This window comes from Aedes aegypti, chromosome 2 (assembly GCF_002204515.2).
Source record: "Aedes aegypti strain LVP_AGWG chromosome 2, AaegL5.0 Primary Assembly, whole genome shotgun sequence".
NCBI classification, from domain to species: Eukaryota; Metazoa; Arthropoda; class Insecta; order Diptera; family Culicidae; genus Aedes; species Aedes aegypti.
Genome location: NC_035108.1, coordinates 238,527,467 through 239,680,899, shown reverse-complemented (window position 1 = coordinate 239,680,899; position 1,153,433 = coordinate 238,527,467). Strand labels below are relative to the sequence as shown.

Genomic DNA, 1,153,433 nt, shown 5'->3' with positions numbered 1-1,153,433 from the left:
ACTCACTCACTCACTAATTACATTTCACCGAAACTTGAATTCTCGAAAACTTATTCTAACAGACTCAAGTCAAAAAAGTATACAAACTTACTTTATCGATTCTACGTGTTTCGCAGACGAAATTCTACACGTTGCGCTCTGAACCAACTCGATTTTTCACTTTTAAAACGTTTAATTTCCGGATTTACAAAACGACGAAAGTAAGATTCTCAACTTTCGCAACCTAACCACTACTTTCGCCGCCCCGCTGTATGGAGAGACAAAGTGACTTAACCACGAATCAAAACAAAACACTACTTGAGCCGATTTTACACTGGTAGAAAAACGTCGAAAGTAACTAAATAAATCGGCTTATCATTTTGTAATATTTTTTTTTGTGGGAAATAACAGGAACTCCCTAGTTTTTGAACGCGAGCTTAATGTATGCAAAATTTAAGCGATGTACACGGCGAAAAAAATTTAAAAAGTTGATTAATTTTAAAACAGTTTTAAAAGACAGGTTGTGATTCTTCTGAATTAATTTTCTCAAAACCATATGAAAGTTACTTACGTCGATTTGAAAAAGTAATCGAGAATTGTTACTCTCTGGGATCAAATTTGATCAATTTTGTGAGCAGTACTCAAGCTTAACCATCTGCTTTTCTATCTTAGGAGGATAGATCATGGTTGTAGTCTAGGAGGGAGGCACCGATACTACACATGAAATATATAACAACGTTTGTTTGACCTGCAAGATAACAGCTTGCCAACAACAATCAAGGCAGGCTTGGGGAAAATCGCTAGTTTTCCTTTGTTGTGTACTTTCGATCTTTCCTGACAATCATGGAAAAAGGGCCACAGTTTTCTATGCAATAAATATTAATTTTCATTGGAAAAAGTAAAACGATGCGTTTTTCAATGCTTTAAATTCAATCAGTTGAAAGGTGCTCACGTGGCATTACTTGCATTATGTGCATGAATTGATTTTCATTCAATTTTTGTCACTTATGATGAAATGCGAAAATGTGTTTTAATCTGTTACGCGCTTTTTCCATGTTAGTCTAATGTTTGAGATCTGGGCTCACAGTGACAGTTCGTGACAGCGGAATCTCGGCTCACTATGACGCACAGAAATTTTGTATTGGTTTCTCCCTCCCAGGTTGTAGTAGTTCGTGGCTTCGTAGTTCGGAAAATGTTATTTTCGGGGAAATGAGTCTGATCAACACTGCTGCTGGTAAGGATGGTATCGGAGCTGAACTCATAAAGATGGGCCCGGAGAGACTGGCCATTTGTCTGCACCGGCTGATAGGCACAATCTGGGAAACAGAGCAGCTACCGGAGGAGTGGAAGGAAGGGGTAAAATGCCCCATCTACAAGAAAGGCGACAAGTTAGATTGTGAGAACCTTCGAGCAATCACCATTCTAAATGCGGCCTACAATGTATAATCCCAGATCATCTTCCGTCGTCTGTCACCTGTAGTAAACGAGTTCGTGGAATGTTATCAAGCCGGCTTCGTTGACGACCTATCGACAACGGACCAGATCTTTAATGTACGGCAAATCGTCCAAAAATGTCCCGAATACCTTTTCATCGACTTCAAGGCGGCATACGATAGTATCTACTGCGTAGAGCTATGGGAAATTATGAACGAAGCTCACGAGATTGATAAGAGCGACGATAGAAGGTGTGCAAAATTGTGTGAAAGTTCCAGGCGAACACTAGTTCCACAGACAAACAGACGTAACACTGACGAAATTTCCATCGACCAGTCATTTAACGATCAGTTCAAATTCGCTATGTTACAAATCTCACAACCAGAGGCACGCGCATCGTTTTTGTTCGCGTTTGACGTTTCACACTACCGCCATCTGCCGGTCTTGTTGCACGAAACACCTTTTCGTGCAACATACTCACCAGATGATGATGGTGTGACTGGGCGATGGATTTTGAAGAAATTTGTTCTAAGTGTTACGTCTGTTTGTCTGTGCTAGTTCGTTTAGATCCCACCGGGGACTACGACAAAGTGATGGACTTTCTTGCCTGTTGTTCAATATTGCGCTAGAAAGTTATGCGGACAGCCGGGCTTAACAGCCAGGGTACGATTGTTATGAAATCCACTCAATTTGTATGCATCGCGGATGATATTGACATTGTCGGGGAAATAATATTATACAAAATTTGTAGCATTTTGCTCTGGTGGTCTTCTTGTTCCATACGAGTGGCACTCTTGCCCCGTGCCTCGTTTAAAAACCTCATAAAAAGGGACATTTTCAAAAATCTCAAATCATCATGTGTTTCTTATATTTTTTAAAATCTATCGATAACATCATTTAGAACAAGAGGTGAGCTTGCCCCTACACCAGGCTTGAGAACTGTGATCACAATTTGCCGCAGTTCATCGATTCTGCCAGTCAACCAAAACACAAAGCAGCAGCAGCATCAATACCATCAGGCGTTGCGCTGCCAACGGTTCACACTTTGCTTGACTGTTTTTGTCTCTCCACTATGACCGTTTTCGGGCAGCCATCTCGAGGTGAATGATTGAAAAAAATGTTAAATCATTCAATCGCTAATATTTCGGTTGTGTTTTCAACTAATTGAAATCTATTAGCACTAACAGCAAGAGCACAATTATTCCGTTGCGATACATATAAACAAGTTCAATTTCATGCTGCCTTTATCGAGCAAAAATGCAAAACCCCGAAAACCGGAAAAATCGTGTCACCACTGTGCTCGAGTCATTTCGCATTCGGGTTTGAAAAAACGTTGCGAAGAAGAAGATTACAGTTTTGAAGAGCCGTGACATTTTTTTGTTTTGACCGGTCATGGTTTGCTTTGGATTTTGATGGTCGCGTAGAAAAATGTGAATGTCGGGGTGGTAAATGTTTGCTACAGTACATTTCCCATCACTGCCCTACACTGGAATAATCTTCAAAAATTTTACTAATCAATCATGATTTGAACCTATATATCTTAAGATGTCCTTCTTGCCCCCAGCCTTCTACACCACATTCTTCTGTTGTCCTGGTGGAATGGTTTCCTTCAGCTTAGTAAAATCCTTGTTTTTCAGCTTGCTTCGCCAAAGTAATACCATTTCCCATGAGGATTTTTTGTAGTTTTTCACTCAAGCATGGTACAAATGGTACAGAAACATATTGAGTTTCCTCCGGTTTGTCAATGCTCTGCAACCCGTTGTAATTCTTGTGTACCCTTTGCTTCAGGACGTTTTGGGTGAACCAATTAGGGTAGTTGTTGCATTGCAACATACTCTTCGCTGCGTAGATTGCTTTCGGTCGGTGTTCCACATCTGTCAACCAGACCAATTATGCGAGTACGGACTTTCTGAGTTAAAATCCAGATATCGACCTTTCTCCTGTTTTGGTAACCACATTTTCTCCAAACTTCCGTTTTTTTCGTTTAACCATCATGTCTAGAAACTTGATCTGTTCACCTTCTTCCTTTTCAACCGTAGGCAGCAATCTTTCATGAAATTAATTGAATATTTGGATAATACGGTCCACGTGTTCCTTGTGTGCAACGCAAAAACAATCGTCCACGTATCTCCTATACAGCACCATCCCGATCTTTGCGAATTTGCGGGCAATTAGTCATATAATATTTAGATTCCTTCAAAACAAATTACCAAACATCCCCCCATCCTTATTAGGTCTTGTCTACGCTTTTAAAAAGTGACAACGATGTGTATTTCAAAATCTTCTTCTTTCTGACATTACGTCTCCCTGGGACAGATCTTGCTGTTCAGCTTTAATGTACTAATGAGCACTTCCACAGTTATTTACTGAGAGCTTTCTTTGTCAATTGTCATATGTTGCATGTTTATATTGTAGGACAGATACAAAGATACGCTATGTCCTGGGAAGTCGAGAAAATTTCATTTATGAAAAGATTCTCAACTGGTTGGATTCGAACCCACGACTGTCAACATAGCCTTGCTGAAAAGCTGCGCGTTTACCGCTACGGCTATCTGGGCCCCATAACAGTAGCCTTGCTAGCCTTACATTTTCGAACGACTTATTTAGAAATACTGATGTAATATTCTAAATTATATTTATTTCAGGGCATCACACTGCTGGAGGATTTGTGCAGAAAGAATCCGGAAGGCAAGCGAGATTACATCTACTATTTGGCCCTGGCCTACACCCGCCTAAAGGAATTCTCGACGGCCATGAAATACGTTCAGGCCTTTCTGGAGATCGAACCCAACAACCAGCAGGTCATCAGTCTGGAAGAGTACATCAAGAAGAAGATGGAAATCGAAGGCTTGAAGGGTGTGGCCATGGCCGGTGGGGCCGCTCTCGTACTCGGGGGTATCCTTGGAATAGGATTTGCGCTGGCGAAAAAATGAAAATCACCGAACAAGTAAACATATCTCTGCTCCTTCATTTTCTAACGTATCCTGTGGGGAATTTTTCGTTTTGGGACTGTTCAAATTTATGTGATTGTATTTCATTTCAATTCAAGGCTGTCGGAAAATCACCAATGACCTCTCTGTTCGTAATGTTTTATCAAATATTCATAGTTTCGTTAATGTTAAATCTGACTTGTTTAACGAAATGTAATGCGCGGGAGCTGTGTTTACTAAACAATATGATGAACCATTACAATGAATGCTTGAGAAGAACTGAAGATTGTAAATATGTGAAGAGAGAAGCAAATAGGCATAAGTTATACAAATACATATATTGAATGCACATTAGCACCAAACAGAAAGAATAAAACTATTTATGGTAGAACAAGCTGTTTCGAATGATTATTGTATCACACCCTATTTAGAGCTTGGGTTTCAAGCCTTGCAATCTACTCCTCTATTAAGCTATGATTTGTCTAAGATACCTAGTGATCGCTCGATAGTTTTCATAATCCAGTTTGCCTGCCTGTGAAATCCCAATACTCACATTGGAAGCCTAGGATTCACACCGATATAACACTATTCACACCAGAATTATAGGATCAATATTGAAACCCTAGGATAGATACAGACTGAAACACCGGGAGCCACATTGCAATCTCATGATACACACTGGATTCCCAGAATTCAAACTGGAATCCCAGGATCCGCACTGAAATACAGGAATCCACACTGATATCCCACGATTCACACTGGTATCCTAATATCCACACTAGAAACCCAAAATCCACAATAAAATACCGAAATCCACAAACGAATCCCAGGAAACACATAGACATCCCAGGATCCACACTCGAACTCCAGGATGCATAATAAATTCTTAAGTTCCACACTGCACCCACCCACCCCCTGGACCCACATCAAAAACCCAGGATCCACACTGGTATCTCAGGATCCACGCTGGTACCCCATGATCTACACTACAAGCATAAATTTCACACTGGAACTCCAGGATCCACACTGATTACCCAAAATCCACTAGAATCCCTGAATCCACATTGGCTTCCTAGGATCTAGACTAAAATTCTACGATCCACATTGGAATCCCAGGATCCACACTGAAATATAAAAATCCACACTGGAATCCTAGGTTCTACACTGGGATTCCAGCATCCACAGTTGAATTCAACAATCCTCACTGGAATACCAGGATCCATACTGGAATTCTACGATCAATACTACATGTAGCTACAATCATAGGATCCATTTTTGAATACCAGGAACCATACTGTTACACCAAGATCTACACTAGAACCCCAAATTCAGAACTGACTTTCCTGCATACACACTGATGAATATCCACACTGGAGTCTCAAATTCCACAAAGGATTTCCAGGATCCACACTCGAATATTAGCATCCACACTGGAATCCCAGGATTTATTTTATTTTATTTGAGGAGTAGGGAAAAGCCCGTTTGAATTGAGCTTAAAAATGAACTCTCTCTCTCTCTCTTTCTCTCTCAAATAGGCTTAAAACCTTCTCATCTTTTCGAATCAACAGATTTACAAAACCAAATGATACAATTGATTTGAAACCTAAAAGAACAAAAAATTTGTTATATAACACTCAACTCTAACGAACAACACAATAATTGCTTAATTCTTTCTTCTATAGTAGATCTAGACAAATAAAAATCAAACACATCATAACACTTGTTGAATACACGACACATACTAGCTGAAGGAAAATTGTAACAGTAGGTAATTACGGTTATCTCTCCCTTATATTGAAGGGACCATCGAGTTAGGGAAGTATCGAGTTACAGAACACAAAAGCAGTGCAACTGCGTTCCAAGGGACCATCGAGTTAGCCATGGGCACCCGTAACTCGATATCGAGATACGGTATATCGAGTAAGGGAAAGTTAACTGTAGTTCACGATCAGTTTTGTGCATATTGTTGTGGCGAACGGTTGTGTCGTAGCTTTCGAGTTGAATCATTCGGCTGATGGTGGAATCCGATTGATCACGGATACTACACTCGGTACGCGAAAGAATCCCAATATACACACTGGAATCCAAGGATCCACACTGTCACCCTACAATCCACATCACAGTCCCAATATATATTCTGAAATCCTTCGATCTACACTACAATCCAAGGATTCACACTTGAATATATGGATCCACCAGAATCCACATTGTAGCTCTGGGATCCACACTGGTATCCTAAGATCCGCATTGAAATCCTGTGATCCACATTGCAATTCTAGTATCCATACTGGAATCGAAGCATCCACACTGAAATACCAGGAACCACACTGGAATTCCAGAATACCCACTAGAATCCTATGATTGACACTGAAATTCTGCGATCCACAATACAATCCCTGGGTCCACACTAAAATCCTACAATCTCAGGACCCAAAGTGAAGAATCCACACTAAAAACCCAGAAGCCACACTGGAATCTCTTGTTCCATCCTGAAATCCCAGGATCCATTCTGAAATTCACACTGGAATCCCAGAATCCTCACTGGCTTCTAGGATACATTCTACTTCATGATTTGGAAACCACGCTTATTGTAACATAATACAAGCGTGGCGATGCCGACAAGAGCTGCTGACAGAACAACTAAAACAAATGAAATATTGTAGGCTCAGAGCGCAGCCTAGTGGAAGAAATCTGAATTAAAAATCCTACCATAAGATTGCCTTTGATCTCTTTTACAATTTTTCCGAACATTCTATCCATCCTTATTGTATAAAAAATTAACTGTATGCATAAAAGTAACTGATCTCAAAATAGATCACTGAGCGTTAATGGGTTAAGAGAAAATGCAGTTTTACTTGCAGACCACTTGGACCACATCATCCTGCAGGGCTTTAAACATTCACATATGGTACTTACTGCTTTTGCTTCTGCAAACCTTGAGCGTCTGTACTCCATGTTAGGAGCGGCTCACAACAGCGTCTGTTCCCCATGTCAGGGGCGGCTGATCATCTTCCGAGTGCCTGAGAAGGACTCTAAGCTAAACTGTGCACTATAGTCCTCCGAACATTTAGGGGGAATGGTCCTCCGGAAATCGACTCTGACCACTATCTGATGATGGTCAAACTGCGCCCAAAACTCTCCGTCGTTAACAACGTACGGTACCGACGGCCGCTCCGGTATGACCTAGAGCGGCTCAAGCAACCAGACGTCGCAGCGGCATACGCGTAGCAACTCGAGGTTGCATTACCGGAAGAGGGTGAGCTGGACGAAGCCCCTCTTGAAGACTGCACTTTTTACAATTTTTAGCAACACTTGTTCGTCACTTCTTCAACAATACTTAAATGGCTCAGAACGGCAGTGAACATATGTTTGCTTTGAAAAGCTTTGAATTCAACCAACTCGTAATATAAAAGCTCTTTAATATAATTGTAAATTGCAGAAGTGTGGTAGTAACCATTTTTACCGATTAAGATTAAAATTATCATTCACAAGTATTGTTCAACTTCCCAAGAAACAATTACTCCTTTTAGAAAAGTTTCTGAGAGCTGTTTTATTCAGCTATTGGTTGTTTAATGATTGTCGTGGTAAAAAAAAACAATTATTCAAGCTTTATTCGCCCAGAAAAGAAGAATCTATTCAATAATAAATAATTTGATTACGGTAATATAGTACATGTCAATGACTTTACCCTAGGGGGGTCTGTAGCCTTGAGGTTACGCTTTCGCTTCATAAGCGGAAGGTCATGGGTTCGATTCCCAGCCCCTCCACAAAAAACCCGTCCAGCCACCAGAAGACGCCTCACGGAGGACCGTGCTTTGGGGAGCACATCCATCCTCCGTCAGTATCAGATGGTGACTGAGACAAACTGACCCTCTTCGCAGGCAGCTAGCCTCACTAACAACAGAGCTCTCTCCTACCTGCTCGGTGTGAGAGTAAAAGAGTAGGAGAGAGTGAAAGTTGATGTAAATATAGATAAATTAAAAATAGATCTGTATCGATAAAGAAGCCACAGATCACCTGGTTCCGGCACAGTAGTGGCCACGAGCACTTTACTCTGACTTTTAAACACTAATTGCATAAATAATTAAATAGACTCAACAATGTGGATGCAACAAGTAAACCACCAGTTATCCATCGAACATTCAGAAATGCTTGTTAAGCGTTTCTCTAACTGGGATTTACAATGAGTGAAAACTTTTTTAAATTGTTGATGAAAAGTTGAAGAATTTCTAATTACTTATGATCATCGTCATTCCAAAAATAGCCTTTGTACAGTGTTAATTCAACAACATGTTTTTATAAGGTGATTATTCAGCTGTTATTAAACTGCAATAAAGCTGATAGCTTGATAAGTCTTGCGTTTGAGACCTTTTCACAAGCAATATTCAACAATGATGTTTACATACACCGCATGAAAGCAAAATACTTAGACAATGTTTAAACAACGTATGTACGATAATTTGTTCAATTATCTTATTATATCTTTAAATACTGCTCTTTATCTGCTGATCTGTATAACCTTGGTTAGAGCAGTGGATAAGCATGCGCCTGTAAATCGGAAGGTCCTGAGTTCGAGCCTCGACATCGCAACAATGTTTGATTAATTGAAATTCAATAATAAAGCGTTAAATTCCTAGGCATCCATATATGAGTATCTGATGAAGTGCGCAAATAACTACCAATATTTTAGCTGTTTCCATTATAAAATAAATGTTGAAGAAACATCGAACAAACCTCTTTTGTACGTTTATACAGTTAATTCTATAAATATATATGATGTCTAGTTCAGTTGAACCAAACACTTAAACAGACTGTGTTCAGCACAATTCACGTGATCGTAACCCACTAGCTGTTGTTGTCCCATGATGCAATAGTTTTAAACTGATCCGTCCATTTGTTCGCTCTGAATGTTAGTCACAGAAGAAGAGGCTCCTTATTGTACCCCCAGGTTTATGTTGTGTTAATTTGTGGCTTTTTGTCAACTACTTTTAACTAAATCTCACTCGATGTAATAACTATGTGTCCCTAGACTAGTTACAACATTTTTGTCGTTTTTCTCAGCCTGGCCCTTCAGGCTTGTTCTGTTTTGTTTTTAACCTGACTGGGGATGAACCTGCGTACGGCAGAAAATCCCTTCAATAAAAAGTAATTCAATTCAATTCAATTCAATTTCAATTAAAGTTGAAAAAATAAATTGTCATGTCTACCTATCTCATGTGATATTCCTTATGACTCTGGTACCTTTTACTTGTTCGTACCTACGGAATTTCTGAGCTATAAATACTGGCTGCCGTAAGAGCAGAGAGGGAGACTTCCCGGAATGTGGACTGATTAACATATCATTTTACTATTTATTTGCAGGATATAAAAGTGGCGACGAGGATCATGGAATCGTGTGTTGGCGATTATCGTTTTTGTTTGAGGTGGCGAGTTTGCCAATTTTATTTATTTGAGTATGGTGAAATTGCCAATTTGAGTTGAACTAAATTGTTCTTTAGAGCTGACGAAATTGTCGTATATTGTGAACATAGTTGTTCTTTTGAGAAGCGAGAGTATGGTAAAATTGCCAATTTGAGTTGAACGAAATTGTTCTTTAGTGTTGACGAATTTGTCAAATGTAATGTTGAGCAATATGAATCCAATGATATGAATGTTTTATTGTAGTCATGAAAAAAGTAGGTACTATGAACACACAATTGTGGAATTATTTAGGTGTATTTTTGACAGTTCGTTGAATGAGTTGTTATGACGTGAATGTGGCTTTTTAAAGAGTTATTAGAAAGTTTCTAAAGGGGAAAGGACTGTCATGTCTACCTATCTCATGTGATATTCCTTATGACTCTGGTACCTTTTACTTGTTCGTACCTACGGAATTTCTGAGCTATAAATACTGGCTGCCGTAAGAGCAGAGAGGGAGACTTCCCGGAATGTGGACTGATTAACATATCATTTTACTATTTATTTGCAGGATATAAAATAAATCAGTTACACATTTATGACTGGTAGTAGATCTCATTTTTAAAGTTTAGTCTCTATTTTAATGCAAGTCTTTATTTTTAACGGTAGGGCTTGAAAGTCTCTTTTTTTTTTGGCAAAATTGTCTTTAATGTCACTTTTTTATTTATTCTGTTTGCAGTGACTCTCGCTTCATGAGGGTCTAGAGGTACTTTCAGAGAATATCACGAGATTTTTGGTTCTTCAGGAATTTCTTTTCGGTTTTCTCGAGGAAAAACTCTAGTGATTTATGCAAAGATCTCTTCAGGTATACTTCTGAGATTGATTCAGAAATGTCACTATTGATCCCACCACCAAGTCTCCTAAAAATCACCCGGCGTTGTTTCAAGAGATGGTTAGAGGAAATTTATTGTAATTTGTTCCAGGAAACCCATGAGCACTACAACGCTTTTCTTGTCTATTTTGATTTCCCCAGTTGTAACTAAAGAAGATCTTCCAATCTTGCCTAAAGGGAAAAAAAACATTCTACGGTTCCCAAAGAAATTCATTTGGGGATTTTTACAGGAAGATCTACAAGAATCCCTATGCCAGTTCTTCTAGTTATCTTTTCAGTAATTATATGGATTTCTTAAAACATTCATCCACATTTTCCCTAGGAATTGCTTCTTAAATTCCTCATGGGATAATCTGAGGATTCATAATTAACACTCTTCCAGGAATCCCTCTCCTAATTTTACTTTGGATTCCTCTGAAGCACCTTCAGAAATTTCTCTAAAGATTTTTCCAATATTTCATGGGAAATTACCCCTGCAGTTCATCCAAACAATTCCTCGTTTAGTTTTTCAAGTAAAATCTACGTGGCTTCTTCAAAAGTTCATCTGAGGTTCTACACTACAGAAAATACTATAGTAAATATTCTAGTAATTCCAATCATCGTAGCAATTCACTTTCGAAATCCTTCGAGACATCCTAAAGAGCCCAAGAGTTGTTTCAGAGAACTTTGTAGGAGTTTATCAAAGGTTATTTTCAAACTTTCAAACTAAACCGAATTTTCATCAGTTGTTACTTTGAGATTTCCTTCTGAAATATCTCCCGGATTTTTGAAAAATTTCGCCGATAATTTCAGAAAAAAAAACCTTGATCTTCTTCTGGAGATATTTCTGACAAATAACATTCTTTGAAGACATCTTTGGGAAGTTTCTCTACAATTTCTAAAATAATCCTTGATGGAATCTTAGCAACAATCACTGGAGTAACTCCTGAAGGAATTCTCTGGTTGAAATCTGCACGATAATTTTGAAGGAAATTCTAGAAAATCCCTGGAGAAAATAATACTTGAAATCTCGAAAATGTTGTAAACGACCCAAGGAACAATTGGTAGCTTTTAAGCTACTTACATGTTTAATGCAAGCTGCATAGTAGCAACCATTGCTGAACAATTTTTTAGTTGAATCATTAATTGAATAAAATTAATTTCCGCTTATAAAAAAAGCTGTTATTCCACTTGAAGTTTGTGTTTTGAATAAGAGCTGAACAAACCTCCGAAAATGCAAATATAGTAGCTTTTGTTCTACAACACATAAGAAGTTAATTGACTGATTAAAAGCTTCTATAGGTTGTAGCCATCATTTTAGTAAAATATTGAACATTTGATTAACAACAAATCGTAAAAAAGTTTCAGTGTATTATACTTAAAATGTTGACCAGCATGATTAGTAAAATTTAAAAACAATGCGAATAACAGTATATGAGTATGCTTTTATTCAGGCAAAACATATCATGTCTCTTTATGTTATTTTCAAATGTTTCAAATGTTTTTCAAATCAGATCTAAGACATGTAGGTGACTATGGATCAACGAGGGTAATGTTCGAATTGGATTAAAAACATGATAATTTAAATTTTCCAAATGTAGTGATCATCATCTGCGACGTTATTGATATCGGAAAAAGTTACTAACCATAACATTTTTAATGATAATCAAAGTATACATAATAATTTAACAACAATTACATGAAAGTTGTTACCAAACTTACAGTCCAGGGTAACAAATAAACAAACATATTCAATTACACAGTTTGACAAAAAAAGTCGATCTGAATGCACAGAGACCGGACACTCCGGGCTTGAAAGTATAAAAATAAACAACAATAATGGCGTTTTCAGAATTTTCGTGCCTGCCCCAGGTCATTTTTAAAATATACTTCAACATTTTGCATTTTTTATATAAAAACCTAATCTAATCAATAACCCGACACAGTGTTTTATTTTCAGGACAGCAGAATTCATATGCCATATTATGTTTTAAACTTGAAATTCAATATGAAGAGTTGTGTTAAGATTTGCATGGACTCCTCCAAACCCACCTTTCTGTACCCTCCCAATTTTTAAAGTATTGCAGATAATGAAAGATTTGATAGAAATGGTTGAAATAAGCGATTTTATTGATTTTACCATCCACCAGCTATCTCTCCAGAAATATCGTGGTTTTTGAACAACCCCTTTACTATACTATGAAACCGTCCATAAATTGCATGTTTATTTTAGGGGGGGGGGGGTATGTTAATAGGTTACGGTTCATGTAAATAAAAATAAAAATTTGAAGAGTTGACCACAAGGGGAAGGGGATGAAAACTACTAAAAATATAACCACGTGGTTCATGGAGGACCCCTTGCAGATTATTTTGTGTCTTGTTTACTATAATGACTGATAATACTTCATTTGGTCACGAAAAATGCATTTTTATTGTTATTGGACTTTTAAGCATTTTCACAAAACGAATTTATTTTTTGTTCACGAAGATTTACAATTCCTTGAGATAACAGTAGAGTTTATTTGAAGCTACATTATCTTCTGCATTATTTTTTGTACATCACGTTTTTATACTTTTGCTACAATGTAAATTAGAATTTCGGATTGAGAAGAATAAAATGGAATATATGTTTCACGATACCTTTTATTAACCTTTTTTCTACATGTATTGAACAACGAAATATTTTGTTTTGATTGGTGATTGTCTAGAATCTCTTGGATAATTTTGTCGAATTAATCCTCAACAATATGTTTCCATTGCATTGACGTTATTTTTCCTTTAAACCGTTGTTCGATGTCCTTGAAATCTAAATGTGCTTGCTCACCCTACTCATCTGAAAAACTTCCAAGGTTTGCAGCAAATCTTGCATGATGGCAAATCAAAGAATGCATTTTCAATGTAATGTCTAATTTTTTATAGCTACCCGAGGAGGAACAAATAACTCCCCAATAACTTATGCATACCATTTTTTGGTATCATACCAAAATTAGGTATTGTTCAGTTGTTAATACCTCAATTTGGTATTATAATGGTATTGAAAAAAATTTTTAAAACAATTAAGAATACCTCATTGAGGTATTAAACAGCTATTGAGGTCTGCTGGAGGTATTGAACTATAATTGAAAAATTTCATTTTTATATGAAAATCCATCAAGTATTATTGAGGTATTACAATACCTGATCTAGTTATCAGTTTGGTGTTCGTAGAATATGCTTGAGATATTATTTGAGGTATTTTACCTCTTATGCAGGGCTAATTCATACCTCATTCAGGTATGCAGTATTGGAAATTGTCTGGTATGGAATACCTCAATTTGGTATTCAGTAGTTATTTTCTTCTGCTCGGGTAGCCATCATGTTTTTTTTTAAGGCACTTTGTGCTCTACTTTCACTCTCTCCTACTCTTTCACTCTAACACCGAGCAGGTAGGACAGAGCTCTGCTGTTAGTGAGGCTAGCTGCCTGCGAAGAGGGTCAGTTTGTCTTAGTCACCATCTGATACTGACGGAGGATGGATGTGCTCCCCAAAGCACGGTCCTCCGTGAGACGTCTTCTGGTGGCTGGACGGGTTTTTTTGTGGAGGGGCTGGGAATCGAACCCATGACCTTCCGCTTATGAAGCGAAAGCGTAATCATGTTACTTACAAGTTCTTTATAGTTGTAAGCTCTATGATTCCCAAGAAAACCAGCACAAACAAGTTTGAAATTTTGGTAAGCAGATTTTTCATCAATTGTTAATACGTTATCATAATCAGTGCTTTTGAATTTTAGGCTTATCTCAACTTTCATGTGACTTTGTTTTGGGTAAAGATCCTTCAGATGCTCCTTCACTTTAGAAATTTGGCATTCAGGGTGATGGGGTAGAATCGCAAACACAATTATCAATTTTAGACAAATCTTTGATTTGTGGATCGCTTCTGAAGTACTGCTTGTACTTGTCAATAACCAGTGGAGTGAAGTTTATTTGCTTGTGTCTTGGCATGTTATAACCACAAATGTTACACAAAAGACTTTTAACCAAATTACATTTTGAGTTATCCATTTTCACTTTGCATTGATATTTTACTTTGTTTTGTGCGGTGATGTTTGAAAAGATGATTTTTAGCTACCCACTCGAAAAAAGCAAGTTTGGCAACAGCAAAAATTCAACCGTTTTTGATCAGACAACTGCTAAGTAGCCATGTTTTTGTAGTGAGCATCAAACTGTTTGTGAGCCATAGAAAAACGATTCAATTCAGTATTAAATGTTTCAATACAGCACCAGAATAACGGCCTAAAATTAGTGTTATTCACCTAACAGTTTATTTGATAAATTACAATCATTTAATGCACATCTGTTTCTCAAAAATAACGTTTTATACGAAATAGATGAGAAAAATATTGAGGCGCATTTCATTTTCTCTTTCCATATGAACTCTGATGTCAATTTCGCCCATCTTCTCCCCGGGCGCATTTGAAACTGAGAGTGCAGAAGGGCGATAGTGATGATGGTTCGTGTGAAGGACCGTAGCAAAACGGCGAAATGATAAACCAGAAAGACGAGGTCTAAAGGCGCAATCGCTGCTGTCAAACTGAAGAAGACGAAAAACCGAGGGCGCAACCATTCTAAGTTTTGATGAATGGCGCATGATGCATTTTTATTTATTTTAACATGTTATTCATATTATGAAAATAAATTAAATAGTTTACTATAAAGGTAATATTGTAATGAATCATACAAAAATGCATCATGCGGTTAAATCGATCAGATACATAATATAGAATTGAAATTATATCCCCTTAACTTCAAACCAATTTTACTGAGAATGTATAAGTTTTCACATTCGCCCTAATTCTGACTCTGTATTGAATTTCAAGCGTTTGCAACTGTGTGTCTGCTTAAATTAGCGTACATCTTTTTTCGCCATTCTAGATTGTTTTTCCCGAAACGACTATTTGTTTACTATGTTTAATATGGTGGCTCGTTTTTTCCCATGGAGTAGTATTGTGGTGCCAGAAGCATGTTTTTATAAATTGATCTTACCTGTAAATCATTGGCCAGGTTGTTTTACTATTAATCAATGTGAAATGTACCGATTTCCAATAGCTTCAATTTCAGCATTGTTTATCCTTAAATGTTCAACACCCAGACTTAAAGCAGTTTACGGTACCATATCGATAGGATATTCATAAGAATAGTATAGTTATCATATAAGCAAAGGATTAATTAAAAATTAGTTCATAGTCCGTTGATCTGTCAGGGAACATTCATAAACCACATAGACTTTTTTTGAAAATCAAGATCCCTCTCCCCCGTCGTGGCCTATTGTCCATACACAAATTTAAAAAAGCCACGTGGTTTATGGAGAGCCCCTTGATCTAAAATTCGATATTGTAAACAAGAAACAAAATAACCTGCAAGGGGTCCTCCATAAACCACGCCGTTATATTGTTGGTAGTTTTCATCCCCCTTCCCCTTGTAGTCAACTTATTTTTATTTTTATTTACATGAACCGTTACCTTTAAACAGACCCCCCCATTAAAATGAACACGCAATTTATGGACGGTTTCTTAGTATAGTAAACGGGTTGTTCATAAACCACGATATTTCTGGAGAGATAGCTGGTGAATGGTAAAATCACTAAAATCGCTTATTTCAACCATTTATATCAAATATTTCATCATTTGCAATACTTTAAAAATGGGTAGGGTACAAAAAGGGGGGAGTGGGGGAGTCCATACAAATCTTAACACAACTCTTCATATTGAATTTCAAGTTTAAAACATAATATGGCATATGAATTCTGCTGTCCTGAAAATAAAACACTGTGTCGGGTTATTGATTATATTAGATTTTTAAATAAAAAATGCAAGATTTTCAAGTATATTTTAAAAATGACCTGGGGCAGACACGAAAATTCTGCAAACGCCATTAATTTTGTTTATTTTTATACTTTCAAGCCCGGGGTGTCCGGTCTCTGTGCATTCAGATCGACTTTTTTTGTCGAACAGTGATTATAATGTTGAATATCAGATTTTAATGATTTATGCAAATTAAAATGATTCCCATTGCAAATAAATAAAGGTAACCCGACTTGACCCAGTGACCCACCGGAATAACTCCGGCCACAGGAATATTTCCGAGCTCCTCTGGCCACTTCTAGAAACTAGATATGTGGGCCAGTAAACTTACAAAAAATAATTTGAATCTGTTAAGAATTCGTTGAGCGGTGATGATTTTAGTATTTTTGCTTTCACTCAGGCCTATACGGGTTAAATTACCGGTCTTTTTCGGAAATTGTCATTACCGAACTCTGAAAGTTTATTTGAGTGTTAAGGATTTTTTCTTGTAGTTTTCATAATTTTCGAACAAACCTTGTTTGCTGAAATGTGTCATGCATACGAAACACACACATACACATTCAAGTGTACACTAGTTTGCACATTCATACACATACAAAGCGGTAGTAGTAACAGTCTCCTCCTTCATTTTTGTTATTGTAAGTTCGGTCAATCGTTAAAAAATGTCGTTCGCCGAAAATTGATTTTTGTCGGTATCCATGCAAGATACCCTACTTCGGAAGTAGGGCGCATAAGAGCGCATCCGGATGCGAATCGAATGTACTACTTCCAAAGTTAGGTATCTCGCATGAATTCTGAGAAAAATCCAAGTTCGGCGAGAAACCGATTCTAACTTTTTGCCGCGCCTACAATAGTATCAAATGGTTTCGGGGTACATACTTATAATATTTCCACCAATATGGTAATGTATTGTTTTGCTCTAGAGAATACCTTTGAGGGGTCAGCAGGATATCCATGGTGTTTCCATATTTTTCTCACAGGCATGACTCTTGAAGGTTTCTCACATAATTCCTACAGTTTTCTCACATGGTTCTCAAAGAACATCTGCTAAGTTACCAAAGAATTATCACATGATTCTAATGGGATCTTACTTGATTTTTAAAGTGATTCTACAGCTATAGCTCCCAGCTATTCTAATTGTTAGTCACGTTACTTTCACAGGATTTTTTCCGAACTCACAAAGGATCCTCCCATAATTTTCACAGGATATTCACAAAAATTCTAAGTTTCCAATAAGTTTACAAATGAACGTATTTTCCAACGATTTGTTCACTATCTCCGCAGTATTTCCTCAATATTTGCACAGTATCTTAACATAAGGGATTATTCAAATATGACGTCCATCGTTTTTCGGGATTCATAGACTCCCCTGTCACGTTTTTCCGGGATTTAAACAGAAATCCCAGAAATTAGCTTGAAAACCAAGAATCCATGTTCCAATCCCAGGATCCATACTGTTATCGCAAAATACTTACTGGAATTCTAAGATCCAAAATAAAGTTTTGAAAATGATTGTAATGAATTACATGGAATATCAATCGTTGGAACATTGGATAAATGTCGAATAAAATTATTAATTTTTTTTGTTGCAATCTTCTATTGGCACGATAAATGCTCTATATATTTAGATTAAGTTAGGTTATGTTTTTTGAAAGGCGTTTTTTTTTATTTTATGCGCACCTGAATTCAATGCACCTTTCAAAATTCTATCCTGCTACGGCAAATGTAATGTCTTGTCAACAAAATGTTATTAAAAGCTTAATTTAGTCCTATCACATTAGAATTGTAGTGCCAAATACAGAACATCTAAATATAAAAAATGGATATAATATTCAAAATGATTTTACACACAAAATGAGTTGATTGGTTCAATGTTAATATTTATTCTGACTGTATGTATGATATTCATTCAAATAGTTAGAATTGTACGTGTATAATGAGTTGTCCGTTTTAGCAGCAACCTTCAATTGCTTTGGGTTAACACTTTCCGTACGAATCCTGGCTGGCGTGAGGGGATTAGTTCCGAATAAGGAGCGATATTTTTCCGTCTTAACGATGCCGAAAATTTGATAGAGCGCTACAACACATGCCCATAAATAGAACAAAAGAACTGAAAAGAATTAGTCCACATGATTTTTATACAGATATTGCTGCTGAGCATTGCAGTTCTTACGTAACCCGAAGCCTCCGGCAATGGTGATTGCAATCAAATCTCCCAAATTCAGTTGTTTCTTAATGACCATCATTCCGATTACATGGATCAGAGAGAGAATACATAACCGAATCAACTCCAGGATAATGAAGGGTAGAAGCAGCCATTTTTGCACCTAGAGATAATATAGAGCATGTAATTGAACTTCAAAAATTATCTGAGTGCAAAAGATTTACTTTCAAAGCTCCCAAGATCATCAGAATACAGCTCAACAAATGTAGTCCACAAAACGACACTGTGCCAATAAATAATATTTCGGGGTCATCCTCTGTGAAGCGTAGAAAACTAATGAACACTTCTTCTTGGGCAAAGTCATTCAGGTGTGCGTTGATATTCGAGGCTCCGGTTTTCAAATAATTTTCGCCTCCATTGGCAACCAGGATTAGTGTAGGGATTAGAAGTTGCAGCTGAAATTTGATTGGTCTCGATTAGTTGAAGAATTTGAGGCATTAGTTAATCATACTATGGATAGAATTCCAACAATGATGCTGCCTAATCGAGTGGACAGAAAGAAACAGCACATTTTCATGCACGGCATGTTATTAATGTTATCTGTAGGAAGTGGAGGAATGACTAACACTGCAGTGCCTTGTTTCAATTCGGGAGACCAACATTTTTCTGTAGTTCTGGCACGCAACTAAAATAATGTGCATATAATTAAGGTTTGGAGATAAAATCTACATCGCTTTGTGTGTCCTGAGATTAAGGTGAAACATGTCGGAATCCAAACATGGCTGTGACAATGGCCGGCTTGTGCCTCTGCTCACGTTCTCAGAGGCACTGATCTGCAGAAATAATGAATGTACGAAGTCTAAAATATAAATTGCACTGTCGTTTGATACTTCTTCCGTGAAGTTTGTGCCTTCAGAGATTTGGTACATTTTTGAATTTGGATTCCAATCCGTTTTATCTTAATGGATTTTATCCATCGAAATCGAGTAGAGTAGTAATTTACGGAACAAGTTGAAGAATAATGATTTTTACAGCACGAGTCATATTTTTTTTTGCAATTTCTCATCGTAATCGGCTGTTTTTTTTATCACGTCAACCTGTCATGGAATGGCTTATTTTTCCGCATTGTCGTATAAGTCTGTTACCCACCTGAAATGCGTTTGGTAATGACTCATTACGCAACGCATTTTAGTTGCGTAATGGTTCATTGTGCAACGCGCTTCAGTAACATAATGAAACACATGCGATTTATATAACTATCATTCTTAGAAAAACGGAGAGGTCTATGAATTTTTGTTCTTAGGATTTGTGTAATTAGGTATTATAAGAAAAAAATGGATAGTTACCCGAGCGGAGAAAAAGTGCTACTGAATACCAAACTAGCGTATTCCATACCAGATCATTTCTAATACTTACAACCTGAATGAATGAGCCCTGCATAAGAGGTAAAATACCTCAAATAATATCTCATGCATATTCTACAAACACAAAACTGATAATGAAATCAAGTATTGTAATACCTAATAATACATGATGGATTTTCAAATAAAAATGAAATTTTTCAATAGTAGTTCAATACCTCCAGCAGCCCCCAATAGCTATCGAATACCAAAATGAAGTGTTTTTTAATTGTTTTAAACATTTTTTTACTATACCATTATAATACCAAAATGTGGTCTTGACAACTGAACAATACCTAATTATGGTATGATACCAAAATATGGTATGGATAGGTTAATGCGAGCTATTTGTTCCTCTTCGGATAAATAGAGTTCAATAGGTTGTTCTACTTTTTGAATTAACAAATCATTGTTGAGAATTTGTCTACCTTTTTATTTTGGTAAATAATAGTAACACAACTAGTCAAATTATTGATCAGAACTGGGTTTGGAACAAAGTTGTTAAGGATCAAATCTTGAACTCTGAAACTGTACTAGGGAGCTAAGGACTATTTTTCGCTCATACTGTGGCTCTGGAATATTCAGTTGGAAATTCATGAAATATCCCGTCGTTGTTTGCCCTGGACTCGGAAAAGATTTCTACGGTAGGAGACCATTCAGGGCCACTTCCGATGCCGACTCAATATCAATCGGAATCGAAATCTGGCATTGTTTCGAATAATGATGCTATGCGGACGATGGATTGAAAAATTGTGACAATTGCTCAGTACAACCTACTATGATCAAAATTCTTCAAACATGACTACGGACGGCCATGTGCAGATTGATGAAAAATTGTTTTAAAATTATTCTTCGAGTAACCTTTCATGAAATTGAAAAAAATGTTTTACGCAACTCGGTACAGAATTTTATTTTTACAGTACTTGTCGTAATTATCCAATTAGCAAAGTCTCGTCGGATAAACGTACGACTCGTTCTGTAAAAATCTTCATTCTGCGCCTTGTTGTGTAAACTACTATTTTGCAATTTCTCATCGTAATAGGCTGTTTATCATTACGCTAATCTGTCATGAAACGACTTACTTTCCTGCACTGAAGTATGCAGTGCGGGAATAGTCATTACGCAACTGAAACCAGTGCTGTAATGATACCTTACGCGATTTTTACAGCACTCGTCGTAATTATCCTACGAGGCTTGCCGACTCGTGCGGTAAAAATCATCATTCTACAACTTATTCCGTAAACTACTATTTGAGCACGGAAAGTATTATAAACTTTGTTGATATGTATGGACCGATGCACGAGTTCACTACATTGTATATTGACTTATTAAGTAGTTTTTTTTTGTTGAGATCGCTGAGACAATAAAATCCTATTAAATTAGTATTGGTACAGCCATTCTAATGACAGGACTTCCCAAAGTGTGGGAGGAACGACATGAAATTGTTCTTGTATTTATTTTAAGCATCAAAACAAGATATTCAACAACATTCCAGTATCTTTATCTCAAGCGCTATAAATATATTGTTGTAGTAAAAAAATATTAAGAAGCAACACTATTAACCAATAATTCATTAGTTATTTCTTAGTTGTAAGTAGTTGAAATGTAAGGTTAATCACATTAAGTGACATATTCTTTTTCATGTGTTCATTTGGTATGAACATCTTTGGCACTTAGAAAAGTTTTAATTAGCTTTTGAGATCTACATACCAAAAAAAAGGCTTATGAGCATGTGAAGCAACTCTGAGCGGGGTTTCTTCAATAATAATCCTGATATAGAGCTTTCAATGTACAGATTTCATGGTACTTATCAATAAAATATTGTACACTTTTGTTAATCTTGGATCCGGAAAGAGAGATAATTGCAAAGTGGGTTTTATGCACATATAATAATTCATATAACAGAGCATTTGCAATATGATCTACGTATCCTAATCAGAATTTTTGAAGTGATATCAATAAAGACATCAATCTCGATGGAGTTTTAACAGTAAAAAATAATTGATTTGGCAATTTCTGATAGTATTTGCCATCGGAAATTGAGTAATATGATTTATGACCGCTTCGTAGAAAAAATGAAACCACTGTGCACCGCTCAAACATCATGAAATTTTATTTCCAGCCCTGTTGTCGTAAAATTTTAACTTCTAAGTCGTCCCTTTTTTAAGGGGGTTGTTGCTATAGCCTAAAGGGCGCTCATACTCCCAGGTGCTAATGAGGCCGTGTCATAACAAAAATGTCACAAATACATACTATATACTCCTATACTTACAATAAATTTGAATATGCATTTGCATGAGTTCAGTTTATGTTCCAAATCAAGTAACCTTCCTTGTGCATCGGGTCATTTTTGACCAGTTGGCACTATGGTTACCAGACGTACTCTTTTTAAGGTTCATGTACTCTTTTTTGGCTTAAAAATGTGTGTACTATTCTTTTTTGCTTAATGAGTTCAAATGTACTCTTGCCTATTTATTACTGACGTTTGCTGAACACATCAAATAACCTATTGAAGAGAGCAGATCTTTCATATGAAAACTAGAAATCCTGGACCGTATCCAGCATGGCTGTGCTTTGTAGACGCGGACTCTAACCACTCGCCTAAGGGATATGTCTTATTTTATTGTTTTCACGAATTATTGTGACCTTGAATCCTCAGAAACAAATATGTGGAAAAGTCTGGATGCCAATTTTGAAATTTTTTGCTCCGTACTTCTCGCTTAATTTATGATCTCGTCTATAAAACCATTGATAACCAAGTGTGTAACTTGTTGTTACTGAGCAAATGAATGGGTTGACACGTTATTTAACAATGCAACGATAAAGAAAAGATCATGCTCTGTCTTCCAGTGGTGATAATTTATTACTATTGATTCTAAATCATACTGAGGATATCATTCACTATCATTAAAAGCAACATTACAACAATAGTTACATGGGTTTCTTTGATCTATTCTTGTTGCCTGGCCGAAAAAATAGAATGGTCGATAACAATTTATCCTGACTTCCTGTCCTATGTAATCTTCGGCAAGTTGGAAAAATCCTTCTGTCTAATGTGCATGGTATGCATGTCGTTTGAACACCATGGTTGATTGAGTGTTTATAAAATATTACTTGATTGATAGATATACTGATTTTCATAATTCTTATAAGCAACTAACTGGAACAGAATCAGGAAGAACTACTCATGAAAATACCTTGGTATAGTTTGCCAGATTGAATCAATTGTATACATTTTCCATCTCTTTTAGTAAATAATCAATAATGTTCATATGAAAACACATAAATTTAATGAGTTCAACGTCCAAAACAACTATCATCCAGTCTAGAGATTGTACTTCGACCACAATCTCAGATTTGAAAGTCGCACAACATTTCAACTTCCATGAACAAAGCTCCGGGGTGCTTCCATGTAGTGATCGCTCATCACATTGCGATCACCACCGACAGTTTCAGTCGGTATTGGATCTTCTTCGTCTTCTTCTTGTTCTTGGCGTTACGTCCTCACTGGAACAGGGCCTGCTTCTCAGCTTTGTGTTCTAATAAGAACTTCCACAGTTATTAGCTGAGAACTTTCTTTGCCTAAGTTGCCATTTTGCCATTCGTATATCAAATGACAGGCACAATTATACTCTGTGCCCAGGGTTTTCAAGGGAATTTCCATTGCGAAAAGATCCTGGACCAATAGAGAACCGAACCCAGACACTTCCAAGTATGGCTTTGCCTTGCAGCCGTGGACTTTACCACAAGACTATGGAAGGCCCCTAGTTTCGAATCATGTTAATCAAATAACAGGTACCAGTCGGCCAAGTGATAGATTGAACTCGCTGCGACCGTCGAAGGTTTCCGATGCCGAGGCTTTGGAAGTGTTGAGCAGTAGTTCCGCAAAGTTTCAACCGTTAGAAGCACACTCATACAAATCCCACGCGCACGGTACTACTTTAAGCGTTATTATCAAAAAATAATAATAATAACACATTATTCGCCAGTTGGTTTATTAAATTATTCTAAAGGCCGGTTTGCTACTGACAAGAAAAGGAATCGCCTATCTCGATGCGTGGAAAATGTCTTCCAAGAAATGGTCAAGAAAATCACATTTTTCTGATCGCAGTACGCAGTTGAGAAGAAATGTCACTTCAAAGGGGGCTCTCTGTAGGAGATTTCTTCACTCTTTCAGTCAAGGAATTTCTTTACTTTGCTTAAGCGAAACAGCATACTTAGCTTAAAACATCGGTCAACGAAATTTTAAGTTACGGTCTTTTGAAGGCGTAATCGTCAAAACCGTTGATTTCGAATACATAAACGGAGAATTTGAATTACTAAAAATCGTCTCTGAACGTGTTTATTTTACTTTTTTTTGTTTAGAGAGACTTTACCCAGAAGAACGTGTTTAATCACATTAAACAGTTTGAAGTTTTATTAACATTTTGTTTACAACATATTACATTTCATTTGCCGTAGCCAGTTCATAAATTGTACAGGTGAGTTAACTTTACCTGTCAATCAGAAAAAAAAAACGCTTTCAATGGATCATTGAAGGTAATTTTTGTCAGTGCTCACCGCACTATCCATGATTTCCATAGCGGCCGTTTTGGTTATTTTAATAATCCATTAACCTAACCTAAATACACAACGCATTAATAATTGCAATAGAAGATTTCAACGATTTTTGTCTTAAATTATACAATTAAACAATGTTTCGACATTGCATATTCTATATAACTTTCCTACGTTTCGGTGTATATTTCACCTTCTTCTGGGATTTAAATCCCAGAAGAAGGTGAAATATACACCGAAACGTAGGAAAGTAGATGAAAAAGGCGTTTGAGCTGCTAATCTAGACTGAAAGAGCCGAAAACCGTTAAATACTAGTGAATTACAGTCGAAAGCAAATCACAAAAAGAAAAAAAATATTCTATGTAACTCATTGGTACTATACCAAAAAGGAAGCTACATAATCATTTTTGAATTTTTTTTGGGTTTTCTGCAGAACTTTCTGCTTGGTTTTAAAACAGCTAGTCCATATTGAACAGCATACCTCACCTTACCAGTAAGGCTAAGTCCTGGGTGGCCTCTGCCATACTTACGTACCACTAATATCTATGTAATAAGTACTAGGACTATTGATTCCAACAATTTTGGCTTTCATCTGTAGTAATTTGACATTGTTTTCATCAAATTGTCTTTGCGTGCCAGAATTAAACCAATAACTACACTTCATTACATTCTCACATTACCCTCTATTTCTATTATTTTTTTAAAATTAAATTCAATGTTGTATTACACTTTTTGTAAAATATACAATATTAGTTCATTTCAGTACTAATCAAAATTAGTTCCAGATTTCTTCAAATATTATACGCAGTCAGTTCAAGTCCTTCAATTTGATAGTTCATTCAAATCAGATTCCTGGAAAATTCAGAATGATGCATCTGAAAATTTTCCACCAAAATCATCGTAGTGACCCTTGATTTTGAATTTTCGGAATTTTCAATTTACTGCCACATTGGGCTTTGAGCAGTTCCTGTCACATGTTCCGAAATTAATGATTCAATACCTCTGATAAGAGCTGTGGAAAACGAACTGCTCAATACAATCCAAATTTATGATTTTAATAAACCGGATCAGTAAATCAATGGCTGAATCGACAGCGACTTAACAACTTATTTAAACAAATTATAATATGCTTGTCTTCCATTCTCTTTCCTAGAAAGGCACTATTCAGAACATTTTTTCGACGATTAACAAATTGATTAGTGGGAGTCAGTATCCTCATAATAAAGGGAAATTCAGGATCAGGTTTCGATGGCCCTGAAATTAAAATTGAGATGACAATCAGAATTTCACCAACAAAAATCTGCCATTTTTCACGCATCATTATGTTTACTTGCTGAGATAAAAAACTGCACTGCTTACTTTGGTTCATTTACACTGTGCGGAGATTGGTCGCTGCGCGTTATTTCCGCTAAGTAATCCAAATTTTTAAATTTTTCCGCAATATCACATCTTAGGAATATTCGCATAACTCAAATATTCAGTGTTGGTTAATCAGGTATTAGGCTTAGATTGAAATTTCGTATAAACATCAGCATCGTTTCGAAGGATCTGTTATGGCTTATGTTCGGTTCAAAAGTGCAAATTTTTACATCGAAGCTTTTTTTGGCAGTACATTTTTATAATGTTGAATAGCAATGATCTAAGGTACTAAGGTAAAATTTTCATATTCCTTGCCCAAATTTCCAAAAATCAGAGCATCTCGAACTTTTTGAAATGATTTTGCATTAATAGTAATTTGTTCCCATTATATTTTTAGATGGTATTGTAGCGGGGAGTAGTGATCGCTTCGACACCTTCAACAGTATTTCGTTTACGATGAACATTCGGCTGGGTTACTCAAATCGTGATCTAGTGTTGTTTCGAAATTATAAATTATTTCTTTTCTGTATTTGGTGATCATGATAATTTTGAAATAAGTCGTTTTGTTGCTGTCTAACAAAACTATTCCACACTTAATTTCAGAAACTCTCACTTACAACCACATACTTTCCGGGTGCTCAATTTTTTTCTTTGGGTGCAGGAACGCCAATTCCTTTTCGGATGGTTTTCACTAAAGAAAGTTCAGCGTTATGAGGTTGTTCATAGAGGTAATCATCATCGATGCCGTTTAGTGTGGATTTTATTGATCTTTGCCGTCGGACAATGCTTATCTAAATTCGCCACCAAAGATGCAGTGAGACTTCAAATTATGAGCCTTGCTTTTTTAACTGTTTCTTCCCTTTTTTAACAACCTCATTTGCTTATTTTTTTAAGCTGTATACTGTTGTTTCATCATGCAAAACAATATTGTAGGGCATAGGATTAAGAAATTGATGAATATTTTGTTTTTTTTTTTCAAACGAAAGTCGACCACATTTTTGTTTTATACTAAGAAATGGGCTCTGTGTTCATCAGTATTGCTGTAAAATTGTACCCATTTCCGTCAGAATTTATTTACCAGGGCTCTGTCTTTGTCCATCAGAGACCACTTGTTCACAAATTTCTGTCTTTTTCCATCGGAAATTATTCGTTCGTAATCTCCACCCATGTCCGACGGAGACTACTATATTATTATTTCATAAGATTTATATCTTACAGAAACCTTACCAGGTTCCATGATAATTTTTAATTATCGCTTTTCTAATGGCTGCGCCATTGTAGTAATTTGACATTGTTTTCGTCAAAGCATCTTTGCGAGCAAAGATTAAACCAATAACTGACAAAATGCACAGATAACAATATTCAAATGTCAATGTAGTGTAAACTGAAGAGTACTGTAGAAATAAATCAATTTCATTTGTTGTTACAGCATCATGTAAACCTATAAGAATATACATTCAATTTTCAACTAAGAATGCTTGAATGTTACATGATCGTGTAAATTTAATGAAAATTCATTTGAAAAATAATAGATTGGTCGTTAAAATTTAAGTTTATTTTGATGCTCCAAATATGTGCATGAAAATATACTTAAATTTACAATATATTTTTAGTTGTGTGTTGTTACTTGGGTTTTAAACCGTTTAAAGCCGTTTTTAGAAGTTTAAAGCCGTTTTAATCTGTTTTAAGCCTTTTTAAGACGTTTTAAGCCGAATTAAGCTGTTTTAAGCCTTTTTAAGCCGTTTTTAGCCATTTGAGCCTTTTTAAGCCTTTTTAAGCCGCTTCCATTCTGCTATTTTCCTAACCCTGCTTATTATTCTATGCCTAATAGATAATTCAACTACGCTTCATTACATTGTTTTTTATACCAGACAAAGTCATCAATTTCAAACTTTTCCCCAACAGTTTCTGTCCTACCGATATTTTTGAACGCTTCCATGAGAAAATATTTATTTCTCTTTACGACGCGTTTTGTAGACAAACGCGTCGTAAAGAGAAATAAGTATTTTCTCATGGAAGCGTTCAAAAATATCGGTAGTCAGTAGAAATGCTAATTTTATCATTAAATATTACTTTCTTTTGCTAAACAATCTTTGATTTCGTGTCAAATTCAGTTTTCTAATTAAAAATCATATCATTGGGACTACAACATATGACTTGACTGTCACTTTTGCGATTACTCACGAGAAAAATTCTAATCAACTCGTTTAAGTTTATTTGCATGTAGTTTTGATGATTCAGCTTTCTAAGTGATGTCTTCGCAGGGTTCAGACTGCTCGTTCAGCTTGTCCATTTGATTCTGGACTATAATTAGGACTTTTGATCAACGTTATTCCTAACCATTTTGCCCAACTCTTCGACATTCCGCTACCAAAAGGTGGTTCATTATCTGAGACGATTGTATCACAATACCCAAAAATCGAAAAAAAAAACATCCATGACATTAATCACCGACTGAGCATCTGTGTTCTTCATGACCTTAACATCCATCCACTTCGAATACGAGTCTACTATTACCAACAATGTCTTTCCTGTTATATAACAGATATCTACATGTATCCTTTAAAAAGGTCTGTTCACTGAAGACCATCGCGTTAATTCTTTGGTAACGGCTCTACTAATAATCACACTACACGCTCTACAACCGTTTACGAATTTTTCGATGTCTTCCCGAGCAAAGCTTGAGATCATATTGAAAACTAATTTTGATGTTGTGACTTTGCGAATTTTGATAGCTCAGTTTACTGTCATTTTGGTCGTTTTAACGGGTAAAATATCAAAACTGAGAGCAGAAAAATGTTCCCATGAAATCAAATTGAAAATTATTTTTGCTATCAGTTACAGCTAATTGAAAACTGTTTCTGCTATCATAAAGGGCAAATTGAGAACTCATTGAGATGTACATATTTTCGAATGATTGAAACGAGTCTGCGACAAAATAAATGCTTCATTTTTATATTCTCTTAGTACTTATACAAAAAACAGTACCAAAAATTTAAAATGATAGCAGAACAAAATATGATATCGAATAATTCAATGACAAATTCATATCAAATTATGATATCAACTTGATGCTGAAAATAAAATATGTTTTTCGACTTGCTTTCTTTTTTATGTTGGACTTTGCTCGGGTTGTCCATACCTGGACAGTAAACGTACCTGCGTGTCATTTGCTTCATCCAGACTATGCTCAAATTACAGCCACAAAACAGCTCGAGAATACGCTCTCGACAAGAAAAGGAAACCATTACTCTCTCGTAGTAGTATTTCAAATCGTCCGTTACCACGTGGTCTTCAGAACAGTGACTTACACATTTGTACAACTTTCGAAAGAACTGATCCTTCTGTGTTATTTCCCAATCAAGTCCAAATTTATTGGGATTTCTTCTCTCACGTTATTCACTAGGACATCCGAATATATCCCCGTTTCTCCTTCAATCGGTAATCTTGACAAAGCATCAGCCTCAGGCATTTTCTTTCCCTTTCTATATACAATATCGAAGTCGAAAATCGAGATCGCATACGCATACTTCTGAAGTCTGGCTGCATCCAGCGGTGGTACACCGTTCTTTTGATTGAAAATCGTCACCAACGGCTTATTGTCCGTTACCACCGTAATTTTCTTCTCAAAGATGTACTTCGCAAACACTATAGCTAAAGCTTCTCTGTGCAAATTGGAATAGTTCTTCTCAGCGTTAGACAAAGCACTCGAAACGTAAAACACTGATCTGTCTTCCTCGCCGATCTTGTGACATAGCGGAATTTGGGGCAAGTGTGCCACCTTAAGCAAATTATTCTCTAACTTTGCCCAAAGCTTATGAAATCCACCAATTTAGCCTCATGATGATAGTTTCACATCTTTTCATAACCACGGTGCCATTTGAAATGAAAATAATTTTAAAAAAAATATTAGTTTTGGAGCTTCTCAAATATCATCCAAAATAACCTATTTTTCGACACTATGGGGCAAGTGTGCCACCTATATGGGGCAAGACGGCCACCGAATGAACATCGCATGTAATTCTACTTGTAATGAAATTTTCTTTATTTCCTATTAATATTACTTAAAAAACAGACGCTAATCGATAATTTAAATAATAATTTTAAGTTTACCGTAATATGGTGGTGCTTTATAAGAAGGTTCAAAACATGCGTAACTCTCTATTACTCATTCGAATAACTAAAATGATTATTTTTGTCTCCATTCAATACAATATAAGTAGTACCCTTATATTACGGCAAATATGTATAATATTACACTAGATTAGCACTAAATAACGGTAAAATATTGATGTAGATATGTAAAACGGTACTTAATAAGCCGAAAAACATGTTATTATTGAATATTTTGAAATAAAATCACTGTGTGGGGCAAACATGTTAGTTATTCCCCTACTATACTTCAGAAACTACTACCGGTGCCTCATTTTAGTTTATTATTATGATTTTGTTGATGATGTTAACATTTTTATAAATTTCACTTTAACAATTTTTGTTTACCAAATAGGTGGCTCACTTGCCCCAATAACTATACATTTCAACCAAACTGGATTTTGTAGGAAAAACTAAATACTTTTTCGTTCAAATGCCACAATAACTTACACATTTGAATAGTTTCACGATATACAGTACGTTAGAAAAATCTGGTAATAATTTAACTTTTACCATGCTATTTAGAAACAACGAAATCTTATAAAAATCCACTCAAATTTAGTTGTCTTTGCAAAAATCGATGTAAATACGTGTTAAATAGAGCAATGTTCATCATATTTTGATTATTATATTGTGAACTTTAAAGGAACATATTGTTAAGCTCAAAGAAGAAATATATATTGTAGTTTTTATAAAAAGCAGGGGTGGCACACTTGCCCCAAAGTCCGCTAGTACCGCTCCTGCACCGACGACACTTGAATCACATATCACCATGATCGGAAGCTTAGGATCGTATAGCTGTGACCATATGTTATCTTGCAACATTTTCTCGGCCTCCTGGAAAACTTTGTCGCACTGTTCCGACCACCGAAATTTAACATTTTTCTTTATCAGCTCATAGAGAGCTGCTAGTCGTATCGACAGGTTAGACACGAATAATAATTCACCATTCCCAGGTATGATTTGAGCTGAGCGGTGTCTTTTGGTGTAGGCACTTTAACTATCGCTTTTTCCTCACAAGGGATAAATCCGTTCTCTGAGATTTCATGTCCTAAATAAGCTACTTTCTGCCCCAACAACTCACATTTTTTCGGATTAACCTTCGCTTCATACCTTTTGTAACTACTCATGAACGTCCATACGTCCTGGGGTGTCGGCATCCATACGCCTCGGTCAGCTGTCCTTTGAAGTCACCTCAGCGTCGGCTTTAGACCCGGGAGGACTGAGAAACTCTACACTTACCTGCCAACATTCAGACGAACAAGGGGAAGGCCAAATTAGTTAGTGGGATAATCTCTCGCAATCATATTTGATCTAATAAATCTATTGTTGGGTGTTTAAGGGTTATTTACAATTTCTGGCGTCGCCATCACTCGTCGGCGGAGAGTTTACTGCGTTTCACACCGACGGCCGAATTTGATGTTTTGTCGTTCATCTTCGCGCTACCCTGCGAAGATACCCCCTTGTTTGAGGCGGTCATTTAGGGGATGTGTATCGTACACACGAGGATACACTGGGACAAACTATCACGATCAGAAGCGTGTTTGCAGCCCTTCTTCCGCAAGCCGTTAACGTATGACCACTAAAGGGGGGTTCCTGGTGATATATGGAAGCACCGTTTCTTTGGAGTCCGTTGGCTCAGCAATTACACACGAAATAGTCTTCCACACCACGAAATCAACTATCGGTCTTAGCACCTTACTTGTATTATTCCAGAGGAACCTTCGCTTAACTTCTTGTCTGCTTCCGATCCCGGACTTAAGTGAACGAGTTCCCGTCGATCGATCTCCACTCTCTTTTACAAGTCCCCATCCTCCTCACATTCCTCCCGTTGCTCCACTCCATTCCTCTTTACAATCCTACAGGATTTAGTGTTGTTGTGTTTTTGAAACATTTCAAACCGAGGGGAGTACAATGATTTATTTAACTAGGTTTTGAATTCAATTTTATCCTATAGCATCCTCTTTCCATTCCCCAGTCATTACTACCAATTGTACCTCAGATTTTCTTAGCGAATGTTGGGCAAAATGTTTCCTACAATCTCTATCTGACATAATCGTATAATTTGCCCTTACCATATAGTCAAAGATCGTAATAAAGCGATTCCCATGCCACGTGGTTGATGACGCGTGGCCTGCTACCGTCCGAACATGTGCTGGAACCGTCGTCGTCCGTAGCACTCGTCACAACATTCACTCTTTCCGTTGGGAATGGGCAAAACCTTGCTATATGAGCCTTTGTATGTGCCATAAATTCTTTTGTTCGTTTGACTTTTACTGTGCGCCGTGTGTTGGTGCTGTCTCGCTCTCTCTCACGGGTAACTTGAATACAGAGCGCCCAGTAGAAGTCAATCGTTTAATAGCATGCATAGGCTCATGTCCCATCTTGGAACAGTTGAAACACCTCACATCAGATCTCTTCTTCCGTGGTCCCACGTCCGACCACGAATTTTGGCGACCGTAACTGGTTGAACTCCGACGGCCTCTGGAACCCTTCCGCTCACGACTTCTTACGCGGTCTCTTGTACCATAGTTTCCAGCATTGGTATTCACCCGATTCAGTGCACCATTCTTCACTTTCATTTTCGTCATGTCTTCTTCAATCTGTTAAAATCATGAAACGAGCTCACTAAATTGATCATCTATCCTTGATTGAGCAGCGTTAATTAGCAGACCATAACCTAATTTCAACTTCTTCAACAACTTGGGTCATCGAGAAGCACTCTTTTCAACAATTCCAATTTGAATAAAACGGTATTGTTTGTGTATATCATTTGCAGAGCTCATGTTAGGCATCTTTTAAGAAATTGGTCCAGTAATGTAGTTTGTTCATTTTCGACACTTTACACTTTGTTATGTGCATTCGTGTCGCATTCAGAAATGTAGGTATAAGTCAACTGGCGTAAAAACTTTCGATGGCTATTTTATTTGATAATAACGGTAAATGGAGCACCGTGACGTCGCGAGTCTCCGCGATCAATCTAACGAAGAAGACACACCAACCAACACGAAGCACGCGATCACCGACCACGATCCCTTATGAGCATGTGTGAATGGAAAGCAACAACAGAAAAAAATGATAGAAAAACAAACATTTGCTATCACATTCAGCCAAGTAAGCGCGAATTAAGCTGCGCAATCGCAGTGTCTACTGTGTTGTGTGTTCTGTTTTAGTATTCAGCGCTAAAGACTTCTTATCGCCGTTTTGTAGATTCTTGCGAACACTGGCTCGGATTGAACTCTGCCGATAGTTGCAACTAGTTCGCGTTTGATGTTTTGTTTGGTCGGATCGCGTGGGTTGTCGTCCGTTTTTACTGGAACCGGAATCGGAGAAAGGTTCTGCGGTGATCGTTTGTACCATAAGAGAGATTTTTGACTTTTTGTGGGACGGAAAAGGGTCGAGGAGGAAAACCGTAATCGGAACAAGTTTGATATGTGCTAGTGTAACGTGAAAAGGTGATATCCAGAATATATAACAGCAACCTAGAAACAGCGAAAGTGTGAAATAACGCTTTGCAACCATGGAGAAAGAATACATTCTGAACAATAATGTGTAAGTTGAACGATCGAAGCATGTCATGAGTACAACGAAAAAGAAATCTGCTTTTGACATGGATTTTCAAGTACGCCCCTTGCTACTGTGCTTTGGTAGGTATGGCTCTACGCGTGAGAGGTAAAGCTGATCTAAGGCAGCTGCGACGTGATTTCTAAGCATACAATCTAAGTCTAAGCTAAAAGGGTGTATGTGCACTTTGCGTGATTAACAGACCTGCGGAGAGACCTTATTCGGTGACCCTTCACTAAAATTGTCATCGACGCCGCTCCGATGATGGTGCTTATTCTATCAATTATATTGCCCAAGGTCGTCCGGTTGATTATTGGGCTTAGATCGCTTGGTGCGACACGTGTGTGGTTTCGGAAAATGATTGATGTTCTAGGCACAGATGTTCTCAAATATATAGACAGCCAAAGGTTCTTGTGAAAATGGTAATGAGATTCGTGGAAGTATCGATACAGATGACGAATTTTTCGAAATGGATTCTAAAAGGATTTCTAGTTAACGCTTCAATACCTAAACTCTTCTGAATTAAATGTTATTTTTGTTTGTAGATATTATTAAAGCTATAGCATATTGGAATGCAGTTTATTTGTACAGTAACATTAGCACAAATTCGTATGAGGCACAATCCTAGACTGCTATATGAGTTCCCTACTTCCTGTCCGTTGCCATAAGCAAATATTTGGGACAAATTTCTTTCTTTTTGACGAAAGTGATGCATCATTTGGTTTCAAATGACGAAAAAAAATGATGTTAGGGAAAGTGTACCAGTTATGGCCATAGTGGTTCCCTATTTGGCCATATGTGCCTTCTCGAATACTTTCACATTTTAAATATTTTGATTGCTTCAGCAACAAGATATATTTGATGTCAAACTGCCGAAACACACAGAATGATCAAAAATTTGAACATAATCAAATAATCACGTATGGCGAAATAGAGAACCATTATGTCCATAATTTGTAAACCTACCCTATATACGCCTATGAATGATGACTGCAATTCTCCCACATGCGCCATCCAGTCGATGATTACGATAAACAAAACAGTTTGGAGCTCTGTTGAATTTCAAATAGGTTTCAGTAATAACTGCTATATGTATGTTATTAGCTGTTGAAAAATTAAACAGCTCGTCCTTTTTACCATTCAAAAAACGAGCATTCCAATTCAAGATATTAGAGAAACGTAATCCAATAGCAATTTTATTAGTAAATTTTACACCAACTTGGACTGCTTCAGCCATAGTTGAATCAATCATTTGATTCATTGGTTCAGTAAGAAAATTAAAATTGAAGGCAGTCACATATTACTAGAAGTAGGCACATTTTCCGATGATTTTCCGTTAGGATTTTCTATATATGAAGAGCGGGAATAGAAGTTACCTGCAGCTGCAGGAGTATTTCCATTTGATTTAAACTAATTAGAATGGTTACTCGTAGGATGAAAAGGGCAGGAGTTTAAATTATCTGCTACAATATTGGCGTAAATACATTCGAAATTAAAAGATTCGAACGACTACCCGACGAAACAATATTAGTTTTTGAATGAGCATGATTATAATTTACCTAACGGGTATGATTATTAAGCATACGATTTTTAACAGAAAAATGAGAATTGTTGGAGATTCTCCCTGGGGAATTTTGGCAACGAAAAACGTTGCGGTTGAACTGCCTGGTGCACTGTGGTGGTAGGGTAGAAGCACCGGTTTTGGCCATACGCCAGTTGTAGCCATAGTGGATTATCCACCGTTTTACATAGCCAATCAGCATGAAACCTTTTGTGTTCAGTAAATCACATTCACAAGATAGAGCTACATTCATTTACTCGTCCAAATTGATTCAAAAGATTAGAAAAACAATTCATTTCTCTTATAGTTTTAACTCCCATACACCTAATTTAGCCAGGGCACTCCTAATTTGGCCACTCTCATGAGAAATCAATGCGATTGGCCAATTTAGGAACCGAAGTTAAATCTCTGTCCGAAACTGGTTCCGTTGGCCTATATTGACCAACGGTATTTTCAAAGCGAAAAAATGGTTTTAGCTCAGTTTAAATATTTTACACACATAATATGGATTGAAAGCTTGCGTTTGACATATTTGTGGTATGAAAACGGCTTCCCATTTAATTTGTATTGACATCTTCTTTATGCTGGCCAAAACCGGTGCTTTTACCCTATTTATTACTTTCTAACTGTTACAGTTTGTCTGAAAATATTCATTATACCACTGAAGTCGAACTTTTGAAACACCTTAATCTACATAGGCGCATTGTATTTGATGCATTATTTCAAGTGACTTGTATCTCCCCACCTTAGAAACAAGTAAAACTGTTTGGGATCCTCTGATCTGTACAGTGTATTCAAACACTTGAAATGGGCTTTTGACTCGCAGCAATGCAGCGATACAAGCGGCAAATAACAACGGAAAACTGAACATCTATCGCCTATGATTGTCGGAAACGTTTGCAATTTGAGCTGAAGGTCTGCAGCTTTTCGCGCTCAATGCACTTTGTAGAACGTTAGGTTCACCGGATGACGTCAAATCTTGATAGCCCCTTTTCCAACCAAAGCAAGTGCCGCAGCGAGCTTAGCGGTCGATGTCTAACTAAGTGCAATGTACCAGTTTGTTCGAATGAATGATTCGACCGGTTGTTCCGCACTGTCGTACAATTTCCCCGTCGAATAATGCCACGTTGTGATGATTACTGAATCGCAATTATAAAACGATCGATGTGTGTTATCATGATCATATTATACTCTTGGCTGAAGATAAGAACATTTTTGACTTAAAAATGTTATCAGCAAATAATCAATATCGAACCAAGCTCTTACGGATCCTTAAGGTATAATTGGTAGAAAAGCTTTAAAATTGTGCTTAGTAGATTTCCAAATTCTTCGTTATTTTCGTCCATGCCATCATTTAAATTTAACATAACATATCAAACAGAAATTGTGGTCGAAGCTCAAGTTTCATTACTTTAAAACTAAGTGGATAAATATTTAGAAAAGCAACACTATATACGGTGTACAGAGAGTATGCTGATAAATTTTCATCTAGCATGAGGTGTGGAGAACACTTTTACGTAATACATGGTGCCCCGACAGACCGTTATCATGCAAAAAATGTGTCCATCAAATCTGAGCACAGGGTTCGATTCCTTAAGTCATTCTGCACCTCTGGGCCAATTTTTAAAAAATCCTCAGGAGGAATCTCGAGAAATCTTGATTTGAAGTTTTTGACCTAAAATTAAATATTGAAATTACGTAAAAGCACTGAAAACCTACAAAAACGCTCGAACAGTTGGTCAAACTGTTCTCAAGTGGTATATAACTGTTATCGTTGTCAAAATTAGAAATATTTACAACTGACTTAACTTGCCAAAGTGGGTCAAGTAAGATTTTACATGAATTAAACCAGTAAGCTTAGTTAACGTGAATTTTAACACATTTGGCTAGTTCTACACTCACATCTGGTACTACTCTAGATGTTTAGATCTAGTTTTCCGCCGAGTATTGCCATCAGCACTTTACGTAAAAAATATCCTATTCAATATTCTCAGCCACAACAGGATTTTTAAAACACGGGAAAAATGTCATATGTCACAAGTGTTCGAAGATTAACAAAGTCTTTAACAACTTCAAACAAAACTTGACTCAAGATTACACTGTTCGACAAAATAATTTTTTTGGATGGATCAGAGACGCGTCTATATGAGGTTTGAAGTGCTAGAGAAGTGTTGAAAGAGGTCGTTTTCAAATGATTTGCAGCACCCTTGGATTATTTTTTGACATAGTTTGAAAATTATGCATTTTTAATCACAAAAAGTATAATAAGCAACATATCAATATCTTTTTAAATTCAATTATTCAACCATTGAATTTGTCAAATCAATATTTTTAGCACAGGATGACTTCAGGGAAACGTGCAACATTTCAGATGAATATTGGCATCAATTGCATAGGGGGAGATCCCCCAGTACCGGACAGCACCCAATACCGGACGAAGTCGAAACATTGAGGAATCATGGTCCAATCAAGATGGTGTATTAGTAGTAAAGGAAGCCATTATGGAGACTATTGTTTGCGTAGAATAACACATCCTTGAAATATGCATGCCTTTTTAAAAAAGTACAAAAGATTGAAAATTTCAAAAAAAATGACGTATTGCCTTAATTTTGAGCCTATTTAGTAATTATTTTGAATATGAAAAAATACTTTCGATCACGCAAGCATATTCGAACATAATCCTAATTTGATAGTATGAATGAATTTTGTACCATAATTGGACTAAATATGGACAAATTACAATTTGGTTTAAGCACCTCCTGTCCCCCAGTTTCGGACAGCCTGATTTGTTATATGATATCTTTGTAATTATTGCACGAGTGTCTCAAAATACATTCATTTTTCATGGATTCCGTCGATCATGGTATCAAACATGCAATAAAATTAAGAAGAATGAACATTCAGAACAACATCGTAAAATGTGCTATTTTTCATCATATAAGAAAGAGGTTTTTGATGGACATCTTGCAAACTATGAAATACTCAAATTGTTCTTGTAAATATTGCAAATGCATTGAATTGCCAATTATATACTATTCCTAAAGTAAACACATTCAATGATGTTCAAATTTACAGAATTCGAGGCATTTCCAGATTGTGTCCGGTATTGGGTGCCACCTTTCAAGATCGATCAATTTGGTACTAAAATACATCATCAAAATACAATGTCTAAATTCATACTTATATTTTCAGATTTATTTTTGTACACCATAAAAATGATAATATTTATCATTAATGGGTAACACGAGCACATGAAACCAATATTTTTCGAATTATGAATTTAGAGGCTTAAGTGTCCGGTACTGGGGGATCTCCCCCTATATGAATTTGGAATGTCAACGATAATTAAATACTACTTTTTTTTTCTATTCCACACATCTGGTTCATTATATAATAATTAAAATAGGTCTAAGTAGACGCTTGATTTGGATTTGATTCTTTGTCCCAATGAACCCGTGCACGAGTTCACTAATTTGACATTTGAGCGGTGCTGAATTCACTCGTTGCCATGGTCCCGTAAATAACACGGCACCGCTCAAACGTCAGATAGTGAAATCGTGCACTGGTCCATAGATAAAGCAATTAGCAATACAATCCAGTAATATTTTGCAATGACAAGGATATGACTACGGAAAATTGATATGTCTGTTATTTTCATATGGGCTGGTTGGTTAAAAAAAATCTCAGCAGTAATACAAAATTTATATAGGTTAAACACTGACGTGTAAGTGGTCTTACATGAGCTAGCTGATTTGTCGGGAGACGATGGCGAAGTCTGTTAAAAATGTAATAATATTGTTATTTGAGATCTCCAAATATTTTGATAGGTATTCATTAAGAATAGATTACCGTAATCCAGGGGCAAATTGATCACTGGGGTGAATTTGATCAGGTCGGTACTGAATAGCATTTCCTTTCAAGGATGCTTAATGCTTCGTTGCTATCACAGACATTTAATGTTTTCTAGTTTATAGATGTCTAATGATCAGTGGCGCAACCAAGGGGGGGTTTGGGGGTTAAAACCCCCCCTAGAACCGAAAAAAATAAAGGCGAAGTTTAGTTTTTGAACAATTTCTACCAGGTATATTTTTGAAATTCATCACATATTCTACAACTATGGAACAGAAATCAAGTTCCTTCTATAATACAGCACTGGGCAGAATAATCTACGCATTGAACGTTTTCCCTACGAAATGGAAAAATTTGGAGACGTAAATGTTGGCTTCTGGTGCACCGATTGACCTAAAATTTACATTGTTTCAAAGGAAGATCTGTGAATTTGCTCAGCAAGAAATTCACAGATATTGGAATTAAAAATTTTAACTAATAGTGAATCTCAAATTTTGACAGAAATTGCTAGATTTTGATTTAGCAACTATTTTAAAGAGGACATTTTGACAGCAAAACACTTGCTGCAAAATCATAAAGTTGGTGAGTCAAACAAGTTTTAGGAGAAATGTTTTTTTGTTGAAAATGATTGTTTTGAAATTAAATAAAAATTGAAGAAAAATGCCCTTTTTTTCGAAATAAAAAGTTTGCGATATTTAGAAAGATAGTGTTTGAAATATCAAGATTTGTTGTTGAGTGAAGTTCAGGTTAGTTCTCAACTGTAGTGAAAATTTCAAATAAATCAGTTAGATTCAAGCCTCCAAACAACAAACAGAGTTGTTGGAAAAACCAAACTCGGATAGGCCCCTGTTGAAAAATGAGCACATGAGCCACAGCCGCACTACAGAAAGTTATTCAAAAAAAAAATTTAATGATCGTTTGGAAAATTTTTAGGTGTGAACACATATTTGGTCATGAAATCTTTACAATGCAAGTAAAACACATTTTAACCTTGAATCGATTTTCTGGATTGTCAATTCTGTAACATGTGGCAATTATGCAATGATTTCTATTAGAAATAGCTGTGCTTAGAAAAGTTTGAAAATTTAAAACATATTTAACGAACAATTCAGTTCGTAATCTTGTTTAATCTATTGTTGCTATGCGTGTTAAAACAATATTTCATTTCTTCAACTTGATTTTTTTTTATTAACAAGGTCATTTCAAAAATTTATTTCCATCCAACTTTTTAAAACCCCTCCCAGAACCAAATCCTAGTTGTGCTACTGCTTATGATGATTTTAAGCTATTTCATTTTTATTAAGGTCAGTTTTGCATAGAAATATTCACAGTTTTTGAAGGTATTAGCAATACTGTTGGAAATGTCGGTACTAAACAATCCGTTAGTGCTAAGCCACCATGTAAACTTTGAGTGTTAAAAATGTTGTGTAAGCTTCAGTGTGAACTGCTGAACTCATTTTTGAAATCGTACAGCATTACAAAAATAGTTGTTTGCTGATAAAACCGTTTTTTGTTGACTAACGTGCTTATTTCAACGGAAATTACATACATTTAGGCATTTTATGCAGAATTTCAAAGTTTAATTTTGCAATAAAATGATAATATACACGAGTTGTAAGAATTTTGACATCATTTTCAGATTCAGGAGACCCAAATTTAGTAGATAGGAAAATTTTACATTCTAAAATATGCTTCATTATACAGTGATCAATTTCGCCCCAATGTGTCATTTACAATTTTTGATATTAAAATTAATTTTATGAAATGTTAAATTGTATTTAATAAAAAAAATGATTAAATAAACTGATAAAGATCAATGAAGTACTGATTTTACCGAAATAAATTTGACAATTTTTGAATTCCAAAGGAAAACATGACAAAAAGTTGTGAAATAGTGATCAATTTGCCCCAGGATTACGGTACGAATAGTGAGATTCATTTTCTATCAGTATATCCCTAGAAAAATAGCATAGCATAGCATAGCATAGACTGACTGTACATGTCAATGGTTGCTACTCCGTGATTGGAATAAGGGATGGGAGTTTCCGCTTACTCTCGAAGTGCAATTTTAGCAGATATAGTATTATTGATCAATAACGGCGCCGGCCAAGTCCTTACAGTCAGTTGGGATGGGGAAGGAATGTTAGGGTGTAATGATTGTTGCTTCTAGAGACCGAGAGTACCTCTGCATCTCCATAATCACCACGGGAAAGGTGTTTATTAGTGAGGGAGGAAAAAATCTGGGAGTCACCTCTGATCGGTTATGCGATCCATGAACAAGGGGGAAATATATGACTTATATTTAAAGCTAGTTTTGTATTTTTGTCTCGAGAAGTTTTTTGTAGAAGCTTTAAAAAATACGTCAACATCCATAATGTCGAACAATTCAAAAGACGTTTTTATTAATGACGAAAACTGAAAATTACATGTATATATTTTAAATTATATGAAACAGGAATAATGCCGACACTTGTAGTGACGAACCATACATAGTTTGTTTGAAAATTACATATGAGTATTTCTGTGCATTTTGTCTCGATATGGTTGAAGTTTTCAAAAATACGTCAACATTCATAATGTCGAACAATTCAAAAGATAATTTTTATTAATGTCAGAAAGAGAACAATATATGTACAGTCATCTCTTCCTTACTCGATATTGAAGGGACCATCGAGTTAGGGAGGTATCGAGTTACAGAACACAAAATCAGTGCAACAGCGTTCCAAAGGACCATCGAGTTAGCCATGAAAACCAACTTTTACTATGGTTCTCTAACTCGATAACGAGATACGGAATATCGAGTAAGGGAGAGTTAACTGTATATTGAAATTGTATAAGAAAAAAGCATAATGCCGACACTTATAGTGACGAACCATACAAAGTTTGTTTTGATATTACATAAAAGTTACGCTTTCAAGAAAAAATGTGTTATCATAAGCATGAAACGAACTCACCAGTTGGTATCCATTCTCGACTGAACACAAAACTGACACTGACAGCAAAACTTCTTGGCGTCACTAAAACAAACCGTCTTGCTTGGGCCTTCCCAAATACCTACCCAGCAAGACGCTCCAAAACAGGAAAAAGAAAAAAAAAAATCTCCGGCAACGAAAACACGCGCGAAACCGTGAGCAAAATCTATCGTACGACGCAAAACCGAACTGTCCTCAGTATATCCCTAGAACAATAACAGACTAAAGTAAAACAGCAACATATAGCTCAGTAGAGTAAAGTGGGGCAAGAGTTTCTTTTGAGGATTTCTAGCTCAATTCAAAACAAAACTTATAAATGTCATGGTGGCTCAAATTCTATTCAAGTAAGAGACTTTCACTCCAAATATCATAAAAATTGATTGAGATTTGGAAAAGTTATGGCTATTTGTTGTTTTTCGACGTGAAAATTGTAATTTTCGGCCAAACTTTCGTTGCATGGAATGAAATGAAAATAAAATCTTTTTCAATATTTTTTGTAAGGGCGTTTCCAGGCCTATCATAAGGATGCTTTGAGGTGTATAAGTTTCTGCATAAATGCTTGGAATCTTTTTTTAGCTCATAGTGGGGCAAAAGTTCGAATCAGCGGGGCAAAAGTTCGACACATGTATAAACTCAAGGAAAATCCACATATTATCTTCAAATTTAGCAAAAATTGCCTGATCGTGCGAAAAATGTCACCAAAATTTCACATTTCCACTTAGTTTTGAGAAAAACTGCTATTTTTGAGTATATTATAATTAACCCTGTTTTTTTGGCTGGTATGAAGTATGCCTGTCATAAAAGTATCGATATCTTGTGTTTTAGCCAGCGAACTTTTGCCCACACTAGATTCGAACTCTTGCCCCACCGGTGGGGCAAAAGTTTAAGACTTTCAATTTTGAAACTGTTATAACTAAAAATGAGTCAATATTTTGACACAAGTTTGTTCAGCAAAATTATAGCCAATATGTTTAAGGTTTACTGTATGGTCTTTGTTTTATTTTGACTGCTATTGTTTTCCTGGAAACTTTGATTATACCACTAAGGTCGAACTTTTGCCCCACCTTACTCTAAGTAAAATTTTTTGCGAACCCATTTGACAGCCGCTCATGCAGGCATGAGCTTTTTTTGATTCATGCCTGCCTGGACACGTTTGGCCACATATAGGAAACGAGTTTAAAATTAACCTTAATGATTGACTTCTTGACGGATTTGAGAATCTTCTTTGGAAGAGGTATGAACTGATCATAAGCTATCCAAACTCGAAAGCGTGTTAGAAATGCAAAAGAGATTCACTACACCTATATAAAAAGAGCCTTCTTGGACAATACTTCATAGGATTTGTAAGACAACATGACCAACAAATACACATAACGGACTATAGACAATAAATACACAATTTTCCCCGTGGTCTTATACTCTTGATACTGGGCACAGAATACTTTTCCAAATATCTACACATGTAAACAATGTATAAAAAACAAGCATAACTAAATATGTTATAAAAGTTTACAAAATGTGGAAATGATTTCCACTGTTCACTATTAACTATTAATTATTAACATTTATTGAACATTTTTGGGGACCTTTCCACTGTAAGCCCTTTTTTATTGTTGTTAAACAGGAATGCTATATGTATTACAACGTAAATTTTCAGTTTAGTTGGTTTAGATGGGTTTATGCTGATGAATAATCAAATGAAACAAAGAATACATGGTTATTCAATGATCGTTAACATGAATTTGGAATGTTATAAAATTGATGCCAATACTCTTCTGAAATGGTGCACGTTTCCTTGAAGTCATGCAGTGCTAAAAATATTGATTTGGCAAATTCAATGGTTGAATAATTGAATTTAAAAAGATATTGATATTTTGCTTAATATACTTTTTGTGATTCAAAATGCATAATTTTCAAACTTTGTCAAAAAATAATCCAAGGTGCTGCAAATAATTGGAAACGACTTCTTTTTACACTGCTCTTGCACTTCAAAACCCATATAGACGCGTCTCTGATCTATCCAAAAAGTTTATTTTGTCGAACAGTGTTATATTAAGTGTGAGAATTGTGGACGAGGGGCCTTTTTTGTAAAATTACATGGAATGAAAAGAGGATGAGTTTTCTAATTTACTGTTCAATATTGCATTTTGCCAACATTTTGAGCGTTTTTGTAGGTTTTTTCAGAGCTATTGAGAAGCTATTGTTGTAATGGGAAGTTAACCTTTTACTTAATGAGAAAACTGATTTCATCGCAGTAACCATTGACATGGCAGTAAAAAATAATACCTCCACTATTAGTACACTGTTCTTTAGTTGAGGTAAATTTTTAATTTGTGTTCCTATAATTGCGATGTTGTTTTCTCATAGGATCCTCCACTATAAGAACACTTCACCGCAACTATTGGCACAAGTGAAAATTTTTTATGCAGTTTTAGTGGCATTTTATCAATTTTGAAACAATTGGAACGATGTTTTCGGCTATTTCGTGTATTAATAATCCAATGCGACGATTGTTGGTGTCGGATAGGCAGCTAATTCTATAAAATCAGTGTAAATGGCACAAACGCAACTACAAGAACACCCACAACTAATGGATCAGTTTCCCTACATCTGAAATGTTTTATTATAATTTACAATTTCATTTTGTTTTTGGATGCTATCAAAAGGTATTCTTAAGGGGGGTCTGTAGCCTTGAGGTTACGCTTTCGCTTCATAAGCGGAAGGTCATGGGTTAGATTCCCAGCTCCTCCACAAAAAATCCGTCCAGCCACCAGAAGACGCCTCACGGAGGACCGTGCTTTGGGGAGCACATCCATCCTCCGTCAGTATCAGATGGTGACTGAGACAAACTGACCCTCTTCGCAGGCAGCTAGCCTCACTAATAGCAGAGCTCTCTCCTACCTGCTCGGTGTGAGAGTAAAAGAGTAGGAGAGAGTGAAACTAGGAAACTAGATGTATTGTAAATATAGATAAGTTGAAAATAGATCTGTATCGATAAAGAAGCTACAGATCAACTGAGTCCGGCACAGTAGTAGCCACGAGCACGGAGTGCCTATATATAAAAAAAAGGTATTCTTTATGTTTGCCCTAATCAAAGATATTCACAATCACAGTAGGCATGTTTTTGCAGGAAAAATAGCGATAACTCCTGATGGGCACTTAAACAGAAAAGTAAACGCCCTTCATTCTGCATACATTTTCACTCTCCATATCTCGATGTAATTTTCATTCCCGATTTTCTGTCTGTATGCCGATATGCCCATTATCAAAGTTTGTTTTTAATTTTCCTGGTAGGTAATGGAGTGATTGTCAAGTATTCATTTAAAATGTGTTCTACATATTTCTCAATCTCTCTCTTTCTCGATGGTCCCTTTGATATTGTCCCAAAATTTCACTTTGCCTGATAACTTGGGGGCTCAACCTCCAAATGGTAGCTAAGGATGATACAATCAACCTTTTGTATGGGGGATAACTCTGAGAAATTACGTTTAGAGGTTGCCCCATCGGGATTTTTGAAAAAAAAGTCCGATTTTCGTGAGTAATGTCAAACAAATATTTTTAGTTCAGTAAAATTTCGTCTAATCCATAGTTTTTATATTTTTTGTAGGGTAAGTGTTCCCTTAGTTGTGGGTGTTCCTATAGTTGCGGTAGTGTCGTTTTCACTGATTTTATTACATTAGCTACAGAACCGACACTGCCAATCGACGTATTGGCTTGTGGATACACGGAATAGTTGAAAAAAGCGTCTAAATTGCTTGAAAACTGATGAAAAATCACTAAATCTACTAAAACTGTTCTTGCTTGTACCAATAGTTGCGGTAAAGTGTTCCTATAGTGGAGGATCCCATAAGAAAACAACGGATACCGCAACTATAGGAACACAAATTAAAAATATACCGCAACTAAAGGAACTGTGTACCAATAGTGGAGGTATTATTTTTCACTGACATGCCGTGGATTACTACGATGAAATCATTTTTCTCATTAAGTCAATGATCGTTACTTCCCGTTACAACATCAACATGTACATTAATTGCGCTTCTTGAATTAAGGCGGTTAAATGACGTTCAATCGCGCTTAGTACCTCCACTATTGGTACATCTACCCTAAATCCATTGCGGTTCAAAATATCGCAGAAAAATTATTACCTAGTATGTTTAGCTCGAAAATTTCGTAAACTAATTTTTTTAATGTTTGAAAATCATGATTTTTTTGGTACATTTTTATTTTATGTCGTCAAAAGTGAGTATCAAACCTGACGCTTGTGTTATTTTTTATTTACGGAAGTTATTCAAGATTCACTGAGGACATAAATGTGACTTTCTAGGTGTTTGCAGAATACTTACTTATTTGATACTTGATGGGCTACAATTCGCTACGATGAATCTGCACCGAATGGATGAGTCTTCTCCACTGGGCTCGGTCCTAGGCCAATCGCTTCTAGTCGCCCTGAACGTTAAGTGCCCTTTAGTTCTCCTCAACTGCAAAAAAGCCATCGTGTGCGCGGTCTACCACCAAGTCGGCGACATCTTCCTGGTTCTCTGTTGAATATTATCTTTACTTGTCGTTCTTCCGGCATCCGGGAACGTGACCAGCCCAACGCAGCCTGCCATATTTTATGCGCTTGACAATATCCACCCCTTTATACACTTGGTACAACTTGTGATTCGTGCCACGTCGCCAGATGCCATTTTCTAATTTACCACCGAATATTGTTCGCAGCACTCAACGTTCAAATACCTCGGAAGCTCTCCGGTCGACTTCCTTCAATGTCCATGATTCATGGCCATATAGGACAACCGGAAGGATCAGTGTCTTGTATAATGCGATTTTTGTTTTCGTTTGCAGGCAACGGGAATTTAGCTGGTTACGGAGCCCGTAGAAAGACTGACTCGCAGCTGCAATACGTCTTTTCACCTCGCGGGTAACATCTTTATCGAACGTCACTAGTTTTCCAAGATACACAAATTCTTCCACCACTTCAAACTTTTCACCACCTAGCACCATTTCGCTACCACTAGCTACTACTACCACTATTCACTTCCGTATTTGTGAAGTTCGGCCGGGAGCTCGTTCTTCCCAGCAGCGTTGTTGTTCTTCAGCCCATTTATTGCTTTATTTACCTCATCTAGCGTTGGATTGACTTCCGTAATCTCCGTTCAACAATAACTCTAAGTACTCTTTCTCCCTGGCGGTCACCATTGTTTTATCCGTCAGCAAGTTTCCTTCGTGGTCGTGGCACATGGAGGGAGAAGGCGTTGTTTTTCTCCGCATACCATTGACGGATTCGTAGAACCGTCGCATGTCATTCTGTTCCATAACTTCTTGCGCCTGAGCAATTACTACCTCTTCATGCTCCTTTTTCTTTCTGCGATGTGTCCGTTTTTCGGCTGCCCTTGCTTCCTTGTACCGCTCTCTGCTCTGACGGGTACCAGACACCAGTATCCGGCTTCTAGTCTAGTTCTTCTCGTTCGTCATTCTCTGGCACTCCTCATCGAACCAACTAACCATCGAACGGTTTAGGGACAAAATGTCGAAAGACAAAATGTCGAAAGCCAAAACGTCGAATGCCAAAACGTCGAATCCCAAAACGTCGAAAACGGCGAATGTTCAACATTGTTTGCTGGACTTCTTTTTTCACATCGAGGTTGGTTAATTATGCTATGCATAACGTTTGGCACATGATGAATTATTTATTCTTCCGGAAGAGAATCATTCTTTCAAGAAATTTCGTTTCGTTCAATTTTTTACTTTTCGACGTTTTGTCCTTTCGACGTTTTGTCCCTTCGACGTTTTGTTCTTACGACGTTTTGGCATTCGACGTTTCGGGATTCGACGTTTCGAACCGTTTCTTGGTCTTCGTTGAGCAGTACCTACCACATCTCGCGCTACTGTGTTCATCGCTCCGTGGACTGACTCCCACAGATCGCTGAGGTTGATGCTTTCGTTGATTTCGCTAATCTGCTTGTCGAGCTTTTGATGGTAGTCCGCGCACCATCAGGCGTTGGATATTGAAATTGTCGACTTCTAGAACTCGAAACGGTTGATAATAGCGCTCGAATTTTGCTTACAACGAAATAGTGGTCTGAGTCGTTATTAGGGCCCCTGGAATTTCTAACATCGATGACATCGGAAAAATGTCGGTCGTCTACCAGAACAAGGTCGATTCGTCATTTGGGTGTTGCCAGGTGTGCTTGCGGATATCCTAGCGTGCAAAGTAGGTGCTACTGGAGGTAGCAAAACTCACTAAGAGTAGGCCGTTGTCGGTAACAGAGTGAAGGTTCTCCGTACCAATGATAGGGCGGAAGAAGTCTTCTCTTCCGACCTGCACATTAGCGTCGCCGATGACAATTTTAAGGTCGTGTTTTGGGCATTCTCCATAAGTTTTGTCGAGACATTCGTAAAACCCGTCCTTCACGTCATCGGGTTTGTCGTTAGTCGGTGCATAGACGTTTATCAGGCTATAGTTGAAGAACTTTCCCCGAATCCGCAATACGCAAATCCGCTTGTTGATCGGCTGCCACCTAATAACGCGCTTCATCTGCTTCCCGATACTATGAAGCCGACTCCGTGTTCAGCTTTATCGCCACCGCTGTGGTAGATGTTATATTTGAATGCAGTGTCTTAGCCAACGAATAGCAACCAGCCACACGAAAACTTTTCGCAATTCACGAGCCAAAAGGCTCACTCGTCCAGGTTCATTTAAGGTCCTGACGTTACAGGTACCGAGGTACCAATCATAGTCCTTATTTTGTTGCCAGGTCGGTTGCCGAAAATAACGTTCGTTTCTTCTTCTTTCTCCATTTGTCGAGGTGGATAATGCCATCTTAGACGTAGCTGACGTGGTACAGAATTTCATACTCAGCCGCTGGAAGCCAGAACAGACGCTGTTTGAGCCGTACCTCCTGGTGTACAGACGCTCGGAACGTACTTCCTCACTCTAGCTTATGTCAGAAGGACAACAGTGCCCAGGCTGCACTACCAGCAAAGTACACAACCCTTAGCTGGAGGTCTTTGTCATCATTTGACCCGTGGAAGCGCGAGGTAGGGGGTGGTCCATTAATTTCGTAAGGGTTTATGGGGGGAGGGGGGGTTGAAGATTTCTTACGCGCCATACAAATCATTTTTGGTTTTCATACAAAAAATCTTACCGTGGGGGGGGGGGGTTGAAAAACCGCTAAAATTGTCCTACGTATTTAATGTTCAGCCCCTAGGAAATTGTGAGGTCCAGAAAACCGCACACATAAGATCAAATTTCCAACATATGTCCCCATAAACTGAAGAGGATAGAATGACGCATCGTATTTCACAAATGAATTTTGTCAAATAAGGCTTGGTTTATAATATGGTGGACTGGTTTTAGCTATTTATTGTCGTTCAAAAATTAACTTATTTAACTCCTTACGCGTGGTAAAGAAACAGTTGTTGTGGAAGCGATGGTAGGTATGATAGGCAAACAGTTTCAACACTAAACCAATCGCACTCGCTCTTCGCGCGTGTGTGGTAACATGTGATGGACGGATATAGGTTATGAAAGGGGTCTGCGTGGTCTGTGGGGATTTGAATTCTAAATTTGTAACCAACTAAGTTATTGGGTCACCAAGTGGCTCGGTAGCTTAGTCCTGGGTTCAAATTCCAGCCGAGCACCTGGATTTTTTTTTCATAATTTCACCCATAATTTGTCCATCTTTACCACGCGTAATGATTTAATTAATTTAATAACTGCATTGGATTACCGAACAGCTAAATATAAGGGTCAATTTATAAGAATTAACTGTTGAAATAATATAAGAGTCATTTATTTTACTTCAATAAAAATGTACTGAAAAAAGAATGATTTTTCAACATTGTTCAAAATTTTCAAGCAAAACATACAGTGAATGATTTTTCCCAGAGAGCTTGAATCCCAAAGGACCTGCAAAAAAAAATATAAAAACTATGGGTTTTACGGATTTTCGCTGATCTAGAAACATTTATGTTAGGTTGAAATTGGGAACCTTCATATTGCCATATTGATGTGACGAATGATTTGGTGGACCGTTTGGTTGAAGTTAACTCACAAATATCGTACATGGTTTATCAGATAACCGAAATGAGCAAAATTATCTAAAACTACATGAACTTTAACACTTCACTTTTTGCAAAAAAATAAAATACTAAAATCACTAAGGTGAGCAAATACCTTTAAACTCTAATATGTGTTGCTTATCTTGAAAGATAGGCCTATTTCGTCTGCGACTTACAGACTTCTTCAGTGTCGAGTGCTCGACTTGAAGAGAACATCGCATGGATCTATTATTTATACTAGAAAAAGTGTGTGGGTATGTTAGAACTAGATTCTACCTGTATCGTATCGTAAAATTATCTGGGATTTACAGTGCAAAAATGTAGAGCTTCAAATCAAATTGAATGAGCCAAAATTACAATCTTACTGTGAACGTATGGAACGCATAGACAATAGGAGTACGGAAAACATCCTTTCAATGGTTCAATACACCAGCAGTGAGAGCAGTAGTGATCAACTTCGTGAAAAAAATCCAGCAATCGAAATTAATTATTCTCAAACCTGTTCATTTAATGAAAAAAGAAAGTAAGCTTAAAAATTATTCAAAAAGATGTTTGCTAGATATAATGTTTGATTAAAAAGGTACAAATGATTATGCTTGAACTAAATTGTATAAACGTATGCGGATTAAACGAGAGTGGTTGAAACCAATATTTTGGGCAGCGTAGAGTGATGCATAAAAAGCCGATTATTTACGGTTGTCTCAGGTTTGTTCCTAGGAAGTGTAAAAAGAATAGTTTTAAAATGCGATATCGGAAAGGTGAGAGTTTAAATTCGTGTAGCGATATCAATAAAAATGAATCACCACCAATCAGGATGGCCGAATGTTCGGTTGAAATTGGGAACCTCTGTAATCAGACTGAACTTTGTATGCTTTCCACAGTATTTGCATTGCATTCGATTGGGTAATTCTAAGATACGAGTACAGCAGGACGGTTCGGTTGCCGTGAAATAAATATTGAACTCGATACTCGCGTATGTACAATGTAAATTCCGAAATATTCGTGGTGACTTCTTTGGGTTTAGTTCCTGTTCAACATTTATTTGACATTTTCGACCTTTTGCCCTTCCACAAAAGATCAAAAATGATTGTTTTGTGGGAAATGTACCCTGTTTTGTAGTAAGATTTTCTAAATTTTGTCCCTTCTTTTTTGTTTTTCGATTTTTTGTCTTTCGACATGCTGTTCTTTCGACATTTTGTCATAGATTTGTTGTGGAGTTCACGGGAATCAAAAGGTTGGAACACAAAACGTCGAAAGACAAAATATCGAAACCAAAGGTTGAATAGGCAAAAGGTCGAAGTGCAAAAAGGAAAATTTACTGAAGTCGAATTTCATTTTCAAAGAGGGAAACATTTATCACCAAGAAAATCAGCATTGTTTTTTTCATAAGGGCTTATCTACATTCATCGATTTCTCTTCATCGTTGCTCTCTTTGCGTTATTGCAGACAAGTGATTTTCTTTTCGTAACATATTTTCGTGCTATATGATGAAGAATCACTAGATATGTAATAATTCTTATTATTGATTTATCTAATTTCGCGAAGTTATTAGCGGAAGAAAGGATCGATGAAGAGAAATCGCTCATGTCAGTTAGGCCCTTATGAAGTAACAGTGTAGAAATAATGTTTGTCCTCTAGACCTTTTGTCTTTCGATGTTCTGTCATTTCGCCGTTTTGTCTTCCAACGTTCCGTCCCTAAACCAGCTCGAGGCAGGTATGATCAAGAATATATTACTATTCTGTAGGTTAAATATGAAGTTATGAACTACGCAAACAAATTCACGTGATTTGAGTTAACGTAAGAATTTTTTTTTAATGTAGATGCCTGTTCCTGTTCAATATACGCTATGCTGATGAACGGTGCCGACGTCGTAGAAAATGATGGCGTAACGCCGCTGAAAAAAATCTATTACGGCGCCGTTGATCTATTATATTTTGGCGCCGAGGTCTATCACCAATATGTGGATTCACAAATTTGAATTCCTATCGATTCCGTTATCTCCAATTGTAACTGATGGGAATTCATCGGAGCTATTCAAACGCCTTCTAGGCATGCTTTGCCGGCTGCGTAGGAGTTATTTCGGTGTAATTCCCGCTATCGCTACTGTACCCTGCGTTAGACGATTATATCGACATCACACGGTAATCGCGATTTGACGTTCTGATAAGGCCCGTCATTAGTGTACACTGCTAGGCAGCTTTGCCTATTTGATGCCTCACCGAACAACACGAACGCGAACGGATCTGATTGTTCATCGCAAAAGTTTCCAATGACGAAGGGCGGCTGTAATTATCGCGATTGGTGCGCGGCTAATCGAAATTGCCTCAGTTGGAAGTATTTTCTCATTACGTATAGGAAACTTCAATGTCATTCCGATGGGGCGTGTTGGGTAGTTCGTTGACGCGCTTTCGTAGACAGACTCGGGATGTTTCACAACGCTCCTTCCTATCATTTCTTCCTTTCACAAAAATGATCGGAACTGCGACAGACCGCTATTCGCCAGATTTGATGTCCGCTCCAGGGCTGGTAGCGAAAACCGATCAGATTTAAGAAAAAGTGAGCAATGCTGCTTACGGCTCTTAAACATAATGACTTGAAAAACAAAACGAATTTAGTTAACTTGAGAACAATTACGCTGTTGAGAACTATTGAAACCCATTTTGGAGATGTATTGTACTCTCAAAATTTCGGGAAATTTGTTATGGGCTCATTCATTTATTTCATAACGCTAAAATTGACTGTTTTGGATACCCACCCACCCCCTTGTAACGCTTTTTGTATGGATATTATTCAGTTTTTGTATGGGCCGTAACATCGTTTGGACACCCACCCACCCCCTCCAGCGTTATGAAATTTGTGAATGAGCCCTGTAGCACAAAATTTGAATTTAACATTTCTAAGAACGGTAAAGATTTTGGCAACCACCAAATTACTGAAGACACATTATTTTGATGTTTGAAACACGCAAATAACTTATTATTTCAAATCCGTTGTTATGAGCCTACTAGCAATTTGCTCTCCGAATTTTCGGTCAAAATATCTAAAAACAATCAATATTGTCAAAAAAGTGACTTCAGAAGAATTTCCTTGGAAAAAAGGCTTCGAAAAAGTGACCAAGTCACTAAAAAGTGACTCCCTACCAGCCCTACACTTCCACCATTACCCTTTGAATATGCAGCTGTAAGTACGGCTATTTGATCATGGCTTGCCTTTTATTGATTGATCAAACCGTTTGTGCAATCATCGCACATGAACTAGGCGGCCTTCAAAATCAACTTTTTTCTAACTCGTTTCGAGTCATGAATGACTTGACTATGCCTATAGACTGGTGCGCGTCTTGGCCCTCATCTGACCGCAACCTGCCTGGATTCTATTCACCAGCCGAGGCAAGTTTTTCCACAACATGGCAAATGAATCGGTTGTCGGTCGCGAATTTGCAACATAAACCGAAGCCATTAACCGCGACCGTAAACCACGAAGACCGGAGACCGAAGACGGCGACCGCGAGATGTATTTACGTTTATTAGAAGCTTGATCGTTGCACTTTGATGCACATTTTTCACTGGCAACCACAGATGGAAATGAACATACAGGGACAGCGGTTTCTTTGGAGAGCATGCAGAACCAGTTTTTTGGTTCTACTTGGTTGACTCTTGAATAGTGGGCACATTTCACACCTATTCATACTGCGATTAGCACATGATGAGAAGTATTTATCGCGGTTTCATCAGTTCTGATCATACAAACTTTTATAATTATTACGGCGGGTATTCTTTTATATAGATAAACGTAAATTTGAATGAATCCAAATCGGTTCCATTTGGGGTCTAAAAAAAACTGTGCAAATTTTGAACGAGTCGGTTTTGTCATCTACAACCCGTATTTTATAAAGTTAGGCTGAAGTTAGGTTGAATCATCCTCATAACAAATTCATGCCAGTATTACAACTTATAATGGTTTCTAACAAAACTATTGTTAGTATGGTGTAAGTTCATTGTTGAAAATTAAACGTTTGAATCTTTAATATCCTAATTGAACATCTCGTAGATGCTTACTTTACTTTTGATGGCGCTACGTCCTTTAAGACATGACCTGCGCCGCAATGTTACGCCAACAAACTCTGCCCATGGTTGGAGTTTCTTGATCATTCCAAACTTCTAAGATCGTGCTCCATTCGGTCAAACCGCTTAGCTCTTAGACGACAGCATTTTTACGGAATTTTTGTCAGGCCACAACGTGCTTCGCTCATCGTACCCTTCTAGCTTTGACAATTTCGGATACTGGCTTCAAAGTATAGTTGTTTCTAGCTCGTAATTCGTTTTTTTCCTCCAATATATTTCCAATATTGACATTTTAAACTTCAACACAACCTCTGCGAGGTATACTGCTCAGCAAACACCTAGAGCGTTCTTCCGACAATATCCAACGTGGCGAAACAAATGAACTGGCTGGATCTATTGAAGATCGTGCCCGCATTTTCATAACCCATATATTGCACAATGTTGAACAGGAGCAACGTCTTGTCTAAGCGGCATATTGTGGAGCTCCATCTTCATCGGTCTTGGGCAATATGTACTTCTCTTGTTGCCCCGAACATTTAGGATCGCCAGCCTCCAGGATAACTGCTGGATATGACTTTCGCAACTCTTCCTTCCGACATTCGCATTAAGTGACCAGCCCACTGAATTCTGCCGTATTTGACAAGCTTAACAGTATTCACATTTTTATAAACTTGGTATAACTCGTGATCCATGCGTCTACGCCACGCTCCATTTTCTTGTTTCCCATTAAGTATTTTCCACAGCACTTAACGCTCGAAAACACCGGAGGCTATCTAGTCTGCCTCTTTCAACGTCAACGCTTCGGACCCGTTGAAAGTCACCGGAAGAATCAATGTTTTCTACAGGGCGAATTTTGTTTCCATTTGCATGTTGCCGGACTTAAACTGGTTACGTATTCTGTAAATGGTCCTATTCGACATCGATAACGCACCTCTTCCTTAGCCGAGTGGTCAGATCCCTCGGCTACAAAGCAAAGCCATGCTAAAGATGTCTGGGTTCGATTTCCATTCGGTCCTGGATCTTTTCGTAGGGGAAGGGGTCGTAAAATGAACACCTTAAGGAAATCATCTTGTTTTTGATAGAAAAACAAGGAGTTTGTATAGTTTTATTCCACAACATCAAAAACAGGGATGTTATCTATAGCAGCGACACGAATTCAGACTAAAATTGTTGAATTTTCACATATTTTTGTCGCTTGCAAAAAACGATGTAAATGTTCATTTTACCTGCACTATGTGCAGCTATTGGTGGTAAAATGAACATCATGCAAAAAACGTGAGCGAAATAAATATTTCTGAAAATTTTTATTGCCCTACCGAAAATATATCCATTAATGATTGTAACCCATTCATAAAGAATTCTAAAGGTACCAGATTTGACCTCACATCATAACGATTTTCACCGCACCCAATATCTTCACACAGCACTGTACACTATCCATCATTGCCTGGATCCTGGACCGCATTTATTTACGGGGGAAGGGGAGTTGTTGAGAAGGCAATGCCCCCGGGCCTCCACATTTTAGAGGCTTCCACAAATCTTAATCCGGAATAATGGGCGAAATTTTTTTGAAAATAAACTCTAATAGGTAAAATTACCAGAAGAAAATATACAAATTTTCAGAATGAGATTTTGTTGACTTTACGAGAAACAAGAAGATCAAGGAAGATTTGGATGAACTAGTGAAGTGCAGTGCGCATCGTACCTTCGTGCTGTGCGTACACGAATTCTCTCTGCTCTTGGAAGTTTTCTTAAAAACTACCTAAAGCAATAAAACAGTACTTTTCAGTGCTACACAAACAGTACTTTTCAGTGCTAAAATTAAAAACGGTACTTTTCAGTGCTACTTAAACAGTACTTTTCAGTACTATTTTTTCTACTATTGATCCCTTTACGATCCTTGTTTGGACCCGTGCCTTCGATTTTTCGTTGGACCCGTTGGCGAAAGCTAGCGGTGGTAATCCTTCTTGGACACCGTCTAGGGAAAAAACCTCTCGAAGGTCACGTCTTTCTCGTTTATTAACTAAACATGGTATCAACAACTAACAAAAGGAAGGGTGAATCTCTGAATTCACTACTTCCTTCCAAAAAAGTGGGTTTTAAAACTGTCACTACACGTGGCAAGAATGGAAGAAAGGACGCTTCCCCGGAATGCGAAGTTTCTTCCAAGGGTGAAATGAATAATTGTATTGAAATGAGCAATCAGTTCGATGCTCTAGACAAATTTTCCGAACACCAAATCGAAGCAGCCTCTAGCCCAGGCTCTTTGATTCAAGTGAGGAAGCAAAGAGTGCCGCCTATCGTGGTCAGTTGTTCCGAATTTGGGGGATTTAGGCAGGAGATCTTGAACTCCATTAGGGGAATCAAGGTTTCCTTCCAAATCGCAAAGAAAGGAGACTGTCGCGTTTTGCCGGAAACTCTTAAAGATCGCGAACTTCTTCTCAGATATCTTGAAGAGAAGAAGCACAAATTTTTTACTTATGACGACAAAACTGAACGTTTGTTCAAAGTCGTCTTGAAAGGTCTCTCAAGTGACTATAAGTCACCTGAAGAGATCAAAAATGGAATAAATGATTTACTTGGATTTTCCCCAGTCCAAGTAATCATTATGAAAAAGAGAACCCAATCTGGCATTGTTCGGAAAGGGCTTTCTCAAGAATATTATTTAGTTCACTTTAACAAAAAAGAACTAAATAATATTAAAGCTTTAGAAAAAGCTAAACTTATGTTCGATGTCCGTGTGACGTGGGAACATTTCCAGAAACCTGGAGGAAATTACCAGAACCCCACTCAGTGCCGTCGGTGCCAAAAGTGGGGTCATGGTACAAAAAATTGTCGCATGGATGCTAAATGCATGATTTGCGGAGGTTCTTCTCACGCTAAGGACGACTGTCCTGTGAAAGAAGATACCAGAAAATTTCAATGCGCCAATTGCAAGGGCCCTCACAAAGCTAACTTTTGGGAATGCATTTCACGCAAAAGAGTCGTTGAGGCTCGTGCCAAGCAGATGAAGGATAATATCCGTTACGATAACGGTCGTTTCCGGAATTTGCCTGGTAGAGTATCGAACAATGCTCATTTTTCAGTTAACGATCGCTTGATTAGGAATCATACCCACCAGGAAGATCATAATCATGCTCATTCACAAACAAATTTTAATCCGTCGGGTAGCCGTTCGAATCTTTCAATTTCGAATGTATCTACCCACGGTAAATCCTTTGCCGATATCGTAGCAGGTAATTTGAACTCTTCCCCTGTTCGTTCCATGAGTACCCATTCTACTTGTTTCAAATCAAATGGAAAAAACCCTACCGCCACAGGTAACTCCTACCCCGCTTCTTCGTCTACCGAAAATTCCAATGGGAAATCATCAGATGATATGTCTGCCTCTGATTTTAATTTTCTAACTGAACAATTGAATCTAATGATTGATGCAATGTTCAAAGCCACCACTATGACTGAAGCAGTCCAAGTAGGTGTAAAATTTACAAATAAAATTGTTATTGGATTACGTTTTTCTAATGGATCCAAATAATAATTTAAATATTTTAAATTGGAATGCTCGTTCTCTGAATGGTAAAGAGGACGAGCTGTTTAATTTTCTTACGGTTAATAACGTGCATATAGCAGTTATTACCGAAACTTATTTAAAACCTGGATCCAAACTAAAAAAAGATCCTAATTTTTTTGTTTATCGTAATGATCGACTTGATGGGGCATGTGGGGGTGTTGCAATCATCATTCATAGGCGTATAAAACATCAACTGTTTTCGTCATTTGAAACTAAAGTTTTTGAAACTTTAGGTGTTTCTGTTGAAACACAGTTTGGTAAATATACTTTCATAGCTGCCTATTTGCCTTTTCAATGCTCTGGACAGCAAGTTAATTGGCTTCAAACTGACTTGCGAAAATTAACTCGCAATAAGTCAAAATTTTTTGTCATTGGTGACTTTAATGCCAAACATCGGTCATGGAATAATTCTCAAAGTAATTCCAACGGCAGAATTTTATTTGATGAGTGCTCTTCAGGATATTTCTCAATTCAATACCCTGATAGCCCTACATGTTTTTCCTCTTCTAGAAATCCATCTACGATTGACTTGGTCTTAACCGACTCTAGTCATCTTTGTAGCCAATTAGTTACTCATGCTGATTTTGATTCTGATCATGTCCCTGTTACATTTCAAATATCGCATGAAGCGATTCTCAATCCTATCAGCTCCACTTTCAATTATTTACGAGCCGACTGGAATATATATGAAACGTATGTTGACTCTAATCTTGATGTTAACATTTCTTTAGAAACTAAAATTGATATTGACAATGCTCTTGAAACTTTAACAAATTCCATTGTTGAAGCCAGGAACATTGCAATTCCAAAATGTGAAGTAAAATTTGAATCCGTGATTATAGACGATGATCTTAAACTCTTGATCCGTCTTAAAAACGTGAGGAGAAGGCAATTTCAACGCACTCGTGATCCTGCTATGAAAATTATATGGCAGGATTTGCAGAAAGAAATCAAGAAACGTTTTTCAGATTTAAGAAACAAAAATTTTGAAAATAAAATTTCTCAATTGGACCCCGGCTCTAAGCCCTTTTGGAAATTATCTAAAATCTTGAAAAAACCTCAGAAGCCTATACCGGCATTGAAAGAGGAAAACAAATTATTACTAACTAATTGTGAAAAAGCTCAAAAACTTGCTATGCAGTTTGAAAGTGCGCACAATTTTAATTTAGGACTTACTAGTCCAATTGAAAATGAAGTTACTCAGGAGTTCGAAAATATTCTCAATCAAGAGAACGTTTTCGAAAATGCCTGGGAGACTGATTTGGAAGAAGTGAGAACTATTATTAAACAATTCAAAAATATGAAAGCTCCTGGCGATGATGGAATTTTCTACATCCTCATCAAGAAACTTCCAGAAAGTAGCTTATCATTTTTAGTTGATATATTTAACAAATGTTTTCAATTATCATATTTTCCTGACAAATGGAAAAATGCTAAGGTTGTTCCAATTTTAAAACCAGACAAAAATCCTGCAGAAGCTTCTAGCTATCGTCCAATCAGTTTGCTTTCCTCCATCAGTAAACTTTTTGAAAAGGTTATTTTGAACAGAATGATGGCCCACATCAACGAGAATTCAATTTTTGCCAATGAACAGTTCGGATTCCGCCATGGACATTCGACCACTCATCAACTTTTACGTGTAACAAATTTGATCCGTTCCAACAAATCTGAAGGCTACTCTACTGGTCTTGCTCTTCTAGACATAGAAAAAGCATTCGACAGTGTTTGGCATGAAGGTTTGATTGTAAAATTGAAAAATTTTAATTTTCCAACATACATTGTTAGAATAATTCAAAGTTATCTGTCAAATCGTACACTTCAGGTTAATTATCAGAACTCCAGATCTGAAAGACTTCCTGTAAGAGCTGGTGTTCCCCAAGGCAGCATTTTGGGACCAATATTATACAATATTTTCACATCTGACTTACCTGAGTTACCTCAGGGATGTCAAAAATCTTTGTTTGCGGATGACACAGGCCTCTCCGCCAAAGGACGAAGCCTGCGTGTCATCTGTAGTCGATTGCAAAAAAGTTTGGATATTTTTTCTTCATACTTGCAAAAATGGAAGATTTCTCCTAATGCTTCCAAAACTCAACTAATAATATTCCCACATAAACCAAAAGCTCTTTATTTGAAACCTTCAAGTAGACATGTTGTCACGATGAGAGGGGTTCCAATAAATTGGTCAGATGAAGTTAAGTATCTAGGACTCATGCTAGATAAGAATTTAACTTTCAAAAATCACATTGAGGGCATTCAAGCCAAATGTAACAAATATGTAAAATGTCTCTATCCCCTTATTAATAGAAAATCAAAACTTTGTCTTAAGAACAAGCTTTTGATATTCAAACAAATTTTCAGGCCAGCCATGTTGTATGCTGTACCAATATGGACTAGCTGTTGTAATACCAGGAAGAAAGCTGTGCAGAGAATTCAAAATAAAATTTTGAAAATGATTCTGAGGCTTCCTCCCTGGTATAGTACCAATGAGTTACATAGGATATCCAATGTTGAAACATTGGAACAAATGTCAAATAAAATAATCAATAATTTCAGGCAAAAATCGTTACAATCTTCTATTGCCACGATTAATGCGTTATATGTTTAGGTTAAGTTAGGTTAAGTATATTAAAAACTTTTTTTTTTCTCTTATAAGCAGGTGAAATCAACTCACCTGTAAAAAATCTGAACTGCTACGGCAAATGAAATGTAATATGTTGTTAACAAAATGTTAATAAAATCTTAGATTTGTTTTACCAAATTAGGATGATAGTGTTGTCTAATAACACAGAACACCTAGATATAAGAAATAATGAATGTAATGTTTGGAATGATACTAATAAAGAAATTAAAAAAAAAAAAAAAAAAAAAAAAAACTAGTGAAGTGCCATCCTTTTGCTTAAATGCTTAACGATTTTCTTACATTACTTTTACAACTACAACGAAAGCTTTCTCAGCGAAGTTTGAGACTAGGTTCAAATGCAATTTATATATCTGCAGATCAAGTAATAGGACTTCCTTTAATTGTTTATTTTGAACTTTAGAGAATTTTTGCTTGAAAAAATGGACCAAAAAGAGACCGAAAATGGATCAAACAGAAAAACAAAATGTAACCTAAAATGAACTAGAAGAAAAGAGAATCAGATCAGATATCTTATTATATTCTTAAAATGTAAGTTTGACACATTTCCGAATTCAAATATTTGTAAAACCAAGCCAAATGTGTTGAGGTGTCTTAAAGAGAGCTGTTTTTAGAGCTTTATGACGGAAGAGAAATGTCCGTAGAACTCACTGGATTTGAAGCGTATAATTTTCAGTTTCCAGTCTAACTTGAAGCCACTAAACTGTAGGTTACTTCAAATAATTATAGGACATTTGGATTCATCTCTTTTAGATTTTAGGGATAACACATCTCCAGTATGGCTAGCGGCCCTTAGGAAAATCGTTTCCGAAAAATTTAAATTTGCCTTTCTCAATAACAAGCAATCAATTCGAAATTATTTAAAGTTGTATTTTGTGTTAGCATATAGATGTATTATAAAAAGTACATGGACACTGATTTTTCATCGTTTTCAATGTGAGATCATCTTTCGCATATTTTGCTGTTCGGATAATTTGCGGACACCCTGTAGTATAGTCTTTGGAAAAAATCTCGGGGTAATCCCTGAGGAAATAACTGAAGGTGAATCGTTGAAGTGCTTTCTTGGAGAAAGTCCTAAGCATACTTTGCAATATTTATAATATTTGTATATGAATCTCTAGAAAAAAAATCAAGAGGTATCCCCGTATGAGTCCCTGAAAGTATTTCAGATGAATGCTCTGGAAAAATCATTAGAAGATTTCTTGAAGTTTTTCCATGAGACATGTGAGAGGAGATTCTTAAAGAATGTTAAATTCTCACAGGGTTTAACCCGAGACGCTCGCTGGGGACGGGACCTTGGTTTCCAAACTCTTCTTTCAGGGTCGGCTCTTAGCACTGATCAAAAGTTCAACAACTTCTATTTTTTCAATATAATTTTATTACTTACGGTTTGTCTAGTGTGGGTGTGTATATGGGGGCCGGCTGGCACTGGAGAGACGATGGGGCGGATTTGGAGGGCAAACTTTGATGGGATTGGTCGTGGTCACCATCATGCGATCCCGGGGGTGAGGTACACTGATGGTATGATGTTCCCACGTGGTTTAGCAAGCCGATGAGGGAACGACGGGCTTCGCTGGTCCTACTAGCGTATCCACACCCGAGGAGGAAAGAATAACTCCCCAATAACTTATGCATACCATATTTTGGTATCATACCAAAATTAGGTATTGTTCAGTTGTCAATACCTCAATTTGATATTATAATGGTATTGAGAAAAATCTTTAAAACAATTACAAATACATCATTGAAGTATTAGACAGCTATTGAAGTCGGCTGGAGGTATTGAACTTCTATTGAAAAATTTCACTTTTATATGAAAATCCATCAAGTATTATTGAGGTATTACAATACCTGATTTAGTTATCAGTTTGGTGTTCGTTGAATATGCTTGAGATATTATTTGAGGTATTTTACCTCTTATGCAGGGCTCATTCATACCTCATTCAGGTTGTAAGTATTGGAAATCATCTGGTATGGAATACCTTAATTTGGTATTCAGAAGTTATTTTCTTCTGCTCGGGCGTGCTTGCTAGTGTATAGCCACGAAATGTGACCTCCGGAGCGAATTGTGGGTTTGGAAACCACTCAAACTCCTAACCGAAACTTAAATAGGTCCTGACTCGGTGGTACACAGTGTCGTCTCACCTTTTCCACTTCATTTCAAACCCTTTTCTGGTCTATATTATCACTCACTAACTTATGAACTAAGAGTGAAAGTGAGAGTGAAACATTAATTTTCTTTCTTCTCGGAATTTAAATAGGAATATTTTCTCACAATGTTGTATACACTAAATGAGTGACTATCTTATAACTAGAAGAACAGTAATAGCCTAATTTTCTCTCAACCTCATCTTCGCTCGGAGTTGGGTTCTAGGGTAAAGTACCCAAAACGGTAACAAGAACCTGCTGAAAAGCTGCATTAAAGTCTTTGATTTCTCTATCTGAAGCCCGTAGAATTTGCATCAGGATTAACTGAAATCCTAATGAGGGAAAAAGATACTCTAGAGAGCATTTTGATTAAAATAAAGATCTTCCATAAAAAAGACACTATTCAGAGACATTCAGTAAAATAGAGACCTACCCAACAAACATTAGTAGCTGAATAGCAGCTTATTCAGCTGAAATATGTTTGAGAGTGGTTGGTTCAGCTCTTATTCTGTGGTATAGTTGCTCCCAACAAACATTGTCTCTAGAAAAATACCTGCTACCAGCCCTATAGCAATTTTTTCAACTCGAAACTGTTAAATTAATCTTAAACATAATTTGAATTCTGGTACCTACAGTATGGCCCATAAAAAAATGCGAAAATCGTCATATCATGTTTTATGGTAATTTTTACATAGAAAATGTGATTGAAACATAAATATTATTCATTACTTGTATTGTTTAATCTATTTAGACTCAGTTTTTCGCTTTGGATATGATTTTTATCTGTTGCTTTCACCTTACCAGAGAGGAATTGGAAGCATACCTTCAAATTTTATCATGCGGACGTCGAGTTCAATATATGTGTGATAAAAGCTTCTAAAACATCAACGATGGCGTGAGATTCTTCACAAGCCTTGTCTCCAGCATACGCCCAAATCAAATGATAGAATTGGTTCATACCTGGGTAATTGGAGACTTAAACATATTTTCGAAAAAACGGCTCATTTTGGAGAGCTTTGATTGAACCTTCATATAAGTGTGATGAGCGACTCCGTTTTGCTCAAAACCTATTCGTCATTATTTTTTATTCAACTTTAACAAAAAATAAACGCATATCAGACCTATAAGGCGCAAATGCCCTCACAACTATGATCCTGGCAAAATATTTTATTGTGATCATGAAAAACACGTTCTCTAAGATCTCCTTCATCCTCTGATACTAAACAAAATTAAATTTTCAACAATAAAGTGTGATTTTGGAAGGTGGAAAGTTTATCACCAGAGTATACGACAATCAGACACTATTTCTAGCTTTGGGCGAACAAAACCTTTGAACTTATTTGCTTTATTACATTATTTAGGACAGTAAGAAAAATATGACAAAAATTGTCCTGGATAGCGAAGTTGTGTCAGAATATATTACAATAATTAGAAATTACATTCACTTTAAAAAACAATGAAAATAACGCCTGTGAATGCTATACTCACGTTCAAAAAATTTTCGCATTTTTTTATGGGCCATACTGTATAGGAAGAGAATGGTTAAATGAATTTTGTTGTTGACATTGACATTGATTGAAATTGACAAAACACATTAAACATACGAAATCTACTATGATTAAATCTTCTATTGCCACGATTCTGGGGACGGACCTGGTGTAGTGGTTAGAACACACGCCTCTCACGCCGAAGACCTGGGATCGAACCCCATCCCCGAGATAGTCACTAAAATTACAGTGACGACTTCCTTCGGAAGGGAAGTAAAGCCGTTGGCCCCGAGATGAACTAGCCTATAGGGTTAAAAATCTCGTTAATTAAGATAAAAAAATGATCAAATTATATTCCAAACGACTATCAAAGTTATCCCATTTTACGGTAATTAAAAACCCGACTGATCAGGTCCTCGCCTTGGGAGGCGTGTGTTCTAACCACTATACCAGGTCCGTCATCTATAATCTGATTATTTCTGCTACCTAAACATTTTTATTTTGAACTAGGGGAGGTGTACCAGTTTTGGCCACCATAAGGAAAAATATTGTTTATACATAAATCAAAAGACCTTTGATTACTGTTAAAACGTTAAACGAAAGCTTTTTAATGAGCAAACGAATGGATTTACACGTTATTAAACAATGCTGCGATGAAGAGAAGATCCTCATCTATCTCCCAGTGGTGATGATTTTCATCCTGGTCCATTCATTTGCTTAGAAACAAGGAGCTACACACTCGGATACCAATGGCTTTTAGGGCGAGATCGAAAGTTATGCGAGAGTTGGTCACTTATCTTTGACAGCCTAGGTAGCCTTTGATAGTCTGGGACCATTTTTGTAATCTAAGTAAGAAATTTCCATATCACGTTAAACACCTAGCCTAGAGGTATGCAATGCCCTATAAATGTTATGTAATTCATTCAATTTTGTTCGGTTTATACTCCATTATCAAAGTAACCCTATAACAGAAAACCGACTGTCGATTATATGAAAAAACATGTATCCATTCAAAATAAATCTTTTGGCAATCTATCAACTGCAATCGATAGCTGCAATCGCACATGTTTTAAAAATATAAATTACAATTCTTTGAAACAGCATACATAAATATTCAAGTTTTCTTCGAAAAAACTATCAAAGTTACCCCGTTTTACGGTACCAATAGAAATCCATGACAGAAAATAGTCAATTCAATCCAAAACAGCACCAGCTTTTCCCATTCAATTGTCCTTTCGTCGCCCGATGATGACCGGCTTCAATTGAGCCCCTCATCGCGTCATATCGAACCATTATTATTTCAAGTCAACAAGTGGAGCACACAAAGAACTGAAACGTCTACGCTTGCCCAGTACAAGGTTCAGCCTCCGACGTGACGTCAGCACACGTTATCGCTCGCATGGCATGTATGTAGAGAGATTCATCGAGTCCGAGAACAACGAAAGCGTTAAGTTGAAGTTAGTCACCTTCATGCGTGAAAATCAACATAAAGAGATGTTCCATCGATCATGAAGAATTGTACTTAAAACAGCGCATTCAATCTCGAAACAAAACGGTATCTTACTGTCTCTATGTGACCTTGAATAGATAGGTACTTAATAGGTCCAAACCCACAAATCAATGCCTACAAAAATATTTACTCGAGTCGAGCCATTGATTTTTATCTGTCCTCTCTTTGGCAAAGTTCTTATCACTTGAGAAGGTATGGGAAAATTACGTCGCTAAGAAGCTAAATGATTAGTGTACAATAAGAGGTTATCATGGATAAGCGCACTTTGGATTCGACTGTATTTTTCGGTAGAGGCTGTGTTAAGCATACGTAGTTTATGGTGACTCCTAGTTATACGAGAATCTGCAGTTAATATGTATGTTTTTTTTTTAATTATTTTCTTTCTTTCTTTGGTATTGGAATTGTCAGCACTATGCTGGTTCATTGTGTCATAATTGATGACAGTTTGTAATAATTTTTGGACATGTACACTAGACTGGCCCAGCTCAGTATGGGAGAAAAATAAAGTTGTTTGATTCCACGGGGCACCCACCAGGATTATTTCTTGGGGTAAGAGGAAGCCTTTCTGAAAAATTCAGCTCATTTGGTCGTTCCATGAGCTGGCGCATTTGAATTGAAGTTAACATGGGATTTTCAGCTCAAACATAAGAGCAACAGCACATCATCTACTGTTTGGTTCAGGAAAAATGATGATCGCGTTCAATTGGACCCAGAATGTCAAAAACACTACTTGATGTAATACCGAAGAATATTGTAGAAGATTGTACCATGATCAAAGTTAATAAAGTTGGTGTTTTAATCATCTGAAGTATATCATGCAATCCTGCTTGTATTTCTTCAACATCGCTTGGAGGTAGCCACTAAGCGCATCATAGCCACCTATGACGCTGGGCGAGCTCAGGCACATGTCGCATGCATATAAGTGACTGTACGGGAGTGCTGATCTAAGCCTAACTTTCAACAACTGAAAGAGTAATGAAAATGAGATTAAATCCAGATACAACCTTCTGCAATTATGTTCATTAGGGTATCAACTAGTGTATTTGTCATTCTAGGCTTATTTGAACGCGAACAATTAGTATACGGAACGAAACAGTGACATAGGATCAATTTTCAATATATCCCATACAAACTTCAAATCGAATGCGCCAGCTGGTGGAGCAACCAATTGAGTTGAAATTTTGAGAGAACGTTTTTCTTACCCTAAGGCTCATATCTAGGGGGTGCCCCGTTGAGTTTTCCAACTTTTTTGTTTTAGGGCCTGATCAGTACGCTGATCTGGTGTAAATATTTGTAAATAGTTTAAATTGTAAATAGTCCTAGAATTAAGTAATGTGAATTTGAATCAACACTGAATTTGACCAGCAACAGTAACTACAATTGTATGACACACTGTACGATCAAATTGTCCACACACCATACACTCCTCACCATTCAATCACATGTAGAAGAAGCAAGAACTGTATTACGTAACACACCCAATACCCAGTATCAAACAAACAGTACCAAATAGACACCCAAAACGATCGGTAGCGTTTGTTCTTTCCTCGTCCGTTCCGCGCAATAAATCAAGTGCCGTGCAAGTGCGAATCAAATCTCTATCTCGAATCCGAAACTATATCTTCGGCTGTGGCCAACGGTGGCAATTAATCAACCCTTAGTAGAGAAGAGATCGCGCGTGAACATTATCCTGTGGTAACCAGGTTTCGTGCACCTGGTGTGAAATTTTAGTGCAAATTGTGGCTACTGTTTTCGGTTGAAACCGTAATTGTGAAGTGCTGTGGTGGTGAATTTCACGTTCCCACGATTTGGTGCGCCGCTATTGCACATAGCGGGTAGTAAAACCTCCGGTGGCCGGCAATTAGAGCTCCACGCTCGAACATTGGTCCTTCGAACCGGATCGGAGGAAGCATCCAAGCCCAAATCGACGCGCGAATTGGTGGTATTCGCCATTGTGGTAAGTGGTCAGAGGACGTTGACCACAGAAGGTAGGCCATTCAAGCTATCTCTATTGATCAGCAAATTGCTGCACACACGATCGGCGCCAACCTTTGCCCCCAGTACAGAAGCCCATAGTACGTACTGTGTGAGGAATAACGTGTAACGTTGCATGCTTGTATTGCTAGGCGAAGAACGATCGAATCGTTTGTTTGTAGAATAAGCGCACGTAGAAGTTTGGCAATATCATATGCGGTGGCATATAGGCTCACCCAATTAGCCTGTTAGATAATTGCCTTAGGTGCGCTATACAGTGTCGCACACATTTGTGGGTTCGGTGGCAACCCAAATAAATCATTTAATTTTTAATTGATTTTCAATTTCCTACGATTGCGCGGTGGCGTTTTTAGCGGATCCGCGAATCGTTTAAGGAGACACGTAACCGCGTCGGGAAGGATTATTCGTTTCGATTTTGCGTGTTCTCTATCGGTCGTTCGTTCCGTGTTCGCGTAGAAGCATCACGTGACGCGACGGGAAGGAGATACACGTTCGATTATCCGTGGTGTTTCCGTCGTTCGCGTACGAGCAGCACAACGCGACGGGAAGGAGTTATTCGTGCGATTTTGTGTTATTCACGTTTCGGTTCGCGCAGTCAAGTGATTCGTGGTGGTAGTAAGTGATGACGGGCAAGAAGGACAAGAAGTTGGCGGAGGATAAGCTGATTCTCAAACGGGTATTGGCAACGCGAGATGTGGTGGAAAGGTTCATTAGGGAATATGACCACGAAAGGGATTCTGGTGAAGTCGTCGTGCGGCTGGAAACGCTGAACAGAACCAACAAGGAGTTTCTGCATATCCAGTCCGAAATCGAGAAGCTAGATGATGAGGAAAACTTCGAACACCACATGGCGATGCGGAATGAGTTTGAGAACCGGTTCTGCAAGATGAAGGGCTTTCTTCTCGCCAAGCGACCCACGGAGCGGAATCATCCGCTTCTTAATTCAACGATGACGTCATCAACACTAGCGCCGCTTCATAACGTGACTGGATTCCATCATCGTTTGCCGAAAATCGACCTGCCAAAGTTCTCTGGAGACGAATCGCGCTGGATTTCGTTCCGGGATAATTTTCTATCCATGATCCATGGCAACGATGACATTCCTATGGTGAACAAGTTGCAATATCTGCTGCAGTCTTTAGAAGGAGATGCCAGGAAGCCGTTTGAGAGTGTCGATATCCAAGCGGACAACTACGCACCAACCTGGGATGCGCTCATGAAGAGATACGACAACAAGCGGTTTTTGCGGAAGGAGTTGTTTCGGCGATTATTTGAACTGCCATCGATGAAGCGTGAGTCGGCGCAGGAGCTGAACACTCTGGTGGACGACTTCCAACGACACGTGAAGGCTTTAGCGAAACTTGGTGAACCAATTCAGCATTGGGACACCCCGCTCACGTTCATTCTCTGCAACAAGCTCGATTCCTACACGTTGCGTGCCTGGGAGCAGGAAACTCGACAGAAAGACGAAGTCAAGTATGATGAACTGATCGAGTTCCTCACGCAACAAGTCCGGATGCTGAAGTCCGTCTCTAGTGATCTGCAGTATCGTTCCCAAGGGTCCAGCATCAAGGTGGCCGGCCCAGCTCCGAAGAAATCCTCCACAGTCAAGTCCATCGTCAACAGTGCTACCAACGAACCCAAATCCAACGTTCCACAATGCCATGCTTGCCCACAGAAGCACCAGCTGTTCCAATGTCCGACGTTTGCCAATATGCCAGTCTTGCAACGTCGAGAGTTGGTTTCACAGCGAAGTTTATGTTGGAACTGTTTCCGCCCAAACCATCAAGCGAAGGTGTGTAAGTCGAAGTTTTCGTGCAGAACGTGCCACGCCAAGCACCATACGTTATTGCACGACCAAGTTGCACCAGCAAGATCCACGCCGAACCCTGCCGGCTCGTCGAATACGTCTATGCAGCAACCAATTCCATCCACGTCAGCGAACGTTGGGACCGCTGGATCGTCAAATCCACCCGAAGTGAATCTATCCGTTCAATCAAGTAGAAGCACGGTCCTATTGGAAACGGTTGTTCTCTCCATCGTCGACAAGCACGGCAAAGAAATCACCGCCCGAGCACTTCTTGATTCCGCTGCGATGTCAAACTTCATCACCAAGAAGCTGGCAAATGCTCTTGCCACCCGTCAAGCCGTCGTAGATATTGCAGTTGCTGGAATCGGAGAATCAATGAAGCAGATCAAGCGGCAGATCTCCGCAACGATCAAATCCCAATCTAAACCCTTTTCCACCACACTCGAATTCCTAATCATGAAGAAGCCTACTGCCAATCTACCCACTATCGCTATTAATACTGCATCATGGAACATACCAAAGCTTCCACTAGCAGATCCGAACTTTAATGTTCCGGGCATGATCGACATTATCATCGGCGGTGAATGTTACCATGAAATCCACACAGGTAACCGTCTGTCACTCGGTGACGGTCTACCTTTCTTGGTTGACACCCTTTTTGGATGGACAGTCTCTGGAAAAACTGCCATCAACTCCTCCATCGCACCACCGGTGTGCTACCTGTCAACAGTCGATCGATCTCTAGAAACAGCGCATCAGAAATTCTGGGAACTCGAAGCCGTCGATCATGGCCCTACGTATTCCACTGAGGAAAAACGATGCGAAGAAATCTATGCCAATACTACCACCCGAACTCACTCCGGAAGGTACGTCGTACGCCTTCCTCGGTCCGAAGATCCGCAAGTCACCCTCGGCGACTCTCGAACAATTGCCACTCGCCGCTTCTACAGCCTCGAGAGACGCCTTGTGAAAGATTCCGCCTTAAAGCAAACCTACCACGAGTTCATCGACGAATACCTTCACCTCGGTCACATGCGCAAACTCGATGTTGTTGACGACGATGTGCCCCACTGTTACCTGCCCCACCATCCAGTGTTTAAGGAGAGCAGCACCACCACCAAGGTGCGCGTAGTGTTCGACGCGTCCTGCAAGACATCTTCCGCTGTGTCTCTGAACGATACACTCCTCGTCGGTCCAGTTGTGCAACAGCCTTTAGTCAATATCATCATTCGCTTCCGTTTCCACGTAGTCGCATTTGTGGCAGATGTGGAGAAAATGTATCGACAAGTCCGCCATCATTCCGTCGATCAGCATTTTCTGCGTATCCTGTTTCGTCGAAATCCATCCGAGCCGCTCGCTACCTACGAACTTCTCACCGTCACATACGGTACCGCAGCTGCTCCATACCTGGCCACTCGAACCCTGCTGCAGTTGGCCCAGGATGAAGGAGATAAGTATCCAGATGCCGTTCAAGCCGTCGTTGAAGACTTCTACGTCGATGATTTGCTCTCCGGAGCAGACAATGTGGAAGCTGCCATCAAGAAACGTTGCCAAATCACCAATATGCTTGCATCCGCTGGATTCCCGTTGAGAAAGTGGGCCTCCAACGAACCAGATGCACTGGCCGAAGTACCAACCGAGGATCTGGCAATTAAACCACTCCATGATCTGCAAGACGATCAATCCGTCTCAACATTGGGACTTGTTTGGGACACAAGGACGGACATGCTACGTTTCAACGTCGAAATGCCACTTCCAGCACCGATCCTAACCAAACGCAAGATTATTTCGTACATCGCCAGAATATTCGATCCGTTGGGCCTCGTCGGCCCTGTGATAGCTACCGCCAAGATGTTTATGCAGCGGCTTTGGAAGCTGAAGACCGAGGGCAATCATCCCTACGAGTGGGACAGACCACTTCCACCCAAATTGCAGGAAGAATGGAAGAAATACCACGCCACGTTGGATATTCTCTCCGAACTTCGGATTCCTCGATTCGTTTCCTTTGCCGGTGCACCCTATATTCAGCTACACTTCTTTTCCGATGCGTCAGAGTTGGCCTACGGTGCCTGTTGCTACGTTCGCTCCGAAGACGATGATCGTATAACAGTGAGACTGCTCACGTCCAAGTCGAAAGTCGCACCTCTCGCCACCAAGCATTCCATCGCTCGCCTAGAACTCAGCGCAGCCGTCCTGTCTACCAGACTGTTCCAGAAGGTTGAACAATCATTACGCACAGCAGCTGATGTCTTCTTCTGGACAGATTCAACCACCGTTCTGCAATGGCTCAATTCCGCCCCGAATCGTTGGAAAACTTTCGTGGCAAATCGAGTATCAACGATCCAATCAAACACAGAAGGACATTCCTGGAAACATGTTCCCGGAATAGACAATCCTGCCGATGAACTATCCCGAGGCCTGATGCCAACCGAACTGCCAAACCAATCTCGATGGTGGAACGGTCCGGCATGGCTCTCACAATCTCCCAGTCATTGGCCCGATGCAAGCATCCCACAAGAAGAGTCTTCGTTAGTCGCTGAAGAAGCACGCAAGGTTACGCTGGTATCGTTGGAGAGTGAAGGAGTCCAGTTTACCGATCATCTGTTTTCACGCTTCTCCACGTACACCAAACTTCGTCGTGTGGTTGCGTACTGCATCAAGTACATCCGTTCCCTCCAAGCTGTAGTACAGCAGTCTACCGAAGACAGATCGCTTATTCTAACCACGGTAGATCTGATGAAGTCCGACCAAGCCCTAGCTCGTTTAGCACAACAACAAACCTTTTCGGAAGAACTATCCGAGCTACATGCCACCGGCGTCGTGAAAGGCGCACCGCTGAAATGGTTGAAGCCGCGTCTAAGCGATGACGGCATTCTTCGTGTTGGAGGCCGGCTGGAGAATGCTGATGCATCAGAAGCAAGCAAACATCCAATAATCCTGTCAGCCAAACATCCATTTTCCCGCTTGCTTGCCGACCACTACCATAAAACTCTCCTCCATGCGGGTCCGCAACTCATGTTATCCACGTTGCGCCAAAGGTATTGGATCCTTGGAGGGAGAGATCTGACTCGTTCAACCTACCATCGTTGCGTCAAGTGCTTCCGCATAAAGTCGAACCTCATCCAGCAAAGCACTGCAGATTTGCCGATATCACGTGTCACACCGGCGCGCCCTTTTTCAATTTCTGGAGTGGATTACTGTGGCCCAGTGTACCTCAAGTCTCCCATTCGAAATCGATCGCCGACCAAGGCTTACATAGCCATTTTTGTGTGCTTCTCCACGAGAGCAGTGCATATTGAACTGGTTTCCGACCTGTCCACGCCAGCATTTTTATCCGCTCTACGTCGCTTCATCGCTCGCCGCGGCCGTATCCAGGAGCTCCACTCCGATAACGGAACCGCATTCAAGGGTGCAGCAAATTCGTTGCACCGTCTTTATGAAATGCTGAAGATCAGCAACAGCGATCGTAAGGCAATCATCCGTTGGTGTGCAGACCAGGAAATCCAGTGGAAGTTTATTCCGCCACGTGCCCCACATTTCGGAGGTTTGTGGGAGGCGGCAGTGAAATCGTGCAAGCATCATCTTCTTCGAGAAGTCGGTCAGACATCCCTCAGCTGGGAAGACATGACAACCCTGCTAGCACAAATCGAAATGTGTCTGAATTCCCGTCCACTAACTCCGATCCCAACCGAATCCACCGACCTCGAAGCGCTCACACCTGGGCACTTTCTCGTTGGCTCGAACCTACAAGCAGTTCCGGAAGCTGATGTTGCCAATATTCCTGACAACCGTCTGGATCACTGGCAGCGTACAACCAAACAGCTTCAGCGTATCTGGACCAGGTGGTATCCGGAATACCTCGCCCAACTTCAAGCACGAGCCAATAAAGGATGCAAGTCACCGGTGAACCTTAAGTTGGGACGGATTGTGGTCATCAAGGAGGAAAATCTCCCACCGGCGCAGTGGCCTTTAGGCCGCATTACAAAGCTTCACCCAGGCAAGGATGGAATCGTCCGTGTAGTCAGTCTGAAGACAGCTACCGCGGAGAACGTCGTACGCCCAGTCGCCAAAGTGGCCCTCCTACCAATTCAAACCGAAGAAGATCAGCAACCCACCGAATCGTAAGCAGACCCTACAAAGATCGGTAGAGCAGTCCGAAACTGTCTCAACGCATGTTTGGATAGCTAACAGGTGATTAGCGTTCCAACCCTTTTACCAGTCCCTGTTCGTTCTACCGGGTCTCTCTTTTCACAGACATCATTCTGCTCTCATCCCCATACTCACCGCTCTCGTTCGTATCCTGTACGCCGTCTGCTGAATGAACCCATTCGCATTGGATCCAATTGATGAATGAGATCCGACAACGCGACGAAGATCATCGTGTTCATCACCCGAAGTCAGCCGAGGTTGGAGAGAGTCGTGAGAGAAGATCAACAGTGAGAGTTGAAACAGTGTGGCCGTTTCAAGGTGGCCGGAATGATCAGTACGCTGATCTGGTGTAAATATTTGTAAATAGTTTAAATTGTAAATAGTCCTAGAATTAAGTAATGTGAATTTGAATCAACACTGAATTTGACCAGCAACAGTAACTACAATTGTATGACACACTGTACGATCAAATTGTCCACACACCATACACTCCTCACCATTCAATCACATGTAGAAGAAGCAAGAACTGTATTACGTAACACACCCAATACCCAGTATCAAACAAACAGTACCAAATAGACACCCAAAACGATCGGTAGCGTTTGTTCTTTCCTCGTCCGTTCCGCGCAATAAATCAAGTGCCGTGCAAGTGCGAATCAAATCTCTATCTCGAATCCGAAACTATATCTTCGGCTGTGGCCAACGGTGGCAATTAATCAACCCTTAGTAGAGAAGAGATCGCGCGTGAACATTATCCTGTGGTAACCAGGTTTCGTGCACCTGGTGTGAAATTTTAGTGCAAATTGTGGCTACTGTTTTCGGTTGAAACCGTAATTGTGAAGTGCTGTGGTGGTGAATTTCACGTTCCCACGATTTGGTGCGCCGCTATTGCACATAGCGGGTAGTAAAACCTCCGGTGGCCGGCAATTAGAGCTCCACGCTCGAACAGGGCCAGTCTAATGTACACAGATAAAAACATGAACTGTACATCGAGCGACAATATAAGAACGTGAAAATTTATGTGGCATTTTTATTCATTTATAAAAGAAGATTTCTTTTTGCATAGAATATTATACACAAGCTCCATACTGAAACCAACCTGTAATTTTGAAAACGAATGAGAAAATGTGCAACTCGATGTAACTCTTGATCTCTTAATTTTTGAAATTGTAACTACAGACAAACAGACATAACACTTGGATATATTTCATCATACAGGAGAATAGCGCCCTATACTAGCTCGCTGCGCCTCACACCTTCTTGTTTGGACCGGATTCGTGACGAAAACCATCTTTACAGGGCTGTTGTCCGGTATTCTTGCAACATGCCCTGCCAAGCCTATCATTCCAGCTTTAGCCACCTTCTGGATACTGTGATCGCCGTAGAGTAGGGCGAGCTCGTGGTTCATTTTTCGTCGCCACATCCCGAGCAGAAGAAAATAACTTCTTAATACCAAACTAAGGTATTCCATACCAGATAATTTCCAATACTTACAACCTGAATGAGGTATGAATGAGCCCTGCATAAGAGGTAAAATACCTCAAATAATATCTTAAGCATATTCTACGAACACCAAACTGATAATTAGATCAGGTATTGTAATACCTCAATAATACTTGATGGATTTTCATATAAAAGTTAAATTTTTCAATAGTAGTTCAATACCCTCAGCAGACCTCAATTGCTGTTCAATACCTCAATGAAGTATTTTTAATTGTTTTAAAGATTTTTTTCAATACCATTATAAAACCAAATTCAGGTATTGACAACTGAACAATACCTAATTTTGGTATGATACCAAAATATGGTATGCATAAGTTATTGGGGAGTTATTTGTTCCTCCTCGGGATACCCTTCTCCTGCACGCCGCCGAAAATCGTCTTTAACACTCGGCGTTCGAAACCCCCGAGAGCTTGCAATTCCTCCTCGAGCTTAGTCCACGTCTCATGCCCGTAGACGACTACCGGTTTTATGAGCGTCTTGTACATCGTGCATTTGGTGCGGGGGTGAATCTTACTTGACCGCAGTTTCTTCTGGAGCCCATAGGAGGCACGACTTCCACTGATGATGTGCCTTCGTATTTCCCGACTAACATTGTAGTCAGCCGTCAGCAAGGATCTAAGATAGACGAACTCGTCCACCATCTTGAATGTATCCCCGTTTATCGTAACACTGCTTCGTAGGCGGGCCCTTGTTGCTCCGCGTTTCAGGTGGGTGAACAAATCTGTCACTGTTTCAAATTTTCTCCCAATAATATCCATGTCGTTCGCGAAGCAAACAAATTGTCCGGATCTCGTGAAAATTGTGCCTCGACTGTTAAGTCCAGCTCTCCGCATGACACTTTCAAGCACAATATTGAACACTATCACGTTGTCGTAGTCCCCTCCGAGACTCGAACGAACTGGAGTGTTCGCCCAAGATCTTCACAGAGTTTTGCACACCGTCCATCGTTGCTCTAGTCAATCTTGTGAGCTTCCGGGAAAAGCTGATCTCGTCCATGATCTTCCATAGCTCTACACGGTCAATACTGTCGTATGCCACCTTGAAATCGATGAATAGAGGGTGCGTAGGGATCTGATACTCACGGCATTTGGCAGCGTCTACAAATTACGTAAGGCTCAAGGGGGAGGGTGGGGAGTAGGCTCAAGCGTTACGGCTCATACAAAAAATCGAAAATTGAAAAATTAAAAATATTTATACAAAACGCGTTACGGATGGGGGAGGGGATCGGAAATTGTCAATTTTAGCGTTACTTAATAAATGGAGCCGTCGATGAAACCTGCTTGATTACGAACACGTTTGCTATAGTTGATAGACAACGGAAGAGATAGCATTTTTTGTAAGCGGCGTTTATTATAGTGATTGCACGATAATTTTCACACTCCAGTTTGTCGCCCTTCTTGAAGATAGGGCATATAACGCCACGTTATCGTAGTGCTGCTTCCACCTTTCAATCACCTCACGTCCGTCCGGCAAGATGCTCCCAACCTTATTCCGGCACTTTTCAGCTCGCGGCACGTAGCCTTTGCGGGATGTGTTGAGCTTCTGATTGAACTTCCGCGTTTCTTGAGAAAGGTACAGCCGCTCCATCTCTTGGCATTCTACTTCTTCCAGGCGGCGCTTTTTGTCCCGGATTAGACGGGTTTGCTGTTTCCGCTTCAGTCTGTATCGTTCCACGTTTTGCCGCGTATCATGCTGCAGCATTGCAGCCCGCGCTGCATTCTTCTCCTCCAAAATCTCCTGGCACTCCTCGTCGAACCAATCGTTTCTTGATCACCGTTCACATATCCGACAATGCTTTCGACAGCGTCGTTAAAGGCTGCTTTGACTGTCCTGCAGCAGTCCTCAACAAGGGCCCTATAAGCTCGCCCTCATCCGGTGACACCCACTTTAAGGCCGCACGGGACGTCATTATAATCACCCTGTCCGTTTCAAGAAGCAAATCTCAAGTACTACTCCAAATATCGATGCGAAAAAATTTATCGCTATATTCTATATATGCTATGTACAACCCAATACATTTTCAGCTTCATCGGTTCATTAAAGTTAGAAATTTGCTTCTGCAAAGTTTTGATGATAATTGTTAGAGGGAGACAAAAGATAGGGAAAACAACACGGTTTCCCGAGTCACCTCAATATTTGCTTTCTAAATCGGTTATGACGGTTTGTAGATAATGATTGCACGTGTTTTGTTGTTGAAAATATATTATATGAATCAAAATTCAAGTGTTTATTCTAAGACCAAAAATTGTCCAAACGGCTAATGACAAACTAATCTGGAAAAATTTTACTTAATAAAATTGTTTCGTTCATATGTTTGCTCCAACTTTGCCGAAGTAGTACGCACCTATCTTTGAATTTTGGTTTTACAAAACCAACTATGAAGCCTGTGATATATTGACCCATCGGCCCTGAAAGGGTTAAAAAAAAACAAAAAAAAATCACTGGCGGCCGTATGCTTACCAAAACTAATTCAATCAGGAAAATCCTTAAATCACTAAATGGAAATCTTAGAAAAATTCGAAATGTTGTCCAGACTTTGTTCAGAATCCTGTTCCATCCTCTGGTTGCTGTCTGCCCGTGTTCAAGTTATGTTAAATACTTAAATGTGTGCCTTAATTGTGTTCCAAATCTCGATATAATAAATCTCAACTGCAACAGAGCCAACTGTAATATAAACCACATTGTGTTACCTATCAAACCAAACCTTTGGTTTATTTGCAATCCAGTCATGCTCAAGGTACTTTTGGCGATGACAGAACGTGACTTATAATTAGGAAATAAGAATCCAATCAAATTATCACCTTCTAGAGTTTGGTGTATAATGTCAAAACTGTGATATAGTGAAATGTAGTGCAATACTTTTTCTTCTTCCTGTCAGAAAAAGTTGTTCTTCCTTGCTACAAAAGAGTCTGATTCTGGTAAAATGTGTCATTGGCGACATACTTTGATAAGAGATTTATCATGCAACAACTACCGAAAAAAAACTAAACATTAGATTTATTTTGCAATTGGATTAAATGGACAAATTGATGTGAAACTTTTTCGCAAATTTCACATCAAATTGTCCATTTAACCCAATTGCTAAACATATGTAATGTTTAGTTTTCGGTAGTAGTTAAACTTCCACTTGGCTGGTTAACAGTAAATCACGATTCATATTTAAGGCGAAGTAGGCCGTCATTGAAATTTGTACGCGTCGTCGATGATTGTTGCTAATTCATCTCACGATTTCTAATCAAAGAAAACCAGTTGGTTTTGCACTGACACAGTTTTATCACTTTGAAATGCAAGATGAAAAGTCATCATTGTTGCCAAAACGAATAACGGGCTACTTAGCCTTAATTAAACAAGTATATAATGATCAGACTATCAAATGATACCTACGTAAAATAAATCGAACACAAAACGGATCAACGCTAACTTCATTTTTATTTCCACCTCTCTGTGCATATAGTCAATCGTCTATCAATCAAAATGGACTATGATAGCTTTTTATTGTATTCTTCCAATTCCTCGAACGGATAATTGCAGTCGTCGTGTGACTTATCGCTGTTACGTTGAGTACAGGTATGAAAAAAAAACCTTTCAGCTGTACGGTGCGCTTCGTGCATTCATTACATGCATGTAACTGGAGTGTATGGGCTGTGCAAATAGCATGTAAACTTACATTACAACGGTGACGATGCCCTTTGGTGACATATTCAACTGTAGACACATTGCACATGCAAGGTTTGTCATTGTATGCCTACAGCACTTGGAAATGGTACCAAGGCAATTGAAATGTGACGATATTAGGAAGCTTTTCTTACGTAGAATTTGCATTCATTGGCTTTGTATGGGAGTTTTGTATGTATGTGCTCAATATCATTAGGTTGACTTAAATTTGCGTGAACTTAAATCCCCATTATTTTAGGATAAACTTATTACTGATAACCATTCTGACGTCTGAAACTGTTCATGACGATGAAGACCATGCTTTCCTCCCATTGTGACTAGCGTGAATAAGCATTAGGAAATAAGCTCACTTTCTGCTCACGAATCGCAGCTTAGAAGTGAACATTATATCTCACTCGACTCAAACGCACACCTTGCTGCGCGCAACAGTAGAGGTTGTAATCACTGAGCACACAAACAACGGCTGCTCGGCTTAGTGTGGTAGCGAACGGTGGACAGACTGAGCCATAAGATATACACATTGACCCCACGGCACCCCCCAACACATTGCCACCGAGCGTACTTCATCGCATAGATCAGCGTCGTAGCCGTGGCACATCTCCTTCCTTGATTTTTTGGTCGTTCGATAGTTATTATCTTCAATTATACACCGATGTTTTTGACCTTTAAACTGGATAGTTGAACTATATATTATTGGTTAATAATAGTTCTGGAAAATATACTGATTTTTAAGAATACGATATTGTGTATTATTACTTCCTACACACCAAATTGTTATTGCTGGAAACCAGCAAAATTTTGCTGATTTTTTTTTGTGCTGGTTAATCAGCAATTCTTCCAGCAAGACAAAATTTACTGAAACATCCAGCAAAGCAAATTGACATGAGATGAAAGTTGTTTTGCTGGATAACCAGTATGATAAATTTGAATTTGCTGGTTATTCAGTAATTGGATTGTAAACCGATTTGACAGCTCTTTTGCTGAACAACCAGTAAAACCTGTTTATATTTGCTGGTTAATCAGCAAATTGATAATAACAAAGATTGCTGGTTTTTTCAGCACTTTGAGTGTGTTTGCTGAAATTACAGTAATTGAAGGTATTTTTCTTCCATTGAATAAAAAGTTTATTATTACTTTTACATATTTTCTTTTATTTTATAAATCGATGCGTGTTTTGGTTACTCATTTTAACCCTTGTAATACTCAAATGGTCACGGCTTTGTTGCCTTGAAAACAATGGACGTAAAAAATGCATAAAAATTGGCCAAGGATGGATCAAATTTGATGTTGAAATAGTAGTGCTCCAAATCCAAATCAAGAGCCTCTTTGTTTTTCAGCTCTTCCAGAATATTTTGGAGATCGGATTCCATTTTTAATACCTTTTATTCCGTTCAAACTTTTTCCACCACGAGCAAAACACGGTCGACTTGAAGCGGCACTGAGAGACTTTGATTTGACATTTCTGCTTGACAGGCAGAGTGGTTTGCTGTTGTTCAGCAAAAAATGAATTGCTGATAAGTGTTCAGCAATTTACTTTGCTGGTTCACGGCAAAATAGCATGTTGATTGCTGATTGTCAAATCAAATGCTGGTTAGCAACAAACAAATAATTACTGGATTCAATCCAGCAAATCATTATGCTATATGCCAGTTAAACAGCGAAGGTAATGCTGTATATCAGCAAAACAGCGCATTGCTGATATGCTTCCAGTAAATCGAATTGCTGAAACATGAAGCGAAAATTTGGTGTGTAATGTAAGATATATAGGGCGGCTGGGGGCAAGAAGGACACCTTAAGATATATAGGTTCAAATCATGGTTGATTAGCGCAATTTTGGAAGATTATTCCAGTGTAGGGGCAAGCTCACCTCTTGTTAAGAATGATGTTATCGATAGATTTCAAAAATATAAGAGACACATGATGATTTGAGATTTTAGAAAATGTCCCTTCTTATGAGGTTTTTAAACGAGGCACTGGGCAAGAGTGCCACTCGTATGGGACAAGAAGACCACCAGAGCAAAATGCCACAAATTTTATTTATATTTATTTCCCCGCCCAAACGATAAATTCTAGTTAATAAAGATAAAAACTGAAGGATAAAAATTAACTCATAGTCAAAAAGTAATTTTACGAAATTATTTTAGTTTTCATCTTATTTGACTGTAACAAAAATAGTAAAAAATTTCAGAAACCATTTTGAATGTCCAAGATAGTTAATTTTGATTATATTTAGTGGGAAACATTGATTTAATGCAATATTAAACAAGAAAAATAAAAGTTCATTTGATTTTATATGAGTAAAACTTAATATATGTAAGTTTTTATACATGTAAAACTGTTTTATATATGTAAAACTTAATGTCAAAAGGACTTTTTCGAAAAAAAATCCTCACAGCTTTATTAAACAATTAAAAATCATCAATATTGTGCGGAAAAATGTTTTGTATTTATTGGGAGGCAAACCTTATATTCCAGACTTGCATTCTTATAATACTTTGCATTTTTCTCGTTGGTGAATTAAAGACATTTTTCTATTTTTTTGTACTAAACATTTTTAACTCTAATATTTACACAACCCTCAATTAGTACTCAATTTATTCTTATCCTGAGTTAAACATCAAAAAATTGATTAGAACTACGTGAAATTAGAGGTGGCACTTTTGCCTCGGGTGTCACTCTTGCCCCATGTCCCCGTATTCTATTGGTCGCATTCAGAGCTTTACTTTTAAATTCATGAAGGTTGTTTTTCGACATATGATTGATATCATGGAGATTTCAAAGGGGGAATCCCTACAGATATTCTACCCGGATTTCTCTTCAAATTCGTTATAGGATTCCTTATGATGTTCTCCCAGGAATTTTCTATGGAAATTTGTATATTAATTTTGCCAGCATTTCTTCAATGTATCACTCCAGCTGACTTTTCCTAACATTTCCCAAGTAAATTATTCATGATTTTTATAAAGAGATGTAACATCTTGAAATGCTACCTCAGTTATTCTATAAATTTCTCCGCTTTTCTTGTAAAAAAATCAATAGAGTTTCCATTGGAGGGTTTAAAGCAGGCCTGCCCAACCTTTTGGCTCTTTTTCGACATAAATTGATGGTACGTTCGCAAGAATAGACCGATATGAACAAAATTAGTTTCAAATGAAAGCTTGGTTGTAGACAGATACTAATCCATGCTAAAAATTGTAAATTTATATCAATCACTTGACTAGCGATGCAAGCAAAGGTAAAAATCAGTCTGGCCCGCGGGCCGGATCATTTTTTTGGACTTAATTGCGTTGGTAGCAAAGAGGTTGATACAAATTTAAAATTTTCAGCATGGATTAGACAGATATACTACCAAGCTTTCATTTGAGACTAATTTGGTTCATATCGGTCTATTCTTGCGAACGCACCATCAATTTATGTAGAAAAAGATCCAAAAAGGTTGGGCAGGCCTGGTTTAAAGGGATTCCTCGAGAAAATGCAGAATATCGTTTGATGTTTTCCCCAAATATTCCAACTATTGATCTAGATGTTTTCAGGTAAATAGTTTTAAAGTAAAAGAAATGTATGATCGTGAAGAAAATCACATTTTTGCGTGTCTCATGGATCAACTTATGTGTCTCTAGTAGATTTGGGGTTGCTGTATCTGAGCCCATTCTTAGAAGTGTTCTAGCGAGTCACAATTTTTAGCTACAGGTCGCCAAAGTTGTATTAAACACTGTTCTCATTAAAGTTTACGTGAAACTTAAAGTAAGATTTATCAATCTTTTTTGTGATCTAATCCACCAAGCGTGCAAAATATGACTTCATTGCAATTGCGCGATTAAGTTTAGATTCAATCGATTTTTTCAACATGCTGGCAGTCTCCATACACAATTTTTTGTTTCTCTTATATGGCAAATACAATACTTTTTGAAACCATAAAAAATAACTGTTGAGCATCGAAAGTAATATGAGCTATGTTGAAAATAAGTGTTGTACACATGAATCGAAGTTTGAATTTTGTGGCAAATTAAGAGGAAAATAACCATCATCGTTCTGCAAATTTTCAAAACCAGTTTTTTTTCTCAAAGTTTAAGAAATGTTCAAGATAATTTTTCATTACACTATGCTTACTATCTGTGATGGGATGATAGATTTTCATGAGGATTAAATTGAATTTGAGCGAAAAAACTGGTTTTTCATTCTTGATGATTGCTAATGATTGAATGTTGGATTCTTGAGCCTTAAGCGAATAAATTACCATACAAGCTGGAAAACTTGCATGCAAGTTGGCTAAAATAGCCAAATTTTGCATTTTCCTCAGTCAATATTTCAAAAACTAGACGTACTATGATATTTTTAAAAACGGGATTGGATTCAGCAACCCTTCATTCAGTAAATAGCGGTATTTTGATAATCGAGACGTCATAACAAACATTATTTCAAAAAATTGAGTGAATCATAGTTTAAAAAATAGCCTTAAAAGTAACCTAAAAATATTAAATATTTAAAGGTTTTTTCCAATTATTATCGTCTATTCCTCTATTATTTTTAACTAGTGGTCCTGGCAAACTTCGTCTTGCCATGAAGTTGGCGGTTGAAAAATGGCATGAAATATCTCATACAAAACGACAGATAAGCTTTCTCCCGTTTTTTCGACTTTTCCGGAGATTTTTTTCCCATATCGAATCCAACAGTGATAAAATCTGGTAAATCCGTTGAAGCCATTTCGTAACATACAAACACCACTGCATTTTTATTTTTATTGGATTATAAAATGTTTTGCTTGATAAGTAAAATCTAAAGTAAACGGAAACTTTTGAAATTAAAAAAAAATAGAATTTGAATTTTTATTTATGGGAATTATTCAAAAATACATTGGTTTCAAGGGACGATTGTCTAGAGAAGTTTGGGATACAGTACTCTAGTTAATCGTCTAAAAATTCTACAAGGGCCCATGAGTTCTTTCAGAGATTTCTGCCGTTGTTCATCAGATATCTTTCAAGGAATTCTATCAGAGATAATTATTGAAATTTCTTTAGAAGACTAAGATTTTGTAGGATACTGGAGATATCTTTAAAGAAAATCCTCTTTAATTTTTTGAAGAAATACCAAACTATTATTTTAGAAGAAATTCCAAGGAATTAATTCATGGAGAAATAGAATGAACGTGCCACATTTTTTGGAAGAATCTCCGGAGAAACGGCCTTCACTAATGTCTGGAATAACATTTGAAAGTATCCTTAGGGGAATTTCTGGTTGCGTCTAGGAATAAATCTAGTACAAAAATGTTAAATGACTTAGGATAACAATAGATAATGTTCAATTCTTTGAGGCGTCCTGAGCAAAAGTTTTGAATTGCAAATTACGTGAATTAATTCCTTGATGTCAGAGGACTACCATGAAAAAATCTGTATAAATATTTAGAGGAATCTCTGTAGTAATTTTTCGAGGATGATATCCTTAGATTTTTTTTTATCGAAGTGTTGAAGAAATTCCGTGAAAGTAACACTGAAGTAATTAATAATTGTATATTACAACTCTTGATATACTCATAACATTTGTACTTATCTTAAAATAGTTTGAAAAAGTGAAACCCAATAACCCCTCTACCAGCAGCATCATGTTTTCATTACAAAAATTGCGATAACTTTTTTGATTTTCTATGTTTTTACGAGTTCTCAAAAGCTCTCTTATTTTTGGAATCTGTGTAGATATTCAGCTTTTTTCGAGCGCTAATGGCCGCCATAAAAATTCTCGCTTTCTGATTGGGATCCATCCTTCTGACGTTTGACAGTAAATCTATAAGTTCGATCATCAAACTTATCGATCAGCTCTTAAACAACCCAATCCATACGTCAAATCGTTTTATCCCTACCAGAAAATAAGCTCATGCATGGCAGCCATTAGCGCACGTAGAAAGCTGGATTGTTCATTGGTCACATGGTTTGAAAGTTATTCTAATATTCTTCGCGGACCGAACTTTCCTATGTAAAACATGAACACCACTTTGCTCTAGATAATTTATCAGATACATTAAATATTAATCAGGACTAAGCAATGGTTTCCCAGTTGTCCGTGGACCCCTAGGGGCATTGGCGTAGCTATAATTTATTTCTGGATGGGGCATAAGGGGGCCTAGCAAATTCTTGTATTACAGAAGTAATATCGGTCGCAATAATCACGATTTTTACAAATTTAGTAGTTTGCGTAGATTTGACTGATGGCCACAAAGTCCTTGTGATTCTTCAACAAACTTTTCAGATATTCAACCATGTTCTTTAAAGAGATTCTTCTGAGAATTCCTCCGGGGATTTCTTCTGTGATTTTCACAAGCATTTCTTTACCAGTTTTCAGTTCAGTCCTCCACGGAAAACCATTCCTAAGATTAGTAGTGATTATTCAACATTTTTTCCCGAAGTTTCTTTAGGCTTTCTAATCTTACTAGGAAATTTATCAAATAAAGTGATTATTGACATCTATTTAATGCGTTTATTCCAAGTTACTGAAAAAAATCTAAAGCCAAAGAATGAGGAAAAATGTCATTGTTTTTCATTAAAAAAATTAGTATTTTTCATCAAATTCTGCGTACATTTCGGGAATCCCGGGATGTCAGAAATAAAATTCCGGGAAACGGGAAATCCCGGGATGTCGCGGGATGAACATTCTAGTGTATATGCTAATGTTTTAATTTATCGTTTACCAAAACGAATCCTTTCCCATATCCAAACTCCCAGTGTTTTCTTGTGGAAGTGTAGAGGACTTCTCGGCTACCATAAAGCAAGTAAAACGTCAACGCTTCCCTCCCATCTCTAAATTGACCTACATTCGGACGCAGCCGGCGCCGGTATTGTTTGTCATAATAATGTGTGCACCAGTATTTACACATCGAAGATGTAATTGATCCTGAGTAGCGTCTGTCATCTTTGCCGTAACTTGGGATAGGGGAAGGAAATGTTGATGTAGCAGAATAAAATCTTTGGATGGTTTCCATAAGCTTTCATTTCGATCATATCAATTTCAATGGGCCCGCTTGATGATTATAGAACTTCAAAAGATGGAAACCGTTGAACCTAACAGTTGCATGTATTATAGAGCTTCTCTTGAAAGACTCATACAAATCGGTTGAATTATCTAAAAAAAAATACAAATATTGTTTAGGGGCCCCTTGTGGTCATTTGTCCATACAAAAATATTAAAATTTGTATAGAACGTGATCATTGGCCTGACCCCCCTCCCCCCATAAATGTCCACGTGGTATATGGACGACCCCTTACTGAAGTTTTTAAGAACTTCATACGGCTACTACATGGTACAAGAAACTTAAAAGCTTATTACACAAAAAACGGATGCACCATTTTTTTTTCGCTACAGACTTATTAAAGTATTGTTTTGGAAAACCCGTAACGCGGATAGATCACTTTTTCGAGGTGCGGTACGAAGTAAGATCTACCATATTGTAATCTTGTTGTAGCTGTTCTTGTTAATACTTATAAGTTACGGTCGGAAGAGTATAAGAGAGTAACAAGCCACTAAGATCCACCTATTTGTCCTAGATGATGAGGAGGTCGAAGTGGAAAAATGACTCAATTAGCAATAAGCTTTTTGTTAAAAGGAATCTAAATGTCTAATGCAATGAAACCTGTTCAAAGTTACAAAAAAAAACGATTTTGAAACTTATAAGTAGAAGCAATAATTTGATACGCTAGAGTACCGATGCATGGTCAAAATCAGTATGATTCAACCAGCTTAGTGGCCGAACCTGATTGAGGGGCGCGCTTTTGTGAGTTTAATGATGACAAACTGTTTTCTCCAAAAGGTATAAATAGCGGTATCTTTTTCTAAAGAGGTTCTATGCAAAATGGTAAAGAATGATATTTGTATAAAAAACGACTACTTCATTATTTCTCAATAGTAGTGGAGTAGAACGACATACACTAAACGAAGGGCACGGGTATATCACAAAAGATCAAATAAAACTGGTCGCAGTTATTCATCCCGAACAGAAATAAAAAAAAAGTTTTGGAAAGTGAATACAATCACCCCACAGTTATGGATCAACTAAGAGTCATTTTTCAGAACAACATATGAATAAAAATCATGGTGACGCTGCACAAAACCAAATTACCTCTCTGGGACTGCAGAATATAGTTGTTTATGAGAATACACATCGAAATTCCCGATTATTTACGAAAAAGTGAAAATTTTGATAGAAATTTCAAACGATGTCCACCCCACAGATGTGGATCAGTGGGAGAGGAGGATCTCTATTATGGATCAAATCGACTCATACCATGCCCACACAGTTACGGATCACCCACAGACAGTGACGGATCACTTTGGCGTTCAACATCGGATAACTCGCTCAAAACATAAACGTTGACGTAAAACATATTTTTCCCATGTTATATTATTTGTCTTCTACCTTTTGCAATGTTAAGCAAAACATTCAACCGCTAAATAACGATGTATTTGACAAATATTTAGTTGGTACCACACAGCTATCATTAAATGGTCGTTTTCTGTAAGAAGTGCCGTCAGCATTCATAAGCTCCCACAGGTGGTAAAATTCAAATGTTATAGCATAAAACATGCTCGTTCGCTTTGATTTAGTATGAATTCATCTTTGGAAAACATTTTTTCTTGATTGTTGATTCTAAATACCGAATATTGGCACTTCTAACTAGTGATCCATAATATGGACCAGGAAATGATTGTTTACCACGGTTATGGATCACTTCCAAAGAATGAAGATTTCTGCTATTTTAAGCATTGGAATTGACTTTTTCAAACTATAGCACTAAGGATATAACTAATAAAACATCAAGGTTTGTAAATTGTATTTTTAGCAGACAAATATGGGTGGAAAACTTGGTGTGGAGCGAAAACAGTACATTTCTCAGTTAGTACAATGCAGTATCACAAAAAAATTGCATTTTACCATTATTTGTAGCTTGTTAACTTTCGCCAAATCATGCAATACAGATACATTGAGTTGAAAATCTCTTGATTTTGCGCACTGATCCGTAATATGTCACAATTTGATCCATAATATGAAAATTGATCCATAATATGGTTTTCAGAAACCGATACAATTTTTAATTTTTATGCAATCCTATGTAAATATTACACTCAAAACTGTTTAATAACCGAAGTTCCAATTTAAAACGATTCAATTCGTGCTTTTAAATTAAAATTTTACGTTTTCCATGTCGTTTTATTGAATTTAATAGGTTGGACTCCACACTATTTGATCCATAACTGTGGAGTCATGGTATTATGGATCAGAACACTATAAAAGCAATTTATCTGCGAGGTAAAGAATAGTGTGTTAGTGAAAGCATACGTTTTGGCGTTTGTTTCGGGATCGTCTTATATGTGATTCCTAATTGTGGTATGGTGTTCAATGCCCCACAGTTATGAATCAACACTTCTGAGAACACGGTTGACATTTTATTTCCTACGGTCGGAAAAAATATGCTTAAGCATACTGCAATTTATTGCGATGCTGAACAGATTTATGGTTCACATAGGTAAAATGTGTTCTCCATAATTGCAACTATATTTGATGAGATTTTACTGTTTCAATCCAACTCTGATCCATATCTGTGTGCTATTCATAACTGTGGGGTAGGGTGCGGCTTATTTTTCAAAAGTTCTCAAAACCAAAAATTCGTGTGCTCTACTGAATTTAAATCACATTGAAAGAGAAACCTCAAAATCTGAGCCAAAAATATTTATATTTAGAGGTGAAAACTATGACTAGTTTTGGTTTTAGACAAATTTGATGTTCTACAAAGTTTTTGTAAATTTAATTTTGAAGGTATTGATGCTAAAAGTTTTAAAATCGCTTGAAAAATAACAAAGTTATGTTTACTTCACTGAAGGTTATTTTTTATAACTTGAAAATTCACCTTCAAGGCGCTTGCGCCACCCCTAAATGTTAATATTTTTGGCTCAGATTTTGAGGATTCTCTTTCCATGTGATTTGAATTCAGTAGAGCACACGAATTTTTGGTTTTGAGAACTTTTGAAAAATAAGCCGCACCCTACTGTGGGGTGACTGTAAGCAAACATAAACATGGGTTATTTCTACGCGCGGCCTCCCAGTTGACTTTTTCAAGTCGACCAGCGCACTAGCGACGCCACTGGCAGGCGTTCAAATGCGCGACCGGCAAACGGACGGACACTCCACAGCAGAACTCTGTGCGCATATGTTTCCATATATTTTTAGCTCGTCGTCTCCGTCCTCACCTTTGTCGTAGTCATCGTCGTTCCGTCCGTACGTTCAGTTGAGGCCAAAACATTATATCGTACTATACGCACTCAGTCGTTCTTCGGACAGCAGTGTCTACAGGCTGTTCTAGCTCCGCGTTCCGCGATATATTCGAATAAGTACAACAAAAGCACATAACAGAACCGGATAAGAAGGTCGTGACTGATGTGCACTTAGTAGTAGACTTGGATGAGTCAAGTGACTTTTTAATCTGAGGGGTAAATTCCGTTCTTAGGATTACTGAGACTCGTCGTCATTCTAAGGCTAGGGGTGTTCAAACTGCGCCTGACTTGGGTTTTGAAAAGTGCGCTCAAATGCTGATTGCGAATAATAGCGATACTTGCCTCTGGTGTTTTTGCATGGTGTCGTCGTCGTCGTCGTCGTTGTCTTCGCTAGTAGTAAACGAATGAATGTGTAAACAGAGCAGTGTGTTACGTAGAGCCATACAGATAATTACCTTATATTGAATGAAGTGATCCAAAGCACAGAACGAAGCAAGTGAAAGAAAGAAAAATAACCATGTCGGAAGCGAACGAAAGCAGTAGTTGCAGTGTCACTAATATTTTACTCGACGACAACAGGAAAAATGGCGCCGTCCGAGTGCAGATTGTTCCGTCCCAGCCGAAAACCCTGTCCCACCTGCCGACGAGGCCAGCCGTGGATCTGGCCTTCCACAATCTCACCTACCGGGTCAAGGAAGGGAGGAGAAACAGTGAGTATCCGATTTGGTTTTATGAATTTTTCAAATCCTTTGCGCTTGAAATAAGAAACTGCCTTTCCGCGCCAACAAACATTTGGCGTGAACCCTTTCTTTTCCAGTAGGTTTAAATTTTCTGTTGTGATTACACTTCAAACCCAAAAGAAAAGATTATCGTTTTACAGAAAGAGGGACCACCGATCAATTTTAGAAGTAAGGAAAGTTTCAAGTTTTGCCCTATATTCATGCCCTAGTTATCATCATTTTCTCAAAATAATAAAAACTGTTCATAAAATTCGTGTTCTTATGTTTTGAATACAGAAACTTACTTGCAATATTCCCTTTTGCGATTGTACTATTATAGTTTTATAACAATCTGTGGCTCAACATGGAAATGAATGGGTTAATTAGTGCCGTTTGTTCGTACGATGCACACATGTAATCGTATGGCCACATGGATGAGCCTTAAGGTGTAATTTATGCATGGACGGTCGAGCTAAAATTTAGACACTCAGATGGAAGCCATTGTTTGCCAAATATAAGAAGGAAAAATTAAAGCAGAATGCGCTCATAAAAACAGAAATTATTTGTTAATAATGATTATTTTGATTTAAATTTTATTGCTCATCATTTAATTTTATACGGTAAGCGATATATTCTTTTCCATCTGATTTGTGTATGCGGGGCCTTCCTTAGCCGAGTGGATAAAGTCCACGGCTACAAAGCAAAACCATGCTGAAGTTGTCTGGGTTTGATTCCCGGTTGATCCAGCATCTTTTCGTAACGGAAATTTCCTTGACTCCCCTGAGCATCGAGTATAATCGTACCTGCCTCACGATACATGAATGCAAAAATGGCAACTTTGGCGAAGAAAGTTCTCAGTTAATAACTGTGGAAGTAGGACGATTCGAAATTTTAAAATGTCTGAAAATGCAATCTTCCATATCTTCCTTACCAACCTTATCATATAAATAGTGTTCTGTGAAATTTTCAGTTTTTTTCCGGTGGTGAATCAAAGTGGCCCAAAGACGATGTAGGTTCATGAAGGATGGTGATGAAGAAACAAATTATTTTTTAACTAATTTTGTTTTGAATTTTTGTAGATGTTTGTAGGGCTATAATCCCATATGAAGTTATATAATAGCAAACATACTCATTAATATTTTTCTCCTATCCGTCGGATTAAATTGCTCTCTTCAGCAAATTTCTTCATTATGGTTTGAAGAATGAATTTTCTCTATGGGATGATTAGTGCGTACATACAATAGAAATATTAATAGTAGAACGCTAGTGGCGTTGTTGTAACAAAACTGATTTTAATTATTATTACCTTAAATTGTGGTTTTTCATAGTTTGTTCAATACTAAGTCGTTATTTTGGTTTTGAAAATTAATCTGACACTTTGATGCCCGGTACTCACGCTGTCAATTCGTGGCAAACTAGATGTTGGTAACACGAACAGCAGCGACATTAGCATTCTTAGGTTAATGCTTCTACTGTACATACATTCCGGCACAAACGGCACTAAAATGCTTAAATTCTTATAATGTTAGTAGGTCCAATTCCTTAATGCAATTTGTAGCATATAAACATGTTCAGCAAAGTTGCTTGTGTGGGAATGGAGCATATTTTTGTGGAAGACAGTTATGCTATAATCTTCTTCTTTCTGGCATTACGTCACCACTGAGACAGAGCCTGCTTCTCAGCTTAATGTTCTTATGAGCACTTCCACAGTTTTTAACTGAGAGCTTACTGTGCCAATGACCATTTTTGTATGCGTATATCGTGTGGCAGGTACGAAGATACTCTATGCCCTGGGAAGTCGAGAAAATTTCCAACCCGAAAAGATCCTCGACCGGTGGGATTCCGACCCACGACCCTCAGCTTGGTCTTGCTGAATAGCTGCGCGTTTACCGCTACGGCTATCTGGGCCCCAGTTATGCTATAATATTGCCGGTAATAGAACGTTTCGCCCAAAGATTGTATTGAGGAATTCTATAGCCGTATTAAGAAAAATCAAGCTAAAAGTTGAAAAAGGCATGACTCCAAATTTCGAAGCAATCTCTCTAAGCCCAAATAAAGTTTAGCTAGTATGGATGTGTACTGCCAATAGTTACATTAATAGTTACATCATTAGAAATTCCATACAAAATTTCTTGAGAAAAAATAGAATAAACGCTCTTTTGGTGGAGGTAGCTCCAAATGTACTGACTGTGATATTTTTTATGAAGTACGATGATGATGGAAAATGATACCAGCAATTGAATAATATTCATGAATGTCAATCGGAAAGATATTTACACAATTATTTTTATTAAAACATTTGCTTATTTGCACTTATAGTGGTACATACTACTAACAAAAAAGTTGTAAATCTTAACGGGGCATCCCCTAGATATGTGCCTTAGGGTACCGGATGCTCCACCAGCTGGCACATTCAATTCGAATTTTATATGGGATATTCGTTTCAAATAAATTGAAGATCGTATATCACTGTTTCGTTCCGTGTACTATTTGATCGCGTTCAATTGACTCCAGAATGCCAAATTCACTAATCGATACCCTAATGAACATAATTGCAGAAGGTTGTATCTGGATTTAATCATTTTCATTAACATTTCAGTTGTTGAAAATTAGGCTTTTATCAGTACCACCGTACAATCACATATATGCATGCGCCTTGTGCAGCAACTCGCTCAGCGATGCTATGTTGCAAAGTGACTTCTTCTTCTTCTCCTTGGCATTAACGTCCTCACTGAGACAGAGCCTGCTTCTCAGCTTAGTGTTCTTATGAGCACTTCCACAGTTATAAATTGAGAGCTTTCTTCGCCAAAGTTGCCATTTCGCATTCGTATATAGTGTGGCAGGTATAATTATACTCTATGCCCAGGGAAGTCAAGGAAATTTCCATTACGAAAAGGATGGAACTGGACCAACTGGGATTCGAACCCAGACACCTTCAGCATGGCTTTGCTTCGTAGCCGCGGACTCTAACCACTTGGCTAAAGATGGCCCTAGTGGCTATGTTGCAGAAATAAAAAGCAGTAGGTACTGCATGAGCTTAACAAATCTACTCCAGATAGTTAAAACACCAACTTTATCAATTTTGATCATGATACAACCTTCTACAACATTGTTCGCTGTGGTATTAACTAGTGTTTTTGACATTCTGAGTTCAATTGCATACAACCAACAATTTTCCTGAACCAAACAGTAGAAGTCGTGCTGTTTCCCATATGGTTATGCTGGAAATCCCATATTTTTTCATTTCAAATGCGCCAGCTCATGCAACGATCAAATGTGCTGAAACTTTCAGGAAATCTTCCTCTAACCCTAAGGAATAATCCCGGGGGGTGCCTCGTGGAATTATACAACTTTATTTTTCTTCCATACTGAACTGGGCCAGTCTAATCAGTACACATAATAGAGGGTCCTATAAGAAACCAATAGAATGAGGGTTGCCATTAAAGAAACCATGCTAAAAACATATCGCTAGTAAAGGAACAGTGTTCCTATTATTGGTGCATGGATTTTTCAGGGAAATCTTATATGAATCTTGATTTTCATACATTAGAATGATAGAAGGATTTGGATTCCATAGACAACGTATCAGTCACATATTCAGCATATTTTAGCTGTTTCCATTAGGTGCACCACTAATAGTACTTTTGTGCTAATTCTTTCGAACATTTCACCAGTATTTTCTTTGGATCTCAAAGACGCTTCTTGACGTTATATCATAATTACAGCAGCTTAAAACAAAAACCTATTCTAAACAATAACTCGGATTGGACATGAATATTTTTTTCGGGACTGTGTCAATTTGTTTCCTTACCATTATTATGGGAACTTGAATATTTATTACTGATTGGTTCTCTTCATTCTTCATTTGGGGAGTTTTGTACGTCAAATCGTCTAAAAAATGGCAGTACAAAAAAAGCCTAATACATTTTAGAAAACTCCTCATGATGGTGAGAACAAAGCTGCCAGAAATACGAAAGTTACCCTACTTACATCTGATTTTATATCATAAAACTATGAATAGGGTTGAGTAGTTACAGTAGTTACCAAAGACAAATACACTTAAATAGGAAGGTAGAAGGTTTTCTGAAAGCAATGGGGCTTAAATAAATTCGCATAATAGTGCAATATAAGGCTGGATTTGAAACAGTTCAACTAACACAAACCCCAATCCGTAGCAATTTACAGGACCCAAGAATGTCTTTACATATAGCGTGAAGAACTAATTGGATGGGGCCTTCCTTCGTCGAGTGGTAATAGTCCGCGGTTACAAAGCAAAGCCATGCTGAAGGTGTCTGGGTTCCATTCCCGGTCTGGGTTCCATTTCCTTGACTTCCCTGGGCATGAAGTATCATCGTACCTGCCACACGATATGAATGCGATAAAGGTAACTTTGGAAAATAAAGCTCTCAGTTAATAACTGTGAAAGTGCTCATTGAACACTGAAGCTGAGAAGTGAAGCCGCAAAGCCAAGAAGAAGAGGAACAAATTGAACAGCTCGAAGATTTTTCGGCCAAAATGAAACTCGGAATTAAGATGCAATTATATTTATTTATTTCATGTTGTCAATCAGAAGTAGACCATTTTGTTACAATTTGAAACTCAATTTAAATGTTATTTTCTTAATCTAGTTCGAATTTTGATTTGACATAAATTTTTGTTTTAGTTCCGATTTCGTCATAGCAAAGTTAATGTTTTGCAATGTTTATTGTATATAGAAAAAAATTTTAAACGGTTTTCATATTTGCAAAAAAAATAGCTAAGATGCTTAGAAATAAAAAGTACAGAGAATAGGATCCGCTTCTCTTATGGGCACCATATTTCATACGATTGATAAGCAATGTTCATTTCAGAGAATATTCCGGAAGTAATCACTGAAGAAGAAAAATTCCTAAGTGAACTCCTAAAGGCTCTGGGAAAACTCTAATACAAATTGAATAGGATTATATGGTGTTTTCAGTTAAAACCACTTTAAAAAGCTTTGTAGCCGGCCAAGCTTGATGATAATGAAATGTATTTTTAAGGAGTTGTATACTGCCGTGAATCGCAAGTCAGTCCCATCTGTAAAAAATAGGCATTGTGAAGAGGAGCTGATAAGTTTGACAAGCTGACAAACTCGTTTTCCTTACGAATATTAAAAAAATCCAGAAGAATGAAATATGTTTGAATCTGAATGAAAATTCCACCAATTGCTTTTCACTCCAATACTTAACTCTGCGAGAAAAATATAAAGATGACGAAAATACGGTTCATGTTAGAGCTACACAGTACGGAAATCTGTAGTTGGACTAATATGCGTTTACTTTTAAGATGAGGCAATCCGGCTAAATATTTCGGGAATTTCAATAGTTTGATAGTTTTGAAAATTTCGACCACTTTTCCTGATGCGGTATAATACTCCTGTCCCGGAAGCTGCTTGAAATCCGTCTTCACATAAGTTTCATGCGAGAACGTCGGATTCTCTTGCTGCGCAAGCAATATTTTGACAGGCTGCTTTTCTTACTTGGACATCATTTTGAAAACTGGAGAGTAAAAAGTGAAAACTCACCAAAGCAACCATTGTATATAAACTCAACTTTCAAATGTAGTATTTATTGACAGTGTTAAGAACAAGCTTTTGACCTTAAAACAATTTTTCAGGCTGGCCATGTTGTATGCTGCACTAATATGGACTAGCTGTTGTAACAACAGAAAGAAAGCTCTGTAGAGGATTCAAAATAAAATTTTGAAGATGATTTATAATCAGCCTACCTGTTGGTATAGTATTGAACTAAAATATCTAATGTTGAATCATTTGAGCAAATGTCAAACAAAATTATCAATAATTTTAGTCAAAAATCGTTGCAATCTTTTTTTCCACGGTAAGTGCCTTATAGATTGTACTTTGTATCGTTGGTACGTAAACTAACCATCTCTAAAAAAAACACATCCCCAATAATTAACCACAAACCAGAGGTTCGAGAGCCCCAAGAATCCTTCACCATCCGGCCCTCTCATTCCTGAGTGAGTGAGCTGCCATTATTCATCATATTTTTTGCCACAAACAACTCCGATATCTAGGTATGGATTCCAATTTCTTTGTGTGCCCTCTTAACGTCCGCCCGCGATCCTCTTTGTGAGCGAACGTCTGCTTCAATTGGTGCTTGTCGTCGTCTTCGTCCATCGCTTCTCAGCAGTTCAGTGGACGGACGGTACCGGAATCCCCATTCGACTTCCCTATGTGTTGCTGCTGTAGGTAGCTCTTGGAATTGAAAATGTGCATTGTGTTACCAAGTGTCAGAGTTCTCACCGCACAATCAATCCAAGTCGAGCCACTTGCCTGGGTGTCGATTTCTTGTTTGTGTTGGATGAAGATAACGATTCGATTCTACCATGAAAGTCGCGGCTGAATATTTAATCACTGATAATAAGATCGTCAGTCCTGGCATCGACTTGTGAAGCCTTTGTTTCAGATTTTTTCCAACTGTTTCATACCAGTTCAGAATGGAATTGATAGATAACCAACACAAATTGGAACCAATCTAGTGTTTCAGTGGGATACTCCTCCGGGGATCAAAAGTCAAGTCCTTCGGAATCGTTTTCAATGAATTTTCATAAGCTTCATACATATCGAATTCCGCTTGAGTACATATCTCCAACACGTGAGCCTTATCGCTGTGAAATAATACTCGTGGATTATTTTCCCTGCGAAAGATAAAATTGAAACAATGGAATATACGTTTGACGTATTTCGGAGCAAAGTTCACCCAATTTGTGATAAACAACGTCGAACGAGTTGCACAGGGCTGGTTGCAGGTTTCGTTTTGGACTATTCTCGCTAAAAGTCATTAGTAACCAAGTGTGTATCTAATTGTTACTGAGCAAACTAATGCATGTTTAAAAATCCAATCTCTCATATGCTCTTTACCATCCTTACCATAAAAATAGTGTTCTGTGAAATTTTTAGCTTTCTAGGTGGTGGTGGCCCAAGAACATTGTAGGTTTATATGGATTTTACTATGGAGCAATTTTGAGAAATGTTCCAAAGAAGAATATGGCATTGTTGTTGTTGTTTGAGAGGGACTTTAACCCGAAGGTCATTCGTCCCTAGAAGAATATGGCCATTCGTAGCACCTACTTCCAGCACAGCCTTCCATACCGATACACCTGGAGATCACCACAGCAGACAGAATAGCAAGTCGACCACGTTTTGATTGATGGACGGCACTTCTCCGACATTATAGACGTCAGGACCTGTCGTGGCGCTAACATCGACTCTGACCATTATCTGGTTTTTGACGGATTTCACGTCAACTCGACAAAGGGATTGGTAGTACCTTTTCAGAATTCAATGAAACTTTCTGGGTGTGAAAACTACGTGAAACTAAGATACATTACATACTTTGTTTTTTCAAAATCAATCTAGACTAACATTTGGAAAGGGTCAAAGTTTTTTTTTACTTTTTTTATAAACCCGTAGAACTTGAAAACGATAAGACCTACAAAAAAGAGTTGTATGGGACTGTCGTGAAATTTCCTGACGTTTTAGAGAAAAAAATTGAAAAAATAAAAACATATTTTTTACACTGAAAAAAAAATTATTCAAAAGTTTGAAGTCGATTAAAAAAAACGGCCATTTCAAATTTTGATCATCCTTAAGCAAAAAGTTTCGTAATTAAATTTACTGAAAGATGATATTTTGTAATTCGGCTCTTGGCTGTTTTCAAAACCTTTTAGAGCCAAAACATAAAGTCAAATTTATTTAAACTGCTTGCCATGGCTGAACGACTCTTATTTGTTACGGCTATGATGAAAGACTGATATAATACAGCTTGTTGTCATAAAAGCTGCTTTTGAGCTGCATGACTTCCACTTGGTTTCTGATGGCCTACCTTATTTAATACTTTCCAAATCAGTTTTGGGGCTCATAAGATGCGAAAACACTATTAGCATTGCAAATTGAATACTTGCCACACCAATATAATGTCACTAATATTGCGTTATTACTAAGGAACACTTATTCCCAATGGGAAAATGCAAAACTGATATCCATTTTCATTTTTTTCGTGTATTTTCTTCAAAACATCACGCCCGAACTGTCAAACTTTGTTAAATGCTGCTTAGTTACCATAAAAAGCGAAAAAAAGCTGAATCATCTTCAATCAGTATTTATTAAGGCAATTTTACATCCACAAATGCCGAATCATAACAGTGTGCCCTTATTCATGTATTAATGATAACAAAACAGCATTTGTCGATGACAATCTATCAATTATGGTTCCGGCATATTAATTTCACTCCGGTTGCCACAATTTCACTATTTTCAAATCAATTTTTTTCCATGAATTCGCTCATGAAATGCTATGGTATGATGATTAAACTGACCAAATGTAATTTGAAGCTCAATTACTGCCCATACAAACCAAGAAATGTTGAATATGGTTTATTCTTCTCGTGGCGGTTTCTTTTAGCAAACGCTAAATAACTTGAAATATATCACTTTCAGAGGGGGGGACACGCAATTTAACTTCTTTTTCATCACACTTCACAGTAAATCTCACTCGGCGCTAAAGATTTGAGCACTATATCAAAATAAATTTCTTCAAATATTTATCAAGCACTACGAGACAAATTATTATTTGATGTTTTCGATCTTATTTTGGTTTGTTTACGTTGGAATAAATCCGGCAAGATCAACGTTATGATAAAATCATTTTCAAGATGAAGCAACATTCATCTAGAACAGGTGGCCTCAAAATAGCTACCATAAATGCTATTTTGCTTTGTTCGTGTGACATAATTATACACTTCATAGCCTCTTTAAGAGTGGGCCAACTAGTCACGTTCTAATCTACAAGAGGTTTTAGGGGATGCGATGAAAGCAACAGTGCCTTGACCGTGGTTTTATGGGCGTTTATTTATAGCACCCTGGAAGTAATTCATAAAACTAAAATTGTTACTTGGGCTGGTAGATGGTATGGTTACCTCTAATCATTCGCATCATTGATCCCTTCCAACACACTTCCTGCAACGCTACGATGCCGAATCCACGGTCCTTCAGCACGTCGGCGAGTATGCGTGTGCTCCCGATGAAGTTGAGAGATTTACAGTTCCACGTACCGAGCTTCCAATCGCTAGTCCATTTACGTCGCTGTGGTATTCGCCGATTGTCTCGATTCGTATTCTCTCGTTGATTATTTGTTGCTTGTTTTTTTTTACGGCTGGCTTGCAGGGGCTAACACCAACCCCCAAGATTTCCGGAGGACTATTCCTCCTAAATGTTCGGAGGACCATAGTGCACAGTTTAGCTTAGAGTCCTTCTCTGGCACTCGGACGATGATCAGCCGCCCCTGACATGGGGAACAGACGCTGTTGTGAGCCGCTCCTAACATGGAGTACAGACGCTCCAGGTTTGCTGAAGCAAAAGCTAAAGCAAACCTCCCCTTCCCTGTCAGCATACGACCAAAGTTCTCACTCGGGTTGTTTACCAGATCTTCCCTAAGGTTACTCGTACCCTGGCCAGTACCACGAGGAGGTAGGGATAGAAGTTGCTGGGCAAGAGGCTAAGGACCACACAAAGGGGTCTATTTTATTCCTGCAGGTACGCGAGGTACCAATGATACGCTATGCCCAGCCATTTACCGTGCCACATCATGTTCTATCAGACATTTTAAAGTAATTTTTCAAGTTAACTTTCCTTGATAAATTGGCAAGATAATTACACTAGCCAGTTTCAATAATATCTGCGATCATTCTTTCAAAATATTCATCAGGGGTTAAGGCTTATGTTTTTCAAGAAATTCTTCAGTGATAAGGTCTCTAAAGTTTCTATAGTTAAGTTGAAAATGCATCGAAGCCAAACCTAAAAATTTCAAGAGCACGAATCTAGGAAACTAAACAGCCGTTCAAGCTGAAAACTTAATCGATTGGTCATTATCAGCGTATGAGCAATCGATTAAGTTTACAGTTTAAACCGCTGAAGGCTCTCTAGATTTGTGCTCTTGAAATTTTGATGTTTGGCTTTGATGTATCTTCATCTTATTTAAGACATTTAGTCGCTACCAGCCCTGGTTACAATAAGTGGCGCATATTTTCGTTCTTAAACCAAAACTGGAATCCAAATTTGAAATTCAGAAAGTGAACCAGTTGCATTCGAATTCCAGAATATGTGAAGAAGATACAACCTGTTGGAAAATTTTATCCACTCATTATAGACATGCGTCGATTCGCTCTGAAACCGGTTCTCTGTCATGTTCACAGGGATAGTAAAAATGAGACGTGATTGTTTTTTTTCTCGGAAGCTTTCAAATTATCTTGGCACGATTGACGATACAGAAACGTTGAGCCGGCAGAACTGCAATTTGCGTGATGTCTATTTCAATGTCAATTAGGTGATGATTTGTTAATTTCGAGTACTATTCTACGTTACTATATTCAAACTGTGCGTTCTCATTCTCACTAGCAGAAATTAGTTTCAGTTAAGTACATGATTGAAGATTATTTGAAATGGCATACAGGTTGTGCAAATGAGTGGTAAATTTTGTGTTATTTTATTTTAAATCAAGGGACGCGCATTTTTTTTTAATTTCTTTATTAGTATTATTCCAAACATTACATTCATTTCTTATATCTAGGTGTTCTGTGTTGTTAGACAACACTATCATCCTAATTTGGTAAAACAAATCTAAGATTTAATTAACATTTTGTTAACAACATATTACATTTCATTTGCCGTAGCAGTTCAGATTTTTTACACGTGAGTTGATTTCACCTGCTTATAAGAGAAAAAAACGCTTTGAATATACTTAACCTAACTTAACCTAAATATATAACGCATTAATCGTGGCAATAGAAGATTGTAACCTTTTTTGCCTGAAATTATTGATTATTTTATTTGACATTTGTTCCAATGTTTCCACATTGGACATTCTATGTAACTCATTGGTACTATACCAGGGAGGAAGCTTCAGAATCATTTTCAAAATTTTATTTTGAATTCTCTGCAGAGCTTTCTTCCTGGTATTACAACAGCTAGTCCATATTGGTACAGCATACAACATGGCTGGCCTGAAAATTTGTTTGAATATCAAAAGCTTGTTCTTAAGACAAAGTTTTGATTTTCTATTAATAAGGGGATAAAGACATTTGGCTTGAATGCCCTCAATGTGATTTTTGAAAGTTTAATTCTTATCAAGCATGAGCCCTAGATACTTAACTTCATCTGATCAATTTATTGGAATCCCTCTCATCGTGACAACATGTCTACTTGAAGGTTTCAAATAAAGAGCTTTTGGTTTATGTGGGAATATTATTAGTTGAGTTTTGGAAGCATTAGGAGAAATCTTCCATTTTTGCAAGTATGAAGAAAAAATATCCAAACTTTTTTGCAATCGACTACAGATGACACGCAGGCTTCGTCCTTTGGCGGAGAGGCCTGTGTCATCCGCAAACAAAGATTTTTGACATCCCTGAGGTAACTCAGGTAAGTCAGATGTGAAAATATTGTTTAATATTGGTCCCAAAATGCTGCCTTGGGGAACACCAGCTCTTACAGGAAGTCTTTCAGATCTGGAGTTCTGATAATTAACCTGAAGTGTACGATTTGACAGATAACTTTGAATTATTCTAACAATGTGTGTTGGAAAATTAAAGCTTTTTAATTTTACGATCAAACCTTCATGCCAAACACTGTCGAATGCTTTTTCTATGTTTAGAAGAGCAAAACCAGTAGAATAGCCTTCAGATTTGTTGGAACGGATCAAATTCGTTACACGTAAATAAAAAATGAACAAATAAACAAAAAATTTGCTAATTGAAAACATTTGTTAAACATATCAACTAAAAATGATAAGCTACTTTCTGGAAGTTTCTTGATGAGGATGTAGAAAATTCCATCATTGCCAGAAGCTTTCATATTTATGAATTATTTAATAATAGTTCTCAATTCTTCCAAATCAGTCTCCCAGGCATTTTCGAAAACGTTCTCTTGATTGAGAATATTTTCGAACTCCTGAGTAACTTCATTTTCATTTGGACTAGTAAGTCCTAAATTAAAATTGTGCGCACTTTCAAACTGTAAAGCAAGTTTTTGAGCTTTTTCGCAATTAGTTAGTAATAATTTGTTTTCCTCTTTCAATGCCGGTATTGGCTTCTGAGGTTTTTTCAAGATTTTAGATAATTTCCAAAAGGGCTTAGAGCCAGGGTCCAATTGAGAAATTTTATTTTCAAAATTTTTGTTTCTTAATTGAGCAAAACGTTTCTTGATTTATTTCTGCAAATCCTGCCATATAATTTTCATAGCAGGATCGCGAGTGCGTTGAAATTGCCTTCTCCTCACGTTTTCAAGACGGATCAAGAGTTTAAGATCATCGTCTATAATCACGGATTCAAATTTTACTTCACTTTTTGGAATTGCAATGCTCCGGGCTTCAACAATGGAATTTGTTAAAGTTTCAAGAGCATTGTCAATATCAAGTATAGTTTCTAAAGAAATGTTAACATCAAGATCAGAGTCAACATACGTTTTATATATATTCCAGTCGGCTCGTAAATAATTGAAAGTGGAGCTGATAGGATTTAGAATCGCTTCATGGGATATTTGAAATGTAACAGGGACATGATCAGAATCAAAATCAGCATGAGTAATCAGTTGGCTACAAAGATGACTAGAGTCGGTTGAGACCAAGTCAATCGTAGATGGATTTCTAGAAGAGGAAAACATGTAGGGCTATCAGGGTATTGAATTGAGAAATATCCTGAAGAGCACTCATCAAATAAAATTCTGCCGTTGGAATTACTTTGAGAATTATTCCATGACCGATGTTTGGCATTAAAGTCACCAATGACAAAAATTTTTGACTTATTGCGAGTCAATTTTAGCAAGTCAGTTTGGAGCAAATTAACTTGCTGTCCAGAACATTGAAAAGGCAAATAGGCAGCTATGAAAGTGTATTTACCAGACTGTGTTTCAACAGAATCACCTAAAGTTTCAAAAACTTTAGTTTCAAATGATGAAAACAGTTGATGTTTTATACGCCTATGAATGATGATTGCAACTCCCCCACATGTCCCATCAAGTCGATCATTACGATCAACAAAAAAGTTAGGATCTCTTTTGAGTTTAGATCCAGGTTTTAAATACGTTTCGGTAATAACTGCTATATGCACGTTATTAACCGTAGAAAATTAAACAGCTCGTCCTCTTTACCATTCAGAGAACGAGCATTCCAATTTAAAATATTTAAATTATTATTTGGATCCATTGGAAAAACGTAATCCAATAACAATTTGATTTGTAAATTTTACACCTACTTGGACTGTTTCAGTCATAGTGGTGGCTTTGAACATTGCATCAATCATTAGATTCAATTGTTCAGTTAGAAAATTAGAAAATCTATCTGTCAAGATAAGCAACACATATTAGAGTTTAAAGGTATTTGCTCACCTTAGTGATTTTAGTATTTTTTTTTTGCAAAAGTGAAGTGTTAAAGTTCATTTGTAGTTTTAAACATACCGTAATTCGGGGTGTAGTTGATCAGTGGGGAGAAGTTGATCATTCATGTACCCACATGTATAAACTGTCAATAGAGCTATGATTTGATTTCAATTAGCACAATTTCTGAGACGTCGTATTACCTGATGGCTGCTGTTGATGTTCCTTAGTTCGGTTTGACATTCAAGATAATTATACCATGGAAAAACAGATTTTTTATGAAATGTTTGATGAACTGTTGAAGGGTTCTTCTCCAAACAATCGACTATTGACAAGGCTATATAAAGACACCATTTAAATAAACTATTTCTTACATTGCAGATATGTTCTGTTAATACAGTTTTAAATTTGCATTGTGGATAAACAATCATTTTTTGAGTGAAAATGTATTTTTTTGTGCGCGAGTTGGTAATTTCAAGGAAAATTGCATACCTTTAGGCGTTTAATTTGGTGTGTTCTGAAATTTCCAACATTAAAATTCAAAATTAACCGATATATCATTAAGTTGTAAGATTTTCGGGACTTGTTCCAGATTCAGTGACCCCAACTTTAGTGAATAGCATATCTCTTTATTTCAGGAAACTTATCGCAATAATTGATCAACTTCACCCCGGAATCAAAAACTTCACTTTTTGATTTAAAATAAATGTTTTTGTAATTAAGTGAATATTTCGTCAAAATTTCGTTTGTATAATTCGATAGATATCCAACCAGTACATGTTTTAAAAATATTTGGATAAAAATACATGAATTCTACTAGGAGTTATAGGACAGAATCGCTCGAAAGTGATCAACTTCACCCCATTTTACGGTACTCTAATAATCCCTCCCAAAGTTTAATATAAAAAAGTGTAGTTCAAATTTCCTGCTACGATATCGGCAAAGGATTTACCGTGGGTAGATACATTCGAAATTGAAAGATTCGAACGGCTACCCGACGGATTAAAATTTGTTCGTGAATAAGCATGATTATGATCTTCCTGGAGGGTATGATTCCTAATCAAGCGATCGTTAACTGAAAAATGAGCATTGTTCGATACTCTACCAGGCAAAATCCGGAAACGACCGTTATCGTAACGGATATTATCTTTCATCTGCCTGGCACGAGCCTCATTGACCCTTTTGCGTGAAGAGCATTCCCAAAAGTTAGCTTTGTGAGCGCCCTTGCAATTGGCGCATTCAAACATTCTGGTATCTTCTTTCACAGGACAGTCGTCCTTAGCGTGAGAAGAACCTCCGCAAATCATGCATTTAGCATCCATGCGCCAATTTGTTGTACCATGACCCCACTTTTGGCACCGACGGCACTGAGTGGGGTTCTGGTAATTTCCTCCAGGTTTCTGGAAATGTTCCCATGTCACACGGACATCAAACAAAAGTTTTGCTTTTTCTAAAGCATTAATATTATTTAGTTCTTTTTTGTTAAAGTGAACTAAATAAAATTCTTGAGAAAGCCCTTTCCGAACAATGCCAGATTGGGTTATCTTTTTCATAATGATTACTTGGACTGGAGAAAATCCAAGTATATCATTTATTCCATTTTTGATCTCTTCAGGTGACTTATAGTCACTTGAGAGACCTTTCAAGAATCGAAGGCACGGGTCCAAACAAGGATCGTAAAGGGATCAATAGTAGAAAAAATAGTACTGAAAAGTACTGTTTTAGTAGCACTGAAAAGTACCGTTTTTAATTTTAGCACTGAAAAGTACTGTTTTTGTAGCACTGAAAAGTAGTGTTTTATTGCTTTAGGTAGTTTTTAAGAAAACTTCCAAGAGCAGAGAGAATTCGTGTACGCACAGCACGAAGGTACGATGCGCACTGTATGGACGCGCATTCATTAAGCCAATTGTTCCACATAGCTGTACGGTCTTGAAATTTTATGAAAAAAAATACACTCCGACCTCTCCGACGAATAATTGCTAAATGGAAAAAGTAATTGTGACTTAGTTATTGATTGAAAAAAAATATATGAACCCAAGTAACCACTAGCCCGCTAATTCGCCTTTTTGTCCTTGTAGGGCTATTATAGGCTAATATATGGCATAACAGCACTAAATTAGCACACAGGGCGCAGTATTTTGCTATTTGGTCACTTGATAATTTATTGGAAAGTTCAGCGAGAAATATATCATATCAGGAATTACAAGCACACTGAAGATGGTGCATGTTGCGGTGATCAAGAAAGGTGTTACAGAACTCTTCTACTGACAGCATCATTTTTTGTCACAAAAAATGTTTAAAGTTCGATAACTTTTTTATTTTTCATAAGTTTTCGAAACATTGTTCTATTTTTAGAATTTGTGTAAGTTTTGATCATATAAAATAAAACTTATATCATCATTACTATGTAAGTTCTAATATCTATGATGTTTTTCGAAACCTTAATCGCATAAGTGGCCTATATGCATCAAGCTTGGTCCCGAATTTGGTTTGTGAAAACAAATGTGTAAATGACGGTTGTAAAAAAAAATCGTTGCAAAAATAACGTTCGATAACAGTGTTTTAGATATTGTTATGTACTCTGTCACATTCTACGGTACAATTGCATTCAAACAGATGCCATACTCTAATCATTCTCGATCGAAAGCCTGCTTAATAAATAAAGCAGATGCTTCAAAGAAAACTTACTACGCCTTCACCAATGTTTGGTCGTTATATTGTATAGTTATTTGCATTTTAGAACCAGGCAAGCAAAAATGAGCCGCGAGTATTACGCGTTGCAATAAAACTTATCTCCCTTAATTAAAATGCTTCTATTTTTCGCTCCAAAAATATATTAAAGTTCGATTACTTCCCTCATTACCTCCCAAAGGTGGTAAACAAGTGAACAATCTCTACTCTGACTGGTAGCCGTGGTAAACCGGCATCGAATCGAAGCTGAATTGTTTCGCAAACCTACATGGACCGGCATGCTGGTATGGTAGCTGGTGGCTGCTGCAGCAAGCTTGAATATAAATTTGCCATGATCATGGCCAACAAGTAACCTTGGCAAAGAAGGAAGAAACGTAACGTGTGCAAGCACGCGTTCAGATCGCGAGAAAATTCGCTTCATCTGTGGGAGCGTAAGCAATCAACTCAGTTCGTGGCTTTACTTAGCTTGGCCGGTAGTATCTATTTCGTGATTTAGAAGTGGGTTATAAGATCGTCTGGAAAAATAATGATTACGATGAGAATCTTGAATGAAATCATTGTTTTATATTGTAATTGTATATTTTGTACGCAAACTTCCACGTACTGCTGATTACGATTTTAAGATACTGGAAGGAAAGTTTTATTTATTTATTTGAATAATATGGTTGACGCTTGCAATGCCATGCATTTCAATTATAGAAAAATCTTATACGAGCCAGTCCAAGTAAACATTTAACAGCAATTAAGCTTTTATATAGATTTGTATCAATATTTTATTTTGGTTACGAGAATATTATAATAGCTACAAAATACATGTAACGTTGCTAAAAAACTATATTTTGTTATTCCGTTATTAGCTGTCAAACGGTGAAGTCAATACTTTGTAGTTTTAATACGAATTTTATTGCAGCATTCAGTTTCTCCTTTAAACTATTTGTAGACTGAGCAATACTTATTTATTAATCTCATGATAAAAGCTCCATAAAATACATCTTGTTGCCGTAATAGCTATTTTAAATCTATTTGACTTTCACATCTTTATAACTCTTATTTTATTTGCATTAAATTCATGTTCATTTGCTATTTTTGTTTTTAACTTAGTAATTAATTTAACATTTTATGTGGGTGACCTAGCGATCCTTCAGCTTTGAGCTTAAATTGTTTGTTGAAAAAGTTTTGATTATTGTGGTTTTACCCTAGTTATATAATTGGTAGTTTTAAGAAAAAGAAAAAAATGATAACCTAACTACTATTTACAAGACTACTAATAAAAATTTGGTAACCTAAGGATAACCTGCTGGCCAGATTGTTGGCAATGAGCCCTGAATCTATCGATCGAGTCACCAAAGCGCTCCTCGAACGTTTTTATCTCGGCCAGACGGTGGACCACAGTTGTTCTCACTTTGGAGGACTATTGATGATCATCCGGAGGAATTTGCTCTGAGTCCTTTGAAGCCTCAGATGGTGGGTTGTGGCGCAGCTCTCCCAGATTGGTACGCCATATTCAATGACGCAAGAATGACCTGCTTGTAAACAGCAAGCTTGTTCTTCTAAGAAAAGGTTGATTTTCGGTTGATCAGAGGGTATAGTGCTTTACGCAAGATGTTGCATTTGGTGACCGTTTTGTCAACCTGCTGTCTGAAGAGAAGCTTGCTGTCTAACGTTAAACCAAGGTAGTCGGCTACATCAGACCAATCCACCGTTGATCCACCGAGGATGATTTTACAATCCTCAGCCGGAACAAGTATGGGGGATTCGGAATGGGGGAAAAGGATGACCCGCGTTGGTACAAATCTTCCAGTTGTTCAAATAATCTGACAAGACATTCATGCCTCTCTGGAGTCGAGATGTTAACAACGCTCTCGTGTATCTACCGCTGTAGACGACTGAGGTGTCGTCAGCGGATAGTGATAGAGAGCCGCCTACAGGTAGCTGATGCATGTCCGAGGTGAACAGGTTGTATAGTAGGGGACCTAAAATACTATTCGGTGGAACACCTGCGGGGATGTTGAGTGGGTCTGAGTTGACTCCATTGAGGGAAACCCCGAAGGTCCTGTCAAACAGATTGTTTTTGATGATTTTCACCAAATAGGTGGGAAGATTGTGGCGGTGCAACTTGTACACCAGGCCGCCATGCCAGACGTTGTCGAATGCTTTTTCAACATTAAGCAACGCCTTGGCGGAGGATTTTGCGAGGGACTTGTTCCGCCTGAGAATGTTGGTTACTTGAATCAGTTGGTGCACGGTTGAACGACCGCTTCGAAAGCCAAACTGTGCCTCGAGTAAGATGTTGTTTTGATCGGCTGCCGAAAGCAGCCGTCTGTAGATCGCTTTTTGAAATAGCTTTGATAACCCTGAGAGAAGGCTGATGGGGCGATAGCTTTTGGAGGAAGAAGGATCCTTTCCAGGTTTCCTGATGGGGATGACTTTTGCTGACTTTCACAACGAGGGGAAGTAGCTAAGTCGGAGGCACTGATTGAAAAGTGCCAGATGTTGATAGAACTGGAGACTCAATTGCTTGAGCTCCAAGTTCAGGATGTTGTCGAAACATGGGGCCTACATGTTTTTGGATGTTTTCACATAGGCCAGCAATTCGTCAGCTGTGATCTCCAACTCCTCCGAGAAGTCATTGGTAGATCGGTGTAGGTTTGCTGCGTGTTCGGAGACAGCAGCTTCGTGTGGGCTAAGATTGTTTAGCCCTAGATTATGTAAGCTGACGAAATGCCGACCTATCTCAGCAGCCTTCTCCGCAGGGGTTATCAGGCGATCCTTAGAGCCGGTCTTGTCTAGTGGGATCAACGGTGGAATTAGTCTGGGTTTGGTTTTAAGAATTTTGGTCACCTTCCAGAATGGCCTAGCACGATCTGGAAGAGAGCGGATCTTTTTGGAACAATCTTCGTTCCTAAGGTCCACCATTCAGGCCTTGAAAATGTTGAATATGCGATTAACTTCGCTTTTGACGTAGGCAGACCAGTGCGTTGGTACTGCCTACGTTTGGTGTTGCGTAATCGAATGAGATCTTTGGTAACACGATCGATAGAAAGGGTGTTGCTCACCTGACCTGACATGCTGCTCTCGGGCCACGGAGATGGCCTCTTCGACGCTCTACAGCTGCCGGTCGATATCTTCAACGGACGCCAGAGGAGCCTCGTATCGGATGTTGCCGCCGACACACCGCTGGAATCGACCCCAGTTGACACGGTGGTAGTTGCGCCGGGTGACCCGATGCCGGTTGACCAGAAAATCAATTTCTGCCACCATCGGGTAGTGGTCCGAGCTGAGGTCCTGATGAACGACCGGTTGGGAAATGTTGCCGTCCATGTTGGTAAGCAAGACATCGATGGTTGAGTGGGCCCCGGACCGGCTCAGGTGGCAGGCGGCAGCATGCAGTTTATATTGCTCCGCAGAGCAATCGCAACGCCTCCTCCTTCAGTGCGCGCCGGTCATGCCTTACAAGCCGGAAGTCAGGGAGGGCTTGAGGTGCGTCTCCGTGATCACGGCTATATCGATGCCTTCTTGGACTAGGAAGGCGGGCAGTTCCCGGGTTTTGCAAGCGTTTCAATTTGCGATCCTGATGATGGCCTTACGGGCCATATTTTGCAAGGAAAGCAAATACCACCGAGTTGGTGGCGTTGATCTATTCCGACTTGGAACGGCAGGCGCGCAGCCGTTGGAACAAGTCCCTGGTATACTCCAACATTTGCTCCGGTGTGTACAGGAAGCCGTCGTCGGAGGGAGGAGTGCCAGGGGCACTGGGTCCAGGATTCCCCCATCCAGGAGAGGGCGCATTCTGCACCGGTGGAGCAGCAGCGGCGGCCGCGAGGCGATGCTGAACGGAGGGGGCCGGCTGGAAGATTGGGCACCTAGTAGATGGGGCGTTCGAAAGTGCTCCTCAGTCAGCGGTGGGGGTGGTTGACGCTGGCGTTGCCGTCCCTGCTTCTTGGTGGATGCTTGCTGGCGGATCGCCAGGAGCTCCGCTTATTTGGGGCAATTACGGCTGCTGCCTTCGTGGTTGGAACCACTGTTGGCGCACTTCGGTTCGATACCCTCCATCGGCTGGCATGTCGTCGTTGCACGCGCCGGCACATTTGCCACAGCGGGGCTTCATGTGGCAGTTCCTCGTCCCGTGACCGAACGCGAGGCAGTCGCCGCACTGCGTCACGTCTCTCTTTTTCTGGCGGTAGTGCTCCCATTCAACGACGATGTTGACGAGCGCTCTCACCTTTGTCAGGCCTGCCATGGTGATGGAACACTTCTCCAGGTGGGCCAGGTAGAGCTGGTCCCGCTGCCTTCCTCCTTGTATTCGCCGGATTCGTCGACTTCAGTCCAGTCGCCATCATCTCGTCGACGATTGCCTCCGGGGTGTACTCCGGCAGCCCTCGGATGAGAACCTTCAACGGCTTGCTACCGGGCATCGTGTGGTGTAGAATTCCACCCCCTTTGCCTTCAGTAGCTTGCCGGCCTTGTCGTAGTCGACGCCAGAAGCACACATGATTTTTGGGCCGGTGTGGCACAGCTTGAACAGCGGCTTAATTTGGTGAGCCGCTAGCTCAGCCCGCAGTGCCTCAATGTCTTTTGCCGCCGCCCTCTGGGGGACTTGGTCCACAGGCAGGGAGGCAAACTGGTTGTTTGCCAGAAATCTGCTGTACGCCGCCGGGTTGGCATCCTCGTTCCTTGCGCATTTCGGCGCACTTGTCTGTCCGTTGTCGGCCAGCGGGGCTGGGATCGAGGCGGAATCTGCCTTCTGTTAACGGTGGCAGATGCTATGGGCCGCGGTTGGTCTGCTGCTGCTTGCTCCTGGGAGGCTTTCTCGCTAGCCACACCAAGCAGGTATGCTAGCGCCGGGGAGCAGTCGCGGGAACGGGAAATCGCGAAAAGATGCACTTCGCACACAAGAGAAAATAATTGAACTTGGAAAAAACGAACGAATCGAAAAAACCCGCTCAGAACGATAGTCCGATGCCATCAAGGCTCTTGTTAATATGGCTTATTTATACCTCCTCAAACAGTTCATGTCTTCCCAAGATACGAGATCAATATCCACATCGCGATTTTTTTGCTCAAAAAGCTTATTCCGTATGAAACTACGGCTTTACTTCCCTTCCGAAGGAAGTTGTCGACATAACTTTTTTTTTTTCAAGTCTTAAGTGACAATCTCGGGGATGTCTGACCCCAGGGCCTCGACGTGAGAGGAGTATATTCTAACTACTACTACAGGTCCGTCCCCTTAACGTAAAACAAAAACATATTACTTGGACGAATATATGAAACGGAACATCCGAACAAATTCCTACATTGTTTTCCATGAATTGTTGGCATTTACCAAAAAACAAATTGCAATTTGGCAAATATAATTCTCAGTTAGTAACTTTGAAAGTTCTCATAAAACCCTAAGCTAAGAAGCGGGCTCTGTCGCAGTTGGGACGTGATATCAAGTCGAGAGAAAAGATGTAATTATTTATGCTTTTCAAGTACATAGTTGAATAAAGTGTAACAATACCCAATTACCAGCGTTTTCTCATTGCAATTTTTAGTGCAATAATATGTAATTGATGATCGCTGTTTAACAGATCAGCTGAAAACTTATCATTACCTACCTCATTAAGTAGGAATAAACTTGCTAAACGAATCAGTTAAATGTCAATTTGCATGGATACGTGTTGATTGTTTGAGTCATGACCCACAGCGATTTGTGCTGTGATTAAAATTTCTCTTCCGTTTCCTTTGCAACTCACCGGCTCATTTATTCATTCCTGTGTCCTTACAATGATGAAATATAATTCATTTTTATTTTTTCATAATTAATTACAGATGTGAAAACCATTCTGAAGGAAGTCAGTGGAAAGCTTCGCTCCGGCGAACTGACGGCCATCATGGGACCTTCGGGTGCTGGCAAGAGTACGCTGCTCAACATTCTCACCGGCTACAAGTACGAATCGTTCACACGAGAAAAAAAAAACAAGCGAAAATAAAAAGAGAAATGCTTTTATTAATCGATTGACCTTTCTGACTGCCGTAGGACCACAAACATCGAGGGTTCGATCACGATGAATGGAAAGGAACGTAACCTCAGCCAGTTCCGTAAGCTGTCGGCCTACATCATGCAGGACAACCAGTTGCACGCCAATTTGACGGTTCAGGAAGCGATGCATGTGGCTGCAAGTCTCAAACTGAGCCAAAAAGTGGAGAAAAGCGAAAAGTTGCATGTGGTAAGTGAAGGGGTTATTTAAGGGCAGTTATGATTCGAAACGCGTGCTGCACAACTGGCGGGTATGACTGCAAGGTTGATGTGGCTTGACAAGTAATTATTTTAAGGACTTAGTACTTCGGGACCATCTTTGAGTTAAAAATGCCTATATTTAATCTGGTTGTCCTTACAATGTAGAAGAGAATTTCGAAATATGAATATTTTATTTATTAAAAAAAAAGGTATGCGAAGAACAAAATTGTACCATCTATGCATCCATAGAATGCATGCTATACCTACAAGAAACTGTTTTGAAAATTTTGTTTTCTGTTAGCTGTATTGTTTTATTGGAACTCTCTTTTAACCATATAGGGTCAATAGGGGCAGTATGGTCCACCTAAGCAAAAGTTCTTGAAAAGCATAGAAAAACAATACAATTTAATCGATCCATAAGCTTAATTTGTAGTTTGAAGCATCTCCTTTCATACCACAGTTGTATTCTGGTAAAAAGATTACTTAGAATTTTTTTGGGAACATTTTTGAAAAACACTATTTTGTGTGTGACTCTACACTATACGGGGCGAAATGGTCCCCCCTACGGGGCAATATGAGCCATCATACTAAATCTTATTATTTTAATTGGAAAACCATTTGCAAGGCATAATTTAGAAGAAGACAATAATGTATGATAGAGTTTAGTACAAAAACTGGGTTGAAGTCTGATTTGTATCATGAAATGGTATGTTTTGCTGACAGTTCAATAAATCATGGTTCTAAGAGCTTCAGTTTTCAAACATAGTCGTTCAAATAAGTTTAACCAGGTAAAAATTCTAGTTTTAATTGAAATCACGTGCGATAACAATATTGCAATTAAACTGCTAAAATGACATGCCATTTTTGGTTATCTATTTTTGTGATAAGATAGCTTTGACCGGCTATGACCATATTGCCCCGTTCCTAGATGTTTCATATAAATTATATTTTATTGAAAATTTATTTTAGAATCTATACAATTTTGTGCACATAATGCCTATGAATAATGAAAGAACGAACTGCTGTGAAAAAAATTGAAGTCAATAAACAAAACTTTATGCAAAGCTTATTTTTACATCCAAAATCTTATAAGATTTTCGTAGTAGCATCAACATTTCAGATTTTTATCGATATATGAAGTTCCAAATCAGTTTTTTGCCTAGTTTTCACGGTGGTGACTAATTGAAGCATACTTTATAAGGTCCTAAGGTTATTGAGATCAAAATCTGTGTTTTAAGCTCAAATAAAAGGTGGCCCATTTTACCCCGTATGACCATACTGCCCCGCCTTCCCCTACGGTACCTTTACTGTCATTTATATGAATGTAATCTAAAACAACTATGCAGTACCGTAAAATGGGGTGAAGTTTTGGTCACTTTTGAGCGGTTTTGTTCAATAAGATCTGGTGACAAGGTTATATGATACATTCAGATTCTCACTCCAGTCCACTTTTTGGAATGCATTTAGGTCACATAACATGATCGGTGAAACTAAATTTACGCGCCAGGCGTTCAAAGTTTGTATGGGATTTACTATGGGAAAACCTACTTTTGCATAGAAAAATAGCCAGAGGTCGCCCATTGTCCTCTATAAAAAATCTGAACACTGATCTTGATAAGCATTTCTACGATGAACAACATTGTCGAAGACCGCAAAGCAATCCGATGCTTGTGAAAAAAGTTATTAAGCACATACTATTCGGAAATTTTGCCCAATTTTGTTATTATTGTTATTCCTTTACGTGTAAATCAACATCGCCTTGCTAAAAGGTTTCCATTGAATAACTTTTTCACAAGTGATGGATTGTTTCGCGGTCTTCAGCAATACTCTTCATCGCAAAAATACCTATCGAGGTCTGGGTTTAGAATTTTTATAGAGGTAAATGGGCGACCTCTGGCGATTTTTCTTTGCAAAACAAAGTTTTCTCATAGTAAATCTCATACAAACTTTGAATGGCTGGCGCGTAAATATAGTTTCACCAATCGAGCTGAAATGTTGCACAGTGATTATGGGTTCTAAATGCAATCCAAGAAGTGGACTGGAGCGAGAATCTAAATTTTGTCCCACACTAATGCACATATATAATCAAGATATGTTTTAAACCAGTGCTGGTCGGATGTTTTTGATTCCGGGTGAAGTAAGTTAATCAATAATTGTGAAAGGTTTCCAAAAATAAAACGATATGCTAACCAACAAGTGAATCCGAATTGAGTCTCAAAAATCTTACAACTTGTTGAATAATCAGTAAATTTTGAAGTTTGTGAATTACAGAATAAACCATATTAAACGCCTAAATGTATGCATGTTTTTGAAATTGTCAACCTGTTCACAAAAAGAACATTTTTTCATTTATTTTAATGGGGTATTTATATAACCTCATTGATATCGCTGCAGTTGAAATAGGACATGTCCAAGGTGTTGTATAGTGTGTTGCTTCTTTCAAAGGACAAATCGTCCACTGGAAGCATTCTCGTGTCGGTGTCTAAAAAAATGCACGGAGAGATTAATCTAGGTGTGGAACTATTGTGACAGACCAAGCTGTATGGTTGCGTTCAGCATGTTGCGTCTGATGAGGGCTGAAGTGAAGTAAGCCGAAACGCGTAACACAAAATATGCTGTTTTTGTCTGTTGTCACCGAGTAAAGCCAATATATAATATCAAATAGCAGTGCTCCCATTCCACACTCCTTCAATGCGGTGTCCTCACTAATCGACGCCAAACCCAAGCATCTTTCGAAAGTCCTGATGCTTCTGTGGGTCGAGTGGCTTCGTGAAAATGTCTGCCAACATACAATCGATGGGGCAGTACTCCAAAAACACTTCTCCTTTGAGACACAACTCCTGCACGAAATACTCCCGAGTGTTGATATGCTACGAACGTCTGTTGCTCCTCTCTGTTTTCATAAAGACGAGACAACCTTGGTTGTCTTCCTTAACCACAGACCCGGTTGTTGCTGTTGTTCCGGGAACTCATTCAGTAGTTGCACGAAGCCATATCGTTTCTTGGCAGGCCTAGCTGAGAGCATAGTACTTGGCCTTTATAGATGACAAGGTGACGCTCGATTGACGACGGCTGGCTCAGTAAACTACGCCGCCACCGTATGCAAACACAAATCCTGTAGTTGACTTTCTGGTGGCCAGGTCGCCGGCCCAGACGGCATCAGAATAGCCAATCAACTCATGATCAGGATCTCTCTCTAGGTATCTGAGGTATCATTCCTTGGTCCCCATCAAGAACCGCAAGACTCGCTTGGCTGCGGTCCAGTCGTTCTCCATAGACTCCGCTAGTTTATGACCAAGGCCACCGCAACACCGCTAGGTACAGCAGTCTACCGACGAGACTACGGTACACGTTAGGATCCTTCAGTCATCATCCTTCCACACATCCAATGTCCATTGGTGTTCTAGCTTCCTTTGCTTCAGACATTCCGTTTCGCTCAATTAACTTGTCGTTGTAGTTCATTAGGTGCACATGGTAAACTCCTTCCTTCACGACAATCTCCATCCCCAGAAAGTGTCGCGATTGTCCTAGGGATGTCAGCTCGAGCACTGTGTTAAGGTGTTCGTGGCATTTCTTCAGTCCCCTTCAGAAGACGACGCCAGGACAATATCGTCGACATAAACATGATTACTTCCAGTTTGATAAACTCGATCTCTTAAATCCGGAGTTCAGCAACACGTCTTTAGCACCAGCATCAAGTGGATTGCCGGAGCTCATAAATGCTCCGCTTCATACGGTACATTAAATCTTCATGTCCTCGCTTCAAGAACCCCGGCGGTCGTCGCATGAAAACCTCTTCATCGAGTCCATGTGACAAACGATCAACTTCCGCTTCGACGCAATCGAGAAAAAGGTTCACAATGTTGCGCGTCGGACCACGGGCGCGAAGACCTCCTCAAAGTCCTCTCCGTAGGAGCGAAGACTCCTCAAAGTCCTCTCCGTACCGTTGGATATGTCCTTGTGCGAAAAATCGGGCCTCGTTATTGACGACCTCGTTCTGTACGTTACGCTTTATTTTGTAAACCCATCTAGAGCCGACGGTTTTCCTTCCTTGGGGTAGCGGAACGAGCTCCCACGTTCCATTCCGCCGATGGGTCTCCATCTCTTCATTCATCGCCGAACGCCATTCCCGTATCTTCACAGCTTCCTTGAAATCCACTAGCTCGTCAATAGCGCACACCGCAACTCTTGCAGTACCCAGATCGAATTTTTGCAAGTAGCGTGGAACTACGCCTTGATTTACTCTGCCGGATCGTCGCACATCCAACGCTGGTCCTTCTCCAAATTCCGAGAATCGTAGAACTCATCCGGAACCGATTCTCCTCCAATATTCCCTTTGGAACCGTTATCCTTGAATGAAATCAGCTTGATTTATTCTAAGATTTATTCTGCACAGCGGCTATGTGCATTTGTGTCCGTATCCACCAAATGGAACTCCACGGAGGAGGAGCCATTGCTTAATTCGATAAAACGGGCATCACGACTCAGGACGATGTTGTCGGCTCCGGGAATTAGAAATCGGAATCCTTTTTGGTCCATACAATACCCAAAGAACTTGCGCTTACGGGCTTCGCTGTCCAGTTTTTTCCTCTTGACAGCAGGCAAGTGCATGAAAGCCTCGCTCCCGATAACACGGCTGTGACTCAAGTCGGACTTTCTTCCCCCACCATAGCTCAAATGATGTGTTCTGTAGCGAATGCGATAACAATCTGCTTTGAAAGTATGTTGCCTTGAGGATTGTCTCTCCCCAAAACCTTTTCTCCAAGCCGGCATCGATTGCTGCATGCTGCACATCGCTAACTCCGAAAGAGCCCGGTTCTTTCACTCCGCGATGACGTTTTGTTGGGTCGAGTGCGGCCGTATTCCTTCCTGTTTGTAAAATCGGCGGAGTTCATTATTATCGAACTCGCCGCCCCCATCAGAGCGTATCACCTTGGGCTTGCGGTTGAACTGAGTCTCGATCCACTTCACGTACTCCCTGGTACAGTCAGCGGCTTCCTTTTTGCTATTCAGCAGGTAGGTCACAGTGAATCTGCTAAACTCATCTATAATTATCAACACATACTTGTTACCATTCGGCGTCTAGTTCTTCATCGGCCCACAGAGGTCGATGTGGACGATGTCGAGGATCTGCGCTGCCTTCCGCTCCGTAACAGGCGGAAACGGCAATCTGGCCGACTTGCCCTCCAAGCAGCATTCACACACGATCTTCAAGCCGCAGTCTACGACTTTCACACCGTTTGCCAGGTGCTCCTTATTGATTGGCTCCACCGCTGCCCAATCTCGGTGGCCAAGGCGTCTGTGCCATTGGTGCTGGCAGTTCAGAAGATGTTGACCCGATACTGTCAACTCTGAGGTCTTTGTGTAGTACACACCGCTGAAGCGACACCTCGTTGCTACAACTGTACCACTGTAACGCACAACACGGCAGCCATCACTATCAAACACCACATTCATGTTCTTCTGTGCCAATTTCGTCACTGGAATCAGGCTCGAATCTAGTCCCGGCACGTATTTAACCTCACTCATCGAAATCGTCACTTCATTTTCTTCGTCATCGATCCCATAAATGACACCACTGCCTTCACCCAATATTTGTGTCTTCTTTCCGTCTGCCAGTGTGATCCACCCACCAACAAACGAACGCAGCGACGTGAAAAAGTAACGATCGGATGTTATAACCTTCGCGCTTGTGCATCGAAAAGCTGATAAATTAGTTGTAGGTATACTGCTTCGCGACTAAAAATGGGTGAACCAACGTGCGAAGTTTGATTTTTGACCAACTTCGCCGCGTCGCAACTCGATTCTCAATAGTGCGCATAATGCACACGGCGGAGGGCATAGATTATAGCGATTATAGACTATAGCGAAGTGACTCTCGACGCGGCGAAGTTTGTCAAAAATCGAACTTTGCAGGTTGGTTCACCCATTTTTAGTCGCGAAGCAGTATGGACAGTGTTGTTCAGACTCATTTCCCCGAAAATAACATTTTCCGAACTACGAAGCCATGAACTACTACAACCATGCTCTATCTTCCTAAGATAGAAAAGCAGATGGTTAAGCTTGAGTACTGCACACAAAATCGATCTATTATGATCCCAGAGAGCCACAATTTCGGTGAAATGAAATGAGTGAGTGAGTGAGTGCGAATCATTTCACCGAAACTTGAATTGCGGCCCACCGAGATCGAAATTGTCGGATACCATGTGCAACACTCAAGCCCAACCACCTCCCCCTCCATCTCAGGAATACAACGCACAGTTATAACAGTTCATGGCTTCACAATTCGAATTTCGGGGAAATGAGTCTGGTCAACACTGAGTATGGACCAGTGCACGAGTTCACGAATTTGACGTTTGAGCGGTGCCGAATTCACTCGTTCCCAAAGTCACATAAATAACACGGCACCGCTCAAACGTCAAATAGTTCATTGCGACAAAAATGTTCATTGCTTGTCAGTTTGGGACCATTGAATTTCGTGCTTACGGTTTTAGAAACCTTTTGTATTCGTTTGCTCCACCCTTTTTTAGTGATTCCAGATTATGAAGAAACCACATGTGAACTTGATTTATTTCGATAATGGCGAACGAATGTACAACTTTTCTGAAAACATCAATCTTCAAGATTAAGTTAAGAATCTTGAGGCATTCTCGAGTTACTATAGTCTCAGTTCTATCCTTCGCTCTTTTCGTTTGGGGTGGATGGTTTCCATCAGGCACACTGCTTACTAAAGAGACTCATTGCGAATTCCCGGCGTTGCTTGAGTGTTTCCAAGTTGATGAGCATGCAGCGTGCTTCATACGACGGAAGTGGCAGTACAGTCCAATTCAATTTCCGAAGGGCGTATAAAAGGAATTGCTTCTGTACTGATTCTATGCGTTCTTCATGTACGACTGGATACGGGTTCCATACTAGGTGACAGTATACTAGAATTGGTCTTACATACAGTATCGGACATATAAAATGCACCAAAGCCGTTTTTCCATACAAAATGGTCAATTTCAGGGAGCTACATCTCCGCCGTTTCTCAACCGATTTTTCTCATTAGTTCTGTGACGAACTACAAATTACCTCAATTTCTGATAACTATTGGAAAAGTTGTGTGAAAACTAATGATTCAAAAGTTACAGATAGGTTGAATTTTGACATAAAAAATGCACCAAGACGAAAAATAATGTATCTGACAAACTATGCGTCGTATCCTTTTGGTGTCTTCTGCGCATTTGGTCCTTATCACGCAATCACAAAACAACAAATGCGCTGAAGACACCAAGATGCTACGACGTGTAGTTTTTCTGCTACATCACTTTGAGTCTTGGTGCATTTTTTATGTCAAAATTCAACCTATCTGTAACATTTGAATCAATAGTTTTCACACAACTTTTACAATAGTTTTCAAAAATTGAGGAAATTTGTAGTTCGTCACAGAAAAATGAAAAGAATCGGTTGAGAAACGGCGAAGATATAGCTATCTGAAGTTGACCATTTTGTATGAGAAAACGGCTTTGGTGCATTTTATATGTCCGATACTGTATGTAGTATACAATAGTATATGGGTCTTGAAAATTGTTTTTTTTTTATTATATATCTTTATTAACGAGATTTTTAGCCCTGGGCTAGTTCATCTCGGGACCAACGTCTTGACTTCCCTTCCGAAGGAAATCGTCACTGAATTTTTAGTGACTATCTCGGGGATGGGATTCGATCCCAGGTCCTCGGCGTGAGAGGCGTGTGTTTTAACCACTACACCAGGTCCGTCCCCTTGAAAATTGTTGCTTAACCTCTTAATGAAGCCAAGCATGCTGTTTGCTTTGTTTATTATGGAATTACAGTCGCCTCTCCACATCTCGATATCAAAGGGACCATCGAGATAGGGAGAGATCGAGACAAAGAACAAATTTTTGATGAATACTACATTGAAAAACACTCCGTTGCCTAGAAAATAATACACAAACAGATGCCAGTTTGCGCTCCTAATTTGTTTTGAATCCTAAAACTTTGGTCTAGTAACCTTCGATATTGGTCATATCGACATACGGAGAGAAAACTGGGAACAAACAATCAACAGAAACACATCGAGATATGGAGATATCGAGTTAAGGAAGATATCGAGATATGGAGAGAGAAAATGTATGAAGACTGAAGGGACTTATGAAATCATCGACATAGGGAGAGATATCGAGATGTAGAACATCGAGATGTGGAGAGTCGACTGTATAATGTTCGACAAAAGTGAGTTTAGAGTCTAGGATTACGCCCAAATGCCTTACAATTTTACACTTCTGAACTACTTGATTTCCTAAAAATACTTCAATTAAAGGTGTTACATATTTTCGACTAAATGCTATTGAATTACATTTTTTGATATTTAGCTGGAGTAGACTTTTTTTGCACCAAGTGAAGAATAAGTTAATGTCATTCTGGAATTCTTCTGCTTCGCTAGAATTACTTACTTCCATGAAGAGCTTCATGTCGTCTGCATATATAAGAAATTTTATTTTTCTAAGTAAAAAGGAAATGTCGTTTAGCTACATACAAAATAAAAAGAAGTGGGCCTAAATGAGAACCTTGGGGTACTCCAGAGGTTACAGAAATGGGTGCTGATAATTTATTTTGAAAGCGCACTATTTGTTTCCGATGTGATAGATATGACTGGATCTAACTCAAGAGTCCTGGTTCCATTCCTATTTTTTGCAATTTGAAGATTAATAATGGTATGTCGATTCGGTCAAATGCCTTACTGAAGTCAGTGTAAAGGGCTTCTACGTGCTTGCCATTGTCCATTGCGTTGAGAATGAAGGATACAAATTCTAGCAGATTGGAAGATGTTGAACGGCCTTTAAAAAAGCCATGCTGCATACAAGTAATTTCGTTTTTTACTTGCTGGAAAATTTTATCGTTTACGAGAGATTCGAAGAGTTTGGGAATACAGGAGATAGTGGCAATTCCGCGATAGTTCCGTATGTCAGATTTTGTACCTGATTTGAAAACAGGCACCAAATATGAGGATTTCCAAGCTTCTGGGAATTTTCCATTATTTAGAGACATGTTGAAAAGGCGTTCTAAGGGAAGGGTAAGTTCTTCTGAGAGATTTTGGAAGAACACGGGTGCAATGCCATCCGGTCCTGCTCCCTTAGTTGCGTCCAGGTTTTTTAGTGCCAATAAGATTTCTTGTTGTGATAGTTTTTCAATAGATATACTATTAGACATTTCTGGGAAAAAGGAAAAGAAATTGCGGTCGCGGTCTTCTTCAGAATAGGTGGTATACACTTCTTGGAAGAAATCTGCAAAGAGGTTGCAGATATCGGAAGAGTTTTCACCTTCGTTTCCGTCAAAATGCATTCGCGAAGGGAAATTGCTACTTTTTAATTTTGTGTTTACATAATTAAAAAAGTTTTTAGGACATGATTTGACTTCGGATTCGACCTTATTATATCCTTCATGTGCGGAGTTAATGGCTGAGTTGAGTTGGTTACATATGTCATGATAATTTCTAACTCTAACTCGGACATCTGTTTCAAGAATTCGTTGCTGGATTTGGTATCTGGTAACAGCGGACAGAGTGGACAAGCTGATTTGTACTATACATATCATAGCTTTCACACAAGAGCAATAGAATCATCTCCCGCAACCATCACACTGCACTTGTGTTGTCTCTTTACACGCGTTGCGGACTCCTCTAGTACCGCTTTGCTTAAAGCTTTCGATTTTTTTGCATCTGTTTATCTGTGATTATATGTTCCTGTTCGTTCTAAGCACTTCTAGCAGGATTGGTACCTAAATATGGATAGTGTCACACCTGCCAGAAGCTTACGATTATTTTATTTATTTAGTTGGTGTTACATCAATTAATTTGATAAAACCTTGTTAACGATGTTACGCCAATTTACTTGGTCCATGGCTGTGTCCCTTCAACTTCGATTTTGGCCCACGCTCTCCAGATCTTGTTGCAGCTGATCAAGCCACCTCGCTCGCTGGGCTCCCCGCCTTCTTGTGCCAACCGGAACGCGAACACCATCTTTGCAGGATTGTTGTCTGGTCGTCTTGCAACATGCCCTGCCCAGCGCACCCGGTTCGCCGTAGAGCCTAGTGAGCTCGTGGTTCATTCGCCGCCACACACCGTTCCAAGTGCTTGCAGGTCCTCTTCCAGCATGGTCCATGCATCATGTCCATAGAGGACCACCGCTATTATTAGCTTACGCATACTGGCAATTTAACCAGAACTGTTAGACATAATTCATATTCAAAGTGGCAAGTAATTATCCCGACATGCTTAATAGATCATTTGAAATCGATGGTATATGCATACATTGTAGCTTGACCCCCATGATTTCTTTCGTTGCTACCGTTTAATCAATACAAAAATTGTCCAGAAAAATGATAACAATTATTACTTTCTTCTATTTTCCAGATCAAGGAAATCCTTGACACTCTCGGCCTGGATGAGCACCGTGCCACCCTGACGAGGAATCTCTCCGGTGGACAGCAGAAGCGTCTCTCGATTGCCCTCGAGTTGGTAAACAACCCACCGATTATGTTCTTCGACGAACCGACTTCCGGTTTGGACAGCTCGACCTGTTTCCAGTGCGTCAGCCTGTTGAAGTTCCTGGCGCGAGGTGGCCGAACAATCATTTGCACCATCCATCAACCGTCTGCTCGATTGTTCGAAATGTTCGATCAGCTGTACACTCTTGCCGATGGTCAGTGCGTGTATCAGGGTAACACCAAACAGTTGGTGCCATTCCTCGGTACGCTCGATCTGGAGTGCCCGTCGTATCACAATCCAGCCAGCTACATCATTGAAGTAGCTTGCGGTGAACATGGAGATCACACGCGCAAACTCGTGAACGCCATTGACAACGGAAAGCGTGACATTCGGGGTGAGTTGGACTTCCCAGCTCTGAAAAACAAAAAGAACGAAAATGGAAATGCGAACGCCAACCTCAAGTCGAACTATGACAAACTGAATGGAAATAGCAATAAGTATGCCGATAACTTAAACCTCGGCGGCAATGGTCTGCTGCCGTCGTCCATGGTTAATGATATTGCTAAGGAAACCACCACCGAAACGATCAAAATCAACGTTGAACCGGAGAAGGAACCCGAAGTGAATACCGCTCTCTTGCCAATCGACGGACAGCTGGATGCAGGACTGTCACCCGAGCGTTATCCAACCTCCGAGTTCCACCAGTTCTGGGTTGTGCTGAAGCGAACGTTACTGTTCAGTAGACGAGATTGGGTAAACACGATTTAAGCCTAGGTTCCTTGTATTGTAATGTGACCATATCCTTTTCAGACTCTTATGTATCTTCGTTTGTTCGCGCACATCCTCGTTGGTTTCCTGATCGGTGCTCTGTACTACGATATCGGTAATGATGGCGCTAAGGTTTTGAGTAACCTGGGATTCCTGTTCTTCAACATGCTGTTCCTGATGTACACGTCCATGACGATTACGATTTTGTCATGTAAGTGACTTAAGTTCATTGTAATATAATGGTGCTCAATTCATTTGTATTTATTTGCAGTCCCTCTAGAGATGCCGGTCTTGCTGAAGGAAAACTTTAATCGATGGTATTCTCTACGATCGTACTACCTTGCGATAACCGTGTCGGACATTCCATTCCAGGTGAATATCTCTAAATGAGATCGAAGATAACTTTTAATATTGATCATCATTACGTTTCAGGCCATTTTCTGTGTATTCTACGTGTCTATAGTTTACTATTTCACGTCGCAACCGCTCGAATGGTTCCGTTTCGCAATGTTCCTGGGTTCCTGTTTGCTGATTTCGTTTGTAGCTCAGAGTGTCGGTCTGGTGGTTGGAGCTGCTATGAACGTTCAAAACGGCGTGTTCCTGGCTCCGGTGATGTCCGTCCCATTCCTGCTGTTCTCCGGATTCTTCGTATCGTTCGACGCCATTCCAATCTATCTGCGATGGATCACCTACCTGTCTTACATCCGGTATGGGTTCGAGGGAACTGCCTTGGCCACCTACTCGTACGGTCGCGAAAAGCTCAAGTGCCACCAGGTGTACTGTCACTTCAAATCGCCCACGACTACTCTCGAGGAGCTGGACATGCTCGATGCCAACTTCACCCTGGATATTGTAGCCCTAGTCGTCATCTTCGTGGTGCTGAGAGTTGCCGCATTCCTATTCCTGCGATGGAAGCTCAAAACTACTAGATAAATGATTATCTAGCTGGAAAACTTTGCAGAAATGATGTTTTTCTATGAATTTTTAACATTATACAAAGTTATTACTCGAGAATAGTTTTAGTGAAGGGGTATAGAAATAACTTACACCAAATCAATGTGATGACGGGAGCAATAATTTGACCAATTTTTCATTTGAAATTGGTAAAATGACCTAAGATAGCTATTTTCTACCAATAAACAAACAACAAAAAACACAAATAGAAGAGAATTGGAATACGAATAAGTACACCATATGAGGCTGTGCTTCAACTAGAACCGTAAAATTCAAAATCCAACCATATTGGGCATGATGAACAAACACAAAACGTATTTTCATATACTAACATTAACGATGGATTGAGGACTTTAAATAGAAGTAGTGTTTTATTTGTCTAGACGGAGCTACATCCGTTGGAACATTTTGTAAAGATTATACAACAAACCTTTTGAAAGTACCATTTGTGATAACATTTTGAAAAAAAAAGAAAAATAAAGGTGATACAGATACAAGCTTGGTTTTGTTTTAATATGCTGGAATTCCTTCTACTCATATTAAGTACACAACATCGTTACGGGGTAAGATCTACCAATTTGAACCCTAGTCTCATCTTGTTTGTCGGGCTAGGGTAATATGTTCCGGTAATTCAAAAATTCGCGGTACAAAGTCCTTGTTACTGGCAACAGTTTCTGAAATTTGATCTATTTTACCTAGCAGACAGTTAAAGCCTCGGAGTTGGTCAGTCCCGAGACTACATTTGAAGCCAGGATAAAAATCATGAGTATTAACTCTACAAGGACTGTTAAGTACTGGTAATTCAAGGACTCACGTGAATGCTGATTACTAAACACATTTTCTTGCTTGACACGGTTTCGCTCTAGCACAAAACACCTTTTTCTAGTATTTTCTGGGACTAAACTAAAAGCGAAACAAGGATGGAACTAGAGTGCTTCTAGAGTTCGTGGTTAAATATCAGTGGTACCGATTTGGTTCCTCAGAAATTAAATCGATTATGTTTGCTAAGGGTAAATAGCGTGACCTTCTCATCACATTCGATTTTTATCAGTCTCTAAGGAATCAAAATAAGAACTGTACAGAAATCGATGCTTCATTACCTATCAATGGAAATGGAGTAATGCAACATGCACTATACACAAAAATACGGGTAATGCCACAATAGATCTAATTAATGGTCGCAGTGGCGCACCCGAACATAGAAAAAAAAAGTACTCAACAACTGGAGAATCGACTCTGGTCGATTGTATTAACAGTTGAAAATCACTTTAACAAATTCTTCTTGAAATACATATCCACACTATCCAACATATGCACAGGTCTTGATCATTCAGTAATAATCCATGGAAAAATATCGTTAATTTTTTTCATTATATTTTTAGTTCTCGTCATTTTTAGCCGGCAAATTACATTCTCACAGATAAATTCGTTACAAAGAACTTCAAAAATTCGCTTCACCAACGCTTATCGCTTTGATAAAAATATGAATACTTCAACTGAAATTAGCATCTAGTGTTAAGCGTTGCGATATTTATTAGCTCCATCATTTTCTTTGACCATGCTCTCGTTTTTCAGACGCAGATCGTTTTTCGCGTTATAAAGTCTACTACATCAACCACCCCTATACTCGCGTTGTTATGAATAACTTACAGCATGTTTTTTTTTTTCATTATGTACATGAGCAATGTCGGCGGTTTTAAGGGTTACTACTAGTTTCTTCTTTTTCTTCATCTACGAATGATGTCAACTGTGATTGCTCACAGAATGCTTCTGATGTAGCTTCTGTAAAGTGACTTCCTCCATAAGTAACAAACGCGCCTGGCAGCCTGCCGATATCGAACATCAGAACCTACCCACGCCGCCTCGATCCTCGCCTCAGAGCGAGCATGCACGCTAACTCCCCTCCGACCGATCCTTCCCCCGAGGGAAACAATGAGGTCCTCTACAGTTCTGCCGAGCATCTTTACGGAGTTCCGTGGCCGGATGCTCCAATGCAAGAATCGATCGGACCAAGTCAACGTCCTCGGCTATATGCTTTGCAAATATGGGGTCAATTGAGCCCCGCATCCGTATATCCAACTGGAACGCTCGCTCTATAAGGGCGAAAAGATCGATGTGGGAGTAATCTCCGAGACCCGGCTCAATCTATCGATCAACTTCGCAACTTCCGGCACACACCATGGTCCGGATCGGTCGGCCCACCTCAAGCGGTGGAGGCGTCCTGATTAAGCAGTCCAAACCAACGTCATCGAGGCAATCGGGGTGAAAATTCATGTACGTAATGGTGACATCTCACTGTATGCTGTCTACGCTCCTCGCCAGTGTACGGACAACAACGGCACATCCTTTAAATTCTCGCCGGACCTCGAGAAGCTCACCAGCGGAACCGGCTTTGTAGTAGCCGGAGACCTCTACGCGCGTCGTAGCCTGTAGCGAAACCACACCTGCAACAAATACGGCAATCTCCTTGCCGACCACCTCAGCTCGGGCTCGTGCATCATACACTTTCCAGATGAGCCAACGTTTTTCTCTCTTGCCGGAAAAAACAACAACCCTGGACGTTTTCCTCAGACTCCTCCTCGGACCTGGACATCTCAAAGCCCACAAAATCCACCACGAGCTGAGTTCCGACCATGGGTTGCGGTATCCGGTGGTATGCTCTACTGCAGCCCAACACCAGCCACGCCGGCGATGAGACGGGATTACCATCGAGTTAACTGGGTGGCTTTCAGTCGCCTAGTGGACGCCCGTCTTCCCGAAGATCCGCAACTCCGAACTTCAGAAGCGATCGAGAACTAGCTCGGCATGTTTGAGGATGCCGTGCACGCCGCAGAAAATGCCTGTATCCGCTGGTTATCGGTGAGGTGACAATTCACCACGATTAACGCCTACACCCGACAGTTAATCCAGCAACGCAACACTGTGAGGCGGCTATTCCAGCACTCCAGATTAGCGTTGGGCGAATTTGACCAGAACATCGATGTTACTGAATCGATTCAAATTCGATACGTCGAATCGATTCACCGATTTAATCGAATCATTCGAATCGATGTTTCTGAATCGATTCGATTTTCAAGCTCATATGAAAAATTAACAAAATATGCTCTACAAATAAGACCAAATAAATTTGCATACGATTTTAAAAATTCCTTAAAATGAATAACATTTGAAGTTGAACATTATGTATCAAACACTTCAAGGCGGATGCAAAACTAGGCTTATGCGTCATCAATTCGTTAAAAAATCTTATCAATTTCTACCATACGAATTGAAACAAAAATCGAATGAAGAAAATCGATTCACTCGATTTTGAGTGCTCCAAACATCGATTCAAAAAATCGATTAATCGGAACGAGAAAATCGATTTTTGGAACATCGATTCAAAATCGCCCATCGCTACTCCAGATGCCCCCTCAAGAAGCACGAGCTCTGGCTCCTTAACTATCGTATTGGGGACCGCTTGACAACCATCCGTAACCAGTAATTTGCCAACAGCATTCGGCAGATGTACGACCACACTCGAGGCCTTTCTGGAAGGTGGCGAAAATGTTGAAGAAACAGCCATCTGCAGTATCACCACTGAAGGGTGACGTGGTATTTTTGTTTCTCCGCCAGAAAAGTCAGACGCTATCGCTGGCAAACTCGTGCAAGCGCACATTCTCGGTTTAAACATGGTGAGCCCGCACGACGAAGTACGGTCAGCGGTGAAACGAGGGAAGAACATGAAGGCGTTTTGTTTCCTAGGTAGTCCTAGTCACGAGGTGCTTCCATCTGAACCATTTCCTGGCTAGGTGGAAGATAGGGAAGGTTTTCCCTATTCTGAGACCCGGTAAGGACCCAACTGCCCCCACGAGCTACCGGCCCATAACGTTGCTGTCGGTAGTCAGCAAACTCTTCGAGCGGCTCATTCTTCAGCGATCGATGACGCACATCGATGAGCATCAAGTCATCAAGTGGTTTCCGGAAAGAACACTCCACCTTCCACCAGCTGGTCCGAGTGTAGAACATCATCTATCGGAACAAGGCGCTTTACAACAACACGGTCATGGTCCTCCTGGATGTTTGAAAGGCCTTCGTTAACGTCTGGCACGACGGTCTCATTCATAAACTGGTGCAGGCAAACGTCCCAGACCACCTGACGAGGATGGTAAAAAGCTACCTCAGTAATAGATCATTTAAAGCAGTAATCATCAGACCAGTTTTTTTCAACCATTTTTATTTCTAACAATGGATAGTTCTCGTAATAATTTAGTTTCATGTTCTTGATAACTTTGGCAGTAGAATAGATTCCCGGATAAAAACTTCTCGGAACTTATCGCCTGGCTGGTTTTAAAAAATGTGTATTTGAATAAGAGTACTTTGGCGTACAAAGTTAAACTTCTGGCACCAAAACGATTTAAGAAATTTATGATTTTTAATTTTTTTTTTTTTTTTGCGCCAATAGTGTAACTTCTGGCACCAAAACGGACTCATTTACGATTTTTATAATTTTTTTGGCGCCAATAGTGTATTTTCTGTGCAGAGTGATCAAAACTGAACATAAACGATTTATTGATTAGGAGTTTGGGGGGGCACTTGCCCCCTCGTGCCTTCCTTTGTATACGCCAATGCTTATCAGATTTGAGTGTAATAGACCTCACGTGCGGCCCGCGGGCCGGACTTTGGTGACCACAGATTTGAAGTCAATCTTGCAAGTGCCTCGTCAATTCTTCGAGCGGTGGCTGCGGGCGTGGCTCAAAGCAGTCTGCTAGGGCCCAACCTGTACAATCTATACTTCTCTGACCACCCACAGCTGCCTGTAGGGTGCAGCTTGGCGCTGTATGCGGACATCGTGAACGGTAGAACCCCCACTCACTACCAGTCCCGGCATCAGCAAGGTGAGACGGCGTCCTCTTCCGACACCATCCCTCGACAAAACTGCTTCCGCCGCCTGACTGCTTCATCCGGGTGAACGGTTGCCCCGTCGAATGGTCCGGTGAGGTTGACTATCTCGGCCTAACGATGAACAACAAGAAACTGTACCGTGCATCAATGAGCGCGTCGAAGATGCTATGGGGTTTATTCATATATTTCATAACGCTGAAATTGGTCATTTTGGACACCCACCCACCCCCATACTTTTATTCCGTATTTGCCTGGTTTTGATCGCACGTACACTATGAATGGAACGTGGCATGTAACTTATCAAATTGAATATTTTGCTAGAAAAAAGATAAAGTGGTGATTTCTATAAGGATTTCGTAAGGAAAAATAAGGTGGATAAAAGAAAACTATAAAAAAGCATTTAACCAAACATTCTTTACAAATTTCGGAATATCTCTTATGAAACATAATTCTATTTCAAATTTTGTTGGTACTCCTGTCAACATCAAAAGTTTATTTTCATAATTTTTAAATAAAAACAAAACCAAAACAAAACTGTCAATGTCAATAGTACCCATCACTATTCGCTATTAATTTTTCATAGAGTTCAAATGGGTTCAAAAGATCTGAGGTAGGTCTTCTGAATTCCTGGAATAATTCCTAATGGAATTACGGACAATCTCCGAAGGAATTCCTGAATGAATCTGAATGAGTTCCTGATCGATTTTCTTGAGAATCCCTGGAAGAATTTCTTGAGGAATCCGTGGAGAAATATCTAAAGGAATTCCTGAGGAATCCCTGGGGATTTTTTTACATTATCTTGATGAATTCCTGGAGGAATCTCTGGAGGGATATCTGAAAAAAAATCTTTGATTTAATTTTTGGAGAAAGGGTCACTTATAATGATAGGAATCAATGTTTCGAAAAGTTATCGCAGAAAAAAAAAATTAGCTCATGAATATTAGAGAGAGAAGCACCATTCATGATTTGAAAAGGTTCAATCAATAAATGTTGATACGAACTTTTTACGAGATTAGTCGTTCCGATCAATGTTCCCCGGATTACGGAACCACATTGCTTCAAAAAAACTTGGTAAAACAAATTTGGTTTTTCGAAATTGACGACAAACTTTAAATCTAAAACTTTGATTAGTCCGCCCGACTGTACGGTACCTACCTAACAACACCATGATCGTTGAGAGTTTATTTTATAGCTGTTCGTATCGTTGATTCCGTGAATTGCATATTTGAAGGCGCAAGCAACCGGTTGTTCTTACACGGGAAAAATCGCCTACACATAATTGAGTAAGATCCGACTCAGTTCGTGTTATAAAACTTCCATGTGACAGTTTCGAAATTTAATTCGCTACGGAACGGTCAAAAATTAACTGTCTCAAGCGTTACACTCATCCACAAGACAACGCATTGCACAAAAATTAAAACTGTACTGCCAATAACTGCATATTTGTCACATTCGACATTTTCGACAATTTCAAGTTAATGCCTGGGAGAGTCTATAAATGATGAATACTTTCGCTCAACTTACTGAAATCTGTGAGATTGTTCTAAAAAATTAAAAAAAATACCAAGCTGTTTTGTCACATTGCTAAATATAACCGCAACAGCCACAGTCACATTGAGATTATACATGAGTCTTGTAATGTACATAGTAGCAATGAAATTTGTATCAGAATCATTTCCTGACCATTCAGTCAATATGTAATATTAGCACTTTTGAGTTCTTGGTAATTTTTAGAAATTATAAGTTCTTTCCATACTGCCATGAAATGCACACAGTCACCCTACAGTTATGGATCAACTAATGGTATTTTTTTAGAACAAAATGTGGTTAAAAACATGGTGACGCTGTATAAAACAAAAAACCTCCCTGGTACTGCAAAATATAGTTGTTTTTGATGATATATCTTGAAATTCGCGGTTATTTACGAAAAGATGTCGATTTCAATAGAAATTCCAAACGATTTCCACCCCACAGATGTGGATCAGAGGGCGAGGAGGATCCGTGTTATGGATCAAATCGACTCATCAAAACACTATAGCAGCAATTTATCTGCGAGTTAATCGAATTGTGTGCTAGTGAAAGCATACGTTTTGGCGTTTGTTTCGGAATCGTCTTATCTTTGATTCATAACTGTGGTATGGTTTTCAATGCCCACAGTTATGAATCGACGCTTCTGGGAATACGGTTGACATTTTATTTCTTACAGATGGAAAAAATATGCCTACGCATACTATAATTGATTGCGATGCTGTACAGATTTATGGTTCACGTAGGTGAAATGTGTTCTGCGTGATTCGACGAGATATTCCTGTTCTAATCCAACTCTGATCCATATCTGTGTGCTATCCATAACTGTGGGGTTTGCAAGTGCAAGTTCTACCACCGTTTCTCAACCTTTGTAACGGACAAAAATCGCTGTGAGTTGTTCGTTTTAGCGTGCTTTTAACATGGTCGGGAGTCCACAGAACCCCTGTTGAGAAACGTATTCTAAGCTATTCAAACTTAACGGAAATATTGCTGTTTGCGTGTGACGTACAAAGCTTCTTGAACTTGGCTCCAAATGCGGTAACCAAAGGATACTTAGCAACCATGATAGGTACATATCACCGCCAACCTATCAAAGAAAATCAAACTTTGAGTTCGCCTTCCTTGTGAAAAATCATAGCGCGTTTGGTGTTTCCGCATTTGGTATTATCGTTTCAAACGCAACCAGCAATATGTATCTAACATTCTAGGAAAGTACAGTCATCCCACAGTAATGGATCAACTAAGGGTAATTTTTCAGAACAAAATAAGCTAAATCACGTTGACTTTACACAAAACAAAATTACCTCCCTACACGCCTCTCACGCCGAGGACCTGGGATCGAATCCCATCTCCGAAATAGTCACTAAAAAAATCAGTGACGACTTCCTTCGGAAGGGAAGTAAAGCCGTTGGTCCCGAGATGAACTAGCTCAGGGACAAAAATCTCGTTAATGAAGATAGAAAAAAAAAGTAAGAGGTTGTTTCCGAGATACGACCGCCAAATTCACGTTGGATAACGTTAGTTTCTTCTATTTCCTTGCTTGAGACCGTCACGAACCTATGAAAGATTTCTACTGCTAAAAATCCAATCAATTTTCAAACTTTTTGATGTACCGTAATCCGGGGTAACATTGATCATTTTTCTGAATGTTTCTTTAATATTTCGTTTGAAAATGCAAATGTTGCAAATTTTATATTTTTAAAACAAGTACTGCCACCCATAGCTCAAGACAATATACTGTATTTTGTTAATTGAAAGATTTAAGCGTGTTAAAAAAAATGTTTTAGGCGATTTTTTGAATTATCTGATCTGGGGTAACATTGATCACATATTTAAACAAAGTTCGGTAATACTGAAAATGTCGTTACTTACTTAAACCATGGCCCCTGAAGCCGAATATGAAGGCCAAACGCTTACAAGTCATTTACTTTTTGAGTTATTTTAAAATTAAAAACACCTCGAACCACGGAATACGCCTAAAAATATGCAATTTCCTAAGGGAATTCTACATTCTTAACAGTAATTCGGTAATGTTGCCTAATTGAGCATACTTATGAAAGTTTTGACAACGGAATCGTTTTCGGCGATGCCATTTTTAGTAAGAATCACATTTTACTTGCTTATATCTTTTGCAGAACTTGTGTGAGACATGAATCTTCGGTAGTGTCATCCTTAACAATTAAAATCATTATTTCAAAAAGTTTATAAATTTACGTATAAGGTGAACTCAATTTTCTCAAAAAAAATTAACTTTTATTAGCTCATGAATATAAGAAAGAGAAGCACCATTCATAATTTGGAAATGTTTCAGCAATAAATGATAATACGTATTTTTGATGAGATGAGTCTTGCCGATCAATGTTACCCCGCTGATCAATGATACCCCGGATTACGGTACCTACGTATTTTTGATGAGATGAGTCTTGCCGATCAATGTTACCCCGCTGATCAATGATACCCCGGATTACGGTATGTCAATTCTGACCTATTATGGACATTTTGTTTTATTTGTTTGGTTCGGTTAACACTTCAACAATAGAACCGGTCGATGGAAGAAGAAGCATGAGCGATTACTTTTGCTCTTGAAACAAATATTCTGGTTGAACGTTAGATCCACGCACATTTTTGGTTTCCGCTTCCCACTACACGGAGCCAAAAATTACGTACGAATTTCATAAGAGAACGCTTGTGAATTGCTTTCTTGACTGGGTTTCCCTCTTTCATGAGATTCTTCTAAAACAAGTCCGATATTCACAAGAAGTTCTTGTCGTTGTTATTAGAGATCGTTTGAATACCTATCTTTTCTTAAATTCAATGAGCGATTCTTTAAATACCTAATGGTCCTAAAGAATTCCATAATTGAAATCTATGATCCTTCATAAGAGTATCTTATGATATTACGCTCATTTGTATTATGAAAGCAATGATCTATGGAAGTTCACAAGTTTTTCGTATGAAATTCCTACGTGTTTTTATAAGAAGTTGACTCTTTTTCGCAAGTGTTACTAATCATTGTCATACGCACACTTATGAATCTCTATCGATAATAATATTGACATCGCTCTTCGTAATTCACAAGATTTTCGTATGATTTATTTTTTTACGAGATTCGTCCTCCATAAAAGCGTCTTATAAAAGCCAACGATCAATCCGTATGATTACCAAATAGAGTTTCTTATAAAATTATATCTGTTTATGATATGAGTATTATTTCATAAGTTTTTATGGAATATTATAAGATTCTCGAATGAAAAACAAAATACTTCTTATGTCGTTATTCCATAAGAAAATCTTATGTACCTCATACGTTCGATTTTCTCAGTAAATAACATGATATTATCGATAGAGATTCATAAGTTTGCGTATGACAATAATTAGTAACACTTGTGAAAAAGAGTCAACTTCCTATCAAAAACACGTAGGAATTTCATAAGAATTTCTAAGGGAATAAAGACATAAGAAGCAGCTAATGAGACACATATCATAAATGTGTTTGAACGTGATTGGTTAGATAAGAAAGGGGTCAACATTTTACGATTTTTCAATAGTTTGTTGCTAATAATCAATAGTGTTCTCCGTTTGAATCAATTTGAATAAATTTCCGATCGATTGATGGATAAATATTGAAAATCTATAAATAAATGGCTGAGTTAATAGCGGTCAAAACCTAACCATTTTTCGTGAAATAATAAATTTCACCTGAAATTACGGTGCATGTAAACTTCAAACTTCAAAACCTTATAACAGCAAGAAAAATGCGCTTTTCTATGGAAAATAAGACATGCCTCGATATTTACCTATTTATCAATAGTTTAGTCATGAAAATCAATAGTTTTCATTATTGGAATCGACTCGTAGAAAGATTTACAATCGGTTGGTGCAAGAATCTCAAAAATCTATCCGGGCGTTAGTAAGTTATTAACAGTCAAAATCTAACCACTTTTCGTGACGTGAGCGATTTTCGTTTTTCGAAACTGTACCCCAGTATGTTGCCGTAAGACGTTATCCAACGTCAAAATCACAAAATACGAAGATCAAAGAGGTATCATTCAAAATCGATCTTTGGTGAGAAGTTTCTGATTTTTATTACGCCGACATTATCACGTTAAACTTACTGATTAACCCGTATAGGCCTGAGCGAAAGCAAAAACTTTAAAACCCGAATTCTTAACGGATTCAAATGATTTTTTGTCAGTATACTGGTACACATTTCTAGTTTCTTGAAGTGGACAGAAGAACGCGGAAATATTCCTGTGGTCGGAGTTATTCCGGTGGATCACTGGGTCAGGTCGGGTGAAAAGGGTACTGTGCGTTTGTGCCCCTGGAGGTAGGCAAATTTCAGTATTTCAGTAATTCACAGATTTTTTTCCGGAATCGGTTATAATGTGGCCACTACATGACGGAATTTTAAGAAAATTGCATCAGTGTAAACTTATTGAGAAACGATTGAATTGGATAACTATGAGTATTGCATTTAATTTATCCTACAAATGACCATTTTCGGGTCCCGGGATGCCTCAAACTTAAGATAAAGTGGCCAATTTGTTTCTGAACATCTGTGCCAAGCTTATGGGAATGCATTTTAGTGCACAATTATGTTTTATTTCTACTTTTCGAGAATTGAAACGAATTGGCATCCAACAAATCTATAGCCGGTTCTTCCAGGCATTACGTCCGAATAGCCACATCCGGTATATATTAAACGGTGCAAAACTCTTCATTTATAAGGTTGAATGTCAGATCATAATGATTTATGCAAATTAAAATGATTGTCATTGCAAATTAATAAAGATAACTTGGCATGTCTCAAAAAATAGCCCATTTTTACCCGACTTGACCCAGTGACCCACCGAAATAAATCCGGCTACAGGAATATTTCCGAGTTCCTCTGGCCACTTCTAGAAACTAGATATGTGAGCCAGTGAACTGAGAAAAAATCATCTGAATCCGTTAAGAATTCTCTGAGGGTGAGGGTTTCAGTATTTATGCTTTCACTCAGGCCTATACGGGTTGAACTATTGAACTTATAGTAATTTTATATTTTTCGATTATTGGTAATTTTCGATGATGATATACACACACATACTAGATAACGATTTTACATGATGTTTCGGCATACTGACATTCGACCATCATCAGATCTGTAATATTTATCTAAATTAATTACACAATTTTCAAATTAACTTACAATTTTCCCAACATCCACTTTCATGCAAATCGATCACCACCAGTGAGGTTGCAATACCATGGTCTATTTTCCCTTATATCTATATTTACTGCCCACAAACTCATGTCAGTCCCATGTTTGCTGGATTTCCTATTCACATGGGACAGTTATGCGTTTATGGGCAGTTTAGTGGTCTAGTGTTCGTCAATTTTACGTCATTGGGCTCAAGTTGATGGTATGCTTCGAAACCTTGCACACTAGATCGTTGTATGCCGAATCGATTCCTCCATATTCACGCTGTAAGTTAACTGTTCGTTCGTCGCCTAATAGCTTGATGTGGAAGGCCTCCGCCATGGTTCTGCTCTCTCCTAGTTTTCTATTTTCTACAGGATCTCCGTTTTTTCAAAATTAAAGTTGTGTCCTTCGTCTAAATGATGTGTTGGTCCGGTTCTTGATTCCTTTTTCCTTATGTTCGTTTATCCTCGTTTTTGACATTCTGCCTGTTTGTCCCATGTAGACTTTACCGTCGTATGTTCCACATAGAATGGTATATACGGAATGCATTTTGTTCTTGGGATTGAGTCTTTAAGTTTAATAAAGACTGTGTTTTTAATCTTGTCTCGCGTCTAATACGCTAGACTTATGCCATGTTTAGCGAGTATTTTGGATAGTTTCTCACTTAAGCTTGGTATGTACGGTGTGGATACGTATTTGGTTTCCTTCCTATCCCTTTCCTCTCTTTGCATGCTGTTATAATTTTCTATATTTTTACATTTTTGAGATTCTTCGTTCTTCGTTCTATATTTTTACATTTTTGAGATAAACCATTTGGGATAATGAATTTTTCTGGAGGATTTGTTTGACTGTGTTAATTGTGTTGTGTCTCTCTGCTGCATCCGTTAATTTGATCGCTCGATCAATTAGTGTTACAGTAATCTTGTTTACAAAGCAATAGAAGGAAAATAAATAGAAGTAACAAACTATAGAAGAAGAATGTCGCTGGCGTCGCAGTAGGAACATCTTTTGCTGGCGGAGATAGGCGGGGCTATAAATGTCAACGCGAAAATGTATGCTGTTTGACACTTATGTACCCAACATGTTTCTGAGCGAGAACAAAGGGAACACCAGCGACATTATTCTTTTATGGTTTATTATTTCTATTGGAAAATACGATTTCTACTTCTTATTGATAAGTATAACTGTTTACGCAACGATATGATGCAAATCTGAATCTTCGCCAACAATGAACTTTTTCTGTATTCAATGCGTTTACAAAGTTAAATAGAGTAGTGTTTGATCCTTATATTTTGGAGATTTCTTAAGCGTCTTACAAATTATTTTTAATTTTCCTACTAACAATCTTACCATGAGGGGAGTCTGGAAATCGCCAGAATTGTCTTACGTAACGGACAGCCCCAGAGTACATACCTCACCTCTGAATAAACATAGCCTTTCGTCAATAGTTAGCAACAACAATCGATAGCGGATTTTAACTTATTCGACAGTTTTCAACAAAAATGTCAAAAATGAATCATACGAGTTCGAGGCTATCGTTGTTGAATTCTTTCAAATCGTGTTTCCTTGTCGTCAAAGACATAAACAAATAAATATATCTTTGAAGCGATTTTTTGCCATTGCAAAGTTGTAAAAATGGATTTTCCAAACTGGTAGTGATGTCCACATATTTTCAATGTTTAAATGGTGTTGCTTATGGCGACCCGCAGCTATCAAAACGCTAATGAAGTTCCACATTTCAGTTTTTGTCACCGGTTTCCAGCCAACGATTTTGGCATTTGCATAACGTTCTGCATTCAAATCGGTGCATCTTACTTCTTCGTCTAATATTTCATTAGATAAAAATGTCTGAAATGCGGATCTTTCGCGGATCTTAAATTATAGCAAGGCAGTGATTATCTGGTTCCACGCCAGATTCGTCAAACTTACTGTTTGGTTTTCGACTGACAGGTGGCTCAATCGACCAGATCATTACGTTCTTCCCAACGTAATAGCCCATCGATTCACTAAACATAGAAATATACAGTGGTCACACTATTATGGGTCACCTAGTCACGATTATTAGTCACTCTGGTTCACATGCAAAGCAAATGGAAATGACCCATAGTAGTGGGTGACCCATAATAGTGTAGCCACTGTACCTCCCTTGTAGTTTATCTTGATAGCTACAGCGTAGCGTCACGCCAATGCCGGGCGTATTGTAGAGCTCCATTTTCGTCGTTCTTGGGCTTCTCCAGTTGCCCCAAACGTGTAGGGTCGCCTGCCTGTACCTGGTTCCTTGATGAATATAATTTTTGCAATTCTTTATTCAAACATTTGCACTAAATGACCATCCCACTGAAGTCTGCCGTATTTAAAATGCCTAATAATATTCGCTTCTTTATAGTTACAAATTCAAAACATGTTGATAAGCTATTCGACCTCATCTTTGAGGTGCTAGGACGAAAATAAGAATTATGTTTGAGATGCATTTAACCACAAAAGTCATAAAATCTAGGAGCCGGTTCAATGAATGATTTTGACATGAATATTCTATATTGAAAGTCATCAGACTCATCATTTAGGACCCTAAAATGTCGAGAAACATTTCCCATCATGTACTTGTCTAGATTATTCTACAAATATCCTTATTGCATGAGTTCAAAAAGGTGCATAAACCCGTAGTTTCTATCTTCGAATCCCAAATTAATTTGACTACCCTGCACAAAGGTCTCGTTCTGGTAATTTTTTTGACTTTCCTGACAGTGAAGTACCAGCGTACAAGATCACTTCCATTAAATATTCAATCGCAAGACTGTAAAGCGTTAAAATATATACCGTAATCCGGGGTAACATTGATCATTTTTCTGAATGTTTCTTTAATATTTCGTTTGAAAATGCAAATGTTGCAAATTTTATATTTTTAAAACAAGTACTGCCACCCATAGCTCGAGACAATATACTGTATTTTGTTAATTGAAAGATTTAAGCGTGTTAAAAAAAATGTTTTAGGCGATTTGTTGAATTATCTGATCTGGGGTAACATTGATCACATATTTAAACAAAGTTCGGTAATACTGAAAATGTCGTTACTTACTTAAACCATGGCCCCTGAAGCCGAATATGAAGGCCAAACGCTTACAAGTCATTTACTTTTTGAGTTATTTTAAAATTAAAAACACCTCGAACCACGGAATACGCCTAAAAATATGCAATTTCCTAAGGGAATTCTACATTCTTAACAGTAATTCGGTAATGTTGCCTAATTGAGCATACTTATAAAAGTTTTGACAACGGAATCGTTTTCGGCGATGCCATTTTTAGTAAGAATCACATTTTACTTGCTTATATCTTTTGCAGAACTTGTGTGAGACATGAATCTTCGGTAGTGTCATCCTTAACAATTAAAATCATTATTTCAAAAAGTTTATAAATTTACGTATAAGGTGAACTCAATTTTCTAAAAAAAATTAACTTTTATTAGCTCATGAATATAAGAAAGAGAAGCACCATTCATAATTTGGAAATGTTTCATCAATAAATGATAATACGTATTTTTGATGAGATAAGTCTTGCCGATCAATGTTACCCCGCTGATCAATGATACCCCGGATTACGGTACTGTAAAACGGGGTATCTTTGATAATGCGGGTAACTTTGATAGTGCGTAACCCATCACATACTATACGAAATATCATTATTTATGTTGATCGGTTAAGCAAAACGAATGCAAAACTGAAGAATATTAGTATGACCCTTTATGTAAGAGCTATTTTCATTTGAATCGAAAACATTTTAGGCTTTTTATACGGATTTTAAAAATTGACACAATTTTAGCATTTTCGAAACGCTTACAAACAATCTGTTCTACGATCACTATTTGATGTAGTTTTGAATAGTTAGCCCCTTATCTTTGACAGCCTAGTTATCATAGAACTTGAATATGGTCTCAAATCTCTTAGCGAAAAGCATTTTCACAAACTGGGACCATTTTTGTAATCTAAGTCAGAAATTTCCATATAACGGTAAACGCATAGAAATATGCAATGCCCTACAAATGTTCGTAATTCATTCAATTTTGTTCGATTCATACCGTAATGATCAGCGGGGTAACATTGATCGGAATGACTCATCTCGTGAAAAGTTCGTATCATCATTTATTGATGGAACATTTCCAAATCACGAATGGTGCTTCCCTTTTTTATATTGATAAGCTAATGTAAGTGAGGATTTTTGCGAAAATTGCGTTTTCAATATGCGTAAATTTGTCATATTTTCAAAACCATGATTTAAATGGATAAGGATGACACTACCGAAGATTCATGTCTCACAAAAGTTCTGCAAACGATATGACCAAGGAAAATGCGGTTCTTACTAAAAATGGGATCGCCGAAAACGATTCCGTTGTCAAAACTTCCATAAGTATGCTCAATTTGGCAACATTAACGAATTACTGTAAATAATATTGAGTTCCCTTAGGAATTGCCTACCTTTAGGCGTATTCCGTGGTTCGAGGTGTTTTTAAGGTGCAATTAAAAATGAAGCAAATGTCAAAAATGAAAAAGCAGTTTTCGCCCTTGAAATCAACAAATCGGAAAAAATAAAAATACACAGCCTTTTTATTTTGGAAATAAAACAGCTGTGTGTTTTCATTTTTTTCGATTTGTCGATTTTAACGACGAAAACTGCTTTTTCAATTTTGACATTTGTTCCATTTTTACTTGGGCCTTAATTTTAAAATAACTCAAAAAGTAAATGACTTGTAAGCGTTTGGCCTTCATATTCGGCTTCAGGGGCCATGATTTAAGTAAGTTACGATATTTTCAATATTACCGAACGTTGTTTCCATAGATGATCAATGTTACCCCATATCAGCCATATCAAAAAATCACTTAAAATATTTTTTTAAACATGCTTAAATATTTCCAAAAACAAAATGCAGTATATAGTCACGAGCTATGGGTGACAGTACTTGTTTTAAAAATAAAAAATTTGCAACATTTGCATTTTCAAACGAAATATTTAAGAAATATTCAAAAAAATGATCAATGTTACCCCGGATTACGGTACTCCATTATCAAAGTTATCCCAAAACCAGGCATTACAATATCATCTGATCACTTAGATCATCTTTGGATGGCGGAGAGATTTTATCCTCAATCCAAGAGCGCTTTGATGTGATACCATCTTTCGATCTGATGCTTCAAAAGATGTCCTTGACAGTTGTTTGGTGTACAAATGCAGAATCGATGAATGAAGAGTCGCACAAACATTTAATCCAGATTGAATTTTTCGAACTGTCAAACTGTCTACCTACCTATCGAAAAGATCAGAAATCAGCAAACAAAAAGAGTCTATTCTCAAACAATAGGATTTCTCGGGATTTTTTTTTTGTGAAATTTTGTGGCCTTCGGCAATTGTTTAAAGATCCTTGTGTGTGGATTCCTTGCGAGATAGGCTAATATTTTCAAGATGTTTTGTAGAAGTCGAGCCAAATACTTTTGCAATTTTTTTGTAAGACGATGCCTGGCAACGACAAGACCTGGGAAACAATACCTGTAGGCGAATTCCGGCGCGTATTTTTTTCGAAGAAAAAAAAATTCTTGCTGGTGGATTATGTAAGAAAATTTTCTTCTCTTCGAAGAAAATGTGCGCCGGAATTCAACTACTGGTCCATTATATATGACAACATTTTTGATTGATAATGTGTCGATTTCTAGGATGATTTACAGCGCATTTTTTTAGTGATTCTTATCGATTTCTTGTGAGAAGATTTATTAGTGCGATCACTGATAGATTTTTTTTGTTTTATGGGGCTCTGCACTGTTTAAAAATATGATGTATGAGGCTTTGACGTTTACTGGCCTTGTTGTTTACTTATTTAATGAAGGAGTGAAAGAGTGAGACTGATTCCTGTGCAGAGCCCCATAAAAAATTGTGCGGCTGATTTCTAGTAAAACTTTGGATTTGTAGGTGGTTCATCTGAATGTCTATTCAAATAAATAGCGAAATTACGTCGAAAAAAATTAATTTCAAAAATTTTGTTGTTAGTTTTTTGTATATTATTGGTGGAACTTTTGGTCAGATCGAAGAGTGCCGCGCTTGTGAACGAAAGTGAAAATTGTTGTTCCTGTCAGATTTTCGTCTTTTCTTTTGTTATTTCAAAGATCAGTAAAATCAAATAATAGAAGGAATCGAAAAGATTGCAAAAACGTTTTGCAGACGTTGGTGCATGTAAAAACAGTGCATAATGTTTTTTTTTTTTCTTATTTAAACTGCGTGAGTGTTAAGTAAACGGCGCCAATGACAATTTTCTCCAGTTCATATAATAATCAAGAATTAAGAATAGAGTGGGGTTGATGCCGTAATTGTGACTTCAGTTGACGATGGATTACCAACTTTTGGTGAGTTCGTTTCATGCTTGTGAAACCTCAAATTTATATCGCAATGTTTCATTCATTTAATCGTTAGAGAAACTATGGATGGTTCGTCACTGTAAGTGTCGGCATGTGCCCTTATTCTTGTTAAAAAAACACAAAGATGTGTATGTACTCTTTTATTAATTTGTCGCAATTATTGAAAATAATCTTTAATTTCTTTATTTCTATAATTTTACGGTAAGATACTTTAATAACACTATGTATGATATATTACTATATATTGGGTATTGGGGAGGGGTAGCCTAAGGGAGTTAATTGAACTGTTGACTGGATGAAAGTGCGTGGGGTCGCCAGCCTTTTGTCATGAGAAAACAGCCTAAGTGTTGTCTTCCAAAGGTCTTCAAAGATATTAACTAGCCCTGCTACAACAAACCATCAGGTAGATCATACCATCCCGGTATGATTCTGCAGCCATAGGTAATCCTTGCGCTGATGGTGGCTAAATAATCATCATCATCATCATCATCATTATTGGTGGAACTTTTGGTTAAAGCATAAAACATATAATTTATTTTAAAGATCTTTTCGTACGCCCAACGGTAGTTTCACGCTCAGATTTGTATCGTCCAGATCTTGATAGAATTCGGTTAATGGTAAATTTATTCATTTTCAGGGGGTTCCGAGACCAAAGGACATCTCTCGGTAGTTTGATAATCTATAATTAAAAACCAAATAATGAATAGCATCAAATGTGTATCATTCACTTACCGCTATAGATTCCCCTAAAATTTGCTGTTTTGGGTTTTAAAGGTATTCGCTGGTTGCACAGTGAACTCGCCACCAAAAAATGTCACTAATTTTCAAATTGAATACTTGCGCGTGGACTGCTTTTGAATAATTTATCTAGTATCATATGAACCAGAGATATCGATGAAAGATCGATCTAAGGGCGCTAAGGTTATATCTTGTTATTCGATCCGTATCTCTCTCAGATGATCATCTGATAAGATAAAATGCAATGCCTGCCCAAAACAGAAAACCGACTTTCGATTATATGAAAAATTATATATCCATTCAGAATAAATCTTTTGGCAATCTATCAACTGCAATCGATAGCTAGGATGCCAGTACTTGTTTTAAAAATATAAATTGTAATTCTTTGAAACAGCATGCATGAATATTCAAGTTTTCTTCGAAAAAACTATCAAAGTTACCCCGTTTTACGGTACCTTATGCATGCCGCATTAGGGCTGCCGTATTGTTGTTGTAGTATTTTATCGTAGATTATTTTTTAAAGCACGTTGTATTGTTTTCAACAGCAGTTGAAGTGCTCCCGAATTCGAATAGATGTTATAGGGTTTATTCTGCTGTGAAACATTTCAATGGCTTACTGACAGGCAAACAACCCTGGGAATTTATAAATAAATTTATAAATTTTATAAATGATTTCATAGGTTATAGGTTCATGACAATAGAGTTTAACACAACAGTAAAAATCTTGGTTGAAAAGTAACACGGCGTTATGAAGAATTGATGACAATACTGTTAATTGCTTTCACATTACAATTGTGTCGCGGCCCGTTGTTTAGTGTGTTATTAGGTTACAGCTCTATCCATTGTCCCCAGCTGGAGAACATGCGTATTTTTGATGTCAATCGTGTCCGAGATACGAAGCTATGCTCGCACTTATTTCGGACTGTGCTGTCCAGCTTTCGTCTACCGCTGCAAAGAGGTTAACTCCATCGACAAGCATACATATATCATAAAGCACGCCTTAAAAATAAATTGAATGAAACAATTAACATAAATACCGTTCGCCAATGACGGGACAACGGCGACGTGAGCTGGGTTGGTGAAAAGCAAAGCAGAAAGTCGACAACAAACCGGAGAAATTAAAAGTATGAATGATGATTCATGTGGAGGTTCACTTTTCATCTTGTCTACATGCTCGAATCGATCAACGATTGGGAGGACTATCATTTAGTACGATACGGTCGATTAATAATTTGCAAGCATGGGTAAACGTTGCGGAACGTTAAGAGACGGATGGAATCAGCAAGTGTCAGTTCAATGTTCAGTGTATGCAAAACGATAGAGCATTTGTTTGAGGATAGTTTTCCACAAACGGCTTAATAAAGCACTCTCATGAAATAATTACATCACCAAAATATTTACGTAGAAGATTATATTCCACTATCACAGTTATTAACTGAGAGCTTTCTTTGCCATGTGACCATTGACTTGTTGTCGAAAACAGCTCCCGAGCCCTCGGGAGATTTCAGAGATTTGTTCATACTTACTCATCACCGCTGTGATTGACTTATCGTAAAACGGGGTAACTTTGATAGTTTTTTCGATGAAAACTTGAATATTTATGTATGTTGTTTCAAAGAATTTTAATTCATATTTTTGAAACAAGTACTGGTATCCTAATTATCGATTCCAGTTGATAGATTTCCAAAAGATTTATTCTTAATGGATATATAATTTTTCATATAATCGAAAGTCGGTTTTCTGTTTTGGGGTAACTTTGATAATGGAGCATCACTCGAACAAAATTGAATGAATTACAGAACATTTGTAGGGCGTTGCATATCTTTAGGCGTTAAACGCTATATGGGAATTTCCGACTTAGATTACAAAAATGGTCCCAGTTTGTAAAAATAGTATTCGCTAAGAGTTTCGAGACCGAATTCGAGTTCTACTATAACTAGGCTATCAAGTATAAGTGACGAATTCATTATGACTTCATCAAATAGTGATCGTAGAACAGATTGTTTGAGAGCATTTCAAAATTGCTAAAATCTTATAAATTTTCCATATTTGCCACGGTGTCTCTGGTAGAACAACATTAATATAAAAAAATCAGTATCGCTAAAACATCCACCATATGGAAGCTTAGGCTTTCCCCTTTCATTTGAGACTTGTTTGGAAATGTTCTATCGGGGGGTCCTGAACATTTTTTTCAAAAGAGTACAATGCCATTTTTTCAGAACTGATTTCTTAATTATGGTTCACACAGTCATTTTCTTTCATGCTTATCTAGGTAACCATGAGAAATTTTACTACGAATAGTTAACCAATTAATAAAAAGGATTTAGATTTAGCATTTTACCATTCTATTTAAACCAATTATATACACGACATATCGATAAAGTAAATACGGATAATACGGCTTACAAATGCTCACTATTGTACATTACTACAGCTCAAAGAAGCTGTCGATCATATGCTTCGGAGTTCTCCGGAACCTTAACATGATTCCAAGCAACTTTAAAATCGGAATGCACGGTTTCACTGGCTTGTTTCCCGTATTTGCTCAAACCACTTCCTGTGATTTCATAAAACTCCGGAATATGATAGCGGAAATATGGAACTTCGCGCTATTGGGAAAGCAATCCACGTTTTTGAAAAGTTCTCAACTTTTCTGCAAAATCATCATCCAGACTCATTTGAAAACAACTTTTATGTACCTGATCAGAATGATCAAGCGCCTGAAATACATTTTTTTCATTTAAAAGAGATAATTTACAGAACAGTACGATAAAATACAATTGCTAGCAAACTTTAATCCCATTACACTTCCAAAACATGCCGATTTTTCAAAAGCTTCTGACAGTTTCATCTGGTGAATCCACATTTGTTGTGGCGTTGGCAACTGATGATCCTCACCTGTGATAAAAGAATTATTTTAAGGTCATCTTTATGAATCACACAATCAAACTGCTGATGCTTACCCATTCCTTGACATAATTTGGATCAATGTATTATACTTTTTTGCCAATTGGATTTACAACACCTAGTGTCATATGCTAGGAAGGTGGTGGGTAATTTGTTCGTCGGGTGATCCATCGAGCAGTGGATAGTAAATACAATTGAAGAACTGCTTCGCCAGTTTATGGTCCGAGCCGAGACTTTTCCATTTCGCGGACGCGTATGTGACAAAGTATTCGTGGATGACCAGCTAAATTGGATAAATCTTTTTTGTGTGGTACAGTATGGGCAATGAAATGTTGAACTACCTCCCATTATTACGAAAAACAGATTGACGATTTTCAAAACTCCAGCAATGCTCGATAATCGACAGGGTAAATGATTAAAGGACCCTTCTCCATCGCTTGCAGATCGAACTGCCCAGGCCAACCCCCCTTTTTGGACGTCACATAATCAACTAACCCCTTAACGTTCTTCTTCTTGGCATTAACGTCCTTACTGGGACAGAGCCTGTTTCTCAGCTTATGAGCACTTCCACAGTCAATAACTGAGAGCTTTCTTTGCCAATGTTGCCATTTTCGCATTCGTATCTCGTGTGGCAGGTACGATGATACTCTATGCCCAGGGAAGTCGAGGAACTTTCCTTTACGAAAAAATCCTGGACCGACCGGGAATCGAACCCAGACACCTTCAGCATGACTTTGCTTTGTAGCCGTGGACTCTAACCACTCGGCTAAGGAAGGCCCTTGAACGCATTTATATGCATTTACAGTTATTACAGTTTCTGCATTATCGTTCAAATCAAAGTGCAAATGTGTTACCTCTAAAAACCCCTGAACTGATTGGTTAGGTCTGCTGATTTTGAAAGCGATGTTTGGGGCGATTGCAACATCCAAACCTCTTAGACAGCTGCTCAACTGCAACGCTCATCTGGTGCTCAAATCAATTTTTTTTTAATCAAAAACAAGTCATCAGCGAACAAATGTTTTTTTTTTAGGTTGCACAGATGTTGAATAAGATTCTCAGTTGGGTGGTAAACCGTGTAGATTCGACAACCAACCAATTCAATTGGCACTTACTTTTTGCATTACTGTGTCTACCACGTTTTCCCTTCAGTTTTGGTGAGATTGTTGTTCTCACATCATTACATGCTTCGAGTGGTAGGTTTTAAATTGTATTTATATTTATACGGTGCTATATTCAAAAGTTTGAACTGGTTACTGAACGAATAAACGTGCAAGCTCGACATATTTTTGTAGGACAATACCATACTGTAATCCTGATGTCGTGAAGAATGTGCTGTTCAATAATATCAACCACTATTGCTGATAACGGTTGCAGACACAAATTCTTTAAACACAATACGCAAATCTTCGAACGATTGTCTTCATGGCTTTTCGGTTTCATGTTTCAGGTCTCCTGACAGAGTGTAGTGTAAATATATATATTTATTATTAGGTGTGAAATTGGGATATATTTATTGTAATTATTAACAGGCATGTCTCTAATCAGCAAACCAAAATGTTGACCCAAAACAATGAATTAGTTTTGTATAAATGAATAAATTTTGATTAAAGATATACAATTTTACTATTTACTGAATTTATAATCAACTGAACAGCAACACTGCCAAAACAAAAACAAGCTTGTTTTATGGAAATCTGAACAAACAAATGTCTTTGTAAGACGCTGTTGAGCCCAATTCAACTCGATCACGCTTACCAATACTACTATCAGGAAGAGCTAACACTAATCTTTCTGATAGTGGTGTTAGTTTGCATGGGCGAACTAAAAAGGGCTCAACAGCAACGTTTCTGAAAAAAGGCTCAAGACCTCTCCAGCCCTTTTCAAATGTTTGTCCAGAAATATTTGTCATGGCCTTCTACGGTTCTATTGAGTTGTCATCATATGGTACAAGCGATTCATTGTATCATACTATTGGTGGAAGAAGATCACCTATGGTACGTATCTCTTACTAAAATAAAACAAAAAATGTTCAGGACCCCCCGATAGAACATTTTCAAACCGGTCTCAAATGAAAGGGGAAAGCCTAAGCTTTCATTTGGTGGATGTTTCATCCATACTGATTTTTTTATATTAATGTTTTCTACCAGAGACACCGTGTTGCATATAAATCCTCAAATGTACTTGATTCCAGCGGAAATAGCTTTAACATGAAGTGTCATACTAGTACTCTTTACTTTTGCATTCGTTTTGCTTAACAGATTAACAGGAACTTTGTTATTTCGTTTAGTATGTTGAGAGTCTCACATTATCAAAGTTACCCCGTTTTACGGTACCTCTTTCAGATAATTTTCCCTTTTTTGCGGGATCTGCAAAAATCGTCAGTTTTGAGCTGAAGGATATTGTCTATGGGCCTACTGTAAGAAAATAATAACTGTGCTTACAGCTGTTTCATCTTTTATATCATAGCTACTTCGAGAGGGATTTGCTGCATGATATTGGTCAAAAGATCGATTTTTTTGTGATGGATGCGTGTTCAGCAGAATATTTTGGCCATTCTGTCCCGCCATACGCTTTTCTTTGTTAAACGGATGCGGCAAGTTGTTCCTTTTCTGCAAATTAAAATGCCAGTTCTTTGATGTCACGTATATTGAGTCCATAGTAACTGCATTGAAAACCGGATGTTTTGAACCGAGCTGAAAATGACGTACCTAGCATTTAACGGCTGCTTGAGCACGTCAGGAGTTAATCATCAATATTAACCTCCTTTTCCCGAGCAGCCTAGATAGCCGCGTAGTGTCGGTAGCGGTTGTTTCAACTGGCTAAGAATTAACACTACGGACTACCTGTCCCGGTGGTAAAAGTCCACCTCACAGGTGACCCCTAATTTATGGTGTGATGCGTACCGTGCCTAGGAATGAATGGTTAGGGGGGTCTAAATAAAAACCTAACCGCAAACGGAGCCTGTGGGGTAACAGGGCGCCCTCCACAGTATTGAGTCCTTCCTGTGCTACCCGGAGCAATGGTCCAGGTGACCTTGTGTTTCTCCGAGATAATCGGCTGCCCTTCTTCAGTCTCTATCCTGAGGCTTAATAAGGGTGGGATTATGAATATGTTGACATTTAATTTAAATTATCAGCTACATGGATTCGCATTATGCGTTTTACACAGTGTATTCTGTGCCCTTTCGCCTTTGGCGACTTTAAATAGATACCGATCTGGTTTTTTTTGTCGCTGGTCTTAGGTTAGGTTAGCTCAGATCAATCTTTAGCATAAAAGAACAGCAACGATCAATCTTTGCAGACTAATGCAAAATGGTGCAGCCCAAGTGGCGCTAGTCCAAGAACCCTACTTTCGTAGAGGGAACTTCTATCTAGGTAACCTTGTGGACCCAGTTTTTGCTACTTTCAACAAACTTAAAATGGCAAACTCGCGCTCCATGCCCCGCGCATGCGTGCTCGTTAATAAAGCAATCGTTGCTACACTCATTTCTGAGTTAACTATCAGAGATGTATGTGCTGTCACAATCGATGTTTCTGTTGGTGACCTCAACAGGAAATACGTCTATTGTTCGGTATAATTACCACAAGATGAACCATCCCCAGCGGATGACTTCAAACGAGTTGTCGTACGCTGCGTAACAAAAGGCCTTTCGCTGATTGTGATCAGTGATGCCAATGCTCATCACATCATCTGGGGCAGCTCAGATATCAATTTGAGAGGCTCCAGTCTGATGGAATACTTAAGTAGTACAGATTTTGGATTACATAACATAGGCAATCGCCCAACCTTCATGATTTCTAATAGAGAATAAGTGTTAGACATAACGCTATGCTCGAATACAATCAGTCACGAGTTGACGAATTGGCATGTATCAGATGAGGAATCATTATCTGATCATCCCTTCTTTTTTTTTGAAAATCCAAGTGATCTGGATGATGCCGTTGATACTACAACATCCTACATTATGGAAGCTTTTGAAGAAGCATGTTCTCTGCGGTCTGTGAAGACTACAAGAGGGACCCCATGGTGGAATTCCGATCTGACTAGACTCAGGAAACAATGCAGAAGGAGTTGGAACAGACGCCGTTCAGCTGGATCAGAGTCGTTCAAGTCGGCTCGCAAGGCTTACAAGAAGGCTCTTCGTTCTGCTGAACGATCCGGCTGGAAAAACCTTTGTACAAATGTTTCCAGTTTGAGTGAAGTCAGTCGGCTGAACAAAATCCTTGCAAAATCTAAGGATTTCCAAGTGAACGAAATTCGCTTACCTAATGGTGACTTTACTTCTTCCGATGAAGAAGTTTTAGAATGTTTATTCAATACACACTTCCCCGGATGTGTGGACATAGCATCTACGGATGAACCAAATGTCTTTTCATGTAGTTACGAGTCTCTGGCCTCGGCTCGCAGTATCGTAACTACTGAATCGATTCAATGGGCACTTAATAGTTTTGTTCCTTTCAAATCTCCAGGAGCGGATGGGATTTATCCTGTTCTGCTCCAAAAGGGATTTGAGTCTATCAAACATGTTTTGAAAAAGCTACTTGTAAGCAGTTTTGCTACCGGGTACATTCCCAAATCCTGGCGTGATATTACTGTAAAGTTTATCCCAAAAGGAGGACGTGCGTCGTATGAGGAAGCGAAGAGTTTCAGACCAATCAGTCTGACCTCTTTTCTTCTGAAATGTCTGGAACGCATTATCGATCATCACATCCGTGATGTTTATTTGGCAAACATGTCTCTTCATGTGAATCAACATGCTTACCAATCTGGAAAGTCCACTGAGACTCTTTTACACAAAGTTGTATACGATATCGAGAAAGCATTCGCTCAGAAGCAATCCTGCTTGGGTGTTTTCTTGGATATTGAGGGTGTCTTTGATAAAGTGTCTTTTGATGCCATATTGGAAGCCGCACGAAACCATGGGCTACCTACAATGATTACCAATTGGATTCATCAAATGCTCAAAAACCGACATCTCTTCTCGACATTGCGTCAAGCAGCGATTCGAAAATTGAGTGTTTGCGGATGCCCCCAAGGGGGAGTCTTGTCACCTCTTTTGTGGAATCTCGTAGCAGATACGCTATTGAGGCAACTCAATAATTGCGGTTTTCCAACTTATGGATTTGCCGACGACTATCTAGCTTTGATAGTTGGTATGTGCATAAGCACCCTATTCGACCTGATGCAAAGTGCTCTTCAGGTAGTCGAGAGTTGGTGTCGCCAATATGGCCTTTCGGTTAACCCGAATAAAACATCTATTGTTCTTTTTACGGAAAGACGAAACCGCGATGGAATTCGACCTTTACGTCTTTTTGGCTCTGAGATTAATGTGACTGATCAAGTAAAGTATGTCGGAGTCATTCTAGATTCCAATTTTATGGACACCTCACATTGATTTCAGAGTCAAAAAAGCTTGCATGGCCTTCGGTCAATGCCAGCGAACCTTTGGTAAAACTTGGGGCCTCAAACCCAAATATATCAAATGAATTTATACAACAGTTGTTCGACCAATATTGGCATATGGATGTCTTGTGTGGTGGCAAAAGGGCGAAGTGAGAACAATCCAATCAAAATTGGGCCATCTCCAAAGGATGTGCTTGATGGGGATGTCTGGTGCGTTCTCTACAACTCCCACAGCAGCGATTGAGGCCATTTTCGACGTTGCATCACTACACATATATCTTAAACAAGAAGCACTTTCTTGCTCTTACCGTTTATGGGTACTGGATCTCCTGGAGAAAAATCCAGTTAATCGTAGATCTACACACACTTCGTTGTTTCAACTTTTGGTGAATTGGGACAAAATTGTCCTTGCTCCAAGTGATCTCACAATTGCTTGTCACTTTCCTTACAGGACATTTACTACACAATTCCCTTTACGGGAAAGTGCGTGAGTGCGCGCGTGTCGGAGTTGGATTCCGGTGCGTATTTGAGTGTATGATATGAGTGAATGGTTTGTATTTTTGTGATTTTGTGTTTTTCTTAGAGATCTTTTGGTAGTCGGATATTTTCTGGCGTAGAAAGATTCTCTCAAGGAAGAATTTGAGTTTCGATGTTACAGTGAGCACATTTTGCGGATGAGAGACTCCGTAGCTGCGAACTGTAAATAGAAACGGACCCCTTTAGTGAGGAAGTTGGTGTCTCACAATGCTCGCTACGCGCTGCGGCGCTGGGTGAGAGGCAACCAGACCTACTTGCTAGTTTTCGTTCATGTGAATGTTTTTCGTAAACGTTATTTGTTGATCGGCAATGTCCTGGTGTAAAATAATGTTTCAGTAATTTATGTGAGCTTGCTCAGAGTTGTGCACGATTCTGGAGTTGAAGCCGTTTTTATGTCGAATTTTGAGATTTATGTGTATGAATGAGGTCATCTACGTTATGTTCTGTCAAACAAAGTAGCTTCCGTAGTGTCTCAATGTTGTTACCTAGACTTTCGAGCGAATTTTCGGCCTACCCCTATTTCTTTTTCTATCAGTAAGCGTATTTGAAAGATAATTACTAGATTTTCGGGGTCATATAAGTTCATCGTTAACCGAAGTCAACTCCTTCTCAATTTACAGATCAAGTTCCATTATAGAGCTTGACTGCTACTGACCATCAGCGACGTTAGTCTCCGGTCTCCAGCGAAAATCAACTTGAACATTTATAACTAAACAATTAATTTCAATTTACATTTACTACTAAATCTCGATTTTTGAAGAAGAGTTGTTGTTGTTGATGACCCTCAAACACGCAAAATTGAAAAAAAAAATCATTCAACACGAAAACTTGACAACATTTAAAAGGCATCTACTCAATGTGGTTGACATCATTGAGTGAGCTCATGCGGTAAACTGACACAGAACGATACGCTATCTTCTACACCAGGACACAATGCCGATTAACGAAGACAACGTACACGAAAATTTCCACCAAAGTGGACGCAGACCGATGAGTCAGAATTACCATCTCTAGCCCAACACGAAGCGAGCGCGCGAGATGCAAATCTTTCTCATCAAAAATAACTGTTCCTTCTCACAATTCGCAGCCACGGATAATGATCCGCGATTAAGGTGATTATAAAATGAAGCCAAACTTTGAATGTTTAAGTGCACAAGACTGGTAAATCTGACAACAGTTCACGTTGCAAATCAATCAAACTGCTGGCTTGCAGGTGGCGAACCAAGGGATAAATTTTCAACGCGGGACGCTGTTTGGTGCTTAAGACTTGTGCCCTTGAAAATTTGAGGTGTGGCTTTGTTCTATAATCACCTTAAAGCTTATTGTGACATAGAAACGCAAATTATGCTCTTAAAAGAATTTTTACTGACTAATGAAACATGAAATCCCGAAACGCGCAGGCTGGCGTGTTACATTTGGCACTAAGTAAGGTAGCTTATGCGCCACTCCTTTCGGAGACCACCTACAAGTTTGGGGCTTGCCCGGCCGTAGAGACCCGCAGGGAATGGGTCTAATTACTCCCGATCGAAGATAGCTACGAGTCGGCTGACGTCCAACTTTGGGAAGAACAATTAAAGGGAAGGAAAGGATTTGGGATTTCGTGAAACATACGAACGAAACGACAACGCAAAACTAACTCGCTAGGTTCTCATCACTGGCCGACCTGACCAATCATCGAACTAGCACGAAGAAAAATAGGGAGCATCAATGGTTGTTTCGGGGAACCGCCCCAGTAAAGTAAAATAAATTAAATAAAAAAAAACTACGACCGAATTAACATGCAAAATCTTTGCGTAGACATTCATTGGGGACTCTTCACTATTCGACTCTCAACAACATAAACTTTACTATAAATTTCGCCTGCATTTATTCTCCCCTCTTTACTCAACAACATATATACAACATAACATTAATGTTCATCTTCTCAATTTATTCTCTTCGCTCTTCATTACACTAGCCTAGGCCTACTCTCTGCTTTCCCTTCTATCTTTCTACTTTTCTGTCGTCGTCATTTGGATGGTGTGTTCATTCAGGGGTGTGCGTGTGTGCGTGCTCAGAGTGGCTACCGGCGCAAGCGCGGGAACTAAGGCTAGCCACGTGAATCGTTCTTATAGCCACGCTACCGACTCATAGGCTACGGTAGCGGGTCAAAATAGAGCCATGCGCATGGACTTACTTCTAATCATGCATGATTTTCGTCTACTCACGGTTTGATCAAACGGATGGTCTTACGGGTACCGCAGACGGCCGTTCGTTCGACAGTGAACGCACCGCTGGGCGAAACTAGCGTCGATGGGTGCTGGTGGTGACGCTCTCCGACTCTCTCTCTCTCTCTGGTTGTGGGCTATGGGACGGGGACGGCCGACGCGACGCCGGCGGTGTACTCCTCTTCACGTTGGCGCAATTCGTTGGTGAATGCTGGGTGCCTGCTACCTTTCGTCTAGGGTGCGAATGACGAATGCAATCCCTCTTCCGGTTTCCGTATCCCCGGGAAAAACCTCGTAGCTGACGGTGGGGTCAGAAGCGATCTTGAAAAGGTGTGATGTGTCCGGTTCCGCAGAAAGCCTCAAACCTATTTAGGAGCACGTGGTGTCGTTCAACGACACGATTACACACAACATAATTCGCACATAAATTAAGCACACGGTTACCTGATCTCGAAGACACTCGCACGTTATTTCAGCTACACTAAATGCACTCAAATTCAACGGACCAATTTTAGCTACTCGACTGATCTACATTGGAAAGACTTAATAAATTTGGCATAAAGACACCACATGCTAATTAACCACCTCAACAAACACATCACAGCGCGTAACATTAACTGTAATCACTCCTGCCTCTTCCACTAGCCAGAACGAAGTGATCGATCAAGGTCGGGTTATCCTCAGATATGTTGCGAGATGCATATCCTCTTCGCTATCAAATCTGAAATATTTCCCTAAAGAAATACCCGAGATTTATTCGTTCCCATGTTCGCGAAACATTCAAGGTCAGGGGGAGGGGGTTGTTGTCACCGCAAGGCTTTCGTCAAAACGGCTCGTCTCTATCTCCGACCTAAAGAGAGGCGAACCATTCGGGAAAGTTCAATATCCCTTGAATGCATTTCTTGGGGGTCAATGCTCCGAAGCACGCGCGGCGAATTTGGCTAAAGCGCTATCGCTGTTGCTTTTTGGGCGGCACATTATTATTTATTTAGTTGGTGTTACATCAATTGATTTGATAAAACCTCGACCTCGTAAACGATGTTACGCCAATTTACTCGGTCCAAGGCTGTGTCTCTCCAACCTCGATTTTGGCCCACGTTCTCCAGATCTTGTTGCACCTGATCAAGCCACCTCGCTCGCTGTGCTCCACGCCTTCTTGTGCCAACCGGATTCGACGCGAACACCATCTTTGCAGGATTGTTGTCCGGTAGTCTTGCAACATGCCCTGCCCAGCGCACCCTTCCGGCTTTAGCAACCTTCTGGATACTTGGTTCGCCGTAGAGCCTAGCGAGCTCGTGGTTCATTCTCCGCCGCCACACACCGTTCTCCTGCACTCCGCCAAAGATCGTCCTAAGCACCCTTCGCTGGAACACTCCAAGTGCTTGCAGGTCCTCTTCCAGCATGGTCCATGCTTCATGTCCATAGAGGACCACCGGTCTTATAAGCGTTTTGTACATGGTACATTTGGTGCGGGGGTGAATCTTTCTCGACCGCAGCTTCTTCTGGAGCCCATAGTAGGCGCGACTTCCACTGATGATGCGTCTCCGTATTTCACGACTAACGTTGTTATCAGCCGTTAACAAGGATCCGAGGTAGACGAACTCATCAACCACCTCAAAAGTATCCCCGTCTATCGTAACACTGCTTCCCAGGCGGGCTCTGTCGCGCTCGGTTCCGCCTATCAGCATGTACTTTGTTTTTGACGCATTCACCACCAGGCCGACTTTTGTTGCTTCACGTTTCAGGCGGGTGTAGAGGTCTGTCACCGTTCCAAATGTTCTGCCGACAACATCCATATCATCCGCGAAGCAAACAAATTGGCTGGATCTTGTGAAAATCGTACCTCGGTTATTGAACCCGGCTCTCCGCATGACACCTTCTAGCGCGATGTTGAACAGCAGGCACGAAAGTCCATCACCCTGTCGAAGTCCCCGGCGGGATTCGAACGAACTGGAATGTTCGCCCGAAATCTTCACGCTATTCTGCACACCGTCCATCGTTGCTCTTATTAGTCTTGTGAGCTTCCCGGGAAAGCTGTACTCGTCCATGATTTTCCATAGCTCTTCGCGGTCGATGCTGTCATAAGCCGCTTTGAAATCGATGAACAGGTGATGCGTTGGGACTTGGTATTCACTGCATTTCTGGGGGATTTGCCGTACAGTGAAGATTTGGTCCGTTGTCGAGCGGCCGTTGATGAAACCAGCTTGATAACTTCCTACAAACTCATTTGTTATTGGTGATAGACGACGGAAGATAATCTGGGATAGCACTTTGTAGGCGGCATTCAGGATAGTGATCGCACGATAGTTTTCACACTCCAGTTTGTCGCCCTTCTTGTAGATGGGGCATATGACCCCTTGCTTCCACTCCTCCGGCAGCTGTTCGGTTTCCCAGATTTTGACTATCAGCCGGTGCAGACAGGCGGCCAACCTCTCCGGGCCCATTTTGATGAGTTCAGCTCCAATACCATCTTTACCAGCGGCCTTATTATTCTTGAGCTGGCTGATGGCATCCTTAACTTCCCTCAATGTGGGGGCAGGTTGGTTTCCTTCATCCGCCGTGCTGACGTAGTCACTTCCTCCGCTGTCGAGACCCTCGTCGCCTGTGTTCTCCGTGCCATTCAGGTGTTCATCGTAGTGCTGCTTCCACTGCTTCAATCACCTCACGTTCGTCCGTCAAGATGCTTCCGTTCTTATCCCTACACATTTCGGCTCGCGGCACGAAGCCTTATCGGGATGCGTTGAGCTTCTCGTAGAACTTTCGCGTTTCTTGAGAACGATGCAGCTGTTCCATTTCTTCACATTCCGCTTCTTCCAGGCGGCGCTTTTTGTCCCGGAATAGTCGGGTTTGCTGCTTCCGTTTTCTTTTATATCGCTCCACGTTTTGTCGCGTTCCTTGCTGCAGCATTGCAGCCCGCGCTGCATCCTTCTCCTCCAAAACCTGCCTGCATTCTTCGTCGAACCAATCGTTACATGTCCTCCTTTCCACGTACCCGACGATGCTCGGCCAGTCCTCAAGAGGGGCTTCGTCAAGCTCACGCTCTTCCGGCAACGCTACCTCGAGATGCTGCGCGTATGCGGCAGCGACGTTCGGTTGGGCCAGTCGCGCTAGGTTATACCGAGGCGGGCGTCGATACCGTACATTGTTGATGACGGATAGTTTTTGGCGCAGTTTCACCATCACTAGATAGTGATCAGAGTCGATGTTAGCGCCACGATAGGTTCTGACGTCGGTAATATCGGAGAAGTGCCGTCCATCGATCAAAACGTGGTCGATTTGTGATTCCGTCTGCAGTGGTGATCTCCAGGTGTATCGATACGGGAGGCTGTGCTGGAAGTAGGTGCTGCGAATGGCCATGTTCTTGGAGGCGGCAAAATCTATCAGTCGTAGGCCGTTCTCGTTCGTCAGCCGGTGGGCGCTGAACCTTCCAATCGTCGGTCTGAACTCCTCCTCCTGGCCAACCTGAGCGTTCAAATCACCTATGATGATCTTGACGTCGTGGCTTGGGCAGCAGTCGTACTCGCGTTCGAGCTGCGCGTAAAATGCGTCCTTGTCATCATCAGTGCTTCCGGAGTGAGGGCTATGCACGTTTATGATGCTGAAGTTGAAGAACCGGCCTTTGAGCCTCAACTTGCACATTCTTTCGTTGATCGGCCACCACCCGATCACACGCCTTTGCATATCACCCATCACTATAAAAGCTGTTCCCAGCTCACGTGTGTTGCCGCAGCTCTGGTAGATGGTATGATTACCTCTAAACGTTCGCACCATCGAACCTGTCCAGCACACCTCCTGCAGCGCTACGATGTCGAAACCGCGGATCTTCAGTACATCGGAGAGTATGCGTGTGCTTCCGATGAAGTTGAGAGATTTGCAGTTCCACGTACCGAGTTTCCAATCGCTAGTCCATTTCCGTCGCTGTGGTCTTTGCCGATTGTTCCGGTCCGTATTCTCTCGTTGACGTTCCTGTGCTGATGTGTTTTTACGGCTGGCTTGCAGGGCCTGACACCAACCCCCTAGATTTCCGGAGGACCATTCCCCCTAAATGTTCGGAGGGCCATAGTGCGCAGTTTAGCTTAGAGTCCTTCTCTGGCACTCGGACGATGATCAGCCGCCCCTGACATGGGGAACAGACGCTGTTGTGAGCCGCTCCTAACATGGGCGGCACATAACATGTGCGGATTGGCTTCAGACAGAACTCATTTACCATGTGGTTTGGAGGATACTCGTGAACTCGATTGAATGTTCATGCAGAGAGCGAATTTGTTTACCTTAGACTGGTTCAATATGTTTAACTAACTAGATGGACAAATGTTTTGAAGCATACGAAAAACATTGAACTAAACATAAATTAACTCTATGGTCGTTACAAGTGGACGTCTGGCTATTTGGAAAGAAGTATATCAAACAATATAGTATGTTACACTGACGGCTCCCTTCTTGAAGGTAGAGCTGGTGCAGGAGTATATTCTCGTGAGCTAAGGCTGAATCAGTTTTACTCACTTGGTAGAAACTGCACCGTTTTTCAGGCGCAAATATTTTCTCTTATGTGTAATAAGATATACGAATAAGCGCGTAATTCGTAAAGTCATATACTTCTGTTCAGATAGTCGGGCTAAGCTCTCGCTTCGGCCAACTCAAGGTCGAAGCTTGTTATCGCATGTCGAACTCAAATTGAGGAACTGAATTCAGTCAACTCTGTAAACCTTGTATGGGTACCTGGCCATTCTTCCATCGTTGGAAATGAATTGGCTGATGAGCTAGCTCGCGATGGAGCATCGTATGACTTCATTGGCCCTGAGCCGGCTATTCCAATTTCAAAGTGCTGAGTGAAGCTTCAGATAAACTCTTGGGCGGCAACTCAGCACAAGCAATATTGGAATAGTTTGGAGTCATGTCGTCAAACAAAATTGTACATTACTGAGCCATCTCCAAGGGTGGCACAGTATTTAACAAATCTGTCAAAGCAGAATTGCAGTCTCTTGGTCAGAGCGTTGACAGGCCACTGCCGACTCAACTATCACATGGCAAATATTCAGCGTGCTGACTCATTTGTGTGTGATAGTTGTGACTCCGATAATGGAACTTCGTATCACCTGATATGTAACTGTCCAGTTTTTGCGCAAATGCGATTCCAATTACTTGGTAAACACTTATTAAGTGAAACTGAATTCAGAAGCCTGAATCTTCAAGACATTCTGTTATTCTTAACCCGCTGTGGTAATGAGCTATAGGCTCTCTGTACGCTCATGCGTTTTGCAGTGCCCTTTTTAGGGCGCTGTTCGAACCCATTGTGGTATGGAGCTACATGCTCTCATTTCGCTTATGCGATTTTCCCTCTTCAAGGGACCCCACTCCTATTTCCTCCCATCTTTCCCTTCCCTTTCCTCTCCCATCGGGTAGATGATGAAATAGGCTCAAATATGGCGATGGCACAAATCTCCCAACTGGTGGCGACCGTGCCTTTGGAGCCGGCCTTCTGATACCTGATACCATAGTAACTGCATTGAAAACCAGATGTTTTGAACCGAGCTGCAATGTTGGAGTTTATTTTGACGTCTTAATTAGTGGCGAAGCGTTGTTCTAGGAATCCCGAAAGTATGTAGACACACAAAGAGGGCAGACTGGGACAAGCCACTGGTACAAACAAATCTTAAAAACACTGGTTTATATTCACCAAAGGTACCGTCCAAAAATGACGTAGCATTCAAGGGGGGAGGGGGGAGTCTACGATTTAGTGACGAGCCATGTATTAGGTATGGGGAAACAGGCTACAATGGGGGAGGGGTGGGGGCTTTGTCAAAAATTAGCTAAAAAATGCTACGTCATTTATGGACGCTGCCAAACCTTATTTATTATACGTATGAAATTAGAGTCAACAAATCAAAGCCATGATGAAAATGTCTGGGTTCGATTCCCGATGGGTCCAGGGTCCAGGATCTTTTCGTAATGGAAATTTCCTTGACTTCCCTGGGCATAATGTATAATCGTACCTGCCATATGACATACGAATGCGAAAATGGGTTCTTTGGCAAAGAAAAATCTCTGTTAATAACTGTGGAAGTGCTTAAAAGAACACTAAGCTGAGGCTTTGTCCCAGTGAGGATGTAATTGACATTTATTAACGTAACGACATTTATTTACGTAATTTGACATTTGCTGCGTTCTGAAGTCGCATGATGTTTAAAAACAATGAAAATTTGGTAATAATGTTTTCTATGTTCATAAATATCAAGAAATGGTACCCCTCAGTTATGAATCAACTAAGGGTCATTCTTCAGAATAAAATATGATCAAAAACTTGGTGACGGTGTACAAAACTAAATTCCCTCTCGGGCACTGCATAAATACACATCAAAGCTCACGAAAATTTCTCCAAGTGTCGATTACTTTTGAAATTTCAAACATTGTCCATCCCACAGATTTGGATCAGCGGGAGAGAAGGTTTCTTTTTTTCGGGTTAAAGTCCCTCTCAAACAACAACAACAACAGAGGAGGTTCCGTATTATTGATCAAAACGACTCATATTGTAGATCAGAACACTATAACAGCAATGTATCTGCGAGGTAAAAGAAAGGTGTGTTATTGAAAGCATACGTTTTGGCGTTTATATCGGAATCGTCTTATCTTTGATTCATAACTGTGGTACCGTAAAACGGGGTAACTTTGATAGTTTTTTCGAAGAAAACTTGAATATTTATGCATGTTGTTTCAAAAAAAATTAATTCATATTTTTAAAACAAGTACTGGTATCCTAGCTATCGATTCCAGTTGATAGATTTCCAAAAGATTTATTCTTAATGGATATATAATTTTTCATATAATCGAAAGTCGGTTTTCTGTTTTGGGGTAACTTTGATAATGGAGCATCACTCGAACAAAATTGAATGAATTATAGAACATTTGTAGGGCGTTGCATATCTTTAGGCGTTCAACGCTATATGGAAATTTCTGACTTAGATTACAAAATTGGCCCCAGTTTGTAAAAATAGTATTCGCTAAGAGTTTCGAGTCCGAATTCGAGTTCTACTATAACTAGGCTGTCAAGTATAAGTGACGAATTCAATATGAGTTCATCAAATAGTGATCGTAGAACAGATTGTTTGAGAGCATTTCAAAATTGCTAAAATCTTATAAATTTTCCATATTTGCATTTAAATCCTCAAATGTATTTGATTCCAACGGAAATAGCTTTAACATGAAGTGTCATACTAATACTCTTTACTTTTGCATTCGTTTTGCTTAACAGATTAATAGGAACTTTGTTATTTCGTTTAGTATGTTGAGAGTTTCGCATTATCAAAGTTACCCGCATTATCAAAGTTACCCTGTTTTACGGTACCGTAAAATCGGTTGTAATTGATCAGAAGGGTGAAATTGATCATCGTATCATACGATTTTATTTATTCGTAATGGAGCACAAATATCAATGTAAGCTACAGTAAATGTACGTTGCTTGTCGTAACTATTGTAAAATTGTGTGTTCTGAAGTTTTTTGCGTTAAAGAATGTGTATTACTATGAAAATAACGTAAAATTTTCAAAATCATGCATGGTGCAGTATTGACAAACAGCTATGAACTTCTATTCATAAGCAAGGATTTGAACATGGTATAAACCTGAAAGTTTGTGAGGATGCTTGAGATATATCCCCAAACCAGATTTTATCACCAAAACTCGTACCAATTAGCTCATATGGTTGAAATATTTGAATTTCTGTTAGATATCATTGAATTCCTTAGGAAAATGCATACATTTAGGCGTTTTCCGCGTAATTCTTGAAATTTGACTATTTGTTATTAATATAAATATTGCATTGTTAAGAATTTTACAAGCATATTTGGATTCAGGGAGCTCAAAATTAATCATATAGATTTGTTTTGGAAACTAACAATAATGGCATTGAGAAGTGATCAATTTCACCCCGAAATGAGATCCTCTGATTTTATATTTTAGAGGTATTTGTTAACACTAAAATGACATTTGTTAGAAAATTTCGGTACATGAGTCGATGAGGTTCACCTTCGTACTTGTTTTCCTGCATTTAGTTGTTTGGCATTGTTAACATTATAGAAAACAGACTAGAAAAACCGTGAAAAATGATCAATTTAACCCGAAATTACGGTACCGTAAAACTGGGTAACTTTGATAGTTTTTTTCGGAGAAAACTTGAATATTTATGTATGCTGTTTCAAAGAATTATAATTTATATTTTTAAAACAAGTACTGGCATCCTAGCTATCGATTGCAATCGATAGATTGTCAAAAGATTTATTTTAAATGGATATATAAATTTTCATATAATCGAAAGCTGGTTTTCTGTTTTGGGGTAACTTTGATAATGGAGTATGAATCGAACAAAATTGAATGAATAACGAACATTTGTAGGGCATTGCATACCTCTAGGCGTTTAACGTTATATGGAAATTTCTGGCTTAGATTACAAAAATGGTCCCAGTTTGTGAAAATGCATTTCGCTAAGAGATTTGAGACCGTATTCAAGTTCTATGATAACTAGACTGTCAAAGATAAGTGACCAGCTATTCAAAACTACATCGAATAGTGATCGTAGAACAGATTGTTTGTAAGCGTTTCGAAACTGCTAATATTGTGTCAATTTTAAATTTTCGTATAAAAAGCCTCAAATGTTCTTGATTCAAATGAAAACCACTCTAACATGAAGTGTCATACTAATATTCTTTTGAATTCGTTTTGCTTAACTGAATAACAGGAATTATGATATTTAGTTGAGTTTGTGGTGGGTTACACACTATCAAAGTTACCCGCATTATCAAAGATACCCCGTTTTACGGTACCGTAATTCGGGGTGTAGTTGATCAGCGGGGAGAAGTTGATCATTCCCGTACCCACATGTATAGGCTGTTATAAGAGTTATGCCACGATTTCAATTATCAAATTGTTTTTGTTATTACGATAACAATTCGTCAAAATTTCGTTTGTATAATTCGTTAAACATTCAACCAGTAGGGGAATGTGGGGCAAGATGAGCACCCGGGGCAAGATGGGCACCCCTAGTTTGTGTCGTTTCTACCGATTTTTTTCAAAAAATTATTTGGGGTTCTGATGAATATCATTAAATTGATATGATGGCCATAAATTTCAGCTAAAAAATCAACAACGCAACGTAAACATTGTCAAAAATACATAGAAGTCCAAAAATTTACCTTTTCATATAAGATTTGTTCATTTAAAAGTGATATTTTTGTTGCGTAAACAAATTAATTCATACGTTTTTGGCCGTATAGTTATAGAATAATCCTCTGTCGATAATCAGGAGCAAAACTTTTAACAAATTTAAAAAGTATTTCATTTGTTTTGATTATATTAATAAATTTACACCCTTGGGGCAAGATGAGCACCATGTTCAAAATTAAGTAAAAGTGTGAAATTATAGAACCACATTTAGCTGTGGGCTTGACTTACGGTATCTTCTTTGCACAAAACAATTTTTTCTAAAAAAATATACAAAAAACAACAAATTTAATCGTTTTTTAAGTAAAATCTTAGCAATTTATGAAAAGTTATTTATTTTCTGATAAAAGTTTTAAAAACTAAGCTAGTTGAAGATAAATATTATCAGATATTAAAGATAATATCTTGAGATATTGCAAGCATTGAAAAATAATAGTTTTCTCTAGTAAATTGCATCTTTTTATGGGGGTGCCCATCTTGCCCCGCAGTTTTTTTTGACCGATGATAAAAAAGCTATTTTTTAACGTGTTATTTGGAAAACTATTTATCACTTTTTAAAACTTTCAATGGTTGTAGGTCAAAGTAATAATGTAAAAGCTAAGGATGGTTACCAATTTTACCAAAATAAGAACGTTTAAGTAGGCTTAAATCGCGCTTGTCCTTAGGGTGCTCATCTTGCCCCTGCCTGACCCTACAGGTTTTAAAAATATTTGGATGATAATACATGCATCTCATGCATTGGGGCCCAGATAGCCGTAGCGGTAAACGCGCAGCTATTCAGCAAGACCAAGCTGAGGGTCGTGGGTTCGAATCCCACCGGTCGAGGATCTTTTCGGGTTGGAAATTTTCTCGACTTCCCAGGGCATAGAGTATTTTCGTACCTGCCACACGATATACGCATGCAAAAATGGTCATTGGCACAGTTAGCTCTCAGTTAATAACTGTGGAAGTGCTCATAAGAACACTAAGCTGAGAAGCAGGCTCTGTCCCAGTGGGGACGTAATGCCAGAAAGAAGAAGAACATGCATCCCACTAGGAATTATAGCACAGAATCGCTCAAAAGTGATCAACTTCTCCCCAGTTTACGGTACCGTAATTTCGGGTGAAATTGATCACCATGTCACACAATTTTATTTCTTTCTAATAAAGCACCAAAATCAATGTAACCTGTAATACTTGAACATTGTTTGTCTGAACTAACACTGATCTATATCTGTAGGCGACAGTAAACTTATGCTTCTTACCCCTTCTTCCTCTACGACCTTGTTTCTTTCAGTTTGTCTCAAGTAATGCTGGGAAAGCTTAAATAAATCACAATTTATTGCTTTAAAGCGAATGACTGAAGATGATGAGGTATTAGTTTGTTGGAGATGAGAGATTGAAGATCATAAATACAGTTAGCCCACAGTTATGGATCTACTGAGGGTAATTTTACAGAACCAACCATGATAATAAACAGCCCTGTCGTCGTAAAATTTGAGCTTCTTAGTCATCCCCTTTTGAGGAGGGCGTTGCTATAGCCCAGAGGGCGGTTGTACTCCCAGGCATTAATGAGGGAGTCTCACAAGAAAATTGATCAAATTAAAATATATTCCAAACTCATGAGAACTTATCAAATGCTTATTAAGTTTGTGTGTTAAGTTTGTGTTCAATGCTCATTCTAATTAAAATGTGAAACGGAGAAATCCCGTAAAATCGGGTGTAATTGATCAGAAGGGTGAAATTGATCATCGTATCACACGATTTTATTTATGCATAATGGAGCACACATATCAATGTAAGCTGCAGTAAATGAACGTTACTTGTCGCAACTATTGTCAAATTGTATGTTGTGAAGTTTTTTGTGTTACAGAATGTTTATTACTATGAAAATAATGTAAAATTTCAAAATCATGCACGTTGCAGTATTGACAAACACCTATGAACTTCTATTTCTAAGCAAGGATTTGAACATGGTATAAACCTGAAAGTTTGTGAGAATGCTTGAGATATATCCACAAACCAGATTTCATCACCAAAACTCGTACCAATTAGCTCATATGGTTGAAATAATTGAATTTCTGTTAGATATCATTGAATTCCTTAGCAAATTGCATACATTTGGGCGTTTTTCGCGTAATTCTTGAAATTTGACTATTCGTTATTTATATAAATATTGCATTGTTAAGAATTTGACAAGCATATTCGGATTCAGGGAGCTCAAATTTATCATGTAGAGTTGTTTTGAAAACTAACAATAATGGCATTGACAAGTGATCAATTTCACCCCGAATAAGATCCCCTGATTTTTTATTTTAGAGATATTTGTTAACACTAAAATGACATTTGTTAGAAAATTTCGGTACATGAGTCGATGAGGTTCACCTTCGTACTTGTTTTCCTGCATTTAGTTGTTTGGCATTGTTAACATTATAGAAAACAGACTAGAAAAACCGTGAAAAATGATCAATTTCACCCGAAACTACGGTACCTATAAATTAAAAAAAAAAAAAAAAAAAAAATATATATATATATATATATATATATATATATATATATATATATATATATATATATATATATATATATATATATATATATATATATATATATATATATATATATATATATATATATATATATATATATATATATATATATATATATATATATATATATATGGATAATGTTGAGCCCTCTAGATACATCGATTTTTTCTTTTTGTTTCTTTATTAAGGTGAATTTTAGCACATTGACGTATGGCTAGTTCTTCACCTGAGATACATCGAAATATCTTCAAAAATCCAATTGTTTGAAAATACATACCAATTGTTTGAAAAACGATCAAAATTCACACAGATTATCAAAATATTTGCTTTAACTCAATGTTTATTTCATTTCAAAATGATAAGTATCATCATACTCATACTTTTGCTTAAAATCAAGATAGCGTTATAATACAATATGGCCACCAGATTTTTTACCCAAAATTTAATCCCATTTTACAGTTTACTCGAGGAAAGAATCTGCGAGTAAATACTTATTACTTTGTTGTAAGAAATTGTTTTCACAAATTTAGAAAATCGTTCATTTCAAACGGCTAATACCATTGCTCACCTAGTTTTTGCAGCTGTTCTAATTCAGTTTTTTCTTAGGGAAGCTTCAAATATAACGTTCATCATTTTTCGGGATTTCTAGACCTCCCACTCCCCTTCAGTCATGCTTTTTCCAATACCTAATACATGCACTGTCAGACTTTCGTAGACCACCCCCCTCCCTCAAATGATGGACGTCATTTTTGCGTGACCCCTTAGTTAGCTTTTTAATGGTGACCGCAAAATGAAAAATGAATGGTGCACTAATGGTGGATTTTTCTGATAAAATTCAAGATGATCAAATTTAAAATGACCAAATTTATTGCATATGAAAACTACATACTTTCTCAGTTTGATTTGTGTTTTAGGATATATGAAAAGAAAGATACGTGAAAAAATACCTGAAATGTATAAAAAAAATGAGCGTCTCTTCAAACTGCTAGCTAGCGTAAGAGGGGTCCACTAATATGCCTGCTTCCCCCTGAAGAGCTTTTCGAACGAACAATTTCGCCAGAGATGTCATTGATTGAAATAAATACGCCTCAAAATGCGGCTTATGTGGAATTTCCGAACAGATTTGCCTGCAGTTCTTATGGGAAAGGCTGCCGAAGAAAACGAGGATGCCGACAATAGTCACAATAACATGAGATATTTGAAGTATTGTAAAACGTTTCTAAGAAGTTTTCAACAAGCCTGCCGGTGAGCTCCAAGACAGCGCATAAATGTAACAAACATTTAGTTTGTCTGCGTATGTCCGAGAAAATTACAAATGAATCGTGGCATCGGCTTAAACTCGTGAATATACGTAAATTCCCTTATATTATTTTATGTAAAAGATAGAATCGAATTTAAGTTCACGAACAAATGCTCAAGGTTTCTTAAAGCAGGGCATCTAGAAAGTTTGAACCTTATTTTTGGATTAAACAAGTAGTTCGAACTTCAGCCAAATATATCGCTTAAATTTAAAATAAAATGTCACTCTTGAAGTGATATCAAAGTGCAAAAAATTTGACAATTGCCCTGGATTTCAAAATATTATTGGATTTTAGGATATTGGAATTGTTAATTATTCATTAATATGCAGCTGACCTACGTATGATAAGGTCACGTTACTACAGGTGTTTGATACGGCTAGAAATTTTCAAATGATATAGAGTGTTAATTCGCAAATGATCTACATAAGACAATGTCAGATCACTCAAAAACGCATTAGCGTTTTAGAAGCTTGTATTTTACAATTGATATCCTTCAGGTCGTTAAGATGCACCTAATCTTCGTGAAATAAGGTCAAAATTATCCAGGGCGTCGATACAGCATGGAATTTTCAATTGGTTTATGGCGTTAAGGCGCACTTTATATACATAGGATAAGCTCAATTTTTTCGTAGGTACCGCTTAGAATTTGCAATTGACCTTAATCAGGGCGTTGAGATGCAACTGATCCACATAACACAAGGTCAAATAATTTCAGTGTGTGAAGCAGCATGGAAATTTCGATTGATTTTCGAAAGGGGTTTTAAGATCCTCCAGATCTTGCAAATATATAGGTGAAATAGAGTCAAATTACTCCAGGGCGTTGATATAGCTTACCAATTTTGATTGATGTAGGATCAATTTTAATTTGATACAGGACCTTCAAATACACCTGATCTATTTGGAATACTGTCAAATTTCTCCTGGGTGTAATTTACAATTGACGTTCTACAGGGCGTTAAGATGAACCTAATCTACAAATGATAAGAACAAATTACTCCAGGGTGTTGATACAGCAATGAACTTATTAAATAATGCCCTACAGGGCGTTAAGATACAGCTCATCTATTTGAGGCAAAATCAAATTACTCCAGAGCGTTGTTACAGCTTGACAATCTCGATTGAAGTTATACAGGGCTATGATGTGCGCATGATCTACATAGGATAAAGTCATATAACCGTAGGGGTTTAATAAAGCAAGAAAAATTCGATTGATTTGCTATAAGGCGGAAAGATGCTTCAGATCTCGCCAAGGGCGGTCATATGCACTTGATCTACATGTTAAAAGGTCAAATTATTCCACAGCGTCGATCCAGCTTAGAGTTTACAATAAATGTCCTACAGGGCGTTAAGTTGTATCTGATATACATGGAATAAGCTCCAATTACAGAAAGGTGTATCAACGCCCTGGAGCACGTAGGTTTCGATTGATTTCCTACAGAGTATTCAGATGCTCTAGAGCTCGCAAAGATCTGTGTGGAATAAAACCATTTTTCCAGGGCGTTGATAAAGCTATGAATTTTTAATTGATGTCCTATAGAGCGTCAAGATGCACCTGATCTACATGGAATAAGGTCAAATTATTCCAGGACGTTAATACAGCATGAACGTTTCGATTGATTTTCTTCAGGGCGTTGAGATGTTCCAGATCTCGCAAACATCTATGTGGAATAAAGTCAAGCTACTCCAGGACGTGGACACAGATGGATCGATTTATATCATACAGGGAGTATAGATGCATCTGATCTACGTGAAGCAATATTAAATTACTGCACAGCGCTGATAAAACTAGGAATTTTCAATTGATGTCCTACAGAGCGTTGAGATGAACCTGATCTACATAGGGCAAAGTCAAAACACTCCAGGGCGTTTATACATCTCGGAAATTCGCAATCTCGCAAAGATATGTGTGGAATATAGTAAAATTAGTCTAGGGCGTTGAAACAATTTGAAAATTTTGATTGATGTCCTACAGAGCGTAAAAATGCGCCTGATATACAAAATAAGGCCAAATAACTACAGGACGTTGATACAGATAAGAAATTTCGATTTATTTTCTACAGGGCATAAAGATGCTTCCGATCTTGCAAAGATCTGTGTGGAATAACGTCAAACTATTCCAGGGCGTTGATACAGCTTGATCGATTGATGTCATACAGTGCGTAGAGTTGCACCTAATCTACATAGATCAGAAGTAAAGTAAAAATACTCCAGGGCGTTGATACAACTAGGAATTGATGTCTTCAGACCACTAAGATGTACTCGATCTATTTAGAATAAAGTCAAACTACTCCAGGGCGTTAATATAGCTTGTAATATTTAAATGATATCCTACAGGGCGTTAAATGCAACTGATCTAATTAAGACAAGGTCAAATCACTCCAGGGCGTTGATATAGCTTGACAATTTCGATTGATGTTACACAGGGCGTTTAGTTGCACCTGATCTACATGCAACGAAGTAAAATTAATTCAGGTCGATGATACAGCTTGAATTTTCAACTGATTTCCCAAAGGGCGTTAAGAAAAAAAAAATCTGAGAAAAGCTTCTTAGTCGTCGACTAAGCGCGACTAAGCAGGACGACAGGGCTGATAATAAAATCATGGCAACGCTTTACAAAACAAAATTATCTCCCTTACATTGCAGAATGTAGTTATTTTCATATTAGTTAACTTATGTTATGGATTCAAAACAGCAATTTCAATGCGATGTAAACGAATGGTGTGTCGTGTGTTAGTGAAAGCATATGTTTTGGCGTTTATCCCGGAATCGTGCATTGAAAACCCACAGTTATGAATCAATACCTGCAGGAATATGATTGACATTTTATTTCCTATGGACCGAAAAAATATGCTCAAGGGTATATTCACAAATTTCAAAATGTTAAAGCCTATATAAAATTCGAAAAATATTCATACAATATGAGTTGGGAGGGGGTGGGTGGTGTTAAAAATGACCATTTTTGGCGTTATGAATTTTGAGAATAAGCCAAGCGTATTATAATTGATTGAAAAGCTTATGGTCCAGGTTGGTAAATGGCTGGGCAAGGCGTACCATTGGTACCTCGCATACTTGAAGGAATAAAATAGTCCCCTTTGTGCGGTCCTTAGCCTCCTGCCCAGCAACTCCTATTCCTGCCTCCTCGCGGTACTGGCCGGGGTACAAGTAACCTTAGGGAAGATCGAACAGTGAGAACTTTGGTCGTATGCTGACAGGGAAGGAGGGGTTTGATTTTGCTTCTGCAAACCTGGAGCGTCTGTACTCCATGTTAGGATCGACTCACAACAGCGGCTGTTCCCATGTCAGGGGCGGCTGATCATCGTCCGAGTGACAGGGAAGGACTCTAAGCTAAACTGTTCACTATGGCCTTCCGAACATCTAGAGGGAAATGGTCCTTCGGAAATCTAGGGGGTTGGTGTCAGGCCCTGCAAGCGAGCCGTAAACAAACTCAAGCAATGAATAATCGACGAGAGAATACGAACCGGGACAATCGGTGAAGACAACAGCGACGAAAAGGGACTAGCGATTGGAAGCTCGGAACGTGGAACTGAAAATATCACAACTTCATCGGGTACACACGCATACTTGCTGACGTGCTGAAGGACCACAGATTCGGCATTATAGCGTTGCAGGAAGTGTGTTGGAAGGGATCAATGGTGCGAACGTTGGTTGGCCAGCAGGAGAAATTCAGACCGACTATTGGAAAGAGCGCCCACCGGCTGACGAATGAAAACGGCTTACGACTAGTTGATTTCGCCGCCTCAAAAAATATGGCCATTCGTAGCACCTACTTCCAGCACAGCCTTCCATACCGATACACCTGGAGATGACCGCAGACGACAGAATCACAAATCGACCACGTTCTGATTGAAAGACGGCACTTCTCAGACATTATCGACGTCAGGACCTACCGTAGCGCTAACATCGACTTTGACCACTATCTGGTGATGGTGAAACTGCGCCCAAAACTCTCAACGTACGGTATTACCTACAACGGCTTAAGCAACCGGATGTCGCAGCTGCACCCCCTCGAGGCTGTATTACCGGAAGAGGGTGAGCTGGATAAAGCCCCTTTTGAGGACTGCTGGAGAACAGTGAAAGCAGCCATCAATAATGCAGCTGAGAGCAACGTCGGGTACGTGGGACGGTTCGACGAGAAATGTAGGCAGATTGTGGAGGAGAAGAATGCAGCGCGGGCGGTCATGCTGCAGCAAGGGACCCGACAGAATGTGAAACGTTGTAGATGGAAACGGCAACAGCAGACCCACCTCTTTCGGGAGAAGAAACGCCGCCTGGAGGAGATGGAACAGCTGTGCCGGTCTCAAGAAACACATATGTTCTATCAGAAGATCAAAGCATCCCGCGCCGAGATGTGCAGATTAAGGATGGGAGCATTTTTGCGAACGAGCGTGAGTTTATCGAAAAGTGGAAGCAGCACTTCGACGAACATCTGAATGGCGCTGAGAGCACAGGCAATGAATGACGGGACAACGGAGGAAATGCCGTCGTCAGTATTGCGGGCGATGGAAACCAACCAGCCCCCACTTTGATGGAAGTTAAGGATGCCATTCACCAGCTCAAGAACAATAAAGCTGCTGGTAAGGATGGTATCGGACTCATACAGGTGAATCCGGAGAGGCTGGCAATTTGTCTGCACCGGCTAATAACACTGTTCGACAAAATAAGTCGATATGAATGCACAGAAACCGGACACCCCGGGCTTGAAAGTATAAAAATAAACAAAAATAATGGCGTTTTCAGAATGTTCGTGTATGCCCCAGGTCATTTTTAAAATATACTTGAACTTTTTGCATTTTTTATTTAAAAATCTAATCTAATCAATAAACCGACACAGTGTTTTATATTCAGGACAGGGGAATTCATGTGCCGTATAATGTTTTCAACTTTAAATACAATATGAAGAGTTGTAATAAGATTTGCAGGGAGCCCTCCCCCCTTTTTTGTACCCTCCCCATTTTTAAAGTATCGCAAATGATGGAATATTTGATATACAGGGGGTTGTCAAAATAACTGGGACAGGCAAAAATTGGGCCAACTTTGGAATGCTGTAACTTTGACAAAAATTGACCGATTTCAATTCTTTAAGAAGTAATGGACGGGTCAACTAATCTAGTTTTGAGGTGCATCCACGGAGATGAACTATGACCACCGGATACCGGTGATAATCCGGATTTCCGGAAGCATGTCTTATGCAGTAAAATTATGACGTGTTTTTAGCAAAGGTCTCGGCTAAAAAATCAAAATTTTACTACACATGAAGATAGAAAATCTAATTTTGAAGCGATTGGTGTGCCAAGTATCAATATTGGTCCAGAAACAACCAATATATGGCCATTTCCCCGGAATCGGTGCCGGTAGTGGATCCGAATTGGGATCAAACAATTTATTCACTCAAAATATGTCGCGCAATATTGTTTTCTCCCTAGCTTATCATAAAATACCCTATTATAAGTTGAAAATGAGTCTTGTACAGATTTGGCCACTCATGGCGCCGCCAAGTGCCCCGGGGGAACCTTGCATAGGGGACATTTCGATTTTGACACCAAAGCATATCATGCGACGGCTCATTCTTCATGTCTTGTCGTAAATAGGGCAACTGTAGACTCAAAATGGATGGTTGACTACAGTGACTACTTCCGGGACCACCGGATGTTCCAGAGGGAACCTGTAATTAGGGACAATTGATATTGAACTCCAATACATATCGTGCGACAGTTCATTTTTCATGTCTCGTGCTAAATAGGGCTATTGTAGACCTTAAGTGGATATTTGACTACATTCTAGTTCGTTTGGATCCCTCCGAGGACACTACGACAAGGTGATGGACTTTCGTGCCTATTGTTCAATATTGCGCTAGAAGTTATTGTGCGGAGAGTCGGGCTCAACAGTCGGGGTACGATTTTTAGGAGAGCAGGTCAATTTGTTTGATTCGCGGATGATATAGACATTTTTGGCCGAATATTTGAAAAAGTGGCAGACTTGTACACCCACCTGAAACGCGAGGCAGCAAAAGATGGACTGGTGGAGAATGCGACTAGCTGGTGGTGCCCAATCGATTAAGTTTTCAGCTTAAACGGATGTTTGGTTCTCCAGATTTGTGCTCTTGAAAATTTGAGGTTTGGCTTCGATTCATCTTCACCTTAAGCATATTATAATTGATTGCGATGCTGTACAAGTGTACAGATTAATGGTTCACTTAGGTAAAATGTGTTTTGTGTAATCGCAACTCTATTTGATGAGATATTCTTCGTTTAAACCAACACTGAACGGTTGTACAAGTGTTGAAGGCGATTGGTTTTAGAAAACCCCCTTGACAAAGAGAACGGCAGTCATTTTTTTATTCTTGATGTCGTGTCACTGGGGCAATTCTTCAAAGATGTAAGATTGACAATACATATCACACTTGACATATTTTCCATGTGAGGCTGAGGCACTCTAATGAGTATCAGTTATTTTCCCGAACAGCACCATACGGAACTAATATCTAGGACCCATAACTCCAGGCCCCTCAACACGCGACAATAGCACGCACCTCTCGATAAAAACGCTCGAAGACGGTTTCGACGGCAGCTTTTCATCAAAAGAAAGGAGTGCCCACGAACGTGTCGAGAGTTTTGTTTTCCAAAACTAACGAGGGCACACAATTTTCTTTCACTTGAATTGCTTACCGGCTCGCTTGCATACACGAATCGGCCGGGTGAGTTAGTTTTAATCGATAGAAAGCTTTGTATGAACATAACTATGATACAGTCGAGCCCAACTGAATTTTGATGACATAGTGCCAGACGGGAAACGATGCAAAATATTTATGGAAATTATGTGCATGCAGCAAAGGAGTTTATTAAGGTGCAGTGCACGATTCTGGGTAAATTTTGACGCGATATGTTTAGCACTTCCGCAACTATTACTTTCCACGCATGATTGGCTGTTTTAGGAGACATTTTGCTGGACTACGGTGCTGTCCATAAACTTTGGGTCTTACTTCAAAAAGCTAAGGTGGACTTCCTCTCCTTCCTATAACATTTTCTTCACGGAAGCCTGATGATGATGATCTCTTGATTGAGAATGTCTTTAAAGCAACTTCATTTTTAATGGGACTATTTAGACCTACATAAAAATGTTGTTCTTCTTCTTGGAGGATGAAATCTCACTGGGATACAGCCTGCTTCTCAGCTTAGTGGTTAATGAGCACTTCCACAGTTATGAACTGAGAGCTTTCGTTGCCAAAGTTGCCATTTTCGCTTACATATATCGTGTGACCGGTACGATTATACTCTATGCCCAGGGAAGTCAAGGAAATTTCCATTACAAAAAGATCCTGGACCGACCGGGAATCGAACCCAGACACCTTCAGCATGGCTTTGCTTTGTAGTCGCGGATTTTAACCAATAGGCTATGGCTTGATGGCTTTATGAAGGCCTAATTTATGTTTGTAAGGCTAAAACTGCATGTGCATCATTACTTCAGTCTAAATATGTAGCACTGATCAAATAAAATTCAATATCAATGCACCTTGTAACGCAAGTTTGGCCAGTCATGCTGATACAATGAATCATAAATTGTGAAAAGTATAGCTCCGATTCATTCCACAATCGCTTTCTAGACAAAAATCTTATCGCTTGAGCATAATCGTCATACCTGAAATGCAGTTTTTGTTTTCGCTAAATTGCCTTTGTCTGTCCCGTTGCAACACGCGTAAAAGTAATTGCCTTCGATGTGCAATTCGCCAGAAACAAGTGAAATCCCGTGCCAATAAACGTTACCTACCGACATATACATATCTCGCACGATACGATCATCGTTCGTTTTAGCCAATGTAGCACCGTGGTTTCATTTGTTCTACGAAGCGGTCATAAAATATTTAATATAATATCTGATTTGATGGCAGTTTTCTCATCAGTAATTGCCAAATTAAGGCTAAGTAGCCCGTCATTCGTTTTGGCAACAATGATGACTTTTCAGCTTGCATTTCAAAGTGATAAAACTCAGTCTTGATAGTTTATATCGACTTGAAAACTAATATGCATAAAGTATGCTGATACTTTTTCAGCTATGTCGGTGCAAAACCATCTGATTTTCTTTGATTCAAAATCGTGAGATGAATTAGCAACAATCATCAACGACGCGTACAAATTTAAATGACGGCCTACTTCGCCTTAATTATGCTTTGATCATTTAAAAGACTCGAGGTTGTTGTCGTCATTGATATAACTGAAAATACTTATTAATCAATGCTATTTTGGTGCCTATGTGATAATTACAGTCAAACTTCCATGAGTCGATATTGAAGGGACCATCGACTCATGGAAATATCGAGTCATGGAACAAATAATCTATGAAAAGCAGTTTAAGGGGACCATTGCAGTAACCATGTATTTTTGGATTTTAGTATAGTTCCATGAGTTGATATCGAGTAAAGAGACATCGACTCATGAAGGGTTCACTGTATCATGAATATTCTGTTCTTAGTTAGTTTTCATGGCTAACTCGATGATCTATTGGATCGCAGTAGTATTGGTTTTGTGTTCTGTGACTCGATACTTCTCTAATTAGACCTTTTTGAACCGCGGGCCAAATCTTGGAAGTAATATATGTTAGTGGACCATTTTTTTGTAATGCCTAAACAAAATTTCGTCAATTTGAACAAAAGTCAGTCAATTAAAAAAGCTTCTCTAGATAAAATTGATAAAACTTACTTACAGCCGAGCATTACACCAAGAATATTGTGAGAACTGTGTACAGGATTGCGTCATCTAGTCCAGCATTTTTGTAATAATCTGGCCCTGAACTCTAACGAGAAAGTTGTCCATTCTTTTAGAAGTTTATTGAGAAACTTACTCAGAATTTAGTTAGAATTCCACATAGGACTATATCTCCGATAGTGCTTCAAGGGCTCTTACCGAATAATGTCTTTAATACTGTAAGAATGCTGTCCAAGATTTTTCGAAAATCTTCTCTAGGATCAATCATGTGCAAGATTCTTTAAGAATTTTACATAGGATCCTGTAAAAATCTTGCCTTAAATTTATTGTATGATCCTACTCTGGAATTTACGAAATTGCTGTCCAAGATTATCTATGAATATTGCTTAGAATTTTGATATAATCCTACTTACAATCATGTGAATGCCCTTCCATAAATTATGACCCAAAGCTTGTCAGGGATTCTGCAAAGGATTTTGTGGGAAACCTGCCTAAGATTTTCATATAACTTCTTCTTTTCTGGCGTTACGTCCCCACTGGGACAGAGCCTGCTTCTCAGCTTAGAGTTCTTATGGGCACTTCCATAGTTATTCACTGAGAGCTTACTATGCCAAAGACCATTTTTGCATGTTTATATCGTGTGGCAGGTACGAAGATACTCTATGCCCTGGGAAGTCGAGAAAATTTCCAACCCAAAAAGATCCTCGACCGGTGGGATTCGAACCCACGACCCTCGGCTTGGTCTTGCTGAAAAGCTGCGCGTTTACCGCTACGGCTATCTGGGCCCCAAGATTTTCATATAAATGATTCTGTTAATAATTCAGTAAGAATCCTGCCCATAACTTTGTACAGTTTGCCCAAGATTTGTACAATTACAATTACAACCTTCCGAGAATTGTCCCCAGTCAAGTATATAATTAATTTTGGGGACGGACCTGGTGTAGTGGTTAGAACACACGCCTCTCACGCCGAGGACCTGGGATCGAATCCCATCCCCGACATTAGTCACTGATAACGCAATCAGTTATAGTGACGACTTCCTTCGGGAGGGAAGTAAAGCTGTTGGTCCCGAGATAAACTAGTCCAGGGCTAAAAATCTCGTTAATAAAGATAGAAAAAAAGTATATAATTAAATGGTTGACCAATTTGACATAGGAGTTGTAAAAAAAACATAAAGATGCAAATATATCTTGTATCCCAAATAAAGTTGAGCTACATTATCGAGACCATGATTGATCCATAAAAATTTTAAGAAGTGAAAAAACCAAAACAACTCATTTTTTCTATTTTTGGCCTATGGGCGGTACCACTGTGCGTCGGTTGGGTTTAGTTCCAGCCGAGGCTTTATCCATCCAGCGACGGAGGCGAACACTTGAGGAGAGCTTATTAGCGTGCCGTCGTCATCGAGTCTTTAACGCCAGTCAGGAGACAGACATCGATCACCATCACGTTGCCGTCGCCTTTAATGGAGTGAAAGATACTCAGAAATCTACGGTCCACCGAATGGTCCATCGTCCGTACGAATACTTAGTTACAGGCTATTTGACTTTCGCGCCACTGAGTCTAAGTATCGAACCGACGAATTTTTCAACGCCATACGGCCATAAGAAACGCGCGTGTCTCCATCTCAACCAGTGGCGCGGGAAGTGGGTAGGACAGGTAGGACATGTACTACCCACAAAAACTCCTGGGTAGGACAGTCAAAGGGTTGTCCTACCCACGATTCCACAAAAAAAAAAATAACAAGATCAGTAGAATGCTATTTATCATATGTAGAATATACATGAAAACTCGATCAACGTCGTACTTATTTTTATGGAGGATGGTAGACACGAAAAGGTTTTTCATGGTTTTCTCACGCCTAGAAAAGCTAGACATGGTTTGTGCAAGACCCCCAAAAGTTATGGCTCGTGAGAAAAACTATTAGGAATATCTATAGTGAAAATTTAAAAAAACTAAACTGAACTATAAAACTAACTTTAAAAAATGCATTTCTGAATGAATAAATGGATGGTTTCTTTAAAATATCTACGGCCAACCTGGGACAAAATACCGTGAGTATTCCTGGAAGTAACTCTTGAGAATTTTATGGAACATTCATAGAGAATTGTCAGAAGATTATTGAAGAATCTTTGGATGATGTTAAATTATTATTTTTTTAATTATTGAGGAGATTTTCAGCCCTATGGCTGGTTCATCTCCGTAGTAATGGATAAAGCTAATACCAGTGGTATTGTGTTATACACTTTTATTATAATCTTGATAAAATCTATCTAAGAACCTTCCTTAGCCGAGTGGTTAGAGTCTGCGGCTACTAAGCAAATGCTGAAGGTATCTGGGTTCGATTCCCGGTTGGTCAAGGATCTTTTCGTTATGGAAATTTCCTTGACTTCCCTGGGCATAGAGTATCATCGTACTGTAATCTTGGGGCAAATTGATCACTGGGGTGAATTTGATCACGTCGGTACCAAATTGCATTTCCTTTCAAGGATGCTTAATAGTTCGTTGCTATCACGGGCATTCCATGTTTTCTAGTTTATAGATGTCCAATGATGATTTTAAACGATTTCATTTTTATTCCAGTCAGTTTTGCAAAGAAATATTCACAGTTTTTGAAGGTGTTAGCAATACTGTTGGAAATGTCGGTACTAAACAATCCGCTGGTACTTAGCCTACATGTAAACTTTGAGTGTTCAAAATGTTGTGTAAGCTTCAGTGTGAATTGCTAAACTCATTTTTGAAATCTGTACTGTTTTTTGCCGATAAAACCGTTTATTGTTGAATAACGTGCTTATTTCAAGGGAAATTGCACACATTAAATTTTAGGCGTATTGTGCAGATTTACAAAGTTTAATTTTGCAATTGATGATGTATACGAGTTGTAAGAATTTTGACATCATTTTCAGATTCAGGAGACCCAAACTTAGTAGATATGGAAATTTCACACTCTTAAATATGCTTTATTATATAGTGATCAATTTCGCCCCAATGTGTCATTTTCAATTTTTAATATTAAAACTAATTTTATGAAATGTTAAATTTCATTTCATTAAAAGACTATTACATAAACTTATAGAGATCAATGAAGTACTGATTTTACTGAAATAAATTTGACAATTCTCTAATTCCAAAGGAGAACATGTCAAAAAGTTGTGAAAAAGCAATCAATTTGCCCCCGGATTACGGTACCTGCCACACACGCTAAGAAAATAGAATACTAGTTGGCTTAATTACCATTCTAAATCCATATTCGATCTATTCACTCATTGTGATGCATTTCGGGGCAATAATCCTTGCTTGTATAAACGGGTTTTATATTGGCCAATGTATTTTAGGTTGTTAAGCAATCAATGTATAAAGGTTGGTAATCCTACAAACTGCATATAAGTGGCCATTTTAGTCTAGTCGATGTAAACAAAAAGATTCGGAAGCTGATTTCGTATTAATTATCATCATATTCATTTATTTCATAAAGATCTACTACGGATATATGGATCTACTCTAAATTGCTGTTCTTCGCTGCAGCTTTATTAAATCATTTCTTGGTGCCCGACATTGATTAAACCGCTTCAATCACGCAAAATCCATAATGAACAATGAGTTGATTCTTGCAGATGTTCCAGAATAACCGAGCTGCATTTTTCCGGCTCCCTCATGATCACCGTGTTGAACTTCTTTCACAGAACCAACTGAAAAGATTTTACATCATATTTACTAAATGGTTTAAATATTATAGTATACAAACTAACCTTGAATTGATGAATGTTTTTAGGCTGTTTCGGGAGAAATGCGCAACAGAAGATTACGTTCTCTGAAGCTCTGTTTTGCACTTTAGGTTTTGTCTCCGGGAGTTTTCACTTACTGTTAAGCAGGAAGAGAATGCATTGTGTTTTCAACAATGTAACACTAACAGACTATGGACACTTGAAGAATCTTAGTAAATCCTCGAGAAAATTATGAACTTTTTCAATTGAACGCGTCGTGACTTGCTCGAACAGCATGCATTAGGTTACCGAACAGAACACGATTAATTTCGCATAAGTCCAAAGAGTGGCATAGGTCATTCCATATGCAAGGTAAAATATATAAAAGAAAAATGCATGACAAAGTATAAAATGAAATCATTCGACGTTATTTTCTAAGTTTGATAATGATTAAACGAGATAAATGTTTGAAAAATAATAAAACTCATGCTAACTAGTATATTCGATTTTCTCCGTGCACGATATACGAATGCAAAAATGGCAACTTAGGCAAAGCAAGCTCTCAGTTAATAACTGTGGAAGTGCTCATAAGAACACTAAGCTGAGTAGCAGGCTCTGTCCCAGCGAGGACGTAATGCCATGAAGAAGAATAATCTATCAAAGCATTGCTAAATCTCTTGACGATTTTCAGAGTAATTCTTATAGAACTCCCACAGCTCATTCTCTAGAAGTTCTTGGCTGATTCAGAATTGCCGAATAATTTCTGGAAGTAGTTTCCTGAAAAATGATTTGAACAAATTCCAACTGATGTTTTGTGACAGGCAAGCAGTTTGGTCTATTTTTGTCAATTTGTTTAATAAAATTTATTTAAAAAACATATTTATATTTTTTTAATATGAGTAATAACAAAAGTTGATCAAATGAATAATCCCAAAGACAATATCAATAAGAAGTTTCTTTTTAGAGACGTGGTTTCTTTTTTAATGCAAGTCTTCAAAAAGTCTATTTTTAATGGAAGGTTTCTAAAGTGTCTGTCTTAAACATAAATGGTCTTTAAAGTATCTTTTTTTCTTATTCTGTTTGCAATGAATCCTGATGCTAAATTGCACGGACTCCAAAGAAACCTTCAGAGGCCATAACAGGATCACCAAGCTTTTCAAGAATTGCGTCTCAAATTCCTCCAGGAAAAGCTTCAGTAATTAGCATAGTAACTTTATTAAGAACATCTTCAGAGTCCTCTACAGGGATTTATCCAGAAATTCTTCTAGAGATTTCTCTACAAATTCCCCTAAAAAGTTTTCCAGCGATTTTCAAATGATGTCTAGAAGAATTTGCTCCAGAAAAAACTTGAGAATTCCAAAGCTATTATATTCTGTGATTTCCTCAGGTATTACTGCTTTTCATTCAAAACTATCCTAGAATTTGTTCCAGATATTTTTTCACTGATCCTTCAATTGAATTCTCCAGTTGCTGCTCGAAGAGATCTTCCAAATACTTCTACAGAATTTCATTCTACGAAAGAAATTCCAAAGTTTTTGCGGAATACTATCCTGAAATTCGATTATCCTAGCAAATTATCTAGAAAATCTTTTTAAACTTCGAGAAAAAAAGCTTAGATTTTAGAGAAATGTTCCCTCTGTTTCTATAAAAAAAAAACAAACTCTCGGCCTCTTTTTGGTACCTGTTTAAGTCTCTTTTTTCAGGTAAGAGATCTCTAATTTCCTATTATTAAAGCACTTAATTGCTACTAGCCCTGGAAAGACGAAAATCTTTCTTAATCTTGTGATACGACTGGCATGGAAATGAGGAGGTTGGAGGCATCAGTGACAAAAATATTGCTTTAGAAAATCTACGTTGAAGTTTTTGCAGCAATTTTTCTTTCCACACAAATTGGGTGGGAGTCAAAAAACAATTCAGTCTTTTAGGAATTATGTTATTTTTCCTGTTGAGCAGAAAAATCGTCTGAAATATCAACTCAACTTCACTCAAAACCAACAAAAATGTCACTTAAGTCCCTCTACGTTTGAGTCCCTCAAGTATAGTAACTTTCAATTTCCAGCCTATGATTCCACAGGGTTTAGATTTTTCAGAGTTTTACTGTGCACAAAATATTTAGCAACGTTTGTCCTACCCATGGTTTTGAACATGGACGCGCCTCTGATCTCAACGAACCGTCACTTTTGAATTGTTGTTTTTACTTCTGAAGATGATCTTTTCGCGCGTCTCAAGATGGCCATATTAAATCCGAAGTGTCGTCCGGGGGAGGAGAGATTGTTTTCCAGTGCTCGCTCGCTCGGGTAAATGACTATAAAAGTGATCTTTATGGAAATTTGAAGACGTTTCTCCTCGAAGGGGACGATTGAATAGTGTCAATCAAGCGCCGTTCTCCAGGTGTTGCGAGAAGGTATACCCGTCACTGGCACGGTGTGTAGGAGAATGCGAACGATCTCCGATGGACGAACAACAAAGCGCAATTCCGATCGCAAAAGGATATTGTGGATCTTCAGTACAGTTTTAGCCAAAGATCGTTTCCAGGTCATGGCTTCCTGCCATAAATTTGGATATGGTCTGGCATCTAACTTAAAATTTAGACCACAGATCCAAACTCCAAAAATAACTTTTGGATTCATTGTTTTCGATCCCAAGTAGCTTGTGACAAAAAATCAGCATAAAACTTATATGTGAAATGGGCCAAATATTTGCAGAAATGGCCACATCACGTACAATCGGCTTTTTAGTATTTGGGTAAACTATTCGTTTACGTATTAGGGGAACATACGTATTGATGAGTTTAATTGAGTAATTCTCACTGAAACAAAGCCGCCATCGACACAGATCGTTAGATTTCAATTTTTATCAATGTTCGTTAAAACTAGAAGAGAAGCTCAAATTGTTGGGCCTCTCGTTAACCAGCAAGCTAACTTGTTTGCCAAATGCCCAATTTTTGATAAATACTAGGCATCCCCTTACATGATATGTTTCCTGTTTCCCTAAAAACTCATGAAAAACTAAGGGCTCATTCACAAATTTCATAACGCTAGATGGGGTGGGTGGGTGACCTAAGGATGTTACGGCCCATACAAAAATTGAATAATGTTCATACAAAAAGCGTTACGAGGGGGTGGGTGGGTGTCCAAAATAATCAATTTTAGCGTTATGAAATAAATGAATGAGCCCTTAGTGGTATCCTAAAGATTTGCTAAATTCCTAAAGCTATTCTTAGCAGATTCTTTGCAGCGGCATTTTATAATATGATCTTAACCCGTAGGCTACGGGGCTGACATACAAAATTCAAATTGCTCGTATTTGAGCATAACTCAATAGTTTTCAAAGAAATTTTGAGGATTGTTAGTTGTAATTACACGGTTGTTGGAAAACTAGACATTCGGAGTATTGTTGACAAAGTTATTCCAGAACATCTCTGGGTCAGGTAGGGTAAAAATGACATAAACTTCCTTTTAAAACTCATCTATCATTTGGAAACTAAATGTTTTTCATACAAAAAGGGAACATACTAGTTATTTCTAATCCCCCAGTACCAGACACTTGAGCCACTAAATTCATAATTCGAAAAATATTGATTTTATGGGCTCGTGTTACCCATTTATGATAAATATTATCATTTTTGTAGTGTACAAAAATAAATTTCAAAATAGAAATATGAATTTTGACATTGCGTTTTGATGATGTATTTTAGTGTCAAATTGATCGATCTTGAAAGGTGGCACCCAATACCGGACACGATCTGGAAATGCCTCGAATTCTATAAATTTGAACATCATTGAATGTGTACACTATAGGAATAGTTTATAATTACCAATTCAATGCATTTGCAAGATTTACAAGAATTATGTGAGTTTTTATTAGTTTGCAAGATGCCTATCAAAAACCTCTTTCATATATGATGAAAAATTGCACATTTTACGATGTTGTTCTGAATGTTCATTCTTCTTAATTTTATTGCATGTTTACCATTTACCATGATCGACGGAACCCATGAAAAATGAAAGTATTTTGAGACACTGATGCAATAATTACAAAGATTTCATATAACAAATCAAGCTGTCCGAAACTGAGGAACAGGAAGTACTTAACCAAAATTGTAATTTGTCCATATTTACTTCAATTATGCCACAAAATACATTCATACTATCAAATTAGGATTATGTTCGATCATGCTTGCGGGATCCAAAGTATTTTTTCATATTCAAAATAATTACTAAATAGGCTCAAAATTAAGAAAATACGTCAATTTTTTTAGGATTTTCAAACTTTTCTACTTTTTTAAAAAGGCATGCATATTTCGAGGATGTGTTATTCTACGCAAACATTAGTCTACATAAGAGCTTTCTTTTCTACTAATACACCATCTTGATTGGACCATGATTTCTCATTGTTTCGACTTTGTCCGGTATTGGGTGCTGTCCGGCACTGGGGGATCTCCCCCTAAGTTACGATGCACCAGGGAATTAAGAAAAGTATAATTAACCTAGAATAATGCTAAGGCCTCTAGAACATTATGAAGTTTTGGCCATTATCTACACAGGTTCATAAATAATTTTATGCGAGGAATGTCTAAGTTTAGTGCTTTAAAGAACTCATTAAGCTTTAAGAGGCGTGTCCACAAACTATGAAAAAATATTGGGTATTGGAAGTCAGCCAAATCGTCCTGGAGTTCAGGCCTTATCATCTATAAAATTTACTACAGTCTATACTCATCCAATTCTTGTGAAACATTCTCATTCCTACCCAAAACAAACAAACAAACAAGATATTTTTAATATATCCATAATTGAACATAAAATTCCGTTGTAGGCCAAAAATTTGGTTATGAGCTTATTGGTTGTAGTATGTTTTTTAAATAACTCTGATGACAAGATTTACAATATTTACAATGTAGACTGAAAAGATACAAACTTGAAATAGCATATGAGTTTCTATCATGTCTGCAGCTGGAAATGTCGATGAAGCAATTAATCAACATTACTAAATCTTATAAACTCTCTAGCTTACTCATCTACACTTTCTTTCTGTATGATTTAACATTTTCTCACTATCTCACATACAGAAAATTTTGCTTTCCATCCCAAAGTATAAAATCATAATTCCCTCCCATCTACACTTGTGGCTCCGATTGGCCTGATACAGCAGTTGCTGAGCTGCGTCACAATGGTTCAGGTTCAGCTGCGTTACCTGAACTGTGACTTTTCGTTTATGGCTCTTTTGGTCGGGCACCTTGAGCCTCCCGTTGGATCTTTGTTGTTCACGGACTTCCCGGAACAAATCAAGCACTTGGGAGGGTTCTTGCAGCCTAGTGCCTTATGACCTTCCTCACCACATCGCCTACACAACTTGGTCCTATCAGGGCCTTTACAGCCCCGGGACTTGTGTCCTGGTTACCTACACCTAAAGCAGATCACCGGTTGCTCGTGTGTGGTCAATGAGCATACTGACCAACCCACCTTGATCTTACCTACCTTAGCAAACTTATTTGCGTCCGCCACAGGTAGCTGTACTAAGGCCACCTGAGTTCCTGCCGGACCTTTCCGTAGCCGAACGGCAGCGGTGGGCACCTGTGTCTCGCACTGTTGCCGCAGTGCCGTGACGAGCTCTTCTGCGTCGGTGATCTCGTCAAGGTTCATCACCTTCAGAGTCATTGCCTGCGTTAGAGCCCTCACCTCGACACCCTCGCCAAGGACCTCTTCCGCCAAAGTTTTGTAGACGGCGCCCTTGCCCTCCTTGTCGCGCTTAAGCTCGAGGTTCATTTCACCTGTACGAGTGCGTCTGACACTGTGTACGTCGGCTCCTAGATCTGCGAGCTTCGCGTCGCTGAGCATTGCCTTCAAGACTTCCGAGTACTTGGACTCTTCCATCTTAATGATGATCGCATCACCCTTTTCACGCTTGGCACTTACCCTTCTACCTTTCTTTGGCCTGGTATCCCTGCGCTCCTGCACTTCCTGCTTCTTTTTCTTCTTCTTTCGCTCTACAGTTGTCCAGGGGGCGTCCCCCCCTGATCCGCCCTAACCTGTGGTGATTGAGGACCTCTCAATGGTCGCAACCCCCTGTTCCCATCAATCCATGAGGGGCCAGCCTTTTCGGGCCCACCCTTCTCGGCTTTCCGGGACGCCTGGCTGGGGTCCGATTTTCCGTCACTTCTGCCGACTTTCGGGGTTAATATTCGCCTGACCTTGCGAGCGCCGCCGGGTAGCTCCTCCCCTGACGGCTGCCTCGCACGCTTCTGAGTTTGCTTGTTGTAAGCATTCGCTTCCGCACTTTTGGGGCTACCCGCGAAAACGAAGGGCTCCGTCTGACGACTTCGGCACCTTCAATTCCACGGGTTCTGCCACTGCCATAGTCGCCATGGGTTCAGCATGGTTCTGCTTGGCCGCCAACATCGACTTACGAAGTCTGAACAGGGCCTGCTTGAGGTCCTTGCTGATGTTAGACTTCGAGGACACAAAGTCAATGATGGAGTCAAGCTGCTGTGCAGCCACTTCCATCGCAAAGAGCCCATCTTTACTTTTATTGATGGCCCTCATCAACCACGTTCCATCCATAAACTCACCCGATACGTTAACTGGGGATGAAATATGGTGTCCAGCACTGGCACTATGTGCACTGCTGCCTCCTCCTGCTTCCGCTCTCCTCAACGGAGACCTAGCTAACCCACTTCTTGCGAAGGGGTTCGCTTCCCTACTACTGCTACCTGCGCTACTACTGCTATTTTGATTAGAAGTTGTACTTATTATGGATCCCATGAGTTGCACGGGAAAAGAAGTCCACCACGCCAGAGCCCTGCATTAACGCGGTAAGGGACAAATTACTGTGAGGGGTGCTCAGGTGCCCCACAGGCTTCGTTAATGGCCGAGCATCTTTTTCAGCCCCTCGTCCATTCATTCCTCAGCCCGGTTTTTCTCTTCACCCCTTGAATTGGGGTTACTCTGTTTGGTGGACTCTTACCACCGGAACAAGTCATCCGTAGTTCTATTCTAAGCCGGAAACTACACAGCAAGGACAGCCTCCACTTTGAGGGAGGTTAAGGATGCCATTCACCAGCTGAACTCATAAAGATGGGCCCGGAGAGGCTGACTATCTGTCTGCACCGGCTGATAGGCACAATCTTGGAAAAAGAAGAGCTACCGGAGGAGTGGAAGGAAAGAGTAATATACCAAGAAAGGCGACAAGTTTGATTGTGAGAACTATCGAGCGATCACCATTCTAAATGCGGCCTACAAAGTATTATCCCAGATCATCTTCTGTCGTCTATCACCTATAGTAAGCGAGTTCGTGGGAAGCTATCAAGCCGGCTTCGTTGACGGCCGATCGACAACGGACCAGATCTTTACTGTGCGGCAAATCCTCCAAAAATGTCGTGAATACCAGGTCCCAACGCATTACCTTTTCATCGATTTCAAGGCGGCATACGATAGAACCGACCGCGTAGAGCTATGGAAAATCATGGACGAGAACAGCTTTCCCGGGAAGCTCACGAGACTGATAAAAGCGACGATGGAGGATGTGGAACAACAAGGTGATGAACTTTCGTGCCTGTTGTTCAATATTGCGCTAGAATGTGTTATGCGGAGAGCCGGGCTTAACAGCCAGGGTACGATTTTTACGAGATCCGGACAATTTGTTTGCTTCGCGGATGATATGGACATCGTCGGCCGAACATTTGAAAAGGTGGCAGACCTGTACACCCGCCTGAAACGCGAGGCAGCGAAAGTTGGACTGGTGGTGAATGCGTCCAAGACAAAATACATGCTAGCTGGTGGGGCCGAGCGCGACAGGGCTCGCCTAGATAGCAGTGTTACGATAGACGGGGATACGTTCGAGGTGTTCGACGAGTTCGTCTACCTTAGATCCTTGCTGACGGCTGGCAATAACGTTAGCCGTGAAATACGGAGGCGCATTATTCGTGAAAGTCGGGCCTACTATGGCCTCCACAAGAAGCTGCGGTCAAAAAAGATTCACACCCGCACCAAATGTACCATGTACAAAACGCCTCTACGGGCATGAAACATGGACGATGCTTGAGGACGACTTGCATGCACTTGGAGTCTTCGAACGTCGGGTGCTTAGGACGATCTTTGGCGGTGTGCAGGAAAACGGTGTGTGACGGCGAAGGATGAACCACGAGCTCGCCCAACTCTACGGCGAACCCAGTATCCAGAAAGTGGCCAAAGCTGGAAGGATACGATGGGCAGGTCATGTTGCAAGAATGCCGGACAGCAAACCTGCAAAGATGGTGTTCGCGTCGGATCCGGTTGGTATAAGAAGGCGTGGAGCGCAACGAGCTAGGTGGGCGGATCAAGTGCGTATCGATTTAGCGAGCGTGGGGCAGAACTAAGGATGGAGAGATGCGGCCACAAACCGAGTTTTGTGGCTTGAAATTGTTGATTCAGTGTTATCTGTTTAGATCAGTGATTCCCAAAGTGGGCGAATTCGCCCCCCTGGGGGCGATTTTCAGGCTCAAGGGGGCGAAAATTTGTAAAATGGAATTTGGGGGGCGAAAAATTCAGAGAGGGTGCGAAAAGGCTTACACTGGAGCATTTGTAAATGATTACTTATATATTTTTTAGAACACACATCTGAAGGTTAATCAATTCCAATCTTAACAAATTCCAGGATTATTTTACCTTGGATCGATATATCTCCGATCAGGATTATTTTAAAATTGAAATGTTGTTGTTGTCCGTTGCCTAATGTTTGTGATTGTTCAGTCTGTGTAGCCTTTGGATGAAGACGGTGTAAAAAGATTGTCCTTTTATAAAATTATTAAAGACTACACTTGATAACTGTCAAACGCATGCTTTCAGTTTTTTTTAATATCATGTGGGTTTTCAGAATGATCGGTATTTGAGATTTTTCAAGGTCAGATGAATAGTCACAGAAAGCATTTAAAACACAACATATTTTGGATGTACAAAACATGTATCTGAGAAGTTTTAGAACTTTTTGCAAATGCCTTATATTTTATACAAGTTTTTTTTATGTGGGATTTTTGAGTTTAAAAAGCTAATATTTCTTTCATTGGCATCCAGCTTTTTCATAGAAAAAAGAAGATTCGGTTGCACTCTTTCTTATAATTTCTCATGGTACAAATCATTTTAGAGACAAATTTTTCTTGGTGTAAGAATAAATACCCTTTTTATATATTGCATTGAAATATGAATTGAAAAACATACTGGATATTCATATATTTGGTCAGTGTTTTTGGATTGAATAAAAAAAGCGTTCCCAGAAATGTCCAACATTTATTATATACATCTTCTGAAAATTATTGCAGTAATTTTATGAATAAAAGATAAATCAGTATGTAATCCTCCAAATACGTCACAAGCCTATGAATATATTACATTCAAATAGTTTAAACTGCTATTATAAATTGGAATTTAGTAAATCATTCCTCATAGTTTTGGGATATCGATATTTAAGAAACGTACAGCACTTAATTACATAAAATATTGAAATCACATATCAGGGGGGCGATTCCAGATAAATGTTGGCCTCAAGGGGGCGAAAGTTAAAAAAGTTTGGGAAGCACTGGTTTAGATGTTAACTAAATAAATGAATGAATGAAATCAGTTACAAAAAATTTGTGGTTGGTACAATGTGGTTGATAGAATCTGGTAGAAAACTTAGCTTATTATACATATGTATTTCTTACAATTTTCATTTTTTTGTCGTCTAATATCACTTTGCAATGTTTTCATCTCAGAATCAAACTCTCAATTCACTTTTTAAAAACATAGAGCTTTATATCATTATTTAGGTGCTGAAAAAATATATAGGTATTTATTTATTGTTATTCAATTATTCATACAGCGAAATACATCAAAAAGCCATCTCAAACCATGTGAAATAACTTTTTTCTCCCACGACGGATATTTTTGACCCCATACAAGATTTTTTTAGTCTCATTTAGATCTTTCAAATGATATATGACACATCTGTAAACATTCCGGGCCCATATTTGCCTTCTCCTTTATCTTACGAGGAGTGCTGCAAAAATCGAGTTCTGCAACGAGTTACGTAGATTTTTTTTAAATTTCTTAGAAGACCACTTGAGGGTATTAGAAAAATATCGGAATGCATTCACCATCATTTTACAATCTCTGATTGTTTATGGTGATTGTGATGGTTGTGTACCCAGGCAACCAATAGTTCGGATTTTACTTAAGCAGTGAACTCAAAAGTTCACTTCTAGTAGATTTTGAGTTCCAATTTAACTATATCGCTGATTAAGAGAACACGACAGATACTAACAGAACTTGATTCTCCAGAAAGTAACTCATACACTTATAAACAACTATAAAGTTCAGAACAAGATCGAATCAAACTTTTTCTCTACTTTATGATAAATATCATTCCATTTAAGCATTTAATTGAACTTTGTGTGAACTGGAGTTCGGTTAATTACTTAATAAGCGAGCTGCTAAGGCCAAAACATACCTTTATATCGGAACTTTTGGTTGCTTGGGTAATGATTCATTACGCAACTCAAAACAGTCAAAAATTTTCGATTAAATTATTATCACCAAATGATAAGAAAAATGGTCGTGAATATGTTATCCAAATTCACATCTATGTACAATTCTTGCATTTTTTTCATTTTCAATGTCAAATCGGATAAAACGCGTGATTATTCCTTCAAAAATTTTCAAATATTTAGGGATACTCTATTTTATGTAAAGGACAGCACATAGATTCACCAAATTGTTGATACTTCTAATGTTGAAGCATATTGGAATCCAATGCTGGTCGTCACAATGGCCGACTTGTTCCCCTACTCACGTTTTCAAAGGCACTAAACTGAAGAAATAGTTGGCAAACGTTTCTAATCTTCTTATTATAAGCATTTTATCTTGTTCAAAATGCCAAAATAAGAAGTGCACTGTTGTTGGATGCTTTCTTCGGGAGATTAATGCCGTTGAAGTTTTAGTGCAATCTTACAAGTTTGATTCCAAAATGTTTCACCTTAATATGTTTTCAACTTATTTCCGATACAGTCCCAATCGCGGTCCTTTTTGTATTTACTACCATCTTCTGAGAGTTATTAATTATTGCACATGCTCTTATCTTACTTATGCGATTTTCCCTCCCTCAGCCAAGGTTGTTCAAGCCGATTACTACATATGACATTTCATCTAAAAAACCTAAAATTCTGAAGCTCGAGTTTCAATCATCCAGTGTTTCAATACAAAACGGTACGATTTCTAGCAGAGGTGTGGTCTTCCTAATCAATCATAGCAGCGTTACCTGATAAACACCTGTTCTCTGAACCTGCCGTTTAATACTTCTGTGCAAGTTTATTTCCACCATCAGTTGCGTGTCCCAGCTGAGGGACAATCTCTCTGTTTACTATATCGGTCTTATATTCACCACTCTCCCACGAATGCTCTCTCTCTCTCTTGCTTCCAACTGCACATGCTGGAATTGAACACTTACATACACGGATGGACACATCGCTACAGCTGAGCATACTTGCGGCTCTCCGATCAATGTGAGTTGGATAACGATTTCGTAGATTTCCAAAGCATTCCTCCACCATGCACCTACACACTTGTGCCCAGTGGTGTCGGTTCTTTCGCGATTGCGTTGTCTACCGTTGGCCGCCACAGCTGAAAATTAACCCGAAGAGAGGATTTGCGCAATACTCCCGCGCGAGAATGATTCGGTGAGGTGGCGAGGCGACTGCAGCGATGCAGTTGTTGAAAGAGATGATAGGTCGGCGTTTGAGAGCGGCTGCTGTTGTAGGGTTTGTCGAGGCATGCCTCGCTGGCTCGTGACTTTTCTGCGTTAGTTGTGAAACGTCGGTGATCTCGTAAACACTCGTTTCAGTCGGGAAGGTGTTTTTTGTTGTTTTGCGCGTTTTTTATGTGAAGATACTAAGCGGAAAGAAGCTCTGCTGAACATTTGCTGTGGAATTTGTATAAATAAACAATATTCATTTCGAGAATACGAAACAATCGACCAATACGAACGAAAAACTCGAGTACTACTTGTTGAGAATACGGGAGTTCGAGTGAAGTGAGTTAGTTTTTTTTTTTTTGGGACTCGTGGTGGGTGATGATCAGGTGAATTGAGGAATTTTGGATGGATTCACACCCGGTTCGAAAATGATTCAACCTGCGTGGCGCTGGAAGAAGAGAATCTGGTGACTTTTTTGTATACTGAATCGGTATCACAGCCGACGGACGACGGTGAATTTCGGCAGTAAGGGAAACGTCAGAAAAATTAACATATTCACACGCAAGCAGTTTTGATCGAGCGCACGGTGCGCAACAGGTTTAGCAGGCCTGATTGGTTGGTTAACGCGAGGGTGCTTGTGTTTTTTTGGTTCATACGATACTGCGGGTTTTGCTAGTAGTGTGGCTGCGTACGTGTGTGATGGCAATGCGCTGACGATTTAGCGAGCCAGTGTCGTTAGGGAAACCGGAGTGAATGAGTGAAGAAATAAATCCATGGGATCGGTGTGGAAGGAACGTGAATAACGCGATAATATCGCCGACGTTCATTTACGCTTGTGAGACGCGAGCGATTTCTAATGAATTAATGATGTGGCTCTAAAGCTGTCCCATGGTGGATCAAGTTTGGTACGATTTGGACAGCTGTAATATTCATTAGAAAGCCGTCAAGTGGCATGTCTGGTTACCCTGGTCAATAACTCCTGGAACCTATTGTAGTGTGCGGCAGTGTGAATTGAGGCAAGCAGAAATATAAGCAAATAATAAATATTTGTATGGTTTGGAAGGTTTGGAAGTGGTTGAGGGTTTGCGCGAGCGCCACTTGGTGGTGAAGAGAAGGCAGGAACGTAGAGAAGGCGAAAAGGCGATCCAACCTAGCCGAGGTGCTGCAACAAGTGAATGGATGGAGTTAACTAGCCCAAGCGAAGGTTTTATGTGGCCAAGTTTTAATCACCACGCTAGGCAAATGTAATTGTATGCTGATTGAATGGAAGTGAGCTTGAAGAGGAAGTGATACAAATTGTTATTCGTACAGGTGTTTGAAGGTGTTACGTTAATTAGATTTCACATTTATCGATCGATTTCGAGGCAAACCAGTGGAAAACAAAACAGAAAGGAGCCAGTTTTTGATGACCGGGAAGAAACAGACCCAGGGAAGGAAACACGAAGCTTTGGATTAATTTTCCCTGTTTCTCGGTTTCGTTATGTTATTTTGTTTTCGACAACAGCTAAAATGCTTCGAAAGCCTCAATGTGTGCGTTGCGAGTGGTTGGTGAGCTCTCGAGCATAAACACAGTGATTGAAAAAATGTGTTCCCATTGAATTTGACCGTCAATATTTGGAGACGACGAAAAATTTTCAATTTCGTTCAATTTCGGTTAAGTGAGGTTTAATTTTACTCTCGATCGGTTTGAGTTATTTTTTGCTGGTTTTTTGTTTTGGTGCTGTGAAGAAGCATCCTCCAACCGACGACGGCAACAAAAGAAGAGATTCCAGCGGAATCGAAGCAAAAGGAAATATTTTTGATTTTTTCGCTGAGTGGTGATCATCGATCGGTCGCTTTTTATTTCATCTGGCTCAGCCCCTGGAATTGTGTGTAAAGTGGAGAAAATTCGAAACGATGGGTAGCCGCAACTTGGAGTGTCGTAAATTTTCACCAAACATCTTTAACAAGAGCAAATGTACACACTGTTTTCGCCAGCGCGAGGAGCACAGTGCGGCTGCCTTGGAATGCAATCGGGTAAGTTTTTGCGCGCTTTTCAATTCACTCTCCTGGTCCCCCTTTTGAGTGGTTAGGGTGCGGTTGTCGGGGGGTTCTTTGCGGTTTAGGTAAATGAACCCACGCCACACACTCCTCGACACGAACCCCGACACTCTCGCACACAGACTCGAGGCGAAACAGCACGGGCATTGGGTGACACTTTGAATTATTAGTCATAACGAAGTGCGCTGCTGCGGTGTGCATTCCGTGCATGTTTTACTGAGGTTTCCTCCTCTGGTTGGGCGGCCAACAGAACATCGCTAGCTCCCTGGGGACTCTTGTCTGGGGTGTCATAAAAGTTTATGAACATATGTTCAGCTCAGTCTCATTTTCATGGCTATTTCATTGGTGGGTTTAGAGGAACACGCTACAATGATTATGAAATTTTGTTTATCCTATTAATAAAACTCCAGAGCAAATATTAGTCGTTGCGAGACAAACTAATAAATTTTAGCTCTGTATCTTCTCTTGAATATAAAAAGCTAAGGTCGAAGTTAAAGTTACTCGAAACATTTGATTCGTTGTGAAATAAATAAAAATATTTGTTCGATATGGTATCTAAAATGCATATAACTACTATCTACAGCAGTTCGAATTATTTATTTATTTTTTAGATATTTGCTCCAATGTTTCAACAGTGACATGAAATATATTAGTTCTATCAAATGGAGGCATTAACCTGATAATCATGATGATAATTAGCCTGAAGCGTACGATTTGGCAGATAAAATTGGATAATTCAAACTAATTATGTTCCAAAATTTAAGTTTTCTCATCTTCCAACAAATCCTTAATGTCAAACACTGTCGAATACTGTTTCTGTGACTAGAAGAGCAGGAAAAGTCTTCAGATGTGTTGGAACGGATCAAATTCGTTGTATGTGAATGATGATGAGTGGTCGAATACTAATGTCGACACGTTTTTGTATTATACTTAATAGTTATTTAAGCAACAAGTTGCAAAATGATGATTTTTTCAGCACGAGTCGTACCTTTATCCGACGAGGCTTGCCGAGTTGGATAAATACGACGAGTGCTGAAAAAATCGAGTTTTGCAACGCGTTGCATACAACATTTTTTGCAATCACGAAAAATGCCATTTGAGTGAGATCATTTTGAGGAACACAATCAAATTTCAAGAGAATCCACATGGAATCCAAACGACTCGATATTTTCTATATCTATTTTCTATAGATCTATACTTATCAAGAGATCAAGATCGTCATCTAAAATAAAACATTTGAATTCATATTTTGGCTTCGCAATGAATATGCTTTAACAATGGAATTTATCATAGATTCTAGAGCATTGTTAACATCAAATATAGTTTGCAAAGAAATGTTTACGTCAAAATAGCTATCGTGGCATGTTTGATATGCACCTCAATAAGTTCTTTGATAATTGAAAGTGGAACAGATATGATTGAGAATAGTTTTTTTTAGAAATTTGAAAAGCAACAAGGACGTGATCCAAACCAAAGACAACGTGAGTAATCCGTTGGCTACAAAACTGATTTGGTCGGTTAAGACCAAATCAATCGTAGAAGTAGAAACTAAGTGGTCTTGGGATTATGAAAGGCAGTGTAATTTTGTATTTATTTTTGTTTACGAACAACCCTTTCTGATTATTACACGGAGACGGAATTCAACTCAATTTTGGGTTGTTTTAACGCAACTCCGTAGTTGAGCCCAATTACAGTGTCTTACCGATTTTGGAAACAAGGCGTGAATTTATTGCTGCCAAAACCGGGTGTTGCCAAATTCGGGAATTTTTAAAGGCACATGTTTTTATCACGGTAAACACTAAAAGTTGCGAAAATGCAAGGTTACTACTCAGAAAAACGTGAAAAATGTCTAGGAGCCTGCTTCAGTTCAACTTCAAGTTTTACTTTAATACGAGCACGATATTACTTGCAGTGGTAGTTTGGGGATGTGCTTGAATGCAATATGTAACATTAAAGCAGGACCTTACTGGAAAGTAGATGGTTGAGAATATAGGTGTCGTTGAGGATCGTTCCTGGTGGGAAATTATTTCGACGTTTTTAAACATCCATAGAGTGCATTTTTGTTATAACACGATACCCTTATGCACCAATAATGAAGAAAGTTCGCAATTGTAAATAATGCAAGTTTCCATAATTTGTTATGTTTTAATACTAGCTGGAAAGTAATGTCAAAAATAAAAAGAAATGTATCAGATGATTGATATCCATCAAAGCTTCACTGCAAAACCCGTTTGAAAACTACAAGCTTATTATTTTGCCGGATTATGTACTTTTTCAATGCTTGTTCTTGAAACAGACACCACCGAGCACCCAGATATATATTTTATTACGAGCATTATATTCATTTGCTGAGATTAGAGAAATATTTTGCTAAGGATAGTTTTCAAGCGTCATTTTTTGTCGAGAATTATTTTGAAATATTGACGAGCTCACAGCGTTGTCAACCATTTTTGAGCTCCACTATGCATGTGGGTTTGACCTTTGAGTAATCATAAAGCCATTGGATTTTTTGGACACGTGATCAAACTGCTTGATGTATTCCCTGATAACTTTATAGACAAGATACTGGAAGTTCCAGGCAGATTTCATGCGAATATTTTTTGCAATTTTTCTGTTTGAATTTCAAACAATGTCCTCAAAAAATATATTGTTGATTTTTTACCTGGTTTATTGATATAAGAATTAAATTAGAAAACAAAGTAAATTTTTAGCGAAATGATTTTTTTTTATGTTTTGTTAATGAAAAACTATATGATGAACATCTTGTGGAACGTTGTGCATAGTTTCTCAAAGAGATGTTGTACATATTCAATTGGAAACTCGATGAAATAATAATGAAAACATTGGAAAGATTTGCTACTTTTAAAAGTTATTATTAGAGTGTCTATCAGGGTTTGAATCCTGAGAAAATTTAGAGAATCTCTCACGTATCGCTCTCTGTAACTATCATAATATGCAGCACATTATGAGAGACTGTTTATCGTATACTGCTACAACTTTGATCTGATCGGGGGGAAAGCAGTGCATGATAAACCCCCTCTAAACAAGATTCAAACCTGGGGGACACTTATGCCACAGACAAACAGACGTAACACTTAGAACAAATTTCTTCAAAAGCCATCGCCCAGTTTACACCATCATCATCTGGTGAGCATGTTGCACGAAAAAGTGTTTCGTTCAACAAGACCGGCAGATGGCGGTAGTGTGAAACGTCAAACGCGAAGAAAAACGATGCGCGCGCCTCTGGTTGTGAAATTTGGAACATAGCGAATTTGAAATGATCGTTAAATGAGTAGTCGATGGAAATTTCGTCAGTGTTACGTCTGTTTGTCTGTGCTTATGCTATCGGATGTTCGGGGATTGTTTATCGTGCCAGTAAGATAAAACACTTTCCCCCAAAACAAGTGAGGAAAATTGATTTTATCATCGCTCTCTCTTTGGGGCTCTCGTTCGCTGCTCCTGTTTATCAGACTTGTTACAACTTGCGATATAGGTACTGTCGATCGTGGACCGCAACAGATGGGATGTTTTTCTTCGCTTGCTTTGATCGTGCTTCAAAATCAAATGAGAGCGAATTCAGCAATGCTTGTTGTCTATTTTCCGTTGGATTATTTACGACTGCTTAAAAAAGCATGTAATGATAAGGCATATTTGTCTGTAATATTTTACTGTAATTGTTGAGTTGATATCGAAGAGTGAATCGATATTCCTCTAGAATTCAACCAGTTGCTGCCTCTGTAAAAATAGCAGCGGCACAAAACTGGAAAACATTTCTGATTGTTTATTTGTGGGACTTTCTGTTACATCTTTAAAAATTAAGACGAATCCCTGAATACAAAATCAGAATTTAGAACTTTGAACATGGGCTCTTCCATTAATCGCTCTTATAATTCCTCTATACAGTTCCTGCAATGACAACGCCAAAATTATTCCTAGCTTCTGTTGAAACTGACATTTAGAGTTAGGTATAAAGTTTCTCTAACTCTTACTGAAATGCCTCCATAAATTCCTAAAAGAAATCACTCCATCTAATCCAATTGCAAATTATATGTAATGTTTAGTTTTTCGGTAGTTGTTAAAACTTCAACTCGGCTGGTTAGCCGTAAACCACGATTCATAATTAAAAACATGCACTCATCAATAGTTTCCTAGAATGTTTTACGGACTTGTTAATAAAAGTTCACAAGATAATTTGAAAATGTTTTCAGGCACTTTAGAACGTAAAATTTCTTTAATCACATAATGCGATTCTTATGTTAAAAAAACTATTAAACGCACAACTACATAAAATACTTGCTTTTACTGTCCATAGTTATCACATTCTACTAAATTATGAAGCCTATAAAACTATTTACACAGAAAAAATCCGTTCTCGTATCCGTGAACAGCAAACGTGAACTCGTCAACAATCTAAAATACACCGTGAACTAGATCATGTTTATGTGAACGATGATGGTAGTTCATGGTGTATTTTTGACAGTTCACGTTTTCCAGAACTCTTTTTTGAGCCTTTAGCGATAATCTATATATGTTGATTGCTTATTAAGACTTCTCATATACGTTAATTAACAACAAATATATGAGAGTTCTACTCATCAGTACGTCTCACTTTCCGTTTCTTTGCTCCCAATGTTCACCGCCATTTTAATTTTAATGCGTTTTCATTTTGTTTTATTTCAAATTGTTGGGATTCAGTACTTTAAAATCAATTGAAAACTATTTTCAATGTGTTGCCAAAATCGGGAAGAAATTGTTGCCAAAAACGGGTGTTGCTAAAATCTGGGGTAGACAAGAAAGGAATTGTACTCAATTTTGGCTAAAATCCCAAGGTCCCCACTAGGTAACTTGTCTTTAACTTAATTTGGAAAATATACTCAATTTTGGGTTGATTTTACGCGAAATTGAGTTATTTCAACCCCAACATGAAAAGCGTTTTGGCTTATTGGGCTAAAGGACCCCTATTGGGTGGATGCAGCTCTCTCTATTTTTGACTACATTCGTGTGAAAGATAGAGAATACCGAGAGATTTTGGGCTGAAAGTATAATCGATATTCTTAATTTTGGGTAAAATAAACTCAAAATTTAAGTAACAATTTGTCTCCGTGTAGTGTTTGCGTTGCATTGCGTAGTAACAGAGTACTTCGTAGATTGCACACTGAAAACTGTCATATTATTACTTTACCAGTCTTATTCCAATTACTTATAGAAAACAATTTTAAACCAAAAGTTGATGATGATAATATGACACCTATTTGCAGAAAGGCCAGCGACTCACTGACGTCTTTATAGAAGCCAAGAAGTTGGATAAAAGGTAATATAGTGTTTTTGTAATTGGGTGTGTTGTGTAAATGAAATGTTTCTATCAACGTTGGGAGTGGCACAGTTAAGAAAGTTAGTGTGCATCCAGGGATAGAGTACAGGTATTTTCAGCTTGTGTCTTGGCTTATAAGCTTTGGTTCAAGCGCCATCGCTCGGTCTCTGAAATGAGAAGAAAGAAATTGAATTCAACACTTAACTTATCACTTACTTGACTTATTGACACTTGAAATTCCAATAACCTTTTAGGAAATGGAATATAAATTCTATGAAGGGTTTCGTAGCTTGATATGTACATAAATCTTGCCGTCGTTGATACATTTCACGTAATGGAAGGTTAAAAACCAAACAGTATTTGCTTATTCATTATTCAACCACATTTTAACAACGTGTGGCCTTCCTTAGCCAAGTGGTTAGAGTTCACGGCTACAATGCAAAGCCATGCTGAAAGTGTCTGGGTTCGATTCCCGGTCGGTTCGGGATCCGTTCGTAATGGACATTTCCTTGACTTCCCTGGGCATAGAGTATCATCGTACCTGCCACACGATATACGAATGCGAAAATAGCAACTTTGGCAAAGAAAGCTCTCAGCTAATAACTGTGGAAGTGCTCATATTCAAGAGCACTATGCTGATAAGTAAGCTTCATCCCAGTGAGGACGAATGCCAAGAAGAAGATTATGAAGAAAGCACTTAAGGGCACCATCAGATGTCACGGTTCCTACTGAGATGAATTTTCGTTTTTAATGGATCATTAAATAGATTGGGCCATCGTAGCCCTGTGTGTTTGACAGAACAGCAATGCTGTCAGAATGATAAATCCCATATACAGTGGCGCCTTTGTTTTTATGCGGTGAGCACTGACAAAAACTACCTTCAATGATCCATTAGAAAAATCACACTTTTCACAAACGAAAAAAAAATCTTCGTGTACTACGCCCATCAGCGGAACCACGTAAACATCTATCACGAATACCACGACAAGTAGTTCAAAAGACAACCACTCACGGCATCTTTAAATTTATTTTTTTTTTTCATAAAAGGCACACATCACTTTGCAAAAGACTTTTTCATAAAACATTCGATAGCAACATAGCACCATCAGCCGATACTGTATATTCCCCGACTAAATTGGAAATAATGCGGAAACGAACAGAACGTGACAGAGAATTCAAAACGTTCAAATTTTAGCTTGATCAGATCATTAAGGACTAGCACCCCAAATAGAGGCATTTTGTATAGGAAAGCTGCAATTAATTAATAATATTTGTTATAAATGATGCTGTGAATGCTCTGGAACCTTAGAAGCTAATGTGAAAGTTTGAGTGAAATCCATCAAGTCCATGTCTCAATCAACTTAAATGTTAAATGCACACTTAAATAAATCAAACGCATGAAAAATGCTGTGCCAAGCGAGAAATCACACAGAAAAGTAATTTTCTAACTTCTGGTATGTTGCATTGTTGTCCATTGATTGTTCTAAATATACAAGGCACTAACGAAAGAAATTCAACTACAGTCAGTGGCAAACTACAGTTAGTAACGAAATGCTGTTTTACCATATAAAATACCCAAGTTCTGTATCTTACTTTTATGTGACCCTAATTGGCTGAAATTTGAATGACGAACTACAAACAACCTAAAATTTTTTTAAACAAAAGTAAATGACCACGAGACTTTTTAATTTAATTCAAAACCGGTACACAAATTTGAAGAACACACCAATCGCTTACAACTAACCATTTTTGAATTAAATTGAATATTCTTTTGGTCAATCACATTTGTCTTTGAACAATCCTCTCAAACTTTCTAAAAAGTGACTGGGATGTAATAAACTCACTACAGACAAAACTTCAGGTTATTTGTGATTCATCATTCAAATTGCAGCCCTTTCGGACCACTAGAAATAGAGATACACATCCTCAAACATGGGTGTTTTGTAGGGAAAACCAGCTATATTTTGTCACTGAATGTTATTGGAACAATAGCTATGACGGGGTTGGTGGTTTGATAGCTACCGCTTCTGCTTCATAAGCAGAAGGTCATGGGTTCAATCACAGGCCCGTCCCTTTCCTCGTACTTTGTAGTTGTATATCTCTCACTTGCTTCTATCTTCCATTCTAAATATATCACACTCAAACTATTCGTTCATAGCAAACGCTAGAACCAGAGACGGACAACAAACCGTTTCCCTAACGCTTCCATTCTTCCACGCGCATGCCTTTCCTTACGCCTGATTCATAGGCAGTCTGCTAACCACAAATGCAAACCTATCTGCCATACCTTTCCCCCAATCCAATCACTCCCGCATGAACTGGCGTGGATGCAGTGGTATATACGGTCTACGTGGGAGCCAAAAATCTAAAAATAGAAGATCACCAGCACTTATACACTGAGGATGCCTGTTAGTCCCAAGCAGTCATTCGCAGCTGATCTGGCGATACTGGAGTAGCATCCACGGGCGGCCAATCAAGCTCAAGCTCAAGAATGTTATTGAAACAATATCTAACGTACATTTGAACGCTTTTCAAGCTTTAGTTCAAGCTAGAATGAATCATGTTAGTTAAGTCTCTTCTACCGTTCAAACCGTCACAATAGTTTATCTTCTTTTTCTTCATGGCATTACGTCCTCAATTGATACAGAGCCTGCTTCTCAGCTTACTGTTCAATGAGCACTTCCACAGTTATTAGCTGAGAGCTTTCTTTGCCAAGGTTACAATTTTTGCATTCGTCTATCGTGTGGCAGGTACGATGATACTCTATGCTCAGGGAAGTCGAGGAAATTTCCATTACGACGAGATCCTGGAGGGGCCTAGATAGCCGTAGCGGTAAACGCGCAGCTATTCAGCATGACCATGGTGAGGGTCGTGGGTTCGAATACCGCTGGTCGAGGATCTTTTCGTAAAGGACATTTTCTCGATTCCCAAATGAAATTAAGACATTTGGACTTACGATCAATAGTTTTTCAGATTTTATTGATTTTCCAGATTTCCGAACCATTTGAAACTAAATCAATAGAACTTTTTATATTAAAGTTGCATTGAAGTCATCGATAGTTAATTCCACTCACTAGTTAATCTGGAATCACGAAGATGATCAAATATCTATGAAATCGTTTACTTAAAACTTTGGCATGTAGGAAGACAAACGCGCGTGTTGCCTAATTCAGGAAGTCGGTAATTACAATCCAAAATATAGACAACACAACAACGCCATTGACAGCTTCATTTCCCCGAAACTGTCGATAAACTTTTCGACACCGACCAACAAGTGAGAACGAACATGTTGATCCACCGAATTGGGCTATATTGTAACAACACGCGATAAATAAAAGCAGAGCATGTTGGGCACTGTGACTATATCTCTTCCTACAATAGCGGTGCCTCTGCCCAGACTGTCTCGAACAAACCGTCGTCATTGTATTCTACATTTCCTCGACACGTTTCGCTGCGATAATTACTGGCTGATAACTGTCATTAGACGCTTCCGTGACCTTTCGTTCGCGTTCAGCCCGAGCCACACGACAACTACGAATCACCATCACGTGAGTGGATCACATGTCGGCAGTTGAAAGCTCCTCTCCAGCTTAGTGGCAGCATTTCCGTTCCACACCGGTTGATAGGTATCAACGGAACGCACTCACTTTTCAGCGGGAACAAATGATGGGAAACGCAAAAAGAGAGTGAAACAGCGCACAGCTGAGCAAATTTAATCGAAAATCAGGTTAGTCATTTGATTGGCCAAGCCACAACGACATGACCTTCTTGCGGAGCTGAAGTCTGGGACCATCGTTCGCATCTGCCGCTGTCTACAGCTTCTTTGTTTGAAGATGGGTGTTCTATCGTACACTATGTAGACGACTGAAATCTTCATGACAGGGGTTCTTAAACTGCCCTAGTTGTTTTATAGGACGTTTTTCCGACGAAATTTGTTCTGATTTTTCCACAATGTTCAATTCTGTTAGCAGAGAATTTCCCGTTGAAAGTTTCATAAGAAAAATCAGCCATCAAAACTTTGAAACGTCTGTTTCGATTACATATTTTTTTCTATACCTCTGAAACGATTATAAAAGTTGTTAGACAAAATTTTGAGTTTCGTCCTTCAAAAGCTATCGTTGAATTTAGTACATCAATGGTGAATTTCTATACCGAAAATAATATCTGAATGTTTTCATTAACATATTAGAATTTAGTCTCGTTAAAGCTTGTTATAATTAATTGCAGATTCGAGCGTAATGGCTTTTTATTGGGCCTACCTTAGCCGAGTGGTTAGAGTTCGCGGCTACAAAGAAAAGCCAAACTGAAGGTGGCTGGGTTCGATTCCTGGTCGGTCCAGGATCTTTTCGTAATGAAAATTTCCTTGACTTCCATGGGTATAGAGGGTCATCGTACCTGCCACACGGTATACGAATGCGAAAATGGCAACTTTGGCAAAGAAAGCCCTCAGTTAATAATTGTGGAAGTGCTCATTGAACACTAAGCTGAGCAGCAGGCTCTATCCCAGTGTGGACGTAATGCCAAGAAGAAGAAGAAGGAAAATAAAAAGAAATGTCATACTTGAGACTGAAAATTAACAATTTATTATGGTTTAAATTCACTAATTAATTTAGGTCTTTGAAAACTTTCAGCATTGACACATAATGTTTTTGCATTGAAAATCAACGATGAGCATTCAGTTTTCAGAAAAACTTATCTCAAAATTTCATTCAACGATTTTTTTAATCGATCCAGAGGTGAAGAATAAAAACTCGTGTTTGAAGTTTTGGTGTTATTTTGTGATAACAACACTAAATGAAGCACAGATCATTATGATAAGAAATCGTAATAAAAAGCACACATTCAAAACGTTTAACAATTTGGGAACCTTCAAAGCACCAGGCAGTTCTGCTGATCGTCGTATGATATACATGTAGGCTTGAACTGTTCCATCACTCTGGAGTCATCCGGCGGCCGTTGAAAGAGAAACTCCAAACAGGGAGTGTCAGTCCACATCGCGCCGCCACCGTTGTCTTCTTCGGCAGAGGAGTCGGATCGTAAATTAAAGTCTAAATTTAGCAACTAACCTATTCCTGCACTCGATCATTAGTGTTTCTTCTCGTTGTTGCTGGTAGTGCTCGTATAGGGTGAACCAATCAGCAAACACGGCCTCGAACATCGCACACACATACGGATACATCGACGGTCACCGGCAGCCTCTTGGTCCAGTCACTGCCTGTAAGCACGATGACTCTTCCGAATCTCCATCCATCCATCCCATCGAGCAACATTTTGGGAGGAAGAGAATCGCCCGAAACTACCAACTCATACTCGGCACTGCAGGGCTGGTAGCGACTTTAGCAAAGAACTTTAGACACCTCTTGCCTCAAAACAGTCCACAACTAAACGAAACAAAAACAAAAAAAGGGTTCCTAAACAATACCAAATAGTAATCAAGACCACAAAAAGGAATCTAACAGGAACTAGGAGATAAGAGTTTGAATAAAGAATCAGCCCAGGCATTATCTAAGAATATTTTTAAGTATTACTAGTCGTATTAATGTATATATTTCTCATGATTTTCACTTAGAATATCATCAGTTATCAATTCGAGTAAGGTAGGTGATACCTCGGATCTTTCCAAGGATAACCACAGAAGTTATCTCAGTGATTCCGCTAGGTATTCCTCAGAGAATTCTATTAGAAACTTCCCAAGTTCAAGTTCTCAACTTCTGAGTCGTTAAGGATTTTATTCAGTGACTCTGCCATTGATTTGCCTACGGCATCCTCCAAGATTCCAGTTTAGGACATCTTCAAAAGATCAAACAGTAGCAAAGATCAAACAGTCTGAGTAGATGCGTCCAGGGATTTCTTTGGATATCCTACAAAATTGACTTTCAGGATTGCTTAAGGGTTTCAACGAGGAGTTTATCTGAGGAAATCTTGAGGAATTAAGGTAAAAAGATATAATACGCTCTTGTTAAGGAAACCTGCTCTATCGCAATAGCAAATACATTACTTTTATAGTTATTTTTTAATGTCAATGTGTTGCTTATTTAGTTGGTAAAGCTTGTCCGGTTGCTTTATAAAAGGGTTTAAAAATGGGTTTTGTAAATGGTCCAAATCTTAACGTTTCAAAAGAACTCGGGCAATTCCTCCCATAGAAAAAAAGTTTCACAGCGTTGTAGAAATGGAACCGAATAGGGTCCATTAGCAATCGTGTCCCGGTAAAAGTTTTTGTATAGAGTGCCCCAGAAAGTATTGGCACGACTTCAACATACTGCCATTTAACGACTAGTGCAAACAAAAATCCGATTTTCACACATTTTATTCTTGCATTTATCGTTAGCAGATACTAAACTCTGAACGGTTTTTTTTTCGCAACCTGTTTGTTGATGATGTTATTTTTCTAGAAAAATTCAAAAAAATTTGAAGCATTTTTTATACTGAAAACACCGAAAAGTTATGATTTCATAACTTTATCTTTTGTGAAGAGAAGCTAGTGATTTTTCAGAAATTTTACCATTTCTTTCAAATGTTGCTTGAGCGTGGCTGAATAGAATTTTAAAAAGAAACAAAAAAAGAAAAGGAACACAACATATGTTTAAATAAACATTTTTATTTGCACACTAAATAGCTAACAGCTAACTTTGCGAAGGAATCAAAATTTTCACGAATATCATATAATTTTTGCCTATCAGATACATATGAAGTCACTGTTGGCCTTAAGTGTTCGGAATATGAATCAAAACGGTACTATTGACTTAATACCAAACACTTGTACAGCTGAAAAAGCACAGAAAATGGTGGCTTATATAACATCTTAAATATACCTCATAATAAATTCTTAGAACTCAAATTTAATTCAATTAATTGAATTAAATTTTAGTTTTAATTTTAGAATAGAGCTGCTGTTATCTGGATAATTTTCTCTGGCTTCTTGGTTCCTTTAGAAGCTTTTCTTTTCAATTTAGCTCTGTATTTCGCTGTTTCCAAAGATGGTTAGGTTCTAACCATCTTTGCTCATTTCGATAGCCAGTGGATCAGGCCACTATGGCTTATCAGGTGACCAATAATCAAAAAGTGATGTGCCCCAAATTTCAATTCATGCTCGCCATTTCATTGTAAACATGTCTGCTAAGAAATCCCCAAAATATTACGGCATGATTTGCATTGCACACTCAGATATGAGGTGCCAATGGTTTACTCAAATGAATATAACTTTTTTCTATAATACTTACGTAAAATGTTTTTACACCATTTGAAAGCTTACAAAAAAGGCTTCCTAGAAACTTCCTAGAAAAAAAAAAAAAACTTCAAAATAGTGGCTTATATGACAAAACTAAACTAAAGGATCGTGAAGAATTTAGCTGCACAAATTTGCACTTTTTATTATATCCAATATTTTCAACCATTTTCTATTGAAAACAGTTAAAAACTAATTCAGAAAATAACTGAATTTCGCTAAATCATTCATGTCATCATTTCTATGTAAGTTTTAATATTTATAACGGGTTGCGCAACGTTACTCGCATAAATGGCTTATATGCATTATAAGTAACCAAGTTCAATATTTCGCTATAGGCCCTATTCAAAAGTTAGTCTCGAAAACTTGTTTTTGAAAATAAAACATCAAATTTGTAATATAAATGGCCAAATATTTTTGGCCGCCAGTCTGTATGGAAACCGCCCATAGTGCTTTCTCGACAAGGTAGCTGTGAAAGTTCAGAATATGTTCCAGTCGAACTTGTTCCAGCTCTATGTCCAAAAGTATTGTATTTCACCAGCTTAAATTAGTTTTATGTGGAATGAAGTTTCAATAATTACCTAAAAAGTAAGCTGCTTAAGCCAAAACATGCGCTCTTATCTGAACTTTTGGTTGCTTGGATAAATCACTTTAAATTCACTATAGGGCTCTGCACAAAAATAATCCTCTCTCTTTCACTCTGCCAAGAAACTAATAAACATTAAGGCCAGTAAACGTAAAAATCCTATACAAAATCAAAACAGTGCAGAGCCCCATAGCGATAAATGGTACAAAAAGTGTATGAGTTCGTAAAAATGCCGATACTTTGGAGAGTATTTCCTCAAATTAAGTGAAATAAAAAAAAGGAAAGGTATTTTACGAGTGACTTTCATGGTGGCATTATATTTAAGTAGGGGGATTAGGGGCATAATGAACATACGGGGCGAAATGGACACCCTCTCAATATCTGATAATACGCATATTTCATCAAAAGTTCATTCACTGCATGAAATCTGTAATGCATTTGAAATGTTTGACGGTATAAAAGTTTATTTTTTGCTTCAATTGTTCTTCAAAATTTGACTTAAAATTTTTCTCAGTTTCAAATTGGCATATAAACAAGACAGTGGAAGAATCTAATTTTTGAGCAAAGTAACGAACCCAGAAAGGTTCTTTTTAGCTATTATGATTGAGGGAGAGCCCTTTTGCATATCGGAATGATTGACAGTCATTGAATATATTGGAATAACTAAATTTCATGCAGGTGTTCATTTCGCCCCGATACCTTTTCACCAGCCTTGTTTTCGACCCAATTTTCTATCTCACTTTTCTGACATATGATATGATTTTTATCACTATGAATGAATGTGGCACTTCGTACTAACATCAAACTTGAAAACTAGCCGGGGGTAAATTAAAAATATTGCCATTTAATGGTCTTAAAACGATCATTTGCTTAACGTGTCCATTATGCCCCTAATTCCCCTACTAGTGGTCCCGGCAAACTTCGTCTTGCTATCAAGTAGGCTGTTTAAAAACGCCAAGCTAGTCCCGTGTAGAAAATGACAGATTAGTTTTCTCCCGTTTTTCCCACTATCCTGAAGACTTTCCTGAACTTTTTATTCTCTCAAACACGTCGGAGATCCGGGCGAATTCAACTGTGAAGGAATCATGTAATTCCAATCACCCGTTCTCAAGCCATTTCGTGACATACAAACACCATTCCATTTTTATTATTATAGATTGTGCTAAATTACTAGGATTCTTCCATCATAGGAAAAGTAATGTGAGTTCAATAATGCTGTTATGTATCATCTTTAAAATGTTCTCAACATCTCTAATTCTTTTCGAAAATTTAATTGCTTTCATCAACGCATTGGATTAAATTGACTTAATATCAATTTAACACAGCATTTCTGGAAATTGTTAAAAAACAATCACTTCATTTCTTATTGGCGTGACATTATCAAACGCTCTGGATGGAATTTGAGTGTATCTCGTGCTAATAATCAATAATCCATAATCAATAAACTTTTATGGTGAAATCCGGAAACACTCTTGCCATAATTTGTACAAGACAATTTTTAAGCCAATTTATCGCTAAACTTTAGATTTTATCTTTTTTGCAAAGCTTCAAGCAAGTATTTAGCATTAACAGGTCATGTTTATGTTCCGTCATGCGTACGAATTCCGTTAAAATTTACTCTTTTGTTCCTTACCCGAAATAAGGATACAGGTGTTTTTGGTTTTTTTTTTATTAGAGTTACCATTTCCGAAATAGGGTGACCAGAGAAATAGCGACTTTGCAAAATTTTTATTATTTGCTTAAATCATAACTTATGAACCGCTTGACCGATTTTTAATTTTCTTGGACAAAATGAAAGCTAAAGAGTTTGACTTTGCAAAAAATATAAAATTTCACAAAAGTGTTTATTTACATGAAAGAAGAAATCAAAAATTTCCGTTTTTTGTGTTTTGAAGACCTTGGGACAAAAGGGGCTATTGCTGTTCTCATTTTTTCTTGGAAGTTCAGAAAATTTTACATTCACTGTCAAATTTTTTGCGATGTATGTTTTTTTAGTATTTGAGATATATATTTTTGAAAGTTCACTGTAGGTCTCTGCACATTAGATTTTTTTTATTTTTAAAAAATCATAAATTTTGATCAGCTCAACCGATTTCAATTCTTTTTTTATGGAATGAAAGCTAAAGATTTCAACTTTTCAGAAAAAATATAAAACAAAAAAAATTACATGAGAATATATAAAAAATTCTAGTCTTTTTTTTTCATGTGATTTTTTTTCAGAGTTGAAATACAAGTTGAAATGAGAACAGCAATAGCTCCTTTTGTCCATAGGCATTCAAAACACGAAACAACAGAAATTGTTTATTTATTTTTATGTAAAAGTTATAATTAAAAAAAAAAAAAATTTGCAGAGTCGCGATTTTTCTAATCGCCCAATTTCGGAAATGGTCACCCTACTAAAAAATCCAAAAACACGTGTATCCTTATTTCGGTTAAGGAACAAATTAGCAAATTTTCTCGGAATTCGGTGACCCACTAGATCGGTTTTTCGTGGAATGGCTGAACATGGGGAAAATGTCTTTAGAAAGCATTTTGGTCAAAATAGTGACTTAAAAGACTTTTCATTAAAAACCAGTGAATCAATTGTCATTGTCAATTGTCAACACGCAGCAACAAACACATTGTCCTTTCCTATTATTGTTGCAACAATTCTATTCCACAATAACAGTTTATAATCACTTAAACAGAATATGACAATGATCGATCACCGCGTGCACAGCGATTTTCTGGGCTATACATTGCAATTTTCGAGAACTTTCTCCATTTTGGTAAACATTGACACATTGTCGAACAGCATCCATTAAATAAATTTCGTTATTTGAAAACTGATTAATCACGAGTTGAAAAAGTTGCAAAATTTTTCCCTCTTGTGATTGTCATGACAATTTTTATTTTGATTGTATCGCAACCGCAAAACTTGGGACACACGGTTGTGAGCGCGCTTGTCTTGTTGTTTGTTTTTCGTCTGTTTTGATGACAATTTGATTCCTTGTTAGAAACATACTTGCACTAAAATAGAAACCAAGTCTCAAAATAAAGGCCTGCTACCAGCCCTGGCACTGAAAATAACAACTTGCAAATGTCGAAATTGATGTTCTCGACGTCGTCGTTCAAGTGGGTTTTAACTCTCGTCCGGATAGGGGCCTGCGCTCCGAATGAAGTAGAAGTGGAATTTCTAGCACCTCGTATAATGCGCATAAGTGGTCCGCCGTCGGTCGGGTAATGGTCCTTGTGGCGTTCTTCGGATTTTGCGTTCCGTGGTGACCTAATGGGGCCAGGTTGCTGTGAAAAGTCACTTGTTTTGTTGGCTTGTGGTTTCCCAAGCGTCTTCTCCGCTCTCTCAGCATAAATCATTAGATAACTGTTCTCCGAGGGTTTGTGGTTTTCGGACCTGTCTTGATGGAGATCTCGCCAAGTGGCGTCTCTGCAGTCGAAGTCTACGTCGAGTGACCAAATAGTGTGGGATCGCAGTAAAAACTAATAAATGCTCCACATTTCGCGATCACGAAACCGTTTGCAATATGTCCTCCAACCGCAATCTTTACTCAACCTAATGGTTCATGTACACCAGAATCACCGGTGCGCACAGCCTCAAAAGTGCATTAAAATGTTTGCCATTCACCTTCGTCCGTGGCACGGAGCTTGTAGAGCTGTTGAATAGACTCTCGAGGGGGCACGGACGTTGTTCGCTAGTGGCCACACGATGCAACCTTCGAAGGGTAGCTACGTCCACCCAGAGACAAGTGAATCGAGGAACACCTACTTGCCACGCGTCGACCATTCAGTCACTTTCTACTTGGGGAGCCTTATTAAAAACTAATCGGAAGCATCGTGCTGTTTAGAAACCTCTTGATGAAACAAAAAACAAGCTTTCATTATTGTTGCAATCTGCTAAAATGCGCGGAAATACTGTAATTTAGTATTCAGTTTTTTGCCGTGCTTGAGATTTAACCTTCTTGGACGCGATGATCGCTTGGTCTGGGCAAGAGTTTGTTGCATGTTTAGATGATTTTGCTTCTCAACGCTTGAATGATGCAAGTTATGGTAAAATCATCCTAAAATTTTTGAATAATCTAGAAGTAAGTTAGCTGGGCAATTTGTATGAAATGGTTGATATGTGATCATCAACAATGACCAATAATGATTATTTTGGTACGCAAAAGTTAGATGCAAAACGGAATAAGGAATTCCTCCAGATTCACAGGCATCCCACCAGACATTTTTTCATGCATTTTAGGCAAATATTTATTCGAATCATATCATCGAAATTTATTTAAAAAAAATCGCCAAAACTGATAACGTGTTAGAAATTTCCCAAATATTGTATTAGAAGTTCCTTGTGGTCCTAAGACGAGCGTAATATGTTCCAAGAACAGAACAGTAACCCTTTTTCTTTCTTGATTTAAACTAAAAAATTTACGAGGGTATAAGTTTTTTTTTGCTTTTCCTCAGATTGATACGGGTTCACACAAATTAACGAATGAAATGCTGAAAATTAATTGCATGATTATCCAAACTCGATGTGAATTTCGAATATTCAATAAGATACATATAAACTGTTCATAACGTCAACAAATAGACCTTGATTAATTAGGCTGACCATTGGTTATCTTCCTTAGCACGAGCAAGTCGCCGTTGATCAATTATCAGCTGGTTGTTTTAATTGCAAAATGACGACCAGCACGCGGTGCAATAGCGAAAAATTAAAACAACATTCGGTTAGCTTTTTAATTGAATTTAATTCCTCAACAATTATCTGTGGCATGCTTTGGCACCCAGGTCGGTCCATCAACGACGACGACTTCAGCGCAGCTCTCGGAGAGTTCAAGGATTGTGCAACTTCGTTTGCAATTGCGGACGGACAATCCCGACAGCACTTGAGCCGTTTTCAGGTCAGATGATAGCGATGGCGAAGACGAAAAGCAAAAATACAACCAGGCTGGAATGCCTTTGTCCGAATTCGATGCCAAAATTGATGCCGAAAGCAACGGGATGGCAAACAAAAAGGCGGTATACCTGAGCAGTGTACTCAAAACAAGTAAAACTCATTGAAAGGTTGCAAGAAAGGAGAAGGATGGAGATAAACATCGCAATTGGGAGGATTAATGGCAAACAATTCACTTCGAATGGATTGAGGGTGAAGTTTTGATCTGCCAATAAGTATGACGTTTATCAAAGCGAAAAGATGATAGTTTTATTGGGTTCGGTATCTCAATCGAAGACAGTTGACAGCGAAGCACCGAATTGACAAGGTTCTTTGTCACGCTACAGTACAAAGTTCAACGATGGTAGCTCACGTTTGGAGCAACTGCTGTTGCCGTAATTTCCTCTTACTGTGGCCCTGATGGCGATTGTTTTCAAAGGGCATCACGTTCGCGCGGGAAAGCTGGCTGCCTGGCGTTGCGTGCATTTGGAAGATTTGTTGCCCATTTCTGGCACATTCGTCTCGAGAACGTCGTCCGTTTCCCTGGTTTATGTGACCAGACCAGACCAAGGGATCATTACAAGAAGCCCCAATCGAATGGCATATCCCATGGGTCGCTAAAATATGGGAACAGATTACCGACTAAAGCACCCACATATTGCATCACTCTCCAGAGCCAGAGCCACAGCACCTCGTCTCGCGGAAGGAATCGATGTTCATCACGAGCAGCTCGCATTCTCATGGGCGTAGCCAGAGGGAGGCATTACCACGCTGACATTTTGGTTCAAATATTGTCAGCTTATACCACAAAAAAACCCGAGTGGTAATTCAAAAAAAGTTTCTATTTTAACTTTAAACGCGTCTTAAAAATAGTTGCAGGGCACCCCAATTTCATAATATGTAAAAAAACTAGATACCCCTGAACAACCTAATTCTCAGAGTATGAGAATGTGCATGAACACTGATAATTGAGTGATTCCAAGCAACAGCACCAAAATTTGGTAAATTTTTTAATTCATTTTTTTCTATTGAGCTGAAACTTTGCACAGTTTTCCAGTTCCAACTAAATCGTCATTTTCCGATATCAAATCTTCAAGTTGAGTCACGACTAACTTTTCAAAAGGGTGTATGTGAAAATGGTTCAAAAATATTCAAAAAGCTTCACAGCAAAAACGGTTCGTTCGATTGTTAGACAACTAAAGAAACAAAGTTAGACAACTAAATAAAGATTCCAAAAACAAATACACACAGTAAAAAAAAAATTTTTTTTTGCTTTAAAAAACATAATTTTTGACACAAAAACTCAAATATCTCAAAACCCTATCGGAATGCCAACGTAATTTTTTGAGGGAAAACGGTCCATTATATTAGCTATCTACCATAAAAATTTGGTGATGGTAAACCAATAAACAAAAAAGTTATGACATTTCAAACATGTCACAATTTTCACATTTAGTAGAAAAAAAATTTTTTTTTCGGTGTAAATTATTATGGGAACCGCAGTTTGTTGCTGATTTTATTGTTAAGAGCCTTGCGTGAATTAAACAAGTCGTTTTCATGTATTCATTAGTATTATGTATATTATATGTATAAATATTATGTATATGTATAAATATTATGTATATGTATAAATATTATATGTATATGTATATATGTATATATTAAAATGAATTAACAGATTAAACGAAAATAATTTTTTTTTTTACCAGGATATTTTTTTTAGAGTATGATCGATGAGTTTCTAAATGTTATATATAAACTTTAAAAGTTTTGGATTTGGGTATGCGTTATGAGATCATGAAAACATTTTATTAATACTTATTTATTTATTTATTGTTATTCAATTTTTTTACAATATCGAACCCTTTTGCATCATTATCAGTACAGTTCGAGTATAGTTTTGCTTTAATTTTATTTTCTGACAATGGAATGAAACAGTGAAATTTTTGGGTTCCTTGGATCGTTTTCGCGTTATTATATTGCTCGCTGAGCTCTGATGCCGTTAATTCGTACTCTTCAGTAGTAGTAAAACAAAATGATAATTTTGTTAAATCTTCTTCTTTTCTGCGATTCGCCCAATCAAATAGTTCTTTTGCAGTTTTAATTGGATGCTCACGTTCTTTGGCTAAACTTGCTCTTGTGGCCATGCGCTTTATGGTTCCTCCAATAGCATCACAAGGACCTTTGCCATGTGACGTAGCAAAGAAATGTCATTCTGCATCAATTCCGTACTTTGATTTTAATTGACATAGGCTCGAAAAATTCTTACGGTTTTTGTACTGCGATGCTGCTCCATCAGACATGAAATATATCTTTCTGATTTTTTTATCCTTATCAACGCGTAAAAAGTTAATCATTTTGGCAATGAACAAATTTACAGATACTGAGTCGTGTCTTAAATCTTCGGAAATTACAATAAAACTAAAATGTTCAATTTGCGTACTTCCATTGAAATAAATAACGAATGGATGAATTGTAGCTTGTTGTACGTTCCAGTGATGGGACTGCACTTCATCTTGCAATACAAAGCTATAGTTTTCAGAAAAATCACAAATGACTAAAAATTCACCATCTTGTAATGCATTTTTCGTATTTTTTAAAAAGCGGGATTGCTCTGTTTTAATAAAGTCGTGAGGAATTAAACTTTCTAATTTCAAGCAAAAAAATGACAAAAACTCATCTACAGGTTTTACAATAGTTTCTAGGTCACACCTATCCGTGGTCACCCATTGCTCAAATGATAACTGATCAATATAATTTTCTTCAAACTCAGCGAATAAAGTATTTTCCAATGATGAAGAATCTGGACAATCCGAACAAGATCGTAGATAGCAATTTGATGTTGTATTTTCACACAAAAAACTACCAGTTAACATTTTAATATCCTTTGATAAATTGATTCTTTTCAAACTATGTAAGATTAGGTTAATATTTTCGTGTGTTGTGCACACACAAACATTATGTGTTCCTGAATTGGATAGAAGCTTGCATTGCCTTGGACGAAGGCTTGCAAATGAGGAAAAACCTACCTTAATATTTTCGTTAATTTCCTTGAAGCGTGTATACGCTTCTTTCAAAGTAGTCATCATTAATCGTTTTTGGATTGCTTGACGCTTTCCATCTTTTTTTACAGATACATAATCTTTTTGGCCAGGCATAGCTCTACTTACTTCATCGTCTTCAAAATATTGAATTATTTTTTCTTTTGTCTCATCTGTTAATGAAGTACTCGACCTAGCATTTTTGGTTGCAAGACAGTTATTTTTGAATTGTTTTGCCTCTTTTGCTGTATTTCTATTGGTTTTGAACTCATCAATGGCAGCATCGACAAAATCAATAATTTTTCTTTCCTTGTCGTGGCTAGATTCGAGAACCTTTCCTTCATATTCATAATTACCTCATCGTAGTCTGTATTTTCCACATCCTCAGGTCCTAATTTGAAGAGGTTTCTTCGTACAGCTTCGTTGATTTCACGGTATTTTTTCTCGGGATAATTGACGTAACCCATCTTCGTCCATTTAATCGGAGTCACTTTTATTCCAGCTATCCCTTCGTTGAAGCGTTCGATGTTGACCTTCTGGATGCACTCATCTTCTGATTGATTTGTTGAAACAGATGTCGCTGATGGTACCGTGGCAAGACTATCTGCACTTGGTACTCCTGGTAACTCCTCAGTTGTTGTCGGTGCATCTAGTAATTCCTCAGTTGTTGTTGTTTTCGAACTTCCTGCAACCTGATCCACCGATGATGTACAGATTGCCCGTTTGTCAACGTTTAAACGGCAGGACGTACAAATGCGTAAATTTGTATTCAATGTAGACATTGGAGCATAACCAGCCACTTTCAGTTTATCTATGGTGCTTTCGGTGAGATTTCGTAGCTCTTTCGAACACTTTTTTCTGCAAACGGCCTGCAACAGTTGTGAAAACGACTTATCATGTTGCTTGTTAGATTTTAATAAACAAAATCACTTTTAAGTTTTTACTGACTAGTTTGGTGTCGTTTGCTTGACTGAAGAAAAATTTTACAATTAAATCTTTTATAACCATAGTGGTAGTATATTTTTAGCTTTTTCGTGAGTATGTTCATGGTATGTACCTATCATGTTTTTGATGTTGTTGAAGTTACTCGCTTTCTCCCAAATATGATTAACAAAGTCTATTCTCTACCAAGGCGGGTCTATACCCAGGTGTAATCAGATTTTAACTTTGTGGAGAAAACCAGCGCCGAGAAAACCGACCTGCTTTACGTATACTAGATCACCTGGGTATAGACCCGCCTTGTTCTCTACGAGGTAAACTTTTTGCAGGTAAACTAGTCGTATACCTGTATAGAAAACTTTTTTTGTAGCTTTTGTCTTCAATATTAGATTTCTTATATTAGATTTCTGCTCTATTGTTTCAACACTATTGAGAGAATTTTTCTTCAGTTACATACAATAAAAAATATGACACTATCAAGACTTTAGATCACAACACTGGATCGCGTCTAACTTTCTAATAGATGCTATAATAGTTATGAATAATTAAATAAAATATCATGAAAACAACTTGTTAACCTCATGTGGTACCCTTAACAAAAAATTCAGCAACAAACTGCGGTCCTAAAAAAAAATTAACAATGAAAAAAAAAAAAATTTCACTAAGTGTCAAATTTGTGAAATATTTGAAATGTCATAACTTTTTTGTTTATTGGCTTACCATCACCAAATTTTTATGGTAGATAGCTAATATAATGGACCGTTTTCCCTCAAAAAATTACGTTGGTATTCCGATAGGATTTTGAGATATTTGAGTTTTTGTGTCAAAAATGATGTTTTTTAATGCAAAAAAAAATTTTTTTTACTGTGTGTATTTTTTTGGACTCTTTATTTAGTTGTCTAACTTTGTTTCTTTAGTTGTCTAACAATCGAACGAACGGTTTTTGCTGTGCAGCTTTTTGAATATTTTTGAACCATTTTCACATACACCCTTTTGAAAAGTTAGTCGTGACTCAACTTGAAGATTTGATATCGGAAAATGACGATTTAGATGGAACTGAAAAACTGTGCAAAGTTTCAGATATTTTTGAAATGGTCGATCAGAATCGACTTGCATGCCTCCGTGGAATCCCTCAATTGTTAAACACGGGCCATCGGAGAAGGGAAGGAATGTTAGCGTGACATCCATTATTACTAAAGACTTCCTCTGCATTTTCAAGGTTGTCAAGAGAAGGATTCATATGTTACAAAATCTGGATGCACCTTGGTAAGTGATACCTTCCCCAGCAGCTGGTGCAATTCATGGCTTATTCGCCTTTCCAACGACCGTATTCTGTTTGTATCCTGTTCGAAAACACTAAGGGTATCAGAAGGCCCTACGCTGCATCTCTGGAATCTTGATTTTTCTGCTGGAGTCATTGTCGGTGGCTACCAGTGAGCCCAAGTACACGAATGCTTCGACCACCTTGATTTCATCACCGTCAACATGAACTCGAGGTGGGAGGCGTGTGACGTCCTCTCTTGAGCTCCTCACCCGATGCACTCGAGTCCAGAGGAGCGGTTGAAGGAAGCTTGTCGTCTCTTGCATTCGCAGGCGATCTAATGTAACGACAGGCTTTACGTCATGTCTGCATCCGTATGAGTACGTCGAGAGAATGAAAGAGATGACTAGTTTCTTTCAACCGCACCTCTGGGCAGGCTGTATGAACGTATCTATGAGTTGTTCCTCGAAATATGCACGGAAACGAATTTGAAATGTAGCGCAAAGCTACGAGCTCCGACACGGCGTGTCTGGTAGAACAATTTTGTTACAAAAAATAGGCATCGCTAAATCTTTCACCATTCGAAAATATAGGTTTTTAGCTTTCATTTGACGTGTTCCCCAAAAAAATCTACAGAGGGATCTCGAACATTTTTTTTTTATTTCAAATTTTTGTTCCTTAATGTTCCTTAATTATTTCTAAATGTAATGATGGTAAAAGTCATTTTTTTTTTTCAAAGCTCGATGGTAGCCTAAATTTCAAATGAAGGTTTGTAAAACAAAGATAAGTAAGTTTACTTGTTGTAATGGACAAATCTGTTCTATGTGATCTTATGGATTGAATAAGCCATAGGAAACTTATTCGTAAAGTTGTATAAGTACACATTCAGTTGAGTTCAACTAATTTTCATTCTTTGACCGAGATCCGCACAGCCGAGCGGTCAGCAAATGATTTTTAACTGACTTGTCAGCAAAAAATCAAGTTTATGTAAAGCAGCACCTTTGGGTCCCGCTGACACCAAACGTCACTTTTACTGAGATGTCTGCAAACGACCATTAAGCGAGATTAGTACAGCTGAGATCGGCATTCTGATTTAAGTGTGTATATGATTATAGCGTATAATTGTATATTTTCTTAGTTAGAATTCATTAACTTTCGATATCTTCTTTCTGCAATTACACCCCTCTTGGGAGAAAGCCAGCTTCTCAGCTTAGAGTTCTTCGGATGCTCATTAACTGAGAATTTGCTTCGCCAATGTGTTTGTATATTGTATATAAGAAAAATATTCTCGACCGGTTAGATCAAACCAACCATCCTGGAAAAAAACTACCTGATTCATAACAATTAAATATTTCAGATTTAAATTCATTACATATTCAAACTGGAAACGATTGATACGAAATACTTTTAACCTATTTTTACGCATCAATAAAACTTGCTGCTGTGTTGATGTGTTTATCTTTTTCACAATTAATATGATACACAAAGATGCTTGATTTACCAATTTGGTAGTGACAAATCCTTCAGTCTGTTGAAAACTGTGTTTTTTAGATGATAGTCCGGGGAAAGTTAAATATATAAGTAACGAATTCAGTAAATTTTCCAATAAAAATTTCAAGTCCATTTTTTAATATATATTGGAGCAGTCACCTAGTAATTGCATATTTGCTGATGTGCGCATGAATGGGAAGGTATCTTTTCGTGATATTGGAACCCTTAAAGTAAGCCTTAAAAATCTACTATAAGTCGCAGTTACTCTACTCTGCGGGGCAAGAAAACATATATTATTTGAATATGGTATCAATCTAAATGGAGTATAAAATTGTAAAATTGTCATGTTTTTAAGCTGCTTACGTGTGCAGTGATTGTGAAAATTGTGTTCAAGAATTCAATGTTAACAACATCAAAATAATTTCAATACTATTAAAAAAGTCTTTGGATTGTCACTTACTCCGGGGTGCCTCAACAGTGTTCAACAACTTCCGGGGGACCAAGAAATTGCAATTCGAGACCATACTGAGGCAATGATAATATACAAGTTCGAAAACAAAAATCCAGCTCTCTAGCTCTATTCACAGGGTAAGTTAACTTTTACGGATGTTCCGGATCTTGAGGAGGACCATAAAGTGACCTTGACCGTAATCGGTTACCACAAAATATCACAATCTTACCCGAGGATACATAATTTCCGTTTTCTGATAAATTTGAGGTGTTTAAACACCATTTAGTATGATTAAACTGTTCAGAAAGGAAAGTCGATAGATTTTTTAACCGACCTGAGTCAGGAGGACACCGGTATAACTCCGGCCATCGGAAATAAATTGGTCCAGTTGTACAAGCATATGAAACTAGAAGCCTTTAGATTGCTTGTAATGGAAACCGCATCTAAATAAGTTGAATCGAACATTCACAGTAACAATTTAAAAAATCGTAGCCCGGTCGGATACTGGTCAATGAAGATTTTTGAAGCCTTTTGCTAAGGCTTGATGTATAGGGTGTTTAAGCATATTTCGTTTCCTTTTGCAGGCTGTTATAATGTTGATCGATTTTACTTTTTATGAACTTTATAATAAATCAATACGGACAGTAATTTATGGAATTACTATTGATTGGCTAAAAACTCTCAATTAATAACTAAGTGCTCAACGAACTCTAAGCTGGGAAGCAGGCTATGTCCCAACAGAGGTGTAATGCCAGACGGAAGAAGAATAATTTAAATGTAGTCTAACCATGAAACCTAACAACGCTCGGATCGATATACTACCACAGTACGAATAAGTGTTCAAAATTCGAACTTCCATCATATCTTATCGAATAAGTGTCCAATGGCTCATTGAATCCTCCTGGCTGAAATTTGGATGACGAACTACAAATAACTTGCCTTACTTTTGCCTGTAAGGGAATTATTACATTGCAGTCATTTTACACAGAGTTTCAGAGGGTTGTTTAAAGACAAAAGTAAGTAACCGCGAGACTTTTCAATTTAATTCGAAAACGGTAAGTCGTGGAAAGTTGGTGTGTTCTGCAAATTTGTGTGACTTCTGAAATTGAACAACTTTGTGGAACATACCAACTTTCCACGACTAACTGTTTTCGAATTAAATTAAAAAGTCTCTCGGTTACTTACTTTTGTCTTTGAACAACCCTCTGAAACTCTGTGTAAAATGACTGCAATGTAATAATTCCCTTACAGGCAAAATTTCAAGTTATTTGTAGTTCCTCATCCAAATTTCAGCCAATTCGAACTTCAGCATGTGCCTTCTTGGTTTATTCAAGTTTGATACCTTTGTAATGTTTCAATGAATTGGCGTTAGTACATTATTTAGTGGTACAAAGGTTTGCCACTTTGTACAACAATTAACATTTATTGTAACAAAAAATAATCGTTACATAATACTTGAACGAAAGTTTAGGTGAACTTATGTCAGATTTATCAATAGAACAGTTTGAAAAGCTATCTGAATGATGCTTGGAAAAATTATGGAGTAATGTGTGGAACAAAAGCTAAAGGAATTAATATTACAGAATTCGTGGATAAAATGTATGAAATGATATTCATATATTATACAACAGTCGTGTATTCTAAGGAACTCAGATTGATGGTGAAAATTGACCGATTTAATATTGATTCCATACTACAATCGTTGTTTCTTCTGGTCAGATACAATACTTTTCTAAATCTTATAAAAACTTAGATTTTCATATTCTTTAGCACCTAAGAACGTATATTTGTTGAAGAATCAGCACACAAATTGGTAAACTTCCATGCAAGTTGAGTTGACAGAAATCGATTAATGATGCAATATATCACAAACCAGACTTGCTTCTCACCATAATAACGAAAACGATCAGCGCGCTGAGGAATTCAAGAAAATACAAAACATTTCAAGTAATTTGTCAGTTTTTCGGCATTGAATGATTCTTCTTCTCATCCTTCATGAATATTATATAATTCGATGCATCGATTATTTTGATATCTGGTCATTTACCAGTTTTGGATAGGTGGTCAGAATTTGCAACAATTTTTTTGCAGAGTCAAAAAGCAATGAATCGATTGATTATTACATATCTTCAAGTCCATTCCAGAGTCCGAAAAGTTTTTGGTAGTTATATGGTGTCTGTGTGATATGAAACCTGTTTGACGTTGACCATGCAAGCAATAAATGATTGATATTTTCAAAGAAATTTTTTAGTCAAAGTGTTAGACTGAAAATTAAATGTCACTTGTTCCTCTCACGACCAATTTGGTCATAAATCCCTGTCTTAATTTCAATACCAAACGTTTAAGCACAGACAAACAGACAAACATCCATCAATCACACATTGACCGATCATTTCAAATTTGCCATGTTACAAACATCACAACCAGAGGCGCGTGCATAGTTTTTCTTCGCATTTGACGTTTCCCACTATCGCCATCTACCAACAATACCGATTGTTGCACGAAACATCTTTCCGTGCAAGATGCTCACCAGATGATGATGGTGTAAACTGGGCGATGGATTTTAAAGAAATTTGTACTATGTGTTACGTCTGTGGTTTAAGTTTAGGCTAGAAACACATATTCACTCAATTTTCAGACGGTGTACTTTTGGTATAAATCCGAAAACAATCGTTCCCGTTTTTTTATTTTGTTTTTTTTTGTTTAAAATTATTTTGGGTATATTTTGTTTTCCGTGTCCATTCCGAAATGTCAGATAAGAACAACCCCAGTATTAAAAAGTTGAACACCTGTGGCGTTTTTGTCGACTAAGTGAACGTCAAACATAACCAAAGTGTCAAGGTTCAAATTTGGACTCAATTTATAAAATAAAGTTTAAACATTATACAGCCGTTACTTGAGCCGGAAAATTTTCCAAAGTACAGTCAACTTTCGTTCGTTGCACTATACCTATAGCCCACTTAGTGAAAGACTTTCGAGTTTCGAACTGTCAAATAACATAGAACAAAAGAAAAACAGACTACCAACATTGATAAGTTGCGTCTTATGTCAGAAAATGACTTTTGCCTTTGTTTTAGGTGGGCTATAGCCCAAATAACGGGAGCCCTTTGGGGACGGACCTGGTGTAGTGGTTAGAACACACGTCTCTCACGCCGAGGACCTGGGATCGAATCCCATCCCCGAGATAGTCACTAAAAATATTTCGGTGACGACTTCCTTCGGAAGGGAAGTAAAGCCGTTGGTCCCGAGATGAACTAGCCCAGGGCTAAAAATCTCGTTAATAAAGATAGAAAAAAAACGGGAGCCCAATTAAAACGTAGCCCACTTAAAGATAGTGCAACGAACGAAATTCGACTGTAGTAGTAAGAACACGCTCTATCTGGTTATTCCATTTAAACAAGGTTTTATCGAGTTTTAGGACCCTATTGAACTAAATCTAGTTTTGGACTCCCCTTTTCCAAATGTGGCTATTCCTCATACTAAAAGGGTGCGGAGCTTGAAGACCGGAAGGACATAAATTTGAGCGCCCCATTGCTGAAAATTCTAACTTCGCCCATGCACACCCCTATGGCATACTTATGCGGTGGACAGAAACCGATTCGAACACGATCATCGTGTCGGCAAACGCTTCCTGGGAATGTGCTGCTCTCTCTACCTGGACCGAGCGACTGGGAACTGGGAAGAGGACACACAACACCTGGCGGGGGATGACCGACGACGAACGAACAGAGAGCGCAAAAACGAGTGTACATTCCTGGAGCATTATTATGTTGTGTTTCTATACGTTATAGAGATGTGTAAGACACTGCAACGTACAAATATCTGTTTTTCGCTTCTTTTCCGCATGTGTCGCCTTCGCCTCGGTTATCGCACACCTACGAGACCAAGATGACGACGATGATGACCTGCTGATGCTGCTGCTGCCAGCCAGGGTCGAAAGGGGGAAACGAAGCAAGAGGTTCAACTGCGGAGAAAAATGTGCTAATCCAGCGCTCTTGAAAAGTGGCCTCCGTTGTACGATCGGTGAGCCTGAAAAGGGCTTAGTCTAGCGGGGAAGAGGTTCCCAAACTGTTGTGAGGGATACATGTGGCTTGTAGGGATTTGATCAAATTTCTGAATCTACGGAAATTACTCCTGTTCTATAAAATGTATCAGAATCTACACTTTTCAATGAGGAAACTTCCTCTAAAGTGTACTAGAATGGAGTCGTTGAAGGAGATTCACGTTATGTGCAATCCCACCAACTTTTCCTTTTCTTGTTTCTGTTAGAACATAACGCTAACTTGGACAGATCCTGCTACTCAACGCTATGAATACTTCCACAGCTTTTATCTTAGAGCCTTATTTGTAATAAGAACATTTTTGCATATGTACATCGTTTGGCAAGCACGAAGATCTTCTGTGCTTTAGGAAGTCGAGACAATTGCTAAAGATCCTCGACTGACGGGATTCGAACCAACCACCCTAAGCCTGGTCTTACTGAATAGCTACGCGATCACCAATTCGACTATTTGGCTCCGATCAATTAGGAATCGCTCGAAGCTTTGCTAGCTAAAGATAAGCCTTAGAACGCGGGATGCCTCTATCTCATGAACAGAAACCAGCCTCAGAGGCTTACTGAGTCCTTTTTGCGACATCGATGTTTTATCATCTAAGGCAAAGAGGCTAGAGATCCATGACGCCCGCCTAGAAGAACTGGAGTGCCAAGAGATGGGTTTGTTTCCAGGAAACTGCGAACCAAAATATGCAGGGATAAAGAGCATCTTGACGAACGGACACCAGGTGATCGAAATGGGGAGTCCGAATTTCAATGATCACCTGAAAGGTGTTTTCTGTGCAGGTACAGAGTATCAGGGCAACGCAGGTGGGAAGGTCAGGGTCACTAGCTAGGACGATATCGGAGCCGAACTAATCAAGATGGGAGGTTGACCGTTAGCATTTAGTCCCTTGGTACTGCAAAAGGTACCCAAGTTTGGCAGATCGCAGTACACTTTAAACGGCATTCTAGATTTTGCTCTATTACCAAAGACCAAATAAAGACCTTAATGTCCCTTGCAGTTGCTAAAAAATTATGGCACATAAGGTAATAGAGCAAAATCTAGAATGCCGTGAAAAGTGTACTGCGTCATACTTGGGTACCTTTTGCAGTACCAAGGGACCAAATGAAGTACTTGGTACTGTTGAACGTTCAGTAGCGCGTTGGTCAGTAGGGTTGGATTGAGATTCTTGCTTTTCTTTAATAAGCGGACTCGGATCTGTAATCTGGTATTGTTGTGATCGGTCTTCTAAATCCTCTACTGTTGTTTTGCAGAGTTTCGCATGTGGATCGGATGAGGGATGTAAACTAGACCTACATAACTTGCTGGCCGTGTTACTCCCAGCCTACATGAGCCCCCGTCTCCAAGCCTCAGGGTTGGCGCTACGTTCGTGACACTCCACGAGTGAAAACACTTATAGTTGCTTCAAGCAACCCTCTATTCTTGGTCTCTGTGCACAGATTTATTCTCACTTCCTTGACGTCCTACTTCCTGTTCCTCTCTCTCTTCTGATCTTTCCCTTGCGTCCGTCCTCAACACCGGACGACGCCTCCCACTTTCTCATGGCTACTCCTACCTTACTCTTGTTTCTATTCTTCGGTGCCCTGCGCACTGCAGCACCTTCTACGCTGCTCCTTCACCGACCGCTCGTTATTCTTCTTCTCTCCTGGCCAGGGGTCGGACGAATGCTTCTTCACTTCTCTCCTACGTCGGCTGCAGCCTCTCGTGGACCGCCAGCATGTCCCGTGGGCCCCTCGAGTATGGTGACAGACTTGAGGCTTCAGTGATCCGTGGATTCACTGGAAAGCGCACCCGGTTGTCGTTTTGGGTACAGGGATTTCTCGGCCACACTACTCATTAGCCAGTAGGGTCGACGTAGATGAGGTCATTGGCATCGGCGTTTAACGGGTGTCAAACAAACTCACGTTGACGGCTTTACGTCCTGGTCCACGCAGACGTGTCGAGTAGTCAGGCTTCGGTTCCCGTGACGGTGAGTCGTGTCGGACGGTAAAACGAACGTCTTCGCCTGTGCAATACACGGTATGACTACCGCACAGACGAGTCGGATTATTGGTGGCTGCGACATGGATTTTCTCTCCTCGGCGAAACATGTCCCGGTATGGGTACGCAGTCAAAGCTACACGTTGTGGTTTGGAACCCACGGGCAGGCTTGATAGAAACTCCCCTGCGATGCAAAGATGAGGCGATTTTGCCGTTTTTCTGAGGAGTAAAAACTGAACTCAAAAATTTCAACACAGATCCTCAAGCGATTCGAGTGAGAGTGCAAAAAATACTGCGAGGATTTTTTCAGGTACAGTCACCCCACAGTTATGGATAGCACACAGATATTGATCAGAGTTGGATTAAAACGGGAATATGTTTTCAAATACTGTTGGAATTACGCAGAACACATTTCACCTACGTGAACCATAAATGTGTACAACATCGCATTCAATTATAATATGTTTAAGCATATTATTTTCGTCCGTAGGAAATAAAATGTCAACCGTATTCCCAGAAGCGTTGATTCATAACTGTGGGGCATTGAAAACCATACCACAGTTATGAACCAAAGATAAGACGATTCCGAAACAAACGCCTAAACGTATGTTTTCACTAGCACACCATTCGTTTACCTCGCAGATAAATTGCTTTTGTAGTGTTTTGATCCATAATATGAGTCGATTTGATCCATAATAAGGATCCTTCTCTCCTACTGATCCACAACTGTGGGGTGGACATCGTTTAGAATTTCTATCGAAATCGACACTTTTTCGTAAATAATCGGGTATTTTGAAAAGTATTTAAAAAAAACTATATTCTACAGTGCTGCCGTTATACGCATAATTGTCCCATGTTACTTTTTGTGCATTTTGACTTTTTGTCATCAAACAGTTTATTTTTACGCATAGTTTTAGAAAACACTTATCAAAAATTAACTTTGTTCGGAAAATCAATGAAAAGCAAGCCAAGTCAATTTGTCCCATTGTTGAATTTCCACGCATAACTGTCCCACTACTGTATTTCTACGCATAACTGTCACACTATACAATTCGCTGCGCTGATCTTGAACAAAATATTCAGTTGTGAGTTTTGAATTAGCTGGTGTTTGTGAAAATCGTTTTGAACATCTTCTTACGTTGACTTTACATCCCATGTGGAACACAACCCGCTTTAAGTGTTTGTATTATCGGGATGCATTCGTCATTCATGCAAGTCTGGCGTCAAATTTGATTGAAATTTTCAATTCGATAATATTATTTCCCATCGGTTTTTCAAAGAATTTCAGTTGAGTTTGCAGGGTCAATCACAATTTTTTTGAACCGCCGTCATCGATTAGAAATTCACCGTAATTTTGGATTCATCACGAGGAATACTGAAATAATCCCACTTGAAGAATCAGTAATTACTTTAATTTCAAGTCCATGGCTTGCGACAAATCAACTTCATAATTTAGCATACCAAGTCCAAATAAAAATAGTTCGACCATTTTTGGATGACTTGGCCATATGCTGGGTTGGTCCAAATACCGGTTCACTGGTGGAAGTGGCTAAGCTGTCGGGTCTGAAACCTAGCTGGCAACATTAAACTACATAAATTCACAAATCAAGGCTAAAGAAGGGTAATTCAAGGGTTCCTGGATGACTTGATAACATGCCAGGTTGTTTTGGATACCCCGTTCCCCAGAAGAAGTAGCCATTACATTGGCGGTCTTGAGACCTATCTTGCGACATATCAAACTTGATGAAGTCAAGACGAAGTCAAAGTCAAGTCAAAAGAAGAATAGGATGACCTGGCCACATACTGGGTTATTCCGCATAGTTGGCTCTTCGGTGCAAGTTGCACCGTGGTTCTAAAACTTAATTTGCGATGTATCAAAAATATCATGATATGTATTGCAAAGAAATGTCAAATCGTGTGAAGATTTGTGTCGTAAATTTTGAGTTAAATATTTACTCGGCAGAATAACCTTGAATTCGCAGATGCGTTTCTGTCAAGCCTGCAGCTGGAAGAGTCGATTTGGGAATTTATTACATCTTATAAACTCTCTTACTTACTCACCCACTCATTCTTTCACTAACTCATACATTTTCTCACTATCACACATAGAGAAAACTTTGCTTTCCATCCCGAATTTGGAAACTATAAAATCGTTTTTTTTTTTCACTTCTCCACGCGTGGCTCCGTATGGCACATGTCACTTGAGCCTTCATTAGGTGCCTTAACATAGTCTTGAGGATATACGTCCTCAATATTCGGTACAATCTATACGTAAGAACGGTCATCTACAGCAGTATGTTTAGCATAAAATTAGTCACTACTCTCAGTGGGACTGTTATGCGTAGAAATTCACCAAAAACCCCGTATTTCTAGGCATAACAGTCCCACTTTGAATTTCGTAGCTAAATTTACTTTATTCCCATAATACAAACTCTTGACTCTAATAAACACGCTATTCTTTATACTATTGTGAAGATTTCAATTCAATTTACCACACACCTGGTCAATACGAGGCCCAAATGTGTTAAAATCTTTAAACGCGTTTTTCTCGATTGCATATTTTGGAACATGGGACAGTTATGCGTATAACGGCAGCAGTGCCAGTGCGGTAATTTTGTTTTGTACAGCGTCACCATGATTTGTAATAATATTTTGTTCTGAAAAATGACCCTTAGTTGATCCATAACTGTGGGGTGACTGTACTCTCTCTCTTCCTTGTTGCGATGCTCACCTTTACTCACACTTCAAAAGAACTCTTGAGTGTACCGCTCAAACAAGACAGTCCTCGAAGAGTTGTGATGGCATTCTTTTTTATGGAATTTTACTCTGCTGTGTTTTGTGTTGCATCTGCTTATTTTTCGTTGTCTCTCTGCTTAGCAATTTTTCGGTCCCTCGCAAAAAGGCAAAGGCAGCATGCTGCTTTAGAGTATGTCACCGAGCTCTGATGATGTTTGGGCTTACAACTAGGCAAACGTCTTGGTACGGGCACCAAGAATATGTGTGGGCGGCGATGATTAGCGAAATCCTCCTTGGAATACACGCTCTGGTCCGAGTCATCACACAAGCTTGTCGGAATAGCTCTTGACTAGCAACGGATGTGTCGATTCCTTTCCTACGGTTGGCGACGCTGGATCCGGCTCGAAGGTCCACCAACTCCCAGGGTGAAGCGGCCGCGTATTTGTGGTCAGCGTGTTCGTGTTCAAGAAGTTTCGAAGATTTAGTCAAGAATTTACATCTGAGCGTATTTCCACCAACTACAGTTGCGGATTTTAAATGTACTTGGAGGTCGCCATGATTTCATGAGATGGAGCAATCGAACCTTCGGTTCACTCGCCATTTTGGAGAGGTTTCACCCGATCGTACTCGGAAATTGGAATAACCCAGGCTGACAGTTTTACAGCTTTGGGTAGTCTTGTCGATATCTATTGTCCTGTTCCATAGTCCGTACCGTCAGCATTTCAACTGTTGGTCTGAGGCATTTTACAACGACACCAGGTCGCGTGCTTAGAGCTATTTCCAGATGTATATTTTTCGTAGAGATTCAACAGAGCCCATTCCTAGAAAAGCTTCCTTCAAGTAAGTGCCGGTTAGCTCAATATCTGTGAGGAGCTGATAGTTCTGCAAAACCTTTTCATATAATTTTCGCTATAAAAGGTCTTTTATCATCTCCAATTACCAGCATTGAGTATAGGAACCCCTGCCTCCTAGAAGATTAAAGCGGCTACAATGATCATTCTCGCTCATATATTAGGTATGTGTGCACCCAGTCAGCTCAGGACCCGGATAGGCCAACAAAACACAGAGCCTAACGGTATCCAATATGAAAAATTAGTAATTACAAATGTACGGGAAAGTTATGTATAATAATAATAATAACGATAATAAACATTATCGACCGCATAAAGGAACGGACGATCAGCCGCCACCACGCCGAGATGCAGGCTGCAGCCCACGATGAACGGCAATGTTCCGAAACGGTTACAGAAGCAGCCCTCGCTATCACCGTTGTTGTCGTCGTCGCCTTCGCCATGGACGTAGCCAGGATTTCCATCAGGGGGTTGCAAGTTGCATCAACAGTTCATACACGAATCTGAACCCTGTTTTGCATGCAACTTTGAGCTATGAAGGTCATCCACAAGCTTCTTCGACCTCTCCCATTCACCCCTCCTGGCTACGCCTATTCGTCTCGCCCTTCATCTCACGGGAGAGAGTGCAAAAAGTAATAGCATCCAACCCTGCGACACCCTGCCACTGCCCTTCTGCCCTGGTGGAGGAAGATCAAGAAGCTGTTTTAGCGAGATGCATTCGTTGGCAATGGTCAGGACCTGAGTTGGGTTGGACGGTCCGAGAACAAGCAAATGCTGGGGCTTTCTTCAATCATTTCGCCGCGGTTGGACCACGGTTGAAATGGACGTGCGGTCAATCAGAATTTCTTTCACCGCAGTTCGTCATCTTTCGGTTTGGTAGCGCATTTGTCGATCGTGCAGGGAAGGGTGATGATGATTATGATCGAGTGTGCAGCTTAAGTGCAATAGAAGGTGCAAAAAGTCGACGGCAACGACCAATCACGATGATGATGAGGAAGTGCCGATACAGAAGAAAGTTACTGTTATTCTGCAGAATAAGCCCTCAGTAGGGTCAAATGGTGATAAATTAACAATTTGATTGGGAATGGTAATTAGCGATGCTAAGAAAGTTCAATCTATAGAAGTCAAATTTCAATTCCTTGATTTCAGGGGGGTCCGTAGCCTTGAGGTTACGCTTTCGCTTCATAAGCGGAAGGTCATGGATTCAATTCCCAGCCCCTCCACAAGAAAAAACCGTCCAGCCACCAGAAGACACCGCACGGAGGAGCGTGCTTTGGGGAGCACATTCATCCTCCGTCAGTATCAGATGGTGGCTGAGACAAACTGACCCTCTTCGCAGGCAGCTAGCCTCACTAACAGCAGAGCTCTCTTCTACCTGCTCGGTGTGAGAGTGAAAGAGTAGGAGAGAGTGAAAATTGATGTAAATATAAATAGGTTAAAAATAGATCTGTATCGATAAAGAAGCTACCGATCAACTGATTCCGGCACAGTAGTGGCCACGAGCACGGAGTGCCTTAATAAAAAAAAAAAAAAAAAAAAATTCTTTGATTTCAAACATTAAATCCATTTCCTTGTCTAGGTGTTTAGCGTTAAGTAACATAATGGTCACTTGAATCAATGATCCTGGACTAGTGACTACTTCGATTTGCTATATGGAGCATTTGTTTAAAGCATCGAAATAATTGTCCATTTTGACGCAATTATCAGTATTATACACAGTTCGAACGAAACGTGTAAATTTCTGAGACATATAATGCACATAAGTGGAGCGTGGAATATCATGAACATTTACATGATATGTCATGTAAACTTCAATTATATGTCATGTAATCCAGCAGGATCCTGTGATTACATGTCATATAACACATTTTTACATTATTTCAGGCTTAGATTTACATGACGTCATGTTTACATTGCATAACTGAAGTTTACATGACGTGTAATCTTCATTATTTTTAACTGTGTACATTTCATCTTTGAAATGAAGCGAGCATTCTAAAAAACGCCTTTTCTTATTTATTGGCTACTTAATGTGCAATCTAGTGAAGGCAGGAATAAAACAAAGCTTCCTATTTATCAAAGTTCTGAAGATATTGGTACGCTACCGTAAAATTCAAATAGGGTGCAGAGCTCCTTGGGCACTTCTATGATTCACTTTGGCATGGGGGGTTTTTCTCGGCCGAATTGTCTGAAACTTTGCAATAAGAAGCGCTTTAGGTCGACGCATATTGTGGCCAAATATGAGCTCTGTAGCTTTCAAAAAACCTCACTTCCGAAGTGAATCAAAAGTGCCAAGAATAGGATCCGGCTCCTATTGAGTCCAATTTCGAATAAAATCATAAAATTTTGATTTCCTCACTAATCGATAAAAGTGTGCACCTCAGCCAAATGCACCGCTTATGTGTGTTTGAATGGAAGTTGCATTCTCCACCAAGTCGCATCGTACCGAGCGCAGTTCATTGGACGCGAGGTGCCCACGGTTGCAGTGTGACCTGTCAACCTTGATCTCCGCGCATGACGACGCGGCACCCAATCTGATCTGGCCGCTCGAGAAGACTTTGCCGTGATTGAGCGCCTGAAAAACTGGCAGCTCCCAGATGGTTTTCATTAAACCGGATGGAATGTGGTTTTGTTTGGAAATGACTTCGGGACTTGGTTGAGTTGGGAGAGTGAGAGAAGATGAGGAAGGCGGCAAACGTTCACGCTGCACAGTGGTACCACCAATTGGCCAAACATTGAAAAATAAGTTGTTTATCATTCCCTTATCTTTTTATGGTTCAATTATGATCCCAAGAATGTAGAAACATTTATTTTTTGTAGTTTTATACAATTGATAAAAAAATGAAGTTTCATAAACTTTTTAGTGTATAGATGTATATATATCACTTCTGGTAACATAATTCGTGGTAACATTTATAAGTTTTTGGAATACAGTGTACTCTCCATAACTCGATATTGAAGGGACCATCGAGTTAGAGAGAAATCGAGTTAAAGAACACAATTCCTGTGTAACTGTGATCCAAGGACCATCGAGTTAGCCATGAAAACCAACTTTTACTATGGTTATCTAACTCCATACCGAGATACGAAATATCAAGTAAGTGAAAGTTAACTGTATTTCCAAAAAAGTTATTAAAAAATGCAAATGTTGGAGGTTTTATATGTTTAGTACTGGCACTAATAGCTCGCGACTGTTTTCAGCATGTTTAAAATTATATTAGGAGGCTCTCATTTAAACTAGCTGATATGCGGTAGCATTGATCACTTATATAAACAATGGCCTCTAAAGCCAAATTTGATAGCCAAAACTATACAAGCACACTACTTTTTTACATACTGTAATATTAATAAGGAAGTTCTGCATATCTTATAGTGATTCATTTATATGATTCGTTCTTATAGTAGTTCTTAGATTTTGCTAAATTGCAAAACGCCGGAATCGTTCTTGGCAATGCCTTTCTCAGTAGAAACCGCATTTCCCTTGCTTATATCATTTGCATAACTCATATGAGGCATGAATCTTTGGTAGTGTCATCCATAATAATGGAAATCATTATTTCCAAAAGGTTAACGCGAAAACAAAACTCTATTTTCTTTATAAATCTTACATTCCATAAGCTTATGTGTAAAGAAAAGAGAAGTATCATTCAAGTGTTGAAAAAGTTTCATCGAAAAATGTTGATTCAAACTTTTTACGACAAGGGCCATTTCAATAAATGTTACTCCGTTTCACGATACAGTGGGATTCCGTTTTTGGCAACAAAGTCAAAATTTTCAGTTGGCACGGTTCGGAACCCATTTTTAAAATTTTATTTTTCAACTTTTGATTTCTAAAAGATTATTAGAATATTATTACATCATCCTAATTGAATCATGTGGCATCGAGACTTCGAAATGATTCATTTCGAAGCAGATTCCGCAGGGTTGGAATATGCTATGAATCTATATCCCCGTAATAATAATTGTGTCAAACGTTCTACATACTTTTAAATACTTAAATGTCTTTAATGATTTTTTATAAGCATTGTTTACACTATTTGTACGTGTGGATCATGTAAAATCAATAATCGCATAAGTGACCTGTATTCAAGAGCTGGACATTTCCTGTGAAAGAAAACAAAAACAGAATAATGTATTACTGTATTCTTACAAACATATACTTACAAATCAAAAGCGCTGGGTGTTATAAAACTGCATGAGTTCTTTAATTTCATGTAAAAATAAATTTGACGAAATTCGGTTAGTTTAGAAGTTCTCCTTTAATTTATGCTTCTGATAAAGCAAAGCATTCCATAACGAATGATTGACTGCAGTCAAAAAGGCAAATATAAACAACTACATCTCATCATACATAAATGCGGCTCGTAATTTTGTAGAATAAGGGGCCCAGATAGCCGAAGAGGTAAACGCGCAGCTATTCAGCAAGACCAAGCTGAGGGTCGTGGGTTCGAATCCCACCGGTCGAGGATCTTTTCGGGTTGGAAATTTCCTTGACTTCCCAGGCAATAGAGTATCATCGTACCTGCCACACGATATACGCATGCAAAAATGGTCATTGGCATAGTAAGCTCTCGGTTAATAACTGTGGAAGTGCTCATAAGAACACTAAGCTGAGAAGCAGGCTCTGTCCCAGTGGGGACGTGACGCCAGAAAGAAGAAGAAGAATTTTGTAGAATACACTAACAAACTTCTTATAATTTTTCTTCAAAATGAGTTTTATTTGAGCTTGATATATGTTACACACTTAGATTGAATTACTGGGATCGGTAAAATTTTACTGGGTTTTGGAACTACCGAAAAAGTCAGTAAAATGAAAACTGTCGCCACACGTAATTGAAAAGCAAATTTCACCATGTTTTATTTTTTATCGATATTTGATATAAAAAGAAAGCTCTCTGCAAAATTTCAGTGAAAAATCTCTGTTTTTCGATTTCTGGCATTTTTTTTAGTTTACTGACATTTTCGGTAGTTCAAAAACCCAGTTATTTTTACCGAACAGATTGAGTGTGTATGAACCTACCTTATGTAATTTACAGAAACTCTCAGTGTCCACTTCTTCAGACATTTTCAAGAATCCGTTGAAATTTCTGAGAAGTCCCCTTATCTTAATGATTGCTTTATGAGACCCGTTTCCTCGATTGAAAACTTTATTAGAATGTTGGATCGTCTCTCAACAATTCTAACGTCTTACAGAATCTCTAACAAAGAGGGAAAGTAGTTCTAAATATACATTATGGGATTTATGGACGTGCGGTTAAGTGTCAACAGGCAGTTGAGCGTATCGTGTCATGCGGTGTGGGTTCGATTCCCGCTTCAGCCGGTGGAACTTTTCGCCAGGAATATTTCTCGCTGTGCCACTGGAGCTTGCTTGTCCGTTGTCTAGTGTTAAGTTACAGTCTGTGCAGCTAAATGGCTGAAGACGGTGTCCGTGTCTTTTAAATAGTTGACGCAGAAAGATCAATATACACACTAATACTTCAGACAAAAAGTTTAAATACTTTCAATCGTATCTATCGCGTGCTTCAATTATTTTATTGAGAATAAAGTGTAGTTTGGACTGTGTTCGATTTTTTTTCATGGTGGTAGTACTGGAATTCTTACAAAAAAAAACAATACAATTTAGTATAATATGCACATTTTTTATGGATTATATGTTGACACTTCTGCAATTCACTAGAATAATGCATTTTTTTTATAAAACCTCTTAACATTTATGATACACGACATTTTGTTTTATTTGTTTCTATTACTGCGGTGCTTTTACAAAAAAAAAATGTGAAGAAAAATGGTTTTATTCAGTGTATCCACCCACCGACAGTTTTTTCTCTAGTTGAGATACTGGGGGAGTTTAATGGCCTCAAGAAACGTTGCGAATGCATGACCAATGACCATCCCGAAGTAAATAGGCGCGTATGCGAGAGCCTTTAGTGTGATTTGGGAGAATTTCAACGAAAATGGATCTCTGGAATGTAGTCCTTGTGGAGTTGACCTGCTCTTCAAATGATCAATGCAACAGATGCAGTAATATTTACAAAAAATTACAAATTTTGATGGTATTCAAAAATGTTGTCAAAAACGGGGGGTGCCAAAAATGTAGCATGCTAACAACGGAGCATGGCAAAAACGGAATCCCACTGTACATATCAATGTGTTATGAGACATTTACTAGCTTATATTGAAAGGAGTATTCTGCATAGAAAAATGCTCACTTTATAACTACATCGCTTAACTGATAACTGACGGTAACTGTAGCATGCTTTTAAATATGTTCTTAACCAGCCACTAGAGTGTCCATCCCGGGACATCCGGGGACAAAAAATCCCGGGGTTCGACCAATTTCGGGATATCCCGTTTCCCGGGATATTTGTTCGGATTCCCGGGATTCCCGAAATGTAGGTAGAATTTGATGGAAACCACTAAACTTTAAAGAAAAATAATTACATTTTTTCACTATAAAGCCTTATTTGATAAAATAGAAAAGTATAATGAAAAAGAGAATAAACGAGTAATTATTTTAATGAAAATTTTAATGCTTTTCTCTTCAACATTAGCCGTTTTTTTAAGCCTAGGCTGAGAAAGCATATTTGAAAGTACACCGAATCTTCAGTCAATAATTTTCAGTGATCAACTTTAAGCATAATATTCTATGATACCTTTAAAAAAATCTGTAGAAACCCCGTAAATATTAAATCCAATTATTGATTTCTGTCAAGTAACTTCTTCAGAATAAAAGTCAGAAAGTCATATATGAAATGTGATTTGTTATAATAACATAATATCTATGATTTGTTAAATGTTTGTTATATCTTGGAAGTTTTATTTTATTTTATTGAAAAAAACATTGTATTGTTGAATTTGTACTTATGTTGCAACCAAAAAACTAGTTTTATTAAAAATTTGAGAAATCCCGGGATTTCCCGGGACAAGCGTAGATTTTTGTCCCGAATCCCGGGACGAACAAAGTGGCCGGGAAATGGACAGCCACCAAATGGAATTGCTTAAGTTGCTACTGCGCTCACTGACTCACATGGAGTATCATACTAATATTTTTTACGTTTGTACCGTAAAACGGGGTAACTTTGATAGTTTTTTTGGAAGACAATCATATATATATATATATATATATATATATATATATATATATATATATATATATATATATATATATATATATATATATATATATATATATATATATATATATATATATATATATATATATATATATATATATACATATATATATATATATATATATATATATATATACATATATATATATATATATATATATATATATATATATATATATATATATATATATATATATATATATATATATATATATATATATATATATATATATATATATATATATATATATATATATATATATATAATATATATATATATATATAAAATCGCAGAGTTGTCTGTCAGTAACGCTTTAAAATGTTCCATCGAAAAACTTCGATGAGTTCTACAGTGGTCAATTTTAATATTAGAACATTACATAGATGCATATTAAACACAATACAAAATTTTATGTTTTCAAATAATGATCTTTCAAAACAGATTTCCAAAACATCCCTGTTCCTTGACTAGATATTTCCATGAGTCGATGGTCTTTCATCACAAGTGTGATTTTGAAAATTGACAATGAATCATACTACACTGCAATAGCTATTCAGGAACATATTCTAGATTTTTTGGTAAAATCCTACTTCCTAATTGATAGAATCTTGTGGAACTTTTTAAAATAATCAACAACACGTTCGAACAAAGCACAAGAATTGTCTCGCCACAAATCATACATTTTGTCTCGACTTTTCAGCTTACGGTTCTTATTATTATGTAATTACATGCAATGCGTATTTAAAGTAAACCACAGTAGCATAAATAAATTAAGCAAAAAGTCGTGTTGTTGCAATAAATTACGTTATTCCAGTAAATTTCAGAAGTGTCCATAGTTTAGACAAACTGATGACCAACCGGTTATATATATATATATATATATATATATATATATATATATATATATATATATATATATATATATATATATATATATATATATAAAATCGCAGAGTTGTCTGTCAGTAACGCTTTAAAATGTTCCATCGAAAAAACTTCGATGAGTTCTACAGTGGTCAATTTTAATATTAGAACATTACATAGATGCATATTAAACACAATACAAAATTTTATGTTTTCAATAATGATCTTTCAAAACAGATTTCCAAAACATCCCTGTTCCTTGACTAGATATTTCCATGAGTCGATGGTCTTTCATCACAAGTGTGATTTTGAAAATTGACAATGAATCATACTACACTGCAATAGCTATTCAGGAACATATTCTAGATTTTTTGGTAAAATCCTACTTCCTAATTGATAGAATCTTGTGGAACTTTTTAAAATAATCAACAACACGTTCGAACAAAGCACAAGAATTGTCTCGCCACAAATCATACATTTTGTCTCGACTTTTCAGCTTACGGTTCTTATTATTATGTAATTACATGCAATGCGTATTTAAAGTAAACCACAGTAGCATAAATAAATTAAGCAAAAAGTCGTGTTGTTGCAATAAATTACGTTATTCCAGTAAATTTCAGAAGTGTCCATAGTTTAGACAAACTGATGACCAACCGGTTTCGTTTTTGGGTCTACATGTTATGTCGCTTAAAAACATGAGCAAAATGAATCAATATTGTGAAATTAGCGAAATAATTATTATAGTACTATGGGGCAAATAGAAGCCAGTAAAAAAAATGTATCCGTTACCTTACTTAGTTTTACTATTTGCCTGTATTATGAGTGTATATATTGATCTATCTGCGTTGAGTAGAGAGCAACGTTCCCTTTTTGTTAGAGATTCTCTAGAAGAATTTCAATCAAGGATAGGAGCATAACAAAAAAAAAATCAAAATGTTTCTTACGAAATCCTCGAGATTTCTAGCTGGGTCTAGGAGTTTCTTAACTACATCCTGAAGAATTCTTTTGGGATCCTAGGTTTCTCTAGTGGGCTTCTGGGACTTTTCAGTGGATTCTTAAAAGTTGAATCTAGTGAACTTTATGGGTTTCTAGCGGGATTCTTGGAATGTATAATTTGTTACTGGGGATGCTGCGTGAAACCTAGTAATTCCAAGTAAGCTCCTGAGGTTTATAGAACGTCCTGTGAATTCTTAGCAGAATATTGTGGATTTCTAGTTATGTCTGGAGTATATCTGGCAGAATCCTAAGGATTCTGAATAGGTTTCCAGCAGAATTTGGGGATTACAAGCCTGGTAATATTGGACTTCTGAGAATTTTCATTTGAGACTTGACAATTTTCAACAATATCGTAGCGGAATGTTAAGAAGCTAAATGATAGCCTCAGAATTCCATGTCAATTCCTATCGGACTCCCTAACGAGTTTATATGGTAGGTTTATGACATTTACAGTATCGGACATATAAAATGCACCAAAGCTGTTTTCCCATACAAAATGGTCAACTTCAGAGAGCCATATCTCCGCCTTTTCTCAACCTAATTTCTTTGGCGAACTACATATTACCTCAATTTTGGATAACTTTTGAAAGAACTTGTGTGAAAACGATTGGTTTAAAAGTTACAGATAAGCTGAACTTTGACATAAAAATGCACCAAGATGAAAAGTGATGTATTGGACAAACTATGCATCGTATCCTTTCGGTGTCTTCAGCGCATTTGGTCTTTATCACTGAACAAATGCGATGAAAACACCAAAATGCTACGACGCGTTGTTTTTCAACTACATCATGTTGTGTCTTGGTGCATTTTTTATGTCAAAATTCAACCTTTCTGTAACTTTTGAATCAAAAGTTTTCACACAACTTTTAAAAGTTTTCGGAAATTGAGGAAATTTGTTGTTCGTCAAAGAAAAATAAAGAAAAATCGGTCGAGAAACGGCGGAGATATAGCTCTCTGAAGTTGACCATTTTGTATGGGAAAACGGCTTTGGTACATTTTATATGTCCGACACTGTACGTATGTAGCTCTTCTTTTAAAACACATTCAAAAGAAGAAGCTAATTCGGGTATTCTAAGCAATTACGTGTCGCATTTATGAATCATGAGGACTTTATGCAGGTTTGGCATCACTGTTCTATACCATTTTGAAATCATCTCCCTATGATTTTCACATCCATATTGAAAAATCCTATAAAATGATTAGGCTCTTCTTTGAAGAATACCATAATTTTTGTGTACAGCAAATGCAACACATAGTTCAAAGGAGTCATTCTCAACTTAATTTGGTCGAATTTGACACTAAGTTAAAGGATAAACTGGTTTTCAACTGGTTTCAGAAGAATGTTTTTGTGAATACATATTTCTTTGTAAGAATACAGAAATATTGTTCATTGTATTTCTGTATTTTTACAGAGCTTTGAGGGAATGTCCAATTCTTGAGTACAGGTCATTCATGCGATTTTTGCTCCTAGTTTGCCTATACATACAAATTGTATATATCAATTTTATAAAAAAATCATTGAAGATATTTAAGCGCAGACATTTTTAAGTATGCAGCACGTCTGTCACAATTAACATTATGGGTCTAAAGATTCATAGCATAGTTATACTCTTCGGAAATATGCTTCTAAGTGGACCGTTTCGGAGTCTGACTATCATGTTTATGATAATGATATTCTGATATTCTAAAAAATAAAACAATTATTGAAAAATAAAATAGAAAAAATGGGTTCCGGTTTTGATAAGGTTCCGGCAAACTGACAACTGAAAATGTCGACGTTGTTGCCAAAAATGGAATCCCACTGTATAGTACACAAACGAAAAAAAGGTGCAAAAAATTATTCGTTTAGAATGCAATAGTGAATCGCCATCAGAAGTTATTTTCTTCTGCTCGGGCAGCTATTCTGCCCATAACTGCATATTTATAACATTCGACAAAAGTAGGCATTGAGTAAATTGAATACCAAGTGTGCATTTCATGGCAGTATGGGAGGAAACTATAATGTCAAAAAATTACCGGGAACTCAAAAGTGCTTATTTGAGGCTGATATTCTGTACAACTCATATCGCATACTAGGTGAATAGTCAGAAAATAATTCTGATTGAAATTTCATTGCTATTACATTACGAGGCTCATTCATAATCTCAATGTGACTGTTATGCGGTTATAATTACCAATGTGACAAAACAACTTGGTATTTTTTTTTTTGAATTTTCTAGAACAATCCCACAGATTTCAGTAAGTTGATCGAAAGTATTTATCATTTGATGACTCTCCATGGTATTAACTCCATTTTGTCAAAAATGTCGAACGTGACTGTTATGCAGTTATGGGCAGTATTGTATAAGAAGATTTTTGACCGCTCCGTAGAACAAATGAAACCACTGTGCGGTACGGAATACCGATGGCTCGCATGGGGAGTCCACTCCACACGGCTGATCGCCAGCCACGACGCGCGTTTGCTTTGGGGTCTTTGTTAGGTGCTGCTGCGGGTCCCAACCACCACCAATCTCTCCGGCCGCGATGATGGCGCAAAACAACCGAATGGACAAACGTTTGGCCATAGAGCCATAGAGAGAAAGTTTAGGCATACCCGCCGCCAAGTCCCGGGTTTTCGACGGAGACTCGCGGCTCTGCTGTGTTGTGCGGCATGTAAGAATTTTAACGATTTTTTTTCCTTCCATTCACATGTATGTGCACACGCTTACACAAGCCACAAAGCGCTCGCCTTTGTTGTTGGTGGTGGCGATCAGCGGAGGAAATGCCCTGCGTTGCGCATTTCGAAGCCTGGCCGGAAGCGTTTGACGGAGAAAGTGATTGCGATCGCGGCGGCGGCGGAAAGCATGGCGAATAGATGTGTTTTTTTTCTATATGGCTTTCGGGATGACGAAGTGCGACATGACGACTTGGGGGCAAGAAGAAGGATCGACGACGGATGGATGTGTGAGGTCGTTGACATCGGACCGATTGAGTATAAGGAATTTAGTTACGTTCCACGGCTTTTGTGATGTAAGACAGTTGCCTAAATCAATCAGCGGGAATGACGAGGTACAATCGATTTGCGATTAGGACTTGATTAAGTTTCCTGGGAATTATTTCGGTGATCGGTTATGGCATTTAAATTTGAATCGAATGTGAACTGCTGTTAACATGACATAACACAATCGTTAAAAGGATTACGGACTCTGATGCTGCTGAAATGCTTTAAATCTATTCAAGCAATTGCTAGTCATAACCACTATGGCGATTCTTCCTGCGAAAAATTTTGAGTGTTTTTTTTAATCTTCGAGTATTCGGAATTCACGTTCGGAAATTGAGACAAAACGATATTATTTAGTTCTCACAACGGACGCCAATGTGATTTTATGTCCTGAAAAGTTTAAAGAAAGTCAAGCTTTAAAGTACATCACCTAACAATCTGTTCAATGGTGAATTCAGTTTATCACTTCAACGCACGTGATGTTTTGCTTTCGTCGCCGCAAATCATCACACAAGGTAACGGCGTCTGCTATCTGAAAAAGGTGCTAAGAATAAAACTGTATCAACAATCTACACATCACGGTGATAACGTATCTTCTGCTTGATTGTGGATCTTTAAGCTGTCTGTCAACGGTGATAAGCAGAACGGCAAGGTTTGATTTATTTCCACAACAATCGTCCATCTCGCTCTTGCCAAACAGGTTGTTTTCATCCATCATCATATTTCAGTCTGTGTAGAATAAGCGCCGTCAATTGCTACCTATGATTGAAGGTTCATAAGTTCAGTCGAAGTAGCTCGATAACCTAAGTAGATTTGTCGGAAATACTAATTGTCTTTATGTTATTTTAGTTGAGCAGAAATTTCACACGGTATATTTCAATGCTTCTTTAAACTTCAACAATCAATACTATTCCAGTGATGACGACTTGCTATACCAACCAAGTCAGGTTGCAGCGAGGTGTTTGTCCCAACGCTCAATAGCAAGGCGTCACCTAAAACGTAAAAGCCAAAGATTTGATCCTAATTGAAACTTGTTTCTCGGCGGAAATCTTGTTCCCCAGCTGCCCACAAAATAATAAATGGCTAGTAGTGGAGCGATGAAAGACCAAGATAGGGCTTCTGAGCTGGAACAGAAACTTGATTGTGAGGTGAACAGTTCGGGACTGGGCTCAGGGGCGTACACATTAAGCCTTTCTTCTGCTTCATCTCTATGCTGGCGTTATGTCCCCAAATTTGACAATGCACAAGGGATTTTTTTTTTCAAATGGCTCAAAGGCGCAGAATTTCCGCTGGACCTGTACTCAGTTTGATGGACAATTTTTTTCTCATAATAACGGTTTGGCGAGGCACCGTGCATAAATATATATATTTGCTTCTATAAAATGCAAAGCCAATTCTTTGTATCTCTCAGATTTTAATTTTTATCCGCCCTGTAGACTTGGATTAACTATGCAATATCGTAATCGATTCTATCTCATCGTACACTTAGTAGTTAACCATTAATACTTCATAAACAATCTAAACCTTTCAAATGATTTTAAATTGGTGCCCAACCCTCGCTACGATACTGCCTTCGAAGTGAGAGGGGACCCTTGATGGCCAAATAGATGTCCAACTCGAGAGCGACTCCAGCAGCGGGCGTTGGCTGATCGTTCGATTGTAAATTAAATTCGTTGGAGCAGAGAAAGACCGCTGCCGCCTCCGACGCCATCCATCCATCCATCGACGTCATCATATCCGTTGTGTGCTGGAGTCATGGACGCTCGGGGTCCCGAGTGGTGCTGACCCAACAAGCGGTCATCAACAAAAGTACAATAAATAATGTTATTCTTCAAATAGTGTGGAGACCAATAAAATAATCAGTCAGGCCACTTTCCGGAGCGAGAGAAAGACCTTATCGAGCCGGGATGTGAAATGGATGGATGGTATCAAATGGGAAGAGAGCGTGTGTGTGTGGTGAAATGAAAGGAGAAAGAACAAAAGGCGACTTCGGGCCTCTCCACGACGGGACATGCCCACAATTGCAACTGGACGCGTTGAAGGGCTCACGTTCAATAAAGGCGAAGGGACCGCCTCGGCAAGAAATGTGGGAACAAGCTAATGTAGGTTCCCCCGGTCGGTTGGTCCAAGATTGGGAACTTTGCCGCGAGGATTGGAGTGAAAAAAAAAGCCGAACGGGCAAATGTGTAGAGGCGATTAATCTTCAACAAATTTCTGCAGCTGGCGCCTTTCTTTGCGGGACGCGAGAATGGATCTTGTATGACCATTTGTGGCCAGGCTTCGGCGGTGAAATGAGTCGGCATACCGGAGTGTTGTCCACGGGTACGATTGGGTTTGGCTGATTATTATTGCATTTGCGCTGCAAGCTCATGGTCTGAGAGGTCCAGCCAGTCTCCGAGGTTCATATGGGCTAGGTTGAAACGTACATATCATAATCTCGATTTCACGGTCCATGTAAGACGATTGCTCTGTCCATGCTGGGGAAGGTGTAAATTACTTACATTGGATGAGATATTGGCGATAAAATGTGACATTCCCAGCACTTCGAGAAACGCTGGCAAGATACCTACCACTAATGATGTTATCAATGGTTGCCTATGTCCGATTTGCACTTAGCCACGAATGCTCATCGTGTTCTAGCAATTACAAATGAATCGGTGTTAGTTACTTTTGCTGTATTTTGTCAAACTTTTTATAGATAAGAAGTACGTAGAAGTTATAGCTTCAACACGAAACGGTGTGAAGTAAAATGTTATTTATACCGTCATGACTCGAAATCCAGACACTTGAGTACCGGATCAATTTCAACATCATTTATTTAATTATTGATATATGTTTCATAGTGTACTGAGATGTTTCACGGCGGTAAATGTATATTATTTAGGATGATGTAATAAAAATAACGATTATTTATGCAAAAAATGTCCAAATATGCAAAGCTAAGAGATGTGTCTTGCTTCAAAATCCGGACACTCATATTAAGTTGATTCGAAATCCGGACACTTTTGCTCCGAATGCCGGACACTTCTTTTTGACGAAATATTTACATATTTTGGATAAAATTCAACTCACCATCTTTACATTTCAGGATTTTGAACAGTTTACTATATAAAATCACAGAAGTATCAAGTCGTGACAAACTCTGAAGCTACCAGAAAAGTAAAGGAAGTTTGGGCAAAATTGATTGTCTCACTTCATGGCAACTATGAGATGCAGTCCACCACGCAATGAAATATGTAGAGTATCGGTACGCATTTTCCTCTTTTATTTTTGTTAATAATATTTTGATGCCTATAGCGATACCTTAACATCTATAACATATAACTAAAGTTGAAGAATAGTTTTGTGCATAAGTATTACAGTAAAATTCTAATTTACTGTATGAAAAACGGAAAAAATAATCATAGTGTCCGGCTTTCGAAGCGTTCGGCAATTCGAAGCAAAACAGTATAATAAATACTATCATTCCACGTTTGCACTTACATTACAGTACTAACGTGTTTGGAACATTTTTTTTAATTTCTCAATAGCATTTGCCATATAAAACCACATTGGCTTTGGGTCACCTTTAAATCAACACCGAAAAAGCTGAAAATTTCACAGAACTCTACTTTTATGGTAAGTATGCTAAAAAAAAGAGGGATTGGATTTTTGAAAAAAAAAAAAAAATTTGGATCGCCATAATACTGAGTTTACCGTTTTGAGAAGGGGGAGTTCAAGCAAGCTCATAATTTATTTCTCAGATTTTACACGAAAATAATCAATTACATTTTTCGCACTTCTGCTGGAATATATTAGGATACTTAATGTTTAATGAGCATAGATAATCGCACTATCCGCAGTTGTTACTCCGTGATTAACCAGAACAATCGAATTTGCACAAAGATTTAATAAATGGGGCTTGGTATCGGGGAAGGGAAGGAATGTTATTAATTAGACAATCATTGTTAGAGACTTAGTATACCTCTGCATCTCCAAAGTACTCATGGAAAGGATATTGAGTTTGTTGGGTTACCGGACCCTTCCCAACATTGCATAGGGAGTGATTTATTGTGCTCTCATAAGTGGAGTTGAATTGCCGGTTTGAGGTCAGTCCATTGCTTTCTGGGACCCAACAGTTTGGTTTTTGTCTACAATAATATATACGTATAGTACAAAATTTAACACTTGCATTATCAACACTCTAAAATATTTACTATTAACTTCAACCCACATATAAAAAAGTAAAAAAGTAGTAAAAAAGTAGTTTTCAACACAAAATAAATCAATCAAAATCCGATTTGGCTCTTCTCCTTCCATTCTGCCTTAAGGGTTACAGCCCACTGAGGCTTGAGAATACTAAATTTGGTGACGATCATACCAATGATGTCGTACTTCCTACTTCTATGAGATCCCAAACAGAGTTAGTGGTATAAGGTACGGATCTGGGAGTCACCTTTAATTGGTGATGCGATCCATGGTATATTCACGGTCACGCCTAACCTAATTCACGATATAATTCGACAAGAGTAAGCGTCGCGACCAAAGGATCAAACACTACTAACTGTTGAAAGAATTCTCTTGATCAATCTCCGCTACAGAAATTCCTAAGGCGTATTTCGGGCATTGAATACTTTTTCATTCATTCCTCCAGACAATGTTTTTTTTCTGAATTTTTTGTCACGTTCGCATTGGTTCCGCGATATTTTCAATTCGGCTGATGGTGTTATGGCTCTTGTAAATGCTCTAAAAAAGTGTTTTTATTTTACAACGATTAAGACGAAGTGCTGTGAGAGGCTAAGTTTACATTCCCATCACGTTTTTTCGCGTTTCAAATGATAGAATTTTACTTTGTTCCGCTGGTGGTCCGGCGGATACTACGTCACCCATAGTATTCTTTTTTAGTTGTGAGATTTCGAGATCTGCCGTCAAGTTCTTTTATATAATAAATGTTGGAAAAAGCGAGTAAAAAAAGGTGAACATCGCATTCTTTTTTTTTACACGAAGTTGAATGAAATGAACTGTCTGGTTTTTCACATTACATTGCGTGAGCTGCTTCAACGAAGGAAAGTTTATGAACGGTTGTTGAGTTCTTTTAGGATACGAATACATAGAATTTCGATTTCATTTTCCAACAAAAGGATTAAAATTCCTTGTGGAAACTGCTGCTTGATTCGACGATAAGTCTAAATGTCTCAGTTGGTGAGTTTGTTCCGAATATTTCACTTATTTTAATGGTATCTGGGGTATTTTTGCATCGCAGTGTTGGATATTTTCTCTTCTCGTTTCAGAGAGTAAGCAATGGCACTTAAACCAAAGCTCATTAGCTAGGACCCAAGGTGAAAATATCTGCCCATCCCTGGAAGACAAACACGCATGGAGTGACATTAACTTTCTTGGCAACTTAACTCCCAAGAGATCAACGAGTTAGTCATGAAATCCAACTATTACTATGGTTCTCTAACTCGATATCGTGGGGGTTTTTCTAGGAACAATTTTATTTTCAAGAATCACATCAATAAATCAGAACATTTTTCCAAAATTTATCCTCATTTCTCCTGAGATGCCTCCAGTTATTCTTCAAGATATTTCTTTACATATGCTTCCAGGTTGATCTTTAAGGATCCAATCATAAAGTGTTGGTAGAACTTATTGTTCTTAGAAAAATCCCAAAAATTTTGACTTTAGCTGTCGTGATGTAATTTTTGATGTAAAACTTTTGCTTGATAAAAATCAATTGATATCGCTGCAAACTCGGTGGTTGATTCTTACGAGTCTCTTGTTGGTAACAAAAACCCCACCAGGAAACCTCAGCTATCGTTGAAATCCCGCTCAGTTTCATAACAGGAATTCCAATTAATCCGCTAGGAATCCTCAGGATCACACTTATATTTTTGAGAATCCGTTGAGACATCGCTAGAAAATCTTTTCTCGTTCCAGAAGTTGGATGGGTTTCTTCCTAAAATTTCCAAGATTCCGCTGAAAATTCTTATGACTTGGTATGTACTTCTCTGGTAATCGTTAGAAAGTTTCAAGATTCTGCTAACAATATTCAGCATCGCCCTTGAAAGAATCAGAAATATGTTATAACTCTTCAGGATCACGCGGAAAGCCTTGAAATTAATCTGACATGCCACTGAAAATACTCAATATTTCACTGTTAATTATCAGGAACCCACTAGGAACTCCCATAATGCTGCCAAGAATTTTCATACTCCGCTGGCATTCCACTGAGAAGTCTTAAGTCTTCGTGGCCAAGACCTTTTCATTGCGGCGATATCGATAGGAAATTTGTGTATGTCAAGGTGAGCCAAAATTTCGCTGTTACGAGAAGTCTTCTTCTTCTTTTCTGGCGTTACGTCCCCACTGGGACAGAGCCTGCTTCTCAGCTTAGTGTTCTTATGAGCACTTCCACAGTTATTAACTGAGAGCTTACTATGCCAATGACCATTTTTGCATGCGTATATCGTGTGGCAGGTACGAATATACTCTATGCCCTGGGAAGTCGAGAAAATTTCCAACCCGAAAAGATCCTCTACCGGTGGGATTCGAACCCACGACCCTCAGCTTGGTCTTGCTGAATAGCTGCGCGTTTACCGCTACGGCTATCTGGGCCCCTGTTACGAGAAGTCAGTGGCCTTTTAAAACAATGGACTAACGTGGTGAAAGCGCGTAATTGATTGAAACATATTTTATAAGATTTAGTTTTTAAACATTCAACAGAAATGCACAATAGCATTTTTGATTTCAATTAAAAAACAATAGTGAAACGCGCATCTTTTTAATCTTTTTCGATTATAACTGTAATTACAAATATACAAATACAAATATGGACAAATATGGGCCTTTTTCAAAGCTTGTCCGGAAAGATCAAAGGTACACTTCAAAACAAAACTAGTGATTTTCACCATTTCTTTTCATTTGATTGATGTTGGCGAGCTGGAATTATCTTGAATTTTGTTTCATATTTCGTGTGTAGTATCAGTGTCTCCCTTCCAGGTTACTTATATTGCTGTGTGCGTTTGAAATGAAAATATGAAATGCGGAAACATCAAACGCGGTAAAATTTTTCACAAGAAATGGGAAGTGAAAGATTGATTATCCTTATTAAGATCGCGGTGATATGGTTCACGGCTGCTAAGTGTCCTTTGATTACATTGTGTTACCGCTTTCGAAGGCTAGATTTTCACGTCAAATGCAAACAACTAAAATAATGACAAAATTTGATTAGGTTCTGTTCGATTCATCACCCGTATTCTTGTTCACGTTCGAATACTCTTTCGATCGAAAACCGTTTTGCATTCCCGTTTACGCCAGCAAAATTAAGTGGGCCATGGATTCGAACGAATAGGATTCGATCGAAAGTTGGATCCGCCGTAAACAAGAATGAGGCTGTACACTTAGAAACACGGGTAGTCACAGAATTATTAAATTTCAGTTATTTTCTGACAGTTTTCTATCTGCCTCTTTTTCATTCTGCAGGGAATTTTATACATATTTGTCAATTCTATCGCATTGCTACAGTGACTCAATGTCATTTTCGTACGGGGCACTGTTTTCATATCAAGTTGGTATAAATCTATTAAATGGTGCATGGACTTCGATATACTTTATCAATAATGAAGGTTATAGGTGTCATCTATAGTTTGGCAATGACAAACTTAAATCTTTGGAATAATGGAAAAGTATTGAGATTGTGTCTATAATTGACCCAATTCCATATTCGTGCACCTAACAAAAAAGAAATATACAGCATTCAAAACTAATTTTTAATGGACTAGATGATTACTTAAGCTCTTCGTTGTGTTGTTCAGATGCAGTAGAATACATTTGGAAAATTTAAAAGCGGACATATTTGAAACTTAAGTAAATTTAAGAAAAATATCAGTTTTCCCATGTTTTTTGCTAAAATATTCGGTAAGTCGAACAATAAATTGCATTTTTTTCAACATCACTTCCTTAAGAATGATGCTGCGAATATTGCACAAGTTTCAAAAAATTACAGTCAGTTTTAGAGTAGCTAGGAGTGGATATCGACAACTTATACTTTTGAATCTTAGGTAGTATAACATTTATAACAAATCCAAAACCAAAAATTTTAGTCAATTTCTTTATGTTTGGCTCCTAAATGTATATACATAATCCATGGTTAATGTTCCTATCAAAACATTGCGTAATTATCATTTTTAATTTACATTTTACTACCAAACATGATTATAGAGATTTAAAGAATAAATATTATTGCCATAACCGCAACACAAACGTTTTTTAAAATGATGAAAACAACAGGATATATTCTATTAAATAGTATATCAATGCTCTCTGCTGATTCAAGTTATTTTGTATTTTTCTTATAAAATCAATAAATTGCAAAATAGGGTGCTATTTTGAATATAATTTGAATATTATTTCAAAGATAATTGAATATTACGATGACATCAATTATGTGGAGGTATGTACAGCGTAGTTTAGGGTACTTTATTGTAAAACGAAGTTCGTAGTTCAAACTATTTTTACAGACAAATTCAAAATTAACATTTACCTGTTGTTTAGAATGAAAATTTGGTTTACTTTGATTAAAAATATCATTTTAGAAGAGTTTTGAACTTATGGCACAACAATTTTCTGAACTCACAAGGGATAAAAACTGTTTATGATTTCTGTAAACTATATATATATATTTCAACTAAATTTCTATCCGAGCTTACGAGTATAATCTATAGATTGGATCCAATGACAAAAATAAATGTTATTATTCGAATTATAGGATTTAATAGCAAAAATCATTGGAAAACTGGCGTTTCTCATAACTTTACCTAAATTTCATATATGTCCACTAAATTGTCCAAATGTATTTCACTACATCTGAACATCATAATAAAGCATTTCAGTAATCAAATAGAGCTTCTAAATTTAGTTTTGAACGTTGTGCGTATGAATTTTGGTAGGTGTACGAATATGGAATTGGGTGAATTTTAGACATCAATTCAATACTTTTCTATTAATCTAAAGATGAATGTAAATGGAAACATTTTGTGATTGGCAAACAATAGATGACACCTGTTACCTTCAATGTGGATAAAGTATTTGTAGCTCAATACTTCATTTAATAGTTTTTTACTAACTTAATGTTTTAGTATTTAAGACTTATTTTTGTAATGTTGTTTGAAAAGATAAAGAGGTTTTGTGCTTTTTTGAGAAAGATTTCTAGATGAAATCACTCAAAGGGGTTTTTCCCTCTTTCAAAATTCAAGTTAAAATAAAAGATAATAATACTAACTTAATGTGGAAACAGTATCCTGTACGAATATGAAATTGGGCCACTGTAAGCTTCAACCCAAGCGAAATGACATTTAGTGTAGAAATTTACAGCAAAATGAAAGAGAGGCAGATAGAAAATAGTCATATAGCATAAACTTGAGTAATTCTGTGACAATTTTTATTACTGAGTGTTATCTGAACAATTGTTTAATGTCATCTCGTACCTGTTACGGATCGCTTCCAGTGATTGAATCCTAAGAAAGTTGAGAGAATCTCTCGCTTATCGCTCTCTGTAACAATCATGATATGTAGCACATTATGAAAGCCTGTTTATCGTATACTGCTACAGCTCTTATCAGATCGGAAGATAGCAGTGCATGATAAACCCCATCTAAACAAGCTCCATACCTGGGGGAAGCTATTGCTATCGGAAACACCTACCCCAAACAAGCGATTGAAATGGATTTTATCATTGCTCTCTTTTTGGGGCTCTCGTTTGATGCTTTTACTTATCAAGCGTGTTCTTCTTCTTCTTTCTGGCGTTACGTCCCAACTAGGACAAAGCCTGCTTCTCAGATTAGTGTTCTTATGAGCACTTCCACAGTTATTAACTGAGAGCTTTCTTTGTCGAATGACCATTTTTGCATGTGTATATCGTGTGGCAAGTACGAAGATACTCTATGCCCTGGGAATGGAGAAAATTTCCTTTACGAAAAGATCCTCGACCAGCGGGATTCGAACCCACGACCCTCAGCATGGTCATGCTGAATAGCTGCGCGTTTACCGCTACGGCTATCTGGACCCCTCAAGCGTGTTACAACTTGCAATACATTGCTGATCTTGAACCGCTACAGATGGGATGTTTTTCTTCGCTTGCTTTAATCGTGCTTCAAAATCGAATGAGAACAAATTCTTCAATGGTTGCTTCCAGTTGTCACTTGTGCCCAATATTCAGCATATCATCGGAAATGATTTGGTTTGATGTTAGTTTTGTCAGATGTAATGTATTCAAACTGATTCCAGATTGTTCGTAGATCAAACATTTGCATATTATTCTTCATGTTTTGATATTTGTTCATTTTTAAATTACCAGATCATTTCTGCAGATACGGATGCACATGAAATCGATTTCGAATTCCATTTTAGTGATCGTGGCTCAAAAAAGTATCCCATTTTGTTATTGTAAATGAAGATATTGTTGTCCTATATTACACGATTTGTTGTTTAGCATGAAAGAGTTTTTTTTTTAAAGACACGGACACCGTCTTCAGCCGTTTAGCTGCACAGACTGTAATTTAACACTAGACAACGGACAAGCATGCTCCAGTGGCACAGCCGTGAAACATTTCTGACGAAAAGTTCCGATGGCTGAAGTGGGAATCGAACCCACACCGCATGACACGATGCGCCCACTGCCTGACGACATTAACCGCTCGGCCACGAATCCCACGCAGTTTTGATTAGAGTTTTGCCCTAAAACACTAAAATGGTCATAATTTACTAATCGAGCTAAACCATTTTCGAAAGAAATATTTTTTTTTAATGAACTTGCATTAGGTTATATTGCATGAATCTCGAGTTATATGTGCCATGCTACTGTTCCGTACCGCATTGTATTTGCGTCACACTATTCCGTTCTGCGGAGATCTCGCGTAATATTTATTCAAGTTATCAGACTCCAGCAGCTCATCTCGTTTATCGTAGCCAACCCGCAAGAATTGCGTGTTTGCTTGTTAATTTAAAATAATAGCTTCCCAATATGCCAGCTGCGGTTCTGTGGCTTATCTGTGACACTACCGCCCTAATGAACAACAACTCCCTCAATTTCCCGCCAGAGTTATGCGTCGTTTATTATCCTAAGGGGATTGAACCGCGATTACCTCCGATCCAATCCAATCGTTTAGCCAGGCAAAATACGCTCTCGACGGACTTCCAGGGGGAACACGGGGTAAAAGCGCGTATAAAATTTTTAATAACACTTCTCTATCCCGGCCACCGACACACACAGAGCGGACACTTTCGAAAGAGCCAAACCAGTTTTCGTGGGGGAAAAGCATCTGAAGGACCCCCATGGGATCGAACAACATATGTTTGTGGCTGCAGTTAGTGGGTTGCAAAGAGCGCAGACGACAACGACGACGACGACGACGCTTTCGAACGATACAGAAAATCTAATAATAACAATAAATTGTCAGAGTTGGAACGACGACGCATGAAAGTTACGCGAGCGCACACACATTGCATTGATTGGGATAGGTCATAAGAGTGAGTCACTCGCCGAAGCGACACACAGCTCGATCCCAGTTGACTACGGAAAGTAAGGACAGTACTCGAAAATAATGTAACAGACAAATCTTCTTCTTCTTGGCATTAACGTCCTCATTGGGATAGAGCCTGCTTCTCAGCTTAGTGCTCAATGAGCACTTCCACAGTTATTAACTGAGAGCTTCCTTTGCCAAAGTTGCCATTTTCGCATTCGCATATCGTGTGGCAGGTACGGTAATACTCTATGTCCCTGGAAGTCAAGGAAATTTTCTTTACGAAATGATCCTGGACCGACATTCAAGTGCTTTTCAGTTGTTTTTTTAACCAACAAACATCGAACCATCGAGTCATTCCATGTAGCGGACCCCCATGCAATGAGCGAATACCCACTGTATTCCATATGTAACCATTACACTCATAATTTATTTTTTCCCAAAATTTAATCGAATTTCACTTATGAAATAAGAAGTGTTTCATTTCTTTCGAGTACAGTCTTTAGGTGCCCGACGAATAGCAAACATCACTGGTCCATACGTGTACGCTAACGGAGCGAGCGCTGGCGCTGGTTAGCGGCTGGAGCGACTCGATTCGAAGGGACGAGGTTTACTTTGGTAACTAACCACAGCAAGCGGTGGACGATCAGAGGGAGAGGGTATGGCGAATGCGAGTGTAAGTTCGTTGCCTTCTCAATCGCTTGATACAATGAAAATTGAAACAAATTGATTCCACTATCAGACTGGATGGGATGGCACTCTGCGGGCGACAACGGCCAACCAATGGGATGCTACCTCGTTAAGACTCGACAATCCAACCATATCTCATGCGTGAGATGAACACATACGATTGAGAAATAAAACAAATAGTGGTGGACGCTAGTTCGTTGTCGTCCGAGCTGGACGTTGCCGAACAAGTCATTCATGGTCACAGAGTTGAGCGATTTGGATCAATTATCTGGAAATATATCAATAAATTCGTGCGTCCGACAATTGACTTGGTTTGAAGGTTGAGTTTAATAACAGTGTGGACGAGTCAAACGTTTTGCATGTTTTTGGTGATGAAACTTCATATGAAGTGGGGGTATAGGACAGGTCCATAGTCCATTGTCAATGCAAATTAAAGCTTTTTCTGTTTTAGTATTACGTCCCAACTAGGACTGAACCTACATGACAGCTTAGTGGAAATACTTAGTTGTTAACTGAGAGCTTTTTCTTGAAAAGGTTGGCATTTGGAATTCGTATACCCTATACGTCCATGTCAGGGCGACTGACGATGATTTGAGTGCCAGAAAACGAATCCAAGCTAAACTGTGCACCATAGTTCTCCGAAAATTGAGGAAAATAGTCCTTCGGAAATATATAGGGTTTGATGTCAGCCCTACCAGCCAATCGAAAAAATATAGCAATAGGAGAGATATTAGCCGATTCTCCAAATGCTAACATAATCAACGTGTATAGCCCTCACGCTGGAAACGCTGATGATGACAAAGACGCATTTCACGCGCAGCATTAACGCGAGTACGATCGCTACCCAAGCCGACGACGTCAAGATCATTATAGAAGTTTTAAACGCTCAGCTTGGCCAGGAGGAGGAGCTCAGACCGTTGATTGGAATGTTCAGTGCCCACCGACTGACAAACGAGAACAGCCGACGACTGGAGCAGTAGCAGCAACAATAATCGACGCCTGGAAGCAGTGGAATTCCAAAAGATGAAGTTGCTGTGCCGTTCTCAAGAAACACGGAAGTTCTAACAGAAGCTCAACACGTCCTGCGAAGGCTTCGTGCCGTGAGCTGAAATGTGCAGGTATAAGGATGAGAGCATCCGGACGAATGGAGGTGAGATGATCGAAAGGCGGAAGTATCACTACGCTGAACACCAGAAAGGCTCATTGAAGATGATAGCTACGTCTGCACAAGGGACAGCGGAAAACGACCAGCTTCCACAATGGGGGAAGCTAAGAATGCCATTCAACAGCTCAAAAACTATGTGGATGGGTCCGGAGAGGTTGGCCGCGTCTGCTTCGGCTGATAGCTAGAATGTGTGAGACCGAACAGCTATTGGAGGTGTTGAAGCAAGGTGTTATACGTCCTGCCTACAAAAAGGCGATAAATTGTATTGTGAAAACTATGGTTCCATCACTATTACTAACACATCATTAAACACCGCTTACAAAGTGCTATCCCAGAATATCTTCCGTCGTTTATTACCTATGGCAATCGAGTTCCTATGAAATTTTCAAGTGGGTTTCATCGACGGCTGCTCGACAACTGTTTGATCTTTTTCAAGCGGCAAATCCTCTAGAAATGGCGTGACGACTGAATTCTTACACGGTGGCTTACGATAGTACTAACGAATCCCTTAAGAAGCGCATTGAGCATTTTCTGGAAGATCTTCAGGAGTATTACCTAAAAAGTATATTGAACTATGAGGAGTTATTTATGAACTAATGCATTATGATCCATGTTGAACAAATTTACATGCAGTATCATAGGCGATATTTTGCTTATGCACATGAAAGGTGAAGAAATTTGTGAATTAGCTATTTGAATCCTGGATACAATTCTGTTCAAGTTCTAAGAGAAATTTCGCACATAGAAATTTCCAAAGCCACCATACAATGATTAATAGTGTTTTTTTAATCCTTAATAAATTTCTTGAAAGAATTTTTGCCGAAATAACAAAAGAAAGTTTAGAAAGTACAGCATGGAAAATCGTGGAGAATTAACTAGAGCATCACAGAACAACCTTTAAAGGATTTTCATTGAAAAAAAAAATGGATGAACAATTGACGGATAAAGTTGAAGAAGTATCTTTGGTGGTATTCCGAGAGAAGCCGATGGAGAAGATATCTAAAGAAACTCTAGGAGATTCGATTGAATTGTTCTCAATAAATTTCAAGAGTAATCCTTAACGGATTACCTACTCATAAATTCGTTGAAGAAATATAGGTATGCTTTATCCATGTGATCCTTTGAAAAAAAAAATCCAGAATTCTTGCTAGAATCCTTGCAATAATTTCTCGATGAAACCCTGTAACAACGTTCAGAGTAATTACTAAAGGAATTTTTTAAGTCATTCTTAAATAAATGATTGAAGCAATTAGTGAAGACACATGTGAAACAATCCTGGAAGGTCTTTTTAGGTTTATAGGAAAATTCCGCCGGATTATTTTTTTTTGAAGAAATCCCCGAATCATCTTTTATAACACAATTGTTTTCAAAAGAGGCTGTTTGCGCTCACACTACGGTCGGCATCATCGTTTGCAGTTTCGCACCAACCGAGCGGCGTGCATACGAAAGTTGATTCATTCAACTTTCGTATTGTTCGTTTCCCGCCTATCCATCTGCGTTATCATCAGCCCAGCGTGATGCTTCTCTGCTTTGGCGGCAACATCCAAGCGCGCCAAACTACACAAAGCAGAACGCGCGAAAGTGATATTGTTTTCCGTACTGTGCACCTATAAAAGGTGCACCCGATTTGTATATAGTATATAGTTTCTTTCCTTCCCCACCGAGTAGGCACGCTGCCTCTCGGTGGCAATAAAATTTCAATCAGTTTGAAAAGTACTTCGTTGTTTCTTCGTCGCCTGGACTCCATCCCTTCCACAACACAACGTAGGGCTCCACCTTGGACGAAACATTGGTGCCGTGACCAGGATTGGCCGCCACGGAGCGACCACGGATAGACCGAACCAAGGACTGATCGCACTGCCAGCGATCATGAACCAACAGTACCACGGGATCCAAGACGACGGCAGAGACAAACGGACCTACAACTTCCTCCTTCCGGACCAGCGTGTCCACCTACGGATTAAACGAAAAGATCTCTGGACCAGCGTTTCAAGCCATGGACTGGAGAAGCCTCCTCCGGACCGGCGTGTCCATCCTATAGCAAGAACTGATATCCTTTCGAGCTGGCGTGCTCTCCATCCAAAGTGGTACGTCCAAATATCACACCGGTAACCATCCAATCCTTCGAACCGGCGCGTTCTTCATCAGTGTCCAAATTCCAAACCGGCATGTTCATCTCCAAACCGCTACATCCATCCTCCGGACCGGCGCGTCCACTTTCGGGCTATGATGGCATCTAGTCCGACGACAAATCCATCTCCCAAATGGTCGAATCAATTGGCTGCTCCTTCCACCGGCGTTGTGGAAATTCCGAAGGTGTTCCTTCTCATCCGATTCGACCAACGGCCGCATCCGCTGGCACTCGGAAATTCTGGCCTTCAACTCGGCGAAGTCAGGCCAAGTTGTTGCTCGAGACAACAAGAATCTTCCATCGACCAGCCCCAGTGATATCATCCCAATCCACCAAACTACCCGGACTATCAATCAAATCCAATCAATCCAATTCGAACGGACCGCAACGTAAACGAATATCATCCATGCTACCTACAGCAGTCATCCAACGATCATCGTTTCAACGGCAGGCATCGATCGAGCAAGGCAAAATAAAAAAAACGAATTTTCAATTTCGTTTTGAGGCGCCGGGATGTTCGATCTCACACCGACAACGGCATCATCATAGCAGCACCCAAGCCAAGCGCAAATTGAACCATTCAATTTTTGCCCATTGTTTGGTTCTTTTGCTTCATCGCATCGTCAGCCCAACGCAACGATAGGCAGCATCCAGTGCACTGCTGTGCGCACGGTTTAAATTGTTCGTCTCCGTACTGTGTCACCTATAAAAGGCGACAGTATTTTTGTATGCTCTGTATATAGTTTCTCTCGTTCCCCACCGAGTAGGCACGCTGCCTCTCGGTGGCAATAAAGTTTCAATTAGTTTGAAATCGAGTTTGTTCTTCATCGTCGTCGTTCCCGCTACCGTTCCACCACACAACGTAGGGCTCCATCTCCAATCAAACAGAGGCTGTAGGGTGAATCTCTAAAGTGATTTATGAGAAAATATTTTGAAGAATTACTACAGATTCCCGGAACACAATTAAAATATTCGAGAAGGAATAAACAAAAATCTTAAATCAATTCCTTTAGAAACGCTAAAGGAATCTTAGAAATATCTGTGAAATTATTTATTATATTTTATTCCATTCTAAGTGTCTGTACAGCCAATATTGAAAAGCATCCTGAAAATACTAAAAAAAATCTTCCGGTATTTTCTTGTCAGCATTAATATTTTCAGGATATCAATGATAATTTTAAATTCAAAAATTTACGGCAATCGCATTGTTCACGAATAAATAACATGATAGACGGAAAGTTTTGAAATAATTTGTTGGAAGAAACGGTTACCACCGTACCATCCGTTTCATTTAGAGGGTAGGCAAAACCGTTGGGAGTAACAATGTAGGAAAATTAAAGCGCACTCCATTGTTGTTTGTAATCCTTTCCTGGAGTGTGACACAGCTATTTCTCCTGTATGTCCTGGCTCTACCCAACTAACAATTTTAGCGCTATAAGCCAAGATTATTTGCTTTGTGCTGTATAACAGTTGAATTAAAGCAGCGAACGCTGCCAAAATTGAAAGCCGTTAAAAATAGAACTATTAGCGTTAATACAGCTGTATCGCAAACGATTTGCAGCTATATGTATTAGCTGAATAAACTTCGTCAGTTATCGCTTTTGCTGCTTTCACTAAGCTGTAACTCAACACCGTAAATAGTAGCAACAGGTAGCAACCCAATGATGTGAAATAAAAGTCCCCATTATTATTCCGGCTGCTTCTATTCAATATGATTTGTTATGCTGCTCAATATATAATTAAGAAGCGCTTTATCGTTAGTTATACAGCGAATATACAGCGGTGAGCTGTAAAACAACAACTTGTGATGCATCTATTGCAATTCTATTAACATCATATTTAATTTTCGAAGTAATTCAGGAGCAGTGACCATCATTTAACAGAGAAACGAAATTTCCTAGATTTTCACATTTTATTTTTCGTTAATTATGTAATTTACTCCCCGAACAAAATTAGCAGCTTTCCACTGTATGCCCGTCTGCTTATCTATGCCTAATTGCTATCTTCCACCAGCCGGAATCACCCTCCGGATCCTGCCAAAATTATTATCCGCGGATCGCGCTTCTATAATAAACTGTGGATAGGTTCCGCTTCTCACTGTCCTGCTTCCAGGGTGCCTTCGTTTAATGGTATTTGTAGTTCCTGTGGTGCTTCCGTTTGCCGCAGTTGATGGCAACATCATTCCGCCGACGATGACCTGGAAGAACGGGGCAATTCCCAGCCGCTTGGGTTTTCAGTATTTCTGTTTCCATCTCCAAAAGGCAGCCTTGGCTTCTTGTCACGGTGGCCAAACCTAGCACCCAATTCGATCAACTTCACCAGGCGTATCCGGCTTGCCGTAGTAACGGACAGGATCGTAAGGTCCGTGGATCTTCGGGTTATATTCCGCCGGATAATCACAGAAAATCATCGCGCACTCTTTTAAGCAGCAGTTTCACTCGATCGCAAATCTACACAAACTGTAGGATGTAAACATTGCGTTTGACATTTCACACCCTTTTACAGCCTGATGAAGCCGTGTAAGCGTGGCTATAACATCTTTTACCGTCATTATAGAATATTATATGAACCGTTTTCAATGTAGAACAAAACGGTGTGTTTTCTTTGCCTTCGATATATACTGAGGTGGCAATAAGGACAACGTCAAGACTTGTGGATGCAGAGATCGTGAGTTCGATTCCAGGCGGTGGCAGATACTTTAATTGTGTAACGTTGGTAACATTTAATTCAAATACTTATGATATTAAATTCTGGAAGCTGTGAAACAGCTTGGAATAATATTTAATCGATAATACAGCGAAGCTGTATAAACATTATTCAATAGTTGCGAAATAATTGAGAAAGCGCCTTCCGAAGATCTTACACAGCTACATGTCGTATAACTGTCGAGTTAAAGCAATGATCGGTATGAATAAGAGCTGCCAACACAGCTTGAAAATAGCTGAGTAGATTCGCCAGATTTGTTGGTAAAAGGATCGCATAGAAGCTTTCCTTCGTCTATACAGCGCCTTTACTCAGCATGAAGCCGTATAAAGATGGCTTAGAGAATGTTTACATTTGCACTAAATGTTAGTTGGGTAGAGCCTAGGCTTAAGCGCCCTTACTCACTCTCTGAAACGATAGTAAAAGTAATTCTAATCTCCCTCATATTCTACATCAATCTATGATTCTCAACGTTCTCACCAATTTCATTCAGCTATAGTCTCAAATGACCTCTTCAACCATAAGACTATCCGTTTCTGTAATTATCTATAACTCGCATCTATGTTACGTGTCCAATTTAATTTAGTTAAATATTACACATATATAGCAGTATTTTTCTTCTATCCATGCGTCATGGTTATTCGGAACCGGAATTTTATTGTTTTGGAATTTCGAAATTAAACTCACAACAGATTATAGAAGATTTTTTAAATTACCTCTTTCATACATATATCAGCGGCGGCGGTGTGGCGTGGCGACGCATAGGTCTAAAACAGCTTTTCCATGAACTTCACAAGATTTATAAGAACAACGCTCACTAGCCTGCAAAACAGCATACAGATTTCCGGTGAGAATTCCATGAACTACGGGAGGGTGATGGAATTTCATTCATACTATTCAATATTGTACTTGAAGGTGGCCTCTGCTGTACGCAGGAGATATCTCCATTCAACTCGGTCTACGGCCACCCGTTGCCAGCCACGTACGCTGTGTATGGTCCACTGATCGTCCTCAATTTGATCGACGCTTCTTGCTCGCTGCGCACCACGTCGTGTTGTGCTGGTCGAATTGTTTTTGAGAACAATTTTCACCGGGTTGTTATCCGACATTCTGGTGACATACCCGGCCCATCGCAAACTCCCAATTTTTGCGTGGTGGATGGTGTTTTGTACTCTCAACAGCTGGTGCAATCCATGGTGCATCCAAGTTCCGTCTTCTATCTGCACTCCGCCGTAGATAGTCGCAATACCGTTCAAAAGCAGCAAGGGCGCGTTGATCCTCTGCACGCAGGGTTCAAGTTTCGTGACCGTAGAGAAGTACTGGTCTAATCAGCTTCTTGTAGATAATTAAATTCGTGTAATGGCGAATTTTCGATCTTTTGAACTTTCGATTCGACTTTCGATCGAAAAGTTCTGGGGAGTTCAAAGTAGGCAAGGTTTCCAGCAACGATGCGTTTCAGGATTTCTCTGCAGGTATTGTTTGTCGGCGGTCGGTCGAATTCTTCGACCATATCGATTTCATCACCGTCAATATGAACTCGAGGTGAGAGGCGTGCCGTGTCGCCTCTGGAACCCTCGCTTCGACCCATTGATGTTAAGTCTGATTCGCCTAGCTACAGCCCTTAGTCGGATGTACGTATCCACCATCGTCCCAAAATTTCGTGCACAATAACAGTGTCGGGGGTTTCTGAAGATCGTGTCACTCGTGTCTATTCCCGCTCTTCTTATAAAATCCTCTATCGCAATGTTGAACAGTAAACACTTTGTTAAGGCAGAAGGATTCGAAGTGACTGGAAGGGTCCCTTATACTCGGTCACTCGCTCCATCGTTGCCTTGATCAATCTTATTAGTTTGTCCAATATTCGTGCATAGCTGTTCTCGATCGTTTATCATAGGCCGATTCAAAATCGATGAACAAATGATGTTTGACTACATTGTATCGGCGGCATTTCTGTAACACCTGGCGGATTGCGAATATCTGGTACATTGCAGCTTGTTCGCCCATAAATTCTCAGAAAAAAAAATCTGGACCACCCGGAAGTGAAATCCAGATACCACCAGCATGGATTTGCTTTATAGCCGTGGACGTTACCACTAGGCTAAGAAAGAAAGCACAGACCTATCAGGACCCGAATAGTTATTGCAATAAACGCGCAGATATTGAGCAAGACCATGGTGAACTGGCTGGGCCAGTCAATGGTCTTTTCGGTATGTCTGTTTCAATACTGACTGTGTGTTTCTGAATAATCGGCATGTGTTGTTGATTTGTTGCTACACAATAATAGTATTCTCTATTCAATTATAATTGAATATTATGGAATAAATTGTTTGATCTCAATTTGGATCCACTACCGGCACCAATTCCGGGGAAATGGCCATATATTGGTGGTTTCTGGACCGATATTAATACTTGGCGCACCAATCGCTTCAGAATTCGATCTTCTATCATCATGTGTAGTAAAATTTTGATTTTTAGCCGAGACCTTTGCTAAAACACATCATAGTTTTACTGCATAAGACGTGCTTCCGGAAATCCGGATTATCACCGGTATCCGGTGGTCATAGTTCATCTCTGTGGACCTCTATGCACCTCAAAACTAGATTAGTTGACCCGTCCATTACTTCTTAAAGAATTGAAATCGGTCAATTTTTGTCAAAGTTACAGCATTCCAAATTTGGTCCAATTTTTCCTGTTCCAGTTATTTTGACAACCCCCTGTATATCAAATATTCCATCATTTGTGATACTTTAAAAATGGGGATGGTACAAAATAAGGGGGGAGAGCTCCCTGCAAATCTTATTACAACTCTTCATATTGTATTTGAAGTTGAAAACATTATATGGCACATGAATTCCATTGTCCTGAATATAAAACACTGTGTCGGTTTATTGATTAGATTAGATTTTTAAATAAAAAATGCTAAAAGTTCAAGTATATTTTAAAAATGTCCTGGGGCAGACACGAACATTCTTATACATTCTTATACATTTTTATACAGGGGATAGGCAAAATGATTGAGATAGGTAAAATTTTGCCCAAATTCAAATGCTTATAACTTTATGAAAAATGGATGAAATTGGATGCATCTGGAAGCAGTCGACGGCAAATTTGGTCCAGTTTTAGGAACTTCCTTGGCCATGCATATTGGCTGCTGGACACCGGAGATGTTCCGGATTTTCTGAGGTCATGTCCAAATGTCATTTTTTCTGTCGCTTGTATTTTTGTGTGGTGTAAAGTTAGATAGATGTTTGCAATTTTCCTAGAAACTAGAACTAATAGGAAGTTGAATGCCACCGGACGCATTAAGATTGGTTGGAAATCTTCAGAAATATAACCATTTCCGTAAAACTGGTTCCGGAAAGCATGGTCGGTCATGTTTGTATTTCCAATCATGTAAATATTATCCGGAGCAATATCCAAGTGGACATCAACCTTAAAAATGATGTTTCCTGCAGCGTATTCAGAACCATTAGATGCACAGACCACTCTATAGAAGGTTCCAGGTGCCCTGGGGGAAGTGGTCAATTAGGAACATATCTGGAACCATATCAATATGGGCATCAAACTTCATGATTTTCAAAGGTTATGCTTTCCGAAGCATTTCCAGCACCACCGGCTGCCATGACCACTTTATAGTAGATTCCAGGTGCCCCGGGGATGTGGCCAATTCAAACCATGTCCGAAAACACATCAATATGGGTAAAAACATCAACATTTTTGAAGGTGATGCTAATAGAAGTATTTACAGCGCAACTTATTTATATGACCACTGTATAGTAGGTTCCATGGGCTCTGGAGGATGAGGTCATGTTTCGAGTTGGCCACATCTCTAGGAGCCCCTGGAATATACTATAGAGTGATTATTATATCTTGTGGTTCTGAAAATGCTCGCCATTATCCAAGTCACATGGATCTTACTGTTTATGGTAGAATGTGATTCTAAACAGATGAACGGACATGTTCCGAACTGGCCACATCCCCCGGGGCACCTGGAACCTACTATAAAGTGGTTATGACAGCCGGTGATGCTGGAAATGCTTCGGAAAGCATAACCTTTGAAAATAATGAAGTTTGATGCCCATATTGATATGGTTCCGGATATGTTCCTAATTGACCACTTCCCCCAGGGCACCTGGAACGTTCTATAGAGTGGTCTGTGCATCTAATGGTTCTGAATACGCTGCAGGAAACATCATTTTTAAGGTTGGTGTCCGCTTGGATATAGCTCCGGATAATATTTACATGATTGGAAATACAAACATGACTGACCATGCTTTCCGGAACCAGTTTTACGGAAATGGTCATATTTCTGAAGATTTCCAACCAATCTTAATGCGTCCGGTGGCATTCAACTTCCTATTAGTTCTAGTTTCTAGGAAAATTGCAAACATCTATCTAACTTTACACCACACAAAAATACAAGCGACAGAAAAAATGACATTTGGACATGACCTCAGAAAATCCGGAGCATCTCCGGTGTCCAGTGGCCAATATGCATGGCCAAGGAAGTTCCTAAAACTGGACCAAATTTGCCGTCGACTGCTTCCAGATGCATCCAATTTCATCCATTTTCCATAAAGTTATAAGCATTTGAATTTGGGAAAAATTTTGCCTATCTCAATCATTTTGCCTATCCCCTGTACTTTCAAGCCTGGGGTGTCCGGTCTCTGTGCATTCAGATCGACTTTTTTTTTGTCGATCAGTGTTAGTAGCACGCACTCCAAGGGAAATGATTATAATGAAAAGGCGCCATCCTGAACGAACGACAACATTTAAACTTTTTTTCCCTTAATTTCTACAAAATTTACCCAAAAGACAGTTATTCATTACGAACTATTTCATACTATTTTTCTTTTTTTTTTTTTCATTGCAGGTATGTGAGCTTATGGTTTGGTCAAACTGTTGTTTCGGAATACCTTTGTAAGTACAGTTTCTACGAAAACTCTCACTAACTCGATGTCGTACATTCTGGTGTTGATCCCTTCAACCACAGTTGTACTGATTTGCTGCTCTTTAACTTGATATACTTCTAACTTATGAAGAGAGATTAGAAAGGAGAGAGTTATTAAAAATTGTAATGATTACCAATCACCAAAAATTACCATTTGCGTATTGGAAATGCAAAGTAGCATTAAATATATTCAAAACTCATATCGTACCCTGGAACTGCAAGTGGCTCCGGAGCCTCCTTTAGGCAATGTCGGCAAACAGCCAGCGGTAGTAAAAACGAGTTACACAACAGTAGTCGATCACTTATGTAGTCACACTCCTGCTGTTCGGCCGCAGTGCAACTGCAAATGAATGCACGAACAGTGCCGCTGATTGATTGCTGAGGGGTTGCGGACTTGCATACGGGACACGACAATGGGCGATGACGGCCATGGTCGAATGGAAGTGCGCACACAATGGTAATGCGTGGAGAATTTACGGTCGTCGCTGGGGAGCGGTTTCGGTGACCAAGGCGAGGATTGAGGCAACGGGACGAGACATCGCTGGGTCTGGTGTCTAGTGGTGCGAAAAATGGGATCGGGAAATTATGGTTGATAGCAACTGGACAACAATCTTTCTGGTAATTCGATGTTCCTATTTGATTTGTTTAGAAAATTCTGCATTCGCTCCAACCCGATCGCTGTAGCCTGAGCAGATGATAAAAATCGAACAGATGACTAATTCCAATTTAGAAATCAAAAGAACTTGAAAGCTAAATAAATGAGTGACATTTTCTCAAAACTTGATTATGGAGTTCACTTTACCACTGGACCCGGTGTTACGATCTTTCCACAGTTGCAGTCCTACCCTCAGTCATCACCTGAGACGAGACTCGTGAAGGCGGTCTTCTTTTTCTGTGATTGCTGAGTTTTTTCTTATTCTACTTTGTGTTTATACCAATTATGCGCATGCTGTTCAAATCCTCACATGAACCTCTCAGCAAAAAATGATTGAGTTTGCATCACATCGAATCATAAATAGCCGTTTGAGTGAAATTTCATGCCAGCAAACGAAGCAGACATTAGAAATAATTAATCTTCTGCTTAGATTTATCAGCAACTTTGGAAAAAACTGCTCCGCCGACTAAGATTTTTAATAATAGTTTACTTTGAACACAATACTATTCACTTTTTCAGCCACAAAAACGGTGGGCTGCATTTGACGTTTCGTGAGAGCACGGTAAAAAATAAGCACCATGCTATCAATAGTTCTGCACTTGGATTTGCACTACTGTTGAATCTTGACAAAATCAAGGTAACAGCACTTGAATACAACGTTGCATGTTTTGATTTGAAATAAAAAAAAAGTTGAAACAAACATTTCCGCCTGACCCAGATTTGAACCATCAACCTTCGGAGTGTAAGTCTAGTGTCTTACCTCGACACCAACTCACATCTGTTGAAAGGGATTGAATTGACCTCAATCACTTTCTACAACGAGCTGTCAATGATTGCTCTCATACAAAAGACATGATGTTCAAAATCAACGACTTTTCACTTCAGAGTCAAGTTCTAGAGACAGTAGAGCAAATCCAAAGTTGAAACTCTTCAAATCATGGTGATTGGTGTTTTGAATTGAGTCAAGTGATCAATCTATTCAATCGAACGTGCTGATTTTTTACCGTGAGGGGAATCTGGGCTGCATATGACGTTGATATTTTTCCTCTTCGCGAGTCTCTCTCAGGTCATCACCAGTTCTATGGGGCTCTGCATTGTTTTGATTTTGTATAGGATTTTGACGTTCACTGGCCTTGTTGTTTACTAATTCCATGGCAGAGTGAAAGAGAGAGGATGAATTTTGTGCACAAAAATCATTCGCTCTTTTTCACTCCTCCTTGAAATTAGTAAACAACAAGGCCAGTAAACGTCAAAATCCCATACAAAATCAAAACAATGCAGAGGCCCATACACATGCATACGTTGTACGCACAGCTTGCTAATTAGGGCTTCGTCTACTTAGTACACGATGCGACCAATCAATCAAAGATTACGTCTGCTATCAAACTCGGCACCAGCCCCTTTAAATATTTGTTCATCTCTCACAAAAATCGATACCTGCGGGATCGAAATCCTTACACCTAAGATATGAATCTAAATCCGTCCACTTCATACAAAACGCCTACTATTTATATAAAGTATACGGATTTTGAGCCTGTACGGATTTCGGCCCCCACTGTATGGAATTCGCCTACGAAGAACTGCAGAATGGTACAACCCATATTCATGAGTTGTTAATGTAACTCATTAGCTATGGAAAATGGAATGCGGAAAAAAAAGTATATGTGAGTCCAGCGGTAAATGAGCCGTTTCAAAAAAAAAAAAATATATATTTTCGCGACAAGTTGCAAAATGATGATTTTTTCAGCACGAGTTGTACAGTTATTCAACGAGACTTCCAAACCAAAATGTCACTTACACCCCCTTTGCGTTTGGGACCCTCGATTGTTTTGAACAAAGTTGAGAATTTCCTAATAATTAAAAGTTGTGGTACCTATTAAAATATAAAAGAAAATAGTTTCCGTTGAAATAATGTTGGGCTTTAAATACAACAAAATATATGCTTTTCACGGCAGCATTGATCAGAACAAAACATATTACTCTAATTAAGATGAGTTACGATTACGTCCAATTTCTCGTATGTTATTTTCTATTCGTATTTTCAAGATCAAGTTTTTCATAGCCCATATAATAAAACTGGTTCTTAAACTTTGTAGAAGCTTATAAAAAATCGCTGAATCCAACGCGCGCACCACTAACTAAATTCTTTTGTTGAAGAAACACACCCCTCAAAACATCCCGTCGACGGGCGGCTCATTCTAGTTTTTCTAATTTCCATTCATCGTCCGCGTCTTGTTCCTCTTCTTCTTCATACGTCATCGCGCGTTCGATGGCAAGAAGATTAGAACCACTCCCCGAAAATCTTTCCCGGGCTTGGAACGAGTGGCCAGCCGGCGAATCGATCTGAGAATCTTCTTTTTCAAGGGCTCCTCGTAGCACGGGGAATGCACCAGCAAGCCAGCGTCGAAACGATCGATTAGCCGCACTCACACGGCATGATCCAGAAAAAGAAGACGGGTTCTGTGGATCGTGGGGTGCTACAAGGGCTAATGAGAAGCCGACACCCGAATGGACTGAAGCATGGGCGTAGCCAGGGTTTCCATCAAGGGGAGGGCGAACATCTCATAAGTTCATTCACGAATATCACAAAAAATGAACAATATACCAGTCTCGATAGCCCGTTTACATGAAATTTCAAAATAAGAAAGATTAACACCCTGAGTTTTTTTCTTCTCGGTGATCAAAGTGAGTTCAAAATGCGCCTGGATTCAATGTGCTAACTGGGCAACAGGACTATTTAACGGCTTCGATAATTCCAAATTGGAAAAATTCTGCAGATTCTATTGATTGTGGCCACAAGAATTTAGATTCCATCAGCATTCATCCAGGAATAACTTCAATATTTTTCCATCTGAAGCGTTTCGAAGTGTTCATTCAGGAAATCCGATAGATACATTTGTAAGAATATGTCTCGAGTTTCCTATCGAGATTTCTCCAGAACTTTTGGGAGTTTTCTATTTATCGCCAATATGTTCATACAACATAAATTGTATGTTTTGAATGGATCATTGAATGTAGTTTTTGTAAGTGCTCACCGAATCAAAACAAAGGCGCCACTGTATATGGGATTTAACATTGTGACAGCATTGCTGTTCTGTCAAACACACAAGGCTACGGTGGCGCTATCTATGCCTTCCATAGCGGCCGTTTTGGTTATTTTAATGATCCATTATAGTTTGCTTGATTATTCTTCTAGGTCGTTAAGAAAATATGTTTTTATGCAAGTTTTGCTCATTGTTATATAAATCATACCACTATGTTTGATATAATAAGACAACATTCTATTTAATAGCCCATTTTTAGCATAGTTAGTTCTGAAATGGATGCTACTCCGTGATTGAATGGAACAGGTAAGAATTGCAATTCCATCTAAATGAATAAGTGACTCTACATGCATATTTTAGCAAATATCATATTGTTGATCAATGACGGTGCCGACGAAGTCTTTAAAGTCAGTTGGAGTGGGGAAGGAATGTTAGTGTGTGAAGATTGTTGCTTCTAGAGACATATAATACCTCCACAAGCACCACGGGAGGTATGTCGATTAATGAGGGAGAAGAAATATCTGGGAGTCACCTGTGGTCGGTGATGCGATCCATGGATAAGGTAAATACGACTCTTACTTAAAACTAGTTTTGCATTTTTATATCACAATGACAAAAGATATTGGTAGAGACTTAAAAATGTACGTCGACATAATTTTATCCCCACTAACATTCAATCATTTAACAAACACCACTATGGCAGTTTCATTCAGCATCATGTTGAATAACATTTTAAAAATTTTCATGGCCAATCTTTGTTCAGGCGTTGTTCACACAAATTTGGAGAAACTTTAAAGCATGTTGTTGAATAACAACTTTATTCTTCAGCTTTAAAAACGGTTTATAAGCATTTAGTTCAGCTTTTATAAAGCTTGTGGAAACATAATTAAAAACAATTAAAGAACAAAATACATTTTTCTAGGCACTTTAAACGTTATGAACGTCGAGACCTTCCAATCGTCAGCGGTAGTCCTTGCCATATGCGCCATCCTAGAATTGATGAATATACCGTCCAGCGCAAAATATTAAACTGTCATAGCAGAATATTGATCTTGTTTGAGCTTCTATTCGATAATGTCTTATTAACACATGGTACGCTAATCAACAACCGCAGCGTATTATTTAGCTGCTGTTTTATGCTGGTCCAAGCTGAGTTTTGTCGGCTATTATTAGCGCATAGTTAGAAAATTTATGTCAATGATGGTCAAAAATAAAGTTTATTTATACAATGTAAAATCGGTCTGAAATTATGAATCTAATTTTATGATAAGTTCTAGTTTGTTCAAAACTTAAATTTAAATGATTCATTAATTTCAATTGAAATTCATTTATTTTATAAATTAGATTTTTATTAGATAATTATTTTATTGATTTGATTTTTCATAAACCTATTATACATTACAGAATGTATGAATATACTCCAATCATTCAAGGGTTCTGAGGACTAGGCACCTGAAAAAAAGTATTCGAGTATCTTGATGCGAATGCCCAAGTAAATCATTTTATTAGATCGCAGTATTCAGTTGAGAAGAAATGTCATTTCAAATGTAGCTTACTATATAAATTTACTTAATCAATTCTGTCAAAAAATTTCCAATTTTCTTGCACGGAACAACATCCTGAACAAGTGAAAAAAGCTAAGCAATAGTGAATTATAATGTGGTTAGTTAAAAGTGGTATTCATTTGATAGATATAAGGGATAAAAGATTTGGAAATGATATCTGAAATTAACTGCTAGAACAACATTGGCTTATCATTTTTAGATTCTCTAAGATTTGGCCAAGAGCTGCGAGCTATTCATTAGATCAGCGAACTCAAATTTTGCTAGAGTAAAGTGGAGCAAAAGTTCGAGTGGGGTAAGAGTTTCTTTTTAAGATTTCTAGCTCAATTCAAAACAAATCTTATAAATGTCATGGTGGTTCAATTGCTATTCAAGTAAGAGACTTTCACTCCAAATATCATAAAAATCGATTGAGATTTGGAAAAGTTATGGCTATTTGTTGTTTTTCGACGTGAATATTGTAATTTTTGGTCAAACTTTTGTTGCATGGAACCAATTGAAGATAAAATCTTTTTCAATATTTTATGTAAGGACGTTTCTAGGCCTATCATAAGGTTGCTTTGAGGTGTATTAGTTTTTGCATAAATGCTTGAAAACAGTTTTTGGCCCACAGTGGGGCAAAAGTTCGAATCAGCGGGGCAAAAGTTCGACCCATGTATAAAATCACGGAAAAATTTGCAAATTGCCTAAAATCCACATATTATCTTCAAATTTAGTTAAATTTGTCTGATACATTTCCACTTAGTTTTGCGAAAAACTGCTATTTTTGAGTATTTTATAATTAACTCGGTTTTGGGCAATTTTTTGACGAAAATTTGGTGTGTATTTTTCGTCAAACTTAAGTTTACGGCTGGTGTAAGGTATGCCTGTCATAAAAGGATCGATATTTTGTGTTTTAGCCAGTGAACTTTTGCCCCACACTTGATTCGAACTCTTGCCCCACCGGTGGGGCAATAGTTCGAATAAGACAATCAATTTTGAAACTGTTATAACTAAAAATGAGTAAATATTTTGACACAAGTTTGTTCAGCAAAATTATAGCCAATATGTTGAAGGTTCACTGTATGGTATTTGTTTTGTTTCAAGTGCTATTGTTTTCCTGGAAACTTTGATTATACCACTAAGGTCGAACTTTTGCCCCACCTTACTCTATGGTTCAGAAGTTCCAGGAACAAAATTTTAATATTGTCTTCAGATCTTATATCTCTTATGTCAATCAAGACAATATTAGGTTTTGTGTGTCAGAACTTCGCTCCTACTCGGAAAACTAAGCTTAAATGTTTATTATTGTTTTTCTAAATAATCCTATATTTTTGGAGGCTGATCATGTTTATTTTCTAAACAGCTATTTAAAAAGTTTTGAGAAAGCATCAGTAACGGTTGATGAACCTTTTCCTTATTATTAATTTGAACTTTGAAATGCATTCGGAACTCAACACGGATATTTTGTTCATTTTTCGAAAATTTAGCTTTAGTGTGACCTCATTTGCAAGGCTTATTCAATGCGGAACAATGTGTTTGTTAATCGTTATTTTGGCCATTTTTAGATCAACTGTTTATATTATATACCGAAGCTTTATTAGGATTTTATAAAATACTTATCCAGCTCTTAATCGTATTTATATTAAACATATGGAAATAGCTGAAGTGCGTTCTGAATATTGTGGTCTGCAAGAAAAATCCATGGAATCACGGAATGGAATGGAATTCTATAATAAAAATCACCAAACGTTTCAGATTTTGAAAATTTGTAAAATTCGCGTCCTTGGCGAACGAAAAAATCCTAGTCTACTTGAATTATGACGTTGCGTTTGAATTGCGCGCATATTATCTGCGCGTTACCTCCACCGCTGGATGTGGATTTGAAATGAGCGTCGTAATTTTCCTTTATAAATTTACATTGTGGAATATTGGCATGTCTTGCTCAGCTCATTAGTAAAGCAACCTTGACTAGTCGAATGAGAATCTTTGGAAACGTTTAATAACTGGTTATTCAACTTTTGTTCACGCTGAACATTGTTCTAAGTTTGTGTTTGAAGACGGCCTTACAGTTGAGGTCGAAATACGCGTATCTGTGAAAAGGATACAAACTTAAGAGGAAATAAATGGTATAGTACTAAATTCGGGTTTTCATTTACTTATAGGTATTCCACTAAACAGCTCGAAGTTTTTTTATCTTCTCAGTTCAGCTTATAAGGAATTTTTTTTTATTTATTTATTTATTTATTTATTTATTTATTTATTTATTTATTTATTTATTTATTTATTTATTTATTTATTTATTTATTTATTTGTTTATTTATTTTCATACCTCAACTGATCGATGTCTTAATGAGGCTGTCATTATCATTATGAAACAATAATTAAACATGCATGCATATTTTATGCTTTGAATTGTTAGTTGGGATGTCGTACTATTCTTATGAAACAGAAATTATGGTTTATGGCCACACAGGTAGTGACATGAAAAGTTAGTTTGAAATTTACGTAAACGTAACGAGGCAAAGACAAAAATGTGTTATCACAAGCATTAAACGAGCTCACCAGTTGGTAATTCATCCTTGACTGAACACGAATATCTTTTCGCACTCGCATAACGCGAATCGGACACGATTGATCTTGATTCTGTTTAATATAATAATAATTTTGTTAGCTCTTTTTGGAATTCCTGCACGCTCAATTTAGTAAATATTTCCAAAAACTCATCCAGAGATTTCTACATTAATTATCCCATCAAATTATTGAAAATTCATTCTAAGGTTTCTTAACATGTCCTCTAGAAGTATATCAGTTATTTTTCAAGAATTTTTTAAAATTCGAGAAATTTTAATTTTAGATTTATTTTTGCAATCCTTCACAAAATTTTTTGAGTGTTCTTAAGGATTTTCATGGATAGATGACAGTAAAGCCTAAAGGAAGCATTGATGGTTGTGTCACAAAACTTCGAATGCCAAAATGTCGAAAGGATAACATGTCAACGGGACCAAATTTGGAAAAGATAAAGTATTCCCTCCGTTTGGAATTGGATGGGAACTAATGTTTCTTGGAGAAGCAATTCTTTTCCAAAAGCATAGATAATTCGACTTTTTGTCTTTTGACGTTTTGTCCTTTCGACGTTTTGTTCCTTCGATATTTTGGAATTCGATGTTTTGACTTTCGACATTTAGTTGTCCAACCTTATTTACGGATGAAACCAATAAAGTTCAATAAATCAATAAAATTTTCGAGGAACTTTCGAAAAGTTTCAATGATAATTCTCGGAGTAATATCAGAAGCGTTGCTTGGAGAATTTGTTTTAGTAATTGCTGTAGGATTTTCAATATACCCTTCCGTGCAAAAGTTTGTGTTCGCCCCTTGAAAACATACAAAAGTTTTTTTTACACAGAAGTGTTTTGTCCATAACTCTGTGATCACATGTCTAACTGAAGCTCTCTATAGCGCATTCAAAAGGCAATGTGTTACTTAGTTTCGTAGGTATTTTGACAAAAACATTTTTATAGTTTTGTTTACTAAATTTTTACCTAAATTAGTGGCATTTTCCTAAAAATACACTGTAAAACATGGCTATTTTTCTCAGCATTGGATTGACCAAAATTGACAATTGATGCGTCATTAGAACCGTAATCTTATATGCTTTTAAGAGCACTCGCAAAATTTTGGCGGGAAAATTGAAAAACTGTTCAAAATTAATGAAACAGTAGTTCAAGTCATCATCCAAAAGTTAGGGTTCATCCCTTAGTATGATGTATGTACCGTGTAAAAGTTTAGGATAGAAGCTCATAGACCTTAGAAAAACTAACCCTCCCAACTATTTGATTATGGAAGAACTTTAAGGTGAAGATGAATCGAAGTCAAACTTAATATGTTCAACAGCACAAATCTGGAGAACCGAAGCTGAAAACTTTATCGGTTGGTCACCACCAGCTAGTGACTAATCGAATAAGTTTCCAGTTTAAACGGATGTTTGGTTCTCCAGATTTATGCTCTTGAAAATTTGAAGTTTGCCTTCGATTCATTTTCACTTTAAACTTAATTATTTCCCTGTTAAAACAAACAACTAGATTTGTCCTTCTTTCAATAGTCAAGATAATAACTTCATCTTTTGTTGTGCTGTTCTCAATAATTTCATGTTTTTTTTAATTTCTGTAATGTTAAATTTTGAAGTAAATTAGTTATTTTGTTGAACAACATCAGTTATTATTTTTGCCCTTTTGGCACTTATTTCAAACAAGTCAATGTCTTATTTTGCCATTCAGTTATTTTGTTCGAACAGTAAAATTAATATTGTTTTATGATTCTCTTCATCCGGGATCTGCCAGCAAATTATAAAAATTCAATGTATATCCGATTTTTTCACTCTCGAGATTAGTATGTGGTTCATGTTTTTAAAATCAGAATAGACTTTTCTCTCATGGAAAACTAACTATAAGAGTCATGTTAGACGAATACTTGAACGAGTCCCTCAAAACTATCCACTATATTATTACGGAGGCTTTAAATTCATCTCTGACTTCCCAGTATGTTCTTTGCAAGAACTTCCGAAACTATTCATGATGCAATCTCATGAATTTCTGAAAGAAAAAAAAACAATTACACAACTGGATTCTGTAGATTAATTGTTGGAGTAGTCTTGAGAAAAATAGTCAGAAAATCAGGAAGTAAACAACAGTACACTCCATCCTGCCCTCTTCTGGCTACGCCCAATGGACCGATGTAATCTCATCAGGCAATATAATTGGAAAATAAAGCGAAAGGAAGACGTTCGATTCGGTGTGAGAATTTCAGAGCATACACACGTGACGATGTTTTTTGTGATTCTTGTTCAGTTTCGGTGGTTCTTATTCTCGATACATTCGACGGGAAGAAGACGGAAAGCCAAAACGAGCGAAGCCATTCTATAATTAATAGTCAATCAAAAGACTAGTTTCGGAGCGAGTTCACGTTGTGTTTTTTTCAGCGCCTTGATTCACCGTGGAACAACTATGATTAGAGGGAACTGGTTCTTATTTTTTTCTTGTGTTTCTCAATTTGGGAAGCTTTTAGAACAAAAAGCCTAAAGCACGCCCGGACAAGGACTCTCGATCGCTTGGGTCGCAGAACTGAACCAAGTGAGCGCACACAAATTATGACCCTCCGAAGTGTATAATCTTCGACGACGGCTAGTTTGGGGTCTCGTTAAGATAAAATCCTTGTTCGATGATTTCCTAATGCCTAGGCCCACAATTCACGCGGTGATTTTACGATTGTTTGGTTGATTTTTTTCGGTGGACTGAGTCTCTGAAAATTGTGATTACGGTTACGGTCGGTTGGACCCGCTGGACAATTCAGTCGGTTAATTTGGAACATTTGAAGGATATGGTGAGCGCAGTTCGGCTAGTTGTCGCCATAAAATTTGTTCACGCCGGAATGGCGATTGAGCGCCAGCATTTTATTGGTTTCGCTTTTATTTGACTGTTTGCGGTTACGAAACCTCAGCTCAGCGTGCAGAAACATTTGATCTTGAGCATGACCCAAAATCGGTTTTGATTGCGTGTTGATCGCAATTCGGGTTTTGCTGTTTCCTCTCCACAATGTCAGCATATGGTAGATACATTTTAGCTCGCAATTTCTGCGATAGATGTTGAGATCATCCGCCCGTCCCGACGTCGAAAATATTTACCCAAATGAAAACCATAATTGACTGCTGTTGGTCACATTTCTTGAATATTCAGACGATCACGTCAATTTGGTTAGGGGCGATCCATTAATTACGTAAGACAATTTTTGGAGTTTTGGAACCCCCCTCCCCCCATGGTAAGATTTTTTGTACGAAAATTAAAAATAAATTGTCAGGCGTGTAAGAAATCTCAAAACCCCCCTCCCCCCATAAACCCTTACATAATTAATGGACAGCCCCTTATCACTTACATAGGATCTCACACTCAACGATCCTCTCGACTGCAACCGATCTCCGCTCTCACAATTCTACTTTTCGATCAACTGGATTGGAGGATTCTGTTATTGCACACTACTGACGGATTAGCTTAGGCGTCATTCAAAAACTACGTCCTTTTTTTTAGGGGATTCTACGGAAGTGTGACAGTGCGTGAATTAGGTATGAGAATAGCGTAACAACAGGGTCTAGAAATCAAAAAAAAAAAAAAACTAAGGACATCATATTTGAATCTTCCCTTATAAGAAACAGAGGAAATATATTATCGTTGCTTCCGTTCAACTCAACCTCGTCATCTGCTGTCGATGATCGGATATCGGTAGTCGAGTCGATTGTGATCATCGTCGAACGAGACGCTAAATTGTTTCCAATGAACTCCTTGCTCGGGGAATCTAAACGATTAGCAGATCAAGAAATTCAGCCAGCTAAGATGCTGCTATAACGCTCTCTAGATATTCCTCTTCTCTCTTTCGTTGTATTCCAACTTAGACAGAGCCTGCTTCTCAGCTTATTGTTCTTATGAGCATTTCCATATCTATTAACTGAGAACTTTGTCGCCATTTATTAGTTTAAATTTTTATTTCGTGTGGCAAGCACGAAGATATTCCATGTTGGAAGACGAACCAGCCACCGGCTGAAAGTCTCGATAATAAAGATAATAGTAGTACTTACTTACTTACCAGTCAGGCTAAGGCTTGAGTGGCCTCTGCTGTACGTAGGAGACGTCTCCATTCAACTCGGTCCATGGCTGCCCGACGCCAGCCATGCATTGTGCCAAGGGTCCGCAGTACGTCCTCAACTTGAAACCAACGGCGAAACCAAGTAAATGAACGGACTTTCTGAAGACCGTGCCACTCGTATCTATCCCCGTTCTTCTTATCACTCCCTCTAACGCAAAGCTGAACAGTAAACAAGAAAGGCCATCACCTTGCCATAACCCTCTGTAAGATTCGAAGGGACTCGAGAGTGTCGCTGATACTCGGACTACGCACATCACTCGCTCCATCGTTGCCTTGATCAATCTTATCAGTTTGTCCGGGAAACCGTATTCGTGCATAATCTGCCATAGCTGTTCTCGATCGATTGTATCATAGGCCGATTTAAAATCGATAAATAAATGTTGTGTGGCAGAGGCGCATCCACATTTGAAATCATGGGTAGGACAAACGTTGGCAAATTTTGTGTACACAGTGAAGTTAAAAAAAATAACACAGGGCAGGAAATTGAACATTACTGAGGGGAAAAATTCTCCAAGTATTTTGTTTGGGATACCTCAAGAATTCAACCTGAATTTTACTTTACTTTTACAATCGCAGAAATGATTTTTTTTTATTATTTCAGAAATCATCGGAATTCTTCCAAAAATTCTTTGAGAATTTTTTCAAGAAAGTCCTAACTCCTCCAAGATTTTATACAGTGATTCATCCATCGATTTTCCTGGGACATCATCCAAGATTCCCAGTCAAAACGTCTTTTATAATTAAACCAATAACTTCTCCAAAAAATTCTAGGGGTTTTCCTTTAAAATTGTCTTTTAGGATTTAAATAAGATTTCAACTAGAGATTTCTCTAAAGAAACGTTTAGCTATTGCTTCAGAGATTCCTTCTATGATTTCTACATTGATTCTTTGAGGTTTTCTTAAGTAAGATTTTTAATTTTTTTTCAAGGTTTTTCCAGGAATGTCTCCAGGGAAATTGAATTTTCTGAAAAATAAAATCGTGAGAAATTTTCAAATAACATTCTAAGATAATCATAGGATTTTATGAATAAATTTCTGGGAAAACATTGGAAGAAATTGGTGTAGGATTGTGATAGGAGAAATTAGAGGACAAATTGCTGTAGTATAAACTAATGTAAAAACCTTAAATAATAAAAAGAGTGCATGGGGATTTTTCGGGAAACTTATTTTAGAAATGCTTGGTAAAACTGCAGGAGTAATATTTGGATGAAATGCTGGACAAGTTCTTAGAAAAAGTAGATATGTTTCCATAGGCTATTTTTTCAATCACTCTGAAAAAAGGCTTTGTGGATTTCCTCGGAAGAAATTCTGTAGAAATCTTTGGAAGATCTCCTAGAGTAATAGCGGAAAGTTCGGTTGGAGAAAAATCTGGAAAATATCTGGAGGAAATTCTAGGATAGTTTTGGAAACAAAAAATCAAAGTAATACCTAAGGAAATTACTGCAAGTAGTAGCTTTGTAGTTCTCTAGGATTCCCTGGACGCAAATTCTGGAGAAGTTCTTCTAAGTATCCTTTGAACAAATGCCGGAATATTTTCTGGGAGAATTGGTTGAGAAATCTCTACAAGAATTTCTGGAGAAATCCCTGTAGGAGACCCTGAAAGTATTCTAAAAAATCACTATGATAATTCCTGAAGCTTTTCTACGAAAAATCTAAGACTTGAAATTTCATCAGAACTCTTTGCAAGCAGAATATGTAAAGAAGAGAAGTTTGAGACCATTATGGCTAAAACAGATAGTTTAGAGACTTTCCATTAAAAATAGAGCTTTTTCAGAGACTTGCATCAAATCAGAGACCAAGTATTTAAAAAGAAGACTACAACCAGTTCTGTCTTTAGTGTAATTCAATGGATCAACTTCTGTTAATTTTCACATTAGAAAAAATGAATATTCTTAATAAATATATTTTATTAAACAAATTTAACACAAATATACCAATACTGCACTTTTTTTTTTGAATCATGGGTAGGACAAACCTTTGAATATCCTACCCAGGTGTTTTTGTGCGTAGTACATGTCCTACCTGTCCTACCTGTCCTACCCACTTCCTGCGCCACTGATGTGTGGGTTCATTGTATTCGCGGCATTTCTGCAACAACTGGTGGATGGCGAATATCTGGTCCATTGTTGCTCGTTCGCCCATAAATCCTGCTCGATATTGCCCAACGAATTCTCTAGCAATTGATGATAGATGGCGGCAAAGAATTTGGGAGAGTACCTTGTTGGCGGCGCTCAAAATTGTGATCACACGATAATTGGCGCACTCCAACATGTCGCGCTTTTTGTAGATAGGCTACACGACATCTCACATCCACTCCTCCGGCAATACTTCCTCCTCCCAAATCTTGGAAATAACCCAGTGCAGAGCTCTTGCCAGTGCATCACCACCGTATTTTAGCAGCTCGCTCGGTACTTGGTCCTCTCCATCGGCTACCTCTAGGAGATATGGAGGTGGAAGTCTTCCGTCGTCCGCGCGTGCTCCCAAAGTTATTTCCGTGCCACCTTTGCTACTGGCCACATCACCATTAAGGTGCTCGTCGTAGTGTCAGCTTGTGGCATAAAGCCTTTGCGCGAACGGTAAAGCTTCTCGTAAAACTTCCGAATTGTAGGAATAATATGTGTAATGTAATGTAATAATATGTGTAATGAGTAAATAATAACAAAGCATTTATGTAAATTAGACTTGAACATAGACAGAACATATTCTATTTAATATCTCTATAAAGGTTAACCGATTCCTATCGAACGATTTGGACCAGTGTACTATTAAATGAAGAGAAGCACAACCAGAACTGACAGATTCTAATAATATGCGAAAGCGAGAGAAGACCGTTTGAGAGACTGAGAGAGAGCTTTCAATAGCCAGCTTCGTAGGACTGACCCAACTTGAAGTTGAATGGACAGTGAGTAGTATGTGGAAGCGAGATAGAAAGAGCGAAGGTAAAAAAGCGAGCTTCCGATAGGGATGAAAGGGACCGTGGTTGAATGAGCGGTCAGTTTGAAGAATGATGTTGTTGGAGAGTGATGTGCTAAAAGAAGAGTGAAATAAAAAATAGAATTGAAAATGAAAAAAAAATGATCTTAGTTATTAAAAGAAAGATTCCGACATTAAGGTAATTTACGCTGAAGTTATACCACAATTTAAAATCAAATGCTAATAATTGCTGTTCAAAAATCAGAAAATTATCCTCTTAAATTGCCATCGTCCGTAATCGAACCAAACCATTAGCCGTGCAGGAAACTTACAAACGTAAGTAAGAAGACCTTATAACCTAAAATGTATAAAACTAAACAAAACATGAATTACAGGAAAATTTTAATCGCGGCGCTTGCCGCTGAGCCAATAAACACGATTGAAATTACGGAAAAATCTGTTTCCTTCGTTGCATGCGCAACATTTTAAAATTTTCGTTTCCCTGATCAACGAAAGATGCCACGGAAGCCCCGCAAGAGGAACAGGGTGCCGGAAGAAAGCATTCAGCAGACATGCCTGCTCTGCAACCTTCCGGACAGCAGTGAAATGGTGAGCTGTGACATATGCAGACAATGGTTTCACTTCGACTGCGTCGGAGTCAACGGAGACGTGGCCAATCGATCGTGGAGTTGCCCGGGTTGCTTAACAGCCAGAGACCCGACCCCACTACCAACATCACCACTCTCATCGACACCACCCGCAGGTAATACAAGCGAGCCACATGCCCAACTGTCCCTGCAGCCACCGAATGATCCGAATTTGCCCTCGTCAAATACCTCTCAAGTACTGCCATTTCGTGTGCCAACCCCACGTCCTCGAACTTCAGGTTTACAAACATCTGTCCCGCCAATACCTCCTCCGCGTACCCCACTGCAGCAGCATCAGTTAGCCCCTGTCGATGAGAATCAAGAACTGGAAATAATCGATCTAAATTGCCCCGACGAAGCGGACTTGGTGAACAGACTACCAGCAGATATGCGTATTCAGTTTTTGGAGAAACAGCAAGCCATCGAGCAGCGATATTTGCTGCGTAGGTTCCAGCTGTTGTTGGAGTCGCCAGTCAACGTGAACCGTGCGTGCTTTTTTGCATGATGGACATTTCTGAAGCCTGGTAAGCTCCATCCAAAGAAGCATATTGAAATTAGCTATTGTCAGGAGTTGAAAAATTCATCGTGTAATCGCATTCTTGGCGTACATTTGTTAAAATACTTTCTGATTTTCTTTGCTTGATGGACATTTCTGGAGCCTGGTAAGCTCCATCCGTAGAAGCCTATTGAAATCAGCTATTGTCAGGAGTTGAGATATAGAACGTGTAATCGCACTCTTAGCGGACATTTGTTGAAATACTTTCTCATTTTTTTTTTTTTGCTTGATGGACATTTCTGGAGCCTGGTAAGCTCCATCCAAAGAAGCATATTGAAATCAGCTATTGTCAGAAGTTGAGATATAGAACGTGTAATCGCACTCTTAGCGGACATTTGTTGAAATACTTTCTGATTTTTTTTTTTTTTGCATGATGGACATTTCTGAAGCCTGGTAAGCTCCATCCAAAGAAGCATATTGAAATCAGCTATTGTCAGGAGTTGAAAAATTCATCGTGTAATCGCATTCTTGGCGTACATTGTTAAAATACTTTCTGATTTTCTTTGCTCAATTGACATTTCTGGAGCCTGGTAAGCTCCATCCGAAGAAGCATATTGAAATCAGCTATTGTCAGGAGTTGAGAAATAGAACGTGTAATCGCATTCTTGGCGTACATTTGTTAAAATACTTTCTGATTTTCTTTGCTCAATGGACATTTCAGGAGCCTGGTAAGCTCCATCCGAAGAAGCATATTGAAATCAGCTATTGCCAGGAGTTGAGAAATAGAACGTGTAATCGCATTTATGGCGTACAATCGTTAAAATACTTTCTGATTTTCTTTGCTTGATGGACATTTCTGGAGCCTTGTAAGCTCCATCCGTAGAAGCCTATTGAAATCAGCTTTTGTCAGGAGTTGAGATATAGAACGTGTAATCGCACTCTTAGCGGACATTTGTTGAAATACTTTCTGATTTTTTTTTTTTTTTTGCATGATGGACATTTCTGAAGCCTGGTAAGCTCCATCCAAAGAAGCATATTGAAATCAGCTATTGTCAGGAGTTGAAAAATTCATCGTGTAATCGCATTCTTGGCGTACATTGTTAAAATACTTTCTGATTTTCTTTGATCAATTGACATTTCTGGAGCCTGGTAAGCTCCATCCGAAGAAGCATATTGAAATCAGCTATTGCCAGGAGTTGAAAAATAGAACGTGTAATCGCACTCTTAGCGGACATTTGTTGAAATACTTTCTGATTTTTTTTGCTTGATGGACATTTCTGGAGCCTGGTAAGCTCCATCCGAAGAAGCATATTGAAATCAGCTATTGTCAGGAGTTGAGATATAGAGCGAGTAATCGCATTTTTAGCGGACATTTGTTGAAATACTTTCTGATTTTTTTTTGCTTGATGGACATTTCTGGAGCCTGATAAGCTCCATCCGAAGAAGCATATTGAAATTAGCTATTGTCAGGAGTTGAAAAATTCATCGTGTAATCGCATTCTTGGCGTACATTCGTTAAAATACTTTCTGATTTTCTTTGCTTGATGGACATTTCTGGAGCCTGGTAAGCTTCATACGAAAAAGAAAGGTTAAATCATCAATTGATTTTTGTTGAGTAATAGAATATCTAGAATTTCATTGCATTTAATGATATTATAATAATATTTTTTATATGGTTGCTCGGTTGACACTTCTGCATTCAGATATATCCGTACGAAACAAAAGTATAAGGTCAGCTTTTGAATTTTGTTGGGTGATAGATCATGTTGAATTACAGAGATGTAGTATTATTTGAAACATTTTCTGATATGCTTACTCGATTGGCACTTCTGAAGTCCGATAAGTTCCATCCTAAAAATGCAGAATTGAATCAGACATTGAATTTTGTTGTCTGATAGAATATAAAGACATGGTGTAGAGGTATTTGAAACAATTTATAATTTAATTGCTCAATTGATCTTAAAACGCAGTAATAAATGAGCTATTAATTTTTGCTATAATATGTATTGATTTGATATAATATGTAGAATTATAATGTATTTTGAACAGTATATGATTGTTTTTGTTGAATGATGGAATAAGTGGAATTAAAGTACTGTGTTAGGATTTAAAAGATTTTCGGATTTAATAAATCGATTGGTACTTCTGGAGCTTAAAAAAAACAATTCAATATGTGAATAATAAAAAAACATCTTGAACATTTTCTGTGATGGTAACTTGATTGATAATTTTAGAACCTGATATGCTCCATCCAGGAGAGCAGAGATAGTTTAGCTATTCACTTTTCTTGAATAATTGGATGACTCTGTATGTACAATGAAATGATAAAAAGTAAATAGATTTATACTGTTGGAGATTGAAAGATGTCATCTAAAAAAGCATAGATAAATCAACTATTGGCTACTGTTGATTAAGGAAACATTCGAAATCTAGATTGTGTGCTTCGTGTTTGAAATATTGCTAACAAATGTATGTGTATTATTGGTTATTTATGGTTATGAAATGATGTTCTATGGTAGGTACAAAGACAAAATCGTCTTTAGTTGATATACCGTTTATTTGGAATCCATTAACCATTTGTTTTATATTTCAGGTGTTCATTACATCACAAATCAACGATTTCATAAGAAAAGCACATTGAAGAAGGAGATAGTAAATAAAAAAAAAAAGTTTATAATTAGAAAGAGTAGGGGAGGAGGTGGATGTAGGAATAATATGTGTAATGTAATGTAATAATATGTGTAATGAGTAAATAATAACAAAGCATTTATGTAAATTAGACTTGAACATAGACAGAACATATTCTATTTAATATCTCTATAAAGGTTAACCGATTCCTATCGAACGATTTGGACCAGTGTACTATTAAATGAAGAGAAGCACAACCAGAACTGACAGATTCTAATAATATGCGAAAGCGAGAGAAGACCGTTTGAGAGACTGAGAGAGAGCTTTCAATAGCCAGCTTCGTAGGACTGACCCAACTTGAAGTTGAATGGACAGTGAGTAGTATGTGGAAGCGAGATAGAAAGAGCGAAGGTAAAAAAGCGAGCTTCCGATAGGGATGAAAGGGACCGTGGTTGAATGAGCGGTCAGTTTGAAGAATGATGTTGTTGGAGAGTGATGTGCTAAAAGAAGAGTGAAATAAAAAATAGAATTGAAAATGAAAAAAAAATGATCTTAGTTATTAAAAGAAAGATTCCGACACGAATGTCTTTAGCGCTTCGCGATCTCGTTCTTCTTGATGGCGCTTCTTTCTCCGGAAGTTCGAGTTTTGTCTGTTCCGTACCTGGTTATACCGTGTCTTGTTACTCTCGTGCGGTGTTGCAGCAATTTCGCCCATGCTGCATTGTTCTCATTCTTCAACTGCTCGCATTTGCCGTCCTACCAATCGTTTCTCTGATTCGAGGTCGCTGGCCCTAGTACTGCTGTTGCGGTGCTACCTATGGCGGATTTATGTGCTTCCAGCCATCTTCAAGAGTGGCGGCACCAAGCTGCTCTTCCGTTGGTAGGGCCACTTCCAACTTTTGCGCGTATTTTTGGGCTACTTCTGAGTCCCATAGCCGCTCGATGTTGAGCCGCGGCGTTCGGTTTCGACGCGAGTTGGGCACCGTCGAAAGTTCTGAGCTCATACATACAGCAACTAGGTAGTGGTTCGAATCTTTATTCGCGATGTGGTATGTGCGAACATTGGTGACGTCAGAGAAGAATTTTCCGTCGATTAGAACGTGGTCGATTTGGTTCTCGGTTTGATTATCGGGCGATCTTATGGATGGTGGCCTTATGGATATCTTTGCGGGGGAAGAAGGTACTTCGGGCTACCATAATATGAAAGGCTGCAAAGTTGGCGCATCGTTGGCCGTTGTCGTTAGATACGGCATGTAGGCTGTTCCGCCCAATCATCGGTCTGAAAATCTTCTCTCGTCCTACCTGTGCGTTCATGTCGCCAACAATGATTTTCACGTCACGCGGCGAGCATCCGTCATATATCTGCTCCAGCTACACGTAAAACGTCTTCTTCTCGTCGTCGAGTCTCCCTTCGTGTGGGCAGTGTACGTTGATGATGCTGTAGTTGAAGAAACGGCCTTTTATCCTCATCTTGCACATCATTGCGTTGATCGGCTGCCATCCGATAACGCGTTGCCGCATCTTGCCCAACGTTCCTAGCTCATTTGTGATGCCACAGCTTTGGTAGAAGGTAGCCGCTCGATGACCGCTTTTCCACACCTTCTGTCCAGTTCAACAAACTTCCTGCAGTTACGGGGATGTAGTTCGTCATAGATTATCCTGTCGCAACCTGCGAAACCAAGTGACTTGCAGTCCATGTTTCAAGTTTCCAATCGTAATCCTTATTTCGTCGTGTGGTTCTTTGCCGATTGTTGCGGGTCATATATTATTCACAAAAAGGTTTTTTTTACAGGTGGCTCCTGTACACTCCTGTCACACCGAAGTGCCGTCGTGCCAGCTCTGTTTAACTAACACTAGGACGATCGCGCTAATGGGACTACCACCTTGGATTTACCTGTGCGCAATTGAGCATTTCTTGCTCAGCCGCTGGATACCAGAACAGACGCTATTTGAGCCGCACCTCCTGGTGAATCGAGCGTCAATCTAGCTGATGTCAGAAGGACAACAGTGCCCAGGCTGCACTACCAGCTAAGTACACAACCCTTAGCTGGCGGTCTTTGTCATCGTTTGACCCGTGGAAGCGTGAAGTAAGAACTTATGAAGACCAGAGCTGTGTTAAACGCTCCTTCCTAGTGATCGACTCACCGTTTTGCAGTCCATAATAGTAATACAACATGCAAAGGTATCGACAGTGATAATAATATTCAATTTGTTCACCGGCGTATCGGTCATTTTTGCTCGAAGTAAGTGGGAGTAGGGAAAAGAAAACAATGAATACTATTTTAGCTGGATAGGTACCGTAAGGGAACGGTGAAAGAAATTTGATTAGATGTCAAAGAGGGCATATCATATGAAACAGTATCACTTGAAACGTCCTTCTTTTTGGCTAAAGTCCCTCATAGAAACGGCTTAGTTTGTTTTTCGAATAACAAGGCTGTCTTGGTAGTGTTATTCGAACAACACGCCCAGCACTCTGAAAGATTGTGGGTAAATTCGTAAAATACTTTCTGGGGTATAATCTAGTGTAATTCGTGAAAAAAGCCATACACGTATAGTTCTCTATTGCAATGTTAATAATAACCTATTACGGATACCTTCCAAATGAATGCTTGAAGTGACGTTAGTAGTTTCGCTAGTCAAGTGTTTGTGTATTTATTTATTCTAGATTAAATCTTCACATAAATTATTTAAATGAGAAATTCATGAAGGTGTCATTTTAGGAAATAAGGAAAATTTCTGTAGAATTCTTAAGCAATGGAAATATATTGAGCTTTCGGAGAAAATGATTATGCAGTTTTTGAAGTAGTTGCTGGAACAACTTTTAGGATCAATTCTTGGATGAATCTCTGGATTGAATCTATGGAATTTGTTTTTGTATCTCAGAAAATTCCAGTACTTTTCTTTGTTACATTTTTAAATGAAACTCCGATGGATAAGGTTTCATCTGGTTTCCTCGAAGAAATTTTTGAACTTATTTTTAGTAAAAAATGGAATTTTTTATGGAAAAAATCAGACGGTAAACCAAGTGCTTTTCTCAGGGTAATATTTTGAGGTGTAGGCGGCTTCTACCTGTATTTATTTTTTAATTGGAATTTAAATTTTCATAATATTTCTTATAATTTATAGATCTGTGCTGGGTGTTATTTTTATAGAACCAATCTCTCATAGAACCATTGTAGAGCGATTGATGGTACAGTGCCCGTCTGGTTTTGATATCGAACGGTTCTAAGTATGTTGAATTTTGCCAAACGCATGTCCACTTTTGAGACTATGGGTAGGACATACTTCGACAAACACTTTTAATCTAGAGACGTCAAGAAATTTTTCAACCCGACAAGATCCTGAACCGTTTATATACTTAATAAAGCTTATTGGAGAGAACTAATGATCGACATTGAAAAATTGATCCAAAAGATAATATAAGAATCTAATGAAGTTCTATCAAATATTCAGGTGAAATTTCTACAAAAACATTAATGGTGTTTTTCAATCATTCAAAAAATAATTTTATTAAAAATTCTTTATAGTTTTCTCTAATTTTCTTTTTATATAAGGTCACAAAAAATGTATGGTGATTTGATCCTATCATTTTTATTGAAATAACTAAGGATAACCTTCTCATATTCTTACAGTTATTTAATCTAGAACAGAAACTTCTTCAGGGTTTATCCATTAATTAGTCCAATGATTGTTCAGAAATCTCCGATAATTCAACTAATGTATCAAAAAAGACGTTCACAATTGCTTATGGAAATTTGGCGAAAACATCTGATTTGATTATATGTTCACATATGTGTCGGGACCAACTAGGCCCTTTGTAATACTGGGTCATAGAATAGGTAAGTCTGGCAACACAGGACGTTGAGTAGAGGAGAGAGGAAAAGCAGTTGAGGATCGGACGGTAGCGTGGACGGATAGTCGAAAATAAATGGTCTTTGTAAAAGTTTAAGAAGTGCGTTGTTAATAAGTGAATCCGACATATTTGGCGACGACGGGATAAAACGTGATTTCAAAAGTGCGAATTTCAACTAAATCGGGACTCCCGAGATTTTTTTGTGAATCGACCCAAGACGTTTTTTTGGAAAAAAAAATTCTGTGTCAGTAGACGCGAGTGAACGCCATTTTGATTTGCGGTGAAGAACGGTTGGATGAGCGACAACGAGTTGGGCCTGTTGTGCCTAAGCTGTGAGCGTAAGTGAGATAAAAAGAGAAACGAATGAAATGAAGGGGAATGCTGTGATGTGCTTTCCCAGTTTGTCTGTTTAATGAGAAAAAATCGCATGGCAGAAAGGAATGGAGAATGAGTGTGAAAAAAAAATATGCATGTGTTTAGTGTTCCAGGTTGTGGTACCAGAAATTTGTATACATTATCAGTGCGAGTACGAAACACGTAAGAAAAAGAGAGCAATATACCTTATTGTACTGTGAAAAGAGATGTGTTCTAATGGAAAAAATGGGGAATTTGCGATGTTTTTCTTCGTTGACCTGAAGATACAAAGTGTTTACGAAAATGGAAGAGAGCGGTGGTGGTTTTGTACCATGGAAAGGATATGTTCCAATAGGAAAAAAAAAAAAAATAAGAGAGAGCAGCTAAAAAAAAACAAATGTGACAAAGATACACAATATTTATGAAAATGAGAGAGAGTGGTGGTGGTTTTGTACCATGGAAAGAGTGTGTTTCAAAATTAAAAAAAATGCAGAGAAGGCGGCTGAAAACAAAAGTGACAAAGTAATCATGGTATGTCCAATGAATGAAGTTGTGGGAAAAAAATGTTGAAAAATACAGAGATTACTACATGATAGTGGCTGTGTATCTGCATTGAATGCTACATCAATTGGGTGAAAACGGTTTTGTGCTGAAGATAGAAAATAATAATTATTGTAGTGGTGATTTGGTTTTGTACCATTGAATAAGTTGATTTAGAAAGAGATGGTTATGTACCGCTGGTGTCGTTGTATTATGGTTTTGTACCAAAAGAAAGAAATAATGATAGCTGTGTGCCGAACAAATGATTACGTAATGATTATGTACCAATTTGAAGACTGTTGCGTAAACTGGTGATATGTTGACATGATAACATTTTGAATAACTGAATTGGTAAGTGTTACTTAACTGATGTCGGAATGAATTACCGTTACAAAAAAAAAAAAATATACTGGTATTTCAGCACAGAATATGTACAATCGTTGCACGCTCAACTATGGTAAGTCGAACATTCTATTTTGTAATTTTATAAATATTTAGTTCCTGTTGAACATGGATTATTGAAAATTTCGTAATGTGGGAGGTTTTTATTGCTACTTATTTATAATTGTAGGGATTAAAAAAAAAACATCCTTATGCCATTGCAGATTTTCTCATTAAATATACAAAAAGGGTGAAATTAAACATACCAAGTAACGGTGTTTTAAGCACATTATTTCGATATTGGGAGACGCACGTCAACAGCATAAATGGGTTTTCCTTTGGTTAAAATTTGAGTCTAAACATAAAAAAAAATTGTTCACAGGATGGCTTTGCAAAGCAGAATCAAGCCTTTTGATGTTTCCATTGAAACCAGTCGTTTACCAACCGAGTGGGAGACCTGGAAACTAGATTTGGAGTCATTTTTCTTGGCACATGGCGTAGCCAAACAATCGGACAAGCGAGCGCAACTGGCATACCTTGGAGGTCCTGGTTTACAGGAGTTACTTCGCCATCTTCCTGGAATCAATCAGGTTCCACACGTAACAATCGATCCACCATACTATGATGTCGCGATCAAATGTCTTGATCAATATTTTGAGCCTTTTCGTCGCAAGACATACGAAAGGCATCTGTTTCATCAGATTGTACAACAACCCGGCGAAAGGTTCACGGATTTTGTGATGCGTATGCGTAAGCAGATTGCAAGGTGCAGTTATGATCCTAGTGTGGTGGATGAACTCATTGCGGATCGTATTGCTCAAGGATGTGCTTCGGAGGAGCTACGGACGAAGTTGTTACAGAAAGACCGTACTCTGGATGAAGTACTAACGTTGGGAACAAGCTTGGCAGAGTCACACCAGCAATCCAAGAAACTTGGCCGTCCCATTACACGTCACGAACCGGAAGTGTATGCTGTATCAAATCGACCATTCCGAAATGACCAACAGCCAATGAAGCGCCAGTTCGGTTTTCAACCTCGTTATCAGCCTAAATATAATCAAACCAACCGTTTCAGCTGCTACGGTTGTGGTCGTCGAGGACATATTCACGGAAGTAGCGAATGTCCAGCCAAGCATACTAATTGTGCTGCTTGCGGGAAAGTTGGGCATTGGGCTAAACGTTGTTATAGTTCCGGTGGAGTGAAACGTAAAATGAACCATCCTGTATCGTATCCTAAGGCAAAGCGAATCCGTGCGGTAGCTGAAGAAATCGAGAAGGAGCAATCGAAGGATTACGTATTCTATGCGATGGGAGGCAACGTGTTTACGTTCAAAGTTGGAGGAATTCAAATACCTATGACCATCGATTCAGGATCGGATGCCAACATCATCACCAAGAAGGTATGGGAGGAATTGAAGGAAGCTAAGGTGGAAGCAATGGAAATGACAACGCAGGCAGACCGATCGCTTGTTGGATATGCCAGTAAGCAGCCAATGCAGATTGCTGGAACATTCAATGCACAAATCGAGGCCGGAGAGAACAAGACTGTTGCAAAGTTCTATGTGGTCGAGGATGGTCAGCGCTGTTTACTTGGCGACCGAACAGCAAAAGAACTAAACGTTCTAAAAGTCGGATTTGACATAAATGCAGTTGGCACAAACAAAAAACAAACCGTTTCCGAAAATTCGTGGAGTTGTCGTCGAAATACCGATTGACCCTGATGTTCAACCAATTCAACAAGCCTACAGGAGGCCACCAATCGCGTGGGAAGCAAAAATAGAAGCAAAACTGAAAACTCTATTGGATCTAGACATCATCGAACCAGTTTCAGGGCCATCTCCATGGGTATCACCAGTGGTTCCAGTTATGAAAGATTCAGGTGAAGTTCGTTTGTGCATCGACATGCGCAGAGCCAACCAAGCAGTGTTGCGCGAATCGCATCCTTTGCCTCTAGTTGACGAGTTGCTTGGATCGGTTTGCGGAGCCGTGCGATTTTCGAAAATCGATATTAAAGATGCCTATCATCAGGTCGAAATTTCGGAACGCTCGCGGCCAATTACCACATTCATAACCAAACAGGGTCTATTCAGGTAGAGAGAAGTTTTTAATAAAAAAAGGGTTTTCTTGTTATTAGTAATTGATTTCAGGAAAAAAAAAATAAATACTGTAAAAACAAGTTTATTTTCAAATACGTTTTTCCTAACTTTTATTATTTAGATACAAACGACTCATGTTTGGAGTAAGTTGTGCACCCGAATTATTCCAAAAGGTAATGGAATCAGTTGTTGCGGGGTTGGATGGAGTCATTGTATATTTGGATGATGCAGTCGTTTACGGAACTACAGTTGATGAACATGACCGTAGACTGGCAGCGGTTCTCGAAAGGTTTGCTGAGTACGAGATTCTGCTAAACGAGAAAAAGTGCGTCTATAACACTGACACTTTAGAATTTCTGGGTCATCAGCTATCCGTTGAAGGTGTTAAACCAACGGAAAGTAGAATTCTAGCCATACAGAGTTTCCGAGAGCCTCACAATTTATCAGAATTAAGAAGTTTCCTGGGTTTAGTTTGCTACGTGGGAAGATTTGTCCCAAACCTGGCGTCATTGACAGATCCTCTGAGACAACTGCTGCGTTCGAAAGATCAATTTGAATGGACATTGAATCACAATTCTGCATTTCAACGGATTAAAGATGAAATCTCTCAAATTCATCATCTCGGGTTTTTCAACCCAAAAGATCAAACCAAATTAATGACCGATGCCAGTCCAACCGGACTAGGAGCCGTGCTTATGCAAGTAGACTGTAAAGGAAGATGTCGGGTGATTGCATACGCGAGTAAGGCCTTAACGGAGTTGGAGAGGAAATATTTTCAAACAGAGCGAGAAGCTTTGTCGTTAGTCTGGGGAGTCGAAAAGTTCCGGTTGTACCTTCTAGGCATCCGGTTCACTCTAGTAACTGACTGCAAAGCTCTAAAGTTTCTTTTTAACCCTAGATCGAGGCCCTGTGCCCTCATTGAGCGCTGGGTTCTAAGGCTTCAGGGATATACATTCAAGGTAGAACACGTTCCAGGATCTGAAAACATAGCAGATGCACTATCAAGATTAAGTATGCCAGTAAACGAGACGTTTGATGATGCGACTGAAGGATATATACGGAATATCGTTGCAGAATCAATACCAATGGCAGTAACGTTTGAGAAGGTCATTGAAGATTCTAAAAATGATGCAAGTATTCAAAAAGCCATTGAAGCTTTACAGGAGGGAATCCGAGAGAATATCCCCAAAGAATTCAAACCGTATGTTGATGAATTATGCTCGGTTGATGGCGTACTCTTGAGAGGTAATCGGCTAGTCATCCCTACACAGCTACAAGAACGAATAGTTACTTTGGCCCATGAAGCTCACCCAGGAATGGCAGCTATGAAACGGCGGCTTCGTCAGAAGGTATGGTGGCCACAAATGGACAAACAGGTGGAGTCGTTTGTTAAACGGTGTAAAGAGTGTACTATAGTTTCCTGTCTAGGAGCTCCAGAACCATTGAAACGCACCAGAATGCCGGAAAAGCCCTGGAAAGATATCGCAGTAGATTTTATGGGTCCACTGCCCTCAGGTCACTCGCTGTTTGTAATAGTTGACTATTTTAGTCGTTTTACGGAAGCAGTTGTTATGAGAACGATTACCGCAAGGCGTACAATCGAGGCACTGCATGAAACCTTCAGTAGATTCGGTGTTCCCGAGTCCATTAGATCAGACAATGGACCACAGTTCATTAGCGAGGAATTTAAAACATACTGTGAAGAATAGGGGATCACATTGCTGAGGACGACACCGTATTGGCCACAGGCCAACGGAGAAGTAGAGCGGGCAAACAAAACAATATTGAAGCACCTTAAAATAAGTCAAGAGACAGGAAGTGATGATTGGATGTGGGATCTAAGATCGTTCCTATTGATGTACAATTCAACCCCTCATGCATCAACTGGAGTGGCTCCATCAACTTTGATGTTTGGACGCATATTACGTGACAAACTTCCTGCTTTCGGAGAGGTATCATTACGAATGGATCAAGAAGCAATACGTGATAGAGATTGGGAGCGGAAATTGAAGGATGCGGAATACTCGAATGAACGCCGGCAAGCAAAGCATTCTGACCTAAAGGAGGGCGATGTAGTAGTGTGCAAGCGAATGGTGAAAGAGAATAAGCTGTCGAGCACATTTGCACCAGAGGAGTATGAAGTCATTAGATTGGAAGGTTCAGATGCCTCATTGCGGTCAATCAACTCGGGTCGGGAAGTGCATCGAAATGTGGCTCATCTCAGACGGCTGACTAGCGACAAACCGGATGAACGTAAACAAACGGAAGTACCAACGCCAACGGGAATGAACGAGAATAAATCCATAAATGACGACAACGTTGCTGGTGAATCCAACACCACACGACCGAAAAGGCTTCATCGTATTCCAGCTTATCTTAATGAATACGAAACGGATGCAGTGTAAGACTTTAAAGAAAAGGGGGGATGTCGGGACCAACTAGGCCCTTTGTAATACTGGGTCATAGAATAGGTAAGTCTGGCAACACAGGACGTTGAGTAGAGGAGAGAGGAAAAGCAGTTGAGGATCGGACGGTAGCGTGGACGGATAGTCGAAAATAAATGGTCTTTGTAAAAGTTTAAGAAGTGCGTTGTTAATAAGTGAATCCGACAATATGTTTCTTGATTATTCAACCGATGATCTCGTCAGCAAGTGAGCTAAAGATATCTGTAGATTGAAAAGTCGTATATATAGAAGCAAAGTTCCAGTTAATTGAACGAATGTTAAATGTTTCATGTAAATTTTCAAATAATACTGAAAGTTTCTAATGCTATCTGATCTGTAATCTATAAGATCTTTCACAACTTCTATAATCGCAACAAGTCGCAAAGGAAATGCTCATGTCTGATGCAACACTCGAAAGACCCGGGGCTATTGATTTGCAAATAAAACTGAAACAACCTGTCTAATCCCCCACAAAATCCGTCAACTCGTTGTTGGCTCGCTCGCGTACGCCGTTTTATTACGCGATGTCCTTGTTTAGTACCCAGTGCGACTCTCTGTAGTCAATAATACAAGCTACTAGAAGCGCGAGAAATGACCATTTTCCGCCCCCCATCTCTCTCTGACTCTGATCTCTGTTCGGCGTCGACACAGCAAAAAACAATGTGAATATCGGTTGACGTAATTTTAAGCCATGTATCAATAACTGAACGTGCATATTTTTTTTATTAATTCTAAAAACCAATTCTATCGCATGATCCCGATTTTTAACAGTCGTCAGCTGCTTTTGTACACATGAAAGATGCAAAGATGTGTAGTTAAAAAAATTACATGGTGTTACAGTTTATTTTTTGCTGTGCAATTAGTCAGCGATTCAGTCGGTGTAAAAATTGACACATGACTAAACGATCGCTTAGCCGTAACGGGACTCTCCGCCGGGTGTCTTTGGGGAAACCTGTCCACCACGTTCCGCCAAATGGTTTTTTCTTGGGCGCTAAGCGCCTCGGAGACCCTCTCGGAACCAATTGACGGTTTGCTGCCTGGTCTGCTGGACCCCGGGTTTCGTTGTTTAGCGCGGCTTCCCGCTTGATTGGAAATTCAAATTTCTTTCTAATTTATGATTTTACCATTCCACGAGTTTATTACGAACACGCTCACGTTCTCTTTCACCGGTCCGGTGTACGATGTAGAGTGTGGAGATACCTAAGGTGGATTGTAGCGTGCGATTGCGCAGCTCCAGCGTGTTGTCGTTATCCGGGCAAGCCATGAAAGGCGAGATAATTTCACACAGAGGAGCAACTAGAACAAATTCGTGGCCATAGTTTCATATTGGTTAAGTTGAGATATTTGATTCCGCTATTTTAACGCTAACGTAACTAATAGTATGTCGCGTATACATATATAGATGCAGATGACGTCAAAAATATTGAATAATGTGATAGTGCACATCGTACCCTCGTGCTGTGTACTTAGATCCAAATGAATAAGGAATGGGACTTTCCGCTTACTCTCGAAGTGCACATTTTAGCAGATCGAGAATACCTCTGTATCTCCACAATCATCACGGGAAGGGAATTGATTAATGAGGGAGAAAAAGATTTGGGAGTCAACCAGTGCTACTTTTTATATCTATTGATCCCTTTTCGATCCTTGTTTGGACCCGTGCCTAAGATTTCTCATTGGTCCCGTAAGCGAAAGCTATTTGTGGTAATCCTTCATAGACACCGTTTAAAACCCTCTTAGAAGGACACTTCTGTACATTTACTGAAATTGATTTCTTCCACGAACCAAGGGAAGAGATTATTTCTAAATTTACAACTTCCTTCCAAAAAAGTGGGTCTGTCAAAACTTGGCAAAAATGAAAGAAAGGACGTGAAATGGTTAATGTTGATGGTTGCATCGAAATGAGTAATCAGTTCGATGCGTTAGACAAATTTTTGACACATAAAATCAAAGCAGCCTGTAGCCCTTGCTTTTTGCTTCAAGTGAGGAAACAAAGAGAACCGCCTATCGTGGTTAATTGTTCTGAATTTGGAGGATTTATGCAGGAGATCTTGAACTCCATAAGGGGAATCAAAGTTTCCTTCCAAAAACAAAAGTGATCTAAATAATATTGAATATTTAGAAAGAGCAAGATTTTTTTATGTCAGTTTGACAGAAACCTGGAGGAAATTTCCAGAATCCCATTCAGTGCCGTTGGTGACAAAAGTAGAGTCATGGTACCAAACATTGCCGCATGGATGCCAAATGCATTATTTGCAAGGGTTCTTCTCACGACAAGGGTGTATGTCATATGAAGGAAGGTATAAAACAAATAATGCGCGAATTATGGGGGCAACCATAACTTTCACGCAAACGAATCGTTGAGGCTAATACCAGGTAAATAAAGATCAAAATTTATTATACATCAGTTATTACTTAAACTTATTTGAAGCACCTGGATCCAAACTCCAAAGGGATCCAATTTTTTTGTTTATTGTTATGATCGACTAGATGGATCCAAAAATTTTGAAAATTTCTGTTGAAACTAAGCTTCCATAGCTGCCTAGCTGCTTGAAGGCTAATTAAGTTTTAAAAATTAGGATGATAATGTTGTCTAACACCGAACAACTAGATATGAGAAATTAATTTAATGTTTGAATTGATAATAATAAATTAATTAAAAAAAATTTTTATACCTTTTTAAGCCAATAGTATGGCACAAGAAGACCATAGAAGACAGAACATAATTCTGGCCATGATTGACCCAAATTACTCCCGTGTGCGACGGCCAATGCAATCCACAACCCGATGAAAACGATCCGACAATGGCGCGCGCGCGACTCTTTCGAAACAAAACGTGTGCCAGTGTAGGAGCCCGGTGAGAGAGAGGGCGATCGGGAAACCACCTTGATTTCCAATCGTTCGTTTCTCCCACGTGGTTTCCTGAATCCTACACGTCACATGCAAATTAAGCAAGTTATTTCATATTTTTCGCCCTCTGCCACCATCGATGCGGTGGTGTCGTTTCTCCGCTGCAATCGAACAGTTTTAAATTGTTTTCTGGTTTTCACTCCGCGGCCAAGAAACCGAGTGAATGGACACTAATCGATTGATTCGTAGAATAAGAGGAAAATCGATCGCGCGACGGCCGTAAACAACCGAAGAGAGTTTTCCTTTCCGTTTCGATTGAGTGAATTCGTTCTGCTCCAATAAGCGGGCGTTCGATTCGTGGAAAACGACGAGGTCCAAATTTGTCGCAGTCCGGGCAACTTACTGGGGACTGGCGGTGGGAGTTTTTCTGACTGTTGTAAAGTAATTCGATTCACTGGATTTGGTGAACTTGACAATTTGGTTTCACTTTCGGTTGTAAAGGTTGGTTTTGATTTGATGCGGTCCAATTTGGGAACTCGCTTTCGTTCAACTCATTGGGAAATAGTCCATGTTTTGATCCGAATAACTAGCAGTCAGTATCTTAAAGGGCAGTTGAAAGGTACAATGCACTACCCAAGACTTCTGATTTCGTTGTATTGCTTCAACCGCAGCCCAAAAAGATTTTAACGGATAAATGTCGTTTCGGCTGTTTGCTACACAAGGCCGAACAATAGAATGCAAGCTGGTGAGGTCATTTAAGGCCCATTCTTAAAGGCGATCACCCTAGGGCTCAGTTGACTTAAGTCGGAAAACGTCTAAGCATACAACTAAGCGTCAACTGTTGAACGATAAGGGCTCATTAAATACATTTTACTGTCAGATTAACGATCTTTGTATGTAGGATACGAGGAAAATCTGACGTGACAAATACACAAATATGCGTTCTATGTATGGCTTGACAATACCTACGAATGACATAGGTACTAAAATATCTAATCGCAGATCCGAACAGGATTTAAAACAAGATGTGCTTCCGATCGAACTTTCGATACACGGTTGCGAAAGTCTGTAGTATTTTGCCATAGATATATAAAGAATAAGATATTGTTGCTAAATTATTTAACCTACTGGTGACTTCGTAGCACCAAAGCAAAATCATGCTGAATCGATTCTCGGTTGGCCCAGGATCGTCGTACCTGAAATCACGAGATAAACGAACGCGAGAATGGTACAGTCACCCCACAGCAATGGATAGCAAATATATATGGATCAGAGTTGGATTAAACATATCACATCATCACAGTTGCTAATACCCAGAATATAATTTAGCCTATATTTAAAAACTGTGTAAAGGGCATTTAGAATTCTTTTTCTTGTAAAATGCTACGGGTCTTAAGTCTCTCTAACCACACTTGGTTTACCCAAACTTCTACGACCGTGATTGTTTTTATTTTTTAATTGTTTTATGGCTTTAGCAACGATACCTTCTCCTATGTATGAAAAATTTGGCTAATAAGAAATGCAGTTCTAACTGGATCATGTGGTGACTGGCGGGAAGAGCAGACATGATAAAGACAAACCATCTTTGACTGCGTGTTAATTCCCAATATCAGTCATCGATCGATAGGACCGTTCGGTTGATTGCCGTCAGTATAAGAGCACATTGAAGCCTCATGTATTTTGCCTGTGTTGGTAGCAAAGCTCAAAGCTTTAAGCCAACCCTTTTCCAGTAGATAAGCTAGGCAAAATACAGGACGCTTCGATGCTTACTGACTTTAAAATGGCTTGCTCAACTTTCACCACCTAATTAAATTTCAATCTTGTCGCTCTTTTGCGACGCCTATCCACCTATTCATTTCCATCATTTGCTTCTATTGACTCCCTTTAGCTTTGAGTCGCATGACCGCTAAAGCCATAAAATAATTAAAAAATAAAAACAATCACAATGGCCGGTTTTGTTTTTTTCAAAATCGATCTAGACTAACATTTGGAAAGGGTCAAAGTTTTTTTTTTTACTTATTTTTATAATCCCGTATAACTCAAAAACGGTAAGACCTACAAAAAAGTGCTATATGGGGGACTGTCGTGAAATTTCCTGAAGTTTAAGAAAAAAATATTGAAAAAATAAAAACACATTTTCTACACTGAAAAAAAATATTCAAAACTTAAAAGTCGATTTAAAAAAAAATGGCCATTTCAAATTTTGATCATCCTTAAGCAAAAAGTTTCGTTATGAAATTTACCAAAATTCGTCCATACATTGCAAATTGGGCATATTTTAGGGAAAAAAGTTTTTCTAACTTCAAATTTTTTAAGTCCCAAACTAAAATTTATTTTTTCAAAGATTTTGTTTTAAACCGTCAAATATGATTGTGTTTTCAAGTGACAAATGAGTTTGAATCAGAAAATAGATTGTATTTTTTATTGAGAATAGTTAAAAAATGGAATTATACAGTGGTTATGTTTTTTAAATGCAGGCAATCAATGGACTTCGCCTCTGCCTATGAGAAAATCAACTCCGTCTAACAATCCGACAGATTTTTATGGTTTGAAAGGTATCTCAACAGTATTGCAAACATTGAAAAGAAACAATCTTATCCGTACCCCATTAAATTCTCTTCTAGAAAAAGTTTTGTGAAAAAAAAATTACTAATCGTACCTGCGTTAAACGCCAGATGAATAAGAAATAATGAATATGTTTGTATTGTTATCTACCTAAAAAAGTTGATAAGCTCATATCTCATGATTTTATTTGCAAATAACAGTCTGCTTTTCTACGAAACAAAAAAGACTCCTTAAAACAAGGTTAAATACTGGTAATTAGCGACTTTTCTAAAAATTATAACGCTGCTCAAGGAATAATTCCCAAGCAACGATACACCAATTCTAGATTTACCATAAAAAAGATAATAAATTGGAAAATGTTAGTTTCATTATAATATCAGACCCATGACACAGTAGCAGTTCAGCTATTTATTTCAAAATTGATAAATTTTGTTAAACAAATCAAAAGTTATTTTTAAGTCAGATGGAGCTGCAACTCATTATAAAAATAATAAAAAAAATTGTCTGCTTAAGTAATTTCAAGAAAATACATGGATTGGAAGCAGAGTGGCACTTTTTTGCCACATCCCACGGCAAAGGCCCCTGTGACGCTATTGGTGGCACTCTCAAGCAAAACGAGCAAGTCTTGCAAAATACTATGGAAACACAATCGCAACTCCGCGAGAACTATTCGACTGGGCAGTGAAACAAACTGATACATGTATCACCAAATTAAATTTCTGTTATATATCTAATGAACAATATGTTAAAATGTCAGAGGAATTGGTGGAATTTTTTGATAAGGTTAAAACTGTCCCTGGTACCCAAAAATATCATTGTTTTATGCCTATTAGTGATACACAAATTGCAGCCAAACGGTATATTAATTCGGAGGATGAACCAAAAATATTCAAATTATTCAGTAAAGCCCAAAAATAGTGTTAATATTCATGTGCAGATACTACATAGATAGCAATAATAAAAATAAAAAAAAAACACGACTTTTTTCATAAGCATAATATTGACCCTTTTCAGACACCTGTTAAGATTGGCTTTGACCGAATAAGAAATAAAATATTATTGTGATATCTTTCCAACCATAAAAACCCCATCGGATTGTTAGACGGAGTTGATTTTCTCATAAGCGGTTTGGTGCGAGATCAATTGAATTTAATTAAAAAAAACTCTGTATAATTCCGTTTAATTTCTTTTAACCACTCCCAATAAAACAAATATGATCTATTTTGTGATTAAAACTCATTTATGACTTGAAAATATGATCATATTAGACTAATTAAAGCGAAATAAAAATAAAATAAAAAATTCATTTTGGACTTAAAAAAATCGATGTTAGAAAAACTTTTTTCTCTAAAATATGCTTAATTTGCAATGTATGGACGACTTTTAGTAAATTTAATTACGAAATCTTTTGCTTAAAGATGATCAAAATCCGCCGTTTTTTTTAAATCGACTTTAAACGTCAGGAAATTTCACGACAGTCCCCCATACAACACTTTTTTGTAGGTCTTACCGTTTTTGAGTTATGCGGGTTTATAAAAAAAGTAAAAAAAACTTTGACCCCAAATGTTAGTCTAGATCGATTTTGAAAAAAAAAAACAAAATATGCAAAGTATCTTAGTTTCACATACTTTTGACATCCAGAAAGTTTCATTGAATTCTGAAAGGGTGCTGCCAATCGCGTGTCGAGTTGGCGTGAAATCCATCGCAAGTAGAAAAAATGCGTTAAGATGATTGTATTAAGCCTATACAGAAAGTTATCCAAAATATTTGACCTCGAGTCGCCGCTGAATCTGAGCTTTCTTTTTGTCCCGCGGTTGAGGTGTTTCCTCATCCGGTCTCATACTCATACTAATATGTACTCATTCTATTCCGTATGACCCGAGCTATTCTTATCTGCTTAGTCTTTATGTATTTGAATGCATGTTGCCCTACTCTGTACTCTTTACTAAATTTGGATGAACTTGGCGACATTCTCCTTTGGAGAAGAATAAGTACAAAGCAAAGCAGCCCTAACAAATAATCGTCGGCATGCCTATGAATCGGAGGTCACCAACCAACTGAAATTCCAGACCTGACCTCAACACCTGTTCGGTTAGCATCGGTTGCGGAAAGTCTTTTACCGCAAGGTTCTTCTTCTAATCAGATTGCACCCTAATTCTCTTATATAGTGCTATTATACAGCTTACAGGCTCTATATTAGCCGTATAATATCGGATTAAGTCTAATTAGAAGAATTAGCCGGGTAGTGATTAGTGCAAATTGTGATAAACTCTCAGTTTTGAGAAGCTCTCCTCCAACGGGATCACTGGACTGGCATTCAATTGGCTAGTAGACACCAGAATGCACTGCGAAAATACTGCTTTTTAAAGTGAAGATGAATCCAAGCCAAACCTCACGGTACAATTCTGGAGAACCGTTTGAGCTGAAAACTTAATCGCAGGTTTGTGCTCTTGAAAATTTGAAGTTTGGCTTCGATTTATCTTCACCTTAATGATCCCGAATGCGATTCTTATCTGATTTATGTAGTTGTTGGTTTGGTTTAAAATTTGTGTTCAGTGCCGGGAGATTTCCGGTATTTATTTATTTTTTTTATTGTCAACATAGAGTAATCTATACGTTTTGAATAGCCCAGACAACCAAAATGTACGTATAACGAAATCACCTGGAGGCTTTGTATGTGCAACATTTCACTTATAAGATGTCGCGAAAAGGCCTTCTACGTACAAAAGTGGAGGCGATACGCGTGCATATATTATGTGATGAATAATAACACACAATGCGAGTGTATAAATATTCCACCGAACTAACCTGTGATCTAATGCGACTTAACTTATGATAACAAATGTCGATTTGACAGCTGCTACGGATTGATTCGAGTTACTTTGTACGAGTGTACGGGACGAAACAAAATGTACAAATGAACTCAGAAATGAAGTGTTTTATGCGAGGAAGCTCATCAATCTGACGAGTTTATCAACGGTGTTTTGCGAGTTTGATGTAATTAGTATGAATAAACGAGTTGTAACATGAAATTTCATGCGATTCCTGGTTGTCTGGGAGGACAATGTACGTGTATAGTTTGGCCGTTGTAAGTGAGTCTTATGGAGAATGAGACGTATTAGACATTCAAAGGTCTTCCTCCCAAGTTCCTAACAATTTAAAAATTAACATCATGACAACATCCTTTGAATTCAGCTAAGAAATTTCTTCCACACCGTACATTTCCCCGTGACCTACCAAACAGTAACTGGATTGTAACGGCAAAGGGCGAGAGACGAGGAGTTAATTTGTCATGTTGGGTAGACTGGCAAGTTGTTCCTCTCGATGAATAAACTTTGTTGCTCCGCTTCGGTTCGTTTGCGCGTTGGTTGGATGCTGAACCGAGTCGTCGATGCCAAACAGTAGTGCAACTTTGTAATGCCTTTGCACTTGATGGCGCGCTCTGTGTCCCAACCATATACAGAACGTCAACGGTGATGAGGCGAAAAAAAAAATAGAAATATACGAGGTGGCAAACTCTGAGAGTGTAGCAATTCAAAGAGAAGAATGTGGCTTAATGCATTTTTCATTGCCCCTTCATTAACCTATAATCATTGCCAACGTACACGAATGCAAAAGGCTGTGTAAGACTTGCAGTTCGAAGTTGGTACAACCTGTTTGGACTGCGACAAATGAAGTTACGTGAAATGTGCTAGAAATACCTTCTGGAAAGCCCACACAAATCTGAGACACATATTTGATCCGCGCCTATCGTTGTGACTGTTGTTGTCCACCTCCTACACGCAAAGTGCTCATGTCAAGTCCTAGCTAGAACGCTGCGCATGCGAGCAATTTCGGTACCAGTGCCCTATTGCTCTACACGGCATTCCCACCAGTTCAATCCTGTATTGTTAGGGCAATACAGTTAGTTCGTCTCAATCAGGCGGCAATGTTCTGGACATCCGCGATCAATACATTTTACTGATGGGGACAGTCAGTGGGAACCTAAATAGCTATTCGCCTTAATCAATGCATCTCAGTGGTTCTCAATCCGTTTTCGATTCCTTAACTTCATTCAATGTTGCGATCGATGGCATGAGAAACGCTGACTGCAGCTCTTGTCCACCCCAGCCAACAATTAATGTGAAATTGTCGTAGCCTGACCATCATCAATTGTCCGCCGGCGAATCGATTGAGCCGAAGAGGCATTTACCATGTATAGGAAGCAATTAAACCCCTAGAATTGGCCGGTTTCACATCACGTAACTGCAGTCTGATGACTAATGCGAAAGCCATAGAGACGAAGGCGGACACAGCGAATCGAGGCTTGGTATTTCGGTGGAAAACGTTTTGCCGGACCCAGAACTGATACGACAGAGATCGTATCTCCCGGATTGGAACAAATCCACAAACAAATTCAATCCGGCTGCGGACGGGAGTTGGAGTCGTCTCGCGCCGTGTCCGGCAGACGAAAGAGCAGAACTACAGCACGGAAATTAATTGCTTTTCGTGGCCTCTGGCCGCACTCTCGTCGTTCTTCCAATCCGACTACCAGACGCTTCTTCACGGTTGAAATAATTCAATTTCTCCCGTAAGGCGACCGAGTGGGGCAACAATGTTGTTTTTCGTTGCGAGGAAAAGTCACCTCCGCTGATGGCTTAGGTTGAGTTCTTCTCTTTCATCGATCATGGTCTCCGATTCGATCTGGCCAGGACGACACAGACGTAGACGCAGACCGTCCATAATGGGTTGGATTCCAACATATAGCGAAGATTTATTACAATGTCTCATTGCAGTCATGTGTGCTGCGTAAGTAAATTATTCTAGTAAATCGAATAGGTTGACTGCAATTTGAGTGTCGCTTCTGAAAGAAGCGAGTTGAAGAAGACTAGTGGTCTGTTTCGCTGTTCATGGATAGCATATCAAACGACGGTAACGTTTTGATGCATTGTTTGGATCTTTGACCTGTTAGAATGGAATAAATGCAAGAATATGGATTCGACGGAATGAATTTACGATATTTGATGAAAAGATTCGATCCAAAATACTTTCACTTTAGTATTATTTCAGGAACGTGAGTGATCCTGGAGTACTTGTTCTTCTTATTGTTTCCTTATATTTACAACCCACCATCCTCAGCACTCTTGCTCTCGGTATTTTTTAAGTCTCAGGCGGATACCTTATGAGTTCTTGGGTTATTGACTTACGGAATCTTTGACGTTATGTCTGTGACTACAGAGCAAATTAAGCAGAAGTTTTCAGTTTTGGAAAATAGTAGTGCCCTCGACGCAACGTTACGTCCTGATCGTAATGTTAGGCTCTTGCAACCATAAAGGTTATTGTCCAAAGTCTCAAGCAATGCTTGACATTAAACTAGATATACAATCAAAGGCATCTCTTTGGAAATTTTCTATCACGATCAATAGAGTATCTATTACAAGAAAACAAAATGTCCGTAAATATCCCTGAGCCCGAATTACATACATTGACATTTCATCATACGCCACACTGCCCAGACTGCCCAAACATCGAAGAGACACCGCAACATGTTGTTTTTGACTGTCCAAGATACGCAGAAGTGCGGAACGAAATGCTCGGAAGCAGCGACGGAGATCTAAGCCTCGACAACAACATGGCATGCGGTGAACAGAACGATGACGAAAATCATGTCGTCGCTGCAACAGAAATGGCGAGAAGACCAAAAGGCGTCGGGCCGCGATCGGGTAGGCTAGATTCTCCGTCGGGGACTAGGCCGAGTAGTTCGAGCGTCTCGAAGTATTGCTGATGGGTAGTCGGGCACCTGCGAACCGAAAGCCTTCCTCCACGCAGGATTGACCCCGACACCATACCGACCACCATCGAGTCGGAGTAGCTGAGTATATCGCGTTGTTGCACCGGTAAATGGTCGTTGGGGCACCTGTGAACCGGAAGTTTCCCTCCGCCGGAATCGCAGGACCGAGTGCGGCAACTGCCCGGTCAGCTTCGAAGTAGGCTAAGTCCACCGTTGGGGGCTAGCTGAGTAGATCGCGAAATAGCACCGGCAAATGATCGTCGAGACGCCTGACCATCGAAATCGTAGGACCAACCTCGGAATCTGCCCGGACAGCATCGGTTCGGGAGATTTTCCGCTGTCGGGGAAATCTTCGTTGGAGTAGGATAGATCTACCGTCGGGGACTATTCTGAGCTGTCCGTAGCGAGTCACCAGCTTGAGTCGTCGGAGCGCCAGTGAACAGGAAGCCATCCTCCAACCGGAATCGCTGGGCTGACTTCGGCATTCTACCGGATATCAACAGAATTAGAACATCGCGTAACCGTACCGATTTCAGGAGATATTCCTCCGCTGGGGAACTGTCCATTGGAGTAGGCTACCGTCGAAAACTACGCCGAATAGTATCGACCACGACGATTCGCCGACTATGGGTCGTTGGGGCGCTTGCATACCGGAAGTCACCTCTCAACCAGAATGGCAAGATCGATCTCGGCATTCAACCAGTCCGCCCGAAAAGCATGACGAGCAGCGCAGTTAAGTCCAGAGAACCAACAAGCACAGGAGCTGAAGCCTCACATGGCCCCAAAATGTAAGTGACGGAGCAGAGACGAATCGCAGCCAGAGCAAATAGAGCCAGAGGTGACGAAATGGCGTAGAGACATCAACAAGCCCTCAGCTCCCTGAAGAAATACCATAAGGTGGCAAACTCCTTCTCCTAGCCGACTTAAATAGTGTTACAGGGGCCAGCCTCAGCGGGGCTAATCCTCTGCAGCCGACTCTTGGTCGGCGTGCCATAGGCGCTGAAATTCCAGCATAATGTGAGTGACAGCCGTAGTTACTGCATATCAGCACTCGACATCCGCACACATTTTCTGGACGTCTCTTATCCGCATATAGCATTGCATTACACTTGCTATTTGGATTTCGATGATAGATTTTTGTGAGGATTTCTTTAAATTTGAACGAAAAAAACGATTTTTCATTTTTGATGATTGCTGATGATTGAATGTTGGATTCTTGAACCTTACCCCCATAGCTTAGCTTAGCTTAGACTGACTACACATATCAATGGTTGCTATTCCGTGATTGATCGAAGTCAGTGAAAATGCACAAAGAATCAACTAGAAGTTTGGCTGGGATTGGCCATAATCTTCTTCAATGTGCATAATTCAGTGCCTCTATTTATACAGGGTCAATAACGGCGCCGGCCACGTCCTTGCAGTCAGGTGGGATTGGGGGAAGGAATGTTAGTGTGTAACCTTTGCTATTTGGAGACCGTGTTTGCCTCTGCATCTCCACAAAGGTTACTGGGAAGGATGTTTGTTAATGGGAAGGATCGTTGGGTCACAGGATTCACTTTGATAAGCGATTAGACCATGATAAATAATGATTTGTGAGATATATACATGCTTATTTGCAAATATAATATTTTCATTTGATATGAACAATTTCTATGTAGTGGAAAATTATGGCGACACTTGAGGTGACGAACCAATCAAAGTTTGTTGAACAAATACCTAAATGTAACATTCCTACAGCTGTCAGGACGAAAGCATGTGTTATTATATTTTACTTATTTGAAAAGAAACAAAAAACATGATTGGATGGAACATCATAGAACACTCTTATTCTTATGCCGACACTTACAGTGGCGAACCATCCAAAGTTTGTTGAATAAAGTGAACTTTTCGCATGTCTACACTTGTAGTGTCGAACCATTCAAAGTTTTTTTTTTAAATTACAAAAATAAAGGTAAAAAGGGGTGTTCTGAAAATAAAAAAATTTGAAACATAAATAATTCATGAATCAGAGTTTGTGTCGACACTCACAGTGACGAAAAATTCATAGTTTGTTTAAAATTCATATTTACGTCCCACAATTGTAACGATTAAATGTGCAGTCATACATCCCAAAGAACACACATGCTATAATTGATGCCCGTTAACTCCTATAAGACTATATTTTGTCATATAAGAATTAACACGCATCAACCACAACATGTGTGTTACTCGGGATATTTTATAGATTAGAAATAGTAGCATCCACTCTCAGCTTCACTCGTTTGCTTGGCTATATAAAAGCACTCAGAAAAAAAAAAGGCGCGCGACCCGAAAAGGAAAAAAAAACTTGGCTTTCTTGACGCACTGCCCAGCAGCAAGCGTCAAGGTCAAAGGATCAAAAAGAACTAACCGATCACGCCACTTTTTCACTTACTAGACCGACGCGCGACATGTTTGATCCTGCCTTCGTCGCTCGCCCCCGTAGGAGCAAGCGTCAAGGTCGAAAGATCAAACAGAACTCAAAACAGAACTCTGGATTCTTGAACCTTACCCCCATAGGTTACAAACTGTTCTGTTTAAGAATCCCTAGATTACGAATGCCAAGTAACCACCATTCAAGTTGGTGATATTTTGCTGCCTCAGAAATAATAACCTGTTAAATCATTAATTATGAACACACTGTGTCAGAGTTGCATAATACAGGATTGCGTACTTCGACTGGGTTACCTGTGGGTGTTCTACAACTTGATGCCTTCCTAATCCGATGGTCCCTTCAATATCGACTTGACTTTATATTCATTAATACTTTATTGTCTTGAATTATATAACAAACTTCTAACAAGGCATAACATATGTAAGAGCTTCCTAATATCCAGAAATCGAACTATTGTTTTGCTTTTTCACTGTTGCTGTCCAAAACATCAACATTTTAATGCTGCAATTAGATATGATCCATGTGAATCATTGTCCGCAGACGGTATCTTTGATCGGAACGTTTTCTATGTCAGTTGTTTCTCTTGGTTTTGGTTGATCCTTCATCTGATCAGCCGTGATCTGGTTTATTGGTGGCGGGCAAGGGAGTAGTAGAATCATCATATACGCAGACGCAAGTTGCCTTCCGCTCGATGGTCGTTGAACCTTTTTGCGTCGTTGACGTCGTTTCTGGACTTGTAGTGGTCTCTTCCTGCGTCGTGGTTACTTCAGTCGTTGTGGTCCTTTAGTCCGTCGTTGTCTCCGGTAGTTATGATCTCCGGAGTTGTTGTAGTCTCTATGGTCGTAGTTGTTTCTTCAGTGGTTGTAGTTTCTACAGTTGTGGTAGTAGCTTCCGTCGTTGTAGTAGAAGCTTTCACACATATGCAGGTTGATTCATCTTACTGCAGATCTCACATGGACAAACTCCGTGCACATGAGTTTGTCCAAATGAGTGATAACTTTTGCCACCTGAACACCTTAAACCTTCATCTAAACAGAAACATATTATTTGATTAATTTTGACACTCAATCTATAATACGAGAAACATGCCTTTTAAATTATGGTGAGCTGATTGATATTCCTCTATACGTTGACTCAGCGTTGTTAGGAATCCTTCGCAGTGGCCAGACATCCACAATAGCTGGACGGATCTCGTTCTGCTCTGTCCTACAGGACAAGTCTTTAGCTCTGCGATTCCTTCGGATACACATTGCAAATATTGAGGCAGAAAAGCACCAAGCTCGATAAACTTCACGCCAGCCACACATTTTTCGCATGGCATCAGTTGTCTTGCTTGCCACGATCTGATATCGCTCTCCGAAGCGTATCGACAGCGGCCTTGGATGGGATCGAATGCTATACCGAAGGGACACTGGAACTCGTACGCCGCTCCGGAATGGCATCGATAGTATCGATCTACGTATTCTTCGTGGGGGAACACCACTTCTAGCGCGCTATCTTGCTGTGGGCAGTTGTGATTGGGTTTGCACTGTTTGCATCCGCCATTCGATTGTCCACCGGGAGTAGTTCCCATGAGAATAAGAATCGTAACTAGTAAATGAATGATTCTGAACATTTCGATCCGAACAAACCTCGAAGACTGTGTGCTGTTGAGTGTGACTCGGTGGCTTTAATAAGGTGTTGTACTGTTCGTTTTTGTGATGACGCCGTCCCACGATTGTCAGGTCAAAAAAGAATACTTTTTACTCTAACGCGAAATAGTTCGATAGTGGGTGGCTCTCGTGCAAGAAGTCCTATTGACAATGGCAAGTTATGGTCTATCGAAGTTTTTTTTCTCTGTTTATCGAGTTATATTTGCCTCGTGTTTGCGACAAGTGTAAAAAAGTAAATTGGGTCTAAAAGTGCAGCAAGTGTACGGCATGTTAAGTTCCATGGTTGAACTGTTGTTCTGTACTATTTTTTTGGTATGCGCATTTAACGAATAGTGGTTTTCTTGCCTCTGTCGTTTTTATACGCGCATCACAGCAACTCGGGCGACTTCTCTTGGGGCAGCTTGGCACCTCTGATTTTAGCCAGTATTCCTCTGCAGGCATCACCCCACAGAGTTGGCGTTCAAATCTAGGCCATCCACATATGCCCGTTTCTCCGGGCGTCTCTGTTTAGAACCTTGAAGAAGTCAACGGACGAATCCTTGGGGGAATGTTTGAAGGAATCATTCGAGACATTTTATGGGCGACTCCCTTGAAATGTATTAGGATGGATTTCGGATAGAATCGGTGGATGAATTCCTGATGGAATCACTGGACAGGTTATCGATGGCATGGAAAAATACTGGGAAGAATCTTATGGCGAATGTCTGTAGGAATCCCTGAGTGTAGTAGTTTTTGGAAGATTTTTCTGTAATTCTGGAAATCTTGACACGACTTTTCAGATGTTTCATTAGAGGATTCCATGGAGCAATCATTTTGTTTTCTCGCCTGGTCTTATCACAGTGCAACAATCAATGTTACGTTGCATTCACACAATCAGAATTATCAAATCTTTGCTCATTTTGCACACGTAGACAACCGCAAATGATCAAATTGAACAGCACTTAAACACTTATGTGATATATCTAATCGACCTGGGAACTACCAATAACTCTAGGTGAAAAATATGGTCCTGTGCCTTACCTCAAGCGTTGATGCCGCCACCGGCGCCAGCACTCAAAATGTCTAATTAAATACTTGAGCTTAAGTACGCAGGAATGGCAATAATTACAGGAAAGCCGAATGCAGCAAATGAAACGAATCCTCCGAATGATGGTCACATAACCCGACAAATTGGACGTGAGAAAAAAAAATCTTCACGTGAAATGCCACACACACCTTTGACGCACGTGCGCAGAATGACGTATTGCCAGCTTAGGGCAAAAAAACAACTCATTACATCATTACCGGCTGGTTTGGTCTCATCATTTTGTGCGAATCAGCAGTTAGGTAGCCACAGCTTCCTCTCCGCACTGATCAATTTTCATCTATTTGGATCTCCCCGCGCCATCACCATCAATTCGTTGGAATTCGAAATTGTTTAATTTCTTTGCGTTAATTTAGCATCAATTGGGTTTTCGCGTCTGCACCATCAGAGGGGTCTGGTCGTAATAAAGAGCGCGCGAAAAAAGTGCCTTATTGATGGCCCCTCAACAAAGGAAAGTGTCGAAACTGCGCGCGTTCCTCTCAACCCGATTACGCCTTCGCCCAAAAGCCCATTCCGAAGCTGTCGGTAGCCGTTTTGCCAAATGAATAGCTCGAGTTTTAATTAAAGCTCCAGTTTTGCACTTTTGCCATCGAAATGCTCTACAATGTATGAAACGAGGCAAGTTAAGCCCCCAAGTGGCGTCATGATCGTTTGACCCAGACACTGTTACTGGTTGAAACAATCAAGACTTCGCTTTCAAAATTATGGCTATACTCAAAGTTTGCGTGAGAAAAACGGCAGCGATGGCGGAATGCTACTGGAAATTTGCAAACAATTGCCGCTAACTGATGAGATTTTTAGTGGTTTCATCTGATGTTCAAAATTGACGGGTAGGACGTTACAGTGGTCAAACCGCACTTTTGTTAAAGCTCATAAATGTGATCGGCGATAACTTGAGATGTTTGAAATTTTAGATTTCATTACAAAACTCCTGATGAAAAATATGTAATCGAAAGGTTGCAAAGCGTTTGAAATAGACTGCATTACCCAATTTACTGCTACTCATTTAACCAGCACTTTATGGCAGTTCAATTCAGTATAATGTTTAACAAAATTTTAATAATTTTCATGCGGCATATTTCACACAAAATTGAAAAAATTATGGAGCGTATCGTCCAAAACCAACTTTATTTTTCAACTTGTTCAACTTGTTTGGGTTCGATTCTCAGTCGGTAGAGAGTATCATCGTCTCTGCCACATGATATACGAATGCGAAAATGGCAACTTTGGCAAAGAAAGCTCTCTGTTAATAAGTTGGGAAGTGCTCATTGAACACTAGGCTAAGGAGCAGGCTCTGTCTCAGTGAAGAAGTAATGCCAAGAAGAAGAAATTGCACTGTCTTTTGAAACCTGGAAAAGCAGAAAGCAACTTTGAAACTCTTTGCGCTAGTAGGGGTAATCAGGGTAAAACCGACACTGTGGGTAAAACCGACACCCTTGGATTTTTCATGTTTTGAGCAGATTTTCATGCAGTTTCCACCACATTCTATCTTTAATTGTCAAATGTTGTGTTTCGAATGACATAACAACTGACGGTACCAATAAACTGTCAAAATAAACAACAAAATCACATTGTATAATACAGAAGAAGTGGCAGCTGCAATATTTCGCTTTCATGCTTTAACTATTTTGTATGGGAAACTTTTAAAATGTCATTATTTGTTTTGTAGACCATCTTTTACTATTATTTCGTTGATACAACTGGAAAGAGAATGTAGTTTTAGGTTTTTTGACAGCTGAAAACGCAATTGAAATAGTTATTTATGCAACAAGTTGCAAAATGATGATTTTTTCAGCAAGAGTCGTACATTTATCCAACGAGGCTCGCCGAGTTGGATAAATACGACGAGTGCTGAAAAAATCGAGTTTTGCAACGTGTTGCATACAACATTTTTTGCAATAACAAAAAATGCTGGTAAAGTTGGATTTTTGGGGATATTTCAAGAAAATCCACATGGCCATCCATGCGTTGTAGCAACTCAGTGTTTCTCAATCAGGTAGGCTGTGGAATGACTGTCACAAATTTTCACACCTTCATTGCTGATACTACTTTTAAAGACAGACCAGGTAAGGACGCCCCGCTTAGAATTTTCAACCATATTGTATATGCTGAATTGCCAAGATTACAAGAACCGCCCCATAACGCTCCCGTCCTTTTATATAGTGAACCCATAAGTCCTCTACTTTCGCAAGACTCAGAATCCCCACGGTCAACCAGCTTCTGAATCTAGGTTCCGAATCCGATTTAAATCGGTTTGTCAAATGGATGAAGAATCAACTTAAGTTCTGATTCTACATCCATTTGACGAACCGAATTGAATCGGATTCGGATCCTAGAATCAGAAACTGGTTTGAGAAAATCACAGCATTTCAATAAATGACGTATGGAGGTGATCCGACGCCGATTCGATAACTTCCAAAACAGAACTGAAAAGTGCTACTTTTCGATACTGTTATCAGTGCTGAAAAGTAACTCTTTTCAGCACTGTTTGTATCGGTAGGAAAAGTAGGCTGTTATGTAGGTCATTTCCTTGATAAAAAGTAAGCCGATACGCAATCGAATTGCAAAAAAGATGTATCCACTCTGGGTAAAATCGACACTTTCATTTGGGGTAAAATCGACACCTTTCTTTGCTTCATAATCTAACTTCAAGTAATCTTTTTTGTCGGAACACTTTCTCTGTAATCAATGTAAGTCTTGTTTTTCGAATTACAGTGAAGTTCACGGATGGCGAACTTGGTAACATGTAAAATATGACATAATATGGCACAAGCTGTCAATAAACATTAAAATTTTTATTTTTATGTTACTAAGTTTAAACTTATTGCATTAAACATGAATAACTTTTGCGCATTTAAGATTGAATAGCTAATATATTTTGAAATGTTTTCATATAAGTTAATCTTATTATTCATTTACGAACCTTGAGGTTTGACTCTTTTCATTATCTAAAAATAATTACACTCTTCTGTTTTGTTAGAATTAAACTGTATTTATTTTTAATCATTTGCCACAATCATCTTCGTAAACATGCTATGAACACAAATAAATCATATCCATGTGTATTCACCCAAAATTTATAATCTTAGCATAGAACATTTGAAGTTTTCATATATATTTAGTGGATCTTTATCCTCTACTCAATAATTCACGTAATTTGTGTATAATCCTCTTAAGAAGGGGTCATAAAATTCAAAAGTCATGTTAAAAGAAAGCTTTTCAATATGCCATGTGATGGTGATGTTTACAACGTATAAATTGTACTCAAAGTGCATGTGTCGGTTTTACCCCAACAGGGTGCCGATCTTACCCGCACTCTGAATGATTGCATCTGAAAATGATGATATATCAATTCGATTTAAATCACTATATAACCTTAATATATCATTCAGTGATCTCAAGGTTTAATAGATTATTAGTCAATTTGTGATTCTACAACAATTTTAGATTAGTTTAACAAGCGAAAGTATACAAATTTTATCAATAAGCTTAGGGTGTCGGTTTTACCCCGATTTCCCCTACCAATAGTTGCGGAAAAGTCTATAGTGGAGGATACCATAAGAAAACAGCGAATAGCGCAACTATTGAAACACAAATTATAAATATACCACAACTAAAGGAACAGAGTACCGTAATCCGGGGGCAAATTGATTGTACAGCATTACAAGAATAGGTATTTGCTCGTACAATCATTTATTGTGAATAACGTGCTTATTTCAAGGGAAATTGCATACATTTAGGAGTATTAGGCAGATTTACAAAGTTTAATTTTGCAATAAAATTATGATATACACGAGATGCAAGAATATTGATATAATAATTTTCAGATTCAGGAGACCCAAATGTAGTAGATAGGGATATTTTACATACTAAAATATGCTTCATTACATAGTGATCAATTTCGCCCCAATGAGTCATTTTCAATTATTGATATTAAAACTAATTGAATGAAATGGTAAATTTTATTTCATAAAAAATCGAGTACATAAACTGATAGAGATTAATGAAGTACTGATTTTACCGAAATAAATTTAACAATTTTTGAATTCCAAAGGAAATTAAGGCAAAAATTTGTGAAAAACTGATCAATTTGCCCCCGGATTACGGTACCTATAGATGGATGAAGCATTTTTCACTGACAAGATGTTATTTTTCTCGTAAAACAAACGGTAACAAAAATAATATGTACATTTAATTTTCTCATTGAATTTTCATCGGTAAAAACAAATAGTATCGTGCTTAGTACTTCTACTATTGGCACATCTACCCACAATTTTGTATGGGCTAAAATGCGCCGATTTTCATGGGTTTTAGTCTGAAAACTGGCAAAAAAGTGAAAAATAATACATAATTTCACCGATAGAGTATTTTGAAACCTTACGAAAGCGATTTCATAAACAGATAGAGATCAATAGAGTACTCCAAAGTTTTTTTGACAATATTTGTATTCCGAAGGACATCACAACAAATAGTTGTGAAATAGTGATAATTGCCTTCGGATTACGGTATCAAAAATTGTTTAACAACTGCAAAAGTCGTCTTTGCTCTACACCCTGCTAATCTGCACATTGTTCAGATTAAAAATGGTTCATTTAGCGCTCATGGAACGGAGCAATGTGAAAAACCTTCAAATTCGATTTTCTCAAAACTAGGTTTTTGCCTCCTCCCTCAGGGTTTTTTGAAACACTTATTGAAGCTCTCAATCAACTTAAGCGTTAGTTCATCATCAAATAATACCTTTAAACAGATATACAGTATTGGACAAAACATTTGATTTTTTTTTCGATTTTTTATGCAGAATGGTCAACATTAGAGTGAGATCTGAGCTATTGAGGGACCGACTTGAATAAGCAATCTACAGCACGTCAGACATAACTTGAATAGCAATATATATTTTTGAGCGATTTTCCAATCACGAGTTCAAAAGTAATAACGGTTTGAATCAAGTAAACATTTTGACGAATTTTAATAATTGATATAACTTAAAAACTAAAGGATGGCTTCATGGTTAAATATCTTCAGTAAAGTTCTAGATTAGGACAAGATATACAAATTTAATTAAGACAGTTTTGTGTGGGGCTTTCGTGTTTCAGATAACTCGTTTATAATTTTTGGTCAAAATTCCACTTAAGTAAAATCGTTTTTTGTCTTTTGCATTCGCGGTTGGTTTCGTTCTCGGTAACTAGCCAATCCATTACAATTTTTTGAAGCTATTTCAAGGGAAAGAGTAAGACTAAGTGAAGGTATGTCAGGAATACTCTCTTGAACTTCTGCTTTTTCGGAGAAAACTAAACATCTTGATTTTGCAAAACAAGAAGTTCGATAGAAACTGACTTCTGGTGACATTGACCACGTTCTGCTATATTGCGAAGAAGTTCGTTTTCGTGCGTTTTTTTGGGTTGTGTTTGATTCGTTGGTTCTGATACAAGTGGGAATGACGGAATCAGGATCAACCGTACCCGTTTTGCGTTGTGCGAGTGCGAAGCAATATTCGTGTTCACTCGAGGATTATCAACTGGTGAGCTCGTTTCATGGTTAGATAACATTTTTTTCATGGCAGTGTTAGTTTCATGTGATTTTCAAACAAAGTCAACACAGTTAAAGTAATAATGTAATTTTAAGTTGATTTTCATGCACATATTTGGAGCACGAAAATAAATTCAATATTCAATCATGCTTTAAATTTACACGACTTGAACAGAAAGTCAGGACGTGTAAATTCAAACGACACTGAATTTTGTGTGGACAGCAACGTATATTCTGTTGTTCCCTTTCCACTTGTTCTCACTTTTTTGGATCAAGTTCTGCGGCAAAAAGTTAACACAATGCACATTTTAGAATCATTTTAGAAGCTTTTATTTTTGATCCTTAAGTTCACTCATTGATTAACAATACATTTTACACCATCATTCGAATACTAATCGATCAGCAGGAATGAATATCCCCCCAATTGGGTCTTATCTGTCTATTTTTTCTAAATCGGTGACTACCTCCTCCTCCAGTATCATGGTTATCTGAAGAAAAACAGCGCACAAATAAGTTAACAATAATTGCTATTCCACGGATTAAACTTACCAGCAAACTTAGTGGAGACGGGGTTGGTGGTCTAATGGCTATCGCTTCTGCTTAGCAAGCAGGAGGTCGTGGGTTCAATCCCAGGCCCGTCCCTTTCACATGTTTGTATCATTTTTCCTAATAGCTGTCTATCTCTATCTCTCTGCGTTATTATGACGCAAACATCATCAGTTCTATCTATCGCTAGAATTGAATATATCGACTTAACCGCTTACCACATTGGTATCCATACGGTCGAATACCTCATCCATCACTAACAGAACACTCCTACTTCCAAGGTAGCTGTGGAAAATGCAGGAGATTCTCCGATTTTCTAGTAACAACGGCTATCTAATTAACATTCCTTCCTCTCCCCGATGGACATAAGGACGTGGCCGGCGCCGTTATCAATCTAGAAATGTCCAGGGTAGTGCGATTGTACATTGAAGATGATAAAAAAAGCTGAAAGTCCAAGCTTCATCTGAGTGGTTCTCTGTGTAATATCACTATCCTGATTGATCACGGAGTAGCAACTACAAAGTGTATGTTCCATCAGTTGATCTTTTTTTTTTATCGTTTTTTTTAAACTTTAAACACTCCGAAAAAATCATGCGATTTTACGTCTTTTGGATGCACATAAAAGAAGCGACATTTGGCTAAATGACGTGAATTTGTGAAAAAGACATTTGGCTAAATGACGTGAATTTGTGTCACATTTTTAATACGATGGTGTCTGATTCGGGAAATGTCAATCATAGCGGCATCGTTTTCATGTCCTTCATCATGTAAAATTACATTTTTCTTCCAATACATCTTTCAGAACCCATTTTTACGTCATTTCATCGCTTACATCATGTGTCATTCAGTCATAATGTGAACTACGTCCGGAGTGATTTTCATTATTTTCAAGAGTGTACCAGCAAGTTTAGTGGGTCTTGGCACTCATTTATCTATTCATGTTTAGAAATCTATAATCACTAATCTAGCTCTAAAACTAAACAAAGTTGAGGAATATTTGCGACCAAAACCACAACCAACAACAAGCCGGCCATATTTTTTCTGCGACTGTATAACGCTTTAATTTTACACGTCGACTGAAATTTAAATGTTTGTCAATGGAAAAATCTATGTATATCAATTACTTTTGAAACGGGCATTGAAAGTTAAAGATGCAGTAAAATCAAGTGTATATAAATGAATAATCGTGTGTATTTTCATGCTCTTAAAGTGTGCATTGATTTCAATCTATTTTTAAATCACATTTTGAATTCAAGTAATGTATAATTACATTCTTCATGCTTTACATGTCATTGAATTTTCAATAATTTTTGCTGTGAACAGTTCGGCACTACAAGTGTGGGCATTATTCCTGTTTTATATGATTTAAATTTACACATACCTTTCTCTTTTTGACATTACTAAAACATCTATTGAATAGTTCAACATTATGAATGTGGACGTATTTTATAAAAATCTTCTACTAATAACTTTTCACCTCGAGACAACTAGTTTTACGTAAGAGTCCTATTTTTCCTCGATGTTGCTGCTAGCTCTGCTCATGCTATATGATGGATGTGTGTGATAGGACAATGTGTCAAGCGAAAAGATAAAAGAACGAAATTGGTGAACTTGAATTCCCTAAAGTACGGTAATAAGTCTTGCAAGTGTTTTAGCTTATTTGTAGAGTATTATTTGAATTAGTTGTTTAAATCCTTAATATACTTACAGTTATCAATTGTTGTACTTATTTGCAATATTGATTGAATGAACTAGAATAGTATATTAATTGAATTAATCACAGTAAGTTGCCTATTGGAAGATCAAGTAATTTATCATTCTAACCCTTATCTACTATCACAGATATGTACATGGAAATTTACGGATGGATCTAAATCTTTCCCAAATTGAGCTAAAACAGAATTATGTAAGTGATTCCAATACAACTATTTGTAATCCTATTCTGTATCTTGTGAAATTAATAACATTAATAACACAAAGCTGTCTCGCACCCTCTCACAACGGAGTGTGCGATATGCTAAAATGAATTCGGCTGCAAGCCGTCAAAATCCATATATTCGCCGTAACATAAGCACTGGGAGCACTGGTGATAATTGTCAAACGAAAAGCAAATCTAAGAGAGGAGTTAAGGCTCAAGAATCCATTATTCAATCATCAACAATCATCAAATATTGAAAACCAGTTTTTTCGTTCAAATTTTAAGAAATGCTTATGAAAATCTATCATCGCATTACAGATAGCAAGCAGGTCCTTCCCACTCGGGCTCAGATTGGGTATCACTTCTAGTACTGCATTTGGTCTCTCGGTAGTGCAAAAGGTACCCAAGTTTGACAGATCGCAGTATACTTTGAACGGCATTCTAGATTACCTTATGAGCCATACAACTTTGGGCAACTGCAAGGGACATGGGGGTCTTTAATTTGTCTTTGTAGCAAGTGCAATGCAATGATAGATTTTAATGGACATTACTTCAATTTTGAGCAAAAAAACTGGTTTCGAAAATGTCTAAAACGATGATGGTTATTTTCCTCTTAAATGAACAATAACCATGTGTGTATGTGTGTAAACAGGCTACGAATACGTTTTTCTATTCTTATTTGATTTGTATTATAGTCAAATGTGCGTTCAACGAGTGTAAATTATGAACTCGTCATAGCTAATCTAATGACAAATAATAGTTAAATAGTGCTCATAGATAAGCAATGTATGAGCAGAATTGTAACGAAATAATGTCAACTTATTATGCATTTTTTACTGAATTGAGATTAGCTTTCTTTACAGTTGTAGAATGGAGTAGAGTCGTTTATTGTGCGGCTGGCAGGTTGATGGATGAAAAAACACCGAAAGTGTAAGGAATATTACTGAAATTTAATATTGCAGTCAATTATTAAAATCTTATTCGCAGCTTAAAGTCGCAATAAAAACCATGAACCGTGTTGATGCTGCTGAAGACCCGGTGACTTCTCCTTCCATTTCTGCCCCTGCAACACTCCTTATCCATGGATCGCACCACCGACTAGAGGAGACTCCCAGATTTTTTCCTACCCTACTAAAAATCACTAATCCTGCGGTGATAAAAAAAACACGGACACGTTAATGCTTCCAGTTAGCATTTTGCCCTTTGAAGCAGTGTTGCCACATTTTTTTTGCATCGCATCTGTGATTTGGGCTAAAAAAATCTTTTTTATCTTTAGTCAACCTAAAAAAATCTCGGTAAAAATCTGTGTTGCGTTAAAAAATTGAAAATTCAATCAATTAGGTCAATAAGAGCTTTTGTCAACATATCCAGCCTGATCTAGTTAACATTCACCACACAGAAAAAAATATTTAAATTTCAATGTAGTGTAAACTGAAGACTACTGTGAAAGTAAACTAAATCCATGTAATGTTACAGCATCATGTAAACTTAAATGAATAAACATTCAATTTTCAACGAAAAATGCTTGAATTTTACATGATCGTGTAAATTTCAATAAATATCAACTGAAAAATAATAGATTGATCGTTGAAATTTACGTTTATTTTGATGCTCCAAATATGTGCATGAAAATAAACTTAAATTTACAACACTTTTTTAGCTGTGCAGTGTTGTGAAAAACTTAATTTCTCATAACTCACGCTTGAGATTTATCATGCGTGAGTTGTCAATTACGCAACTCAGCAGTCAAAAAATCATGGATGAGGTGACTCACCTTTTTAACTCATTGTCTCGTATTTCCACAGTTTACTCACACACGGCAATATATTTTGTTAGTCTGGTAAAATTATAGGAATCCTTTCTAACGTAAACAACATTCGGGTTTCACGCGTTTTTGACGGGTTTTGCGACTGAATCATTTTTTACCAACTACCGAAAAGCTAAACATTACATATAATTTGCAATTGGATTAGATGGATCAATTAATGTGAAGATTTGCGAAAAAGTTACACGTCTTCTCAGTGAGAATCGAACTCACGACTCCCCGATCTCTAGTTGGGGCGCGTTACCACTACGCCATGAGAGGACTTATGAACGCAGAAATTAACCTGAATTCGATTTCAGCTCAATAATCACGTGGTCCTTTTTCGCAAAGTGCACTTCTTTCGGAAGAATTAGATGCCCATCCAAACACAACGCTTTCTATATATATCCAATGCCTAGCCCGAGAGCGCATTGTTTTTTAGGTATAGGAATAGCACACTACACTAGCCAGCAACTGCGCTGGCTGAGGTTTCTATTATGTGGGCTTCCAATGGGTCGCGACGTTCTCAAACGACCGGTTACGGAACATGAGTCCGTTGCTCGATAAATACTTGTTTTTAATTATGAATCGTGGTTTACGGCTAACCAGCCGAGTGGAAGTTTAACAACTACCGAAAAGCTAAACATTACATATAATTTGCAATTGGCGTTGTGGCAACGCGCCCCAACTAGAGATCGGGGAGTCGTGAGTTCGATTCTCACTGAGAAGACGTGTAACTTTTTCGCAAATCTTCACATCAATTTGTCCATCTAATCCAATTGCAAATTATATGTAATGTTTAGCTTTTCGGTAGTTGTTAAACTTCCACTCGGCTGGTTAGCCGTAAACCACGATTCATAATTATTAACAAGTCATTTTTTACGGTTTGAGTTGATTTTGCGCAAAATATCAAGTGTGAGATATGCGAAACAGATCTCTAATGAGTTCGCTCTCACGGGAGTGTGCGTCTATCAACACTGATGTTAACAATTTTTCATGCAACACACTAAGTAACAAGTAAACTGTACACCTCCCAGCGCAACCTTGCCAACCAAAATAAGATGTTATTTGATTGTTTTTGATCAGTTTGAAATACTTTTGTAAGTATTTGAGAAAAACCAAGTAGAATAATGGCATTTATTTATATATGTTCCAAAATCATGCCTAAAACTCATTTTATTTCCAAAAATCTTAAAAATCTTTTCATCTCAATAATTTGTGATCTGTGATAACAGGCAAGAACAGGAAAAAATCTGTGTAATTACAGATAAATCTGTGTATGTGGCATCACAGCTTTGAAGGAAGCACAACACTAGACAACGGAACCCACATTTCCGTAGAGTTTTGGAAGTTATTGAAATGTTCTCGAGTGAGCTTGTTTTTAAACATAGTGAAATTTGACTGAAACTATTGAACTTGAAAACTGAACTATTTCCCAAGAGGCATCTTCTCTGAGGACATCCATGTGACCGCGATATTCTCGGTGGTCATCATAAGTCATTGAAGACTAAGTAGTAAGACTTACTTTTGAACATGTTTCTCAAAATCAAGATGTTCGATGTGTCACAAGAAAGGTTTCGGAATCATCTCAAAAGTGGCCACTTCTCTGTGGGCATCACATTCACGGAATATGCCAGGAGGAGCTCAATTACACCAGAAGGTATTTTATATATCTGCTCTTCCCCTTGAAGTAATTTCATAAAGATTGTAATTTGGTTGGCTATTATTTGGAATCGAACCATTTGAAGCAATAAAGCATTGTGCCGAATCTTTGAGGGTTAAGCAATAGTTGAACTTGCACTCGATCGGTATTTTTAAATAATTTAAAATTTCTTGTTTGTCACCGTAAGCTTTCCGTACCAAACGGCGCATCCAAAAGCCATTTGAATTTGAATCAACCCAATCCTCTCCTGGACACTGTAGTAGCCATATGATCAAATCCACTCAATTAGCGTATAACGGTAACGATAAACCGTTTCGAATTGGTTCCCACGGACTCATCACTAATTTATATTTTGCTTTTCAACGGTCACAGGTTAAATTTCTTTCCCATTCAGCAGCAATGATGCGATATGGCAACTGATAACTAATTTTAGGAGCCAAAACTGGAAAAAGTGAACCAATCAATAGATACATCGCCACTCAAGGCTGGGCTGTCTCTTCTGGGTATCTCCGCATGACGAAACTAGGCGCCGGCCATGATCGGTTGGAAATCACCTCGTTTAGATGATTTATGTTACGTTTCGTGATAATTACCTCATGAGCCGATGTGGATCCGACGGGGCATACTCCCAGACCCGGCAAATATGCCGATTTCCTGCCCAATTTTATTTTGTTCCATTTTTTTTTCGCTTATAGTGGTATAGATACGGGACGACGGGATCGGCTTCAATTAATTATACCACTCTCTGAACAGCTTTTACCCAAAATCCCATTAAAAGACAGGAACACTGGCCCACTTTTAATGAATCGCTGATTTTACTGCGACGATAACCGTAAATTATGGAAGGAAAAGGTTAGGCCCGAGTGGACATCAGACGGACATTCACTTTGGCCGTGCGAAGATCACTTAATTTCTAATGACAACGGATATTGCATAGATGTATGAGCTGGAAGATTAATAGATGAAGCCGTTATGAGAACCTTATGTAACAAAGCTTACGACAACGGATGATTGTCGTTTGCTGGTACCGCCAAACATGGATTCTTGAATAGACACTTGGCTAATTAGTAATTACTAATGAGATCTTCGGTAGGGCCTTCCTTAGCCTAGTGATAAAGTCCGTGACTACAAAGCAATGCCATGCTGAAGGCATCTGTGCTGGTGTGGATGAAAAAGTGAAGCATTGCTCACAGAAAACTAAACTTTTAACGAAAATTTGCCATTTTATCTATAAATTAATTTGAAAAAGAGCTCTAGGATGATAGCATTATAACACTCTACTTTTTCTCGTATCATTTCAGGTATGTACCATCAACCACACAAACCAACATGATGAACATTAGCGGAGCCCTAGCGAAACGTGTAGTAACGGTTTCCCTTCCGCATCGCGCCTTTTGCGGACGAAATTCTTGCAATTTTCCACTCTACAAGGCAATCCAGCCTGCCGGGGCCCATGCAGCAGAAACAGAGCACCAACAGGAGTGTGTGTGGCAAATATGGTTCGGGGAGTAATTAACCTTAACTCAAGTAAGCGATCGATTTCCCGATAAAGTCAGATCTAGTTTCCAATAGCCGCCGAAGACGAAGACGATCTGCGTGCCTAGATTCTCTGGTGCGTTGTTTCGTCGCAGACTAGGAAGGGACTTCATGAGAATTCGACAAAACATGCTCTAAGCGTCTTCACGGTTTCCTTTATCGGGACGGTGTGGCCTCTTTTGCTGGGGAGCAACGGTGACAATTGGGTTATTCGGAAAAGATCTCGCTGTAAATTATCCGCCTTTCAACGGGCAAGTTTCATTTCGTTCGATTTTTACTGTAAGTGCTTTCCATGACGAATGCACTTTGGCAAATGTGAAGTCAATGTTTTCGCTATTTTTAGAACTGCTATTAGAAGCGAGAGGATAGAGTCTTCTTTTCGGGGACCACGTCGTCGCCACTTAGATACCATCACTTTTCTGAAACTAGAACTTGGATTAGATGCAAACGCTGTTTGTGGCATTTGCGCGCTGCAAATACACAGCCATCGCCGTTTGAAGACGACGTCACACAGAGGAGTAACAAGAACAGATTCAGCACCGTGAATGTGAAACTTGAAGATGTTATCGCTTTTCCGCATCTTTCCATCCTTGAAATGTTTAACATTTTGAGAATATATTTTTTTTAAATTAATTTTTCGCATATTTCTAGCGTGTGTTTCAATAACCTTGAGCCCTTACTTAATAAAAATGCATGTTTTCAATGCGTTTATTAACCTTCCTTAGTCCCTAACAAAAAGTTACAAATTGTGACTTAGGGTCGTTTTCGACCCGAAAATTCAAACAGCTCGCAAAAATCAGTGTGTTGACCGAATTTAGTTCTGTTGGGCTTAAATGAAGGGCACACATGTCTGGTTTCAGAAACCCTTCCGGAGATCCGGATTTGGTCACTGTGGCCACCGGGAACCTGCTACATCTGAAAAAAGTCCCTTTAGAGACCCTTGCTTTGACGACCTGTAGTTTCGTAACTAAACAAGCAATCTGAACCGTTCTCATATTGTTGAATAGGTATTCACGTGGACTGGGAATAGAGATTCTCAAATCACTTAGTTATCCATACCCGGTTCCGGAAACCTGGAACATCCGAAAAGTAAGTTCCCATCGCAGTTCTGTATATGTAATTCACATCGGTACTATTCGGTTGATGGATATTTTGGCATAATTTTTTTCTGTAATAAGAAACCAATTACCGGCGCACATTCCCTGAAAAATTTGGTCCAGTATGGTCCATTCGGAACCGGTTCCTGGAGTCCCGGGAGGTGGCCAATCTGGACAATTCGATTAAATTACTAAGACTTGAACCTCAAAACCAAATGAATTGTGTCCAATTCTTTACGATTTGTTTATGTTTGGATGTATTTTGCTAAAAGAATGAATGGATGGTTATTCTGGTCCTTTTGAAGCACCTGAATGGCCACCGGGAAACCCGTAATATGGGACCACTAAGTTTTAGCACCAAAAGTAGGCATGTGACTGCTCATTCTTCATGATTTTGAATCCCTGTGACTCTGCTAGATCAATTATTGATGAATGACCACTTTAGTTCTTCTGGCCTACCGAAATAACCAAGGAATGGCCACCGGAGATACCTGTATTGTGGAACATTTCTGTTTTTGTACCAAAACTAGGCATGCGACGACTCATTCTTCATGATTCTGGATACCTGTGACTCTGCTAGTTCAATTTTAGATGAATGACCACTCTGGCTCATTGTTACCACGAAATAACCCAGTAATGGCCGTATTGTGGGACATTTTAGTTTTTGTACCAAACTAGGCATGCGACGGCTCAATCTTCATGATTTTGAATCCCTGTGTCTCTGCTAGTTCAATTATTGATGAATGACCACTTTGGTTCTACTGGCCACTGAAATAACCAAGGAATGGCCACTGCAGATACCCGTATTGTGGAACATTTTAGTTTTTGTACCAGAACTAGGCATGCGACGGCTCATTCTTCATGATTTTGAAAAACCTGTGACACTGCTAGTTCAATTATTGATGAATGACCACTTTGGTCCTTCAAGCCCATCGAAATAACCAAGGAATGGCCACCGGAGATACCTGAATTGTGGAACATTTCTGTTTTTGTACCAAAACTAGGCATGCGACGACTCAATCTTTATGATTTTGAATACCTGTGACTCTTCTAATTCAATTATTGATGAATGACCACTTTGGTTCTTCTGGCCCCGAAATAACCCAGGCATGGTCACCGGAGATACCCGTATTGTAGGTCATTTTAGTTGTTGTGCTGAAACTAGGCATGCGACGGTTCATTCTTCATGAATCCCTGTGTCTCTGCTAGTTCAATTATTGATGAATGACCTTTTTGGTTCTTCTGGCCCATAGTGAATGGCCACCGGAGATACCCGTTTTGTGAGACATTTCAGTTTTTGTACCAAAACAAGGCATTCGACGGTTCATTCGTCATGATTTTGGATACCTGTGACTCTTCTAGTTCAATTTTAGATGAAAGACCACTCTGGCTCATTGCTACTACGAAATAACCTAGGAATGACCACCGGAGATATACGTATTGTAAGACATTTCAGTTTGTGAACCAGAACCAGGCATGCAACGGCTGAATCTTCATGATTTTTAATACATGTGACTCTTCTGGTTCAATTATAGATGAATGATCACTCTAGTTCATTGTGACCGAGAATTAAACCTGAAGTTCGTAGACACAAAAGTCAATTTGGGCATATTGATATGTAAAATTTGTGAGAAATAATGGAATCGTTCTGGTGAGCTTCGATCCCACGACCCCCAATACGGTAGACTGGGCGCGTTAATCAACTACGCCACAGAACGGGTAACGAATCTACAGCGTCGTCGGCCAACCTGAAACCTGAGGTCCTGAGTGGTCATTTACTTATTATTGTGTGTGACAAGTCACATGCCCGAAAAATCAGGAAGATTGAGTCATCGAATATCTTGTTAGGGTACAAAAACTATTGTACCCCACGATACAAGTTTCTTTTGTGGACATTCCTGGGTTAGCAAAGGACTAGACTAGCCATCCATTCTTTATTATGTGAGATATATCACGTGCTCAGAAAACTAGGAAAATTGAGCCGTCACATGTCTAGTTTTGGAACAAAATCTGAAATGTCCCACAATAGAGATAACTTCTTCTTCTTGGCATTAACGTCCTCACTGGGACATAGCCTGCTTCTCAGCTTGTGTTCATATGAGCACTTCTACAGTTACAAACTAAGTGCTTTCTTTGCCAAAGTTGCCATTTTCGCATTCGTATATCGTGTGGTAGGTACGATGATACTCTATGGTCGACCGGGAATCGAACCCAGACACCTTCAGCATGGCCATGCTTTGTAGCCGCGGACTCTAACCACTCGGCTAAGGAAGGCCCCATAGAGATAGAGATAACACCGGTGGTCATTCCTGGGGGTTTTCGGTGCTAACAATCGTGTGGTCGTTAACTTATAATTGAACCTGAAGAGTCACAGGTATTATAAATCATGAAGAATAAGCCATCGCATGCCTTGTTTCGGCACAACAACTTAAATATCGCACAGTATGGGTATCTAAGATGTAATTCTTGGGTTATTGTGGTAGTAAAGAGGAACCAAAGTCGTAATTTATCTATAATTGAACTAAAAAAGTCACAGGTATTCAAAATCATGAAGATTGAGCCGTCGCATACCTAGTTATTGCACAAAAAAAGAAATATCCCACCATACGGGTATCTCCATTGGCTATTCCTGAATTATTTCGGTGGTCTCGAAGAGCCAGTGCTTATTCAGCTATACAGTACTGACCTGATTTTTTCAGCCCCGGATTTTGTCTGCCCCCGATTTTGTCAACCTATTTTAAATTCGTCAAAACATTGTTTCCGTCATGTAAACGTAAACGTGATGTTACATTGAAATTAATGATGACAATGACAATGCCCCCTCCCCTCTGGACGATGGAAAATATGTACTTCAGGAATTAATCTTGTGTTTAAATTCTCCAGCACTCGTCCAGCACCTGTCTGTAAAATTTCTGAAGTAATTCTATAAAAAATGTCTCACAAAACGGGTATCTCCGGTGGCCATTCCTGGGTTATTCCGGTGGGCCAGAAGAACCAAAGTGGTCATTAATCAATTATTGAATTAGAAGAGTCATAGGTATTCAAAATCATAAACATTGAGTCGTCGCATGCCTAGTTTTGGTACAAAAACAGAAATGTTCCACTATACAGGTATCTCCGGTGGCCATTCCTCGGTTATTTCGGTAGGTCAGACGAACCAAAGTGGTCATTCATCAGTAATTGAACTAGCAGAGACACAGGGATTTGAAATCATGAAGAATGAGCCGTCGCATGCCTAGTTTGGTACAAAAACTAAAATGACCCACAATACGGACATCTCCGGTGGCCATTCCTGGGTTATTTCGTGGTAACAATGAGCCAGAGTGGTCATTCATCTAAAATTGAACTAGCAGAGACACAGGGATTCGAAATCATGAAGAATGAGTCGTTGCATGCCTAGTTTTGGTACAAAAACTAAAATGTCCCACAATACGGGTATCTCCGGTGGCCATTCCTTGGTTATTTCGGTGGCCAGTAGAACCAAAGTGGTCATTCATCAATAATTGATCTAGCAGAGTCACAGGGATTCAAAATCATGAAGAATGAGCCGTCGCATGCCTACTTTTGGTGCTAAAACTTTGTGGTCCCATATTACGGGTTTCCCGGTGGCCATTCCGGTGCTTCAAAAGGACCAGAATAACCATCCATTCATTCTTTTAGCAAAATACATCCAAACATAAAAAATCGTAAAGAATTGGACACAATTCATTTGGTTTTGGGGTTCAAATCTTAGTAATTTAATCGAATTGTCCAGATTGGCCACCTCCCGGGACTCCAGGAACCGGTTCCGAATGGACCATACTGGACCAAATTTTTCAGGGAATGTGCGCCGGTAATTGGTTTCTTATAACAGAAAAAAAATATGCCAAAATATCCATCAACCGAATAGTACCGATGTGAATTACATATACAGAACTGCGATGGGAACTTACTTTTCGGATGTTCCGGGTTTCCGGAACCGAGTATGGATAACTAAGTGATTTGAGAATCTCTATTCCCAGTCCACGTGAATACCTATTCAACAATATGAGAACGGTTCAGATTGCTTGTTTAGTTACGAAACTACAGGTCGTCAAAGCAAGGGTCTCTAAAGGGACTTTTTTCAGATGTAGCAGGTTCCCGGTGGCCACAGTGACCAAATCCGGATCTCCGGAAGGGTTTCTGAAACTAGACATGTGTGCCCTTCATTTAAGCCCAACAGAACTAAATTCGGTCAACACACTGATTTTTGCGAGCTGTTTGAATTTTCGGGTCGAAAACGACCCTAAGTCACAATTTGTAACTTTTTTTATGGAAGCTCCCCTAGGGGTCATTCAAAACTTTTGTTTCCGCAAAAACAAAATTTTCCACAAAAAAATAATTGTCAGAAAGTTTCAAATTGCTAGGTTATTCCAATCAAAAGTTACATTGATTTGTATTTCGAAATGGGTCGAAAAAGACCCAAGGTCCTTACTAAGGTTAAATGTGGTGTTCAGGAAAATTACAATTCATACAAGTTTTCATTATTATTTTAACTGACATCGCAAAAATAAGTGTTTGCATGTTTTTAAAATAAATCGAAATGCTTAATATAATACACAAAGGTAATATGGTTAAAAACCTCATGCCTTCTTGTTGAATTTTGGATATTTTACATTTCACATCTTCTTCTTCTTTCTGGCGTTACGTCCCAACTGGGACAAAGCCTGCTTCTCAGATTAGTGTTCTTATGAGCACTTCCGCAGTTATTAACTGAGAGCTTTCTTTGCCGATTGACCATTTTTGCATGTGTATATCGTGTGGCAGGTACGAAGATACTCTATGCCCTGGGAATCGAGAAAATTTCCCTTACGAAAAGATCCTCGACCAGCGGGATTCGAACCCACGACCCTCAGCATGGTCATGCTGAATAGCTGCGCGTTTACCGCTACGGCTATCTGGGCCCCCTACATTTCACATGCATTACATTAAAAAGCTTTTAAAAGTTTTTTTAAGGTCGATACTTTATGAAATCTATGCTTTTTTGCATAATTGCCCTACGAGGCAGTTGCTATTGTTTTCCGTAGATTGCCAATTATTGCACAACTCCCAAATATTGCACACTTGCCAATATTTAGAAAATATTTCATATAAGGCATTGTATTAATAGATTGTACCCCGTTCGGCATAATGGTTATTTAATTATTAAGTTATTTAAAATCACCAGATTGAAATCCTATATATGAATGACATAATAAGCTATTGCTTCATTTCTCGAAAACTTATTCAAACAAACTCAAGTCAATAAGTATACAAACTTACTTTATAGATTCTACGTGTTTCGCAGACAAAATTCTACACGTTTCGCTCTGAACCAACTGGATTTTCCACTCTTAGAATGTTTGACTTCCGGATTTACAAAACGACGAAAGTAAGATTTTCAATTTTTGCAACCTAACCACTACTTTCGCCGCTCCGCTGTATGGAGAGACAAAGTGACTTAACTAAGATTCAGAACAAAACACTTCTTGAGTCGATTTTACACTGCACAGTGGTCCAGGAATCAGTTTTACGCGGAAAGATGCATTTTGAGCTTTGGAATGAAACATTAGACGAAAACAGTATTCCACATTGTTTGTATTGGTAAGGCCCTTTGTTTGGTGTTATTAAAAATTAGGTTGGTCCACGTTTTCATAAAAATTGTGTAACTAACTTTCTTATTGGTAGAAATATACTATACTCGTCATAGTAGTCTATGAACGACTTTCAAAACTGATTAAAATGCAAATTTTCATGTAAAAATATTGATTATATCTATTTTAGTTCAAAAGTTCTTGAACTTTTTCTGTTACAAATACTTTGTTTTTCAGGGCATTTTATATGAGTTACAAAAATAAAACATCTGTAATTTTTTAATATAATATACAATTTTATTTTATCTTTTGAATGCCGTCAAAAGATATTTTTATGTTTGCCCCAATCAGAGATATTCACTATCAAAGTAGGCATTTTTTGTGAGAAAAACAACATTACTCCCAAACGGAAGGAGATAGCGAGTTTCATCACTCACCGAATCACGCATTTTTTAAAGCTCTAAAAGTGTTTCATAGACTACTTTGATTAGATATTTGAATTGAAAACGCTAGAGCCAGAAAACCAGATTTTTTCGGACCACCCTACGTCACCGTAGGAAAATTTCTGATCCACACCTCAAAATACATTGTCAGGAATTATTTAACATTTGCTCAGGAATTATTACATTTGCTTGAAAGCAGCATCAAAAGTTTCAAGAAGATTAACCTGTAGGATATTCCCGACCAATAGATTACAACAATATTTAAACACAATTATATCTAAATTTGTTAAAAAAAAATAAACAAATTTTGTTTTATTTCTGTTACAAATTTAATTTTAAGTTCAAATTTTTAAACACAATTTGTTATAAAGTATCTGAAAGTTCGACTATACACATGTCATATTATGATACATTTTTTTTAAGCACCAACATACAACAATATAACGTAATGTGTTGTATATATGTTTTGTTTATTTTAACAACTTTATAACTAAATTAAAAACATACTTATGCAAATATACAATATTTGAAACTTTTCATTATATTTGGACTAACGACTATATGGTGATTTTCCATCCAGTTAATTTTAAATAACTTGAGTTTTTGATTTACAAAGCTAAATACATTTTATTGTGTATCCTTGATCATCATTCTTCATAATTTCAATATTTACACAAAATCTAATATAAATCGTTGTTTATCAGATCACGGAACCTTTTGATTAATATTTACTTACTGAAAATAAAAATAAGTTACTTTGTTTTTATTTGGTGCGAATGAAAAAAAAAATTTCCTGGATTTGTCAAACAATCTCAGTTTTCACGATATGTTATTTTCATTATAATTTTAGTTATTTTTACAACATCTTGCAACAAGTTTGTAACAATAATTTTGTTATGCACCCATACTCAGGTAGCTTATACCCGGCCAGTAGATTACAACAAAGTTGTAACAGGTTCTGTTAACCTATGCGTACCCAACGTCTGTTTTTGAGGATTTTCAAATCTTCAATCAGCTGTTAAAAAGTCATTTTTCAACCGATTTTCTTGAAACCAATGGCATGCGATCCAGATTTGTCTAAATTTGCAAGGGCCGCAAAACGGAACCGGTTCATCTAATGGTTCCGGAGTTATTCCGGATTCCGTTGGGGTCAGAACCTGTCGAAATACGAATTTTCAAACAATTTAACTTCTTTACTCGTGCTATTCGATATGTTTATACATAAAACACTATCAATATATATAATCATATACAAATAAGTGTTAATGACCTCTTTGGACACGACAATCCGTTTACTTGTGCCAGATATGTTCCGGAAGTCCTGGGGGAGGTGGTCATTCCCACAATGTTATCAGAACCATTCGAGCGACACCTCAATCTTCATGATTTGTCATATAATGAGTGGAAATGGTTATAAGAAAGTTCAACGACCATTCGGGATTGACCTGGTCACACCGGACATGTTCCGAACACCCTGGCGGAAGTGGTCAAGCCGTTCGTACGACATATCAAACTTCATGATTTGTGGAAACAATAACGAAAATAAATGTTCTGGACATCCATGACCATTCTGGACCGGGTTACTCCGGACATATTCCGGATACCTCGAGGGAAATGGCCATTTTCTAAGTTTTCCAAAACAATTCGTGCAACACGTCAAACTTCCAGATTCGTCAAATAATGAGTGGGAATGGTCCTTTGATAGTTCAACGACCATTCAGGATTGACCTGGCCACCGTACGGCCTGGCGGAAAAGGCCAATTCCACAATACTGTTCATGCGACATATGAAATTTAATTTTTGCGGCATTTTACACCGGTTTCAGGACCAATCAGGACGGGTTCCTTTGTATATAATCTGATTGCCTCAAGAGAAGTGGTCATAAGCTGAGTTTTTCCAAAACCATTCGTGTGTACCTCATTTCATTTAGATGAAATTGGAAACATTTCAGATGGTTTGTGACCATACCGAACAAAATCTGGATATCCCGAGTAGCGCACAATGTTTCCTTGAATCATGGATAAAATGTTCGCTTGTAATAGTCAAACTTTGTTCTCTTTCTATGGGAAACTAAAAAACAAGAAACAGCTCCTATCGAATGAATTTTCTAGAAGAACGAAAGAGAAAGAATATCGCTGTGAAGTGACCTATTAGGCATTTCACGGCGAAATTCTCTCTCTTTCGCTCTTCAACCAAACTTAAAAACAATGGTGCCAGTACCTGTCAAAACCTGAAAACAACGATGCCAGTACCAGTCAACTTTGACAGGTATTGGTACCGTTGTTTTCAAATTTCCCATAGGAGAGAAAGAGAAACATTTTTTGATGACGTCACCGTGCAGTGGGCAATAGCTCATTTCACGGTGAAATTCTCTCTCCTTCGCTCTTCAATAAAACTTGCAAACAATGGTGCTGGCACCGTTGTTTTCAGCAAGGCGGGTTCACTTTACTAAGGTGACTCATTATGCACACTTTGTGGAGAAAACCAGACAGGGTACACACTTAGATTGAGTCACAGAATTCTGTGAAATTTCACCGAAATCTCAACAGCAGAATTTTCGGTGAACCGTTCGGTGATTTTTATTTCACAGATCGATCTTCTTTCTGCCGTTACGTCCCCACTGAGACAGAGCCTGCTTCTCAGCTTAATTTTCTTATGGGCACTTCCACAGTTATTAACTGAGAGCTTACTATGCCAATGACCATTTTTGCATGTGTATATATCGTGTGGCAGGTACGAAGATACTCTATGCCCTGGGAAGTCGAGAAAATTTCCAACCCGAAAAGATCCTCGACCGGTGGGATTCGAACCCACGACCCTCAGCTTGGTCTTGCTGAATAGCTGCGCGTTTACCGCTACGGCTATCTGGGCCCCAGATCGATCTGTGAACCTTGAAAAAGTTCATCTGTCAAAACCGAAGAGTGCGGTGATTTTTCACAAACTTACCGTAGATTTATTGTGTGATGCTGCAGCTTTTACCGAACGTTTCTGTGCTATTTCACAAACTTACTGTAATTGTTTGATTTTACTACTGGCATTTCACCGATAATTCAATATATATTTACAGTTGTCCTGCGAAAATGTAAAGTTATTTTAACTCCACATTATTTTATTGAAATGAACAAACACATATATTATTCATAGTAACATAATTACCTATCAGTGTCTAATCCTATTTTGGAAGTCCAAAAAATCAAGTTTTACTTTATTTCACTCTTTTCACTGAACAAACAACAACTCTCGCTAAATGTATAGTTGTCAATATGGCCGATGATTGATTTTACAGATTTTCGGTAAAAATCGCGATGTCCGGTGAGAAGTTTGATCTTCACCGAACTATATGTAAAGATTTCACAGATGTTTGTGAAATTTTTCTCTTTACCGAATGTTCTGTGAATTTTTGACAGTTGCGTTGGATGACTTCATGTTTCACAGAAAAATCTGTAAAGTCATATTTCACAGTTTACATTCTGTGATTTATTTTACAGAATTCTGCGTTCCATTTTAAGTGTGTAGGTGAGGAAGGGCTTGCCGTTTTGTTTACAAACATCTTAGATAGGTAATTTAGAGATTGACTCCTGATTGGTTGGAGATGGAGTGTTGTCAAGAATTATTGTAATCTTTAGAGTTTACATTCCCAGGACCATTTCCCGGGAAATGACTTTCTGTTTCCCAGGATTCCCGTATTTCCCGGGATTTTCATATTTCTCATATTTCTATAAAAAATAAAAATTTACTATCTATTTTCAAACAAAAACCATCGCACAATTTACTTTTCATATAATTCTAACCAATGGATTCACTACATCAATAGTTATATTTCGATGCTTATTTTTGTTTTATTTTTCGTAATGAAATAGTTGTTCATAAAATGAATATCGTTTTTGGCGAAAGAATATTTGCTATATAAAATAAAGGAACTTTCGATGGATCTTTGCTATGAATTTCTTCTACTTAGCATTACGTCCTCACTGGGACAGAGCCTGCTTCTCAGCTTACAGGGTGTCCGCATATTATCCGTACAAACTTTGAAGGCATGGCTCTATGCAATCAAGCAGAATAAATTCAGTATTCTTGCATGGTTGAAAACATTAACCTATTATATTATTAGGCAGTAAGTTTGATACATTTCCGATTTTAAACATTTGTAAATCCAAGCCAAATGTGTTGAGGTGTCTTGAAGGGAGCTGTTTTTCGAGCTTTATGACGGAAGAGAAATGTCCACAGAACTCATTGGATTTGAACCGTATAATTTTCTATTTCCAGTCTAACTTGAAGTCACTAAACAGTAGGTTGCTTCAAAAAATAATAGAACATTTGGATTCATCTATTTTAAATTTTAGAGACAAAGCATCTCTAGTATGACTAGCGGCCCTCGGGAAAAACGCCTCCGAAAAATTCAAATTTGTCTATCTCAGTAAGAAGCAACAATTTCGAAATTATTCAAAGGTGTAATTTGTGTTAACATATAGATGTATGTAGAAAGGTACATGGATATAGATTTTTTATTGTTTTCAATACGAGATCATCTTTCCCATATTTTGCTGTTCGGATAATTTACGGACACCCTGTAGTGTTCTTATGAGCACTTCCACAGTTATTAACTGAGAGATTTCAATACCAAACTTGCCATTTTCGCATTTGTATCTCATGCGGCAGGTACGATTATACTTTATGCCCAGGGAAGTCAAGGAAATTTCCATTACGAAAAGATCCTGGACCGTCCGGGAATCGAACCCAGACACCTTCAGCATGGCTTTGCTTGGTAGCCGCGGACTCTAACCACTCGGCTAAGGAAGGCTCCAACTGAACTAAGTAGGCTTATAAAAGTTTCATGGATTTACTGGTATCAAATACATACATATAGGGTCGATGTAGCAAATACATGTTGAATTTCGAAGCCGCATAACTAAGAAAAAATATTCGTTTAAAATCGAAAAATAAAGCCAGTGTCATTATTTTTACGTCATTTGAAAGCTTTTTACCTCGGTTTTGCGAAAAAAAAAACATAAAAAATACGAAATCTCATTTTTTTGTATTTATTATCGCTTGTGTCACTACAGGTATACATGTGCCTTTGATACAAAGCAAAAAACAAATAAAAACCGTATTTTTACAAAACTTCTATATTTTTCCTTCAAAGTGTGGATTAAAAGCTTCCGATTGATATAAAAAAGTTCTTATTTCATATTTTTTTTTTATTTTTTTTTTTTTTGAAAAAAGGTTTCTCTTACTATTGCTACTATAGGAATAAAAGATTTGCTATACATGCAAGGGAGCTTAAATTATAAACTAAACTATACTTGGATCATTTTTTTTAACAAAATCGAATTTTTAACAAAATATCAATGGTACCTAAATAAATAGTTCCTGAGCCTCATGTCAAATAATATTTTGCAACGATTTATAGCAAAACGGCCATAAAAAGCCACTAATGTGATTAAAGGGGACTGTCTACTAAGGGAACACCGACCCTACACGAAATACGAATAATTTGAAAAAGAAAATTCCATCAAATTTGCTTTATTTTCACGTTGTTCAGAATTTCCCGGGATCCCTGGATTTCCCGGGAAATTGTAATTGTATGTCCCGTTTCCCGGGAAATCCAATCCCGGGAAGTTTGGAAACTCTAATAATCTGGTCGCACCTGCTCCTTGTGTGCTCTACTTCTTCCTTTCTTTTTTTACAATTTCGTCCACATTGATGGCAGCACAGTTAGCTTCAGTTTCAGCATCATCCGAGCCAGATAGTAATGACTTCAGATTGTGTTGTCAAGAATTATTTTGAAACGGTTCAACCTGTGCGTAGTGTACTCTATTTTTATCTCTCTTTTTACAATTTTGTCCACACTAATTTCTGAAAATTTCTTTTGGCCATTTCCACTCATTATTTGACGAATCGTGGGTTTTCAGTTGTTGTACGAATTGTTTCGGAATAACTTAGAAAATTGACATTTCCCTCGAGGTATCCGGAATATGTCCGGTGTACCCCGGTCCAGAATGGTCATGGATGTCCAGAACATTTATTTTCGTTATTGTTTCCACAAATCATGAAGTTTGATATGTCGCACGAACGGCTTATACAGCATTGTGGAATTGACCACTTCCGCCAGGGTGGTCGGAACATGTCCGGTGTGACCAGGTCAATCCCGAATGGTCGTTGAACTTTCTTATAACCATTTCCACTCATTATATGACAAATCATGAAGATTGAGGTGTCGCTCGAATGGTTCTGATAACATTGTGGGAATGACCACCTCCCCCAGGACTTCCGGAACATATCTGGCACAAGTAAACGGATTGTCGTGTCCAAAGAGGTCATTAACACTTATTTGTATATGATTATATATATTGATAGTGTTTTATGTATAAACATATCGAATAGCACGAGTAAAGAAGTTAAATTGTTTGAAAATTCGTATTTCGACAGGTTCTGACCCCAACGGAATCCGGAATAACTCCGGAACCATTAGATGAACCGGTTCCGTTTTGCGGCCCTTGCAAATTTAGACAAATCTGGATCGCATGCCATTGGTTTCATGAAAATCGGTTGAAAAATGACTTTTTAACAGCTGATTGAAGATTTGAAAACCCTCAAAAACAGACGTTGGGTACGCATAGGTTAATCAGTATGCTCGTTTTTTCTAACAAAATTTTAGTATTAGTAGTTAAAATGAAAAAAATATAATAAAATTTCCTCTAAATTAAATAAGATTTAAACACAGTGTGCTATAATTTAAACAAAATTTCAATTCGCTTTGTTTATAACTGAACAAAAATATAACACATTGAGTTATTTGTCATACCTGAATTATAACAAATTTTGTAATTAACTTTCGATTACAAAATGCTTTAAGATCATTTATAACAAACTGTGCTACAATTATGTTTCTAACTAAAACGAATTACGACTATAATTTGTTATTATAACTGATTTTTTTTTAATTGTGTGATATTTTGTCTGACCTACTCAGATTTTTTCAAGCAAAAATAAAAAAAAAAATATTTGTAACAAATTTTGATTTAATTGTGATACAATTTTGTTGTTATTCACTGGTCAGGTACATAGTCTGTTTCATTTAATATTATAAAAATAACAATTTTACAATCTTTGTTATAGTACAGCATTGAACAATAACACAATGAGTTACAAATTTGTTCAATTTAAAACATGTTGGATTATAGTTTGCCTTAATTTATAACATTTTCAAGCAGGAATTGGCCTATTTATGAATATTGTGAGCGTGTCGTGGCCCAAAACTAGGCCATTTTGGTTTTCAACAAATGAGCAAGAGAGAGTTCTGGGCCTCTAACGATGCTAAGGCCAATAACAGTTTGCGAATTTTTCCAATTTTAGGCCCTCTTGATGAAGAGAGATTCGATCATTGGCCATTTTCAGCAGGGGACCAATGAATGATTTGGAAGAAAGCGGTTTTGGCCGTTTAGAAAATCGGGTTTATAACGGTAAGTTTCATAATTATGTTGACAATGTTTGCATAGTTTGTGGGATTTGGGAGATACTATCGAATTGTATCAAAGCCCGATTTGTTTACAGTTTGATCATTGGCCCTTTAGAATTGTAACGCGAGAAATGTGTTGAATCTTCAATCCAACTTGGTTTCCAGAGAACATTATTACCGAGTTGCAAATTTTTGATCTATGAAGTACTTTTAAACTGAAACCTATTTTGTTCCTTTTAATTGTGAAAACACTGAGAAATATTATTAATTGAAAATCAGCTATAGTTACTCAACGCACAGTCATGCAAATTTTATCCATTAAAAAACTAGTATAATTGCTGGAAATATTCCTTATGGAAGTTCCTTGTCATATAATTGAAAAAGGTAGATTCCTGACTCAATTCATAGTGGACTCCTACAAAAGATTACAGCAGGATTCTTGCATTGATGATTTCTCCATTAACATTTGTTGTGGAGTACTGACATGATATGTAGGAGTGCCTTTCAAGTACATCAGATAACACTTCAATTGTCGCATTGTGTTTCTTGTTCAACACAGTTGAGAAAACATCGCTTTTCGTTCACAGCAACTGCGTGGTGCTTCTGGAACCACGTGACGAGTGGATGCATAAATGATTGGAGAGATTCGGTATTCCCATAAACATTGATTTTAAAAACATCCATCGCGGCTCCGAAAAGGTTGAGAACCACTGGATTAGAAGAAAATAAATTTCATGATCAAATGATAAAATATTGAAAGAACAGCCTATGTTTATATAAAGTGTGAATTTTGGAATGAAATATTTAATGCTTCAATTCCAATACCTGTCGCAAAAGTATAGCTACAGAGAAAATCCTATGTTTAAAAGAAGGTAAAATTTATGATTCAAATATCAGCAGCTTCAACTTATATAATTACTGTAACTACATAACTCGGCAGAACGACCTATATTTGAGAGAAGGGTGAATTAATAAGATTTATATCAGTAGCTTTTTTGCCAATATTTGTTGCAGTAGCACAGTGGGAAGAAATAAGAGGTTTATCTCCGGTCAAATAATTAAATACTAATTAAAACATTTCACTCAATGTCGATAAACACACTATACATTTCATAAGTGGCTCATATAAGTTTATTCTTAAAAATGGGATTGGTAGATAAGGTGCATGGCCATTTTAAACCAATTTATATCAAAGCATACCAGAAAAGGTCAGTGAAATGCAAGAGAAACATGGAAAGGAATATCTTCTTGAGAAATCTTTAGTATAAGACTCATTATGTCAAACGAATATTGTATCAAACGATTACTGTACCAAACGACCATTGAACTTTATGCCAATCTACATTATTCCGAACAACTTTATGCCAAATGACATACCACACAGTGCGTCTATTTGCTATTGTTTATTCCAAAAAAATGAAGAAATTATAACATCCTCAATGTTCTTTGAAATCGAACAGTTTGGTTTATTTTTTGACAAATTTGATCAATTGAATAAGGATTGAAAATAATATTAAAATTTTGATTGTAAATAAATTTTCAATAAAGTTTTTCTCATGGTGTGTGGTAACTACTGCGACAAAAATAAGTAACTTTTGATTCAGGGTCCATGATCTGTACGCGTTTTTATTCACTCCTTAGTTTTAGTCAGCACACCAGTGCACGAACATGCTTCATGTTGAGGCCACAAACACACCACAAATCAGCCATACTGGCAACACTGTACTCACCCTAAATAATTCCTCAAACACTCATTGATGCTGCATGCCTAGAAACATAAAACAATCAGTATCAAATCGTTAAAACACAAAGTTATCAACTTACCCTTCGATTATTTCAGATCGTCAATACAAGCTACAGCATTGTTATTGTTTACCATTTGCATTCTTTGACAGTTCCAGAAGATTCTGCAGTAGCCTTATTATGTAACAGTTAGGCTACAATACATTATTGTATACAACAATAGGCGACTAGAATGTTCCATGCAACAAAATAGGAAAGAGTGGGATATAAATAGGAGGCCCAAATCTGTTACATATCAGTCTGAAATGAATCGTGAACTAGAACTTAACTCTCTCGTATTAATTATTCCCTACTGGATCGTATCCACGGGAACATGGGTGTCTTGCTAACATTTGTCTTACCAATGGTTTCGATCGTAGATGCGCCTCTAATTCGATTGTAATGTCTTAAAAATTGTTAGCCAGTTCTTATTATCCAATTACCGTAAGGCGGGGTGACATTGGTCCATAAGGATGACTTTGGGCCAATATGTTTACAGCAAGCTAATGCCAGAACAATGAAAACAATGTGTCAAGTTTAAAGAATACGTGATAAATAGCCAATAGATGGTCATACATTAGTTTTTTGACGTTCCTGCTAGCCATAAGATGCATCAAAAGAGGTGGTCAATGTCACCCCGCACGGTGGTATGTTCATATTTGGGATAGTTATACCAGAGGCAGGAATACAAATGTTTAGGATAAACACGTAAGTCCATTCCATTCTGCGGAAAATTACAGAGGGATTTCCATTCTGTGTCATTTATCAAAAGTTCTGGAATCGATTATCTACGAAAAACTGTATGCAGCTGCTCAACCAATACTCTCAGAATTCCAGCACGGTTTCGTGAAAAAAACGTTCGACGGTGACGAATCTGCTTTCATATATAAGCACGCTGAATAGTAGCTTAGAAAAGCGGTTACAAATCGACTCGATCTATATCGATTTCTCGAAAGCCTTCGACAAGGTTCCGCATGAATTAGCATTGAAGAAACTTGATCGTCTAGGATTTCCGGTATGGATTGTACAATGGCTTCGCTCTTATCTATCGGAAAGAACATCGTTCGTGAAAATTGGATGCCACAAGTCAGAATCGTTTCGCACGACATCGGGCGTGCCTCAAGGTAGTCACCTAGGGCCACTGATTTTCATAATTTTTGTCAATGACCTGTGCACTTATCTAGAGTCGTGCAAACTTATGTATGCTGACGACCTAAAACTGTACAGAATAGTAACCTCTGTGTTAGATTGCGTCGCTCTCCAATCAGATGTACAGCGGTTAGAAGAATGGTGCAGCTTGAACGGTATGGAAGTGAATGCCAGCAAATGTAAAATCATTCGATTCAACAGAACTCGATCCGATATAGTCTTTGACTACAAACTGATGGACAAGACTCTAGAGAAGGTCACATCAATACGGGACCTAGGTCTGATTGTGGACAACAAACTACGCTCTTCTGAACACATTTCAGCAACAATCGCCAAAGCTTTCGTCGTACTCGGATTTGTGCGGCGTAACGCTGCTGACTTCGAAGATGTTTATACGCTGAAAGTTCTATATTGTTCGTTAGTACGCAGCATTTTGGAGTACGCGGTCCAAGTCTGGTCTCCCTATCATGCCATCCAAGCAAACAGGATTGAACGAGTCCAGAAGAAGTTCTTGCGATTTGCACTCAGGAGGCTGCCATGGAATGACACGTTGCGTCTACCGCCGTATGAGCAAAGATGCCAACTTATCTCCCTGGAGACGCTTGCTTCGAGAAGGACACTTTCTGAGCGAATGTTCGTATTCGACGTGCTGTCTGGCAATTTGGATTGCCCAGAACTTCTCCAAAGGATTAATTTCTCCGTTTCGTCACGTTCGCTCCGTTGACATTCTGTACTGTGACTGCCCAGGCATCGCACAAATGTCGGTGAGAATAATCCGATAGATCGCTGTTGTCGCAAATTCAATGAAATAGCTCATCTACATGAATTTGGCCTATCCAAAAATGTTTTTAAATGTCGCATCCGTAATGTTTTATAGTTTTAAGCATCAGTCTGTAATGTTTTTTAACTGAAGACGTAGTACAATAAATAAATAAGTCAGATTTATTATTCCATTAGATTTCATGAAATCCACATGTCATATTTCAGGGCTTTGTTTCGGAAAAACAAGAATATCTGAAATTAATTTTCAGAACATTTTATAATATCGATATTATTTATATATTGTTACTCTTTTAGATGAAATCAATTATTTTTATTTTTGATTTTCGATAGAACAACATCTGAAAACATTTGATACAAAAAGGTTACAAATAATACCTTATCCACTAAAATAGGGTTCTGCAAATCTAAAAAGGAATCAAAAACCATACAACAGGTAAATTGTACCATTTCAGTGCTAAAATAAACTTTGAAAATCCGTACAGTACACATAGAGTTAGGCAATTCCCTGTGAAATAAACACGATTCTCGGGATTAAACAAATTTATGATCGAAAAACAAAAATTCTAAGTTTATATGTTTTCAAAGATCCATTTGGTCATACTAAGCCAACACAGCATTTCTAATACTAACAACTGACTTCCAGACTTGGCATCAGCTTATTGTTTAGTGCTAACTTTGCTAACTGCTCAAACCATTAAAAATTGTGAAAAAATTTATGCAAATTAAACTTTTTGAAAAACAAAATTGTTGAAATTCATCATTGAACTTCGAAAAGCATTGAAGGTTTGAGATGTGATCGAAATTTTTAGGTTGGGTGGCAAAACGTCGAAAGACCAAGCGTCCAATTCCAAAACGTCAGAAGCACTAAAAGTCGAAGAGACAAAACTTCGAAATTACATATTTGGAAGGGAACGAACGATTTTATTGTAATAACAATGAATGAATGGATTAAGAGAACGAACTTTCCTTGGATAAATTCTTCTCTTCCGAATAAATGTTATTCGACGTATTGTCCCTTTTGACGTATTGTTTCTCCCGACGTTTTGGGATTCGAGGTTTTGGCATTCGACGTTTTGCCTTTCGACGTTTTGTCTTCCGTCATTTTGTCCCTAAACCGAATTTTCACCATGCTTGAGAGGAAGTATATTACGCTTACGATCTGGTCAAATACGCACCGGTATTTAATTTGTTCATGGAATACAGCATGTTACGTTATTCATGGTCTATAGATTCTATATATTTATTGACCCCGAATGGTAAATCAGTTCGCGAGCTAAAATATTCATGAATCAATTTTTCATCAAATGTTGGACTTCTTTACGAGCAGCCCGTAGCTCAACGTGTGCCTAACAACACTTCTCTCTTCATTTACAAAAATATTTCAACAATTGATTATCAAAATTGACTTATGGTCTATAACGGAATGTATTTCAAAACAGTTACTGACTGATTGATAGATAGGTAACGATATGAAATTAATCCTAACTGAGCAAGGCCAGTATTAGCACATGAGAAAATGATTACGGACAGATAATAATTTCGGCCATGACTGACCCAAACGGCTCCAGTGTGCGTCGCCTTGCCTTTGCGATGGATGTGATGTGCATAATGTGCGATCCATGGCGTGAACTGACAAGTCTCGTTTTCCGAACGGGCAATCTATTTTCGGAAAAGTGTAGCAACATCCCGTCTCCTCGTCTGGCCCATTCCAAATACTAGACCGGACCAAAGGGAATCGACTGACGAACGGTTTGCTAATTCCGAGACTAACATTTGAAAGTACCGTGGTGAGTTCGATACATGAGACGAAGGTTTAATTGAGGGTCTAGCAGAACAAATTTTCAAGTTGCTGTATCCAGATATCTTTTGAAACTTGTAAGATTTTCTAAGATGGATCTTGAATGTAACTCCAACTCATGTGATTATCGAAATTGGATATATCTATATGAAAATCTAGTGGTTTACTGTAAAATTCCAATCACTCCGAAAAATGGAGCAATGTGTCCATCTCTAATTGAGTTCAATTAATGTATGTTTTAATTCAAATTTGGAACAACTCGACATTATTTTTCGTGTTTTGAATGTTGTTTTTCATTGATCACGATGAAGTGTAATTTAGCATATACCATTCCCAAAAAGTTACATAGACTCTTTCGGAAAGTCACTCCTGATACATATGAGTTCCAATTTCGCCGTAAAGACATATGCGTTGCAAACGACGAGACTACGGTCGCATCTATGGCTATATGGCGAGATGCGTTTCTTGTCCCCATCGGAGGAGTCGTCGTCGTCCAAAAAGGAAATACCACAACTTCTTGTCTTTCATTACGGGGACTTTGAAATGAGTGAGAAGAAAAATAAGGAAACAAACGGCAGAAAAGACGTTGCTCTTTAGGGAACTGTTCGGAATGGAAGCACTGTTTGGTCGTGTACGAGTTTTTTTTTTTATTTCATCGCTTGTCCGGGGATCAGATTCGATTGCAGTTTCTCACAGATTTTGAATAATAGTTTGCTGCTTGACATATTTCTTGTCTAACGTTGACACATTTTACGAGCACGAACTTTGTTGGAAAGGCAGTCTCCCATGTGAGGGTTTGCAACAACAGTGCAAGCAGGAAGGCGGGATAGTTAATTGATTTAATTTGTAACTAGAGGATGGCAAACATGAAACGTCGAATGGATAGTATTCTTGAGAAAGTCCTTCCCGACAAATACCAAATTGCGTTCTCTTTTCCATAACGATTACTTGGACTGGTAAAAATCCAAGCAAATCATTTATTCCATTTTTTCCATTCTTCAGGTGACTTATAGTCACTTGGGAGACCTTTCAAAACGACTTTGAACAAACGTTCAGTTTTGTCGTCATAAGTAAATAAATAGTACATCCTCTCTTTAAGATGTTTGAGAAGAAGTTCGCGATCTTCAAGAGTTACCGGCAGTCTCTTTTCTTTGCGGTTTGGAAGGGATTTTCGATTCCCCTATTGGAGTTGACCTTCTGCCTAAATCCTCCGAATTCGGAACAACTGACCACGATAGGCGGCACTCTTGGCTTCCTCATTTGAATCAAAGAGCATGGGCTAGAGACTGCTTCGATATGGCGATTGGAAAATTTATCTAAAGTTTCGAACTGATTGCTCATTTCAATGCAATTATCAACATCAACCCTTGGAAGAAAGCGGGCGTTCCGGAGAAACGACTTTTCTTCCATTCTTACCACGTTTAGTGCCAGTTTTAAATCCCACTTTTTTGGAAGTAAGTTGTAAATTCAGAGATGCACCTTTCCTTGTGTTCGTGGTTGTAAAAATGTTCTGTGAATAAACGAAAGAAGATGTGTCCTTCTAAAAGGTTTTTTTTAAAGAAGGTTTAGCACTGCTAGTTTTCGTTTACGAGTCCAACGTAAAATCGAAGGCGCGGGTCTAGAGAATTACTGTTTTATTGCATAAAGTAGTTTTAGAAACTTCCGAGAGAAGAGAGAATTTGTGTAGGGGGATTAGGGGCATAATGAACATACGGGGCGAAATGGACACCCTCTCAATATCTGATAATACGCATATTTCATCAAAAGTTTATTCACTGCATGAAATCTGTAATGCCTTTGAAATGTTTGACGGTATAAAAGTTTATTTTTTGCTTCAATTGTTCTTCAAAATTTGACTTAAAATTTTTCTCAGTTTCAAATTGGCATACAAGCAAGACCGTGGAAGAATCTAATTATTGAGCAAAGTAACGAATCCAGAAAGGTTCTTTTTAGCTATTATGATTGAGGGAGAGCCCTTTTGCAAATCGGAATGATTGACAGTCATTGAATTTATTGGAATAACCAAATTTCACGCAGGTGTTCATTTCGCCCCGATACCTTTTTACCAGCCTTGTTTTCGACCCAATTTTCTATCTCGCTTTTCTGACATATGATATGATTTTTATCACTATGAATGAATGTGGCACGTCGTACTAACATCAAACTTGAAAACTAGCCGGGGTAAATTAAAAACATAGCCATTTAATGGTCTTAAAACGAACATTTGCTTAACGTGTCCATTATGCCCCTAATTCCCCTACGCACAGTACGAAGGTACGATGCGCACGCATTATAATAGATTATTTCAGCAGTACATGCTCACATCAATTTGTGGAACCAATCTTCATTAATTACGATTCCGTCTCCTGCTCCCCGTAGGAGAAGCAACAGAATTGAATGATGAAACAGCACTCCAGGTGTCGACAACTGAATCCCGTATAATAACATGTAACAAACTCACCAAATCCTTCAACTAGATATCGGTTGGTAAAGACGACATTTCCGGTTCCACCAAGGGTATTTGTTTTCCAACGTTTCGAATAAAATTTTGCACTAAAATCACCTTACTATGAGAAGCATGGTCTGTCCCAGTAGGTAAAGCCAAAAATTAAGAAAGGAATAAATAACATACAGTGTTCTACAGTGAATATAACATAGATAGAGCTACCGGAATAATAAGTCATTTTTACATGTGCTATATACGTCCAGTAGACTCATGTTTTTAAATTGAATCAATTGTTGAATTTACTGATTGTTCCTCTTCATCCTCCATCAAAGACCTTCAGGGATCTTTGAAAAATTTCACAGACCTTCATAAAACTTACTAATCGTTTGAGTTTCGAGATTTTCACGGATATACACGGACCTTAGTTAAGGATCTGTGCCATATCAAAATCATTGATTACGCATACATGTCATCAGGTCTATATTGATTGAAGCTCTCGGAGAACCAAGAACAACTTCATTGTATTAAGTTGAAAGAGGAAATTCTAAGTCCTCCATAAACTCCATTGGATATATGTTTTAGAACGGATAATCAGTGACTATGTCGTATTAAAAAACCATCATTACATCACTGGTTTCTTATTTGCATCCTAAGACTTTTATTTTGGTGTTCTTAGAGAACCTATAACATTCTTATTAATTTCAGAACAATACTACTTTTGCTTGTATGAAGGGTTAAGACCCTATCGCTTCTGTTTTACAAGCAGATGGTCATGGGTTCAATCCCAGGCCCGTCGCTCAACTCGTACTTTGAAGTACTATTTATCATTTGCTTCCAGAGATGCGGGAAGTGGGTAGGGTACGTACTACGCACAAAAAACCGGGGTATGACAGTCAAAGGATTGTCCTACGCAAGATTCAACTGATGGAGCAATCTTCTATGGCGTTTCTTAATGAATCAATGGATGATTCATTAAAAATATTACCAATTAACCCTGTATATCTTCTGGGACAAATTTCCGTGAGCATTTCTGGAAGTAATTCATGAGAAGTTTTCGGAATATCCATAGAGAATTATCAGAAGATTCTTGAAGAATCTTTGGAAGAAGCTATTGATTAATGATTAATCTAAGACCACTCGCATCGTATTATATAAAATACGAATGTGGTGGTACTGGCGATTTCTGCCATCACTCTTGATATAATCTATCAAACAATGGCTGAACCTCTTGACGATTTTCAAAACAATTCATATAGAATTCCTAGAGTGTCAAGAAGTTCTTCTACTGATTCAGAATTACCGTATAAATGTCTGGAAAAATTTTTGGTTAATTCTCGAAAAATACTTCGTCAAATTTACACTGATATTTTCTGGTCTCTATTTTAAGGCTAAGTAGCTAGTCGTTCGTTTTAGCAGCCATGATGGAATTATAACTCCCAATTTTGAAAAAGTAGCTCTAAATGTACATACACGTGTGAATGCAAAGTAACTGATTTTCAATAAATTGACGCTTATATTGAGCTGTTCGGTAATCCAATCCGCATGGTTATTAAATTAATTAACTCATTACGCGTGGTAAAGATGGACAAATTATGGGTGAAATTATGAAAAAAATCCACGTGCTCTGCTGGGATTCGAACCCAGGACTCTTGTATGCTTGACGAGCGCTTTACCAACTAAGCTACCGAGCCACTTGGTGACCCAATAACTGAGTTGGTAACAAGTTTAGAATTCAAATCCCTATAGACCACGCGGACCCCTTTCATAACCCATATCCATCCATCTCATGTCAACGCCTTCCCAGTAGATGGGATGCAACAAATGGAATTCACGTTCTCCAGTTTTTGGTGACCGTATCTCTCGGAAAGGGACCTTCCTTTGCCGAGCGGTTAGTGTCCGCTGCTACAAAGCATAGCCATGCTGAAGGTGTCTGGGTTCGAATCCAAGTCGATCCAGGATCTTTTCGCCATGGAAATTTCCTTGACTTCCCTGGGCATAAAGTATTATCGTACCTGCCACACGATATACGAATGCGAAAATGGCAACTTTGGCAAAGAAAGATCTCAGTTAATAACTGTGGAAGTGCCCATAAGAACACTACGCTGAGAAGCAGGCTCTGTCCCAGTGAGGATGTAAATGCCCGGAAGAAGAAGAAGATCCCTCGGAATGGTGCTAGATTCACGTCGACATTCTGCAGCTTACGAGCCAAAAGCTTTTATTGTTCTGAGAGATCGCATGCCCGCTAGATGCGGAGGGTCCCCGAGGAAAGTAATCCATAGGATGTGCTACAACCAAAGGCGGGGAAACCATCAGATGACTCATCGGCTTACAGACCTATCTGTCTACTCGATACGACTGGCAAGTTGTTGGACTGTTTGATCCTCAGTATCCTAGGTACCGCATACGGAAGATACAGACGGCCTGTACAACAACCAGTTTGGATTTAGCGAAGGTAAATCTACGCTGGACGCAATCTGGTCGGTCGTTCAGACAGCCAAGGTGGCAATCAAGCGTTAAAGAAGCGGCATCTGGACGTGAAGAATGCGTTCAACAGCGCAAGCTGGGTAAGCGATAGCCCACGCACTTCACCGCCTCATGTACCGGTGCAGTTAGGCTTTAGTTTGCTCATCTTCATCTGATAGATAGAGCAAACTCGTACGCTCTGAACAATTATGAGTCAGCATTCGATGTTCATTGTATAATCCCTGACTGGGAGAGTGGAGAGGAACGTTGGCTCTAAACACAACATCATTGCGGATGAACTGACGTTGGTTGCTCTGTCAACGCAAGAGCATGATTTCGCATTCATCTTTGTCATCTTGGGTAAAGAGCTGCAAAGAGACAAGGGGGAGCGGTCTGGAATTACTTTTGCCCGAACTGAGAAATGGGAAAAAATGCTCTTCCCCGCACTGAGAGAGGGGAAAAACAATCTCTTTCTCTTTAGAGGGGGAATGAAAATAAGCAAACACAAACGTGTAAACTCTTTATTCCACAGAGTACGGACGCTCAGTTTGTGTGTGAGTAATATCACTTCTCTTTTGTAGTTGATCCTTGAAAGGTGGAGAAAGAGGTTAAATCATGAACAAGGAAGAAGCTTGAGTGTAGTTAAGTAAGTTTCTAGAAAGCTATTTTGATGATAGGATTGTACTGTATGACACAGAGGATGTTCCCGATGTTATGAAATACGACGTACGATGACATACTGAAGCTGCTCCTTTCGACGAGTGTTAAAAATGTTGGCTTCGCCAACGATATCACCCTAGTGTTCTATGGCGAATCGATGGAGGAAGTTGAGTTGACTCTATTTCCATAGTTGAGGAATGGACGAGGTCTAGGAAACTAGGACTCAGGTCCATAGCAAGCGCACATCAAACGGTTTCTAAAGAGACCGTGCCCAGGATGAACAGTATGATGCCCATTGGGCTCATCATCAAGGAAGGTGTTCAATTCTTCAACCAAAGAGGTACCAGATGATTCCGCAACGCTTGTAAAGAGACAACGCTTAGAGGTTGGCAGCAGGAATGGAATAACTCCACTATAGAGAGATGAACCCATGGGCTAGTACCAAATGTGCCAGATTGGTATAAAATAAACCATGGGATAGTGAATTTACGTTTACGTGATGACCACAGTAAGTCATCAACCTTTATAAAAAATTAAGATTGACAGCTCTTATGTTAAACAGTTTGAAGTTATTTAAAAAAAATACATTCCACTCAAAATTTACCTAAAATGATATCAAAAATCGATAGGTGGATCGATCTGGGTTATCTGGATGAGCGAACTGGTAGAGATTAGTTTTTCAACACTTAAAAATAACACTCTTCGCCATGCATCGTCATGCTAGACGTTTCCCTTGGCAACCATCGGAAATGCGATCCCCAGCCTGCCACGACCAGGAGAGAAAACACCGGTAGAAATGTGTGCCATCGGTGCTCTTCTCGATACGGATCACGTCTCAGCACAAATCCGCAAGAAATTTGATCTTGTGTGATAAAAACAGAAGTGATTTTCCGTCATTTGTTCGGGCACACCCGATCCGAAGGGCTTAGCTGAGCAAACAGTTCATAGATACCAGTCAGTGCTCCCGTTCGTCGTCAGCAACCATGAACAGTGCTCGTAAAGACTGGAGCGATGCAACATAAGGCGAAGGCGAAAAAAGTGGAGCACACTTTATAATAATAATTGCCAACCGCTTTAGATTATTACTTCCACCACACACGACGACCAAGACTACGGTGACGCCGATGACGACCTCGATAAAGTTATAATTTCTCTACCGCTACCTAAGACACTCCAAGTGCGATCAATTCGTCTCAGTGAGGAACGACTCATTTCTGTGGTGTTGGTGGTGTTAGAAAGGATTTGTTAATTAGATTACACCAAGAAACCACAGCCAGAGGCGAAGAATACGGCATATCGGCGTATTGCAGCTAACGGAAGTCGACGATCAGCTGGAGGGAGGCGCAAATCTAACAATTAAATCGTATACACACGGCGCAAGACTTGCGAAGAGAGATAACGTAATATGCCTAATTACCGCTACCGGAGGAAAAGGTTTGCCTTCGATGTCTGCGCGGTGATCTCGTTACTCTGGCATGCAAAGCAAACCGCCTGGATCGAGGCAAATTACTAGTCAACAACAGATGAGTGCTGCATATCGCGGATCACCCGAGCGAATCGATCTAGTAAGCAATGTTATTTTATGGATTGCGATTCCTTCTGGTTGGGCTATCCTAGAGCATGTCTTTGGAGATCGTTTATGCTGCTGCTGCTGCTGCTGCACACGATCGAAGGAGCCGCCCATCGTTTATTATAAACGTCGCCCGATTTCGATCTAAGCATGCCTGGGTAATTTCGCTGCCGAGGGATAGTTGCGTACTGCGAAATTGGCTCATATAGGGCAAAGTGATGCAAAATGCATACATGGGATCGCAGTTTACATTTTAACCAGGTCCGTCCCACTCGGGCTCAGATTGGGTACCACTTCTAGTACTGCATTTGGTCCCTCGGTAGTGCAAAAGGTACCCAAGTTGGACAGATCGCAGTACACTTTGAACGGCATTCTAGATTACCTTATGAGCCATAAAATTTTGAGCAACTGCAAGGGACATGGGGGTCCTTAATTTGTCTTTGTTTTAACGTTATTCATAATATTAGGGATAACTAAAATAACTCCATTGATAATATATCATCATTCCTATAACAATAATCTCTTACTGTGATACTTCAACGGAACTTTTTTATACTATTAAGTATTACCGTCAGCTCTCCCTCGCTCGATATTTCGTATCTCAATATAGAGTTAGAGAACCACAGTAGATGTTGATTTTCATGGCTATGATATTTATATAGATATTTATGTTTATTAAATTTTTTTTTCTGTAATTTTTTTTTATTAGTGAATGGGAAATGATGTAGACTACTTGGATATGTTACAAGTACCTTGAAAAATGATGTAGGTCCTCTGTAAAATGCGATTGAGTTAAATTGGCATTTTGAACCATCTTCCCCTACCCTCCCCCTACATCTGGGCCCGCGAGAGCGAACCGCGCGTGATTGTGAATAATATCTCGCCAACGACGTGAGCCTACATGTGTTCGCCTACTTTCGGATTTCTTGTGAATTTGCACAGTCTCCATCGACGACCGAATCGATTGAGGGTAATTTGCTGATCGATTCCTAGCAACAACCTTCTGCGTGCAACGGAGAAGAACGTCGTCGCCAGCAGAAAAACATATGTTTTCATCGATATCATTTTGACCTACTTTGGCTCGATCAAATGTGGCTCAGGTCGTCTGCTATTTTGCGATTAGGCAAATTGTTGATTGAAAGGCACTTTACAAGCTTTGAACCAGATCAGAAGTGTAGTGACAGAGAAACAGCTCTCATTTCTGTAACACAGGTTTAGCTCAATTTAGTGGTGCCTCGATTATATGAACCCTCTTTTTATGTACTTAGATTGTGTGTATATTAAAATTTCATTTTTCTTTTATGAAAACTAAGAAACGCGAAGTATCCAATTCGTTAGAAGCGTAGAAAATCCCCAACAAGCATTGTTTTAACGTCCGTGAAGATTGATCAGCACATTATTACCGTTCAACGTCTGTTAGCCATTACATATATGATCGATTGCCACTTCATACAGTTTCTCGTCATTATCGTCCCCTTCCGTATGGACCGGGCGAGGGAGTGTTGATGAACAATACCCGGGCAAGGCAATGAACCTTTGTTCTGTTCTGACCAGCACGGACCTCGTTTGACGGATCGTTTTTTGACTCTGGTTTGTAGCGGCGGCGGTCAGCCGTGTTGACGAAACGGACACCATTTGGGGCTTAATTTGACAGCAATGAGATTGCTAAAACAAGTCCCGATTCACGATCCGCACACTCATATTCTTCATACGGTTGCGGTCACTTAAGGGGTTTTGCGTGAGATGGCCAAATTTTCGAACATTATGAAAACTCAGTCGTTGGCATCGGGGGCTCTTCAGAGGTCGTTGAATTCGTCAGCTTTGGTGGTTCTCAAACGTTTTACGAAGTATGTAAATTAAGTTAAGATGATTCAATTGAAAATGTATGGGAATTTTTATTTTTTTTTTTTCGGAAACAATGTAATTTATTTTGACCTTTTGCTTTGTGATTCAGTTGAGACATGTTTATGAAATAGTAAAATTGAAATAGTGAAAATGGTCACATGTGCCCTGAACTCCAGGAAATCTTGGAATACAGTAGTGTAGATCTACAGGTGTCATCTATTAGTATTTGAAAATCTTTACGAATGCAAATCAGTCAATTTGAGTCAATTTGTTGCTTGCAGTGCAATATTGATGCGGTACATACTCCACTCATAAATACTCAAAATAGTAAACTTGTACACAGAGTAACGAAATCGACATTTTTACGTGTTTCATGGATCAAATTATGTTTTTATAGTGCATTTGGGGTTTCTGAATTCAATAGCTCTCTCAGATATGTTCCCAAACGTCCCAAATTTTAGCTACAGATCGTCAATGTCGTTTTTAACATTGTTTTCATTGATGTCTACATGAAATTCAAAGGTAGATTTATCAACCTTTTTAGTGATATAATCCACTGAGCCTGGGAAATAAGACTTTAAAATTACTTTCAGATATAATTTGGATGAAATTTCTCGTTTGAATTTTTATATAATCGATTTTTTTACAACATACTTGCAGTCTCCATACAAAATTCTTCGTTTCTCTTATATGGCAAGATACAATACTTTTCATAGCGGTCGAAAAATAACTTTTGAACATTGAAAGTATTATGAACTTTGTTGATGCTTTCATACTTGCATGCCAGTTGGCTGAAATAGTCAAATTTTGCATTTCAATAGCCAATATCTCAAAAACTTGTCGTGCTATGCTATTTTTGAAAACTGCAATGGATTTAGCAACCGTCAATTATGTTAGTACTGGTACTTGAGACAAAGACGTGCTCCGCAGTGTTATACAAAAAAAGTTTATGGAGTTTTGAAATCTGAGTTGGCCTTAAATGTGGATCTTTAAACAACTAGTGAAATTTATTATATGTTCAAGAATTTTGAATTCAGTGCATGTTTAGAATGTTTGATAGAACTTTACTGCTTGTTGAAGTGAAATCAACATTAGTTCTAATTCTTCCCAGAACTTCCATAAATATGTTTCAAGTCCTTAACACTTGATCTTATATCGTCGAATCTATGCATTTTAAAAGCATTTTACCGTTATTGACTCCGCCGCTCAGCAAACACTTGTTCTGACTAGCAAAAGGTTGTTTGCTGAGATTCGGCAATATTTTTACCGTTAATCTGTTTGGACATTTGTTGAGCACACAACGTAGACTTTTACGGACCTTCGCGGATTCTCGCAGATTTCTGCTGAACTTCGACAACTCTCGTTGAGTTTTTTAGACTATATAAACTTTCGCGGGCTTTCACACATCTCCGCAAACTTGTGGACTTAAGTGGCACTTCTCGAATTTTAGACAGCCGTCACTGCTTTAAGATTCATCGAAGCCAAACTTCAAATTTTTAAGATCACAAATCTAGAGAACCAGATAGTTGTGGTGGTGACCAAACGATCAAGTTTTCAGCATGAACGGCTGTTGTATTCTCTAAATTTGTGCTCTAAAAAATCTTAAGGTTTGGCTTCGATGCATCTTCACCATAACAGCCCATCGTGGTTTTCGCAAACCTTGGTAGGTCGTCGCAAACCTCATTGATCTAGTTCTTCATATTTGGACCGGATAATTACTTGATACTTGATGGGCTACAGTCCACTATGTTGAATCTACGCCGAATGGATAATTCTTCTCCACTGGGCTCGGTCCTGAGCCAATCGCTATTTGGACCGGATACCGAGACACAAATTTGCCGCAAGCCGGAAGCCTCTATTTCACTCACCGCAGTCGAGCCCCTCCCGCTATCAGCCAGCAGCCGTCCCAGTCCTATGTGTGATTTAGTAGATGAGGTCTTCCGAAATCGTATCTGTGGCAAGTACGACATCAAGACGGGAAATTAGCTTCCTGAAGTTCCTGTTGTTTCCAGCGTACTTGAAGAACTATCTGGCTCAGCTTCAAACTCTGATTTACCAGGACTGTCGGCATTATCTACCGGAGACAATCATAGACGCCGTATTCCAAAGTATGCTCTTATTGGTTCACGGATGTATGACCTCTGCAAATGGTGATGCTTAGATGTTTGTAGCCGGACTTTCGTCGATATTTTCTGTTGATGGAGCTTTTTTGGAATTTGCTCGTCGCTCTGACATCTTAGTCTTCAGCTCAGAAGTTTGCTGGAATGGTTCGCGTGATCACTTCACACTCCCCCTACCAGATCTCATGGGATTAATTGGCTGTCCATTAATTATGTAAGGGTTTATGGGGGGAGGGGGGGTTTGAGATTTCTTTCGTGCCATACAATTTATTTTTAATTTTCATACAAAAAATCTTACCATGGAGGGAGGGGGGGGGTTGGAAAACCCCGAAAATTGTCTTACGTAATTAATGGATCGCCCCTAAGACGTGATGAGGCTTCGGGTAGTCAGGGTTCCACTGGTGCTGAAGTCATGTCCCAACCGGACTAGGGAACACTCTCCGGCGCCCGATAACTGACTCTGAAATTCGTCGTGTTCTAACAGCTCCCCAACGCACTTCTGACCATGTGATGATCAACTACCAAAACGCTGGTGGAATGAATTGCGATATTAAAAAATTTCCTTTTGGCGACTTCCGACGATTGTTTCGACATTATCGTTCTAACGGAAACCTGGCTTGATTCCCGTACTGTTTCAAGTCATGTTTTCGGACCTTCATATGAGGTATTCCGATGTGATCATAGCACTAAAAATAGTACCAAATTCGTTAGTGGTGGCGTTTTTGTAGCGGTCAAGAAAAAACTAAAAGCTAAGCCTATTGATAACGACTCTTGGGCCAGTATCGAGCAAGTGTGGGTGAACATCAAGTTCTCCGCTCGAAACTTATTTTTGTGTAGGATTTATATCCCTCCGGAAGATATGGCTTTAATCGAAGCACATAACTAGTCCATAATTCATGTTTCTGCAGCAGCGCACTCCGTAGACGAGATTGTTGTTGTGGGCGATTTTAATCTTCCCAAAATACCCGAGCAGAAGAAAAAAACTACTGAATTCCAAATTGAGGTATTCCATACCAGATAATTTCCAATACTTACAACCTGAATAAGGTATGAATGAGCCTTGCATAAGAGGTAAAATACCTCAAATAATACCTTCTGCATATTCTACAAATACCAAGCTGATAATTAGATCAGGTATTGTAATATGTACCTAAATAATGCATAACGGATTTTCATATAAAAGTGAAATTTTTCCATAGAAATTCAATACCTCCAGCAGTCCTCAATAGTTATCTAATACCAAAATGAAGTATTTTTAATTGTTTTAAACATTTTTTCAAATATTATTATAATACCAAAATGAGGTATTGATAACTAAACAATACCTAATTGTGGTATGATACCGAAATATGGTATGCATAAGTACTCAACGAAAACGATACCTGTCTTGACCCCATGTGATATGAAGCTCACTTGGAAACCAGAATCCAGCCGCAATCGGCAGAGCATCTTCCTGTTACAAAGGTCCCTCAGGTTGACTTCAGCTGTTATGAGCATCGCTCTCTTCTGCTCCAATGGTCTGTTTTCGGAACGACTGTGTTCGACGACGACCGAGCAGATTCTCGTGCTGTCGAATCTGTTGGATTCACCGGAGTTGTGCTTACCTGCTGCACTGGTTGAGCGGTACTCTCTGGGTGGTTGCTTTGGTTCCTCATGCAGAAGCGTGTGGTGCTCTCGATGGCACTCCGAGCAGGTCTTCTTCGACGAACACTTGATGGATCGATGTCCTGAACCAAGACAGTTGAAGCACAGTTTTAACTTCTTAGTCTTCGCGATGTGTTGCACTATTGCCCACTTATTGAAAGTGGGACATTCGAAATGGCGTTCCTCATCCTCATTGCATGTAAGACAGGAGTGCGGTTTTGCCACTGGAGTTGCAGCATGTGCCTCCTGGTTTGGAGATTTTACGCTGGAAGACTTGAAGTTTCCTTCCTTGATGGTAGGTGCTTGGTGCCTCTTCTGGAACCTCTCTAACACTTGGCACTCGCTCTGCAGGAACTTCATCGTTTGCTCGAAGTCGGGCAACTTACCATGCTCCTGTGTTCGTTAACACAGCTGAAGCATCTGGTTATCCTGCCGTGCCGTTATGATCTTTGTCAGCAGAAGACCAGACATCGCTTCGACGTCGATGCCTTGGTACTCCAGACCTCCAACGTGTCGGTTGACTGTCTTCACCAACTTCAACAAATCATTGTAACACCTCTTTATTAAGGATTTGACTTCCAGCAGACCAGCCAGATGTGTGTCAAAAATGACTTCCAGCTGCTTTCAAGACTGCTGAAAGTTGTTGTCCTGGATCATCTTGGTAGTTATCCATCCGGAGACATCACCGATGAGAGCCTTATCTAGATGGTGCAGCTTCATGACGTCCGATCATTGCGGCGTACGACGAGGAATTGGAGCTCGCAGTGGTTGTTGCTGGACAATTACCTGGAGGATGCCGCTTCCAGCTTCAGGATGAGCTTTTGCAGCTAGTTTCTCAGAGAGCCGATCCGATCAAACACCTCGGTATGCAGCATGTCGAAGACCATCTGCATTTCGTCCTGCTCCTCAAAATTCGACAGCGGTGTCACATTCAGCACTTCTCGATGAGCTACGGCATACTCCTGGTAATGAAGCTTCAGCTTCTTCGCGTAGGCCTTCAGCAACGAAATTCATCGAATCGTCCTCGGCTTCCTCTAGGGTGCGGTTGATCATTGTGACCTTCCTTTTGATAAGGCCACGTCGATGGATGAGGGATTTCACGATGTCATCTACTTCTTCTTCCTGCTTGTCCTGTTTTTTGGCGGACTTGGGTGTGCGATTCAAAGGAGACATTTCCTTCTCTCTCTTCGCTCGGTATACACTTCGACGACCAACGGTTCGTCGACAAGATCACGGTTCGGTGTCCTTGCATGGTCACCTTATTAACCGGCGAGAACGCTTCGATATTGAACCGGGGACTACATTCTGGTTCCACTCCTCAAATACGGTATCCGGTTCGGACAAACCAAATGTTGAGGCGCCGCTGTACCTCAAACGGGTATTTTCTTTCACTCAAGAAAGAAAACACATGTGGGTTTAACTTTCACTAAACACTACTTTATTTTACTTAACTCAATACAGAATATTGTAGAATTACAATACAATTACAGTACAATATGTTGTTTTGGACAATTCACTGTATGGTATATGAGGTATCTACAATATAACGTATAGTTTGTTAAGTATCGTAACAATACAAGTATTGATATTTTCTCATATTTAGGTTTGACAAAAACAATGAGACATAATGTTTTTCAATGGTAACAAAATTTAGTAGATTTAGTGTAAAAAATATTGTTTTTGTATTGTTTTGAATGGTAATTGATGTATTGTTTTACAATACACAAACAATTCAACAAAATGCATATTGATTGGTGGTGAAAAGAATAAAATTAGTGTTTTTTTTATGGATTGTTACCAACTAACCAGATATTTGTATTAACAGTAACAAAAGAGTTTGAACTCCTATATAGAGGCATAGGTCTTCAACATTGTTCAAGAGTGTTGGCGGTTTCATTTCTAAGCTGCAAACTCCCTAATAGCCGTCTTCTAAGCTGTCATAATACGAGCAAGTTTAGTGATTCTTGGTGCAGTTTATACTGCTTAGTAGACGGATATTTAAGATTTTTCGACTTATAAGGGAGTCGCCATCCTCCATTGTTGCATTCGTCATTTGAAAAACCACAGTTTAAATCACTTATTAAAAAAAACTAAATATTTTTACTTTTCAAGTATTATTCACCCGATATTTCTTGCTCTTGTTTTGTTTGCTTCTATTAGTCAAGCTACATAGAAAAAAAAGTAACAGTTGTTTTAAACAAAAATACGAATTTGGCCAAAATTGTAAGGTATAAAATAATCAAAATCCAATATAATATATTAAATTATTATTGAATTGTATATTCAATCAGTATTACGTTGTTTCGAGATTCAAGTACAATACGCTGTATTGTATACAATACGTTATATTGTACATTACTAGTTGATTCCATTCACTGACTGGTCCGTTTTTATCCGGGTGTATATTCCTATAAAACAGCGAAATAATAACCGAATAAAGACTTTTATACCTCATTTCAAAGATATACTCCTGAAGATTGTGATCACTACTTGGAATGCCGATTGTGGTTCCGGTGGCCCCGGGAAATGGCTACGAAGGGAACCAGACATCATCAAATTGCGCGAGATGCAGACAATGGGAACTTACTGTTTTCAGCAAGCTTGCTTCGAGAACCAAGAACCTTCGCATGGGTTACAGTTGAGTTCAGAATTCAACCACCGCGTGGTGCTGGTGTCGATATGAACTTCCAACAAGGGCTTTTTATGCGATATCTCGAAATTGTGAACATATAGAAGGGTGCCATGTTCGTCAGAGTTGCTCAGAAAGATAAGGACTCCCACATGGGTTTAAGTTTAGTTCAGCATTTGCCCACCGCGAAGTACTGGCGTCGATATGAACTTCCTGTATGGGTTTTTTTATGCGATAACTCGAGAATGCGAACACGTTGAAGGATCCTGTCTTCGGCAAAGTTGCTCAGGAGGATAAGGTCTTCCACATAGGTTACAAATTAGTTTATAATTCGACCACCACGTGGCGCTGGATACCAAGCACGGCTCTCTGCTTCTCATTAAAAACAGCTGATATAATGTTTCATTCTATGTTGAACTTTGACATCATTTTCCAGTGTTTCTTTATTGTCGCTGGCTGCTCTCCGTTGATAGTATTATTTTCGACCAGGGCGCCTCTGACGATATTGACCTGTCCGCTTGCCACCCGCATGATAATAAACCGAAACGTCCCAGGCTGGGCACAATATCTTTGTATCATTATGACAAGCCTTCCGACGGCAATCTTAGGATGAAGAAAGCTTTGCAGTTGATGACTAATAGCAAATCTGTTTCTAGGCTTGATAATTCTCCTCAACATCATCAGAGTTCGGTGACATACTCTAGAGCAGCGTGCTGCCAGTGCCTCTTTGCGAGGGAGCCAAAAAATGCTAAGCAGCGAGGCAACGAAAAATGAGCGAGGAAGAAGCAGCACAAAAAAAAACCGAGTTAAATTCCATCAAAAAAGGGTGCTCTCACAACTCCCCGAGGACTGTCTGTTCGGGCGGCAGACTCGAGAGTTCGTTTGAAGTGTGAGTGATGGTGAGCATCGCAACGAGAGAGAGAGAGTGTCTGAAAAAATCCTCGCATTTTTCTGCACTCTCACTCGAATCGCTTGAGAATCTGTGTTGAAAATTTTGAGTTTATTTTTTTCTCCTCAGAAAAACTGCAAAATCGCCTCCTCTTTGCCTCGCAGAGGAGTTTCTATCAAGCCTGATCTGTTTCATGGTGGGCTATCTTCAGCTTGATTTTGCCATCAAGTTCTCCACCTTTTCAATTGGGTTAAACGTCTATGTTATAATTGAAAACCAATTGAAGGTTCTACGTTATAATTGCAAGCAATAGAACACTGATTACTCTTATAGTTTTTATGGCGTGTATTTCATGGTGTTCCTTGAAGACATATATTCCGTTTAGGTCGAGGGTCTATACCAAAGGTTAAAACCATTAATATAGAACTGCTAACGCATGCATATCCTAAGGCCTATATTCCATGGAGTTCTTAGAGAACCAAACATATCGGTACAAATGAATACAATGTTTCGTTAACTTAAATGAATGGTTAGGGTTCTGTTTCATATAAATCATCAAAAGATTACCAATAACGTAAGAAGATCAAAGGTATATCTTACGGGAAGTTGTTGGATGAACTAGAACATCTGCTCTACTCATAAGGTTTCTAAAACGGAGATCTTGCCATCCCATATAACCAAGCGGTACGCATAAAGGAATCACCTGTTGCAGTATACGATGCTTACATGTGCAAATTTTCACGTATAAGATATCGTGAAATGGCCTTATACGTACAAAAGTAGAGGCGATATAGTGCATATTTTATATGATGAAAAATGACATACAATACGAGAGCATACATATTCTTGCAAACTAATATGTAATCTTATGCGATTTCATTTATGACGACAAATGTTGATTTGACAGCTGCCGCGAATTGATTCGACCTTCTTTGTACGAGTATACCGGACGAAACCGAAATGTACAAACAAACTCTAAAGCTAGCATTTTATGCAAGGAAACGCATCAATGGGGCGATTTTATTGCTACACGGTCAATAAAATCGCCCCATTGATGCGTTTCCTTGCATAAAATGCTAGCTTTAGATGTGATGCAATTTGTATGAATAAACGAGTTAGTATGTTAACTGTAATGCGACTTCTGGCGATAACCTTTTCTAGCTCTGGTCAAAAACTACGAGATTATCTTACGTTTAGAATTGTGAAAAGATTTTAACTTGCGCTTGTTTAAGATAATACGCCCAAACATCAACAATGTATGGATATCAATAACAACAATCAATATCAATAATCAATTACAATAATATTACATACATAAATTTGCACTAATTTTCGCCTGACAAGGCAAAACCTTTGTTTGAGAGCTCCATTTTAAAAACTAATTCAATTCCTCAACCAATTCCTTTTAAGAATAAAAACTTCTGTAGATTTGTGCTCTTGAAAATTTGCGGTTTGGCTTCGATGCATCTTCACCTTAAAAGTAACTAATTACAACTGCTTCCATTGAGCATTCAACAATTAAACAATAGTTGAAAACTCGTAAACATTATGAAAAATTTTCAGCAAAGTTACTCTAGTGCGAATACACCTTAATGTTTGAGAGCCCCTGTCTCAACCACCACTACTGGAAGGGTGTTAACACCGAGAAGGCTCGTATCATTGATCTCTATCAGCGATCTGCGTCCCGGTGCCTAACTGTTTTGAAAGACCACTTATCAACTCTGAACCCTTGCGCGGACGCATGCACAATGATTGATCGACGAACTATAGGGAAGATCAACGTGAAAGAAAAAAAATCAGCCACGGTCGGGTCGTAAAGAACCACTCGACAAAGAGAAACAACCTCTCAATTCCTGGCAAATTCCAGAGGTTCCCGTCGTCGTCGAACTGTCGAAACGAGGACAAGCAACAACAACCGCAATCCAAAGCCGAACCCCGCAACAAATATGGGTCCGTACGTATTTTCGCAACGGCTTGGTGCAGGGGCTGCCATGTTGACGACTCCATATGTGCCCCGTAGAAGAGATATATAGCGAGATAATTTGAAAAATCCATAAATAGAATTGAGCCATTATCAGTACAACGGCAATCAAATGAGCAATAGATCGTCGGAATAGAAAGGCAGTCAGATAGCTGAGCGGAGCCTGCTATGATCAACGTTCGTACAGTAGGAGAGCGAATTTGTCACGGCGTGAACCCAGTCGATCCAAGTAGGTGTGGAAGGCTGTAATTGTCTCCGGCGTGAAACAAAGCAAGCGTTGCCAATTCAAAAGCGATTAGCCTTTCGCTGGTTTCTTTTGTGACTCTCTACGCTCTCACAGTCGAGTCATTTGGATGGTGTAAAATGCAAAATTAGATCGCTAGATGTCTCCCTCAAAATCCAACTTTCACTGTAGTCTCCAGACTGTAAAAGTCCATTTGCAAAATGAATCAAAGCTAATGCGTAGAAATGGGCAGCGATTGTCAACCGGCGATTCAACATGATACAATGGTCAAGCTCGTGACAACCGGACAACGACTCCTCTAGCTAGCGTCTAGTGGTGCTCGGAATGGGAGCGGGATCGGGAGGTGGACATTGAAAAGATAATCACGCCCTCAACAAGGCCTCGGAATTGGTTGGAAAAGTAAGCAGTAAACTCTGTCATTGCCAAACCTGTACCTAGAGGACTGGATGTGATCATCGTCGTTTCGATCTTTGAAAGTGCGTGATTGTTAGAAGATCGATCAGATACGGCATTATCTGTACTTCGACCGCTCTCTTCCCGTCTATAACGAAGATCCATTGCGCGCAAAGTCAAAGTCGCATTCGAGTTCCAAGGTAACAACAGATCGGCACATCCCACTTATCTGCTTACTTACATTCGGCGGTGGTTTAGTGTACTGCACGAGGGCCAAATGTGCTCTTATGATCGCTGCACTATGGGGTGTTTATTCAATCTAGGTGGCCAAAAGTATGTCGAGTAGTTTTCTACATTCTTCGTTTAAAACGGAATTTCGGCGAAATGTTGTGCTGAGGTCGGTGAAATAATTTAAGTGTGTTGCTTGCGAAACATTACAGATAGAGTGACAGACAAATAGATAGACATACATGACGATAGACCACAGTTATTTTATCTATCTTTTATTTATTTATTATACATGAAAATGCCGAGTGGTTAGAGTCCGCGGCTACAAAGCAAAGCTATGCAGAAGGTGTCTGGGTTCGAATCCCGGTCGGTCCAGGATCTTTTCGTAATGGAAATTTCCTTGACTTCCTTGGACATAGAGTATCATCGAATCTGCCACACGATATACGAATGCGAAAATGGCAACTTTGACAAAGAAAGCTCTCAGTTAATAACTGTGGAAGTGCTCATAAGGACACTAAGCTGAGAAGCAGGCTCTGTCTCATTGAAGACGTTAATGCCAAGAAAAAGAAGAAGAACATGAAAATGCCATATGTATAACACGAGTTAGCCTTAGAACAGATCAATAGATTTTCATTAATTTTCCTCAGTTTTGTTTGTTAAGGGTTCCGACGATTTCGTGTGTACAAAGGCATTCATCGGAAAAGTATTTCCATAACATAGTGGAAAAAACGTAAACCGGCCAACTGAGTAACTATGTAATGTAATATGAGAGAACTTTTAAATTGCCTTTTGGCCAGCTAGATTCGGTAAAACTCCCTTAGTGCACCGTTTTGGTCGCCGTCGTTTTGCCATCGATTCGATGATTGTTCCATTTAGATGTCCGGTCGGTCCGATCTCCTCTCGAGCAGATCTAACAAAAAAGGCAAAATCGCGCATAGTTCTGAGATTTCAGGGGCACACGCTTGCTTGGATTGAGGACATCACATCCGAACCGCGACCAAGTCCCTGCTCAGATAGAAAGATAAATAGAAGAAGACTCTTAGGGAGAGAACAATCGAGTCGAGTCTTGAACCCACACCGGACTCGCACCAGACGAGGATCGCTCTGACATCTGTTTAGTCAATTGTGAGTGGTTGCTTTGCGGTGGAATTGAAGGGCTTTGAATGGATCCCGCAGACGACAAGCAAATATGCGAAAATTGCCCGCGAGCAATTTGATGTCCTAAAACGGTCTCCATCTCGGATCCCGCGCAGTTCTGCAGCTGTTCCATCTTGACAAGCCGCTGAATGGCCGCCGGACTGCGCACTGGTATTCAATCAACACAGGACAGGTTGATATCGAGTCCCCGACTGGCTGGATGTCTTTATTGATTGTTTCGGCTGGAGTGGACTTTTAGATTCAAAGAGATTGTAAATCAAATTGTGTTTAGAGGCCGCTCACATGGGAACGTAATGTGAAGAGGAGAGGGTTGCGAATAAATCTGACTGATAGCTTATGTTGATCGATTGTTGGGGCAACATATTCGGTTTGGAAACGGTGATGCTTTAAAACTGGGCTTTGCTGACCATAAATCAAACTATCAATGCATTTCAAGTCATGATTGTTTTAGGTTCATTTATAAAAGTTTTCACAATTGTAATATACAGTCGGTATCAAAAGATAGTAACCAAATGCTGTGTTTCCATACAAAATGCCCAAGTTTGGGGATCTGTATCTCAGATTCTGATAGACCGAATTGGCTGAAATTTGGATGACGAACTACAAATAACCTGAAGTTTTGTTAATACTGAGCTAATTGAATTTCAATCATTTTACGAGAAGTTTTATTGGAAGCGTTTTTTGTCAGCGGGGATTATTGTGTTGTCACTGGATTCACTTTGACTAATAATAGACAATGATAAATTTTCGACGCTTGGAGTGACGAACCATTCAAAGTTTTTTGAACAACTATACAAACGCAACATTCTTACCGTTCTTATGACGAAAGCATATCCCAGACAACCAGAAATCGCATCAAAGTTCACGTTATAACTCGTTTATTCATACTAATTATATTAAACCCGCAAAACACTTTGGATAAAATCGTCAGATTGATGAGTTTCGTCGCATAAAACACTTTTTTCTGAGTTCATTTGCACATTTTGTTTCGTCCCGTACACTCGTACAAAGTAAGTCGAATCAATCCGTAGCAGCTGTCAAATCAATCTTTGTTATCATAAGTTAAGCCGCATAAGATCACACGTTAGTTCGGTAGAATATATATACACTCGCATTGTATTTTTTATTCATCACATAATATTTGCACGTATATTGCCTCCACTTTTGTACGTAGAAGGCCTTTTCGCGACATCTTATAAGTGATAGAAAGATAGAAGATAGAAGAAAGCTTGAAACTAGCTCACCAATTTCTAAACCATCCTTGGCTGAGCAGCCGCAAACCCAAATCATCTCCGTCAACATCAAACGTACAAGCTGATGTACATACATATCAAATTACTTCGAAGGCGCGTGCAAAACGAACTCGATTGCTTGGACCCTTGCAGAACACTCTCTGTAAAATGTTGGCTTTAGCAAGACAAATATTTTCAGTGTATTTTTTAGAGATATCTTAGATAGAAAATTGTTGTTTTGCAAATGGGCTCGTTTCTTATAGAAATCAGTTTACTTTATGTCATGACAGGACATCGTTGAGCTCCAGGCTGTACAACAGCAAAACCGCCAGAGTACGATGCTATTGAATGTAAAGGAAAATATGATAAACCAAACTTACCTAAACTGTTTTTATCTCTAACCCACGATTTATAGGGTTTAATATTACTTTAACATTAGATATAACGCTCCGCATTTTGTTTGTCTCAAGCACCAAAATACCGCTATTACTTAATTAAGGACTACTGAATCCATTGCCGCTTTCAAAACTATCATAGCAGCTAGTTTTTCAGATATAGGGCTCTACACAAAGCTCAACCTCTCTTTCTCCCCCTTCCATAAATTGTGTAAACAACAAGGCCAGTAAACGTCAAAATCCCATGCAAAATCAAAACAGTGCAGAGGCTTATTGGCTATTGGAAATGCATTATTTAAAACAAATCAGTCTACTTGCACGCAATTTTACCAGTTTGTATGGCAATTCATTTGCTTAATTTATCACCGAATTCACACTTGCGTTAAAGATCTTCCAATGCACGGGATTTTTAATATATTTCATATATTCTACAAAGTTGTTCAACATCTTAAAGCATTTATTTTTGCTGAACATTACAACTTCCTATCTTTTTCAATAAAGAAGTTATCGGTCGATTTCTATCATAAGGCTCATTTGGTTGATAGTAAAATGCATGAAAAGACACTTATGGATGAATTTTATATCACCTGCCGGAAGGAAAGATATTGCACTTTCATAATGTGTTACGGTTGTCTGCGCCATTGCGCCGGAAGCAGATATTGAGGCCTTGACTACCCCTTGAAAAAAGAGTATATTTTAAATAACTTTGTTATTTTCGTCGAACATTTGACAAACCTCAAATTTTGAGCCAAAAATATGAAGAATTAGAGGGGCGCAAGCGACTTGAAGATGAATTTTCAACTTATGAAATGGGACTTTCAGTGAAGTCATTACAACTTTGTTGTTTTCCAACCAATTTCGAAGCTCTTACCATAATTCTCTTCAAAATTAAATGTATGAAAAGTTTGTAGAACATCAAATTAGTCTAAAAACAAAACTAGTCTTAGTTAAAAGTAGTTTTCTCAAATTTTTCCTCTTTTACTTAGATATTTAACAAAAGCTACCTAAAACCAGGCTTGATAATTCTCCTCAACATCATTAGAGTTCGGTGAAATACTCTAGAGCAACGTGCTGCCTTTGCCTCTTTGCGAGGGAGCGAAAAAAAGGTAAGCAGAGAGGCAACAAAAAATGAGCGAGGAAGATGCAGCACAAAACACAACAGAGTGAAATTCTATCAAAAAAGGATGCTCTTACAACTCCCCGAGGACTGTTTGTTCTGGCGGCAGACTCAAGAGTTGTTTTGAAGTGTGAGAAAGGTGAGCATCGCAACAAGAGAGAGAGAGAGAGTACCTGAAAAAATCATCGCATTTTTTCCACTCTCACTCGAATCGCTTGAGGATCTGTGTTGAAAATTTTGAGTTCAGTTTTTTCTCCTCAGAAAAATTGCAAAATCACCTCCTCTTTGCCTCGCAGAGGAGTTTCTATCAAGCCTGCCTAAAACCATGATTTTTTGTTTGAAAAAAAAAAAAATTTGGAAATGTTAATTTTTTTTTCGCCGGTAATAACAATTTTACTGTTTAATTGAAAGTTATAAAGCATCTAGTTATAACTGCAATTTGAATTGTGCATACATTTTTAAAAAATTTAAGACATATTTTTGTTATAAAACTTATTTAAAATGCTTCTAAGACCTTTTTGAAGGTTCAACAAATGAGAACACTCGGTTTCAGCTCAAACATTATCGTAAAACTGACAAAAGTTTGAAAAATGTAGTATTTTCCGTTGAAAACCCATGTTTTTGGGCGTTAAAATTATTTTTTGAATATATTGGTATATTGAGTATATTGTGGTACGAACCACTAAATAAGCTTCGAAAGCATGTAAAAAGATTTGGAATCGGTAAACTATTCATGAAATTATGGGCAAACAGTGATGATTTTTTTCAGTAAAAATAGAAAAAGTTTGGAGAAAACTATTTTTAACTAAAACGTGTTTTGTTTTTAGACAAATTTGGTTTAATTTTGAAGAGAATGATGTAAGAGCACCGAAATTCGTTTGGAAACAACAAAGTTAAGAAGACTGCATTGGAGGTCATGTTTCTTATTTTGAAAATTCACCTTCAAGTCGCTTGCGTCACCTCTAAATCTAAATGTGATATGAATTCAAAAGAGCACACGAATTTTCGGTTTTGAGAACTTTCGAAACATAGGCCGCACCATAATCTGCATGCTTGGTGGAATAGATAACTAAAATGTTTGATAAATTGTAATAGAAATATAATGTAAACATTAAAGAATCCGGTATTCTATACAACTTCGGCGAACTGTAATTCAAATGTTATAGTTTTAAGCAAAAGTTTAGTAAACAAAATTAAAAAAAAAAATGTTTTTGTCAAAATTCATACGAGGTAAGATTGACGCATTGTCTTCAGAATGAGCCATAGGGATTAATTGTAAGACGTGATATCATAAATATATGGACAAAACACTTTTGTGCAAAGATAATCGAAAGAGTAAATTTGAGTATTATACCTTTGAATCCGCTCTAATTACTTATGTTATCTTTTGACAAATACTCGTATTTCGACTATCACTTGTAGTCTCCTTCAGTGTCAGTTACTCGCATCTACTCAGTACGAGTAACTGACATTGAAGGAGACTATAAATGGTAGTCGAAATACACGTATTCGTCAAAAGATGAGTTATTAGAGCGGAATTAAAAAGTACCGTCGATGGAAGGGACGAATGACCTTCGAGTTAAAGTCCTTCTCAAACAACAACAACAACAACAACCGTCGATGGGGGTGACAATGAGTCTAGGGGGTGAGATTGAGCCAAACGGAAAAATATACTCAACTAGGGTTGTCATGTCTATTACAGCTTAACCAGCTGAGTTTTTTGAAAATACCTGAAGGTCGTAGACACAAAAGTCAATTTGGACAAATTGAGATGTAAGATTGTGAAAAATAATAGAATCGTTCTGGTGGGCTTCGATCCCATGACTCCCAATACGCTACACTGGGCGCGTTAACCAACTGCGCCACAGAAAGGGTAACGATTCTGCAGCACAATCGGCCAACCTGAAACCAAAGTCCGTTACGACCCCATTTTCTCCTTCACAACCCTACATCTCCTTCAACTTTCTGAGATGCCCAATTCGAAAAATATTCAGGAAAAATATAGGGTTTCAATGGACCCCTTAGTAGCCGAAATTCATTCTAGACGCTTTCCCGCAATGATATCTCAGACGCATATACGTTTTGTGGAGCCTAACAACAAATTCAATGTCTTTACTTCATAGTACGTCTATGAAACATACAAAATCATTCGATTTTTCCAGCGAAATATGCATTTAAAAAACTGTTGTCCGAATGACCCCGGGAGGGTCCATAATAGGATTGTTTACAAATTTGACGTTGCGTATTATGGACCCTCCATTTGATTCCCATGTAATCCGGCTCGCTGCCGACGAGCCTATTATGGACCCACCTGGAAATACGTATTATGGACCCTCTTGTGTGGTTTCATTTACAAAACTGTTCAAATATCTGTATTTATGCGTCTCAAACCAAATATTTTGCCTGAAACTGCTGACTAACAATGTAATCGAAGTTCCCCCGGTGGATTTTCATAGGAATAAAGTTGCTTTGAGTGTTAATTTTATGTTTTTCTGTAGGGGGTCCATAATACGCAAAGGGTCCATAACCGGCATCGACTCCCTAATTAATGAAATATTCTAGCCACTATTGCTTATATTACTTTCGTTCTTCTTTGACCCTATCTCATCCCCATTTGTAAAGTTTTAGACAACGTATCGAAAACAAATTAAAATTTTGTCGGAAAATCATAATACGAGTGAAGTGTATTCAAAAGATTTTCAGCCTTCTACTATAACAGAAATAGAGGTTAAACTTGCACAAAAGAATTTGAATGATGTAAATTTTCTGTAAATTTTCTGAGTGTGAGTTAATATATAGTGTATATTTTAATTAACTCACACGGTAGAGAACATATTATTACACATCATTGATTAAAATATACACTTTTTAAAATAGTAGTTTTTGTTTAACATATCAATAAATTTGTATGTTGAAACTAGAGAACAACATGTCAACATAACATTGCAAAATAAAAATTGTTGCGACATCTACGGTTTTACACGGTTTGATGTAGTTTTTTGTACACGCAAAAAAATTGTGCGTTAAAAACTACCATTTTAGGGGGTTAACTTAAGCGCTCGCACCGGCAATTTTCAGCAGACCAGAAATGCGCTTGATTTTACCATGTCTGTAGTTGGAATCAGATTGTTGTAAATTATTTCTGTCAAATGTACCAGTAATGCGGTGGGCTGTACCGTAAACATAGTAAATTGGTCTGAATTTCCATGGTAGTTTTAAGAATGGGCGTAGTCAGCTAAAATAGTTATTTTTACCACAGAATTTTTTCTCGTGTACGAATCCGCCACTATCTTACTATATGTAAAGGAATTTCAATGTTCACAGTTTTGCTGTCACATTTGAATGCAACTGCTTCACTGTCGTCTAGTTACTAGCAGTTTATATCTGTTCCCGACGTCTTGGAGACAAATTTATCGAATGGCTCATAAATTTGAATATGAAGCATTTAAAAGTTCGCGAAAAATGTATACAAACATCTTTGGTTTTCTAATTAACAATACCACTATAAATGGATCAAGCCAGTTCTTCTAATTCTAAATCATGCTTCAATGAATTTCAATATCGGGAAAGGCAAAAAGGAAATAGTATGACCATATGGCAGTATGCGACGTTTCAAAACTACATATTGCTATTGCCTGTCAAACAATGATCATCCATAAATTTATATTCAAAATGCATTTTATGTCATTTCTTCTCCATTTTTTTCGGGGGGGGCAAGCCCATGGTCGGGGGGGCCAGGCCCCCCCTGGCCCCTCCCTATTTACGCCAATGCTACTTGCGCTTACATGCAGAAAGTATGCTGATACTTTTCAGCTATGTCAGTGCAAAACCGAGTGATTTTCTTTAATTCGCAATCGTGATACGAATTAGCCACAATCATCGATGTCCAGTACAAATTTCAATGATGGCCTACTTCGCCTTAATGTTCGACCCATTCTTACGATTTTGACCTACTTTGTGTAAAACCCGAAAATTGGCACAGCATTTTTGTAGCTCGAAAATTAACAATTCTTCACACCGTTTCGGTAATATTTTTTGTTTCAAAAACTCTAAATTTTCACTCGTCTCACAGAAACACGTTTATTTTCCTCAAAACACACCAACTGACTTCTGCTTTTCTTGCTCAGAAACAACTGTCTACTACGATCTGAATCAGTATCTTTTCACTAACAACGAGCAATTCCCTATAAAATTCGAATTATACCTTGTTCCTTGCCTGTCACTATCCCTACTCATTCTCCCTCTTCTTCTTCTTCTTCTTCTTCTTCTTCTTCTTCTTCTTCTTCTTCTTCTTCTTCTTCTTCTTCTTCTTCTTCTTCTTCTTCTTCTTCTTCTTCTTCTTCTTCTTCTTCGTCTTCTTCTTCTTCTTCTTCTTCTTCTTCTTCTTTTTCATATTCTTGGCATTAACGTCGAGGTTTTGTACATTTGACGTTTTGTCATTTCGAGGTCTTGTCTTTCGACGTTTTGTCACTCAACCCTTTCTCATATACCTAGTACGAGACTTTACAACTCGTTTGCATGAACAGCAACCCCAAAAGTTCGACTTACGGTTACTCACGCCATTTGCATAAACGAACCAATCAAACCATTTAGGCACATAAAATCCAAGAAAATTATATAGACAATTTTGTTGCAGGTTTTACTTTCTATTCACTTGCGAACCTTCAAGTTTCCCGTAATTCCTTCCGTTTACATTTTAATATGACAATTTTGACTCAATTTCGTCTCTCTGGGAAACTCATAATTACCACAAGTGGTATATCGACAAACTTTTTCAGACCTATAATTAGTTTTAATTTTTATAGCCTACCCACCCTGTAAATTAATCCACCATGTATGACAATTAACAAAGGTGATCCGCAGGCCCATTTTACTTGGAGCAGTTCGTGTAGAAAAATAGGAAATGAATGAATTTTCCGGTGTCTACACGGAAACCGCCTCGAATTTAATTGCTCCCCCAAAATAATGCGTGATTGGCAAAACATCACTGACGCCACGAGCTAATTTCCGTTGACAAAAGCTTCGTATCCCAAAACGCAAACGCAAACAATGCCCAATTGAGCTGCCCTTGAATTTGTTCTCGATTTTTTGCAGTCGGCCAGCACCGAACCGATCATTCATTGGGTAATTTTGCTAATTAATCAACTTGTTTCGCCACACTCGCTCGCTGGACGATGCCTGGATTACTCAACTCACAGACGCCGAAGTTAAGACAAAAAAGAACCACAATCGATACCTTCGAACCGACGAAGGTGCAAAACTGTAATACATCTTCCATGATTGGGGATAAAGAGGCAGCCACAATCCCAACGCAAAGTGCTAGGCGAGAGCCATTGCCTAATTATTGTTTAGATTGAAAAATGGCGCCTTCCTTAAAGTGCCGGCAATTTGTGTGTGGCCGATTCTTCATTCCGTCACGCAACGAGCCGATCATCCAAAGTAGATATAGAAGCTCCACGATCTCGCTTGCCATCCATCAAGGCTGAGCCCCGTGGTCATTAGCGATCGTCTTCGTCTTGTACTCGGTGTTCAAATTCAAATTCGAATGCTTTCGAACGATGGCACCCATTGGTTAGAACATTTCTTCGATGGAGTTTCGTAATTAAAACGTCATTAGCAGCAGCATTAAAGCAGAATGGGCCTTGGATGGTCAGAGTCGATTTTAACGCACAAGTGCTGGGGTGATGCAAACATTTTGCGCCTCCAGCTAACTAGAAGAGTGTTTGCAGTGCTCTTAGATATGGAGTTGCCTTTGTTCGGATTATGTAGATGTGATAATAATGGGTTGCTGTAGAACTTTTAACGCGGTGTTTATTGTTTCGGGAACAGAATCCATTCCATTAACCCTCTGAGGCCATGCGTGTAATTGCCCTCCAAATAGCAAGAGAGAGATAACGGAGGACACAGAAACAAAACAGGCCGAGCTGAAGGTAATTCGTTTGCCGACGTAACTGCCCCAAGTGGAACACGCAATCATCACACACACACACTGACTGTCTTAATTTGCTCGGGAAGAAATGGGAATGGAAACGATGAGCAGGTTCAACCAGTGAGTGATCAATGATAGATGTCCGTAGATTTCAAAATGTACGATTCATTTGTTGCGTGTGTGCGCTTGAAGACTTTGTCATTTTAGGATGCAAACTATACACCGACACGTTTATGCTTCCAGTGGGCGATTTGTAACTGGAAGAAAGCATCACACTAGACAACAGACTAGCATGCAACACCCAGTGGCACAGTCGAAATACTTTCCCGACGAAAATTTTCCGGACAGAAGTGGAAGTCAAACCCACACTCTTTCGATCGATAGGCTAAATGCTTGGTCTATATGTACTATAATCGCACGGTCAAGAAGCTTACAACTAGCCAGTTTCAGCAAGGTCTAGTTAGTTCAATTTTCAAATATTTCCTTTCATCTAATCTAATGCAAAAAAACCGAGAATGTATTCGAAATAGGAAAGATGCCAACGATTTCTGAGGAACGTAGCTTCCGGATCACCATGACGGCCAGTTAATCGCGAACTACTCGACTAGCCCCCGCCGGTCGGCCTATCGTACTCTAAAAAGTGTTCCCACACGAACGAAAAAAAGGTTGAATCCGCGAAACTTGTTTTCTATTATCGCGATTACATCCACGAGCTAAGGGGCGGTCCATTAATTACGTAAGACAATTTTGGCGGTTTTCCAAGACCCCCTCCCCCCATGGTGAGGTTTTTTGTATGAAACTTAAAAATAATTTGTATTACGCGTAAGAAATCTCCAACCCCCCATAACCCCTTACGTAATTAATGGACGACCCTTAACTGGTAAACTGCCGTGGTTGATCTAGCGTTTGAACATAGCGCAAAGTTCATCGATGCCCCTGACAAACAGACTATAGTATTTCATCGCATTCTATTCAACTAATCCTTGACGGTGGTCTACTTCGTTGAAGAGTCGCCCGAGAACGAAATTAGGTACTCCCGAAATTGACGCTTTTTATTTTGCCGATGCATTTCACCACGATTGGCTGACTGAGTGTACGTATCGTGGTCGGTCATGGGATTGCGAGAGGAGTATAGCTTCCGGTTCACCGGAGCTCCGACGGCGAAGACCCGAAGCCATAAGTGATTCTATGCTAATCGTTGGTTCAGAGCTTTAGCCGGCAGCGCAAATATGCTAGTTAATTCATCATTTCCTCTGTAATTCTGATAGTACATATCTTACCAGTTAGGATTATGCCTGGGGGCCTCTTCTGTAATAGGAGACATCTCCATTCTTCTTGGCCCATGGTTGCCCCTTCGTCAGCCACGCATTATGTGAAGGGTCCCGCGATTGTCCTCAACTAAATCGATCCATCATACTCACTGTGCACCACGTCGTCTTGTGCCGGTTGTATTGTTTTCGAGAACCATTTTCACCGAGTTGTTACCCGACATTCTAGTCACATGCCTGTCGCAAGCTCCCTTTTTTTGCGAGGTGGACGATAATTGGTTCTCCCAGCAGCTGCTGCAATTCATGATTCATCCGCCTTCTCCACCTTCCTTCTTCCATCTGCACACCGCAACACGCTCCGCTCGAAAACACCAAGGGCGAGTTGATCCTCTGCTCGTAAAGTCCGTGTTTGAAGTAAATAGAGGAGTGCCGGTCTAATCAGCGTCTTTGAGATAGTTAACTTCGTGCGATGGCGCACTTTGCTTGATCGAAGAGATCTGCGGAGTCCAAAGTAGGCTCGATTTCCAGCCACGATCCATCTCAGTGAGCCCAAGCACCCGAACTCTTCGTCCACCTCGATTTCATCACCGTCAATATGAACTCGAGGTGGAGCATGCATCGACACATCGATGTTCAGTCCGAGGTCCATGTTGTAATATCAATGTCGTCGGCGAAACCAAGAAGCAGAACGGACTTTCTCTAGATCGTTCCACTCGTGTCTATTCCCGCTTTTCTCAACACACCCTCCAATACAACGTTGAATAGTAAACACGAAAGCCCATTACCTTGCCGTAACCCTCTGCGAGATTCGTAGGGACTCGAGAGTGTCCGCGAGACTCGGATTACGTACATCATTCGCTCTATCGACGCCTTGATCAATCTTATTTGTTTGCCCGGAAATCTGTATTTGTGCATAATCTGCCATAGCTGGTCTCGATCGAGTGTATCCTAGGCTGATTTTAAATCGATAAACAAATGATATGTGTGTACATTATATTCGCGGTATTTTTTGTAACATCTGACGGATGGCGAATATCTGGTCCGTTGTAGCTCGATCTTATGGATATCCTGCCTGATATTGCCCAACGAATTCTCTGGCAGTTGTTGATAGACGGCGGCATGAAATGTGGGAGGGTACGTTGTAGGCGGTACTCAGAATTGTGATCGCACGATAATTGGTGCAATACAACTTCAAGCCCTTTACAACTACAGCCCTTTAGGTGTCGGCCAGGGTAGACGCGTCACGCGAAGCGACGCGAAAATCCTTTGGAGTTTGACATTTCATTATTAATAATTGTTATTCCTTCCCAGGCAATTTTCGCGTCGCTTCGCGTGACGCGTCTACCCTGGCCGACACCTTACGTTGATGGGACACACGACACTTTACTTCAGTTCCTCCGATAATACTTCCTCCTCCTCAGTCTTTGAAATAACCCAGTGCACGCTATTGCCAGTGTATTGTCACCGTATTTTAACAGATCACTCGGTATTTGGTTCACTACAGTGGCTTTATTTATTTTTATTACGTTGTATAAAAAATTATATATATTCTCTTGGTGATCTCATTGATCTTGTTTTATCTAACTGGGTTGTCTTAGTTTTTGTTGCCTATGTTTTGTGTCTTATGGTTGAGCGATTCTCCACTCAACCGATCCTATTAGCAGTGATTATTGAAATTTTCTTTATACCTACTAGCACTGGATGTTTCTAAATCTAGAAGTACGATTCAGTTTCTTTCCCTTAACACAAACAGAAAATCACTATTCGGTTTTTCATTCTATCAACAAACTATTATAAATAATCCTTTCTACACTCTTCGAAAATTTCGTGTAAATTTCAATCCACTTAGATGCACATAAATGAAGCGAATCATTTGACATACATTTACATCCGATCTTAAAATTACATGATCACACCAAGCCAAAAAAAAATACACGACATGACGTAAAAGTAAGATGCGATGATCTACTTTCACGTCATGCCGTGTATTCGTTTTTGTGTGAAGCGGGTCTCAGAACAGATGCAATAAAAATTGAAAATGATGGATTCGTTAACAAAATAACACAATGGAAATATTTACCTTGTAGCGACTATCGGCGGAAGTGCTTGAATGAGGAAATCACGGTCAAGTTCCATACACATATTCAATTCAAAGAATTTCTGTTCTGTTGAATCTGTTGACTTTCCAGGAAAAGGATCATTTTGTGCCATTCATTATGGGATGCTGTTTCACAATATTAATCAACATCAATCAAATAAAGGCTCAAGATCTATGGTGCACTGCATTCATTTTGATATCCCGTTTGTTCCGCATGCAATTGATAAAATTTGGAAAAAAAATCCATACCTACTGTCTCCTCCGTTCAGGTTCATATTGTGATGGCTGCTGTTGGTGACGGTACTGGGAGACAAACTATACACATATTCTAACTTACTTCATTACACAACACTTCCTGGTTTTCTTGCAAAAACATTTGTTATAATACCACTTTATTCACAGTTAGTTTTACTTTACAAAAGAACAAAATCAATAACATTTTAGATAATTTGAAAACGTGAAGAGCGGTGCCGCCAACACTTGACGTTTGACTCGGTCAATTGCCTGACGCTATCAACATAGTCAAATAACATGTAAATTTACGTCTTGTAACATTCATAGCTAAGATCTGTGTCCATTTTTGTGGTTTGACTCATGTAAAACTAAAAACTGTACTTATTTTCTTTGAAGTGGCATGAAAATGAATGTTGGGTTCTGTGTGCATCGAATAAAACGTAAATATAAGTGATATTTATGTTTACGTCCTCGATTATTTGTGTGCAATTAGGATTAAGTCTTATGTAAAATTAGATTTTTTTAAGAGTGTACAAATCTGGAGGAAAGATTGGCGCTCATTGGCCCTTATAGATAAATATGTATAAGGATCTATTCTTGTGCTGTGTTAAAATTCAGCATGAAAGGAGATTGAACATCGACTATTTATAAATGATTCGTTTGAAAAACGAATGTAGGCGGAAGGATCTCCCGTCGATTTGAACTTGCTAGGTTTTTTGGACATCCTTCCGAATAGATTTATCCGCTTTGTGTGTATATCCTTATTGGATAAACGAGTCTTAACACTGGCTTATTCTTAACAAGTTGATTAGGAGCTAATTTATATCATTCCATCCATACCTAAGGGGGAATGGGCGGCATATTCCTCCCATACCGCCCGTGCCTGGCATACAGCCTGTACCTTCCGGTTTGGGTTCTTCCGTCACGACTCACACGGCTATGGACAGCCGTTCGGACGACCTTGGTCGGGACGATGATTCCCTTTTCGATCATTACGACGTACTCACCGTTCAGGGCATCGTAACCAGTCATCCTGCTGATCCAGAACCTTGGCCACAACGACCGATCCCACGACTCCGGCATTCGTGGCGATCTGAGTGCAGGGTTGATGCAGAGTCCGTCGCAAAATGTCAATTCCGGCCTTCTGGTCCCCATTGAATCCCTTCAGGTTCTCCAAAGTCTTGATGCAACGGAGCAGGGCAGTGCCTCTGGAAACGATACCTCCTTCGACGGCAGTGCGGATGGCGCAAAGAGCATCGTTGACGCGATCCTTCTTCTCGTTAACTTCCACTTCGCTGGAGCCTCCGATCTTCAGGACGGCAACTCCCGACGACAGACGAGCCAAACGTTCCTGCAGCATTTCCTTTTTATATTCGGAGGTAGTTTCGGCAATCTGGTCGCGGATTTGTTCAACGCGGGCTTCCATATGCTTGGAATCGCCCTTGCCTTTCAGCATCATGCAATCGTCCTTGGTTATGGGGATCTCTCCGACCTGTCCCAAATCGGACATCTGCACATCCTCCAGCTTGACCAAGTTGGCATCATCGCTGAAAACGATTGCACCGGTGCTAATGGCCATATCGGACTTGCGGTCATCTCCGAATCCAGGAGCCTTGACGGCAGCATCCTGAAGACCAATCATCAATCTGTTTACGACCAGCGTGCACAGAGCTTCTTCATCGACATTTTCGACAATGATGACCAGCGGGTTGCGTGCCGAGTTGGCTAATTCCAGAGCCAGAATGATGGACTGGACGTTGGAGATCTTCTTCTCCGAGAACAGCACCAGAGCATCCTGGAACTCGACCTTGGCTCCCTTGCTGGAGTTGATGAAGTACTGTGAAATGTATACACGATCGAACTTAATTTTTCCGTTTTCGTTTCCATTCTCCATTTCTACACATTGGAAACGGAAGTCTTTCGTCCTCCGTGCGTGATCCCAAAGTTATTTCCGAGCCACCTTCGCAGCTGGCCACATCACCATTAAGGTGTTCATCGTAGTGCTGCCGCCACCTAACGTTCATTTGTGAGAAGATTTCCGTCACAGTCTCTGCATATATCTGCTTGTGGTATAGGACCTTTGCGCGAGCGGTTCTGCTTCTAGTGAAACTTCTGTGTGACTTTAGCGTGGTATAGCTATGCGATTTCGTTCTTCTTTCTTCGGACGATCGAGTTTTGTCTGTTTCGTGTTTATACCGTGCCTCAGTCACTCTCGTACGGTGTTGCAGTATTCTTCTCATCCTTCAACTGCTCGCATTCGCTGTCGTACCAGTAGTTTCTATGATTTGGAACTGCTGAAACTAGTGCTGCTGCTGTGGTGCTAAATATGGCGGATCGTTGTGCCTCCAGCCATCTACAAGAGTGATGACGTCAAGCTACTCTTCTGTTGGTTAGGCCACTTCAGACTTACTCTGGCAGTATTCGTTTTATTACCCTGTCGTTGGTTTTCCATATATTTCCATCAGTGCACTCTTCAATGATTTATCAATCCTCGAACTGAACTGTTCCACGCTGCAATCTCTTGGAGTGTAGGGCAGATGTGTTGTGGTGTTTCATCCACATTTTCGCTGTTGAGTACAATCTGTCCATTCTTCGGACGTTTCTTGTCGGTTTCCGCTTGTAGTATTCAACATCATTTGCAAGATTTATACATAAGGGGTTCACCCCAGTTTCAGCGCTGGCCGATGGCGGAAGACGAGTGCCTGACTATTTGCTCCGTTTACTTTGATTCGCCAACTGGTGAGATAGTCGACGTAAGCCGTTACGCTCTGTTGCAGTCTGGATCGGTAGTGTTTGGGAGTTCTGCCGTTCAGCATGATTGCGCTGTTGTCTGCATATTGGGTCAGGATACAGCAACATGAAGCTGAGGGAGCTTGTTCAGGATGGGGCCGAGATGGACGTCAGCCGGAGCCGATTTGGTGTCAGAGGTTGCACCTGCAAGGTGGACTTGGCTGCTTGGGCACGTCAGGAGTTAATCATCAATATTAACCTCCTTTTCCCGAGCAGCCTAGATAGCCGCGTAGTGTCGGTAGCGGTTGTTTCAACTGGCTAAGAATTAACACTACGGATTGCCTGTTCCGGTGGTAAAAGTCCACCTCACAGGTGACCCCTAATTTATGGTGTGATGCGTACCGTGCCTAAGAATGAATGGTTAGGGGGGTCTAAATAAAACCTAACCGCAAACGGAGCCTGTGGGGTACCAGGGCGCCCTACACAGTATTGAGTCCTTCCTGTGCTATCCGGAGCAATGGTGCAGGTGACCTTGTGTTTCTCCGAGATAATCGGCTGCCCTTCTTCAGTCTCTATCTTGAGGCTTAATAAGGGTGGGATTATGAATATGTTGACATTTAATTTAAATTATCACCTATATGGATTCGCATTATGCGTTTTACACAGTGTATTCTGTGCTCTTTCGCCTTTGGCGACTTTAAATAGATACCGATCTGGTTTTTTCGTTGCTGGTCTTTTTCGTGCTGAGATTGCAAAAAGCTTAATCCTGCCTAGTTTGGGTAGTGGCTACGGTTAGGTTAGCTCAGATCAATCTTCAGCATAAAAGAACAGCAACGATCAATCTTTGCAGACTCATGCAAAATGGTGCAGCCCAAGTGGCGCTAGTTCAAGAACCCTACTTTCGTAGAGGGAACTTCTATCTAGGTAACCTTGTGGACCCAGTTTTTGCTACTTTTAGCAAGCTTGAAATGGCAAACTCGCGCTCCATGCCCCGCGCATGCGTGCTCGTTAATAAAGCAATCGTTGCTACACTCATTTCTGAGTTAACTACCAGAGATGTATGTGCTGTCACAATCGATGTTTCTGTTGGTGACCTCAACAGGAAATACGTCTATTGTTCGGTATATTTACCACATGATGAACCATCCCCAACGGATGACTTCAAACGAGTTGTCGTACACTGCGTAACAAAAGGCCTTCCGCTGATTGTGGGCAGTGATGCCAATGCTCATCACATCATCTGGGGCAGCTCGGATATCAATTTGAGAGGCTCCAGTCTTTTTTTTTTTTTTTTTTTCCTTCTAAGCAATGGGGGGATAATCTGCTCAACAGACTCCGGACCGAGGTCCGGGAGTGTGGGGTTGGGGACCATTTACTACGTACAAGCAGTAAACAGGACTACACCCCCGACCCACTAAACCATTTCCATTGCCGCCAAACCCTTCGTCTCTCCGGGACCACCAAGAAGGCATTGCTTCGGAGAGGGGCTATTGCACATCGCATCCTCCAGGTTAGCTGCGTAGCCATGCAGCAACGAACATCGATGACACGCTTATGGGGGTCCACCAAGGTAGCATGCTGGCGCATTGCCAGCTTCCCGGGTGGTCCTCACCTCCCGTTGTCCGCTGAAGGCGGGCAGGGTCGACCACTAAGCCCGCGCCCAGCTGCACCGCAGGTATCAAGAACTGATACTGCGGGCTTCGCAATTTGACCTACTGAAGGCTCAGGCCCTATCAGCTAGCACGAGCTGGGATTGCTGACGAAGGGGCCTCCACCTGCCCCGAACAACCATAGGCTCGTATCCACCCAGTAGGCCGGCGCCACGACAGCAGCGCTACCAGGATGTTCTCCCCGCGGCCACTTAATCGCTGTAAGGGTCGATTTCGACCGTAGGGCACCGGTATGACCTACGTAGCCGACTGCGAACCCTTGGACCACCTGTTGATTAGCGTCTGCACTAGCCACTCCTCGAGTCCACACGCCACCTCCTTTGGAGTTCCGAGACGATGTGGGTGATAGCCGATGAAACGGCATTCCAGCCAAACTCGTCTGCACACATCCTCTGGACCAAATTGTCCGGAGTCGTGTCCCGACCGCATGTGGCAAACATGCGGTCACGCATTGTGCGGAAACGCGGGCACACGAACAAAACGTGTTCCGCCGTTTCCTCTAAACCTGCACAAACTGGACATTCGGGAGAACCCGCATGACCGAAACGGTGTAGATATTGTCTAAAGCATCCATGACCCGAAAGGACCTGTGTTAGGTGGAATGTTAGTTCCCCATGGCGCCTATTGACCCAGATATCTAACCTCGGAATCAACCTGTGAGTCCACACTCCCTTGGTGGAACTGTCCCACGCACGCTGCCATTTGACCATGGAGGCCAGTCTGGCAGTCCTGCGTATGCCTCTTGTGCCGCGCATTTCGAAGCACTCTATGTCTTCCATGATAAGGATACCAATAGGCATCATACCGGTGATGACACAAAGTGCATCGTGTGACACGGTACGGTACGCGCTCGCAACCCTCAGGCACATTAGCCTATAAGTACTCTCTAGCTTGCTACGGTAGCTATCGGTACTCAAAGCCGTGCCCCAAGCCGGGCCACCATACCTCAGTATGGACGAGGCGACACTGGCCAGAAGCTTACGCTTGCTGGCGTACACCGCAGAGCTATTGGACATCATCCGGGACAGTGCCACAATAGCTGTGGAGGCTCTCTTGCAGGCATAATCGACATGGCTACCGAAGGTAAGCTTGTCGTCGATCATCACCCCCAAGTGTTTGACGGAGCGCTTCGAAGTGATTGTGCAGTCGCCTACACTGATCACCGCTTGCTGCGCCGACTTTCGGTTGTTGACAACAACAGCCTCCGTTTTGTGGTGAGCCAATTCCAGTTTCCTGGAGCTCATCCACTCCTCCACAATTGCGATCGAGTGGGCTGCAGTCAATTCCACTTCTTCGATCGATTCACCGTAGACCTCCAGCGTAATATCGTCGGCAAAGCCAACGATGACCACACCCGCCGGGAATTTCAATCTCAACACCTCGTCGTACATGACATTCCATAACACCGGACCCAGGATGGAACCTTGCGGGACTCCTGAGGTTATGTGAAAGCACTTCCGACCCACCTCTGTGTCATAGACTAATACCCGATTCTGGAAGTAACTTCCGAGAATCTTGTACAGGTACTCGGGTATCCCCAGACGCAGGAGCGCATCAGCAATAGCCGCCCAACTGGCACTATTAAATGCATTCCTTACATCCAGAGTCACTACTGCGCAGTAGCGAATACCCCTCCTCTTACGCTGGAGTGCTATCTCAGCGGTTTTCTTAACCGCCAGAATAGCGTCTACAGTGGACCTCCCTTTCCGGAAGCCGAACTGGTTGCCTGAGAGACCATTTACACCCTCGGTGTACCTCGACAGTCTGTTGAGGATGATCTTCTCGAGCACTTTCCCCACCGTGTCAATCAAGCAAATTGGTCTATACGCCGACGGGTCACCGGGTGGTTTCCCCGCCTTTGGCAATAGTACCAGGCTCTGCCTCTTCCACGCATCTGGAAATACTCCCTCGTCCAGGCATATCTGCATAGCAGATCTGAACATACCGGGAGCCTCCAAGATTGCGACTTTGAGGGCCAGGTTTGGAACTCCGTCCGGACCTGGTGCCTTCCCCATGCTTAGGGATTTTGCAATCCCTACAAGTTCCTCATCAGTTACTCTATCCTCATCACCAGCCCCAATCCCCGGCTGTCCTACAAAAGGAGGCCATGGGCTAGGGTTGTGGCGCGGGAAGAGCCCCTCGATGATCCCCTCCAGCATCTGTGGAGACTGCTCCGTAGGAGCAGTTGCACCTCTTGTCTTCGCCATTACGATCCTGTAGGCATCACCCCACGGGTTCGCGTTGGCACTCTGACAGAGTCCCTCGAAGCAGGCCTTTTTGCTTGCCCTTATCTCAGACTTCAGCGCGACTTTGGCAGCGGTGAACACCGCCCGTCGTTCTTCACGCTCCTGCTCGGTACGTGCTCGCTGCATCCGTCTCCTGGCCCGTAGGCAGGCACGGCGCAGGTTCGCAATAGCTTGAGTCCACCAGTATGTCGGTGGTCTCCCATTCCTAGGGTGGACTTTTCTAGGCATGGTCGCATCGCATGCACGCGTAAGCACCGCTACCAGTTCGTCCCCGCTTAGGCCGAGTAGGTTACGCTCACGGCGGAGCGCCTCCCTAAGTACTTCATCATTGAAGTACGATGTCTTCCACCTACGAGGGCTTGGCCTTGACCTAGCCGCTTCCTCAACCCGCTGCCTGCTGTTGTTGTAGTCGATACTGTAGCGAACCGCCAGGTGGTCGCTGTGAGTGTAGCCATCGTCTACCCTCCAGTTCGAACTACTCGTTAGGCCAGGACTACAAAAAGTAACGTCGATAATCGACTCCGCTCCGTTACGGCTGAAGGTACTTTTGGCACCAACATTAGCCAGATCGACATCTAGCACGGCCAGTGCCTCTAGCAGGATTTGACCTCGCTGATTCGTGTTACGGCTTCCCCATTCCACGGCCCAGGCATTGAAGTCGCCCGCTATTACAACTGGCCTTCGCCCTGTCAGCGCGGTCGTCATGCAGTCCAGCATCTGCGTGAACCGCTCGGTCGACCAACTCGGAGGCGCATAGCAGCTACAGAAGAGGACCCCGTTTACTTTGGCGATCACGAAGCCCTCGTAGGTAGTAGACACCAACTGCTGGACAGGGTATTTACCCGTTGTCCATATCGCCGCCATTTTTCCGGATCCATCCACGACCCAGTTGCCGTTGCCGGCGGGTACTCGGTATGGGTCCGATATGATGGCGATGTCCGTCCCCCACTCAGCAACTGACTGGTACAGCAGTTGCTGAGCTGCGTCACAGTGGTTCAGGTTCAGCTGCGTTACCTGCACTGTGATTTTTCGTTGATGGCTCGTTTGAAGGTCGGGCACCTTGAGCCTCCCGTTGGGTGATTGTTGTTCACGGACTTGCCGGAACAAATCAAGCACTTGGGAGGGTTCTTGCAGCCTAGTGCCTTATGACCTTCCTCACCACAACGCCTGCACAACTTAGTCCTATCAGGGCCTTTACAGCCCCAGGACTTGTGTCCAGGTTCCCTGCACCTAAAGCAGATCACTGGTTGCTCATGTATGTTCAGTGAACATACTGACCAACCAACCTTGATCTTACCTACCTTAGCGGACTTATTTGCGTCTGCCACAGGTAGGTGTACTAAGGCCACCTGAGTACCTGCCGGACCTTTCCGTAGCTGAACGGCGGTGGTGGGCACCTGCACTTCGCACTGTTGCCGCAGTGCCGTGACGAGCTCTTCTGCGTTAGTGATCTCGTCAAGGTTCATCACCTTCAGAGTCACTGACTGCGTCAGAGCCCTCACTTCAACACCAGCGCCAAGGACCTCTTCCGCCAAACTTTTGTAGGCGGCGCCCTTGCGCTCCTTGTCGCGCTTGAGCTCGAGGATCATTTCACCTGTACGAGTGCGTCTTACACTGCGTACGTCGGCTCCTAGATCCGCAAGCTTCGCGTCACTGCGCATCGCCTTCAGGACTTCCGAGTACTTGGACTCTTCCGTCTTGATGATGATCGCATCACCCTTTTCGCGCTTGGCACCTACCCTCCTACCTTTCTTAGGTCTGGTATCCCTGCGCTCCTGATTCTCCTGTTTCTTCTTCTTCTTCTTCCTCACTACGGTTGTCCAGGGGGCGTCCCCCCCCCTGCTCCGCCCTGACCTGTGGTGATGGAGGACCTCTCAAAGGTCGCAACCCCCTGCTCCCATCACTCCGTGAGGGGCCAGCCTTTTCGGGCCCACCCTTCTCGGCTTTCCGGGACGCCTGGCTGGGGTCCGATTTTCCGGCACTTCTGCCGGTTTTCGGGGTCAGTATCCGCCTGGCCTTACGAGCGCCGCCGGGTAGCTCCTCCCCTGACGGCTGCCTCGCGCGCTTCTGCGATTGCTTGCTGTAAGCATTCGCTTCCACGCTTTTGGGGCTGCCCGCGAAAACGAAGGGTTCCGTCTGGGTAGACTTCGGCACCTTCAGTTCCACGGGTTCTGCCGCAGCCACAGTCACCATGGGTTCAACATGGTTCTGCTTGGCCGCCAACATTGACTTACGAAGTCTAAGCAAGGCCTGCTTGAGGTCCTTGCTGATGTTAGACTTCGAGGACGCAAAGTCAATTATGGAGTCGAGCTGCTGTGCAGCCACTTCCATCGCAGAGAGCCCATCTCTACTTTTATTGATGGCCCTCATCAACCACGCTCCATCCATAACTTCACCCTCAGAGGCTCCAGTCTGATGGAATACTTAAGTAGTACAGACCTTGGATTACTTAACATAGGCAATCGCCCAACCTTCATGGTTTCTAATAGAGAAGAAGTGTTAGACATAACGCTCTGCTCGAATAGAATCAGTCACGAGTTGACGAATTGGCATGTATCAGATGAGGAATCATTATCTGATCATCGCTACATCTTCTTTGAACATTCAAATGTAACTGCGCAGACTTTGCGTTTTAGGAATCCCCGGTCAACAAACTGGGAACTCTACATTGAATTGGTTGCGACCAAATTTCATGGATATTCTCCGTCCATTGAAAATCCAAGTGATCTGGATGATGCCGTTGATACTACAACATCCTACATTATGGAAGCTTTTGAAGAAGCATGTCCTCTGCGGTCTGTAAAGACTACAAGAGGGACCCCATGGTGGAATTCCGATCTGACTAGACTCAGGAAACAATGTAGAAGGAGTTGGAACAGACGCCGTTCAGCTGGATCAGAGTCGTTCAAGTCAGCTCGCAAGGCTTACAAGAAGGCTCTTCGTTCTGCTGAACGATCCGGCTGGAAAAACCTTTGTACAAATGTTTCCAGTTTGAGTGAAGTCAGTCGGTTGAACAAAATTCTTGCAAAATCTAAGGATTTCCAAGTGAACGAAATTCGCTTACCTAATGGTGACTTTACTTCTTCCGATGAAGAAGTTTTAGAATGTTTATTCAATACACACTTCCCCGGATGTGTGGACATAGCATCTACGGATGAATCAAATGTCTTTTCATGTAGTTACGAGTCTCTGGCCTCGGCTCGCAGTATCGTAACTACTGAATCGATTCAATGGGCACTTAATAGTTTTGCTCCTTTCAAATCTCCAGGAGCGGATGGGATTTATCCTGTTCTGCTCCAAAAGGGATTTGAGTTTATCAAACATGTTTTGAAAAAGCTACTTGTAAGCAGTTTTGCTACCGGGTACATTCCCAAATCCTGGCGTGATATTACTGTAAAGTTTATCCCAAAAGGAGGACGTGCGTCGTATGAGGAAGCGAAGAGTTTTAGACCAATCAGTCTGACCTCTTTTCTTCTGAAATGTCTGGAACGGATTATCGATCGTCACATCCGTGATGTTTATTTGGCAAACATGCCTCTTCATGTGAATCAACATGCTTACCAATCTGGAAAGTCCACTGTGACTCTTTTACACAAAGTTGTATACGATATCGAGAAAGCATTCGCTCAGAAGCAATCGTGCTTGGGTGTTTTCTTGGATATTGAGGGTGCCTTTGATAACGTGTCTTTCGATGCCATATTGGAAGCCGCACGAAACCATGGGCTACCTACAATGATTACCAATTGGATTCATCAAATGCTCAAAAACCGACATCTCTTCTCGACATTGCGTCAATCAGCGATTCGAAAATTGAGTGTTTGCGGATGCCCCCAAGGGGGAGTCTTGTCACCACTTTTGTGGAATCTCGTAGCAGATACGCTATTGAGGCAACTCAATAATTGCGGTTTTCCAACTTATGGATTTGCCGACGACTATCTAGCTCTGATAGTTGGTATGTGCATAAGCACCCTATTCGACCTGATGCAAAGTGCTCTTCAGGTAGTCGAGAGTTGGTGTCGCCAATATGGCCTTTCGGTTAACCCGAATAAAACATCTATTGTTCTTTTTACGGAAAGACGAAACCGCGATGGAATTCGACCTTTACGTCTTTTTGGCACTGAGATTAATGTGACTGATCAAGTAAAGTATGTCGGAGTCATTCTAGATTCCAAACTTTCATGGACACCTCACATTGATTTCAGAGTCAAAAAAGCTTGCATGGCCTTCGGTCAATGCCGGCGAACCTTTGGTAAAACTTGGGGCCTCAAACCCAAATATATCAAATGGATTTACACAACAGTTGTTCGACCAATATTGGCATATGGATGTCTTGTGTGGTGGCAAAAGGGCGAAGTGAGAACAATCCAATCAAAATTGGGCCATCTCCAAAGGATGTGCTTGATGGCGATGTCTGGTGCGTTCTCTACAACTCCCACAGCAGCGCTCGAGGCCCTTTTCGACGTTGCGCCACTACACATATATCTTAAACAAGAAGCACTTTCTTGCTCTTACCGTTTATGGGTACTGGATCTACTGGAGAAAAATCCAGTGAATCGTAGATCTACACACACTTCGTTGTTTCCACTTTTGGTGAATTGGGACAAAATTGTCCTTGCTCCAAGTGATCTCACAATTGCTTGTAACTTTCCTTACAGGACATTTACCACACAATTCCCTTCACGGGAAGAGTGGACGTCTGGCTATTTGGAAAGAAGTATATCAAACAATATAGTATGTTACACTGATGGCTCCCTTCTTGAAGGTAGAGCTGGTGCAGGAGTATATTCTCGTGAGCTAAGGCTGAATCAGTTTTACTCACTTGGTAGAAACTGCACCGTTTTTCAGGCGGAAATATTTGCTCTTATGTGTGGAGTGCAATCAGCACTTCAACAGCGCGTAATGGGTAAAGTCATATACTTCTGTTCAGATAGTCAGGCTGCTATAAAAGCTCTCGCTTCGGCCAACTCAAGGTCGAAGCTTGTTATCGCATGTCGAACTCAAATTGAGGAACTGAATTCAGTCAACTCTGTAAACCTTGTATGGGTACCTGGCCATTCTTCCATCGCTGGAAATGAATTGGCTGATGAGCTAGCTCGCGATGGAGCATCGCATGACTTCATTGGCCCTGAGCCGGCTATTCCAATTTCGAAGTGCTGGGTGAAGCTTCAGATAAACTCTTGGGCGGCAACTCAGCACAAGCAATATTGGAATAGTTTGGAGTCGTGTCGTCAAACAAAATTGTATATTACTGAGCCATCTCCAAAGGTGGCGAAGTATTTAACAAATCTGTCAAAGCAGAATTGCAGTCTCTTGGTCAGAGCGTTGACAGGCCACTGCCGACTCAACTATCACATGGCAAATATTCAGCGTGCTGACTCATTTGTGTGTGATAGTTGTGACTCCGATTATGGAACTTCGTATCACCTGATATGTAACTGTCCAGTTTTTGCGCAAATGCGATTCCAATTACTTGGTAAACACTTATTAAGTGAAACTGAATACAGAAGCCTGAATCTTCAGGACATCCTGTTATTCTTAACCCGCTGTGGTAATGAGCTATAGGCTCTCTTTACGCTCACGCGTTTTGCAGTGCCCTTTTTAGGGCGCTGTTCGAACCCATTGTGGTATGGAGCTACATGCTCTCATTTCGCTTATGCGATCTTCCCTCTTCAAGGGACCCACTCCTATTTCCTCCCATCTTTCCCTTCCCTTTCCTCTCCCATCGGGTAGATGATGAAATAGGCTCAAATATGGCGATGGCACAAATCTCCCAACTGGTGGGGAACGTGCCTTTGGAGCCGGCCTTCTGATACCTGATCATTTGCAAGATTTATACATAAGGGGTTCACCCCAGTTTCAGCGCTGGCCGATGGCGGAAGACGAGTGCCTGACTATTTGCTCCGTTTACTTTGATTCGCCAACTGGTGAGATAGTCGACGTAAGCCGTTACGCTCTGTTGCAGTCTGGATCGGTAGTGTTTGGGAGTTCTGCCGTTCAGCATGATTGCGCTGTTGTCTGCATATTGGGTCAGGATACAGCAACATGAAGCTGAGGGAGCTTGTTCAGGATGGGGCCGAGATGGACGTCAGCCGGAGCCGATTTGGTGTCAGAGGTTGCACCTGCAAGGTGGACTTGGAAAGAGTTGTTTGATAGGTAGTTTCTTACCAATCTGGGTATACCCTTTTCGACGTCTAGCAGGACAATGGCCATGTCGTTAGAGACGCTCTGGTTGCAGTGGATTGTTCTCCACGCGGACCAGTTGATAAATGGTGGATTGGCCTTTTCGGAAGCCGAGCTGTTCCGGGTTGATGATGTTGTTCTGATTCATATGTGCCATGAGCCGATGAAGGATGATTCGCCCGAAGAACTCGCTAGGGTTGTAAGATCCCTCAGAGGGAGAATAACTGGCAAGAATTGATAGGTTCTATTAGAGAGCTTATTTAGTACAAAGATAAATATACCGTCGTTGCCTGGGGCCTTCATGTTTTTCCCATGTTTAATTGCTGAGCGGATCTCATGTTCGGTCACCATCGAACTGGTGATAGCAGGGTTCATCCAGTTGTTTGATCGTTCTCCGGACCTCTGCTTTGTGGGAACTAAACATGTTGAAACAAAGGTTGTGTGTTTGGACGAGTTTATTCGCAATGGCGTTACGAATGTGGATACCAGAAAACTTCCAGCGTCATTCTTCAGTGGGGGCACGCCTGAGGGTCGCTTCTTCAGGATTTTAGGATTTAACCTTCCGGAATGGCCTCGAGTTGTCGTCCAGGTTCACGATGTCTCTCGCAAGTTTGGTATTCCTGATCGAATCGATGTTGAGAAGCGACACTTCCAGTTTTTTTACGGCTCCGGTTCTCTGGAATTGTCTATGCGTTGTTGGATGCGCTACCGGGTGTAGTTGTCGATGTGGACGTAGATGTCTCAGCGCAACCCAGTGGATGCAAGCTTCCTCTACTGCTCAGATAGCGTTCGCGAATACATCCAATTGATTGTCGATGTCTTCGATGGAAACGATCTCTGGCTCATCAGTTAGGTGTGATTCTACCAAGCGGCTGAAAGCAATCCAGTTCACTTGATAATAAAGACTGTACTCGGAAAAAATAAGACACACAAAAATGATCATAAAAAAAATAATTTTAAGTCGGATACTTATCAAATTTTGAGGGATTAAATAACTATATATTAGCTATGTTTTGGCATGATTTATTTAGAGTTCTCTGCATCTTTATTAAGAATGTGTTCTATTGATTATTCCTTCCAATTCCAAGGACTTGGTCAGGACAGCTCTCGACTGTTGGAAGATGCGTCAATCTTGTCTAAGAGTCAAGGGTTGGTCACAAATCTTTGACTTTGATAACAGACGGGAAGGAGGCAACCCCTAATACAACGGTCTAGGACTGTAACACCTACGAATTTGTGCGAAATGCTTAATACTAATGTTTTGGCATAATTTATTTATTGAATTTCATTCCCTAAGCTCAATGCTCGTAAATATCTCTTAACACTGCTCATGAGATCTTGGGCGAGGATTTTCCCATCTTACTTACCCAATTTCTCCCAGTTTTTTTCAAAGCTTCATCGGTTTTAAATGTTTTCCACTTTTCTTCAACTTCTTCTTCATTATCGCTCAAAACTTTTCGATCGGACGAAGTTCTGTGTGTATTTCGCGGGTTCGCCTCCTTCGGGACCACATTAACGCCCTTCGCTTCGTACCATCACAGGCTTGGCGTAATGGCACGAAGCGATATCCGGCCAGAACAGCGTGGTACCACGGTGAGAGCGAAGGAAGGGCAGCAAGCGCTTCTGCAAGCATTCTTCTCGATAAATCTGCCCGTTTATGGTGCTGGTTGTAACGAACGACTTGTTGTACCGTCCGCACTCGCAGATCACCTACCACAAAAGGTACTTATTCGCAAATTTGTCCATATTTTTCTCCCGGAACTTTTCCGAAACCTCCATTCGGGACGCACCGATAAAAAACTCCGGCCTCGCGGCGATTGATTTGTTTGGTGTCCGCCTTGAGACAGCCTGGCTTGACCAGCCACTCACGGCTTCCACGCACGCAATTTGGCAACCGTGTTTTGCTTGTCAGTCCGGTTTGGCACCTTCCTAACCTTAAAAGCACGAAGCCCTGTTCGCTTCATGGTCTGCTAGACGAACCATTTCGACGAATTGACCTTTTTTGCCACGTCTCGGGTGCAAAAGGTTCGGGTTATTCTTAAAGTACTGCTTTATACCATCAGACAGTGGTCAGAATTCAGTTCGTGGACTGTAACACACTTCAGGAGTGGCAGGTCCGAAAGGAACACGTCCAGGGTGCAGGTTATTTCAGATGGGAAGATCACCCCAGTAATAACACATACCGTAAAACAGGGTAACTTTGATAATGCGGGTAACTTTGATAGTGCGTAACCCACCACATACTAATCGAAATATCATAATTTCTGTTAATCAGTTAAGCAAAACGAATGCAAAACTAAAGAATATTAGTATGACACTTCATGTAAGAGATGTTTTCATTTGAATCAAAAACATTTTAGGCTTTTTACACGAATTTAAAAAAATTACACAATTTTAGCATTTTCGAAACGCTTACAAACAATCTGTTCTACGATCACTATTTGATGTAGTTTTGAATAGTTGGCCACTTATCTTTGACAGCCTAGTTATCATAGAACTTGAATACAGTCTCAAATCTCTTAGCGAAAAGCATTTTCACGAACTGGGACCATTTTTGTAATCTAAGTCAGAAATTTCCATATAACGTTAAACGCCTAGAGGTATGCAATGCCCTACAAATGTTTGTAATTCATTCAATTTTGTTCGAATCATACTCCATTATCAAAGTTACCCTAAAACAGAAAACCAACTTTCGATTATATGAAAAATTATATATCCATTCAAAATAAATCTTTTGCCAATTTATCGACTGTAATCGATAGCCAGGATGCCAGTACTTGTTTTAAAAATATAAATTGTAAATCTTTGAAACAGCATGCAAAAATATTCAAATTTTTTTCAAAAAAACTATCAAAGTTACCCCGTTTTACGGTACTGCTTTAAGTGCTATCGTTTAGTGCGCTTGTCGCACGAACCGCCATGAGGTGGTTTCAGCGCTATGCTGAAACTCTCTACCTGATAATTCGTGGTGACACGTTTGCTACAGGACGTCTCTTATTGGTTCTCGGTCCACTAACGCCTGTAAAGATCCTTGCTAGTTCATTGATCGCTTTATGCTGTCTAGCAGCAGACAAAATCGACTGGGGTGATGGAGTTAACTCAGATTTCAATAGAATCACCGTCAACATTTTCCACCTCTTCCAGGGTCGCAACAGTTATTGACAGGAAAATATCGATCGCGAAATCGACAATCACAACGTCTTTATATGCCAATAGCGTAAGAACTCTGTAATACATGACATTGCAGAGCGTTGGACAAAATGTTGACACCTCTGATGTGAATGTAGTCGACCATTTTTTCATAGACCACTCAGTTTTGCAAAAAACTTCTCTAGATTCTCGTATTGTGTGCAACGCAGCATCAATAGCCTCTTATCGGGTACTGTTAAACGCATTCTTCACATCCATCGTCATTTATTATTGTGTAGAACTGATAGCCTATACTCTTTTGCCAGGATGCTTTCTCTGTAGTGTACTTTATAATATTCTGCCCCACTTTGTCAAACCATCTAGCTTATTGCACCCTCTTCGTTTTATTCCGGTTGGATTCGAAGTAAACATCACTTCTGCGGGATTGTTGCCTGCATTCTCACAACGTGCTCTGCTCTTCATATCCTTCCATTTCTACTACTAGAAACTAGTTAACTTTGCGGAATGAATATTTTTCGTCCGTGAAGAATAAGATAGAACTAAGCCATACCTCGAATATTGAAGAATCCATAGCAGCTGTAAATTTGGTAATGAATTATTAAGACGCATGAGATTACAGAGTAAGTCCCATTGCATGTCATTTTTCATCATATAAAATTTGTTCTTACATCGCCACCATTTATGTACATACAAGCCCAGATAACAGATAACCATGCTAGAACAAACATCTTCTGAAAACCTGTGCAAATATTTAAACTAATATTCAATTTTTCGACACATAAATCCTAATTAAATCTGCCAGATATATATATTGATCTGTGAATTGTGATTGTTTTACATAGTTTTGTTATCAGACTTAAACGGCTGTTATCTGTCGTATAAGGGCCTTTCGTCGACATTTTATATGGAATCTTTACAGATATAATCATCGTCTTAAGCAAAAGGTGATTTCGTTATGCGTACAATCTGGTTGTCTGGGCAGCATCAGAGTGGTGCTTCTTAAGAACGCACACCAAACGAATATCAGGAAATCGAAAACTTTTAAAATTAGTTGCAGTGACATTCAATTTTTACACTTTAATTTAAGGTAACGCATGTTACACAGGTTTTAAATCCAGGAATTTAAAAAACGTAGGAACTATCCTACCACATTTAACACCAAGTGACGAATCGAAAGCAAACCATCAAAGCCTCAATTGACCCATATCGGCCGGAGAGCTTTCGCGAAAATCCTCGCGCTTAATCATTGCACTTGTGTACGAACGTTGCAACCATATAATTAAATCTCAATTATTACCGCCGCGCCGCAAATCTAGTCACTGAGGCTCGGCACGCGGCGACGACGAAGCGATGGCTGAATGGAATGCTTGAATAGAATTGAGTTGACCTGCATCGCATCGATACATCATCCAGCGCTAGCGAGCGAGAGGATGCGAGAAATCTACCAAGCTTAGAGGCCATTGTACTCTCTGCCGGCTTCCATGCCACTCGCTGGAGCGACCGTATCAAATGTGGTTCCTCTTTTTGCACCGAGAGGGAGATCTCGAGGGGCCCAACTGACAGCCTGACGCCCTTGCCATCCGCAAAGAGCTTCAGATTGGTGGCGGCGTAGAGGCCGCCGTGGTGTTGACATGACCGCGAAAAGGAAGTCGTAGATCAATCTGCTATGATTGATTATCTGTCATCGTTTGTTGGGACCTTTTGTAGTATTGTTTTGCCAAGGCTCTTTGTCGTGTCGTTGGCACTCGTTTCGTTGAATCGCGCGAAGATGATGGGCTTATCTGCTGGAAAGTGAGAGCAGTTGCTTTAATTGTCACCCACTTGAATTCAATGGCCTGGCCAGAGTGTCGACCGCCTCCATCCGGTTCAATGCTGGTGAGGCGCTGCAAAAGGGGGATATTTGCTGATTGGTTCGATGGAAACCGTGAAATTGGTTAGGGTTTGGAAAGTGGAAATCGAAGAGACTGTATTAGCGAGGCATTGTGAAAGCTACATACCTAACTAATGTGAAAAGTAAGGACCAACGCAAGGAATCAACCTTTTTTTCTTCCTACTAACGCACTTTATCTAGTCAACAAGGAGTCGTGAGTTCGATTTTCACCGAAAAGACGTATAACTTTTTGCTTCAATTTGTCCAATTGATCCAATTGCAAGGTATATGTAAAGTTAAATTTTACGGTAGTTGATAAAACTTCACTCGGCTGGTTAGCCGTGAACGATAAAGGATAATTAAAAGACCATAAAATTGATGTACATTAACCTATCAATATTTCATACTGATCTTTAAATTTTATGAACCTGAAAATATGTTTTCTGTTTTTCATTGCAGGTAAATATTTCACTTGGACCACGAAGTATACATTCATGGAACTAATATGTAGTAAGTAAGCAACAGTGCTCGATAATCTCAGCAGCTGCAGAGTTACAAATTGCCAACGGCAACGCAAAACTTCGCAGCCTACTAATTTCCTGTATGCTCGTATCGTTTCACACTGGTGAGATTTGAACCAATTTCGTATGCACCCCGTGAACTTCCTCCTAACCTATAAACCTGATCAAGTGTGACCAAAGATCATTTTCAACGAATGCTACCGCGCGCTGCTCCGCTTTTGGCCCTTCTGGCTAGTGGGGTTCCATTTCGCGCTCCACCATAGAGGAAAACAAAACGGCAAATTAGCTTCCCCTGGACTGACTTTGGTGGGTTGATGTCGTCGACTGGCAACCCAATTGACCGATGACTTCAACGACTCCAGCTGTTCCTGGTGCCGTACGGCGATGTGATCACTTTATTGCTGGTGCGGCGACCGGCAGCCCCCAGCCCGAGCCGAGTTGCGATCCCGGGCGGAGTGAAATCACCGAGCCCCAGCAGTCGGTCTGTGCGACACACAGGAGTTATTTTTGCGAATCATGGTGAACATAATTGTCTGCCTTTAAATGATTAAAAAGTTGTTACAAATAAATCAAAGTTTTTGGAATGTTTTGTGAGAAAACTACTCTTGTTTACATAAAAAAATGTTGTGCAAACATGAGTAAGTATAAAAAAGTTCAATAATTCTCAATATGTAATGGAAAGAGCCACAATATGCGGCATGTTCAAAAAAATCGAGTGGGATCAAATATTTGATCTTTTCAAATTGGTAATCATGACCACAAATTTATTCTAGTTACTCCTCTGTGCGCCACTCCGTCGGTTAGATTGGATTGGATTGGAATGCATGATGAGCGCAACGACGATGAAGACGACAACGACGACGTCATGAAATGGGTTAAAATGAACACGATCGGCTGGCCACTACACTTGCTGGCTGCAGGCTTCCAGGCCAAAACCCGCTGAGTTTGCCTCCCTTCTGTGTGAGACTCGGCTAAATTCTCCGGACTTGACGATGGACGCAGACCAGAAGTGTGTCACTAGTGATGTGGATAAAATTAGCGGAGCGTACATAATTACTTAAATTATGATCGGTCGTCATCGTCCGGGGAAGAAGCTGGCAGAATAAAAAACGGTGAACAGTAATGTACATGCATACGCCAAAAGTGACGAATAAAGTGAAACGATGACGACGTCAAATGGGGGACGAAAACATCAACCTGGATTCGATGATAGTATTTTACACGGTTGATGGCTGGAGGCAGGCAGTCAGCGGGGATAGTAGTAAAAGTCTTTTTCTTTATGGGGTTTTTGGATGCGAAGTTTTTCAATGTTGCATGACATTGATTTGGCTATGATACTTGGATGGTTACAGGAATTCATTTAGCAAATAGAGAATCTGTCATTTACAAAGAACAATTTATTATAGTAGATTCAAACAAATCTATTTATTACATAATTTTAGAGTTTCCACATCACTTTTACACAGAAAAAAAATCCGTTCTCTTATCCGTGAACAGCAGACGTGAACTCGTCAACAACAAAAATACACCGTGAACTAGATCATGTTTATGTGACCATTTGTGGTAGTTCATGGTGTATTTTTGACAGTTCACGTTTTTCAGAATTCTTTTTTGAGCGTGTATAGTGAGAAATTTCGTCAACATACTTGATTCCTGACTTCTTCTCTCAACTATCGCTCTCCCAGTTCTATTGCATATGATCGCTCCAACTAGCTTTCGATTCAAGTTTCAATACAACTTGTACCTAAATATCATATTTACAGGGTTGGTAATCGACAAACTTATAACATTCCCTGCTCAGCAATTATTTCAGCTTAAGCTACCTTCTACAAGTTTTTTAAACGTGCTTGCAGTGCCAAGGATGGGCCCAAGCAAACGAGTCGGTTGGGTGTTTCCCCTCATTTTGCGCGCGATTAGCTAGGACTGCGGTACGAAGGACCAAGCGCTCGAGTTCGCTTTCGACCGTTCGTATAAGTGAAGCTGAAGGTGGATTGTGGCTGCTCAGGCAATGATGAAGGATTAATTGGTGAGCTCCTTCCATGCTTTTATTTACAAGCTTTAAATATGTATGACTGCACTTCTAATCCTAACAACGGTGGGACGCAACTATAATTTTTATCTTCATTCATTTATTTAGTTAACATCTACACAGATAACACTGAATCAACAATTTCACGCCACAATACTCGGTTCGTGGCCACATCTCTCCATCCTCGGTTCTGCCCCACGCTCGCCACGTCCGGCATTCTTGCAACATGCCTTGCCCATCGTATTCTGCCAGCTTTGGCCACCTTCTGGATGCTGGGTTCGCCGTAGAGTTGGGCGAGCTCGTGGTTCATCCTTCGCCGCCACACATCGTTTTCCTGTACACCGCCGAAGATCGTCCAAAGCACCCGACGTTCGAAGACTCCAAGTGCTTGCAAGTCCTCCTCGAGTATCATTCCATACCCGTAGAGGACAACCGGTCTTGTGAGCGTTTTGTACATAGTACATTTCGTCGACCACCTCGAACATATCTCCGTCTATCTTAACACTGCTACCTAGGCGAGCCCTGTCGCGCTCAGCCCCACCAGTTAACATGTACTTTGTCCTGGTCGCATTCACCACCAGTCCAACTTTCGCTGCCTCGCGTTTCAGTTGGGAGTACAGGTCTGCCACCACAAATGTTCGGCCGACAATGTCCATATCATCCGCGAAGCAAACAAATTGACTGGATCTCGTAAAAATCGTACCCCGGCTGTTGAGCCCAGCTCTCCGCATAACACCTTCTAGCACAATGTTGAACAACAGGCACGAAAGTCCATCACCTTGTCGTAGTCCCCGGCGGGATCCAAACGAACTGGAAAGTTCGCCTGAAACCATCACACAATCTTACACACCTTCCATCGTCGCTCTTATCAGTCTCGTGAGCTTCCCGGGAAAGCTGTTCTCGTCCATGGTTTTCCATAGCTCTACGCAGTCGAACTATCGTATGCCGCCTTGAAATCGATGAAAAGGTGATGCATTGGAACCTGGTGTTCACGACATTTTTGGAGAATTTGCCATACAGTTAAGATCTGGTCCGTTGTCGATCGGCCGTCAACGAAGCCGGCTTAATAACTTCCCACGAACTCGTTACTATAGGTGACAGACAACGGAAGATGATCCGGGATAATACTTTGTAGGCCGCATTTAGAATGGTGATCGCTCAAAAGTTCTCACAATCTAACTTGTCGCTTTTCTTGTAGATGGGGCATATTACCCCTTCCTTCCACTTCTCCGGTAGCTGTTCTGTTTCCCAGATTGTGCCTATCAGCCGGTGCAGACCAATGGCCAGCCTCTCTGGGCCCATCTTTATGAGTTCAGCTCCGATACCATCCTTACCAGCAGCTTTATTGTTCTTGAGCTGGTGAATGGCATCCTCAAGGGCTGGTTGGTTTACATCGCCCGCAGTACCGACGAAGGCATTTCCTCCGTTGTCCCGACCTTCATTGCCTGTGCTCTCAGCACCATTCAGATGTTCATCGATGTGCTGCTTCCACCTTTCGATCACCTCACGCTCGTCCGTCAAAATGCTCCCATCTATATCCCTGCATATCTCGGCTCGCGGCACGAAGCCGTTGCGGGATGCGTTTAGCTTCTGATAGAACTTGCGTGTTTCTTGGCACCTGCATAGCTGTTCCATCTCCTCACACTCTGTCTCCTCCAGGCGGCATTTTTTTCTCCAGAAATAGGCGGGTCTGCTGGTGCCGTTTCCGTCTATAACGCTCCACGTTCTGCCAGATCCCTTGCTGCAGCATGACCGCCTGTGCTGCGTTCTTCTCCTTCAGAATCTGCCTACATTCCTCATCGAACCAATCGTTCCGTCGACTCCGTCCCACGTACCCGACGTTGCTCTCAGCTGCATCGTTGATGACTGCTTTTACTGTTCTCCAGCAGTCCTCAAGAGGGACTTCATCCAGCTCACCCTCTTCCGGTAATGCAACCACGAGGTGCTGCGCGTATACCGCTGCGACATCCGGTTGCTTGAGCCGCTGTAGCCCGAGCAGAAGAAAATAACTACTGAATACCAAATTGAGGTATTCCATACCAGATAATTTCCAATACTTACAACCTGAATGAGGTATGAATGAGCCCTGCATAAGAGGTAAAATACCTCAAATAATACCTTCTGCATATTCTACAAATACCAAGCTGATAACTAGATCAGGTATTGTAATACCTAAATAATACTTGATGGATTTTCATATAAAAGTGAAACTTTTCAATACTAGTTCAATACCTCCAGCAGTCCTCAATACCTGTCGAATACCAAAATGAAGTATTTTTAATTGTTTTAAACATTCTTTTCAAATACCATTGTAATACCAAAATGAGGTATTGATAACTGAACAATACCTAATTTTGGTATGATACCAAAATATGGTATGCATAAGTTATTGGGGAGTTATTTGTTCCTGCTCGGGAGGTTGTACCGGGGTGGCCATCGGTACCGTACGTTGTTGACGACGGAGAGTTTTGGGCGCAGTTTAACCATCACTAGAGAGTGGTCAGAGTCGTTGTTAGCGCCACGATAGGTCCTAACGTCGATAATGTTGGAGAAGTACCGTCCATCAATCAGAACGTGGTCAATCGGTGATTCTGTCTATTGTGGTGATCTCCAGGTGTATCGGCATGGAAGGCTGTGCTGGAAGTAGGTGCTAAGAATGGCTATATTCTTGGAGGCGGCGAAATCAATTAGTCGTAAGCCGTTTTCGTTCGCCAGCCAGTGGGCGCTAAACTTTCCAATCGTCGCTTTGAATTCCTCCTCCTAGCCAACCTGAGCGTTTTGATCTCCTATGATGATTTTGACGTCATGGTTTGGGCAGCTGTCATACTCGCGTTCGAGCTGCGCGTAAAAAGCGTCTGATGATCAGTGCTTCCGGAGTGAGGGCTGTGCACGTTTATTATGCTGAAGTTGAAAACCGACCTTTAAGCCTCAACTTGCACATTCTCTCATTGATCGGCCACCACCCGATCACGCGCCTCTGCATATCACCCATCACTATGAAAGCTGTTCCCAGCTCGCTTGTGTTGCCGCAGCTCTGGTAGATGGTATGATTACCTTTAAACGTTCGCACCATTGATCCCTTCCAACACACTTCCTGCAACCCTACGATGCCGAATCCACGGTCGTTAAGCACGACGGCGATTATGCGTGTGCTGTTGATGAAGTTGAGAGATTTACAGTTCCATGTACCGCTTTCCAATCGCTAGTACCTTTACGTCGCTGTGGTCTTCGCCGATTGTCCCGGTTCGTATTCTCTCGTTGATTATACGTTGCTTGATTTTTTTACGGCTAGCTAGGCCTGACACCAACCCCCTAGATTTCCGGAGGCCCATTCCCCCAGAATGTTCGGAGGACCATAGTGCGCAGTTTAGCTTAGAGTTCTTCTCTGGCACGATGATCAGCTGCCCCTGACATGGGGAACAGACGCTGTCGTGAGCCGCTCCTAACATGGAGTACAGACGCTCCAGGTTTGCAGAAGCAAAACCAAAAGCAAACCCCTCCTTCTCTGTCAGCATACGACCAGAGTTCCCACCGGCGTTGGTTACCCGATCTTTCCAATGGTTACTCGTACCCCGGCCAGTACCGCGAGGAGGTAGGGATAGGAGTTGCTGGGAAAGAGGCTAAGAACTACACAAAGGGGTCTATTTCACTCCTGCAGGTATGCGAGGTACCGTAAATAAATATCCAGAATCAAAACATAAAATTACTTCAAATCTACACAAACAAAGAAATAATTATAAAAAGTTATCATTTCGACTGATATTACATCTCTGAAATTAGAATACGCTAAGCCAATCAAACTCGTAAGTAAACTAAACAAAGACATATACCAAGTTCAAGCTCAAACATATTGCCAAAAAGAAGAAAAACAGCTTTAAAAAACCACAAAAGCCTTAGGTCAACGTCCAACTGAATTGCAGCGTCCATTAAACACAGTGCAAATCAAATTTAAGTTTTCGTCACGAGTTAATACAAACATCCTCCGAACAAATGTTCTTTGAACAGATTATAACGACATTACTGTGAAATTGCACTTCATCGCAAATGTCATCCGTCATCGTTAAAACACCGAAATAAACCGCCCCGGAACGGATTAGCGTCCGAGACTAATGGCAAAGACAATGACAACGGGATGTTAAGCCCCTTTGAATTGGGAGGGTCTTTCTCACATACATTCGTCCTAACAAACACGCGAATGTCGTGCGACAGCCCAAAAAAATGACGCCCGACTCAAGTAAATTGATATTTTATTTTTCGGTACCGTCTGAAGTGCGCACTCACCTCTTGGCGTCCTCCAACCATCCATCCATGCACTGACTGATGCGGCGATGTGCCAAGAGACCACCCCAAACGGCCGCACCTAAATTTGTACTTGTTCAGCGCCGAAAAGTACACACATCGTAACTCTTTGTTGCCCGCGAGAATTATTGCCAAGATTAAAAGAGTCGAACGCGCCAGCGAAAAGCCACGAATCGATGATCATGTTTCTTCCAGATTGTCAAACCGACACGTTGTTAAGGGTTGAATTGCGTCTGACCGCAGATTATGACCAGGCGAAACTCGAAGAATACACTTAAACCTCAATTTATGAATTAGATCGGGGATTTGAAAAAAATGAATTGATTCGAAAATAGAATCAGTTTGCAAATCGAGGGAGTTTAGTTCGTATAACGAGATTTTGCCTTTTGGAGTCTACTTGTAAAAAAATCATTTATACTATTTCAAGAAATGATTCTTGAGAATACTAAGCATATTATTGATTTATATAATTCCTAATCAGGCTGAAATGTGTTCGATGAAAGGTCTTCCTTGATTCTGCATGAAACGTATTCATTATTTCTAAGGTAGTATAAGATTGTTCTATGCTACGAAAAAAAACATGTTAATTTAATTTTTGCAATTTCTCATCGTAATAGGCTGATTTTCATCACGCCAATCTGTCATGAAACTGCGTACTTTCCTGCACTGAAGTATGCAGTGCGGGAATAGTCATTACGCAACTGAAATCAGTGCTGTAATGATTCATTACACAACGCTTTTTCATTACGCAACTGTTTTGAGTTGCGCAATGAATCATTACACAACAATTTTTCAGAAATTGTGAAATGATGGTGAATGCGTTCCGATATTATTTTTGATACTCTCAAGTGGTCTTCTACGAAATTGCAAAAAATGTTGTACGTAACTCGTTGCAGAACTCGATTTTTTCAGCACTCGTCGTAATTATCCTACTCGGCAAGCCTCGTAGGATAAATTTACGACTCGTGCTGTAAAAATCATCATTCCGCAACTTGTTCCGTAAACTACTATTACATAAAAAGACTTTTTAAAACGAGGTCTTCTATAATATCCAACTAGAACTTCTTCAAAATTCGGCAGATAAGTTTACAAAGATCAAGAAAAAGCAGTATATCATTCTTCGAGTGAAGATGGATACACCGCCTGAATCGACCGCAGCAGAGTGGGCCCATAATCTTGTGCAATGTCATAATATTTTACTACTTTTACTTACAGTCGAGCAGCTTCGAAACGTTCCCCAGCTCAACACATTGCCGGATGAGTGGCTGGCTAATCCAATTGAAGAATGCCGTTTGTGTGTGTATGAGGACTTAAATCCAGTGACACGCGAAAAAGGTGAATGTCAAATCCTATTAGATACGGGTGATCGATCGATCGATCGTCCGGCGTTATAAGGGGAAACCTCATATGTTTGTACTGATCCGAACCGCAACAAACACATGAAGATGCGATTATCCGAAGCCAAGGCCTAAAGCTCATGGAGCAAGAGGCGAATGAGCTCCAATAGAGCTAAATTCGAATGCTGAGAAAGAAGACTCGCTTGTTTGACATGTGACATGAGTATTATGGCTAATCTCTGAGAAAATGTTCCATTTTTAGCACAGGGTGTACAAATTAAATAGGATTTGGATAAGCCATCTGAAACATAGCAGTTTGTCTTTAGCAACCTTAGCCCAAGGTTCAGTCAGTTATCCTACATAAACCAACCTCACCATGTCATAAAGGTTTAAAATCCCAAGTTTATGTACATTTGGATTTTCTAAAACTAAACGGTGTTGGTGATCTAATTGGTCTCATTTCTGCTTTGTACACAGAAGGTCATGGGTTCAATTCCAGGACCGTCCTTTTCCTCGTACTTTGTAGTTGTATATGTCATTCGTTTCTGTCTTTCACTTTTAAACTGTCACATTTAAAAACTCTTTGCCTTGAAAAATCGAGAACAATGTTTATTATTAGAAGATGCCTGATTTTCGGGATTCAAACTCATGACACTCAGTATAGTGTTGTTCGTTTACCATTACGGCTTTTAAGACCCGAGATGCTCATTCGATTTGATTCAATCCAAACCCACCAGATCAATTAGGGCCTTCCACAATCAGCACAATTCGTGCCATATCTGTGCCACAGGGGCTCTCATCAAATCGATATCCAAATTACTGCCGCTCATTTCGAATCATTCAACCTGGCCTAGAAACTATTCCGAATACTTTGCAGGTAAACAGTCGCGCAAGGCTTCATGTTTTCGGTTTTCATCACATTCCGAGTCGCATTCTTGGCTCATTATTCTCGCGCGGTCGCAATCTGCTATCCGCTGCAAAACTAACTGGCTTTGAACTTATCTGCATCGCAAGATCTAAATTGCGGCAAGGTGGGTTATGAATTCATGTATCCATGCATACGTACAGTTCCGTGCAAAAGCTTGGGGTCAGCCCCTGAAAAACATGCAAAAGTGTGTTGTCCATATATCTGTGATTACACGTCAATTGAAACTTTTTAAGGTGCATTCGAAAGGTGAGGGAATATTACTTTGTGGGTATTTTAGCAAAAGTATTTTTTGAATTGTGTCTACCATATCTCTGTATATGGACCAAACAAGTTTGCATGTTTTTCAGGGCGAGACCCAAAACTTTTGCACGGAACTGTAGGTATATCTCGTTTCAATGCAGATTGCCCCGGTAATGAGAAGACAACGGCGTCGTTAGCTGATCTGGAGGCCAATTACCGACCGACCGACCGCAGATTCATCGTTGATATTTATATAGGTGTAAGTCACATTGTGTCTGGGGCACTTGAGCAAGCGACTGAGAACTCAAAACGTGATGGGCCAAAGTGACGACGGCGACGGTGTCGAAATTTGTTTTTCGACGTAAACGCTCTATTGATGGGTTTGTGAAATTTTTCAGCACTGTAACGCCCTTATGGTGGATTGGCGCGGCGCAAATAGAACAAACCGACAGATTGTGGAGCAGAGCAAGCTATGCAAAGCGCGTAGGAGTGGAACATGTCGTTCAATTCCACATAGCCTACTTAGTTGGTGGTGTTTTTATTTGAACACGACGCAGGCGACGGGCATTAGGAGGCCACCTTGACACTTCCCGGATCGTCCGCATTCTCCGCCACCTCCTCCACCACAGTGTCGCCGCGGCGTGGCCAAAGATGGAAACTTGCCGATCTGGAACGCGTGTGGCTCAAGGTGTGAGATGCCGTGTACCTAGTATGTAAAATTTTATCGACTCGCGGGCATGGCTTGACCAAACTCGGTACACACAGGAAATGATCGCTCGCGGCGATACGGGGTTCTGTCGAGGCGCGGTGGATATTATGAGCCGTTTTGAAATGTCATTCCGGGCAAGGAGTTATTGGATTTCTTGTTTGCACAGGTGCATCGTTAAAATTTGCGGGATGGAGTTTGCTGTTATTTGATTTGTGGTTTAATTTAAGCCAACTGAAACTCTAGTTTATGCTAATTTTGAAGTTGTAGTTTTTGACACTTGTACAACATTAGAGGTTCAGAGTGTGCTGTTTAGTTAGCTGGATAAACAAATAGATAAGTCTCTTTATGTTAGTTCAAAACTGTGTGTCGGATTGCATTACTATCATTAGCCTGTACGAGTCATGACACGCGAGTTTGCCATTTCAAGTTTGCTGAAAGTGACACACACTGCAACCACGAAGCTAAACAGAAATTTTTGGCTGTCCTAATCGTAGCCTTTATGTTATTATAATCACAACATTAAAACAAAAACAGTTATAAATAATCCTGATCTATTGTATCTGGTATCTATTGTGTTAAGCCAAAGGTTAAGTACCGTAATTTCGGGTGAAATTGATCATTTTTCACGGTTTTTCTTGTCCGTTTTCTATAATGTTGACAATGCCAAACAATTGAATGCAGGAAAACAAGTACGAAGGTTAGTCTCATTGACTCATGTACCGACATTTTCTTACAAATGTCATTTTAGTGCTAAGAAATATCTCTAAAATAAAAAATCGGGGAATCTCATTTCGGGGTGAAATTGATCACTTGTCAATGCGATTATTGTTAGTTTTCAAACCAACTCTATATAATAAATTTGAGGTCCCTGAATCCAAATATGCTTGCTAAATTCTTAACAATACAATAATTATAGAAATAATGAATAGTTAAATTTCAAAAATTACGCGAAAAACGCCTAAATGTATGCAATTTCCTAGGGAGTTTCTCGATATCGAACAGAAATTCAATTATTTTCACCAAACGACCAAATCGGTACGAGTTTTGGTTATGAAATCTGGTTTGGGGATATATCTCAAGCATCCTGACAAACTTTCAGGTTTATACCATGTTCATATCATTGTTTAGAACTAGAAGTTTATAAATGTTTGTCAATATTGCACCGCACATTATTTTGGAATTTTATATTATTTACAAAGAAATAAACTTTTTTCAACGCAAAAAACTTAACAACACACAATTCAACAATAGTTACAACAAACAACGTTCATTCACTGCAGGTAAAATTGATATTTGTGCTCCATTAGGAAGAAATAAAATCGAGTGACATGGTGATCAATTTCACCCTACTGATCAATTTCACCCGAATTTACGGTAGTACAGGAATGTTATGTCGATTATCTTGGAGAAGCACAAGTTTCACTTGGTCACTGGTCACTAGTATGCCGGAGGGATTCCGTGTGTTGGATAATTTCCGACAATGAAACTGGTTAGAATCAGTAATGCGATTCCGTTGTAGAGTGATTTGCGGTTTACAGACACCCTGATACCAATGTGCCGGCGGGTAAGAAGGGTAACTAAACTTACTTACTTTTGCTGGTGTTTACACACATATAACGTCCCGGAAGGTTCGCGGTGATACGATCACTATCGACAAAACACTTTGTTTAATAGAAACAACTAAACGACACTTTATTCAGCTCGAAAGTAATACAAAACGTATTTATTTGACGAGGTAAGTACCGATCGCGGAGGTATATTTTTAACTGTTTGGGTATCTATCTTTCTGCTATCTCTACCCCGTAGAGGTGGTTAGAGCGATGACGATCGGGAAGCGATCGGTAGCAATACCTAGATCAGCTGTGTGTAATAGTGGTGGACGAAAACAGAGAATGAGTGACCACGCGCTAGGGTGGCACTCGCAACATAACTTCATTAATTATTGGCGTACACAGCTGGCTCTACGTCCTTCAAGACATGACCTGCGCCACAATGCTACGCCAACCAACTCGGTCAATGGCTGCTAACCTCCAATTTATCGATCGCCCCACACTTCCAAGATCCTGCTCCACTTGGTCAAACCACCTAGCTCGTTGCGCTCTCCTTCGTCTTATACTCACCGGATTTGAGGTGAACACCATTTTTGCGGGATTGTTGTCCGGCATTCTCACAACTTGTCCCGCCCATCGCACCATTCCAGCTTTGGCGACTTTCTGGATACTGGGTTCACCGTAGAGTTGCGCAATCTCGTGGTTCATTCTTCTCCTCCTTACGCCGTTCTCACATACTCCGCCAAAGATCGTCCTAAGCACACGTCGTTCAAAAACTCCTAGCGCTTGCAGGTTTTCTTCGAGCATTGTCCACATATCATGCCGGTAGAGGACTACCGGTCTTATCAGCGTCTTGTAAATGGTACACTTAGTACGGAAGTGAAGTTTACCAGACCGCAAGGTCTTGTGGAGTCCGTAGTAAGCACGACTTCCGGCAATGATACGTCTTCGAATTTCTTTGCTGCAGTTGTTATCCAACGTTATCAATGATCCGAGGTAGACAAATTCGTCCACCACCTCGAACACAGCATCGTCGATCATCACGCTTCTGCCAATGCAAGCTCTATCGCGTTCGGTTCCCTAAGCCAACAGATATTTCGTCTTCGACGTATTTACCTTCAATCCCCCCCGATTTGCTCCACGTTTCAACCTGGTATACTGTTCAGAAACCACCTGGAACGTTCTTCCGACAATGTCCACGTTGTCAGCAAAGCAGATGAACTGGCTGGATTTATTGAAGATCGTGCCCGCATGTTGAAGCCCGCCCGTTTCATAAAACCTTCTAGCGCAATATTGAACAGGAGGCAGGAAAGACCATCGCCTTATCGAAGTCCCTTGCGTGTTTCAAACGGGTCCGATATTGCACCCGATATCTTCACACAGCACTGTACACTATCCATCGTTGCCTTGATCAGCCTAGTCAGTTTCCCGGGAAAACCATTCTCGTCCATAATCTTCCATAGCTCTTCGCGGTCGATGGTATCATAGGCCACTTTGAAATCGATGAATAGGTGGTGCGTAGGGACTTGATATTCGCGACATTTTTGTAGGATCTGCCGCAACATAAATAATTGGTTTGTCGTCGATCGCCCGTCCTCAAAACCAGCTTGATAAGCTCCCACAAATCTGTTTGCAGTGGCGATAGACGGCGGAAGGTGATCTGGGAAAGCACTTTATAGGCCGCGTTAAAAATGGCGATCACTCGATAGTTTTCACATTCTAACTTGTCACCCTTTTTGTATATTGGGTACATTATTCCCTCCTTCCACTCTTCCGGTAGCTGTTCTGTATCCCAGATCCTGGATATCAATCGGTGCAGACAAGTGGCCAACCTGTCCGGGCCCATTTTAATAAGTTTCGCTCCAATACCATCCTTTCCAGCTGCTTTGTTGTTCTTGAGCTGTTTGGTAGCATCCTATACTTCACCTATTGTGGGAGTTGGCACGTCTCCCTCATCCGCCGTACTGATGAAGCCATTCCTCCTGCTGTCTTGATCTTCTTCCTCTGCGCCATTTAGGTGTTCATCGTAGTGCTGCTTCCACCTTTCAATCACTTCACGTTCGTCCGTCAAGATACTTCCATCCTTATCCCGGTACCAACCGTTCCGTCGATTTCCTTGTTAATGGCCTCTTTGAGACTACTCCAGCAGTCCCCAAGAGGGACTAATCAGGCGTAATCAGTTGCGACTTTGGGTAGCTTGAGTCGTTTCAGATTGTACCGTGGCGGGCGTCGGTACCAAAGGTTGTTCACAATGGAGAGTCGTTGGCGCACTTTAACCATCACTAGGTAGTGGTCCGAATCGATGTTTGTGCCGCTATAGGTTCTGACGTCGTCGCAAAAAATGTCTTCCATCAATCAAAACGTGGTTGATTTGCGTTTCAGTCTGTTGGGGATCTCCAGGTGTACCAATACGGGAGGCTGTGCTGGAAGTAGGTACTTCGTATGACCATGTTTTTGGAGGCGGCGAAATCAATCAGTCTAAGGCCGTTTTCGTTCGTTAGCTGGTGAGGGCTGAACTTTCCTATAATCGGTCTAAATTCCTCCTCCTGGCCAACTTGAGTGTTGAGATCTACGATAACGATTTTGACATCATGGCTTGGGCAGCCGTCGTATTCCCGTTCCAGCTGCGCGTAGAAAGCGTCCTTATCGTCATCGTCACTTACTGTGAGGGTGAGGGCTGTGCACGTTGATTATGCTGAAATTGAAAAAATGGCCTTTGATCATCAACTTGTACATTCTGTTGTCGATTGGCCACCACCCAATCACGCGCCTCTGCATTTTGCCCATCACAATAAAAGCTGTGCCCAGCTCATGTCTGTTGCCGCAGCTCTGGTAGATGGTATAACCATCCCTATACTTATGTACCGTCGATCATTTCCAGCATACCTTGTGGCGGTACCACGAGTAATTGAATTTGAAAATGAACTAAAAATGAATATTATTTACGTTGTGCAAATAAATGTGTTGAATTTAACCATTGAAATACCCCTTGTAAATATCACTCACCTTCAGTAAAATGATGAATTTGAGTTCATTGGTTTATTTGCTCCACTCCGAATACCATTTGCAGAATGAGTTCCCTGTTCGATTCTGGCGCTGAGCGTAAATCGACAGCCAAGCGATCTTTTTGCAGAAGACCGTGATCTAGGCTCGGGCATCGACCTGGGTTCAAGTATCGTTGACCCCCTAAGTGTTTTATAAAACTTTGGGTGGGGAGCGAGTTGGATGATCGTGCTCACTTAGGGAATTTGAATGCTTTCTCCCGACGTGTAGAGAAAGTAGTATGCGTGAAGGTGATTTTTGACCTTCGCGAAATTCTACTTCGTAGGTTTCGCGTAATTTCCGGCGACGAAGATTTGCAAATCTCGCGCCTATTCTGAAGAACCTTGAACTTGACTCTTTCACTTCGTTCTGGTCTGCGGAAGAGGCGAGAGCGGTCCAAGTTCAGTTTAGTCTGTCTTTGGTGTGATAGTTCAGGTGAACTAAAAGTGAACGTGAAAAGTCTTTGAATTTTACTGATTTAGATCTTTCTTCTTTATTTTCCCTCAACTAGATTTAGCTAGTTGAAATTTAAGTGCTAGTAGAGCTCTGTGTGATATCTTGGCGGTTATAGTGCGAGTGTGGACCATTTGATGCGACAGGTAATTCAGGTGTTAAATAGTGTGCTAGGTGCAATTTCTGAATGTCCCGTATTGTGCGACGTTCTTTTCAAATAGATTCGTGGCAAGCTGCAAGGCCCGTCACACCACACCCCCCAAGTTAGCGACCGTTTTCGACCCCGCATTCCAGCATCGGAGTTTTCCCGGCGGTACACGTGGGCCGGAGAGGGCAAGTGTACCATCAACCCGCGCCCTTGGCGCCCTTGGGCGGCAACAGCGAGCGAGTCGGTTTCGGACCGACAACCAGCAACCCAGCATACTACCGTTACAACAACCAGAGAAAGTCCCGAACCGGTTTCGAACCGGTTACCTGCGCGTGAGAGTCACGCACGCTACCGCCTGAGCCATCGTTGGTGACGACCACCGATGTGACGGCTGTACCTCGTCGAGCAAGACCACGAATCCCATGTGAGGCGCCGTTGAGAACGGCATCCCGATAGGCGAGCAGTAGAAGCGAAGTCCGGAGGAGAACCGCGTGTCGGCCACGTGAGGTGCCGCAGCAACAGTAGCAACCGCCGATGCCTCCACGCAAGTAACCGTTCAAACCGTAAGCACTCATTTTTCTATCCCATGCGCATGGTGAATTTCGCCCCTAGCCAGAGTTAAACCGCTAGCGTGGCCACACCGTTCATTTCGGCCCTATCGTTTGTCCCGTTTATGCGTCGGTAGTCGGCAACATAAATTGAATCCCCAAAGTCCCCAAGAAATTGAGAGACTTTCAGTTCCCTGATCCGAGTTTCCAATTGTTAGTCCGTTTTCGATGCGTGGGTCTATGCCGATTGTTCCGGTATGAATTTACATTGTATGCTTCCTGTACTGATGATTTTTACGGCTGGCTTGTAAGGCCTGTACCAACCCCCTGTCTCGCCGGAGGATCATCGTGCACAGCACTGTTTAAAGTCTCACGCTGGCACTAAGACGATGATCAGCCGCTCCTGACATGGAGAACACACGCTGTTTTGAATTGTGTGTGCGTACTGAGTCATTTCAACAGAACGTCCTAAATCTATAATCTATCCCCAATACAAGAATTGTCATCCCACACGTGTTGGACGTTATGTTAGAACAAGGCCATGCCCAAACAAGCCGCAGATGGGAATGGTTAACTCAATACGTTAGCATAATGCGTAATGTCATGGCGCTGGTCATTTACAGCGTAGTCCTTTATGAAAAAATCAATGAACATCTTGTATCACCTCACCCTATACCGACAATTTGGGCGTTCTTTTTTTCTGATCCTGCTCTTTCTTTGAAAATACAGAACAGCCGAGCACAAATCTGCTATGTTACTGTCAATCATATTCCTTCAAATACTTGGTTCAAATGGCAAATTCAAATACTTGGTTCGAATACTTGGCTCTTTTAAATGGTTTGGTGTAGCAGCTGTTTCCGTTTATAATTTCGTAGTCCTATAGCGCCTAAAATGGTCAAATTAGAATTAAATTATTAATAATCTATACAGAACAAAAGAAATGGTAGCCGAAAATGGATACAGTGAAAATATTTGACAGTTCAATAAACAATTTGAAATCTTTGGCTACTAAGACCATACCATAAAATCTATAGGCAAAAAATGTCAAAATCGTTTCCCCCCTTGCAGTTTAATAGCTAGCGTAAAAAGCTGGATAAGTTAGAAAGGGCAAACATGTGCAGCTAAATTGTTCATTATCTCTTACTTTACATCTTAACATACCTTAGAGAATAAATTTTGATCTGAGACAACCTGGAACCTGATAAAAATAGATTTTTTTTTCAGTGTGGTCCACACATTACCCGTGTAGAGCTGTGAATTTTTATATTATTTATTTTTTCTTAGATAGCTTTTTGAAGAAGCTTTTGAGCAGTGTTCAAACATGTATAAAATATAAGGGCTGTGCAGTATACATCATTCAACTAAAGTTAAAATTTGATAACCTAGGGGGGAACGAGGTTCCGGATGACCTGCTAGCCAGATTGTTGGCAACGAGCCCTGAATCTATCGATCGAGTCACCAAAGCGCTCTTCGAGTGTTTTTATCTCGGCCAGACGGTCTCAGTTGTTCTCACTTTCGGAGGACTGTTGAGGATCATCCGGAGGAATTTGTTCTGAGTCCTGTGGAGCCTCAGATGGTGAGTTTTGGCGCAGCTCTCCCAAATTGGTACGCCATATTCAATGACCGGAAGAATGGCTTGTTTGTAAACAGTAAGCTTCTAAGACAAGGTTGATGAGGGGATATAGAGCTTTACGTAAGATGTTGCATTTGGTAACCGTTTTGTCAACCTGCTGTCTGAAGAGAAGCTTGCTGTCTAACGTTAAACCAAGGTAGTCGGCCACATCAGATCATTCCGCCGCTGATCCACTAAGGGTGATTTTACAATCATCAGCCGGAACATGTCTGGGGGATTTGGAATAGGGGAAGAGGATGACCTGGGTCTTCGCCGCGTTGATACAGATCTTCCAGCTGTTCAAATAATCTGACAAGACATTCAGGCCTCTCTGGAGTCAAGATGTTAACGCTCTCGTGTATCTGCCGCTGTAGACGACTGAGGTGTCGTCAGCGAACATTGATAGAGAGCCGCCTTCAGGGAGCTGAGGCATATCCGAGGTTAACAGGTTGTATAGTAGGGGACCTTAAATACTTCCCTGTGGAACACCTGCGGGGATGTTGAGTGGGTCTGAGCTGACTCCATTGAGGGAAACCCTGAACGTCCTGTCAAATAGATAGTTTTTATGATTTTCACCAAATAGGTGGGAAGATTGTATTGGTGCAGCTTGTACACCAGGCCGTCATGCCAGACGTTGTCGAATGCTTTTTTAACATCGAGCAACGCCATGGCAGATGATTTGGCGAGGGACTTGTTCCGCCTGAGAATGTTGGTTACTCGAGTCAGTTGGTGCACGGTTGAACGACCGCGTCGAAAGCCAAACTGTTTCTCGAGTAAGATCAAGAAGTAGCGACTGGCAGGTCCTCTGGCACATGGTCTATGCAGACGATGATTTGACCTATAGAAATCATCCCACTGATTCAGATGCCTTTCGTTAAGTAAGTGTTGCTTCAACACCTCCTTCCTCTATCCCAAGTTACGGAAAAGATTTTTACAATCGAGAGGAATTCATTAAGGGGATTCACTTTATAGCGTAAAAAAGCTGCGTAATGGACCGATGCACGAGTTCATTATTTGACATTTGAGCGGTGCCGAATTCACTGGTTTCTATGATCACATAAATAACACGGCACTGCTAAAACGTCACATAGTGAACCCGTGCATAGGTCCATTTGAGTATCTTAAATATTTCATGCAATTGATTAAACTGCCGGTGAAATATTACAGATTGTTGAAAGTTGTTCATTTCTCCATCCAAGAACTCTTCGGTGGTCTTGACAACCGTCAAGATTTCTAATAAACAAATGGATCGGAACATGTTGATAAACGAAAAATAAAACAGTGGATAACATTATAAGCTTACGGCAGCACATAACTATACTCAATGTTTGATTAAAAACGTTCTCAATTTAAACTGGTTCCATTTTCAATGAGCCTGAAACTACGTGGAAAAGCGCAGATTAAGGAAACGATAAATGCTTCGGTGATAATGTGAGAAAAATAGAGCATGATATCACAAGCCATTGGTTTCAATTATTGTGATCATCATTAAATAAAAAGCATCTTGTATAGGATTATGCAGAACTATTGGTTGTATATTTACATTTTTGCAATTCCGTTGCAAATCAATCAACTTTTCATTGAGAAGTTGATCAACATAACGGCCTACTTTTCCTACCAAATAATCACGGGTGACGTGATGCGACTAATGTTAATCAAATGGAAGCGAGTCGACACCTCACCGATTCGTCTTGCCTTACATGCCGCACAGCTTTCGGTGCTGAAAAGTAGCACTTTTCAGTACTGTTTTGGTAGGCGTCAACCGAACAACCCAGTGTCCTAGTCTCTTCATGCCATGCTTATTGTGCGCGGCGTGTGAGTCGAGACGAATCGTTCTCACCTCGGGTGACGTGATGCGACTAATGTTAATCAAATGGAAGCGAGTCGACACCTCACCGATTCGTCTTGCCTTACATGCCGCACAGAAAAAGCACAATTGCATCTCATTCTTGAGTTTGTTCTATGTCTGGCGTGAGGTGAGAATTGTCGGTGTCCTATAGCGAAGTGACAATTCTCGACTCGAGCGAAGTGACTTTCCATGTGGTTTACACGGCGAGTCACTTCACTAGAGTCTACATCCGTTGTGCGATCAGGCTCCGACACAGGTTGGCGATACTGATGTGGGGTCGGATCGTCCAGCATTTGTAGTCACTGTGCTTTCTTACCTGCTCATTCCTCTAATAGGGAATATAGATCTGCATGATACCGATGGGAACGAGAAGAACTGTGACATTCATGGGTACTACTGTGTCACAGCCTACGTGATTGAAAAATACTGAATTGAAACTACGCATGGCTGTATGCCCATGAGGGTTCTCTTGCAATGTTTGTTTGAACCGTAACATGGAGAACAGACGCTCTGATTAGCTACACCCTCAGAAGAGAGGAGCCCCCCTTCCCTTTCAGCATAGCATACGATCAGGGTCCCGCCAGGGTTGGTTACCCGATCTTCCCTAAGGTTACTCGTATCCCAGGCGGCACCACGGGGAGGTTTGAACTACTGAAAAAGTCAGTAAACTATAAAAAAATGTCAAAAATAAAAAAAAAAACAGGGTTTTTTTTTACTGAAATTTTGCGGAGATTTCTTTTTATATCATATATCGATAAAAAAATTGTGAAATTTGCCTTTCAATTGTTCCGATATCATACTTTCATCCATCCTTCGTCGCCGCCGTTTCGGTTCTATTCTCAGATGGACTGCAACCGTGACTCCTCTTACCACTTTACAAAATGGCGTGCATAGACGCGACACAAGGCACTTCATCGACCATTTGGCAGTCTTGAACGTAACGAACGAGCATTACAGCACACTTTGGACAGACGTCTATCTCGCTTGAATATTGGCTCGATAAAGGTCCAGATCAATGGTGGATGTCCTTTTCAGATCCCCATGGGCGTAAATAGCCATCAGACTTGAGGGGAGGCACGGCCCCTTTTCATGAGAGTTAAAAGTCGTAGGTTGGTTGGTTTGACTTTATTAACGAGATTTTTAGCCCTGGGCTAGTTCATCTCGGGACCAACGGCTTTACTTCCCCTCCGAAGGAAGTCGTCACTATAACTTTTTACGTCATAAGTGACTATGTCGGGGATGGGATTCGATCCCAGGTCCTCGGCGTGAGAGGCGAGTGTTCTAACCACTACACCAGGTCCGTCCCCTGAGTTAAAAGTCGTAAAAGATTTAGATAACTTAACAATGCTTCTTTCGACAATATTTAAGAACCGATTATAGTCGCGTACTTTCATACAGAAGTAGATCAAAACCTAAAAATTGACCAAAACCGACTGATCAATTTTCTTAGATACCAAATGTCACTTTTATGGAAAAATAGAAAAAAAATATTTAAAAATCTATGTTTTCGTTTTATATTGCCAAGATGACGTATTCAACCCAATCTTATATTTAGATCTCGAATAGAATACAAGGATTAATAAGCAGATTGTTATCAGGATTTACCTTTCCAATTCGATTTGAACTAGATGTTTGCAACGTTATAAAATAAGATAAAAATTTAAATGTATCACCCAAGCCTTTGAAAAAAATGCTTGCTAGTTTGAAAATATGGATTATTGTTGCTCAGCATTTCTGTAGCAAACGATTCATTTCTCTAAACCTCTCGAACACAAAATTTGAACATAGGATTGAACACAATTGTTTATTTTCGAGATTTTTTTTTGTGGAACTTTAACATAACTCACATACACAAATATTTTCCAGTAAAAACGATTCGTTCTAGATAATTGATCACAAAATATCGCAGCTTGTTTTAAAATATGAAAAGACTTTGGTTTTCTAATTTAAAAAAACACTACAAATGGATCAAGCCAATTCTTATAGTTCTAAAACAAACAAGACAAAAAGGAAACAGTATGGCAGTATGTGACGTTTTAAAAGTACATATTGCTATTGCCTGTCAAACAATGATCATCCATAAATTCATATTCAAAATGCATTTAATGCGTCTAGTATCATAAGTGTTTGATACTAAAAACTAGTTTTAACTGTATTGTCATTTCTTCTCCATTTTTTTTTCGGGGGGGCCAAGGCCATGGTTCGGGAGGGCCAGGCCCCCCCTGGCCCCTCCCTATTTACGCCAATGCAGATCCCACAATGTAGAGTTTCCTTCAGTATCGCAATTCGCCCCATCAAGGCTCCTACTAAACTACCTGGGATTAATTCTAAGCTGGTCCAAATTTCCGCATAATATGCATGTATTAGAGCAAACTGCCTTCGAACCACTCTAATGCAGTTCAGCTAGCTCCATCCTACTCTCAAACGAACGTACGCATGACGATGACCATGCCCATATATCTTTCCCTTTCAAACCGGAGCTGACTCATTACTAAAACGGAGAAGCGAGCGGACGCAAGGTGCGCTGATTAACGTTTTGTCGAACCACTTCGTCCGACTCAGGGTTAATGAACGGAAAAGCTTACGTAATTAATAGCGATTAATTGACGCACCTACATTTTGCTCCGTCGTCGCCATCGTCATAGTCGGTGCAGGTGATCGGCTGCAGACGAGAAGGCCATGTGGTCCATACAGCATCTCATAGGCAATCGAAGGTTGGAGATTGGAAAAATATTGCCTATTTAGGATTAATGTGATTGCGTGGTTGATACCGAACGAACTAGTTCGGTTGGCATTCCTTAGCGAGGAAACGATGCAGGTTACTTAACTGATAATTAAATTGAGACGGTGCTATGTATAGTTCAGATCGACATTTGAAGCACGATGATAAACGATGCAGAGTTTTGCAACCCACATGAGTTTTATATTATAGGAATTAAGGTTGAAGAAATTTCAAACTGCGATGGAAAATTCTAATAGTCATTTGGATATAAATAGATGACTCAATGACTCACACTCTACGTTGGTTTTCTTGCAATGATCGCTATGTGATCATCACCTTCAAATATCTACGCACTGCAGCCAACAGCATTTATTGCACCGAGTCATCTTCTTGAATGCGCAGGGGCGCGTGCTGACCTCGTTTCTCAGCGCCGAGGAAAAATTTCGCACCGCATCGCTCCCCTGCAAACGGCATCCAGTTAGTGCATTACTCTCGCACATTCACCATCGCCCACCAGTTAGCCGACCTAGGTGCTGTACCCTACCGGTAAAGTGCATGCAATGGTTTGACTCTCAGCTGATGCACAGGCCCCTTCCCTAGTTCTAATAACGAGGACGATTTGTACACTGTGCGCAGGGGTTCAGGCGGACAGGCCGATCTCCAGCTTGGGGTGCGCGTGCGCATTTGCTTCTCATTTATATCTATAATTGAAAATTATGTAGATCGTAAAATGCAATGCATTATAGTTATTTTTATGACTCGCCAAGATCGCAGAAGCGCGCGCACTCGCTCTCAAACAACTAACTTACGCGCGCCAGTCTCTTTTTTATATGCGCAGGGCACGAGCGCCGCTTTGTTTTTTCTTCGGCACAAAATACGCAAACGCATAGCCGACCGAGGCCGACTCTGCATCACTCTCCCACGAGCAATAATCGGAGCTGCATATTTGTTATTGTTGTGTACATATTTCGTGAGTGTTGCAAACTTTTCACGGCGGCATTAACCGGGAGCTTTATTGAATAGCCAAGAAGTAAAGATTTTCGCACACATCGTGCTGTGCAATACCGTAAACAAACCGCTTGCTTCGATCGCTGGGCCGAATGGAGCGCAATGCCTACTCGGATGAGCTACTTTATGTGAGCCAATAAGGGTGCACTCGTTTGTTTTAACGAGAGGTTTTTATGTACTTTCCGATATGAAGAAACAAACACCGCTCTGTGTTCCGTTGGATGGTGATCCCAAAATTTGTACCGTTTTATGAGTGCCCTTCTTTCACGCGTACAGGCCTGTAGAAAATTGAAACCTTTCGTGATGGCATGACATTTTGGTTATAGCATTGACTTTCAACTCCATTCTATCAAAATCATTAAACCGGAGCACACCACCAAGCAATTGCCGAGTTTTCCTTTCCTGTCAACTATGCAAATCATACACATCGTGCTCGCAGCGCTTTCGAAGCCTTACCATTGTGGCTATTGTTGCGACTCGCAGCACTATGATTTATTTCCGTCGTCGCTTTTCTATCATAACTCAACTGCATAAACAGCTAAACTTTCACTGAAAATTACACATTGACTCTAACCTAACCTCATACATACCGACATGTAATCGCCGAGCGCAGATTTCGAGCCCTATGTTATTTGTTTGCTGCTGCAGTTGTCGCGTTTCACTTGTCATGTTTGACCATTGTTTTCACTTAGCGGTTTTTCGGAGCAGCTGTGTTTTATTTTAATATGATTATTAACCCTTCGCCCATCCCTTGCAGTGGATACTGTTATAACCGCATAGAAACGGTAGGCTTGTAACTAATTTAAATCGCACGGACCAACGGTCACGATCATTACGGCTATCGTAAATTGGACAATGTGAACAAACGTTTCTCTGTCCATGAATATATAATTTATAAAGCTAAATAAACACTGAACACTTTAATGAAATAAACACTTTTTATTAGGAAAACGATGAGGATTTCATTAGAAATCTACCAAAAAACTCAACAGTGCTTTTTCAGAGAACTTGGATTAAGTTAATCAAAGGTTATTGCCAGTAACTGTCAAAATTCGTTTTATGAATTTCTTGTAGATTCTTTAATGATTTTCCTAAGGAGTTCGCTTCGTTTCTTCTTGCTATATTTGAATATTTCTTTTGAACACCTCAAATGCTTCTATCGCTGATTCTGTTGGGACCTTTATAGAAAGTTCTTTGGACATTAATAGGAACCTTTGTGGATATATCCAGTGACCTCTAAGGAGATCTATGCGTAAATATGAAAACTTCTGTGAAGACCTTTCTGAATATCTCTCGATAGATTTCCGTGTGGAGTACATCGCCTTCTATAATACAGTGCCAAAGATATACCCCTGTTTCATGTTCAAAGTTATTTGAGAGCTTTTCTGGCATTCATCCGTGTAAGCAATATATCGAAGTTGCCCTGTAGGAGCTTGCGCAACTGCACCGAAACCGTGAGGAAGTGGAGCCGATAGGAGCCTTTGCTTCTCAGCTTGCGCTGTTGAACGCATTCTTCACATTCACATATTGTCGGACATTCCTTCATGCATGATAGCTTAGGTGGCGTCAAAATTTAAGATGTACCTTTTCTGCCTCTTAATTATCTGCTAGACAGGTCACCTTTGGATTGTTGATCCTGACAGGCAACAGACACCTACAGGCATCCATATTACGTACCTACCAGACTCGCTAAACATTGCAGAACCTTGTCAGTTCATCGTTCAGGCCTTCTTGTATTTGGTGGATCAAATGCGAACATAATCTTTAAAGGGTTGTTGTTTGGCATTCTCATAACATGCCATATCCAACGTATCGATCCAGATTTTGTCATCTTCAAGGTGCTACACTGGTATAAATCAGAATCCACAAACAAGATTATGACTCATGATATCATGATTCCTGTGTGTTCTCATCTGATGAAACAATACCCTGATTTGGACTCATGATATCATGCCGTAATGCAACACATGCGTTATGTTTTTGCTGTTAATTGCTCGGAAATTTGAATCAAATGCCTCGCGCATGCGTTTATGGTCGACAAAGTAAAATAAATAAAAGAGCTGGTTGGTCATCTTAGAGAATAGCTCACGTGTCATGCCCATAGAGGACTACATTTGGGCGTATTGCACATAATACTGGAAAAATATTGTCTTCCTCTGGCATCGATTCCGGTTGAGGGGTGACTTCCAGTTCACAGGCGCCCCGACGAGCATTAGCCGGTGCTGTTTCGCGAGCTACTCAGTTAGTCCTTGGTGGAGGATCTAGCCCCGTGGTGGCCAAAGTGCGGCCCACGTGTCGTTTGGATCTCCTGAATGCGACAAACTTGGTACAATTTTTCATCAGGAGGCTGTACTACCCCTAAAGTTATCATGAATAGCACACAGATCTATTCGGATAACTATCTTCGATCAGAAATACAGACGATTGAAAAATGAGCCTGAGCATCACTGATCTAGCCTATTCCGACCCAATGGTGGTCGGATAAGTGTCAGGGTCGGTTCTGCAATTTCGGTTGGAGGGTGACTTTCGGTTTGCAGGCGCCCCGACGACTTATCACCGATACTACATTAAGCTCGTTCTACTCGGCCTAGTCACCCACGGAGGATCTAGCTTACTCTGATTGCGCCCGATGGTGTCCTCTATGTTTTCTCTTCAAAAGACTGACTTGTCGAGTGCCGAGGTCGGACCGACGATTCAGGTGGGAGGTTGGCTTCCGGTTCATCGGTGAACCGACGTCCAGACGTCAAGCGCTGCTCTCTGCGTCTCGTTTCACTGCTCAGATTACCAGTTGCACTGTAAGCCAGACATTATTTGCACCACCATGTTGGTCATGATTTTCCAAATATCGGGTTCGCTTATCATTCCGTGTGTCACTCCTTCTATGCTGAAGTACTCACCGAAAGCAGCCGACATCGTTGTACTATTTTGGACCTTAGGCATTCGAAGATAACATGTTCTTTCGTTTCTTCAATATCCATACACTTAGTCGATGCCAGTCGATGTCTTCGGTTAGGATGATGCAGAACGAGATCATCCTATCGATTACACATGCCACCTCCTTAGATGTAGTCCTGTACGCGCTCACCATATGCATGCTAATGTGTCGAATCAGCGTGTGTTGTAGGGGTCACTCATCAGGCTTTTATTTCCCTTCGCGTCCAGGTTGCATCAGTGCCCTGTCGTTTGACTGCCCGAATTCCAAAAGGACGAACGACCTTCGGGTTAATGTTCTTCTCAAAATAAAAGAAGAAGAAGCTCGATTTCTCTGGTTGGTCGGAAGACCCCGAAACCAAATAACTCCTGTTTATGTCTCTCACCGGCGACGGAAGTCCACGGAGATTCCGCGTTACGAGAAGACAGCCGCATTTGACAGAACTACCCGTGGACTCTTCGTCTTTTTTTTTGGCGTTATATCTCAACTGAGAAAGAACCTGTTTCTCAGCTTGAAGTTTTACGGTAACTTTCTAAAGTAACGAAATAATGATCTTCCTGCCTCAATATATTCCGAAATTTTATGGTTCATGAAATAATCTACCAAAATATACGATTTGGGTACTGAGGAGCCTAATGCAGCCCTAGATGTTGTAACTCACAGCTATTCTCCGGCAGCTATAGTTAGCTTAAGGAGGATTCACAGAAGGTGACCCTTTCCAGGGCTTACGAGACTCTGTGTTGAACAATTATCTCTAGGGCAACCATGGGGTTTTGTAGGAGGGGGAGGGGCGTACAGGTATTAATTCCGGTATAGATCTTGAGGCTTCAATTATTACCTGTGCCCATCATACTCACTCGTCCACCTTTCTTTGGTGGGATTATTTGCGAAATAGGCTGATTTTAGTCTTTGGATTGTCGAGGATCCACTAATAATCCATGCTTACACCACAAACTTGAGCTGTTTGGCGAGTCGGTGACGATACTCTTAGTGAGCTGGTCATCGGGTAACTTCCGGGGTTAATGTTAAGTGCGGGCGATGAAACGGGCCAACTAAACGATCTTCGGACAATAGCCACCTTGATGGCTTTGCTGGACTGCGAACCGGCTGGAAGTCGAACTACGCTTCTTGGTGTTTCAGCGCTCTATTGGTTCATCTGACATCGGGCTCTCAACTTGGTGGGCCACGTGGTCGGAGTACACCTTGGGGCTTCGGCACGATGAGGAAGGACAACTTGACCCGTGCCTAGGCCTAACTTAATCCTCGTCCAGAATTTGGCACTGTACGCACGTGGTGGCACAATTATCCGGAAATCTCAGCCGGCTATCGCCTATGCTTATGGCCACATTACATAGACTGGCGATGAGCAGATCAAAACGGTTATCGCCGACGGTTCTTTTTGCTATTTAGATATTCCCGGCTGGCCGGCGGAATTTCGGTTGAATGTTCATGGCACTGTAATAGATGCACGTGGTGGCACGATCACCTGATGATTTCTATCGGTTATCGCCTACTCTGATTACCTTACTAGTCAGGCAAAGGCCTGGGTGGCCTCTGCTGTACGTAGCAGACGTCTCCTTTCGATTCGGTCTATGGCTACCCGTCGTCAGCGAAGGGTCCGCAGATCGTCCTCAACTCGATCGACCCATCTTGCATGCTGTGCACCACGTCGTCTTGTGCTGGTCGAATTGTTTTCAAGAACCATTTTCACCGGGTTGTTATCCGACATTCTGGTGACATGCCCGACCCACCACACCCTCCCTATTTTTGCGAGGTGGACGATGGTTGATTCTTCCAGCAGCTGGTGCAATTCATGGTTCATTCGCCTTCTCCACGTTCCGTCTTCCATCTGCAGTCCGCCGTAGCTGCTCCGCAACACCTTCCGTTCAAAAACACCAAGGGCGTGTTGATGAGAGGTGTAGGGTCCATGTTTCGTGTCCATACAGGAGTACCGGTCTAATCAGCGTCTTGTAGATGGTTAGCTTCGTGCGATAGCGAACTTTGCGGAGTCCAAAGTAGGCACGATGCGTCTCTGGATTTCTCTGCTGGTGACGTTGTCGGTGGTCACCAGTGAGCCCAAGTACACGAATTCTTCGACAACCTCGATTTCATCACAGTCAATATGAACTCGTGGTGGTGGGCATGCAGTGTCTTCTCTTGAGCCCCTCGCTATCATGGACTTCGTCTTTGACACATTGATGTACAGTTCGATTCGCCTAGCTACGTATCCGCCATCGTCTCGAAGTTGCGTGCAAAAATATCAATGTCGTCGGCAAAACCAAAAAGCTGAACGAACTTCCTGAAGATCCTGCCCGCTCTTCTTATCACACCCTCTAACGCATTGTTGGACAATTAACACGAAAGGCCTGTATTAATGTCAAGCTTTATTTATCTCCATACTAATTTCTGAGACGGTGAAGAATAAAGAAAGATTCTGGAGGGTGCTAAAACTGAGGATTACGCTGGACAGGACTTCAAGATTGCCAATACAGTAAAACTGTATTTTTAATCAAACTCATAACTCGATATTTGAAGGGCCATTGAGTTGGTAAGATAAGTTATAGAACACAAAACATGAAATTGCGGTTCAAACCAACTTACTGTGGTTCTATTACTCGATATCCTTATACAGAATGTCGAGGTAGATGGACCAGGTGCAGCATCTTCTGGATATTGAGGATCGCGACCGATGGTGGTGAGAAGCGGCTATGGAGCGAGTGGATTATTGTTGGCTTGGCTTAAAATATACCACATAAATAAACAAACAAAAATAGTTAAAAGCAATCTTTTATCACCTGTGACCAATAACAACTCCTTCCCTCACCCTGTACTCTGAATAGAGCTGTACGCTGATAACCTTCACCCATCACCGAGGTCACCATCTTTCAAGTGCAATTCATCCATCCGCGCATCATCCAATTCACTCTCACGAGAATGCTATGAATAAAGTGGCATGATGATTTCAATTCACAACCAACATTTCAACACATACTTCTTTTTGATAATTGTCAACATCAAAGAAAAGATCAACGAAAGAAAACAAACAAAACTTCAAAAAAAAACATAAACATTCACCATTAACAAGAAAAAAAAAAAATCCCACAACTGGGCCTCTACACGCCCACCTTGCACCAAATCTCATCAATGCTCTAGGCACCAGCTGAGCGCGTTGTCACCGATTTCAATAGCGGTCAGTTTTTCTACTCACTCTGCATTTACACCGCAGTGATCTTGTTCCCACCGTGCCTGCCGTCCGTCATGCAGACGATCCTCCACGGGGTGTAGGAGATGAGGTGTCTTGACTCTCGGGCATGATGCTCTCACTGTAAAGCTCAATTTCTGCACGTATGTAAGTCACGATTGATTATTTCATTTTGTTTTTTTATTTCGATGCAATCCGTGAACGTGTTCATGGAATGGTTTAAGGTTAGAGATTCATAAGGCGATTGTCAACAAGGGTCGCTAGAGGGGTTGGCCTCTGACCGAGAACAATTTCAGACTCCGTAATCGGGGCTCGATACGACGTCCGCTTATGACCCAAATGACCGTTTTATTTTAACTCATATGGGCTACAACAGTCAGTCCGCTGAGATTGGTAGATACATTTTTTTTATTGTAACACAGATTAAAAAATAATCGTAATAATCCGGAACCAGCTACGCGTCTTCTGGTGGAAGCGATCCTATCAAACATCAAACATCATATCATATCAAATCGAATCATATTGCACGCCATTGATTGGTGTTCCTGGTACTTGATGAAATAGTTATTCGATAGAAATTGCAAATTCATAATTAAAACACAACAAACCCCCAGAAACAATCCGTTTTTTAGCTCCACGAACAAATTTGAGGTGTTTTATGGACCGATGCACGAGTTCACTATTTGACGTTTGAGCGGTGCCGGTGAACTCGTGCATCGGTCCATGGGCAAATGCACGAGTTTACTTGTTTGACGTTTGAGCGGTACCAAATTCACTCGTTGCCATGGTCACGTAAATGACACGGCACCGCTTAAATGCCAAATAATGAACCCGTGCATAGGTTCATTGGCTGTTTTGTTAGCGGACAACTAGATTATAAATTTCTCATTTGACATGACATTTGAATCCGAGGAGAAACATTTCATTTGCAATATTTCTTTACCAATGTTACGCAGGATTTAATTTTACGCAGCTTTAAGTGAACAGCCCTATTGATTGTGAAAATTCCACTGTCTGACTTGACAGAATCTCCTCTGCGATGCAAAAATAAGGTGATTCCGAGGTTTTTCTGAGGAGTAAAAGTTGAACTCAAAATTCTCAACATGAATCCTCAAACGATTCGAGTGAGAGTACATGGAAAAGTGAGGAATTTTTCTTCAACTCTTTTCGCTCCTGCTTCTATGATAACCATTACTCACACTTTAAAAGAACTCTTCAGTTACCCGTTGGAACAAAACAGGCCTCGCGGAATTGCGATGGCACTCCTTTTTATGCAATTTTCCTTTCTTGTGTTTAGTGCCGCATCTTCCTTGCTCATTTTTAGTTGCCTCTCTGTTTGATATTTTTTCACTCCCTCATAAAGAGGCAAAGGCAGCATGCTGCTTTAGAGCTTGCTACCGAACTCTGGCGATGTTGGGGAGTATTATCTAGTTTGGTTGTTCAAAACTTAATCGTAAGATTTTAGTTACCTATGGATTTTAGGGCAAGCTATAGCTATATACGAGAATTGTTCTGTGCGACGCTACCAAAAATGTGTGGTATAGAAGATTCTTCAATAGATGACCATTGGTAGCTGGATTATTATCGATACGCTTATACACGTTTCGGTTTCTCTTAATCGGAGTTGAGGATTAATATCAGTTTCTCGTGGTGCATATTTTTATTCAAAGTTATATCCGCACGAGTCGATTCTCACCGTCAGCCTCCTGCCAACCTACCGTTGGCGCCCATCGTATTCCAAGCCAACATTTTGTAGCAAGCCGCCAGTTGAGATCGCTTGACGGCCTTCCAGTACACCCGAATATCTTTCAAATATTATCTACTATATGGTCAACATTTTTATCATTCAACCAGTTTGTGCCTAACCTAAACAAGAGATGCACCTGAGAAACCCTTTGCGAAATGGTGAAAAATGATTATTGTTGATTTTCGCATTTGTATATCGTGTTGCAGGTACGATGATTCTCTATGCTCAGGGGAGTTAGGCAAATTTTCATTACGAAAAGATCCTGGACCGACCGGGATTCGAGCCCAGACACCTTCAGCATGGCTTTGCTTTGTAGCCGCGAACTCTAACCACTCGGCTAAGAAAGGCCCTTATGATGTATTGATAGTTGAGATTTAATTTAGAATTCGAGAAGCATTAAATTGCAGAAACGTATATCAGTACCTACGATTTAATTGATAACCTACTTTCAGGATATTTTGCCTCATTATCAATGCTGTGATCTTTGTTAGGTTTAAGTTGATTGCCTTCTTCTTCTTTTCTGGCGTTACGTCCCCACTAGGACAGAACCTGCTTCTCAGCTTAGTGTTCTTATGAGCACTTCCACAGTTATTAACTGAGAGCTTACTATGCCAATGACCATTTTTGCATGCGTAAATCGTGTGACAGGTACGAAGATACTCTATGCCCTGGGAAGTCGAGAAAATTTCCAACCCGAAAAGATCCTCGACCGGTGGGATTCGAACCCACGACCCTCAGCTTGGTCTTACTGAATAGCTGCGCGTTTACCGCTACGGCTATCTGGGCCCGTATGATTGTATGATTGCTTTCATAAAACCTAAACCCTTCGATAAAATAAACATTTTGTTAAATAAATTTTCTGTGGAATATCAGCTCGAGATTATATGAAACCATCTGATGCAAATTTAATCCAGATCAAGTTCTAGAATCTGCACATATGTTGGTACATGTGTTCAAGCATCCATTTCCTCCGAAGAATGTTGTTTATCTAGCGCGCATTTGCGCTCACTTGAACCCCATTGCAATCCGATGGACGTCTGGGGCTTTGCCCGGGGTGTCCCAAATGGAGCGTGTCTGTAATTGAGAACCAACGCGTGAAAAATTCGAGCAACTAGAGCAAAGCGCGGGGGAGGGGAAATAGAAGGTTTCGTTCGATCAACTGCGCGATCCGCACAAGAGTCAGTTCAGCCGAGCAGAGTTTGCCGTTTGCTCTGTCGTGAGTATGAATTAGCGATGCTGTAATTAGTATCAACAAGATGTATCATTTAGATGAAGTGAAATCGATCCGTTGATTTATGCACAGAAGCAGCGCAGTGCAGCACAGCGTTCAGCGAAATAACTGGAGCTCGGAAAGAGGTAGAAGACTACGCCGAGCCGTTCCAACTCTGAGCAGGTGGATTTAAGTGTTGGGTGCATTGTCGTGACTTTTACTTATGAGCTTGAAATGGAAAGGTAGGCGCGATTGCAAATTATTAACGTGTTGGGAAGGTATGTGATGTTAGGATATAATGCACAATTATGTTTTTGGCACCCAATGTTTTTTTTTATCAACATTGGGGCAATTTCTTCTTCTGCTTCTTGGTATTAACGTCTCCACTGGGACAGATCCTGCTTCTCAGCTTAGTGTTGTGTTCTTATGAGCACTTCCACAGTTAGTAACTGAGAGCTTTCTGTGCCAAAGTTGCCATTTTCGCATTCGTATATCGTGTGGCAGGTGCGATGATACTCTATGTCCAGGGAAGTCAAGGAAATTTCCATTACGAAATGATCCTGGACCGACCGGGAATCGAATCCAGCCGCGGACTCTAACCACTCGGCTTAGGAAGGCCCCATTGGTGCAACTCAGCCTGTTATAAATTCTTATAAATGCCAATGCAAATAGAAATCAAATGGAACCTGCTTTGCAGTTTTCTATCAGCATTCCTACTGAAAGCATTCTTTGATTATACCTTATTCAACATTGACATAGACCCCCACTTCAGATAGTTTTAAAAACTTCTGAGAGCAGAAAGAATTTGTGTATGCATAGCACGAAGGTACGCTGCGCACTAGCATACAATGTCTAATAACTGTTTTTCAAAAGCGATCGCGCGAAAAAAGTCCATGTTGGTATGTAGTTCATTTGAATCTTTTTTCGACAAATTTTCTACCAAAGCGCTATCCTCATTTAAAGATGGAAAGTGCTAAACTACATGTGCTCATGCGCACCGCCTGAGCTCCACCCTCTGCGTTCTTCGTTGCTAGGGCAACGATTATCCCAGCCATCTGTAACGGGCGGCAGCAGCCATGGCCTACCCAGGGAGTTGACTGAGTAGTGAATCGAGTCGTGCGATGAGCGGCGAACCCCGAGTTATAATAAGCGGAGCATATTCGTGAACCGTTGATTAGCGATGATTAACCGTCATTGTGGCGTTCGCGTTCGAAGCTGGTTCAATTGTGCGAACATATATCCCCCGACATCATTATCATCGTGGTCCTCATCATGAACATCGTTTTCATGTGCATGCCATCAAATCAAACCAGCCAAGGTGCAATGGCGGAGAAACAAATGAGCGTCAGGCAGGCGTGCCGAGGGAAATTTTTCGTGATTGTTCTGGTTATTTTTTCCCTGATTGCTCACTTTCTTTGCGCTACAAATTACTAATCAAATCCGGCCAACAGAAAAAAAGCACGCACACGGTTGTGACGCCGAAAGTGGCGTTAATAGACAGTTTCTTCATGAACGGCGAACGATGATTGGAGAAAGGAATTGTGCGGAGAGACATGTGACGTTTTACCGATCACGATAAGGAAATGATAAGTTTCACAAATTTAAAAAATGAGAATAAACAAGAATTGGTTATGAAAAGCTTAACCAGCATAAATCTAAGAGCATAATTTTTTGTTTCTATGAATTTTCAAGGTATTTTCTCTGTGTGTCATAAAGTCAACTCTCCCTTACTCGATATTTCGTATCTCAATATCGAGTTAGAGAACCTTAGCTTAGCTTAGCAAAGACTGACTACACATATCAATGGTTGCTATTCCGTTATTGAACGAAGTCAGTGAAAATGCACAAAGAATCAACTAGAAGTTCGGCTGGGATTGGCCATAATCTTCTTCAGTGTGCATAATTCAGTGCCTCTATTTATACATGGTCAATAACGGCGCCGGCCACGTCCTTGCAGTCAGGTGGGATTGGGGGAAGGAATGTTAGTGTGTAACCTTTGCTATTTGGAGACCGTGTTTGCCTCTGCATGTCCACAAAGGTTACTGGGAGGGATGTTTGTTAATGGGAAGGATCGTTGGGTCACAGGATTCACTTTGATAAGCGATTAGACCATGATAAATAATTATTTGTGAGATATAAACATGCTTATATGTAAATATAATATTGAACAATATCTATGTAGAGAAAAATTATGCCGACACTTGAGGTGACGAACCTTTCTAAGTTTGTTGAATAAAGTGAACCTTTCGGAAGTCTACACTTGAAGTGTCGAACCATTCAAAGTTTTATTTTAAATTACAAAAAATAGAGATAAAAAGAAGAAGGTATATTGAATAAAAAAAAATTTAGACATAAATAATTTATGAATCAGCGTTTATGTCGACACTCACAGTGACGAACCATTCATATTTTTTTTGAAACATCATATTAACATCTCACCGTTGTAACGATTAACGGTACAGTCATACATATTTTATAGATTAGGAACAGTAGTATGAAACGAGCTCACCAATTGATCCGTCATCATTCAGCAACAATCCTCTTTCAGCTTCACTCGTTTGCTCGGCTATATAAAAGCACTCAGAGAAAATAGGCGCGCGACCCGTGAGGGAAAACAACTGACGACTACTCGGGCTTTCTTGAAGCACTGCCCAGGAGCAAGCGTCAATGTCGGAAGATCATAAAGAACTAATCGAAAGCGGAACTTTTTCACTTTACTCGATCGACGCGCGACATGTTTGATCCTGCCCTCATCGCCGGCCCCCGCAGGAGCAAGCGTCAAGGTCGGAAGATCAAACACAACTCCTCAATATCGAGTTAGAGAACCATAGTAAAAGTTGGTTTTCATGGGTAACTACCTGGTCTCTTGGATCGTAGTTCTACTAGTTTTGTGTTCTGTAACTCGATTTTTTCCTTTGATGACATGATACCATTGCGATCATTAAATTGATCTATTGTGGTGTTATCCTCTTTGTTTTTTCCGTACTGTACAAATATGAAGTTACTATCTCCACAGCTATTGGCATGCATCCCACATTTTGGATAAAATTTAGTACCTATTTTGGATGATAGACCCAAATTTCATTAGGCTCTAGCAAGCCATTATCTAAATGTTTGCAACGCTTGTGGTACAGTGCAATACATTTGCACAACAAATGTTTAGTGCTTTCGCTTCCTAATTTGCAGAAACGCCAAATATCTTCTTGCAATTTACCTATATTTTTAGGTAACGTTTGCTGGGACAATGGCCTGTTAATAAGCCAGTATAAGTACTTAGATCGTATATATCGTATTAAGGTTTAACAACCTATGTGTTTGTTAGGCGTCTGGTCCGTTTGGACTGGCGAATGTCCATTGCGTTCTTCCAGTTAAGTTCAAGTTGTGCCTTCATCCAGCTCTTTTATGGCATTTTCAGAGCACAAGAGGCCATTCCGAAAAATGGTTGAGGCCCGATAAGTTTCATGGAAGAACCTCGTTTTGCTAACTGATCAGCTTTTTCCTTTCTGTTTATTCCGCAATGGCCAGGAACCCAATATAGATTAACCTTATTACGATAGGACAACTGCTGCAGTAGCTTGGTACACTCCCAAACAAGTTTTGATGAGTAAGTTCTAGACTTTAAAGCGTTCAAGGCTGCTTTGATATCCGAACAAATACATATACATATTAGCATTCCTCTAGCGCCTTTTAAAATACATTTCAGCGCATTCAAGAATGGCAGAACTTTAGGCCTGAATACTATTGGCCAGCTTCCCAGTGCATAAGATACATTTACTCCTGGGCCAAACACTCCTGACCCTACCAAGTTATCTTGTTTTGAACCATTAGTGAAACAAATAAATGATCAAGATCGGAAAGTTGATCCTCCTGTGTCCCAATTCTGGCGAGTTACATCAGCAACCCAAAAACGATGATCAAAAAAGTTACGCGTCAAAACTATAATTTTCGTTTACTAAGTACACTGGACTTATTTTGAAGTGCTTCAATATAGTTATATGTCCTTTCAGTTCACTATCAGCGCTATCTAAGGACCTTCTGATTCTGATAGCACTCTTTTTTCTCTTTTTATAGAATTTTCGCACTTCTAGCAAAGCTAGAAACTTTCAGCTGATCCCCAGATTCACATGCGGGCTTAGGCTCTGTGGTTCTCATTTAACGGTCTATTACGGTCAATTACTCAACGGTTTACTGCGGATGCACGTCTCGAGTGTGGTAACAGAGAAAGAAAAGGGGAAAGCAACCCTGTACCACGCCACTTTTCTTTGGCTTGGGCTACAAGTTCGATGTCCTCCTGGAACTACCTCATGGTATTACTTCAGGAGGCAGAGGGATAGTTGATGCCTCTACACCTTTTTTTAGTTCTTGCTTCATTCGATCTGGCTGCAGTTTATCTCTTCAACGTCACTCACATTTTGGTGCCGACCACATGCCTGGGCCATGTGAGAGTTTTTCGATGGATGCTACTGTGTTTTGTTGGTGCGCTTGACTTCATTTCTCTGATCGCCATGCTCTACGGGCGGACCGGTTGGATGTCGAGGTCGGTCTTGGGATTCCGGTTGAGCGGTGACTTCTCGGCTTAGTTCCCGACGGTAAAGCTAGCCTACTCCGATGGAGGATACCTCGGCGGAATAATATCTCCAAAAACCGGTAACGTTACGCGTTGTTTATACTCCGTTGTTGGCCGGTAGAGTGCCAAAGTTGGCCCAGAGGTTCCGGTTGGAGGATTGTTTCCGGTTCATTGGCGCTCCGACGACTCAAGCCGGTTATACGCTCGCACTACTCAGAATAGGCTCCGACGGTGGATCTATCCTACCTAGACAATCAAAATGTACGTAAAGTGAAATCACCTGGAGGCTTCGTATGTGCAAAATTTCACTTATAAGATGTTGCGGAAAGCCCTTCTACGTACAAAAGTGGAGGCGATATACGTGCATATATTATGTGATGAATAATAGCATACAATGCGAGTATATAAATTTCATACCGAACTAACCTGTGTTCTTATGCGAGTTATCCTATGATAACAAATGTTGATTTGACTGCTGCTACGGATTGATTCGACTTACTATGTACGTGTGTACACGACGAAACAAAATGTTAAAATGAACTCAGAAAAAAGCATTTTATGCGACGAAACTCAACAATCTAAAGATTTTATCCACCGTGTTTTGCGGTTTCGATGTAGTTTGCATGAATAAACGAGTTATTACGTGAACTTTCATACGACTCCTGGTTGCCTGGGTACTCCGACGAAGATGTTCCCGGCGGCGGAAGATCTTCCGAACCGATGCTATTCGGGCAGATGCCGAGGTCGATCCTTCGATTCTGGTGGACAAGCATGGGAAACATTCACTCGAATATTGCATTTCTCTCGCTCACATCCACAAGCGGTCAAGAGCGAGATTGCCGTTTCTCCGACCAAGCTGAGTGTTTCAATTTCCAATGCGCTTTCTTCTTGTTCGCCGAGAGACAAGTTAGACAAAAACGGCAACAGAATGATTCACTACCGACTCCTTGTGCCGAAGGCATCCGATTGCTGTAGCGAATGATTCTTTACATTCCGATTCCGCACGAGTGGCATTCGTATTTGAGAGCTGAAGAGCGTTCACTGACTGGTAATACACAAGGCGAAATGTTTCAGTGAACGCAAAATCTGTACATTTCGCAGGAAGCTTTCAGTGATCGAATAGCGAACGCGTTCTTTCGTGTCTCCAATTTAAGAGAGGATAGGTGCTTTCTCCGCTCCGTATATCTTTTCATTTTCTGTTTATCACCTTAGTAGCGTTCGGCAGTCATTGAACATTCGGTGGCAGCAGATACTTTGCAGATATTTTATCGGTAGCGTTCGGGCGAATGAGTGAATTTTCCCATGCTTGCTGGTGGAAGGAAACTTCCGGTTCACAGGCGCCCCGACGACCATTTGCCGGTGCTGTTTCGCGATCTACTCACCTAGTCCCCGGTGGAGGATCTAGCCTAGGTTGGACGGTGACCTCCGGTTCTCAGACGCCTCGACGACTTACTACCGATATTACTTTACGCTCGTTTTACTCGGTCTAGTCCCCGCCGGAGGATCTAGCCTACCTCGATCGCGCCCGATGGTCTCCTCTCATCAACAGACTGACTTATCGAGTGCTGAGGTCGGTCTGACTATTCCGGTGGGAGGTTGCCTTCCGGTTCACCAGCGACTCGACGACCCGACGTCAAGCGCTGCTCTCTGCGTCTCGTTTCGCTGCTCTTCTCGCCAGTTGCGCTATAAGCCAGACATTATTTGCACTATGTTGGTCATCATATTCCAAAGACCGGGATCGCTTATCATTCCGTGTACCACACCATCTTCACTGAAGTACTCACCAAAAGCAGCCGCCACCGTGTTTCGTTCTATGTTGAACCTCAGGCAGTCGAAGACAACATGTTCTGGCGTTTCTTCAATCTTCATACACTCATGACAGAATGGTGAAGACGCATGGCCGATACTGCCGTGACCTGACAAGAACTGCGTCAGGTGGAAGTTCACTTCTCCGTGCTCCCTGTTCATCCAGGCCGATAGATTCGGGATGAGCTTGTGGGCCTACCTTCCTTTCTCGGAAGCATCCCATTTTCGCTGCCACTTAGCCAGCGAACGAATTCTTGCCAACTTTCTCGCCTGCCTAGTTTCTCTTCGCTGATAGCAGTCGATGTCTTCGGACAGGATGATGAAGATCGGGATCATCTCAGCGATTACGCATGCCACCTCCGACGATATAGTCCTGTTCGCGGTCACCACTTGCATGGTGATGAGTCGGCATGTGCTGTTTAACTTGTCCCGATTCCGCTTGGTCTGTAGCGACGCGTCTGTAGCGATGTTGATACGACAGCCAGAAGACGCCTCTCACTGCTTCTAGGACCACCTATGCTGGGCATATGTCTTGTGAGCGCATTGTTCGCCTTCGCCGCCTTCTCGCATGCATAATCGACGTGACTGTTGAAGTTCAGCCGATCGTCTAGCATTACGCCCAGGTGTTTCAGCTTTGTTTGATGCTATGGCATGACCCCCTCACCGTGCATGACTGCTTTGCAGTTGCTAACTAGTAGCACCTCCTTTTTGTGGTGGGCTATCTTCAGCTTGACTCCCTCCATCCAATCTTCGACTTGACCAATTGCCTCCATTGCCAGCATTTCCACTTCCTTCTGCGTCTCGCCTATTACCGTTAGGACGACGTCATTGGCAAAGCCGACATTAATGGCCCCCTTTTGTTGCTCCAGCGATAGGATCCCGTCGCACATCGCATTCCACAGCATTGGTCCCAGTATGGAACCTTGTGGGACTCCAGCCGTAATTCTTAACTCCTTCGGGCCGGCTTCGGTTTCATACCTCAGTACACGGTTTTGGAAGTAGCTCTTCAAAATCTTGTACAAGTAGTCGGGAACTCGCATTCGGTGCAGCGCAGTGACAATGGCCTCCCAGCTGGCGCTGTTGAACGCGTTCTTCGCATCTATCGTGACCACGGCGCAGTAACGATCTCCTCTACGCTTTTGTTTCTATGCTTTCTCGGCCCTCTTCAGCACTGTCCGAATTGCGTCCACCGTCGACCTTCCTTTCTGGAATCCAAACTGCCTTTCTGATAGCCCGTGTTCGTTCTCTGTGCATTTCATCGCCCTGCTGAGGATAACCCGTTCCAAGAGTTTACCGAGTGTATCCAGTAAACATAAATGCCTATATGATCCTGGATCCCCGGGCGGTTTTCCTGGCTTCGGCAACAGTACCACCAGTTTCTGAATTTTCCATATTTCTGAAAATTGACCTTCATCCAGGCATTTCTGCATACTCTTCCTTACCATATCTGGATACGCAAGGGCCGCTGCTTTGAGTGCCACGTTAGGGATTCCGCCTGGACCCGGGGCTTTGTTAAGCTTCAGCGCATTCACAGCTGCTGTAAGCTCCTCGTTGGAGATCTGACGGGCTTCGACATTTCCTACCTCTTCATTGCCATATGATGTGGCCGGCTACAAAGTAGGATCATGCTTTGGGAAAAGATCCTCGACGATGACTCTCAGTTTGTCCGCACATGTTTCGGCCGGAGTCGACGGGCCCTTGATTTTGGCCATTATTACTCGGTAGGCATCCCCCCAAGGATTAGCATCAGCTGCTCGGCACAGCTCTTTGAAGCAGTTAGATCTCTCGTTTGAAAGCCGTTCTGGCTTGCTGGAACACAATTCTCTGCTCTTCTCGGGCTTTCTCGTTCCTCGCTCTCTGATAATGTCTCCTGGCTTTAAGACAAGAGGCGCGAAGAGTGCAGAGTGACACGTTTCACCAGTATACGGGACGCCGGCCGTTTTCTTGGTCATTGTTATGTCACACACCCTGACCATCGCCCTTGTCAGCTCCACCGCATCGAGATCCGGGATATCGCTGACTACACGGAGTGCTTCGACGAACAGGTCCTTGTCGAAGGTTTTTTTGTACGAATATTATGCTTCTTTTGGTCATTTTGCTTGAGTTATTAGTTTGCAGGCAGTTTATTATCTTCAGCACTTTTTAATACGTTGTCCACCTCTATTGGACCAGGCTCGCTCATCTCAACATCCCTAGCACCTTCGAAATTTGGTCTAGATTGTTCCGCCTCATCTTTACTAGCTTTTTCATCAGTACCTTCAATACTTTCTTCCTTCAAGTTTTTTTTCCTTCCCAGACAACCAGAAATCGCATGAAAGTTCACGTTACAACTCGTTTATTCATACTAATTAAATCAAAATCGCAAAACACCGTAGATAAACTCGTCAGATTGATGAATTTCTTCGCATAAAACACTTCTTTCCTGAGTTCATTTGTACATTTTGTTTCGTCTCGTACACTCGTACAAATTAAGTCGAATCAATCCGTAGCAGCTGTCAAATCAACATTTGTTATCATTAGTTATGTTCCATAAGATCACAGGTTAGTCCGGTAGAATATTTATATACTCGCATTGTATGTTATTATTCATCACATAATATATGCACGCATATCGCCTCCACTTTTGAACGTAGAAGGCCTTTTCGCGACATCTTATAAGTGAAATTTTGCACATATAAAGCCTCCAGGTGATTTCGTTATACGTACATTTTGGTTGTCTGGGTTATATAGGCCACTCCAAATTTGCAGTTTATTATAAACTGGCAGTTTTCCATAGACTTCATGGAAACGGCATCAACAGTGAAAATGAGTTCCACGTCATGATGATGAACATGAGTTCCACGTGCAATAAGGCTTGCATTCTAGCCTTCAACCAATGTCCTGGTTTTTGTAAATGATGATTTATGCCCTGGCCTGAACAAACAATGGCCGAATTTAGGTTTGATTGGTTCCTTCCTTCGTTCAGCAACTTTTTTAGGAACAGCATTTTGAATAGCGACCAATTGTTGGGTAGTAAATTCTTTATTAGGGAAACCTTCGGGAAGGATGCCAATTCTAGTACAGGTAACTACTTCTGAAACCACAGTTTATGGAGTCTGTTGTTTCCATCAGCCGCCCTTTGTAGCTTGTTCAAGTCTCTGTTGAACTGAGGACTTCACTTTAGAAGACTGTCCTCCATCAACTTGACCAGTGAGCTTTTTGGGCGGATTTGTATCGCTAGATGTAGATTCACTTAGGTCTGCATTTCTGCGACGCTTAGATGGATCAGGTTGCACAACGCGGAATGGTATCTCTGCTAATACACGAGCATTATTTGGACTATGTCAATGAACTACAAGGTATTTAAACCTTTTCTTGCCAGCTTCGTTGAGACGTTTCTGCCTTTTGTCATTTATAGCAACAGCGGTTGATGGTAGCTTATTTTAATAATTTCTATCTTCTTTGCCAGTAGAGTTAAGCGTTGTGATAGAAGCTTCCAACTGCTGTTTCTTATCAGTATTTTGTAAGAAATCCTTGTTCGATTCCATAATAACAGATTATGATAGTAGAGTGACATTAATCCCATCATCATAATCATCATCATCTACATACATGTCTTCACGCTCTGAAGTGAGAATTGAAGAGGAATAAGATTTTACTACCTCCAATGATTCTTTCTCAATGATGTCATTTGGATATATTTGGAGCATAGTGAATAAAATTATCCCACAATATCTATGAGCCAGCTAGGGTGAAAACCATATGAACTTATCTTTACCACCCTTTTATAATTTGGAACCGAAATAATAATAATTATTATCTGAGTGCCCTAAGTTCTCCCCAACTACAAAAAGCTGGGTACCAGACAATATTATCTGGCTTCTGGAAACCTACTTCTCATGCGTCACCTTCTGGCAATCCTCGTCGTTCATGAGCAGTCACCTTTCACTCTGCTGTGCTCACTGCTCCTTGAATTAAATCACACAGGTTGCTGAGGTTCACATCCACGTTGATTCTCCTCATCCACTCATCAAAGTTTCGGCGTTTGATTGCTACACTTTCTGTGGATAAGCACCAGACACGGTGTACTATATTAAGAAGGTGATATATTCCGAAAACTGACAGCTACTTGACGACGTCATTCCTATCCACCTCGAACAAATTTGCGAAAAAAAATGATCTAGTGGTCCGGAAGGTATATGGTACGATAGGAGTGACGTCACATGCACGGTATAAAAATTAACAAGGCAGGCTCTTTACTGATTTAAATATCAAGTTGGATAGTACACATGATTGTATAACATTTTACTTTTATTTTATTTTATTTTTCGTCAATCAATTGTTGACTACACGTTTGCTTAATACTATGTTGTATTATATCTCAGGGAATTAAAATATTGCCTAAGCTTCGTTCGCGACATGATCAAATCAATTTCTGTGTAATGCTGGTTATAAAGAGACATCATTTGATTTATTGGGCCGAATTTGGCATAATTAGTTCGATGATTGTTTGATGCGAACAAATTCCGATTCTTCAACTGTCTGGCGGGCGTGTAGAAATTCAAACTAGATAAGAGATTGGTGTAATCAATACGATGCGATACTATATCATTGACAAATGAAATCATAGCTAACTCGCGACGCTCCTTTAAAGTTTGGATGTCAATAAGCATGCATCGATAGTATAGTATAGTACACCGTGGTCACATGTTTACAATAAAACTTGATATTTACATAAGTAAAGAGCCTGCCTTGTTAATTTTTATGCCGTTGTGCCGGATATTGGAACGAAACGGGTGCTGTGTTCTTGTGTACACGGTAGACAATCATGTACTAATCTTACTGACAACGAAATAGTAATCAGAATCGGTGTTCGTACCTCTAAAGGTCCTCACATCAATGATATCCGAGAAATTCACGCTGTTCACCAAAAAGTGGTCTATTTGGTTGAAAACTTGTCATTTGGTAGCATGATGTGTTAAGGTTTTACAAATGCTGTAAATTAACTGTAGCTATTATATCCTTCAAAACGATTCATGAACTTATGTAGATTATGGCTAGATGCTCTCCATGTTCAGAAGGCTTAAAAATGATAAAGATTTATCATACATCCCTAATCCCCTGTCTCATCACAACCTATTATAAACCATGGTTAAAACAATGTTCATGATATTTTATCCTACCGGACCCAGAGATTGTGTGGAATAATGTTGGCTATGATTTTACATTACCGTGGAAACTACAACAAATAGTGAGGAGGCAAAGCCTAAAATCTCTATAGAAATTTTAAGTTGTGCTATAAGTATGAGCAATAAGAAATTTTCATATCAACTCCGTATACTACGGGATAAATTGTTTAAGCATGGTACGTGATTAATCTGGTACTGAAACTGAAATTGTTGAAAATATGCACCACTGCACCATTTTTTCTAAAGTAACATCAAACGGTTTTCCTAGCAACTGAGGCTTTTTTGCAATTAACTTGGCTTCCGCAACGCACTGCAAAACAAACTGCTTGCTTTGATGCAACAACCGCAAGTAAGCTCACCGTGCCGCTTCTGTATCCGAGCAGCCATAATCGGCACGCGTTGACAAAAAATAAAGAGTGGCTGCAAAAAAGCAGCACTACCGTACCAAGTCAGGGTCAAATTAGGGGGATTAAGTCCACGGTTTATCAGCTCTCAGCGGCAAGTCGACTGCCAGTCCATTGGGCGACAATGGACGGTTCCAGCACACGACCAGCAATTTCGTTCCGTGGAGCAGTGTGGCGAATATGCACTTGTAAGGTTGTACGACCTTTCGAGCCTTTTCCACGGAACTTTGTCGGCTTGCTGCAGTCAGTGTTCTTCGGTGTTAACCTTTCGGCTGAGCACCGGTCTTGCGCAGGAAATTTGTGAGTTGCTTTGGGTGTTTTTTTTACCTCGCGAAACAGGTTTTTAAGTCCTCCCTTTTGAAGCTGATGTCACTGCAGATAATAATGATTAGCTCAGGAGGGAGGAAACTCAGGAATTAGTTGCAGTTCTTTATGTCATATCCATCATGTTAATAATCAAGCGTAAAGGAAGAGGTGTGCAACATCCTTCGAAACACAAAGCCTCGTCAAGGCAAACTACGAATAAACACGCGACTCCATAAATACCACTTGATGCCAGCAGCCCAACCTCAGCCGGCGATCAATCAAAGCAATCTTTTGATGATGTTCACTGGAATTTTTAATCATCTCTCAGAATGGCAGGGCGTGACACGTTTTTAATGCCACAACAACGAACAGGGAGGTGTCGGAAGATGCAAATTTGACTGCCTCACAATACAGTACCCCATCGACTGAGTGTTCTTAGATTTATGGAACTTGTACAAACATTGACATCGGTAAATGATCTTGACGGCTGAGTCGACGTCGGGCGCGTGATCGAGAGGAAACCAATGTGATGCGTCACAATGAATTCAATCAATCATATTTGATCGAATGGTGTCGATCTCCCCCTAGAAGATAGATGCAGGCCTTGGCCGATCGTTACGCCTTAATTATTCTAGTTGAACCGCGAGTCGACGACTTTATTCAAATGACTGGTGCTGACTTCACCGCGGACGGAAGGTGAACGGTAATATCCATGACACTGCAGTTTATTCAGTTTCTTGATCATTCGAGCATTGTTGGGTCAAAAAGTTAGTCGAATATTAACACATTTTTATAAGCTATAAATATACCAGAGCGAAAATGAATAATCATAAATTAAATCATGATTTGTGATTAAAAATTGAGATTATTTACCTGTAACCAAATTTAAAAAGATTATTATATGGAAATTATCCGTAGTTATGAGTAACTTTTCTCATTATCTTGTGTAGAACGCATTCGTTGCATACCGCGGCTACAAAGCAAAGCTATGCTGAAGGTGTCTGGGTTCGATTGCCGGTCGGTCGAGGATCTTTTCGTAAAATTTCCTTGACTTCCCTGGGCATAGAGTATTATCGTACCTGCCACACGATATACGGATGCTGTTGGCGCGGTTGCACAACTGGTAACCCTAATATTTATTGCGGGAAGAAAACTGTAAATTGTGCGTAATATGGTATAATCTGTAGATATTATTCTCATGAAATAAATTGAATTTCAGTTTAAGCTGATCGACCGAAAACGGATTTGTATCTGCTGGAAAATTAGTTCCGTGGTTGAATCACCGCAACAGATGCGAAAATGGCAACTTTGGCAAAGGAAGCTCTCAGTTGGAAGTGTGGAAGTGCTCATAAGAACACTAAGCTGAAAGGCAGGCTCTGTCCCAGTGAGGACGATAATGCCAAAAAGAGGAAGATAGTATTTTCCTGAGAGAGACTCGCGAAGAGGAAAAATATCAACGTCATATGCAGCCCAGTTTCCCCTCTCACGAAACGTCAAATGCAGCCCACCGTTTTTATGGCTGAAAAAGTGAAAAGTATTGTGTTCAAAGTAAATTGTTATTGAAAACCCTAGTCAGCGGAGCAGTTTTTTCCAAAGTTAAATAAATCTAAGCAGAAGATTAACTATTTCTAATGTCTGCTACGTTTGCTGGCATGAAATTTCACTCAAACGGCTATTTATGATTCGATGTGATGCAAACTCAATCATTTTTTGCTGAGAGGTTCATGTGAGGATTTGAACGGCTTGCGCATAATTGGTATAAACATAAAGTGGAATAAGAAAAAAACTCAGCAATCACAGAAAAAGAAAACCGCCTTCGCGAGTCTCGTCTCAGGTAATTTCCATATGGTTAGGATGGTAGGGAAGATATGGAAGATTGGATATTCAAACTTTTTGAAATTTTGATCCGCCCTACTACATGCACTGTCACACTTTTGTTTAACCCCCCCCCCCTTCTCAAATGATGGACGTCATATTTGAATGATCCCTTACAGTAGATAAATTGTATCAAAATCATGGCAATGGATCGCTGATACAAGAGATAAGTCAATGTTTCCTCGTCCAAAGATTCCTACACAAAATTAAATATTCAGTAGCCGCAATAATTACACCATGTCTACAACGGCCGCCAGAATCTGCCTAATCGAGGCATTGTCATTCAGTTTCCTGCTACGACCTTCAAAGGCTCAGATGAGGTGAACCCACACAATACTTCACGTTTACGCCAGACAGTCAAATTGTACAGCTTCCACCTCTCGCTCAGACTCCACGGTCCATAACGCATTAGAATGCGCTACAGATCGCTCAGAGACCTGGAAGTTTGCTCAATATCGGGGCCACAAAGCGGTTTGCGTCTCTCGCCCATCGCTCCTTCAACAGCCGCCCTCAGGCGGGAATAATTCGACTCACTGACTGGCTCACATAAGCACCATTACATCAAAATATATTATCCATCATAAATCGTGATCGCAGCCACGCTAATCATTGATTTTCAATCAATCATTTTTTTGTACATACCAACCTACACACGGTAACGTCGGTTCCCGGGTAGAGGTGAATTGCAAATCAATATCAAATTTTATTTATATGTTTCTATGGCTTGTTATTACAAAAAAATGTCTTTGTAATAATAAACCTATAACAAAAATATAAACAAAAGGAAACAACATATCAAGGAATTAATAAAACATTATTATTGACATATTGATTACCAAATATTTACTAAATGAGTTCTTCACATGTAGATCAACATAAGAGTAAATTTAGCTGTAAATATTTTAAATCTGCAATTTATTTTTTGTCTCCCATCCCCAAATTGACCTGCATTTGGACGCAGCCGGTGCCGTTATTGTTTGTTAAAATAATGAACTTCTGATCCTGGGTAACACAGTAGCAACTGCGGGAGATCAATTATGTCTATGTATAATACAAGTTTGTTGTGACAATGGCTAAATAAGATAGCTTTTTTAGGTTTATCCAATAGAAACTGAGTTTTTGATCGATATTTGAATTTTTCAAACTTTTTTTCCTCATGGTTGTTATCTGAACATAACCAATACAACCAAAATATACGTACTGTTAAACCTTCATGAGTCGATGTTCCATTACTCAATATCATGATTATTACTCAATATCATTAATAATATATACGATATACGTGCATATATTATGTGTTGAATAATAGCATACAATGCGAGTGTATAATTTTCTACCGAGCTAACCTGCGATCTTATGCGACTTAACTTATGATTACAAATATTGATTTGACAGCTGCTACGGATTGATTCGACTTACTTTGTACGAGCGTACGGAACGAAACAAAATATACAAATCTGGCGGGAGATCAACTGTAACTCTTAATCGTTCTGATTTAAGGTACAATTAAGAATGAAGCAAATGTCAAAAATTAAAAAGCAGTTTTCGCCCTTGAAATCAACAAATCGGAAAAATTAAAAACACACAGCCTTTTTATTTTGGGAATAAAACAGCTGTGTGTTTTTATTTTTTTCGATTTGTCGATTGTAACGACGAAAACTGCTTTTTCACTTTTGACATTTGCTCCATTTTTACTTGGGCCTTAACGGCTACGCAGTCTTTGAGGGAATAAAACAACGTTTATTACTTGTCCAACGTTTCGATACGGGGTAGTGTCTGCGTTTGTTAGACTGCGTAGCCTTTAAATCAGAACGAAAAATATACAAATGAACTAAAAAAAAGCGTTTTATGCGAGGAAACTCTTCAATCTAACGATTTTATCAATCGTGTTTTGCGGGTTTGATGTAAGTTGTATCAATGAACGTATTATTACGTGAACTTTTATGCGACTTCTGGTTATCTGGGAACTGTTTTTTAAACTTTTTCCACCTCCAAATGACGATAAGCTATTAAATAATTCAAAAGTAAAATTTCGCTTAGTTAGGGACGGATAACATAACGACAGCTCACTTTTTACCATAAAAATTAGTGGTTTCGGTTTATCATGCACAGTTTGTTTACGAATTGCAAAGGCCATGGTGCTTTGAAAACTTGGCTGTTCGAAAGAACAGTTTGCAGGTCGTCAATGCTATCTTATAAAGATTCAATTATCATTTTTCTTAAAAAAAATATTACATGAATCTTGGGACTCAAAACCTATTTAAAATTGGTTTTGAAACAATTTAAAAAATTTAATAATCTCGACTGATCAAACATCATTTGAAAGCAAAATGTATTCTTATTTTACCAAGATTTGGTTATTCACCTCTACCCGGGTTGCTCTCTTGCGCAGGGTTCCCTTGGAACTGCCCACCAAAACATATTCGATGGCACGGAAAGAAGAAAGGAAGGGAGAGAGTTGGTTGCACATTTCGCAGTTTCTTTGAATTCGCGCGTCTGATGACGGAGTGGTGTGCCTTAAATCACGCCCAACAATCAGAGACCATAGTAACACCCGAATTGAGGATTATGATCGCTCCAATCGACTGAACCAGCTGCCCGGCTACTCTTGGTCATTTCTTCCGTTGCATTCCGTTGGATTTCGGCTGTGCAGACCGCCCTGCAAAGCGTTTATCCAGCAACACCACAAACCGGTTGAAGTAATAGTCGGCAATTATGATTTCGATAGGACGGTTACATAAAGTGAGTAATACTTTTGTAACAGTGCAGTGCGACGAATGAAATAGCGTGTAACTAATCCATCGGTCGACACTTGGGATAAAATTGCCCTCAGGTCATTACATGCGGATTTACTAGATTAATCAACCCTTTGGTGGAACGGTAGAAGTAAGTTATGACAGAATTATTATGTGCGCTTTGGATATGAAATCTATCTAAGAGTGAAAAAAAAATTATTTGAATTATTGATAATATTCAGAAACATAGATTTTGATTGTTTCATATATTTCCTCGGTATGATTCTCTTGGGGCTGTTTACATGACCTATACTTTCTGGCAGTAATACCCAAATGGATCATGAACTTTTTTTTAATCAAAGTGTTCTTGAATTCCCTTAACATAGAGTATGATTATGTCTATCACGATATACTATCATCTACATCTACATACATTCATTACCGCTTCTCTCCATCCTCGACTACGACCTACGCTCTCCAGGTCCTGATATACCTGATCAATCCACCTTGCTCGCTGCACCCCAAGATCTAACAACGATGTCGTCGGGCAGTCTTACAACATTCCCTGCCTAGCGTATTCTTCCGGCTTAAGCCTCCGTGAGAATACAACCGCAGAGTTGAGCGAGTTCGCTGTTCATTTTTTGCCGTCACGCACCTTTCTCCAGTATACCATCAAAGACAGTTCTAAACAATAGTCGCTCGAAGACTACAAGTTCTTGCAGGTTCTTTTCCAATATGGTCACATGACCATTGAACGCCATACTGCCGTGACTCGCAAGTCAGTCCCATCTGCATTTTCGTCAAAATTGAGTTGAGTTCAGTTTTCAACATATTTTACAATGCTCTTTCAGCTCCACTCATAAGATAATATGATTTGTTCGGAAATAAAAAGGAAAAAATAGCAAATCAAATTGTCCCATAATGAAAAGTAACCGCATATCAGTCCCACTATAGATTTCTACGGAAATGGAGTTACAAAAATAACACATCTGTATTTTTTGATATAATATACAATTTTATTTTGTCTTTTGAACGCCGTCAAAAGATTTTTTTATGTGTGCCCCAGTCAGAGATATTCACAATCAAAGTAGGCATGTTTTTGAGAGAAAAATAACAATAACTCCTAAACGGAAGAAGATAGCGAGTTTCTTCACTCACCAAATTACGCATTTTTCAAAGCTCTAAAAGTGTTTCATAGACTACTTTGATGAGAAATTTGAATTGAAAACTATAGAGCCAGAAAACCAGTTTTGTTCGGACCACCCTATGTCACCGTAGGAAAAAAGCTCTAAATCGGTCAATTTAAGAGACACAAAAAACTTTTTGGGGAAAATTGCTTTAAATTGAATGGTCTACAACTTTGCTGAAGCATGTTGTTCGCGCCAACGCGAAGTTTTTGAGTTGTGAGTCCTTCCCACCCCTGTCCCATGTAACCTCGAGCCGCCGCGAGTATTTCGGCCTCTCATCCCGACCACTAACAACCACCCCAAATAACACACACACACGCCACGTCGTTAGTTTTGCCTTGCACCCCATCCATTCGAGCGACATGATCAAACATGTACCTGTGCGCAGTCAAGCCGACCAACCATCCAGCTATGTACAGCGTGAAGCAGCACCCAAAAGAGTTTCCACTACCACCACCACAACAGACACCAGTTAGCAGACCGATTGCAGCATCCAGTATGTAGTAAATAACAGGCAGTGGAATTTTCCACCCTCGTCTCCACAACGTTGTGCATGCAACGCCTTTGGCTACCTGCCACCTATAAAGGGAGCTTGCATGCGCAAGGAGATTATTCAGTTTTCTTTCAACCACCATTCTGTAAACATCAAGAGGAATAATATAGAAATTTAAGTTAAAGTTACCAAACCGCCTTTCCCTCCACCAGTGGAAGCCAATCAGCCTTTTTGAAGGCTAGAGTTGCAAGAGCCCCCTCCAGTCGAGCTATCGGTCCTGTGCCCTGTTGCTCCCGGCAACAGGTGGACGGAAGATCAACAGATCTTTCCGTTCCCGCTCACCCGAGCCAAAGTCCCAGTTGCACGCCGCAACATATGGTCCTTCGAACCGGATAGAGGAGCCAGTTTCTTGAAGGCTGCAACAGCAGCAGAGTCAGTCGTCAATCAACAGATTGAGACAAATCCATTCCAATTGCTATCGCCGATAGCAATCAGCTTTCCTACCAAAGGATTGCTGTTGTTCCTGCCCGGTAGCTCGACACAAGAGCGAAAAGAATATTCCTGGTTTCCATTGGCGGAGAGGAGACGAAATTCCCCAAGTGAAGTGAACAGAGACAGTGAAAAAGTCCCGAAGTCCGAATCATTTCCACCCCGAAAGTAAGTCGCGCGCGTGTGAAGTGGTTCCAGAATGGCCGAAGTGAAAAGGCTGTTCGCCCAACGTAGCCTCGTCGAGGCAAAAGTGAAGCGGCTCCAGGAACAGTTGGTTGACAGGGATGGTACCAACCGACCAAGCTTTGCACGAGTGAAGCTTTATGGAAGTGAGCTCCAGTTCCTGTATCGAGAATACCAGAGAGTGTATGGCGAGTTGCTGTCTGCATTTCCAGCCGAGCGGTATGCAGATCTTGACGAGAATTATGAGCGCTTCGAGGACCTCCATTTTGATGCCTGCTTACTGGTGGAAACGTTGTTGCTATCCTTTCCGACCACCGGTAACAAGTACCAGCACAGTCGAGCGTTATCATACAACTATTTCGCTGCGACCACTGCGCCACGCTGGCGCACCCCGATCATACGAAGCCGATCACCGAATCCACCGACGGAACAGTCCGTTCCGATTCCAGACGTGATGGAGAAGCCAAACACGTCGCCACCGAAAGAGTTGTCCCCAGAGCAGCTGTTCCCAGCCCAAGCGAACGAGTTGAAGGTGAGCCAGTTTGCCATCAACCCAATCCACTCCTTGCAGCCACCAAGCGCTGAAACTTCAGCCATGAAGTTAAATCCTGTGTGTGGAGCAGCCCTGGTCCGTTCCGAGGGTGATCTTGCCGAGGTCATCAAGAGCAAGTCGGCACCAATGCCGATTGTCCCGCCTTCTGTTGCTCCAATAGCTCAGAAGTGCCATCGTGAAGAATATTCCACCCACAGTGGAAAAATGCCAACGACGTGTGAAGAGGTGACAACCGTTGCCTACGAAGACGAGCCCAATCCTCCGTGCAAGCAGAGTGAGTATTCTGCTAATCCAGCAAAGACCAACCCAGAGGAATTCCATGTCGGCAATGCATCAACCCAATTTGTCAACAACGTGAACAACATTCCATCCTGTGAAGTGATGAACCCGATTCCAGTTCCAATCAACCTGGTTCGAACCCATCCGAAGCTGACGTCGTTCCAAAGTGCTACCGGATTTGTGCCCAAGAATCCAGTAGCAAGTTCCCAATCGTTCCATTGCGCAACCAGTTCCCGTCCGGTGCTCCAGCGGTTCCCTTGTGTGAGTGGATTCCGCACGATTCCCATCAAGTTCCCGAGTGTGATCGGATTGTGTCCGGTTGCAAAGCGATTCCCATGTAGAACCAGATTCCGTCCAGCGATTTCATCCCGGTTGGCCGGATTCCATCCAACGCCGCAGCGATTCCCGTGTGTGGCCGGATCCATTCCGGCATTGAAGCATTCCTCCAACTTGACCGAATCCAATTCGGTAGTGAAGCCTTTCCAGCGTGTGTTCCCGGATGTGGCCGGATTCCCTCTGGTTATGAAGCAGCCGTCCAGTGTAATCGGATACCAGCCGGTGTCCCAGAGATTTCCAGCTGCAAGCGTGTTCCATTTGGTGGCCAAGAAGTTCCAATGTTTGGCCAGCATCCATCTGATTCGTGAGCAGCCATCTTGTGCGACCGGACCTCGTTCGGTTCTGAAACAATTCCCGCCTAGTGTCGGATCCCATCCGGCACCAGAGAAGCCTCCAGATGTGACCGGTATCCCTCCTCCGGTTCCCAAGCCTCCAGGTGTGACCGGTATCCCTCCGGTATCCAAGCTAGCCATGCCGTCAACAGAAATGCCTTCGAGATTCAAGCCGATTCGGATGTCAGCCGGCATCCCTCCGATCAGCAAGCCATTCCTGAAGATGAGCGAGATATGTCCAGCAAAGCACCCGTGTCCAGTGTCAACCGGAAGCCATGCGGTATCCAAGTGGTTGTGGTGTTCAACCACGATTCCACCGATAGCGATGCCATTCCTAACAACAGCCGGAATCCATCCGGTAAAGGAGTCAACCACGATGCCCACCGGAAAACGTCCGGTATTAAGCGAAGCCCGAAACCAGAGATTGACCAAGAAGATGATGCCGCCGGTCAACCCGACTGGTGATTCCAAGCAACCCCTTACCAAGTCCAGGCCGGAGAAACCACCAGATGAAGCCCCCATGCGACGTCGAGCCAGCGAAGCCATCCCGGAGTGCGTGTCCCGAGCGCATCCACCCAAAGATGTTCATCAAGTGGTAAGCAAGCTTTCGATTTGTGGTGTGTGCCTATTCCCTATCCTGGCTCAAAGTGGTTTCCCCAGTCCACCTTTGAAGAATCCCATAGAAACATTAGTGTTGTTGAGTTTCCATTGCCAACTTGAAGTTTTGTTCCATTGAGTAAGATGTGTATCCATGTAAGATTTCCACCCACAATACAGTCCACTTGACGAGTCCTACAAGAAATGATAATTCCATCAAACGATCTTTCAAGTTTTGTGCCTTACCGAGTTTGTTTCCCTTATGTTGATTCCTTATCCTAATATGAGTATCTAGTATTGCAACAAGTAACATACGAATCCCTGTGAAGTGTTTGCCCATTAATTCCAAATTCCAAGATATGATTATTGTGATCCGTGAGTCCAAGTGAATTTTCCTCCATTGAATCCATCCCTTTACCTCTTTTGGCCGGGGAGTATGTTCGCGCCAACGCGAAGTTTTTGAGTTGTGAGTCCTTCCCACCCCTGTCCCATGTAACCTCGAGCCGCCGCGAGTATTTCGGCCTCTCATCCCGACCACTAACAACCACCCCAAATAACACACACACACACCACGTCGTTAGTTTTGCCTTGCACCCCATCCATTCGAGCGACATGATCAAACATGTACCTGTGCGCAGTCAAGCCGACCAACCATCCAGCTATGTACAGCGTGAAGCAGCACCCAAAAGAGTTTCCACTACCACCACCACAACAGACACCAGTTAGCAGACCGATTGCAGCATCCAGTATGTAGTAAATAACAGGCAGTGGAATTTTCCACCCTCGTCTCCACAACGTTGTGCATGCAACGCCTTTGGCTACCTGCCACCTATAAAGGGAGCTTGCATGCGCAAGGAGATTATTCAGTTTTCTTTCAACCACCATTCTGTAAACATCAAGAGGAATAATATAGAAATTTAAGTTAAAGTTACCAAACCGCCTTTCCCTCCACCAGTGGAAGCCAATCAGCCTTTTTGAAGGCTAGAGTTGCAAGAGCCCCCTCCAGTCGAGCTATCGGTCCTGTGCCCTGTTGCTCCCGGCAACAGGTGGACGGAAGATCAACAGATCTTTCCGTTCCCGCTCACCCGAGCCAAAGTCCCAGTTGCACGCCGCAACACATGTATAATATAATTTCTACAAATAAGAAAATTAGTTACACAATTTCTATGAAAATGTGGTCCACCCTAATTTTCAATAAAACCAAACAAAGGGCTCAACTAATACAAAGAACTTTGTAGAAGACCGTTTTTATCTAATGTTTCATTCTAAAGCTCAAAATGCATCTTTCCGCGTAAAACTGATTCCTGGACCATAATGCACTGTCTCCTAAGTGAGCTCTATCGCACTAAGTTCTGCGATACTTGTCGAAGTCCCTGGCGAGATTCGAATGAATTGAAGTGCTCGTTCGAATTTATTACCCAGTTTGGCACATCGTCCATCGTTGCCCCAATCAATCTTATGAGCTTCCCGAGCTGTTCTCGTACTTGGTTTTCCATAGCTCTACTCGATCAATATTGTCCTATGCCACCTTGAAATTTATGAGCAGAAGGTGCGTATGGAACTTGTAATCAAGCTGTTTTAAGGATTTGCCACACGAAAAAGATCTTATCCGGTGGCTGTAGTTGAAACACGCTTGAAAATTTCGCATGAATTCGTTTTCTGTGGGTGATATACAAAAGAAGATAATCTGGAATAGCAATTTGTAGATGGAGTTTAAGATAGTGATTGCACGATAGTTTCCACACTTCTGCTGATAGGGCAATCAACGAACTTCCTTTCCTCCGGCAGCTGTCTCCAAGACTTGAATATTAGCCGATGTAGGCAAGTGGCCAGCCTCTTTTTGATAAGTTCAGGTCTAAGTTGCAGAATGGTATCATTAACTTCCCTCATCGTGGAAGCAGGTTGGTTTCTACTATCCGCTGAGCAGACGTAACCATCGTTTACGCTTCGATTCGGGGACCTTGAGAAAGGACATCAATCTTATGATTGCAATGCATATCATGGGCCACATAAATCTTTGAGTGTGATATTAATCCGATGATTGCAAACCATATAATGCAACACTTTTCTCTTCAAGTTTTTTCACCAGGAGTATAATACGATGCCAATTGAGTAATTGCATAAAACTAAGGGATATTTTCAAGAATTTATGGGACATCCTGGCGCTAAAGAGCGGAATGCAATCATCGGATTGATCTCCTTCTTCAGGGTTCGGAATCGGCTCGAAAACATACAAAAAGTACTAGTAATTGATTATGAATTATTGAATTATTCAGTATGCATCGTATTATACTCCGATTCAAAAATGTTCAAGATAAATGCGCCGCATGATAGGGGGGTTCGCAATCATCAGATTGAAATCTTCCTCCGAGGTCAAGGAATCTGGTCAAGAACATCCCAGAAGTACTAACAAATGACTCTTTGCAATCATATGATTAATGTTCTCTTCCAGGGTCCTGGAATTCTCTACAGAATATCCCGGAAATACTTGTTAATGATTTTATGTTACAAGAAGTTTTTAATAAGCCTCATATTATACTTCCAGCGAAAAAACATGATGATTGTTGGGCGCATAATGTGGATTGCTATCATTAGATTGATGTCCTTTCTAGGGTCCCTGGATCGGATCCAGAACATTCCGGAAATACTTGTAAATGACCCTATGTTGCAAGAAATAATATGCATTATATTATACTCTTGGTGAAAAATCTTGAAGATTAAACCCGGGACGGTCCATAATAGGCATTTGGACAACAGTTTTCCAAATGTATATTTCGCTGGAAAAAATCGAATGAAGCAAAAACATTGAACTTGTTGTTAGACTCCACAAAACGTATATGCGTCTGAGATATCATTGCGGGAAAGCGTCGAGATTGAATTTCAGCTACTAAGGGGTCCATTACTAGCATTGAAACCCTATATGGTGTCTTCGGCAAAGTTTCTCCATATTTTTTAGATTTTTTTTTTCAGTGACGTGAAATTAGGGTTCCACGCTTGGTTAACGAGATCAGAATACACACTTTTTTGCTGACACATTAAGGTCAATTCAATGTTCTACAATGTTTAAGAACAATCGACTTGGAGCAACTTTGCCAAAAAACCCTAATTTCTATCTCTTGTGGTTCGCGAGTTATAATTTTTCTGAAAGAAAAAGTTAGGGTGCACAGCTAAAAATATGTTGTGAATTTCAGTTTATTTTCATGCACATATTTGGAGCATCAAAATAAACTGAAATGTCTACGACAAATCGCTTATTTTTCAATTGAATGCAGTTTAAATTTACACGATCATGTAACATTCAAGCATTTTTAGTTGAAAATTAAACGTGATGCTGTAACAATAGATGAATTTGATTTGCTTTTACTGTACTCTTCTGTTTATACTACATTGACATTTAAATATTTTTATCTGTGAAAAATAAGTTTTTTCTTGATAACTTTTTATACGATACTTTCTCGCAAAAACTTTGTTCTGGGCACTTTTGAAGTTTTTGATGCGCAAGAAACTACTGTTCTATCTCTTAGGGTTGCTGAGTTATCAGAGGTTTTCTTCGAAAAAATGATTGTTTTCAAAAGCCAATATCTCTGAAAGGCACAAACGGATTCTCAATCTTTTGTCGCCATTATGAAATTTATCTTTTTCCTGTTCATGGTGAAAAAACTGTGAGAATGTTTTTTGTTTAAAGAGATTTTCAATATTCTATTCTAATATTCTATTCTTATTCTATTCTAAGTGCTTGTACAGCCAATATTGAAAAGCATCCTGGGAATACCGAAATTTCTTTCAGTATTTTCTTGTCAGCATTAATATTTGATTTGATACAAATATTAAAATCGCCAGGCCCACTGGGCAGACTTGGGGTTTGAAGATAATTCAAACATTTCCGGCGATCAGATTATTACAGACGGATTTTATTTTAATATTCTTATGGAAGAAACGGGAACAACCGTATCAACCGTTCCATTTTAGGAAATATGCATAATCTTTGGGAGTGGCGTTGCTAAGAAAGTTACTGCGCAATCCATTGTTTGTTGGGGTCCTTTTCCTAGGATGGGACACAGGTATTTCACCCGCATGCTGGCTTTAAAGCCTAGGCTAAGTGCCTTTACTCGCTCTCCGAAACGAAAAGAAAAGTTGTTCTGACCTCCCACTCGTTTAACAGCAATCTATTATGTATTCCCAATAAACGAAAACTTCTCATGAATTGTGATGAAATATTCGAAAATTGTGTGTTACGAGAGAGTAAAACACAATGAATACCCACGAAAACGCCACAAATTCTCAAAGTGGCATTTTAGACCACATTCCTCTTTTTTTATTTTGTTATGCAAATAACTTGAAAAAATAAAAAAAATATCAGAACAATCTCACCAAGTTCCTAGACTGACCGTGGTGCTATCATCAGCATGTAAGCTTCTACTGCGCTTCCATCATCCCCTTTTAGTCGTAAGGGGAATGGTCACAATCGATCACACGTCACGTCAGGTTGATACTTTTTCAACTTTTTCCGATGCACATATTTTGCACTATGTGGAGTGCTTCGTAAAGCCCAAGCAGGACAGTTCAGTTTTGCGTCGTCCGATAAATTTGGCTCACGGTTTCGCGCATGTTTTCGTCGCCGGAGATTTTTTTTTTTTCCTGTTTTCAAGCGTCTTGCTGGGTAGTGCTTCGTGAAGCCCAAGCAGGACAGTTCAGTTTTGCGTCGTCCGCTAAATTTGGCTCACGGTTTCGCGCATGTTTTCGTCGCCGGAGATTTTTTTTTTTTTTTTTCCTGTTTTCAAGCGTCTTGCTGGGTAGTGCTTCGTGAAGCCCAAGCAGGACAGTTCGGTTTTGCGTCGTCCGATAAATTTGGCTCACGGTTTCGCGCATGTTTTCGTCGCCGGAGATTTTTTTTTTTCCTGTTTTCAAGCGTCTTGCTGGGTAGTGCTTCGTGAAGCCCAAGCAGGACAGTTCGGTTTTGCGTCGTCCGATAGATTTGGCTCACGGTTTCGCGCATGTTTTCGTCGCCGGAGATTTTTTTTTCCTGTTTTCAAGCGTCTTGCTGGGTAGTGCTTCGTAAAGCCCAAGCAGGACAGTTCAGTTTTGCGTCGTCCGATAAATTTGGCTCACGGTTTCGCGCATGTTTTCGTCGCCGGAGATTTTTTTTATTTATTTATTTATTTATTTTTTTTTTTTTTTTTTCCTGTTTTCAAGCGTCTTGCTGGGTAGTGCTTCGTGAAGCCCAAGCAGGACAGTTCGGTTTTGCGTCGTCCGATTGATTTGGCTCACGGTTTCGCGCGTGTTTTCGGCTCCTAAGATTTTTTTTTCTGTTTTGGAGCGTCTTGCTGGGTAGGTATTTGGAAGGCACAAGCAAGACGGTTTGTTTTCGGGACGCCAAGAAGTTTTGCTGTCAGTATCAGTTTTGTGTTCAGTCGAGGATGGATTACCAACTGGTGAGTTCGTTTCATTCTTGTGATAATACATATTTTCTTGAAAGCGTAACTTTTAAGTAATTTTAAAACAAACTTTGTATGGTTCGTCACTATAAGTGTCGGCATTATGCTTTTTTCTTATACAATTTCAATATACATATATTTGTCTCTTTTATACGTTATTAAAAATTATCTTTTGAATTGTTCGACATTGTGAATGTTGACGTATTTTTTAAAACTTGTACCATATCGAGACAAAATGCAACGTAATACTCATATGTAATTTTCAAACAAACTATGTATAGTTCGTCACTACAAGTGTCGGCATTATTCCTGTTTCATATAATTTAAAATATATACATGTAATTTTCAGTTTTCGTCATTAATAAAAACATCTTTTGAATTGAGTAGTGTTTGATCCTTCGACCTTGACACTTGCTCCTGCTGGGGCGGGTGATGAGGGCAGGATCAAAAATGTCGCGCGTCGGTAGTGAAGCGGTGAAAAAGTGATCGGTTCGTTAGTAGTGTTTGATCCTTCCACCTTGACGCTGGCTCCTGCGGGAGCGGGTGATGAGGGCAGGATCAAATATGTCGCGCGTCGGTAGTGAAGCGGTGAAAAAGTGATCGGTTCGTAAGTAGTGTTTGATCCTTCGACCTTGACGCTTGCTCCTGCGGGGGCGGGCGATGGGGGCAGGATCAAACTTGTCGCGCGTCGTTCGCTCAGAGAAATGAAAAAGCGCCGCGGATCGCTAGTAGTGTTTGATCTTTTGATCGCGTCGCTTGCTCTTGCGTGGGCGAGTGACGAACACTTGTTCGGCGTTTAATGCGATTATCGAATTATTTCGCGAATCCGGTTAGGCGTGATTATATCATGGCTCGCATCACCAAACATTGGTGACTCCCAGATCTTTACCTTATCCCACTAACCCAATATCCTCTCCATGACAACCGTGGAGATGCAGAGGTGATCTCGGTCTCTAGTAACAACGGTAGTCACACTAACATTCCTTCCCTTCCCCGATGACCGTAAGGACGTGGCCGGCGCCGTTATTGACTTTTAAATTTGAGCTCTCGATTTGTGCACATTGAAGAATGGTAAGCTAATCCCAAGCCCCATTCATTAATTCCCTGTGCAACTTCGATTGTTCTGGTCAATCACGGAGTAGCAACTACGAATTGTACAGTCATCTATGCTTATGCTTTATGCTTATTATGCTTGCACATATTTTGCACTATGTGATTTCTAATAATCGATTGCTTTCGTTTAATTTTACTTTGCATGAATAGCTTCAAAGCACAAGCGTAACTGGGAAAACTTTCCAATGAGAGAATGCGGAATCACACTTATCGCATAGGAAAATAAACTAACCGGGTGGCGTAGTACCGGTCAAAGCCACCAGCAGATACACGTAAAAATCAAGCACCCAGAACGGAACAAGCTATCGTTGAATTAAATCTTTGCGAAGAAAAACACTTATGACCTTTAAAAACATTTTTCGAAAGAACCGAAGTAAACGTGACAGAAAATTCAAAGCGCAGCCACCCACGCGCATGGCTTACTGCGATCTCTAACAAAATTATGAAGGTAATATGTTAAACGAAAGTTGTCTATAACTTGAAAAATAATCGAAATAGACCGTTGGTTGCTTCAGCAAAAATGTGCATATATACAATACAAAGTATTCATAAAAAACACTTTAAGATATTCACCATTAACCAAAATTTGTATGGAAAAGAAAGCGAAAAATTAGATATTTGTTAGAACATTCGCAATAACTATATATAAAGTCATTTTTATTTGCCAGGTACAGCCAGAATTGCCACATTAAAACCTAAACCTAAACCTTGAAATATCTGAATTTCTGTATTGTGCAGCCAAATATCTGTACTAAAAATCTGTATCCCTAAAAAATGATACAGTTAACTCTCCCTTACTCGATATTCCGTATCTCGATATCGAGTTAGAGAACCATAGTAAAAGTTGGTTTTCATGGCTAACTCGATGGTCCCTTGGATCGCAGTTACACTGGATTTGTGTTCTGTAACTCGATACCTCCCTAACTCGATGGTCTCTTCCATATCGAGTAAGGGAGAGATGACTGTATATCCATGAGAATCTAACAAGAAGTTCAAGGAAATAGCAATTAATTGTAACTGAAATGCAGAATTGTCACAACTCAACTCAAATTTGATGGTTTTCAAATATATTTATTTTCATTTTTGCTCAAAAATGTGTATAAACCTGTATAACTTTGGTCAAATTCATCTGTTTATGTGGCAACTCTGGGTACAGCGATTTCACCTCTTGCCGATCTTCCGTTTTGGGGATTTTTTGGAGGGTTTGCTGTATACAGTCTGTGTCGTTCCACATTTCACCGCGTGCTGCAGTTTAGCAGCCCGGGCGGAATTCTTCTCATTCAAAAGCTCCTGGATCTCCAGCTACGCTCGCAATGCCTATCACTGCTGTTTTCAATCGCTCGCTTCGTGACAGGAGATTTCCAAGTGCGTGGAAGACAGCATCTATAACACCGATTCACAAGTCCGGAAGCTGCAATTGTGTCGCAAATTATCGCGGGGTGTCTATACTTTGCAGCCTAAGCAAATTGTTTGAGAAGCTGATACACGCAGTTTTGTACCGAGCTGCTGCTCCGATCATCTCTAACAACCAGCATGGCTTCATGAAGCACCGCTCCACAACTTCGAACCTTATGTGCTATGTGTCAGCTGTATCCCGTGAACTTGAATCGAGGCGGCAAATCGATGCAGTGTATGTGGATTTTGCAAAAGCTTTCGATTCAGTACCGCATGATATCATCTGCAGAAAACTCAGTCACCTTGGTTTTCCGGCGTGGCTTACTGATTGGCTTTGCTCCTACTTAACCGATCGTGAAGCTTTCGTGAAAGTGAAATCCACACGCTCCAGGACATTCAATATTCCATCCGGCGTCCCGCAAGGAAGTGTCCTCGGTCCGTTGATTTTTATCATTTATGTAAACGACCTTTATGAACTGCTTTCTTCATTTAATCTTTCATATGCGGATGACTTAACAATTTTCCGTGTGATTGCCTCCTCTGTAGATTGTGTCGAACTACAAGAAGACATAAATCGACTGCTTATCTGGTGCGACGATAATGGCATGCGCGTAAACAGTAAAAAGTGCAAAGTAATTTCCTTCTCACGATCCAATAACATTTCGCTCCATCAGTATAACATGGGACTAGATTTTTTGGAAAGGGTTGACTCAATATGTGATCTGGGTGTTACGATTGACTCAAAATTGAGATTAAACGAGCACATAATCATCATAACTGCCAAAGCATTTACCGTTTGAGATCATCCGGCGCCATGCTTCCGGTTTTACCGATATTTATTGTCTTAAGACGTTATTCTGTTCTCTTGTACGCAGCATTCTTGAATATGCATCACCGCCATGGTCGCCATTCTACGTAAAGCATAATCTGGCAATTGAACGTATCCAAAAAAGCTTTCTAAGGTTTGCTTGGAATGATCCGATAAACTTACCGAGCTATCCGGAAAGACATAAGTTAATAAACTAAGAATCTCTCTGCAAGGCGCATCAGATCGCAGAGATTATTCATTTTTGACTTCATCACAAACAATATAGACTGCCTTTATCTATTAGAATTGATTCCGTGGAATGTTCCTTCCAGACGTCTTCGTAATTCAGTGTTATTCGTAATTCCTTTCCATAGATCTTATTTTGGATACAGCAACTGTTTTCATATGTGTTTGCGTTCGTTCAATGATGTTTGTGACGAGTTTGATTTTAATATGTCCAAAAATGTATCCAGTGTTAGAATAAGAGGTATAGATTAAGTAGTAATTAAGAAATCGGCTTGTACGGCGTAGCCGAAGATTATGCATAAATAAATAAAAGCAAATTTCCTTTGCAAGGTTAGCGATGCAATAATCCTATAACATTTGATTTTTTAGTCGCAATTGAAGTATACTCAATCAAAGCCCCAAAGGTAAAGACCAATTATTATCTTGCTCTGGGCCCATAACTTAATTAGCGGCCGAGTTAAACGCACATATTTGTATGAACACTGCTTTCAACTTCACGAAATTCTTGATTTTTTAACCTGCTACCATATAAGATCTGAGAAGATGGACTTACTCCGAACATGAGTCAAAATTTATTGTACCAGAAGAAAAATATTATAAATCTTATATACTATCCTGTTACCAGTCTCATAATTTGGTATGTCCATAATTTTGTCGAATTCTGCCTTTATTTTTGAATACATTTCCCATAGATTCTCATACTAACGATCTTTTCCATTTCTGTTTCTTTCACAGGTGAGCATCTGGACCAGCTTCAAATAATTTACAGTATTAACGGTTTGTATACACCACGCACTCAACTGGACACCAGACGCCGTTCTGGAAACTGTCGTCTGCCGTTTGTGACTCTAACGGGTGTTTTTGGACAAAGTAGCACCTCGGCTAGTCTTCGTCCGACGACCTTTCTAATGCGATGCGGTGGAGGCATTCACATAATGTCGAGTTTATGGCAGCGGCTAGTGGCAGCCTGACAGGTCCATAAATTATGACCTCTTGTAGCTCCGGATCTGGACAATGCACAACTTGTCTAGAACAAGAGAAGATCTGATCTAATCGGGCAGAACTTTTTATCGATGTCGCTGGACTGCAGCTGGATGCTGAGACATGGAAACTGGCCCCAGTGGAGACCATATGGTTGCGCTAATTTATGAACTCATTTGAATAATTTGGACACTTTTATTGATGCGCTTTGTGCTTTCTGTTTTGTCCAGCAAGACAAGTGCCATCCCCTTGATATTCGGTTCCCATTACATTTTTCATCCTTTCGAAATCTTTACTCATGATGTTGAAAGTCTTGTGTCTGTAAAATTCGATATGGAAGTTTGTAGGCCATTTCTTGCGGATTTCTGTACTTTAGTTAACACAAGGATGTGATGTAGTCTGTTTTATGTAGTAGAGTAATATGTGATAGATAGTTTTCATCAAGTTTCTAGTGGAAAAACGACGAATTCGTATGATATTATTGCAAATTATTAAACATTCAAGCTAACTGAGCAAAATTATCACATACAATCGACTCTCCACATCTCGATATCGATGGGACCATCGAGATATAGAACAAATATACTATACCATTTAATTCCACTAGAGTTTGTATCCTTTGACAGATACGCGGATTTCGACCTCAACTGTAAGGCCGTCTTCAGTGTCTCGAGTCGAGTCTAGTACACGACACTGAAGACGGCCTTACAGTTGAGGTCGAAATACGCGTATCTGTCAAAAGATACAAGCTCTAGTGGAATTACATGGTATAGTACTAAATTCGGTTTTTTCATCTACTTAGAAAATATGAGTTTTATTGTATGATTTTTATAGGTTATTTAGAAATAATGTTGACATGGCTTCTTTAAAATTTACTAATACTACTACAAAACATGATCGCAATTAGTTGCCGTAGTAAGTGTTTTCATTTGAAAGAGCGAAATTATAATTAATAATTTAAAATCTGTCCCATTGCAATTTACTAGGTTTCTCAATTTCACGATGGTAACACAGCGGAATAAATAAAAACATTTTTGCGTGTCTCAAGGATTAAATTATGTGTCTCTAGTATATTTGGGGCTTCCGAATCTGAAATGTTACAACACGTCTCAATATTTTTTTTAATACAGGTTGTCAAAGTTGCATAAAACACTGGTTGCATTAATTTTTACATTAAATTTGAATAATGATTTATAAAAAAGGGCAAAATACAACTTCAACTTTCATTTCAGGTATAATTTGGTTGATATTGCATGCTTGCCATATCCATACAAAATTCTTGGTTTCTCTTGTATGGTCAAATACAATACTTTTCTAAACCAACAAAAAATAACTTTTACCTCCCCCCCTTGTAGCGTGACATAACTTGAACCTTAATGAGTAAAGCATACTTTATGCAAATCATGAAAATTGCAACCGACATTTATGCATTCAGACAAAATTTTCGTGAACGGTAACATTTTTGTGTGTGCCGTTTTCAGCGTGCGTAAAAAGTAAATACGTATCCTACTCGATTGGAATGTCACTATCAGTAAATTTGGAATTCCAATTGGGACATCTTGTCTCCTTGTTTAAAGTCTCTTTGATGTGAACAGAAATAAATTCATCAAAGCACTACGAAGTTATTATCGAGTAAGTGTAGTGTTTTGATCCGTTCTGATCAAATATTGAAAAAAGTATTGAACAAGAGGTAAAAGTTTGAAAAAAAAAATCAAATAAACTCTAACTTTTTAGTCTTAACGGTTGAATGTATTATGCTTTTGATTCGACGTAAAAATATAAATACTTTTAGTAGGAGACTTATTTTATTGTCACCTCGGCTGTGGGGCAAAAGTTCGTACTAGATTTCTAAAGCAAAGCAATCAATCAGTGGACTTCGTGGCCGTGCGGTTAGCGGCGTCATTCGTTTAGGCATATTGAGCCACGTTGTGTGGGTTCGATTCCCGCTCCAGTCGATGAAAACTTTTCGTCAAACGAAAAAATCATCACTGGACTACTAGATGTTTCGTGTGTCCGTTGCCTAATGTTCGTGATTGTTCAGTCTGTGCAGCCTTTGACTGAAGACGATATGAATTGCCTTAAAAAAAAAATACTTGCAAATGCTTCAATTTGACATGTTAATGTAAAAAGTCCACTACAAATGGATGAAATGTACGAAACTAAGGGATAAAACATTATGACAGGGAAGCTCAACAGAAATCTGGGAAAGGGCGAAAAACAGCGTGTGTCTTTTTTAGGACCTAATGACATTCTTAACTATCCGTAGACTGGAAAAGTAAATGAGTCATCACACTACCCTACTTTGGGGTTAAAGTTCACATTTAAGTTGTCGCCTAAACTGTAATATTTCTTGGAATACAAGCGAAATCTAGTACTACTCTTTAAAGGTAATATATAAAGGTATAACTTGCCCTACAGCGGAATGTTAGGTGCACACCTTTGCCCCGCATTAGTCTACTATTGTGTTATCTGAATGTAGGTTTATGAACAAAAGGTTGAAAGATAAAACGCTGAAAGACGAAAGGTTGGAAATGATTTGATTGGTGGAGTTTTTCCTGCTTTGAAAAAAAAAGATTTTCGACTTTCTGTCCCTTCTGTTTTGTTCTTTGAACTTTGTCATAGATTTCTGAATATTGGCCTGCTCCATTTTTGGTCAACCCCCCTCCCCCATTTTGGCAACAAAATGGATCCGTTTTTATCAATATTTTCGAATACCATTAAAATTTGTAAGTTTTTGTAAATATCATCGTGTCTGTTGATTTAGTGTCAACAGGTCAGAAATACAACGACTGCATTCCAGTGCTCCATCTACGTCGATACTCCCCTCAATCCCACCAACTATTAAGGGCGTAGGCGTTTATTTACTTCGGGACGGTCATTGGTCTTGCATTCACAACGTTTAATGAGATCAATCATCTCCGCCAGTATCTCAACTAGAGACCAACCTTTTTTCTCAGGAATTCGTACAGTGTGGCCAGCCCACTTGAGTCTGCCAGTATAAATAAAACACTTTTCTTCAGATTTGAAACCGCTCGTTCGAGCACTGACACAGGAGTGTTAGCGTCGTAACGTATACTTCGTTGATCGGACACTAGCATAAGAGTAATAAAAAGAACCTTACTCACACATAGTTTCAATCATCAAATTTGTATCACCTTTTCAGCTCATAGTTTGATTTTGTAAAAACACACAGCAGTTATAGAAACAAATAAAGCAAAAAGTCGTGTTTCTTAACTTTAAAAGAATTTCATAAAATAAATTGCGTTATTCTAGAGAATTTCAGAAGTGTAAACAAATAATCCATAAAACGTGTGAATATATCATTATGTTGTAATTCAAATGCGTCATTTAATATCGACCCCATGACAAATGCGAAACAGGGCCCAAACTACATTTTATTTAAAAAATATTATTAAGCGATACATACGATTGAGAGTGTTCAATTATTATTTTTGTAATTTTAAAATTTATAGAGCTACGTTCCTCTTTGCTAGAGATTTTTAAGAAGACGATCCAATAATCTCATAACTTCTAGCTTACCATTCGGCATATGTAAATTCCTATCGGAATCCTTAGAATTCTATGCGAGCACTTAAAGATTCCTATCAGCTTTTTAAGGATTCATAGCAGGATCTTGTAAATTTCCGTTAATTTCATAAGGTAGGTTTAACATGTATCAAGCTTAACTTCTCAAAACAATGAAGCTCATTTCAAATAAAAATAATAAGAAGTTTATTAATTTATTCTACGAAATTATGCGCCATATTCATGGATCATGAGATGTAGTTTTTTTATGTTTGCCACATTGACTGCAGTTAACAATTCGTTATGAGATGCTGTACGTTATCAGAAACATAAATTAAGGTGATTATAAAACGAAGCCAAACTTCGAATTTTCAAGTGCACAAGACTAGAAAATCTGACAACAGTTCGCTTTGAAAATTAATCAAAATGCTTGCTTGCTGGTGGTGACCAATGGGATAGATTTTCAACTGCGGAGCGCTGTTTGGTTCTCAAGTCTTGTGTTCTTGAAAATTTGAGGTGTGGCTTCGTTCTATAATCACCTTAAAGCAGCCATTAAATACACCTTATCAATTTTTTGTTTTCAAATTTTACGAGAGGGCCTTAAAGCTGAACTGGTCTTAAATGTTGAATAAATCAAAAAACTCATGCAGTCTTGTAAAACTCAGAGCATGTTTTTGTAAATTCGTTCTTGCTTGAAACTACAGTAATAGATTTCATTGTTTTTATCATATTCTCACACAGGTTTAAAGAAATGTCCGGTTCTTGAATAAAGATAAATTATATGATTATTTTTTGTACATGGCCCACCCACACACATAATGAGTATAAATCGTATAAATCATATACATCATTGAAGACATTTAAGTGATAAAAAGTGTGTAGAACATATGTCACAATAAACATCAATTAACGAGGCTATAGATTCATAGCATAGTCCAACCCTAAGGAAATCAGCTTCGAAGACCGTTTCCGTAGTCTCGAAGTAATCTGATCCCATAAAGATAACGCAACAATATTCTAATGATGTTTTAAAAACCAATAATTGAAAAATACAATATTAAAAATAAGTTCCAATTTTGGCACGGTTCCATTTTTGACAACTGAACATTTTGAGTTTGTTGTCAAAAACGGAATACCACTGTACATGGCAAAAAAACGCGGAAGTGGGCAGAAGTGCAATACGTGCCATATCGACAGCTATTTTTGGCTTCGCTTTATAATGTCCTTAGAAGGTCACTAAATAAATGTTCACATAGTTTAACTTCTGTCTAGTAAAATAGGATCTAGAGCAATATTTTGTAATATTATCTAATTATTTTTATTGTTTTATTAGGATTTGAGCTACACAAATTTGAAATTAAATGTTTAAATCATCTTTTAACAATTCCATTGCAAATCAGCCTACTTTTTATCATGCTCATGCCCATGCAAACGGCCTACTTTTCCTACCGACACAGTGATGAAACCGATCTGTGATAAAACCATATAATTTTCATGTTTACCCTAAATTTTCACACGTAGTTTTCTAAAGTGTCGATTTTGGATGCACCGTTTTGATTCATATTACGGACATTTAAGACCCCTGTGAAGTATAACCGATTGAAAAGCATATAAATTGAAACATATTGCATGATACCTGTGCGTTATCAGACTTTTGAAACACTCAACTTTCGAACGGTGGGCGAAGATGCGGATTCCAAAGCTTGAATTACCTAAAATAAATAGAAATTAATGATCCTTCCATGATTCTTATTCTGGACGCAACCTCACTTTTGCTTCATTTTACGAACACCTTGTTTCAAATTCCGGACAACTCATGAAAAGAAAAACTTTAATAGTCAAATTATAATTCAACTCTCGCATTCTTAAAAGCAATGTCAAAACAAGTTGCTCATTATAAATTTTCAAGGATTGCTATTTGAAATTCATATTAAAACGCGCCTGAAAGTTGGGAACTGTCAAACAGGAAATTTTGAAACATTTCAATTGAATCCTTTCCCATGCAAAGTAGAGTGTCCGGAATTAGAAGCTGTCCGGAATTTGAATCAAAACGGTACTAGCCTTCGTATCAACACGAATACTTTAATTTGTGCTATTAAATACTTCTGCTTGATAGAAATCCACTAACGTTTGTTTTTTTTTTCGCTGTTATTAGCAGGATGTTCGTTGTACCACCCATGTCCAAAACCCATCACTTCCCTTTTATACTCCCGAGCAAAAGTTGAGGCGTACCCCCTGAAAACATACAAATGTGTTTTGTCAATACCGTTTTGATTCATATTACGGACAGCTTCTTATTCCGGACACTCTACTTTGTATGGGAAACATTTCACTCGAAATGTTTCAATTTTTGCCGTTCAAAAGTTCACTTTTTCAGAGCTGGTTCCACGGATATCTATGAAAGTTTATAATACTCAGCTGCATTAGACGCCCCTTTAGTGGTTTGTCAAGTTCAAATAATGATTTGAATTTTTTATTTTTTTATAATTTTCTTGAGCTGTCCGGAATTTGAATCAAAGTGTCCAGAATATGAGGCAAAAGTAAGGAAGCGTCCGGAATAAGAATCAAGAAAAGTTTACAAATTTCTATCTATTTAAAACTATTCATGTAACGGAATCAAAATATTTGCCCACCATTCGAAGGTTAAGTGTTTTGAAGGCTCAAAAGCACCGAGGAATCATACAGATTGATTTATTTTATATACTTCCTGATGGGTTATAGTTCATTGATGCCTTAAGTGCCCGTAATATGAATCAAAACGGTATATCTGTGATTACACGTCTAATTGAAATAGGATTTATTAGAAAGGCTAGGAGCTATTCTAACCTCGTAGGTATATTTTTTTACGAAATTTTTACTTAAAGTTGTGACAACACAATGCGAAAATATGGTCAATTTTCTCAGCATTGGGTCAACCAAAATTTAAAATGGATGCGTCGTTAGAACCGTGATCTTATAATCTTTAAAGAGCTCTTACAAAACTTTGACGGAAAAATATGAAAACTATTTGATTATAACAAAATAGGCATTTAAGCTATCGTTCAAAGGTTTTGGTTCACCTTCGACGCATGAAAACATTTTTTGTTAATAACTCTGCCGTATTTCGATCGATTTCAATAGTTAAGGTGCAGAATCGAAACCAAACTTCAAATTTTCAAGAGCACAAATCTGAAGAGCCGTGCAACTGAAAACTAAATCGATTGGTCGATCGCCAGCTAGTGATCAATCGATAAGGTTTTCAGCTTAAACGGATGTTTGGTTCTCCAGATTTGTGCTCTTGAAAATTTGAGGTTTGGCTTCGATTTATCTTCACCTTAATGTAATATTTAAATGTAAATAATAGGGCGCACGTAATCGGTATGAAATATGACAGAATTTTCTTGTTTTCAACAAGTTCGAGTGTACCCAAATTTTTGTACAATTTTTTGGATAAAAAGATTTTATATTTTCCTGTCAATATTTCGCTCTTTAAAGAATATAAATTTATGATTCTAATGACGCATCCATTTTAAATTTTGGTTAATCAATGCTGAGAAAATTGACCATATTTTCACATTGTGTTGTCACAACTTTAAGTAAAAATTTCTTAAACAATTTACCTACGAGGTAAGAATAGCTCAGTGCCTTTCTAATAAATCATATTTCAATTAGACGTGTAATCACAGAGATATTGACAATACACTTTTGTTTGTTTTCAGGGGTAGACCTCAACAACACGGGAGAATAAAGGGGTAATGATGGTTTATTGGACATGGGTGGTAAAATGAGCATCCTGCTTATAACTGAGAAAAAAAAACAAACGTTAGTGGATTTCTATCACGCAGGAGCATTTAAGAGCACAAATTAAAATATTCGTGTTGATACGAAGGTTAGTACATCCGAAAACGAAACTATTGAAAACCACGTTTGGAAATTTAGGGTATTTTGTTCTTTGGAGCAAATTAGCCAAGATTTGTCAATGTGTTTTTTTTTTCTTGAATGTCACTACTTTAAGTAAAAATTTTGAAAACAAAATTTAAGTAATGTTTTATCAAGTCACCTACGAAGTGAGAACAATCATTGCCTCTAGAATGCGCCATAACGAGTTTTAATCAGTGCTGGGAATGGTAATAGTAGTAGGCTTGAATTTCGCGAAAATCACGTGGCTCTCTCACTACAGTAGTTTAAAATCGTGAATCTCATCAAGTAGCCTATATTGGGTACATGAATTTCTCTAAATCAGTAGTGTCATTGAAGGCTCTAAATGCGGGAAATGCAGCGGGAAATAGAACATTTTTCTACAGTAATTTTGGGTTGCCCTTAGCAACGGGTGTTTTGCAATTTTCAAGGCTCGTTGCCTACAGCAGCGATGGGCGTGAGTTTCACTGGCTTCGCTGACTGTGATTGGATTTGTTTGACTACTGAAGAGTGAATTTCAGGTTTTTTCCCAACCCTGGTTTTAATTAGACGTGTAATTACAGAAATGTAGACAAAACACTTAGGGTAGGTGTACCAGTTATGGCCATAGTGGTTCCCTATTTCGCTATACGTGTTAACTTGATTGTTTTCACATTTTGAAAAGTTTTGTGTGTTTTAGCAGTAAGATGATGGATGTATCTAGATGTTAAAACATTCAAAAATATAAAAAATGTGAAAGTTATCGAAATTTCACATATGGCCAAATAGGGAACCACTATGGCCATAACTGGTACAATTTCCCTATGTACGTTTTGGATGGCTGAACCAAAACGTTTGCACGGAAGTGTATACATTGGTGTGCGACCACATTTGGATGATCAATTCATTCAAGCGATCCCCAACACCATTTAAACACAATAGATATCAGATTCTGGACGATTCCTATACGCGGAAGTAATTCTATGTACCAAATGTACAGCTCCTACGCGATAGCATAATCACCACCCCCATTCGGTAACGAGAACGAACAATAGATTACCCACGGGTATTTGAAGTCAATTTACCACCCCGAACTGCCGAACAAGAGTAATCGAAAAAAAATGCCTCCCCTATTCAAAGAGCCCATTTTCATGCTCGTTTCGATCGGGCACGCTCAGCTGGCCCCGTGTGTTCGATTCTGCACACCTTTTCCCGAACCTAATCGTTTTCATTTTCATTCCATCGTCGTCCCCATTGTGTTATCTCACCACCACCGACAACTTATTTCACGGCAATTTGTGTGCTTTGGCTCTGACGTCGAAAATGTTCGGCACGAGGCGAGAGGAAAATAAAAGGCGCTTTATGAATCGTGTGCGGGCCGAATAAAAAGCTTCTCAAAAACTGCTTCCAGTGATTTTTGCACCTTTTTTCCGAACGTGTCTATAATCCATAGATGCCTAACTCCTGAACTTTTGAGATCGATCCACGTGCGAGAGGGCGGTGTGAGGCGTAAAATCAAAACTCCACGTCATTGGGTTATTTCTTCGCAGTTTTTTTAGGGTTGCTTTGGATTGGAAATTGTATCATCCGGCAACGGTGCCTCAGAATTGCGAGCGTCGATACCATTCATTGTTGATGACGGAGAGTTTGAATTCTACGGCAATCCAACTCAAAACTAGAAGACAAAACACAAAGATCCAACAGCAGCCTATTTCTCAAATGGTTCAACGAGCTTTAGAAATTCCTTCCCGTCTCGGACGGTGTTCTATCAATAGCGCAGATCTTCGAAGCCAACGATCAACCTCCATGAAGAGCCAACTGCATTGTGCTCGAAAACCCGGTCAACTGATTCATTCTACCGTCCGCACGATCCATCTCTACTAAACTACTTTCCCAATTCTTCCAGAACAGGTTTTTCGCCGATTGTTTGTTCGTGTTTGCCTTCATCCGAAGCCAAGCCCAGCCAAGGCTCACGCAGGAATCTCGGTCAGTGTGAAAGCAATTTCAGTTTAAAAAGCTATCAGATGATGAAATCAATTACACAAAATTCTTTACCTTCCTTACATTCTCCGTTCATTTTTCTCTTCACCGGCACTGGGTTAAATCATCATCTCCTGACTTGGCATGATCATTGTCTTCGTCTTCTTCGAGCACCACCCACAATCCCGCAACCACCTGCCAATAAGCAGACGGTTTCGTTGCATCTCCTTCGGTGCCGTGGCCATCCTGTGGCAGAATCACAACGTAGGAATATGCGGTCATTTATAATAAGCATGCATACCGGCATTTCGAAGTCTCCCCCTGTCGAAGACGGTGCGAAGAGAGGTGCTTGTTTGATATTCTTGGCACAGATTCACACAAGTCAGTGCAGTCAGAAGATAAATGTACGGCGAAATGCACAGTTATTCGTGTACTTTTGCCTTGAGCATGATAAATGCATTGTTGTTTGAGTTTTGACGGAGGATTAAAATTTTGAGAAATTGTTATAATCACAGAAAATGATCCTTTGAATCATTTTGCGAGTTGAAATATTGGTGCTAAAATCCAAAAATAGTAAGCTACGGTACCGTAAAACGGGGAGTCCTTGATAATGTGGGACGTACAACTTACAGAATATATGTAAATCAGTTAAGATGATAATAAAACGAAGCCAAACATTAAGTTTTCAAGTGCACAAGTCTAGATCATCTGAGAAACATTCACGTTAAAAATTTAATCGGATGCTTGATTACTGGGTGTGAGGCGGCGTCCATTTATTAGGTAACGCTTAAAATGGAAATTTTTGACTCCCTCCCCCCCCTCCGTAACGCTTTTTGTATGAGAATTTTAAAATTTTTGTATGAGCCGTAACGCTTGAGCGTACTTCCCCCCTCCCCCTAGAGCGTTATGTAATTTGTGGATGCCGCCTGACCAATCTATCAAATTTTCAACGCGGAGCGTTGTTTGGTTCACTAGACTATACTGGACTAGCTCTTCAAAATTCGTGGTGTGGCTTCGTTCTATTATCACCTTAAGCAAAACTAATGCAATAACATGGTGCTCTCCAGATCGTAATTTTCAGAAAAAAAATCTTCATCAAACCAGAGGTTACCAGCCGTTTTCTATGGCTAGGCTGCACGTCTTGGCAACATTTAAAAATCGTTGGGCCCGTTTTTGAATTACGCCTTTTTGAAGTTGTGAGACCACAAATTCAAAGGAAATCAGTGATATTCAAACGTTTACTGTTTACCGTGATTTTCAGAAGAATCATATTATCAACATTTGGTTCAAAGTTGGTTTGTCTAGTGATTTTTAACCTCTGGGCGTAGTTTTGGATCACAAGCTCGACCAAATTTAGGGTAACGCCCTCTCGGTCACATGTTTTCAATCATTGATAGTTATTACATGTCATCAATGTTTTTCAAAAATTAGAGAGTTTTTGAAGGCTCAAAAGCTTTAAGGCATTACGGAGCCAGTATGATTATGTAATTTAACTATTTTTTTGTAGATCAGTATTCTGAATAGTTTGGTAAACATATGTCATCACGTTTCAATGCAAAACATGATTCCATGTTATACATATAACAATGCGCAAGTAGGCCTCAAAGAATATTCCCAGATTTTAAATTTTCGATTGTGGGTATCTATCCATCATGCCTTGTTAACTATTTCATATTTTTTTATTACTAATAATCGAATTTGTTACAATTGTAAATGCAGCTAAGGTAGACCAGCCTAATAACCACTATGCCACAGAACACTTCACGATTTTCTGAAAACCAAAACTGAAAGTTGCACAGTATTCATAAACAACTTTGTTGTTACCATATTGTAGTAGTTGAACATTCTCATTTCTACCTAAAATCTATGCTGAAATTGAAATGTCTTGTGCAGGCTAAACCCATAAAGTATATAAAATCTAGCTCTACAAATGTCGCAATTAGGGGGGTCTGTAGCCTTGAGGTTACGCTTTCGCTTCATAAGCGGAAGGTCATGGGTTCGATTCTCAGCCCCTCCACAAAAAAAAACCGTCCAGCCACCAGAAGACGCCTCACGGAGGACCGTGCTTTGGGGAGCACATCCATCCTCCGTCAGTATCAGATCGTGACTGAGACAAACTGACCCTCTTCGCAGGCAGCTAGCCTCACTAATAGCAAAGCTCTCTTCTACCTGCTCGGTGTGAGAGTAAAAGAGTAGGAGAGAGTGAAACTAGATGTAAATATAGATAAGTTGAAAGTAGATCTGTATCGGTAAAGAAGCTACAAGATCAACTAAGTTCGGCACAGTAGTGGCCACAAGCACGGAGTGCCTTAAAAAAAAAAGTGTCGAAATTTTAAATGAAAAAAAAAATTGAAATAATAACAATACAATATTGTGTCATTCCTACTTGGTTCTGGTTATGGGTAGATGGTTATGAAATCTTTGAAGTTTTGTTAACTTCTCTTTAAGGCCCAAGTAAAAATTGTGAAAAAGTAAAAACTGAAAAAGATGTTTTCTCTTTTTAAAAAGACAAATTGAAGAAAATAGAAACACACAGCTCTTTTATTTGCCAAATAAAAAGGCTGTGTGTTTTTATTTTCATCAATTTGTTGTTTTAAAAGTAGAAAACTGCTTTTTCAGTTCGGACTTTTGAGCCATTTTTTCTTGCACCTTAATCAATTTGCGTTCACACACGCCTTACTCTGAAATAAATTGCATTATATTGTACTGTACAACGGAGTATCTATCAGTATTTTGAAGACAACGTGAACGGTAAGTCGACACTTTCAGCATCGAACCATTCAAAGGTTATTTTTTTTAATGTACAAGAGTCTATGTCGACACCCACAGTGATGAACCGTTCATATTTTGTTCAATTAATGCGTTTAAATAACATTCCCACCGTTGTCATTTTAGAAAAAAAAACTTTTCCTAATATTTTGTACATTTGAAATAAAAGCATGAAACGAGCTCACCCAATTGAGCATCCATCCTTGGTGACTTGGATTCAATGCATGGGCTTCAACGAAACACTGCCCAGCAAAACGCGTGCAGAATAAACTTTTTCATTTCCATTATAGACACTTTTTTCAAAAACTGCACCATCCAAATCTAATAATTCGAGGAGACGTTAAAAACGCGACAGATCAATTTTCGAGGCATCGGTTCACATTTTTTGATTAATTTTATCATAAATTTATTCCAGTTCCGATTAGCACTCGAAAATCAATTATTTAATCTTCATTTACATGCTTTTGAAGATTCCCAAACGTGAAAGTTTATTTTTGATTAATGATGGTCAAACATAAAATTTGTTTGAAAATGTACCCGACAAAGACGTCAATTTTTTCATTCCTTAGTGAATTGTGCTTCATCAATTCATTCGTTCAATTCATCAATTTTCATCAAAATATTGTTTTGTTTTACAACATTATCATCAATAGCAGTCAGTAGTAAACTTTTGTCCAAGAACTGAAGTTGAAATTTATCTATGTTCAAGCGTTAAGGCATAATTTTGTATGAAAATATTTTATGTTAAGTTAGACACACAAGGTTCCTTATTATTTGCTGAATAAAATAGCGGGTTGAAAATAGGAAAACAATAATTGGTGAAATTTATGGTGCTTGCATTCAAAAAAATCGTCGGACAACCCAACGCTTTATATGTTCACATGTAAAGGTCCAGGCAGTTTTTGAAAACGTTCCATTGTTTGAAGTCACGACAAAAATACATTAAATAAACAACAATGATTGACTATTGTTTGAACTTAATCCTTTGAATCATTTTGCGAGTTGAAATATTGGTGCTAAAATCCAAAAATAGTAAGCTACGGTACCGTAAAACGGGGAGTCCTTGATAATGTGGGACGTACAACTTACAGAATATATGTAAATCAGTTAAGATGATAATAAAACGAAGCCAAACATTAAGTTTTCAAGTGCACAAGTCTAGATCATCTGAGAAACATTCACGTTAAAAATTTAATCGGATGCTTGATTACTGGGTGTGAGGCGGCGTCCATTTATTAGGTAACGCTTAAAATGGAAATTTTTGACTCCCTCCCCCCCCTCCGTAACGCTTTTTGTATGAGAATTTTAAAATTTTTGTATGAGCCGTAACGCTTGAGCGTACTTCCCCCCTCCCCCTAGAGCGTTATGTAATTTGTGGATGCCGCCTGACCAATCTATCAAATTTTCAACGCGGAGCGTTGTTTGGTTCACTAGACTATACTGGACTAGCTCTTCAAAATTCGTGGTGTGGCTTCGTTCTATTATCACCTTAAGCAAAACTAATGCAATAACATGGTGCTCTCCAGATCGTAATTTTCAGAAAAAAAATCTTCATCAAACCAGAGGTTACCAGCCGTTTTCTATGGCTAGGCTGCACGTCTTGGCAACATTTAAAAATCGTTGGGCCCGTTTTTGAATTACGCCTTTTTGAAGTTGTGAGACCACAAATTCAAAGGAAATCAGTGATATTCAAACGTTTACTGTTTACCGTGATTTTCAGAAGAATCATATTATCAACATTTGGTTCAAAGTTGGTTTGTCTAGTGATTTTTAACCTCTGGGCGTAGTTTTGGATCACAAGCTCGACCAAATTTAGGGTAACGCCCTCTCGGTCACATGTTTTCAATCATTGATAGTTATTACATGTCATCAATGTTTTTCAAAAATTAGAGAGTTTTTGAAGGCTCAAAAGCTTTAATGCATTACGGAGCCAGTATGATTATGTAATTTAACTATTTTTTTGTAGATCAGTATTCTGAATAGTTTGGTAAACATATGTCATCACGTTTCAATGCAAAACATGATTCCATGTTATACATATAACAATGCGCAAGTAGGCCTCAAAGAATATTCCCAGATTTTAAATTTTCGATTGTGGGTATCTATCCATCATGCCTTGTTAACTATTTCATATTTTTTTATTACTAATAATCGAATTTGTTACAATTGTAAATGCAGCTAAGGTAGACCAGCCTAATAACCACTATGCCACAGAACACTTCACGATTTTCTGAAAACCAAAACTGAAAGTTGCACAGTATTCATAAACAACTTTGTTGTTACCATATTGTAGTAGTTGAACATTCTCATTTCTACCTAAAATCTATGCTGAAATTGAAATGTCTTGTGCAGGCTAAACCCATAAAGTATATAAAATCTAGCTCTACAAATGTCGCAATTAGGGGGGTCTGTAGCCTTGAGGTTACGCTTTCGCTTCATAAGCGGAAGGTCATGGGTTCGATTCTCAGCCCCTCCACAAAAAAAAAACCGTCCAGCCACCAGAAGACGCCTCACGGAGGACCGTGCTTTGGGGAGCACATCCATCCTCCGTCAGTATCAGATCGTGACTGAGACAAACTGACCCTCTTCGCAGGCAGCTAGCCTCACTAATAGCAAAGCTCTCTTCTACCTGCTCGGTGTGAGAGTAAAAGAGTAGGAGAGAGTGAAACTAGATGTAAATATAGATAAGTTGAAAGTAGATCTGTATCGGTAAAGAAGCTACAAGATCAACTAAGTTCGGCACAGTAGTGGCCACAAGCACGGAGTGCCTTAAAAAAAAAAGTGTCGAAATTTTAAATGAAAAAAAAATTGAAATAATAACAATACAATATTGTGTCATTCCTACTTGGTTCTGGTTATGGGTAGATGGTTATGAAATCTTTGAAGTTTTGTTAACTTCTCTTTAAGGCCCAAGTAAAAATTGTGGAAAAGTAAAAACTGAAAAAGATGTTTTCTCTTTTTAAAAAGACAAATTGAAGAAAATAGAAACACACAGCTCTTTTATTTGCCAAATAAAAAGGCTGTGTGTTTTTATTTTCATCAATTTGTTGTTTTAAAAGTAGAAAACTGCTTTTTCAGTTCGGACTTTTGAGCCATTTTTTCTTGCACCTTAATCAATTTGCGTTCACACACGCCTTACTCTGAAATAAATTGCATTATATTGTACTGTACAACGGAGTATCTATCAGTATTTTGAAGACAACGTGAACGGTAAGTCGACACTTTCAGCATCGAACCATTCAAAGGTTATTTTTTTTAATGTACAAGAGTCTATGTCGACACCCACAGTGATGAACCGTTCATATTTTGTTCAATTAATGCGTTTAAATAACATTCCCACCGTTGTCATTTTAGAAAAAAAAACTTTTCCTAATATTTTGTACATTTGAAATAAAAGCATGAAACGAGCTCACCCAATTGAGCATCCATCCTTGGTGACTTGGATTCAATGCATGGGCTTCAACGAAACACTGCCCAGCAAAACGCGTGCAGAATAAACTTTTTCATTTCCATTATAGACACTTTTTTCAAAAACTGCACCATCCAAATCTAATAATTCGAGGAGACGTTAAAAACGCGACAGATCAATTTTCGAGGCATCGGTTCACATTTTTTGATTAATTTTATCATAAATTTATTCCAGTTCCGATTAGCACTCGAAAATCAATTATTTAATCTTCATTTACATGCTTTTGAAGATTCCCAAACGTGAAAGTTTATTTTTGATTAATGATGGTCAAACATAAAATTTGTTTGAAAATGTACCCGACAAAGACGTCAATTTTTTCATTCCTTAGTGAATTGTGCTTCATCAATTCATTCGTTCAATTCATCAATTTTCATCAAAATATTGTTTTGTTTTACAACATTATCATCAATAGCAGTCAGTAGTAAACTTTTGTCCAAGAACTGAAGTTGAAATTTATCTATGTTCAAGCGTTAAGGCATAATTTTGTATGAAAATATTTTATGTTAAGTTAGACACACAAGGTTCCTTATTATTTGCTGAATAAAATAGCGGGTTGAAAATAGGAAAACAATAATTGGTGAAATTTATGGTGCTTGCATTCAAAAAAATCGTCGGACAACCCAACGCTTTATATGTTCACATGTAAAGGTCCAGGCAGTTTTTGAAAACGTTCCATTGTTTGAAGTCACGACAAAAATACATTAAATAAACAACAATGATTGACTATTGTTTGAACTTAATCACAGGGTTTATTTTCTACACTACACACTGAGTTGTGTTTCATCCGTTGAATCTGTTGCATGCTCCTTTGCGGGCGAGTAATGGAATCCGGATCAATCTAGTTCGGTTCGCGTAGTGCGGATAAAAACGAAGTGTGCGGGTGAAAAAAAAACGATGCGTCAGTTGCGTTTGATCTGTTGAATCCGTTCCATGCTCCTTTGCGGACGAGCGACGGAATCTGGATCATTTGTGTCCGGTTCGAGTAGTAACCACACTATCGGTATCGATCATCCGTGTATATGCTCACGTATTCATTTCAAATTACATATTTATCGTTTGCCATAACGAATCCTTTCCCATATCCAAATTCTCAGTGTTTCCTTGTGGAAGTGCAGAGGACTCCTCGGCTTCCATAAAGCAAGCACAAGGATGAAAAAAATCAGCTCTAACGACAAACAACACGGTACTTGAACGGTCCAAGAGGGCCATCGCTCTTGCAGCAACATGATTTCAACACCTAACCACGCGCGCTAATCATAGATATATCGAGCATCCGATAAACTGTTTGTCGTAGGACAAAGGGTTTGTCGGATATTGTAACAAGTTGCGATTAATGCGAATCATTTTTAAAATTCACGGATAAACTTTCTCACATTATATGCACGATTGACTTTAGGATCAAAAATTATATGCTAGAAGTCATATCGCCGAGTGAAAGCGTGAAAATCATCCAAAATTTATGAATTCGGTTTGCGAACAATTGATCGTTAGCACACATGGCGAGCGATTCATTTTTCGCGGAGCGAAGTTTGTTGTGATGGCTTGACGACTAAGGGTTTATCGTTGTTGCTATGATCGCATGATAAAGAACAACCACGATGCATCATTTGTTTTATCATGATCACTAGATTTCCATCCTTGAGCAAGCAACGAAGATGCTACTGATCTCGAATAATGTCTGTTTACTCCCTGTGTAAGTACAGCTGTTCTTGCAATAACGGAGTAGCAACTGCGGGCGGTCAATCATGCTCATGCTCAAGCTCAAACTAAGTGGAAAAGAGAAAATTTGGTGACATTTTTCGCACAACCAGGTAAGTTCTGCTTAATTCGGGATTTCGGGAAATATCAACATTTTTTGCGAGATGGGCCAAAATTTATTTCCAAGCATTTACGAAAAAACTAACACACTTTCAAGCATCTTATGAAAGACCTAGAAACACCCTTGTGTAAAAAACATCGGATAAGATTTTATTTTTATTTTGTTACATGCAATGAATGTTTGACAAGAGAAACAGTTCTCACGTCTAAAAATATTTCTGTTTATTTCGTCAATCATTTATAGACTACATAGTTACATAGTTTCTTATATTCTAAGATTTCCTAGTGAGTTGAAATATGATTTCAATTTGGTCCGGGGCATACTTAGATCAATCATTTCACAGTGCTCATTGTAAACAGACATCATTTGATTTAGAAGACTAAATTTAGCGTAGTTTTTACGAAAACGATCTAAAGTAAACACATCTCTGTGACGCAATTGTCCATTAGGAGCACAAAAGTTCAATTTGGATAATAGCTCAGTTGAGTCAATAAGTTGTGAAACGATATCGTTAACAAATGCGACCATGGCATATTCCCGTCGCTGTTTCAATGTCTGAATGTTTATCAACATGCATCGTGCTTTATATGACGGAAGAGGAAATACAGTCCATCCTAATTTGCGAAGTGAGTATAGTAAAAACTGCTTTTAAATCGACTCTATTTGTTCTTCATGTGATTTCAAATATGGGGACCAGACAACACTACAATACTCTAATATGGATCTCACATAAGCAATGTATAGGGTTTTGAACGTATAAGGGTCTTGCAAATGATATCCGAAACGTTTGGAATCCAAAATTACTCCTAGCCCTCTAATTTTATCACATTTTTTAACTTTTTGGTTTCCTAACTTTGTTAAACTAACCAATAAACTTTTGAAACACCAGGTATTAAATAGAAATATTTTATTATGAAATGTTTCATAATCGTCATCTTTCATGATTTCTAAAAACAATTTCATGTTATCTGCATATATAAGAATCCGTAGTTTTTTAAGAATAAAAGATACGTGGATAACATATAAAATAAAAAGGAGAGGTCCTAAGTGGGAGCCTTGAGGAACACCCGATGTGACTTGAATTGGTTTGGATTTTTTGTCATTACATCTTACTTTTTGCTGCCGGTCAGTTAGCTTTTTCTCGATAACTATTTTACTCAGTTTAAAAATTAACATTGAAATTTCAAGTCTATCAAATGCTTTACTGAAATCAGTGAAGAGAGCCTCTACGTGGTTACCTTTATCCATTGTCATTAGGGAATAATCAACAAACTCCAGGAGGTTTGTAGTAGTTGAACGGCCTTTAAAGAAGCCATGTTGTGAATTTATTATTCTGTGTTTAATTTTACCAACAATACATTTGTTAATAATTGATTCGAACATTTTTGGAGTGCATGAAATGATGGCAATCCCACGATAGTTCCTCATATCAGATTTTTTGCCTGATTTGTGTATATTATTGGTACCAAGAAAGACTTTTTTCATTCCTTTGGAAATTCATCAGATTCAAGTGACATATTGAAGAGCCAGAATAGTGGAGTTGTAAGTTCTACCGCTAAATTTTTCATAAATATTGGTGGGGTTCCATCTGGGCCTGATCCTTTTGTAGCATCTAAATCATTCAGACCTGTCGTAATGTCTTGAACATGAATTTGATTTACTCCAACATCCCTTGAAATCTCTGGAAGGTATGAAAAGTATTCAAAATCACGATCATTATCAGAGAAGCTCGTGTAAGTTTCTTGAAAAATTGATTGATTATTATGTCCTTTGTAGGTTTTGTGTGCTTTTTGTTTGTGATTCTTCTGATTAATAATTTGCTCATTGAACCAGACTGGATTTTTTGAGCCAAAATCTCGTCTTTAACGTTTGAGTGGAACCTCCTCCTGAATTTCTTCCGACAATATTTTGTAGAAGTTATGTACGGCACTTTCAATACTTACTTCTTCTTCCAGATTGGATAGCCAGTTTACTCTATTTATGTTGTACCTGATATTGTCATAATTAGCCATATTGTAATCAAAAACATACTCATAACTACAGTCGTTGGGATTAAGGTTATTGTGCACAAATTTGTAATATTCGATCGCTGTGTGAAACGCTTCATTTTTCCATAACGGAGAAATTTCGATTTAAAAAAAATCGATTTTTTACCCTTTAATTTATATATAGATGATTTTTTCACTCTAACAAATATGACAATTAGATTTTTTTTAAATCAAACATTTTCAAAGCCATAGGTGTATGTGCTCATGTCAATCCATTTTTCTCTTATAGTTCAAATATGCGCTGTTCGCATGCCCAAGCAGTGTATTATTTGGTAATACATTCATATTAAAGGAAAAAAATGGTCATATTAACGCTTTGCGAATATGGGTAGAACAAGGAACCATTAAGACTGTTTTTCACTTTACCCTGAGCAATTAAAATTATAAAAGATCTGACATACAGTTTTGCCAAAGTCGTTATAGAATTTAAAATGTAATTCAAGTTGTAATTTATTTCTATAATTTCTAGCTCAATTTAAAACAAATATTTAAAAAAAACGTCAAATGCTTTTCAAGTAGGAAACTTATAATAAAAAAAAACATAAAAATCGGAAAAGCTATGAGTATTTCTTGTTTTTTTTTTGACGCAAATATTGTAAATTTCTACCTTTTCTACATCATGAAACAAGATGAAAATAATCTGTTCGCTCTCGCATCGCAGTCGGCGTTATCGTTGGCTGCTTCAATCACTCCAAAGCAGCGCAGTAGTCCATTCTCTATTGTTCGCCTTGGAACGAATAGCAACAAACAGCCGAGAGCAACGGTAGGCATGGTGAAGTTATCTGCTGCGAACTGCTTCTCTTGTTACCTACCTCTATCGCATTGTATGAATATCATTACCGTACTGCTTGCACCTATATGTGGCGCAAGCGAACAAATGTATTTTTAGTGAACTTATCGTATCCCTCACTCAGCAGGAGCATTGCCTCGGTGGGGAGCAGTAAATCGTTTCAACAGTATTCAGTAGTTTGTTCTCCATCGTCACCTGGAGTTCCGTCGGTAAAACCACAACGTAAGGCTGTCGCATCCTGGACGAAACATAAGCATATTCTATTTTTTTTTATGTAAGAACGTCGTCAGTCCAATCGTGAAGACGCATTGATGTGTACTAGTATTTGCATAAGTGTTTATAAACCGATTTTGATCCATAGTGTTACAAAAGCTCGAGTCATATAGTATTATTATCTAAGTGAAAAAGATGTTAATTGTTTGAAATATACTTATTACCAGTTAACTAGCAAAATATGCTTGGTTACGTGAAAAAATCATCAAAATTTCAAGTTTTATCTTAGTATTGCGAAAAACTGCATTCAATCCTGTTTTGGACAAATTTCATATCAATATTCAGTTTGTATTTTCTGCAAACAGCAGTTTAAAGCTACAGTTAAACCTCCATGAGTCGATGATCCATTACTCGATATCGACTCATGGAACCATATTTCCCTTGAGTACATTTATACAAAAATGTAGGCCCAGGGTGGATGAGAAAAGTTTAAGTTTGCGTATGGTGTAACATTTTTTATGGTAACCTCGCAATATTTTTAAATTTTTCAGCCCAAAATTTTTTACACCCATTTTTTTTCAAAAACACATTATTTTCAAGTTCACAAAACCCCCCCTAGAGCCAAATTCTGGTTGCGCTATTGCCATGAGTCGATGGACCCTTTAATATCGACTCATGGAGAGTTGAATGTACAAGAAGGTGTTCTTGTCATAAAAGTATAGATATTTCGTATTTCAGTCAGCTAAATTTTACCACACACTTTCGAATTCTCGCCCCATTGGTGGGGTAAATGGTCGTTTTGTCAATTGATAAACTGTGATAACAAAAAAATGTGCATATTTCGACACAATTTGTCCAGAAAAATTGTAGCCAATTTTCTTTGTAGCATTTATTTATTTTTTCAACTGCTTTAGCCTTTCTGGAAATACTTATCATGCCACTAAAGTCACAGTTTTGCTCCATTCTACTTTATACGAAAAATTATAAATGATCATTAGGAGAATCAGTATAATCCATATCAATTTTGAAACCTGAGAATCATTAAATTTGTTTGCATAGCTTTAACCAATATTCTATGGACTTACCTATAATGGTGTTTGCCATATCTGTTTGAACTAGAAACACTTTCTGATCCCCGTTCACTATTAATATTCACAAATCCAGTTCCAACTGGAATGATATTAAACTGTTGTTTGGTTGTGGACATTATTAAAGTTACTTCAAAACCAAAAAATCATTTATTTTATTTTATGGAAATTATTAGTGCATTCAAAAAAAATCATGATGCAATATTTCAACATCAATCGACAACTTAGATACCAGAACTTGTTTTAAAAATATAAAATGAAAAACTTGAAGACAAACTGCAGAAATAATCAAATTTTCTTTCAAAATAATAGTGAAGTTACCTCGATTACAGTATTAACTATAAGCGAAATGTTGACATTTTATCCAATCCCACATCCTAAGTTCAACGACCTCTCGACCTACGACTTTCTTAGAGCTCTCAAGTTTACCTCTGGAGCGATTTAACGGCAAAAGATCACCTATTGCGTGTTTCCATATCGCTTCTAGCATAAAACGAAAACAAAACGCATCGAATACTTTCGACTTCTGACATAAAACAAATCGCGTGAACATTCCAACCCAACCAACCAACGATCCTCTCTAAAAGCGGTGACGGCGACGACGACGACTTGGGAAGGGATCATCGAGAGTGAAAGCTTCAATCAAATAATCATAATCTTTCCTGCCATGCCATGCCATAACCGAACGAAACGACGAACACCTCACGCTGGGCCAGAGATGCCTAAAGACACTGGGAGAAGTTGCCTTCCTTCGCTGATAGATGCCAACCATCGACCAATAACGGCAGCATTGCCTCGGAGACATGCAACCGCCTCCAAAGTTCACCCACCCACCATGACTTCTTACCCAATCGAGGCAACTCAAGTGACTGACTGACTGACTGACTGACTGCTGTCACTGCGAGGTACTATGGATGGATGCTGGCATCTCGACTTGAGCAGCATTATCTCTCGGAGCAAGGTGCGCTGAACGACGCTACACAAGCAGGTAGCGCGAAATGATTGGTATTACACTGCAACCAAACAGATACTATCGTTATACTCAGAGGGCCGTTAAACCTAAGGGACGAATAGCATTTTCAAATTTTTTTTATATGTTTTTAAATTTTGTTTCATTTTAACATTAATTCTGGCCAGCCTAAAAGATTTTTTCTAACATATTAGTATGTATTGCATATACGCCAAATTAAAGCTTTCAATTATGTATGGAAATTATCGAAACTGTGCTAAAACCTCTTTTTCATATTGAAATTCACGTGGGTCAATAGAGTAAGGTGGGGCAAAAGTTCGACCTTAGTGGTATAATCAAAGTTTCCAGGAAAACAATAGCAGTTAAAACAAAACAAATACCATACAGTGAACCTTCAACATATTGGCTATAATTTTGCTGAACAAACTTGTGCCAAAATATTTACCCATTTTTAGTTATAACAGTTTAAAAATTGATTTTCTTATTCGAAATTTTGCCCCACCGGTGGGGAAAGAGTTCGAATCTAGTATGGGGCAAAAGTTCGCTGGTTAACCCTTTAATACCCAAATTTTTATTTTTATTCTAAATATCATTTTAAGTTCTCTAAAATCGTTCTAAACACGTGGGCAATGATTTATTTTTATTTGCAAATTTATGAATTTATATTTTTGATTTTTATAATTTTTATTTTTGAACATCCCTATTCTTTTTCATTTTTTCTTGAAACCTCTCCTGATTACTGATTTTTGGCAATAATAAAAAATCACATTTTTACGTTACTTTTGAAAATATATTTTTTTTTAATTTTTTTTTCTGGAAAATATTTTATTTTCCGTGTAACTAACGGAAAAAACAGGTTTGAAATTATTTCAATACCATCAGGCTCTTCTTCCTTGATAGGTTGATTGTAGAAAAATATTAGAGATACGATTTTTTATATTACACGTTAAATTAACCCTAGGCATTTGTAGGTTATATAAGAATACAATTTTTCAAAAAATTTCAAAAATACAAAAAAGTTTAAAAAGTCATAAAAAACTTGTCTTATATGCGTGTTATGAGCCGAGGCTCAAAAATAAAATCATTTTGATTTCCGAGCTACAAAATAATACCCCAAATTGCAAAGTGTACCCCGTCTAAAGGCGGGGTTGGATATTAGAGGGTTAATACACAAAATATCGATCCTTTTATGACAGGCATACTTTACACTAGCTGTAAACTTAAGTTTGACGAAAAATACACACTAAATTTTCATCAAAAAATTGCCCAAAATCGGGTTAATTGTAATATACTCAAAAATAGCAGTTTTTCGCAAAACTAAGTGGAAATGTAAAATTTTGGTGACAGTTTTCACACGATCAGACAAATTTAACTATATTTGAAGATGATATTTGGATTTTAGGCAATTTGTATTCAAATATTTATGCAAAAACTAATACACCTCAAAGCAACCTTATGATAGGCCTTGAAACGCCCTTACATAAAATATTGAAAAAGATTTTATCTTCAATTGGTTCCATGCAACGAAAGTTTAACCAAAAATTACAATATTTACGTCGAAAAACAACAAATAGCCTTAACTTTTCCAAATCTCAATCGATTTTTATGATATTTGGATTGAAAGTCTCTTACTTGAATAGCATTCGAAATACCATGACATTTAAAAGATTTGTTTCGAATTGAGCTAGAAATCTTAAAAAGAAACTCTTACCCCACTCGAACTTTTGCTCCACTTTACTCTATAGGCCTGGTGTAGTGGTTAGAACACTCGCCTCTCACGCCAAGGACCTGGGATCGAATCCCATCCCCGACATAGTCACTTATGACGTAAAAAGTTATAGTGACGACTTCCTTCGGAAGGGAAGTAAAGCCGTTGGTCCCGAAATGAACTAGCCCAGGGCTAAAAATCTCGTTAATAAAGTCAAATCAATCAATCAATTACTCTATAGGCCATCTCAACCTGTTTCAGACACATTTTAAGCTTAAATTTCAAAACTGGCCAATCACATTGATTTATTATTTTGTGTATATAACAAAGCAGGCTTTAGAATTAAATTTTTCCCTATCTACTATCTACTGAATCTAAAAATAATTTCTAAATGTTTACAACACGTGTATTTGACTAATTTATTGCAAAAATAAACTTTTAAAATCTGCATACTACGCCTAAATGTAGAAAATTAATTTTAAAATAAGTGCTTTATTTTAGAATAAACGAGCAAGCATCATTAGACAGCTATAAAATAGCACACAAGGAATGTCTGTGATGCTAACGAAACATAAAGCATCCTTGAATCAAGTTCGTCCCATTGATCAATATGACCCCGGGCTACGGTCTACGGTTTGACCAAGTAACAATACAAATGTCATCAGCAGCGGGCCTACACTTACACCAAAGAACATATTCGAATTATGTTGCTTGATCTGATGCCAAGCACCTATTGCTGCAACGTTTGCGAATGTCCCAGAGTCGTGGGCCAGTTTCATCACACCAGCACTCGTCAGTCAGATCAGAACGCAAAGTTGTTCGTACATGTCTGGCTTGGTTGACGACGACCGGCGGCGGAAATGTTGGTGACGTGACAAGCTTGGGCGCGAGCCAACATATTGAGGTGGTATGTACGCGAAAACAATAATTACGTGTTCCGTTATAATAAACCCGCCCGGAGAGTGAGAGCGATCAGATGAGCTGAGCTGAACACCCATCTTATAGGGAGTTGTAAGTAAGCTCAGTCATATGAACGTGCAGCCTGCATTGGAATTAAATATCGACAGCGAAATTTATGTTATTTCTGCAGTATGCACACGCTAGCACATGCTCTGACTTATCCCTTTCTGGCCTAGGTAGATTATTGTTAAACATATTACATATACAGTTGCCCCACAGTTATGGATAGTACACAGATATGGAACAGAGTTGAATTAAACGGAGAATATGTCATCAAATAGGGATGCACAGCGCCTTCCAATTTTGTTTTGTAGAGCGTCACCATGATTTAAAAAAAAAAATCATTCTGAAAAAAGACTCTAAGTTGATTCATAACTGTGAATTTTTTTGGCCTTAATTCGTAGATCGAAAAACCGGCGCCCTAAGTTAGCAGTACATAATGATACTTAACATTGGCCTATGACAAACTGCAGCGGCGAAATTCAACAAATTCAACAGACCATTAACACCCAATAGCAATCTGCGAAATAGTTTAAGAAAAAACACTCTGCCACACAACGCCGTTTCAGAGCTAAGTGACTAACCGTCAATTCCGAGGCACCGACCTCTCCTCCCTCTGATGTTGATCGCTTTAATAATGTTGCGACATAAATCCATCTCGTGCTTCGTTGGCTTCGTCTCGTGCGCAGCTTCGAAGCGTGAAAAGCCCCCGCTGGAAAAGTGAAGCGTGATGGGAAGTGAGTGGCAAAAATATTGTTGGTCGGATTAATCACGGCGCGGGCCTACACTTACACCAAATACGCCCAAAGCCGCGGCTGAAGACAATCGACACTCCAGCACACGCCAACCGCTATAACAATAGAATCATAAAAATGCACTTTTTCGCAATAAACCCCACAAGCCCTGCGCGGTTTCGTTCGTTGATTTGGACGCCCTCCCGCCCAGCAGTGCAATGTCTCGTCGAAGGGCTTTTCTCTATCTCGCAGAAGGCAGAGGTGGTTTTGATGAAGTTGTCGAATAATAGCGTCACAGAGTTTGATTGGTTTTGTTGCATGTGTTTTTGCATGAGGGGATTGTCGTTTAATGAGCAATGTGCGGTCGTTGAACGCTTAGTAAATGGGCGTAAACAAGGGCATTGAACGGTGAAACAGAGAGTTAGTTAATATCGAAGGATTTTAAATGGCTTTTAACAGTAATTGAAAAGATACATGCGTTGATATTATCAGATTGGCAGATTTTCAACAGGAATAGAAAAGAAACAAAGGCTCAGATAGCCGTAGCGGTAAATGCCCAACTATTCAGCAAGACTAAGCTGAGGATCGTATGTTCGAATCCGGAATCACTCGTTTCCAATATTGCGTTTCCAAGCTTGCCAAATCCAGCAAGGTACAGTCTTCATTGGAACAAAAAATGTTTTTTCAACAATCTGGTGGACCTTGAGCTCATGGTTGTCAGCGATCCTCTGTGGACACTAGCCCTTCTGGAGGAAAATCGGATGGAACAACTGAACCTCATAGCTAAGTCATGACGGTACTCGATAGCCCTCAGTATTCTGCAATCCATTCCATAGTAAGCCTCAACATTGACTCGGTTGGGTTATATCAGATCTTCATAATACTAGGAAACTTCCTCAATCAAGTGCCATTCAGCCTCGGCAGGAATAATTCTCTAAAGCCGACCCTGCAATTCTAGCCCTATGAGAATGACAGCCATAGTCACGGCATCCGCACGCATTCTCTGGAATATATTGTCCGGGGACATGTCTCCTCCGCATGTAGCGAGCATGCGATCTCTCACAACAACGAAACGGGGGCAATTGAACACGACTCCTCCAGACCAGCACAATAGGGACATACAGGAAATTTTAAGTGCCCAAACCTATGCAGGTATAGCCTATTGGTTAATCTACCTTCAGTGGAGTTATCCCATTCTTACTCCCAACCTCTAAGCGTTGTCCCTTTACACGCGTTGTGGACTCTGCTGGTACGTCTTTGGTTGAAGCACTGAAGATGTTCATGTTATGATGCACATGGCCACCGTTCGATTTGCGCTTGCTACTCTTAAACACATGATCCAATACGTGCTTTCTAACCGCATTTTTTTTTATTATTATTTTATTTTTTTATTTTATTTTTCTTTATTAGTATCATTTCAAACATTACATTCATTTCTTATATCTAGGTGTTCTGTGTTATTAGACAACACTATCATCCTAATCTGGTAAAACAAATTTAAGATTTTATTAACATTTTGTTAACAACATATAACATTTCATTTGCCGTAGCAGTTCAGATTTTTCACAGGTGATTTCACCTGCTTATAAGAGAAAAAAACGCTTTATATATACTTAACCTAAACATATAACGCATTAATCGTGGCAATAGAAGATTTTAACGATTTTTGCCTGAAATTATTTATTATTTTATTTGACATTTGTTCCAATGTTTCAACATTGGATATTCTATGTAACTCATTGGTACTATACCAGGGAGGAAGCCTCAGAATCATTTTCAAAATTTTATTTTGAATTCTCTGCAGAGCTTTCTTCCTGGTATTACAACAGCTAGTCCATATTGGTACAGCATACAACATGGCTGGCCTGAAAATTTGTTTGAATATCAAAAACTTGTTCTTAAGACAAAGTTTTGATTTTCTATTAATAAGGGGATAGAGACATTTTATATATTTGTTACATTTGGCGTGTTGGCAATGTGATTTTTAAAAGTTAAATTTTTATCTAGCATGAGCCCTAGATACTCAACTTCATCTGACCAATTTATTGGAATCCCTCTCATCGTGACAACATGTCTACTTGAAGGTTTCAAATAAAGAGCTTTTGGTTTATGTGGGAATATTATTAGTTGAGTTTTGGAAGCATTAGGAGAAATCTTCAATTTTTGCAAGTATGAAGAAAAAATATCCAAACTTTTTTGCAATCGACTACAGATGACACGCATGCTTCGACCTTTGGCGGAGAGGCCTGTGTCATCCGCAAACAAAGATTTTTGACATCCCTGAGGTAACTCAGGTAAGTCAGATGTGAAAATATTGTATAATATTGGTCCCAAAATGCTGCCTTGAGGAACACCAGCTCTTACAGGAAGTCTTTCAGATCTGGAGTTATGATAATTAACCTGAAGTGTACGATTTGACAGATAACTTTGAATTATTCTAACCATGTATGTTGGAAAATTAAAGTTTTTTAATTTTACAATCAAACCTTCATGCCAAACACTGTCGAATGCTTTTTCTATGTCTAGAAGAGCAAGACCAGTAGAATAGCCTTCAGATTTGTTGGAACGGATCAAATTTGTTACACGTAAAAATTGATGCGTGGTCGAATGTCCATGGCGGAATCCGAACTGTTCATTAACAAAAATTGAATTTTCGTTGATGTGGGCCATCATTCTGTTCAAAATAACCTTTTCAAAAAGTTTACTGATGGAGGAAAGCAAACTGAGTGGACGATAGCTAGAAGCTTCTGCAGGATTTTTGTCTGGTTTTAAAATTGGAACAACCTTAGCATTTTTCCATTTGTCAGGAAAATATGCTAATTGAAAACATTTGTTAAATATATCAACTAGAAATGATAAGCTACTTTCTGGAAGTTTCTTGATGAGGATCTAGAAAATTCCATCATCACCAGGAGCTTTCATATTTTTGAATTTTTTAATAATAGTTCTCACTTCTTCCAAATCAGTCTCCCAGGCATTTTCGAAAACGTTCTCCTGATTGAGAATATTTTCGAACTCCTGAGTAACTTCATTTTCAATTGGACTAGTAAGTCCTAAATTAAAATTGTGCGCACTTTCAAACTGCATAGCAAGTTTTTGAGCTTTTTCGCAATTAGTTAGTAATAATTTGTATTCCTCTTTCAATGCCGGTATAGGCTTCTGAGGTTTTTTCAAAATTTTAGATAATTTCCAAAAGGGCTTAGAGCCAGGGTCCAATTGAGAAATTTTATTTTCAAAATTTTTGTTTCTTTACTGAGCAAAACGCTTTTTGACTTCTTTCTGCAAATCCTGCCATATAATTTTCATAGCAGGATCACGAGTGCGTTGAAATTGCCTTCTCCTCACGTTTTTAAGACGGATCAAGAGTTTAAGATCATCGTCTATAATCACGGATTCAAATTTTACTTCACATTTTGGAATTGCAATGCTTCTGGCTTCCACAATGGAATTTGTTAAAGTTTCAAGAGCATTGTCAATATCAAGTTTAGTTTGTAAAGAAATGTTAACATCAAGATTAGAGTCAACATACGTTTTATATATATTCCAGTCGACTCGTAAATAATTGAAAGTGGAGCTGATAGGATTTAGAATCGCTTCATGAGATATTTGAAATGTAACAGGGACATGATCAGAATCAAAATCAGCATGAGTAATCAGTTGGCTACAAAGATGACTAGAGTCGGTTAAGACCAAGTCAATCGTAGATGGATTTCTAGAACAGGAAAAACATGTAGGGCTATCAGGGTATTGAATTGAGAAATATCCTGAAGAGCACTCATCAAATAAAATTCTGCCGTTGGAATTACTTTGAGAATTATTCCATGACCGATGTTTGGCATTAAAGTCACCAATGACAAAAAATTTGACTTATTGCAAGTCAATTTTCGCAAGTCAGTTTGGAGCAAATTAACTTGCTGTCCAGAGCATTGAAAAGGCAAATAGGCACCTATGAAAGTATATTTACCAAGCTGTGTTTCAACAGAAACACCTAAAGTTTCAAAAACTTTAGTTTCAAATGATGAAAACAGTTGATGTTTATACGCCTGTGAATGATGATTGCAACTCCCCCACATGCCCCATCAAGTCGATCATTACGATAAACAAAAAAGTTAGGATCTCTTTTGAGTTTAGATCCAGGTTTTAAATACGTTTCGGTAATAACTGCTATATGCACGTTATTAACCGTAATAAAATTAAACAGCTCGTCCTCTTTACCATTCAGAGAACGAGCATTCCAATTTAAAATATTTAAATTATTATTTGGATCCATTGGAAAAACGTAATCCAATAACAATTTGATTTGTAAATTTTACACCTACTTGGACTGCTTCAGTCATAGTGGTGGCTTTGAACATTGCATCAATCATTAGATTCAATTGTTCAGTTAGAAAATTAAAATCAAAGGCAGACATGTCATGTGATTTCCCATTAGAATTTCCGGTAGACGAAGAAGCGGAATTACCTGTGGCGGTAGGGTTTTTTCCATTTGATTTGAAACAAATAGAATGGGTACCCTTGGATCGAACAGGGGAGGAGTTCAAATTTCCTGCTACGATATCGGCAAAGGATTTACCGTGGGTAGATACATTCGAAATTGAAAGATTCGAACGGCTACCCGACGGATTAAAATTAGTTTGTGAATGAGCATGATTATGATCTTCCTGATGGGTATGATTCATGATCAAGCGATCGTTAACTGAAAAATGAGCATTGTTCGATACTCTACCAGGCAAATTACGGAAACGACCGTTATCGTAACGGATATTATCTTTCATCTGCCTGGCACGAGCCTCAATGAGCCTTTTGCGTGAAGGGCTTTCCCAAAAGTTAGCTCTATGAGGGCCCTTGCAATTGGCGCATTCAAACTTTCTGATATCTTCTTTCACAGGACAGACGTCCTTAGCGTGAGAAGAACCTCCGCAAATCATGCATTTAGCATCCATGCGACAATTTTTTGTACCATGACCCCACTTTTGGCACCGACGGCACTGAGTGGGATTCTGGTAATTTCCTCCAGGATTCTGGAAATGTTCCCACGTCACACGGACATCGAATATAAGTTTTGCTTTTTCTAAAGCTTTAATGTTATTTAGTTCTTTTTTGTTAAAGTGAACTAAATAATATTCTTGAGAAAGCCCTTTCCGAACAATGCCAGATTGGGTTCTCTTTTTCATAATGATTACTTGGACTGGGGAAAATCCAAGTAAATCATTTATTCCATTTTTGATCTCTTCAGGTGACTTATAGTCACTTGAGAGACCTTTCAAGACAACTTTGAATAAACGTTCAGTTTTGTCGTCATAAGTAAAAAAATTGTGCTTCTTCTCTTCAAGATGTCTGAGAAGAAGTTCACGATCTTTAAGGGTTTCCGGCAAAACGCGACAGTCTCCTTTCTTTGCGATTTGGAAGGAAACCTTGATTCCCCTAATGGAGTTCAAGATCTCCTGCCTAAATCCCCCAAATTCGGAACAACTGACCACGATAGGCGGCACTCTTTGCTTCCTCACTTGAATCAAAGAGCCTGGGCTAGAGGCTGCTTCGATTTGGTGTTCGGAAAATTTGTCTAGAGCATCGAACTGATTGCTCATTTCGATACAATTATTCATTTCACCCTTGGAAGAAAGTTCGCATTCCGGAGAAGCGTCCTTTCTTCCATTCTTGCCACGTGTAGTGACAGTTTTAAAACCCACTTTTTGGAAGGAAGTAGTGAGTTCAGAGATTCACCCTTCCTTTTGTTAGTTGTTGATACCATGTTTAGTTAATAAACGAAAGAAGACGTGACCTTCGAGAGGTTTTTTCCCAAGACGGTGTCCAAGAAGGATTACCACCGCTAGCTTTCGCCAACGGGTCCAACGAAAAATCGAAGGCACGGGTCCAAACAAGGATCGTAAAGGGATCAATAGTAGAAAAAATAGCACTGAAAAGTACTGTTTTAGTAGCACTGAAAAGTACCGTTTTGAATTTTAGCACTGAAAAGTACTGTTTATGTAGCACTGAAAAGTACTGATTTATTGCTTTAGGTAGTTTTTAAGAAAACTCCCAAGAGCAGAGAGAATTCGTGTACGCACAGCACGAAGGTACGATGCGCGCTGATTTCTAACCGCATTAGTTTGCTGTTCGTTCTATTCTCTTTTAACCAGATTGGTCCTCCATACCTCAGTATGGATAACGCCACGCCTGCCAGGAGCTTTCGATTGTTGTAAATTACAGCAGAGCTGTTGGACATTATCTTTGAGAGCGTCGCTACAGCCGAAGATGCCCTTTTACAGGCATTTTCAATGTGGCTAGCGAAGCTGAGCTTGTCATCGATCATTTCCCCAAGATGACCAAGGGATCGCTTAGACACTATGGTGCAATGATCTACCGAGTAAGTGCCCGTTGCTCAGACTTGCGGTTGTTGACCACCACCACCTCAGTCTTGTGATGGGTCAGTCCTATCACAACGTATGTTTAATGTTTTTTTTTTATGTAGAATTTTCACATTCACTTTTCTCGGCTCTCTGGGATGCTAATGGGGTTTAGGTTCTGTGGTTCCCATGGCCTTCTTGAGTTAATATATCCGATTTTTACCCGGTAGCAGATCGCACGAACCATCCGAATTCCGGCTGCTGTCTCTCAAAGTAGTCTTGCAGATGGTCTACTAGGGTCTGAGACTTACCGAGACTTACCGAGACTGACGCTCATGCAGCTCTATAGGCTCACGGTAGAGACAAGACTGTCTGTTAACAATCTCAGTAGCATGATACCCCTTAACTATGTCGCAGGGTCGGCCTGCTACTGGTTAATACGGAAGGGCTTCCCGAAACAACTGGTGGAGAAACTTCAGAATTCTTAGAGATTGGATTGAACAGGTAATGTGGGTTGCAACTAAAGGGATATATTCAACTTAACTAGTGGGAATTTTTTGGGCTATTGTGGTTTGACAAGGAAATTCTGAGGCTAAATGGTTATCGTTGTTCGATACGTTCCGGTGGTGTTTCTGGATGACGTTGGCGAACGCTCGCAGCTTCTGGTGAGTTGGTGTTCTGGGCGATGGCGGTTTTCTGGCTTGGTCACATACAAAGCAATAGCAGATTGCTTCGGCAGAATAGGGGCTTGCCACTGTAAGGCTACTGAAGAAGTTTAGGGGTCTACGGTGTTCCCTTCGTTGACGTCATCGACGGACCACGGACGAGACCGTATTGGCCACAACGAGAAGGGTTCTCCTTGGCAATCAGAATACTGCGGTTTGAGAAGAAGCTCTCAATGGCGGATACAGAGCCCAAGATGAACGGTTCAATTTTCAATTTGACCTATTGTGCAGCGCGAGACTGTGGTAATCAAAGATAACATGGAACCAAGAAAAAAAGTTTTTAAAACCAGAGCTATATTTAAATACAGTCGCTAAGTGTTTTGCTTTCAAAGTTTTACCTGAACAAACTATGGCAGGCATTACTAGTTCACGTTCACTGCAGTTTCACAAGGTATTCTCACCCACGATTTACTTGTATAGACGTCGGATTGCTAATGAGCCATGGTTGACTCCCCAAATCTTACAAAGCCCTCCTTTTTTCAGTTTTCCTACCGTTCCTTATTCTTCCATTATCCTTCCTTGTAGATTGTTACCACCCATCAAGTTCAAATTTTCGCTCATTTTACCACAGTTGATTCTTTCGCCCTTTTCATACCATTGAGCCCCACTACGAAATATCTAATTATAATCTGCTTATCCTACTATCACATACATTTAATCCTACTGATCCTACTCCCCCAACACTAATGAAATCTATAAGAACACTACAGTTTCACAACAGCATGTACAAATTAAAAACAATGTTGAGGCTATGTAACCAAACGGTTACACGTCTACTTGAGGATATTGGCTGCTCTCAGGAAACTTTTACAATTAATTACTGTGGTAGAATGAAAGTTGGTGAAAACGTGCAGAAGAATGACTAGGTGTAGTATTAGGGGGCCCAAATAGCCGTAGCGGTAAACACGCAGCTATTCAGCAAGACCAAGCTGAGGGTCGTGGGTTCGAATCCCACCGGTCGACTTCCCAGGGCATAGAGTATCTTCGTACCTGCCACACGATATACGCATGCAAAAATGGTCATTGGCATAGTAAGCTCTCAGTTAATAACTGTGGAAGTGCTCATAAGAACACTAAGCTGAGAAGCAGGCTCTGTCCCAGTGGGGACGTAACGCCAGAAAAGAAGAAGAAGAAGTATTAATTTCCCGAGACTAGTAGTTCTTATTCAAATTGCTCTTATTAATCTACCAGACCAACTTCTTAAACCAACAACTTCCCACACTTCCCCAATGCTGCTTTTCTTTCGGTGATTCATTACAAGATAATTTAAATTAATTTTACTGCTTGATTTGCCATTCTCGAACGATAATGCACCAAGTGCACTCTCATCGGAAGCAGCACCGAGCAGCTCCACAAGCGAAACCGAAAAGCCCCACGGAGCATGCCAGAAGTGAGCCAATAATTATCGTGCATTAAACTTTCTACTCTAACGAGGAAAATTGAAAATGCACATGTCTCATGAGAAAATGGAAACGGCAGCCGGCAGATCGTCACCAAGTGCCTCGGTGCTGGGCGCCAACGAAAGCGAAATCCTAATCCAGTGAAAGAGAAAATGTGACAAGATGCATATAACCGTTGTGTGGTGCCATAAACTAAACATCGCCTCCCTCTCCCCAACACCAGCTTCGCCAAATCGAGGGACAAACTCTTTTTTATCAATCCGCTGAAATCTTCACACTGCCAGCCAACATTTTACCTTCAGCATTTTCAATTTTCCCTGGCTCATGAATTTTCCACCAGCTGGCTCCGGCATCGTCATTCAACGAACGCCACGGATTTGTAGCTTCTGGCGACACAAATGGAATCACCATTCTCTCCGGCAGCCGAAAGGCACATCGCCAAACAAACATCTGCGACTGGCTGTCCCGAATGATATTGGAGGACATATTTGAAATAGTATTTGTTTAACAAGCCAGCTTAGTGTTCTTAGAGCACTTTCAGTTATTAAGTGAAAGCTTTATAAGATATAAAATTTGGCTCACTAGTTTACATTCGTGGCCTTGAACCATAACTAGTTCCCAGATGTTTCCTACTTCATGCATATTTTCCTGTATACAAAATAATTTGGTTAGTCATATTATTATGGAAAATAGAATACAAACACACCGAGATGAGCCAACCTCGGTCAGCAAATCTCGTTAATAAAGATAATAATAATAATAGAATACAAACATAATTGGATAAGGGAACTTAGGAAACCTTTTAGCAGAATCTTATGATAAGAACACAGAGGAGTTTCAATGAATTGCTATGAAAATAATAGAACGAATTCCAACTCATAAGTGAAGTTGAAATATAGTCAAAATAAAATAAAATTAAAATTAAAATTAAGTCAAAGTAAAGTCAAATTGAATTTATAGTAAAGACAAAGTACTGTGAAAGTTAAGTCAGAGTCAGAGTAAAATCAACATAAAGTCAAAGTAACATCAAAATATAGTCAAATTAAAGTCAAATCAAAGTCAAAATAAAGTTGAAGTAAAGTCAAAGTAAAGTAAAAGTTAAGTAAAAGTTAAGTCAAAGTTAAGTCAAAGTAAAGTCAAAGTATTATTAAAGTATAGTCAAAGTAAATTCAAAGTAAAGTCACAAAAAATTCAAAGTAAAAGTAAAGTGAAGTCAATATAAAGTAAAAATAAAGTCAAAGTAAAGTGTAGTAAAGTGAAGATAGGTAAATAAAATAATTGATATGATGAACCAGCGTCGAATTGAGAAGCTCCAATTGCACAATTTTTTTAAAGATATTCCTATTTTTACTACTGCAAAAAGTTATTCCCAAAATCTAGTGCATCTCACTGTATTCAGGTAAATTGAGCAATGTTAGCGTAGTAACCCCCTTCAAAGTTCTGAGCTGATCGTACAACCCGCTCCCCTTCCATTCGTGTCCCGTACTTACGAATAGATCGCGTAGCGGATCCGATCAAGTCACGTATGTCCAATGTGCTTCTTTTGTGAGCCTGGTGTGCCTGCAGCCAATAATGTCAACCCGCCGGAGTTTGATTAATACATGGGATATGCGGCCATGAGAAATTAAATTTTTCCCGCTCTCACCCGAGATGCCGAGAAGCCTTCGAGGGGAATCAAAGCGAATGGGAAAGTTGGAACATTTGGACGCGCTTGGCTGTTGTGTGGCACGTGCAGGCAGCTCCTCGCTAGATTCTATTAAAAGTGAACGTTGAGTTGTTATGACTATTATAACACGAGAAATGCATTATGCATTTCTAGTTGACCTACATTTAGGCAAAACTACGTATCTAGTACATCATAAAACCATTGACAGGTTCACTTAATTACGGACATTCATCAAATATATGTTTCAAATTTATGTAAGTTGCGTTACAAATTTCAACTCCTATTGATACAGCTGTTTAGATATTCCTTGTTGTCTACGCTTCTTTTCAAAACATAGATACTGAATCAGCTGTTTTGCGCAATACTCTGCCAGCTGAGCAATTCAATTTCCAACTGATCCCGTTCGAAAACAAGAATGCAGTTCCACTCTTCCAGTTCCAGTCCCGATATGCATTCATGCTACGAAACCCTTCGAAAAGCGTGGTCGTATTATTATTGGCCAACTTCCAGAGCAGTTCGCGTGAGCAATCAACTCTCGATCGATGCTCAAGATGCCGCCGCGTCTGGATTTGTTAGTGCCGCCTGCCTGTTGCACCGAATTGCAACTAAACAAACATGTGTGCCGATTTCTGTTCTGGTTCCCCCTTCACCCACATCGGAGCAGGAAAGAGATTGGTTTTGATCGTTTGTTTGCTGGCGTTCCATCGATCGATCGATCGATCGATCTTCTCCACCCCCGATCGAGTGGAGTATTTGTAATCCCCCCTGGGATTTCGAACGTTCTCTTTCAGCTCGGTTGAAATTGTACAAAAGTGCAGTTTCAATCAGTGATAGTTGAGCGAGCATAAGTAGCTTACGCGATCGTACAATGTATGCGGAGAGTGATCATGAGCCGTATCCATATTGGTGGAGAGCTAGTTTCAGGGTTTTAATTGAATTAATGTTTGAGCGCAAACCGATCGATGTATGCACTGATTTTGTTTTGCTCACTGAATAGAAAGTCTTAGAAACAATACCTCAAGCCATTCCATTTCCGGAGTACGTATTGATGCTTAGCTCGTAGCAACGATCAAGTGATATATGATCCAACGAGACAAAAACGACTTCTGCAAAATAAAACAGGAATTAGATGTTTCACTTTCTTTTGACCTTCCTTCACCAGTAGATTGTGACAAAAAAGTAACATAAACTGACAACAATTTCGGCTTCAAGCATCTTCTTAATTGTACCGGGCATTCAAGTATCCAACTGTCGTTAGAATAAGCATGAAGTTATGGATTCCGGAACAAATTACAATAAACAGTGAAGCTAATCTACTAAGATCAAAATTTCATGGTAACAGCTTTCCAAAGCATATCTGTTCTATGGGCGCTCCTGATATTGACTCATGGAGGGTTGACTGTAATATTAAAAGTTCCTCATATCATACAAAAATGGAGCCAGAATTTTATACTACAAAAATCAAACACAGACTTTATCTTTTTTTTTTTTTTTTTGAGAATCAAACATTTCAGCCGTTTTAAGTCTTAAGGACAAACGACAGGATCCTTTGAGGATATGATGTATACTTAATTTTTTGATTTTCTTCGCTTTCTTGTGTAAAAGTATAATTTTATTGTGTTTTCTTCTCCAGTTTCTCTGGAGTTTTGTCTCCTTTATACTGTATAGAAGATCCTGGCCATCCGGCAGACGACATTCAGCGAACTTTTGCTCAATACTAGTTTCGAACTACAGCCCCACCGGTGGTGCAATTATTCGTTTAAGACAATCTATTTCAAATCTGTTATAATTAAAAATAAGGGTTTTCCTCCAATTTTCGTCCCATCTTACTCTATTGAGTACTTACTGTTACTGTTACAGATCTTCCATGAACCCTATTCGGTTAGGAGTTTAGTTATGATTTCGGGTTTGAGTTCGATTTTGTATCCAGTTCGGAATGAGTTTTGTATTGGGTTCAGTATGGAATTCTGTTCTAAACTCAGTTTTGGGTTAAATTCGGAGTTGCAATTTTGGGTTCAGATTTGAGTTCCGTTTAATTTCAATCGAAACGGATCTTGAACAATCTTCACTTTTGTGTTTATTTTCAGTTCAGTTTTACTTATGTTTTGAATTGAGTTAACGTCCAAGGTATCCCACAATTGTAGTTTAGTCCCAAAAGTGTGATCAATAAATATATTCCTATAAAATAAACACAGTTTCACCAAAAAAAAAAGTCTGTGGTGAGGATCCAAAAAGAAGCTTGAAAATGTGTCGTCTATATCTGACAGCTCCAAAGAATTAATTTTGCATTTTATTAAGACAACATTCATGCTAGTTGATCCTCTTGAAACAGTCAATTTTGTAAAAAATGATTTCGGTTGGAAAAGTTCAACTCTTTTGCTACCAATGGGGAGAAAACTTACGGTTACTATAAAGGGTTCAGAGAAAAATGAGAAGTTCAATTCTGACAAAGCATATCTCCGTCATTTTCTAAGTGACTTTAATTGTTTTATAACAACTGAATTAGACACTATTTGAGATGAATATTCACTTAAAAGTTAATTAAATAGATAGTATACCAATGTTATGTAACAGAAAGCACTTCCTAGTTTTTGCTGGAACGGATTTGTGTCGCAAATTGAGCAATGTAACAATATTTAAGATAATAAATTATGGTTTTCTTCATGAAAAATAAGTTCTAGAATCACAATAAACATTTGTAGTTTTTTATATGATTTTTTTTTTGTAGAAGCCTAGTGAACATACTTGGGTAGAAATAGAAAGTTTTGATTGCACTCAAAATATTTGTTAATTGAAATAACAACGGAAAACTTTATGTTTTTTAACCAAACTAGCTGCAACCATCTGTAGATATCACTGCGGAACACATTTTTGTCTCAAGCACCAAAATACCGCTATTTACTTAATTAAGGGTTGCCGAATCCATTGACATTTTCAGAAATATCATAGCACGTCTAGTTTTTGAGACATTGGCTGTTGAAAATGCTAAATTTGACTATTTCAGCCAACTTGCATGCAAGTTTATCAGCTTGTATGGGCATTTATTTGCATGATTTGCCTCAGAACCCAAACTTCATGTGTCTAACAATACTTATCAACAAAGTTCATAATACTTCCGATGCTCAAAATTTATTTTTGTTGGTTTAGAAATGTATTGAATTTTGCCTTATAAGAGAAACTAAGAATTTCGTATGGAGACTGCAAGCATGTAGAAAAAAATCGATTTAACCTCAATTTAATCGTGCAATTTCAACCAAATTATATCCAAAATCATAGTTAAAGTCCTATTTGGCATGCTTGGTAGATTTTATCATAATATTTTTAGATAAATCATTGTTTAAATTTCATGTAAACGTTAAAAAAACGTGTGTTTTCTACAACTTTGGCGACCTGTAGCTAAAAATTGTGACGTGCTGGAACATTTCTGAGAACGGCATCAGATTCAGCAGACTCAAATCTACTAGAGACACATAATTTGATTCTTGAGACACGCAAAAATATAATTTTTGTTACGCTGTGTATTCTATCATGAGCTAAACATTTAAAAGTCTTCATTTGCCATAGTTTTTTTTTTTTTGCAATTCTCATTAACACGTATGGAAAATTCACTCGTGGCATACTTCACTTATGGTTGCATTGGTCGGTATCAGTACCTAACGAAAATAACTTTTGAAATTCATCATTCCTCCAGCACTGGTTTAGATTCTACGATGATGATTCGTTTCAACACATCTGATTAGATGCACATTTTTTCCACTTTAGCCGAAACGCATTTTTTGCACTATGTGGCATTTTAACTACTGATTTTATTCCGTCTAATTTTACTATACAAAGCCTTTTTATCGAAATAGCTCACAGCTCAAGCTAAATTGCCAATAATTTACTAAATGCGAAAATGCGGAATCACCAGTGGAATCTCGTAAAAATCTATCACACAGAACATCACAAGCTATCTTTGAATCAAATCTCCGCGAAAAAAACCCTATTATCACTTTAAAAAACATTTTTTTCATAGAAAATCGACAAGTGGCAAAGCACCATCAGCCGATTCAGTTTTTCACCAGCCGAATGGAAAACAACACGGAACCGAAGTAAACGTGACAGAAAATTCAAAACGCAGCAACTCGTGCGCACGGCTTGCTGCGATCCAAGCGATAACTGGTGGTTTTCTCGACAAAACATGACTGCTTAATTCCAGTGAATATGATTGACCAGAAATATATGTTCTTGATTACACTTCAAGTTTATTTCAATAAAAAAAAAACTACGAAACCCCGTTTTAAAATTGATTGCCAGTAAATCGAAAGTTAAAGCGATGACGTCAAGATTTTTCACCATAAATTTTATTAAAGAAGTATAGTGGGCATACAAAAAAGGAGCTTAACTCTTTATCTGCAAATCAGACATTAGAACAAAGACATGTAACTTTTTCATCTTAGCTTGGTGAACATTTCTGGGTGCAAATAGATTTCTATTCATCTTTTGCTTATCATTTCAAATCGAAAAAAAAAACATTTGGCGCTTCGAATTTTATTTGAAAGAAACAATTTGTTAAAAAATAGAATGTTTACTTTACTAGTCCTAATAGGTAGTAAAATGAGGAAACTATTTTCAACAGATTAGTTTCGACTTCAGACAAATGTGATGTTTTTAAAAGTTGTCATTAATTTAATTTTAAACACTAATGGTGTTAAAAGTTTCAAAATTGGTAAGAAAATAACGAAGTCATGGTGACTTCACTGAAGGTCACCACTAAATCTTAATATTTTTAGCTCAAACTTTGATGTTTCTTTTTCAATGTGATTTGAATTCATAAGAGCACACGAATTTTCGTTGAAGAGAACTTTCGAAAAATAAGCCGCACAATAATGCACAGGCTAAAAGTCAAAAACTTTGAGTTTTTATAGCTTTTCTAGCGCAAACAAAAAGGTTTTTCCGGTCTAACTTTTTGACTTAAGTCTACTTGACTAGGCTTCTACAATCAATATTTTCTTGAAAAGTATACATTTATACCTATAATATTGATTCACATGCAAAAAGAACAGGTTCAGGTAAAACAAACAACAAGTGTTTTACAAAACTTCTATTTCTACTCAAACATATTCACTAAGCTTCTACACTGAAATGTATGTCATAGAAAACTAAATGACGTTGCTTCAATTTGAATTTACTCATAAATAATTCAAAACGATGAGATTTTTCTGAATTTTTCAGCAAAAAAATATATGAGCGTAATCTGAACTTTCCATTTTACCCCAAACATGTTCACTGAGCTTCTACAGTTAACACTCCCTTACTCGATATTCCGTATCTCGATATCGAGTTAGAGAACCATAGTAAAAGTAGGTTTTAATGGCTACCTCGATAGTCCCTTGGATCTCATTTGCACTGGTTTTGTATTCTGTAACTCGATACCTCCCTAACTCGATGGTCCCTTCAATATCGAGTTATGGAGAGTTGACTGTATGAGCAAAATAATCCCGAAAAATATGTGTTATCGCTTGAAATTTCGTTTTATAAGCTGATAGGGTGCAGAACCACTTGGGCACTTCCATAATTCACTTTGGCATGGAGGGTTTTTCTCGGCCGAATTGTCTGAAACTTCGCAATAATAAGTACTTCAGTACGATGCATATTGTAGCCAAATATTAGATCTGTAGCTTTCAAAAAACCACACTGCCCAAGTGAATCAAAAGTGCCAAGAATAGGATCCGGCTCCCTATATAATCTGCAATGAGTGTTTCTCTCGCCGTTCCCTTACGGTACCTATCCATCTAGTATTCATTGCTTTCTTCTCCATGCTCCCTCTTACTTCGAGCAAATGCCGATAAACAAATTATAATTATAATATAAAATAATATATATATAATTATCACGGTCGATACCTTTGTATGTAATCAAAAATTTATCTGTCTACTGAAATTCAATCATCGTTCTTCTAGAATCAAATTAATTACTGAAAAGTACATGTCATCGCTTTGAAACTCGATTTCTAAGCAAACAAATATATAATAAGCTTAATCGTTGTTTTTTAAGTAGAAGTGTTTTCAAAATTCACTGTTTCTTTCAGTAAGCTTTTTACTGAATTTCTATAAGTAAGCACATACTAAAAAAATATGCCATTGCTTAATATACTGTTTTACAGATATAGGTGTTCCTAGGGTTTCTCGTATGTTTTGTGTTGCACAAAAAATAAGTTCAATCGAATATATAATATATCTGCTCAAATATGTTCACACAAGCAAATATGCAACGAAGAAGCTCTATATCATTGCTATGAATTGAACAATTCCATCCAGAATGAGTCGAGAAGAATAAAAATAATTAAAAATTATGTTCGATAATTTTTGATTTGGATTCAATTTTGCATATGATTTTGGTAGGTAGAAAAAAGTGTTTTCCAGAGAAAAATCATTTTGACTCAAGATCTGACTTTTAAAAATGTTCTATGAGTTTTAGCAATCATTTTTTTGAAGTTCAAACTCGGTAACTGTTGATTTCAAAGAAAAATGTTCTATCTAGAAGTGGTAGGGAACAGTTTGGACTGGTTGGGTGACAAAACGTCGAATTCCAAAACGTCGAATCCCAAAACGTCGAAAAGTAAAAAATTGAAGGAAACAAAATTTCTTGGAAGAATTATTCTCTTCCGAAAAAATAAATAATTCATTACGAAGTTATGAAAAAAATATGTCTGGCAAACAATGTTGAAAATTTGCCGTTTTCAACGTTTTGTCCCTTTCGAGGTTTTCTGATTCGACGTTTTGGCTTTCGACATTTTGTCCCTAAACTGTTTGGACTATATGTTAAAGATATAAACTGAAAAAACTAATATATTTTTCTCTTGAAAAATTAAAAAAAAAATTAAATTTCAATTAGGCAAAAACCTTATTTTGAATTCATACAATATTTTCACCATAGAATCTTTGAGACAAAATTTCATGAGGGAGAAATTTTAAATAAAAAGTATTCCTAAGAACAACTTTTGATCGTTTTTAAAAATTTGGTTTTTGTTAAAATTAAAACGTTCTGATGATACAATATCAATCTTGAAATTATTTAAACCATAATAATCCAAATAATAATTCCGAATTATATCAATTTTTATACGAAAAATACTAATTAACTAATAAAGTAGCCCATTTTCATTAGTTACACGCGGTTTTTTATCAAGAAAATAAGTAAGTGGAGATAAATATGGTACATGCTCTCGAAAACGTATTGTTTTTGATGAATGTTTGCGAACAACTAATAAAAATGGCCTAATTTTTTATTCAGTTAATTTTTTTTTTGCATTGAACTTGATATAATTACAAAATAGCTAGTTTTAGAGAAGTAATCATGATAATCCTTATGGTTTCGAATAATTTCAAGATTCTTATTGTATCACCAGAACGTATTAGTTTTAACGAAGAACAAAATTTTGGAAACCATCCAGAAGTCGTTCTTAGGAAAGACTTTTTTAATAAAAACTTCTCCATCATGAAACTTTATCCCAAATTTATTTCCTTTCAAGAATGTATGGTGAAAATTTGAAAAATACTTAAAATGGGGTTTTTATGGGGTTTAAGTTTTATTTTTGAATTTTTCATGAGAAATTTTTTTTTCCAGTGCATACCTTTAACATGTAGTCCAAATGGTTCCCTACATTTTCTTCATAGAACATTTTGCTCTAAAATCAACTTTTCAAATACATTGCATACGATAACTTATAGAGCCATTTTCAAGTTATTCTTGAGTTAAAACGATCGATTTCTCTTAAACGTATTTTACCATACCGAAAACAAGCGCAAAATTTACTGCAAAGTTGGTCGTGTTCTGACCGATTTGACATGGAATTCGTCAATTTTGATTTACATGCACACAGGTTGATAAACTAAATTGTTCCGCAGTTTTTTAAGCAAAACCATTTTTTTTTGGGAAATCAATAACTTTTATTTTCACTCAAAGATTAGACTCACACAACCAAATTGATGTCAAAGAAAGTGCAATTCATCGTTTTGAATTTTGTTTTATAGGGAAAAAGTTTTAAATGAAGAGCATTTATATTTTTTTTATTTAGTTTTATTGTTGAATGTATTTTACAACATACTAAGAAGTGTCGATTCCTAATTCACTTTGGGTAGACTTATATATTTTGAAACAATTAAAATAGACGGTGATCTTGTGTGATACTCGGTTCCATCGCGGAAAGAATATTTGAAATCGCTTGGAAAACAACAGAAATATGCATTATCAAAGTTAGACTTCCGACTGTTACAGGGGGTTGGATGTGCAGGTGTTTAGGTACATTTTATCCTTTTGTAGCGCCACCCTGGTGAGTGAATTTCGGATTATAATGTCCACTGAGTGGAAGATATCGGACCTTAAACAAGTTCTCCAAACATACTATCATTATATTTCGTGTTTTTTCAAGTTATTTTCACAAAGCACTGTCCTCAATTTAGGACGCTGGGCGTTCGGGGCATCTGTTCTAAAAAATGGACGCTTGGCGTAAAAAAGTTAAAGTTCAGTTTTGAGAACAGTTTCAGGTAAAATTTTGGTTCCGTTTAGTTTTTAGTTTCGTGTGTGACCTTGCTGTTGAGTTTTGTTTTTGCTCAATTGTAAGTTCGTTTAAAATTTGAATTTTAGATTAGCTTTGAATTCCATCTGAAGTTCAGTTTCGAGTTCAATTTCACTTCAGTTTCAGTCCGGTTTCAGTTCAGTTTCAGTTCAGTTTCAGTTCAGTTTCAGTTCAGTTTCAGTTCAGTTTCAGTTCAGTTTCAGTTCAGTTTCAGTTCAGTTTCAGTTCAGTTTCAGTTCAGTTTCAGTTCAGTTTCAGTTCAGTTTCAGTTCAGTTTCAGTTCAGTTTCAGTTCAGTTTCAGTTCAGTTTCAGTTCAGTTTCAGTTCAGTTTCAGTTCAGTTTCAGTTCAGTTTCAGTTCAGTTCAGTTCAGTTCAGTTTCAGTTCAGTTTCAGTTCAGTTTCAGTTCAGTTTCAGTTCAGTTTCAGTTCAGTTTCAGTTCAGTTTCAGTTCAGTTTCAGTTCAGTTTCAGTTCAGTTTCAGTTCAGTTTCAGTTCAGTTTCAGTTCAGTTTCAGTTCAGTTTCAGTTCAGTTTCAGTTCAGTTTCAGTTCAGTTTCAGTTCAGTTTCAGTGGTACTTGGTTTGGTGGATGATTGAGAGGCCTGGCACTACAACTTGTTCGCCGTTCTCATAGATAATAAATATAAATTCCTTCCACTCGTCCGTTAGCGGCTCTGTATCCTTAATTGTGTCTAACAGCATCTGGGTCATTCTTAATTTGCTAAAATACAATGCAAACCTTATCTGTCATTTTAAGATTTATGAGATGTTCTATAACATCCATAGTCCTTCTAAATAGCAGCTGGTTTTGATATTTCGAAATAACGTAGACATTTGCTTTTTTGTTAATTATTACTTTCGCTCTTAGTGACGTTCAAATGTTCATCAAGGGGCTGCTTCCACTTTTCAATCTCTTCACGTGCACTTTGTCCCGGCCCATTTTTGCTCGCAGCTTTTTCTTTGATAGAACTGGTTGTGAATAGTCTCTTGAGAATGGCAAAGCTGCTCCTTGTTCGAGTTTATTCCGAGAAGCGTTCCATCTTTCGAAAAAAAATGGCCTAAGTATTATTTCTGTTTCTATCTGTAGCATTTCCCGTTCTGTTGGGCTCTGGTCAGCTGTGCACATTTTTGTTGTCGACAGTTCATAATCCGTTTCTCTGGACAATTCAACAAATGAAATTATGTTCAGATGTTACGCAATTAAAAATTAATTTCGTAAGTACGAGATATGTTTTAATACTTATCAATCCGCATTGCTCTCAAACAACCTCAACAGCAGTTGGGTGGCTTACATGCAGCCCAACAAAATAAGCATGTTATAGATCAATTAATTTGCTTCGTACCTCATCGCGAATGGTTTATTATCTTTTCAATGGTCCAATTGGGTCCTAAAATTTTTAATGAAATCTTGTTTTTATTTAATAACACGAAAAAGCATGTTATTGTAACTACTTTAGCATTTTTTCCCGCTCAAATAATGGCTATAACATGTTTAAACTTTAATTTAAAAATTTGGTTCATAAATGAACCTTGACACTTTTGATCATGTTTGACGTTCGCTTAGTCGACAAAAACACCACAGGGGTTTTAGTTCGACCACTGGGGTTGTTCCTATCTGACATTTCGTAAGGGACACGGAAAACAAAATACACCCAAAATTTGAGTTTAAGCCAAAGGATGTGACCAAATCTAAAAAAAATGTTTTTTGGGCTTAAACCAACGGAAAACATTAGAAAATTGAGTAAACATGTGTTTTTGGCCTAAACTTAAGCGTTTGGCACTAAAATTGGGACAGGGCTTTAGGACCCTATTTGGCTGCTCACCGCCGACCAACAAAAGGTTCCAGTTGCCCAGGTCAGGGTTTGAGTGCGGCAATTTCCCAACCAGTGCCACCCGATCAGCTGCTTGCATCTTTTTTTATGCTGGGCCTCTGTATATATGTAACGAGGGGCGCTATATGGGGACTTGATCCACTTTGTACTCCTAGACGCTCGTGGCCGTTAGGGTTTGGTGGGTGGGACGCTTTCGATTTCCTTTGCTCCAGTCAGTTGGTGCTGCTGACTTTTTGTCTTTATTTTGCTCCATGATTTCGCAGCCGCCGCCGTTTTGTAGCGATTTTGCAATGCAACGGGGGTTTGAACGAAAAAAAATAACGTTACATTAATGCTCATGCTTTCGGGACAGCGTCATCGGCACAGCCCCCTTCGACGCCCCCTTTGCAATGCAAGGCCACAGTTTGGATTGCGGTGCAGCAGCTTCTTAGAATCGCTTTGGGAACGTGAAATTGTGCACCATGTATGAATTAATCGGAGGAATTTTAATTGGCATTTAGTAGAGCCTCCCTCACTTCGGGGGGAGTTTTATTTGGTCTGTATCTTCTGGGCTCCGCTAGTCAACGAGCGAAACGCCTTCTTAAGCCGTGTGATTGACGCTGCTGTTAAGGAATTTATGTTCATTTTCCGCTTGCCTGAGCTCGCCGCTGAGCTGACGTAATATTGCATGACTCGATAGAGATCGCATCGCTTTTCGGGTCAGCGAGATAGATAATTTGAAACAGCGCGCGCTTCTCAGGATGTTGAAGTAATGGATGACTAAATGTTTTCTTCTTGTTTCTCTTTTCTATTTTCAGGTAAGCGCTCGTCTTGGCGGTTTGAAGGGAGCATCAAAAAGATATTGTACGATTAAAATTATTGTCAAGAAGGTATTTCTGTCAACGACAATCAAACAAATCTATTTCAATTTTAATTAATTTCCATAGGCGTAGCCAGATTTACTATCAGACGGAGAGACAGACAAGTAAACGCAAAAGTTCATTCGCATTTCTCTAGTTCGCGATTCCCTGTACCGCTCTCTGTCCAGCCGGGTTCCAGCTACTAGCATACGGCTCATGGTGGCATTATTTACGTCTGTCACTCTCTGACATTCTTCATCGATTCGGTCGTTTCATCTTCTTTTCAAACTAATTAAACTTAAACCTAGTCTTCAGCTCTGCGATCCTCTCGGCTACACCCGTGTAGTTAAAATGACAAATCCTAAACACGGTTTATTCCACGTCAAAAGTTGAAATTCTTGCACAAAACAGAACACAGTTGTGTTTCCAGAGTTATGCCCAATCCGAGATCATTGACCGATTCGCAGAACAACATCAATGCCATAACCCAATTCGAAAGAGAATGTTCGCCGCATGACAAACAACAATTTTGTTAAGTATAGTATGATTTATTTGCGCATTCCGTTGAGCTTGGCACATTTAAACCCTTTTCCAAAATATTTGGTTCCCGTAACTCTACGGTTGTCGTCGGAGTGCAAAGCAACTGGAGGGGGAGGGGATCCTTTCGAAACATGTATCTCCTACTCACAGAGGCGTGCATTTCTGTTCTCGGCCGCGGCTTGTCGAGGGCTTTCAAGGTCAAACAACAGTTAGCTCTCCTCAAGTGAATCGTTAAAAGAACCTGTCAGAGGAAAGGAATACTACATAATAACCAGCAGTGATCAACGCTGCTCAATCGAGAAGCAGCAGATCGGAGACACGCAGGGCGACACAACGGAGGGGACAGATGAAGAAAACAAGGCCAACAATCGCATCGAGAGAAGATGAATTTTAATCATAAAACGTGCTTCACACTTTTAAGCTGGCCAGCATGAGAGTCGATTTTCGAAAGGGAGACAGACCGGCCGCCAGTTGCGCAATTTTCTGTTTTCCGACCCATCGGCGATTGATTTGCGCGATTGAACAACCTGTGCGGACTGAACACACGGTTTTAAGCGCTCTTCCACTTGTCCGAGGGGATTTGGTGCAACCACAGACAAACATACGTAAGGTTAGAACTGTTTTCATCGCACATCAAAATAGCGCTCTTCAAGTCTTATATTTGGTAGTTGGCTAACGGTTCACTCGTGGCGCTCGCATCGCTCTTGTTTGAGTTTGACATTTGCGCACTACCACCACCCAGTTCCCGGTTGGCCAAAAACACAGTATTTTTAGCAGGCATATACTTTAGCGTGACTGTGTTTCAAATTGATAATTGTAACTGTTAGGTCTGTTTGTCTGTGGTGTAACTATGTTGTAGTTAGGTGATGGTCATCAACGAAGATTTGGTGGGTTCATCGAGATGATCATTAGCGCATCGGCCATCATGATCACCGAAATGAGCCATCCAACCAATGGTGATCGGCACAATGAACTGGATGGAGATCGCTTGAACATTTAATCTTAATGGCATGATTGAGTTTGATGTCGAAACATTTGTTTGAGTCTAATAGTTAGATTGATGAGACATTACTGCACGTACAGATCTCATGTGTATGAAAACTTGTCATCATCAAATCACTGCAATTGTGAAACTCATTATATCGTCTACAACTCCATTCAGTCCACATGCTACGTTTCTTATCAAACTTATGTTTTCGTGTGGTCCTTTTTAAAGAATATGATTTTGAGAATGGAACTTCAGACCTACAAGCGGAAATCTTTTAAAGAACTATTTACAAGGTTGATACACATACCGGCTTAACTATATTCAAACAAGATGGAGTAATGTTATCAAGGACAGTACTCATACAGGCTCAGCACACCAAATTATGTCAAGCTTTGAGTTCAAAAGAATATTTTAAACTATTCAATTAGTTTAACAAGTGGTTTTATGGATTTTGCTAAAATAGTAGATAGAATATAGTGAAATATGCCCGTGTGGGAAACAATACATTCTTGTGCCAATATATTCTACCAAATTTTCAATACAACTGCCGTTGAAGATTATACAAGAATTTCTTGGAATTTAAGTTATTAGATCTACAAGCGTTATCAATGGTTTTTCAAAAGCTGCTGAACAATTTTGATGAAAATTCAGGCTCATTCAATCAATTGATATTATATTTTGAGTTCAACGTCCATTTGAGATGATTATCAAACGAAGCCAATCCTCGAATTTTCAAGAGCAGTAGTCTGGAGAGTCAAACAATGCTTTGAACTGAAAATCTTATTGATTGATCATCCAGCACGCAATCAATCGATTAAATTTTCAACGTGAACGATTATCAGGTTCTTTAGAAGTTTGGCTTTGTGTAATAATCACATTAAGGATATCCAATGACTGTTGAATAATGTTCATTTTTGGGTTTAACTACTGATAAAAGTCACCCAAGAATAGATCTTTTCAGAGTAAGCTCTACACTGAAAATATCTTTTCGTATTTTATCCAAAATCTATTTCGCAAAACAAGACTTCGTACATGTTACGCTATTTTCATTCACCGTACGAATTATTTGTACTTGACAGAATTTCGGGATTCAGTTAGTTTATGAAATATTCGTAGGATGCACGAATCCCGATTCGTAGATATGCGTTTTCGTTATTTTTGCTTTTGTTTTTCATTTACGCTACTCGCACCGGATGAACGTTCTCGAATACATATTCAAACAGCCGTAAGTCGAAAGAGTAAACAACGAAACAACGTTCCACTATGAACCAACCTGATTATCACTTTTATTACGTTTAAGTTTCGGAATTACAACGTAACCACAAATCGAAACAAAACTATACTTGAGTCAATCTTAAATTGTCCAGTGGTCCAGAAAACAGATTTACGCGGAAAGATACATTTTGAGCTTTGGAATGCAAACAGTCTTCTACAAAGTTATTTGTATTGGTAAAGCCCTTTGTTTGATGTTATTCAAAATAAGGGTGGCTCAGACTATCATAGAATTGAATTAGCCAACTTTCCTATTAGTAGAAATTATGGTATACTTGCTTCAGCAAAGTTATCAACAATTCAATTTTAAGAAAATTCACTAAAAAAGTTATTTTGCAGCCCTAAAATTGACCGATGTATAGCTTTTTCCTATGTTCACATAGGGTGGTCCATAAATAACTGGTTCTCTGGCTCCAGTGTTTTCAATTCTAATATCATATCAGTTGATAAACTACTTTTAGAGATTTTAAAAGTTCGTAAATTTGGCGAGTGAAGGAACTCGGTATCTCTTTACGTTCAAGTTTCAAAACAAAATATAATTTGACGACATTCAAAAGACAAAATGATTTTCTTTATTATATAAAATATATGTGTTATTTCTCTATTTTCAATAAAATGCCTTGAAAGACAATTACTTTTATCATAACAAACTCAATGTCTTTTAAACTTAAGTAGATACCAACATTTTTTTGCATGAAAATTCATTTACTTCAATAAGAAATGTGTAATGAACCGATATGAAAAAAAGTATTTTAAAGATTTTTAATGTTGGCATTTTTTACTACTTATCATCTTGAGCATGAAACAAAATTTAAAACAAAAATGGTCTTCAACAAAATTGTTTCTTAAAAAATAGCCATTAAAAATGTGTTATCTTGAACAAGGGTCGTCCACAATATCACATAAACAATTTGATCAACTTCATTATATGTTAAAATACTGGTATATGGTCTTTGGCAAAGTTTTTTTTGCCTTAAATATTTTCCCTGAAGCTCACAATTTGACCATTTTGAAGGATTTTTCCCCAGTCAGCATAGGGTGGTTTAAGAAAACTACGGGTTTTTCATTATAGGTTTTCTAATATAGGTCGGAGTCGATTATCCGGAGTATTGGTTTTTTTTCCACTCCGGATAATATAATCTTCCGGATAATGGAATCAATAAAAGAAAAATTAAAATCTGCGATGAAAGAACTTAAATATTATCTTTTTCCAATGTTTTAGTTGTATAATGAGGTGGCGTAGCCAGAAATTATTTCGAGAAACATTAGGGGTCTTGAGAAGAAAACATTTTTTTTTTTGACCGCATACTCAAAAAACCTTTTTCAAACCCCTTTTTCTACCTACGTCCAAAACTGCTACACCATTCATATTTTATATTTAAATACTAAATTATCTTAAAATTATGCAAACAAACTGAAAAACAAGAATATCAAAAACAACGAATCTAAAATTCCGGATAATCGAATCCCGGATAATCGAGTCCCTTTCCAAAAAAGTTGTTTTTCAAGACATTTTACTAGAGTTAAAAACACATCTGCATTTTTGATACAATATAGACAATCATTTTCTCTTTTAAATGCCGTCAAAATATTAGTTTACGCAACAAGTTGCAGAATGATGATTTTTACAGCACGAGTCGCACATTGTCCCAATCAGAAATATTCACAATCAAAGTGGGCGTGTTTTCGCGAGAAAACAAGTTTTGAAACAACATTGTAGATAATAGAGTTCGTCTAATGCTTCTTTCTATAGCTCTAAATGCCTCTTTCCACGTTCATCTGCTTTCTGAACCACAGAGCACTGGTACAAAAACGTCGACAGTAATTGAACAACACGAAGTATTATTTTGTCAATGTTTTTTGCAGAGAGATAGGAGACAGCTCACTGACAGATGGAATGTTTTCATCCTTTCTTTGACTCCTTTCTTCAATTCTTGGGTTGTGCACAACAATAAGATGAACTTATTTTGGTCAAAATCATATTCTCATCTTGTTGTTCATTATAAAAAAGGATATAAGTATATGAAAATCAAATCAGTTTGCCAACACACTACTATGTTTAGGTACCGTTTTGATTCGAATCCCGGACAGCTTCAAATTCCAGACACTCTACTTTGAATGGGAAAGATTTCACTCGAAATGTTTCAAAATGCGCCGCCAAAAAGTTACCAATTTTTAAGATGATTTTTTTAAACAATTTACTTAGCAATCCATGAAAATTTACAATGTTCAACTAGTTTTGACGTCTTTCTCACGGCTTGGTGCGTTTAAATAATGATTCGATTATTTTGATTGTGTTTTTCAAGAGCTGTCCGGAATTCGAATCAAAGTGTCCGGAATATGAAGCAAAAGTGTGGATGTGTCCGGAATAAAAATCATGAAGAGGCCGAACATTTTTATTGATTAGAGTGAATTAAAGAAGTGGAATCCAAATCTTCACCCACCATTCAAAATTTAAGTGTTCGGAAAGCCTGATTACGCAAAAAATTTTATACAGAACGATTCAATATATATGTGTAGTGATTAGTTGTACTTCACTGAAGCCTTAAGTGTCCGTAATATGAATCAAAACGGTATTCAACTTTTTAAAATTTGAAATTATCGATAAATCCCTAGAAGATCAACAAGATTTTAGCGATTTAAAACAATTTGCTAAGATGAAATGAAGTATGTTTGCTTTTACCGGAAACGGAGTGATTTTCAATCTAGTACTCATAAAACATTTGTTCTATGTCTCGATCTCTCCCTACATCGATAGCGAGATGTTAAAAGTCGACTGTAATTTAAAATAAATTAAAAAAAAGTTTTATTTCCTCACAATCATTTTTTTTCTCCAAACCGTGCAAAAGTAACCTACGTCGATTTGAAAAAGTAATCGAGAATTGTTAAGTATTACGAAACTGATCGTTTGCTCTACGAAATCATTCGTTGTTTTCTGCAACGAAATGGTTTCGTAGACACATTTCGTAGAATGAACTAATGTACGATGACGTCACACTGCAACTTCCAGCGGGAAGAAAACCTTTACTGCAGCCCGTGTTTACAAATCTCAAGCCGGGAATGATCGACCATCACCTGAAGGAGTTCTCGCAAGGCCCAGGGAAGCTCGGAAGACCCGGTATCGGTGGCACTCACAGATCCCCATTCCCCTCTGAAGTAGAGTGGGCTGGATTTCGGATTATTCTTATGTTTCAGGTAGCTAATGAAATCAAAGTACAAGTGAAAAAAATACAAAAAGCATTGTACAGTGCCTCAAACTCATATTCGCACAGGGAACTGTTTTCACATCAAGTTGGTAGAAGGCTATCAACAAATATTATTGATTTCGAAATACTTCATCAATGACAAACCTTCATTATTTAGAAAGTATTTTAAATTTGATACATCATTTGATCAGTATTTACCAACTTGATGTGAAAACAGTGCCCTGTACGCATACTAATTTGAAACACTGTATTTATCCCAGCAAATCGTATATTTTATGAGATGCACGAGACCATGTCGTCGAATGCACGAAAGCTATAGCACTTTTTACGAATGATTCGTACATTGCATATGAATATTCGTTCTCAATACGAAGTAAACGAATTTCGATTACAAAATGTTTAGTACTATATAACAATCATTGTTGGTTGTTGATTTGGAGCTTGATTTTTATTACGAAGCTAGTTACATACAATTTACGAAACTGTTTTGTTGCAGAAAACAACGAATAATTTCGTAGTTTAAACGAACGATTTCGTTATATAAAACAATATATTTTTTCAGTGTACAACCGTAACCAGTGAGTAATCTGTGATTAAATAGTTAAGTATATTTTCACGGAAGATTGTACAATTATCCATTTTCTTTAAATTTTGCATACCTACTCAAATATACTCACTTTAGCATACCTTAAAGTTTTCCTCAATAATTGTTGAGCACTGTCTTTGTGGAGGTATTACTGCAGTGAAAACGGCTTTTTGTTTTTTTAATATCCATATCGTTTAGTATATATAACACAATGTTCATACAACACACGAAATAATACTTGACACAATCTCGTGATTCAGCGTCATAAAATATTCGTGATCTACACGTTTTACTAGTCGAAAAAAGCGTTTTCGCATAACAGTCAACTCTCGATAACTCGGTATTTAAGGGACGACCATCGAGTTAGGAAGGTATCGAGTTATATAACACAAAACCAGTCTATATGTGATTCAATGGATCATCGAGGCAGCCATGAAAACCAACTTTTACGATGGTTCCATAACTCGATGTTGAGATACGAAATACCGAGTAAGGGAAAGTTAACTTACTGTGTTTGTTTTGTACCAACACTACTCGCAATCACGGCATACACAGACAAGACAGTCTCTTTACTTGTGTAAACATCAAATGAAATGGTTTCTTCCACTCATTTCGGAACAAACTTAACATTTCGTTGCAGCCTATCGGTTCTTTCGTGAAATACACGAACTCATTTCGTAGAATGCACTAAATCTTTATAAAATCGTTATGTTTTAACGAAAGATTTGCACAAAGTGTCTCAATGTTCATTCTCACTACAGAAAAAACAAATGTTTAATACAAAATGATTGATAAAAAAACACGATTGTTCCTTTTTATCTTGAGGATTTAATTTTATAACGAAGCTTGTTATATACATTTAATTAAATTATCACGTAACTTTTCAAAAGAACCTATTTAACATTGAGAGATTCTATTTGTTATCTTTATCTTTAATCAATGACTGATCCACATCAACATTAACATTTTCTTTCGATTTATAATGAAAAACTTCCCAAAAGCTTAAGTATTATAAATTGAAATAGAACGTGAGAAGAGAAATCTCTCATTGTTACATAAGTACTTAAGTAAATTTTAGCGAGAATGTTGTTTGCAGAAAATAACGAATTGTTTCGTAGTTTAAACGAACGGTTACGTTACATGAAACGAAATATATTTTCATTGAGTTTATCACGCGGATTTGCGACACCTTATCAAAAATTGTAATAATCTTTATGTTAACTCTAACTCTATTGGCTAGTTTTTGAATCATCTAAGCAAAGCGGTTCCACACACTTGTGCTGGTTTAAGCTTTTACACCTGAAGGCGACATAACTTACTTTACTTTTGATGGCGCTACGTCCTTCAAGACATGACCTACCCCATAACCAACAAACTCGGTCCATGACTGCCCTTCACTTGGGCAAACCACCTAGCTCGTTACGTCTTTCTTCGTCTTATACAAATCGGATTCGAGGTGCACACAGTTTTTGCGGGCTTGTTGTCCCGCATTCTCACAACGTGCCCTACCCATCATACCCTTCCAGCTTTGGCGACTTTCGTCCTAAGCACACGACGTTCAAAAACTCGTAGCGTTGTCCACGTCTCATGCCCGTAGACGATAACCAGTCTTTTGTTTTTTTTTTTTTTTATATTAAGGCACTTTGTGCTCGTGGCCACTGCTGTGCCGGAATCAGTTTTATCTGTATCTTTCTTCCCGATACAGTTCTATTTTTAACTAATCTATATTTACATCTGCTTTCACTCTCTTCTGCTCTTTTGCTCTCACACCGAGCAGGTAGGAGAGTGCTCTGCTGTTGGTCCAAGATTTCCATAAGCCATAGTCCATTGCTCTTGCGGTGGTTCGTTTTGCCGTGTTCCTGAGTCGTTTTGAGGCTAGCTGCCTGCGAAGTGGGTCAATTTGTCTCAGTCACCATCTGATACTGACGGAGGATGGATGTGCTCCCCTATGCACGGTCCTCCGTGCGGCGTCTTCTGGTGGCTGGACGGGTTATTTTTTGGAAGGGCTGGGAATTGAATCCATGACCTTCCGCTTATGAAGCGAAAGCGTAACCTCAAGGCTACGGACCCCCCTGATAACCAGTCTTATGAGCGTTTTGTACATGATACACTTAGTACAAAAGTGAAGTTTACCAGCAAGGTCCGTAGTAAACACGACTTCCGGCAATGGTATGTCTTCGATTTCTCTGATGCAGTTGTTATCCGACGTAACCAATGATCGGAGGTAGACAAATTCATCCACCACCTCGAACTCATCTCGGTCGATCATCAAACGTCTGCTAATGCGAGCTCTATCGCGCTCGGTTCCTCCAGCCAGCACGTTTTCGACGTATTCAACTTCAATTCCTTCAATCGTTCTGCTTCACGTTTCAGCCTGGTAGTCTGTTCCGCAACCACCCGGAACGATCTTCCGATAATGTCCACGTCGTCAGCAAAGCAGATGAACTTATTAAAGATCGTGCTCCGCATATTGAAACCCACCCATTTCATAACACTTTCTAGTCCAAGGTGGAACAAGAGACAAGCCTATCGCTTTATCGAAATCATTTGCGGGTTTCTAACGGGTCCGATTACGCACCCAATATCTTCACTCAGCTCTGTACATTATCCACCGTTACCTTGATCAGTGTATGTACTGGTTTTCCGGTGAAAAACATTCACGTCCATAATTTCTCATATCTCTTCGTGGTCGATGGTATCATAGGCCGCTTTGAAAACGATGAATAGGTGGTGGTATTCGCAAAACTTTTGGAGGATCTACCGCAACATAAAGATTTGGTCTGTTGTCAATCTCCCACCCACGAAACCGGCTCACAAATCTACTTGCTAGCAGCAACATACGGCATAAAGGGAAAGCACTTTGTAGGCTGCGTTAATAACGGTGACTGCTCGATAGTTCTCACATAACTTGTCACCCTTTTTGTATATAAGGTATATTACTCTCTCCTTCCACTCCTCCGGTAGCTGTTCTGTATCCCAGATCCTGGCTATCAATCGGTGCAGAAAAGTAGCTATCCTGTTCGGACCCATTTTATTAAGTTCCGCTCCAATACCATCCTTCCTGCTGCTTTATTGTTCTTGCATCCATAACTTCAGTTATTGTGGGAGTTAGCACGTCTCTCTTAACCGCCGTACTGATAAAGCCTTTCCTCCTGCTATCTTGGTCTTCGGCCTCTGTTCATCGTAGTGCTGCTTCCACCTTTCAATCACCTGACGTTCGTCCATCAAGGAACTTCCATCCTTATCCCTGAACATTTTGGCACGTGGCATAAAGGCTTTGAGGGATGTATTGAGTTTCTTGTAGAACTTACACGTTTCCTGAGAATTGTACAACTGCTCCATCTCTTCGCACTCCAACTCTTCCAGGCGGCGCTTTTTATCTTGGTATAGATGGGTTTGCATCTTGATTTCCAAAATATTCAATTGAAAGCATTTTTCAACCTGGACGTACTTGTGGAAAAAATCATGCTTCTAAATGATCATGATCTTGAGAAACAATGATTTTGATGGACCGGAAGTCGCCATCTTGTCATCACAAACTTGTTGAAGAAATCTTTCTTCTAAATGATCAGAATCTTAAGATACAATGATTTCCATGCACCAGAAGTCGCCATCTTGTTTTCTAGGCCGCCATCTTGGATTCCAAAATGTTCATTTGAAAGCTATTTTCAGCCTGAACAAACTTCTAAATTATCAGAATCTTGAGATACAATCATTTTCATAAACCGGAAATCATATTTCTTGTTTTAGGCCGCCATCTTGGATTCCAATATGTTCAATTGAAATCATTTTTCAACCTGGACAGACTTGTAGAAAAAATGATGCTTCTAAATAATCATGATCTTGAAAAACAATAATTTTCATGCACCGGAAGTCACCAACTTTTTTCTAAGCCACCATCTTGGATTCCAAAATGTTCAATTGACAGTAATTTTAAACCTGAACAAACTTGTGGAAGAAATCGTCCTTCTAAATGATCAGGATCTTGAGATACCAGCATATATCCGTAGAGTTTGTGCATAGTTTGTAAGCTCACTAGCGCCGCCAAGCGATTGAATTACTAAAGCATAGGCTCACCAAGGGCTAGTCCTTGAACTAGGTAACAAGTTTGCTGAAGACACCCTTCTTCTATCTAGTGAAAATCACAAGAATATTTAACATTCAAGTAAAACAAGTTTCAACAACTACTTGGCACCTCCATCCAGCGAGCGGTGATGCGGAAGACGGCATTGTCACCCACTTTCCTACATAAAATGCACCGTGATGCCAGATTAAAAAAATGGCAAATCATGCGAAGAAAATTTTCGGTGCTTCCAAATTTTAAAACTCGTTTATTTGAAGAGCTACTAGAAAGTTGTGTTCTAACGAAATGTTCACTGTTTCATGACCTGAATTTTCAGCTTGGGAGAGAATTTTTAGTACGTCCTTAACCTCTCTACCGGCAGCTTCATTTTTTACCGCTAAAAGAATATTCAAATCTCGATAACTTTTTTGTTTCTCGATATTTTTTTACAAGACCTCAAAAAATTCTTCTAGTTTTAGAATATGTGTCGATATTGATAGCTAGTCATCTGGTTCCGCAGATATTTTCAAATTCCTTGGGGGACCGACGCTTAGCCATAATCCATGTTAATATCTCAGGCTACAGAATTTTTATCGAAATCGGATATTCACTCCTCGGAATGATACATTAATGCGAACATGTTGTGAAAAAATGAGGCAATTTAGTGCAACCGTCTTTGAGTAATGAACATTTATGTTTCTGGTACCACACTAGACAAACAAAGATCTTAAAAACTCTAAAAAACCTCAGTTCGTAATTTTCAGAATACTGAACCGATTTGTATGATTTTTGCAGAGTAGCTTCTTATTACTTTGCATTTTATAGTACTCATTTTATTATTTAGATAAATTGATCAAAAACAAAATGGCTTCCAAAGACATTTTATATGGAGAATGTTGGTCCCCCAAGGAACATCGGAATATCTTCAAAACTAGATCACTAGAAGAACTAGAACTAGAAGAAGTCATCTCGGCTGTTTGAATATCGTTCGACATGCGCTTGCTAGTTTAAAGCAGATAAGCCAATATGTGCCTTAATACCTGTTTTGGTTCTGTTAATTTTAAGTGCTTTTGGTCAAATTGGTACCACAGTATAGCGGCAGAATAACGCCACGCTTGCTAGAAAAAGGCACATTCTGCGTGGCTACACACTAAGCTCATTTTACCGGAAATCGGTGAATTTCACCGTAATCTCAACAGCTGAACAGATTGGTGAAATAAAACACCGTAATTTCGTCGGAATTTTACGGATTCCGGTGAATTTTTACCGAATACTGTAAAAAATTTCCGTACTCCGTTAATTTATTTCAGCGAACTGTTCAGCTGTTGAGATTTCACAGGAATCCGTAAAATTATTTAAGTGTGTAGAGAAACTGTGCTTGTCATCAATCATTATCCTGAGATTTTTGCTCTTTGCTCAGGCTTGCGTTTGTTCATCAGGTAGTAGTGGTCTTCTGGTGGGCTAGCCCCAGTTTCCTAGACCTGAACCAAGCCTTCCTCCACGGATTCGCCATAGACCAAAGGGGTAATGTCATCGACGAAGTCTACAATCTTAACATCTATTATGAAAATTTATTGGCTTTTATCGGTGAATGCAATACTGTACTCAGAGTGAAAGGGAGTAACGAAAGTAATGAAATGACAAGATGGATAGAATCGCAAGCGAGCGACGAGAGAAATGAATAGAAGTTGAAAATTTGTTTTTAACAGAGGGCCATATGTGTGAACAACACAATCGAAACGACAAATACTTTCGTTACTCCCTTTCACTCTGAGTACAGTATTGCATTCACCGATAAAAGCCAATAAATTTTCATAATATTAAAGTCATGCGGTGATTAAACCTTATAAATGTAGAATCAATTTGGCAAAGAAATTTAACGTCAGTTCGAATAGGATCACTTGGGCAAATTAGGGGTATGCGAGATTAGACGCGAAAAATCCAATAAGTAACGTCATTTCGTATCAATCTCCGAAAATATGCCAACGATCGATAGAACTGTTATATACGCCGAACAATATAGTTAACAGGTCGAGGCGACAAATTTTTGCCTGTCTAGTGTTAGTAGTGACCAACACTACAGCATCTAGCCGTTCAAGACCAGGACGTTAGGCAACGATTTGTCGTTTCGATTGTGTTGTTCACACATATGGCCCTCTGTTAAAAACAAATTTTCAACTTCTATTCATTTCTCTCGTCGCTCGCTTGCGATTCTATCCATCTTGTCATTTCATTACTTTCGTTACTCCCTTTCACTCTGAGTACAGTATTGCATTCACCGATAAAAGCCAATAAATTTTCATAATATTAAAGTCATGCGGTGATTAAACCTTATAAATGTAGAATCTTAACATCTGTTTGAAAGGGCAGTCATTGTACATCACATTCCATATCATTGGGCCCAGGATTGAACCTTGATGTACTCTAGCAGTGATTCTAATAGTTTTCTGTCCTTCCTTTGTGTCATACAGTAGAGTCCTAGCTCTTCACGGTGAATTCTTGGAAATTCAGAAACTATTTTTGGACCATTTAGGTATCGAAATTTACTCTTCATATGCAACTCTTTCCAGATGTGACTTTTCAGATCTCATGGAATTCCCCAAACAGTATCACTTTTACCTCCCGCTGTGACTTATTGCTCCATGAGTGGTCCTTACCCACATTCCTCGGTGGTTGTTTCACTTTTTCGCTCAATTAAGCGGCGATTACAATGAAATTATCGTTAACTCCATGCGGGTCGCACACCCAGTAACTGTTCGGCACGATTTCCCCGTATACCCTTTCGCGTCTTTGCAAATGAGAGTGAAATCGGCTAAGTTTCATTCATTGAACTGCTCTGCGTGCGTATCCTCCATGGAAAACGAAGCCCCTTGAATGGTTGGTAGCTGATGATTAGAAACTCTGTTTCTCGCCTAGGTAAATACCTGTAGGTTTGGTATATGGCGTTTATGCGCCGCGGGTGTGAGAGGCGGGAGAACGTTGAACAATGAAGTATGTGCCCATTTTTGGGTTTGGCACATTTTATGTTTTTGGAAACTCACGCAGGCAATGTGACGAATTTTCTGGCGCTGAAAAAGGGGGCCATTGTGTCACGAAACGGGGCAGACCAAAACCTCGCTCCTATACGTGAATGTATTTATTGCCCGCCACGAAGTTCTGCCTAGTTTCGACAGCCTCTCTATTCTACCGTTACGCTAACTGTTCGACCAAATTGTACGCACGTCTGCCAAGTGAATTTCAATTTTATGGCATCGTTCATAAATTTAAATGCGTGCTTTGTTTCAGCGCCCGGCCACAAACAAATATGAAACTAATAAATTTGTGTCAATAGGATGAAGTGCACTGGCGGCATACAGATATCGGTCCGGGCCATGGAGGGAACGAGAAAGATGGACACCGACAACTTAATTGGACATAATTGGTCCCCAAGACGACCCACAGCGGACGGGTCTTCAGATGGTCTGGTACCACAAATTCACATACTTTTTTTTCGAATGATTACTCAACGGTTGGAAATTGTACCTACACATGTTTTATGTAACGAGGGTTACCTACTCTGCTGGCCGAATCACCGACTTGTGCCTTGATGATAGTGGACCGAAACTGTCTGCCAGCCGGTAGCCGTAAAACGGTAGCATGCCTCCTCTAGATTTCCACTTTTTCGCGCTTCCTTTTTGGGTGCGATTTTCGTTCGGTGCGTGAAGATTTAAAGATTTTTTTGGTCAATTTTTGCTTCGAATCAAGATGAAACGAAGGCGAAGGTGAGCGCAGTCAGTGGGGCAAATTGAATTATCCACGGCTCAAGAGTAATTAAGAAGTTATTTAGATTAGCTTCGATGGTTTAATGCGAAGCTCGTGGCAGCCTGGTGGGAAATGTGATTGGTGTGAGAAAGTTGATCGGAGCCGATTGATGACATACATTTTTGAACACATTATATGTATGTACATATGATAATAGTTCCACACTTGGCCTGGCATTCTTGCAACATGCCCTGCCCATTCTATGTTGAATCCTCTTTAGAGCTTTCTTCCTGGTATTATAACAGCTAGTCCATATTAGCAGCATTACAACATGGTTGTCCTGAAAATTAGTTAAAAGATCAGATGCTTGTTCTTAAGACAAAGTTTTAATGTTCTGTTATTAAGTTGATACTGAAATTTTATATATTTGTTACGTTTGAATTGAATGCCCTCAATGTGATTCTTGAAAGTTAATTATTTATCTAGCATTAGCCCTAGATACATAACTTAATCTGACCAATTTGTTAGAACCCCTATCATCGTGGCAACATGGTTACTTGAAGGTTTCAAATAAAGAGCTTTTGGTTTATGTGCGAATATTATTATTTGAGTTTTGGAAGCATTAGAAGAAGTCTTCCCTTTTTGCAGGTATGAAGAAAATATATCCAAACTCTTTTGCAATCTACAACAGATGACACGCAGGTATCATCCGCAAAAAAAAAGATTTTTTAAATCACTGAGGTAACTCGAGTAAGTCAGATGAGAAAATATTGTATTATATTGGTCCCAAAATGCTGCCTTGAGAAACACTACCCAAGTAACACAACATGTCTCATATAAATCACAATGACTTCAATATGACTAATGAGAATGTTCTGTTTCATAGCGAAAAAACTGGAATTCATACTTATATATGACTGGAAAAGCGCAGAAGGTGGAGCTTGTGCAACATATTTTTGTTGTCAAAATTATGTATCATATGAGTTTAGGTATACATAATTATGTATTATACTTTGTCCAACAAACCATTAACGCAACAAAATAAACTGCTTCGCGTTGAAAAATGGGTTAATGAACGTGTGAAGTTTGATTTTTGACAAACTTCGCCGCGTCGCAACTCGATTCCCAATAGTGCGCATAATGCACATGGTGGAGGGCATACATGCGCACTCTAGCGAAGCGACTCGCGATGCGGCGAAGTTGGTCAAAATTCGAACTTCGCACGTTGGTTCACCCTTTTTTAGTCGTGAGGCAGTATACTATAGGGCAAAATGGTCCAAAATGCCACTTTAAGAATTTGTGTCGTTTTCTCTTAATTAGATCTACATTTTAACACCATTCTAAGTCATAACAGTAACTTTACAATATTTGCTAGCTTCCACATTGAAAACATTTTCCAAATTTGAGGTTTTTAATAGTCTAAAATCGTATAGAAAAGTTTGTTGAAAAATGGGGGTCGTTCAAAACAACCAAATGGGTGGGGTAAAATGCCATTTAGTATGGAGAACTAGGAGTAAGCAACCATGTTACTCCATGAGTTTGCTCTGTGGTATGGAAACTCTTATTCGTTAATAAAATCATCGAAAAACCTTAATATTTAGGCAAAAAAGTGAAAAATGTTGAATTTCACCGGGAATTTAAGGAAAAATCTATGAGTTTATGTTCAAGGGTTGTAGCGGCAACTCTTGGGTAAACATATGTTAACATCTTTTGGCAAAAAATACAAATGGAAACGCAGTAGGAATGATTTGATGAGGTGAGCCATTTTACCCCATCAGTGCGTCTTGGACCATGTTCCCCTACTGAGAACATTTGGTAGTGGAAACGCATTGGATGGTCGACAATGAAAAATGTAAAAGTACAAACATTGACAAGCCTTCATTTTTGATTGCATAACAGTTATTGATTTATAACTGTTATTAAACACTAAATTGATATGCGAATCAAAAATTATGGTGAAATATGCACTTTTGCTTTGAAAAAATCAATTCGCCCTTATAAATCGTTCAATATACATTTTTCGACATCAAGCCAAGTGAATATTTCCAAAAAGGAATCATCACATTTTGCAAATTAGTTCATTATTTTGTTTTCTACTAATACACTGAACTTTTACTGAATTATTATTACTTTTTTCAAAGCTGCAGAACAAAAATCTTATCGTTATGGTAAATATTCAAAATTAAATTCAAAAATTAAAGATGGTTCCCTTAGACACACTGCATGACGAGTGTTTTGGGAAAAGACAAAAATTTCATTGCCAATCATTTGCCATTGTTTCATTCAAGGCAGTGAAAAGTTTTCAGGGACAACTAGTGTGATCATAAATTTACAGTGTGATATAAGTTTGATAAATCACTTGACTATGACAGCATAAATGGAAGTTGCTTCTCAAATCTCACGAACCGTTGTTGATTTGTACTCGAAATAAAATATTCCAATCGAGTTATTACCAAAAACTATTCCGGAAAACTTTATGTTACAATTTTGTTGACGGAAAACTCCTATACCAAATGACTATGAAGTGTTTTCTAAGTATTTATATTTTTTCCTACAATTTTTCACAAAAACACGTAAGCCCTGCATGAACACAACTGTAAGCGAGTTAGGTAATTTCATTGAACCTTTTTCGTACTAAACAGTGGAAAACAACCACCACACTCTATTCATTCATATAAATTGATAAATCAGTATTTAGAGCATACCTTAAAAATAATAATTTACTCAAAACATTTGCTCAAAAGCATTCAGTGAACACCACATGGCAAATATCTTAGCCGGCAGTGTATTATCCATGCTATCAAAAGTATTAAATGTCACTTTTGTTGCATTTGTTTTATAGACAACTAGAAACACTTATATTTGACTGAAAATAAACATAATTTGTTTATTCAGAACATGTTTGAAAAGAGTATATATTATGACATACATGTAACATGAATATGACATATTGAGTCTGTTTTTTGTCGTACATGTCTAAAACAACCGAAATAAGACATATAACCAAACACTTGTTTTGATAAACATAAGAAGACAAATATAAAACATAATATGTAAACATAATTAGAACATTTTCAGCAAAATGGTAGATTTGTATTGCAAAACAAATTATATGCCTTAGTAGAACATCTCCATTCAAGTTCAATATTGAAAGGTTTAGCAAAACAAAATAGCGACTTACGTGAGACATAACATGTTTCAAAAACTTTCTAGCAATCATTGTAGGACAAACTGTGTATTTTTAAATTTGGATTTATGTTTTCGGTGTTACTTGGGTAGATCTTACAGGAAGTCATTCAGATTTGGAGTTTTAATAATTAACCTGAAGCGTACTGTTTGACAAATAACTTTGGATTATTCTAACAATGTATGTTAGAAAATTTTAATTTTTTTTTTATTTTACGATCAAACCTTCATGCCAAACACTGACGAATGCTTTTTCTATGTCTAGAAGAGCAAGACCAGTAGAATAGCCTTCAGATTTGTTTGAACGGATCAAATTTGTTACACGTAAAAGTTGATGAGTGGTCGAATGTCCATGGCGGAATCCGAACTGTTCATTAGCAAAAATTGAATTTTCGTTGATGACCACCATTTTGTTCAAAATGACCTTTTCAAAAAGTTTACTGATGAAAGAAAGCAAACTGATTGGAAGATAGCTAGAAGCTTCTGCAGGATTTTTAAAATTGGTACAACCTTAGACTTTTTCCATTTGTCAGGAAAATATGCTAATCGAAAAAATGCTAAATATATCAACTAAGAATGATAAGCTACTTTCTGTAATTTTCTTGATGAGGATGTTGAAAATTCCATCATCGCCAAGAGTTTTCATATTTTTGAATTATAACAGATCTCACTTCTTCCAAAACAGTCTCCCAGGAATTATCAAAAAGAGAACGTTTTGAGAATGTTTTCGAAGTCCTGAGTAACTTGATTTTCAATTGGACTAGTAAGTCCTAAATTAAAATTGTGCGCGCTTTCAAACTGCATAGCAAGTTTTTGAACTTTTTCGCAATTAGGTAGTAATAATTTGTTTTCCTCTTTCAATGCCGGTATTGGCTTCTGAGGTTTTTTTTTCAAAGTTATAGATTATTTCCAAATTGTGAAAAACGTTTCTTGATTTCTTTCTGCAAATCGTTTTTAAGACAGATCAAGAGTTTAAGATTGTCTTCCTTTTCTTCTTCTTCTTTTTCTTTTTTTATAATCACGGATTTGAATTTAACTTCACATTTTGGTATTGCAATGCCCCTGGCTTCAACAATGGAATTTGTTAAAGTTTCAAGAGCTTTGTCAATATCAAGTTTTGTTTGTAAAGAAATGTCGAAAACAATTAAAAGTGGAGCTGATAAGATTGAGAATCGCTTCATGGGATATTTGAAATGTAACAGGGACATGATCAGAATCAAAATCAGCATGAGTAATCAGTTGGCTACATAGATGACTAAAGTCGGTTAAGACCAAATCAATCGTAGATGGATTTCTAGAAGAGGTCAAACATGATAGTTATCACGGTATTGAATTGAGAAATATCCTGAAGAGCACTCATCAAATAAAATTTTAACATTGGAACTATTTTGAGAATTATTCCATGACCGATGTTTGGCATTAAAGTCACCAATGACCAAAAATTTTGACTTATTGCGAGTCAATTTTCACTGGTCAGTTTGGAGCAAATTAACTTGCTGTCCAGAGCATTGAAAAGGCAAATAGGCAGCTATGAAAGTATATTTACCAAGCTGTGTTTCAAAAGAAAAACCTAAAGTTTCAAAAATGTTAGTTTCAAATGACGAAAACAGTTGATGTTTTATACGCCTATGAATGATGATTGCAACTCCCCACATGCCCCATCAAGTCGATCGTTACGATAAACAAAGTTTCGGTAATAACTGCTATATGCACGTTATTAGCTGTAAGAAAATTAAACAGCTCATCCTTTTTACCATTCAAAGAACGAGCATTGCAATTTAAAATATTTAAATTATTATTGATTGGATCCATTAGAAAAACGTAATAAAATAACAATTTGGTTAGTAATTTTAACACCAACTTGGACTGCTTCAGTCATAGTGGTGGCTTTGAACATTGCATCATCATTTGATTCAATTGTTCAGTTAGAAAATTAAAATCAGAGGCAGACATATCACTTGAAGTGGGTACATTATCTGATGATTTTCCGTTAGAATTTTCAGTAGACGAAGAGGCGGAGAGAAGTTTCCTGTGGCGGCAGGGTTGTTTTTTCTATTTGATTTGAAACAAATAGAACGAGTACTCATAGTAAGAAAAGCGGACGAGTTCAAATAACCTGCTACGGTGTCGGCAAAGGATTTGGCTTGAGTAGTTACATTCTTATTTAAAAGATTCGAACGGCTACCCGATTAAAATTAGTTTTGATTTGATTGAGCATGATTTTAACCTTCCTGATGGGTATGATTCTTAATCAAACGATCGTTAACTGAAAAATGAGCATTGTTCGATACTCTACCAGGGAAATTCTGGTAACGACTGTTATCGTAACGGATATTATCTTTCATCTGCCTGGCACGAGCCTCAACGACTCTCCTGCGTGAAGGGCAATCCCAAAAATTTGACTTATGATTGGCCCCGCAATTCGAGCATATAAATTTGGTGGTATCTTTCTTCACTGGACAGACATCCTTAGCGTGAGGAGAACCTCCGCAAATCATGCATTTAGCATCCATGCGACAATTTTTGGTACCATGACCCCACTTTTGGCACCGACGGCAGTGGGGTTCTGGTAATTTCTTCCAGGTTTCTGGAAATTTTCCCATGTCACACGAACATCGAACATAAGTTTTGCTTTTTCTAAAGCTTTAATGTTATTTGAATCTTTTTTGTAAAAGTGAACTAAATAATATTCTTGAGAAAGCCCTTTCCGTACCATGCCAGATTGTGTTCTCTCTTTCATAATGATTACTTGGACTGGGGAAAATCCAAGTAAATCATTTATTCCATTTTGACTTGAGTCACTTGAGAGGCCTTTCAAGATGACTTTGAACAAACGTTCAGTTTTGTAGTCATAAGTTAAATATTGTGCTTCTTCTCTTAAGATGTTTGAGAAGAAGTTTGCGATCTTTAAGAGTTTCCGGCAAAACGCGACAGTATCCTTTCTTTGCGATTTGGAAGGAAAACTTTATTCCCTTAATAGAGTTCAAGATCTCCTGCCTAACACATTCGGAACAACAGACCACGATAGGCGGCACTCTTTGCTTCTTTACATGAAGCAAAGAGCCTGGGCTAGAGACTGCTTCGATTTGGTGTTCGGAAAATTCGTCTAGAGCATCGAACTGATTGCTCATTTCGATGCAATTTTCAACATTATCCATTTTACCCTTTGAAGAAAGTTCGCATTCCGGAGAAACGTCCTTTCTTCCATTCTTGCCACGTTTAGTGACAGTTTTAAACCCCACTTTTTTGATAGGAAGTTGTGAATTCAGAGATTTACCTTTCCTTTTGTAAGTCGTTGCAACCATGTTAAGTGAATAAACGAAAGAAGACGAGACCTCCTAAGTGTTTTTTTTTTCCTGAGACGGTGTTCAAGAAGGATTACCACCGCTAGCTTTCGTCAACGGGTCCAACGAAAAATCGAAGGCACGGGTCCAAACAAGGACCGCAAAGGGATCAAAAGGTAGAAAAAAGTAGCACTGAAAAGTACTGTTTCTGTACCACTTACTACAAATGTTGTGCTGTCACCTATTACAAAAAGCGCTTTTGATTCTTTCTTATTGCTTCCATGAAGATATAAGATTTATAAGATATAAGAGATTCTTTGGAGATCAAAAGAGTAACTTAGTGATGCCCTGCCTAAACGATTGTTAGAGACTCCAGGGGTTCCCAAGCAAATTCAACAGGTTTATAGAGGGGTTTATAGAGGTTCCAGGCTAAATCAAGGGTGATTTAGAAGTTTACAAAGGATTGCAGAAAAAACTATACATATCCAAAAAGATTAACAGGCACACTTAAAAGTTGTTTATTGGTATCCAAAAGACAGGGTTTCCCTTGTTTTACAAACGGTTTCAATACACGGACGTCCATACTGAATCGTGAATATGAATTTCAGTGAGTAGCAACCAAGTAACGGGGGCGCCAAAGAATGCTGCCGTCTTCATTGCTGCATATTTGAACTCCTACCTACAATTGGACGTCGAACCAAATGCCACCGCAACCTTGGTATCTTCACCAACAAAAACCACGATTCATTATGATTCAAAGTTTGGACAAACAAGGTGCCAAAAACACGGTAGGTATCCACGAAGCTCCAAAAGCATTGTTCTTCCAAGCATAACAACTTGAACTGTTTTGTGGAAGTGCAGCAGCACCTACGCAACATAATGACAGAGTGGTGCCCATTATTGTGAAGGGGCGGCGATGGGGGCCACCAGAGCATAAAGCACCCTTCACTGTTACGCGAGCATATCTCATCTAGGCCTTCACTGTCAGAGTGTCAATCGGATGGAGGCGACCCAGAGCAGAGAGTCGTTGTCCGATGATGAGAGGCTTCTTTTTTATAAATTTGCTTGTTATTGTTACTCGGACAAACGAAGCGGCAGAAGCGGAGGACAGAACAGTGAGGTGGCCATTTTTGGATTTAAGACCAGCCATCCAACAGCATTTTCAAGATGCACAGTGGCAAAGTGCCAAGCAAAATTGCTATAAAATTTCATGTAAACCTGTAAAAATTGGGAACTGCTACGGCAAATGCAATGTACCATTTTGGCTCAAATTCCATACAGTTTCATTTACCGAACATTCAGTTTTTGTATTACGATTTGGTTGGAATGTTTCGCTGAAATATGTCATCAAATTGCCAAGAAATGGCAATTTAATAACCTTCAAATCTATTTTACTCCTCGGGATTCTTTAGTTTGAGGTCAGTAAAACTAGCTCAAATACATTTATTTGCAAAAAAAATCCTATCGTATTGCATATGAACGTTCTTGGAAAAAAAAAACGTCAATAAGATATGCACTTCTCAATGACAATTTGATTATGAAAAACAACCAATTAACATCAAAATATAATTAGCGATCTAGTGAGGACATTGGTTGGTATGATGTGAAAAGTAAATAGAACAATGACTTTTATTTTATATGGATAGTCAATTCGGGAAAACCGGGAATCCCGGGAAACAGAAAATAATTTCCCGGGAAACGGGAATCCCGGGAAATGTTCCCGGGATTGAAAACTCTAGGAGAAATTAAAATTTTCACGAATATAAGCTAATTCATGCCTATCAGATGCGTTTGAAATCACTGTTTTCATAAAGTGTTCGGAATGTGAGTCAAAACGGTAATATTTTGTTGACTAAATATTGATGAAATCTTAATTTAATTTGACAAAACAGGAAAAATCCGTGTAGGCATGTTTTTGAGTTCTTTTTTCGTTACATTTATCAATTCCTCCTCATGTTGCCGTTCTTTGAACGCGCCACATTTGAACGGAGTTGCTCCACTGTTTTTGCCATCACGGTTAGAGTTCGACTGATAAGGCGAAGTAGGCCGTCATTGAAATTTGTACGCGTTGTTGATGATTGCTGCTTATTCAACTCACGATTTCGAATCAAAGAAAATAAGTCGGTGTTGCACTGACACAGCTGAAAAAGTATCAGCATACTTTATGCATGTTAGCGCGTATAGTGATACTTTTTCAAGTCAATATAAACTATCAAGACTGAGTTTTATCACTTTGAAATGCAAACTGAAAAGGCATCATTGTTGCCAAAACGAATGACGGGCTACTTAGTCATAAAGCTGTCAAATTGTGTATGCTGATGGGTTACTATGATTGATGCTGCATGTGCAGTCTCGTCAGTGCGGGTGAAGGTAAATCCATGAAAATAGGCAATTTTTGTCATTTTTGGTTGGTTTGACTTTATTAACGAGATTTTTAGCCCTAGGCTAGTTCATCTCGGGACCAACGGCTTTACTTCCCTTCCAAAGGAAGTCGTCACTATAACTTTTTACATCATAAGTGACTATGTCGGGGATGGGATTTGATCCCAGGTCCTCGGCGTGAGAGGCGAGTGTTCTAACCACTACACCAGGTACGTTTGTCATTTTTTTAACGCAAACGTTAAATCATCATTGAACATAAACTAAAAACATAGAATTCCTGTGATACTAATGAAACATTCAGAAAAGGAAGGTAATGAGTTTTGGTATTGACCTGATCAAATTCACCACAACTGCAGTAATCATTTTGGTCACAGATCACGGTACCAAAATTAGAAAATGATCAAATTTTCAACCATTTTGGACAATTTTTGAGATTTTGTTCGTCTTTTGCATTGAGGCCCGCCACTGTGCGGGTGCGATGGTGGTATCTCTCGATCTGCGTTTCCCATGGCATCATATCTCCCGATTTGGTCGATTGTGAATGGGAGGCAATGCCAAAAGCAGAAAACCGTACACATGTTGTAAAGGTACCAATAACAATTTCGAGCCCATCACGGAGCATGGCAGCGTACCCCTCTGGCCCCCGAATCTGCCTCTACCCACAATGTCGCGAGTGACGAGCGTTCGGAATCGATGCCAACAGTTAGGCTGTCAAGTGTTAATCAAATTTACGAACTTTTGGTCTCGTGGAGGCAAAACTGTGGGAAAGGGAGACGTGATGATCGCAGGTGGTGGAACTTGTTGCTGAATATTTCGGTACGGAATCAGGTGAAGGGAAGGAATTACACCAGGCAACAATGTATAACGCACTTTGATAATTTGCAATGGGTTAAATAGATTTTGGCAGGCAGATTTGTTTTTTAAGTGAAGAAATAGTAGAAATCAATTCATACCCTTAATCTTCAAATATCTACCGTATGATGACCCAGATAGCCGTAGCGGTAAACGCGCAGCTATTCAGCAAGACCAAGCTCGGGTCATGGGTTCGAATCCCCCCAGTCGAGGATCTTTTCGGGTTGGAAATTTGCTCTACATCCCAGGGCATACCTTCGTACCTGCCACACGATATACGCATGCAAAAATGGTCATTGGCATAGTAAGCTCTCAGTTAATAACTGTGGAAGTGCTCATAAGAACAGCTGAGAAACAGGCTCTGGTCCCAATGGGGATGTAACGCCAGAAAGAAGAAGATGTAATACAAGAAGTTAAATTTTGTCGACTAGTGTTATTTCAAAAGTCTATTCTGGAATTTCACAGAATCTCCAAAGCAAAAATGCGCTGTCCACTTCCCTTGCTAAGCAAAAATTGTGTCTCGTCTCTGATAGACTTGTTGGTGGTTATTTATGTGGCTTCTCGATCTCAAACAGCCAAAGCGTTGTATAAATTATGAGATTTGCACCGTCACAATACGATGTGTAATCCGTACGCCGGTACAAGCGTCTTATGGCTAGATTTAGGTTGTTGCTAAATCTTGACCCTCTCCAACACATGTGTGCCATATTCTGGTCGATCGTGTCGCTGGAGTGGAAATGGATTTTGAGGTCACCGAAGACTGTCTGCCAGCAGCGTGAACTTCCTCAATTGCCAGCACAGTCATACCGGTTCGAAGCAGAAATAGCAGTGGTCACTCATCAGATAAATGTACATTAGGCGCCACTAATTGATTTAATTTATAGCTGGCGGGGACAGGGAGAGATGTTCGATTTCCGTCCTCTGGGGACAGCCGCAACCAACGCCTAAGAGCCATTTGCCCATCTCAGCCTGGCCGTGAAGCTCTATGGCTCAATTACAACTAGATCACTTTCTATTGCTCACGCGAAACCTGAATTTGCACGACCCTCCCTAGCACTGGAGAATTGATGGCACTGGAAGCGTTATATTTCACTCTTGGTGGCACCCGGCACGAGAATCTAGTTTACGCAATCTGCTTGGAGCCAAGGTGACATCTTCAGACTCTCGTTACACGGCGGCGAGCGATGGATTTATCTCAACGACACTTTGCATCTTCCCTGCCGGGGCCATTAGACGAAGAGAAACTGTGTCACTTGCAGTCGCGCATTGATTTCCAATTACCCATGCAAATGTATGTCTTCATTTCCTTTTAGGGTCTGCGGTATTGATGTTACTACAAGCATGTTTTAGGAACGCTTGACATGCAAATTGGATCCGACAGATGCATCATATTCATAGCGATTGGAGATGATTCGTTATGCTTCGGGATGCGACAATGTATCAATTTTTCTCTCGATGAGATTTATTCCTCACAACTAGAGATATCCACAAGAGTTATGAGAATTTTTCCCCAATAAACTTTTTGTAATATATATACGATACAATTTTAACGTATCTTATCCGTTAACCTTTTAAATCCTTCAGTGGTGGAGAGAAGCTTGGTTCATATAGAAACTAGTAGCTAATCAGCTAGATCATACTGAGGGTTAAGGTTCAAAAAGCTTTGGTCACAATCTTGGTGTCCTCCTGACAGTCAACCACTTGGTGTCGCTCACTCACATCCTGTTTAGGCGTGTTTAAACATCGACACGTCCTGTGGATGCTGAGGTCAGTTCATCAAATCGGATTGTAGGATACTTTCTGGTTCGCTGCTACTTTAATGACTCAAAGTTGGTGTTTCTTCACGAACGATTCATTCATTCATTTATTGGTGTTACATTGTAATTACAATAAAACCGCGTCAACAATTCCACGCCATACAACTTGATTTGCAGCTGCCTCCCTCCATCCTCGGCTGCGGCTCATACTCACCAGATCTTGCAGCACCAGGTCCCACCGTGCCCGCTGTGCTCCTCGCCTTCTCGTACCTGCCGGATCGGACGCGAACACTATCTTTGCAGGGTTGTTGTCCGGCATTCTTACAACATGGCCCGCCCAGCGTATCCTTCCAGCTTTAGCTACACGATACTGGGTTCGCTGTAGAGTTGAGCGAGCTCGTGGTTCATCCTTCGTCGCCACACGACGTTCTCCTGCACGCCGCCGAAGAACGTCCTAAGCACCCGACATTCGAAGACTCCGAGTGCTTGCAGGTCCTCCTCGAGCATCGTCCACGTTTCATGCCCGTAGAGGACCACCGGTCTTATCAGCGTTTTGTACATGGTACATTTGGTGCGGGGACGAGTTTTTTTGGCCGCAGGTACTTCTGGAGCCCATAGCAGGCACGACTTCCACAGATGATGCGTCGCCGTATTTCACGGCTAAAATTATTGTCCGCCGTCAGCAAGGATCCAAGGTATATGAATTCATCAACCACCGTCAATCGTAACGCAGGTTCGAATTTTGTTGCTTTGCGTTTCAGGTGGGTGTACATTTCTGCCACCGTTTCAAATGTTCTTCCGATTATATTCATGTCATCAGCAAAGCAAACAAATTGACTAGACCTTGCGAAAATCGTGCCTCGCTTTTAAACCCGGCTCTCCGAATGACACCCTCTAGCGCAATATTGAACAACGGGCACGAAAGTCCATCACCTTGTATTAGCCCCTGGCGAGACTCGAACGAACTGGAGTGTTCGCCTGAAATCTTTGCGCAGTTCTGCGTCGCTCTAATCAATCTTGTAAGGTTCCCGGGAAAGCTGTTCTCATCCATGATTCTCCATAGCTCGATGCGGTCGATACTGTCGTATGCCGCTTTAAAGTCAATGAACAGGTGATGCGTAGGGACCTGATATTTCCGGCATTTTTGGAGGATTTGCCGTACTGTAACGATCTGGTCCGTCGTAGAGCGGCCGTTCACGAAACCTGTTTGATAACTTCCCACGGACTCATTTGCTATTGGTGATAGACGACGGAAGATGATCTGGGATAATACTATGTAGGCGGCATTTAGAATAGTGACCGCTCGATAGTTCTCACATTCTAGCTTGTCGCTCTTTTTGTACATAGGGCATATAAACCTTTGTTTCCACTCCTCCAGTAGCTGTTCTGTCTCCCAGATTCTGACTATCAGCCGATGCAGACAAGCGACCATCTTCTCCGGGCCCATCTTAATAAGTTCCGCTCCGATAACATCCTTCCCAGCTGCCTTGTTATTCTTGAGCTGGTGAACGGCATCCTTAACTTCCCTCAAAATGGGAGCTGGTTGGTTGCTATTGTCCAACATTTCGACGAAGTTATTTCTTCCGCTGCCTTGAGCCTCCGTGCCTGTGCTCTCAGTGCCATTCAAGTGTTCGTCGTAGTGCTACTTCCGCCGTTCGATCAACTCGCGTCCGTTCATCAAAATGTTCCCGTCTTTATCCCTGCACATTTCAGTTCGCGACACGAAGCCTCGGCGGGATGCGTTGAGTTTTTTATAGAACTTTCGCGTTTCTTGGGTGGTGCAACTTCTCGATCGATACTATTCTGATCTATACTATTGTGAAGTTATCCCACTCCAACGGAGGGTATTCTGACTAAAGAGTTTCTTTTGAATCATTGTTATCGTTTAGCGTTGACTTTGTTTCCAGTGTAGGCATCTTATACGGTCCGACGACACTAGCCTGTCATACGATACTACTCGGCATAGTCCCCGGCGGTGCTTCATTCTATTAATGTCACTTTACCCAAATTTACGGACCAGGGGAAGGTCAGTCGTGGCAGCACAATTTGGGAAAAACGCCGACAGTAGGTAGGCGCTTATGGTGAAATGATCTTGCCGATGACCATTTAAATGTTGCTAAAAGTGTCAATCTTAAAGCTAGACATTGCCATCTACAACACCTTGTCGTGTACAGCAGCTCGACTCCAAAATTGGGTAGTGAAGCTCACAATACTTTATCGAGCACACCGGCGATCATTGAAAAACACGTTTCGTACAGACCCAAACACGCCGTACTCTGGCCCCAATTCAGCCCGGGCCAGGCACTGCACCAATAAATGATTAAAATCTAAGCCCTAGTCGCAATACCGGCATTACGCCGTATCGGCCCTGAACCTTGGCCTATGAGTTGGTCGAGTGTGTCCGATCCTCAGTCAGTCGAGTAAGAATTTTCTGATCTCGGGGATCAGGATTGGCTCGCCATTCTTTTGTTATGTTCTTGATTCTACGCAGGAAACCCTCTAGGTTTTTTAACCACTCAGCGATCCATACGCTTGGAGACATTTGCTTCACCCAGCTGGTAGCGTTACAGTATGGAACGTTGGGTCCTGTTGAACACGACAACCCTGGTTTTCCAGTTTATCAGCAGTTTCATTGCCTGGAATACTCGCGTGACCGGGAACCCAGACAAAGATTATGTTCGTATTTCTATCAAACACAGATAACTAATCCGTCCCTGCTCAATGGCGGAGAGACATCTTGCGGAGTCAGAGAAGGCAAGCCTGAACATCATTAGCGAGCTTACAAACCTGCAACAGGGTGTAGGCCTCAGGTGACCGGGTAGCCGGCCGCAGTGTTTTACGGCACTTCCAAACACACCATTACCGACCTCGTCAAGAACCAACAAGCTATCAGTGAAGCTATCCTTCACACTCAAATCGACCTTCAGAGCCGACTCATCCAAGGCCATTCGCCACGATCGAGGCTTTGTGCACAAAGTGGGTAAGTCAGTATCCATTAGCCTTTGCCACCAGGATGATGCCCTTTGAACCAAGGGCCCTCCGTCAGGCCTTGGTCGCCAGGTTCTCAGTCACCACGTGAAGCAATGGCAACTTACCGCACCCACTAGCACTAAAACCACTGAAGATTTATACGCGCCCGAGCAAATCCTGTAGGTCTCATTGTCGAGTGCCGAAATCGATCCGACGATTCTGGATGGCGGTTTCCGCTTGGTCTGTTGCGTTGCTCATCAACCTGGGGCATTGTATCATTGTGCCGATGATGCGCAAGTTAGAAGACATCTCTTACGGGTCCAACGATCACCTATGTCAGGCTCAATCCTTGAAATGGTATAAGCAATTACATCCAGGTTTTGCTTCCGTGTTCAGCATATCTAGTTCATCCTGAGTCTTACTTATTACTGTCAGGACAACTCTTCAAAGCCGATGATCTCTGCGCCCTTAGGTTCAGTAATAGGATCCCTTAGTATATTTTGTTCCCAGCTGGCGGTTTTGAACTCGTTGTTCACATCTTCCGTGACCACGGCACAGTATAAATGCTCTCTTCGCTTTAGCTTTGATGATTTCTCGGTCAACAACAGCACCTCTCGAATAGCGTCCACTGTCTTCCAAATTGCATTTTCGATTCGATTCTCGCTTTCCAAGCATTTCATAATTCCATTCAAGGCAACCCGTTTCAAGAGATAACTGATACCGATGGTTTGTTTAGCGCTGAATAGCTTTTCTATTGCTTCGCTATCTCGTTCTTCCTGCTAACGCTTCTTTGTCCGGAAGACCAACTCTATATATTCAGTACTTATTATATCTTGCCTCATCCGATCTCGTGCGGTGTTGCAGAATTCACCTTGACATTACGTCCCCACTGGGATACAGCTTGCTTCTCAGCTAAGTATTCAATGAGCACTTCCACAGTTATTAGCTGAAAGCTATCTTCAGGGCAGGCAATCGTTACCGTCAAATGGGAATAGTCGTCGACGAAACTAAAAAAGAATCTTAATCGTCACTCAACCAGCGTTGGATGACGATTTGCTGCAGTGGTCCGCCACAAAGGCTCGGCGTCATGACGAACAAATAAGCCTCCTTTATTATGATCGAATCTTCGTTCGGGAGTTCTGAGCCAACTAAAAATATGAACCGTGGCGTTGATAGATTATGAACCTTTTTTGAAAAAATAAAACAAAACAACAAAACGTGTCCGGAATTGAACAAACGATCTCTGAATCGTCAACGTCACGCGCTTACCAACAGAGCTATTGTTGAAGCTTGAGGAGTACGGGTTAAATTGCCAATACAAGCAACTCTGGGATGGCATTCGCCGTTTTGTGCATAGCAAACGAAGATACAATAAACGCCTCCTTTGTTTGAGAAAGGGGAGCGAACGTAATGAAGACAAAGTTGTTCGTTGACGATTTTGGATTGACGTTCGTCGTGCATTCTTTCGTTGATGACGAGACGACAACCTGCCAGAGTTATTATTCTGGATGACGATGTCTTTTTTTTATTTCGTCATCGCACTGTGACGAATCTGACGATTGCCTGCCCTGGCTGTCTTTGCTAACGTTGCACATTTTCGCATTCTTATATCGTAGGGCTGGTACGATGATACTCTATACGATCCTGGAACGACCAGGAATCGAATCTTGACATATTCAGTATGGTTTTGGTTTGTAGCCCCGGACGTTACTAGTCTAAGGAATCGCCAATTTCTTTGATTCGGAGTCGCTGAACCTTGTGCTGCTACCGATGGCAGAACGGATTTGCATCCAACCATCTTCAAGAGTGACGACACCAAACTGCTCTTCCGTTGATAAGGCCTCCTGCAACTAATACGCGTATTCTTGAGCTAATTCTGCGTCTCGGAGCTGCTCAATGTTCAGCCGCTGTGTTCGGCTTTGACGCGAATCGTCGTCTCAAGGTGTACGTAGAACGTCTCCTTCTCGTAGTGCTTTCGGGTGAACAGTGCACGTGTACGACCTGCTGTCCTCATCTTGCACATTCTTGCTTTGATCAGCTGCCACCCGATAAAGCGTTGTTGCATCTTGGCTAACACTATGAGGTCGGTTCTCCGCTCATTAGTGGTGCCATAGCTTTGTTAGAAGGTAGCTCACTTTCCCATACCTTCTGTCCTGTACAACAAAGTTCCTGCAGTGCTACGATGTCAATGTTATGGGGATGTAGTTCGTCGTATGTTAACCTGTCGCAACCTGCGGAAACGAGTGACTTGCAGTTCCATGTTCCAAGTTTCCAATCGTAATTCTTATTTTGTCGTGTAGGTGTTTGCCAATGGCTACGTGTCGTATTTCCTTCTATGTTGTTCGCAATATTAGCAATATTAATATAGACTTATTGGGCAGTCGGAGTGCCATCGCGACAGCTCTGTTCACAACTAGACGGTTGTGTTGAGGTGGCTACCACCTTAGGCTTAGCTATGTGCGATACGGCATTTCTCACTCTAACGAACGAATTCGACAATGCCCGCCTCTCGATCAAGTCGGTATCCGGAGCACTACAGTAACCAGGTTGTACTACGGATTAAGAGCATCGCTTATCCTGTGAAAACATGATTTAGGGACTTGTGAAAACTAAAGCTATGTTGGACAAAGTTTAAGCTTGAGCCTCGGCTTAGACTTGATAAATTCCGTTCAAACACTTCAGTAGATCCACATGAACCGGATTATTGCCATATGGTTGATTTAGAAATCTCTGCTACTCTTCTAAATAGAAAGTATTTCCCATTCAATTTCATTGAATGCATCGACATAGCTTAAATTAATCAAATTAGGTAGAATTTTATAGAATTCAAACATTATCATTTTATTTACACGATTCTATAAAATGAGTTTACTAATCTTTTAGGCATAGCCAAATACATAAGCTCAAATTTCTTTACTCTTCCTTTATTTTGTCGCATCCTGTATGTTCAACCAAATGAGTCAAATAAGTCAAAACTCATTCAAAACGTTGACGCTTCTAGTTCATCAAACGGAGCATAATGGCGCTTTCCATTCATTAAATACTCGACATATATCTATTAGACAAAAGTGGCACCCTCCACACGTGACGGTATTCGAAAACTTCCGTTCCAGTTTCTGAAATTAGCCCATAGCCGACTCGCGACAAACCCATTCATTTCACTTTTGATGAAGGTGACTTAACTTCGCCGTCGTAGCACGTGCCACCTCCGCATGTATGGGATGGGCTCGCACCTTAGGTTCGCAATTTTTTCAAGCGGTTCTGGTACAGTCATCCCGACCAGAAGGAAGGAACAAGATTATAACAGAATGTGTTCCGCTGATATGATTTCTTATATCACCAGTTGTGTCAACATTCAAAGTAGTTCAAATAACAAACAAAATCTATAAAATTGCACAAATAAAACGAAAATGTAACAAATCTTATTATAATTATATCAAAATTATAACTAAATTATTACAGAATGTGTTTCAAGGATGTTACAAAATTATAAAATTATTGCAAAATAGTAGTCCCGGTAATTTCATCTTGTCATCTTGTCATCATTTCGTCTTGTAATCAAGCTGTTGAAATAACGCACTAGTAACGTCCCATACAAAATGACAGTTCCGTTCGCTTTTATTTTTCTCATTTTTCCGACCTTCCCGGTAAATATCCTGAACTTTTTATACCCGCAAACACGTCGGAGCACTCTTCAGGAAAATAACTATGAATGAATTTTCGGAATTTTGAAACCCGTTCTCAAGCCAATTCGTGACATATAAACTCCATTTTATTTTCATTTGTATAGATTATGTTACTGTCCATAACTTTGGACGTTTTCTACAACAAACTTAAGTTGTTTACTAATAAATGTTGTTGTCAATGTGTTTAAAAACATAACAAGATTTTACTAACTTCTGTTAAAATATTGTTATGTGTTTCTGGTCGGGATGATATCCCTAGTTGTTGTTGTTGGAACTGATCTCATACAAAATGCGAATAGAGGTGGCGGCGAAGGCGGCGCTTCACTTGCCGCGACGCGTCACCACGGAAAATTGGCATGCTGCGCGCCATGGCAACACTTTACCCTAGGTGTGCAGGGGTAAATGCTCCAACTGTCATCAGCGCTTTACGGTGCAGAGATACGTTAATGAAACCAAGTATGTAAATTAATTCTGCTAGAAATAGTTACGCTCAATTGTAAAACTTTGGTGTTTGTCTATATTCATTCTTTCGGGCTGTCTGTCAAACGTACTTTTTGTACGAATAATGTGCAGTGCACCAACAGTTGAAATTGTTTTGAGCCCATTTGCAGTTTCGTAGTCAATGCCTCCGATTTGTATGTCTAGTTGTGTGTTCAGCGGAAAAGCAGAAATGTCAAATGCCACAATTTATTTGTGTCAAATGGGTATGTGATTTTAATTTGCTGATGCATTGTTTGCAATTCAGGTTATGCTGATTGCTGGCAAAATGCAATCCACTGTAATTCTATAGGTTTGCAGTGTTTCGGTGGCTGCAAGTCAAGTGAGACTGAGTCACGTTACTTTGTCTGGAGACTTGTGAGCGATTGTGTGAGGGACGAAAATTGTTGTCTTGAATGGCTTGAAGCGCTTTGTGAATGATTAAGGTGTTATGTCGGCTATCTGCGAGTAGTAGGCCGTTAATAAACACCTTGGATCTATAAATAGCAGCCCATTGGAGAACGAGTACATTAAGCCATAGACAGTTAACCAGGTTGCTATGATGGACAGCAAAATAAAGTAATAACCTGAATTTCACTACTTTAGAATGGCCCATAAGTTAACCGATACTGCTGAAAAATAGGTTACGCGATCAGTAAGATCATACATCGCTCCGAAGACGTGTAAAATCCGTTCAACTGCAATTCGCAACATGGGCGACATGCTGGTCTCTGGAAACCTACATATGTCGTCCAACCGTTGGGATACGCTCCCGGCTTCATTCCCGAGCGAATAAATTTTGTGATTTATGGCACAGACGAGCATTCAATCTTTTTCCCCACGGGATGCATCACCTTCAACTCAGCAGGTATTGAGTTGGTACGGGATTTGGTGAGATTCACTTCGATTTGTAGTGGCTAAATTTTGGCAGATTGCCTTTATATGAGGCCCTTAAAAACGATAGGGTTTGAATTGATCTCTAATTTAGTTCAGATGTCAAATCATTGAAGCCAATTCCGAAAAAAAAACTTGTTAACCCTCCTATACCCAACCCCGCCTTTAGACGGGGTACACTTTGGAATTTTGTGTATTTTTTCATAGCTCGTAAATTAAAATGATTTTATTTTTGACTTAAACCTTGACTCATAACACGCATGTAAGAAAAGTTTTTTTATGATTTTTGAAACTTATTTGTATTACACCGCTCTTCTAAGGCACTGTCCATTCATTAAGTAAGATAATTTTCGTGGGGTAGTCCCCCTACCCCATTACGCGCCATCCATAAATTACGTAATGCTCTAGGGGGAGGGGAGAGAAGGCTCAAGCGTTACGGATCATACAAATAACTGAATTTTTTCATACAAAAAGCGTTAAGGACGGGGGGAGGGGGTCATTTTTTTTTTATTTAAGCATTACGTAGTAGGGGGAGATCCCACAGTGCCGGACAACACCCAATACCGGACAAAGTCGGAACATTGAGATATCATGGTCCAATCAAGATGGTGTATTAGTAGAAAAGAAAGCATCCTTGAAATATGCAAGCCCTTTTAAAAAAGTAGAAAAGTTTGAAAATCTTTAAAAAAATTGACGTATCTACCTAATTTTGAGCCTATTTAGTAAATATTTTCAATATGAAAAAATACTTTGGATCCCGCAAGCATGATCGAACATAATCCTTATTTGATAGTATGAATGTATTTTGTACCATAATTGAACTAAATATGGACAAATTACAATTTTGGTTAAGCATCTCCTGTCCCTCAGTTTCGGACAGCTTGATGTTTTATATGATATCTTTGTAATTATTGCATCAGTGTCTCAGAATACTTTCATTTTTAAAATTAAGAAGAATGAACATTCAGAACAACATCGTAAAATGTGCTATTTTTCATCATATATGAAAGAGGTTTTTGATAGGCATTTTGCAAACTAAGAAAAACTCAAATTATTCTTGTAAATGTTGCAAATGCATTGAATTGGTAATTATAAACTATTCCTAAAGTGTACACATTCAATGACGTTCAAATTTACAGAATTCGAGGCATTTCCAGATCGTGTCCGGTATTGGGTGCCACCTTCCGAAATCGATCAATTTGGTACTAAAATTCATCATCAAAATGCAGTTTCAAAATTCATATTTAAATTTTTAAATTTATTTTTGTACGCTATAAAATGATAATATTTATCATAAACTAGTGGTCCTGGCAAACTTCGTCTTGCCATCAAGTAGGCTGTTGAAAAACGCTTTTGATCGTCCCATATAAAATGACAGTTTCGTTCGCGCTCGTTTTTTCAACTTTCCCGGTGAATATCCTGAGATTTTTATACACACAAACACGTCGGTACCCTTGACGAACAACACTGAGAAAGAATCATTCAAATCCGTTGACCCGTTCGTTAGCCATTTCGTGACATACAAACACCATTCCATTTTTATTTATATAAATGGGTTACACGAGCCTATAAAATCAATATTATTCGAATTATGAATTTAATGGCTTAAGTGTCCGGTACTGGGGGATCTCCCCCTACATGGACGCTGCCTTGTAAGATTTTTTGTTTCAAAATCAATCATAATGGATCATTGAAGGTAGTTTTTGTCAGTGCTCACCGCATCAAAACAAAGGCGGCACTGTGTATGAGATTTATCATTGTGACGGCATTACTGTTCTGTCAAACACACAAAGCTATCTATGCTTCCCATAGTGGCCGTTTCGGTATGACGTGTAAGAAATCTAAGCCCCCTTCCCCTAAACCCTGACGTAATTAATGGATGCCCCTCAATACAAATAACTTGACACCGCTGCTTTTTTGCGATAATTTTTCTGACTGGCAGTCTGATAAATGGTTCACGAAACAATTATTCGCTCTAACGCTTCGATCCTAATTTGGATCTTCATCGGGGGATAAAGAATTATTCGTTACTGTCCAAAAACTTTAAGCCTGTACTGTTGGTTGTGCATGTTGGAAAGTCATCATGATAATCTAATACTACACGTTTAACGCCTACACTCTACTCACACAAATTCTCTCGATCTTGCTGTGTCTAGTGGATCTACATGCATGTTCGAAAGACAAAAAGTCGGCAGACAGAAAGGTAATTTCTCAAAGAGTATTTTTTTTTCACAAATCTATCTCACTGTTGATGCCACTTAGTCTTCAAGTCCATCCTTATCATCCGTCGCACGTTTCTGGTAACTTGCCGTTGACAACAGTCAACATCCTCTGCTAGGATGATTCACAAAGGATCATCCCAGCCGTTGGCGCGTTACCCGTGGCCAACTCCGGTCGGGTCGGCGTGAGCTGTATTCGGATGAAAGCACGTTGAAGCAAAAGGCAGCGATGCGATAACACTGGAAGTTGCGGTGAGGTCCTCTGCAAAAATCACAGATATACTTCTTGAACGGTTCGGTTGTAACGACGCAAATATTGTAAGTATCTGTTCACGGTGCGAAAGGCTCCGGACTCGAGGAAGAACAATGCAAACTGGATTGGAAAGCATTCTCACAGTTCTCCAACATTTGGGAACTCACTTTAACGAACGACATTGTTTGCGAATACTGAGGTATTCCACCTTTCCATTGGGTTGCTTCCCTAGCCATCCCGGTAGCGTTATCCACAGCGGACATCACGATGTGAAAGAGAAACAGGTTGGTTCTGGCTCTCTACATGGCGGATACATACATAGAGTAAACGTCGCAACTCCTTGGACATTCGCTGAACATCTAACAGATTGCAGATGTGTGTCTCTATGATGATGCGCTTATTCTCATAGCGATCGGTGAGGATAGTTCATACTTACCGGTAGTGTCCCTCCTAGTGCCATCAAGTCCTGGAACTTTACATACTGCACACTTTATTACACTACATCATTATCACTATTACACTTTGCTGTTGGATAGTTTCAACTCCACTCGGGTTACAATATCGCGGCGGATAAAACACAACTAATTTGCTACGCGTACAACTCGCCTATTTAAAGCACCTCGCACGCATTCTAGGAAGCGTATGGAAGCTTTTAGAAGCGTCGCGATGCGCGTGCTGCTATGGTCACTGCCACTTTTGCAGACTTCAAAGCATTCTCACTGAGTATTGCGGAGCTCACATTTTGTGCAGCGCATTTGCAATGATCTCCCAACTTACGCGGTTAAACGCATTTATCATGTCTACTATGGCACATAACCAACCGGCTCTTCTCTTCTACTTGGATGCCTTCTTTACGCTCTCAACGACTGCCCGGACTGTGTTTACCATTGAGATTCCTCTTCGGAAGTGACTTTTTTGAAAACCACTCTCGCTTCCCGTACACTGTGTTGAGAGTGATCGCAGGCGTATAAGAAGCTTGATCTCTCGATAGTTTTTCGGGAAGGGAGCTGCACTAATTTCTGAGCCTACTATTTATCTGGGAAACAACCAGCCTCGCTCAGAGGCAGCTGCCACGTAGATCGGCAATGGACCGATGCACGGGTTCACTTTTTGACGTCTGAGCGGTGCCTTGTTATTTACGTGACCATGGCAACGAGTGAATTCGGCACCGCTCAAACGTCAGATTAGTGAACTCGTGCATTAGTCCATAGTCGAGTTCCACCAGTAAGGTGAACGGCGACCGTTACATGGTTTCCCAGCTCTTGGCATGGTTGCATCGCACACACGAGTTAGTGCTGCCATTAACTGGTCTGCACTGAGGTTCAAAGTGATGTGTTCAAGTCTAAGCGCTTCGACGAATACGTCCTTCTTGAAGTCCACCGTTTTACACCTTCATACGTCTGTCTGACTTTCGCAATATACTGGCTGAAACCTTCCTTCGATGCGGTACCGAATAATCTGGTGGTCGCTGCCGGTGCACTCTTCGCACACTCTCCAGTTCATGTGTCATGCTAGCCCTGGGTTGCAGAAAATGAGGTCGATGATGGACTATCTGCCTTCGCGACAACATGTGCTGATGGTACCATCGTTGGCTAGATGAACTTCTAGCTTTGCTAATACTTCTAATAGACTGTATTCTGATGCGTTGATAAGGCGACTTCCCCACTCGATCGCTCAAGCATTGAAGTCGCCGGCTACGACGAATGGTCTACGATCGGTAAGCTCTTCCGTTAATTTATCTAGTTAGGCCATCGCGGAGGTGAGTACCAACTACAGACGTACACATCATCAACTTTGTACATTACGAAGCCTTCTTTTGCGCATTCCACCACTTCCTGAAAAAGGTATCTTCCCACCGTTCAAATTACCACTGTTTTACTTGTATCTGCTACCCAATTCCCATCTCTAGGTGGGATTCGGTATGGCTCAGAGATGATAGCTACGTCATACTTCATTTCCGCTACGGACTGCCACAGCAAATGCTGAGCAACCTCACAGTGGTTCAAGTTTATTTGCGCTATCTCCACTGTGACGTGTTTGCAGACGCTTGTTTAAAGGCCGGACATCTTGCGCCTCCTGTGTCGTGCTTGTTGTCCTCGTTCTTGGCACAGATCAGTCATTTTGGTGTTTTCTGGCAGTGTTGCGCCTTACGGCCTTCTTATCCATACCTTCTACACAGTTTGCTTCTGTATGGCCCATTGCAGAAGCGTGCAATATGACTAAACCCGAGACACTTAGAGCACGCTACCAGCTGATAACGTTCAGACACACTAATTGGACAAACCGACCTGCCTACTTTGATCTTGCCGGTTTTGAGGGCCTTTTTTACTGCGTCAGCAGGCAGCCTAACCGAGGTTACTTGAATCCCACTGGGGTCTTTTCTCATGCGAATTGTCATCGGAACCTTACCCAATGGCTTCTTCGGCTAGCTCTTGATAGAAAGAGTTGACTACTTTCTTTACTCGAGGTTCATCTCACCATTCAGGGTACGTTTGACTTTTTGCACGTCTTCTCCTAGCTCTTTGAGATCTGGATTTGACCGCATAGCATGCAAAGCCTCCATGTACGAATCGTCACTTGCTTTAAGGGTGAGCGCTTCGCCCTTGTTCCGCACCTTAATGGACACACGATTTTCGGATGGGTTCCTTTTACTCTTCTTTTTTTTCTTTCCGACTACTTGCCACGGAGTTTGGCTGTTTTTCTTAGTAGCTTCCTCGGTTGTTGGATATACCCCAGTACCGGGGGTGTCCTTGTGATTTTTTGAGTCACCTGGTCTAACATCTTCTGGTGACGCTCTTGCCCTCTTCGGCGTGAAGAAGGGCGTTGTTTGCGGCAACTAACATTTTTGTTCGACAAGGCGACTTCTCTCGTTATATAGTACAGGTCAGACTCGATTATCATTTTTATGCATAATTTTGAGATAATTTAGTATTGAGATATACAATATGAATGGTTTAGCAGTTTTGGACGTAGGTAAGAAAAGGGGGGTTTTTGTGTATGCCGGCCAACAATTTATTTTTCTTCTCAAGACCCCTTATATTCCTAGAAATAATTTCTGGCTACGCCACTGCATCATATAAATTAAACAACGAAAATGATAATAGTTAACTTCTTTTATCGCAGATTTTAATTTTTCTTTTAGTAATTCAATTATCCGGATGATTCGATTATCCGCAGTGAAAAATAAATCGATAGGTACTCCGGATAATCGAGTCCGACCTGTACAAGTTTCCACTTTTCGTGATGCTGACGTTTGCATTTTTTCTAACACGGACTTGGTCACCTTGTTGTTGTTGTTTGAGAGGGACTTTAACCCGAAGGTAATTCGTCCCTTGCGATGACTTGGTCACCGCTATCGTCTACCGCCGTACTTAGTCGCCTTTCATGATCCCATGGTTATCTATACCAGCAGGGAGGCTATGCTAGGTTTGACCGATCCCTTATGAATATAGTGTTCTGAGCCGGATCGGTGCAGGTCGGGAATGGTCATCCTAGCCTAGTACTTATCACTTAAGATGGACGGGTTCTGAACGCATCGAGAGGCCTGCCAAGGTTTTAACAGGACGGAGGCAGTCGCGCCATGAGCCTACCTGCCGTTTCAAGTTGGTGTCACCCTTCCTTACTCGGTTAGTAGAATGACACGACTGTCAGCCCAATATCGCTGTCTAATCCAAAATCCTTGCCTTGTCATATTTGAACACCGTGGGCAGTGTGTGTGTGTGTGTGTGATACAATCCACGTCCCACTGGCCGGCAGTGCTTTTATGGAAGAAAATTGTATGCATGTATTTAATGATACCCTTCGATATCTTTATATCTGCAGACAATTTTAGCCCAGGAGATGAAAGGTGATAGCTCTACTGAAATTCCAACGACCCATTTCAAGAATGGCAGTAAATACACACACATTCTGAGGTCATTTTTATTTACAGTAAGCCCCGCATAAAAACATCCAGATATCAAATGGATATATGCAATGTTTTTACACTTCCCGAATCGAAAATTATATTTTCGACCCTGGCACGTATTTAGTTTGAATTGGTAATAAGTGAGTAAAGTAAACAATAATAAAGAACGATTTTACCAGGATGTGAAGCAGTTTTTCTCCGTCGCCGCACTGGGGTTTCCGTAAAATACTATACACTTTTTTACTGCACTCCACGCGTAACACGTTCGATCCTGACCGCATCACCCGCCCCGCAGGATCAAGCGTCGCAGTCAAAGGATCACACACTACTCATATTTGAACACCGTGGGCAGTATACCAAAATCAGGATTTTACTGGCCTTCACCCTGATGTCCCGGTTGGCACTCCAGGGGGCTAAGTTTCTTTGGAAGCGGTACAAGAAGTAATACCCTAAGGTGTTTCCAGGGAGAATAGGGTCTGAGGCCTAAGGTAGTGTCTGTGTTTTTTGTACACCACATGCAGAACATGGGCTGGTTTTAGTGGATTGTCGGTGTTGTGGCAGCTCATATTCCCTTATTTATGTTCTGATATGGTCTAGTAAAATACAAGATCTTATCAGAGGTCCTCACAGAAATGTTCTCGGATGCCTTCACAAAAGTTTTCCACAGATTTCACCCAAAACTTTCGGAACCTAAGGTAAAAACCATAAATAAAACGTAGACATTCAAACTATTTGAAATTTTACAATACTTATTTAAGTGATTAAACCTCAACAAAATGTTTCGTCTTCCGCATGTATGCGTGGAGTATCACAAGTACACTCATCAGAAGATCAATAAACAAAAAAAACCTGTCATTATTCAAACACATATCCAACCCATCAGTCATAAATGCTTTTATTGCCGCATCCAACGAATTGCAGCGCACACCCATCTCGCTTAGTGCACTGTGCGCAGTGCATTGCGGCAAGTGAAATTTACGACAATGCTAATTATTTCCATTTCCCTCTGCTTTCCCGCCAGGCAACGAGAAAGGTGTCAAAACGTGGATATTTATTCGTGGCACCCGACTGGGACTTCAGCAACCCGCTCTACAGAACAAAGGTAAGTCAGTGTCGAGAGGAGTCCGGGGGTCGTGGGGGAGGGGCTCTATTTTCTGCCAGAGCAGCGCAGGCTTAATTTGCATTTTGTGCAGTTTCACATTTATGCCACCCTCTGCGGTTTACAGCGACCGAGGTGGACAGTTTTCATTTCTTTCGCTTCTCGCAATAACGACTGGTGGAGGCACCTACTTTTAGCACTGCGCTATGAACTCGCGTCGCCTCTTGGCGGTCTGGGCCCAGAACCGGATTCGACGATGACGGATTTGCTCCAGGGAGCCAATTGCAAGTTCGACTCTGCCATTCGAAGCTCCCCGGACAGTCAGATTTGATAGCGACGGCTCAAGTCGGGCTGAGGCGAAAGGATTTATGACCTTACCGCGTTTGTTTGTTTACCACTTTCAGCTGTTTAGCCCCTGGAGGGGACTTGAGGTGCAAATTGAATCATTAGCAGAAATGCACCGGGCGCACTGATTTATTCATACCGAGATGAATTCTATTGTGGCAGGGAGCTTTCTACGGGAGATTATTTTAGAGTGATAATCTCTAGGCAATAACTTATAAGTGATGGCGGGAAAAGGTCCTATCTAGATAAAGCCGAAGAAATTGGGCCGAATAATAAAATTTATGCTCGACAATAGATATTAGTGCCAAGGGGGTCGGCATTATATAATTGAAAAGAAGAAAGATCCATGCATATAAATGTAGATACTAAAGTCATGAAATTTTCTAGCTGTTATTCGGTGTCAATTAAGGTGAAACAGTTTGGAATCAACTTCTTAAATTGCACTAAAACTTCAAAGGCACAAATCTAGCGAAAAAGGTATCCAACAACCGTGCCCTTTTTATTGTAGCAGAAAGCTTAAAATAAGAAGATCAGAAACATTTTCCAACTATTTCTCTAGTTTTGTGCCTTTGAAAACGTGAGTAGGGGCACAAGTGGGCCATTGCGCCGGCCATCTTTGGATTTCGAGATGTTTCACCTTAAGAAATGACAAGACCTGGAGGGAGAAACCGATACAAAATTTATGTACGTCATAGTGAGCCGAGATTCTGCTGTCACGAACTGTCACTGTGAGTCCAGATCTTAGAGAATGGACAAACTTAATAAAAGCGCGTAATGGATCATTTTTTTTTGCATTTCGACACAGTTGACAACAATCGGTTGAAAATCCATTTTTGCACACCCAAAAGCAATGCTACGATAGCAACTTATAATTTGATCGAATATAAAGTATTGAAACACGCATCTTTTTACTGTTTCTCAATCAAAATTAAAATTAAATGCACATAAAACTATGGCCCTTTTTCCAAGTTTGTCCAGAAAGATCCAAGGTACACAATAAAAGAAAAGTAGCGATTCTTCCCAAGCCTGCCTTGATTGTCGTTGGTGAGCGGGAGTTATCTTGCAGTTTGTAAAAGTGTTGACTCATATTTCGTGTGTAGTATCTGTGCCTCCCTCCCAGAACAAGACCATTTGAAGCGGTTGAAGTGCAATAGAATGGCAAATATATTAAATATTCTTTTAGTATCGACAAAGAAGTCTCACTTGATTCTGGTATAGTTGAGAATCGAGGCATTCCTCGCTTTTCCTCTCTCCCGAAGAATTAAACACACTTTTATGGCCTGATAATTCCAAAAAAGTTGATATTTTCATAACATTCAAGGAGCTCTAACGGTCGATTGATGATAAAGTTGTATTTCTGCAAGCCAAATCTTCGAACTGTACCGTCGAATACAACGTTCTACAGTTTATCCGAAAGTGATTTTACTTGCTACATTGAGCATGAGCATAGATGACCGTACAATTCGTAGTCGCTACTCCGTGTATGACCAGAGCAACCGAAGTTGTACAGAGATTTACTGAATGGAGCTTGGTATTAGCTTACCATTCACGATGTGCACAAATCGAGAGTTCAAAATTTAAAAGTCAATGACAACACCGGCCACGTCCTTACGGTCATCGGAGAATGTAAGTTAGACAGTCATTGTTACTAGAGGCCGAAGAATCTTCTGCATATCCACAATTGACATGGGGAGGATATTGGGTTGGTGAGATAAGGTAAAGATTTGGGAGTCACCTTCAGTTGGTGATGATATATTCATGCCAAACCGTTTTCGCGATATTATTCGATAAACGCATTGTACGCCGAACCAGTTTTCATCGCTTGCCGTCACAAGATCAAGCGATACGATCAAAATATCAAATACAACTCACGCGATATGTGATCCGCGAGACCATTATAACACTATTCTCGAAAGGGCTTCAACTTGCTACAAATCGGAAAAATCAATTAAACAAACAAATTTTACATCTCGCATAGAACTGTATCTGAATAGTATTGAAATAATTACAACCCAAATTAAGCTATCTCAATTTTGTTCTGAATTGGAATGGTGGTTAGGGCCAATCTATCAAGAAAGAAACTCAAAAACGAACGTAAAAGATTGAGTTCGTACTAAATTCTCAAAATAGTAAAATTCAACTGATTCTCAAAGCTTTCGTGCAACATACCTATTCATCTATTTGCAAACTTATAAAAAAACTCTAAATTCATATGAGTTGAACAATAATGTTGAGTTTACTGTAACACATGACAAAGAAACAATCATGGCCATAAAGTAAGCTTCTGCGTACCTGCGCAGGAATTTGGATGAAGTTGACTCCGTAGACTAAGGTACCCAGCGGATTTCGATGACAAACAAATTGTTACGAGTTGCTAAGGAACACCCCTCAGATCAATGGCGGCGAAGTTGGCTCGTCATCTGACGCCACTTGGATCCAGGGCTTACGTACCACCGCACGGCATTGCCGAGGAAATTCTGCGACGAGCATGGGCAAGGATGACCGCTTCGTTGTTGCACTCCTTGATTGACCAGAACAATAGAAGTTGCACAGAGATTTATTGAATAGGGCTTGGGATTAGCTACCCATTATCAATGTGCACAAATCAAAAATTCAAAGTTTAACGGTGCCGGCCACGTCCTCACAGTCATCGGGGATGTTAGTTAGAATGTTAGTTAGACAACCATTATATACCAAATATAGCTCTGCATCTCCACAGTTGTCATGGAAAGAATATTAGGTTAGTGGGATAAGGTGGGATCCATGACAAAATCATGCCTAACCGGATTTGCATTGCATGCCAAACGAGTGTGCTGTCGGTCCAATCGCTCTCCCCCGCAGGAGCAAGCGACGCAACTGATGGACCTGATCGATCACGCCGCTTTTCTCCGCATTGTGCGAACCGGACTCGATTCTCACCTTATTGCATCGCTCTTCCCCTCAATGGCAAACGACACAATCGATGCACCTAACACTACTCTTGCCAAGGAAATTCTCCGACGAGATAAAAAAATCACTTATCTTTGATTGAAATCCGGTCGTACGAAATATAACTGAAGAAGTGTGTGCTTTGGGACTCCTTCTACAAAAACTTGTAGCTTTGATGGACTTACGACGGCTTTGGCGACGTCGATTAATTTCGTACGAAGAGCAAGTGAATTTCAGCTCCTCCGGTGGTGCATTGTTTTCAAGGAGGGAATCTGCTACCATACCCCTGGGAGGAAAATTCAGGTAGTGTGGAGTTGTCGCACCACCTACGACTCATTAAAACCAACCTATGCTCTGAAAACACAGACATTACCCAAGGCCTCAAGCCTTTTTTATTTTCTTAGCAATGGGAGAATAATCTGCTCAACAGACGCCGTGTGGGGTTGGGGACCATTTACTACATGCAAGCAGTAAACAGAACTACACCCCCGACCCACTAAAGCATTCCCATTGCCGCCAAACCCTTCGTCTCTCCGGGACCACCAAGAAGGCATTGCTTCGGAGAGGGACTATTGCACATCGCAACCTCCAGGTTAGCTGCGTAGCCATGCAGCAAAGAACATCGATGACACGCTTAGGGGGGTCCACCAAGGTAGCATGCTGGTGCTTTGCCAGCTTCCCAGGTGGTCCTTACCTCCCATTGTCCGTTGAAGGCGGGCAGGGTCGACCACAACAAACGCGCCCAGCTGCACCGCAAGTATCAAGAACTGATACTGCGGACTTCGCAATTTGACCTACTGAAGGCTCAGGCCCTATCAGCTAGCACCAGCAGGGATTGCTGATGAAGGGGCCTCCACCTGCCCCGAACAACCAGAGGCTCGTATCCAACCCAGTAGGCCGGCGCCACGACAGCAACGCTACCAGGATGTTCTCCCCGTGGCCACTTAATCGCTGTAAGGGTCGATTTCGATCGTAGGGCACCGGTATGACCTACGTAGCCGACTTCGAACCCTTGGACCACCTGTTGTTTAGCGTCTGCACTAGCCATCCTCGAGTCCACTCGCCACCTCCTTTGTAGTTCCAAGACGATGTGGGTGATAGCCGATGAAACGGCATTCCCGCCAAACTCGTCTTCACAAATCCTCTGAACCAGATTGTCCGGAGTCGTGTCCCCACCGCATGTGGCAAACATGCGGTCACGCAATGTGCGGAAACGCGGGCACACGAACAAAACGTGTTTCCTCATCCCTTCTGGTATTACTTGGAGAGAAGTCAGTGCATACAGCACTTTAACACATGTAGCCAAATTAGTCCCTGCAAACCGCTTCTTCTAATCGACTTACACATTTTTACAGGGGACCAGACTCAACAGGGCTAATCCTCTGCAGTCGACTCTTGGTCGACGCGCCATAGGCACTGCAATTCCAGCACAATCTGAGTGACCGTTTACATTCAGTACTTGGCATCCGCACACATTCTCTAGATAATATTGTCCGGGGATGTGTCCCTCCGTATGTAGCAAGCATTCGATCTTTCACAACAAAGAAACGCGGGCCCACGATGTTATAAAAAAGGACACGGTCACCTTCTTCAGTCATTTAGCTGCACAGACTGTAATTTAACACTAGACAACGGACAAGCATGCTCCAATGGAACAGCCGAGAAATATTTCTGGCGAGAAGTTTCAACGGGAATCGAACCCACACCCCATGCGCTTATTTGCTTGACGACTTATTTCCGCGTTCTAAGCCCCTTTTAACAGGTTGGTCCTCCATACCTAAGTATGGGTAGCGCCACGCTTGCCAGGAGCCGGCATTTGCTAGCAATTACGGAAGAACTGTTAGACATCATCTTCGAAAGCACTTGTATAGCCGTAGATGCCCTTTTACAGGTATATTCAACGTGGCTAATAAAGCTTGTCATTGATCATTACCTCAAGATGCCTAAGGGATCGCTTGGACTCAATGTGGTGGAACTTACTGGCTGCTGACTGTAAAACACACGAAGAGGTTTACCGTATATATGCCACTTGATCCACAATACGACTCCAGTTCACGTTTTAAATCCAGCCTGAACATTGAAAAACGCCTGAGCGCTTTTTGTATGATAATTGCAAAAACCAAGTGTAGCAAAGCCTTCAACCACGGTCAGCCGAACTATGACAGGTGTGAGTATGCTTTGAGACGCTTTAGTACAAAATTTGGTGTTTTCTACCAGACGGAATAGCGAGAATGTTGTGTTATTCCTTTCCCGTAATCTGGCAATCAGGCACAAGAATCAGCAAGCTGCCAATCTGTCGCGCTCATCTGCTGCCTTTTCGAATTAGTCAAACGAATGGTGAACTGCCGTTTCACTCCATCACCAGCTACGTGGCCTGGTAGACTACTGGCATCATGCTTTGCTACCCTTGGCGAAGTTCTAAAGAAGACATAATCTAGGTATATTACCAACCTGAAATAGTTTTGCTGGACAAATTTGTACGACCTGAACCACGGAAACACTTAATCCTCTTCAATGTTTTTTTTTGTCAGACTGTTCCTCAAAGCTGCGCGGCTATATGCATAGCTTCCGCATTTATATTCGAACATGCTTGACAGCATAGCCAGCATGACGATTCCCCAATCACAAAGATCCAGCGGTACGGCCTCAGATTATGCGATGCATCAGTGGCATTGTGCAGATGGCTTCTTTTGTAAACAACGCAATGGGTTTAGAAGCACTGTCATTGACGAACCCGCAATATTTTCTGTTTTTCCTCAGCTATTTTTATATCGCTACTAAATCTACTTTCCGCCAGACCGTCATAGTTACCGACTCAGCAAGTTGCTACGTCGCTTTTCAAACAGAAGCTCCCCGCAACCCATAGGTTCCGGGGATAATCCGATTTGCACCGCTCGGTGTCTCCATGACGTAGGACACCGTGGCATTCCCAGTAACAGTACAACTGATCATCTAGCGGGATCTGGTTACAGTTACAGTCCGGCCGCAAGTATACAGTTAAGTTGAAAAATAAGATACCGGTTGAGAACCGATCATACGAGTGTCTCTCGCAACATAAGGAGGACACCTTCTTACCGGATCTACAGGATTTGCGATATAACAATCACAGTTAGACATGTCATCCGCATATGCCAACTCTACGAAAATCCTAGACAGATTTCACAAGGTTTCAGACAGCTCCTAAGACTGCTCAGCTTCACTGAAAAATTATGGACAGACGTCATCTGCTACAGCTCATTTCTTTCATCATCTGGGATCACCTTCAAGGTCCTTTGTTGGACGACCCTCATGAAAACCGGCATTGTACTACTACTCGATTTACGCTGTGTTTGATATGTAACTGGCACACTTTAGAATTTAACATATGAGGGCATCCATTCAACCGAGGGGAATTTCTTCTCTATCATTTGCTATAAACCACATGTTGACAAAGTTGGTGGTCCAATGGCTACCGCTTCTGCTTCATAAGCAAAAGGTCATGGGTTCAATTCCAGGCCCGTCCCTTTCCTCTTATTTCGTAGTTGTGTCTTTCAATTGCATATATATATATATATATATATATATATATATATAAGCTGTAGCAGATAACGTCTGTCCATAATTTTTCAGTGAAGCTGAGCAGTCTTAGGAGCTGTCTGAAACCTTGTGAAATCTGTCTAGGATTTTCGTAGAGTTGGCATATGCGGATGACATGTCTAACTGTGATTGTTATATCGCAAATCCTGTAGATCCGGTAAGAAGGTGTCCTCCTTATGTTGCGAGTGACACTCGTATGATCGGTTCTCAACCGGTATCTTATTTTTCAACTTAACTGTATACTTGCGGCCGGACTGTAACTGTAACCAGATCCCGCTAGATGATCAGTTGTACTGTTACTGGGAATGCCACGGTGTCCTACGTCATGGAGACACCGAGCGGTGCAAATCGGATTATCCCCGGAACCTACGGGTTGCGGGGAGCTTCTGTTTGAAAAGCGACGTAGCAACTTGCTGAGTCGGTAACTATGACGGTCTGGCGGAAAGTAGATTTAGTAGCGATATAAAAATAGCTGAGGAAAAACAGAAAATATTGCGGGTTCGTCAATGACAGTGCTTCTAAACCCATTGCGTTGTTTACAAAAGAAGCCATCTGCACAATGCCACTGATGCATCGCACACCTTTCCTTATGACTGATACATAGACAGTCTGCTAACCAAACAGCAAGCCTCTCTGCAATAAAAATTACCGCCCCTATTCATCAATCCCGCATGAACTGGCGTAGTCTACCGTGGTCTACCGTGGGAGCCTGTTGAATGCATCATCAATTCCTTCCCCTTTCCCTCATTGGTCAGTATACTGACGTGACAGGCACCATTATCGCCTAAAAATAGAAGATCATCAGCACTGAGCACTGAGGGTATCTGTTAGTCCCAAGCAGTCAATCTGGTTGGTTACTTGTGTAAGTGCAGCTGATCTGACGTTACTGGAGTAGCAACCACGGGCGGCTAATCAAGCTCAAGCTCAAGCTTTATCATTTGCTATCAACCACGTGAGTTTATATATTGCATGGTAAGTTAAATGAATCCGGAGAATGTTCCAGTTCTTGCTTATCTACTGCTTCCCCATAACTGCAGCAATGTCGCACCGTGATCAATCGTTCGTGGTATTTTAATCTGCTACCGGTCAGAGGGACTCCCAGTTTTCTTTCAATCACTGTCACCAACCACTACTCTTCCCATGTTTACATGGTTGATGTAACTACCAGCATTATCATTGTTGGAAAATGCGTTTTTGTGTTCCCAGCAGCATTCTTGCAACTGTTGATTATTGGGTGCGACTGTGTGGGTGCGAAAAGTAGAAGCATTAACCTAAGAAAGCTAATGTCGCTACTGTTCGTGTTACCAAGATCTAGTTTGCCACGCGCTGACAGCTTGAGTACCGGTCCTCAAAGTGTTAAATAAATTTTAAAATCATCGACTACAACATGGCATCGAACAAACAATGAAAAGATACCGTTAAAGGTGATAATAAACTAATTCAGTTTTGTGAAAACAGCGCCATTAGCGTTCTACTACTAATATTTCTATTGTGCAAAAGGGCTCTTTACACAAAGTGTGCGCTGAGCTTAACTTCCAATGGATTTCACTCAATATGAGTTGCATCACAGTAGGCCCTCGCATGCAGCAATTATCAGCGGCTCACATTCTATTCCTGGATGATCCAGATGAGACGTGCTACACTATGGTGCTATTTTGAGCGATTTCCGGCTGATATTCAATTATTCACAATGGCAAACCTTTGTCAGCTGTTACTTAATTTGAGCAACGCAATTGTAGAACCTAAATTTGACGTTTCAAACAATCCCGTAAAGGAATCATTCAGCGTTTCAAACACGAAAAAACTGAAAACGTTAAAAGCGGTTTATAAATAATCCCGCATTGAATCGGAGGGTTAAAAAGGCCGCGCAACAATAAAAAACAGAGAAATCGAACGATGGCGGGTTAAAATGACCGCGCATTAAAAGAGCAGATCGGTAGAGACCGCTCATTGCAAAATCCAGATCCGAAAGGCTTCCGCATTTGAAAAGTTACTCGAAAGAGCCCGCGACTTTGGGTAAAAGGGCTTTGAAAACACATTAATACACAGCTAAAAAATGTTGTAAATTTATCTTTATTTTCATGCACATGTTTGGAGCATCAAAATAATCCTAAATTTCAACGACTCATCCATTATTTTTCAATCAAATTTACTTTCAAGTCACACGATCATGTAATATTCAAGCATTTTTAGTTGAAAATTGAATGTATATTCATTTAAATTTACATAATGCTGTAACAACGCACGAGTTTGATTAATTTTTACAATACGCTTCAGTTTACACTATTATGAGACTTAATTATTTTTTCTGTGTGAAATTATTAATCAAATAATCTGTTACATTTGCTAAATAATGAACTTCACAAGCTGACTTGAGAAGATTTGTTAGTCATTCCATACTATTGTTAACTAAAAGCTGGTTTCTACGCTAAATTATCCAAACAAACACCACACAAATCATATGTTTATTCAGATAACTTAGTGTATGTGCTCACCTCAATCCGTTTTCCTCTCATAAGTCAAAAATTTTCGAACAAATAAGTGTTGTTCACATGTCTAACGAGTGCATTATTACACAGTTAAAAATAATGATGATTACACGTCATGTAAACTTCATTTATGCGATGTAAACATTACGTCATGTAAATTTAAGTCTGAAATCATGTAAATATGTGTTATATGTCACGTAATCACACATGATCCTGCTGGATTACATGACATATAATTGAAGTTTACATGACATAACATGTAAATATCCATGATTTGCCACGCTCCAATTATGTGCATTATATGTCTCAGAAATTTACACGTTTCGTTCGAACTGTGTAGATAAAGATGAGGAAGTTTTATGCCTGTTGGACAACAATAATTGAAAGAAATCAGAATCAGAAGAAATAAATAAAAAAAACTGAATAATCCAAAAACAAAATCCCCGACAAAACGGAATTGAAACTGCATCTTTGAAATGATCTTCAGCCTTGCTCAATAGGATAACTGAAAACTTCAAAGTAAGCGTTCCAACAATTCATCCTAGTACTCCTAGGTTCGTCCGATGCATAGCTAAGGATTGAAACGCATTGCGCAAGATATTTATTTATTCGTCAATCATTTGTAGACTACAAAGTTACATAATTTCTTAAGTTCTAAGATTTCTGAATGTGTTAAAATATGATTTCAATTTGGTCCTGGGCAGATTGTGCGATATTTGCCAGAAAATCATTCGCCAGAAAACTATTCGCCAGAATGACATTTGCCAGAAAACCATTTGCCAGAATGTACCATTCGCCAGAAAGTACCATTCCCCAGAATTATTTTTATTGTCGATTTTGATCGATTAATGCATGGTGAAATACCTCGGAATCCAAAGATGGCCGTCACAATATTCGACTTGTGCTATTTTCACATCTTCAAGAGTATTGTAACAATCTAGTTCTTCTCATTTTAAGCTTTCTACTAGTGCACAGAGCAGAGACAATATAACACTGTTATTCTACATATATTGCGAAATTTTTGCCTATGAGGTTTTGATACAATATTCTAAGCTGTTTTATCTAGTTTTAACTTCGAGAAAATTGCCCTTCCTTTCACCGCGAGCTGTTCTTCATCAGAATATTGTATTGTACAGAATTTCTCGATAATTTTTGCTTTTCAATTGACAGTTTATTGGGATTGTGCTACTTTCTACCGAATATCGATATCCCTAATGTCGTTTCGCCGAACACCAGTTCCGCAAATGCCAGTTCCCTGAATATCCCGTTTGATCAAGTAGCCTATTTTCTCGAAAATATTCTGGCACTCATAATTATCATAACTTATTGTATATTTCAGGGTGCTAAACGGTTCATATGATATGCATCCTTCGTTTTTGATCAGCGGTTCTTTAAAGTATCTCCAAACTCAGCATTCTTTCTAGTTCGCCACTCTGTCTCTGAAGATTGTTTCTTCATATTGAACTGGATCTATTTTGGGGCCGCCCATAAACCACGTGGTCGTTCAAGGGGGTAAAAGGGGGTGGTTCTAACCTAATACCACGATCCATAAAAATTTCGGGTCATTCGAGAGAATGGATTGCGGTGAAAAGTGTCATTCGGGTAACTGGCGATCGGGGAAATGATATTCGAGGGAACAACATTCGGGTAACAATAAAATAAAAGGTTTTTAGTGATAATGGTCACCTAAATTTCAGTACACCAAAAAGTATTCAAAAAAGAATCATTGCCTATCGCTACTTGGTATAATTTGGGGAAAATAAGAATTATTCATTCTTCATATATAGGATGTTCTTAATAATCTTAAAATTGTTTTCATTTGTGTATAAGCTCCTGAAAATTGTTATAGTAAATGTAACTTTGGTTTGCGAGTGGAGGCATTAATTACTACATCGAACAGACGGCACAAGTAGTTCCAACGTATATCGATATCTTATAAATTTCCAATGAACTAGCCCTTAAGAGACAACAAAACTTTGCAGAACAGCTTATGATGAAAAGAAGAGAAAACTACTTGTCAAATATTCCAAGCCATAATTTCCTATAAAAATTAATAGTATAAAAAAAACATTTAATTGAAACTGAAAAATTCAGAAAGAAAATTGTTTGGAATTTACTAATTATAAAATAACATTATTTCATGCTATAACATTTGTATAACAAAAGTTGTAACGTATATTGAAATCTCGTAATTATTCAATGAATTAGTCGATAAAAAGAATCACAACCTTTAAGAACAGCTTATGCTGAAAAGAAGGGCGAATCTCTTGTGAAGTCTTCCAATGCATGATATCATTTTACAGGGACAATATATTTAAAAAATACTTACTTTATTATCCATTATGCTGAATATAAAATCGTTACATCAGTAAGCATATATAGTGGAGCAGTTTTTATTGAATGCAACTGTTATTCTATTGTATGTTTTCTGCTTTCTAGTTTCATGGTCCCTCAGGATTAAGTGCAGTCTTTTCCATTTAAATTTATAAAACTTCAAATGATGATGTTGATCCTTGAATGCTCGAAAAATCGATATTTTTTTAACCATGAGGAAGCAATATGTACCTAGTCCAACAATTAGAATACTAGAACCACAATCCCCAAAACGTATATTCGAAACTGGCTCGCTAAGTCAACTAGTGTCCAAGAGACCCTTAATTTTTTGAGTATACTAACAAAAATAATCCGACAAAACGTTTTAACGCACTGGCTCGATTATTTCTCCCAAAATTGCAAACTTGATCCATGTGAAGAAAAACAAAATAAAAAAAAATCCAGGGGATGGTCCATTCTGGGGAATGGTACATTCTGGCGAATGGTTTTCTGGCGAATGGTACTTTCTGGCAAATGGTATTCTGGCATATGGTACTTTCTGGCGAATGTCATTCTGGCGAATGTCATTCTGGCGAATAGTTTTCTGGCGAATGGTTTTCTGGCAAATATCGCACAATCAGTTTGTTAGACAACCATCTAAAGTAAACAAATTTTTGTGACGCAATTGTCGATTAGGAGCATACAAGTTTGATCTGGATAATAGCTCAGTTGAGTCAATATGTTGTGAAACGATATCGTTAACAAATGCGACCATGACATATTCCCGTTGCTGTTTTAATGTCTGAATGTTTATCAACATACATCGTGCTTTATTTAGTGGAGTTGTAAGTTCTACCGCTATTTTTCATAAATAGTTGTGGGATTCCATCTGGTCCTGATCCTTTTGTAGCATCTAAATCATTCAGACCTGCCATAATGTCTTGAACTAGAATTTGATATATTCCAACATCCCTTTAAATCTCTGGAAAGTATGAAAAATATGTAAAATCACGATCATTACCAGAGAAATTCGTGGAAGTTTCTTAGAAAAAAAAGTTGCAAAAAGGTTACAAATATATTCTGGTTTATTTCCTTGTTCGTCGTACAATGTCATTTTTGATTGGAAATTGCTTTGTCTCTTTGTAGTTTTTGTTAGACAATACTATGCACGATAACAAAAGGAATCGAATCCAACAGTACGCAACTCAAAGGTGTCAGATATTATTAGTATCTTTATTATAGTGATTAAAGAAATGAATACTTAAAGTCTACCACCTCCTTCTCCGATAAAACCTATTGGACTTCGTGTTGAACAAGATAACTACAGACGATATCACTAAGCCACCCAAGTTTCGCTGTTATTCAACTTCAATATGACTGAGACACAATCATCATTTTCCACACTTCATTAAACCAACCCGGCACTAAACCTTCATATCGTTAGCAGAAATCGCTCTCAATATTACAGTTGTGCAATCAATCCCCCTTAAACACCATGGTCATCGTACTTTTTTCCTATAATAAACAGTGTCACACTCCTGCAATCTCATTTCGCTTTTCCACCTAATTTAGCAGAAAGTGACAGTGGGCTCAAAAGACTTTGGCTAATTTACGCCTGGCTCACGACTGCTCCAATCATCATCATCATCATCATCATAACCATCGGAGGCCTAAGGCCGCGTCGTCTAGTGGCAGCCACTTTGGAATTATGGTGACATAACAAGCTCACTTCATTTTCGCTCAAGCATAACCCGGCAAACAGCAGTAAGTGAAACAAAACAACGACCGCAGTTCGTGACAAGTGAAAACTGCGCCGCCACCGTCTTCGTCTTTGGCCCCAGCAAGCAGCAGGAGTGGTAAACTTGAAAAATTATGCTCCCCATTCCTCGGGTGTGCGCACAGGTCTTTGGCTTTTGCGGAATGTCGCCCGTCCATCGCCGCACAGCGGTTATGTTGGAACACAGGTTTTGGAGTGTCACCCATCATCGTGCACCCAGCGTACGACGAGACACTTAAGCCACTAATTAGCCTCCATGACAATGCCTCTTTTGTTTAATGTTTACTTGTAGTTCCTTTTTTTCGCCGAATGTTTTAGGCTAATTTGCGGTCAAGTTATGGTTGATGTAATGTATGGCTTGTACTTGTTCACGGAGCAGTCCTACAATGCGCACCCGTCCAATTGTGTCTAGGGTCATTGAGGGTCATTGTGAAGGAATTGTACGCATACTCTTGAAGGCGCAAGCAAATTTGAAGATTTCATCCGCAATGATCACTTTAACTACTGGACAAGGCTTGTGAGGTTTCTTATACATACTTACATGAAAACACATCATAATTTACGGTAACGAATAACTGATCGATTAAACGCAAAATGATATATGATGTTTTTGAAGTACTGCTAGGTACACAAAGTATATTGCGCAGTTCCGGATCTCTTGAATGCTAAATCCAGCCCTGCTGTTGGATTATATAATTCTATCGTACCTCTAGGAATTCTCCCAACGAATTCGCTAAATAAAACTTCAGAAATTCTTTGAGGTTTTCCTCCTGGAGAATTTTAAAGATTTTCTTCAAGAAAATCCCCTGGACTCTGCAGAGATTCCTTAAGATGTTCATGGCCCTCACGGGCCGAACAAGGCTTGTGCAACCAGATCATTTTCACAGAAAGACCCACAAGAACAATTTTAAGTAAGTTGTTATCTGCCAATCTGTTAACAGTCCCGACACATTGCCTCCACTCTATTTTTGCAAGTTGTGAATATCGTCCAGATCTCCGTTAGTGGTCCACAACATCTTCCGTTAGTAAACACGAGTAGTGTAAGTACGATGTTCGCCCATAAACCCTATCTGATATTGACAGAAGAATTGGTTTGCATTTAATGATAAGCAAAGGAATTAAATTGGGTAATCGCAGCGCTTAGGTCAATCCGCCTAGCTCGCTGTGCCCCACGCCTTCTTATACCAATCGGGTTCGAAGCGAACACCATCTTTACAGAGCTGTGGTCCGGCATTCTTGCAACTGGGATACTGGGTTTACCGCAGAACTGGGCGAGCTCGTGATTCATCCTTCGTCGCCACACACCGTTCTCCTGCACGGCGCCGATGACCGTCCTAAGCACCCAGCGTTCGAAAACTCCAAGAGTTGGAAGGTTCTCCTCGAGCGTAGCCCTCGTTTCATGCCCGTAGTGGACTACCGGTCTTATGAGCGTTTTGTACATCGTGCATTTGGTGCGGGGGTGAATATTTCTTGACCTCAGTTTCTTCTAGAAACATAGGAGGCACGACTTCAACAGATGATGCGCCTTCGCATTTCGTGACTAACGTAGTTGTTGGCCGTTGGCAAGGATTCGAAATAGACGAACTCGACAACCACCTGGAAAGTATCCCCGTCTATTGTGGCATTGCTTCCTAGGCGAGCCTAGTCGCACTTAGTTCCGCCTACCAGCATGTAGGGGAACTTACGTATTCTCGGCAGTCTTAGCCGATGTCACGCTTATTTTGTAATTTTCTCGGACATCTGCAGACAAATTCCGCGTTTGCCTGCTTACATTTATGTGTTGCTCAATCCTCTATCGATTCACACCGATTGGCTTGTCAAAATGCTTTTGGAAACGTTTTTACAACGCTGCGAACATCCCTTGTCAGTGTGACTATTGTCGGCAGCCTCATTCTGTTTGGCAACTTTCCCATAAGAACTGCTGGTGAATCTCTTCGGCAGCTCCAAATCAATCGCATTTTGAAGCGTGTTCATTTGAATTCGTGACATCTTTGGCGATATTGGTTGTTCAGTTTCAAAAATCTCGTCAGCGGGAAGCGGGCAGAACAAAGAATTGTTTTCATTGGTGTGTTTTGATAGAAAAATACTGTGTATTTGGCGTTTGAAATCTGGTTGCCGATAATAGTCGAATGGTGCCAAAGCCGTAAGTCTCCCTACTTTGTTTTCGACGCATTCATCATCAGTCCGACTCTTGTTGCTTCGCGTTCCAGGTGGGTGAAAAAAATTTTCAAATTTTCTTCCAATAATATCCATGCCGCAAAGCACACTAACTGTCCGAATCTAGTAAAAATCGTGCCTCGTCGACAGTTCCGGCTCTTCGCATGACACTTTCAAGCGCAATTTTGAACAGCAGGCACAAAAGTTCATCACCTTGTCGTAGTCCCCGGCGAGATTCAAACGAACTGGAGTGATCGCCCGAGAACTTCACGCATTTTTGCACCCCGTCCATCGTTGCTCTAATCAATCTTGTGATCATGTAATCAATCGATTAACAGGTGGTGCGTAGGGACCTGGTACTCACGGCATTTCTGCAGACAAGCAACCGACTTCTCCGAGCCCATCTTGATGAGTTCGGCTCTGATACCATCCTTGCCAGCGGGCTTGTTATTCTTGAGCTGTTGAATGGCATCCTTAACTTCCCCCATGGTGGGAGCTGTTTGGTTTCCACTAATCGCAGTGCTGACGTAACCATCACCTTCACTGTCCTGACCTTCTATGCCTGTGTCCTCTGCGCCATTCAGTTGTTCATCCTAGACCTGCTTCCACATTTCGATCACCTCTCGTCCGTCTGTCAAGATGCTCCCATCCTTATCCCTGCACTTTTCAACTCGCGGCATGAAGCCATTACGGGATGCCTTGAGCTTCTGATGGAACCTCCGCGTTCTTCAAAACGGTACAGCAACTCCATCTGTTGGCATTTTTTACTTCTCCTCCTGGCAAATCAAAGCGTTCAAATCTCCTATGATGATCTTGACGCCGTGGCTTGGGCAGCGGCCGTACTCGCGTTCGACCTGCGCATAAAATGCGTCCTTGTCATCATCAGTGCTTCTTTGTAATATTCCAGTGCTCTCACCGTCCGCACATGTTCCTAGAGTTATTACCTCGTCATATTTACAGCTGACCACATCATTATCAAGGTGTTCGTTGTAACGTTGATTCTGTCGAGATAACTTTTAACATTGAAATAGTTTCCATCACCATTTCTGTACATGCCGGCTTATAGTGCACCCCGACACTCCAGCTTCTAGTAGAACTTGTAGACTTATCATGTGATTTTAACAGGATACAGCTCATACATCGCTTCGTGGTCTCACTCTTCCCGCCGATACTTCTTTCTCAGGAACACCGAGTTCTGTCTGTTCCATGATTGTTCTCTTCCGTTTGAGGTTTCTGCATTCTCGCCTTGCTTCTCTTCTTCTTAACTTGCTCGCGTTTGCTCTTGAATCATAGAAGCGACTTCTATGATTTGGAGTTCTGTAACCGTTTGGTAACAAATTGAAGATTTTTGTTTTGTTTATATTGTCATTTGGTGGACCCTTCACGTTTCTTGTGCCAGAACAGAAGGAATACCACAGGAGTGATAGGGTTCAGTGCCGCTGCAATGAGATTGCTACAAATGCTGCAGAATGGGAGAAGAAATGGCTAAAAATAGAAAATAAATTGAATTACGGAATATGGGAATTCTTTAAAAGAACGGCCATTGTCAAGAACCGGCCGCTCTTACGCGTCCGTGTGCTGAAGACGTGTTTTTCATAGCGAAAAAGTACAGTGGTTCAATACCGATAATCACGCACCCCCAAGCCCTTAGCAGGAGCTAAGAGGGCGTAAGGGAAGAAACCGAGCTTATGTAACAAAATACCCTGCACTTTTACGAGCAAAGTCTTCATTTTGGACCTTGATTAGGTTCCGCCATCCAGCACACGGCTCGGCTACTGAAGCCATTAGGCTTCCGGGCTTTAAAGTTAAGGGCCCTGTTTTCTACAGAAGACCAATATCTCGGGTCGTTGGCCCTAATCGCTAGGAGATCCCCCTCTCGGCCGTCCTAGGTGGCCGGCCGATTGCGTCTAATAGGGGAGACGCCTGCATCCCATGGTCCAGCAACGCCCGCTAACCCGTCAACGGATTGAATACCCCGTCCGTACATCCGCTCGCTCGCCATTCCGGCAAGAGATCCGGCCGCACAGCAGGATTGGTGTCGCTGTGTCGGCGATTCGTCCACAACATCAACATAAGGCAACGGTATGTACCGGTACTAGATAGAATAGGTCACACGTAATAAATTCACACTTAATTTGATAAAACAGAACAACACCCACACACCATAATTAGGACATTTTAATCAATATCCAAGAAACGTTTAAGTTCCTGGAATTAGTTTGTTACCGGCTGGTAACATTTAGTATTTATTTTTGTACAAACGCGATAAATTAGATAAAAAAAATGTAAGCTAGTGTATTTCAACAGGTGAGTTTGAACGGTGCGGTGGGGTGTAGACGTTCGCAACGCAAACTCCGTGTGGGTGCATGACGGCAGCTAATGCAAAACGGCAGGATACCACGAAACGCTTCCAGTTCGTGGGGGGATGAGTACCCCAGGTGAAGGATGATTGGGCCGAGCTCAAGAGAACCGAGGTCAGAAAGTTGGTGGCAGCAGGAGAGTAGAGTTCGGTGAGCCAAATTGTTGGGGGTGATTTAACCCAGTGTGAATTTTAACCCTAAGCCCATGTGCCATCGAAGTTCACCTTCAGCAACCATTAGGGATCAGCCAGGATTCCAGTAACGTTGATACCGTGTGGAGTAATACGGTGACCGCAACACCGCCTGAAAATCAGTGGCCGTCGATCGTGCGACTTCTCCGTAGGTCGACCAGCCAAATTCGCCTACTCACTAACTATAACCGACTACCGTCGGGATCGGGTGTCCGTAGCCATCGTAGACATCTTGAGGCTGCCCGAGAATCAACGGCTGCATACCCGCCATTAGAGCCGTAGTTCCGGGAAAACGTTTCGCCAGCCACGCCAATTCCACTTTCGTCGTGTCAAGCCTGCTCCGCCACGCATACAAACTCAGGAGAGCCTGTGTCACTCTCTCACCTTCACCATCCTTGGCCTCTTCGGTGTGAGGAAACGCTCCCTAGCCTCGCCGCTCACCTCCAACAAGGACATAGGAATCGCCGCTTGCCCTCACTGCCCCCGCACACCAGCACTTGCCACTGTAATTTTTTCTGATAAAACAATTATTTTTCTGCCCGTAGATATTCTGTTAGGGTTTATTGCGCTCCGAAGACCTCCCCGCGCCAAACGCCCTGAGACCCGGAGCCAAAAAAAGGTCTTGTGAACCCCCCAGAAGACAGCCGTGGCTTAGACCAGCAGTCTTGGGTTGCATCCAGTTCCCTTCTGGAACTGAGCGGCTCCGGGGCCGATGAAAAGAGTCTTATAAGTTTTTGTATCGCAAAAAGCACTTGATTATCAGAAGCTAGCCGACCATGGGATTGCTGGATAGATCTTGCGTCCTGAGTTGGTATGTCACTGTAGCATTTTTACCGCTTAGTTTCACTTCTATGGATTTGGAGTAAACTTATTATTGCTTCTGCTACGGTGGTATCTCACTGATCGATTGAGCCTCCAGCCATATCGAAGAGCGACGGCGCCCAACTTTTTTGTCCATTAAAAGGGCTACAGCACTTCAACTGTGCGTATTCTAGACCCACTTATGTGTCTCGAAGTTCCTCGATGGTGCTCCATGTTCTTTGTTTCCAATAGTTCGTAGGCTGCTATATCGAACTCTTCTATCGTGAAAAGAGCGTTCACCTTCGTATTCCAGCTGAAAGCCTCTAGGTATCATATCGTGGGGATTCTTGTCCTCTGTCACTATCATGTTTTGGTTTGGCCGCACTTGACTGTTATGTGACTTCCTATTTCCACTGCAAAGCCGATATTATAATTGGCCCGACACTCTACGTGCATATTTATTCGATTATATTAACAAATTTATTTTTAATTCCTTTAATTAGTAGATCTCTCGATGAAGCACTCGGTTTCGTCTTTCAGTAGAAGGTTTATAGAGATCATTTCTGCTATGACACACACCACCTCTGAGTATTATGTTCGAAGAGCCATAAGCCTGAATGTACTATTTAGACTGGCATGATTCTCATTAGTACTCATTCTCATTAGTAGTATAACCTACATGGCGGCTGCAGAAGGATCTTGTTTCCAGGGAGAGATCCGGTGGTTTCTTTCAAAACTTCCTCTGGAACATCATGCACCATGATTTCTTGTGTATTTCTTTAGAGAATTGCAAAGGAATTGGAATTTTCCCAGGATTTACTCCAAAGCTTTTCAAAGAACTCTTGAGATTTTTTCAGATATTCCTCCAAGTATTCATCCTGATTATTTGCAAGAATCTCCAGGGATTCATTCAGCGGTTATTCCAGCAGTTCATTCCAAGAACTTCTTCAGAACTTTCTGCAGGTATGTAATTAAGCGAGTTCTTTAATAATTTCAACTACATTCCCTCAAAATCAGGAGATCCTCTCGCTACCACTCTAGTGGTTTCTCCAAATTTGTTCCAAGACTATTTCAAGAGAAATCCTTTCAGTACTTCTTCCAAAGATTTTTGTTGCACTTTTCCTGAAGAATATTGCGTGATAACCCTATATGTTTTTCCAATTTTTTTTACAGAGATTCCTTCCAGAATAACTCTAAAAGTTTCGTCTGAGAAACTTTAAAACGTTTCTCTAGGAATTGTTCAGAAATCCCTCCAAATAATCCTTTAGGTCGCGTGTCTCAATAATCATTTATCATGACGTATTCTCCTGAAAATACTTCAAGACTATCTTAAGTGAAAACCTCCATAGATCATTGGAGAAGTTTCTCATGGAACCCTGTAGCAGCTCTAACAAACATTTTTCAATCAGTTTATACGGAGACTTCATTCAGAGTTACTGTAAGATTTAATTAGAAACTATTTTAACATTTTCTTTCTTTTTTATAATGTTTAAAATTACTCCGTATCTTTTAAAAAGCTACTATAGAATTACTTGTGGACAGTCTTCTTATGATCTATGGTAAAATCCCTGATGTTTCTATTAATAAAGTCTTGGGGTATCCCATGGAGAATTCGTTCAAGGGTTCAACTACTCCAAGGACCTCTAAAAGATCTCCTGTGGTTTCTCTTCAAAAAGTCTTGGAGTGTGCTCTTATTTGGTTAGATACGAAAGTTTCTTGGTAATATCTTTACAAAAACAAAAATTTTACAAGAATTTCTAAAAAAACAGAAGAAATTCTTAACTACGCTACACTAGGAATTCTACAGAGATTCCTCCAAGTAATCCTACAGGTTATCCTCTAAAGTTATTTGGTGGGATCTTTTCTTTGTTATCACTCCAGTAATTTCTCTAGCGAATGCTTCAAGACTTTCTCAAGAAAAACCCTCAAGAAGTTTCAATGTTTGGAAAAGTTTCACCAGGTCATCTTGCAGAAGTTCTCACAGATATTTCTCTACAAGTATAGGCCGGGACTCCTTCAGACATTCTTTATGCAGTTATTTCAAGAGTTCCTTTAAACAATTGTCCAATTGTTCTTGTTAAGATATCACCAAGAAACTTTTGTCTAAATATAACTACTTAAGAGAAGACTTTTTTGAAGAGAAACCACAGGAGATTTGCAGATTTCCTTGGAGGCGTTAAACCATTGAAAGCATTCTTCAGAGGATACTCCAAGACTTTTTTTCACAATAAATTCTACATGAGCTTTTTTATAGATACTATAAGGAGCTACTCTAGGAGTTCTGAAAAAGATAGAAAATGTTAGAATGATTAACTTGAAGGTAAAGCAATACTTACTTCTAATCACTGGAAACTGCAATAATTTGAAAAATTCTGGTAAAATTATCCACGAAAACTCATCATACTCACACCTTCTCTGAAATGCTACATAAATCTTCACGGGGCCAACTCATTCAAAAAAGCCGACTAGTAGAAGTTCCGACCCCCAACCGCCATGACCGATCATAAGTAAAAGGGAAAGGAACTCCCAACAATAGAAGCCCCCAACTGGTAATCGCTACGATTTTTTTTATTCTCCCGTCTGTAAATCTACCACAAAGTAGAAATAGGCGAGCCGACAATCGACTGACTGACAGCCAGTACGGAAGGCAGAAGATTACGAAATTGATTACTGATTTGATTTCGATTTCATCTGGACCAGCCGGCCGATACTCCTCCGCTGCTGATTGCCATTATTGCCTCTACTATATGTAAGTGGGAGGAGAAGAAAGAGAACGTGTCGATCTTCGTTCTTCTTGGCTTATTATTACATTTTTTATATTTTTGATTGCACAGTTGCGAACAGGTCACAAAGAAAATTAGACAATCAGACCAGTTAAAGTTATTAGCGTTCCTTTGAATCGATTCGCCGATTGGTTAATAATGAATCATCAGTTTTATTTTCATCGACACCTTGGCAAGTGGGATATTCAGAAGATCAATGGCCGAACACGTTGTCAAAGTGGATTAGATTTGGATTGGATTTGGATTTACTTCTGTCAAGAAAATTCAATTCCTAGCATCAAACGGAAATAAATTTACCTCTTATCCTGCGAAAAGCGACCAAGAAAATTTATTTCTCAATCAATTCTGATTGAAAATTTCTCACGTGTCAAAGTAGGCTATTTTTCAAATGCGGTTGAAAGGAATATCGAGGTAGCCATAAAAATAATATTTCGATAGTCTTAGAAGCCAAATGAAAATTAGACTACATGTACTCGAAGAAGTAAAATAAAAATACAATGCATGATGATCTCCATGTAATCAAGTTAAACTTACACATGAACCAGTTTATTATCCAGTTACCACTTTGTTGTTTTAATTGAGTAGGTATCTAGCATTTAAGTACACTGCCATAGTTCATTCACTTTGCACTTCATTCATCGTACGATTCCATAATTTCCAATTTTCTTTGAGTCTTCTCCTCGCGGTCGCAACGATCCAACATCATGCTTTTACACGTTCCAATCCAAGAGGACATTCACATTATCGACATTATTCCTTGTTTGTCATCTTTCTCATGAATATTCAAGCAGGATTGAGGCAGGCTTTGTCTGTTTCGCGATGCTTTCCTTCGCAAGATTCGCTTTGACGATCTAGAACAGAACGAGCCATCCTTCTCTGCTATTAGAAAAAAATGTCCGTTCTTTGAACCATTTGCACATGTTTTCACTTGGTATGGAACTGTATTTAACACTTTCTTATTTACTTATAGTGAATCGCTGTTATTAAAAGTATCCTCAGATGAACCGGTGTCTCGAAGCAACGCCGTTGCCTAGGCAACTTCATCCACGGTTGCTTCGATCCATTCGAGATAGTCGAGCAGTTTGACGTAGATGCCGGGAATCGTTCCGCCGCACTTTTCCGGGCCCAAGCTCACAAGGCCAACTTGATACCAGCGAGGGGTCATAGAATCTATTGCCTGTAGCATCAGTGGACCGCCGGAATCCCCACGGCAGGAATCCCTTCCGGGTTCACCACCTACGCACAGCTGCGATCGAGACAGTTCAATTCGAATTTCTTTATAGATTTTCTTGCAAATTGATGCATTTCGCAATGGGATGGCAATTGGATGTTTTTGGCTGGATATTTGACCTAAAAAAAAGAAGATGTTTATAAGAAATTAGACAATTATTTAAGGGTAGTTTGATACCCGAGTAGAAAATTAAACAAATTAATACTCATTTTAATTGGATAAAAGGGATTAGGCTAAGTAGGCTGTTATTTGTTTTAGAAGCCACAATTACTTTGTAGCTCACAATTTCAATATAATAAAACAGTAGAAGCATTAACCTAAGCATGCTAATGTCGCTGCTGTTCGTGTTACCAACATCTAGTTTGCCAAAAACTGACAGCTTAAGTACCGGGCCTCAAAGTGTCAGATTAATTTTAGAAACCAAAACAACGACATGGTATTGAACAAACAATGGAAATCCATAATTTAAGGTAATAATAATTAAAATCAGTTTTGTGACAACAACGCCATTAGCGTTCTACTACTAATATTTCTATTAATAAAACTCAATCTTCATAGCTACAGTTAACTCTTCCTTACTCGATATTCCGTATCTCGGTATCGTGTTAGAGAACCATAGTAAATATTGGTTTTCATTGCTAACTCGATGATCCTCCCTTGGATCGCATTTACGCTGGTTTTGTGTTCTATAACTCGATACCTCCTTAACTCGATGGTCCTTTCAATATCAAGTTATGTGAAGTCGACTGTAATAACACTTTGGAAAAGTTTGACTATCCAGCTTTATGGCCGCAAGCATTCTCGTTTTTTGAGAATATTAAGCGATCAGACATTTGACTTATATCGCATATTTCGACAGAAAATCGATAAAATCGATCATTCTGCTTACCGATAAGCTGTCAAACGAATAAAGCTTAAGCCACCTGTCAGATCATTTGATCTCTATCAAAAAACAATTTTGCCTTTGGCGACCATTAGTGCTCGTAATCCCAAATCTTGAGATGAAATAACATCAATCATCAATGACGCACACCAATTTCAGTGAACGCCTACTTCGCCTTACATGATAACATGATGACCTGACTTAACTACCTGCTTCTGTTGGACCCCTTGAAAAAATGGTTAACATTTGGCCCTCATACAGTGTACTGTGCTGATCTCTTTCTCGCGTCAAGCAAATGGGTTGAACATAATCGTCGAAAACGACTTTATCAACCAGCTTCAGAAGGGACACATCGTGATCTTTGTTGAGGTTGAATCGGTTGTAGCTTGGGTGAACTATGCTGCGGAGTATTGCGTAGTCCTTGTAGGTGGTATCTCTATTCACTCGAACGCTGTAACTGTAAATTATGCCAGAAATCACACAAATTCTTTTCAGAATCTTTTTATGAATCTTTTTACTCACGGTTTCCAATAGAATGAAAAGTCTGCAATGCAGTGCGCTACTGTCAGTGCGTATTGGCTATTAATCAAAGATCCTGTACACCTCTGTGAAAAAATCTTCCATTTCACACGGTAAACTATGCTGACAACCCACGGAAACGAGTCGGTTACGCCCTGACCACAGTTTTCTGCATTCCGCCACCTGGGACAACATACCAAGGGCGTAAAATCGGAAGCAGTGCCACATTCACTTCGCTCATAGATGCCACTCACGACGGAAGCCTTTGACAGGATCCATTGGCAGCTATCCACCGGAACGCATTTCCCATCCAATCCATCAATGGTTACGCAGGGTGAATGTGCACCTACAAAACAACATCGAATATATTCATTAAACTAGAATATTCACTCAAATACTTCACAAGTAATCTCACACACGAGCCGAGCTGATGAACCCAACGATCCATATCAATTTGCAAAACCAACGCCTGGGAATCATAGTTACATCTGCTCACGACGCTAGTCGTCTTCGGAACTGAATTACATGGCAGCAGAAAAGATGAATTTAATCCCTCGTCAGAGCGAAGCTCAATTGATAAGTCATCCGTGGCGTACTGTGAATGGGGTTTCCCCGCACTTAAGATAGACCGGTTGGAAATACACTTCAGGTTGTCTTGGAAATATGTTTCTAATGTTTAAGAAAATTGCGTTTCGGGATCGATCTAAGTAGGTCGAAACAATAATGTTTCTTTTAATTTTTCGTATCAGCCTAATAAACAAAAGTTTACTTTAAAACTCTCATGAGCTTATCATTAGAGATGATCGTCTTATCATGGAGACTACAGAGGGTGTACCAGGCTATTCTTGATGGTGGTTTGGTATCACCACAAGTAAATGTGTTTGAGCAATGAGCAAAGCTTAGCTTCGTATATACCATGCACGCAGATATAAATATGGTTTGCAAATGTGATCTAAGCAATAGGAATGCTTTGAAATTAGAAAAAGTTTTATTCTGTATCCATGGAACATGGGCCGCGAGGCTTTCTTAGCCTAGTTATAACGTCTGCGGCTACAAAGCGAATCCATGCCGAAGGTAAGTGAGTCAATTCCCAATCTTTTCGTGATGGAAATTTCCTAGGCGAAACACGAATTTGATTTTGTAATTAAAAAAAATTTGAATGGTTCAACACTACAAGTGTAGACTTGCGAAAGATTCACTCTATTCAACAAACTTTGGATAGTTCGTCACTGTAAGTGTCGGCATAAGAATAAGAGTGTTAGAAATGTTATTTTTAGGTATTTGTTCAACAAACATTGAATGGTTCTTCACCTCAAGTGTCGGCATAGTTTTCTTCTACATAGAAATTGTTCATATCAAACGAAAATATTATATTTACATATAAGCATGTTTATAAAAAAAATTCAAAATTAATTTGCATGACAATGTAAAAGTTTTATAGTAAAAACAAAAGTTCAATATAATCATTAACATTCTTGTGGTTTACTGGCAGCGAAATGTAATAAACTATTTGTTTTTTTATTTTGCTTGTATATTCGCTATTCGCCAAAACGCCTTAAGCGCTATACGAATTAATATTAATATGACTTTATCTCAAAACATCAGCCTCATTTAACGGATCATTTTCACAGAAGACATCAAAAGTCTATCTCTTAATTCCGAATATATAGAACTCTGAAAAAAAAAATTACATCAAAAATATAAAAAATCCTAAAAAATTAGAAACTTTTATATTTTTTCATGTAAAAAAATTTCTTTTTCAGAGTTTTATATTTTTTCTGAAAAGTTGAAATCTAAAGTTTTCATTCCATAAAAATAGATTAGAAATCGGTTGATCTGTTCAAAAGTTATAATTTTATTTTAAATAAACAATCTAATGCGCTTAGACCTACAGTGTATGCGTATAAAAAATAACTGTTTTTATATTTTCAAAAAAATATATCACAAAAACTTTAAAAAAAACATACATCGCTGAAAAATTGACAGTGAACTTTCAAGAAAAAATAAGAAGAACGATAGCCCCTTTGGTCCAGGGCCTCAAAAACACGAAAAAAAAGAAAAATAAAATATTTTTTTTCGTGTAAAAATCAATCTTTGTTAAATTTTATATTTTTCTTTAAAAGTCAAAATCTTTAGCTTTTATTTCGTCCAAAAAAATTTAAAATCGTTCAAGCGGTTCAAAAGTTATGATTTTTTTTTAAATAAATATTTGGCAAAGTCCCGATTTTTCTGGTCACTCTATTTCGGAAAAGGTCACCCTAATAAAAAAAAAATCCAAAAACACGTGTAACTTTATTTCGGATAAAAAACAAAATAGCAAATTTTCACGTAATTCGGTGGCCCACTAGATTGGTTTTTCATGGAATGGTTGTATAGAGATAACTAAGAACAACTTTTTTCACCTGTTTAACCAGCTCAAAATTCAAACCAATCCCCTGTAGGGAGACTTACGGCTTCGGCACCATTCGACTATTATCGGCATTTAAATTTCAAACGCCAAATACACAGTATTTTTCTATCAAAACACACCAATGAAAAAGATTCGCCGAACAGATTCGCCTGCAGCGCTAATGGGAAAGTTGCCGAAGAGAATGAAGCTGCCAACAATAGTCACACTGACAAGAGATGTTCGCAGCGTTGTAAAAGCGTTTCCAGAGAGATTTCCACAAGTCTGTCGGTGTGAATCGATTGATGATTGAGCAGCGCATGAATGTAAATAAACAAGAATCTAATTTGGCTGCTGATATCCGAGAAAATTACAAAAGAAGCGCGACATCAGCTTAGACTGCCGAGAATACGTAAGTTCCCCTAGTTTTTTTTCTCGACAACAAAATAATTGTGCAAAGCAAATGAAGATGTACGAATCAAAATATAAGCTTCTGATTACACAAAAAGTTTATTTCACCCAAGAAACTGCTAAAAACCTTATTCCATGAGTCGGGTTTTTTGTAGATTAAAATCCAAATTAATGACAAGTAGTTATTTTCGGATTGAATTTGCGTATTAAAGTCAAGTGAACGCGTTTAGGAAGAAATATAAATCTTCTTATAACATAATAAATTTATTTTACCTAAGAAACTATGAAACGCCAATTTCATGATGTTGTTTGCCTGTAAACCTAAATTCAAAGCGATGGCACGTAGCTTTTTCGAAATAAATTCACTAGAAGAAGTAAAGATAACATGTGAAAGTAGAAATTGAATTTTTTGAATACACACAAAATTTATTTACTGAAGAAACTACGTGATATGCAATATGCAGTTTATTGACATTGAATTGCTTGTAGAAGCCAAGTAAACATGTTTGAGTATGATGTATACTTGGCTTCTACAATCAATTTATTGTCAAAAAGACTACATACCATCGCCTTAGATTTTGATTTAGAGACAATCAATTTTAAAAATGGGATTATTCATAGTTTTTTTTATTATAATAAATTTTGAGAACAATAAAAAATTATATTCTAAACTAATAAATATTAATTGCATTATTTATATTAGTAAATATATAAAACAAAAAAAAATGTCATCGCTTTGAATTATGCTTTACAGGAAAACATGCTCATGATGGTTCTTTAGTGGTTTTTACATGAGGGTTTTCTTAGTTTCTTAAATATGTGAAATATTTTTTGAGACTATAAAAAACTTTCCATTACTTCTTTAACATATTAACTTAACTTCTACTATAAATTTGTTTTTAAAAAAGAAAAAAAATATCGCTTTGATTATTTTTTACATGAATAAATGTCTATTGCACTAGGCTACACGTAGTTTTTTTGGTAATATAATAGTATTGAGTGTTATCAGGATTTGTATAACTTCTCAAACATATTGACTTTCACAACATTTACTTGGCTCTTACAATCAATTTTATGTTGAAAAAACTACAATCAATCGATTTAAATTTTTATTCACAAGTAAATGCTTTTTTTTGTATTTATTTAACATGCTTTTAAATGTTTATTTAACAGAGTTTTACGCAGGGTTATTTTGAGTGTAATCAGAAATTTATATATTTACTTAAATATGTTTACCCACCTTCTATAAGCAAATATATTCCAAAAAACTACGTGTCATCGCTTTGAATTTTGATTCACAGGCAACCTAGCTCATGAGACAAGGTTCCTCGTAGTTTCTTATGTTAAATAAATTTGAAGTGTTATAAGAAAATATATATAACTTCAAAAACAAGTGCACTTAACTTCTATAAGCAATATCATGCTAAAAAAAACTACTAAAAAACATTGCTTAGAAATTAGAAATTTATATGTTTGCCCTGGGTTTATTTGTCATAGCTTTGGATGTCGAATTACAGGCAAACATACTCATTAAATAGGGTTTTTAGCAGTTTTTTGCTACCGTGAATCGCAAGTCAGTCCCATCTGTGAAAAGTAGGCATTAAAAAAATGGGCTGTGAAGTTTCCAAACTCGTTTCCCATACAAATATTTAAAAAAATCCACGGGATTGGAACATGTTCAAATCTTCATGAAACTTTCACAATTTGCTTTCCACTCTGATATCTTTCCGAGGAAAATGTAAAGATGATCAAAACACGGACATCTGCAGTGGGACTGATGTGCGGTTACTTTTCATTATGGGACAATCTGACTTGCTATATTTTCCTAATTTTTCTAAACAAATCATATTATATTATTAGTGCAGCTGAAAGAGCTTTGCAAGATATGTTGAAAATTGAACTCAACTCAATTCTGACGAAAATGCAGATGGGACTGACTTGCGATTCACGGAAGTTTAGGTAAAATAAATTTTGAGTGTAATCAGAAGTTTCTTTTCTTATTCAAACCGCTTCACTTGACTTCTTCTTTCTGGCGTTACGTCCCCACTGGGACAAAGCATGCTGCTCAGATTAGTGTTCTTATGTGCCACAGTTATTAACTGAGAGCTTTCTTTGCCGATTGACCATTCTTGCATGTGTATATCGTATGGCAGGTACGAAGATACTCTATGCCCTGGGAATCGAGGAAATTTTTTTTACGAAAAGATCCTCGACCAGCGGGATTTGAACCCACGACCCTCAGCATGAACATGCTGAATAGCTACGCGTTTACCGCTACGGCTATTTGGGCCCCTTCACTTGACTACAACAATAAATTTTATGTTAAAAAACTACATGTAATTGCATTTTATTTTGAGCTACAGACAAACAGAAGAAACATTGTTTTTTCTTAGTTTTTAGGTAAAATAAATTTTGAGTGTTTTCAAAAATGTATGTCTCTATTCAAATTTAATAACTAAACTTCTACAATCAATTTGATGGAGAAAAAAACTCAATGGCATTGCTTTGAATTTTGATTTAGAGGCAAATGAGATCAAGAAATAGGGCATACACCTTAAAAACCATATACAGTCTGTGACATAAGTTAGTAACCAAATGCTGTTTTTCCATACAAAATGCCCAAGTTTGAGATGTTGCACCTCAGCTTCAGGTAGTCCAAATTGGCTGAAATTTGGATGACAAACTACAAATAACTTGAAGTTTTGCCTGTAAGGGAATTATTACATTTCAGTCATTTTACATAGAGTTTCAGAGGATTGTTCAAAGACAAAAGTAAGTAACCGAGAGACTTTGTAGTTTAATTCTAAAACGGTAAGTTGTGGGTTGTTGGTCTGTTCCACAAAGTTGTTTAACTTCAGAAGTTACACAACTTTGCAGAACACACCAACTTTTTACGATTAACCGTTTTCCAATTAAAATAAAAAATCTCTCGGTTACTTACTTTTGTCTTTGAACAACCCTCTGAAACTCTGTGCAAAATGACTGCAATGTAATAATTCCTTTACAGGCCGAATTTCAAGTTATTTGTAGTTCATCATCCAAATTTCAGCTAATTCGGACTACCAGAAGCTGAGATACAGCACCCCAAACGTGGCCATTTTGTATGGAAAAACAGCATTTGGTTACTAACTTATGTCACTGATTGTATCTTACATAACTTTAACCCCTCTACCGGCAGCTTCATTTTTTAGCGCTGAAAAAATATTCTATTCACGATAACTTTTTTGTTTCTCGATATTTTTGCACCACCCAAGCAACACACATGTTATAATTGTGTATTATCGACTGATATATGACCAAAACTAGTCATTTTTAAGTTGATAATACACAATTATAACATGTGTGTTGCTCGGGCATTTTTTCACAAAAACTCTTCTAGTTTAAGAATCCGCGTCAATATTTGAAATTGGTGGTCTAGTTTTGAAGATATTACGATGTTCCTTGGGGGACCGACATTCTCCGTATGAAATGTCTTTGACAGCCATTTTGTTTTTGGACAATACATCAAAAATATAAAAAATGTGTAATATACAATGTCAGCCAATAAGGAGCTACTCTGAAAAAACATATAAATCGGTTAAGTATTCTTGAAGAAATCTGAAAATAACGATATGGAATTTTTTAGAGTTTTTAAGATCTTTATTTGTCCAGCGTGATACCAAAAATATAAATGCTCATTACTCAAAGACGGCTGTTTTTTTGCTTCATTTTTTCACAGCATACTTACATAAATATATCATTCCGAGGAGTGAATATCCGTAAAGGCGGCCAAAACCTCAAAAATCAAAGTTGTTTTATCCGAACAGTAATATTTTTTCCGACATCCTCAACATTTCTGTGGTTCAACTCCAAAATTTGAAGCAGATTCATTGGACTTTGAATTTTATACAGCTCTTTGAATGGACCATGGCATGATTTTTCAAGAAAATTAATATTTGCGATCCATTTTTCACAAGCTATTTATGAATTTAAAAAGAGCTTAAGCCACAATGGTGTCTTCAGAGAAGTTGTTTGTATATACATAATGTACACCTGACTTGAATAAAAATGTTCTTTATATTCATACAAAGTGAATTGAAGTTAAAATTGTTCAAAAAACATATTATTTTTTATAAAAGTACCCTAAGACATTAGTAGCCCGCGAATGCCCGCGATGAGATTAAGTTTATTCGACAGCTACAAACAAGAGCTTTCAAGTAGGGTACAAATTATATTGCGAAAACTTGCGACAGACCAATTTCAACGCGTTTGAAGGTGTACTGATTGCAATTCTAGTTAAATAATAATAATGCAGTGATACGCTAGTACGTGCATTGCAATCGCAGTAGCCATGAATTTCATCCCGAGTAGGAACGAAAAACTCGCTCCAATCTTCTTCTTCTTCTTCTTCCTCTTCTTCTTCTTCTTCTTTCTGGCGATTCGAACCCACGATTCTCAGGTTGTTCTAGCTGAATAGCTGCGCGTTTACCGCTAGGACTCTCTGGGTCCTTATACATACAGTATTTTGGTGTAATACCTTAATTAAATATTGTCCATACCTTTATTTGATATTATTATTAGGATATTGAACTACCTTGAAATCAAATTTGAGCTAACACTAACACAAATTAACTCGGCTTATTAAGATGGTTGAACGAAACTATTTCCGCCGTCATGCAGACTGCAGGTAAAATAAAACAAATTGGAAAATTCATTCCCCAAGTCTACTTGCTTTTGCTGTTAAAACAAATGTGATACCAGACTGAAGCTATAGACATGACAATCACGCTGAAACTTATTAAATAGATGATACTTGTATTAGATCTGAGATATTTATGGACAAATGTGCATGAAATTTTCACATTTTTTTTTTCAGATATCACATTAGCATATAGGGTAAGTGTACCAGTTATGGCCATAGTGGTTCCCTATTTCGCCATACATGAAAACTTGAATTTATTCACATTTTAAAAAGTTTTGTGTGGTTTAGGAGTAAGGTAAAGGATGTATCTTGATGTTAAAACATTCAAAAAGCTAATGAATGTAAAAGTTATCGAAATTTCTCATATGGCCAAATAGGGAACCACTATGACCATAACTGGTACACTTTCCCTAGTTTTGATTGATTTTTCCAATCACGAGTTCATCGTAGTGATTTATTAAACAAATTTATAAATTTGCCGTATTAAATAAATAAGGTGGACATTTAGACGAGATGAACATATTTACTTATGATGGGTTTTTGTGTAGAGCTTCCATATCTTTGGATCAATAGTTTATATTTTTTGTCAAACATTGCAGTTTTGTCTAGTAGTTTTTGTTGGATGTTGGAAAAATAAATATTGAAATTCAAGTAATGCCTGGTATGCTGTGAAAATTTCATTTCAATCCGTCTATATATAACTGAGAATTAGCTTGCCAAAGTTGATCATTTTGTGTGGAAGATTAAAAAAGTTCAAAATGTATTGTGCAAACCTGAATTTTCAAATTAACAGTCCAAAACAAAAAAAATGAAAATAAAAGTCCGTAATAGTTTAATATGGCATAAAATTTGTCAACTATATGATTTCAGCTATTTTGAAGAGAGTATGAGGTTTTGGCCGACATTTGTTCTAGATCGAACCACTGTGCATCGGTCCCCCAAGGAATTTTGGAATATCTTCGGATCCAGATGACCCATGATCAATTTCGATACAGATTCTAAAACTAGGAGAGTTTTTTGAGAACTTGTGAAGAAATGGTGTAACAATATCGAGAAAAAAGTAATCGCGATTTGAATATTTTTTCGACGGTAAAGTAAGATGCTGATAGATAGAGGGGTTAAGGATTCAAATGGTAAAATAAAATCGAAAATGGGTTTGTTCATCAAAAAGTTATGATTTTTTGGAAATTTTGGGCAATTTTTCAATTAATGCCATTTTTTCTGTATTTCCTAGCTACGACCGTTTTTAGTATTTTTCTATTGAAGATCTACACTAGAAGTGTCGAATCGTGAAACAAAATCAAAAGTTTATTGCATAGCGAAATATTTGTTTATAGGTTTGGTAAACACTCCATTTGCGACTCTGTTTGATATTTTCCCCTGCATTGCTGGTCCTGAATGTTTCCAACGGTGAAATAAAATTATAATATTTTTGTCTGATGGCTGAGATATGAGCTCTGAACCATTGTAATGCTATTTTTGCTGAGGTTGACCATCTTTGCTCAGCCCCCTACGAACCGTCTATCTTGCTACGACCATGTGTGTTATTTGTCTATAAGCGTTTGACCACAATATTTTCGTTAGTGAAAAACTTTCAGCATTTGGACAAATGATTGTGAAGTTATGGTTTTTTGGAAAAAATCCGTGTAATCCGTGTTTTGGGGTCACCGTCATCTACGGGTTTTTTTTTCTCACGGTAGCATGACAGTTTGAATAGAATTGCATTGGCATGTGATTTTTTTTATCTATGTAAATAAAAATGGAATGGTGTTTGTATGTCACGACATGGCTAGAGAACGGGCTGTCGGATTTTGAAAATTCCCACATACTTATGTTCCTGAAGTACTCCTCAGGATATCTACCGATATATACCGGGAGAGTTGGATAAACGAGAGTGAATGGAATTGTATTTTTTTTATGAGACGTTTCATGCCGCTTTGAGCTTTTATTTACAGGCAGACAGATATGGATAAAAAACATGTTTCTTAGATATTAGGTAAAACAAATTTTGAGTGTTATCTAAAATAACTATTAATGCTCATGGACATCTTGGAGCTTGTTTTGAATGTTGACTTTAAAGCAAATGGATTCAAAAACTAAAGTTTCTCGTAATTTTATTAAGCAAAACAAAATTTTAAGGTATAATAAAAAAATCTATTCCTGGTTCAGCATGTTAATTTGACCTTTATAATAAATTTTATGTCAAAATATATACATATCATAGCAATGAATTTCAATTGACATGCAAACAGATGACAAGGTTTTTTACAGTTTTTAAAGCTCAACATATTTTTACTATTTCTACTCAAACATGTTATACAATAAAGTGTATACAGTCGACTCTCCACATCCCGATGTTCTACATCTCGATATCTCTCCCTATGTCGATAATTTCAAAAGTTCCTTCCGTCTGCATACATTTTTATTCTCCATTTCTCGCTATCCTCCTTATCTCGATATCTCCATATCTCGACGTGTTTCTGTTGATTGTTTGTTCTTAATTTTCTCTCCGTATGTCGATACACACTTAAATTATTTTACGGATTCCTGTGAAATCTCAACAGCTGAACGGTTCGGTAAAATAAATTACCGGAGTACGATAAATTTTCACAGTATTCGGTAAAAATTCACCGGAATCCGTAAAATTCCGACGAAATTACGGTGTTTTATTTCACCGAACTGTTCAGTTGTTGACATTACGGTGAAATTCACCGTAAGAGCTTAGTGTGTATAGGCCTCTGCACAAAAATCATCTCCTTCTCTCCCCCATTTAATTTGTAAACAACAAGGCCAGTAAAATTCAAAATGCCATACAAAATCAAAACAGTGCAGAGCCCCATGATCAATATCAAAGATTACTAGACCAAAGTTTTGGGATTCAAAACAAATTAGGAGCGCAAAGTGACGTCTGTTTGTGTATAACTTTCTTGGCAACGGAGTGTTTTTCAATCTAGTATTCATCAAAATTTTGTTCTTTGTCTCGATCTCTCCCTATCTCGATGGTCCCTTCGATATCGAGATGTGGAGAGGTGTCTGAATTTAAAACATGTACACTAAACTTTTAAGGTGAAACATCTCGGAATATAAAGATGGCCGGCACAATGGCCGACTTGAGCCCCTACTCACGTTTTCAAAGGCACAAAACTGGAGTAATAGTTGGAAAACGTTTCTGATCTTCTTATTTTAAGCTTTCTGTCAGTGCACAAAGCCAAAATAAAAAATGCACTGTTGTTGGATCCTTTCTTTGTGAGATTTGTGCCTTTGAAGTTTTAGTGTAATCTTAGAAGTTGATTCCAAACTGTTTCACCTTAAGCATTGTTTGTAGCAATCAGGCTCAAAACCTATTTTTGCGTTTCTTGAGTGTAATCCAACATTTATCCTTCTACTAAAACCTAAGCACTATTTTTGCACAATCAATTCATCACTGTATTTCTAAAAGCAAATTTATGCCGTAAAATTACATGTCATTGCTTTGAATATTGATTTTGAGAGAAGAAGGAGAATAACAATCTCCATAGCCTCCTGCCGAGCAACTCCTATCCCTACCTCCTCGTGGTACTGGAGGTTTTTGGTAAACAAAAATTTAAAGTGTAATCCAAAATTTCTATTTCTATTTAACTTGAACATTCCTTTCAAAAAATTAAACTGATCTACATCAGTTATAAGTTATCTAAATCAAATCCAAAGGGACTAACATCTAGTGCAACTTATTACAAAATACTTTGTCGAGGGTTCCAAACTTCTAGCATGCATATCCAGAGCATAGAAGTTTTGGCTTGCGAAATCCACGATGTACACAAAGCGCAAAAAGAAAAACCTCGAAATGGGCTTTTTTTTGGTAGCATGTCTATGTATCACCTTGGGCTTAAGCATGACAACATAAGAAAATTGTAAATGGATTACGTTTCTCGAACTGGATCGGGAACACTGTGCTTGTCCGTGAGTTTCTATATTTCTATGCTATCAAACACCGCTTTGAAATTGATGGAATAGAATTTTCAAATGTAACAATAATGAAAACTTGAACGAATTGTAAAGTGCAACGAAGACAATCACTAAAAGCCACTATGGAAATGATTATTCCGATAGCGTTTTAGGATCACTTTAAGGCATGATTTCAAATTCGAAATTGATTTTCAAACACTGGAGCGCAGGCAGAGTAAATTTTACGATCCAACGACCAGCAAGGTACTCAACCGTGCAAACAAATGTCACCCAATTAGAAAACAAAACACTCCGATTTCAATCGTCCACTTCCCTAATTAATCTCTCTTTGACGCTTTGGCTACGGCAATTACAGGATTACTTCAAAAAGTGCGTTCCATTCGGTATTTACCAGTTAGCCAATAATGTCCACGAGGAAAACTTTGCCAACACCAAATTTAATTGGAATACTAAAAGAACAAAATGAGTAACGCCCATAATAGAAACAGCTAGCGAGATGATCTTACAACATGAATCTGGGAAATTCCTGTACCGATTTCGCAACGCTCCGGACAGCCCTCTTACCAAACCTTTGCGGGATAGCTCCCCATCTCGTCATCCGAACGGACAACGATCAATGGCATGGCACACTAGATGGTTTGTCGCTTGAACTGCCCCTGGAGGCCGCCACTATATCCATCACAATTATATCGAGCTATCCGACTAGCTGAAACTGTCAAAACTATAACATGATGGGTTATTTAGTCTTTGTTCATTTTTTGTAAAAATTGCTGTTATAGATTGGATGCAGGATGTTAAAACGCGCTACATCATATAAAAATTATAACATACTTTGATACAAGTCACTTTGAGTAAAAATCATTTAGGATAAAACCTGTATATTTTGTAGATATTTACATCTTATTTATTAATTTGATATAATCTGCTGGTCGGGAAGCAACCATAGCACAAATGGCGGTGAGGCGGTGCTGCTTCTGCAATCGATCCTCCATGGAAAGCGAAATTGAATTTCGACGTCGCCATTCGTTCTTCGTGAGAAATTGATTAATTGAGATCGATTAATTCGTAAATTGACATTGCGCCGCCGCCAATTGGATCGGATCGGAAAAGAAGAAGTGGATGGATAGATAGATGGATACACGTGAAACAGTCGTAGAGTAGATTGGTCGAACGTTGTTCACCTTCGTGGCCCCAATCGTTTTCTAGGCTGTTCAGTTTTGGGTGAAATGAGAAGGGTATTCTCTGAATCAATTGCGGACGGTAATTATTGTCTGAGTTTGTTTTGAAATGGCTCAATGAGCGCGTTTTCCTCATTATTTGAGTCTGACCATTGATTGGTTTCCAAATTTGTCACAGCAAAGTATTTCGTTGAGCAAATGATCGACGATTTGAATAGTGTCAGAAATGTTTTAAAATGAAACTTAGGTCAAGCAGAGGGTTGTAAATATCAAACCAATAATATATGCCAGATCACAATCTAATTACATTTTTTTTTTCATTTCAGGTAAATCTCGGAAACCGAATGTTGTAAATGAAAAATGGTAAATACTACGAATTTCCAAAAGAAATATCATTCTTCTGAGAGTTAACAGCTTGTAAACTAAGGGTATGCGGTATGCGATACGTAACGATACAGAGAATTTGTAGCATGGCGAAACGTAATATGAAAATATTTCGTGATGCTAACGTGATATTAGCAATAAAAAATCAAATACAGTCATCTCTCCTTTACTCGATGTTGAAGGGACCATCGAGTTAGGGAGGTATCGAGTTACAGAACACAAAAGCAGTGCAACTGCATTCCAAGGGACCATCGATTTAGCCATGAAAACCAATTTTTACTATGGTTCTCTAACTCGATATCGAGATACGGAATATCGAGCAAGGGAGAGTTAACTGTAGTTCAAACAATTCCAGAGTTATCGAAGATTTCAAAAAGGTTTTCAAAATACCACCCAATACGATTCAGAACCCAGAGTTTTCTAGAGGGTTTTAAAAATATAACAACAAAAACCTAATCAAATTTATAAAAAACAAATATTATAATGACAATTATTGAATAAAAAATTAAATTAATTCTAACTAGCAAAAGTTCAATTGGAAATGATTTCTTCAGGAGTAGAGAGATAGGTGATTGTCTTTTTAACTAAGTTTCGTCTGGCTTACCTGATCGAAACAAGATCTAGTTGCACCTGTCATCCGCAACACTCAACCGTTCAATACACCGAGCCAAAACATGCTGTCCTCGCATCATAAATGCGTATTCCCCCTGTGACCTGTCGATAGCAAATCTGCATGCATAATTGATATCACCATGCTGAGACTGGGGCTGGTCTCTTGTGTGTTATCTCATCTACGAACTCGTCACAACTTTCTTTTCACCCCGAGGCCATCTGCATAGTTCAGCGACGTCTATGAAGAAAGTTGCTCTCGGACTGGAAACCGCACCGGTAAGATTGCGTCCAAGAGCGATCGAGTGGCTATTGAGTGATCCACGCACAACAAGACGAGACGACGTGTTTTAAAATGGACTTGTTCCCCGTTGCTAAGGCTGAAAGTGGAGATGGTGGCGGTAATTTTCCTACCAGTTTCGATACGTTGCAAGATCAGGATGCACTTATAACTGAGTTAGTAGCTTCTTATTTAATGATCATTCCTTAGTCAAGTGGTTAGAGTCTGCGGCTACAAAGCAAAGCCATGCTGAAGGTATCTGGGTTAGATTCCCAGTCGGTCCAGGATCTTTTCGTAATGGAAATTTCCTTGACTTCCCTGGGCATAGATTAAAATTAAATGCCACATGATATACGAATGCGAATATGGCAACTTTGGCAAAGAAAGCTCTCAGTTAACAACTGTGGAAGTGCTCATAAGAACACTAAGCTGAGAAGCAGGCTTTTTCCTAGTGAGGACGTTAATGCCAAGAAGAATATATCACCAAAATTGCAGAAATTGTTGATAAAACTTGTCAATATAAGGGATAGATTAATGAAACACATTAGAGAATCTCTCACTTATCGCTCTTTATATCATTCATGATCCATTATGAGAACATGTTTATAATATTCTGCTACAGCTTTGATTTGATCGGTGGATAACAGTACATGATAAACCCCATCTAAACAAGTTCCAAATCTGGGGGACAATATTGCTATCAGATGTTCGGGGATTGATTATCATGCCAGCAAAATAAAACACTTGTCCCCATTACTAGAAAAGCGATTGTTATTGCTACAGTCGACTCTCCTCATCTCGATGTTCTACATCTCGATATCTCTCCCTATGTCGATGATATCATAAGTTCCTTCAGTCTGCATACATATTCACTTTCCATATCTCGATATCCTCCTTATCTCGATATCTCCATATCTCGATGTGTTTCTGTTGATTGTTTGTTCTCAATTTTCTCTCCATATGTCGATATGACCAATATCGAAGGTTACTAGACCAAAGTTTTGGGATTCAAACAAATAAGGAGTGCAAAATGACGTCTGTTTGTGTGTTACTTTCTTGTTAACGGAGTGTTTTTCAATCTAGTATTCATCAAAAATGTGTTCTTCGTCTCGATCTCTCCCTATCTCGATGGTCCCTTCGGTATCGAGATGTGGAGAGGCAACTGTATCTCTTTGGGACTCTCGTGCGCTGCTGATATTTAACTAGTTAATTACAACTTGCGAAACATTGCCGGTCATATATTTTTCTTAGCTTGCTTTGTTCGTGCTTCAGAACCAAATAAAACCGCACTCTTCAATTCCTGGCAAAATAAAGACAAATTTTGGGAAAATCGACTGATTTTTGGAACCAAAAACGTTTCACGACGCCAAAATTGAATTGTACCAAAAAACGTTTCAAAATCGAACGGTAATTTTATTTGTTGTAAAAAAGTTAGCACTCGTTAACAGAACACATTAAAATCTATTACACAAAAGAGGTCCCAGCAAACTTCACATTGCCATCAAGTAGGCTGATGAAAAATGGCACGCAATGTCCTGTACAAAATGACAGATTTATTTTCTCCTGGTTTTCAAAATATTCCGGAGACTTCCCTAAACTTTTTTACCTACGAACAAGTCACAGTCCTTCATGATTTTAACTGTGAAAAAGTTATTAAAATCTCTTGTCCCTTTCCTGAGCTATTCCGTGACAAACAGACACCATTTTATTTTCTTTGTTTATGTGTTTCTCTAGAAAATTCTCTTGGCTTCGTTATGAACAAGAGGCTTAAAAACTAAAATGATTAATAAAATAATCAAAAATCCATGCAATGATATTGAGAGTGAAGGTAATTATTGAAAAATCGCAAAAAGTCAAAGTTTTATTTCCCAACTTTGAATTACTTCCCCATGAGTACGGGAATCCAAGGCAACAGAATACTCATTTCCTGGGAAATACTTCTCGGGATAGCAAATCCTTAAAATATTGGTCTTACGCAGTGGCGCGTCCACGTTTGAAACCATGGGTAGGGCAAATATTTTGTGCACAGTGAAACAAAGAAAATTTTTAACCTCGAACTGGTGATTGAAAGTAACTAGATTTAAGGGGCTCAAACGCAAAGGATGTAAGTGACATTTTGGTTCGTTTTGAGTTGAGAGATTCCATTGTTTCCAAGCGTTCTCAAGATGTTTTCAGGTGATTTTTTCGCTCAACAGAAGAAAAAAAAAACAACATGATTCTTAAAAGGCTGGCTTATTCTTTAACTCTCATACAATTTGTATAGAATGAAAAAATGCTGAAATAACAAAGAAAATTTTCAAAAAAAAAATAGGTTTTTGTCCCTTACATCCCTTTGCTTATAACCCCTTCATTTTCATGCAAGTCGTTCCCACAAGATTAGGAAAGCTTTTCGTCTTTTCAGGGCTAGTAGCTTCTGAGTTCCTTAAAAATAGGAAATTGGATGCCTCTTGCCAGATAAACAATACTTAAAAGTAATTTAAAAGAGGCCGAAAAGAGACCAAACAGGAACCAATAAAACAAAAGCTAAAATGACCCAGGAGATTAGAGTTTGATTCTTCATTGCATCAGTCTAAAATCTTAGGCTTTTTTTAGAGTTCCTTGTGACATTACAAGTATTACTGTATGTAATTTTTCATGATTTTCTCTGGGAATTTCATCAGAAGAAATTTCTTTAGGTTTTTTGCCCAAATATTCAGATACTACTCCGGAAATTTCTAAAGAACGTTAAACTTTACTGCTTATCGCGAATATACTTTGCATTCAAGTCAGAATAACATCGTACAGAAGAAACACTTTGGTGGTAGACTTTAGTATCCTGCCGAAACGACCAGATATGGACTAAGTAGAGGAGTTTCTACGGGGCTTCGTCATGGCGGACGTTAAAAACTTCCAATCACACAATCTTATGTTAATAAAATGTTAAAATTTGAACCTCACGACACGAATGCACTATTTCAGTATAAAGTGTCGCTAAAAATTTCCAATACTTAGGATACCTTAAAAATACAACATGAATTTTCCCAATGAGAGCCACAGATATGGAAACTCTTCAAAGATTATGCCCGAAATCATCTGAATTCCTCACACAATTCTTTAAGATTTTTTCAAAAGAGTCCTAAAACCTCCAAGATTCTACTGGTACATCCTCCAATATACCCTGTCAAAACGTCTTCAATTCAATCCATAATTTCACAAGATATTTCTACGCATTTCTACGACTTCAACCCCAAAGACCCCATCTAAGATTTCTACAGAAATTTCTCCAGTAAATCTATCAAATGTTCTCAAGTAAAGGCTGGTTTGCTGTTGAAAGTAAAAAAGAATATTGTAAATAGTAAAAGTAATCGCTTATCTCAATGCATGAAAAATTTTCTTCCAGAAATGTTCGAGAATATCACAATTCTTTGATCGCAATACGCAGATAAGAAAAAATGTCATTTCTGTAGGAAATTTCTCGACCCATTCAGTATTTTTTTTTTCTTTACTCTTCTTGAGTTTCTTGAGCGAAGCAGCATACTTAGCTTAGGCCTTGAAAGTTTTTTTTAGGAATTCGTTCAGAAATGTCTCCAGCGAAATGCGTTGGAAATTTTTCTGAAAAAAATTCTATAAGAAAATTGGGTAGGTTTTGAGGGTCACTCTTGATTAACAAGGTTATCTGAAATAACTTCTGGGTTCTTGAGGAAGATTTAGTATATTTCCTTGATAATTTGCTAATATAATCGAAAAAAAAAATCAATCGAATCTCAGCACAGTATTCCTCATGATCTCCTAAATAATTTTCTCGAAAACCATTGGACAGAAACTCTATACAAATTTGTGTAGGAATGATTGGAGGAAATGTTGGAAAAATTGCTGTAGTATCAACAGGTGAAGAAATTTAAATAAACTTTTGAAAATTGCATGGAAGGTTTGAGAAACTTGTGAATAAATGCGTGGTAAAATTGGTTGTTCGGAGAACGTCTCAAGGAATTTTCAATTTCTAAGAGAAAACGTGGGTGAATTCTTGAAGGAATCCACACGAACATGGAGGATTTTTTGCAGGATTTCTTATATAGATAAAACCATTGAACCATTGTTTTCAATCACTTTGGACTGAACCCTTATGAGTTTCCACGTAAGAAATTCTGTAGAAATTTTTGGAAAGTCTCCTCGAATAACAACTGGAAAATTTTATTGAAGAGTAAGTAAAAAAAATATCTGGTAGAAATTCTAGGAGTTTTAGCAAAACAAATCCATTTTAATTGAGGTAGTAGCTATGAAGTTCTCATGGATCAAATTATAGAAAAGTTCTCCTAAGCATCCTTTGAAAAATCGTTGGAAAATTTTTCTGTGCGAATCGGTGGAGCAATTTCTAGAAATATTTCTGAAAGATCCCATAGGAGACCCTGAAAGCATACTAAATAAAATCACTTTGATAATTTGTGAAGGTTTTCTTTCGAGAATCTGAGACGAAATTCTTGAATAGCCTCTTGAACTTGAATAGCTTCTTGGAGCCTGTACAATTTTGCACCAGGATTCAATAAAATAGATACTTTAGAGCAGCGGTTTTTAGATTGTGCTCCGCGAAGCCTTGGCAGGTGCTCCGCGACAATTTTGAAAACTTGTACCAATGCTTTGTAATATCTGCTTATAGTATGCTTTTAATTATATATTACCAAGCCAAACATAGAATTTGGGTTGGCATTTTGTAATTAAAAGTATTCTGTCGGCGAGTATTTGATCATACATGTCGGATTCAAGGGAATTAAACCAAATTAGCCATAACTGTAGTTTTCGGATCTAGCATTGCAAAAACGAACGATCCACTTCAATCATTTATTGGCGCGAACAGACAACCGCTCTGCCCGGCCTATCGATATAAACTATCTATTCAATGGGATGAACAAACAATAGACCGTGTCATAAATTTATTTCGGCTCAACATACATTTCATATGGAATAGTTTTAGCTGCAAATATAGGTTTTCTTTGATTTAAATCCAATTTTAACACGAAAGAATAATTTGAAACTATCAGGGTTCAAGTTCCATTGGGATACTGAAAAAAAACTGAACCGAAAAAAAAACTCGAAATTTTGGAACCGTTAGGAATATCTCACGGGTTTTATAAATATTTCTTAAGTGTTGAACTTAACACCTAACAAAAAATTTCGCTGCTGAAACTCGCTCTGTTGTTCGAACTTTAATTTAAAAATTCGGAAAATTTTCTAACCATAGCAGTTCTGCAACAAGCCACAAATTTTGAAATATTTGACAAAAAACAAAAAGGTATAGGGTAAAATCACCGGTTTTGGCCATTCTAAGAGAAAATGACAATAAAAATTAAATGGGAAGCCGTATTTATACTACAAATGGTCGGGGTTCTGCCAAACCGCACCAAGCGCCAATTTTTCCAAAAATGAGTTATTTACACAAGAGGATTCAGATTATCATAACCTTTCCACATTACAAATATCGAATAATTTAAATAATCCCTCGTTGTGTAAATTCAAAATTTTTCTCTGGCAGGATATGTGAAACTGAAATTGTAGCCAACCAGAGCGAACCATAAACCTAAGCTTGACATTGGAGGTAATTTAATGTTCTGATTCAAAACCATTTTTTTTTTAATTCTTCCTAAAACATTGCAAACTGGCCATTCCGGACAACATACAGGACCAACACCATCGGATTTTAGCATGTAATGTAAGCGAACAGCTATGTAAAATAAACTATTGTTTCGGTGGTGCTGATGTATTTTCATTCAAATTTTGTTCAGCCACACCGCACCAAGTACCATTTATATGAACAACGTGTTTTTGTATGAAGAAAAGGTATCAACATGCACTAAACGCTAGCCTTTGCTTGTTATATAATATGTTGATGGATCCATGCAGGAGCCGTAATGAAATAACAAGACATTTTAATTTGATGTTGTTTGAATAAGTTGGTAGCACATGGTGCGTTTTAGCTGTTCAGAAAATGACGTTTTCACCATCAAGCCTCATTGATCAGAGTACGCATAAGTTGTTTCTAGTTTTTAGCTCTCAATTTAACAGTTCGAAACGACCGAGAGCCAGCACGCCCGATCACCACTCGAAGGACACGAGTTCGAATCTTGACTATAATTTTTTTTACGTTGCCTCTAGCAGACAGTCATAAAACACAATCAACTTTCAGCTTATGTGACTATTTTTGAACTATAGATCATAAGCAGTTTTATAAACAATGAGAAGTTCATACCATCGGAGGTGAATTATGGATTTCGTGCCAGTCCTGGTATCCATGTCTCGTAAATAATCGTGAACTTGTTCAGCCAAGGTTCTCTAAATATAAGTAACTTGGTGCGCTCTGGCAGAACAAATTAATGATTTTGTTATATCATCAAATTATTTAACTACATAATTGTTGTCTCTCTTGAATCTTTAAACGCGTGTGGACTTTGATTTAACATTATTTCTATTAAAATAGGTAATCCACCATGAGAGAGAGAGATAGAATACGTTTAGGATGCCTTGTACCAATTTATTATTCAAATAGGTTCCCAGCATTACATTGTAGACCAGTTCCATGGAAAATTCTAAATCCTTCTCATTCGTAGTGTATAAACATTTGAAACATGCATTTCAACATGCATGGCGACGATACAAACCATAAGTCTTTATTTTTTTTTCTTGTATTGCTGAAAATCATGAAACACATTCAGCCAAACCGAACTGAAAACCATTTTCTTCCATTTTTGTTCAGCCAGAGTGAACTAAGTGCATTTTAATTTGAAATTAGTTCTAATTACATGGAAAATATATTATGATTTTCTTGAATATTCTATCTTGACTTACTTATTGGAACCTCTTAGTCATTTGTGAGCAGAAAATTTTTGAAAAGAGTCATTCGCGATCTAATCGCAGGTGAGTGAATTTTAAAGTTAAATATCTCAAAATAATGATTTTGGTACTTGGTGCGGTTTAGCAGAACCCCGACCAAATATGACAAATGTAAGCTTTCAATCCATATTATGTGTGTAAAATATCAAAACTGAGCTAAAACCATTTTTACGCTACGAAAATCCCGTTGGTCAATATAGGCCAACGGAACCAGTTTCGGCCAGAGATTTAATCGCATTGATTGAGAAATGATTGAGAAATGAGAATGAGAGTGGCCAAATTAGGAGTGCGCTGGCCAAATTAGGTGTATGAGAATTAAAATAATAAGGAAAATGAATTGTTTTTCTTATGTTTTGAATAAATTTGGACGAGTAAATGAATGTAGCTCTATCATGTGAATGTGATCTATTGAACACAAAAGGTTTCATGCTGATTGGCTATGTAAAACGGTGTATAATCCACTATGGCTACAACTGGCGTATGGCCAAAACCGGTGCTTCTACCCTAGTTCTATTGAGAGATGGTACACAACTTTTTTTACCCACTCCTAGTTACACTTTCTGCATGCCACCTTTAAAACAATTGTAAGGCTTGTCACGCGTACCTCACTTTCTGTTGCGTGACATAATTTGTGTACCCCTTGAATGCCTTACTGTCACTGTTTTTTTTTTCGAAATAGGGTAGGTGTACCAGTTATGGCCATAGTGGTTCCCTATTTCGCCATACGTGATATTTTGAATGCCTTTACATTTTGAAAAATCTTTTGTGTTTTAGCAGTAAATTAAAGAATAAATCTTGATGTTAAAACATTCAAAAAGATTAAAAATATAAAAGTTCTCCAAATTTTGCATATGGCCAAATAGGGAACCACTATGGCCATAACTGGTACACTTTCCCTAAATAAGCTTGCACAATTAAATAAAACAAATCTTTTGAATTGATGATTAAGATATTGAAGTTACATACAAATTAATGAAAGCCAATATTTAGTAACAAAATGTTGTTTTAACTGAACTAAATGCTTCAGTTTAGGGCTCTGTAACTCAGTTTCTGGTATTCCGAATTTGCTGATATTTGGATGACGAACCACAAATAACCTTCAATTTTGTCTGCAGTGTAATCATACCAATGCAGTCATTTTCCAATGAGTTTCAGAGGGTTTTTCGAAGTCAAAATAAGTAATCGAGCGATGTTTTAATTTAATTCAAAAACAATTAGTTGTGAGCATTTGGTTTGCAAGGCGAAGTCATTAACTTTTAAAATTATGCAAATTTACATAACACACTAGCCACTCACAAAATACTGTTTGTGAGGTAAAACAAAAAAAAAACTCGGCTACTTACTTTGTCTGCAAACAACTCTCTGAAACTCGTAGGAAAATGACTAAATTGTAATGAATTCACAAAATTTCAATATTCGTAGCTAGACATCCAAATATCAGTCAGTTTGGACTACCAGAAGCTGAGATACAGAGCCCCAAATTTGGGCATTTTGTATGAAAAAAATGCATTTCTTTACTAACTTGTGTCACTGGCTGTAAATCTCATTTCACGATTTTAATATAGAGATCAAGTGTCTAAAAAGAAACATATTACCAGTTTTCCTTTGGGTTTATTCGTTGGATCAACTTTTCTCATCATTAAGGCGCAAGAAAAAATGGCACAAAAGTCAAAACTGAAACAGCAGTTTTCTCTTTTCAAATAGACAAATCGAAGAAACTAAAAACACACAGCTCTTTGATTTGCCAAATAAAAAGGCTGTGTGTTTTTGTTTTCATCAATTTGTTGTTTTAAAAGGAGAAAACTGCTTTTTCAATTATGACATTTGTGTCATTTTTTCTTGCGCCTTAATTTAAAACAATATGAATATCCTGCATATTTATATCCTTTTTAAACTTTTTTTTTCCAAAAACGTAGATCAATCGAATTCAAATCAACCAATCAATTCTACGCCTTCAAACCAAATCGAATTAGCAAACTATGAACGACTACTCGAAACTGCTATATAATGGAATTGGAGCTAATGGTGGAGAAGCATGGTCTTTAACGGTTTTTTAAAAGTAGACCGCTAAGTAGATGTAATTCAATTCAAAATAGTTACTTTTTCCAAACATAATTCTAAAAATACATAAAAAAATAAGTGATATTAAAGTTTTAGCGATTTAATTTCCGAAAGGGTGCGAAACACAACTTATGAAGTATTGATACCTAATATCTAATTGATACAATATTTATAGTATCATGGAGTGCACTTAGGACAAACTTATTTGGTCGCCAGAGGGCTTCTGGCTTAGGAATCCAACGTAGTAAGCGCTTCAGGGACGGTTAGGGCTTGGGATTCGGTCTAGGTTTCATTCGCTGTAGTCTAGGATGGCCGCACAACGTATTCAACGGGTTATTTGGCGTCCCGGAATTTTAATGTGGTGGATTAGCTGCTTGCCATCTAGAGCGACCAAGTGTCCCTACGGTATGGATCATGGCAATCCAGTCCAAACAATCACGATGAATGGGGTTGTCACCTGTTCAATAGTCCAATCGATTTTGCCTGACACTCTTTATGAACAGATTTAAATTGGAAACTGATTAGAACTAGGTTGAGCTTTTTTACATATACGACTCACTTCATCGTATTTCAGGTATCACACGCGTGTGCCTTGCTGTCGACACTTAGAAACACCTTCAATCAACAACGATTTCCACCAGAATAAGCTCAAATTTCAACGATAAGTGGTGTTGATTTTTTTTTGGTGGAAGCTGAGTGGAGCGCGCCTTTAGGTATGCAGCCTACAAACATTTGAGTGATAGTTCTCGAACTCACCAGCAGGACACCTATTCACATTAAACGACAAGTGAAACATACGAACAACATAATTAGGGACAATATGCATCGTCTTGTCCAGTTTAACGAATAAAAAATAACATATAAAAATAACATTTTAATATATTAACATTTTTTACATAAACTTAAGTCATGCAACGAACACAGTCGTCACCGTTTATATAAACAACATTTTTATCCTAATTTGTCAATCGAAGACTTTTTGTTCTTGTTCATCATATCAACATTTTACAAAAAAATCAATTCAAATTTCAGAAAGCTACAACCTCCACCAGGTGGATCAATAAGATTTTTCCCTCGTTCCATCTCGCCAGTGGCGGCCTTCTACCTCATTCCGACCATTATTGCCTCGGATTGTCCTATCTATTCCCCGCCGAATGCGATGCAAGAAGGGATGGCCCCTCGCCAGCAGTGCAATGATGTTACATAATAGCGGTAATAACGGGCACGATGGCGATGGCGGCGACCGCAACTTGCTCGGTAATAACTTCAACCTCGGTAATAATATGGTGCAACGGGTCGTCTCGTGAGGGTTTTGGAGCAGTCTTCCCTGCCGTGTCCCGGAGCCCACTTTTTCAACCACATTGCCGGATGGCGGTTCGTGACATGAAGATGGTCCACGGTAATAACTTTCTTACGGCGGCGCACTGTTGCTGCTTGGTGTAGGCGCGGGTGAAAGAGAAAGGACGCTCGGCGAGTGGGATGCCACGAGCGGAGTTTGTGCTTTCTTCTGCTATTGAGAACGGAAAACAGAATCATTGCACAATCGGCATGAGAATTTCGTCTTTTGTGAATAACGCTGCTGAAACCCTTGAGTTATGCATTCCTGATTAATAGAAATACTAGAAAGCTTCAGAACTACGTTCAATATTAATTTCATTTAGGATTTCAAAACCATCAAACTCCTTGAATAATACCATACTATTATTATACAACCTGACTGCAGTACTTTTACTCGATTCAAGGGTGGTTTAGCTTAAGGGAATTTGGGGTATTTATGATACATCCGTGAGGGAAAACGTAGTTCAAGGAGACTTCTTTGTCAAAGGCTGGTAAATTTCAAGAAAATGTCTCAATGTTCCAAGAATGTTCATAGAAAGTTATTTTGCCCTAATGTTGCATATTACCCCAGATACCCCTACTGTGTTTTTTTTTTCGCGAACCATTCATAGAAGAATGCAATGGAGCAAAGCAAACGAAAAAGAAACAAGTGTGAAACAATCTCAGAACAATTGACATTTTCGTGCAATTTAGATTTAGTGATCAACATCAGTCGGTCGTCGGCTTGGCGCACGATGTTACCGAAGATGATGATCACCATCTATTTATCTAAGGGATGTTCAGCTTTTTTTGCCATGCCTCTGAGCTGCCTATAACGAACGAGCGACGATGATCCAGATACGAAAGGGTAGGACATGATTATCACGTTTTTTTTTTCGCGACTGCTCCAAAGACTTCGACAGTGTCGCTCTTCGTAGTTGTTGTCAACGGTAGTGGTGGAGAGCAGCTGGAGTCTATTACATATAGCGGTTGGAGGGTGCCCACTTTTTGCACGCTTCCAAAGGTTGCTCTCGATTCACGCCGCTTGGAATTGGAGGGCACCGTGCCGTCATGGCTATGAGAATGTGATATTTGAAGATGCTTTTTAACCTATATCCATGATGGCTTTACGCGTGAGGAAGTTGGTCTGGTTGTTTGACAGTTATTAAGATTGGAGCTTCAATTATGTTATGTAAGTTTTTCCTTCTGTTTCACTGGTCCCCAATCTGTTCCAATAGATGATAAAGTTTGTTATTTTGATCGAGTCTTCCTTTGTCCCTTGTTGACCACCATCACCTTAGTTTTGTGATGGACCAGTCCTAGTTTTCTAGACCTCATTCATTCCTCAACTATGGAGATAGAGTGCGCTCTACTTACTCCATAGATTCGTCAAATATCACTAAGATGGTGTCATCGGTGAAACCAAAAATTTGTAGCCCGTTTTAGAATGGTGATCGCTCGGAAGTTCTCACAATCTAACGTCGCCTTTCTTGTAGATGGGGCATATTACCCCTTCCTTCCACTTTCCAAAATATGCCTATCAACCGGTGCAGACAAATGGCCAACCTCTCCGGGCCCATCTTAATGCTTTAAGCTCCAACACCATCCTAACCAACATTTTTATTGTTCATGAGCTGATAAATGGCAACCTTAACCTCCCTCAAAGTGGGGGCTGGTTGGGTTCCATCGCCTGCAGTACGGACGACGGCATTTCCTCTGTCGTCCCGTCCTTCACTGCCTGTGCTCTCAGCGCCATTCAGGTGTTCGTCGAAGTGCTGCTTCCATCTTTCGATCACCTCACGCTCGTCCGTCAAAATGCTCCCAAAATGTCTTTGTTACATAAAGTTTAGTTATAAATTAGTTATTGATTGTTTGATCAATTTAGTAATACTTCTTTTAATTCATTTATCAATTTTAGCGTGTTATGTAGCCGCTTTGTAGAAGGCAACATTATTTGTGATGTATTCAGTGCGCATCGTACCTTCGTGCTGTGCGTACACGAATTCTATCTGCTCTTGGAAGTTTTCTTAAAAACTACCTAAAGCAATAAATCAGTACTTTTCAGTGCTACATAAACAGTACTTTTCAGTGCTAAAATTAAAAACGGTACTTTTCAGTGCTACTAAAACAGTACTTTTCAGTGCTACTAAAACAGTACTTTTCAGTACTATTTTTCTACTATTGATCCCTTTACGATCCTTGTTTGGACCCGTGCCTTCGATTTTTCGTTGGACCCGTTGGCGAAAGCTAGCGGTGGTAATCCTTCTTGGACACCGTCTCGGGAAAAAACCTCTCGAAGGTCACGTCTTCTTTCGTTTATTAACTAAACATGGTATCAACAACTAACAAAAGGAAGGGTGAATCTCTGAATTCACTACTTCCTTCCAAAAAAGTGGGTTTTAAAACTGTCACTACACGTGGCAAAAATGGAAGAAAGGACGCTTCCCCGGAATGCGAAGTTTCTTCCAAGGGTGAAATGAATAATTGTATCGAAATGAGCAATCAGTTCGATGCTCTAGACAAATTTTCCGAACACCAAATCGAAGCAGCCTCTAGCCCAGGCTCTTTGATTCAAGTGAGGAAGCAAAGAGTGCCGCCTATCGTGGTCAGTTGTTCCGAATTTGCGGGATTTAGGCAGGAGATCTTGAACTCCATTAGGGGAATCAAGGTTTCATTCCAAATCGCAAAGAAAGGAGACTGTCGCGTTTTGCCAGAAACTCTTAAAGATCGTGAACTTCTTCTCAGACATCTTGAAGAGAAGAAGCACAAATTTTTTACTTATGACGACAAAACTGAACGTTTGTTCAAAGTCGTCTTGAAAGGTCTCTCAAGTGACTATAAGTCACCTGAAGAGATCAAAAATGAAATAAATGATTTACTTGGATTTTCCCCAGTCCAAGTAATCATTATGAAAAAGAGAACCCAATCTGGCATTGTTCGGAAAGGGCTTTCTCAAGAATTTTATTTAGTTCACTTTAACAAAAAAGAACTAAATAATATCAAAGCTTTAGAAAAAGCTAAACTTATGTTCGATGTCCGTGTGACATGGGAACATTTCCAGAAACCTGGAGGAAATTACCAGAACCCCTGTTGAATTGATGAATTGATCAAATTCATAGGAAGTCGCTGAAGTGCGTTTTGTTCAATAACATGTTACTCAAACGTAGCATGTGTGGAACAACACCACGCGAAAGTTTATAAATATTTGACACATTGGAATTTGGTGCCGATGTTGTTTAACCTAGTTTTGGTAAACTATGAACCAGGAACTTTCGGTCTTTTCTTGATTGTTATGTTTACGTTTGAAGTATATGATTGAATAAAGACGATTCCAACTTCGGACATTGATGAAGAAGGTTCACCTTTCCGTGACCATCTTTAGAACTAAAGCAAAGTGTTATAATTACAAAGTGATGCATCACCGGTATCCATTCGTAGTCCTTCTCCACCATTAGGGAAAACCACGATACCCCACTCAGTGCCGTCGGTGCCAAAAGTGGGGTCATGGTACAAAAAATTGTCGCATGGATGCTAAATGCATGATTTGCGGAGGTTCTTCTCACGCTAAGGACGTCTGTCCAGTGAAGGAAGATACCACAGCAGCCTCTAGCCCAGGCTCTTTGATTCAAGTGAGGAAGCAAAGAGTGCCGCCTATCGTGGTCAGTTGTTCCGAATTTGCGGGATTTAGGCAGGAGATCTTGAACTCCATTAGGGGAATCAAGGTTTCCTTCCAAATCGCAAAGAAAGGAGACTGTCGCGTTTTGCCAGAAACTCTTAAAGATCGTGAACTTCTTCTCAGACATCTTGAAGAGAAGAAGCACAAATTTTTTACTTATGACGACAAAACTGAACGTTTGTTCAAAGTCGTCTTGAAAGGTCTCTCAAGTGACTATAAGTCACCTGAAGAGATCAAAAATGAAATAAATGATTTACTTGGATTTTCCCCAGTCCAAGTAATCATTATGAAAAAGAGAACCCAATCTGGCATTGTTCGGAAAGGGCTTTCTCAAGAATTTTATTTAGTTCACTTTAACAAAAAAGAACTAAATTATATCAAAGCTTTAGAAAAAGCTAAACTTATGTTCGATGTCCGTGTGACATGGGAACATTTCCAGAAACCTGGAGGAAATTACCAGAACCCCACTCAGTGCCGTCGGTGCCAAAAGTGGGGTCATGGTACAAAAAATTGTCGCATGGATGCTAAATGCATGATTTGCGGAGGTTCTTCTCACGCCAAAGACGTCTGTCCAGTGAAGGAAGATACCACTAAGTTCATATGCTGTAATTGCGGGGCTAACCATAAGTCCAATTTTTGGAATTGTCCTTCACGCAAAAGGGTCATTGAGGCTCGTGCCAGGCAGATGAAAGATAATATCCGTTACGATAACGGTCGTTTCCGGAATTTGCCTGGTAGAGTATCGAACAATGCTCATTTTTCAGTTAACGATCGCTTGATCATGAATCATACCCATCAGGAAGATCATAATCATGCTCATTCACAAACTAATTTTAATCCATCGGGTAGCCGTTCGAATCTTTCAATTTCGAATGTATCTACCCACGGTAAATCCTTTGCCGATATCGTAGCAGGAAATTTGAACTCCTCCCCTGTTCGATCCATGGGTACCCATTCTACTTGTTTCAAATCAAATGGAAAAAACCCTACCGCCACAGGTAATTCCGCTTCTTCGTCTACCGGAAATTCTAATGGGAAATCACATGACATGTCAGCCTCTGATTTTAATTTTCTAACTGAACAATTGAATCTAATGATTGATGCAATGTTCAAAGCCACCACTATGACTGAAGCAGTCCAAGTAGGTGTAAAATTTACAAATCAAATTGTTATTGGATTACGTTTTTCTAATGGATCCAAATAATAATTTAAATATTTTAAATTGGAATGCTCGTTCTCTGAATGGTAAAGAGGACGAGCTGTTTAATTTTCTTACGGTTAATAACGTGCATATAGCAGTTATTACCGAAACGTATTTAAAACCTGGATCTAAACTCAAAAAAGATCCTAACTTTTTTGTTTATCGTAATGATCGACTTGATGGGGCATGCGGGGGAGTTGCAATCATCATTCATAGGCGTATAAAACATCAACTGTTTTCATCGTTTGAAACTAAAGTTTTTGAAACTTTAGGTGTTTCTGTTGAAACACAGTTTGGTAAATATACTTCCAAACTGACTTGCGTAAATTGACTCGCAATAAGTCAAAATTTTTTGTCATTGGTGACTTTAATGCCAAACATCGGTCATGGAATAATTCTCAAAGTAATTCCAACGGCAGAATTTTATTTGATGAGTGCTCTTCAGGATATTTCTCAATTCAATACCCTGATAGCCCTACATGTTTTTCCTCTTCTAGAAATCCGTCTACGATTGATTTGGTCTTAACCGACTCTAGTCATCTTTGTAGCCAATTAGTTACTCATGCTGATTTTGATTCTGATCATGTCCCTGTTACATTTCAAATATCCCAAGAAGCGATTCTAAATCCTATCAGCTCCACTTTCAATTATTTACGAGCCGACTGGAATATATATGAAACGTATGTTGACTCTAATCTTGATGTTAACATTTCTTTAGAAACTAAACTTGATATTGACAATGCTCTTGAAACTTTAACAAATTCCATTGTTGAAGCCAGAAGCATTGCAATTCCAAAATGTGAAATAAAATTTGAATCCGTGATTATAGACGATGATCTTAAACTCTTGATCCGTCTTAAAAACGTGAGGAGAAGGCAATTTCAACGCACTCGCGATCCTGCTATGAAAATTATATGGCAGAATTTGCAGAAAGAAATCAAAAAGCGTTTTGCTCAATTAAGAAACAAAAATTTTGAAAATAAAATTTCTCAATTGGACCCTGGCTCTAAGCCCTTTTGGAAATTATCTAAAATCTTGAAAAAACCTCAGAAGCCAATACCGGCATTGAAAGAGGAAAACAAATTATTACTAACTAATTGCGAAAAAGCTCAAAAACTTGCTATGCAGTTTGAAAGTGCGCATAATTTTAATTTAGGACTTACTAGTCCAATTGAAAATGAAGTTACTCAGGAGTTCGAAAATATTCTCAATCAAGAGAACGTTTTCGAAAATGCCTGGGAGACTGATTTGGATGAAGTGAGAACTATTATTAAAAAATTCGAAAATATGAAAGCTCCTGGCGATGATGGAATTTTCTACATCCTCATCAAGAAACTTCCAGAAAGTAGCTTATCATTTCTAGTTGATATATTTAACAAATGTTTTCAATTAGCATATTTTCCTGACAAATGGAAAAATGCTAAGGTTGTTCCAATTTTAAAACCAGACAAAAATCCTGCAGAAGCTTCTAGCTATCGTCCAATCAGTTTGCTTTCCTCCATCAGTAAACTTTTTGAAAAGGTTATTTTGAACAGAATGATGGCCCACATCAACGAAAATTCAATTTTTGCCAATGAACAGTTCGGATTCCGCCATGGACATTCGACCACTCATCAACTTTTACGTGTAACAAATTTGATCCGTTCCAACAAATCTGAAGGCTACTCTACTGGTCTTGCTCTTCTAGACATAGAAAAAGCATTCGACTGTGTTTGGCATGAAGGTTTGATTGTAAAATTGAAAAACTTTAATTTTCCACCATACATTGTTAGAATAATTCAAAGTTATCTGTCAAATCGTACACTTCAGGTTAATTATCAGAACTCCAGATCTGAAAGACTTCCTGTGAGAGTTGGTGTTCCCCAAGGCAGCATTTTGGGACCAATATTATACAATATTTTCACATCTGACTTACCTGAGTTACCTCAGGGATGTCAAAAATCTTTGTTTGCGGATGACACAGGCCTCTCCGCCAAAGGTCGAAGCCTGCGTGTCATCTGTAGTCGATTGCAAAAAAGTTTGGATATTTTTTCTTCATACTTACAAAAATGGAAGATTTCTCCTAATGCTTCCAAAACTCAACTAATAATATTCCCACATAAACCAAAAGCTCTTTATTTGAAACCTTCAAGTAGACATGTTGTCACGATGAGAGGGGTTCCAATAAATTGGTCAGATGAAGTTAAGTATCTAGGGCTCATGCTTGATAAGAATTTAACTTTCAAAAATCACATTGAGGGCATTCAAGCCAAATGTAATAAATATGTAAAATGTCTTTATCCCCTTATTAATAGAAAATCAAAACTTTGTCTTAAGAACAAGCTTTTGATATTCAAACAAATTTTCAGGCCAGCCATGTTGTATGCTGTACCAATATGGACTAGCTGTTGTAATACCAGAAAGAAAGCTCTGCAGAGAATTCAAAATAAAATTTTGAAAATGATTCTGAGGCTTCCTCCCTGGTATAGTACCAATGAGTTACATAGAATATCCAATGTTGAAACATTGGAACAAATGTCAAATAAAATAATAAATAATTTCAGGCAAAAATCGTTACAATCTTCTATTGCCACGATTAATGCGTTATATGTTTAGGTTAAGTTAGGTTAAGTATATTTAAAGCGTTTTTTTTTCTCTTATAAGCAGGTGAAATCAACTCACCTGTAAAAAATCTGAACTGCAACGGCAAATGAAATGTTATATGTTGTTAACAAAATGTTAATAAAATCTTAAATTTGTTTTACCAAATTAGGATGATAGTGTTGTCTAATAACACAGAACACCTAGATATAAGAAATGAATGTAATGTTTGGAATGATACTATTAAAGAAATTAAAAAAAAAAAAAAAAAAATTGTGATGTATTAAGCCAACTGTTGTCAAGTAGCCTCACTACGGGTTTAGTACCAAAACGATAAATGTCTGAGATAGGTGGGTTGCCTACTCACAGGCGAAAACATGTACGAGCTTTTCTTGGGTGCTCGACTCAATATGGAATAAGCTTAGGAGTGCTAGACTTTTGCCATTTAGCCCGAAACCGGAAACCCTTTTCCTAGCCAATCCAAATTCATCTAAAAATTGAAAAGAAAAACCGGAAACCATCTTTGGACCAATCAGAAAACAGGGCGGTATACAATATACAGTTGTGAGCAGATCTTATATAAGAGGGTCGAACGAGCTCGTATCACACAAATTTTCTCATTTTGGTGGAAACCGTGGTGAAGAAAAGTTGTTAATTCTAAACCTAAAAGCTATTACAAAAGTGATTGATTCAAAACCTAAAGTTGATATTAGCCTGTAATACGGTGAAGTGAGTAATTGTTAATCGTTTTGTGATAATAAATATTAATTCTAATTGTTTTTCCAAAGTTATTGTACTAGTCTAGTTTGTTTTCGGAAGTGGTTTTAACGTTAAAAAGAGTGTGAAGCAAAATCGGTCGTACTTAAAGGTAAATTTTTATTGAAATTGTGATGAGTGCTTGGGCTTAAATTATGTACGTTGAATAGGAGGCTAAACCCATTCAACGTGGGTGTTTGTCTGGAGCCCATTGTACGTGCCCGTTCCACGCTCGGTCGTCGCTAGGGGGGCAAGCAGCCGTCCACCACCCTCGATTCCGGGACGCCAATATACCCGAAGAATCTGCTGTGCGGCCTCTCTAGAATACGACGATTCTCGAACCTCTCCGAAGAACAACAAGTGCGTCGACGCCACGTGAAGCCAACCGTCGTTGGAACCCAAGCCAGCTGGCCATCAAGTAAGCCCGTTCTTGTGCACTCTTTGACTCGAGCTCTGAAAAGAATTTTTGAAAAATTGTACATAAATGTAAATAAATTAGTAGATAGCTATCTTAGTTTCTAGTTTTGCTCTTACACTCTTTCGTTGAAAATTAAATACTTTAACTTGAATTTATGCTTACTTTTTTCTTAATTACTTTGGGAAACGTTTTAGAATTAAGTTTTGAATTTGATCTCTCATTGATTTTTTAGAATTATTTCTTTCGTAGTAATTCCTTTAGGTCTAAGTAATAAACCATCCGCCTCCATCAGTGCTCGAATGGTGTGATATGGATTCGAGTAGTTTATTCGATAGTTTGATTTTCATTTGGTAGTTTTCTGATTGGTTTTTATGGTTGATTTTTGGTATTGAATTGGAAGTGAGTTTACGGTGATTGGGAATAACTACCTGCCCTCAGAAAAGAGTCTTGGCCGGACATCAACAGTCCTAGTGATCCTTCAGTTGAAGGTGGCGCTTAAATCGATCGATAAGTCAACTCTTAGGTTACACATCCTTATCCCTGCACATCACGGCTTGCGGCACGAAGCCGTTGCGGAATGCGTTGAGCTTCTGATAGAACTTACGTGTTTCTTGATACCAGCACAGCTGTTACTCTCCTCGCACTCCGTCTCCAACAAGCAGCGTTTTTCCTCCCGAAGGAGGCGGGTCTGCTGTTTCACACTCTGTCCGGTCCCTTGCTGCAGCATGACCGCCCTCGCTGCATTCTTCTCCTCCAGAATCTGCCTACATTCCTCGTCGAACAAATCGTTCTATTGACTCCATCCCACGTACCCGACGTTGCTTTCAGCTGCATTGTTGATGGCTGCTTTCACTGTTCTCCAGCAGTCCTCAAGAGGGGCTTTATGCAGCTTACCCTCTTCCGGTAATGCAGCCTCGAGGTGCTGTGTGTATGCATAAGCGACATCCGGTTGCTTTCCAGATCATACCGGGGTGGCCGTCGGTACCGTACGTTGCTAACGACGGAAAGTTTTTGTTCCAGATTAATCATCACCAGATAGTAGTCAGACTCGATGTTAGCGCCACGATAGGTCCTGGCGTAGATAATGTCAGAGAAGTTCCGTCCATTAATCAGAACGTGGTCGATTTGTGATAATGTCTACTGTGGTGATCTCCAGGTGTATCGGTATGGAAGGCTGTACTGGAAGTAGGTGCTAAGAATGAACATATTCTTGGAGGCGGCGAAATCAATCGTCTTAAGCCGTTTTCGTTCGTCAGCCGGTGGGCGCTGAACTTTCCAATAGTCGATCTGAACTCCTCCTCCTGGCCAACCTGAGCGTTTAGATCTCCTATGATGATTTTGACGTCGTGGCTTGAACAGCTGTCGTACTCGCGTTCGAGCTGCGCGTGAAAAGTGCCTTTATCGTTATCAGTGCTTCCGGAGTGAGAGCTGTACATGTTTATGATGCTGAAGTTGAAGAACCGGCCTTTGATCCTCAACTTGCACATTCTCTCATTGATCGGCCACCACCCGATCACACGCCTCTGCATATCACCCATCAGCTGTTCCCGGCTGATGTGTGTTTTCTCAGCTCTGGTAGATGGTATGGTTACCTCTAAATGTTCGCACCATTGATCCCTTCCAACACACTTCTTCCGTGGTCCTTCAGCTAATCGGCGAGTATGCGTGTGCTACCGATGAAGTTGAGAGATTTGCAGTTCCACGTACCAAGCCTCCAATCGCTAGTCCTTTTAAGTCGCAGTGGTCTCGCCGATTGTCCCGGTTCGTATTCATCATTGATCGTTGCTTGATGTTTTTACGGCTGGCTTGCAGGGCCTGACACCAACCCCCTAGATATCTGGAGGAACATTCCCCCTAAATGTTCGGAGGGTCATAGTGCACAGTTTAGCTAGGACTCCTTCTCTGGCATTCGGCACTGATCAGCCGCCCCTGACATGGGGAACAGACGCTGTTGTGAGCCGCTCCTAACATGGAGTACTAGAGTGGTTCAAAAAATCGTTTTTGCTCCACACCGCTCATTCGATTCTAGATCAAATTCTGAGTGTCCTCCCAAAAATTGAGCTCATTCGGATGAAAACTGAAACTGCACAAGCCCTTTGAAGTTTATATGGGAATTATTATGGGAAAAGCAAGCAGTTCATTCAGTCGGTCATAGTGTTTGCCCATGTGCTCTTGGGGATTAGAACTACGTTGATACTGTGAGATACAATAGTCAGCTACAACTTTGCCGAAGACCGTTCTTAAATCGGTCGCTCCAGTAATTAGTTATTGATTTTTGAATGAGTTGTAAACCTTTGGCTATAATTATTGGGCATCACTGGATATATGCAGTAAAACATAGTAGCCATGATTTGTGCGTGCTATCTTTCGCGCCAGGTGCAGCAATGTTGCCTGTTCAGAAGTTAAATGAGCACTGCTGAAGAATTTGTGACTGGATATAAATCAATAACTAATTACTGAGGCATCCGATTTGAAAACGGTCTTCAGCAAAGATGTAGCTGATGAATGTATCTCACAGTATCAATGTAGTTCTAATCCTCAAGAGCACATAGGCAAAAACTATGATGGATTGAATGAATAGCTTGCTTTTCCCATAGTAATTGCCATATAAACTTCAAAGGACTTGCAGTGCAGTCTCAGTTTTCATCCAAATGAGTTCAAATTTTGGGAGGACACTCAGAATTTGATCTAGAATCGAATGAGCAGTGTGGAGCAAAAACGATTTTTTTAACCACTCTAACGGAGTACAGATACTCCATGCTAGCAGAAGCAAAAGCAAACCCCCTCTTACCTGTCAGCATACGACCAAGATACCCACCGGGGTTGGCTACCCGATCTTCCCCTAAGGTTGCTCGTATCCCGACCACCGCGAGAAGGTAGGGATAGGAGCTGCTGGGCAGGAGGCTAAGGGTCGCACAGAGAGTTCTATTCTATTCCTCCAGGTGCCATTTACCAACTTGAGTTGGCACTTTGATATACACTATCAAAACATGCCCGTTTTTGAATCTCGATTTCCTTTTTAGATCTAACTTTGCCTATCTGAATGTTGCACCGCGTTCTTCACTTTTCTCGGCATGGAAGCATCACATACTCGTAATATCACAGCAACTAGGTCTTCATCTCTAGTGTTCCGTTCGCGCCTCAGGACTTTAGTGAATATATGAGCTGTTGAAGTGAGCTGTTTTCCAAACTCGAGCTTGGGTCGTGTGACATCGTACTGAGCTGTGCCCGCCAAACATTATACTCTAGTGCTATGAGTACAATCGTCATCAACGCGCCAGTTCATGATTCCTACAAGGTTAGCACTACAGAACGTTATGTCAATAAACGATTCTGCACCATTTCTGTGAAAGGTGCTAACGATTCGAACAATAGTAGGCCTCTTTGGCTGGTGCATCGGCTACTCCATTCCACAGCCCATGCATTAAAATCGCTTGCTATCAATAGTTCATTTACTACCTTGAATCCGCCCAAGAAGTATATGAAATTTCTACTTTTGATAGCTAAGCTTTTATAGTAATATTCTCTTTATCTCTTTAGAAACAGATCAAGTCAACCAAAACATCATTACATTATATTCTTTGCTTGAGAACTATTGAAAATATAACGAAGACAGGCTTCATTTCCGATCATTGAAAATGTCTCTCATTTGTTTCTTAAAAGAGGAAGCAAATCTATTCCTAACAACTCAACTTACAGCTTCAAATATATGTTCGCAAGGTGTTGCGGGAGGCGTTACGACCGTTGACGCTTCAGCAAAAAGCTCCACAGGGATACTGCCGGCCTGACGGATCAGCTTGACATCCAATGACTTCTATTGTATGAGTGGCATGAATGACAGAAGAAAGCAGATGAATTGTGAAATCATGTGGTGATGGAAATTGTGTCAGAGCCTAAATTATCAATTATTACTATGCAAAAACTATTGATTTACATTTGATTGAATTCGTTTATAATCATTAATGTCATTTGATCATCGCTAGTGAGTCGAACACATGAAAAAACAATATGTTTAGAGAGTATGTGTAGAATTCACAAATTTATGATTTTCAGGTTATATTTCATGCACTCAATCCTACTTAATCTTACAACTATGAATTAAAATTGAATTAGAACTTAAAATACTTGCTAAAACCATGCAACAGTGAGTAAACCTTTACCATAATGAATGACTTAAGATTAAGACTTCAAAACTGACTTAAACAGGTAGACTGACCTCGAGACTGACTATTCCTATATGAATTAAAGGACGGTAACAAGGACGTGTTTGCATATTAGAGTCACCGAAATGTGAGTACAAATGGACATAACTGTAAACTGTAGGAAAAGTTATCAAAAATTTATATTTTAGCTTTAAAGCGCTATTGCCAATAAATATGGAATTCGCTAAAAGGACTGTGACCCGTTTGTTCTACGTCTCCCGCCGCACCAACACAAGGTAGTTAACATGAACTGTATCTACATACGTCCAAAAAAAATTGTTTTAAAAAAATGTAAGTGCGGAAGAACGTAATATTATCTAATAACGACGTGGCCGCAAATTAACATTAAAAATAACGACATCCCTTCTAAAACATAGCTCCGCACTCACGAAACCTCCCAGAGATCAGTTTTCAGTAGAATAAAGATTGCGATCGATGACGACAGTCACTTCACAACATCATACAGAGGCTTGGCTCAAGTGATCATACATTTATCCGCATGGTCGCGATCGCGCCCTCAATCGAGTGCTGACTGCGGTGGTGGTGGTAGTGTTGGAGATGAGTATGCACGATTTCTTGTCTGCACCGATCGATCGTCGTTTGTGGGTTGGTCTGTGGGTAAGAGACATCCAGAACACGATCGCCGATCCAGCACCGAAGTCAGCGTTCTTGGTTGGCACAGCGCACAGTGGCGCATGGCTGGACACAATTTAAAAAGATAAAGCTCCTAAAATTAAATGTTTGTAGTTTTTACAGATTTTCACATCATTAAATAATGTTTCACCAGACATTGCAGAATTTGTTCTCAATTGATTACGAAAAACGATCAAAGCAAGCGAAGAAAACGACAGGCTCTCATGATGTGCTAAGACAAGATGTGACAGGTCAAGGTACAAAAATGAAACCAATTGCCTGTCAAAAAAGACCACTTCTTATTGATCGTTTTGGCAAAGGCCTACTTTCACATCGTTGAGTTGGATTGCAACAGGGCACTTTGTTACTAGCTCGACCGTGTTGCCAGTTCATAAACTAGAGTTTTCTTTAAAAGTTTGGAAATTTTTCGTGAAATCTTTTCGTTTCAAATCTATTTATATTCGATGTTAAGTTCAAAGCGTGTGCTCTTACAATGATAAAATAAATATAATAAACCTAAATGAGACCAAAATAGTGGAAATTGTGTCAATTTTCTTCAAAAATATCATCGTTTTTAAATTTCAACCTAATTGTTTAAAAAGATAGCATCCTCTATTGCGCTAAATGAAAAAAGCGTGCAAGAAACAATCAGATTATGAGCCTTGATATTTGAATTTGTTCAGAAGATTTGCATAATAAGGATACTGGTAACACTGGCTTTTGTATCGACAAGGTTATCGATGGAAAAACAACAGGGCAGTCTTAGTTGAGCTGTCACGTCCTGTCCTAGATGATGTGCTGCAAATCAGCATTACTATAAAGAGAGATAAGTGAGGGATTCTCTATTATTAGCTATTAATTTATTGTTGTTCAGCAAGACAACCTTTTACATTAATACAACTTTTGAAAAGTTTGCTCAGTAGTTTTTCGTTAAAAAAATCACATGCTTTAGTAGAACCCATGTTGTTTACGCGTAACATTTGTGGTTTTTGGGGGCCTTCCTTAGGCGAGTAGTTAGAGTCCGTGGCTACAAAGCAAAGCCATGCAGAAGGTGTGTGGGTTTGAATCCCGGCTGGTCAAGGATCTTTTCGCAATGGAATTTTCCTTGACTTCCCTGGGCATAGAGTATTATCGTACCTGCTACACGATATACGAATGCGAAAATGGCAAATTTGGAAAAGAAAGCTCTCAGTTAATAACTGTGGAAGTGCTCATTGAATACTAAGCTGAGAAGCAGGCTCTGTCCCAGTGAGGATGTAATTCAAAGAAAAAGAAGAAATTTTGTGGTTTAAAATAAAATTATAAAAACAATTTCAATTTTGATGGGTATTTTGTCCAAGTAACACTAAATACCCATTAAAATTGAAATTGTTTTTTTTTAATTTTATTTCCATAGAGATTAATTTGAAGATCAAATAAAGTTGGTAAATTCTCGTTTTCAATTGATTTCATATTTGAGATTTTGTCCAACCTTTGTATGAAAGCACGCCAATGTGCGTCGATGTCCTACTCGATTCAATGTCTTCATTGTTTCGTTTGAGAGAAAGAACGACTCAGAAAAAACCTCAGCACACGATTCTTTTCCTCCGAAGGGAGTCGCCGTGTCGTCGTTGGTTCTAATTTGTTTTATGGGTGTGACAATTTAATGATTCTGTAATGTTGGGCTTAGATGGCATCAGCGCTGAACCATTAGTGGGAATTTTTGTGCACATTATTCGCACACGATCAGGCGGATAATGGTGTAGACAGGGTGTGCCATATAGGTACAGAGCCACACTACGTATCGACAGATGGTTTTCGTAAATTGGGAGTTTGCAATCGTCTCCGGAGCGAGGTATAGAATTCAAAAGTTTGTGGAGCCAAACCCTACCCTGGGTGAGATCGTCGGGTTGATTGAGAAAAAAATCTATTCATGAACAAATCTTCATAACATTTCGTGCACTATTCTATTTAAACTTTCCTTAAACTAACAAAAAATGGTAATTGTAGCATTGATATAAGTATATATGCATGATAATTCAAATCGAAAAGTGAAAGAAAAACTGAAAATCTAACCGCGCAATACTTAACGCACTTATGCAAATACTCGTAAACATACCTAGTTTCTAAAAGTGGCCAGAAGAACCATGAAATGTTCCTGTGGCCGGCGTCAATTGGGTGGGTCACTGGGTCAGGTCGGCATTGGCGTAGGAACAGGGGGGGCCAGGAGGGCCTGGCCCCCTCCAGCATCATCCAGGCTCCCCCCCCCCCAGAATTTTCGATGGTAATAAAAAAAAAAAATTGAAAAAATAAAACAATTTAGCATGAAACAAAATCTTCTGAATTTTTACGATTTTCTATGTTGTACAACTATAGTGAGAAAACCTCGCTTGTCTTACACAACATCAGCGTGGTAGTTCTGACTTCGGTGAATCGTACGACAACCGAAAGCTTGACCGTCCGGCTGTCGATCGAATAGCTACTGTTAGAACTAGCTTCTTGTGATATGCGGTTAGTGCAATTTTTCGACATCTTTGTTGCAAAAAAATACCGTGGTACAAAAAGGGTTGATATCCTGGAAATTTGATTCCCAAAATTCGTCTTTTTCTGAATAATGCTGTTTCAGCATAGAGCAGAACATTCACTGCATTCTCATGTGTTTGGAGGAATCCCTTCTCGAGGTGTCCGGTGATAAAGATTTCCCTTAAAAGAAATCCATAAATTAACTATAACTCGTATAGTATCCGAAAACAAATAATTAAAAAACAAGACGAAATTACTAAATGAATTTCTCAGACAATACAAAGCAGGGAATTTCGTCAAAAAAATAGGCTTAACTTTCAAGTCTTTCCGGCATGGCCAAGTTTTTTTCAGATGAATAACAGAAACTTTACCTGGTATGAAAAAATGTAACAAAACCGACCATAGTGTTTTATTTCACCAATCAATTTTCTCTTTGATTTTGATTCAAATTATTAATTATTTTTGCATTAATAAATTAATTGCTTAAACTATATTTTTCCAGGACAACTTATTTTTTCATAATTTTTTTGATTTTGATTCCAATACAAATTTTACAAAAAAAAAATCGATGGTCTTTATAGAATTTTAGTATAAATAATCAAATTCTTCAAGGAATATTTAAGGGTGGCCTCAGACCTTTTGCAAATCTCTTGGAAATTAGTCAAATACAATTGTGAGGCTTGTTCATACTTTCATCGCAACTTCCTCCTGGTTGACATCCATTCCTTCTATGTATACTTTTTATTAGCAATTGATTCAGGAAAATTTCCCCGGTTTTTACCTAAAAATTGTTATTTATTTTTCAAAAGTCCAGTTTTTCCTCGCATTTTTTCCAACAAAAAATATTGATTCTGTTTAACCTAACACTGAAATAATTTGCTGAAAGTTGTATTAGAAATTCTTCTGTAAATTTTTTTATATCATTTTCCAAAAAATGTATTACAAATTGTTTCGCGAAGTTCATCAAAAGTCCTTGGGAAATATTTCCAAAAAACTGCACGAATTGCGTCAAAAATTCTTCTATGTTTTTTTTTCTAGAAATTTTGCTTTCAATCTCCGGATTATCTAAGAATTAGAAAGAAAATTGATGTTGTCTCTTGCCTCCGAATTTTCAGAGGAAATTTGTTGAACCGCTCCACCACCCAACCCACCCCCCTCCCCTCCATACCCCGGATAACTTTTGCTTCCAAAAGTAGCATTGCGGTAAACGAATCTTTAGAGAAACTTGTAGCAAAATTACTGGGAAGAAGGAAGAGATATATTAAGATATTATTGAAGATTTTTGTCTTGATGTTCCTTAAAATACTTCTTTAGAAATAATTTTACCAATTATTGACAGAATCCATATTCTTTGTTTGAATTTTTGTGCGATACGAGAGTGGATTCTAGAGAACCAAAAGTCAAGGAAGAATAGATTTCAATGATTATTTCTAAAGAAGATTTAGATGGACCTTATTGAGAAATTAGTTTTATTCGTAAATTAATTGTAGAGGTTGTAAGATTATAAATTATCTTTCATTGTGCCATTGCCCATCTATTGTTCTATCTGCTTCAACATTTTGTGGTTAACCCTTCCTTCGCATGACGCTTTGATGAACTTCGTACAAAATCTTTCCATACGCCAAAAAGCAACATTTTGAAGAATCTAAATATAAGATGAATCATGAGTTTTGAAAGATTGCAGTATTTTTATACGTATAGTTCCTGGTTCCTAAAAGTCCATCAGGAGATCCTCATCAAATTTTCAAAGTAATGCAAAAGTTTCCTATTATAGTTCAAATCATTAAAATCTTAAATTAAGAATTTTACCACAATACATCTTCGGTAATGTTCTTAAAAAACACCTGTAATAATTTTGCGTTAATTTGTTAATCGCTTATAGACCCTTCAAAAAAGTTTTTTTTTATTTTCTAAAGGTAAGAATCAATATGTTCACCATAGTATCATGAAACTTCTGAGTTCATGCAAAATATTATTTTTTAGATTTTAGTTACAAATACTTTCAGTAAAAACTCCATCCGTTTTAACAATAATCATTGTCTATTATAAAAGACGAAAAAAAAACAATAATTCTTGTAGTGCAGCTTTTCTGTGAGGTAGATTGTCAACAAGTTTCAGAAATTCAACGATTTAAAATTCTTGAATTTAACGACAAAAATGAAGTAAATTTTCCAACTAACATTTAAGCTGCAATTATTAAAAATACCAAGAAAGTTCTTTTGAACCTTTTTTGTATTTGTTTCTTTAGAAATCTGGTATGAAGTGATTCGTAGAGGATTTTGTAAAACAATCCCTAGAAAATATTGAGATATTCTGGGAGTAGTTTTTGAACCAAAAAACTGGAGGGCAGATACACTTTTAAGGTACCGTGGGGTAAGTGGATACAGAAAAATCGATAGGTAACTTCATTGTTATGTACAGCTAACGTGAATATTGTAATTCAAACTTTTTTCTGTGGATAACAAATGAGGGACTATTATACTTCAAATCGTCATTTATTTCTATTTTTCTAATTGTTATGTATTGAGTATGAGAGACTTGAAAATTTGCGCCAAATGATCCACTTGCCCCACCAAGGTGGGGTAAGTGGATCACCAATTAAAAAAATCTGTTCTCGAAACAAATGTGGTGTGATTATGTATAATAAAAATGATATTACTCTCGTTCTTGTTATTAGTGCTTGTAATGTTTTCATTATAATACTTTAAAATTAAAAAAAAGTATCTTTATTTAATCAAAATATAATAAAAAGTATGTATATATTAGTTCATACTAAATCTAACAAAAAAAAAACATTGACTCTAGAAAAATTTGGAGAAAATTCATCCATTTATACGCACAGGTTAAACAGAAGTATTGTTGGATTATTCCTAACGATATTTTCGAAAAACACTCTTAGTTTAAAAATATTAGTTACTTTTACTTTGGAATAACAAACTGAAATCCTTCTATTTTATTTATGAACATATGTGTATCATCTGTCTAGAACAATTTAAATGGTCAAATTAGGTACGATACTATGCATTCAATTGGAAAATTAGTATATTTTGCTCTTTTACAAGTCAACTTAGATAAAACACGAAAAGTTTCGTGTAAATGTTGAAATTATTATTCTTTTATATTTTTTTTACGCCAGAGAGGTTAAAAAAACTTTTAGGTGGATTTATTCAAATTTTCTATGGTCAATTTGACAAATTCAAGCTGAGAATGCACTGTGTTTTAATTCCTCGTTTTCATGCGCTTTTTGAATAGCGCCCTAACCGTTGATTTTAGCGATATAGTTTGTTCGGAGAAGTTTCTTGATATATTAAGGCGCAACTTTTGACGAAAAAAATTTTGTGATCAATCCACCTAGCAGTGAGATAGAAAAACTATTTTTTCAAAACATTTAGATAGACATATGGTGTCTTCGGCAAAGTTGTAGAATTGGCAATTTGAAACAACTTTGTCGAAGACACAATTTTTCTATCTCTTATACTTTTTGAGATATATGCCGTTGTATGTGAATGACCCCTAAAAATCATATTTTTTATCATAACTTTTTTCCAAGATTTTTAACATTTTTTGTGTTTTCTACAAAGTTGTTTGTCATAGAAAAACCCGTGTTTTTGCTGAACATATCATCACCCTATCTTTTGAAGTAACAAAGTTATTCATGAATTACTCTTTTTTCAAGGGGTAGTTTAGGCCTCTATAACTGGCTTCGGCGCAAAATGGCGCAGACAACTCTTACAAATCATGAAAGTACCATATCTTCCCTTTCGGCAGTTGATAAAAACTTTTGTCTATAAGCGTCTTTGCATGGGTTTTTACTATCAAAAAAATAAGCCTTATTAAAACGAATTCGACTGATAATTCTTTTACTTTAAGAGATAGAGAGGTGCAATGTTCAGCAAAAACACGCGTTTCAAGATGTTTAACAACTTTGTAGAAGACATGAAAAATGTTTGAAATGTTTTGAAAAAATAGTTTTTCTATCTCACTGCTAGGTGGATTGATCACAAAATTTTTTTCGTCAAAAGTTGCGCCTTAATATACCAAGAAACTTCTCCGAACAAACTATATCGCTAAAATCAACGGTTAGGGCGCTATTCAAAAAGCGCATGAAAACGAGGAATTAAAACACAGTGGAATGGAATAAAATAAAGGAAAACAACATTTGCGGATATTAAAGCTTAATGAAATTCTCGTAAGCAGTCTGCCAATAAATGATAATAATTCTTGATCCACTTACCCCACCCCGTTAAAAAGTAGGGGTAAGTGTACCATGTCCAATATATTTGTATTTATTTATAAAAATCACATATTTTTCATTGTGATTCATTCAATTAGAACTGAAGTGCTCACCATGTGTCGAAAAAAATAATAGAATTCGATTTAAGACTGAGATACAATGGATTTTTGATTGATGGAAAACAATTTTCATATTAATTAATTTTTGCAGCTAACAAGTTTGCTTGTGTTAGTGTACGTGTAGTACCAGTTTTGCAATAGTATCAGTGTGGGCATAAGAATATAACCTAAAACGAAGCAATGGTGCGAAAACATTCAACATATTCAAGTATTTATGCTTTATATTGACAAATGATCCACTTACCCCACTGATACACTTCCCCCACTGTACCTTATATGTTATTTATGGAAGAATCCAGAGATTACCATTCCGAAAAAAATGGAGATATTCCTAGAACCAAAAATAAAACTTGATGGAATTTTTGGAGAAATTTTTTGAGAAGTTGAGAAAAAAATGCTAAATCCTAATAAATCTTATGAAAAATTTCTTCAAGAATTTTCCAAAAAAATCATTTAATTGATCATGAAATTCTTGTGGAATATTACAGTATTATATCCTTACAGTAACACTAGGAAGAGTCAATCATTTTTTTAGCAGGAAGTCTGGATAATTTTTGCTGCGATTTCGTGTAAAGAAACTTTAGGAAAAACTTCAAAAGCAAAGTAAAAACTGTTGGTAAACTCTCTCAAGAATTCGTAGAATGAATACTGGCTTAGTGATCTTGAAGACATTTTTGGTGAGAAACCTAGAACTTTGGGTACTATATTTTGAAAAAATCCTTAGTTATTCCTAAAAATTCTAAACAAATTATTAATGAACAGTAGATTGGAGTACCTTTTTCCTTTTAATTCCGCCCTAAGTGCTTATATTTGTCAGACACGCGTATTTCGACTACTACTATTTCTTCAGCCGAAATACGCGTATCTGTCAAAGATAAGCATTTAGGGTGGAATTAAAAGGTACAAGATACTCCAATCTACTTTTAAGTTTCTCTTTTGAGATTCTGCTCAGAGGATTCGAATACATTAAAAATAGTTATTAATGAACACTTTATACTAACAATTGCAATTTATATGTAATAAGTACGTAGGAGACCTTTCAGAAGAAATAATTAAAAAAATCTCTAGTGCATTCTGTGGCAGAATTCTTCAGGAGATTTTTTAAGCAATTCGGTAGAGATTGTTCGAGAAATTTTCTGCTGAGATCAAAAAATCTGGGAATGATTCCTTGGGATTCCCAGGACGAACCCAGTGAAAACAGGTAAGGGATTTCTTGGAGAAAGTACAAAAAAGTACGAAAATAATTCATGGAGAAATTTCCGTAGGAATTATCAGATTCCTCATCAAAGCACATGGTTGAATACCTGAAAAGTTCGTAGAAGAATCACATAGGACATATCTGGTGAGTTTTTTTTTTTTTTTTGCTAGAATTCTTGAAGGATTTAATAATGATTAATAATGAAGCTTTTTCGTAGCGAAAATTGCTGATACAAATATAACAATAAGAAATAAAAAAATCAATACAAATCTGTTAAAACTATGAAATTTGTGAAAATCGTGATTATTGTGACCGACATTACATCTGTAAAACAAATATTTGCTAGGCCCCCCCTAGGCCCCCTCCAGAAAAAAATCTTAACTACGCCAAAGGTCGGGTGAAAGAGGTTCTGTGCTATTATGCCCCTGAAGGTAGGCCAATACCAAATCAAAGAAAGTGCCCGGAATCGGCTATAATGTGGCCACTATATCAACGAATTTTAAGAAAACGCATCTGTGTGAACCTTTTGAGAAACGAGTGAGTTCGAAAACTACGTTTCCTGCACTTATTGATTCTATAAATGACCATTTCGGGTTCCCGGGATGGCTTAAATTTACTATAAAGTGGCCAAGTTGATCTCAACATCTGTACCTACTTTGTGAGAATTGAGACGGTTCAATATCCATCAAATCTATAGCTAGTCCGAGTAACTCACTCCGACCCATTCTAAACGGTCCAAGCGTCTTCATTTATAATATTGAATATCAGATCCTAATGATTTATGCAAATAAAAATGGTTGCATTGCAAATAAAATAAGATAACTTGACATGTCCCAAAAATAGCCCTTCTTTACCCGAATTGACCCAGTGACTCATCTGAATTACTCCGGCCTGAGTTCCTCTGACCACTTTTTAAAACTAGATATGTGAACAAAAAATAATTGAAATCCCTTGAATATTCGTTAAGCGGTGAGATTTTTAGTAAGTTTGCTTTCATTTAGGCCTATACGGGTTAATTTAATTCCTTCTGCAAGTTTTTTTTTTGTGGCCCTAAGTCTAGTTCGGATTTAAGTGAGATGTAGCCCGCATTTTGATATATTATTATACGAGGATATGGATAGATCTAAGGTACGTCAGAGTTTCTTCAAGTTTTAGGCAGCTCCTTACTTCAAAATGGAAGGACTATTCCTTCTAAGATAGATTTCAAATCTTAAGATTTTTATATACCGTCGTGCGGGGTGACATTGGTCCTAGGGGGTGACTTTGACCGCCCTTTTCGATGCATCTCTTGACTAGCACGGGAGGCAAAAAACTAATCCACGACCATCCAGTGGCTATTTATAACGTATTCTTGAAGCTTATCACATTGTTTTCATTATTCTGGTTTTAGTTTGCTGTAAAAATCTTGGCCCAAAGTCACCCTTATGGACCAATGTCACCCCGCACGACGGTACTTTGGAAGTATATTTCGGGAATCACGGATATTTCTCCAAGATAGGTACCCGATCAGGGAGGCACAACAAAATTAAAACACAATTATCTCAACTGCTGATATTTATATCAAGGTATGCTTTATTTTATATGGTTATGAAATGTGTTCTGCAAAAATTTCATCATAATTACATAACACCTCAGTATCTTTTTTGGCTGGCTTTTTTATCATAAACGTGAATAATAAACTAAAACACATGTACAAGATTCAACCACCAACCAAAACCAAGTCTTCTTTGTACTGACTAACTTTTACTATCTCTTAACACAGTAGTAAATCGATATCGAGTGAACTAGCCATATAGCTATAAGCTCAATTATAAAACCAAATTTTCTCACTGCTGTACTTTTTTTTTGTAAAACATCATTCTTATTTTTCTGGAACCAAGCCTGCTACTCACTTCAATTTTCTATGAAGACTTTAATAATCAAATATTGATTAATTTACTGATTGATTTACTTTCGATACTTTACACCTACATTGTGCACACTATCTCAAGAAATTTCATTGTAAATTTCTGCAAAGATTTATTTAAGACCCACGTACTACTTGAACATCTTCAAGAATTTTATGTGGAATAAAATCATTCATTGATTTCACCAGCAATTTCTTAAGTAAATTCTCAATGGGTGAAGAAATCTCTTCCAATGATTTCTCATAGAAATTCTTAAAGTATTCAAACAGAGATTCCAAGGATATTTCTATAACGAAAATTTATTCAGGGACTCATCCGATAACTGTTTAGGCTTTTCGAGTTTGTTCAGAAACATTATCACGGAAAATCCTTCAAGAATTGGTTTTGTTTTGTAATCGATTTTGCTCATGATTTCCTTTTTTTTATACAATTTTTAAATGCTCTTGGTAAATTTATTCTAAAACTCTTCTGAACAATTTTATAATCAAGTTATGTTCCTTAAGTTTTTACTATGAATTCCTGCATAAGTAAAATTCTGTAATTTCCATAATTTCCTGCTTCATTGTTTTTCCATGATTCTTGCAACAATTAAGCCAGAGAACCCATTACTACCTTCGAACGAAACTGATCACAATGCACTGGAAATAATCATAAGCTTCTCAACATTACCTTTTTGAAAATTACTGAAATATCGCATCTAGTTATTTCTTTGAGAGTTTGTTTGAGGATTCCCCCAATGTTTTTTTTTTAATTTAATAAATTTCCTTAGCGATTACTGCAGTTATCTCTAGCTTGCTGTGAAATTAGCTCCGCTCCAATAGGTTCATAAAACAAATAGTTAATTTATAAAAAAAATAAAAAAAATAAAAAATAATAGATGAGAAAATATTAAAAAAAAAAAATTAAGGAACACTGAAAACGTTTGCTTCGTGAATAACATCAATTTTAATTTTATTTTGACATCAAAAATACCTGTTCAATAAACTTAAGATTTAGTTTTGCTTTGATAGAACGTTACTTCGATATAACGATATAACTATGATCGACATGGCGTGGATATAACCCAACATTGGATCGAGTCATATCACATTCAAATAATTCAAGTGTTTCAGATCTCATTCATATTCTAGTGATTAAGGATTGATTTACTTCATGTGCGATCAAGTCAAAATCACTTCATATTGAAGTGGTTTGGGATTGATTGACTTTATATTTAAGTGATTAATGTTCGATTCACTACATACCCACTGCCGTTATACGCATAATTGTCCCATGCTACATTTTGTGCATTTTGGCTTTTTGTCATCAAACAGTTTATTTTTACGTATAGTTTTAGAAAACACTTACCAAAAATTAACTTTGTTCGGAAACTCAATGAAAAGCAAATCAAGTCAATTTGTCCCATTGATGAATTTCCACGCATAACTGTCCCACTACGGTATTTCTACGCTTAACTGTCACACTATACAATTCGCTGCGCTGATCTCGAACAAAATATTCAGTAGGAAGTTTTTATTTAGCTGGAGTTTGGCAAACCAAATCTGAATTAAAATGGTTTTACCATTTTTTGATGACTTTGTCACATGTTGGGTTGTTCCGAATACCGGTTCTCTGGTGGAAGTGGCCATTATATTGGCGAATCTGAAACCTGGCTTGTGACATATCAATTTTTATGAATTTTCAAATTAAATCTAAAGGTAGTTCAGATGCATTTGACTGACTTGACCACATGTCGGATTGTTCCGAATTCCCGGTTTCCTGGGAGAAATGGCCACTAAAGTTCCCAAACTTTATGAATTTGCAAATCAAGTCAAAAGAAGAATAGTTCAAGAGGTTTTGGATGATCTGGCCACATACTGGGTTATTCCGGATAACTGGTTCTTCGGTGCAAGTGGCAAATATGTTGGCGGTTCTAAAACTTAATTTTCGATGATTTTGCAAACCAAGTCCAAAGAAATGTCAAATCGTGTGAAGATTTGTGTCGTGAATTTTGAGTTGAATATTTACTCCGCAGAATAATCTTGAATAGGGGCCCAGATAGCCGTAGCGGTAAACGCGCAGCTATTCAGCAAGACCAAGCTGAGGGTCGTGGGTTCGAATCCCACCGGTCGAGGATCTTTTCGGGTTGGAAATTTTCTCGACTTCCCAGGGCATAGAGTATCTTCGTACCTGCCACACGATATACACATGCAAAAATGGTCAATTGGCATAGAAAGCTCTCAGTTAATAACTGTGGAAGTGCTCATAAGAACACTAAGCTGAGAAGCAGGCTCTGTCCCAGTGGGGACGTAACGCCATAAAAGAAGAAGAAGAATAATCTTGAATTCGCCGATGAGTTTCTGTCAAGCCTGCAGCTGGAAGAGTCGATATAGGAATTTAGTACATCTTATAAACTCTCTAACTTACTCATCCACTCTTTCTTTCACTAACTCACACATTTTATCATTATCACACAAACTTGAGAACTTTGCTTTCCATCCCAAACTATAAAATCGTATTTTTTCACTTCCCCACACGTTTTTTTTCACTTCCCCACACTTGAGCCTTCATTAGGTGCCTTAACGTAGTTTTGAGGATATACGTCCTCTACATTCGGTACAATATATGCATAAGAACGGTCGTCTACTGCAGTATGCTTAGCACATAATTGGTCACTACTATCAGTGAGACTGTTATGCGTAGAAATTCACCAAAAACCTCGTATTTCTAGGCATAACAGTCCCACTATGAATTTCGTAGCTAAATTTACGTTTTTCCCATAACAAAAACTCTTGACTCTAATGAATACACTATTGTTTATACTATTGTAAAGATTTTAATTTAATTTACCACACACCTGGTCAATACGAGGCCTAAATGTGTTAAAATCTTTAAACGCGTTTTTCTCGATTGCACATTTTGGAACATGGGACAATTATGCGTATAACGGCAGCCCAAGTGATTCATGTTTAATCCACTTCATATTCATGTGTTTTAATTTCGATTCACTCCATTTTCAATTGATTTAGGTTTGATTCACTTTGGAGTCGTCCATAAACCACGAGGTCATTTTGTTTTAGATTTTCAGACCGCCACTCATGGTCTTAAAAAAGTTTCAAAAATTGTCTGGACCGTGGTGATTCATGATCGATTTGTTTCAAATCCAAATGATTTATATCTGATTCACTGCATATTCAACTGATTTAGAAATGAATTACTTGATATTCAAGTGGTCCAGGTTAGTTTCATCTCAAATTTAAAGGATTTAGTTTTGTTTCACTGCATTTCCCATTACGATTCACTGCATGGTAAGGCAGTTCAGGACTTATCTTCACTACTTTTCCAAGCGATTCATGTCTGATTCACTTCATATTCAAGTGTTTCAGGAACAATTGATTTCATTTTCGTCAAATTCAGGGCTGATTTACTTCATATTTGATGAACTCATTAGTGATTCACTTCCTTAAGTGAATCAATTAAACCTGAATTTTAAGGCGAAGTAGGCCGCCATTGAAACTTGTACGCGTCGTTGATGATTGTTGCTAATTCATCTCACGATTTCGGATCAAAGAAAATCAGTTAGTTTTGCACTGACACACCTGAAAAAGTATCAGCATACTTAATGCATGTTAGCGCGTACAGTGATACTTTTTCAAGTCAATATAAACTATCAAGGCTAAGTTTCATCACTTTGAAATCCAAGCTGAAAAGTCATCATTGTTGCCAAAACGAATGACGGGCTACTTAGCCTTAATGCACTTAATTTACAAGTGATTTACTTCATATTCAAGGGTTTCAAGTTTGATTGAATTCATTTTTCAGTGATTCAAGTCTGATTTACATAATTTTCAAGTAGGTAATTAAGTTATGTTTTGATTTTTGTTCAAATGACTCAGGTCTAACGCTTTTCAAATGATTTAGGTTGTAATCTCTTCATATTCGAGACCGATTCGCTCTATATTCAAATGTTTTAGGTCTGTTATAGTTCATACTTATTTAAGTGATTAAAGTCTTATACCTACACTTTTCATTCAAGCAATAAATTCTGAATGACTTCATATTTAAGTAATTCAGGTCTGATTGATTTTGAGTTTAAATTGTACATTTTTGGTTTACTGTATTTTCCAGTGATTCATGTCTGGTTTCCCAGCAGTTCAAGACTGATTAACTTTATTTTCTACTGATTCATGTCTAAGTCATTCCATGTTCAAATAATTATACTCCATTTTCAGCAGATATTGGGTTATTCTACTTAATTTAAGCAAAACATGTCTGATTCACATCATATTCAAATGTTTCATGTTTGAATCACTTCATATTCCAGTGATTCAGGTCCAAATCATTGGCTATTAAAGCGGATTTTTGTTTTAATTAAAAGGTATGCCTTCCGCAAATCTCGTTAGTAAAGATAATAATAAAATAATTAATAATAATAACAATTGATTCTGAAGGAGAAGAATGTAGTACAGTACTCGACAGAACGTGGAACGTTATAGACAAAAGCGGAAGCATCAGACCCGTCTGTTCCCGGAGAAAGAGCGGCGCCTGGAGGATACGGAATGCGAAGAAATGGAGCTGTTGCTCCGCACAAAAGAAACGCGAAATTTCTATCAAAAATCAGAAGGGGTTGTGTACAAGACACGACCGCATGACGTTAACTACGCCAAGTGATTTTCTGCATTTTAGTCGATTGTCATAGTTGCAGCCTTCCTTTAGTTCAAACTCTAACATAATATCGTGACGGTCGCAACATTTTAGATTTTAAATTGACACCCAGTATATTGCCGTAAGATGTAGTTAACATCAAAAGAAGAACGAGCGAAGAAGTATAAATTGGCCTCCTTTTATAATGCGCTTCTCTACCCACGTGTTTGGTTGCGTAAGAAAATGGTCGACATATTCTCCAATTTTCAACAGTCTATCGTCAAAAATCAAAAGTTTTCTTAATTTGAGTAAAATGTTGTACAAATTTCCGACCGATTGGTGGGAAAATATTGAAAATTTATCGATAAATGGCTGAATAATTAGATTTTCAATTGACACCCAGTATATTGCCGTAAGACGTAGTTAACGTCAAAACTCAAGGCATCCCGCAGAGTGCCGCGAGCCGAAATATGCAGGGATAAAGATGGGAACATTTTGACGTACGGACGCGAGGTGATCGAAAGGTGGAAGCAGCACTACGACGAACACTTGAATGGCGCTGAGAGCACGAGCACGTGGGTTCAAGGCAGCGGAAGAAATGACTACGTCGGAATGTTGGACAATAGCAACCAACCAGCTCTCACTTTGAGGGATGTTAAGGATGCCATTCAACAGCTCAAGAATAACAAGGCAGCTGGGAAGGTTGTTATCGGAGCGGAACTCATTAAGATGGGCCCGGAAAAGTTGGTTGCTTGTCTGCATCGGCTGATAGTCACAATCTGGGAGACAGAACAGCTACCGGAGGAGCGTAAACTAGGGGTTGTATGTCCTATCTACAAAAAGGGCGACAAGCTAGAATGTGATCAAGTATTATCTCAGATCATCTTCCGTCGTCTATCATCAATAGCAAATGAGTTCGTGGGAAGTAAACAGGCCGGTTTCGTGAACGGCCGCTCGACGACGGACCAGATCTTTACAGTACGGCAAATCCTCCAAAAATGCCGGGAACATCAGGTCCCTACACATCACCTGTTCATTGATTTTAATGCGGCATACACATAGAGCTATGGAGAATCATGGACGAGATCAGCTTCCCCGGGAAGCTCACAAGACTGCTAGAGCGACGATGGATGGTGTGCAGAACTGCGTAAAGATTTCGGGCGAACACTCCAGTTCGTTAGAGTCCCGCCGGGGGCTAAGACAAAGTTCATGATTGACTTTCGTTTAACAGCCGAGGCACGATTTTCACAATATCCAGTCAATTTGTTTTCTTTGCTGATGACATGGATATAATCGAAAGAACATTTGAAACGGTGGCAGAAATTAACACCCGCCTGAAACGCGAAGCAACAAAAGTCGGACTGGTGGTGAATGCGTCGAAAACAAAGTACATGCTGGTGGGCGGAACCGAACGCGACAGGGCTCGCCTAGGAACCAGCGTTACGATTGAAATACGGCGACGCATCATCTGTGGAAGTCGTGCCTATTATGGGCTTCAGAAGAACCTGCGGTCAAAAAAGATTCGTCCCCGCGCCAAATGTACCATGTACAAAACGCTGATTAGATCGGTGGTTCTTTACGGGCATGAAACGTGGACGATGCTAGAGAAGGACCTGTAAGCACTCGGAGTCTCCGAACGTCAGGTGTTTAGAATCATCGCTTAGAAGATCATCGCTTTTTTGCAAATCGTTAGGATCTCAAGATATAGCAATGTAAATTTACCGGTTTTGAGGTGATGCTAAACTGTTTGGGGTGTGGTTCAAAATTCAACTTTTTCGGTGAACTGAAATATTCGAATCAATATCTGTTATAATTGTGTTACAGTCAGTATATATTTTGTTAATTGAACCGCTTATCAGCTTATTTTATAACACACTCTGTTACAAAAATAAATCACGCCAGTTATTATAAATTCGTTTTGTTCTGTTGATCGGGTAACTAGATGTCTTGGTAAACTTTGCCAGTTCTGCTATTTTTTTCCTTGGCATTTACTAAAGAACTTCCCGTACAAATGCATGAAAAATCAATCATTTCTATATTACCATTTTTGTTGTAAAATTTAAATTTTTATCTGCTGAAATTGCATCTGGTAAAAACAAAGCTAAGTTGGTTTAAATCGGACGAACAATTACCGAGTGTGATCAATACATACGTGCGTATGTCATCAATTACAGAAAATATGAATTATGGCGATAAAAAATAAAAGCCAATGCTTCATAACGACGTTTTGATCCAGAAAAAAGAATATATGGTTGATATTGTAAATGTTTTATGTTCTGATGACCCGGATATAAGTCATCAAATCTACAGATCGTGTAACATAATTTAATATATCCCTTTTTCTATTTCCAGGTACGTCTATATTATCATAAAATCATGACCGAACATAAAAGTAAGTAGTTCTATCCTTAAGTTATCTGATTTTATTGAATCCAGTCACGGATATTGGAAATCGAATTAAAGCGTACTCATTAGGCGGTGGTGGCGATGAGAAATACTTCCATTATGCAGGAAACCACATTAAAATCCCATACTTAATCCGAGAATACCTGATTAAACAAAGTGCATCCAGCTCAATCGTTCCGTTAAGCCTGTCCGATCCCATTCCGGTGCAGCAATCCAACGAAAGAATGTAGCCATTACCTCCTCTTGTAACGATATGCGCGCATGGTCAAGCAAGACGAGTTTAAGATCATGTTTGCGCACCCAAGCTCGAGTCGTACAATTTATTCTTTATTCTTTATGACCTGCTCACACTTTGCTTTTCTAATGATTTTTCAATCTCGCCTACACGTGGGCACAGAATCCGTTCTCCAGAGGGTTGTTAGGATTTCCGCTGCAGCAGTCGAACACGATCGTGTAGAGCAGGGCTTCCCAAACGGGTTTTTCGTGGACCCCTCGAAATGTGAAGAATCTCTCACATCGTTAGATCATTTTGTTTGCAGATTGTTGGCATTTCATATATTTTAGAAATCTGAATCGAAATCGAATCGAATCTGCATCGAATTAAAAATTTGTTTATCTTCTTTGCCCAAACTTTCTATGATTCGACAGCAAGTTGCACTCCTGTGTTAATAATAATACCGCTGATGAAAAGAATTAATTCATAATAGAAAAAAGTTTAACAACTATCATAAAAAATAACATTTTTTCAACTTAATTTTTGTTTTGTTCCTTATTTATTTTTATCCCCGCCCCTCGTACTTTTCAAGTGGTCTCGGACATATAAGAAATTTAATATTTGTATCAGCCTATAATGAAATATTTGCAAGAAATCCATAAAATCACATTTTTAGGTCGAAGCTTCGAAAAAGGTTGAGCACCACTGTTGAAGAGAGTGCGTAGTGTGCAAGCGGGACTGGTATCTTAGATGGCACGCCTCACCGATCATCAACGAACGGTAGGTCCGATTTAATGATCACCACCACTGGCTATGATCCAAGGCAGATGAACAAGTTTTTCCTGCAGGCCGTTAGGTTTCAAACAAACAAGGTCTTGCTTTCTTCTATTTTGCTGCTAATTGTAATTATTGTTGTTTTTTTTTACTACAATCAATCATACTCGCAGTAATTGGTTTACATTGCACACCTTTTGCATACCTAATCTCTATAGAACATGTAGAGGCAGATTTGTTACACATTTTAAATAGAATAAAATAAAAGAAATACATATTCAAATACAGTCAACTCTTGATAATTTGATATTTAATGAATCATCGAGTAAGGAAGGTATTGAGTTTTGGAATACATAATCAATGCAACTGCTTCTCAATGGATCATCGAGATAGCCATGAAAACCAACTTTTACTATGGTTCTATAACTCGATATCGAGTTATAAAATATCAAGATAAGGACAGTTGACTGTAACTATAAGTCGACCTGTTTGTGATTTGTTAACTGTTTCAAAATTCACTTTCTTACTCTTCATTAGTATCAAATATTACATTCATTTCTTATATCAGAGTGTTTTGTATGAAATAATACTATCATCCTAATTTGGTAAAACTAAATAGAGCTAGTTTTGTTAACAACATTGTCATTTTCGCGATCCTCAAAGTTTTTCGATAAAACGCAGTTTTTTTCTCGAAATTTGAAAGATAGCATTGATTTCCCTGATGGAGTTCTTGATCTCCTGCATAAATCCTCCAAATTCGGAACAAATGATCACTTTTGGTGGCACTCTTTGTTTCATCACTTGAATCAAAGAGCCTGGGCTAGAGGCTGCTTCGATTTTGTGTTCGGAAAATTTGTTTAAAACTTCGAACTGATTGCTCATTTCGATTCAATTATCAACATTAACCAATTCACCATTGGAAGAAAGCGCCCATTCAGAAGAAATGTCCTTTCTTCAATTTTTACCACGTTTAATTTAGACAGTTTCAAATCCCACTTTTTTGGAGTTGTGTAATTTTCTAAGAGCCTGTTTCCCAAAATTGTGTCCAAGAAGTGTTACCACTGTTAGCGCCCGCCAATACTTGTCTAAATTTGCAAAGTAAATAACGTATGTTAAGATGATTCGTTATAAGAAGCATCTCAATGTAACATAAAGTATGGGAAAATGAAGCATAAATCAGCCCAAATCCGATTTACCAGCATGTATGAAAATATCACACAATGTACAGTATGGCCCATAAAAAAATGCGAAAATTGTTTGAACGTGAATATAGCATCCACAAGCATTATTTTCATTGTTTTTATGAGTGAATGTTATTTCTGATTACTGTAGTATATTCTGACATAACTTCGCTACCTAGGACAATTTTTGTCATATATTTCTTGCTGTCCTAAAAAGTGTAATAAAGCAAATGAGTTTAATTGTTTTGATCGCTCAAAGTTAGAAAAAGCGTCTGATTGTCGTATACTCTGGTGATAAACTTTCCACCTTCGAAAATCACACTTTATTGTTGAAAACTTTAATTTGTTTGGTATCAGAGGATGGAGCAGTTCTTAGAGAACATGTTTTTCATGGTCACAATAAAATATTTTGCTAGGGTAATAGTTTTGAGGGTATTTGCATCTTATAAGTTTGATATGCCATAATTTTTTTGTTGCAGTTCAATAAAAATAAATATGGAAAAATGGAAATAAGGCTATTTGAATGATAACTATGCACTGTTTAATGGTGTTATGTTAAGTAATAAGTTCGCAATGCTAATATTTATTGAGTAAACGTCTTCGGTAATACTACCGTACAGACTAATTAATTAAACTATATTCTTAATCCTAGCTCTAAAACAATCTTTTGACTCATTAAAATCAAACATTTCACAAACAGAGTTAAAATTCCTCAAACAAGTGGTAAAAGGGTCATGATATCCGTAACTCGTTCTATGTAAAGGGATGGCGATGAGGGTTGTATGCCGCAGTCTACGATTGGGAACGCTTAGTTGCACTTCGGAAAGAAGATCAGGGCAGTCGATGTTATTCGTCAGGATATCGTGTACAAGTAGTCTTTGAAGCTTTAGCCTTCTGTTTGAAAGTAGCTCCAGATCCACTAGCTGACAACGTGCGGGATAGTCCGGTAGGTTGATTGGATCGTTCCAAGGTAGGCGGCGAAGAGCAAAACGGATAAATGATTTTTGTACTCGTTCTATCCGAATCATTAGGGATGTGTGGTATGGAGCCCATACAGGAGCAGCATACTCTAAAACACTGCGCACAAGGGCACAGAACAAAGCTTTTAAAGCGTACACATCGGGGAACTGCGATGCATTTCTTCGGATAAACCCAAGCACTGAAAAGGCTTTGGCGGTGATAACTGTAATATGCTCGTTAAAGCGCAATTTTGAGTCTATTACCACTCCTAGATCGCGAATTGACCCAACACGCTCCAGAGTTGTTCCATTTATAGCGTATGTGTTATTATGACTTTACACTTTCCAATATTGAGCGTCATTCCGTTTTCGATACACCATTGAAGAAGCGAGTCAATGTCGTCTTGTAAAGCAACGCAGTCGAGAGTAGAGTTGATCACTCGGAAAATTTTGAGGTCGTCAGCAAAGTATAGTCTCCCAGATGAAAATCGATGACACAGGTCGTTAATGTAGAGTACAAAAATCAGTGGTCCCAATACACTGCCTTGTGGCACACCGGAAGGAATGCAGAAGGTACTGGATCGCGAAGAGTTTACTTTAACGAAAGCTTTTCTATCAGTGAGATAGGACAAAATCCAGTCAGATATCCAATCGGGAAAACCCATATGTCTCAGCTTTACAACAGCGTACAAATGCGGAACAGTGTCAAACGCCTTGGAGAAGTCCACGTATATTGAGTCTACTTGCTTCCGCCGTTCGATCTCACGAAACAGTACATTAGTGTAACATAAGAGGTTGGAAGTTGTCGAGCGGTGAGGAATGAATCCATGTTGGTACTGAGAAATAATCGATATTGATGCAGACATTACAACTTTATGTACCATAGATTCCAGCATTTTTCCGAGGCAGCAGAGAATTGAGATTCCTCGGTAGTTTTCCACAAGACGAATGCTGCCAGATTTGTAAACCGGAACCATTGTAGCAATTTTCCATAATTGAGGAAACGTGTTCTCATTGAGTGATCGATTGAAAAGTAAGGTCAACGGTGCAACCAAAGACGAAGCACAGCTTTTCAACAGATGGGGAGTCAAGCCATCTACCCCAGCACCTTTTGTTGTATCTAAGCTAAGTAGGGCATTCAATACTTCTTGATGAGAAAACTGGAAAGGCGGGATATGAATGTTGTGAGTTCGTACGTTTTGGAAGCATACCGGGTAGACACGAGGCGATGTGGCACTGTACACGCTTTGGAAAAATTTCGCAAATAGTTCAGCGGCTTCAACATGTGTGGTGGCATTAATGTCCCCGTAAGTAACGTTGTTCGGGATACCATGGCTTGCTTTTTGTGCCTTCATATGCTTCCAGAACTTCGAGGGGTTGTTTTTGGCGGTAAGCTGCAAATTCTCAAGATACCTGCGATAGCTCATATCGATAAGCTCATTATAAGAGGATTCCACTAGGCAAAGCAGATTCCTGTTTTCAACCGTTTTGCTAGCAAAATATCGTTTACGAACTTTTCTCAGTCTGTTGCGCATGTTTCTCAATTCTGGATTCCACCACGGTTTTCTATCAACACCAAAATTAACGCATCGGCGACGAGGGATGACTGAGCGGAGTATTTCGTACATTTTGTCGTAAAACAAGCCGACACTTTCATCAACGGAGTGTCCAAGTAGTTGATTATCCCAATCAACCGAATCCAGTAAGTTATTGAGCGAGGAAAAATTACATCGTCGGAAATCGAGGCCCAAGATATTCGGGTCTGGGTCAAGCTGACTGGGTGCGGAAAAGCAAACATCAATTTGTAAAACAAGCGGCGGATGATGGTCATCAATTGGCAGCAGCGGTAAAACTGGCTGCGATAATTCGGATATGTCCGAGAAGTTTGTAAAAACTAAATCAAGAATTCGATGACTCCGGTTTGTGAAGGAGTTAATCTGCACCAGCCCACAGGCCATGATTGATTCTGTCAAAGAAACTTCTTGTTCGCTGGACGCATTTGTAGGCAGGTAACCATTTACATCTTCATCAAAGCTCCACTGTAGATGAGGAAGATTGTAGTCACCAAACACCAAGATCACATCGTTGTTTGACGTTGAGTCGGATACGCGCTGAACGGCAGCAGAATGAGTAGAATACAAACTTGGTTCGGAATTTGGACGGAGGTAAATTCCGAAGATATTCAACGTTTGGTTAGGAGGCTTCACACATACTGCCACTTGCTCAAGGTCAGCACAATCGGACAATGACACTTCTGTACACTGCAAATTGCCTTTGACTGCGACAAGCACCCCACCACCTCTTGATAAATTGCTTGTAGTCTTATTGCGGTCACAACGAAAGATTGTGTAATCAGATGACAGTTCCGAGTTACTTATATCAGGCCGAAGCCACGTTTCTGTGAGAACAACAATGTCGTAGTCACAACTTGACAACCGCAAATTTAAATCGTGTGTCTTAGGGGTGATTCACTAATTACGTAAGGGTTTATGGGGGGAGGGGGGGTTCGAGATTTCTTACTCGCCATACAAATTATTTTTGATTTTCATACAAAAAATCTTACCATGGGGGGAGGGGGTGTCGAAAAACGGCCAAAATTGTCTTACGTAATTAATGGACAGCCCCTTAGTACGTAGACCTCTGACGTTTTGATAGTAAACGCAGAGGGACCGACTGTCAGGCAATGATGAGGTGTTGAAATAAGCGATTCGGTCACGCGCGTTGGATGAGGCATTCCCGATTGTGGCGGCTTGGAAGACCCCGTCTTCGACTCCGCACCCAAGACTAGGACGTCTGCAGATCGATGACCCAGTTTTCTCGACGGTGGTAGGATAAGAGGCTTCCATTGAGCTGGTATCGGTGCGTTCCGGTATCGGCATCGGAATCGAGAGCCACGTAGCATTCCGTGAGGGGCCTGCTTGCGCTAACTGAGAATCGCCTTCTGATATCCTCCATTGATCCTACAGGCACGAGTTAGTGAGTGCATCCTTCGGAATGCGGCTTCTGGAAACAACGAGCGATACGGCGGGGGAAGTTCTAGGGATAAGATCGTACTTGCCTGTAGACAGATTTCGGAAGACCTCGTTTCCCTGTTTACACGCAGGGCCGGGACGACTGCTGGTCGCTGGCGGGAGGGGCTCGACTGCGGTGAGAGGAATAGAGGCTTCCTTACGACTTGCGGCAAGATTGCGTCCCGGAGTCCAATTTGATGATGTCGAAGAAGCTTGGATATTCGACAGTAGGCTGAAATCAACGTATGGTACAGCGGAAGAAGTTCTTAAAATGTTGATGTACTTGCCTGAAGCAGGATTTCGGAAGACCTCGTTTCCCTGTTCACACGCAGGACCGGGACGACTGCTGGTCGCTGGCGGGAGGGGCTCGACTGCGGTGAGAGGATTAGAGGCTTCCTTAAGACTGGCGGCAAGAATGCGTCCCGGATTCCAAAATGAAGATGTCGAATAAACTCGTATTGGTGGCGTAGTGCTGGAAGCGACGTATGGTACAGCGGGAGAAGTGCTCAAAATATCAGCGTACTTGCCCGAGATTGGGTTTCGGAAGACCTCATCTTCCAGTTCATATGCTCATAAAGTCATAACAGTCCCATATGGAAAAAACATTGAGAAAAATGCGTTCGAAGTTTGAAGTTGGTCTTCTCATACACATATACAGTATGGCCCATAAAAAAATGCGAAAATTGTTTGAACGTGAATATAGCATGTACAAGCATTATTTTAATTGTTTTTGAAAGTGAATGTAATTTCTGAATATTGTAGTATATTCTGACACAACTTCGCTATCCAGGACAATTTTTGTTATATTTTTCTTACTGTCCTAAATAATGTAATAAAGCAAATAAGTTCAAAGGTTTTGTCCGCCCAAAGCTAGAAACAGCGTCTGATTGTCGTATACTCTGGTGATCCACTTTCCACCTTCGAAAATCATACTTTTTTGTTGAAAATTTTAGTTTGTTTAGTATCAGAGGATGGAGGAGTTCATGGAGAACGTGTTTTTCATGGTCACAATAAAATATTTTGCGAGGGTCATAGTTTTGAGGGCATTTACGTGTTATAGGTTTGATATGCCTTTTTGTTAAGATTGAATAAAAAATAAACACGGAGGCCTAGAACAGTTTTTTAAGGATGAATTTTGTTCCTTCGGTTAGAGACAACTTATATCACGGTGCTCCCCTGATCGTTATTATCAGAAAAAAATCTCCATCAAATCTGTGCTCACCAGTCGTTTTCTATAGCTAAGCTGAATGTCTGGGCAAAATTTCAAAAAAATCGTAGGGCCCGTTTTGAAGTTACTCCCTTTTGATTGTATAAGTCTACAAATTCAAAGAAAATCGGAGATATTTATACGGATTTTTATTGGCCGTGATTATCAGAAGAAATAAACCATCAAAATTTGGTTCAAAGTAGGTGTTTTTAGTTATTTGTAACCTCTGGGCGATGTTTTGAATGAGCCCTTTTCGAAGTGTAACTATTAAAATCACCAAATTCAAATGGATTAATTAGGCATTCTAATACCGGTAAGCATGTTCAAATGTTTTTAAGGACACATTGCACTTACATGGCGACACAGTCTTTCACAATTGATTGATTTTTCATAGGCTCAAATGATGTAAGGCATTACGGAGCCAATTATATCATGTTACCAAATTAATTTTTATTTAACAATATTCTGGATAGTTTGGTGAAGCAATGAACTCACGAATCAGATTATTTGACATGCAATTCATGTTGTATATCGAATCGCAATTTGTCGTCAAAGAATACTTTCGGACTTGAGTTTTCGGTTATGAGTAGCCGGGTATAGAATAAAATGAAATTAACGATGTAGAAGGCAACAATACAAAATGGAAAAAAAAATAATGCAAAGTATTGAATATCCATTATTATAATGGAATTCATTGAAATATAATGGAATTTAAAATCGTAGTACTTACAGAGCTTAATTTTAGTCACCTTTTAAAAGTTTGTTTAGCACAGTATGATTTATTTTCGTTTGTCTTCACTAATTATAGCAGCGGATGAGTCTTCAACTCACAGGCACAGTTTGCGATGGAAAAAAATAAAAGTATGCTGATAAATCATCAATTTGTGTAGGATTCAAACTCTGTTATGGTATATAGATTAGCAGGTAACTCACACGGCCACAGAATAATTCAAGATTTTCCGGTAACAAAAACTGGAGGTTAAGTCTTATTTAAATTATACCCCTCTGAATTCCATTACTTCGAATATCATGAACCTGAAGAGATAACCTTCAATTCCAGTTCCTAGAATGGCTTTATTTCGGATTCCATTATCACGGGGCAATGCCATTCAAGGTAAATATAAATTCGGGAGAATAGCATTCAGCATAAAGGTGCGTTTATGGTGATGACTCTCGGGTTAATGACATTCAGGGAAATGAAACTCGGGGTTATGGGGTGGAATCTATTCAAGAGATGTTTGATTTGAGATTGATTTTTACGGAAGACATGTGAAATTAAGCTCTGCTATGATTTTAAAATCAATGAATCCAAACAATACCAAATATTACTTCATTTCTTAAACGTTTTTCATGTATTGATGCTTACTCTTAACGAGTTGGCCTGAGAATGGGTTATTTGATTTATAAAATTCTTTCACTATTGTATCCATGACTCTTACGTGTTTGTGAGATCGAAAAGACTGAGTATTTATAGATTTGTGAAAAATCTTAATGTTGTAATGTATGCTACAAATGATCACAAAAGTATTGATAATAGTCTAGAGCAAGGACGGAAAAAAATCGTCTCTAGCGATCAACAACATAGTATTGGAATGATCTAAAAGGGCCATTACTCTCGCAGCAGCATGATTTCAACACCTCATTACGCACGCATAGAGCAGATATATGGAGCATCCGATGCACTGTTTGTCATGGGACAAAGGGTTTATCGTCCGAATGGTTTTAGAATCACAAACAGCATATATGGAGGTAGATCATTAGGTAAAAGTGGAAAAATCCTCAAAATCATTAAACTTTTATTCGCGAACAGTTAATCGCTTGTGCACGTGCAACACGATGCATTATTAGTGGAGCGTAGTTTGTTGTGATAACTTGATGACAAAAAGTTAATCGTTGTTGCTATGATCGCAGGATAAAGAACAACGCGAGGCTCCATGGATTTTGTCATGATCACTAGATTTCCATCCTTGGTCTAGAGTGCCACAGTTTGGCCAAAGGTGCATTACTCACCAATTGAGGTTTATATTCTGGAGCATTACAAAGTTAGCCTAAACAGCCGGGGGCAGCTAGTTGGGCTATAACAATTTTTTATGATCAATAATAACGATACAAAATTAGCTACGTAATGCCTTATATCACTTGAGCCTATGGAAAATCGATCAATTGTGAAAGAATTGACGGCATGTGAGTACAATGTGTTATTGAAAACATTTGAACATGCTTACCGGTATTAAAAAGCCTAATTAGTCTATTTGAAATTGGTGATTTTAATAGTTACACCTAAATAAGGGCGTAACTCAAAATTTCGACGATCTTCTTATTCAAAACTTCGCCCAGAGGTTACAAATAACTAAAAATACTTACTTTGAACCAAGTTTTGATGCTTCATTTCTTCTAATAATCACGGCCAATAAAAGTCCGTATAAATATCTCCGATTTCCTTTGAGTTTGTGGACTTATACAATCAAAAGGGCGAAACTTCAAAACGGGCCCTACGATTTTTTTGCCCAGACATGCAGCTTAGCTATAGAAAACGACTGGTGAGCACAGATTTGATGGAGAATTTTTTCTGATAATAACGATCAGAGGAGCACCGTGTATATCAATACTAGCTCATAGATTTTGAACAAAACAGAGCCGCTGATCACACTTATATGAAGGTTCAACCACGGCTCTCCAAAATGAGCTGTTTTATCGAAAATATGTTTGAGTCTCCAATGACCCAGATATAAAGCAATCCTATCATTTGATGTGGGCGAACGCTAGATACAAGGCAATGGAAGAATCCTACGCCATCGTTGATGTCTTAGAAGCTTCCATCACAAAGATATCGAACTCGACGACCGCATGATAAAATTTGAAGGTATGCTTCAGGGGGCCCAGTTAGCCGTAGCGGTAAACGCGCAGCTATTCAGCAAGACCAAGCTGAGGGTCGTGGGTTCGATTCCCACCGGTCGAGGATCTTTTCGGGTTGGAAAATTGCTCGACTTCCCAGGGCATAAAGTATCTTCGTACCTGCCACACGATATACGCATGCAAAAATGGTCATTGGCACAGTAAGCTCTCAGTTAATAACTATGGAAGTGCTCTTAAGAACACTAAGCTGAGAGACAGGCTCTGTTCCAGTGGAGACGTAATGCCAGAAAGAAGAAGATGCTTCCAATTCCTCTCTAGTAAGGTGAAATTAACAGATAAAAATCATGTCCAAAACAAAAAATTGTGTCTGAATAGATTGAACAATACAAATAATGAATAACATTTATGTTCCGTTCACATTTTCTATATATAAACTACCATTAAACATGATATGAGGATTTTCGCATTTTTTATGGGCCATACTGTAATGTTTGAAGTGATACTAATAAAGGAATTAAAAACCAAAAAATCTACAATGTAAGTTCTATGCACCAATCAAATTAATATACAATTTATATTATTAATTGAAAATCAATTATCATCCGATTGTATACAAATATTTCTTTGCAAATATTTCCTGACAGTCTCAGCAAAACCAAGCAAGTCGCCGTTACGTCTGCTAGTCGATTCAGACTTGATGGTACATCTCAGTCCCTCCTTAACAGGTGTCGTCCATATGTGTGTTCGCCTCCGTTTGTTGCAATCCATTTTGCCCTACAGCAGCGCAGGTTTGCAATCGATCAGAAACAGCAGAAACGGCATCTTCAGTCGGCACCTCAAACGCAACTGGATGGAAAAGCGCAAGCCCACCGTGGAGATCAACGTTCGCTGATTAAATTTATAAATTGAACCTGCTAAGGCAAGTCAGCCAAGTCGGTGATTGCGCAACAAAAGGCCCATAGGTCAGACAGACTCTGCGCAGATCTTGGCGAAGAGAGGAGGATGACTTCACGCATTGCCAGTTCGGTTGGGCAAGATGGGTAGCATTGTGAAGGTGGCGGTGTGGAGGCGATCGTACAAACTGATCGCGATCGTCCGCTTGAATGAAGGCGCAATTGATGTTAACCAACCAATAAATTGGATTCACCTGCTAAGCTGCAGGATGAGAGATGGGAAAATAATCCCACCGTCGTGTCTGCCGTCGATCGATTGCAAAATTGCGCAACATGTGTTCAAAGGGGTCATCCCGTTCGGACGCAATTGGTACTACGAATCACAACAAATAACGTGACTCTTCCAAGACGCCCTCCCTGCTATCCACCTTTTTTACGGAATCACTCCGAGCAGGAAGCCACGCATTCAGAACGAGCCACGGATGGAAAATTGATTTTCTAGATTTTTGTCTCCGTTGAGGCTGCCGCCTACCGCGCGGTCCGGGACTTGGCTATCACGTATCTCTACCAACCTGCCAACCGAATGGAATGACCAGTTTCGTCACATTACGGACCAGAGAGGTGGCCTCCGCGGAATAGCGGTAAACGTGCTCGCGCGTCGCGTAATCATCGTCGTACGGGTTCTCCATATTCTACTGCCCTTTCGGATAGCGATTAAGTCTGTGCAAATACCAACGTCGAAGAAAGATGACCGACTGCGGTCTTCCTCATACCATTGGATTAGGGTAGGAAAAATGTTCTATGGTTTAAATGGATGAAGCTTTTTTCTTTTCTTTCTTGTGTTACGTCCCAACTAGGAAAAGGCCCACTTCTCAGTGTTTTATGAGCCAACATGGTCATGTAGGTCTCTGATGTTGAAAGTTTATGCCGAAAAAATTGATATTGAATATTTCAAAACCGAACTACAAAGCTCACATAACAGAGGTTCATAAGGCATTGATAAGGCTTAAGAATCTGTTAATCTGTTTCAATTAACGGGAAACCTGCCTCTGAAGCCGGCCTTCTGAAGATCATATAAGAAATGTTCCTCAGGATTCAGGTATTCCAAGTTTCTGCTAAGAATTTCCTTCATCTCTTTTATTTATGTTACACTGAATCAACAATTTCGCGCCACAAGGCTCGGTTCGTGGCCACTTCTCTCCATCCTAAAATCTGCCACACGCTCACTAAATTGTCGTGCACTTGATCCGCTCACTACGCTGCGCTCCACGCCTTCTTGTACGAACCGGATCCGAAGCGAACGTCATCATTTTAGGGTTGCTGTTCGACATTTTTGGAACATGCCATGTCCATCGTATCCTGCCTGCTTGGACCACCTTCTGGATACTGGGTTCGCCATAAAGTTGGGCCATCTCGTAGTTCATCCTCCGCGGCCACACACCGTTCTTCTGCGCCCTCCAAAGATCGTACTAAGTATCCGACGTTAGAAAACCCCACGAGCTTAGAGGTCTTCCTTGAGTATAAAACCCGGTCTATGGCCGTAGAGGACTACCGGTCTCACGAGCATCTTGTACATGGTACACTTAGTGCGAGACGAATCTTTTGTACACAATATTGTTTTGATACCGATGGTAGGCACGACTTTCACAGATGATGTGCCTACGTGTTGCACGGTTAACTTCCTCAAGGACCCACGGTAGACGAACACTTCGATCACCTCAAGCGTATTCCCTTCTACTGTCACTCTGCTTCCAAGGCGAAATCTGTCGCGCTCGATTCAACATGTAGTGCAGAACCACTAGGGCAATTCCATGATTCACTTTGGCATGGAGGGTTTTTCTCGGCCGAATTTTCTAAAATTTTGCAATAAGAAGCACGTCACTACGACGCACATTGTGGCCAAATATGATCTTCGTAGCTTTCAAAAAAACCTGACTGCCGAAGTGAATCAAAAGTGCCAAAATTTGGGTGCGGCTCCCTACTCTGCTAAGCATTCACCAGCAGTCCGACTTTTGCTGTCTCATGATTTAGGCGAGTCTGCAAGATTGCCATACGATTTTTAACAGATCCAGTATTTTTTTTGCTACGCAGGTGATATGCACATCGTATCAAATGTTCAGCCAGCACTGTGGATATCATCTGCGTAGCAAAAAAAACACTGGATCTGTTAAAAATCGTACCCTGACTATTAACCCTCCAGAGCCCAAAAGTGAACGGTTAAAGATAAAATTTATTTTTATGGGAGATGAAATGTTACGCTAAATCTTGTTATTTTATGAACCGGTTATATTTATCGATTCACTTTCAAACCGGTAAAATCGACTTTTTTATTTCAGAAGATGACCACTAAAGTTTGCAGCTATAATTTGGTACAGTTTAATCGTATAACTGAAATGTGTAATTATTTTAATCGATATATTTTACTGATTCACTTTTGAACCGGTAAAATAATTTTATTCAACCGGTAGCAATGTGCAATGTGTTACTATTTGTACCGGTTCAAAATTTTAACGATTCGCTTTTGAACCGGTGAGATAATTTATTTTTACTTCGAAAGATAACTAGAAAAAAAATGCTGTTCTAATTTAAAGGAAGCTTAGTCGTAGAACTGATATATGTTACTTTTGAACCGGCCTATTTTACCGTTTCACTTTTGAGCCTGAATGTACAGAAATTTATGCGCTAAGTGATTCTTCTTCGGTTGGACGTATTTTTATGATAATGAAAATCGAAATGTTATGTTAAATTTGACGAACCAGATACCGGTTTACTCAAAATTCAATTTAGGTGAAATTTTATGCCAAATCTTTTATTCTATGATCCGCCTCAATTAACCGGTTCAACTTCGAATCAGTAAAATCAATCATTTTTTTTAGGAAGATAACCGTTGAAGTTTGCAGCTATAGTTTGGTAACAGTTTAATCGTACAACTGAAATGTGTAATTTTCATTTTACCTAATCACTTTTGAACTGGTAGTTTTTTTTTTTTCAGTAGATAACCCGTAACATTTACTGTGATGAGCTGCTATCATTTTATAGAAGATTAATCGTACAACTGAGATGTGTTGCTTTTTAAACCAATACATTCAGAAAATTAATGCAGTTGGTGATTCTTGTCTAAGTGTCATTTAAAATCTTGTTATTTGAAGAACCGATTTTCTCAAAAAAAAATGCGGTGGGCGCTGAAGTGTTAAGAAAAATCCATTTTTTTCTGAATCGGTTCATTTTAACGGTTCACTATAGAAGCAGAGATGTTAAGTGGATTAGCCATCTCATTCATGATGTTTAGGTTATTGCGTGAACAATCTCAAGCATGAGATATGAGCGTTTGAGATTTTCGAAACGCTGTTCAGAAAATAACCGTTGAAGTTTGCTGCTATAATTTGGGGTCATGCACAAATTACGTCACGCTTCAGGGGGTAAAACAAGTTGAAATTTAGCGTGGCAGAATTACCGTCAAACATGACTTCTTTAGACATTATTTCAACATTTTGTAAATTTGAGGATTTGTAACTCTGAGAATTATGGAAGGATTTCGATAGCTCTGGCATATATTCAAATTTTATATGTTATTGATATATGTGCAAAATATGAAGCAAATCCATGAAGAAATACAAAAGTTGCATGAATTGCGAAATGTGTCCTTCAAGACAAAAATAGGGGCTACTTTAGACACTTTTGGAAATCAAAACAATTTAGTGATAAAATGATTTTTTCTGACAAATATAAAATTAATTCTATAGTTTATCGTCTATTGTGATTTTTTTGAATGTTTTTTTGATAGATAAACATAATTTTAAAAATTGTAATGCTCGAGAAAATTACACATATATAACACGTTTCAGCAAAACATGCTCTCTATACTTTTAAGTTTTCTGTATGAAACATCAAGTTTATTTCTCTTTAAAACTGTAAGCTACGAATACTTGATTGTTTAAGTCAACACAAACGAGTAATGTAACTCTCAGGTACTGCGATGAATAATTAGTTATGTACAACAACATTCGTTCTGATTCTTATTATTATATGAACAATATGAAGAAGAATCATATAAATTCGTGAAACTAAAATTAATTTTCATTTAAAGTGCAATCGATAGAAGAAAAGAAAGATGTTATGCAAGATCGTACACAAGTAAAATTTTGCTTCTGTAAGAAGAAATTTGGCTGTCAATAATTTGGCATGGCGTAAGAGTAGTTTATTTTTAAATGTTGAAGAGTGAAATTGTTTTGTACAGCAAATTCATGCAAAATATCACTGACAAATTATTTTTTAGATATTATGTTGTGAACTTGCTGTTGATACGTATTGTAATAAATATGTTTTATATTAATTCACTTTACTGAATCCTCGGTTTGATTTTTTTTTTGCGTTATAAAATATACAAACTGACATTTTATAATAAAATAAAATGCATAAATTTAAGACCTCTGATTAATTATTTCTATAAAATAACCATTTGAAACATTAAACTGTTATCAATTTTAATCGGAAATTAGTATTTGATAGTTTTGTGATGCTCCCGACAACTTTCCACGATTTGTGAAAAGTTCATACAATGTTTACATTCCACATGTTTTGTATCTTTTTATTATTTGTTTGGACCTTTCCGAAATATTTTCTTGTTTATCTTATTATTGTTGATGTTGTTCCAAAAAAATAATCATGCTTCGTTGTAGAGCATATACTGGTTGATAAAAGTGCTGAAGACACTATACAGCTTAGATTAATATTTTTGCTGCAAATAAATCTAAAATGAGAGTGTCCAAAGTAGCCTCGTCTGACGGTAGCAGTTTAATCGTTAAACTGAAATATGTAACCGTTTGAACCGATTCACTCTTGAAAAGGTTTTTTTTTTTTCAGGAGATAATCCGTAAACTTTACTAATATCATTGAACAGTAGATTAATCGTACAACTGTTATGTGTTACTTTTTGTACCGGTTAATTTTATCGACTCACTTTTGATCCCGTATTTTTATTATTCCATAAGCTAATCAGTAAAGTTTGCTGTTTTAATTTGATGCAAGTTATGTCATACAACTGTGATGTAGAACTCTTTTAGCCGGTTCATTTTACCGATTCATTTTTTTTTATTTCAAAAGATAACCGGTAAATATATTGGCCATATGAGAATTGATAATTGGGCCTTCCTTAGCCGTGTGGCTCGTGTCCGTGGCTGCGAAGAAAATCTTTGCTGGAGGTGTCTGGGTTCGTTTCCCGGTCGATCCAGAATCTTTTCGTAATGGAAACTTTCTTGACTTCCATGGGTATAAAATATCATCGTACCTGCCACACGATAAAAGCTCTCAGTTAATAACTGTGGCAGTGCTCATTGAACACTAAACTCTGTCCTTGTAAGGACATAATGCCAAAAAGAGAAAGATCCCACCATTCATCATCGCTCTCATCAGACTAGTGAGCTTCCCGGAAGAAGTTATCATCCATATTTTTTCATAGCTCTATACCTAAAATCAATGAGCATGTGATAAGTAGAGATCAAATATTCCTGGCATTTTTGAAGGATTTGTCGTATAGTAAAAATCTGGTCCGTTTTCAACCGGCCGTCAACGAAATTGACCTGATAAATTCCAATGAACTCGTTTACTACAGGTAACAGACGACGTAAGATTAACTGAGATAATAACTCTATAAGCTGCACATAGAATGGTGATCTGTTGGAAGTTCTCACAATCCATCTTGTCACCTTTCGGAGGCTGTTCTATTTCCCAGATTGTGTGATTCTGCCAGTGCAGACAAATGGCCATCTACCAACCCATCTTGGAGTGTTGAACTCCAAAACTTGTTTCCAGCAGTTTTATTGTTTTGAAGCTTTTGAATAGTAGGAAGGTTAAGCCTCAAAGTGGAGTCTGGTTGGTTTCCGTCATCCGGCATACTGACGTTAACATTTCTTTCGTTTTCTTCACCCTCGTGTCCTGCACTCTTATTCAGGTGTACGTCGAAGTGCTGCTTCCACCTTTCGATCACCTCACATTAGTCTGTCGAGATGCTTCCATCCATATAATCGGTAAATCCCATCATTATAATCTGTCATTACATCGTTTCATGACATATTGGTGTAAAGAAAAGCAGCCCATTATTATGAGAAACTGCAAAAACCAACGTCTTTCCAAATAGCCTATTGGATATATGCACATTTTTTAAGAAGGAATATACTGCCCATAATGGCATAACTGTCCCATAAGGAAAAAGTAGGCAATGAAAAAATAGCGCTCAAAGTTTGAAGTTCGTCTTCTCATACAAGTGCTCATAATTTGTAGTATACTTCTACATAACAGATTTATGCACCACAACCGCAAAAATAACTCATTTTGATTTTATTGATCAGCATAAACTTGAACACAATCGACGTTTAACAGTTGCTATTTGGGTTGAAAGTGTATATAGACACTGTTATGCCTTTATTTTTCAATATGGGGCTGCACCAACTTCATATTCTTCCACAACAGTTTCAAACAAAGTGTGTTAATTTTTATACACATAATAAAATATATACTAAAACATGGATTTCACTATGAAAAAATGTGTTGGCTTTAAAATCAAAATGGGACAGTTATGCTTTTACGGGCAGTATAGGCCAGTTTGCAGCATTATTACAATGTTAGAGCTACAAATAATGTAATATGTACTACATTTCCATTAAGTTCTTTTGAGACGACCCTGGTATGTGGTCAATACATATTTCTCACAACTTACTTCAAGGGACAATAAAGCCATTGGACACGATATGAACTTGCCAAGGGAAAAAACTCATTGATAAAAATATTACGTTTTTTCTCAATCTTGGCATTTCAATTATAGCAGCCATCCGACCGATTTTCCTACCCTAATGCCTACCGGAGCAGGTTATCATCCAGTGAAAGATCGTACGCGATCAGGCTCGTCTGCTTTTCAAATCTCACCGTGTGTCTCATATCTTACTGCTTTTTATTATTCTGACGGGAGCGGTCGCTCTATGATGACAGGTTTGCTCATTTTCCACCGTCTTCGTCGCTGTCATAATATCAACCAACCTGCCTCTGCCCCCCTGAGACTCATCCTGGCCCATATCTTGAAGCGCGCTTTTCCGTGTTTGCTTGGCAGATGATGCCCAAACAAACCAGTCTCTCCGTTCAAACGCACTAGAACTACAACTAGAAAGATGTTTGGTCATTGATAACAGGAAACCACCGTTGATTTTCAGCATGATACCTTGAGCATCTAATGGCCCCCTGCCGGGATGGGTATCAAACAATTTCACACTATTTAGAGCGTAGGCCCTGGAGGGAACGCAGCTCGGTCAAACCTAAGGAACACCACCCAGAAATTCCAACTGCGTACCACCAGGTCAAAGACCTGCAAATCGTTGACAGCCGTGCCGAAGGCGATGCTTTGCCTCAACCAACCAGGCCACGTACGTTTGACCGATTTGCGCAAATAATAATTACACCGAAGCGATGCGATGGTTTCGGAAAAGCTGCCCGTCAAATGCGGAGCAAAGACGGCCAAACGAGTGTGCAGCAGGTTGCTTCGGGCCACCTTCAACCCGCAATTCCAACCGTTTTACATGGCACTGACAATCGAGGTGTTTGTACGCAGAGGAACGTCCCGAGTTTGATCCGATGACTACCAAAAGTATTCAAACAGTGGAAGCACGATTCTAAAAATCTGTTTTTTTTTATTATCATTATTCAAAACATTGCATTTATTCATTATATGTAGATGTTCTGTGTTAGGCTATACAATCATCCTAATAAGGTGAAACTAAATTAAGCTACTACCATTTTGTTAACAAAATATAAGCAGTTCAAACAAGAGGTCATTGAATAAATATATCAACCAAGAATGATAAGCTACTTTGTGGAAGTTTCTAGATGAGAATGTAAAAAATTCCATCATCGCCAGGGTCTTTCATATTTTTGAATTTTTAAAATAATAATACCAAATCTATCGTAGAAGGATTTCAAGAAGAGGAAAAACAAGTAAGGCTATCGGAGTATTGAATTGAGAAGTATCTTGAAAAGTACTCATCAAATAAAATTCTGCCGTTGTAAATTCCTTATGATTTGTTCCAAGCGCAACGTTTTGCATTTAAGTCACCAATGACGAACAATTTTGACTCATTGCAAGTCAATTTTCGCAAGTACATTGAAAAGGCGAATAGGTAGCTATAAAAATATTTTTATCAAGCAGTGTTTCAACAGAAGCACCCTATGTTTTAGAAACATTGATTTTTTACACGCCTTTGAATGATTATATCAACTCTGCCACATTTGGCGACAGTTAAATTCCACTGTTTTGGAAAGAAGTTGTGAATTCAGAGAAGTGTTTTAAAAAATACATTTTTCAGTAAGTCAAAGATACTTTTCACAAATTACCTTCACGAACAATACATTTTTGAACTGTTACCTCCGTTTGCTCAGGATGCCACTACTAGAACACAGAATCGTTGACGCTTAACTGCTCACATGTGGAGCAAACGTGAGATTACAATTTGTTGCTCTTCTCCGCTAGACGGTTACGACACGAATCTTTGACATTTTACAAGCCATGTTTTTCCTCAGTTCAGACATTCCACGCAAGAGACCATCTCCTTCGGGAGGATTGGCCCTTGCCATTACAGTGAACCATGACAAATTGGACGACTTCGCGGTATAGCTTGAGTCAGTTACAAAATGCAAGAAAAAGGATCACCACCGGGTACCTCCCATTATGAATATGCACCCCGGTAATCAACGATTTCGGCCAACACAAAATGCCGCGGATCCCCTTGGGAGAAAAAGAAGCCTGCCGGACCAAACGCCATCGTAATCGGCTCTACGAAATATATTCACGCTGCCCCACCATCTGTGGTCCCGTTTTGGAATTTCTTCTTACGTTGGGCTGCTGCAGTCAAGAGACTTCAAGAAAAGCGCAATTACGCGCACGATTCCTGCCTTAAACACTTTATTTCGAATGTTCTTCAACAGTTAGCAGCGTTCACTACATTATGCAAGTGTGTGAGAAAGAGAGGAGTAGATTCGCAGACCGCCGAAATGGGAAATTAAAGTAATTGCGTGGTGCCGAAAATTTAAATTGGTAAGAAAAGAACACTTACCCAAGCATACAAGCCGATGTAAGGCAATTGACTGCCACGTTAAGTTAGTGTCTGGATAAACATAGAAAAGCTCCTAAGTAACTGATTTTTCAGTGAAAAGATCGGAGAATTTGGGAAAGAGATAAATTTTGAATTGAGGAAAGTGTACCAGTTATGGCCATAGTGGTTCCCTGTTTGGCCATATGCAAAATTTGGATAACTTTTACATTTTTAATCGTTTTGAATGTTTTAACATCAAGATTTATCCTTTATTTTACTGCTAAAACACAAAAGATTTTTCAAAATGTGAAGGAATTCAAGATATCACGTATGGCGAAATAGGGAACCACTATGGCCATAACTGGTACACCTACCCTAGTACTGTGTAGCCCAATCGATCATAGTGTTTGCCCACGTGCTCTTGAGAGCTATAGCAACACTGATACATAAGGCCTTTTATTCTGGGTTCCATAGCGTATTGGCTTTAAATGGCGGCGGACTCAAGAGAACTACTATATCATGAAAAATTACCTTAATCGATGCTTTATTGTATGGATGAGCGACAGAATTGATAATCCAAAGGTTCAAAATATAGGGGGAGATCCCACTGTTCCGGACACTTAAGCTACTAAATTCATAAGTGATAAAATAATGGTATAACGTGACCTCATTACCCATTTATGATGAATATAATCATTTATTTGTGAAAATTTGAAAATATAAATTCAAATTTTGACATTACATTTCGATGATGATGTACGAAAATTGCCTTTATGATTGGTTCCCAATACCGGACACAATCTGGAAATGGATCGATTTCTGTAAATTTCTATATCATCGAGTCAGTGGCGCAACCAGGGGAGGGATTTGGGGGTCGAAATGTACCGGAAATTCAATTCAATCCTACATTTACAAAGCAGTAACTTAGTTTTTTTTCGAATTAACGCTGTGAGTATCACTAATTTTACATTTGGATTTTTTTGTTTATTTAACTTTTTAGCAGTCTAAGACCAAAAAGTTAAATAAAACAAATTGTGAATTGCTACTATATAATATATGACGGCATTTTCTTGTCTTTTCTGAAAAAACTGAAGGTTTTGTGTGAGAAGTTTGTCAAACATTCAAATATATTGGGACCTTTTGAAGAGGTAGGTGATTCTGCATATGAAGTATAAAAATTTCTAGTAGATTCAGAATTAGGTCAAATTTATACGATTTCCAAAGCAATCCCAGATAGTCGATTCATTGATTTTTAAAGATTACGGGGAAAAACCATAGAAAGTTATTGAAGCATTTAGATTCCAGTGAATGCCTATCTAACCCATTTGGAGATTTTGTAGGTGTTGATCAAGTATAACATTTTATGTTTAGGAGAATGAATGAATATAGGGTGTTTATCTTGAAACTTGTTGAAAACATGTGACTTCGATTTGATCCAATAAACGAATGAACGTATATGCGTCCAACTACAGTAGTTACTTTAGTTATTTATTTAATTTTTAATCAGTCAACTTGATAAAATCTCGCCAACAATATATCGCCAACTTACTCGGTTCATGGCCGCCTCTCTCCATCCTCAACTTCGACCCATGCTCTCAAGGTCGTGGTGCGCCTGGCCAATCCACCTAGCTCGCTGCTTCCCACGCCATCTTGTTTCGACGGGATTCAAAGCGAACACCATCTTTACAGTGCTGTTGTCCGGCATTCTTGCATCATGCCCTGCCCAAGCTGGAGGGATACGAGCCTTGGCCACCTTCTGGATACTGGGTTCGCCGTAGAACTGCATTCCGTCGCCTGTGGTCTTTGCCGATTGTTCTGGTCCGTATTTTCTCATCGACGTTCCTGTGCTGATGTATTTTTACAGCTGGCTTGCCAAGCCTTACACCAATCCCCCTTGATTTTCGGAGGACCATTCCCCCTAAATGTTCGAAGGGCCATAGTCCACAGTTTAGCTTAGAGTCCTTCTCTGGCACTCGGACGATGATCAGCCGCCCCTGACATGGGAACAGACGCTGTTGTGAGCCGCTTCAAACATGGAGAGCAGACGCTCCAGGTTTGCGGAAGCAAATGTCCCCTTTCTATGACAGTATGTGACCAAAGTTTCCACCGGGATTGGCTATCGTATCTTTCTTAAGGTTGCTCAAAGGCACCCCGGCCAGTACCACGAGCTCGTAAGAAGATGAGTTGCTGAGCAGGTGACTAAGGACCACACAAAGGGATCTATTGTATTCCATCAGGCACGCGAAGTACCAATAGTACGCCATGCCTAGCATTTACCAACTACAGTAATAAACCATCAGATTCCAAAATAATACATAAACAAAATTTAATGGTCGTACAGACAATTTTGAGTTGTTTACACATATCTAGCATAGCATAGCATTAACGACTGTACAAATCGTGGTTGGCTGTACAAGCTTAATTCTATTGGTGTTGAGAAATCTTTATAAAGTGAACAGATTTTTCTACATTATAGAAATACACATTGTACAACTAGCCACGCCCTCACAATCGCTAGAGGTAGGAAAGGAATGTTAGTTCAACATATACTTAAGAAGATACAGGGAACCCAAATTATCTTCATAGACGTCATGGGATGGGGAGATTGTGTTAGTAGGATAGGATCAGCTCAATTCGACAATTAAAGGCATTTTTGGTAATAACAATAATAATATGCATAACAATTGATTTTGAATTTACCTATTCACTTCTGAAAGAGAACTTATTATTAGAACCATAGAAATAAAATACTAAAATCAATGTTGTTCGTATCTTCAAGACTAAGCTTGCCCAAACAAAGACGCGTAACACGATTGATCCTTCTTCTTCTGCCCACCCTCGCAGGGACAAGCGACATCCACGACAACCAGAAATAGCATGAAAGTTCACGTTACAACTCGTTTATTCATACTAATTACATCAAACCCGCAAAACACCGTGGATAAACTCGTCAGATTGATGAGTTTCCTCGCATAAAACATTTTTTTCTGAGTTTATTTGAACATTTTGTTTCGTCCCGTATACTTGTACACAATAAGTCGAATCAATCCGTAGCAGCTGTCAAATCAACATTTGTTATCATAAGTTAAGTCGCATAAGATAATAGGTTAGCTCTGTAGAATATGTATACACTCGCATTGTATGTTATTATTCATCACATAATATATGCACGCATATCCACTTCTGTACGTAGAAGGCCTTTTTGCAACATCTTATGAGTAAAATTTTGCACATACAAAGCCTCCAGATGATTTCGTTATACGTACATTTTGGTTGTCTGGGACTACTGAAGGATCATTCACAATCAGCACAATGGTAAAAGAACACGTTTTTAAACTTAGTACTCGGTTTTTTGGGCTGTCAATTCTGTAACATGCGACAATCGTGCTTCCACCAACAGTTAAGTTTTGCAATGCTGATTTACTTCCGAACTACTGCAACAATAGCGGCAATGATTTCTATTGCAAAACTGGGTGTTTAAAAGGTGTAATATACCTAAATTTAACAGCTCATTATTTTTTTCTTCAATTAAAAATACATTCCTTAAAAACATTACCTTCAATTTTTTTCAATAATACATCTTCTTGATTGGACCAATTATTCGACTTTGTTCGGTGTTGGGTGCTGTCTGGTACTGCGGGATCTCCCTCTAGTACCTAAAATCAACGTACATAATTTGTTACATATTGAAGCATTTTGATTTTGGTACATGCACAGATATGTTTTAAGAATTTAGCTGCGATTCTTGATGAGTTCAACGGAAGTTCTTAGTCATTCAAGAACTTCCGGAGAGACAGTTCATTAGATCTACAAGATCTACCTGCGTAAAAACTGACTATAACTAAACGGTTTACTATGGGCAAAACTAATACAATAATTATGCTTTTCGATTTCTCTCACTGTCCCGCTTAATGCTTACGATTTGCACATATTTGTTCCAAGAACAATTGCATTCTTCGTTCCGAATAATTAGCCAAAAAAAATTCAAAAATACGTGAGAAATCCAAAGGAGCTGCTTTTTAGGATGCCCCTTAGGTGCAAGAATATTTAAAGCGTCTTGTATAGCCGATGTAATGAACGCAGGGCTATTCAGCAAGACCATGCTGACTGTGATGATTTGGATTCCTATTTATATTATCACCATCAACGAGAAGTTGGCTTCCTTCTTTTATACTCTTTTTTCGTCGTTTTGAGTGTCCTTCGCTTCCCCATGTAACTAGGTACCAATTTTTTACCAAATTTTTCTCTCCCTTCGTTCAGCTAGCGTGGTCGAGTGGTTATGGTGTATACGCGTTTTGAAAATGTTTTTGCTCATGGATATGGGTTCGAACCCCGTCGGTGGCAAACATTTTTGTTATTTCCCTTGTGATAATTATCGCGATAAGTTTAGAGCCGATAAAGTTGGATCAGTGTATATGATCGGATTTTGGCTTTTCTTCAGTACAATGATCAACAATTGTAGCAGGTCACGAAATCTGTTTCTCGTAGATAAAGGCGGCAACTAATTGTCGGGTTGCTTGAAAACGCCTATTTTTGTCTCATTTCCGCGATAATTTCATTCACTGATCGTGAGTACAGTGGATCCACAATTAAGAATCGCCCACAATTTATGAATCAGCTGACTTTAAATGACAAAATAACAACAAAAATCAACACAAAACATCACGTAAACAATTTTATTCAAAATAAATTATAAGTGAAAATGTTTCCGTGATGTTTTGTGCTATTTTTTACTGTTATTTTGTCCTTTAAAGGCAGCTGATTCATAAATTGTGGGTGATTCTTAATTGTGGATTCACTGTACCGTCCACTGAGGGAAAGAGGTAGAGTTGTAGCCTACTGTGCGTTGGTTGACGATTGCTGTCACGAATGACATGAGCGATACGCGACAAACGAATCAAGTTCATCCGTATGGACCAATGCATGAGTTTACAAATTTGAAGTTTGAGCGGTGCCGAATTCACGGGTTTCCATAGTCACATAAATAACACGACACCGCTCGAGCGTCAGATAGTGAACTCGTGCATTGGTCCATAGTAGTCAATTCACTGACAAAGCTTCTAGCGATTTATAACCATAGAAGTGATCTAAGAACACTACAGCAAGAGGCTCTAACACATTTCGGGTTAGTGTCGTCAGGTAGTTAGCGTATCGTGACATGGAATGTGAGTCCGTTGTCTAGTGTTGAGTTTACAGTCTGTGCAGCTATATGGCTGAAGCCGGTGTCTGGGTAAAAAAAGATGAACAGATGTTCATAAAGAGTAGTCTTGGCTCAGGCCAATGATGACGTGCAGGTACTACCCTGTAGATGGTGGAATATGATTGCATTTAGACGCGATCGCAAGAAAATTACAGCTAGGTCTTTCAGGTGACCATTCTAAAGAAAAACGTCCATTTTTCGAAACGTCCATAAGCGAAATGCAAATGCAAATTTGTTCAAACGTTTAAACATCTCGTCCCCATACCTCACATAATTCCTTGTTTTGAAGTTGTAGTAGTTACGATTTCGCGTCACAGAGCAACATTGGTAGATTCTGTTGTATCACAAATACAACATGATCTGCCTTTCCATGCACTTCTGCACAGTTAGGACATGCAAAAACTAAGTCAGATGATTAGTGAATCTGAGCATGTTTTGTTCAGGACCTCAAGGTTGAGTGATCATTTAGTTTCGATAGATTCATATCTTGCCCGTTACTTTGAATTGTGGTAGATGATCCACTCCTCAACTATAGAAACAGAATTTTCTGTTCCTCGATGGATGCGACAGAGTGATGCTGTCGACGAAACCAACGATCTTGACACCCGGTTGAACGGTGGCTTAAGAACGTCGTCGTACATCGCATTCCATACGACGGACCGAAGATGGAACCTTATGGCACGCTCAATTATCACGAGTGTATAAAATACAAATATTATTTTCTGGCATTCTTCTATGTCGTATAACAGTATACAACCATGGATGTAACTTTAAACTAGCTTTCACTATGGCACTGGATCCGTAAGGTGGTGGAATGCATGAACTGTAGTCTCCTAGCTTGCACCGTTGAACGCGTTATTCACAATCCCGCAGTAAAGAATTCCTCTCTGTTTACGCTGAACCACAAGCTTGGCTGCCTAGACAACAGACTGGATGCATCCAGCATGCATTATCCACTTCTAAATTTGAACTGATTGTTAGACAGTCCGCCTGCACCTTTAGTGTTACTACCCGAACAGAAGAAAATTACTACTGAATACCAAATTGAGGTATTCCATACCAGATAATTTCCAATACTTACAACCTGAATGAGGTATGAATGAGCCTTGCATAAGAGGTAAAATACCTCAAATAATACCTTCTGCATATTCTACAAATACCAAGCTTATAATTAGATTAGGTATTATAATACCTAAATAATGCATGACGGATTTTCATATAAAAAGGATTTTTTTTTTCATAGTAGTTCAATACCTCCAGCAGTCCTCAATAGCTATCGAATACCAAAATGAAGTATTTTTAATTGTTTTAAACATTTTTTTCAAATACCATTATAATACCAAAATATGGTATGCATAAGATATTTCGAGTAATTTTTTCCTCCTCGGGTAGTGTCAATAGTGTTTGCCTTTTTCATATATCCGTAAATGCCCCAAAGACCAGATGTGGACTGGCGTGGGAAGATATTATTATTATTATTGCCCTGTTTGTTTTGAAACGTCAATATTTGCACCGTTTACAAAAAAACAATTTGTACTTTTTTTGGAAGTGACACGATTAGCTAAATAGACAATTTCACATAAAAAACTAAAAAAGTAATGAATTTGCTACTAAGAAAGAGCAATTTTCCTTTATGAGGGAGGGGGGTATTATTCCTTTTAACCTTACTACTTGGAATAGTATCCTGCGGTTTACCAATACTACTCCGACAAAAATTACCTGATAGTTCAATCTGGGCAGATGCTGAGGTCAGGCAAGCTATTCCGGTGGAGAGTGACTTTCGGGTCGTAAATTTATCTGTGCTACTAAGCAATATATTCCAACTTATCCGCGGCAGTAAACTTCCTCGACTTCGGAAGCTAATTCTTCACTGCACGGCCACGTACCGAGAGCGGTTCGGCGATTTCGTCTGAGGAAAGCTTCCGGTTCACGGGTCACGATTCATCATCATCTACTGACCTGACACTCACTCTATTTGGTCTCCGAAAGTAGGTCTAAATTGCAGAAAAAATCATGCTTTCCAATGATCAGTACCTTGAGGTACAATAATTTTCATTAGCCGGAAGTTGCCATCTTGGATTTCAAAATGTTCAATTTAAAGCACTTTTCAACCTGAACAAACTTGGAGAAAGAATAATCAGGATCTTGAGCTACAATAATTTTCATTCCCGAAGTCGTCATTTTGTTTTCTAGGCAAAATGTTCAATTGAAGGCAATTTTCAACCTGAACAAACATGTAGAGAAAATCATGCTTTCTAATGATCAGGATCTTGCGATACAATAATTTTCATTAACCGGAAGTCGCCATCATGTTTTCAAGGCCGCCATCTTGGAATCCAAAATGTTTAATTGACAACAATTTTCAACCTGAAAACACACGTTGTATTTTTCAGCAGTAGTTTTTGAACTTATTTTGAACTAATTTCTTCTTCTTCATTAGTTGCAATGACTGTCGCAAGCTTTCAAAACTATGAGTTGAATAACTCATAAAGGCTTCCTCAACAATTTCTAACGTGATAATATACCTACATATAATGAGACAGTCTACAGTAAAACGGCCTGCACATGACAAATTAAGGCTAATCGGTCTCTCATCTAAGCCCAATCTAGGAAAGCGGCGAACCCAGGTCAACTGATCCGCACTCTGCAACCACGACGGAAAAGTTAATCCAATTTCGACGAACTAATAAAACCTCTTATCTGCCCGGTATCGTGGCCAGTAGCTCTTTCGCTGCCATTTCCACCATGAACTTTTTTTTGTTCTTGTCCAAAAGAGACGTTCTGGCTGATTCTAAGAAAACCAGAGAAAAAAGAAAAGATGAGACGAACAGACAGATGACGATAATTACACTAATCCGTCAGAGTTTGGCTGCCCCCGTCAGTCGCCTGTCACCTTCTTCGTATGGTCTCCGTAATTAAAAAGACAAGCCGCGAATTCGATCATGGTGGCCAGGTCACTGTCCACTCAAAACAAGGCGGAATAATTTCGGAGGAAATGCTAATGGTCTTCATAAATGAGCGGTTTGATGTGTCAAACGGGCGATGTGTAATCGAGGCAATCACGCTAATATATCACCACCACCCCACGTATCGATTATTCAAACGAAAATTTCATCTGTTTTAACAATCGTTATGAGCCGTTAAATGAAAGGTGGGCCGCCAACTGAGCAACAGTTTGGTTATATCATCAGATTCACGAGGGAATGTCTGCTGAGTAGGGTGTCCCAGAAAAAAATATATTCGGAAAGTCATGCTGCTCATTCATACAATGAAGGATGTGCTTGGCAATTGGAGCCATTTTTGTAAAACAAAACAACTTTCCTTAAAACTGCTTGGAAGTTCCGCCAGATCAATTTATGGAACCTTGCTCATTTTGAAGAGAGCTGCAATATTCTGCGTTCTCCAAAACCTATTATTTTTCTATTTTTAGATTTTTCTATTTTTTCTATAAGTGTTATTACAGTCAAATCTCCAAAACTCGATATTGAAAGGACTATGGAGTTATAGAGCACAAAACCAGTGCAAATGCGATCCAATAGAAATCTTAGAACATACTGCATCCTACTGTGAATAACTGAAATTATTCGTAAGGTTTATTTTCGAATCGAGATTTATATTTTTGTGAATATTTCTACTGCTTCAATAAATTCATTAAACAAAAAGTTCGGGTGAAACCTCTAAACGATTTTGTGGAAAATTGATTTGTTTGTTGCACCATTTATCATAAACCGATCTAGGGGAACCTTCAGACTATTTTTAGAAAGTTAATTTATTCTACGCATTTTTGTAAATATATTTTTTTACAGAAGTTGAACACCAACTATTCGAACATTTTTTTTTTGGGCACCCTACTGCCGAACAATTCCGAGGTGGTATCTGCCTTCTTGTGCTATGACGAAATGCGGCGAGGGTCTGGTTAACCCTTAGGGTATAAATGAATGTCCAACAATCCATCCGCGTTTCGTAGTTTTCGGATATCTGAGAAAGCATCAGAAGTCAAACTATCATCATTATCATCGTCATCAACTGCGGGCATATCGTGGGCTTCGCAGTGGACACGGATGGTACAGCCAACTCTGCGGTCAGAAGGAGGAAACTCAATTTCATAACTTCCATCGACAATTACGTTTCCTGTAAAGATTGCTGTTGGAGAGCTTTGTGTCGTTTTTTTCTTTCTTTCACGTGATTTCGAGCAAACATGCGTCAGATTGATTATTGCCCTTTCACGATTCGCCGCTGCTTATGGGAAAAAATCGATTACCTACGTTCATACCAATCGGCCACATGATTGACTTCCAATCCAATTGGCAGTGTAAACCGCGAATAATGATATCCCATTAGAATTGATATGTCTGGGAGTGAAGCTTCGAGGCTGGGATTGGCTTTTTATCGACTGACGTGATTCATGCGACGGTATATCATAATGTATTTAGGAGAAAATAAGCTAGTCTCTATTGCAATACCTCAAAATTGTTTAAATTTGATTGAGTAATTGTGAATTTTTCAGGTTTTTGTAATTTTGGGCTATTTGTGCTTGATTGGTTTTGGCAATTGGAGTCGATAAACGACGTTCACGTTAATTTTCTGATAACACTGCACATAAGTTATCTAACAAAAGTTCAGGAATGGTGTTGTTTGTAAATGTGTGATACGTTTTATCATTATCGATGACAATTATTTTTTTTTTAATTACAATGAGAGAAAAGGTTTCCTTAACCTATCCACTAAACACTAGTAACTTTAGGCTGGATGCTTTCCACTGGATGCGACATCACGGGTGGTGTCTGTGCATCTGCATTTCTGTTACGCTCTTGGCGTTTTCCCGCTATGTACTCTTGCACTCTGCGCAGTTTGCCAGTGGTTTGCTCTTACATGTTGAGTAGACTGCCTTTTCATCTTCCTCCGCTTATATGTCTTCTTCCGTGGTTCATCCTCTTTTTTCCTTCTCCTCCTGACTTCCCTCGGCGTAGGAGATTATCACCAGTACCGGTTGGAGGGGCCCCGACTACCTGCGGCTATTGCAAGAGAGATCTTCGTCTTCTTTCTTCGTCAGGCTGACTCGAGTGCCGAGGGCGGTCAAACGATTCCGGTTGGGGGTTAACCGCCCGACGGTCCGATTCCAGGCACTGCTCTCTGCATCTAGATTCACTGCTCTTCCCGCCAGTTTATCTGGTAAGATAGACGTTATCTCCACCACCACATTGTTCACCAGACTCCAAAGGTTAGGCGCGCTTACCATTTTGCTTACCATTATGTCTGCATTTATGCATTTAAGTCCTGCCCGAAAGCAGTTACAAAAATCGTTCCATGTTGAACCTCGGGCAATCGAAAACAATATGTTCCGGCGATTGCTCTCTCTTACTACACGCGAGACAGAACGGTGACAGCGCCTGGCCGAACCGATGCAAATACTATTTGAAGCAACCGTGACCTGTCAGTGTTCGCCATCTTCCCTGTTTACCCGGGTCGATACATTCGGGATGAGTGTGTGGGCCCACCTTCATTTATCAGAGGCATCCCATTATTGCTGCCACTTGACCAGAGAGCCGATCCTCGCCAATTTCCTCACCTGCCTAGTTCCTCTTCGCTGATAGCACTCGATGTCTTCTCTTAGGGTGATGCATCATCCCGGTGATCACTTATTCAGACGATATTGTTCTGTATGCGTTTGCTACTTTTGTGGCCATGAGCCGTAACGTACTATTGAGCTTGTCCCGATTGCGCTTGGTTGGCTTGGCTTGGCTACACCTCAGGCTGGAACTCCGTATCTCACTATCGACGATGATACGCTAACCAGAAGACACTTCCTACTGCTTCTCGGAACATGCGCGTTCGCCATGATCCTGGTAAGTACGTTGGTCACCTTTGCCATTTTCTCACATGCATAGTCGACGTGGCTGTTGAAGTTAGACGATCGGCTATCATCACGTCCAGGTGTCTGAGCGACCGCTGTGATGCTATGACATGTCCCCCGACGCATTCTCAGCGTGTTGAACCGCTTTGCGATTGCTGACTAGTAGCACCTCAGGTTTGTGGTAGGCTAACTTCAGCATGACTCCGTTCATCAAGTTCTCGACTGCGCCCATTCCACAGCGCCGGACCCAGTATGGACCCTTGCGGAACTCTCGTCGTTACTATTAACTCCTTTCAGCCGGCTTCGGTCGCATACAACAACACCCGATTCTCGAAGTAACTCTGCAGAATCCGCCACAGATAGTCAGGAATCTGCATTCTATGCAACGTCCCCCCAGGGGTTGGCGTCAGCTTCTAGGCACTCAAACTCTCAAAGCTCTAGCTGCTTGACATACGACCTTTCGCTCCTCTTTGATTTCTACGTTCCTTGTTCTCTGGTAACGCTCCCTAGCTTTAAGGCAAGTAGCGCGAATGGCGTTGAGTGCCTCATTCCACCAGTACGCGGGACGTCGATCGTTGCGGGGCTCTCGTTTTCATGGCTTCGTTGTATCACATGCCCTTGCCATCGCTGTTATCAGCCCAACCGTATCCAAGTTCAGGGCATCGCTGTCGGTGCGAAGTGCCTCAACGAAGAGTTTTGTGTTGAAAGTCTTCTTCTTCCACTGTCGGTCGCCAATTGTGTCCCTCTGCACTGCCGCAGTGTTCCGCTGGCCAATCCTGTAGCGTATCATCTGGTGATCGCAATTGGTGAACTCTTCACTTATCGTCCAGTTTATGTAATGTTAGGTCGATGATCGGCTCCCGCCCGTCATTCGAAATGTGCTAACGGTGCCTTCGTTGCACAATCGTACGTCCAGCATTGCTAGAGCCTCCGGTAGGTTGTAATCCTTGGCAATGGTTACCATGCTACCCACTCCACGGCCCAAGCATTAAAGTCACCAGCAATCACCACTTGTTTCCGACCAACTAGCACGTCGGTTAATTTCTCTAACATTCGACAAAATTTCGATGCGCGTAGCAGCTGCAAAAGTGGATTCCGTTGATTTTGGCGAGCATGAACCCCGCTGCTTCCTGAGTAAGTGCTATTACGTCGGCATCATTCGCCAAAGATTTCTTGACTAACTACTGATAGGCCGAGTTCTTGGTCGTTGGGTCTCTCTCCAGCTCAAACAGCATCTCCCCTTTCTGGGTGCGCCGCGTTCTAACCACGTTTTCTCCGAAGTCCTTCAGGTTCGGATCGTCCTTAACTTTTTGAGCGCTCGCGTTCTCGACTTCTTTTGGAAATTCTCCATTTAGTGGGACCCCCCTCTAAGCCTCCTCGCCCGTCGTAAGTAGTCGCCTTAGTGATCCCATGGTGATATTTTCAAGCAGTGACGCCATGTTAGGGTTGACCCGGCCCCTTATGGGATGCCAAGTTCAGAGCCATAGTTTTAATGGGATGGGGGCTACCGTACTATAAACCCATTTGCCGTTTCAGGGAGATGACATCCATCCGATAACAACCCCGATATAATTTACGAGACCATGACTTTTTGCTAGTATACATTTTTTTGATCAGGGTTAGGAAAAATCTTGAAATTCATTCTGCAGTAGCCAATCAAAGCAAAACACAGTCAACGAAGCCAGTGAAATTCAAGCCCATCGCTGCTGTAGGCAAAAAGCATCGAAAATAGCAAATAGAAGAATAGTAGAAAAATGTTCTATTTCCCGCTACATTTCCCGCATTTAGAGCATTCAATGGCTCTAAAGATTTAGAAAATTCATGCACCCAACATAGACAACTTGATGAGATTCAACTTTTTCAACTACTCTACTGGGAAGAGCCACGTGAGTTTCTTGAAATTCAAGCCTACTACTATTACCATTCTCAGCACTGGTTCACTCTCGTTGAGACAAATCTTTCAGATTTTGCTAAGATGCGTTGCAGACTGCTTAGATCATGTAGTATTTTCATTTTTCCGTCGCAAATGTAAAAATAGTCAAATTGCCTTAAAAGCTCTCAGTTAATAACTGTTGAAGTGAAACCTTATAAGTAAGCTCTGTAAACTATTGATAGAGGCTTCACAGCGTAATCTGAGAAAAGGCGGAAAACACTATGGAACATTTATCGCTTTGTTTTGTAGCCGCGGACTCTACCCACTCGGCTAGAGAAGGCCCAGGAAGCCAAAAACATATCAGCAATTTAATATTGATTTTCTATTACGGTAGATTTTAGTTTAGTAGACCCACCTTGCTACGCCCATTACATTGCAAATAGCTGCCAAAACGAGCGCTACCGATTGATGTTTTAATTGCATCCAACATACCGGGCTTATGGAAAGTAATTTTTTAGTTTCTCTTTCCCTTAAATGTCACCAATCCATATATTAACGGGCAACAATTAATCAGCTTATTGCACCGAGTGGAGCAGAAACTTGGGCGCACCGAAAGCTCCAATGGCCGACAAACAACTCCAAGCAATTGAGGACGTTGACAAAGCAGTACCAACAACGCCACGGTAGAGAGCCCGATGCAGAAGGGCAGACAACCTTTAATTAGCAAAGCAGCCCTACCAACATGACGGACGGAAAGGATTGCGCCAGTCCGAGAATAAATATGCGAAAAAATGGCCCAATCGATACCAATAATTTACGGGCGGGAGATTATAATTCACTTGTTTCGCTTAACCGATCTTGGCAGCATGTTTTCCTCGGCACTCGAGAAATCCAGTCAGCCATAATGGTTGCCTTTTTCGAAAAGGTGAGACCGAGTGGCTGAATGCCGAACCCTTAAGGGCGTATGATTCATAATTGTGAGATCCGGTGTGCCAATCGACTCATACTGACTGATGACTAACTATGGCAGACCTGCTCTAATGAATGAGCTCTCTTCTCGAATGTGAGAACTTTTTTCCTCGAAAATGTTTTGCCTACTCTGATATCTACAAATTGTTCTCCCGACAAACAAGATCGAAGAAGCTCGTTCGTAAAAAAAGGTAACAAGAGCCTACTTTTTTACTATGCCATTGTCTAGTTTATTAAGCGCCTCTTGGATTAATCCAGTCGCACCTTTTTTACTGCTGGATCTAACGTGTAGAGGCAAAAAAACCTCCCGTTTTGTGGGTGAAGGGGTAATAACGCGTTGCATTCTGAATGAATGAATTACACGACCCCTCTCGGTGTCCATGGCGAACAAGGCGAGAGAGTTTGTGTTATGTTAATTAAACTTACAATATGCCCAAGAGCCACATCGTTGATGATGGGCAGCTCCGGGATTAGATTGCTCACCACAATACGAAGATCGTTGAATCTCTGGATGATGACTGGAAGACGGGGGATCACGTGGGAACGCGTTAACTATCCCTCCTGGGCCATTTCTGTATGCAACGTCGATGGGAATCGGAATATGTTTATGTATAACTCTTGCTCTTTCAGGAGCTTAAGTGGGTATAGGCGTGCAGACTAATGACTGGAGCAAAATCTATATTTAGCCTTACCGTGTTAACTTCTATCACTTTCCGTGAATTTCGCTTCAGGTTAGGATTAGCTTAATTATTTTTCATTTTACTAATAAAATTAGGGCGATTCGATGACAATTACGCCTGTTGCCATTACTATTGGAGAAAAATCTATACAAATCAAAAGGGAATGGTGTTTGTGTGTCAAGCAAGTAACAATTTTATGTTATGATTCGGTAACTGTGTATGTAGAATTGGAGCCTTCCTTAGCTGAGTGGTTTGAGTTCGCGGCTACAAAGCAAAGTCATGCTGAAGGTGTCTGGGTTCAATTCACGATCGGTCCAAGATCTTTTCGTAAAGGAAATTTCCTTGACTTTCCTGGGCATAGAACATCACCGTACCTGCCACATGATATACGAATGCTAAATGGCATCTTTGGCAAAAGAAGCTCCCAGTTAATAACAGTGGAAGTGCTCATTGAACACTAACCTGAGAAGCAGGTTCTGTCCCAGTGAACACGTAATGCCAAAAAGAAGAAGAAGCATGTAAGAACACGTAATGCCAAAAAAAAGAAGAAACATGTAAAACTGTCTTAATAAATGCTGACTGTAGATTGTTGAGACGTCGCAGTGCCTCAAGCGGGTGAAATTCCTTTTCCACTGACACTATTTTCACTTGAGCTTTAGCCAGCTCACTTTTACTTTACTACTCACTACTTGACTGTTAGCCGGGCCAAATTATACTGTTTCCCAAGCGACGCTTCCACTCGCCTCATATATTATGCCGGAGGAAAACAAGAACATTCTGGACATGTCCCTACTATGAACAATCCGGAAATGTCAGGAATCTGGGTGCACTACCACTCACGCTGTCCTATCCGTTGCGCGCGATGACGGTGATGATGACGATGAGCTCCATTTGGTGGCGATTGCGTGCGCGCGCTCCACTCATGAGTGATTGCTGACATCAGTGAGTGACCGGGCACTTCTACTCGCTTCGGGTTGATTGTATGCTGCTAGTGATGATGCTGCTCCCGCATTTGACGTTCCTCCTCACGCTCTTTTCTGTAGGGGTAAGTGGAGCACTTTCTCCTACAGAACCGCAAATCAAATCGGGTGCGAACATACTCCCCCTGGTATGCCTGTGATTCTCGTATCGAATCACAGGCGTACTGATGTCAGTTGTCTTCTCTGGGTTCTGATTGGTCGTAGCAGAGTCTTTCTTCCTTCGTGGTTTGAGGGACAGGAAGCGGTACAGGGTTGGTTCCAACGATGGACGATTCCCCCTTCGACCAGTTGAAGATCTCCACATACATTCACTGAGCTATACACCAGGTTTGTTGTGAGCTATACACCGCTGATGTTTCCTAATTGCTGGCATGTTGGACGTCACAGTACGATTCGGTGACTCTACTCTGACCGAATCGGAGAATACTTGCTCCTCTTGAGCTTTCTTCGGTTCGATGTCAGTCGGGATGCGTTCGAGTGAATCCACACTGCACGATTCGAACACCTCTTTGGTGAGCTCTGGAAAAGGAAGAATCTGAAACGCCTCCGGAAGTCGGTACACTTCGCTAGCACGAGACTTGGCTGCTCAAGCAGGTATCGCTGCGTTACTCGGTATTTCCACTCTCTCTAAGCATACTCCGTCTGGTAACGATCCTATCCGAAAATCGATCTTCGCTGGCTGTAGGCTCGACGAACGTGCTCACGTTGGACGGCTTGACGAGTTGCTGCAGGTTATACTCTGATAAGATCTCGGGTTTCACAGCGATGTACGGTGTCTTTGCCATTGGTGTGTCAGAGAGCTCTCTCTGAGCGGACTCTGACAGCAGTCTTACTCGCGATTCAGCTGGTGGCTTACAAGGAATTCCAGTGCAATAGGGTGGATTTCTGTTGGACGGATGAGAGTGCATGGACTTCGATTGATTTTCGGTCGTCGCAACGACGCTGCAAGTACCAAAGCGCTTCTCATGGCCGTACCACTGCCTATTTTGGAAGCCTTCCAATAGTAGAAGTTCATTCTCACCTATTGCCAGCTTACCAGCCAGGCTCGCGGTTAGCTGCTCGATCTTCAGCACAGCTTTGGTATGAAGCTGGTCAAACCTTAGATGCTGCTCATCATGCTCTTCGTACTCCGTTGTAGACCGGTAGATGCTTCTTCCTTCGTTGGTATTCTTGCTGGCAACAAGGATGTTACGCTTTGTACCGATCCTCTCGGTTATCGGCGGAATTTCCTCGACTGATCGCCTCTTTGGCCAGTATAGAGCGGCGATACTACCAATCGACTCGTTGATCGGCGGGACATTCTCGATTGGTCACCTCGTTGACCAGGGAAGAGTAGCTATAAGACCGATCGACTTCTTGATTGGCGGGAATTTCTCGGATGGTCGCCTCGATGACCAGGGTAAACGGATGCTTCTACTGTGCGCCTAGTTGACCAATAGAAGGCTTCGACGGTACCGATCCCCTAGCTGATCGGTATGAATCTCTCACGATCTATTCTGCAGAGATTCCACACTCTGATGTTCTCGAGCAAAGATGATTCACCTTTTTTATAGTAACCAAGCTGCATACAATAAAGTTGGGCAGCTTGAGTATGCTGTTATTAAGAACATACGCAAGAATGATGAAAACGGATATTTGTTTTGCATTTTCCAACTGGAATTAAGGGTATTTGAGTGATGAATATGCACTGTTTAATGGTGTTATGTTATGTAATAAATTCGCAATGTTAATCTGCTCATAAAGGAATACCTATCCCATATGGGAAAACATTGAGAAAAAAGCGTTGAAGTTTGTCTTCTCATACAAATGTTCATAATTTTCTAATACATTTTTGCATGCCATATTTTTTGCGGACCACCACACAGAAAACTAATTTTGCTTGTATTCATCAGCATAAAAAATATAAACTTGAACATTATTCCCATTTTGCATTGCTATTTAGGTTGAAAGTTCATATATGCCTTTATTTTTCAATATGGGGCCACACAAACTTCATATTTTTCCACAAAATTTTCAAACAAGTTAAGTTTTATAAGCGTAGTAAGGTGTATATTAGAACAAATTAAAACATGAATGTTGCGATTAAAAAGGTGTTGATTCTAAAACCAATATGGGCAGTAAAGGTGCTAACGCTTCGAAATAGCACAAATATTGGTAAGTTATCGGCAGCCAAGAGAAAGTTAATTGCTTTCAATACAGCTTTTATTTTGTTGTTCAGTAGTCCAGCTATAACTATGGTATTAAAACAGTTCAAAATATCTCATTGAGTTATTCAAAAGCTACTGCTTGGGGTATTGAACTAGGTACTATTGAAAAATTTAAATTCTATATGAAATATCATCATTATTCATATTATTAAGGTATTGCAATATCTGATCCAACTATCAGTTTGGTGTTTTTAGCATACGCATGAAATATCATTTGAGTTATTTTACCTCAATAAGGTATGCTATAGACAGGTGAGCGTTCGTTCCAGCGCGAGTTATAAAGAAATAAAAATCCTAGACAGGTCATGGTCAATGCTAAGATAATACTACTAATGAGAAAGTTAAAATCAACTATCTATTATCACGAATGTCTATTGTGCAACAAATCACTTCAATGTCTCCATATCTTAACGGCTGCTCCATCTACTCAGATTAAATATTGGATTAATCTAGGTAACTGCTCGCTGCAACTGAGCTCACCGAACAATTAAATGTCCATTACTCCAATTGAAATTCAAATTAATTCCAATGTAATGATACACTTTACGACGACACGGTCCGGTGTGTGTTAAACGAAAAGGTGTGGGAAAAATGTCCGGCCCGAAATAAATATGTCAGTTATGTATTTACAAAGTTTAACACGGTCGCATTCGAGCGCTCTTTGAAACGTACCGACGAAGACGACCCCAAGCCCAACAAACCAACCGCAATGCCATCGGAAGGTTCATCGCTTTCGCACTGGCACGCTCGCACAAGTCTTTTGGTTTACCCTCGTCAAAGAAGCGCATTACGTTTCGGTATCTGACTGAAATTAGTCCATCACCAAACGCTAGGTAGGAAGGAAGGGTACGCAGTGAAACTCCAAGGGACCCACTAAATGAGCCCCGACCACCTCTCATGAATAATAATGTGAGAAATTCTCGCCACCACATTCTTGGCATCCGAAATGAAGACGCCCATTGTGATGGACCCCCTTAAAAAAGGATTGCGTAGTAGGCTGCCGAGGGTCCTACCTGTTCACCGAAATGGCCTACTGTGTGTCTTTAGTTTCGTTGGTTTTACGACTGAATGATTTATGTGGGGCATTTTGAGGTAAAATATGTGCCGGCTGCATAAATTTTCTCCGATTGTACGTCGTCGATCGAACGGAATGTCAAGAATATGAGGTTTTTAACGCGAGTTTGACGAAGCACTTATGAAAATTTTAAATGGATAGTCAGAAATGTTAGGTTTCTATAAAAAGTTTATAAAATATGTATCTTATATGTATGAATTATAGTTTTTGTTAGTACGAAAATAAAAAAAAAATATCTTTCTCTCCATTCTAGCGTTTCGACCATTTTTGCATGAGCTTATTTATGACTCGACCGGTGGGATTCAAACCCATGACAATTGCTGAAAGCGCCAAAGGCTTCAGTAAACACAAATGCATTGAAGGCACATCAATTGATATTTGAGACCCGCGGAAAAGAAGTATTTTTGTTCCCCTTTGTCATTGAAAATGTTGTTTAAAACATTCCTTGGGTAGATTTATATACAACCGTCAAAAAACTGTAATGGTTTATCTATTGCTGCAATAAAACAATTTAAAAATTCAAATGAAACCAAATTGGATTATAATTGTAAATGGTGCTCGATGCATCAGGATCTGGAAGTCTCTGCTCCCTAGAAACCTGCCACTATCGGTTGTCGTATGTCTCCGGCCCTATACCATCACCATCGTGGTCAACTAACTGTTCTTGCCCATTCTAATGTCCGAGGGGGTTGTAAATTTCACGACCGGCTACGACGACACTCGACTGATAATCTAAGGCACGTCACATTGTCACAATTTGTGCCATCGGACACACTGACCCGATCTTGGGCTCTTCTGACAGAACCCCATCCATGGCGATTGATGACGACGACAACGAACGAGAGTCCCATACGGCTATCGACGGGAAATCGCTGAGGCGGACTGCCCTGGAGCTGCTCAATGGCGGTAGTCGGTTCAGCTGTCCATCCGTGTTTGAGATCGCGTAAATTTATCGCCGGCGGAGATTTGTTTGTCTTCGCGGGATTCCTTGCACTGGTGGTGCACTGCATCGGCCCAAAAGACTTCATGCGCGGTTGCGGTCCCCATTGTGCCCATTGCCCTCCGGGGGAACCTGTAGAGGTATGCTGGCTGGTAGATCGAGCAGTTTAGCCGTTGATGTTGTCATCGTCGTCGATGCAGAGCTTTCGAGTCGGTAGCAGTCCGGCAATCGAGCGAAAAAGAGAGTGAATCCACAAACCGAACCGTGGTGCTTGAACGCGAAAATGGCAATTTGCATAAATTGGTGTGTCATTTGTTGGTTCGATCGTTTGGGGCGACGTTGTTGGCTGACTGCGGGTTTATGGCTGTGGAACTGGACCAGAAAGGGCTGTCCAGTTGCAAGCTCTGAAGACAATAACCGACGGGCTAACGGGAGCCTCGTTAAATGTGTATCAAGTGATAGATGACGATATTTCGGATTACTTTAGGCCTTGAATTTACTCCTTAAACAGGTAGCGGTTCTAATTTTAGCACCTTCTTTGTATTGGTCATTTTTCTTGAAATTGATCATTTTGATGTTCTCTTTGAACAAATGCTGATTTGTTCCTTCTTCTTCTTCTTCTTCTTTTTCTTCTTCTTCTTCTTCTTCTTCTTCTTCTTCGTCCCCACTGGGACAGAGCCTGCTTCTCAGCTTAGTGTTCTTATGAGCACTTCCACAGTTATTAACTGAGAGCTTTCTTTGCCTGAAATTTTTGCATTCGTATCTCGTGTGGCAGGTACGATGATACTCTATGCCCAGGGAAGTCAAGGAAATTTCCATTACGAAAGATCCTAGACCGACCGAAAATTGAACCCAGACACATTCAGCATGGCTTTGCTTTGTAGCCGCGGACTCTAACCTCTCAGCTAAGGAAGGCCCCTACTGATACTAAAAATCTTTTAAAGCATAATTTTTGAAAAATTTTCCCAAAAATGAATAGAATAACTTTTATGTTAAACACACAAATCATCATTATATCAATTTCAAATACCTCTGTATAACAATGTAAAAGAGTCCCATTCTCTGTTGGCTTTTTCTATTTATTCCGCTGTAGGCAAAACTACCAATGGTGAAAGTTTTTAAGAATTATGAGTAATGCGGGTAGTGTGATATGAGAATCTATGTCTTACCGTTGAGTTTTTAGTTGATTTTACTTCATCTTCATTAAGTTTAGCATTTCATAGCAAATTAAATATGTTTCGCAAAAGACCTCAATTTGTTCGGCTATCGTTAGACTTGAATTTGTGTTCAGCTTTGATAAGTTCTCGCAGAAATATAGTCGAATCTGCATATTTCAATGTTAAAAAGATCATCGAGATATTAAAAAGCGATTACACCATGTAGCATAAATTTAATAGTCATTTATTCAGTCGACATACATCAGAAAGATCGCAGTAGGCAGTGCGCGAACGGATATTTTGAAAATAGATCTGTCACGTTTTTATTGTCTCCGAAAATTACTAGATTCGGATGGTGAAACTGGTGAAACGGCTGGTGCAGTTTGTGAAAAAAGTGTCTATAACGGAAATAAAACTGTTTATTCTGCACGCGTTCTCCTAAAGTGTTAAAGCCAAAGCAGAAAGTGAAGATGCATCGAAGCCTCAAATTTTCGAGAGCACGGGTCTGGAGAACCGGACAGCGGATCAGGCTGAGGGCTTGATCGAATGGTCAATCACTGGTGGTGGTCGGGTTTTCTGCTTGAGCCGCTGTGCTCTTGGTGGTTTGAACTTTGGCTTCATTTCATCTTCACTAGAAAAATCGTCATCGCGTCGCTAGAGTTTTTTTTCCTCGTTTTAGTTTGCACGCGTTCTGAGTGCAATCGATTTCAGGTTTACGTGGCGCCAGAGTGATATTTTCCTTTTGTGAAATGAACATGCTGATTAATGTAGCTACTCCTGCTCAATCAATGAAGGATGATGATCAATTTGGTGAGCTCGTTACATGCTTTTATTTTAAATGTACAATACATTATGTACATATATTCATCATGACAACGGTGGAAATGTTACTTAAATGAATTGGCTCAACAAAATATGAACAGTTTGTCACTGTAAGTGTCGACATAGACTCGTGTACATTGACATTAAAAGCCCCATACCTTTCCTATTATCTGACTTTTATCATTTTCAAAAATAACCTTTGAATGGTTCGACGCCAAAAGAGTCGACTTACCGTATGTTCACATTGTCTTTAGAGTACTGATAGGTGATTTTTTGACCTGAGGTTGCAAGAATCGCATCACTTACCAAGGTGCATCCTGATACTGCAGCTATGATCCCACCCCACTAACAAAACTCCTTCCCATGACAACCATGGAGATGCAGAGGTGGTCTCGGTCTCTAGTAACAATGGTTGTCACACTAACATTCCTTCCCCAGACAACCAGAAATCGCATCAAAGTTTACGTTATAACTCGTTTATTCATACTAATTATATCAAACTCGCAAAACACCGTGGATAAACTCGTCAAATTGATGAGTTTCCTCGCATAAAACACTTTTTTTCTGAGTTCATTTGCACATTTTGTTTCGTCCCGTACACTCGTACAAAGTAAGTCGAAACAATCCGTATCAGCTGTCAAATCAACTTTTGTTATTATAAGTATCAGTTCGGTGGAATATTTATACACTCGCATTGTATGTTATTATTCATCACATAATATATGCATGCATTTCGCCCAGATAGCCGTAGTGGTAAACGCGCAGCTATTCAGCATGACCAAGCTGAGGGTCGTGGGTTCGAATCCCACCGGTCGAGGGTCTTTTCGGGTTGGAAATTTTCTCGACTTCCCAGGGCATAGAGTATCTTCGTACCTGCCACACGATATACGCATGCAAAAATGGTCATTGGCACAGTAAGCTCTCAGTTAATAACTGTGGAGCTGAGAAGCAGGCTCTGTCCCAGTGGGGACGTAACGCCAGAAAGAAGAAGAAGATGCATGCATTTCGTCTCCAGTGTTGTACGTAGAGAGCCTTTTCGCGACATCTTATAAGTGAAATTTTGCACTTCGATTATTCTGGTCAATCACGGAGTAGCAACTACGAATTGTACGGTCATCAATGCTTATGCTTATGCTTATTTGTTCTGTCAGCATACAATTTGTTTACTTCTTCGGAACCATTGCATTTCCTCGACATATGATCCTTCCCGAACGCTGAGGACTCGACGTATTTAATGACGAGGATCTTGTCTTTAAGCCTCGTAGGTCCACCTTAGCCACCTTAGGTCCACCTTAGCATCAGGACGTCGCATCAATCCCTGGTTTCATTGGCCAACTTCATTAGAATTCGCAAATGACCTTCGAGTCTAGACTACACCGTTGCAGTTCAGCAACAGGAAATGGTTTGGTGTTAACGCCTCCTGTTGCTCCTTTTCTAGTGGGATGAAAGTTAAAAACCTCGAGTTAACAAATCTTCCTGCTTCTGCCACCAGCGTTTCCAGCGTTTCTTTATTAGTAATTCTAGTAGTATACAAAGTGCAAGTGCTGTCTTAACTGATCTTACTAGACGTCACCACGTGCCACCCATGTGAGGAGCGGCATGCGGATTGAATATCCACCTGGTACTTGTATTGGTGAAGGTCTCGACGAACTGTTATTCAATTACGCACATCTCTCGCTGCACGTACGAAAATGGTCATTCGGCTGGTGCTGCTAGTTTCAACTTGCACCATACACACTTCTTTTTCTCTTTGCCAATTGCCGTTTTTAGATTAGGCACGTGGAATCACTGTCTTACTTTATTTACAACGGTTTCAACGTTCCCAAGAAGATACTTCCGGTGATACCACCCGATAACCAGCACAGTTACAGTATGATCTTTTGGGAAAATGATTGGAAATCGGGTATCAAATGAGGTGAACGTGGCTGCGGCTATTCGACTACGTACTACACCGTTTTCGTCCATTAAAAACGACAGCTTGCGAATAGTACTAGTTCGCTCCAATTTCCCTAGACTCTCTGCATGCTCGGCACGCATTTAAGAAAGTATAGCTGCCTCGTCCGAAATAATCCGATAGATGCGCAACTGGTCCCACTGAATCTTTGCTCGCCAGAGCTCTTGAATAAGAATTTTGCCATGGATCAGAAAAAATGCCAGGAAGCCTAATGGGTCAAAAGTGCTCATCACCACGCTCAAAGCTTGACGCTTGGTCGGTTGCTCCACGTGTCCGAATTTGTGGAAAACTTGAAATCATCTTTATCGGGTCTCCAAAACAGTACAAGAACGCGTTCCGTTGAGCTTCCTTTGTCCAATTGTATGTTTTTCTCGGACGCTGGATCGTTCTCCCCGACCCGTAATAGAACTTTTTTGGAACCGGAAACCAGTTACGCAAATAGAAACCACCTTGTGCATGCACTTGCCGCACTTCCTCTGCAATCTCTACCGCTTCTTCCACACTATCCGTACGGTTAGAAATCAGAATCCAGATTATGGCTCATGATATCATGATTCCAGCGTGTTTTCGACTTATGAAAATACACCATGATTTGGACTCATGATATCATGAGTCAGATTGCCGTAACGCAACACACGCGTTAGGTTTTTGTAGCTGATTTCTCGAAATCATGATTCAAATTCCAAAAATTCTGAGTCGCGCATCCGTTTATGATCGACAAAATAAAAAAAAAAGTTAAAAATAGCATACATTGAGATACGAGCCAAGAATCTTCCGATTGTGAGCCAAGTACTCTATCACTCAACCGCTTCGTCATCTTGAATCAAGAGTGATCGATACGAATGAGATGAAGCAATGAGCGCCGCTTAGTGTTTTCACACTGGATGTTACGCTTATGAGGAATCATGATTATGACTCCAGGAACCATGATTTGTGATCCTGATACTATGACCTAACCAATTTATGAATTTCATGATTTGTAAATCATGGTGTGCGGATCAGATTTTTATCCGTGCGTGCTTGCGTTGAATGACGACAGCAGCAACTGGATACTCTTTCGCATGCTCGACGGCGTTCAGGTTTTCGACGAATTGCGCTGAGCACTGTGAGCAGGTGGCTCCGATCGTGGCAACGTCCATTAGAAAGACTTCCGGACTTTTCGTTAAATCATCGCACCAGAGTAGTTGCTGAGCATGTTGGTCCTCCTTTCGTATCTGGATTTGATGAAACATTTCCCTCAGTTTGGCACAAGCTGCAATCCGTTTTTCGTGGCAACTAAAAAGGACTTCAAACATATTTTTGAGTGGGTCCGGCCCTTTCAGAAGCAGACTGCTCAACGAAATTCCATCTACCTTGGCTGCAGCATCGAAAAATATGCGTACCTTGGAAGGCTTTTCCTTCACTATGTATTCCGCTATCTGCCGTTTGATGCTTTCACCTATTACAGGATCACTCTGGATTCGGCACTCCAAGCCATGAAATCGCTTAACAGCCATCGCTTAACAACCGTCCGGTAATTCCCAATGATCAAATTTCCAAAGAAGCCCGGCTTCCAATCGCTCTCCAACTCGCTTAGTAGTCTCCCGAAGGTTTCTTTTCACACGCTATATTTCTTCTGGTTCAGAAACCACTGCTAAAAAAAACTGTGCTACCAACTCATGTATGAAAGGTGTGCGCTAGATCTCCCAGGTTTTCCGAATTCTTTCCAGAGATGGTCCACCCTAACCGGGTCTTGGCTGCAATGGGATCTCCAGGCTGTCCTTCCCGTAGTTTTAGAGTTGCTGTAATGTGAGCATTATCGTTCCAGGCCAGGCATCGCTTAATTGTAATCATGAACTGGTAGTCTCTGCAGGTGCGGGAATAGCTTCGCCAGCTTTGAGTAGGGCAAGATTGCCGTGGTAGGTCCAATCTACTGACTGTCCGGACATCCGACACCGTATGCTTCGATCCGCTAGCACCGGAGATCTGCAGAGTGATGGTTGGTGACAGCTTTGGAGCCCTGTAGCTGTTCCGTATTCTCTTGCTTAACTTTATGTTTATTCCGCTTAGAATGCTTAGAATGACCTTGCAAGGTTGTTGACCATGCGCGTTTAGATAGTTCCAGCACAATCCTAAACTTTGGATAACCTTCCAGCGTTCATCCACACTCTTTCTGGTGAACCCATTACCCTCTTTCACACGATGCTTTGGGTCTTTGTAGATGAGGCACGATGGGGTAGATGTATTTAGTTTTCGTTCGCCTTTTTTGACGTCTTCGAATCTTCAACCGAATGAGCTCCACAGAAATTTTTATCCTTGCTAGGGTAAAAGCACCGGTTTTGGCCAGCCTAAGAGAAAATGTCAATAAAAATTAAATGGGAAGCCGTATTCATACTACAAATATGTCAAATGCAAGCTTTCATTCCATATTATGAGTGTAAAATACCAAAAATGAGCTAAAACCATATTTTAGCTTTGAAAATCCCGTTGGTCAATATAGGCCAACGGAACCAGTTTCGGCCAGAGATTTAACTTCGGTTCCTAAATTGGCCAATCGCATTGATTTCTCATGAGAGTGGCCAAATTAGGAGTGCCCTGGCCAAATTTGATGAAGTATACAATTTCTGATTAGTGTGTAAGCGATTCTTTTATGCATAGCGCCCAATGCTATTTCCGATGTTTACGCGCCAAAGCGCTGTTTGTGTGTTTGCCTTTCATTAGTATTCTGAACTCAATAAGAGAAAGTCAACAATAAATGTTCGCGGTTTTATTAAAGTTAATTCCGGTGTTTTATTGTCCGAAAGTAGTTCGCCCAATAGGTTATTGGCCCAGGAATGATTCCTGATCGCGATTCGGTCGAATGTAGTGTTTTCGGTCGCAAAAGTGCGTAATTATGGAAAGCCACGATCGGGAGGAGACTCTTCGCGTCGCCATTTTTGATGGCACGAATTTCGCCGCGTGGAAATTCCGGATGCTCACCTTGCTTGAAGAGCATGAGTTGGTGGAGTGCATTGAAACGGAATTGGATGATGTGGCGGAGCTCAAGGTCGAACCTGGTGACACCGCGGAAGTGAGACTCCAGAAAGCGAAGGCTTTGGAAAAGCGTCAGAAGCGAAACCGAAAATGCAAATCGATGTTGGTGGCGCGCATTCACGACGACCAGCTGGAGCACCTTCAAGGACGTGAAACTCCGAAGCAGATGTGGGATGCGTTGGTCAGGATTTTCGAAAGGAAAAGCGTAGCGAAGCGACTTCACTTAAATCGGCAGATGCACGAGCTCAGGTACACGGAGGGCACGTTGCAGGATCATTTCATCCGATTTGATCGATTGATTCGTATGTACCGCAACGCTGGCGGTCAGATGGACGATATCGATATTGTTTGCCGATTATTGCTTTCGCTGGGATCCGAGTACGATGCGGTGGTGACCTCTATTGAATCGCAGCCGGAAGAGCAGCTAACGATGGACTTTGTCAAGTGCCGGCTGCTCGACGAGGAAATTAAACGGAAGAGTACGTCGACGAGCAGCAGTGGATGTGTGAAAAACGAAGCGGCTTTCTCTGGACGTGCATCGCGGAAGCAACCAACGAAGAGGCCCCTGAAATGTTTTGGTTGTCAGAAAGAGGGCCACAAAGTGACGGACTGTCCCGAAAAGAAGAAGGCTCAGAAGAAGTACTCCGGGAAGGCGCAGGTGGCAGAGAAGGACGAAGACGGTGTGATGTTCCTGACGAGTGATAAGATGCCGAATAAGCAAAACAAAATCCAGTGGTTCATCGACTCCGGTGCCACGGAGCACATTTGCAACGACAAGCGATTGTTTTCGAAGCTGGTTCCGTTGGAGCAGCCAATGCGTATTGCTGTTGCAAAAAATGGAGAGTGGGTGACTGCAAATTTTGCTGGTGATGTTCCGGTTATAGCGGTGGTGAATGGAAAAACCATCGAAGCGACAGTGGCAGGAGCGGTTTTCATTCCGGAGGCCCGCTGCAACTTGTTTTCCATCAGCAAAATCGAAGCTGCAGGTATGAAAGTGGTGTTCGAGAACGGTCGAGTTGAAATCCAACGAGGCTCCAAGGTGGTGGCCACCGGACAACGTCGTGAGAAGCTCTACGAACTTAATTTCTACGCAGCAAAAGGTGAGTGCAGCTCTTTATACTTCTCGGGGAAAATCAGTAAGGCGACTGAGTTGTGGCATCGTCGTTATGGCCATCTCGGAGAGCGAAATTTGTCGTGCCTCATCAAAAATGGAATGGTGAATGGCCTGAAAACAAATGGAGGGGATAAGTCTACGATTGTTTGTGAGGCTTGCGTAGCAGCTAAGCAAACGAGAAATCCTTTCACGCTGCAAGAAGAGCGGCGGTCTAGTCGGGTACTGGAGCTCGTACACTCTGACGTCTGCGGGCCAGTGACGCCGACGGGATGGAATGGCCACAAATATTTCGTCACTTTCATCGACGATTGGTCAAGGTTTACGGTGGTGTACCTTCTTCACTCAAAGGATGAAGTGGCACAGCGTTTTGAGGAGTATGAAGCACAGATGACTGCCAAGTTTGGAGTAAAAATTTCTCGCTTCCGTTCCGATAACGGCGGGGAGTATACCTGCAAGGAAATGCGATCCTTTTGTCAACGGAAAGGCATTAAGATGGAGTTTACTGTACCTTACTGTCCAGAGCAAAACGGCACTAGCGAACGGATGAACCGAACACTAGTCGAGAAGGCTCGTTCGATGGTGTTCGATTCCGGGATTGATCGCATCTTCTGGGGTGAAGCGGTGCAGACCGCTGCGTTCTTGGCGAATAGGTGTCCGGCCAGCGCCATAGGTCAGAAGTTGACACCGTACGAGTTGTTCGAAGGAAGAAAACCTGATGTGTCAAAATTGCGAGTGTTTGGATCCGTGGCCTACTGCCACATTCCGAAAGAAAAGCGAAGAAAACTTGATGTGAAAAGTTGGAAGGGAGTCTTCGTGGGATATGGCACGAATGGTTATCGAGTTTGGAAGCCCCAGGAGCGGAAAATCGTGACTGTTCGGGATGTGATTATCGACGAGGATTCGAGAGTGAGTGCAAATAAGAAGAAGATTATGAAGAAAGAAGAAAAGTGGACTGAAAGTGTGGTCGGCCCCCCAATTATTGATGACATTGATGATCAAGGGGATTCGGATAATGAAGAAGAAAACGAACATGAACCATATGAAGAAGAACAAGAAGTGCCTGAACGTGAAGTGTCCGAGATCTTCGATTCGTGTGATGATACTCTGGAAGATGAAACTGTTGATGGAGCAAGTGGTGGTGAGACGACCGGTGCGACGTCATCGGGTCGAGTTACGAAGCCACCTGTGTGGGCAAAGGACTATGATATGACTTTTGCTGGTGTTGCCCTGGGTGCATTGGATTATGTGGAAAATCTTCCGGACAGTATCGCGGAATTGAAGAAGAGGCCTGATTGGTCGAAGTGGCAAGCGGCAATTCAAGATGAAATGGATTCTTTGCGTCGGAACAAAACCTGGTCTCTGGAAAAACTACCGAAGGGTCGAGTGCCAGTTTCGTGTAAGTGGGTTTTTCGGGTAAAGCCTTGCGAAAATGGAAGTCAGGATCGGTATAAGGCTCGGCTTGTCGCAAGAGGTTTTAGCCAACGTTTCGGGATTGATTATACTGAAACCTACTCGCCGGTTGTGAAGTTGGATACGTTGCGCACCATGCTGGCTGTGGCAAATCAGGAACGGATGTTTGTACACCAGATGGACGTCCGCACGGCTTTTCTCAATGGTGATCTGAGTGAAGAGATCTATATGTCACAACCTGAAGGTTTCGTGAAAGGAGAGGATTTGGTCTGTCGTCTACATAAGTCGCTTTACGGCCTCAAGCAGGCGTCAAAAGCTTGGAACGATCGTTTCCATCGATTCGTTGCCCGGCTAGGATTCCAGAGGAGTAACAGCGATCAGTGTCTGTACTGGAAAGGTGAGATGGACAAGAGGATCTATCTAATCCTATATGTAGATGATATTCTGGTCATCGGACGCAACTTGAAGGAGATAAAAATTGTCAAGGGATGTCTTTCAAAGGAGTTCGATATGACTGACGTTGGTGAGGTCACAAGCTTTCTTGGCATGCGCATTGAAAGGAATGTGGAAAAGCGGATTTTGCGCATTAGCCAGAGAAGATACCTGGAGGGTTTGTTGAACCGTTTCAACATGAATGACTGTAAGCCCAGCAAAGTACCTATGGAGTGTCGGCTGAAACTTCAGAAGGGAGAAGAGTCACAGCGTACACCGAAACCGTATAGAGAGCTAATAGGTTGTTTAATGTACGTAACATTGACTACTCGTCCGGATCTTTGTGCTTCGGTCAACTATTACAGCCAGTTCCAAAGTTGTCCAACTGAGGAACATTGGACACATCTCAAACGGCTCCTCAGATACATCAAGGGTACTGTGGACCTAGGACTGGAATATAGAGGTGATGATAATGCAGAAATAATAACGGCTTATTGTGATGCGGATTGGGCCAACAGTATCATCGACAGACGTTCTGTGACGGGTTATGTCTTCAGAGTGTTCGGCTGTGTGACAACTTGGCTAACCAGGAAACAACAAACTGTATCATTGTCATCTACGGAAGCCGAATTGGTCGCACTCAGTACAGCAGTTTGTGAAGGTGTATGGCTGATCCGATTGTTGGAGGAAATAGGTTACAAGCTGAATGTTCCCGTAACGTATTTTGAAGATAACCAGTCAACCATAAAAGTTGCAAATGATCCCAAGGACCATGGCAGATTGAAACATGTTGACGTGAAGCTGCAGTACATCAGAAGTTTGATTCAGCAGGGGCGTATTCGACTGGAGTACATTCCATCGGAACAGCAAGTGGCTGACATCATGACAAAGTCTCTACCTGGTGGACCATTTTGTCGACTGCGAGAGGAACTGAACCTCTCAATGATCTGAAATTGAGCAGGGGTGATGAAGTATACAATTTCTGATTAGTGTGTAAGCGATTCTTTTATGCATAGCGCCCAATGCTATTTCCGATGTTTACGCGCCAAAGCGCTGTTTGTGTGTTTGCCTTTCATTAGTATTCTGAACTCAATAAGAGAAAGTCAACAATAAATGTTCGCGGTTTTATTAAAGTTAATTCCGGTGTTTTATTGTCCGAAAGTAGTAGGTGTATGGGAGTTAAAATTATAAGGAAAATGAATTGTTTTTCTTATGTTTTGAATCAATTTGGACAGGTAAATGAATGTAGCTCTATCATATGAATGTGATCTACAAAATCAGTACTTAAATTAATTAACTCATTACGCGTGGTAAAGATGGACAAATTATGGGTGAAAAAAAAATCCTCGTGCTCGGCTGGGATTTGAACCCAGGACTCTTGTATGCTAGACGAGCGCTTTACCAACTAAGCTACCGAGCCACTTGGTGACTCAATAACTGAGTTACAAGTTTAAAATTCAAATCCCCACAGTACAATCAGAATTGCCACACAGCACAATACCCTTAGCCTATATCTTTTTATTCTATCAATTCTTGAATAATTCCACGTTCACAAATAATTGCTTACTGCACCTACTCAGATGAAGCATAATTCAAAGATTACTCTGTTTTGCTGCAAAATCAATCACGACTTCAGTTATTCACTCACGTAATAAGTACCATCTAGACAACAATGTGCATACAATATTGCACTTGCGTGGATTTTCCCGCCGGGCAGTGCTCAGCAACCAAATGCCATTCTGATCCCTTACTCTCTGATTAACAGCAATTTTACTGCCCCAATTGCATTCGCCAAGTATTTTCCTTCGAAATAAACTCACGCATCAACGCAAATTATGCCCTCCTTCCAATGGTCGTCAGTCCACCAGCCTTCGCGCATATTTTCATCTCAAGAATTCTGACTGCAGTCCAACAGTCCTTCAATCGCACCACGACGTCATTCTCAAAGGCTATAATTTGCGATATCTTGATCGGATCATCAGCTCCCAATACGCAAAAGCGTGCGTTCAAGCTCCAGAGAGAGGAGTCCATTTCTAGGTCGCTAGCGAAAGGTTAAGCCTCACGATGGTTTTTGGGGTGCTTTGAGAGCGATTAATCAATTAAAAGTAATTGCTAGTGACAGAACTTTCCTCCTTCCCTCCTGGATGCCTGATTTGGGTTTCAAGGGCGTAACCTGAATTCACTTTAAGGGGTGGAAGAGTTCTAGATGGTAAATGACCTTAAATGCAGATAGTCAGACAGTGTTACAAAAATTGGTACTTAATTTCATTATAATGAGGAATTTCAATAGGTAAAAAAATCTGGCCAGGGGACTCCTCTGACTGCGCCGTTGTCTGGTTCAACTTTGGTTAGATACAGGTAGAAAGGGGACAACCAAAACAAACACTTCGACCGAATTCGAAACCACACTTGCCTCAGCCGGATTGCCGCCTTAAAATAGGTCCTCGTCATGTTTGGGGAAAATAAAATATCAAATAACGATAAAACGCTTAATTTAGTATGAGTTCATCCGAAAGACAAGCAAATTAAAACGAAATAAACCATAAAAGGGGATCTTTAAGCGCAGGCAACAGCACTCGAAAGAGCACGCGTCCACACGATCGATTTGGAAGAAACGCTGGAAGAGAAGGGTGATACTTGAGAAACCGTTACCTTTTGGCGAGCTTTCGGTAATAATGTCCCCTCGAGAAGAATTTAAATGCCCGTCCATTGGGGCAACACCGTGCTGATCCACTTCTCGATCAATCTTGTTGTATCTCTCCAAACTTTTCTTCGCAATGCGAGTTCAGTGTTCGAAAATATCACTTCTGTCAAAGTACCTTGCAAGATTCGATGAAAGCAGAGATTCCCAAATGTGGACATTTTTGACATACAATAAGGTTCCATAAGAATTATGTTTGACACACTCTTGCCAAGATTATCGCCCTGAATCTACTTAATTCGCTTCGTATCTTATCCAAAAATCTTCGTATTTCATAGACAGCTATCCCGTCAACGATGTGCTTGGAAACCACTGCTTAAAATTGGTATTCAATAAAACGGTGAAAATCGCGGTCATCTTCCCCGTTATCGTAATTCCAATTTTGCACAACCCCAAAAACTCATAACTAATAGTACCTATAAACATTGTGCCCATCCCAAATAAAGACTTTTGTGGAAATATTGTCCCCATCCTCCTTAAAGGTCCGTGCTGGTAGGCATAAGAAAGCGATTTCTCTTTCGCAACCAAAGACGCAGACTTTAAGAAAATATTTGTCTTATCCTCTCTTCAATTATGACCAATTTATTAACACCGACCCTCACCCTCCCCGCTGGGCACCGTGGAAGCAACATGAGACGTTGCACTCATAAATGCATCATATTATTAAGAAAAAACTTTTTCTTTCGAGTTCTTATTTATGTCTGTCATAATTAATTTCCAATATTTATTTTTGTTTCTGTTCCAGCGATGGCAGCGAAGGTGGTTCGTCCTGTACGACGATGGGGAGCTCACATATTCGGTGGACGAACACGTAAGTATCTGCTTTCTTAAGTATTCCTGGCGGAGGGACATCAGGAATTTGACGTTTTTAAAATGAATTGCTGCTTGGAAGTTTATTTGATCGTGTTCAAGGTGGGCTCCTATTGAGACAAGAATGCGAACTGCAACATCGAAGAACATTCCATTTGAGTGCGGCTCTGAACGTCAGAAGAATTATTTAAAAATGTGACTATATGTTAAAGGATTAGGAAAAATATCAAAAGCAAACTTGTCAACTGGATAATCTATAGTCAGTCTATCGTTTCAGGGACATGTTCTTGGAAGAATTTCAATTTTGTGGCATTTAAGTGAATAAAAGAAATAAACTAAATGGTGCACAAATGCAAACAATGTATGGTCAGATTAGTCAAACCAAATGCATTTTATATTTGAGGAACACTCATCGATATCGCATTGTATGATGTATTGAAAATTTGATTTTATATGATGATTTCTTCGGCATATCACACTGAAATACATCATTGACTGAGAAGCAGGCTTTGTCCCAGTGAGGACGTTATGCCAAGAATAAGAAGAAGAAGAAGACTTACTTCACCAGTCAGGCTTAGGTCTGGGTAGCCTCTGATGTACGTATGAGACGTCTCCATTCGACTTGTTCCATGGCAGCTTTTCGCCAGCCAAGCATTCTGCAACGGGTCCGCAGATCATCCTCCATTTGATCGACCCATCTTGCTTTCTGCGCACCATATCGTCTTATACCGGTCGGATTGTTTTCGAGACTCATTTTCACTAGATTGTTATCCGACAATCTGGTGACATGCCGGGCCCACTGCAACCTCCCATTTTTTTGCGAGGTGGACGATGTTTGGTTCTCCCAGTAGCTGGTGCAATTCATGGTTCACGTTTCGACTTCCATCTGCTCTCCGCCATAGATGGTCCGCAACATCTTCCGTTTGAAAACACCAAGCGCGTGTTGACCTTCTGCAAGTAGGGCCCATAGAGGAGTACCGGCCTAATCAGCGTTTTGTTGGTGGTTAACTTCGTACGGTGTTGTCACCTTACTCGATTGAAAAGTTCAGCGGAGTCCAAATCAGGCACGATTTACAGCAACGCATCGTTCTCTGGATTTCCCTGCTGGTGTCGGCTGGTCTACGTGCTCCCAAAATTATTTCCCTGCCACCTTAGCTACTGGCCACATCACCATTAAGGTGCTCGTCGTAGTGCTGTCGTAGTCGTATTCACAGTTTCGGTACATCTTGGCTTGAGGCACAAAGCCTTTGCGCGATCGGTTCAGCTTCTCTTCCGTGTGTCTTTAGCGTGGAACAGCTCTTCCATCGCTTCGTGATCAAGTTCTTCTTGCTGGCGCTTCTTTCTCCGGTAGATCGAGTTTCGCCTGTTTCGTGCCTCGTTCGCTCTCGTGCGGTATTGCGGTATTCTCAATCATACTGCATTCTTCTCATTCTTCAACTGCTTGCATTCGCCGTAGTTTTGGCCTTTTCTCTGATTCGGGACCGCCTAACCTAGTTCTGCTGTTGCGGTGCTACCTACGACAAACTGTATGTGCCCTTCAGCAAGTGCTGGCGCCATCCTGCTCTTCCGTTGGCAGTGTTATTTCCAACTGCTGCGCGTATTTTACATCTGAGTCTCGTAGTTGATGTTGAGCCGCGCCGTTCGGCTTCGACGCGATTTGGTCACCATCGAAAGTATTGAGCGCATACATGCAGCAACTAGGGGGCCGTCCATTTACTATGTAAGGCAGTATGGCGGTTTTCAAACCCCCCCTCCCCCATGATAAGATTTTTTGTATGAAAATTGAAAATAATTTGTATGGTACGTAAGAAATCTCAAACCCATATACATTTTAATCGTAGTTTAAATTTGACTCGAAACCAATAAAAATAGTATTTAAAATATAGGGTAATTTGCCCATTATTGCGGTATTCCCTATTATTGCGGTATAAGACTTGAACCCTCATTATTAATCGAAAACTCTATTTTCTATGGATATTATTGATGATGATGAAAGATTATAGTATTCCCAAGCTGTACCAGATAAATGTATGAAAATAAAACGATTTTGATCGTTAGAAGAATAGTTTTCAATTATGCATCAAGAAAAGCCAATATTTTTAACCAGTCCCTCTATCTACGGACGGGTTTTCGTAAGCGTGAATTTTTGAATTTTTGGATCAAAACAATTATATGCAGCTGGTATATCAGTTCAGTATGGATGTGGTTACATGATAGAAATTGAATTTTGAATAAAAGTTATATATTTTTGAGAAAAAGCCTATACCGCAATAATAGGACAATGAAAATAGCTTTTTTGCTATTATTGTGGTACCGTCGTTGGGGGTGACAATGGGTCAAAAAGGGATATGTGCGATTTATTTTTTGAATAACTATCGCAATTTAACTCCAATAAACTTCAAATTTGGTGTGTATGTACTTTGATGGTACATAAACAACTGTTCAAAAAATAAAAGACAAATATTTATTCACAGCGGCACCACAAGTGAATGAAAAATGACCCAATCTCACCCCATAGAGGGGGTGACATTGGGTCACTGTAATTGAAATAACTTGTTTTTAGGAATATGATTTCAAAACCATTCACAACTGAAAGATATTGACAAAAAACAATGCAAACAAGACAAAAAGATATCTAAGATGTTTCACAAGTATGATAAACCCACTTAAAAGAAAGATTATACTGAAAATTGAAGAGCTATGAGAAAAAAATATGTAAACCCAACATTTATCGTCAAGTTTACATAAATTTTCTTGGTTTTTCCCTCAAATTGTCTTCAAAGTCTCATCCCCATTGCTATAAAGCCCATTCAGTTTCCCCAAAGGTGTACTGAAACAGTGATTATTTAAAAACTTCGCAAATAGTTAAATTTCGGTGCGACATTCCACGATCAATAAATTTCAGGCAGAAGTTGACGTCATAATCCCAGTATTTCAGCGATCTAACTCATTTGTACTTCCGTGAGATGTTTCTATAATATGAAAACACTAATAAATAATCAAATTTAGAAAAAAAAGACACCCTTTTGATAAAAATTTACGATGTTGCTGCGCACGAAACACAGTTGCTGGTTTGAGAAGTTGTCAAAATGCGTTGTATTGTTATTTAATGCACGGAATACTTAAGTAGACTTGTTTGATGTTTCAGAGATGCTGTATTTAAAAAGAATAAACATATCTTAATGAAAAAAGAGAACACTCAGCACCGTAAAATGTCAAAAAAGTGGACTTGGAATTTAATTTACTATCGTTCTTGATTGACCCAATCTCACCCCCATTTTCAATGTTTTAGACATCGTACCGAAAAAAATGTTTTTTTGTGGGAAAATCAAACAGATTCCGGAAAATACCTGTGATGTGTAATGAAAAGACTTTCAACATTCTACTAATACAACGATAGAGGCTAGAGTACATGCGTGATACTTTGTACAGGAGAAATTTAATGTTGTAAATTTTATCTAGTTTCAACATGCAAGTTTATTGATGTAGTAAACAAAAACTACTATTTCTAAAAATGTATATTGTTATGAATTATGTGTAATAATATGTTCCCTAACATATGAATTATTAATTTTAGTAATATCAGCGTTATTAGCTGAAATATTTCACAAAACATATTTTTCCGTTTTGACCCAATCTCACCCCCTAGACCCATTGTCACCCCCATCGACGGTATCTGTAAATCACATTCAAAAAATCGATGTTTCAATTTTCATTTTAAATGTTATTGCTTAATACATCAATCATATTATTAGGATACTATTTTGTGACTTATTTTTTTTGTCATTCATACATTTATTTAGTCTAACAAAAAATTTCCCTTTATGTTTACCCTGTAGTTGCTCTTATTTACAAATATATCGTAAATATACACAATGTTTTACCGAAAAATCACGTAAACTGATTGAAAATCGGAACATATGCCAAAAATGCGTTGAAAAACTAATATACAAGATGATCGCAAGTAAACAATCTCTTGAAATTGCATTGGATTAATGAAAACTAGTGAAACAAATTTTTAAAAGCGTCTACATTGGGATTGAACTTAAGTAAAAAAAATCATTCCTTATACAGCGACTAGTGGTCTCAGATGGAAGAACCTTGTCGTTTTACGTTAACATTATCCAGCTACGACGGAAGAGGAGACGAAACCGGCAGAAAATCATTCGATTCTGTTGATTTGTTGTCGAATCGTGACATAAAGTTATGAATTAGTTTTCTTCACATATATGTCCAAAGTCACGCAAACTGACAGTACCGTGCAGTGTCATTAATATGGAGGGTGCATAATTTCAATGCTAGAACATTGTGTGGCATTGAATGTATACTGAATACAATAAAATCTATGATTTTTGGTATACCGCAATAATAGGACGGCACTACCGTAATAATAGGATGAAATACCGCAATAATAGGACATAGGAAGCGCTTCTGATTTATGTTAAAAAATGTACGTTTGATTCGAAAATTTACTTTTTTACTTCACTATACTCCAGATAAAGGATAGTTTTAACGCTTCACATTACAAAATACTATAATATTTAGGTTTTCGACACTGAAATACGATTTAAATTTCAACACCGTGCTTAAGTCCTCAATAATAGGAAGGTTACCCTATAACTTTTTCAACGGATACTTCAAATTGTGACGTGCTGGAACATCTAGGAGGGGAGAGCGACATTTAGTTCAGTGACCCGAAATTAACTCAAGGCACATATTTTACTCTTTGCGATACGTGGTGGAACTAGGAATTTTATTCCCTCGCTGAGTTTAGCCGGGGAACCGATTTATTGCAAACAATTCCAATTTTATTCTCAAGTCTAGGCAGTATGTACTGACTTGGACGCTTTCCCGAATGAGACCGATTCGCTTCCAACCCGTTGCTATGCCTGCTCCTTGCTGTCCTCTGGACCCCACTCCGGTAATGGAGGCAATCAGATCTCAGTGCTTTCGCTTCCAATCGAGTACAGTACAGAGTCGGCCATTTATCCCGGCGATGTGCGACATCTGTTTCTCATAATGATTGATTTTATTGTAGTAAAAATCCTTTCGCTCAGCGCTATTTCAGCTTCGGCATCTGCGTTCATCATCATCCAGGGTGAGCAGTTCGATGAACTTCATGAGTACGGGCTGCTCCAGTTCGGCAATGTCCGTCGGTTACGGTTAGCAGTACTTCTCGATGGGCATCAGAGCACGATCGATGGACTAGTCATCCTAAGCCTTCGCCGAAAGGGGCGTGGAAGAGCGCGAATTCGGGGACGAGTTGGATAAAGCTCCGATGGAAGGACGCTTGCTGCCCGATCCGGACAGAAGATTGCTTCTGGCCCTTCTCACGGGTAGCAAAACCGTGGCCCACCGCGTTCGATTGATCTTCCGGTTTACTCAGGGTCAGACTGCTGTTCTTGGCCTTGTTCAACGCCCGGAGCAGATTCATACGGCTCCTCTTGATGGCGACGGAAATTCTTCCGGTTCCTACTCCGGTTCCTGCTTGACCGGCATTCGATTTCCGGCAGCTTCGGAACCGGATACAGAAGGTTCTCGACCTGAGGGTGGGCCTTGATGAGCTTCTTCGGAACGGCGATGTTCTTCTGTGCAATCTTCTTGAGAGCCTGCTCGTTTACCAGGACCTTTTTGTTAGAGAAGGTGATGCTGTTGAAGGACGAAATATTCTTTCTACCTCCGGAAGCAACCCGCTCCTCCTTCGGCTTGAGCAGCGAGATTTGCCGCTAATTGTATGGATGTGCGGCGGTCGGAGAAATCAACGACCCGCTGCTACTTCGGGATTCGTCCTTCTCTTTTTTCGGCTGTGGCTCATCGAAGGAAGCGACGTACACGTGCACCAGCTGGGCCTCTGTCAGCTGATCGCTGACGGGTTTCGGCGTGTACTTCGTATTGAAGGACATCTCATGGCCCGGGTGACGTACCCGTTGACCACCTCTCGGTCGACGATGGCAACCTCTTCGATATACTCGGGCACGAGGCGATCAAGCTAGTGGACAAGCGGCCGCTGCTTGTTGTCGATGTCGATCATTTCGCCCTCCAGTTTCTGGTAGCGTTCGAGCTTGGATATCTGACTCTGTGTCAATCCATTGACCAACTTGGATGCTGGCTTTCTTGGAAGTTTTCTTTTTCGAAAAAATAAATAATTCACGATGTGCCAAACGCACTTTTCATTGAATACGATGCGAAAAATTAATCTGGACAACAATTACAAATCGCTGTTAAGGTGAAGATAAATCGAAGCTAAAGTTCATATTTTCAAAAGCACGGATCTGGAGAACCAAACATCCGTTTAATCTGAAAACTTAATCGATTGGTTATTAGCTGGTGGTGATCAATCGATTAGGTTTTCAGCTCAAACGGGTGTTTGGTTCTCCTTTCGACGTTTTGACATTCGACGTTCTGTCTTTCGACATTTTGTCTTACGACATTTTGTCTTTCGACATTTTGTCTTTCGACATTTTGTCTTTCGACATTTTGTCTTTCGACATTTTGTCTTTCGACATTTTGTCTTTCGACATTTTGTCTTTCGACATTTTGTCTTTCGACATTTTGTCTTTCGACATTTTGTCCCGAAACAAATCGGTGGATAAGTCAATTTCTGGAACACTGCATTTTTTTAAAGAAATCAATTGAGGATTACATAAAACTTTGATATGTATCGAACTCTTCTGACAATTCTTCTGAGATGCTGCCAAATATATTTCATAAATTCAACCTTAAATTTCTCCGAATTTTTTTTAATGAAATACAAAAATTTATACAAAATTTCGTTCAGAGATATATCTATGAACTCGTTCAAGAGCTTATTCATGGTTCTCTTCTTGAATTCTTTCAGCATTGACAACAGCAACTACACCAGTAATCTGAGTTTTATTCAAGAATGTATCCAATGAGAGCTTTAAAACTCTTTCAAAATACTAACAGTAACTTTCACAGAAGCTAACCTTGGAGTTTCTTTGTGAATTACTCAAGAAACTCCATCAGAAATTTATTCATAAAATTCTACATCTAGTTTCTAATGAACTTTTACAAAGATTTTCCAGATATTCTTACAAGAAATTTACGTACAGTCTATATGTTTATGGAATCTGAAAATAAATATTTTGATAACCAAATTCAATGTGTCCTGGGAATTCCTAGTTGATTTTTCCAGATCCCTCTTGAAAAACATGGCATTGTTGAAATCAAACCACAAGCTTTCTTGAGGACTCTATTTGCCCTTTGAAGGAAGCATCACTCTAGACAACGGACTTTTCGAGATGTTTTTTGTGCGTTGCATGCCCGAACAACATCTCGAAAAGTTTTTCGATCTGAGGCGGGGATCGAACCCACACTCGACAATAGTCCAATTCGACATTTCAGCAGGAAAAAAGTGTTTTCTCTGTTCTCGTCGATTTTAGACGTTCGATATCTTCAGAGAAGTTATTAGTAATTGAGTTTTGCGTCTTCTAAAAAAAATGTTGAATAGGGTGGCCCTTATTTAAGTTTAAATTTTGACTCAAACTTTTTTGCTTGATGATATTCTGCAAACTTTAATAAAGAGTTATTTTGAACAACTTTGTCGAAGACACTTTTGATCTACATAAGCTAACCTACATCTGAATCATATCATCATTTCGACATATTTTGTTTCACATTTCTCCATAAAGCTCCATATGAAAAAGTTGTAGATCTAGCTAAAACCTACAACTTTGCTGAAGGCAGCACGCCGTTAACTTTAAAATCTTTTGAGTTACAGGCGAATTTAGAGTTTTAAGTGTATTTTTGAAATGGAATTTTTCAATTTTCAAAAATTACGTTTTCACCAACTCCCTGAGTTATGGGTATTTAAAAATATTTTTCGCTTAAATTTGCTTACAATTTCAAAATCACAAGAATTACAAACTAGCAATGTTCAGCAAAAATATGTATCTTTACTTCCTCTGCAACTCTTCTGAACACCTCATTCACGTATAACTGAAAATAAAACAGTTAGACTAAAATATCTGATGTCTTCGGTCCACCTTGAGTTAAAACTTTCGAAATCAATTTACTTAGCTCAAATGAAGAATTAGATCAAAAGTTCTTCAAAATAACTGTTGCCTATACTCTACGAGCGTACGCTGCACCTGTCCGTACACCACATTGTGTGCAGACCTGTCGAAGAATACGGTGCTCCACGCGGAGTGAAGTTGGTGTCGATTTCCAACGACTGACGTTTGGAGCAACTGTCACCAGAGAGAAGAAAACGTGCAAATCATCCGGTGTTGAAATGATCCGCTAATTCCATTCTGAATAGTTAATTTTTCATTTAGATACGATCTATAGTTTGTTAATCTGGTTGTTCGGTAATTGAACCAAAACCACAGTCAGGTGAGAGAATTACAATCTACATAAAATTGTGACTCAACAGTAATTTAGTGCTATATAGATACCGTTACAGATACAGAGATCTCAGTGCTCAGTTTGTAGAAGATTCTATACTTTTTCTAAGACAGGTAATTTAAAGAACTTCTACGAGTTTTGATCAAAATCTAATGAATTTATAAAATGTAGAGGTTTACTCATACGTCGCGCCAGAGAGTCGGACAACCCGTTCCGGTGGTAAGAGTCCACCAAACGGGGTAACCCCAATTCAAGGTGTGATGCGAAAAACCGTGCTGAGGAATGAATGGTCGAAGGGGTGAAAAAGATGTTCGGCCATTAACGGAGCCTGTGGGGCACCTGGGCACCCCTCACAGTATTTTGTCCCTTACCGCGTTAATGCAGGGCTCTGGCGTGGTGGACCTCTTTTCCCGTGCTACTCGTGGGATTCAAAAATGAGTACAATATCTAATCAAAACAATAGTAGTAGTGCAGGTAGTAGCAGTAGTAGGGAAGCGAACCCCTTCGCAAGAAGTGGGCTAGCTAGATCTCCGTTGAGGAGAGTAGAAGCAGGAGGAGGCAGCAGTGCACGTAGTGCCAGTGCTGGAACCCATATTTCATCCCCGGCTAACGCATCGGGTGAAGTTATGGATGGAGCGTGGTTGATGAGGGCCATCAATAAAAGTAGAGATGGGCTCTCTGCGATGGAAGTGGCTGCACAGCAGCTCGACTCCATAATTGACTTTGCGTCCTCGAAGTCTAACATCAGCAAGGACCTCAAGCAGGCCTTGCTTAGACTTCGTAAGTCAATGTTGGCGGCCAAGCAGAACCATGCTGAACCCATGGTGACTGTGGCTGCGGCAGAACCCGTGGAACTGAAGGTGCCGAAGTCTACCCAGACGGAACCCTTCGTTTTCGCGGGCAGCCCCAAAAGCGTGGAAGCGAATGCTTACAGCAAGCAATCGCAGAAGCGCGCGAGGCAGCCGTCAGGGGAGGAGCTACCCGGCGGCGCTCGTAAGGCCAGGCGGATACTGACCCCGAAAACCGGCAGAAGTGCCGGAAAATCGGACCCCAGCCAGGCGTCCTGGAAAGCCGAGAAGGGTGGGCCCGAAAAGGCTGGCCCCTCACGGAGTGATGGGAACAGGGGGTTGCGACCTTTGAGAGGTCCTCCATCACCACAAGTCAGGGCGGAGCAGGGGGGGGACGCCCCCTGGACAACCGTAGTGAGGAAGAAGAAGAAGAAGAAACAGGAGAATCAGGAGCGCAGGGATACCAGACCTAAGAAAGGTAGGAGGGTAGGTGCCAAGCGCGAAAAGGGTGATGCGATCATCATCAAGACGGAAGAGTCCAAGTACTCGGAAGTCCTGAAGGCGATGCGCAGTGACGCGAAGCTTGCGGATCTAGGAGCCGACGTACGCAGTGTCAGACGCACTCGTACAGGTGAAATGATCCTCGAGCTTAAGCGCGACAAGGAGCGCAAGGGCGCCGCCTACAAAAGTTTGGCGGAAGAGGTCCTTGGCGCGGGTGTTGAAGTGAGGGCTCTGACGCAGTCAGTGACTCTGAAGGTGATGAACCTTGACGAGATCACTAACGCAGAAGAGCTCGTCAGGGCACTGCGGCAACAGTGCGAAGTGCAGGTGCCCACCACCGCCGTTCAGCTACGGAAAGGTCCGGCAGGTACTCAGGTGGCCTTAGTACACCTACCTGTGGCAGACGCAAATAAGTCCGCTAAGGTAGGTAAGATCAAGGTTGGTTGGTCAGTATGTTCACTGAACATACATGAGCAACCAGTGATCTGCTTTAGGTGCAGGGAACCTGGACACAAGTCCTGGGGCTGTAAAGGCCCGGATAGGACTAAGTTGTGCAGGCGTTGTGGTGAGGAAGGTCATAAGGCACTAGGCTGCAAGAACCCTCCCAAGTGCTTGATTTGTTCCGGCAAGTCCGTGAACAACAATCACCCAACGGGAGGCTCAAGGTGCCCGACCTTCAAACGAGCCATCAACGAAAAATCACAGTGCAGGTAACGCAGCTGAACCTGAACCACTGTGACGCAGCTCAGCAACTGCTGTACCAGTCAGTTGCTGAGTGGGGGACGGACATCGCCATCATATCGGACCCATACCGAGTACCCGCCGGCAACGGCAACTGGGTCGTGGATGGATCCGGAAAAATGGCGGCGATATGGACAACGGGTAAATACCCTGTCCAGCAGTTGGTGTCTACTACCTACGAGGGCTTCGTGATCGCCAAAGTAAACGGGGTCCTCTTCTGTAGCTGCTATGCGCCTCCGAGTTGGTCGACCGAGCGGTTCACGCAGATGCTGGACTGCATGACGACCGCGCTGACAGGGCGAAGGCCAGTTGTAATAGCGGGTGACTTCAATGCCTGGGCCGTGGAATGGGGAAGCCGTAACACGAACCAGCGAGGTCAAATCCTGCTAGAGGCACTGGCCGTGCTAGATGTCGATCTGGCTAATGTTGGTGCCAAAAGTACCTTCAGCCGTAACGGAGCGGAGTCGATTATCGACGTTACTTTTTGTAGTCCTGGCCTAACGAGTAGTTCGAACTGGAGGGTAGACGATGCCTACACTCACAGCGACCACCTGGCGGTTCGCTACAGTATCGACTACAACAACAGCAGGCAGCGGGTTGAGGAAGCGGCTAGGTCAAGGCCAAGCCCTCGTAGGTGGAAGACATCGTACTTCAATGATGAAGTACTTAGGGAGGCGCTCCGCCGTGAGCGTAACCTACTCGGACTAAGCGGGGACGAACTGGTAGCGGTGCTTACGCGTGCATGCGATGCGACCATGCCTAGAAAAGTCCACCCTAGGAATGGGAGACCACCGACATACTGGTGGACTCAAGCTATTGCGAACCTGCGCCGTGCCTGCCTACGGGCCAGGAGACGGATGCAGCGAGCACGTACCGAGCAGGAGCGTGAAGAACGACGGGCGGTGTTCACCGCTGCCAAAGTCGCGCTGAAGTCCGAGATAAGGGCAAGCAAAAAGGCCTGCTTCGAGGGACTCTGTCAGAGTGCCAACGCGAACCCGTGGGGTGATGCCTACAGGATCGTAATGGCAAAGACAAGAGGTGCAATTGCTCCTACGGAGCAATCTCCACAGATGCTGGAGGGGATCATCGAGGGGCTCTTCCCGCGCCACAACCCTAGCCCATGGCCTCCTTTTGTAGGACAGCCGGGGATTGGGGCTGGCGATGAGGATAGAGTAACTGATGAGGAACTTGTAGGGATTGCAAAATCCCTAAGCATGGGGAAGGCACCAGGTCCGGACGGAGTTCCAAACCTGGCCCTCAAAGTCGCAATCTTGGAGGCTCCCGGTATGTTCAGATCTGCTATGCAGATATGCCTGGACGAGGGAGTATTTCCAGATGCGTGGAAGAGGCAGAGCCTGGTACTATTGCCAAAGGCGGGGAAACCACCCGGTGACCCGTCGGCGTATAGACCAATATGCTTGATTGACACGGTGGGGAAAGTGCTCGAGAAGATCATCCTCAACAGACTGTCGAGGTACACCGAGGGTGTAAATGGTCTCTCAGGCAACCAGTTTGGCTTCCGGAAAGGGAGGTCCACTGTAGACGCTATTCTGACGGTTAAGAAAACCGCTGAGATAGCACTCCAGCGTAAGAGGAGGGGTATTCGCTACTGCGCAGTAGTGACTCTGGATGTAAGGAATGCATTTAATAGTGCCAGTTGGGCGGCTATTGCCGATGCGCTCCTGCGTCTGGGGATACCCGAGTACCTGTACAAGATTCTCGGAAGTTACTTCCAGAATCGGGTATTAGTCTATGACACAGAGGTGGGTCGGAAGTGCTTTCACATAACCTCAGGAGTCCCGCAAGGTTCCATCCTGGGTCCGGTGTTATGGAATGTCATGTACGACGAGGTGTTGAGATTAAAATTCCCGGCGGGTGTGGTCATCGTTGGCTTTGCCGACGATATTACGCTGGAGGTCTACGGTGAATCGATCGAAGAAGTGGAATTGACTGCAGCCCACTCGATCGCAATTGTGGAGGAGTGGATGAGCTCCAGGAAACTGGAATTGGCTCACCACAAAACTGAGGCTGTTGTTGTCAACAACCGAAAGTCGGTGCAGCAAGCGGTGATCAGTGTAGGCGACTGCACAATCACTTCGAAGCGCTCCGTCAAACACTTGGGGGTGATGATCGACGACAAGCTTACCTTCGGTAGCCATGTCGATTATGCCTGCAAGAGAGCCTCCACAGCTATTGTGGCACTGTCCCGGATGATGTCCAATAGCTCTGCGGTGTACGCCAGCAAGCGTAAGCTTCTGGCCAGTGTCGCCTCGTCCATACTGAGGTATGGTGGCCCGGCTTGGGGCACGGCTTTGAGTACCGATAGCTACCGTAGCAAGCTAGAGAGTACTTATAGGCTAATGTGCCTGAGGGTTGCGAGCGCGTACCGTACCGTGTCACACGATGCACTTTGTGTCATCACCGGTATGATGCCTATTGGTATCCTTATCATGGAAGACATAGAGTGCTTCGAAATGCGCGGCACAAGAGGCATACGCAGGACTGCCAGACTGGCCTCCATGGTCAAATGGCAGCGTGCGTGGGACAGTTCCACCAAGGGAGTGTGGACTCACAGGTTGATTCCGAGGTTAGATATCTGGGTCAATAGGCGCCATGGGGAACTAACATTCCACCTAACACAGGTCCTTTCGGGTCATGGATGCTTTAGACAATATCTACACCGTTTCGGTCATGCGGGTTCTCCCGAATGTCCAGTTTGTGCAGGTTTAGAGGAAACGGCGGAACACGTTTTGTTCGTGTGCCCGCGTTTCCGCACAATGCGTGACCGCATGTTTGCCACATGCGGTCGGGACACGACTCCGGACAATTTGGTCCAGAGGATGTGTGCAGACGAGTTTGGCTGGAATGCCGTTTCATCGGCTATCACCCACATCGTCTCGGAACTCCAAAGGAGGTGGCGTGTGGACTCGAGGAGTGACTAGTGCAGACGCTAATCAACAGGTGGTCCAAGGGTTCGCAGTCGGCTACGTAGGTCATACCGGTGCCCTACGGCCGAAATCGACCCTTACAGCGATTAAGTGGCCGCGGGGAGAACATCCTGGTAGCGCTGCTGTCGTGGCGCCGGCCTACTGGGTGGATACGAGCCTCTGGTTGTTCGGGGCAGGTGGAGGCCCCTTCGTCAGCAATCCCAGCTCGTGCTAGCTGATAGGGCCTGAGCCTTCAGTAGGTCAAATTGCGAAGCCCGCAGTATCAGTTCTTGATACCTGCGGTGCAGCTGGGCGCGGGCTTAGTGGTCGACCCTGCCCGCCTTCAGCGGACAACGGGAGGTGAGGACCACCCGGGAAGCTGACAATGCGCCAGCATGCTACCTTGGTGGACCCCCATAAGCGTGTCATCGATGTTCGTTGCTGCATGGCTACGCAGCTAACCTGGAGGATGCGATGTGCAATAGCCCCTCTCCGAAGCAATGCCTTCTTGGTGGTCCCGGAGAGATGAAGGGTTTGGCGGCAATGGAAATGGTTTAGTGGGTGTAGTCCTGTTTACTGCTTGTACGTAGTAAATGGTCCCCAACCCCACACTCCCGGACCTCGGTCCGGAGTCTGTTGAGCAGATTATCCCCCCATTGCTTAGAAGGAAAAAAAAAAAAAAAAAAAAGAGAGTCGATCCGGGTAACGAGTTTAAGGAAACCACAAAACGTACTTGGACATTGACAAGTACGCAGATGACCATGAAGGTTATAAAAATGAGATTTTTAACCGTTCGATCCTCGACCGGTTCTAATAAACGAGTTAAAAGTATCGGACATTGTTTCATTCTCGTTGCGTAAGCAACAAAAGCATTTTCTAGAAGTTTGTGGAAGAGCTCAGCCACAAATATCATCAAACAAAAAAAAAATTTAAGTCAATATTTAAACTAAATAAGGGCTACCCTATGCAACATTTTTCTTAGAAGATGCAAAACTCAATTACGAATAACTTCTCTGAAGACATCGAACGTCTAAAATCGACGAGAACAAAGAAAACACTTTTTCCTTTTTTTCTATCTTTATTAACGAATTTTTTAGCTCTTAGCTAGTTCCTTTCGGGACCAACGGCTTTACTTCCTTAGTCGCCTTTTTTCTGCTAAATTGTCGATTCGTACCATAGGCGGGGTTGGTGGTCTGATGGCTACCGCTTCTGCTTCATAAGCAGAAGGTCATGGGTTCAATCCCAGGCCCGTCCCTTTCCTCGTACTTTGTAGTCGTATATCTCTCGCTTGCTTCTATCTTCCATTCTAAATCTATCACACTCAAACTAGGGTAAAAGCACCGGTTTTGGCCAGTCTAAGAGAAAATATCAATAAAAATTAAATGGAAAGCCGTATTTATACTACAAATATGTCAAATGCAAGTTTCCAATCCATATTATCTGTGTAAAATATCAAAACTGAGCTAAAACCATTTTTTCGCTTTGAAAATCCCGTTGGTCAATATAAGCCAACGGAACCAGTTTCAGCCAGAGATTTAACTTCGGGTCCTAAATTGGCCAATCGCATTGATTTCTCATGAGAGTGGCCAAATTAGGAGTGCCCTGGCTAAATTAGGTGTATGGGAGTTAAAATTATAAGGAAATTAATTAGTTTTTCTTATGTTTGAATCAATTTGGACGAATAAATGAGTGTAGCTCTATCATGTGAATGTGATCTACTGAACACAAAAGGTTTCATGCTGATTGGCTATGTAAAACGGTGTATAATCCACTATGGCTACAACTGGCGTATGGCCAAAACCGGTGCTTCTACCCTATTCGTTCTTAGCAAACGCTATACACTGAGGATGCTTGTTAGTCCCAAGCAGTCATTCGGTTGGTTCCTTGTGTAAGTGCAGCTGATCTGGGGATACTGGAGTAGCATCCACGGGCGGCCAGTCAAGCTCAAGCTCAAGCTCAATTGTCGACTCGTAGGGTCGATGTACCAATAGCCGCATAGCTAAGAACAAATATTCGTATAAAATCGAAAAATAACGCTAGCGTAATTATTTTTACATCATCTGAAAGCTTTTTATCTTGGTTTTGTGGGAAAAATATGAAAACTGCAAAAACTCATATGTTTGCATTTATTATCGCTTGTGCCAATATAGGAATACATGTGCCTATAGTAGCACTGTTTCTAATTTCTGTTCCTATAGTAGCACTAGCATCACGGCGTTGGCAAAATACTAATCAAAACCGTATTTTTACAAAGCTTTTATATTTTTCCTTGAAAGTGTGGATCAAAAGCTTTCGTTTGATGTAAACAATTATTTCGTATAATAAAAAATAGTTTCTCTCAGTAGTGCTACTATAGGAACAATAGGTTAACTGTAGACGCAAGGGAGCTCAAATTTTAAGCAAAACTAATTATTTCGACCATTTTTTGAACAAAATCAAGCTGTGTATCAATGGTACTTAGATAAATAGCTCCTGACCTTCATGTCAAAAAATATTTTGAAAAGATTCATAACAAAACGGCCGTAAAAAGCCACTAGTGCGACTACAGGGGACTGTCCACTAAGGGAACACTGACCCTACCATTATGCACTCCAAGCACGAGGTGGCTAAATGCCCACAGTTTTATCCATATGCTGATTTGAAAATCATTGTCATACTTGTAGTGCACAATCCAATAAATGTTTAGCTTCACCGGTCAACTAAGACTCGAGATTTGCTTCTTCATAATTTCGATGATAATGATTACAGTGAGACAAAAGATAGGTATGATTGAATGGCCTTCAAATTTACTGGCCTATGTTCCAGGGAACTGAATTCAACTATTTATTCAGCCTAACATAGAGTTTAGTAGTTCCTAAGACTTATATTTCAAATTATTTCTAAATGGTCTATAACTTCTGTTCTTTTCGATACACTACAAAAAAAATCTCTGAACTTTCTGGTCATGCACTGTGTTTGAAATTCTAAATAGATAACAAATTATGCTAGTGAATATGATGATCAATATAAGATAAATTCTCAAACAACCCAGAACGACACCGATTTTTTTTTTATTTAGCATTGAGGGGAAGATTAAACGAAGCCACACCACAAATCTAGAGAATCAGATATTCGCTCGATCTGAAAACTAAATCGATCGGTCACTCGCTGTTGGTAACCAAACAATAAAATTTTCAGCGTGATCAATTGTCTGGTTCTATAGATTTGTGCTCTAGAAAATTTTAGATTTGGCTTCAGTTCATCTTCACCTTAACTGAACTTCACGAGCACTCTGGTTATAGAATGCATTCAAAACTATCCAAAAATTTCTTAAGAATCATATTCCAAGAAATTCTTAGATGGCCCAGGATACATGGATGGCTTCATGTAACCTAAACAAAACCTGTGCAGCAATTTCTTTGAAACTGATTCAATAATCAAATCAACTAACTCATGTCATTAATCCTGTGTTATATTATTCGCAAACCATTACAGCCGGAGACGATTCCCCAAGCCATAATCGACATGACCAAGGTACTGGAGGTAACCACAGCCGAAGATGTTACTAGTCATCCACACTCAATTGCCATTACCGCACCGGAGCGAGTCACATTCGTGAAGGGCACCTGTCCAGAGGAAACCAAATGGTGGTTCAACGTGCTATCGGCCTTCCCAAAATCAAAGGTGAGTGTCACGGTTGGGCCTAAGTTCGTTCGGCTCGATGTACTGTATAATTGACTGTAATTTCGCACTTCGCAGGGTCGACACAAACGAAATGCAACGTTTCCCGGTGGCCAAGCAACAACAATCCTGCAGTCGCAACGTAAGTCTAAGAAAGCAGTTTACAGCAAACTTCTTGTTCTTTGCATAAGTATGCCTTTTGAGTGACCTCCAGCGTGTGTCACATTGTTAGACTTTTGAATTGTAAAAATGACATCGGTAGGACACTTTGACGTGCTCTGCGTCCCGGAGGGCAATATTGAATTAATCCGATCGGCCACTGTTAAAGATCAACACTCAGCGGTAGGTCTGCCAGTAATAACTTCAACTGCCCACTCGAGGAGAGCAGTGGATTTTAAGTCGATGGCAATCATCAGCTCGCAATAAGAGTTGAGGAGGAGAGTGAGAGACTATAATCAGCAATCATCAGCAATCGGTCCCTTGCGGGGTTGGGTTACTTTTCCCCGAATGTCAGTTCCCTGAATACCACGTTTCCCCGCATAGCCTATTACCCGAAAAATTGCTGGCAGTCATAATTGTCGTAACTTTATGCATATAAATCTGATGAAATTTCCCATGCACGACATTCTTGGCAATATATGTTTTCTAGTTCACCACCCTGTCACTGAAGCCTATTCTGGCATCTTCATGAACTGCATCACTTTTCGGGGAACTTGCGTTCGGGGAAACGACATTCTGGGAAAAGTATCACAATCCCCTTGCAGATCATATGCGAGGGAGCTTTATTGCTTGCACAGTCGGGTGCATCGACGCGGCAACTGACTGGGCTGCAGCCAATCAAAAGTGGGAGCGAACAAAACATCAACGTCGAGAATAGCTTACAAGTAGGACCCGCACTCATACTTGCTGCTCTGTTATAAATGATATGAAACCCGTTATGCAATCAATAATAACTAATGATCCGAGCAAAACGGGGACCGGCGAGCGGTTGAAATGTTCTACTTGGGCTAGGGCTGTGATACTCAGCAGTTGTGGAAACATTGGGCTTAACTGACTCCATGACAATAGCTATAATCTATTTAACAATGTTGATATTCATTTTGAATAGAAAGCCAAATCTAGACAAACATTTGAAAACACTCCTTATAACAAAAGTTATTTGATCATATTGCACTGGCTCGGTAATAAAGATTCGCATTTACCAGTATGGACATTGAAGTACTCCAAGTACATGAAATGGGTTAAATCGACACTGTTGCCAAGCCCTAATGAATATCAAAATTTCTAGCATTCTAAACTCCTATTTTTGGACCATCATGAAAGTTTTATCTCATTTGAAGCTTTCAGTAGAAGCTCAAAGTTTGTATTCGTATTCATGTGCCTACATGAAGAAATATTTAAACACTAAATATATACTTGTTTTAATTCAGGTATCAGAAGGCCGGCTCCAGAGGCACGTTCCCCGCCATTTGGGAGATTTGTGCCATCGCCATATTTGAGCCTATTTCATCATCTACCCGATGGGAGAGGAAAGGGAAGGGAAAAATGGGAGGCAATAGGAGTGGGGTCCCTTGAAGAGGGAAAATCGCATAAGCGAATTAAGAGCATGTAGCTCCATACCACAATGGGTTCAAACAGCGCCCTAAAAAGAGCACTGCAAAACGCATGAGCGTAAAGAGAGCCTATAGCTCATTACCACAGCGGGTTAAGAATAACAGAAGGTCCTGAAGATTCAGGTTTCTGAAATCAGTTTCACTTAATAAGTGTTTACCGAGTATTTGGAATCGCAATTACTCGAAGATTGGATAGTTACGTATCAGGTGATAAGAAGTTCCATAATCGGAATCACAACTATCACACACAAATGTATCAACACACTGAATATTTGCCATGTGATAGTTGAGTCGGCAGTGGCCAGTCAAGGTTGTAACCAAGCGACTGCAATTCTGCTTTGACAGATTTGTTAAACACTTAGCCACCTTTGGGATGGCTCAGTAATGTACAGACGTCCACTCGTCTCGCGAAGGGAGTTGTGAGGAACATTTCCTATAAGCAAAGTGACAAGCAATTTTGATTTCACTCGAAGCAAGGACAATTGTGTCCCAATTCACCGGAAGTGGAAACATCCAAATCACTAGGATTTCCAATAGACGGAGAAAATTCATGGAATTTGGTCACAAACAATTCCCAGTTTGTGGAGTATAACAAATACAAAGTCTGCGAATTTACATTCTTATGTTCATATAGAGATGTAGGCCATTTCCTACAATAAGTAATCCAAGATTTGAACTACTTAAGCATTCCATCAGACTGGAGCTTCTCAAATTGATATCTGAGCTGCTCCAGATGATGTGATGAATATCAGCATCACTGCCCACAATATGCAGAAGGCCTTTTCATAGGCAGTGAACGACAACTCGTTTGAAATCATCCATTGGGGATGGTTCATCATGTGGTAAATACACCACAAAACGAAAGACGTATTTCCTATTGAGGTTACATACAGAAATATCAATTGTGACAGCACATACATCTCTGGTTGTTAGCTCAGAAATGAGTGTAGCGACGTCAGCGCTATTTACGAGCACGCATGCACGAGGCATGGCACGCGAGTATGCCATTTTAAGTTTCTGAAAGTATCAAAAACTGGGTCGACTAGGTTACCTAGATAAAAGTTCACAAAAGTAAGGTTTTTTAACTAGCGCCACTTGAGCTGTATCATTTACATGAGTCTACAAAGATTAATCGTTGCTGACATTTTATGCTGGAGATTGATCTAACTAAGCTATCCTAGCCGTAGCCACTGCCCAAACTAGACAGGATTAAGCTTTTCGCAATCTCAGAACGAAAAAGATCAGCAGCGAACAAAAACCAGATCGGTATCTCTTAAAAGTCGCCAAAGGCGAAAAGCACAGAATACACTGCGTAAAACACATAATGCGAAACCATAGAGGTGAAAATTTAAACTAAATTACAATGTATTAATAATCCCACCCTTATTTAGCCTCAGGCTTGAGACTGAAGAAGGCCAGCTGATTATCTCGGAGAAACACAAGTTCACCTGCACCATTGCTCCGGGTAACACAGGAAGGGCATAATACTGTAGAGGGCGCCCTGGAACTCCACAGGCTCCGTTTGCAGGTAGGTTTTATTTAGACCCCCCTAACCATTCATTCTTAGGCACGGTAAGCTTAAACCCATATGAATTAGGGGTCACCTGTGAGGTGGACTTTTACCACCGGAACAAGCAGTCCGTAGTGTTAATTCTTAGCCAGTTGAAACAACCGCTGCCGACACTACGCGGCTATCTAGGCTGATTGGGAAAAGGAAGTTAACATTGATGATTAACTCCTGACGTGCCCGAACAGCCTAAATCGACACTGTTGCCAAGCCCTAATGAATATCAAAATGTCTACCATTCTAAACTCCTATTTTTGGACCATCATGAAAGTTTTATCTAATTTGAAGCTTTCAGTAGAAGCTCAAAGTTTGTATTCATATTCATGTGCCTAAATGAAGAAATATTTAAACACTAAATATATACTTGTTTTAATTAATTATGATTCGTGGTTTACGGCTAACCAGCCGAGTGGAAGTTTGACAAACCGAAAAACTAAACATTACATATATTTTGCAATTGGATTGAATGGACAAATTGATGCGAAGTTTGCGAAAAAGTTACACGTCTTCTCGGTGAGAATCGAACTCATTACTCCCTGTTCTCTATCCTATTTCGCAAAGCGCACCTCTTTCGGAAAAATTAGATGCCCATCCAAACACATGGCTTTCTATTTATATCCAATGCATAGCCCGAGAGCGAATTATTTATCAGGTATTGAAATACCACACCACATTCGCCAACGACGTACTGGCTGAGATTTCTATAGTGCGGGTTTCCAATGGGTCGCAAAGTTCTCGAACGACCGGTTACGGAACATGAGTCCGTTGCTCGATAAATACTTGTTTTAATCTATTATTATGATTAAAATAGATATGTTATGAATAACCACTTTAAGGGTGTACTCGCAGTTGGTTTGATGTGCCTTTTTTGCAAAAGCAATGTTGTCAAAAACTGAAAGAGACGTAAAAGCGGTAGAAACAACTGAACATAGAAAAAAAAATGTTTCCGTGATCTAACAAAAACTACCTACTCATGACTAACGAGATTTGACGTGTTTTCGTTATATAGAACCACTGCCTATAAAACTATAACTGATATAGGACAGTTATAGTTGGAAGAAGTTGGCATTGAGAAAACAGCGCTCAAAGTTTTAAGTTTGTCTTCTCACACAAATTCAAAACTTTCTAGTACATTTCTGCATGCCATATTCAGTTTCCACCAGAGCACAAATAACTCACTTTACTTCTATTGATTAGCAAAAAATATAAACTTGAACACAATTCACGTTTCGTAGTTGCTATTTAGCTTGAAAGTCCAAATAGAAACTGAGTATAAGCATTGAGCATTGATGACCGTACAACACGTAGTTGTTACTCTGTGATTGACCAGAATAATTAAAATTGCACAAAAAACCAACAGATGGAGCTTGAGAGTAGCTTACCATCTTCAGTGTATAATTTTGAGAAAACCAAATATTATAAGATCACTATCGGCGCTGGTCTCGTTTTTACAGTCATCGAGAAAGGGGAGCAAGGTTATTGTGACATCCATTGTTACTACCGAGTATACCACTTCATATTCATGGTTTTCACAGGAAAGAGTTTTTGTTGGTGGGAAAGATTCAAAAGCAACACAATCTGGATTCACCTTGATGAGTGATGCGATTCTTGTATTTCCAATTTAAAAAGTTATCCATTTACATAGTTCTCTTCTATTATATTCTTCCGTACACAAATTTGTCGACGCCTTCAGTAACGAACCATTCAAAGAGTTTGTTACATTTGGTAAGTGATTTGATTCATGGTACATGAATCGATATAAACTTCTATAAAGGTACGTGTCCTTCAATATGTATTATGTAAAATATCATGTATGAATGTATGTAAAATAATTGTTTTGTGAACACATGCAACATTCATAACGTTATCACAATAAATATGTGAAGTAGAAACATGAAACGAGCTCATCAATTGATGATCCATTGTTGACAGTGGTGCTCTTATTCACTTCAATTTTTTCACCGCACGCCTAAAACATACGGGCTATTGAATAACGAGTATGCTTGCTTGGGCTTCACAAAGCACTGCAAAATCGGAAGTAGATTCACGATGAAATGATTAAGTTATGATCACCTTAAGTATTTCTTCTTATTTTGCTCATTGGTATAATTTTTGCCAATATTTTGTTAACATCATTATTACTCTTCTCTTGCCGCAACGATTTAGATTTTCACGAATGAATTGAAATCGACTGCTTACATGGGCGTATTCAGATGAAGCGTTGATCCCACCAGGTCGATGAAAAATAAAATCATATCAAAAGTGGGTTACGGAAGTTAACAATTTTAAAAATTATGATTCATGGTCATGGAAAAGGTTCAACTAAAAAGCAGAATCTTGCTACAGATCTTTCCGAAAATCATTCAAAAATTTTGTCGGGAAATGAGATCTTGCCAGGAATCTGCCAACAAATTGATTCTTAAAGTTTAATATAATTTAACATGACATAATATAATATGTTTTATAAAGTCCTACAGAACCATGCCGAAAACATCAGCGATATTTTCCAGGCATTCCTTTTTTAATTCTACGGAATGACTACAGAAATTATTTCAGAGAGTTGATAAGAAATTCTGCCTATTTAAATATTTTGTCAATCGTGTTTTTTTTTTTGGATTTTTTTATTTACAGATATTTTTATTCTATAATATCTTTAATTCCTTCAGAAATTATACTAAATGTTTTCTAACTTTTGATGCAAGGATTGATTCAGCGTCTAATTTTGTTATATATTTTCAAGATCCCATAAAAAAAACCCAAACATGAATTGCCTTAATGGTAAATTGAGAATAAATGCAGTGAAAAATTCCGCTCAATTTTTCTTGTCGGATTTCATAAAAAAATACTTTAGAATTTACTACGTTCTTATTTTAGACAAATCAGTTTTCCAAAAACACGAATAGAATGTAAAGTGTCAAGACCGGAATCTGGCTGTTTACTTTGTGAAATTCCCGAATAAATCCTTGAAGTAGTATAAGTAAGAATGGGCTGAACTTGTCCTGAAATCTTCCTTAGGTTGATTTTGGGTCTCATACTATCCAAAGCAAAATCGCCATATTTACAGCCTTTTTCTAATCCGTTCAAAACCCTCAATGTGACCCGTAATCCAATCGAGAAATTGATTTATTTTACATTTTGGACTCAACTAATTTGTCCAGTGTTATACAAAGAGAAAGATTTTTAGTGTTATGTTTAACGCAAAATCTTGATTAAACCATACAAATTTCTCGAGACAAATTTCGAAAAATATCATTATGTTGATATTGCCTTTGAGATCGTTCACCTACTTCCCTTTATAAAAGTTTCTTCGTCAGGGATTTAAAAGATATGTTTTACTTCATTGATAACATTTCTTCCAAACAGTTAATTAATGAATTAAGTGAAAATTCTTCTGAAATCCTTCAAGTTTTTCAACAGAAACATCAAAAATTTCAAAAACTGTTGTTTTGAAGAACAAAAAAGCTTGACGTTTTGTGCGCCTATGAATGATGATAGCAAATCAATAAGGCAATCATTGCGATGTACCTAAAAATTGGATCTTTTCTAAGTTTTGATCGAGGTTTCAAATAGGTTTAAGTAATAACAGCAATATGTACGTTATTGACTGTTGTAAAATTAAAATTTTCATTAAAAACAAAAGTAATTTGTTTTGATCCATTACATATTTGTAATACAATCGCCTCTCCACATATCGATATCGAAGGGACCATCGAGATAGGGAGAGATCGAGACAAAGAACATTAATTTAGTGAACACTAGATTGAAAATCACTCCGATACTAGGAAAATAATAAACAAACAAACTTCTTTCGAGTTTCCAAATTGTTCTGAATCGCTTAAATGTGGTCTAGTAACCTTTGATAATGTTCATATCGACATATAGAAAGAAAATTGGGAACAAACAATCAACAGCAACACATCGAGATATGGAGATATCGAGATAAGGAGGATATCGAGATATGGAGAGAGAAATCGTATGCATAATGAAGGGACCGAAGCAATCCTCGACATACTGAGAGATATCGAGATGTGGGAGTCGACTGTAATAACATAGGCTGCTTCCGCTAGAGTTGGGGTTTGAAACATGGTATCAATTGAGAGGAGGGGGGTTCATTATGCCAAATGTCGTTATGCCAAACGTCCTTATGCGAAACGACTTTATGCGAAATGTCCCACCCCCGGTGAACTGGAGAAGCTTGGTTTCAGCAGTGCCAGATTTGGGCTTCGGGGAGCCCGGCTCAGACTTTGTGAAGGGGGCCCTAAATACAAAATGAATTACGAAATTAATTGGGGAGAATAATATTGTAATAATGAAATTACCAAAATATATTAATATTAAAAATATTATTGAATATTGCATCATCAACCAATCGCAGATATGCACCATTGAGACAAAAACAATCTTCTGATAGTTTTGTTTTTATAAATGGGATTGGAATGCCAAACGATGAATATGTTACAGCTTGATTGAAAGAGAATACAGTAATGACCCGATTTTAGCATCCATTTTTGCCCGATTTTGTTAGCCACGTTAAGCACGTCTATACTGGCTATATTGGGTGCATAAAGTCATTTATAACCTTGACCACTTCTATGCAATCATCTTAAGACCGAAATTTTGAATTTTGAATAATTATTCAAGAAAATGATCAATGTTACCTTGGATTACGGTAGATAGAAAATGGAAGTAAAAACAAATGTTTATATTAACAAAATCATAAAACTAAGTCCTTAAGTTAAAATGAAACTTGAAACCAGTCGAATTTTTTTTCAGTATGCAACATGGGGCTGACAAAATCGAGACATTACTGTATTTCTATGCATAATACCATTTTATTGTGGTTCAATATCTTAATTTTGATATTATAATTGATAAATATAGAGTTCACTCTGTAGATTTAATGACATTTAAATAATGATCCTCATCTCGTAGTAAAAATTTTCCCAGAGGCGATTAAAATGTGATTTTCATACTACTTTCTTATGTGATTTCAAAGTAGTTCCAGGACACGGAATATTTAAAAACTTTTGGTTTTGGCCAAAAAGGGAGGATCAAATCTCATTCCAATACATATTGTTCAAGTTTGATTTTTCCAATCACTCTCAATTAAAGAGAAAATGACAAATTTACTTATTACTTCTTATGATTCCTCGAAATCTAATATTATTCAGAAAATTATACACTGCTGTATTGTTTCAGATAAATCTCAAAAGACAAATTGAATAATGGTCCTTATTAATGGAGCCACCAAATTAAGTATAAAATGTACTTCTTTCTTATCAAAGCAATTAGATCTGTAGACTAGAAGTTTCCTGTTCTGTGGATTCCAACAGAAAAAATTGTATTATGGTAATCTATGGGCCCAGATAGCCGTAGCGGTAAACGCGCAGCTAATCAGCAAGACCCTCAGCTTGAGTCGTGGGTTCGAATACCACCGGTCGAGGATCTTATTTTAAACGAAATTTTCTCGATTCTCCAGGGCATAAAGTATCTAAGTATCTGCTTTCAATCAATAACTGTGGTAGGGCTACTTATAAGAACAGAAGTGAAGCAGGCTCTGTCCTATTTGGAACGTAACGCCAGGAGAAGAAGAAGAAAATGATGGTCATCTCTTAAAATTCACTAATAATCTTTGAATTTCCAAGATAATTGAAAAAAAAGTATTCTGCGTGGGAAAACCTAGATTTTCTAAATATGTAGTACACGGAGTCAAATTTATTTGTCTTTTTACTGACAGAAAACAATTGTTTATCCGTAGAGAAATTCTGAAAATATCCAAAATATTTGACACTTTTTACTGTTGGCTTAAAAGCTATACAGTGTTCCTCATATTTTCTACAGAATCGCAGAGGTACCCTCCAACATAGCTCCATAGATTTATCATGAATTCATTCGATAAGAACTCTTAAAATGTTGAGGTGGGATTCAAGATTTTATTAAAAAATTGACGGTCATCAATTGAGATAAAAAAAAACAAATGTTCAGAATATAACCCTCTAATACCCAACCCCGCCTTTAGACGGGGTACACTTTGAAATTTTGTGTATTTTTCCGTAGCTCGGAAATCAAAATGATTTTATTTTTGGCTTATACCTTGTCTCATAACACGCATATAAGAATAGTTTTTTATTGCTTTTGAAACTTTTTTGTATTCTTAGAAATTGTTTGAAAAATTGCATTCTTATACAACCTACAAAATGCCTGGGCTTCATTTAACGTGTAATATAAAAAATCGTACCTTTTATATTTTTCTACGATTAACACGCTCCGAAAAAAAATTAAAAATTTAATATTTTTAAAAGTACCGTGACAATTTAAATTTTTATTTTTGCCAAAAATCAACAACTAGAAAAGGCTTCGAGAAAAAATGAAAAAGCTAGGGATGTTCAAAAATAAAAATTATAAAAATCAAAAACCAAAATTTAAAAATATTACACAACTGATCGTGACATGCTTACAATTTTCAAACATTTATGGACTATATCTGTTAATCACATCCACTATTATCACTTCACAAGGCAATTATTATGTTCACAATATTCGCTAAGTGGGGTGGTATCCAGTCGTTTCCATATTTCTTCAGCCAAATGAAATAAAAAACGCGGAAGCGAAACAAAACGTGACAGAAAATTAAAAACACAGCCGCCCGCGCGCACAGCCTGCTGCGATCTTCCGGCACACTTTGCTTCCTTCCTTATACAAAAATCCTTTGCTATCCAGCATTACCAGCGGTAACGAAATTGTACTTCCGCCAACGGCTTCAATGCAAAATCTAAGGCACGGATGGTAACAAGGATCCATAAGGATCCAATAGGTAGCACTGAAAACTACCAGTCTTGAATCATTGCTTTAGGCACAGGATGTCTGCATATTATCCGTACAAACTTTGAAGGCATTCCTCTATGCAACCAAGATGAACAAACAAATTGAGAATTTCTGCATGATTTATTATCTTGACCTATTATATTCTTATTACTAAACAATAGTTTGACACATTTGTGATGTCAAATGTTCTTAAAATAACGTCTTTGAAAATTTTCAATTTGATTATCTCAGTACGAAGGAATCATATGCAAATTATTAAACAATATTATCTCTGCTTACATAAGTGTTAAAAAAGATGCATCGACATAGATTTTTTATTAGTGTCAATGAGAGATATTTTTTGCCATATTTCGTTGTTCGGATAATTCACCCTGTAGTATCAAAACTTCAATTAGCAGAAAGAATTCATTTATGCACAGCACGATAGCACAATGCACACTGGTAATGGTTTTATTAGGCTATTCATGATGTTGTATAATCCAAAGCATAAACTGTTGGCAATTTAAATGTTATTGAAACCTTATGAGTGAATCCATTGAGTCTATGGGTACTTTTAGACACACTAAAAATATGGTATGACCAGTAAAAAATCTCAACTCTTGCTATTCTAGAACTCCAACATGTGGTTTCTACTGTTCTACTGCTAAATTTTCTACACGCAATTAAATTTTCCAAGGTTTCATCTCACCGACTACGGTTATTAGCCCCTCGTCATAAATTACATCATATCGATACCTACCTCCATTCATGACGGTTAAGCAGTTGAGATGCTCGTCCTTCTATCGTTATTCCACACGCCCGCGAGCCACTATTGAGACTGGTGTGCAGCCGGGCATCATCAAAAAGATGCCTTCTCCAATTGCCTTCCTCATTCCAGATGCAAATTTATTCATAATTTCACAGAAATTGCTTGCATAGAACAAATTTCCCATTTCGCTTAAGGAATCTATTGCCAATAGGAGTGTACCGCTAGAAGAATGAAGGAATGCACCATCCAGTAATTGTATTTCCATTGCCTTTTCTTTCCCTTCACCTGCTTCTGCAATTGCACTTCTGTGACCTGCTGCTTCTCTGCTCCATCCTCGGACCTCTCGCACATGTTCTGGCACATGATGTGGCAAACAAATCGAAACAGCTCCATCAGCCGGGCGGAATCGGCACAATTCGTACCACAAAGACATGCTGCCATCACCCGTCGTGGCTAATCTGGAGGCCTTGACGGCGCCTTGCTCCTGGAATCCCGCGGCCACTGACGAGAACAATCTAAATGCAAATAACGAGAACAGCGGTCCAGGCAATTCTACAACAACGTCGACCACCACCGGTAGCAATCTCGGTGGCAGCAATAACAGCAACAACGTGAACGCCAAAGGTAAGTCGTTGATCGTGGTCAGATTCTCTTCGAATCGTATTCTTACCATTTTACGCGGTTTTATGATGGGGCTTTGGAATGTTTGTTGGGAGGCGCATAGACAATGACGAATGATGGGCTTGACTTATTCTGGAGGAGTACCTACTTGAAAAACCGTTGCATAATCATTTATGGGTATTTAGAGTTGAACAAGTGATTGAATTTTGAATTATGCCTTTCGATTGTCGAGCGGAAATCGATGCATAATTTTGGTGGCTATCTCTGTTAAAACCAATTGGTTGACATTCCCGACCAGCAAGCCTATAACAATCACATACCAGAATAAGCTATATCGTACACCCCCGGTAATTTGAAAGATACTTCATGCAAACCTCTTTGTTTTAGTTCTGCATTTTGTTTCACGATGTTCAATTTCGCTTTATTTAGTTCTAAGAGATGAATGACATTTGAACCCTTTTTTTATTTGAACGATTAGCGGGATGCAAATTGAAAATCGTCAAACCAACGGGAGTAATCGTACCTAAACTTATTTTTCACTTCTATTAAATGACAATGTATGGAAACCTAATGAAGACCATGACATGCTATCGTAACAGAACTAGTTACTCAGATTTCTAAAAAATTCGCAAAGCTTGATTTGTTATCTCAATAATAATGTTTGGTATTAATTTGTTATCAAATACCAACTCAATAATTAAAAAGCTCTTAAATTCTACAAAACATAGTCCAATAGTAATCCAATTTATTATGTTATTAATTGAAATTTATGGTATTGGTTTTTGTTATTTTGCCTTCTTATTACCACCTAATGCAGACTGTGATTCGGTATTATTTTTTACTTATGCACACATAGCACGCTGCGCACAACACCTTTTTGTACCAAAAGGATCCGAAGCAAACACCAAATTTGCAGAGTTGCTGTCCGGCATTTTAACAACATGCCCTGCCCATCGTAACCTTTCGGCTTTGGCCACCTTCTGGATACTGGGTACGCCGTAAAATAAGACGAGCTCGTGGTTTATACACGTTACCGAAGATCGTCCTTACAGTTCCTCCTCTCGAGCATAGCCCACGTTTCATGCCCGGAGAGGACTACCGGTCTTATAAGCGTCTTGTAGCGGAATTTGGGGCAAGTGTGCTACCTTAAGCAAATTGCTCTCTATTATTCCCCTACTATACTTCAGAAACTGCTACTGGTGCCTCATTTTGGTTTATTATCACGATATATTTGATGATGTTTTCATTTTTATAAATTTCACTCCAACAATTTTTGTTTACCAAATAGGTGGCACACTTGCCCCAATAAATATACATTTCAACCAAATTGGATTTCGTATGTCAAACTAAACACTTTTCTCGTTCAAATACCACAATAACTTACACATTTGAATAGTTTCACGATGTACAGTACGTTAGAAAAATCTGTTAATAATTTACTTTTCACCATGCTATTTAGAGACAACGAAATCCTATAAAAATCCTCTCAAATTTAGTTGTCTTTGCACAAGTCGATGTAAATAAGTGGAAAATAGAGCAATTTTCATCATATTTTGATCATTGTATTGTGAACTATAAGGGAACATATTGTTGAGCTCAAAGAGAAAATATATATTGTAGTTTTTTTTATAAAAAGCAGGGGTGGCACATTTGCCCCTCTGGCACACTTGCCCCAAAGTCCGCTACATGATACATTTGGCGCGGAGTGAATCTTTTTTGACTGCAGCATCTTGCGGAGGCCATAGTAGGCCCGACTTCCATTGACAATACGTCTCCGTATTTCACGGTTGACGTTTTTAACAGCCATCATCAGGAATCCAAGTAAAACGAACTCGTCAACAACCTCGAACGTATCCCCGTCTATCATGACACTGCTTCCTACGCGAACCCTGTCGTGCTCGGCAACGCCTACTAGCATGTACTTTGTATTGAACGCATTCACCACCAATCCGACTTTTGCTGCCTCGCGTCTCAGGCGGATGTATAGGTCTACCACCTTTTCAAATGCTAGGGCTACAATGTCTACATCTCAGCGAAGCAAACAAAATGACTAGATCCGTTAACAATCGTATGCCGGCTGTAAAGCCCGGCTCTCCGCATAATACCTTCAAAGAAAATAGTGAACAACAGGCACGAAAGCCCATCACCTTGTCGTTGTACCCGGTGGGAATCAAACGAATTGGAATGTTTACTGAAATCTTCACGCAGTTCTTCCAGTCTGTTGTCGATCGGCCGTTAACGAAACCGGCTTGATAACTTCCTACAAACTTGTTTAGTACAGGTGACAGACGACGGAAGATGATCTAAGATAACAATTTGTGAGCCGCATTAAGGATAGTGATCGCTCGGAAGTTCTCACAATCCAACTTGTCAACTTTCTTGTAGATGGGGAATATCACACCTTCCTTTCACTCCTCCGGTAGCTGTTCTGTTTTCCAGTTTGTGCTTAACAGCCGTTGCAGACAAATAGCCAGCCTCTTTGGGCCCATCTTTATGACTTCAGCTCCGAAACCATCCTTGCCAGCAGCTTCATTGTTTTTGAGCTGATGAATAGTATTCTCAACCTTTCTCTGAGTGGTGGTTGGTTGATTTCCATCATCCGCAGTACATGTCCGTCGATGTCTTGACCATCATTGCATACGCTCTCAGCACCATGCAGGTGCTCATCGAAGTGCTGCTTCCAACTTTCAATCACTTACGCTTGTCCCTCAAGATGCTCCCATCCTTATCCTTGCACATCTCGGATCGCGGCAAGAAGCCAATTGCGAGATGCGTTGAACTTTCGCGAATCTCGAGAACGGCACTGCTGTTCTCTCTCCTCGCACTCCGTCTCCTTATCCTTGCACATCTCGGATCGCGGCAAGAAGCCAATTGCGAGATGCGTTGAACTTTCGCGAATCTCGAGAACGGCACTGCTGTTCTCTCTCCTCGCACTCCGTCTCCTCCAGACGGCGTTTTTTCTCCTGAAAGAGGTGGGTCTGCTGCTTACGTTTCCGTCTATAACTTTTCACGTTCTGCCGGGTCCCGTCGAACATGGACGCTCGCGCTGCATTCTTGTCCTCCAGAATCTGCCTACATACCTCGTTGATCAAATCATTCCGCCGACTCCATCCTACGTATCCGACGATGTCCTCAGCTGCATCGTTGATGGCTACTTTTTTTTTCTCTCCAGCAGTCCTTAAGAGAGACGCACCTTGCTTTAGGCACTCCAGGTCATACCGGGCGGCCGTCGGTACAGTACGTTGTTAACGACAGAGAGTTTTGGGTGCAGTTTAATCACCACCTGATAGTAGTCAGAGTCGGTAATGGTGCCACGATAGGTCCTAACGTCGATAATGTCAGAGCAGGGCCGGTAGTCGGTCTGAATTCCTCCTCCTGGCCAACCTGAGCGTTTAGATCTCCTATGATGATTTTGACGTCGTGGCTCAGGCAGCTGTCGTACTCGCGTTTGAGCTGCGCGTAAAAAGCGTCTTTATCATCATCAGTTCCTGAGTGAGGGCTGTGCACGTTTATTATGCTAAAGTTGAAAAACCGACCCTTGAGCCTCATTAATAATCCCTTCCAACACACTTCCTGCAACGCTACGATGCCGAATCCGCGGTCCTTTAGCACGTTGGCGAGTATGCGTGTGCTGCTGATGAAGTTAAGAGATTTACAGTTCCACGTACCGAGCTTCCAATCGCTAGTCCCTTTACGTCGCTGTGGTCTTCGCCGATTGTCCCGTTTGATTATTCGTTGCTTGATTTTTTTACGGCTGGCTTGCAGGGCCTGACACCAACCCCCTAGATTTCCGGCGGACCATTCCCCCTAAATGTTCGGAGGACCATAGTGCGCAGTTTAGCTTAGAGTCCTTCTCTGGCACTCGGACGATGATCAGCCGCCCCTGACAGACGCTGTTGTGAGCCACTCCTAACATGGAGTACAGACGTCCCAGGTTTGCAGAAGCAAAAGCAAAAGCAAACCCCTCCCCCTTCCTGAGAGCGTACGACCAGAGTTCCCACCGAAGTTGGTTACCGGATCTTCCCTAAGGTTACTCGTACCCCGGTCAGTACCGCGAGGAGGTAGGGATAGGAGTTGCTGGGCAGAAGGCTAAGGACCGCACATAGGGGTCTATTTTATTCCTTCAGGTACGCGAGGTGCCAATGGTACGCCATGCCCAGCCATTTATCAACCTGCAATTGCCTTTATCGTGGCAACGTCACGTTTTTGTAATTTTTAAACAAACTATGGGAGGTTCGTCATTTCAAGTGTCGACTAAAACCCTTGCTTCTGTTTTGTATAATTTTAATACTCAATACTAAATTTCTTTTCTCGCCATTACTAAAAATTACCTATGAATAGATCGACATTACGAATGTCGACGTAATCTTTTAATCTTTAACCGCCAGACAAAATGGAAAACTAATTTTAAGTAAAAAATCAATGAAAAAAAATCATAAACTAAAATTATTGTCCAGCCAGCTAGGTGGTTGCATTGAAAAATATTGCAATGTAATACATTCCTTTCGATGTTGAATGTTGATGTGCAAATCTATAAACAACATTTTTGTCTTATCGTTTAGTCTAGAAAATACATAATTTAATATATTGTCATACGACGATTGCCCGTCACAAATGTAACTGCATATATGTTCGAATGTATTACAAGGCACGAGTTATGTGAGGTCAGCCGAACGATTATTCCGTTTATTATTGATAATTGTTGTCGCAAGGTTGTGACCATAATTAAAGCCAACTCGGACGACTGTGTAAATAAAAAGGCAGAAACCAGTGTCTCTGTTAATCACATCACCACCTAGCTATGTAGTAGGAATTTAGTTCAAGAAACCGACGCCTGGCGCAGGGCAATCTCAAGTGCTGAAGCCATCGACCTTGAGCTGTCCAGTCGCACTTCTGATAGCGAAACATGCTGGCTACTGTTTTTCACCTTCTTCACAAGTACGAGACTTCATTGATACCTGTGGTTTTGAGGCCAAAAACTTTGTTCGCGAAGAAAAACAAGTTATGCGCTTAAATTTATGTTGCCGCAGTTGCACACGTGTATCCGCATCTGCAATTCATAGCCCCGATCGTACTCTCCGATAAAATCGAAATTTATGCTCGCAGTAATCAATTACATATTTATGATATCTCAATATTTTTTTTTACCGCGGATTCCATTTTTCGCTGCCAAGTGGAATTGATTGCTGAATAATGCATTCCGCCGGGTCATAAATCATTTCCCGTCGACGGACGTATGAAATTTGATTTCAAAATCGCTAAATCATACCGAAAACGTGTTTGAAAATCGTTAGGAATTCATGTGCGCCACCTGCCAAGGGAAGGCAGCGGAAAAAATCGAAAATGTAGGCATTCACGCGCACACACCTCCCTTTCGAAAGAATCTGCTCCGAGCCAAGTGCATTTTGATAGGCTTGGTGAATTCCGCCTCTTGCTTGCTTAACAAACCGACGACCGTTCTTGGCGTGGTTGCCTCAGTAGCAGCGGCCACAATTCCACCAACTGTCCATTGTAGAGACGACGCATGGTGACTGGACCTCAAAAAAGTTGGTCAAAATGGAAAGAATGAAATAATCATCTTGAAGAATTTTAACTTTATCTGAACATAAGATAGTTTAGTTAGGCTTTACCAACCGAGTGAAAGTTTTTACAACTACGCAACGAGCGACGTAGTTGGTAATGCACCTGTCTACCGGATTTTGGAGTCGTGAGTTCGATTCTCACCATTCAATCCAATTGCAAAGTTTATGTAACATCTGGATTTTCGGTAGTTTATAATACTTGTTAAATACAGCGTTTACAAATGTAGTGAATTGATAATTGAGACTTTTGACACTTCGTCGTTATGACCGATCTTTTTTAAAATGGTGTCACTATTTCGGGGCATGGTTGATGACGTCGCTGTGCTTTTTTTTTGTTGCTTACTGATTGCCTTTCAATGCTATTCACTTTCATCGTCGATTTATCACGAACTTGCTGCGCCTGAGCGCTTCGCGCGAATTCAGGTGGCTCAGATGCACTTGCCATTTCGCGATTTGGTTAGCGAGCAGGCAACTTTATGATCTAGCTGTGCAGTAAAATAAAGTATTTAGATTGCAAGTTCACATTGTTGCAGTCTATGCCACAGTATACCTCAAAATTTGGGGTTTCGCTTTCGTACAGGAGATGATTTCAACAGCACAATAATTTTGTGTCTTAATGTGAAAGTGAGAGGTCCAAAACACTTAAGTTTTGTGTAAACGAAAACATACCCTGAGTATTCAAAAGCTCAAACCTGAAGAACCAGACAAGCAACTATCTGGTACAATATCCGATTGATTTGTCACTTGCTAGTTGGGTGATCACTGGAACATGTTTTCAGTGCATGTTTCTGATCGATTCACTAAACTAAATACTGTGACGAAAAAGCTTCGAAAGACATGTTGAACCGAGAAAAAATGTCTTTGAAACCGATAGAGTTGGTTTGGTTTTAAGGTATGGTACCTTAAGATTGTTATCGTTCCAGATCAATATATGTTTTGCTTAAAACTGGCTAAAAATGCTGTTAAAAATGTTAAGGAGTTATAATCGAATATAGCACTTGACTATTACTTTTTATTATTTAATACTAATATCCCCTTATCTTATAATGATACTTTGATAAACTCTGTTCCTCTGTGCAGCTCTACCAGTTGATCTTTATTATGCGAGTTCCAGGCGTTTACAAAACGCAAAACATGCTTTTGATTGCCGAGTTCTTAAAAGCCTTCATTTTATCTCATCTTTGACCGCCATCCAACACAACTAAATAAAGAAGTGTCATATTCAAAATAAACTAGAAAGAGCAACGTCATTACAGGCTAAGTTGAACTACTCAAAGCCTCAGAGACCTATAACTCTTCAAAAAGCATATACAAAATATACTGCTTTCAATGGGTTTTCAAAAATCAGCTTTAATGCGAACTCTGAGATATAACCTCTCGACCCTTCAGAGCCATCTCCTGAAATTCTTCAGGATCACAATACTCCAGAAAGTTTTGAAAATTTGAATCTACAAACATTTCAGTGATTTCCCGAATTTAGAAAAATTTAAATATTACCATCAAAGCCAAAACTTGTCGTGGACTATTGAAAATTTCTGTCATTTACAATTTTTTTTTTTTTTTTTTTGACAAGACTAGTATATTATCTTTAGATTTAGTTCCTAAAAGATGTATTCATTAACTGAAAGCTTTCTTTGCGAAAGTTGCCATTTTCGCATTTCTATATCGTGTGGCAGGTACGATGATACTCTTTGCCCAAGGAAGTCGAAGAAATTTTCATTACGAAAAAATCCTGGGCCGACCAGGAATCGAACCCAGACAGCTTCAGCATGGCTTTGCTTTGTAGACTCTAACCACTCGGCCAAGGAAGGCCCAGACTGCAGCTCAATTACCAGCGACATCAAATCAACTGCGTAGGGTCAATCATCGCTGGCCGACGAAGCCAACGAACTGTGCAATAAATGAAAAATTCAACTACAAACCGATCGATGATGTCTAACAAGGGCGGGAAAACATTCCAACAGCCATCAGGCAGAGCTACAAATGGAAAACAACGATAAAAACAGAGGCAAACAGAAAGGCAATAATTATTGACCTTCTCGAGCATCATTATTTATAAATTTTTCACATCTTGTAGCATTTGCAGCTCGCGTAGTCCTCATCGCGCCGTTTAACACTGAGCGTGGTCGACTTTAACGCCAGAGACCTCTCAGCTATACAGAGTTATGGGGGGCTGCTGCTGGTGCAATTGGAGGATCCCATGCAGCCGGTTCGACATCCTCCGCCGAGCAGAAGCTGCAAACGATTCCACTTTCATCAGTGTTGTTATTTTTTAAATACCAACAACAGCATTCGCTCGAAATGTTTTCATTTTCGTTTCATGAACGATCGAATTCCTTGTTTTTCTCGGTGCGGCTCTTCACGGTGTGTCTGAAATCGTTATAACCAAAAAATAACCATCAATTTTGCACGCACTATTCGAAAACATGATATCCTAGCATTTGAAGAGCTATAGTGATTTGAATATTTAGGACCGTTTCCAAGGGATATTTCATGTTTAAAATTGAAGCAATGGGAAAAATGTGTGTAATCTCATATGCATAACATAATTTAGAACTCATAAATAAACTTGTGTTGTGCTTATCACATTGTTAAAAATAATGGAGATTATACCCCAAGTAACCAAATGTATACGGCTAATATAGGGCATGCTATCTGATTGGGACATTATGTAAAATTCATTTATACGTTGTACACAAAGAGTCATGGAAATTTAAGTCAAAAATCATGGCTGTAGGACATTTCGTCGAATGACGTTTGGTCGAAAAAACATTTGGTCGAAAGGACATTTGGTCGAATCGACATTTAGTCGAATTGCTTTGGAACATTTATTTTGGTCGAATGACGTTTAGTTGAACGGAAATTTGGTTGAAATATTATCTTCAAATAGCTTTCAATACATTTGGTAAAATTGAATATTGTTTTCTAAGTGCTGCAAAGTTGGTAAGTTAACGTATTCTTTTGAATGATCTGAATCATTAACTGTTGTTGAATAAAAAATGGGACATTTTATGTAGTTTATTTTTAAATTTCATACATCTTTTAGTATAGGATTTCACTGATTATTCAATAAAAGTTTTTAGAAGTAGTTTTTTTACATTGACTGAAATATTAAGCTCTAGTGAATTTATTATTCATAACAAGAAGGAAAACACTGAAACAAAGTAATTGTTATACACGAGCGGATCAAACGAGCTTACTTACCTTAACAGTGTACTTGCAATTCGACTTTACAAATTGAATAGACACAATCACAAAATCAACTTCATGACAAAAAATAACTTGAAACGTATTAAAAAATTGTAATAATAATTAGAACAATTTTCGAAAAAAAAAGTTGAAGACTATCATTGAAAGGTGCGAAAGGTTTCCAAAAAATATAGACATCTGCCTTTCACCTAATTTAGAATCAAAATCAAACTCGAAACACTTACCAATAATATTTTGTCGATAATTATAAGTATTAAAGTTTGTCATTCGTAGGACATTCAGCATTATACGTCTTAACGTTAACATTTTTTTTCTAATATGCTAACCTGTTCATAGAGAACATAGTTTTCTTGTTGAAATAAATTCTAAAGCACAATTGGTCGACGTACAGTAAAAGTGGACTAAGTATCATTTTTCATATTTTAAGAGAAATAAATTAAAAGTTTAATACCTTGAAATATTTGAAATTTCTAAATTGTTTGTTGTTTTGGTACATCTTTGTGTTGCTTTCAAACAACACAATAGAAAAACAAACCTCTGGTTGAATGACTTTTTGAAGAACTTTATACACTTGAATGAACTATTTCTTCGAAAATAAAAATAATTGATGCTTGCTTAGTCAAATTGGGTTAATATCCTTAAGATAGCTAGATTACCAACATCTCTCTAACATAAGTTTCATAAATGCTCCAAGAATCCGTATCTTTGAACCAAGTAAAATTCTTGAAGTATCAGTCCAAGTGTATTGGTCGAATAAGCGGGTTCCAGGATAATCCATACAGACACCATATAAGTATCAAAAACTTCCATCGGACTCTGCAATCGACATAAAAATGCAATCATTATTCGAATTATTACTTTTTGACACTCGGTCCGCTCTGTCTGTAAAACTTCCCAATGCCGAACAATCTAACAAATTACATGGCTTTCATTTTCTCGCGTTCCTCAGCGTGCTGATTGTTTTCGTTGTTATTGAAACAGTTTATTTAAATAGTGCCTTTACATGTGCTTGACAATAGCTGATTGTTTGAAGAAGAACGTAACGGTTCATCAAACATTTTCAAAAAAAAAAATCTAATTTTGCAACTATCCTAAATGACGAACGATATATTGCAATCATCAAGAACAGCTACCGAAAACTTGGGGTCTTTCCTAGGCTAGTGATTAAGTCCACGACTTCAAAGCAAAGCCATGATGAAGATGTCTGAGTTCTGTTCTCGGTCGGTCAAGGATATTTTCGTAATGGTAATTCCCTTGATTACCCTGGGCATAGAGTATATTTACGCCTCCCACACTATATGTAGATATGAGTGCGAACAAGGCAACTTCGAATAAGAAAGCTCTCGTTATCAATTGAGCAGGTTTGTTCTAAGTTGGGACGAAACGCCATGAAAAAGAAGTTACCTAATTATTTTCAATTCAATGATAAAACAAATGTAGCTATCTTGACAATCGATATACGTGGGTGCAGGGCTGGTTTACTTTTTTGCCAATTCATTTATTTGAGGCTCAATTGCGTTTAATGCTTTACGGAGCCGAAATTCATGTTTGTACTTGTTTACAATTTAACAACTTCTTAAGCACCACTATTAGTACGGGATGGAGCCAGGGTACTCAAGGCAGCTCGAGATTAGTGGACACAAATATTTTCAGGATGGGCTAAGTTAGGATTGGATAACAGGGTTCTTTGCAGCTCATCCGGGAGGTATTTCATGGTTGCTCGTTTGTCGTATCATGGCATATACCAAAACTTCATGTAGGTTTTCGATTGCCGGATGGCCAGGAACATCAATCCAACAGAAAGGGGACAAAACACAGAGAAAAAAAAACTGGGGAAGAAAACGCAAGAGCATTAAACTTTTATACAGCACAAGCAAAGAAAGTCGTAAATCGACAACATGTATACGAGATCGCGGGAGCCCAACACATCTCTAACTGAAACATAGGGTTGTCTACCTCGGGCCGCGAGGGTATCCAAAAGTTGTGCTCTGGAGACGTCCATATCCGGGCACTGCCAAACTACGTGATCGATGTCATCATAACCGGAACCACACCTATTACAAATATTGCTCAGCGCGAGGTTAATTCTGTGCAAATGTGCGTCTAGCGAGTAATGGTGGGACATAAGTCTTGACATCACGCGAATGAAATCTCGACTTACATCCCAATCTTTCCACCACGCTCGCAAGGAAACTCTAGGCATTATGGAGTGTAACCACCGTCCCAGTTGGTCATTTAGCCAATCGCTTTGCCAACCGTGAAGAGAACTTTGACGTATTAAATGAAACAATTCATCGTGTGAAATTCTTCTATCATAAATCTCACCTTCCTCAGCGCCCACCTTTGCGAGAGAATCCGCCTTCTCATTGCCATAAATTAAGCAATGTGAGGGGACCCATACAAAGGTAATCTTATATGATCTTTCGACCAGTGCATATATCTGCTCTCTTATTTTTGTAAGGAAGTAATATGCATGTTTTACAGGTTTCATCGACCGGAGTGCCTGAATAGAACTGAGACTATCCGTGAAGATGAAAAGGTGGTCTGCGGGCATTTCTGAGATCATCCCCAAAGCGATGTTGATTGCTGCCAGCTCAGCAACATAAATCGTGCAAGGTTCCTGAAGTTTTCGGAAGGCGGAAGAATTTTCATTGAAGACACCGAAACCAGTGGATCCAATAATTCGTGACCCGTCAGTGAAATATCTTCTGTAGGAATCGACATTCTGGAACTTTGCGTTGAAAATACGAGGAATAGTCAGGCATCGAAGTTGATCTGGAATTCCATGAATAGCTTGTTTCATGGACAGATCGTATTCAACAGAGGAACTGTCATTGGTGAAGCGCACACGTGGAGAGTTATAACATGGAAGACTCATGTCAGATGACATGTAATAGAGATAGACTCTCTTGAATTTTGACTGAGTATTCAGTTTGAGCATTTCTTCTAAGTTTTCTATAAAGAGTGTGTTGCTTAATCCACACTTAATAAGTATTCTTAGCAAGAGCTCCCAGAAACGGTTCTATAGTGGTAAAACCCCTCCAAGTACCTCCAGGCTCGCATTTTGTGTCGAGTGCATACAACCTAAGGCAATACGCAAACAACGATATTGAATTCGTTCCAACTTAATAAGATGACGATTAGCTGCTGAGAGGAAACAGAAAGAGTCATACTCAAAAACAGAGAGAATTGTTGTTTTATAGAGTTTTATGAGGTCTTCCGGGTGAGCACCCCACCATGTTCTGGTAATTGTTCGTAGATAATTGATCCTTTGTTGGCATTTTTTCTACGAATTACTTAGTATGGATTCTCCAAGTGCATTTTGAATCAAACTAAACGGGCTGGTTTACTTTAACCACAACCCGAATAACGACACAAACTTGGCAAACATCTGTTTTGATGGGATTTTTTTTGTTTCAAGCACGAAAATATCCGCTATTATGGCCCCATTTCATTTTTTCTCGATGAAATATTCACGGAAAGGATGTTAGGATAATCTTGCGAATGGTGGGTGCAGAATTGATGATCATTTTCGGTTTCGGTTTCAGACACACCGTGGCATCGGATCTTCCTTTCGGCTGGCGGAGGTAGTTTCGTGACTCGCTTATTGCGGCATTTACCACAAGCGGCCTACGGCTTCTGCTGTTTCTGAAATCATTTAATCGTCAATTGAAATATTACTATTATTTCCATTGATTAATTGAATATCATTGATCGTGGCGGCGGTGGCGGCTTTTCGTTCTTGGCTTTTCCTTCGCTGACTAAGACTGCAGTTCGATTGGAACCGATGTGATCCGATCGGGAGCAATTTAAATTCATTTAGTCGACTCCTACTGTCTGTCCGGGTCTGGACGGTGCTGGTCAGTTCTTTCGGCGTGGAGTGCGATTTCTCAGGTCAGAAGAACGGCTGCTGGATAGGCAAGCAAGCCGTCCTGCTTCGGGACTTCAGGCGTCCGGTTGAATTACGAAGAGTGAACTGCATTAATTAACTATTTGTCGTGTATTAACTGCGGTCGTTTACAAATTAGTTGTTGTTTGCTGAGAGTGGTCCATCTTGAGGTGAATAATGACCGCAGAAACCAGTTTTTACTGCGTGGAGCTGCAACAAACATAAACAGTCTCTAGTACTGGGCCTGTACTAGCAGACGCAGAATTTTCACACGCACAGCAAAAAAATATACTTAAAATTGTTGAATGTGTACGTTATAATTCTGCTGCTTTACGTTTCAGACGGATGTAATTTACCTTTACAAGGCCTATCACCTTTTCAAATAGCCAGCCAACAATATTCCACAAAGCAAACAATTGACTAAATCGGTTGAAAATCTTTCTTTTGTCAAAACCACTTCTTTGCAACATCTTCAAGCGCAATATTTAAACATTAACACGATAGCTCAAATTAACTGGAACGTTCGCTTGATATCCACAGATTTATGCATGGAATCCACCGTTTGTTGAAACTTTATATTCCAAACACTTTACTACCGGTAACAGACAACGGAAGACGATCTGGGATAACACTTTGTATGCGGTTTTTAGAATAGCGACTGCTAGGAAAATCTCAAACTCCAACGTGTTGTCTTCTTGTAGATAGAACATATTACCCCTTATACCTACTCCTCCTGTAGCCTACGGATATATTTATCCGGTAAATAATCAGCTTGATCTCAATGAATTCAGCTTCGATGCCATCCTTACCAGCTGCTTTGTATTTCATAAGTTAATGAATTTGAATGGCAGAGATCGCAGCAAGCCGTGCGCGCTTGCGGCTGCGTTTTGAGCTTTCTGTCACGTTAAACTCGGTTCCGCGATATTTTCAATTCGGTTGGTGTTACACAGAATCGATTATTGGCGCTATGCCACTTTCCAATGTCCTATTATTTTTTTTTTTTTCAACGTGATAAAAGTGTTTATCTTGGCGAAGTTTTAATTTAAAGATAACTTGTGTCGTTCAGTGTGATAATTTTTTTGGTGACTCCAATGGTGGTTCGACCGGTACTACGCCACCCGAATAGTTTTTTTTATTCATTTGTTATTCCGCATTCTCGCATTATGAATTTTTCGGAATTCAGCTTTGAAACAATTTGTTTCCGATACAAAGCTTTGCGTAGTAAAATTTTATGAAATAAAAAATCAGTATTTAAAAACCTAAATTATTGCGAAAAATGTGTATCGACAAAAGTGAAATAAATGTGCCCCTGACGTTTGAACGAACGTGAGCGTTTTCTCGCATGAGTGAAAGGGAATGAAAGCGCAGTAGATGCAAGCATACATGGCGATGACAGCTTCACCGTGGTCTTCGATCAACTTAGTGAGATTATTCTGATTTTTATTGTTATTATTGCATGTTTTATTTACATATCAAAACAAATAGGGGAAAGTGGTCCGAAATACCAAATTGAGAATTTGTTTTCGTTTGTGTTCGTTGTGGTTCATTTTTCATATTCTACCACCATTCATGCTAGTATTTCATTTATTCAGGATGCATACTACATAAATTGCTGTTTTACGGGAGGGTAATCAGAGTAACCTTTCTTTTCGCTTCAGAGAGCGGTTAAGGGTACTTAAGCCTAGGCTTTAGACCTGGACATACGGGAGAAATACCTGTGTCCCATCCTGGGAAAAGGACAAACAACAAAGAAGTGCGCATAAACTATCTTAGCAACGCCACTCCCAACGATTTTGCCTATCTTCCTAAATGGAACGGTTGGCACGGTTGTCCACGTTCCTTCCCTCACAATATTCCAAATTTTTTGTCAATCATATTATTCATTTGTAAATAATCTGATCGCCGGAAATTTTTGAATTCCGTTCAAACACCAAGTCTGCAGGGGGCCTTGCCATTTTAATATTTGTATCAAACCATTGATATGCTGCAAATGTTAATGCTGATACTGCTGATAATGTTAATACTGGATGAAATTTCAGTATTTCCATGATGATTTTAAATATTGGCTGTACAAGCCCTCAGAATAGAATAAAATAGAATAGTTAATGAATTTGAATGGCATCATAAACTTATTTTAGAAAGGAAGGTTGGTTTAAATCGACCGCTGAACATTACAGTGGACATTTGCTCCGTGTTTACTACTGGTGCTCTGATTGCCATTCCGGTGTTCAACGAGGTGCTTCTAACACCTTTTGATCCTTACACGTTCTACCGACAAGATGCTCTCATCCTTATCCCTGCGCAGTTTGGTGTGCTACCCAAAGTCTGTGAGGGATGCAAACATGTGTGAAAAAAGTATTGACAAAATAATAAATGTTCTTCCTAAGAACTGGGAGATGAGAATTTACCTTTGTTTTATTGTAGTATTGTGGAAGTCCATCAAAAATCTGAAAAAAACAAACACCAATTAATTTTCTTTTTCTAAGCCAAAGTTTGAGAAAGGCTATGAGGGGCCTTTCTTAGCCGAGTGGTTAGAGTCCGCGGCTACAAATCAAGGCCATGCTGAAGGCGTCTGGGTTCGATTCCTGGTCGGTCCAGGATCTTTTCGTAATGGAAATTTCCTTGGTTTCCCAGGGCATAGAATTTAATCGTACCTGCCACACGATATACGAATTCGAAAATGGCAATTTTGACAAAGAAAGCTCTCAGTTAATAACTGTGGAAGTGCTCATAAGAACACTAAGCTGAGAAGCAGGCTCTGTCCCAGTGAGGACGCTAATGCCAAGAAGAAGAAGAAGAATGTATATAAAAACGACGTCTTTCAAACAAATGCAAACAATCTAACCATTGTCCAATGACGTATTTCATCACACACCCGAGGTAAATTGCACTAAACGATATGTACGCACCATCCGGCATGTCTAATGTGGGTACGTCCCCAAGTCCAAGTATGTTCACTACCTTGTCAAAACATTGCATAATCGGCCCTTGTTCGTCAAGGCGGAAAACAGTCATTTTCACGCTGTTTGACTTTGCGCAAGAGCTCTCCTCTGATCGAGTCTCTCGGATTATCGTCTTTCCCAACCCAGAGCTGAACTTCCTCTCCTGCTAACCAAGCAATATGCAATGCAATGGGCTACCGGTTGGACCCGAGGCGGTGAATCGTTCCGTGAGTGTCACTGTTGTGACCATCGTCGTGTGCATTATGTTGGACCGATGACGCACACTGGGGCAGATTGATGTTCTCTACGACCAAAACCTGTAGTACTCTAGATGTGCATTCTAGAGGTTTAGTGGTTTAGAAAAGTTTTCACTACATTTTGAGTCTTTCGGCTTTGATCTCCACGATTAATGATGCCAAAACCCTAAATTTTCAGGAGCACGAATCAGGAGAAAACTTGATCGATTTGTAGCCGATACTGGCCGATCTGGATATAAATCATGCGGTTTTAGCGCCACTCCGTGAGGAAACCGCACGACAAATCTAGTATTGCCCGGTTGAGACTCGTTCAGGGCGAGTCCATTCGAAATCTTCAAAGAAAATTGAGATCGATCCAGTTCGTCTACTAGCTAGACCAAAACTAGGTACTTTACCCTACACAACCAACATAACTTCTCAATTCCAAAACTACGTCTCCAGAGAGCGGTGAGAGATCACCCGTACCTAAAGGCGATGCAACATTAAGATTGACATTGCACGCTAGTGATGACCAATCAATAAAATTTTCTATTGTCTGGTTCTCTAAATTTGAACTTTTGAAAATTTTAGGTTTTGCTTTGATTTATCTTATCTTATAGATCAGTTTAACCTTTGGAACCAGCAAAACTATCTTCAATTAATTTTACAATTACAATTATTGTTACAATTCCTGAATTCAAAAATATGTCGAAAAAACATTCTAGTATCAAACAAGTATCATAAAAGATTTTTTTTTTTACCTAATAGCCTGGCTTTACAGCTAATTAAGCCAAAAAGCAGGGTGTAACGTTAGGAAAAAGAAGAATAAGAGTAAGCAGAGGAAGCTTATCATGGACGAGAACAGCTTTCCCGGGAAGCTCACAAGATTGATCAGAGCAACGATGGACGGTGTGCAAAACTGCGTGAAGATCTCGGGCGAACACTCCAGTTCGTTCGAGTCTCGACGGGGACTACGACAGGGCGACGGACTTTCGTGCCTGTTGTTCAATATTGCACTTGAAGGTGTTATGCGGAGAGCCGGATTTAACAGCCGAGGCACGATTTTCACGAGATCCGGACAATTTGTTTGCTTTGCGGACGAGAAAATTTGAAACGGTGGCAGATTTGTTCACCCGCCTGAAACGCGAAACAACAAGAGTCGGGCTAATGGTGAATGCGTCGAAAACAAAGTACCGTAAAACGGGGTAACTTTGATAATGCGGGTAACTTTGATAGTGCGGGACCCCCAACATATTAAACGAAATAACAAAATTTCTGTCAATCAGTTAAGAAAAACGAATGCAAAACTGAAGAATGTTAGTATGACACTTCATGTCAAAGCTATTTTCATTGGAATCAAGTGCATTTGACGATTTTTATGCAAATATTAAAAATTAATAAGATTTTAGCATCTTTGCAACGCTTACAAACAATCTGTTCTACGACCACTATTTGATAAAGTCATAATGAGTTCGTCACTTACCCATGACAGCCTAGTTATAGTAGAACATGAATTCGGTCTCAAATCTCTTAGCGAAAACCATTTTTACAAACTGGGACCATTTTTGTAATCTAAGTAAGAAATTTCCATATAGCGTTAAACGCCTAAAGGTATGCAACGCCCTATAAATGTTCCGTAATTCATTCAATCTTGTTCGATTTATACTCCATTATCGAAATTACCCCAAAACAGAAAACCGACTTTCGATTATATGAAAAATAATATATCCATTCAGAATAAATCTTTTGGCAATCTATCAAGTGCAATCGATAGCTAGGATGTCAGTACTTGTTTTAAAAATATAAATTGTATTTCTTTGCAACAGCATGTGGAAATATTCAAGTTTTCTTCGAAAAAACTATCAAAGTTACCCCGTTTTACGGTACATGCTGGTAGGCGGAACTGAGCGCGACAGGGCCCGCCTAGGAAGCAGTGTTACGATAGACGGGGATACCTTCGAGGTGGTGGACGAGTTCGTCTATCTCGGATCCTTGTTGACGGCTGACAACAATGTTAGTCGGGAAATACGAAGGCGCATCATCAGCGGAAGTCGTGCCTACTATGGGCTCCAGAAGAAACTGCGGTCAAGAAAGATTCACCCCCGCACCCCCGTTCGCTACGAATCCGGTCGGAACAAGAAGGCGTGGGGCGCAGCGAGCTAGGTGGATTGACCAGGTGCACCAGGACCTGGAGAGCATGGGTCACAGTCGAGGATGGAGAGAAGCGGCCATGAACCGAGTGAATTGGCGTAATATTGTTGGCGAGGCTTTATCAAGATAATTGATGTAAAGCCAAGGGGGAGGTCACTCTACGCACTTCATTCGGCACAGTTGTGCCGTTAGAGCGCCTAGGTGTGCCAAGCGTGCTATAATACTACATGCAATAAAAAACAATGAACTGAAATTATGGAAAAACTGTCTCAGCAAGCATTGACATGTTTAATTTTCTTCTGGTTTGCCTTTCAAGTTTTACATGACTTCCCCGTCATTGTTTTTCATGGGCGGTAGTTATCCGGGATACATTTTACTAACATTGAAGACCATCCATAAATGACATAGTAGTTTGGGGGGGAGGTAGAAGTCTACGATTTTGTGACGAACCATAGAAAATATGAGCTTCGATGGGGAGACGGTATCAAAAATCTGCCAAAAAATGCTACGTCATTAATGGACGTTCCCTTATCGCAGGGGAAAACGAGAAAGCCATACATATGCTAGATGTAAGACTTCAATGGGAAGGTGTAGAAAAAGGCCCATATGAATTCCGAGACAACATGGAAACAGTTGCACGGAGCATCAACGGTTATATACAGAATCGTGGGGCAAGGGAGAGGGTGCGAAAAGTTGGGAGATCATTACGGTGAAATCATCGGGATGCAGTATGTGTGGAATACTGTAATCCTTTGGACACACGATGACGATTATGTTTCCAAAGATTCCTACACGTTTTACCCATTTCTCCGTCTTTGAAAGTGAACTCGAAGCCAACGCGAAAGTTTTATGAATTTCTTGTTTGACAAATAGCAACCAACTCAGAAAACTCAATGGTTGCTGGGACGAAAATTTCAGTTCACTGTGATTTTTATAGCAGCCCACTTAGATCAGGTGTGCCAGTCATTGCGCCGAAATGTGCCATAGCTGCGCGAGGCACAGTGCGTAGAGTGACCACCCCCTTGTGTAAAGCCAAATAAGTAAGTAAGTAAGAGGAAGCTTATCCAGTTTCCAGCGGTAGCCTCTAAATTGAACATGTTGAGTGCTAACAATGCGAAAAACTCATTCTACGTCTCAAAACCAAGATGGCCGCCAGATTTTTTTTTTTCATTCAAAATAGTACTTTTATTCTTCACTCGACTCGAACAAAACACCAACGATTAAAAACTTGTTTCTTTGTTGCATAAATGAATATGTTTGCATTGATAGCGTCAAAATCGTAGAACATGATTTAGAAAATTGTTCATTTCATAGGGTAAATTCCATTGCTCTCCTAGTTTTAGTAGTCTATCTTATTCAGTTTTTTTTCTTAGATTTCTGATCTCAGAATTCAAAACGAGCAATGCACTAATGGTGAAAAGACGGGTCAAAAATCTATCTAATCTATCAAAAAAAAAATGCGTTGTTAAACAACTTTGCTGAATAAAGTTTTTTGCTGAGACGCTCCTATCAAAAGATGAAACTGATCTAGATCAATAACAACTTATTTAGTTCAACGTCAAAATATTCAAAATGTAGTACAAATTATTATAAAATACTTTGTCGAAGACACTAAACCTTTAAGATTGCATATCTCAAGCGTGTGCTAGAATAAGGGCGTAAGTCGCATGATCGATTTCTCTTCATCGATCCTCTCTTTTGTGAATAAAGGTGACAAAATACGGGTTTGTTTGCATTTTTCCACTTCAGCACGCTAGACAGCGATCCAATCTAGCATCCTGAGGTGAAAAAATGCTGACAAACTTGGGTCTTGTCACCTTTATTCACAAAAGAGAGGATCGATGAAGAGAAGTCGATCATGCGACTTACGCCCTTATTCTAGCACAGGCTTGCTAAAGTAGTATAGGTTTTGGTCGTTAAAAACAATGATCTTCCCTAGTGTGCGACGCGACGATCGTCGATGTAGTGCAGCCAGCCTAACAAGTCCAGAGAAGGTATAATCGGTTACGAAACAAGAAAGCGACAAATTTTCACTTTTTAATTAAATTCATACCGTAGTTCACCGACCATCCCAGCCAGCCAGCCAGCGGTTCCTCTCTCGGGTCTCGGAAACTTGAACCAAGCCTTCTCCGGAAAAGGAAAACAGAGAAGCAAACAAGCCACCGTGCGCCTCAAGAAGCAGCACCAGCAGCAGCAAGCTCTCAAATATGAGCAGAAAGTTACAGCTTCCAAGCGCGTTGCAATTTATCATCTTAGCCGGTTTCCTTCCGCAATGTGGGCTCATGTGCGCGCGTGTGGTTCTTTCTTTGGTAGTTTTCCACAATTTTTATGTCATACGGCTTGTGGAGGTTTTGTGCATAGTCGCGGCGGCTACTTTTCCCTGTCCGATGAAAGGTTAGCCGGAAGGGAAAGACGCAACAGCCCTTTTGCAACCACAGTACCGTGAAATGGTGTGATTGGGATATCCGTTAATGAAAGAAATCTAAGTTGTTATAATTACGAGTAAAACACTGCTGCTAAATGGTTGTTAATAAGCTTTGGGCAATTAGTTGACCATTATGTTCTCTCTCAAGCCAAAACTGTTAGTTACTTTAATAAAATTTATGTAAGCTTACACATCTGAAAGAATTAGATGCTTGTTATTCTAGAGTTTATGTGGTGTAGCGCAGATTTTGGGTAGAGGAATAATTACGAAACATGTTTTAACAGCAAAGACATGGTGATCTCAGGTTTTCCACCGACGTTTTGGAAAACATTTGAAGGACAAATCTATCTATATAAATAAAAATGAAATGGTGTTTGTATGTCACGAAATAGCTTCCGAACGGGTCAACGGATCTGAATGATTCTTTCTCAGTTTTGTTCGTTAAGGGTTCCGACGTGTTTGTGTGTATAAAAATCCCAGGATATTCTCCGGGAAAGTTGAAAAAACATGCGCGAACGAAACTGTCATTTTATATGGGACGATCAAAAGCGTTTTTCAATAGCCTACTTGATGGCAAGACGAAGTTTGCCGGGACCACTAGTATTAAAATATTTGCTAACATTCAAAAAGTGGCACTGAACCGTTTACATTGATTATTGATTGAAATTATAGGCTACGTAAGATGGAAAACTTCAACACATTCTATTAGCAAAAACATAATCCATTATACGGTACTTACCCATCTGTGATTCCACATAGCCCGGGTTAAATGATCAAGCTTAAAAGTTGCCCCGCAGCACAGTGGCGGTCCTTCATACAAAGGTCGAACAAAACCTCAAATACGTCTCAAAATGCTTGATAATGGTAATCTAATAATTATCTCGCATACCTGATATCATCCCGTTGGAAATAACAGTCAAATTGAAAATTCGATTTTCTTGTGAAATTGGTACAAAAAAAGTTTTTTCATCTAATCGTATAAAAAGGCTATCACTACATTTTTTGTTGTTGTAATGCAGAAATTTGTGGATAAACCCAAACTAGAGATACAAATTTAACTTCCTTTTAGTAATTCCACTAAAGTTTCAAACGAATTATGACAAATAATATAGATTTGAATGATGAAATCGATAAATTATAATATAAAATGAAAATGGAATTTTCACCTCTAGGGGCAAAAAGGGGCAAGAAAAACTATTGCACGTTTGAAAGTATGGATGCTTAGCTGCTTCATAGTGAGTGACTCATTTTTCCGAAACACTTCACATAAAACGTACGAAGTTTTGAAAATTTAACAAAATTTTGGAGAAAGATTGTTTGAAACATTTTTTGCTACAAATAACAACTTGATATGTTAAAATTTATATAATTATAGCCAAAACTAAGGCTTATAACTACGCTTTCAAATGGAACCTATTGAGCCTCAATCGGTTATGATTTTTTCGAGATACAGCTGTTTGAAGTTTGCTAGGTGAATCATAGTTGATGAATTTCGAGCAGTCCAACTTAGCTGACTTTCCCACACTAACGATGCTGCCAAAAATCGAAAACAGAACAGATCAATCTCAAATTTTGAGAAATTGTCGCTCAATAGTAAAGAAGTCTATAAAAAATATTGACGAGTGATTTTGAGAACATGAATTTTTGAGGTTTTGTCCGGCCATGCGCCACTGTGCGCAGTCTAGACCTTGCTGGTGCCGGTCATGAACTGCAACAACCGAAGAGGAATGTGTCGTCTGCTGGGAATTATGTATACTCGTATAGTAACAGAATGTCATTTTTGAGCCCCTGATTACATCTGACGGCCATCCACTTCTGCAGAAGCTGCTGCATACAACATTGTAAGGCTGACTTTTACTTCGACATGGTCCGTGATGTTCCCACACTAGCTTGCTGAACGTCGTCCGATCGGATTTCTTCGAGATGGTTCCGATAAATATGAAATTGACTTGTTCGTTTACATGATGTTCCCGACGAATATGCCGACAAGACTAACAAAAATAAGCCATTACATTAGTTCCCCGAGCCATGCTCGGTGAGCTTTAATCAGGCGACATGCGACACTCTATTGAGCCATCCGAAACAATTGTACCCATTGAGCTATCTACTTCAGGGTATCTTGTAGTGCTCCGTCGTACATCTCGCCACCGAGCAGACACAACAAACGCCGGACACCATTATTATCGGGAACTATAAATTTCCCGGACACCATCCACCATCCACGGCGAGAGGCGTTCAAAATCAACACAATGCGATAAAGCGTACCCTCCAGAATAAGAGGTGTTATAAATTCACTGTAGTTAATAATCTATTGTTTAAAACAATTTTCCTTTCGTTCACCTTCTGCAGATTGTTTTCATAGCTTTGATGCTGGGGCAGTGCAGCATCATCGGTGAACCACATGATCTAGCTCGGTGGCTCCCAAGCGGTGGTCTGCGGGCCCCTAGGATGACCACATGTCACGCGGTCCGCTAAAGCGTTATAATTGATAATGATTATAAATTCGACATATTTCAGCAAAATGATATTCTAATCAACTTCTAAAAACTGCCTTAGTAAGGTGACATGTACATTTTACATCGTATTAAGCTAACGCCTGTAATTTTCCCAGTTTTACAGTAAATAATTCAAGCCGATGGCAAACAAATCTTTCCCAAGACGGCTTTCGTTTTGTGAAAAGAGATTTTTATAAATCTTGATCGTTTATTGAAAAAAAAAATGCAATGAAATTGTGTCTCGCAACTAACGGTTCACTGTGATATAGTGAGTGGTCACATACAACATTTCAACGTTATAATACAATGTTTAACTAGAATATTTAGTTCTACGGGCATCGCCCTCCATTCCTACAGCCTTATGAAATATGTGGGTTTTCCTTAAAATTCATAAGCGCCATAGAAATACAGCCCAAACATATAAGCACAATTCCTTTTGACCGAACAAATCATTAAAGCTGCTCACTGCTGTAGCGAAAACAATCTTTCACACCACAATCCAAGGAATACCTACCTACCTTACCTTGATGCCTACAGCGTAGCGTCACGCCATTGCCGGGCGTTTTGTAGAGCTCCATCGTCGTCGGCGGAACTTCTCCAGTTGCCCCGAACGTTTAGGGTCGCTAGGTCCTCTTCCACTGCGTACAACCAGCGTATTCTTGGTCTTCCCCGAAGCCGCCGACTACTACCTGGTTTCCTGCTGAATATTATTTTCGCAATTCTTTCTTCCGACATTCGCACTAAGTGACCAGCCCACTGAAGTCTGCCCTACTTTACACGCTTGATAATATTAGCATCTTTGTACACTTGATACAACTCGTGATTCATGCGTCTGCAGCACACACCATTTTCCCACCGGGTATTGTCCGCAGCACTTTACGCTCGAAAACACCGAGAGCTTTCCGGTCTGACTCTTTCAACGTCCACGCTTCGTGCCCGTAGAGAGCCACCGGAAGAATCAATGTTTTATACAGGGCGAATTTTGTTTCGGTTTGCAAGCTGCGGGACCTAAGCTGGTTACGTAGTCCGTAAAAGGCCCTATTCGCAGCCGCAACACGTCTTTTCACTTCGCGGGAAACGTCGTTGTCACATGTCACAAGTGTTCCAAGGTAAACAAATTCTTCAACAACTTCAAACACATCCCCATCAAAAACTACCTCAGCACTTACACCACCATGCCTGACTCTATCTCTACCTGCAACCATGTACTTCGTCTTGGTAGAATTGATGGTCAGGCCTATCCTCGCTGTCTCCCTCTTCAGAGGCACGAAGGCCTCTTCCACTGACCTGCGATCGATTCCAATCAGGTCTATATCGTCCGCAATGCCAAGGAGCATGTGCGACCTTGTGATAAAAGTGCCATTTCATTGCACGCCAGATCTCCTAATAGCACCCTCAAGTGCAATGTTGAACAGTAAATTCGAAAGTGCGTCTCCCTGCTTCAATCCGTCTAATGTCACGAACGAGGTTGACACCTCGTCTGCGATCTGAACACTTGATTTCGAACCATCCAGCGTAGCACGTATCAGCCTAATTAGTTTCGCCGGAAAACCATTTTCAGACATTATCTGCTCATTTCTTTTCACTGAGTCGTACGCCGCCTTGAAATCAATAAACAGATGGTGAGTCTGCAAGTTATACTCCCGGAATTTGTCTAGGATCATTCGCAAGCTAAACATCTGGTCCGTTGTCGAACGGCCCTCACGAAAACCAGCTTGGTATTCGCCGACGAAGGACTCCTCGAGCGGTCTCAGTCTGTTAAACAGGATGCGCGACAGAATTTTGTACGCCGAATTCAGCAGGGTAATTCCTCTGTAATTGACACACTCCAGTCTGTGCCCTTTCTTGTAGATAGGGCGGATGAGGCCATCCAACCAGCCGGTGGGCAATTCTTCGTCCTCCCATACCTTCAGAAGTACTCGGTGGATCGACTGGTAAAGCTGCTCACTTCCGTGCTTGAGGAACTCGACCGGGATCTCGTTCTTCAGCTCGCTGATAGCCTTTTTAACCTCTCCTAAGGTCGGTGGGTCCCCAACTTGATCGTCATCATCTATGTTCATCCTGTTCCTCGCAATATTTCCATTTTCACCGTTCAACAATTGCTGAAAGTGCTCCTTAAACCTGGCAGCCACCGCTGTTTTATCGGTCAGCAAATTCCCTTCGCGATCATTGCACATGGCGGGCACCGGTACGGTATTGTTCCGCGGACCATTGACCGTTGCATAGAATCTCCGCATATCATTCCGGTTTATGCTTTCTTGAGCGTCAGCTACCACACTTTCTTAGTGCTGCCTTTTCTTTTTGCTGTGCATTCGCTTTTCTTAGGCATACGGCTTTCATATGGCGACATTTTTCATGTCTGTCACTCTCTGACACTCTCGTTGACCAGTTCCAACCGCATCCCGCGTCGTTGTTGTCACAGCTTCGTGGACAGGGTCCCGCAGGCTGTCGACGTCTCCAGCAACATTGATTCTTCCCAACTGCTCGTCTAGTTGCTGATGGTACTGCGCAGTTACCCCATCAGTCGACAAGCGTTGTATATTGAAGCGCAGCGTTCTGTTTGTGCTGGAACTCGTGGCGCTAGATAACCATCCCCGAATTTTAGCCACAACGAGATAATGATCCGAGTCGATATTAGGGCCTCGGAAGGTCCTGACATCCATGACATCTGAGAAATGTCGCCCATCAACCAGCACGTGGTCTATTTGGGAGCAGGCATCGCTACTCGGATGTCGCCAGGTGTGTTTGCGGATATTCTTTCGTGCGAAGAGTACCTATACTAGCTGATTGCCATCCCTCTAGCAGCAACGAAGGTTACTAGCCGCAGACCATTATCATTGGTAACGGAATGAAGGCTTTCCGTTCCAATGACGGGTCGGAAAAAATCTTCTTTCCCGATCTGCGCATTTGTGTCGCCGATGACTATCTTGACGTCTTGTTTTGGGCACTCTCCGTAGTCCTTATCCAGGCTCTTAAAGAACTCATCCTTCATGTCATCGTTTATCGTTCGTTGGCGCATATATGCTCATCAAGCCGTAGTTGAAGAACTTGCGCATCATTCTCAACACACAGATTCGGTCGCTTACCGGTTTCCACCGAATAATTCGCTTCATCTGCTTCCCAATCACTATGAAGCCAACTCCACGTTCTGCTCTGTCGCCACCGCTGTAGTAGATGTGGTACTATAATGAAGTGTTGGCGATGGGGTCCACCGCTCGGAATTCGTGTTCTCCGGTTCTCGGCCAGCGTATTTCCTGGATAGCTGCCACGTTCACGCCGATATTCCGCATTTCACGAGCCAGGAGCCCAACACGCGCGGGTTCATTCAAAGTTCTCACATTCCAAGATCAAACTTTCAAATCGTTGTTCTTCATTCGTTGCCGGGTCTGTTGCCGTAAAATCAATCCGTTTGCTCTACTTTTGCCTTTCTTGGTTGATGAAGAGTCTTCGATAGGCCACCTAACCAGGGTTGCGCTACCTACATCGTGCTAGAGGGGCTGCCTTCTCGGTGTTGACACGATACAGCATTTTCCGCTTGTTCTTTACATGATGACCATGGTCATAGCCATCACAATCATCCACCTTTATCAGGGCTTTGGACCTGTAGCTCTGGTTCTCAATAGTTTCAAGTTCTTTCGGACATGCTACTATGGTGATCCGTCATGCGCTAGCGGTGTTGAATATAATTTTCTACGCCTACGCAAATACGTACACGTTGATTGGCACAAGTTTTTTCTCAGTCCGGACGATGAAAAACTTTGTTTACGTTCTCAATGATATGCGATTGTTGAGGGAATTTCTTAAAATTTCAAGACTCACAGAAGTTTACGGTGTGTGTGTTTGGAATGAAATCCTTCAGCGAAGATGTACAAAGGTTTTCCAAAGTGTAAATAAGTGCCCGATGAAGAAAGTCACACAGGAGACGGGAAAGAATTTGGTACGATGGGAATTAGCGCTTGCGACAAAGTAATACAGTGCTGACCCGATTTTGTCAACCCCCGATTTTGTCTACATTCTTAGAATATAATATTTTTCGTCATGTTTTACCATGTTCAAATTGCAGCTGATTCCATATTATGATATTTGACGTCAGAAAGCGTCCATAAATTAAGTCATGCAAAATTCGGCTTTTCAAAATCTCCTCACCCACTACATATAAGGGACTTCAAAAATTTTTTATGGATCGTCGTCACGTTTCACTGAAGTACTCCTCTCATAAAGAGCGTTATGTATGTTACGGACGACCCCTCATGCTGAACATAACATCTAGGAATCCAAAGATGGCCGTCACAATAGACGACTTGTGCCCCTACTGACGTTTACAAAGGTACTAAACTGGAGAAATAGTTGGCAAACTTTTCTGGTCCTCTTATTTTAAGCTTTCTGCTTGTGCACAAAGCCAAAATAAAAAGTGCACTGTTATAGGATGGTTTCGTCGCAAGTAGCCTTTGAAGTTTTAGTGCAATCTTAGAAGTTTGAGTCCAAACTGCTTCAACTTAAGCAGAAATTGATACTGATAATATTTATGTGAACTTGAACACCTGGATTATATTTCAAAATAGGTCAAAATATATAAAAATATATTTGCATTATATGCTCTAAAAATAACTAGAAATAGTAATTATTCCTTAGTTCGAGGCCAGTAAAACTAGCTCAGATAATTTGATTGCACAATTAAATATTTGACTATTGATAATTAATGTACTTCTTTCTGACGCTACGTTCCAACTGAGACAAAGCCTTCTTCTCAGCTCTGCTCTTACAATTATTCATGCTCTTTGGAATTTGAACGAACGTGTTCGGAATTCGAAACAAAATGATGTTTATATATTTTAAACAAAACTCATGAAACAAAGTAAAAATAGTTATAAAATTATAAATTATCACTTTTATCACTTTTATACTCTATTGAGGTACAGTAAAATTAAGCAATGAAATGGTCTTTCCTACAAATATTAACTGTTCTATGCCTATTAAATGCATTCATCTGTAAGCTTGACATGTCCAGAATAAGAGTCAAAATGGCATATGAAAAAAATTTGGAAGCATTCGAAGATTTTGAGAAATTTTAAATATAATTTTATGTGGGTCCACTATGTTAATGTCTCGCAGTCTATTTTTGTCATAAATTCATTCAAATGCATCGTCTTTAAGTTATAAAGTTGCAAAACATAAAAACTGTATAATTGCCTATTATTTTATAGGCCTTTTTGAAACCGTATTGGACAGTACTCCAGGGTGCACAAAATTTCATCAATTCGGAAATGGAAGCGTTCGAGCGATTTTTTTGCCTTGCAAGATATGTTCAATTATAAGATTTTTGGTATGGAAATAAATTGTTTGGTACCAAAATCCAGGGGCAAATTGATCACTGGGGCGAATTTGATCAGGCCAAAAAACATTTCCTTCCAAGAATGCTGAAGGTTTCGTTGGCACCACAGACATTCCATGTTTTCTACTTAATAGATGTCTAATGATAATTTTGAACTATTTAATTTTTATTATGGACAGTTTTGTATAGAAATATCCACATATTTTAAGGTGTAAGAAATACAGTTTATTCCTAAACCTGTTTTGTTATATGGTGACCAATTTCGCCCCAATGTTTCATTTTAATTTTTTGATATTAAACCTATTTAATATGTTAAATATAACTTCATAAAAAGTCGATTACATAAACTGATAAAGATCAATGGAGTACTGATTTTGTTGAAAATCATTTGACAATATTTGCATTCCGAAGGATAACACAACAAAAAGTTGAAAAATACTGATCGATTTGCCCCCGGATTACGTTACTTAAGAAACTCTATATCACCTCCTTCACTCATAAACCGTTTCGTAGTTAATGAACAATAATATATTTTTTGTCATCTCAACATTCTTTCATCTGAAACATTTTTAACTGTGTAGTTTTAACCCATTTCCTCTTTAAAGGCTATTTTGTTTGTAATGCAGTCCATAAACCAATATTAACACGTCAAAAGTTGATAAACAGGAACAAAAGTAAAATATCCCGATTTTGTCAAGTACCCCATTTTGTCAGCCTAAAATTTATCAAGTGGCTGACAAAATCGGGTTCTTACTGAATTCTATTTATTAATGATACTCTGACAATTAGGCAGCATCCATTTACTATTTACCGCTTAAATTGGAATTTGTTTTTGCCTTTCTCTCTTTTTGTATGGATATTTTCAAAATTTTGTTTGAGTCGTAAGGCTTGAGTCAACCCCTTTTCGAGCGTTACGTAATTTAAGTAATTTAATTCTTCAAAGGCCAAAATATCACTAAATCCCTTCGGACTGAACATCGACCACTGAATACATATAATTCACACAAATCATTAATTTTAGGAACTTACATTCTATTTTAATACTGTTAGAGGCATTTTTAGAGGTCCTCGGAACGTTTGTAGAATCTCAAAGGAGGCCGCTACCCTGAAAAGGTTGGGAACCACTGATCTAGCTGGTCCCATCCCGACGAGGTGTAGCGGGGGGTGTTCCATTGAATGGGGAACATCACCTTGCCGCCGAGGTTGCGATGAGACGAGATGAGATCATCTGCTGTCGTTCCCCATTTTCGTAGGTGATAGTTTATGCTACAATGCAAGAACTTGCAGCATCGCATCGATCGGTGCGAAATAGGTTGCCCACTAGAATATACTACCTAGTAAGCACTGCATTATGTGAATTGTTTGTAGTAGGGAGTGAACTTCGATTATTCTAGGGATGCTCAATTCAAAAATCAAATCAAAATTTTGCGACAGCCTAAAATTTTCGTATATAGACATTAATACTAGATTACACTTGTCGATCTTAGGACCTATGTTTACGGAAGTTCTCTGAAGTCCTGCAAATTGTGTTTTATTCACCAAGGCAAGCATTTAAACTATTCAACTATTCATTTTCTGAGCATGAATCGAGTTCAAAACTCTTCAATTATAACAAATTAAGATTATATATTTCATGACCTGTATTTCATACATTTCTTGGATATCTCGGATTGTCCACGAACATTTTTTCCATCGAATTGCTTCTAGTGTGCATGACATTTATTTCATTGAATTACAATTATTCTCCATTGGTTCATCGATTGGTTTTCGGCGAGAAATAAACACAAATTTTATTTGCCAGACTGTCCGGACGTTTCGGTCGATTTACTGGCTTTCGACCATCTTCTGCGGACTAATCTTCCAGCCGTTTGTTTACATTCGACGGCCGTCGAATGTAAACAAACGGCTGGAAGATTAGTCCGCAGAAGATGGTCGAAAGCCAGTAAATCGACCGAAACGTCCGGACAGTCTGGCAAATAAAATTTGTGTTTATTTCTCGCCGAAAACCAATCGATGAACCAATGGAGAATCAAGTTCGCGGCGATTGAACCATAGAAACCATTTGAATTACAATTAATATGTTCTTTACTTAATTTACATACTTCTTAGAGGTAAAGTTGAACTAGTTGAATTTACGTGAAAAAAAGACTTTGTAAAACCAGGTATTAATGTATCCAGTTTTAAAAATAATTCTGTCAGCTTGAAATAAAATGAATAACACAAACTGCACATCCCTTACCCAACGTATTATCCTCAACATAGTCCACTCGATGCTGGTCAGAAGAAGCGGGCGGTGGCAGCAGCATAGGCCTCAGCATAAACACAAAGCACCTTGATCACACGTCGTTGCGGGCGCGCTCACAGACAGCACAATTATCATACAATTGATTAATGAGCGTTATCTGATACACCACCACGGCTTATTGCTATCGGTCTTGATTCTCTTTCTCTTCCTCGTTTTGACGGGTGACCCGAGAAGATCCTGGGCTGTACCTTCCCTTTCAGAATGGACCCCCGGTGCACAGAGGTCCAGTTTTCCGAAAAGCTGGTAAAACCCAAACTTCTGAACTAACACACTACGCAAAATAACTAATATTTCAGATGACGTAAACTTCATATTATTGATCAATAACAGCCCCGGAGTCCTTACAGTCAATTGGGGTGGGGAAAGAATGTTAGTGTGTGATGATTGTTGCTTCTAGAGACCGAGAATACCTCTGCATCTCCACAATCACCACGGAAAGGGTGTTTATTAGTGAGGAAGGAAAAGGCCTTTGGTCGGCGATGCGAAACATGAGTTAGGAGGAAAAATATTACTCTTACTTAAAACCAGTTTTGAATTTTTGTCTCGCGGTGAAAAGATATTGGTAGAAGATTTGAAAATAAACGTCGACATTCATAATGTTGAACCGTTCAAAGATTGTTTTTAGTAAATATAAAACAAGAATAAGGTTTATGCCGACACTTATAGTGACGAACTAGCCAAAATTTATTTAAAAATTACATAAAAGTAACGTTGCCACGTAAAAATGTGTTATCATAGGCATGAAACGAGCTCACCAATTGGTAATCCATCCTCGACTGAATACGAATGTCTTTTGGCTCTCACATAAAGCAAACTAGACACTATTGACCTTGATTTCGTCGCTCGCTCCAAAAGAGCATTAAACAGCATCTAAAGACTTACTTCCTAAGCAAAAAAACGAAATTAAGTCCAAAAATTGTGACTATAGTCTTCAACCCTAAATCCTGTTCCAAAACACTTTCCATGACTAGAAATAAGGACTGTTCATTTTATAAAGTGGACACCTTGTGCATGCTGTATATTTTTAATTTATCAATGAAATTTCAATCGGTTTTCTGCACATCGTTTGACTAGTATTGTACAATATTGTGATAATAAAAATTCTCCAAAATTAATTAAATTTCACACAAATATGGAACAATGATTAGAACGGTCGGTTTTTGGAGGTTATCAAAATCAATGATTGTTAGAAATTGGCTGGAAAATTCGACAATTCATATTTTTTATTTTCAAAAAGGGCTTGTTCTTCGAAAGTATCATCAAAAAATCAAGTTTTTTTTGGAACAACAATTTTACAGATATAATAACATCATTTTCCCCCTATATTTTTAGAGAAAACCATTTTAAAATTGAAGGGGATCGGTATGAGTAGAATTTTTTTGGTTAAAAGTACGTCCTGACGGAAGTCCTAATATAGTATTAATATGAAAAATGACTTACGCCTTCATAGAGTTACTTATTAAGTCCCCAGGTGACATTTAAAGCACAATAGAAACACAATTGCTTTATTCCTAGAAGACCTATCAAAGTACATTGACAATCATCAAAATTGGCAACACTGCTGTAATAAAATCGACTTCATTTTGCACCTATTATTTTTGTAATATGTTATTCTGAGATTACCAATTGAAATTTTCGGAGAAAACCATTTACCTGCAGATCGATAAATATGCGTACATGATTTTAAAAGTATGAGACTTTTTAGTAAAACTACCATAAACAGTAAAATTTGTGCTTAGGACTGTGGTTTAAACGCACGATTTGGCTCTCGTTTGCACAAATATAGTTTATTTAGTAAACCAGACCAGTTTTGAACACGCTTCTTACTTTCCTCTTTTGCTGGGAGTGAAAGGATGGTGTATCAGCAAATTTGGCCATAAATGGGTGCATCACTAAAGTTACCTAATGTCAGAGAATGGTGGAATATAGTTGATTTTTTTTAAAGCTATACCTTTTGTAGAATAGTAAAGGATACAATTATACAATATGTTCATAAAAATTAGGATTTTTGTTTTGCGAAAAATAATGTTAAACTTTGACGAACAGCTTTTCTTAGGAGTTTTTGGAAAAATTATTTGGCTCTTCAACCAAAAGCATTTACTAAGATCTTATATTTTAATAGTATTGTAGAATAGTAGTTGAACGATGCACAGGAAACCGATTACGATTTTATCAATAAATAAAAAAGATATAGCAAAAACAAAGTGTCCACTTTATAAAATGAACAGTCCTTAGTAAAATATTGAGAATGCGGAATTTCTGTCATGATTTCTTAAACCTGGATCACTGTGAGGCGGCTTCAACAAAGTTGCACGACGGCCACAATGAGCAAATTTTGTACGGCCAAGAACTTCTTGGAGATTCGCCTTTCTCCCACTTCTTGTCACACCGCATCGCCTATTATTTACAGCAAAGTACTCAGTGCACGGTGCGCATCCTATCCGTTTTCAGACTCCGCTCACCGGTGATTATTGTTGTTGGTTTATTTAGCCAGTTATTAGCATACAATGTTTCACGCCACAATTGGAGATGAAGTCTATAATTTAGTGATGGTATTTTTCATGTTCAATTCTGCGCCTCCCTGCCAAGTCTCAACACCAGCGTGCAGGCGAAACACCCGCTGCAGATTGCGTGATCAGCTTCATTTGCGATCCCATTCCGTGGACCGACCCACCTAAAGGCGGCCAGATATATCGTTTATCTGGTCACATACTACGGCCAGGGTTCTCCAGTAGTGGGACGTAGCAAGAGAGAGAGGCTAGTTACAAGGACGGAAACGCGACTCGACGATTCCAATTTGTTAGGAGCCCTCGCGATCAGCACCAAGGGAAGCACGAGTTCTTTTGTGGCCTTCCCGCCGCCAAAGGACGACAGAACGAAATCCGACCGGGATAATTGAAAAATGATTTCGGACAACCTCCCTGCTCGTCTTATCATTCGGATGGGTACGTCTGGAAAGTAAAAAAAGGGTATTGTTTGGTACAACAATGTAAACGACATCCAACGACTTTGAGTTCATTCAACTTGCAAAATCAAGTCCCGTATAAGGCTTAAGAAAGTGCAAGGTTTTATGCATTGAAGGGAAGATTTTTTAGGGTTTTTGTTGAACTCTTGTGATACTCAAGCTACCATCGTTGGGGGTGAGAATGGGTCAAAAAAGGATATGTACGATATATTTAATGAATAACTATCGCAATTTAACTCCAATAAACTTCTGGTACATTAACAACTGCCCAGAAAATTAAAGAAAAATATTTATCCACTGCGGCACTACAAGAGAATGAAAAATGACCCAATCTCACCCCATAGAGGGAGTGGCATTGGGCACCTGTAATTGAAATAACTAATTTGTGATTGGACATAAGTCAACGAATGGGCTAAAATCGGAAAAATACATATGTGATTATTTAGTGAGACCATCTACCCGTTTCTCCGTCTCTTCATTTCCATTACCAGCTGATCAAAGTCTCTGGTGGGCCAATGCTTAATTCCACGAACGCGATTTGACCTTCGTAAACATCGCCTTCTTTCGAAAAGTCCGCTATCTCATTGCCCGGGATGCAGTAATAAGAAGATGCTCAAGCCAAGTGGAATCCTAAGGAAATTCTACATTCTCTATAGTAATTTGTGAATTAACTTAACTGAACATATTTATGAAAGTTTTGACAACGGAATCGTTTTCAGCTATATCATTTTTAAGTAACAACCACATTTATTTTGCTTAATAAACTTATGTGAGACATGATTATTTGATCGTGTCCATAATCATGGAAATCATGATTTCCAAAAGTTGAAAAATTTACGCATGAACACAACTCGATCTTCGCACGAACCTTAATAATTATTAGGAAGAGAATCACAATTCATGCATTGGAAATATTTCATCGATAAATGTCAATTCAAACTTTTTTACGAGGAAGTTCATTGCGACCAACATACTTCTGACAGTTTTGATAACGGAATCATTTTGGGTGATGCAATTTTTAGTAACAAAGTTTGTTGAATAAAATGAACCTTTTACAAGTTTACACTTATGTTGGCGAACCGTTCAAAGTTTTTTAAATTACAAAAATAAAAGGAAAGGGGTGTTTAAAAAAAAATATGAAGAACATAAATAATTTATGAATAAGAGGTTATGCCGACATTCTCCGTGACGAACCATTTATAGTTTGTGAAAAATCATATTTACGTCCCACCGTTGTAACAATTAAATGTACAGTCATACATATTTTACAAATTTGAAACAGAAGCATGAAACGAACTCACCAATTATCAAAAACTTATTCAAACAGACTCAAGTCAGCACGTTTAATTTCAGGATTCACAAAAAGGCGAAAGTAAGATTTTCAACTTTCACAACCTAACCGCTACTTTCACCGCTCCATTGTATGGAGAGACAAAGTGACTTAACCACGGATTAAAAACAAAACATTACTTGAGTCGATTTTACATTGGTACAAAAACGTAGCAAGTAATTGAAATGAAACGGCTAATCATTTTGTCATGCAATTTTTGTGGGAAACGATAGAAACTACCTAATATTTTAACGCAAACTGATTGCATGCAAAATTTAAACGATGTACACGGCGAAAAAATGTTAAAAAGGGGATATATATTAAAACAGTTTTAGAAGACAAGTTGTGATTCTTCTTAATTAATTATCTCAAAACCGTATGGATGTTACTTACGTCGATTTGAAAAAATAATCGAGAATTGATCCTTCATCCTTGACTGAGAAAGAAATCACTCTTGAAACGCAAGAAAAATAACATTTTTGCTTTTCATACAAAAATTCGCTCTGATGACACAAAACAAAAACACAAATACCGTCAAGCTACCATTCACCGTGCATTTAAGATAAATTTGCACTTCAAAAAATTATATAACTTTTCCAAATAATTTGAAGCGTACTAGAATACCTCTATGTAGCGTGCAATTATATATTAATTCAGGGAAAAATCTAAAACTAGTGATGCATAATAAAAAAATACTCAAAAATTATGTTTGAAAATGTAATGTTAAGGTCGCCTTGTACCATTCTATGGCACCATTTACCGTGCACACTAGTGCACCATTCACCGTGCGTATAGTTTTCGTCATGATTTAATTTTGTATCTCGAAGAAACGTTGTTGATGGTGCAACTATGTTGCTAGTAGTGTGCGCACTCAGTTTTAAGAGTATTCAAATCTTCATTTACAATAAAAACCATAAAAAATTAAAATTGTCTAAATCATTATTTTTTCATTAAAACCGTTATAGGAGGTTTGACTGTATTGTCCAAACCATTTCATATTCACTCAAAAACTAAATATGAAGTAGTTCAATGACAACATAACAATAAATCTAATATTGCCGAATAGTTTCATGCCTTTTACACTAATGCACGGAAATAGGAACCACATATATTGAAAAGGGTCCATTCACCGTGCATTTGGGTTTCGACTGGAACAAAATAAAAAAAATTCTAATTTGCATAAAATCTTATTGCTCATACAATGAAATACATCTTACAAATAGTATCCACAGTGAAAACTTGTTGAATTTTTAAAAAATGTCATACTCTATCGTTAAAATGCAAAAAAAAAAATGATTTTTGGCGTTTCTACTAAGAGTGTTGAAAAATATTATTATCAAACAGAATTCACATGATTTTGACTACATAAACTAGGTTTTTCAAAATGCTTTGTGACAAAAACTACTTCAATTCATCAGTTTAATCTTATTTTGCTGACAAAAGAATAATTTGTAAAAATTGTATGAATATTCTGTAGGAATTTGTATGTGTACGCGGTGAATGGAGGCCGCATGGTGACTGGTGACTTAACGGTACTTGGGCTTGCACGAAGCACTGCCAAGATGTCGTCAAATAGCCGTGTAGGTGCAAAAGTGGAGCCAATTTACGTATAGCCGTAGCGTGGCCTCTTGGCGCCCTTGTAGAAACTCAATATGAGCGCCACATAGACTAAAATATACAGGGTGGATTGCTGAAGTTGCGGCAGCTTTATCATCTTCGTCATGTTTTTTTTGGTTTTGATGCCTTTTCATTGGGATCATGAATACTTTAATCATACGCTTCTTACTACAAAATTTCGGAAGATTCGGCCACAAAAAAAAACCTTAAAGAAGGAAGCAAAATTATTGAAAATATGTTAGTTTGTTATCACAATTAACATGATAGGAGCTAAGGTAAAGGGAAGGGGCCCAGATAGCCGTAGCGGTAAACGCGCAGCTATTCAGCAAGACCAAGCTGAGGGTCGTGGGTTCGAATCCCACCGGTCGAGGATCTTTTCGGGTTGGAAAATTTCTCGACTTCCCAGGGCATAGAGTATCTTCGTACCTGCCACACGATATACACATGCAAAAATGGTCAATTGGCATAGAAAGCTCTCAGTTAATAACTGTGGAAGTGCTCATAAGAACACTAAGCTGAGAAGCAGGCTCTGTCCCAGCTGGGACGTAACGCCAGAAAGAAGAAGAAGAGCTAAGGTGAAACGTATTATAAAAATGCCATGAAAAATTATTTCTTAAATTGTTGATTCATGTGAAATTTTTATAAAAGTCATTTAAGGTGAAGATAAAACGAAGCCAAACCTTAAAATTTCAAGAGCACAAATCTGGAGAACCCAACATCCGTTTAAGCTGAAAACACTCGGTGGTGACCAATCGATTAAGTTTTCAGCTTAAACGGATGTTGGGTTCTCCGGATTTGTGCTCTTAAAAATTTAAGGTTTGGCTTCATTTTATCTTTACCTTAAAGTATCTATAAATCCTAAAGATGAGAACACATTATTATTACTATTTGCTTTATTATTGTAGCTTTTCGTCCTTGTTGAATTCGACACTCGATTAGAACACATGTAATTATTGAGTAAACACTTGAAAGAAAATATGCAAATTGTTTGAAATGTTTCCTTAAAAGAACTATAAATAAGTTAACATAATCTTTTGGATGTTTTAAACATCCATTTTTATTGCAAATTTTGTATTTTTATTCTAAGAGAAATTCTCCTTATTATCTCTGATATATTCATTCTAGCATAGACTATTAATGCTTGTTGTCTAATGTTTTAAAAGTTCCGAAAGAAATCAACAATTCATCCCTGTAATATAATTCATAAATCCCATTTGTGTTGCAATCAAATGCGAAGGCCTATGAATTATCCATATGAATAAATCTTGAATGTTTCAAATTATTTTACCAAGGCTTATCTTAGAATTGAAATTTTCCAAAAAATCCTCATTTTTTTTTCTTTTTTCTTGAAATTTTAGAAAAATAAAAATGAATATCTTAAGGAGGTAAAACGATATTTATTAAAACAAAAAATCCGTACAGCTAGTCAAAATATTCGCTGGAAGTTTCGTTTTAAGATAGCATCATGGAATTCAATCTTAATTAGTATAATAAATCAACAAACAAAACTGCTTGTAGTATAGAATACAAGCAGTTTTGTTAGCTTTCATTACAGTTTAAAAAACATCAAAATAGAAATGTTTACATTTTTTAAGAAAGTAATAGATTTTCGTTGTGTCAAGTTATGAGAGTAGGCAATGAAGATCATTTACCCATATATATTTTGGGTGAAGTATACATTAAGTCCTTTACACCAAATGAAAAAGAAGAATCTTAGCCAACCCTGCCAAAACTTGTTCAAACGTTGACCTACATTATCGCAACATTATTCTTATAGATGTTGCCAGGCTCTTTGAGAATGTTTAAAAAACTGTTGCTCGGATTTGTTTAAAACACACGTAGCGTTCAGTGAGAATTTCACCTAGAATCAAACGAAAGACATGCTTAGACTTAGTGATAATTCTGCACAGAACCATTCTGTCCTCAATGTTGTGAGAAACTTGTCCAATTTTCTGTTGGAATCCTGTCTAAATTAATATTTGTTTCTTTGCATTTACAAACTAATTTTTGCGAAAAATCTGTTTTTTTTTTTTCTTATTTACAAACTTGATCATTGTGTGATTATTAACACTTCTAACTAAGCTTTAAACACAATACAAGAAATAAACAATATCTTTTAAAATGAGGGGGTTAGAAGCAAAGGGGTGTAAGTGACAAAAACTTAGTTTTGAGAAAATCGACTTTGAAGTTTTTCCACCAATTTTTCATCACTTGCACCCCTTTGTGTTTGGGCCCCTTAAATATCTTGATGAAAGCCTCTCAACAAATGTTGGAATTCTCCATAGTCTACGAATAGGGGAATGTTTTTTCATTCACTCTGAATGGCTAATGATCTGCCTGGCATTACATGTAGTTTAACATTCCCTATCATTCGAATTTGCAGTGGTTTCAAAACAAATTGAGAAAAATCAGAACTTAAACGAACAGTGCACTAAAGCGTAGCCAGCTGATTAATATTTTTTACTTTATTTTATAAACCAATTCTTCTTATCCATAGTGTTATTATATAATAAAATACATATGTACAAGTAATGGACAACATAAAATGTGTATTAGACGTATTACTACTTCTACAGCCCATAAATGCATAAAAGTCCCACGTGAGTTTTCGACATTTTTTAGTTAATTACGGGAAACGTCATTAAATTGCATGTACTATCATGGTATTATAAGAATATACGTTTGTTCTAGAAATGTTAAAAACAAAATTGAACTTGGTCTGTCCCACGTTACTAATAAAAAATCTTCTAATTTTTGGAATCTGTGTCGGTATTGACCATTGGTCATCTGGCTTTGAAGATATTCCGGCATTCCTTGGGGGACCGGCACTTCCCATATAAAATTGCTTTGGCCGCCATTTTGTTTTTATTCAATTTATCAGAAAAATAAAGTGTGGGCTCTGAAAAAAACGTACAGCGGTCGAGATGTCTCCGAGAAATCTCAATATTTATATATGATGTTTTTGAAGTTTTCAAGATCTTGTTACGGCCGGAATGGTACCAAAACCATAAAAACTCATTACTCAAAAACGGCTATACCGATTTGTTTCTTTTTTTCACAGTAGAATCCTATCAAAATATAGTTTTGAAAAGCGAATAACCGAATGTAAGAGAAAATAACTCGAAATTTCGATTTTTAGAGTTCAATTTTTCGAAACATAAATCTTAATCAAATCTGCTAAATATTCACAGATCATAAGCGTGTGATTTTTCCTCGTACTTGTAGCGACGCCGTCTTTGTTTTCAACTTATTACACACTCTTACAAATACTGTCGTCCTTACTGTCGAAAGGTCGAAATCAGCGAAGTTGTCTTCAAAGCTCGCGTCATTGTCCAACGGGTCGCCATCAGCGATGTTGGCTGCACTCATTCTCGGAACTATCAGAAGTATCATAACTTTTCAAATAATCGAGAACAAACATTTCCGCGACTAAACTGTCAAAACAATAATTCACATGTGAAGACCGATGCATCATAGTAAGCACTGATATTGTTACGCGTTTATGGGGCTCTGCATTGTTTTGATTTTGTATGGGATTTTGACTTTTACTGGCCTTGTTGTTTACAAATTTTATGGTGGAATGAAAGAAAGAGGAAGAATTTTGTGCAGAGCCCCATTCTCGTACATTCAAGAGCAAATAAACGCGTATCAGTCACGCGTACATTTTCCCGCATATTATCAAGTTATTTGAAAAAATTAATTAACAAAATGTATGTAATAGGTTAGAAGCACCGGTTTTGGCCATACGCCAGTTGTAGCCATAGTGGATTATACACCGTTTTACACAGCCAATCAGCATGAAACCTTTTGTGTTCAGTAGATCACATTCATATGATACAGCTACCTTCATTTACTCGTTCAAATTGATTCAAAACATAAAATAATCAATTGATTTTCCTTAAAATTTTAACTCCCATGCACCTAATTTGGCCAAGGTACTCCTAATTTCGCCACTCTCATGAGAAATCAATGCGATTGGCCAATTTAGGTACCGAAGTTAAATCTCTGGCCGAAACTGGTTCCATTTGCCTATATTGACCAACGGGATTTTCGAAAAAATGGTTTTAGTTCAGTTCAGTTTGATATTTTACACACATAACATAGATTGAAAGCTTACATTTGACATATTTGTAGTGTAAATACGGCTTCTCATTTAATTTTTATTGACATTTTCTCTTAGGCTGGCCAAAACCGGTGATTTTACCCTACTGTAATTAATAATTCATTGCACCATTTAAGTGCAAATTTGGGTGCGAAAACATCGCTTTTCCAATTTAATTAGAGCATAAAAGTGTTCACGACTTCCATCGCGTTTTTCTTAGGTGCGTTGTTGGGGAGTAGTGGGACTTGTAGATATGCATTTACGGGCAGTCTAGTCCTCCGATTGATCTAAATGTTTTACCGCAGCTCAGAAATAACCTCAGTTTTAATCATAAAAAATTAACAACATTTCGAACACGAGTTTTCCAATTACAGTCGAAGCTTGTTATAACGACATCGCAAGCGACCATCGTAATAGAGAAAAGTCGGTATAGAGAATTGTTAAAACATCAAAATATTTTGCGAAGGACCGAAAAATGTCGCTATAGAGAGCTTTTGTCATTAAAAAGTTGTCGATATAACGAGCTTCGACTGTATTGCAAATCGCCCATTTTGTAAAGAACGACAAACTGAATTTAAAAGTATTCGAAAAACAATCTGTTACCTATACTGAAAAATACTACTCTTCAAACTTTTTGTCTCATCAAAATGAACAATTTATTAGAATGGCAGATGACTCTGAATATTTTTATTTAAAATTTATTTCCAATTCAAATTTTTGTCAAATTGAAGAATTGCGATAACTCAATAGATTTTTTTTGTGAAAAGCTGTGAATTTCTAGCTAAGCAAATTTTAAGTTATTATTTTCTAACTTTTCATGTTGAAAAACGGATAACGTATGCTTTATACTGTCCACTATTGTATTGGCCTAACTTTGCGCAATATAATGTCTGTCTAATTCATCCCAGTTAACACCAGTTCATATACTAGTTCATAGCGCATTAAAGTACAATCGTGAAGGTGATATACGTACATACACCATAATACTTATGACACACTTGTGGTATACGTACCATGGTACAATTATCTTGAAATGGGTTCCATACTGATAATTGTCTTCATTCAAGATAGCCTTGGAATAATTTTCTTGACAACTTGTATCATGGTATATGTATCAAATGTCTGTCCAAGATATAAGGCTCCAAATTTGAATTCGTCTTTCCCATTACATACGATCTTGTGTTTACCTTGTGAAGCAATTGATTATTCATTGAAACGATCGTTGATCTCAATTTTGGTCTTAAAAAAAATTATTTGTTATATGTTAACAGAAAAGTCGTTGAAAAAGATTGAAGTGTATTTTGAATCCGAAATCTCTCAAAATTACGACTGCTCTTGTATTATTCTATTCTTTTCTAAATATGTGAACTACACGGCGTGTAAAATACCATTGCAAGCACCATACCAACCAAAGCTACCTGGGTCCGCAGCACACAACTACTATTGTCATATGATGAAACCGTCTAAACACCAATATTTCCACCTTTCTACCTTCTACTTTCATGTTATGCATTCTACCAAACATCGAACACCGATCACTTTTCCGATCCGCACTGAATCCGTTCTGCGACACTCACCACTCGCCAACCCGCACCGCCTTTCCCTGCACCCCATGACACGAACCAATTACCCGTTTGCGACCCCGGCCACTTCACCAAAACAGTCTACAGCGATCAACCCGTTTCGTCGAAATCGCCACCCACCAGAGATAAATTACATCCCGAAGGCAAAGCTCAGGCACGTATCAGGAACCGCAATCGATCATCGCTGGATGCAACCGACTCAGGTAAGTGCTGCTTCGATCTCTCATCCTGTTCTGGTCCATTCCAGCCATGTAGCAACATGCAAGCAAACACATGACTCCGGCACTTACACACAACTGAGAGAGCACCTCCCGTACCGATCGTACAACAACAATATTACTTTTATACGTGATAAACCGCCACTCGTGAGTCGCCATTCTTGGTCCTTTTCTTCATCAACGTTTGAGAAAGGCTATGGGATGACGAAAATGCTGTAGGATTTTATAGAACGCTTGGAGCACTTGGACAAATGACATCCACTTTCAAATATTAGGTTTCAGGCTTTTAGGCCATTTCAACGCACTCGCGACCCTGCCAAGAAAATTATATGGCAGGATCTGCAAAAAGAAATTAAAACATTACATTTTTAAAATAAAAGTTCTCAATTGTACCCTGACTCGTAGCCCTTTTGGAAAATATCTAAAATTTGGAAAAAAAAAAACTTCAGAAGCCAAGTCCGACATTGAAAAAACAATTACTACTAATTAATTGCAAAGAAGTTCTTGCTATGCAGTTTAAAAGCGCGCATAATTTTAATTTAGGACTCACTAATTCAATTGAAAATCAAGTTACTCAGTTCATTTTTATTTTTTTAATATATTAAAAAGAGCCACGTAAGCAAATACAGTTTTCACATTCATTCAAATGTGAGAAAAGCACTGTCAGCCTGTTAGATGGTTTAATTTATTTTATTTTTTCATTATATCCCGCACTTTGGCATTGCTTTTTATCACGATAGCATCAAATTTAATTTGTCATGATCAGCGAACCCTTTCCGAACCACACCGCTGCCGATGGTATTCTAACCCAGGGATGGGGATTACGACCTGTCTGTTCATAGTCAATCTCACCGGTATGGATTGGAGTTGATGAGTGTCTCCCCTTTTGATATGTAGGGGCCTTCCAAGTGTCTTGTCTTGACACACGTACCTAGGACCTGGAGAGTGCCATGACTTGCCTCAAAACCGAACGGGAAGGGTGTTGATGCTTGCTCCGGGCCTTTCAAGATCGATGTACAGATGTGCAACAATCACTCCGGAATGGCAACTTCATGTGTGATCCGTACATATCACAGGGCAATTGTCTATTTCATCATTTTGCGCCACGGCGCTGAGATACTTTGCGTTATTTTTGTTTGCGCTATCTTGGCTGCCATTGCAAGTTAAGCACGCCAAGTGTGATTGAGTGGCTGCAAATGGATCAACGAATGGGATCATGTCAAACGGGTCGTCGGCGATCGATGCGGGTTTAGTCAGACGTCAAACCAGCTCAAAACGGTGGATTTCCTCTTCGCGGGGCTCTCCGGGTGGCGACGGCACTGAAGGTAACAATGTTGCCACAGAACAAGAGATCGGATCGGATGTCAATGCCATAGCTCGTGCCGTCAGCTAAGAACGCGTTATTAAATTAAAAGGAAAATTCGCGGAGAGGTGTGCCCCAGGTGGCGTTAATCTGTTCAAGATGGGAAGATCGTTTTGAATTAGAGGAATTTGCCCTGAAAGTAGCTTAAGAGTGCCTTTTAAGGAAACCTACTTGTAATCAGAGGACACAGCATGTGTTTGATTAACAAATTGAGATGTGACTTTGCGAGAAAAGGGCGTATTGTAATGAATCTCAAATTCACGACTCCAAGTTGATACTGTGGAATAGAAAGTCAAATTAAATCCGAGCTTCAAGGTGGAACAACTTAAAATCCAACTTCCAATATTTCACCAAAACTTTACAGGCACTAATCTCGCGAGTTATCGAGCCAACAATAATGCACTTTTTACTATCTCTTCAGTTTAGTGCCTTTGAAAACGTGAGTAGTAAATAATCTGGAAATCTGCAAATAGACGAAATGTAGGGATGCCACACAACCGACAATTCACTAAATTCAGCCCATGATCTGCATTGAAGTGTACAGAATATGTAACTGCTTCCCTCATAGAGTAAGGTTTGACGGTTATTCAAAACCAAAATGTTGCTAAATATAAACGCTCTGGAAATTTGGGTAGTGCTTTTATAGAAATATAACCCTTTAATACGCACCCACTTGGTTTAACAGGCGTCTAGGCACCTCTCAAAACTCTTTGTTCCTGGCTATGGGTCAATCCGGCTAGCCACGCTGAATGTGGTGCACTAGAGCCGAGTGTTGCAAGCTGGAAGGCATGCGACATACCATCATCGCAACGTGACGGTTTGCCTCTCCGCATGTAGCGTCACTTTCTCAAAATCACACACTTTGCCGTCGTCGCTGGCGGATTTCCTTTGAAATGCAGTTTGACCCCGATCTCTCTCCTCAACTGATGCTTGCGGTTGAACTTCTGCTGCCTCTGGCGTGCGAAATGGCGTCCTCCGTTTCAGTTTCCTGTGAGCGTATGAACTATGACAGCTCCTTGCGGTCTGCCGGAGATCTTCGTCTCTTGAAACACCGTTTGTGTTCGGGCCCACAAATAAAAGGCCGTCTATTGAGGTGGCTGTCGTCAGCCCATCAGTCAGGAATGGCTAAGATAGTTATGTTTACCTGATGCATAAAATGGATCTTCTACCACGAACTGGTACTGCTGAAATCACCACCAAATCAATTGAGTTTAAAATAGTGTTTGAGGTTTACTAAAACCACCTCATGTTATTTTTCTTGAATTGTCAACTCTAATGAGGCTTCGTGATATTTGGTGACCTCATATGCTGTTGTAATACCGTCAAACGTGCAATCCATGCTTAATATAACTTGATTAGTAATGATTTATAAATCAGTGTGATGCACATTAGATACCGTTTTAGTGGTTTCTTATCGAATACACGGATTACCTACTAAATCCCAATGTTTTTCGATGCACGAAGTATTTTAACAGCACTTTTTCTCAATTTAACCGTGTTGACCGACAAGTAAGAGGGATTTCGTTTATAGAAAATTTTGAAACATTCCTGCATTTATTGGTATTTACATTAATATAATATATGCACAGACATTAATTTTTGCCTCAGATCAGTGGCGTGGGAAGGATATGACAGTTAAGACTACGCACAAAAATACCAGAGTAGGACAGTCGAAGGATTTTTTCACCCATGATTCAACACGAAGGGACATCATTCCTACATAGTTGTTACATCCAGATGCAGATGTTCTTGGATAAATTGCCAAAAGCATTTCTGGAAGTATTTCTTGACAAATTACTGAAATATTTATGAAGAACTGTCAAGAGATTCCTAAAGAATGTTTGGAACAATTCATGGATTAGCCCATGACGAAGCGGGTACAGTTTTCGCATAGCAGAAGTGTTTTTTTTTTTATCTTTCGGTTCGTCGGAATGGAAGTTTTTTTTTCGGTTTACGGGCAGTGCAGTTCGAGAAGCCCAACAAGTGGATTTGATTTTCGTATCGCTTTATCGGAGGAGTGGAAGTTTTTTTTTCTCGGTTTTGAAAAGTTACGCATAAATGATACTTTATAGCTAACGGTGAAATAGTTCGACGACATCGTTATGACGACCAGCTTCAAAATACAATACCGATAAAAAAAACCGGTGAGATCTTTTCATGATGAATTGTGTTATTTGATTATATTTCCAATGTTATATGCATTTTGGGTTGGGTGGGACCATCAGGGCACCCGATTGAAGCGAGATGGATAGGAAGAGTGAAACTGTCAACTTTCTATCGCTAACATTTCGTGGAAAAAGGACGGGCTCTTCTTCCCATCTATTGGGTCTTTCTGACAAGCAAGGGCTTGATTGTACGACTGTTCGTGTGAACTTACTTTTGGAAGGAGATTCTTTTTCCTTGCGGGTTTCGCGTAAGTGTCTCTGCTTACGGGTCTGTCATTCGTTTTTGGCCCTTCAGACAGGAGTATGATTGAATACGAATAGTCATACAATCTTGAACAAATTGTTTTGTTAGAATAGGCCATTGCTACCAGTGGATACCTTGCTGCAATAGATGGCATTTATATCATCATCATCATTCATGGATTAGCCCATGACCGGCAGTGTTGAAAAGCATCATGCTGTCAACCAAAGATAGGCTGGAGCCGCGCTCACAGGCTCAAGTACCAACAGCGATCGATTTGCTCATAGGATCTTGGATCGGAGAACCAGCACAAAACAAAAATGTAAAAAGAGCGTGATTTACTGGGTATATCAATAATATAATATAAATATTTAAAACTAATGTACGATAGTATAAAGAAAATTAACCGATATATGGCGTCATCGTAGAATTATCACTTGAAATCTTATGCGTGAATGCATCTCAAAATGAAATGATGCGATGCTTTCTACAGTGTTTGTGTTCGAGCGATCGTGAGCAAAGAGAAAACAATCGCACAAAAGGGATCATTATTCTACAACGCATGAACAGTATTAATTATTTTTATATTTTTCGAAAATGCAAAATCTTATAAGTTTTTTTTTTTTTAATTTCTTTATTAGTATCATTCCAAACATTACATTCATTTCTTATATCTAGGTGTTCTGTGTTATTTGACAACACTATCATCCTAATTTGGTAAAACAAATTTAAGATTTAATTAACATTTTGTTAACAACATATTACATTTCATTTGCCGTAGCAGTTCAGTTTTTTTACAGGTGAGTTGATTTCACCTGCTTATAAGAGAAAAAAAAACGTTTTTAATATACTTAACCTAACTTAACCTAAACATATAACGCATTAATCGTGGCAATAGAAGATTGTAACGATTTTTGCCTGAAATTATTAATGATTGTATTTGACATTTGTTCCAATGTTTCAACATTGGATATTCTATGTAACTCATTGGTACTATACCAGGGAGGAAGCCTCAGAATCATTTTCAAAATTTTATTTTGAATTCTCTGCAGAGCTTTCTTCCTGGTATTACAACAGCTAGTCCATATTGGTACAGCATACAACATGGCTGGCCTGAAAATTTGTTTGAATATCAACAGCTTGTTCTTAAGACAAAGTTTTGATTTTCTATTAATAAGGGGATAGAGACATTTTACATATTTATTACATTTGGCTTGAATGACCTCAATGTGATTTTTGAAAATTAAATTCTTATCTAGCATGAGCCCTAGATACTTAATTTCATCTGACCAATTTATTGGAACCCCTCTCATAGTGACAACAGGTCTACTTGAAGGTTTCAAATAAAGAGCTTTTGGTTTATGTGGGAATATTATTAGTTGAGTTTTGGAAGTATTAGGAGAAATCTTCCATTTTTGCAAGTATGAAGAAAAAATATCCAAACTTTTTTGCAATCGACTACAGATGACACGCAGGCTTCGACCTTTGGCGGAGAGGCCTGTGTCATCCGCAAACAAAGATTTTTGACATCCCTGAGGTAACTCAGATAAGTCAGATGTGAAAATATTGTATAATATTGGTCCCAAAATGCTGCCTTGAGGAACACCAGCTCTTACAGGAAGTCTTTCAGATCTGGAGTTCTGATAATTAACCTGAAGTGTACGATTTGACAGATAACTTTGAATTATTCTAACAATGTATGTTGGAAAATTAAAGTTTTTTAATTTTACAATCAAACCTTCATGCCAAACACTGTCGAATGCTTTTTCTATGTCTAGAAGAGCAAGACCAGTAGAATAGCCTTCAGATTTGTTGGAACGGATCAAATTTGTTACACGTAAAAGTTGATGAGTGGTCGAATGTCCATGGCGGAATCCGAACTGTTCATTGGCAAAAATTGAATTTTCGTTGATGTGGGCCATCATTCTGTTCAAAATAACCTTTTCAAAAAGTTTACTGATGGAGGAAAGCAAACTGATTGGACGATAGCTAGAAGCTTCTGCAGGATTTTTGTCTGGTTTTAAAATTGGAACAACCTTAGCATTTTTCCATTTGTCAGGAAAATATGCTAATTGAAAACATTTGTTAAATATATCAACTAAAAATGATAAGCTACTTTCTGGAAGTTTCTTGATGAGGATGTAGAAAATTCCATCATCGCCAGGAGCTTTCATGTTTTTGAATTTTTTAATAATAGTTCTCACTTCTTCCAAATCAGTCTCCCAGGCATTTTCGAAAACGTTCTCTTGATTGAGAATATTTTCGAACTCCTGAGTAACTTCATTTTCAATTGGACTAGTAAGTCCTAAATTAAAATTGTGCGCACTTTCAAACTGCATAGCAAGTTTTTGAGCTTTTTCGCAATTAGTTAGTAATAATTTGTTTTCCTCTTTCAATGCCGGTATAGGCTTCTGAGGTTTTTTCAAGATTTTAGATAATTTCCAAAAGGGCTTAGAGCCAGGGTCCAATTGAGAGATTTTATTTTCAAAATTTTTGTTTCTTAATTGAGCAAAACGTTTCTTGATTTCTTTCTGCAAATCCTGCCATATAATTTTCATAGCAGGATCGCGAGTGCGTTGAAATTGCCTTCTCCTCATGTTTTTAAGACGGATCAAGAGTTTAAGATCATCGTCTATAATCACGGATTCAAATTTTACTTCACATTTTGGAATTGCAATGCTCCGGGCTTCAACAATGGAATTTGTTAAAGTTTCAAGAGCATTGTCAATATCAAGTTTAGTTTCTAAAGAAATGTTAACATCAAGATTAGAGTCAACATACGTTTTATATATATTCCAGTCGGCTCGTAAATAATTGAAAGTGGAGCTGATAGGATTGAGAATCGCTTCTTGGGATATTTGAAATGTAACAGGGACATGATCAGAATCAAAATCAGCATGAGTAACTAATTGGCTACAAAGATGACTAGAGTCGGTTAAGACCAAATCAATCGTAGATGGATTTCTAGAAGAGGAAAAACATGTAGGGCTATCAGGGTATTGAATTGAGAAATATCCTGAAGAGCACTCATCAAATAAAATTCTGCCGTTGGAATTACTTTGAGAATTATTCCACGACCGATGTTTGGCATTAAAGTCACCAATGACAAAACATTTTGACTTATTGCGAGTCAATTTACGCAAGTCAGTTTGGAGCAAATTAACTTGCTGTCCAGTGCATTGAAAAGGCAAATAGGCAGCTATGAAAGTATATTTACCAAACTGTGTTTCAACAGAAACACCTAAAGTTTCAAAAACTTTAGTTTCAAATGATGAAAACAGTTGATGTTTTATACGCCTATGAATGATGATTGCAACTCCCCCACATGCCCCATCAAGTCGATCATTACGATAAACAAAAAAGTTAGGATCTCTTTTGAGTTTAGATCCAGGTTTTAAATACGTTTCGGTAATAACTGCTATATGCACGTTATTAACCGTAAGAAAATTAAACAGCTCGTCCTCTTTACCATTCAGAGAACGAGCATTCCAATTTAAAATATTTAAATTTTTATTTGGATCCATTAGAAAAACGTAATCCAATAACAATTTGGTTTGTAAATTTTACACCTACTTGGACTGCTTCAGTCATAGTGGTGGCTTTGAACATTGCATCAATCATTAGATTCAATTGTTCAGTTAGAAAATTAAAATCAGATGCAGACATGTCATGTGATTTCCCATTGGAATTTCCGGTAGACGAAGAAGCGGAGTTACCTGTGGCGGTAGGGTTTTTTCCATTTGATTTGAAACAAGTAGAATGGGTACCCATGGATCGAACAGGGGAGGAGTTCGAATTTCCTGCTACGATATCGGCAAAGGATTTGCCGTGGGTAGATACATTCGAAATTGAAAGATTCGAACGGCTACCCGACGGATTAAAATTAGTTTGTGAATATAATCATGCTCTTATGATCTTCCTGATGGGTATGATTCATGATCAAGCGATCGTTAACTGAAAAATGAGCATTGTTCGATACTCTACCAGGCAAATTCCGGAAACGACCGTTATCGTAACGGATATTATCTTTCATCTGCCTGGCACGAGCCTCAATGACCCTTTTGCGTGAAGGACAATTCCAAAAATTGGACTTATGGTTAGCCCCGCAATTACAACATATGAATTTGGTGGTATCTTCCTTTACTGGACAGACGTCTTTGGCGTGAGAAGAACCTCCGCAAATCATGCATTTAGCATCCATGCGACAATTTTTTGTACCATGACCCCACTTTTGGCACCGACGGCACTGAGTGGGGTTCTGGTAATTTCCTCCAGGTTTCTGGAAATGTTCCCATGTCACACGGACATCAAACAAAAGTTTTGCTTTTTCTAAAGCTTTAATATTATTTAGTTATTTTTTGTTAAAGTGAACTAAATAAAATTCTTGAGAAAGCCCTTTCCGAACAATGCCAGATTGGGTTCTCTTTTTCATAATGATTACTTGGACTGGGGAAAATCCAAGTATATCATTTATTCCATTTTTGATCTCTTCAGGTGATTTATAGTCACTTGAGAGACCTTTCAAGACAACTTTGAACAAACGTTCAGTTTTGTCGTCATAAGTAAAAAATTTGTGCTTCTTCTCTTCAAGATGTTTGAGAAGAAGCTCACGATCTTTAAGAGTTTCCGGCAAAACGCGACAGACTCCTTTCTTTGCGATTTGGAAGGAAACCTTGATTCCCCTAATGGAGTTCAAGATCTCCTGCCTAAATCCCCCAAATTCGGAACAACTGACCACGATAGACGGCACTCTTTGCTTCCTCACTTGAATCAAAGAGCCTGTGCTAGAGGCTGCTTCGATTTGGTGTTCGGAAAATTTGTCTAGAGCATCGAACTGATTGCTCATTTCGATACAATTATTCATTTCACCCTTGGAAGAAAGTTCGTATTCCGGGGAAACGTCCTTTCTTCCATTCTTGCCACGTGTAGTGACAGTTTTAAAACCCACTTTTTTGGAAGGAAGTAGTGAATTCAGAGATTCACCCTTCCTTTTGTTAGTTGTTGATACCATGTTTAATTAATAAACGAAAGAAGACGTGACCTTCGAAAGGTTTTTTCCCAAGACGGTGTCCAAGAAGGATTACCACCGCTAGCTTTCGCCAACGGGTCCAACGAAAAATCGAAGGCACGGGTCCAAACAAGGATCGTAAAGGGATCAATAGTAGAAAAAATAGTACTGAAAAGTACTGTTTTAGTAGCACTGAAAAGTACCGTTTTTAATTTTAGCACTGAAAAGTACTGTTTTTGTAGCACTGAAAAGTACTGTTTTATTGCTTTAGGTAGTTTTTAAGAAAACTTCCAAGAGCAGAGAGAATTCGTGTACGTACAGCACGAAGGTACGATGCGCACTGAAATCTTATAAGTTTGTTATTGTAAAGTCCTCGTTATGGTAAGAATAAAATCAGGTAAAAAATTGATGTCTGTACGAGGACGCTAAGTGGTCCCCAACGCTCCTAAAGATATTAGGTGTAGATAACCCCGTGCACAAAATCTAGCTCGCTGCTCTAGTGCACGCAGCATGAATACAAAAAGCTACCATTAACGAATTGTCCTGCGCGCGTTGATAATTAGCATAGGACTAATGCCATCCAGAATGAGTCGAAAAAAATAAAAATCGTACTCGATAGTCTTCGATTTGGTTTAAATTTTGCACATGTTTTTGGTATGGTAGAATAAGTGTTTCCATAGAAAAATTTATCATTTTGACTCAAGTGTAACTTTTGAAAATGGCCTATAAATTTTTGCATGCAACTTATTTGAAAAATTCTAACTCCGAAATTGTTAATTTTAGAGAAAAAGGTTCCATGAAGAAGTTGTAACTGTTTGGACTATAAGAAAAAAATATACACTGAAAAAATATTTATTTATTTTCATAGAAAAATCAAAAATAAAACTTAAATTTTAAAGTATGCGAGAACCCCATTTTTAATATTTTTAAATTTTCACCATAGAATCATGATAGTTAAAAGATGTTTAGGACAAAGTTTCATGATGGAGAAATTATTAATAAAAAAGTTTTTCTACGAACAACTTTTGGTCGATTTTCAAAATTTTTATTTTTTGTCAAAATAAATACGTTCTGATGATACAGTAAGCATCTTGAAATTATTTTAAGTCATAATGATTATATGGATAGTTTATCTAGAAGTAGCCATTTTTGAATTATATCGAGTTTAATGCAAAAAATATTGTTTAAATATTAAAACATGCCATTTTCATTAGTTATTCGTGATTCTCCATCAAGGAAAATAAGTAAGTGGAAAGAAATATGGTCTTTACTCTCGAAAACGTATAATTATTAATGGAGAAACGCGTTATGAAAATTGCCTATTTTAATATTTAAACAATATTTTTTGCAATAAACTCGATATAATTCGAAAATGGCTACTTCTAGAGAAATTATTCATATAATCATTATGGCTAAGAATCATTTCTAGAAACTAACTGTATCATCAAAACGTATTTATTTTGACAAAAAATCAAAATTATGAAAATCGACCAAAAGTTGTTCTTAGAAAAACTTTTTTATTAAAAATTTCTACATCATGAAACTTTGTCCCAAATATCATTTTACTATCAAGATTCTACGGTGAAAATTAAAAAAATATTTAAAATGGGGTTTTTGCGTAATTTAAATGTTAAGTTCTATTATTGATTTTTTCTATGGAAATAAATAAAATATTGTTTCAATGTATATTTTTTTCTTATAGTCCAAACGGTTCACTACAACTTCTTCATAAAACCTTTTTCTTTAAAATTAACAGTTTCGGAGTTAGAATTTTTCAAATAAGTTGCGTGCAATAATTTATAGGCCATTTTCAAAAGTTACACTTGAGTCAAAATGATCAATTTTTCTATGGAAAATACTTATTCTACCATACCAAAAATATGTGCAAAATTTAATCCAAATCTAAGATGGTCGAGTTCTGTGACTGTCCGATTTGACGTAGAATCCGTCATAGAAGTTAATTTTCTATGTAGTTCTGAATTATATGTCAGCGTGCTGTGTTATAAAGATATCCACAGTATAAAATATTATTTTACTTCTATGCTGCCTATCAATTTGTTACTAGTGGCTTTTCGTACTCATATTGCGTATACTACAAGGAGCCACAAATCAACCCAACTTTGACTTCTTTTGACGCAATTCGGCTCTTAGATGACAACAGCGAAAAAAAAACAACTCAGTACAAACAAAATTACCCGGCGTTAGCTTTCGAAGTCTCCGTAGTGGGTTAAAACAATTTAATGTTGAGTAATCTCGAGTGAACCCAAATTTGGCTTATTTCATTGAACTTTGACGATGGGTCGGTGCGTCTTTCTGTTTTTGACAACATTGCTGTTGCGGGAGAGGCAAAACAACCCAACCGTGGGTAAAAACTAAATGCAGTTTACCTAAATTTGAGTAAGAAGAGTTTATTTTTTGGGTAGTCTGATTTCTCCGTGTAGAACAGCGAGCTCGATTTTGCGCACGGGGGTCATCTACACCTAATATCTATAGGGACGTTGGGGGACCACTTAGCGTCCACGTACAGACTTCAAATTTTTACCTGATATTTTTTTTTAACAAAACGAGCACTTTACAATGACGAACTTATAAAATTTCGCATTTTCGAAAAATAAGAGACGACCTAATGAAAAGACTTTGATCACCGATTTCCATCACTGATGACCGATAGCATCGTGTACTGAGTATACTCATCTTGAACAAAACTCGCTTCTTATACACAGCAGCACGTGCGTAGTGCTGCTGGCAGTGGCCGATGATGTTCTTGCTGTTCCAAGGCATTCCTGGAAGAACCTGCTGAGCCATTCCCACAGAACTTCCCAAGCACACTCTGATGAAGTTGACTGAATTGTCGTAAACATTTCTGCAAGATATTCCATGATTGATTCCTAGAAAATGATTAGATCACATTTCCCATAATTCATAAAAAAAGAAGTACACTTAGAAAAAAAAAATCTGAAAGAATCCTTGTAGCAAACATTAAAAATGCTTGAAGAATTGTTGAAGAAATTTCAGCGAAATATTCAAAGGGTTTTCTGCACGTTGAACAATTTTTCAAAAATCTTTGCTTCCTAATTTTACAGTTAGCCCGGATGTTTACAGCTTCGGAGATATCCAATTTACGCCAAGTCCCCATTGAGATGATGTCAGTTTTCAACATATCTTCCAATGCGCTATCAGTTGTCCTAGTATACAGCACGACTTTTTTTTGTTAAATAAGGCAAAAACGCGCAAAAACTTCTCAGTACTTTTTCTCAATGCATACTTTTTAATAAGGGACTGACATGCGGTTGACTACAGTCCAGAAATTATTTGTTTCTTCCAGTAAGCTCTAATTATCTACCTCAAGAATCTTTATTGCACATAGTAGTGCTTTATCCGTTGAAGCTGTTGCATGCTCCTGTGGAGCGAACAACGAAATCATGATCGTGTCCGGTTCGCGTAGTAACCGGCACCGATCATCTGTATTCATTTCAAGTTATATCTATACCAAAACGAACCATTTCCTATATTCAAACTCCCAATGTTGACTCCAGCTTCCATGAAGCAATTAACACGTAAACGTTTCCTTCCCATCCCCAAATTGACCTACATTCGAACGCAGCCAGCGTCGTTATTGCTTGTTATAATAATGAAAGCATTGAAGATGATACTCATCCTGAGTAGCGTTTGTAGGATCCAGTACAACTGTTCTTGCACTATCGGAGTAACAATCGCGGGCGGTCAATCATGCTCATGCTAAAGAATCTTTATTTCACAATTTTTCGAAAACTCCAAAGAATTTTAACTTATTTTGGTTTTTGGAAATCATTTTTTACAAATTGATACGATAATTTTAAAAATTAAAAAAAAAAGACACGGACACCGTCTTCAGCCATTTAGCTGCACAGACTGTAACTCAACACTAGACAATGGACAAGCATGCTCCAATGGCACAGCCGAGAAACATTCCTGACGAAAAGTTTCAATGGCTGAAGCGGGAATCGAACCCACACCCCATGACACGATGCGATTGAATGCCTGACGACTCTAAGCGCGCGGCCACGAGGCCCATTTTGCGTACCGTTTTGTTCAAATAGACACTTCTTCCTACGAAAATCAGACTTTTTCATACACTTTAGTAGTTTTTTAGGCAGGCTCTTCTGCCTCGTCTCTTTTCGATATAAATGGTACTCAACCTCCTAAACATTCATTAAAAACTGAACGAATGATCAAAGGTATCGTTTCTAAGTTAAATTTGCATTTAAATACATATATCGTTGCTTATGATTTGAACTCTTAATGCATCTGGTAGGCATAAATTAGCCTGTATTTTTCAAAAAATCGATTTCATTACTTAAGTTTATTGTTAACTATTGAGTAGATTGATAAGTTCTTATTTATTATTTTACTAATACTTTTGTTCTAAACGCCGAACACTGTGCTCATTCTTTCTCATATTCCGAAAACCATGGTTTAAAATCCTAACAGCATAAATATTTAGTATCTAAACCATCAGTTTTTGCAAATAAAATCATAAGAGCTAGTTTTACGGACCTCGAACTAAAGAATCATAACAAATTCCAGTATATTTAAAGAAATTATAATTGAGTTGCAATTGATCACCATCTCAAGGAAATTTGATGGCAGATTTCAGTGTGATGTTCCAACAAACTCTCTATACAAAGTCAAGTGTTCGGAGTATAAGTCTGTTCGGAATTTGAGACTAAACGGTGAAACATACTTGGCAACTTGGACAAGACTCTATTTTGGATGGGTTTTTTTTTCAACCAAATTGTCTGGTACCGTAAAACGGGGTAACTTTGATAATGCGGGTAATTTTGATAGTGCGAGACCTACAATATTAAGCAAAATAACGAAGTTTCTGTTAATCAGTTAAGCAAAATGAATGCAAAAGTAAAGAATAGTAGCATGACACTTCATGACAAAGCTATTTTTGTTGGAATATAGTGCATTTGAGGATTTATATGCAAATATTAAAAATTTACAAGCTTTTAGTATTTTTTAACGCTTACAAACAATCTGTTGTACGATCCTTATTTGATAAAGTCATAATGAGTTCGTCATTTATCCTTGATCGCCAAGTTATAGTAGAACATGAATTCGGTCTCAAATCTCTTAGCAAAAACAATTTTTACAAGCTGGGACCATTTTTGTAATCTAAGTCAGAAATTTCCATATGGCGTTGAACGCCCAGAGGTACGCAACACTCTATAAATGTGCAGTAATTCTTTCAATTTTGTTCGATTCATGCTCCATTATCAAAGTTACCGCAAAACAGAAAACCTACTTTCGATTATTTGAAAAATAATATATCCATTTAGAATAAATCTTTTGGCAATCTATCAAGTGCATTCGATAGCTCAGATGTCAGTACTTGTTTTAAAAATATAAATTGTAATTCTTTGAAACAGCATGCATAAATATTGGAGTTTTCTTCGAAAAAACTATCAAAGTTATCCCTTTTTACGGTACTTCGCAACTATGAGCAATTCAATATGACGCACAGTAGCTTAAAACAATATACGTCGAAGTGAATTCGAAGTGCCAAGAATATAATCTGGTCAACATCCTGCTTCGATTATTACTGTTCATATATGTTATGTTACATTATGCGGAAATAATGTCAAAATTACATTATTATCAATCCAGACTATCATATTAAAATTAGCTTTTGCGTAATGCGATGCTTTTATGTACAAAGATTCCATATAACCAAAAAAACCATATACGTACAAAAGTGGAGGCGATATATGTGCATATTTTATATGCTGTAAATTCGAATACAATGCGAGTGTATAGATTTTATTGCGAACTAAGCTATAATCTCATGCGCTTTATTTTATGATAGCAAAGATGATTTGCCAGCTGCTACGAATTAGTTGGACTTATTTTATATGCTTATACGGAACAATACAAAATGGTCTGATGAATTCAGGAAATAGCATTCTATGCGAGCAAGTTCGTCACTGACACTATTTCTTTCACTTGCGAATTACATCACTCGTACAAGCAAATGATTTATACGTAAATTCTTATGCGACTTCTGGGATACCTTTCAAATGATTGCACTGCTACATTTATAAAAAAAAAGTTAACTCCCAGAACATCAAACTTAGTGTACATATATTCAACACTTAACTTAGAACAAATAATTTATTTTTGTGTGCTCGCATAAATCGAGCGTCTCGTAAACATTGTACTTGCTCTTCAAACAACGGCCACTGCCGGCTTACATAGTTATAAGCGACGGATGTAGAATGCAATTTCCATTCATTGTCCGGCTGCAGAAGAGTGCACGTTCCCTCTAATTGCCAATTGCCCGCAGGCTTGTACTCGTGTTGCCCATAAACCCTTACGCGTAATGGTAATTACGCATAAAATTTAATTAAAATTAATGAATTTTATAAATAATACACTTTACGGCGAATCCATTTTGCAGATGACGCACTAATGCTGCGTGGAATGGATGATCTGTCTGTCGTCGTGTCAAACCTAGAATGTTGCATTCGACCAGCTATAGCGACCGATTAACTACTAATATTGGGTTTTTCGCTCAGTGCTCCAGGAAGCTGCCTTAACTGCTGTCATGGCCATTGAGAACATCCAGAGGGGGCAAATTGCGTTGGTATTAATAAAAATGAAATGCCATCTCCGTGACTGACGTGCAGGACCGTCCCATAACCCGAAGTCGGCGCCCATTCGTCAGAGAAGACAAGAATAGCCCCTGGCGACAGGTTAAGCACTATAGTCTCTTAAACCCCCGGAGGGCCTCTCGATCGATAGTGCGCTCCTATGGGTAATTATTCACGATTATCACTTATCAACGTTCGACCAGTTGCGCATTTTGCCCCTTCGCAAACGAACGTGCGTGTAGATATGTGGTAGCGATCATGATCGATGCACAGAATGGACGTTCCCGAGAGTGGCTTGTCTGTGGAGATCAAAGATGTACTCTATGCGGTGTAAGCGATGATTCTCGAAGAGGATATAAATATATTTGTTATAAAAATTAGTATAAAGCTTTACGAGTCCATAAATTACACATAACCATAGTTATTTCATGCATGTGATGGTTTAATTCTTTTTTACTGAATCCTTTGTGTTTGACAGGTTTATTATCTCCTTTGGATAATTTTAGTGACCATGCAATCGAATTTGAATCAATGAATGTATTGTATCTCATGTTGGATATAAAATGCATAAATATATAAATTATAACTCTACGACAATGATTTATATAAACGTATACGTAGGTTTTGTCTATCAGAACATATAAAACATATACAACGAATTTCCCTTCATTGTTTTGTTTTGTTTTCTACAGTACTTTCTCAATATATTTTTTCGACAACGACTTCTGACAAATTTTAGATATTCTGCCATGAATTCTTTCAAATAATTCTAGATACCCCCGAGAACTCCTTACTCTAATTCTTCCAGAACATTCCAAAACTCATTCTATTTATTTCTGCCCAGATCAAATCGTTGTGCTCTTGGTCTGCTTACGTATGCGCTGTGCTCAACACCTTTTTACACCACACCCATTCTTCTAAATATCCCAATCATTCTTAACAAAGATGGTTCTATGCCACCTTGAAATAGATAAAAAAACGATGCATTAGAACCTGATGGTCAAGGTTTTTTTTTCAGATTTGCCATACAGTACAGATATATAAATTGATCATGATACCTGCTTGATAGCTTCGATTAGCTTGTTTACGACATGTGGCAGACGACATATAAGATAATCTGGGATTGCATTTTCTAGACCGTATTTAGAATAATGATCGCTTGGAAATTCTCATTTTCCAAATTGTTGTCCTTCTTGTAGAATGCGTTCAAATTGTGCCTATCAACTGCTGTAGAAAAATAGCCAGCTTCTCTGGGCCTATCTAGATGAGCTCGGCTCCGATGCTATTTTTACCAGTTGTTTATTTGCTCTAGAGCTGCTGAATGGCATCCTGAACATCCTTAACATTTAGTTTTCATCATTTATAGTACGTTATTAGCACCATTTAGGTGATGTTGCTTCCACCAATCGATCGTCTCACGTTCATTCGTCAAGATGTTCCCATTCCTGCACATTCCCATTATTCCTGCACATCATGGCAAAGCCGTTCCATCTCCCGCACCCTGCTTCCTCTAGACCGCGTTTTCTCATGAAATGGATGGGTCTGCTGTTCTATAGAGATCAAAGTTCTGACGGGTCTCTTGCTCCAGCATGGCCGCCCACGCTGCATTCATGTTCTCTATAAACCTCCTTGCACCTATCGTTCCATCAACTCCGTCCGACATTCCTGAAGTTGCTCTCACCTGCATCGTTCATGGGTGCTCTCACTGTACTACCACTAGTCCTCCACTAGTCAAGCCTCGTCCGGTAATGCAGTCTCGAGTTGCAGTGCGTATGCATAGGCAACATACAGCGACTTTATCCACTCTAGATTATACATACAGTAGCTGAACAGGGTTGGTGGTCTAATGGCTATCGCTTCTGTTTCATGGGTTCAATCCCAGGCCCGTCCCTTCCCTCGTACTCTGTAGTTGCATATTTCACTTGCTTCCAGCTTCCATTCTTAATCTATCATACCTAAACTATTAGTTTATAGCAATCGCTAGAACCAGAGACGGACAAGAGACCGTTTCCCTACGCTTCCATTATTCCATCATTATAACACATCTTCCCTTACGCCTGATACATAGACAGTCTGTTAACCTCTCTGCAATAAAATTGTCTTACCCGTTTACCTTCCCGCATGATCTGACGTAGATGCAGGGTTATATCCACTCTACTGTGGGCCAGTTTTAACTTTTCGGTTGTCGCGCGAATGTTTGTAACACGGGTAGTCGCGCATTGTACTTTGTACAACACACGGTTCTGCGAATATCTCAGGAGTCTGACCAATTAGAAAGATGACGTCTTCGGCAAAATTGTTCAGTAACTCAAGGGCTATCATTATTTTAGTCAAGAAATTTAAGATTTTGGCACTGGGCGGCGCTAGCGAGCATGGAACTTTTGTTTTGCAGGTCTCAGGATCCTGACCACTTAGAAAGATGGCGTCTTCGGCAAAGTTGTTCGGTAACTCAAGGACTAGCATTGTTCGAGCTAGTTGATTCAAAATTTAGCCACCAGGCGGTACTAGTGAGCATAAAACATTTGTTTTGCAAATATCTCAGGAGCCTGATCAGTGATCACTTTGAAAGATGGCGTCTTCGGCAGAGTTGTTCAGTAGCTCAAATTCTTTTTTGTTTAATCCTTGAAGTTCGAGATTTGGTAAAATAGTGATAGTTTCTGAGCTTCTGAACAACTTTGCCGAAGATGTCTGTCTAAACTAAATCGCCAAAGACGCTATATTTCTAAGTGATCAGGCTCCTGAAATATCTGCAAAACAAAAGTTTTATCCTCACTAGCGCTGCCTAGTGGTAAAATTTTGTATCATCAAGCTCGAACAATGATAGTCCTTAACTTACTGAACACAGTGCGCATCGTACCTTCGTGCTGTGCGTACACGAATTCTCTCTGCTCTTGGAAGTTTTCTTAAAAACTACCTAAAGCAATAAAACAGTACTTTTCAGTGCTACAAAAACAGTACTTTTCAGTGCTAAAATTAAAAAACGGTACTTTTCAGTGCTACTAAAACAGTACTTTTCAGTACTATTTTTTCTACTATTGATCCCTTTACGATCCTTGTTTGGACCCGTGCCTTCGATTTTTCGTTGGACCCGTTGGCGAAAGCTAGCGGCGGTAATCCTTCTTGGACACCGTCTTGGGAAAAAAACCTCTCGAAGGTCACGTCTTCTTTCGTTTATTAACTAAACATGGTATCAACAACAAACAAAAGGAAGGGTGAATCTCTGAATTCACTACTTCCTTCCAAAAAAGTGGGTTTTAAAACTGTCACTACACGTGGCAAGAATGGAAGAAAGGACGTTTCCCCGGAATGCGAACTTTCTTCCAAGGGTGAAATGAATAATTGTATCGAAATGAGCAATCAGTTCGATGCTCTAGACAAATTTTCCGAACACCAAATCGAAGCAGCCTCTAGCCCAGGCTCTTTGATTCAAGTGAGGAAGCAAAGAGTGCCGCCTATCGTAGTCAGTTGTTCCGAATTTGCGGGATTTAGGCAGGAGATAGCCGCCCAGATAGCCGTAGCGGTAAACGCGCAGCTATTCAGCATGACCATGCTGAGGGTCGTGGGTTCGAATCCCACTTGTCGAGGATCTTTTCGTAAAGGAAATTTTCTCGATTCCCAGGGCATAGAAGTATCTTCGTACCTGCCACATGACATACACATGCAAAAATGGTCAATCGGCACAGAAAGCTCTCAGTTAATAACTGTGGAAGCGCTCATAAGAACACTAATCTGAGAAGCAGGCTTTGTCCCAGTTGGGACGTAACGCCAGAAAGAAGAAGAAGAAGGCAGGAGATCTTGAACTCCATTAGGGGAATCAAGGTTTCCTTCCAAATCGCAAAGAAAGGAGACTGTCGCGTTTCTATTCTATTCTATTCTATTCTAAGCGCTTGCACAGCCAATGTTGAAAAGCATCCTGGAAATTCCGAAATTTCTTCCAGTATTTTCTTGTCAGCATTAATATTTGCAGCAAATCGGTAATATGATACAAATATTAAAATGGCCAGGCCCACTGTGCAGACTTTGTATTGAAGATAGTTTAGAAACTGGCGGCGATCAGATTATTCACTCATGAATAATATGATAGACGAAAATTCCTAATCTGTTTGAAGGAAGAAACGGGGACAACCGTACCAACCGTTTCATTGCAGGGGATAGATAAAATCGTTGGATAAAGCCTTGGCTTAAGCGCCATTACTCGCTCTCTGAAATGAAAAGAAAAGAAAACATTCCTATTCCCCATTAAGAAACAAATCAATGTTTGGAAAACACAGGAGCAAAAATAGGCTATGAATGCTTATTGGCTAATGAATGCCCATGGCTAAAAAAATAAATTGAAGCTTGCAAAAGTCATTCTGTGTCGAAAAAAATACCGCTGTGAAATACTTATCCACGGTTAAATCCATACACAAATTAGTCATGAAGCTAGAATGACTTGTTCACAGTTAAACATAATCAAATGGAATTCTCTCACCAAATTGATGTACAACATCTTCTTTCTTTAATCGTAAGTCCAAGCTGTTCTCGATGAATAAAATAGGAAATCTGTCTAGTCGATCAGGATCATCTGCTTCCAAATCCAGCGTTTTATTTTCGGGTCAGCTTTTCCCACTCCATCAAATTTCTCCAGCTCTTCAATTTACGCACAATCTTCAACCAGCAGCAAAAGCTCAACTTTTTATACGCAAAAAATGACAGCCACATTTTTTGAACGTCCGCCCACGCTCACAGATTGCTGCGATCCTTCGTCAAATCCAAAGAAAGGAGACTGTCGCGTTTTGCCGGAAACTCTTAAAGATCGTGAACTTCTTCTCAAACATCTTGAAGAGAAGAAGCACAATTTTTTTACTTATGACGACAAAACTGAACGTTTGTTCAAAGTTGTCTTAAAAGGTCTCTCGAGTGACTATAAGTCACCTGAAGAGATCAAAAATGGAATAAATGATTTACTTGGATTTTCCCCAGTCCAAGTAATCATTATGAAAAAGAGAACCCAATCTGGCATTGTTCGGAAAGGGCTTTCTCAAGAATTTTATTTAGTTCACTTTAACAAAAAAGAACTAAATAATATTAAAGCTTTAGAAAAAGCAAAACTTTTGTTTGATGCCCGTGTGACATGGGAACATTTCCAGAAACCTGGAGGAAATTACCAAAACCCCACTCAGTGCCGTCGGTGCCAAAAGTGGGGTCATGGTACAAAAAATTGTCGCATGGATGCTAAATGCATGATTTGCGGAGGTTCTTCTCACGCCAAAGACGTCTGTCCAGTGAAGGAAGATACCACCAAATTCATATGCTGTAATTGCGGGGAATTTGCTTCCGGAATTTGCCTGGTAGAGTATCGAACAATGCTCATTTTTCAGTTAACGATCGCTTGATCATGAATCATACCCATCAGGAAGATCATAATCATGCTCATTCACAAACTAATTTTAATCCGTCGGGTAGCCGTTTGAATCTTTCAATTTCGAATGTATCTACCCACGGTAAATCCTTTGCTGATATCGTAGCAGGAAATTCGAACTCCTCCCCTGTTCGATCCATGGGTACCCATTCTACTTGTTTCAAATCAAATGGAAAAAACCCTACCGCCACAGGTAACTCCGCTTCTTCGTCTACCGAAAATTCTAATGGGAAATCACATGACATGTCTGCCTCTGATTTTAATTTTCTAACTGAACAATTGAATCTAATGATTGATGCAATGTTCAAAGCCACCATTATGACTGAAGCAGTCCAAGTAGGTGTAAAATTTACAAACCAAATTGTTTTTTAATGGATCCAAATAATAATTTAAATATTTTAAATTGGAATGCTCGTTCTCTGAATGGTAAAGAGGACGAGCTGTTTAATTTTCTTACGGTTAATAACGTGCATATAGCAGTTATTACCGAAATGTATTTAAAACCTGGATCTAAACTCAAAAGAGATCCTAACTTTTTTGTTTATCGTAACGATCGACTTGATGGTGCATGTGGGGGAGTTGCAATCATCATTCATAGTCATATAAAACATCAACTGTTTTTATCATTTGTAACTAATGTTTTTGAAACTTTAGGTGTTTCTGTTGAAACACAGCTTGGTAAATATACTTTCATAGCTGCCTATTTGCCTTTTCAATGCTCTGGACAGCAAGTTAATTTGCTCCAAACTGACTTGCGTAAATTGACTCGCAATAAGTCAAAATTTTTTGTCATTGGTGACTTTAATGCCAAACATCGGTCATGGAATAATTCTCAAAGTAATTCCAACGGCAGAATTTTATTTGATGAGTGCTCTTCAGGATATTTCTCAATTCAATACCCTGATAGCCTCACATGTTTTTCCTCTTCTAGAAATCCATCTACGATTGATTTGGTCTTAACCGACTCTAGTCATCTTTGTAGCCAACTGATTACTCATGCTGATTTTGATTCTGATCATGTCCCTGTAACATTTCAAATATCCCAAGAAGCGATTCTCAATCCTATCAGCTCCACTTTCAATTATTTACGAGCCGACTGGAATATATATAAAACGTATGTTGACTCTAATCTTGATGTTAACATTTCTTTAGAAACTAAACTTGATATTGACAATGCTCTTGAAACTTTAACAAATTCCATTGTTGAAGCCCGGAGCATTGCAATTCCAAAATGTGAAGTAAAATTTGAATCCGTGATTATAGACGATGATCTTAAACTCTTGATCCGTCTTAAAAACGTGAGGAGAAGGCAATTTCAACGCACTCGCGATCCTGCTATGAAAATTAGATGGCAGGATTTGCAGAAAGAAATCAAGAAACGTTTTGCTCAATTAAGAAACAAAAATTTTGAAAATAAAATTTCTCAATTGGACCCTGGCTCTAAGCCCTTTTTGGAAATTATCTAAAATCTTGAAAAAACCTCAGAAGCCAATACCGGCATTGAAAGAGGAAAACAAATTATTACTAACTAATTGCGAAAAAGCTCAAAAACTTGCTATGCAGTTTGAAAGTGCGCACAATTTTAATTTAGGACTTACTAGTCCAATTGAAAATGAAGTTACTCAGGAGTTCGAAAATATTCTCAATCAAGAGAACGTTTTCGAAAATGCCTGGGAGACTGTTTTGGAAGAAGTGAGAACTATCATTAAAAAATTCAAAAATATGAAAGCTCCTGGCGATGATGGAATTTTCTACATCCTCATCAAGAAACTTCCAGAAAGCAGCTTATCATTTTTAGTTGATTTATTTAACAAATGTTTTCAATTAGCATATTTTCCTCACAAATGGAAAAATGCTAAGGTTGTTCCAATTTTAAAACCAGACAAAAATCCTGCAGAAGCTTCTAGCTATCGTCCAATCAGTTTGCTTTCCTCCATCAGTAAACTTTTTGAAAAGGTTATTTTGAACAGAATGATGGCCCACATCAACGAAAATTCAATTTTTGCCAATGAACAGTTCGGATTCCGCCATGGACATTCGACCACTCATCAACTTTTACGTGTAACAAATTTGATCCGTTCCAACAAATCTGAAGGCTATTCTACTGGCCTTGCTCTTCTAGACATAGAGAAAGCATTCGACAGTGTTTGGCATGAAGGTTTGATTGTAAAATTAAAAAACTTTAATTTTCCAACATACATTGTTAGAATAATTCAAAGTTATCTGTCAAATCGTACACTTCAGGTTAATTATCAGAACTCCAGATCTGAAAGTCTTCCTGTAAGAGCTGGTGTTCCTCAAGGCAGCATTTTGGGATCAATATTATACAATATTTTCACATCTGACTTACCTGAGTTACCTCAGGGATGTCAAAAATCTTTGTTTGCGGATGACACAGGCCTCTCCGCCAAAGGACGAAGCCTGCGTGTCATCTGTAGTCGATTGCAAAAAAGTATGGATATTTTTTCTTCATACTTGCAAAAATGGAAGATTTCTCCTAATGCTTCCAAAACTCAACTAATAATATTCCCACATAAACCAAAAGCTCTTTATTTGAAACCTTCAAGTAGACATGTTGTCACGATGAGAGGGGTTCCAATAAATTGGTCAGATGAAGTTAAGTATCTAGGGCTCATGCTAGATAAGAATTTAATTTTCAAAAATCACATTGAGGGCATTCAAGCCAAATGTAATAAATATGTAAAATGTCTCTATCCCCTTATTAATAGAAAATCAAAACTTTGTCTTAAGAACAAGCTTTTGATATTCAAACAAATTTTCAGGCCAGCCATGTTGTATGCTGTACCAATATGGACTAGCTGTTGTAATACCAGGAAGAAAGCTCTGCAGAGAATTCAAAATAAAATTTTAAAAATGATTCTGAGGCTTCCTCCCTGGTATAGTATCAATGAGGTACATAGAATATCCAATGTTGAAACATTGGAACAAATGTCAAATAAAATAATAAATAATTTCAGGCAAAAATCGTTACAATGCGTTATATGTTTAGGTTAAGTTAAGTTAAGTATATTAAAAACTTTTTTTTTCTCTCTTATAAGCAGGTGAAATCAACTCACCTGTAAAAAAAAACTGAACTGCTACGGCAAATGAAATGTAATATGTTGTTAACAAAATGTTAATAAAATCTTAAATTTGTTTTGCCAAATTAGGATGATAGTGTTGTCTAATAACACAGAACACCTAGATATAAGAAATGAATGTAATGTTTGGAATGATACTAATAAAGAAATTAAAAAAAAAAAAAACTTACTGAACAACTTTGCCGAAGACGCCATCCTTCTAAATGATCAGGATCTTGAAATATCTGCTAAACAAAAGTAGTGCCACCTAGCGGACAAATTCCGAATCAAATGAGGTACGATCAGATAGCGCTTCATCTCCAGAACAACTTCACTGAAGACCCCAAGTTTCTGAACTATCTGAATTTTGAGATTACCGATTTCAAACGCGAACCGAATATAGTGCATTCATTATTATGCTAATTCCATTTACATTTTTTAATTTTACCGATATATAAAGGGCCATACTGTAAATAAAAACTGTCGAGCATTGTTTTTTAAGAACATTCTTGAGGAATACATATTGGTTTGGTGTTGATAGATATCTTTGTTGCAAAATGATAGCATATAAATCATAACTGTTGTACAAAATACAACAGTGTGACAGGCCGAAGGTTAAATGCATAATCAATTGCTCCATCTTCATCTCATTGGTCCGCATTTTCCCATTGATGGTGACAATGTTGCCTAAAAATAGACGATCGCCATCATTTACACACTGCCCGGGTAGAGGAGAATAGCAAAAGAATAACAAAATTTACCATTAAAATAGAATGTTTGAATAGCAAAATTTGTTCTTTGTTTGTTTGAAATAAGAGATAAAATAACAAAAATAATAACTAAGTTTGTATGGCATAAAAACTAAATAATAGCATATTTTGCCATTGTAATAACAAAATAATAGCAAAAATATAAGCAACCGTAAATAACAAATATGTTATTATTTTGATATTGATAACAAAATAATAACTAAATAAGCTATTCACGAGTAGATCAAAATAACGATACTTTTAGTTATTTGACTTTAATATTTAAATTTAGCATGATTAAAAAATAAACTTTTAGCTCTCTTGCTAAAAAACTTTTGCTTTTTGAATCTTTAATGAATATCATATAAACAGTAAAACGAGCTATTATGGCAAAATTTGATATTGGTCTGTTCTCATAAATTATTTAAATATAGTTTTCAAATATCAAAATAATGACATATTTTACTATGATGGCGATTTTTGTTATTCTTTAGATATTTAATGTTTTTTAGTATTTTTGTACAAATAACAAATTTTACCATGATAGTATATTTTGTTATTGATTAGTTATTGCATGAATTTCAAGTATAACATATCAATAACAAATTTTGCTATGATAGTCTGTTTTGCTATTGATGAGATATTTAATGTCATATATTAATAACATAATAATGGTTGAACTAGATATGATAGCAAAATTTGTTCTTATTTTACCATTATTTTGTTATTCACCTCTACCCGGGTGAGGATGCCTGTTAGTCCCAAGCAGTCATCTGGTAGGTTCCTTGTGTAAGTGCAGCTGATCTGGCGATACTGGAATAGCAACCACAGGAGGCTGCTCGAGCTCAAGCTCACGCTCATGTTCTGGGTCTCACACAAAACAGCTCTATCCCAGGACTTCTTTCAGCGATTCAAGAATGAATTTCTTTTCGGGTGAATTGTACGAAATTGTTTCACAGGTATTTCTGAAAGAAGTTTTACAGAAGTGGTAAAGTCGCTTAAGAGAAGAAATATTTGTATATTTGGAATTCTTGAATAAATCCAAAATGGATTCAAGGAACGTCTAAGCAATATCTGAAAAATCCTTCAGGAATTACCATAGCTTAAATTCCTGGAATTCAATGTTTCAAACCCCACGTGTTTGGAAAAAAGTTGTAATTTCAGAGATTCACCATTGCTTTTGTTCGTGGTAGCAACCATCAGGCTTTCTTAGAGGTTTTCTTTCCCAAGAAGCGTTACCATCCTTAACGATTTTTTTTTAATTACCGTAATTTCGGGTGAAATTGATCATTTTTGACGGTTTTTCTTGTCCGTTTTCTATAATGTTGACAATGCCAAACAATTGAATGCAGGAAAACAAGTACGAAGGTGAGTCTCATTGACTCATGTACCGAAATTTTCTAACAAACGTCATTTTAGTGCTAAGAAATATCTCTAAAATAAAAAATCGGGAAATCTCATTTCGGGGTGAAATTGATCACTTGTCAATGCGATTATTGTTAGTTTTCAAACCAACTCTATATAATAAATTTGAGGTCCCTGAATCCAAATATGCTTGCTAAATTCTTAACAATACAATAATAATAGAAATAATGAATAGTTAAATTTCAAGAATTACGCGAAAAACGCCTAAATGTATGCAATTTCCTAAGGAATATCTCGATATATAACAGAAATTCAATTATTTCCAACGAATGACCAAATTGGTACGAGTTTTGGTTATGAAATCTGGTTTGGGGATATATCTCAAGCATCCTCACAAACTTTCAGGTTTATACCATGTTCAAATCCTTGTTTAGAACTAGAAGTTTATGGATGTTTGTCTATATTGCACCGCACATGATATTGGAATTTTACATTATTTTCATAGAAATAAACATTCTTTAACGCAAAACACTTAAGAATACACAATTCAACTATAGTTACGACAAACAACGTTCATTCACTGCAGGTTACATTGATATTTGTGCTCCATTCGGAAGAAATAAAATCGAGTGACAATTTCACCCGAATTTACGGTAATACCTTTTTTCACAATCCTAGGTTTAAATCTGTGATTCATTGACTAATCTTCTATATCAAACTATCAACGTTACGAGACCGGAAATTCGGAAACTCTTGAAAATCATCTGCTCGTAAACCATAAAGGGCACACATTTACACATACAATTCACAAATATACAACAAAGACAAGAATATTTCACGCCGCCTCAATAACTCACAGATGACAGAAAACGGATTTTGCACCATCGTAAACTCCCAAAACCTGTCCCACCATGGGTCATAAAACGTGTGCATTCTTCGGATGACGGTTTCAATTCACAGTTTGAGATATCATTTACTGCTGCCGGGATAATAAAGCCATAAATTTGGCGGTTAAATGAGCATTCCTCCTGGTACTGAGCAAGACACTTGGCATGATGTCAGCGCCGCGTGATTTTATCGAGTCCTCTCCACGGTCATCTTCATCTGTAATATCCTGCTGGAAGCTGCTGGCAGGCTGTAAAATTCATAGAACCGCTTTGCACCCGGCACGTCTAGAATCGTGAACAGATTTCCCCCTTCTTCACACATCACAACAAGTAGCCAAAGGTCTGATTCTGTCCGGGAGATAAGATTCGCCTTTTGCGAGGAGTTGTTCTCTCCTAACAAACAGCTGTATCTCTGGCGATATACCTTTGTATGATTTTCCCACTGACAGGAATCCGGTTCCCATGCTGCACCACGAACACTGTACTCCGATCCCCACATGTTGTCACGTTTTGCCCATGAGATGGAAAGTTGTATCGCATAACACCTTGTGCATCGTTTGTTAGTCAACCACTTCGATACTCAATTACCTGTTGCTGATTGAATTGACAAGATATTAGTTTTGCAACATCTTATGCTCTACCAGAAGCATAGTGTTTACCGTTCTTGCTCTGATGTAGGATTCATCGTTTCTAAAGCGTTATTCAAAAGCAACCATTTCGAGCTGACTGAGAAGGCACTGGGTGCTGAACTAAGCAGTAAAAGTCAGTACCATAATCCGAGGTAACAATAATCAGTTTTTTGGTCTTTCTCAAATTATTAATTTAGCTATTTATGGTGAACCATGTAAAAATTGTTAAGATACGATTGAAAATAATGTTGCTCATCAAAATCATGGCCTCTTTATTAATTGAAGTTTTTTAAATTAAACAGCATAAACTGCAGAATACTCCTAGTTTAAAGTTATTCGTTCGTTACGCTGATCTAAGCAAACAAATGGAAATTTTGAACATGAAATCGTTTTCAACGACCTCATGTTGGTCATTTTCATCACAGCAGTAACCATAACATCTACCAGTGTTGTGAACCTGAGGACACACACAAAATGGCAACAGCTCTTACGAGTTCTTCAATCTTAGCTTAATAAGCAATAGCTTGAAAAACATTGCGCTTCGTATGGCGGAAGTTGTGTGTCTAGGGAATCTTTCCTGTAAGAAGCGACATCAGTCAAACTAGTTTCCGAACAGCCAAGAAGCTTCTGGAAAACGAGAAGCTTCTGAACGTAGACCACACGTTCCTGAATGGTGTCCCGGAGAAGGGCAACGGGCACCATAAAGAAATACTCGTTGAGTCCGGTTGGAGTTTCGAATGTGAGCCGTCGCTATTGAATCGCTAGCCATAACCGCTTCCCATCTTGGACGATTGTGGTGTTGTAGGTCACGCTGACGTGTGTAGGAGTGAGAAAGCTTGTCATGGACATACCTTGCACGGGGTCTAAAAGGGTTTCTCGATACTGCTGCTGTTGCTGCTGCTAGGCGGGGTTCAGAGGCCCCGGAAGAGATGTGTGGTCAATCCTCAATGGTGGGCAGGGTAGGTGTATGGTTCTGCTGGCGAGTTGGAGCCGGGGTTCCGGCCACGTGGTTGCCAAACTTCGGCTCGGTGGACGATTTAGTGGTGGTCAGCTGAAGCTGTCGACCTGGGCGTCGGGTTCGTAGGGAATACAGATGCTTGGCCACCGAAATCGAGGATGATACCGTCAGGGCCCTCCGAAGCAGTATAAGAATGGAGCTAGATGGCCAGTTCGGGAAGAGGCCTCCGCAATGCAGTCTGGGGAAGCCTTCCTTATAAGGCCACGTGCGGGTTCAAGACCAACCTTCCAACGCTCCGTTGCCGTACGGGAATGGGGCTTGATTGACAGTTCGGAATGGGATCTCCGCCAGGCTGTCTGGCGAATCCTCAAGGCTTCGTACTAGAGGAGTCCGGAACGCGTGTGCAGAGACATCGATTAGAGGCTGGCAGCAGGAATGTGATAACTCCAGTAAAGGTAGATGGACCCATCGGCTAATATTAAACGTGTCAGATTGGTATAAGAAAAACCATGAGAAAGTGAACTTTCACCTGACGCAGCTTCTGTCAGGACATGGTTGCTATAGGTAGTACCTGTACAGGTTCGAGCACGCAGAATTTCCTGCATGTCTCAATCGTGCTGATGTGGAGGAAACAGCGGAGCATGTCGTGTTCGATTGCCTTCGTTTCATTGTGAGAGATCGTATGAACGCTACATGCGGAGGGGACACGTCCCCGGACAATATAATCCAGAGAATGTGTGCGGATGTCGTATTCTGGAACGTAGTAACTACAACAGTCATTCACATTATGCTGGAACTGCAGCGCCTTTGGTATACCGACCAAGAGTTGGATGCGAAGGATTAGCCCTGCCGAGACTGGTCTTTTGTTACATTGTTTAATTCGACTAGGAGAAACATAGTGCTGCATACACTGGCTCCTCCCCGAAGTAACACCGTAAAGTGTTTCCGGGAAGAAAAGGGTCTGAGGCTAAGGGTTAATGTCTGTGCATTATTTATGTACACCACTTACACTGCCCATAAAAGCATAACTGTCCCATATGGATTTTCGAACCAACACCTTTTTCCATCGCAACATCCATGTTCTAATATGTATTTTACTAAGCATATGAAAATAAATACACTTTGTTTGAAAATGTTGTGGAAAAATATGAAGTTAGTGTAGTCCCATATTGAAAAATAAAGGCATAACAGTCTCCATATGATTTTTTAACCCAAATAGCAAAAGCAAAACGGGAATTGTGTTCAAGTTTATATTTGTCACTAATCAATAGAAGCGAAATGAGTAATGTGTGCGGTTATGTAAAATGAATATGGCATGTATAAATGTACTAGAAAATTATGAACAATTTGTCCCCTTAATGCTACAACTAGATAACTCGAAAATCAAAATTTTGAGATGTGCAACTTTGAAAGTATGACCGTTTAACAAGGTGATGGTTAATCGCAGAGATTATGATTGAAAAATAATCTTTAACTTGTACATTTTGAATCACACGTTTAAGACCTGTGGATATTTTGCAGATCTAATTAAGAAAAATGTTTTGACATATTGAAGTCAAAAATTTCAAATTTCGAGTTATCTAGTTGTAGCATCAAGGGGACGAATTGTATGAGAAGGCAATCTTCAAACTTTGACCGCAGTTTTCTCAATGCCTACTTTTTCCATATGGGACAGTTATGCCTTTATGGGCAGTACAGTACATGGGCTGGTTTTAGTGGGTCGTCGTGGGTGTGGCATCCCTACACGCTCTGAGTTACCTTCTCAGGGATCTAGTAGCAGATTTTCCTCTTGTTAAAAAGGTGGTGACCCCAAACTTTTGCACGTGAGTGTATAGCAAGAATTTAAGAAAATTTCTAAAAAAAAATTAAAAATTAAAAAATATTCTCGACTGACGGGATTTAAACCCGTGACCCTCTGTATGATCTGGTTGAAAAGCTGCGCGTTCGGATCCCAAGTATTATTTATTTGAATAACTCATCATAATCATCATGTTCAAACTGTGTTAAAAAGCAAATCAAGACGAGAACAAAAACTCAATTGCCTACCCTTAACTTGGCGTTCCACATTATAAGTGAGCAATAAATTTCGTTTTATTAAAAGATTTCAACACCATCAACCGCCCGGTTCTCTGGACTTATTACCATGATTAAGCGGACCATATCTGTTCGAGCAGCCAAGTCCGTTTAGCAAATATTTGGAGTTTATTTTGCTTTTAGCTAGAATTCGTAACATTTGATTAGGTTTAACAACTAATATGTAAGCGCAATTCTACTCACAATCTTGGTTTCCGCTCTGGTGTAAACATAGGTTACCTCTCACCTTACCTCGAGTAGTGTTTTTAATCTGTTATAACGTTAAACTATCTATTAACAACTATAAATCAATTCACTGCATAATGCACAATTCAATCAATACGTTACCTAAACTTTTACCGAATCTGAGCACAAACTTATCAAATTCTTAAACGTGATTTATTATCCCGATCAATGGAATGTAGAATTCTCTGTCGTACCTATTCCAATGGAAATATACATAACGTTTTGTGCAAATAACAAATTCATGTTAGCTACTCACTCAAATTCAAACTATCGAAGTAAACAGCGTATTTTCATATAGAATAATCGCGAAATATAATAATTATCAGCAGAACAATTTCACTTAGAAAATTTGGGTTTACCATGAGTCAGCTACTAATCATCTAATATGACAGACGTCAACGTATCGCTTTATCTCATCTACCGCTCTATCACTGATACTGTCAGTTAGCGCAATCCCTATTGTACATTAGCAGGGCTTCTGTCGAGGGGCTTTTATCTAAAGCGTTGCAACAATCCCCCTCCCGTGAAGCCTGGTGATGATCTGCAGCTTCTGAAGACTCCTCATCAGCTTCGCCAAAGGATCCAACATCAAGCAACGCAAGTCTCACTACCGGTCTTTTGTAAACTCCCGTAGCTGTTCGTACTAGTGCCTGACGAACTCGTCCATCTCGTCCGAAGAATACCTTTTCCACTCTTGCTCTCACATACTGGTTTCGCACCGCACCACCCACTATTAGTACCAAATCTCCTTCCCGAATATCTCGTACTTCTTCCAGCCATTTTCCACGGCGTCTGATAACTGGCAAGTACTCTTTTATCCACCTCCTCCACATCGTATCGGTTATGTGTTGAGCGAGGGTCCAGCTACTTCGAAGGTTAGTCCGAAAGTTTTTTGGCTCTGAGGGTGGCTGTTTGACCCCTGATGAGCTGCCCAACAAAAAGTGATTTGGGGTAAGTGACTCCTCATCTGCACTATCAAGGGGCACATAAGTTAATGGCCTAGAGTTGATCATAGACTCGGCATCGGAAAGAATGGTGGCCAATGTTTCATCGTCTGGTAACCTCGGTGCATCGATGATCGTTCCAATTGCTTGTTTCACGGAGCGTACTAAACGCTCCCACGCCCCGCCCATGTGGGGAGCATTTGGAGGATTGAATAACCAACGTGTGTTTGTATTGGTAAACGTAGTCGCGAGGGCATCATTTCTTACTTGCATTTCTTGTTGTAGCTGTTTATTGGCACCTACAAAGCAGGTGCCATTGTCACTGAAAATTTCAGCAGGAGCACCGCGGCGAGCGATGAATCGCCTAACTGCCATTATACACGACTCGCTCGACAGACTTTGGACCACCTCAAGGTGTACGGCTCTCACAGTTAAGCAGGTGAATAAGGCCACCCAACGTTTTGACTGCGATCTACCCACCTTCACGAGTAGAGGCCCGAAATAATCTACCCCAACGTAGGTGAATGGTCTAATAAACGGCGTCAATCGTTGTTTCGGTAGAGGGGCCATGGGAGGTGGACGAGGAATTGCTTTGGCTAAGTGACAGACGAAACAGTTTTTAACTACTCTCTTAACTAGCGCTCTCAGTTTACGAATTTCGAAACGCTGACGCATTTCGTTCACTACCGTCTCTGAGTGGGCGTGGTGGTATAGGCGGTGGAACCAGTCTGCAAGGAGAGAAGAGATTTGGTGTGTATCTGGTAATATAACGGGGTACTTAGCTTCATATGGCGCATACCAGGCGGCGCCAATTCTTCCACGCATACGCAGAATACCATCCTCGTCTAAATACGGCCACAATTTGTAGATAGAACTCGTTTTAGGTAGCAAGTTATGTCGCGCCTCAGCGCTTCCCTGTGTTCTCTGCAACTGATGTCGTTCTTCGGCAAAAACTTCGTTCTGGGCCTGCTTCCATAAAGCCTTCTCTGCACGCTGGAGTTCCGATTGCGACAAAATACCAAGTAATAATGCTTCCCCATTTTGTCGGCGCTTGAGATTCTCGATGAAACGAAGTACATAGGCTCCTGTTCGTTGAAGTCTCTCCCACTTACTAAAACGAGTGACGTCAATTACTGGCTCAGCTGGCCGCCAGTGTACATGCTGTGCATTGCTCATCTCTGTGGCGGTCATGAAACAACGGGTGTTCGGCCACGAATCTTCAGGGTGATACAAAAAGGCAGGTCCACGAAACCATTGAGTTTCCATGTCGAAATTTGGGCCATTGCCCCATTTCGTAGCAAAATCCACTGGGTTTTGGCTAGATGGTACATATCTCCATTCGCTCATTCGGGTTGACGATAGTATTTCGCCGATCCTTACAGCAACAAACTGATGATATCTTCGGTGATCTGAGTTGATCCAGGCGAGGACTGTTTTCGAGTCGCTCCAAAAGAGCTTACGTTCGATTTGGTACGTATGAGAATCAATCACTGATTCTGCTAGACGAGTTCCCAAAACGGCAGCGTTAAGTTCAAGCCGAGGGACGGAGAGAACCTTTATTGGCGCTACCTTGCCCCTTGCGGCGATCAACGCCACTTCGATTCCTGCAGGGCCCATGGCACTGAAGTACGCCACGCAAGCATATGCTTCGGTGCTAGCATCGACGAACACATGAAGCTGTACTGGACCTTTTTCAGCATGCCGAAAATAAGTGCGTGGAATGCGCAGATCATTTAGCAGAGTGAAACCACTGATCCAAAGCCACCATTTATGATACAATGGGCCGCATATTGGAGTATCCCATCCAATACCGGCCGCCCACGCATCTTGAATTAAAATTCGACCATGAATAAGGAAGAATGTTATGAGTCCTAGTGGGTCGAATAGGCTCATAACTACTTTGAGCATCTCACGTTTCGTTGGTGCGTATGCCGACTCGAAAATTTTTGAAATTTCTTCCTTCGGGGACAGAGCGTAAGAAAACATGTCAGCGTTGGGACTCCACTTCATTCCCAATACAGATTCAACCTTCTCCGCCCGGGTTATGTTGAGGTCTTTTTCGTTTCTTCGAGGCTCTTCTTGTATGGCCGCTAGCACTCTTTCTGAATTCGACAGAAAGTTCCGAATCTCGAATCCTCCCATAGAGTGAATGTATTTAACGTCTTGTACGACTTCAATGGCTTCCTCCTCAGTTGCGAAGCTATCAAGATAATCGTCCACATAATGGAACTTGACGATTGCTATTGTAGCCCTCGGGAACTGCTGCACGTAATCTTGCGCGTTTAAGTTTTTTACGAACTGAGCAGAACTTGGGGAACACGTGGATCCAAACGTTGCTACATCGATTATGTAAATGTGGGGAGCTTCGTCGGGGTTTGTTCTCCACAAAAACCGCTGAGCCTGCCGATCCTCGGCACGAATCAGCATCTGGAGAAACATCTCCTTGATGTCACCGCTCACCGCGAACCTATGCTCTCGAAAATGGCTCAGGACAGCGACTAGTGGTGCAAGTAAATCCGGTCCCTTTAACAGCGCCGAATTGAACGACACTCCATGAACCTGTGCTGCAGCGTCCCAGACTAGTCTAATTTTCTCTGGCTTTCTCGGGTTGATGACGATGCTTAATGGAAGATACCAAACATTTCTGCCCTCCGCGGCTACCAATTCATCTGGAGAAGCTTGATGACAGTAGCCTTTCGCAACATATTCGTCCAGTAGTTGCTTAACGCGCGATTTGAGAACTGGTTGCTTATTAAGTTTCCTTTCCAATGCTTCTAGCCTCCGAACTGCCATGGGATAACTGTCCGGAAACTTCACGTCATCAGCTTTCCATAACAGTCCAGTCTCGAAACGTTGTCCAACGCGACGAGTGGTCTCTTCTAACAGTCTCCGTGCCCTTTTCTCCGCTTCAGATTCTGGAATAGGAAACGGTAGATCAGCTCCTGCCTTGTCAAGGGTGAAGTAGTCGCTGAGTTGTTGGTTCAGTTCTCGATCTGGATCTTGAATAGCCGAGGCATGGAAGTGAACTGATACAGATGACAGTGGTGAGTTTCCACCGCCACCGTAGATGGTCCAACCTAATCTGCACTTCGCTGCGGTTGGCTCCTTGGGCCCACCTTCCCGTATTTTTAGCGGAATTCCGAGACTGAGATTGTCTACACCTATGAGGATTTTTGGTTCCACCATCTCGTAATCCTCAATTGGTAAACCACGGAGATACGGGTATTTCTCACTGAGAAGCCTGTATGGCAGCGATTGTTTCGGAAGCAACAAGTTGTCCACTGTTCTGGCATCGATTAGTTGGTACTTTTGCGATTTATCCCTGCCGGCGATGTGCACTTGTACACACTCGGAGTTCCTCTCTTTTCGCGTGACGTTGCCAGTCCATTGTAATGTAAGCGGCTCCACTGGGCCGCTGAGTCCAAGAACATCAGCTAATGAGCGATCCAAGAGAGTGGACGAGGATCCTTCATCAATAAACGCAAATGTGGACAACTCTACACTATCTTTGGAGAGAGTGACCGGAAGTATTCGGAAAAACGGAAGTAGTTGGCGTTTATCAGTACGCAGTGATGAATGGGTTGTAGACAGGTGTACCGGGTCACGGGAAGCTGGTGGATGTAAGAGAGAATGGTGTTTCTCCTGGCATCCTTCAACGTCGCAGCCCTTGAAGGTCTTACAGGGCCATTTCTGATGAAAATTCAAGCAGGTTCGGCAAAGATTGTTCTGTCGCACGAATTTTATACGATCTTCAAAACTCCTTTTCCTGAATTCCCCGCAACCCCACAATCGGTGGCTTGGATTGCTACACATGGAACAGACCCTGGCCGGTTTTTTCGTTGACTCCACGTTCCTCGAAGAATTTGACGATTGTTTGTCATGAGAGTACGAATACGCTACAGCTTTTTCTTTACTCCTCAATTTTTCCGGTTTTGTATTCGTCACGGTTATCGGAATGTCAAAGGAAACTTCGCTTGCTGCTTGTATCAACTGTTCCATGAAGTTTCCAAAGGTAGCAAGAGTCGGTGCAGCGTTAAGAATTTTGTACCTGGCCCAGTCGAGTTTGAGCTGCGCTGGCAGCTTCGCCACAAGCTCCTGAAGTAGGGTCGGGTTGTTAAGGTGATTATCTTGCTTTGCCGCCTGGAGATGAACTACTAAATTCTGAACGGCCAGGCCAAAGTCTATTAATGTTTCAAGCCGGTCCGGCTTTGGAGCTGGAAGTCGTTGTATCCGATCTAACATTGATCGTATAATCAGCTCCGGTCGGCCAAATCGCATTTCGAGGGTCTTGATAACATGCGGGACTCCTTCGGGCATCAATAGCCTACTACGAACTGTTTCCAGGGCGCTACCTCGTAGGCACTTTTGGAGCCGAACCTGGTTTTCCACGTTGGAAAATCCACATGCTGCCGTTGTTTCTTCAAAAATTCGAATAAACATCGGCCAGTCTTCCGGGTTCCCATTGAACACCGGAAGATCCTTGCCAGTAACTTGACGTGCTGCAATCTGCATGTATGCGGGGGGTAATGAAGGTTGGACTGCTTGTGGCGACGGAAAATTGTGCAACGACATATTTTGAAATGGAGCCGCAATCTGCTCATCCAGACGATGTTCCACGGAAAGTGGTTGATGGTGATGCTGAGGAATACTTCCGACAATCAACGACGGTCGTGATGGAGCCAGTGGTAGAGGGGCTTGTCGCGAAGGAAGTTCCGTTGTCTCTTGTTTTTGGAGATCTTTCTTTATGTCTTCCTGGCGATCCGTTAACCACTTTTCTACCTTGCTGCTCTCCGTTCCAGCCGAGTATTCGGAGACCGACGATCCTCGATCGCTCATCTGGGCATGTTGCCTGATCAGCTCCTGCCGCTTTTCGAGAGATGCTTGCTTCATTCGCAACCTTTCTTCTTGTAGGGCCTTCTGTTTAGCCAGCTTGTCTTCACGTAGCTTCGACTCTTCTTCCTGACGACGACGCAATTCTTCAATTTGTCGATGCTTTTCTTCAAACTCAAGCCGCTCTAGCTCCTCCTTTTGTCGCAATTCTTCTTCCTTCAAACGTTCCTGCTCCTCCAATAACTTCAACTGTTCTTCGATGATCGCTGATCGGTTAGATGTGGCACTCCCAGTTTTCGAACGGACGACGATGTCCACGGTCCTTTTGTACCGTGACGATGCTTTACTGCTAGCGACTTTCGATCGAGTTTTCATCGTATGCGCTTGTGGCACACCATCTTTATCACCGGCGGCATTTGAGCCGGACGGGTGGCCTTTTACTTCACATCCTCGGCATATCCAATGATGATTCTCCACGCTCGCATCAACTCCTACGCATCCGAAGTGGTGCCAATCACCACATACATCGCAAGCGACCATAGCATCAGCGGTGTCTGGCCGGTTACACGATCGACATCCAGGTTTAGAGGTACCTCCTTTATCCATCGTGTTGACGAGGACAAGATTCTAAAAGATTTTGTTCGAGCAGCCAAGTCCGTTTAGCAAATATTTGGAGTTTATTTTGCTTTTAGCTAGAATTCGTAACATTTGATTAGGTTTAACAACTAATATGTAAGCGCAATTCTACTCACAATCTTGGTTTCCGCTCTGGTGTAAACATAGGTTACCTCTCACCTTACCTCGAGTAGTGTTTTTAATCTGTTATAACGTTAAACTATCTATTAACAACTATAAATCAATTCACTGCATAATGCACAATTCAATCAATACGTTACCTAAACTTTTACCGAATCTGAGCACAAACTTATCAAATTCTTAAACGTGATTTATTATCCCGATCAATGGAATGTAGAATTCTCTGTCGTACCTATTCCAATGGAAATATACATAACGTTTTGTGCAAATAACAAATTCATGTTAGCTACTCACTCAAATTCAAACTATCGAAGTAAACAGCGTATTTTCATATAGAATAATCGCGAAATATAATAATTATCAGCAGAACAATTTCACTTAGAAAATTTGGGTTTACCATGAGTCAGCTACTAATCATCTAATATGACAGACGTCAACGTATCGCTTTATCTCATCTACCGCTCTATCACTGATACTGTCAGTTAGCGCAATCCCTATTGTACATTAGCAGGGCTTCTGTCGAGGGGCTTTTATCTAAAGCGTTGCAACAATATCATTTGTCGAAGCCGGAATATCGTTTTTCTCACAAAATCTTCTAATAATTAGGGCCCCTAAGCCAGTAATAACGAGCCCGACCACGAACGACGGCCCGGGAGATTCCGCGCCCAATATTGCAGCTCCCAAGCCGTGCAGAACCGATAGTCTACCACCATTCGAGTCGATTCTAGAAGGCAAATCGTGTCCACACGCGGCTTGGGTGCTTCACTTCATCAGCAAGAACAATATCAACAAGGGAGCTACTCCACCTTTGCACATTGGGCCAAATCGCTAAACCATTATGTGAAAACAAAAGTATCTTGGCAAAATTGTTAAATTTCGACATTATGCGAAATTAGGATGGTACCACACAATATGGAAACATTTTTGCTTTTCGAATTAGCTGTTTGATGTGTTCATTAAAGTTGTTCTTTGTTTACTTCTGAACACTTTTACTGACGACACTAAAACTAAAACATTTTATACAATTTTATTTATAAGAAGATTGTTTTGCTCAGATATAATACATTCTCAATTTTTGAGCGTGTGAGCAATACTGTTAGAAATATCAGTACCGTCAAGTCAGCAGTCGCCGTGCGGCCTCCATTCAACGTTCACATATACAGATTTCTACGGAATAAAATTTCTACAGCATAAAATTTACACAAATTATTATTTTGTTGGCAGAATAAGATAAAATGAAGTAGTTCTTGTAGTCAAAATTATGTGAATTTTGTTTACCCAACTAACACAATTTGTTTTATAAATGTATAAAATACTTGATTCATACAAATCGGTATGTTTTGTGGTGAATATGGAAAACCTTATTTTGTACACTTATATTACCGAAACAGCGCAAAAATGGCGGCTTATAAAACATCTCTCATGTCATTGTTTTATTGTTTTTCATTCGAAACACAAATGCACAGTAAATGGACCCTTTTTAATATGTATGGTTCCTATCACCATGCATTAGGCATTAAATTATGAAAATAAATTTAATTACTTTAAAATAAATGTAAACCAAGTTGTATTGCAATTCTTGCTTGGAAAGTGTTAAATTTATTGAAAATTAAATATTATGCTTTTGTTTGTTCAAGTCCATTCTCCCACCGTGACACTCATCCTGAAGAAACAAATAACGCATTAATCTCACCTCGCTCTAGCTCTAGACTCGCTTCATCGACGCGTCGTCCAGCTTCGAAGGGCCCTCAAGAATCGACCAGCCCAGCCGAGGTGCGTGATGTGAACGTTTTTATGCCTCCATGGCGAAAAACTAGCCGGAATAAGAGGAGCAAGATGCGCACATTCATCATCACGAACGTTTCTTTGCTATATTTATGATAATAACTGAGATGATGATAGCTCGTTTGCATCATATATGCACCTCTCTGTACTGCAGCGGCTGAGTGGCTTTGACTGTTCGCCCTTTGGCCCCGTTCCCCTTTCCTTCCCCCCTTACCCCTTACAGAAAGTAATAAATGCAACTTGCAGTCGCCGACTGGGAAGCAGCCCGTAGCCACCGAGATGCAGCGACCAGGAGAGTTCCTCATCCGTCCTTGAAATAGATCTTTATTCTCGGGTCCAATTACCAGCTAGTCAAAGAACACAAATATGTGGGAATCAGCGACGATCTGTCCGCAATTCTAGTTCTGTACATTCATATTTTTTCTCAGTCTGCACGCTGGCTGGCTGGAAATGGTCAGAGTCGTCTGTGGTTTCCCAATCACGACAGAACCGGGAGGCTTCCGATTAGATTCCCACACGTTGTTTCTTCATGTTTGCCGGAGAGGTGGTAACCACCAGAAACGATAGGAAACAACTGAGATGATCAGCTCTCGCTCGGAGGTCACTGTTTGTTTGAGGTGGAATGACCTTTCGATGATAGGTATATTATATTTTTACAAGTTTAGTGTGGACTGATTGTCGATTTCTAAAGTTACATAAGACAGGTTAAAAAAACTGACGATAATTGATGTGTTACAATCACCCCACAGTTATCGATCAACTAAAAGTAATTTTTCAGAACAAAATCTAATAATAATCATGATGATGCTGCACAAATCATGTTTTTTCCGTAACTGCATCCTTTGAAAAAGTTTATATTCATTCCAGCACTGGTCCTTAACTATGCGATGACCTGTTGAGACTGTCGTAGAAAATAATATCGGGTGGTATGAATAAAAAGCGTTGAACATGTAGCATGTACTCAAAAATAAAATCCACAAAGTTTACTACACTTTTGGAATGAATAAAAAGTCTTACGAACATGCAGTATGTACGTGCTGCTATCGAACATGAGCTTTTACTACACGCAAAAAAATTGCGCGGTAAAAACTACCATACATTACACATACATTAGGGGGTTAACTTAAGCGCTCGCACCGGCAATTTTCAGCAGACCAGAAATACGCTTGATTTTACCATGTCTGTAGTCGGAATCAAATTGTTGTAAATTATTTCTGTCAAATGTATCAGTAATGCGCTGAAGTGTACCGAAAATATAGTAAATTGGTCTGAATTTCCATGGTAGTTTCAAGAATGGACGTCAGCAGTTATTTTTACCACAGAATTTTTCACGTTTACATACGGTTAACAAAGGTTAGCGCGTTAAGAAAAATCCATTCAGAGTGCAGAGTGATTCTGCACGTAGATAAAAATCCATTCAGAGTGACGCTTAAAATTAATACAATCATGCATATGAAGGAAATGCATGGAATCTAATCCATTACGCGACAATTTGCACAAATTCATGAAGGTGCTGTAATTTAACCTTTCGGTCGTCGCGCGAATTTTTGTAACACGAGTAGTCGCGCGTTGTACTTTGTACAACACCCTTGGTTTTGCGAATATCCCCGGAGTCTGACCACTTTGAAAGATGACGTCTTCGGCGAAATTGTTCAGTAGCTTAAGGGCCATCATTATTTTAGCCGAGAAATTCGGGATTTTGCCACTTGGCGGCGCTAGTGAGCATGAAACTTTTGTTTCCTAAATCTCAGGATCCTGACCACTTAGAAAGATGGCGTCTTCGGCAAAGTTGTTCGGTAACACCAGAACTATCATTGTTTCAGCCAGGTGATTCTAAATTTTGCCACCAGGCGGTGCTAGTGAGCATAACCTATTTGTTTCGTGAATATTTCAGGAGCCTGATCACGTAGAAAGATGGCGTCTTCGGATGAATTGTTCAGTAACTCAAATTCTTTCTTTGTCTAATCCTTAAAGTTCAAGGTTTTGTAAAATAATGATAGTCCCTGAGCTTCTGAACAACTTTGCCGAAGGTGCATGCCTAAAAAGTCAAGATTCTGCTGTATTCGCAAAACAAAATTTTCATGCTCACTAGCGCCATTTGGTGGCAAAATATCCTATTTCTTGGCTCAAATAATGATAGCCTTTGAGCTACTGAACTACTTTGCCGAAGACACTATCTTCCTGAGTGGTTAGGCTCCTGAGATATCTGCAAACAAAAATGTCATGCTCACTAGCGCCGCCTAGTAGCAAAATTTTGAATCAGCTAGCTCGAACACAGATAGTCCTTAACTTGCTTAACAACTTTGCCGAAAACGCCATCCTTCTAAATGGTCATGATCCTGAAATATCTGCAAAACAAAAGTAAAACTTCCATGCCCACTAGAGCCACCTAGCGGTCAAATGGGGTACCATCAGATAGTGCTTCATCTCCAGAACAACTTTACTAAAGACCCCAAGTTTCTATATTATCTGGATTTTGGGATATACCGATTTCAAACTGTGCTTTACTCGAACCGTATATAATGCGTTCATTTTTATGCGACTTCCATGTACATTTGTTGATTTTACCGTATTATAAAGGGCTATACTGTAAATAAAAACTGTCGAGTTCTTAAGAAGATTCTTGAGGAATACATTTTAGTTTGGTGTCGTTAGATATCTATGTTGCAAAATGATAGCATATAAATCATATCTGTTGTACAAAGTACAACAGCGCGACAGCCCGAAGGTTAACAAGATTTGTAATGAGATTTTTCGATTAGTCTGGTATTGAATTTTGTGGGTGGTTTTCGGTCTTCGCCAACGCCAGTGTTTGACGATTTTTTTAATTTTAGCTTAAAATCTTTGAAGAGATCTTGAGTTTACAGCTATCAAACTTCTTCTTCTTCTTTCTGGCATTGCGTCCCAACTGGGACAAAGCCTGCTTCTCAGATTAGTGTTCTTATGAGCACTTCCACAGTTATCAACTGAGAGCTTTCTTTGCCGATTGACCATTTTTGCATGTGTATATCGTGTGGCAGGTACGAAGATACTCTATGCCCTGGGAATCGAGAAAATCCTTTACGAAAAGATTCTCGACCAGCGGGGTTCGAACCCACGACTCTCAGCATGGTCTTGCTGAATAGCTGCGCGTTTACCGCTACGGCTATCTGGGCTAGGAACCATATATTTTCTAGTACCAGTACTGAGATTGTGGTGAAATTGCGGTAGAATTTTGTGGCTCCCTGTGTGCTTTCTTAACAGTCTCCGGAAATTCTAAGTGACTTCTAAGGAATTTCTGTGATATTATCGTTATTTCGGTGGGGTTCCTGCTAGTATCCTTGGAATTTTTAGAATGTAGAATGTAGAGATTTTTATTGAAATTGTAGTGACTTGATGGTAGTCGTTAGAGTTCAATGAGGATCTTCCCTAAGGGTTCCCTTTGAAGTTATCAAAATTCTTATTAATTTCACAAAAAATCCCGTTGGAATCTAGAAAATATTTACCGACATTCAAAAGGTTTATATTAAAGCTTTACTCTGAAACGGAACTGGAAATCAGCGAAATCTTAAAGGTTTTTACAATAATTCTGAAGATTGGTTTTCAGAATTCCAAATATTCACACAATAATTCGCAGGAATCCCACCGAAATCTCATAGTTTCTTAGAGAAATGCCGTCTCAAAGATACCCATAGAATTTCAAGAGATTAATAACCAGAGTCCCATTCTCACCCGAATTCTAGAGTTTTACCAGATTTCTAATATTTCCACAATATTTCTAAAGTGGCCTTTTAAATTCCAGAATTATCTTTAAAAATCCGACATCCCCATCGGAATCCAAAAATTCCTACAGGAATTCCGAAATTCCAAAGGAAATCTGAGATGTCAGAATTTACACGTAAAATTCAGAATTACTTTATAAATATCTAAATTCACACCGACATCCCAAAATTCCTAGAAAATAACATAATTATCGTAATGCCAGAATTTACACGGATATTACAAATGGCTACGGCCGGTAATCTAAGCAAAACTCAAAATACCTTCCGAAACATCAAAACTCATATCGTTTTCCCATGATTTCTACTCAAAACTAAATTATTCTATCCAATTCCGCAATCTCAAAGCACGTGTAGCAACGTCTGAAGCTAACTACCAGCATAGAATTTGTTTTTAATAGAGAAGCGTTAATTCTGGAACCAAAGGCTCCAATTCTCGCATACTCTGAGATAACGCCCTAAAAGCCATTGGTAGCCACGTGTGTAGCTCGTTGTTTCTGAGCAAATGAAAGAATAAGCATCCAAACCAACATCACGGGCAGGTAGATAATTATCCTTTTTTCCACATAGTGTTGTTAAATAACATGAAAATCCATTCAAATGCTCAGAAACAACGAGCTACACACATGGTTACCAATGGCTTTTAGGGCGAGATCAGAAGTTATGCAAGAATTGAACCGTCAATCGTGGTTCCAATCGAGCAAAATCAATGAGGCTCAAAAAGATGTTATGCAAAAGAGACGATGGATGTGTGTAAGTGAAAAGCGATACGTAAGTGACGTCATTGATAAGCTTGGTTTCTCATGGCGACAGACAGGATGACACGCACATTAAAATATTGTTTGAATGACCTTAATTATTGATAGTCATTGCAAATGTCGTTTATAAACAAAATCAAAATCCTCTCCGCGTTTCTCTAGTATAATCATATTCTCTGACTACCAGTAGCCTTGTAGTAAATGCTACCTTTATTCATAGCAACGCGTTGTTTGTAGTATGTTCGAAAGGTGTAGAAAGGAAAATAACACAAACATGTTCCACTCGTGTTCCACATGTAGCGTTTACTACAGAGAATGTAGTAAACTCAACTTTACTACATTTTATTCATACCGCCCATCATCTCATATCACGAGATATCATTCGTGGTAATTTCATATACCTAATTAAACTTGTGGTTACATTATGAAAAAAAATAAAATTACACTTGCCGTAAGTGGAACCTAGTAACCTTTCAAGGAGCTCCGCAGCTTGTAGGTTGAAGTGCCCATCTAGCGAATAGGGAGTCGTTGGTTTGATCCTCACCGGAGCACGTGGTTTATTTTCGTAGCTTCAATTTCAATTTGTACATTTGACACGAGTTTGTCGTGTACATGTAAATTTTAAAACCTTACAACATCATTGTAATATTAAAAGTTTTAGATAACGCATGGAAACTACAGTCAACTTTTTTCTTATTCGGTACCGTCAAACAGGGTAAGTTTGACAATCCGGGTAACTTTGACTATGTTGGGACTCTCAACATACTAAAATAAATAATCTAAAGTGACCAGACGTCCCGGATTATCCGGGACAGAGCAATTTTTAGCTTGGCAGTACAGTGTCAATACTTTTTGTTTCAAATAACTTAGTATATAGAACATGTCTTATACTGAATATGAATGTAATTGCACATCAAATATTGTATCCAAAGTTCTAGCCAGATCTTTCAGCTTGATAACGCTGAAAATGTCGTCGACGTATCTTCATCATTTATCCGGTAATACTCCTTGTTTCTTTGAATTTTCTTCAAAATTCGCCATGTTCGCCCAAAAACGGGGAGAGAGGTTTTCCCATGGGCTCCTTTCGTCTGCTTGTAGAAATTGAAAGTAGTTCTCGTCCATGCACAATCCTGCCAACATCATGTATGTCCTGACCTTTCCTTTCCATGCTGCATCCGTCCTTTGGAGTAATAACCAGTACCGTAATCCGGGGTAACATTGATCAGTTTTTGGGATATTTCTTAAACTGTTCATTTGAAAATGCAAAAGTGAAAAGTTTTATATTTTTAAAACATGTACAGGCACCCACCGCTCGTGACTTTATACTGTATTTTGGTCTTCGAAAGATTTAGGTAAGTTTAAAAAAATGTTTTAAGTGGTTTTTTTGATTTAGCTGATATGGGGTAACATTGATCACCCATATAAACAACATTCGGTTTGTTGAAAATGTCGTTGCTTACTTAAATCATGGCCCCTGAAGCCGATTATGAAGACCAAACTCTTACATGTCATTTACTTTTTGAGTTATTTCAAAAATAAAAACTCTTTGAACTGCGGAATACGCCTAAAGGTAGGCAATTTCCTAAGGAAATTCTGAATTCTCAACAGTAGTTCGTTAATGTTGCTTAATTGATTAAACCTATGAGAGATTTGACATTTGAATCGTTTTCGGCGATGTCATTTTTAGTAACAGCCGCATTTTCTATGCTCATACCATTTGCAGAGCTCATGTGAGACGTGAATCTTCGGTAGTGTCGTCCAGAATGATAAAAATCATTGACTCAAAAAGTTGACAAATTTACGCATGAACAAAATGCGTTTTTCGCAAAAACGTTAGTTTTTATTAGCTTATGAATGTAAGAAGGATAGGGACCATTCATGCTTTGAAAATATTCCATCGATTAATGATGAATCGAGCATTTTACGAGAAGGGTCATATCGATCAATGTTACCCCGCTGATCAATGTTACCCCGGATTACGGTACTCGAGAAGATTTATGGAATCCTTTACTGGAACGCTGGGCAAAAGAGCTTCTACGTCGAAAGAAACCATCATCTCATAGTTTCTGGGAGAACTCCTGGTGTATTTAACTGACCTAGTGGCGAATGGTTACTCTGGTATTCCTTGATTAACCATTTCGCCAGTTTATGATTGGGGGGTCGGTCGGCCGAAATGATTTCTCGTATTTCTTTTCCCGGTCTGTGAATTTTCGGAAGTCATTTAATCCGTGGAAGAACAGGGTTTAACTTTTTCAAACGAACCTCGCCAATGATCGCCTTGCAGTCCTTCAGGGTTTTGTTTGTATGCTTGATGATTGGATCCACTCTCAAATGTCGATAGGGGCCTTCGTTTATCTTTTTCGCCATTTGTTCATCGTAATCCGTCTTGTCCATGATGACGACCACGTTGCCTTTATCCGCCTTGATGTAGAACACTGGTTTATCCTTATGTTCTTTCACGATCCTCGTCTTGTCCTTGTTTGCCCTGCTGCGTTGTAATGGCCTTTGCTACGATGTTCCTTGTTGTGTTCTGGTCCTTTACTGGTATGGTTTGGATAATCGCTGTTCCCATGTCTACGATGATTTTGTCCAAACCCCTTGTTGAAGTGTGTCAATTGTTCCACTGTGAACTGCTGCGTCGAACGGTTAACTACGAAATCTTCAATGGGTTCTACCATCGGAGTAGGAACGCGGTTACCATCCGTCGAATTGGATCGCATGGTGACTAGTTTTTTTTCGGTGTAGCCTGTTCTTCCTGTCGGCTGCGCACCCTTCCGCTCGTTTAACCTTGGTCAGGAATAATGGGAATCTAAATCAATTTTGAATGCAGGAAAAAGCACTTCATCGTCAGCTTGACCAATTTCGCGTAGTGGGATTCAATCGATGCCGTGATGTACTCTTTCTCTGCTTTCCTCACAATACGTTGTGGAATATGGGGGCCCATCTTAATCCTATAGTTAACGGGTGTTAGCCTTTCTTCCAGATATTTCGTCAGAAATGCCACGTCCTTCTGTGTGCTTACGATGGATCTCTTCAGATCGATGAAAATACTGTGCTCCGTCCGCTTGGTAGCCATGACAAATCCGTTCTCAAATCTCTTAGTGATAATTGTTTTTACAAATTGGGGCCATTTTTGTATTTTTTGTTAGAAATTTCCATATAATGTTAAACGTCTAGAAGTATGCAACGTCCTATTTGCTCTAAGTGACTCATTCGATTTTGCTCGAAATTTTACTTAAGTTCCAAATACGTTTGATTTATGTTGAATTTCATTTAACCTGAACATCAATCGATATATTTTTAGAAATATTATTTTATACCAATGCATACAGGCTTATGATGATGTTTGTTAAGCATATTTGAATTAACTGTTCCAAACAAGTTCCAACTGTAATGATACCAAACAGAAGTTTGGTTGTCGATTTTCATGTGTTTACATACTCATTATGAAAGTTTCCCAAAAACTGACGTTCGATAAAATGAAAAATTATCGGATTATTCAGAATGGATCGTAATGCAATCTTTCAACTGCAATTGATCACTGAGATACCTGTAATTGTTTTAAAAATATAAAATAAAAATCTTTAAAGCAGATTGCCGAAATACTCAGATTTTCTTCCAAAATACTATCAAAGTTGCCCCTTTTTTACGGTATATCGATATTGAGTTAGAGAACAATAGTAAAAGTTGGTTTTCGTGGCTATCTGGATGGTCCCTTGGATCACATTTGCACTTGTTTTGTGTTCTTTACTGCCGTGAATCGAAAGTCAGTCCCATCTGTAAAAAGTAGGCATGGGATGGTACACAAATTATGTCACGCTAAATTTCGACTTTTGACCCCCCCCCCCCCTTTGTCACGTTTTTTGTATGAGTCCTCCAAAATTTTTGTATGGCTTGTCACGCTTAAGTCGACCCTCTTCCCCCTTCAGAGCGTGACGTAATTTGTGCATGACCCCCATTGAGAAAATGAGCTGTGAAGTTTCCAAACTCGTTTTCCATACGAATATACAAAAAAAATCCAGAGAATTTAAACATGTTCAAATCATAACGAAACTTTCACAATTTGCTTTCCACTACGATATCTTCCCGAGAAAAATATAAAGATGACCAAAACATGGTACATTTTTGTGTGACACCGTGTGGAAATCTGTAGTGGGACTGATATGCGATTACTTTTCATTATGGGACAATTTGATTTGCTGTTTTTTTTTTCTTAATTCTTCCGAACAAATCATATTATCTTATTAGTGCAGCTGAAAGAGCATTGAAAGACGTGTTGAAAACAACTCAACTCTGACTAAAATGCAGATGGGACTGACTTGCGATTCACGGCAGTTTAAGTCGATAACCTCCCAAACTTGATGGTCCCTTCAAAATCTAGTTATGGAGAGTTGAATGATTGAGTACTCAATGATTGAGATTTGAGTGTGAGACTGTCAACACTGCCAAACTCATCCCGCATGGCGATAGCTGTTTCATACCACAGATTCTGACTAAAGCTTATACTTTCAGTGCTGACCAGATGTTCTTCAAAGTGTCACTTTCACCTTTCAATCGCCACAATTTACTTTATAGTGTAATCATACTACACGTATACATACTAACTCTCATACAGAAAGAAAATGGAAGGATATCTATTTATTCTATGTTTTCTTTATTTTTCAGGTAATACTAACTCTATTGATAACACCGATACCGACGCTTCAGGTGAGATAATAGCCATATACCACCAATCAAACAACATACACTGTGAAACAAAACAGTCCCATGTGCTGAAACCATTCCATTTAAACCAATAATGTCACATTTTGATATTTATGTCCGAACAATATTTTAATAACGCCCTTTTTATTGCCTCCATAAAAAGTGTGCCCCTCAGTAAGAAAGAGCGCTTTAACCTATCATTAGCCATACTTGAAGGCCGCAGCCCTCCTCAGCTCAGAGAAGGCACACAGGCAGGAAGCTCCATACATGCAGTTTTATCACGTTTCCCATAATTCAAACGGAGATGATGCAAACAAGCCTACTATGAACTTGTTTATACTAATCTAGCAGCAAGTCTATCACGACAAGCTCACCGGGTTCACAAGAATTATTGCCGAAGTGGGACGAAACGTTCCGTTTTATTGTTCGCTGCCAGCGTTCATTGCCTACTTCGTTTTCCTCAACCGCTCGCCATCCACATAAAGCAAATAAAACGTAAAACCATATGCGCGCATCATAAGGGCCTATGAAAAATGAATTAATTCATCTTACGCCATCTCCGCTCGATGACGGCGCGCTGAGGCACCGGGTAAGTATACTTGTTCTTCTGGACCAGGTTCTGTGAGGGTATGCGACATGGGTAATATTTTGGAGACCTCTGAGAACGCCTCGAAAACCCCTTGAGTCCATTAACTCGAACTGATTTCCTCCGTTTCACGAAATGGTTCAATTTATGATTAAGTTAAGTATTAGAGTTTTCAACATATAAAATTTCTTGAATTTATATCGACAAACTGCTTCCATACGCATAATTGTCCCATGTTCTAAAATATGCAAACGAGAGAAACACTATTGAATATTTCAACTAAGATGTTATTTGTGACAAATTTAATGAAATTGTTGTAATAGTATGAAGAATAAGGTATTTTGTAGTTCCTAAGGAATACTCCTGTGAGTAGGCTACATTGCCTTTGTAAACTTCTGAAAAATTCTTAGGTCGCGATATCTACTGTTAGTCCCTGTAAATCGCTTTGGAATTTTTGAGACTATTTAGAAAACCCTTGGAAAATGTTAAGAACTCTTGTAGATTTCTTTAGAATTACTGAGAAATCATACGGAATGTATTAAAACCACCCGTAATGAAGTAAGAAAAAGAGTACAAGTTCAAATTTCGGACGTGAAGCTATGGACAGAACTTCAATTCGCTCCTATGAAAGTCAACGTAGCTTGTGAATTGCCTTGGACAAGACACTTTTTTCATGATTTCATGCAATACCGAAAGGGAATTTCAGTTGATTTCGCAGACTCAAGGCACAGTATAGCCATAGGTTCCCAAACTTTTCGAAAGCGTGACTCACTTTACCAGTTTTGAACTGAAACATTCGAAATCATTTGTTATTTCGTCAGGATGGGATTCGATTACAAAGTTTTGCATATCGCATACCCTCAAGTTCTGTGCCTCACCTCTCTGTAGTTCGGCCGTTCGTCTCTCGGTGGCGATAAATGCATTCCGTATGGAGCACCAGCATGTGCACTATAGGCCTTATAATGATGTTAACAAGTGAAATAAAGCATAATTTACGTGGTATACACGAGTGTACGTGCCTTTTATTGGCTTGTTAAAACCGTGTCGCCTCGCGAAGATTTCGCATTCGCTGGCTTGTTTGAACTTCTTCTGCTCTAGATAGAACTATAGCGGGTGAAACGAAAACTCCCCATGACCACAAGGAATTAGTTGCCGCGATTCGACGCTTCTTGATTGCGATTGAGTTCGCAGTAGGAGCAACAGTGCAATTCTTATGGCACGAGCAACGACAAACTCAAGAACATTAAGGGGAAAATAGTACCTACAAAATAGGCGGTCTTCGTTGAGCTAATGTTTTATTAGCAGACTGATGAGGAATATTTTTCAGAAAGCCTTACTTTCCTGCTTGGCACCTTCTGGAAATCTAAACATCATTAGATCCATTCTTTCACAAGATCTCAACAAAACTTTTTAATTACTGCTGATTTTGAAGATATTATGAAGTACCTTCGGGACCAACATTTCCATGGGCATAGCCAGCGGCAGAGGGGGAGTGGTTGACTTTGCTAAAAAGATTTTAGCTTCATATGTAGATAAAAGTGCGTCATAATATTTTTTATTCATTTCTTGAAAATTGTCTAAAGCATTCCTATTAATAAAACAATTGCGTCCTAATTGATGTCTTGAAGATTGTGTGGGGTTCATCAATCAATAAGAGTAAGGAGAGGCAGAAGTTTGACCTTAGAGGAATAATCTATATTTTCAGAAAAAAAAACTACAGTCGACCTTCCACATCTCGATGATCTACATCTCGATATCTCTCCCTATGTCGATGATTTTATAAGTCGCTTCAGTCTGCATATATTTTCACTCTCCATATCTCGATGTGTTTCTGTTGGTTTTTCGTTCTTAATTTTCTCTCCGTATGTCGATATGACCAATATCGAAGATTACTAGATCAGAGTTTTAGGATTCAAAACAAATTAGGAACACAAAATGACGTCTGTTTGTGTATTACTTTCTTGGCAACGGTGTGTTTTTCAAACTAGTATTCATCAGAAATTTGTTCTTTGTCTCGGTCTCTCCCTATCTCGATGGTCCCTTTAATATCGAGATGTGGAGAGGCGATTGTATAACAGTTCAAAAGAAATAAAAACCACACAGCAAACCTTCAACATATTGGCTACAATTTTGCTGAACAACTTTGTGTCAGAATATTCACCCATTTTAAGATATAACAGTTTTCAAATGGATTGTCTTTAATGAACTTTTGCCCCATCGGTGGCAATCTGGGGCAAAAGTTCGCTGTCTGAAACACAAAACAACGATATTTTTACGACAGGCATATTTTATACCAGCTAATAAACATATGTTTGCAGAAGAATGCACACTCAATTTTCACCAAGAGATTGTCTAAAACAAGATTTTTTGTAATATGCCCAAACATATCAGTTTTTCTCAAAACAAAACAAAAAACGTGAAATATGGCTGACTTTGTTCATACGAGTAGTCATAATCTGGGAGGGAGGCACAGATAGTACACACGAAATTTGAAACATTTTTTTTCTATGCGGCAAGATAACTCCAGTTTGCCAACGACAATCAAGGCAGGCTTGGCGAAAATGGCTAGTTTTCATTTGTTGTGTACTTTCGATCTTTCTGGACAAACATTGAAAAACGGCCACAGTTTTCTATGCGTTTAATATTCAGTTTTATTGAAAACAGTAGAAAGAGCTTCATTCCAATACGTTATATTCAATTAGAATAAACGGTATTCTCGCGACGTTACTTTTGAATGAGCATGAATTGATTCTAATTCGATTTTTGCTACTTTTGATGAAACCCAAAAATATGCTTTGGCTAATTACGCGCTTTTATCATGTTTGTCCATTGTTTAAGATCTGGGCTCACAGTGACAGTTCGTGAGAGCAAAATCTCGGCTCACTGTGACGTAGAGAAATTTTCTATTGGTTTCTCCCTTCCAGGTCATAATTTGCTAAAATTAAAGATAATAAAGGATGTCCACGATGAAATTGCCACACTATGAAATTGCTCTAACTTTTTAACCGTTGGGTAGAATTTAATGAAAATTTGGAAGGATTTAGTTCATAGTACCGTTTTGATTCATATTACGGACAGCTTCAAATTCCGGACACTCTACTTTGTATGGGAAACATTTCACTCAAAATGTTTCAATTTTCGCTGTTCAAAAGTTCTCAATTTCAATGCTCGTTTTAGTAAACTTTTTCCATAAATATCTTTGGAAATTTATAATGCCCAACTACCTTAGATGTCTCTTTGGTGGTTTAACGATTTCGATTGATGATTTGACTGTTCCATTAATGATTATCATGACCTGTCCGGAATTCGATTCAAAGTGTCCGGAATATGAGGCAAAAGTGAGGAAGCGTCCGGAATAAGAATCATGAAAAGGCCACACATTTTGATTTATTTAAAATTATTGAAGTTGCGGAAGCGTATTCTTCACCCACCGTTCGAAAGTAAAGGGCTTCCGACGCTCGATAGTGCTAAGGAATCATACAGAATGATTTATTTTGTATGCTCTATACTGGGTTATATTTCTCTGAGTCCTTAAGTGTCCGTAATATGAATCAAAACGGTATATTATTTACATCTTGCAAGTTTTAAAGTCCTGTGATCAAAACTCGCGGAAATGGAGTCGAAAGAACAGCTCGTGCGTGATAAAATCTTGCGCATTTATCACGAGAACAAGGATCTCTCGCACCGTTCCATCGCTTAAACGTTGGGAATCGCGAATTCCACGGTGTCGCGAGTGATTAAGCGGTTCGAGGAACGATTGACCACCAATCGGAAGCCCAGATGTGAAGGAAAAAGTATTTCACAACCGTGTAGTTGGGGCCTTCAACCGAAACCCAAACGCTTCGTTCGGGATGTGGCTAAGAACCTGTACCTAAGCCGAAGTTTTGTCCTGAAGGCCAAAACTAAGGCTGGGCTTCGAACGTTCAGGGTACAAAAGGCCCCTAATCGCGACGGGAAGCAGAACAAGTCCGCCAAAACCCGTGCCAGGAAGTTGTACCTCAACATGCTGACGAAAGTTGAATACTGCATCATGGACGACGAAACATATATGAAGGCCGATTGTGGATGTGGATACGAGTAACTGACACTGAAGAAGACTGCAACTGGTAGTCGAAATACGCGTATCTGTCAAAGATAAGCATTTAGGAGCGAAAATTTAGAGGTACACGGTACTCCATCTACTTTAAAGTTTCTCTATTGAGATTCTGCTCAGAGGATTCGAACATTAATAAGAGAATAATTTGTACGTCTAAAAACAGCAAATGGTCATAACTTTTACAAATATCAAACGATTTCTATAATATTTGGAGTGAAAGCCTCTTACTTGAATAGCATTCGAATCTGATCCAGTAATCTCAAAAAAACTCTTGTCTCACTTAAACTTGTGCCACAGTTTATTCTAGACTTCTACCAAATTTTACCAGAAATTACTCGAACGTTTTACCAATAAATTTTTATAGGAATCTGGTGAAAGTCTATTATGGAACTTAAAAAGATAATGTCAAGGATCCTCGACCAGTGGATTGCAACAAAATTGTAATGTAAAGGAAATTTTGTTATAATTTTTGTTATTTTAACTACTAACTAGCCGAAATTATAACAAATTTTATTAGAAAAAAAAACGTGCTTACTGAGTAACTGAGTCTGTTACAACGCTGGTCGAATTGGTTATATTAAAACAAATTCAAACTAATTCACAGAATTCAATAAGGAATAGCTCTACATATTCCCAGGAATTAGTTCCTCGGAGTGCTTCGAATTTCTCCAACGAGTACTACAAACCGTTTTTTGGAAGCCTACCAGAACCTTTTTCCAAACACAAGGATTTGCTTCATGATCAAAAGTACTAGTAAAGAACTTACTAAGAAGTTGAATGCGATTCCCCCATTTTTTTTTGTCTAAGATGGCACCTTCTAGCACATTCTACTGCATATTTTTTCATGCAATGCCTATCTCCTTTCTCAAAGTTTACGCTTGATTTTAATATATTAATTCTTGTTGAAATTAAACATTAGACTTATTAAAAAAGGTTCAAGGACACCTCAGTTAGAACTCCCTTAAGAACCATTTCAAAGATTTTTCCAGAAATTCCACTAATTTCCCTTAAGCTACACCGGGGCAAGTTGAAACGGGTGAGGCAAGATTAAATGCAAAGATCTGAATATAATGCCAATAATTGTTAGTGAGTTTTTCTTCCCTTAAAGATTGATTGATGTGTTAACTTAATGTTACTGTAGTAACATTTCTCATCATTATAAAATTTCTTTATGATACCTTGTCCTTTCACCTTTCTCCAACCGTTTCAACTTGCCCCGGTGTACCTTATAGAATTTTTACAGAATTCAAACCAATATCAATTCTTTATTCTGTGCATTCTGAACAATTCCATCTTAAACTGCTGATATTGTTTTACATTGTCTTATTGTCTTGTCTTAGTTTAAAAAAAAACTCTACAGACTGATGCTTGAAACTATAAAACATTACGAATGCGACATTTAAAAACATTTTTGGATTGGCGAAATTCATGTAGATGAGTTATTTCATTGTGCTGAACGTCAATTCTCAAAACAAATGGCGTATGATGCCTGTCCACACGTAGAATAGCAGATGAAGGTTCAATGCATTCTACAATAGGCAACATTATTAGCAAATGCCAAGTCCAGTAATCTTTCGTGTCCATTTGTAACGTCACAAATCTGTTTTAGTCCGAATGCAAGTATATTTTCAGTAAGCGTGATTTCTTGTTCAGAAGAAGCGTTTATAGGTAAGTAGCAAACAACTTCGTCATCAAAGTGCCATGTTAAGCGGGGTAGGTTTTAATCACCAACGACAACAACGGATTCATCGGTGTTAGCCATGTCAAGAATTTAGCAAATAGATGAAGAGTGCGTAGAGTACAAGCTTCTTCAAAGAAGTTTGCAGAATACCTCCGATAAACGGAGTTGGTTTGAGAATTTCCCATGCATAGTTTTCCGAGCATTCTTTCCCGGTTTATCCTACGAATCACTCCAGATATGACATAGTAAGAAAATTCACTAGGTGGTTCTTTGGGATTCCATGAGACATATTCACAAGAATTTATGTTTGTCGGAGACGAACCAGCCAACGGCTGAAAGTCTCGATAATAAGGATAATAATAATAATACAAGAATTTAATCCTAAAATTACCTGTGGAGTTCTATTGTGGACTTCTCAGAAATTTTATATAGACAAACATTTAACCAGAAACACAAAAGACAAAATTTGTTTTTCTAATCCTGTGATTTGCCTAATCTGATGATTTTTCTCCGAATTCCTTCAAATTTTCAAAAAAAATCTTCCAAAGATACTTCGGCAATTATTTCAGAGATTTTTCAAGGACTTTTACTTATGCTTCGTCAGGTTTTTCTATCATTTATCACACAGATATAGATTTCTCTATAAACACCAAAAGTTCATCTACAGAAGCCAAAGAATTTCTCAACATATTGCTTTTTGGATTCCACAAGTTTCTAAATGAAATAATTTTCACAAATTTCTTCAAGAAATATTTTTAGAAAAAAAAATCCTGTGCAATTTTACTGAAATGAATTTTTAGAATTTTTAGAAATTTAATAAAAAATTTCCAGTAGAATTTTCGAAGCATTCTTGGGACAATTTATATAGGAATCTCTGGGTAAATTTCTGGAGAAACTCTACTCAAAAGAACTCCAAGGAGACAAATAATATTTTTTTGTTATTATTTTTGCGAAGCTACTAAAGAAATTCGTGGAGGAATTATTATCTGCTTCCCTGTAGGAATTTTCACTTCCTGAAAAAAAACTTAGATTTTTGGTGTTAAGGCATGGAGTAATGAAATAGCTGGAGATTATCTCAAGAAGAAAGTTAGATTAAATTTGAAGAAAAATCCTGACAAAACATTGACAGTATCTCTTAACCAGTCCTTAGAAAAATTCAAACTGTAATTCCTGAATAAAATCCACAGGAAATATTTAGAGATGGAATCCAGGAAAAGTGAAAAATCATGGGAATAGTTAATGGATGAAAATGCAAATTCCCTGTAGGAGAACTTAAAAACAAACAATGTCAATATATTTAGGAATCTCTAGACAAATTCCTGAAGAAAATTCCAACGCATTTTTCGGAAGAATACTTGCTTGGATGCATGGTTAAATTCGGAAGAAGAAATGTAAAAAATTGAAGAAACACATCTAGTCAACTTATGAGCAATTTTCAAATCTAAATCCACCGTCCATTATTCGAATTCTGGGGAATTTTCCAGGGGGCTATAAAATGTCGATTTCCCCGTAGCTTACAACAAAAACACATTGAAAATAGTTTCTTCATTTATTTAGCGGCTTACACAATTGTTTACTCTTTTACTTGTGTTTTTCTAGCAACCGTGTAATTTTTGAGCAAAAGCGCACTTAAATCAATTCCGTCATTATGCGCCATACCCTTAAGCTGGGTAGTAGTTATAAGTTAACGTGGACAACCCAAAACTGTCAGATTCCCCAAAAGTGTCAGATTCTCAAAAATGTCAAAATCACGTTGGCCATGGTTCATATATATGTGGTTGACAAACTTGGAGGACCCGTGGAATTTCCTAATAATGACAACCGTAGTGGATTCTTCTCCTTTAAAGATTTCTGGTAAAATCTTTGTCAGAAGCCTGATTGTTCTTTGGACTCCAAGAAGTTTTACGCATTTTTTGTGATATCATCAAATATAGGGGAACCTGGTCCAATTCAGACCCTGTTCTAATTCGGACCATCAAGCATTTCTCAATACTGGCGTTACTGTAAAGATCGTGTATACCGTAATCCGGGGTAACATTGATCAGCGGGGCAACATTGATCGCAATGACCCTCCTCGTAAAAAGTTCAATTCAACATTTATCGATGAAATATTTTCAATGCATGAATGGTGATTCCCTACCTTCTATTCATGAGCTAATGTACATTTGGGTTTTTGCAAAAATTGAGATGTGTTTATGCGAAAAATTTTCAACTTTTGGAAATAATGATTTTCATGATAATGGACGACACGCTCAAAGAATCATGTCTTACATGAATTCTGAAAACGATATGAGCAGAAGAAATGCAGTTATTACTAAAAATGACATTGCTGAAAACGATTCCGTTGTCAAAACTTTTACATATATGTTCAGTTAAGCATAATTCACAAAGTACTGAAACGAATGCAAATATTCCTTAAGAAATTGCCTACCTTTGGGCGTATTCCACAATTCAAGGTGTTTTTATTTTTTAAATAACTCGAAAAGTAAATAACTTGTAAGAGTTTGGCCTCCATATTCGGCTTCAGGGACCATGATTTTAGTAAGTAATGATATTTTCAACATTACCGAACGTTGTTTTGCATGGGTGATCAATGTTACCCCATATCAGCTTAATAAAAAAAACACATAAAACATGTTTTTAAACATGGTTTAAACTTTAAGAAAACAAAATACAGTACATAGACACGAGCATTGAGTGCCAGTACTTGTTTTAAAAATATAAAACTTGCCACATATAGAATTTCAAATTAAATTTTTAAGAAATATCCAAAAAAAAAATGATCAATGTTACCCCGGATTATGGTACCGTTTTTCTGCTCACCGTTTGGCTTAGATCTAACACAATAAATTTGACGTGTTTCAGTTATTTTATATGCTTTTTATATTAGTTCATTATTTTGAAGTGTTCAGGTTTACTGTCTGTTGGCGATATTTCCAAGCTTCTGTAAGCGACAATAATTCTCCAAACTCTCTGTGTTATTTTACAATCGAATCTCCCTAGCCTAAGCTTTCATCTGACCATATGGTTTTGATAGGTCTATGCGCTGATTGTGCTCAACTAATTAGAAAATCACAAAATGTGTGCTGGTCCAATCCGGACCATTTGACATGGTTCAATACGGACCTCTTGATTTTCAACGAGCACTCAGTCCAACAGTTCCACCTCGTGAAAGTCTCCACGACTTCGTAGAAAATCACAAAAGTTGCAATATTGATCAATGGTGCCTTTGTTTCAGTTGCGGTCAAGAAAAAGTCTTTGAAACAAAAATAAGAAATACAATAGACCACCGAAATAGAGGAATCAATAAATCAGCTTTCTCAAAAGCATCTCCATCAATACCACAGCCAAGCTGTATCCAAATTAAACATACGTTACAAAAAAAAGTTTACGAGTACTGAGAACAATACAATCAACTTTCCCATACTCGATATTCTGTGTTTTTGTTCCCTGATTCGAAAGAATGTGCATATTAAAGGGACAATATAGTGTACTTTAATCCATAAATATCAGTCGATACTTCTCCAACTTGATTTTCCGAGACTTCGAGTCTGTTTGTTGTCTGTTTCAGTTTCCCATACAAGATCACCTTTTCAACCCGATATTTCATTGCAAAGTTTCAATGTATTTTGTCAAAATAAAAAGCCCTTAAATTTTAAACTATGTGTATTTCATCTCGCTAGCTCCCATATACGATAGTCCGTTTAAAATCGAGTCAGGAAGAGTTGACTGTATCCAATTTTAAACCAGTTTTTGATACATTTTTAATGAAATTCATATATCACTTGAGCTTGCCTGACTCGAATAAGTTTGAAATTTTTCACACATTGAGTTTATTTTTTATGCTTGCGCTTATAGAAAAAGTTCAATAAGCTTTGATATCAAACAAATCTGAGTTATATTTTGTTACTAATAATGCAAATAACTATAAAATATAGGGTAGTCCGAATTAGAACATGGGGGGGTCCGAATTGGAACAGGGTTGATCCAATTCGAACCTTTTGGAGAAGTTGGTTCAAACATGGCTAGTCATGTCCTGGTAGGAGCTATCACAAAACTATCTGACAGAAAAATGTGCGCGCTGAATCGCGCTTCCACGAAAACATAATACTTTTCATGCCGTTCATCGTGCTGAAAAAATATGGCCAAAAAACTGTAACCAGGTCCGAATTGGAACATGTTCCCCTAACAATATTTTGACCTTCAAATTAAAGCAGTTGATTTTGAATACTTTTTCCGTCGACCATGAGAAAAATTAACGCCCTCCTTGCCATGAGAATAAGTGCGTTCGAAAGCTTAAAACCAGAGCTTTCAAGTAAGATACAATTTATTTTGCCACAACTTGCGATAGATCACTTTTACCACATTTGAATGTGTACGGAACGCAATTCCTATTAAATAATAACAACCCTGTGCTATGCTAACACGTGCATTGCAATCGGAGTAGCCATGAATAGCATGTGGTGTGATTTGTGATACGATCTGAGCAAGTACATGTTACATCACGTAAAACTTTACCATTTAAATTTTCTTATATTATGTCTTTAGTATCACATTTCCATAATATTTGTATGGATGATACATCAAAAAATCCCCTTTTTCTAACAGTGTTTCGTATTTTATGAAAGCTCCCCAATCTTGGTGATGAACTTCTTCAGAAATCACTTGAATTCCAACATATATTTTGGACGAATTCTTGGATTTTTTTTTTTTGCTTGACAAATTGAAATCATTGAACAATTTCAAAACAATAAAAGAATCACTTTATGATATTGTCAGCATAATTGTAGATTTTGACGAGATGATCATGACAGTTTTTGTGAAAGACTTCCATTATTATTGATTATTTTTTTGTTATAATGTTTCGTCAAAAATATCACTTTAGTACAATGTTATTACTTTTGAAGTCGTGGTTAAAAAAATTATTTAAAATATGTGTTGAAATTTAACTTATACCTGACGTTCAGTGGAAATTTTTTTAATATTTATCACTAAATACCTGAGATCTAGCCTGTCCAAGTTGATCATTTTGTATGGAAAATTGAATAAGTTGCTAATGTATTGTCCAATACTGTATAGCCTAATTATCTGACCAAATATTCAAAATAAAAGCCCATACTGCTCGAACATGGCAAAAAATATGTTAAACATATAATTTAAGCCATTTTAAAGAAAGTTTGAGGGTTTGAACGACATTTGTTCTAGATCGCACCACTGTGCACCGTATAGATCTGGAGTACCCATAAATATTTAGAAAACCAAAAATAGAATACTCTAATGACGGTAATTGCATTCTTTTAACATACGACTAGAGTAACGTCAATTAAACACTAGAACAATACCTCACTTGAAATACTTTGTAGATTTGCCAAACACTTTCAGAAAGCTCAAAACAATAAATTCAAGTAATTGTAATCATCAATCATTTCATTACCCTATCCATTAACAAAGCGAAACTCAAATTCCACTCCACATCTTCTTCTTCTTCTTTCTGGCATTACGTCCCAACTGGGACAAAGCCTGCTTCTCAGATTAGTGTTCTTATGAGCACTTCCACAGTTATTAACTGAGAGCTTTCTTTGCCGATTGACCATTTTTGCATGTGTATATCGTGTGGCAGGTACGAAGATACTCTATGCCCTGGGAATCGAGAAAATTTCCTTCACGAAAAGATCCTCAACCAGCGGGATTCGAACCCACGACCCTCAGCATGGTCATGCTGAATAGCTGCGCGTTTACCGCTACGGCTATCTGGGCCCCACATAGCGAATCGACATTGAAGATGTTTCTTTTTAATCCTATATATGTTTTGCACAACCCAATAAATTTTCAGCTTAATCGGTCCACTAAAGCTCGAAGCTACTTTTGCAAAGTTTTGATGGTATTGTTGAAATGAGACAAAAGATAGAAAAAATTGTATGGCCTCCAGTGTTACCTTAAATTTCAAGTTGAATTCACACTTTTTTTTAAATTGTTGACACTTTTGAGAACACTATTATTGGTCATTCTGCTACACCATAAAGTTGGACACGATACCCATAATTAAATTTTGTTCGTTACAAATTAATAGACCTTATTGATAGAACGTAAGACTAATGTCAACGATTAAATAAATAAGGCACTAATTTGTCTCCTCATCCTACATGTAAGCTCATTTTGTAGGCTACATAGCACTAGAGAGATGCGTAAGTAAGGACTGTATGCCAATATTACAGTAATTACTGCTTCCTCTTTAGTTATTCATACAACTTATTATCGACGTTAAGGGGCATCCACATTGTCATGAGTAATTCGTCCGTACGCCAAGCCCAATACACTCATTCATACATTCACACAATCCACATTTGCTCATAATTGAATCGAAAATATCACCCCAAGCGAGAGTGAATGGGAACAGAAATAGCCAATCTGTCCTTAAACTATTGCCCTACTAATAATCCAGGGCTCGTAAATCACCCAAATGGATATGATTCATGCATGCTGTTCGATTCGGGTTTGAAGTGCTAAGCGCCACTATTACCGCCCCAGCCACTGCCAGTCGCCATACCAGTCTTGCTAGTATGAAACATTAGCTTCATCGGAGGAGGCGGTTACCAAAAGACCACTTCACTTTTCGTTGCTTGCGCCATAAAAATCATAAACGGCGGCACCCTTCATAATAAGCTCATGACAAAAAATAGGCTGCCCACGAATGTCTCAGTTCTTAGTAGGCTGTGATCTTGGCCAACATGTTGGGTTGCTTGTACCTATTTCACAGTCTACTGTGAGTCAAGGCCACCATGATGCCATAACTCACAGGAATGTGGTGTTCGTGGAAATTTAAATTTTAGGAAGAATATTCAAAATTCAGAATGATTGAAACGCATGCTACGACACAAATTAATCGACAGCGTACAAAATGTGACCAGAGTTTTTTGAAACGCTCAGCATGGATTTCTTACCAGCAGGCAGAGCCTTACCATTTATGGAAACCGGCAGTTGTGAGGCACTTGGCAGGAGCCACTGTCACCCTCTGAGATGGTTAATGTCTGCGCGACTTCGGAAACAAATTCCCTTTCTGCAGCAGGCATCAGGTTGACGGAAGAAGTCAGCAACCGACACACCGTAAGCTGGTGCAGTTAAGGTCATACCATTAATTATACCAAAGCGGAATAGGAAGTGCAAGTGCAAATCAATCCACAACAGAAGAAGAAAAAAACAGTTGTCGTGATGTGTTAAATAACTCTGGCAAATAACGTAGATGTAATTTTATAGGGGCAATCTTTGTTTTCATAGAAAAACGTTACTGCCGCTTACGTTCGATTGTTGGAAAACTTATGATTATCACTAATAAAATATGGACTTACGGTAATAAACGTAGGATTTATGGTACCATTAAAAGTAATAGGCCACTCATGCAGAGATTGAACCGTTGTCAATACATTTATTTGCCAGCTACTCGGCTAAACTCACGACTCCATGGCAACCGGTGGAACGTGCGGTGATACGTTACGCGCCTGCTACTGCGACGACGATGGCGGTGGTATTGTAAATATGCTTTTTCATTCACTGATTGCATTGCTGTGTGCTGTGAGGCATTGCTCACGGACAAAAGATCTCTTATTCACCTGACTACTTGGATCAGTGATACTGTAGCTGGGGTAATTGCCTTATTTAAGTTGTGTCGTCCAAAAACATTTATTCGTCAGAAAAACGTACTAAAAACTTATTTCTCAGCTTAATATTCTACACCCAAATCTACTCTGTCATCATTCAAGATATTCATATCCGTTAACGATGATACAGATGGGTTATAGCGTCTATCTAATGCAGAGAAATTCCGTCATAATTTCAATCAGATTTACAGTACAAATGTGAAAACGCAACATGATATGTTTTCAGATCATCATTCTGTATTGGTACATTATTATTTTTCATTTGGTTTTACATCAATTAACTTGATTCGTGGCGAACACCGCGAAGCAAACAAATTGTCTGGATCTCGTGAAAACCGTGTCTCGACATAACACCTTCAAGCGCAATATTGAACAACAAGCACCAAAGTCCATCGCCCTGTCGTAGTCCCCGCCGAGACTGGAAAGAACTGGAGTGTTCGCCCGAGATCTTCACGCAGTTTTGCACGCCGTCCATCGTTGCTCTAATCAACCTTGTCAGCTTCCCGGGAAAGCTGTTCTCGTCCATGATCTTCCATAGCTCTACACGGTGAATACTGTCATATGCCACCTTGAAATCGATGAACAGATGGTGCATAGGGACCTGATACTCACGGCATTTCTGGAGGTTTTGCCGCACGGAAAAGATCTGGTCCGTTGTCGAGCGGCCGTCGACGAAACCTGCTTGATAACTTTCCACGCACTCGTTTGCTATAGACGACGGAAGATAATCTGGGATAGCACGTTGTAGACGGCGATTAGGATAGTGATTGCAGCTGCTCCGGTAGCTGCTCCGTTTCCCGGATTCTGACTGTCAGCCGATGCAGACAAGCGGCCAACCTGTCCGGGCCCAACTTGATGAGTTTGGCTCCGATACCATCCTTGCCAGCGGCCTTGTTGTTTTTGAGCTATTGAATGGCATCCTTAACTTCCCCCATCGTGGAAGCTGGTTGGTTCCCACTGTCCGATGTGCTAACGTAGCCATCGCCTTCGCTGTCCTGACTTTCTGTGCCTGCGTTCTCTGCGCCATTCAGGTGTTCATTGTAGTGCTGCTTCCACCTTTCGATTACCTCTCGTCCGTCCGTCAAGATGCTCCCATCCTTATCCCGGCACATTTCATCTCGCGGCACGAAGCCTTTGCGTGATTTAATAAGACTTTCTTTTTGACTTTCTGAGCCATACACTAGGTACTTGTCATACAAATTCACGCGAAGGAAGCAGGTAAAGCAATCTAATTCACTAATAAATATATTAAAACACTATAAACACTATCGAAGACAGGTCGAGATCCAGTTTGAACTTAGAGTCATGAAAAAAGAAGACCTTTGAAACTTTATCCGTAGTGTTCACTGATCATTATTCCGAAGAAGCCTTCATGTATTGATCCGTGCATATCTATAATTTCCATTAAGCCGCTACGTACATCCGGAAATGAACTGAACCTCAAACATCGATCTGCTCCAATTAAAAGGCAATTCATAAAAATGCAGATATGATGTGATTATACGCATTACTTTGACTATCTTTATGGACCTCGTCAAAGCTGTCAGATTGAATCTCCCACGCTGGCTGACCGAGCTCGGCTGACAAGTCTGGCGCTGCCGACTAGACTCGCGCCGCGTTCCCTTTGAAGACATGTGTGTGTTTTGATTCTGACTGGCCACAGTACCGAGTGATCGAAACGAACTGAAAAGCAGCTCAATTAATATTGAAATTGTTTTCGATCGGCCGCCTGCCCCCGACTTCGAGTCAGGTTTCGCATCGACTTATTGTCTCGACGCCGCCGCCAAGCAATAAGATAGATATCGCGACATATTGGCACAAATGTCAAGTCTGCCTATATTGGAGGCTGGAAAGATTTCTTAGAGTAGATTTACGGGACCGAGAATGTGTGGATGCATTTAATACACGGTAATAAATTTCCGTTCTGAGATGTACTCTGAGCAAAACAAACATTAATTGAAATATGCGAACGCGGAGTACGGCTTCATAACGCCCTCGCGGTTTCCAGTTGGCTGCTGGATTGTATGATCGTTTGTTTGGTAACTAAGACTATAAATCATTCGACGGTTGCTGATCAATACCTGAAAGTGCGATGCCTGCGGTTCATTATTGATTTGTGATCGATTTGTGAATGTTGAATACAAGCGTTGCTGTTTTATAAAAGTTAGATAAAGATGTGGAACAGTTGTAAATAGCTATATTTATAATCGCATCTAATGAGAAAAGGACTAGCCACTCAGTATTAAAAATCCATGTAAATTTAAGCTATTTCTAATGCACATGAAGAGAATGCCAAAGATAGCGTGAAATTATGCTTGCAATTAAATTTACAAGCTTTGATTAATGTGAATTTTAATCAACGCGTAAATTTACATGCTGTTGTGTTTGGGTTCTGATGCTTCATGTTTGACAAGAGAAACGAACGAGCAGAAAAGGAATCCAGGTGAAGGAACCGATTATTATTCGACCAGTACGAGGGGACAACACTATTTTTCACTATAATGCTTCTTTTTCAATCGAAAGGAAAGAAAACAAACGAGCTTGAATAAAAACAGTATTTATTTCGCCTTTAAATCAATAATTATAGGGCTCTGTTTTAATCAACTACCTGTCATGCACTTCACAAATGTTCCAGATTCACACAGGACACGAGTTCAGAAAATTTATGTTCCATAGTTTGATTCCACATTCTATTCTCTGCCACAAACTCCGCAGCACATTGCACACAAGAATAATTATTACTGAACACAAATCCACAAAATAAACTAAGAATAACTTTGAGTTTTCACTAATCGATCAAACCGAAGCAAAGTACACTGTTCCAATACACAGTGATTTTTTTTGCCGATTTTGTGATCGAAATAGAATAGCGTCTAAACCGTTGGTTTTAGCGAAAAAGTTTGTTCAGGGAAGTTTCTGGATTTGTAAAAGCGCTTCTTTTGATACTAGCGGCCAGGTGATTAAATCACCTAAAAGTGAGATAAAAAAATATTTTTTTTATCTGTTGAAGATAGACGGTCGGTGTCTTCAGCAAAGTTGTAGCACATGTTAATTCAAGACACTTTGTCGAAGACACCAAATTTCTATCTCTTATACATTATAAGATATGTCATTTTTTCTTAAAATGACCCTTAAAAATCAAAATTTTAGTATAACTTTTATCTAACATTTTTGACATTTTTTGTGCCTTCTACAAAGTTGTTCAACTACCAAAACTACATGTTTTTGCTGAACATTGCAACTTGCTATCTCTTATGGTAAAATAGTTATTTCTAGATAATCGATTTTTATGGGGCTTTTTTGGACTAATAGCATTAGTTTGGACGCAGATTGACGCACTTGGCGATTTGTGATTTTGAAAGGGCTATTTCATGACTTTCAAATGACACCAAGAACTTTTGGCCAGAAGCGGTCTATTGATTTTTATGTTTTAACTAGTTAAACCATAAAAATGCATTTAATTGCGGTTTTACGACTTTTTTCTCGTTTTCATTGCGTTATTTAATATGACACATGCTGCATTTGATACGTTATGGTCATATTCATTGTTTTTAAGTTATTCCCTCACCTACAGACTTCATTTAGCATGGATTTTTTTTGTTTTGGTCATAACGTTTGACCCAACTTTTTACTCTCCATAGAGCGTTACGTAATTTGTGAACGATGCCATTTGTTTGTCACGCAACTTTTATTTTTGTTGCTACTATGTAATGTCCTTGTTCGTTTAGAAATCTCGCGACACGCGACATAGCTAATAAAAATCGTTTTCGTATTATAAAAATTCTTCTATGATGTATGAACAAAATTTAAACAAAACTGATCGTGAATAATATGTGTGCCGACATTTCTATAGTGAAAGTAAATTTCACTCATACTAATGCAGACAAAGTATTTGCTGATTTAAAATAAAACTGTACCAGTGAGCGCCGACTGCACATGAATCAGAACTTTAACTTCAGTGCATGTTTTTGAATTCTGTTATAACTGTTAAAAACTCCGTGAATTTAGTGAGATCTGTTCAAAATGTCTAGTTTAACAAATACAACTATAAATTTTATTTTAAATTAGTTGTACCATTCCTTATTACAATGATTAATCATTTTTATTTGTTTGTTTAATTTGTTTACCGGCAAAACAGACCGATGCTTGAAGTAGGAGGGAACATGGAAAAGAAAGCAGTAAGGATTGTTTATTGACCATGTTGCGTATCGCGAGATTTTGAAATGAGCAAATATGTTACGCTCAGCTACTTACAAATAAAAGTTGCGTGACAAACAAATGGCATCGTTCACAAATTACGTAACGCTCTATGAAAAGTCAAAAGTTGGGTGAAACGTTATGACTCAAACAAAAAGAAAAACATGTCCATGCTAAATGAAGTCTGTAGGAGAGGGAATAACTTAAAAACAATGAATATGACCATAACGTATCAAATGCAGCATGTGTCATATTAAATAACGCAATGAAAATGAGAAAAAAAGTCGTAAAACCGCAATTAAATGCATTTTTATGGTTTAACTAGTTAAAACATAACAATCAATAGACCGCTTCTGGCCAAAAGTTCTTGGTGTCATTTGAAAGTCATGAAATAGCCCTTTCAAAATCACAAATCGCCAAGTGCGTCAATCTGCGTCCAAACTAATGCTATTAGTCCAAAAAAGCCCCATAAAAATCGATTATCTAGAAATAACTATTTTACCATAAGAGATAGCAAGTTGCAATGTTCAGCAAAAACATGTAGTTTTGGTAGTTGAACAACTTTGTAGAAGGCACAAAAAATGTCAAAAATGTTAGAAAAAAGTTGTACTCAAATTTTGATTTTAAAGGGTTATTTTAAGAAAAAATGAGATATCTTGTAATGTGTAAGAGATAGAAATTTGGTGTCTTCGACAAAGTGTCTTGAATTAACATGTGCTACAACTTTGCTGAAGACACCGACCGTCTATCTTCAACAGATAAAAAAAATATTTTTTTATCTCACTTTTAGGTGATTTAATCACCTGGCCGCTAGTATCAAAAGAAGCGCTTTTACAAATCAAGAAACTTCCCTGAACAAACTTTTTCGCTAAAACCAACGGTTTAGACGCTATTCTATTTCGATCACAAAATCGGCAAAAAAAAATCACTGTGCAATATGGCTGATTTCTACTACGGAGGCCACACCAGCGCTAGTCGCAATCACACACTATTCGTGTAAAATTAATCGTTTTCTGCTGAATCTGAACTCAGCGCAGAAATTGTAGTTTTCAATCGTCTATGGATCAAAATGCATGTGCATTAGAAAGCATATATTTTTACGCTTGTTTGAAGATTGTGAGAAGCAACTTTCTGTGATTTCCACAATTATTCCGTTTAATATTCAGATTTTTGATCTGTGCATTCTGTGATAAAATTCAAATTAATAAAGTAAAAGAGAAACAATATCACAAAGTTTTGCACAGAAAGAAAAATCCGCGAAATTTCAGCGTAAAATCATGCACATGAAGGAAATACTGGATTTGTCGCAAATTTACACGTCACGTCGTGTAAAATTACAATAGCATCATGTAAGTTTCCGTTATACATCGTGTAATCTAGCATGGACTATAACCGATTACGCGACAATTCGCATGATCTTGATGTAATTTTCCACGCTTTGTCATGCAAATTTTCTCAAATCTGGCATTCCCTTTATGTGCATGATTTAACGCTGAAATTTACATGGATTATTCTTTCTGTGTGGATTATAATTCTCATATATTGGAATACATTCAGATTGTCCAGCAAACTGGCAACAATGACATGCACACTCCGAAAAATCATGTGATTTTACGTCTTTCGGATGCACATAAAAGAAGCGAGCCGTATGACGTGCATTTATGTCACATTTCAATTATCACAGCGTCTGATTCGGGAAATGCCGATCATAGTGACATCGTTTTCGTGTCCTTTAACGTGTAAAATTACATTTTTCGTTCAATACATCTTCAAGGACACATTTTTGTGTCGTTTTATCATTTACATCATGTGTCATTCAGTCATACTATGAATTACGTCCACAGTAATTTCCATTATTTTTAAGAGTGTGGTGAAATCATTCTAAATATGTATATTATGTTTTGCAATTTCTTATCGTTCGCCGTATTTCCTTGCATTCCACACAGAAAGAAAAATCCATGTAAATTTCAGCGTAAAATCATGCACATAGAGGGAATGCCTGATTTCTCGCAAATTTACATGGCACATCGTGTAAAATTACATCAACATCATGTAAATTTATGCGAATTATCGCGTAATGGGTTAGGATCCATGCTAGATTACACGATGTAAGGCGAAAACTTACATGATGTTATTGTAATTTTACACGAGTTTGCGACAAATCTGGCATTCCCTTCATGTGCATAATTTTACGCTGAGTTTTACTTGGATTTTTCTTTCTGTGCAACCTTACTCGTACAGAGCCTGCTTTTCAGTTTAGAATGATCACTATCACATTTATTAACTGAGCGCTTACACAGTTCGAACGAAACGTGTAAATTTCTGAGATATATAATGCACATAATTGGAGTGTGGAGTGTCATGGATATTTACATGATATGTCATGTAAACTTCAATAACAATTCATGTAATCTAGCAGGATCCTGTGTGGTTACATGACATATAACACATTTTTACATGATTTCAGACTTAAATGTACATGACCTCATGTTTACATCGCATAAATGAAGTTTACATGACGTGTAATCTTCATTATTTTTAACAGTGTAGGATATCACTTGACCATTTTTATAAAGTGCATGGTGTTTTCTTTTTCAAGGGGAAAATCTGCAACCAGACCCCTGAGAATTCTGCGGCGTGGGGATTGCACCAACGACGACCCACTTAAGCCAGTCCATGCTCTGTATGCGGTGTACAGAATACACAGATTATTTACCCTTGGCCTACCTTTTCTGTCTGGAACCAGCTGACGGTATTACTTCGGAAAGGGGCATACAACACCTTTACACATGTAGTCTTAGCAAATAGTTTCTTTTAGCCGACTTAAACATTGTTACAACCTCTGCAGCTGACTCTTGATCAGTGCGCTGTGGGCGCTGCAAATCCAGTACAATGTGTATGACAGCCGTTGTTACTGCAATACTGCATTCCATCACTCGGCATCCCCACACATCCTCTGGATTACATTGCCCGAAGACGTTTCTCTTCCGCATGTAGCGAGCAAGCGATCTCTCACAACAATTAAACGCAGGCAATCTAATACGACTTGCTCCGCTGTTTCCTCTTTACCAGCACAAGTGGTACACGCAGGATATTCTGAGTACCGTAAAACGGGGTAACTTTGATAGTTTTTTCGAAGAAAACTTGAATATTTATGCATGCTGATTCAAAGAATTATAATTTATATTTTTTAAACAAGTACTGGTATCCTAACTATCGATTGCAGTTAATAGATTTCCAAAAGATTTATTCTTAATGGATATATAATTTTTCATATAATCGAAAGTCGGTTTTCTGTTTTGGGGTAACTTTGATAATGGAGCATCAATCGAACAAAATTGAATGAATTACGCAACATTTATAGGGCGTTGCATACCTTTAGGCGTTTAACGTTATATGGAAATTTCTGACTTAGATTACAAAAATGGTCCCAGTTTGTAAAAATAGTTTTCTCTAAGGGTTTTGAGACCGAATTCGAGTTCTACTATAACTAGGCTATCAAGTATAAGTGACGAATTCATTATGACTTCATCAATAGTGATCGTATAACAGATTGTTTGAGCGCATTTCAAAATTGCTAAAATCTGGTAAATTTTCAATATTTGCATATAAATCCTCAAATGCACTTGATTCCAACGAAAATAGCTTTAACATGAAGTGTCATACTAATACTCTTTACTTTTGCATTCGTTTTGCTTAACAGATTAACAGGAACTTTGTTATTTCGTTTAGTATGTTGAGAGTCTCGCACTATCAAAGTTACCCGCATTATCAAAGTTACCCCGTTTTACGGTACCCGGACTTATGCAGGTACTGCCTACATCAACCATGTTCCGACAGAAACTTAAAGGTGGATGTTCACTTACCCATGGTTTCTTTGATACCAATCTGACACATTTGGTATTAGCCGATCATGTATTTTTAGTGGAGTTATCCCATTCCTACTGATAACCTCTAAGCGTTTCCTGTTAACACGCGTTGCGGTCTTCTCTGATACATCTGAAGTCTGAACCATAGGACATCTTCCTTGATGATCCGCCCGATTGGCTTGCTACTCTTAAGCACATGATCCTAAGAGTGCTTTCTCACCAAATAGTATAAAATGTGGCAAGCACAAAGATACTCAATACCCTGTCCTTTACGAAAAGATGTTCAACCGGTGGGATTCGAACCTACGACTCTCAGCTTGGTCTTGCTGAATAGTTACGCGTTCACCGCTACGCCTATTGAGGCTCTTTTGAGCGCTGCTGATGAGTTTATTTCGAAATCTATTTGGAAACGAGCTCGTTCGGCCATACTGCCATCAAATTCGAATAAATGTACCTTCTCAAATTGAAGTAATGATCGCAAAATTACAAGACCTCCGTTCAGCAATAACACCATGAGCACACCTCCTAGGAAATTTTATCACCTCTCAGGAATATCGCCGGGTAATCTCTGCGATGCGATCCGTGTCGAATCGCACGCCATTTAACGATCGAACGATCAGTGTTCCATCTGGTGCAACAATGTTGCCTGGGCACTATTCTAGCAGTAACAGAGCAGCTAATGTTCCTTGGCTGTATACCCACACCTCTCGAGTCAAGTGTGGAGAGAATGATGCATAAAGAGGCTCTCCCTAGAAGTGACCATCCGCCACGTTGCATCCAGATCAATAATAATAATCCTGTGAACTTGTGGGCCAGGGCCACAGTGTTATAAGTGGTGATCATTTGAATGGCCTGCGTCGCGTTTTGCACCCAATCATAATAATAATATGGATAAGCGATCGGTGGGATGGATGGATGGAGAGGGGTTTCTCCGGGAGGGGGGGAAGGAAATAGCATAAATTGCATTACAGCAGCCAGCGTAAAATCGGCAATAATGATTCGGTTTGAATGCATCTCCGGGTTCGTTGGAGGGTTTTTATCGCCTTGCTTGGTATTTAATTATTGTGCATATAACAAGTTTTCTGTTTTATTGCATAGGTGAATGAATCTTAGAATTAGAAAATTTGTTTTTTTTTTTGCAAAAGACTTCTTTTCAACGCAAGGACAACTCGAGCCTTATAATGTTGAACAAGTATCATTTTTCGTTAACTTATGATTTTTTCAATACCCAACCTGCAAGTCCAGACCCCAAGTTGTCGATCCTCTACACGATTTTTGGACATCACCATGTCGAGCACACAGCTTCCCAAATGTTTTAGGAATGAGCCCCTCTTAGCTATTAGGCACATTTTTCAATACACATAAAAAACAATTAAAATCGTTTTTTTTTGCTTAGTATTACATACTTGACATCTCGCCAAACAGATTTCCAATTATTAAAGTGACCAGACGTCACGGATTGTGCGGGACAGTCCCGGATTTAAGCAACCTGTCCCGCATCACCAAGCGTCCCGGAAAATGTCCCGGAATGTAGAGATAGCCAAAAATAACGGAATTTATACTTGAAATATGAACAATGTAATGTTATTCATCATTATATGGATATTCAATATTAACATCCACATACTGGTCGACTTTCTCAATGGTCCAAGAATATTCTAATCGGGATCTTAACAAGACATTGATCTTATTCCTACAAAATTTATGTAAAATATTGCAAAATATTATTGGCATTATAACATAATTCTCTTCGCAATTAAAAATTGTTGCAACTATTTAATTTCTGATTGAAATTTATAGAATCCACAAATTTTCCTATAAATCTATATTCAAACAAAATTCAAATAAAAATTATAAATTCCAGATTGTTCACGCTTAGAAATTTTTATAACATTTCAGTCGAAGTCTTGTCAAAATACTTTTTATTTTATTTTGGCTAATGATTTGGTTCACAATCTTCTCATGACAGTGTTAAGAAACCTCTCTTGATTCTGATTATAAACTCCAATAATTTGGATTTATTCTGTTCTAAAAAGGTTTTCTCAATTCCTGCAAAAAATTGAATGGAATCAATTCTGAAATCTTAGGATTATGCTAAGCAAAAGTACCTAAAACAAATTAAGAATCGGTATAGATTTAGATTCTTTCATGTTTTATTTTTAGTCCACAAACTCACAAGGATTTTGATTGCAACTCCTTAAAAATTCTGGATCAAAAATACCACGTGATTCAGAACTAAACTTATACTTCTTTTGTCATTACTTATCTGCAAAAAATTTAAAAGAACAGGTTTTGGAAATCTCACAACAATATTAGAAAACACATGTTAATTTTTGAGTAATAGTAAAAGTGCAAATTTGTAAAATAACTGTCGAATTAAACATTTCATAGAAATTACCTGAGAAATCTATCATTTTTTGTAGAAAATTTTATCAATTTCAACATAAACAATAAGAAAATGTATACTTTTCAATATCCCCTACACTTATTTTCAAAAATTTATCATTTTTGTCTCGCATTGAGGCCAAACATATCTGGTCACTTTACCAATTATCTAACAGCAAAACAAAATTATTTTTTGTGTTTATGTATTATTCTCATTAGGCCGTCTTTTATCAAAAGAATATTATTTATTTATTTGGTTTTACATCAATTAACTTGACAAAACCTCGCCAACAATATTTCCCCAATTCACTCGGCTCATGGCCGCTTCTCTCCATTTCCGACTGCGACCCACGCTCTCCAGATCCTGGTGCACCTGGTCATTCCACCTAGATCGCTGCGCCCCACGCCTCCTTCCGACCGGATTCGTGGCAAACACCATCTTTACAGGGCTGTTGTCCGGCATTCTTGCAACATGCCTTGCCCAGCATATCGCTCCAGTTTAAACCACCTTCAGGATATTGAGTTCGCCGTAAAGTTGAGCGAGCTCCTGATTCCTTCGTCGCCGCCACACACCGTTCTCCTGCACACCGCCGAAGATCGTCCGTAGCACCCGGCGTTTGAAAACCCCAAGAGCTTGCAAGTCCTCCTCGAGCATAGTCCGCGTATCATGTTCAAAGAGGACTACCGGTTTTATGAGCGTTTTGTACATCGTGCATTTGGTGCAGGGGTGAATCTTTCTTGACCTCAGTTTCTTCTAGAGCCCATAGTAGCCACGACTTCCACTGATGATGCGCCTTCGTATTTCCCGACTAACATTGTTGTCATCCGTCAGCAAGGATCCGAGGTAGACGAACTCTACACCACCTCGAAGATATCCCCGTCTATCGTAACACTGCTTCCTAGACGGGTCCTGTCGCGCTAAGCTCCGCCTACCAGCATGTTTGTTTTCGACGCATTCACCATTAACCCGATTCTTGCTGCTTCGCCTTTCAGGCGGGTGAACAATTCTGCAACCGTTTCAAATTTTCTCCCAATAATATCAATATTGTCCGCGAAGCAAACAAATTGTCCGGATCTCGTGAAAATCGTGCCGAAACTGTTAAGTTCGGCTCGGCATGACACCTTCAAGCACAATATTGAACAACAGGCCCGAAAGTCCATCAACCTGTCGTAGTCCCCGCCGAGATTCGAACGAACTGGAGTGTTCGCCCGAGATCTTCACGCAGTTTTGCACACCGTCCATCGTTGCTCTAATCAATATTGTGAGCTTTCCGGGAAAGCTGTGCTCGTCCATGATCTTCCATAGCTACACATAGATACACGGTCAATACTGTCGTATGCCACCTTGAAATCGATGTACAGATGGTGCGTAGAGACCTGGTACTGACGGCATTTCTGGAGGATTTGCCACACAGAAAAGATCTGGTCCATTATCGAGCGGCCATCGATGAAACCGGCCTGATAACTTGCCACGAACTCCTTTGCTATAGGTAATAGACGACGGAAGAGAATCTTGGATAGGATTTTATAGGCGGCGTTTAGGATAGAGATTGCACGATAATTTTCACACTCCGGTTTGTCGCCCTTTTTGTGGGCGTCCAAACCGGTTTGTCGCCCTTGCTTCCACTCCTCCGGTAACTGTTCCGTTTCCCAGATTCTGACTATCAGCCGATGTAGACAAGCGACCAACCTATCCAGGCCCATCTTAATGAGCTCGGCTGCGATACTATCCTTGCCAGCGGCCTTGTTGTTTTTGAGCTTTTCATTGGCATCCTTATCTTCCCCCATTGTGGGAGTTTTGATTTCCACTGTCCGCTGTGCTGACGTAGCCATTGTAATCGCTGTCCTGACCTTCTGTGCCTGTGTTCTCTGCGCCATTCAGGTGTTCATCGCAGTGCTGCTTCCACCTTTCGATCACCTCGCGCCCGTCCGTCAAGATGCTCCCATTCTTAACTCGGCAGGTTTCAGCTCGCGGCACGAAGCCTTTGCGGGATGTGTTGAGCTTCTGCTAGAACTTCCGCGATTCTTGAGAACAGTACAGAAACTCCATCTCTTGGCATTCCACCTCTTCCAGGCGGCACTTTTTGTCCCAGAATAGACGGGTTTGCTGTTTTCGCATCAGTCGTTCCACGTTTTGCCGCGTACCATGGGCCCATTCACAAATTTCATAACGCTAGAGGGGGTGGCTGGGTGTCCTAGCGATGTTACGACCCATCTTCTTCTTCTTTCTGGCGTTACGTCCCCACTGGGACAGAGCCTGCTTCTCAGCTTAGTGTTCTTATGAGCACTTTCACAGTTATTAACTGAGAGCTTACTATGCCAATGACCATTTTTTTGCATGTGTATATCGTGTGGCAGGTACGAAGATACTCTATGCCCTGGGAAGTCGAGAAAATTTCCAACCCGGAAAGATCCTCGACCGGTGGGATTCGAACCCACGACCCTCAGCTTGGTCATGCTGAATAGCTGCGCGTTTACCGCAACGGCTATCTGGGCCCGTACGACCATACGACCCATACAAAAATTGAATAACACCACGACCCATACAAAAATTGAATAACATTCATACAAAAAGCGTTACAAGGGGTGGTTGGGTGCCCAAAATGGCCAATTTCAGCGTTCTGAAATAAATGAATGAACCCCATGCTGCAGCATTGCAGCCCGCGCTGCATTCTTCTCCTCCAGAACCTCCTGGCACTCCTCGTTGATCCAATCGTTTCTTGATCTCCGTTCCACATATCCGATAATGCTTTCGACAGCGTCGTTAATGGCTGCTTTGACTGTCCTCCAGCAGTCCTCAAGAGGGACCCTATCGAGCTCGACCACATCCGGCAACGCTGCCTCAAGATGTTGCACGTACGCACTGGCGACATCCGGTTATTTCAGTCGCGCTAGATTATACCGAGGCGGGCATCTGTACCTTACATCGTTGATGACGGATAGTTTTGGGCACAGTTTCACCATCACCAGGTAGTGGTCGGAGTCAATGTTAGCGCCACGATAGGTTCTGAAGTCGGTTTAGTCAGAGAAATACCGTCCATCGAACAAAACGGGCTCGATTTGCGATTCTGTCTGCTGAGGTGATCTCCAGATGTACCTATAAGGGAGGAACTAGGTGCTACAAATGGCCATATTCTTGGGGGTGGCAAAATCCTTCAGTTGTAGGCCGTTCTCGTTCGTCAGCCGGTGGGCGCTGAACTTTCCAATCATCGGTCTGAACTCCTCCTCCTGGCCAATCTGAACGAACAAATCTCCAATGATTATCCTAACGTCGTGGCATGGGCGTACTTGCGTAAAATGCGTCCTTGTCATCATCAGTGCTTGCGGAGTGTGGGCTATGCACGTTGATTATGCTGAAGTTAAGGAATCGGCCTTTGATTCTTAAATTGCACATTGGCCATCACCCGATCACGCGTCTTTGCATATCACCCATCACTGTAAAACCTGTTCCCAGCTGCGGCAACACGCAGATCACCTCTAAACGTTCGCACCATTACTCCTGTCCAGCACACATCGTAGCCGAAACCGCGGGTCTTCAGTACATCGGAGAGTATGCGAGTACTTCCGATGAAGTTGAGAGATTTGCAGTTCCATGTATCGAGTTTCCAATCGCTACTCAATTTCCGTCGTTGTGGTCTTTGCCAATTTTTCCTAGATTTCCAGAGGACCATTCTCCCTAAATGTTTGGAGGGCCATAGTGCACAGTTTGGCTTAGAATCCTTTTCTGGCACTCGGACGATGATCAGCCAAACTATCCCTAGTTAGTTTAAAAATTACATAAGCATAACGTTGCAACGATAGAAATTTGATATCATAAGCATAAAACGAGCTCACCAGTTGGCACGATCGATCTTGACTATGTCGCTCACCCCACAGGAGCATGCCACGGAATCAAAAGCAATAAGGACAGAATTAAAAGGTATAAAAACACAATTCTACTTTTGAGTTGTTGGGAGAATCTGTAAGTTCGTGTTTAGGTCGACTAATAAGAGGAAGCATGCGACTTACATTTAAGTCTCATCCCAGGGGCTTCTAGCTGTTGAGAGTTTATCATTAGGGTGGCCCTAGACCGTCACGTCGCTGAGGGATGCTTCCTTGGTGTTGATAGACACACTCACTCGCGCACACACACACTGGGGTCTTAAAAATGGCTCGGGCCCGGCCCACGCGGTTGGGATATATTTTGGGTTTCACCTTTTAAGGACTTTTATAAAGCGGAGACCAACACTTTGCCACACTTTTGGGCCTCCTGATGCGGTTGTTCTGGGTTTTAGGGCACTCCAGGATCGCACACTGATCTAACACACACGCGGGTAGATTTTCGGACGCGTTCGGTCTCCACAAATCGTTATCGCACTCGCGGTCACCCACACCCGGGACTTTACGTTTTCGTCTCCCCAAATCACACCGTGGCGGTTATAAAAAATGAATCTCACTCGCGGTATGGACTTCTTGGCTCCCGGATATTATCGCGGCTCGAAGGTTATCTCCCAATCCGAATATTTCACCATCTACTCGCTTTGAAGGTTGGCACAAAAGAGAGCGATCTTGAGGACTTGATCCCGGATGGGGATTCTGCGACTCGGCTAATCTTCTCGCTTATCCCATTCTCGTCTAATTCTCCAGCTTAGCCGAGGTAAGGAGTGTGCTTTGATGAGCGAAGATTAAGTGACGGTGCTTCTCAGGGCAAATTTATAAAGAAAAATATACAGTTTTTTTTTCCTAACTCCTATTTGCAGTAAATTTACATAATTTTATTATTTAATCTAATTTAATGGGACATGTCAATGTTACAAATCTATGGAAATTCTCGGGAAAGTACCTTACTTGCTCTACTTTCACCTTTCTGGATTGATGAAGAGTCTTCAGAAGGCAACTTACCCAGGATTGCGCTACCTACGTCGTGCTAGAGAAGCTGCAATTTCCTATTTTAAATCTAAAAGAAATCCTGAACACAAAATTGAAGGGATTTATATGAAAATAGGAGACATCCTAGAAAAATCCTTGGCAGAACCAGGAGATGATTTTTTAGAAAGCATGTCCCTCAGAGATTTCTTGTAAAATCTATGAAGGGATCTCAACAAGAATCCAGAACATTATACTAAAAGTAATACCTGGCATGACTTCATGAGAAATCTCCAAAGGAAACTTTCAATGTACCCTTAGAGGAATATCTGGTCGAAATCTCTGAGAATTCATTACACATGATAGGTCTAAATTATTTTTTTTTTTGCTGCTGGGTTTCTTTTTTCCAGTAATATATTTTTTGGCACAAGAGCAAAAATAGGAGTGTTGGTTCGAGATAAGTTATAATTGTGAATGATATGAACGATATAGTTAGAGTTTCAGTTTATTTTATATTAAAAAAAAAACATTGGAAAGTGGCTAATTCACTAATTTATTAAAGTTTCAAAAATATTCCATGACAAATTGTCGAAATGTACTTCAATACTTTTAAAAGATTTACAGATATGGAATTTGGTCAACTTAAGTAACAAATTTAATGCTTTACCATTATTCTTAAAATGAGAGTAAATGGAAAAAGTTTATGATTGTCAAATTAATAAATACTCTTGATAATAAAGTTCAAATTTTGTTTTTATTAAATTTTGTCTGAGCGTGTTCTTACTACTAGTTTGATAAATAATGGACATATCATATTTTTTATTTATTTATTATTATTTTTTGTAGCAACTTTAACTTTAATTTAAAAAATGGGTCAAAACTTATACCTTGACACTTTTGATCATGTTAAACGTTCACTTAGTCGATAAAAACGCCGCAGGGGTATTACTTTTTAACACTCTGGGGTTATTTCTATCTGACATTTCGGAAAGGACAAGAAAACAAAATCCAAAAACTTGAGTTTAAAGCAAGGGATGTGGCAAATTGGGCCATGGCTTTAGGATTATACAAATGCGAAAATGGCAACATTGGCAAAGAAACCTCTCAGTTAATAACTGTGGAAGTGCTCATAAGAACATTAAGCTGAGAAGCAGGCTCTGTCCCAGTGGGAACGTTAATGCCAAGAAGAAGAAGAAGAAGAAGATTCCCTCATAAATTCCTCCTAAGAGTCTCCAGGAATTCCTTCAAGATTTTTTTCCAGAAGTTGCTAGTAGAATTCCTTTATTGAAGAAAATTCCCTTGGAAAAATTGATGGAGGAATCAACGGAGAAATTCTTTGAGCCACCACTGGAGGAATCTCTAGAAAAATTTCATTGAGAAATCCTTAGAGTAATTCCTAGAGATCCCTGAATGATCCCTCTTGAAAAAATATGGAGTAATCTCTGTAGTATAACATGAAAGAACCCTTTGTTGGGAATGGGGGTGATGTCACACTAGATCTTGATAGCAAACGTCAGCTTTTTGATCTTGTAAGCTTCAAGCTACAAAATGTTTTATTAAATATCATGGGTTCAGAATACAAAGAAATTTGTTACTCACGATTTTAGTGCACTTCATACGCTTTTGAAGAAATCGTATCGAATACCCTAGATCTGGATTTTGCGTTCGCTATAAACATAATTAAGTTCTTTAGTTCTAGGTACAACCATAGATTTTCTAAGTACCGTAAAACGGGGTAACTTTGATAATGCGGGTAACTTTGATAATGCGAGACTCTCAACATACTAAACGAAATAATAAATTTCCTGTTAATCTGTTAAGAAAAACGAATGCAAAAGTAAAGAGTATTAGTATGACACTTCATGTTAAAGCTATTTCCGTTGGAATCAAGTACATTTGAGGATTTATATGCATATATGGAAAATTTATAAGATTTTAGCAATTTTGAAATGCTTTCAAACAATCTGTTCTACGATCACTATTTGATGCAGTCATAATGAATTCGTCACTTATACTTGATAGCCTAGTTATAGTAGAACTCGAATTCTGTCTCAAAACTCTTAGCGAATACTATTTTTACAAACTGGGACCATTTTTGTAATCTAAGTCACAAATTTCCATATAGCGTTAAACGCCTAAAGATATGCAACTCCCTACAAATGTTCTGTAATTCATTCATTTTGTTCGAGTGATGCTCCATTATCAAAGTTACCCCAAAACAGAAAACCGACTTTCGATTATATGAAAAATTATACACCCATTAAGAATAAATCTTTTGGAAATCTATCAACTGGAATCGATAGTTAGGATACCAGTACTTGTTTTAAAAATATGAAATAAAATTATTTGAAACAGCATGCATAAATATTCAAGTTTTCTTCGAAAAAACTATCAAAGTTACCCCGTTTTACGGTACTTACAATTCAGTTGAGTAATTTTATATGTAGTTCAAGCAATTTAAGATTAGCAAATTATAGAAATTAAGTTGAATAAGGCAGATTAGCTTTAGTAGAACACTAGCTGTATAAGGTTGAGGTAATGATGACTTGCAGGTGATGAATTGTTTTTCAGTCTTATCTACCTATCTGTCGCAGTGACAGGCATGACGGAACGTTCAGGTACGATCTACTGTACGTGAGTGTTCGCAGCGGCGCTGCACCGAGGGGTGTTGTCGGCACACCCTTAGAATAATCTCTTTGACGAATATCTGGGAAAATACTTTGAGGAATCCTTGCCTAATCCCTGGAAGGTTCTTTGGAAAATTCTTTGAAAAAAATCTTGCAGGAGTCTCTGGATGAAAACCCGAGGAAATCTCTGGAGGAATTCGTGAAGAAATCTCTGGAACAATTTTTAGAGAAACCTATATAGAGATTTTTCAGGGAGCAATTCCTGAAGAAATTGCTGGGTAAAATCCGTTTTAGAGAACACAAAAACGCTGTGGATAACGAAATCTCTGGAGGAATTCGTGAAGAAATCTCTGGAACAATTTTTAGAGAAACCTATATAGAGATTTTTCAGGGAGCAATTCCTGAAGAAATTGCTGGGTAAAATCCGTTTCAGAGAACACAAAAACGCTGTGGATAACGAACGAGTCCATGAGTCTAGTATGGCAGTACACTCTGTTGAACTCAAACATGGTATAGACTGGGACAAAGCGAAGCTTAAACAGAGCGTCCGTAAAGTTTACCATTCAAATGCTTGGGAATCTACACTCCCGTGTATAAGTTTGGGTTCACCCCCTAAAAAACATGCAAAAGTGTTCTGTCCATATCTCTGTGATTACACGTCCAATTGAAACTCTCTAAGTCGCATTTGAAAGGCAAAGAGTTATTCTTACTTCGTATGTATTTTTCCAAAAACATTCTTTGAACTTTGTATACTAAATGTTTACTTAAAGTTGTGACATTTTTCAAAAAACACACTGAAGAATCATATCTAATTTCCTCAGCATTGGGTCGACCAAAATTTTAAATCAAAGTTTCATTAGAATCGTAATCTTATATTCTTTCAAGAGACCCCACGAAATTTTTGCAGTATTCGAAATCAATGAAACAGTCAGTCAAGTCATCGTGCAAAAGTTTGGGTTCACCCCTCAGTATGGTGTATCGTGCAAAAGTTTGGGTTGAGGAAATTAGATATGATTTTTCAGTGTGTTTTTTGAAAAATGTCGCAACTTTAAGTAAAAATTTAGTATACAAAATTCAAAAAATGTTTTTGGAAAAATACATACGAAGTAAGAATAACTCTTTGCCTTTTGAATGAGGCTCCAAGAGTTTCAATTGGACGTGTAGTCACAGATATATGGACAGAACACTTTTGTATGTTTTTGAGGTGGTGAACCCAAACTTTTGCACAGGAGAGATGATCATTCAATTACTTTCAGAGCAACACTGCTTTTTTGCTGTAGAACATAGTAGCCTGGATTACTTTGATCTATTCTTCCTGCCAGCAGCACCACTGTTGCCTGCTGAACAGTTGGTGAAGCATACTTCATGCAAACCAACTTTATGACAATGAATAACAATTTATCCTGAGGTCCAATCAAAAAGTGGTCTTCGGCAAAGTTGTAGCTGGGAGGATTTCACATTAGAAGAATTTGTTCACTTTTGCATAAAATATTATGACAATAATAAATAATAAAGGGCTGAGCACAAAAGATTGGCGTTTTCCATAGTAATCTCCATATAAACTTCAAATGGCGTGTGCACAGTCAAATTTCTTCCGAATCACTTTAAACTTAGGGAGGATGTTATTTACCATAATTAAAACCGTTTAAGCATAGGGGAGCAAACATTTCAAAATTTGCATCACTCTAATGTTCATCTCCAATGCCGACCAAACGTTGATGAATGACGACGATGCCCCGATAAGTTCGCCGCTTTTTCACTTGACGACACTGGAATTCAAACAGTTTTATCTCTTTCTGACGTGTACTGGAAGAAGTACGAAGCTGTGTTGTTCTCTTCTATGTAATCAGTAAGACATCGTCCTGTAGATGAACATCGAGCTCGAAACCGGTCGACGAAAAAGGTAAATGCTCAAATCCTTTTTATGTTTGTAAGTACAATATGTGTTGTGTCCAGTTTTGCGTCGCGTCCTGTGAGTCTACTATAGTTATTACGTTAGCACAAAATTTTAAAAATGAGTTCTGGATAAATCTCTGGAGGAATTCCTGAAGACATTCATTAGGATCATGTAGAAACCCCTGGATAATCCTTGGAGGAATCCATGGTGAAACTGCTGGAGAAATCCATCAAGGGATTTTTCTAGAGGAATCTAGGTAGAGATTTTCCTAATGTAATCCCTGGAGTAATTTTTGTATTTTTTAATAAAATTTATGGAGAATGATTCCTTGGTTTGGAGAAATTTCTAGAGGAATTCTTGAAGGAATCCTGGGAAGAATTTATAGAAGGCTAAAACGAAACTCTGAAGAAATTTCTGAGGTTACCCGAAGATTATCCGGAAAATTCCAGATTTTGCAGGAAGTATTCCGTGAAGAGTTCCTGGAGAAATCCCTCGAAACATTCGTGAAATAAAGAATCCCTGGAGGAATCCATTGAGCCCTGAAGAGGACTACCCCGCATTTATCCTTGAAGAAATCTATGGAGGAATTTCTGATGAAATATCTGGAATAATCCTTGAAGAGATTGTTATAGTGTAACCCCTTGGAGACATCTCTGCAAAGATCCCTTCAAAGTTTTTCCTGAATGAATCCTTGAAGGAGTCTCTGGAGGAATTTCTTGAAATAATATCAGGATAAGTCGCTTGAAGAATTCCTGAAGGAACATCTTAAAGGATTTCTTGAAGAATCCTAGTAAAAATTTTACTCGAGGAATCTATGAAGGATACACTAGAGACATTACTGCGGAAACTCCATGCAAATTTTATAGAAAAAATCCTGTCGATTTTCCTACAGAAATCCTTATAATAATCCTAGGGGGAATCCCTGCAAGAACTCCTAGCAGAATTGCTGAAGGTATTCCTGGAGCTCTATTGGAGCTGGACTCAAATATCATAGTGATCAAAAATTCTTTCCGAAGGAATCTGTTGACATCCCTAGTGTGATTCCCGGAGAAATCACTGTAGAACAAGTCACAAAATTGCGTTTGCGTTCAAAAGTTCATATTTGTCAGTATTTTAAATTCTATATACTGTTTAATAGTTTTTTATTAGCTTGACGTGCAGTGTGCTATTCGAATATGAAAATGAGTCACAACAGTATATATTTTCATCGATGTTTTTTCATTCTAGTGAGATCATGTCAGATATAAGAAATGAATGTGATGTTTGGAGTGATACTACTAATTAATAAAAAATATTAATAACTTTCAAATGTAGTGAAAAAAATTATTGATTTTTTTAGATTGTATGAGATAATTTCACACCCAAAAATATGGTACTCATTTCACCCCATCAGTAAAAAAATGACTCAAAAAATTACAAATTTGGGAAAAAATCACTCATTCATTCGTTATTTTTATAAGACAATGGAAGTCAAACTGATTTAGTGTGTTAATCTGAAAACTGTTGGAAATCATGCAAAAATCCGAAGATTTCATAATATTTTCATCACTTTTATCGACTTTTCCTTAAGGTGACCAAATTGCCCCACCTTCCTTTAAATACACAAATCTACTATTGATTATCTTTCTTGAGAAGTTTTTGGGATATACTACATCATGCTAGAGGGGATGCTTTCTCAGTGCATACACGATACGACATTGTCCGTTTGTTCATTATATGGTGACCATTATCAGGGCTTTGGACCTGTAGCTCTAGCGGACATACTACTATGGTTAGCCGTCATGCGCTAGCAGTATCTCTGGAGTGCCTGGACTAAATTAGAGGACTAACTTCCTGTTTTAATTCTTAATGATATCATGAAAAGAAAATTGAAAGGATTCGTAGGAAAATAGGAGATATCCTAGAAAAATCCAAGGCAGAATCATTAGATGAAGAGCAGATAATTTCCCTGAGAGATTTCTTGGAAAATCAATTGACGAATCTCTACAGGAATCTAGAAACTGAGAGTAATACCTGGCATAGCTTCATGAGAAATCGCCATAGGAAATTTTTAAATTACCCTTAGAGGAATATCTAGAGGTCGAAATCTTTAAGAATTCCGTACACTTGGATAGGTCACAATTTTGTTATAGCTTGGTCTCCTTTTTCAGTAGTATATTTGTTCGAACAAGACCAAAAATGAGAGACATTGACGAAAAATTTTTGTTTGGCAATTAACTTTAAAGCAAGGAATGCAACAAAATTAAAAAAAGGTTTATTTTTGGTTAAACCACCCAAACATTTATAAATTGAGTAAATATGTGTTTTTGACCTAAACGTTTGGTACTAAAATTGGGACATGGCTTCAGGACCTTATTGGAATTATTTATTAAGCAATTCAAATTCGAATTTTTAAAAGTTTTTTTTTACAAACTTGATATGCAGTGCCCTATTCGAATATGCAAATGAGTCACAACAATATATTTCGTGATCGAAGTTGTTTTTTTTTAGTTTGATCATGTCAGCTCTATCCTTTTAAAGACATAAAGCTTTGTGGGAACCAATTTATATGATAAAACTCTATTAAACAAACTGCTGCTTCAAAGCTGCCTCTTAATATCCTGGTAATCAAATCACACAATGATAAACTCCAATCCTTTTATGATAATAATCACCAACGTCATAATATCGGAGCCATATGGGACGACTTTCAAGGATCACTTCTTGTCGTCTTTCGCATAGTTAAGAATATTTGTTTATGACCGTTTCGCATATGTTCCCTATCGCAGATTATATCGGATTTCAAATCTTTATATTTATGCTTAATTGCCACCCGACAGCGAGAACGAACTGTCGTAGATCCCATTCGTGAAGTGCGTACGACTAAATGAGTATAATTATATACGAAGTTTACGACTGACTTGGCTATCCCATCCGCTCAGAGATGGTCATTTGAAGCACTTGTATATGTTTGCCTATTATGACGAGGGACCCTTCTTTTCTTGCAACAGCATCCAATGATTTTTCAAACCACATGAGCCTTCACATAGCACTGTGCAATTGTCAGACATCGTGCATTCATTCCTAGATTTAAGACGTATACTGTCATACTTGTGACTATTCTCAGCTCATTGCAGAAAGCGTTAATTTTCAGTACCCTCTAGTTTTATCGCAAATATAATCGTTGCAGCATCAACTACCAGGGTATTAATTGTTCTTTTTTCCTTCTTCTCTTCCATTGCTCAGCATCCATGTGCTATCTGCTAGACGACGTTCGGCGCGATGAGAAACTGAAAGACATAGCCAACACGATCACCAATGTGAACCGTTGGAGCTCGCCGTGCATCGCCGACAGTATCCCGTTGACGGTGGTCGGAGTGTCCCCGGATGAGAAACCCACCCGAGATGAGAACACAGTTCCTCCACAGTACAGTGCTAAGTCAACCGGCCAAATGCGACCACAGTCCCTGACGATTCCGTCTACTGCTCCGGCCATCGTTTCTGCCATCGTTAAGAAGATACCCACCGGTATCAGTAGTTCCACCAAGTCTGACCTGTCGAAAACCCACCAGAAATCTATCTCTAGTCCCAAGTTGAAACCTAGTCAAACTCACGAACGAGGCGATCCCGATGGGGACTGTGGCCTCGACGATGCCCCTGCAAACTATCTCTCGAAAAACTCCGAACTCCGAGTTACCATCCCATCAACGGAAGAGCTAATCAACTCGAAAAAAGGATGGCTCATGAAACAAGATAGCCGCTCTAGCGATTGGAGCAAGTATTGGTTCTCGTTACGAGGGGCTGCCTTGTTCTATTATCGAGATCCTGTAGCCGAGGAGAAGGGTGTACTCGATGGTGTGCTGGATGTTAATAGCATTACCAGTATAACGGAAGTACCCGTTGCTAGGAACTACGGATTTCAGTTGACGGTAAGTAGCAAATCAATTCCAATCATTTTTCTTCAATATCTAATTCTATCAATCTTTCTAGACATGGGATAACAGACGCATCGTTTTGTCCACTGTAACCATCAGCAATCGAAACAACTGGATAAATGTGCTCAAGAATGCAGCCGGATTACCTCAGACCAAAGTTACACTGAATAACAACAACCTGGGACTAAACAATCAAAACGATGAAAACTTCAAAACGTTAACCGACAAACCTCCGTTAGAGATAGAAATCATAGACAGCAACCCGACGCAGGACAAGATTGGCAGTAATAATACCGGAACCGTAAACAATCGCGTCATTACTGAGGCTACACAAGGAGAAGATCAAGTGGACTGTAAGCCACTACAGAAAAATCAAGACGTAGTTGTGCATCTCACCAAATCAAATAGCTCGTGCGACGTTCTGAACAATAACCTTCCGCAAAAGCCAACCAGTACATCGACAGTCACGAGTCCTGTAACGCCCGTAACGCCAATCACGCCCAAGTCCATGCTGTTCTCTTCCGACGAGGAGTACCGCACTGCATCCGAAGGAGGTCGGAGGGACAGTGTCGGCGATTGGGGCTCACCAGTATCTCCTTCCCCGCCAGTGCCACTTTCAGCGATAGCTAGAACCAAAGATAGATTAAGAACATCCCACAACCGATTACACAAGCGCAGCCGATCGTCACCTCCGTCGTCAAGGCGCAGTACAATCGAAAGCGTGCAATCGGAAGACCTCCCACTCATCAACCCCGTTCAGGAAGAAGTCTGCATGGATAAGGAACTTCAGCTGAGGTTACAAGCTGCCGAAAAAGAACTGTCGATCCTGCGAGAGGAAACTCACGAGCGAGAAGCCCGAATGTCTGACCTGCTAGCCACACTCGAACGAACAGAACAAGAATTGACACGGAAACGAGAATGTGAAGAAAATCGGGATAAACTTGTGTCGCAACTCGATGCCAGTAGGGCCAATGCTCAGGAAATCATCGACAGGATAACGGTGGAGCTTGATAATAGTCGCGACACGGTTAAGGAACTGGAAGATCGTCTAGCGCGTGGCATCGAAGAGAATGAATCCCTCTATAAGAAAATCAGAGAATTCGGCATTTCTAGTCCTGCATCCAGCTTGTGTAGTCTCAATACCAAAACGGGTAAAATGCGACGGATGGATTCGTTTAGCGATTTGACTAGTCTGAATGAGGTTGACCCAAACACGTTGGACAAGGACATGCTTGCAGATGAGTACCACGAGTTGAGGGCACGTTTCGAGAAAGCAGTCAGCGAACTCAAAGCAATGAAACGTGAACTCAAGGACTCTCACAAAATGTACGATGATCTTGAGATATCTTATGCCACGTTAAAACGGGAGATCGAACGGCACCAAAAGGAGCAAGAGTCACAAACGAGGATGATGGCTGACAGAATACAGGACATGACCAACAAGTACACCAACGCTGAAAAACAGGTCAGACTTCTTCGACAGAAACTGGTCAGAAATGAGAAGCGGAGGTCACTATCGCTGAAGGGTAAAGAATCGCTCACAATCCAGAAAGAATTGGAAGAGAAAGTTACAGAGCTGGAGCACAAGATCGACGCTTTAGAACAGGGAGCAGTGATAGCTGAAGTGGCGGAGGCCCAAGGTGGAGCATCTGAGCTGAAAAGCGTGAAACGAGCGTCAACCAGATTACGAAGGAAGAGCTTGGATAGTGCTACAATCTCTTCGCAGCCAATGCAAGTTCTGCTCCGGTTGAATAACTTAGAAAAACGTGTCGACACTGTGAAGGCTACTGCCGGAGAAATTTTGGCTATCCCTGGCTCTAGTGAAAGCGTGAACACTGCGGGAACGATAAGTAGCGGAAGCACTAGCAGTATCAGCAGCGTCGGTATTGTCAAAACTACCACTAGCACTAGTCCAAAGGTTTCCGAACACCTAATGGATCGGTTGAAAAGTTTAGAAGGTGTAGTCATTTCCGTTCGTGACCTTGTCGACCAAAGTATGCGTCAGTTCCAGAACCTGAGGTCTTCCCGATCTCGACGGTCTGTTTCACCGATTGCTGACAAAAAGGATTCTTTTAAATTCATAGAAAGGTGTCTATCAGAAGTCTCCAAGCTGTTACGGGATAGTTGCGAGCATTGCGTCATACAAGATTGTTCGTTGAATAACAACATCGTCCTGCTACCGGAAACCAATCCGATCAAGTTGGCACTCACACAAATGGAAGGCCAACTTAAAAATAAGCTCTGTGATCTGCTGAAACAACGACGAATGCTGCGTGAAACAAATGGCCTGACGCAAAAGAAAGATATGGAGCTCCTAGCTGAACGAATCGCCTTCGAAACTGTATGCTTCGGACGGATGCGGAACGCACTGGAACGGGCAGAAGGCATGAAGGAACATGAAGAAAAACAAACCAAAGTAGAAGTGTCTGAAACGATACAGCTGATGGCAATGCTCAAGGCAAAACTTGCCGGAAAATGTGGTATCAAGCCCAACAGCAGCATAGATGTGCTTGCCAGTGTTTTGGCTAGAAAACTCATGTTGTCAGCTGGTCGAACCAGTAACATAAGGTCGCTCAACTTCCCTGCCATCAACAGTAATTTACTGGATGATTTACTTCGTCAGCAGAACGAAGTTCATATGGTAGCTAAACGGTACAAAACGACCGTTATGGAAAATCTAGCGTACGGCTTAGCTGCCGAAACGCTGAGTTATATTTCTTCATCAAATGAAACTATTCAGGGAGCCGTGCAGGAGGCTTGGCGGCAAGCCCAGGAAGCAGTTAACGCTGAATTGGTACAGTCGGAAATCGCGCACATCATGATGCGAAGTGCTCAACGGTACGAAAACTCGCTGACACCTGCATTTGGCTATGCATTGTCTACGGATGAGCGAATAACATTTGAAAACTTTGCTGATGCCGTTCAGGACGTTCTACGAAGAGAAATGGAACTGGCGGTAACTCAGCTGACGGAGTGCTACGAAGAAAGTCTAGCGAAGATGAAACGTGGTCAGTGGAGGCTTCATTTGGAACAGGAACGGAAACCAAGCGAAGGGCGGCAGCTATTGGCAGAATTTGCTGACATAATTGCACACAAAGCTTTGATCGATGCTCGAGTTCAAATTCTAAAAGGAGACTACGTCCCTGCCAAAATCAAACTGATTAATGAGGATAGCAACAGCTTCAGCGTTGTTGCACTGAAGAAATACGAAAATTTATACACTGATCTCACCGCTGATCTTGAAATCGCCAATTCCGACGACATCCTCGCTGAAGCAGATTTCAACTTCATGTATAAATATTTCGTTAACGAACATTTGACTAACAAAACAGATATCAAGGAAATATCTGCCATTCTGAATGAATTGGAACGATCTGTGGTATCGCTGCAGAATACGATGGTTCCGGATAACGTGTTGATCGCCAGTACGGTAGATGTCGATAGTTTACGAAGCATTCATGCCAGATGTGCGGAAATTCAAATTCGTATAGATTCTTTGATTGAGACAGCCAAATCTATTCAAGCTCAATGCGACGAATGTGACAGACTGCAAATTACACTTCACCAACTGACTGATCGGCACGAAACCGACATCGCTAGCTTAAGGCGACAGAATGAAGAACAGGTTTGCCTGTTAACCAGAACGATTGATGAGCAAAAACAGCTTATCAAGAGCATCGAAAACGAAAAGACAGAAATTCAAGAGAGGTTGAGAAATGAGAAAAATGTCCTGAAGCTTCGCGAAAAGGAATTCAATGATCTGAACAGCAAGCTTCAAGAATACGAAACAATGTGCCATGAGAAGGATAAGGAAATTGAAGATCTTTTAGATAACTTCGACGAGGAACGTAAAAAGTCCAAGGTGCTACGGGACAAGTATGAAGAGCTGTCGAACAACTTCCAAAAGAATACCGAAGAATATGTCGAGCTTGAAAAGGAGCGCGATTATCTGTTCGAGCAGATCCGAAAGGAGAAGGATCACGTTAAAAAGTTGGAAAAACAGTTGGAGATGCTCGAAGCCGAACACGCCCAGCAGGTAGACAATCTGCATGCTGCGTATCGAGAGCAACAGATGGCCAATGAAATTGACTCACAGAAGGACAAAGACGACGAGGATAGCTTGCGTCTGAAGTACCAGGCGGAAATCGAGCAACTCAGGGTAAGTGGCAATAGGGTGATTTCATCGGTCGTAGCAACAACTAACCCATTACTTTTTTATTTTTTAGGCTTTATGTGAAAAAGGTCTCGCAGCAATGGAGGCATCGCACAAGCGAATTATTCACGATTTGGAAGAGAAGCATCAACATGAAATTGCGCAGCTGATAGTGGAAAAGGAGCAAGCACTTGCCGAAGAAACTCAGGTAAGTGGATCGAGCTCATCAGTGGGATCTCTCATGTGAGTGAAAAACTTTTTTCTACCGTAGGCAACATTGGCAGCACTGGATGCAATGCGCAAAGCTCATCAGAATGAAGTCCAGCGTGAAGTTGCCCGATTCAAGCAAGAGTTTTTGAAACAATTTCAGAAAGGTGGCCAATCGCCAACTTCCGTAAAAGAGAAAGAGTATGTAGTTTGGAATGTTTGGCTTAACATGTTAAAATCATTCATTAGTACATCCTTGTTTTACAGGCAAGAGTTGGAGGAAGTTCGGCAGGAGATCTTGTCTCTATCGGAGAAGTATTCGATGAAGTGTGTGGAAACGGCTTCACTCGAAGAGAAGCTGAGAATTGCATCGCAACAGCTGAAATATTCGCAGCAGCACATTCAGCAGCTCGATGTTAGGTAACGTGGAATTAGCCCATTGAGCGTCGTGTCTTATAAATAAGTGCAATTTAGTAATTATCGTATCACTTGCAACTTCTATCGCAATTACAGAAACAAACAGCTAAGGGCACACTTTGTATCAGGCGACTCGACTGATTCCGTCTCAACGCCGAAGGTATCCACAACGCAAAGCTCGGTAAGCATCTGATCCTAAGTCATGGTGAAAACGTGTTTTGAGTTTTTCGTTTTTTTGGATTTGTTCCACCATTTTTCAATAACACATCGTTTTCATCCTAATGGCTCGCTTGTACGAAAAAAAAACACATTCAGGCGTTTGATTTTGTTTTTGGTTTTTCTTTACCCAACTAAATACGATAATTCTAACACGGACAAAAACACTAACAGCATGATGATGCGAACGGTAAGAAGACCTCAACCGACGGTAGCCGACATCATTCGCTTTCAACGGTGATCAAAGCAGCAGCCAACAACGGTGGTTCCGTAGCATCCAGCCACAACAGTCCTTCGCCGGGCCATTGTTTCGATAACAGCAACAAAGAATTCCATTCTATTAACAATAAGAAAGAATCGCATCCTAGGTTGAAACTATGCGAAGGTATTTCCGTTTTCAGTTGAACTTATGTGCACATGATTGGTTATGGTTTATTTTCCTTCCTCACATTCTATCAATGACTAACAAAACACAACCTAAGACTATATTTCAAGAATCCAACATTTGTGCCAGAAATCCAATTACTATGTAATCACGGTTTTGAGGGATAACTAATGAACCTATCATCATATTTTCCAATGGACTTAGCATATAATTTTACAGGTAGAATTGGCGTGAAGATTATCCGAAATATAGTGCTTCAAACTATTAAGATTGTTATGTTGAAAAAATGTATTTTCAAATAACTACAAAATCATTATCATTAGTCGTTCATTATGTGCAGCAATTACATTCGTACCCTTCCACAGCGCCCCTTACTGCCATGGTAGCCACCAATTTTATTGGTACTTGATAGGCCACTACGTTGAATCTACGCCGAATGGATTGCTCCTGAGCCAATCGCTTCTAATCGTCCTGCACCTTTAAGTCCTACTCAACTGAAAAAAAACCATCTTGTGCGCGGCCCGCCACGAAGTCGACCGTCTCGTACGGGTTTTCTGTTGAATATTATCATTGCTTGTCATCTTTTCGGCATACGATTCTCTTGACGGTAGTTCCGAGCGCTATGCTAAGCAGCAAGTCAGAAAGCACGTCACCCTGCCTTATTTCATCTATCTAAAGTTACAAATGAGCAATTCTCGCTGAAACCAGGCCGCCATCGGCACCCATCGTTAGAATTCCAATTTTATGTCTCTGATCGCTAGCTTTCGATAAAACTTAAGGGTGGTCCTTTTTGTTTTCTCAAATTGGTGGACCCCTCGTACGCCAGCTAGCTAAACAGTTTGCAAAAAAGCCCATTTTTTGATAAATCTTGGGTATTTCTTCACGTGATATGTCTCATATTTTCCTTGGAACACATACCAAACTTAATGGCATCGTATAGAGAAAGGATATAGCTTTCATTTGAAGTTAAAAAAAAATCCGGCGGCCATTTTGAATTTGGCCGCCATCTTGAATTTTGTTAGAAAAATCGTTTTTTCACCATTAGCGCACCGCTCGTTTTGAATTCTGAGATCACCATCAGAAAGCTGAGGAAAAATTGCGTAAGATAGGCTACAGAAACTAGGTGTGCAATGGTATTTACCCTATGAAATGAACGATTTTCTAAAACATGTTTCACGATTTTGACGTATATGGCGAGTGCAATCAATGCAAACATCATTTTTGGTACAACAAAGATACAAGTTTTCAGTAGTTGGTGTATTTTTCGAGTCAGATGAAGAATAGGAGTATTATTTTGAGTGAAAAAATCTGGCGGCCATCTTGGATTTTGACGCCATCTTGGTTTTAAGTAGTAGAATGAGTTTTCACCTTGATAACACTTAACATGTTGAATTTTAATGCCACCGTTACACTTACTATTCTTCTTGTTCTTTTTTCCTGACGTTACGTCCCTACTGGAATAGAGCCAGCCCCTAAGCTTCAAAAATAAATTAACAAGTAGAATTTTTTAACGCTTATTTGCCACCTGAATGATTGTTCTGCATATCTGCGAGTCGAAAAATAGCATTAATTCTTTCATTTATTTGGTCTAAAACCATTGATAGAAATGAACAATCTGTTGAACAGCTAAAATAAGATAAGAAATAAAGAATCTGTTTGTTTTTTAATGGAGATCTTTAATTAATTAAACATGAAGAGCGCTGAGATGGTAAAAAATCATTCTACTGCTAAAAACTAAGATGGCGTCGAAATCCAAGATGGCCACCAGATTTTCCAAACTCAAAATGATTCACCTGAGTTTCGGCATTACGTCCACATTAGAACAAAGCCTGCTTCTCACCTTTCAATTTCGCTATTTTTCACATGCATGTTGGGTGTTAGTAAAAACAATACTTTATGATTCAGAAAATCAAGGATTTTTTTTGCTTAAAAATTTAAGATTTCCATTCTAAATTAATGCACTTTTGGAAATGTTTTACGTTAAAATTACAGATATTACCACAAAACTTACTAATGTCCCAACGCACAATTTATAAACTTCATTCGATGACAAAAAAAGCATATGGTAAAAAAAAAATTGTTTATTTCAATCAATGTTTTTGGACGGTTTTTATTCATTAAATTTATTTATTCATAATAACTGAATTCAAAGATATGTCGAAGAAATATTCTGTTATTAAAAATCGTATTATAAAGGAAAATTCCTATTTAATAACCTGTATTAATAACTAATAAAGCTGAGTATCAGGCTCGGTTCCACTAGGGACGTAACGTCAGGAAAATGAAGAATAATAAGAAGAAGAGTATACGTAACCTTGTTTTTATTGGTAACCTCTAAATTCGACATGCTGAGTGCTATCAAGGTGAAAAATTCATTCTACTAGTCAAAATCAAGATGGCGTCAAAATCCAAGATGGCCGCCAGATTTTATCACTCTAAATAATACTCCTATTCTTCATCTGACTCGAAAAATACACCAACTATTGAAAACTTGTATCTTTGTTGTACAAAAAATGATGTTTGCATTGATTGCACTCGCCATATACGTCAAAATCGTGGAACATGTTTTAGAAAATCGTTCATTTCATAGGGTAAATACCATTGCACACCTAGTTTCTGTAGCCTATCTTACGCAATTTTTCCTCAGCTTTCTGATGGTGATCTCAGAATTCAAAACGAGCGGTGCGCTAATGATGAAAAAACGATTTTTCTAACAAAATTCAAGATGGCGGCCAAATTCAAAATGGCCGCCGGATTTTTTTTAACTTCAAATGAAAGCTATATCCTTTCTCTATACGATGCCATTAAGTTTGGTATGTGTTCCAAGGGAAATATGAGACATATCACGTGAAGAAATACCCAAGATTTATAAAAAAATGGGCTTTTTTGCAAACTGTTTAGCTAGCTGGCGTACGAGGGGTCCACCAATTTGAGAAAACAAAAAGGACCACCCTTAAGTTTTATCGAAAGCTAGCGATCAGTGACATAAAATTGGAATTCTAACGATGGGTGCCGATGGCGGCCTGGTTTCAGCGAGAATTGCTCAAATGATAACCACATTTCGTGCTACATCCGTATGCATGATTTCGACCCTTCGAGCTATGCCTAATGACCTAATCAACTTCGTCGGAAAACCGTGGTTGGGCATAATTTGGCACTACTTGTGTCCATATGTCTTCATTGAATCGTACGCAGCTTTGAAATCTACAAACAGATCAAAGTCTACAAGTTGTACTCCAGAAATTTGTCTAGGTTTTGACCATCGGTTATAGACCCTCTAGAAAACCAGCTTGGTATTGACCGACGAAGGAGTCCTCAAGGGGTCTCAATATGTTAATCAGAATTCCAGACATGATTTTGTACGGCCATTTAAGTAGTGTTATTCTTCGGTGATTGGCGAACTCCAGTCGATTCTCTTTCATGTAAAATGGACAAATGAGATCATCCAACCAACTAGAAAGAAGCTGTTTTCCCTATCATATCTTCAAAATGATATAATAAAAGAGTTCATCATGTTGCTCACTTCCATGTTTGAGAAGCTCTGCCAGGAGCTGGTCCTTTACAGCAGCTTTGTTGTTCTTCATCATATTGATAGCCTTCTTGACTTCATCTTCATCAAGCGTTTGAGATTCCACTGCCTGTCCATCGTCAACGATTCTGTTCCGGAAAAACCCCGAGGGGAAATAACTAATAAGAGGAGCAGCAACAATCACAAAACCAGAAGAAACACAGAACTCACACAGTTTAAGCCCCCGATTAGTCCCATCCTAAGCACGCCACTGAGCGTGTGAATTCCATCCACGACTGTGAGTGTCATCCGCGAGTGGCGTTGAGCGATTCCCACCGTCATCTTCATCATCATCATGGTGCTCTCCACAGCGACAGCGTGCGCGTCACGAATGTTCTAGAACACGTGTCGCGCTGTTTGGAGAATGTTCCAGAACGACTAAAATCCGGTATAAATACACGGAGGGAATCGCGTACCGGATCAGTTTCATGGTAATCGTCGCAGAATGTATTTCGAAGTGCACCAAGTGAAAGTTAAGTGTAATAGGAGGTGCAGACAATAAAGTAGTGCAGTTGTAGTGTATAGTGAAAGTAGTGGTGTGTTTCCTTTCATCCGCCCCGTAATACAGTCCACCCGACGGGAGTTGTACACCATTAACGCGAAAACGTAGTGGCCTTTCGAGCAGGATCCAGAGCCACCCGCCCGGAAAGAATTACACACCACCGCTACCCGACACGTTTGCGTGGCACCCTAGCCGAAACGTGTACCGCCCGAGGATAGGAGAAGCTACTACTGCTACCACTGCCACCGCTACCGTTTGTGGATTATTGAGCATCCGTTGCCCGAGGAGGACTCTGCGACCCAACGACCCAACGCGCTGTCGTAACCCGCAACGCTGTGTGTTTTATCCGAAGATCGTCTACAATGACACCACCGTAGACCAGATCGGCTGCCAAGGCTGCAGCTGAAGCCGCTTCCAATTGGGAAGTCACCGCCGATGCTGAGACGCTGAAGGAGCTTTCATCGCTGTCCCACCAACGTGACCAAGTGAGTTTGAAGGTAACGCGGGTTCAAAGGGCACTTGCCGCTGCTCAGAATCGGGTCAGGCCTTCGCAGTTGAGGACATTCTTGAAGAACATCGACGATTCCTACAGCGAGCAAAATCATCGCCATTGTTCCCGACGAAGCCTTTCGCCAACAAGAGGAGGTTTTTGTGTTGTTTGAAGAGCGACGAGCTGATGCTAACAACCGAGATGAACTCCATCAGAACTCCAGTGCCACAGCCTCAAGCAACCGTGCAACAGCAACTGGCCCAAATTTAAGGCCATATTTCAGGACTTGATGGCAAACTCTGGAGACTCCGATGCCATCAAGCTTTGTCACCTTGATAAGGCGCTTGTTGGCGAAGCGGCTGAAGTTATCGATGTCAAGGTGATAAGTGAAGGGAACTATCAGCAAGCATGGTCCATACTCACCGAGCGATTCGAGAACAAGAGGATCATCGTAGTGACGCACATTCGTGGCTTATTCGACATCTAGAAAATGTCTTCAGAATCCTGCAAGGAGCTTCGACGGCACCACGACGAATGTACCCGCCATGTCGAGAGCCTGAAATACCTCGAGCAGGAGCTCATGGGTGTTTCCGACCTGTTCCCGGTCCACATTCTGATGTCCGTGATGGATCAATCAACGAGGATTGCATAGGAAGCCACACAGAAGAAAGGGCAGCTACCGTCCTATGCACAGACTGTCTCATTCCTCCAGACCAGATGCCAAATGCTGGAGAACTATGAGATGGCATTCAACCCAGACACAGAGCTCTCACCCAATCAATTAGCAAAGGCTTCCAAAACGATTACATCCGATCCGACCTACGAGCAGAACCAAACGAGCCACTCAGAAGAAGTGTTTGCGACTTTTGCCAAGGACCTCATCGCAACTACCAATGCAGTACGCTTGCGAAACTGCCGATAGTTAAGAGGATGGAAAGCTATGGACAACTGGCGCCTGCTTCAACTGTCGTCAAAAGGGCCCACTTCCAGCGAGTGCTCTTCTTCAAAGGTGTGCCAGAAGCGGCATCATACGCAACGACGAAGCAACACAAGGCCTGGAGAACAACGTGTCCAAACCAACGGTGAAAACCCGACTAGCCCCGAACCAGTATACGGTGTCTACCAGTCCAGCAGTGTCGAGTGAAGACTCGAGACCATCGCTTTAGTGCAACTACATCTATTCCTCCAAAACCGTGTTTCTACAAACCGCAGTCGTCAACGGCCGACCGCTGCCATGCCGTGTTTTGCTAGACAGTGGTTCGCAAGTGAACTTTATCTCGACCGATTTTGCGAACCGTCTAGGAGTGGAAAGGCAACGTGTCAGCGAGGTATCGGCAACGTCCGAACCAATACTCAGGAGAAGGCTATGGTAGAATTCCGATCCCGAATAACCAACTACCGAGCTAGAGTAGAGTGTTCAGTTGCGCTTACCGTGACAAGCTACATTCCGTTGACATCAGTTGATATTTCAACGTGGAGCTTTCTAGTTGGGGCTGCCTTGCTGACCCAGAGTTCCATAAACCCGCCAAGATAGATATGCTCTTGGGAATCGAATTATTCTTCAACCTTATGCGACCAGGATACATCAAGCTCGATGAGAACTATCCCGAACTACGCGAGACACGGCTAGGATGGGTTGTCTCTGGTGTGTTCCGAGACAGATCTATTCTGGAGGAAAGTCAACATACATTCACCGCTGTTGTAGACAGTCTCAACCGACCGGAGTAACGATATTCGAATCCCAAGAGAATTTCGACCCTAACCACACACGTTAAGAGAGCACCCAACGTTCATGTGAATTCAACCCAAGAGCCGACAAACATCGACCAACGACCTCTACGACACAACGCACGAAAGAAGAGTGAGTGTCACCCAGCCGTAGTCAAGACGCGACAAACCAATCAAACCCAAAGAACCATGAATTGTTTTCCCTGCCATTCATGCCCGGGCTTTCGCCCATGAATACGCCCCAAACGATTCGACACCCGAACATCTGATCCAGCGATTACCCATAGAAGAGCAGCATGCGCCTCCGTATTTAACAGCTGCCGTCAACAAGGATCCAAGGTAGACGAACTCATCGACCACCTCGAACGTATCCCCGTCTATCGTAACACTGCTACCTAGATGAGCCCTGTCACGCGTGGTTCCACCTATTAGCACGTACTTTGTCTTGGACGCATTCACCACCAGTCCAACTTTCACTGCCTCGCGTTTCAGGCGGGTGTTGGTCATAGATGCATGTAGATGCACGGTGATGATGAATCGGGAGAAGCGAATAGCAATAAATGCTAATAACGGTCATCGTATATGTGTTCTGGAATTGTTTGGAAGTTTTTTTTTGCGACGGTAGTAACACTGGCTTCGGCCAGACATATACCAGTGGATTACCTGGAAGAACTGGCATTTTTACGAGGCCGACAAGCCTGACAGGACCGCCTGGGTTTATGCTGCAGTAGTGATGATGAAGCAGCAGTGGGAAGAAACAACACTGCTATTGATGATGAAGAAACAGGTTCCAATAGTGGTTGGCGATGATGTCTGAAAGAGCTGGTATTAATATGAGGCAGACAAGCCTGATAGAACCACCATGACTTCGAGAGCTTTCTTAGATGCATGAAGGGGACGTCACGGCGATAATGGATCAGCAGAAGCGAGGAGCAACAATTGCTTATAGGAGCGCTTAGTTTCATGGTAATGATGGAGCACCAGCGGGAAGCAATAACGTTGCTGAACGAACTGGCATTTGGCTGACAGGGCTGACAGGACCGCTACGACTCTAGGTGTTGGTCGTAGATGCACGGTGATGGTGAATTAGGGGATGGAATGCAAATAGATACAAATGCTATTTACAATCATCGTATATGTGTTCTGGAAATGTTTGAAAGTTTCTTGAAACGCGAGAGACTTTATGAGTTCAGTACCAATACCTTCCGTACTGGGGCTGGTTGGTTTCCATCGTCTGCAATACTGACGAAGGCATTTCTTCCGTTGTTTCGACCTTCATTTCCTGCGCTATAAGCGCCATTCGGGTGTTCGTCGAAGTGCTGCTTCAACCTTTCGATCACCACACATTCGTCTGTCAAGATCCTTATCCCTGCACATCTTGACTCGCAACACGAAGCCACTGCGTTGAGTTTCTGAAAGAACTTCCGTGTTTCTTGAGACCGGCACAGCTGTTCCATCTCCTCGCACTCCGATCTCCTCCAGGTGGCGTTTTTTTTTCTCCCGAATGAGGCGGGTTTGCTAATGCCGTTTCCGTCAATAACAAACTACGTTCTGCCGGGTCTGTTGCTGCAGCATGACTGCTCGTGCTGCATTCTTCTCATCCAGAATCTACCTACATTCCTTATCGACGTTTCTCAGCTGCATCGTTGATAGCTATTTTTAATTCGGCTATCTGTGCTTATTCTGCGCGGCGTGTGAGGTGACACGAGTCGAATGAGGTGACAATTGCCGACTCGCTCCCATTTGATTAACATTAGTCGTCTCACGTCACCCGATGTGAGAGCGGCTCGTTTCGTCTCACACGCCGCGCAGAATAAGCGCAATCGTCTTGTAGACCATATGGAAAAATTCTTCGATTATAAATATTTCATTAAAATATACAATCGACATCAGTAAACTATAAAAGTACTTATTGTTGGATTCTTGAAATTACCCTTGTACATATAATCGGTTACTTATTTAATTCCTCTCGACATTTGTTGGGTCTATCTATGTGTCGGATAAACATTTAAATTCGGTAAAATCTAACGCCTTTTCAATCTAATTTCAGGAGCCAAACTAGGCGTATCAGCAGTTTTCCCATCTTCCACGTCAACCGGGCTCGACTCGGTGAATCTTACGAGCAGTAACAACCGAACCAAAGTTCTAAACTCCAAACAACTTAACATGAGCCTCCTCAGCGGAGGGACAGCACGACACAGCACCAGCACCGCCAGCAATATCTCCTCACCGGCCACCACCGGCTTAACCATCCCGACAAGCAATGCATCGCCGGGCAGCAGCAGCCAAAAAAGCTGCACCAGCAAAACTAATAATAATAATAATGATAACGAGTGCCTAACCGAGCTTAAGCCAGCAATCAAGATGAGTTCGCCCCTTCCCTTAGATGAGAAGGACGTTGAACAGATTCATCGATTCGAATTGGAAATCTAAAGAAAGCTTTGCTAAATTCACGCAAGCAGCTAGCTAAATGAAACAACAATCATTATTGTTATTGACACAGATTAAATGGATCAGCTTACAATTGGATCAGTCACCCACGCCAAAATGAAGCACTGCTTTGAGTTGCATTGCAAAAGACTTACAACCTAACCTGACGCCTTAAACCTTACTTTTACTTCTTGTACAATACCCAAGCAAGCTTCCTGTTCGCTCCCACCAGTTATTTGTGCACGCAAAACAATTTTAATATTACCAAACTTTTCTGTATATTACTTCTATTCGTATACAAATCAAATCTTATATTGATATAGTTTACATTATTATACATGTGTACAGTTAATTATGTATAGAGCCCCCAAACATATATAGTAAAAATTCATCATAGTATTTAAGCGTAAATACGAAGCCTAACCCGACTACGAGCAGCTTATCCTAATCTTTTGACAATGGAAAGAGTGTTCGTTGAAAAACCATATTTGCTAACACGTAAGACGTTTTCTCACCCTTTTCTAGTATTAAAAGCCGATTCAAGTGTTCACACCTGCCCCACGCCAATTTTACGAACTATTTCTGCCCGTTTCGATGAAGAAAACTGAAAAATTAGACAACGTACTGTTGGGCAGACAGCCAGAACTTAGTGTTTACTCTAGATCTGTAGGAAGTTTTATTTAATTCGATTAATTTTACCACTCCGGTGTAATGCAGTCTAGCAAACCTAACTATACCAGGTTCCGCCGCAAGACCTTTGTTTCCAATTGCTACAGTAACGTGTATTTTGGAAACGTTTATACACAGTCTTCCCCGTCCCCTTTGTGGTTCTGTTGACTTTATTTTTTATCAAACAGCAATAAAAATGTGCATGTTTTTGTCAAAATATGTATTGTCTTGTAATTTATTGATATCACATTCCCTGTAACAAATCTCAATTATAACAGTGTGCCTTTCCGGTATTCCAAAAGAGATTCATTCTGGTGTTAATTTCGATCGACTTTTTCATGAGCATTATCCTCAATGTGTAAGTAGTGTTCTGCCCATAACTGCATATTTGTACCATTCGACAAAAGTAGGCATTGAGTAAATGGAATGCTAATTGTGCGTTTTATGGCAGTATGGGAGCAAATTAAAATTTCTAAAAATTACCAGGAACTCAAAAATGCTCATTTGAGGCTGATATTTTGTACAACTTATATCGCATACTAGGTAAATGGTCAGAAAATAATTCTGATAGAAATTTCATGGCTATCACATTACGGGGCTCATCTATGATCTCAATGTGACTGTTATGCGATTATAATTACTAATGTGACAAAACAACTTGATATTATTTTCGGATTTTCTAGAACAATCTCACAGATTTCAGTAGGTTGATCGAAAGTATTTATCATTTGATGACTCTCCATGGTATTAACTCCATTTTGTCAAAAATGTCGAATGTGACTGTTTTGCAGTTATGGGCAGTGTTGTTCTCCTTATTATAGCAAACAATAACGACGCCTGCTGCGTCCGAATACAGGTCAATTTGGGAATGAGAAGAAAATGTTGACGTGTTACTGCACTTCCACAAGAAAATACTGGGAGTTTGGATACGAGAAAGGATTGGTTTTGGTAAACGATAAAATTATAAATAAAGATATAATTTAGAATGAATACGGAGCATATATACAGATGACCGATACTGATAGTACTACGCGAATCGGACACGATCCTGATTTCCTTGTTCGCTCCACAGTAGTGTGCAACGGACCAAACACTACTGACGCGCTTTGTTTTTTTTTTTTTCAATTGATTCGGATTCACCCACAAAGGAGCATGCGACAGATTCAACACCTTCAATGACGAACTATTTAGAGATTTTGCATGATGCTAATCATACAACATCAATCCAAAAAGTCTCTGAAGAAAAAGTCTACACTTATAGTGTCCAACCACTCAAAGATCTTGTATTAATTAAAAAAAAGTAACATTGACCTTATATTCACTCTTTGTTGAACAAATACGTAAACGTAGTATGCCCTTTGTTGTCTAGATTATAACAAAAGCATAAAACGAGCTCACCAGTTGATGATGTCCAACAAGAAACTCCAAACCAAAACGTGAAAACGAAAAAAAATCTTCCAATCCGGCGACACGAAAAACAAAACCGCATGTTCAGGCCACAGACAAACAGACGTCACACTCTCATCACTGTCCATCGACTACGGTTGATTCGAATATATTGTAGGTGGTCAATCGGCCACCCACAGCGCTCACATAGTCTTTGTTCGTTTTTGACGTTTACACACTACCGCCACCTGTTGGCCAATCGACCAAACACAGTGATTTTAGAATTGGGCGTACATGTTCTTGCGACTATGATTTTAATCACGATTTATCCTAAGTGTTTCGTCTGTTTGTCTGTGCCTTTGTCCTATTAGTCGCGGACGCTGATTAAAAAAATCTACACGTCAAGGTCGTGTGTTTTAAATACAGATTTGCGCAATAAGAAAAAGCACATGACTCGAGTGTGATAGCCATATGAATTTCGTCATTGACTTCACGGTATAATAACATCAAAATTAGATTTTAGTGTGATGCAAACATGAATTTCTCAGTTGGCATAATCCTGTAGCAAACGGTCGCGTCATTAAATTGCTCCCGTTAAATACATCTCCCGTGGGGTTCTCCCCTAAAGTTTTCTCGGAAAATGCTTTCTACAAATAAGTTAAACCATATCCGTTGAATAAGTTGACTATTTAATAGCCCAGCAATGCGTAAATCAAATTATTTTCCTAACGAAAGCAAACCCGAGCTGGCCCAGTCTGTATGGTGTGATAAATTCGAACAATGAGATAGCTTGTCTTTGTTCGCTATCAAACGCAAAAACCGTTCGGTGAGTGGTATACTTTGCGACGAAGATCACTACTTCAGCAGTGTGCGGGTAAAAATTATCTTACAGTGATCGGTGTCACCAAAATAGTGTTGGCATCAGTCTTCCGACATGCCGTCGAGAACTGACCCCTTCCCCATAGGGGATGTGGATCCGTCTAATCGTAGAGATGGAGAGTTTACTGGACCACTCTTTCCTGATTGGGGTGATCGCAAAGGAAATCACGGTCAATTAGTCATGTTAAGAATGGAAGCAGTTCAGGGAAGGCTTCCGTAATGAGTCTCTTAAGGAAATCGGTTGAAAGCTACTTAGGAGCGAAAGTGGACGGAGCCTATCCGGAATCCCGAGGTGCTTCATATGTTTTGAAGCTGCGGGATAAATCCCACGTCGAGAATCTGTAAAACATGTCTAGTTCCGCTTTTTGCATAAGGTGCAATACTACAACGGAACACCCATTGACAAGCAGAAAATGCCCAACTTACGTCAAGGAGGAAGATATTCAACATCTACGCGTAGACATGGGAATATCGTACCCAGCGGCCAAACGACAGTACGATCTAAATCTAAAATCGGTCGCCTCTGTCGTAGCCGCTAGTAACGAGCAATGTTTTGAGGAACTTTCCGCCAAAGTGAACAATGCTTTGAAGGAAATGAAACGCAACGACGAAAAGGTAGAAGCTTTACTCGCGGAAATTTAGAACAAAGACGCTCAGATTGAGAGGCTGGAAGCAACACTGAAAATTATGCCACAAGATAGGATTATCCCGGTGAACGAACATGGAGCAATCAAAGATCTCGTTCAAAAAATCCGTTCATTGGAAACCGAGCTGGCCAGCTAGGACAAGGAAATAGCTGTTATCCGAGACATCTACATTCCCAAAAAAACTGACAGTCTATTAGTCCCAAAAGGAACAACCGAATTGAGCAATACCAAGTCAGCAATGGACGCTAAAAAAAAGCAGTGCGAAAAAGAAAGTTGCTAACTACGACAGCTACGAATCTCGCAATCTCTTGGCAACTGAAACCCCGTCGGATTTTTCACCAGAAACTGCTGACATCGAAATCTCCTCTGGTGATGAACCGATGTTAAACGCTTCTGGCTACATTTCAGACTCTTAAATCACACTATCTATTCTAGTCTGCCGTTATACGCATAATTGTCTCATGTTACTTTTTGTGCATTTTGACTTTTTGTCATCAAACAGATTATTTTTACGTAGGGTTTTGTTCTTCTTCGTCGTAAGCGCTACTATTCGTCGTATCAAACTTTAAATGTTCCACTACGGCGGATATTCAAACTTATCTGCAATATAGATTCATTATCCAAGTGTAATTTTGTGAAAGCTGTTATGGTTTGTACACTTGTACACCAAAAATGCAATAAAACTACTGTATTTTGGTAAATAACTTCAGTTCAATTATCCACTTTGCACTTTTTCACCGAAATCGCATGGACGAACACGATTTGAGAGAAATGCTTAGCGATCGACTGAGCCACACCACTTTCCAGCACAAACTTCTTCCCGCCCCCGTGGGTGACCTACTTCGCCGGGCACTTATTTTCACTATGGAAAACCTTCGTATTTCTTCACTGAAGGATTTCATTCCAATCTCACGCCGTAAAACTTCAATAAATCACCAAATTTTACGAAATTTCCTCAACCGCCGCGTATAATTGAGAATGTAAACAAAGTTCAATCCGTCGTACTGAGAAAAAAAAAGCATGTGTGCATCAATGTGTGCGCGACGCTCGACGTAAAAATACGATTCCTTTGATTGTGTTGTTTTCGCTGTACTGTGAGCAAATGCCATAATTGTACGGTCAAAAGGAATTGTGTTCATATGTTCGGGCTGAATTTTGATGACGAACAATTAATTTTAAAGGAAATTAGTATATTCCATCATGCTGAAGGAATGAAGGGAGATACCCGTAGATCTATATATTCTAGTAAAACATTTTATTATAGCGTTGATATGTTGTGTTTTAACCACTCAATACACACAGTGAGCCGTAAGTTGTGAGACGAATCTGGAAACTGATTGCAACGGAGTTGAAAACTATACGACGGATTGAGAATACGGTAAGATGCATTTTCTTTGCATTATTTCCAAAAAGAGATCAAGATTTATCAATATGTTATTGTACAATGCTATAGCCGTTTTGAGAAAGAATTGTTTGGCATCCGTTTGTATCAGCATCATTAACTGAAATACTGGGAAAATTGCAGTTCTCACTGATCAATGCTTAATACGATGGATACTAGCACATCACCCTATAGTTTTAGAAAACACCCACCAAAAATACAGTGCGCATCGTACCTTCGTGCTGTGCGTACACGAATTCTCTCTGCTCTTGGAAGTTTTCTTAAAAACTACCTAAAGCAATAAACAGTACTTTTCAGTGCTACATAAACAGTACTTTTCAGTGCTAAAATTAAAAACGGTACTTTTCAGTGCTACTAAAACAGTACTTTTCAGTACTATTTTTTCTACTATTGATCCCTTTACGATCCTTGTTTGGACCCGTGCCTTCGATTTTTCGTTGGACCCGTTGGCGAAAGCTAGCGGTGGTAATCCTTCTTGGACACCGTCTTGGGAAAAAACCTCTCGAAGGTCACGTCTTCTTTCGTTTATTAATTAAACATGGTATCAACAACAAACAAAAGGAAGGGTGAATCTCTGAATTCACTACTTCCTTCTAAAAAAGTGGGTTTTAAAACTGTCACTACACGTGGCAAGAATGGAAGAAAGGACGTTTCCCCGGAATGCGAACTTTCTTCCAAGGGTGAAATGAATAATTGTATCGAAATGAGCAATCAGTTCAATGCTCTAGACAAATTTTCCGAACACCAAATCGAAGCAGCCTCTAGCCCAGGCTCTTTGATTCAAGTGAGGAAGCAAAGAGTGCCGCCTATCGTGGTCAGTTGTTCCGAATTTGGGGGATTTAGGCAGGATATCTTGAACTCCATTAGGGGAATCAAGGTTTCCTTCCAAATCGCAAAGAAAGGAGACTGTCGCGTTTTGCCGGAAACTCTTAAAGATCGTGAACTTCTTCTCAGACATCTTGAAGAGAAGAAGCATAAATTTTTTACTTATGACGACAAAACTGAACGTTTGTTCAAAGTTGTCTTGAAAGGTCTCTCAAGTGACTATAAGTCACCTGAAGAGATCAAAAATGGAATAAATGATTTACTTGGATTTCCCCCAGTCCAAGTAATCATTATGAAAAAGAGAACCCAATCTGGTATTGTTCGGAAAGGGCTTTCTCAAGAATTTTATTTAGTTCACTTTAACAAAAAAGAACTAAATAATATTAAAGCTTTAGAAAAAGCAAAACTTTTGTTCGATGTCCGTGTGACATGAGAACATTTCCAGAAACCTGGAGGAAATTACCAGAACCCCACTCAGTGCCGTCGGTGCCAAAAGTGGGGTCATGGTACAAAAAATTGTCGCATGGATGCTAAATGCATGATTTGCGGAGGTTCTTCTCACGCCAAAGACGTCTGTCCAGTGAAGGAAGATACCACTAAGTTCATATGCTGTAATTGCGGGGCTAACCATAAGTCCAATTTTTGGAATTGTCCTTCACGTAAAAGGGTCATTGAGGCTCGTGCCAGGCAGATGAAAGATAATATCCGTTACGATAACGGTTGTTTCCGGAATTTGCCTGGTAGAGTATCGAACAATGCTCATTTTTCAGTTAACGATCGCTTGATCATGAATCATACCCATCAGGAAGATCATAATCATGCTCATTCACAAACTAATTTTAATCCGTCGGGTAGCCGTTCGAATCTTTCATTTTCGAATGTATCTACCCACGGTAAATCCTTTGCCGATATCGTAGCAGGAAATTTGAACTCCTCCTCTGTTCGATCCATGGGTACCCATTCTACTTGTTTCAAATCAAATGGAAAAAACCCTACCGCCACAGGTAACTCCGTTCTTCGTCTACCGAAAATTCTAATGGGAAATCACATGACATGTCTGCCTCTGATTTTAATTTTCTAACTGAACAATTGAATCTAATGATTGATGCAATGTTCAAAGCCACCACTATGACTGAAGCAGTCCAAGTAGGTGTAAAATTTACTAATCAAATTGTTATTGGATTACGTTTTTCTAATGGATCCAAATAATAATTTAAATATTTTAAATTGGAATGCTCGTTCTCTGAATGGTAAAGAGGACGAGCTGTTTAATTTTCTTACTGTTAATAACGTGCATATAGCAGTTATTACCGAAACGTATTTAAAACCTGGATCTAAACTCAAAAGAGATCCTAACTTTTTTGTTTATCGTAATGATCGACTTGATGGGGCATGTGGGGGAGTTGCAATCATCATTCATAGGCGTATAAAACATCAACTGTTTTCGTCATTTGAAACTAAAGTTTTTGAAACTTTAGGTGTTTCTGTTGAAACACAGTTTGGTAAATATACTTTCATAGCTGCCTATTTGCCTTTTCAATGCACTGGACAGCAAGTTAATTTGCACCAAACTGACTTGCGAAAATTGACTCGCAATAAGTCAAAATTTTTTGTCATTGGTGACTTTAATGCCAAACATCGGTCATGGAATAATTCTCAAAGTAATTCCAACGGCAGAATTTTATTTGATGAGTGCTCTTCAGGATATTTCTCAATTCAATACCCTGATAGCCCTACATGTTTTTCCTCTTCTAGAAATCCATCTACGATTGACTTGGTCTTAACCGACTCTAGTCATCTTTGTAGCCAATTAGTTACTCATGCTGATTTTGATTCTGATCATGTCCCTGTTACATTTCAAATATCCCAAGAAGCGATTTTTAATCTTATCAGCTCCACTTTCAATTATTTACGAGCCGACTGGAATATATATAAAACGTATGTTGACTCTAATCTTGATGTTAACATTTCTTTAGAAACTAAACTTGATATTGACAATGCTCTTGAAACTTGAAATTCCATTGTTGAAGCCCGGAGCATTGCAATTCCAAAATGTGAAGTAAAATTTGAATCCGTGATTATAGACGATGATCTTAAACTCTTGATCCGTCTTAAAAACGTGAGGAGAAGGCAATTTCAACGCACTCGCGATCCTGCTATGAAAATTATATGGCAGGATTTGCAGAAAGAAATCAAAAAACGTTTTGCTCAATTAAGAAACAAAAATTTTGAAAATAAAATTTCTCAATTGGACCCTGGCTCTAAGCCCTTTTGGAAATTATCTAAAATCTTGAAAAAACCTCAGAAGCCAATACCGGCATTGAAAGAGGAAAACAAATTATTACTAACTAATTGCGAAAAAGCTCAAAAACTTGCTATGCAGTTTGAAAGTGCGCACAATTTTAATTTAGGACTTACTAGTCCAATTGAAAATCAAGTTACTCAGGAGTTCGAAAATATTCTCAATCAAGAGAACGTTTTCGAAAATACCTGGGAGACTGATTTGGAAGAAGTGAGAACTATTATTAAAAAATTCAAAAATATGAAAGCTCCTGGCGATGATGGAATTTTCTACATCCTCATCAAGAAACTTCCAGAAAGTAGCTTATCATTTTTAGTTGATATATTTAACAAATGTTTTCAATTAGCATATTTTCCTCACAAATGGAAAAATGCTAAGGTTGTTCCAATTTTAAAACCAGACAAAAATCCTGCAGAAGCTTCTAGCTATCGTCCAATCAGTTTGCTTTCCTCCATCAGTAAACTTTTTGAAAAGGTTATTTTGAACAGAATGATGGCCCACATCAACGAAAATTCAATTTTTGCCAATGAACAGTTCGGATTCCGCCATGGACATTCGACCACTCATCAACTTTTACGTGTAACAAATTTGATCCGTTCCAACAAATCTGAAGGCTATTCTACTGGTCTTGCTCTTCTAGACATAGAAAAAGCATTCGACAGTGTTTGGCATGAAGGTTTGATTGTAAAATTAAAAAACTTTAATTTTCCAACATACATTGTTAGAACAATTCAAAGTTATCTGTCAAATCGTACACTTCAGGTTAATTATCAGAACTCCAGATCTGAAAGACTTCCTGTAAGAGCTGGTGTTCCTCAAGGCAGCATTTTGGGACCAATATTATACAATATTTTCACATCTGACTTACCTGAGTTACCTCAGGGATGTCAAAAATCTTTGTTTGCGGATGACACAGGCCTCTCCGCCAAAGGTCGAAGCCTGCGTGTCATCTGTAGTCGATTGCAAAAAAGTTTGGATATTTTTTCTTCATACTTACAAAAATGGAAGATTTCTCCTAATGCTTCCAAAACTCAACTAATAATATTCCCACATAAACCAAAAGCTCTTTATTTGAAACCTTCAAGTAGACATGTTGTCACGATGAGAGGGGTTCCAATAAATTGGTCAGATGAAGTTAAGTATCTAGGACTCATGCTAGATAAGAATTTAACTTTCAAAAATCACATTGAGGGCATTCAAGTCAAATGTAATAAATATGTAAAATGTCTCTATCCCCTTATTAATAGGAAATCAAAACTTTGTCTTAAGAACAAGCTTTTGATATTCAAACAAATTTTCAGGCCAGCCATGTTGTATGCTGTACCAATATGGACTAGCTGTTGTAATACCAGGAAGAAAGCTCTGCAGAGAATTCAAAATAAAATTTTGAAAATGATTCTGAAGCTTCCTCCCTGGTATAGTACCAATGAGTTACATAGAATATCCAATGTTGAAACATTGGAACAAATGTCAAATAAAATAATTAATAATTTCAGGCAAAAATCCTTACAATCTTCTATTGCCACGATTAATGCGTTATATGTTTAGGTTAAGTTTGGTTAAGTATATTCAAAGCGTTTTTTTTTTCTCTTACAAGCAGGTGAAATCAACTCACCTGTAAAAAATCTGAACTGCTACGGCAAATGAAATGTAATATGTTGTTAACAAAATGTTAATAAAATCTTAAATTTGTTTTACCAAATTAGGATGATAGTGTTGTCTAATAACACAGAACACCTAGATATAAGAAATGAATGTAATGTTTGGAATGATACTAATAAAGACATTAAAAAAAAAAAAAAAAAAAAAAAAAAAAAAAAAAAAAAAAATATCCCTCCAAAAATAAACTTTGTTCGGAAACTCAATGAAAAGCAAGCCAAGTCATTTTGTCCCATTGTTGAATTTCCACGCATAATTGTCCCACTACTGTATTTCTACGCATAACTGTCACACTATACAATTCGCTGCGTTGAACTCGAGCAAAATATTCAGTAGGCAGTTTTGAATTAGCTGGTGTTTGGGAAAATCGTTCTGAACATCTTTTTATGTTGGCTTTACATCCCATGTGGAACACAACCCGTTTTATGTGTTTGAATTATCACGCCAAATTTGATTGAAATTTTCAATATCAAAATATTCACCCTCATTCTTGTTTACGGCGTATCCAACTTTCGATCGAATCCTGTTCGTTCGAATCCACGGCCCACTTGATTTTGCTGGCGTAAACGAGAATGCAAAACGGTTTTCGATCGAAAGAGCATTCGAACGTAAACAAGAATAGGGGTGATTATTTCCCATCCGTTTTTCAATGAATTTCAGTTGAATTTTCAGGGTAAATCACAAAATTCTTCTAGTTTTTGGAGCCGCGGTCATCGATTAGAAATTTATCGTTATTTTGGATTCATCTCGGGAAGTACTGAAATAATCCCACTTGAAGAATCAGTAACCACTTTAATTTCGAGTGGCTGGCTTGCGACAAACCAACTTCATGATTTAGCAAACGAAGTCTAAATAAAAATACCGACATTGGATGACTTGGTCTCATGCTGGGTTGTTCCGAATACCGGTTCACTGGTGGAAGTGGCCATTATATTGGCGAATCTGAAACCTGGCTTGCGACATATCAATGTCAAAGGTGGATCAAATCAAGTCTTAAGGTGGTTCAAATGTATTTGAATGACTTGACCACATGTCGGATTGTTCCGAATTCCAAATCAAGGCTAAAGAAGTGTAACTCAAAGGTTCTTAGATGACTTGATAACATGCCAGGTTGTTTTGGATACAATGTTCCCCAGGGAAAGTGGTTGTTATATTGGCGGTTCTGAGACTTGCGACACATCAAACATGATGAATTTGCAAATCAAGTGAAAAGAAGAATAGTTCATGAAGTTTTAAATGACCTGACCACATACTGGGTTATTATGGATAATTGGTTCTTCGGTGAAAGTGGCAAATATATTGGCGGTTCTTAAACTTAATTTGCGATGTATCAAATATCATGATTTTGCAAACCAAGTCCAAAGAAATGTCAAATCGTGTGATGATTTGTATCGTGAATTTTGAGTTAAATATTAATTCCGCAGAATAACCTTGAATTCGCAGATGAGATTCTGTCAAGTCTGTAGCTGGAAGAGTCAATATATGAATTTATTACATCTTATAAACTCTCTAACTTAAGGGGCCCAGATAGCCGTAGCGGTAAACGCGCAACTATTCAGTAAGACCAAGCTGAGGGTCGTGGGTTCGAATCCCACCGGGGTTGGAAATTTTCTCGACTTCCCAGGACATAGAGTATTTTTGTACCTGCCACACGATATACACATGCAAAAATGGTCATTGGCATCAGTGATGGAAAGTGTCGAACGCTTCATCTGAACTGGAACAAAAACAAAACCAAACGCTCCCGAGCGTCAGAGCGCTGGCTTACTCGCATCTGTCGACTCCCGAGTAACTGAAGCAAAAAGTGATTCGCGAACGTGTTCGGAGCTGCTCAGAGTCATATTGTGCTTTTGGGAAAAAAAGCTGCTTATCCTCCGAGATTTATGGTTTTAAGGGCTTTTGACTACAAACTAGTAGTTTACTATCGATACAATTAATTTGTCTGTCAAAACCATAATAAATCACATTTTGCTCGGTTACTCGCGAGTAAATGCTCGCGAGCTTGTTGCTACTTCTTTTGACATGTTCTCCCGAGCAGACGGGTGCGGGCTTACTCACACCTAGCCAGATCCCGAGTCTGTGATGTTTGTTATGGTATACACTCGTGAGCTGCTTCGTGATGCGAACTTTTCCAGCACTGATTGGCATAGTAAGCTCTCAGTTAATAACTGTGGAAGTGCTCATAGAACACGAAGCTGAGAAGCAGGCTCTGTCCCAGTGGGGACGTAACGCCAGAAAGAAGAATAAACTCTCCAACTTACACATCCACTCTTTCTATCACTAACTCATACATTTTCTCATTATCACACATACAGAAAACTTTGCTTTCCATCCCATACTATAAAATCGTATTTCTTCACTTCCCCACACGTGGCTCCGTTTGGCACATGTCACTTGAGCCTTCATTAGATGCCTTAACATAGTCCTGAGGTTATACGTCCTCTACATTCAGTACAATATATACATAAGAACGGTCATCTACAGCAGTATGCTTAGCACATAATTGGTCACTACTTTCAATGGGACTGTTATGCGTAGAAATTGACCAAAAACCTCGTATTTCTAGGCATAACAGTCCCATTTTGAATTTCGTAGCTAAATTTACTTTATTCCCATAATCAAAACTCTTGACCCTAATGAACACACTATTCTTTATACTATTGTAATGATTTTAATTGAATTTACCACACACCTGGTCAATACGAGGCCTAAATGTGTTAAAATCTTTAAACGCGTTTTTCTCGATTGCATATTTTGGAACATGGGACAGTTATGCGTATAACGGCAGTAGTCCTCTCTTAAATCCCTACGCCACGTGAGGAAGAAAGTAACGAACAAAATTATCCCCCATCATTCCGTTAATCACAAGTACTACTCGAAAGTTAAAAGGCATAAATCCACCAGCACAGCAGCAACGAACTCGAATCTGAACAGCAAATCGAACAGCAATCTAATCACCTTCTCATCAGGGTAATTGATTGATCCCACATTCAACAAGCAAAATGAAGCAAACCGCTGCGTTTTCCCGGTGGAGCCACCGAGTGTCGAGGCCTCGTCAGTACCGTAAAATGGGGTGTTAAGGGATGAAAAAAAAATTCAACTCCAATTTTCAAAGTTTTTCGTTGAGTATCAACAACAGCAAAAGAGACCAGCCATTCTCTTGACGGCTACTTTGGCTACAGAAAATATTTTCTATGATTTTCTAACAGTATTCGTCCATATTAATCAAAATTGCTATTTTTGCCAGAAACCCAAAATGGGGTGTTAAGGGATTTAAGGAAAATTGAATAAAATTATGATGTTCTCAGTATGAAATAAACAAAAAAATATTAAAAAAAGGTCCTTAAAGCACCGTAATAAATGTCAAACAAAAACTAACTTAATCCGTATTCAAAGCAGGAAATGGCTCACTGTCATCCGATTCGACGATCGGATCGGTACGGCAACTTCGTCTAGCATTTCTGCGTCGAGGGACCACCGGATGTGTGGATGGTTGCGTTTTCGAACGGCCGTGTACTCGATTAGTAGTTTTACAAACCTCAACCTGGCTAGAAGTTTCATGCGATGGGTTTTGAATGTCTGCTGATGATGCTGTTGTTTGTTTCCTCGGACGACCTCGACGTTTACGGTGAAAGTCTATATTAGACGCTACAGACTGTGAAGATTTACGCGCAGTGTCGTTCGTTGATTGAATACCTATATGGGATGGCCCGGGTTGAGGAGAAAGTTCTTGTTGACTACCCAGAAGATCTTCTCGGCTCACACTCTTTCCTGGTGCGAGGTCCATTTTTTTTCGACTGCTAGTGTTTTGTGTAGAAAAACGGACAGTTCTCAAATAATTAATTAGTGTATCGTTTATAGAGTCTTCATTTACTGTTGTGCTGCATGATCCTGGGGGCAGTCTAGCATACACAACATATGGGTCGAATGGAAATATACCACATTTTCGAAAACCACTTTGTATATTGTCTCTCATTCGCTCATCACCTATTTTCTGTAGCATTTGATTCATCAACGTTGGGAATCTTCCTTTTGGAATAGAAGGCTTATGTTGGCCTTCGTCATGTTTCCACTCTTCAAGAACACAACGCCAACTTTTCTTAAAAGAAGCGAAAACTGCGACATCGAGTGGTTGTAACAAATACGTCGAGTTGGATGGCAAAAAAATGAAATGGATATCATACGTTTCGCAAATTTCAACCGCTTTTACCGACACATGCGCTAAGTTATCGCCAATAATGTAAAAATAATGTCTGTTAAAATATAATAGAATTGAATATATTGCTCAAATAATTGAAATTATGTTTTTAGAATACCTTCACTGCCGTGAATCGCAAGTCAGTCCCATCTGTAAAAAGTAGGCATTGAGAAAATGGAAGTTTCCAAACTCGTTTTCCATACGAATATTAAAAAAATTCCAGAGGATTGGAACATGTTCAAATCTTAATGAAACTTTCACAATTTGCTTTTCACTACGATATCTATCTGAGAAAAATACAAAGATGATCGAAATATGGTTCATTTTGGTGTTACACTGTGTGGAAATCTGTAGTGAGACTGATATGCGATTACTTTTCATTATGGGACAATTTGACTTGCTGTTTTTCGTACTCTTTCCGAACAAATATTATCATCTCATTAGGACACCTGAAAGAGCATCGGAAGATATGTTGAAAATTGAACTCAACTAAATTTTGACGAAAATGCAGATGGGACTGACTTGCGATTCACGGCAGTTCAAGTCTTCGAAGATTCGGAACGATGATAGTTTCTAGCCAATCATTAAACGAAACGCTATCGAACCAACCACTTTTTGAACGGTTGTACCGAGCCTCCTTGGGGCCACCTACAACCCAAGTATTGTACAAATGAGAGGCTTTGTAAACAACGTAAGGCGGCAATAAATGACCAGTAGCGCTTGCAGCAAACATGACTGATGTTGATGTTTTTGTTGTATTCATGACGCGTTCAGTATATTTAGAAGTTCTTCGGCAAACGACTTTCTTCAAACCGGGATCGTCTGTGCAATTGGTTTCGTCGTAGTTGAAAATGTTTTGAGCCGGAACATCGACCAATTCATTTTTGATATTCTCAAAAAAAGTTTTCAAACAATCGTAGCCAACAGCTGCTCTTGATCGCTTGATATTGTTTGCTATACGGTATGACAAGTCTTTGTGCCGATTTACAAACCCACGGACATAGCCGATAACTGGTGTGTTATTGTTGAACTGAGAAATTACAATTTGATTGTTTTTCAAATAATCGGCGATAATCTTTTGAATTTCTTTCTTTTCGAATGGATAACCCCAGTCAGTACATGTAACAAGCCGTCTTGCTAGGAGCTTTTCCAATTCAGGAGAAATCGCTGATATCGGCCCGGAATGTTCGCCGGTGTTTGGTTTGACTATTCTTTGGTTCAAAACAGTCTTACCGATTCAAGTGCACGTTGTAGCTGTTTTTTGTCAACTCTGTTCCTTTGTTGTATTCCAGGCTTTTTGAAAAAGTCGGATCAATATCATACTTTCAAATTTTTAGATGGTTTCCTCCTCTAGAATAACGGTACTTTTAAGCTGATTGGTGAAGAGCGGTGTTTTACGTTGAATAACTGTTTTCGTATCTGGGTGTAACAATAACAACTATGGCGATACTCCAGCTAGGCTAGCGAATGAAATATACTGAAGATAACGATGACATTCAACTGCAGGAGCGCAATAGGGTGCCGGTACCAATGGTTGTAATGTACCAGTAGATTGGACTATGGAATAAAACGTACATTTTTCGATAAAAACGACATGTGCTATTTTTGGTGGATAGATCGCCTCTAGTTTAGTCGATTTGCCAAATTTCAGCTTTTTATTTCATCAAAAAGTCATATAAATAATTAAGTTTACGCAAAAAACTTGCTCCCTTGCACCAATAGTTGCCGTCGTGTTCCAGTAGTGGATCAACGGATGGAAGCAGATTTTAAAATGGATGTATAAAAATGAAGAAAAGTCCCAGAGATGTTCTTAATGCTTCATTCGAAAGATATTAGTTGCTGTTCGAAGGGAAAAATGTTAAACCTGTGTAAAAATTTGCCTTTTTGTTTAAAATTCCTTGTATAATTCCCAAACGTCTACTACTGGAGCACTAGCGCAACTACTGGAACACGTGTACTAATAGTGGCTCAAGCGATTTTATGTTAAAAAATTAGTTTTATCACTCTTTTTATATTTTTACCATATAGTAGAGGTTGAAATCTTTCTGTTGACGCCAAAAGATCTCTGCTAAGGCTTTTCGTTATTTTGTTATGATATTTTATAGCTTAGGTAGTCCACTAATGGCACCGGCACCCTACTTAAAATATGTGTGGCTGCTTTTCTATTCAAGAGGTTTGGTTGTATTGATAGAGCTGATCGTTCTCAGAGTCTACTGATATTATTTCTAATCGAATCCCATCTGAGTTATGTTATGTAAAAAAATGTATCATGTGGGAGATTTTTTATCTTGAAACGAACACAAAAAAATAAATTCCTTAACACCCCGCGTATTTGAAAAAACGACTTTTTTCCACTAAAAAAGCCAATACTCTAAATCCTGCTCAAATATCGTGGAGATTTCGCTTAAATTTTGTTAACAATCGATTTTACAGTGTTTGTATATATGTCAGAAAATTTTCCTAATATTATTTCATCATTTTTTAGATGAATCTTTTTACCCTTAAAAAATCGAATGCATGCAATGTAATTTGTTTTTGAAATCCAGTAACCAGATAGAATTTCACATTTGCATGGGATCACTTACATACACTTACAACTTTAACCAATATGTAACACGAACCAGAATCCAAAAAAAATACTTAGGATCGATGCTGCGATTTGTCAAAGTTGGGTTTGAAGTTCAATCCCTTAACACCCCATTTTACGGTACGTCAGTCTACCCCACCCCGGAACTGACGAACAACCCTCGGCGCTCCGTCGCGAATGGAAGAGGGACGGATAAGGGAGGTAACTCCTATGCCCCTGAGGACAACGTGGGAGCCAAGCCATCAATGATAACCATTATCGACACCCAACTTGAAACGCAAGAATGTGTATCTCTGCCAGCGAACACTTTTCAGAAATCTTTCACCTCCAACAACAACGCAGTAGTTGTTCAAGATGATCAGATCCTAAAGTTTACTATTTTCTTCAGCTGCATAGGGATGGAATCGACCTTCCAACAGCTGGGATTTCTAGCTCATTTCAAACCAGAAAAAATCCTGTTACTCCAATAGCCTATCCAGAAACTGCGACGACTCACAAACCTGGAGTTGATACCGACTCCCTGTGCAATCGTCGAGAATAACATCGACTCAGCTGGCACAAGCTTCGTCAAATAGAATTCCTTCAAAATCTCCTTTAGCAATTCAATGGAACATAAAAGGCTACTACAAAAATTTAACTGACCTTGATGCTTATTATAGATCAACAGCCAATCATCTTCGCTATTCAAGAACCGCACAAGGTTAGCGTAGATGATCTTAATCGTTCATTAAGGAGCCAATATAGATGGGACAGTAAGCCTAACCAAAATATTTACCATTCAGTCGCAATTGGCATTATAGCTACTATTTCTCACTCCTTTCTTCAACTTGACACCGATTTGCCTATTGTGGGAGCTAGACTGGAATACCCCTTTCTTCTGACAGTCATATCGGCCTATCTACCCAACGGAAAAATTGCGGACCTTAAGTCTAAACTTACAAATGTCCTTCAAAGTGTAGATAGTCCCATACTAGTCCTAGCAGATGTGAATGGTCACCACCCTGAGTGAGGGAACGCTGTTCCTAATAACAAAGGTTCGCTGGTTATGGAAGTCTCAGAAGCATTTGGATTGGTCGTCCTTAATGACGAAGCAACAACTTTCACCAAAGGCCAAAAGAACTCTTCTACCGATATTAGCTTAGCTAGCCCAAACATAGTAAATCGACTCCTGTGGATAGCAGGTGAAGACCCATTGGGCAGTGATCATCACCCGATTTCGATCCATGTGGATGAACAACCACAAAGAATTTCACGTCGCGCTCGTTTGAAATATGACCAGGCTGACTGGCCTCAATTTCTAGAACTGTTAAACGCTAAACTTCGCAATTCAACCCCAAACAATATTAAAGATCTACTAGACGAAATCCACGATGCAGCCTAACTGACTATTCCTCGAATAACTGAAAACCCTGGTCGAAAATCACTCTCTTGGTGGTCTCCGGACAGAAGCAAGAGTGACCTTACTCGAACTCCTAAACAAAGCCTGGACCCAAAACACTCTACCTCAAACTTGGACTCATAGCCTAATAAGCACGGAGCCTAATTTTCGGCCAATCTACCTTACATGCTGTGTTGGCAAAATACTGGAGTGAATGGTAAACCGTCGGCTGAGTTTCTTTTTGGAAGACAACGAACTTCTTGATCACAGGCAACACGCCTTTCAACCTGGCCACGGAACAGGGACTTACTTCACTAGATTGAGCGACGTCCTTCAAGATGCAATTAACAAGAATCTCCATGCTGACATTGCCTCATTAGACTTGACCAAAGCATACAATCGCACATGGACCCCTTGTGCTATATACCAGTTGGCCGAATGGGGACTAAGCGGCTATATTCTTCCTTTTTTACTAAAAAACTTTTTGAACGGTACCTAGAACCTTTCAAGTAATCATTGGTAACCATCGCTCTTCGACCCGAGCCGAAAACACAGGGGTCCCCCAAGGATCCATTCTAACTGTAAGGTACCGTGGGGTAAGTGGATACAGAAAAATCAATAGTCAACTTCATTATTATGTACAGCTCACGTGAATAATGTAATTCAAACTTTTTTCTGTGGATAACAAATGAGGGACTAATATACTTCAAATCAGCATTTATTTAGATTTTTCTGATTTTTATGTATTGAGTATAAGGGACTTGAAAATTTGCGCCAAACGATCCACTTACTCCACTGCAAGTGGGGTAAGTGGATCACCGCTAAAAAAAAATCTATTCTCAAAACATATATGGTGTGATTATGTATACTCAGAATGATATTGCTCTCGTTCTTGTTATTAGTGCTAGTTATGTCATGATTTGATACTTTAAAAATTAAAAAAATGTCTTAATTATATGATTAAGAATATTAATACAGTAGTTCACACTAATTCGAACAAAAAAAAACATTGTACTACACTTTTTTATATTAACCTTTGGGAGGGATTATTAGAGTATGTTTAAAACTACAAATGAACTTTAACACTTCACTTTTTGCAAAAAAAAATAAAATACTAAAATCTATTCCTATTCCTCGAATAACTGAAAACCCTGGTCGAAAATCACTCTCTTGGTGGTCTCCGGACAGAAGCAAGAGTGACCTTACTCGAACTCCTAAACAAAGCCTGGACCCAAAACACTCTACCTCAAACTTGGACTCATAGCCTAATTGTGCCTATCCCGAAACACAAACACGCATCGACTTCCCCTAGTGATTTCCGGCCAATCTACCTTACATGCTGTGTTGGCAAAATACTGGAGTGAATGGTAAACCGTCGGCTGAGTTTCTTTTTGGAAGACAACGAACTTCTTGATCATTGTACTTTGGCTTAGGCTGCACCGTGAATTACGTTTTATACACCACTTCAGGGAGACCAAAAAGAATTGTCAATCACGTCTAAACCTTCTACGCACTCTATCAAGGGCACATCGGAGCAGCAATAGAGACATCCTCTTCAGAGTAGCCAAGTAGCGATGGGCGATTTTGAATCGATGTTCCGAAAATCGATTTTTTTCTTCCGATGAATCGATTTTTTGAATCGATGTTAGGAGCACTCAAAATCGAGTGAATCGATTTTCTTCATTCGATTTTTTGTTTCGATTCAAAATTATGTAATTGATTAGAATTTTTTAATGAGTTGACATAGTTTTGAATCAGCCTTGAAGTGTTAATATATCATTTTTTAATTTCGAACGTTATTTAAACGCAGGAATTTTACAATCATATGCAATATCATTTGGTCCTATTACAAAAGCTTGTTTTTGTAAATTTTCAAATGAGCTTGACATTCGAATCGATTTAAAAACATCGATTTAAATGATTCGATTTAATCGGAGAATAGATTCGACATATTGAATTTGAATCGATTCAGGTACATCGATGTTCTGGTCAAATTTGCCCAACGCTATAGCCAAGGCCGTCGTGAACAGTCGGCAGTTTTATGGCATTGAAATGTTTTGTTTAGCAGTAGACTCTTTCTTCGAACATCTTACCTCGACATACAACCAAGCGATCCGAATAGTAGCAGGTTTACTTCCATCAACCCCGGCTGTCGTTCTCCTCAGGGAGGGGAACAGAGCCCTCGCAAACCTAACCCATCAGGAACTCCCCCCGGTTGAACAGGTTCACTGGGTTGGAGCCAGAAGATGGGACGCTTCACAACCTCCAGGTTGATCTAATGTAACGTTCCGCTCTGTTCCGATAAAGCTAACAGCTTAAGCGCCACCTTTCGAGAAAGGACCGTTAACTCTGTTAAAAATATCCCGGCATGAGACTGCCTCCTCAGGGCAGGCCAACAGTTATAATCCAGAACTGAAATTCCACTTTGACCCAACAGAATTGCCAATTAACCGAATGGAAGATGGAAAAAATAATTTAATATACAGAAAACGCTAGCCAAAACTAAATGGTAATAAAAGAAATCTCAACTAAAAACCGGGGACGGACCTGGTGTAGTGGTTAGAACACACGCTTCTGACGCCGAGGACCTGGGATCGAATCCCATCCCCGAGATAGTCACTAAAAATTTCAGTGACGACTTCCTTCGGAATGGAAGTAAAGCCGTTGGTCCCGAGATGCCCAGGGCTAAAAATCTCGTTAATAAAAGTAGAAAAATAACTCAACTAAAAGTTCAACAACTCCGACAAATTCCAAAAATAGGCGACCGAGTTTGGTGAAGTCAAACCTAAACTCGAAGTAATCCAAAAATTCAAAAATTATACGATAATAAATAAAAAAGGAAACAAAATAGAATTTGAAAAGTTTCACAAGAGCCTTTGTTCAGAATTTCATTCACGTTCAATTCTAGTTCATTAGCCAAGGCAAACCCTACTGCTCTGTGACGTCACGTGTATTAGCTAATTTATTAGAGTGTCTATAATTGGTTCACACACCCTAGTGATACATCTAACCTTGTTTCCTAGGCGATGCTCCAACGACGGATGCCAACTGGACGGTGTCTTTGCTGCGTCGATTGCGTAGGCGTCAGGCGCTTGAAACGGTCGGAATTCAAACTCTCCACTCGTGTGTGAGCTTGTTCTTCGGGGTATAGGCGTCCCCGGGCTTCGGTGGAGTGAGAGTTTTTGTAGACGTAGTTCTCTGCTTCACAACTTGGCTGAACGAGTGGGCACGTGGTTAGCCACGACAACAACCACACTTTACCGTAGGATAATTCTCCTGGACCGTATTTCCACACGAAAGCTCTGGCCGGTGGTCCCTACTCTCGGAAAAACTGCCACCACTTGTCGGAGTGGGCCTGAGCTCAGTCAAGACGACCCTAGACTAGCCTGATTAAGCCTAGTTTGGCCGCCCACGTTGTTGGGCCTAACACGCCTTACTAATTTGTCCTTCTATTCAACACGATTTTCTTAAAATTGTTCCAATTCCTAATGAACTTTTTAAATTCCTTTCGAATTTAGTTAACTGTTGCACACTTTAATTTAAATTTCAAATATTGCTGTTTGCATTTCAGATGCAAATCTTGTCTAAACGTCCTCCAAATGCGGTAACACAAAACAATCGAAGGACACCTAGCAACGATTATAGAAATCATCGCCACCCTAGCAAGAAAAATCTATCTTTGACATCGCATTTCTTGTGAAAAGTCTTACCGCATTTGGTGTTCCCGCATTTGATATTTGCATTTCAAACGCACACAGCAATACTTTCCAAAGCTTAACTTGCGTTCCACTAATAATTTCCACAGTGAAATTCACATGTGAACTCTATCACGTACCCCACCAATATAAGCCGAAACGTTTCAAAGTAGGAATCAACCCTGCCGCAATGCGGGCGCACGTCGTCCAATAAATACCATAACCTCCACATTCGTTACACAGAGGGATCCAAAACCACGTTTTGGGGTTTGCGAAACTGGAAAAACCTACTGTTTCCGACTAGGGTCGGTGTTCCCTTAGTGAACAGTCCCCTATAGTCGCACTAGTGGCTTTTTACGGCCGTTTTGCTATAAACCTTTTCAAAACATTTTTTGACATGAAGGTCAGGAGCTATTTATCTAAGTACCATTGATACACAGCTTGATTTTGTCCAAAAAATGATCGAAATAATTAGTTTTGCTTAAAATTTGAGCTCCCTTGCGCCTACAGTAAACCTATTGTTCCTATAGTAGCACTACTGAGAGATATTATATTTTTTTTATAAAATAATTGATGAATTAAGAACTTTTCTTACATCAAACGAAAGCTTTTGATCCACACTTTGTAGGAAAAATATAAAAGTTTTGTAAACATATGGTTTTGATAAGTATTTTGCCAACGTCGTAATGCTAGTGCTGCTATAGGAACAGAAATTAGAAATAGTGCTACGATAGGCACATGTATTCCTATAGTGGCACACGTGATAATAAATGCAAACATTTGAGTTTTCGTAGTTTTCATATTTTTCCCACAAAACCAAGATAAAAAAAGCTTTCAGATGATGAAAAAATAATGACGATTGCGTTATTTTTGGATTTTATACGAATGTTTGTTCTTAGCTATGCGACTATTGGTACATCGACCCTACCTGATCAATGCTCAATATTCTCGGCAGAGGCAGCCGCTATTCTCCTAGCCAGTACAACACCAGCACTCAAACCTATCTGTGTGGTTTCAGATTCTGCAGGCGTCCTCAACACCATCAATTCTCCCTCATCCAATGACCCATGGATCCAAGCCTTCCAGAGGAAATCTCTACCTAGAACAGTTTTTCTCTGGGTCCCAGGACACTCTGGGCTATATCAACATGTTTGATCCAGAACAAGAATTCATATATCTTAAGATACTTGTTATTCAAACTGACTGTTTCGGACTTTGTTAACTAAAACCTTTCTGTATCAATGTACAGTCGCCTCTCCACATCTCGATATCGAAGGGACCATCGAGATAGGGAGAGATCGAGACAAAGAACATTAATTTAATAAACACTAGATTGAAAATTATTCCGTTACTAGGAAAATAATAAACAAACAGTTTCCAAATTGTTCTGAATCACTTAAATCTGGTCTAGTATTGACAATTCGAGTGACAATTAGAAGTTCGGCAGTCAAAACTTCGGCGTCGGCATTCTAATTTAGTGTTTCGCCGATACATAAGAAATGCCTTGTCGGCGTAGCACTTAGCTAGAATGCTGACGCCGAACTTCGGCGAACTTTGTTTGTGATATTTCATTTCTCTTTTGAACTTCGGTCTAAAGTTATTCTAAATGTACAATAACCTCTGTTGATGTTCATATCGACATATGGAGAGAAAATTAGGAACAACAAATCAACAGAAACACATCGAGATATGGAGATATCAAGATAAGGAGGATATCGTGATATGGAGATAGAAATCGTATGCAGAATGAAGGGACCGAAGAAATCATCGACACAGGGAGAGATATCGAGATATAGAACATCAAGATGTGGAGAGTCGACTGTAATTAAGTTTAAGTACTATTGTAAAACATGTACTATGTAACAATATGACAGGTGGGCCTCTCACTACGAAGCCCTCTTTAAACTTTTACTCCAGGAGATGAACCAGCCTATGGCTGAAAATCTCGATAATAAAGATTATAAAAATAACTATAACATGAATTTCTTAAGCTTAAATAATGAAAACCGACTGCTTTACTTATTGAATACGAAATGTAGTGGCTTTAGCCATGTTGGGCAGGACATGAATATCGAAACATGAAATTTGGTAGTAGTACCCTTGCTCCCCAAAATATGTACTCGAGGCAGCTCTGCTTGTTGCAAGCTCACGTGAATATTTTTTCACAAACAAATGAGCCAGCGACAAGCGAGGCGCCGCATATCCAAGCCCGGGATTGGCATATTTCATTTTATTCGAAGCTGAAAGCTAAGAAATCTGTTAGTGAAATACGATGTGTCTCCTAAACCGTACATTGTATTCAAAGTAATGAAATGTTTTTCTACAAAATTACAATGTACTCCTCTTAAGAAAAATCGAATCCGCGAATTATCCTCTAAAACTTTTAGCTTCCGACATTGCTTCTTCTCGTTGGAAGCATGTTGAGGACTATCGTTCGACCCGAGGTCCGACTTTAAAGCTATGCGCGGCTCCACTACCGCTTTGTATACATATCCTTGGAATTTCGGATATTGCGTTCTAGAATAGCTAGAAGCCATGATATGGTGAAATGATTTTTATTGATAAATTTGTTTAAATAGTCATACTAAGCTAACTGTCACATATCTTACAAATTTGTTAGTTTATTATAAATTATACAATTCACTGTGATCTTCTACGAGGGTAGACGATAATCAATTGGTTCAAATCAAGGTGCTCTCGTGCAAATATGAGATATAGTTTGGAGAAGTTAAAAATGAGTAGATTCTTGTAGTACCGTATAGCAGCCATGTATAACTCATATCTTGCGGAAAGGGCACACATTTTATTTTTTTAATTGAGAAAATGATTCGCCGATAACGATGTACCTACGACATTGCTTCTAACAAATGAGTCTATTCACAATCAAATCGATAAGACGTTTTATCGTCTGTTTCACATAAAAATTCTCAAGAAATATAGAGCAGTAAACGGTTTTTTAAGTCTATAAATTAATGGAATGATACAAATATGACATACCTGAAGGCCTTCACTGTTCACTGTCGTTAGTTTGTACGTATCTATATATATATATTCAAACACAACCAAAACTAGTACTCCATTACTAATAGTAAAAAAAATCAATGAAGTGCAACTTGATGGCAATTTTATGTGATTTACTATTGCTTATGGGTTACAAGTGAAAAAATATCGTCATGGGCTCTTACCTCAATCAACCGGAGTCGGTTGAAATAAGGGCACACTGTGGTATGTAACAAAAACTACGAAAAACTAAAGCTTTAAAATGAATGTTTAATTTGATGTATTTCGAGTTTGTTTTTCATTCCATATGTCCTGCATATTTGTACGGAGATTTGTCAGATGGTGCCGCGAATGATAATCGGAGCCTAGTTAATTGAGTCGTTGAGAGTCGAATATGAGCATAGCTTCCATGAAGTTGCTAATTATTGATTTAATAGACTGTGAAAGCTGAAGGTGCTTCGTGTTGATTACTTGCTCGCAGCAAACACTGAGTAGGTCAAGAATTTAATAGGACAACTAGCTTGTTACTCCACATGAATTCGCTCGTTGGGAATCCACATGAATTCGCAAGAAGAAAGATGCAAATTTAGCGGATAAATAAATTATTTTTTTCATCCTGAGAATCGTGCGATTGTTTTGAAGCTTAGCATTAGCGTAGGCAAGAGAAAAAGTGTCATTAGATAAAGGAGGGGAACGTTATTTATGGAAATAGCAACAGTAAACCTTTCTAGAGAAATAGTACCGCCTGGAGGAAGCGAAATGCGAGGAGATGGAGCAAGGAAACGCGGAAAGTTTTACCAAAATTTCAACGCATCCCGCAATGACTTCGTGCCGTGGGCCAAGATGTACAAGGATAAAGATTAAACATGAAGTGATTAAAAGGTGGAAGCAGCATTTCGATGAACACCGGATTTTTTTCTTGGGTTCTCGCAGGAAGTAATAAGGATACCTCATATAATTGGAATATCTTCGATAACTCCTAATTGTTGTCCACGCATCCGTCCTTGGATTCACTTCAGGCATTACTTCAAAGTATTTATACAGAGATTTCTGCGGGTATCCTCACCGGTTCCACCAGATTTTTTTCCAACAATTTCATCTAACAATTCGTATGGAATTCTTCTTAGAACACATCAAAAAGTTCCATAAGAAATGCTTACAGATATTTCCGGATTTTTTATCTATTTTCTAAGGTTTTCTTTCGAGAGCTCTTCCAGGAAATTCAAAAGGAAGTCCCTCTCAATGTGTTTTCCTGTAATTTTTGCTAGAATTTTTCCTAATACATTTTGCTGGATTAAACCATGAATTCTATCAGAGATTTTTTATTCATCCAGTGATTGCCTCAGGTATCATTTTACGAATTTGTCTAAGAATACCTCTATATACACCTCCAAGAATTATTATAATCCTAAGCAACTTTGCCTTGCCAGAAATAACTGCAAAGATTCTTTCGGTAACACAGCGTAACAAAAATAACCTTTTTGCCTATCTCAAGGATCAAATTATGAGTCTCTTGTAAATTTGGAGTTATTCATATTCTATATCATATTCATGTCATTCTTTGAAATGTTCTTGCAAATCACAATTTTTAGCTAGGACGTCAAAGTTGAATAAAATACTGGTTTTATTGATTGATATAATCCACCAAGCATGTGAATGAAGACTTCAACTTTTATTTAAGATATAATTTGGTTAAAACTGCATGATTTCATTTACATTAAATCGACTTTTTCAACATGCTTGCAAACTCCATACAATTTTTTTTTTCGTTTCTCTTATATAACAAAATACAAGACCGGTTGAGCATCATAAGTATTGTGAACTTGGTTGTTAACTATTGTTTAACATATGAAGTCCGAATTTTGTGGCAAATTAAGCAAATAAATCGCCATACAAGTTCAAAAACTTGCATGCCAGTTGACTGAAAGCGACAAATTCTGCATTTTTAACAGCCAATTTCTCAAAATCTAGACATGCTATTATAATTTTGAAAACGGAAACGGAATCAGCAATCCTAAATATCGTAAATGGCGGTACCATCAGTGCACCAGTATCCGCTCATGTTCCAGTAGCCCGCTCACACCGAAAAAAGATAAGTTTAAATAAAGTAAATCTGAAAACTTTAGCCACTAGACGATTCAAATCGACAAATTGAATCATACTGTGGACAATCTTTTGCGTATTTACTCAAATTATCTCACTTTTTAAACTCGTGAGCGGGCTACTGGAACATGAGCGGATACTGGTACGTTGACTGTATTTGGAGCACGAGACATAAAAGTGTTTTTCAGTGTAATCGTAAGAAAAACATTGAAGCATTTTTCAATAATTCTAGGATCAAGTTCTAAGAAAACTGTAGATTGCAGATTTAGAGGAAGCCATGGAAGATTTCTGAAGAAATCTTAAACAATCCCTGACAATTATGTTGCATGAACATGCTCAAAAAAAACTTCTGGAGTTCGTGGAAAAAAAAATCTAGAAGTATGTAGATGTCTCTCGAAGACTTTTGTAAGAATTTCTAGAAGTATGCTTGAGAGATTTCAGTACAAATTACTGTTAATATCGGTTCCTGAAAAAACCTTTAAAAGATTTTTTGAGGATTATTTTGGTCATTTGGGAAAAGATGCTCGAAATAGTTCCAGGTTCAGGGCTGGTAGAAAGTCTCTTTGAAGACACAATTTAAATGCAAGTTTTTTTTTAACCAAAATGCAGTGAACCATTTTTAAAAATTTTGAAAGGCTTCAGAGAAACTTGTGTAACTTTTTCTCAGATTTCTTGATATTTAATTTTAAGATATTTATCAAGGGATAATTGAAGGAAATTTCCCCAGAATTTGTTTCAAGAAATCCAACTTAACTACCTTCAGAAATTTCTACAGTGATTACTCTAAAAGGTTTCCCATAGATTATTCCAGGATTTCCTCCATAGATTTTTCCACTTATTCTTCTATCATTATCTCTAGTACTAGCTTGGAAGGTCTGAAAGATTCAGAAGCTCTACCAAGAAATTTTCTAAGTGTTTTTCTTGAGTTTTTGAAGATTACTTGGAAAATTTCCCAGAAAATATACAAAAATTCCTCCAAGAGTTCTCGCGTCGATTTTTTAAGTTATTCTTTCAGCCATTTTGATATGAATTACTTCATGAAATCATCCATTTTCTCTCAAGAACGGCTCCAAAAATTCCTCCAAGGATTATTCGCGGAAATTTAGAAATTTATTGTGAATATTCTGAACTCTTTGAGGAATTCACTGATAAATTCGAACACAGATCCTTCAATAAGTTCCATCAGCAATTCTTTAAAAATAATATTTGGCATTTCTTATAAGGATTACATACTTTGAAGTCCTTTCAAACATTTCTCGAGTAATTTCTTAAATTAGGTTCCTATTTCAAATACAGTCAGTCGATATCAGCTCTGCAAGCGTTAACTCTGGAGAAATTTTTCAATGTATGCCTTGAATCTGAATGCGTTCTTAGAGCTTGAGCTTGAGCTTGAGCTTGATTGGCCGCCCGTGGATGCACTCCAGTATCGCCAGATCAGCTGCACTTACACAAGGAACCAACCGAATGACTGCTTGGGACTAACAGGCATCCTCAGTGTATAAGTGCTGGTGATCTTCTATTTTTAGGCAACAATGGCACCTGCCACGTCAGAATGCAGACCAATGAGGGGAAGGGGGAGGAATTGATGATGCATTGAACTGACTCCCACGTAGACCGTATATTCCACTGCATCCACGTCAGTTCATGCGGGAGTGTATGGATTGGGGGGAAAGGCATGGCAGATAGGTTTGCTTTTGTGGTTAGCAGACTGCCTATGTATCAGGCGTAAGAAAGGCGTGCGCATGGAAGTAGGAAGCGTTTGGGAAACGGTTTCTTGTCCGTCTCTGGTTCTAGCGTTTGCTATGAACGAATAGTTTGAGTGTGATATATTTAGAATGGAAGATAGAAGCAAGTGAGAGATATACACAACTACAAAGTACGAGGAAAGGGACGGGCCTGGGATTGAACCCATGACCTTCTGCATATGAAGCAGAAGCGGTAGCCATCAGACCACCAACCCCGTCTTTGAATGCGTTCTTAGAGGTTTGGGAAACTTTTAACAAATGCTATGATAAAATGCATTAGATAAAGCGATCCCCTGGAAGGATTCTGGGTAGAATTTTTTGGAGCAGTTCATCACAAACTTTCTGTAGAATTACCAGGAGCATGTATGACGTATGTTAGGGACCTTCATTAGCCAAGTGGATAGAGTCCGCGTCTACAAAGCAAAGCCATGCTGAAGGTGCCTTGGTTCGATTCCCGGTCGGTTCAGGATCTTTTCGTAATGGAAATATTCTTAACATCCCTGAGCATAGAGTATCATCGACCATCGTATCTGCCACACGAAATACGAATGCAAAAATGGCAACTTTGGCAAAGAAAGCTCTCAGTTAATAACTGTGGAAGTGCTTATAAGAACAATAAGTTGAAAAGCCGGCTTTGTCCCAGTGAGGAAGTAAATGTCAAGAAGAAGAAGAAGAATGTTTGACGAAATATCCTCCGGATATCTGAAAAAAAAACATTTGGGATGAATTTTGGATAGAATTCTTCCCAAAAATCCAGTAAAATTCCATGGTCTATCCTAGAAATAATCTGTACAACAGTGGTGGGTATAATTTCTAAAGGAATTCAAAAACGGAAATATCTGCAAGAATTTTAGATGTGCCTGTCAATAGTAGAATTCTTGGAAAATTTCAAGAAAAAAAATTTCGTTACTAAAATTTTATGAAGTGCTCATGAAGTAGTAATTCGATTACATATCGACTCATAGAATCCTCACATAAGCTAAATTTCATGTTTACTGTGATGGTCGCCTTGAACAGTATTCCAAAAGCGTCTAAAGCATTACCGATCACTAGAAATGAGCACTGATCGATGGGAGAATTAGTTGTAGACTGTAGTAGTTATTTACACAATGTGTCGTTTGTTTTTGCTTCAATGTACCAAAGCGGATTTAATCTGTAATGTCTAGCCTAAGGGAAAGCCTGAAGCCTAATCTTCAGCAACGTTATAGGGTGCCCTACGTTAGGCAGAAACACGAAAGGCGGAAACACATAAGGCGGAATTTCGAAAGGCAGAACTAACAAAAGGCGACTACACACAAAAGGCGGAATCACGAAAGGCAGAAACACGAAAGGCGGAATCACATAAGGCTAATTTAAATTAGGCGGGCTTTTTGAACCAGCAGAGCAAACGGCCGGCCGCCCTCTAACAAATTTGTAAAAAAATGATCTAGCTGTCCGGATGGTAATGCTACGATAGGAATGATGTCAATGTTCACAAATCAAATTTGAGTTTCACACTAGTAAAGAATATGACTTAATAGTTTTGCATTCTGTGCAGCTCTCCAAAGCTTTTCTGTTCCATGATTCGATGTTTCCATGAGCCAATGCGATGATCCGAGTCATGGAGTTTGTAGTGTATCTGTTATAGCACCGTATTGGGTAAAATAACTACAAAGACACTTCCATGAGTCATTTTGGAATGTGAGGATTATATAACCACTGATAACAGACGGAACATAGGGGGGTCTGTAGCCTTGAGGTTACGCTTTCGCTTCATAAGCGGAAGGTCATGGGTTCGATTCCCAGCCCCTCCACACAAAAAAACCGTCCAGCCACCAGAAGACGCCTCACGGAGGACCGTGCTTTGGGGAGCACATCCATCCTCCGTCAGTATCAGATGGTGACTGAGACAAACTGACCCTCTTCGCAGGCAGCTAGCCTAACAGAGCTCTCTCCTACCTGCTCGGTGTGAGAGTAAAAGAGTAGGAGAGAGTGAAAGTTGATGTAAATATAGATAAGTTAAAAAAATAGATCTGTATCGGTAAAGAAGCTACAGATCACCTGATTCCGGCACAGTAGTGGCCACGAGCACAGAGTGCCTTAAAAAAAAAGAAAAAAAAACAGACGGAACACTCAAATTATCAAATTGCATCGTACAGCAAAATTGTGCACGATTCTAATATTTTATGGTTGGCCGACTGGCCAGTCGTAGCGCTCGTATCGCTTTTGCGCACTACTGTCACCTGATTTTTAGTATTGAACTTAACATTTTCAAAGTTTCAGATGGGTAATTGTTCTAACTGTTACGTCTGTTTTTCTATGCCATAACATTAACGCGAATATGAGCAGCTTAAATGCCACTAGCAGCAATATTAGGTAAAAAAAGTATATGTTTCGCAGAAGAATCAATTTCAACTGGCTCTTTAGTGGCTCGTGGCGCCAAACATATTCAAGCTGACAAGTTTAGAAAGAATAGCCGATGATTAAAAGAAGGAAAAATCACTGATAATGTATTAGATTTTTTTTCCAAATAATAGACTATGTCCATCATTCGGGCTAATGTTACTTTCGAGCAAGTGTCTTTCGGGCTAGTGACGTAGAATTACACGATATAAGAATGCGAAAATGACAACTTTGACAAAAAAAGCTCTCAGGTAATCACGGTGGAAGTGCTCATTGAACTCTAAGCTGAGAAGCAGACTGTGTCTCAGTGGGGGCGTAGTGCCAAGCAGTGTTGCATTTGAACGCATTCAGTTTGCGTTCCAGTTCAAATTTTTGAACGAGGGATCAAGTAGGCTTGAACATTGATCAGTTCAAAAGGTTGAACCCAAGGGAGCCGAAATATGAACGCGAAAGGATAATTGTTTTCATGGCAGATTTGAAACATGTTTAAAAGCAGAAAGACTTGCAAAAGATGTCATGGAACACTTAAGGTTCCATACATCGTGCGTGATATGAATTCAATGTTGTTTAAAGTAGTGTTTTAAGATTTTGTGCTTCACTGTGCATTTTAAAGTGAACGGGCTGTTCGTGAGCAGCGTCATAATTTTGCACGCAAGTTCACTGATTGCTGCGTTCTCGTTCAAAATTAGAACGCGTTCAGTTCACTTTTGGCTCGCGTTCAGTTTGAAATGCATCACTGGTGCCAAGAAGAAAAAGCAATAATATCGAAAATTTAGAGCAAACCTAAGGCTGAAACAGTCGCCAATAAATAAAAGAAATAGAAACGGGCGACAGATATTTCACCTAACATCAACCTGGTGTGGGAAAACATTTCTCGGTTATAGTGGCTAATAGCTACATATTAATTGAAAAACAAAAAAAACACCTTTTCTCAAAAGTAATTCGAAGTCCGCTTAGAGATTTTGAAAACGTTGATATGAATAGGAACCTAAACAGCTCAGTCTAATTATCGTGTGGAAGCTTAAGTAAGCATTTTACAATCGTTTTTGAACGATTCCGCCTTTTTAGATTATGCCTTATGTTATTTTCCGCCTTTTGTTACACGTCTAAGTTAGTCTGCCTTTTGAGTTTCCGCCTTTTGTGATTCCGCCATTCGTGTTTCCGCCTTTCGTTAGGGTCCCTTGTTTTTGCTTCAATGTACCAAAGTGGATTTAATCTGTAATGTCTAGCCTAAGGGCAAGCCTGAAGCCTAATCTTCAGCAACGTTATAAATCGAATGAAAATGGCCTGATATTACCTTCGACAAAACACGAATGGTAAAGTGTAGTGATTGTCGTTTACTTCCTATAATTACAAAATATGATCGTAATACAAAAGCATTCCGAAACAGTTCTATATACAAAGAGATACACCATTCTGACTCTCAACGACACAATTGAGGCTGCAACGATGCCCGTCGCGTCTATTTCGATGCAGATTAACTATTCATGAGGCCATCATTTTTCTCGAATATATGTGTTGCTCAGCGAATAAAATCAAAACCCTTCCCATCTCAACTCCTGGGCTGTAAAGTGTTGTCGATATAAAAATATGGGAGTATATATCTTACCAATTTGCAATCGTGTTCTAGCCTATCTCCGCCGCATCTGGATGCCATCTTTGTGTTTCTACGTATCACAATTGTGTCGATTCGCTCGCAAACCGACAAGAAGCACGCTCTGATAGTCACTTTCGTATTCCTCTGCAAGCAGCCACAAAATGCCACTCCCTCGAATAACAAGCTACTAATTTGGATAGTCGTCATCGTCTTGGTACGCAGGTCCACTATTGTTGCCGCCAATGCAGCAAAATCGGCTTGTGTTTGCGCTCAAATTAACACCTTGCGTTAGATCGATAATGTCTTGACCTTGGGCACGGAGATCCCGTTCGGTGGATTTCTCCAATCGTTGCCACTGTTTCACGGCCAGGGCGAAAGCTTCGTAGACATTGTCCGACGTTTTGGCCGACGTCTCGATGAAAGCGGCCACATGATGTTCCTGGCACCACTCGGAGACCTCTTCGGCCATCACTTGACGCTGGGCAGCAGGAATGTCATTTTTGGTACCCACAACGATGAACGGGAAACGATCTGCCTTTACGTCGTAGTATTTGAGGAATTCTTCGCGCCATTGTATCAAAGCTCGGAAACTTGCCTTATCGTCGACGGCGTACGCTAGCAAACAAATGTCCGAACCGCGGTAGAAAGGAGTGCGCAGTGCTTTGAATCGTTCCTGCCCAGCAGTGTCCCAAATCTGAAACAGAAAGAATAAATGGCTCGTTATGTCGATAATGAAATCTGTTTTCCACAATGTATTTATCTGTTTAAAAGCTATGACTTAAACAAGTTCCGATTTGTTAAAGATTTTGTTTTAATTTCTTTATTATATCATTTCAAACATTACATTGATTTTTTTTTATATCTAGGTGTTCTGTGTTGTTAGACAACACTATCATCCTAATTTGACAACATATTACATTTCATTTGCCGTAGCAGTTAGAAACTTTTACAGGTGACTTGATTTCACCTGCTTATAAGAGAAAAAAAAACGCTTTCAATATACTTAACCTAACTTAACTTAAACATATAACGCATTAATCGTGGCAATAGAAGATTGTAACGATTTTTGCCTGAAATTATTAATTATTTTATTTGACATTTTATTTGTATTTGATCCATCTGACATAAAATTTGTCTTAATGAATATAAGTAAAACTAACAAACAAAACGAGCAACAAACATCAACATTACATGAAATGCACACTTAACTATGTCTAAAGTATTCAGCAAATCGATTACGAAGCGTCGTCATAGTGATGTTAAAATCGAAAAGATGATAAATTTCGTTGAATTTCGTTGCCATATATCTAGTTGGGTCATGCTGTCCGTATAGAGTGTTCCGACTACCGAGACTGACAAAATTCCGTCTACGCAGATTCCGCCCCGGAGCGTAGATGCTAACATCAGCCAGAAGGGATGGCGAATCGATGTCCCCTTGAAGCAACTTGGCTACAAAAGCGGCTTGCGATACACAACGCCTGTTCTCCAAAGTATCAATCCCCAATAAACGACAGCGGTCTTCGTAAGGAGGCAGGTTACTGGGATCACGCCAAGGAAGATTTCTAAGGGCGTGGCGCAGGAACTTCCTCTGAACAGATTCAATTCGGGTAATCCAGCTGGTGTGGAACGGACACCACACTATCGCAGCAAATTCCAGAATCGAACGAACTAGAGCGCAGTAAAGGGATCTCAGACACAGCGGGTCGCTGAAACCTTCTGTTACCTTCAGAACAAAACCAAGCTGTTTGTTTGCTCTCGAAACGATGTCATTGAAGTGGTAGTTGAACGTGAATTCTTCGTCCAACCAAACGCCCAAATCACGGACACGTTGTACTCGTTCAATCGCTGTACCAGATAGCGTGTATTGGAAACGAATAGGGTTCCGCTGTCGGTTAAACGATATAACCTGGCATTTTTCAATGCTCAACGTCATGCAGTTTCGTGAGCACCACGCTTCGAAAGCATCCAACAATCTCTGAAGGTGATGGCAGTCATCCAAGGAGTCGACGATCATATAGACTTTTGTATCATCGGCATAGAAAAGCCTGGTCCCGGGCGGTAAGACTAGAGATGCGTCGTTGATGAATAGCGAGAACAACAAAGGCCCAAGATTGCTGCCTTGTGGCACTCCAGATAAATTCGTGAATGAGCTCGATTCATTAGAGCCTATTTTTACGCATAATGATCGGTTGGTGAGATATGATTCAAACCAATCGATGAAGCTATCGGACACGCCACATTTGCGAAGTTTTTGTAGAAGGATTCCGTGGTCAACACGATCAAACGCCGCTTTCAAGTCCAGATACACTGCGTCCACCTGTTTACCAGCATCAATCGCTCGTATGCATTGCGTTGAAAACTCAACGAGGTTAGTAGCGACCGACCTTTTCGGGAAGAAACCATGCTGATCACTGGAGATGTACTGTTTGCAGCTATTGAATAAGGAGTCGTTGATGATAATTTCAAATACCTTTGAGCAGACACATAGTGAAGTAATACCACGGTAATTACTCACGCTACGTTTGTCACCTTTTTTATGAATTGGAAATAGGAACGACATTTTCCAACTTCGTGGGAATACTCGGCATCCAAGTGAACGATTGAACAGCTTCACCAAAGGTATAAGCAACGCTGAGCATCTTTTTAGTAGCGCTGCCGGAATCCCGTCCGGTCCAGGAGCGTAGGAGGGCTTCAGCTTGGTTATCGCATTTGCTACTTCCCGTTCAGAGATTTCAAACATTTCGTAGCTGAAGACGTCACGAGTAGTATCATCCAATGCAACATGAACTTGCGATGGCGCAGCAACGAAATTGTTGAAAGCACGTTGGAACTGTGCCGCAAAGAGTTCGCATTTGTCGCTGGCGCAGTCGGCTGACTGCTCGTCTAGGTACATCGATGTCGGTAGGCCGTTTTCTTTCCTTTTCGAATTTATGAACGACCAAAATTGTTTTTGACATTTGTTCCAATGATTCAACGTTGGATATTCTATGTAACTCATTGGTACCTGAGACGAGACTCGCGAAGACGGTCTTCTTTTTCTGTGATTGCTAAGTTTTTTTCTTATTCCACTTTGTGCATACCAATTATGCGCATGCGCATACCAATTATGCGCATGCTGTTCAAATCCTCACATGAACCTCTCAGCAAAAAATTATTAAGTTTACATCACATCGAATCATAAATAGCCATTTGAGTAAAATTTCATGCCAGCAAACGTAGCAGACATTAGAAATAATTAATCTTCTGCTTAGATTTATCAGCAACTTTGGAAAAAAAAACTGCTCCGCCGACTGAGGTTTTTAATAACAGTTTACTTTGAACACAATACTTTTCACTTTTTCAGCCATAAAAACGGTGGGCTGCATTTGACGTTTCGTGAGAGGGGAATCTGGGCTGCATATGACGTTGATATTTTTCCTCTTCGCGAGTCTCTCTCAGATTGGTACTATACCCAGGAGGAAGCTTCAGAATCATTTTCAAAATTTTATTCTGAATTTTCTGCAGAGCTTTTTTCCTGGTATTACAACAGCTAGTCATGGCTGGCCTGAAACATTGTTTGAATATCTAAAGTTTGTTTTTAAGACAAAGTTTTGATTTTCTATTAATAAGGGGATAGAGACATTTTACATATTTGTTACATTTGGCTTGAATGCCCTCAATGTGATTTTTGAAAGTTAAATTTCTATCTAGCATGAGTCCTAGATACCTAACTTTATCTGACCAATTTTTTGGAACCCCTCTCATCGTAACAACATGTCTACTTGAAGGTTTAAAATAGAGTACTTTTGGTTTAAGTGGGAATATTATTAGTTGTGTTTTGGAAGCATTAGGTTAAATCTTCCATTTTTGCAAGTATGAAGAAAAAATATCCAAAATTGTTTGCAATCTACTACACATGACACGCAGACTTCGTTCTTTGGCGGAGAGGCCTGTGTCATCCGCAAACAAGGGCTTTTGACATCCATGAGGTAACTCAGGTAAGTCAGATGTGAAAATATTGTATTATATTAGTATCAAAATGCTGCATTGAGGAACACCAGCTACAGGAAGTCTTTCAGACCTGGAGTTCTGATAATTAACCTGAAGTGTACGATTTGACAGATAATTTTGAATTATTCTAACAATGTATGTTGGAAAATCAAAGTTTTTTTAATTTTACGATCAAACCTTCATGCCAAACACTGTCGAATGCTTTTTCTATGTCTAGAAGAGCAAGACCAGTAGAATAGCCTTCAGATTTGTTGGAACGGATCAAATTTGTTACACGTAAAAGTTGATGAGTGGTCGAATGTCCTTGGCAGAATCCGAACTGTTCATTGGCAAAAATTGAATTTTCGTTGATGTGGACCATCATTCTGTTCAAAATGACCATTTCAAAAAGTATACTGATGGAGGAAAGCAAACTGATTGGACGATAGCTAGAAGCTTCTGCAGGATTTTTGTCTGGTTTTGAAATTGGTACAACATTAGCATTTTTCCATTTGTCAGGAAAATATGCTAATTGAAAACATTTGTTAAATATATTGTAATTGTAATTGTAATTGCTCAATCCACACCCTGGCAGACAATTATCCGCCCATCTAGACACGGGCTGGGTGAGGACCTACCAAGCCTCCCCCGTTAACATGTCCTATACCGTTTAGCACACCGGGATCTTCCACAAGCAGGCGCCGGAATTAAAGCGGTCCCACAAGCTTCAGATACATTAAATAGATATAGTCCGTCTGGCACTAAACCGAATAGCGGCCTTCATATCATCACTAGCACTGCCTATCCCGCACGCCAAACAAAATGCCGGAAGTAGCGTGCCGTGTAGAACATCCGATGTTCTACACAGCACATCACCTCCGACACCATGCTCAACGTACAGCAAAGACATCGCTAATAAAAAGCGGAATGCGTCATTCGATTCAGTGCCAGAGGGACTATAAATGTAACGAAGAGGAAATGAAAAGATAGTAGAGATGGTTTGGTTGTTGGATTGCTGAAACGAGAAGAAATAAAGTCATTACGTTAAAACGTGGTTTTTATAGTTGAATAAATGTATCGATAGTTTCTCATCTGTTTCTTTTCCGTGTCGTAGTTGCGTCGATTCTATCCACCTCGAGTTTTGTCGTCTCCGCTCGAGCAATGAGGACCGCGATGAAATGAAAATATAAAAATATGACCATTAGTGTTTATCTATTATTTAATGTGGTTCTCATTTGCTTTTAAATACCTAAGTAACATGTGAACTCTGCCTCTATCAGAAAATTCTAATGAATTATATTTTATTCTCCTGCACTTTCCCTAACACAAAGTATTCCTATTTAGTAAGACATTTACAAGTGCAAAAGCGCAAATAAAAGTGTGGGACCTCATCGAATCATGTTGATGCCCTCAGAGCACTCATTCTTCGATTTGCGAAAAATGAGTCCGCTGAAAACACCGACCCGACTCGACGCAATCGCGCACCTCTACCAACGCCTCCGCACATGTAAAAACTTCTGCGATAAACCTGTGGTGTGAAAGAAATGCGCAATATTATTTTAATTTCAATCCTAACTGCATGACCCGTAGGCTCTATGCGTATGATTGTTCATTATTTTAGCTAAATATACCAGTTATTCCTGTACATCAGAAGAAAAGAAAAACGATTAAGAATATCTTGCAGCGTAAAGTTTAAGTGATCAAATATTAATCCTTTCTTCGAACCTAATTTCATTATACATTGGGTTATGCTATGCTTCGCGTGTGATACGAACAATTAGATTTATCAATATAATGCATTAGCATCCAAATAAATACCCTAGAAAATTTTCTTATTGTCCGACAAACATTTCAAAACAATTACGAACTGCAAAAATTCAACGGTAACTTTACTCAACAAAGCTTTCATTCGATCACCCTTAAAATACACAGTCATCAGTAGACCATGCACTATAATATCCTCCTAATATAACGCAGAGCTAAAAATCCTCTCTTGCGTTACCCAATCTGAACAAGAAAACATTTTCAAATACTTCCCATAATTTGTGCACGGCGCCCAACTCTCCAGACCTGCGCCCTCCAAGATCCAAGGTGCTGCTGCCTTACGTTCAAAACTTCTTTCCTCAAAGTCTGTCTATCAATTCCGAACTCTATTGCATACTACCATACCAATCAGACCCTATTCCTGACAGGACACAGAGTCATAACCCCAATGTGATGGATTTACCCAGTAAATCCACAACCTTGTCCTAACCCCTCTTACGTTTCGCTATCCTCGAAAGTCACCCATATTGATGCTTGGCAAAAAATATCAGTATTCAATCCACAAATCCCAAATTACACCACATTACGTTGGTCCGTTTGGCGTCGCCGGTGGATACCTGTTCTGACATTCGTTTCTTTTAAACTCCATTTCAACCATGTCCCTCCACTTTATCAATACGAATGTTGACGAATCACGATAATCTGAAGATCGTGACCAGAACGGAGGTAGGATAAATCACTAGGGACCAACTACCACCTTGAAAACATTTGTTAAATATATCAACTAAAAATGATAAGCTACTTTCTGGAAGTTTCTTGATGAGGATGTAGAAAATTCCATCATCGCCAGGAGCTTTAATATTTTTGAATTTTTTAATAATAGTTCTCACTTCTTCCAAATCAGTCTCCCAGGCATTTCCGAAAACGTTCTCTTGATTGAGAATATTTTCGAACTCCTGAGTAACTTCATTTTCAATTGGACTAGTAAGTCCTAAATTAAAATTGTGCGCACTTTCAAACTGCATAGCAAGTTTTTGAGTTTTTTTCGCAATTGGTTAGTAATAATTTGTTTTCCTCTTTCAATGCCGGTATTGGCTTCTGAGGTTTTTTCAAAATTTTAGATAATTTCCAAAAGGGCTTAGAGCCAGGGTCCAATTGAGAAATCTTATTTTCAAAATTTTTGTTTCTTAATTGTGCAAAACGTTTCTTGATTTCTTTCTGCAAATCCTGCCATATAATTTTCATGGCAGGATCGCGAGTGCGTTGAAATTGCCTTCTCCTCACATTTTTAAGGCGGATCAAGAGTGTAAGATCACCGTCTATAATCACGGATTCAAATTTTACTTCACATTTTGGAATGGCAATGCTCTTGGCTTCAACAATGGAATTTGTTAAAATTTTAAGAGCATTGTCAATATCAAGTTTTGTTTGTAAAGAAATGTTAGCATCAAGATTACTAGCGATATATGTTTCATATATATTCCTGTTGGCTCGAAAATAATTGAAAGTGGAGCTGATAAGATTAAAAATCGCTTCATGGGATATTTGAAATGTAACAGGGACATGATCGGAATCAAATCAGCATGAGTAACTAATTGGCAACAAAGATGACTAGAGTCGGTTAAGACCAAGTTAACCGTAGATGGATTTCTAGAAGAGGAAAAACATGTAGGACTATCAGGGTATTGAATTGAGAAATATCCTGAAGAGCACTCATCAAATAAAATTCTGCCGTTGGAATTATTTTTTCAATTATTCCATGACCGATGTTTGGCATCAAAGTCACCAATGACAAACAATTTTGACTTATTGCGAGTCAATTTTCGCAAGTCAGTTTGAAACTAATTAACTTGCTGTCCAGAGCATTGAAAAGGTAAATAAGCAGTTATGAAAGTATATTTACCAAGCTGTGTTTTAACGGAAACACCTAAAGTTTCAAAAACTTTAAGTTCAAAGGACGAAAACAGTTGAATTTTTATACGGCTATGAATGATGATTGCAACTCCCCCACATGCCCCATCAAGACGATCATTACGATAAACAAAAAAGTTAGGATCTTTTTATAGTTTGGATCCAGGTTTGAAATATGTTTCAGTAATAACTGCTTTATGCACGTTATTAGCTGTAAGAAAATTAAACAGCTCGTCGTCTTTACTACTCAAAGAACGAGCATTCCAATTTAAAATATTCAAATTATTATTTATTGGATCCATTAGAAAAACGTAATCCAATAACAATTTGATTAGTAAATTTTACACCAACTTGGACTGATTCAGTCATAGTGGTGGCTTTGAACATTGCATCAATCATTAGATTCAATTGTTCAGTTAGAAAATAAAATCAGAGGCAGACATATCACTTGAAGATTTTCCGTTAGAATGTTCTTCCGGAAATGTTGTTCCGGAGTAGATGTTACCTGTGGTGGCAGGGTTTTTTTTTTCATTTGATTTGAAACAAGTAGAATGGGTACTCATAGCACGAATAGGGGAGGAGTTCAAATTACCTGCTACGATATCGGCAAAGGATTTTCCGTGGGTTCATTCGAAATTAAAAGATTCGAACGGCTACCCGACGGATTAAAATTAGATTTTTGAATGAGCATGATCATAAACTTCCTGATAGGTATGATTCCTAATCAAGCGATCGTTAACTGAAAAATGAGTATTGTTCGACACCCTACCAGGCAAATTCCGGAAACGACCGTTATCGTAACGGATATTATCCTTCATCTGCCTGGCACGAGCCTCAACGACTCTATTGCGTTGCGTGAAATGCATTCCCAAAAGTTAGCTTTGTGAGGGCCCTTGCAATTGGCGCATTCAAACTTTCTGGTATCTTCCTTCACTGGAAGACGTCCTTAGCTTGAGAAGAACCTCCGCATTTAGCATCCATGCGGCAATTTTTTGTACCATGACCCCACTTTTGGCACTGACGGCACTGAGTGGGGTTCTGGTAATTTCCTCCATATCATTAATAAGATAATACTGAAGAAACGGTTCATCAACTATATTGTGTAGAATTAAACATATCGTTTGTACATTCTATGGAAATTTACTGAAAAAAGGTGTATCATTATTATATGCAAAATGAATATGAATAATTACGTCTTTGTTTTGTCACATCAAACCAATCTGTTACATCAGTGACCCACGAAAAAAAAAATAAAAAAAAAAATATGTACCTAGGTAAATGCAGCCTTCTAGGAAATCAAATTCTGAAATGGTTTCCTGGGGAAGGTGGAAACTTGTAAGGATGATCCAAATTTACCGTTTTATCGTTTATCACATACCTGCAGCGTATACCGTTCGTTTTCCACCTGGATATCCTTGTTCAAGAATTCCACTCCGATTGTGTGAAAGCTGTTAGCGTCGAAGAAGTTCGACACAAAACGGTTCATCAGGCAACTCTTGCCAACGCCACCATCGCCTACAACAGAAGAACAGAACACGCATTAGTACCTAATAAACAAATATCAAATTAACACTGTGTAGCTATAGGGTTCAATCAAATCTATGAATCAATATGTTGAGCAATTTGCTTTGCCGGACGATAGAAGTTGTTTGTTATTTCAACCTTTCACGTCAGGGTTTCTCAACGCATGACACGTAGGCTCATTTTGTGCGTTTTTTGATTAATGCAGATTCTGGTTAGTTCATCCCGGGACATCCAAAAGCAAAAAAAAAACAGGATTTGAGGGTTCTTGGGATTTCTCGTATCCCGAGATATAATTTCTGACATCCTAAAAATCCCGGAATTTCCTAGATAAACGTAAGATTTAATTAGAGTGACTGAATTCCAATGCAAAACTATGGCATTTTCTCTTAGACTTAAGCTTTATTCGGTAAAGAACAAATGTTAATAAAATGTTTAGAAAATATTGCGCATTTCACATACCACTGGTTTATGGCAGCAGTTTTTGAAGGGGTGGAAACGAGAATCGAAGCGCTCGTTTGCATCAAATCTAGTTGGTGCCTTCAACAAACTCACGTTTTAACTGAAGAACAAGTGCCAGCACGATTTGATGCAATCGCACATTTCTGTTCCTACTTCCACATAAATGAAGACTGACTGCGTATTCCAGTGATGAAATAAAAAAACATTAAATAATTATATACTACAAAAAATACGACGTCGGAACACGATTGAATTAATGCTCAACATTCGATAAATAGTTGGAAACAATCGTTGCAAAGGCAAATAACTTCAAGTCTTGTCTTGTCGATGGCTTCTTTGTTTTCGAAGAAATACTTGAGGATATTAGCCTCTGTACGTGCCATAAATTCTTTTGTTCTCTTGACTTTTACTGTGCGCCGTGTGTTGGGCAACTTGAAAACAGGGCGCACAGTAAAAGTCAAACGTTTTATTGCATGCATAGCCTCAAAGGAGAAAACGATTTTGCAATACAGTTAACTCTCCATAACTCGATATTGAAGGGACCATCGAGTTCGGGAGGTACCGAGTTGCAGCACACACAACCAATGCAACTGCGATCGTACGGACCATCGAGGTAGCCATGAAAACCAGTTTTCTTTATGATTTTCTGCCTCGATGTTGAGATACGGAATATCGAGTAGGGAGAGTTGACTGTACTACTAACTGACTTTCGTATCAATATTCATTATTCTGAAATTTTGATCTATGAAGGTCGTTCCTGGTTTTAAAAAGGCGCAAGTTTGACTCAAAGTTCAACGATTTTTTAAACATTTTTCACAGTATGGATCAGATTTTATCAGCCTCATTGTTGCAATCATCTTTTGGCTGCAGCCATTTTCAAACCAACGTTGATGAATACTAAACTAGACAAAAATAAAAGTATGATGAATTCCAAAATCAGGAAGAAAAAACAATTTTTTTTTTTTTTGAAAGATTGTTTAACAGGATCGAATTTATATGTATATGTTCAGGTTTCAAGTTAAAGAAACTTAAATACACAAAACTTTTCAAAAATTTCTGTTATGCATAGGTATAATAGATATCACTCAAAATGCTTCAATTTTGAATAATATCCATTATACCTTTACATAACAGAAATTTTTAGAAAGTTTTGTGTATTTAAGCTACTTTATTTTAAATTTGTATTTAAATTGCCGAAATGTGTAGGGATAAGGACGGAAGCATCTTGACGGACGGACGTGAGGTGATTGAAAGGTGGAGGCAGCACAACGATAAACACCTGAATGGCACAGAGAACACAGGCGCCGAGGGTCACGACAGCGGAGGAAGTGGCTACGTCAGCACGGCGGATGAAGGAAACCAACCTGCCCCCACATTGAGGGAAGTTAAGGATGCCATCAACCAGCTCAAGGTATTGGAGCTGAACTCATCAATATGGGCCCGGAGAGGTTGGCAGCCTGTCTGCACCGGCTGATTGTCAGAATCTGGGAAACCGAACAGCTGCCGGAGGAGTGGAAAACAAAGTGCTATCCCAGATTATCTTCCGTCGTCTATCACCAATAACAAATGAGTTTGTGGGAAGTTATCAAGCTGGTTTCATCAACGGCCGCTCGACAACGGACCAAATCTTCACTGTACGGCAAATCCTCCAGAAATGCCGTGAATACCAAGTCCCAACGCATCACCTGTTCATCGATTTCAAAGCGGCTTATGATAGCATCGACCGCGAAGAGCTATGGAAAATCATGGACGAGTACAGCTTTCCCGGGAAGCTCACAAGACTAATAAGAGCAACGATGGACGGTGTGCAGAATAGCGTGAAGATTTCGGGTGAACATTCCAGTTCGTTCGAATCCCGCCGGGGACTTCGACAGGGTGATGGACTTTCGTGCCTGCTGTTCAACATCGCGCTAGAAGATGTCATGCGGAGAGCCAGGTTCAATAACCGAGGTACGATTTTCACAAGATCCAGCCAATTTGTTTGCATCGCGGATGATATGGATATTGTCGACAGAACATTTGGAACGGTGGCAGACCTGTACACTCGCCTGAAACGTGAAGCGACAAAAGTCGGCCTGATGGTGAATGCGTCAAAAACAAAGTACATGCTGATAGGCGGAACCGAGCGCGACAGAGCCCGCCTGGGAAGCAGTGTTACGATAGACGGGGATACTTTTGAGGTGGTTGATGAGTTCGTCTACCTCGGATCTTTGTTAACGGCTGATAACAACGTTAGTCGTGAAATACGGAGACGCATCATAAGTGGAAGTCGCGCCTACTATGGGCTCCAGAAGAAGCTGCGGTCGAGAAAGATTCACCCTCGCACCAAATGTACCATGTACAAAACGCTTATAAGACCGGTGGTCCTCTATGAACATGAAGCATGGACCATGCTGGAAGAGGACCTGCAAGCACTTGGAGTGTTCGAACGAAGGGTGCTTAGGACGAGCTTTGGCGGAGTACAGGAAAACGGTGTGTGGCGGCAACGAGCTCGCTAGGCTCTTCGGCAAACCCAGCATCCAGAAGGTTGTGAAAGCCGGAAGAATGCGCTGGGCAGGGCATGTTGCAAGACTACCGGACAACAATCCAGCAAAGATGGTGTTTGCGTCGAATCCGGTTGGCACAAGAAGGCGAGAAGCACAGCGAGCGAGGTGGCTTGATCAGGTGCAACAAGATCTGGAGAACGTGGGCCAAAATCAAAGTTGGAGAGACACAGCCATGGACCGAGTAATTTGGCGAAACATCGTTAACGAGGTTTTATCAAATTAATTGATGTAATACCAACTAAATAAATAAAATAATAACCAGAGATGTATGTGCTGGGAATTTTTTTTTTATTTCCGTACAAAGTGGGCCGAAGGGTCTCAGATTTTCATGAAACTTTTTCCACAGGCAGCGCTCATGAATAAGAAAAAATTGAGAAAAAATCAGGATCGCTTACCGTTTTGTCTCAAATTCCGAACAGACTCATACTCCGAACACTCGGTTTTTGTATGGCGATGTGGCTGAAATGTTTCGCTGAAATATGTCATCAAATTAAAAGGAAATGGCAGTCAATTGCAATTCAATTTTAACGTCTTCGAATCTATTTTATACCTCTGGAGTAGTGATGATTCTCTTGTTTGAGACTAGTAGCACTAGCCCAGATAAATTTAGTTGCGAAATTATTCATTTGAATACGATTTATTTGTGCTGTTCGGAATTTGAATCAAGGTGTTCGGAATATGAGACAAAATGAACACAGTGTTCGGCATTTGAATCAAAATGGTGTTCCATACTTAATCGTAAAAACGTTACTAAATAAGCTAAAATAATCAATTTTATTGGCACACCCAACAACTAACAGTTAGGCTTAGCGAATAAATTGAAATTTTCACTACAGTCGACTCTCCACATCTCGATGTTCTACATCTCGATATCTCTCCCTATGTCGATGATTTCTCAGGTCCCTTCAATCTGGATACGATGTCTCTCTCCATATCTCGATATCCTCCTTATCTCGATATCTCCATATCTCGATGTGTTCCTGATGATTATTCGTTCCCAATTTTTTCTCCGTATGTCGATATGAACAATATCAAAGGTCACTAGACCAAATTTTTGAGATTCCAAACAAATTAGAAACGCGGAATGACGTTTGATTGTTTATTATTTTCTTAGTAACGGAGTGATTTTCAATCTAGTATCCATTAAAATTTTGTTCCTTGTCGCGATCTCTCCCTATCTCGATGGTCCCTTCGATATCGAGATGTGGAGAGGCGACTGTAATATCAGCTAATTCATGCCTATCAGATGCATTTGAAGTCACTGTTGGCCTTAAGTGTTCGGAATATGAGTCAAAACGGTATTTACCCGGAAAACTCAGTTGGATTTTTTTTTGTTTTCCTCTGACACTACTTACTTTGAAAAATCATAACTCAAGAACAAAGCATCGTAGAAACAAAGTTTTTTTTATGAAAATGAAAGCAAATTTTCTTAGGAATAAAAAAATATTAACTGGAAAAAGTTTTCCACAAAATTTTGCACTGTTGAGAAAATTTGTAAAGAAAAGCCGGAAAAAACTATGCTCCAACTCGTGGAAAATTTTCAAAAACGTATTTTTGAGAAGATAATTTCATAAGCTTTAATCGCTGAAATTTTTGAAATGTACTTTTTTTTCGTTTTTGAGTTATGGCCAATTTTGTAAAAAATGTGCAAATGTGCCATTTTGAGCCTTTTCTTTGAAAAATCATAACTCAAGAAAGAAGCATCGTAGAAACAAAAAGTTTTTTTTTTATGAAAATGAAAGCAAATTTTCTCAGATGAAAATGTAAGTTATATACTGAATAATTGAATAAATAAAATTAAAAAATAAATAATAGAAATCTTATTTGTTCCATAGAAAAGAAAGAATCCCTTTTCAGTGTAATGAAAAATTGAGGCGGAAACATTTTTTTTTTAATTTTTCTTAGCGGTGTAATTTTTTATGAAAAATATCATCCATTCCGACTTATACTTCATTAAAACCAATCCCATATCTTTTTTTCAGATGTTTCAGAAAATTTGCAATTGCTTTGATAAAAAAAAATCTTTGTTTTTCCGAAAGAAAAGGATATATGGTCATTTTACACAAAATTGGCCCTAACTCAAAAACGAAAAAAAAGTACATTTCAAAAATTTCAGCGATTAAAGCTTATTAAATCACCTTCTCAAAAATATATTTTTGAAAGTTTTCCACTAATTGGAACATAATTTTTCCGGCTTTTCTTTATGAATTTTCTCAACGGTGGAAAATTTTGTGGAAAACTGTTTCCAGTTAATTTTTTTTTATTCCTGAGAAAATTTGCTTTCATTTTCATAAAAAAAACTTTGTTTCTACGATGCTTCTTTCTTGAGTTATGATTTTTCAAAGAAAAGGCTCAAAATGGCACATTTGCACATTTTTTACAAAATTGGCCATAACTCAAAAACGAAAAAAAGTACATTTCAGCTTATGAAATTATCATCTCAAAAATATTTTTTTAAAAATTTTTCACGATTTGGAGCATAGAATTTTTTCAACGGGGAAAAATTTTGTGGAAAACTTGTTTCAGTTAATATTTTTTTTATTCCTGAGAAAATTTGCTTTCATTTTCATAAAAAAAAACTTTGTTTCTACGATGCTTTGTTCTTGAGTTATGATTTTTCAAAGTAAGTAGTGTCAGAGTAAAACAAAAAAAATCCAACTGAGTTTTCCGGGAAAATAAGCGACCCTGATTTTTTCTCATTTTTTTTATTCATATATTGATGAGCCCTACCTGTGAAAAAGTTTCATGAAAATCTGAGACCTTTCGGCCCACTTTGTACGGAAATAAAAAAAAAATCTCCATGACTGACCATATTTTCCGGAACCAGTTTTACGGAAATGGTCATAAATCTGGAGATTTCTAACGAATCTTAACTCTTTTCCGCCCATGGTGTCTGTAGAGCACCAAAACTTTCAACCTTTGTAACTTTGAAAATAACGAACAAAACTAAATTGTTTTCACACTACATCATAATTACACATCTCCTCTTTCACTTCAATGCCTTATTATAGGGATGCAACACATTTAACATGTTTTTTTTTTAAGAAAAATATATATGAAGGAATGGGTTTTATCGGTCGAAAAATATTACATACTTGCCTACTATAACAAAGATAATTAATCCCCAAGGTAGCAAAAAAATATTTTCCAATAGATTTACTCTTTATTTGCTCTAACATATGTTCAGAAATGCACAATTTAGTCTCGCAATCATTGAATTTGAGGTGGTCATAAATACGGACTCACTCAAATAAGTATTGCAACACACTGCTGAATATTGAATCACCCTGAAAAGTTTAGCATCACCTCAAAACAGGAAATTTCACATTGCTATATCTCGAGCCCCTTACGACTTGCAAAAAAGCGATCTTTAGCAAAGTTGTTCAGGGGATCAAGGACATCCGGAAAGCGAACAGTATAGTTCGCGATTTTGCCGCTAGGTGGCGCTAGTGAGCATGTAAAATTGAGCATTTTGAACTAGTTCTAGCTTGTGATCCATAAAAGATAGAAAGTTCGGGTCTTCAGCAAAGTTGCTCTGAGGTTCAAGGACATCCGGAAAGCGAACAGTTTAGTTCGCGATTTTGCCGCAAGGTGGCGCTAGTGAGCATGTAAAATTGAGCATTTTGAACTAGTTCTAGCTTGTGATCCATAAGAGATAGAAAGTTCGGGTCTTCGGCAAAGTTGCTCAGAGGTTCAAGGACATCTAGAAAGGGATCAGTTTAGTTCGCGATTTTGCCGCTAGGTGGCGCTAGTGAGCATGTAAAATTGAGCATTTTGAACTAGCTCTAGCTTGAGATCCATAAGAGATAGAAAGTTCGGGTCTTCGGCAAAGTTGCTCAGGGGTTCAAGGACATCCGGAAAGCGATCAGTTTAGTTCGCGATTTTGCCGCTAGGTGGCGCTAGTGAGCATGTAAAATTGAGCATTTTGAACTAGTTCTAGCTTGTGATCCATAAGAGATAGAAAGTTCGGGTCTTCGGCAAAGTTGCTCAGAGGTTCAAGGACATCCGGAAAGCGATCAGTTTAGTTCGCGATTTTGCCGCAAGGTGGCGCTAGTGAGCATGTAAAATTGAGCATTTTGAACTAGTTCTAGCTTGTGATCCATAAGAGATAGAAAGTTCGGGTCTTCGGCAAAGTTGCTCAGGGGTTCAAGGACATCCGGAAAGGGATCAGTTTAGTTCGCGATTTTGCCGCTAGGTGGCGCTAGTGAGTATTTCAAACTAGTTCTAGCTTGTGGTCCATAAGAGATAGAAAGTTCGGGTCTTCGGCAAAGTTGCTCACGGGGTTCAAGAACATCCGGAAAGTGATCAGTTTAGTTCGCGATTTTGCCGCTAGGTGGCGCTAGTGAGCATGTAAAATTGAGCATTTCAAACTAGGCACTTTCAGACCTGCAGCACTTGAATATAAAGCGAATGAAACATAAATCACTGGAAATAAATGCTAAATCTCTTGAATACGAAATCAATCAGACCTGAATCACTTGTACATAAAGTGAATCAAACTTGAAACATTTGAAAATGAAGTGAATCACTTGAAATCATTTGAACATCAATGAATCAAACCTAAACCAGTCGAATATGAGTGAATCAGATAAGAATCACTAGGATATGGAACAAACTGAATCATTTGAAAATTAAATGAATCAATTCTGAATAACTTTATAATAAAGTGAATCTGACTTGCGGGTATGGAGAGAACTAAACTTGAATCTATTGAATATAAAATAAATCAATCCTGAGTCACTTGACCATGGAGTGAACTTGACATGATTTTTGTTTACTCCATATTCAAGCCAAACCTGAATTTCTTGAATATACAGTCGACTCTCCACAACTTGATATTCTATAACTCGATATACTCTATAACTCGATCGATTTTTCGGTTCCTTCAAATTCCCATATATCGTGCTCTCCATAAGCAGAGTTGCTCGCTGTCACTATCAACGCTTAAAATTTGCTGATTTGTACAGGCCGACTGCGATACAATTCGGATCAATCAACATCATATCAATATCATGCTGTCTACTCCATCACAAGTGCATTGATGGCGATAGACTATGGATATCACTGATGGGTTAAGTTTAGCCTTGAATTAAGCAAATAAAATGGCAATTTATCAGTACGATATTTTTGACAGCGTTTTAGATAGATTGAAACTATTTGTTGGTCACTGAAAAACAGTAATAGCATGGATATTTACCACGTGATCACTCATTCCGCAGTGATTATGATCTAGAGTGCGATGTCGCATCACTGCATTTGGTTGTCAAATCAAAGTGATATTGATAGCTGATAGTGATAGTGATAGTCTTAGACCATCAGCCATCAGGTGATATGATTGATATTAAGCAACTCTGTCCATAAGTCGATATTTCTACAACTCGATATCTCAATTAGTCGATGTCACGTGAGAGGAAAATTTCCCTCCATAACTCGATATCCATTTTAAAATCCTTCTTATACAGGTCGGACTCGATTATCCGGAGACTCGATTATCCGGCGATTCGATTATCCGGAATTTTAGACTTGATTATCCGGAATTTGTTTTTTGAAGATCTTGTTTTGCAATTTTTATGTATAAATCTGAGGTAATTTGATATTGCAGTATACAATATTAATGGTTTTGCACTTTTGAACGTATTTAAGAAGAAGGGGGTTTGAAAAAGTATTTTTATCAAACATTTAAATTTTTTTCTTAGTGATTCGATTATCCGGAGGATTCGATTATCCGGAGTGAAAAAAAAATCGATACTCCGGATAATCGAGTCCGACCTGTACTGGGAAACTTGGACTTATTCTGGAAGTGAATAAATACTTGCAAATTGTAATAAATGTTTAAAACATTAAAATAAAAATAAAATTACGTAAGGAAAAAAATGGGATATTTGTTTGTAAAATAATATCAACAAAAAATTATTGCTTATTTACAGAAGTAATCATATATGTATTGGAAATACAGTGAAACCTCCATAAGTCGATATTGAAGGGACCATCGAATCATGGAAATATCGAGTCATGGAACAGCAATCCTTTGGATAGCTGCTTCTAGGGACCATCATAGTAACCATGAAATTTTGTTTTTAGTATGGTTCCATGAGTCGATATCGAGTCATGGAACATCGACTCATGGAGGTATCACTGTACTGAAATTTGTTTTTTCGATTTTGGGATTTTTTGCGTTGGTATATTCTATAACTCGATAATTCTTTAAGTCGATGGTCCCTTGAATATCGAGTTATGGATAGTCGACTGTTGAGTGAATCAAACCCGAAAGACATGAATATATAGACATGAATCACTTTAATTTAATATGATTTCATCCCTACTCACTTCATCTTCCAAATGTCAAAGAATATCTGAGCAGCATTCTGGAAATTCTATCTGATTAAATTCATAATGTTAAGGTACAGACATCCCTCCAAAGTAAACTGTTTCCTGGATGCCCTTGACTTTCCGAACAACTTTGCCGAAGATTCAAACTTCCTATCTCATCTGGCTCGAAAAATAGAATTTGTTTCATATATTTAATTAAATATGCGTACTACTGCAACCTAGTGGCAAAATTAGGAACCAAAAAATTTGATATTTGGATGTCCTTTACTTTATTTCTGTTCTTTACTTACCGAAGAATCGAACTTTCTATCTCTTGTGGATCGCAAGCTAGAACTAGATTAAAATGCTCAGTTTTACATGCTCACTAGCGCCACATAGCGGCAAAATCTCGAACCAAACTATCTGTCTTCCGGATGTCCTTGACTTTCTGAACAACTTTGCCGAAGACTCGAACTTTCTATCTCATGTGGATCACAAGCTAGAACTAGTTTGAAATGCTCAATTTTGCATGCTCACTAACGCCACCTAGCGGCGAAATCTACAACCTAACTGCTTGTCTTCCGGATGTACTTGGCCTTCTTAACAACTTCGCTGAAGTCTCGAACTTTCTATCTCTTATGGATCACAAGCTAGAACTAGTTCAAAATGCTCAATTTTACATGCTCACTAGCGCCACCTAACGGCAAAATCGTGAACTAAACTGATCGTTTTCCGGATGTCCTTGAACCTCTGAGCAACTTTGCCGAAGACCCGAACTTTCTATCTCTTATGGATCATAAGCTAGAACTAGTTCAAAATGCTCAATTTCACATGCTCTTATGGATCATAAGCTAGAACTAGTTCAAAATGCTCAATTTTGCATGCTCACTAGCGGCAAAATCGTGAACTAAACTGATCGTTTTCCGGATGTCCTTGAACCCCTGAGCAACTTTGCCGAAGACCCGAACTTTCTATCTCTTATGGATCACAAACTAGAACTAGTTCAAAATGGTCAGTTTTACATGCTTACTAGCGCCACCTAGCGGCAAAATCGCGAACTAAACTGTTCGCTTTCCGGATGTCCTTGATCCCCTGAACAACTTTGCTGAAGATCGCTTTTTTGCAAGTTCAAAATTAGAATCGTATCGTAAGCGGAATATATATAGAGCTATATTACAGATTCCGATATCGTGCACTTTATCATTGTCCTGAAGGAGATGAAACGGAAGTGGAGAATTTGGATATGAGCGATGATAAACATAAAGTAATCCAGTTGACGGTACTTCCACTGTCTGAAAAAATCAAAATATTTTATTATACTCATGTAACGAGTTAGGTAAAGGGAAAGATAAGAAATGACAAGTAGAAAAGCGTTTGAAGAAAACTCATATGGAAAAAAATCTATGGAGCCATAAAGTATTCTATGTTCCTGGTGGTGTATCAGAGCACCACCTCATATTTGATTTTAAATTTCCTTGAACACTAATTCATAGTTCAAAAACAAGGTTTTGTTCTACGATTTTGCGCAAAAATGTACAATTCTATTTTAAATCATGAAAAAAATGGGCGGGATAGAGTTAATGCGTTCACCGGCATTCAACTTCCAATAAGTTCTAGTTTCAAGAAAAATTGTAAATATCTATACAACTTCATATCGCACATAAATACCAGCGACAGTAAAAAATACCATTTGGACATGATCTCGGAATATTTGGAACATCTCCGGTGTCCGAAGGCCAATTTGCATTGTCAAACAAGTTCCTGAAACGAGACCAAATTTGCCGTTGACTGCTTCTGGATACATCCAATTTCATCAATTTTTCGTAAAGTTATAAGCATTTGAGTTCAGGCAAAATTTTGCCTATCCCCTGTATTACCGCATCTCTGACGGTGATTTTCAAAATAGGTACCTGGAAGCATTTGCAGCTTTCGGGAATCGTTGACCATTGTACATTGCTTCAACGCTGTTTCTTCAACCATCAACGTTATATTTCAGCTTCATACTATCATATTTATTGGCTAAAACGTGATGAAATATGTTAAAAGTTTAGCACTGTACGGATTAAGATTTAATTTGGAATTATGAATCAAAATCCGTACAGCACAATAATCCTCCCAAACAGTTATTGTACTATTCAGAAATAACATTCACTGCTGCGGAATTACAAATACTCAGTATTAGAAGTCATCATGATCAACAGCTGGTTCAGAAAGAGCGCGAATTTGACTATTAATATGTTGGAAACTATTCTCACTCTTCTTAGCAAATCACTAAGAAGGTACACGAACCAATCATCACAATGATGAGCGGTCACATTTTGATTTTTACGATTTTCAAATCATGGTCTACTTGTATCAAATAAGTATGAACAACAACTAATAACTTATTGTAATTAGATGTGTGATTTTAAAACTGTATATTTATATGCACATTTTAATATTGAAATAATGAAAATTCTATCAAGTGTACGGATTTCGATCCCACACTGGATAATCATACTTTCACTGCTAATCGAAATCAATAAACTTCTAGCTTAAAGCTGCGCTACAAACATGCTGCTAAAAGGCGTTATACATAGATATATTTAGTCTAATTAAAGACCAGTTTTGTTTTGGATTTCTTCCCCTTTTCTTTAAGAATCTATTTTTCGGTTCTACGCCTTTGTCCACCGGAACCTTTCTTTCCACGGATTTCTGCCTTTGTCCAGCTTATCATACGATTTTTGCTGAATATACAATTTGATAACATCCTATTAAATACTTCCTTACACAGCCATCCCGCACAAAATTGTTTCTGAAATTTAGCCCGCGATTAAAAAAAGTTGGGCGGACCTGGTCTATAGCTAGGTTACTATTATAGGGTTCAATCAAATCAATGAATCAATATGTTGAGCAAAACAAATGCTGACGATAGACGTCGATTGTTATTTGAACCATTCACGTAGAATAACAGTAATATTCCACCCCTTAGTTCAACATTCAGCTTATCTTGGTTCCAAGATACATTTATGATGACCCAAGCAGATTTGAAAGTCCAATATTTATAAACGAATTTTAATCGCTTCCATAAACCTTACCTAAGATTACCACTTTCAGCAGTACATTTTTGCTTGGGGGCCTCATATTCGTCATCTTGGGTGGCTTTCGATGTTTACACAACTGCTCCTCCTCCTCCTCCTCCTGGCGCTGCTAATCACCGATGGATCTTTGTTCCGCTCACAAAGCAGGGTACCCACTTTTCATGCACTATAGGGTATCCGGATTCCGGAGCCAGTCGATTCACGGTTGTCAAATTTACGACAAGACAAAACAGAAAACTTTCGTCTCGATTTGCTTTGGAGCCGAAATTACGACAACTATCTCTTTGTTTAAATGCGCATAAAATTAAAACATTGAATTACACAAAACTATATTGCCCCACAAACACAACCAAGGTCGGAGAGAAGGAATCGGAGCACCGAGCAAAGTTTTGTCCCCCGCGAGTAAGCGAAAAACAACATCGGCCACTATTTCAATGAATGCACTTATTTTTATTCACACACTGATGATGTTTGTCAGCTGAGGAATCAAACACTAATCAGCTGGTGATTGCATCGCGTATGCTTCAGAACGCCACCTGCAGCTGCTAACTACCTATACACACTTGTAATCGGCAATTATTGCACGGTTTAATTAGGTTTTCTTTTCTCACCCAACATCGCCCTTTTAGCGAAGAAAATCAACGAAATCAACACCTTCTTCTATCCGCGACTGGCTGATGGCAAAACTCGACTCGCGAATGTGTGGCAGAGGCGGTGACACAAAATCTGACGTTTGTGCCAGAAATGGATTCTGCATGCATCAAAAGTTTTGTCGGTACAATCTTGCACCGCATAAAATCGCCCGCCTGGAGTTGAATGATAATCAATAATAAGGCAATCTACACGCAGAAAATTGGGTCCTAAAATGTTTAATGAAATCTTGTTTTTATTTAATGACACGAAAGAGCATGTTCCTACAACTATTTTAGCAATTTTTCCCGGTCAAATAACGGCTACATCATATATAAACTTTAATTTAAAAATTGGGTCCATATATGAAACTTGACACTTTTGATCATGTTTGACGTTTGCTTAATCGACAAAAACACCACAGGGCTTTTAGTTTTAACACTGGGGTTGTTCCTATCTGACATTTCGGAAGGGACACGGAAAGCAAAATACACCCAAAATTTGAGTTTAAGCTATAGAGTGTGACAAAATCTAAAAAAATGTGTTTTGGACTTCAACAAATGAAAAACATTAAAAAATTGAGTAAACATGTGGCCTAAAGTTAAGCGTCTGGCATTAAAATTGGGACAGGCCTTTAGGACCCTCTTAATTATACTAGAAAGCCATACTAAACCCATAGGGTTTATTCACAAATTTCATAACGCCGAAAATGACCATTCTCGACACCCTCCTACCTCCTTGTAACGCTTTTTGTATGAGTATTCTCCAAATTTTGTATGGGCTGTAACAAGTCGAGGACACCACCCACCCCCTTTAGCGTTATGAAATTTGTGAATGGCCCCATATTCCGTCTATTCACCCCTTGTAATGCATACACGGAGAAATATTTTTACCTAATTTTTGAGTTTACTTTACCCAAAATTAAGTATAAATAAATCTCTCGGTTTTCTCTTTCTCCCACACGAATGTTGTCAAAAATAGAGAGAGCTGCATCTACACAATGCACAGTGGTTCGATCTTAACAAATGTCGGCCAAAACCTCAAACTCTCTTTAAAATAGCTGAAATCATATATTTGACATATTTTATGCCATATTGAACTATTTTGGACTTTTATTTTTGATTTTTTCTTGTTTTAACCTGATTCGCTGCTGACAAGTAATTTCTCGGCCTATCTTGATGCATGGGAAATTTCTGCAAGGAATCGATCAAGAATGCGCTTTTTTCCTGATGGCAGTACGCAGTTGAAAAGGACTGTCAGTTCAAATGGGAGTTGCTGTAGAAAATTTCTGCAAGGAATCGGCGAGAAATTTCTTTAGCGATTCCTTTTCAGTAGCAAATCAGGCTTTTGGACTAATTATTAGAATATTCAGGTTTGGACAATTATTATTTCAACTTTTCAATTATTCAATTATTTTCAATTTTTAAATCTTCCATATACAATGGTCAACTTGGGCAGGCTGGTTCGTAGTTATTTATTGACGGATTGAAATGAAATTTTCACAGCATGCCAGGCATTACTTGAATTTCAATATATATTTTTGAGTATTTTTTCCATAGACAACTCCAATAGTAAAAACAACTGGACTAAAGCGCAATTTTTGACAAAAAAAAAAAAAACTGTTCATCCAAAGATATGAAAGCTCTACACAAAAACCATCATAAGTCAATATGTTCATCTCGTCTTAATGTCCACCTTATTTATTTAATGCGCTAATTTGTCAAATTTGTAAAAAAAACACTACGATGAACTCGTGATTGGAAAAATTACTCAAAAATATATGCTGAAATTCATGTGATGTCTGAAAATAAAAATATGAAAATTTCATGCACATTTGTCCATAAATATCTCAGATCTAACCCTGCCTTTTTGCAAGTACCATCCATTTAAACAGTTTCAGCATGATTGTCATGTATATAGCTTCAGTCTGTTATCATACTTGTTTTAACAGCGTAGGGCATGATTTTTCCAATTTGTTTCATTTTATCTGGAGGTTGCATGTAGAAGGAAATAGTTTCGTTCAACCATCTTAATAAGCCGAGATAATTTGTGTTATTTTATTTAGAGACAGCTTAAATTCAAGGTAGTTTAAAAAACCTAATAATATCAAATAAGGTGTGAACAATATTTAATTAAGGTATAACATCAAAATATTGTATACATAGCGGCCCAGAGAGTCCTAGCGGTAAACGCGCAGCTATTCAGTTAGACTAACCTTAGAATTGTGGGTTCGAGTCCCACCAGTCTTTTGGTAAAGTAAATTTTCTCGACTTGCCAGAGCATAAAGTATCATCGTACCTGCCAGACGATAAACACTTGCAAAGATGGTCAATCAGCAAATAAAAACCTTAGTTAATAACTGCGAAAGTGCTCATAAGAACACCTGCCTGCTTAGAAGCAGGATTTGTCCCAGTTGACGTAACGCTAGAAAGAACATGACGAAGAAGATGAATAAGAAGAAGAAGAAGAAGAAGATTGGAGTGAGTTTTTCGTCCCTTCTCGGGTTGCAATTCATGGCTACTGCGATTGCACAGAATTATTATTATTTAGTTAGAATTGCACTTCGTACACCTTCAAACGCGTTGAAAGTGGTCTATCGCAAGTATTCGCAAAATAATTTGTACCCTACTTGAAAGCTAGGTATTTAAACTTAGCAACTGCACACAAAACATCTGATATTTATGAAACGTGTGCTAATTAGTTTTTCACCCATAAAAGGGTTTTAAAACACCCATTTTTAATCTACATTGGCTTTACTTTAATGGGTGTTTATTTACCCATTTTGTATTTCTGAATTTCCCCATTTTTTGACAGAAACATGTTCTATTAGAAAATGAGTAATTTTTTACCCTCTAAAGGGTATTCACAAACAACCGTGAACACGGTAGTTTGCGAATACCCTTTAATGGGTAAAAATTCACCCATTTCCTCTAGAAGTGCCTCTCCACAATTGGGTTGTTTAGTAAAGAAAAATTCACAGTTTATTGCAGCTTGATCGAAAGAGCACATCATTCTAAGTATAACACGGTTTTATTGCACTCCAATATCTCAATGTTGATATTATAAACGATTAACAAAAATTTCAATCCGTTGACTCAATGACGTTTCAATTTACACAATGACAGTTCGTCCCGAAGTAAAATTTGCCGAGGGGTGATTCAAAAGTGATTTCCATACTAATTTCAAACGTGTTTTAAAAATAGTTCCAGGTAACGGAAAATTGTGAAACTTTGGATTCTAGTTCAATTTTTAGTGTAGATTCGGAATATGTAAGAAAATTGATACCCCTAAACAAGCCAATTAAAGAGTAAACACGGTTTACTCTTTAACAGGTAAAAGCGGTTTCTGTCAATGAATGGGTATTTTTTTACCCTTTTCGTAAGTCTCGCTCACAGCATAAAAAGGGTAAAACATTACTCTTTTTGGCAGAAAAAGGGTAAAAATTTACCCTTCTTGCGATTAATAGATATAAATAATTATTATTATAACCTCAACTAAAAAGACCATTGAAATAAAATTGTAAAAAATAAGGGGATTTTATTATAGAAAATTTAATCAATGACTTACAAAATCAATTACTTATCAACTAGGTAAATTTGATTTTCACACCATCTGCTCCGTCATTTGAACTGTGGTTGGAATCATCTGGCATCTGTTGTAGCCTGCAGGAACAACGACAGTACAAATTGAATTTATAATATTGATATTAGTTTATTGCAATGCTTTATAAGTGCATAACTTACCGCTTGTTCAAGTATTGTATAAAAATAGTGGAACTAAAACAAAACAAACAATTTATATTTGAACTTAGCAACTGCGCACAAGACAACTGATATTTATGAAACGTGTGCTAATTAGTTTTTCACCCATAAAAGGGTTTTAAAACACCCATTTTTAATCTACATTGGCTTTACTATAATGGGTGTTTATTTACCCATTTTGTATTTCTGAATTCCCCCATTTTTTGACAGATACATGTTCTATTTGAAAATGAGTAATTTTTTACCCTCTTTTTAGGGTATTCACAAACAACCGTGAAAGGAAAAAAAATCATAATTTTAAACCATAACTTTGATTGAGTGTATTTCTGGTGTCGGAATAATTGTTTGTCGGTACAATCACCAAACCTACACGAAACCGAAGTAACTGTCATTTGACGGTATGGAGAATGTGTATGGGGTCATCCAAATATGACGTCCATCATTTGGGGGAGGGGGGGGGGGTCTACGAAAGTGTGACAGTGCATGTATTAGGTATTAGAAAAAGCGTGACAGAGGGGGGAGGGGGGGTCTAGAAATCCCGAAAAACGATGGACGTCATATTTGAATCGTCCCTATTACCGATTTAGCGCAAATTTTGAAATATTCTCTTTATTCAAATTTTAATCTTGCTTGAAAATTAATAAATTTTTAAGCAAATTCATAAGAATGGACATTTTTTTAAACTAAGCTTTTTGATTTGAGCGATAAATAAAAGTTCGACTATTCAGCGACCAATTAAAGATAGATTATCATGCTCAAAATCGAGTGACTAGCTCCGAAATATTACGAAAGCAACAATATGTTTATATTTTCCCATGGACCGATGCACGAGTTCACTATTTGACGTTTGAGCGGTGCCGTGTTATTTACGTTACCATGACAACGAGTGAATTCGGCACCGCTTAACCGTCAAATTAGTGAACTCGTGCATTGGTCCATTCAACTTTTCGCTAGTGTTGCTTTGATAATTTTATACGACAAACGCTCACACAGATGAATAATTTGGACTTCGCGATGCTGATAAATTCGCTAGATTCTGCCAGAGCTACTCATTTGTCGCGTCTCTCCGCGGCCGTGAAGGACATATACCTACATATACATAATCGATTCCACCGGCCCATTTAGAGGCAAAGTCGCGAGTTGACGCACCAGGATAAAGTTTTGCGCATCATCTTTCGGTTGAGAAAAATCCGTCCATCTGTCAAGCAGCACTATGTTAGAAGTGGAAACACCGCCTCCTGCATCCGATAACAGGTATTTGTAAATAGTGCAAAAATAAGTGTAATGATTGGCGCATTTTGAGTCGCTAAAGGAAGTTTTTACTTTTAGGTGGTTTAATTGGACTAGATTTTCCCACAACATGTTGCGCGCTATTGAAAAATCCATCTTGTCACGTAAGTGGTCTTAATAGTTTATAACTAAGCAATTGTTGACGTCACTCTCGTGATGGATCGCGACTAAGTTTTGGTCTTCTATCTCGATATGAGTATATTCGTTTCGTAAGCCAAACTAGTTTATGATTTTGAATTTCATCATGCTGGGTGACACTACACTGTGTTTCTAATGATGTATGGGTCCAAATTCCATGATATCTCGCGTAACAGTTCTAAAGGGCCAATGATCAAATTGTAAACAAATCGGGTTTTGATACCATTCGATAGCATCTTCCAACACCCACAAACTATGCAAACATTGTCAACATAATCATAAAACTTACCGTTATAAACTCGGTTTTCAAAACGGCCAATAACCGCTTTTTTCCAAATCATTCATTGGCCCCCACTCGAAAAGGCCAATGATTGGTTCTCGCTCCATCAAGAGGGCCTACAATCGGAAAATTTCGCAAACTGTCATTGGCCTTAGCATGGTGAGAGGCCAATGACTCTCTCTTGCTCATTCATTGAAAACCGAATAGGCCTAGCCTTGGGCCAAGCACGCTAATAAAATTCTATTTTGGCCAATAAAAAAGGCCCATGCCTTGATGAAAATCGAAAATGGGCCAAGCATTTAAACTTATCATTTTTTCCACATTTTTGTCAGTTTTCAGAATAAAATCAATTATTAGCGTGTAGTAATAAGAAATCGTCACTAAACTAGCAAGAAATCACATTGATTGAATTGAATACTGAAAAATAGGAATTGAAACTGTGGTGAATAATATTCAAATCGAATTTTCTCAGAGTCAACGATCTGAGGATTGGCCCTTTTGAATTGTTACGCGAGATATGTGTTGTCATCAACGCAAAACGACTAATTCATTGCATGACTTGGCTTTTTAATTTGCTTTATCTGTACTTACTTTTGTTTTTATCATCAAATCGAGCAACAAACGATTATTTTTACGCATAGTAGATGTTAGTATGTATGATAACAGAGGTAGATTATTACGATTGTTTTCGAATCAATACAGTCAAATTTCCATTACTCGATGTTCCGGGTACTGCACTGTTTCGGTGGGATTTTGACTTTTACTGACCCTGTTGTTTGCAAAAAAATGGCCCTGTTGTTTGCAAATTTTGTGCAAGAGTGAAAGAAAGCAATGTTTTTGAGCACTCTTATAGCAATGTGATGGACCCACAGTAAAAGTTAGTTTCCATGGCTAGCTCGACGGCTCCTTTGTTGAGAGTGTAATTTTACAATCGCCTACCCTCGTATCGAGACAACATTTATGTTGTGGATTCACCATGATCGTGTGATGTCGAATGTTATTGTTTATGTTTATGTTGATGTTTATTATTGTGAATAAATCATTCGTTCGAGTACTGTAGAGAAGTACGCCGGTGTTTTTTACTTTGCTCTTCCCGGTCCGTGATTTCCGTTCGACTTCGTTTCTCGTTCGCTGTTGTTGTCCGCTGTGTGGTGCCTCCAACAGGTTATTGGCCCAGGTATGGACGAGAAAATGAAGATCGCCGCGTTCGACGGTACCGGCTTCCACAACTGGAAGTTCCGGATGGAGACCGTCCTCGACACATACGATTTGATCGATTGTGTGCACCGGGAAATTGACGAGATTGAAGAGTGGCGTGCGATGGCCGCAGATTCTACTGAAGTTAAGTTTGAAAAGAAAAAGCATATAGTGGAACGAAAGGCCGCCGAGAAGAAATGTAAAGCAGTGATTATATCGGCCATCGCTGATAATCAGCTAGAGTTGGTGAAGGATTGTGCAACCCCGAAACGAATATGGGATACGCTAAGGGCAGTTTTCGAGCGGCGCGGTGTTGCCGGCCAGTTGTTTATAAGGAAGCAGCTCCTCACTTTGAAGTATGTGGAGGGAGCTGGTGTGAGTTTGCCGGAACACTTGCTGCAATTTGATAAGCTGATTCGTGAATTGAAGGAAAGTGGTGCGGCTGTAGAAGACTGTGATGCGATTTGCCACTTGCTGTTGACGCTTCCATCATCATTTGATTCAGTGGTAACCGCCATCGAGACGCTTCCTAATGGAGTTACAATGGCGTTTGTGAAGAAGCGTTTACTCGATGTGGATTTGAAAAAGAAGAATATGATGAACTGTGATGATGATAGCGACGGTGTTGCCATGATGAGTAGGCACACCAGGAGAAGAATAACGTGTTTTCGGTGCGGTAAATTTGGACACAAACGTATTGATTGTCGTGTCAGGCTGCCAGTTAATTCGGATCCGAGTGGTTATGAGCAAACAAAATTTGAAAAACGTAGAACGAGCATAGCAGTTGATGAAGATCGTGCCTCGGATCGTGCGGATGTTGTTTTCTTGGCGTCAAAGGAAGAGCTGGTGGATGCGGAGTGGATCCTGGATTCCGGAGCGACGGATCATATGGCGAACGATTCCAGCGTTTTTAATGAGATGCGACGTTTGAAACGCCCCGTTGAAATGTTGGTGGCAAATGGAGAAAAGCTGACGGCAGAATATTGTGGCGATGTTGTACTGTATGCAGCAGTTGGAAACAAGAAGAAGAAATGTGAAGCCAAGAATGTGTTGTACCTCCCCGGTTTGAACTGTAATCTGCTGTTTGTTAACCGAATTGCGAGATCGGGATTAGAGGTCCGGTTCCATGGTGACGTGGCGGAAGTGATAGCTGATGGAAATGTAGTGACTGTAGGTCAGCACAAGGGCAAGCAGTATAAACTTAATGTTTTGTGCAAACGTGAATGAGGCGAAACAACTGCTGAAGAGCCGGACGTCAAGGGAAAATTGTGTATTAAGGAACCTGATATTTTGACAAGAAGGTGTATCCTGTAGATAATGAGATTTATGAGCAAGTTGTAAGATGTGCAGCTTGTGATCTGATTCATGGATGTTTTATATTGTGATATCGATAAGGAACTGGTATTTTTCGTAGTTGTTTTTAGACTTGTGTGATCAAGTTGTCGATGTGTTTGTTTGACTATCGTTGATAGATCTGTGATATGAAGGAACTGTGATATGTATGTACTCGGGTTGTCGACTTGAGGGGGCGTGTTGAGAGTGTAATTTTACAATCGCCTACCCTCGTATCGAGACAACATTTATGTTGTGGATTCACCATGATCGTGTGATGTCGAATGTTATTGTTTATGTTTATGTTGATGTTTATTATTGTGAATAAATCATTCGTTCGAGTACTGTAGAGAAGTACGCCGGTGTTTTTTACTTTGCTCTTCCCGGTCCGTGATTTCCGTTCGACTTCGTTTCTCGTTCGCTGTTGTTGTCCGCTGTGTGGTGCCTCCAACATCCTTAAATCGCAGTTGAACTGATTTTGTGTTCTAACTCGATGGTCCCTACCCCGCCTACTACGATCGTTGAACTACCCGCCTAAAGTATGGGATCGCTTCATCGAGTTCAACACTCGTTTTGAGTTTTGCAGCCCCACCGGAAAGTTTTTTAGACCACTAGAACAGCAACTTATGCTTTACCGGTGATTCTAAACTTTTTGGGGCATTTAAACAGAAGTAATATGGCTAAAGCAATTTTCCTAATGCAATATTTCCATGAGTGGTACTCATCTTGCCCCGGCTGGTAAAAAAATCTTAAATCAAGTAACACACTATAAAACAGTTATGATTTTTTTTTTCTATACTAAAAGACTCCAAAAGGCTTGAAATGTAGGCTGAGAATCAGAAATTTGGGTAAAATATTTTAAAACGACAAAGATCTTATTTAGTTGTGAACATTGTTATAAAAAAGTTCAATGTTTTCAAAAGTTATGATTATTTGCCCATATTTTCTATTTTTGTATTATTTCTAAAAAGTTTTATCAAGGATAGTAGTTGTAGATGGATGAACATCAGTCCAACAGTGACGTATTTTTGAATAAAAATCATTCAAATAGTCTCAAAATTGAGGGGTCCCAAGCCCGAGTAACATTATTAGCCAAGTAACAGCTTAGCCAACTCAAATAAGTATATTTTAGAGAAATCGATCACTGCAGCTACGCCTGTATGATACTAATGGGGACTGCGCACTTGAAAAGAAATGTAATCGCCTATCTCAATGCGTGAGAAATTTCTTTCAAAAATGCTCAAGGAAATCATATTTTTTATCGTAGTTCGCAGTTGAAAGGAATGTCAATCCAATCTGTGCGCATCGTACCTTCGTGCTGTGCGTACACAAATTCTCTCTGCTCTTGGAAGTTTTTTTTTTTTTTTTTTTTTTTTGAAACTGCCTAAAGCAATAAAAGGGTGAATCTCTGGATTCACAACTTCCTTCCAAAAAAGTGGGATTTAAAACTGTCACTAAACGTGGCAAGAATGGAAGAAAGGACGTTTCTCCGGAATGCGAGCTTTCTTCCAAGGGTGAAATGAATAATTGTATCGAAATGAGCAATCAGTTCGATGCTCAAGACAAATTTTCCCTCTCTCTAACCCAGGCTCTTTGATTCAAGTGAGGAAGCAAAGAGTGCCGCCTATCGTGGTCAGTTGTTCCGAATTCGGGGGATTTAGGCAGGAGATCTTGAACTCCATTAAGGGAATCAAGGTTTCCTTCCAAATCGCAAAGAAAGGAGACTGTCGCGTTTTTCCGGAAACACTTAAAGATCGCGAACTTCTTCTCAAACATCTTGAAGAGAAGAAGCACAAATTTTTTACTTATGACGACAAAACTGAACGTTTGTTCAAAGTTGTCTTGAAAGGTCTCTCAAGTGACTATATGTCACCTGAAGAGATCAAAAATGGAATAAATGATTTACTTGGATTTTGCCCAGTCCAAGTAATCATTATGAAAAAGAGAACCCAATCTGGCATTGTTCGGAAAAGGCTTTCTCAAGAATATTATTTAGTTCACTTAAACAAAAAAGGTCTAAATAATATTAAAGCTTTAGAAAAAGCAAAACTTATGTTCGATGTCGGTGTGACATGGGAACATTTCCAGAAACCTGGAGGAAATTACCAGTGCCGTCGGTGCCAAAAGTGGGGTCATGGTACAAAAAATTGTCGCATGGATGCTAAATGCATGATTTGCGGAGGTTCTTCTCACGCTAAGGACGTCTGTCCAGTGAAAGAAGATACCACCAAGTTTATATGCTTAAATTGCGGGAACAATCATAAGTCCCTGGGCTTGGGATTATATTTTCCAGGGAGCGATGAATTTTGATAATTGATCGCTGTTGTTAGTAGTTTTGATTAGATGTTGGGTGAATTTCAAAGCAATGGCAACCTTTTTATTACAAAATTTAGATTTTATCTTCTGACCTAAAAATTCTGGTTAAACTACTGTACTATGCAGTTGGGCTGCACTAGGCTATCACTCATCAAAATTACTTTCACTTCGGGAAAATATAATTTCAAACTGGCGAGAAGATTACGAACTGAGGGTGGGTTAGGAGCACAATCAGACCCTTGAATGTGCAATGTGGGTTAGTAATTGGGAATGCCATTGACGGTTTGTAATCTTCTACGAGGTTTTCGAAAACCAACAGGGCGCGTGCACCGGGTTGCGGATAGGAGCAAAGGGAGATCAATAGCATCTACCTAAAATAATAGAGCAAAAAGCCGTTCCATGATTAGGTAATGTTTAGCGGTCTTCTATGGTGTTCTAGTACTATAAAATTCTTCACTCACTGGGAATTTTGGCCTTGATAATATCAATAGTGATGGTAGTGAAATCTCCTCGAACATACCATCCACTATGAATACGAGTGAGATGTATGTTAATACGGTTCAATTTCGCTTCCCAGTGGGTAGCCCAAGACCCTCATGGGTGGAAATTGCCAACTTTTTGAAGCAGTTGGATACGGATCTGTTGCTGATGGAAACAGCGTATAAAACAGCACACGACCGGTCGCTGTTCGTGAAGTTCGTTTCACATGAGGCAATGAAGAAATCGCTGAGCAAAAACACGGAACCACGAAAGTTTGCCTATTCAAGTGGTAAATTAGTAGAATTTCGGATGTCGATCGCGGGTCCCAACATGCGATACGTTCGAGTTTTCGACCTTCCACCGGAGCTAATGGATGATCGTTTGACACTGGTACTGGAAGAATTCGGGAAGGTTGACCGTGTGATCCGAGAGAAGTTCCCCGCGGAACTAGGACTCAATCACATGTACACTGGAGTACGTGGCGTGTATATGCAGGTTGAAAAAAGTATTCCGCCGACAATTGAAATAGTTGGTCTGAAAGGACGAGTGTTCTACGAGGATCTCAAGGACACTTGTTTTTTGTGTCAAGCACAGGGTCACCGGAAGAATTCCTGCTCTCAACGAGAAAACCGGAAGAGCGATCAGAGGAAGGAACGTCAGGAAAAGTCGGATGAGTGTTCGTATGCTGGTGTTGTGGCAGGTAATGTCGCTGTGCCAGTCGAGGAACAGATACCATCGGATGCATCAGATAACGATATTATTGAAGTTTTGGAAGAGGAACTTATCGACCAGGATTCAGATGCGGAACAGGAACCTGTAATACCGGATAAGAGGTGTTTTAAGTTAACGGCGGAAAAAGTGGAACTAGCGGCCAAAGCAATACAAGAGTTGATGGGAAACCCACAGTCTAACCAGCGACGAACTCAATCTACGGCTTCCCATTCCAATTCTGGTTCCGGATCAGGCTCACGGCCTAAGAAAAAATGCGCTCGTAAAGCTCAATATTAAATATGAATGAGTTTATAGAAATATTTTGTAACTATTTGTTAAAAATGTTTTCGGCTCCGTAAAGTTTTCATTAAACGAATGAGCCTAATAAATAAATCCCTGGTAAAAAAAAAATATCAATAGTGATAAAAACATAAAATAATACCTAATACATAATAAGTACAATGTAGCTTCAATGTAGTAATAAATGAAATAAAATCAATTTTCTATACTTGACAAGGTTTTGAAGACAATCAATGAGTGAAAGAACTACCTATTAGAAAAGCCACATCAGCTAAGGCTATACATATACAAATGTTGGTCATAGGGTCATGGCGAGCATTCGGTATGTATTTCTATGACTGATTCTTATCTAATAGAGGCACTAGAAGACCACGCGGACAATTTCGAAACAAACTATTTTTATACATCGGTCTTACGATCCGAAAGGCTCAGATATGCTGCAAAGTCGTTTTAAAAGCTATTCATTACTACTGTTTAATTGTTTATAATTCTAACAAAACTACATAATTAACTCATTACTAATCACTGTTCCTATATTCTCTTTTTCTCTCCTTCTTATCTGTTGCATGATTATGATCATCACTAATATAATGCATGAGCATGCACAATAAGAATAATTTCAGGATTGAAAGCAGTACATGGATACCTGGATAGAATAGCTTCGAAAAGGGTGCTCAAAATATAATATTTCTGATCAGGGAAGTAGTATTATAAAGGGTATGTAAAATTTTTCCATTATTAACACTTAGATCACACAAACAAATGAACTAATAATATCAAATATTTTTATATAAATCAGCATCGTCAATCAGTGCAAAAACAGATAAAGTTTGTAAAGTTATCACCAACGATTGAATTGCGCTCTGTATAGTAATGTTCAATCAGTATCAAAATCTCCTTGTGCCGCATTGTGCCATCAGCAGCCCTTAGCATCACTCTCATATTGTTATCATTTTGTTGTTTATAAAATTTCTAGAAAGCGATCAGCATATTCTTTCTTACTTGTACAATGGCCGATCTATTTGGAATTTTAATAAGTTAAATCTAACTTCAAAACTCAAATTAAATTGCTTTCAGCACATTTACATTTTGCAGCATTAATCGCATTACTGTGTCAAGTCTTCTCCATTCCCTATACCCTACCCCAACCCTTCTTATCCTTTCCGATGGTGTTCAAGTGGTCCGCATAGACTATTACGGCCATTACCTATCCCTTCCCCCGGCTTTGGACTGACTTGCGCTCTCATTGCCCCACCAAACGCTGCAAAATGAAAATGAAATTGCGGGAACAATCATAAGTCCAATTTTTGGGCTTTCCCTTCGCGAAGGAGAGTCATTGAGGCTCGTGCCAGGCAGATGAAAGATAATATCCGTTACGATAACGGTCGTTTCCCGAATTGCCTGGTAGAGTATCAAACAATACTCATTTTTCAGTTAAAGATCGCTTGATTAGGAATCATACCCATCAGGAAGATCATAATCATGCTCATTCACAAACTAATTTTAATCCGTCGGGTAGCCGTTCGAATCATTTAATTTCGAATGTATCTACTCACGGTAAATCCCTGCCCCTGGGTGATGGGATTGACGTTGATTTATCAAGTGAATACATATTGTTGATATTGTGAAATTACTCTAATGCTAATATATTGATCGCGAAAATTAATCGTAATTATAACTGTAAGCTAGTCTAATAGTTTTAAGTTATATAATGACATGTGTTTCAATGCTTTAATATATTTTACACTTGATTTATCACACCTTCAGCATGAGTTTAGTTACTGTCGCATGATCTAACACCAGATAACTACGCGTAATACTGGAGGGACCGGCAGGGCCTACTACCAGTCTCTACTAACACTCAAATCACTAACAAGACTGGGAAACCAACGATCACCTTCATCAGTAGCACTATTTCTAATAGTATTATTAGTTCAATATACATCTTTTTCAGTAGACCACAGCGTCTCACAGGTCATTGAAAATAGACTTTTATGTTAGGTTTACTAACAATGTAGTAATTATTACCTTAGTAATACCGTAAGGTCCGTAATTCAGCGCATCGCCTAGATCCGCGTATTTGGTTCGATATTTGTCTAAATTTAAGAAAAAATTTGAAATTTGCCCATACTGCTATTTGTATATGATGGTAATGCATCAAAATTCCAATTCAAATTTTCATTAATAATAATAATAATAATACGAATTTTGAGAAATATTCCAAAATGTGAATTACGACATTCTACGGTATTGCGTTATCTAGTAAGGTAGCGGTATTTGAGATAGTTTAGAAGTGTTATTGATATATGTATAATATTTAGAAAACTGATGACGCTGTTGTTACTGAAATGTTTAATTTTTTACTGTCTTTTATAATATGATATAATATTGTTGAACAAAATGTTATAATTTATAACTTATTTATTTCTCTAAACATTTTTGCACTACTTTGCATTTATCACACCAACACTGGCGACATTAGCGTTCTTTTGGTAGTATTTCTGTTATGTAGTAGTCACCTCTATCGTTTTTATTCTAACGATCATAACATAATTATCGTGAGCGTAGTAGTGGAAATAACATAGAAGTAGCTTTTGGATTTGTAGTTAAGGTATTATGGTATTAGTTGAAATGTGACACTTTGTTCACAGACAAACAGACGTAACACCAAGAGCAAATTTCTTCAAAATCCATCGCCCAGTTTACACTGCCATCATCTGGTGGGCATGTTGCACAAAAAGGTGTTTCGTGAAACAAGACCGGCAGATGGCGGTAGTGTGAAACGTCAAACGCGAAGAAAAATGATGCGCGCGCCTCTGGTTGTGAAATTTGTAACATAGCGAATTTGAAATGATCGTTTAATGAGTGGTCAATGAAAATTTCGTCAGTGTTACGTCTGTTTGTCTGTGCTTTGTTAGTGTCTATGAATATACCGCTTTGATGATATCACATATATTTTCTAATTCTCTATTTCTCGGTACACCTGCCACGTGAACGTCCCTCGGACTCAACGGACCAGCGATGGACCGCATCTCAAGCTAAGTAGAAAAATTATACTGCACACTATTTTTGTTTAAACTGAAACAACAACTTAACTTTTCGATCCCTGCATATTCACCCGCCTGATAATACAGCCTTTCCAATCTGGAAACTAACTTGAGACATTATTCAATTGAATTCTCATTTTGAAAAGACCTCAGAACAATAGCAACGAACATAAAACACATAGCTGACCATACCGAACACATTTACAGTACATTTCGATTTGATACTTTTTCTCATAATTATCTATAACTTGGAATCGGTACTACAAGTTATCAACATAGATAGTCATCTCTCCTAGAAATTGTAATGGTTAGCATTCCAGCGCGTAAAATTTAAAAACTTTAATTTTCCAACATACATTGTTAGAATAATTCAAAGTTATCTGTCAAATCGTACACTTCAGGTTAATTATCAGAACTCCAGATCTGAAAGACTTCCTGTAAGAGCTGGTGTTCCCCAAGGCAGCATTTTGGGACCAATATTATATAATATTTTCACATCTGACTTACCTGAGTTATCTCAGGGATGTCAAAAATCCTTATTTGCGGATGACACAGGCCTCTCCGCCAAAGGACGAAGTCTGCGTGTCATCTGTAGTCGATTGCAAAAAGTTTGCAAACTCAACTAAAAATATTCCCAAATTAAGCAAAAGCTTTTTATTTGAAACCTTCAAGTAGCCATGTTGTGACGATGAGAGGGGTTCCAATAAATTGGTCAGATGAATTTAACTATCTAGGGCTCATGCTAGATAAGAATTTAACTTTCAAAAATCACATTCCCTGGCCACGATCACAGGGTTTGACGGTGCCAAAGTAGAAGGTGCACCATGATAATACCCGTCTGTGAAACATATCACCTTCCCAATACTTTGGCACACCTCTAACGGTTCATGATTTATCATGAAACGGCTGCATTCAGGCGGAGGATCTGTTAATATGTTTCGGCATATTATCAGGTCCTCTTCGAACGGAGGGACCGCCAGGGCTCATTAGTTACTTATAAACCAGTGCTGGTTGTTGATGGTTCAGTTCGTTTACACTGAACGAAATCTCCCGCCATCAATTGAATGATTTTTGCCTCATCTAAGCCCCATACCTATTTTCAGACACAAACAAGATGATTTTCATCGCTGTCAAAATCATTTGTTTACAAATCGCATCGTATGAAAATCATCCAGTCCAAAAATGATTCATATTGAAGTAAAATATGTTTAAAATTGAATGATTATCACACACACATGTAAACAAACCCCATTGCATTCTATTTCGTGATTTAAAATAAATCTAATTGAAAATAAGTAATCAGCCATTGGTGGTTTCCACAAGTCATCATTTATTTTGATGATAATAGGCAACATAAAAATCAATTAACAATTCACGCACTAATGAGCCGCCTTTAATATAGCTGTTTGAAGCATCCTGGAAGTGTCCACATTATCCACTCCAATGTCCCTGGATCGAACCAGGATTATCGGTTCTTGGTCACCTTGAAAATAATTAACAAATTACAAGTAAATATACTTCCGAATGCTTCTATCAAAATGAGCAATTACCTGCGAAATCCGAGAAGAAATGCTATGTTCCGCTGCTGCCGCCATGTTTTTGTTTAGATTGACAAGGATGATTTCAAGTCAAGGATCATTTGCTATCCGAATGAAGTTTTAGACTATAATTGAATGATTTTTGATTTGGGGCATGGAAGAAATGAATATCCCTCATAAGACGCATGTTACTCATTTGTGTTGTTAAAGTTCAACTATCAACACATTGTCATACAGATGTATACTGAAAGTCATCATAAAATTGGATGATTTTTGTTCGGCAGTCAATGGGTGCATCATATTGTTTAAAAATCATTCAAAACGAGTAATATGCAGATTTGTAGCCATGTGAATTACAAATCATTCAATTAGTGGTAGGAGCTTTTGTTCAGTGTACCACGAGATGTGGCATCCTTTGTACTACTCAGTAATGGTTGTTAAGTTTCGAAGCTAACGTGTGATCAATCGTTTTATAAGAGCATCTTTAACGGGGGCGACTATTTGGGTGATTAAAATGATCACCCCCAGAGTTGTCATTTTAGTTTAGTCACTCATTCTCACACCGGTGGCTACCATATTTAGTAACTCGTTTCCGTAATGGTCGTTGCTTTTTGGGTTATCATACACGCAAACAAATTTTGTTATATAATCTACCGAATCCATGATAGAATTAAGAACTGCACCAACGATTTTCAACCGACTACAAAAATCTGTGAAGTTTACTATAATCTGATGAAAAACACTGAGCAGTGTAGTAAATATGACTATGTCCATAGTAGCCTCGACTACAAAGCATTGTATTTCAATCCGTGACACCCACCGTACAGCACAGTACGGTGAAAAGTACAATGCCAAACTTGTCAAATCTAGTATGTTTCTAGTCATAAATACTACAACTCTGGTTAAATCAACAGAAGAAATTTTCTTGTGTAGTGATGTTGACTATGTTTTGGTAGAGTTAACAGATTAATGTAGTCGGTTGAAAATCGTTGGTGCAGTTCTTAATTTTACCATGGATTCAGTAGTTTCTACAATAAAATTCATTTCAGTGTATGAGTTCCGACTGGAATCCTTGGGATTCCGACTGGAATCCTTGGAATCCCGACTGGAATCCTTGAGATTCCGACTGGAATCTGGAATTCTAGTCAGAATACCGAGGACTCTAGTCAGAATCCCAAGGATTCCAGCCGGAATCCCCAAAATCCCAGCCAAAATCCCGAAGATTCCAGACGATATCCCAAGGATTTCAGCCGGTGTTCTTATCTCTTTCCAATTCTAGTCAGAATCCCGAGGACTCCAATCTGAATACCGAGGATTCCAGTCGGAATTCGGAGGATTCCAGTCGGAATTCGGAGGATTTCAGTCGGAATCCCAAGAACTCCAGTCGGAATACCAAGGATTTCAGTCGGTGTTCTTATCTCTTTCCAATTCTAGTCGGAATCCCAGGGATTCCAGTCGGAAACCCAAGGATTCCAGTCGGAAACCCAAGGATTCCAGTCGGAAACCCAAGGATTCCAGTCGGAATCCCAAGGATTCCAGTCGGAATCCCAAGGATTCCAGTCGGAATCCCAAGGATTCCAGTCGGAATCCCAAGGATTCCAGTCGGAATCCCAAGGATTCCAGTCGGAATCCCAAGGATTCCAGTCGGAATCCCAAGGATTCCAGTCGGAATCCCAAGGATTCCAGTCGGAATCCCAAGGATTCCAGTCGGAATCCCAAGGATTCCAGTCGGAATCCCAAGGATTCCAGTCGGAATCCCAAGGATTCCAGTCGGAATCCCAAGGATTCCAGTCGGAATCCCAAAATCCCATAATTCTCCGAAATCAATACGAGGATTCTTACGAGGATTTTCGAATGTTTCATAAACTGCTATCGGATTTCCAATAATTACATCAAATTTCTAGTATTCTAATCAAAATCTTGAAGTTTTACCCGAATTCCCAAAATTTTGAAATTTCTACTTCATGCGCATCAAGCATCAGATTTCCAAAACTCCAACCATAATTTCATATCCCACACCGTATGCTTGAATTCAAATCGAATAGCAGCGCAACTATCGCGCTGCTAAATTTGCTCACCCGATGCTTTCCGAAAGCAGCGCTGTCATTTTGCTACCCCGGTTAGCAGCGCCCGGTACGGATCAGCGTAATGATACTGCGCTATGTAATTTAGTTTAGTCGCGCACCGTTACGGTTGCTCTAATGCAACATAAGAATGGGTGTTTGGTGGAACTGCGCGTAACACTTGTTGTTGCGACGTGTTGCAGTGGACTGTAAACTGCTGCACCGACGGACCAGCGATGAGCTCCAACCAAGCGAAGTGAATATTTTCCTAACAACTAGTCCTGACAAGGACTGTGGTGGTAACGCAGGCGACTGGAGGATCACGGAAATTTCGGCTCGAAAACAAAACGACACACACAAGCTTTCTTCTTCTAATTCATTTTACTTATTCACTTTACTACATTCTTCCACACACTTTCTTCGGCCGGTCTCGGCTCTCCGGCTCGACTTCTCCTCTTTTCACGTTTGCCTTTCTTCTCGCTGCTGCTATCTGCTCTCTCCGAGTTGCGTCACAAAACTGAACATCGCCCTTTTATTATTATTAAATTCATTTTTTATTTTTCATTTGGATTTTTGGTACAAAAGTATTTTTACATATTAAGAGTTTGACCCCGAAGGGGTCCTTCAACTTTGTTTGTCATAGTTTTGTTTGGCTGGTTTAATTTTGTGGTGTTACCCTAGTTTTTCTTGGCCTTATGGGCTCTGGTAGTTTTTTTTAAAAAGAGAATTTGATAACCTAACTAACTATTTACACTACAAGAAAAATTTGATAACCTAGGGGGGAACGAGGTCCCGGATGACCTGCTGGTCCGATTGATGGCAACGAGCCCTAAATCTGCCGATCGAGTCACCAAAGCGCTCCTCTAGTGTTTTGATCTCAGCCAGACGGTGGACCTCGGTTGTCCTCGTTCTCGGAGGACTGTTGAGGATCATCCGGAGGAACTTATTTTGGGTCCTCTGGAGCCTCAGATGGTGGGTTTTAGCGCAACTCTCCCAGATTGGAACGCCATATTCAATTACTGGAAGAATGACCTGTTTGTAAACAGCAAGCTTATTCTTCAGAGACATAGTTGACTTCCGGTTGATCAGGGGGTACAATGCTTTGAGCAAGATGTTGCTTTTAGTGACCGTTTTGTCAACCTGCTGTCTGAAGAGAAGCTTGCTGTCTAACGTTAGCCCAAGGTAGTCGGCTGCATCAGACCATTCCACCGTTGATCCACCGAGGGTGATTTTACAATCCTCAGCCGGAACAAGTCTGGGGGATTTGGAATAGGGGAAGAGGATGACCTGGGTCTTCGCTGCGTTGATACAGATCTTCCAGCTGTTCAAATAATCTGACAAGACGTTCAGGCCTCTCTGGAGTCGAGATGTTAGTGCTCTCGTGAATCTGCCGCTGTAGACGACTGATGTGTCGTCAGCGAACAGTGACAGAGAGCCGCCTTCAGGGAGCTGAGGCATGTCCGAGGTGAACAGGTTGTATAGTAGGGGACCTAAAATACTGCCCTGTGGAACACCTGCGGGGATGTTGTGAGGGTCTGAGTTGACTCCATTAAGGGAAACGTCCTGTTAAACAGATAGTTTTTGATGATTTTCACCAAATAGGTGGGAAGATTGTATCGGTGCAGCTTGTACACCAGGCCGTCGTGCCAGACGTTGTCGAATGCTTTTTCAACATCGAGCAACGCCATGGCGGAGGATTTGGCAAGGGACTTGTTCCGCCTGAGGATGTTGGTTACTCGAGTCAGTTGGTGCACGGTTGAACGACCGCGTCGAAAGCCAAACTGTTCCTCGAGCAAGATGTTGTTTTGATCGGCTGCCGAAAGCAGCCGTCTGTTGATCGCTTTTTCAAAGAGCTTTGATAACCCTGAGAGAAGGCTGATGGGTCGATAGCTTTTGGGGGAGGAAGGATCCTTCCCAGGTTTCTTAATGGGGATGACTTTTGCTGACTTCCACGACGAGGGGAAGTAGCTAAGTCGAAGGCACTGATTGAAAATCAGTGCCAGATGTTGGTAGAACTGGAGACTCAATTGCTTGAGCTCCAAGTTCAGGATGTTGTCGAAACCTGGGGCCTTCATGTTTTTGGATGTTTTGAGATAGGCCAGCAACTCGTCAGCAGTGATCTCCAACTCCTCCGAGAAGTCGTTGGGAGATCGGTGTAGGTTAGCTGCGTGTTCGGAAACAGCAGCGTCGTGTGGGCTAGGAATGTCTAGCCCTAGATTGTGGGAGCTGACGAAATGCCGACCTATCTCAGCAGCCTTCTCCGCAGGGGTTATCAAGCGATCCTTAGAGTCGGTGTTGTCTAATGGGATCAACGGTGGAATAGGTCTGGGTTTGGATTTCAAAAGTTTGGTCATCTTCCAGAATGGCCTAGCACAATCTGGGAGAGAGCGGATCTTGTTGGAAAAATCATCGTTCCTGAGGTCCACCATTCTGGCCTTGATTATTTTGGATATGCGATTGACTTCGCTTTTCAACGCAGGCAGACCAGAGCGTTGGTACTGCCTGCGTTTGGTGTTCCTTAAACGAATGAGATCTTTGGTAACACGATCGATAAAAAGGGTGTTGCTCACCTGACCAGATGCTGGTACATGCTGTTCTCGGGCCACGGAGATGGCCTCTTCGACGCTCTGCAGGTGCCGGTCGATGTCTTCAGCGGACGCCAGGGGAGCCTCGTACTGGATGTTAGCGTCGACACACCGCTGGAATTGGCCCCAGTCGACACGGTGGTAGTTGCGCCGGGTGACCCGATGCCGGTTGACCAGGGAACCAACTTCTGCCACCACCGGGTAGTGGTCCGAGCTCAGGTCCTGGTGAACGACCGGTCGGGAGATGTTGTCGGCCATGTTGGTCAGGAAGATATCAATGGTCGCATGGGCCCCGGACCGGCTCAGGCGGGTGGGTGAATCCGGGCTCAGGATGGTGTAGTGGACTTCCTCCAGGTCCTGTTGTAGGATGAGGCCGTTCCTATTTCGCCGGGGGTTTCCCCAGAACTCGTGCCTTGCGTTCAGATCGCCAGCCAGGATGAACTGCCCCTGCCGCCGTGTCAGTTTGACGATGTCTTGCTTTAGGGCCGCCGATGTTCCGTCGTTGATGTTGGTTTGCTTCGGGCAGTACGCCTCGATGATCGTGATTGGGCCGATGGAGGTTTCCACCCGAACACCTACGGCCTCGATGACTTTTAGTTGGAAGCTCGGCAGCAGGGTGCAGTTTACGTTCCTCCGCAGAGCAACCGCAACGCCTCCACCTTCGGATCCGCACCGGTCAAGCCGCACGAGCCGGAAGTCGGGGATGAAGATGTTAACTTCCGGCTTGAGGTGCGTCTCCGTGATCACGGCTATGTCGATGCCTTCTTGGTCCAGGAAGGCGGACAACTCTCGGTTTTTGCTCCGGAGGGAGCAAGCGTTCCAGTTGAGGATCTTGGTGGTGGCCTCACGGGCCATATTTGGCGAGAAAGGCGAATACCACCGAGTTGGCGGCGTTGATCTGCTCCGACTTGGAACGGCAGGCGCGCAGCCGTTGGAACAAGTCCCTGGTGTACTCCAACATTTGCTCCGGAGTGTACAGGGAGCCGTCGTCGGAGGGAGGAGTGCCGGGGACACTGCGTCCAGGATTCCCCCATCCAGGAGGGGGCGCATTCTGCACCGGTGGGGCGGCGGCGGCGGCCGCGAGGCGATGCTGAACGGAAGGGGCCGGCTGGCGGGATGCCTGCCGGTGGGTTGGTGGAAGCGGTGGCAGATTGGGCACTTGGTAGCGGGGCGTCGGGAAGTGCTCCTCAGTCAGCGGTGGAGGTGGTTGGCGCTGGCGTTGCCGTCCCAGCTTCTTCGCGGATGCTTGCTGGCGGATTGCAAGAAATTCCGCACGTTTTGGGCAGTTGCGGCTGCTGCCCTCGTGGTTTGCACCGCAGTTGGCGCACTTCGGTTCGGTGCCCTCCATCGGTTGGCAAGTCGTGGTGGCGTGCGCACCGGCACATTTGCCACAGCGGGGCTTCATGTGGCAGTTTCGTGTCCCGTGACCGAGCGCGAGGCAGTTGCCACACTGCGTCACGTCTCGCTTCTTCGGGCGGTAGCGCTCCCATTCCACCACGATGTGGAAGAGCGCTCTCACCCTCGTCAGGCCCGCCATGGTGGTAGACCCCTTCTCCAAATGGGCCAGGTAGAGCTGGTCCCGGTGTCGTCCTCCTTGTGCTCGCCGGATGGGGAACACGCTTGTCGGCTTGAGTCCAGCCGCCTTCATTTCTTCGATGATGGCCTCTGGGGTGAACTCCGGTAGTCCTCGGATGAGAACTTTCAACGGCTTGCTACCGGGGGCATCGTGGGTGTAGAATTCCACCCCTTTTGCCTTCAGTAGCTTGCCGGCCTTGTCGAAGTCGGCGCCCGAAGCGCACATGATTTTGGTGCCGGTATGGCACAGCTTGAATAGCGGCCGTATGTTGTTGGCCGCTAGCTCGGATCGCAGCGCCGAGAGGTCCTTCGACGCCGTGAAGAGGGGGGGAACCTTCGCGCCCGGGGGGGCTTGGTCCACAGGCAGGGAGGCAAACTTGTTATTTGCCAGCAGCCTGCTGTATGCCGCCGGGTTGGCATCTTCATTTCTGGCTCGTTTCGGCGCGCTGGTCTGCCCACTGTCGGCCAGCGGGGCGGGGATCGAGGCGGAGTCCGCCTTTTGCTTCCTGTTGCGACCCATCGCTATGGGCCGCGGTTGCTCTGCTTGCAGAGATGCCTTTTGGCTAGCCACCCCTAGGAGGTAGGTCAGCGCCGGAGAGCAGTCGCGGGAGCGGGAAATCGCGAAAAAAAAGCACTTCGCACACGAACGGGGGAGAATTCGAACTTGTCTCGCAACTCAATAGACACAACCGTTCACAACGGCAGTTCGATTCGGAATGAACATCGCCCTAGCAGGTAGACCATATTTATATTTGTGTATTACGCAACGAATGCGTACGATGACGATCGTTTCCCTGTTGGGCGGGGCTACCGTTGCATGCGCTTCTTCTTCAGTTCGCTGCGCTGCGGACTGAAAACTTGTTGTTATTAAATTTAGTGATTGTGTTGGTGCTAATAGTGTGTTTATAATTAAATCTATGGTGATGAAAATTTGAAAATGAAATTCTAAGTGATTCTGATAGTTTTGTTAGAAATATAATAATAATGATGTATAATTATGTGAACTCTACTAATTTAATAAAGGCCATAATACATTTTTCAATCATTTCTCTGAATATAAACATTATTGCCTAGTTCTTCAAACATGCATGATAAAAGTGTAAATAATGACAGCGAGTGCAATGGAGAAAAATGGATCGAAGTGATTTTGTTTTAGTGTAACTTTGTTGATAGTGCTAAATTGTAGTTTGAATAGTAATGACTCTACAGCAACAAAAATATTGAAACATTTAAATTGAATATCTTTTAATTACTTAGTAATGCTAACAGATGGTAAATGCTAATGAATTCATATGAAAATGGTGTGATGTGAAAAGTGATATAATGGAAAGTATATCTGAAGTGTATTACGAAAGTTGATGAGTGATAATCGGTGATAAACGTGATAGTGTCGAAAATAAAAGTGACGATAGTGAGTGATGAAATGAAATGGGAAATGAGGACCTTTTAATAAAACTATTTCGTTCTTCACTTTAACCACTCTAGTAGCATTTCAGGCCTTATCATAGTTTGATAGTAGTCTAAAGTACTAGACTGCAAAACTACTACGGTAAGGGCTGATTGCTGCTAGGGTACACAGTGACCATTTGAGCAACATTGCTTAGGAACGTCTGTGTGATGAACGCAATACAGGCTTATAAAAGCAAATGCTGGGAAGGAGCTTAGGGCAGATTAAGAGTGCCAGTACTACCCCTATCGCTACCGACAAAAAAAACAACTTTCAAAAATCACATTGAGAGCATTCAAGCCACTTGTAATAAATATGTAAAATGTCTCTATCCCCTAATTAATAGAAAATCAAAACATTGTCTTAAGAATAAGCTTTTGATATTCAAACAAATTTTCAGACCAGCCATGTAGTATGCTGTACTAATATGGACTAGCTGTTGTAATACCAGGAAGAAAGCTCTGCAGAGAATTCAAAATAAAATTTTGAAAATGATTCTGAAGCTTCCTCCCTGGTATAGTACCAATGAGTTACATAGAATATCCAATGTTGAAACATTGAAACAAACGTCAAAGAAAATAAATAATAATTTTAGGCAAAAATCGTTACAATCTTCTATTGCCACGATTAATGCGTTATATGTTTAGGTTAAGTTAGGTTAAGTAAATTCAAAGCGTTTTTTTTTCTCTTATAAGCTGGTGAAATCAACTCACCTGTAAAAAATCTGAACTGCTACGGCAAATGAAATGTAATATGTTGTTAATAAAATGTTAATAAAATCTTAAATTTGTTTTACTAAATTAAGATGATGGTGTAGTCGAATAACACAGAACACCTAGATATAAGAAATGAATGTAATGTTTGGAATGATACTAATAAAAAAATTTAAAAAAAAAAAAATTCGCACCACCTAGTTCTCTACCATACACGCCGCTCTAGATCTGCGCATTACTACACTGAGTCAATTAATCCGATCATATTTATCTGAAATATCATATACATGCATCAGAATTCACATTTAATAGGTTTTATTAACATCCAATAAAGGCTATATGAAGGTCCAACGAGGTTCAAATAATAACCATATGGAAGCCGTTTGAATTTCACATATAACTTATTGGATATCGTTTACCCATTCGGTAATTGAAAAATCAGATACATGGTATATGATTTTCCATTGTGAAAAAAATCTGTGTTTATATTTAGTGACACGATGGCGGCTACTGCATACAATTTGATAGCAGATTTTCGATTTACTACGAGTTCTTGCAAATTTTTAAAGGTAAGCTGGTAAATATCAGCTTTTCAATAACTATATAGTTTTATGTATATATTTCAGAATGTGGGACCATTATTTACGAGCATTTTCTGAAGTTTTGCTTGACGATATCTAGGTGAGTTGTTTTATTCGGCAGCTAGTTTTGTGCTTAAAATTTGTTAATACAAAACAAAAATACCCTTTTCTGTAGGTTACAGTAGTAACTATGAGATGGCTAGGTAGTGGATTCGAATAACGGAAAGTTTTGAAGACTGGAGAAGCACTTGGTCCCTCTCCAACCATGTCAACGGAAAAATCTTCTACGTGGATGCAAATATGTTATGTTAAATATATAATTTAAAATGTACTACTAGAACGTATTTTATTTTTAAAATTTTATTTCAAACAATCATGTAGTTAAATGCATTTCGAAAATTATTTCATTTTTATTAAAGAATCAATTATTATCTATATAAGTTTCGGATGAAATGTATATGATTTTACCTATGACACCAACATCCATTGGATTCCATATCCATCGACTTTATGCTTAAAAGGTATGTGATTTTCATAATGAACTCTATCTATACGATTTCTAAATAAGAGTTATATGAAAAACATTATGGAAAAAAGCTATATGCTTTTTGTAATGAATCGCACATGACAAATTTTTGGAGTGAAGGCAAATATGTGTTGCTACAATCTGTGTGTAATTTACCACACTTGCACGAGTTATACTCGCATTGGACATAAGTGGTCGTAACCTACTGCCTTCAAATATATTTTTGCAGCCAAGGGCTGAAAGTCTCTCTAATAGAGAAAATTCATTCATTCATAGGGTAGATGTACCAATAGTTGAGGTACTAAGCACGATTGAACTTTCATTTAATGTTGTAGCATGAAGTAACGACCATTGAGTAAATGAGAAAAATGATTTTATCGCAGTAATCCACGGCATGTCAGTGAAAAACAATACCTCCATTATTGGTACGCTGTTCCTTTAGTTGCGGTATATTTTTAATTTCTGTTCCTATAGTTGCGGTATCCGTTGTTTTCTTATGGGACCCTCCACTATAGGAACACTTTGCCGCAACTATTGGTACAAGCAAGTAAACTTTAAGCAATTTTAGTGCTATTTCATCAATTTTGAAGCAATTTGAACGTTCTTTTCAACTACTCCGTGTATCAACAAGCCAATACGTCGATTGACAGTGTCGGTTCTGTGGTTAATGTAATAAAATCAGTGTAAACGGCACTACCGCAACTATAGGAACACCCACAACTAAGGGAACACTTACCCTATATGTTTGCTCTTTTCGCTGAACCTGAGGCTTCCTACTGAGGCCATTATTATTTTATTCCTCTTCCGCCGGTCCAGGTTCCGCCGACCCAACGGATCGAATTCGTTGTTATGGCAGCTCCTTTCTAAAGCAAGCATTTTCAAACGTCCGCCGGATCTGATAGATCGAATCTACCGCTTCGGCACTCGTTTTGAAACGAGTTTTATTGCTTCCGCCGGACCCAACCGATCGTATCCGTCGCTACGACTGCTCCCTCTGAATGTGAGCATTATTAGCTTACTTACCGGACCCGACAGCTCGAAACTGTCGCTTCGGCTGCTCCCTTCTAAGGCGAGCATTTGTGTTTAGTTTTTAAACAGCCTGACCCGGTGGATCGAATCCACCGCTAAGGCGACTTCTCCGAAGTTTAACTTATTTGACTTACACTTTTGATGTCCTTTTTGCTCAACCTATAGCTAAAATGGTCATCCGTTTATCCCGACATCCAGTATTAACATTCTTCTATAATTCTTCAATAGAACTCTTCAAGCTTCCATCATACTCTAGCCCATTTCTCTAGCCAAATAAACTAAATTTCGTAACTCATTCGTATCGTCAAGCATGAGGCTTACAGGATAGTAAAAGAGAGCAAGCCTTGCTTTCTTTTGCGCTCGTTCGAGTTTGCGATAGGAATGACGTCACTGCCAAATGTCATTTTTCGGAGTATAGGCCTATTCACATGACGTTCCTAAACAGCTGATCGGGAAGCTCTTTGACAGTTCTTCTATGAAAATGACAGCCTCGTATATGCACCGGTCTTCCACCGATGTAAACAAATGCATAGACGGACCTGTCACATGAAAAGGCCTATAATACCTTGCTTCTTTTTACCGTGAACATTATTATTATTCAAGTTGTCAAGCAGTAAAGACTGGAAGTTTCACAGCCACAAAGAAACAGACTGGTCTTCCACTTTTTATTGTGTGAGATTGATTACATGCTCAATAAACTAGAAAGATTAAGCCGTCGATTGCCTGGATTTTGAACAAAAATTAATGTGTTCCACTATATGGGTTCCTATAGTGGTCATGTCTGAGATATCAAGTGGCAACAAAAAACCAAAGTGACAAATCACTTGTTCTTGTGTGAGATGTGTCACATGCTAAAAACATCAGAGGGAATTGTTGTTGCCGCATGACGTTAACTACGCCATGTGATTTGCTGCACTTGAATTTTAGTTAATGGATCATTCAAGGGGGTGGTCACTCTACGCACTTCATTCGGCACAGCTGTGCCTTCAGAGCGCCGAAGTGCGCCAAGCGCGCCAACCGTGCTATAATACTAGTATGCCATAAAATGTCAATAGACTAATCCAGTTGCCTGCGTAGTAGTGTAATGTTGACAACATTTTCTTTGTTTGCTGTGAGAACTGTCACAACATTGCTTTTGTTTGCTCTGAGAATTCAAATATAAACATAATTGCTGCAAAACAACCACTTCCTTGTTAGCCTGCCGTTGACCGAAAGCTCAATAGCGTCAAACAAACATCGATACGTTTTCATTCTGAGGAAATCGACTTGTGTAAGATTGATTGTGCGTTGGTGTTCGTGACAGTTTGCTTGGGGACCTCTATGAACTGAAATTACGGAAAATCATTCTCAGCAAGCATTGCGATATGTATTTTTTTTTCTTGTCCGTCTCTCGTTCTACAAATTTGAGGGAATTCTTAGAGGACGATGGTGCATATTCCGGGATACGTTTAACATTCTAGCGGGGGAAACTTACGAGAAAGGCAAGTCATGTACATGTAAGACTTCAATAGGATGATTTGGGAAATAGCCCACACAAATTACCCTTGGTCTCAAACCCTTTTCTCCCCCGGAACCACCTTACGGTATTTATTCGGGGAGAATTTTATGTCAAACAGGTCGAGTAAGAAAAGGCATCCAATATTTTCCCCCAGATTTTCCTACATTTTTTCATTGTTACCCATTATGCGGAATTTGGTTTGAACTGATGACAAGGCCACTGGCATTCTTTTTTGTATTTATATTTAATGTAAGTTTACATTCAATATATTTAATGTAAGTTCAATATCAATTTAGTATAGGGCACGACCAAAATTGATTCCATCACAGTTCTATGGGTTCAGCTGATTTAATGTCACTTTTAAGGCCCGAAGACAATGACATCGGAACGACAACGCAAGTGGAACCGGTTCGGCTAGAATGAATATCGCCGTCTCGACTGAGCTGTCAACATATTAAAGTGAGCCTAAAGTCCTAAACGCAATGATAGAGGAACCTATTCGCCAGCATGACACATGCTTGTCGGTCGACTCAGTGTTGGAACTTTCGTTTATTGATAGCTCAGTCAAGATGATGTGATTCATGCTGGCGAACCGGTACCGCTTTCCGTTGCCATTCCGCTATCATTGCGTGGCTTAAGTCACTAAGTCGACATGCATGTTAAAGCTTCGTTCTGAAATAAGAAAAAAAGTTATAAAAATAATAAAAAAAATATGGGTCACTGAATAAAAATCTTCCTCTCTCTTTCACTCTCACATAAAATTTGTAAACAACAAGGCCAGTAAACGTCAAAATCCCATGCGATATCAAAACAATGCAGAGCCCTATTGTATAAGAAGGTCCTTTTCCACGGTGTACTATATTAATTAATTAATTTTTATGCCGTGGTCCTTTTCAAGCCGAATCCATTTGTCAAATTTTTCCGTGTTTGATAAACAGCTCAGAAAACTCAATGATTGCTGAGATGAGAATTTCAGTTCAATGTGATTTTTATATCAACCCACTTTACAGAGCTGTGCCAGTCAGTGCACCGAAATGGGCCGTAGCTGCGCAAGGCACACTGCGTAGAGTGACCACCCCCTTGGGATCATTGAAGGTAGTTTTTGCAAGTGCTCACCGCATCAAAACAAAGGCGCCACTGTATATGGGATTTAACATAGGCCTTTTCATGAGACAGGTCCGTCTATGCATTTGTTTACATCGGTGGAGGACCGGTGCTAACACGGGCCTGTCACTTTCATAGAAGAACTGTCAAAGAGCTTCCGGATCAGCTGATTTGAAACGTCATGTGAATAGGCCTATTGTGGCAGCATTGCTGTTCTGTCAAACACACAAGGCTACGGTGGCGCAGTGCGCATCGTACCTTCGTGCTGTGCGTACACGAATTCTCTCTGCTCTTGGAAGTTTTCTTAAAAACTAGCTAAAGCAATAAAACAGTACTTTTCAGTGCTACACAAACAGTACTTTTCAGTGCTAAAATTAAAAACGGTACACTCAAGATAATGGCTCCCTTGAATATATGTGCACTATCATATACAGAGCTCTATTTTTGATTTTCATTAGATTTATTTGCCCCACATACTCACCATATTCTCATCGAATACTTTCTATCTGGGTCATATTAAAGGTATGTGTAGAATTTACTTATGTGTATGCCATACCACATGGTATAAACGAAGATGGCCGCCAATAAGAATTACATCAATTTCTATTGATAACTTGAAGATATTTATTTGCATATAAATCATATAAAAAAATGTTAGAACTGATAATTCATCAACACGTATCGTCTTCGCAGGTGTGAAAATACTTTCCCATCAACTATCACAACTGTAAGATGCTCTGGCGAGGTTTAGCAGTTAGCAGAAAAGGATGAGACTTTGGCTTGTGATCTGTGCATCAATCTGTGCTTATAGTATCTGTGCATCAATGTTCGAAATATATCTGATTCACAAAACAAAATTGTGTACCATGTGTTTTAACTATGAAAAAACATTGTAAACATCTTAATAAGGTAGATCAATATATTCCATTTAGGCATCCCCTAAATAGTATGTGCAGACATCATTCTTTCAATGAGGACAAACATTGGCGTTAACTCATTGATTTCGCACATACTTTGTATATGTAAACCCCCATTGCAAAAATCCATGTAGGTTTGCACATGAATCAAATGGAGACATTATCTTGAGTGTACTTTTCAGTGCTACTTAAACAGTACTTTTCAGTACTATTTTTCTACTATTGATCCCTTTACGATCCTTGTTTGGACCCGTGCCTTCGATTTTTCGTTGGACCCGTTGGCGAAAGCTAGCGGTGGTAATCCTTCTTGGACACCGTCTAGGGAAAAAACCTCTCGAAGGTCACGTCTTTCTCGTTTATTAACTAAACATGGTATCAACAACTAACAAATGGAAGGGTGAATCTCTGAATTCACTACTTCCTTCCAAAAAAGTGGGTTTTAAAACTGTCACTACACGTGGCAAGAATGGAAGAAAGGACGCTTCCCCGGAATGCGAAGTTTCTCCCAAGGGTGAAATGAATAATTGTATCGAAATGAGCAATCAGTTCGATGCTCTAGACAAATTTTCCGAACATCAAATCGAAGCAGCCTCTAGCCCAGGCTCTTTGATTCAAGTGAGGAAGCAAAGAGTGCCGCCTATCGTGGTCAGTTGTTCCGAATTTGGGGGATTTAGGCAGGAGATCTTGAACTCCATTAGGGGAATCAAGGTTCCCTTCCAAATCGCAAAGAAAGGAGACTGTCGCGTTTTGCCGGAAACTCTTAAAGATCGCGAACTTCTTCTCAGATATCTTGAAGAGAAGAAGCACAAATTTTTTACTTATGACGACAAAACTGAACGTTTGTTCAAAGTTGTCTTGAAAGGTCTCTCAAGTGACTATAAGTCACCTGAAGAGATCAAAAATGGAACAAATGATTTACTTGGATTTCCCCAGTCCAAGTAATCATTATGAAAAAGAGAACCCAATCTGGCATTGTTCGGAAAGGGCTTTCTCAAGAATATTATTTAGTTCACTTTAACAAAAAAGAACTAAATAATATTAAAGCTTTAGAAAAAGCTAAACTTATGTTCGATGTCCGTGTGACGTGGCAACATTTCCAGAAACCTGGAGGAAATTACCAGAACCCCACTCAGTGCCGTCGGTGCCAAAAGTGGGGTCATGGTACAAAAAATTGTCGCATGGATGCTAAATGCATGATTTGCGGAGGTTCTTCTCACGCTAAGGACGACTGTCCTGTGAAAGAAGATACCAGAAAGTTTGAATGCGCCAATTGCAAGGGCCCTCACAAAGCTAACTTTTGGGAATGCCCTTCACGCAAAAGAGTCGTTGAGGCTCGTGCCAGGCAGATGAAGGATAATATCCGTTACGATAACGGTCGTTTCCGGAATTTGCCTGGTAGGGTGTCGAACAATGCTCATTTTCAGTTAACGATCGCTTGATTAGGAATCATACCCACCAGAAAGATCATTATCATGCTCATTCACAAACAAATTTTAATCCGTCGGGTAGCCGTTCGAATCTTTCAATTTCGAATGTATCTACCCACGGTAAATCCTTTGCCGATATCGTAGCAGGTAATTTGAACTCTTCCCCTATTCGTTCCAAGAGTACCCATTCCACTTGTTTCAAATCAAATGGAAAAAACCCTACCGCCACAGGTAACTCCTACCCCGCTTCTTCGTCTACCGAAAATTCCAATGGGAAATCATCAGATGATATGTCTGCCTCTGATTTTAATTTTCTAACTGAACAATTGAATCTAATGATTGATGCAATGTTCAAAGCCACCACTATGACTGAAGCAGTCCAAGTAGGTGTAAAATTTACAAATCAAATTGTTATTGGATTACGTTTTTCTAATGGATCCAAATAATAATTTAAATATTTTAAATTGGAATGCTCGTTCTCTGAATGGTAAAGAGGACGAGCTGTTTAATTTTATTACAGCTAATAACGTGCATATAGCGGTTATTACCGAAACTTATTTAAAACCTGGATCCAAACTAAAAAAAGATCCTAACTTTTTTGTTTATCGTAATGATCGACTTGATGGGGCATGTGGGGGAGTTGCAATCATCATTCATAGGCGTATAAAACATCAACTGTTTTCGTCATTTGAAACTAAAGTTTTTGAAACTTTAGGTGTTTCTGTTGAAACACAGTTTGGTAAATATACTTTCATAGCTGCCTATTTGCCTTTTCAATGCTCTGGACAGCAAGTTAATTTGCTCCAAACTGACTTGCGAAAATTGACTCGCAATAAGTCACATTTTTTTGTCATTGGTGACTTTAATGCCAAACATCGGTCATGGAATAATTCTCAAAGTAATTCCAACGGCAAAATTTTATTTGATGAGTGCTCTTCAGGATATTTCTCAATTCAATACCCTGATAGCCCTACATGTTTTTCCTCTTCTAGAAATCCATCTACGATTGACTTGGTCTTAACCGACTCTAGTCATCTTTGTAGCCAATTAGTTACTCATGCTGATTTTGATTCTGAACATGTCCCTGTTACATTTCAAATATCGCATGAAGCGATTCTCAATTCTATCAGCTCCACTTTCAATTATTTACGAGCCGACTGGAATATATATGGAACGTATGTTGACTCTAATCTTCATGTTAACATTTCTTTAGAAACTAAAATTGATATTGACAATGCTCTTGAAACATTAACAAATTCCATTGTTGAAGCCAGGAACATTGCAATTCCAAAATGTGAAGTAAAATTTGAATCCGTGATTATAGACGATGATCTTAAACTCTTGATCCGTCTTAAAAACGTGAGGAGAAGGCAATTTCAACGCACTCGTGATCCTGCTATGAAAATTATATGGCAGGATTTGCAGAAAGAAATCAAGAAACGTTTTGCAGATTTAAGAAACAAAAATTTTGAAAATAAAATTTCTCAATTTGACCCCGGCTCTAAGCCCTTTTGGAAATTATCTAAAATCTTGAAAAAACCTCAGAAACCAATACCGGCATTGAAAGAGGAAAACAAATTATTACTAACTAATTGCGAAAAAGCTCAAAAACTTGCTATGCAGTTTGAAAGTGCGCACAATTTTAATTTAGGACTTACTAGTCCAATTGAAAATGAAGTTACTCAGGAGTTCGAAAATATTCTCAATCAAGAGAACGTTTTCGAAAATGCCTGGGAGACTGATTTGGAAGAAGTGAGAACTATTATTAAAAAATTCAAAAATATGAAAGCTCCTGGCGATGATGGAATTTTCTACATCCTCATCAAGAAACTTCCAGAAAGTAGCTTATCATTTCTAGTTGATATATTTAACAAATGTTTTCAATTAGCATATTTTCCTGACAAATGGAAAAATGCTAATGTTGTACCAATTTCAAAACCAGACAAAAATCCGGCAGAAGCTTCTAGTTATCGACCAATTAGTTTGCTTTCCTCCATCAGTAAACTTTTTGAAAAGGTCATTTTGAACAGAATGATGGTCCACATCAACGAAAATTCAATTTTTGCCAATGAACAGTTCGGATTCTGCCATGGACATTCGACCACTCATCAACTTTTACGTGTAACAAATTTGATCCGTTCCAACAAATCTGAAGGCTACTCTACTGGTCTTGCTCTTCTAGACATAGAAAAAGCATTCGACAGTGTTTGGCATGAAGGTTTGATTGTAAAATTGAAAAACTTTGATTTTCCAACATACATTGTTAGAATAATTCAAAGTTATCTGTCAAATCGTACACTTCAGGTTAATTATCAGAACTCCAGATCTGAAAGACTTCCTGTAAGAGCTGGTGTTCCCCAAGGCAGCATTTTGGGACCAATATTATACAATATTTTCACATTTGACTTACCTGAGTTACCTCAGGGATGTCAAAAATCTTTGTTTGCGGATGACACAGGCCTCTCCGCCAAAGGACGAAGCCTGCGTGTCATCTGTAGTCGATTGCAAAAAAGTTTGGATATTTTTTCTTCATACTTGCAAAAATGGAAGATTTCTCCTAATGCTTCCAAAACTCAACTAATAATATTCCCACATAAACCAAAAGCTCTTTATTTGAAACCTTCAAGTGGACATGTTGTCACGATGAGAGGGGTTCCAATAAATTGGTCAGAAATCACATTGAGGGCATTCAAGCCAAATGTAACAAATATGTAAAATGTCTCTATCCCCTTATTAATAGAAAATCAAAACTTTGTCTTAAGAACAAGCTTTTGATATTCAAACAGATTTTCAGGCCAGCCATGTTGTATGCTGTACCAATATGGACTAGCTGTTGTAATACCAGGAAGAAAGCTCTGCAGAGAATTCAAAATAAAATTTTGAAAATGATTCTGAGGCTTCCTCCCTGGTATAGTACCAATGAGTTACATAGAATATCCAATGTTGAAACATTGGAACAAATGTCAAATAAAATAATCAATAATTTCAGGCGAAAATCGTTACAATCTTCTATTGCCACGATTAATGCGTTATATGTTTAGGTTAAGTTAGGTTAAGTATATTCAAAGCGTTTTTTTTCTCTTATAAGCAGGTGAAATCAACTCACCTGTAAAAAATCTGAACTGCAACGGCAAATGAAATGTAATATGTTGTTAATAAAATATTAGATTTGTTTTACCAAATTAGGATGATAGTGTTGTCTAATAAGAACACCTAGATATAAGAAGCAATGAATGTAATGTTTGGAATGAAACTAATAAAGAAATTAAATTAAAAAAAAAAAAAAAAGGCTACGGTGGCGCGATCTATGCTTTCCATTGCGGCGGGTTTTGTTATTTCAATGATCCATTGCAACCTTCCTTTAGTTGTAATTTAGAATGTAATTGGTTGTGCATTTAAGAACAGCGAAGATCTCTCCGTTCGGTGAAGTGACCCAGTCATCGATATCGTCATCGCCACCGTAAATTTCAATTTGCCGTATTGTCAATTACTCATGAAAAGGGTTAGATTCGAGTAACACGGACATACATTTTGACGGCGTGCAGGTTAAAATCCTCCTCACCCGATGAGGTTTGCGGTGGCGATGATGATGAGCGCTTCTACGAGCGACTTTGACTCCTCGCTCAATGAGATTTGACGATGACGATGGCTGGGGCTCTTCTCCTTTCTCTAAGCCTTGCGTCCTCCGCGTTGAACGTCCCAAACAGAACTGAGACAAATGGTCAAACATAAAACGAGAATGACTCATCCGTTCAACAGTTCGACGGCAAATGACCGTAGAAGTAGGCATCGGTCTGCTTCTATAGCGCGAAGCGGAATCCAAAAGAAACGTGGGAAACAGTTTGAACGTGTTTGGTTGCGTAAGAAAGGGGTCGACATTTTCCCAAATTTCAATAGTTAATCGTCAAAAACCAATATCTTTCCCCATTTGAGTAAAATGTTGTATAAATTTCCGACCGATTGGTGGGAAATATTGAAAATCTATCGAAAAATGGCTAAATTATTAGCGTTCCTAACATAATTTCGTGATGGTCGCAACATTTTAGATTTTCAATTGACAACCAGTATATTGCCGTAAGACGTAGTTAACGTCAAAACCTAGAAGATTGAGCCATTGAATGCCTCAGAGTGGTCGTTTATTCACTATTGTGCTGCACATGCTCAAGAAACAAGGAAGATCAATCCGTCGAATGCCTAGTAGATTTCGTTTTTCGTTTCGCGCTCGTTTTTCTGGGTAGTGCGTCTTTGCGGTCTAAGCGGAGTGCTTCGTTGAAGCCCAAGCATTCGTGTTTTTGTTTTGTGTCATCTAAGCGTTTTTTTTGTATCCAAAGCAAAAGTGTTATTTTTCTCGCGTCTTCAGAGTGATTTCATTCTCAGTTAGGGATGGTACACAAATTATGTCACGCAAAATTTCGTCTTTTTTGAACCCCCCCTTTGTCACACTTTTGGTATGAGTCTTCCAAAAATTTTGTAAGACTTGTCACGCTTGGCCTGACCCCTCCCCCCCCTTGGAGCGTGACGTAATTTGTGAATGACCCCTTAGTCTGTATGCGTTAAGTGAAGCTTAAAGTGGATTGTGGCTGCTCAGTCAAGGATGAAGGATCAATTGATGAGCTCGTTTCATGCTTTTATTTCAAATCTATAAAACATCTGTGGCTGCACATTTATTCTTTACAACAGTGGAAAGTAAATATGAATGGTTCGTCATTGTGAGTGTCCGCATAAACTCTTATTCATAAATTATTTATAATTTACATACGGCATAAGAGTGTTCTGTGGTGGTCCAGCCAATCGACTTTTTTTTTCTTATCATATAAGTAAAGTATGAGAACACATGTTTTCGTCCTGACAGCCGTGAATGGGTTGTCACTTCATGTGTCGACATCATTTTCTTCTACTTGAACCTTTGTGGAGATGCAGAGGTAAACATAGTCTTTAAATAGCAAAGGTTACACAGTAACCTTCCTTCCCACAATCCTACCTGACTACAAGGACGTGGCTGGCGCCGTTATTGATCCTGTATAAATAGAGGCACTGAATTATGCACACTGAAGAAGGCTATGGCCAATCTCAGCCGAACTTCTGCATCTTCACTGACTTCGGTCAATGGCGGAATAGCAATCTTTGATATGTGTAATCTGTCTAAGCTATGCTAAGCATACTCATTACAAAACAATGGTGGACCACGGTTTTCACATCGTTGAACAACTGCTGAAAAAGCTCCTGACATCAAAGCAATTTTATCAGTCAGCAAATTCCGTCTCGGTCATTCCCAGACAACCAGAAATCGCATGAAAGTTCATGTTATAACTCGTTTATTCATACTAATTATATCCAACTCGCAAAACACCGTGGATAAACTCGTCAAATCGATGAGTTTCCTCGCATAAAACACTTTTTTTCTGAGTTCATTTGCACATTTTGTTTCGCCTCGTACACTCGTACAAAGTAAGTCGAATCAATTCGTAGCAGCTGTCAAATCAACATTTGTTATCATATGTTAAGTCGCATAAGATCACAGGTTAGTTCGGTGGAATATTTAAACACTCGCATTGTATGTTATTGTTCATCACATAATATATGCACGCATATCGCCTCCACTTTTGTACGTAGAAAGCCTTTTCGCGACATCTTATAAGTGAAATTTTGCACATACAAAGCCTCCAGGTGATTTCGTTATGCGTACATTTTGGTTGTCTGGGTTGCACATGGCGGGCCATGTCATTGCGCCGTTAACCTTTGCATAAAATCTTTGGTCAGCCGAGTACTGGTCGCCAGCATACAGTTCTTAATGTCAGTGATGGCATTCTTCACGTTTGTCAATCTCTGGCACTCTTCATCGATCCAAACGTTTCGTAATCGTCAATTTTATTTCGATTTGTTATTTTTCACTTATCCAGGCTTAAACAAATATTCACTTATGATATTTTCTGAATGTAAAAGTTTCAAACATACCATTTTCTTGAAGCAAACATAAGACTTATTGGTGACCATATAGTTTCCACTGAGTTATTGAAAGTTTATAAAATAAATTAAACATAACGCTTATCAGAGTCCGATGACATTTCTATTCCAATAAAGTTCCAATAAACTTTTATTTCCAGATTTGAGACTTCCGTACCGGGGGATGTTCGTCGACATTGGCCCGTGTGTTGGAGAGGCCGACAAAGTGTGGACAATCACAATGAACAACGATTCCAAACGGGTTCCGATCGTAATGCTTCACGGCCTCGGGGCAGGAGTCGCTTTGTGGGTTCTCAATCTGGACGAAATAGCGCGCCAAAGGCCGGTCTACGCAATAGATATCCTCGGATTTGGTCGAAGTTCGCGGCCCAAGTTCGCAGACGATGCCATGATTGCCGAGAAGCAATTGGTGAAATCGATTGACGAATGGCGCAAAGAAGTTGGCCTTAAGGAGATGATCGTGATGGGACACTCTATGGGTGGCTTTCTGGCCACTAGTTACGCTTTGTCGTATCCCGATCGGTACGTTTTGAGTTGTTCGAGGAAAGACAACCTTCAACTAAGTTATATTTTTTTTCCAGGGTAAAACATCTTATATTAGCCGATCCATGGGGATTTCCTGAGAAGCCCCCCGAGACGGAAAATGGGCGCAAACTTCCTTTGTGGGCTCAAGCTATTCTGAAGGCTTCGAAACCATTGAACCCTCTGTGGATACTCCGATTTTTCGGACCCCTTGGATCGTGGCTCGTTGGCAAAACAAGGCCAGATATCTTGCGCAAATTCTCCGGAGCCGTTACGAACGAAGACGATATTCCGAATTATATTCACCAGTGCAATGCTCAGAATCCGACGTAAGTAACTCCAATGAACAGTTTTGAAACAACTTAAATTCAATATCAACTATTTTCAGGGGCGAAGGTGCGTTCCACACAATGATGAAAGATTTTGGTTGGGCCAAGAATCCGATGATCAATCGAATTCAAGATATGAAAAGCACGGTGCCCATTACCTTCTTGTACGGCGAGAAGTCCTGGGTGGACAACAGCCCGGGCGAAACCATCCGACAACTGCGACAGCAGGGTTACGTTAAAGTACATTCAATCAAAGGTGCTGGTCACCACGTTTACGCAGACGATGCTAAAACTTTCAACGAATTGGTAAACGAAGCGTGTAGAACATGTGACGAAGATTACCTGGCGTTGGTCAGACAGGACGAACCCAATAAGTCGAGCGACAATTAGATGATGTGATCCGTTTTATTTCGAAAATGTGTAACATATTGTAATATTTATATTATTCTGCACATAGTTCAGAGAATTAAAAAAATGAAAAAGTACAATAAAATAAATGTCGAGGTTTCAGAACCTTCATTAAGTATTAAACTTCATTTAGTTTTACCTACCAAATGTCAGAAAACAATTCCATCGACAAATTTGAATAAGTGACTTTAGAGATAATTTTGCTTAAAAAGCAAGTTAAGTCAGAAAAAATGGAAAGTTTTTAGAAGTTTGGACCTTTTGGAATTTGTATCAAAAACTATCCGCAATGCCTTCATGCCGCGAGTTGAAATTTCCAGGAATAAAGATAAAATGGACTTGGCGAGCATTTAATCAGGCGGACGCGAGGTGATCGAAAGGTGGAAGCAGAACTACTGCATTTGAATAGCGCTGAGGAGACAGGCATGGATGTTCCAAACAGCTCCCACTTTGAGGGAAGTTGAGGACAGAGTTAGCAGTCCGTTTTTTAGGCTATAGCCCGTCATTCGCTTTGGCAGCCATGATGACTTAAGTTTTTCGCGCTATTTTGTCAATTATGATAAACGGACGTTCTTTGTTTTTCTTGATTTGTTGCTCAATCGAAAGTGTGTTGATTTTTTTTTCGCTTGGTTTGATCATGCTCCGACATCAATAAGTTCTTATTTTTTTATATTTTTTTTATTAGTATCATTCCAAACATTACATTCATTTCTTATATCTAGGTGTTGTGTTATTAGACAACACTATCATCACAGACAGATAGCCATCCTAGAACAAAAAGTAATTTTCGGCTAGAGTACAAGAAAATGTGGAGAGGAGTAGGCGAATAAAACATTGTTTGCCATACTGAAATTTACAGTGCAGGGTATTGACGTTTATTTCGTCTAAAATGATCTGCCTCGCTCGTATAATTTGCTTGACGTTATGTCAGCACCGTTGATTCTAGCATAGTAAGCCTTGCAGTGCACATGAATCAAAACATTTGGCAGCGCTTTGAATTGCAAACATGAACATTGTTTCGATGATTTTTGGCTTTTGACGTCCTTTTGGGTTTCTTTAGGGATGTGTTAGCAAAATGGTGTGATAACTGGAAGGTCCTTTATATGCGACTGTAGTTTTCGAGTTGAAGCAACAACTACTGACATCCCTCGCCCCCTTGGAGCACTGTGAATGAATTTGTTATTAAACTTAAATCGGAAAAAATAACGCTAATTTCAATCATATGCCCCTTTTTTGTTTATTTTGTGCAGAGCCCCATTCTAATGTAGGTATCGAATTTTGTTTATTGCTTTCTACCAAAGGGTTGCTATGATGCAAATAAGGCAAAAACTTCCGTCTGATGTGCAAATTTTTAGACGAGTGCAAGGTTGATTAATTTGCCGTGGTGTTATGTTATTTAATTTCCTTGAATTAAATTAATACTATTCTACTCTGCTTTGGCACCACAGTTCGGAATGCATAAATAGATTTGTCTCCAAGTCCCCATCCTTAGCGCCCGACATGGCACGTTGTAAAGCGCATCAGATCCGCTATCCAGCCAGAATACAATGGCTGAAGGTTGAGGAATTCCGGTGTACAACCAGAGTTGCGTTTTACAACATCAGAAAAAAAATAAGTAAATTTCTTAGTTGTTGTTATTTGATGGAATTTTAACTAATCTTTGGTCCTTTATTCCCAAGAATTTCTTAAATAATGCGGGTCGAAATGCGGAATTACGTCGGATGGATTAGTTGTCTTAATTGCACTTGTTGAGCGTGCAAACTATAAAACCGATATGGTTGATTTTTTTTATTATAAACGGAGAGCTATTGCTTGTATGTTATCAATATTCCATGAAAAAAATTGCGTGAATTTACTGAAATAAACATGGATGAAAATTAGGGACAACGTAAATTCGCAAAAACCGCGAAGTACGCAAAATTTGGCCTTCAACGTGAAATTTAGAAAGTCCCGCGAAATTACAAGGAACGTGACAAATCAGGAGAACTTATGTGAAAATCTCAGCAAATAGGATTTTGATTTTGAAAATTATTTATTAATTTTGAGTCGAGGTTCCATTAAAATGTTCTAATCGTTTAGCTTCAAGTTGGACGTTTTTCTGGCTTGTTTGTCTTGCTCTAAATTTTGTATCGACAATATGATTGAATTTATTATCTCAATTTAAAAAATACAAAAAAATATTTCCTTGAAATTTAAACACATAAAGAATATTTTTACTGTAACAGTCGTACAATAGCTTTAAAAGGCCAAAAAGGTGGATAAGGAATGAATAGATCTGATAAAGAGAAGTTTTTTTTGTACAAAATCCTCTGAATCTTAGAAAAAACATCTAGAAAACTCTTGAATTGCAAACACCACGAACGCTTGGGGTGTTTGCAATTCAAAAGTTTTCTAGATGTTTTTTTTTTCTAAGATTCAGAGGATTTTGTCCAAAAAAAAACTTCTTTTTATCAGATCTTTTCATTCATTATCCACCTTTTTTGGCCTTTTAAAGCTATTATACGACTTATTCTAAAAATGTAAGTTTTCAGGAAATCGTTCTTTACTATAAATAGTTTACCCCCTCTTCTTCGATTGCTTATTGAAGAAAAGAAAGATGCAAAGAACTTCAGGGAATGTATAACTATGTTCGATTTGTATGATCACTTAATACACTCAATGTTGTTTAAGAAAAATAAATACATGTAAGTCTGGAATATTGTAAGAAAATTGCATGACATTATTTCCTTACATATGTGCAGTACAACATTTACGCATTGGCCGTTTTCACTGACAAAATGATCAAATGGATCCATGCTCTTAGTGCTTCGCTTGACCAGAAGTTTTCACCGCAGCTTGTAAATAACTTGAAATTTTCTCAGTTGGAAATCACCAACATATCATAAACAAACTTTTGAGTTATCACAAAACTCAAGTTTAGACAAAAAATGGCAATATTTTGAATGAGCGATAATTTTTAAATGAACAGATTCAGAGCAATATACCACATAGCTTTTAGTTTTTAAAATATTTTGAAATGGAAAAATTGACGTTTTTTTTTGGAAAAATTCGATGTTTGCGATTACTAAAAAATGTGTGTAAAAAGATGTGAATTTCTAGCTAAGTAAATTTAAAGTTATCTGTGAATTGCGATTAAAATTTCAAGGTCATTGGAGCACAAGAAGCCGAGACCTTGACCTACAAACTTGACCATTCAACAAACATGTATCTCATTCATATTGAAATTCATTTAAATAAACTATTGTACAATCTGATTACTGAAACAAGGAGAAAATGCTAAACCATTTTTCGTTACCCTTATATTTAATGAAAATATTCACCTTTTTTTGAAGACTACCTTTTTTCAACAACCTTGGAGTAGAAATCTGAAAAAAAGATTCAGACGAGTTTTCTTGTCTAATTCTGTACATTTTTCGAGCAATTTACTGTGTAAAAAGCTTACCCGCCGCCACCAGGTGCGCTAGTGTTCGCCGTAATTTTGGCAGCTGTTTTTTGTTGTCATCTTTCCTATCTGTTCTGTGCAGTCTTGGGAACTGTGACCACAATTCACCACAGTTCATCGATTCTGCCATTCAACCAAAACACAAAGCAGCAGCAGCATCAATACCATCAGGCGTTGCGCTGCCAACGGTTCACACACTGCTTGACTGGTTTTGTCTCTCTACTATGACCGTTTTCGGGCAGGCATTCCAAGGTGAATGATTGAAAAAAGTGTTAAATCATTCAATAGCTAATATTTAGCTAGTGTTTTCAACTAATTGAAATCTATTAGCTCTAACAGAAAGAGCACAATCATTCCGTTGCGATACATATAAACAAGTTCAATTTCATGCTACCTTTATCGAGCAAAAATGCAAAACCCCGAAAACCGCAAAAATTGTGCCACCACTGTGCTCGAGTCATTTCGCATTCGGGGTTGGAAAAACGTTGCGAAGAAGAAGATTACAGTTTTGAAGAGCCGTGACATTTTTTGTTTTGAACGGTTATGGTTTGCTTTGGATTTTGATGGTCGGGTAGAAAGTGTTGGAGTATGCAATGGTTGTGCCTCGTAAGCAAAGCGGCAACACTGATGTGTAGAGAATGGCGAATGACGCATGCGCCGGTAGGGCAGCCGGCGAGCGCGCCAAATAGCAAAGGAAGAAAGGGAGAATGAAAGTTTGCCATTCATCCGTAAAGTGATGTTCAATCCGTTCAGACGTGTTTATTAAAGCTTTCTCGTTGCGTACAGTAGTCAAGTTGTAGTTGTTTCTTTCCTACCGAAATCCTGGTTCCGCGTTCCGCTTCGGTGACCCTGTTCTGCGTTGTGGTGTGTCCACCTCTGCCCAACAGGTTATTGGCCCAGCAGTGCCGAAGGGAAGGTTCCGGTTTGCGTAGGGAAAAGGTTGCGCGAGAGTGAAAGTGATCACGCCGTGTGTGAGTGTGTGTGAGTTGTTTTTCTCCGCGGTGGTGATTTTGCGTGGACAAAATGGCGGATGTGAACAAGTTTGCGTTTGCCAGGTTGAATAACCAAAACTGGCAAATATGGAAGTTCCGGATGGAGATGCTCCTGACCAGGGAGGAGCTGTGGTATGTGGTCGGTGATGCGAGGCCGGCTGTAGTGACCGATCAGTGGACGAAAGACGATAGGAAAGCTCGTGCCACTATCGGACTGTGCATAGAAGACAATCAGTTCGGTTTGGTGAAAAATGCGAACAGTGCGAAAGCTTTCTGGGATGGATTGAAAGCTTACCACGAGAAGAACACGGTCACGTCTCGTGTGTCTTTGTTAAAGAAGCTTTGCAGTTTGAATCTCGTGGAAGGTGGTGATCTCGAGTGCCATTTGGTAGCGTTGGAGGATTTATTCGATCGTTTGTCGAATGCGGGGCAACCGCTGGAAGAGTCGCTGCGGATTGCGATGATCCTGCGTAGCTTGCCCGACTCCTACGGAACATTGGTGACGGCCCTAGAGAGTCGTGCCGATGCAGATATAACGATGCAGCTTGTGAAATCGAAGCTGATCGATGAGTTTGAACGTCGGAGAGAGCGTTCCGGTGAAATGTGTGAAAGGAAAGCGTTGAAAAGTGTGGTAGTGCGAAACGAAGTGCAAAGCGTGGGTGGACTCGGCAATAGAGCGCCAGTAAGGAGATGCTTCTTTTGCGACAAACCCGGTCATTTGCGTCGCAACTGTCGATTATTTTTGCTAGCGAAGCAGGAGCTAGAACGAGAGTGCGAAGATAAGAAGAAGCCGGACGACAGAGTGCGTGTGCGGCAAAACGCGAGACAAGCGAAGGACGAAAATTGTGGTGCCAGTGTGTGTTTTATGGCTGGAGTGGATCAGCAAAAGTGCTGGTACATTGACAGTGGAGCAAGTCGGCACATGACGAGCGATAGAAACTTTTTCAAATCGCTGAAAGAAAGAAAAGGCCCGAGTGTAGTGTTAGCGAATGGTAAAGTGGTTACCGCTGCTGGTTGTGGCGAAGGTTTTGTGAACGGTGTGGACGGAAACGGAAGCAAAGTGGAGATTAAGCTCACCGATGTGTTGTACGTTCCGTCGTTGAAGAGTGGACTCATGTCAGTGGACAGACTGACGGCAAAATATTTTTCGGTTAAATTTAAGAAGGATGGTTGCGATATTTGCGATGCATCTGGTAAGAAAGTGGTAATTGGTGAAAAGTCGGGGTCATTGTATCGGCTGAAGTTGGCGAAGGTTGAGAAGAAAGTAGAGGGCCAGCGGCCGATAATTGGCGAGAAGAAGACAACGAAGGGAAGAAGTTCACCAGTCGGTGTGGTGAGCTGGTATTCGGAGATGAAGCCGAATAGAGCCGATGATAATGAAGAAGAATACTTCGATGCGGACACTTCAAGCGAGGAAGTGGAGCCGCTGCATGTGGCGGAGACCAACAGTGGAAGCTCGGATTCGGATGCTGATAACTGGAGGGAAGTTCGGCGATCCAGGAGGAGTAATCGTGGAGTACGACCTGGCCGGTTGGTTGATTACGTTGTTTGAAGCAGGAGGAGATCAACCCGGCAAGAAAGGCAGAGAGGATGCGGACGAGTACGAGGACAACATTGAGGAGGAGTGTTGGAGTATGCAATGGTTGTGCCTCGTAAGCAAAGCGGCAACACTGATGTGTAGAGAATGGCGAATGACGCATGCGCCGGTAGGGCAGCCGGCGAGCGCGCCAAATAGCAAAGGAAGAAAGGGAGAATGAAAGTTTGCCATTCATCCGTAAAGTGATGTTCAATCCGTTCAGACGTGTTTATTAAAGCTTTCTCGTTGCGTACAGTAGTCAAGTTGTAGTTGTTTCTTTCCTACCGAAATCCTGGTTCCGCGTTCCGCTTCGGTGACCCTGTTCTGCGTTGTGGTGTGTCCACCTCTGCCCAACAGAAAGATGTAAATGTAGAGGTGGTAAATGTTTGCTCCAGTACTTCTCATCACTGGTTCTGTGATACTTCGCTTATGTTTTCATTCATCATAATTGGCTCCGTTGGTTTCGCTCCCTCCTTCCTTCACGGTTCCTGCAGTCTCCGTAATCACCGCGGAAATCACTTTCACCGCTTCGGCCGGTTACGACCGCACCCGACGAACACTACACGGATCTGCAACGCAAGGATTGTAGTCAACAGATGCCTTGTTGTCAACAGATGTTTTGTGCTGACGAGGATTGAATAAGCCGGAAGACTCCCGCCTAGAGGCTGCAACAGCCGCTTAAAATTTCCTTGCGGAAATCTTCCGGATCAACAGCTAACTGATAGATTTAGGCATTTGTCGGCATGAATAGTAAAAAATTGCTAACTAGCTACCGTTGTACCACTCGTATTTCCCCGGCACTCCCACTTGTAACACTCTTGATATACTCGGCACTGGTTTTTCGGAATAATAAGTACTTAATTGATCTCAGTAAACGTATTCGCTTGTAATGAAATAAAATTATCTTATGAAATAACAATGTCATACAGTTTGATTAAACATTAAAATTGAAAATGACTCCCCGGGCGGTGGTCACCAAACAATGGTACACTTGTAGAACCCCTACCGTCAAAAAACTGGGGCCCCACCGGTGGGGGGGGGGGGGGCTTCGTTAATGAGGAAAGTTTTATAGATGTTCGGCTTTTTGGAATCGGTTACAATTATCCACTGTGGCAGGTGTTGAGTTAGAGAGCTGTATCACTTAGAAGTTCCAAGCCCGTTTGAATGTTCTTTTTCACACTAAAAATCGTCACAATTTACTAACTTTCCGCCCTTAGAATCGTTCTTAAGGAATCGATGGAGACACTTTCACTTTTCCCTCGATTCTGATCGCGTATGTGGGTGGTTCCACCAATTTCCCAAAACATACTTTATCCACCTCATATCACTATCAAACACTCTCGACCCGAAATGACCTGCTCGTCAATTTGGCAGAAAATGTCCACTGAACTTTGAACGAAAAATCGTCGTCCCGCTTCGCAAATATCAGAGAAGAAGGTTTAATCCGAACGCCACGGAATCGCCAGCGTCGTACACACCCGGATCCGACGCGAACACCTCCTGTAACGGACCGTCAGAACTGGGGGCCTCACCGCCAGCGATCGGGGTGTTTTATCGCGCTCCCGCGGGGAACTCAATCTCCCAATCTGAAAATAAAGAGAGAAAAGAGAAAAGCCGAAACGCTCTGGCTCGGTTAGTGCAGCCATGTGACCGAGACGTTGTTGGGGCGTTCAGTCAGCGCTGTCGGGTGACACACAAACAAAATCAAAACAAAAACATTCTCCGGCATTGGGGCACGTTAACCAGCAACAAGCAGTAAGGTTCTTCTCTTCTGCTTACATCGCTTGTTTCTAGTTAACTTAGTGAAAACCCACATCTGATGTAATCCACTAACTTGCGTGGAACGTCATCGGAAAATAAAAGGATTCTTTCTTAGATCAATGGCGATCATTGATCTTTCGAATTAATCAATACGGGGAGGGAAATGTTTCCTTTGGTCGGCAGGACCGCTACACCGTAAAGGCCCAAACGCAATGATAGCGGAACGGCAACGGAAAGCGGAACCGGTTCGCCAGCATGAACTATAATTTGCTTGTCGATTCAGTGTTGGCTCACTTTCATCCATTGACAGCTCAGTCGAGATGGTGTGATTCTTGCTGGCGAACCGGTTCCGCATTCCGTTGCCGTTCCGCTATCATTGCGTTTGGGCCTTAACTGTTGGGTAGATGAGAGATTTGTTGTTAGGGGGTGCTTTGAATTTTGAGGAAAATATATTTTCCTAAAGGAGACCTGAATCGGGTTGGGGTTGAAACTGTGTTCGCAAGTTCCAACCTGGTTCAAAAACGTTTGTTTGAGTAATTTCAGGTTAGTTTCGTTGGTGCTCCTGTTTGGGGCGCCCTCACCGGGATCACGGTCAGTTTGAGCGCAAACCTGATTTGACGTTTCCAAATGTAAACAAGCATCCCAATGCAGGGGTGGATTCGAAAAACTGTTGCAAAATCACCACGCTGATACCCATAGGGTTGAACAAACTGTGCCGCATCTCGAATTATTTTTCAAAATGTGGTGAGTATACATGTTTTCAAAAATTTGTAAGAAAATCAGGAGTGCATACAAACAAAATCTGAAAGCATTAATATTCATTAAAAGTGATTGTCTTTCGAAGAAAAATACAAAAACTGGGGGTTAGATCTGACGGAAATGGTCTGTTATCAACATTATCCATTTCACCCTTGGAAGAAAGTTCGCATTCCGGAGAAACGTCCTTTCTTCCATTCTTGTCTCACTTGTTTTAAGGAAGTTGTGAATTCAGAGATTCACCCTTCCTTTTGTTTGTAGTTGCAACCATGTTTAGTGAATTAACGAAAGAAGACGAGGCCTCCTAAGAGTTTTTTTTTTCCCAAGACTATGCCCCTTTTTTGTTTATTTTGTGCAGAGCCCCATTCTAATGTAGGTATCGAATTTTGTTTATTGCTTTCTACCAAAGGGTTGCTATGATGCAAATAAGGCAAAAACTTCCGTCTGATGTGCAAATTTTTAGACGAGTGCAAGGTTGATTAATTTGCCGTGGTGTTATGTTATTTAATTTCCTTGAATTAAATTAATACTATTCTACTCTGCTTTGGCACCACAGTTCGGAATGCATAAATAGATTTGTCTCCAAGTCCCCATCCTTAGCGCCCGACATGGCACGTTGTAAAGCGCATCAGATCCGCTATCCAGCCAGAATACAATGGCTGAAGGTTGAGGAATTCCGGTGTACAACCAGAGTTGCGTTTTACAACATCAGAAAAAAAATAAGTAAATTTCTTAGTTGTTGTTATTTGATGGAATTTTAACTAATCTTTGGTCCTTTATTCCCAAGAATTTCTTAAATAATGCGGGTCGAAATGCGGAATTACGTCGGATGGATTAGTTGTCTTAATTGCACTTGTTGAGCGTGCAAACTATAAAACCGATATGGTTGATTTTTTTTATTATAAACGGAGAGCTATTGCTTGTATGTTATCAATATTCCATGAAAAAAATTGCGTGAATTTACTGAAATAAACATGGATGAAAATTAGGGACAACGTAAATTCGCAAAAACCGCGAAGTACGCAAAATTTGGCCTTCAACGTGAAATTTAGAAAGTCCCGCGAAATTACAAGGAACGTGACAAATCAGGAGAACTTATGTGAAAATCTCAGCAAATAGGATTTTGATTTTGAAAATTATTTATTAATTTTGAGTCGAGGTTCCATTAAAATGTTCTAATCGTTTAGCTTCAAGTTGGACGTTTTTCTGGCTTGTTTGTCTTGCTCTAAATTTTGTATCGACAATATGATTGAATTTATTATCTCAATTTAAAAAATACAAAAAAATATTTCCTTGAAATTTAAACACATAAAGAATATTTTTACTGTAACAGTCGTACAATAGCTTTAAAAGGCCAAAAAGGTGGATAAGGAATGAATAGATCTGATAAAGAGAAGTTTTTTTTGTACAAAATCCTCTGAATCTTAGAAAAAACATCTAGAAAACTCTTGAATTGCAAACACCACGAACGCTTGGGGTGTTTGCAATTCAAAAGTTTTCTAGATGTTTTTTTTTTCTAAGATTCAGAGGATTTTGTACAAAAAAAAACTTCTTTTTATCAGATCTTTTCATTCATTATCCACCTTTTTTGGCCTTTTAAAGCTATTATACGACTTATTCTAAAAATGTAAGTTTTCAGGAAATCGTTCTTTACTATAAATAGTTTACCCCCTCTTCTTCGATTGCTTATTGAAGAAAAGAAAGATGCAAAGAACTTCAGGGAATGTATAACTATGTTCGATTTGTATGATCACTTAATACACTCAATGTTGTTTAAGAAAAATAAATACATGTAAGTCTGGAATATTGTAAGAAAATTGCATGACATTATTTCCTTACATATGTGCAGTACAACATTTACGCATTGGCCGTTTTCACTGACAAAATGATCAAATGGATCCATGCTCTTAGTGCTTCGCTTGACCAGAAGTTTTCACCGCAGCTTGTAAATAACTTGAAATTTTCTCAGTTGGAAATCACCAACATATCATAAACAAACTTTTGAGTTATCACAAAACTCAAGTTTAGACAAAAAATGGCAATATTTTGAATGAGCGATAATTTTTAAATGAACAGATTCAGAGCAATATACCACATAGCTTTTAGTTTTTAAAATATTTTGAAATGGAAAAATTGACGTTTTTTTTGGAAAAATTCGATGTTTGCGATTACTAAAAAATGTGTGTAAAAAGATGTGAATTTCTAGCTAAGTAAATTTAAAGTTATCTGTGAATTGCGATTAAAATTTCAAGGTCATTGGAGCACAAGAAGCCGAGACCTTGACCTACAAACTTGACCATTCAACAAACATGTATCTCATTCATATTGAAATTCATTTAAATAAACTATTGTACAATCTGATTACTGAAACAAGGAGAAAATGCTAAACCATTTTTCGTTACCCTTATATTTAATGAAAATATTCACCTTTTTTTGAAGACTACCTTTTTTCAACAACCTTGGAGTAGAAATCTGAAAAAAAAGATTCAGACGAGTTTTCTTGTCTAATTCTGTACATTTTTCGAGCAATTTACTGTGTAAAAAGCTTACCCGCCGCCACCAGGTGCGCTAGTGTTCGCCGTAATTTTGGCAGCTGTTTTTTGTTGTCATCTTTCCTATCTGTTCTGTGCAGTCTTGGGAACTGTGACCACAATTCACCACAGTTCATCGATTCTGCCATTCAACCAAAACACAAAGCAGCAGCAGCATCAATACCATCAGGCGTTGCGCTGCCAACGGTTCACACACTGCTTGACTGGTTTTGTCTCTCTACTATGACCGTTTTCGGGCAGGCATTCCAAGGTGAATGATTGAAAAAAGTGTTAAATCATTCAATAGCTAATATTTAGCTAGTGTTTTCAACTAATTGAAATCTATTAGCTCTAACAGAAAGAGCACAATCATTCCGTTGCGATACATATAAACAAGTTCAATTTCATGCTACCTTTATCGAGCAAAAATGCAAAACCCCGAAAACCGCAAAAATTGTGCCACCACTGTGCTCGAGTCATTTCGCATTCGGGGTTGGAAAAACGTTGCGAAGAAGAAGATTACAGTTTTGAAGAGCCGTGACATTTTTTGTTTTGAACGGTTATGGTTTGCTTTGGATTTTGATGGTCGGGTAGAAAGATGTAAATGTAGAGGTGGTAAATGTTTGCTCCAGTACTTCTCATCACTGGTTCTGTGATACTTCGCTTATGTTTTCATTCATCATAATTGGCTCCGTTGGTTTCGCTCCCTCCTTCCTTCACGGTTCCTGCAGTCTCCGTAATCACCGCGGAAATCACTTTCACCGCTTCGGCCGGTTACGACCGCACCCGACGAACACTACACGGATCTGCAACGCAAGGATTGTAGTCAACAGATGCCTTGTTGTCAACAGATGTTTTGTGCTGACGAGGATTGAATAAGCCGGAAGACTCCCGCCTAGAGGCTGCAACAGCCGCTTAAAATTTCCTTGCGAAAATCTTCCGGATCAACAGCTAACTGATAGATTTAGGCATTTGTCGGCATGAATAGTAAAAAATTGCTAACTAGCTACCGTTGTACCACTCGTATTTCCCCGGCACTCCCACTTGTAACACTCTTGATATACTCGGCACTGGTTTTTCGGAATAATAAGTACTTAATTGATCTCAGTAAACGTATTCGCTTGTAATGAAATAAAATTATCTTATGAAATAACAATGTCATACAGTTTGATTAAACATTAAAATTGAAAATGACTCCCCGGGCGGTGGTCACCAAACAATGGTACACTTGTAGAACCCCTACCGTCAAAAAACTGGGGCCCCACCGGTGGGGGGGGGGGGGCTTCGTTAATGAGGAAAGTTTTATAGATGTTCGGCTTTTTGGAATCGGTTACAATTATCCACTGTGGCAGGTGTTGAGTTAGAGAGCTGTATCACTTAGAAGTTCCAAGCCCGTTTGAATGTTCTTTTTCACACTAAAAATCGTCACAATTTACTAACTTTCCGCCCTTAGAATCGTTCTTAAGGAATCGATGGAGACACTTTCACTTTTCCCTCGATTCTGATCGCGTATGTGGGTGGTTCCACCAATTTCCCAAAACATACTTTATCCACCTCATATCACTATCAAACACTCTCGACCCGAAATGACCTGCTCGTCAATTTGGCAGAAAATGTCCACTGAACTTTGAACGAAAAATCGTCGTCCCGCTTCGCAAATATCAGAGAAGAAGGTTTAATCCGAACGCCACGGAATCGCCAGCGTCGTACACACCCGGATCCGACGCGAACACCTCCTGTAACGGACCGTCAGAACTGGGGGCCTCACCGCCAGCGATCGGGGTGTTTTATCGCGCTCCCGCGGGGAACTCAATCTCCCAATCTGAAAATAAAGAGAGAAAAGAGAAAAGCCGAAACGCTCTGGCTCGGTTAGTGCAGCCATGTGACCGAGACGTTGTTGGGGCGTTCAGTCAGCGCTGTCGGGTGACACACAAACAAAATCAAAACAAAAACATTCTCCGGCATTGGGGCACGTTAACCAGCAACAAGCAGTAAGGTTCTTCTCTTCTGCTTACATCGCTTGTTTCTAGTTAACTTAGTGAAAACCCACATCTGATGTAATCCACTAACTTGCGTGGAACGTCATCGGAAAATAAAAGGATTCTTTCTTAGATCAATGGCGATCATTGATCTTTCGAATTAATCAATACGGGGAGGGAAATGTTTCCTTTGGTCGGCAGGACCGCTACACCGTAAAGGCCCAAACGCAATGATAGCGGAACGGCAACGGAAAGCGGAACCGGTTCGCCAGCATGAACTATAATTTGCTTGTCGATTCAGTGTTGGCTCACTTTCATCCATTGACAGCTCAGTCGAGATGGTGTGATTCTTGCTGGCGAACCGGTTCCGCATTCCGTTGCCGTTCCGCTATCATTGCGTTTGGGCCTTAACTGTTGGGTAGATGAGAGATTTGTTGTTAGGGGGTGCTTTGAATTTTGAGGAAAATATATTTTCCTAAAGGAGACCTGAATCGGGTTGGGGTTGAAACTGTGTTCGCAAGTTCCAACCTGGTTCAAAAACGTTTGTTTGAGTAATTTCAGGTTAGTTTCGTTGGTGCTCCTGTTTGGGGCGCCCTCACCGGGATCACGGTCAGTTTGAGCGCAAACCTGATTTGACGTTTCCAAATGTAAACAAGCATCCCAATGCAGGGGTGGATTCGAAAAACTGTTGCAAAATCACCACGCTGATACCCATAGGGTTGAACAAACTGTGCCGCATCTCGAATTATTTTTCAAAATGTGGTGAGTATACATGTTTTCAAAAATTTGTAAGAAAATCAGGAGTGCATACAAACAAAATCTGAAAGCATTAATATTCATTAAAAGTGATTGTCTTTCGAAGAAAAATACAAAAACTGGGGGTTAGATCTGACGGAAATGGTCTGTTATCAACATTATCCATTTCACCCTTGGAAGAAAGTTCGCATTCCGGAGAAACGTCCTTTCTTCCATTCTTGTCTCACTTGTTTTAAGGAAGTTGTGAATTCAGAGATTCACCCTTCCTTTTGTTTGTAGTTGCAACCATGTTTAGTGAATTAACGAAAGAAGACGAGGCCTCCTAAGAGTTTTTTTTTTTTCCCAAGACGGTGTAGCACTAAAAATTACCGTTTTTAATATAAGCACTGAAAAGAACTGTTTTTGTAGCACTGAAAAGTACTGTTTTATTGCTTAAGTTAGTTTTTAAAAAACTTCCAAGAGCAGAGAGAATTCGTGTACGCACAGCACAAAGGTATTGCTGTTTGCGTTTGACGTGCAAATCTTGCTCGAATGCGTTCCAAATGCGGTAACACAAACTAATCAAAGGACACTTAGCAACCATGATCCATACCACCGCCAACCTAGCAAAGAAAAACGATCTTTGACTTCGCCTTCATGGTTGAAAATCTTACCGCATTTGGTGTTCCCGCATTTGATATTTGCATTTCAAACGCACACAGCAATATGATGCGCACTGAATGAGTTCTGACTTGTTCATAACTGAACACACCAATTTTGAACGATAAGAACTCCAACGCTCAAATAGCGGTCCCTTACCCTACACGGGAAAAAATTCTGTAGTAAAAATAACTATTTTAGCTGACTACGCCCATTCTTAAAACTACCATGGAAATTCAGACCAATTTACTATGTTTATGGTACACCCCACCGCACTACTGGTACATTTGACAGAAATAATTTACAACAATCTGATTCCAACTACAGACATGGTAAAATCAAGCGCATTTCTGGACAAACATTTGAAAAGGGCCCAAGAGGTCTTGAGCCTTTTTTTAGAAACGTTGCTGTTGAGCCCCCTTCAGCCCGCCCACGCAAACTAACACCACTATCAGAAAGATTGATGTTAGCTCTTCCTGATAGTGGTATTGGTGAGCGCGATCGAGTTGAATTGGGCTCAACAGCGTCTTGCAAAGCCAATGTTTACCAATGTCGATGTGCCCTTTTGAAATGTTTGTCCAGATTTCTGGTCTGCTGAAAATTGCCGGTGCGAGCGCTTAAGTTAACCCCCTAAAATGGTAGTTTTTACCGCACAATTTTTTTGCGTGTAAGAATAAAAAATCACTGACTTCTCGCGTAACAATTCTAAAGGGCCAATGACCAAATTGTAAACAAATCGGGTTTTGATACCATTCGATAGCATCTCCCAACACCCACAAACTATGCAAAAATTGTCAACATTATCATAAAACTTACCTTTATAAACTCGATTTTCAAAACGGCCAATAACCGCTTTTTTCCAAATCATTCATTGGCCCACTGCTTGAAACGGCCAATGATCGGTTCTCGCTCTATCAAGAGGGCCTACAATCGGAAAATTTCGCAAACTTTCATTGGCCTTAGCATGGTGAGAGGCCAATGACTCCATAGACTTAAAAAGTAAGACCTTGGACTGTCGAAGAAACGCATTTAAATTTGGGGGACCAATCGGGTACCCAGTAAAAACATTTTCCGTGTAGTTTTATTTCCGTGCACATCGAAGTGTCAGATTGACGTTTTAATTTTTTGACAGTTTGTTTTCGAAATTTATGTTTTGTTTTGTTTCCTCGTCCTCGCCGTCGTCGTAGACCTCGTAGACAGAAAAATGTAAGTATTTTTGGTATTTTTTACATAAATCAATCATAATTAATCCAATTCGTTGTAATTTCAGGCCGAAATGCAAAATATTACTCTCCATCAGCACCCCACCCAACTCGTTCCTGGTAAGATCCGCCTTCGTTCCCAAACATTTGGTGGTGTCAGAGTAAGGCATCTTGGATGCAGATGTTCGTTAAGACCCTGACGGGCAAGACCAGCGACCTTGATGTCGAACCGTCTGATACGTTCTAGAATGTCAAGGCTAAAAGACAGGAGGACAATCCCGCCAGATCAGCAGCGTTTCATCTTCGTCGGCAAGCAGCTGGAAAATAGCCGCACTCTGACTACAACATCCAGAAGGAGTCCACTCTCCACTTGGTGCTGCGCCTCCGCGGTGGTGGCAAGGAGCGCAAGAAGAAGAATTACTCCACCGGAAGAAGATCAAGCACGAGGTCAAACTTACCGTCTTCAGTACTAGAAGGTCGACGAAAACGGCAAAATCCACCGTCTGCGTCGTGAGTACATCAGCGATACCTGCAGTGCCGGAGTCTTCACAGTTACTCACGAATATCGTCACTACTGTGACAAGTGCCTCCTGACCCTGGTCTATTCCAAGCAGGAGGAAAAGTAAAAGATGGCAAGCCTGCGCTCTCTGAAGAAATCACCGAAGGAACTCTAGAAGTCTCTCGAGGAAATCTTTGTCAAATTCCTGGAGGAAGTCTTAAAGATAGCTGGATGAATTCCTGGAAAATCTCTAAGAGGAATACACGGAGGTTTGTCAGAAGTAATATCCGGATAAACTCCAGAAGGAATCACTGGAGTTGTGTATGAATTCCTGAAGAAACTTCTGAAACGCATGGAGGAACCACAGGAGAAACTTCTTGGGGATTCCTGGGTCAACTCCTAAAGGAAGCCTCGGATAAATCATTCGAAAAATTCCTGAAGAAACTTATGGAGGAACTACCAGAGTCTTTGAAAATCCCCGAAGAAATGCCTGAACCTGAATATCCTTGAGAAGTTGCTGACAAATCTCCTGGAGGCTTGTAACAGGGCTGGTTACAAATCTATTTTCAAAGACTTGGTCACTATTTCAATACATGTCTCTTAAAAATCTCTAACGTCAGGTCGTTAAGATCTCTATTTTAACTAAAATGGTCACTTTTTCCCTATTTCGCTTGCATTGAATCCTGATGCCAAATTTTAGAGGTTCCCGAAAAACCTTCAGAGACTATTACACGACTAGTTCACAGGTTTTTCGTAAATTTCTTCTCAGATTCATCGAGGAAAAGTCTCAGGAATTTTTGCTAGTGATTTTGTTAGATTTCTCCTGGCATACTGTTATGGAGTTCTCCAGTGATTCTGCGAGCGTTATTTCAATGGATGCTTAGAGGGATTTTTTACAGAATTTGCTCCAGGAAATCCTTCTATTTCCTTTAGCTCCACAGAGACTGTATCAGGATTTTCTTCAGATCTTTTCAAACTAATTCTGCAACTGATTTCTACAGTTAAATTATTATAGGAGATCTTCGAAAGATTCATACAGGCGTTCTTTCTAGCAAATCTACACAGGTTCGTTTAAGAGTTTTCTAAGAAATAAATTTACGTATTTACGCCATTTTTTCCAGTTATTCTTTCGGGCATTTTCATATGACTTCCAATATAAGTTCATCCACATTTATGCCCAGGAATTAATTCCTCCAAGGAATATTCATTCCATTCAATAATTACTCCTGCAGATTTTCCAAACAATTTCTCGAATAATTTCTCAAGTAAATTTTAATGGGTGCTTCAAAAGTTCATATAAGTTTCTCATCTGCCATTACAACAGTAATAGTTCCACTCATTCCTGCGATCATTCCCACACACATTTCTAATCAGATTTCAACCGATAATTTCCAAGATATCCTTGCATGATATTATCCAGAGACGTGATTAATTATTTGTTTCAATTATCTTAACAATTTGTCTAGGAAATGCACTAATATTTCTTCAAAAGTCCAGGATTTCTTACAAAGAATCTTGTCGGTGTTTAGCAAGAGGTATTTTAGCACTTAATCATGTTTTATCAGATCTTTAGATTTTCCTTCTCAAATGCCTCCCAGATTAAGAATATCAGTACACATTTTGTCATACAGTATTGGACAAAACATTTGCAACTTTTTCGATTTTCTATACAAAATGATCATCTTACACCTTAGAGAATAGAACCCGCTTTGGTCAACATCAATACACAGCAAAAAAAGTTGTTGAATATTACATCTAAACCGCTGCAACCAAATCAACTGTGCGGTTTTACACTGCACGATGTACTGCCGAGCTTTTGATGTGATGATTGGAAACGATGTAATATATCCGACTATGTAATCCAAGCGATATAGTACGAAAGCGATGTATTGGAAGATATTTTAAAGTATTAAAAATCTGCCCAATTATTGAATGAATAACTTTTTATCATTTTGTGTTTGAAACTAATAATTGCTGACAGAGTTATTACAATGTATAACATTTAATCAGAATTTAGTTCGAAAAAAGATAAAAAGCGATTTATTAAACCAGTTAATAGTATATAACTTTTATTTGCATAACTGCAGCTGTGTATTGAAATATATATTATTAATTTTAAGTGATTTATTTGCACGTATTACAATGTAATCCATTTGATGTACAATAATCATAAAAATTATAGGCTGTATACTCATGCAGATGGAATGCCGCTTCAGTCCGCGGGTTGGACCTTGATGTAGAGAACGCGATATGTCCGATAACATATCCGCACCATTTGTTAAATATGATCTGAAAAAAATAAGAAATAATTAAAATAAACACAATTATTTGTATGTTCTTCGAATATTTAATATTATTATTGAGTGCAGATCCATAGACCTGCAAATAATATTACATAAGGTTACATAAGGTTTCTTAAATCAACATAGGCACTGCTTCTTAAATGAATTTCAAGAAAAATTCTGCACTACATCTTTTACATACCCTTTAAATATTTGGAGACTAATTTTTCAGGGACTTTATAGGTGTGTGACTAGAGGATTAAGTCTTTGCAGGAAATTCATCATAAATTAACCAGGCAATCTTTAGGACTGTGTGCTTTCTTCAAAAGGGCGAAAGTAACAAATATAAACAAATTTAGTTATACCCAGTAGACGCATAGGCTCGCTGCGTAGTTTCAAAAACAGCCACGAAACTTCAATTTTCTTTGATTTTACTATAAATAAATCATAAAAAACAAATGGGCCCAATTGGATTTCGAGAAGTTTATTCCTAGAGTGCTGATTCGCCCATTTACAGCATTGAAAATAAGGGGTGGTAAAAGGGCTAATCTAAAATTGTTATTTGATAATGGGCACTTAACATTTTGAAGCTAATTTAACAAATTAACTGTTCAATAATAATTATTATAAGTCAATCTATGAATGCTTTGATTCATGCAATCAATTACAATGCACGTGGAATTCCCAAATCTGCTATATTGTAATCAAAAGTGGGGTGTTATGTTGGACAGTCAGTGGGGTGTAGGTGGGAGAACTTTCATCAATTCAACTTGCTGCTATGGCCATGGAACACATGCCCTGACACGAGCAAAACGCCAACTTCTTTACCGTAGGTTGCCCAGACTGCTATTCGGTCCACTTACCTCGGAACATCTCACACACCTGATTAAGTGTACCTGACAAGGTTTCCGGTCGCATTTCTAGCAATATAAAGCTCAATCGCCTTTTAGTAACACAATTTCACAATCATACGGATACAATACATCGTATTACGTGGTAAAACTTATAAAAAAACATAAATTTAGGAAAGGTGCAAATGGGCGCAATTGCTACCAGTGATTGCAGAAAGCATAAACAAACTGGCGCAATTGACAGCTATGTTTTCAGTTGGACTCAGCACAGGGGCGCATTTAGGGTTCATTCAAATATTACGTAACGCAAAATTTGCCAATTTTAGACCCCCTCCCTCCCCCACGTAACAGCTTTTGTATGGAAAATTTTAAATTTTTCTATGGACCGTAACACTATGCTAGACCCCCTCCCTCCCCCTGTTGCGTTACGTAATATTTGAACGATCCCTTTGGATTTATGCTCTGACAGAGGTCGAATATTCTGAAGGGCGCAATCAGCATTACATTTTGGAGAGGGCGTGACGATATTTTTCGCAAATTGGAGCAGCAACATCAATACAAATTAAATCTGATAATTGTCGAAATGTTGAGATAATCGATATTATATTTGGTAAACAGATTTGTGGCACGAAAATAGTTTGCAAAAGAAATAGGGAATTGTTTTTTTGTTAGGAAATTTCAATCAATGATTTCTCAAATTGGCGTCGATGTCAATTTCGCCCATTTGAAAAAAGTGCACAGAGGAGTTCCATTACAGGGCTGGTAGCGAGCGGTCAGACAAAATAATAGTGACTTAAGTGACCAAAATGTAACCTAAAAGTGACTTAAAAACTACAAGTTATGAAATGAACAAAGCGTTAAAGGCTATTATCATGACCACTCATGACCAAATCATAGAACTTCTCTAAAAAAAGGTTGCCAAATATTATGATATTAATATGTTTACTTCGGACAGCCAATTAAAAGGAAGACGTTGATTGAAAAGTTCCAATATAAGAGAACGCACGGAAATCTCGGGGAATGTCTATGTAAAGCTAGTTCAAAACATAAAAAATGGGGTATAGATGTATCCACATAAAAAGGTTTCCAAATACTTTATTGAAGGATTCCGTTTGATTTCTCCCGAAGAGTTATCCGACGCAATTTATTAAAAAAGAAATTTTGTATTACAGTTAACTCTCCCTTACTCTATATTCCGTATCTCGATATCGAGATAGAGAACCATAGTAAACGTTGGTTTTCATGGCTAACTCGATGGTCCCTTGGATCGCAGTTGCATTGATTTTGTGTTCTGTAACTCGATGGTCCCTTCAATATCGAGTAAGGGAGAGATGACTGTAGTAATAATTGTGCTTATTCTGCGCGGCGTGTGAGTCGAGACGAGTCGCTCTCACCTCGGGTGACGTGAGACGACTAATGTTAATCACATGGGAGCGAGTCGATAATTGTCACCTCATTCGACTCGTCTCACCTCACACGCCGCGCAGAATAAGCACAAATATATAGTATTGGTAAAATTTGTGCCAGCTACCGCGGTTATATATAATAATGCAAGTAAAAATTTTTAGTATTAGGTAAATTATAATATTTTATAATATAAATATAAATTTATTAGGTGAAATTTTTATGTTTATTAATTTACTATTTTAAAAAATATTTTAAGCTATAAACTTTTTGTAATAAACTAGGATTAGATACCCTATTATAGAAAATAAATATTTAAATGCTAAAGTAGTATTAGTTATACTCTTAAAATTGAAAAAAATTGGCGGTGTTTTAGTCTATTTAGAGGAATCTGTCCTGTAATTGATAATTCACATTGAACCTTACTTAAATTTGTTTAATTTGTATATCGTCGTCATCAAAATATGTTATAAGATTTAATTTTCTTAATATTTTATTAAATAAAATGTCAGATCAAGGTGCAGTTTATGTTTAAGTAGAGATGGATTACAATAAATTTATTTGAATGAATAAATTTTTGAAATAAAAATTTGAAGGTGGATTTAATAGTAATATAAAATAGATTATTTGTATGATTTTAGCTCTAAAACATGCACGCTTAAATAATTAAATACTGAAAAGCTTATAAGTCATTCTAAAACCATATTCGGTCTACGTACCCCATGCGGTGCATATCTTTGGATTAAGCATCCTAAGTATAAACTGCGTTTATCAATCTTAATGCATATTAGCATGATATTAGTCTTGAATGTTTAATATTGCAGTACGCTTTTGTTTACATTCAAAGTATTACGGAAAACAAACAAAAAGTCAATTGAATGAAACAAAATGATAAATATTAATTTATTTCATCATGCAATTTCTTTAGGGTTACATTTTATCACTAATTGAAAGCAACTATGAAAACGCTTGGATAGTGCACAAACTGCTGCACCTGCTGCTGTCCCAACTAGATGAAGTTGTTATCCTCCTGGAGTCCTCTTGGTTGTTTCCGACTGATAGCTGAGCTTTCGAGGATACTTCGTTGATAATTACGTTCTCCTGCACACGAATGAAATGCCAGATAACCGGGAAACGAAAGGGAAGTCTGAAAAAGTTGCAATGGAGTTGATTGGTGCGACGCTGATTGTATATTACTTCGGAACATACCGTGTTTTCGCGGGAAGTACTTTCCGACACAAGTTTGTGCACAATAGCCTGCTGCTTGCCACTTTAATCTTTTCAACGACACGTTCATTTTAAAGCTACAATTATGAAAATTCTAAATTTTTGCTCCTCGTCGATAGAGTTGCAGCCAGGGAATGTCTGAAAACTCAGTGCAGTGCCAAAAACATGCGGGTCACTCAGAAATTGATTGTGCGTCTCCCATTCTTTGCGAGTAAACTCAAAGCAAGGCGCAGGAGACAATTTGTTTTTGTGCGAGACAAGCAAAGCACAATCTCTACTCTTTCAGTCTCTTTCGTGAAAGCACATAATCCACTCTAGAATATTTTCAACAAAGTATGCTTTGAAAGCGGACAAGCTCAATAAGTGCTTTGCAAAATCTTATTGTTGTGGATCTTGACATATTTGGTAAAGTCAGAAACATAAGGTGGTGACGAATTATGTTCAATGTGTTTAACAGTTTTGACAGTCACATATTAATGAAATGAATTCAAGTGAATTTGTTTACGCGTGTACGAAACGCAAAGAGTGAAAATGAGACAACTCGATACTATGCATCCCAAAGCACATTGCGAGTCAGCACAGCCAGGGTGCAGTCCAGAGAAAAATACTCCTGCACGTCTCTTTCGAATTTTGGGTGCTATCTCGCAGCAGCGCGTGTAGCACCGAAAGAGATTTGAGTCGCACCCAATCCCTGGTTGCAGCATCAAAACAAAAACAAACAAAAATAATGAAGTCCCAAGTTTAGCGCTGATCAACACAAATGCACGGCCATTAATAATTTCCGTAAATGCATAGTCAAGTATAAAAATAAATTTGGTGATGCATATTGTATATGATGACCAAAGATTAAAAAGCTTAAATGTGGTAGATGTGATAATAAGTACCCTAATTAGTATTTCCATTCTTCTCCGTGTGTACATATCGCCTATCGTTCTTATTTTTAAAATAAGATAAATTGTAAAATAGTAGTTGTACTGGAAAGTGTATCTAGAAAGACAATTTAAAGCTTAATTAGTAAAGTATCTCATTTACATTGAAAAGAAATTTGTGCAAGCCAATTTAAATTGATTAAATTTTATTTATTTTTTTAATTCACTTAATAAAAATAAATTTAATAAATTTAGTTTTAGTATTTTTTAAAGAAATAAATAATTTTAATAATAGTTTATTTGTATTGTAAAGGAAAATTGCAATAATTTGGAAAATTTTTGTTTAAAAAGAAAATTTAATTTATTGAACTTTGTGTATCAGGGCTTATTAATAATTAATTATTATATTAATTTTTCTCGAATTTAAAAGATTTAATTGTATATAAAAGTTACTGTGGAATAATTATTTTAAACATATAATTAGAAATAGAATGTTAATCGTTTTAAAATATATCTAGTTTTTTAAGAAATTAATTTAATTTAGATTTATGAATTAAAAATTTTATTTATTTAGTATTTTTATTTTATAAAATAATATATCGAGGTATTTGTTTTAAAATAAATTTTTAATAAATATTTAATAAATGTAAGCTTAAAAATAGTTATCATTAATAAATTTGTTATAATTTATTTGAAAATTTTTATTATCTCTCGATTATTTTTTCAAACAAAGTCAACAAGTCTTAACAAAATTAGGCTGTTTGGTAGTAGTTCTAGTTAATTAATTTTTTTGTTGTTAAAAGTATTTATTGGTCATTACGTTCATACATCCTTGTCTGCTCACTTTCCTTGTCTGTACAGCAATTTATCGAAACTAGCATGTGTTCCCTAATGATCGATTTCAGCGTCTTACTTTCCATAGTCATTTTTATAGTGAATATTTAAGAGTAAAATTACCTTAGGTTTCTATTACAGTCTCCTACAAGATTCACTTTTCGGTGGCAAATGCAATGCTTCACAACGCCTACTTTCTACTTGTAAATTTTGCGAAAATGAAGCTGGAATTAGATTATTTATACCGTTGTTACAAAAGAGGTATTTCTTATTATGGCAATGTAAAAACCATATTAAAATATGATTGTCGCCACTTATTTCTACTCAGTGAATCTACTAGTCATTTTCCTCAGAGCAATATTCCCTACGTCGTACATGATAACGATGTGTCTAGCTAATAGTAAGAGTGGCTACGGATCAATCTGGTTAGCAAAAGGCAAACTGATTGTCACCAATAGTATTGATATCCACTTCGAATAGATTAATTATTTGAAATGGGCACCAATTCTATCAATGACGCAGAATGTCCGTTGGATCACATCCGAGATATTATTGCGTCTATGCCATATGAATTATGACGCGGCTTTAAGCAAAAAGTGCTAATATGTGATACCACCACGGAGGGAAACAATAAATCTTAATAATCCAATTGTTAAAATAGCATAAATTATTCCTAAAGTTCCAAATGTTTCCATTTTTCCACATTCTTGAGTAATAATATGAGAAATAATTCCAAACCCAGGTAAAATTAGAACATAAACTTCTGGGTGCCCAAAGAATCAAAATAAGTGTTGGTATAAAATAGGGTCTCCTCCAATTGGATTGGGTCAAAGAAAGATATATTTAAATTTTTTATTAAATAATATAGTAATAGCTCCAGCTAAAACAGGAAGAGAAAGAAGTAATAAATTATTATTTTTTTATCGTCATATATAGGAGGAGAGGCGATGGGATATGACAAAGGACCACGATACACGATATACTTTGTCCCAAGGTGAAGTTTCTGAAGAGACCTGTGTAATAATCTCATAAAAATCTTTAGAACTTCTAGAATGATTTACTAGGATTAATTTTTAAAGAGAACAAAACATACTTTAGAGAGCTTTTATTTAATTTAGAAACGTGCATTAATATAAGTTACTACGTATCAAAAGAGAGGCCTGCTACCAGCCCTGAGATTCCATATCTGGGTCATATGGATCTCAGGTAAAATTAGAATTCAACAATTTTTACAGGTTTAAGCAGCAAACTAACTGCTTAAACTGGATACGGTTTACTTTGTCAAATTTTCTTTTTTCCAATACAAAAATTTATCATGTGATTGAGAGGGGTCAAAGATTATAATTCCTTATAATCGATCAACAACCGACACTTACCTAGCGGAAATATCGAGTCACCGTGCAGTTCGCTTGGACTTGTCCAGGACGCTTTCGAGCTACTACTTGCGCCCTTCCAGCACAAAGTGAACCAGGTCCGTCATGTACTCGAACTCCGGTTCGTCGCTCTCCTGCTGCACCTTCAGCATATTGCTGATAATGTCCAAGAGGACGTCCTTCAATCCGTTCCGCCCGCAGGAAGCCATCCACGGAACGTACTCGTACGTCTCTCACGGCAAACAATTTCCACTCGCGGAATTGTGTTTTCTTGGAGGACGATTATGGTGATTGTATTGATCTCCACGGTGGAGACTCCACCATTTCGTCGAAAACATCAAAGATTGCGTGAATCTTTTTGATCTACACGTAGAGCAGGTCCTGGTTGGTCAGATTAGGGGACGGTGGCGAGAAGTTGCTTTCTTCGAGAATAACTTGTGATGGATAGCGGCGTCGATGGAGTAGATAGTATCTCCAGGAACATAGTGAGGGCGATTCTGTTCGTGGAGTTGCTAGACTGTTCCTTTGTTGTCGTCACTTCTCAGCAAGGATCAGCTGCTGGGGTGTGTTCTGCCAGATCCTGCGCTATCGTCAGAACGGTTTGATGAACTTCGCTGTCCAGGGTTTTCTGCTTGAGGGTTTGCTCCAGATTGATCCGAAGAGAGAGCCGAAAAGAATCTATTTCGCGGTGTTCAGAAATGTATAGGTTTTCGTCTTTCACGCTATCCAAATAAGAGCAGCTCGTTTGTTACGTTCGAGCAAAAAACAAACTGCAACAAAACAAAAACAACCCGAGGAAAAGGGTCGAAGAAAAAATGCGTGAACTGTAAAAACGTCAAAACACGGCGTGGGTACCGGGGTCGTTCACACTCTACAAACCGTTCTCCCGAAAAAATCGCTAGTTTCATATTGATTGTTGATGACTCTCTCTTGCTCATTCATTGAAAATCGATAAAGCCCTCAGTACACTGTTTGTCAAGTGTGCAAATTTTTCCGCACACATAAACCAACATGCAAACATCGGTCTCAACAATGACAAAACATCTGAAGTGTCAAGAGGATATTGAAGTGTTAGTTTATGCGTGTGGAATAATTTGCACACTTGGCAAAGCGTGTACTAAGGGCTTAAGGCCTAGCCTTGGGCCAAGCACGCTAATAAAATTCAATTTTGGCCAATAAAAAAGGCCCATGTCTTGTTGAAAATCGGAAATGGGCCAAGCATTCAAACTCATCATTTTTTCCACATTTTTGTCAGTTTTCAGAAACATATCGATTATTACCGTGTAGTAATGGTAAATCGTCACTCAATTAGCAAGAAATCATATTGATCGATTTGAATACTGAGAAATAGGAATTGAAAATGTGGTGAGTAATATTCAAATCGAATTTTCTCAGAGTCAGCGATCTGAGGATTGGCCCTTTTGAATTGTTACGCGAGACTTCGTAGTTTTTTGTTACTTTTTTTGCGTGTACTCGAAATGTCATTTGACGGATGAAAATGTCGCATCATTTGCTGTTTGTGCCGTTTATGCGGTTTCTCGCCAGTCTGTCTGTCGTTTGTGTTTGCTTGCGGTAGTTGTGCTTTCGAGTTCGTAAATAGAAGGTGTTTTTATCAGCGCGGCAGTGCTTTTCTTTTATTTTCATTGCATGTCTCATTTTAGAGAAACTCGCGAGAAAAAAAATACCCGGAGCCATTCGTATACTTTTTAACAGTGATCGATTCTCGAGTGTACCTACCTACCTATCAATAAACAATGGAACATTTGTAGTTCTCGGCAATCTCTACGGCGTTCAACGTGAGGCCTATTTTTATCCCAACTAAAAGCGTAATTTCTTCTACCGTACGGAGAGGCATTATCAGAAAAGGATGATATTCTTGTGACGCGCGTGATTACGAATATCGAGGAATATTTTAGTGCAATATTGTTGGTGTTGTGTCCCGTTAGTAGCTAGAAAAGGGAGGCAGGGTTATTGTGAATCTTGTCCAAAGAAGTGAAATTTTGGTGAACAAAGAAGCCCAACACATCGCCTACTGTGCTCTACATTGCAAAGATTTTTTTTAGCCAAGTCCAAGGTAATCGTCACCATCGAAACGTAGGTAGCCTAGATATTATTGTTTACTTGGATTAATGCTTATTTGCTCCTCAATGCAAGTAGAAAGATGTACACTTTAGGGTAAATAACTACTTGGGCACTTCCATTCTTCACTTTGGCATGGGGGATGCAAATGTTACATTTATGCAATTATGAGCAGTACATAACTCCATTGTTTTTTGGCTAACTCGGCACATACAGTAGAACCTTTAACCCAGTGTTTCCCAAACGTTTTCTTGCCTTCTTGAGGTGAATATATTTTTTCCCCTATATGTAATAGGGAGGTAAGCTTATCCCACCAAATTGATCATATTTTTGCGGAACGACATAATCCTGTAAAATGTTTTTTTTAAACTATTGCCAATACAATAATTTGCCGATTTAATTATTTTTTGTAATTTTCGTCAGAATTGGAAATTTGTGATAATTTAAAAGTTAGTTCATTCTTCTTTTTCTTCTTCTTCTTGGCATTACGTCCCCACTGGGACAAAGCCTGCTTCTCAGCTAAGTGTTCATATAAGCACTTCCGCAGTTATTAACTGAGAGCTTTCTTTGCCAAAGTGCCATTTTTCGCATTCGTAAATCGTGTGACAGGTACGATGATACTCTATATGCCCAGGGAAGTCGAGGAAATGTCCATTACGAAAAGATCCTGGACCGACCGGGAATCGAACCCAGACCAAAGCCATGCTTGCTTTCTAGCCGCGGACTTTAACCAGTTTGTTATTGAAAAGCCGTAAATTCCCAGCTAAGAAAATTTAAATTTATTTTTAAACTATGATTAAAATTTCAGATTGATTGGAGCATTGGAGTTGAAATACAAGCCTCAAAATGTGTGCATTTTGTATGGAAAAAAGTCAATGTGTTCTTTACTGTATATTGTTTTTCAATTGCACTCACAAAAGTTTCAGTTTTTTTGCCGCAAGATTATTCGAATTTGGATTAGAAATTATCTAACATCTATTGGGCTGCAAATTTGCTTTAATATTCTTAGCAAAGAACGCATTTTTCTGCCGAAATTCAGACGATTTGTTCGATTAGCCGAATGATACTTTCTCACCCTGAAAATTTTTTAAGTCGGCAAAAAGCCCCCAAATTGGCGTCTAGCGAAAAAAAAAACACAAAAAAAGTTTTTAAAAAATCCTTCCTTTCCACTTGCTTTACTAGAATTTTTCTTTTAATATTTCCTGATGGAATTCCTGGACTGATTTTCATTACTTCGAAATCGTGGGGAAAATTAGAATCAATGACGCGTACAAATTTCAGTGATGGCCTATTTCGGCCTAATGACCCAGCCTGAAACTGGAACTGATCCGCATTAGATAGGAACAAAGATGAAATCATGCTATAATGGACGTTAAGACAACATTTTAAAATAGATCAATACCTTTAAAAGTTGTTATATGACGCCCTAAAATGAGCAATTCAAAAAAGTATTATTTTCAAGCTTTTCTCGTTGATTTTAAAAATAACTGCTTGTCCCAGAGATCTAAATTTTTGATGATAGCTTTTGACATCCGGAAAGAATACACAATTAAAATTGTACATCTATTTTCAAACAATTGCTGAGATATTTCAAATTGTGGTTTGACCCATTTTCACCCCATCGAGACGGTTTTCAAGTATTGCAATACCTTATCCAATGGATAGCTTGGTGATCGTAAAATATGCGTTAAATATTATTTTTGATATTTCACCTCTTCTTCAACGACGTCTTCAGGTAGTAAATAAGTTTTAGTCGGTAGTCATGAATGATTTTAGGAACTTAAAAATACGTAAATTTTTATACAAAAAAATTGTTGATATCAGTTTCACTACTGATATCAGTTAAAAAGTTGTTGAAGTTTTTTTTATGGTATTCAGTTAAAGCTGTCTGACAGCTTAACTTGTCAAGGCTGAACCCTCGGTCTGGTTTTTGCCAAGTTTCCCCTTTACCAGGACCAATACTCAGACGGACTAGGCTATGGTGCCCACATGTTTTTTTATTAGTATTGTGACGTGGTAGTTTTTGAAAAATACCCATATTCCCTTGCTTCTGAGAAAAGGAAGCATCAGAATTTGTTTTAAATAGTAGTGTCATTACCAAAAAATACCTAGTCGAAATGATGTCTGTGTCTTTTTTAATCATGCTATTCTGATTACTCCTGTCTTTTACGTAAGATTAGAGTCTTGAATGTCAATTGTCGTCATGTCTTAACAAAATTAGGCTGTTTAGTAGTAGTTTTAGTTCATTTCGTTATTGTTTTTGAAAGTATTTTTTGGTCATTACGTTCATATCTCCTTAAAGAAATGAGTCACTTTCCTTGTCTGTTCAACAATTTCTCGAAACTAGCAAGTGTATCCTAATGATCAATCTCAGCGTCCTACTTTCCAAAGTAATCAATATAGTGAATATTTGAAGGTAAAGTTATTTTAGGCCTTAACAAATATTAGTCTTCCTATAATTTTCACTTTTCGGTGCAATGCTTCACAACGCCTACTTTCTACTTGTAAATTTTGCGAAAATGAAACTGGAATTAGATTATTTATACCATTGTTACAAAAGAGGTACTCCTTATTATGGCAATGTAAAAATAATATTTAAAATAATATTGTCGCCACTTATTTTATACTCAGTGAATCTACTAGATCATTCCGGTTAGCAAAATGCAAACTGATAGCCGCCAATAGTATTAATGTCCACTTCGAATAGATTAATTATTTGAAATGGGCATCAATGCTATCAATGGCGCAGCACGTTCGTTAGATCACATCCGAGATATTAGTGCGTCTATGCCATATAAATTATGACGGATTAAAGCAAAAAAGCCAAAACATGATACCACCACTACAGGTTACGCCTTTGAATTCCATCTAAAAAAAAGTAAAAAGTTGTTGAAGTGTTTTCTGATAAAAATGATCAATTTTTCAACGCATTTTATTGGAGTTATAAGAATAACACATTTTTTATATAAGTCAAATCTCTATAACTCGATATAGAAGGAACCTGGGAGGGAGGCACTGATATTACACACGAAATATGACACAAAGTTATTTAGAATTGCAAGAAAACTCCAGCTTGCCAACGATACTCAAGGCAAACTTGATGAAAATCGCTAGTTTTCTTTTATTGTGTTCCTTCGATTGTTTTGGACAAACATGGAAAAAGGGCCAAAGTTTTCTGTGCATTTAATTTTCATTTTAATAGGAGAAGTAAAATAATTCGAGTTTGAACACTTTATATTCAATCAGGATAGAAGATGCTATTGTGACATTACTTTTGATTAAGCATGAATAGCTTTTCAATCGATTTTTTGTCACATTTGATAAAATGCAAAAATATGTTTTAATCAATTAAGCTAAGTATGCTGTTCCGCTCAAGAAAAGTAAAAATTTCTGCGGAAGAAATGGTCAAGAAATTTTCTACAGTGAGCTCCATTTGAAATGACATTTCTTTTCAACTGCATACTGCGATCAAAGAAAAATGCTTTTTTGCAATTTCTCATCGTAATAGTCTGTTTTTCATTACGCCAATCTGTCATGAAACGGCCTACTTTCCTGCACTGATGTATGCAGTGCGGGAATAGTAATTACGCAACTGAAACCAGTGCTGTAATGATTCATTACGCAACGCTTTCTCATAACGCAACTGTTTGAGTTGCGTAATGAATCATTACAAAACAATTTTTCAGAAATTGTTAAACGATGGTGAATGCATTCCGATATGCTTTCTGATACCTTCAAGTGGTCTTCTACGAAAAATGTTGTACGTAACTCGTTGCAGAACTCGATTTTTACAGCACTCGTCGTAATTATCCTACTCGGCAAGCCTCGTAGATAAATTTACGACTCGTACTGTAAAAATCATAATTCTGCAACTTGTTTCGTAAACTACTATTTTTGACCATTTCTTGCAAGAAATTTTCCACGCATCGAGATAGGCGATTACTTTTCTGTTGAAGTGCATACTTCGCTTAACGCGCTTTTATCATGTTTGTCCATTGTTTTAAATCTGGGCTCACAGTGACAGTTCGTGACAGCAGAATCTCGGCTCACCTTGACGTGCATAAATTTCGTATTGGTTTCTCCCTCCCAGGAAGGAACCATCGAGCTACACACTAAGCTCTTTTTACCGGAATTCATCATAAAACAGCTAACAGTTCGGTAAAATAAAACACCGTAATTCCGTCGACATCTTACAGATTCCGGTGAATTTTTACTGAATACTGTACAAATTTACCGTACTCCGTTTTTTACCGCACTATTCAGTTGTTGAGATTTTACAGCAGTGTTTCCCAAACTTGTTGAGACTTTCACCCTCTTGAGACCTATATTTTTTAAAAGCGCCCCAGGACATCTTTTTTTTTTCCTATGTGTTAAATGCTACACTGTGCTGAGTGCGTTATTAGGGTACTGAAATCTATCAAATTAATAAGTTTATTGGTATAAGGTACACCGGGGCAAGTTGAAACGGCTGGGGTAAGATGAAATGGAGAGGCCGAATTGGCTGAAACTTTGCAATAAGAAGCATTTCAATACGACGCCCACTCCCGATGTGAATCAAAAGTGCTAAGAATAGGATCCGGCTCCCAAAATCTTATCAAATATTTCACGTTTTTGATGGCATATAATCGAAAATGTTACTTCAACGCTTTGCTTGCTTGAAATTCTAACTCATTCGACTATTTTAATAAAACCTATTTGTACCTAAAACACTTTGAACTTTCATTTTTGTATATGCACAATCCCAATGTTTGAATCAAATTAATTTCGGAGATTTTTTTTGTGGAAATATCAAGTTAGTGAGATAAGTGTACATAGTAAACTGAAACATACGTTTAATAAAAAAACGTCAGATTGAATGGGAAGCCTGCTGTAATATGTTTGGATTTGCCATTTTTATTTAATACTGATATTCCTGTAATATCTAATAATATAGAAATTCGTTTCTAAACTTTTGGATAGTAAATATTTGATAATTCTAAGAAATTTTCTAATCTAAATCATTAAAAACGCAGAAAACTACAACAGTTATTTTTAGAACTAACATGTCCTAAATCTCAAATTAGGGATAAAGGATATTTCCCTAATTTCAAAGATTCCGATGTATAATGTCTTCATCATAAGATACAAAAACAACCTAATCGTTTGAGTTTGAGCTTTAGTTGACTGTTATATGGAAATCAATTTTGGCTTTCGTATACCATCAAAAGATATTTTTTATGTTAGCCTCAATCAAAGATATTCACAATCGAAATAAACGTGTATTTACAAGACAAACAATGATAACTTCGAGCATTATCAGACACGACGATACATTATACCTAGGGAAGTCAAGAAAGGATCTTTGATCGCTACACTTTTTATATTAAATTTAGGGGAGGGATTATTAGAGTACGTTTAAAACTACAAATTGAACTTTAACACTTCACTTTTGCAAAAAAATAAAATACTAAAATCACTAGTAAGGCGAGCAAATATCTTTAAACTCTAATATGTGTTGCTTATCTTGACAGATAGGCCTATTTCGTCTGCGACTTACAGACTTCTTCAGTGTCGAGTGCTCAACTTATCTTTGATCGGCCGGGAATCGAACCCAGGCACCTTTAGCATATCTTTGTTTTTTAGCCGCGGACTTTACCACAAGGCTATGGAAGGCCCACATTATAAACGTACACGTAGAGGATTATAACATAGAAGACTTATGCCAAATGACATGTAGTAGAGATAAACTTCCAAGAATGTTGACTTAGTATTCAGTTGCAGCATTTCTTCAAAGCAGAGTAGTGTTTGGTCTTTTGACTCCATTATATGCTCCTGTGGAGCAGGCGACGGAATCAAGATCAATCGAGTACGGTTCGCGTTATGCGAGTGCAAAAAGAGTCGAGGATGGTTGCCAACTGGTGAGCTCGTTTCATGCTTATGATAACATGTTTTTATCGTGGCAACATTACGTTTATGTAATTTTCAAACAAACTATGGATATTTCATCACTACATGTGTCGACATAAACCCTTATTCCTGTTTCTTATACATAATTTTAACACAGACAAAATTTTAATTTTAATTTACATACATATTTATTTATTTCGCCATTGCTAAAAATAATCTTAGAATAGTTCGACACTATGAATGTCGGAGTACATCTATGCCCTACCTATCTAAAATCACCACTCACATGACAAAAATTCAAAACTAGTTATTTTAAGTAAGAGTAGTATTTTTCTTCCTTATCCATGGATCGCATCACCGACCAAAGGTGTCTCGCAGATATTTTTCCTCCCTCACTAATCACAATCATAGAGTAACATTCCTTCCCTATTCCAACTGACTGTAAGGACTTGGCCGGCGGCGCCGTTATTGATCAATAATATGAGAGCTGCTAAAATGTGCATCACGATCAATCACGGAGTAGTCACCATTATCTATGTACAGTCAGTCTATACTATGCTAGTTGAAGCATTTATTCGAACCAGTATTAAGTTCTACGACAATTGCTTTATTTTGGTTACATTGTATAGTACCGGCTTTTTTTCGCCCGTTTTGTCACGTGAATAGGAGTCGTAAAAGTCCAAACACTATTCGACAACACAATCAGCAAAAATAAATCCGGTCAGCCAAAATAAAGTCATTAACCTACCAGTTCAAATCGTTTGATTTGGAGTCTCAAGGTTTTTCTTAAGATACCGCATGGTAAGTGCCTGTCTATTACGCTTATCCAACTCAAACCGGTTGACTAGACGATTTTATAATAGATGAAGGCACGCCACCCTTATCATGTGATGGTTTTGTTTACGAATGCAGAATCTAAAAGCGACGAAGCAAAATAATTTGTAGACGAGAGCTGTTTTTATTTACAAGTATCACGTCCGGGACAGATCTACGACCGTTCGGTTGCTTACCATGTGCATATCAGTATCTCGTGGCAAGTTGGCGAGCTTTCGTTTCACGTGTAGGAATCGTCGATCACGTTGACATCTAGAGAGTATAAGAAAACATGAAATATTCCACTAAATGGCGGTTTGGCCTATCTCATCGAAACTTTATACATTGAATGGTAAAGAATCATTAAGGTTTAGGATATTTAGTAGAACCAATTACCTACACACTATTTCAGCACGTTTAACAGTATTTTATTGTATTGGACAACTTTTGTGTAAGTTACTCAGATTTGTTTTGACTTCCTAGAAATACATACTCGCTGGAGGAAGTTATAAAGAATTCATTACGGGTCATACTTACAAAATGAGGCTCTTCTGGACCAACAGATATTTTTTGAAATTTTTTCTTGTTTTCCTGAATTTTATGATACACAATTGCCAATTATCTCTGTATGTCATAAAATGAAGGAAAAAAAGGAGAAAGCAGCACAAGCGATGGAAAGGGTACCGTCGGACGGGGCTACTTTTTGATTCCGGGGGCTACTTTGGACATTCACTCTTTAGATTTATTTGCAGCATAAATATTGATCTGAGCCATTTTGTGTCTTCAGCATTTTTGTTAAGCAATATTTGCTTTACAACCTGGCATGAACATTTTTGGAACAACATCAACAATAACAGGATAAACAAGAAAATGTATCATAAAAGTCCGAACAAATATTCGCAAGGAACAAAACATTGGCTATGTAAACATTGTTTAAATGATTCCCATATCGTGCGAAGTTGTTGGGAGCATCACAAAACTATCAAATAGTTGTGCTCCATAGAAATTTTTTGATAATTTTATGTTGAAAATTGTTGTTTTGTAATAATGATAGATCAAAGGTCTTAATTTTACGACTGTTATTATATTTTAAAGTGCTGGTTTATATATTTTACAACACAAAAAAATGAACAAGAGATTCAAAATAGTGATTAACTATACAAAATATATAACATATAACATTAAGAATCAGAACGCATGTTTCTGTGCAAAACAAGATAATCATAGCAGTACTTGGTACTTACATGATTCGTTTATATCATCTTAAACAGCCAAGCATTCGTAGCTGACAGCTCCATTAAAAGGAAGTTTATAACCTCAAATAAACTAAAAAATATGAATCACATGTTTCGCATAATAGTCGCACATTTAATATTATCGAGCTTCATAATTTTCTAAATTATGTTTATCGATGAAAAAACGTTCTAAAACATCATGATGAACAATAATCTATAGAATCAGCTTAAAAATTATGAGAAAAAACATTTTATTATCAAATCGTATTGATTTTTAAGTGTCCAAAGTAGCTCCTTTTTTGTTTTGAAGGACACATTGTTTTCGCTATTCAAGCAACTTTTTTATTTCTTGATGGATTTTTCTCATATTTTGCACATTTGCTACGCACATATTTGCTAGATATATGCAAGAAGTATCGAAATCTATCCATAATTATTAGAGCTACAAATTCTCAAAGTTGAAGAATGTGGAAATAATGTCAAAAGTTAATGTTTGACGGAAAGTAAAAATTACACAAATGTAGTCCGATTTTGTATGAGTCGTATTCAATTCTTGGTAACTTTTTCAGCATATAATAATATAAAAATAACGTAAGAAAGGCCCTGCAAACAATTAAAACGTGTTGAAATAAAAATAATTGATCTTTATTTTTGTATGGAATACGGTGCTTTTCAATGCAATTAATTGCATTGATATCCAAAGGTTAATTTTCATTTTCATGATAGTACCGTCAAAAAGGGTAGAGTTGTACATTTTTAGTTAGATGGCGTTTAGCGTACAATATTACAACTCAGCAACCATAAGAGATAGAATAGTAGTTTCTTTGCCAAAAAGTTGCGAAATCATATGTTCAAAAAGTGCTCGGAACAAAGTTTTTGCGAGCAATTTTCGCATAAAAAGTTATCGAGGCAAAACTGATTTTTCAGGATTTAGGGTGATATTTGTTCATAAAAATCATAACTGGCGAACCATAAGAGATATAAATTTGGGTTCCTCGGCAAAGTTACTCCAAATCGATTGTTCTAAATTATTGTAGAACATCGTTTTGGTCTAAATCAATCAACGAAAAGTTTATATTGTGATCTCCTAAATCACGTGGGCCACCCTAATTTCACATAACTGAAAATTCTACTGAAGACACCATATATCTGAAACTGACGGTTTAGGCGCAAACATTTTTATCTTCCTAGATATGGCTTTGGGACAAATGTGCATTGGAATGAATTTTAATTCCATGTTGTCGTTAAAATATTTATATATTTTAATGTTTGGTAGTACAGTGCAGCGATGAAAATTGTGAGTGAAGAATGGGTATGAGAAAACTCCCCTAAGCTGTCGAAAATACAATAAATCACCCAGTGCACATCGCACCCTCGTACTCTGCGTACACAAATTGTTTCTGCTTTCAAAAGTGTTTAAAACTACATCTATCTATACATTGTGAGTGAAGAATGTCAATGTTTGTATGTCACGAAATGGCTTGAGAACGGATCCAAACTTTTTTGTTTATCATAATAATCGACTAGATGGAGCATGTGGTGAAGTTCATCATTCATAGGCGTATAAAACATCAACTTTTTCGTCACTAGAAACTAAAGTTTTTGAAACTTTGGGTGTTTCTGTTAAAATACAGCTTGGTGAATATACTTTCATAGCTGCCTGTTTGCCTTTTCAATGCACTGGGCAGCAAATTAATTTAGTCTAAACTAATTTTTAGAAATTGACTCACAATAAGCCTTTGGTGACTTTAATGCCAAACATCGGTCATGGGATAATTCGCAAAGTAATTCCAACAAAATAATTTTATTTAATGAGTGCTCTTCAGGATATTTCTCAATTCAATAACCTGATAGAACAACTCGATTTTCCTTCTCTGAAAACCCTTCTACGATTGAGTTGGTCTTAACCGACTCTAGTCACTTTTGTAGCCAATTGATTACTCACGCTGATTTCGATGCTGACCATGTTTCTGTTACATTTAAAATATCCCATGAAGCGATTCTCAATCCTATCAGCCCCACATTCAATTTTTTTTTCGAGATAACTGGAATACATATTATGAAACACATATCGATAGTAATCTTCATGTTAATGAAGAAATTCCACTATTGAGGCCAGGGGCATTGCAATACCAAAATGTGAAAAATTTGAATCCATGATTATAGACGATGATCTTGAACTCTTGATCCGTCTTAAAAACGCGAGGAGAAGGCAATTTAAACGCACTTGCGATCCTGCTATAAAAATTGTGTTGTGTACTTTTGTCCAGATCAGGCTGCTATTCCCTCCAGGATTGAAGACCATCTCAATTCTGTTAGAGCTGTTTCTGATTTTTTGTCGACCTCTGATATCAACCTCCTATTCGGAGATTACAATCAGCAAATATTGTTTGGTCCAATGCTCTATCGGGATTCGCTTATCCCGACCCAGTTGAGTCCCGCTTTTCCGTTGCCAGTTCAACTCTGTTAGATGGGATGTCGCTTTTAGATCTCAGGCAGCTGAATGTTATCAAAAACACGATTAGTCGCACGTTAGATCTGCTGTTCATCGGAGGCGATAAATATGCGTCTTGTAAAATTTTGCCGATATCTGACCCGTTAGTTACTGCGGATTCTTTTCATCCTCCGATACTGTCTTTATTGGATTGCTCGCCACCAGTACGTTTTGTTGAACCGGATGAGCCAGGACAGTTTAACTTTCGTAAGGCTGATTTCTATGCTCTTGATTAAGCACTTCAAAATATTGATTGGTCTGTACTGGAGACTACCGACGATGTAGATGCGGCTGAGCCATGTTCAATAGTACACTTACGGGCATGTTTCGGGAATACGTCCCCGTTTTCCGACCTCGTCTTCGACCTCCGTGGTCCAACAACCATCTAAAAAATCTGAAACGAAAGCGTGCGGCTGCTCTGCGACGTTATTAAATTAACAGGAATATGTACACGAAGCGAATATTTGTGTTAGCTAACAACAAGTATAAATCACTCAAACGTAAGCTCTATCATAGACACTTTAGACAAAAGCAATCTAAGCTGAAACGAAACCCTCGACAATTTTGGTCATTTGTTAATGACAAGCACAAACAAAGCTTCCGTGCAGCATGTTCCTAAGGACGCAGGCGGCAAACACTCATCAGGAAAGCTGTGACCTCTTCGCTGAACATTTCGCAGACGTTTTTCAACAAGTTCCGTTTGATAATGAATTGATTCGAGTGGCTCTTTGGAACGTCCCCACTAATGTAATTTCTTTGAACTTTACCTACTTTACCGAAGAAGATGTCCTCAATGGAATTTAACAAAATGAAACCATCTACATCTGCTGGAGCGGATGGTATCCCACCGATCGTCCTGAAACAATGTGCATGTTCTCTATGTCAGCCCTTACTAATGATATGCAACAAATCTGTTGAGCTTGGCAGATTTCACGAGAGTTGGAAACTTTCCGTAATGTTCCCCGTGCAAAACTATAGAGGGGTAACTTCATTATGCGCTGGTTCAAAGTTATTAGAAACATTGGTGGGCCGAGTATTATTCGCTGGAGTGAGAAATTACATCACAACCAATCAGCACGGTTGATCGATCAATACAAATTTTGTTGAATTTACATCGTTTGCAATACATGAAATGAAGGCATGAGGACAACTTGACACCATCTATACCAATTTAAAATCTGCATTTGATCAGGTGAATCACGACCTTCTATTAGCAAAAATTGAGCGTCTTGGTGCAACAGAAATATTCGTTTCATGGTTGTGTTCATATCTATATAACCGTGTTCTCTACGTGAAGGTTGGCAATGCAACATCGGTATGCTACCAGGCTACATCGGGAGTACCCCAAGGGAGCAACCTGGGGCCGCTCCTATTTTCGATTTTTTTCAACGACACCTGCTTAGTGCTGCCAGATGGAACCCGGCTACGTTACGCGGATAACCTCAAAATATTTTTGCGAATCAGGACTGTAAAGAGCTGCAACGGTCAATAGATGTATTCCAAGGCTGGTGCTCGAGGAATTTATTATTAGTAAGCATTTCTAAATGCTTCTATCGTTTGGAGTTACACAATGTCTGGAGAACCGTTGGAACGAACATCTGTGGTGAAAGACTTGGGAGTGCTGCTCGACGCAAAGCTGTCGTTCACGGATCACTACTCGTCGATCATTTTAAAAAGCAAACAGAAACCTAGGATTGATTTTTGGGATTTCAGCTGAATTTCGAGACCCTTACTGCTTACGTCCTCTTTATGTAGCGCTGGTACGATCAGTCCTAGAGTCAGCATCTATTGTTTAGTCTCCCTACACTGACAACTGGGGTAGACGGATTGAAGCTGTACAGAGACGGTTTATCAGATACGCTCTTAAATTTCTACCCTGGAATAATCCAGAAAACTTGCCACCATATGAAGACCGATGCCGATTGTTGGGCCTATAAATTCTCTCCAACAGACGAAGTATATCGAAAGCTGCCTTCGTCGGGAAACTGCTTTTGAACGCCATCGACTCCCCCACTCTATTGAGGCAAATTAGTTTCAATTTTCCTCCTTGGGTACTTAGGAATCGTGACTTTTTACGACTTGATTGTCACCGAACAGATTATGGACAAAATGAGCCTGTAAGAGCAATGCGTAGCGTTTTCAATAGTGTTGTCAGTGTGTTTGATTTCAATGTATCTGTAGATGTTTTTATAACTAGACTCGAAATAATGTTTAATAGATTATATGTTTTTTAATTTGTTCATGTAGACTAAGCAGTCAGATGAATAAAGATGTAATAATAATAATTATTATTATTATACGGCAGGATCTACAAAAAGCAATTAAACAACGTTTTACTTAATTAAGAAACAGAATTTTTCGAATTAAATTTTTCAATTGGATTCTGGCTCTAAGCGCTTTTGGAATTATCTAAAATTTTGGAAAAAAAACCCTAGAAGTCAATTCCGGCTTAAAAGAGGAAGACAAAAAACTTGATACTATCAGTGCACCAGATTCAGCTCATTTGAGAGAAGTTATGTGTTCAAATCTTTATTACAAAATAACTATTGTGCCGATCAATACTATTTTTATGTCACTATGTAGTTCCAAAAATAGGTAATCAGCGGCAAAATAAAAAGAATTAGAAAATACATAAAAAAAATATTTAATTTCATATATTATTGCAAGAACTATATAAAAAGGAGGAAGAAATGAGAACTATATAAAAAAAAAACAAATTGAAAAGTATGAAAGCACATTGTTAGAATAGTGCAAAGTTATTTGTCAAATCGTACACTTCAGGTTAATTATCAGAATTCTAAGTCTGCAAGAGCTGGTGCTTCTCAAGGCAGCATTTTTAGAACAATATTATACAATATTTTCACATCCGAGGTAGCTCAGGTATTACCCCAGGGATGTCAAAAATCTTTGTTTGTGGATGGACACAGGCCTTTCCGTCAAAGGATGAAACCTGGTTGTCATCTGTAGTAGATTGCAAAAACGTTTGGATGTATTTTCTTCATACCTGCAAAAATGGAAGATTTCTCTTAATGCTTCCAAAATTCATTTAGTAATATTCTGACATAAACCAGAAGCTTTTTATTTGAAACCTTCAAGTAGACATGTTGTCACGATGAGAGGGGTTCCTATAAATTGCCAAATGAAATTAAGTATCTAGGGCTCATTTTAGATAAAAAATTAACTTTTAAAAATCACAAGCCAAATGTAACAAATATATTAAATGTCTGTATCCACTTATTAACAGAAAATCAAAACTTTGTCTTAACAACAAGTTTTTGATATTCAAACAAATTTCAGGCCAGCCATGTTGTATGCTGTACCAATATGGACTAACTTTTGTATTACCAGGAAAGAATCTCTGCAGAGGATTCAGAATGAAATTTTGAAAATGATTCTGAAGCGCCCTCTTTGGTATAGTACTAATGAGTTACATAGTATATACACTCCAACCTCTTTTTACGACCGAAATTCAGATTAACGACCGTTTTTATAAATGATCATTATCTTAAAAAGTATTCAAAATAGAGGATCATGATGTTCAGCAAAGTTGTTCAGTAGTTTAAGGGCTAACATATGGTGGTCATTCAATTGCGGAATTCTGCCACTAGGCGGCGCTAATGAGCATAGAACTTTTGTTTTCCGGATAGCTAAGGATCCTGACCACTTAGAGAGATGGCGTCTTCGGCAAAGATGTTCAGTAGCTCAAGGACTATCATTATAAAAGCTATGATGTTCAAAATTTTGCCAACAGGCGGCGCTAGTGAGCATAAAACTTTTGTTTTGCGAATATCTCAGGATCCTGACCACTTAGAGAGATGGCGTCTTCGACAAAGTTGTTCAGTAGCTCAAGGACTATCATTATTCTAGCCAAGGGATTCGAGATTTTGCCACCAGGCGGCTCTATAAGCATAGAATGTTTGTTTTCCGGATAGCTCAAGATCCTGACCACTTAGAAAAATGGCGTCTTCGGCAAAGTTGTTCAGTAGCTCAAGGACTATCATTATAAAAGCTATGAGATTCAAAATTTTGCCAACAGGTGATGCTAGTGAGTATGAAACTTTTGTTTTGCGGTTATCTTAGGATCCTGACCACTTAGAAAGATGGCGCCTTCGGAAAAGTTGTTCAACAGCTCAAGCGCTATCATTTTCAAAGCTATGAGATTCAAAATTCCGCCATCAGAACAACAACAACAACAAGATTTAAAATTTTGCCACCAGACGGCGCTAGTGAGCATAGAACTTTTGTTTTGCGGATATCTCAGGATCCTGACCACTTAGAGAGATGGTGTCTTCGACAAAGTTGTTCAGTAGTTCAAGGACTATCATTATAAACGCTACGAAGTTCAAAATTTTGACACCAGGTGGCGCTAGTGAGCATGAAACTTTTGTTTTGCAGATATCTCAGGATCCTGTTCAGCAAAGCTGTTCAGTAGTTCAAGGGTTAACATATGGTGGTCATTCAATTGCGGAATTCTGTCACTAGGCGGCGCTAGTGAGCATAGAACTTTTGTTTTCCGGATGGCTCAGGATCCTGACCACTTAGAGAGATGGCGTCTTCGGCAAAGATGTTCAGTAGCTCAAGGACTATCATTATGAACGCTATGATGTTCAAAATTTTGCCACTAGGCAGCGCTAGTGAGCATAAAACTTTTGTTTTGCGAATATCTCAGAACCCTGACCACTTAGAGAGATGGCGTCTTCGACAAAGTTGTTCAGTAGCTCAAGGACTATCATTATAAACGCTATGAAGTTCGAAATGTTGCCACCAGATGGCGCTAGTGAGCATAGAATGTTTGTTTTGCGGATAGCTCAGGAATCTGGCCTCTTAGAAAGATGGCGTCTCCGGCAAAGTTTTTCAGTAGCTCAAGGACTATCATTATTCTAGCCAAAAGATTCGAGATTTGGCCAGCAGGCGGCGCTAGTGAGCAGAGAATATTTGTTTTCCGGATAGCTCAGGATCCTGACCACTTAGAAAGATGGCGTCTTCGGCAAAGTTGTTCAGTAGCTCAAGGACTGTCATTATAAAAGCTATGAGATTCAAAATTTTGCCAACAGGCGGTGCTAGTGAGCATGAAACTTTTGTTTTGCGATTATCTTAGGATCCCGACCACTTAGAAACATGGCGCCTTCGGCAAAGTTGTTCAGTTGCTCAAGGACTATGATGAGTTATGATATTCGAAATTTTGCCACCAGGCGGCGCTAGTGAGCATAGAATTTTTGTTTTCCGGATAGCTAAGGATCCTGGCCACTTAGAAAGATGGCGTCTTGGGCAAAGTTGTTCAGTAGCTCAAGGACTATCATTATAAAAGCAATGAGATTCAAAATTTTGCCACCAGGCAGCGCTAGTGAGCATGAAACTTTTGTTTTGTGGTTATCAAAGGATCCTACACAGCAAAAAATTAAGAATATTAAGCAGCACTCACTCACCGACGGAAAATAGTGGCAGGCATTTGAAAACTACAAGCGTTAGCCAACAGCTAAAGCAAATATGACTATCTGTCAACCAATCAGGGCTCTTCCAACTATATTTTAGTTAAATCCGCTAGAAATTTACATGAATCTGCCACAAAACAAACCCAGCCACGCTCAACAATCACACGACCGAGAGAACGCTCCACATTGTTGACTGCTCTTTCAATCACTTCTCGATGAAACCGCCAACCGTCGAAGCGATTCTGTGATACACTCATTTTAGGCAGAACGTGTTCAACTTTCGTCAGCCACTAACTAAGGTGGTGAGACAACCGAGAGAGTTCGGGCGTGTAGCTATCGCTCCAGAGGTCGTGAGTTCAAATCCCGTGTAGTTTTTTATTATATACTAGTGGTCCCGGCAAACTTCGTCTTGCCATCAAGTAGGCTTTCGATCTTTCCATACAAAATGACAGTTCCGTTCGCGCTCGTTTTTCTGACTTTCCCGATGAATATCCTGCAATTTTTATACACACAAACACGTCGGAACACTTGACGAACCAAACGGAAAAATAATCATTCAAATCCGTTGACCCGTTCGGAAGCCATTTCGTGACATACAAACACCATTCCATTTTTATTTATATAGATTCATCATATATTTGGTAGCTGATTATAGCTCATTTTTAAATCAGCAATGTAATTTTAAGATCGCACATAAATATCTATCATATATGATGGAGTCCTTCTGTTACACTGGACTCGCTATAATTTTACAGGTTTCGTTCGTACTGTGTAGCCACTAAGAAAGATGGTGGCTTCAGCAAAGATGTTCAGTAGCTCAAGCGCTATCATTATAGAAGCTATGAGATTCAAAATTCTGCCACCAGGCGGCGCTAGTGAGCATAGAACTTTTGTTTTGCGTATAGCTCCTGACCACTTAGAAAGATAGCGTCTTCGGCAGAGTTGTTCAGTAGCTCAAGGACTATCATTATAAAAGCTATGAGATTCAAAATTCTGCCACCAGGCGGTGCTAGTGATTATAAACTTTTGTTTTGGGTTATCTTAGAAAGATGTCGCCTTCGGCAGAGTTGTTCAGTAGCTCAAAGACTATCATCATAAAAGCTATGAGATTCAAAATGTTGCCACCAGGCGGCGCAAGTGAGCATAGAACTTTTGTTTTGCGTATAGCTCAGGATCCTGACCACTTAGAAAGATAGCGTCTTCGGCAGAGTTGTCCAGTAGCTCAAGGACTATCATTATAAAAGCTATGAGATTTGGCGCTAGTGAGCACATAATTTTTGTTTTTCGGATAGCTCTGGATTATGACTATTCAGAAAGATGGCGTTTTCGGCAAAGCTTCGGAAGCTATGCTATTCAAAATTCCGCCACCAGACCTCGCTCGTGAGCATAGAATTTTTGTTTTGCGGATAGCTCTTGATTATGACTGTTCAAAAAAGTGGCGTTTTGGGCGAAGTTGTTCATCAGCTCAAGCACTATCATTATAAAAGCTATGAGATTCAAAATTTTGCCACAAGGCGGCACTAGTGAGCATGAAACTACAGTGGGATTCCGTTTTTGGCAACAAAGTCGAAATTTTCAGTTGCCAAAAACGGAACCGTGCCAAAATCGGAACCGTTTTTTCTCACTTCTTTATTTGATTTTTTTATTTAAAAACTTCATTAGGATAGTGTTACATCATCCCTACGTAAACATATGACAGCCAAACTTCGAAAAGGTTCACTTCGAAGAAAACTTCCGTAGGTTAGGATTATGCTATGAAACCATAGACACGTAATTTTAATTGTGTCAGACGTTTCAATTTCATTGGTTTAAAGTCTTCAATCAATGTCTATGAGCTCTATACTATTCCATGTAAGTGCCATGTAGAAACAATAATCGCATAAGTGACCTTTATTCAAGAACTGGACATTTCCTCAAAACTATGTTAGAATATCGAAATACAATGCATTCATTCATTCTAAGCTCTAGCGTCAAATTTGCCAAATTCGCAAGTAGAAAATGCCTCTTCAAAATTATGTTTCTAGCAAAGTAGAGCATCTCATATTAAACGATTGACTTCAGTTTAAAGGGCAAACACAAAGGGCTGAGATCAATTACTTTACCCAACAATTAATGAATTTTCCATACCCGAATCGCATAAGGTCCGTCATTTCGTAGAATACATAAAAAGGCTTCATATGATTTAAATTTGAAAAAAAAAATTCTGTTGTGTTTTAAAAGTTTAGCTTGATATATGTTATAAACCAACCATATGATATCAACCAAAATCAAAAGGATGCAGCTATGAATCCACAAGCGTCCGTAGTGAATCTTAAGGTACTCGTTAGGAATCCACAGGAACCAGCTTAGAATGCTCAGGAGGATTTAGTCTGGGATCCCGATAGAAATTGGCATATACTCAAAAGCTTACTGGAATTGTTAGGATATCGCTTAGAGTTTTAAGATTCCGCTGTGATATTGCTGAAAATAGTCACGTGTTTCAAAGGAATTCTCAAAAGTCTATTGGGCCAGCTAGGCAAATGTTAGCTATTTCAAGGTTTTGCTAGGAACCTATTCAGAATCCTTGGGGTTTTGCAAGAAATACTCAAAATCCACAGTATCCCGCTATAAAATCATAGGACGCCCTAAAAACTACGAAGAGTTTGCTGGGTTCTGCCAGAATTTACAAAGCATCCACTATAAACAACTATACCTCCTCAGGATCCCACAAAAATCCCTAATGACTGCTTAGAATCCACAGATCCTTCTCAGTATTCTCAAGAATCCATTGAAAATTATCAGAAGCCCACTAGAAAGGCCTAGGATCCTGTAAAAATTCTCGCAGTATATCGTATCGTGAGTTCCATTTCTATAGAATGTTGCATCATCTTCAAAAAAAAAATCGAACGTCATACAGAATCTCAACTAAAGAGGGTACCAAGTTCTAAATAATTAACGCGAAAAGATCTACATAGATATATACCCATGTTACAGCTAAACCATAAAGTAATGTTTGCACATAAGCTCGCATTTGTTGTGGTGGTGCTATAAAACAGCGTATTTTATCGCAAAAATATAAATTTGAAATCCTCACTTACGGGCTTCTGTTCTGGCCCATACGATTTCGCTTGTTTTATCACATAAAATTTGCAATGTTTATTGATTCTGTTCTTTTTTTGACGCACTTTAAGTGGCATAAAGCACTCAGAGAGTAGCTACTGTCTTTTTTGGTCCTGTGTCAGTGCTTGTGCTTTGTTCAAACGGATTGTTGCAAATCTGAAAGAATGATTTATCTTACGTGTATGAATTTCCGACAGACTCAAGTGGGCTGGTTACACAGTATGAATGCCTGAGAGATATGTTGGAATTCTAGTTGAAATACTTTTAGAGATCAATAACTTCATGAAATATTGCAAACACAAGACCATCCCGCAGTAAATAATAGCATACGGGATCCCTAGTTATTGATAGGATTTCAGGATATATCGACTGAGATGGAGGCCTGGAATGCGATCAACGTGAAGCTGACCTGCTTTTCAAATGATTTAATCAAAAAACACGATGATTTTTACAAAAATTTACTAATTTTGATGGAATTAAAAAATGTTGCCAAAAACGGATCCATTTTGTTGCCAAAATCGGGGGGTGCCAAAAACGGAGCATGCCAAAAACGGAATCCCACTGTATTGTGTTGCGGATATATCAGAATCCTAACTACATAGACATGGCGTCTTGGGCAAAGTTGAGCTACTCAACAAGTTTACCGTAGACTCCATCCTTCTTAGTGGTCAGGATCCTGAGGTATCCGCAAAACAAAAGTTTCAAACTCACTAGCGCCAACTGGTGGCAAAATTTTGAATCTCATGGCTCTTATAATGATAGTCCTTGAGCTACTGAACAACTTTGCCGAAGACGCCATCTTTCTAAGTGGTCAGGATCCTGAGATATCCGCCAAACAATAGTTGCATGCACACTTGTACTGCCTGGTGGCGTATTTTCACATAAGCAGTGTTGCCAGCTACGAAAAAAATGTTGTACCCTTCATGAAAAACTGGATTACAGTTGAAGAGTATTGCTATGTTGCTAAGCATTATATTTTTCTGTTCCGCTCAAGTTTGATGGTTTTGATCTTTACTTTATTCTTCTTAAGCAGTGTTGCCAGCCACATGAACATTTGTGATTCGGCCGACTGTATGGCCCGCAACACTTTCTTCAACTTTGGAGAACATTCGGTATCGTTATCTTTAATTTTTTTTGATATTTGCATATCACACCCCCATAAAATTGGCTCTTTTGATAACAATCGAGCAGTATTGCAATCTTTTACCAAAATATGAAAACTTGAACGGCCATTTTGGAAAGTTCTCAACCCATGCTTCAACTTTGCCGAATATGTCGAATCAGTATTTCCGCATCTAGACGTTGCATTTTTCAAAAACATAATTAAAACCCTGATTTTTTTACGACCGATTTTTTTTACGACCCCTCGATAACGGTCGTAAAAAGAGGTTCGGGTGTATATATATTAATGCGGTACACTGAAATAAATTGAACAGGTTATTCTATCAGAAATTTCATATAAGCTATAGTTTCTGCGCTACACGTACATTTCAAAAACACTCCTATACTCATCACTCGTTAAGCTATTAGAATACAACAAGGGTCAAATAAACATTGAAGATGCTGGGTTCATATATGTATCATATGCTGCAAGCATTTACCTGGTATATGCTTCGCATTTAAATTTTCCAAACAGACTGCCTCGTTAAATGTTATATGCTGGTATGCGCTGTAAAAAATATTATCGAAATGTCAGTAGGAAAAATGGAGCGTTTGTACGTGAAGTTGTGTTATACATTCTTGACTTCTTTTAAAAGGTGATTCAATCATTAAAATGCTAAAACACAAGGAATTTTGAGACAATTAATATTTAGAAATCTATTTTCTAGATTCGTACCTTTTTCTAAACTGGTACAAACGACATAGAACATCAAATCCAGCAGAAGTATTTTCAAAGGTAAATATTTTTTCAGTAATATAGACGGAATTCTAAGAAAACACATTTTATTCCTCCACGATAGATTCGAGATTTTTCTTCCGGTCGGCAAAGCCAATTGAACATCACGCTGGATTCCTTGGAAGAGATTTACCATATCAGCGAAAGTGTCTCCCATGTCAAGCTATGGTAAAACATCTTCTTCTCCTTGGCATTGCGTCCTCACTAGGACAGAACCTGCTTCTCAGCTTAGTGTTCTAATGAGTACATTCATAGTTAATAACTGAGAGCATATCGTGTGGCAGGAACGATGATACTCTATGCCCCAGGGACGTCAAGGAAATTTCCATTACGAAGAGATCCTGGACTGACCGGGAATCGCATTGCTTTGCTTTGTAGCCGCGGACTCTAACCACTCGGCTAAGGAAGGCCCCATGGCAAAACATGCTTTTTATTATATAATTATATATGAATATTGGAATAAAAATAATAAAACTTGAATATGTAGTAAAAACACCTTATTATTAATATTTGAAACATACATTCGAATTATTTGTTACATTAATAAAACAAATTGCATTTGCATATAATCAATCCGCCGGGCTTCATTTGAATATATTGCGGTTTCATATAAAACCTGTACACACCTTTCTTCTGCAGATATTAAATGATTGGCATATAATACTATCATGCTCCTTCCAGCACCTCATCATATGCGTTGCATATAACTTGAAGTTACCTCTTCCACCCTCAAGTTAATACTATATGAAAATCAAATAGTGCAAAAATATATGCGTAACATATAGTGTTTACTATAAGAGTTAGCTCAGTGTATATGTCTAGGTTAGAATAGGTTAAGTTAAGTGAAAGCGTGTTTTGCTCAAATAAGTAGATGAAATTAATTCACCTGTAAAGATGTTGGACTGCTAAGGCCAAATTAAATGTTTACAAAAGCCTAATTTAGTTTTACCAAATTAGGATGAAAGTGTTGCCTAACACAGAACACCCAGATATGAGACATGAATGTTTGAAATGATACTAATAAAAAAAGTAAAATCAATAATATTTCTACGTTAACTGTTTTTATTCTCGAGGCAAAATAAATATGAATAAACTTTGATGGTTGGTGCAAAGTAGCTTTAAACGTCGGTTCGAACATATACAATTGCAAGCGTCTTGGGACGATGGTTGATTTTGCGGCGAGACATCGTTTCGTAACGGCATCGTTTTCGCTTTATCATAGTGTCGTGTGGTCGCGGCTATAGAAGGGTTAATGTCTTGAATTGCCATTGGTTTAACGTATTGATCATCGAATCGAATATGCTCCAGTTATCTTGCCAATTGAAATTTTGAATTGAATGTTATCAGCGAATGTAGATATCAAGAATCGTTTCCAATTGATGATCACCCTGACCTTATCTTGGCCATTGAGCTCATTTGGCGAGTTTTGAAGAAGCGAATGAACCTATTGTCGTCTTTTCCTGGCTGAAAGCTGGTTGTGTTTGGTGATCTGTGAACAACATCGTTTTAATTGTTTTTGCCAACAGCTATGTAAAGAAATCGTTTCTTACATTCACTTAATTTTCTGTGCACTCTTGTTGACAGTAGTAATTCTTCGTTTCAGACAATTAAAACAACATCATGCAGCGGTGGTGGTTTCTTGACGAGAAGAACGGATCGGCCAGCAGCTTAACTTCGTCGCCAGGGACGTCAACGAAAAAAACGAAACCATCCAAGCCTGTTGGTGACCGACGCCACAAGTTTCGAGTGCTGGTCACCTATGAACTGCTGAAGGATGAAACCATAGCCGTTACAGGAAACTGCGAAGCCTTGGGCAACTGGGAGCCGGAACATTGTGTTCAAATGCAGCTGGAAGATGGTATGTACTAGACGTTTGGACTATATGAAAACAGGGCGAAACAAAGCAAATAACATAAAACATCAAGAATGAAGTTTTGCTGATAATCGAAAACTTTATACCGCTTTTGTGTGTTATACCTCAGATGTCGGAACTCATTCTAACGAACGTGAGACATCGTGTGAAAACAATTGTATGGCAGTCACGTATTATCTCAAATCGTATTGCTGCATTGCATGGTTTCAAGAGACTTTTGATAAACTAAATAACAATACGTAGTTTTGTTGTTCATCATGGATTTTTATCTAAATGTTAATGAACCACTACACAATTCTAACAAGTACAAATCAAAAAGGTGCAAATAGGAAGATATTAATGATCAAAAGATAATACTTTGAAACAAACAAGACTAGAATCAAGTTTTGAAATTGCGGTACAGATCATTGCATTATTAATCTTATCAATGATAATCTTATCATTATCAAACATTAGAAACATTATCAATCGCAAAGATAATTGTGTAAAACAGTTTACACACTTCTGACCATTTTAAGGCGATAATTGTCTTCTATGTATATAATTGCTGGACTCTCGGTGTGTCTGAAATTGTTTTTACAAAAAAATGACCATAAATTCTACACCTACCATTCAGCAGATATGGTATTCTAGCATCCTAGGTATACGCAAAATTAAAAATATTTTATCGAAGCTTGAATTTGAAGCACAATTTGAAGACTTAGGGTAATTTTCAAAAGATTTTGAGTAAATGCATAACAAATTGCTTATAGTATGCTTTAACATATCGATTCAAGATGGATATCAACTAAAGTGTACAAATTAACTTTGTTTAAACTTATTATTTGTCAGTGTGGAATATGAGCGGCTACTGGTGCACTGATGGTACATCAATTTGGAACAATTAACATTACATATAAGAATTTTGAATGAGTTTTTAATTTACTTTGATATTTTACTTATTTTTCACGTATGAATCTTACCCTAGATTCAACGAGAATCCTGCTAGAGATTCTGTAAACAATGAATTATAAATCATGTACAGTTTTCGGAAGAATGTTGCTCAAATACTGCATAAATCGTTTCTAACATTCGTGGGCATTCACCAGAGTTTTGTGACAATTTAGCCTATGAATCAATAAAACTGAGGTTGTTTATTTTTACCTGTTCGCATCAACTTCAGATTTAGCTTAATAAAATAACAGTTTTATCAATCAAATAGCTTAAGCACATATCTATGGTTGCCACTCCATGAATGATCGGGTGTTAATGTACAAATAATCAACTAGAAGATCGGCTGGGAGTGGCCATAATCTTTTTCAATCTACTTCGGTGTATACCGTTCAGTCTCAATAGAGTACATGCTTTGTTCATATTTACGATTGATCGTCAGAATTAAAATCATACAGTTAGTGACAAAAGTTAGTAATCAAATGCTGTTTTTTCATACAAAATGCCAAAGTTTGGGGATCTGTATCTCAGTTTCTGGATTGGCTGACATTTGAATGATGAACTACAAATGACCTGTAGTAATTTATGTAGTAAAGAGTTGTTGAAAAACTGAAGAAGTAACCAAGATATTTTTCTTAATTTAATTAAAAAAGGTAAGCTTTTGGAAAAGTTGTTCACTTTCACAATCTACGCAAACTTGCAGAATACACAAACCACATACAACTTGCCGGTTTTTCATTAAATTAAAACTTCTCGATTACTTTTTTTTTGATAGAGTGATCAGATGTGTTTTGCTCCAAATCGGGACAAATTTTCACATTTTCGATCATGTTCGCACATATTGTTCTACAGTAGAAAATATGTCGTAAAGTGCAAAGATAAAAAACAAAGGTTCCTAGCAGATTGTAATTTGTTAGAAATTCCAACATTTCTTTTATGAAGCCACGAACTTACAGTTTGCCGTACAGTTTAGGTCCATACAAGTGAGCTAAATATCTCATTATCATGTTTTTTTTATATCTGTAATCAGCAGAAAAACGTCCACAGTATCCACTCCTTATGGTTTATTTTTGAAAATAAAAATGAATTGATAGCTGCAAAATAGCCATGAGTAATAACTTCTCAAGAAATGAATGACATTTTCATGTTTTGAGTTAAATGTGGGACGTTTAGTGGGACAAATTTCAGCGCGGGACAAATGTTCAAAGTGCACGACTGTTCCGCGAAAAGCAGTACGTCGTGCCACTTTAGTCTTTGAACAACCCTCTGAAACTTATTGGGAGCTGAGCGAAATGTAATGAATTTACTACAGATAAAACTTCAAGTTATTTGTAGCTCATCATCCAAATTTCAGCCAATCCTGGAGAAGAAGCTGAGATACAAATTCTCAAAAATTTGGCATTTTGTATGGGAAAACAGCATTTTTTCAACCTTTGTCCAGACAAGTAAATCTGTCTATATCTGCAAAGGATAAACATCAAAAGTTCTCGCTCAACACCGTCCCGACAGTTGGAGACTTATCATTACCTTTACAATTCCTGGATTCAAGAGAAGCTCAGCAACTAATTCCTATTTTACGGGGTCTAGCGATCGCTTTTTTAAAAAACAACGTCCAGGATTGTTTATTGGTTTGAACAATATACACTTAATTGCTCCTGTTCAATCGAGGATAAATGAGTCTGGCGAATTGATTGCTGTTCGATCAAAATTAGGTTGGGCGTTCTACGAATAGACATCCTCATTACTTTCAGATCATCATGATCGTAGATCATAAATTAGTGATGTATAAGGTTGAAAGTAAAATCGGGCCCTTACAAAAAGGTACCGATGTTACGAGGTGGAGTCTTTTAAATCACTAGGATGCTACAGTATCTGCATCAGTCTATAACGAAGGAGAAATCAACTATAGGTAGTGAAATGTGCGTAATTCCCTGTCAAATAGGTGATGGAAGTAGAGACATTACTAAATAAAGCGAAAAGTACTGAGAGAAATCTATTAATCACAAATACCTACTGTGTGAGGGCCACCCTAGCCCCAAGCTGCATTTATACCGTTGGACGAAGATAAACAGATGAGGTGCAACGCAATCATTGAACTGTTGATCTGTTGGTCAGCTAGGATGTTGTGGTCATGGCTATTGTATTGCGACAAGGCTGAGCAGACGGCAGACCGACACGATTCGCAGCGTAGACTACGTGGGATCTCTCATTTCACATCGTCGATGGGAGATGGAAACAAATTGAGCGAATTCGCCCGAACCGAACGAGGGTTCAATCTCTCCACAACTGTTCGGGATGCTGGACTCTAGTTATAAGGTAGATTGTACGGAGAAGGTCAGTTTAGTACCATTAGCAAGGTCGAAGACGGTCGAGAGCAATCGGGCTTTTAATCTGTTAGTTTTTAAGATTACCGTGTTAGATTCATAAGCAATAAATGTAGTGTTCGAAGTTAGTGTTTCCCTCAAAAAATGGACTTTTGTGTTGCCAAAGGAAGACCCGCATGAATTGTCGCCAGTTGTAGAACCGTCGGTTGGAACACCGTCGGTTGGTGTACCGAAGCGCCTTGGAGCAGGAGCGAAGTACCCATCGGTTCAGGTATCCTACATTTTGGTCCTTCGAGCCGGATACCTGAGGACCGTGCCAAGCTCGACTGACTGACCTAAGGACCGACTGGCGCCTTTTGTGTCCGTAATCAGCCTACCACGCTACTTACAACAAACGAACAAATTTGGCCGCCACCGCCATAGTTAGACGAGACAATCAGCGAGCTACTATTGTAATCAGCCATTGTGAATATCGTCTTAAAGGATTTATTGTGGACATTTCGCGCGAATTTGGATGTCGCCATTTGGAATTCTGGTTTATGTTTCGACTGCGTTGGACACCGTTTGGGACTGGACACTGAATGCAGAATGGAATCCTGTACCTCCAGGTAAATAAACATTTAGTGTATGTCCTACCGAAGCATAAATTACGAGATTCTAACACCTCTCTTCGACCTTTGAACATCTTAACCGTTTGGAACTAATGAGAACCTTTGGCCGACCGTGGAAGATGTTATGAGACGCTATACCAAGGAAGGATTGCTTACATTCCGCTTACGCACAATTTGGACTTCGATTGATACTTTGCTAGCCAGAACCCTGGTTGTGAGCGTGATTGAATCGTTTGCTGCTGGACATCATAACTACCATTACCGATGGATGCTTTACCGACTGTGACCATTTGATTGACGAGTTCGTTTCAAGGAAGATCCGCGACGAAGAGGGAGCACCACAATCTTTCCGTCCAGGTTAGTGAACATAGAACTCTGTATATGTCTGCCGAAGCATGGGCACAGATAATATACATCCTAAATGAAATATATCCTCTTCGATTATTTGCGGATGCATTCCCTATATCGCTGCTGAGGCGATTGTCATTGAACGTTGGAAATTTCGAATTCGCCGGGTTTGAACCGCTGCTTGTTTCTCATGGTGAGTTGAGCAGTATATGCCCGGCCGAAGCCGAAATCGTTTGATATTACATTTGGTTCCCCTCCTCTTCCCTCACTTCTCGTTGGTTTACTGCTGGAGTTTCGATGTCGCTGGCGCCACAATTGGAGTTGATACTTGTGTTGATAAACTGCGCATTAGTTGATTGGATTATTGCAGCATCGTTGGTTTGCCAGGTGAGCTGCCACGGTATATGTCTAGCCGAAGCTAGACATCCAATCCATACTACATACTAGTTTCGTTTCCTCCTCAACAATTTCTGTAACGCCACTGAGAATTCATCTACCCACGTGAAGTGACTGACGGTTGGATTTAAATTGTTGCTGTTCACCTTTAAATCATCCTAGCCGAACTGTTCGGTGCGAAGGTCAGTTTATGAAGCACAGTGTGTGTCCGCCGAAGCGAGGCACCCTTCAGAATACTACAGCGATATTTCTTATTCAATTGCACGTCATCCGTTACGAGTTGCCATCATGCCCACCAAGAAGCTGTGTACTGTGGAATCAACCATGAAGCTCCTTACCACCAAGTTGAACGAGATTGAGTTGGCTTTCAACGATATCTGGCGTTTTACTGAGAAGATTCAGGAAACAACTACCGTTACCCAAATCCTTCTACGTTTGGAAAAAATCGATGAGCTGTGGGAGAAACATGGAGCAACACTCGTTGAGCTCAAATCACAAGACGATTTCTACGATGAAGATGATCAAGTTGAGCAGAAAAAGCAGGATTTTAGTGATAGATATTATTTAGCTAAATCTATATTGACTGATAAGGCTAGGGAGAGGCAGGAGCATACTTCGTTGAACCAAACCATTCGAGGGAACGATCAACCTTCGACAACCTCAGTCGATCATGTCCGTCTTCCACAGATAAAACTTCAAACATTCAGTGGCGAGATCGATGAATGGTTGAGTTTCAGAGATTTGTTCACTTCTCTCATTCACTGGAAGACTGATCTTCCAGATGTGGAAAAACTGCATTACCTCAAGGGTTGCTTACAAGGTGAACCAAGAACTCTCATTGATTCATTGCCGATTACCACTGCTAATTATCAAGTGGCATGGGATTTGCTATTGAAAAGATATAATAATAGCAAGCAGTTGAAAAAACGCCAAGTACAATCACTAATCAAACTTCCGACTCTATCAAAGGAGTCAGCTAACGAGCTGCACTCATTGGTTGAGGGTTTCGAAAAAATTGTGCATACCTTGGATCAAATAGTCCAGCCGGTTGATTATAAGGATCTCCTTTTGGTCAATTTTCTGACGTCTCGCCTTGATCCATCTACACGACGAGGTTGGGAAGAGTTCTCTTCCACCAAGGAACAAGATACTGTCAAGGAACTCCTAGAATTTCTCCAAAGACGAGTTCGCATCTTGGAATCCTTACCGAATAGAGCAGCAGAGGTACCCAAACAATCTCAACCTCAACTCCCTCCAAGGAAGAAGCAACCAACAAGAACAAGTTACAACATGGCTCAGGTATCAGGTGTACGATGTGTAGCTTGCGCGGGAAACCATCAACTATTCCAATGTAGCACATTTATGCAAATGGCGGTAGCGAACAGGGATTCGTTACTGAAGTCGAATTCTTTGTGTAGGAACTGTTTTCGACAAGGACATCTAGCAAGGGATTGTCGGTCAAGGTATTCATGTCGGCATTGCAAGGGTCGACACCACACGCTCGTCTGTTTTAAATCGGAAGGAAATCAGAATATTAATTTGTCTACCAAGGTCAGCACAGTTCCCAAGGAATCTTCGGAAGCTTCATCCTCTTCCTCTGCACAACCAGCTACTATTTCTGTACCTCCACAAGTAGCAAACATGGCAGCTACGAACAACGGTAGTTTGTGGGCGGGCGCGACCCAGCAAGGGTCTTCTAAGGTTTTGCTAGCTACAGCAGTTATCGTCGTTCAGGATGACGATGGCAACCGCATTCCAGCTCGTGCACTCTTGGATTCTGGTTCAGAATGCAATTTCATATCGGAGCGACTCAGTCAACGATTGAAGGTCACACGTCGCAGGGTGGATATTTCGGTCCTAGGTATTGGTCAGGCAGCCACCAAGGTGAAACAAAGGATATCAACTGAAATTCGTTCTCGCGTTTCGGATTTCTCACGAAGAATGAGCTTTCTAGTGTTACCGAGAGTCACTGTAAATATTCCAACCACTAGTTTGAACTCCATCAGTTGGACACTGCCAGAAGGAATCGAGCTTGCTGATCCATCGTTCTGGGTTTCTTCGGGAGTAGACCTTGTCCTCGGAATTGAAGCGTTCTTCGATTTCTTCGCTTCAGGTCGAAAGATAGCCTTAGGTGTGGACCTTCCCTCACTTCAAGATTCAGTTTTTGGATGGGTAGTCACTGGAGGTTTCGTTGATAATGACCATAGCCTGCAAATCAAATGTAATGTGGCAACCATGGATCAATTGGAGGACGCACTTTCACGGTTTTGGGCAATCGAGGACATAGAATCGGCTAACAATTATTCACCAGTAGAGAACCGCTGTGAAGCAGCGTTTGCGAGTACAGTGCAGCGTGGAACGGATGGTCGTTATACTGTTTCTCTACCAAGGGACGAGAACGTCATATTTCGGTTGGGCGAATCAATGGAGATCGCATTCCGACGTTTTTTGAGTACCGAGCGTCGTTTGTCTAATGACGCACACCTACGGGAACAGTACGTTGCATTTATGGAGGAGTACGAGCAGTTAGGTCACATGCGAAAGGTCGAACGCGATCAGGAGAAGGACAAACGCTGTTATCTTCCACATCATCCGGTGGTAAAGGAGGCTAGCACCACCACCAAGGTACGCGTAGTGTTCGACGCATCATGCAAAACGTCCAGTGGTGTTTCGTTGAACGACGGGTTGCTGGCGGGACCGGTAATCCAAAGGGACCTACGCTCTATCATACTTCGTTGCTGTACAAAACAGATATTGCTAGTTAGTGACGTGGAAAAAATGTTCCGCCAGATCTTTGTACGTTCTGCAGATCGACCGCTTCAATCAATTTTGTGGCGCACATCACCGACAGAGGAAATAGGTGTATATGAACTCAATACCATTACGTATGGCACAAAACCAGCTCCGTTCCTTGCTACTCGCACACTCAACCAATTGGCGATGGATGAAGGAGAGCGATACCCGTTGGCAGTCCAGGCAATCACAGAAGAAACGTATATGGATGACGTAATCACGGGTTGTGATAGCGTCGAGGAGGCTAAGGAACTGCAGATTCAGTTAAACGGAATAATGAGTAGCGGTGGTTTCCAGCTCAGAAAATGGGCATCTAACTGTGCAGAGGCTCTGCATGGTATACCCGAATGTAATCTTGCTCTTCGTCCTTCAGAAGGCATAAGGATGGACCCGGATTCTTCTGTGAAAACGTTAGGATTGATTTGGTTGCCGAACACTGATGTTTTTCGCTTCCAGTTCGAATTTTCCTATGGTACTCAAGAGGTTTTCACCAAACGGCAGGTTCTCTCCGTCATCGCTACACTGTTTGATCCCCTGGGATTTATCGGTGCCACTATTACAGCTGCGAAGCTCTTCATGCAGCTTTTATGGACGTGTGAGGATGAAAATGGTAAACGGTTAGATTGGGATCAGTCATTGCCTTCAACGGTGGGCGAGTCTTGGCGGAATTTCCACATGCAGTTACCAGCACTCAATGATATCAGGGTCGATCGTTGTGTAATTCTTCCACAAGCTATACAAGTAGAGATCCATTGCTTTTCGGATGCATCACAGAAGGCATACGGTGGATGCCTTTACATTCGAAGCCAGGACAAGTATGGAAACGTTAAGGTGCAGCTTCTATACTCAAAATCGAAGGTTGCCCCATTGAAAACTCAATCAATTCCTCGGTTGGAGCTATGTGGAGCGTTGATAGCTGCACAAATATATGAAAAGGTTAGGAGCGCTACCAATCTCCCGGTGCGCACAACGTTTTGGGTGGACTCTACATGTGCGCTTCAATGGATTCAGGCATCTCCGTCTAATTGGACGGTTTTCGTTGCAAATAGAGTTGCGAAAATCCAAGCAATCACGGATGGTTGCGAATGGAGGCACGTGTCGGGAGCAGATAATCCTGCAGACATGATTTCAAGAGGAATTGGACCGAAGGAAATACTGCACAACAACTTCTGGTGGCATGGCCCAAGCTGGCTAGCTCAGGATAGGAGTCATTGGCCAGATTCGTCGAATTGTACGTCTGAAGATTATGGCGAAGAAGAAAGAAGGTGTACAGTAGCGACTTGTACAACATCTGCAATTGAGGAATTCAACGAATGGTTTGTTTCTAAATCCAGCACCTATACCGTGCTGATACGCCGCACAGCGATATGGCTACGTATTATGCAACTACTTCGAACACCAAAGGAAAAACGTTGGACTGGATTTCTCACTTTAGGAGAGTTACGTCAAGCAGAATTCACCATTATCAAAAGAGTGCAAAGGGAGGCCTTTCCGGACGAATTAGAGGCCGTCAAGAACAATGAATCGGTTGCTAAAAAATCTCCATTGCGTTGGTATAGTCCATTCCTTTGCAAGGACGGAATATTGAGAGTAGGTGGACGTTTGAACCACTCGATGGAATCTTCCGATATGAAACATCCAATGATTTTGCCTGCACGTCACCGTTGTACTAGAATGATATTCGAGCAATACCATCTTCGTCTGTTACATGCTGGTCCACAGTTATTACTTGGAACAATTCGCCAACGATACTGGCCACTAGGTGGGAGAAACGTTGCCAGACAGGTCGTTCAACAGTGTTTGAAGTGCTTCAGATCAAGGCCCAAATTGATACAACAGTTCATGGGAGAACTGCCAGCTTCAAGGGTCACAATCTCACGTCCATTTTCCAAAACTGGAGTTGATTTCTTTGGCCCAGTGTTCATTCGTCCAGGTCCACGTCGCACTGCCGTAAAGGCATATGGAGCCATTTTTGTATGTATGTGTACTAAGGCTGTGCACATTGAAGTCGTCTCCGATTTGTCCACAGACAGATTCATGCAGGCTCTTCGGCGATTTATCGCACGTCGAGGAAGGTGCACTGATTTGTACTCAGACAATGGTACGAATTTTGTTGGTGCAAGAAATCAACTACAAGAGCTTTTTAGCTTATTGAAGGATGGAGATCATCGACAACAGGTAGCAGATTTTTGTTCAGCAGAAGGGATAATTTGGCACTTCAATCCACCAAGTGCCCCTCATTTCGGAGGTTTGTGGGAGGCTGCAGTGCGATCCGCCAAACATCATATCCTACGGGTCATTGGCATCAATCCAGTTTCTTTAGAAGACATGCAAACGTTATTGGTCCAAATAGAAGGATGTCTGAACTCAAGACCTTTGACTCAAATGTCTGACGATCCTGAGGATCTACAGCCTCTAACGCCAGCGCATTTTTTAGTAGGATCTTCCTTGCAGTCATTCCCTGAAGAAGATCTACTTTCCATACCCACAAATCGTCTGAAACACTGGCAAGTTGTCCAACAGCAGTTACAGCATTTTTGGAACAGATGGAGGAAGGAATACCTTTGTCAACTGCAAGGCAGAGCAAAACGCTGGAGCCCACCAGTCGAAGTTCAAACTGGTAAACTAGTCATCATTCATGATAATAATCTACCACCAATGCGTTGGCGTATGGGGCGGATAATCCAGGTGTATCCGGGCAGCGATGGCGTAGTCCGAGTCGTCACCATTAAAACAGCGTCTGGTGAACTGAAACGACCTGTTGAGAAGATATCCTTGTTGCCTGTTCCAGATGAAAAAGAAGATTAACTTAAACCCTTCCCTTGTCCCATCCTAGTCGAAGAGGAATTTCTTTTAATTTCAGAAACGGATATTTCTGGGTGGGTGAGAATGTGTGAGGGCCACCCTAGCCCCAAGCTGCATTTATACCGTTGGACGAAGATAAACAGATGAGGTGCAACGCAATCATTGAACTGTTGATCTGTTGGTCAGCTAGGATGTTGTGGTCATGGCTATTGTATTGCGACAAGGCTGAGCAGACGGCAGACCGACACGATTCGCAGCGTAGACTACGTGGGATCTCTCATTTCACATCGTCGATGGGAGATGGAAACAAATTGAGCGAATTCGCCCGAACCGAACGAGGATTCAATCTCTCCACAACTGTTCGGGATGCTGGACTCTAGTTATAAGGTAGATTGTACGGAGAAGGTCAGTTTAGTACCATTAGCAAGGTCGAAGACGGTCGAGAGCAATCGGGCTTTTAATCTGTTAGTTTTTAAGATTACCGTGTTAGATTCATAAGCAATAAATGTAGTGTTCGAAGTTAGTGTTTCCCTCAAAAAATGGACTTTTGTGTTGCCAAAGGAAGACCCGCATGAATTGTCGCCAGTTGTAGAACCGTCGGTTGGAACACCGTCGGTTGGTGTACCGAAGCGCCTTGGAGCAGGAGCGAAGTACCCATCGGTTCAGGTATCCTACACCTACCTTACCTTGATGGCTACAGCGTAGCGTCACGCCATTGCCGGACGTATTGTAGAGCTCCATCTTCCTCGGTCTTGGGCGAAACTTCTCCAGTTACCCTGATCGTTTAGGGTCGCCAGGTCCTCTTCCACTGCGTACAGCGTGGTCTTCCCCGAAGCCGCGACCTCTACCTGGTTCCCTGCTGAATATTATTTTCGCAATTCGTTCTTCCTACATTCGCACTAAGTGACCAGCCCACTGAAGTCTGCCGTATTTTACACGCTTGATAATATTCGCATCTTTGTACACTTGATAACACTCGAAAACATCGAAGCTTTCCAGTCTGCCTCTTTCAACGTCCACGCTTCGTGCCCGTAGAAAGCCACGGGAAGAATCAATGTTTTATACAGAGCGAATTTTGTTTTCGTTTGCAAGCTGTGGGACCTAAGCTGGTCACGTAGTCCGTAAAAGGCCCTATTCGCCTCAACACATCTTTTCACTTCGCGGGAAACGTCGTTGTCACATGTCACAAGCAGTGTTGCTCAGACTCATTTCCCCGAAAATAACATTTTCCGAACTACGAAGCCACGAACTACTACAACCATGCTCTATCCTCCTAAGATAGAAAAGCAGATGGTCGAGCTTGAGTACTGCACACCAAATCGATCAATTTTGATCCCAGAGAGCCACAATTCAAGTTTCGGTGAAATGAAATGAGTGAGTGAGTGAGTGCGAATCATTTCACCGAAACTTGAATTGCGGCCCACCGAGATCGTAACTGTCGGATCCCATGTGCAACACTCAAGCCCAACCACCTCCCCCTCCATCTCAGGAATACAACACACAGTTTTAACAGTTCATGGCTTCACAATTCGAATTTCGGGAAAATGAGTCTGATCAACACTGGTCACAAGTGTTACAAGGTAAACAAATTCTTCAACAACTTCAAGCACATCCCCATCAAACACTACCTCAGCATCTACACCACCATGCCTGACTCTATCTCTACCTGCAACTATGTACTTCGTTTTGGTAGAATTAATGGTCAGGCCTATCCTCGCTGTCTCCCTCTTCAGAGGCACGAAGGCCTTTTCCACTGACCTGCGATCGATTCCAATTAGGTCTATAACGTCCGCAAAGCCAAGGAGCATGTCCGACCTTGTGATAATAGGTGCATTTCTCTGCACGACAGATGTCCTAATAGCACCTCGAGTGCAATGTTGAACAGTAAATTCGAAATTCCTTGCTTTAGCCCGTTCAGCGTCACGAACGAGGTTGACACCTCGTCTGCGATCGGAACTCTTGATTTCGAACCATCTAGCGTAGCACGTATCAGCCTAATTAGTTTCGCGGGAAAACCATGTTCAGACATTATCTGTCACAGCTCATTTTTTTTCACTGAGTCGTATGCCGCCTTGAACTCGTATGCCGCCTTGAACTCAAAACCAGCTTGGTACTTGCCGACGAAGGACTCCTGTTGTTTTAGGGACGAATGACCTTCGGGTTAAAGTCCCTCTCAAACAATAACAACAACAACAACTCCTGTTGTTATTTTTTATTGATATTTTCTCTTAGGCTGGCCAAAACCGGTGCTTTTACCCTATGCTGAATTCAGCAGGATTATTCCTCTGTAATTAGCACACTCCAGCCGGTGGCCAATAATTCGTTTTCCCATACCTTCAGAAGTACTCGGTGGATCGACTGATAAAGCTGCTCACTTCCGTGCGTGAGAAGCTCGACCGAGATCTCGTCCTTCCCAGCAGCCTTACAGTTCTTCAGCTCGCTTACTTACTTTACTTTTGCTGGCTCTACGTCCTTCAAGACATGACCTGCGCCACAATGTTACGCCAACTAACTCGGTCCATGGCTGATAACCTCCAATTCCTCGATCGCCCCACACTTCCAAGATCCTGCTCCACTTGGTCAAACCACCTAGCTCGTTGCGCTCCCCTTCGTCTTGTACCGGCCGGATTTGAGTTAAACACCATTTTTGCGGGATTGTTGTCTGGCATTCTCACAACGTGTCCCGCCCATCGTAGCCTTCCATCTTTGGCGACTTTCGTGATACTGGGTTCACCGTAGAGTTGCGCAAGCTCGTATAGAAGAATGAACTCGTCCATACGCCGTTCTCACATACTCCGCCGAAGATCGTCCTAAGCACACGTCGTTCAAAAACTCCTAGCGCTTGCAGGTCCTCTTCGAGCATTGTCCACGTCTCATGCCCGTAGAGGACTACCGGTCTTATTAGCGTCTTGTACATGGTACACTTAGTACGGAAGTGAAGTTTACCAGACCGCAAGGTCTTGTGGAGTCCATAGTAAGCACGACTTACGGCGATGATACGTCTTCGAATTTCTCTGCTGCAGTTGTTATCCGACGTTATCAATGATCCGAGGTTGACGAATTCGTCCACCACCTCGAACTCATCCCCGTCGATCGTCACGCGTCTGCCTATGCGAGCTCTATCGCGCTCGGTTCCTTCAGCCAGCAGATATTTCGTCTTCGACGTATTTACCTTCAATCCAACCTGATCTGCTTCACGTTTCAGCCTGGTACCTGGAATGTTCTTCCGACAATGTCCACGTCGTCAGCGAAACAAATGAATTGGCTGGATTTATTGAAGATCGTGCCCCGCATGTTGAAGCCCGCCCGTTTCATAACACCTTCTAGCGCAATATTGAAGGAGGCAGGAAAGACCATCGCCTTGTCGAAGTCCTTTGCGTGTTTCAAACAGGTCCGATAAAGCACCCGATATCTTCACACAGCACTGTACACTATCCATCGTTGCTTTGATCAGTCTAGTCAGTTTCCCGGGAAAACAAATCAGCTCGCTGATAGCCTTTTTAACCTCTTCTATTGTCGGTGGGTCCACAGCTTGATGGTCATCATGTCATCATGTTCCTTGCTACATTTCCATTTTCACCGTTCAACAATTGCTGAAAGTGCTCCTTCCTCCTCGCAACCACCGCCGTTTTATCGGTCAGCAAATTCCCTTCTCGATCATTGCACATGGCGGGCACTGGTACGGTATTGTGCCGCGCACCAATGCATAGAATCTCCGCATATCATTCCGGTTCATGTTTTCTTGTGCTTCGGAGCTACCACACTTTCTTCGTGCTGTCTTTTCTTTCTGCGGTGGATTCGCTTTTCTTCTGCTCTCGCTGCCCTGTACCGCTCTCTGTTCTGTCGGGTACCGGCCACAAGCATACGGCTTCTGGCGATATTCTTCATGTCTGTCACTCTCTGGCACTCCACCGAACCAGTCGTTTAGCAGCGTTCTGTCTGTGCTGGAACTCGTGACGCTGGATAACCGCGCCCGAATTTTAGCCACAACGAGATAATGATCCGAGTCGATATTAGGGCCTCGGAAAGTCCTGACATATATGACATCTGAGAAATGTAGCCCATCAACTAGCACGTGGTCTATTTGGGAGCAGGCATCGCCAAGTGTGTTTGCGGATATTCTTTCGTGCGAAGTAGATACTGCTGATTGCCATCCCTCTAGCAGCAACAAAGGTTACTAGCCGCAGGCCGTTATCATTGGTAACAGAATGGAGGCTTTCCGTTCCAATGACGGGTCGGAAGAAATCTTCTTTCCCAATCTGCGCATTTGCGTCGCCGATGACTATCTTGGCATCTTGATTTGTGTACTCTCCGTAGGCCTTATCCAGGCTCTCATAGAACCAAATCATCCTTCATGTCATCGGGCTTATCGTTCGTTGGCGCATATATGCTGATCAGGCTGTATTTGAAGAACTTGCTTTTTATTCTCAACACACAGGTTCGGTCGCTTACAGGTTTCCACCGAATAATTCGCTTCATCTGCTTCCCAATCACTATGAAGCCAACTCCACGTTCTGCTCTGTCGCCACCGCTGTAGTAGATGTGGTACTTGAATGAAGTGCTAGCGATGGGGTCCACCGCTCGGAATTCACGTTCTCCGGTTCTCGGCCAGCGTATTTCCTGGATAGCTGCCACGTTCACGCCGACATTCCGCAGTTCACGAGCCAGGAGCCCAACACGCGCGGGTTCATTCAAAGTTCTCATGTTCCAAGATCCAACTTTCCAATCGTTGTCCTTTATTCGTTGTCGGGTCTGTTGCCGTAAAATCAATCCGTTTGCTCTACTTTTGCCTTTCTTGGTTGGTGAAGAGTCTTCGATAGGCCACCTAACCAGGGTTGCGCTACCTACATCGTGCTACAGGGGCTGTCTCCTTGGTACTGATACGATACAGCATTGTACGTTTGTTCTTTACATAATGACCACGGTCATAGCCATCACAAACATCCACCTTTATCAGGGCTTTGGACCTGTAGCTCTGGTTCTTAATAGTTTCAAATTCGGAATTTCGGGCATACTACTATGGTGAGCCGTCATACGCTAGCGGTGTAACTCACAAATCACAAATAGTGAGCCTAATTATAAGTATTATTAGCAGTGAGTATCAAACTATATACTAAAATTATAAGTTAAAGTTTGACCATTGTAATAGATATACGATCTCGCATTCGTAACTAGAGTAAAATTGGAATCGGAAAGTCGCAGGAAGCAAACTAAATCTTGTAAGTTAAGTGATGAATTTATAATGAATTATAATCAAATAAAATTATTTACAGTTTGAGCCGATCTACGAAGGCTGCTCCAAAAACTTAGTTTATCTTCATAACAAGTAGGGTAGGTGTACCAGTTATGGACAAGTGGTTCCCTAGTTCGTCATACGTGATAACTTTAATGTCTTCAAATTTGGAAAATTTTTGTTTGTTGTAGTAGTTAGATTTAAGATATATCTTGATGTTAAAATATTCGAAAAGATTTAAAATGTGAAAGTTATCAAAATTTCAAATATGGCCAAATAGGGAACCACTATGGAAATAACTGGTACACTTTCCCTATAGTGTGTTTTTCAAAATTAGAGAAATGCCAATATGAAACAACGCGATTTTTCTATCTCTTATAGGGGGAGATCCCCCAGTACCGGACACTTAAGCCACTAAATCCATAATTCGAAAAATATTGATTTTATGGGCTCGTGTTACCCATTTATGATAAATATTATCCCTTTTATAGTGTACAAAAATAAATTTGAAAATATAAATATGAATTTTGACAATGCATTTTGATGATGTATTTTAGTACCAAATTGATCGATCTTGAAAGGTCCCTCCCCTTGGTTATGCGACCTTGCCGCGATGGGAGGGCATAATCCATTAGCACATATGATGGAAACCAAAGGCGTAACCTGTAGTGGTGGTATCACATTTTGGCATATTTTGCTTAAAGCCGCGTCATAATTCATATGGCATAGACGCAATAATATCTCGGATGTGATCCAACGGACATTCTGCGTCATTGATAGAATTGATGCCCATTTCAAATAAATAATCTATTCGAAGTGGACATTAATACTATTGGTGACGTTTAGTTTGCCTTTTGCTAACCAGAATGATCCGTAGCCACTCTTACTATTAGCTAGCTAGATACATCGTTATCATATACGACGTAGGGAATACTTAGGAACTCTTAGGAAAATTACTAGTAGATTCACTGAGTAGAAATAAGTGGCGACAATCTTATTTTAATATGGTTTTACATTGCCATAATAAGAAATACCTCCTTTGTAACAGCGGTATAAATAATCTAATTCCAGCTTCATTTTCGCAAAATTTACAAGTAGAAAGTAGGCGTTGTGAAGCATTGCATTTGCCACCGAAAAGTGAATCTTGTAGGAGACTGTAATAGAAGCCTAAGGTAACTTTACTCTTTAATATTCGCTATAAAAATGACTATGGAAAGTAAGACGCTGAGATCGATCGATCATTAGGGTACACTTGCTAGTTTCGAAAAATTGTTGAACAGACAAGGAAAGCGACTTTTTTCTTTAAGGATATATGAACGTAATGACCAATAAATACTTTTAACAACAAAAATGAAATTAACTAGAACTACTACTAAACAACCTAATTTTGTTAAGACTTGACGACAATTGACATTTAAGACTCTAATCTCACGTAAAAGACAGAAGTAATCAGAATAGCACTTGAATGACAAATTATTCAAAACCATTTCGACTAGACAGTTTTAGTAATGGTACTACTACACTACTATTTCAAACAAATTCTGATAGAGCTGCTGATTTTCATAATGCTTCCTTTTCTCAGAAGCAAGGGAATATGGGTACTTTTCAAAAACTACCACGTCACAATACTAATAAAAAAGCAGTGTTCATGTGGGCGCCATTGCCTAGTCCGTCTGAGTATTGGTCCTGGTAGAGGGGAAACTTGGCACAAGCCAGACCGAGGGTTCAGCCTTGACAAGTTAAGCTGTCAGGCAGCTCCAACTAAATACCATACAAAAAAAAAAAAAAAAAAAAAAAATTGATCGATCTTGAAAGGTGGCACCCAATACCGGACACGATCTGGAAATGCCTCGAATTCTGCAAATTTGAATATCATTGAATTGTACACTATAGGAATAGTTTATAATTACCAATTCAATGCATTTGCAACATTTACAAGAATAATTTGAGTTTTTCTTAGTTTGCCTTAGATGCCTATCAAAAACCTCTTTCAAATATGATGAAAAATAGCACATTTTACGATGTTGTTCTGAATGTTCATTCTTCTTAATTTTATTGCATGGTTGCTACCATGATCGACGGAATCCATGAAAAATAAATGTATTTTGAGACACTGGTGCAATAATTTCAAAGACATCATATAACAAATCAAGCTGTCCGAAACTGGGGGACAGAAGGTGCTTAACTAAAATTGTAATTTGTCCATATTTAGGCTCAAAATTACGAGAATACGTCAATTTTTTAAAGATTTTCATACTTTTCTACTTTTTTAAAAAGGCATGCATATTTCAAGGATGTGTTATTCTACGCAAAGATTAGTCTACATAATAGTTTTCTTTTCTACTAATACACCATCTTGATTGGACCATGATTTCTCAATGTTTTGACTTTGTCCGGTATTGGGTGCTGTCCGGCACTGGGGGATCTCCCCCTACTTTTTGCGATATATGCCGTTGTATGTAAATGGCCCTTAAAACCATGTTTTTATCACAATTTATTTTCCAAGATTTTCAACATTTTTCTGCTGTACAATGTTGTTTGCAAAAAGCAGTGTTTTTGCAAAAGATTGTATCACGCTATCTTTTGAAATAACAAAGTTATCCATAAATTATTATTTTTTCAAGAGGTAGTTAGCTGCTTCTGGCGTAAAATGGCACAGACAATCCTTAGAAATTAATGAAAGTGCCAGAAGGTAGAAACTTTTGTCTCTAAGAATCTTTTCATACGTTTTACGTTAAAATGGCCTTTGACCAATACCTTTTTTGCTTAAATAAATAAAGAGTTGTGATATTTAACAATCATACGTTTGTCCATATGTCTAACTCTTTTGTAGGTTAGGTACATACAAAATGTGAAAAATCTTAGCAAAAAGTTGTGAACAAAACTAAGTTAAAACGAGTTTTTTCAGACTATTGCATAATGACAATTTTAAAGGCACAGAACTAAGAAAATAATAAGAATACAAACTTAATCTAAAAAAATCTCCAAGAGGAACAAGGAGGCTGTCTGTCCGTGCACGAAGTTTTAAAATATTATTAAATTTAGATTGCGGGTTATTTCACATTAAACCCGGAACACTTTTATTGGGGTGCATTTGTTTATTGTGCCAAAGACCATTACATGCTAGTCCGTTGTCTAGTTTGGTGCTTCTTTCAAAATCCGATTGTTATGGGAATACATATTTACATGTTGTTGAACGAAAATATATCAAATTGCTATCGAATGTTCTCTGAACAAACCAATATATTTAATTTTCAAACATCTCTATTTCTACCCTATACAGAGTTTGTTATCATAGTTTCCTCTATCCAGTCCAGATAGTTACCCACATTGGTATAAACGCCGGGATGGTTGCTGGTGCCACATTTGTACGCTCCAAAGCTAACAACTCCAACGAGATAGTTTACGAGTCCATATTCCCGTGTTAACGGTCCACCGGAATCGCCGCGACAGGAATCTTGACCTCCAGATCCTCCGATGCATAGCTGATCCTGAGACAGTACTATACGCTGCGATTCAAATGCTTCATCGCAAACACTTTTCTTTTGACCGATCAACATAACATGTCTTTGTATTCCGGGTGTTGCTAAAATAGAGAATAGAATATCACATTCTAATTGATTCGCGAATCATTATACTTATATATATTAGGGGAAATTTATTATTAAGTAAAAGAATTTTAATGTTTGTATTAATTACCTAACACAATTATGAGTGTTTTACAAACATGTTGAGTTGCCACAAATATAAATATACCTTAAATCCAATGGTTTCATTTGTAATTGTGGCACTTTATGTCATTTTTATTCTTTTGTTGCTTTCTAACAACTATTCTCGCGATTTAGAAGAGGAAAGTTGCGATTTTTATTCAAATATATTGTTAATTCCAATTTTAAGACGCAATTTTCGATTTTTGAGTTGTTTATGCGCTGGAAGCATTACAAACTATCCATTGTATTTGAAATCTTACTATCGATAGGTCAATGGCTGATTATGTGAATAAAATCCCGTACATCCTTAATCCTACCTCGATCTGTTTGTCCCCAGCCGGTGACGACGAACTCCTCCTGATCAATCGGCAGCTGTCTGACCTCTTCACTAAATGGCAAGCAAATTGGTATCACAAAATCATTGATGTTGACGATTGTTTTCGTTTTCAGCAGCCCAATGTCGTGCCTCATGTTTGGATTATGTACCTGATACATAGGATGAGAAAAAGCTTCCTCTATTTCGTACACTGCTCGGCATATTTCAACATCATTTTTGATGGTACAATTTGCCTTTTTTGTAGTATCCCATTCGTTAAATCTAATACGGTGGCTGAAACAAAATGATTAATTGTATTAGATAGTCTATCAATATAATCAATTATTAATTACTGGTCGATGAGATAAATTCATCACTTCATGTTTCTCAAAAAAAAAAACATAGCTAAAATTAGGTAATATTTGAATTAGTTTCTGCCTTTGACTTTGACAAATATGTACATATTAAGGTGGTTCAAAAAAATCGGCTTTTGCTAAACACCGCCCATTCGAATTCAGGTCAAATTCTGGGTGTCCTTTCAAAGCTCATTTGGATGGAAATTGAAACAGCATAAGCCCTTCGAAGTTTCATTCGAAAAACTATGGAAAATCCGAATAAATCGGGCAATCGGTCACAGTTTTTGCCCACGTGTACTAAAGGTTTAGCTAGAATTATGCTGATATTGTTAAATAAGTTTATCAGCTATAACTCTATTGAATACCATTGGCAGAATCTGATGCCAAGATTATTTTTGATAACGCATTTCTAATTATAATTATTATTTCGTCCATTTCATTTTTTTGAACTATTGCCTTTTTTTTTTCTTTCAAAAATGGGAGTGTGTGGTCTTTTGATTCTGTTGCATGCTCCTATGGGGCGAGCATCGGAATCAAGATCAATCGTGCTTTGTGTGAGAGCGAAAAGATATTACTGTTCAGTAGAGGATGGCGTACCAACTGGTGAGCTCGTTTCATGCTTATGATAACACATTTTTATAGTGGCAGCGTTACGTTTATGTAATCATGTTACTACAAGTATAAATCCTTATTTCTGTTTTGAATAACTTTAATATACATTTATTTGTGATATGCTATAACTCTATTGAGCACCGTTTTCAAATCAGACGTATCAGTAACTAGTAGATTTGTACCCGACTACCGTAAGAACGTCATTCACCGCTCATTTGACAGCATTTCAATATGCTAAGTTCTGTCGAAGATCCTTTTTCAACATTTCACACAACTTTTTGCGTGGGCGTATCACCATTTTATTATGTAGGAAAAGGTTGAAATGTGAATAATGTATATTGGACCGAATAATATGTATGACATTCATACAAATTTATAGCGCCATTCACCGCTCATCCTAAGGAAGTAGGCCCTATACATAACACTACTTGGAATCAAATAAGCTTATTGTGTATAGTGATTAATACATTAGGGCGGTTTATCAGGTTTAAAATGGAGTTCTGTCAAATTGTCAACTATTTTGGTGAGAATTTAAAGATTTATATGAATAAAGTAGTATAATATCTCCAACACTTACATTCACGTTGATGTTTATGAAGAAGTTTGCTTGAAAAACTAATCATTTTTTATCTATGTTGAGGTTTTTGCAGAAAATTATTATAAGAAGAATAAGTTTTGACTTACTGATGGTAAATTGTTACACATAAAAGGACTAACGAATTTAGAAAGTTTTTCTAAATTTCTCCATAGTTACTTACACATAAATCTAAATCGTCTTTGGACTACCTTCAAATAATCACCAAAAAAACTGTAAATTTGACAAAACTCTATTTTTATCATAACGATTGTAAGCATGATATGGAATATTAAATTTTCAAACATTTTCTAAATTTGAACCGCTCTATTAATACATTCATGCTATCTACTAACCGAGCACCTTAGGGGCCGTCCATAAATGACGTAGCATTTTTTCGCTGATTTTTTACACCCCCCTCCCCCTTCGTAGCATTTCGTCACAAATGCTGGTACTCCCCCCTGGAAAATACGTAGCATATCAAGCACCCCCCACCCCCTATATTTTTTTTATTTGTTTTCTTTAGCGACTGGGTTAAAACAAAAAATTGTAATTGAGAATTTCAATACAAAGTTTGATATTAATTACTGACTGAAATGAAAGGATAATCTATTCTAACAGTTTGATCAGTTTGATATACAGTAGCGCTCAAAAGTAATTTGGAAAAGTTTTAAATGAACATTTTCCTTGGTTTTGGTGTCCAGTTTCTTATAGACTAAATTATATTAATATTGCTGTTCTTACCATAATAAAAACAAGTTTACTATAAAAAATGTGAAAAAAAAAATTGATTGGATTGACGAAGCTCGTTACTGTCGAGTTAGGGTCCAATAATATTTTATAATATATTGAACAAAAATTTCGTTATATTAGAGGATTGTTTTTTTTTTTAATTATTCGTTTTTAGGCAATAGATTTCAATGAAGATGATCAAGAAAATATATTAATTTGAAATGAATCGTCGTTAATATTATCCAATTTCAAATCATTTTAGCAAACAGTGGCCAGATACATAAAAGATTACAGTTGAAATATTTGGAATGTTTAGAAAATTTTAGTGATTATTATACAAATACAATAATCTCTATTAATATTTCAGTTGATTTTCATTATCGTTTGCATACTGAAATAATCTTACACAACCTATAATGAAACCGTTAAATAATAAAAATTCTTCAAATTACCGAGTTATTAACAAAATTTAATGATAGGGCCATTTTGTTAACACTCGAATCTTTTATCCTCATCAATATTCAGGCTATTCCATCAAGAGCATTGATATATCAAAACAAATGATGAGTTTATTGGGTGGAGATCTCCTGCAACATTGAAGGCATAATTCACGGAATAAATATCTTGCTTTAAATGTAATATTTGCCAAGAAGAGCATATTTTATTTCCTTGAAGAAATAAAGCCCCAACAGAAAATATGGATAAAACTAAAACGGCTGACTTTATGTCATGCTAACAAATGGCAAAAAAAAATGTGCTCCAAGTAGTTAGAGCATTGATTTTTAATCAATTCATTAAACTTATTTTGTTTATTTATAAATTTATTAATTTGGACACGAATATAATATAATATTCACATAATTATTTAAAGTTTCAAAACATCTGTTTGATTGTATTTATCAAGAAAATCTAAAGTTTCATAGATATTTTTTCAATCTTGTCATATGAATGTTTTGAACAACCCAAGTTTATAAGTAAAAAAAAGAAGTTTCATAAAAATAATTGTATGCAAATTCTTTTCAGCGCCATTCTTTTCACGGACTTGATTCAAAATGCTACGTCCACTAACTAGGACCCCTCCCTCCCCCTCGTCATACTTCGTCACAAATTCGTGAATACCCCCCTCCCCCCTAAAAAGCTACGTCATTTATGGACGACCCCTTAATTGTTGAGACTAGACCATTTGAAAAAAAAAACGCTACATGCAGCTTACATTGACCAAGACCTCGGGATGCTGATGATACAGTGTGCCGCTGTTAACGCCCATTGATGATGCACCAGGGATGCTCCACAGTATACAGAAAATCTCCTTTTGCTGACTCGATATTGAATGACACCTGCCCAGGGGTACAAACCAACTCCCGTTTCTTCGCCTCCGAATATACGGTTTGCGAGTTTTGAAACTCCACATCCTGCCACATTTTGTATGATCGGGCAGCATACCTTAAAGCAAGATAATAATTTGCAAAATTGACCTTGAAACTATCCGCTGATTCACGTAATCGACGTACCAATGACTTAGGTGGATTAGCACCATCAGACACCTGACCACATTTGTTGTGTTCTATGAAGTAGTATTGTTCAGGAGTATTATGTTTCGACCGTAGAATATCTAGGGCAAATTGACAATCTTTAGCAGTTACACACCGTCCAACTCGGTTATTCGTTGTTATACAAGTGTCATTGAGTTCACTTCGGGCGAAAGCGATTCTCAGTATCAACAAAAACAGCACGACTGAAGAAACCATCTCGGACTGCGATGATTGTAGACGATCGTGTCCGATGGTCGAGAGATCAATCTTCTAACTGATACACGTATGAGCAGGTTTCTACCACTACAGTGAGGAAAAGCCGACAAAAAAGCTTGCGGTGGTTGTGTTTTAAAATAATCATGTTTTCATTAATCACGTTACTTTTGTTTGCGTAGATCCTTTCGCCCATAGATTCCCAAACTACGGTGAGCTAACAATCTTTACTCTGACCGTATATTAGGGATCTTTCACAAATTACGTAGTATTTTCGACTATTTTTAAAATACCATTTGTAATCCCCATAAATTCTACCTCACTTATTAATGTTCTTTTTTGCAAGAATAACATTCATAAAATCAATGTTATCAACGTTATCAGCTATATATTTGAAGTTTTGAATACAATATCTTTGATCCGTAGGAAACAAATTAAGGAAACATAGATTAAATCTTAATTAAATCCGTTGCCTGCTTAAGAATTATAGACTCTGATTTTACGAGCTCGCCCGAGTTTCTTTATTTATTAATTATTTTATATTTTCATCATTTTTTTTTTTTTCAGTATTCCACAAATTCAAGTCAATTTGTTCAGCAGCGATTTGTGATAAAGTAAAATATTTGGCAAAATTTTCTTGAAATGTGGTTTGCACAAAACTTTGGGAACCATTTTTCAGAATATTGTTATGGGAATCCCATGAGATAGTGAAAGCGAAACATATTAAAGCTTCTACTGCAAATGGGTACGTTGGTTAATTAGTAAATGGAATTCCTCCAATGGCTTCAGCCATGTTGACTGAGTTTTTTTTCCCGGTATGGTCCATGGACTTCTCGGGTTGGAAAATTCTTGAAAAGTGTTATCGTACCGGTCGCACGGTATGAGAATGCGAAAACGGTTAGTTTGGTATAGAAGCCATTCAATTTATACCTAACAGTGATAGTGCTCAACGGTAAACTGAGAAGTAGGTTCTGTCTCATTGAGGACGTTATACCAAGAAGAAAAATAAAGTAAATGAAAAAAAATTGGATACATGGTCCTTATATTTGCGAAAATGGAAAATGTATCCCAATGCTTCCAAAACTCATCTTATAAGATACCCAGATAAAACAAAAGCTCTTTATTTTAAACCGTCAAACAGACAGTGTTCTTTTTTAAGGCCCAAGTAAACTTAGAGCAAAAGTCAAAACTGAAAAATCCGATATTTAGATTTTAATTACAACTCAAGAAAATTACGACACAACACCATTTAATTTGCAAATAAAACGGCTGTGTGGTTTATTTTGTTTAATTTCTCAATTATTACGGAGAAAACTGCTTTTTTAGCTTTGACATTTGCTCCTATTTAACTTGGGCCTTAACACAGTGTCCTATTCTAGGTTGTGATGAGGTGCATAGTTGGTTCGATCTAATTCATGACTAAATGCTACCCCACGTGACACGTTAAACTAGAATGAGTAACTTAAACTCTCACTTCGATTGCATTGTAGAAAAATCTGGCGACTACTGTTGAATTTGAAATTCAATTGAGGGGGTTAGAAGCAATGGGACTTCAAAATTCTTCCAGCAATTTTGCATACCATACAAATTGTATGAGATACACACAAATAAGCAAACCTTCTACGAATTATATTGTTCTTTACTATGTTGGACAGAAAAATCATTTATAAATACAATTTAAAAGCTTGAAAACAGTTTGTTGGTGTATACCAAACTCACTCAAAACCATTTTGGTGGTTCGCACTCCTTTATGTTTGGGTCCCTCAATTGCAATACATGATGAATTTTTATATTCATGTGAAATTTTTTAATAGTAGTTCAACAACTCCAGCAATCCTCAATAGCTAACCAATACTTCATTGAGGTATTTTCAGTTATCTTAAACATTTTTTTCAATACCATAACAGCACCAAATTGAGGTGTCGACAATACCAGGTCTACTAAACAATATCTAAATAAGGTATATTACCAACATATGGTATGCATAGATAGATGCGAATTATTCGTCTCTGTCCGGGGTTGTATGATATAAGAAATGAATGTAATGTTCGGAAAGATACTAATAAAATAAACCCCGTGTACCAATTCCACACATGAGCTGCGCTATAAACTAGGATTGCGTAATGTATCATTTCACCATTCAAATGAGTTGAATGTTGTGGCTTTATCAAGAGAATTTCACAAGTAGTTTCAGTTTTATACAGTCGGTGTTGCAAAGTAGTTAAACATTATACATCTACACCGAAAGATTTAGAAAATCTCAAAGTAATGTTTATTACGTTTCCGAGGTTGGTCCTGTACCGAAGCATAGTTTTTAGCAGGCATTTCAGAATTCGTTCTCAATCAATTTCAAAGCACGATCAAAGCATGCGAATAAAGACATCGCAGTTGTATCGGTCCATGACTGACAATGTTTCGCAAGTTGTATCATGCTTGATAAACAACAACAGCAAAGGAGAGTCTTAAAGCGAAAGTGATGATAAAACGCATTGGATGGTATGAATAAAAATCGATTAATTTACTACACTATGCTACTACTAAAAACAAAATCCATAGAGTTTACTTCACTTTTGGTACCTTTCGGACATGTAGTGCGTACTACTTTCAAACATGAGCGTTTATTACACACGGGTAGCAGTGAGCTTTCAACTGATGGCGCGCTGAAAAAAAAAACGCCATGGTAAATGGAACGTGATACTGAATAGAACAAAAATCCATTTAAAATGCACCGTGAAGCACATAAAGGGAATGCCAGATTTTTCTCATATTTACACTACAAATCATGTAAAATTATGAATATTACTAAATTTCCGCTATACACGCGTAATAGAGCATAGACTCTAACCAATTACGCGACAATTTGCACAAATTCATGTTGTTTATGTATTATACACGTTTTTTAGTATAAATTCGCGATAAATCCGCAAATTCACTTTATGTGCATTTTTTTTGTGAAAGATTCAAAGATTTTTCTGAATGATTTTCCGTCTTCGCCAGCTCCTGTGATTTGTGGAATTTGCTAAAAATCTGTATCCTGTGAAGGGATCATGAGATTACAGCAATCATGAAATTATAAAGTTCAAAGCGTTTTCAAGATTCCAGTACTGAGATTCTAATGAAATAGCGGTAGAATTTGAAGCTTTTTCTGATATTTCTAACAGCATGTTGAATTACGATGATGGATATGGGATTCTAAGTATTTCTGTCTCATTTTCGTTATTTCGGTAGGTTTCCTGGTAGTAGGTTTCTCTGGAATTCCTAGACATAACAATAAATTCGCACAATTGTGGTTGGATTGTGGAAGATTTTTTGGAACTTTAGAAGGAATCTCTAAGAATTTTGGCTAAAACACTTATGAGTCCAGTAAGGTTGCTGAGTTTCTTATTAAACTCATGTATTTAATTCGAGATTTTAATAGGAATTGTAGTGACTCCGATCGTAATCGTTAGTAATCAATGGGGTTCCCTCTGAAACACCAGGATTCTCATCGAAATTAGAAAAAATCATACCGATATCACGAAAAATCCCATCGAAATCCAGAGATAGTTACCAAGATTTATACTAGAATTAAAGGTTTCCTCTGAAATCCCACCGGAATTGGAAATCAACGGGATCTCAAGTTTTTGTCAGAATTCGAAAATTCGGACCAGAATTTGCAGGAATCCCACTGAAATCTCATAGATTCTTACAGAAATACCCTCTTAAAGATACCCACATACTTTCAAAAGAATGATAACTAGATCAAGTACCGGATTTCTAATTCCCGAATGGTTTTCAGAATCCCAGAATTATTATAACAAATCCAGAATGGCTATCGGAATCCTAGAATTTCTATAGGGATTCCGGAATTCCAAAGTAAACTCAACTTTACTACATTATATTTGTACCCCCTCGTTTTTCTCGCATTTTTTACTATTTGGGTAGGTGTTTTACTTTACTGGCATGATTTATTTTTACTTTATTACCGAGATTTGCCTACTTTATTACCGAGATTTGGGCTACTTCATCTCGGGACCAACGGCTTTACTTCCCTTACGGAGGAAGTCGCCACTTTAACTTTATCGTTACAAGTAACTAGCTCAGGGATGGGATTCGATCCCAGGTCCTCGGCGTGAGAGGTGTGTGTTCTAACCACTACACCAGGTCCGTCCCCGTTACTGGCATGATAAACAATCCCCGAACATCTTATAGCAATAGTGCTCCCCAGGTTTGGAGCCTTGTTTAGATGGGTTTTATCATGTACCTCAGATATATCAGAGTTGTAGCAGTAAACGATAAACAGCCTCTCATGATGTGCAGCGGATCACGATTGTTACAGAGAGCGATTAGATTTCTCACTAATCACATCAAATTTTCGCAGAACTCAATCATAACAAATTAATGGAACTTTCGTCGGAAATAAATGAACAATTTTTACTCTAGTTATATTCTATAATTTGGTGTTCAATCCAGTCAATATAGGCAACTACATTAGTGTAAACGCTGGGTTGGTTTCTCACACCACAGATGCGATCGCCGAAACTGACCATTCCTACCAGGTACCACGTGTTGTCAATTTGTCGCATCAAAGGTCCACCGGAGTCACCCCTGCATGAATCTTTTCCTTCCTCTCCGCCTACGCAAAGCTGTGTTTCCGCTAACGCCATGTTCTGTTTCCTGAACACTTGGTTGCACATGCTCAAGTGCTTACCGATGACGGTAACCTCTAGAAGTGTTGGGCTATAGTAACCTGTAATACAGGAGATTTTAGTTCACTGAAATGGTTGTGGAATTACAATGCAACTACCGTTCTCAGTCTCTCCCCATCCGACTACAGTAAATGGTTCATTTTCTATAGGCATTAGCTGAATAGTTTTGTCTAGTGGAAGACAAATAGGTTTGATGTATTTGCTTATTGTGACCTTCTCTGCTAATTGTAGAAGTGCAATGTCGTTTAGATGACTGTTTGATAGTCGATTATAATGGTCATGCAATATGGCACGTCGTACTTCCGGTTCTAGATTGCATATTTCTCCATTTTCTATGTTCTTACAACTGTGAAGGTTATCGACATTCCATTCGCCTAGGCGAACCCTATGCCTGAAATAAAATTTACTCTTTCAAATACGTTGAGATTTTGCTTAGTTGTGTGAAGTTATGATAATCTTTTCCCGAAACCAAACTTCAAAATTACATTCTCCAATTTCTGGGAAGACCTTCGATACAATGCGCGGCGGTCAAAACAGTTTGAAGATTGATCAACGCCCCTCCACAGAGCGATTTGGTGACTCCTCTGCCTAGAGTGTAGACTAGCAAAGCTGCCCATGGGTGGGATCCCGGCTCTACGTCACTGCCACCGGTAATTCGGTTTACTATTTCCTGCTCTGGTTCACCACAATGGCCACAGTTTCGAAGTATTGGACAGCAAATCTGGAAATCAAAGAACATCATATTGTGTTAAAACCTAAAAAAATACAAATGGTCTTTAAAACATCGCCATAGTGCGTGTACATTTGAATATTCAACATCTTACAATGTGTTATTTTACATCATATGAAAGAGGTTTTAGACGGTATTGAGAATCAACTTTTATTATTGGCCAATTTGGTACTAGAATGCACCATCAAAATGTAATGTCAAGATTCATATTCACATGTTCAAATTTATTTTTGTACGCTACAAAAATGATAATATTTAATTATTATGATCACATAAAACCAATATTTTTTTAATTATCAAATCAGTGGCTTAAGTGCCCAGTACTGGCGGTGCAGTGTTGAGAAACTCGTGAGTACTCACTGAAAACTGCAAGCTCACTCGCGAGTATGAGTTGTACAGCTTGAACTCTCGACTGAGTATACTCAGGCGTGAGTTTCAGCTGTACAACTCATACTCGTGAGTGAGTTTGTGACTAATGCTAACTCACTCGTGAGTAATTTTACTCACTTGAAGTATTGTAAATATTGTAAAAGCTCGAGAATGGTCCAAATAAATAATAAGTAATAAGTAAGGCTGTTCTTGGGGCGGCCTTATTCAAATGGTAAGACGAAAATTTTATTCTGAAAACTATTTGATGCACAAAAAAATTTACAATAGGGGAAAAGCACCAATTTTCGACCCATTCATACGATTTTGGCCTACTTTGTATGAAAATCCGAAAATTGGCACAGAATTCTTGTGGGTCGAAAATTAGTGCTTTTCCCCTATTAAATTTTGGTACCAGGCTGCAATTGATTTTGGGCATTTCGCTCCGTATGTTGTATCGTAAACGCCCTTTTCTCCCCTCTTCTGATGTTACGCCTCTACTGGGTCAGATCCTGCTTTTTAGCATAATGAACTGAGTATTTCCACATTTAACTACTATGAGCTTTCTTTTCCAATTGAATATTTTTGCTTTCGTTAAAGACTTTTAATTCAATGAAAATTGGATGATAGTCTCTATGGTGCAATTTCAAAACCCGAGCAATCGACAACACCAGCGAAATGACGAACACCGCAACATAAACTCTGTTCAATATACAATGTAACCCCCAACAAGAAAGTACTCAAATTTGGGTTGGTTTTACGCCAAATTGAATTCTTTTAATACGAGCTTTAGGAAAGTTGCATTTAACTAAATTTGGCTTATTGTGCCAAAGTACATCCCTTGGGTGAAAGCAGCTCTCTCTACTTTTGACAACATTCGTGAGAAAGAAGAAGCATACTGAAAGATTTTGGATTCAATGAATAATCGATTTACTTGAATTTGAATAAACCTTAAAATTAGGTAGTTTTTCTCCATGTAGAGAATAATATACAACCACTGTAAATAAATGTGCTGTATTACGTACAAGTGTACTACAATAATAGGACCATAGCACCACAACAATAATAAAAACCTGAGACAGAGACTCGAAAATACGAATATGAATTTCGTGTCAAAACGAACCACAGCCTCTGATTGGTGCATCAAACAGTTTTTCAAGCTGTGGTAGTTTGGCTTTAAACTGAGCAGGCCGTGCGTTTGATAAAATGGACCGATGCACAAGATCACCAATTTGACGTTTGAGCGGTGCCGTATTCATTGATTTCCATGGTCACATAAACAACACGGCACCGCTAAAACGTCAAATAGTGAAGTCGTGCATTGGTCCATTCATTATGGACCGATGCACAAGTTCACTCATGGACGTTTAAGCGGTGCCGTGTTATTTATGTGACCATGAAAACAAGTGAATTCGGCACCGCTTGAACGTCAAATTCGCGAGCTCGTGCATTGGTCCATTACTCAATCTGTCAAGTCAACAAGTACCACACCAGCAATGTACGGCAACTTCAGCAGCTTCTGTGTTCAGCTTTTTTCGCTTTCCTTTTCAATTTTAATTTATGTGGACCTGTTTTCTGGCAATATAAAGATCCTACAAGAGAAGAAAACTAACAGTAAGCCAAGCGTCACATCTTGTCTTAGATAGAAACAATCAAAATAAGCGAACATTATTTCGAGATTTTTTTTTACTCTTCTACCCACTTGGGACCATTATGATAATAGTGAAAGCATGTAGCAGTAGTATAACAAAACGCAAGTTATGCAAGCCTGCTATTAACGCATAACAGTTCAATTTGCCAATAATAGTGTAATAGGCCCATGGGAGTGGTTCAATGAGGATAAACTTATCATTCAGCTATAAGATTCTCCAAATAGTCTACTTTTTTTCCAACAAACCTCCCTTATATCTTGTTTTAGTAAAGAAACCAAGCAAAATTAAATGAATTTCAACTAAGTTCAGTAATGTTTAAATATCCATTCTGAAAAATGCATAGTACAATATAGAAGTCGACAGCAGCTGTTAATACTATGAATTATTTATAAGGTACAGTGGGGGAAGTGTATCAGTGGGGTAAGTGGATCATTCGTCAATATTAAGCATAAATACTTGAATATGTTCAAAGTTTTCACGCCATTGTTTCGTTTCATGTTATATTCGTACGTCCACACTGCTACTATTGCAAAACTGGTACTTCACATACACTAACACAAGCAAACTTATTAGCTGCAAAAATTAATTAATTTCAAAATTGTTTTCCATTAATCAAAAATCCATTGTATCTCTGTCTAAAATCTAATTCTATTAGTTTTTTCGACACATGGTGAGCATTTCAGTTCTAATTGAATGAATCACAATGAAAAATATGTGATTTTTATAAATAAATACAGATATATTGTACATGGTACACTTACCCCTACTTTTTAATGGGGTGGGGTAAGTGGATCAAGTATTATTATCATTTATTGGCAGACTGCTACGAGAATTTTTATAAGTTTTAATATTCGCAAATGTTTTTTTCCTTTATTTTTTTCATTCCCGGCTTAAATTTGTCAAATTGACCATAGAGAATTTGAATTAATCCACCTAAAAGCTTTTTTAACCTTTCTGGTATAAAAAAATATAAAATAATAAAAATTTCAAAACCTATACGAAACTTTTCGTGATTTATCTAAGTTGACTTGCAAAAGAACAAAATATACTAATTCCCTAATTGAAAACATATTGTCGTACCTTATTTGATCATATACATTATTCTAGACAGATGACACAAACATATTCATAAATAGAATAAAAAGATTTTAGTTTGTTATTCAAAAATAAATGTAACTAATATTTTCAAACTACAAGTGTTTATCGAAAACATCGTTAGGAATAATCCTACAATGCTTCTATTTAACTTTTGTGTATAAATGGATGAATTTTCTCCAAATTATTCTAGTTACAATGTTTCTTTGTTGTGCGAATTAGTGTAAACTAATGTAAACATATTTTTAAATATATTTTGATTAAATGAAGATACTTTTTAATTTCAAAGTATTAAAATTTACCATTAATAGCACTAATAATAAGAAGTAAGAGTAATATCATTCTTACTATAAATAATTACATCACATTTGTTTTGAGAACAGATTTTTTTTCTATTGGTGATCCACTTACCCCACCATGATGGGGCAAGTGGATAATTTGGCGCAAATTTTTAAGTCTCTTATACTCAATACATAACAATCAGAAAAATCGATGATTTGAAGTATATTAGTCCCTCATTTGTTATAGCATAGCATAGCATAGACTGACTGTACATGTCAATGGTTGCTACTCCGTGATTGATCGGAACTGGTAAGAATTGCACTACGATCCAAATGAATAAGGGATGGGAGTTTCCGCTTACTCTCGAAGTGCAATTTTAGCAGATCTAATATTATTGATCAATAACGGCGCCGGCCAAGCCCTTACAGTCAGTTGGGATGGGGAGGGAATGTTAGGGTGTAATGATTGTTGCTTCTAGAGACCGAAAATACCTCTGCATCTCCACAATCACCACGGGAAGGGTGTTTATTAGTGAGGGAGGAAAAGATCTGGGAGTCACCTCTGGTCGGTGATGCGATCCATGGACAAGGGGGAAATATACGACTTGTATTTAAAGCTAGTTTTGTATTTTTGTCTCGAGAAGTTTTTGGAAAAATACGTCAACATCTATAATGTCGAACAATTCAAAAGACGTTTTTATTAATGACGAAAACTGAAAATTACATGTATATATTTTAACTTATATGAAACAGGAATAATGCCGACACTTGTAGTGACGAACCATACATAGTTTGTTTGAAAATTACATATGAGTATTACTGTGCATTTTGTCTCGATATGGTAGAAGTTTTAGGAAATACGTCAACATTCACAATGTCGAACAATTCAAAAGATTTTTTTTAATAAATAATTTTTATTAATGTCAAAAAGAGAAAAATATATGCATATTCAAATTGTATAAGAAAAAAGCATAATGCCGACACATATAGTGACGAACCATACAAAGTTTGTTTTAATATTACATAAAAGTTACGCTTTCAAGAAAATATGTGTTATCATAAGCATGAAACGAACTCACCAGTTGGTAATCTATTCTCGACTGAACACAAAACTGACACTGACAGCAAAACTTCTTGGCGTCCCGAAAATAAACCGTCTTGCTTGGGCCTTCCCAAATACGTACCCAGCAAGACGCTCCAAAACAGGTGAAAAAAAAAATCTCCGGCGACGAAAACACGCGCGAATCCGTCAGCAAAATCAATCGGACGACGCAAAACCGAACTGTCCTGCTTGGGCTTCACGAAGCACTACCCAGCAAGACGCTCCAAAACAGCATAGCATAGCATAGCATAGACTGACTGTACATGTCAATGGTTGCTACTCCGTGATTGATCGGAACTGGTAATAATTGCACTGCGATCCAAATGAATAAGGGATGGGAGTTTCCGCTTACTCTCGGAGTGCAATTTTAGCAGATCTAATATTATTGATCAATAACGGCGCCGGCCAAGTCCTTACAGTCAGTTGGGATAGGAAAGGAATGTTAGGGTGTAATGATTGTTGCTTCTAGAGACCGAGAATACCTCTGCATCTCCACAATCACCACGGGAAGGGTGTTTATTAGTGGAGAAGGAAAAGATCTGGGAGTCACCTTTGGTCGGTGATGCGATCCATGGATAAGGAGGATTTATACTTAAAGCTAATTTTTAGTTTTTTCTCAAAAAGTTTTTGGTAGAAGATTTAAAATAAACGTCAACATCTATAATGTCGAACCATTCAAAAGAAGTTTTTATTAATGGCGAAAAGAGAAAAATATATGCGTATATCTTAAATTATATGAAACAGGAATAATGCCGGCACATGTATTGACGAACCATACATAGTTTGTTTGAAAATTACATAGAAGTATTATTGAACATTTATGCCTCAATAAGAAAAGTCTTTGGTAGAAGTTTTAAAATATGCGTCGACATTCATAATGTCAAACAATTCAAAAAATATTTTTAGAAAAATCAAAAATGTTATGTTCATTAGGATTGTAAAAAACAGGCATAATGCTGACACTTGTAGTGACGAACCATACAAAGTTTGATTGAATATTACAAAAAAAAAATAACGCTTTCATGAAAAAATGTGTTATCATAAGCATGAAACGAGCTCACCAGTTGGTAATCCATCCTCGACTGAACACGAATATCTTTTCGCACTCACACAGCGTGAACAGCAAAACTTCTCGGCGTCCCGAAAACGAACCGTCTTGCTTAGGCTTTCCAAAACACTGCCCAGCACAACACGCGAACCGAAAACCAAACTCCCGGAATCCTGAAAACGAAGCGTCTTGTTTGGGCTTTTCAAAACATTGCCCAGCACAACTCGCGAACCGAAAACCAAACTTCCGGCGTCCCGGAAAACGAACCGTCTTGCTTAGGCTTTTCAAAACACTGCCCAGCACAACTCGCGAACCGAAAACCAAACTTCCGGCGTCCCGAAAACGAAGCGTCTTGCTTGGGCTTTCCAAAACACTGCCCAGCACAACACGCGAACCGAAAACCAAACTCCCGGAATCCTGAAAACGAAGCGTCTTGTTTGGGCTTTCCAAAACACTACCCAGCACAACTCGCGAACCGAAAACCAAACTCCCGGAATCCTGAAAACGAAGCGTCTTGTTTGGGCTTTTCAAAACATTGCCCAGCACAACTCGCGAACCGAAAACCAAACTTCCGGCGTCCCGGAAAACGAACCGTCTTGCTTAGGCTTTTCAAAACACTGCCCAGCACAACACGCGAACCGAAAACCAAACTCCCGGAATCCTGAAAATGAAGCGTCTTGTTTGGGCTTTTCAAAACACTGCCCAGCACAACTCGCGAACCGAAAACCAAACTTCCGGCGTCCCGAAAACGAAGCGTCTTGCTTGGGCTTTCCAAAACACTGCCCAGCACAACACGCGAACCGAAAACCAAACTCCCGGAATCCTGAAAACGAAGCGTCTTGTTTGGGCTTTTCAAAACATTGCCCAGCACAACTCGCGAACCGAAAACCAAACTTCCGGCGTCCCGAAAACGAACCGTCTTGCTTAGGCTTTCCAAAACACTGCCCAGCACAACACGCGAACCGAAAACCAAACTCCCGGAATCCTGAAAACGAAGCGTCTTGTTTGGGCTTTTCAAAACACTGCCCAGCACAACTCGCGAACCGAAAACCAAACTTCCGGCGTCCCGAAAACGAAGCGTCTTGCTTGGGCTTTCCAAAACACTGCCCAGCACAACACGCGAACCGAAAACCAAACTCCCGGAATCCTGAAAACGAAGCGTCTTGTTTTCTACCCAGCAAGACGCTCCAAAACAGGAGAAAAAAAATTTCCGGCAACAAAAACGCGCGAATCCGTCAGCAAAATCAATCGGACGACGCAAAACCGAACTGTCCTGCTTGGGCTTCACGAAGCACTCTATATTAGTCCCTCATTTGTTATCCACAGAAAAAAGTTTGAATTACATTGTTCACGTTAGCTGTACATAACAATGAAGTTGACTATTGATTTTTCTGTATCCACTTACCCCACGGTACCTTATTTACAATCTTCCACCTAGTAAAAACATACTAATATACTATTATATTTTGCTTTGGAATTTAGTTACTCACCATACTTACAAAGAGTAACTTACTCACTCACCGAGAGTAGTGACGTCATACTCACTGCGAGTATTACTCTTTACGTGAGTAATACTCGCAGTGAGTTATGACTTCATACTCTCGCGTGAGTAAGAGTAAGGAAAGAGTAATTCACAGTGTGAGTATTACTCGCAAAACGAGTACGAGAGTGAGTATTTTTTAACTCGCGAGCACGAGATTCCCAATACTGCTGGCGGGTCGACCCCTATACATATGACTCATATATGATGCAAATAATGATATGAGCCAAGATTCCATATAAGACGTCGTTACAAGGCCTTAAATATACGTATAAAAGTGGAGGCGATATACAGTATCGGACATATAAAATGCACCAAAACAGTTTTTCCATACAAAATGGTCAACTTCAGAGAGCTATAGCTCCGCCGTTTCTCAACCGATTCTTTTATTTTTTTTCTGTGACGAACTACAAATTTCCTCAATTTTCGAAAACTATTGTAAAAGTTGTGTGAAAACTATTGACTCAAAAGTTACAGATAGGTTGAATTTTGACATAAAAAATGCACCAAGACACAAAGTTATGTAGCAGAAAAACTACGCGTCGTAGCATCTTGATATCTTCAGCGCATTTTCTCATCGCGTGATAAGGACCAAATGCGCTGAAGACACCGAAAGGATACGACGCATAGATTATCTGATATATTACTTTTCGTCTTGGTGCATTTTTTATGTCAAAATTCAACCTAAGTGACATAAGTTAGTAACCAAATGCTGTTTTTCCATACAAAATGCCCAAGTCTGAGGTGCTGTATCTCAGCATCTGGAAGGCCGAATTGGCTGAAATTTGGATGACGAACTACAAATAACTTGAAATTTTGCCTGTAAGGAAATTATTACATTGCAGTCATTTTACATAGAGTTTCAGAGGGTTGTTCAAAGACAAAAGTAAGTAACCGAGGGGCTTTGTAATTTAATTCAAAAACGGTAAGTCGTGGAAAGTTGGTCTAACGCATAAAAAGTACTTATCAAGAGCATGCCATTTTACTTGACTTTGGTATTGTATCATCACTATGTATTGTTCAGTAATTCCAGTAATGCCACTTCAGTAATTCAGTAATGCCACACCATAATTTTGTATTATTATAGTACACTCTCGTGCAAAAGTTTGGGTTCACCACCTAAAACACATGCACAAATGTTTTGTCCACATCTGTCTGGACCAATGAATCAAATTGTCATCAAAACAGATGGAAAACAAACAACAAAGCAAGCTCGCTCACAACCGTTTGTCCCAACTTTTGTGGATAAGGATACAATCAAAATTGTCATGACAATCACAGAGCGCAACATTGTTGCAACCTTTTCAACTCGCGATTTATCAGTTATTCAAAACACAAAATTAAATTTGTTTAATGAATGCTGTTCGATAATGTGTCAATGTTTACCAACACGGAGAAAGTTCTCGAAAATTGCAATGCGAAGCCCAGAAAATCGCTCCGCACGTGGCGATCGATCATTTTCATATTCTGTTCAAGTGATGATAAACTGATGTTGCGGTATAGGATTGTTGCAACAAGAATAGGAGATGACAATGTCTTTGTTGCTGCGTCTGCGTGTTTTTTTTTTTTTTTTTTTTTTTTTTTTTTTTTTTTTTTTTTTTTTTTTTTCACTGCGTTTGCGTGTTGGGTGACAATCGATTCACTGGTCTGGACAGGTTATGAGTTAATATCATTTCATAGATATTTTGACAATAACATGTTTTATTTTTGTTTAGGGTCGATGTACCAATAGCCGCATAGCTAAGGACAAATATTCGTATAAAATCGAAAAATAAAGCCTGAGAAATTGTTTTTAGATCATCTGAAAGCTTTTTATCTTGGTTTTGTAGAAAAATTATGAAACATAAGAAAACTCATGTTTTTGTATTTATTATCGCTTGTGCCACTATAGGAACACATGCGCCTATAGTAGCACTATTCCTAATTTCTGTTCCTATAGTAGCACTAGCCTCACGGAATAGGCAAAACACAAATCAAAACCGTAGTTTTACAAAACTTTTATATTTTTCCTTTGAAGTGTGGATCAAAAGCGTTCGATTGATGTAAAAATGTTCCTAATTTATCAACTATTTTGTTTAAAGCCTGATTTGCTACTGAAAAGGAATCGCTAAAGAAATTTCTCGCCGATTCCTTACAGAAATTTTCTACAGCGACTCCCATTTGAATTGACTTTTCCTTTTAACTGCGTACTGCGATCAGAAAAAAGCGTATTCTTGATCGATTCCTTGCAGAAATTTGCCATGCATCAAGATAGGCCGAGAAATTACTTGTCAGCAGCGAATCAGGCTTAATAATAAAATAGTTTCTCTCAGTAGTGCTACTATAGGAACAATAGGTTAACTATAGGTGCTAGGGAGCTAAAATTTTAAGCAAAACTATTTATTTCGATCATTTTTCGAACAAAATCGAGCTGTGTGTCAATGGTACTTAGATAAATAGCTACTGATCTTCATGTCAAAAATTATTTTGCTACGATTACCAGCGAAACGGCCGTAAAAAGCCACTAGTGCGACTATAGGGGACCGTCCACTAAGGGAAAACACCGACCCTACTAAATTATTACTTAAAGTTGTGACATTTTTCAAAAAATACACTGAAAAACATGGATAATTTTCTCACAATTATTTGGAAATTCCGCTTGGAAGTGGTGGAGTGTTTTAGTTTTTGTTTCTTTAAACAATATCTTTCGATGTCTAGTAAATATATATTTTCTTGTTTTTTTTTCGTCAAAAATGTGATGCTTACAACTTGCAAAGTTTCCACAATACAAAACTTTTAGTAGGACCGTAGAGCCACAAAGTATGTAGCTTACCACTTACCAATGTTTCTCGATGTTGATTTTCACCTGATCTGCATATGCTGTCGTTCGAATTATTTGAATTTTCAATCACAGCTGGACAATGTTCTCTTTTAACACAGCGTCCTATTCTATCTTGTGATGAGGTGCATAATTGGTTCAATCTTTGACTGAATGCTACCCCGCATATGATGTGTAAAACTAGAAAGAGTAACATTAACTCACACATCAACTGCATCGTAGAAGAATCTGCCGGTTACTGCTGAATTTGCAACTGAATTGAATCGAAGTGAATATAAGTGCGAACTACATATATGAGAGAAGAGGCATAGAGAATACAAGAATTATAATATAGACGATTGATTATTGACTTCAGGGGAAAATTGAAATCAAAGGGGGAAGCTGTATCAGAATCGGAAACAACTACATTGATAAGCCTTTAATTATCAGCAAATTACACAAACATTCGGTGTTTACATATTTTGATAAATAGGGAGCCGGATCCTATTCTTGTCACTTTTGATTCACGTCGGCAGTGGGTTTTTTTGAAAGCTCTTCTTCTTCTTCTTCTTCTTGGCATTAACATCCCCACTGGGACAAAGCCGGCTACTAAGCGTTGTGTTCTAATGAGCACTTCTACGGTTATTAATTGAGAGCTTTCTTTGTCAAAGTTGCCATTTTCGCATTCGTATATCGTGTGGCAGGTACGATAATACTCTATGCCCAGGGAAGTCTAGGAAATTTCCATTACGAAAAGATGCTGGACCGACCGGGAATCGAACCCAGACACATTCAACATGACTTTGCTTTGTAGCCGCGGACTCTAACCACTCGGCTAAGGAAGGCCTAAGCTACAGAGCTTATATTTGGCCCAGTGAATCAAATTATCATCAAAAAAGACAAAAAACAAACAACAAAGCAAGCTCGCTCACAACCGTTTGTCGCAACTGTTGCGGATAAGGACACAATAAAAAGTAAAATTGTCATGACAATCACAGAGCGCAACATTGTTGCAACCTTTTCAACTCGCGATTAATCAGTAATTTTAAACACAAAACCAAATTTGTTTTATGGATGCTGCTTGATAATGTGTCGATGTTTACCAACACGGAGAAAGTTCTCGAAAATTGCAATGCCAAGCCCACAAAATCTCTGCGCAAGTGGTGATCGATCTTTGTCATATTCTGTTCAAGTGATGATAAACTCATGTTGCGGAATAAAATTGTTGCAACAAGAGCAGGAGGTGACAATGTCTTTGTTGCTGCGTGTTGGGTGACAATTGATTCACTGATTTGGCCACAATATGCGTCGTACTGAAGCGCTTATTATTGCAAAGTTTCAGACAATTCGTCCGACAAAAACCTCCCATGCCAAAGTGAATCATGGGAGTGCCCAAGTGGTTCTGCACCCTATGTTGTGCAATTGCGTATATAATTGTTTACAAAATTTCATAAGCGGTGGCTTGTGATTTAATAATTTGATACGTGTGTGACACGTAATATAGCACTGGTGCTCAAACTGCAGTATATTGCGGGCCAAATCGCGATTTTTTTTTAAATCACAGCTGCGAGCCGCATAGGGAAATTTAAGTGGTTATGTGAAATTTCCAATGCGTCTGACTTTGATGAACTCTTATTCACAGCATTGAAGATGTAAAAATGATTTTGTTGGCTCACCATACAACAAAGAGCAGATTCCGTTTTTATAAACCGTTTATTTGAGTTCAATGTGGGGGCGGTTATAAAATTCCTGGATGAGAGGAGAGTAGCTATGAAATATAGAGTTTTTATAAAACAATGCATCTACAAATTTTACTCACGTTTACTACGCGCTCGGAGTCAGACAACAATTGATACTCTGACGGTTATTGTTGCATGGATACCTAAAGTTAATTTTAAGTTAATATCTTTTATGGTTGATTCAATTATACTATACAAACGAAAATAATAATCACTCACCAACTAATTATTTGTGTGATTTTAGATTTAACTGCCGTAATGAATTGCTCGCCGTTCGTTTAGGTTAAGCTAATAGATAAGTAGTTTAGAATAGAAATTCAGCATGTTCAGTTCATAATAATTCACTCTTACCGTACTAATAGAAAATAGCTTATTAACTTTTATCATTAACTAACAATAGATTAAGATTTTACTAACTTTAGACATAAGTTTGTTTTAGATTAAAGAATTGTGCCAATTTGTCTTTGTTCACGCCTCGTTATTCTAATTTCTTGCCATCTCATCTCCTTGACAGTTTGCCAAGTCCATATAGGTACTACAGTTTCCCTTTGTAATAGTATTCGTAGAAGCGTTGCCAGTCCGGTGGAACTGCGCGTTGACAACACTCCCCCGGGGTACGCCAACTTCCGGTTGGCTTATAATGCTTCGCGGTGAACATCAAGGACTGCCAGCTTCGTAGCAGGCCGTTCGTACACTCCGTTAGCTGTTTGAACGGTGGCAGATCGGATGCATCCATCTCGTCCTTTGTTGGTCAGAATGATTCGTCCCTTTGGCCAACAATTTCTGGGAAGTCTTGGGTCAGCGATGACGACTATGTCGCCGATCGAAAGCGGCTTCGTGTGCGCAAACCATTTTGTCCGCCTGGATATTTCTGGGAGATAATCACTTACCCAGCGTCTCCAGAACTGATTGGCGAGTATTTGAGAGGTTCGGTAATTGCGCTGTAATGTAGAACCACTATCATCTAGGGTTGAAAGAGGTTTAGACCCATTCGATGACCCGAGAATAAAATGATTTGGGGTCAACGCTGGAGCAGAATCGTTGTCGATTGGTACATGGGTCAGGGGCCGAGCATTCACGATATTCTCTATTTCCGTGAGTGTGTTCCTTAGTTCTTCGTCCGTGAGCTTCGATGCAGGACGAATTGCCATTAGGTTAGTCTTCACCGTACGGATCAATCTCTCCCAGCAACCACCCATATGAGGTGCAGCAGGGGGGTTGAAAATCCATTCTGTATCAGGACTCACAAATTCGGCCATCACAGGTTGGTTGATTGCAGCCACAGCTTCACTTAATTCTCGGTTTGCACCGATGAAATTTGTACCTCGGTCACTATAGATTCTCCTCGGAGTACCCCTGCGAGAAATGAAGTTTCGTAGACCCATAATACATGAGTTAGTACTGAGGGAACAGACCAGCTCAATGTGGATCGCTCGGACGGTCAAGCAGGTAATCAGCATTCCCCAACGTTTTTCCGTCCTCCTACCGACGACCACCTCCAGAGGACCAAAGTAGTCTACCCCGACATATGTGAAGGGGCGCGTGAACGCTGCAAGTCTTGCTGCTGGAAGGTCCGCCATGAATGGCGGTTGTGGAGCCGCATTTTCGTTTTTGCAACGCTGACAACCTTTGCGTGCCTTGGTGAAGGCGACTCGAATGCGGGGGATGTGAAACTTTTGTCTCAGTTCGTTTATAACAGTTTCGTGATTACAATGATGGTATTTGTAGTGATAGTGCATAATTACTAGCGTCGTGATGTGGTGAGTACGTGGCAAAATAATTGGCTGCTTGGTGTCGTGACTGACAAATTGACAAGCGCCGATTCTGCTTCGCATCCTCAGAACTCCCTGTTCATCTAACCATGGGCTCATTTGATACAGCGGACTAGATTTTGGAAGAAGTTTTACAGAAGAAGTTGAGCGTTGTTGCTGCAGAGTAGTTACTTCGTCAGGGAAACCTTCTTGTTGAGCAACACGAAATAGATACGCTTCAGCTTTTCTGAGTTCCATCATTGTCAGCGGTCCTAGAAAAATTTGTTGCTGTTTCGCTTTCAGTCGTAAGTTAGAGATGTAACGAAAAACAAATGCCATGCTGTTTCGTACGCGCTGCCAGTTCGAGAAGTTGTTGTACCGAATAAGTGAAATGTGTGGAGCCGTGCGATGAACCATCAAGTGTGGACGAAGCTCTGTAGTGGGCGGTGAAACTAGACGAGGGGTTTGAGGCCATTTTGTTTCTGAACACCATAGAAAATCCGGACCGGTGAACCATCTGCTGTCTGATGAAAGATCCGGCTTTCCGTCCCACTTAGTCCCATCGTCGGCCGCGTTAAGCCTGGTCGGCACCCATCGCCATTCCTCTGGCTCAGATGTTTCGAGAATCTCACTTACTCGGAAGGCTACAAATTGTGAGTAGCGACGATGATCTGAATTGATCCAGTGAAGCACGTCCCGAGAATCTGTCCAATACACTCGTCGAGTAATCCGAAGCGTTAGAGAGGAGATGATGGTCTGCGCTAGTCTTGCTCCAAGAACGGCACCTTGAAGTTCCAACCGAGGTATGGAAAGGAACTTTAATGGAGCTACACGAGCTTTCGAAGCTACAATAGAGCACTGCGTAGATCCGTTGTAGTCGAATCGAAGGAACGCTATCGCAGCAAACCCGTTTTCGCTTGCGTCGACGAACGTGTGGAGTTGGATGTCGGTACAGCTGCTTACTGCTAACGGAGAGCTGTAACAGCGTGGAAGGCGGACGTTTTCTACTTGGGGAAGAACGCTTGTCCACAGCTGCCATTTCCTGTACACATCTCCTGAGACTTCTTCGTCCCACTGCACCTTCGATCTCCACACTTCCTGTAGCAAAATTTTGAGAAATATTAGGAAGTGTGCGATAAGTCCTAAAGGATCAAAGATCGTCATTAAGACCCGGAGCATTTCTCTTTTGGTGGGCGGTCTTTGGCCCGTTAGAAGAAGTGAATCGTATCGGTTCCACCCTACTTTGAATAAGAATTCATCTGTTTCCGTACTCCACCACATTCCGAGGACTTTCTCGACGGCAATTTCGGAGGAAAGATCCATATCCTTCTCAGCCGTATCACCTTCGTGCAGTGCCGTAAGAACAGTTCTGGAATTGCACATCCAATTGCGGATCTCAAAGCCACCTTGAGAATGCACATATTTAACCTCTTCCGCTAACCGTATTGCTTGATTTTCCTCATCGACGCTCACTAACATGTCGTCTACATAATGGCGCTTTGTTATTGCTTCCACAGCAATTGGATGGGTGGCCCGGAAACGTTCTGCATTTACGTTTTTGACGTATTGGGCACAGCTAGGAGAACAGCTGGCCCCAAAACTCATTACTTGCAACACGTAGACAGCCAATTCGCCGTTCTCGTCTGTCTAGAAGAATCTGTGACAATGTTGGTCCTCGGTTCGCATCAAAATCTGATGGAACATTTCACGGATGTCTCCGGATAATCCAATTCGACCTTGGCGAAATTGTAGGAGTATCGCCAACAGTGAGCATAGCAGATCGGGGCCCTTTAACAAGGCGGAATTCAATGAAACGTTGAATGATTTGGCGGCTGCGTCCCACACCAATCTTATCTTTCCTGGCTTGTTGGGGTTCGTAACAGGGAATATAGGCAGGTACCAGGTGCGCGGGTACGACTGTTCAAGTTCCTCTGGTGTCAGCTTTCTGGCGTATCCTTTGGCAACATATTCAGCAATTTTTCCGTTGAGAGTCTCTGCTAAGTCAATATCTCTGTCCATTCGCTTTCTGAGCTGTTGATGCCTACGCAAAGCCATCGCTTGATTGTTTGGCAGTCGTACGTTGTCGTGTCTCCAGAGCAATCCTACTTCGTAACGATTATCGAGAAGTTTTGTCGTCGATTCGAGCAGATATTTGGCGCGTTGATCTTCGGAGGAAAGGAGAAGATTCCCATTAGGCTTCGCGACACCAAGACTGTCCAGCGCAAAGTATGCCTTCATAGCCTGGTGAAGCTGGTCGTCTGAATCTTGATTTTCAGAGCATACGTGGACCATGCACTGGGCGGACCCTCCGGCGTCACGACTCAACCTTCCACAAACCGTCCAGCCAATACGGGTCTTGACACCAACAGGGTCCTCGAAATTTCCTTCTTTGCATTTGAGTACTACTCCGACAGAAACATGCTTCATTCCTATCAGAATACGTGGTCTAGCCTCACGATATGATTGGATTGGCAGCCCACGCAGATGGGGATACAGTCGCTTCAATTCTGCAGCCTCCAATGTTTGAAATGGTAATAGCAGTTCCTTGACGGTCCTAACAGATGTAAGGGGGAACCTTTTGTGTTGACTATGAACTCCAGCGATGTCCAGATCGACAACTCGGGAGCTACCTTCGTTTCGTTCCGCACCGCCGGTCCATCGAAGGCAAAGTGGTAGAGCGCCACCTTCAAGTTGTAGTTCTTCTGCCAACTCCTCATCTAATAGTGTAAGCTCCGATCCTTCATCAAAGAACGCATACGTTTCGACGGATCGACTTTTTCCATAAAGTATTACCGGTAGGTAACGAAAAAGAACGGAACTAGAAGTTGTACGGTGGACGTTGCAATCATGTGTCTGGGTACCGATTTTTATTTCGGATGACTGCTGTCCGGACGGCTGTGTGCACACGTTTGCACTCGTGGTCGCTACCTTTTTATCATTGTGAAGTAGCTGATGATGCTTCAGTTCACACCCATCCTTTCCACATGGTTTCACCTTACATACTCCTTTGTGACTGCGGAGACATTTTCGGCAAAGTCCGCTTTCTCTAACTGCAGCCCATCTTGATTCTCTGGATAGTTCTAGAAAACGCCTGCATTTTTCAACTGCCTTGCACCCGCCTTTGCATATAGGACACGTCTCGTGATCCATTCGACCCGATGCTGGCTTGAATTTACCCGATGAAGGGTGAACGCTCGATGATTCAGAATGGGCGTTTAGGAAAGCATTTCCTTTCTTGTTTCCACGAGAATCGCCCCGAGTCGACTTTGACTCTAAACCAACTGGAGGAATAGCAATTGTGCTTGCTGCTTCGGCTAAAGAGTAAACCCAGTTTCCAAACGCTGCTAAATTCACCGCTGGTAGTGTTTGGCGGTAGCGTGCCCAGTCCAGCTTGATGGTTGGTGGAAGCTTGGCAACGAGCTGATGTAACAGAGAGATGTTGTATAAATACTCTTCCATCCCACATGCGTCGACCGTCGCACAAAAGTTACGGACGTTCACAGCAAACTCAATTTATCCTCTCTCATAGCTGGCAGATGGTTAATTTTTGAGATTAACGAATGTACAATCGACTCCGGCTGACCAAAGAGCATACGCAGAGTATCGATTACACGCTGAACGTTTGACGGATGCATGAGCAAACTTTTCACCGCCTCATACGCTTTACCCTTCATGCACTTCTGCAGTCTGATAATATTCTCATCATCAGTAAATCCGCACATCGCAGTAGTATTAGTGAAAGTTGATAAGAATATCGGCCATTCTTCGGGTTGTCCGGAGAACGGAGGCAAATCTTTCGATATCGCTTGTCGGGCAGCGAGTTGTTGGCTGTTCGGTGCTTGATACTGGTGCGGATTTGGGTGGGAAACGATTATCGGAGATGGCATACGATTGCGTTCAGGTGGCGGGTATACTGAAGTACCCTGAGGCAGTGGCAGGTACGATGGACGATAAGCAGGAATTCCGACTTCACGTGGTAGACTGGCGGACGACCTATTAGCATCGCTGAAAAGTTGGCTAGCATGGCTAGGTGTGCACCTAGGGCCTGGTCTCATGCTGTACTGAGGCGAATTTGGTTGTTGAACGGACAGGTTCGTAAAAGGTAATTCTTCTACATCCTCTGCTACTCTTACTGAATTGGAGTATTTCGTATGAAGCTTGCCATCCTGAAGCAGGGTATTCGTCTTTTTTATCCAACTCTCGACTCTACTGGAACCTGTGCCATACGACGAACCAGAGCGGCTGCTCATTTGCTCGAGAATGCTATACTTCTTCTGTATGTATTCTCGCTGTAGTGCATTTTCTTCATCAAGTCTCTGAAGTTGCAGCATCAGTGACTTTTGTGTAGAACTCGACCTTATGGTCCCGGCCGGAGTTCCCTTCGGCTGGTTTTCGCGTTCTGCATTGGATTTCTGTAAAGAATCAAAGGCTGACACATCTGCGGTTTCTTCTACAGCTGGCGGTAAATCGGAAATGGGAGCTTCCTTTCGTGAAGCGCTCCTTGTGGTTACTCGTAACGTGTTCGTGGGTCGTCTTATCTCCGAAGAAGACGCCTTTCCATCGCTAGGTTTGCGTTGCTTATTCTGACTGCCGGTTACACCACTCGTTGATGGGAGTTGTTGACCACTTGTCAAGGTTGTTTGCTGGAGCCCGGTTGCATCGGCGCATTCGGGACAACACCAGCTCACCTTCTCAACATCTTCTGTCACTCCCACGCATGAAAAATGATGCCATTCATGGCAGAGATCGCACTGCACCATAGCACTATCGTCGGGTTCTCTACAAGATTTACAAGACCATCCTGGGCGAGTCTGCACCACTTCTTCCGTCGTAATTGTCACCACTGGTAAGCTTCCTACTCCGGCGGGAGTATCACTTCTATCCTTATCCGATCTATCGCCTTTCGATCCACCGTATGCGCCTGATTTGCTGGTATTGCGGCTAGACATTTTGTTCGGCTGAACTAAACGAATTTTATAATTTGTTGGCTCACCATACAACAAAGAGCAGATTCCGTTTTTATAAACCGTTTATTTGAGTTCAATGTGGGGGCGGTTATAAAATTCCTGGATGAGAGGAGAGTAGCTATGAAATATAGAGTTTTTATAAAACAATGCATCTACAAATTTTACTCACGTTTACTACGCGCTCGGAGTCAGACAACAATTGATACTCTGACGGTTATTGTTGCATGGATACCTAAAGTTAATTTTAAGTTAATATCTTTTATGGTTGATTCAATTATACTATACAAACGAAAATAATAATCACTCACCAACTAATTATTTGTGTGATTTTAGATTTAACTGCCGTAATGAATTGCTCGCCGTTCGTTTAGGTTAAGCTAATAGATAAGTAGTTTAGAATAGAAATTCAGCATGTTCAGTTCATAATAATTCACTCTTACCGTACTAATAGAAAATAGCTTATTAACTTTTATCATTAACTAACAATAGATTAAGATTTTACTAACTTTAGACATAAGTTTGTTTTAGATTAAAGAATTGTGCCAATTTGTCTTTGTTCACGCCTCGTTATTCTAATTTCTTGCCATCTCATCTCCTTGACAGTTTGCCAAGTCCATATAGGTACTACAGTTTCCCTTTGTAATAGTATTCGTAGAAGCGTTGCCAGTCCGGTGGAACTGCGCGTTGACAACAGATTTGATAATTGTATCGAAAATTGTTAAGTAAATATTCATTTTATTAACTTCAATAAGAAACTAAATTCTATAGGTAATTCTTGATTGTTTACAGTTGTTTTTTTAATGCATATAAAATTGTAAAAGTTTGCAGAAAAACATATTGGTTATAATTTTTTCTGAACAAACTTGTTCTAAAATATTCACCCATTTTAAGTTATAATAGTTTCGAAATTGATTTTTTTTAATTTCTTTGTTAGTATCATTCCAAACATAACATTCATTTCTTATATTTAGGTTTTCTGTGTTATTACACAACACTATCATCCTAATTTGGTAAAACAAATTTAAGATTTTATTAACATTTTGTTAACAACATATTACATTTCATTTGCCGTAGCAGTACAAAATTTTTACAGGTGACTTGATTTCACCTGCTTATAAGAGAAAAAAAACGCTTTCAATTTACTTAACCTAACTTAACCTAAATATATACCAATAGGAGATTGTAACGATTTTTGCCTGATATTATTAATTATTTTATTTGACATTTGTTCCAATGTTTCAACATTTGTTTTTTATTTATTTATTTATTGGGATACATTCATCGGAACACGCCCTAGTGAATTTTTCTATTTTTATACAAGTCCTTAACTTATTATTACGGTAGTCGCTGAGTGACAATCTTTCTCTTAAAACTAGTTGTCGACATATTAAAATCAAAAAATTGTTGTACTAAATTAAAGTGGTTTAACATGGCAGGAAGTGGAGCATTAGCACCATAGTTAGTCCTATGTTGACCGGGGCGGAGTAGCGTATGATTGCGTAGCAATCTCGATGGAACATGCAGAGGCAGCAAGGAAAGAAGATTTAGGCAATCAATCTCCCCTTTTAAAAGTTTTGCGATAAAAACTGCTTGGTTGACATGTCTTCGTTGTTCAAGGGTGTCCATGCTCAGTAACTGACAATGTTCTCGGTAAGGTGGCAGATTATCGGGTTCTCTCCATGGCAAATTTTTAAGCGCATGCCGTAAAAATCTCTTCTGGATTCTTTCTATTCGCTCAACCCATGTGGAGTGGTAAGGTGTCCATACAACATCTGCAGTTTCAAGCAACGGTCGTACCAGTGAACAAAACAAGGCTTTCAGGCAGTAAGGATCAGTGAAGTCGCGTGAAATCTTTGAGATAAAGCCAAGCTGGCGGTTGGCCTTATCAATGATAGAGCTCCTGTGATGGTTAAACGAAAGGTTGTCGTCCAACATCACACCTAAGTCTCTTACAACAGACAATCTCTCCAGTAACCTTCCATTGATCCGATAATTGTAACAGATAGGCTTTACTTTCCTATGGAATGATATAGTTGAACACTTGTCGATACTCAGAGTCATCTGATTCCGTGAACACCATCCGGAGAACTGGTTAAGCACGGTTTGCAACATTACGCAGTCATCTTCGTTTTTTATAATGAAGTAGGTCATCTGCGTATAATAATCTGCATCCTTTCGGTAAAAAGTTGGTGACATCATTGAAGAAGATAGAGAACAGCAGCGGTCCCAAATTGCTGCCTTGGGGAACTCCAGATTTGCATTCAAATGTTCCCGAATAGCAGCCACCAATTTTGACACGTAAATTCCGACCCACTAAGTAGCTCTTGAGCCATCTAACGAAACCATCAGATGCACCTATTTTCTTAATTTTTTCCAGAAGAATGTTGTGATTGATACTGTCAAAGGCGGCAGTCAAGTCAGTATACACGGCATCCACTTGTAATCCATTTTCTATGTTCATAAGGCAATTGGTGGTGAAGTCCACTAGGTTCGTAGTAACTGATCTTCCAGGGAAGAAGCTATATTCTATGTAACTCATTGGTACTATACCGGTAAGGAAGCTTCAGAATCATTTTAAAAATTTGAATTTGAATTCTCTGCAGAGCTTTCTTCCTGGTATTACAACAGCTAGTCCATATTGGCACAGCATACAACATGGCTAGCCTGAAAATTTGTTTGGATATCAAAAGCTTGTTCTTAAGACAAAGTTTTGATTTTCTATTAATAAAGGGATAGATAATCGTAAGGTCAAATGCAAAAAACGGGAATTCTTCGCTTCTCAACTTAATGCTGATCTTCCAGCAAAGCAGCTATGAAGAAATATTAAACGACTTGGATTGAAGCAAACTAATACTAAAATGGGTGGCGGTGACATTACCGCCGGAAGTCTGAATACATTTTTAGTTACACAGACTATTACTTTTACATTCAATCAACACGAGGATTCAGCAGAAGCTCAATCAAACTTTTCTTTCAGGGGCATTACTAGCGATGAAGTTCTTACGGAATTCGCCTCAGCTTCGTGTGACGCTGTGGGTAATGACCTCATACCTCTGACAATACTGAAAGCGTCATTATCTGTAACACTGCCTTTCATTACTGATATATTTAATTGTTGCATAACTACCTCAGAGTTTCCTAATGACTGGAAAATTGCGAAAGTAATTCCCATCGGTAAAACTGATCACTCGGTAGCTGAAAAAGATTATCGCTCAATTAGCATACTTTGTGCTCTTTCAAAAGTGTTCGAATCGGTTCTCCACAAAAAATTGAATGGATTTTAAAATTGTAACAATCTATTGAATTCTTTGCAGTCTGGTTATCGGAAAGCATGCAGCTCTGTTACGGCATTGGTCAAAATTGATAATGGTATGAGGGGAGCTTTAGACAACAAATTGGTGACTGTATCGGCTCTCTTAGACTTCAGTAAAGCCTTTGATTCCATTGATCATCGGCTGCTGTACCATAAATTGAAACATAATTTTCAAATGGATCAATTCTCGATCAATTTAATACGGTCCTATCAAAACGATTTAACATGCAAAACATACCATTGATACAAGTTGGGAAAGATTCTATTGAATATTCAAATGTTGTCAAAAATCTTGGTCTTCTTATGGACAACAGCTTAAACTGGAACGCTCAAGTTAATACTGTGTGTGGTAAAATTTACGGTGCACTTCACTCTTTAGTACTGCTAAGGCATTGTACTCCACAACATATTAGAGTTCAATTAGCTAGATCTCTCATAATACCATTATTTGATTATGGCGATGTGTTATTTGGCCTCATTTCTAAGAAAAACTTGAAGAAACTAAATCTAGCTTTTAACTCTGTCACTAGATATGCTTATAACCTAAGAAAATTCGACCACATATCAAGTTATAGCAAGGCACCCAGACAACCAGAAGTCGCATAACAGTTTACGAACAAAGTCGTTTATTTATACAAATTACATTACACCCGCACTACATGGTGAACGAAATCGTTTGATCGATGGGTTTCCTCGCATAAAACGTTATTTTCTGAGTTCATATGTACATTTTATTTCGACCCGTATACTCGTACAAAGTAAGTCGGATCAATCCGTAGCAGCTGTCAAATGAACTTTGTTATCATAAATAAAGTCGCATAAGAGTACAAATTAGCTCGCAATAAAATCGATACACTCGCATTGCATGCTATTTTTCATCATAAAAAATGCACGTATATTGCCTCCACTTATGTACGTATAAGGCCTTTTCGCAGCATCTTCTACGTGTAACTTTCCACATATAAGCATCGCATAACGCAAATGGTGATTCCTTTATACGTACATTCTGGTTGTCTGGGCACTGCTTGGATGCAACTTCACAAATCATCTAAAATTGAGAATGTGTATTCAAACTCACAAAATACTTAACAATCCTCCAATTTATCTCGAAAACTTCTTTAGCTACACTCGATCATATCGCTCTTTCTCATTAATAGTTCCACGATGTCATTCAAACTACTTAAAAGAATCATTCCGACATCGAACTGTCAAAAATTGGAATGACTTACCACGAAATTGCAGAAATGAAATAATTTTTCTTCGTTTCAAACGAGCAGTTAACTTATTTTTTAGTACAGATTAATTGGTATATTATTATTAGTTTTAGAATAGTAGCATATACTTTGAAAATCAATACGCGGTTATTTATGCTATTATATTACGGTTCTTAAGAAACTTTTCTAGTTTGCGGTAGCCGCAGAGTTCTACCGCAGCTGTCAAAGTTCTACCGCAGGCTTTGAAATCATTCCACCATTGAAGCAAAAATTCAATCATAGTATGCTTGAAAGAGAAAACGCTATGAAAAATAGCAACAAACAACAATCATCAAGACGGTATCCAAGGTATCATTGAAGCCTACTTATAATTTACCAGTGCAAATCAGTGATGTGACAGCTGCGGTAGCTTTTCGTTGAACCGTAAAGCCTAATTCGCTGCTGACAAGTAATTTATCGGCCTATCTTGATGCATGGGAAATTTCTGCAAGGAATCGATCAAGAAGGCGCTTTTTTCTGATAGCAGTACGAAATTGGAAAGAACTGTCAGTTCAAATGGGAGTCGCTGTAGAAAATTTCTACAAGGAATCGGCGAGAAATTTCTTCAGCGATTTCTTTTCAGTAGCAAATCAGGCTTAAAACGGAATGTTTTCCTTAAAATTGCAATAAGTAGTTTCAATAAATAAATAAATAAAATAAATTTTACATATTTGTTACATTTGGGTTGAATGCCCTCAATGTATTTTTGAAAGGTAAATTCTTATCTAGCATGAGCCCTAGATACTTAACTTCATCTGACCAATTTATTGGAACTCCTCTCATCGTGACAATATGTCTACTTGAAGGTTTCAAATAAAGAGCTTTTGGTTTGTGTGGGAATATTATTAGTTGAGTTTTGGAAGCATTAGGAGAAATCTTCCATTTTTGCAAGTATGAAGAAACAATATCCAAACTTTTTTTGCAATCGACTACAGATGACACGCAGACTTCGTTCTTTGGCGGAGAGGCCTGTGTCATCAGCAAACAAGGGCTTTTGACATCCATGAAATAACTCAGGTAGAGTAAGGTGGGGCAAAAGTTCGACCTTAGTGGTGTAATCCAAGTTTCCAAGAAATTAATAGCAGTTGAAACAAAACAAATACCATACAGTGAACCTTCAACATATTGGTTATAATTTTGCTGAACAAACTTGTGTCAAAATATTTACCCATTTTTAGTTACAACAGTTTCAAAATTGATTGTCTTATTCGAACTTTTGCCTAGTGTGGGGCAAAAGTTCGCTGGCTTAAACACAAAATATCGATACTTTTATGACAGGCATACTTTATACCAGCCGTAAACTTAAGTTTGCCGAAAAATACACACTAAATCTTCATCAAAAATTTGCCCAAAACAGGGTTAATTGTAATATATTCAAAAATAGCAGTTTTTCGCAAAACTAAGTGGATATGTAAAATTTTGGGGACATTTTTCGCACAATCGGGAAAATTTAGCTAAATTTGAAGATAATGTTTGGATTTTAGGCAATTTGTTATTTTTCCCGTTTATACATGGGTCGAACTTTTACCCCGCTGATTCGAACTTTTGCCCCACTATAGGCCAAAAATTGTTTCCAAGCATTTATGCAAAAACTAATACATCTCAAAGCATCCTTATGATAGGCCTAGAAACGCCCTTACATAAAATATTGAAAAAGTTTTTATCTTTATTTGGTTCCATGCAACGAAAGTTTGACCGAAAATTACAATATTTACGTCGAAAAACGACATACAGCCATAACTTTTCCAAATCACAATCAATTTTCATGATATATGGAGTGAATGTCTCTTACTTGAATATAATTCGAACCACCATTACATTTATAAGTTTGGTTTTGAATTGAGCTAGAAATCTTAAAAAGAAACTCTTGCCCCACTTTACTCTAAGACAGATGTGAAAATGTTGTATAATATTGGTCCCAAAATGCTGTCTTGAGGAACACCAGCTCTTACAGGAAATTTTTCAGACCTGGAGTTATGATAATTAACCTGAAGTTTATGATTTGTCAGATAACTTTGATTTATTCTAATTATGTATGTTGGAAAATTAATGTTTTTTTAATTTTACGATCAAGCCTTCATGCCAAACACTGTCAAATGCTTTTTCTATGTGTAGAAGAGCAAGACCTGTAAAACAGCCTTCAGATTTTTTGGAACGGATCAAATTTGTTACACATTCAAAATGACCTTTTCAAAAAGTTTACTGATGGAGGAGAGCAAACTGATTGGACGATAGTTAGAAGCTTCTGCATGATTTTTGTTTGGTTTCAAAATTGGTGCAACCTTAGCATTTTTTTCCATTTGTCTGGAAAATATGCAAATTGAAAACATTTGTTTCGAAATTTATTGTGTAAAATGAACTTTTCCCCATCAGAGTTCGAGTCTGGTGTTGGGCAAAAGCTCGCTAGTCGAAACACAAAATATCGATACTTTTATGACCGACATACTTTATACCAACCATAAACTTGTGTTTACAAAAAATACACACTAAATTTTCATAAAAAAATAGCCCAAAGAGTTAATTGTAATATAACCCAAAAAAATATCGCAAAACTTAATGGAAATGTGAAATTTTTCTTCATGTATTCAGAACAGTCCTAATTGATGTTATGATAACCTATCATAGCTGTAGTAATTGCTGAGTCCTATGCAAGAAACATACAAATGAACCCAGAGACATAAATCTGTAAATCCTTGCAAATCACGATTCCTTAGCACAGTTTAAGGAATGTAAAAAGTTCCTTAGATATCCCACATTTTATTATTGTTTGCCAGCGTATCAAAATGCGTTGAATGTAAGGTTGGTTTATCTCAAATTTATACAATTTCATAGGCATTAAAGTTATGTATGAAAATCAGTATGAAAGATAGATAATATGCATAACCAAATGCATGCATTTTATCTGATCTAAGATAATTTATGAAACAATGATTTTATCTTTTTATTTTAGAATAATTGAAGTAATTTAAATATTTAAGTAATATAGATTTTCTTACGATTTAGTTGTTGAAGCTAATGTCAAATATTCTGTTAAATTACAATTATGTTATTCAAATGTTGACTGTGAGCCTCTACAACCACTTTTAAAGAAACTACATTATCAGATTGTAGAAATAATTTTGAAATTGCATATGATTTGTAATGCCATATGCTACATGAGCCCTCAGTTTTATTTATTTATTTACTGCTTTAGTCAACAGGTGAAGTTCCCACCCCAATGACAATTGATCTTAAGTCTAAAAGCACAAAAAATCTAAACAAACATTTCACATGAATTAACATAAAAATTGTCTAAAATTACACTTGTATGTTCCACGCGATACATTAAAATTAAACACATGATAACAACTATTAAACACACGGGACATGCTACGCATTGGTTCGTGAAGGCCATAATTTGTTCTGGCGGAAGGAATGTTCAGAAATGGATGAAACCGGAGATTTCGGCGACGAGTGTTGATGTCCAATGAACTGAGCAGCAGAGGGCTGTCTATTGATCCTTGCAAAAGGTCAGAGATGAAGTACGCCTTTGCTACATTGCGTCTAGGTTCAAGAAGGTCCAGATAAATAAGTTTGCAGCGGCTTTCATAGCTTGACAAGTTCAGTGGATCTCTCTCCACCTAAGTCGGCGAAGGGCGAAGCGCACGAATTTGCGTTGAACGGCCTCAATTCGTTGAATCTCGTTCCTGTAGAATGGTGACCATACAACCGATGAGTATTCCAGGATAGGGCGTACAATTGAGCAGTATAAAGCTTTCAGGCAATACACATCGGTGAACTTTTTGCTGAAGCGGAACAGAAAACCCAGCTGCGCAGAAGCTTTCGAGACGATGTAAGCAACATGGTCCTTAAACGTCAGCTTAGTGTCCAATAGAACGCCTTGCAGTTCGACACCAGCCAAACCATAATTAAACAGTAGAAGTGTGCGTCTGCGGCCAAATGAAATCACTGAGCACTTGGACACATTTAGAGACATCCTGTTGATATTACTCCATTCTGCGAATATTTCCAACTGATGTTGCAAAAACTCAGAATCTTGTGGTTTATTGATTGTGCAGTAAAGCTTTATATCATCAGCGTAAGAAAGTTTTAGGCAGTCCAGAATAAAGTTGACATCGTTCATGTTGTAAAGCAAAAACAAGAAAGGCCCGAGGTGGCTGCCTTGAGGTACGCCAGACCAGACCGAGAAAGGCATTGAAACATGTTCGCCAATTTTGACGGACATGCTTTGTCCAGTCAGGTAGGATTTCAGCCAGAGAAGCATGTTGTCATTCAAGCCCAGTTTGTCAAATTTCGCAATTGCAATTTGATGGTTCATCTTATCAAACGCTGCCGATAAATCGGTGTGTATCGCGTCTACTTGGTGATCAGATTCTATTTGGCGTATCACGAATAAGGTAAAGCAAGTCAAATTGGTTGTCGTTGAACGTCTAGACATAAAGCCATGCTGATTTGGCGATATGTAATGAGAGTAACTCTGAGTCAGTTTGCGAAGAACAATTAACTCAAACAATTTAGATGTTGAACTCAGTGCAGCAATCCCACGATAATTCGAAACGCTCTGTCTACATCCTTTTTTAAACACTGGAAAAACATAGTTAAATAAAATAAAATGTACAATATAAGATTTCTTCATATCTTGTTTGCAATGTTTTAGACTTAAAAAAAAACTTAAAGGCTAAGAGTCATGAAAGGTATTCAAATACACTGTCTGAATATTCGTCCACCTAGGAATTTTCCATATAAAATGTTGAAACTCGGATTTTTCAATTTTTCACCAATAGAATATTTTGAAGCAAATATTTTCTGACAGGCCATAAACATAAACCCTTCGAAAAAAAAAATTGGGTTAATTTATTTTGATTGCAAGTATGCGTGAGGTAGCCATAAAATCTAATTTTTACTATGGTTCTCTTAACTCGATATCGAGAAACGAAATATCGAGTAAGGGAGAGTTGACTGTATTTGCACTTTGTGACCGCTCACTTTTAGGTCACAATAAAATATTTGTTGGAAAGGCCAGTTAGATGTTTAGCTCAAAGATTTTGTTATTTATGTAATGTGCCGTATTGAAAAAGTAAATGTCTAAATTTAAAATAAATGTCTGTGTCCATCATTTATTGATGTTTGAGTGACGTTTATTTCATATTTAGTAGCTCCTTGGTTGATGTCTTCTTAGAATAATTTTAATTTGTTTATTTTGCTCACTCCGATAGTTATTTATTTATTTATTTATTTATTTATTTATTTATTTATTTATTCATTCATTTAGTTATTTATTTGTTTATAAAGTCATTATTTATCTATATATTTATTTATTCACTTTTCGTTAATTTTTTTTATTATTTATTCCTATATATACACATTTATTTATTTATTCAACATATTTAATTTTCATATACACTTACTTATTTAGATTGTTTATTTTATTTTATTTTTCATATTAACATATTTATTCACAAAATATTAAAATATGCGGAAACAAGTGTTAGGGATTTTGAATTCTGTTAAGGCTAAGCATGCAGCCAGTTTTGTCGGAGTGAGAGTGTAATTTAGTATAAGATATCAACCAAGCCCCTTTAGAGTGTAAGTCTCCGTCGGTCATCATTCGTCGTTCTTCGTGTCTCCGTCATCATCATGACCATCGTCTGGACTTTGACCGTGAAATATGCGAATTTGTCATGGGCTATAAATAGACTCCACCAACTAGGGTCAACTCTCTAGTAATTCGAAAAGTCCTGAGGAGTGACGAAATAGTGTCGGTCCGCGAGTTAGTCCGTCACCATACTGACCGCGGTAGTTCCCCCGTAGTTGCGCTATAGTGATAGTAGAGTTCTGTTGAAGCCTTAAAATTACTATATTAAAACCTACATCATATAACTACAAATTAAAAGTTTTTAAGAATATAAAATCCACAGTTAAAATGCCGCTAAAACTTAACACTAAAATCCATTTAAAATAAAAGTACGGATCATCGAAAACCCACCACTAACGGTTAGAAAAGTGCACCACAGACAATTCAGTTAGTTCTAACCGCGCTAGTTTTTCGTGATCGTGAACGTACGCCCAGTGATCAAGCGAGCTAGTGGTGAACAATAAACTGCAGTGATTGTGTTCAAAAGAAATTGTGGCCGGCCGGACAAATTTAAGAAGAAGAGTGAACAATGGCATTCCGTCAAATCTGTGGTTGTCCGGCCCATTTGGTGCATGCTCGCTTGATTGGCCACTAACGCGCGCGCTTTGTACCACTCCCAGGGCATGAAACTTGGCCATCGCTACAAAAGGCCTTACCGACCTCGCGACACTGTGTTCTCGAACCAGTGAACCAGAACAGTGACACCCTGAGAAGAAAAGAAGAAGATTTGGAAGAAAGAAGAAGATGATCCTGTTTTGTACCCGCCGGATGGAGTATCCTGTGTCAACTATGCATGCCAACGGAGACAACGATCGGCCGCAACGGTGAGCGCTAGTTTTGTAAAATAAAAAGTTAAAATTAAAAAAGAAACAGTTTCACTATTTTTCCCTGTTTTTCTTGAAATAAAACTTCAATGTATGGCCTTCTTAACCTCAACTGAATTATCAAAATTATTAATGTAAAGAAATTCTTGTTTTCCGCCATTTTGTATTGTATTTGTCCGCCTTGCCACCAATTATAGTTGGGAAAATTATCCGGGAGCACCAAATGAAACGACCCTGAAAAAGTGTGTTGATAACCCCTGTCCCATAGGTTTGCCCATAACAAGGGTTCCCACCACGCTTTCACATAGTATCATCGTGAGGTAGCCATAAAATCTAATTTTTACTATGGTTCTCTTAACTCGATATCGAGAAACGAAATATCGAGTAAGGGAGAGTTGACTGTATTTGCACTTTTTGATATTTCCAATATATTTTTTTTAAAACAGTTGACGATTACTTCCGAAGATAATTGAACATCGCAAAATGATTTAAATCATCATGCAACGTTATTCGCATAAATTACCTATAAACGCAGATAGTAACAAAACTCATTACTTTACAATGGTCTATTAAAAAGTCTGTATGGAAAACATAACATCGAATTTGTATCGAATGTGTTCTTTGAAATGTTCACCTTTTCGGTAATGAATCAAAGGTGACCAAAAGACAATGTAGGATTATATGGAAATTACTATGGCAGGGCTGATCTGCCCATAAACGCATAACTGTCCCATGTGAATAGTAAATCCAGCAAACATGGGACTGACATGCATTTATGGGCAGTGATGATGAGTCACTTTTTAGTGACTTGGGCCTTTTTTCGACCCGTTCGACCCGCAAGCTACAACCCAACAGATCGAGAAACTCGTCAAGATTGCTCAAGAACACAGACAAGACAAGTGGTTGTCGTCAAATTGGTTCCGAAAGGAAGGACACTGGAGGAACTTACGTTTGTGTCATTCAAAGTAGCTAGGTCTAGAACAGCAAATGAAAGAGGTTGCCCTATCTGTATCGTCATGGCAGAAAAGTATCATCTTCCGTGAATTCGACTTTAGTCACTACGTTTTTCTCATAAATGACCTTTTCGGTAATGATTTAAAGGTGATTCAAGGACGATGTAGGTTTATATGAAAAATAATATGGCAGGGCTGGTGATAGAGTAAGGTGGGGTAAAATATCAACCTTAGTGGTATAATCGAAATTTCCAGACATACATTAGCAGTTGAAAAGAAATAAATACCACACAATGAACCTTCAACATATAGGCTTTAGTTTTGCTGAACAAACTTTTGTCAAAATGATTCTACCCCATTACCCCGAATCCCATTACCCCGAGTGCCATTAACCTGAACGCCATTACCCCGAATTCCAAAACCCCGAACGTCCCATCACCCCGAATGACATTACCCCGAATTCCAATATCGCGGGGAAATGTCATCAATATCATCATGTCATGATAATTGTAAATTCGGGGAAATTGCATTCGGGGTGATGGAATTCGGGGTAATGGTACATTCGGGGTAATGGAATTCGGGGTGATGGCAATCGGGGAAATGGCATTCGGGGTAATGGGGTAGAATCTGTCAAAATAGTTACCCATATTTAGTTATAACAGTTTTCAAATTGATTTTCTTGAACGAACTTTTGCCCGAATCTATACAGAAAAAAATCCGTTCTCGTATCCGTGAACAGCAGGCGTGAGATCGTCAACAAGCAAAAATACACCGTGAACTAGATCAAGTATACGAGAACGTTCATGATAGTTCACGGTGTATTTTTGACAGTTCACGTTTTCCAGAACGCTTTTTTGAGCGTGAATGTGGGGAAAAGTTCGCTGACTTAAACACAAAATATCGACGCTTTTATGACAGTCATACTTTATACCAGCCATAAACTTATGTTTACAGAAAAATACACACTAAATTTTCTTAAAACAAATTGCCCAGAACAGAGTTAATTGTATTATACTCAGAAATAGCAGTTTTTGCCAAAACAAACGGAAAATTCAAAATTTCTGTGACTTTTTTCGAACGATTAGGCAAATTTCGATAAATTTAAAGATAATATGAGGATTTCGGGCAATTTGAAAATTTTCCATCAGTTTATATATGGGTCGAACTTTTGTCCCGCTGATTCGAACTTTTGCCCCACTATGGGCCAAAATTTGTATTCGAGCATTTATACAAATACTAATACACGTCAAAGCATCTTTATGATAGGCTTAGAAACGCCCTAACATAAAAAATCGAAAAAGATTGTATTTTCATTTGGTTCCATGCAATGAAAGTTCGACCAAAAATTACAATTTTCACGTCAAAAAACAACAAATAGCCATAACTTTTCCAAATCTCAATTGAATTTTGTGATATTTTGAGTGAAAGTCTCTTACTTAAATAGCATTCGAACCATTATGACATTTTTAGGTTTTGTTTTAAAATGAGTTCGGAATTTTAAAAAGAAACTCTTGCTCCACTCGAACTTTTGCCCCACTACTCAAAGTCACTTTTTAGTGATTTGGCACTTTTTTCGACCCGGTCACTAAAAAAAAATTATGTCTAACAAAATGACAATAAAGTCACAAAGTCACTTTTATCAGAAAAATTGTCACTATATTTTCGTGATTTGACGTTAATTAAACTTAAAACTGGGCAAGCTTTTCAAACACAAACATACAAAAATAGTTATTTGTTATTATAAATCAAAGTTTGATTTGGAAATCAAAGTGTAAATAAAGATATGCACTCTTTTCTTCAAGAATTCAGGTAAACATTTCCAACGGAAAGTGCCAAGAAAGTTTTGGGAAATGTTTTGGAATAGATTCTGGCTAAACTAACAAAGTGACTTAGAAGAAAATTTCCTAGCAGAAATATTCTAATACATTTTGGAGAAAACCAGGACCTGTTGGTCCTGCCAGACCTGTTAAACAAATTACTAGTAGTCACAGAACACTATTTCTATCGTAAGGACGGTAAGGAGCATATGAGAGATTGGATTTCCAAACTTTATTAAATTTTTAACCGCCCTACTGCCCATAGTGTACACAGCTAAAAATATGTTGTAAAGTCAAGTTTATTTTCATGCACATATTTGGAGCATCAAAATAAACTAAAATGTCAACGACAAATCGCTTATTTTTCAATCAAATCCACTTTAAATTTACACAACTATGTAGCATTCAAGCATCTTTAGGTAAAAATTAAACGAAATGCCGTAACAATAAATGAATTTGTTTATTTTTACTCTATGCCTCAGTTTACACTACATTGGATTTTAAATATTTTTATCTGTGTAGGATTAGCACCACTGTAATAGAGTCAGAGTGTCTAATTCTCACCCTTTCTTCTCTTTGGTGAATGCAAGATTGGAAACGAAGCTTGTTTCGATGAAAATATCAACAATACTATCAATATTTACTGAAGTAATAATTAAGGCTAAAAGGCACAGTTATAACAACGAGTCTTTTAGGCGTACCCATCTATCAAAACTTATCCGAATCATGAAAGTTATCTCGTTTAAGGTTTTGACCACACCATGATGAAGTGATATATTTTGTATAACATATAATTCAATTCCATACTGATAATAATTTTACTTCATAATTCAGTCAGATCTCAAGTTGTAAGTTTCATGCATTATCACTTGGGCAATGAAGTGCGTTGGCTTCTTTTTCTATCCACTTTAGGTATTTGGAAACATCTGTGTAAATTCCTGGGAATCCTTCCGTTCCACAGTATTTATTTCCAAAGCTCACCACGCCAACTTGATACCAAACGGTGTTCACCAGTCTCATGAGTGGACCTCCGGAATCTCCTTTGCAGGAATCCTTGCCCTTCTCTCCACCTACACACAATTGGGTGTCCACGAGGGTTACATTTGCTATCGAGAACTTTTCATTGCACACATCAAGCGTTTTTCCTATCAAATCAACGTGTAATTGCAATGCACTACGAGATTCTGAAATTGTTTAAAAAGGTTATTAGTGTTTAATGTTATAAGATGATATTTTTTTGTCTAGTACGGTTGTTTGTTTGGCCCCATCCGGTGACCGTAAAATCTTCATCGTCGATCGGCATATCTCTAATTGACTCATCGAAAGGAAGGCAAATCGGGCGAACATATTTGTTAAACTGGACGTCTTCGGCTAGTCTCAAAAGAGTGATATCATGCACTTTATTGCGTACGGATTTATTATAACTGGGATGAACTATTATTTTTTCCACTTTGTATTCCTGACGACAAATTTTCTCATCATCATTTACGGTAGTGCAGCTCTCGTTGCTAAATGCATCCCACTCACTGAAACGCACATATTCTCTGAAATTTTAAATCCACATCATAAGGTCTGACACTACGAGTATTGTAAACAATCTACTTACAACGTCCACTTGCTGGGAATATCTATAATGCAATGCGCAGCAGTTAACACGAATCGGGAATTTATTAGAGATCCTCCACACTTGGGCACCAATCGAGGGTTCGATGCGTTTCCTGAATAATGTTAATTTTAATATTGCGTACATAATTAGAATGAAAATCTTGTATACCGTTCAAATCGTACACCAGCAGACCAGCCCATGGATGCTCTTCGAGTTTTGTAGGCTCTCCGCCAACGATCCGTTTTGTGAAATCTATCAGACCGCAATCTGTCGGATTGAGAAGTGCTGGGCAGCATGTCTGAAATACCAACAGGGTTTATAACGAATCACTACGCACTAAATTATAGCAATTACCAGTGGAAAATATGGTTTATCAGGGAGTTCCCCACAGATACTGGATTGTAAATACAAAGTGTCCTCGTATGTTGCATTGGGATTTCGTAATCTGCTGAGACCGTATTCACAGGACCTTACAGGAACACATTTACCTGGTTTGCCACATGGAGTAGTACAATCGTCGTTAACATTCAATTTCAAAGCCGATACCTGAGCAGCACAGTAGACTATCACTATTAAAAGCCACTTCATTATGTTTTTTCTCTCCCTAATCAGATAATTCTAGTGAATGAACAACGCGTACAAGACTAATGCCCAAAGATTCGGTACCGATACAAGAAGAAATTGTGATGGAATAAAAAGTCCGATTTCTCGGGAAACCACCGATGAAAGATCAATCCCTGCGATGAACGGGGATTATTCCATGTAGATGAAGTAGTCTGCCTCTATCTTTTCTCTCTTTTCGTGGAACGATCACTGCGTCTCAAATACGCGAATTCTTATCAACCAATTGATTGATGAATACCAGTCATTGATGAATACCAACGCGAGTGAAATAACAGTTATCGCAATGATTATACCTAGCGCAGATGACACACATTCAAACTGGTTTGTAATACAATAGTGAATATTTTTTGCGAGATCAATTTCTCTGCTAGTTTCTCTTTCGCTTTGCCTCTCTTATTTTCAAACGCAGAACAATATTGAACGGCTTCAGAATCGTTTGGAAGAGATTGGTCAAGTAGCTTTAAGATGATTATAGAACGAATCCACACCTCGAATTTTCAAGAGCATAAGTCTTGAGAACCAAATAGCGCTCCGCGTTGATAATTTATCCGATTGGTCACCATAAGCAAGCAAGCAATTTGATCGATTTTCAACGCGACCGATTGTCAGGTTCTCCAGTCTTGTGCACTTCCACAAATTCAAAGTTTGGCTTCGTTATATATTCACCTTAACATGTTTCTGTATTGGGTACGTCCATATTTGAACGGAGCCTGCTTCTCAGCTTATTGTTTTATGAACGCTTCCACAATTATGAACTGAAAACTTTTTCACCAAAATGATTAGTTTTGCATTTATATACTGCGAGCAATCATGAAATACAATATTTTAGTGCTTTGAGGTGATTAGATGCTAAAAAACTGGATCGCGTCATCGGTACCATCGAGTTAGTCGCGTCTCTTGATTCATTTGTTTAACCCTCAAAGCCCCGGGACAGACCTTTTATTTTCAATCGACTGGTGCTCAGAAACAGATAAGTTTAACGAAATGCGGTTTTCACTATGATCGATGGGATGAGTTAGACTTCCTGCGAGTGAGGTTTTCAAACCGGAAGTTCAAGTCTGGATATGTTTTACAACCGGAAATAAGTGTTCCCTAGTCACATATTTTATAACTTTAACAACGAAACCAATGTTTAACGATAAGTTGTAGTTTTTTTTTGACATTATGTAACGGACCAAGGCAAGAATACACTATTTGGTTTATTTTCTTGCATGGGACGAAAGCCAAAACCTGGTTCCGGAAGTACTTTACGGGTTGGTGCAGCGGTCAAGAAACACATGTAAATTTGTCCCAAAGCGACAATGCGGCTACTTGAATGTCATGAAATCATCTCAGAAAACCAATGCACGACATCAATTCTCAATATTGTCAATTGTACCATATGGCCAAGACTGGGTTGTAGGGTCACTTCCGGTGAACCGGAGGACAAAAATGGATGAACCCAAAACTAAGCATGCGGCTACTCGAACTTCATGAAATAGTCTAAGCGTTGCTGTAAGAATATGGTTCTTGCCTATATGGACACTTCAGCCAGATTGCCAAACATTGACCGGATTCTGAGGTCACTTCTGTCGAATCTGGAGATAAACATAAATTACAGGTAAAACTAGACATGCGACCGCTCAAACTTCATGAAAGAACTTCAGCATTGCTATAACACCATGTTTTTAGCCTGTATGGACACTTTGGCCAGATGACCAGACAATTACCTGATTTCGAGGTCACTTCCGGTGAATCAGGAAGAAACATAGATAATTGGAAAAAGCGGCATGCGATTGTTCAGGCATCAGGAAATAATCTCAGCGTTGCTGTAAGAACATGCTGTTTTACGTATTGATGCTTTGGTCAGATGAATAGACAATGGCCGGTTTCTGAAGTCACTTCCGGTGATTCAGGGAACAAACATGAAAAAAAGGTAAAACTAGAAATGCGACTACTCAAACTTCATAAAATAATCTCAGCGTTCCTGTATAAACATGCTTTTTACATCTATTATACTTCGGCTATATAACTAGACAGTAACCAGATTCTGAGTTCACTTCCGGTGAACCAAGAGACAAGCACAAATAAAGTAAAACTTGACATGTGACTACTCAAACTTCATGAATTATCCTCATCGTTTTTGTAAGAACATGTTTCTTGCATGTATCAATACATTAGCCAAATGTCCGGATGTTCAGATCCGAACTGCCTAATCAGGAAACAAATATGAAAAAAAAAATCAAGCAATGTGTACAAAATTCTTATAGCTTGTGTATTTGACAATTGCAAACAACAAAGCAGTTTTATGAAGTTTGATTAGTCGCGCTCCTCTTTTTATACTTTATTCATGGGTCTTCTGGTTCACCGAAAGTGGCCTCAGAAGTCGATCCTTGTCTGGTCGTCTGGCCGAAGTGTCTCTACAGGCAAGGATCATGTTCTTACAGCAATGCTGAAGTTATTTCATAAATTTTGAGCAGTCGCAAGCCTAGTTTTGAGCTTCATCCATGTTTATCTCCTGGTTCACCGGAAGTGACCCTCAAATCGCTCAAATTCTGGTTATCTGGCCGAAGTATCGTTTGATTTTTACCACAGCCTTGAGGTTATTTCATGAAGTTTTAGTAGTCGTATTTCTAATTATATTATTCATGTACGTTCCCTGAATCATTGGAAGTGACCTCAGAAACCGGACATTGTCTGTTCATCAGGTCGAAGTATACAAGTATACAATACAAACAAAAGCACGTTCTTATAGCAACGATGAAGTTATTTTTTGAAATTTGAGCGGTCTCATGCCTAGTTTTGCCAATTATCTATGTTTCTTTCTGATTCACCGGAAGTGACCTCAAAATCAGGTCATTGGCATCTGGCCGAAGTGTCCATATAGGCAAGAAGCATGTTCTTACAGCTACGCTGGGGTCTGAACGGTCGCATGTCTAGTTTTACCTGTTATTTATGTTTGTCTACAGATTCACCGGAAGTGACCTCAGAATCCGGGCAACATTTGACAATCTGGTCGAAGGAAGAAGGAAAGTCGAAGGAATGAAGCAACGCTGGGGCTATTTCATGAAGTTTGAGCAGTCGCATGCCTAGTTTTGGGTTCATCCATATTTGTCTCCTAGTTCACCGGAAGTGACCCTACAACCCAGCCATGGCCATAAGGTAAAATTGACAATATTGAGAGTTGATGTCTTGCATTGGCTTTCTGAGTTGATTTCATGGCGTTCAAGTAGCCGCATATGTTGCTTCGGATCAATTTCACATGTGTTCATTGGTCTCGGCTCCTACCCGCAAAGTACTTCCGGAACCAGGTTCCGACTTTCGCAAGAAAGTTCCCATGCAAGAAAATAAACCAAATAGTGTATTCTTGCCATGATCCTTAACATAATGCCTAAAAATAGCTAAAATGTATCGTTAAACATTGGTTTCGTTGTTAAAGTTGTAAAATATATGACTAGGGAACACTTATTTCCGGTTGTAAAACATGTCCAGACCTGAACTTCCGGTTTGAAAACCCCACTCGCAGGAAGTCTAACTCATCCCATCGATCATAGTTAAAACGCATTTTGTTAAGCTTATTTGTTTCTGAGCACCAGTCGATTGAAAATAAAAGGTCTGTCCCGGGGCTTTGAGGGTTAAGGATGGTAAGGAGCATATGGGAGATTGGATTTTCAATCATTTTGAAAATTTGAATCGCCCTAGTGTCACACTACCATTCCTTTCCTTCCCTGATGACAGTAAGAACGTGACTAGCGCCGTCATTGGACATTACTAAGCTTGGAGTTCTCGAAATTGTACATTGAAAATTGTACATATGCTACTCCCAAGCTGCATCTGTTATAGGGAACCAATTTTGATCATTCCGGTCGATCGCGGAGGAGCAACTCCGAATTGTACGATCATCAATGCTTATTCTATGCTATGCTTATGGGTGTGTACTTGAAGACAGAATTTTGTTTACATTCGATGACCACGAAATTGTTGCAATGTGTAATGGTATTGCACCCATATCGTAACATAGATGTTCCAGAATGTTTTGGATGACCTGGAACATCCCGAATCGTTCAGAGAAATATACGTTTTTATTCCCATCCTACTTCATGGCCTTAGGAATATCACTTAATATCGAAGTACACTTTATATCGTATGCGGAACTCAGATATATCAAAGTTTTTTAGTTAAAACGTTACTTTAGCGGTGTTGAATTGAAGCAATTTCAAAATTTCCAAAAATAGGGGACATACATACCGTGCCGTTGGATTATAGCTCGCCAAAACAAATTGGACGCTTCCAATCCGCTGTTTTGCGTACTAACAGAGCATTTGACTGCCGTCCATCATTTAAGTGGGAAACGTTTAATCAACTCGGCCGTGCGCCGACACTTCGTTTATGTCTAGCCAGGGATTATTGCTAGTTTCCACGCAGTTCAATTGTTGAATGCACTAGCACTGTACATGGGAGATGAGAGTCAATTATCCATGCTGCGCTCGATTTCCACGTTTTTGGGGATTTCAAATTGATCCCTATAACGTAACCATCATTTTTTTCAATGATCATCAACAAGAATAAAGATTGTTATGTTTTTAGTTATTTTTGGACAATTGGGTCCTAAAATGTTTAATAAAATCTTGTTTTTATTTAACAACACGAAAGAGCATGTTACTTCAAGTACTTTAGCATTTTTTACCGCTCAAATAACGGCTATATCATGTTTAAACTTTAATTTTAAAATTGGGTCCATAAATGAACCTTGACACTTGAGATCATGTTTGACGTTCGCTTAGTCGACAAAAACACCACAGGGGTTTTAGTTTTAACTCTGGGGTTGTTCCTATCTGACATTTCGGAAGGGACACGGAAAACAAAATACGCCCAAAATTTGAGTTTAAGCCAAGGGGTGTGACAAAATCTAAAAAAATGTTTTTTGGACTTAAACCAACGGAAAACATTAGAAAATTGAGTAAACATGTATTTTTGGCCTAAACTTAAGCGTTTGGCACTAAAATCGGGACAGGGCTTTAGGACCCTATTGTTTCAAAAGTGCCCGAAAAACTTTTCAATTACAGCCCATTCTCCATAACTCGATATTGAAAAGACCATCGGGTTAAGGTGGTGTCGAGTTATAGAACACAAAATCAGTGCAAATGTGACCTAAGGGGCCATAGAGGTAGCCATGAAACCCAGCTTTTACTATGATTCTCTAACTCGATATCGAGATACGAAATACCTAAGGGAGAGTTGGCTTTAATTTCAATTTGTTTCCATGGTGATGATTGACCGCCTGGTTTCGGAAATATTCCTTAGGATTTCTCATACCGAGCGAGAGAAAATCGGGCAATATACGGAAATTTTATTTACTACCTGGAAAATGCTGCGTTTTAGTTTACGATTGAGAATTGCCCGTAACTTGTTACATATTTTTTTGCACTGATTAAAAACTTTAACATCATTTTTTGTTCAATCGTTGATTTGTTTCAGAGTCGAGTGAAGGATAGAAGTATTATTTTGTGTAATATAATCTGACGGCCATTTTCCCTGTCCTTTGGTTCAGAAAGGGGTATGGGCGCGTTCTGCCAACTCGGTCGAGGCAGATTTCTTGTGTGAACAAGTTACAACATGGACGTTCTAAAGTGCCAGAATGAAGTGTTGTGCTTGTGGGGAGCACTTGAAGATGGGATGGAAGGTCATTACTTCGCTTTCGTGCTTTACTCCTGCTTATCTTAAAAGTTATATACAATAACCGACCCTAAGTTTAACTATCGAAATTAACAGTTGCAAATACAATAATCGTTCTGAGTTCACTAACATGTCGTTAATTTTATCATAATGATCCTTTATCTACATCCGTCGAACCATTCTGAATGGCCGTTGTGAGAATATCACCAAGAACTTCTCACATGCATTAAAGCTGAATTATCCTACATTGAAACATTGAGGTTTTCGCTCATTTTTTGTTGTTCGTCCTCAGTATTGTTGAGATGTCCTGAATGCCGCACATGGCGTACAGTGATCATTGCCATGGAGTTTCTCGTAAGCTGCATGGGGATTGTTATCATGGGAATCCAAAGAGCGAATTTTCTATGATTTCATTGTAGGCCAATACGGCAATAAAGCATGTAACAATCACTAACATTTCTTCTCTCTTTATCCTTGTTTTCATATCTAACCCGCCATTACAACGAGGAAAAATCCATTGGAGAGGAAAGACATGGCAGCGTATTGGCCAAGAAAAGTTAAGTATCATGTTTTTGTAAATATTCTTATTACTGATTGCAAGGTGAATCAGATTAACTAAATTTTTAACTAATAACAAACTTGTTCCACAGAGCTATTTACAAAACACCACCCAAAATCCCTCCTTTCCCATATCCTTAGGCAAAACACTTCACTACCGCTATATGTATGACTGATTCATGTTCTTTTGGCCTTGCATCATTCATACGTGTATTGGTAGTCAAGAGTAGAAGCAAAACTTAAAGAACCTTCTGGTCAAAGATGTTGCGTTGCCTACTTCCCAAACTCCAAAACCCCTTCGGTGTATTATGGACGGTGTGAGTTTTCAAACTTATGCTGGAGACTTGGCCCCTGACCCCCTTGTACATCAATAAAATAAAATAAAATAAAATAATATAATCTGACGGCCATTTTGATTTTAAGTAGTAGAATTGGTTTTTCACCTTGTTAGCCTTCAACATGTTGAATTTTGAGACTACCGCTGAAAACAAGTTACGCTTCCTTCTTCTTGTTTATGACGTTACATTCTTATTGGAACAGAGTTTACTTCTCAACTTGATTGACAGGCTATTCAATATGAATTTTCTTTTTTAATATTTTTTTTCTGATACCAGAATGATTATTCGACATATCTATGAATTCAGGAAAAGCATTCATTCTTTCAATAAAATATGAAAACTGTTGAAAACCGTTGATTGAAATGAACAAACAAATTTTTGTTTTATATGCTTGGTTGCGCATTAAATGATGTTTATAGATTGCGCACTAGAACATTAGTAAGTCTTACGTTGATATTGTAGGTCCAATGTAAAACATTGCCAAAAGTGAATAATTTTTAGTGGAGTTTTTGAGCTAAAAATTTCCTCGATATTCTGCACCATAAAGAATTGTCCTAACTGCCTCCCAACATATACGTTAGGCTTTGTCCCAAAAGTAGTGGAATTACAGCTGCGAAGCAGACTTTACCCCAATGTGGATGTAATTCCAATAAGGTACCGTGGGGCAAGTGGGTAATGGATTTTGCATAGTTGGAATTCTTCAAAGCCTAGAGACTTTTTTTTTTTTTTCCTTCTAAGCAATGGGGGGATAATCTGCTCAACAGACTCCGGACCGAGGTCCGGGAGTGTGGGGTTGGGGACCATTTACTACGTACAAGCAGTAAACAGGACTACACCCCCGACCCACTAAACCATTTCCATTGCCGCCAAACCCTTCGTCTCTCCGGGACCACCAAGAAGGCATTGCTTCGGAGAGGGGCTATTGCACATCGCATCCTCCAGGTTAGCTGCGTAGCCATGCAGCAACGAACATCGATGACACGCTTATGGGGGTCCACCAAGGTAGCATGCTGGCGCATTGCCAGCTTCCCGGGTGGTCCTCACCTCCCGTTGTCCGCTGAAGGCGGGCAGGGTCGACCACTAAGCCCGCGCCCAGCTGCACCGCAGGTATCAAGAACTGATACTGCGGGCTTCGCAATTTGACCTACTGAAGGCTCAGGCCCTATCAGCTAGCACCAGCTGGGATTGCTGACGAAGGGGCCTCCACCTGCCCCGAACAACCAGAGGCTCGTATCCACCCAGTAGGCCGGCGCCACGACAGCAGCGCTACCAGGATGTTCTCCCCGCGGCCACTTAATCGCTGTAAGGGTCGATTTCGACCGTAGGGCACCGGTATGACCTACGTTGCCGACTGCGAACCCTTGGACCACCTGATTAGCGTCTGCACTAGTCACTCCTCGAGTCCACACGCCACCTCCTTTGGAGTTCCGAGACGATGTGGGTGATAGCCGATGAAACGGCATTCCAGCCAAACTCGTCTGCACACATCCTCTGGACCAAATTGTCCGGAGTCGTGTCCCGACCGCATGTGGCAAACATGCGGTCACGCATTGTGCGGAAACGCGGGCACACGAACAAAACGTGTTCCGCCGTTTCCTCTAAACCTGCACAAACTGGACATTCGGGAGAACCCGCATGACCGAAACGGTGTAGATATTGTCTAAAGCATCCATGACCCGAAAGGACCTGTGTTAGGTGGAATGTTAGTTCCCCATGGCGCCTATTGACCCAGATATCTAACCTCGGAATCAACCTGTGAGTCCACACTCCCTTGGTGGAACTGTCCCACGCACGCTGCCATTTGACCATGGAGGCCAGTCTGGCAGTCCTGCGTATGCCTCTTGTGCCGCGCATTTCGAAGCACTCTATGTCTTCCATGATAAGGATACCAATAGGCATCATACCGGTGATGACACAAAGTGCATCGTGTGACACGGTACGGTACGCGCTCGCAACCCTCAGGCACATTAGCCTATAAGTACTCTCTAGCTTGCTACGGTAGCTATCGGTACTCAAAGCCGTGCCCCAAGCCGGGCCACCATACCTCAGTATGGACGAGGCGACACTGGCCAGAAGCTTACGCTTGCTGGCGTACACCGCAGAGCTATTGGACATCATCCGGGACAGTGCCACAATAGCTGTGGAGGCTCTCTTGCAGGCATAATCAACATGGCTACCGAAGGTAAGCTTGTCGTCGATCATCACCCCCAAGTGTTTGACGGAGCGCTTCGAAGTGATTGTGCAGTCGCCTACACTGATCACCGCTTGCTGCACCGACTTTCGGTTGTTGACAACAACAGCCTCAGTTTTGTGGTGAGCCAATTCCAGTTTCCTGGAGCTCATCCACTCCTCCACAATTGCGATCGAGTGGGCTGCAGTCAATTCCACTTCTTCGATCGATTCACCGTAGACCTCCAGCGTAATATCGTCGGCAAAGCCAACGATGACCACACCCGCCGGGAATTTTAATCTCAACACCTCGTCGTACATGACATTCCATAACACCGGACCCAGGATGGAACCTTGCGGGACTCCTGAGGTTATGTGAAAGCACTTCCGACCCACCTCTGTGTCATAGACTAATACCCGATTCTGGAAGTAACTTCCGAGAATCTTGTACAGGTACTCGGGTATCCCCAGACGCAGGAGCGCATCGGCAATAGCCGCCCAACTGGCACTATTAAATGCATTCCTTACATCCAGAGTCACTACTGCGCAGTAGCGAATACCCCTCCTCTTACGCTGGAGTGCTATCTCAGCGGTTTTCTTAACCGTCAGAATAGCGTCTACAGTGGACCTCCCTTTCCGGAAGCCAAACTGGTTGCCTGAGAGACCATTTACACCCTCGGTGTACCTCGACAGTCTGTTGAGGATGATCTTCTCGAGCACTTTCCCCACCGTGTCAATCAAGCATATTGGTCTATACGCCGACGGGTCACCGGGTGGTTTCCCCGCCTTTGGCAATAGTACCAGGCTCTGCCTCTTCCACGCATCTGGAAATACTCCCTCGTCCAGGCATATCTGCATAGCAGATCTGAACATACCGGGAGCCTCCAAGATTGCGACTTTGAGGGCCAGGTTTGGAACTCCGTCCGGACCTGGTGCCTTCCCCATGCTTAGGGATTTTGCAATCCCTACAAGTTCCTCATCAGTTACTCTATCCTCATCACCAGCCCCAATCCCCGGCTGTCCTACAAAAGGAGGCCATGGGCTAGGGTTGTGGCGCGGGAAGAGCCCCTCGATGATCCCCTCCAGCATCTGTGGAGACTGCTCCGTAGGAGCAATTGCACCTCTTGTCTTCGCCATTACGATCCTGTAGGCATCACCCCACGGGTTCGCGTTGGCACTCTGACAGAGTCCCTCGAAGCAGGCCTTTTTGCTTGCCCTTATCTCAGACTTCAGCGCGACTTTGGCAGCGGTGAACACCGCCCGTCGTTCTTCACGCTCCTGCTCGGTACGTGCTCGCTGCATCCGTCTCCTGGCCCGTAGGCAGGCACGGCGCAGGTTCGCAATAGCTTGAGTCCACCAGTATGTCGGTGGTCTCCCATTCCTAGGGTGGACTTTTCTAGGCATGGTCGCATCGCATGCACGCGTAAGCACCGCTACCAGTTCGTCCCCGCTTAGTCCGAGTAGGTTACGCTCACGGCGGAGCGCCTCCCTAAGTACTTCATCATTGAAGTACGATGTCTTCCACCTACGAGGGCTTGGCCTTGACCTAGCCGCTTCCTCAACCCGCTGCCTGCTGTTGTTGTAGTCGATACTGTAGCGAACCGCCAGGTGGTCGCTGTGAGTGTAGGCATCGTCTACCCTCCAGTTCGAACTACTCGTTAGGCCAGGACTACAAAAAGTAACGTCGATAATCGACTCCGCTCCGTTACGGCTGAAGGTACTTTTGGCACCAACATTAGCCAGATCGACATCTAGCACGGCCAGTGCCTCTAGCAGGATTTGACCTCGCTGGTTCGTGTTACGGCTTCCCCATTCCACGGCCCAGGCATTGAAGTCACCCGCTATTACAACTGGCCTTCGCCCTGTCAGCGCGGTCGTCATACAGTCCAGCATCTGCGTGAACCGCTCGGTCGACCAACTCGGAGGCGCATAGCAGCTACAGAAGAGGACCCCGTTTACTTTGGCGATCACGAAGCCCTCGTAGGTAGTAGACACCAACTGCTGGACAGGGTATTTACCCGTTGTCCATATCGCCGCCATTTTTCCGGATCCATCCACGACACAGTTGCCGTTGCCGGCGGGTACTCGGTATGGGTCCGATATGATGGCGATGTCCGTCCCCCACTCAGCAACTGACTGGTACAGCAGTTGCTGAGCTGCGTCACAGTGGTTCAGGTTCAGCTGCGTTACCTGCACTGTGATTTTTCGTTGATGGCTCGTTTGAAGGTCGGGCACCTTGAGCCTCCCGTTGGGTGATTGTTGTTCACGGACTTGCCGGAACAAATCAAGCACTTGGGAGGGTTCTTGCAGCCTAGTGCCTTATGACCTTCCTCACCACAACGCCTGCACAACTTAGTCCTATCAGGGCCTTTACAGCCCCAGGACTTGTGTCCAGGTTCCCTGCACCTAAAGCAGATCACTGGTTGCTCATGTATGTTCAGTGAACATACTGACCAACCAACCTTGATCTTACCTACCTTAGCGGACTTATTTGCGTCTGCCACAGGTAGGTGTACTAAGGCCACCTGAGTACCTGCCGGACCTTTCCGTAGCTGAACGGCGGTGGTGGGCACCTGCACTTCGCACTGTTGCCGCAGTGCCGTGACGAGCTCTTCTGCGTTAGTGATCTCATCAAGGTTCATCACCTTCAGAGTCACTGACTGCGTCAGAGCCCTCACTTCAACACCAGCGCCAAGGACCTCTTCCGCCAAACTTTTGTAGGCGGCGCCCTTGCGCTCCTTGTCGCGCTTAAGCTCGAGGATCATTTCACCTGTACGAGTGCGTCTGACACTGCGTACGTCGGCTCCTAGATCCGCAAGCTTCGCGTCACTGCGCATCGCCTTCAGGACTTCCGAGTACTTGGACTCTTCCGTCTTGATGATGATCGCATCACCCTTTTCGCGCTTGGCACCTACCCTCCTACCTTTCTTAGGTCTGGTATCCCTGCGCTCCTGTTTCTCCTGTTTCTTCTTCTTCTTCTTCCTCACTACGGTTGTCCAGGGGGCGTCCCCCCCCTGCTTCGCCCTGACCTGTGGTGATGGAGGACCTCTCAAAGGTCGCAACCCCCTGTTCCCATCACTCCGTGAGGGGCCAGCCTTTTCGGGCCCACCCTTCTCGGCTTTCCGGGACGCCTGGCTGGGGTCCGATTTTCCGGCACTTCTGCCGGTTTTCGGGGTCAGTATCCGCCTGGCCTTACGAGCGCCGCCGGGTAGCTCCTCCCCTGACGGCTGCCTCGCGCGCTTCTGCGATTGCTTGCTGTAAGCATTCGCTTCCACGCTTTTGGGGCTGCCCGCGAAAACGAAGGGTTCCGTCTGGGTAGACTTCGGCACCTTCAGTTCCACGGGTTCTGCCGCAGCCACAGTCACCATGGGTTCAGCATGGTTCTGCTTGGCCGCCAACATTGACTTACGAAGTCTAAGCAAGGCCTGCTTGAGGTCCTTGCTGATGTTAGACTTCGAGGACGCAAAGTCAATTATGGAGTCGAGCTGCTGTGCAGCCACTTTCATCGCAGAGAGCCCATCTCTACTTTTATTGATGGCCCTCATCAACCACGCTCCATCCATAACTTCACCCGATGCGTTAGCCGGGGATGAAATATGGGTTCCAGCACTGGCACTACGTGCACTGCTGCCTCCTCCTGCTTCTACTCTCCTCAACGGAGATCTAGCTAGCCCACTTCTTGCGAAGGGGTTCGCTTCCCTACTACTGCTACTACCTGCACTACCACTACTAATTTGATTGTTGTTTGAATTTGTACTCATTTTGGATCCCACGAGTAGCACGGGAAAAGAGGTCAACCACGCCAGAGCCCTGCATTAACGCGGTAAGGGACAAATACTGTGAGGGGTGCCCAGGTGCCCCACAGGCTCCGTTAATGGCCGAACATCTTTTTCACCCCTTCGACCATTCATTCCTCAGCACGGTTTTTCGCATCACACCTTGAATTGGGGTTACCCCGTTTGGTGGACTCTTACCACCGGAACGGGTTGTCCGTAGTTCTATTCTGGACGCCGGAACTACACGGCCAAAGCCTAGAGACTTTAAATTAAAACAAATGAGGTCGTGTATATTTTTTGGCTTGACTCCCACCAAATATGAACAGTATGCTAAAATTTGTTTTTATGTAAAATTGAAGAAACAAGTACAGAAAAAGTTTTTGAAAAACGTCTCCTTACTTTTCATTTGCCCGACAAGTGGGTAAGTTAAAAGTTTATCGTTTTGAACAATAAACTCAAAAACTAACAGTTATTACGATTTCCATTACTTAAGGCGTCCCAATGAACAATAACATAAGTAACATGTAAACAAAGAAAAAATATTCTTGTTACTTGAATTTTCTTCTGTTCAGTTATGTTTGTTGAAATGATTCGACAACGTTATAACTGTAACATTTCCAATTTGTTAAGAAATAACTCTTCGGTAAAAATCAAGCGGAATCCTTCAATAAAGTATTAAAAAACTTTGTTTTATGTGGATACACCTATACCCCATTTGTTATGTTTTGGACTAGCTTTACATGGACATTTCACAAGATTTCCGTGCGTTCTCTTATATTGGAACTTTTCAATCAACGTCTTCCTTTTAATCGGCTGTCCGAAGTAAACATATTAATATCGTAATATTTAGCAACCCTTTTTTAGAGAAGTTCCATGATTTGGCCATGATAATAGCTTTTAACGCTTTGAGTATAGTGTTTCTTGAATTATCAGCACGTTATGTTGTTCTATGATAATTGCGAACCTTATACACTTATAGCTACCTAAAGAGAAAACACAAATTCTTCTCCAATGAGAAACTTTTCACTTGCTCCACGTGAGTAGAAAATTGACGGTGTTTCAATTTAGTTATTTTTAGTTTTATGTCGATTTAATTCTAAAACTTTTTTTATTGCAGTTTAAAACTGTCAGAAGGGACAACTTAGAAGTGGTACAGAACATTATTTTCCGCAACTTTTTTCCACTGAAAATATTAAATTAAGATTGCACGCCGCCAACTTGTTACGGAGTGATAGTTGACAGGTTAACAATCTTTCGCTCTATTATGCAATAATGGTTGAAAAATCTCGGAAATCCCTTGCCTAACGTAATGTTCTCAACGTCCTCAATGGTTTACACATGAGTTTAAAACGTTAATTCACATATTCAGTTAAATATTCCAATTATTTTCACTTACCCCATTTACCCACTTGCCCCGCGGTACCTTACTCAAAAGTATCATTTTGAGTTAAAAATTCTGTCGGTCATCTTGGATTTGAATTATTTTTCATCATGTTAGCACTCATCATGTTGAATTCTGAGGCTTCCGTTGAAATAAACAATCAGGTTCTTGCATTTCCCATCTTTTTCGTATTGGTATTACGTCCACATCGCGACAAAGTCTGCTTCTCAGCTGCTCAATTTCGCTACTTTTCACATGTATGTCGGGCGGTAGTTAAGATTATACTTAATGGTTCAGAAAATCGATGAAATTTTGAGCTCAAAAATTTAGATTTCCACTAAAAAACAATGCACTTTTGGCTACGATTTATATTAATCCAAATTAACTAATCCCTATCTCGATGGTCCCTTCGATATCGAAATGTGGAGAGTTGACGGTACAATAAGAAACATTTTGTTCTAATCATGATACGATGGTGCGGATTTGGATGACCTCCAATATCCGATCTTATGTAATTGAGACGACTCGGAAAGCTTTGCAAATACAGTAAATCACTAAATCTAATCATTATATGCATTCAAATCATGCATGAGCCGAAAGGCTATATGTTCACTGCAAACGAAATTCCGATCTTCTCAAAAAAATAACCATCCTATAAGAAAGAATTTATATCAATTTGAAGGATTGGAAAGAAACGACAGAATAGAAGAACATAATAGTAATATGCATCACAACGCATTATGGAGCCTGTTTGGATAGTTCACCATTGAAGTTGAATTTGGGTATCAGCTTTTCCAGTGCAGTTGTTCTTCAAATTTAAGAAAAAAATCTATGCATGAATTTATCGTTTCTTTTAACGTCATATCCTACTTTTAAGACAACAGACATGAATAATATCAACAATACTAAGCTTTTCTCATTATTTTTCAACACACTACAGGTTCATCGAATATCTGGTACCTGGAAATAGACCTACCTCAGAATGTGGCCATCACATATCGGTATTTTATTTGCTCCATGGATCCCACTAGCGAAAATGTGCACGTCCGACGTTTCGAGACCCATATTGAACCCCGAACTATTCCAATCGACGGCGCCTCTAGCCAAACGGACCAAGAAACCAAAATTGACACACTCGGTGATATAGATGGGTCGATCAAACTAGACAGGGGCTGGCTTACCAGCGAGACAATAATACAGTTTAAGTTCTTCGACAACCCCTTTTTGGTAAAGGAGAGAATTAAAAATCGACTACTGTATGTTAAGGTTAGTATGATAGTTGTAAAATTCTTATGAACCCCTATAATGATTCAATGAATAACGTTTGCCAGATAACTCCGATGAATCTTCGTATCAATGCAGAGTCCCAGAGCCTATCGACCTTGTTGGACGAATCGCTGTCCAGTGATACTCGGGAAAATGGAACCGATCATCAAGCCTATGCTTTCACGGAAGTGGTGTCGATGGGCAATCCGAAGGCAACATTTGAACAACAATCCCAATTTGGGTGTCCCTATCATCCGGAAGACTTCCTAGTATTCAATGTGACGGTGGCAGAGCCAGAAAACGTGGCCTATCTAGTTGATCTGTATACGTACAGTTCACGTTCCAAGGAGGATGAACCACCTTACCATTTGGGCTATCATTATATTTTACCCAACTTTTTGAAGAAATCTGAAGGCATTCTAGAGCTTCCAGTGACTTGTGCTAGTAAACATCGTCCACTGGGCATGATGCGCATCGAGTACCTGAAAGTTACCCCCCTGCTTCCCTCTCGATGTAATCTTGAGCGATCCTTTATTAGATATTGGAATAAGCGATGGACTGGGCTTGATGTTGGCCATAGAGGCTCAGGTACCAGTTTTAAGGCCAGCGACGGAAACGTGATCAGAGAGAATACGATTGCTTCCCTGAAAAATGCCGTTGCTCATGGCGCTGACATGGTTGAATTCGATGTTCAGCTAAGCAAAGACTTGGTACCGGTTATCTACCATGATTTCGACATTTATGTCTCGCTGAAACGTAAAACTACCCTCGAGATAAATGATATGTTGGAGTTGCCGATGCGCGAATTGACGCTTGAGCAGCTGAAAAATCTAAAGGTAAATACTTGGTTGTCTCCTCATTGACACGCATCACAATCTGTTCAAAAAACCATTGCTTTCAAATAAGTAAAATTCCAAAGTTTTTTGTGTGTAATTGTTGCTCCCTTGAGTGCAGGTCTACCATGTCGTAGAAGGTAGAAACCGTGAAGCACGCTTCTTCGACGAGGATCTCGACGAACATCAGCCATTCCCACAGTTGGCCGACGCGCTGGAACTGATCGATCCTCACTGTGGTTTCAATATAGAAATCAAATGGTCCCAGAAACTCAAAGACGGCTCTATGGAATCAGACTTAAATTTCGATTCGAATCTATACGTTGATTGTATTTTAAAAGTCGTTCTAGAGAAGGCCGGTAACCGACGGATCGTTTTCTCTTGCTTCGATGCGGACATTTGTACGATGTTGCGTCTGAAGCAAAACCTGTACCCGGTGATGTTCCTGACGCTAGGTGTTACCAGTAAATATCCGAGCTATCACGATCCGCGGTGTAACTCGATCGAAATGGCTGTGAGAAACTCCTGCGCTACCGAGCTGCTAGGAATAGTCGCGCATACCGAGGATCTATTGCGCGATCAAACACAGGCAAGTTTTGATTGATTTTATACTGTTTCCAACTCATCATTCTTCTGTGATTTTTAGGTTAATCTAGCAACAGAGAAAGGGTTGATCGTATTTTGTTGGGGCGACGATAATAACTGCAAAGATACTATCAAGCATTTGAAGAGCCTCGGGATTCATGCTATAATCTACGATAAGATGGACATTTACTCAGATAAGACTGTAAAAGTGAGTACATTAGCGCTAAATTTTCTTTTTGTAATTTTTGTGGTGTTTTGTGCTTTGTTAATACACGCAATTCTCTTTTATTCTTTTAAGATTTCTTGTTGTTTTATGTTGTTTGTTCTAGTATCGTTATGAATCGAGTGTTTCTCATTCACCAGTTGTATTATAGTGTTGTTTATCTTTACATGGTTCAGCAATTGAAGTGCTACAAATCTTATCGATAGTTTTATGTGAATATTTCAAATCTTGTGAAGTTTTTCTTGCTCGATAATTTTTAATCCTTTGCCAGCCTCGTGGTTTGCACGCTACCGCCATGTAATTATTGAAAAGAAAAAAAAACTAGGACTAACCACTCGGCGAATACATAACAGATTTTGATTATATTTTGTCAGAAATAGAAATAATTGGAATTACGACACAAATTGCCAAAATTTCATTGGTATTAAAGCAAAATGCAATTCAACAATATTCGGCTAAATTTGATCTTAATGAATCTTATTGGTTAATTTAGGAAAAATATGATTTTGTCATTATTCAAACAAGTAGGTCACTTGAAGGCTTGAACATTTTGTTCAGTTGCCAGTGATTTTATTGAGATTATCACGTTGGCAGTTCGTGGGATTTTCAATTCGCCAGACTGAGAATAGAGTGACTGTAGTTATAATGTGGCTACTATATCGTGGAATTAAAAAAAAAACGCATCATCCTTTTGAGAAACGATTGAATTGGATAAGTATGTGTCATGCATTTGATTGATCCTACAAATGAGCATTTTTGGGTCCCAGGGATGCCTCAAAATTACGAAAAAGTAGCAAATTTGTATCTTAACATCTGTGTTAAGCTTATGGCAACGCATTTTTGTGAACTATTATGTTTGATCTCTACTTTTCGAAAATCCAACAAATCTATAGCCATTTTTTTGGGACATAGGGTCCGAGTGGCCACATCCGGTAAATTCGAAACAGTGCAAAAAACTTCAACAACAATGTTGAATATCATATTTTAATGATTTGATCTCCCAAAAAATTGTCCTTTTTATGCATTTTGACCCAGTGACCCACTGGAATAACTCCGGCCACAGGAATATTCCCGAGTTCTTCCCGGACCACTTCTAGAAACTAAATATGTATACCAGTAAACTGACAAAAATATTTGAATCCGTTAAGTATTTGCTGAGCGGTGAGGGTTTTAGGATTTATGCTTTCACTCAGTCCTATAAGGGTTAAAACCGAAACCAAGCCGGTATCTCAAAAAAAAAGAACTTGATAAATTTAGGAATAACAAATGATGTTTTTCAGTTAGCACAATTGCCGAACACTGTTAAATATATTCATCTATTTTATGTCTATAAAGTTATTTCATCTGTAAGTATTGCTTAAACACTACCAATTTTGTAGAATTCCTGAACAGTTTGCGTTGTACTATTGATGTTTGGGGTAGGTACGATCTTTCACATTCACAACCAATGTAGGCTCACTTCATTTTATGCCAAAACGAAACGAATATTTGATTCAAGAGCAATCAATCCCAATATGAAAGACCCTATTCTTTTGCACGATGGCTTGAATGATTGTTTTATTGATATCGTATAGTTTTTAGACCCGTCCACAAAATTTTCACAAGTGCTCTACAACGAATATAAGACTACGGTTCTAATGCCGATTTGATTGTGAAATGTGGTCGATGCTTTTTTCAGTGCAACTTTTGAACAATATCACAATTTTAAATGAAAATTTATTAGACAAAGTTAAAAAAAATCTTGATTCAAATACTTACGAAATAAGATTAACTCATTATTTTCTTAATGAGCCATAGAGAGTTTCAAAAGGACGTGTAATCGCAAAGGTATAGACAAAATACATTTGTAGTTTTTTTTAAGTGATCTCATGCTTTTGCACGGGAGTGTCGGCCCATAGAGGACATGTGTCTTATTTCATAATCTGTGAAGACAGAATCGTAATATTTTGTTTAAGCTAATATCTGCCCAATAAGTTTTGAGTGTGATTGGTAAAACCCAAGCAAGTGGGTTCGTGTTTCGTTTTCTGTTTAGCCTAAGAGACTTCAGACTAGGATAGATTACCAACTGGTGAGTTCGTTTCATGCTTGTGAAAACACAAATTTATATCGTGACATTGTTGCATTTATCCATTCGTTTAACAAACTATGGATGGTTCGTCACTTAAGTGTCGGCATAAACCCTTATTTTTGCTTTATAAAAAATAAGATTCACATATCTATTTTTTCAATTCATTGTCGCAGTTACTAAAAATAATCTTTTAAATTGAGGCTACATGAATCGCTTTACTAATCAATGTGAATTCGGATGATGTAGCTTTTGAACCCTCCTACTAACAAAACTCCTTCCTGTGAAAGACATGGAGAGGTGATCTCGGTCTGTAGTAGCAATAGACGTCATACCTAGGGGTAGGCGTTTTTTGCGCAGCATTTAATTCAACAAAATTCAAAATTTCTCGACCACAATAACAAATTTTGGCGATGTCATAAGTTGGGTGTTCTTGATGATGTGACTGAATCTTAAATTTAGTAACACCAATAATTAAGTCTATCAATCACATTTCTCACCATAATGGGAATTTCTGAGAATAACCTTACATTGCCTTCTCGAACTCCAGAAAACATATCAATATTATCATCGAAAAAAGTTATTGTTCATATCTGAAGGGAATCAAAATAAAGTCAAACAAATGAATTTCTAAATAGTGCACAAGCTTTTAACTTCACGCTCACGTGCAAAACTTTCTATTAGGCGTTCTAAAAGAATAGCATACATTCTGAGCTGAAAACATAAAAATGCTGTTGTGAATTTAAAAAAAAACTCGAACGTTTTTAGAAACGTTCTTAGTGGACTTTTGCCTTTTACAATGGACTAGCTTGCAATATCCATTGAAACAGCCGGAAAACGTTCTTCGAGAAAAATGTGTTGTCCTGAAGCGGTATTCCAAATGCACTTTTCAAGACCAACAGAGTTCGGATATCTGACGACAGTATCATCCACACGTTATCATAGTCCATAAATTGCTTGTTCTATCCCAAAATAAATAACTATTGCAACACATCTGATAACTCGTTTTAGTTCAGCGCATTAGCTTATAGTAGTATTCGGTAGAGCACTAGAACATTTTGTAACATCTGTTATCATTATTCTTTGCCTTCCTTGAAGCTTTGGAACTCGATATTACACATACCAATAGCATGTGTACCGTGACCTGCTCTAACTCCGTGTGTTGCCTAATACCGTGTATTTGGGAATTATGTGGATTTCTAGCATATTATATTATTTATTTTTCTAAATGATAGTCACAAACCTTAGCACATTAAGTAGTATTTAGAAAGCCATGACAAACTTGAACTAAAGTTGCACACACAAACAAACAAAAATAATGTTAGAATGCAATCGCCTGGTGCCAACACACGGTATTAGGGCACGATTGTTTATGTGTTCCAAATACCGTGTTCCAGTTATAATTCCAAAATAGCGAAGTGAAATATATATTTTATTTCCCGAATCAATGATGCAAACCTCAATACGTTGTTTGATACAAAGATTTTATTTTTGATGCGCTTCGTTCGTTCAATTGAGAGATGTTTCAAAATGTGACCCGGCGGTCGGGGTCAGATGCACGGTATTTGGAACACTGGTATGTTTAACAACATCAACTGTAACTATGTTAAAATTTCCAAAATGGTTCAAATCTTATGTTTCATGCAAATTGTATAAAACGGTCTACTATATAAAATATGAAAGACTTGAAAATAATCATACGTTATTTTTATCTGATCGATTGAAACTTGAGTTTTTTTTAACCTCACGGTAATAGAGCATGTCACGGTATTCGTTAAATGCGGACCTGCAGCTCTGGGAATTCGTAGACTACGTCTGTGGATGAGTAGACCCACTGTGCGCACTACCACTACATTGGGAGATACCTTGGGGCTACCTTGCTTACCCTACCGTGATAGCATAGCTGTCATCGATGGTAAAGGGATCAAAACAGAAAGACCAATAGACATTAGAGCAATCGAAGTTTAAAACGTGGTTGAATTCTTAAATTTTGTAAACTAAAACACTTTAAAACTTAAATTAAACTTAGTTTCTATTTGAATTGAAATTGTAAGTACCATGAATACACTGAACTGAACTAAAATAAATTACTAACGTTAATTGTTTACACAGAAATACATACATTGTTAAAGACAGTTGCGGACAGTGGACACACGATAAAAAGGGACTAAATACGTAAGTCAAGAAACTGTTTAAAACTATTTATAAAACTAATTTCAATAAATTTCTGCAGCTTAAAGCATTCTCCAAGCAAATAACGGAGTGCTAAATAGGTGTCCGAAAATCCCGTGTTTGTTCACGCGTCGTAACAAACTTTAAGGTATTTAACCTCGAAGTGGACACATCCAGCCTTGAAGATGCCGGGCTCGAGCAGGACGACAAGTAAACGTCGCGGTGTCATCCGACAGCTTACGGACGAAGAAAGTTCCGTTGCGGCCCGTTGTCCCTCCTGCAATCGCTCCGATGTGGCGGACAGATGGATGGTCCAGTGCGACCTGTGTGAGAGGTGGTTTCACTTCACCTGCGCCAGGGTTGACGAAAGTGTCAGAGATCGCAGCTTTGCGTGTGTCACCTGCGCGCTACAGCACGGACTGGAATCCACCAGATCAACTACGTCCAGCACTAATTCGGCAAGAAGGCGACTCGAGCTACTTCGGCTAGAGGAAGAAAAAGAACTGCAGGAGAAACTACTTGTGGAGCAAATGGAGGAGGAAGCTGCTCTACAGAAGAAGGTAGTAGAAGAGGAAAGGGAGCGAAGGCAGCGAATCATGCAGGAGAAGTTGGAGATCGCGAAGCGGTACATTAGCAAGAAATACGAAGTGCTGCAGAAAGAAGAGAAATCGCAAGCCGGTGTGAGCCGGAAAAGTCGTTCTAGCACACGTAGCAAATTCGGTGAGGTTGAGAACTGGGTGAACAATAACGATTTGGCCATGGCAGCTGGATTCGGGACAAACCAAGTCCCCGTCGGTGCCACGCCAATAACCGAAGTTGGTCCTCAAGCAACTGGTCGAAGCTCGGGTGGCGGTACGTTTCCGATTGTTCTTACCCAGACTGACATTCTCAACAAGTCCGTAGCAGCTACTGATCCGTACGACCGTAATAATATCGCTTCGTGGGGAATACTCGTGCCTCACGCCGTGCAAAGTACCGTGGATTCGGTTCCGAATCGTCCTTCGTCACAACCAACAACGTCTAGCACTCCGCTGCAAGAAAGACAAGTGCCTCGCACTGACGACGTAGCAGCAAACATATCTCCCCCCACGACACAGCAAGCTAGACCAGCGGTTTGGGATATGAACATATCTCCATCCCACATCGGCGAAAGATCTAGGGTGGATCTAGAGAGAGAGATTCAGGAACTTCAACAACAGTTGGCCAACCTCAAGCGAAGTTCATCCAGTCAGCGACAGCAATACCCAGTTCCCGACAGCAGCAACGTTTCGGCAGCAGTAACTAGCCTAAGTAATACGGCAGGTACAGGTATGTCAAACTTGCATGGCCCGTTTCGAGTAGATCAGGAAATAGGTAGACAGGCGGCCATCCCGCTCTCGGTTAGGACACAGGCTAGTGTTAGTTTCGCTACACAGTGTACCACACAGAACACCGTTCCAAGTTCTAGATTATTTCCTCCTTGGAATCCGACGGTTTCGTCGAACTACTTCCCATCTAACCAGCCAGGAGTTCCCAACTCGTTTAGTAACGATCCTTTCGTTTTCGCTGGAAATATACCACAGCAATACGAACCGAGAATTTCCCATCCAATCAATCGTCAGTCTTCGGTTCATGTGCCTTCCTACCCGTTCGCTAGGACCGGTAGAAGTGTTCCGAATCTGATTAATCAGCAATCCGCCTTCCCTGATGATGTTCCCTTTCGCCCGTTTGTCGCGAGTGTACCGAGTGTTCCGAACCCAATAGTTACGCCGTTAGTGTCACAAGGAGCGACCCCTAATCCAGCAGCAAATTGTGGACCGAGTTCGCAGCAGATTGCCGCGAGACATGTTGTGCCTAAGGAGCTACCGGAATTCACCGGTGATCCCATAGACTGGCCATTGTTCGTGAGCAGCTATAACAACTCAACGCGTATGTGTGGGTATACCAACGACGAAAACCTCATGCGGCTACAACGCTGCCTGAAAGGAAATGCGAAGGAGGCAGTTCGGGGACATCTCTACCATCCGTCATCCGTACCGCAGGTGATGGCCACCTTGGAGACACTCTACGGACGTCCGGAACTTATAGTGAAGTGTTTGATGAACAAGGTGTATTCCACTCCGGCGCCGAAAGCAGATAAACTGGAAAGTCTCATCAGTTTTGGGCTCGTGGTGCAGAACTTGTGCAGTCAACTACAGTCGATGGGTATGGATGCTCATTTGTCTAATCCCTCTCTACTCCAAGAGTTGGTGGACAAATTGCCAGCCAACATTAAGCTGGACTGGGCTATGTATCAGCGAAGTGTGCCTGTGGTGGATTTACGTAGCTTTGGCTCTTACATGGCAACAATTGTGTCGGCAGCCAGCAACGTCACCCTCTACGCAGAACCCATGAGAAAACCAGAGAAACCCAAGGGAAAAGAAAAGGGTTTTGTTAATACCCATACAACGGACTCCAAAGCGAAATCCATCTGCGAGGGAAAGGAAGAAATACGTGTGAATGCAAGCCAGCAGCCGAAGCCGTGTCTTTTGTGTAAAAGGGACGGACATAAAGTGAAGGAGTGCAACAATTTCAAGCAGTTGACGTTAGAAAATCGTTGGAAAACCGTTCAACAGTTCAACCTCTGTCGCCGATGCTTGATTCCACACGGCAAGTGGCCATGCAAGGCCACAGTTTGTGGTGTTGGTAGCTGCGAAGCGCGTCATCACAAGTTGTTACACCCAGGAGATCCTCAGTCGTCGACAACCGGAACAACAGAGTCATCGAGAAGCCAGCCTGCATCGTCAGCAACAGTGAATGTCCACCGTCAGCTTCCGTGTCCGGTACTCTTCCGAATACTTCCCGTAACTCTCTATGGGAAAAGTGCATCAGTTATCACGTTGGCGTTTCTCGACGATGGTTCTTCGCACACACTCATAGAAAAGGACCTGGCTGATGAGCTGGGAGTTGAAGGCGAAGTTGAACCCCTGTGCCTACAATGAACCGGAAATATCAAGCGAACCGAAAGGGATTCCCAGAACGTGAAACTTGAAGTCTCGGCTGTTGGAAAAGATCGGAAGCAAACGTGGACTATGTGCGTACGGTCGACAACTTAGATCTTCCCCCACAGTCGTTACATTACGATGAATTGGCGCTTAAGTTTCACTATCTCAAGGGCCTTCCTGTGGACAGTTATACAAGTGCTGCCCCTCGTATTTTGATTGGCGCCGACAACGCAAAACTCTTGTTAACTTTAAAGAAGCGGGAAGGAAGGTATTGTGAGCCAGTTGCAGCCAAAACTAGATTAGGCTGGACCATCTACGGCAAGGCAGAAGGCCTCATCGATTCGCCTGAATATCGTCATCTGCACATTTGCGTTCGTTCGTCAGATCAACAGCTGCACGATACAGTGAAGAACTTTTTTTCGATGGAAAGTGTTGGTGTAGCACTTGTTCCACAAGTTGAAGCCGACGAAGATCGTAGAGCACGTGAAATTCTGGAGAAGACAACCATTCGTACAGCAGCTGGCCGATTTCAAACCGGTTTATTGTGGAAATTTGACTGCATCGAATTTCCCGAAAACCGATTCATGGCTGAGAAGTGGTTGGCGTGTTTGGAGCGAAGCCTATCCAAGAAACCGGAGTTGTATGCGAACGTGCGTCAGCAGATTGTCGACTACCAAGCGAAAGGATATGCGCATAAGCTATCCGATGAAGAATCAATCAGTAGTGATCCAAATGGGGTTTGGTATTTGCCGTTAGGGGTCGTGCAGAATCCAAACAAACCTGGAAAAGTTCGGGTAGTATGGGATGCCGCCGCAAAAACTAGTGGGGTTTCGCTTAATTCTATGCTGTTGGCAGGCCCAGATCTCCTCACCTCGCTTCCATCAGTGCTGTTTCGTTTTCGCCAACGACAGATCGCCATCACCGGCGACATAAAAGAAATGTTCCACCAGATTATCATTCGGCCGGAAGACCGGCAAGCTCAGCGCTTTTTGTGGCGGAATAATCCTAATGAACCGGTGCAAGAATACGTGATGGACGTGGCGACGTTTGGGTCAACATGTTCGCCTTGCTCTGCCCAATACGTCAAGAACAAAAACGCCGAGGAATGGAAGCACGTTTACCCCGAAGCAGCAACAGCTATTGTAGAGAACACCTACGTAGATGATTATGCTAACAGTTCGGATACGGTTGAAGAAGCGGTTCGAGTCGCACTCGAGGTACGAGAGATTCATGCAAGCGCGGGATTTGGAATTCGAAACTGGCTCTCAAATTCCCAACAAGTTCTTCGACGGGTCGGGGAAGAGAGTTCGAAGACTACAAAAAGCTTCACTGCGGTGAAAGCAACCGACTCAGAACGAGTTTCGGGTATGATGTGGCTTCCAGAAAGTGACGAACTCACGTTCTGCTTCAACTTTCGGCCCGACATTCAACAACTGCTGGTAGGAGGAGCAATCCCAACGAAACGTGAAGTTCTGAGAGTTGTCATGAGTATTTTTGATCCCCTCGGGCTTGTGGCGGCGTTTGTTGTCCATGGCATTTGGAGAGCAGGTGTGGATTGGGATGACCAGATTCCAGCGGAGTTGGCCAATCAATGGTGGCATTGGGTAGAAGTTCTTCGCAACCTCAATATTGTGAAGATTCCTCGCTGTTACTTCCCGGGATACGATTCCCATAGCCTTCGCAGCTACACGTTTTTGTCGACGCGAGCGAGACAGCGTACGCATGCGCCGCTTATTTCAGGATTGTCGACCGTGGACAAGTACGATGTACACTTGTTTCCGCCAAAACCAAAGTAGCCCCTCTCAAACCAATGTCGGTTCGTCGATTAGAGTTACAGGCTGCAATGATTGGAGTTCGATTGATGAAATCAGTACAAGAAAACCACGCATTGCCAATAACACGTCGTTTGATTTGGGGTGACTCTAAAACGGTGCAGTCGTGGATTCGTTCAGACCAGCGTAAATACCGACAATTTGTGGCGTACAGAGTAAGCGAAATTCTGAGCGAAACAAGTCTACAAGAGTGGCGATGGGTTCCAACAAGATTCAACGTTGCGGATGAGGCCACGAAATGGGGCAAAGGACCTAGCTTTCAAGCTGATAGCCGATGGTTTGTAGGTCCTGAATTCCTATACGAGAACGAATCTGAATGGCCAGTCCAAGAGTTTCAACCAGCGGGTACTCCGGAAGAATTGCGATCGGTTCACACGCATCATCGAGCGGCTCCAGAATCTTTGATACAATATCATCGTTTCTCCAAATATCAACGACTGCTGAGAACCGTGGGTTACATTCTTCGCTTCATCAATCGTTGTCGGGGAAGAGGTGATGCCGAGAGCTGTGATGCAAGCGTATTATCGAGAGAAGAACTGGGAAATGCAGAAGTTGTACTCTGGAAGTTGGTGCAAGCTGAAGAGTATCCTGGAGAGCTGTCCACAGTGCGCAAGTGTCCGTTGGAGCAAGCCAAACGGTTGGATAAGAACAGCCCACTGCGTAAGCTGTCGGTGTTTCTGGACGAACATGGAGTTCTGCGAATTGAAGGCCGAATTGGATCAGCTAAATTAGTTCCGTACGGACCAAAGTTTCCGGTAATTCTTCCTAAACAGCATCGTTTCACCGAGTTACTCGTTGAGTACTTTCATCAGCGCTACGCACATGGGTATGGAGAAACCGTTGCAAACGAACTCCGACAAATCTTCCATATTCCAAGTTTAAGGACAATCGTTCGAAGAGTAGCCAGAAATTGTTCATGGTGTGTTGTGTACCGTGCGGTCCCCAAGGCACCTAGAATGGCACCTCTTCCAGCTGTAAGATTGACCCCATATGTCCGGCCATTCACATTTATTGGCATCGATTACTGTGGGCCATTTCTTATTCGTATTGGAAGAAGCAGCGTCAAAAGATGGGTTGTACTGATAACCTGTCTGACGATACGAGCCGTTCATCTGGAGGTAGCTGCCAGTCTGTCTACCGAGTCGTGCAAGATGGCGATTAGACGATTTATAGCCAGAAGAGGTGCCCCACAGGAGATCTATAGTGATCAGGGCACAAATTTCATTGGAGCAAGCAGAGAGTTACGAGCGGAAGTTACGGCGGTGAATCGTGAATTGGCTGGGACATTCACCAACCATGACACCCAATGGCGGTTCAACCCTCCCGCTGCACCACACATGGGCGGCGTGTGGGAACGCCTAGTACGAACTGTGAAGACTTCATTACAAACATTATCGACCAGCAGAACGCCGGACGAAGAAACCTTCCAGACTCTTCTGATCGAGATAGAAGGAATCATAAATTCCAGGCCATTGACGTTTGTGCCACTGGATACGGAAGAAGATGAAGCGCTTACGCCCAACCACTTCCTGATGCTTAGCTCAAACGGTATAGTTCAGCCGTTACAGCAACCCGTCAAAGACAGTGGGCGAACGCTTCGAGCGAACTGGGATCTAATTCGTTCATTACTGGATGAGTTTTGGGTCAAGTGGATAAAAGGATATCTGCCCATAATCTGTCGTCGTACTAAATGGTTCGATGACATCAAGCCCATTGCAGTTGGTGACCTAGTGTTCGTGGTTGACGAAGGTATGCGAAACAGCTGGACACGTGGAAAGGTGGTGAAGGCGATTCCTGGCAACGATGGCAGAGTTAGAAGAGTGGATGTGCAGACGGTCAATGGAGTTCTTCAACGACCAGTTACCAAAGTGGCAGTGCTTGACGTGGCAGTTGGCGGTATAGCTGAAGAAACCAAACAGCAATACGGGTCGGGGAATGTGGATGAGTAGACCCACTGTGCGCACTACCACTACATTGGGAGATACCTTGGGGCTACCTTGCTTACCCTACCGTGATAGCATAGCTGTCATCGATGGTAAAGGGATCAAAACAGAAAGACCAATAGACATTAGAGCAATCGAAGTTTAAAACGTGGTTGAATTCTTAAATTTTGTAAACTAAAACACTTTAAAACTTAAATTAAACTTAGTTTCTATTTGAATTGAAATTGTAAGTACCATGAATACACTGAACTGAACTAAAATAAATTACTAACGTTAATTGTTTACACAGAAATACATACATTGTTAAAGACAGTTGCGGACAGTGGACACACGATAAAAAGGGACTAAATACGTAAGTCAAGAAACTGTTTAAAACTATTTATAAAACTAATTTCAATAAATTTCTGCAGCTTAAAGCATTCTCCAAGCAAATAACGGAGTGCTAAATAGGTGTCCGAAAATCCCGTGTTTGTTCACGCGTCGTAACAACGTCCTTCTGAAAGCAGCTACCGTTTTGACTCATATTCCGAACACTTAAGGCAAACAGTGATTTCAAATGCATCGCATGAGCATAAATTAGATGATATTTGTGTAAATTTCAGTATCTTTATAAAGTCTGTTCATTTAAGCTTGTTTAGTATTGTTTTTATGTAAAAGTATAGAACAACATTTTGATTCAAATGCCGAACACTGTGTTCATTTTGTCTCATATTCCGAACACCTTGATTCAAATTACGAACAGCGCGAATAAATCGTATTCAAATGAAAAATTCCGCAAATAAATTTATCTGAGCTAGTTTTGCTGACCTCTAACTAGAGAATCATCACTAATCCCAAGGACTTAAATAGATTGGAATATGTTTAAATTAAACTGCAATTGACTGCCATTTCCTGGTAATTCGATGACATATTTCAGCGAAACATTTTAACCGAATCGCCATACAAAAAGCGAGTGTTCGGAATATGAGTCTGTTCGGAATTTGAGACAAAACGGTACTTCAATCTACAAACAGAAAAAAATATCTGTCTACGTAAACTCACGTCAATTTCAACACAATAACAAGCTACCGCACGGGTTGCTATGAGCAATCATAAACAAGCAACGAGAGTTACTCAGAGTTGCTCTAAATCTAACTCAAGAGTTAGCTCAAAAGCAAAAGCTGTCCCACCCCTAGCCTCTTACTAACATTCCTCTCCTTCTTCGATGACCTTAGGGACGTGGGCAGCGCCGTTATTGACATTAATAAGTTTGGAGTTCTCGAAATTGTACATTGAAGTAAAATTGATCATTTTGATTGCTTATTTTCGTGATAAGGTAGCTATGACCAGACCATATTACCACGTTCCTACATATTTCATTTAAGGTGAAGATGAATCGAAGCCAAACCTCAAATTTTCAAGAGCACAAATCTGAAGAATCGAACATCCGTTTGAGCTGAAAAATTAATCGATTGGTCACCACCAGCTTGTGACCAATCGATTAACAACGCAATGTGCTTCAATTTAATATAATGTATCGGAAACATTCGCTTTTTCACCGGTTCTACTAAGCAACAAAATGGCGAGACAGTTTTTATGCTTCGTGCATAATTATTAGAATCAATAATGATGTAAATTGAAACAAATAAACTTTCATTTGACGTAAAGTTTTTCTTCTGTTGTTTCAAAAATAAATCTTGGTAAAAATGTACCAAGTAAATCCAACAACACTGTTGCTTTATTCTGATAAAAATGATTGTTGTTTCAACGCATTTTTTGTATTATAACAAATTTAACAAGTTTATTGAGAACAACAAAGTTATTTATTGTTTTGAATAGCTGGTATTTCTCTGCGTGAAATCTTCAAATTCTGTTCCATAATGAGGTTTTTTAATATCTTAGTGAAAGTGTCAAAAGTTCACCTTTTAACGATACAATTATTTTTTTACATAATTACAGCTGCTTTTAATAGGATGTATTTCAGACTAAAGATTTTATTGAAAATTAAATACTTTATTATGTTTCGATAAAAACATATATGCACGGTGAATGGATCACATGTAAAAATCATGAAATTTTTAAGCAATGTGAGATTTATTGATAAATCATGTTTCAACTCCCTAAAATCAAGTAGTTAAGATAATATGGAAATGTTTGAACGACACACTAAAGCGATTTTAGTAAAAAAGGTTATATAACATTTTTACAAGTTTCTATGGCTTTTATCGTAAATTAACGTTTGAAATCTTTTAAAAATGAATGTGCATACCAGTAGCATTATATTTATATCACCAACAACGTTCCTTTAGGGTACGGAAATGCGTTTATCTTGCGGGTGCCCGTTTGAGTTGATCAACTATTTTCAAGGGCCAGCCTAGTGCTCATTCTGTCCCATATTCCGAACAGCATGAATAATTAGCATCTGCATTAATAAAATCGCATATAAATCCATCTCAGTTAGTTGTTACGCCTTAAACTATATAATCCTAACAACTCCTGAGATTAAATTAGTGTAAATGGCATTAACACTTCAGTCGTCGCGCTGTTGTATTTTGTACAACACTGGTGAAAAAACCTCGCCTTTCAATCACAACAGCAGCGTGGTGGTTCTGACGGTGGTCAATCATGCGACGACTGGAAGGTTAAACTTGAGATTCAAATGATCATCCTTTGCTGGCAATTTATTGCCATATTTCAACAAAATCTTCATACAAAAGTCGAGTCTTTTTGGCATTTGAGACAAAACGGTACACCGCTAAAAAGCAAATTGGAAGCTAAAAAATATTTTATCAGTTCTTAGGATTTCTTTTTTATAAAACATAGTTTTTTTTCCAAGAGGACTTATGACCTGCGGGTTCTAAAATAATTCATCTCTTTGTTTGATTTTTTCCTGTCATTACTTCCAATAGGGAACACTTAGCTAAGTGTTTTTATGAGCACTTCCACAATTATTTATTTAGCACTTTCTTCGCCAACCACGAAGACACTCTATACCCGACCAAATTTCTTCTGCGTTAAGATCGATCAGAAATTACGTTCATAATTTAGGGGAGAGGAGTCTACAAAAGTGCGACATTTCGTATATCAAGCCTGGTGCTAGAATAAGGGCGTAAGTCGCATGATCGATTTCTCTTCATCGATCCTCTTTTTTGTGAATAAAGATCACGAGATACAAGTTTGTTAGCATTTTTTCACTTCAAACCGTTTGGCAAATGCTGACAAACTTGCATCTTGTCATTTTTATTTACAGAAAAGAGGTTCGATGAAGATAAATCTATCATGTTACTTACGCCCTTATTCTAGCACACGCTTGATATTAGGTTTTGAACAAGGCAGAGAGAAAGGGAGTCAGAAATTCCAAAAAAAAATGATACACGTAAATTTTGAACCTTTGAACCCATTTTTCCACGCGTTACCCTACAATAAGGAAAAATTTGCAGATTGATGGTAGGATCGAAAGAATAAATGATAAGATTATTTCATTATTGAGTCTGGATTATAAGGCATAAGGTCATTTGGCATAACACCATTTAGCTTAATGGAAATTCCGAAGAACCTTTTTCATATAGAACAGGTAGCGTCTTTTGAAGGAACGAATATAATTCTGGTATCCCAAATGGATTTATCGTAAATGGTCGAAGAGGAAAAAAAGGGACAAAACGTCAAAATCTCTTTTCAACGAAGAGAAAATTTCTAACCTTTTCGACCTTCTGTCCTTCTCTGTCTCCATATTTCAAACTCTCAGTTTTATATGACGTGAAGCCAATCGTTTCAAATTTCATGTGTAAGCTTTATGAATCATCTGCTTTTGATTGCACTTTTTATCTAGCTTGTATTTAATCGTACTTTTAATCGGTTGAGTTTTGGTATGTTTTCTATTTGGTTGATTTATGTACACAATTCATAAGATTATTCTATAACCAATTACTCATGTTCAACAGTGTTCGTGCATTCTGCTCCGAGCGATTAATTTCGGTTGCCATTTGAATATTTCGAAGCCATCTCAACTGCATCTTCTCCCACACGTAGAGCTGTATATCGTTCAATCAATCCATCGCGAAGTCAATAGCTTGATGCCAAAATCGCAAGTCCAACATGATTTTTCTTCTTCTCTTCCCTACGACCTATCATTCCAGGTGGAGGGTGATAATGCCACTTCTAGTCAGCAAAGTTGTTCACGGGGTTAAGATCGGTTACATATTACGCTTGTTTTGTGATCCCATAACGTACTGTCCTGTGAGCGTCTCTCTCATGTGTCTCGATGTGATTATATTGTAGGAGGAGAAAGAAGCGATCCCAACTGGCGAGGCATCTAGTGAAGCGAAGAAAACCTACAAGTTTTGGTGGTTTCCTAATTTCCAATGGTTCTGAACTTATTGTGTACTAGTACCTATCCCTACATTAGGAATGTTTAAATGATTGTTACTTGCTCAAAGATAATTTTCTATATTCTGATTTAATCTACTATTGTTTAATTTTCCTACCTAGTATTGGTCTCTGTGAAACATTATAGCGAGTTTGTTGTACTATGTCCCACATTCTACAAATGGTATAGTAATATTAAGGCGAGCAATAAGAGCAAACGGCAACCTAAACATGAATTATTTGATTTTCTTTTTGTAGGAAAGTGTATTTTTAGTGGGTGCTCGCGAATCCCAGGCCGCGTTGCTACAGCAGATAGATATCGAAAACCGCCACGAGCAAATCGTTCACCACGATTTCGTAGTCCAACCCAAACCAAACAAGGCCCCTTCTATAGATGCCACATCGAACGCGCCGCTATCTCCAAAATCTGCTGCTTGAGTGGGTGGCGATTGACTATATCCCTGGAACAGGATTCAGGTAAAAATTGTTTATATGTATGAGCGTGGGAAAAATAATATATCGTCATCTAAATCCCCTGTGTTGTGATGAGAATGATCCAGACTCAGTCATCGGTGATCATATTTAAAGACCTTCGAATTTATACTGAATAAAACAAATGTTGTTCTTACTATTCATCTTACTTAACTGTTGTTAAAAGCAATCATGCAAAGGCTATGAGCAGTAAAAGATCATATTTTTTCAAAACTGTAGAGCTAATAGCAAATTACTTTTTGAATTAAAGCACATTTTTTATATTTCTACTCTTTAGACTTTATCTTGGTAGACAGATTCACACTTAAATACAACCAAAAAATAAGTTTACACACAACAAGCCTAATAAAATTTGACGGGTAATCTGAGATTACATGAAATAGAAAATTATTACACAAAAAGAGATAAGTAAAGCCACTTCAAGCTAATTTCACTCTGCAGCAGACTTAACAAGTCCATCGAAAATAAACAATAAATCACAACTCATGTGTTCAGTTATTTCATATCACAGCATATTACTTACAAGCATATTACAAAAAAGTGCCGATTCACAAGGGGGCGCTCATGTATTACGTATACTCGGAGAAAGGGACCAAGACTACACCTCATACAATTTATGAAGTTGTAATCGATTCTACAACTCGCTATCTGTTTCTGTAAAATTGAAATGATAATTAATAGAATGCGAAAAAATATATGGAAAACAGCATGGCCTCCAGTGTTATCTTAACGAGAAAAATACAAAACCTTTCGTCAATATTATGTAGAAATTAGGGGAAGTGGGCCCATTTGGCCACCTTAGAAAAAATCGATAAAACTGTTAAAAATATTATGGGATCTTCGTTTTATTTGCATGATTTCCAATAATTTGCAAATCAATACAAAAGATCCGCATGATTTCCATTGTCTTATAAAGTTCATGAATGATTGAATGACTTTTTAAAATTTGAGTGTTATGAGCACTCTATTTTTTAATGTGAAATTATCTTATGTAATCTAAAAATTCTTTTTTTTTCACTTCTTCTTCTTGGCATTACGTCCTCACTCAACTGGGACAGAACCTGCTTCATAGCTTAGTGTTCTTATGAGCACTTCCACAGTTAGTAACTGAGAGCTTTCTTTGCTAAAGTTGCCATTTTTGCATTCGTATATCGTGAGGCAGGTACGATGATACTCTATGTCCAGGGAAGTCAAGGAAATTTCCATTACGAAAAGATGCTGGACCGACCGGGAATCGTACCCTGACACCTTCAGCATGGCTTTGCTTTTAAGCCGCGAACTCTAGCCACTCGGCTAAGGAGGGCCCCAAGAAATCTTTTTTTTTCAGACAGTTTTTTTTTTCATTATACTAAGTTATCCATCCACTTAGCGCAAAAAGATTTTTTTAACATTTTATTCTGTAATGATGAAATTTGAAGTAGCTTTCGGCCCAATAAAGGCGTTTTTTTTTTACATAATTTATTTATTTTTTCTTCAGAAATTCAACTTGCCTTTGCCCAAAAGGAGCAGATGGGTTCAGTGTTTTTGGATATTTTTGATGATTGATATTGATATTGGGTGCTTTTGACTCAGTTTGTGTTGATGTCCTTCCCGACAAACTCCACGCAAGTGTCCTTTCATCAATTTTGAACAATTTTTTGTACAATTTGTTGTCCGCGAAGCATATGAGTTTTACTCATGGCAACTTGTCAGTTTCACGAATTAGCTACATGGGTCTCCCCCAGGGATCATGTCTGAGTCCCCTTCTTTATAATTTTTATGTGAGAGACATTGATGACTGTCTCATCGAAAATTACTCTTTAAGACAGCTTGCAGACGACTGTGTTGTTTCCGTCACAGAACCAACAGCAGCCGAACTACAAGGACCCTTACAAGATACTCTGGACAATTTGTCTACTTGGGCTTTAAAGCTGGCTATCGAATTCTCTACGGAGAAAACTGAGATGGTTGTCTTTTCAAAGAAGCACAAATCTGCCAAGTTTCCGCTTACACTTATGGGTAAAACAATCACTCATGGCATGTCTTCTAAATATCTCGGGGTCTGGTTCGACGCCAAATGCACCTGGGAGAAACACATTGTGTATCTGACACAGAAATGCCAACAACGAATCAACTTCATGTGAACTATAATCGGAACATGGTGGGGAGCCCATCTGGAAGATCTGATCAAGCTGTACCAAACAACCATCTTGTCGGTCTTAGAGTACGGTAGCTTTTGCTTTCAATCCGCGGCGAAAACACATATACCGTAAAGTGCCGTAATTCAGCGCAGTTAACGAATAAAACATATCAAATGCTTAATTAAAAATTAGTATTGCATCAACAAAAAAGCTTTATGGGTGGATCGCTAGCAAATCTGTTTTAGATTATGGCAAAAATATAAACTAGACTGTATTCACACGTTACAATTGTGATTTTTTTGAAGTAGTTCACTCGTTGAAATTGCTTAATTCCGCGCATTTTTTTAACGCTTTTCCATATTCCGCGCAGAAGAATGCCTAATTCCGCGCACTTGCAAAACAATCAAATTAACATTAATTTTGTATAAGGCAGTATTCATTCATTACGTAACGCTGAAATTGAACATTTTCAACCCCCTACCCCCCTCCACAACACTTTTTGTATGAAAAAAAAGTAAAGTTTTGTATGAGCCGTAACGTAGACTTTTTTATAATTTTTTGACTATCACATGAAATAAGGATAAACATTTGTTATAGTCTTTTCCGGAGACGAGACTCGAGAAGACGGTCTTCTTATTCTGTCATTGCTGAGTTTTGTACTTATTCCTCTGTGTTTGTATCAATCATGCGCAAACCCTCACATGAACATCCCAGCAAATATGCAATTGCGATTGCATCACACCGAAACATAAAAAGCCTTTGAAGTGAAATTTTATGCCAGAAAAAGTTGCAGACATTTGAAATAACTATAGTCTTGTGTTTAGAATTATCAGCAACTTTGGAAAAACTGCTCTGAACACTGAGGTTTTTATAACAGTTTATTTTGAATACAATATTTTTCAATTTTTCTGCATTTGGACGTTTCGCGACTGCGGAGACGTTGATATTTTTTCCTTTTCCTTGTCAGCTTTAGGGTTGAATGTTATTTCAGAAGAAATTTCAAAAAAATATACAGTTTGGCGAAATTGCCCCGACTACCTCTACACACTTAAATTATTTTACCGTAATCCGTGAATTTCACCGTAATCTCAACAGCTGATCAGTTCGGTAAAATAAAACACCATAATTCCGTCGAAATTCAACGGATTGCGGTGAAATTTTACCGAAAACTGTAAAAATTTACCGTACTCCGTTAATTTAATCACCGAAATTTTCAGCTGTTGGGATTACGTTGAATTTCACGGATTCCTGTAAAATAATTTAAGTCTGTATATTCGTATTGTGCACTGTTCATACAATAACAAATGTTTATGGACCTTGGTTTTGGACAAACTTTTCCTCCCACCATGAATGACCACGTGGTTTCTGAACGGCCGCTACTTTCCCTGTAAGTGGGCTTTCCCGATATTCCGGTTGTTTGCGAAACGTATTTATGCATGAAAATACTTCCTCAGATAAATATTCAGCTGTGAAGACCAATATAGCATGTTTTACTTGTTTGTTGTTCTGTAAATAGCAGTGCGCGGAATTAGGGACTTATGAAAAATGACGTGCCCTAATGCCGCGCAATACTTTTTGGGATAAATCTCAATAATTATGCTAATATTTGATAAGATTTCATAGAAGCATCATGAAACACATCTGTAGCAAGTAGTTTCATAGAATATTGCATAAATAACAAAACATTTTCAATATAGAAATCACGTTTGTTTGTGTCCTACAGTCTTAGCACGGACGCTAAGGAAATTGAAAAAATGGCGTCTACTCAGACGGGCCTCCACTGATTATTTTTTTACGCCGCGAAAAATTGCTCTATTTGCTTTTATTTGTGATTCAAACTAATTCTAAATCAAAGTAGCATCAAATGGCGTTAAAAGTTGCTGCAGTATTGATGTGTATTTCCATATGTAAATAATTTTGTATGAAATGCGCGGAATTAGGCAATGCGCTGAATTAGGGCACTTTACGGTACTGAACATTCAGCGGATTCCGTACCGCTGTCTTCGCATCGCGCTGGGCTGCATGAACTCGACTCACACAATGAGTTTAGAGGTACTTGCAGGAGTACAGCCGCTGACAGATCATTTCGCGAAGTTAACACTCAGGTTCCTTATCCGTTGTGAGATTTTAAGGTGAAACATCTCGGAATCCAAAGATGGCCGTCACAATGGCCGACTTGTGACCCTACTCGCGTTTTCAAAGGCACAAAACTGGAGAAATAGAAAGTAAACGTTCCTGATCTTCTTATTTTAAGCTTTCTGCTAGTGCACAAAGCCAAAATAAAAAGTTCATTCTTTTTGGATGCTTTCTTCGCGAGATTAGTGCCTTTGAAGTTTCAGTGCAATCTTAGAAGTTGATTCCAAACTGTTTCACCTTAAATCCATTGGTTATTGAAAACTTCGAAAAGCTGCTTGAACATAACCCTCAAACTCGTTTCATGAGTGTGTACTACTGGTACGCTGGAGGTCAGCCCATCTTCGGTTAACACCAATTGTGACATCTTCCTAGACTTCGACTGTTCCTCTGTTGTTTTTGATTTGTCCATGAAGCAAGATATCCATGGTATACCAGATCACTTTCGTTCGAAGTTTATCCCTCCCATGTTTGCAAGTGAAATCGGGCATGTTAGCGAGAACCGACAGTTCTTCATTGATGGGTCAAAAATGGATGATATCACTGGTTTCGGTGTTTACAACGTTCCTCATTCATGCTCAAAAAGCCATGTTCTGTATATGTTGCTGAGCTAGCAGCTATACATTACACCTTAGAGTACATCAGTTCTCTCCCACCCGAGCACTTCTTCATTTTTTCCAACAGTCTAAGCTCTCTGGAGGCTGTTCGATCAATGAAGCCGGTGAAGCACTCAGCGTACTTCCTGAATAGAATACACCAAGCATTGAGTGCTTTGTCAAATCGCTCTTACACTATTACCCTAGCTTGGGGTCCCTTCCCATTGCTGGCAACAGAAATGGAGAGGCGGTGAAATGGGTAGATGGCTGCATTCCATATTTCCACAGGTGTCGAAAAAAACATGGTTTAAGGGGTTGGGCATGAGCCGTGATTTCATTCGCGTCATGTGTCGGCTTATGTCCAAGCACTATTCGTTAAACGCGCATACCCACCGTATTAGGCTCTCAGAAAGCAATCTCTGTGTTTGCGGCGTGGCTTACCAGGATATCGAACATGTCGTATGGGGATGCGGTGAGCATCGTGGCATCAAATCTGAACTGACTGAAACTTTCCGGATCCGAGGAAAACAGCAGAAACCTGTTAGGGAGGTGTTGGTGGGCCTTGATTTGAAATATATGAATTTTATCTACCTGTTTTTGAAGCGTATCAATATCCGAGTTTGATTGTCGTTCGTTCCCTGTCTTTCGTTTTCCCCTTCAAATTGTCCTCTTCTTGTCGTGTCTCCCACAAATCGTTTTTCGTTACAGATCTGGATATCCTGTCCCATCAACATAGTAATCTAAATAGCTTAAGAAATCCCGAAAAATCCTTTCCTTTCCTGTTGTATAAATGTATTCACTAACCTTAAAACCTCCTCAAACTAACATAGTTTTTAAAATAAACACAATATTTAAAATGTAAACAATGTAGAAAAAGAAAAGATTTCGGCTCTGTTATGCCGAATAGCACCCGTGCCTGCTAAATAAACGAGTTAAGCAAAACAAAAATAATTTATTTATTCATTTTACTTTGAGATTAGAGCACTGATTTCTAACATGTATAGGGGAAAAAGAAATCAAGAAACGTTTTGCACAATTAAGAAATAAAAATTTTGAAAATAAGATTTCTCAACTGAACCCTGGCTCTAAGCCCTTTTGGAAATTATCTAAAATCTTGAAAAAAAAACTCAGAAGCCAATACCGGCATTGAATGAAGAAAACAAATTATTACTAACTAATTGCGAAAAAGCTCAAAAACTTGCTTGAAAGTGCGCACAATTTTAATTTAGGGCTTACTAGTCCAATTGAAAATCAAGTTACTCAGGACTTCGAAAATATTCTCAATGAAGAGAACGTTTTCGAAAATGCCTGTGAGACTGATTTGGAAGAAGTGAGAACTATTATTAAAAAAAATCAAAATTATGGAAGCTCCTGGCGATGATGGAATTTTTTACATCCTCATCAAGAAACTTCCAGAAAGTAGCTTAACATTTTTAGTTGATAAAGCCTGTCCACGTTAAATTTCGGACACCCAAATAATGGCAGCAAAAAAAAGTTACTCATAATTCAACAAAAACAATTGTTTATTTCAGAATAAAAGAGTTATATCTACAAAATAAACAGTTGACAAGGATGTTAATCCTTCTTTCTGTAAAATTCTCGAACTTTCTGTGGTACACCCGCCATCCGTGTCCGAAATTTATCGTGGACAGGCTTTATATTTAACAAATGTTTTCAATTAGCATATTTTCCTGACTTTTTGAAAAGGTTATTTTGAACAGAATGATGGCCCACATCAACGAAAATTCAATTTTTGCCAATGAACAGTTCGGATTCCGTCATGGACATTCGACCACTCATCAACTTTTACGTGTAACAAATTAGATCCGTTCCAACAAATCTGAAGGCTATTCTACTGGTCTTGCTCTTCTATACATAGAAAAAGCATTCGACAATGTTTGGCATGGAGGTTTGATCGTAAAATTAAAAAACTTTAATTTTACAACATACATTGTTAGAATAATTCAAAGTTATCTGTCAAATCGTTCACTTCAGGTTAATTATCAGAACTCCAGATCTGAAAGACTTCCTGTAAGAGCTGGTGTTCCTCAAGGTAGCATTTTGGGACCAATATTATACAATATTTTCACATCTGACTTACCTGAGTTACCTCAGGGATGTCAAAAATCTTTGTTTGCGGATGACACAGGCCTCTCCGCCAAAGGACGAAGCCTGCGTGTCATCTGTAGTCGATTGCAAAAAAGTTTGGATATTTTTTCTTCATACTTGCAAAAATGGAAGATTTCTCCTCTTTATTTGAAACCTTCAAGTAGACATATTGTCACGATGAGAGGGGTTCCAATAAATTGGTCAGATGATGTTAAGTAGCTAGGGCTCATGCTAGATAAGAATTTAACTTTCAAAAATCACATTGAGGGCATTCAAGCCAAATGTAATAAATAAGTAAAATGTCTCTATCCCCTTATTAATAGAAAATCAAAACTTTGTCTTAAGAACAAGCGTTTGATATTCAAACAAATTTTCAGGCCAGCCATGTTGTATGCTGTACCAATATGGACTAGTTGTTGTAATACCAGGAAGAAAGCTCTGCAGAGAATTCAAAATAAAATTTTGAAAATGATTCTAAGGCTTCCTCCCTGGTATAGTACCAATGAGTTACATAGAATATCCAATGTTGAAACATTGGAACAAATGTCAAATAAAATAATTAATAATTTCAGGCAAAAATCGTTACAATCTTCTATTGCCACGATTAATGCGTTATATGTTTAGGTTAAGTTAGGTTAAGTAAATTCAAAGCGTTTTTTTCTCTTATAAGCAGGTGAAATCAACTCACCTGTAAAAAGTCTGAACTGCTACGGCAAATGAAATGTAAAAGAGAAAGTGTACCGGTATTCGCCATGTACCAGTTATTCGCCACCTCGCATTATATACCGTTTTATGACATATATGGTTGCCAATTGTTTAGTGTTCGTTGAATTGCTTTAAGATAATACGGAAACATTCTTGGAAACTGCAAAATTTTCTGAGAAAAATATACAAAAAAATCATTTTCCTTAAAATTTTTGCTCTTCTTCTTTCTGGCGTTACGTCCCCACTGGGACAGAGCCTGCTTCTCAGCTTAGTGTTCTTATGAGCACTTCCACAGTTATTAACTGAGAGCTTACTATGCCAATGACCATTTTTGCATGCGTATTTCGTGTGGCAGGTACGAAGATACTCTATGCCCTGGAAAGTCGAGAAAATTTCCAACCCGAAAAGATCCTCGACCGGTGGGATTCGAACCCACGACCCTCAGCTTGGTCTTGCTGAATAGCTGCGCGTTTACCGCTACGGCTATCTGAGCCCCTTTGCTCCTTTGCACCAATTTTTCGCCATGGTGTTCCTGATTCGCCACCCTCCATAAGAAATCAACGAAGGTGGCGAATTCGGGAACCAAAATTAAAATCGTGGCGAATACTGGTGCAAGTGGTCCAGTATTCGCCACCCCCATTTTTAATACAAAAACAAAGTTTCTGATTAGTTTTTATATTCCCTGCTGAGCATGGATTGAAAGCTTTCGTTTAATGTATTGACAGTAACCAAAGGTCTTTTGATTTATGTATAAACAATATTTTTCCTTAGGGTGGCCAAAACTGGTACACAAAATGTTAATAAAATCTTAAATTTGTTTTACCAAATTAGGATGACAGTGTTGTCAAATAACACAGAACACCTAGACATAAGAAATGAATGTAATGATTGGAATGATACTAATAAAGAAATTCAAAAAAATTGGCTTCGCATAATTAGCTACCAGGTCACTGAAATCTCTGCGGAAACTGCCTCCATCACTTCGGTTATGCCCGTCAATTGGGCTTATTATATGGGTGACGTGAGGTGAGAATAGAGGGAAGACAATTTTCGACTCGAGTGAAGTGGCTCGCCTTGTTAATCAAATAGAGAGTCACTTCACTCGATTCGAGTGCTACACGAGACCGACAATTCTCACCTCACGCCAGTCGTAGAATAAACTCAAATGGCACCAGATTCCCTTTCATCTTCTCCCGCACCCGGCGTACGAGAATAAATTATCCGGATTTTACCCATGGCTTATTTTATACCTATCTGACACATGGTTCCTGCTGCCAACCTCTGAGCGTTGTCTCTTTACACGCGTTGCGGACTCCGCTAGTATTTATTTGGTTGGTTGATTGCATCGTCCTTGATCATCCCAGTAAACACACTTGGGCGATTTCTCTTGGATCGCTATGGCACCTTTGGTCTTAGCCATTACCACTCTGTAGGCGTCACCCCGCGGACTCGAGTTGCATCGCGTTTTTATCTTTGTGCTTCTGTGCGTGTGCGTGTGCGTGTGCGTTGCTGTCTTCGTCTAGCCCGAAGGCATATTGCTCGAAGATTTGCAATTGATTCGCATCGCCAGTACATCGGCTGCCTGGCCTCTCTATGAGGGGCTTTTCTCGGCATGGAAGCATCACATGCTCATGGTATCACAGCAGCGGTGAAGAGCTACACTGCCCATAAATGCATGTCAGTCCCATATTTGCTGGGTTTCCTATGCACATGGGACAATTATGCGTTTATGGGCAGTACACACTGTTTAGGTCCAGAGTGTTCCATTCGCGTCTTGGAGCTTCAGTGAATACCACGCTGTCGAACCCTGGACTTGGGTCGAATTACATGCGACTGCCCTCTACTCGACAAACATTATACTATAGAGCAGCGGTTTTCATATCGTGCTCCGCGGAGCAGTTGGTGCTCCGCGAAGCCTTGGCAGGTTCTCCGCGACAGTTTTGAAAATATTTGACCAATGACTTGAAATATTTCAACTTTTTGCTTTAAAATACGTTTTGAATTAAATTGAACCAAGCCATATCCAGAATTTTAAAGAGAATGAATTTAAAGAACGAAACAACTGATCATGATGAAAATTTGTTCGATAAATAATTCGTTGGTTGCGAACAATCAATGGAATTTGCAATTATGACCACTGTTTTGCTCTGTAGATCGAAACATTAAGAAGTGGTTTTAATTCATCTTTATCATATGATGTTTTCGACGTTATGGTGGATGATGAAACATACTTTTTACGGGTGTCCAAATCTCGATCATTGGTGAACTTTTATGTACCTCAGATATTTTACGAAAACGTTCAGCGTTTGGGCTAAAATTTCGTAATTGGAAGGTTAAAAATATTATGTCGGTGACAATTTTCCGATACATTTCAGCTGAAAAATAAGGGTTTCTAGAATTTATAATAAAAAGCTATCCTTAAAGTTGTAAAAATCAATTTTTGGTCATTATGTTTGGGGGATTACATGACAAGTTACAACAGCCTACTTGATGACAAGACAAAGTTTGCCGGGACAACTAGTATTAAGAATATTTTCGAGAGTGCTGACCACTCAGATACATTAATAAAGGCTTAAAAAAGGAATACTTCGCCACAGAAACTCGCTCAGTTTTTCGATCGAACGACAAAAGTCGAAAGATTTCCTAACAAAACCAATTCTGTCGTTTTTATTTTTTGAAATATTGGAAGAGAATCCTAATACAGTTTCATTCAATTGTCAGACTTTAACCTTGAAATAAAAAAGTTTGCTCAATAAAATAAAACAAATCTTTTATGTTAAGAATTACAAGGCACATATAAAAAGGGGTATATATGACATTTAGGTCGGTTTTGTGTTAAGTATACTGAAAATTTCTACTGCTTCTTGGATTTCGGATTGTATTTTTATGTATAACTAGTGGTCCCGGCAAACTTCGTCTTGCCATCAAGTAGGCTGTTGAAAAACGCTTTTGATCGTCCCATATAAAATGACAGTTTAGTTCGCGCTCGTTTTTTCAACTTTCCCGGTGAATATCCTGGGATTTTTATACACACGAACACGTCGGAACCCATGACGAACGAAACTGAGGAAGAATCATTCAAATCCGTTGACCCGTTCGTAAGCCATTTCGTGACATACAAACACCATTCCATTTTTATTTATATAGATTCGTAGAAGTTTTGCTTGTTTTTTTTTTTATTCCCATACAAATTGTATCGTTACAAAAATTGATGAAATAACTTCAAACTAGTTTTTATTAAAGGCAGATTTTTGTCATTTACTATTCATGGCTTTAAACCCCCTCAATTAAAATTTGAAACTTATTTCAACATAATGATACATTGACCAACACAAGTCGTACTTCACGTTTTTCGTAAGGTTTATAGGATCAATTTAGACGCGTATAAAAATCCAGATTTCAATCGGAGTGAGGATAAAGAACAGATGCTCCGCGGAAGATAGCTATAAGTGTAATACCTAGTCATCAATCCCCCCGTTCATGGTTCCCATAAGGCTAGGACTACAGGGCATCACGTCGATAATCGATTCCGCGATTTCGCAAAATTTTTATTTTTTTTTTTAATTATAACTTTTGAACCGCTTGATCGATTTTTAATTTTCTTGGACGGAATGAAAGCTAAAGATTTTGACTTTTCAAGGAAAATATAAAATTTTACAAAAAATGTTTTTTTACATAAAAAAATCCGTTCTTCCGTGTTTTGAAGGCCTTGGGACAAAATGGGTTTTTGTTGTTTCCATTTTTTTCTTTAAAGTTCTGAAAATTTTACGTTTACTGTCAAGTTTTCAGCGATGTATGTTTTTTAGTTTTTGAGGTATATTATTTTGAAAATAAAAAATCAGTCACTTTTTATCGGCACACACTGTAGGTCACAGCGCATTAGATTTTTTCAAATATCATAACTTTTGAAGAGCTCAACCGATTTTTAATCTTTATATGCAATGAAAGCTTAAGATTCCAACTTTTCAGAAAAAATATAAAACTTTGAAAAAAATATATAAATTTCTAGTTTTTTAGGAAGTTTTTATATTTTCTCATGTAATTTTTTTTCAATTTTTATTTTTTTTTGAAGTTTCGGTTTTTTATGGAATGTCTGCATATATCTGTACCTATACATTAAAGTCACCAATTATCACTACTAACTACTGATTACACGCAAAAAAATTGTGCGGTAAAAACTACCATTTTAGGGGGTTAACTTAAGCGCTCGCACCGGCAATTTTCAGCAGACCAGAAATGCGCTTGATTTTACCATGTCTGTAGTTGGAATCAGATTGTTGTAAATTATTTCTGTCAAATGTACCAGTAGTGCGGTGGGGTGTACCATAAACATAGTAAATTGGTCTGAATTTCCATGGTAGTTTTAAGAATGGGCGTAGTCAGCTAAAATAGTTATTTTTACTACAGAATTTTTTCCCGTGTAGCTAGTTAGAGCATCTTTAACGGGGGCGACTATTTGGGTGATTAAAATGATCACCCCCAGAGTTGTCATTTTAGTTTAGTCACTCATTCTCACACCGGTGGCTACCATATTTAGTAACTCGTTTCCGTAATGGTCGTTGCTTTTTGGGTTATCATACACGCAAACAAATTTTGTTATATAATCTACCGAATCCATGATAGAATTAAGAACTGCACCAACGATTTTCAACCGACTACAAAAATCTGTGAAGTTTACTATAATCTGATGAAAAACACTGAGCAGTGTAGTAAATATGACTATGTCCATAGTAGCCTCGACTACAAAGCATTGTATTTCAATCCGTGACACCCACCGTACAGCACAGTACGGTGAAAAGTACAATGCCAAACTTGTCAAATCTAGTATGTTTCTAGTCATAAATACTACAACTCTGGTTAAATCAACAGAAGAAATTTTCTTGTGTAGTGATGTTGACTATGTTTTGGTAGAGTTAACAGATTAATGTAGTCGGTTGAAAATCGTTGGTGCAGTTCTTAATTTTACCATGGATTCAGTAGTTTCTACAATAAAATTCATTTCAGTGTATGAGTTCCGACTGGAATCCTTGGGATTCCGACTGGAATCCTTGGAATCCCGACTGGAATCCTTGAGATTCCGACTGGAATCTGGAATTCTAGTCAGAATACCGAGGACTCTAGTCAGAATCCCAAGGATTCCAGCCGGAATCCCCAAAATCCCAGCCAAAATCCCGAAGATTCCAGACGATATCCCAAGGATTTCAGCCGGTGTTCTTATCTCTTTCCAATTCTAGTCAGAATCCCGAGGACTCCAATCTGAATACCGAGGATTCCAGTCGGAATTCGGAGGATTCCAGTCGGAATTCGGAGGATTTCAGTCGGAATCCCAAGAACTCCAGTCGGAATACCAAGGATTTCAGTCGGTGTTCTTATCTCTTTCCAATTCTAGTCGGAATCCCAGGGATTCCAGTCGGAAACCCAAGGATTCCAGTCGGAAACCCAAGGATTCCAGTCGGAAACCCAAGGATTCCAGTCGGAATCCCAAGGATTCCAGTCGGAATCCCAAGGATTCCAGTCGGAATCCCAAGGATTCCAGTCGGAATCCCAAGGATTCCAGTCGGAATCCCAAGGATTCCAGTCGGAATCCCAAGGATTCCAGTCGGAATCCCAAGGATTCCAGTCGGAATCCCAAGGATTCCAGTCGGAATCCCAAGGATTCCAGTCGGAATCCCAAGGATTCCAGTCGGAATCCCAAGGATTCCAGTCGGAATCCCAAGGATTCCAGTCGGAATCCCAAAATCCCATAATTCTCCGAAATCAATACGAGGATTCTTACGAGGATTTTCGAATGTTTCATAAACTGCTATCGGATTTCCAATAATTACATCAAATTTCTAGTATTCTAATCAAAATCTTGAAGTTTTACCCGAATTCCCAAAATTTTGAAATTTCTACTTCATGCGCATCAAGCATCAGATTTCCAAAACTCCAACCATAATTTCATATCCCACACCGTATGCTTGAATTCAAATCGAATAGCAGCGCAACTATCGCGCTGCTAAATTTGCTCACCCGATGCTTTCCGAAAGCAGCGCTGTCATTTTGCTACCCCGGTTAGCAGCGCCCGGTACGGATCAGCGTAATGATACTGCGCTATGTAATTTAGTTTAGTCGCGCACCGTTACGGTTGCTCTAAGAGGTTCATGTGAGGATTTGAACGGCTTGCGCACAATTGGTATAAACACAAAGTGGAATAAGAAAAAAAATCAGCAATCACAGAAAAAGAAGACCGTCTTCGCGAGTCTCGTCTCAGGGCAGTACCACTCCTTGAGTTAGCTTCTGGTTGCAGAATTCCTTATTGATAAAAAATACTCGGCTACTGTTCGATCGTGACTGTCATCATTAATAAATACAACATTGTTGCACCTCATTTCTTTATTTACCTACGTATAAATTTGTTTTTTATATAAAATATACACAGTTCACATGTTTCCATCTACAATTTCGGTTCTCCACTGGATTTTGAAAAGTGAATGAGATTCAAAATACATACATATAACATAATTTGGTAACAGTGGAAACTATATTGATAACATAACGCTCACTAAGCGTTTGAAAATAAGTATTTGTTTCCTAAACAGTCCTACCATCGCATCACTGATGCTATGTAAAATGAGGAATCATTATCATCTGTTGGACAGCCATCGAGACATTTTGCTGGTATTTCCGCGTAGGAATTGAAGAGGGTAATATATCGTCCAGAAACGCCAAAAACATAATTTTAATAACTTATAAACAATATAATGTTTAATACAAATTAAAGCCCTGATTTTCCAGTATAGAACTTGGTATAAAATGAATATGTAAAGGAATCATTAAAAAAAACTTGGTCGAAAATTGTCATAGTACGCTTCAAATTTTCTCTTAAGGGATAATTAGCTAATAATATCTTGTTTCAAAAGGAATAGCTGTAGAAATCAATGTTTGGTATTGTTTTACTATTCGCAATTTGTTTCACAAATTTATAACTGTCCAAGACGTTACTGGACGATAGCTATCCCTTAATTTATGTACATCTATTACGTTTCTCCAATACTAAACATATGTTGCTCATTTCTCGTTTCAAATACTCAAACTTTTGGTGGAATTTGCCCACTCGCGAGATCAATGGTTATTTTTGCCTATACTTAACGCCGTGCTGACGCGTACATTATTGTAACTCAATAAATTGTCTATAAATATTTGTCTTTCATTGTTTTAATTTACACGCATTTGTACAAAAACATAATATGAATTCAATATCAGTATAAAGCAATGCTCTCCTGTATATTTTTTTAAGTAGGATTTAGGGTTTGCCTATGTGAAACACGAGAAGTAAAATACTGACGTCTTTTTTTCTCATGCATTGCATGGACCTCGCCGATTACCATGCGCATGCTATACAACAGTGGTTCCTAACCCTTTTGAAGCAGTGGTCGTCTTCCAAATTTAAAATGCATCTCGCAATCCCCTTGAAATGAAAGCTCTCGAAATTAAAATCATTTTTTATTCTACTTCGAGATCAACGGCTCTACATAACTTTCGAATGAAGTCGTCACTACTTTCAGGTTTTATGTATTGCCTGGTCCGCTGGATATGATACACCGCGCGGCTGTTGTAAAGTTTCCAAAAACGCGCATTTGTCCAAAATTTCACGCGGCGAATGGCCCAGGAAAGGAACACCTGCGTTTGGCGAAACACCGCAATGTTATCTCCCATAAGAATGAAGCAAAAAGGGAGCAACACAGCGGGTGTTCCTTTCCTCTGGGGAACGCCGCGTGTCCTTTTGAGCAAATGCGCTAATTTATGACTATCTTAAGAATGGGATTCGATCACAGGTCCTTGACGTGAGAGTGACGTATTCTACGTTACCACTAGGCTACGTGCAACGTTTGATGGTTCTGAATCAAATGTTCGTATTGCAGATGAGATGTCTACCGCGTTTGTAACGGTCAGACGGATTGAAGCAAGGGGCTGCACTGTTGAATGTACTGTTTAACATTGTGTTCGAGGAAAACGGAACTATCATCACAATGTTGTATAAGTACCTTGGCTTTGCGGGCGATATCTACCTCATGGGAATTGTAAATGAAGCTTTCGAACCTCTGAAGAAGGAGCGAGGATAAACTGGATCATCAAGTCTTCCTCCAGTAATGTATCCATTGATTTTTCTACCAATTTTCATAACATTTTTTTTGGTATCATTTTCCTTAAAAATCAAACCCAAAATTTTGTTTTCAGGAATTATTCGGCAGTTCAACGAGAAATTTGATCTAAAAATACCTTCTGGAATCACTCCATAGTTTTTTTTTCTAAGACTCTTTCAAATAATGTATCAATAAATTATTAACTGAATTAATTCCTCAAAATTTTTGGAAGGAAATCTTGTACATTTGAGGTAGTGCCCAGCGTTATTTTCTGAACGAACTCCTTGAAAAACATCGAACGTAAAAAATGTCTACAGGAATGATCTGGAAAAACTACTGGAATAATTGGTATATTACACAGCGTAACAAAAATAACATTTTTGCGTGTCTCACGGATCAAATCATGTGTCTCTAGTAAACTTTAGAGCTGCTGATTATGAATCTCTCAGAAATGTTCCAGCACCTCACAATTTTGAGCTACAGGTCGTCATAGTTGTATATAAAATATTGGCTCTAACCCCTCTACCGGCAGCTTCATTTTTTACCGCAAAATTCAAATTCAAATCGTCATAACTTTTTTGGTTTTCAATATTTTTGCACCATTTTTTTCACAAGTTTTCAAAAAACTTCTAGTTTTAGGATCTGTGACGATATTGATCATTGGTCATCTAGTTTTGAAGATATTCGAAAATTCCTTGGGGGACCGACCCGTAACTAGAACCCCCCGTTAAATTCTCAGGCTACAGAATTTGAATCGTATTCGGATGTTCACACTTTGGAACAATACATTAATGAGAGTATGTTTTGAAAAAATGAAGCAATTTGGTGCAGCCGTCTTTAAGTAATGAGCATTTAGGTTTCTGGAACCACGCTGGCCAAATAAAGATTTTAAAAACTTCAAAAAACATCATATCGTAATTTTCAGATATCTCCAAGAATACTGAACCGATTTGCATATTTTTTTCAGAGTAGCTTCTTATTACCTGGCATTATATAGCCCACATTTTATTTTTTTGATAAATTGATCAAAAACAAAATGGCCGCCAATGACAGTTTATATGGAAAATGTCAGCCCCCAAGGAACATCGGAATATCTTTAAAACCAGATAACCAATAATTAATATCGACACGGATTCCTAAACTAGAAGAGTTCTTTGAGAACTTGTGAAAAAATGGTGCAAAAATATTGAAAAACAAAAAAATTAAAACGATTTGAATATTTATATTGCGATAAAAAATGAAGCTGCCGGTAGAGGGGTTAATTATGTTCACATAAAATTTGTGCATGTAGAATAGAATATAGGATACAGTTTGGTTTAAATTGCACGATTGAATTTGGATCAAATCGATTTTTTCAACATGCTTGCGACCCTCCACACGATTTTTTTTTTATATGACAAGATGTAATACTTTTCTAAAGCCCAAAAAGAACTTTTTTGATGAGTATTTGTTATCACAGAAAGTTTAAACTCTGTGGTAAATTAAGTAAATAAATCGCCATGTAACTAATGTGCTGATAAACTTGCAAGCAAGTTGACTGAAATAGTCGTGCGGGGTGACATTGGTCCATAAGGGTGACTTTGGGCCAATATTTTTACAGCAAGCTAATAATGGCAAAATAATGAAAACAATGTGTCAAGCTCCAAGATTACGTTACAAATAGCGAATAGATGGTTACAAATTAGTTCTTCGGTGTTCCTAGTAGCCATGAGATACATCGTAAGAGGCGGTCAAAGTCACCCCCTAGGCCCAATGTCACCCCGCACGGCGGTAATGCATTTACAGCAGCCTATATCTCCACTAGAAGTGCTATATTTTTGGAAACGGCAATGAATGGCAACCCAAAAGTAACTTTTTTAAATTACACTGCGGAACACGTTTTTGTCTCAAGCACTAAAATACCGCTATTTACTAGATTATGGGTTGCTAAGTCCATTGCCGTTTTCAAAAATGTCATAGCACGTCTAGTTTTTGAGATAGTGACGATGCGTGATAATGCGAAATTTGACTATTTCAGCCAACTTGCATGCCAGTTTGCCAGCTCGTGTGGCAATTTATTTGAATTTGAGAAAACCTTGGTTTAATTTGTCAAAAAATTGAAAAAGTTCTCAATAGATTTCTTGGAATAGTTCCTGGAGTTTTTTAAGTAATTCCTGATTGAATTTTCAAAAGAACCTCCATTAAAATGACTGAAAGAAGAACTAATGCACATGACTTTTTTTCTGGGTTTCGTGGAAAAATCCCAAAACGTTTTTTTTTTCAAAAGCTCTGGAATAAACTATGTTGGATTCTTTTGGTAATAGAACTCCTGTAGAAATCTTTTGAAAATCTCCTAGAGTATCAAATTGAGAATTCTGTGGAAGAAAGACTGGAAAAATAATTACTTTAATACCTCGATATAACGTAACTCGATTTTTATTTTCGTTAGGTTATATCGAGGCAAAATATTTATTTCATAAGTTTGTTCAACAGACATTCTTTGATGAGCAAATGAATCTCAAATTGATGTTATTCATCTAGCAGATGTTTTCAGTCTGTCTTACAATTTTCCAACTTTTTTTTATTTTACTTTCCTATTTGAACAGAGCATATTCCAAAGCGCGCAAGAGATATCTGGAGTAATCCTTAAAGAAATTAATTGAAGGACACCGGGAAAAATCTTGGAGGAATCCCTGAATTCTCGGAGAAACTTTAAAAGAAATACCAAGACGAGGTTTTCAAGGAATCTTAAAAAGTGTTAGTATTGAACATTTGTAATGCATTGTGGCCAATTTTGATCAAATATATCCAATGATTGGTTCTTTGGATAAATTGCCGCAGGAGTCCATGAAACAATTAGGGTAAATCGCCAAATGTTGAACGGTTAAGATAGACGTTTTTATGTTATTTGATTTTAATGGAAATTCTGATAGAAAGGTTGCTAAAAAAAGCATTCAACACCGTAGGCGATTGTTTAACATTATTTCTGTTACATTTTTGGTAATGTCCATTTTGAAATAAAAAATATATATTTAAAAATATAGTTTTACACCCAATTGTTGAACACATACATAACCCATCTTATCCTAATGTTGAACGATTGTCTATGAAGCAGTGGTTGCTTAGTGCTGAAACAGTTGCAATTTTTGTAGCTTGATCGATGTCATGTCTACCTATATCAAGTGATATTCCTTAGGCGGCATCCACAAATTACGTAACGCTCTAGGGGGAGGGGGGGAGTAGGCTCAAGCGTTACGGCTCATACAAAAATTTAAAAAAATGTCATACAAAAAGCGTTACGGAGGGGGGGGGGGGGGAGGGGGTCAAAAATTTCCAATTTTAGCGTTACGTAATAAATGGACGCCGCCTTATGACTCTGGTACCTTTTATTTGTTCGTACCTACGGGATTTCTGAGCTATAAATACTGGCTGACGTTAGCGCAGAAAGAGGAGACTTCCTGGACTGTGGACAGATTATCATATTATTTTATTTTTTTATTTGCAGGATATAAAAGTGGCGACGAGGATCATGGAAACGTGTGTTGGCAATTATCGTTTTTCTTTGAGGTAACTAGTTTGCCAATTTTATTTATTTGAGTATGGTGAAATTGCCAATTTGAGTTGAACTAAATTGTTTTTTAGAGCTGACGAAATTGTCGTATATTGTGAACATAGTTGTTCTTTTGTGAAGCGAGATATTATATTGAGATGAACGAAATTGTTCTTTAGTGTTGACGAAGTTGTCAAATAAAATGTTGAGCAATATGAATCCAATGATTTGAATGTTACGTTGTAGCCACGAGATAAGTACTATGAACATACAATTGTGGATTTTTAGGTATATTTTCGATTGTTCGTTGTATGAGTTGTTATAACATGAAGGTTACTTTTTGAAGAGTTATTAGAAAGTTTCTAAAGGGGAAAGGACTGTCATGTCTACCTATATCAAGTGATATTCCTTATGACTCTGGTACCTTTTATTTGTTCGTACCTACGGGATTTCTGAGCTATAAATACTGGCTGACGTTAGCGCAGAAAGAGGAGACTTCCTGGACTGTGGACAGATTAACATATTATTTTATTTTTTTATTTGCAGGATATAAAAATCGAAAGAGCACATTTCAAGTAATAACACAATATGTATTATTGCGCTTCAATATTTAGATTTTGATATTCTAAATTATAAGTAAAGATTTCAATCTGTAAACTCAATGACACAATTTAGGAGCAAAGGGGGCAATATGAGCCATTGTTTTGATGTTTAGTGTCATCATCTGAGAGAGAGGAAACAGCTGGCTTAGAATGCGAGCTCCCAAAAGTCATGGGAACCTGTCACCAACTGTCACTGGAAAACCGCACATTTGGAGGGCAGAGTGTGCAAAACCGTCAAAATTCAAGTAAACTAAATTGAAATTTCTAGGTGTTTTTCGATGATTTCACATTTCTAAAAGTTTAATTACTAAAAATAGTTGTGTGTTGACAAACTGTTATTGATTTTTTTTATATTCATACCCTTTTTCATAGTGAACAACAAGAAGCGGATATAATTTTGACCAGAATAAGTTCATTTAACCATTGTGCACAACTCAACACGGAGAAATATTTTTACCTAATTTTTGAGTTTACTTTACCCAAAATTAAGTATTATATATCGATTATAGTTTCAACCCAAAATCTCTCGGTTTTCTCTTTCTCCCACACGAATGTTGTCAAAAATAGAGAGAGCTGCATCTACCCAATGGGGGTACTTTGGCCCAATAAGCCAAATTTGGGTAAATGCAACTTTTCTTATGTTTGGGTCGAAAGAACTCAATTTTGCGTTAAATCAACCCAAAATTGAGTATATTTTCTAATGGAATTAAAGCCAAATTACCTAGTGGGGACCTTGGAAATTTAGCCAAAATTGAGTTATTGGGCTCAACTACGGAATTGCGTTGAAACAACCCAAAATTGAGTTGAATTCCGTCTCCGTGAAGAATAAAAGAAAGTGGTCAAAGAAGGCAACAAGACATGCCAACTGTCAGTGAGCTGTCTCCTCTCTCTCAGGTTTTGATTGATGATTGAATCTTTAAACATGTTTTTTTTGTTTATAAATCACGTTTATAATAAAAACTGCACAAAATAAATGGAACCCAAAAAAAGTTACGTTATATCGAGGTGAAAATTACGGTATATCAAGTTACGTTATAAAGAGGTCACGTTCTATCGAGGTATGGCTGTAAAAGGAAATCTAGGATAATTTGTGGGATGTTTTAAGAATAATTCCTGCGAAAATTACTGTAGATAGCAGCATGGGAGCGCTGAAAAATTTCCTGGAGCGAATCAAGAAATCGCTGGGAGAATCTATAAAGGTATTTTTTTTGGAAGGATACCTGGAGAAGTTCCTGAGAGTATTCCAGAAGAAACCGCATTTCTCTGAAAAATTTATGAACAAATTTCAAAAGAACTTGTGGTATTGAGTAAGAATCTATTAAAGTATCTCTGGATTTTCTAGAATTGACACGGAAAAAGGAAAAAAGTGACTTAGAGCCCATAAAATAGCGACCAAGCCTCTAAAAGGAGACCTATCACAAGCCGTGACATGACAAAATACATACATAGCAGTGGCTTTGGTAAACTAATGTTGGCGAAAACTTCTCGTTGTCTCACGATAGACAAAACCTTAGGCAAATGATATTGACTGTGCTCAAATTATCACAACTGGCTTCCTCTCTTATGCTTAAAATTAATATTTACAACAGTCCATGGCTTGTGCGTACCTAAAACTTAGAACCACAGTGTGAGTTGAAAAAAACAGAACGGTAGCTATTTGTGAAGTCCCATCCACCTTAATTGTTGCGTTCTAGTGGCCGCTGTAGGGCCATCGGTTGCAGTGGAAGTTGTTCCTGTGCCAGATCGACAAAAACCGGCTCTTCCTGTAGATGTTGCTGCATAATCTGAGCATGTTGATTATGGTGGTGCGACGAACCTCTCCGTCGATGAAAAGCTCTGTTGTACGTGGTGTGACTCCTAGTGAGGACCACCAACGACGAAGCCAATGCAAGGGTAATCTGAGACTTTTGCTTACCCGGAAGACGTACAAATACTGTACCAACGGCGGCCACGTTGTCCGCGGTTGGTTCCAATGCTACCGGAGCAATGTCCTGCTGCAATTGTTGGGCCGCGTGGTGTTTACTGCGGACACGCTTTCTATGACTGGCTGGAGTTTCACCGGGACTATCTAGACTTAAGTTTATCCTACCGAATGGACGTTTGGCCATATGCAACATTTCAACCACGTGACGTATTCTAGCACGCCGCATATCGGCAGCTTGTTTCGCTTTCCACGCAAGGACACAAATTGCCAGAAACAGAAAGAAGCACGAGAAAAATACTGAGAAAAATACGAACAAATGGATATGGAGTTGATCCTGGCGGAAAAATACCAAGCCATAACTAGCCGTTGAGCCAGTGCGTGCTCTTAGAGCTATGTAAAATTTAGTTTGACCCAATGAATGAATGGTATGGGGCAGCGTCACAACTAAACGATTCTTCAAGCCAAACACTCGCAGCAGGGAATTACACTGATACAGTGTAACGTACGTAATTAAATCTTTGGCAATTCTGTCCTTCACAAAGAAGAATTTCTCCGTATCCATTCGGCAATTCGATTGTGAAGAAGCCAATCCTATCGGCATAGATGGGTCAATATTGATATCGGACGAATTGCCGTGAATGTTGAGGGGATACAAATTTAAGGTGTCGACCGAAGTGACATCAACTATATCGTGCTGCCAGGAATAGCGGTTGTCAAGGAAAATATCATGGTGGCCAGAGCTCCCATTCGAATGCACAACGAAGGACTCATCGTTGGGACTCATGTAGAAATCTAATTCACCTTGCGTTACATCCACGATGAATCTAATATCGACATTCATATAGCGGGGCTGAATGACGAAAAATACTGTTTGTCCTGACTTCAGCGGCTGCGGTTTGATTTTACACTCATCTGAAATAAAAAGAAAAAACGATAAGTCATTTCAGAAAAAAATATGAAACGTTACAAAATACGGTTAGGTTTCCTATTAGACGCATAAATGGGGACGGTTTCGGAATTCGCTTCATAGTATACCTGCAAGGTTACATAAATTCATCTATTTGGGGTGTTGTCAAATATCTCGTACATTTTAAAAAATAGCGCAGTATTTTCTTCGGCGAAGATGGTCGTGTCGAAAGGCGTCGAATCCAGAAGGCGTGGAGCACAACGGCGAGGTTGCTTGACAAGGTATGACAGGGTCTGAAGAGCGTGGGCCAAAATCGAAGTTAAAGAACCACAGCCATGGAACGAGTGAATTGGCGTTATGGCCGTGTTAATTGATGTAACACCGAGTAAATTATTCTTCTTCAGAAGCTGGCTACACTCTTCATCGAACTAATCGTTCCATCGACTCCGTCCCAAGGCGGGCTAGGATTGGTGAAATTATCCTTGTTTTAAAGAAGGGCACCAAGCAAAAGGGTGCAGTCTATAAGCAACTGGCACAAGAAGTGCTTGGCGACGAGGTTAATGTAAGATCCCTAACTGCAGAAGCGACTCTCCAGTGTAAAAATCTGGATGAGGTCACCGATACAGCGGAGCTCTCGGCTGCCCTCAAAGAGCAGTCCTTAGGTAGTGACATCGACGTAGGCAGTGCACTCGGTGACCTCATCCAGGCAGTCACATCGGTGACCTCATCCAGATTTTTACACTGCAGTGTTACGTGAATACCTATCACCCAACAATTCAAGTCATAAACAAATCAAAGTAAGTCATTAACTCCAAACAAGAAACGTTGTAGATCAAGTTACACAAAACAGAAAAGCAACCATATGCACCATAAGCTATACGCACCGAGGCTACTGCACTCGAGTCGTCCTCTATTCCTTTTTCCACCCATATGCAAATGACTTTACATTGCGCATATCGGGTTGGACCACCAAGGCACCCAAATTGCCGACCTTGCAAAGATGCACAAATTGATCGTTTTGTAATCCAGTTGTCTCATTCTAACTCATATGCAATATAGTATAACCCAAATATTGTCAGACCTATATAAACTCAAATGATCGAAATACAAATCAATGTTTGACTAGCAATCAACTGTGTAAGATCAGTCTCTACTGGTGACCTGAGAGAGACTCGCGAAGAGGAAAAATATCAACGTCATATGCAGCCCAGATTCCCCTCTCACGAAACGTCAAATGCAGCCCACCATTTTTATGGCTGAAAAAGTGAAAAGTATTGTGTTCAAAGTAAACTGTTATTAAAAACCTCAGCCGGCGGAGCAGTTTTTCCAAAGTTGCTGATAAATCTAGGCAGAAGATTAATTATTTCTAATGTCTGCTATGTTTGCTGGCATGAAATTTCACTCAAATGGCAATTTATGATTCGATGTGATGCAAACTTAATCATTTTTTGCTGAGAGGTTCATGTGAGGATTTGAACAGCATGCGCATAATTGGTATGCGCATGCGCATAATTGGTATGCACAAAGTGGAATAAGAAAAAAACTCAGCAATCACAGAAAAAGAAGACCGTCTTCGCGAGTCTCGTCTCAGCTGGTGACTACTTTCGTAGCTCACCATAGTAGGGATACTGAACTAAAAGAAAAGTCCTTCTCCAAACGTGTCCGCGTTACAAACCTGGAACAGCAGTAAGGCCATCCACCTTAGAAAGGGCCCGCAGGGCATCCAGGTGGCGGCGATCAGGCTGCCGGTTGCAGAGGCCAATAAAGCGAAGAACTTGGGTATACTCAAGGTAGGCTGGTCGGTTTGCCGGTTGAACATACAACAGCCTCCTGAAGTTTGATTCGAGTGTTTCGGGAACGGCCATAAGTCGTGGAATTGCAATGGACCCGACAGAAGTAAGATGTGCAGAAAATGCGGCACCTAAGGCCATAGGGCATGCGTCTTTATCTCAAATGACAATTTTAGAGTGGGGTAGCCGCTGCACCAACCAAAGAGGCCAACTATTGTTTGAATTCTAGGTCGCATTACGTAGAGCTGGCAAATGTGGGTTCAGTGAGTACCTTCCGCAGAAATGGTGCAGAATCGATTATTGACGTGGCGTTTTGTAGTCCTAACCTTTTAGGTACCATCAACTGGCGTGTTGATGACGGTTAAACTCATACCGATCATCAATCAATTCGCTGTAGTATAATATCAGGCGGGGCGGAGGGCAGTGCGATGTAACTCGAACCAAGCCCAAGGTTGGAAAACAGCGCGCTTCGAAGGCGAAGTATTCACTGAAGCCCTGAGGCGCACTCTAGATCACTCTGGACCTAAGACGGAATCCACAAATTACATAACGCTCTAGGGGGGAGGAGTAGGCTCAAGCGTTACGGCGCATACAAAAATTTAAAAAATTTCGTACAAAAAGCGTTACGGAAGGGGGAGGGGGTAAAAATGTCCAATTTTAGCGTTACGAAATAAATGGACGCTGCCTAAATGGTGAAGAGATAGTTGTTGTGATATCACGAGCGTATGATGCTTCCATGCCGAGAAATGCCCCTCTTAGAGAGAACAAGCCGCCGGTGTACTGGTGGTGCGAGTCAATTGCAAATCTTCGAGTAATCTGCATTCGGGCTAGACGAAGAATGCAACACGCACACACTGAAGCACAAAGAGAAGAATGCGGTGCAGCATTCAGAGAGGCAGCTTTTGAGAGGTTAGCTCTCAAAAAGGAAATAAAGAGTCGAAAACGGGCATGATTTGATAGTCTATGCCAGAGTGCCAATTCGAGTCCTTGGGTGACGCCTACAGTGTGGTAATGGCAAAGATCAAAGGTGCCATTGCGCCCCAAGAGAAGTCTCTCGAGTTGCTGCGATCGATAATCGATGTATGCTTCCCGCATCATCCATCCCTCAAGCTCATGGCCCCCAGCGCTGTATGTGGCAGATGAAGGAGAAGAAGTGGCGAGGGTGACGAACGAAGAGCTAGCAGAAGTCGTGAGATCATTCGCGTCAAATAAGGCACCGGGACCCAATGGTATCCCAAATGTTGCCTTAAAAGGGGTCTGGGTCATTTGGCATAAAGCCATTTGGCATAATTTTGAACTATGTGAAAATAAAGGGTCATTTGGCATAACGGACATTTGGCATAATATCAGACCATCTGAAAAGTAAGGGTTATTTGGTATAATAATTCAGATACTCCAGATACCTTTTTTCACATAGCACTGTTGTAATATTACGCAAGAGAATAGGCCATGTTAAAAAAAAGGGCAAATTCCTATATAAAAAATAGCGCGTCACATCGCTATAGCAATAACCCTCGCAAGAACACCTTATGTTTCAAAAAAGGGTAAATCTCTAGATAAATATCATGACTAAACAGGATAACAGAAGATGAACTAGGATGTCAATCAGTGACGCAATATTTCTTAATTTGAAATTGAAAACAAAGTATTGACTTTGGAAAACAGATGAATAAAATGCAGCAACATTGCTGCTACAATTATCTTTTAAATAACATCTCGTGTTCAAACGAACCCGATCAACCAGTGCACACAGGTCCAGGAAGCTAATTTAGGCGGACATGAGGTTTTCGTCTCGATTTATTGATTTTAGAGCCATAGTTGCTTGAGAATATGTTCAGAACTTTCAGTACTACAAAGTGTACGCATCAACTTTTTTTTTTACCGTGATCGCAAGAGTGACGTATACGCCAACTTTTTTATTTTAACGAATCGTGAGTAGGTATGTTCAGCAAAGTTGTAGCAAATGATAAGAATTGCTCAATATCAGTCGTATCAGCGTATGGCTGATTTACTAAAACTATCAATATCAGTTGCGAGCTATCAATATCACTTTGATTTGGCAACCAACAGCAGTGATGCGACTTCGCTCTCTAGAGCATAATCAATTCAAAATGAGTGATCACGTGGCAATTCTCCAAGCTCATCATGTTTTTCGGTGACCAACACATAGTTTCAATTCATATGCAGCATTATCAAAAATATCGTATTGATAAGTTGACATTTTATTTGCTTAATTTAAAATTAAAGTTAATTCATCAGTGATATCCATAGTCTATCGCTATCAATGCATTGGTGATGGAGTAGACAACATGATGTTGATGTGATATAGAGTGATCCGAATTGTATCGCAGTCGGCCTGTACAAATCAGCAAATTTTAAGCGTTGATAGTGAAAGCGAGCAGCTCTGCAAACGATTATAGAAACAACTTGGTTGAACAATTTTTTTCTCGGTTTTGCTCAAGAGCCGAGATAATTGAGTATTTGTAATAAACAATCGTTTTTTCGCTCTTAAGTGTTTTAATTTTTTAGTTTTATTGGCCTACTACGTTAAACAAAGTTTTTATACTTATCATTTGCTACAACTTTGCTGAACATACCATAGTTATATTTCTTATGGTTTTCATGTTATTTGAGTTTTTCATCTTAAAATTTAATATTTTGTATGCCTTATTTCTCAATTATGAGCTTCTGAAGAAAATAAAGCTTCCACCTTATGATTTTACAGTCGAGTACCTCTGATCAAAATTAGGAGAAGATGACATATTTCCATCTTGTTTAACCTTCCAGTTGTCGCGCGGTTTGCCACCGTCAGAACCATGCTGTTGTGATTTTCGTTCAGCGAGGTTTTTTCAGCAGTGTTGTACAAAATACAACAGCGCGACGACTGAAGTGTTAAAATTGTTTTTACTAATAGACGATATGAGATAAATCCATATTTATTGAATATTCACACATGCTCAACTCACAAAAGTCATGGCTACCTGAGCACATCAAATCAAGGGTAAAACGTGTATTTATATACAGTGCCTTCCCGAATTTGGTAACACCCGCTTTTGTCTAGACCCGATTTTAACAACACCCGTTTTTGACAACATTTTCTTCTTCTTCTTCTTCTTCTTCAGGGGACGGACCTGGTGTAGTGGTTATGACACAAGCCTCTCACGCCGAGGACCTGGGATCGAATCCCATCCCCGAGATAGTCACTTATGACATAAAAGTTATAAAGAAGACTTCCTTCGGAAGGGAAGTAAAGCCGTTGGTCCCGAGATGAACTAGCCCAGGGCTAAAAATCTCGTTAATAAAGATAGAAAAAAAACATTTTCTTCCCGATTTTCGCAACACATTCAAAAGTATTTTCTATTAATTGTTAAGGTGAAGCGGCGTGTAACTCAAAGAATCATTAGAATCATCATTGATGTAATAGTAGTAGTGTCGCCTTTCCATGTATATTTTCAAAACAAACAAACAAAAAATATAATATTTGTGTTAAGCATATTTTTATGTAAACACATGGGAAATTTAGTAGATTGACGAGTATTTGAAATCAAAATCAACTCTTCAATCGTACATATCAAAAGAAAACATTACAATTTAATGAGGGGCAACGAAATTTCTCTGTTTTTAATTGGATTTATCACACATTTTTGTTATGCATCGGTACGGTTTATGTTTGCAAGGGCTGACGTTGTTGCCAGGTGATTGGTGACAGATTTTTCTAGCAATTGTCATATGCTTGTTTTCGGAACATTTGCTGCATATTATAAAAACTTATCATTTTGCAAATAGTTTTCCATCACAAGATCACTGATTTAATAAAATTTTAATGATTTTTGTGATCAATTCACATTAAATGCTATGATTTTACAGATAGCAACTCAGACATCACTGCGCTCAACGATCTCGATGATTGTGCACACACGATAGACGCGACCCGACGCATCGCACTGTGCAGCTTTTCAATTATTTTGGGTGGTCCAAATTGATAAACACTTGGTATGATTTTATGCTTCGTAGAGATAGTTTTTGTTTGAAATGTGTTCCTTTAAGGAAAGTGAATGAAAGATTTGTATAGTGGAAGTGTAGTGAACGCAATATGAAATCCAAAACACAAATGTTTGCTGCAGAATTACAATGGAAAAGGTAAGCACCTTCTATTTACAAGTGTAGTTGTGTGAGGCAATGAAATGCGGCATAAAATAGAAGATTTTTTTTTGAGAAAATAAATCTCATGTATATTGTCGCTAAATTGATAATGCTGTATCTGAAAGTGTTGATTAAATATTGAAATAACACCTGAAGCATTTTTCTTCGCATAAATTATCCATTAAATCAGGTGATAAGCAGTTATATTTCATCGATGTTGCAAATACCAATACAATATGTTAATGATTTTGGAAGAAGCCATTTTGTGATGACGCACCAAAAGGCCTTAAGCACTGAAATCTAACATTTTGTGTTAAAACAAAGTGAAAATAAGTCAAAATGAAAATGGTACCGTAATCCGATCATCAATCATTTTTTGAATATTTCTTGAATATTTCGTTTGAAAATGCAAATGTTGACAGTTTTATATTTTTAAAACAACGTTCGGTTATATTGAAAATGTCGTTACTTACTTAAATCATGGCCCCTGAAGCCGAATATGAAAAAAACGCTTGCAAGTCATCTACTTTTTGAGTAATTTTAAAATTAAAAACACCTCGAACCACGGAATACGCCTAAATGTAGGCAATTGCCAAAAGGAATTCAACATTCTTAACAGTAATTCGTTAATGTTGCCTTATTGAGCATACTTATGGAAGTTTTGACAACGGAATCGTTTTTAGCGACGCCATTTTTTAGTGATAACCGCATTCTTCTTGTTCATTTCGTTTGCCGAACTTATGTGAGACATGAATCTTCGGTAGTGTCATCCTAAACCATTGAAATCATTGTTTCGAAAAGTTGACAAATTTACGCATAAGATAAACGCAATTTTTGCAAAAATCTTCATTTTTATAAGCTCATGAATATGAGAAAGCGAAGCACCATTCATGATTTGGAAATGTTCCACCAATAAATTATTGTACGAAGTTTTTACGAGTTGAGTCATTCCGATCAATGTTACCCCGCTGATTACGGCAGTGAACATTGAGGGCTAAGAAAGGTAATGTGGAACGTACTTATGAGTAGAACTCGCAATTTTCAAAGTTGTTATTTAACGTATATGAGAAGTCTTATAGGGGCCTTCCTTAGTCGAGTGGTTTGAGTCCTCGGCTACAAAGCAAAGCCATGCTGAAGGTTATAAATCCAGAAAAACGATGGACGTCATATTTGAATGCTTAAGTTGAAAATGTCTAAAATGCTAACGTTGATTCTCAACTTGCATTCTTTCGTTGATCGGCCACCACCTGGCGCTTTTGCTTGTCGTCCATTATAATGAAGCCTTTTCCAACTCGTATATGTAGACGCAGGTCTGTTAGATGGTATGATTACCAAAACGAAGATGGCATCTTTCCAAGTGTTCTAAGGATATTGAGATATTGCAATTTAAGAATTGCAAGAATTGCATGCTTACTAGCGGCCATATTTAGAGGACCATTACATGTCAGTATTTAACCTATTGAACAATTCTTATTAATGTGTTCGAGCCCTCTGAGCAGAATCTCAAAAAAAGATGATCTATAAGTAGATTTAAGTTCCTTGTACCTTTTAATTCCCCCTTTATTGCTTATCTTCGACAGATACGCGTATTTCAACTATCACTTATAGTCCTCTTTAGTGTCAGTTACTTGTTACTTGTGGATACGAGCAACTGACACTGAAAAAGGCTTCAAGTGGTAGTCGAAATACGCGTATCTGTCAAAGATAAGTAATTAGGGCGGAATTAAAAAGTACAATGTACTCAAATCTGCTTTTAGATTCTTTCTACTGAACAACGTCAACCACCCAAACCATCAGGATCTAGTCTACACGTATCATATGTTATACACAGGGTTCACAGAAACTCCTTTGCGTTACAAAAATGAGGCGATTTCGAAGTTTTTCAAAGGAGTGAAAATTGAACTCAACTCAACACAAATCCTCGAACGATTCGAGTGAGAGTGCATCAAAGTGCGAGGATTTCCTCCTGATACTTTTTTCTCTTGCTGCTATGTTCACCTTTACTCACATTAAAAAGAAACTCTTGAGTGACCCGCCCGAACGAAACGGGCCCCGCAGAGTTGTGATGGTTTGTGTTTTATGCCGCGTCTTTCTTGCATTTTCTCATAAGGTTAAATGAAACAAGTCATAGAGAGTGCCCCTACCGGTCGAGTTCTCATCTAAAAGAATGATCCTTAACTTCAAAAGGTAGCTGAGTATTGAAACTTTGCCAAATACAGTACTGAGCTATCTTTCAACACGTAAGATACTTGACAACACCCGTAAATAGCGAAAATTGTTTGTCTCCTATAACGCTCAGCAGTATCTTGTAGAAGTGTGCGTTATAAGAAAGTTAGGTTAGGAATAGGTTTAATATACGATCAGACTGTAAATCAAACTTACCTATTGTTTTGGCATCGAAGCACATCCTGGAATCCACCGTGATATGTTTGTAGCATTGATGCCCGTTGGACGGATGACCCGAATAGGAATCCTTGCACTTTGTGCACTGCATCGACCAGCAACTGTACGCCAGATTTTTCCCCTTCGCCGAGCAGGTATTGTCGCTTTCCGTGTTGTTTCCACAATTGCACTTCTCGCCGGTTACCGGATCGCACATATCCCCGTGCCCGTGGCACTGACAAGGACGACACGAATCACTGGCAATGGTAGCTCCTCTGAAGTAGCCCGGAATGCACGTGTCACAGCGATCCCCATCCGTAAAATTTTCGCACCGCAAACACACGGCATCCGACTGGGATCCTTCGGTGAGATAATTGTTCAGCTCTATACGGGTCATGCTCTTCACGATCGGCTCCAATTCTTTCGAAACACAAAGATCGGTATGGCCGTAGCAATATTCACTACATGGTATACATTCTCCGTTACTTCGGGGATCACGAACGAAAAACGGCATACATTTTTCACACTGAGAGCCAAGGGTGTTGTTATGGCAATGTAGGCAGCTATCTAGCTGATCCGGTCCAGCACAATTCGAATGACCATTACATTGGCACTGTATGCTACAGTTGGCACCGACATATCCAAAGTCACATTCACACTTGTCAGGTTCAGTGCACAACCCTCGAACGCAGCCTTGTCGACATACGGGAACGCAAACTCCAGAGTCAGATTTGTACCCGTCGGCACATTGGCATTCGTAGCCGTGCGGTCGATCTACGCATCGTTCCGACTTGACATTGCAACTATGATGGCTATTGGCACATTCGTTCTCCGGAGGACATTTCACGTAATTCCAGCTGAACCGGTCATTCCGATCGATGACTGTTATGTTGTTTTTGACGCTGTAGATAACGTCACATGTCGAAGCAGCCGGGTAATCTACTGGGCTATCCAAAGACCCTTCGGTACAAACACCATCCCCTTCAGTTCCGTTGCGTGAACACCAACCACAATGAGCGTGGCGGAGGCACGTGGCACATTGACTGAATGCACCGCAGGGCTCTGGACATTGTTCAATGTTGGACGGATCTAAAACTAGTCCACAGATACTTCCAGCACAGTAGATCGGCTGGTAACTGGGAGAGATACATTCGTTCAACTGGGTAGACCATCTACAGTCCGCAAATCCGCCTTCCGAAGATGGCTGACTCAGACAAGCGCTGCACGATGTGTAAGTATGGCAGTTTGGCGGGCATGCAGCAGGTTTCTTATTACTGTCGGTTTCGTTCCGATACTGACACTGGAAATGCTTTCCTGTAAATGTCCAAGAACAGTTCGACATTGCATGGCAACTCTCGCAGTCAGAAGCGGCACAATTGAACGCAGGACAGCTGTCTAACTCTATGATGGTCGAATGGTTGAATTGACACTTGTTCTCTGCTGTGCAATCGCTATCATACTGAAGGCATTTCCCACGGACGCCGCATTCCGGACACCACTGGCAGACGGGATTGGATTCAACATGAGATGGGAACGACGCGAGGCACGTCGAGCAAGTATCGAATAAGGAACAATTCCGTTTGGAAATCCACTCATCGTCGCAAGGCGCTCCATTGTTGAATGATAAAGTTCCATTCTGTGCATCGCAAACATCCGAGTTTCCCACCGAGTAGCAATGGGTTTTGGACCCTTCCATAGTTGTGATCGCGCAATAACTACATCCCATATATTGCCGGCAGTGATACTTTGAGCTGCTCCACAAGTCACACAGATCCGGTGGCATGATGATTTTCGTTACACGGCTGTAGCTGCTTCCGTCCCAGCCTCCCACCGAGTAGAAAGCATCGTAGTCCGGATCTTGAGTCATCGCTTGGGCATAAGTTTGGCCAAAAGTGTTTCCTATTATTTCGATGTCTGCACCCAGTCTTAACCATCGATTACACTTATACACGTAAGCTATCATTGTGTCTCCGACACTACCAGGGTGCGATCTGCCACCAAACACCAGCATGTAATTCTCCGTCGTCACAGCAGAATGTAGGTAGCGCGTTTGAGGAACATAGTCAGATGGTTTGCTGGCGAAAGCGGGAAGTTCGGTCCACTTGAGGTTTTTGAAATTGAACGCGTAAAGTTTGTTCGATACCTTGGACTTTCCATCAGTGAAGACGATACCCCCATACAAATATAAAATTTGCTTAGTAGGATGGCATACTGTACTGTGGCCAAAAATGCCCGTGGGTTTGGCTCCGGTGGTTAGAAGTTTGGACCAACTATTCGAGCTCAAGTCGAACATCCAAATGCGATTCTGCATTCCATTATCTACTGAAAATCCGCCAATTATCAGAAGGACATCTTTGTCCGCTTCTTTCACAACTGTCATGGTGTGCCCAGCAAGTGGTGGTGGTTTAGCCCCATTCTGTGTAACCATGCTCCAACGTTGCGTTTGCAATCCAAACTGCCAGAAATCGTCCAGCACTAAATGGGACGATTGATTTCGGGAGAGCCCACCGTAGATGTAAATTGCTTGCTTTGAGAATATGATTTCTGCTGCGTGGAAGTACCTTCCTTGGGGCATTCGATCTTCTGGGCTGGAATCGACCGTAACCTGCATCCACGTGTTATTTTTGGTGTCGAACTGCCGAATATCGTTCAGTGGACCATGGGATAGCGAATATCCTCCGAACATCCATAGCGACCCACGACGATCGGCGACCAAGGAATGACCAAAGCGAGGAAGCGTTTTGCGTAAATGTTCAAAGCTATCGGAGATGAGGTATGAGTTGAACAGTTCCATAAATACAATATTGGAAGGTTTGATAGTTCGTGAGCAATCGGGACCTCCATATCCGGCCGCACAAATACATCGCCCATATCCGATATCGCATGTCCCTTGCTTTCGATCGACATTGCAATCCGAAGGGCATATTTTTAGCGAGCAACGTGGTCCGGCAAATCCTTTTGGACAGACACATTTATCCGCATGACACACATACGGACGCTTACACGTATTGATCGAACAACTCATTACGTTGTAAATTGCTTTGAAGCCCTGACCGTGACCTCCTTGTTTGTAGTGGATTGTGAGATGGCCTGAGCGAGCTTCCGTGACCCATGGGCTTTTGTCTTCGCTGCAGAATACTGCCAACAGTTGCTTCTGTTGGGTAGCACCCGTTAAATCAGGCAATCCATCATACACATAAACTGCATTCTGCCCACAGGTAACGTTCATATCTTGCGGTTCGATTTCAAATTGGATGATAGCATTTTTTAGTTCACCGCCATGTTTCACGTATGGACTAATGATCCAAAGACATTCGCGTGCTTCTGTACCTCCTCGTATGGAACGGTGCGATTGATACGAACCGATTCCTTCGGTGCCAACGTTTGTCAGCACTCCCCGGGGTTCGCACTGATAGTAACATTGTCCACCGCCTTTTGGATCGCCGAAAAAGTTCCGATTGCACATCTCACACTTTAGTCCTTCGGTGTTATCCTGGCAATAGCATTCGCCCGTTTGAGAATCACAAATCCCCAATGCCTCATTTCCATGTCCGTTGCAATCGCATGGTTGGCATCCAAGCTCTGATGTAGCGTTTCCAAAACTTCCCGGACTACAGCGCTCGCAGTACTGACCTTCTGTCCAATTCATGCATTTATCACATTTGCCCACCCCTTGGACACATGTCGAGTGATTGTTGCATTCACAATTCTGGCTGCAGTCTATTCCTGTCCATCCGAGGTCGCATTGACATCTATAATCGGGTCCTCCAGAGCAGTATCCATGCACACACGTTTCGTAACACGTTTGAATGCAGTTTCGAACTCCATCCCCTAGGAAACCTTTCCTACAGCGACAACTGAACGAGCCATGAGTATTGGAACATTCCGCTTGCTCGTGGCAATCATGCAGACCTAGTTCACATTCGTCAACGTCCGGGCATTGTGCGTACGACCATCGAGCCTTTTCCGACGTTGTGTTCAACGTTTCCGGGCAATTGTAAGTGGATCGATTGAAATCTCCTTGCATGCAAATCCCTTCGATTGGGTTATCCACATCATAGCACCACCCACAGCTAAGCGAACGCAAGCATTGGGAACAATTTCTATGGCTGCTGCATGACTTGCACTGTTGTACAGGCGGACTTACGAGCTGACTCCCGGCAGTAGTCGGCGTTGGCATTGTTTGGTCAAGCCATTCCCGACAAAGTCCAAACTGATACTCGCTTGTGTAGACGGAGAAACTGAAGCATTGATTTGTGGCTTCACACCAAACGCAGCGTCCCCGTTCGTTCAAACACGTTGAGCAATTCGTTCGCAGATAACACGGAATTGGGCATTGATCCAACTCAACGACCGCCGTCAGAGATCTTCCCTTTCGCGAACATCTAGCATCTTCTGCCCACCATTCGCAAATCCCAGTTTGGATGCATTGCTCACAAGATATGTAGTTGGAACAGTTTGAACACTGTGCTGGTTGCACGGTCAGGTAGCGCCAATTGGACCCTTTCCGGCAGGTGATACTTTCATTGGACTGACGGGAAATACACTGCGAAGTCAGCTCACACCATCCACACAGGGAATCAGACAAGCAGTGAAGGCAATTAGCGTAGGAACCGCACGATCCATTGGAAAAGGGTTCCAAAAATTCGAACGTGAAGGTTTTGGGATTTTCCTGACCAATGGCACTGTGCTGAAGTCCCATTTTACTGATTTGCTGATGGTGGCTCTGAATGTTAACTGCTGTACTTCGCTTGGCTTGGAAGTCCACCATCACTCGAAAACGGGGCTCTAAACTTCTCCATTGAGCCATTTCGCAAACGGTTTGACCAGCGGTGATGTTCGCTGTGACTACGGGGACAACCTTCTTACGGGAGTTTGCCGTGCCCAGATCAGTTGAAGCCATACGAAGAACTGCTTGTGAATAACTGGCGCAAGCTCGCAAGCGTTCGCCAGCTCCTTCCCAAACTGCCGGTGGCCGAATGAAGCCAAGTAATCGTGCCACGACCTGCCCATTGAACGACTGCTCTGCATGCGTCGTACTAGAAGGAACATTGAAATCTACCATAGTGGCGTTTACTACCATTACCGAATCGGGCATCGACCAATTGACAGGGTCAAGATACTTCAGAAAAGTGAGCCCTGGACGAGTGTCTTTTTGTGTGCATTGATCCGGAGAAAGCACTTCTGTGCCTTTTGTACCCCACCATCCGGGATTTTGAGAAGGTGTATCTTCGCCGCAAACTCCATAGTTGTCGTTATTGTGGTGGCATCGAGCGTTTTGAACGCACCAAGTGCATCTGTCGAAGCCCAGCTTGTTGGAAACTGACTTGGAGCTTCCTTTCGCGGCCGAACCATGAATCAAGCAGGAATGGCAATCGCCAAGGGCGGGACAAATGCCGCGACATCTTGTGGTTTGTAAATTAGTAGTACAGTTGGCGCCTATCGTTCGACCGTAGCAAACATTATCGGCTGAACACCATCCACATTCAGGATCCGATAAGCATTCCGTAACGGAAGTATGCTTTGGACAGGCAGCCTCCGGCTCAAAGTCTTCCTCATTCTCAACAATTAACAACGGTGGCAAAGTGTACGCCAATAAGTCTCCATTCACATTTCCGTGGTATCCTCCTACTAGGAACAAAGTGTTGCCGTTTCTTAGAGCAGCAGCATGAGCAAATACTCCTTGCTGCTTCGGATAGCGTGCATGCCGGCTGGTTCCCAGAACATCTTGACTCACCCAATTGTGACATCCTAGGTGGTATAAATACATTTGATTGTCGTAGCAAATTTCTTCCTTATTGTGACGGTGCGTGTAGCCTCCAAATACGATTAAATAGTTTCCATTGATGGTGGTAGTATGGAATGCACGTTCCCTTGGAATATAGGCATCTCGCAAAGGCGTTCTCGGATACATTATTTCGGCCCAGTGCAGGTGTTTAAGATGAAAGGAAAACATGCGATCTGAAAGCTTCGAAAATCGAGCTACACCTGCCACTACGCCACCATACACTATCAACGATTTACTATGTCTATGATAGGACGTAGTATGGGCTACAATGCGAAGGTCTAGTGTCTTGCCACCTCGTGGTATAACTTCCTCCCATTGTTCCTCGACGGGATTGTTCGACAACCTGATCCGAAATAGACGCGAAGAAAACTCTCCACTTTCCAGTGCTCCTCCGAATACGTAGATATAACCGTTGGCGAGTGTTAGCGTGTGTCTTGTCAGCGATGGCGGTTGAAAGGATGATGTCCTTGCCCTTTCCGACCAGGTTCCATTGTTGTGGCTGATGTTATACAACCACAAGTCGTGCGACAAGCGGCCACCCGCCAGCTTACCTCCAAAGATCACAAATCCATCCTCAACGGCACATGCTGCGTGACCGTAACGTCCGGCTGGTCTACTTCTGTTTGCATACATTCCTCCAAAAGGACCCGTTCGATTGTCAGCCAACGAATAGATCACATTGTTGAAAAAGTTCGGCCCACTAGGTTCCTCAGAAAGCCATACTCCCATTTGAGACTTCTCATCCGTTGTGTCCACCACGTGAGGCTCTTCTTGGGGGCTGACTCGCATGCCCCACTCGTTTTCCCATATACTTTTAGCAAATCGATAGATTTGCAAGCTGTCCAACACGTGATTCAAATTGTAACCGCCAAAAACGTACAGTGAATCCGACGGTGCATAATACACGGCCGTATGGGTTGCTCGGGGCGTCAAACCATTTTTCGAGTTGGAAAGCCAATGCCACTCGTTCGGGACGGGGCGACTTTTGTGCAGACTACACGACTGGCCAGAGTACTCCTGCAAAAAAAAAAGAGATAACATGTGAATTCGTTAATATTATCAATGTTGGAATGATGATGTTCGACACATTTAACCCTCTAATACCCAACCCCGCCTTTAGACGGGGTACACTTTGGAATTTTGTGTATTTTTTCGTAGCTCTGAAATCAAAATGATTTTATTTTTGGCTTAAATCTTGACTCATAACACGCATATAAGAAAAGTTTTTTATGACTTTTGAAACTTTTTTGTATTTTTGAAAATTGTTTGAAAAATTGTATTCTTATATAATCTACAAATGCCTGGGTTTAAGTTAACGTGTAATATAAAAAATCGTACCTTTTATATTTTTCTACGATCACCCTATCGCAGAAGAAGAGTTTGGAGGTATTAAAATAATTTCAAACCTATTTTTCCCTTAATTACACGAAGAATAAAAATAATTCCAGAAAAAAAAATTAAAAAAAAATATTTTTAAAATTCCCGTAAAAACTTGAATTTTTATTATTGCTAAAAATCAGTAACTAGAAGAGGTTTCAAGAGAAATTGAAAAAGGGTAGGAATGTTCAAAAACAAAAATTATAAAAAATCAAAAACCATAATTCATAGATTTGCAAATAAAAACTAAAAATGATATTTAGATCGAAAATAAAAATTTAAGTATTAGAGGGTTAAAGAGAACTTCAAATACGTTACCTATAACAAGGAAACATTGATCAGCTCGATAACATTGATCGGAGCGAACATTCCTCATGGAAAAATTTTCGATGCAAGGTATCGTAATCCGGGGGCAAAATTATCAGTATTTTACAACTTTTTGTTATTCTATCCTTTGGAATTCAAATTTGTATTCTCACATTAATCTCGACAAAATCAGTTGTTGATAAAATAACACTTAACATTTTTTTTTAATTAGTTTTAATATAAAAATTTAAAATGACACACTGTGTCGAAATTGATCACCAATGTTTAAGAATAAAAAAAATGGGTCTCTGAATCTAAGAATAATGTCAAAGTTCTTACACCTCGTGTAGGTATTTGATCATTTTATTCAAAATTAAACTTTGTGGGCTTTGTGGCCAAGCGGTTAGTGTCGTCAGGTCTGTGGTGTGGGTTCGATTCCCGTTTCAGCCATTGAATCTTTTTGTCAGGAATGTTTCTCGAATGTGCCACTGGAACATGCTTGTCCTTTGTCTAGTGTTAAGTATGTACAACAAAATAGCTGAAGACGGTGTCCGTGTCTTTTTAATCTGCATAATACGCCTAAATGTAGTAAATTTCCCGTGAAATAAGCAAATTTTTGCATAATAAACGGGTTATGAGCAAAAAACTATGCTTGTAATGCTGTATGATTTCAAAATGAGTTCAGTAGTTCACACTTTAGCCACAGACAAACAGACGTCACACTCTCATCATTGTCCATCGACCAACTTTTTAACGGTCGATTCAAATATATTGTAGGTGGTCAATCCACCATCCGCAGCGCTCGGATCGTTTTTGTTCGCGTTTGACGTTTGCACACTACCGCCATCTGTTGGCCTATCGGCCAAACACACCGATGTTAGCATTGGGCGTACATGTTTTCTCGACTATGAGTTTGATCGCGATTTGTTCTAAGTGTTACGTCTGTTTGTCTGTGCTTTAGCTTACACAAAATTTTAAACTCTCGAAGTTTGCATGTAGGCTTAGCATCAGCGGATTGTTTAGCACACATATTTCCAACAATACCATTAAAAAACTGTACATATTTCTATACTAAACTGACCTTAATAAAAATGAAATAGTTCAAAATAAATCATCATGAATTTTGGTTTTTGATTTTTCTAATTTTTGTTTTTGTGCATCCTTACCTTTTTTTATTTTTTCTTGAAGCCTTTTCTGGGTACACTAAAACTAATGTTGTAGTAGCCTTAATTATGACATTTTTGTTAACAATGCTGTTGAAATTAACATGTTATCAAAGCTGTAACACTGTACTTTCAACTATGTGTCTATAGTCAAAAATTATTATTCTCGAAGTCGACTTGACATGATGTTTAGTAAACAGTATCAGTGAATGTTTTCGATTTTACCATGCGCATATTAAAAATGAATACAGGAAAAGGATTATTTTTACAGCCATACATTTGTATCCACGAATCGAGTTAACTCCTTCTAAACATATTCGCAGAACAGTCCCATGTCTTATGCACGCAGAGAACTGACAACTATTCAAAACAATAGTTATTTTTGTTGTTTTTGACAAGCGCTTTCAATTTGTTGTAATCAAACAAATTGCGTTGAAACAACAATGATGATTATCAAAATAAAACAAAAATATGTTTGTTGTTCTGACAGCGTTTCGAATCACATTTATTTTTAAAACCACAATAAAATACATTATTTTAAATCAGAGATTTGATTGTTTCAAATACTTTCATTGTTGATTCTGATTCGGTGTTTAAAGCTGAAGACCAGACCTGCCATTTTGTTTCTGACTATAAACAAACAGTGTGAAAGTAAACATGCCGGTCGCGGATGAGGTGATAATTTCCATACGAGATGTTTAATAAATCAACTTATTTAATTATCCAAATCCATAATCGAAGCCTTTCTGGGTAAGTTATGATCATTCTTTTCTTAAATTTTGAATCAAATAAGCTTTTTTTTAAAAAATAATTGCAGTTAACTCCTAATCGACCCGCTGAATCTAACTCAGCGGAAGGATATTGAGCTGATGATTCTTCAGTGACGAATCTAACCCCGTCACTTGCGGTGCAGAACAAATTTATTCACTAATTAGACGCAGGTACATATATCAGGTTTTTAATCTGTATCATAGTGAATTGTAACACATAAAGGTGTAAATTATAATCATTTCGAAAGCTATAATCGTTTTTATTCATTTCATAATAACGGAAAATAATGCGATAGGGGTTTGGAGCAATAAAATGGTTTTATTATTTCAAATAAAAATATTATAACATTAAAAATAACAGAACCTTGTTTTAAAAATCAAAATTTTTATTTTCATGTGAAAATATTGTTGTTTCAAAAACAATATTTTTTAAATCAAAAATTTATTTTGTTGAACCACATTGAGCCAAGCTGTCAAACTCAATAAGAAATATTGTTGAACCAAATTGCTGGTAGTTATTAAAACAATGAAAACCAATTATAGGCCGGCAAATAATGCAGAAATAGGGCCGTATGAATAAAATGTAGTAAAGTTGAGTTTACTACATTCTCGGTAGTAAACGCTATATGTGGAACACGAGTGGAACATGTTTGTGTCATTTTCCTTTCTACACCTTTCGAACATACTACAAACAACGCATTGCTATGAATAAAGGTAGCATTTACTACAAAGCTACTGGTAGTTAGCTTCAGAGGTTGCTACACATGCTTTTAGATTGCGGAATTGAATGGAATAATTTACTCTTGAGTTAAAATCATGGGAAAACGATATGAGTTTTGATATTTCGGAAGGTATTTTGAGTTTTGCTTAGGGATTCTGAGGTTACGAAAACATTCGCCCCTCCAATTCTGAGATTCCAGTAATATTATCGGCCGTAGCAATTTGTAATGTCCGTGTGAATTCTGGCATTACGATAATTATGTTATTTTCTATGAATTTTGGGATGTCAGTGAGAATTCAGATATTTATAAAGTAATTCTGAATTTTACGTGTGAATTCTGAAATCTCAGATTCACAGATTTTCTTTGGAATTCCGAAATTCCTATAGGAACTTTGGGACACCGATAGGCATGTCGGATTTTTAATTCTAATTCTGGAATTTTAAAAGCCATTCAAGGAATATTGCGAAAATATTAGAAATCTGGTAAAAACTTTAGCATTCGGTTGGTAATGAGATTCCAGCTATTAATCTCTTGGAATTCTTTGGGTATCTTTGAGACGGTATTTCTGTAAGAATTTGTGAGATTTCGGTGGGATTCCTGCGAGTTGTTGTGTGAATATTTGGAATTCTGAAAATCAATCTTTGGAATTATTGTAAAAACCTTTAGGATTCCGTTGATCTCCAGTTTCGTTGGAATTTCAAAGCAAAGCTTTAATGTAACCCTTTTGATTTCGGTAAATAGTTTCTAGATTCCAATGGGATTTTTTATGAAACCGATAAGAGTTTCAATAATTTCGAAGGGAACCCTGGAGTTTTAGGGGAGATCCTCATTGTATTCTAACAACTACCATCGGAGTCACTACAATTCCCATCAAAACCTCTACATTCTACAATCTTGAATGTCTAAGGATACTAACAGGAACCCCACCAAGAATATGATAGAAACACTTAGAATTTCCGAAATTCAACATGCTGTTAAGAAAACATCGTCAAACACTTGCGTTGGCGAGGACCAAAATTTCATTGATGTACCATCATCATAAAATCATACACATAAAGAAATATCAGACTAATCGCAAAATTACACAAATTTTGTCAAATTACAGCACCTTCATTAATTTGTGCAAATGGTCGCGTAATCGATTAGATTTCATGCATTTCCTTCATATGCATGATTGTATTAAATTTAAGCATCACTCTGAGTAGATTTTTCTTTACGTGCAGAATCACTCTGCACTCTAAATGGAATTTTCTTAACGTGCAGCATCAGTCAATGCTACCCGTATGTAGTAAAAGCTCATGTTCGAAAGCAGTACGTACTGCATGTTCGAAAGGCTTTTTATTCATACCAAAAGTGTAGTAAACTTTGTGGATTTTGTTTTTGAGTAGATGCTACATGTAGTGAAGTTGAACGCTTTTTATTCATACCACCCATTGTTGAAATGATTCGGAATATATTTAATATTAAAATAGTTTTCTCTGCGTGTGGGATTTCCTATTAACATGGGACTGTTATGTGAATATGGGCATGAAGAACGACATTTTTGGGCACTGATTCAATAACGTTGTTTAGTAAATAAATGGGAAAAATTTAACCATACACAGACCGATGGTGCGTAGAATAAATATTTCTCGAAAACTTATTCATACAGACTCAAGTCAAAAAAGTATACAAACTTACTTTATCGATCCTACGTGTTAAACAGGCGGAATTCTACACGTACCGCTCTGTACCAACTCAACTTTTCACTTTTAGAACGTTTAATTTCCGGATTTACAAAACGGTGAAAGTAAGATTTTCAACTTTCGCAACCAAACCACTACTTTCGTCGCCCCGCTGTATGGAGAGACAAAGTGACTTAATCACGAATAAAAACAAAACACTACTTGAGTCGCTTTTACACTGGTAGAAAAACGTCGCAAGTAACTGAATAAAATGGCTTATCAATTTGTCATAAAATTCTTGTGTGAAATAGTAGGAACTCCATAGTTTTTGAACGCGAGCTCATTGTATGCAAAATATAAGAAATGTACACGTCGAAAATATGTTAAAAAGGTGATTCATTTTAAAACAGTTTCAGAAGACAGGTTGTGATTCTTCTGAATTAATTTTCTAAAAACCGTATGAAAGTTACTTACGTCGATTTGAAAAAGTAATCAAGATTTATTGATTTGATAATCAGACATTTCTTTTTTCAGTCCGTGATGAAAAACCAGAGGTTTTCGAATTAAATTTAAAACGTAAGTTTTTCGTCAGCGTTTACCACACTTCAATAACTACCGTTGGTTTGACCACTTTTCATCTGTACCCCGCTAATTTGCACATCGTTCAGATTAAAAATGGTTCAAACGTCATTTAGCTCATGAAACGGAGTAAAGTGAAATGGAACGCTGTGGAACGGAATGCAGAATCAAAACAAAATAGCCAAACGGGTAACCAGAAGCACGGTTCTAGGGTGACTAGATGTTCAAACTAAAAATGAACCCCGATGGTTTGCATGAGGTACCGTTCAAATTAGCGGGGATGCACGGTACCGCTTCTCTTAGCTCTTAGCTTGTTGAATGCTGAGCGTAGTACCACAGACAAACAGACGTCACACTCTCATCATTGTCCATCGACCAACTTTTTAACGGTCGATTCAAATATATTGTAGGTGGTCAATCCACCATCCGCAGCGCTCGGATCGTTTTTGTTCGCGTTTGACGTTTGCACACTACCGCCATCTGTTGGCCTATCGGCCAAACACACCGATGTTAGCATTGGGCGTACATGTTTTCTCGACTATGAGTTTGATCGCGATTTGTTCTAAGTGTTACGTCTGTTTGTCTGTGGTAGTACCATAGAGTATTCTTCAGTATCAGTTGTTCCTGACCAGACAACCTGTCGCTGCATAAAAAGGCTAGGCTATCATTAAACCATTCATAACCACCAAATAGTGACTCGGTAATTTTTACTGAGGTTACCTATCGCATTTACGTGAAATCCACGTAGGTGCCTAAGTTCATTTTGACATCTGCATATTGTACGTACATTCGGTGTTGAGCTCAAATCTTAAGATGGCGCCCGCCTAATTTTTGAAGAACTTCGGAAGCTGCTGCTGCTGTAAACCCTGTGTAAGATTGATTTCAAGGTAAATATGCTTTTAATACCAAAGAATCCCTGCATTACTTCATATTTTATACCTGATTTATTATCTCTATCAATTATAGCACGCGAAGGCTGCAACAAGACAGACCAGACTCACAAAATTGGGGACACAGGATTCAAAAAGCTCAGATTTAGAATAAAAATATCACAATCTTCTAAGTTTGTTTACATTTTCCAATAGGGAATTAATTATCTTCCAAAGCCTATTAGAAAGGGTCTACCCCGTTTGGCATAATGCCATTTGGCATAATGCCGTTTGGCATACAGTCGTTTGGCATAAAGTCGTTTGGCATAACAGTTGTTTGGCATAATAGTCGTTTGGCATAATTTGAAAAGGAAGATACCACGATGGTAAAGTCATATCCGGGACCATAATGTGCGTCAGAAAATATCATGTTCCTTCTTTTTTCAAACAACATGGCAAATCTTAGGCATTGGACACATTTTTGTTATTTTTTGAATAATAATAGCGCTATAATACCCCGGACATAATGGCATCGGGAATGATGTAATTCCAAAATAGCTTTATTAGATGTTGGTTTTCTTTAAAAATGAAGATCTACAGTATGTCCTATTAATAATTAACAGCAGAATGTACGTTCGCCAGCATTTTATCAACAGCCCCTTTGCTTAATTGAAGGAATTTGATCAAATTCAACGTTTTTCATAATTATGCCAAACGGCGGTTATGCCAAATGGCGATTATGCCAAACGACCGTTATGCCAAATGGCATTATGCCAAACGACTATTATGCCAAACGACTGTATGCCAAACGGCATTATGCCATATGGCATTATGCCAAACGGGGTAGACCCATTAGAAATAAGATTGGTCTTTATTACAGTTAAATTTAATGCAAAACCATCTAGGTCCTATTGATACGCTTTGTAAAGGCTACCGGAAAATCCACGTAGCTCTTACGTGTAGCACCGGTGGGATGGACGAAGTACAAAAGTTCATGCGTTCATTCTGGGCTACCTATGATTCCCGTAAGAGCTACGTGAAAAGTGCGATGGAAAAAAATCACGTATGTTTTCACGTAACAATGGCGTTTGGATTATTTTGAGTGTAGGCAAATGCCAGTACCGGTGACCAGGGATGACAATTTGCTTTATCAGTGTCCTTTGGAAGACCTCCAAAATCTGGATGGATTCTTTGTTCGGGATCAAATTATATAATTCACAAGAAAACAAGCATCCGGTAATTTGTGTTTATAGTTATCATGCCAAAATATTCAAATTTACTACATGATTCGTGTAATTTTGAATGCAAGAGTTGGTTGAAAAAATAACTTTTACTTGTCATCAAAATAATCACGTAACATGGTAGTTTTGACTGTTTAACCCTGTGTTCGAAAAGAATTCATTGGGTAGTCTGCACAAATAAAGTGGTGCTGTGTATTTAACTTAAACCATCAACATGGTATTTTTTACCACAATGCTGTTTTCAGTGTACCGATTTTTGACAATAATAAAAATTTGAATTTTTGCCATACTTTTGAAAATTTCCTATTTTTTTGTGGAACATATTCTATTTTCCGTGTAAATGACGGAAAAATCGATTTGAAATTATTTCAATTCCACCAGGTTCTTCATCTGTGATAAGTTGATTGTCGAAACATATAAAAGGTACACATTTTTTAATTACACGTTAAATTTGACATGAGCACTTGAATGTTATAAAATGATACAATTTTTCAAACATGTTTTAAAAATGCAAAAATGTTTCAAAAGTCGTATAGAACTTTCTTAATATGGATGTTTAAGTCCAAGTTTTAAGTCAAAAATAAAATCATTTTGATTTCCGAACTAAGAAAAAATACACAACATTTCAAAAGGTACCCCATCTAAAGGCGCGGTTAAGTATTATAGAATTAATAAGTTTATAAAAAATAATGTTTTTGAAAAATTATTATGATACTTTTCTCTATTTTTCATATCCTACAATAATCGAAAATAATAACAGAGCTGTGAAAACAAACTTGAGTTGGTAAAAGCTTCAATCGTAATCGGGCTCTCACCGTGAGAACGTGTAGGTAGATCCATCATCAAAGATCAATTCAATTTGACATACCCACACGCAGAGAAAAATATTTTGAAGTCAAATAAATTCTGAATCATTTCAACAATATTTCTGCATTACTTGCCGGAATTAAAATTTCTTATTTTATAGTCCGCGATGAAAAATCAAAGCAATTAGATTGAATTCACTAGTGGTTATTGGATGCATTTAGTTTTCGTTATTTCCAAATAGTTCTCTTAATAGTTCTAGATTGGTTCTTCGGATCGGCATTTATGCTTTGGCAGCCTCAGTGAATCATCCACCAGGAGAATAAGGTAAGTTTCTTGATAACATTTACCATATGTTCATCCCGATTAACTTTCGCCTCTTTAAGCTGATGGTAATCAAAATCAACGAGCCGGAGTAGTGCTCTTCAAGGCAGACCATATTCGATATCAGGAGTTCCTGAACATACGACAGCCAGTCGCACCAAATGAAGGTCAGCCAAGTATCAGTGTCGGTGACAATGGTTAGCGCCTTTTCAATGCTATTCGGATCTCCTGAACCAGTACGCACCACTGAAACTCCTACGTCACACCGTAACATCAATATCATCCGTCGTATTTCATTCCTTCTCAAATTGACAAATACGTACGTAACATGCGTAGAACTTGGCATCGGAATTGATGAATTTCAATAAAATTAGCTCAATTTAAACCTACACGATTTTTATTATTTTAAATGCAATTGGTAGTTGAAAATATCACTTAGAAATGTGTTTATAGTTACCATGCTCTTATATTGAAATTTACTATACGATTGTAGTAATTTTGAATGCAAGAGATGGTTGAAAAAATAACTTTTATTTGTCGTCAACATAACTATGTACCATGGTAATTTTGACTGTTCACCTCTTTCGTTGCCGTCATGGTGAAAATAACGACACAATGTGTTCGAAAAAAATGCATTGGGTAGTCTGCACAAATAAAGTGGTGCTGTGTATTTAACTTAAACCATCAACATGGTATTTTTTACCACAATGCTGTTTTCAGTGTACCGATTTTTGACAATAATAAAAATTTGAGTTTTTGCCATACTTTTGAAAATTTCCTATTTTTTTATGGAACATATTCTATTTTCCGTGTAAATGACGGAAAAATCGATTTGACATTATTTCAATTCCACCAGGTTCTTCTTCTGTGATAAGTTGATTGTAGAAACATATACTGCCCATAAAGGCATAACTGTCCCATATTGAAAAAGTAGGCATTGAGAAAACACCGCCCAAAGTTTGAAGTTTGACTTCTCATACAAATGTTCATGATTTTCTAGTACATTTCTACTTGCCATATTCATTCAGCACAACCTCACAGGTAACTCATTTTGCTTCTATTGATCATCAAAAAATATAAACTTGAACACAATTCATGTTTCGCAGTTGTTATTTCGGTTGAAAGTTCATATAGAGACTGTTATGCCTTTATTTTTCAATATGGGACTGCACCAACTTCATATTTTTCCACAACATTTTCAAACAAAGTGTGTAAATTTTTATGTGCATAGTAAAATACATATTAAAACATGGATGTTTCGACGAAAAAAGGTGTGGGTTCGAAAATCCATATGGGACAGTTATGCTTTTATGGGCAGTATAAAAGGTACAATTTTTTTAATTACACGTTAAATTTGACTTGAGCACTTGAATGTTATAAAATAATGCAATTTTTCAAACATGTTTTAAAAATGCAAAAATGTTTCAAAAGTCGTATAGAACTTTCTTAAGATGGATGTTTAAGTCCAAGTTTTAAGTCAAAAATAAAATCATTTTGATTTCCGAACTAAGAAAAAATACACAACATTTCAAAAGGTACCCCATCTAAAGGCGCGGTTAAGTATTATAGAATTAATAAGTTTATAAAAAATAATGTTTTTGAAAAATTATTATAATACCTATCTCTATTTTTTATATTCTACAATAATCGAAAATAATAACAGAGCTGTGAAAACAAACTTGAGTTGGTAAAAGCTTCAATCGTAATCGGGCTCTCACCGTGAGAACGTGTAGGTAGATCCATCATCAAAGATCAATTCAATTTGACATACCCAAGCAAAAACTTTAATTTTTCTGAAATTTTTTTTATTTAAGGATTTTCTGTCGTATGCAAGTTTATCTCCGCAAAATAGCTGAACTGAGGAATAACTGGAACAATTACTGTAGCATTTTCTGGTGTGAAAGCCCGAATTGCCTAAATGGACTTTTGAAGAATCCATGAACAATTTACCTGTGAAATTTTTCGAAAAACCTTTGGAATAAAGTGTAAAAGTAATCCTTGGATGAAACTCTGAAGAAATCCCTATATGTAGGAAAATCGTGAAAAGAAATGTTTTGAGGAATCCTTGGTCGAATTTATTTCGGCATTCATTGAAGATATTTTGAAAGATTTTGTGAAAAACCCCTGTGACATTTCATAACATCCCGAAACACCTATGAGAGGTCGTAGCGTTCTCTGCATCTTGTGCGAAATGCTCAATGCTAATGCTAACCCTTGGAGGAATTCATTATTTATTTCGTGGTATAATCCATTGAAGTATTCTTGAAGAATTCCTAGGACATGAAAATTTCTGAAAATCACCGTAGGAAGTCCTCAAATTATTTTGTTGGATTTCCTAGTGGATCTTCGAGAAACAATTTCTGTAAGAATATTCGGAAGATGTCCTAGAGTGACAATTGGAATCTCTGAAGAAAATCAGTAAAAAATGAGAATGATTTCAATACCTTACTACAATTAAAGTAAAGAGCGTTTTTTTACTAAAAGAATTGGTCTCTGGACTCCCTAAAATGGATGGCATGTTGCTTTTCGCTCGCGAGCGTGTTGTATGATTTTATGAAGCGCCGTACGTGTCGAAAAAAGGAACCCGACCAACTTGCCCCAGTGCCGTCCCATTGAGGATTTTTTTCGGCTCCGTCGGTGCCATAAGTGTACAAAAATAATTGGCGGACCAAAGATACGAAGCAGTTGACCACGAGGATACGAGATCCGGAATTGTATCCAGAAGATGGACGATCTGGGCCCCTTCTCCTATATTCATTGACTCTTTTTTCTTAAGAATAAACATGTTTTTAATAAAAAATACTGAATCGGTCGATTTTTTTACTATGACTGAAAAAATTCTCATTTTTTATTGAACATCCGTTACCTCCAATATCTGACAGTAACGTTCGACTGCTGAGGGACTTTCTGGACAAAATTCTGTATGAATTCATCCAAGCATCTGGTATAAATTCCCTGAGAAATTTCAGTACAATATGGTGGAATAATTGCTGTAGGAATCTTCAGAGAAATTTCCAGTGGTATTCCTGGATAAATCGCTGAACAAAGCATTGGAGAGTTCCTGAAAGGAATACATAAAGAACTTATAGAATAGTCTCGAATAATTCTCAGGCACCTCACAAAAAGAAACTTCCATTTTCAAAACAGGGACTTTCATTAAAATAGTGACTAAGTTTATAAAAAGAGTTACTACTAGTCCTGGAAGAATTGAGACTAGGAGTCCAAAAGAAACTGCGGAAACTAGGAGTCTAAAAGAAACTGCGATTCATTTTAAAATCCCGTTCTGAAATCTGTGAGAATACTGTCCTAGATTCTATGACACTTTCAGTTAGAATTTGTTCCGTAGTTAACCTTGGATTATATCATTATATGAAAAATCTGCCCAAGATTTTGTAAGTACTATTTTCTGGATTGGTGTCTTGGCGATAATTATGCAGAATTCTGATGAAGATCTTATGGAAGTCAAGTCAAGCTGTGCGATAAAATCATGTACAGGATTCTGTGCAAATCGCAAAAAAATAATACACTAACTGTATTTAATTAGCAATTAGGTACTACTATAGTGTAGTGTAACACTCGTTGAAATAAGAGTTGGTGTTATTCCAGAGGCATTTATAACAAGAAACTACTACCTATGAATATAAGTCAATGTCTTCGCCGAAAGTTGTGAAGAATTTATCTATTAAAGGAACCCTGAACATTTGTACTTACACTTGAGCAGACACACTTCCCATTCGAGCACTGCCCTCTTCCTTCGTCCTGTCCGCATCCATCCGGGCATGCATCCAGACTGCAGTCCAACCCGATCCAATTGTACTCGCATACACACGAATGGTCAATGCACTTGCCATGATTTGTGCAGTTGTTTGGACAGTTCGTCACGGAAAATTCCGCCTTGAATCCCTCCAGTACGTAGTTTGTGTCGCTGTAGAGAAGCACAAGCATCTAGAAATTTGAAAAAAAAAAATGTGAATATGAATTAAGGTTCCTATTAGTTAATTGAAAGAATATTTACGCTTCCGGATGCAGCCAATACTCGTTGCGGTTCCGTTTTCCCGCTAAAACTCCCCAGTAGCGGAGACCGAAACGAATCGCCATCGTATATGAAGATGTAGTCGTACGAACACTCGGTTCCCATGCTGCGAAACGTTAGCGTAATGAACTGACTATCGTTCTGGGCCCGTATCAACCACTCGCAGTGCGAATCTTGTGTGTAATTATATCCGGAGGGTCCATCGCTAATCTCGCCGTACGGTTCGGTGAATACTCGTCTGGTTTTGTCGCACGATTGGTGTTGGGAGCTTTTTGTCAGCGCCAGTTCAACCGTGACCAGTGGTAAACTGCAAAGCAGCAGCAACAGAAACAACATCTTCTGAGCGCCGAAATTATGTCGGTGGAACTGCTGCTGTTTATGTAACGACAATAATTGTATCGCCTCTGTGCGATGCTCTTTGGATGGCGGCGACGATAATGCATCCAACAACGTTTCACTACTCCAATCCATATTGAGCGTTCGTTCCACTACACAGAGAGACTATTCATGTCTTGCATGATACTACCGCTGAGCTACACCTGGTGGAGAAAAAATGTCATGAAAATTGAACGAGCAGATTATAATTACGAGCTAGTTACTGAAGATCTGATCACACTAAAGGGCAGGAAATTGTGGAAAAATATTGTGGATGTCTCATGAATGAGTTCACGTACAATTTACCGTCCTTATCCATGTCAGAGGTTCACAAACGATTGACGATAAACTGAAAACTATTTTTCCAGTTTTGGTAATGACAGTAGTAGATAGCGAGTCATTTTTAGAGATTTGATCTCTATTGTAGTGCAAGTTTCTAAAAAGTATCTATTTTTAATGGCAGGTTCCTTTTTTCTTCTCGTGGACGAATCCTGGTGTAAAATTATAGAGGCTTCAGAGAAGCCTTCAGAGATTGTTACGTGAGGTGACGGTTTTCCCAAGGAAATAATTAAAGAATTCTTCTAGTGATTTTTCTAGAGGTTACTTCTCAAGAACTCTTCTAATGATCTATCTAACAATACTTCTAGGGATTTCCCCAAATTTTTCTTCAAAAAATCGTCCAGATTTTTCCAGCGATTTCTCAAGAAATTGAGAAATTTGTCAGAATTTTGTACAACAAATTTTTCAACACTACAACCATTAGTATTTTCTACAGAAATTACTAAAATAACTTTACAAGGGATTAATTATCCCGTTCCCAGTTATTGTTCAACAAATTTCTCAAATTTTTAAGGAGTTTTTTCAAGAAAACCCACGAGGCTTTACTTCAAGAAAATCCACAAGGGTTTACTAGCTTATACACGGTGCCGGTGGTATGTTGCAATTATTAAAGAAAAATAGGATCTCTAAAACATTCACAAATCGAATGCGTAGATTCTACTGAACTCTACTACGTAGAACTGATTGTTGAAACAGTACGATTCTACAGAAACATTGCTAGTATTATCACAGAACATAATTTCCACAGAATGCGTGATTTTTGCCATGATTCGCCATACCTGGACCACTGTGCGTCGCCGATCTTTATTTATTTATTTATTTCGTCAATCAATTGTAGACTGCATGTTTGCTTAATGCTATGGTGTATTATATCTCAGGGAATTAAAATATTGTCTAAGCTTTGTTCGCGACATGGTCAAATCAATTTCTGTGTAATGCTGATTATAAAGAGAAATCATTTGATTTATTGGGCCGAATTTGGCATAGTTGGTTCGATGATTGTTTGATGCGAACAAATTCCGATTCCTCAACTGTCTGGCGGGCGTGTAGAAATTCAAACTAGATAAGAGATTGGTGGAATCAATACGATGCGATACTATATCATTGACAAATGAAATAATGGCAAATTCGTGACGCTCCTTTAAAGTGTGTATGTCAATAAGCATGCATCGAGCCTCATATGATGGCAGCGGAAACGTTGTCCAGCCTAATTTGCGTAAGACATATAAGAGAAATTGCGTTTGTACTGATTCGATTCTATCGTAATGTGTTTTCATATGTGGGGACCACACAATACTACAATATTCTAAAACTGATCTCACAAAAGCAATGTACAAGGTTTTAATCGTATATGGACCCCGACAATATGAGCTAAAACGCCTTATAAAGCTTAACATATTGGTTGCTTTATGGACATATAATGGTCAGTAAATGTAAGTTTATAATCTAATATAACACCTAAATCTCTAATCTTATCACACCCTTGAACGTCTTGATATTCTAAAAAGACAGTACCGTGCACCCCCGCTAATTTGAACGGTACCTCATGCAAACCATCGGGGTTCATTTTTAATTTGAACATCTAGTCACCCTAGAATCGTGTTTCTGGTTACCTCTTTAACTGTTTTGTTTTGATTCTGCGTTCCGTTCCACAGCGTTCCATTTTACTTTACTCCGTTCCATGAGCTAAATGACGTTTGAATTATTTTTAATTTGAACGACGTGCAAATTAGCGGGGTACAAATTAAAAAGTGTTCAGATTAAATGTGGTCAAACCAACGGGGGTACCCGGTAATCTGTGGTGTATTACGTTTTCTGCTGTACACCCGATTCTGTTTTTGCACGGGGGATGTGTTGGAGGAAGCACAATTATGTGCAACATCAACGTTTCATTTCCACTGGGTTGCGAGGAGCAACATAGCTGCGCAGACGTTGGCCAGGCGTTGCCATGGTAAACGATCGCAGCAATCAGTTTTTTCCTATGTTTCTAAATTTGAATAAAATTTCGCTCTCTTGGCGTGTAGCCTTTCAGTAGTAAAGACGTGTTTCATTTTCGCTCCCGAACCTGGTTCTGACTCTGCTAGTTCTCGAACAGGTTATCGGCCCAGCAAACGTGACCCGCGTTCCAGAAAATATAGCTCAGGTGAGAAGTTCCCTGTTTTCCGGAAGCTGTCTGAAGATGGAGTGGGCACGAATCGTGAAGCTGACCAACACGAACTACGAGGCGTGGTGTTTCTCGATGCAAGCACTGCTACGACGCGAGCAAATGTGGAAGTATGTTGACCCCGGTACTCCACCCGACCCGGTGACGGATGCGTGGCGCGAAGGAGATGAAAGAGCGTTGGCCACGATCCAGCTGACGGTGGACGAGAGCCAGTACGGGCTTATTCGAGGGAAAACGACGGCAAGGGACACGTGGTCGGCATTGAAGGACCACCATCAGAAGGCGTCGTTGGGACAGAAGGTAACGTTGCTGAAGCAAATTACGAACCAGAATTACCAGTGCGGTGACGACATGGAGGCATATCTGGCTGGCATCGAAAAGTTGTACGTTCGACTCGAAAATTCTGGCTTCGAAATGAGAGAGTGTCTCAAAGTGGCGTTAATTTTGCGTGGCTTGCCGGATTCGTTCAATCCGCTGACTACTGCTTTGGAGGCCCGGAACGAGGAGGAGCTGACTCTCGATTTGGTCAAGGTGAAGCTGATAGATGAAGCGGATAAGCAAGGGAATCGAAGGAGTAGTTTGGACGAGCAGGTGTTGCGGACCAGTGGAACCACGCGTCGGAAGGATGTAGTTTGCTTCTTTTGTGGGCAGGAAGGTCACATGAAGCGAAACTGCAAGGCGTTCCTGGAAGAAAGAGGTGAGATAAAGGAAAAGAAGACAGATGAAGCTAAGATAGTGCGCGAAAGTGAAAACTATTCGTTCACCTTTATGGTTAGCAGTGGTGCGCGTGACGCGAACACGTGGGTGGTTGACTCCGGCGCGACGTCGCACATGGCTAACAACCGTAAAGCGTTTTCGAAGTTGGACACTAGTGTGTGCCCGGTTATTTCGACCGCGAGTGGGAGAAAGATACGTACCGGTGGGATTGGCGACTGTACGATTGACTGCGTAGTCGGTCAAAATCAAAAAGTTTCGGTTACGTTGACGGACGTTTTGTATGCCCCTGCGCTGAAGGAGAACCTGGTTTCCGTTTCAAAACTAGCGGCGAAGAAGGTAAAAGCTGAATTCGACGAGAAGCAATGTCAGCTAGTGTTAAGAGATGAAACTATTGCGATTGCTGATAATGTTGGAGGATTGTATACTTTGAACGTTTTCAAAGAGAGTGCCATGATGGTCGGTGTTGTCGGCTCAGAGGTGATTCAAAAAAGGAAGTATCGAGGAAGCAAGATTCAAAAGGAAGGAACTACTACCGTGAAGAAAAAGCCTGCGAGCGGTGGTGACGAATTCGATTCGATCTCTGATGGTCAGTACGATGACGCATCGGAAGACGTATTTTATGATTGCGAGAATACGGAGACAGTTGATGTTGAGGAGGAGTGTTGGAGGAAGCACAATTATGTGCAACATCAACGTTTCATTTCCACTGGGTTGCGAGGAGCAACATAGCTGCGCAGACGTTGGCCAGGCGTTGCCATGGTAAACGATCGCAGCAATCTGTTTTTTCCTATGTTTCTAAATTTGAATAAAATTTCGCTCTCTTGGCGTGTAGCCTTTCAGTAGTAAAGACGTGTTTCATTTTCGCTCCCGAACCTGGTTCTGATTCTGCTAGTTCTCGAACAGGATGTGTACCGTGCAAAAAAAGTTTTCAGTTCAAAATTTCAAAAACCGTGCAAAAAAAGTAACACCATTTCTCGACGTTTCATGCAAAAATAAGGTTTTGGCGGAAAAAAATGTATGGAAACTTTTTTTGCACGGCCGTGTAAAAAAAATCCGTGCAAAAACAGAATCGGGTGTATGTGATTAGATTACATTTTTTGACGTTTAATTCAAGTAAGCTTTTACTACACCATTTATCAAATAAACTTATTTCATTAAGATATATGTCGCTGTCTTTTTTACTATTGATTTCCATAACAAGTTTCATATCGTCAGCATAAATAAGAATTTTAACATGTTTAATCACATATGAACTATCATTAACAAACAATATGAACAACAATGGACCCAAATGTGAACCTTGGGGAACTCCTGCTGTAACATGAACAGATTTAGACAGTTTTCTCTCAAATCTTACTATTTGTTGGCGATCTGTTAAATACGATTCAATCCAGTTGAGGAGTCTCATTGCAATTCCCATTTTATTTAACTTGAAAATCAACATAGGAATATCTAATCTGTCCGTGGTTACCTCTATCCATTGCATTTAAAGTGTACTTTACAAATTCCAAAAGGCTTGTAGTAGAACGACCTTTAAAGAAACCATGTTGTGCATTCGTTATTCTATGTTTTATTTGACTAAATACATTTTTATTTATAATTGATTCAAATTGTTTTGGAATGGATGAAATAATAGCTATTCCACGATAATTTCAAATACCAGATTTTTTACCAGACTTGTAAATGGGTAAATGGTTTCATTCTTTTGGAAATCTGCCCTTTTCAAGTGACATGTTGAACAGCCAAAATAATGGTGCTGTAAATTCATTGGCTAAGTTTTTCAGTAAAACAGGTGGGATTCCGTTAGGACCTGATTCTTTGGTGGAATCTAAATTCTTCAATCCTGTTAAAATGTCCTGTGCCAGTATTTGACTAACACCGATATCGCTTTTAAAATCAGGAAAACTAGAAAAATAATCAAAATCACGAAAAATATCCGAAAAGTTTGTATAAGTCTCTTGGAAAAAAGTAGAAAAAAGATTGCAAATGTCATCTGGATTATCTGCTGCTTTATTATCCAATGCCATTTTAGATGGAAAGTTAAGAGACTTCATCTTAGTTTTAGCATAATTGAAGAAATTCCTAGGGCAAGATTTAAAGTCATTTTCAATTTTTGTGTTGTACTCTTCAAGTGCAGTGAATATGGCTGGATTAAGTTGGTTGACAATATACAAATAATTTTCTAAACTTTCTTAAGTTTTTTGTTGCCTGTAAATTTAATAAGCCTTTCGCTCACGATTTTTCAAATTTTTTATTTGCTTATTAATCCAAACAGGATTTTTTGAACCATTCCTACGACGTCTTCGCAAGAGTGGAACTTCCATCTGAATAATTTCCGACAAAATTGAATAAAAACCCGTAACTGCATACTCTAAATCTCCCTGATTGTTCAAAACGGATGGCCAATTTATTCTTTCCAATTTCTGTTCGATTCCGTTATAATAGGCGTTTTTATAGTCAAAGAAATTCTCAATAAATTCCTTCACCGTAGTACGTCGCCAATGTTGATGCATTTCACTCAAATTATAAGCAGTTAGCCAGTGGTTTCTTAGAATCTATCGCTGGTCATACAAACAGAAATTTTATTTCTTAATTTTTTTTTATTTTATTATAAATTTATCCAAAACATCTTTAGGTTCTTGAAACTTTAAATTTTCCGGGCTATCATACATTTTGCCTTTAAAAGATATTTGAAACAACTGGTATGTCATTGCCAATAATTCAATGAATATTATTTGTAAGTATTACTTGAATAACTTTTTGAGAATTTCTATCGATATTTTTTACAGGAGTCACCCTAGACTTTCAAGAGGAATCCTTAAAGTTTTTTGCGAAATGTTTCACGTTAAAATGCCAAAAAATTGAGCTTCGAACAAGGGGCACTCAAAGGGTGGTTCGCCATGTGCGCCATGAGACCACGCTACGGCTCTGTTTTTCAAGGAGTTCCAATGCCGATTTTTTCAGCTATTGTTCCAGCCATTTTTATAATGACGTTGTCGAGAACTCATCTACAGTTTCTCCCAGGATTTGCTTAAAATAATACGTCAGAATTATTTACAACATTTCCAGGATGCTCTCAACAAATTACATGAGGGATTCCTAATGAAGTTACTCCAGACATTTCTATAAGAATTTCTCCAGCATTTCATGCAAGAGTTATTCCTACAGTCGTTTCCTTCTCTAGTGAAGGCTGCATCATTTACAGACTAAACGCATTTACGCATTACGGTGAATTCTGCCGTAGAAATTCGGCAAATTAAAATATAGTAATTCTGAATGACAGACTTGTTTTAAAAATTTAGTCGAAAACTGTTAAAAATTACCGTACTATGTTAATTTATATCACCAAACTTTTCAGCTATTGAGATTTCACCGGAACCCGTAAAATAATCTAAGAATGCAAGGTTTCACACCAGCAAACGATACAAAAATATTAAAGTAATTCCTCCGATCTCTACACAATTTCTTCAGAAAATCCTGCAAAATAGTATCCATGAATTTAATTGATTTTTACTCCAATAATTATTTTACCAATTTATTCACTTTTGCTTCGTCAGTACCCAGGATGAAGCACCCTTTACTCGGTAACCACATGCCCACTAGTTAAGGATGTCCCTCATCACCCTCCATTGATTATTTCCGTCGATAAAACCCTCCTCGTGAATTGCGTCGATCATCCAGCAAGTATCTTATGATTTCCAGAAGGCCATAGTATTGCGGAAGTGTTGAGCAGCATTGACTGGGATAATGTTTTGGATCGTAACGAAGTTGATACTGCTGCTTTAACCTTTTCACATGTCTTGGCATACGTCACTGACAGGCACGTCCCAAAAAGAGTGCATCAAGTTTTGCGACTTCCTTGGCAGACTGCAGAACTGCGAAAAATGAAGTCAAATAAAAGAGCAGCTCTCCGCAAGTATACTAAATTTCGAACACCCTCTCTAAGATGCCATTACGTGAGGCTCAACCATGAATATCGATGCGTAAGTCGTCAATGTTTTATGCGATACCAACGTGAATTCAAATTAAAGCCAAAATCTTTCTGGAAATACGTTAACGAGCAGCGTTTGGGCTGCCATCGTCAATGGAATTGAATGGGAGAGCCTCTACTCAGGAAATCTGCCAGCTTTAAGGTGAAACAGTTTGGAATCAACTTCTAAGATTGCACTAAAACTTCAAAGGCACAAATCTCGCAAAAAAGCATCCAACAACAGTGCACTTTTTATTTTGGCTTTGTGCACTAGCTGAAAGCTTAGAATAAGAATATCAGAAAGGTTTGCCAACTATTTCTCTAGTTTAGTGCCTTTGAAAACGTGAGTAGGGGCACAAGTCGGCCATTGTGCCAGCCATCTTCGAATTCCGAGATGTTTCATCTTAAGCAGCCATGAAGTTTCACTTGTAGCCAGAAATGTTCCTTTGAACGACCAAGCATTAGGTGCAAATTTTACGAAAAAAAACCCGGAAGGATTTCCATAAAAATCCAAGAGGAATTTCCAAGATAATCCAAAAGGAGTAAGATTTTCAGAAGAATCACAGAGGATCAGAGAGATAACTATAGTACCGTCGATGGGTCTAGGGGGTGAGATTGAGTCAAAACGGAAAAATATGATCTATGAAATATTTCAGCTAATAACGCTAATATTACTAAAATTAACAATTTATATGTTAGAGAACATATTATTATACATAATTAATCACAATAAACATTTTTTGAAATACCGTGACATGCTCTATTACCGTGAGGTTAAAAAAACTCAAGTTTCAATCGATCATATAAAAATAACGTATGATTATTTTCAAGTCTTTCATGTTTTATATAGTAGACCGTTTTATATACTTTGCATAAAAAATATGATTTGGACCATTTTGAAAATTTTAACCATAGTTACAGTTGATGTTGTTATACATACCAGTGTTCCAAATACCGTGCATCTGACCCCGACTGCCGGGTCACATTTTGAAACATCTCTCAATTGAACGAACGAAGCGCATCAAAAATAAAAATTTTGTATCAAACAACGTATTGAGGTTTGCATGATTGATTCGGGAAATAAAATATATGTTTCACTTCGCCATTTTGGAATTATAACTGAAACACGGTGTTTGGAACACATAAACAACCGTGCCCTAATACCGTGTGTTGGTACCAGGCGATTACATTCTAACATTATTTTTGTTTCCTTGCGTGTGCAACTTTAGTTCAAGTTTGTCATGGCTTTCTAAATACTACTTAATGTGCTAACGTTTGTGACAATCATTTAGAAAAATAAATAATATAATATGCTAGAAATCCTCATAATTCCCAAATACACGGTATTAGGCAACACACGGAATTAGAGCAGGTCACGGTAGTAGTTTTTACTCATTTTGTGGTGTGTGCTAACGTAAGAACTAAACGACACATACAAGACGCGACGCGAGACAAGACATAACACTTATCGTTCTTACAATCGTCAAAAAAGTTTAAAAAAATTACCTTTTGTCGACCGGTTTCGGGCGCGATGTAGCCCATCTACACACGTCGGAGTTTTTGTTTAACATATCAACAAACTTGTATGTTGAAACTAATGAAAATTTACAACATTAAATTTCTTCTGTGCAAAGTATCACGCATGTACTTTGACCTCTATTGTTGTAATAGTAGAAGGCTGAAAGTCTTTTCAATACACTTCACTCGTTTTATCCGGAATCTATTTGATTTTTCCACAAAAACAAAATATTTTTTTTTCGGTGAGGTGTCTAAAACATTGAAAATGGGGGTGAGATTGGGTCATACAAGAACGATTGTGAATAAAATCACAAGTCTACATTTTTGTCGTTTTACGGTACCGTGTGTACTCTTTCATCATTAAGATGTGTTTACTCATTATAAATACAGCATGTCTGAAACATCAAACAAGTCTACTTGAGGAATCCGTGCATTGAATAACAATGCTACGATCTAGCAACTTTTTTTTCGTGTGCAGCAACATCGTAAAATTTTACCATATGATTTTTTATTATATTTAATTTTTTATTAGTATTTTAATATCAAATAAGTTGGATCGCTGAAATACCGGGATTATGATGTCAACAACTACCTGAAATCTGTTGATCGTGGAATGTCGCACCGAAATTAAACTATTTGCGAAGGTTTAAAATAATCACTATATCAGTACACCTTTGCGGAAACTCAATAGGATTTATCGCAATGTGGATGAGACTTCGAAGACAATTTGAAAAAAAACAAGAAAATTTATGTAAACTTGACGATAAATGCTGAGTTTACATTTTATTCTCATAGCTCTTCAATTTTTTGGTATAATCGTACTTTTAAGTGGATTTATCATACTTGTAAAAGTCTGATATGTCTTTTCGTCTTGCTTGCATCTTATTTCATCAACATTTTTCTGCCGTGAATGGTTTTGCAACCATATTCTTAAAAACAAGTCATTTCAATTATCGTGACCCAATGTCACCCCCTCTATGGGATGAGATTGGGTCATTTTTCACTTGTAGTGCCGTAGTAAATTACTATTTTTCTTTAATTTTTTTTTTTATTTGTCGGTTGCGATAGGGGTAGTACTGGCACTCTTAATCTGCCCTACGCTCCTTCCCAGCATTTGCTTTTATAAGCCTCTATTGCGTTCATCACACAGACGTTCCTAAGCAATGTTGCTCAAATGGTCACTGTGTACCCTAGCAGCAATCAGCCCTTACCGTAGTTTTGCAGTCTAGTAGTTCAGACTACTATCAAACTATGATAAGGCCTGAAATGCTACTAGAGTGGTTAAAGTGAAGAACGAAATAGTTTTATTAAAATGTCCTCATTCCCCATTTCATTTCGTCACTCACTATCGTCATTTTTATTTCCGACACTATCACGTATATCACCGATTATCACTCATCAACTATCGTAATACACTTCAGATATACTTTCCATTATATCACTTTTCACATCACATCATTTTCATATAAATTCATTGTTATTACCATTTACCATCTGTTAGCACTACTAGAAAATTAAAAGATATTCAATTTAAATGTATCATTATTTTTGTTGCTGTAGAGTCATTACTTTTCAAACTACGATTTAGCACTATGATCAAGAAAGTTTCAGTAAAAAAAAATCACTTCGATCCATTCTTCTGAACTAGCTGTCATTATTACCACTTTTATCATGCACGTTTGAAGAACTAGGCAATAAAGTTTATATTCAGAGAAATGATTGCACAATGTATTATGGCCATTATTAAATTAGTAGAGTTCACATCATTATTATTATATTTTTAACAAAACTATCAGAATCGCTTTCAATTTCATTTTCAAATTTTCATCACCATAGATTTTATTATAAAATCACTATTAGCACCCTCACAATCACTAAATTTAATAACAACGAGTGTTACGCGCAGTTCCACCAAACACCCATTCTTATGTTGCATTATAAAACGATTGATCACACGTTAGTTTCGAAACTTAACAACCATTACTGATTAGTACAAAGGATGCTACAGCTCGTGGTAAACGAACTGAAGCATCAACAACCAGCACTGGTTTATAAGTAACTAATGAGCCCTGGCGGTCCCTCCGTTCGAAGAGGACCTGATAATATGCCGAAACATATTAACAGATCCTCCGCCTGAATGCAGCCGTTTCATGATAAATCATGAACCGTTAGAGGTGTGCCAAAGTATTGGGAAGGTGATATGTTTCACAGACGAATATTATTATGGTGCACCTTCTACTTTGGTACCGTCAAACCCTGTGATCGTGGCCAGGGTATTTTTCTTTAATTTTTTATACAGTTAATGTCTCATCAAAGTACATACACACCAAATTTGAAGTCTATTGGAGTTAAATTGCGATAGTTATTAAATAAATAATTCGCACGTAGCCTTTTTTGACCTATTCTCACCCCCAACGACGGTAGTTTCAGAAGGATTCCCGAAAAAAAAACAAAGATGAATTTCCGAGAGATTTCTGGAAGAATCCCAGAAGAATTTTTCGGAAGAATCTCACAGGGATTCTTGGAAGATCCTCTGAAAGATTTTCTGTAGTATCATAAAGAAATTGCAAGAGGAATTCCAGAAGTATTTCCGGAATAATCCTAAAAGGATTTTTGGACGGAGCACCTCGAGATAAGTGTATGAACTACAGAGGGATTTCCTGGCAAATTTCAGAAGGATTTCATATAAAGGATTCTATGAGGATTACCGGAAGAACTTCAGAGATTTTTGGGATAATTCCAGATAAATTTACGGAAGAATTGATGAAGGGTTCCAGAAGAATCTCAGGAGGATTTTCAGAAGTAAAGAAAAATCTGGCTCGACCGAGTTGGCAGGACGCGCCCATACTCATGTGTAAACCGAAGGGCAGTAGAAAAGTTACACGAGACTTCTTTGGAAACGAAAATCTGAAGAATAGCTGGAATAAAATTATGAAATACATTGTTTGAAAGATGTTTAAATGCGTACCATGGGGAGAAGAAAGTTTATTTGAGAGAGGTCCATTCGGCCTAGTAAGTATATTCGAAGTATTGAAAAAAAAAATACAGTACGACTTTATTGAATATTCACATTTTCATTCAAAATGACGAACATCATATTAAGATTCTTTACGTTTTGTTCAAATCTATAATACAGCTGTCGTTGAAGATTTTGAGAAATTTTGAACAAAACTGATGTGCTTTAGGACTGTTTAACAATTTTGCATACATCATAAATAAAAAAAAAAGATTAGGATGAGTTTTTTAAAAGGTTTTGTTCGTTGTTTGTTGTTTTGTTCCAAATACAAACAACTTAAAACCTTCGCCTTGTGCCTTTGATATCATCGTGAGTAGGGGCACAAGTCTGCCATTGCGACAGACATGTTTATATCTTCCAAGATTTTTTGCTCACAATAGTGACTTATACCTGTAAAAAGTGATATTAGATTAAATGCTTTCGAAAAACAAAAGACTTCATAGCGATTACGTTTAAAATAGTGACTCGCTACTAGCCCTGCATTATTATATGGCACATGAAAAATCTAATTTGACTTTGTAATAATATTATGTAAAACGTTGGGAACCTCTGATGAGAGTAAACATTGACTTCCTCCAGCCAAAAAAAAAAACTCAATAAAATCTCACCTTTTCTACTTCGCCATTTAGTTAGCTAACATATACATGTTGTTCTACTGATTACACCAACAAATTATCAGAATTCACTAAATATTAGCACTATTTATGCTTCAACTCCCACAGGAGTTCAGAATTTTTCATCTCCCGTTCGAAGCTTTCTCGGAGGGGGTCGTTTCGTGATGCCTAATTTTCGGATCGCTGCGCCAACAAATGCGTGCCTTTTTACGGCAAAATAATTCGATTTACACTTTCACCAACACCCGCGATCGATGCCTTTTCACTTTTCACGTCGGAAAATTCGATCGAAAAGTTATTTGATATGTTTATTGCACAGAATTCGGGGAAAACAATTCGCAAGACTGAAATTTTCTCCTGGTGGGAGTTTTCACGCACTGTCATTCTTTTCAGGGTGGCCATATCGATTAGTAGATCATCATTGAAGAACTTTTGAAATAAGATTGATGTTAGTTCTTTTTTGAGTGCGAATAATGCTGATTATATTCATATTTCGCTGGGTTACTAATTATTGTGTTCATGACATGTTACAAAGCATCAAATTTAACATTATAACACCTAATTAACAAGAATTTTTCGAGTCATTTTTATCCGTTGGGAACGAGTGCAATCGAGATCTGTTAACACTGCTCAAACACCAAAGTCAAACGGCAACGTGTTCACCCACTGGGCACCGCTTGTTTATGTTTCGTTTATGCTTTGTTGTTTTTCGTCGCTTTTTGGGCGGGGGGTGGCACATAACGGGAGGTGCGGAAAATGGCGATGAGAGGTGAAATCGAGGTAGAAAAACAAAAACCAACGTATTTGAATGATCAAGGTATGCTTGCCGGGCATACCGAGATTTTTCATGTTTTTCAAATCGGTCCAATGGAATCATAATGGATAATATCTAGCTTTTCGATGACAACAGACATAACGAGTAAATTGATACTGTGCGATGGAAACATGCAGTCATGTAATAGAAGTTTACGCAACAAGTTGCAGAATGATAATTTTTACAGCACGAGTCATACATTTATTCGAGGCGTGCCGAGTTGGATAATTGCGACGAGTGCTGTAAAAATCAAGTTCTGCAACGAGTTGCGTTCAACGTTGTTTTGCAATTTCGTAGACGGTCGTCTTGAGGGTATCTGAAATCAAATCGGGATGCATTCACCATTATTTTGCACTTTTTTGGAAATTGTTGTGTAATGATCCATTACGCTACTCAAAACAATTGCGTAACGGAAAAGCGTTTGGTAATACTCATTCAGCAACTGATATAAGTTGCGAAATTAATATTGTTGCACTGCATAATTCAGTGCAGGAAAGTAGGCCATTTTATTACTGATTGGGGTAATGAAAAGCAGCCTATTATGATGAGAATTTGCAAAAAATTGTCTTATATGCCACGTTTACTTTTAACCCAAGGAACAATTGGTAGCTTTTAAGATACTTACGTGTTTAATACAAGCTGCATAGCAGTAACCATTGCTGAACAAATTTTTAGTTGAATCATTAATTGAATAAAATTAATTTCCGCTTATAAAAAAGCTGTTATTCCACTTGCAGTTTGTGTTTTGAAAAAGAGCTGAATAAACCTCCAAAAATGCAAATATAGTAGCTTTTGTTCTACAACACATAAGAAGTTTAACAATTGACTGATTAAAAGCTTCTATAGATTGTAGCCATCATTTTAGTAGAATATTGAACATTTGATTAACAACAAATCGTACAGAAGTTTCAGTGTCTAATACTTAAAATGTTGACCAGCATGATTAGTAAAACTTATAAACAATGTGAATAACAGTATATGAGTATGCTCTTATTCAAGCAAAACATATTATGTTATTTTCAAATGTTTCAAATGTTTTTCAAATCAAATCCAAGACGGATGGATTAACGTAATGGACGTAATGGCGACGTAATGGATCAACGAGGGTAAAGTGCGATTAAAATAATCAAAATTTATTTAAATTTTCCAAGTGTAGTGATCATCATCTGCGACGTTATTGATATCGGAAAAAGTTACTAATCATAACATTTTTAATGATAATCGAAGTATAAATAATAATTTAACAATAGTTACATGAAAGTGGTTACCCAACTTACAGACAAATAAACATACATAGTTAATTATTGTTGACAGCTGAAAAAATGCCCTACAAAGAGCTGAGAAGATGGTATTTAGATCCAAATTTAAGTCAATGTTCAACATTTTTCATTGGAATGAATAATAGTAGAATCAACACTAATTAAACTTCTCCAAAGAATCTCTGCCGACTTGTCAAGATTGTTTTACTAATGAGTTGAACAAGTCATTTTTCCTTCTATTAAAGAGCCAATATTCCGCCAAACAAATATAATTGTGTAAACAAATGTACAGAAGACGAACTAACGTTTTGGTTGCTTTGCACTTCAGCTGTTTCCATGTTTAACATGAACATGATTAAAAGCTGAATAGGTATTTAATAAAATCCTAATACAACATAGATATATCATCCGAGCAGGTCATCCAAAGAAGTCCAAAATAACGATTCCTAAACACATTGTTCAGCAACAAAGAAGCCTTACAAAAGAGGTCACACTATAGCCAAATTTTTGAAAAATGGACAAAATATCTAAAAATTTCCTAATTCCTTATTGTATTGCAATATTCAACTTACTAATATTATTAATATTTATCTTTATTTGAGTGGCTTTTCACCCTTGGCGAATTCGCCACTAACTTACTAATATTTAAACACATGTTGGATACAATAATAACTGATGCTTTCTCAATACAATATTCAATTATGTTTAGAAAATATTTTGAATCAGTCTTCTGACATAGGATTATTGATTGAAATATATTTTATATTTGTATAATGTTTAATAGATGGAAAAAGTACGACAAATAATTAAAATATTAACCTAGTAGAAATATTATACATTTAATAAATGAATTTTAGTATAGTTAGATGAACAATTTCAACAAGTTAAAACTTATTATGAAATTCGATTAATCATTTCAGACTGTTTTTACTTTGTGAATAAACTTTATTTTTGACCAGCATTGAAATAAATTTTCTCACTGTGCGCTATAAATAGCCGACTGAGTTCAGCTCGCATCAGTACTGAACAGCAGCAGAAGTAATGTGCTTATTCAGTTGTTGATCAGCATAGCACGTGTTGATTAGTTATTGTTGAATAGAAGCTCAAGCATGATCAATAATCAGCTACAAGAGGTTTATATTGGGCACTGGAAGGCTGATATATGAATTCAAGGATGGCGCAGATGGAAAGGTATACCGCTGACGATGGGAAGGTCTCGAGTTTGAATCCAGTATTCAGGTAATTATTAAAAGTGTGGTTATTAATTCATGGTAAAGGTACCACTGCATTTGATGTATACAGTGTTAGCTATTTTTAGTAATTTATTTGTTGTCAATCAATTTTGTGGCAGTTGAATAAAAGCTGAGATGAATGCTTATAAAGCGATTTTGAAGTTGTAGAATAAAGTCAATATACAACGACACGCTTTATAACTTCTCCAAATTTGTGTGAACAACGCCTGAAGAAAGGCTTCACTTGGAAATAATTAAAATGTTGTTAAACATGATGCTGAATTACACTGCAATAATGTAGTTTGTTAAACTAGCGTTGTTAAATCATCAATCCTTATTAAGCTAAGTGAAACCTGAATAAACATCATTACAATATATGATTACAGTCACTAAATGATAAGAAGCTTAATAATTTCGCCAGATTTGCTTGAACAATGTGTGCGTAGCAGCTGCAAAGTAATATAATAAAGCAACTATTCAGTATGTAGTTGTGAAAAATTGCTTTATAAATGATTATAAAATAGGCAAATGTTTCTTGGGAAGACTCCTGTTGGATAACATGACACATCATTGAAGTTTATATGGCATGTCATTGATATTTGCATGTAAATTTGCATGACATGTCATGCCCCAATCATGTGTATTTTACCTATATCACAAAAATTGTACCCATTTTGTTCGAACCGTACAAATTAATTACGAAAAGCTATTTTCGTCCACCCCGTCCCCCATGACCACTGGGTCCCCACAAATCAAAATTAAAAATATTTCATCGTAAACAGTGTCTACTGTTTTTTTGCAGAAACTGATGAAATGGTATCATTTTTTTAACCACAACAAAAAATTTGAAAGAAGTCACTAGGCGAGACTAACATAAATCAAAATACTAA

The 1,153,433-nt window shown here is 39.2% G+C and overlaps 12 protein-coding genes, 7 long non-coding RNA genes and 2 pseudogenes across 30 annotated transcripts in view; 7 read left to right on the top strand and 14 right to left on the bottom strand.

Annotated features, from left to right (window-relative positions):
* LOC5570932 (mitochondrial fission 1 protein) overlaps nt 1–4,737 on the top strand; it is a 6,974-nt gene extending 2,237 nt beyond the window's left edge. Inside the window, exon 3 of the mRNA XM_001659354.2 lies at nt 4,059–4,737. Coding sequence (XP_001659404.1) covers nt 4,059–4,346 — 288 coding nt within the window. The 3' untranslated portion in view covers nt 4,347–4,737. The remainder of the gene's footprint in view (nt 1–4,058) is intronic.
* A 13,580-nt stretch (nt 4,738–18,317) lies between these two features.
* Nucleotides 18,318–19,289, bottom strand: LOC5570933. Its single transcript, XM_001659355.2, has 4 exons — nt 19,126–19,289; nt 18,839–19,069; nt 18,624–18,777; nt 18,318–18,560 (listed from the first exon to the last, which is right to left on the bottom strand). The coding sequence occupies exons 1-4, from the start codon at nt 19,198–19,200 to the stop codon at nt 18,325–18,327; spliced, it is 696 nt and encodes a 231-aa protein (XP_001659405.2). The 5' UTR covers nt 19,201–19,289; the 3' UTR covers nt 18,318–18,324.
* Nucleotides 19,290–33,189: 13,900 nt separating this feature from the next.
* Nucleotides 33,190–124,640, top strand: LOC5570930 (ATP-binding cassette sub-family G member 1). Of its 2 annotated transcripts, XM_001659356.2 has the most exons (8): nt 33,190–33,634; nt 89,480–89,610; nt 111,530–111,647; nt 111,738–111,927; nt 122,350–123,177; nt 123,235–123,403; nt 123,464–123,564; nt 123,625–124,640. In XM_001659356.2, the coding sequence occupies exons 1-8, from the start codon at nt 33,603–33,605 to the stop codon at nt 124,123–124,125; spliced, it is 2,070 nt and encodes a 689-aa protein (XP_001659406.1). In that variant the 5' UTR covers nt 33,190–33,602; the 3' UTR covers nt 124,126–124,640. The 2 variants fall into 2 exon arrangements, with proteins under 2 accessions (XP_001659406.1, XP_021700245.1); XM_021844553.1 differs by lacking the exon at nt 33,190–33,634 and having other exon boundaries at nt 88,907–89,610.
* A 54,482-nt stretch (nt 124,641–179,122) lies between these two features.
* Nucleotides 179,123–179,470, bottom strand: LOC110675589. Its single transcript, XR_002499633.1, has 2 exons — nt 179,437–179,470; nt 179,123–179,376 (listed from the first exon to the last, which is right to left on the bottom strand). It is a non-coding gene; the product is annotated as an uncharacterized LOC110675589 (long non-coding RNA).
* An 11,718-nt stretch (nt 179,471–191,188) lies between these two features.
* LOC5570937 (protein outspread) lies at nt 191,189–847,344 on the top strand. 5 transcript variants are annotated; one of them, XM_021844546.1, is made up of 15 exons: nt 191,189–193,104; nt 543,176–543,256; nt 675,469–675,534; nt 692,332–692,520; nt 692,596–692,659; nt 703,658–703,894; nt 746,136–746,258; nt 831,672–832,354; nt 832,416–836,519; nt 836,587–836,721; nt 836,785–836,921; nt 836,988–837,140; nt 837,234–837,318; nt 837,528–837,738; nt 846,077–847,344. In XM_021844546.1, exons 1-15 carry the CDS (start codon nt 192,985–192,987, stop codon nt 846,457–846,459), a joined length of 6,771 nt encoding a protein of 2,256 aa, XP_021700238.1. In that variant the 5' UTR covers nt 191,189–192,984; the 3' UTR covers nt 846,460–847,344. The 5 variants fall into 5 exon arrangements, with proteins under 5 accessions (XP_021700238.1, XP_021700243.1, XP_021700241.1 ...); XM_021844551.1 differs by lacking the exon at nt 837,528–837,738; XM_021844549.1 differs by lacking the exons at nt 703,658–703,894; nt 746,136–746,258 and adding an exon at nt 794,570–794,611 and having other exon boundaries at nt 846,077–847,048.
* Nucleotides 374,093–375,248, bottom strand: LOC110676246 (annotated as a pseudogene).
* Nucleotides 565,478–568,271, bottom strand: LOC5570931 (melanization protease 1). Of its 2 annotated transcripts, none has more exons than XR_002500439.1 (4): nt 568,022–568,149; nt 567,610–567,952; nt 567,297–567,544; nt 565,478–566,323 (listed from the first exon to the last, which is right to left on the bottom strand). XR_002500439.1 is itself a non-coding variant. In XM_021844552.1 (4 exons), exons 1-4 carry the CDS (start codon nt 568,084–568,086, stop codon nt 566,004–566,006), a joined length of 972 nt encoding a protein of 323 aa, XP_021700244.1. In that variant the 5' UTR covers nt 568,087–568,271; the 3' UTR covers nt 565,478–566,003. The 2 variants fall into 2 exon arrangements, 1 of the variants encoding a protein (XP_021700244.1); XM_021844552.1 differs by having other exon boundaries at nt 568,026–568,271.
* Nucleotides 847,345–878,630: 31,286 nt separating the features above from the next.
* LOC5570936 (ras-related protein Rab-9B) lies at nt 878,631–901,202 on the bottom strand. Its single transcript, XM_001659361.2, has 3 exons — nt 900,470–901,202; nt 887,933–888,069; nt 878,631–879,604 (listed from the first exon to the last, which is right to left on the bottom strand). Exons 1-3 carry the CDS (start codon nt 900,522–900,524, stop codon nt 879,098–879,100), a joined length of 699 nt encoding a protein of 232 aa, XP_001659411.1. The 5' UTR covers nt 900,525–901,202; the 3' UTR covers nt 878,631–879,097.
* Nucleotides 901,203–905,827: 4,625 nt separating this feature from the next.
* LOC5570939 (protein ABHD4) lies at nt 905,828–940,303 on the top strand. Its single transcript, XM_021844545.1, has 5 exons — nt 905,828–906,117; nt 906,193–906,257; nt 939,062–939,443; nt 939,503–939,772; nt 939,832–940,303. Exons 1-5 carry the CDS (start codon nt 906,077–906,079, stop codon nt 940,160–940,162), a joined length of 1,089 nt encoding a protein of 362 aa, XP_021700237.1. The 5' UTR covers nt 905,828–906,076; the 3' UTR covers nt 940,163–940,303.
* Nucleotides 917,261–917,936, bottom strand: LOC110676488. The gene is made up of 2 exons (XR_002500438.1): nt 917,505–917,936; nt 917,261–917,437 (listed from the first exon to the last, which is right to left on the bottom strand). It is a non-coding gene; the product is annotated as an uncharacterized LOC110676488 (long non-coding RNA).
* A 15,472-nt stretch (nt 940,304–955,775) lies between the features above and the next one.
* LOC110676486 lies at nt 955,776–956,537 on the top strand (annotated as a pseudogene).
* Nucleotides 956,538–961,721: 5,184 nt separating this feature from the next.
* LOC110676487 lies at nt 961,722–963,072 on the bottom strand. The gene is made up of 2 exons (XR_002500437.1): nt 962,057–963,072; nt 961,722–961,994 (listed from the first exon to the last, which is right to left on the bottom strand). It is a non-coding gene; the product is annotated as an uncharacterized LOC110676487 (long non-coding RNA).
* A 3,620-nt stretch (nt 963,073–966,692) lies between these two features.
* LOC5564200 (glycerophosphocholine phosphodiesterase GPCPD1) lies at nt 966,693–1,086,199 on the top strand. 5 transcript variants are annotated; one of them, XM_021844539.1, is made up of 8 exons: nt 966,693–966,753; nt 966,812–967,224; nt 989,689–989,943; nt 1,068,042–1,068,367; nt 1,068,433–1,069,203; nt 1,069,322–1,069,789; nt 1,069,847–1,069,993; nt 1,085,586–1,086,199. In XM_021844539.1, the coding sequence occupies exons 3-8, from the start codon at nt 989,706–989,708 to the stop codon at nt 1,085,763–1,085,765; spliced, it is 2,130 nt and encodes a 709-aa protein (XP_021700231.1). In that variant the 5' UTR covers nt 966,693–966,753; nt 966,812–967,224; nt 989,689–989,705; the 3' UTR covers nt 1,085,766–1,086,199. The 5 variants fall into 5 exon arrangements, 4 of the variants coding, with proteins under 4 accessions (XP_021700231.1, XP_021700232.1, XP_021700234.1 ...); XR_002500433.1 differs by adding an exon at nt 1,085,099–1,085,511 and having other exon boundaries at nt 966,712–967,224; nt 1,085,586–1,085,648; XM_021844540.1 differs by having other exon boundaries at nt 966,712–967,244.
* Nucleotides 989,130–989,727, bottom strand: LOC110676485. The gene is made up of 2 exons (XR_002500436.1): nt 989,636–989,727; nt 989,130–989,574 (listed from the first exon to the last, which is right to left on the bottom strand). It is a non-coding gene; the product is annotated as an uncharacterized LOC110676485 (long non-coding RNA).
* LOC5564204 (serine protease easter) lies at nt 1,008,611–1,013,517 on the bottom strand. Its single transcript, XM_001648494.3, has 4 exons — nt 1,013,210–1,013,517; nt 1,012,912–1,013,141; nt 1,009,426–1,009,718; nt 1,008,611–1,008,984 (listed from the first exon to the last, which is right to left on the bottom strand). Exons 1-4 carry the CDS (start codon nt 1,013,444–1,013,446, stop codon nt 1,008,674–1,008,676), a joined length of 1,071 nt encoding a protein of 356 aa, XP_001648544.2. The 5' UTR covers nt 1,013,447–1,013,517; the 3' UTR covers nt 1,008,611–1,008,673.
* Nucleotides 1,017,854–1,029,174, bottom strand: LOC5564199 (serine protease easter). Its single transcript, XM_021844543.1, has 4 exons — nt 1,028,765–1,029,174; nt 1,018,617–1,018,852; nt 1,018,230–1,018,522; nt 1,017,854–1,018,172 (listed from the first exon to the last, which is right to left on the bottom strand). Exons 1-4 carry the CDS (start codon nt 1,028,978–1,028,980, stop codon nt 1,017,862–1,017,864), a joined length of 1,056 nt encoding a protein of 351 aa, XP_021700235.1. The 5' UTR covers nt 1,028,981–1,029,174; the 3' UTR covers nt 1,017,854–1,017,861.
* On the bottom strand, nt 1,030,108–1,031,120 carry LOC110676483. Its single transcript, XR_002500434.1, has 4 exons — nt 1,030,833–1,031,120; nt 1,030,701–1,030,769; nt 1,030,562–1,030,624; nt 1,030,108–1,030,491 (listed from the first exon to the last, which is right to left on the bottom strand). It is a non-coding gene; the product is annotated as an uncharacterized LOC110676483 (long non-coding RNA).
* Nucleotides 1,036,971–1,037,885, bottom strand: LOC110676484. Its single transcript, XR_002500435.1, has 4 exons — nt 1,037,640–1,037,885; nt 1,037,508–1,037,576; nt 1,037,369–1,037,431; nt 1,036,971–1,037,298 (listed from the first exon to the last, which is right to left on the bottom strand). It is a non-coding gene; the product is annotated as an uncharacterized LOC110676484 (long non-coding RNA).
* On the bottom strand, nt 1,051,794–1,053,681 carry LOC5564201 (serine protease easter). Its single transcript, XM_001648491.3, has 5 exons — nt 1,052,955–1,053,681; nt 1,052,769–1,052,898; nt 1,052,601–1,052,712; nt 1,052,243–1,052,538; nt 1,051,794–1,052,178 (listed from the first exon to the last, which is right to left on the bottom strand). The coding sequence occupies exons 1-5, from the start codon at nt 1,053,186–1,053,188 to the stop codon at nt 1,051,850–1,051,852; spliced, it is 1,101 nt and encodes a 366-aa protein (XP_001648541.3). The 5' UTR covers nt 1,053,189–1,053,681; the 3' UTR covers nt 1,051,794–1,051,849.
* A 20,544-nt stretch (nt 1,086,200–1,106,743) lies between the features above and the next one.
* LOC5564197 (multiple epidermal growth factor-like domains protein 8) lies at nt 1,106,744–1,149,622 on the bottom strand. 2 transcript variants are annotated; one of them, XM_021844538.1, is made up of 5 exons: nt 1,149,233–1,149,622; nt 1,136,508–1,137,064; nt 1,136,204–1,136,437; nt 1,116,886–1,123,690; nt 1,106,744–1,108,575 (listed from the first exon to the last, which is right to left on the bottom strand). In XM_021844538.1, the coding sequence occupies exons 2-5, from the start codon at nt 1,136,994–1,136,996 to the stop codon at nt 1,107,416–1,107,418; spliced, it is 8,688 nt and encodes a 2,895-aa protein (XP_021700230.1). In that variant the 5' UTR covers nt 1,136,997–1,137,064; nt 1,149,233–1,149,622; the 3' UTR covers nt 1,106,744–1,107,415. The 2 variants fall into 2 exon arrangements, with proteins under 2 accessions (XP_021700230.1, XP_001648539.2); XM_001648489.2 differs by having other exon boundaries at nt 1,107,023–1,108,575; nt 1,136,508–1,137,058.
* Nucleotides 1,132,170–1,132,877, top strand: LOC110676482. The gene is made up of 3 exons (XR_002500431.1): nt 1,132,170–1,132,190; nt 1,132,425–1,132,495; nt 1,132,555–1,132,877. It is a non-coding gene; the product is annotated as an uncharacterized LOC110676482 (long non-coding RNA).
* Nucleotides 1,149,623–1,153,433: the final 3,811 nt, after the last annotated feature.

Bases quoted from the DNA above. Each gene is read 5' to 3' on its own strand.
- LOC5564204 (XM_001648494.3), bottom strand. From the start codon at position 1,013,446: ATGGTTTCTTCAGTCGTGCTGTTTTTGTTGATACTGAGAATCGCTTTC. The intron at 1,013,142-1,013,209 runs GTACGTCGATTA...TCTTGCTTTAAG, and splicing joins CTAATCCACCTAAGTCATTG to GTATGCTGCCCGATCATACA. The intron at 1,009,719-1,012,911 runs GTAAGCTGCATG...ATTTTGTTTCAG, and splicing joins ATCCCGAGGTCTTGGTCAAT to CCACCGTATTAGATTTAACG.
- LOC5570936 (XM_001659361.2), bottom strand. From the start codon at position 900,524: ATGACGAATATGAGGCCCCCAAGCAAAAATGTACTGCTGAAAGTGGTA. The intron at 888,070-900,469 runs GTAAGGTTTATG...CTTCTGTTGTAG, and splicing joins GCTGAAAGTGGTAATCTTAG to GCGATGGTGGCGTTGGCAAG. The intron at 879,605-887,932 runs GTATGTGATAAA...TTTCTGTTTCAG, and splicing joins ACGAACGGTATACGCTGCAG to ATTTGGGACACTGCTGGGCA.
- LOC5570937 (XM_021844546.1), top strand. From the start codon at position 192,985: ATGGGTAGCCGCAACTTGGAGTGTCGTAAATTTTCACCAAACATCTTT. The intron at 692,521-692,595 runs GTGAGTGTCACG...CGCACTTCGCAG, and splicing joins CGGCCTTCCCAAAATCAAAG to GGTCGACACAAACGAAATGC. The intron at 832,355-832,415 runs GTAAGTAGCAAA...CAATCTTTCTAG, and splicing joins ACTACGGATTTCAGTTGACG to ACATGGGATAACAGACGCAT.
- LOC5570939 (XM_021844545.1), top strand. From the start codon at position 906,077: ATGTTAGAAGTGGAAACACCGCCTCCTGCATCCGATAACAG. The intron at 939,444-939,502 runs GTACGTTTTGAG...TTTTTTTTCCAG, and splicing joins GCTTTGTCGTATCCCGATCG to GGTAAAACATCTTATATTAG. The intron at 939,773-939,831 runs GTAAGTAACTCC...AACTATTTTCAG, and splicing joins TGCAATGCTCAGAATCCGAC to GGGCGAAGGTGCGTTCCACA.
- LOC5570933 (XM_001659355.2), bottom strand. From the start codon at position 19,200: ATGCCGTGCATGAAAATGTGCTGTTTCTTTCTGTCCACTCGATTAGGC. The intron at 18,778-18,838 runs GTAAATCTTTTG...TATTATCTCTAG, and splicing joins TGATCTTGGGAGCTTTGAAA to GTGCAAAAATGGCTGCTTCT. The intron at 18,561-18,623 runs GTAAGAACTGCA...AATTCTTTTCAG, and splicing joins TGCCGGAGGCTTCGGGTTAC to TTCTTTTGTTCTATTTATGG.
- LOC5570930 (XM_021844553.1), top strand. From the start codon at position 89,418: ATGTCGGAAGCGAACGAAAGCAGTAGTTGCAGTGTCACTAATATTTTA. The intron at 89,611-111,529 runs GTGAGTATCCGA...AATTAATTACAG, and splicing joins CAAGGAAGGGAGGAGAAACA to ATGTGAAAACCATTCTGAAG. The intron at 123,565-123,624 runs GTGAATATCTCT...ATTACGTTTCAG, and splicing joins TGTCGGACATTCCATTCCAG to GCCATTTTCTGTGTATTCTA.
- LOC5564199 (XM_021844543.1), bottom strand. From the start codon at position 1,028,980: ATGCAGTTGATGTGTGAGTTAATGTTACTCTTTCTAGTTTTACACATC. The intron at 1,018,853-1,028,764 runs GTAAGTGGTAAG...TTTGATTTCCAG, and splicing joins ATCAACATCGAGAAACATTG to ATTTGCTGTCCAATACTTCG. The intron at 1,018,523-1,018,616 runs GTAATTTTGAAG...ATTTTATTTCAG, and splicing joins CTTCCCAGAAATTGGAGAAT to GCATAGGGTTCGCCTAGGCG.
- LOC5564197 (XM_021844538.1), bottom strand. From the start codon at position 1,136,996: ATGGATTGGAGTAGTGAAACGTTGTTGGATGCATTATCGTCGCCGCCA. The intron at 1,123,691-1,136,203 runs GTAAGTACAAAT...TTTTTTTTGCAG, and splicing joins GGAAGTGTGTCTGCTCAAGT to GAGTACTCTGGCCAGTCGTG. The intron at 1,108,576-1,116,885 runs GTAAGTTTGATT...TTTTTATTTCAG, and splicing joins CTTCGATGCCAAAACAATAG to ATGAGTGTAAAATCAAACCG.
- LOC5564200 (XM_021844539.1), top strand. From the start codon at position 989,706: ATGCAGCGGTGGTGGTTTCTTGACGAGAAGAACGGATCGGCCAGCAGC. The intron at 1,069,790-1,069,846 runs GCAAGTTTTGAT...TGTGATTTTTAG, and splicing joins TATTGCGCGATCAAACACAG to GTTAATCTAGCAACAGAGAA. The intron at 1,069,994-1,085,585 runs GTGAGTACATTA...TTCTTTTTGTAG, and splicing joins ACTCAGATAAGACTGTAAAA to GAAAGTGTATTTTTAGTGGG.
- LOC5564201 (XM_001648491.3), bottom strand. From the start codon at position 1,053,188: ATGAAGTGGCTTTTAATAGTGATAGTCTACTGTGCTGCTCAGGTATCG. The intron at 1,052,539-1,052,600 runs GTAAGTAGATTG...TTAAAATTTCAG, and splicing joins ATTCCCAGCAAGTGGACGTT to AGAATATGTGCGTTTCAGTG. The intron at 1,052,179-1,052,242 runs GTACTAGACAAA...AAACAATTTCAG, and splicing joins ATGGGGCCAAACAAACAACC to AATCTCGTAGTGCATTGCAA.
- LOC5570931 (XM_021844552.1), bottom strand. From the start codon at position 568,086: ATGATTCCCAGGCGTTGGTTTTGCAAATTGATATGGATCGTTGGGTTC. The intron at 567,953-568,025 runs GTGTGTGAGATT...GTTGTTTTGTAG, and splicing joins TGGGTTCATCAGCTCGGCTC to GTGCACATTCACCCTGCGTA. The intron at 566,324-567,296 runs GTAGTTAAGTCA...TCTTTTTTTTAG, and splicing joins AAGGGGTCCAACAGAAGCAG to GTCAAATATCCAGCCAAAAA.